This window comes from Myodes glareolus, chromosome 23 (assembly GCF_982192425.1).
Source record: "Myodes glareolus chromosome 23, mMyoGla1.1, whole genome shotgun sequence".
Taxonomy (NCBI): Eukaryota; Metazoa; Chordata; class Mammalia; order Rodentia; family Cricetidae; genus Myodes; species Myodes glareolus.
Genome location: NC_142048.1, coordinates 7,027,193 through 8,180,625, shown reverse-complemented (window position 1 = coordinate 8,180,625; position 1,153,433 = coordinate 7,027,193). Strand labels below are relative to the sequence as shown.

The 1,153,433-nt window shown below is 41.2% G+C and overlaps 5 protein-coding genes, 6 long non-coding RNA genes and 1 pseudogene across 28 annotated transcripts; 5 read left to right on the top strand and 7 right to left on the bottom strand.

The window, feature by feature from the left end:
- Positions 1-232,754: 232,754 nt before the first annotated feature.
- On the bottom strand, positions 232,755-260,893 carry LOC125405945 (uncharacterized). Its single transcript, XR_007233735.3, has 3 exons — positions 260,695-260,893; positions 257,943-258,168; positions 232,755-232,946 (listed from the first exon to the last, which is right to left on the bottom strand). It is a non-coding gene; the product is annotated as an uncharacterized LOC125405945 (long non-coding RNA).
- Positions 260,894-303,268: 42,375 nt separating this feature from the next.
- Positions 303,269-329,153, bottom strand: LOC148118296 (uncharacterized). The gene is made up of 3 exons (XR_015736135.1): positions 329,064-329,153; positions 324,409-324,556; positions 303,269-303,503 (listed from the first exon to the last, which is right to left on the bottom strand). It is a non-coding gene; the product is annotated as an uncharacterized LOC148118296 (long non-coding RNA).
- On the top strand, positions 309,668-321,052 carry LOC125405971 (arylamine N-acetyltransferase 1). Of its 7 annotated transcripts, XM_048442750.3 has the most exons (5): positions 309,668-309,822; positions 315,756-315,988; positions 316,492-316,548; positions 316,663-316,740; positions 319,410-321,052. In XM_048442750.3, the coding sequence occupies exon 5, from the start codon at positions 319,416-319,418 to the stop codon at positions 320,286-320,288; it is 873 nt and encodes a 290-aa protein (XP_048298707.3). In that variant the 5' UTR covers positions 309,668-309,822; positions 315,756-315,988; positions 316,492-316,548; positions 316,663-316,740; positions 319,410-319,415; the 3' UTR covers positions 320,289-321,052. The 7 variants fall into 7 exon arrangements, with proteins under 7 accessions (XP_048298707.3, XP_085536470.2, XP_085536469.2 ...); XM_085680344.2 differs by lacking the exon at positions 315,756-315,988; XM_085680343.2 differs by lacking the exon at positions 316,492-316,548.
- Positions 323,125-331,332, top strand: LOC125405974 (arylamine N-acetyltransferase 2). Of its 4 annotated transcripts, none has more exons than XM_048442756.3 (2): positions 323,125-323,228; positions 329,609-331,332. In XM_048442756.3, the coding sequence occupies exon 2, from the start codon at positions 329,612-329,614 to the stop codon at positions 330,482-330,484; it is 873 nt and encodes a 290-aa protein (XP_048298713.3). In that variant the 5' UTR covers positions 323,125-323,228; positions 329,609-329,611; the 3' UTR covers positions 330,485-331,332. The 4 variants fall into 4 exon arrangements, with proteins under 4 accessions (XP_048298713.3, XP_048298712.3, XP_048298715.3 ...); XM_048442755.3 differs by having other exon boundaries at positions 323,130-323,228; positions 329,606-331,332; XM_048442758.3 differs by having other exon boundaries at positions 323,170-323,315.
- Positions 331,333-361,362: 30,030 nt separating this feature from the next.
- LOC148118295 (uncharacterized) lies at positions 361,363-361,737 on the bottom strand. The gene is made up of 2 exons (XR_015736213.1): positions 361,622-361,737; positions 361,363-361,585 (listed from the first exon to the last, which is right to left on the bottom strand). It is a non-coding gene; the product is annotated as an uncharacterized LOC148118295 (long non-coding RNA).
- A 33,657-nt stretch (positions 361,738-395,394) lies between these two features.
- LOC125405946 (arylamine N-acetyltransferase 3-like) lies at positions 395,395-396,570 on the top strand. Its single transcript, XM_048442734.3, has one exon. The coding sequence runs from the start codon at positions 395,450-395,452 to the stop codon at positions 396,320-396,322; it is 873 nt and encodes a 290-aa protein (XP_048298691.3). The 5' UTR covers positions 395,395-395,449; the 3' UTR covers positions 396,323-396,570.
- Positions 396,571-444,367: 47,797 nt separating this feature from the next.
- Positions 444,368-472,753, bottom strand: LOC125405957 (small ribosomal subunit protein uS10 pseudogene; annotated as a pseudogene). The gene is made up of 3 exons (XR_015736142.1): positions 472,669-472,753; positions 462,396-462,538; positions 444,368-444,909 (listed from the first exon to the last, which is right to left on the bottom strand). The product of XR_015736142.1 is annotated as a small ribosomal subunit protein uS10 pseudogene (transcript).
- Positions 472,754-494,873: 22,120 nt separating this feature from the next.
- On the bottom strand, positions 494,874-1,031,150 carry Psd3 (pleckstrin and Sec7 domain containing 3). Of its 6 annotated transcripts, none has more exons than XM_085680348.2 (16): positions 939,615-940,472; positions 811,191-811,299; positions 770,650-771,739; positions 766,781-767,179; positions 712,276-712,479; positions 712,092-712,172; positions 709,566-709,678; positions 707,429-707,487; positions 680,572-680,661; positions 591,766-591,809; positions 563,875-564,068; positions 548,633-548,703; positions 525,842-525,999; positions 524,939-525,083; positions 521,026-521,169; positions 494,874-502,864 (listed from the first exon to the last, which is right to left on the bottom strand). In XM_085680348.2, the coding sequence occupies exons 1-16, from the start codon at positions 940,389-940,391 to the stop codon at positions 502,649-502,651; spliced, it is 3,894 nt and encodes a 1,297-aa protein (XP_085536474.2). In that variant the 5' UTR covers positions 940,392-940,472; the 3' UTR covers positions 494,874-502,648. The 6 variants fall into 6 exon arrangements, with proteins under 6 accessions (XP_085536474.2, XP_085536475.2, XP_085536476.2 ...); XM_085680349.2 differs by lacking the exon at positions 939,615-940,472 and adding an exon at positions 878,201-878,348; XM_085680350.2 differs by lacking the exons at positions 811,191-811,299; positions 939,615-940,472 and adding an exon at positions 784,359-784,598.
- A 2,249-nt stretch (positions 1,031,151-1,033,399) lies between these two features.
- On the bottom strand, positions 1,033,400-1,036,061 carry LOC146890650 (uncharacterized). Its single transcript, XR_014998659.2, has 3 exons — positions 1,035,898-1,036,061; positions 1,034,996-1,035,223; positions 1,033,400-1,034,848 (listed from the first exon to the last, which is right to left on the bottom strand). It is a non-coding gene; the product is annotated as an uncharacterized LOC146890650 (long non-coding RNA).
- A 39,530-nt stretch (positions 1,036,062-1,075,591) lies between these two features.
- LOC146890651 (uncharacterized) lies at positions 1,075,592-1,087,652 on the top strand. The gene is made up of 2 exons (XR_014998554.2): positions 1,075,592-1,075,921; positions 1,087,412-1,087,652. It is a non-coding gene; the product is annotated as an uncharacterized LOC146890651 (long non-coding RNA).
- Positions 1,076,105-1,077,459, bottom strand: LOC125405981 (uncharacterized). Its single transcript, XR_007233746.3, has 3 exons — positions 1,077,336-1,077,459; positions 1,076,985-1,077,055; positions 1,076,105-1,076,854 (listed from the first exon to the last, which is right to left on the bottom strand). It is a non-coding gene; the product is annotated as an uncharacterized LOC125405981 (long non-coding RNA).
- Positions 1,087,653-1,089,104: 1,452 nt separating the features above from the next.
- Positions 1,089,105-1,151,011, top strand: Sh2d4a (SH2 domain containing 4A). Of its 3 annotated transcripts, none has more exons than XM_048442769.3 (9): positions 1,089,105-1,089,229; positions 1,095,192-1,095,562; positions 1,103,380-1,103,536; positions 1,105,236-1,105,410; positions 1,125,428-1,125,539; positions 1,127,468-1,127,669; positions 1,131,585-1,131,715; positions 1,146,706-1,146,932; positions 1,147,329-1,151,011. In XM_048442769.3, exons 2-9 carry the CDS (start codon positions 1,095,382-1,095,384, stop codon positions 1,147,419-1,147,421), a joined length of 1,278 nt encoding a protein of 425 aa, XP_048298726.3. In that variant the 5' UTR covers positions 1,089,105-1,089,229; positions 1,095,192-1,095,381; the 3' UTR covers positions 1,147,422-1,151,011. The 3 variants fall into 3 exon arrangements, with proteins under 3 accessions (XP_048298726.3, XP_048298727.3, XP_048298725.3); XM_048442770.3 differs by lacking the exon at positions 1,089,105-1,089,229 and adding an exon at positions 1,090,594-1,090,771 and having other exon boundaries at positions 1,105,239-1,105,410; XM_048442768.3 differs by lacking the exon at positions 1,089,105-1,089,229 and adding an exon at positions 1,090,597-1,090,771.
- Positions 1,151,012-1,153,433: the final 2,422 nt, after the last annotated feature.

The window sequence follows — 1,153,433 nt, the reverse complement described above, 5'->3', positions numbered from 1 at the left end:
TTCTCAGATTGGAGAAGAGAGAGGTACCCTAGAAAGGGAGAATTTCTGTAATAACCCTGGGACTTTTGTGGAACCGTTTACCTCCCACCGTGCCAGCTCCCCAAACACTGCACCCCACAAACAACAACAAAACACTAAACCACACGATAATTTTGAAAGTCAGTCACATTCTGAAGCCCCACAGAGCCTGTGGCTAAACATGGGTCATTCCATGATTTCCCCAGTGCTACTTCGACGATACAGCAGCTCGTGAAATGCAGCCTTCCTGCAGCTGAGGGCGAGGCCCCCTCAGACTCACATAAAGCTTCTGTGGCCAACTCAAGGCTATTGTGAGCTGTTCCTGACAGCACGGAAAAGTTTATTCCCAGGGGCCTGCAGCTATTTGATTCGACTCAGAGCTCACACGGCGCAAAAAGTCCGATCCCTGGAGGATAGGCGTCTGAAAATAAGAGCAATCTGCTGGAAACATCAAAGCTGCCTCGCACTAATTTTAGTTGGAGACACAGAGGTCTAGTCAAACATTTAAAAAGAAGTCGTTTGGTAACCATGGGGAACTTGGAAAATAGGCTAATATAGTCTTGGGATTGAAACCTACAGTCATATTTGGGCCTTTGTGTATGCTCATGGAGAGGGAAATGTCCTAGTCCCTGACTTGTGTCTGAACCTACATCCCTCTTGAAAGCAAGAAGTAAAAGACATGAGTGTCTTACAAGTGGCCTCAAACTTGCAATGGCATCTTTCCATGCTGGCTCCATTGGCAAAGGTAATAGATTTTTTTTTTTTTAAACACAGTCATTTAAAAAGCTCTTTGAGTCATTCTTAAATCACTGGTCTAAGGACCTAGTAGCTGGGAAGAGCCAAAGGATGCTAGATTTAAAAATAAAATGAACTGTAAAGATGCTGGCAGGGAACTCAGTTGTCATATGCTGTATAGAGAATATAATCTACAGAATTAGTCCACATTACGTTTTACAGGACAACCATTAAATAAATAAGAAACAATGATAAAGACAATAGCAACCATAACAGAAGCATCTTTCTTCTCTCCAGACAGAAATGTGATATGAACAGAGATGTCATAATATCCAAAGTGTGTAGATTTAAACTAAAAATGATGACACACATGGATGGCACATACATTGGAAAGACAGCTGACCTTCCCTGGGAATCTCATGGTGCTGTTCATGGCTGACAGACTATAAAGCAATTATAAACGTGTTCAGGAGGAAATTCTGCTAAAAATAAAGAATTAAAGGGTATGTATAACAATTATTTCACATTAAACTTGAAATACCAATTAATAGAAATAATGTCAATAAAACTTTAAAAGAATTGAGTAAAAAGTAGAGTTGAAGTATAATCACTGAAACCTAAATTCTCTAGAAGAGATGAATATCAGATTAGAGACAGTATAAGAGAAACAACAAAGTTGAAAATACACCAATGCAGACTTTCTACTCTAAGGAAAAGGAAAAATGCAGAAAAACAGAGTATTTGAAAGTGATGAGGTCACAAGCACCAAACTGAAATAGTGTCTCTCCAGGGGAGTAGAGTCGAAACGGGGCAAGTATTAATTGAAGAAACAATGTCTCCACAATTCCCCAAAGCACTGAAAAGCCAAAATCTTTCCATACAAGGGGCTCCATGAACTCTGAGGCATAACTCACAAAGACTCGCACCTAAAGACGACCTACACTGAAGTGCTGTCATAGTAAGTAAGTCTTCAAAGCAGTAAAAGGAAACAGTTCACCCTGTATAAGGAACCCTCACCTCAGCGAGATAAGGAGTTTCTGCAGGAGTGAGGGAGGAAATAAGACATGGTACAGCTCATTGCTGAGAGGACCACCTACAAGGAATAATAACAGACATTCTGTTCTGTCCGTTCATTGTGTGAGTCAGGGTCTTGCTAGGCAGCCTTGCTGCACGGCCCAGGCTGCTCTTCAATTCAGCGAGTTCTGCTTCACCACCAACCCCCAAGTCCTGGGGCTACAGGAGCAACATAATGCTGTAGGTGTAGTTATTCGTGCTGAAGTGAGCAGACAGTAAATGCTAACTTAAGTCTAATTATGAAAGAAAGTTGAAAGTTAATTAAGGCAGTGAGAAAGACAAATGTAAAATACGCTGTAATTGTCTCTAATTTGATCACTGCAGTCCTCACTCACCACTGAGTGAGACCCATGTTTCAGTTATGTTGAAGGCAATCATGTTTGGAAAAGTCTGGATGTCTAGTGTGATGATATGTAGCCCATGTAGAGCCCAGAGTTGGTGGTGGCAGGAGTATTTGAAGGTGAAGACTTTTGCCCTTCAATGGATGCATACAGAAATCTCTGGACTTCCTCATCAGACTTGTAATGGCAATTTCTGGGAGATGAAGCTGCCTGCTTCATCTGCAGGCCTGCTCCCAGGAAGATACAAGGGAGGTTTGCCCATGAAGAGAACATAAAAATTAGACCAGCAGTCACATAGAGAACATCATTACAGGCATCCTTGTCTCCTGTTGTTCTGTTAAACTCCTTTAGGCTTTCCTAAGAAACACATTTGTTCTTCACAGAGAAGCTTTTTCTCTGATATGCTTACCCGCCCAACTAGGTTAGATGTTTGAACCTCTTACTAAGCTTTTAATGAACCAGCTACTTCTTGAGTTAACTTTCATATACATATGAATATTATGTTCCCTCTCCCCATTAATATGTCTTTTTTTTCCAATTTAATGCACATTCCTCTTACCCTGAACCTAACAGAGTAGAGAAAACAATCTTTCATGGAAATAAGATTAGATAGAACACGCTACATTGTCTCAGTAATCTTGCATTTGATCCTTCTGTTTCGTTTTGTTTAGGTGATTCAGCTCTGTGTGTTTTCAGTGATGAATTTGTGGATACAGATGTCCCCGATGACTGCCTGGTGCTGGAATCTCCCACTACATCCTCCAGAACATAGGTTCCCCAAACTTTGTCAGAAGTGAAATGGTTTTTCCGATCCGCAGAACAGGAAGTAGACACAAAGATCTAAATGTTTCCCAAGTCTCCTGGTTCTCCAGGTGTCCTGTTCCAGACGTGTTTGGAGCTGTGTGTCTTTAGAGTCCCATGGTGTCAAGGACTCAGTTTCTCCTTCTCATACCACTGGTTTTAATTGCCATCCTTGTCGGCTTTACAGTTACTGGAATTGTTTGACTGATGTCAAATTTTCTATTTAATTCACGTTATTCTGGGTACCTGATTCCTTTTAAAAATCTGTATTTAATAATATTTATAGATAACAATAGGAGATATTTTTGAGGCATTTAGATTCATAAACCTTTTAAGAAATAAGGAGACAAATTGACAATGGATTTATTTCTAGTTTGGGCAAAGGCAGGAGAGACGGACTCCTAGCTTTATCTCGCCTTCTCTGTGTAGGGTTACACTTTTATAGAAAATAGTAGACAAATTCAGAAAATAATGCATATGTTAATTCAAGTTGTCAGTACTGTGTGACCTTTCTTCCTGACAGCCAAGTTTCTTTTTTGTCTGTCATTAAGGCCTAAATCTTTCTCTTTTGCTGGAATGACTTCCTGCAGAATTTTGAATAGCTGTGATGCATTGTTTCAAACATCTTAATAGCTGGAAGAAAGGGCACAGGTGCCTCTCTTTAAAATGTCTCCTTAGCTGTCAAGATGGTTACACTATGAGTATTCAGTTCAATGACTGATAAAGAGCTCTGGGTTCTTTTTGTCTTATTATCTTCTAAAACATTATTAACATTTTCATTGTTATGCTAATATACCCGGGGGGGGGCAACTCAAGGAAAAGGTGGGCGGGGCTTCTTTTAGCTTAAGGTAACAGAAGGATAGAGTTTTGGTAACCAAAAAAGCATGATGGCTGGGGCAGGAGGTTGGCTGAACGCATTGTATTTACACTCAGGAGACAGAGGAAGAGCATCAAGATGGTCCAGGCTTTAAGATTTCAAAGCCCACACCCTCCTTTAGCAAGGCTCCATCTCCTAAAGGCTCTATAACCTTTCCAAAGAGTGGCAAATGTTCAAACTCCAGTTCATGGGAGACATTCCACATTCAAGTCACACACAACACAAGCATGCATAAGCTAAATCTTATACAATTGGACTAAAGAACAAGTTATGAGATGAATAGATGACTTAATTTACTGATATACAAAACATTATTATAAGTAATATGATAATTGTGTAGAATATAAATAGATGGACATTGTACTCCCTGTGATTTAAGATAGTAATTCAGGCTTCACAAAACTTTTTGGGGTATGCACTACTATAATCACCATTTGCAAACTGGCATAAGACTTACAAATCCCTAAAGGTTTCAAACAGTGTGTACACAGTGCAGCATGGGTTACAGAGCCCAGTAAACCAGTCTAAATTCTCTGCTTTTATAGCACTATTTTTATTGCTTATATTTAGCTAATCTAAAAGAAGATTATGTGAACAAAATGTTGCCAGCAGAGGTAATAATTTGTGTTGTAACAACATATGCATAATAGCTTAAACATGCTCAGTGTTTATTTCCTGTTCATGCAAAGTCTATAATGAGTACTGCTGAGTTATAGGCAGCCTTTCCCCATGATTATAATCATTTCTGATTTGGGATCACTGCACACCCATGGTTCATACTGTGATGGTCAGTGCTTCTGCGCTGGTGACACGAGGGCAAGAGTTAAAAGCAGTACAAAATGCAAAGGTGCCCCTTAACTGTCCCAGGCAGGCACTCATGACATGCCTCTTCTCTTCTCGCATTTAATATGGAAACAGTTGCAGATGGTAAGGCCTAACCTCAGGGGATGCTGTGAAATGCCATCCAGCTCTGGCTCTGGAAGAATTAAAAATGCTGTTGAACTGCTACTGCTATCATCACCCCACCTGTACCCATCTCTCTCGTCTTCCACGCATAACTGGTAATAGCAGGGCTGTGTTCAGTCCATAGCTGAGGACTCTGTGTCATGTGGATGGATGGAGTACTTTCTCTGAGACTAGAAAGTACACTTACACTTTCACTCCTTACACTCAGAAAAAAATAATAAGTGCATTAAATCCCCCAACATGACTCTTGGTTATTTATCCAAACTTCCTAAAATATATTCTGCACTGCACATAAAGAAAGACCATGTGAAATGCATCATGGTCCCTGCAGTATACTCTCTTGGCTTGGAGTCATGGCTATACTGCTTCCCATACATGTGTCGGCACAGAAGCTGTGTTATCCCTGTTCTTCTGCAAAAGAGAAAAGGGACTGTTCCTGTGACACTGAATGAACATCCAGATAACTGTGTGATGTAAGAAAACCTTTCATGAACTTAACATTACTGATTTGTTAATAGCAAGGGCCCTAGCTCATAAGTAAAGTAAATTTTATGTAATTGTGTGTAATTCATCTTTATACATGTAGGTCAGATTTGCCTGGTTCATTATGATGATACTCACAGGCTTCCCGAGTGGTTACTACTCTGAAGAGACAAGGAAAAGTGGGAACCCAAAATCTTAGTAGCAATGTTCTTGAATACTAGCCCTTTGGTGACATTTTTCAATCCAAAACTTCTATATTTGCATCAGTAAAATACCAAAGTAATCTAATGAATTATTATTCTCTGAGGAAGTCCCTGATAAACTGAAAAGTAGCCATCTAGGTAGTTAATTATAAGATCTATTGATGAGCTTTAGGAAAAGATAGCAATTCTGCTATTGGATCAATGTTTGCATGTGTGCGGTGTCTATACACAAAAATGTGTATGCCTAGGTTGAGGCTGCTCTCCAAGTTTGGGCATGATATCTTCCTCATTATTGGATTTCATAAAACAAACTCTAATGTTTCAGGAGTACTTGGTTTACACAGGGAGAAACCAACTTAATTGGCAGGAATTTATAAATAGACCTATTACATGCAAAAGTTTAGTTGTCCGTGTCCTAGAATAGAGGCAACGCCATGCAACTTCCTACCTAATTTGCTTTAGCTCTGTTCTTCTGCATCATAGAAAATGGAAAGTCTGCAAGTGAATGAAGATCAGCCTTTGGGTTCAAGCTCAGGCCCAGGATGGGCCCTTAGCAAAGGCACAAAGGTTGTACTCTTCTTATGTAGCAAGAGACAGAGGAGATGAGAAATTTAGCCTTCACGATATATTTTGCTATGCAAAGGCTAATTTAAAATATTGAATAAAGGCCATTCCATTAGGAATTGATTTTACCGTGAAGGGTTATTGGTTTCTATGAATATAAACAAGAAGTGTATGCTGATTAAGCTGAACCCAGTCTCTCTAGAGACATTTGTGCTTGTTCACTGAAAAGCAAAATAAACTAAAGCCAGGGAAGAAGGTAAGCTAACTGCAAATCTTCACCTTAGCTTTGTAACCACCCCCTAGTCTGATCCCAAACTCTGCAGCAAGCCACCTGTTGCTCCCCTCCCTTCCTTGTTGTCTTTCTCCAGTAGATCACACAGATATTCCTCTTATATTCCAGACCCCAGCTCCAGCAGGTCTCCCCTGGGAACCTGCAGCCTTCTCCAGTCAGCAAAGTAGGTAGGCTAACTGCAGACCTTCGCTCCTTCTTCTCCTTAAAATCCTACTTCCCAGTCTCACCCATAACCCTGGAGCTGTGGCTTCCTCCTCTTCGCTGCTCTTGCCTTCTACACAGATCTTCCTCCCACTCATCCTGTTTTCCCTGCCTCCAACTCCAGCAGGAAATCCCCTGGGAACTTGGCAGCCACACTTAAGGGAGAAACCAGCAGGCCAGCAAAACAGATAGACAAGCTTCCATCTTCACTCCACCTCATCTTCTCCATATCCAGTCCTCCAGTCGCTTCCCCAATCTGGAGCAAACTGCAAGTTGTGGCTGGCTCACTCTCTAGCCCCATTCTCAGGGAACTAAGCAGATCCTTGTAGAAGCCTCTCCATTGCTCCCGCCTTTGGACCTCCTCGGTCTCCTCTCAGAGTATTTATTTCCATTCTTAAGTATCGGCCTGCAATACACAGAACACATTTACCGGGAACCTCCAGTATCCACACCAAGTGAAATCCCATCAGAATTCCCCACCAAGAAAAACAGCCACAATACTCTCCTGCACATAGAGGGCAACAGAAACCAAGGGAAAACAAATACACAAGCAAAAACACCTGCTCAATGAAGGCAAGGCCAGATCTCAGCACTCACGATTACAATCTTGTAAACCCATATGCCTAAATATAATCAATAACATCAAGGACAATATATCTGCACTAGAGACCAGCAACACAGGTGAAACACAAGACAATGACCTTAAAATAGCCTTAATGAACATGAAATAGGTCCTTAAAGAGGAGAAGAATAAATCTGCTAAAGAAATCTATAAAAGGGCTGGAGAGATGGCTCAGAGGTTAAGAGCATTGCCTGCTCTTCCAAAGGTCCTGAGTTCAATTCCCAACAACCACATGGTGGCTCACAACCATCTGTAATGGGGTCTGGTGCCCTCTTCTGGCCTGCAGGCATACACACAGACAGAATATTGTATACATAATAAATAAATAAATATTAAAAAAGAAATCTATAAAAGCACAAATTCACAGTGAAAGGAAATGAATAAAACAGTTCAAGATCTGAAAGTAGAAAGAGAATCAACAAAGAAAACCTAAACCAATGAAAATATAGAAATAAAAAGTTGAGAAACTTTAATAGGAACATCAGAGGCAAGCTTCACAAACAAGACACAAGAGATGGAAGAAAGAATCTCAGGCACTGAAAGCACAATTTTAAAAAAAAATGGCTAAATTGATGTTAAATTTAAAAAACTCCTGGCACAAAAATCCAGAAATCTGGGATACCATGAAAAGGCAAAATCTAAGAACAATAGGTCTAAAGGAAGGAGAAGAAACCTAGATCAAAGACGCAGAAAATATTTTGAACAAAACAATAGAAGAAAATTTCCCTAACTTAAAGGAGGAGACGTCTAACTGGTGCGGGAGAATTGTCTGTATTCTGTCAATCATGTTTTAAATAAAAGCTGATTGGCTAGGCAGGAAGTATAGGTGGGTCAGCCAGACAGGAAGTAGAGGCATAGTGATGAGAATAGGTGAATGTTAGGAAGGAGGAAGCCTATTCCTCCCAGTCCAGCCCAGATCACCAAAGAAGCAAAATGTGAACTGCCCCACCAAGAAAGGTATCAAGGCATGTGGCTAACATAGATAAGACTAATGGGTTGATATAAGTTACAAGAGCTAATAAGTAGCCTGAGCTAATGGGCCAATCAGTTTTAAAACTTATGGAGATCTCTGTGTGATTTTCTTTGGGGCTTGCAGGCTGTGGGGTACTGGGTGGGACAGAAACCCCAACAAACCAGCCCTCATGTCATACCTAACAAGGTACAAAAAGCATATATAAGAAAAGAAATTCCTTTTGGCACAAAATAATCAAAACATTGAATGTACAGAACAAACAGAGAATATTAAAAGCTCCCAGGGAAAGTAATAATATAAGTAGACCTATTGGCATTATAAATGATGTCTCAACAGAAACTCTAAAAGCCAAAAGAGCTAGGTAGATGTTATACAGACTCTAAGAGACCACAGATGCCAGAAAAAATTATTGTATTCAGCAAAACTTTCAATCACAGTAGATGAAGAAAACAAGGCATCCCATGATAAGTCCAAATTTAAACAACATCAATCAACAGATCCATCCCTATAGAAAGTGCTAGAAAAAATCCTCCAACCTAAAGAGGTTAATCACAATAAAAAAAATATCAAAGAATAAATAATCCCAGATCAGAAAATCAAAGGAAGAGAAACACGCATACATTCACATGCATACACTCACACACATGCACACACCAACAGGAAATCAAAAGGAATGGACAAACACTGCTCCTTGATATTTCTCAACATCAGTAGTCTCACTTCCCCAAGAAAAAAAATACACAGGCTAACAGAATAGATTATAAAACAGGATTTATCTAAGAAACATACCTTAACATCAAGAATATTTATCAACTCCTGGTAGAACAATGGACCAAGAAAATGGACCTAAGAAATAAGCAGGGATAGTCATTTTAATGTCTGATATAACAGATTTCAAAACAAAACTAATCAGATGAAATGGGGTAGGACGCTACAAACTTATCAAAGGAAAAAATTTCACCAAGATGGCATTTCCATTCTTAGTATCTATGCTCCAAATACAAAGGCACCCAAGTTTATAAAGAAACACTACTACATCTTAAATCACATGTGACCTTCATGAACTGATAGTGGAAGACTTCAATATCCCACTCTTCCAATGGATAGGTCATTCAAATAAAAACTAAACGGAGAAATGCTGGAACTAACTTACTTTATAAACCAAATAGACCTAACAGTTATTTACAGAAGATTTCACCAAAACACAAAGACTATACCTTCTTCTCAGTCCTCACAAAACTTCCTCCAAAGTTGACCATATTCTTGGACCAAAAGCAAGTGTCAACAGATACAAGAAAATTAAAAAACAAAACCGAAAACAACTCACATCCTATCTCACCACCACAGTTTAAAGCTTTATATAAATAATAGAAACAACAGAAAGCTTACAAACTCACACAAACTGAAGAACTCACTAATGAATAAAAAAGTGGGTCATGACAGAAATTAAAAGACTAAAGTCTTTCTAAAATTAAATGAAAAGGAATACACAGCATACCCAAACTTATGGAACACAATGAAGGCAATTCTAAGAGGCAAGTTCATAGCATTAAGTGCCTTTATAAAAAACTGGAGAATAACTTAACAGCACACTTGAAAGCACTAGAACAAAAAGAAGAAATCACACCCCAAAGGAGTAGGGAGCAGGAAATAATACAACTCAGGTCTGAAATTAATAGAATAGGAACTAACAAAAAAAAAATACCAACCAATACATAGAATTAATGAAACAAAGTGTTGGTTCTTTGAGAAAACCAGTAATACGGGTCTGCTCTTAACCAAATTAACTAAAGGCAGAGAGAGAATATCCAAATTAACAATTTTAAAGATGATAGCTATATGTTACCAATAGACACTAAGGACATCTAAAGAATCATAAGAATATACTATAAAAACCTGTACTCTGTCAAATTGTAAAATTTAAAAAAATATCTAAAAATCTAAAAGATAAGTTTCTTAATACACAGCACCTACTATAGTTAAGTCAAGATCAGGTAAATGATTTTAATAGACCTATAATCCCTAGTGAAATAGGAGTCAACAAAAGTCTCCCAACCAAAATAGTCCAGGACCAGATTGTTTTAGCACAGAATTCTGACAGACTTTAACAAAAGAGTTAATGCTAATACTGCTCAAATTACTCCACAAAATAGAAAGGCTGGCAGTGCCAAATTCATATTAAGGGGCCATAATTAACTTAGTACTTAAATCACAAAATAAGTCAATAAAGAAAATTACAGATTAATTTCCCTTACAAACATGCTTATGCACATGTGTGCATGTGCACGTGCACGCTCACACACACACATAATACTTGAAAACCACATATGAGAACACGTTAAAAAAGACCATCCACCATGATCAAGTAGGCTTTATCCCAGCTGCAAGGATGGTTCAACATATGTAAATTGATAAATGTAATCTATTATATAAACAAACTGAAAGATGAAATCTTATGAACATCTCATTAGATAAGAAAAGATCCTTTAGTCAACCAATATCCCTTCATGATAAATGTCTTGGAGAGATCAGGGATACAAGGACCATGCCTCATCATAATAAAGTCAGTTTGCAGCAAGCCCATAGCCAACGTCAATTTTAAATGGAGAGAAACCCCAAAGCAATTGCACTAGAATCATGAAGAAGAAAAGGCTGTCCACTCTATCCATACCTATTCAATACAGTATTTAAAGTCTTATCTAGAATAAAACAATTGAAAGAGATCAAAGGGAAACCAATTGAAAAGAAAGAAGTCAAAGTTTATTTGCAGATAGTATATACATAAACGTTCTTAAACATTTCACGAGGAAACTCCTATTGGTAATGAACAGATTAAGGAAAGTAGCTGGATACAAAACTGACTCACAAAAATCAGGACCTTCCTTTATACAAATGACAAATTCACTGAAAGGAACATGAAAACAACTCCTTTCACAATAACATCAAATATTAAATATAATTATCTTGCGGTAACTCTAAAACTGCTAGTGAAAGATTTAAAATCCTCAAGACAGTGAAGGAAGAAACTAAAGAAGCTATCACAAGATGGAAAAATCTCCCATGCTCATGGATTGGAAAGTTTAGTGTAGAAAAAATGGCTGTCCTACCTTTAGCAATCTGCATCTCAATGCAATGCCCATAAAATGTCCAAAACAATTCTCCACAGGTCTGGAAAGGACAATTTCCAACTTCGAATGGAAACACAAACACATCGCACCCCACTCCCCAACACAAAAACAGGATAGCTAAAAGTATTCTGAATTATAAAAGAATTGCTGAAGATCAATATCTCTGATTTCAAGTATTACAGACGTAGTAGTAAAAACAACACAGTATTTGCACAAAAAATGAGTATCAATAGAATCAAATTGAAGACCCAGACATAAATCTACACACTTATGGGCACCTTGTTTTGTTAAATAGGCCAGAAATACACACTTTTCAAAAACTGGATGGCTGAGTGTAGAAAATCCAAAGAGAGCCATACTTATTACCCCATAGAAAACTCATCTCCAAAAGTCTCAAAGACTAGAAAGTGTGTGTGTGTCGGGGGGATATTAACTTCTTGTTAATTGAAAAATATTTCTGAATAGACCATCATTAGCCCAGGCACTGATAGCAACAATTAATAAATGGGACCTTTTGAAACTGAAAATTTTTGCATGGCAAAAGGCAACATCATTAGAGTAAAATGGCAATGCATAGGACAGGAAAGAGATTTTTACCAACTACACATCAGATAGACAACTAGTATCCAAAATATATAAGGAGCTTAAAAGCTAGACATCAAGAAAACAATGTAAAAATTAAGTACAGATCTAAACAGAATTCTTAAAAGAGAAAATTCAAATGGCTGAGAAAGTCTGAAAGAAATGTGCAGCATCTTTAGTCGTCAGGGAAATGAAAACAAAGACACTCTGAGATTTCATCTTCCACATGTGAGAATTACTAAGATCAATAAAACAAATGACAGCTCATGCTGGGAAAGCTATGGAGTAAGGGGAAAACTTATCCATTACTGTTGAGAGTGCAAACTTTTCCAGCCACTATTGAAATCAGTGTGTTGACTCCTCGGGAAAATGGAAATCGATCGACCTCAAGATCCAACTATACCACTCTCATCATATACCCATAGGATGCTTCATCCAGTGACAAAGACACTTGCTCATCCACGTTTACTGCTATTCTATTCATAATTGCAAAGACTAGAAACAACTAAGATGTCCCTCATTACAAGAAAAAATACAGAAAATATGTTACATTTACATAAAATTCACAAGTAAATGGATAGAAGAAGTTATAGCAAGAAAAAACCCTGAGAGAGGTAATCCAGATCCACAAAGACAAATATGGTATGTATTTGCTTATATGTGGGTATTTGCTATTAAGGATAACCAAGATACAATCTGAGGAACCACAGAGGTTAGGTAGATCATAAGGGAGTAGGTGGGAAGCTAGAACTCCCTAGAAAAGGACAATAGAGAAGGTAGTTAAGGATGGAAGGGTTGGGTGAGACATGGAGTGGGAGGTTTAAATTGGGAGGGTAGGGGAAGAGAGTGTAATGAAGAAAGGAATATGGGAAGAGACAGGTAAAACTAAGGGCCATTTGAGAGGTAGTATGGAAACCTGATACACTAGAAACTTCATAAAATGTATACATATATAAAGGGGATCTAAATGAAATCATGAAATAATGGGGGACAGAGAGCACCAGTAGGATATATCTTGTCATCAGGCAAAGCTTCTATTTCTGAGATTTTGTTTTATCTTATTTGTCACTGGACAAAGGAATCCCATGGGAATTCTTAAACCACCCAGGCTATTGCCAAAGCTATAGTTTTCTCTCAACAAACTGACAGCAAGTACCCATTGTTGAAGACAATACTTACACATATCTTTGAATATGAAGAAATCCTACTAGAGCCTTTACACGCTAGTGGGTTTGGTACAGGAAAGTTCTCTGCATGCTACCCAAGGAGAAACTTAAAAATCAAGTGTTGCATGCTATTTGGCCACATGGGAACCCCAAGATTACATTATTTACTGGAAAAACCTATTTCCAGTTATGGTGTGACTCAGCTCTAGCACGCACCTCTAATCCAGGACTCTTCTCCTTGAACATTGTAAAAGGGATTAAATAAAGTCAGCCATAGGTCAAGAGGTTGACAGGACGTGAATATACAAAAGACCCCCAGTATCTGGTTCCAGAATCTTTATTGGTAAAGTCAAACGATTGAGATTTTTGTTAAGAACAACAGTCAAGCTGGCCATAAATTCTTAGCTCAAACTTGGTGTTCCTCTGCAAAGTATGCCAGCACAATGGTGTGCAGAGTCTATGGGAGTAACCCAGCAGTGCCTGAGTTGACTGAGGGCCCACTCAATGAGATGGAACTCATACCTGTTGCTGCTTCTGTGACCAAAACGTGAGACTAGATAACCTAGGCACCTATAGAAAAACTAAATAGTGTTCAAAAAAGTAAAATGTACACCAATAAAATGACCCATAATGAATTCTGCTATACTCACAGTTCAATGCCTTCCTTGACCATAACCAGAGAAGGTTCCTCCTGCAGCAGATGGGAGTAAATAAAGACTGAGAGTCGGATATTATGAAAAGTATTGGAGACTTTGGAATACTCCTAAAGGGGATTTTTTTTATTAAATTCACCCCCACAGGGGTCAGGATTCGGGGCTCAGGGCTCAGGGAACCCATGGAAGATGAAGCAGAAGGAGTGTAAGAGCCAGAGGGGATAGAGGACATCAAGAATGCAAGGCATTCTAAATCAAAAGGATTGATGCCTATATGAGCTTGTATAGGCTGAGGCAGCATGCACCAGGCTTGCACAGTTCATGCCTCATCCCTAAACCAGAAGTCATCTCCAATGGATAACCACTTGCAAATGAAAATTTAATTTTCTCTAGGGGATTCTCAACAAGGCAACAACTAATTTTAAGGGTGGGCTTCATGCCCAGGACTAAGTGGCCAACAGCATCATTGGAGGTTACCTGTCTTATAATTCACATAATGCCATTTCAGGTAAGTTTTAATCTTAATTTTTATTTTATTTAATTACACACACATACATATATACACACAAATACACTTATACATACATACACATATTTCTTTCCTTTTCTCCTACATGTCTTTTGAATGTATATTAAGATTTCCAGTTCTATGTTTTTATGGGATTCTTAAGTGTGCAAAATAAAAGATCTCTGACTCTGTATCTGTTTCATGTGTCTTTTCTTAGGCTTTTTCCCTTTGCTTGTTTTGTCCTATTCTGATGGATTGGTTATATTATATTATATTATATTATATTATATTATATTATATTATATCATTACTCCTTAAATTCCTGCCTGTTTTCTAATGTGAGACAGAATGGGGTTGGAACTGGGATGGGAGGAGATGTTGGGAAGACCTCAGAGGAGTAGAGGGAGAGGAAACCGTATGCAGGATATATTATGTGAGATAAAAAACTATTTTTTAATAAAAGAAAAAAAGAATACCTCAAAAGGAAGAAAGAAATAAAAAGGAAAGAAAGAAATGTAGGAGGAAATTTTCTGTCCCACAGTCTCTCTCAAGTAAACATACTGTGGTTTATATTAATTACATACAAATGATCAGCCAATAGCTCAGGCTTATTAATAGTCAACTCTTACACTTAAATTAACCCATATTTCTTATCTATGCCTTGCCACATGACTTGGTACCTTATATAAGTATAGCATGCCCATCTTGCTCTTTCTGCATCTGCTGGTGACTCTCTGACTCTACCCTTCTCCATCCTAGCATCTTCAGTTTTCTTGTCCCTCCTAACTTTATTCGGCTTTGCTATTGGCCAGACAGCTCGTTTATTAAACCAATGAGAGCAATACGTATTCACAGTGCACAGTATTATTGAACAGCAAAGAAAGAAAGAGGGGAGAAAGGAAGGAAGACAGAGTAAGAATTGCATGCTGCTGAAAGATAATTTATAACAGTTGATTTCAAACAGCATTTTTATGTTTAAAAAGTTAGTAGTCAAGAACCAAAGCAACTTTCTGATTTTTAAAAATGTTTAATTGTGTGTGTGTTTTTCTCTCTCTTCGTGTGTGTGTGTGTGTACTTCTGTGTATGTATGTCTGTTTATGAATGTTTGTGGGCGGGCACTGTTCATGTGTGTATTGTCCTTGGAGGCCAGAAGAGAACATTGGATTCTATAGGTCTGGAGGTCCAGGTAATTGTGATCTGTCTGAAGTGGGTGGTGGGAATTCAAGTGCAGCCTCTGCAAGAGCAGTATGTGCTCTTAATCATGGAGTCATTTCCTCACCTTAACTTCCTGATTTTTTGTTTGACTTTTCCTTTGCCCTTTCCTTATCACTAATATCTGTTATCTGGGTATTTGGTTTTTCTTTCTTATTTCTCTATTTTCATGCTCACTGCTTTTGTTAGTTTCATGCTATGTTAAAGAAACAGAATCTTTGATTAGGTAAGAAGTCAAAGAGCAACTGTGTGTCTCCAGCAAATTATTTGGAATTTCTGAACTTCAGTCCCTCTCCTGTCAAATTTGAATAACATTCAGCTTGCAGGATAGCAAGGAGACATTAGGATAATGTGTGCAAGATTACAGTCAGAATTTTTTTTTTAACAATCAGAACTATTTTCTCTTCTTCCTCTGAATTTAAAGCAATAACAAAAACCTGCTGTTCTCTCTGGCCCATTTTGTAAATCACTTCCATGTTAATTTTAATAAAAGTACTGTCTGATCAAGACACTCTCCTGATGGGAACTTCACTGTCTGTGGAATAAAGTAAAATCTTTTTGCTCAGAAAAAAAAATATCTTGTCTAGACAGAAATTACATTGATTCAAATTTCCAAATTGGACCTGTGTTTACTGAATTTTGTTCCCACCTTTTCTGTTCAGTTCCCATGATTGCATTGTCACCAACTCTATTAGAAAATGTATCGTCCATCCTAAAGGCACAGGGCAGCACCCATCTTACTAAAACAGCTCTCCAATCTTCCTTTTATTTATTCACCATATTATATGCTGTTATTTTAGCATTAATATTTCACAGCTTAGCTACCTAGACCGCAAACTGATCTATCACCTATTTCATTGTTGATTTTTAATTATGTCCTGCCTTCCATACTCGGTTAGTTTCATTGCACAGTACATTTTTTGTGTCTGTTGTTGGGTTGAGGACGCTGACGTTTTTGTCTTCTCTCAGAGATATTCATTTTTGCCTCCTGCTACAGCCGAATTAGTTAGACATTATAAATTCCTGCTAGTATTCATAGAATCAGGGATTTAGACACCAAGTCTAGTTTATTCCCTATGGGAACAATCTGCTTCGTGTTTACTCTTTCTTTTGTGTCCCAGGGTGGCTTTTTAAGCGCCTTCCATTTTCGATATATGTAACCTAGAGCCAGAGTACTTTTTAAAAATCCCTATTATCTGCTCCAAGTGCAGCTCTTCACTTTCTATTACTTGTGGAAGGCTGAGGAAAAATACAAGACTGACTAATTTGTAATCAGGAATGACAGCAACTTTCAGATTTTTAAAATATTTTATTCACATTATTTCTGAGTCTCTTCCCTACTTCCAGTGTTTGATTTGATTATATACTGCCTTCTTAACTAACTTCCTAATAATGTCTTAGACAAATCATTTTTTGAAATATTTTGTTCAGTTTATTTCATCTCTCTTAGCATGGTCAGTGATCTAAACTGCATAGTAGTAACCCATCATTGGAAGTCCAAATATTAACCCTGATTGAAGTATTACTTAAGTCCAAATTTTTTAAGTTGAAATCTTTATGGAATTCAGAGTGCTCTTCATATTAATGTGAAAAATGTACATCTAAATTCTCATTAAGAACTTGAACCAGGCACCCTGACATAAACCGAAGAACCCTTTTCTGAATTGGGCACTTCAACTCTATTACATCCAAAACCTACTGGAATACTGAAGGTACTTCAACTGAAATAATATATCTTATTTTAGAAAGACTCAAGCAGCACAATAATTTCTGGTGTAATAATTCCAATTCAGTGAAACAACACACACACATGCACGCATGTACACATGTACACACACACACACACACACACACATGCTCACTGCATGTACTTGTGCACTTCTCTCTTCCAAAATTGAAATCCTATATAAACTGTATCCAAGGAATATGAATTAGATGGAAGAGCAGCGGACACGAAAGAGCAATTCTAAGTATGTTCAAATAAGAAAAATGCTCCTGATCCCGAACACAGACAACCAGATGATTGAAAGAGGAAGGTGGCATGAGCTATGAAAGAGGACTTCAAAAAAAAAAAAAAACAAAAACAAAAACAAAAAAAAAACACCTGAAGAAAAACCAGTTTTAAGTGATGAAACTTAGAAATATTAATTCTAATGATAATCTCTGTGGAGAATGCCACTGACATAATAGGTCAAGAAGAGAGCACAATAGTTGACTTTAAAGACAATTCAGCAGAGCTAGCCACTAGTTAGCCATAGCGGTCTGGATGTCGGTACAGACAGACAGAAAGTGATATGATTGGATAGAGAGAGGAATATGAGGCAGGAGGAAGCAGGAGCTCAGCCCTCTTTTAGCTGAGAAGTTAGCAAGGTAAGAGTTGACTGTGGCTTGCTCCTTTTTTGTCTCTGACCTTTCAGCATCTACCCTGATATTATTAAGACCATTTAGAACTCTTGAGACAATTGGCACCCAAATTTAGGGCATGACTTCTTGAAAAAGTTGCTTGCATGTGGTTTCACAGGCACTAGCATATGCTGGAGCTGCATGCAGCTTGTGCCGGAATCACCGCCCCACTATCTAGGTTTTCTCCCCCCCCCCCCCCCACCGCGAGCCTCTGAGTGAACTCGGTATTTTCCTGTTGCAACCTTTCTACAACAGTCTCCAGCTGCCACCCAAACTCCAGAAGCACCTGGGCTGCTAATGCCACCCTAGGCAAGGTCCGCTCACCTTGCCTTCAAGCACCTCCTGCCACACTTGCTTCTTTTGCACAATCAGGCAGCTGGCTCCCTCTCCCCAGTGAGTTGCGGTCTTCCCCTAGAACCTCTCTCCTGAGGCTGCCACTCTCAGCTCACAGCTACAAGCTAGTTGCTTCAGCTGTCCTCAGCCAGGCTGTTCACCGCCTGTGCTCTCCGCTCAGACATGCTACACCTCACAGTTCACAGTAATTGTCAGCAGATTTGGTGAGACATTGGGAATTGTTAAAGGGAGGAATTAGTTAAAAGAGAGTTTTTTTCCACATTAAAAAATTGGGCAACACTCTTACAATGGAGGGAGTTAGGTTGCTTTATGATAATACACTGGACAGCTTTAAGATGGATCATTTAAATGAAAAGATAGCTAATTTAGATGGGATTTGTGTAATGTCAATTATACGCATCAGTTTTACCTCTAAAAAGTTGGTAAATCTGAGTGCTAAGATACAAGTTTTAGAAACATTTCTGATAAGAGATAATGAGATATTCAGAGCCAGACAGGAATTTAAAGGGAAACCAATCTCAGGATTGCACTTTCAAGTTAGAGAGAAGCAGCCTACAGTTTTCAAACAGTCACCTTAAATTTATCCAGTAACCTTACAGTAACAACTGCCAAATGATAGATATACCCAAGCCTGTGCAAGAATTGAATGGACTCCTGTGGAAATGTCAGGTTTAAGGAGATTCCAAAAAGCCATGTTTCATATGGCATGCATTCATTTTTTACAAAGATTGACTTCAGCAATAAATGGAATGATACCAAATTCAGAAGCGAGACAAATAAAAATTGAACCTCTGGCTGTTGAAAATGCTAATGTACAATGCAAAAAGATAATTAGGCCACTAAGACAGGAATAACATCCTTGGAAGAATGGATTTAAGATACAGTCGATACTGAATCTCATGACCATGATGACGCTTGGATAGGAGAGGTGATTTCCAGAGGTTTGAAGACAAATACAAATGTCAAGGGTTTCAGTTGCAGTAAAGGGATTGTAAATAGAGTATTGTTAGAAGCAATGTGTTTTCTAAACATAATTCAAATAGAATGCCACTCCCTTCTGAATTATGCAGAAGGTGTGGCAAGGTCAGGCACTGGACTAGTGAATGCAGATCACCATGGTGATCAGGAAACATCTTGAGAGACCTGTAACAGGCCCCCCATGCCACATTTGGTTCAGTTGTTTTCCTGTTGTAAGTGAGGAAACTCCTTCCCAGAGCAATCAGTGAACTTAATGCCTACTGTATGAAACCACACTACTCTGGATGATAGAAAAGCTACAGAAGAGAAAACAAAAAATTCAGGAGAAACCATAAACCGAATATTTTGGCAAACATATAAATGAACAAAGATAAAAAATTAAAAATATGAATAAATAACATTGTCATTGAAGGTCTTATAGACATAGGAGCCGATGTAAGAACACCAGAATCTTGGCATCCAAACTGGCCTCTTCAGGAGGTAAATGTTCAGCTTTTAGGGACTAGAATATTATCTCAGATAAAACAGAGCATGAGATGAGTCATATGTATAGAGGCAGAGGGACAGAGAAGAAGATTAAAGCCATATGTGGTGTAAGAATGAATTATGGGAATGTGGCTTGTTACAGCAATGGAATACACAGATTAACATTCCCCTAATCTTAGAAACATACCATAAACGAATGTATGTTTCTGAAAAAAACATTAGAAAGTTTTATGAAGAACAGTCATCAACCATTCAGGTTGTTTAAGAACAGGGTACAACAGCTGCTAATCTTTCAAAGGCACCAACAGCCCTACCTTTAAAATGGTTGATGGACAAACCTGTATGGGTTGAGCAAAGACCTTTAACAACAGAGAAACTGAAGGCCTCAGAAGAGTTGGTACAGTAGCAGCTAAATGCTGAACATATTGAAGAATCAATTAGCTCCTGGAATCCTCTTGTATTTGTTATTAAAAAGAAATCTGGAAAATAGAAAATTGTAACAGATATAAGAGCTGGTATAAGGTGATTCAGTCAGCAGGTTCTCTACAGTCTAGAATTCCTTTGCCTTCTCTATTGCCTAAAGGATGGCTGCTTAGAGTTATTGGTTTAAAAGATTGTTTCTTCACCATATCTTTACAATAAAAAGCCAGAGAAAAAATGCCTTCTTATAGCAATAATGATAAGAATAAAAATAAGAGTGATTTGCCTACTTTAATCGTTCTCAGCCTGTTAAGAGATATCAATAGTCTGACACATCATTTTGAGTTAGGACTGAGGCCCTTGCCCTATATTTAGGTTGAGCAAGGTATCCCTCCAAAAAGAGTGGGCTTCAAAAGCCCAGTTCAAGCACTCTAGATAAATCCTGGCCCCACTGCCAGTGGTCCCAGACTGCCCAAGCCACACAATTGTTAGTTACATTCAGAGGGCCTAGTTTTGGTCCTAAGCAGGTTTCCCCACTGTCAGTCTGAGGTCGGTGAGTTCCCACTCACTCAGGTCAGCAGTTTCTGTGGGTATCCTCATCATGGTCTTGACCCCTTTGTCCATATTATTGCTCCTCCCCCTCTTTGACTGGTCTCTGAAAGCTTGATCTAATGCTTAACTGTGGAGCTCTGCATCTGCTTCCATCAATTACTGGATGAAGGTTCTATGATTACAATTAAGGTAGTCATCAATCTGGTTACAGGGGAAAGCCAGTTTAGGTACCCTCTCGACTATTGTTTAAAGTCTTAGCTGGGGTCATCCTTGTGGATTCCTGGGAATTACTCTGGTACCAGGTTTCATACTAGCCCCATAATGGCTCCACGAAATCCTCCCTTTCCTTCTCCCCCACTCCCCTCTGCCCTCTCTTCTCCCTCCCCCATGCTCCCAATTTTCCCAGGAGATCAGGAGTGAATGGGAGGATGGGGTAGGGGAAAGGTAGGGGGAATGAGAGAAGGGGAGGGAGTGGGAACTGGGATAGGAATGTAAAATGAGAAAATAATATTTTCTAAAAATTAATTAATTAAAATTAAAAAGATATATCAATAGAATATTCTCCCACAGGGAATATTAAATAGCCCCACCTGTACCAATATTTTGTATGTCAGCCAAGAATAATACATAAGCAATTTACTCAATCTATAGCTTACTCTTATATAAATGATATTTTATTAACAGATTCAAATATAGATACTTTAGAAAAAAATTTCAAAGACACTTTTTCCTTATTGGAGATTACAAATTGCTCTTGAAAAAAATACAAAGAGAAAATTCTATTAATTATTTAGAATGTAAAATATGTCTACAAATCATTTGATCCCAGAAGGTGCAAATGAGCAGGAATCAATTCCAGACACTTATTGACTTTCAAAGATTGCTAGGGAAAATTTTCTATCTGCAGCCCACCATTGGGATAAAAAAATGATGAACTGAGTTATTTGTTCAAAACCTCAGTTGGTGACAAGGACTTAAAGAGTGCGAGAGAATTGAAGTATGATTAATAAAGACTCAGAGAAATTGGGGTTCAGCCTGAAGATTCAAAAAGCAAAGTAGCCAGCCACTAGCTCTCACCTCAACCTCAGTCCAAAATGGTGATTCTACCCCAGGAATCTCAGAATGAGACTGTGGTTGAGAGCTGTCTCCTCCCATTTTATAATCCTCTCTAGTTCTAGGATTAAGGGCATGTAGCACGATGGCCGGCTTGTTGGGGTTTCTGTCCCGCCCAGTACCCCACAACCGGCAAGCCCAAAGAAAATCACACACAAGACTCCATAAGGTTATAAACTGATTGGCCCATTAGGTCAGGCTTCTTGTTAACTCTTATAACATATATTACCCCATTATTCTTATCTATGTTAGCCACATGGGCTCAGTACCTTTCTCAGTGTGACAGCTTACATGTTGCCTCTTCGGTGGTCTGCGCAGGAATGCCAGAGGAACCTCCCTGCTTCCCAGAATTCTCCTGGGAGAATTCTCATTGCATCACCTCTACTTCCTGTCTGGTTTTCCCACCTATACTGCCTGCCTGGCCAATCAGCGTTTTATTAAAATATGATTGACAGAATACAGATAATTCTCCCGCATCAAGGGCGTGCACCACTACTGCCTGATTTCCTTAAGTTTTCTAATTTTGTGAAGTTTTTGAAGTATAACCTGATGAGTATGTGGATTTCCTCAGTGTCTGTTGTTATATCCCCTTTTCCTTTCTGATTTCGTTAATTTGGATGTTCTCTCTCTGCCTTTTGGTCAGTTTGTATAAAGGTTTGTAAATTTTATTGATTTTCTCGAAGAATCAGCTCTCTCACTGAAAAAATATGGTTTTCTTTGCTTCTATTTTATTGATTTCAGTCCTCAACTTGATTATTTCATGTCATCTATTCCTGGTGAGTTTACTTCTTTTTGTTCTAGAGCTTTCAGGTGTTCTGTTTATTTGCTAGTATGAGATTTTTCCAACTTCTTTATGTAGGCATTTATTGACATAAAGATTGCTCTTAGCACTGCCTTTGTTGTGTTCCAAAATATCAGTTATGCTGTATGGTAATTTTCAGTGAATTTTGCAAGTCTTTAATTTCTTTATTTCTTCCTTGATCCAGTGGTGATTGAGTTGAGCTTTGCTCAATTTTCATGTGTTTGTAGGCTGTTTGAAATTTGTGTTGTTCTTAAATTCTAACTTTAAGTCCTGGTGATATGATAAGATACATGGGGTTATTCCAATTTTTTGCTATCTGTTGAGGTTTGTTTTGTTACCAATACATAGTCAGTCTTTGAGAAGGTTTTATGAGGTGTTTAGAAGAATATAGTTTATATTTGGCTGGAGTGCTCTATAGAAGTCTATTAAACCCAGTTGAGTCATGACATCAGTTAGTTCCTTTCTTTCTCTATAAAGTTTCTGTCTGGCAGGTGTGTCCAGTGGTGAGAGTGGGGTGTTGAAGCCGCCCACTACTAGAGTATGGGGTTTAATGTGTGATTTAAGCTTTAGTAATGTTTCTTTTACAAATATGGGTGCTCTTGTATTTGGGGCATAGATTTTTAGAATTAAGACTTCCTTTTGATTGTTTCTTCCTGTGACAAATATGAAATATCTTTCTTCATGTCTTTGTTTTGATTTTAGTTTGAAGTCTCTTTCTTTCAGATATTAGGATAGTTACACTAACTTGCTTCTTAGGGACATTTGATTAGAAAATCTTTTTCCAACTGTTTACTCTGAAATAATGTCTGTCTTTGAAGTTGGGGTATGTTTCATTTATATAGCAAAAGAATGGATTCTGTTCTTGCATCCAATCTGTTAGCCTGTGTCATTTTACAGGTAAATTGAGTCCCTTTATTTAATGGGATATTAATGGCCAGTGATTGTTAGTTCCTGTTATTTTTACTTTTATTGTTGGTGATGGCATTGTGTGTGTGTGTTTTCTTTCCTTGTAATTTGCTGCTGTGAGATCATCTGCTGCCAGTGTTTTTGTGAATATAGCTGACTTGGAGATTTCCTTCTAGTACTTTCTGTAGAACTGGATTTGTGAATTGCTTAAATCTGGTTTTACTCATGGAATATCTTGTTTTCTTGTATCCGTCTATGGGTGATGGGAAGCTTTGCTGGGTATAGCAGTCTGAGCTGTCATTCATGATTACTTACTGCCTGTTCAGGACCTTCTGACTTTCAGAGTTTCCATTGAGAAGTTGGGTGTAATTCTGATAGGTCTCCTTTTATATGTTACTTGATGTTTTTCCTTTGGAGCTCTTAATAATCTTTCTTTATTCTACATGTCTAATGTTTGGATGATTATGTAGTGAGGGGCCTTTTGATTTTGGTCCAATCTGTTTGGTGTTCTGTAGGCTTCTCTTACTTTTATAGGCATGTCCTTCTTTAGGTTGGAAAAGTTTTCTTCTGTGATTTTGATGAATATATTTTCTGTACCTTTAAGTTGAACTTCTTCTTCTTTTCATATTATTCTTAGGTTTGATCTTTTTATAGTGTCCCAGAATTCCTGGATATTTTGTGTTAAGAATTTAACACAAATGTTAAATGGATTTGACATTTTCTTTGACTGATGAATCCATTTCCTCTATCATATCTTCAGCATCTGAGATTCTTTCTTCTATTGCTTATATTCTCTTGGTTATGCTTACATCTGTAATGCCTTATTGTTTACCCATATTTTCCATTTCCAGATTCCCTTGGTTTGTGTTATCTTTATTGCCACTATTTCACTTTTTAAGTCTTGAACTGTTTCCTTTACCAGTTTGATGACTTTCTCTTGGTTTTATTTAAGGGATTTGTTGATTTCTTTCAATGTTTGATTGTCTTTTCTTCCACTTCTTTATAGGGATTTTTCATTTCCTCTTACATGCCTCTACCAAAAAGAAGCAGACTCGCCCAGAAGGAGTAGAAGACAGGAAATAATTAAATTGAGAGCTGAAATCAACAAAATAAAAACAAAGAAAACAATACAAAGAATTAATGAAACAAAGAGCTAGTTCTTTGACAAAATCAACAAGATAGACAAACCCTTATCCAAAACAACCAAAAGGCAGAGAGAGAACATCCATATTAACAAAATCAGAAATGAAAGGGGGATATAACAACAGACACTGAGAAAATTTAGGGAATCATTAGGTCATACCACAAAAACCTGTACTCCACAAAATTAGAAAATGTAAAAGAAATTAACAATTTTTTAGATAGATACCACATACCAAAACTAAACCAAGACCAGATGAACAATTTAAATAGACCTATAAACTGCCAGGAAATAGAAGCTGTCATCAAAAACCTCCCAACCGAAAAAAGTTCAGGGCCAGATTGTTTTAGTGCAGAATTCTACCAGAACTTCAAGACGATCTAATACCTATACTCCTCAAAGTGTTCCACATAATAGAAACTGAAAGGACATTGCCAAACTCTTTTTACCCTGATACCAAAATGACACAAAGACTCAGCCAAGAAAGAAGATTACAGACCAGTAGTACTCATGAATGTGGATGCAAAAATACCCAGTAAAATATGAGCAAACCGAATCCAAGAACACATCAAAAAAAAAAAATCATCCACCATGATCAAGTTGGCTTCATACCAGAGATGCAAGACTGGTTCAAAATATAAGAATCTATCAATGTAATCCATCATATAAATAAACTCAAAGAAAAAAAAATGATCATTTCATTAGATGTTGAAAAATCATTTGACAAAATCTAACACTCCTTCATGATAAAGGTCTCGGAGAGATCAGGGATACAAGGAATATATCTAAATATAATAAAAGCAATATACAGCAAGTCAACAGCCAACATTAAATTAAATGGAGAGGAACTCAAAGCAATTGCACTAAAATCAGGAACAAGATAAGGCTGTCCACTCTCTCCATATCTTTTAACATAGTTCTTGAAGTTCTAGCAATAGCAATAAGACAACATAAGGAGATCAAGGGGATTCAAATTGGAAAGGAAGAAATGAAACTTTCATTATTTTCAGATGATATGATAGTGTCTATAAGAGACCCCAAAAACTCTACCAGAGAACTCCTACAGCTGATAAATACCTTCAGTGATGAGGCAAGATACAAGATGAACTCAAAAATAAAGTCAGTTGCTCTCCTATACACAAAAAACAAAGAAGCTGAGAGGGAAATCAGAGATACATTACCTTCACAATAGCCACATATCACATAAAATATCTTGGGGTAACACTAACCACTAACCAAAGAAATGAAAGACCTATTTAAAAAGAACTTTAAGTCTTTGAAGAAAGAATTGAAGAGGACACCAGAAAATGGAAAGATTCCCCCATGCTCTTGGATAGGTATATCAACATCGTAAAAATGGCAACCCTACAAATAGAACCCAAAGCATTCTATAAATTAAATGCAATCTCCATTAAATTCCAGCACAATTCTTCACAGACCTTGAAAGAACAATAATAAACTTCATATACAAAAACAAAAATCCCAGGATTGCCAAAACAATCCTGTACAATAAGGGAACTTCCAGAGGCATCACCAGCCCTGACTTCAAACTCTATTACAGAGCTACAGTAATGAGAACAGCTTGGTATTGACAAAAGACAGAGAGGTTGACCAATGGAATTGAATCAAAGATCCAGATATTAATCCACACACCTATGAACACCTGATTTTTGACAAAGAAGCTAAAATTATACAATGGAAAAAAGAAAGTGTCTTCAGCAAATGGTGCTGGCATAACTGGATGTCAACATGTAGAAGAAAGAAAATAGATCCATATCTTTTGCCATGCGCCAAACTCAAGCCAAATGGATTAAAGACCTCAATATAGATTCAATAACACTGAACCTGATAGAAAAGAAAGTGGGAAGTAGTCTTCAATACGTGACCACAGGATACCTCTTCCTAAATATAACCCCAGTAGCACAGACACTGAGAGCAACAATAAATAAATGGGACCTCCTGAAACTGAGAAGCTTCTGTAAAGCAAGAGGCATGGTCAATAAGACAAAAAGTCAGCCTACTGAATGGGAAAAAAAAATTTCACCAACTCCCTCATCAGACAAAGGACTGATCTCCAAAATATATAAAGAACTCAAGAAATTGTACTTTAAAATTCTAAATAACCCAATTAAAAATGGGATACTGAACTAAACAGAGAATTCTCAACAGAAGAATCACGAATGGCCAGAAGACACTTAATGAACTGCCCCACATCCTTATCAGGGAAATGCAAATCAAAACAACTCTGAGATATCAGCTTTCAAAATGGCTAAGATCAAAAACACTAATGATAGCTTATGCTGGTGAGGGTGTGGACTAAGGAGAACATTAATCCATTGCAAACTTATAAAACCACTTTGGAAATCAGTATGGTGGTTTCTCAGAAAATTGGGAATTAACTTACCTCAGGATCCAGCAATACCACTCTTGGGACAAATACCCAAAAGAGGTTCAATCATATTACAAAAGCATTTGTTCAACTATGTTTATAGCAGCATTATTTGTAATATCCAGAACCTGGAAATAACCTCAGCTGGAGAATGGATAAAGAAAATGCGCCACATTTACACATTAGAGTACTACTCAGTGATAAAAAACAGTGTCTTGAATTTTGCATGAAATAGATGGAACTAGAAAACACTATCCTGAGTGAGGGAACCCAGACCCAAAACGATGAATATGGTATGTACTCACTCATAAGCGGATACTAGCTATAAACAAAGGACTAGAGAAGCTAAGTAATAAGGTGAATCCGAAGAAAATCAAATATAGACCCACCTAGAAATTGGAAACAGACAGGATTGACTGGCAGGGTAAAACATGGGGGTGGGAATAAAGGGAAGGATAGGAGGAGAAGAGGAGAGGAAAGGGGGAGGGGAGAGGAGAACTTGAGGGAACGGGATGGTCGAGATGGAGGAAGGACAGAGATGAGAGCAAGGAGAGAGATTCCTTGATTGATGGAATCATTGTAGGACTAGCAGAAACCTGGCTCTAGAGAAATTCCCAAGAATCCAAAAGGATGACCATTCCTAGGACCCTGGGCAATAGAAGAGAAGGGGGCTGATCTTGACTTGTCCTGTAGTCAGACTGATGAGTATCTTAAATACCACCATAGAGCCTTCATCCAGCAACTGATGGAGGCAGAGGCAGAGACCCACATCGAAGCACTGGACTGAGGCCCTAAAGTCCAGTTGAAGAGTGGAAGGATCGAAAATATGAGCAAGGAGGTCAAAACCATGATGGGTTCACCCACTGAAACAGTTTGCCTGAGCTAATGGAAGTTCACCAACTTCAGCAGGACTGAGAAGGAACAAGCATAGAACCAAACTAGTCCCTCTGAATGTGGTTGACAGTTGCATGGCTGGGGCAGACTGAGGGGCCATAGGATTTATCCCTATTGCGTGTACTGATTTTTCGGGATCCTATTCTCTTTGGATGGATACCTTGCTCCGCCTAGGTGTAGTGGGGAGGGCCTTAGACCTTCTGCAAGGCAATGCGCCTTACCCTCTCTGAGGATTAGATGGGGGTGGGTTGGGAGGGTGTTTGGAGGAAATGGGAGGAGGTGAGGGAGTGGGAACTTGGATTGTTATTTTTTAAAAAATCTAATAAATTTATCAAAAAAGACTATTTGTTACTATTACACGTTAGCTCCAATCTGAGTTTCCCCAAGTATTTTTATCTTTTTCCCTCCAGAATCTTCTGATTTACTTTGCTGATTTCAACCATTGCATTGTGATTTTATCCTTACTTGCTTTGTGCAGATTGAGTCTGCGTATAATCCTCACATCACCGGAAAAGGTGTCTGTCTCATCTTAGATTTTACAGCCTGTACTTATCTTCCCCAAATCCCTTTATTTGTTTTATTGATTCTTTTTCAGTTACATTTTTTTTGAATCTTCAGAATAAGTTTCTTTCTTTCATTTTTTAAAAATCTTTACTTTCTTCTTAATAGTTTTCATTCACAAAAAATATAGTAGGCTTTTTTTTTCAGGTAAATTTTAGATTTAAAGGAAAATTGGAAAGTCCAGATTATATATGCCCCCTTCCCAATTTCTCTCACTTTTATTTTTAGTTCTATGGTACATATGTTCCTGATGCTAAATCAATTATTGATATATTATTAGCCATAGTCCATAGATTATTTCAAGGTAAGGCAGACATGTATGTAGGCTATGTAAACAAATAACTCTATGGTGTAGATAAATCACATCTTTTCTCCTGAGAAAAACAGTATGATGACAAATATTTATAATATTAAGCCTAGGTAGGAGCCAGACAAATATCTCATTTTTTTTCCACAGGTAGTGTGTAAAGTCTTTTGTGAAACATACACAAAGAAAAGAATTAAAGTATATGTTTTAAAGAAAACTTATGCATGATTTAATATCAATTTTTATGGTTCCAAGCCTCTTTGTAGATGTGAGGAGATATGTTATACCTGGCATAAATGTGTTTCTAAACACAATTAGAAAATAACCAAACCTCTTCCCACATACACCATTGAAGGAGAAGACTCAAAAACACATTGACGCAAGCTGCTGATGTCTTCAATCTTTGTGGCTACTTCTAACTGTGAGTAATTCTGGATCTAATTTTCAGGGGCCCAGGGAGCTTCAGAGGCTAGGTGAGTGCCTGATTTCATACTTGGTCAGCAAGAGAGAAAATACATCTTCTTCAAAAACACTTTGTCTCTTTATGGATGTCTGCGGGGTTCAATTTTACAATCATGTTAGTTTCTGTCACAACATATTGGAAAGCTAGTTGGTGACTTATTCAATCTGAGTTTCCAGGGAAGACACGTTCATGCTGTACTTGATGTTTCTCAAATCTGTGGGATGCCTGCCTGACCTGTAAGCTTTGTCATTGATGGAAAGTACCGAAGCACACATTATGGTAACTTCTTATAGTTATATTATGGCCTGGATTATATTCAGTGTAAGGCTTTGTTTGTTGTGTGGGGGTGTCTTTTATTTTTATGATATTAGTTCTTTGACAATTTCACAGATATATATTCATTCTTGTTACTTTCTCCCCATACTTTCTCTCATCTCCTTCTTAGCTATAGCAACACTCTGTCACTTGTCTTTCTCCCAGATTCGTGACCTTTGGGTTTTGTGTGTGACCCGACTATTTAACTAGGGCCATCTGCATGACTATTGGATTGGGATTATCAACAGGAGCCTGGTGGAATCACTTCTGGGTACACAGCTGAAGGCAGTATTTCCTCCATTTCCCAGATCTATGCAGGAAGTACATCAGCAATGAGAAACATGGCTCTGTAAGACCCTGCTCCATCCTGCCTGGCTGTGGATAGTCCTAATCTTTTATCAGTCTTATCTAGTAATCCCTAGTTGAGAGTTTACAATAGCTGTGAGTATATTGCACAAACGGTGGCATTTCACAGCCCTTAACTGGAAGACAAGTTTTGTTTAGAAATTATCATTAAATTATTTATCAGTTTCATGTTGGACACCTTTAAATTAGCATTCAAAATTTTTTGTTGTTGGTTTTTGTTTTTCTTTTTTGAGACAGGGTTTCTCTGTCACTGTGGAGCTAGTCCTGGAACTAGCTCTTGTAGACCAGGCTGGTCTCAAACTCACAGAGATCTGCCTGTCTCTGCCTCCCAAGTGCTGGAATTAAAGCCGTGCACCACTGCGGCCCGGCAATGTTCTAAAATTTAATAATCCATATATTATCCTTTGATTGCAAATACATTGGCTTGAAAAGTAACATCTCCTATGTGTCTTTGGCCTCCTTATCACAGGGGGAAAGTCTCTTTAAGTGTCTTAGAAATGTTTATTTATTTTCTGTGAAGAAAGTACATAAATAGAATTACATCTTTTCAAAATAATTAGAATTATAATGCTAGTGAGTGATCCTCTTATAATAATAAAGTGGCCAGCATTTCTTCATTCTTACATGTTGTACGCATTGAAAACTTCTGTTTTCAGTCTCCTTCAAATTTCTACAGACAGACTGGTAAATTTGTTCAACTAGTAAAAGTGCTTGCCAACAATCCTGATGACCTGAGTTTGATATTTGGAACCCACATTAAAAAAAATGGGATATTTGTAGTCTGTAGTGTCTAGAAAAATACTGTTGCTGTATTATAAGGTAACTCCATTTTACCTCTTCGTGTGTGTGTGTGTGTGTGTGTGTGAGAGAGAGAGAGAGAGAGAGAGAGAGAGAGAGAGATTCTGCATAATAGGCTTCTATATGACATTTAAAAACATTGTCAGTGTTATTTATCGCTCCCTTTATTCCCTCCTTATTGCTCAACTATTTTCTATGAATAGATGATAAGACCCAATTGCTTAAAATGTCTCACACTTTCATCATAGAATGTGGGAAATCAAGCTATTACCTTCCTAGAAGCTTTATTCTTATTGAATAGCTTTCAGAGTGTTTGAAGGTATCATGTACATTACTGGAGGAGAAAAATGGTTATCAACTATACTCAGCCGTGAATTCTGTGATCTACAATAATGGCTGGTTTGGCAAACCCAGCCCAGTGGTGAGACAGTGAATCAAATATCATGGGAGTAAACATCACTTTCTAAGCAATGCTCCACAAGATGATATCAATACCTGATACCAAGAGCTCATGGTCATAGGCCCCAGCAGAGGCTACTATTATTATTCTACTAAATGGGCATAGTACCATGCTGTCTATTAATGATGGTTGTTATACCCATAGATTAATATGCCTCTCCACCATCAGAGAAGCTTATATTTGCAACAGTTGATTAACATAGAGAGTCACAACTAGACTACAGAATTTTCAGCTCTAAATAGAACATATATGCAGCAGCCCCTTCTTCTGAGGTTCATGAATCATTGTGGATAAGGAGAAGTTTAGTTAGTAGAGACGATATAGAACTATGAGTAAATGGTGTCTTCTGGACATGGCAGAACAGTCGCACATACGACCTCCAGCCTAAGTCAGCATGGAAAGAGAATGTGGACAAGAGGTGTCACCTGCTGCTGTCAAATGACAGCTGCTGGGAGAGGGAGAGAAAATTTTCTCTAAGAATATAGGCTCTGTTAAATCAGCCACGCCCAAGTGAAAGGCCACACACCCAAGAATATTTGGACATCTCAAATTGATCCCAATGGATAAAAAATAACCCACAAAATTGGGGAGGTAGTAGAAGGAGGTGAATCTAGGAGGAGCTGGGGGAGAGAGGGAGAATATGATTAGAAATATATGACGTTCTCAAAATAAAAAAGTCATCTTTAAACTAATAAAGTAGTCTCAGGAAAAAATAAGATAAAAATAGCAAATTTCTTTCCATCAACCATCTTTCAGGAAGGGCTTGCAGTTCACTGTAGAGTAGGTGTTGTGTGTGTTCAAGGCCCTGTGTCTGATCCTAAACACAATCATACTACAGTGAATTAATAATAACTATTGTCTTTAAAGCCATATGTGATTATTCAAACTCATCTCACAAAGTCTTAGAGCTTGATGTGTCTTTGGTGTCATTTACTGCTCTTTTCAGAAGCCCAGAGGTTTCTCCGAACATGAGAAAGTTACTTTTGAAACAAACTCAGTTCATGTTTGACTGAAACAGTCAGTTTTTCACTGAGTATTCAAAAGACCTTGTCCCTATAAGACAGCATTTCAGGGAGTAGGTGGGGATACCAGTCCTAACATCTCTAAATTCAAGTGAAGTAACAAAGTTGTAATGAGAAGTCTGTCTGTTTCCACATTTGTGGAAATGTTTGAGTAAGTAAGAAAATGCTTAGAGTCCAGACATCACAATCATTTTCAAAAAACAAGCTGGCCCTTTAATTTTCTCTTTTAATTTGATGTGTTTTTACCTTCAATTAAAAATGGCCATGAATAGGTTGACTACTTGTGAAAGCCAGGCTGGCCGAGGGTGATGCTGCTCTCCAGACTAAGGAGGTACAATTCTGTGTCTCAGCAGATAATAAGAATGATTTGAGATCCGGATGTTTTGAAGACAAACCAAATTAAAGGCCTGTGCAGTTGACAGTTCCTAATTTGTGCCCTGAATGTTTCTCCATGATTTATGCCTTCCAAATGTAAATACCTTCATCTATTTTTATACACAAAATGGTTGTAATTATTTGTATAATGAAGACTTTGCTTGAGCATTCAGGTATATGCATTTACAACAGTAATTCCTTCAAGCTGATCTTTTATTTTTATTATATATGTGTGTGTCTTCTAAACTGGGTAAATAAAATATCTACAGATACTTTATTGTTGCCTCAGTCCGTATAGCTTAAAATAGTGTGAGGATGTTGGATGATGACAGCTGTGAGTAATATATAGGGGAAAATTTACACAGATTCAGGGTGTATGTGTGTGCGTGTGTGTGTTTAGGATTCTTTTTCTTCCAGTTTTCCAGTTCAAATCATACTTCAGAAGCCAAAACCTTCCTAAGGATCTTGAACTCATAAAAGGAAAAACAGAAAATTGGATTTCAAGACTTTTCCAGGAGGAAGTACCTCTGTAAACCTAGAGTTTGAAAGCATTATTCTTGTGTTGTAGAAATGAATTGGAAGTGATGAGCTGGTTTTCTAGGTCAGTTAAGAGTTTTGAGATGACAAGAGCATCCTGGGTTATGTGGGTGGCCCAAGAGTCTAATGACTCACATCCTCCTAAGACACACATAGACGAAGGACATGTGGAGAGAAAAGGAAGTACTGTGAACTGGGAGGCAGACACTGATCACTGTGGCCACAAGTGAAGAAAGCCTGCTGCCACCAGCATAGAAGAGGCAGGCAACAATGTTCCTGGGAGCCCTTGGAAGATGCACTGCTGATGCCAGCTCTGAGTCCAGGCTCCCAGCTCAGAACTATGGGAGAAAACGTCTGCAGAGTGTCATTGGTTTCTTTGACTCGTCCCTTGTTTTCAGTTCGCAGTCTATCTCCATCTCAAACAATAGCCCCCATTCCAGAAAGAGCCTGGGTGCTGCTGCCTGAGATGGGAGCCAATACAAGGGTATTCCCCTCCAGTGTTGTCCTGCCATGCAGAAGCACCCACTGTCAAATATTACCCAGCGAGGCTGGCACCTTCAAGACCCAAACTCACTTTCAAAGTGTTCTTGTCTTTCCTCTCAACCACAGAAATCAGAACACACACAAGCACCATTATGACAAGATTGAATATGCTGAAAAGTGTTAACTTAAACCTTTCGAACATGTTCTCCATGACTTCGAGCTAAGTATGGCCCCAAAATAGATCTGCCATCTTTTCTTCTTGAATTAATAGCATAAGAGACCTTGTACAGGTACACATTCCTTGTCTGAGAGAGTACAACATGTCTCATCCTAAAGTGCTTTCTTTCATGAATACAGTATAGCTTCCTCAAATAAAAACCACACAGTTCTTTGAGGAGGACAGTGCTTTGGAAATAACTTCAGTGTTTTTACCTGTCATGGGTAAAATTTTTATTTCTCAACTAGGCTTATTAGGGCTTTGTTTTAACCCAGAGATGAGCCTATTGTATTTAGTTACAAGACCAAATTTCTTCACTAGAACTCAGGTTTGCCAGAACCACAGGATTTTCTCACGACCAGTACTGCCAGACAGTTGCCACAAAAGCTGCCTAAACTTTTCCCTTTCAGCCCCGGGTTTCTTTTCTACTCATGAGTGGGGCTGCTGCGTAGGTCATGTCTTACATTCTATTCCCCTCACTTGCCAGTCGTCCCGTGACCTGTTTCTTGAATCCTGACAACCCTCTGCCCCATCTCCTCTCCAATTCAAATGAAATCTCTCCTATCTAGTCTTCTCCCATGGTGAGTGGTCAGATGTGGTAGAAGGGTCCATTTAGTTCCCTGTAGAAGGCAGGTCAAGGAAAGCAGGGCAGCTTAGGTTTAATCACACACACACACACACACACACACACACACACACACACACACACATCACACAATTAAAACTAATCATACCTTGATACAACTAACTGCTGAAAATACAGAGACTCATTGGGTCTAAAGGATATGTTCAAGATACACAGCTGACTATAAGAAATATTGAAACAAAATCCAAAGTGTCTGCCTCCCTGGAACATGCATCCTCCTCAAAACTTTGGTGGCTTAGACTGATGATTTTTTTCTACCTAAGGCTGTCAGCAAATATAGACACCATTGTTTGTTTGTCTGTTTATTTGTTTTTTAAGCTTAAGCAGGTTCCATGAGTGCAATATTTTGGATGTACTTAAAATATTCTAATAATAAAAACACTAAAATAAAATATTTGAGCTAAAAATCTTGTAATATTTAAATATATTATGTTGAAATTATTATATATATGAAATTCAGATTGAACTGGACATTTCATCTGGGGCTGGTGCTTGCTTCTATGCCTGAAGACCTGAGTTTTATTTCCAAAACCCATTGGGCGGGAGGAGAGCTGGTTCTCCAGGCTGCCCTCTGACCTCCACATGTGTCCTGCAGAGTCCCCCCTCTTCACAAACACGTGAGTCAGTAATGAATAAGAACATTTAGAAAACCAGACTCGCTGCATTTCTGCTACCATACCATTCCCAGCAGACACAGACTTGTTCACTTCCTCGGATTGTTCTCTATGACGACTGACGTGGGTATAGTAGTCTACAAAGGGTTGCCTCATCATTAGAGATGTGCTTTGGACCTTACAGCTGAAGCAGTCCTGTAATATAACAAATTCAGGTTAGTGGGACACGTTTGGTTTGCACATGGAAATCAAGTCCCTCTGACGACCTCCTGTTCACTGGCTGTTTTTCTAGAAATCGTGTCGATGTAGGCCTTACCTTGCCAAGTGCATGTCTACAAAGTTTGATGTAGGTTCAGTCAGTTCAATATTAACTGGGCCAGGAGGGTGCAGTCTGCTCCCAAGTAGGTTGCCCTCACCCCTGCCTACCTTTCTGCAATCCTTAGGAGTCTCGTACTTCATCATCCTCCAGCTCTGAAAGCTGCCTGCAATCAGAGGCCATCACAGGAGAAAGCTCTTGGGAATTTAATGCCTTACCAATTAACTTCGACCTGAAGGCAAGGGCAGCAGGCTGCTAAGCCTCATCAGATATAGCCTGCACTTCCTTTCATTCTGGAGGTTTAATTCAAGGACTCTTAGAACAAATTGCTTTTTTTGTGTTAAATGAGAAATTTTTCCCTTCCAGGGAGAAAGAACCTACTGGGGAAGCATTAGTGGGAAAGTTCATGATGCTCTGTTGGTAGAGTTGGCTCAGCTTTCCATGGTATTTTTCAATGTGTTTTATATGGTCATGGAGTTTATAAAAACTGAAGAAAAACATGAATGTGGCTTTATTCAGGATCAATCTTTTTCATTCCAGAAAGGATTAGTTCATCCACACTTAAGTCATTTCTCTGAGCATTTCCCGGTATCAGAGCAAATGCACTTTACATCTGAAAGGGTATCCTTCAGCGCTGCAGGCCCTTTGATCAACCCACTCCTCCTCATGCATTGGTCAACTTGCACTTCCTCAAGCATTGATCAGTCTGCATGTCCTCATGCAAAAACAGCAGACTGCCAAAGCAGTTGTTTGCATCTCATTTCCAAAAATTCTGATTTCTCTATTGTTGCACGGGGTAAAATGGTTATATTATAAGGGCAAGTGATACAAATGCTCTATTAAGAAGCAATATAAATATAAACAAAGGAAACACAGATATTGAGTCTGGATACTTAGAGTTAGGTGTTCTAGTTGCAGTGTAGTAAGAGTCTTCCACTTGAACCTTACTTCTTTGGCAAAGTCTCTGTAATCTATTTTAAATTTTAGCTATGTTTCATTATTTCATACATTGTAGGGATTGCAGCTGATAATGTTTAGAGACAGTATCTGACAGAACATAGGGGAATACGTTTTCATCCTCTGTATCACAAGTTAAATGAGCTCTATCAATAAACCACATTGACCTATTATTGAAAAAATTTGAAGCTACTTTCTAGCTTTTTCATTTAATTTATTGTTGTAAAGGGAGCAGGTGTGTATGTGTGTGTGTGTACCAAGACTCACAGGTGAGTGTTCAAAGAGACAACTTTGAAGAGTTAGTTCTCACCTTCTTTTGCGAGTTCTTGGGATTGAACATGACTCTTCAGGCTTGTGAAGCACACAGAACCACACCAAAGGCCCTCGAGTGTGATTTTGTTTCCCATGACTTTTACTGTTGCCTTTTATGGCACAAGTATCTTTACCTATTACCTAAATTCTGTACTATATTCCTTCTTCGCACCTCTGAGGGTACCTTATTTCTTAAAATAACCCCTTAAAACAGGATTCAAACAAGTCACTACTGTGCTCAAGATTTTCTCCCAGTGCCATACCTCCTTCAGAGAGTCAATGTCCTTCCATAGGTCTGCCCGGCAAAGACACACTGTACTGGTCCTTTATAGACGACCTGACCTCTTACTCACCCATCCATGCTTCCTCAGAAACACTAGGTCTGCCGGAGACTAAGGCTTTGCCCTGGCCTCTGCCTAAGCTTCTCTCTACAGAAGTTGCAAGACTCCCTCCCTCACACTATTAATTTTTATTAGGCCCTAATTTTCTTGGAGAAGCCATCTTTAATAGCCTTATTTTTAACTGTCTTACTGTTTTGCACCCTAGGCCTCTCAGTGCCCCACCTAGCCTATTTCTCTCACGTGATTTGTTGGATGATCGGGCTGTGCGTCCAATGGTGTTTGTCTTCCTGAAAATGCACGAGTTAAAAGGCTTTTTATTTGGCGTGGCAATGAGAGGTGATGGAGTTTTGTGGAAAGTCCTTGAGTCACTGGGGCATGCCCCAAGAAGAAATCCAAGACCATCAGCCTTTCTGCTTTCTCGCCTTCAGCATGCGACCTTTTCTCCAGCATACTCCCCTGCCAGGATGTGATGTGGACTAGAAGAACCTAACCCAATCTGAGCAAATGTCACACCCTTGAACCTCTACAACTGTGAACTAAGTATGCTTATTTTATGTATCAAGTATATGTCAATTATTTAATTTAATACTAATGAAGATGGGCTAATATCATCTTCCAATGAAGAAATGTATATAAGGATTCATCTTCTTGTTATTTGTCTCTTCATAATCTCCGAAAGGGTAATAAAGGTTCTATCTATATCATTCATTGATGAATCCACACAGAATAAAGAAGTACTTGATTTACTGTAGGGACTAAACATGTGTTTTTGAATAAAACAGGAAGAGGGAAAATGGACAGGATTACTAAGGTTTTAGAGTTAAGCCCATTAAACCTCTCAGAGTCTAGAAAGATTCACTATAGCAGGCAAAAACTGGCTGATTGGATCTGATGGTAAATAGAATAAATCAACTCAAGAACATTACCATTACATGTTCTGTATTCCTTTGCATGAAGAGGCAATGAAAAGGAGGAGGAGGTGGTGGAGGAGGAGGAGAAGGAGAAGGAGAAGGAGAAGGAGAAGGAGAAGGAGAAGGAGAAGGAGAAGGAGAAGGAGAAGGAGAAGGAGAAGAAGAAGAAGAAGAAGAAGAAGAAGAAGAAGAAGAAGAACAAGAAGAACAAGAAGAACAAGAAGAACAAGAAGAACAAGAACAAGAACAAGAAGAAGAACAAGAAGAAGAACAAGAAGAAGAACAAGAAGAAGAACAAGAAGAACAAGAACAAGAAGAACAAGAACAAGAAGAACAAGAACAAGAAGGGGTGATCTCCACAAGACTTTCTGTTTTTATAGACATAATTGGAAAACTCCATAGGCCAAATAATGATATCACATGCATTTTAGGATCATAAAAAGGGGCAGGTAGAACCTGACAAAGCAGCACTCCGGAACAGGTGACACCACCAGGAAAGGAGTCTGCATCCAAGGGGAAATACCTACCTGACATTCCAAAACATTAGATAAAGTTACTAAGTGTCCCTGAACCTAGACTTCACCCACACTCAAACCTGTCTGGCTGGTAAGGGCAGGGCATGTTATGTTCCTGCTCAGTGTCTGTCTTCTTTAGAACTTTCTATATGGTCTATTAGCAAGTAATTTTGTGGGACTGACTTCATGTAAATTTGACTGTTAGAACAAAGTGAGTGTTATTGCTCTAAGGCCTCCTGGTGTGGGTGAATGGAAAGGTCATTCCATTGGCTATGCAAGAGAGGTTACACTGATGAGGGCTTTTAGGAAAGAATCCTATTTTAAAAAGAGAATCATAGCCTCACAAGGATTTTACAGATATGACAGCAACTTTTTGAAAAGAAAAATGTTCCTGTAGCTCTGCAAAATGGATTGTTCCTTGTGGGCTTGTATGTACATACTTCTCATGTGTAATGGTCTGTCCTGTCCCTTTAAGAGATAAGCCCCATCTACTCCCTCCACCATCCACTGATCTTCCTTCCCTCAGGCTTCCAGCTCTTCCTTTCTGTCTCTCTCCCAAAGAGGTAGCTGCTGCCTTGGCTCTTCTCCTCCTTCCCTCCATCCACCCCTACCCCCCACCCTCACCCTCACCCTCACCCTCACCCACATTCTCTCTCTCTCTCTCTCTCTCTCTCTCTCTCTCTCTCTCTCTCTCTCTCTCTCTGCCTCTGCCTCTCTCTGCTCTTCACCCCCTCTCCTTACTCCCTTTCCCTTCCATAATCCACTAAATAAATACCCATGTTCTCTGCATGGTACATCTCTGTCTCAGACCCACTGCTCCCATGGCCTGCAGTATTTTACCACTGCAGCTCTTCATGGCCCAATGCCCGCTACAGCCATTTTATTTTTACCATAACATCATGGATTATTCTATTGATCTGTCAGCTATACATTTACTGTATAGTCTTGTGGGTTTCAACATAAAATAATGAGAATATTAATGTTTTATATTAACCTGTTTAATGACACTAATGAGGAGGTATTATTATTATGCCCATTTGGTAGCCCACAAGAAAACAAGCTAAAATCTGTCTCAAAAAAATTAGTCATATCATGTGGAAGCTGTCTGTCCTAAGAGTCCAGATTCTTTATTCCTCCACTACATTTTTACCAAGGTAACACTTGAAAATCAGCTAAAATTTATAATAGTAATAGAAGGGTTGTCTTTTTTCTGATGAGTTAAATAAGGTAAGATAATTTGTATTAACTTTGGGCCCTATTCAAAGTAGAAAATGTTTTGTACAATCACGTTATAGACACAGAGCTATCCCCAAATGGAATGTTTTGCTTCTCTTTTCATGAGACCTTTGAAATGTCTATTTCTAGATACTTCATGACATTTCCCAAGTTTAGATGCATGAAGAGACTGAACAAGAATAGTTGGCTAAAGTTTATATGTTGATTCATCTTTAAATATAGTCCATATGATCCTCACTGGACAAGCCATGCATATTTTACAGAAAATTGTTACATTTCCCCTTTTACATAAAGAAAAGCTCTAAGTTTGGATCAAGCAGAGGGTACAGCAAGAAAGACCTTTTAAGGACACAATATGATGAGATTTAATATTTTCAGACAGCCACTTCCTGGAGTCATGCCTTTAGATGAACTGCATTGAAGATTCATTACTGAGTACTTTTGCTTGTTTGTTTAAATATATTTGGTATCCATACTTAAGTGCATGACTACGTTACTCATGTAAATGAGACCATGGTCTTGAAATACCATTTCTTCTAACGTGAATCAAATACGTAAAAGTTAAAATTTTTCTAAAGCTTATTTATATGCTCCTGGAAATAGCAGAGGCTTTCATCCATGAAGCATAGAATCAATGTGTTAACAACATTTCAGGGAAACACAGTAGAACAAAGCACAGTTCGCCCCTTTGTCCTCATTGGGACTCTGCGTTAATATGACTGTCTAAGGCAGAAGTGAGTGTGCAGTGTGTGTGTGTGCGTGCACAATGTGCCAAATACCAAATGATTACATAATTGAAAAACATTATTTCCTACATCAAAATATTTCTTTCAAACAGCGAGTTATAGCTCCCACTTTACTGACCCTCTTCTGTTCACTCAGCCAGAGCTCAAATTTTCTCTTCTAGTGATGAACCCACATTCTCTATACTTCCCAACTTCACAATCTTTCTTTTTCAGTTTTTCTCATATTGCTGTTATTAAATTTCTCCTTGATACTTGACCTTGGTCTGCCTCTTACATAAATTTGCTCCCCATTTGATTTTCCTGTATTACTAAGATAATTATTTATATACATTCGTGAACCTCTCTTTTCTTTTTTTTGATTTATTTTTAGTGACTAAATTTGTTCTTTGACAATTCCATATATGTATATATAATAATTCTGGTTGCTCTCACTCCCTGCACTGTCTCTTCTCCCTCCTTCCCAGCCCCATGAATCCCTTCCATACTAAGCAAGGTTCTCACATTCATGTTTTTTTGCTTTATTTGAGGCGCACTGAGTTTGGCCAGTGAGATCTGTGTGAACATAGATTTGGAGTTGTCTAGTCGAGCTTGCTGGGCTTACCAGTATGTACACAACTAAAAGCAATGGCTCTCTCTATCTAACGGTAGCCAAAAGTCCAACAGTAAGAGGCAGAGGTCTATGAGCCTCTCTTCCACTCACTTCTGATAATCGACAGAGCCACTCTTTTTCAGGACCAATGCAATTAAGCACAGCTGCTCTAAGTTCATGGTGGCAGTGGCTGTGTAGTATCTAGAGGATGGTATTTTGCATCCCTTCTCCATATTTCTAGTTCTGACATTTCTTCTGACCCTCTTTTGCAATGCTCCCTGAGTGTAGAAGTGGTGGTGTCCAGTTTAAGGTTGATGCCACGACAATTGTTTAATCTCATCATCTTGGGCATCCCTGAGTGAAGGGACCCTTGCACTGCAGTATGCATCCTTCTGGACCTGAGATTAGGCACAGAGCACACCCAAATGCTTGTGTCTAGCATAGAGAGATCCTTTATTGAGCAAGATAGAAGATAAAAAGTGGCTAAATCTGGATTGAGCAGAAACAGTTGCAGGTATCTTAGCAGGACTGGTTTTTTTAAGAAGGAAAAGGGAAATTTCATGCTAGGATGAGCTGGCAAATCTTCATTGGACATACTAGGCAGTGTAGCCAAATAAGGAATTTGCTGGAACTTGATGGCCTGTTTCAGAAATGAAGAAGTGACCAAACAAGAGAGTTGCCATGTTTGCTTTGTTTGGGTCTGTTACTGTTAGTGTCTGTCAATGAGTGTCTGCATTCACAGGGATTCACGGACTTTCTTATTAGGGCTGTGTGTAATGCTGTCTTTGAATGTAAACATGTGTATTGAGAAGGCAGTTTGACACCATGTCCATTTAGCTAAATGTCAACAGTAAGACCCACCTGTAGCCAGAAACTTTTCTGTGTCCTGCTCTGTATGACTGGACTTGTTTCTATCCCACCCACCTGACCCTACAACTACTTACAAAATAATCATCCAGAGGCTTGATACTTATTATAATTGCTTGGCCAATGACTCAGGTTTCTTACTGGTTAGCTCTCACATATAAATTAACCCATTTCTAATAATCTGTAAATGCCATGTGGCTTAATGGTATTACCTGTTCACTAGTACATCTTGCTGCTACTGTGGCTCGCTGGTCTCTCTCTCAACTCTGCCTTCTTTTCCCCTTCATCTCTGTTTTGATTTCCAGTCTAGCTCTTTTGCCTTGCCATAGGTCAAAGCAGCTTTATTCATCAACCAATAAAAGCAACACATATTCACAGCATACAAATGGTTTTCCACATCACCCATCCCCAACACATAAGATACTACCTTTCTTAACACCCTTTTCCAAGATAACTCATATACCAATCAACAGTTCTGGGTAGAATATACCTTTGAATTCCATACTTCCATTTCTGAGTAGCCAAGATGACAGCGGGAAAATTTTATTTTTTGCTTGTAGAAAAAAATAGAAATTAATTTTCATATTTTTACATGTAGCCCAAGAATCCTTTTCCGCATTAAATATCATATTCTTTTTAGGGACTTTTGATATCTTCTACTCGGACTAGAATTACAGATGATCCCATCCCTCTGTGAGGAACTAAATACTATGACAGAGCATGTATAAAGCAGAGGTTGTCAAGGGGGACATTTTCCCAGGAATACTGTCAGAGAGATGATATAGACCTATTGTCCCACAAGCATAACTGAAAATAGAAAAACTAAATTTAAATGGAAAGAATGACTCCAGTGTCATATAAGGAGCATGTAATTCTCCTGCCATGTGGAGAGAGAACTCTCAGGGAATCGCTGAGGGAAACCAGAAGACCCGTTGATCTCCTGCCCAAGTGACCCCACGTTATTTCAGAATCTTCAGTCTGTGAATTCAATTTGAGACAGTAAGACAGTGTTAGTAACTTCCTCAGGCTTGAGGGGGATGTGTAACGTTAAGTGGGAGAGAAGTGATTGTGAATTCGGATTGGTATACACAGGGGCTTACTGGAGAATGTTTCTTCTTTTTTTCCGTTCTTTATTCTTTGCTTTTCTTTTTAAATTTTTTTTGATTATTTTTGAGCCAGAATTTCTCTCTTTAGCCCTGGCTTTCAGGGAACTTTTTATGTAGACCAAGCTGGCCCTGAACTTTGAACTGCTTCCTGAGTATTGTTATTAAAGGCATATACCACCACTATCTGGCTAACATTAAGTTTCTTGAACAGTGAGATGATTTTTAAAAATAACTATTTAATATCTGGAAAGATAGCTTGGTTAATAAAGTGTTTGTTATGGAAAAATGAGGACCAGTGTTTGCTTCCCAGCACCTGTAGAAAAACAAGTCAAGGCAGCACACATTTGTAATTTCAAAATTGGGGCTCTCTGGTCAGCAGCCTACCTTAGTAATTAAGCGTCAGGTACCAGTGAGAATGCCTGTCTCATAAAGCAAGGAAGTCCTCTTCTCCCTCTACCCACCCACCTTTGGTGTTTTTCTCATTTCCAGATCTCTCTAGACATTCCAACTTAAATGAAGAAATCTAAATTTTCAAAGCTATGATCCACACGTGAGAAAGGACATATGGGGTTTAGTTTCCTGGGCCAGAGTTACTTCACTCATTTTTTAAAAGTTGGTTCCATTTCCTATAAATTGCATATGATTTTTTTATAGATTCATAAAATTTGATTGTTGATATGGCCTGTATTTCCATTATTCACCCATCACTAGAGGGGACTCGAAGTTGATTCTGTGTCCCAGTGATTGTGAATATACACAGTAACACATCGATAAGCAACTGTCTCTATAGTAGAACATCCAGCTCTTTGGGTATCTGCTCAGGAATGGTATAGTAGAATCACATGGGAATTCCATTCTAGTCTTTTGAGATCCATCCAGACCAATTTATGAAGTGGTTGTACTAGCTGCATTCTCACCAAGAGTATATAAATGTATCCCTTTCCCCACACCTATGCCAACATTTGCTGTCATTGTCATTTCTGAGAATGGGCCTTCTAATTGGGATGAGATAGAATACCAAAATCAATTTAATCTACAATTCCCTAACAGTTAAAAAAGCTGAACACTTTGTAAATTGTTTACTAGATATTTGTATTTTATATTATGAAACCTGTCCAGTTCAGCCCATTATAAATTGTGTGGTCTGTTTTCTGGTTTCTTTTCTTAAAAAATTTTGACTAATTGTTATTTCAACATAAACTAAAATGTTGATTTTTTTAAAAAAAATCATTGCTACTTTATTTACTTGTTTTTGTTCCTTTTATTGAAAACAGCCCCCCCTCATGGTACATATTGATAACTGTTCCTCTCATCTCCTCTTAGCTCCTCCCCACCTTCCCTCTGATCCAGATCCATGACCTTTCTGTTTCTCATTAGAAAATGAATAGGCATCTAAGAGAAGATAAGATAAAACAAAAACTAACACATAGAACAGGGCAAAACAAGCAGAAGGAAAAAAAATGTAACAGATACAGACAAAGAGACCCACTTATTTATATATTCAAGAATACTGTAAAAATACTAAATGGAAGCCATACACAGAGGACCTATAGAGTAAAAGGGAAAAATACGTACTTGTTTATGTATATACATACGTGTATATATAAATATGTTTGTCTTTGTGAAGAATGGCCTGAGAATTTTCACTGAGACTGCATTGAATTTATAGATTGGTTTTGGCAAGATGTATATTTTCACAACATTAATTCTCTGATTCATGAGCATGGGGAGTCACTTTTATTTTCTTGTAATGCTTCCCTTGGCTTTTTTCTCCAGTGTCCTAAAGTTTTCACTGTACAGATATTTCATTTCTTTGGCTAGTTTAACTTCCTTATTACAGCCTGATAATGCGAAGAAGACATTCCTAATTCTCAGTGAGTAATATTTAACTACACAAACACTCCTGTAATCCATATTAAATTAAAACTTAAAATGACTGTCATCAGCACAAAAAGATGAGTCTGTAGTTCGAATGTTGGTATTAATCAGATGTGATGTCAGATTGCCTATGAATTTACTACCATCTGTGAGTTTATATCAGGAAGTTGGTCAGCTTAGTGAATTATGATAGAACTTTATTAAACTTTATTTAACAAACAGTCTTGTTTGTCTTTAGTTTGCTCTTTGTTCCTTCAGAGACCTTTTCGTCCTCATGGTGTGAACAGCTAGTGTGGTAGAGAGACACCTGATAGCATTGGAGACACCCCCCCAACACACACACACACAGATGACTTCAGCCAAACACACAACTATACGTGTGTGTGTTTGGTAAGAGTTCAGATGAACATATATTTCAGTACTCAAGAAAGCAATAAACTAGTTGATCTCAAGACTCCCTGCTACTAATAATATCCCAGAAAATCTAAGAAAGATTTGCAACTTTTAAGGTAGAAGAGCATCTCTGAATTTCAAAGGCTCTTTTGATCAGCTAGAAACAGAGTTATTCTCATATAAAATGCCCGAATGGAGTGTTTAGTTTCCAGATTGAAAGGCTATTATTTCAATTACATGTGTTTGTGGTTATTACTTCATGCTTGCAATCAAATTCAGCAAGCAATTTTGGATATTGGCTATGTATCATCATGGCTTTTGAGTCCCAAGGAGCATTCCAACAGTTGTATACTGAAAACATAAAGTAAATTTCTTGGTAGTCAGTAACCTCTAATAAATTAGCAAATAAGAGTTTATAAGAAAGGACATTCATTCAGAGAGAAATTGATGTGTGAATCTTTGTTCTTCTTCTTTTTTGTGTTTGTAGCCAGTAGTGATTACTGATAAATTGTGGAATATATCCAAGTAGTTAATTTACTGGGAAAAATAAAGTACTTGGGTATCTTCTAACTAAGGAGGAATGATGTGAAAATCAGGAGGTTCAAACACAAGAATTTGATACTAAACTGTTAAAACAAAGGACTGACCTGTGAGATGGTTAAGGAAATAAAGGTGATTGCCAACAACCCTGGAAAACTGAGGGTTAGACCTTCATGTATGAGCTCCCCTCACGAATAAATGGAATTAAAATTAACTTAAAAAGTGAAGGATTGTCTTGGTATAGCTCAATATCTTATATCTGTTAACCTTTTAAAATATATTCATAATTAATGTTTTCTAAAGGTCTATTTTTCTATCAACTGATAAATAAACACTGGCAATCATTTGAATATCAGTAGACATTTTTAAAGGCATATGCTCTCAGAGTTCCCCACAAAGGCATCTAGATGCATATCCAGTTCACAGGATTAAAAGGAGGTAAGAAATGTCAGTAGCAAAATAATTCACTGCTTTTAAAACATAGCAAAACAGGTTTTATTTATAACCACTTACAGCGGGTGCAGAGCAAGTACAGTGCAGTGGGAAAAAACTGGGCTTAACTTCAAATATTTTATAGTGAGTGGAGTATTCATAGCAAATCAGCAGGGTGGGTTCCAACAGATGGGAGACCACATCAAGAATGATAGAGTTTGGGTTATAAACAACCCTAACAGAACTTTTGAAGACAGATGTCCTTTAAAAGAAAATGACTTCGCCCAGCTTCCAGCCAGAGGGCCATCAAAGGGGTGAGTTTGCTTCGGGCCCACAACAGGGGCCCGGTGAGGAGGAGCTCGGACTTTCCCCGACCCCATAGACTCCCAGGTCACCCTGCTCTGCTGGCTCCACCCTGCTAGCTCCCCCGCCAGCCATCCCAGCTTCCATCCAGAGGGCCATCAGAGGGCTCCCCCGCCAGCCATCCCAGCTTCCATCCAAGTACAAATTCCTATATTTCTCCCTTCCCACTGGGGCCATAAAATTTCCCCAGTTCAGCTGCCTTGCACGCTGGGCCTGCTCTGTAGGCACATCCCGGAAAGAGGGAGTACCTGTGCTTCAATAGCCTGCCTGAGAAAGGTAGGCATTCTGTCAGTGAATTCCCTGCCCAACAAGGGAACCTGACCCGCTACCAGAAGTTCCAATAGAGAACATTTGAACGAAGAGATGGGCAGACGCCAAGGCAAGACCTCCTCCAACAATCTGAAAAACAACATGAAAACACCAGATCCCAACGACCCTACAACAGAAGGACTTGAACACTCTAACCCAGAAGAAGTGGAAAAAAGTGCCATTATGAAAGCAATAGAGTCCCTTAAACAGGATATGAATAACTCCCTTAAGGAACTGATCGAGAAGTATAACAAAAAGTTTGAAGAAATGAATATAGAAATGGATGAGAAATGTAACAAAAAGTTTGAAGAAATAAGTAAATCCGTGAATGATACCCTGAGAAACCAAGAAAAAACAATCAAACAAGTAAAGGAAACAGTCCAAAAATTGAAAACTGAAATGGAGGCAATGAAGAAAACACAAAACGAGAACCGGCTGGATATGGAAAACCTAGGTAAATGAACGGAGACTACAGAATCAAGCATAACCAATAGTATACAAGAGATAGAAGAAAGAATCTCAGATTCTGAAGATACCATAGAGAAAATAAATGCTCTGGTCAAAGAAAATGGCAAATCCAACAAATTCTCTTCACAAAACATTCAGGAAATCTGGGACACAATAAAAAAACCAAATCTAAGAATAATAGGGATTGAAGAAGGAGAAGAACTGCAGATCAAAGGCCCAGAAAATATATTTAACAAAATTATAGAAGAAAACTTTCCCAATCTAAAGAACGATATTCCTATGAAGGTTCAAGAAGCATACAGAATGCCGAATAGACTGGATCAAAAAAAAAGTCCCCTCGCCATATAATAATCAAAACACAAAACATTCAGGTTAAAGAAAGAATATTAAGAGCTGCAAAGGAAAAAAGGTCAAGTGACTTATAAAGGTAAACCTATCAGGCTTACACCAGACTTCTCTATGGAAACCATGAAAGCCAGAAGATCCTGGATAGAGGTACTGCAGAAACTAAGAGACCATGGATGCAAACCCAGACTACTATACCCAGCCAAGCTATCATTCACTATCAACAGAGAAAACAAAATATTCCAGGATAAAAATAAATTTAAACAATTCGTAGCCACAAATCCAGCCTTACAGAAAGTAATAGAAGGAAAATCGCAACCCAAGGAATCCAACATTGCCTACAATAACCCAGACATCTAGCAACCCTTCACAACCACAACTCAAAGAAGAGAAACACACAAACTCTACTACACACACGCACACACACACACACACACACACAAATAATAAACGGAATCAACAACCACTGGTCATTAATATCACTTAATATTAATGGACTCAACTCACCTATAAAAAGGCACAGACTTAGAGACTGGATAAGAAAACAGGATCCAACATTCTGCTGTTTACAAGAAACACACCTCAACTACAAAGATAGACATCTACTCAGAGTAAAGGGTTGGGAAAAGATTTTCCAAGCAAACGGACCTAAGAAACAAGCTGGTATGGCCATTCTAATATCTAACAAAATTGACTTCAAACTAAAATCAATCAGAAGAGATGGAGATGGACATTTCATACTCATAACAGGAACAATTCATCAGGAGGAAGTCTCAATCCTGAATATCTACGCCCCTAATATAAAAGCACCCACTTATGTAAAAGAAAAACTTTTAGAACTCAAGGCAGTCATCAAACCACACACACTAATAGTAGGAGACTTCAACACACCTCTCTCACCAATGGACAGATCAATCAAATGGAAACTCAACAGAGAAATAAGAGAATTGCTAGAGGTAATGAATCAAATGGACTTAACAGATATCTATAGAACGTTCTACCCAAGAAGGAAAGAATATACCTTCTTCTCTGCAGCTCATGGAACCTTCTCGAAAATTGACCACATACTCGGTAACAAAGCAAACTTACACAGATACAAAAAAATATTAGTAATCACCTGTGTCTTGTCAGATCACCACAGAATAAAGTTAGAATTCAATAACAATTCGAATACCAGAAAGCCTACAAACGCGTGGAAGTTGAACAGTCAACTACTGAATCATCCTTGGGTCAAGGAAGAAATAAAGAAAGAAATTAAAGTCTTCCTTGAATTTAATGAAAATAAAGACAGAACATACTCAAACCTATGGGACAAAATGAAAGCAGTGCTAAGAGGAAAGTTCATAGCACTTAGTGCCCAATTAAAGAAAACGGAGAAAGCATATATTGGAAACTTAACAGCACACCTAAAAGCTCTGGGAAAAAAAGAAGCAGACTCTCCCAGGAGGAGTAGAAGATTGGAAATAATCAAACTGAGGGCTGAAATCAACAAACTAGAAACACAGAAAACAATTCAAAAAATCAACGAAACAAAAAGTTGGTTTTGGAGAAAATCAACAAGATTGACAAACCCCTAGCCAAACTAATCAAACGGCAGAGAGAGAACACTCAAATTAATAAGATCAGAAATGAAAAGGGGGACATAACAACAGACACAGTGGAAATTCAGAGAATCATTAAATCTTACTACAAGAGTTTATAAGCCACAAAGTTGGAAAATGTACAAGAAATGGATTGGTTTTTAGATAAATACCATTTACCAAAGTTAAATCAAGACCAAGTAAACAATCTAAATAGACCTATTAGTCGTGAAGAATTAGAAGCTGTTATCAAAAACCTCCCCACCAAAAAAAGTCCAGGACCAGATGGTTTCAATGCAGAATTCTACCAGAACTTCCAGGAAGAGCTAATACCTATACTCCTTAATGTATTCCACAATATAGAAACAGAAGAATCATTGCCAAACTCTTTTTATGAAGCTACAGTTACCCTGATACCAAAACCACACAAAGACACAACCAAGAAAGAGAATTACAGACCAATCTCACTCATGAACATTGACACTAAAATGCTCAATAAAATACTGGCAAACCGAATCCAAGAATACATTAGAAAAATTATCCATTGTGATCAAGTGGGCTTCATCCCAGAGATGCAGGGCTGGTTCAACATACGCAAATCTATCAATGTAATCCATCATATAAATAAACTGAAAGAAAAAACCATATGATCATTTCATTGGATGCTGAAAAAGCATTTGACAAAATTCAAAATGCTTATGATAAAGGTGTTGGAGAGATTGGGTATACGAGGATCATACCTAAATATAATAAAAGCAATATATAGTAAGCCGACAGCTAACATCAAATTGAACGGAGAGAAACTCAAAGCCATTCCACTAAAATCAGGAACACGACAAGGCTGTCCACTCTCTCCATACCTCTTCAATATAGTGCTTGAAGTTCTAGCAATAGCAATAAGACAACATAAGGGGATCAAGGGGATTCGAATTGGAAAGGATGAAGTTAAACTTTTGTTATTTGCAGACGATATGATAGTGTACATAAGCGACCCCAAAAACTCTACCAAAGAACTTCTACAATTGATAAACACCTTTAGTAATGTGGCAGGATACAAGATCAACTCCAAAAAATCAGTTGCCCTCCTATACACAAAGGATAAAGAAGCAGAGAGGGAAATCAGAGAAACATCACCTTTCATGATAGCCACAAATAGCATAAAATATCTTGGGGTAACTCTAACCAAGGAAGTGAAAGACCTATTTGACAAGAACTTTAAGTCCTTGAAGAAAGAAATTGAGGAGGATACCAGAAAATGGAAAGACCTCCCCTGCTCTTGGATTGGGAGAATCAACATAGTAAAAATGGCAATTCTACCAAAAGCAATCTATAGATTCAATGCAATTCCCATCAAAATTCCATCAAACTTCTTCACAGACCTTGAGAGAACAATAATCAAGTTTATATGGCAAAACAAAAAACCCAGGATAGCCAAAACAATCTTATACAATAAAGGAACTTCTGGAGGCATTACCATCCCTGACTTCAAACTCTATTACAGAGCAACAGTATTGAAAACAGCTTGGTATTGGCATAACAACTGAGAAGTCGACCTATGGAATCAAATAGAAGACCCAGGTATTAACCCACAAACGTATGAACACCTGATATTTGACAAGGGAGCTAAAGGTATACAATGGAAGAAGGAAAGCATCTTTAACAAATGTTGCTGGCATAACCTGTTGTCAACCTGTAGAAGAATGAAAATAGATCCATATCGATCACCATGCACAAAACTCAGGTCCAAATGGATTAAAGACATCAACATTAATCCGACCACTTTGAACCTGATAGAAGAGAAAGTGGGAAGTAGTCTACAAGATATAGGCACAGGAGACCAGTTCCTAAGCAGAACCCCAGGAGCGCAGACAATAAGAGAAGCAATGAATAAATGGGACCTACTGAAACTGAGAAGCTTCTGTAAAGCAAAGGACACTGTCAGTAAGACCAAAAGGCTACCTTCCGACTGGGAGAAGATCTTCACAAACCCCTCATCAGACAAAGGTCTGATCTCCAAAATATAAAAAGAACTCAAGAAACTAGACACTAAAACTCTAATTAACCCAATTAAAAAATGGGGTACTCAGCTGAACAGAGAATTCACAACAGATGAACTCTGAATGGCCAAAAGGCACTTAAGGTCATGCTCAACCTCCTTAGCGATCAGGGAAATGCAAAACAACCTTGAGATACCATCTTACACCTGTCAGAATAGCCAAACTCAAAAACACCAATGATAGCCTATGCTGGAGAGGATGTGGAATGAGGGGAACACTCATCCATTGTTGGTGGGAATGCAAACTTGTGCAGCCACTGTGGAAATCAGTGTGGCGGTTTCTCAGGAAACTGGGAGTCAACCTCCCTCAGAACCCAGCAATTCCACTCTTGGGAATATACCCAAGAGATTACCTATCATACTACAAAAGCATTTGTTCAACTATGTTCATAGCAGCACTATTTGTAATAGCCAGAACCTGGAAACAGCCTAGGTGCCCCTCAATAGAAGAATGGTTAAAAAAGGTGTGGAACATATACACATTAGAGTTCTACTCAGCGGTAAAAAACAATGACATCTTGAATTTTGCATGCAAATGGATGGAAATAGAAAATGCTTTACTGAGTGAGGTAAGCCAGACCCAAAAAGAGGAATATGGTATGTATTCACTCATATGTGGATTCTAACCATAATTAAAGGTCTTTGAGCCTATTATTCGTGATCCTAGAGAAGCTAAATAAGAAGGTGAACCTGATGAAAATCATGTAGCTATCTGCCTGGAGATTGGAAATAGACAAGAGTCCCAGGTAACCTCGGGTGCATAGGGGGGTGGGAGGGTTTTTGGAAGGGGAGAGGGTTAGAGAGAAGGGAGTAGGGGAGGAATGGGGAAAGCTAGGTGGACTGGGATGGGGGGAGGGAGGAAGGATGGATATGAGATCAGGGAAGAATATATTTCAACTAAGGGAGTCATTTTAGGGTTTACAGGAGACTTGATTATAAATGGGATCCCAGGTCCAAGGAGATTCCCAGATTGTTCTCTGGACAGAAGAGAGGGTGCCTGAAACGGCCTAGGCCCATAACCATACTGATGAATATTTTGCTTATCACCATAGAACCTTCATCTGGCAATGGATGGAGATATAGACAGAGACCCACATCGGAACACTGGACTTAACTTCCTAGGTCCAAACGAGAAGCAGAAGGAAAGAGAATGTAAGCAAAGAAGGCAAGATCAGAGAGAACCTTCATCCCACGATGGATGGTGATACAGACGGAGACCCACATTGGAGCACCGGACTGAGCCCCCCAAGGTCCAAATGAGGAGCAGAAGGAGGAAGAAAATGAAAAAGGAAATAAGGACTGCGAGGGATGCAACCACCCACTGATACAAGGGGACGGATCTAATGAGAGTTTACCAAGGCCAGTTGGACTGGGACTGAACGAGGACGCAATCCAACCAGATTCTCTGAATGTGGCCGGATTCTCTGAATGTGGCTGGCCTGGAGTCTTTCTGAAAAGCCATTGACAATGGCACTGGGACTTGTTTCCTCTGCATATACTGGATTTTGCGGATCCAGTCCGTCTGGACACTCACCTTCCTGGACCTGGAGGGAGGCGGGAGGAACTTGAACTTCCCACAGGGCCGGAAACCCTGACTGCTCTTAGGGATAGAGAGGGAGGAGGAGAGGGAGTGGGGGGAGTGGGAGGGTGGTGGGAGGAGGGGCGGAAATGGAAACTTTTATAATTTAATAAAATTACTAAAAAAAAAAGAAAAAAAAAGAAAATGACCTCCATAAGGTGTGGCATTATTGGGAGGTGTGACTTTGCTGGAGTAGGCATGGCTTTGTTGGAGGAAAACTCGTACTATGGGGGTGGGCTTTGAGGTCTCTTATGCTCAAGCTACACCAATGTGGGACATAGTTTCTTCTGCTGCCTGTAGTTCAAGATGTAGAACTTTCAAGTCCTTTTTCAGTATCATGTCTGCCTGCATGCTGCCATGCTTCTTGCCCTGATGATAATGGATTAAACCTCTGAACTGTAAGCCACCCCAATTAAATGTTTTCCCTTTATATGTGTTGCCAAGGCTATGGTGTCTCTTCACAGCATTAGAACACTGAGACAACAGAGCAAGGTGATCTGACATTAGGGAGTGGAGGATGATAAACCTGTCAGGCGACAAGGTCATCAACTAAGGAGTGTAGGTAGTTCTTGCTAAGACAGAATTTTATAAGGGAGTGCACAGACGGGGCTAGAAGAATTTCATTAAGAAAAGAATCTTTGACAGATTGCAGTATTCTCTAACAAGAAGCAGTGGTGTGTGTGTGTGTGTGTGTGAGAGAGAGAGAGAGAGAGAGAGAGAGAGAGAGAGAGAGAGAGAAGATTTGGTAGCATAAGCTTAAGGTACTTGTTTGGAACGAAAAGCCCAAATTTCTATTCTATTAGGACTACCAAAAGCAGAAAGAGGGAACTGAATGGTTCTTTTTAAAATAAATGTGTTCTGCCTTCAGTCACATTGACCTGATAGAACTCAGTCTAGCTGTGTCCCACTGTGAAGTCCAGCTGCTTGATGTCAGGATAATGTGTACCAGGAAGATGAAGTTTGACTTCAGGAGAGATCTAACTATGACTCATCCCAGTCTCCAAGGCTGTGCTTCAAGCGTTGGGCAATGCCTGAGTTTTGGATTTTACTGCTCCCAGCACACACACTTTCTCAGGCTTGATCAGCATTTAAGATGCCTTTTTCGGTCTCTAGACTAGTCATGTCTTTTAACCCTTTGACATTGAAAAACACTTAACCACTGTTATTATTGAATATTATAATTTATAACCTTTCTTCAAATGAGGAAGAAAATTCAGGGAAACACGTTTAGATCTACTATTATCTAATGCTATAAAATGTGTTTACCAAAACCAAACATATTAGTCATTTTTATCTATAGTAATAAAACTATGTAGGACAAAGATTCTATTCAAATTATTTTATCTAGACCACTTTTTCATTGTTATTCATATGCATTTGCGTGCACACACGTGCACACACACACATAACCTAGTGTTAACACCAACATAGGCTATGTTGCTTGTCCCTTATGTTTATCAGAAAATGTTATTTTCATGATACATATGCGAAACGTAAACAGGGATTAAATAGTATTTCTTATAAACTACACAATTTGTCAGATAAATTTATTTTAAAATAATCAATTAGTATTGAGCATGAACATTACAGAAAAGCAAGAGTTTGCATATGTTAAGGAATAGAATGAATAGGACCAAGAAAATCAGCAGAAAGCAAGTGCAGTTTTGTACTTTTCTGTGAGACACCGGTGGCATGGTCCCCTGCTAGCAGGAACATAATCCACTCCCTAGCTGAGTGGAGACAGTTCTAATCTGATCCTAAACCCCCAGGGAGAACAGGTCTCTGCATGTTTCTGAAAACAAAGTCCACTTTGATGGCATCCTTTTGTCGTTCTGGATTACATGAGACTTCCTTGAGGGTTCTAATGGGAGGAAAATTTAAACTCTTAAGAATGCTTTCTAGTGTTCTCCAGTACTGGCTGCTCTTGCTTTAAAAAAACCATTATCATTGTCTTTGAAATTTCCCTGGCAAAGAGACGGGCTAGTAGGGATGATCATTAATAACGGCCTTGAGGTTTTAATCTTATTGAAACCACTGAGAAGAAAAGAGAATTCTGCCTTTAAAGGAGGCTTCTTCATTCACACTGCAAATAAATGGTCTAACCAGAAATACAAAATGGCAGTTTTATGTTACCTGGGGTAGAGAAAAAATACATATTTATTTATTTATGATTTAGCATAAATTATGTCTATTTCACAACTGGAGAGACTCCCAATGGATTGTGCATTTTTATTCAACTTTTAAACATCAAGAAGAAATGGAATTTTGTTTAATAGCATAGTCTGATGTTAGTATAATATACAACATTGTGGTGTGAGTATAATACATTAAAAAGGATATTCTAGTGCACAAATGCAATAAAAAGAATGCCTGTTCAGCATTTGAGGATAGGGCAACAATTGATACATGCAAAATGTTAATTGAAGTTTGCTTAACAAAAAGGGTCAATTTCAAAGTAGGGTGAGCTATGATGAAGTACACAGAGTTTAAGGGCTGCACAGTTCCCCAGAGGACCGCAAGCTGTGTCAAAGTGCCTGAAGCAGGATACTTAGGAAGCTGTAGAGGGGCATAATACAGTTCTGTGAGCCGTTGCACTATGAACAGAGTCAGGAATACATAAGCTTACTCCTTCTACTATGCTCTGACCTCCAGTCAGTGCCTCCTCCTATTGGCTAAATGTAACAAGAAGCTAGTGGGAAAAAGCTTGAGAGATGCATGCATCATAGTGTGCTATAGACACAGCACCAAGAATATGAGAGCCTAGGCATGACACTGTTGGAAAACAGGAGCCACATAGTTATTGGTTAAATCACCATTCTATGACAGGCGGAGCCAGACACTCAGCTAACATCTAAGTCTTGCCGTACTATGAAGTTTCTCCATATCTGTCTTCTATCTTCTGCTTCTTCTTGTGATATGGTACGTTTTTCTCTCAGCGAAAATCAAGATAAGGGGCCCAATATTATACCTAAAGTAATGTCAGAGAAGAGGTAAAGTCACCCCTGTGCAAGTGTCAAAATAGGAAAGTCAAGCACCAGTAGAACCAAGAAGTATGGGTCAACACAGAAAAGTCTAGCATCAGTAGAACCAGGAAGCCAGGACCAGGGAAGCACTGAAGGACCCAGAACTCTTGAGGAGAATTTCTAACAATGTTGTTTAAATTTTATCAAAGTCATGAAAGGAAAATATGTTGAAAAAATGAACAGTGAATAATGAAAATCTAATAAGCAACAACAGTAACAATATCCTAAGTCATAGAAAGGGCAGAACAGAATGAGGACAGAGAAATCAGTCAGATCTAAGATGAGAATGAATAGGGTTGTAACAAGAAGACAGAGAAATATGCAAGGGTATGTCCCACAATAAGCTGCATAGGACTGGCCAGCATTCTGCTGGAGGCATGGCAGTGTGAAGACCCAGGTGTAGTCCCAGCTCCCCCTCTACCTGGGTGTTAAGAGAGTGGAAGACAAGTTTCATGGCTGTTGCCAGAAGACATGAGATTTCTGCATCAGGCACAAGGGGCCTAATTAGTTGTGGCCCGGCAAGCAGCTGAGTGCCAGCTCTTTTGTGTTCATTTCCTTGGCTTCATGTCTCATCAGGGTGATCGAAATAGGTCTGGTAGTTATCCGCATGGACATGCTGTTGAATTATTGAACTTGGAGGACATAGGCTGTGTGTTCTGCATTTGTTTCAGAGTGAGCCACTGTCCCTATATTCTCAGTCTGTTCACTTGACAGATATCCATGAAAATATGACAAACCACAAAAGACAGCCAATATATTTCCAAGAAGACATGGAGAAAAGTGTTCTATTCACTGACATGGTTTTCGGCCAAACATAAATGTATGAGAATGACTTCGGCTTTTCATTATGAGATAAATGCATGCCATAAAACATGATCCATTCATAAGCCTGGTCTGTGTAGACTGCTCTTGTAAAGAATGAAGAGAAGGCAATTATTTTTAATTTGAATTCTGTCTCACCGGAATTAGATATTTATGCTTGATAGTTGTTAAGCAGACGGAATAAAGGACCCTGATAACCAGGGAGGACCCACTGAGTCAGTACATCTTCTTCCTCTGTTAACACAGGACTGTGTGCCCAGGGAACAAGCTGAGGTAAATTATGGTGTCTGTAATTAAACCAGTTTTGGCCCAAATCCCAGTACAGCTTTTTGAAGAGCTAAACTAGATTCAGATTATTTCATTGTAAGGCTCTTTGCTCTTCTTAAGGTTAGTGGTCCACGTTTAAATTGGTGGTGACTCGTGTCATGTTCTATCACACCGGACCTTCAGAGATGCACACAAGAGTTCAAGGAACTTTGGGTGGATCACAGAGTAAAACTTGAATGACTACAGCCATAAGATGGTGGTGCATAAACATAACATGCTTCCCAAAGAGTTGCCAATGCTGAGCCTGGCCGCTAGGGTTGGTTATCCTTTTTGGTATTCAGATAGATAAATGAATGGCAGCAGTGGTCACCTCTTCGTAGAACAGAAGTTCCATAATCAAATTACTCTAGGATATAAGCTTATACCATATACACCTGTATGCATGAGTATCTGTGTGTGTCCAGAGTGTGCATGGCTGTTTGTGGATGACTACCTTGGGAATCATGTAGGCCCATATTTCTACATGATGTGACAGCCAGGCTCTGAAGCCATAGGCCCCACCTGAGATGGTCACATAGCCCTGCAGACAGGCTGTCACTGCCCTAACAAAGGGCCAGGATGTTGTTATTCCTTTCTTTGTAATTTGGAGAATGCCTTATAGAGATGCTGATTCAAGCCTATGTGACAGCTAGCATACACAGCAGACAGGTAGATGCGGACGTGACAAAACGCCATTCACCTGATTACCTAGGAGACAGAATGTTGGTGTATTTCCCACACAGTTTATGTGTTGGTATAAAAGCTGTTTGGAAAATAAATGCAAGGAATTCTTAAGGATGTGAACTCAGGACTTCATGAGGGACCACTGAGAATCTCCCTCCTGATAAAGCCAAGTGAATTGTGTCTTTATTCCTGCACCTCCACACCAGTCAAAAGAGAGGGTTTATGTTGGGGTCTGGTCAAGAGAAATAATCTATGATCCGGGCTAGCACCGGGCCCTGAGAGAATCACTCCTTGAGTATTATCTACCTTGTTTTTGAAACAAGTTCTCTCGTTGACTCGGGCCTTCCTAACTAGGCTAGGCTGTCTGGCCAGGGAGCCTCAGGGATCTGCCTGTCTATGCTTCCAAAGTCAAAGGTCAAAAGAGTCCACCACCACTCTTGTTCATGTGGGTCTGGGGACAGAGAAATCAGGTCCCAAGCTTTCAAAACAAGGGCTTTATTAATTAAGCAATCTTCCCCAGATGTACCTACATTTTCCAGTGACAAAATTTGGTCTGTTCCCAATGGTCAATTCCATGACAGCTTTAGTAGTGCCAGTTGCTAGCACTAACATTTTTAAGATTTTTGTCTGCAGCAGGTTCCGGGAGAGCGGCTTGCAGCAGGGCCATGTGGCAGCAGGCAGTGGGCTCTGGGAGTAGCCAGTCCTAGACAGAGACTGGCTGTGGATCCCTGCAAGATCCCCAGAGCAGTTGCTGGTCCCAGGCAGGGAGATGCATGGCGGGCGGGCAGGAGACAGAGACCTGGATAGACACAACATGTAGAGTGAAGTTGAATATTTATTCAGGGGGTTATGGAGGGGGAAGGGAAAAGGGGGGGCAGAGAGGGAAAAAAAGAAGAGGAGAAAGAGACAGAGAAGGGGGAAACAGGGAGATGTGCGCACCCCAAGAGAGGACAGTAAGAGATCTAAGATGGGGAAGGGAGGAAGAGGGGCCGCTGGGAGTGGGTGTGGCTTGCCTCTTAAAGAGACAAAAACCATAACAAACATAACACATGGAAGTGAATGTCAATTACTGTTTTCATATGTTGGTGCTTTTCCATGTAGCTGAACATCATGAATTGCTACCTAGGTTTGCCATAGCAGTCTAGTGGCATAGAATATCTCTACCTACAGGCTCAGCTTCAATCTGCTTCCTTTTGATCTGCAATGTCCTCACTGTCAGCTATGGGATTCAGCAAAGCCTCATCTCCTGCTGGAAGATGAAATTAGTTCCAACTGGACCCCACCTCCTGAGGTTTAGGCTGTGAATTGGATCTTGAGGGAATGTCAAGACATCTAAGGCTGTGCTGAAGACTGTAAACCTTAGTTTTAGTTTTGCTTCTCAGTAGACTCTCACTTCTCTCTCTTTCTCTCTCATACATATACATATGCACACACATACATGCTCACACACATGCTCACACGCTCACACACATACACACATGCTCACACACATACACACATGCACACATACATACTCTTACATACATGCACACATGCTCACACACATACACACACTCTCACTCACACACATGCACACACATTCACACACACACACACACACACACACACCTTCCATGACTCATTCAGTTCAACTCCTTTGCTGATGTTTTCTGTCTTATCTTTCCTTGCTTCCTACATCTCGGACGGAACACCAGCCGTGACCCTGTCACTTACACTCTGCTACATGCGCTGAGAGTGAGAAGCTAGGGATGGAGCCAAGATTAGCCTCCCTAGCTTGACACCTTCTTCACCTCTGCTTTTGGCCCTGAGCTTGAACGCTGTCATCCACAGTTCAAGGGATGTTTGACCAAACTTTCTGGAGATAGCCTCCCACTGACATGCAGGCAGTAGTTAACTGATTATAATAGTTTTCAGTACTGGTTTGAAATTTAAAACAGAACAACGGACACATTAATTTAAAAGTGAAGGCAGCAGTGTTGACATCAGAGTAGCTGCCTGTGAGGAGGTAAAGAGAGCTGTGTGTTCTGACTACAGTAAGAAGAAACTCAAAATAACTCAGATAGAATAAGATGCCAAGAATATTGGAGGCATGTGTTTCTGTTAAATGTTCAACGCTCAGTTTCAAAAAGCAAAGGAATCTCCCCCTACTCCATCTCCCACATAAAAACAAGTTTAAGGGGTGGATATGGTGGGTAGTTAGAGCTAACGTTCAAAACCAGAGGGTGAAACAGTGAGTTGGGATTAAAGTGCCCATTGGCTCCTCCACGTCAAAGGGTTGTACTAAGAAGGAGCAGAGTTATTTGGACAAAGAGTATATATAGTCAATACCCTTAGCCATAGTTTGAAAGCCACAGATGTCCTAATAATCAAGGTGGTTGTATGCTCAACTAGAAGAATGAAGACTCATTCTTGAGTCATGGAAGCAGATGTCAGATGGTGGGCTCCAGATCTTCAAGTAGGAAGGGCCTCAGTAAGGAACTCTGCTAGTAAAGTATCAAAGTGGAAGCAGGATTTGTAAACTCTGTGTCTTCAGTGACTGGAGGCCATTTAAGTTGGATTTGCAGAGGGCTATGATTGACGGTTAATAAACAGTTTTGATTGCTTTCCCTTAAAATGGGTGACTTCTGACTCACATCCCAAAGTTTATACATGCAAAAAGTGTTCAGAAGTTAAAAGCTTGTTGTCATTTTACTAATTCATACAGAGTGCCAGTGTGGTATGTAACACTTAGAAAAAGAAAAAGGACCGCTGGGGTATAGAGAGATGACTCAGCAGATAAGGACACTTGCCGCTATTGCAGAAGATTCTTGTTTGGTTCTTAGCACCCACGCAGAAGCTCACAGTCACCCGCAGCTCTAGTTCCTGGGCCTCCAATGCCACCTTCTTGTCTCCATGGAGCTCCGCATTTATATGATGCACATACATACATGCAGGCAAAACATTCATACACCTAAAATAAAAATAAATGAAATCTCATTTTAAAGAAGAACAGCTGTCATTGTTTTTCTAAAGATTGCAAACACAAAATCTAGGCATAGGAAAAATGTAGCCTAGGAAAAATGAACTCACTTTATTGTGATCTAACACGACAAGAAAGACATTGTACTAAAAAGAAACTGTACAACTATAATTGTATAAACATGTATCTCACTTTGAGAAATACTAGATTGATGAGTAGATGGTAGATGTGTAGATAATGTGACTGAAAAGTTTTTTGTTAAGTTGTAATTCAAAGTAGAAATCCTCTATCAAACATCACTGAAAACATGAAAAGAATATAACCACATGATGAATAATAATTAAAAAGCCTCCTTAAAACATGAGTCAACTGAGGAAAAGGTATTTAAGTGAGAATGCAAGCATTGGGAGTCGGCAAACATTTTCCTTGGGATGTAAATTGCTTCTGAATGACAGAGTCATTGATTATTCTTCTCTATTACCTAATGCAATTCTATACCCAAATACATACTTGAAAATCTCTGGAAAAACTTTGAACTGTTTAAATTTTGATTTTGTAAGTCCCGTTGGCATGATCACAGTTTTTGTCTGGGTTATGGGGAATAATGTACCAATGGCAGCTAAATGTGTTAGATAACTCTAACAAAGGCACATGCACATACCTTATGTCATTTAATCTTTTTCTGAAGTATACTGTTTGATTTGACAAATGAAAGTGCTAAGGTTCATGGGAGTTAATCAGCTTGTAAAGAATCCTTAGCTGCATAAACATGGCTAAAAATAAAACATATTTTTAAATATCAAAGCCCATGCTCTTTCCATCTGGTAAGGGAGAACAAAGTGCCTACCCTGTGGGAATCTTCATTTTCCCACGCCCAGTAGTAGATGCCATTAATTAATCTTGGCACATTCTTTTAGCTAAACCAGAGTTGCCCTGAGATTTGATTCAACTCAGTAATTTTAGTTCAAAATTCCAATTAATTAGTTATTATATTGCAGTTGAAAACTCTGGGCCAACTCTACACACATACACCCTGCTTCCTTTTCCATAACATATGATAAATGATGTCTCCTCATCACTGAACTCACAATCAAACCACAGGTAAATAACATATATAGTGTGAATTTTTAGGTTTAAATCTTATCAGAGGGATAATAAAGAAAAAAATGCTTCTGAAAGAAAAAAGTTCTATCCTTAGAACTCTATTTGCTTACAGAAGTGTTGGAAAGATTACCAAATTAATAAGTGGTGCTAAAATTCCTCTCAGAGAGAAAACTGTCCTTAAGAAAACATGTGGATTAATTACTTGAGCTAGACAAGATTTGCATGGGTTAGGGATTGTGAAAAAAATCCAAAAGAACCTGCTAAGGATTGTATGCCCTAGAAAGGAGAGAAAGGGATGGCTTAGAAGAGAGGGCGAAGGAAAGGCTAGAAGAGAGATTTTGGCCTCCTCATTAGAGGAGGTATGAGAAAACCTTTTTATGAATTTAGGGCAGTTTCATGGTCTGGTGGTTTGAGGGAGAAGCGATCCCCATAGGCTCAGGTATTTGAACACTAAAGCCAGGTGGTGACGCTGTTTGGGGAGGTTGTGGAACCTTTAAGAGGTGCAGTCTTGCTGCAGGAAGAAAGTCGCTGGAGGTAGGAGTTTATTCCTTTGCTCTACTTCCAGTTCTCTCTCTGCTTCGTACTTGAATTTGCAGGTGGGATCTCCATTTCTTTATGTCCTGCCCCACCCACCAGGTGCCATGCCTCCAGACCATAATAGGCACACCTCAGTTGTAAGCCCAAATGGACTCTTTTCTTCCCTGTGATGCCTTGGTTACGCTATTTTATCACACCGACAGAAAAATAACTAGCCTTCTTAATCGCAAGAGAAAATGCTGTTGGATTTGTTTTGTTTTCCCTTGGCTAGTTTAGGTCAACTTCACATAAGCTTCACATCAGCAAGGAGGGAGCCTCAGCTGGAAAAAAAATGTCTGCATAAAATCAGGCTTCAGGTGAGCCTTTAGGGCATTTTCTTAATCAGTGACTGGTGGCAGGAGAGCTCAGTTCATTGTTGTTTGTGCTTTTCCTGGGCTGATGGTCCTGGGTTCTATAAGAAAGCAGGTTGAGGAAGCCATCACAAGCAAACCAGTAAGCAATATCCCTCTGCATCAGCTCCTGCCTCCTGGTTCCTGCCAAGTTTTGAGTTCTTGCCCTGACTTCTCTTAGTGATGGACTGTTACCTGGAAGTTTAAGTCAGATAAACCCCTTTTACCAAATTGCTTTGGTCGTGGTATAGTCTACCCAAAGCCGAATCTGACATATATCCTCTGGCTGAGTTTGAAAAACTTCTCCTCTGGTAGAAGTTTATTTTCAGATAATTCTAGGAAGCAGCGCTGAAAGAATAATGAGACTCAGAGTGAAGGAAAAGCTAGTGAGGGATGCATTATGCATTGGCTATTACTGTGAGTAAAAGCATTTAACACCCTGTGCGACCTTGTACAGAACTTTGTAGAACACATTTCAAAGTCTTCACCAATAATCAATCACCAAGCTGAGGTGATTGATTATCCTCTATGTCATACCTATAATGGAATGAGGGCTATTCAGGGAGCCAAAGACCCCCTCTTCTGGTCTATGCCTGCTGTTTGGGTGATTTGTTGTGAGCGTGCAGAAGCTCCAAGGCAATCAGGTAAACATTCCATCTGACACGGAAATGGGAAGATTGTACTGTGCCTGTGGCCAAACACGAGAGCTGTGCTGACATCAGGAGACCAAGAGAAGGGGACTGGGGAACCACACGCAGCTCTAGTGTACTCTTCTGTCCTTTGTTTCTGCACTAATTTAATTTCTATAGAATTTTATTGATTATAAACACCATACCAGAAACCTACAACCATTTTCAAAACATCAGCTTTCTATGATTTATTTCCAATTCTGAATTCATACTTCATTTTGATTATTTGCATTTTTATGCTAGTTATGTATCCAACCAGGGAAAGATATATCCCTTTGATGAAAAAAGTAAGGCAATAAAGTTTAATATTTTATCTTTTCAATTTAAGGACGAGTCATTTGGGGGCTAGAGAGATTTAAGAGGAGCTACTGTTCTTGCAGACTTGAGTTTTGTTCTTAGCACCCATATTGGGTATCTCAAAACCACCAGTAACTCTAACTCGAGGTATCTAATGTCTTCTGCTAGCCTCCACAGATACCTGTACACATGGACACATGCACACACACATAAATAAAAACAAAAATACCTAAAAATAAAATTGTTTTGTATTTTAAAAACTATTAGAGATGCTCCCCACCAAAAGAATCTATTTAATATGGAAAATATTGCTATTAGCTAATATATTCATGGGGAAATATTCTGAATAATTAAGTGATGAGAATCACAATTATGACATTTAAGTTTTAATACTAGAAGGTAAAGTGCCTTGATTTTTGTTTTAATAACAATTTTAATTAGCATATCAAGTGGTTTGCAAAATAACTTCAAAACATTTGATCATTGTATATTTTAAGTAGTTACCAGACTCTTTTTTAGAGTTGAGATGTTTACCATTTATAAAGAAACTGTATGTGATAGCTTAAGATGTGACAGGCACACAAATCAGCCATCCTGGACAGTGAGGTTCTGTTCTACTCTCCCTATCTGGGGAAGAGTCCTGGCAATGATGGAAGTTATACATTGCAAGAGCTAAGAGAACTTTTTCTGGAGCACTCTGTGCCTTTGCCAATTGAGTTTGAAATCAGCACTATCTTTCTAAATTGGATCCGAGGGCTCCTTTGCAGCATGTGCATCATGAAGAGTTTTTACTTAAGTCTGCACTTTACTTTTGGCTTCATGTTTCCAATATAAGAAATTGTAAATGCTGGATTTCTAAAAATCAGCACCGATTCAATGCGTCGGAGCCTACACACACTGGCAATAGTATTATGGAAACCTCTACTTCTGTTTCCAAAATGTTTGTTTCCTAGACTTAACTAACCATTATAATCGACATGCTTAGGCTAGATAGAACAATATTTCTTTGGTTCACCTGACACTTGTGTCTTTGGGTCTAACATATCTCAGACTGCTTATAGTACAGTTTTCATCACTGCAAAATTAGTATGGTAATATATAAAGAATACAAAAATAAATAGAAAAAACAAGACATGTAGGGCATAAAATGTATACATATATAAATCAGAAAGGGATCATAGATAACAGCTAAAGACAAAATGAAAAGGAAAGAAGGATTAAATATAAGAAAAACTGAAGGGACAATATAAGGGAATTGTTTTATAAGTGTACATAAATGGTACATGTGAAAGAACCAAAGTGTTTGTATCAGCAGCTATATTTTACTTAGTCAATGAAATCATGAATGTGAAAGCAACTGTACTTTTATTCAAATATACTTGACTTATTTAGAACCCAGTAATTTTATATGTACATGAAAATACTGATTTTTAAGATATGATTTAGAATAATATACAATCACATCTTTTCAAAATATGAAATTTTGTCTTTCTCAGTGACATTCCTCCCGCATTGTCAAGATCACTGAAACCATTACAAAGAAGTGTTAGCTCTGCCAATGGCTGACATTTGTGATTGCTTCCTTTAGATGGGCTCCCACTCACTTATTTTTCCTTTCTCTACATCATTTAGTGTAGAGGGGGAATTGATAAAGAAAGAGTTAAAAGGTGGCTTTGAAATGCTCAGCTCGAGATTCTTGTCAGGCTTGTTTCCTATTACAGAACACTTCAAGACTGCTGTGGGAATATTTCTCCAGTATGGAAGGCAGGTGTGGGCAGATTGCCTGACTGAAATAAACGCTGTACATGAGGTGTACCAAGTGTGCTCTGGGAAGCTCTAGGCGATCTCTCAAATGTAAAGATAGAATGTGTGTGGGGATGGAGGTTGTCTGGGTTAGAATAGCACTAGTAATATGAAGGGGCTTCAACACCCATCGCTTAGACCACTTCTGTCTTAGAAGATTGCAATCAAACTGTGCAGGTCTGCTTGGCACGCACTGGAGCAGTGTGGCCAGACAGCCTAACCATGAGGAGCAGCAAGAGAATCACATGCCTGTCAATTAACAGACATACACTTTACATATTAGATACCTCAAGGAGAGGGCTAATAGAATTTTAAGCATGACACTTGGTTTAGAAGTTACAAAGTTCGATGTCTTAAACAGGGTGCATCAGGTGATATCTGGGCCAGCAGTCAGTCAATCGTGATTGGGGTTTGATAGCAGCAGACACTGTATCTGGTTAGTTTAATTTTTAATGCATAGGGTTGGTGAGATAGTTTGTTTCGAGTACAAATGTGAGCTGTGGAGAGAAATTTCTAAGGTCCATATTCTAGCAAAAAGATAGAGGAGTCATGCCAGCCTCTTGCCGAGGGACCAGTGTAGGATTCTGAAGGGAGAAAAGAAGATGTCAGAATGTAACCAGACATCACTGCAGTATGAGAAATACAGTTTGCAGAGATTCAGGTTGTTCCAAAGGGAAATGGTGGCTGATAAACGGTAAAAGACAAGTAAAATGGAGATTAAGCAAGTACCCATTACAGATTGTTAAAGTCTATCAAACACTATTTGCCTAAGATTTTGAAAGATGAAATCTTCAACTTTATGGGTGAATAAAATGAATCTTGCCATTTATCAAAACTTGGTTGTATGAATTTATTTATATAGAATTAAGTTCATATGTGATTTTAATGGTGACTAAGCCAAAGAGAAACTTTATTTCTCCATTTTTATTTCAAAGGGATTCCAGTTGTGCCAGCACCATTTCTTAAAGATGCTTTCTTTCTTCCATTGTATAATTTTAGCTCCTTTGTCGAAAATCGGTTGTTCATAGGTTTGTGTCAATATCAAGCTGTTTTCATTACTGTAGCTCTGTAATAGAGCTTGAAGTCAGGGATAATAATGCCTCTGGAAGTTCCTTTATTGTATAATATTGTTTTGGCTATCCTGGATTTTTTATTTTTCCATATAAAGTTGATTACTGTTCTTTCAAGTTCTGTGAAGAATTGTTTTGGGATTTTTGATAGGGATTGTATTAAAGCTATAGATTGCCTTTGGTAGAACTGCCATTTTTACTATGTTGATCCTCCCAATCCAAGAGCATGGGAGATCCTTCCATTTTCTGGTATCCTCTTCAATTTCTTTCTTCAAAGACTTAAAGTTCTTGTCAAATAGGTCTTTCACTTCCTTGGTTAGAGTTACCTCGAGATACTTTATGCTATTTGTGGCAATCGTGAAAGGTGATGTTTCTCTGCTCCTCTATTCTTTGTGTATAGGAGGGCTACTGATTTCTTTGAGTTGATCTTGTATCCTGCCACATCACTGAAGGTATTTATCAGCTGTAGGAGTTCTCTGGTAGAGTTTTTGGGGTCACTTATGTACACTATCATATCATCTGCAAATAATGAAAGTTTGACTTTTTCCTTTCTAATTCAAATCCCCTTGATCTCCTTATGTTGTCTTATTGCTATTGCTAGAACTTCAAGCACTATATTGAAGAGGTATGGAGAGAGTGGACAGCCTTGTCGTGTTCCTGATTTTAGTGGAATGGCTTTGAGTTTCTCTCCATTTAATTTGATGTTAGCTGCCAGCTTGCTGTATATTGCTTTTCTTATATTTAGATATATTGATTCACTGCATAGAGTACACACAAGGTCGAGGAATTAACACCCAAAAATTATACATGTGGAGAAATGTTGATATTCTAGAAGACAGGTAAAGTTTGTGGATTATGAGTAAAATTTCCATCTTTAATGTGTTTGATGTTAGTTTCGAGTCAAAACATATTTCCACAATAAATAAAGGTATTTTAATATAACTCTTGTCCTTTATACTTTGAAATCACTGCTTTTCCAGATAACTTTAAGACAGTATTTAATTATACCTTTCATATGAGACACTGGTTTTCTTAGTAACATTTCTCTTGTGTTGTCAGGGTCATTGAAGCCATGTCCAAGCCAAGCAAACTCTCAATAATTAATGTCTCCAGATGTTTATTCTTTCTACTCTCTTATTTTTAAGCTTTTTTTTTTCAAATAGTATTTGTGTGGGTGTGTGTGTGCGAGCGCGTGTGGGCATGCATGCATGAAAGCGTGCTGGGAATAGAGTTCTGATATTCTAGAACAGAGGAACGTACCCCTAAGCCCTGTGCCCTCTCCAGTCTCTGTCCTTATTGTTCTTACATCATCTGGCTCAAAGGGAAAACCGGCAATGGAAAGGATAGATGGTTCGTTTAAGTGTTAAACGAACTGTTGGAAATTCTTGGCCTCAAACTATGTGTTTGCTGTGTATTTAACTCCATCCTGCTTGTGACTTTGCTCTGGATTTGGAGATATTATCAAAAGTCCCCTTAATATCTCTCAATGTGATTAGAATAAGATTACACATAATTGACATATATACTATTATCTCTCAAATGTGTGTTTTTTTTAAGGTATGCACTGTGAAAAGTATGTTGCTCCTTTCAGAAAACTCCATTGGGTTTAAAAAGAATCAAGGAACACAGTGAGTCCAGCAACAGTTTTGGTGCAGCCAAAGGATCCATACATGCAACCTGGGGCAGGTAGGAAGGAGGTTAGAGTAGACTTCATTCTACTGCCAACATTTACCTATTTACTAGGACTCTGAAGTGGTGATGCCAGAAGTAAGAAAGTAAGTCACAGTGTAATAGCTTCCTTTGCAGTTTTTATTATTATCTCCAATTAGGAAGATTTTTTGTAGGAAGACCATTCTGCTTCTTAAGCCTGGTGATAAAGTAACACCCATGTACATCAACATACAAAGCCTTAGAATATTAGACATTGAAATACCACCTTTGGTATTCTAAGAATTCTGGGCTAAAATTCTTATAAAAATGTAGAGTCAATAAGCCAATTCTTGGTGAATTTCAATAAGAATATTTTTTAGAAATGTGTAAAGCCACGTTTGATGGTTTAAAAGGATATGGTGGTATGTGACTATTGTCTCAATACTAGGAAGAGAAACATCTACAAGTTCAACCCCAGTCTATTCTATATAGAAAGTTCAAGGTGAGCCAAAGCTATATAGCAAAGCCTATCTGAAAATAAACAAAAGAAATCAACCTGAAAGCTTTGTGCATTTGGGTATGAAAGACTGAATTATAGAAATTCCAATGTAAAGTTTTCTATGATATATTTAAATATGGCCGATCAGCATAAGATCCAGGCTTGTTTATACTACTCTATCTTTTATTGTTGTACAAACCACATTTATATTTTCAAATGCGATTTCATTCAGAGGGAAACTCTCAAGCAGTTAAGTTTCATAGTTTGTTTAATAGTTGAAATGTATGCATACAAGTAAGGTCCTTCTGTTGGCACCTGCAGAAGTAGAGACAGTGGATTAAATAACTGAAAGAATGCCTATATCAAATGATAATTTAAAAATAATCTTTAAGTCTTAAATACTTTTTTATAATTTAAACATATTACTGCCCATACCTGGCATTTTTGGGGGAGGGTGGGAGCTTTATATTTGTTTCTTTAATTGGATGCCATTTAACCAGTTCCTGCACCACCCACACCACTAATAATTCTAGTTTGATTTACGCTAAGGCAAACACTGACAGAGACTGACAAAGAAGCTCTTCTGCAATGATTAAACCCACTGTTCCTATTTTCTAAGCGGTTGTGGACAAACTGCCTTCTGAGTATTTGTGCCGCTCTCGGCTGTGGCCAGAGAAGCCGCTTTCTGCAGTGGGCAGCAGTCAGTGTAGACTTAACAATTGCTCACTGCTGAGAAGAAGTGGCTGACTTCTAGCCCCAAATCAGACACCTCCATCATCCCTCTGCCAAGGATTCAAAACAGTGGGGTGGGAAGAGGCTAACACCAGATGACAGCAGACAGTGCTGTAAAATGCTGTCCTCTGGGCATGAGGAGGCTACTGTCTTCAGGGGCTCACAGAGGCTGTAATTAACTCGGTAAGATCTGCATAGGATCAAGCCGCTGAAACACAGGGAGCCAGTCAGAGCCACCATACCCTTATCCACTGCGCTAAAAGACACTTTAAAAAAGGGTCAACTCGGCTTCTACAAAGAAAATCAGGGTATTTACTAACATATAAAAGCCTTCCTGCTCAAGGATGGAAAGATTGCTCAGTGGTTTAGTGCACATGGTGCTCTTCCAGAGGACTCGAATTTGGTACCCAGTTCCAACTTTAGATGTTTCACAACCTCCTGTAACTCCAGCACCAAGGAACTATGACCACTAGCTACTTGAGTACACATGTACATAACAACACAAAACACATACATGTCACAAATACAATCAAAAATGCGCCTTAAAACAAAAATATTTCTCTTTGACAGGAATGTTACTTTTCAGTTAAACTAATTTATAAGTAAAGAGAATAAAGAAAATTATTGCAACTCACAGTTATCATGTAATTGCTGTTCATATGTAATTCTTACTCCTGTATTCTCCATGCCTGTGGTTAGAAAAGGGCCTTTTAGATAATGTGTCTTTTATAAAATATGTGTGTGTTTTAAATTCATTACCAGAATTATTATATTGAGATGGTAATTTATGGAATGTATTTCTCTGTATACTAAATGTTGAAGGCATGGAGTGAAAGAATGTTCTCTTCCCACTGTAGTAGTAACGTAAGAGACCATTCCTGCCTCGCAGCTCAAGAATACTGCACTGCTCCCTTACTTGGCCTTCCCCTCTAGGTTGTGAGATCTTCTCAAGTAAGTTTATTTTGTAATATTTGTGTCAGGTATGTAGGAAGTGTCTTAGTTATGGTTATTACTATGAGGAGACACCATGACCAAAGGAACTCTTATAACACAAACATTTTAATGTTTGTTTACAATTTTAGATGTTAGTTCACAATCATTATGGCAGAAAGGCAGAGTGTCAGAGTAGTGGCTGAAAGCTTTACATCCTTATCTGCAGAAAGAGAGAAAGAGAGAGAGAGAGAGAGAGAGAGAGAGAGAGAGAGAGAGAGCTGGATGGACTTTTGAAACCTCAACTCCTACCTCCAGTGGCACACTTCCTCCAACAAGGCCACACCTCCTAATCCTTTTCAAAGGATATTACAGACCTGGGACCAAGCATTCAAACCTGAGATGGTGGTTGTTATGAATTTATTAAAAATGCTGCAGGATCCCCAGCAGCAGTAGGCAGCAGAAATGCTGTAGGTCCCCAAGCAGTGGTAGCGGGCCCTGTGGCAGCAGGCAGTGGGCCCTGAGAGCAGCCAGTCCCAGGCAGAGACGGCTGCTGGTCTCTAAGCATTGGCTGGTCCCAGGCAGGGAGACACATGGCAGGCAGGCAAGAGACAGAGACGTGCATAGGCACGACATGCAGAGTGAGGTTGAATATTTATTCAGGGGGTTATGGAGGGGGAAGGGAGAAGGGGGAGAGAGAGGGGTGAGGGAGAGGGACGGGGGGGAAGGAGGGAGGGAGGAAAGGAGGGAGAGGGAGAGAGAGAGAGGAGAAAGAGACAGAAAGGGGGAAAGTAGAGCTCTCAGAGAGCTGCCTCTCTGAGAAAGGAATGGGAAGAGAGGGGAGCTCAGGCTGCCTCAATGGATGGGGGAGGAAGTGGGCGTGGCTTGTCTCTTAAAGAGACAGCACAATCATTACATTCCCATCTCTTTTTTATAATAAAAAAGTTCTCCCATCTTTACTAAAGGATGCCCTGTCTTGTCCCCCAGTTTACTTACTTTTTTCACTAAATTCCTTTTGTTGACTCTGTTGCATGTGTTTTGCGCAGTGGCATGCCTTTGGTAGGGCCCACCAAGAGCATCTACTTTGCCCAATTCCTGTTCTCTCTCTGCGTGTGATCATATATGTAACTTAAATGCACCAATGCTTAATGTTATAATTATTCATTGTATCTCATTTCAGACTACAAAAACAATAAGTCTCATGTTTTAAACTGGTATGTACTTTTAAGTCTCTTACAAAAATACTTTATATTTAATCCAACCCTCATTTAAGATATATTAAGCTGTTCTCTACTATTGTCAGTCCTGACATTAACCTTATATTGCAAGCAGCTTTTTCTTCTTTCTGCCTTTTTACGAGTGTAAATCTTACCTATTAAGAGCCAGTACAGTCAAGCTCAGACCCAACCTTACACGCAGATTCTATACTATAGTTATACCTAATAAACAGCCCTCAACTGCTCAGAGATCTGGGGAATGCTATATTTAAATATTTAATTATTAAAAAACTTTTCATAACAAAAAGAGACAGGTTGGCTTCTAGCAGCAAAGCTCTACTTCCTCCAAAGAAGACAGAAGACAAATGGACACACAACAATGTCCATCTACACTGGTCAAAACTGCCTTTCATCTAAGCTGAAAATCTCCTGACATGGACAGAATTGACAGCCTAGCTGCTCAGGTCAAGGTAGGCCAGTCTTCCTACAGATTTCTTAGCCCACAGGATGTTCTGGAACCTGGCAGGCCCTGTGCTAAACAGCAAAAGGCGAACGTGACCTTCAGCGACAATGGAGGACCCTAACGAGTAGCTCTGGGTGCCAACCAAGTAAGTTCTCTGTCATTTTTTTAATCAATATCTCAAGTAAAATCTTATCCTTCTCAACGATCTCTGATCTTGCCAGTTTAAAAAAAAAAACAAAAAATAAAACAAAACCCACCTCACCAAACAAATTTCAGATCAAATTTCTCTCTCATGCTGCCTTCCATAGTCTTAAAAATACTTTTCATTATACAAAAATATGTCACAGTCATTATACAATGTACATGTGTCTAAAACTTCTGTTTTCACAAACTCAAAAAATTCTTGTGAGTTCCAGGGAGCCAAATGAAAAAATCCACTTTAAATAGGTCAGATACATCTCTCTCAATTCCCTGGTCCTAAAATATTTTTTTCCTTAATTTAACTTTGTTCTGCCAATACCTTAAACAGGTATAAGAGACACCAAACATTTCCATGCCACAAACACCGGACAGGCGCCAAGAGACCAGCTAGGCCAGGATGTGGCCAGTGCTCAGCCTTCTCAGCTCCCTCCCCCAGCCAATGCCCATAAATAAGCCAGAAGCAGTCTTGAGAATCCGCTGCCCCAATTCCTTCAACCTGTGGTGCTAATCTCCTGGTTTTTATTAAAAAAAAAAAAAAAAAAAAAAGAGCTGGGAATGTAATGTTCTTTCCTTTAAGAGACAAGCCACGCCCACTCCCTTCCTGCTTGCAGCCTCAGAGCTTCAGCTTTCTTCTTCCTGTCCCCTCTCTCTAAGAGGCTGCCTCTTTCCCTCCCCCCCTCTGTTTTTCTTTCTCTCTCTCTCTCGCTCCTTCTTCTCTCCTTTTTCCTTCCTCTCCATAATCCATCTAATAAATGTCTAACTTTATTTTGTACGGTATGCCGGCCGCAGTCACATGAAAACCTGCATGGTCTTGTGCACCGTCCTTGGGACCCCGGCAGCTTGTAGAAAACCCCATCTGTATAGTGTGCTTACCTGTCTGCCCCTTGTCCACCTGCTGTCCACGTGGCTAGCCAACGGGGGCACCCAGGGGACCAGCCACCTTGGTTTGTGAGGACCTGCAGCAAATCGCTAACAGTGGTCATTCAAACCATCGCTGCAGGTGTTTCATGAACATTTGGAGGAGGAAATAGTGTGTGAGAGAATATATTTGCAAGTCAAATGAGAATAGACAGGTAATTAGCAGAGCAAACAAATAGAAATGGATTACAAGGGGACATTTAAAATGTTTTCACTAGAAATGAAATAAACTCCTCCCTAAGATATTCATCACTGTAGTATATATTTGTTTAGCTCAGGGCTGCAGTGGCATGATCTAAAAAGCACAGTGCTTCTATTTGTCTGTTTGATAGTGCATAGCCATCTATTTATTGGTTGGACTGAAGGATGGTTCAGTTCAGTCATTTCTATTCAATAAATCATACTTTTGATGTTTGGTAGAATTAAAAATCTCAAAGTTAAAAATACTAGCTACAGTTTGATAGTGTTTGACATGTGGGTTGCTTCCGGTTTAAGCCTCATGAGAAAGCCACCAGGCAACACTTGTTATTCAACAGGTAAATGAAGGCACAGTATTGAAACAATTTACTTCTTCACATAACCTTAGTGTTCAACAGATACAGAATTCAACCCCATGCAAAAGATAGAATCTTCTGTATATGTTGCCTTCTTCTGATTTACAGCTCTGCTCTCAATAAGAGCAAAGTGATGAGAACGCCAGCAACAGAAACCAGATCAATGCATTCCTAGGCACAGCTTCTAAAGATGCTCTTGAGAATTTTAATGCCTCCAATTATGAAGACGCATCGGTGCTGTCTCCTCTGCCATACAGGGGAACTTGGGTACAGAAGGATAAGTTACAGACTCTGTGTTATATTGCCTTTGACTGCCAGAGAATGAGACCATCAGCATCTTTAAAGTGTTAGACTGCATTTGCTGGCGAAATTAACTCCTTAAAAGGGTCTGGGGAGATGTCTCAGTTAAGTAAGTCCTTGCTAATCCCCATGCTGGAGGGGAGAGACTGGTAGATCCCTGGAGCTCACTGGCCAGCCAATCTAGACAAATCAGCGAGACCCAAGTGCCAGGGAAAGAAGCTGTCTAAAATCGAGCTGGAGAGCTAGCCATCTGTCGATCTTCACCCACCTGTGCAGCTCTGTCTGCAAGACCTGGGCTTTGAGGACCTGAACGAATGGGGCGGACTAAGGTCTAATGTTGTAGGCAACTTTACTTCAGTTCCAGTGTACTTTAGACATAAATGTGACAAAGAAAGCAATGGTCTGAGAAAGGTTGAGTTTATAAAAACATGATCAGAAAAACATGGACATAAACATTACAAGCACATACTAAATATGAACAGAGCAGTGCTTTCCCAGAGCTTTCTCAGGATAGACCAGTTTAAACACAAGTTCGATACATTTTCTCTGGAGAAAGCATGAAAGCGAGGCAGAAGGCCGCACCCAGATTCAGGGTACACTGAGGACAGCACTCAGCATGTCCTTTCAGCAGATTAGCTTCTATAGCGATGCTCTGACATCCAACAAGAACAAGCTTCTTACAAATTGAATGCAAATATTTGTCTCAGGAGGCAGGAACCACCAGGGAACTAAAGGGACCCCAGGTAAACGGCTGTCTTTTTTCCTTTAGCCTTTCTCATGGTTCCCCAAGGCATGGTTCACTATGTATCATTCCTGCTACTGTATTCCAACATACACCTGTGACTTACACACACTCAAGAAAGAAAAGAAAGTCTCCAAGCAGCAACAAAACCCAAAGTCTAGTCCCTGTGGGTGAATGTTGTTAGGGGTGGGAAACAGGGAATCACTAGTTTTATGCCTGTATGCAAGAATCTAATTGTATAAGAGTCCTGAAGAAATGTCCCCACATTTTAGGAGATTTTAGTGACTAGTAGCCAACTTACCTGTATTAATAGTCATGCATTAAATGTGCAAAGAAAATTAAGATTTCTTTTATTTGTTAGCAGACCCACAAAAGGAAACTTTTGTTTCTGTACTTTAAAAAAGCAAATTATCCTCATATGAAATAATTTAAATACCCTTGAATTAAATAGTCTATCATTTAACTCAATAATATTGAAAATTTGTAACAAAATAATTTCCTCTGATAGTTTTGAGATGACAAGAATTTTAATTCATTTTAAAACGCATTGTCTGAGAGTTAGAGTTAGGAACGGCTTTTCCTATTGTTTGTTGGAATAATACAGCTAAGTTACTGATGAACTACTGTTTCTGAGAACATTTTTCATGAAAAGCACAGAGTTCAAAGAGGAGAGGAAGGAAGAAAAGTAGAGAGTACACAATACAGAAGAAAATGGCTTATGGTTCATCTGAAACACAGGATTAGAATCATAAAGTATTATTTAACAAAGTTCAAACACTTCAGAGGACATGCATGTTCCTGTAGAATGATAAAATTAATAACAATCATTTATACTATTTCAGTGTGACTCTCTCCCGTGTATAGATTGTTGTAGTAGAGCTGAGATCATCCAGTGCAAGTGCCAGTAATAGTCCATTTTCTGTTCCTATCACAAAACGCCTGAGGCTTGGGACCTCAAGTGAGGAACTAAAGTGAAGATGGGAGTTTTTGCTTTGCCCCCAGTTTTGGGTGCTGAGGTTCAATACAGCATCATGCTGAGTTATGTTGCCATTGGACGTAGAGCCCAAGGAATATAGATTAGTCTCCTGAGGTGTTTTTACTTCCATGGTTATTGTAAGGAAATAGGTAAGATATGGAATACATGAATTGTCTGTGGATGAAGGAATACATAATGAAAATGTGAGAGGTATACACAATGGAACAGCAGTCACAAAACTGAAATCTTGTCATCATGCATGAACTGAACGATATCATGTGAAATGAAATAAATCAAGAACGGAGAAACACATATGGTATGTTCTTACTTGTTCTTATTTATTTTTATTTATTTATTTGTGTCTGGTGATCCACCTATTATAGTTGATATGAAGATATCAGAGAACAATATGTGAGAGTTGATTGTCTTCATTTACCATAAGGATTCAGGAAAATTGACTCAGGTCCCCAGGCTTGGTAACAAGGAACTTTACCCTCTGAGACATCTCATGTTCACGTAGGAAGGACAAAACATTAGATTTCACAGAAACAGAGGGCAAAATAGTCGTCACTGAGTGTTAGGAAGACTAACGGTGAGAGAAGAAAAGACAAAGTCATAGGAGGAGTGCGGGGCTGGCCTGAAGGGGCCAAAGCATACCCTGGATTTTCTCATCCTGATAGGGGCACGAGTTTGTCTGCTCCCTTGCCCTCCCCAGGCACCAACATACCATAGCAGTTAGGCTTCCCCAAGGCCAGATGACCTACTACCTGTAGCAACTGGTAAGATCATGCATCTCCAAAGCTACAGGGGCTGGTTGCTGCTTATCTGACTACAGAACCGTCTTGAACTGGACTTCCTTTCTGTCCTATATGACCTTATAAGCGTCCTTCCCCTGGTTCCTGTTGCTACTGTGCATACAAATGAAGCATCCTTAAGTTTTTGCCCCAACCAATGACATACCATCACATGGATCAAAGTGGTCATTCCTCTGGGGGTATAGCTGCACTCTGTCCCTTCTGAATAAACAAGTGGTCCACCAGCTCCATCTCCCAGGTTTTCTTTCCCATACTTACTGCCTCTCAGAAACCTCCATCAACCCGACACACTTGCCCCCTCCCCCACCACTATTGGGCTATATGATTGTACTATAGTCCGATCATACCAGAATGAAGCAGGACTCAGTCAAAATGTCAAGCAAATGAAGAATACATTCTAATGTTTTATTGCACAGGAGAGTGATAAAACATCATAGCAACTTATAATGTGTTTAATGAAGAGTTTAAAAGGTCACACAGTGAAGAAATGATAAATGCTTAAGAGGATAGAAATGCAAATTACCTTGATTTAATTATCATACACTGAATGCATCTATTGATTGTATGCAGTGATCATAATGCATATCATAACTACATTTAATTATTATACATCAATAAAATTTTTTTAAAGGAATTGGAGAGTATTTCTTTACTTTTGAAAGTAAATATTTGCAAATAAAAGTTACAATAAAATTTTATCTGGATGAAACTGAATTCATAAAGAGCAATGACACAACATTTCTAATTAACATTTCAAATTTATGTACACATTTATCAACTAAATGTCAGAGGTTCTTAAAATTTTTAAACTCTCATCTTTTTGTCAAAAAGATTATTCAAAATTAGATAAAGCTCATTTTAAGCTTTCTAGAATTACTAAATATAATTGCAGGGTCTAAGTAAAATCCACCCACTTTTGTATGTGTGTAAGTCTAGAAGGGAGTGTTTTTTGATTCTTTGGCATTAGAGTTACATGAATTTATGAGCCACTGGCAAAGGGTGCTAGGATCAGGACTCCTATACCCTTTTAGGCAGAAAGTGATAACACTGACCTATCTCTCCACTCACTATTCTAAGAAAAATTAAAAGCAGCATCACAATGAGTTTGCTGCATATGTGTTATAGAATTCAGGATGTATGGTTAGGATGACTTTAATAGGTTTTATTTAATGATTAAAGACAGACCAATAGTATGTAAGTACTTCATTAAATCTTTGTGAGTCATGTTCTATTTAGAGATTAACATTTATCATTTCACCCGAAGAGATTAAGTTTTAGACATGAGTTTCTCTATGGTGGTTTGAAAGAAAATGGCCCCCATAGGGAGTGGCTCTATTAGGAGATATGGCTTCGTTGGAGTGGGTATGGTCTTGGAGGAAGAATGTCACTGTAGTTGGGCTTTGAGATTTCCTATGCTCAAACTACTGTAACACAGTTCACTTCTTGTTGCCTGTGAATCAAGTTGTAGAACTCTCAGCTCCATTTCCAGCACATGTCTGCCTACAGTCTACCATGCCCCTCAATGATAACGGACTGAATCTCTGAAACTGTAAGCCATCCTAATTATATATTTTCCTTTATAAGAGCTTCCAGGGTCATGGTTTCTCTTCACGCAATAGAAACCCCTAGATACCCTCTCAAGACAATTCCTCTTGCAGAATTTTTTTGTAGAGAGTCTTTCTAATAAAAAATTTAGTACACTTCTTCTTCACAGGGACTCAATAATATAAAATTCTTTGACTCATCAACAAATTATTGTGATGTGCCATGCAAACCTAGATACCTTACAAAAGATGGGGTAAGAATTGGGAATAATGGACCAAATAAGCACATTTATCAAGACTAGAAGTTTCATTTGGGTTTTGTTGCTGAGGATACTGAGCGAAGATTTCCTCTCTCTGTAACATGTGGTCTTTGTTGTAACTCATTGTTTACATTCATGTTTTATGCCTCAGATTTGGGGTGAAATGATGGATAGTGTCTGTCAAACCCGAGTCCTGTTTCTGCCGTTGACTGGTTTCTTGCTACAGTGTTCTCTGGGACCTTTTCCTGGTGGTGGTGTTTGCCTTTCCACCTTGCAAAAGCCATGGTGCATGAGGGAACTACAGTCCTTTCACTTCTCACCGCTTATTTTAAATGCTGTGTTTTATTTGCAACAGCCTCACCTTGAAAGATCCAGTGTGTCCTGCTGACTCATTTCCTGCATTGATTTATGCCCAAGAGCTTTCATGGAATTATAATTTTTAATTGGATTTAGAAAGACAAAGAATGATCAAGTTGAAGGGTATGCATTTGATTGCTTCAGTATCCCCATCTTGCATTAGGACAGTAAGCCTTATCTTTGTGTCATGAGGCAAAATGTGGACAGTGGTTAGGGGAAGAAACAATGACGAAGGAAAAGTACTTTTCAAATCTACTTTGAAAACAGTAACTTCCCATTGTTCTGCCTATAGCTAACCCTTTTTTGAGTTCAATCAAACTCTGCAGGCCTTATTTTTCTCAAAGACTTTGGCAATATTTATGTGACAATTTCTTCTGTTGTGTTATGAGATTTGAAAAATCATGCTTAGTGTTTCCTAGTGCTTTGACAAGATGGTTGATAAAGTATCTGGGAACTCCTAGTAACAGGCACAAGGTTCTGCTCTCTCCTCTTTTCCATCATGATATAAAATTTATATCATGTATAAAATTTAACTTCTTTGATACCCATTACATGTAGGCATAAGAAATAACACATGGTTCATCCAAACTTTTGTCTTAATCTATAGAATAAGGATATTGTTTACACACACATCAGGTGTCTTGTGAATGTTGAGTTATATAATATGTAAAACACTTCACAAATTCTTTAACAAACCATAAATTTATGATGGTTTAAGAGAAATGGCTGAACAGGGTTCAGGAACCCCTGGCCGACATGAAGGGTGTTTAATTCATGTATCACTGTTCCTTGGCTTCCACCTGACTGTGACAATCAGCAATGATGGAAGAGCATGTTCTGAAAACAATCACTGAAAGGTATGATTAGCCCTTTATGCCTACCTCAGTGAGATTAATAGTAATGTAGATTTAGGGATTAAATAGCATGAGGCATAGAAAACCTTGACATATAAAGTAGTCTTATTAAAATTTTCGTGACTTTTCTGATATTATGATATGATTTAAGTTTAATAGACAGTCAAACATAATTCAGGAAGAGTCTCCCTGTCAATATCTAGAGTTAATTAGATTCTGAGTATTTAATGTCACTAAATAAAAAAAGAAACACTCATGATTTTCATGGTGGTTATTATAACAGCTTTCTACAATTGTAAATGATGTTTATTCTCAAGACAGTCTTCTTTTTAGGAAGTTAAGCTAAGCCCTTTGCATCTTGATGTCCTGCTGTTCTGACATTTCACTGTCCAGAACACCTCCCGGGAGATGTTTGCTAGGACACATTTAGCTTTGACATACTTGATGAATACTAACTTACGAGTATAATTTTTAGCACATTGTGTATAAAGGTTATTTTTTGGGGTCATCACTTAAAGAGTCAACATTTCATGTTATTTTTGAAAAGTTACAAAAATATGCTGTCAAATATCTACCACTAACTGTCCATAGGTAAGCAGAAGAGTTAGGAAGAAATGCGTCTATCCACTGTGAGCTTGCCACTTACAATACTTGATTGGAGAAAGGGTCAAAGTGGTTAAAGTAGTTATTTACAGCATTTCCTTATAGCTAGTAAGGGTCAAGCATTTATTACTACAATTTGCCAGAGCTTCTAGTTATACACCATCAAATGAGGATGCTAAAATAAGCCATGGACACAACTCTGTTCAAGCAGATTCATTTGCATCCTGGGCATTCTCTAAGCCAACATCTGTGTATCGAGACATGTGAAGGAGCTGACATTTTACTCAACTGAATAGCTAAACTAGCCAGCACAGTCTCATAGATACTGAAGACTCGACTCTTTTTTTAGAGACAAAAGACACTACAATATTCATGCCCCAAACGGCAATCAGCATAGATGTCAGCCACTCAAGTGCAATGCCCACAGGATGATAAGGAAGAGGACCAGGAAATGCCCACACACGCAGCAGACTACATTAGGTAAGAGGAACACTGAGTATAGGGAATCTATATCTTTTAATGTGCTAAATCCACCCTTTAATCTGCAGGGAAATTACTGTCTTTGAGAAGATTATGTCTTGGTTTCCAAGATGCGTAGAACCAGGAGGTTCAACTCTTGTGCTGCCACTGCTGCATCTGTACACATTCATTGTTCTCTATACACATTGTCCTGAAGGTGTCGAAGTCACCGCTTAGGCTCACGGATCAAGGCTGGTATCCCACAGAAAGCAAGCCCTATGCTGATTCTCTGATACCAGCCCTGGCTGAGAAAAGGGCAGGTGTGTGTGACTGATGCTTTATTCCAACTAGATGACACCTAGGTCCCTTACTCTGTGACTTCCAAGTTTTGTTTAGTTCTGTCCTTTCATAAGATGTATTCACTTTTGATGTTCCTTTTCTCCCAGTGGCTTTCACTGCTTTATTAAAAATAAATAATCTGTGTGTGAGATCAGCAGTGGGAAATCTAGAGCCTTCCCATGAAAAATTTACAACTTCCCAAAGTCTTGGTCTGGCACAGAGTGTACCTACAGCGATGCTTGCAATCTCTTCGACCTCTTAGGCTTTATTAGTCACCAAGGCTCAGCTCACATTAAGGTTCTTACAGAACTACTCAACAAGTCCCTGTCAGCCTTCCCATCAGACAGGTAGAAATTGGGAAAATGGAAAGCATTACAGTTTCATCGAGGTAAAAATAATGAAATTCTATAACTCCCTTAGTGAAGAAAACAAACACCAACAAAAACACACAGCAAATTGTGGTTAACTAGGCCATGAGCACAGATCTTTGCTCCAAAGTAAAGGACATGCTTATTCACAGCTATTGTCTAGCAACCAACTCCACTCTTCCTAGGCTAGACCTAGCCACCACGTATGAGAACGGAAGTAATCATTTCAGCTTTTTGTGGCATATGGAGGAAGTATGCTAGTCGAGCACAGCACTCTGAAGCCTGTCTTTGGTCATAATATAAGCCTGTTTTTGAGCTTTACGTTTCTGTCAAAAGTCTGCTCACACTGAGTTCACAGGCTTTACCCTGTATGTCACTTGACATCACTGTCATTTTTCCTCCTTTGTACTCTCACCAGGAATATAGGACAATTCCTCTGCTGGAACTGTCCACACCACTCACCCTGTTGATTAAACCCAAGCCCCCATCCACGTGAAGAATGCACTTTACTGCCAGGCTACATACAGAGCCCAAACCATTTACTTCTGATTTTCTCTCATAATCTTGTTTGTCTTTCTTGCCTTATTTCTCATCCTTCAATGTTTATAGGGCTTATACAGACAAATGGGTTATCTTCCCACTTCTATAACTCTTGTGGCCTAATACAAAGTGCATGTGTGCTCTCTCTCTCTCTCTCTCTCTCTCTCTCTCTCTCTCTCTCTCTTCTCCCTCACACGTCATCCCTTTCCCTGACCTTTCCTCTTCCCACCCTCTGTCTTCTGGCTCTTCTTAATCTACAGCTCGTCTCTCTCTCCCCATTTACTAAATACATGAACGTGGACAGTTTGCTTCAGTTTCTGGGCTTTCACAGCCTCACCTGTGAAACGGGCATGACTATAGTTAGAGTCCTAATAGGTTGGTTAAGAGGATCAAATGCACTAGTATTTTTCAACTGCTTAGAAAACTTTGAGAGACAGAATTTTAAGTAACTTTCCCCTAAACAAACATCAAATTAGACAGGTTAGTGTTTGTCTCAGTAAAACCAACTCTAATTATCTGGAAGAGCCATTTCTGTCTCCCTTCACATGCAGCACAGGTACACATGGAGCCAACTGTGTTTGTTCACTGATTCTTTCCTATCCTTATTACACCTTTTCTTTTCAGGTCTGACATCATGCATCACTAGAACATGAATAATTCATCGCACAGGATTCTTGGTCCCTCTCAGCTATAACAATCTTCTCACACCACCATTATCTGTATTACAAGTTGACCACCACATAAGGCTGTACAGATTTGGAACTCGGCAAAAACACCAGGCAAGTAAATAACCTGGGGGTAAAATCCGTAATGACTGAATTAATGTAGAAACCTCTTCTTCCAATAAGGTCCTGCCCATGTCCTACCAATCTTCCCATCACCAGAAACGCCAGGTCAGTTGAAATCCATTATCATAATACAGAACACTCAGCTTGAAGATTCCCATCTATTACTTCTATAGCCCCCATCACATGAAATCATGGAGATGACAACTTGTCAATCTCTCTTTACCAAACCCTCCCACATATCACTTCCCTTCTAGTATAAAATCAATGAATTAATACTTAAGACTGTGCCCCCTTGGATTGCATTAACACTGATCAGAAAAAATATCTACTATGAACGAATGCAATTCAAATACAATCGCTTACTTTATCCACGTCTGCTCCTAAACAGATAATATGAAACTAGAGACATGTAGGCACTAGGAATTGCAATTGGTATTTCTTAGTAACAATACATTAAAATACATCAAATTAATCTTCACATCTATCATCAGTGTAAACTACAATAATTTTCTCCATTTTCATATTATTCTCCAACTCAAGATGTTAACGGAGTCTGTGCCTCCAATTTCAGTGAAAAAGAGAAAAGAGGAAAAACTTTCTGCTTCCTAGCTGGATCTATTAGAAAGTTCTCCAATATCAGCTTCTTTCTCTATTCTTCTGATACAATAGGGAAACACAGTTCTCTCCAGTGGAAGCCCACAGTTTCCCCCATTATATTGCCGGCTGTTTAGCACAGTCTCAGTTTTTGTTCACAGGAAATTCAACTATCAGTTAGCCTTCTGTAACTCCATTTTCATGGGTCTTGACCTCTCCCCTAACATTTTTTTATTAGAACATTTATTGAACTCACCACTTATGCCACCTTTCATTCCAGCAGCCTGCCTTGCACTAATAACCCTTCACGGTCCTTAGCCCCTATTAAATACTCACAGATAAGCACTACATATTTTCTCTTGTTGTTTCACTAAAATGGCCTTGCAGTAAAAAATAAATGACCTCCCGCTATTAATTTTCATGGATGCCCTTCCAGTTGTCACGTGGCCTGATCTTTCCATAGCTTCTGATATTTTGTTGACGGCCCTCTTACTTGCCTCTCACAATGTGCCATGGATTTTCTCCAGATTGTTTTTTTTTCCTAAGAATTTATTAAAGGCCAAAGATTTTAGAATCCCGCCTTAACTTCTTTTCATTCCACATTCTCTCTCTAGGATGATGACCGAACATTACCTTCTCCATGCATTAGTGGATTTATGTCATACACGTTAACTAAGCAAATTCCCCCAGTGTCTCACTGGCGTATATCCTCTAGCATTATTTCTAGCTTTAATATGAGGTTGCTGAAGCAAAGAATGGTTAATGAGCTCATTCAGAATAATTTAGCTGATAAGTGTCAAGATCAAGATTCTAGTATGGTTAGGTTCATGCCAGAATTCACATTTTAAACAACTGATTCAAGTGCTGATATGGAGATCTAGCTCTTGTCATCTAGCTGTATCTAATATTAATGACTCTTGTATTCCAGTCTTTGAAACAGATATTAACATTAAGCCCGCTGGATCATCACATGACCATCTCAACAACATATATTCAGGCTTAGTTCATTCCCTTCATCCTCAGTTGCTTAACATTTTTATCTCTACTGTTTCAAATAACTCAACATCTAAAAGTTTTCTTCTACCTAGAAGTTCAAGTTAAAATACTTGGGGTTATTTATTGGCTATTTTCTGTACTTCCATTATCTCATAAATCATCATATACTCACAATTTTAAGTATTTGTCAGATACACCGTCTCCTTCTTATTGCAACATGGTCAATACAGGCAGCTTCATGTCTCAGACATAATTATATTTTATTTAAAAAAATTTAAATGCTAAAGTAGATCCCCAAGATCTCATAGTTTTTAACATTGGGTTCTTAGGAAAATTTACTTTCAGGGAAGCTAGAGTGATATTTTAAGATTCAAGTATAGGCATAGTATTGGTTGTTGAAATTTTTTAAAATGAATCTTACTTTTACACAGGAGAATAGAGACAGGTAGATCTTTGTGAGTCTGACACTACCTGCATGTGTTTAATGAGTTCTAGTCAAGGCTACCTAATGAAACCTATGTCAAAAAATTGTTTTCAATCAGAGTGAAACCAGATTTTTTGTTTTGTTTTGTTTGATTGTTTGTTTTGCTCTGCTTTTTTTTTTTTTTTTTTCAAGACAGGGTTTCTCTGTGTATCCCTGGCTTTCCTGAAACTCATACTAGTGCAGGGATTAAAGGCATGTGCCACCACTGCCCAGTAAAACCAGATGTTTATAAAAAACATAGTTTAAAATTCTAACCTCTCTAGCCACATCTGGAATATGTTTCTCTTGTTCTCTCTGTTGTCATTTGTGAAGACATGTGAGTGACCTGAGGTCGGTCCTATGAGGGGAGGCAGAAGGTCACCCGAGGGGACAGACAGACAGATATGCCATGCAGAGAGAGTTTGGGGTATAGAGTTTATTTAGTGCATTATGAAGAATAAAGGGAAGGAAGAAAGAGGAAGGGGAGAAGGAGGGAGAAGAGAGAGAGGCAGAAGTTGCCTCTCCAGACAAAGGGGGAGAGAGAGAGAGAGAGAGAGAGAGAGAGAGAGAGAGAGAAAGGGAGAGAAAGAGAGAGAGAGAGAAAGGGGGAGAGAGAGAGAGAGAAAGGGGGAGAGAGAGAGAGAAAGGGGGAGAGAGAGAGTAAGAGAGAAAGAGAGGGAGAGAGAAAGGGGGAGAGAGAGAGAGAGAGAGAGAGAGAGAGAGAGAGAGTAAGTATTGCAGTATTTACATCTTCAGAAGGGGGACAGAAAGAGAGCAGGCTGGAGAGAAGGTGGGAGATTCTCGCCTTGCCTCTGAGGAAGGGGGTTTGGGGGGAGTGGGCAGGGTTGGTCTCTTAAAGGGACAGGGTACCCAACAGACAGACCAGGCCAGCAGATTATAACACTCTCCTCAAGTCATGCCGGGTTTGTGGTTTGAATGTGAAATGCTCTTCTTAGTTTCATATCCTCATGGTTTGGTCCCCACTGGAGGCAGCACTTTGGAGGCAGTAGGTTACTAGGAGTGTGCCTGCAGATGTTATACCTGGTCCCATCCTCCTTCTCTGCTTCCTCATGCTCCTCATGTCCCGATGGCCACTCTGTTCTCCTTCATCACAGCCCTAAGTCAAACAGCCCAGTACAGTAGACTGCAACCTTGAGCCACCAGGGACATCTGTCGTTCCTCAGGCTGTGCCTGCCAGGGGTTTTGTCACAGCGACTGGAGAGTAACTGAGACACTATCTGAAAAAAAGGTTTTCTTTTTCTCCTTGGCTGGAATTGAATTCATTTTCATATCTAATTTTATTGTCCCTTCGCAAAGCATTTTCTGCTTATTTCCTAGAGCATGCTGGGCCCCTCTCAGTTTATTTATATGCTGTATTTCCCAATGGTTAACACAGTTATTGATGTGTTTAAAAGCACAATCAGAGCTTATGATAAATGAACTCGTGTATTTTTAGACAGTTGCATTCAGTTTTAATAGCAAAACTGAAGAAAAGTACCGAGGCTTCCCACGCATCCCTTCACTGTACCGAGGCTTCCCACGCACACTTTCCTCTCAGTCTTTCCTAATTTGCATCACCACCATCCTTCACCAGGTAATGGTTGATGACACCAGCATGTTAGCATTAGAGTTCACACTTGGATTTAGCATGACACAGCGGTAGACAGGTGTGCGAGGATGTGCTACCTCTGCAGTATGGAAGAAAGACGGTTCACTCCCTCAAGTCCCTGTGGTCCTCCTATTCACTTCTAGGCTTATTTCTGTTTTGATGCAGTTTGTTATAGAGGATGTGTCACAAGCCCACAAGACTACACAGTGAATGCACAGCTGACAGACCAACACACAGATTCACAGAAAGTGCACACATTCGCATCCACATGCCGAACTCATCAGCAGTGCTGTGGGAACACTTGTTTGTCTTTTGGAGAAGTCTCTGTCAAGTCTGTAAAAACCTTGTGAAGTCATGTTTCTCCCCTCCAAAATGGGATTCCCTCCCCCAAAAAATGTCAACTTCTCCTCTTGCAGGGGAAGGAATGACCTTTCCATTCCTTCACACCAGGGGTGTGTGTGAAGACAACAGTCACTCTTTGTTCCCATAGTCAAATTTACATGAAGTCACTTCCCCCACAATTACCCTTGCTAACAGACAATGTAGGAATTACAAAAGGAATTGAGTGAATCCAGGGTTCAGGGATGTTTCCTAGCTTTATCTAATGGTTTGGAATACCAGGTTTTCCTCTTGGGTGCTGGGCCCTTCCAGGTGGTACCCTGCCCTTCCTGGAGTTCTGCTTTGTCAGGTTTGCTCTTTTTTTGATTCTGAAATGCATGTGATAACATTGTTTTGCCTATGGAATTTTTAAAACTGTGTCAGTAAAAACTAAAAACCTGGTAGAGATCACCCCTTCTTCTGTTTCTTCACTCCCCGCCCCCCAAAAAGAACATACAGAGGTAGTGTGTTTGACTTAATTCTTTTTTACCCTCAGATCTTTGTTTGCCATAGATATCCTGTTCTGAGTCCTGAGGGAATGCTGAGGTTGGTATTCAAGCCCCCTCCCCCATAACTATGTCTCTTGTACTTGTGAGGGGAACTGGTTATTGTTGGCTGAGTGATCACTGAGTTCTTTCTAGGGCAATAGTGTAAGTGATTTAAAAAGAGGCTGTATAAAGTGCCTTGTGTTCTGGGATTTAATGACTGATAAACTTACACAGTGTGATACTTTTATATCCTCATCAAATGTGATACATCTCCTAATGCTTAGATATGTACAAATCTAGAGAGAGCCGGGGAAAGTGGGTGTTTCATATATACATATGCATATTCTATATCATATTGAAAGTACTCTGTATATACACAGAGGGAGACATTATGAAGCTACACTCTTCATTTCCAATCCCTTTTCCTGTAGGAGGGAGTGACACATTAGGATGAATGCTGCTCCTTCCCATGGCCCAATTTGATTTTGGGTCAATTCCAATCTTTCTACTCTCACTTTTCCCCAGACAATCACACCTGGATTTTGCTAAAGGGCACAGCTCAATCCATTTCTCATTACATAAAATCCTTTAAAAGTATGTTTGCCGATGTCAATCTAGTGAGAAGTATCAGCTAATCGTATGTAGGTCAAGCAAGCATCATCTCATAAAATCTAAAAGATTTGTCAGTATGAATTTACTTGAAGTGTTAATAGTTTAAAAGTCAATGTATTTGTTCAGTGTAGAAAATATATTATGTGAAAATTGCTGAAGTCACTTTCCAGCAAGTGAGCAGGTTTAGGATTAAGATGAAATCCAATAAATCATCATAAGAGGATCAGAAGGAAAGACAATTTAAGCTGCATTCTCAATTTGCAACACTAACATAAAATTAGAAAGGATGACTGTTCCATGTTAGGAGATTTTAACTCAGGGCGACACTCAGATCTATATAGTAACTGAATAGCTGCAGCCGAGTTACCATGGTGTACGAGGAAGATTGGCTCATGCACTGTGTGTAGTAATTTGGATTTATGGAGGTCCTCACCATGCCCAGGCCTCCTGAGAACAGCTAAATATGCTTTCTAGTCTGCTCTACTCCACTCTGTGTTGAACATTTACCTTCCTTGATAATTTAGCTCCTGGCGGAAACTCTGGGAACTGAGTCCCTAGTGAGCTCCGTAGGTGGATGTCATCACCGCTTGCTGTTGAAGGAATTAAGTGAATCATCTGTGACCCCCTTGGCAAAGTACTCTTGGAAGCTGTTGCCTCACTTTCTGTGGACCTCCAATGAGCTGTTTCCTTTTCTAATTTTGCTTCCAATCCAGCCATTGTAATGTCATATTTATTAAAAGTGTTATGAGTTAGGCGTCCTCTTAGTAAGCCATCAAAATGGAGTGGTTTGGAACACTCTGGTGTATGTAATTAAAAATAAAGCTTATATTAACTGTGAAGCCATTGGAATAGTTCTGAACCCTCAAGAGTATATATATGCAGTTTGAATGTAAAATTAAGAGCATGTATGGAAAACCAAAAGCTCTCCATAGCAAATTTAAATCTCTTATTTCTTATTGTCACAAGATAGATACAGCTGAGAATCAAATTTAGACTTATGAAAACCGAAATAGTAGAAAAAAGTATGCTATGTATTAATCGGATTCTTTTTTTTTATTTTTTCTTTTCTTTTCTTTTTTTTTATTCTGCGTCTTTATTAATCAGATTCTTACACTGATGGATAATATGTGATCCCAAAGATATTGGATTAGAAGAGGCTGGGCTGTGGTGGCACATGCCTTTAATCCAAGCACTTGAGAGGCAGAGACAGGCCTGGTCTACAAGAGCTAGTTCCAGGACAGGCTCCAAAGCCATAGAAACCCTGTCTTGAAAAGGAAAAAAAAAAGAAGATGGACAGAATTATTTAATCTGTGAAACTCAGATACCTGAATTAGCCTTAATTGCTCATGTTATGCTTGGTTGACTTTCCCCATCCCTGAGAGTCCTCAGTTCTCTGCCAGAAACCTTTCCTTTCTAATCTAACGTCAGCTCTCATGGGACTGTCCTTCATGGTATCTCTTTTCCTGTAGGACTGTACTTGAGTTGGATCCCAATATGCTCTACTATGATGGAAAGGTTTCAAACCTGGCACAAAAATGAGACAAGCTGCATACACTTTAAGTCAATCATCAGAAATCAGATTCACCTTCCCTTATCTGATACATTTCCAAAAAGAATGGGTGACTGAAGGATGCTTGGGTAGTTGATAAAAAGAGGAATAATCAAAGTTTCAAATAACTCAAGTTTGTGGACAATGGTCATCCCAGTCAGTATCTGAGATAGTGTATTACCTTGTGTAACTAGGAGTGAAAAGGATATACCAAGATATGGGTCAGCTCTATAGCAATATACTAGGTATTTTGGAATACTGAATAAAATTCAGGGAGCTGGGATTATGAAAAGAACCTATCAATATACTAGATATTTTGGAATACTGAATAAAATTCAGGGAATTGGGATTATGAAAAAGAACCTAGTATTTTTAACAATTTGAAGATAGAATATCTATTATTTCCAGTCTTAGAAGATATAGTTGCAATGCATATTATGATCAGTAACTGTAGAATTTTAAAGCTGGTTTTCTGAAAACTTAGGAGTCAATATAGTAAAGATTACAGAAAATTTATACCTTCTAGACTTTCATCTACATCACTAATGTACTAAAAAACATCACATAGTGGTATAAATTTGAACTAACCACTGACAATAGGAACACTGTTAAAAACTAAAACCTCAACTATCATCATAAATTACTAATATTTATGTCTGGTCATCAGACAAAAAGTATAGATGCAAAATAGGCTTTTAGCATATTTATTATGAACTAAACTAGAAATGTGGCAATTCACATCAGCATTATAGTTGTGTTATTTTTACTGTCACAGTTAATTATGAACCCTAATGTCTGGTGCTCAGCAGCTGATTTATCACTCATGTTTCTCCTGATCTCCTGATCTCAGGCAGAAATATTTTGTGTAGTCAGGCAGTGGTGGCATGTGACTTTAATCCCAGGACTCAGAAGACAGAGGCAAGCAGATCTCTGTGAGTTTGAGGTCAGCCTGGTCTACAGAATGAGTTTCAGGACAAGTCCCAGAGTTACAGAGAAACCTTATCTTAAAAAGCCAAAAAAAAAGAAAGAAAGGAAGGAAGGAAGGAAGGAAGGAAGGAAGGAAGGAAGGAAGAAAAGAAAAGAAAAGGAAAGAAAAGGAAAAGAAGAAAATCCTCTGTCTATATACAGCTTTAATAATACCGCACATTCTATGTCTAGCCCAGGAGTTGCTTTTTCTTTCTCCTCTCTTCTCCTCTCCTCCTTCACCCACCCCATGGTGAAATAGTTGGGAAGACCTTGAATAATCTGGCCAGAAGTAGAGTATGGTCAGTAAATTATCACAACTGTCCATAACATTTGATGACTTTACATTAACAGAAGTTAGCAATCAAGGGGTCACTAGTCTCTTATATCTACATCTTAGTGAGAACTGTACTATAGGGGTGAAAATATAGATCAGAAGTCAGAAGCCTAATGTTTTTGAGATTTGAAAATATCAGCAAGCTAAGACTGCAGGCAGGGAGTCTTCTGACCAGCAAGGGGCTCTGATCCTGTGGAGGGGTAAGTGTGTTGACCGCCATACAAGTCCGGTTAGGTACACACAATATTCCCGCCATCCTTATCTCCCTGGCTACTCCAAAGGGGCAGCTTCCCCCAGCTAATCCCTCTCTCCTGCTACGCCATCCCAGCTTTCGGCCTCGAACCCCTCCCCTCCTCTCTCCCTTTTTCAGGGCTTAAATTCCTCCATCTCAGCCGGGGTGGGCACCGCGGGCCGGGGCAGGCGGTGAGTGCAAAGGGACGGGAGTCCCTTTGTTCTGATAGCCGGCCTGCAGCAAGCTAAGACCGCAGGCAGGGAGTCTTCTGACCAGCAAGGGGCTCTGATCCTGTGGAGGGGTAAGTGTGTTGACCGCCATACAAGTCCGGTTTGGGAACACACAATATTCCCGCCATCCTTATCTCCCTGGCTACTCCAAAGGGGCAGCTTCCCCCAGCTAATCCCTCTCTCCTGCTACGCCATCCCAGCTTTCGGCCTCGAACCCCTCCCCTCCTCTCTCCCTTTTTCGGGGCTTAAATTCCTCCATCTCAGCCGGGGTGGGCACCACGGGTCGGGACAGGTGGTAAGTGCAAAGGGAAGGAAGTCCCTTTGTTCTAATAGCCTGCATGCAGCAAGCTAAGACTGCAGGCAAAGTGATTCCTGGATAGCAAGGGGCACTAATCCAGTAGAAGAAGACCCAGCAGAGGGAAGAGCCATTGGAGAGCATCTGAAGGAAGAGATGGGCAGGCGCCAAGGCAAGAATTCCTCCAACAATCTGAAAAACAACATGAAAACACCAGATCCCAGCGATCTTACGACAGAAGGACTTGAACGCCCTATTCCGGAAGAAGAGGAAAACAGTGTCATTATGAAAGCAATAGAGTCTCTTAAACAGGGTATGAATAACTCACTTAAAGAAATAGAAGACAAATATAACAAAAAGATGGAAGAAATGAGTAAAGAAATGGAAGACAAATATAACAAAATGTTTGAAGAAATGAGTAAATTCGTAAATGATACCCTGGGAAACCAAGAAAAAGCAATCAAACAGGTAATGGAATCAGTTCAAGAACTGAAAACTGAAATGGAGGCAGTGAAGAAAACACAAACCCAGGGCCGGCTGGATATGGAAAATCTAGGTAAATGAACGGAGACAACAGAATCAAGCTTAACCAATAGAATACAAGAGACAGAAGAACAAATCTCAGATTATGAAGACACCATAGAGAAAATAAACGCCCTGACCAAAGAAAACAGCAAATCCAACAAATTCTCATCACAAAACATTCAGGAAATATGGGACATAATAAAAAAAAACCAAATCTAAGAATAATAGGAGTAGAAGGAGAAGAATTGCAGATCAAAGGTCCAGAAGATATATTCAACAAAATTATAGAAGAAAACTTTCCCATCCTAAAGAGGGATATTCCTATGAAGGTGCAAGAAGCATACAGAACACCAAATAGACTGGATCAGAAAAAAAGCATCCCCTCGCCATATAATAATCAAAACACAAAGCAGTCAGATTAAAGAAAGGATATTAAGAGCTGCAAAAGAAAAAGGTCAAGTAACCTATAAAGGTAAACCTATCAGACTTACACCAGACTTCTCTATAGAAACCATGAAAGCCAGAAGGTCATAGGTAGAGGTACCGCAGAAATTAAGGGACCATGGATGCAAGCCCAGACTACTTTACCCAACCAAGCTTTCGTTCACTATCAACGGAGAAAACAAAATATTCCAGGATAAAAACAAATTTTAACAATACGTAACTACTAATCCAGCCTTACAGAGAATACTAGAAGGAAAATTACATCCCAAGGAATCCAACATTGCCAACACTGACTACAATAATTCAGACATCTAGCGACCCTTCACTAGCACAATTCAAAGAAGGAAAACACATACACTCTATTACCCCCCCCCAAAAAATGACTGGAGTCAACAACCAATGGTCATTAATATCTCTTAATATCAATGGACTCAATTCACCTATAAAGAGGCACAGACTTAGAGATTGGATACGAAAACAGGATCCAACATTCTGCTGTTTACAAGAAACACACCTCAACCACAAAGACAGACACCTACTCAGAGTAAAGGGTTGGGAAAAGGTTTTCCAAGCAAATGGACCTAAGAAACAAGCGGGTGTGGCCATTCTAATATCTAACAAAATCGACTTCAAACTAAAATCAATCAGAAGAGATGGAGATGGACATTTCATACTCATAACAGGAACAACTCATCAGGAAGAAGTCTCAATCCTGAATATCTATGCCCCTAATGTAAAGGCACCCACATATGTAAAAAAAACTCTTCTAGAACTCAAGGCAGTCATCAAACCACACACGCTAATAGTAGGAGACTTCAACACTCCTCTCTCACCAATGGACAGGTCAATCAGACAGAAACCAAACAGAGAATTAAGAGATTTATTGGAGGTATTGAATCAAATGGACTTAACAAACATCTATAGAACACTCCACCCAAATAGGAAAGAATATACCTTCTTCTCTGCAGCCCATGGAACCTTCTCGAAGATTGACCACATACTCGGTAACAAAGCAAACTCCCACAGATACAAAAAAATATTAGTAACCACCTGTGTCTTGTCAGATCACCATGGATTAAAATTAGAATTCAACAACAATGCTACCCCCAGGAAGTCAACAAACTCATGGAAGTTGAACAGTCAACTACTAAATCACCCCTGGGTCAAGGACGAAAATAAGAAAGAAATTAAAGTCTTCCTTGAATTTAATGAAAACAAAGACACAACATACTCAAACCTATGGGACACTATGAAAGCAGTGCTAAGAGGAAAGTTCATAGCAATAGGTGCCCAACTAAAGAAAACGGAGAAAGCACACATTGGAGACCTAACAGCACACTTGAAAGCTCTAGAAAAAAAAGAAGCTGATTCACCCAGGAGGAGTAGAAGACTGGAAATAATCAAACTGAGGGCTGAAATCAACAAAATAGAAACAGAGAAAACAATCCAAAGAATCAATGAATCAAAAATCTGGTTCTTGGAGAAAATCAACAAGATTGACAAACCCCTATCCAAACTAATCAAATGGCAGAGAGAGCACATGCAAATTAATAGGATCAGAAATGAAAAGGGGGATATAACCACAGACACAGAGGAAATTCAGAGAATCATTAGATCTTACTACGAAAGTTTATATGCCACAAAGTTGGAAAATGTAAAAGAAATGGACATTTTTTTAGATAAGTACCATATACCAAAGTTGAACCAAGAACAGGTGAACAATCTAAATAGACCTGTTAGTCGTGAAGAATTAGAAGCTGTTATCAGAAATCTTCCTGCCAAAAAAAGCCCAGGACCAGATGGTTTCAATGCAGAATTCTACCAGAACTTCCAGGAAGAGCTAATTCCTATACTCCTTAATGTATTCCATAATATAGAAACAGAAGAGTCATTGCCAAACTCCTTTTATGAAGCTACAGTTACCTTAATACCAAAACCACATAAAGACACAACCAAGAAAGAGAATTACAGGCCAATCTCACTCATGAACATCGACGTGAAAATTCTCCATAAAATCCTGGCAAACCGAATCCAGGAACACATTAGAAAAATTATCCATTATGATCAAGTAGGCTTCATCCCAGAGATGCAGGGCTGGTTCAACATACGCAAATCTATCAATGTAATCCATCATATAAATAAACTGAAAGAAAAAAACCATATGATCATTGCATTGGATGCTGAAAAAGCATTTGACAAAATTCAACACCCATTTATGATAAAGGTGTTGGAGAGACTGGGGATACAAGGATCATACCTAAATATAATAAAAGCAATATACAGCAAGCCGACAGCTAACATCAAATTGAATGGAGAGAAACTCAAAGCCTTTCCACTAAAATCAGGAACATGACAAGGCTGTCCACTCTCTCCATACCTCTTCAATATAGTGCTTGAAGTTCTAGCAATAGCAATAAGACAACATAAGGAGATCAAGGGGATTCGAATTGGAAAGGATGAAGTTAAACTTTCGTTATTTGCTGACGATATGATAGTGTACAAAAGTGACCCCAAAAACTCTACCAAAGAACTCCTACAGCTGATAAACACCTTTAGTAACGTGGCAGGATACAAGATCAACTCCAAAAAATCAGTGGCCCTCCTATACACAAAGGATAAAGAAGCTGAGAGGGAAATCAGAGAAACATCACCTTTCACGATAGCCACAAATAGCATAAAATATCTTGGGGTTACTCTAACCAAGGAAGTGAAAGACCTATTTGACAAGAACTTTAAGTCTTTGAAGAAAGAAATTGAGGAGGATACCAGAAAATGGAAAGATCTCCCTTGTTCTTGGATTGGGAGGATCAACATAGTAAAAATGGCAATTCTACCAAAAGCAATCTATAGATTCAATGCAATCCCCATCAAAATCCCATCAAACTTCTTCACAGACCTTGAGAAAACAATAATCAAGTTTATATGGCAAAGCAAAAAACCCAGGATAGCCAAAACAATCTTATACAATAACGGAACGTCAGGAGGCATTACCATCCCTGACTTCAAACTCTATTACAGAGCTACAGTATTGAAAACAGCTTGGTATTGGCATAAGAACAGAGAAATCGACCTTTGGAATCGAATAGAAGACCCGGATATTAACCCACAAACCTATGAGCACCTAATTTTTGACAAGGGAGCTAAAGGTATACAATGGAAGAAGGAAAGCATCTTTAACAAATGGTGCTGGCATAACTGGATGTCAACCTGTAGAAGGATGAAAGTAGATCCATACCTATCACCATGCACAAAACTCAGGTCCAAATGGATTAAAGACATCAACATTAATCCGTCCACTTTGAACCTGATAGAAGAGAAAGTGGGAAGTAGTCTACAAGATATAGGCACAGGAGGCCTCTTCCTAAGCAGGACCCCAGCAGCACAGACAATAAGAGAAACAATGAATAAATGGGATCTACTGAAACTGAGAAGCTTCTGTAAAGCAATGGACACTGTCAGTAAGACCAAAAGGCTGCCTTCTGACTGGGAGAAGATCTTCACCAACCCCTCATCAGACAAAGGTCTGATCTCCAAAATATACAAAGAACTCAAGAAACTAGGCACTAAAACTATAATTAACCCAGTTAAAAAATGGGGTACTGAACTGAACAGAGAATTCACAACAGATGAACTTCGAATGGCCAGAAGACACTTAAGGTCATGCTCAACCTCCTTAGCGATCAGGGAAATGCAAATCAAAACCACTTTGAGATACCATCTTACACCTGTCAGAATAGCTAAAGTCAAAAACACCAATGATAGCCTATGCTGGAGAGGATGTGGGGTGAGGGGAACACTCATCCATTGTTGGTGGGAATGCAAACTTGTGCAGCCACTGTGGAAATCAGTGTGGCGGTTTCTCAGGAAACTGGGAGTCAACCTCCCTCAGGACCCAGCAATTCCACTCTTGGGAATATACCCTAGAGATTCCCTAGCATACTACAAAAGCATTTGTTCAACTATGTTCATAGCAGCACTATTTGTAATAGCCAGAACCTGGAAACAGCCTAGGTGCCCCTCAAAAGAAGAATGGTTAAAAAAGGTGTGGAACATATACACATTAGAGTTTTACTCAGCGGTAAAAAATAATGACATCTTGAATTTTGCATGCAAGTGAATGGAAATAGAAAACGCTTTACTGAGTGAGGTAAGCCAGACCCAAAAAGAGGAACACGGTATGTATTCACTCATAAGTGGATTCTAACCATAATTTAAAGGTCTTTGAGCCTATTATTCGTGATCCTGGAGAAGCTAAATAAGAAGACGAACCTGATGAAGATTATTTAGCTATCCGCCAGGAGGTAGGAAATAGTCAAGAGTCCCAGGTAACCTTGGGTGCATGGGGGGGGGGGGTGGGAGGGTTGTTGGAAGGGGAGAGGGTTAGAGAGAAGGGAGTAGGGCAGGAATGGAGAAAGCTCGGTTGACCGGGATGGGGGGAAAGGAGGAAGGATGAATATGGGATCAGGGAAGAATATATTTCAACTAAGGGAGTCATTTTAGGGTTTATAGGAAACTTGATTATATATGGGATCCCAGGTCCAAGGAGAGATCCCCAGATTGTTCTCTGGACAGAGGAGAGGGTGCCTGAACCGGCCTTGGCCCATAACCATACTGATGAATATTTTGCTTATCACCATAGATCCTTCATCTGGCGATGGATGGCGATACAGACGGAGACCCACATTGGAGCACCGGACTGAGCCCCCCAAGGTCCAAATGAGGAGCAGAAGGACGAAGAAAATGACGAAGGACTGCGAGGGATGCTATCACCCACTGATACAAGGGGTCGGATCTAATGAGAGTTTACCAAGGGCAGTTGGACTGCCACTGAATGAGCACGTGATCCAACCAGATTCTCTGAATGTGGCTGGCCCGGACTCTTTCTGAGAAGCCATTGACAATGACACTGGGACTAGTTTCCTCTGCATATACTGGATTTTTGGGATCCAGTCTGTTTGGATACTCACCTTCCTGGTCCTGGAGGGAGGAGGGACGAACTTGAACTTCCCACAGGGCTGGAAACCCTGACTGCCCTTAGGGACAAAGAGGGAGGAGGAGAGGGAGGGGGGGGAGTGGGAGGGTGTTGGGAAGAGGGGCATAAATGGAAACTTTTATAATTTAATAAAATTACTTAAAAAATAAAAAAAAATAAAGTGGTTTTAGGGCTGAAAAAAAAGAAAATATCTGTAATAAGATATATGTTGAACACTCTCAATTAGGGGCAGGATGAAATTCTGATGAGAACAGAATAGAAACTGCCAATGTTGTTTTACATTAGGGACCCCAAAACAGAACATTTTTTTTCTTGGCTAAAATCAGAAAATGTTCTTGGTCCTCTTGACAGTTCTATCCTTGGCAGAAGCTAGAGATGTAAAAAGAACCAAAACACTGTTGGTTCTTCCATGGTCAGAGACTAGAGATGCCAAAAGAGAGGTTTTATTCTCTCAGTCTCTTTTCCCCAGATGAGTACCCCTGTGTAGATCTGTATGTCAGGACGTGGTAGAAGCTGAGGGATTCTTGAATACTTTGTGACTAGGCCTACAGCAATGACCAGTTTATTACTCTTCTGGCTTTTATCCATTGCTTTGGGATGGTCTTTATGTAAGCTGTGAACATGTGTTGCTCTTATTGGTTGATAAATAAAACTGCATTGGCATATAAATAAAACTGCATTGGCATATGGCAAGGCAAGATATAACCAGGTGGAAAATCCCAGCAGAGATAAAGGAGAAAAAGAATAGAGTCGGGAAGACACTATTCAGCTGCCCAAGGAACAACATGCAGGAAACTGGTAATTCCATGGCCATGTGGCAATACTTAAATTAATGAAAGGCGTAAGAGCTAGCTAGTAATAAGCCTGAGCCATTGACCAAACATTTATAATTAATATTAAGCCTCTGAGTGGTTATTTGGGAATTGACAGGCAAGAGAAAAACATCCAGTTACAGTCCAGTAAAGCCTTATTAACTCCAATGGGTGGACCCTTGGTGGGATCTTATTTCTTGGTACCCTCTTCTGCTTTACAGGAGCATGACTTCTTTCTTTCAAGCTCCTACTTATGAATCTGTAGTAAAAATTTCACTGTAAACTCACCTACCCACTATCTGTGGAATTTCATTTATAATGCAGTAATCTGAGGGCTACTGAGTTGCTGAAGTTTTTTATGGCTATGAGTATCAGTAAATACCTTAGCTCCTAAATTAAAGTCCACCTGGGCCTAGAAAGTCTCTGTTGTCATCAAGGACCACTTTCCTCTATGAATTCTGCTTTGCTAATTCCAACATGGAAGGAAGTGGCACACGGAGTTATAGTTTCATAAGAAATATGCCATTGCCACACTTTTTCAATCCTTTTGTCAGGTGACCTGTAAGGATACCATTATATGTGGATCTCCAGGCAAGAAAGGACCCTGAAACAGGTTCAGGCTGTAACACAAGTCACTGCTTCTTAGGATTTATGACTGAAGAGGGCAAAGGATATGCATGGTTACCCTGGTACAGAGGCAGAGGTTTGTAGCTGATGCTCACACTAAGCATCCATTTCCACTCTTCTCTAGCTTCTTCCTTCTGGAGCTCATATTGATTACTGCTATGAGCACCTCTGCAGTCTGGTTTCCCTTTGGACTGAAATAGTGAGAAGCACCATCAAGAGTGAGAAGTAAGGATATGGAAGAGAAGAAAATGTACATTTCTTAGCTCCCTCCCTTTGGGTTTTTCCTTGGCCTAGTGGTACCCCTCAATTGACAGTGCCTTCTCCATGGTGGCAACTGCTTCTCTTCTACCTCTCCTCTTCCTTAGTGCTTGGTAGTAGTGATAGTTCTCCTGCTGTTAGTCTCTGCTTACTTCTTTGGCTATGTGCTTCCTTATTCCTTGCTTATTTTATGGTGAGTCTTTGTAAACACACACAGTTCAAATCTCTGGATTTTAGTGTGCCATCTGTTCCCGTTATGACATATTGAAAGGCAGTGAAACACAATGTAGGTAGCCCTCACCCATCTGAAGGGAGAGAAGAATAGTGTGACAGTTGGTCCATTCGGGGACTAGAAGTAAAGGGCAAAGACGCAGCCTTGTGAATAGTAAACAAACAGAAAATGATTTCCATCTGTTGAAGTGAACAAATGTAAAGTATTATAGATAGTGAGCAGGCTTTGACTTTAATGAAGTGCAAAGAACAGTCTATCAAAGTAACACACGGTGGGTGATGGATCAGGTTAAGGAGAAATATGATGTTGCTAATACCACCACCACAATCATCATCATCAACATCATCATTATCAGTCACCATCATCACCATCACTATCACGTTAGTTAGAGTTTATATTGCTGTATGATAAAACGTCATAACAAAAAGCAACTTGGGGAGAAATGACTATATTTGGTTTTTACTTCCACATCACAGTCCATCATCTCAAGAACTCAGGGCAAGAACTCAAGGAAGGAATCTGGAAGCAGGAACTGAAACAGAAGCCATAAGAGAATGCTGCTTACTGGCTTCCTCCTCATAACTTGCTCAGACTACTTTCTTATACATCTCAGGGCCACCTGCCCAGGGTTGGCGCTTCTCCAAGTAGACAAGGTTCTGCTATTTCAATCATTAAGAAAGTGTAGACTGATCTTATGGAGGCATTTTCTCCACTGATGCTCCCTCCTCTCAGATAACTCTGTGTCAATTTGACAAAAAAAAAATAGCCAATACAATGACTTTTAAGGATTCTTGCCATCATCAATCCTTACTGTTATCAAATTCTAGCACCATCACCACCACCACCATCATCAATTATCACTATCATCATTCATCAAGTCTCATCATTATTGTCATCATCATAATCCACAGCAACAGTAGCAAGTACCTTCATCAACACAAAAACAACAATACGTCTAGCAAATAGAATACTATCATTAAGATTACTATATTTATATGTGACAGAAAGTTATTTTCCATTTTAGACAAAACCAAAATTGTAAGATTAGTATGGGAAAATGGATATGTGAAGATATAGAAAAGTAATAAAGTGAACTTGACAGAAAATGGAAATAACATAACAGAATCCTCAGATGACAGCAAAGGTTTTGAAGGCTAATAAAAAGAATTCTCACTGAACACAATATTTGTTGACGTTCTTTTGTATGTCAGGCACTCAGACAAATACAGAGGCTATATCAGTGAGCAGAAAAAGCAGGTCTCATTTTTGAAATATCTTTATCCATGGCTGTGTGAACAGCTTGCTGATAGGATTATTGTTCTTAGAATTCTATCTCTTCTTGGCTGTTAGATAAGGCAATCGAGTAGTATTTCAAAATGTCAGGGTTCTTAACTACATTACCCCCTTTTAAACCTTTATTTAATCATTGAGGAAGCATGTATCATTAACATGAGCACATATGCTAAAAAAGCAGGACCAAGGAAACAACAATGCTCTTATTTTTGCAGGAGAGATGACGGAGTAGGAAATGACTATGGCTGTGATGTAACCTGGCGTAAGACTTTCAGTTCAGCAAAGCTCGTTTCCTCCACAGTTCTGGCCTTACTGTGTAAGTAGAAGTCAAGATTTTAGTAGATTTAAATTAAGATGCATTCCCTTTGGTAAATGATCAACCCATGTGCGTCATTACTCCACCAAAATTCCAGTTCTCTCTTACCTTAAATAGTAACCCATCATATATATGAATCTCAGAGCGAAACCATAATGAAACAAACTACTTTTAGATTTGCATTTTTAATGTTTTAAATTTGAGAACAGAGATACGAGTCCTATGGTATCTTAGAGTCATTCTAAGCTATTACACTAACTATAGTACCCTAAGGGACTCTTTTTTAAAACGATTTATTATTAATTATATATACATCATCTGCCTGCATGTATCTCTGCAGGCCAGAAGAGGGCACCAGATCTCATCATAGATGGTTGTGAACCACCATGTGGTTGCTGGGAATTGAACTCAGGTCCTCTGGAAGAACAGTCAGTGCTCTTAACCTCTGAGCCATCTCTCAGTCCCCCTAAGGTACTCTTTTACTATACTAAGTAACAATAGTGTACTAAATTGTTTCAAGTAACTATAGTCCACTAAGGTAACTTAGTTTTATTTTTGGATGTGATTTTTTTACTTTTAATTCTTAAAAACTGTATTTATGACAGTAAGGAGAGTTAAAACAGAGCCTAATCATGTGTCTATTTCTTTCTATTTACTAACTGAAGAATGAAATAGTAAACAATCAAAATCTTCTCTACTAAAAATGGTCAGATTGATGGGATATCAGTTGCCAGGCAACACTGATAGCTGGAGAACGTTCCCTATGGACTTGGAGATACTGGTTAGGTCCTGCATATTAGCAGAGACATAAGATTACAGAATGGTGACTAATACTTTTCTGATGTAACATTCAACTCTCCAAACTACATTTCTTCCTTCATCATCAACTATTATTTTTCTATCCGTTTTAGTGATTGTGAATATTTAATTTCAATATTTTTTCTTTCATTTTACTTTACTTTAAAAACTGGAAGGCAAGTCATTTTGAAATGTTAAGGTTTATTTAAATGCATGGAATTTTACATCCACATTTATGCAAATTATAAAATCTGTGTCCCCACAGAAGATAGAAATGTATGCTGAATTAAACTATGTTTTCATTTTGGTGGCAGTTCTGGGCCAAGACTACAGGTATGCATTTTGATATGACTATTTAAAATTCACTTAGCATGTACTAAAAAAAATCTAGCTAATAAATCTCATTTTCCCCAGCCAAACGCATACAAATATTAGCTGTGATTTTCTAGGAAGTATAAAAAAAAGTTAAGCATTTTTAAAGTCTTTCTCTTAGTTAGCTTCAGTCCAGAATTATCTGAGAGAGTCACAATTAGGGGATCATCAGGGTCAGACTAGCAAGCGGTCATGATTGTAGGGAATTGTACTGAATGTTGTTTGAAATAGGAAACTGTGCTCACGTGGGTGGTGGCAGGAGGCCCTGGGTTGTATGAGAAGGCTGACTGAGCTGGAACCAGAGAGGGCAAGCCAGTGAGCCGCCTTCCCCCGTAGCCTTAGTTCCTGCCGTGACATAGGGTGGACTGATACCTAGAAGCATGAACCAAATGGGCAGAGCAACAGAGCGCGAACTGGAATACCCCTCCACAGTTCGAGCAAAAGTAAAGTTGGAAAACAACATAGAATTGCTTTATATGCACTATATATTGGTGATTTGTCTCAACAAACACTAAATAACAGTTAGTATGGTTCTACCTCATGTTGTCACAGTTTTAATCAAAGTTTCCAACAGGCTGTTATTGCCCTAAGGTAGAAGTGTGCAAACTTCTTTTGAAATACAAATGTCTAATTCTGTGTAAGGATTATTTAACCCAAGGAGTTCTGAACAATCATACTTCAGTGTTATTAAAATATCATATATTATATGTTAATCATCAGAATCGCATAAATTACTTAGTATACTTTCAAAGAGGTCTTTGTTGGTTTCTCGATTAATTTTGAAGACAGAGATTTTTTAAATATTTATTTTATTTTTAAAATTTTATGAAGGCAATCTTCATTGTAAGAACAGGTCATGCTAGTTTACATGTATATTGGTGTGCTTAATATTACTGATAATTATGTTTTATCTTAATCTGTGTTTCCTTGAAACTCTGAAGAGTTCCATTGTCCTTTGCTGAATGCCTCTATCCCCCCCTCCTCCTCTTCCTCTCTTTCCCTATTCCCCTCCGACATCTACCCTTCTTGCTTTCCATCCTCACCTGCTCCTCTAGCTTGCTCTTGCAGGAGCAAGTCTTCTGCCTCCTTGCTGTATCACCAGCTATCTTGTATCCTAAAGAGTTCCCAAAGGATGCCCCATGTTGATGACAGAAAGGGCAATGCATGCAGTTCTAAGAAACCACTACTAGCTTTCAATGACATGTACATATGTATTATACATGTACATATGATTTAACTACTATAAAAATATTGTTATCCCAAGTACTGATTTATTAATAATTTTAAACTCAGAGTCTTAGATATTGTGTTGATAAATATTTACCTTTGAGAAAAAAGACTTTCAATTATCTCTGACCTTTGAGAAGAATTTCAACTGGCACAAGCAGCTTCAGCCCCAGCGCTCCTTCCAGCCACCATGACAGACATAATGATTGGTCACTTCACGTGGGAAAGTGTGCAAGCAGAAGATGGCTGTCTTCTGGATTTAGAAGAACGAGGGACCAAAGCAAACTCAGATTGTAAAGCTGTGCTTCATGGAAAAAATAAAAGCTAAATCAGATCTTTTGGCTGCTAAAAATGATTTTGTTAAATGTTGGCCAAAAAGGCATTAAGCAACGGAACATGAAATCTGAATGCCAAGGTCAGCATGTTCTTCCGGATAATAACAACACGTGGTGATGGCGTAGCTGCCGTCGTTAAAGCCAATTGATTGTCTACATGGCAAATTGAGAATTAGCTAGTGCATAGCTAATACATTAAGATTCGCTTTTGACATTGTATCCGATTCCAGTTTCTTGCAAATTTCACTACCAGTAGATCCCACCCTTAAGATCAGATTAGCTGTTTTCTGGCTATGAAGGCTTGGAAAATGATTATGATTATATTTCAGATGTGATGGATTTTGAAATTTCCCACAGTAGCTAATGGAAAGTAAAAGAAAGCTGGTTGCAGAAGTCAGTTTTCACAGGGAGAATTGACCCCTGCTGAAGGAGAGGAGCATTTGCAGCCAGACTCACAGCGGCTGCATCAGAAAAGCAGTACCAGAGGGCATTCTGCACAGACTTGGTGTTTGGGAACAAGCAGTCAGGAAGCTGCCTTTAGATCTGTCAGAGTGCATGTTTACAGCAGAAATCACGGCACACACACAATCAGATGCATACCTCTATATTGGCATATTTCCTGTACATGCTTGTATGGGAATGTCTACACATATGGAAAGTTATTATAAGTTAAGAGAACAAGGGAGCATGTTGCTATATTAAGATCATGAACTTGCTTTTTCTTTCTACTTAAATTTTGGAAATTGTGTCTTAAAACATTTGTACTTTGTAAAATGGGACAGTTTATGCTAAGAGCTAGCTCACTTCCTGAAACTTCCCATTCCATAAATAATGTCAGTAGTTTAAACATTTAGCTAACAACAAAATGAGATGAAAGATTTTGACAGGAAATATTATATGACTCATTGGACAGTCAGAGAAAATTAGTAAGATGCCGATTCGTCATGGTGCCATTTCACATAATACAGAGAGCAGGACATTTTCAAACAATGATGACAATGCTGGCAGAGGCTAAATTAAAAGTCTGAAGACATAATAAATGCAACAGATGACATTTATAGAATATATATATCTTTTAAAATTAACTTTAAAAGACGTTACCTAGCTACACTACAAATGCAACATGAAAGACCCTGTACCTGATCTCAAGTAACTGATGTTAGACTGATGTAGTGAGTACATAGGCAAACCTAAAGAGTGAGCTGGGCTCTGTGGTCACTGGTACATGCTTTCCTGCTGGAGAACAACTGAATGACACCTCATACATGATCTTGAGGCACTGTCATCCAAGAGAGATGCAGATGATAAGATATAGTCAGTCAAATAAGAACCGCATGGCATCCATACGTCCTTTGCTTGAGCATTATGGCTGATCTGAGGCTCCATATAAACTTTCTGCTATACCAACTGAACTCTGCAAAGTATGAAGTATTTATGACAGGGTTGAGAACTATGGGATGGGGGTGCAGTGTCATGCAGAAGAGGAACATGGGTGGCACAGCTGGATGAATTGTGCCCTACAGACAGCCTAAGCCTTGTTTCCTGTTCAGACAGCCTGCCAGTTTGCCATAAAACCATGGCCCCAACTTTTGTGGCAAAGTCTCCATTTTAAAAGTAACATAATACATTAACTCCAGGACATGGGACTTTAAGCAATCTCAAACAAGTGTTGGGTATGAGATGCAGGGGCTGCAGTCTTGTCTCCTGAGGAACAGAATGTCCTTTGTGGCTAACGTTCTTGGGGTGTAATTATGTTAATCCTGATGAAACAAAACTGAGACTCCAGGGCATTTCCCATACACGGACACTACCGAATGGTCTGTATTGCATCACTAAAGGACTTTTCTAAAGGATATGGGAAGAAATACTCAAAATGGAGATCCAGTCTACTGTGATTGAGAGGATTAAAGGGTCATCTCACCCTATGACTCATATCACCTCATAAATATTCTTAAAATGACTTTGAAGTGTACAATCTAAAACCCATTCTTCTAATGCCTACCACTTGGACATAGACCACTCCAGTCTCCTTTTGGAATGCCCTATTTGCTTTGCTGATTTCACTTCTCTTTTAACTATCTTCACCTTGGCCTTTTCTATTAGAAGACAAAAACCAGGACACCCTTGTAGAATTGTACTGTAAAGACAGTGGGGTTGAGTGGTTACTAGTCTTCTTAACTGATACTCTGATACAAATATAATCAGAGTTTGAAGATGATGGCTGGTCTTTGATTGGATTGGAGCTTGATTAAGTGACATACTTTTGGGCAGAAGGATCAACATTTTCCAGAAGGATCAACCTGAAGTGGGTGGTGCCTTCTAGCAGTATCTCAGGCTGAAGAGATCTGGGCAAAAGGCAAGGTTATTTTTTTCTGTCAACTTCTTCTCTTGCTGCTGAGTACTTACTTCTACCCTGCGCTTTCTGCTGCTCCTGAACAGCGACAGTGACAGAAGCTGTTTTCTTTGTCTTCCTGCATGGTCAGAGGACAGGAAATGCTCTGGCGAAGACCCAGGCCTTCTTCAGTGTCATAGTGGGATGGCCGAGGCGTTCAGACTGTGGAGAAGCAGCTGCTAAGTTCTCAGGCTCTTCAGCATGCAGACAGCTGGCTTCCCAGAGAGTACCATGTAAGCAAATCTAATAAATCCTATGTAATATATTCTCATTCTGTTGGTTCTGTTCCAGTACTGAACCTTGACTATGACAGTAAGGTAAAAGCCAGTTATAACAGGTAAAAGCCTTCATGGGAGCATACAAACACACACACACACACACACACACACACACACACACACACACACACACCCATGCCCTACCTACCGCAGAAGAATAGATAAAACTTCAATAAAGAATAAAGTCTCAACCTAACTAGATTTCCTATATAAAGGTCAAGACCCTGCTGGTAAAAGAATAGAAGTAAGTCATACGTTTTGATTAACTAAAATTCTTGAATCTACAGATATCCCTGACTTTGTCCACCTGCAGAAATAGCTGGCTTCTTAGTATGATCTGCTGGTGTTTGTCCGTTGGCTGCAGATGGTACAGACATCTCTGTCCCACAGAATGATAGGCACTTCTTCAATACTTGTCCACACTCAAACGGGGATTAAGTTATTTCATTTTATACCCCATCTGGATTTGTAGGATAAGGCAGAGATGGCAGCCATGATGAATTACTGGATGTAGAAAACTGGTACTCACAAATGTTAAGGAAGGAAGTTTTCACAAGTTCAGATACAAGGTATTTATTGAATAAACACATCTTTTCGAGATACATGGAATTAATACTACAAGAAAAATTTAGGAAAAAATCTGAACCTAGGATCATAGAAAGGTTGTGGATCAAACTAGATAACATTTTAAAAAGAAAATGCCAGCTCTCAGGTAAAAAACTCTAAATGTTAAAGATTAAAAAAAGCATAGAGAAGTAGGTTGGAATATACTTAGTAGAGTAATATGTTACACAAGATTAAATAAACCCCAAAGTCTATTTCATTATGTAATTTTCCTGGCATAATTAACAATCAAAGTGGAACTAACTATGATAGGAAGCTAAGTTCAGTGGTGGCTCTGCTGTCTGGGACAGGCTGACAAAAGATGTTTTTGAGATCCTGGGTTTATAAAGGGCAATGGGGTTAATAGAACACTCTCCCTCCAATAGAGGCCAGACTGCAATATTTAACTCTGTAAGCAATTACTGTAATGAGTCAATGTGGCCATCAAGTGGATATGACCTTCAGAGAATTATGGAGCTACAGTAGTTGGCTAATATTTCATAGTGTCTCTTCGGCCACAAACAAGGACATTATTCAGTCTGCACATTCAAAATTAAGGAAAGAAGATCATGCTGTTGAGAAAATCTCATTTATAATTAAAAACAGCAGCAAAAGAAAAATGAGAAGAGATAGAGAGATGGGGGGAAAGGAAAAGGGACATAAAGTCCTGTGCCGTTTCTGATCTTGCATCTTGACACTCACCTTTTACAGGAGCTAACTGATTCTGGCGGGCGATTGTTAGTTTAAATTGGGGATGCAAAGACAGATTTATTTCACTTTTGAATGGGACATAGAAATGCATATTTTTGCGGGGCAGAACTGGGAGTTTGAAGCACGCAATCAGGTGTCTAGCTAGTACAGTTTTTAGAGAAGCAAGAGAAGCTGCTTTTCTTCTATTTTAATGCCCTCTTCCTGCCCATTGTTGGGAGGTAATTCTACAGGAGTGTCACACAGTTCTTCCTAACTTCCAGGCAGATGGCATTCAGAGCTTTGTTTGTGTTGTTCTGAACTTCTTTCAAGGACGTTGACACAGTAAAGAACTATGTTGGTCAGACAGAAAACTCATTTACTGACTGAAATAATAAAATAATGTCTTCAGTAGTGTCCAGACCACTTTGATTTGCTTGTAGTGTGTCATAAATTTAAGGGTTTCTCCGGCTTGATGGAAACCCAGTGGGTGTGAGATCTGATTGATTGAGAGATGTGGCACCCAGTAGTCAACATGGATAAATCTCTCTGTACTTTTGTGTTAACTCTCCATATCAGTGACAAAAATGGCTGGTAAAAACAACTTAAAGGAAGAAAGATGGATTTTTGACTCAGGGTTTCAGAGATTTCAGTCCATGTCTTTGGAAAATATTGGTAAAAACATAAAGTAGAGGCTCACTACATGCTTTCAGGAACCAAAGAAAAAAGTGCAAGACACTGGGACAAGATACTTCCTTCAAGGACCCAGCTCTAGTTACTGACTTGCTCTACTTAGGCTTTACCTCAACTGTCTATTCTGCTGTAAACTCATAAATGAGTCGATCCTTTAACTTCAAGTTCCCACCTCTGAATACGTAGGAATTGAAGACCAAGCCAGCAATACAGAAGTCTTTGAGGCTTTTCATATAAAAACTGCAGTACCTCTTTACCATGCAGACTCTCCAACAGCCTTTCTGAGAAGTCTCTAGAACTGAATACACACCAGTGCTAAGCCCTCTACAGTGCAGCTCCTTAGGAAACAGTAGCTGGCCCTCAGTTCTTTTGATTTACATTGTTTAATAAAACTCTTTTTCCTCACCTCCCTGCTCATTCCTAAATGAGATATCTCCATCAAATCCTTCCCCTCACAACTCAGAGAGACTTATAGAAGAGAAGACAGAGTTTAAGAGCCAGAGGGTATGGAGGACATCAAGGAAACAAAACATTCTAACCCTATCAGGACTGACACACATCTGAACTCATGGAGACTGGCAGCAGGAACTGGGCATTCACAGGTCAGCGCCAGTTGGCGGACCAGTACCGAGGGAGAAGTAAACACAAACCCCAGTCTCTAACCCAAAAGCTGTCTTCCTCTCACAAATGGAAGTTTAGTTCTCTTCAATGGAGTCTCACTGGGGATGTAAACCACTCTTAAGGGCAGGCCCCATGCTCAGCAGTAGATGGCCAACACAAAATGCACTCAATAGAATCTTTGGGGGGGTTCTTTGTCTCGTAATGTTTTGTGCAGATAATTTTTTTTAACCTTAGAAGTCCTTTGTGCATATACTATGGCATCCAGTTTTGTATTGTTATGGGATTCCTGTGTGTAAAATGTGTGTATGCCTGCACCTATATGTGTTTCTTGTGTTTTACTTTGGCTCTTTTCCTTCAGTTTGTTTATGTGTGTGTTTGCTTTGTCCTATTCCAATTTGCTTGTTTTATCTTTCTATTTTATTATCTTTTAGACACTTGTTTGTTTTCTAAAGAGAGACAGAAAGTGTGCAAAGTCAGATTAGAGGGGAGGAAGAGACAGTCTAAGTAGAATTGGTGCACTCAGAATATATTGTATAAAAATATATTTTAGATAAAGGAAAATGGAAAACAAAATATGCCAAAGAAAATTGTTAGTACATGGGAAAGTACGCAGATGAGGATAGCCATGTTTGGAGAGGTGTTCTGGAAAACAAGAGTGATGCTTAACTTCTTTGTGCAGCTTCTTCTCCTTTAGGGAACATGTTTTCAGCATGCATCTAGCAAAGTCTGTTATAAACAAACATTAATTGATATGTTTTGTAGAAAATTGGTATGATGGGGGAGATTGTTTTGAACGCAGTGGCAACCTGAGTAGCAGAGGTTTATCATCTGCAGTGGACCCAACCAGAAACAAACGCTTGCTGGACTGTTACTCTTTAGCTGGGTAATTCTAGGCAAAGCAGTGTGGAAGCTGTTCTTTTCTATCCTTCTGTGGAGTTGGTATAAATGTGGAGGCAGTTGCTGAGGTAAGCAATTTTCTAATGTTATGACAAAACACCATGACCAAGGCAACTTATAAAATAAAGCATTTTGTTTGGGACTCGTGGTCCCAGAGGGTTAGAGTTCACGGCCATCATGATGGGTAGCGTGGCATCAGGCAGGCAGGCATGGTGTTGAAGCAGTAGCTTAGGGCTCAAATCTCCATCCACAAGCATGAGCAGAAAGAACTAACAGGGAATAGTTTGGGTTTCTGAAACCTCAAAGTGTGTCTACAGTGACACACCTCTGTTGGGATCCCACGCTGGAGCAACATCTCTTGGTGTCCAGCCTCAGCAGGGTTTGCGCGTTCTAGAGTACAGGTGTGTGGATTAAAAATATTAGTCAGAGGGAACAGAGGTACATACACACATAGTAGAGTAAGAAGGACACTTCAGTGAAGACTAGATTTGCAAGTATTTATTTTCCATATGTTTATATACTTCAGTCCAAAAAGAGGAGGGGAGGGACAAAAGACTTCTTTAACATGATACAAAGAACAAACAGAGCAATTTTCTCTTCAATACCTGAAGCATCAAAAAACTAAACCCCGAGTTAAGTATTTTGTTGTTTAGGCAGGACATGCAGCAACCACACCTTAGGCCAAGTATCCTGTAGGCAGCCACTTCCTGGGTCAAACCCCCTGTCATATCCTTGAAGAAGCAGGAATAGGCTTGGACGCTCCAACCTTTGGTCAAGTTGAAATGCATCTACCTCTGTGGACCATCTTAATACTCAAAACACCAAGTGACCACACCCTAGGTTAAAATATCTTGTTAATAGCCACACCATAAGTCAAATCTCTTGTCAATAACCTTGAAGGAGCAAAAACTCTCTTTGACCTCCAGTCAAAGTAGAATGGACCCACTTCTGTGGATTCCCACATACCTCCTCTAACAAAGCCACACTTCTGAATCCTTCCCAAACAGTTCCACCAGTTGGAGGAGAGAGCTGCTTGTTGGTTCCTGGCCACTCCAAAATAATCACACAGAAACTGTATTAGTTAAATCACTGCTTGGCCCATTAACTCTAGCTTTTTATTGGCTAACTCTTTATTGGCTTTTTATTGGCTAACTCTTACTTAACCCATCTCAATTAATCTGTGCATCACCACAAGGTTGTAGCCTACCAGCAAAGATTTAGCATGCCTGTCTCCAGTGGAGCCTCCATGACTTCTCTCTGACTCTGCCTCCTTTCTCCCAGCTTTCAGTTTAGTATTCCCTGAACTGGCCCAACATAGTTTCTTTATTAACCAATGGTATTCACAGCATACAGAGGAGAATATCACATCAACCAACTTGGGTCAAAGCCTTCAAATACATGAGCCTGTAAGGGCCATTCTCATTCAAATTATCATTGCTGTCAAACCATACTATTCATTCGTTTCACCTTGTAGAAGTGAATTTTCCTGTGGCCTCAGAAAAAGCATAAAAATCATGAACCTATCATAGGAAAAAAAATTAGCTTACTGAAAGCTATGTATGGAGAGAAAACAATGCTGATTTCTCTGCTTAGTTGCATATCCCCCAGACATGTTTAGGTATATCTCTGCTTGAAAATATATTACCTACATAGTGCTTGTCCTAGACAGTGTAATTAGACATGTGAAGGTGTTTGGTGCTGACAATTTCACAGACTGAAAATTTGAGGTCAGTTACTAAAACTAGATGGGTAAGTGGAGACTATTCTCAGAGGTGGCTTGAGGGGAGCCTGAGAAGTTGTCCGGGTTAGTTTTGTCAACTTGACATCAACTTAGTCATATCTGGGAGGAGGGGATCATAACTGAAAAAGTATCTCTATATCTTGGCCTTTAGGCCAGTCTGTGGGGCATTCTCATGATTAATGTTGAATATGACCTCCCAGTCACTGGAGAGGGCATCACCCATGGCAGGCGGACTTGGAGTTGCAAGAAGAAAACTGAGAAAGCTAGGAGGAGAAAGTCAGTAAGCAGCATTCCTCCATGGCTTCTACTTCAGTTCCTACTTCCAGTTCATGCCCTGAGTTCCCGAGATGATGGATGGTAAGGCAGATAAGCATTTCCTCCTCTAGTTACTTTTAGTCATAGTCTTTTTCAGAGCAACAGAAACCCTAAGACAGGAGTATTGAGAGGCAGCTTTCCTTGCTGTCCCTCACCTCTGTTCCCTCACCTAATACAATTCTCACCCCCATGCTTTTCCTATATAGAAGATCTAGACTGAACATTGTGTAGAAAAGAGCAGACCATCTTGAAAAGAAAATGAACTGCTTAATACATTTGACTATGAGAACTTTTTATTAGTAGAAAAAGAAAACAGTCAATTATAAAAAAATGTTTTAGACATTAAGTGTCAGGAAAATTTTGTGTTCAGGCTCCAATGGGAAAACGTTCCCAGGAAGGATGGAATTTTAAAGAGTCAGAGCGCAGGATTTGCAGGGAGTGTTGCCATTGGTTACACATTGGAGTGCCTTTTATAGCTTTCAGAAGGCTCTAGCTAATAAAAATTTCATATTATGTTTCATTTTTCTAATTTTATATATTATTTGCTTGTATATTTAAAAATGTCCAGAAGGTTTATGGTGAAAAGAAATGATCCCTAATTATTTTTAAAAGTTTAAAACTGGATTAACTCAGTTACTTTAAATATTGATTGTTTTCCCTAGGCTATCTAAATAACCCTGTTTTTTACTCTTTAAACTGAAGACTTTATTAAAAATATGACAGCTTATAAATCCTCTTTTGTGTACATTTCATAAGAAGGTTTGGAGGAGGGGCGATATTGCCAGTTGGATTCATTTTCCTGGCTGCTATCCCAAACATTATTGGATGGATTAGAATCCTTTTACGACATACTGTCTTTTCTTCCTTGAATGGAAGAGCAAGAATTAAGATTCAACTTTATCCCTTAATTACTGAATAAAAGTTATATTTATGATCAAAGAAAATAAAACTCAATTAATAGGATGGCTAAACTTTCAATTGTAAAACATGAAAATTTTATGAAAGTCAAATATATCTGAGGAATTATTATGAACTAATGGAAAGTATTATATGTTGAAGCTATGGGTAATACTTGCTGCATCTTAGAGTTTAAATAATAAAGCCATATGGCTGAAACAATTTGTGAAATTTTAATTCAACTTTTATTTTAAATAATAAGCACTATATTAGTTCTCAAACCTACTAAAATGATATGGATTGTTTTGTCATATAAGATAACTCTTTTGTAGTGTCATCAGGGATGCTAATTATAACTGATATAATATAATGCATGGTTTATTTTATAACTCAGAGTTAATGAAAACTTCAGGGTTTGGAGGGAAAATGTCACTAACATTAACAACTGTCCAGATGACCACACAACTAACATTTTATGTACTCAAAGAAAAAATTACATTGTAAGTGACAAAATTATTGTCAATATCTTCAATTATTAGACTGAGAACTGTACAGGGAATCCCTTTGTAAGTGGGAAATTGGGAGAGTTGGAGAGATGGCTCAGCTGTTAAAAGCACTTGTAACTCTTGAAGAGGACCTGAGTTCAGCTTCCAGCACCCATGTTGAGTAGCACACAACTGGCTGTCATTCCAGCTTCAAGGGATCTGACACCTCTGGCTTCCATGGGCACCTGCACTCTCACACACACATCCCCACATGCACACAAACACGTAAACATAATTTAACAATAATAAAAATGATCCTTTTAGAATGGAATCTGCATGCAAATTCTTTATCCACCCACCCTCTTCCTTTTTTGCACTTCACATTATCTTTGTTTGGAATTTTGCTTATTTGGGACCAAGTCAGTGAAGAAACCTCATAGAAGAAATTATTTGAATAAGCATGGGAGTGCCTGTGGATATGTCTGACTGTGTTAGAACACAACAGTGGTGATCATTAGTCAAAACACTTGCTGCATGAATCCCGCTTGTCAAACACCATTTGACTGCTTAATAGTTTATAATTCTATGTGTTTGGTGAAGAATAATTAAGACCATCACAATCACGATGGTGATCCTGAAATCCGATGACAGTCAGAAATACCAGCTATTGTTTCCAAGTATGAGAAGAGGTTGTCTTAATAATAAATGAAACTGAAGCAAAAGGAGTTGAATAGAAGTAACTTTGAGGATAACTTGTGAAGCTCTTTTCAAGGGTTGTAAAAGGTCAACACGATTTTTATAGACAAGAATAGTCTTTAGCTATACAATCCACAGTGCCGCTTGATGAAGGAGATATGATTCTCGTTATTTAGAGGAGTCTGGCGTGTTCAGTATGAACCGCTTGTAGATTCAACATGACATTTTCAAAGCAAACCAGGGCAATGCAGTTTGTTATGTGGCAGGTGGGCTGTAGGCAGAGCAATGTATAAATGTGCTTTGTGGTGCTGAGTGCACGGTAAGTGTGACCCTATCACAGCATTCCAACATGTAACTCTTATGACTGGTCTGCTTGATAATGTGAAAAGTACTCAGATAATGAAGATTTGTGAGAAGGCATGCATCCCAGAGAGAAAAACATGCTAAAATAAATCCGAATAAATGGAAGACAGAAAACAAGGACCTCTGTTTTCCTTATGGTTCCCTAACCCGTCCCTAAAGCTCTGGATGAGAGAGGACCCTGGAGAGTTCAAGCAAAGACATACTCTACAGACTGGACGTAGCAGTTCCAGCTCTTTATAAGTTAGGGTGATTTTCTACCTACGTTTTTAGAGAATTAAATAATTCCTAATTTTGCTTTAATTCAGGAACAATCATTATAGACAGTAAATAGAAAGAAAAGATGCAAGTTCAAGAGAATATTATCATAAATATGTGTACAAGCCAGTGGTTAATGACAGACCACACACATGACAGTGGCTCCCTAAGATGCTATTGGAAAGAACAGAGTTTTTCTTTACTGGTGACATCATGGCCATCACAAGGCCACTCAGCACAGTGCTTCGCTCCTATGTTACCGTGATGCAGGTGGCAAGAGTGTATTAATTTAGCTATGTACAATACAGAGCACTTGATAATGAGAATAAACGATGACATTACTAAATTGTGTCTTTTTATTCTATAGTTCTACTGTTACACAAGAGAATATTTTTACTTATAAAAAGTTTCCTATATTCCAGTTATGGACTTTTAGGTGTCAGTAATTCCGGAGAGTTTTTGTTTGTTTGTTTTGCATGTGTATGCATGCACACGTGCACGTGTGTATGTGTTAAGAGAAATACAGACCAGTACTACTGTAGGAATTACACTGTCTAAAGGATTGGATGAAAACAATAGACATAATCTGTATTGTTTGAAATGCAAATATTCTTTTGTTTTACATTTGAGAAACTGAAAATAAAAATGTAGTGCCAAACAGCAGCGTGTGCTTTGGTCAGTAATCAGCTCACTGCAGCTAGCATGGAGCTTGCAGAGAGCTGAGAAAAATGAAAAGAGGAAGCAAGCTATGCAATAGTAAGCAGGACATTATGCCGCACATAAGCTAAAGAGTGAATTCCAGCCCCTAGCAGCTGATCAATACTAAGGAGACCGTTAGAGAAATAACTGCGTCATTGCTAAAGTAACCACAGAATAATGCCATGAAAGGAAAATGGGAAACGCAAAGTGATCCATCTCAGCACAAGATTATGAGGTAATTCTGGAATGTGATGCAAATTTAACCTTATTCATGGTCATGAAAGCTAGATCTTAAAGTGTTCTTTATCTTGAGGCGAGGGGAAGTCAGTATTAGCTAATACCACTCAGCCTTCCCTGTCCCTCCGCTCATTTTCTTTTAAAGATATTTAGGATAACAAACCTTGAATGAAGTATAGCACTGAGAGTTATCCTAAATAAAAAGAGAAAATCTCACAGAGCCCCATTCCTAGACAAATAATTCCAGGGAACTAAAGACTTCTGAGAATGAGATAAACAGCCATCCTAAAGAGTCATCTGATATAAAGTGGTCAGCCCTAAAATCATATACATACAAGTAACACTAACTGGACCAAGTGGATTATATATATGGCCATGACTGAAAGAGGGAGCAAGGGGAGAGGCAAATGGAAAGGGTTGGTGGGAGGAATGGGGAGAAGAAACAATGCAATTATAATTTAAAAAATTAAAAATTAAAAAAAAATAAACACAATACAAATTTAAAGAAGGAAAATAGCTCAAGGCCAGCCCGCGCTATGTAGTAAACTGTGTCCAAACAAAATCTCAGATCTGACGAACTGAAGAACACTAATAAAATATATCTCAACATCTCTATTCAAAGAAATTAATAGAAAGCACATTTGTTTCTAATCACGTTTTAAAGTTAATAGTGATTTTTAAAAATACACAGGAAATCACAATTATATATATGTATATATATATTACAACAATAAAATATATTAATGAATAAGGATGAGCAAGTGTTTGACAATATGGTAGAAAATTGCCAGTATCTTTAAAAGAAACTGAGTAGAGGGGCCAGGGAAGGCTGCAGCAGTGTTAACTGAAAGTGATACCAGCCGGTTCCTGAATAGACCAGAGGAAATAAATAGAAAAGGAGGGGTTAGCTTGTTTAGAATGAACTCCAAATGCCATCAGGGCAAACTAGCTACAGTCCAGTGTTCCAGTGTGACCAGAATAGTCAGTCCTAGGTCTCTGCAAGGCTTGAATCCAAGTCCTGCTTCACCTGAGGAATCTAGGGCGTAACCACCACAGACAGGAGAGATTCCAGGACTGTGATCTAAGCTCCTGTCCACTAGTGAGGCTCTCAACTCCTCCACACATGGAACCTGAGATGGCATGGAAGGGACAAACTGAAGAACTCCTTCTCCATAGATTGCCTTTGTGCATCTGCTCAGTGTGAGCAGCCAAAGAGTACAATTTATTTACTTCTGTGCGTTAAAATCCCAGCAGTGAAGAGTCAGGGTTTTATGCTCAGTCTGGTGTCCTGCATGGCTTGCCCTGTCTCTACACAGATGCAGACTGTACCTGCGTGCCTTATTTCTGTCTCCTGCTCTTCTCTGATAATGTTGTGGCTAAAAGAATTCTCTATTAAAAATTAGAAAGGACTGAGACACAGTCAATCAAACCACGGGAAAAGAACTGAGGGACGGGATACTTGCCCAGCAAGCACGAAACCCTAAATATGCTCCCTAATGTGGGTAAGAGAGGGAGGAAAGCAATGACACCAAAGCGCAAAAAAGTTTGATGCTTTTGATGAATCTTTGCTGTCAAAATTCTCTCCATGGTGTTCATTCCCTTCCTTGTCCCCCCTGCTTTCCCTGACATCCTTCCCTTTCCTTCTGGGTATTTTCCTTCCCTTCATCCTTAAGGGGAGGCTGCTATTTCCTCCAAATAAGAACAAATCCCATTTGACACACTTTAAATTATTCTATTGTATATAGAATAGCCTAGCCTCTTTTGTTTCTAAGTTTTTTATTTCAGATTTCTATTAAAAGAAATATCAGTAGATTTTTGTGACTTCCTTAGAAGAAATGAAAGTGTGGATAGTATTTGACTATAATCTTAAAACTTAAAGTTGTATTTAACCAGTAATTTAGTAATCTGCTTTTCTCTATTCTTGTTCCTCAAATCAAGAGGAAAGGTTTTATTTTTGATGTTTTATTCAGTTAACTATGAGAATACGAAAAGTCTCAAACCCCATGCTCCTCTTCTCCTCGTTGGGATAGGGTGGGGATTCCTTTTCTGGGTAATAAAGAGAAAGTTAAGAAGAAGAGATGATGAAGTGAGAATGGGCATGAGATGGGCAGAATTAAGCTGATATCGAGCAGATGCAGGATCAGGATTCCAGAGTTAGCTAGAAACAACATGAGACACAGTTGAGAAAACATGTGGCCGTATGCAGAGAGCAGATAAGGCTAATCACTAAATGACCGACTTTAACCCATCTCAGGAAGGAATTTACTACCCAACAAAGACATTTCAGAGAAAGGATAACAAGTTCAATAAGATTGTTTTGTCCATGTGGAATTTGCAAGAACAAGCCCACAAGTTGTGTGTGTGTGTGTGTGTGTGTGTGTGTGCGCGCACATGTACCAAGTATGGAGCAGTCTGTTATCTCCTTCTACCATGTGGGTTCCAGGAATCAAACTGAGGTCATCAGGCCTGACAGCAGGTATTCTTATCTGCGAAGCCATTTGTCTAGCCTGATAATTTAGAAACCGATTTTAATAGATGAGAAGATAGTGAACTGGTGAAGAGGTATTTGTGGAGGGTTCAGGGAAGGTAGATCTGGAAGGAAAGTTGTATATATATACATATATATATGTATATATATGGTTATATATGGATATATGGTTATATATCACATGTATGGATATATGGTTATATATCACATATATATGGATATATATATATCACATATATAACCATACATACACTTATTTAATTAAACAGTCTTCCACATGTCAGGATTAATTTTTGACAGTTAATTTTTGTTCAGTCCTCAATGTATTGGTGGTAACCTTTGGGAGACAATCTATAAGCTGTTTTCATAGTGTTTTGTATGAACCAATTGAAGACTATACAAAACACAGATGAGGAGGTAGTTTGGGAAGGGATGGGCAATTGTTTTGCCAGAAGGTTATTAAAACTACGGCATAAATACATTTTGGAATGTATTAGCTGGCTGTTAAAAGTCAATTAGCTACGAGAAGATGAGTGTTCAATTGTTACTACCTTGAATATATATTGCACAAGTCTGAATCCAGGTAATTAGCTCAATGACCTTAAGGCAAATGACAAAATGTCTCCAATTCCGTGAGATGAATTGATGCTTGACTAAACTCATTCTGAGATTAAAATAATGTTAATTTTTATAGCAATTTGTAACAACTTTAACAGCACTTTCTACAGTTATTACTGTTTATAATGTTATTGTTATTGTGCTATTTTTAAAATCTATTTAAACATACATATTAGCTATGAGCTAGCCTTTACTTTTTCTCTGTTCGTCTCATATACTGTTTTCATTTATTGAGGGCTATAAGATTTCTCTACAAGCAAATTAACTTGTGCTTCCTTGGAAATTTGATAGCAATGACCAGAGTAATTTTACTGTCACAAATCTTATAAAATACCAGGCAGATATGGGATAAGATATTCCTTAGTGTAACAATGTAGGCTGGGAGTGATGTGTAGCTCAGAAGTACAGTGCTTGCCTTGAATGTGAGCGCCCCAGGTTCAAAGCCCAACTCTATAAACAAACAACAACAAAACCCTCCCACAGCAATACATATTAGATACTTGGCTCTAATTCCATGTTTACTCTGAGTCGATTTTATACCCTCGGCCTATTTCAACTTTGTATTCCAACAAACTTATGTTCAGAAATGCCAATATCTATTTATTTCACACATTCATATGATTCTCTGAAATTCACTTGTCTGTCAGAATACAGTATTTCACCAACATGCTTAAAAACAGGTTTGGTTGGTGTAGTGATTGGTTTTTGACTGTTACTTGACACAACCTAGAATCACTTGAAAAGATAGTCTCAAGTGAAAGAGTGCCGGATCAGACTGGTTTCACATGTCTTTAGGGGATTGCCTTGATTGTTAATTGACTCAGCTGCTGAGGACAGCACCCACCGAGGACAGCACCCTCTGAGGACAGCACCCACCGAGGACAGCACCCACTGAGGACAACACCCTCTGAGGACAGCACCCACCGAGGACAGCATCCACCGAGGACAGCACCCTCTGAGGACAGCACCCTCTGAGGACAGCACCCACCGAGGACAGCACCCACTGAGGACAGCACCCTCTGAGGACAGCACCCACCGAGGACAGCATCCACCGAGGACAGCACCCACCAAGGACAGCACCCTCTGAGGACAGCACCCTCTGAGGACAGCACCCACCGAGGACAGCACCCACCGAGGACAGCACCCATCGAGGACAGCACCCACCGAGGACAGCACCCACCGAGGACAGCATCCTCTGAGGACAGCACCCACTGAGGACAGCACCCTCTGAGGACAGCACCCTCTGAGAATAGCATCCACTGAGGACAGCACCCATAGAGAACAGCATTCACAGAGGACAGCACCCACCGAGGACAGCATCCTCTGAGGACAGCACCCTCTGAGGACAGCACCCACTGAGAACAGCACCCTCTGAGGACAGCACCCACCGAGAACAGCACCTACTAAAGACAGCACCCTCTGAGGACAGCACCCACTAAAAACAGTACCCTCTGAGGATAGCACCCACTGAGGACAACACCCACCGAAAACAGCACCCACTGAGGACAGCACCCACTGAGGACAGCACCCTCTTAGGACTTAGGATAGCACCCATAGAGAACAGCACCCACAGAGGACGGCACCTTCTGAGGATAACACCCACCAGATAGTTGCCCACTGAAAACAGCACACATTGAGGACAACATACACTGTAGAAAGCACCATCCCCTGAGAGGCGGATGACTGAGAGCAAGCAAACAAGCAAGAATTCATGAATTTATTCTCTCTCCACTCTTGCCTGTTGATACGATGCATCGTTTCCACCTTGACTTCCCACAATCACGAACGATAAACTGCAAATGGAATAAATCCTTTCTCTCTTAAAATGATTTTTCTAGTTTTTTTAAATCAGTGGAACAGTTTTAAAAAATAACTAGGACTTGTAGTATAATTAAAATTTTGAACAACATTTTAAATAAAAAAGAAGATTCTATTTCTGTCTCTTAAGAGGAGCTCAAGAAACAATAAACTTGGTGTGCTTGTTTGACAGGACATCAAGATTCCAAGTTCTTTCTTCTTACTGAGCCATGCTTGACTTTCATATTGCTTCCATCCTCACCATGAACTCAAAACTCATTCTCCAAACTCTCATCATCATATCCAAACCCAGATAAAAGAAAAGGTCCAAAGAATACACTTATCTGCTGAGCTAGCCCCCTAGAAGAGCTTTCTACACACTACTACCTTATTCCTGATCATACTGAATAAGCTTTCCCCTTGCCAAGTGAGCTGGGAAATGTAGTTTTCCCAGAGATCGTTTAGGATCCAAATATGGAAATTTTTGTATGCAGAAAATGTGGTGAATGGCTGTTTCCTAAGCAACTAGCTATGATCCAAAAATGTTTGTTCCTGTGTGTGACACCTGTGATGCGGGAGAATTGTCTGTATTCTGTCAATCATGTTTTAATAAAACGCTGATTGGCCAGGCAGGCAGTATAGGCGGGAAAACCAGACAGGAAGTAGAGGTGATGCAATGAGAACAGTAGAATTCTGGGAAGCGGGGAGGTTCCTCTGCCACTCCTGCGCAGACCACTGGAGAGGAAAGATGCAAGCTGCCCCGCTGGAAAAGGTACTGAGCCATGTGCTAACGTAGATAAGGATAATGGGGTAACATAAGTTATAAGAACTAATAAATAGCCTGACCTAATGGGTCAATCAGGTTATAATATTATGGAGTCTTGTGTGTGATTTTCCTTGGGAGCTGCCAGTTGTGGGGTACTGGGCGGGACAGATACCCCAACAAGCCGGCCCCTCACTACAAATGGCACCCAACGTGGATAACTGAATCAACAGAAAGCTTGAGAAAGTTTGGGAAAGAATAGAGTAAAGCATGTTTTCTTGGTAACAGCAATTTCTTAGGTCTGCTCTGCTTGCTAGAGGCAAGCAAGCGCTCTCATCTAAGAGAGGCTTCCTGACTCAGCTTTAGCTGCAAAACTTTGTAGCTCATTAAGAGGTCCTGCCACGAAACTCTTAAATGGTGTTGGCGAAAAGCTGAATGCATGCTTTTCGGGTGTTTAGCTGTAGCAGGAAAAAAGCTGCGCTGTTTTAAAATGCTGGCTTTCTGGGCTGTCCTAACAGGGCAAACTCTGACTCTTTCAGGCAGGCAGTCCGACTGAATGTGGTCTGTGAGCGCAATGTTGCAGCTTGCTTGCAGGCAGGGACCTTGAAATGCCATAGAGTTGTGGCAATAAAAATGGCTTCAGCAGTACCTCTGCCATGAGGCTGGAAAGCTAAAAAATGGCCTAGATCCAGCCGTCAAAGCCACGGTTTTAGGCTTATGTGGTCAGAAAAAGAGAGATATACATTTAAGAGAGATTCAAAGAGAAAGAAAACCTCTAAATGGTTTACAGTGTGTTAAAAATATATGCAGGCTAAAGGTTAAAGTCATTAAAAATAAAAAAGAAAGAAAGGGAGAAATAGGGTGTGGTGGAACACACCTTTAATCCCAATGCCTGGGAGGCAGAGGTACATTGACCTCTGTGACTTCAAGGGGAAGAGGTAGATTGACCTCTGTGACTTCAGGGTGTGGAGGTATACACCTTTAATCCCAATGCCTGGGAGGCAGAGACAGACAGATCTCTGAGTTCAAGGTGTGGTAGCAAACACCTTTAATCCCAGCACTGGGGAGGCTGAGACAGAGGGATCTCTGTGAGTTCAAGGACAGCCTGGTCTACAGAGTTTTTTCAGGACAAAGATATATACAGAGAGCCTGTCTCAAAAAGTCAAAAGTTAAAAATAAAATTAAAAGAAATAGAGGTTGAAATAAAGCCGCATAAAGATGGAAAATACACAGAGAATCTTGATACTGAGTGTTATTATGCTCTCTTTGAATTATTTGAATGCTGAGGAAGGAGCAACAGTCGCCAAAAGACATTTGCTTATAAATGCTGCAGAATTAATCCAAGATAGGTATTTTGAAAATACCTTGGCTTCAAAATTGAAGTCAAAAGGTATGTTACTTTGGAGAAGAGATTTTGCTTTTGTTTCCACAGAAAATGAGAGGCTATGAATTCATTCTGAGTTAAGAAAAATCAGCTTTGATCAAGGGAGGCCACCTGAGAAATCTCCAACAGGAACAGATGGCCCAGATGTCTGAGTTCTACATCCAGAACAGATTCAAGACTGCTGCCTGAGATGATCAAGACTCACAGGATACTCCAGTCAGGATTTGATTATAACTCTAAATTTTCTTTAGGTCCCCATAAGATCATGAGCGCCCCCAACCAGCAGGAAGTAGCCTGAAATACTATGCCCACATTCCCAACAAATGGATTATGGGTATTTTCCTTTGTTTAAAAAAAAAAGAGGGAAATGATGCGGGAGAATTGTCTGTATTCTGTCAATCATATTTTAAAAAAACGCTGATTGGCCAGGCAGGCAGTATAGGCGTGAAAACCAGACAGGAAGTAGAGGTGATGCAATGAGAACAGGAGAATTCTGGGAAGCAGAGAGGTTCCTCTGCCACTCCTGTGCAGACCACTGAAGAGGCAACATGTAACCTGCCCTGCTGAGAAAGGTACGGAGCCATGTGCTGACGTAGATAAGGATAATGGGGTAACATAAGTTGTAAGAACTAATAAGTAGCCTGACCTAATGGGCCAATCAGTTTATAATCTTATGGAGTCTTGTGTGTGATTTTCTTTGGGGTTTGCTGGTTGTGGGGTACCGGGCGGGACCGAAACCCCAACAAGCCGGCCCTCATGTTACACACCTGCTGCAAAAAGAGTAAAAAATATAAACAAAAATGCTGATTGATTTGCATTTAGATTTTTAAAAATGAAATGAGTGGTTGAACTACAGATCAAGACATTTGGCATGTCAACCATTCAATGTGGATATGTTACTTCTCACAAATGACAATAAACAATTTTAAATAATCAAAACAGATGTTAAGAGAGCAAGTTACTAATGACCCAGAAGACTTTAAAGTCAGTAGCTGTGCAAGGGGAGTATGGCTGCCCTGGAGGGAGTCTTTGTTCTGGAAAATGTGAACTACAAAACTTTTTTCTATAATCCCTACTTTTTAAGTTCTATTTTTTGCCATTTTTATGTTGGTGCTTTGCTTTAGTTGGTATGATCTTTTTAATTCTTTAATTTTAAAATATTTTTAGTGATTACATTCTCAAATTATTTTTTTAAATCTGCATAATTTATCAAGACTGCTTGACTAATTCCCATGGATTCTATAGCTCTTAGATATTTAGTTCAGATACTCTTCTGGGAAGTGGTTGGTAAAGGCACGTGATGCACAAGCCTGAGAACTTGGGTAGAGATTCACACAGTCAGTACAAAGTCAGGCAGGTCAGAGTATCTGTAACCACAGCACTTGGGGAAGCAGACGGGAAGAGCAATGGGGCATGCGGCCAGCCAACTCACTTAACAAAACAACCAAGTTAGCCAGGCGGTGGTGGCACCTGCCATTAATTCCAGCACTCAACAGAGAGAGGCAGGTAGATCTATGTGAGTGCAAGGCCAGCCTGGTCTACAAGAGCTAGTTCCAGGACAGGCTTCAAAGCCACAGAGAAATCCTGTCTTGAAAAACCAAAACCAAAACCAAACAAAACAAAAAACCCAAACCAAAACAAAACAACCAAGTTCATACTTAGTGAGAGACCCTGTCACAGAAGAACACACCCCAAACCTCATGTTCTCCTCTGAATTCTGAACAGGAGTGCATATACCCGCATACACATGCACACACCAAACATTCACATATGCACATATTTACGCAGAAAACAAGAGACTAATAAAATAAGGTATTATATTACACCAAATCTTTAAGAACTTGTTTCCCTTTTTAGAGAGACTAAGTTTAAGCCTTTCTCTTCCATCTCTGCCTTCTCTTCCTCCTCTTCTTTATTTTCCTCCTTCTCTCTTTCCCCTCTTCATCTCCTTCCCCTCCTCCTCTTTCTCCTCCTCCTCTCCTTTCCCTCCTCCTCTCCTTCCTCTCCTCCTCTTCTTTTTTCTTTCCTCCTTCTCTTTCTTTGCTCTTCCTTCTTCCCTTCTTTCTCTTCTTTTCTTCTGTCCTGTGATGTTAAGCTGTTGTAAACCTTCCCAATGAACACACAACTGTTTCATTTTTAATGGGAATGCAGGTTGCAACTTTTAGAAAAGCTGGTAGTTGGACATAGCAATATTGCTTTCAGTAAGTTTATGGTGATTCACTGAAAGAAAACAGGTCAGAAGTAGGTGCTAACTATGCAAAGATTTGAAGGCACTCTTTAAGGAAATTGCTGCATAAGAGAGTTTCTATGTGTTCTCTGTGAACCAGAGTGTGGAATGTCACCTCTCACAAACAGTTATTCAGAGGAGAGTCTCTCTGGCAAGTTCTAGGAGGCACAGGGAACAAAGCTATGCAGTCTTTATGTAATTTGTTTCAAGAAATTTCCCTGAAATTGGAGAAAGTATGATATCTGCTCTCAAGCCTAGATACTTATTTCATGAATTCTACCCGGTGGATCCCAGGACAGGATCTGATCCCCACCAGTCACCAGACATTATCTTCACTGTCTCTTGGTCTTTGCTTAGACAGATAAGGTCAGTTTCTAGATAACACCCTGACTGCTAATCCCATGCATAAGATTTGTGCTCAAATGTTCCTCGCCGTCACCTTAAACAGATTTGAGATCCTGCTTTTGTCTTTTTTACACAGATAAGATGAACAGAATAAGAAGAATGACATTGCAGCACAGAGGAGGGCTTTCTGGTTTCCTAAAAATACATTTATTTACATTAATTTTATTTTTGATTTGTCCCAAATATCTCATTCCTGAATTAGTCCTACATGTCCTTACATGATATTTTTTTTAAAGATACCAGTCATTAGGTTTAGGGAATCCAAAATTACCCAACTGAGTGTTAGTTTATTTTAAATAATAACACATACAATTACCTCTGTGTTTTACTTAGAGTTTCTATTGCTGTAATGAAACACCATAACCAGAAAACAAGCTGGGGAGGAAAGGGTTTATTCAGCTTATATTTCCACATCACTGTTCATCCTCAAGTCAGGACAGGAACTCAAGCAGGGCAAGAACCTGGAGGCAGGAGCTTATGCAGAGGCCACGGAACTTGCTTTGTATACCAGGCTAGCCTTGAACTTACAGAGATCCACCTTCCTCTGTCCTCTAAGTGCTGGAATTAACAACTTGTGCCACCACTACCCAGTTCTAGCCTGATCTCTTATAGAACCCAGGACCATATAGTCGTCAGCCTGGGGTGGCACCACTACAGTGGGCAGGACCCTCCTACATCTAATTAAGAAAATATCCTATTGGCTTTCATACAGCCAGATCTTACGGGGTCATTTCTTAACTGAGGCTCCCTCCTCTCTGATGTCTCCAGCTTATGTGAAATTGTCACAAAACTATTTAGACACTCTGATTTCTGAGCTTCTAGGAGTTGTGGGTCTTTGGAGGATGTCACTAAGTCCACTCCAATGTCTCAGTGTGTTCTTGCTTTGCTCAGTCTGAAACCTGGTCATAATTCCCAGTGTCCCTCAACTACGCGCTCTTACCTCACAGGAGCGATCACTCTTGCTGAGGATTTCAGACCGGTTCTGCTAATCTTTGCACCTCTTTTTGTCAGGATTTTCCACTTTGTATTCCTAGTAGCTGCGGGTGAAAAGTTCTCTTAAGTGCGAAGAACCTTAAGAACCAGGGTTCCCTGCTTCACTCAGAGGAGTCACCTGAGACGCTGGTGTGAGGACAGGATAATTCAGAAGCACATGCAGGAAATCTGTCCAACAGAAGACACTTCACATTTTCTACCCATTCTTCTCGGCACAACATTCTTGTGTTTAATGGTCCTAGAGACGGCCAGCGTGATTAGGGAAGAAACTGGGATGAAAATACTGTCACTTTAAGTAGAATAAGCACAGACTTGCAGAAGCCTTTCTTTCTACAGATATCTTGGCATTTCTTGAGGTAGTTATTAGTATAAGGTAAATTTCAGTGTCATTTTTCCTTTCAGTTACCCTAGCAAACTGAAAACCCTGTCAGGCTACACCCTGAAACAAGTAGATGCTCAAGGCTAGCTAATCCGTGCTCTTGGAATGCAAAGACTAAGATGTATCAGTAAGCATAAATATCACTTTCATTGCAATCACCCAGCCTTGAATTTTAAGCACTACTTATCCGTTGTTTAAATACCAGGAAATATGTGAATGCAGCATTATAATGGTATATTATTTGTGTTTTAATAAATAAAGTTTGCCTAAAGATCAGAGGGCAAGGCAGTCATGCTAGTCAGCCATACAAGTCAAGAAGAGTAGCAAACACCTTTAATCTCAGGCATTAGGATACAGAGGTAGACAGATATCTATGAGTTCAAGGCCACCCAGGGCCACACAAGAATGAATCTGTCTAAAAGAGAAACAGAGCTCACACAAAGGTGATTCCAGCCCTTGGGATCACACACCTTTAATCCCAGCACTAGGGAGGTGGAGACAGGAACATAGAGAGGAGAAGAGACAGGAACTCAGGGGAGTGTGGAATCTGAGGTTTGGCAGTCTGAGGATCACCCTTCAGTCTGAGCATTGGTAGAGATAAAAGGTCTCTCTAGTGGTTGGGTGCTTTGCTTTGCTGATCCCCAGGGTGACCCTAATATCTGTCTCTGGGTTTTTATTATTGGTGCTACACAGTATTTCACATTATAATATTCATGTTAATAATTCATAGCATATCAGGTAACCTGGTACAAATTACTTCTCAGTGCTTCCTGGCTGTCACAGACCGTTCCTACAGTTTCTCATCTGCGAGTTATAACTTGAAGAATGGCAGAGCTTAGCTGTAGTTGTGAGCAGATATTGTGAGGCAGAGGAAAGGTCGTGTAACTACTACAAGAGCAAAATCATGAAAATCTCTGCTTTCGAAATCAATTAAATTCTCTGTATAGATATCTAAGTGAAAGAACATGGAATGCTGCCTTTAAGGAGAGCATTTTCTAAGATAGTTCATAGAATTTGTTCCTTGGTTTTGTATCTTAAGCAGAAACAGGAGTTTGTGGACCGGCTTCTTGGTGTATGGAATTGTTAAAATAATTAAATAACAAGTTACTAAAAGGTTTTGTGAAAATTAAACTGAAATAGAATTACAGTTTTCTGTTTACAGGAGCCTGATATTTTGATTTCATCTTCAGAGTGCTGGATGACAGGCTAGCATTCATTTCTGCCTCTTAATTAGTACAATCCCCTACCAGGGGTGTTTGAGAGGCGGCGCCGTGTTTCTCAGGCTATGTGCAGCTGGGCACAGCCAGCCAGCTAGCATCTGACCAGGGAGAGGACAGGAAGTGGTGTACTGGTTCTGCAAGCAGCTCTTAAAGGACTGTTCTTTAAAGCTATCCTCCATTTCCCATCCCCTCCCGCTTCCCTTCTGGGTTTCTGCTGCTGGAGAAGCTGTGAGGGCAGAGCTGCAGCAGGCAGGTTAGATGGCCTGGAAATGGGAAGCAGTCACGATGCTGGTGGGTAATGAAACAGAAAGACCCAGGACTCTGGTGTGTCTGCAATGCTTCTCTGAACTGATTGGATCCACGTTTACAAGAGACTATCACTCAAACCACAATAATTTTGGAATGTATTGATGTTTACTTGTGGCTGAACATAAAACTAATTACTAAACATGATCGCATACACAAAAATAGTAGCTATTAATAAGACAAAGTACTTTTCAATTTCATTCCAGTAGGTCTTCATAATGTTCGGTAAAATACACAGAAAATGCTTTAATCTTATGTAAATATAAAGTTCAGTAAGAATTATTTATTTCTAATCTGTCACTTTAAGTCTCAGATCATTTGATATCAAGTATATATGAATATTTGCACTCAGATGACACATATTTTAATGAATCTGATAATATAAAAATATTAAAAAGCTCCCTATTTGAAGATGCTAGCAAAGAAGAGCAATTTCCATCTTTAAGCTTCTTTCTTAGGAACAGAATCTCCAGCATGAACTAAACATGTCCCTAACATGAACTAAAACAATTAGTGCATGTAAACATAGCAAAGTATGAGGAGCTTGGAAATGATGGTCTGGAGACATGGTCGTAAGTGTGCCTGGGCCATGAGGTGTTCTTCATACACTCCTGTTGGGGAATAGTGTTTTAAGGTGTGCTGCTTTTTGTTTATGCTGCATTTGATTAACTGTGAAGCTGTGATTCTTTGCCTCTCTGAAACATCCGATGGTCCTAATAAAGAGATGAATGGTCAATAGTGAGGTAGGAGGAAAGACAGGTGGGCTGGCAGGCAGAGAGAATAAATAAGGGAAATCTGGGTGGAGAAAGAACCAGGAGCAAGAGAACAAGGAGAGGAGGACATCTGGGGCCAGCCACCCAGTCCGTCACGAAGAAGGAAAGAAAGGTATACAGAAATAGAGAAAGATAAAAAGACCGGAGGCAAAAGGTAGGCAGGATAACATACGTTAAGAAAAACTGGCAAGAAACAAGCAAAGCTAAGGCCAGGAATTCATAACTAAGAATAAGCCTATGTGTGTGCCCCATTTGGAGCTGGGTGGCGGTCCCCCCCAAAAAGCCTAAAGGGGAAAACCTCACACAACATACACCTGTCATCCAGGCTCATCAGAACATATTCACTCATCTATTTTGATATCTTGACATTGTAAGAGAAATTTGCACAGATGATTCAATTTATTAGAAATAATTTGTGATGCCTTGACTAGGACTAGTAGCTTTATCAAAGAGTGCCACCGAAGTCTGCGCACCCATGTATTCTGTGGGTTACACTGAGCAGGCAGCTGTCTGGGAGACGTCCTCAGCAGTCCTTGAGCCTCGTGGCTCATTGCCTGTGAACCTAGCAGCCACAGTAAGAAAGCAATCTTCTGCTTGCTCTACGCCACCTATTGTGTTTCCTTACAGCATCCCACTGGATAGGGACTGCCTTCCTCTGCCCCCTAGATTTCTTTCTGATGAATGATCTTGGGTTCGTGTTTATCTCTATACCATTCTCCAAGGATTACATGTGTAATGACTCAGTTTACCTGATATAACAGGGCTTAAGTTTGGCTTTCAGCAATAGTTTAACCAAGGTATCAAAGTAAATTTGCCCCTTTGAGGAGCATTTCCACAATGTGCCTTATGACTAGGGCCACCTATAAATACTTATCAGGTCTCCTGAGTGACTTTCCAAGCTGAAACAGGTGCCGAGCAAAGGTTCAGAGTGGTATCGTGGGGGTGGGGCCTCCAGGTGCCTTCCTGGGTCTTCGGGCACCATAGGTTAGATTATTTTAAAAGGCAGCTTAAAGAGATGGAAGATGGAAGAGAAAAATAGTCTGACCTTATGCAGGACCATGTTTATTCATGGCAAGGGGCATTTTGTCCAAATGTTTTATTTTAAGAGAGCTTAAAATTCTCTAGCTCGAACAACAAAAGACAAGAAAATAGTCCACTTCCACTGAAGCAAGTGTTCATTTGAATTCTTATGTCGTGGGCTTCAGGAACACTGAACTGAACAATTTTTACAATTAGAACAATGCTCTGCAACTCAGTGACATGCAGGTGTGCACGCATGTGCATGCCAAAGCCTCAGATATGAGAATGCTTCATTTTAACAGATTCTGTTGTGCCTTGTACGGGGTAATGTCTGCAAGAGTATTTTAGGTAGCGTGGAAATCTCTTATTGTGTAGAGCGAGCTGCCTGAAAACAGCTTCCATAGCACCTGTTCTACCTGAACGAAGTCCTTGTCTCCTCAACTGTGTAAGTAATGATAGTGGGGTAGATGCACACACATATCGAACAATGTAACATCTTTGCAAGCTTTGCTGTAGCTTGCAACTCATAAACAAGATAAATTGAAAACTGTGAAAATATCCCCCAAGTCCTTTGTTTTCTCAGAACCAAACATCTGTGGATGAATGAATACAAAAACCATGTAGCTCAATGAATGAGTCTAGGATGCAACCTAATACAATTCTAATTCTTTGATTCCTGAAACTTTTAATGTCTTGTGGAAGGTATGGCCTGTTTATTGCTGCTTACAACTCCAGCAATCCAGAGTTGTAGGAGGCTACTTGTCATTTCATGGCCGCCCAGACTCCCAAAATAACCACACAGAAACTATATTAATTAAGTCACTGCTTGGCCAATCACTATAGCATATTTCTAGCAAGATCTTGCATATTGAATTAACCCATATCTATTATTTTATATTTTACCATGACACTTGTGGCCTACAGGCAAGGTTCTAGCTGGCAGCTAGTGTCTTTTCTCTCTTGCAGCTACAGGGCATCTCACTGACTCTGCCTTCTTTCTCCAAGCATTCAGTTTAGTTTTCCCGCATAGCTTTACTCTGGTAAGTCACTGGACAAAATAGATTCTTTATTAACCAATGGTATTCACAGCATACACAGGGGAATCCCACATCACTCCAGAAGTTATGAGAAATGAGCTGAAGAACAGCCACAACTTGCCTCAAAAATATCAGAATAAAAAGCTAATGGGTGGAAGTCAGACAGGCAGAGACTCAGAGAGAGGGACTGAGGCAAAGAGAGACAGATAGAGAAGAAAGGAAAGAAGGGCAAAAGAGAGAAGTAAAGTAATTAAATGCATTGGGGAAAGATAATTTTTTTTAATCTGAATAAAATACATTGCAAAAACACTGGGAATATTTGCATAGTCACTGCCATACCGCCTTCAAAATAACCATAAGTTAGAGCCAAATAGACACCTTGCCAAACCGTTAGAGGTGTTTCTAATGTGAAAAGATGTTGTCACATAGGAAAGGATAAAGCTCAAGAGACACCCAGAACCTTGGTCAATGCTTACGGAGGATTACTCTGTTTTGTTTTTCATCATTGATAACGATGGTTATGAGTTTGAGGAAGGCAGCTATGTATATAAATCTGGGATTTTTATTTTCTAAGCCTAACCAACCTTCACAAATTTTCAATTAAAAAAAACACACCAATATTTTCACTGATAAAAGTAAATATAACTGGAAGATTAAGGCTGCAGTTAAAATATATTAATGTATAGAAACATAATTTGCAAGTTCAAGATCAAGAAACTTTCAATGACTATATCTATTCATAGCATTGCCTTGAGCTCTTTGTTAAAATAAAAACATGCATCAATTTACCTGAGAACCTCATGTCATTGGTGCTTTCAGGGATAACACATGGCCATGCTTATTTTTGACATCGTGTATGAGAGATCCCTTTCCTAACAAAAGGCATTGCTTAGCTGAGTGCCTTTAAAACACAGTAGACTTTCAGAATAAGAGATGATAATTTGTTATAACACAAGAGAGAAGGGTGCTCTATTGGCTGAGAGCCCACTCTGTATAGCATCCTATAGCTCTAATGATACAAGAGACAATTGGATTTCTGAAATAAAATTGTCATTGGAAAAGCATGCCTACAAGTATTCAGCTTCATGTGATAGCTATTGATTGTCATGAAAATAAAATAATAGTGTAAGATAAACACAAAAGATATGGTCAAATGGAGGCTAACTGCATTGGTGTGACTTTCAATCAGTTTTGATGAAAATGCATTACATACTCAGGTAAAATGCCAAAGAATAAATAATTTTAAAAAACATAGTAGATAAAAGCAACTAGAAACAAAAATCACACAGTGTATAGATTCATTCAATTTGTATTTTGAAAAGAAGAGAGCACTTGAGTCACTTAAAAGATCAATAACATTTGGGGACTGGACCTCAAGGCTATTACATAGCAATGAAGACATTGGAAGGCTGAATTTCATTGGATTTAATTTTATTTCAATAAAATGGAGATATGAAAAAGAGGAAAAATCACAGGCTTTAGTTCAGTAACTTTTGGGTTGAAATACATGTCAGTCACAATAGGAACCCTGTCAAACTGTGTGACTACATTCATTCCATGGTAAAGGAAAACGGTAAAATGTCTGTCTTAGACGTCCCTAAGGCCATGTGTGATAGAATGATTCCCAGCCCATGGATCTTCTGGGAGACACTGGAAGCTTTCAGACTTTAAGACTAGATGGAGCATACCTCCAAAGGCTAGGGACTATATACAGCAAACCTATAGCCTATATTATATTAAGGGGAAACAAACAGAGAATTTCCTCTAAAAATCAACAATGAGACAAGGGTTTCCACTCCATACTTTCTTATTTGATGCAATGCCTCAAGTCTTAGCTATAGAAATTAGACAAGGGGATGGCAAAAGATGTAGCAATCTGAAGAAAAGAGATCGTACTATCCCTATTTGCAAATGGAGTGATTCTTTACTTAAAAGATCAGCCCACTAGTAATTCTGGGGCCTAATACCTCTTACAGTAAAGTAGCAGGATACAAAATCAACATAAAAATAGCAGCCTATATTTATATTAACATTCTTCTACAGAGCAAGTTCCACGACTGATGTCATTTCCATCACATCTGGGTTCCCACTGCTGTCAGCATTCAGGCAGAATGCTTAGTCACACCAGCCAACAGCATTTCCAGGTCCCAAGGCCACACTTGCACCATTAGCATTCAGGCAAAATTTTCTAGTCGCCCTAGGGCCTTATGCCCTATGCAATCTATACACAGCATGGCCACATAATCAATGTGTGGCAATTAGTAAACCCCTATGCAAATGCGCTAAACTGCCTTTAAAAAGCAGAAATGCCCGCTCCACTCTCTCTCACTACGTTGCTTTCAGACAGGCCTGTGCACCTCCTCTTCTTTCCTTTTCCCTTCTCTTTATTAATAAAGCTCGTTCAGTGAGTTTCACTGTATATCTTGTGATCCGTTCTCGTACATGGTAATGTAAAGGACAGCTAGCACTACACAAAAAAAAAGAAAAGAAGAGAAAAAAGGAAAATCCTGTCTTGAATAAAAAGAAGTCAACTATCCATGACAGAAATTAGAATAAATATTCCATTCAGAATAACTCACTCCATTATTGCATTGTTGGTATGCTGGTGAGCACAGTGTGGGACCCAGACCACACAGCTGCCGCAGCAGGAAAAAACCTAAACTGGTACCCTCCAGGAACAAGCTATCCAAAGGAATTCCTAACATTCCAACTACTGTAGATAAGATCACCTGCGAGGACACACCCAGCACTTTTTACCTGGACACCCAGGAATCCTGACCCTTAGAAATCCCTCACCCACACCTTTGCTACTATAAAAACCCAACCCCAGCCGAGCTCTGGGCTCTTCAACCACTCCATTGTGATGGACACACAGAGGGACTGAGTTTGCAAACCTGTGTAAGAATAAAGGCTTTTTGCTTTTACATACAGGACCCAAAGCCTTCGGCTGTCCTACGGTAAGTTTTCTGTATTTTCTGTGTGTATGTTTTGTTTTGTGTCTTTCTGTTTTTGATATCTTTCTATAAGTGGGCCCAGAATCTGTGAGAGCCTGTAGAGAGTCTACGCATGGAAATATCGCAGGTGGGGTGCCTGGGGAATGTCCCCAGGAACCTTCTGTATGAGGTTCTCTCTCTGCTTTCTGTAGACAAGATCTAGCGATCTGCTTTCTGTGTGGGATGCTCCAGGGTCTCAGTTTCAGTTCTGCCTCCAGGCACCCAGAGGACTCTGAATTGTTCTGTGTGCCGGTTCATCTTTGTCTTTTGTGCGTCCTCTTTCTGACTTGTGAGACTGAGGTAATGGGACAGACTCAAAGCACAACTTCTTTGACTTTGACATTGGATTACTTACAGGGCTTTAGACATAAGGTCATAAGCATAGAGGTATATCTTCGTAAAAAGGATGAGATGAACAACCTCTACCTACCTTAAACATTTCGTTAAAAGGAGGCAGTCTTGGCTTGTAATGGGGGGAGCAACACAGGCAAGTTTGTCATAAAAGTTTGATGCTGTGGGGCAGCACATTTGTACGGCTGGGGTGGCTGAGCTATAAGGCCTTGTGACAATGTAGCAAGACTGCCAGCTGCAGCTTACAAGGTGTGTCCAATAGGATTTCAAACGCTAAACAGAGAATCTGGGGTTGCTATGGCTGGAAAAGTTAACAATTCTTTTTTTGTCTCCATGCTGTGCCCTGCCCCCTTCCCATGCTGAAGGGTGGGGCTCCTGCATGCTTCCCTGGGGGTTGCCCCCTCAAGTTCTGTCCAAACCTGGCTACAATTTGGCTCTATGGTTGCTAAACTCTGAGAGCAATGATGTGATCTGTAGCCAGGGCCTGTTCCCGCTCCAGCAGAGCTGCTTTGGTCATTCGAACACCATGGGTCATAAATATCATTAAAGCGGTCAGATGCTTTGTGCTGGTACAGGTTTTTAAAGTGAATTGACCATATGAGGTTAATTCTGGTTAAAAAGTATTGTCTTATTGAAGAGTTTTGTTTCAATCTTAAGAAAATTATGGATGCCTGTTTTGTTGAAAAGTTTGTATAAGTTTTCTTGCAAGGATGGAGCAGAGACAGAAATGGTTTGGATATTTTTGCTGTTTCTGACTCCCATCCCTGCTGTGGCCACATTTATGGGTCTGACCTCAGAATTTACCCCTGAGCTCTGGTTACTGGATTTGGGTTAGCAGAAATTCAGATGACTTTTTTTATGTAAATATTGTTAAAACTGCTTTATGCTGCTCTTTATTGCAAACCTGGACCTAGAGTTGGATTATGGCTCTTCCATCGCTAGATCTATGCTAGCGATCTATTTAAAAGTTCCCCTGTCACTCTGTCAGTCTGAGCCCCTGACACAATGACAAGGAGAAAACACAAAACATAACAGTGAAAAAAAACTGGACTTGGCTTATGTGAACATTCTGTATCTTAAGATTAATAAATTTATTTTGTTGGATACAGTTTGAAAAATCAGTTAAAATTGAAATAAAACTAGTAAAAAGTTAATTAGTCACACTAGAAATTGGTAATTTAAAATCTATGCATGGTTAATTTTAAAGAAACCATAAGGCATGATTCCACTTTGAGTTTTAAACTGTCATTTTGCTATAGTTAAAAAAAAATGGATGCAACATGATTTCATCGTCATCTTGATTAAAGGTGACCACATGGAAAGGGCCTAACTAGGCTGCAACAAAAGATCTCCAAGATAGTTTGGCTTGGGATATATTTTTATATGATGACTTATGCCCCATTCTGGAAACAAGGCTCAAAAAAATACATAGGATTTAAAGTATTATAAAGCTACACCTCAATCCTTTTATACTCAAAAAATGTACCTTGCTTTGCCAGCTAGACTTGTTCATTTAAGGGTCACCCAGGTAATAATGGCTATACAGACATAAAGGGAAGAAAGAAATAGCTGAGGTTTACTATGTATGGCAGGACTAGAGTCCCAAAGAATGTGCAGTTATAAGGGTGGACTTTAACAGTTTTAGAAATGCCAGTGCCGGGTGTAGCACCAGCAACACTAAAATGGAGCAGGCTGAGATCTAAAAGGCAGGCTATGTATAGGCTGATGAAGGTGGAGCCAAAGAAGTACTTTAGCTTTGACATTGCAGGAAGATGTTTAAGAGATTTTAATTTTCTAAGAACAGTTTTTAAAATATTTAAATTTATAAGGCTATGGCACATTTGTGCTCATAAAATGTTTTATATTGTTAATGTTTGGACATAAAGTAAAAAGCTAAAAGTTCAGGTCACAGCCATGACCCCCAAATGCTAACCAGAAACTGGATGGTCATTTCTTGTGATGCGGAAAACAATGACCTGGGCAGTTTGACAAAGGGCTTGGAACAGCGTCTGAGCCTATGGTTCCCAATCCTTTGGGGGTTGTACAAGGGTAACCTAGGATCACCTGCATGTCAGATGTTTAAAGTGAGATTCATAAAATTGGCAAAACTGCAGTAGGAATATAACAAAAGAAAAAACTATGTAATGGGGGGGGGGGAATCACCACAACATGGGAAACTATACTAAGAGAAACTTCACTTAGAAAATTGTTGTTTTCTAAGAATAAAACTACAAAGTCCTTTTCCCAAGGTCAGGCATTCAGATAAAGCTCCCGTTCCCTCAGGGGGCTTGGAAAAATGTCTTACTCCCTTAAAAGGGTACCATCCTCCTTATCTCTGGCAAAAAGAATTTGTGGCCCTTCCATTAACACCTGGCTGTGGTGCCTTAAAATTTGTCAAGGGCAATGCTAGCCCCTAGGGTTCCTCCTGTTCCCATTTAGCTCTGGGACCTTTTCCTTGCCACCTTTCCTTGCCTTCCCAGGAGACAGCATTAACAGCTGGATACAAACTTGTTCCTACCCTCGGAATGACTAATTTAGTTTCTTTATTAGCTTCAATTCAAAATCATTATTTTTTTTAAAGACTAAACCTGACAAAATGTAAAGTTCTAGTCTTATAAAAGCTGCTAACTTATTATAGACTGTTAGAAGGCACATGTTAGCCAGTCATCCTTAAAGTACTGATATAATGAACTACAGGGATAAGACTTGTTTAGTCCCCTGTATATGTTTCCAAAGTCAGACTTAAAACAAGAAACTAAAAACAAAGTTTGTCTAATCAGATATACGTAGGCAGCCCTCATACTTCAGAGATCTGCAGAATACGGCGTTTAAAATGACTATTAAAAAGCTTATTATATTAGATAGATACTCCCAGATCCTAGCAGGGACCCAAGGTCTCCAAAGAAGATTGTGGGACACCATGATGTCTCCACCTGGATTATGTCAAAGCTGACCACTGGGCAAGATGCCCCAGTGCAACACCTGCTGCCAGGACCCGGTCCAGACTGTGGACAGACAGCAGGACACTGGAGAATCGATTGCCCCATTTTTTTCCTAGCCAAAATAAGGTCAGCCTTTTCCATGTCCCTTGTCCACAGGGAAAAAAATTCACCCTAAGGACCTGGCTAAGATACTTCTGCCTCCAATGCTATGGAGACCTGGGTATGGCTATCTGTTTAAGGACTCTGGTTCCTATCATTTTTAATAGATTCGGAAGCTGCTTGGTCTATACTCAGGTATAATTTATTTATCCTTCCGAGATCTCTGATAGTATTGATGTCTAGGCTAGCTATAACTTTGTTAGCTTAGCTTAGCAGCAGCAGGCATCTAAATCCTTCTACAAGGCTATGGCTAGCTTGATAGCTCATTTTATATATATATATATATAAATCGAGCCTTGCTTTTTTTAAAGCTACTAGGTCTCTTGATTAAAAAAAAATTATTTTAAAATATATAAAGGTCTAAGAATATAAAAACACATAAGCTTTAAGAGTTTAAAAAAAATTAAGATGTAAATACAGGTTACAATAATATAAATAAATAATTAAGATGTAAAAAAATGTTTCTAATTTCTTTCCCTTTCTGTGGTATAGTTCTGATAAACTGATAGAGCAATGACTACTTACTGTTTGGGTTATTTATTTTGGGTGTCATCTAGGTATATACTTTAAGGTGTTTCTCATCAAGCCAAGGACATCTGTGTCCAATCCATACATGGCTCTCTGGACAGAAGAAAAATATACATGCTTCTAACCAAAATCTGGAATTTTAGCTAGAACTCAAAGATATGAGACTATTTCTGCTGTTTTACAGATGTCCAGTATCTGCCTTTTTTTTCTACAATATGGATTTCAATATAGGCCTAAAAGTTTCAAATGTAATATTTTCCTTTAAGTACATAAATTTTAACTTCTGTTCCTAGTTTAAACTTGTCTCAATAGGTTTTCGCTTGGCTGGCAGACACATCTAAGCATCAGTTGCTGACTATAACCTGTTCCGAATGATTGTGAGTCCTGTCTTTGCTGAATATCGATGTGGACCAGTCCATCTGATAAGAATGCTCCCAGTCTCTTCAACAGAGTCTGAGAACCAGATGCTTCTGATCAGGACTTCATTGTCTAAATTTCCTTCTTAAACCTTTGGCTAGCCTTGCCTTTCATCCTTCTTGGACCCAGATAACAATACCCCAATGTCAGCTCGAAGTAGCTACAGGAAAGAACATGTCCCATGTTTCCTGCCCAAAATAGGTTGAAATGCTGAGACAAGGAGGAACTCCCTGGTATGGAACAAAATGGTTACCTATAGTGCCCATAGATATACCAAAAAATAGGCCCAGAATTGTCAATTGATAGATTTATTAACTAAAATAACTCTGCAACAAGACAAGACACTTGACCTTTATGCAGAACCAAGGAGGTATTAAATCGCCTTTAGAAACTATTATTTCTATATAAATCATTCAGGATTATAATCTGGCTGTACTCAAAGATCAAAACTACAGAGCTTTAAAGATAGTAACAGATGCAAATGCAAATAGATGACCTAAAAAAGATGAATTCCATAAGCTAATGCTGTTGAGGTCTTAGTACCACTCCTTCAGGCCCCTAGGCTAGCAGGACTCATGATTGGGTCCTGTCATCAATTCTTGTGAAAAAGGGGGAATGTGGGGCCCAGGGTAGCTTAGCCACATGAGGCCCAGGCCGCATAGCTGCCATAGCCAGGCAGTATTGGGTTCTAGGAAAAACCATAAGCTGGCACTACCCATGAGCAGACCATCCAAAGGAAATTCCTAATATTCCAACCATTATATACAGGATCTCCTCCCAGGACACACCCATCGCTTTTTACCAGGAAACCCCTAGACAAATGTCAGCCAATAAGCAATCCTGAACCCTAGAAATCTTTAATCCCTACCTCTGCTATTATAAAAACCCAAACCCAACTGACTTTGGGGCTCTCTGATCACTCCAATACATTGAACACACAGAGAGTCCAAGTTTGCAAACTTTTTTTTGTTATTATACATTTTTATTCATATGTATATATTCTCAGGTATAAATATTTCAGAAGTGTTTTAGTCTGACTTATTATAGGCTATAAAATATTTTGATTCATGTTTTGTCCAACTCATTAATTTTTTTTTATTATTAAAAAATTTCTGCCTCCTCCCTACCTCCCATTTTCCTCCCCCTCCCACCACTCCCCTCCCCCTTCCTCTCCAGTCCAAAGAGCAGTCAGGGTTCCCTGCCCTGTGGGAAGTCCAAGGTCCTCCCTGCTCCATCCAGGTCCAGGAAGGTGCACAACCAAACAGAGACAGAGGCCCACATTGGAGCACTGGACTGAACTCCCAAGGCCCAAATGAGGAGCAGAAGGAGGTAGAACATGAGCAAGGAAGTCAGGACCACAAGGGGTGTGCCCACCCACTGAGATGGTGGGACTGATCTAATGGGAGCTCACCAAGGCCAGCTGGACTGGGACTGAAAAAGCATGGGATCAAACCGTACTCTCTGAACATGGCGGACAATGAGGGCTGACTGAGAAGCCAAGGACAATGGCACTGGGTTTTGATCCTACTGCATGTACTGGCTTTGTGGGAGCCTAGTTTGCAAACTTTTCTAAAAGTAAAGGGTCTTTGCTTTCACATATAGGACTCAGTCTTCTAGTTGATTTTGGGGAGACTCTGGGATCAGGCTTAACACAGAACTGCCTTTCAAAATAATTCACACAAAATTAGACACTTAGGAATGCATCTAACTGTAGAAGTAAAAGACCTCTACAACAAAAACTCTAAGATATTGAAAAAGGAAGAAAATCATGGAAAATACCAAATTCTGGAGAAATATTTCACATTCCTAGATAGGCAGCATTAATAACGTTGAAATGTCTATGTGACTAAAATTAATTTACAGAGTTAGTGTAATGCTTATCAGAATTCCCATGTCATATTTCATAGGTTTGGGAAAAAACAAAAACAGGAGAACCACAAAAGAAATAACCAAATCAATCCTAGGGAGTAGGAATAGTGCCAGAGTTCTTAGACCACCCTAACCCAGCTTTGCTAGAGAGCTACAGCGGTGGCATAAAGCAGGCAGGCGGATCGATGGAACGGAATGAAGGACCTGCTAACAGCAAAGTGAATTTCTGACTGAGGAGAAAATGCTGACCTTGGCAAAAATCTTATTTAAAAAAATGGTGCTGGCAAAACTATATTTCTACCTCAGAAGAGTGAAATTATATATTTTATCTTACATAATAACCAAAAACTCAAGATGAATTAAAAACCTTTATGTAAAATCTAAAACACTGAAATTTTTTAGAAGAAAACACATGTTCTATACTTAAACATATCGGAGTAAGCAAGATACGAGAACTGACCTCGGGCGTCAGTAGATGGGGCTACATAAAGAAAACATTCAGAGTTCACAGGCAGCCCACAGGGTGGGAGAAATCTTCCTCAGCTACACTTCAGACAAGGGACTAATATCCAGAATTTACAAAGGACTGTGAAAATTAAATACGAAGGAGATAAAACTACCAGTCAACAAATGGGCAAAGGAACCGAACAGACGGTTTTCCGAAAAGCAACAGACATGGTCAATAGCTATTTTCAAAATATCCCTAGAAATCAGGAAAATGTAAATTAGAATTACTTAGAGATGCCACCTTCCCAGTCACATGACTATCGTCAACAGAGCTGGTGACAAATGTTATAGAGGATGTGGAGAGAAAGGAACACCACGCTACTCACAAGTGGGGGCAGGGGAGAAAATGAACTGAGCAACTGTGGACATCAATTTGGAGATTTCTCAAAAATTTCAAAATAGGACCCAGCCATGACATGCTCAATAGAGGCCTGAGTCTCAGTAGTTTACCCTGGTTCCAATGGAGACCACAAACTGAGATCACCCAGGTACCACCCAGGAACTGACCATCCAAAGGAAATTCCTAACAAAGTTCCAACCATTCCAACTGTTGTAGATAGGAACAGCTGCCAGCACATACCCAGCTAACATAACTTCTCTGGTTTTTACCTTTAAATAGTGCCCTCTAGCAAGGCGAGGTACTGTGGTCCCTCCCGACTTGTATTATTGTGGCACAATAAACCTTGCTTTTGCACTTCAGTGAGTTGGTCTCCCTGGTGGTCTTTAGGTGTCCTCACGGACTGGGCATAACCATAACGGAACTGTCATATGACCAAACCTGAAGGACACTGAGGATGCTGCTGCAGTCATGGTTTGAGCAGGCCCAGGAATATATTGCTGGTAGCCACACAGAGCATAAGACTTACAGTGTTTAGAAATCCTTCTATGGAGATTTCAAGTGAAAGATTGGGCTGTCAGGGGAGGTGGGAGGTGGGGGTGGGAGATGGGGAGAAGGGCCAGCCCTTGCAAATAGCCTCTGACAGTGAAACTGGGAACCAGCAGCCAAAGTTATGATGGCAATTTCAAGAAGATAAAAATGCCAGAAATGTGGACCAACTACTAGGAAAGTAGAGAGCAGACAGAATTAGCCTGAGACATAACCTGAGGTTTGCAGCCAGGGAGCCATAGGGCAGGATTTACCAAGTCCACAGGAATCCACCTTTCTGTGGTGTGGCCCAGATTGTGAGCTTACAATTAGATGTTTGTTCATCTGAATTTAAGACTTTCATTAGTTTAGTCTCCCAGCTTGCTGTCCAGTCCCTCCCTGTTAGAACTGGTGCCATCACCATGTCTGATCAGTATTGTTACTTTTTTGGTTTTTACAGCATGTTGGTTCAGGACAGAGTTTGCCTGGTGTCACAGGAGAATTCAGACTTGATTTAGCAACAAAACCAAAGCCTGTGAACCCTTACAGATGGACTGAATACATTCTATAATGAAAAGGAGAATTTAACACAGGGTGTGAGGCAGAAGGCTGTAAGGTGAATGGGAATGCATCCTTCTAAGGTCTTTCTGTTAAAGACTTGGCCTCCAGGCTGTAGCAATGTTAGAAGGTCCTGGAACCTTCAAGAAGTGTTGCCTGGGAGAAGGAAGTTAAGACACAAACAGGTTTCAAAGGGAATTTGAATCTATCTGCCTTCCTTCTTTTTTTCTTTCCTTCCTTCCTCCCTCCCTCCCTCCCTTCCTCCCTCCCTTCCCCCTCTCTCTCTCCCTCCCTCCTTTCCTCCCTTCCTTCTCTTACATAAGTTGAACAGGTTCTCTGTACCCCATGCCTCCTCCATTTTGCTTTGATCACATGCTCCAAACTCATAGAACCATCATTGACTGCAATTTCTAAGACTTGAAACTCAAAAAGACCTTTTCTGCCTGTACCGTCCTCAGCGGTAATGAGGAGATAACTGACCAGAAGCTCACAGCTCTCTACTTAGCAGTGGGTACTTACAGACAAAGAACCGCATTCTTAGAAGAGCTGGACTGCTAGGAAAAGCAGCACGGACTCAGGAATCCTATTGTGTGAGAGAACTGAAATCTGTGTGGGGTCACAGATGGGGGCTGAATTCCAGTGACGGGAGGGGGCTGCGAGGGAGACTGCTCAGGCAAACAGAAAGAAGTAATGACAGTGTACTCAGCGTGATTATAGCCGACAAACAGAGAGCAGTTAAGACAAAATGTACTCATTTGTTTTAAAGGGAGATAAAGCAAATCAACAATTTATTGAATTTTTTTCAACAAATTGAATACTTATTCGAATTTCAAAGGACACATTCAGAATATAAGCTTGCTGGATCTATAATTTAAACCAATTTTAGTGAGACCAATACAAATTACTAAGATAATTGTGAAATCATGGGATGATTGCATTGATCGAATGACATGCTGAATTTGAGAATAAATTCCCTCTCTTTATAAGGTGATCTACTAAATTAGTAGGTGCCAAATTAGGATTATGATTAGTCATTAGAATGTCTTAAAGAGACAGAAAAATGTAAAAGCTTGCAGTGTCTGGAAGTTCTAGGGTATGGATGATGCAGTGGATTTGATCATCACTAAGATGAAGGGAGACAATGCGACCACCCAAGAGGAAGAGGGAAAACCACGTGTTTATTTTGGGGGGAGCAGTTTAAATAGCCTGTGGGAGTGGTCTTGACTTTTCCTGAGGAGGGGGTCAAGATTTGGCAGGCTACCTTGACCCTTCTTGGGGAGGGGTCAAGGTTTGAGGGACACAGGGGAGGGGCCTCCAAAGATGGAGGCTGGGATTACAGGCAGAGTAGCCAACCATGCCCTGTAACAGCTAAGAACTGAAGGATGCTGGGAGAACCTGACAGCCAACTCTTCCTTGATGTGTTAAACAGGCACCTCAGTCATTTGTCCCAGGTTTGAAACTTAATGCATTCGGAACAGGGTGTAGGAATTGAAATACCGCGGTTTCCATGGACTTGTAGTGGAGTGACTTCCACGAGTGTCTTAAGCTTGGATCTTTTGTTGATCAGCAGTTTTCTGCCTTTAGCCCACAATCGCTAGGCCCTTGTGCCCCACCGAGTCTCCACAGCCCGTCAGATACAGTGACCCCTGCCCTTCTGCAAACACTGTCATTTCCTGTTTTCAGAATCATTTCCCTGCACCCTAACCATGTGACAACGCTTCTGACTTGTACCATTACTCCAGATGAGACCTTCAATGTGATAGTCAACAGATCGTATCATATTTGGATGATGAAAAAATGAGCAAAAGCTACAAAGGAGAGAGTAATGACAACCTAGCCTTTGTATTGCAATGAAACCCTTAAATAAGAAAAGGAAAAGGTGAAAACGAACGGCTGCTTGTCACATTCCTGGCTTCGTTACTGCTACATTTTTCTAGTTTGGATTATGAAAGGTGCTCTGATTATTTGTGCTATCCATAAGGTTTTTCTATATTCTTAATAACCAAATACATGTCCATTGCTCTGATTGTAGCCACTGTGAAAATCAATGTAGAGGTTCCTCAAAAAGTTAGGATTAAACCGCCTATAATCCAGCCATACAACTTTCAGGCCTGTCCCCAAAGGGTTCTCTTTTCTACCACAGGGGTAGCTGTTCATCCATGTTCAGTGTTGCTGCCATCTATAATAACCAGAAAATGGAAACAGCTTAGATGACAATTGCTTGATAAATAAATAATGAAAATGTCTATTTAACACAATCAAATTTTATTCATCTGTAAAGAAAATGAAATTATGATATCTGCATATAAGTACATAAAACTAGAAATCGCCATAATGAGTGAGGGAACCAGACCCAGAAAAACAAACCGGAGCATTCTCTCATAGACAGATCCTCAGAGGAATGTGGGCTCTGCTAGGCTGCCCACGTTCTGCTGACTGGTCCTACTGTGCACGCAGTGGGCCAAATAACAGTACATGAAGATTCATGGGCGTTGTAGTTTCCGATCTGTCGGTATGATAAAACACCCGTACAAAAAGGAGCCCAGGGAGAAAGAATTTCTTTGGCCTACACTTCCAGTTCACAGTCCACTGCCAAGGAAGGTCAGGGCAAGGACGCAAGCAGGAGCTTGAATTAGAAACCACGGAGGCACCATGCCACACACATGAACCAATTATTTGACTTTTTATATATTCGAATTTAAATAAGTACTACCATAACCTATTAGAGAATACTTTCTTCACCCTAGAAAGAACCCTAGATGCTAAGACAATCACTAAAGAAATTTCTGTTTCCCAATTTTAGCATTTAGGCCTTTTGTGGGTGGGATCACACGATATGTGCCTTTATGGCTGATTTCTTTGCCCTGGCATAATATTTCTAAGCCTTGCCCATGCTGTAGCATGCATCAGGACTTCGTCCCATAATGCGGGGTGATATACCATGCCTCCATTTGTTTATTCATGAGTGGATGCAAATTGGAACTTTGTCAATCTGTTTGGGAGTGCTCTCATCTTTGAGAGCTACATGCTTCAGTTCTTTTATATATATCTAGAAATTTCTTCATTCTATAGTAAATTTGTTAACCATTGCGGAAACTGCCAGAGTGAATGTACTATGCTAAGTTCCTACATTTCATGAATAAAGATACCAAACGCCCCACAGCTTGTTGCAAAACTGTCATGTTTAATATAATCATCCCAGTGAGTCAGAAACGGCGTTTCCGTGTGACTTTCCCTTGCTTCCCCCAATGATTCACCATTTATTCTAATTTCATATGTTCTGTTACTAAATGTCTATTGAGGCCATTTATTTATGTTTTAAATTCACTTTTCCCTTTTGCTGCTGAGTGTACTGTGATGCAATCAATTGTTGTATTTGTGATTTGGGAGTTTTTCCCTATGAATAGTATTTTCACATTCCTTATAGTGTCCTTAACATAGAATTTTTTTTAGTTTTGATAAAACCCATTTTCCTTTTATATTACTTGTGGATGTTTTGCATGTTTATAAGAAGTTTTGCGTAGCCCAAATGTGTGAAACTGTATACCTTTGGCTAGTCCATGCAGTAATAGAAGGTAAAGCAGAAAATAAACTAAGACTTTTCTGACTTCCCATCCAGATTCCTCCCTTACTGTGATACTATATAGATAAATAAGCATTCCCTAAACTATATAACTTGGTATATTTTCTAGCCCTGTAACATACATTTTTTTTTTAAGAAAAGAAAGAAATAAAAGGAATAGAATGTGTCCTCATGAACTCTTCACTCCTGGGGAAAATATATTGATAAATAAACCAAAACCCTGCACAGTATTGCGAAATGTTGGGAGATAAAAAGCACTGACATGGGGCATCTTAAAGCCAGGTTTTAAACAGGATCTTGCGGCCGCTGGAGCAGAGCATTGCTGTATTCCTGAAGGTCAGTCTCAGTAGGTCAATGTTAGCCTCGCTTTCTCCTCTACCGCCCCCGTATATTCATTGCTTTGCTTTCTCACTTTGCCCTAGAATACAAACTTTCTGGCATTCTTCCTGTAATTCAAACTTGTAGCTGAAAAATACTCCTTTCAAATACCAATACTTTTTTTGGTTCAGGATTTCTGTGCCACTAGATCTGCCAGTGTCTACAAGATGACACTTTGGTATGTCAGCCTTCTGACATGATCCAACTAGGATTTGTTTGAATACCACTCTGTTCAAAACAGGGTAGTTGAGAGAACAAGTAATTATCCACCCTTTTGCATTTTCCCAGATACTTTCATCTTCCTCTCTGTGGAGACTATTTTTTTTCAAGTCATTATAATCATTCTGCTAATTATATGAATGCCTTTGTCATAGCCTGGCTGTGCTTTTTGAATTTTTAAATGCTTAATAGCATTTGATGAGTGTCTAATGGATAATGAGTAATTCTCCAGGGACCAATATATTATTTTATGTCATTGCTCTGTCTTTTGTGTCTGAGAACAAAAAAGTTAAAAAAGTATTTGAAAGAAAAATAATTTCATAAAATAAGATTTTTTTTTAAACAGGACTAACTTTGTTTGCCAAGTGACATGTCTTTAAGACACTTGCCTGAGAAGACAATGCCTAAAGGACAAAGGAGTCAAAAATATGTGTTCAATTAGAATGAATAATGATTTGCAGACAGTCTCTTTTAAGAATGTTTATTGAAATTAAAGTATGTGATTTAGTCTTTATTTCAAGAAGGTTGATTTTAAAAGTATTTTGGAGGCTAAGAATTGCTTTGATAAGTTCAGTTGTTCACAAATGCACAAGGTTGATACACATACATTCACTAGACCTTATGATGCGTCACTTAAGTGCCTCGGGAGAGTTAAGATCGGAGGGCCTGGAATAGTGAATTGTTATTTCATTGTCAATGTATACAGCCGGGCGGGTGGTGGTGGCATGCGCCTTTAATTTCAGCACTCGGAAGGCAGAGGCAGGCGGATCTCTGTGAGTTTGAGGCCAGCTTGGTCTACAAGAGCTAGTTCCAGGACAGGCACCAAAGCTATAGAGAAACCCTGTCTTGAAAAAAAAAACAACTTTAATGTATACAACACATAATCTAAAGCCACAAGCATGTGGCTCCTATGACATAAAGCACTCAAATGGTTATTAGTAAAACACAAACCTAGAGAGAAGGCTCTGAGGCTGATTGATTTTTCTCGAGTGTATTTTAAGGGCTTTTTTTTCTTACTTTCTAGATTTCTCTAGCAAGAGTAAAAAGGGAAAAAAGAAAGGGGAGAGCAGATGTCAGTAACTTTTAATATAGGGATGAGAATGAAACAACAGAAGTATGTAAATCAAAAATTGTTAATTCGTTTTACAATTTTTTGACATGCTTTATAAACTCAGGAATCAAACACTGGCCAATAAAGAAAGCCACTTCACCCCAAAATACATCACAATGCTGATCCTAGTCACGGGATTTTAGGATGGAAAGAGCAGTCTTTGGATGAGGCAGCTGAAAGTCTCGTTCCTAGCTCTGCAGAAGAGCACAGGTTGTTGCCTCACCTAGCTCTCTGCTCCCATCACCAACTGATCACACCTAATCTCCTCCTGGCCTCCCTCCCCACATCAAATCCAGCAGATACTTCCTGGGAACCCTCAGGCCATTCTGGTCAAGGAAGTAGGTGAACCAACTGTAGATCTTCATGTCTCCCTCAACCACTCCAAGACAAATTCCCCAGTCTCATCCCCAGAAGATCATCAACTGTAGCCTTACTTCACCCCCAATACCCAGCTACCCCATTCTCCAGTGTATACTGCAGATCTTCTCTTAACTTTGCTCACCCAACTCTGTGCTTTATCCCAGCCCCCTACCCAGCAGGCACTCGCTGTGAAACTGTAGACCAGTCCAGCCAGCTAAACAGGTAGCCTAACCATAGATCCTCCCCTCTCCCTCCATTTCTCCAATTTCCAGTCTTATCCCCAGGTCTGTAGCAGATCACCACCGCGTCAGCCTCTCACTCTGTCCCCATTCCCAGGGGACTAAGAAGATCCTGGAGGAACACACTGCCCCCTTCAGTCTGTCCCCAATCCTTAGTGTCAGCTCCTGATACCAAGAAACACACTTTTCCTGGAATCCCCAGTACACACGCCTACCAGGATCCCAGGATACGAGGCAACACATTCACTACTCTTTCCTAAGAAGCAGAAAGGGAAACAAAAAACAATGAGCAAAACACCCACCCAGCAAGGGTAAGATCAGATATTAGCACCTAGAATGACAGTCTTTCCAAATCCAGATGCCTAGCTGCCAGCATAAAAGTACAATCAATTACAACCAGGGTGATGTGTGCTTCCTAGAACCTAGCACCCTACCACAGCAAGCTCTGGGTATCACAGCATAACTACAGCACACAGATAAGAGCATCAAATACCCTGTGGTGTCTGACAGAGGTCCTTACAGAGGAAATGAATACATTCCTTAAGGAAATCTATGAATACACCAACAGTAAAGGAAATAAATAAGACAGTTTGAAGCCATGAAAATAAAAAGAGAATTAAGGAAGAAAACCCAAACTGAGGGAAATCTGGAAATGAAAATTTAGAGATTAGAACAGGAACGACAGAGGCAAACTTCACCAACAGAATACAAGATGGAAGAGAGAATCTCAGGCATTGAAGATATGATAGAAGAAATGGATAACTTGGTCAAAAAAATGTTAACTCTAAAAATCTCCTGGCCCAAACCAAAACAAAACTCCAGGAAATCTAAGATACTATAAAAAGACCAAATCTAAGAATGAAAAGAATATAGGAAGAAGAAGGAATGCAGGTCAAATGCAAAGAAAGTATTTTAATAAAATCAGAAGAAATTGAAATTTTCCCTAACTTAAAGAAGGAGATGCCTATCAAGATACAAGAAGCAAACACCACCAAGTAGACTGGACCAGAAAAGGAAGTCTCCTTAGCACATTAAAAATAAATAAATTTAAAAAAAAACACTAAAAATAAGAGGTTTTCGAGAGAGAGGGACAGCACACAGCTTTGGAACTGGTAGAACACAGCTTGACACTAGGCATAAACACACTGAGTGAGCCTTGAAGAGACAGATTTCTGTGAACTATGTGTCCTGAGGACCTAATGCTGTTGTTGAGCACAGCATGTTTCTCATTTCCCTCATATAATTAAACATTTTACATATTACAGGTGAACAGCAAATTATTCCCAAGAACCCACATACACTCACATCTAAGCAAGGTATTATAGATTAACAAAGTATAAGAAAACAAGGCATTTTTCTCAGTTAGTTCTTTTATTGGGACTGAATTTTGTGGTTACATTGGAAGGATCAGTCATTTTAATGTTTACCTCTAAAAGTAATCTTATAAAAATCTTAAAAGAATCACAAAAACTTTTATATATGAAAAACAGTTGTTTCTACTTTAAATCCTCACAGTACGTACTTACACATCAACAGCTTTTGATTAAATCATATCAGGAAATTGAGGGCAAAATGGGTACAAGGAATTAATCAAAACTTTTGATCATCAATCCATCTTTAACAAGAAATGCATGTCAGCTGGGAGTAAATGAGCCGTCATCGTTCTTCTTCCTTGACCTCAACGAGTCCTTTGCCCAACTGTTAAAAGTGTGCCCTTCTATGCTTTAAATTGTCCCCCAAGATTTTCTACCTCAAAGACATTAACAAAACCATATTAACCTAAATTTACTAGCAATCTACATCTCTGAATTCTCTCTAAGGGTGGTGATTGAATCATTGATCTGCTCCAGCTGCAACACTTGGGAAAAGTCAAAACACTGTTCTTGCTATCAGTGGCACTGCCCAGTGAGAGGCTAGAAGTCGCCTTAGCATATCCATACAACTCATAGATTATGAGGGACGTGGTGACCATGAGGGCTATAAACAGAGCTGTGCTCAATAATAGTACGAGGTCCTTAGAACATGTAGTCCTCTGGGCTCTGCCTCTCCAAGGCTTACTCAGCTTGTTTATGCTGAGCCCCAAGCCATATTGTATGAGTTCCCAAGCTGTTTGATGTTCTTCTTGTATGACCCCCCCCCAATTAAACATACAGAAGAAAGGAAGAATATTAAAAACTGAAAGAGAAAAAGACCAAGTAGCATATAAAGGCAGACCTGTTTTAATAACACCCACTTCTCAATAGAGACATTAAAAGCCAGTTCAGACTAAAATCAGTAACCCTCCTGTATAAAAGTGACAGACTGAGAAAGGGAACCAGCAACTTTCACAATAGCCTCAAGTAACATAAAATATCTTGAGGTAACCCTAACCAAGGAAGTAAGAGATTGTATGGTAAAATCTTTAAGACACTGAAGAAAGAAATTGAAGATATCAGAAAATGGAAAGATCTCCCATGTTCATGAACTGGTAGGATTAACTCAGTAAAAATGGCTATCCTACCAAAAACAATCTGCAAATTCAGTGCAATCACCATCAAAATTCATACATAATTCATCACAAATGCTAAAAGAACAGTTTTCAGCTTCATATGGAACGACACACACACACACACACACACACACACACACACACACGCCTGCACGCACGCATGCACACTGAATAGTTAGCTAAAACAATACTGAACAATAAAAGATCTACAGTAGTTTTAACTATTGCCAATTTCAAGTTGTATCACGGAGCTATGCTAATAAAACAAGTGTGGTACCGGCACAGAAACAGACACACTGATCAATCAAATTGGAGATATAGATATAAATCCACACACCTAAGGATATCTGATTTTTTGGTAAAAAAGCCAAAAAAAAAAAAAAGGAAGGCAGCAACGTTAACAAATGGTCAGTCTAGATGGCTGAAGCAGCAGTCTACAGAAGGAAAAAGATTTTTACCAAATACACACCTCATATCTAACTGATATTTAAAATACATGAATAAAAAGACCTAGATATTACAGGGCAGTGGTGGTGCACAATCTTAATCCCAGCACTCAGGAGGCAGAGGTAGGTAGATCTCTATGAGTTCAAGGTCAGCCTGGTCTACAGAGCTATTTCCAGGACAGCTAGGACTGCTGCTCAGAGACACCCTGCCTTGAACTCCCCCAAAAGACTTAGATATCAAGAAAACTAATAACCAAAGTAAAAAAAAATAGGAAACAGATCCAAACAGAATTCTCAATAGAGAAATATCAAGTGTCTCAGAAACACTAAAAGAAATGCTCAACATCCTTAGCCATCAGGGAAATGCAAATCTAAAGTACTGTGAGCTTTCATCTTAAACCTGTTAGAATAGCAAAGATCAATGACACAGTGACAGCTCATGCTGGTGAGGGTTGGGGGAAAGGAAAATATTCATCCATGTGCAGTCATGTACAGTCGCCATGAGAATCAGTGTGATGGCTCCTCAGAAAAATGAGAATCCGTCTACATCAAGATCCAACTATACCACTCTTGGGCAAAGAGCCAAAAGATGCTTCATCCTGCCGCAGAGACGCTTGCTCAACCCTGTTCATTGCTGCTCTGTTCATAATAGCCAGAAACTGGAATGACCTAGATGTCCCTCAACAGAAGAATGGATAAAGAAAATGAAGTAATTTTACACAATGAAAATTGTAATTAAAACGTAATATGTGACTACTATTAAATTTAATTATTATTAATAAGTGAAATGGTAAATAAAAACTCAGCCACTATAAGAAATGAAATTATGAAACCCTCGGGTGTATGGGCAGAACTAGAAAAAAATCATCCTGAGTGAAGAAATTCAGACCTGGAAAGAGAAATATGGCACACGTTCACTGACGTGTGAATATTAGGTGTTAATAAGGCTATAATCTGTAGAACCGCAGAAGTTGGGAACAGCATAAGGTCTAGGGGAGTAGACTGATCTCCCTAGGAAAAGTAAAATAGATAGTTATGGATGGGTGGGGGCGAAGCTAGAATCGGGGGGGGATGATGTGGGAAGGGAGAAGTAAGAAGAGGACAAAAGAAGGAATATGGAGAGAGAATAGCTAATAACAACGCTACTTGAGAGGTAGCAGGGAAACCTATATAGCCAAGGCTTCCTAAAATATATACATATTATGGTGAGGCCCATAAAATTGTCAAATAATGAGGAAAACCGCCCCAACTGACTATGTTTTGTGGCCAAATGAAATTTCTAGCAATGGGATTGGTTTATATCTAACAGAAATGTTAGCCAAAGATTCCTCAAACAACCTTGGCTGTTTCCAAGACTATATAAACTCTTCGCAAACTGACAGCTAAGCCCCAGTGCTGGAGAAAAAGAGGCAGAAAGAACCTAAGAGCCAGAGGAGATGGAGAACACCGAGGAAACAAGGCCCTCTAAATCAACATTAGCAAAGCCCATAAAAACTCACAGAGACTGAAGCAGCAGGCACAGGCTTTCACGGGTCTGCACCAGGGCCTCTGTGTATATACTATGGTTTCCAGTTTAGTGTTTCCATGGGGTTCTTGAGTTTGCCAATGAGTGGGTTTCTGTTTGTTGTGCCTTCTCTTGGATTCGTTTCTTTCAGTTTGTTTATTTTGTCCAATTTTAATGTGTTAGTTTTTTTGTTCTGGTTTATTATATTTTCTTTATGATTATTACTATTCCTTAGAAGCCTGTTTATTTCTAATGAGACAAAAAAAAGAAAGTGGAACTGGATTGGGGGGAGGAGGTAGAAAAGAACTGGGAGAAATAAAGGAAACCATAATCAAGATGTATTATGTGAGAAAAAATATCTACACTCAATAAAGGAAAGAACCGTGGGAGGGAAGTGATTTCCCTTAATCCCAGTGTGTGGCGAAGAATGGACATAGGTGACTCTAGAAGGCTCACCAGCCAATAAGTATGCTCGAAACAGTAGGGTTCAGTAAAATAAAAACACTGTCTCATGAAATAAGACGGAGAGCTTCAGAGGTGACCCCTAATCTATAAACACACATGTGCATGGGTGAACACATTCATGAAAACATACATACATGCACACACCACACATACACAAGTACATAAATGCTCAATGACATTTTAGCACCTGTAACAATCTCCACTGCACACAGAAGTCTGAGGAACAAAGTACCACACTTTCCAAATCACCTCAGAGGCTTAGTTTATATCTGATCTTCTTTTAGTGCTCACACACATAAGCACACACACACACACAAAACACACACACACACACACACACACACACACAGAGAGAGAGAGAGAGAGAGAGAGAGAGAGAGAGATTTTTAAAAATCAGAATTAAGTCATTGAATGAAAGACTGCTATTTCAGCTACCAAATACAGGGTAGACACATTTTCCTGATGACAGCCGACACAGGGGCTTCAGGGGCTCCTCCTGGGCATTATTGTTATGAAGCAGAAGCAGACCACACATTAAACTCATGCAAAGGGAAGCAGTAACAACTTCTTCTGAACCCAAAGAATTCTGCTGTGGATTTCTTGTGTCCAGTTGAAAAAGAGAACTGGATCCTAAGAATTCATATAGTGAGGGTCAAAAAGTGCTATCCTGTTTCCCAGACATAATATGTTAATCTACACATCACGTGCAATAAAAAGAAACCCCACGGAGAGTCCAGGGTACTATGGTAGGGAAAGAAGTTGAAACAAATTAATTTTGGTTTTTAGGTTTTGTTCTTTGTAACACAGTTCTGGGGTAAAAAGAGGCACAGTATCTTTTGGTTACCCTAACCAAAGGACTTTCTCCCTGAGAAGTAATTTGTGTCAATTCTGAAAGCCAGTGTCTGATTTTTTTCCCATGAACAAATCATTCATGAATTTCTCTTCTCATTCCTACATCCTAATTTATTACATTGTTACACCATAAAGAGACACTTTGAACTACACAGATAAGACAGCTTGAGCTAGACAAAGTAGATAAATAGATTATAAGGTTGATTACAAGAATGAAATTATAAAATTACATAATGGGGAATGTCATATGAGAAAATAGGAGAGTGGGAGTTTTCTACTCTAACGACCATTTTCTTTGGGCCCCTTCCTCTGTCAGCATAAAATATGCCCACTGTGGACAAAGGTTGACCCCTTTTCTGAGCTGGATGTGGCATGTAATGATTTTTAGCGAGAGGCTGGAGAGTTGGTTCAATGATTAGGATCACTTGCTACTCTTGCAGAGAACCCTAGATCAGTTCCCAGCACAAGCATCGGGCAGCTTACAACTGTCTGCAACTCCAGGTCCAGGTCTGGTGCTCTTTTTTGACCTCTGAAGGTACTTATATTCATGTATACACACACACACACACACACACACACACACACACACACACACACGAATGTCTGCATGTAAGCATACACACACACACTTAATTAGTCTTTCTCTGTTCTGCCAAACAGCTCCTGAAAAGTGAAACAGAGATTTCTTTTTCTGTTGTTGTTTTTGTTTTGCTTTTAGAGACAGGGTTTCTCTGTACCTTTGGTGCAGGTCCTGGAACTAGCTCTTGTAAACCGGGCTGTCCTTGGACTCACAAAGATCCACCTACCTCTGCCTCCCAAGTGCTGGGATTAAAAACGTACACCACTACTACCAGGCAGAGACTTCTTATTCATTACGAAAGCTTGGCCTATAGCTTAGGTTAGTTCCTAACTAGTTCTCATAACTTAAATTAACCCATTTCTAGTAATCTATGTGCTGCCCCATGACTCGTAGCTGTCACCTCTTCTCCTGGATGTCTTATTTGTTCTCCATCTCCTAGCATCCATGCCTGGATTCCTCTTTCTACTTTCTCTCTCTGCCAAAAGTCCTGTCTACATTTATTGCCTAACTAAATAGTCCATTTAGCTCTTTATTAAAAAAAAAATCGTACCAATATATCTTCACACATTCTACAAACATCCCACAACACACACACCTAAAACCTAAGAATAAATTCTTTTAAAAAAATACATTTTGTCCAGTGACTTAAAAGAAAAATTATTACATGCCCATGCTGGAAATGGTCTGAGAAGAGGCTTTGCCCTCGCCATCTCTTCTTTTTCTTGACCGATACATTGGCACGTTATTCTTAAGTGAGCTCCGCAAACATGAGACAGTAAAGACCTCTGAGAATTTTCGCTTCAATAAAAACAATTTTTAAGAAATGGGACGAAATTGGTCAGAAGAAACTTTTTCAGACCATGGACATTAATCAAAAGTTTTCGGCAGCCTGGAAAGCGTCTGTGATAGAGAAATGGCAGGAATCAGTAATAACTGAGCTTTATGGCAGGCAGCTCACCTTAGTTCCAGTCCTTGCTTCCTAGCAGAGCTAGTAATAAAAATAATGACTCACATTTCCAGCACTGGAGAGGGCAGAATGGATCTAATTCACATTATTTTATGAGTCTCAAGGTTCCTTGGTAAAGTAGTGCAAAAGAATTTTCTTCATCAGGTCTCTAAGTTTGCCCAGCCTCAAGTCAGTCACTCCCAGGATAAAAGACAGTAAAAATGTCTTTCGGGGTTATATTTTTTTCTATGTGATTTCAAAGGAAGCTGCCTAAAGCAGCATAACTCGATGCTAGCATGGCATGCATGTGGCAGAAATTTGTGCTAATAGTGTGACGGTCTGAGGAAGATGGAGCAAAACTTTAGTATGCTGTTGAAGCTCGGTGGGCATTAACACAGAGCTGTCGTGGCATTGGTATGATGGGATGAGGTAGAGATGGCAGGGTAGTGCGGAGAGTATCCAGGGTCTTTGTCAATGGAGAATGAGGGGTGCTGGCCTGGATTCCTTTTGAGTCCTTTCCAGAAGAAACTTGTACAGCCTTTTGGTTGTCTCTTACCATCTTCCTCACCGTGAAGAGTGGCGCTAAAGGGTCTACACCAACTTTCACGGTTGACACCCTGGGAATCCCAAATTCGGCAAACCCATGTCATACCGGTGCCACAACCATATGCCGTGGGATGTCCTCCTGTCTCCCAGCCTCTAAAGGGGTTTCCCACTCTTTCGTTTTCCTTTCAAGGTTGACATCAGAAGCAGGGATTTATTTTCCTTGCTTTTCTCCCATTTTAGAACCTCAGTCATAGAAAACAGTGACTACATGTGTTATAACTTGTTTAAAAAAAAAATACTTACCAACGTAAACCTAACAACTAAGATCTACAGATGCTCATTTCATGCTCCACTAGCAAAGGAGTTGAAAAGCACAGCAGCATTTCATACGCCAGAAGCATAGTCCTAGTGATAAAACTTTCACATTTCTGAGAAATAGGTATAGTTATTATTATTTATTTGTTTAGTGTGCGTGTGTGTGTGTGTGTGTGTGTGAGTGTAAGTGGTTGTGGAGGCCAGAAGAGGGCACTGGATCCTCTGGGAATGGAGTTTTGAGCCACCCAATGTAGGTGCTGACCACCCATCTCAGGTCCTCTGTGAGAGCAGTATGGGCTTTACAATGTTGAAAATTCCCTTAAACATAAGAGAAAAGTCATACACAGGCATTGTTATTACTTTTTTCCTAGAGTGGCATAAAAGAACACTACAAACCTATATTTTATTTCCAATGTACGTTTTATCCTGGGGCTCTTTTAGTGGGTGAATGGTGTTATTCTGGTTGAGTGAAACAAGAGACAAAGTAGGGAGAGAGAAGAGATGTCTCTAGCTCAGGAGTGTCTTTCCTTGACACACAGAGGGCCGACATAGTTAGCCTGGTATCATTGGATCAGGTGGAAGGTAGCAAAGGTTTAGGGAAGGGTTTACCAAGAGACTATCCTACCCCATGGAAGAGAAATGGCATGCAGTGTTTCCATGAGCTGACGTGGTCTCTTCCTTTAGCAGTGTTCTCTGAATTAATTGTGCTTCAAGTTTGGGGCTCTCAGATTTGGTGCTCTTTGTTACAGGGCAGCCAAGGACATCTTGCCTGATTACACCTAATGACATTTATATCATAAAATAGTACATATAATTGAGAGATAAGTCAAACTTTACAAACACCATGTACAGTTTTGAAGTTGCAGCCAGCCTTAATACACCCACACAGATATCTCTAAAAACGCCTATGCTTAATAAAAGTTGGCAGTTTTACTCAAGAAAAGATTGAGATAGCTTATTAAAGCAACTGGAGTGAGAAAAGAAATCTGTCACTTCTATCTACCAAACATCAAAGAATTTAAATTCAGCCATGGACAGGTATCCTTCACTTTCTTTTACTTTGCTTTTACCCATTACATTAATATCTTTGACAATTGATGTATTTAATCCATTTAAATAATTGCCATAGTTTCTCAATTTATTTAATTTTAAATAGTGATCTATTAGCACATGTGATTTATAGTATTTGAAAGTTAAGGTAAAATGTAAGGCTATAATCATTATATAGAACCTTTGAAAAGATGGTTAGATTTTTCATTAAAATAACAAAATAAGCAGACTTATATAAAGTTATATATTGTAAAAAGAAAGAGTAAAGGTCCCTTTCAAAAGCTGGTTTGTCATTAAATGTGCCCTTTGTGAACAAAAGAAGGGCAACAGCAGCCATTTCATGGTCATCCCAATGGTATCTTTAATTCTTCAGTATGCATTTGGATGCCCAGGATCAAATGAATATCATGCCTATGTTTCAAATTTTATTAATGATGATAACAGAATAGAGTGAACAACAAATATATTTTCAAAAAGGCCTCTCATTGGCTTTGTTAATGTGACTCTGGATTATTCCATTGACCCCAACTCTTCGGAAAAGTATGCGCAGAGCTGAGTAGTAACCGATGCATCTCAAGAAGAGCCGGAGCGATGGCTTGCTGATTAAAATCACCCACTGTTCCTGAGGAGGAGGGCCCCAGTTAGGCTCTCAGCACCCACAAAGTAGCTCACAGCCACCTGCAACTCTGGCTCCAAGGAACCCTTTGCCTTCTTCTAACCTCTGCATGCACTAGGCACTGAGATATACATGTAAGCAAGACACTCATATACATAAAATAAAATTACAAATAATTTTTAAAAACACAAAGAGGGAGCGTTGTGAGAGACGGACTGGTGAATGACATGCTCATCAAAGGGAGATGTTTTGACTGTGATTAGTTGCTGCAAAGGAAAGTTATGACTGTACTAAGGATGTTGGGGTGATATTGCTTTATCTAGAGAGGCTTACAATTTCTCACAGCTCTAGACAAGATAGATATATGACTCTTTTAATTAGTATGTCGAGTGCCAATAATGATGTCCACTTCTAGAGTAGAGCATAAGCAACCTTCAGCATGAGGAATATTGTTATTGCCTTCTCTCTATCCCACCTATATTCCTTTACAATAGAATTTTAGTCCCACTCCCTGAAGAACAGCTTACCCACATCTTTTTGTCACCTGGGTGGTCTTAACTACTGTTAACTTACAAAGCATGTCAATAACTAAACAAACAAATAAAACCCCTAAGCAAAACATGCTATTTACTAGTTCCTTCTTCTAAACTGTACCTAATATTTTCATAGATAAGGCACTTCTAATCTAGTTTAAAAGAATATATTTGTAGGTAAAGTTTTCCTGTGTCCTGGCAGCCCCTCAGAGACATATTATTAATTATAAATGCTTGGTTGATAGCTTAGGCTTATTTCTAGCTAAGTCTTATATTTTAAATATACCTATATTCCTTATCTACCTTCTGCCATGTGACGGTACCTGTAAGACCCCGCCTTCCTGATCCCACACCTGATCCAGGCGCGCGCCTTCCCAAACTCGGGCCCACGAGAATGGACGACTGTCCTGAGGGTTTAAAGAGATACACACAAAAAAAGGACCTTACTCATTTACCAAGAGTAAATGGCAACTTTATTAAACTCAAGTCGGGTATTTATAGAAGTGGGCAAGCGGGATCAAAAAGGGCAAGGCCTCCTCCCAACAGAAGCAAGAAGGAGAATAAAGGCCCCCAGCGCCTCAGGCAGAATCAGCTGGGGGAGGCCAGGCGTGTGGAGCCCACTGCTAAAACCTTGAATACAGGTGGAATCACCACAACAAAGAGAGCCAGGTTCTTCCTAAGCTATCCCCTCAAGCCAGTGTTAGTGCAGAATCTCCAGGGAGCCGGAGGTCAGACGGCCCTGCGAATTGCCAGGAGAAGGGAAAAAAGACCTTGGTACCTACAGGTACCTTATTTTTACACTGCCTGTTAGTATTGCTTCTTTCTGCCAAGACTCTGCCTTCCTTCTTCCCAGCTTCCTCTTGCTGTCTGGCCTATACCTCCTGCCTTTTTTAAGACAAAGTTTCATTTTACCACCTTCTGTAGCCCAGGCATGCTGGAGTACTCTGCATTTAAGGTTGCAGTTCACCATGTCTGGAGAGTTCTCTGAGTTCAGTGTACTATGGAGGATTTCCTTTGCAGCAGACCTCCCTCCCTCTCTACCTTGTTTGGATGGTGTCTTGAGGCCGATGCCTGACCTTATAAAGAGGATGACCTTGCACAAAGCTCCCTGCAAACCCTGTATGATTCAGCACATCAGCCCTCCTTTTCCCTGTACGCTAGTATCCCAACGGGTTCACTATTAATGCTCACCTGTCCTCAAGCAGGTTTGCCTATGTAAATTAGGTGCTTGCCCTCCCTTGTTTGTCCATCTTCCCTTTCCCCCTGCCCTGGGCAATATAAATCTGGCTCAGGGCTTCAATAAACTGAGCTGTCTCACTGAAGCTGCTTTCGAAGGTTCTTTCTCTTGTATTCACAGCTGTATGAACCCCGCTTGCTGTCTCTGCTCTCCCTTCCCTCTAGGACCAGTGGCCAACCACCCCAGAGGAAGAAAGAGACCCACAAGACTGACCTGGGGCTTAGAACTCTTCTGCCCGAGTCTCCTGAGAGCTGGAATTGCAGGTGCGCACTACCATGCCAGGCTTACCCTAAAATGTTATCGAGTTAAATGGATTTCTATCCATTATACACTGATCTCATGTATGTTTAGCAAAATTTTAATTCATAAGCAGGAGAGCTTATATTCAACTTCTGCAAACTTTTAATAGCAATGACACCCTTAAGAAAGTCTCCTGGAACACAGCATGTAACCTGGAAAATCCATTGTCTAACAGCATTTTCTCAGGTAAAAAGCATCGTCTGCGGCAGCAATCAATAATAACGCTATGCAACTAAAGAGCAGGTCCAGACAGAGGACAATCTTGACTCATTCCAGGCAATTAGTGCCACAATAACAGACTAAAAATAAAGTTACAAACTTACCCATAATGGATGATATCTGTTTTGTTCAAAATAGCACTTCTAAAATATCAAAATATGTGTGTCCAAGCCTTTGTCCTTTACAAAAGAAAATAAAGTTGTGAAACACAGCAAGCCTTCCTAGACCAAAAGACTTTAGACTTAAATGTCTTCATCGTCTCCAGTTACTCTGTGTGTCCGAACAAATTGGAGAAAAAATTGGTGAAGGGCTGGATAATGAGCATTTGAAGTTTTGTTGGCCATCCATTCCCTCTTACATTACCCTCTGCCGCTGGCTCTCAGCGATAATGTGTAAGTTAATGGCTGTGTCTGGTATAATAAAGCTTTATCAAAACAAACAGCTGGTTTGTAGATTTACCTGCTTCAGGTGTTGGCTCACATTTCCTTACTTATTTTACTGTAGATTGCATCCAGCACACACACGAGCTGTGGTGTGTGAGCCACAACAAGAGTGGCACTGAGCTACAAGACCTTCAGGAACTCGGAAACCTATGCAGTCCAAAAGGTGGTTTATATTCTCAACGTAAGTCACAGGTCCCTAAAGTATCATAGCGGACACCAAGAACTACAGCACTGCGCTAAGTGAAGAGCATCCTAAAGTGGAGTTCTGACTCTTCTGAATTTGGAGAACATTCTCTGTCCTCACTATTCATATCTGCTCTGGGAATGTTCCCGGTCTTTCTTCTCTCCCCTCCTAACCCCACTCCCTCCTCCCCCCTCTCCTCTCTTCCCCTCCATCTCACATGTCTGCTCTTATAACACAGTTTCAAGGACTTTCCCCATCCCGTGTTTGGCCGGTGTTATTCGCTTGTTTATGTGGCTGTGTGTGCCCCTGTAAAGTAGGCTGGCATCAACTGTCATGCTCTACCTGAAAGCTCTTGTGAATATAGTTCATGTAATTGCTTTGTTTCCATTCATATTGTCTGTATTCGTTTTTGTTTTTGCTTTTGTAATTTTTGGAATAAACAACTTTCTACTGCGGGAAAGTACTGAATACCACAAAATTATTTTTTTAATTGCTACTAATTACTGGAGGGATGACTCAGTGGTTAAAAGAATTTGCTCTCAGGTCTTGCAGAGAATCAAAATTCAAATCACGACACCTAAAGTCTGGCTGCTCACAACTAGTACGCTAGCTGCAGGCATGAGATGCCCTCTTCTGACCTTCAGGGCACCCACACTACAGTGTACATGCATAGAGAGACACAGACAGACACAGTTTAAAATTAGAACAAATAAAATATTTTTAACAACTGGGTATGATGATGCTTGCCTTTAATCCTGGCATCCGGAGAAGCAGCCAACTCTCTTGCTGCCGTGTCCAATAATGGGCCAACTTCAAGTGGATCTCTGTGAGTCTGAGGTCAGCCTGACCTATGGAAAGAGGTTCTAGGCCAGCTGAGGCTACATTGTAAGACTCTAGGATAAAGCAAACTTATAAATAAATAATATAAGTCTAGTGCTGGATCTCTGTTGTAGTTCCTCTTCAAAGAAGTTTACTGAAGCATAAATAATCCATTCTCTGGGGTTTCAGGTAAGCAAGCTTTCCATTGGCTGAGAAACAAATGGAACTGACCAGTTACACTGTCAGGCTAAACAGCTCTAGACAAGTCTACTTAGTGAGCTAAACACTGCTTCAGAATATCCACAAAACTAAATAATATGATAAAGATATTATTAAATAGATACACAACCTGGTGCGGGAGAATTGTCTGTATTCTGTCAATCATGTTTTAAATAAACGCTGATTGGCCAGGCAGGAGGTATAGGCGGGAAAACCAGACAGGAAGTGGAAATGATGCAAATAGAGCAGGAGAATTCTGGGGAGGAGGAAGTTGATTCCTCCCACTCCTGCCCAGATCAGCGAAGCAGCAGGATGTAATCTGCCAGCTAGAAAAGGTACTGAGCCACATGGCTAAAATAGATCAGAAAAATGGGTTAATCAAGATGTGAGAGTTAGCTAATAAGTAGCCAGACCTAAAGGGCCAATCAGCTTTATAACTTACAGAGATCTGTGTGTGATTTTTCTCTGGGACTAAACAGCTGGGGGCCTGGCAGGACAGAAACACAAAAAAGCAGGCCCGGCCTTCTCATGTTACAACAACCAATATGGTTTTGGGTTTTTTTTAAGGTGAGTATAACGAAAAGAAAATGAGTTTATAATAACTCCAGAAAGCAAAATAAAATGACTCAGAGTTTGATCTCCCAAGGTCATCTGACATCTTGACATGGATTCTTCTTTTCTTCCATCTAGGGACAAAACTAACTCAAGATCATAAGTCTGTTCATGCAACAAGATCTCAACATGAACACTTATACTTAGTGTATGACATATATGTATATGCGCACACACACACAACACACACAGCAGGGATACGGCATTTTACAAATTCACTAAGGCTCAGCCAGGGAACCAAAGAATCATCTAAATGATTAGTTCTTGCGGAAGTCATGGAGGGTTCCTTGGGGAGTCTAATATTTGAAGAAAGGCTCCTAACATACAGAATTTATCTACCTCTGAGTGCTAGGATTTTCTCCATTTCTGAAGAACTTTTCTTTTCTTCCTGAAATTTTTAGCCTTGGTTACCACTAGGGATAAGTGAATGCTTAGCTAATAATAACATCTCTGGAGACGAGTATTGAAAAGATCATAAATGCTAATAGATTGATGCCACTAAACTGTCTTCTCCCTGTCTGAAGATAAACAGTAATTGTGTGAGACAAATAAAACACTAGAGAAACCTGAAAATGTTATTTCCAGATGATATAACCATCATTTATAATCATAAAAAGCACATATTTCTTTAAAAATAGAATATTTTCATAAGCGGTATTTATTCTAAGTACTTAAAATTGATAGTTTTAAGAATTTCTCCTCAATCATTTTCTACTGGGTTGTTATTGCAGACTGAATGAATGGCTTTGCATACTTAACCCTGTGGTCTTTTGACTATAAAAGGTTTCTAAAATCCCTGTTGCGAGGTGAAGGAGTTCATTCAGATGTGTCAACAGAAATGAGCATGCTGAGCTCACTGCTCACACACAGTAGATGGCTGCACCACCACAGAGATTTCTCTCCATCTCTTCTATGCATTGTTCTTCTCATGAATAGAGTACAACCTGGCTCCCTACTTCAAAAGCATTCTTGATAAAATTTAAGGTGTACTCAAATTTAATAATTACTTAGGTAGAAACACATGAGTATAAATCAGCATTGTTTTGTCAGTGTCTGATCAAGGGGCAGTACCAGGGATGTAATGTGCCATAGCATGAGATGAAAGATGAGACTGTTACCATCTGATAGTCTAGTGAATACTGATGCTCAGTACTCTTTTCTTATCTGGAGTAATAGCCATTGCAATTATAAAATAAAAAGACAGTAGTTGCGCCATCATTATGAATATTAAGGTAAAATAATCAGTATTTATATATTATTTATTACTTTGCCTATCCAATGGAAAAATCATTGAATATTAGCAATTCAAACACTACAATAAGAACTTTGGGTTCTATGTTAACAATGAAAAGTGTTGAGGTGATGTAAAAGAAAAGAGTCTCTAGTGAACAATACAAAATGTGAAATAAACAGTCTACAAGACAAAAATTTTTAATTCTTTATAAGGCATTTAAAAATACTTAAGTGAAAAATGATACTTTTTGATAGAAAGAAATCAGTATTACTAATGTATTAGTCTTTCATTTTTTCTTCTATGCATTTAACATTATCATCCATAAAAATGGCCAAAATCCTGAGACAATTGTGTCTTCACATTTCTATTGCAAGTATTATATAAGAAATAAATGTATAGGAAATGTATAGGAAATATAAGAAAAAAGAGTAAAAATTAGACTACCAAATATTCAAACCAAATAATTAATGCTATGATGATGGCTCATTAATAAACAAGGAAATCTCATTTTCAGGGTGCTTCCTGGGCTGTCAGCTGCGTCAAGAGGAAGCTGAATATCTCCTTTCTGCCCACCAACTGTCAGAAACTCATCGAAGTGGAAGATGAACACAAGCTTCATATGTTCTATGAGAAGCAAAAGGCCACAGAAGTAGCTGCTGGTACTCTCTGGGTGAACAGTGGAAGGGTTGTATGGTCCAATAGGTGGTGGGAATGAGAAATGAAATTTTCCCATAGAGCAAAGCATCTTGACGAATGGTAGAATTTCCTGCTGTTGAGTAAGGGGCGCTCTTGCTATAGACCAAGGAAAACTGGGGAGAGGAAGCGCAAGTCTGTTCAGGATGCACTGTGGATGCCAATCTGAGTGTTTTCAACTTGTTTATTACTAGAAACAAAACTCCAAGTATAATGGCGCAAGTTTTTAATCCCAGCACTCTAGAGGCAGATGCAGTGGAACTCTGTGAATCTGGGGGCAACATGATCTACAGAGTGAGTTTCAGGACAGCCAGGCATACAAAGTGAAATCTATATATATATAAAAAATGAAAAAGAGGAGGAGGAGGAGGAGGAGGAGGAGGAGGAGGAGGGGAATATTCCTGAACTGACAGATACTACTGCCTCAGCAGTTGGGGTTCAAAAGAGGTTGCAAAATCTGAAAGATTTTCAGTCTCTCTGAAGAAGATGATATCCAACAATATGTTGCCACAAAACCCTGAAACAAAGAAGACGAAAAACCCAGGACCACAGCTCCCAAGATTCAGCTTCTTGTTACTCTACTTGTCCTGCATACAAATGTTTTCACAGATTACTCCGAAGAAGCAGGTCAATAAGATACAGGATATGATAAACTTTTAGCCAAGAGAGTTAAGGACACCAAAGAAAGCCACCAGGAGAAGATTGTCATGAGACATAGGCTGTCCTCTCGGGGAGCTTCTACATCTAAGTCCATTCAACACTAAGTCTTGAACTAATCAGAGAAGGGGGGAGCAGTTAAATAAAATACTTTGCCTGAGAAGGACAGAATGTAGAAAACTGTTAATAAAGCCTTTCTGACACCTTCCTCACTCTATAAACCAGAATTACATATGTGAATAACGGATAAAACTAAAATATGCTTAAGAATTATAAATTGTCAGCCGGGCGATAGTGTCACACGCCCTTAATCCCAGCACTCGGGAGGCAGAGGCAGGCGGATCTCTGTGAGTTTAAGACCAGCCTGGTCTACAAGAGTTAGTTCCAGGACAGGCTCCAAAGCTACAGAGAAACCCCGTCTTGAAAAACAAATTAACTAAATGAATGAATAAATAAGAATTACAATTGTCCTGCCCTGCACCTCTAGCCTCCTTTTACCTATCGAATTAGTTTGTATATTTAGTGAGAAGATATCACTTAAGCCGCCAGTTAGTTATAAGAATTCATTAGAAGACTATAAATGCAGACAGAGAGAAGAAGTACCAGGTCTTGATATATAAATACTCTACACATGTGTGGATAAAGCTCAGTCTGTTGTTTCCTGAGCAGAATGTATGTGAGCTGGTGAGAGTAGCTCTAGCTATGAATAAACTCACAAAAGTTAATAGGCGGATATTCACAACATTGCTTCCTCTCTGTGGGAAGATGAACAATTGCTGTGTTCATCTTCCCAAATAAAATAATAAACCTGAAAATATTGTCCTACAAAATGGAGTCATGATCATCATTTTTAAAGCAGCATCTCACTAGTCTTTGATTTGTTTTGTCCATTTCCAACATTCACATTTTGCCACGGTAATCAATACTTTTTCTGTCTCTCACATAGTTCAAACAGAGAACAAAAATGGGTTTTCTCCTGGGAAATGCTGCCTCCCCCTCCCCCTCAAAAAAAGTTGGTTTTGTATGAAACAATCTTACACATGTGGCCTCCCCAGGGTGGGTCAGAGAAATTTATTTGCTTTCCCTTCTCCTCCCTTATTATCTTTCTTTCATTTGGAAAGAAAAAAAAAACCACTAAAGGAACATGTAATTCACATCAGGTGAAACAGTGACTTGCTTTTCTTTCTTTTTTTCCCTTCTTTTCTTTCTCTCTGATTTTTTAAACAAAATCATGAAGAGATGGTGCAGGGCAAATTAATGATTCCAACCTTACTTGAGAAGGTTGTTATTAGCTTAGGGAGCAGAGCAACCAAATTCAATCCAGGATGTTCTATTCCGATGTGGAAAGATGCCACGCCATCTGTGGAGGAAGATCATTTCTGTGGTCATAACCCAATTAACTGACATTCAGAAAAAGCCAGATGAATTTGAGAAATGTGTGTTCTTTCTGCTTAATGTTTTAGTAACGTGTTGTTGTTGTTTAATTTTCCAGTTTTTTTTTTTTTGGTTTATCTTATATTCTTGTTTTGATTTCTGATCCTTACCATACAGAGCTTGCACCTAGGCTTGGAGATTGTTCTTCTCAGAATTAGCTATAGCTCTGCTTGTGGACACTCACTAAACAGCCTGTGGACAGCATTCATTTCCTATCTATACCTGCCAACCCCCTGATTACCTTCCTTAAGTAAGGAAAATTGCCTCTGCATTGAATCTCTGCACAGTCAAATGTGGGTGACAGCACATAGCTACCCAATACTAACCTGCCTCAGCCTTGTTTCCCTCCCCACTTACCGTTTCCTGACTTCTTCACGCCTCCTGCCTCCTGGTCACCCCTGGACTTTCTCAGCTGGTTCTGCATGGTGCTATCTCCTCTCTTAGGAACTGCAAGTGATAAACTCTTCATTCAAAGCAGTTGTCTCCATGTCGTTTGCTTTGCTGTTTTCGAGTCAATGAATTTTAGGCACACTTGAGCATATGCATCAATCCCTTGATATCCGATGTTTGCTTTATGTAAGGATGCCAAAAGGGAGAAACTACTACTTGAATTCTCTCCATTGCCTTCCTTGACAGCTGCTCTGAAGCTGTAATGCCTTGGTTTGGATTGTATATTAAAATGAAAATAGCAGGCAATGAACAATTACCTTTCACAGAAACACATGGAAATTCATTTTAGAAAATATCACAAACCGTCATCTCTGTCCCTGAGTTTAGGACCTGTGCTTTCATTTCATTTGCTTTCTGTTAGTTAAAAATGGCATATCTCAGGGGAAATATTTAAGCCATAAAGTTCAGGACTATTTATTTTTGTCAAGAACATAGATTCTACCAGTCAGGGACTCCATTTAATTATTATTAAATTTTAACAAGCTCAATTGATTGCTAGGAAATAATTCTTGCCAATTCATTATACATCCTTGCTATCCGACCTTTTAGATTGTTCTAATCCATAGCAAATCAATGCAGCTTAGCTCTGCCATGCAATAATCTTCAAGATATTATGAGACTAAAAAAGAATCAGATGAATAATCTCCCAAATTTTAATTTTTTATTCAATAAGGTTTAGTGTAAGACTCACATAGTTAAGGGTGTGTGTCTGTGAGTGTGTTTACATACATATTTCCTTTATGGGGTTATTTCACCTCAAAAAGGAAGAGTCATGTTTTGTTAATACAGATAAACAAATGTCATTGGAGCAACCAACCACTTTCTGATTAGATTTAAGTCTTGCTCCACAAGATAAAATGTTGGAGGCGACTACTTGTTGGTTCCCAGCTGCCCAGTCCCAAAATAATCACACAGAGCCTGAATTAATTGTATCACTACTTGACCCGTTAGCTCTAGATTCTTATTATCTAGCCCTTACATAACAACTTAACCAATTAATCTGTGTATCACCATGAGGCTGTGGCTTACAGGGAAAAGTTCTGTCCGGCTCTGGTGGGGCTACATGGCTCTGCCTCCTTTCTCCCAGCATTCAGTTTAGTTTTCCCTGCCTACCTAAGTTCTGCCCTGCTATAGGTCCAAAGCAGTTTCTTTATTCATTAATGACAATCACAGTATATAGAGGTAAATCTCACATCAATAAAATCCATTACTGGCACCATTATTGGGCCAAGAACCTGTGGTTAGAGGGAAACCTACAATTACTGTATTAAATGGCATGGTATTAAACCTATTCTTGATGGTTTATTCTTATACCCATAGACTAATGCATCCTTCAAGCCCATTAGAACAGCTTCAATTTGTAGTACATGGTAGTTAGTAGAGACTGGTTAGAGAGTAAAGAAATTGTAAAAGTCTCAGCCCCAAATAGAACATGTGCTGCCTCCTTCCAAGGCCTAGGGATCATTGTAGATGGAGCTGAAGGGGTCTAAGGGTCAGCCTAGTGGATGACTACAGGGAAGTGCATCTTCTGGATGCAGCAGGGCTGCTCCATGTCTGGATTCAAGACAGCTGTGACTGCATGCATGAGACCTGTGCAAGTTCAAGTCAGCCAGAGTCTCAGCATGGATTCTCCAGAGAGGTGGGTAATGACGTCTTCCCCATAACTGAGGAAGGAGTGGTGAATCTATTCCAGTTTTCTTCTTTTACATTTAAAACAATCTTATTTTTATACCAATTCCAGTTTCCTTTCCCTCCCTTCCTCCCACTCTCCTCACCTTCTCCTCACCCCACTCCCCATCCACTCCTCAGAGAAGGTAAGGCTGCCCACAAGGAGTTAACAAAGTCTGTCACATCACCTGAGGCAGGCCCAAGAACCCCTTCCCCACACCCCCACCCCTGTATCTAGGCTGAGCAAAGCATCCCTCCATAGGGAATGGACTTCAAAGAGCCAGTTCATGAACTAGGGATAAATACTGATTCCACTTGCTAGTGGCCCCACAAACTGCCCAAACTACACAACCATCACCCACATTCTGAGGGCCTAGTTCCGTCTTATTCAGGTTCCGCAGCTGGCAGTCCAGAGTCAGTGAACTTCCACTTGCTCAGGTCAGCTGTTTCGGTGCGCTCCCCAATCATGTTCTTCGCTGTTTTTCTCATATTATCACTCCTCCCTCTCTATGACTGAACTCCAGAAACTTTGCCCAGTGCTTAGCTGTGGATCTCTGCATTTGCTTCCATCAGTTGCTGGATGAAGTTTCTATGATGACAATTAAGGTAATCATCAATTTGATTATAGGGGAAGGGCAGTTAAGGTACACTATCCACTATTGCTTAGAATCTTAGCATGGATCATCCTTGTGGATTCCTGGGAATTTCCCTAGTGCCTGATTTCTCTCTCTTTCAAGGTATCTCTTTTCTTGCTCTTCCTAACTCAACTTGATCTTCCCCAGGTTTCATGTTCTCCCCATTCCTTTTCTGCCCTCCTCATTCCCCTTCCACCTTCACCCCTACCCCCACACTACCTATTTACTAAGGAGATCTTGTCTACCTCCCCTTCCATGGGGGGTGGGGAACACATGTATGTGTTCTCTTTGGGTTCTCCTTGTTTTCTGTCTTCTCTGGGGTTGTGAACTGTAGGCTAGTTTTTCTTCGCTTTATGCCCAATATCCACTTATGAGTGGGTACATACTGTGTTTGTTTTTCTGTGTCTGAGTTACCTCACTCAGTATATTTTTTTTCCTAATTCCATACATTTGCCTGCAAATTTCAAGATGTTTTTGTTTTTTACCTCTGAGTATTACTCATTTTCTTTATCCATTCTTTGGTTGAGGGGCATTTAGGCTGTTTCCAGTAAGAATAATGCTTCTATGAACATTGTTGAGCAAATGTCCTTGCAATATGAGTGTGCATTCTTTGGGTATATGCCAAAGAGTGGTATTGCTGGGTCTTGAGGCAGATTGTGATTCCCAATTTTCTGAGATACTGCCATACTGAAATTGCTGTACAAGTTTGTACTCCCACCAGCAGTGGAGGAGTGTTCACCCTTTTCTACAACTTCAACATAAGCTATCAATGGAGTTTTTGATCTTAGTCATTCTGACAGGTGTAAGATGGTAGGTATCTCAGAGGTGACATGATTTGCATTACCCTGATGGTTAAGGATGTTGAGCAGTTCATTAAGTACCTTTCTGTCATTTGAGATTCCTCTGTTGAGAATTCCTGTTTAGGTCTGTAGCCCATTTTTAAATTGGATTATTTTGATATCTGGTTTCTTGAGTTCTTTGTATATTTTGAAAATCAGTCCATATCAGATGTGGGATTGGTGAAGAATTTTTACCATTCAGTAGGCTGTCATTTTGTCTTATTGACTGAGTCCTTTGCCTTACAGAATCTTCTCAGTTTCAGGAGGTCCCATTTATTAATTGTACATCTCAGTGTCTGTGCTACTGACCATATATTCAGAAAGTCGTCTCCTGTGCCAATGCATTCAAAGCTACTTCCCACTTTCTCTTCTATGATGTTCATTGTGGCTCGATTTATGTTGAGATTTTTTTGATCCATTTGGACTTGAGTTTTGTGAATGCAGATAGATATGGATCTATTTGCATTCTTCTACATACTGACATCCAGTTATGCCAGTATCATTTGTTGAAGATTCTTTCTTTTTTCCATTGTAGAATTTTGCTTCTTTGTCAAAAATCAGGTGTTCAAAGGTATGTGAATTAATATCAGGGTCTTTGGTTTGATCTAATTGGCCCACCTTTCTGTTTTTGTGCCAATACCAAACTATTTTCATTACTATAGCTCTATCGTAGAGCTTGAAGTTAGGGATGGTGATGCCTCCAGAACTCCTTTATTGCACAGGATTGTTTTGGCTATCCTGGGTGTTTTGTTTTTCCATATTAAGTTGAGTATTGTTCTTTCAAGGTCTGTGAATAATTAATTGTTCTGGGATTTTGATGGGGGTTGCATTGAATCTGTAGATTGCTTTGGTAAGATTGCCACTTTTACTATGTCAATCCTATCTGAGCATGAGAGATCTTTCCATTTTCTGTTATCTTCTTTAATTTCTTTCTCTAAAAACTTAGAGTTCTTGTCATATAGGTCTTCTACTTGTTTGGCTAGTGTTACCCCAAGATATTTTGTGCTGTTTGTGGCTTTTGAAAAGGGTAATGCTTCTCTAATTTCTTTCTCAGCCCATTTAACATCTATAAATAGAAGGGTTACTGATTTTTTTGAGTTAACCTGGTATCCTGTCACATTACTGAATGTGTTTATCAGCTGTAAGAGTTTCCTGGTAGAATTTTTCGGGTCACTTATGTAAACTATCATATCATCTGCAAATAGCGAAAGCTTGACTTCTTCCTTTTCAATGTGTATCCTCTTGAGCTTTTGTTTTCTTATTGCTCTAGCTAGAACTTTGAGTGCTATATTAAAGATATGGAGAGAGTGGGCAGCTTTCTTTTGTTGCTGATTTTAGTGGAATCGCTTTGAGTTTCTCTCTATTTAATTTGATGTTGGCTGCTGGCTGGCTGTTTATTGCCTTTATTATGTTTAGGTATGTTCCTCATATCCTTGATTTCTCCAAGATCTTTATCATGAAATGGTGTTTAATTTTGTCAAAGGTGTTTTCGGCATCTAATAAGATAAGTGGTTTTTTCCCCTTTCAGTTTGTTTATATTGTGGATTACACTGACAGATTTTTGTATGTTGGACCATCCCTGCATCTATGGGATGAAGCCTACTTTATCGTGATGGATGACTTTTCTGATGTGTTCTGGGATCAGTTTGCCAGTATTTATTGAATAAAATATCTTGCTTGCATCAATGTTCATGAGGGAGATTAGTCTGTAATTCCCCCTCTTTAGTTTTCTCGAGACAGGATTTCTCTGTAGCTTTGGAGCCTGTCCTGGAACTTGCTCTTGTAGACCAGGCTGTCCTCAAACTCAAAGAGATCCACCTGCCTCTGCCTCTCAAGTGCTGAGATTAAAGGTGTATGCTACCACAGCCCTGCTGTAATTCTCTTTGTTATTTGCAATTGTGTAGTTTGGTTACCAGGGCAACTATCACATCATAAAAAGAGTTTGGCATTGTTCTTTCTTTTCCTATTGTGTGGAACAATTTGATGAGTATTGGTATTAGCTCTTCTCTGAAATTCTGGTACAATTCTGTGCTGAAACAATCTGGTCCTAGGATTTTTTTGTTTGGAAGACTTTTGAAGACTGCTTCTATTTTCTTAGGGGTTATAAGTCTTTTAAAATTATCTCTCTGTTATTGATTTCATATGTGTGTGTGTGTGTGTGTGTGTGTGTGTAGTACCTATTGCGAAAATTGTTCATTTCCTTTAATTTCCTATTTTGTGGAGTACAAGTTTTTTAAGTATGATCTGATGATTCTCTGGATTTCCTCTGTGTCTGTTGTTATGATACCTTTTTCATTTCTGTTTTTATTAATTTGCATATTCTCTCTCTGCCTTTTGGTAAGTTTGGATAAAAGTTTGTCTATCTTGCTAATTTTCTCAAAGAACCAACTCTTTATCTCATTGATTCTTTGTATTGCTTTCTTTGTTTCTATTTTACTGATTTCAGTCTTTTATTTGATTATTTTCTAGTGTCTACTCCTCCTGGATAAATTTGCTTCTTTTTGTTCTAGAGCTTTCAGGTGTGCTGTTAAGTCGCTAAGTGTGAGATTTCTCCACTTTATGTAGGCACTTAGTGCTATGAACTTTTCTCTTAGCACTGATTTCAAAGAGTCCTGTAAGTTTGGGTATGTTGTGTATTCATTTTCATTGGGATTTAAGAAATATTTAAATTTCTTTTGTTATTTCATCCTTGACCCAGGGGTGATTTAGGTGAGCATTGTTCAATTTCTATGAGTTTGTGAGGTTTCTGAAATTAGTGTTGTTGTTGAATTTTATCTTTAAGCCATGGTGATCAAATAAAATACGGGGGTATTCCAATTATATCTATTGAGGTTTGCTTTGTTACTGAGTATGTGGTCGTTTTTTGAGACGGTTTCATGAGGTGCTGAACAGAAGGTATATTCTTTTGTATTTGAATGGAATGTTCTACAGATGTCTATTAAACCCATTTGTGTCATAACTTCTGCTATTTCCTTTATGTCTCTAAAGTTTCTGTCTGGTAGTCCTGTTCAGTGGTGAGAGTGGGGTGTTGAAGTCTCTCATTATTAGTATGTGGGCTTTGATGTGTGATTTAAGCTTTAGTAATGTTCCCTTTTACAAATGTGGGTGCCCTTTTATTTGTGGCATAGATGTTTAGAATTGAGACTGATGAATATGAACTGTCCTTCTTCATCTCTTTTGATTAATTTTAGTTTGAAGTCTCTTTTGTTAGATATTAGGATAGATAAACCAACTTGTTTCATAGGTCCATTTGATTGGAAAAATCTTTTCCCAACCCTTTACTATAAGTTAATGTCTGTCTTTGAAGTTGAGATGTGTTTCTTGTATGCAGTAGAAGGATGGATTGTATTTTCATATCCATTTTGTTTGCCTGTGTCTTTTTATAGGTGATTTGAACTCACTGATATTAAGAAATATTAATGACCAGTGATTGCTAGTACCTATTATTTTTGGTTTTGTTGTTGATGGTGGAATCGTGTATGTGTTTTCCTTCTTTGGATTTTGCTGCTGTGAGATCATCTGCTGCCTGTGTTTTTGTGGGTATAGCTAGCTTCCTTGGATTGGAGTTTTTCTTCTAGTACTTTCTATAGAGCTGAATATGTGTCTGCAGAACATCTATCCGGGACCTTTCAGAGTTTCCCATGAGAAGTCAGGTGTAATTCTGACAGGTCTGCCTTTACATGTTACTTGGCCTGTTCCCTTCACAGCTATTAATACTCTTTCTTTTTTTCTGTATGTTTAGTGTTTTGATTATTATGTGGCAAGGAGACTTTTTTGGTTTTGGTCCATTTTATTTGATGTTCTGTTAGTTTCTTGTATTTTCATAGTCATGTCCTTCTTTAGGTTGGGAAAATTTTCTTCTATGGCTTTGTTGAATATATTTTCTGTGTCTTTGAGCTGAACTTCTCATTCTTCTATCCTTATTATTCTCAAGTTTTGTCTTTTCATGGTGTCCCAGATTTCCTTGAAATTTTGTGTTAACAGTTTGTTGGATTTAACATTTTTCTTTGACCAACGAATCTATTTCCTCTATCATATTTTTGATACTTGAGATTCTCTCTTCCATCTCTTGTGTTTGGTTGGTTATGTTTGCTTCTGTAGTTCTGATTATTTACCCAGATTTTCCATTTCCAAATTTCCCTTGGTTTATATTTTCTTTATTGCCTCTATTTCAGCTTTCGAGTGTTTGAATCTTCTCCTTCACCTGTTTGATAGTTTTTTCTTTGCTTTCTTTGTGGGATTTGTTGATTTCTTCCATTTTTTTCTTGTCTTTTCCTATACTCTGTAGTAGGAGGGGGCAGGGACACATCCCACCACCTGGTTAGCTTACACCCAAAATAATCACACAGAAATCTATATTAATTAAATTACCACCTGGCCCATTATCTATAGCCTCTTATTGGCTAACTCTCACATCTTGATCTAACCTATTTCTACTCATCTGTGTTTATCACAAGGTCATGACTGACCAGGAAAGATTCTAACCTGCATCAGTCTCGGGCTGGGGCTTCATGGTGTCTGCCACACTGCCTTCTTCTTCCCAGCATCCATTTCTCTCTTCCACGCCTATCTAAATTCTGCTCTATCAAAAAGTCAAGGCAGATTTTTTTTATTCAACCAATGAAAGCAACACAAATACAGAAGGACCTCCTACACCAATACTCCTTTAACGAAATTATTCATTTCCTCTATAGGGGCCTCTATTAACTTCATAAAGTTATTTTAAGGTAGTTTTTTTCTATTTCATCTGCATTTGAATGTTCAGTTCTTGCTGGTTTCTGGTAGTGCCATATTGCTCTTTATGTTGTTGAATGTGTTCTTGCACTGCCATGTGCTCATCTCTTCTTCCAGTGGGTGCAGATAGAACCTGTGCTCCAGGGGTCCCTCTTTCTCCAATTGGTCAGGTGGGGCCTGTGCCTTAGGTGGTCACTCTTCTTCCAGGTTTAGGTGTCCTGGTCAGGATCTAAACAGGACTGCATCTTCCACACTGCTAATACTCCTAAATTACTAGGCTGGCAGTCCCACCTGTGGGAACTTCAGGCATGATTTCCTAAGCGCTCTGCTGTAGTGTTTTTTTTCTGGCCAGGTGGCTTCTTCACACACACGTGCAGGTAATTTCTCAAATGCCTATTCCACAAGTCCTCTGCACATCTCTGAGTGCCTCCATGAGCAGCCTTCTCTTCTCCACTGCGGTGCCCTGAGCACTCTGGATTACTCAGCTTCTCCACCCTCCAGACCTATCTCTTTAACACACGGGTGGTGTGGGCTCTCTTGCTTCTGCTGTGGTTGGGAATCAAATCAGAAAAGGGAGATTATTCGATCTTCAACTCTCAGAGACTGCCACCTCCCAATACCAGATAGTCATCACAAAAGGGATGTGATTCTATATATATTTTCTTCTTCTGAAAGAATATGCTTTAAACATATGTAACCCATGCTCACATCTTCAGACCAAAGCAGGAACTTTCAGACTATTCACCTGGACCAATTTTCTTCAGTGCTATCAATGCCCTTGAAATTTCTTTTATTTTTATTTTTATTTTTTTTATTAAAAATTTCCACCTCCTCCGCTCCTCCCAGTTCCCTCCCCTCCCCTCCCCCCACTCATTCTCCCCCTCCTTCTCCAGACCAAAGTGCAGTCAGGGTTCCCTGCCCCATGGGAAGTCCAAGGTCCTACCCGCTCCCCCCAGGTCCAGGAAGGTGAGCATCCAAACAGACAAGGCTCCCACAAAGCCCGTCTATGCAGTAGAATCAAAGCCCAGCGCCATTGTCCTTGGCTTCTCAGTCAACCTCCACCATCAGCCACATTCAGAGAGTCTGGTTGATCACATACTCCATCAGTCCCATTCCAATTGGCCTTGGTGATCTCCCATTAGATCTGTCCCACCATCTCAGTGGGTGAACACACCCCTCGCAGTCCTGACTTCCTTGCTCATGTTCTCCCTCCTTCTGTTCCTCATTAGAACCTTAGGAGCTCAGTTCAGTGCTCCAATGTGGGTCTCTGTCTCTATCTTCATCTATCACCAGATGAAGGTTCTATGGTAATATGCAAGATATTCATCAGTGTGGCTATAGGACAAGGCCAGTTCAGGCACCCTCTCCTCTGCTGCCCAAGGAACAAGCTGTGGACATCTCCTTGGACACCTGGGAACCAGGATAGCCAAAACAATCCTATACAATAAAAGTACTTCCAGAGGCATTACCATCCCTGACTTCAATGCCCTTGAAATTTCTATGAACAAAAACCAGATTTAGGCTCTGTGTGTCCCAGTTCTTATACTCTCCAGGAATCTTAAAACAAGATGAGGAAATACAAAGCAGAGAAATGGGATTCAATGGAAGAGGAAGTAAACATCGTTTCAAACCTAAGGGCAAGCTGGCCAAGATAGGAACAGCCCTGGGTGCTGCCATGAGATTCTCTACATTCCCTTTCAGGGGATGTCCACTGCAGTCTTCCCATCACTCCTCATCAGGAATGGTATCACTGATGCCCTTGAGCTATGTAATGCTCTTTCCACTGAACAAGCACTTAAATGAAACCTATGGGGGATGGGAGATAAACTAAGATTATAGCAAGATGTCAGTGTTACAAATTAATCTTCATTACAATGTTGAACAATACCTAGAGTTGTCCAGAAGCCTTTACATCTCCATTGCTCATCCACCAACTGCTTACTCTATTGCTGTATTTTTTGGTATTTGCAGTTCTGAAGATGCCCTTAAGTTAATATTTCATTCCAAGGCTATTCATATGGACGGGTACCTATGGAGCCATCTATAGCTCCAATAAGTTATAGATTTTAGTCACTTTCTCCTACCCTTAATAAATTGGTGTTTCTCCCCAGCAGTTCTCTCTCCTGAAGATTTTGAAATACCTTTCAGGAGGATAACTAATGTCTCTTGTCTACCAATCTCTACTCATCTTTTATAGTTGCACGTATTTCAATGTTCCCTAAAGACTGAAGTGTGTCTGTCCACAAGAATGCCAATAACTTTAAGAGAGCTGTACATGAGTAATGTTCTCTTTTTTTTTGAAAGTATTCTTTAGCAAGACTGAAAATTTTCTTCTAGTATCAAATGATTGTAAGCAGATACAATTTAAAAATGGTTACTTCTTAGATAGCTATCCCACCTTCCTGGATGGTTCCTTAAAAATTCAACACCAAATGCTGCTCTGCCATCCAATCCAGTGTTTGGAGTATTTGTTTGTACATACACTATCCTTCTTCTTTTTTCTTTCTTAGTTTTGAACCTTTAGCCACATGCCACTGAGCCATCCTGTTCTCTCTAACAGCAAAGCCAGTTTTCAGGAACTTTATCACTTCTTGATGCTGTTTGGGGGCAGCTTTATATACACAGTCAAAGCTCTTGAACCCATTGTCTTTAAAAACAAAACTGCCTAAATAACCAAATGATGATGATATTATAAACTATATGGGTAAATTTTCCTATATCTCTATGGTTTGGGTGTGAGGCATGCCCCATAAGAAGTTGTGTATTCAGGATTTGATTCCCATGTATGCAGTAATCAGAGGTGGGCTTTGGGGAGATGATTGTATCCTGACTGTTCTGAATTCCCAAATCTATTAAACTATTGATTAATTTATAACTTGATGGTGTTATTGAGAAGTGATGGATGGGTTAGAAGATAAAAGCAGACTGGTTGAAACACGACTGAGAAATGCCATTGAAGGCTAGGTATGTCTCTCTCACTGCTCTTCCGTCCCTTTTCCTTTCTTTGCTTCTTGACTGCCATGGGGCTTATACGTACCCCCCCCAGCCCCCCCACCAGTGCCTTTCCCCTGAGATGGCTTTGCCTCACCACAGCCCAGAAACCAACAAATAGAAACTTCAGAAACCATAAGCCAAAATAGTTGTTTCTTCCTTATTTTTCTCGGGTATTTATCATAGCAGTAAGAACATAGTTAATGCTGTCCCCTATCTAAAATGATTCTGATAAATTTTCAAATGAAAGAAACAGATAAATATGAAATATAATTTGGGGGTAGTGATGTGATTCAGTGACTAAAGACACTCACTGGAAAACCTGCTGCCCTGAGTTCAAGCCACTGGACAGCACACAGGGTGGAAAACTCAGTCCCCAAAGGAGGAGAAGCGATTCTTAAAACTTGTCCTCTGATCTCCACAAATGGTCTGTCTTACACGCATACATACACATACATACACATGACGTATTAAACAAACAAACAAACAAATGTAATGAAAGAAAGTAGACTTTTGGTGCAAATTTTTGATTCAGTTAACCCTGAAGTCTGGCCACCAGAATTATTTTCCCAAGGAGGGTGTTAAGCAGTTTGTTAAGCCTGCTGTTTAAAAGCAAATAAGCAAACAAAAACTAAAGCAATACAAAGCCAAGCCAATTAGATTCTCACCTAACATTTTCCCAGATACTAACTTCCTTACTTTCAGTGAAAATAAGTTAAGTCTTTCTTACAATAAAAGGGAAACAATAGTATATTGTTCTAAGCAACTTAAAATTTTCATCAAAAATTCATATGCAGTTTTAAAATATTGCTTCATGTGTTAACCATTTTAAAATTATTTAGAAAACTAGATTCACTCATGCTGGGAAGAAATAGTCAAAGGACTTTGTGATTCTTATTTGGATAATACTTTCCATTGTAGGAAAAAATTAATGGTACTTAATCTTACTGCTTTTGTCAAAGGTATTTTTGTACAAGTGCTATTAAAGAACTACTGAGCATTTATAATAAATGTAAAGTAATTAAATCACAGAACTATTTAGCATATGTAACATGATAAAAAGTTTACAACACTCAGAATCCTCTAGAATAATCCTCATTAATTAAGAATTTCAAAGTTTTTAAATATTTATTTTTATTTATTTAGTGTGTGTCTGTAGGTGTGCATACATGTGTATATGTGTGCATGTGTGTATTTGTGTGTGTGCACCTGTGAGCACATTGCCACAGATGGGAGAAGAGGGAGTCAGATCCCTGGAAACTGGAGTAACAAGTTGTAAATCATCCAATTGATGTAGAACTCCCTGTGAATATGTTTTATTACCATTGGTTAATAAAGAAGCTACTTTGGCCTATGGCCGCACAGAATATAGCAAGGTGGAAAATCCAAGCAGAGATAAGGGAGGAAAGAAGGTGGAGTCAGACAGATGCCATGTAGCTGCCAAAGGAGAAAGGTGCCGGTGGTAAGCCACAGCCTCATGGCAATAGAGTAGATTAATAAAAATTGGTTAAATTAAGATTCAAGCATTTGTTAATAAGAAGCTTGAGCTAATAGGCCAAAGCCTCAGAGTGGTTATTTAATAAACGGCTGCAGGAGCTAGTGAATGGGACCTAGTGGGTGGAGAAAAAGTGGTCCAGGGGGACCAGCAGAATGGAGTCCGCTTGTAGCTCCACTCAGGGGACCAGCGGAATGGACACTGTTTGTACTACACTCAGAGGGACCAGCAGAATGGGATCTGCTTGTAGCCACACTCAGAGGGACCAGTGGAAAGGACACTGTTTGTGCTACACTCAGAGGGACCAGCAAAATAGACACTGTAGCTACACTCAATGTGGGAACCAGGAAACAAAGTCAAGCCCTCTGGAAGAACAGAAATTGCTTTTAACTGCCTAACTCTAGACACTGAGCGAATCTTTTAAAAATTGCTTGTATGGGTTTTCTTACACGTGTATCAGCAATTATTTCGACTACTGAACTGCAGAATGGTTTGGCAGGTAACGTTGTCATTGAACACATCAATTTATTTACTACCTGTGGCTACATAAGAACAACTTGAGATTGTTCAAATATCAGATAGCCTCACTGGTGGCGTATGCTTAGATAACACAGCTGTTAGCTAAACTGTCAGTTTCAGATCATCACAAACCCACTTGACTGTACCAGGCAGCTGATTAATGATGCAGATGGAGCCTCTGGAAATGGCGCTTCTTAAAACGGTCACTTAGGAAAGAAGAACATCATGTGAACATTAACACATTTCCAGCAAGCAACTGCAGGGACTCTTACTGGTTTGTAATTGGTGTTTCTGTCTTCCATATGAGAGCTGGTGAGACGACACAGGACAGTGAGCCTGACCACGGGTGCGGGCTCCCTGCCTGCCTCAGTTTCCACTTCTCACTGTGGTTCAGACACCTGCCTTCCTTGTTAGCCAGGCTTTCCAAGGAGAGTTCCTTTCTGCTTTGGTGTTTCAACACTGGTTTCTCAGCTTAGAACACTCTTCTCCCAGACAGCCTCCTGTCTCCTTCCTGTCGAGTTCTGAGGGTCTCAGTTCACAGACCAGCCTTTCACTTCGCCCCCTGTCCAGGGGCATCTGCCATTAGCATTTTCACCTTTCTCATCCCTCACTGACCTGCTTCCCAGCATGCCTCCAGCAGCACACTCTCCTCACCATCCTGTTTCATGAGCGTCTCCCAGCCAGTGCTCCTCTTTAATTACTCTATTCATTAGCATCCCTCCACACTCCCAAATACTCTTTAGCTTGCACCCTGGTTTAGTCTTCATTTTTTTGGATTAACCATTAACATATGTCAAATTAATTTATCTGTTCATTGCTGTTTTCTCTCATTAGAATTCAAGCTTCAATGGAGCACATATTTGTCTTGTTTCCTGTTTAAAAACCCGGTGTTCCGACGTAATCCTTGGCTCTCATAAGACAATTACTTTATAATTTTTACACAAGCATGCATAAATTATTAAATGGACGCATAAGTGAATGAATAATGATTTACAGCTTAGTTTTTGAAATCAGGTGTAGATTCCTCTTACTCTTGAGTAATTTTGATAAAATTTTCTGAGCAAAAAATCTTTTATTTTTCTATTTTTGAAGCATAGCTAATAATTCTTTAGCTAAAGTCTTACTATCTAGGAAGTGAAAGTCCAATCAATTGCCACAAAAACACCAAAGTACACATTGACTCCTTATCTGCTCCAAACCCATGCTAAAGTGAAACACAGAAGGAGGGAAATGGGTGAAGCTACAATATGAACAGCCGTGAGCTAAACACACGCTTGTACTATGGACGCTGGCACTGCTTAGGGTTCTCATAGAGATACTTTTATCTGGAGACGGTTTCAAGGTGTCATAGTGACCTCATGGTGCTCATGAGTGCACTAATGTTCCTCAGAACTTATTCTCTAACTTTGAATCAATAGATAACGTCACCACACTCATGCAGCTCTTCCTTCTCTCTGTCTTGTAAATTGGTCCCTCCCTCTGAATCAGCTTTTGAGTCTTTCTCTCTTCTCTCTAATTTAAAAAGTGCTTGTCTGAATTCAGTGCTGAGTTATGTTTTAGAGATTTGTTTTTAGTGTGTGTGTATGTGTGTGTGTATGTGTGTGTGTGTGTATGTGTGTGTGTCTGTGTGTGTGTGTATGTGTGTATGTGTGTGTATGTGTGTGTGTGTCTGTGTGTGTATGTGTGTGTGTGTCTGTGTGTGTCTGTGTGTGTATGTGTGTGTGTGTCTGTGTGTGTCTGTGTGTGTATGTGTGTGTGTGTCTGTGTGTGTGTGTGTGTGTGTGTGTGTGTGTAGTGTGTATCAGTGCAGAAGCCACAGAAGGCATCAGACCTCCTAGAGCCGGAGCCACAGTTAGCTTTGAGCCTCTGATGTAGATGCTGAGAACCAAATTCTCCACTGAGTCAGCTCTCCAGATCTTTGTCTTATAGTTTAAATTTTTATTACTTTTCAAATGTGATAATCCTAAAACATAAGGATAAATTATCTGATATTTCTTTAATAATTTCCTTAAGATTTTGATAACAAGGCCTATCTTCCTGGCTGTATTTTCTGCCCATACTTGATATTAATAATAATTTTATGAACTAAATCGCACTATCCTATTTTTAATGTGTATTGGCTAATGGCAACAGATATTATGTTGAGTTTACTATATTAAAATAAACAATATGAGAAGCACAAGGTAAATAAACTAAAGCAAACTATAAACCTTTGCAACCACATTTTAAAAGGAAGTACACTATCCAAACAATTCCTTTCTGCATGAATCCTAACTTATTACTCTTATTTTTATGTCATTATTAAAAAATAGTGTTCCAAAATGTTAATTAGATAAACATTTGTTCTGCTAATGTCTTAATTACTATCATGATAAAAACATTGCAAAATGAGTAGAGCAGAGTAATTAAGTTAATTAGCAGTACTGTGACATTTGACAATGAAAAATTGAACACTGTTGGGTCCAGGGGGGGTCATGCAAAGATGGGAACAAACCACCAAAGTCTAATAAAAAAAAAAAACGAAATAAAAAATCTCCATGCATGGGACACACACAGCTTATCAGCTAGCTGAGACCACAGCCAGAGATTTTTTTTTTGTGGGGTGGGGGAGGGGTCAGGCTGTGGCAGTGACTGGTTTCTGAACCCATCTTTTTGTACTAGGGGCACCAAGCATCAGGTATGAAAAAAGGAATTTGTACAATCTTAAGGTAAAACTCAGATACAGATTTTCTTACTTTATAATCTCCATTAGCAGAGTTTTGTTGTTGTTGTTGTTGTTGTTAAACTAGTGTTTGCACTTAATTTATTGTCTTTCTTGGTACTTCCAGGTAGTGTTTTCCGAAGCCCTGTGTTCTCCCCTTTGATGCTGCCAGTTTCACATAGCAAGGATAATGCATAACCCAGAGGTTTTATATCTATTTTCTAAATGCTGACTCAGCTCATATCCATAGGCTAGCTCTCAGATTGCAGAGAGATGCTTTGGCCTTGTAAATAGAGCTATGGGTTGTAAAGCAAAATAACTCACTGTTAATAGTTAATCCTCAAGCTGCTGAGAAAGCTGCTGACAGTCTGTTCTCATTTTCCTAGGCTTACAACTTGATATTTCTTTATTTCTACATTCTTAGTTTTGAGCTCTACATTTTTATATTCTTATTCTCAGACCGTTCCAACACAGGTTACTGGGTAGCTTAAATGTTCCTATGTTGTTATACCTCATTGTACCTCTCTATCTCACCTTTATCAGGGTCCTTGAGTACTAACCTCAGTACCCCCTCAGGGCTCAGAAAAGAATGTCTATGGCAGGTGAGGATCTGGGGCTAAAAAAAAAAAATTAACTCAAACATGTTACCTCTGTATCTTCTTTATATTTCGTGCATGGGGCGAAAGTGAAGTGAAAGGGCATGGAGAAGAAGAAAAGAAAGAAGGAGAAAGAAGGAGAGTAAAGAAAAGAAGTAGAAGAAAAAGTATCAAGGAGGAGGAGAAAAAGGAAAAGAAGAAGAAGAAGGAGGAGGAGGAGGAGGAGGAGGAGGAGGAGGAGGAGGAGAAAGAAGAAGAAGAAGAAGAAGAAGAAGAAGAAGAAGAAGAAGAAGAAGAAGAAGAAGAAGAAGAAGAAGAAGAAGAAGAAAGAATAATCTCCATGAGGTTTCTAGTTTTTACAGACAAAGTTGGAAAATTCCATAGGTGAAGACGATGATAATATGCATATAAAAATCACGAAAAAGGAAGGTAGAACTTGACAAAGCAGTACTCTAGAACAGGTGATACAACCCAGGAAAGAGCCACCTTTCAAAAGAAAATACCTGACATTCCAAATCACTAGATAAAGTTACTAAAGGTCCCTGAATTCTGAACTCACCCACTCTCCTCATCCAATCTCTTTTGTGATAACCAGCTTTGGGGACACCCAGATTTGTTTGTTAGCAAAGGTAGGGCATGCTGCCTTCCTGATCATTGCCTGTCTTCTATAGAACTTTCTCTGTGGTCTGTTAGTAGGTAATTTTGTGGGACTGACTCTATGTAAATTTGACTGTTAGAACAAAGAGTTAGTGTTATTGCTCTAAGGCCTCGTGGTGTGGGGGAATGGAAAGGTGATTCTGTTGCCCATGTAGAAGAAGTTACACTGCTGAGGTGTTTTGGGAATGAATCCATTTTGAAGGGAGAAACATCACAAGGTTTCCATGACAGCGACTTTTCCAGAAGATAAGCGTTCCCATATCTCTGGAAAACGGATTGTCCCATAAGTTGCACACTTGTGGTTTTGTCTTAATGAATCTGCCAGCTGGGCATTCACTGTATAATCTTGTGAGCTCCAACACATCTTTATAAGAAGAAGCTGGTGAGACACTTTACAATGCTCTGATGCTCTGGTGAGGCTTCTTTCTTCAGAGTAAACTGCTAATTTAGTTTCAGTAGATTGTTTTGGTCTAACCTATAACCAGGCTATTTTTTCTTTGCCTCAGAAACATTTCTACCTCATTGCAAAACACAATATTAAATCATGTCACTCTTTGGCAGATGGCAGCACAGGGACTGTTATTCCCAAATCCGTGAAGTCCCCACAAAAGCCAACAAGAAGACCTAGTCCTGTATGTAAAAGCAAAGAGCCTTTATTTCAACCAAGTTTGCAAACTCGGTCTCTCCTCATGCCCAGCGTATTGGAATAACTGGAGAGCCCCAAGCTCACTGAGAATTGGGTTTTTATAGTAGTAAAGGTGGTGGTGAGGAGTTTCTGAGGTTCATGACCCCTGATTGGCTGACATTTGTCTAGGGGTGTCCTGGTGAGTGTGTGCTGGCAGGTGATCATGTCTACAGCAGTTGGAATCTTAGGCATTTTCTTTGGATGATCTGTTCTTGGGTGGTGCTGGGTAATCTCAGTTTGTGTTTTTTTCTGCAACCAGGTATTGCCTCAGGGTAAACCACTGAGACTCAGGCCTCTTATTAAATTTATTGATGGCCGAGTTCTACTCTGGCAGATGATAATGGTTGGAAGGAAAGAACTTTCTTTGGGTGACCTGCCCATACTTAGCTTATCATGGCTGGCCCCCACAGGTACCAAGCGCCTCAAAATTGACCACATCTAATATTCAAGACAACACAAGGACTCAATTTATCTGTTTTTAATTTAGAACTAGATTGTTCACTTCCAAGGAAAAGAAAATCAGGAAGTGGCAAGACTGCATCAAAACACACTGGGGTTGGAGGGAAGCAGCTTAGAAGTACCTGCTGCTCTTCTAGGGATCAGATTTGGTTCCCAGCATTCCTGTCAGGCCACTCGCAGCCTCCCATACCTGCAGCTCCAGGACATCTGACAGGCTCTTCTGCCCTCCAGCAGTACCCACAAACATACCCAGAGGCAGGCAGGCAGACAGACAGACAGACAGACAGACAGACAGACAGACAGGATTTTAAAGAAAGCTAGGAAACAAAAAAATTTCGGATATGGGGAGTCTAGAAGATCAAAAGGGAACATGAGGGAAGAGTGGGCATATGTAAATCACCAAGGATCACTTCAGAACAAATGAGCAGACATTAGTTAACTTGTGAAGCAAGAGGAAAACAAACAAGGCTTTGAAGACACAAATTTAACTTGAAAGCAAGACAGAATTGAAAAACCCACTCTGCACTCTGTTTATTAATCCTCCCCAAAACTTGTTCATCAAAGGAGCTTATCTCAGTTTGCTCAGTCACCTGAACCAGTTTTGGATGGTTTAGGAAGCTCATTGAGGACGACGACTTGTTAGATTAAACAAACAAACAAAACAATATATATATATATGTAACATGATTCTCAGATTTCTTTGTGGGTAAGATTGTTGGAATACAAAGAAAGAATAACAAATACCAAACTATTAGTCATTGCCAAAAGAATTAAAACAAAAATTTTAAACTGAGCCGTTGTTGATATATACCTCTATCTGTTACTAAAATATTTAGGACAAGCAATATTCTCCAGTAACAAAACGGTGTTTGTTTTTTTAAAAAAAAATGTATTTATAAAATATTCAATCTCAGAAGAACTGAAGGTTAAATAGGAAGAAAATGACATCTTGTTTTAGTACTTTATCCCGACTCTTTAGTTCTGCCCTTCAAAGGCGATTAGAGAAGCCTCCTGGCACATCATTCATGGTATCTATACACTGTGCATGTGCAGTGAAGCAAACTGTCCCTTGAAGATATTCGTGTCATTCCCTTGAGAGATGTGGGTACCTCACTGAAGCAAGAAGAGGTCCTGGGAAGAAAAATGCATTCTGCATGCTTACTAATGTCTAGCTTTTACTCTGTTTTAAAAGTGCAGGTGGTTAAAATTATTTTTCACATTCTTATTATCCTATCCATGGCAGGTTTATGCTGTAGTCTTCAGAATACTGGTGGGATATAAGCACACAAAAATACTGTAAATTTAAAAGACTTTAGCATTTATTGCTAATTGAATGATCCTGAGTAAATGGGAGGTGGGTAGAGGGGCACTGCAGAGCTCACACAGAGAGAGGTTATTGGGAAAGAGAGGCAATGTATACATGGAATACTTGTCTCAGACAGGTGAGACACTGCTGCACTATATAATGGGAGACATAAGAAAACAGGTACTAATGGCAATGATGAAACTCAATCTAGCAAAAGACATAATAAATGAGGCACTATAGAAAACATTTTAAGAAATAAGTAGAAGAATTGGTATATGAGGTATAAAATGTCATAGAAGAATGTTCTGCTATAACAATGGAATGTTGTAAAAAACTATATGCTAAAAACACAAAATAAGAGACTGATGTGTGATGGTTGGTATGGGTTTGGATAGGGACAGGTTCTGTGGAAACCAAGCTTGGAAGAGGGAAAAGTGAGGCGGGGCAAAATCGAGGGCTGGTTGGAGCTTAGGCCAAAGTTAAGCTCAACGCTGGATGCTATTATCTCTTCTCGGTGTGTACATTTTTATACATATGGTAGGATGGATAGGATGCATGATTTTTTTTAAATGACAAAGTAGAGGGAACTGAGCTTCAAGAAGCAGATTTTATTTTTAAATGTAGAAAGAATGGGGAAAATGTATTGAACAGGAAGACATTGATCCTTCAACCTCATTCTAAGTTACACAGACAAAGTAGGGAAAAAAATGCAGCTTTAAAAATTCTGCTTTAAAAGGATGCATTTCAAACACTGCGAGCCTAGTTAAAGCCAGAAGGCAGACTGTATATCTTAAGAGGAGTAATTTAGCAAGCGTTAAGAGTTTTCTGAGAATGAAGTAGGAATTTTGGAGGGCTTGTTGAGAGAGGGCAGGGAAAGAGATTTTGTTACAGGAATAAGACAAAAACTTGAGACTGTCACTGCACCCACATCATGTTTTGCAGAAGGAGAATGCCTGTCTTAATTGCACCCAGGTAAATTGGTTTGGTTTTCGGCTATAGAGATCAGCAAACTACAAACTAACTCTCCTAAAGCTAAGTATATCACAAATGTCATCCCCAGTATTGCATCTTTATCAGCAGATGAGTTGATTCTTCACCTGTAACAAATCCTTTGCTGTCACTTGGGAAGGGCATCTAAAAAGAATCACGCCTGGCCTGAACAGAAGTCCAGGTGACCGTAATCATGTCCTGTGCTCCAGATCTTTTGGTTAGAGTGCAGTAAGGCTGCTCTCAGCCCAAGATAGACATGAAAGGAGTCAAGGATAAAACCCAGTAGTAAAATTACTGAAAACATTTATGAGAATTCTGCATAAATTTTGTAACTTGATTCTGCGTTTCTCAGCATGAACTTTGTAGATTACAAGACTGCTGCCCAATACTATGCTGTTGACTGCTTAAGAGGCCTCATGATCAGGCTTGGAAAGGGAAGTAACTTGCTAAGATTAATATGCAGACAATGGTGCAGTTTGGATCAGAAGGTTGTCTGATGCCACCTCTTGACATACATGTGTCCCTGATATGAATCTTGATTTTATAATTATGATAAAACTTAAAAGGTATAAATGGATTATTGGGCTTAGGTGGAAAACCAATGGGAATCAGTGATATTGATCTATTACAAGTTATTGATTATGGAAGGTATATGCAAGGATATACTAAACAGATCATGAAAATGGCTGCTCTTTGACTAAAGGGGAGGTTTTTTTATTGTGTATAAGAGAGAGAAAATATTCAGAGGCATCAGGAATAGTCTAGAGAATAGAGAAAAAGAGTCAGAATGGACATGGCCAAGGCTAGGGAAGTAGAAGAATCTTGTGTGTTTTATAGAGGATGAGTAGCTCTGGGGAGCAGGCCTTGGAGTTTAGTGTAGAGGAAAAGATAAGAAGGGCCAGGATTTCAGGGACCTTGAGATGTATAATGGAGACTGAGGGAGGCCGGAGGCCAGCATGGGCTCCAATGTGTAGCCAGGGGTACATGTCAATAGAGAGCCACATGTCCCAGAAGCAAGGGAAATGCTTCCATTCCAAGGCTAATATCACTGATTCCTAGCTGTTTTCTCTTAAGTCCAATAATCCATTCGTACCTTTTGAGTTTTATCATAATTGTACAATCAAGATCCATATCAGGGACACATGGATGTCAAGAGGTGGCATCAGATTGCCTACCGTCAGGTCCAAGCTGTGTCATTTCCTGCATGTTGATTTTAGGCAGGTCATTTCCCCTTGCTTCTGGAAGAAGGAACTCATTTTGCAAGTTTCTGAGGAATACTGGCTTTTTTCTAACGTCAGAAATTCTTCTGTCATGCAGCCTAGAGTGGGCCTAAACTCAATTTTGGACCAAGCCAGTGGGCCTGCCCTTTTGGGAGGAAATTGGGTACCCTTTGGACCTGACGGGGGGAGCCGATGGTAGCAATCCAACATCATCCACATTGCTAACTACCTTGTCACTTAATGATATAATGTTTGTTGCATTATTTTTGAAACCTCTCTATACACTAGGTTTATTAGTTTAAAGTAGCTAATGAATAAACTGGTCTGAATTTTAACCTTACTGTGAGAACTACCGGAGTAATTCCTGATATCAAAGCAGTTGAATGACAGCTGTTCCTACTGTGAATACTGCCTCTAAGAACAGGAGAAAGGTGCACAGGACTTCACATACGGCAGCCAAGTACACTAAAATCCTTTTCTCTCGGGGTCTGAAACACTAACATTTTTCATTCCAAATTTGGCACAATTTGAAATTTCCAAAGAAGAAGTGCTCAACAGCCCAACAAGCTCATTTTTTAGGGAGGAGGAAGCCACTGGAGCGTTTCCATGGTAGAACAGTGTCATCTAGTGAGGACTTTAGGTGAGACGGCCTCTAAGCCAAATAAAGATGCCTGAAGGGTTTCACTAGCAGAAATCAAATTCCTAAGCTTTTGAAACAAAAGCCGTCAACGTTAGCGCCCAGCGATGACAGAAGAGTAGATGATGGGGGTGGATTCAGCGGAGTAGATGATGGGGGTGGACTCAGCGGAGTAGATGATGGGGGTGGATTCAGCAGTACACGAGGACACAGAGCTCCTGCGGAGTTCAGACCCATCTCACTCACAATTGCACAGCTGAAGATTGATTCCGTATACTTGAGGATTGCAGGACTCTGTATTTTTGTTATTACTGCCACTAATTTTCTCTTTAAGATGCAAATGCTAACTCCAGGGGAAGATAAATGATGAATCTGCTTTCAATTTCCTGTCACTTGTTCCTTTAATTTGCACTCTTGGGGTGGACAAAGTTCATTTAGTTGTGGGCAGATGGATGGTCCGTTTTGGAAGCGGCAGCAAACTCACAGATGGATTCTCCAAAAGCAATCATAACTTGGGCTTAGCTTTCTAAGTATGTCTTGAACAAGGAGGCCACCTCCATCCTAGAAAGGACTTTTGACTTTAATTTTACAGTATTTTCTGAGATTCCTTTTCCCTGCCTCAAGAATGTTAATGTATTTTCCCCCAAAATACCTTAAATTAAAATGATGAGTTAGAGAACTTCTTATAATTTTTAAATTGTTTATAATGTAATTATTGCACAGCATCTGAAGCATGCTAATGGCCTGTGCAGGCAAACAGCTCACAGGCACTCAGCGAGGATGCTCCATAAAAGAACAGACAGCCTTCCTTTTGTGTGGGAATCATTTTTTCCCACGAGCCAACCATCACATGACCTCCACTTTTGTGTCCACTACAAAACTACCCTGCACATGCACTTCTTGGAGATAACTAACCTTTTTCATTGGTGTAAAGTTCACAATGTTAGTAATATTCATAGTGTAGACTAGAATCCCAAACACTCCTGAAACAGGGCATGTTGAAACTAAATAAATGAGTCAAAGCTTTAAAATAAAACTTTTATTCTAAAAGTTAGCATCAAAGCTCACAGTGCTCAATCAATTAGTGAAGAATTCAGTTGCACTCATTAGTGGAGCCACTTAGTAGCCTGCTGTTTAGACTTAACATTTGCCAGTTTTAAGTGGGTTTAGAAGTTTATGTTAAAGATGTATTTATGCTTTTTGGACTTCTGATTTAGCTAAAACTGAATGTAGTAAATCCAAGTTCTTAGATGAAATGCTGAACATAGTTGTAGCTGCTATTGAAACTTGAACACGTCATTCTTCAATTTCTAATGAATTAACATTGGTTATTAGTATTTAAATAGTTTATCATTTCGGCGTAACAAACTTCTTTCCTAGCATTGACATTTTTCATTCACCATAACAAGTTAGTTTTGTGTGGATATGGTGGATGTGCGTGTACCGGTATGTACATGGGTACATGAGGAACCAGAGGTTGATGTCTGGCGTTGCTCTCCAGCCTATTGTTTGAGACAGAGTCTCTCACTGAACTGATTTAGTTCACCTGACTGGTCCGGGATCATGGGGATTTTCCCCTCTCTCATTCTCTCCAGCACTGGGATTACAGGGGCACATGACCATGTTCAATTTTTGAAGTGAATGCTGGGGCTCTAAACTCAGGTCCCAGTGTTCACACAGCCAACACTCAATCGACTGTGCCAACTCCCCAACCCCACAAGTTAATATTTTACAGCACAATGTTAAAATAGACTCCACACCGCCAGTATTATTATGAAAATTATCTCCATAAATGAACACTATGCCAATTGTGTGTATCCAGCTCATGACAAGCCCCGAGGACCTGCACCCTCTTTTCATAAGAACTCACCTCCCTTTGAAGTTCTACGCATTGCTCATCATTCACCCCAGTCCTGTTTTACAGCTCTGGTCTCTTTCACTACACATGTTAGAACTCAAGTTCTTCATCCGCATCCCTCTATCGCTTTTATCTCGGCTTAGCACGTTTCTAGTGTCCTTACTAGGACTTCCCTACTAGAAGTCAGCACGCCATTAACCTAGAGGTGTGGTTACTAGGTAGGTCTCTAGATTCACTTTTATGCTTTCCGCCTATTTTCCACTTCCTCCTGTAATTATCCTAGGCTCTGATACCCAAACCTTTGCTGCCATAATCCTTAAGGTTTTTCATCTCCACCAAATGATGCAATGTATTTGTTTTTAAATTCTTCTCCGTCAATGTTCATTTCCTTATCACTAGCTTTGTCCTCGCGCACCTGTGTTCATGCATAAATCATTACCAATAGTACAATCTCTAAGTCACCGGCTCTCTATCACCAACCTTTTCTTATTTCTCCAAGTTAAACACTCTGTTACCCAAACTATTGCTATTACTCTATCTAAAATGTCCAAGTCATGGATGCTACTACTAGTTAGTGTATCTCTGTATCCTCACATCTTCATCTTCTCTTATTATTGAAATAGATGCTGCTGGGTCAGCCTGACTCCATCTTAAGATTAAATTACATGTTCAAATACACTCATTCTTGGTTTCCATAAAACTTGGGTTTGGGCATGTCCTGACCTTTTTTCTGGAATTTGACATGTTCCATACCCTATACTTTGACCTCCCTCTGATATGAGGCTTTGCCAAATAATTTGGAAGTGTTCAGCCTAATTTTTATGTAACCACAAACTTCCAACCTTCAGAAACTTCTTAGTCTTGCAGTTTTTTAAGCTATGGAGATTCCACTATCTCCTGTGTTTGCTGGTACTTTCTCAAACCCTGCTTTAGAGACATAGTCCTGTCTGACAGAAAATAAAGCCTGCTTCTGACTAAGAGAATTTGGGTAATGGTCTTTACTCTCGTTTGGTGGGATTAACACTGCTACTAGCTGTAACACTGTACCACTTGATTTCAATCAAAGCGTAGTACTCTAGATATTTGTAGCATTGACTTAGATTTCTAGCTTTTATTTGAATCCAAACTTCTTTCAGGGTTAAGCCTTACAAGCATTGTTCCCGCACTTTATTACCAAATGAAAACTTCATTCATTTTCTTTCTGAAAAGCATGCAATATTAGGTCGTGATTCAGCTGCTTATCTTGCCCATTTCCCTCATAAGATTAATTAACTCAGGAGAGGACATCTGCAGGCTCTAAGCTCCAGACCTGAGCCCGCACTGCCTCTCCTTCCCTCTTTGTTCTGTATCCTAATAAAACCCAGTGCTCTTTTTATTCAACATCATCAGTCTAATAAGTTCCTGCCAAATCATTCTATTTGGCATAAAATTATTATGTAATACATCTAGTGAAAACAAAAAAAAAACAAAGAAAGAAAACTACTTCTCTGTTCAATCATGCTATTCTCTTGTTTCCCCTTTCTGGAAACTTCATAATGAGGTTGGTTGCCTATGCTCACTTGTCAGAGTAAAATCCCTGTTATCCTTCAAATCTCTCCTGGTTTCCATCAGTGCCTGCTAGCCAGTGCATCTTCTAATTGACTTTCAGGAAGATGCTCACCATTCTGATATATAATATCATATCAGATTGCCATTACTGCAGGATTTTCATTATGACTTTACTGTTGGTCTAATCAGTCCATGCGTTTACTCTACAGGGCATACTTCGATGCCTTGCTCACTACTCATACAGAAAACACTATGAAATCTGTTTGATTAGATTATTCACTCTTGTTTTTTTTCTGAAAAATTCAAAATTCAAGCATCTTAGACCAACAGTAAAGTCATACTGAAAATCCTCCAGTAATGACAATCTGGTGTGATATATGTCAGAATGGTGAGCAGCTTTCTGAAACAGACAGTTAGAAGCTGTGCTGGCTAGCAAGCACTGAGGCTTCGCTTGAGTCCACAGACTAACCAAAAGCAGGATGAATGCCCTACATCTCTATGCTCATGGCGTACCTGTCCGTCTTTTTTTATTTTGGCAAAAGGAATAGAAGCTTAATTTGCTGTCATCAACCTTTCATCTTGAGTCACCTTGGACTCAATAGACAGAGACTTAGGGAACAGAACTCAGCCTGCAACATATACACAGAAAGATTAGAGAAATCATGTGTGACAGCAAGGAAGCACGCTGCAACAGAAATAACCTTCTCCTGAAACACAGGTGAGGATGACAGCTATCAGGTCTTCTCGGGACCATTTTTACAGAACCAGGGCTGAGGCAATGGACAACCAGAGCACATTTTGGCCAGGACTGCTTAATTATGTTTACCTCCTGATGCTTTCTTCCAGTCCTGCCTCTATTTATACCTAGATATCATGTCAGTACCCAGAAGACAAATTTGGATTCATTAAACAAAATCATCTCTCTTATCATTACTTTTCCCTTAATTATAAGGGTGTCGCTAAGACAAGTTTGGGAAGCTTCAAGAACCTAGACTTCTGGTTACATTAGTATATATTTCTTGAATATTGGGTGTATATAGTGCATAACATCCTTCAAACTATGCACAAAAACATTTATACCAATTAAACAAGTTATAAAAAATGCAAATGAGCATCAATAATGTAGAGCTCTTAAAGAGGGCACATACACATAAAACCTGTAAGCCATAGGGTCTTCACACAAACCATAGCTCAAGTAGAATAAAAATGCCCATGACTCATGAACATGTATTTGGGCTGCTATATGCCACAAATAATATGTCCAACATGGAAACAATTGTTTTATGGTTACAAATGAAAGTCATATATCAAGGGATCTACCAGATATATTGGTAGAAACCACAGGTAGGCAAGGTTGTAGCAAAGTGAGAGAAATTGTGCTAATAGTTTTCAGATGTCATCTCATGACATTCTTAGCTTAGGGCTGGTGGAAGCTAGTCATTGCTAAGAATACATTCTAAAACTTTTACCTGATAGTCAAGAAGATGCTGGGTTAGCTATAGAAGGCTGGCATTAGCTAGCTGTTGAGGGACTAAAAGAGAATTTAGGATAATTTTGCTCTGGATCTGTATACAACATACCAGCTCTCCATAATCATGAAGTTCCCAGCCTTGTAGAATCTTTCGCACAGATGTATCCTTTTATAGTAATTTCCGTTCACAAAGAGAATAGACATAAATGTGTCATATGGAAATAGATCCAGAATGAAATATAAGACAGAAACATAAAGAAGAAAGAAGAAATTGCAGTAAATTTGATCACTATGAAAGAGAAGAGGAAATAGGGGGAGTTGGGAGGAGATGGTGGGTGGTTATGATCAAAATACATTGTGTAAATGTATGGCGTTTTCAAAGAATAAAAAATATTATTTAAAAAATCATGAATCAAAAGATATAACTTTAACTTAACTGTGAGTTAGGCTATCAGAGCTCTTCTTTTGTGGGGGCAAGGAGTCTGGGTCCCATGCCACCCCTGTTCTCTGTTGTAGAGGCAGTTTTCACTCATATATGGGAGGAAAAAGAAAATGAGTTCTTAATGGTAGCTCATTTTCTGAAAGAGAAAAGAATCTTAGGATACAAGATCCCCACCCATTCTGAGCCCTGCAGAGAATCACGGAGTTGGCCTGGCCTTGAGATCCACGTGTCATAGGATTTTCAGGTCCATGGGCCCTGGGACATGATGTGTCTTCCAGTTTCTGAGAGAGCAATGCACTCCCTCAGACAGTGAAGTGGTCAGGACACTTTGTATTTCTCTGTATGTTCCCTTAGCAGTCAAAGAATCATGGAAGCTTGACAGGACAGTTGGTCTCAGACACTAATCTTGTGTACCCTGTAGAGGTTGTACACATCATTGTATCCTGGCAAACACAGCTATATTGATCCTGGCAATTGCCATTATATTCTAGTTCTGATAAAGTTACAACAATTCTGATTGCTCTCAATAACATTGTCACAGCCTTGGTTGTGCTGTGGCCTCTCCTACCTGCCTGACTGAATTCCTCAAGGCCATATCAGATGACCTTGGTCAAGTAAGTAAGGGCAAACATGTACAGAGTCCAGTAGAGAGTTTGTCTGTACATCCATCACTTTGGTAGGTAAGGACAGGAAGGAAATCTTTAATCTTTTTTCTTCCACGTTTGGTAAAGAAAAGGCTTAAGTAGCTAATTAACTGTATCAACATATTTACTGAGTGTGTTGTCAATGTAAAACCAGTCTTATCTCAAAGGGGATAAGAGCTAGCTTATTCCTGACGTTGGCCCAGGAACACAGGTTTAGGTGAAAAGTCCATGTGCCAGCATGGTAACAAGTTCATGAAGTTCATATAATAACAGAAAAAGAAAGCTATACACTAATACTATTAAAATATGTTGGTGGAATCGTCAAGTCCAGAGCAGCAAGAAAAACTCTTTCTTAGCTTTTGGTTGATGGAAGCTCATGTTCTCTTCATGGATTCCAGAGAATTTACCTGATAGTCACAAAGATCTTAGGCCCTATACAGAGACGGCAATAAAAGGCTACTAAGGAGGCCTCAAGATGGCCATGATAATTGGCTCTAGGCTCCCATCATACCAACTTCTTCCTAGTGTTGGGATTCCAATGAGTTAATCAGCCTTATTTAAGTAAGAACATAAGATGACATTCTTTCCAAGAACTTCTGTTCACTCTGTGCCTGTGGGATGAGGGACTCGTGTGCTACGGCATGCATGTGGAGGTCAGAACTGTTTCTGTCTCCCCGTCACCTTAGGAGTGCTGAGATTACTGATACACATCACAGCATCTGGCTTCTTATGTAGGTTTCAAGGATCTGACAGGTCATCAGGCTTGTCTCTCACTCTCGGAGCCATCCTCCCAGCCCTTATTTTAATTCTTGCTTTGTACAGTCATCGCACACGGTGCAGTGGTTGTATCGACTATCTTCACAAAGGCATGTATTGTATGTCGGGAATATTGTCTCCCATAACTCTCTCCTCTTCCCTTTCTTCCCGCTTCTCGCTCCCTGTAGTCCATTGTTTCCTTAGAAAGTTTCACTTCTACTTAAATGTCACATGTAAATATATGACTTTACATATCTATATAAAATCCAGAAATGTGAATCAATGAAAATAGTCTTTCTGAGGCTAGTTTAACTTTCCCAACATGGTTATATCCAGGAACATCCATCCATTTTCCTTCAAATGATATCGCCTCACTCCTTTTTTTTAAGAGTGAAAATAATCTATACATATTTAATATATTTCACCAATACAAATATAAAATAATAGATTTGTATATTTCTTTTGTTTGTTTCTCTGCTAGACATCGAGGCTGGCTCTGCCACGTGGTTATTATGAATAGAACAGCAACAAATACTGATACACAAGTGTCTCTATGATGTGTTGACTTGAGGTCTTTTGTTTATGTACCTAGGGGTGACACAGGTAGAACTGTTTACAGTTTCTTTTTTTTTCTTTTTTTGTCTTTTTTTTCCGTTAGACTTGTTTATTCAAGTATTCGAAAACACTCTTTCCACTTTCTCCCCTCCTCCCAATACCCTCCCGCTCCCCCCACTCCCTCTCCTCCTCCCTTACCATTCCCAAGAGCAGTCAGGGTTTCCTGCCCTGTGGGAAATCCAAGTTCCTCCCCCCTCCCTCCAGGTCCAGGAAGGTGAGCATCCAGACAGGCCAGGATCCCAAAAAGCCAGTCCATGCAGACGAAACAAGACCCAGTGCCATTGTCAATGGCTTCTCAGTCTTCATTTGGACCTTGGGGGCTCAGTCAGCCCCCATGTCAACCACATTCAGAGAGTCCGGTTTGATCTCATGCTCGTTCAGTCCCAGTCCAGCTGGCCTTGGTGAGCTCTCATTCGATCAGTCCCCTTGTATCAGTGGGTGAACGCACCCTTCGCGGTCTTGACTTCCAGTGCTCCAATGTCGGTCTCCGTCTCTATCTCCATCCATCCTCAGATGAAGGCCCCCTCAGATTTTGCTTTCCTTGCTCACGATCTCCCTCCCTCTGCTTCTCATTTGGGCCTAGGGAGTTAAGTCCAGTGTTCCAATATGTGTCTCTGTCTCTATCTCCATCCATCGCCATACGAAGGTTCTGTGGTGATATGCAAAATATTCATCAGTATGGTTATGGGCCAAGGCCAGATCAGGCACCCTCTCCTCTGCTGCCCAGAGTACAATCTGGGGACCTCTCCTTGGGCCTGGGAACCCCTCCAGAATCAAGTCTCTTGCATACCCTAAAATAGCTCCCTTAGTTGAGATATAAACTTCCCTGCTCCCATAACCATCCTTCCTCCCTCCCCCTCCCATTCCCCCAATCCATCCATCCCTGATCCTCCCCCTCTACCATCTCCCTAACCATCTCCCCGTACTTCCACCCCCCACACCCCACCCCCGTGCACTCAAGTTTGTCTGGCAATCTTGCCTACTTCTAATATCCAGGAGGATAACTATATGATTTTCTTCAGGTTCACCTTCTTATTCAGCTTCTCTAGGATCACAAATTATAGACTCAAAGACCTTTAACTATGGCTAGAAACCACTTATGAGTGAGTACATACCATATTCCTCTTTTTGGGTCTCAGTTACCTCACTCAGTAAAGCGTTTTCTATTTCCATCCATTTATATGCAAAATTCAAGATGTCATTGTTTTTTTACCGCTGAGTAAAACTCTAATGTGTATATGTTCCACACCTTTTTTAACCATTCTTCTATTGAGGGGCACCTAGTTTGTTTCCAGGTTCTGGCTATTACAAATAATGCAGCTATGAACATAGTTGAACAAATACTTTTGTAGTATAATAGGGCATCTCTTGGGTATATTCCCAAGAGTGGAATTGCTGGGTCCTGAGGGAGGTTGACTCCCAGTTTCCTGAGAAACCACCACACTGATTTCCACAGTGGCTGCACAAGTTTGCATTCCCACCAACAATGGATGAATGTTCCCCTCACTCCACATCCTCTCCAGCATAGGCTATCATTGGTGTTTTTGAGTTTAGCTATTCTGACAGGTGTGAGATGGTATCTCAAAGTGGTTTTGACTTGCATTTCCCTGATCGCTAAGGAGGTTGAGCATGTCCTTAAGTGTTTTTTGGCCATTCGAAGTTCTTCTGTTGAGAATTCTCTGTTCAGTTCAGTATCCCATTTTTTAATTGGGTTAATTAGAGTTTTAGTGTCTAGTTTCTTGAGTTCTTTGTATATTTTGGAGATCAGACCTTTGTCTGATGAGGGGTTGGTGAAGATCTTTTCCCAGTCTGAAGGTAGCCTTTTTGTCTTACTGACGGTGTCCTTTGCTTTACAGAAGCTTCTCAGTTTCAGTAGGTCCCATTTATTCATTGCTTCTCTTATTGTCTGTGCTACTGGAGTTCTGTTTAGGAAGTGGCCTCCTGTGCCTATATCTTGTAGACTACTTCCCACTTTCTCTTCTATCAGGTTCAAAGTGGACAGATTAATGTTGATGTCTTTAATCCATTTGGACTTGAGTTTTGTGCATGGTGATAGATATGGATCTACTTTCATTCTTCTACAGGTTGACATCCAGTTATGCCAGCACCATTTGTTAAAGATGCTTTCCTTCTTCCATTGTATACCTTTAGCTCCCTTGTCGAAAATTAGGTGTTCATAGGTTTGTGGATTAATATCCGGGTCTTCTATTCGATTCCATAGGTCGACTTCTCTGTTCTTATGCCAATACCAAGCTGTTTTCAATACTGTAGCTCTGTAATAGAGTTTGAAGTCAGAGATGGTAATGCCTCCAGAAGTTCCTTTATTGTATAAGATTGTATTGACTATCCTAGGTTTTTTGTTTTGCCATATAAACTTGATTATTGTTCTCTCAAGGTCTGTGAAGAAGTTTGATGGGATTTTGATGGGGATTGCATTTAATCTATAGATTGCTTTTGGTAGAATTGCCATTTTTACTATGTTGATTCTCCCAATCCAAGAGCAGGGGAGGTCTTTCCATTTTCTGGTATCCTCCTCAATTTCTTTCTTCAAAGACTTAAAGTTCTTGTCAAATAGGTCTTTCACTTCCCTGCTTAGAGTAACCCCAAGATATTTTATGCTATTTGTGGCTATCGTGAAAGGTGATGTTTCTCTGATTTCTCTCTCTGCTTCTTTATTCTTTGTGTATAGGAGGGCAACTGATGTTTTGGAGTTGATCTTGTATCCTGCCATATTACTAAATGTGTTTATCAGCTGTAGGAGTTCTTTGGTAGAGTTTTTGGGGTCGCTTATGTACACTATCATATCGTCTGCAAATAACAAAAGTTTAACTTCATCCTTTCCAATTCAAATCCCCTTGATCTCCTTATGTTGTCTTATTGCTATTACAAGAACTTCAAGCACTATATTGAAGAGGTATGGGGAGAGTGGACAGCCGTGTCGTGTTCCTGAATTTAGTGGAAAGGCTTTGAGTTTCTCTCCATTCAATTTGATGTTAGCTGTCGGCTTGCTGTATATTGCTTTTATTATATTTAGGTATGATCCTTGTATCCCCAGTCTCTCCAACACCTTTATCATAAAAGGATGTTGAATTTTGTCAAATGCTTTTTCAGCATCCAATGAAATGATCATATGGTTTTTTTCTTTCAGTTTATTTATATGATGGATTACATTGATAGATTTGCATATGTTGAACCAGCCCTGCATCTCTGGGATGAAGTCTACTTGATCATAATGGATAATTTTTCTAATGTGTTCTTGGATTCGGTTTGCCAGTATTTTATTGAGAATTTTCGCGCCGATGTTCATGAGTGAGATTGGCCTGTAATTCTCTTTCTTGGTTGTGTCTTTGTGTGGTTTTGGTATCAGGGTAACTGTAGCTTCATAAAAGGAGTTTGGCAATGACTCTTCTGTTTCTATATTGTGGAATACATTAAGGAGTATAGGTATTAGCTCTTCCTGGAAGTTCTGGTAGAATTCTGCATTGAAACCATCTGGTCCTGGGCTTTTTTTGGTAGGGAGATTTTTTTTGATAATAGCTTCTAATTCTTCACAACTAACAGGTCTATTTAGATTGTTCACCTGTTCTTGGTTCAACTTTGGTATATGGTACTTATCTAAAAAAATGTCCTTTTCTTTTATATTTTTCAACTTTGTGGCATATAAACTTTCGTAGTAAGATCTGATTATTCTCTGAATTTCCTTTGTTTCTGTGGTTATGTCCCCCTTTTCATTTCTGATCTTATTAATTTGCATGTTCTCTCTCTGTCGTTTGATTAGTTTGGATAGGGGTTTGTCGATCTTGTTGATTTTCTCCAAGAACCAGCTTTTTGTTTCATTGCTTCTTTGGATTGTTTTCTGTGTTTCTATTTTGTTTATTTCAGCCCTCAGTTTGATTATTTCCAGTCTTCTACTCCTCCTGGGTGTGTCAGCTTCTTTTTTTTCTAGTGCTTTCAAGTGTGCTGTTAAGTCTCCAATGTGTGCTTTCTCCGTTTTCTTTAATTGGGCACTTAGTGCTATGAACTTTCCTCTTAGCACTGCTTTCATAGTGTCCCATAGGTTTGAGTATGTTGTGTCTTTATTTTCATTAAATTCAAGGAAGAATTTAATTTCTTTCTTTATTTCTTCCTTGACCCAGGGGTGATTTAATAGTTGACAGTTCAACTTCCATGAGTTTGTTGGCTTCCTGGGGGTAACATTGTTGTTGAATTCTAACTTTAATCCATGGTGATCTGACAAGACACAGGTGGTTATTAATTTTTTTTGTATCTGTGGAAGTTTGCTTTGTTACCAAGTATGTGGTCAACTTTTGAGAAGGTTCCATGGGAAGCAGAGAAGAAGGTATATTCTTTCCGATTTGGGTGGAATGTTCTATAGATATCTGTTAAGTCCATTTGATTCAATAGCTCCAATAATTCTCTTATTTCTCTGTTGGGTTTCTGTCTGATTGATCTGTCCATTGGTGAGAGAGGTGTGTTGAAGTCTCCTACTATTAGTGTGTGTGGTTTGATGGCTGCCTTGCGTTCTAGAAGTATTTCTTTTACATAAGTGGGTGCCTTTATATTAGGGGCTTAGATATTCAGGATTGAGACTTCCTCCTGATGAATTGTTCCTGTTATGAGTATGAAATGTCCATCTCTATCTCTTCTGATAGATTTTAGTTTGAAGTCAATTTTGTTAGATATTAGAATGGCCACACCTGCTTGTTTCTTAGGTCTGTTTGCTTGGAAAACCTTTTCCCAGACCTTTACTCTGAGTAGATGTCTGTCTTTGCGGTTGAGGTGTGTTTCTTGTAAACAGCAGAATGTTGGATCCTGTTTTCGTATCTAATCTCTAAGTCTGTGCCTTTTTATAGGTGAATTGAGTCCATTGATATTAAGTGATATTAATGACCAGTGGTTGTTGACTCCGGTTATTTTTGGGGGGGGGGGGTAGTGGAGTGTATGTTTTTCCCTTCTTTGAGTTCTGCTTGTGAAGGGTCGCTAGACGCCTGAGTTATTGTAGGCGGTGTTGGGAATGTTGGATTCCTTGGGTTGTGATTTGCCTTCTAATACTTTCTGTAAGGCTGGATTTGTAGCTCCGTATTGTTTAAATTTGTTTTTATCCTGGAATATTTTGTTTTCTCCGTTGATAGTAAACGATAGCTTCCTGGGTAAAGTAGTCTGGGTTTGCATCCATGGTCTCTTAGTTTCTGCAGTACCTCTATCAAGGACCTTCTGGCTTTCATGGTTTCCATAGAGAAGTCTGGTGTAAGTCTGATAGGTTTACCTTTATAAGTTACTTGATCTTTTTCCTTTGCAGCTCTTAATATTCTCTCTTTAATCTGAATGTTTTGTGTTTTGATTATTATATGGCGAGGGGATTTTTTTTTTTGATCCAGCCTATTCGGTATTCTGTATGCTTCTTGAACCTTCATGGGATATCGTTATTTAGGTTGGGGAAGTTTTCTTGTATAATTTTGTTGAATATATTTTCTGGACCTTTGACCTGCAATTCTTCTCCTTCTTCTACCCCTATTATTCTTTGATTTTTTTTTATTGTGTCCCACATTTCCTGAATGTTTTGTGATGAGAATTTGTTGGATTTGCTGTTTTCTTTGGTCAGAGCGTTTAATTTCTCTATGGTGTCCTCAGAGTCTGAGATTCTTTCTTCTATCTCTTGTATTCTGTTGGTTATGCTTGTTTCTGAAGTCTCTGTTCGTTTACCTAGATTTTCCATAGCCAGATGGCCCTCAGCTTGTGATTTCTTCATTGAGTCCATTTTAGTTTTCAAATCTTGAACTGTTTCCATTACCTGTTTGATTGTTTTTTCTTGGTTTTCCAGAATTTCATTTACGGATTTACTCATTTCTTCAATCCTTTTGGTATATTTCTCTTCCATTTCTTTACTCATTTCCTCAATCTTTTTGTTACACTTATCTTCCATATCTTTATGGCAGATTTTCACCTCCTGTTTAAGTTCCTCTATTATTTTCATAAAGATCCGCTTAGAGTCAATTTCTTCGATTTCTTCTGGAGTAGGGTGTTCAATTCTTCTAGTTTCGTGATCCCTGGATTCTGGAGATGTCATGTTGCCTTTCAGGTTGTTGGAGGAATTCTTGCATTGGGGCCTGCCCATCTCCTCCTCTCTGGATGAAACTCATCAGCACTCTCTGGATAGAACTCCTCAGCACTGCAGCAGGGCTAGCAGGTGTTTCCAGGACCCAGGAGACAAAAGGGCGGCATCAGTGGGGGCAGGGAGGGGTCCCATGGAACACCGAAGCAGTTTTCAGTTTTCTAAGAGACTTCTGTATGACTTCCCCAGCAGAGAGAGCAGCTTGCATTCTCAACAGGAGTATACCGCGTTTGCTGTTGTTTTCTTAATGACTGCCATGCTGACCAGGGTGAAAAGGAATCTAAATGTAGCTTTCATTTCCTTTTTCCTATAGCTGGTGATGCTATAGTACTTTGGTGCCCTTCCTTTGGAATTCTGCTGCTTTTGAGCTCCCGCATCCTTGACAAAGACACTAATTTTGTAAGCGAAAAGAAGACAGTGTGCTAACTGTAGGAAAGAATGCTAGCATCCTTCTTCAGCCCCTCTCCTCTCTGACAACAACTTTGGCATAGATCTGGTGGCGTCAAATCAGGCAAAGACTCCTCGTGGGATATTGAATCTGACTTGATCTTGGCTCCCATGACAAATGTCTGCTGTGTATACTGGTCTAAATTATTTTGTTTAGCAATCTGAGTGAAGGAAGAAAATTAGTACTGAGATCCTATTCAAAGTATGAAAAGCAAATATTCCTGTAGAAAAACAGTGTAAATGGCATGAGAAAGCCTTCCATGAGAGACATTATCACTTCAAGTGAGGACAAACAGAAATCCGGAACATAGGCACTCCTGCAGGAACAAATGTTCTACACAGCCTGGCTAGAAATCCCCTGACAGTGGAGGATTGAAATGTTGCAGATCCAGGGCCCTAATTACAAAAAATTAATGCCATGTCTAATATACTTAATTGAAAAAATTAAAACTTGAATCTAATAAATGTAACTACTAAAATTAAATTAGCATTAATAAGTGAAAGAAATTAAAATATTTAAGAACTAAAAGGGCTAGTGGCAATGTGAGACAATATTTTTTCATATTGTTAAAGACACGAATCTCAATTGGAGGGTGGACACTCACTGAGGTTTTCAGGTTCTTGTTCCCCAGGGCAAGAATTACATCAGGGACACATGGTTATTAAAAGTAGACATACTGATGGTTTGTTAAGAAAGAGAAAGCATCCTGATAATGACTGTGGGCTAGTGATCTGGAGAAAGACCTACACTCTGAAGTACTGGTCATGGCCTTTTATAGGTCATTCACATAGAACCGCCTCGCTCCTGTGATCTTAGTGATTGTATTTATCTCCGACTTGTCTCTCACACACTCTGCTTGTTGCACATAGCCCAGGTGGGGATGGGTTTTTGCTATTTATTGTCAACTGCCTTCTATATATTAATCTTGAGAACACACTCAGTCTCTACTCTCTTGCCACAACATGGCTAGTGAAAATATAAATTAATAGAAAAAAATTGGAAAAGAGTTTAGCCTTAACTAGCAAAATGAAGTTCTGTCTGCTTTTCAATTTCATTTCTCACAAATATTTTGACCAAAAGCAACTTCAAGAATAAGCTTTATTTGGTTCATAATTCTAGGTTATAGCCTATTATTGTGAGGAAATCAAGGCAGGATCTCAAAGCATCATATCAACAGGCAAGACCGTAAGGGAATAAACACATGATCATTGCCTGCTTGTTGCTCACTAGTTTTCTCTATTATTACACAGTCAGGGCCCAGTTTGGTGAATGGTGCTACCCACAGTGGGCTGGGTCTTCCTACCACAATAATCAAGACATCCCTCCACATACATGCTCACTGGCTAATCAGATCTAGGTAATTCCTAATTAAGATGCTCCTGTCAGGTGATTCTAGGTTGTCATTTTGACAGTTAAAATTAACGCATAAAAAGGTTCCACTTTATAAATTTATCAAAGTAAACTGAGACCATCTAAGCATATGAATTTATTAAAACCTTATCAGTAAAACCAGGCCCACCAAACATACCAGACCAAAGAAAGCGTGAACACTGTTGTCACCCAGACCCCACGAAGAGGTGACGATCTCACTAATATGTCACCTGACCACTAGACCTAGGACCAATAGACAGAGTACTTTCAACTATTCCAGGAGCTTCAGTTGGCAGGGTCCATTAGAACTACCATCCATCTGCTTATCTGCTCGGCTAGTCCTGATTCTTCACTTTGCATCGACATCTCCCAGGCCCTACACCTCACTGAATCAGCTCAGCTCCCCCTGAGACTTAGCTCAACTCTGGCCCTGGAATTTGACTGTAGAGCTGCTGCGTTTAGCAAACTTCTAACAGTGTAGCTATTTCCTTTGTATTTATATTGGTCTTCTAGCTCTCAGCACACCTTCATTTGAGCTGCAGCCTCTTTGACTACACATAGCCATTTGTAGCATATGTGTTCTGTTACATGTAAACACACATGTTTACATAACATGCAATATGTCATCTAAGAGCTGATGTTAGTAGTTAAGATTTTAGAATAAAAGAACCTATGTTTTCCTCAGTTAAATATCAGTCAGTACTACATGGCAAATTTCTGCCTATGAAACTGACCAAGCCTATAAATTTACTGCTGTCCAATAAATATTACAATAAATATTGGGAACTGATGCAAACATTTCCTATTTCTGACACAGCAAACATAATACCTTCTATATCTCTCACCAGACCTGTGTGTGCTTTAACTTAATGTATTTTTCCATACAGCCATCTTCCCCATTTCATGTGTCCAAAGCTCCTTTTGCCCCACAGTATAACAGCTGAGTAAGTGAGGCAGAGACGACACGGATGGCAAACCCTGAAACAGTCACTGTCAGCCCCTTTATATAAAGTTTGCCGTTCTTGCTTTGTAAAATGCCTCCATTTGCACGCCAGAGGAGTGAACTGAAATGTTATAGGCAGCATTACTGCATAAACACAAGCTTGGAAACAAGTCTAACACAAGGATAAAGTGAATATGCAGCTTACTTCTAGCATGCACATGTGTACGTGCGTGCACACACGCACGCACACACTCACGTGTGCGCAGGCACACACACAATAAAGACACCCACCTGCCGCTTCATCATGACTCAGAAACACCACAGACTTACAGTCGACTCCACTTATGGAAAATTTAAAACCTATCAATCATTCAGTGCTACGTAGTCACTCCTGAAATCATATGCATAATGAGTAGTTTTGCAAGGACTGAGCAAGTTGTGTATATATTTAAGAATATATAAACATATGTAGCAACAATTAAAAAGACGCTAGAAGCCATGACTTTGGAAGAGGTCAAGGAGGCACAGGTAAGAAAGATTGGAGAGATGAAAGGAAGAATGGGGAAATTCTCTAAGTGTATTCTTTCTGCATACCCGTATCATCGGTCTTTAAAGAATGTAGCTAGCACACAATGGCAGACATTTATTTCCTAAAACTGCAGCTAATAACCCCAGTAAAGGCAGAATAAGCACTGCCCGGACAGGGAAGCACCTCAGAAATACACTGAAATACTTCCTCCTTATTGGTGACTTGTGGCATCCTTCACTGCTCATGTTTCCAATTGGTGACATGGGCATCCTTCACCACTCTGGGCATGTGATGGTGACTCCTCTGCTAGTAGGCTTGCTTTCAGGTGAAAGGGCTGGGAAGTGATCCATGCAAATTCCCATTTTGGGGCCATAGTCTGTGTTATAGATAATTATAACTAATTATATAATCTGTAGTTATAACTAATCTAGGGATAGTATAACTCTTCAATTTTTCTATAATATGATTTATTCATTTATTATTCTATAACTTATATATTAAGTCTGAATAAACTATAATTCAAATCTAATCACCAAAGTTCTTGATCAACAGTAATTCATTACTATTCTTTGCTTATTTAGCTCTTAAGAGAGTTAGTTGGTTGTTAAAAATCTTTTAAAATAAATCTCACGTTATAACCTGGAAAGACAGCTCATTTGGGTCCAAGCACTTGCTGTTCTTTCAGAGGATATTAGTTCAGTTTCTAGCACCTACCACAGATGGCCTTTAATTCCATCTCTCCAGGACCTGACACCTTTCTGTGACCTCCAAAGGTGCTGCATACATATGACATTATGGGGTGAGAGAAGAGACAGGGGCATAGAGAGACTGAGACGGAGAGACAGACATACAGACACAGATATAGGTAGATACAGATAGATGTATGGAGAGAGGGGCTCAAAATGAGTTTCTCTTAGCTCACCTGCTCTTTGTGTTCTCTTCCAAGCGTATTAAAATTGAGTTTATATTGACTCTAGTCGGGAAAGCAAGCAGAATAATTGCAGATCATCACCTCTCCCTCAGCTCCTCCAAAATCAATACTCCAGTTTTCTCCCCAGCTCTCCAGCAGACCTCCTGCCGTGGCCTCCCCTTCTTCCCAGTCCCTCATTGCCAGTGATTATACAGATCTTTGCCCCCAAACTTTCCTCCCCCTACTCATTGCTTTATCCCCAGTCCCAAACCCAGCAGGACCTCCCTGAAAAACCTCAGCCAGCCAAGCAGACAGATCTCCATTCCTCCAAGGACAATCTCCCTTCTCATCCTCAGCTCTGTCTTAGACCCAAGCCTCAGCTTCTCTTTCTCTACCCCTCTTCCCAGTTGACTGGGCAGATTCTGGTGGAAGACCCTGTGTTCCTCATTCCTGTGGATGCCCTCAGCCTATGCTTCCTAGCCCAACCTCATTCCATAATGTCAGCTTCCAACGCCTAGCAACACATTTTATCTTGACCCTCTGGTGACCATAACAATCAGGATCCAGGGAAAAATTCCCATCCCAGCCACACACAACCAATGCTTTCCTAAGAACCAGAGGGGGCAATAGAAACAAAGGAACAAAACATTTATACAACAAAGATAAGACCAGTCATCAATACCTAGTGTTTGTTGTGGGAGTAACTTCCGCTGCCTCAACCAATAGTCGCTGAAATACGAGCCCACAGTGCAGCGGGGAGCGACTTCCGCTCCGTCAGCCAATAGCTGCTGAAATACCAGCCCACTGGGGCGTGGTATATTTCTCTTTTAAAAAGAGAAGCAGATCCGGATCAGGCCCTCTCTTAGTTCAGGCTCTTGGTTCCAGTGCTTGGTCCCGGCTCCTGCTCCAGCGACTAGGCTCCCTTCCTGACAGTTTAGGGTGTATGTAAGTTTACCCCCCAAAATAAATAACCCCTTAAAACATAACTGGTGTGGGATTGATTCGCTGATAATTGGCGCCCAACGTTTGAAAAAAAAAAGAGGGATAATTGGATTATGGGATAATAGCTTTGCACTTATGAGTTATTGTTTTTAGACAAATATATTGGTATTGATTCTTATATATTGATACAAAGTTAAATTATGTTGACTATTTTATGCATGCATGCTTCTACCTCTGTTTAAAACATTTTTATGTATTGACATATATATATATATTGTATTGATATATGTATATTTTACTATATTGCACTTCTACCTCTGATTAAGATACTTATATATTGTTTATGTATTGATATATATATTTACCATATTGCAATGTATACTTGCACATTGTTTATATTTGGAGGTCATATTGTCCCCATTTATTGCACAGTTGTTTACTATTTCAGTCTTTAAGTTAGATAGATATTGAGAATAATATAGATCAATAGTCATCTAAGTTTGTCATTTACAATTAGACTAATCAGGTTCTTTAGATACATAAAGATTATATTCAGTATAGATAGATAATCTTCAACCTCTTCAAAGAGCTGTAGAAAATGGCCTTTAATCTAACTCAGAGTTCTGTGGTAGGGAGACACAATCGCTCCTGGCAACACTGATCTATTCCCGAGAGAATGTTGAGCACCAAAGACACTCCACCTGGAGCCTTTCTTCTTGGCAGAACTGGCCTTTGGGTAAAGAAATGCCCATACCTCAACTACTGACAGAGTTACAGAGTATCCATAAATAGATAAAACAGGACTGTCATATCCTGCCAAGACAGGATAAGATAGTTTTAAAAAGTTCCTTGCCTTTAAAAATGATATGTCAGTTACGTTAGGCCTTAGCCAAAGTTGGTTGCTTCAACACTGCAAACGTGATTTTGGATGTTTGCCCAGGTAGCCAGTTGTCTCTGTGATTTGTTACATGTTCTGGAAGTTTGATTGCACTTCCTAATTACTTAGGTAGCATTATTTCCCTTCTCAGATCTTTGATGGGATTGAAGATTATATAAACATAGTTACTTTCCTTTCATGACGTGGCCAAGCTATTTCTTATACAAGACTTAAGCTAGTTAGAATAGGATATTTGTATTTATTGTATATAATTATGTAGGTTTGTACTTACTGTATATAATTTTGTAGTAGGCTTAGAACTCTCTTACTTAAACAAAAGGGGGAGGTGTTGTGAGAGTAACTTCCGCTGCCTCAACCAATAGTCACTGAAACACGAGCCCACAGTGCAGCGGGGAGCGACTTCTGCTCCGTCAGCCAATAGCTGCTGAAATACCAGCCCACTGGGGCGTGGTATATTTCTCTTTTAAAAAGAGAAGCAGATCCGGATCAGGCCCTCTCTTGGTTCCGGCTCTTGGTTCCAGTGCTTGGTCCCGACTCCTGCTCCCAGCTCCTGCTCCCGGCTCCTGCTCCAGCGACTAGGCTCCCTTCCTGACGGTTTATGGTGTATGTAAGTTTTACCCCCCAAAATAAATAACCCCTTAAAACATAACTGGTGTGGGATTGATTCGCTGATAAGTGTTAAAACACAATAAATAACTTCCAGGACAGTATGTCTCAATTAGAGACTAGCACCCCTACCATAGCAGACCCTGAGTATTGCGACATAGTTGAGGCACAAGAAAATGACCTTCAAATAGGCTTTCAAGATATAATAAACCTCCTTAAAGAAGAAAACAGTAGGAACATTGTCCAGTTCATTTTACAATGACTCAGATACCCTGATACCCAAACTACATAAAGACTCAGCCAAGAAAAAGAATTACAGACCGATTTCCCTTTTGAACATAGATGCAAAAATGCTCAATAAAATACTTGCAAACTGAATTATAGAACACATTAAAAAAAATCATCTGTATGTCCCAGTCAATGGCCTTCATCTTTGGAGGCCCTGTCCTTATGCCTGCCAAAAATTGGCCCTTCTCTTAAGGAGAGGCAAGGTAGCCCGCCCAAACCTTGGCCCCTCCCCCACTCTGTTCAAACTGCTTCCAGGAAAGTCCCTGTGTGGTCTCTTCTCTTTCAACCCAGTGGTCGCATTCACAGCTTCCAAGTTCCCCTTGGGGCCACCCAAGAGCGCAGAAATCCCATTAAACCTGTATATCCTATAATTCGGCTCCTTGTCATTTGTCTTGATTAGGATTTTTGCATTGGCAGAGAGCTTGCGTTAGGAATATTCTTAACACCACTATGATCAAGAAAGCTTCCTCTAAGAGATGCAGGGATGGTCCAACATAAGTAAACAGAGAAAGGTAATCTACCATATAAACAAACTGAAAGACAAAGACCACATGATCATCCCATTAGATACAGAAAAACTTTAAAACATCAAAAGGAGATTAAGGGGTTACAACTCTGAAAAAAAGAAGTCAAACTCTCACTGTTTGCTGATGATGTGATAGTTTACATAAGCGACCCCAAAAATTCTACCAAGGAAATACAACTCATAAACACTTCCAGTAATGTAGCAGGATACAAGATTAATTCAAAAAAATCAGTCACCCTCCTGTACACAGATAATAAAAGGGCTGAGAAAGAAATCAGAGAAACATCACCATTCACAATAGCCACAAATAACATAAAATATCTTGGAGTAATTCTAACCAAACAAGTAGAAGACTTGTATGATAAGAACTTTAAATCTTTGAAGAAAGAAATTGAAGAAGACACCAGAAAGTGGAGAGATCTCCTATTCTCTTGGGTAGGTAGAATTAACATAGTAAAAATAGCAATCTTACTAAAAGCAATCTACAGATTCAATGCCATGCCTATCAAAATCCCAGCAAAATTCTTCACATACCTTGAAAAAATGGTACTCAACTTCATATGGAAAAGTTTTTTTGAAACAAACAAACAAACAAACAAAAAACAGGATAGCTAAAACAATCCTGAACAATGAAAGAACTTCTAGCATCACAATCCCTGACTTCAAATTCTACTACAGAGCAACAGTACTGAAAACAGCCTGGTATAGGCATAAGAACAGACAGGAGGACCAATGGAATCAAATAGAAGACCCAGATATTAATCCACATACTACTAATACCTGATTTTTTACAAAGAAGCAAAAAAAATCAAATGGAAAAAAGAAAGCATGTTTAACAAATGGTGCTGGCATAACTGGATATCAACATGTAGAAGAATGAAATTAGACCCATATTTATCACCATGCACAAAACTCAAGTCTTGTGTATCAAAGACCCCAACATAAAGCCAGCCACACTGAACCTCATAGAAGAGAAAGTGGGAAGTACACTTGAACACATTGGCACAGGGAACCACTTCTTTAATATAACCCCAGCAGCACAGATACTGAGAGAAACAATAAATGACACCTCTTGAGACTGAAAAGCTTCTGTAAAGCAAAGGACACAGTCGACAAGACAAAACGACAGCCTATAAAATGGGAAAAGATCTCCACTTATCCCACATTAGACAGAAATCTGATCTTTAAAATATACAAAAAAAAACCCTCAAGAAATTGGTCATCAAAAGAGCAAATAATCCAATAAAAAAAAATGGAGCACAGACCTAAACAGAGAACTCTCAGCAAATGAATCTAAAATAGTTGAAAGACACTTAAAGAAATTTTCAACATCCTTAGTCATCAGAGAAATGCAAATCAAAACAACTCTGAGATTCCATCTTACAACTGTAAGAATGGACAAGATCAAAAATACTGATGACAACTTATGCTGGAGAGGTTGTGGGGAAAAGGGAACACTTCTGCATTGCTGGTGGGAATGCAAATGGCACAGCTCCTTTAGATGTCAGTTTGGCAATTTCTCAGAAAATTAGGAAATAACCTTCCTCAAGACCCAGTAATATCATTTTTGGGTATATGTCCAAAGGATGCTCAATCGTGCCACAAGGACATGTGTTCAACTATGGTCGTAGCAGTATTTTTTGTCATTGCCAGAAACTGGAAACAGCCTAAATGCCCTTCGACTGAAGAATAGATAAGGAAAATGTGGTACATTTATATAATAGAGTACTAAACAGCATAAAAAAGTGAGATCTTAAATTTTGCAGGCAAATGGATGGAGCTAGAAAACATCATTTTGAGTGAGGTAACCCAGACACAGAAAGACAATTATCATATGTACTCACTTATAAGTGGTTTTTAAACATAAAGCAAAGAAAACCAGTTGGCAAATCACAATCCCAGAGAACCTAGACAACAATGAGGACCCTAAGAGAGACATACATAGATCTAATCTACAAGGGAAGTAGAAAAAGACAGGATCTCCTGAGTAAATTGTGAGCATGGGTACCTTGGGAGAGGGTTGAAGGGGAGGGGAGAGATAAGGAGGAAAGTAGAGAAAACTGTAGAGCTCAATAAAATAAATAAATAAATAAGTATTTAAAAAGATAAAGAAAAACTTTGACAAAATCCAATACCCCTTTATTATAAAAGTCCTGGAGAAATCAGGGATACAATAAATCATACCTCAGCATAATAAAGGCAGTCTATAGCAAGCCTATAGTGAAATGGAGAAAAATTCAAAGCAATTTCACCAAAATTAGGAACAAGACAAGGTTGTCCAACCTCTCCACACCTATTCAATACAATACTTAAATGTCTTAGCTAGGGCTATAAAATAACTGAAAGAAATCAAAGTATACAAACTGGAAAGAAAGAGGTCAAAGTATTTTTATTTGTAGAAGATAGGCTGGCATGCATATGTATCCTTAAAAATTCCACCAGCATACTGCTACAGTTAATAAACAGTTTCAGCAAAGCAGGTGGATACAAAATTAGCTCACAAAAATGAGTAGCCCTCTTATATACAAATAACAATTTGAGAAAGAAATCAGGGAAACACCTTTTACATTAGCCTCAAATAATGTAAAATATCTTGGAGTAACTAACTCTAAGCAAGCAAAAGAAAGATTTGTACATTAAAAAATTAAGACATTGAATAAAGAAATTGAAGAAGATATCAGAAGATGGAAAGATCTTCCCAAGTTCATAGATCAGTGGGAATATATAGTAAAAATGACCATCCTACCAATAGCAATCTACAAATTCAATGCAGTCCCCATCAAAATTTCAACAAAATTTTTCACAGGTTGATGAAGGAGAGTCATCTGTCTATGTGTTATTTTCATTGGTTAATAAAGAAACTGCCTTGGCCCTTTGATAGGACAGAAAATTAGGTAGGCGGAGTAGACTAAACAGGATGCTGGGAGGAAGAAGGCAGTGAGGCAGACACTATAGCTCTCCTCTCCAAGATGGACGCAGGTTAAAATCCTTCCCGATAAGCCACCACTGCTACACAGATTATTAGAAATGGGTTAATCAAGATGTGAGAGTTAGCCAATAAGAGGCTGAAACTAATGGACCAAGCAGTGTTTAAAATGAGTACAGTTTCCGTGTAATTATTTTGGGTAAAGCTAGTTGGGAGCTGGGTCGCAGCCTGCCACTCCCACCACTACAACAGATCTTGAAAGAATAGTTCTCAGCTTCATGTGGCAACACACACACACACACACACACACACACAGAGAGAGAGAGAGAGAGAGAGAGAGAGAGAGAGAGAAGCAGGATAGTTAAAACAAACTTGAATAATAAAAGGACTGCCATAAGTTTCACTGTCCCAGATTTCAAGTTGCACTGCAGAGTTATAATAATAAAAGCAACATTGAATTGGCACAAAAGCAGAAATATTGATCTGTGGAATGAAATTGAGTAACCAGACATAAATTCACACACCTTCGAACACCTATTTTTTGATAAAGAAGCCAGAAATGCACACTAGAAAGAAAGACAAAATCTTCAACAAATGATGCTGATCAGACTAGGTGACTACATTTAGGACAATGCAAATCGATCCATACTTATCACCATAAACAAATCTCAACTCCAAATGGATCAAAGGCCGTGGCATAAAACCAGATGCACTGGACCTGATAGAAGAGAAAATGACTTGAACTCACTGGCACAGGAGAAGACTTTGTGAACAGAACACCAATAGTGTAGGCCTAAAATCAACAATTTATAACAGATTTCATGAAACTGAAAAGCCATTGCATGGCAAAGAACACCATAATTCAGACTAAGTGGCAGCCTAGAGACTGGAAAAATTATTTTTATCAACTAAACATATCCAATAGAGGGCTAATACACAAATATATAAAGAGCTAAAAACGAAACTAGATATCAAGAAAACAAATAATCCAATTTAAAAATGGGATACAGCTCTAAACACAGAATTCTCAAAATAAGATGTTGACTAAGGTTTCTGTCCCACCCAGCCATCATTCAGCCCAGTTCCCCCAGTTGTTAAGTCCCAAAGAAATAACACAGAGGTCTACATTAATTATAAAGTGTTTGGCCCAGTACCTCAGGCTTCTTATTAACTAATTTTTATAACTTATATCAGCCCATAATTTTTCTCTGTGTTATCCACATGGCTTGGTACCTTTTTTCAGCAAGGCAGAGTCACATCTTGTGTCCTCTGTGTCTGGGTAACAACTACAGACTGTGCTGCCCTCTTCCCAGCATTCCTGGTCACCCTGCCTATACTTCCTGCCTGGCTACTGGCCAATCAGGATTTTATTAGAATACAATTGGCAGGGTACAGACCAGTGTCCCAGAGCAATAGGAAACTCAAATGACTGAGAAACACTTCAATGTTCAATATCATCATCAGAGAAATGCAAATCAAAACTGTTTTGAGATTTCATCTTATACCTGTCAAAAAGGCTAAAATCAATAAAAAGAAGTGACACCTCATACTGGTGATGATGTGGAATAAGAGGAACACTAATCCATTACTGATGAAAGTGTAAACTTGTACAGCCACTATGGAAATCAGTATGGTTGTTCCTCAGGAAGACAGAAATCAATCTTTCTCAAGATCCAACTATAGCACTCTTGAGCTTATGCCAAAGGATGCTTCATCCTACCATGGAGACACTTGCTTAACCATATTCCTTGTTGCTCTGTTAATAACAGTCAGAAAGTGTAAATGACATTTACACTTAGCAGTGTAAATGTTGTGCAGATGTTGTATAGATATCCCACAACAAAAGACTGAATAAAGAAAATGTAGTATATTTATACAATGGAGCATTACTCAGCCAATTAGAAATAGTGAAATCATGAACTCCTCAGGTACACAGATGGAACTAGAAAACATGCTGAGTGAGGTTACCCAGACCCAGAAAGAGAAGCATCATATGTATTTGCTTATATGTGAATATTAGCTGTTAAGTCAATTGCAACTAAGCTAACAATCCGTAGAACCACCAAGTTAAGGTATAGAGTAAGGGACTTGCTTATAATAATAATAGATTGATTTTCCTAGGAAAGAATAGATTGTTGTTGAATAGGGGTGTGGTGGTATGGGAGGATTATTTGGGGAGGGAACAGGAAGAGTGTTACACAAGAGGAAATGCAAGGAGAGACACTAAACTTAAGGCCATTTGAGGCACAATATGGAAACCAAATACAACCAGAGCTTCCTAAAATATATGCATATATGAAGGTTACCAAAATGAAATGGCCAAATAGTGAGGGAAATAGAACCCTATCTGGCCATCTCTTGTCACCAAATGAAGCTTCAGTACTGTGATAAGGTTATGTATAATTGACTGGCTGACCAAAGGAGTCCTATGACTCCCCAAACAACTCTGGCTGTTGCCAAGACTATAACTTACTCTTCAGAAACTGAAGGCAAAGCCCCATTGCTGAAGACAACATCTACACAACAGAACTGGAAGAACCTACATAGAGCCTTCACCACTATATTCTCACGTCTTATAGAAAGATATGCTGCATGCTAACAAAAGAGAAACTTGAAAACCAACACAGCCACAAACCCTTTGATCTACAATGGTGTCCTAACTGAAAGATATGCTAGGGCAATGGTAGCACAAAGCTTATGAGAGTAGGTAAACAATATCTTATATGACTTAAGGCCCACTCTATAATATCAACCCATATCCAACACTTCTTGGGTAACCAAGAACCTGAGACTAGACAGCCCCAGAACCTAGGGTAAAGCCAAATACTACTGTTCAAAAACAAAACAACAGCAACAACAAAACAAAAACAAAGGAACAATAACAACAAAAAACAAATAGTAATAAAATGACTCCTAGCGACATTCTGCTATACTCCTAAATCACTGCCTTGCTTAGATATCATCATAGAAACAGATGGGAACAAATACAGAGACCCACACCCAACATTATGCAAAGAGTGAGAAACCTTGGACCACTCAGTCCTAAAAAGGATGTCTTCATCAAATCCCTCCCGTCAGGGCTCAGGGGACCCCATGGAAGAGGAGGTAAAAAGAGTGTAAGAGCCAGAGGAGATAGAGGACACCAAGAAAACAAGGCCCAAGTCAATATGGTCAACATACATAAGAACTCACAGAGACTGAGGAAGCAAGCACAGGGTCTACGTGGATCTGCACCATGTATGACATTGGAACCGGAAAGAGAAGTAGATACATGCTCCTATACCTAACCCAGAAGCTATCTCTAATGGATAACCACTTGCAAATGAATATTTGCAAGAAAACCTCACTAGTGAAATAAACTACTCTTATGGGTAGGCAGTATGCCCAACTGTAGATGGCCAACACAAAACGAAGTCAACAGCATTTTGCGGCCTCCTATTCTCACAGCATCCTGTCAGGGTTTTTCTTTTCCTTCTTTCTTCCTTTTTTAAAATTTTTATCACTATTTTTTATTAATTTCATTTTAATTTATATTTTTCCTTCTTTTCTTTTTACCTTAAATATATTATGACTTCGAGTTAAATGTTTTTATGGGATTCCTGAGTGCACAATGAGTGGGTCTGTTTCTTGTGCCTTCTTTAGGGTTCTTTTTCATTTGTTTGTTTGTTTGTTTTGTCCAATTCTAGTGTGTAGTAGGAGGCTGCTTGTTTGTTCCCAGCTGCCCAGACCCAAAATAACCACACAGAAACTGTATTAATGAAATCACGGCTTGTCCAATCACTTAAGCATATTGCTATTTAGCTCTTACATCTAGAATTGACACATTTTTATTATTTTATGTTTTACCACAAGGGTCATAGCCTACCAGCAAGATTCCAGCAGGTAGCTCACATCTTTCTCCGCTGGTGGCTACAGTGCATCTCATGACTCCACCTTCTTTCTCTTTATATATCTCTTTCAGTCTGGCTTTATTCTGTTAAGCCATTGGCCAAAACCAGCTTCTTTATTAAGCAATTAAAAACAACACATAAACAGAAGGACTTCCCACACTGGTGTGTTAGATGTTTGGTTTCTGATATTATCATATTATATTTATTATGTACGGTATTACATATGATATTCTATTGATTTATTATATAACAATCCCTAGAAGCCTGTCTCTTTTTCTTCTTGTTTTTTAATATTATTATTTTGCATCCTGACCTCAGTTTTTCTTCCCTCTTCTCCTCCCAGTCCCTCATCATCACCTTGCTTCTGCCCCACCCCCACATTCACTCATGCCCCTTTCTATTCAGCAAAGGGCAGGCCTCCCATGGATATCAATAAAACTAATGGCATATCAAGGTGAAGTAAGAGTAGGAACCTCACTTCATATTAAGGATGGACAAGCAACCCAGTATAAGAAATAGGGTTCCAAAAACTGGAAAAATAGTCAGAGTCATCCCTTGTTCCCACTGTTAGGAGTCCCACAAAAGCATCAAGTTATACAACTCTCACATATACGCAGAGGGCCTAGGTCAGACCTGCGCAGGCTCCCTGATTGTTGGTTCAGTCTCTGTGATCCCCTTCAAGGCCAGGTTAGTTGATTTCTTGTGGTGCTTTTGATGTTTTTATCTCCTACAATCCTTCCCCCTCCTCTTCTGCAGGACTCCCTGATTTGAGTGTGAGTCTGCATCTCACAGTCAATGGCCATCTATGAGTAGGTAGACCATAATCTATGAGTATAGCAGAATATCATTAGGCATTATTACAGTGACTTTCTTTATTATTGTCAATTGCATTTGGTTCTATTCTAGGTCTCTGGGCTATTCAGCCTCCAGGTCCTGGCCCTCTAGGCAGTGTCAGACATAGGCTCCACACCATGCTATGGGTCCCAGACTGGACCCACCATTGTTGGCCACTCCCACAATTTCTGTCCTTTCTTTACTCTAGCACATCTGGTAGGCAGGATAAATTGCAGGTCAAAGGTTATGTGACTGGGTTCACGTCCCAATCCCTTCACTGGAAGTCTTGCCTAGGTACAGGAGATGGTCAGTTCAGGCTACCTGCCTATTTATTTTCTAATAGGAACAGAAAGGGAGCAAATCTGGATGAAAGGGAGGTTGGAAGGGACTGGGAGGAATAGAGGGAGGGGAAATCATAATAATCAGTAATCAGAATATTTATTGAGAAAACAAAATCTATTTTTAATACAAAAAATGAGTTTATTATTTTCATTTCTCAAGAATTAACTAGAGATGAAAACATTAAAATATACTCACAGAGTCTGTAACAGCAGGCACAAGATATATACAAGCTCATACCAGACAAAATACTTGCCCTAAGCAGGGGAAGTGGACACAAAATTCCACCCCTAACCAAGAAGCTGTTTGTAATTAATAACTGCTAGGAAAGAGAAGGTCAGCTTTCGTCAGTGAACTGCCACATGGTATAGCGACCTCTCTCCGACGCATGCCCCATGCTCAGGAAAGAGCTGGCCAGCACAAAATGGGTCCCCGTGGTTTGCTTTTAAACCCTTTGGGGAAGAATTTTAGGGCAAACCAATACAGGTTCAAATGGTTTCCTCCCAGAGACTCAGCCTGTCATGAATATGGTCTCCTGTGTCAGCCACCATTTTTCACTGGCTCCCTCACCACCTCAGAATGTGGTCTGCCGTCTTAGCATCAGCTCCTCCAATGCCAGGAGGAAGTGACTGTGTGTGGTGTGCACCTGTCTTCCGCTGCTGCCTGGGTTGGAAGCACAGCTTGGGACAGCTGTAAGGTCAGAAGGCTCTGTGGTCCCTGTCACTGGTTATCTTACATTTTATTTCTTTTACTGGTGGTGGCTTTGCTTGAGAGAATGACCTTGAGAGTTTCCTGTGCAGGAGAGGCGGCGTAGACAAGCAATCACTAGCTTAGTTCGTTTGATAAAACTAAAGACAGAAAGGGAAGGCTCGATTTTATATGACTGCGTGTCTTCCAGTCATCACCTTCAACTGTCTTGTTTTATTTTATAGCTTGCTGAGATCTCTGTGGTTCATTTTGTGTGCCATAATTAACTTACAACAGCATTAGTGGCCTTGCATCACACTGTGATGTGCAGAACCCTGGAGATTTGTTGGATAAAGATCTGTGTTGTTTCCACTACTTTTCTATCACATGAAACAGTGCGATAAATACTCTTGTAACCATACTGTTTCACCCTGTGAATGTGTAAAAAAGAAAATGCTAGATCAAAAGACGTAAGCTTAGTGAATTCTGAGGCACTGAAAAATTGGCAGACAGGGTTTCCATGTTCTCTTCCACAATCAACCCATAAGCACACGTGTTCTTCTCTATGCTTGCAAACAGTGTGAGCTCTGCAATGGGCTGATCTGATTTGAGTTTAATTTTCAAATATTTAATAGTGAAGATTGTTGAGCATCTTTTCCAGATGTTTGAGTTTTCTGTGCTATGGGGCTGGTTGTGACTCTACTTGTTTTCTTAGCTTCCTTTCTCTTTCTTACCCCGTCTTCATGCTTTTTTTCCTAAATCAATCTTAAGGGTCCTTTCTTAAGAAAGTATGCTATGGGGGGAGGGGGACGCGTTGCTGCTAGGGAGATGCTCAGCCTGTAATCCTAGAATTTCTTAAGGAATGAAAGTGGGTTTCCATTGTTCCTTGGCCAGTTGACCTTGCCTCATCAATCAGCAAGAGATCCGATCTTAAAGCAGCACAGGGCATTCTGACCTTGCCTCTTCCTGCCAAAGCACACAGGGTTATCTCATGGGAGTTTGGTGAGTGCATCACTACTGACTCGATTTTTGTGTAGAGTTTATCAGTGCTTACTTTTACTAATATTGTCTGCTAATTTTCAAAACCACAAGTTTGCATCTACCAGTACAGAACAGTTCTGTTACATTTTTATTTGTGTTTTTTTTTTCATTTAGAGATGCCCAGGTAGACAGGATATGCTGCTTACTTCAGTGAGAATACAATAATTTTATGTTTCCTGGATATTTATCTGGGATAAGTGGTAGCAATGAAAATTTATTTTCTAAGTGGGATAAACTTTAAAAAGCATAATAAAGTAATGAGCAGTAAAAAATACATCACATTATTAGCCAAATATTTCCTGCAGAGCAGTACCTGGGTCTTTGAGATAATACTCAGTCTAGAATGAACAAAGAAAGATGTCGGGAATGACTCTTTTACTTTCTTCACCCACTTACGGCAATAAAATAGTACCATGTTTTTGAATGTTTGAGGTTAAGGTTTCTCATTTCAGATACTTCTACATCCTAAAGATTTTTATTAAAGACCTTGCTTTGTATTTTATGCATGTGTGTTTGCTTATGTGAATTTATATGCGCCGTGTGTGTGGTGCTTATGGAGGCTGGAAGACAGAGTCAGATCCTCTGACACTAGAGTGGTGGGTGTTTATGAGCTGCTATGTGAATACTAGGAATGGAAACTGGGCCTTCTGCGAGAGCAACACGTGTCCTTGACCACTGAGCTATCTCTCCAGCCACAACATTTACAACTAATGTGAAGAATAAGTCTTTTAATCCCAGTGCCCACTTTAGAGTCTATTTGGTTACACTCAGATAATGCATGTGCACTTGGGTAAGAAGCTGGTCTGACTGATCAGCAAGCCATGGGACTCTGTCTGCCTCCCCAGCACCGGTACTGCCCATGTCTGCCACTGTGTCCAGATTTTTACAATGTTGCTGGGGACACAAACCCTGTTCCTAATGTTTGTATAGCAAGGTTTTTACTGACTGAGTCATCTTCCCAGTCCCCATCTCACCTTTTAAAATTATTGCATAATATTCAATTGGATGATTTCTCATTTTATTAATCATACCCATGTTATTAGACTTTTAGTTTATTTTGAAGCTTTACTCTGTAAAAATGTGATAGATAATTTTGTATTATGCTTAGAACTCTCTTATTTAAACAAAAGGGAGAGGTGCTGTAGGAAGGCTTGTAGCTTGTGGTTACCCGCCTACTGGGGCGGGGCCTCTTATGTATATACCTGGATGCAGAGCCTGTGTCTGTCCCTTTTTTCCTTGCTTATTGCAGGCGACTTGTTCAGATTATTGGATTGCGGGATTCGATGATCTCTGTCCACTGTTCAAGCAGAGAATTCTGATTGGTGAGTTTATGCCTAAATAAATAACTATTTCTCAAAAAAATGTGATAAAGTGTTAAATAGATTTCTTTTCCATTTCTTTTTCCCACGTATGCTACATCCCAACTGCCATTTTCCCTTCTACCTCTTCTCCCAATCCTCCTCTCTACCCCAGATCCACTCCTCTTGTTTTCTTTCAAAAAAGAGCAGGCCTCCCAGAAATATTACGTTACAATAAGACTAGGCACCTCCCCTTGTAAAGACTGGACGAAGCACTTAGTAGGAAGAAAGGGGCCCCAAAAGCAGAGTCAGAGCTAGCCCCAACACCCACCGCTAGGAGTCTCCAAGAACAAGATCCACAGCCATACCATATAGGCAAAGGACCTAGGCCAGAGCCAGGCAGACTCCATGATTGTCCCTTCAGTCTCTGTGAGCTCCTATGAGTCTGGCTTAGTTGATTCTGTGGATTTTGACGCCCCTGGTTCCTACAATCCTTCCTCCCCTTCTGCAGAATTCCTTCAGCTGTGCTGATCACACCAGAGTGTCTCCTCAATGAAGGAGACACAAATAAAATACCTGCCTTCCATCCAGAAAGCTGAGAGTCGAGGTTCTTAACAAACCTGTGACCTTTTTGTCATCTGAAGGAATAGATAACCGTTCTCCAAAACGAGCATTCCAGACTCTTCCCTCCCTAGACCGTCTGGCCTGCTAACCTCTGTGCTTGGTCAGTTGGATATCACTCTAACGTCTAGACCATTTAGATAGAGGACCCACCCTCATGGTCACATGTATGTTTTTAGAAGAGTTTTTGTATAGGCACATTTTAAACGTTCCTGTATACCTGGAACTGGGCAGATGGGATTGATTTTTTTGTCTGGAAACTTTTGCCCAAATTGCAGTGTGTTTTAAATATGCTGACAGTACTGCCTGGTATTGGACTCCACAAAGTCTGACCCAGGTTAATGAAAACATTCTGCACCAGGTTTTCTTTTCTCACCTTGTCTCACTGCTTTGGTGTATGACACCTGAAGGGACCCCCTCAACAGCCACACTGATTTTCCAAGTGACTGTACAGATTTGTGCTTCCACCAGCAGTGGAGGAGTGTTCCACTTGCCCACATCCTCTCCAGTATGAGCTGTCACTTGTGATTTTGATCTTAGCCATTTTGACAGTTGTAACATGGAATCTTAGTCATATTGATTTGCATTTCGCTGATGGTTAAGGATGATGAGCATTTCTCTAAGTGTTTCTCTGACATTTGAGATTCCTTTGTTGAGAATTCCCTGTTTAGATTTGTTCTCCATTTTCTTAAATGGATTATTTGGTTTATTGATATCCAGTTTCTTGAGGCCTTTATATATTTTGGATATTAGCACTCTGCCAGATTTGGAGTTAGTAAAAATCTTTTCCCATTTTGTAGGTTGATGCTTTATTCTATTGACTGTGTCTTTTGCCTCACAGAAGCTTTCCAGATTCGTGAGGTTCCATTTAGTAACTGTTTATCTTAGTGCTTATCCTATTGGTGGTCTGTTCAGAAAGCTGTCTCTTTATGCAAATGTGATGAAGTCTATTACCCACCTTCTCTTCTATCAGGATCAGGGTACCTGGTTTTATGCTGCGGGAGTATCTTCCGCTGCTTCAGCCAATAGCCGCTGAAATACCAGCCCACTGGGGCATGGTATATTTCTCTTTTAAAAAGAGCCACAGATCTTGGCTCGGGCCTCTTGGTTCCAGCGCTTGGTCCCGGCTCCTGCTCTCGGCTCCTGCTCCAGCGACTAGGCTCCCTTCCTGACGGTTTATGGTGTATGTAAGTTTTACCCCCCAAAATAAATAACCCCTTAAAGCATAACTGGTGTGGGATTGATTCGCCGTTATTTGGCGCCCAGCGTTTGGTTTAAGAACCAACCCACTCCCCCACCCCCCATCCCCCCACCCCCAGCTCGGCCTCTGGCTTGGCTACCTGCCGCCAGCTCGGCTTGGCACGAGCCCTCCCTCAGCCATAACCTCCACACCTCCCAGGATACACAGGTCCGGACAGTCTCTGCCGGCCTACTTTGCCCTGTTCTACACGGATTTTTAAATTTTTCCTTGCAACGTGAGTCAAAGATCTCACAGCGCAAGCTCCCTTTGAAGTTCCAGCAAGCTGTTTGAAACACCTGCCATCTGCCATAACTGATTGGGAGTGCTGCAAGCAGCTTGACCCTTAATCCCAGCACAGGCTTGGACTTGATCCACTTGGACTTGAGTCTTGTGCAGTGTGATAGATATGGATCTATTTGCATTCTCCTACATGCCGACATTCAACTAGAACACCATTTTTGAAGATGCTTTCTTTTATCCTTGGTATATTTCTTGCTTTTTTATTAAACACCAGAAGTCCATAGATGTGTGGATTTATGTCTGGGTCTTTGATATGATCCTATTGATCAACATTCCTGTTCTATGCCAATACCATGCAGTTTTTATTACTATAGCTCTGTAGTACAGCTTCAAATCATGGATGGTGCGTCCTCTGTAAGTCCCTTTATTGTACAGAATTGCTTTTGCTATACTGGGTATTTTGTTTCTCCATTTGAAGGTGGCTGTTGCTATTTCGGCTTAAAAATAAGGAAAGGATGGTGCTGGAATTTTGATGGGGATTGCATGAATCTGTATATTGCTTCTTGTGAGATGATAATTTTTACTATGTTAATCCCACCAATATTTGAGTATGGGAGATCTTTCCATCTTCTGATACTTTTTTACATTTCTTTCTTCAAAGACTTGAATTTACTGTTATACAGATCTTTCACTTGCTTGGTTAGAGTTACCCCCAGGATATTTTATATTATTTGTGCTTATTGTGAATGGTGTTATTTTTCCTATTTCTGAGCTCATTTGTCATTTGTACACAGGAAAACTACTGATGATTCTTTCTTTCTTTCTCTATTTCTCTCTTTTCTTCTTTCTTTCTTTCTTTCTCTCTTTCTTTCTTTCTTTCTTTCTTTCTCTCTTTCTTTCTTTCTTTCTTTCTTTCTCTCTTTCTTTCTTTCTTTCTTTCTTTCTTTCTTTCTTTCTTTTTTAAGCTGTCTAGTCACTTCACTGAAGGTGTTATCGACTGTAAGAGTTCCCTTGTGGTACTTTTTGGGTTGCTGATATATACTATCATATCATGTACAAATAGGGATACTTTGACTGCTTCCATTCTAATTTGAATCCCCTTAATCACCTTTAATTGTCTTACTGTTCTAGCTAGGACCTCAAGTACTATATTGAATAGATATGGAGAGAGTGGACAACCTTGTCTTGTTCCTGATTCTTATTCCTTGCTTCTTTCATTTACATTTTGCCTCGGGGCTTTTTACCTTTTTTTTCTTTTTTTTCTCATACTGTATATATATATTTTTCATACTGTATACCTTACCTTCACTGCTTCTTGTGTCTGGCTGCCTGGCTTCTAGTCCTGGGAGTGTCCCTCTCTTTCTCACTCATTGTCTCCTCTCTGTTCTCCTTTTTCCCCACCTTTTCTTTCTCTGTGTAGCTATTGGTTGTTCAGCTCTTTATTAAGACCAATCAGGTGCCTTAGGCAGACAAGGTGAAAGAGCAACACATCTTTTCATAATGAAACAAATATAGCATAAAAATGTAACACATCTTTACATCATTCACAAAGGCAGGAGAAACAAATGTAATACATGCTCACATAATTATTATTCCACAGCATAAACAAATGTAACACATCTTTGCCCAGTTAAAATAATATTCCACAACAAAAAGATGGATTTTTTTCAAAACCTTTTTCAGCATTTAATAAGATGATCATGGGGTTCTTTTCCTTACAGTTGGTTTATGTGGTGGATTACCTTGACTGTTTTTCATGTGTTGAAACATCTGTGCCTCGCTGGGATGAAGACTACTTTGTCATAGTGGATGATCTTTTTGATCTGTTTTTGAATTCTGTTTGCAAGCATTTTATTGAGTATTTTTTTCCTTATTTATTTATTTAAAGAATTTCCACTTCCTCCCCTCCTCCCAATACCCTCCCGCTCCCCCCACTCCCTCTCCTCCTCCCTCACCATTCCCAAGAGCAGTCAGGGTTTCCTGCCCTGTGGGAAGTCCAAGTTCCTCCCCCCTCCCTCCAGGTCCAGGAAGGTGAGCATCCAAACAGACCAGGATCCCAAAAACCCAGTCCATGCAGATGAAACAAGACCCAGTGCCATTGTCAATGGCTTCTCAGTCAGCCCCCATGTCAGCCACATTCAGAGAATCCGGTTTGATCACATGCTCGTTCAGTCCCAGTCCAGCTGGCCTTGGTGAGCTCTCATTCGATCAGTCCCTTTGTATCAGTGGGTGAACGCACCCTTCGAGGTCCTGACTTCCTTTTTCATGTTCTCCTTCCTTCTGCTCTTCATTTGGACCTTGGGGGCTCAGTCCAGTGCTCCAGTGTGGGTCTCCGTCTCTATCTCCATCCATCGTCGGATGAAGGTTCCCTCTGGTTCTGCTTTCCTTGCTCACGATCTCCCTCCCTCTGCTTCTCATTTGAACCTAGGGAGTTAAGTCCAGTGTTCCAATATGTGTCTCTGTCTCTATCTCCATCCTTTGCCATATGAAGGTTCGCCCTGTCCCGGCGGCGCCCACACAGGCTCTTTATTGAGTATTTTTGCACCTATATTCATGTGGGAAAATAGTCTTTAATTCTCTTTCTTTGTTGAATCTTAATGTGGTTTGGTTTTTAGTGACAGTGGCCTCATAAAATAAATTTGGCATTAATCCTTCTGTTTCTATTTTGTGAAATAATTTGAAAAGCATTGGTATTAGGTCTTCTTTGAGTCTGGTAGAATTCTGCACTAAAACCATCTGACCTTGGGTTTTTATTCGTTTATTTATTTACTTGGTGAGGAGACTTTCAATGACTGCTCTTATTTCCTTAGGGGTTATAGGTATATTTCAATTGTTATTCTGATATTGATTCAATCTTAATAAGTAGTGTCTATCGAGAAAATTGTCCATTTCTATTGAATTTTCCAGTTTTGTGGAGTACAGGTGTTTGAAGTATGACCTAATGATATTTTGTATTCTCTTAGTGTCTGTTGTTATGTCTCCCTTTTCATTTCTGCTTTTGATAATTTGGATATTCTCTCTCTGTCTTTGTGTTAGTTTGAATAAAATTTGTATAGATGACACGAATAATAATTAACCACGTCCAGAGAGAAGCAGCTTTGAGTAGAAAAAGTTCCGCAGAGAGCCAGGGCGGCAGAAGATGGTCTGGCCTCGTAGCCTTGAATAATAAAGTTGCAAACTTCCCTCCTTGTACTCTTGGGCTACATCCGAGATAAGAAAACGTATCCTTAGGTGTGGAACACTTTTCAATGTGAGCCTCTGCCAAGGAATGCTGAAACACCCAGCACTCTTTGTCCCAGATGATGCATTGCCATGGAAAATGGCTCCGTTCCTTATCTGTACTCAAAGAAGGCATTACTGCCCTGAGAAACAGTTGTGTACCTTTTTTATCACCTAAAGTCTATTAACTATGTATATAAAATGTGTGACTGAAGAATTAGGAAGAATAGAACTGGGATATAAAAATTGAAACTAAATTTTCAGTTTTTCAATAGAGAGAGTTAGAACAAGAGAATTGGAACTAGAGAATTTGAAAGGAGAGGAGGAAATAAAAAGACTATGACCCTCAGATCACATGTGTCTTTTCCCTTTAGATAGATAGCTTGCTGATCTGAGGCATTCTTTTCACTATCCTGAATGCAACCTCGGGAGATGGATTCACAGGCTGCAACAGTCCTGACCTGTAAGGTTTTGTTTTTGCTTTTTTGACTGTTAATATTTGAGTGTTGTGAAGTGAGACATAGGTTTGATGCCCAGGCAGAGGCTGGTTAAGGGCGGGGGGTATTTTGGTTTAGGGATGTAGACAGAAGGGACTTTGAGTATGATAGAGAGGGGTCTATGATTTGTAGCAAGGGAACGGGAGGTGGTATCCCACACAATGATGTTAACTAAAGAATTGTGCAGAGGGACAAGGAAGTTTGTGGATTTTTGGGGAGTAGAAGAGTGTACAAGTGAAAGGCGAGGAAAGAAAGAGGAAAGGACGCAGAAGTGTCCTGGGAGCTGTGGTTGGAGTGTGAACCTATATATTTTTATTATATATATTATATATTATACTTATAATTATATATAAATATATAATTATATAATTTATATAATTATAAATATTATATAAATATTATATTTATATATAATTATATTATATATATTATATATAATTTATATATAATAATATATTAATATATTAATAATATATTTATATTATATTAATAATATAATATAATATAATTATTATATAATATAATATATTTATATATTAATTATATATTATATTATATATAATTAATTATATAATATATAATTGTATTATATATAATATATAATATTATAATTATATTATATTTATAATTATATATTATATTTTACCTATATATTAAATATAGGTATATTTAAGGAGTATTTGGTCCTCAAACTCTTTAGAGATTTGCTGAGTATGGCATTTAAAATGTTCAACAAAAAAAACTTCCCACAGTAAACAGAGACCATCCCCTCACAAAAACAACAAAATAATTTAAGGTCTCCAACAAAGACAGATGGAACACCACACTGAGGACCCCACCTGTACTGTGGTAATTCTAACCACCAGGCAAAATTTCCCTATGCCTCACCTGCCTCTAGGAACCTGCATACGCTATGGCCACTTTTGTATTGACTGCTGTACTCTGTCCCATCAAAGTAAGGTCAATGTTTGGCTTTATATTGTAAATACATGCAGGAAATCAAATAAGACTCATTTCTGTAAACCATAATTGCCAGTACAGAATATTTGTTTGTTGTATGATTCAGTTTAAGGCATAGGCAGCATCAGGACAGGAAAAGGTTAATAAGTTGGGAAAGTGGCCAGAGCCTTGGCTGAGAGAGTTGTGAGAGGAGGGCTATAAAGTAATTAAAAATGGAGCTGACACAGACACAGAGCAAGTGTGGCCTGGAGAATTTGGTTCTAGGAGGAGGGAGGCAATATCCAGCTAAAAATGGGAGACATTTTGGAAGATAACAACAAACAAGGAGGAAGATTGTTGGAGATAGTTTAAGGAGGAGGAAGGGTAGAAATAAATAAAATTTTGTTGAAGGGAAATTTTAGAAGTGTAGGGCAGAGTTAAGATGGGATCCTGGGCTTGTATAAGCTACAAAACCAGTTTCAGGACAAGCAAGGGTTAAACTGAGAAAGTGGCAGGAGGGAGGTGTGGCTGGCCTTGACAGAGGAGACTGACTGACCTGGGCATCACTGATCAGGAACTGTGTATGGGCTGGGCAGGGACAGTGGTAACCTTAGTGGCCAGTGAAGCTGAGGGAGGAATTGTCTGTCAAACCTGGGCACCACGAGGGAGACAGTAGTCTGAGAAGAAATCCAGGACCTGTCAGACAGATTTCCTGATGGTTAGGAAAAGACTCTGGTTTCCAGCAGTGTGGCCACCAAAAGTGAAAGAAAAAAACTTTCAACCAAGTCGATCTGAATGGAATGTGCCTACTGATTGTCCAAGGGAGTCCACAGTGACCAATGAAGGTCATGGTGGGGTACAATCTACCCAATCCCACAGGAGGGACCAGGAACGCTGGACACTTGAAGGCTGTCTCCTGATAGCCAGGGTGGGAGACTTACCAATAAGGCCCTGTTGGAAGAGGGGATCAGGCGTCAGGAGATCTGACTGTGAGAACTGGGTTGGTGGGGGGGATCCTGTAAACTAAATCCAAGGCACGGAACTATATGGAAGAAAAAGTGTTGACTCAGGACCCCTAAGAGCAAGTTCTAAACACAAAGGGGATTTATTTGCCCCAGAAGGCCAGAGGGTAGGAATAAGGGACAAAGACAAGAAATAGAGGAAGAGAGAGAAGGGGAAGGGAACACAGAAGAGGGGATAAAAGGGGCACTGGAGATGGGTAAGGGATATTTGTCCCAGAGGGCAAAGGATTGCCTCTGGATAGAGAGGAGTCATACGTGGCCCATAGGCAAATGGTGGTTTATAAACGTAAAATGGGAAAAACCTTATTAGGATGAGGTGTTTAATTTTATTTGGGTGTGTTTATATGAGTCAAAGGGAACTTTTGATTGTTGGATTTCAATAGCTGGACATCAGTAATCAGCCTCAGGAAAAGGAATTGGCCAAATAAAGGAATAGACCATGATGGCTAGTTTTAGGAATGTAACCGAATGGTTTTGAACAAGGCAGAGGGAACCAGGGAGAAGGGAAGGCCTGCCTGAGCCGTGTTTGCCATGCCTGGGCCTGCCAGAGTCCCTTCAGGAGCCATTTTCTGAATTTGTCTTGGTTGGATGGATGTTTTTTCCCTTGGTTTATATTTCCTCTCTGGTCTTCTAGCCTGAGTAGTCAGTGGTTTGGTGACTGGAAAGCCTTCTTGTCTGGTAGGGTGCCTCCTCTGGGGTTCAGGTGGGCTGTGTGACCTCTGGAGCTCTGGGTGCCAATATTGCCTCTGAGGTTCTAGGGTTCTGGGCACTGGCATAGCCTCCAGTAGAGCAGAGGGCTTCTATCAGAGCTGTGGGTTGAGATATGGTGATGAGGGTGAGGGGTACTGTTGACAAAAAGGCTGAACAGTCTCTGAGGAAGTGCTGGCAGTCTGTAGGTGGGATCTTACTTGGGGTTCCAGGTGTAGCATGGCTTCTGGTATGGCAGGAGGCTTCTGCCAGAGTTGTGGCCCAGGATAAATCTCACCTTTAAAAGTATTTTATATTATTCAATTATATGATTTCTCATTTATTAATCATATCCATGTTATTAGACTTTTAGTTTATTTTGAAGTTTTACTCTACTAAAATGTGGCAAATAAAGTTTTTAATGGATTTCTTAATGGGCCACGGTCATCTTTAATAGTGTGTACTGACAGCAGTGATAATTTTTCCAAGTTAAGTTTATTTTCCCAACAGGAGAAAGAATATTTCTTATAATTAATTTAATTGGTGTTTCCATTTCTGGAGACACAAAACACATATCCAAGTTTCCCCTGGAAATGTGCATTTCCACGTCTAGTGATGTTTCTGTGCACCGGTCATTCTTCTTCCTCTTATTTTCTCTTACTGGTTTGTTGTATTTTCCACAGTAACATTTTCATGAAAAACCCTTTGTTGCAATGCCATGAACATGTCTTTGTCAGTTAATATCTTGAATTTAAAAGAAATTTAATACTATTTTTTCAACAAAGAGCATCTAGGTTATAACATGTTTCTGTTCAGACAGCAGGAATTTTTTCCGTTTAAAAGCCTATTCTCCTCTTTTTACTAAGTTTAAGCAGGTGTTAACTCCTGTGGAACATGGAGAATGATCAGAGAGGAGTTCCAATGCTGTGACCAGTAAACCCAGTACCAGTTGTTGTGTGATTATTTTTAATCTCTTTGTTGGTCAGCTCCGCCCCTTACATGCTTACCAAAAATTTGCAAGACTGGAGAGTCAAATCAGATCCGTGGTTAGGAGCACTGACTGCTCCTGGAAGGAGCTGGGGTTCAGTTTTCAGGCCCCAGAACCCACAAGGCTAATCCCAACCAGCAACTCCAGTCCCAGGGGTTTCAGTGCCTTCTTCTGGCCTCCACAGGTACTGCATGCATGTGGTTCACACTCAAACATAGAGACAAACACACATACACTTAAAACAAATAAAAAATTTCCATTTTGCTTCTTTTCCATTTATCCCTGTTATAACTGATTGACAATACTAACAATACGGCATTTTTCCCTGTGCCTGTAGCTAGTAATACAATTGCCTCCACTTCACATTAAAAATAAAACATACTGGGCATGTGGGTGACTTGTACAGCAATTTCTGTTGTATTTCTTAAGATTGTCTATGAGGTTATGAACTGCATCATAAAAGAAAGTTCAAAAACAGGGAGAATGACGTCCTAAATCGAGTAGAATTGAGCTTGTTACATGGATCAGTCTAGGATGTCTCTTGATTTTCTTATGAGGGATATAGACATTCGATCAGTGTTTAGTCAGGTTTGACACATTTAAAAATCCTAGCTGCTTGACAAAATTGATTTTATTAGAATTGTACAATATAGCATAAACTTCTTACTCTGAATATCTATTATAGCATTTCCTTTAGAGAAAGGATAGTTAATAAAGAAAACATAATGCAAGAGATACATATAATTTAGAATTTACCAACGAACATTCAGATCTTTTAAATTTAGGGCAAACATGTATAATTGGCTTATATTTATATAACACTAAACCAAAGGAAAACATTTACCAACATAGTTGGTAAAGTTTTACTGATCGTAAGCTTTTAAAATCTACTGTATAGTTCTTTGTATGCTTATGTAATTTGTTTGTGACAAGATCTTCTCTATGTAGCCCAGGTTGGCTTCTAACTTGGTGCTGACAGACTACAGACATGAGCCATGCCCAACTCTTATGCTGAATTTTAAAAGCCCATTGAGGTTTGAATTAAAATCATCTTAAGTTCTCAATAGTCATGAGTATCTAGATTCTAACACATTGAAAAGACAAGGTGTGGAAGCCCCAAAATGTTGACCAAAACTGTAGCCACAGAAGTATGTGTAGCACATTATTATTATCTGCTTGCACATGATTATCTAGTTTTTGATAAACTCTCTTGACAAAATGTTAGCTCAAAGACACAGAGCCCAGAGGTGCTTTCTCCCTTAGCCCTTTGCTTACGAAGGGCAGCAGTCAGAGATCCTTACCCTCTACCCCAGGTGCCTAAGACATGGGCATGCATGGTTGGAATGCATGTACCGAAGATGGGTAAGTCTGGAAAACGGGAAAGTGTTTACCTAAACAGACACAATAATCTGTCCTGTTGCAGAAGCACAGGCTTTATTAAAATTAATAAAAATGGAGGAATTGTGGAGGCCCAAAAATGTGAGCCTGTTTCCACCTTGACTAAAATTTCTATTCCTTCAAGATCTGTTTCTACCTCAAACAAAGGTTCCACCGAGATCAGGGACTTCCCTGTTCTCAAGGTTATTGTCAACAGGCAAGGCTAATAATACCCAGACCTTGTATTTCAAGAATAGAAAAGTAGATATGCTTTTACCCTAACAAAAAATTAAATATCCTACTAAGTTCCAGTTCCCTTTGGGAGATAACATTGAATTCGACCCAGGGAGTGGTTTACCTTCAGAATGCTTTGGTCTAAGGTGTGAGTGTGACTTATTTTGTTCTAGCAGCAGAATGTTTAACTATGAATGCAGCCTGCAGTCTTCAACTGGTCTGTTCATTTCCTTATATCATATTAAAGTAGCCTTTTGTATTTCTTTTCCCTGTTGTATTGGGGTATAAAAGCAATTATATATTAAATGTGGGTGATTTCAGTGTTTACTGGAGCTCCCTCCCAATACTATTGCATGTTTTTGCTTTATTATTTTTACTCTTTGTTCTCTTTACTGTTTTTATAAACCCCGTACCCCTACCCTGGTAAGTGGTATTTTTGTCAAAGCTGGCCTCCGACACAATGGTAGAGTTTTAGCATATCATTCTTTATGCCACTTAACTAATATATAATCTAACATGTTGGGAGGCCCTGCTGGTCAGAGGTTGTAGTCTATAACGTCCTGACAACTCTCTCCAAGTTCAGGAACATGAGGGACTCTCTCTCCAGTGAGACGTCCTGCTTGCTCTTTACCTGCCCATATCTGGAGAAGGTCTCTAGTCCTGGAGGACTGACCCTATCTGAAAGCTGTCTCTAAGCCCAGGTGTCTGATTTATCTCTTGTACGACTCTTGGCACAGTTCCCTGCTAGAAGCATTCCACCTGTTGCCCATATGGTAACTAGACTTGTCCTAAGAGCTTTGCTATAGGACCCTACTGCCACGTACTAGGCCTTATGATAGGAGTGTGCTGTTTAATGAAACTTAGAGTTTGTCCCCAGGCTCCCCATTCCTGTATAGCTACTCCACTTTAGAATGAAGCTGAGTTGTCTTCTTGAAGTCATCTCCCGGAGGGCTGTCTTCATCGTATCCACAGTTGTTAGAATCCTGTTGCCCGCTTCAGCTCCCTCCCCTGTCATGAACCAACAATGCCTGAGGAAGAAGAACATCAATGAAATATTTATATTGCTGTCAAGTCTATCACATATAAGAATAACAGTTACACTTGTCAGTTAATGAATATTTTTAAGACTGGCCAAATATGTTCAGTAATTCAATTTAATTAAGTGTGTATATTTTGATAATATATAATAATGTAAGTGATTCTAGAAATCATGAGGTAATATTTGCTTTTTATCTCAGTAGCCAGATCCTAGTGTAGATTTAAGGTGATCTGGCTGTATATGAAATGGGTTCCAAAGAATTATCTCTAAGATGTTTCATTTAATTTCTATTATTTCTGACATAGTCCAAATTCCTTTTACCAATTATTACTATGCTCAGATTTTCCTTACATCAGCATATTTCTTTAGGTATTTACATATTCTATAAAATAAAACTATCATGCATTATCACTTCATTTACTTTTTTATTTATTGTATGCATAAGAAGTGAAATGCAGAGACAGACTGGGTACACTGAGTGCCGAGGGTAGAGCTCAGATTACCAAGCTCACGGGAAAAGGGTCTTTACCCACTGAGCCATCTCACCAAATATTTGCATTTCAGATTCTTGTTTTAGTTACAAAGAAAAAAGCTACTGTCAAAGAACTAAATGATCATCAAGGTTTATTTGGATAAACAAACTGTCAAACGTTTGTAGAATGAAATACCACATAGCAATTAATAATAACATAAAATGCTGATGAGTTTAACAAACAAATAAAGAAATGTTACCATACAAAGACCAAGGAATTTAAGATAATAGAAATCAGTCAATTTCTCCAAAAAGGCTGAGTTTTCTTTAGCGGAAACCTGAAAACCTGCTCTGGGATGATAGAAATATTCTGCATTGTAAGCAGTGCGTTGTTCGTGCAGTTTCATTCAAAACTCTCTGAATCAAACCTTTAAAATATACATATTTTATGGTCAAAAAGTCATTAGTACAATGTTCCTTGCTTGATAGGCTATGCTGCATAGACATACTTCACCTAGCATACTATCTTCTTATACGGTAGGGAGACCAAAGAAAAACCTACCTGCCTTATAGGGCAGGCAACTAGAGAGATGACATGCGGATGCGGATTAGTTTATATTGTTCTTATGGAGCAATGGTTCTCAGATTGTCATTTGTGACCCTTTGGAGGGGTTGCATATCAGATATCCTGCATATCAGACATTTACATTTCAATTCATAACAGTAGAAAAATACAGTTATAAAGTACCAACAAAATAATTTTATGATTGGGGGTCACCACAACATGAGGAACTGTATTAAAAGGTCAAAGCGTTAGAAAGGTTGAGGGATCCACTGTTATAGAGGGATCCAAGTTCTGTTGTCAACACCAATATCAGGCATCTCACAGTGATCTGTGATTCTAATTAGTGGAGACCTAATGCCCTCTTTTGGTATTCACAGATACTTGTATTCTCTCTCTCTCTCTCTCTCTCTCTCTCTCTCTCTCTCTCTCTCTCTCCCTCACACACACACACACACACACACACACACACACACACACCTGCGCGCGCGCACAAATTGACACATAATAAAAATTTAAATATATGTTTTAAATTTAAATATAATGAAAAATTTAAATATATGTGTACTATAAGACACAAGTATAAATTAAAAATGGAAGGTAATATGATTTTAAGAATGTAGGCAAACAGGTAAGATCAGAAAAGTGCATTACCAAGTCTTCAGAACCTGAACTGCTCTTAGACTCACATGACCAAGAGTCTCTCTCAATCTTGGCAGACTGGCTTTGTGTTGGAGCAACCCCTGTGTGCCTATCCAGGTCATTTGCAATTCTGTGTTTGCCTTCACTTTCTGTTCATGCTCACACCAGACACAGAAGCTTGAACCATGTCAGGATGTTTTTCCGAACTTGCACCTTCCCTGAGAACGCATGGGACACTATCTGGGTAGCATCGGGCAGAACTACCCCACCAAATGTTGCAAACAGTAACTCACCCCTCACTTGTTTTCACCCTAAACCTCAGCCAATCTGCACAGTTCTTTATCTCAATTGTTGCTTTTCAAAAATAATTTCCCATTTATATTTTATGACTTCTTTGCCTGTTTCCTGCTCCAATATCCTCCTTATCTCTTCGTAGATAATGAAAATTGAAAATACTCATCTTAAATTATTGTTTATTACATCTTTTTAATTCAGTCTTATCTGCTCTAGTTTCTCCTTCTCTTCCAGCTGCAGCACACCAAATATTTGTTTTATTTTCCTGTGCGTTTTTATGCCTTTTGCAGGTGCAGTCACAACAGCAGATTGTGTTTGAGGAGAACCAAGGAGAGCCTAGAAGCAGATGTTCATATGTGCCCTGCTTGTCGAGCATGAGGTATGAATAGATAAGATCCTGGAGCAGCGCCTGCAGCAGCACAGCTACTCCACTGTGAGTGCACTTCCCTTTGTTCTCAGGATGCAAGAGAACAGGTCCCTGCTCTGGACTAGGGAGGCTTGCCTGGTTAATCTCTGGTATCCTTGTGAATGATTTATATGTGTTGGCACCAATGGATTGGCTACAGAGCATCCTTGGCACTATAAAAAAAGAAAAGAAGACACACACAACATACACACACGAGGATACACACACACACACACACACACACACACACACACACACACACTCATTTTTGTACCCAGACCCTTTTTAGTAGGCTGATGTACATGCGGTTGTTTCTGTTTTGTTTGGGAGTTCTCACTGACCCTGGACTCTCTCCCATGGTAAACGTCCTTATTCTCGGGTCACGAAATTGTCCTTTAATTTCTCAACTTCCCCTTTAAAATCAGCTGGATTACCAAGAATGGAGCAGTGCAATACTACATGTGATGTTTTCCCTCTTAGATACCTGCAGAACAGAAAAATAAGAGTACTAAAACACTCACTATTTTGAAATAAAAGCACGTCAGTTAGAAGAGTGAGTAAATACAGCTTCGAGACAAGGAATTAACTGTCTCTGCTTCCTAGAACTTGACTCTGTGGAGCTGTGGAGCTGTTTGCTTCCCTGTCCTTTAAGTTCCATGGCCGCACTTTGCCACACTTTCTTCTCCCCCAGCTGGTCCCTCATGACACAAGGTTGTCATTGCAGCTGTTGACCTCTGCCAACTCATTTCTCCGCTTCCCTCCATCCACCTTCCATCACGTATATGAGGTTGCCCTCTCCTCCTTTGGGGCCGTGACCTTCGTCTACCTCACTGCCAGTTCTCTCTATCAAAGGCTTAATGTTTCTAATTCAACTAATTTATGTTATGCATAACATTGCACTGCTGAGTTTTCAGACTTATTTAAGATAAAGAAGTCTGAAGTGTTTATGGGATGGAGAGATGACTCGGAGTTTAAAGAATGCTTGTTTCTCTTTTGCAGGATGTGAGTTCAATTTCTAGACCCCCTCACCATGTAAATTCTAACCAACTATAACTCCAGCTTCAAGAGATCCAGGGCCTTCTTCTCGCCCCTGTAGGCACCTGCACACTAGTGCTCACACACAGTGAGCACCTCTCCCCTCCTCTCTCTCTCTCTCTCTCTCTCTCTCTCTCACACACACACACACACACACAAAATACATAAATCAAATTCAAAATAAAGTAAAAATATTTTAAATTGATAATTCTCTGATTTAATCACTATATTACCTATGTATTGCAATACCACACCTCTATCACACATGTGTGTGCATGTTTTAATCTGAAAAACTACAAATGTTTAAGAAAATAAACATGTTAACTGCCTTGAATTGATAATTATACACATTGTACATGTATTGCATATATATAAAATTATCACATAGCACCTCATTACGTTTGTATAAGTAAACAAAATTTAAAAGCAAACAAGTGTTCCCTATAAGATAAAAATAATTTATAATTTTCTAATGTTTTAAGAAACTCAAGGATGATTGTTATAAAAGGCATAAAGCTTTAATATTCCAATTGGGTGAAGAAGTTGAGGTGAAAATTTGGAAGCAAAATTGTCAATTAAAAGCAAAATAAACTAAAAGTCTCAGTCTAGGTGTATATATTGATGTATGCATATGCACATGATTGTATATTATGATTCTAAATTTGACTTGAATAATTCATATGCAATAAATCAATTTTTCTTTTTGTATCTGCTACCAGCATACCGTCAATAAATTGTCTTCAGTACAAAATGTGCCGTTTTCATGGTATGATGCCGCAAAACAGCTATTTAATTTCAGGGCCATACACATCTAACTTGATAGTACATTCTAAATTAAACAGATCACAAATATTTTCTTCCTTGTTTTCAATATAAAAAGAGGCCAAAGCATTTGCATATGAAATATATTATCTGTCATGAAATACTTATCTTCGAAGCCAGTTTCAGCAGGCAACATTTATTCAATCATGCTGTCAGAATGTGAAAGGAAATTTAGGGACAATTTTATTTAAGAACATTGTCATCCTGGTTCTGGACAAACAATCCGGACACTATTTCTGCCAAGGAGACGGAGGAAGCCCAGAGTCAGTTAACTGCGCAGGTTCATTCCAGCAGCAGCCTGGACTCAGATGGACTCAGACGTCATTCAAGGACACACGTGTAATGACTTTCTTCTACTGTGACCGTTTTTGTAATTGCACATTTAAAAGAAAAAGTTATATTTTTCAACCCATTTAACACCAGGAAGAAGATAATGAGACTCTGGGTGGTTGTTTGGATGGTAGCAGTAAAATTGTTAGAGATTTTGATGGAGAAATGCCGTTTTCCCCATGGTGAGCATTATTTTTCTGGCAGTTTCATTTCTCATTCAATTGTCTTGGTTAGCGGTAATGATGTGCAATACTAGGAATATATTATGATTATGTGGCAGAAGTTCTGCAGGCTTTGGGTTTGTAAACACCAAATAAATAATGTAAACTTAGTTCTTAGCTCTGTGGATAATAGATGCAGGATGTACATAGAGGGATGTAAAGATTTAAAGATTTTCTTCATTACTTTTAATAAAGCCCATGACACTTCCCATATTCCCTAAAGGAGAAATATCCTAGAAGAACAATATCTTTGCCCTATTTTATCATTGCTTCAACAATACTCTGTTCCTTTTAATCTAACAAACCAAAACCTAAAAACAAGAAAACAAATTTATATTTTTACCCGGTTTTTATCTTGATTTCCATGATAGGACTGTGTGGTCACGTGCACCCTGTCTAAGTCAGAAGCACACGTGCCCCGCTGTCCTAGTCTGTGAAAGGCTTTGAATCTTTTGTCTTGAATCCTTGTCTTGAATTGAGAGATAGGACAGCAGGAATACCGGTCTTGTAAATAGTTACAGAAGCAAAGTAAAAATAAGTGAATTGGATAAACAAATTGTTACAGTTTGCAATGTCTTTTCTTTTGTCTTCAATGTTATAAAGATTATATAGGAAACCATTTGTACAACTAAATTTCTAAGTGATATTTAAGAAACCTCATCCAGTTGTCTATTGGGTAGACTGCCCAGGGTTTCTTACAGAATGCTCTTGGGTTGACAGAAGATGAATGTATCATTCAGAAAGGATGTAGACAACCGTTGAATTATCTCTCACATAATCAGATGATGTTCTGAAAGTCTTTAAAATTATCCTTACTAATTATTGTCTTAGGTCGAGTTTTTATTGCTGTGAAGAGACACCGTGACCATGGCATCTCTTATAAAGAAAAATATTTAATTGAGGGTGCTTGTTTTCAATTTCAGAGGTTCAGTCCATTATCTTCATAATGGGTAGTATGGCAGCATGCAGGCAGACATGGTCCTGGAGGAGCTGAAAGCCTCGCATCTCTCAGGCAACAGGAAGTTGACTGACTGTCACACTGAGTGAAGCTTCAAGAAAGAGACCTCAAAACCTGTCCCCAAAGTGACACACTTCCTAAGGCCACACCTCCTAAAAGTGCCACTCCCTTTGGGCTTCGTTTTCTTTCAAACCACCACAATTACTGACTCTGCAGTATGGAGAAACCAGAACTGAGAGTCACAGGCTGTTGTAGACTTCCTGGCCACCCTACTCTAACTTGAACTTTTTTTGGAAACATCACAAAAGATTAACTATGAAACTCTGTTAAATAAAAAGAAGGCAGTGGAAAGGGGTCTAGTGTGGGTGTAGAAGGTAGAGAATGATGAACAGGAAGGCACATAAAAATGGGTACTAAGTAAATAAATACTAGCAAAGCACATGGAAATGTCATGATGGAGCCTCCGTCAGGGCTCCGTGGAAGCTCTTTAGAGCTATTATTTATCTGGTTTGAGTAAAGACCTAATATTCCAAACTACACAAACTTAAAAGAATTAGTACATTTAGGCCCACCAGCTAGCTAGGGGACTATTCCTTAGGCTGGTGGGCTCACTGCAAGCCATTCTAAAGAGGGAAGAGGAACACCCCAGCCATGAACTGTGAGTCTGCTTGCCTTCCCAAAATAGCTGAACAAACATGATTGGTCCTTTTGACTCTTTTTCATATGCACGCTTTCCCTACTCTTTAGACATCCCTACTACATGACTCCCTCCCCAGCATGAGGCTGCTTGTCCACCATGTGACTAACTACGGGTCACGTTGTCTTAACTGAGTGCATGGTTTTTTCTTCTCTTTGTCTCCATCTTCCTCTGCTGGAGAGTAACAGAAGTTTCAGCCTTGCCTTTCCCAGTGCTTTTCTTCTAAACTCAGACAAAATTGTCCTTCAGCATCCTTCTGGGGCCATTCTTAAATTCTTTTATTAATGAGACTAAGAGTCCCGGCCAGGAACCTTGACATCCCTGGTAACTTGATGATTCTGACAGAACTTCACAAAATTTCCTGACTCAATAACAAAAGTACATACATTATACTACTAATATATGTAAATCTGTGTATCAAAAATAGAGTAAAATGTAATGTTAATGTTCCTTTCACTGACATGAATAAATGTGGTAATTGTTACACAATTGTACATGAATACACCATGGTGTTTTGTTTTGAGGAGCTGTTATTCTGTGGTTTTGCTTTCCTTGTATTTTCTGCTGTTTTTTAGCCTGAACCTTTCTTTGCACCCCTAGATAAGCTAGCCTTAGACCTGTGGCTGAGGCTAGCCTCAGACTTGTGGTTATCCTGCCTCCTCTGGGTTGACATGACTGTTAGGAACCTCCATGCCCAGCTTAAACTATATCACTTTTGCTATATCCTGCTTTATGGATAGAATATTTATATTTACTAATATTTAGCCAGATTTATGTAACTGTCATTTAGGTGTTAATCCTATATGTTTCATCAAATTAAAAATATGCTTAGCAAATTATTCAAAAATATGATTCTATTTACTATTCTATTTACTATTTCTGGTTAAATTTAACATTTATTTACTCACTGAATTTCTGACACTACAGAAGATTAATGGGTAATAGCCCTTATACATCATATTAAACAGAAAGACAAGAGCCTATATTACTGATTTTAGGAACATTTTATAAATTTGTGTATGTGGTGCACTTGCCCATGTGTGTGTGTGTGTGTGTGTGTACACACCTGAACACATCTCTTCTGGGTAAGATGAGAGTGTCAGTTGCCCTCCTCTATCCTTTCTTACCTTATCTTTCGAGGCAAAAATCTCTCCCTACTCTCCCTAACCCTAACCCTGGGATTCATCTTTTTTTTTCTTTTTTTTTTTTTGGCTATGCTGGCTGCCAGCAATCCCAAATGCTCCTCCTGTCTCCACCACCCACAGTCCTTGGATTACAGACGCATACAAGCCCATACCTAGTTTGTTACACGACTGTGTGACTCTGAATTCAGGTCCTCATGATTGCACAACAAGCACTCCTAACCAGAGAGTCCTCTCTGCATCAAGACCATAGATTAACTGAGATTCATTTTTTAGTGCCTACACTCATGACACTTTTAGCACTCACCATAGGTGAGCAACACTGAACTGTAACAGGAAGTTTGGGACAACTTGCCACATTTTTTTCGATGATGCTCCTATTCTCAATTTATTCATGTAAACTGTAACTAAAAATAACAAATTAAATATAAATACACCCCTTTAATAAGGGCTTTGAGAGGAAATCATAAAACAGGTCTTGATCAAAATAGTCACGTAACTACATATTGTGTATGCTACCAACAGAGGGACAGTAGTACTTCTTCAAGCAGCCAACCGCCTAAGATTAAATCTTAACGAGGGTATATGCATGTAACCGCACACTGGATATGAGAAACAGAGGCCAAACATCACTGCTTCAAAATTTCATCAGCCTAAAGACAGAAAACAAGCCGGAAGGAGCTAGGGAGCAGAGGGACGGCTGTGGTCAACAGCACTCGCTGCTTTTCCAGAGGGTCTGAGTTAGGTCCCCAGCCCCGACACGCGGCCACTCACTGCTGCCTGTCACTCCAGCTGTAGGGGATTTGATACTTACACATGTGGCATAGGCTCACACCGGTACACACACATACACATAAGTAAAGGCAAAAGTCGTGTTTTTATCTCATTTGTAGATGTTGGCCTTGACTCTTCAAATATGTGTTTCATTTGGAATATTCAGAGGTCAGGAAATGAGGAAAGGACCATGGGGGCTAAACAGGGCTTAGGTCCAAGGGGATAACTTATTCTTCTAAACCACCACAGTGTTAACCAGTGCCCAATGGCATCATTATACCATGGATTAATGCACCTCTCAGCCCTCATTAGAGAAGTTTCTTTATTCAGGAGATGGCAATCAGGGACTGGAGAGATGGCTCAGAGGCTCAGAAGTTAAGAGCACAAGCTGTTGTTATAGAGGACCCAGGTTCAATTCCCAGCACCCACGTGATGGCTCACAACTATCTGTGACTCCAGGTCCAGGGGATTTGGCACCCTCACACAGACATACATGCGGGCAAACACCAGTGTACATAAAATAAAAATAAATAAATTTAGTAAAAAAGAGAGATAGCATCTGAAGCAGAGTCCCACAGAGGGTCAGAGAGTAAGAGACCATAGAATTCTCAGTCTTAAAGGGACACCTATGTCACACCTCCTCCTCTTCACAGGGCTCAGGGATCATTACAGAAGAGGGGAAGGACTGTAGGAGCCAGCGGCGGTAGAGGGCTGCAGGGAAGCTGCTCTCGCGACAAAGCAGGGCAACTGTGTGTGTGAACTCGTGTAACACTCACAATGTGTGTGCAAATTCAAGCCAGACCAAATCACAGCAGAGAAATCTTACCCCTAAAGGAGGAGCCACTGGCAACCGGCTGCTGCTGCAGAGGGAGAGTCAGATTTCTTTAACAGTGTGATCCCTGCAGGCCAACCACACTACAGAGAAAGGCAGCACATTCAAGCAACGCAGCACAAATAGAACCTCATTTTTCATAAAAGAAAAAAAAAAGACCTAAAATCAGGTGGGTAAAGTAATGGCTCTGGAAGGAGTGGGGAGAGTGGATGTGACCAAAATACATTGGATAACATTTCCAAAGAACTAACAACAATAAAAAAAAATCCTGTAAAAATACAAATGCAAAGAAAATTTAGGGATTAAAAAAAAGGAAAAGATGCTAAAAAAAATTAAAAAACCAACAACCCTAAGTTTGGATACTGTATTTGTGGGAAATTAAGTGGAAGACTTTATGTATGCAAACTTAGGTTTTAATGGTCAGAAGATCTGTGGGTGTGTGGGATGAGACAGACTGTTCGTGAGAATGTATTTTTTCTTAATTCTTCTTTTAAATTAAACTATAATTAATTATGTCATGTTCCCCCTTTTTTCCTAACTCTGGCCCTTTCCATGTATCCAACCCCCCACCTGCTGCTTCCTCTCAAATTCATGATCCTGGGCTCTTTTTTTAAAAATGATACAGTCCTAAGTATGCAGACTCAATCTGCTCAGTCCACATACTGTTACTTGTATGTACGTGATTTCATTTTTAAGGACTTTAAACATAGGACCTAACATTGTATCTAGCCTTGAAGAATGGGTTCATTTTCATCTTGTAGAGAAGATGGGGATGCATAAAGCCTAGAAAATGAATAAGCATACACAGAGAAAAGGGTCCTTCACCGCATGATAGAAAGTATCTGAAAATGGGGGCAGAAGGATGCCTTGCAGACAGGTTAAAGAGCCTTGAGTATAGCAAGGGGATTTGACAGCCTGTAAGCTGAGAAGAATCTATGTTCATTTTATGTTCATTTTAGTTGGATGCTAAGGAAAATGGCCTGTGCTTTAGTAGCTTTCCCTGGGAGTTCAGCAGCAGAACGGAGCAATGCATCGAGAGAACTTGCACACTGCTGAAGTCCAGAAGCTGTTGTGACATTCCAGGATGACATTCCAGGAACAATAAAGGGTGCCTTGGTGCAGGAGAATTGTCTGTATTCTGTCAATCATGTTTTAAATAAACACTGATTGGCCAGGCAGGAAGTATAGGTGGGTAAACCAGATAGGAAGTAGAACAGGAGAATGCTGGGAGGAAAGAAGCCCATTCCTCACAGTCCAGCACAGATCACCAAAGAAGCAACATGTGAGCTGCCCAGCTAGAAAAGGTACTGAGCCATTTGGCTAGCAAAGATAAGAACAACGGGTTAATATAACTGATAAGAGGTAATAAGAAGCCAGAGCTAATGGGCCAATCAGTTTATAATCTTATGGAGACCTCTGTGTGGTTTTCTTTGGGGCTTGCCGGTTGTGGGGTACTTGGTAGGATGGAAATCCCCACAGCTGGCCCTCATGTTACAGTGCCTGAGCCCACTGACATCAGTGCTCCAAGTGGAAGGCAGACACATCTCAACGGAGTAAGTACGAAGCTACTCGCCCACAGTGCCTGCATTTTCTCAGTTTTCTTTAGAAATGTACATTTATTCTTGCTAGAGAAAAGGAAGGAATGCTAACTCCGGCCATATGGTAAGCCACTTTAACTATGTGTGTAATCCTCTAAAGCTGTACTTAATCAAGGGCGTTCTACAGCTGAAGGAGTGGAGGACCAGACGTGTCGAGTCCTTGAGCTCAAGCTTCTAGCGGAGAAGCCCACAGTTTCACAAACTGCTGTCAGTTCCACCAAAGAAGACGCTTACGATCCTGAGTGTTCAGGGTCACCTGGCCACAGACACTGTTTTGCAGAGAGTTCCCAGTTCGTTACCTTTCAGTTTACAGGAGAAGCAGTGTGGAATAGATCTCTTAGAGGTATGCCTTCTTTTATATCCCCAAGAGATCCCCAGAAGCCACTGGGAGCCACTACAAAGAAAGACTTCATTAGGAAGGTATCAGTTTGGTAAAGTATTTAATTAACAAGGAAAACAGTTCAGTATGCTCTTTTTCAGGAGCAGACTTTGATCCATTGTTCCAAATATTCCCTAGATACTGCTTTCTCAGGGCTCACATGCGGAATGTCAGAACTGATTCAAATATCACGAAAATTAAGTTTTAGCAAGTTTGGGAAAGTGCCTAATTAACTAGAAGAAGCGGGAGAAACAGTGCAAATGCTCTCTTTATGAAACACACTCTAATTGATGTCTTTAGACATCTCCATGTACCACCTCTAAAGGGCCTGTATGCACCATGCTAAGAAGACAGTGGAAAGCAAGATGAAAAAGGAATCCACTGGAGAGTTCTCCGGGAAACAAAGGCAACGGACTAGTGGCTATGGCAGTGAGGAATATGACTTCCTCTTCTCCAGTAACTATTAACTGTGTGCAGCTTCTGGGGCAGAGGATGAGCCCCTCCCTCATCTTGAGGGAGTGTTGATGGAACATGTCCTGTGGAGGTCTGGGGCTATGTACAGACATGCAACAGCAACTTCATGCCCAGAGGAAAGTCTTCCATAGCAGCACACACTTCCCAACACATATGTCCTGCGCTCAGCATACTTGGTTGCCTGTAGTTCTGGGGTTGAGGCCTCCTAAGCCTTCTCCTTTCCATGTTAGTGTATCTGTTGGAGTTTCTGTGCCACAGGTCACATTGGTGAGACTTCATGGGCAAAGCTTCTCTCATTCTTCAAGGAGACGTAGTCTCACAGTGAACGTCCTCTTCTTCTGACTCTAACAATCTTTCCGACCTCTCTTCTACACTGATCTAAGCCTTAGGTGCGATAATTGCGCTATCTCTCTCTCTCTCTCTCTCTCTCTCTCTCTCTCTCTCTCTCTCTCTCTCTCTATCTATCTATCTATATCAATTAGCTGGACCTTGAATCCACACCCCCCCCTTTTGGTGAATTATAGTTTTCTATAATCGTCTTTGTCGCAAAGAGAAGTTCCTTGATAAATGGTGAAAACTACACTTATCTGTGAGTATATGGATAAATAGTTAGAATACAGTTAAGGATTATGTTGGTTCAGTAAACTAGCAGTTGTAAATTCTCCTACAAGGTCCATGACTTCAGTAACCATGGGAGGAATGGGAAGAGGGGGAAAGATGTAATTATACTATAATCTCAAAAATAAAATCATTTAAAAAAATTCTAAACATGGTGGTGCAGTTCTTCAATTCCAGTGTTAAGGAGGCAGAGACCAGCTTGGTCTGTATGTCAAGTTCCAGAACAGCCAAGATAGCAAAACCTTGACTTGAAAACAAACAACAGCCTATGGATCCTACAGAAGCTATACTCAGAGAACCTCAGGACATGTGCTTCCAAACAACAGCCTATGGATTCTGCAGAAGCTATATTCAGGGAACCTCAGGACACATGTGATTCTTCAACAGGGCATTCTGGAGTGTTTTCACAAAGCAAGCCCTTGGCCAAGGTAGGGACTTGATACACATGCCCCATTTCATGGCGCTTTCTTAGGACTCATGAGTGCTCCCATCAGCTTCTTGGAAGCCATGTGTATGTGGTTGTTGGAAACCTGAAGTCTGACATCTCCCTGCATCTCCAGTGAACAGAACACGCCACCCTGGACATGGCCTCTCAGTGCTTTCTGAGCAATACATGTAGGTCTGTAAGCTGAAGCAGAGAAGAAGCTCTCAGAAATAGGCATTAGAACATTCAGATCATGCTTTACAATTGTGTGTGTGTGTGTGTGTGTGTGTGTGTGTGTGTGTATGAGAGAGAGGGGGAAGAAGGAGAAAAAGAGAGAGAGAGGGAGGGAGAGAGAGAGAGAGAGAGAGAGAGAGAGAGAGAGGAGGGTATGTGTGCTCACATACACATGTGTGGGCACATGTGTCTAATGCACATACTTCTGCATACACACACATGCATGTGGAGGCTTTAGGCTAAAGTCAGGTGGCTTTCATCTCTGTCCATATTTTATAATGAGGCAGGGTCTTTCACTGAACCCAGGTTTCCATGATGGGTCTATTCCAGAGATGTCCCCTATCCACCTCCCCAGAGGCTAGAATTATAGGTGGACGGCTGAGCCCACCTGCTGCTTACAGGGCTGCTAGGAATACAAACTCTGCTCCTCATGTGTGTGGCAAGTGCTTTACCAACTAAACCATCTCCTTACTTCCAAGACTGTGATTCTTGGGATGTATTCAACTCCTATTTCCCTGGTGAACTCAATGGTATGATGAACTGGGACCTCTCTGTGAGCGTTTTGCATCACACGTTATGAACGTTTTTGAGGGCCGTATCTACAAGCACTTTGGAAAGTGTGTGCAGCTGGGTGTGGGAGACCTCAGCAAGGGGGCTGTCACCAGTTTGAGGTCAACCTTTGATAGACAGCGAGCTCCAGGCCAAACTGGACCTGTCTTAAACTGCCAGATGCCCCCATCAAATAGAAAACCCGACTCGATGCATGCTTCAGAAAAGATGAATTTTAGTTTGTGTTTTCCAAGACAATGAACACGTCACCAAACTGGGGTTGTATAGCCTGGACCCACTTCTTATTTTTGCTTGCTGCTCGGGCTATGGCTGCAACACGATGGCTCGGCCTCATGCTCCTGCTGACAAGCTGTTTCCTTCACAATGAGCTGTATTGCCTATGGATCTGTAAGTCAAACTTCAGCCTTTCCCACGTAAGCTGCTTTCGTGGCGCTATCTTATCACAGCAACAGAGAAGTAGCTAAGATAGAAAACTAAACGGTAAATAGTGTTGCTTCAGGGGATGAACCTGTAGGTTAGGAACTTTTGTAAGATGTATTCTCTCTCTAAGACTGACTCTTTGCTATTGGGATGGTGTCATTTCAGAGAATGGATGTGGCAGCCTCACTAACGCATATAATGAAATAATGAGGAATTTGGTGTCTTGTTTTTAGAATGCACCTCACATACCTTTTAGAAAGGTTGTTTCCATGAATGTTTGTGGTAGCCATACTCTAATAAACATAAGAAAGCATGCAAACACATATTTAATGATGGTGCTTAAAATAGTTCAGCTGATAACTAATGAGGACAGAGTGATTTCTGAGACTGGGTTTATTATCTGCACCACAGTGCAGGAGGCAGTGTTAAAATCTTGTGAATAGGACTGGAGAGATGGCTCAATGGTTAAAAATCACTCACTGCTCTTACAGAGCATCCAGGTTCAGTTCCAGCCCCACCTGGCAACTTACAACCATCTACAACTCAAGTTCTAGGGATGTACACATGTTGCTCATGCATGCTTGTGGACAAAGCACATAAAATAAAATAAATAAATACTTTTTGAAAGCACATATACAAAAGTATGCTTTAAGAAGTGCTACCTTTGAACCCCTTGAGAGCTCTATCATTTTTATTGCTGAATGGGAACATACTATAGGATACACAGTAGAGTATTTAAAATCTTGCAGCACAAAATTTGTTGAGAACAGTGTTCATCTCTTGAAGAAATGTAGTTTTTCCTCAACCAAATTGCTATTCTTGTGTGGGGTCACGGAAAATTTGAGAATATACAGCATCATAGTGGAACAAAAAGACTACCTGGTGAAACTATCACAATTCTGTTTGGCTTACCTGTATGAATAGAGGTAGGTAGGAATAGAAAGAATGGTTAATCCTTACTCCTAGCTCCCAGGTTCTCCGGAGGTCTGTTTTGTAAAGGACACCATACCATTTATACTGAGATAAGCAATAGCCTTTTGTCTCACTGCAGAACCTCAGGGGTGAAGAGATGGCCTGAATGAGACTCTCTAGGAAGTACTGTGCTACTAGGGACCCTTCTTACAAACCCATCCATAGCCCTGTCCACAAGCCACAGTCACTCAGCAATTACCTGCCCTTCAAACCAACCGTGTAGCTGTCCTGAGTCTTCCCATGCATCAGACCCCAGAATCATTGCCGCAGCCAAATTGTTTGTGCCAAGGATCCACTGCCTCCCAACTGGGTTCCAAGTGCTGGAAACCAATGCTGCTCCAATGTGATTTTCATCTTTAACAAGGGGCATTAAAGCCTGGGAACACGGCTGTGCAGTCTAGGGTGGCAATGATATTAGTGTCTAGGTAGCAGGCTCTCTGGTTTCACATCACAGTTTACAGGCTGGGCTTGTTCACCCTGAGGAATCAGGAACTAAAACACAGGTATAGAGTTAGTCTTGAGTCCAGCATGTGGGCCAGCTGTCTACGGTAGCTGCTCTGGTTGTCTAAATCTGTGGAGAAACCCAAGGCTCTAGGAAGGGATAGGAAGATGAGCTAACTCACCATGGGGAAGCATCTGGTGCCCTAGGTGTGGTGTAAGCAATGAAGGCTTATGGTGGAAGCTTGGATGAGGAATGTTTGCCACGGGGGCATGTATTTGACCACGTCCAGCTGGTAAATAGGTTATGGAACCTTAGGAGGTGGAGCCTTGCTAGAGGAAGGACATCATTGGGGGTGCTTTGAGGGTGTCTAGCCTTGTCCTACTTCCTGTTCCCTCTCTGTTTCCTGTTCATGAGTAAACATTGGTTCAGCTGGCTTCCTGTCCCTGCTCTCCTGCCATGCCTTCCCCTCCCCAGCTGTTATGAATCTTCTCTCCCCCTGGAACCTACATCGAAATACGCTCTTGCTTCCCTGAGTTGTTTTTGGTCATGGTATTTTATGACATCAGGAGAGAGGAAACAAACAGAGGCCGTTGTTGATGGACATGTCTGCAGTTTCATCTTTTCATAGGGCTGACTGCACATATATCCTCATACGTACATTAACCCGTGGACTAGGTCGAATTTCAATTGTCTAGCTTTTGAGAACAATTTGTGAATTCTCTATTTCTCGGTACTCAATCCTTCTCTAACAAGACAGCTTGACTCTTGTCAGTTCCCATCCTCATTTCTGACGAGTAGGTGATCTAACCGCCACACAGCCTGAAGTTATGATCACAGTTTGAGGCCAGTTGGCTATGTCTGCTCTCCCTAATTGCAATTTTAATTGGCCCCAAGTCAGTTTGATTTCCTTTGTTCTTGACTAGGTTGGTTTTAGTATTGGCCAGAATTCTTGCTATAAGTTTGTAAAGTCCAGGGGGATCTTTGTTAGATCCTAGCACCCCCCTCCCTGGACTCCATGCTCTGTGTAGTCAGCTGTGGACCACTATGTCCTGCATCTCTTTGGGCATGCTGGGCTGGGGGAATAACTCTCCATTGGTTCATCCCCACAATATTCCTTTGGGCAAGATCTCAAACCTTTGTGTTCCTATTATACTGGACAGCCACACCCTTCATGGGGAAATTTTTTCCCTGCCATTAGACAGGTTAAAGTTGCTTCTTTGAATCTCCCTCGTGTGTGTGTGTGTGTGTGTGTGTGTGTGTGTGTGTGTGTGTGTGTGTGTGTGTGAAATGCATGTAAAGATCAGAGGCAACCTCAGGTGTCGCCGTCCTTGAAACAGAAAGGCTGTGTGCTGGCTCTGAGGAAACACTTCACCTCAATGACGCTGGTTTTTCTTAATCACTGCCAATTTCTTAGCTTCTGCTAACCAGCATTTGTATCCCGGTAACACAAAGGTTTCACATCAGCGGTGCTGGTCTCTTGTTAATCATGGCTGACTCCTCAACCATAAAGAGAGAATCTTAATTCAAAATAGCAAATGGCCCTGAAACTCCACAGGCCAGGCCTCCATTGTCTCCATGTTCTGGGTTACTATTGTTGTGTTGAAATACCATGACCAAAAGCAAGTTGGGGAGGGAAAGGTTTATTTGGCTTACAGGCCAAAGAAAGTCAGGACAGGAACACAAACAGGGCAGGGACGTGGAGGAAGGAGTTGACGCTGACTGGCTTGCTCCCCACAGCTTGTTCAGCCTGGTTCTATAGAACCCAGGACCACCTCCCCAGGGACAGCACCATCCACAACGGGCTAGGCCTTCCCCCATCAAATACTAATTAAGAAAATGTCTTAGAGGCTTGAATACAGCTTGGCTTTATGTAGGAATTTTCTTAATTGATGTCCCTCTTCTCAGATGACCTTAGCTTATGTGAAGTTGACATAAAACTTCCAGTACACCATGAGTAGAGGATCCAAGTCTCTAGTTAAGCGTATGTCTTTTCTCTTAAGACAAGATGTGGGAACCAGACAGAACTCTGGTCTCTTTTGAAGCCTGAAATTTATTATGACTGAACTTATACTGACACCTTGTGGCTACTCTGAACTTTACAACTAGACCTTAATGGGACAAAGCATTGGCTTTTGCGAGCACTTTTTGATGTTTTTGTGGAAATGTGGACAATCTCAACTTGCAACATATTTCATTTCAGGTCAGAGGTCTAGCACGGACAGTCTCAGCCTCCCTCCCTCTGCCATCTAACCCGGGATATAGAGAGGGGGACTACTGCCGTGACTGGTGACACTCTCGTGAGAATAGTCATTAAACATCAGGTCACAGCCAGAACCACAGACGTCTTAATCTTAGCCAACAGAATAATTTTCAGAAGTTTACTGTGTAGCTCCGTCTAAAACTTAGACAAGTGACCTGAAACTGCACCCAACATTAGAGCTTCTTAGCTTCCTCTTCGTGGAAATTTATGGCACATGCCGCCCCAACCCAAGATTTCAAATTGCATTATCCAAAATAGAGATTTTTAGTCCCTAAATTAGTTTATTTGCATGCAAAATTGGAAAAGACTAGGTTTAGACCCCAAACAAGGAAGGCTGCTTTTTGTTTGTTTGTTTGTTCGTTTGTTCATTCGTTCATTTGCTTCCAACGGTTCTGAGAAGCTCCTAAATATGGCTGGGAAGAGACTGCTTCCTTCCAGACAATAGAGAGACATGAGCAGAGATTTTTCTGTTCATGCCCCTGAACAGGTGTTTCATGTGACAGCCTCTAAACTGCCCCACTGCCATCAAGGACTTCCTGACAAACCCCTTGTCCAACCGTAATGACCATTCTGACTTAAGATTCTTTTCAGTAAGAGGAATTCCAAATCGTATGAACTGCTTGGAAAAATGAGGAATTTAGAGCCACCATTAAGAAACTCTCTGACACTGTCACCAGCCCCACAGCACCTGCAGAGCAGTGAGAGACAGAAACTAACACCGCTGGCTGCAGCAGCCTGAGGGGGTCTCTTCTGAGATCCCTCCTCTGCGAAGCTGGTGTCAGCACTGCAGAAAGAACCCCAGGGTCGGTGAGCTTGGAGCAAAGCTGGGCTTTATTAAGGCAAGCATAACATTCACAGCCCCATCTGGTGTCTTTAACAACAGTCATCCTTGTGATTTTTGTGTCTTTTGAAGCTGCATTCTTCAAAGGACTTAAAATATTAAGTTAAAACGTTCGGGTATACTTCTTATTTGAGCGGTTTCTCTTTGACAAGTGAGATGAGAAGATGGTATATGAAGTACATTACACAGGTCCACACACAAGGAAGACATGGCAGCAAAATAGAAGCCATGGATGCCGAGTGTCAAAGGGATCCTCACTACACAAAAATGAAGGAAGTCCAGGCATGTGCTGCAGTGTAAACACGGCTCCGAGTCTGCAGGGAGTCTTCTCAGGCAAGGACTCAACACAAAAATGGAGCAAGGTCAAATTCAAATGACTTGCCAATTGTAACCTTAAACACAGACCATTTCTATTTTAATATTCTTGTTTAAAATGTCTCTTAGAAATCAAAGGGTACTGCGTCTCTTTGGATGATTTTGACGGTGAGTTTTTTTGGTTTTGTTTTCATTTTGTTTTGTTTTGTTGTCTGCCTGTGTCATCATCCTTGACCTTCAGGCAGTGGAGAAACTCACATCAGACCCCAGAGGTGGAAGGTCTCCTAGCACTTCCCATGTATCCTAAACTTTCCCTGCCTTTCCACCTGCCCTGGAGACATTTTCCCTAAGGAATCTGTTTATTGGAGCTGACCAGCCAGGCTACCCTGATACTCCCAGCTTGTAGACAGGCTCCTTGGCGGAGAAGCTACAAAATGCCTTGGTAAAGTCAGCTGTGGGTGATGAAGGGACCACCAAAGGGCACAAGAACTAAGTCAAGTCCTTCATCAGGCGACCCCTGTGGTCTTGCCTCAAGTTTTTGAATAGAGACAGATTCTGAAAATCCACATAATGCCATTTTTGATTATTTTTAAAGGTCTAAATGCTTTTAAAAATGGGCAGTTCTGGAAGATAGTGCATTTTAAAATGCCCCAAATGGCTCAGGTTTAGCTGCAAAAAGTACACCTTCCTTGTATTTAGATAGGCTGCCTAAAATTCTTTCTGGAAGGAATTGATGCCCAAAATGGAAACCCCACCTCACTTCATTAGAATTCTTGGTGACTCATCCAGGACACTGAATGACTAAATGAACTCTTCCTAAGAACACGCGATCTTTCCCCATAACCCCAGTATCTTCTTTCTCTCCTACCTTCTGCCTTTTTTCAAAACTATAGCTCACAATCCCCTTCTCCAGAGATAGAACCCAAAAATGGCACATCCTGTGACAACAGGGCCAGTATTTAAAAGGCCTCAGGATGTCCACCCGTGCGTGGTTGCTCCTTTGACAGAAAATGGACACGGGGCAGGGAAGGAACATTAGTTTCTCCAAGGTCACCACCTGCTGCAAACAAAACTTCATGCCCTCGCTAGACAGTCTGTGAATATGACTTGGTCCAAAATCACGGCAACCACTGGGTAACTCTATCTCCAGCGTTAATATGTTCTTTTAACACACATATGTGCACATACACCACACACATGCACATGTGCATGCACACACACCATATACATACCACAAACCACACACAAACCTTACGCATATACCACACACACATACACCACACGCATGTATCACATGCAACATACACAGACCATACATGCTCGCATATACATATGCACACACCACACACTATACATGCACACATGTACACACATATGCATCATACAAACACATACCACATGTGCACACATGCACACACAGATACCACACACACATGCATACACATACATTCATGCACACACACCCACCACACACACACCATGTACATACACTTTTTTGTTGAATATTTAGGGTTTTATTGGGCACTGCCTTAGCTCCACACTGTCCACACTCTCCTCAGCCTCCTTTAAGGAAAAAGGAGTTCTCAAATTTTTTCCTTTATTTCTTTTCCCAGGTTTTCTTTCAGGTAAGCAGAGATGGGCAGTACCTGAGATGTGCCATGTACACTCTTTTCATGTCCGTACTCCATTCGTCTCTGACTAGTTGACATGGACCCAGGGAAGAACAGAGATCAGTAGCCATCCTCCAGTCCCCTTACACCCATCTCCCAGGCACATCAGTGTCCCCTGTCTAGGGCAAGGCAGGATATCCCTGTTATAACCAGAGGTGCGTGGCCTGCCCATGCTTTTTTTCCATAGCTCCATACCATGACATTTGTGAGAAACTCTCAGAATCAGGGGTTGGTGCTTGGATTCTCAACCCTTTTTGTCCCAGGCCCAGGCTCTCCTCCAGTCTTCCCTTCTGTGAAGATGATAGAGACTAAGAGTCCCAGAGTGTACACACACAGATGTGCGCACAGATAGCTCGTTCCTGTCCTTTGCCTTTGGCCCTCTGTGTAGCATAGGTGCTGTGGGATAGTCCTTCTCTATGCTGTGAATATGTATTACTCTCAGTTAATAATGGAGCTGAATTGGCCTATGGCTGTCGGAGACCTGTTTTGACAAGGTTACCACTTATCGGGGCAGGGGCACGGGGCTCAGAACAATAAGTAGCAATAAGTAAAGAGAATGAAGATGCAAGTGAAAACAATAAGACAGAAACATAAAATAGTACCAGGAGGGAGTGCCAGTGACTACTGAAATTGTCCATGTTTAATTTTCCATACACTTTTATACTCCAACATAAAAGGGGGAAAAGGCAAAAGACTGCTTTAACAAGATACAAGGGACAACTAGAACAGTTACCTGCTTCAATACTTTGAGACATCAAGTCATAAATCCATGAGGAAGTCACTCTGTTGCTTAGGCAGTGAGCCCACTCTAGACCAAGTATCCTGTAGGCAACCACTCCCTAGGTCAAACCCCCAATTCAAAAGAAGGAGCACAAGTATGCTTGAATTCTCGGACCTTCATCCAGGGTGGAGAGGATCTACCTGTATGAGCCATCTTAATGTCCAAAGCACCAAGTAACCATTAGGGTACTAGATTAGGGTGTGTAGCCACAGTTGTTGTCAACAACTTTGAGCAACCTCAAACTCCCTGACCTTCAGATAAGGTGGCATAGCCCACATTTTTGGGTCTCCACATATAGCAAAGCAGAACAGGATAGGTGAGAAAGCCAAACTGAAAGCACTTAGAGGAAGAAGGGTGGAGTTAAGGGAGATGCCAGCCAGTCACCAGAGGAACAAAATGTATGAAGACAGGTAAAGCCATGAAGTGTGGAGGCCCAAAAATGTAAGCCTATTTCCACCTTGTCTGACAGTTAGAGAGTTGCAGGTTGCTCTAAGTGACTGACAAGTTTACTTGCATGTCATAACTCAGGATGTGATTGCTTGATTCTTTTAGCTTTAAAATAGCTCATACACAGTAGGCCCATGCCATCCTGATAGGTGGTCAGGATATGCAAATGTGCGTCTGCTCCTTCATTTGTAGGTATGAGGTCCTGGGGAGTGTTTGCCTTCATGATATGTGCTTTAGAGAAGCTTTGCTGCTTAAACAACAGAACACTAATGATTTGATGTCTCAGAGTGTTAGAGCGATTGACTGAGTTGTCCTTCATATCATGCTAATAAAGTCTTCTGCTACTTTCTCCCCCATTTTCATTGGGTAAAAAAGCTATGGGAAAATAAACGTGGTGATTTCAGTATTCATTGAAATGCCCTCCTGGTACTTTCATTGGTTTTTGTTTTTAATATTTCTCATGCATCTTCATATTCTTTACTAATATTTCTAAATTCCCATACCCCTAACCTGGTAAGAGGTATTTTAGTCAAGGCATATGATGCCCAATGTGGGGCTAACCAATAAACCCCCAAACACAAAGTATGGCCAGACATACAAAAGAGTACATGAAGGACCCCACAAAAGAAATTACACCACAGGTCAAAAGATAGATAATGAGTGCTCAAAAATAAATCATAAATAATAATAAAAATATGGGACAAACCATCAAAAATAAAACTAAGTAATTGCAAATATGGAACAAAAAAGAATATCCAACTATCTATACAGTTGCTCAAATGTATTTTGATAGCTGGAAGAGCTGAAGTGGAGCAAAAACTATTACAGAGATTTTTAGAGTTTGTAAATATTATATTCCTGCCCCTGTGTTGGCGTCATATCAGCCGGCACCTTCAGGCTGCTCTGGGACTCAGAGAGGCCAAAGTGAGGCCTTGCCTTCACCCCTACAAGCAGTGATGCTTTGATCACCAAGCCGCAGCCTCTACTGCTGTTAAACAGGTGGGAAGAGTGAAGGGAATGTGGTGTTTGGCCTAGCAATAGCCTGGATTATCACTGTGAATGTGGCAGTCCATGTGCATGCGCACAGAGCTGTGGCCAGCTGAGTCTGACCCACGCTATATGGTGGAGCCAGGAAAGGCAGGAGACAAGGAGGTTTAAAGGGCTCTACCTCCCATAGCCACTGTCCAGAGCAGGTCAGTGGAAATACCTAAAGGCCATTTGGCCCATGAGCCAAGGAGTCTATATGGATAAATCTATGACTTTTTAACAGAGGAGAGGATTCAGGAATTCTCCAAATTTTGTAATTACAAGTTTTAAAATATAAAAGCAAAGATAGTAAGAATCGGTGTGGCTGTATCCACCTAAGCTTGTGGTCTCACAGGGCAGTCTCAGAGTCACAACAATGGTGGATACTTGAGAGCCTGAAAATCTAACACTGCCTCTAGCACTGGCCTCTGACGGGACTGTTAAACATTAAGGCATGGCCTGTGCCCAGGCACAGTAGGTAATGAGGGACTGACTGCCTGGTCACAAGTACCCAGTCAGGAGACAACATGGTTTGTGCCTGGCAGCATGGCCCAGCTTCAGCTACAAGTCTAGCCTGACCTGACAGCCAAGCTGCATAAAGGTAGCCTCAGGAAGCTACAGCTCCAGGTCAGTCAAAAGTCTGTGAAAATGTAATAAGCAGGTTAAGTATGCTTTCTTTACTTCCATTTTATATTTTTTGCTTGTCAAATATCTAGTGTTTCCGGTGTGTAGATTGATATCCAGGTCTTCGATTCTGCTCCATTGGTCCTCTTGTCTGTTTTGATGACAATATCTAGGCTGTTTTCAGTACTGTCGCTCTGTAATAGAGTTTAAAGTCAGCGATTATAATGTCTTCAAAAGTTCTTTTATTGTACAGAATTGTTTTGGCTATCCTGGTTTTTTTTATTGAATATTGTTCTTTTGAGGTCTGTGAAGAATTTTTATGGACATTGTACTAAATTTGTAGATTGCTTTTGGTAGGATTGCCACTTTTACTATGTAAATTTCTATCTACCCAAGGACATGGGAGATCTTTCCAATTTGTGGTGTCTTCTTCAATTTCTTTTTTCGCAGATTTAAAGATCTTGTCTTTTACTACTTCCCATTAAGATTAGATCCATGTATGTCTCTCTTAGGGTCTTCTTTGCTGCCTAGGTTCATGGGGATAATGAACTGTAGGCTGGATTTTCTTTGCTTCTGAAGGCAACCACTCCTTAGGTGGCCTCATAGTTACAAAAGAAGGAACAGAAGTACATTTGTATATCCTGACCACCTGTGAGGATGGCATGGACCTACTGTGTATGAGCTATTTTAAAGTTAAAAGAATCAAGCAACAACATCCTGAGTTAGGTTGTTCAACTAAGCTTGTCAGTCACTTAGAGCAACCTCCAACTCTCTGACCAGCAGACAAGGTGGAAATAGGCTCACATTTTTGGACCTCCACAAGTCCTCCCTTTTTATTAATTTTAATAAAGCCTATGCTTCTGCAACAGGACAGATGATCACATATGCCTTAGGTGAACACTTTCCTGTTTCCCAGACTTACCCACCTTCGGTACTTGTATTTTAACCAGACATGTCCATGTATTAGGTGCCTGGAAGGAAAAGGAATCAAACCCATCTTTGACTGCCAACATCTGTAAGGAAGGGGTTAAGGGAGAAAACATCTCTGGGCATTGTGTCTCTGGGCCAATATTTCATCAAGAGAGTTCATCTACAATTAGATAATGTTTTGTAAATAAACATGCTCCTAATGGTTACAGTCTCCTCAGGGTTGGCCATGCCCTTTTTAATTGGCTTAGAGTGTTTCTTAAAAATTATTAGCTGTATCAAAATCTAAATTTCTTTTCAAAGATGTCAAAGCCAAGCAACCTTAGAGAATGTCAAACTTTTCTTAACTTCTTATGGTAAACTAAAGCAATTACAAACTTTAGCTGGTGAATACCATAATTCTAGACTGAAAATTAACAATTCTCTTAAACATATTCTAATCAAACAACAGGAAAAGGTTTCTCTGATGGGTGAGAGTCCAACAGCATTGCTGCTTTTAAGTAATTGCCAAGTCTCTGAGCAGCAACAAAAAACTCTTGGGTTAACCTCCTCATATTTGAAGAGGGGCTTCAGTCCTTTTTCCCCTGAGGGGAAAATTGAGGTCTCAGGTCTCAGGTCCAATATTTTAACAGCAGATTGAATACCATACTGGCAAAATGAGTTGTGTGTCCCAAAGAGTAGAACAGCTAAATGCTTAGTCTGCATTTTTGGTCCGGCTCCAAGGTCCGGCTCCAAACAAAAGTTTGGAACTTTTGTAAGTTCCAAACAGGACTTACCTGGTTTGGAAGTTTGCCCAGCAAGTCTATTAAGAGGCTGGAAATCACCAGTCTTTGCCATAATTTTCTTTCCCTAGTCAGACTGCAGCAAGTTGTTGTCAGTCAAGCACAATGGTTCAGGTACCTCCTTCTGCTTCTGCTATGAAGTCATCAGTGGCTACAATGTCATCAGGGTTGGTACTCCTCTGCTGTAGATGCACTCATCTCATCCAGCTTTATTTTCTTTCTGTGAAAAAAGCACAAACATATCCTCACCCCAAATTAATAGAGGGTTGGGTCCTTTCCATAATACCTTGCCTTAGCAAAGGTTGCCTTGGTACTATTATGTCAAAATTTTTCTGTGGCAGATTGTTGATGGTCATCCATAAAAGGTGTATGACTTCAGGCATTACGTGGCAATTTTAAAGTTTTTTTGTTTTTATTTTGTGAAGTTGTTTTTAAGGCGCCATGAACATGTGCTACTTTTTTTTTTAACCATTGACAATGTAGCTCTTCCATTGGAAGAACCATTTGTAAAACTTAGCATCCTTTAAGGGATTTTATTTTTGCTACAACTTGGGAAAAATTAAGGAAAATAGTTGTGCAAATTGCAGCTAGGAAAAGATTATTAAGCTGGCCTTTAAATTGGGCAATTTAAATGCAATTGCCCAAGAATTATTAGTTTGAAATAACCAATCAATTTGTTGCTTAGTATAAGGAATGTTGATCATAGCTGGTTTTTGTCAAAATATATTTTAGAATTTATCCTTCTCTTTTGTGCTAAGCAAGCTACTGCTTTAAAATAAGGGTTTAATACCTTAACAGGCAAAACAGGAAGATGAAGACCATTTTGCCACAAAACTGCTGTAGAAGTAAGTTTTGTAGGTAATTACAGGCTGATCATAATTAATACAATGGACTTGCTCTTTCTGTTTAGCATACTCTACCTGGGTTGGTCCCTGTCTGGCAGCTTCTGTAAGCTGTCTACTGGAATTTGGATCAATGCTCCCTTTACCAATTTTATTTAATGGCTCAAGGTCTCCCATAGGACGTTTTAAATAAGGTCTCAGCCATTGGATGTCTTATTAAGAGTTTGTAAACTATCTTTTTAATAGAACTTGCAACTTAAACTGTCTGCTTAGCTGACAGGAAAATGGAAAAAAGAAATCATATTTAACAAATGGTGTTGGCATAACTGGATGTTATGTTGCCATGCATAAAACTCAAGTCCAAACTGATCAAAGACCTCAACATAAAACTAACCACATTGAACATCATAGAAGAGAAAGTAGGAAGTACACTTGAACACATTGGCACAGGAGACCACTTTCTAAATATAACCCCAGTAGCACAGATATTGAGAGAAACAATTACTAAATAGGATTTCCTGAAACTTGAGAAACTTCTGTAGAACAAAGGACAAGATCAACAAGACAAAACAGTAGCCTACAGAATGGGAAAAGATCTTCACCAACCCTACATTAGACATAGGGCTGATCTCCAAAATATACAAAGAACTCAAGAAATTGGTCATCAAAAGAACAAATAATTCAATAAAATGGGGTACAGTCCAAAATAGAGAACTCTCAACAGAGGAATCTAAAGTGGTTGAAAGACATTCAAGGAAATGTTCAATATTCTTAGCCATCAGAGAAATGCAAATCAAAACAACTCTAAAATTTCACCTTACAACTGTAAAAATGGCCAAGATCAAAAACACTGATGACAGCTTATGCTGGAGAAGATGTGGGGAGAAAAAAACACTCCTGCATTGCTGGTGGGAGTGCAAATTGGTACAGGCACTTTGGAAATTAGTGTGATGATTCTCAGAAAATTAGGAAATAACCTATCTCAAGACCTAGCAATACCTCTTTTGGGTATATATCCAAAGAATGCTTACTACAAGGATATGTGTTTAACTGTTTATAGCAACATTATTTGCCATGACCAGAACCTGGAAACAACTTAAATGCCCCCTCAGCTGAAAAATAGATAAGGAAAATGTGGTACATTTACACACTGGAGTACTACACAGCAGAAGAAATAATGGCATCTTGAAATTTGCTGGCAAATGGATGGAGCTAGAAAACATCATATTGAGTGAGTTAACCCAGACCCAGAAAGACAAGCATAATATATGCTCACTCACAAGTGGCATTTAGGCATAAAGGAAAGAAAACCAGCCTACAATTCACAATCCCAGAAAACCCAGACAACAAAGAGGATCCTAAAAGAGAGGTACATGGATCTAATATACATGGGAAGTAGAAAAAGACAAGCTCTCCTGAATAAATTGGGAGCATGGGAACCATGCAAGAGGGCAGAAGGGGAGGTGGAAAAATGGGAGGGGAGTGAGAAAAATATATAGCTCAATAAAAATAATAAAAAAGAAAAGTAAAAAAAATAAAGTGTTTTAAAAAGAATTAAAGTTACAATATCCAGTCCATTTGTATTTGACAAAATTAGAGAAAATATTATCTTGCTGTGCCAAAAGTTTTATATCTAAATTACCTTTTTTATCATGACTAAGAAAAACTGTATCTATCTAGTCTTCAACTCCATCAAAGTCCTGAGAAGGAAATAACGCTACCTAGGTAAACAAGACTACAGGTGAAGGACTTCCAGAATTGTGAGAAATGATGGAAACAGCTGGCTTCCTGGACAGTCACCCAAAGTTTCTCTGTGACATTGTGGCATCCCATTTTGTCCTACAGATCTGGCACATTTTGACCAACTTTTCTGTGAATCAGGTGATTTTGAAGGACTGTCCTACCTTGTCTTGGCAAAGCTCAGCAGTTAGCTTTCTTGTGTTCTGTTGGTCCAGTTTTAATAGTAACTGTCAGCACTTGAGGCAAGGGTAATTTCTTTGCCCACATGGATATCTTTGCAATAAAGAAAACAGGCTTCATATGAAGTCTTTTTATGCACATCATCTTTTTTGAAACACATTGGTGCTTTCAGGAGTAGATGTGTCTCACTGTAAGAAAAAGTCTAAGTTATTAAAGCATTTTAAATGCCATATTCTGTAGGTATTTGAAGTGCTTGAAGAAGATTATATATCTAACTGAAATGTACTTTTGTATACCTAGAAAATTTTAGTAACATGACAATAAGTTTGACTACTATAGAAGACTAACTGTATTTTTGTAATTTTGTCTTCTTTAATTATACCTTATATTTTAATTGAGCTGTATAAACAAAATACCTTAAACAAGAGTAGAAGTATACACTATATATACAATATAGCAAAGTTAACCTTAAACTTATAGCAATGAACTAAAACCCATACCAATGTAAATATTTTGAGATTAACAGCTATTTTTCCCTTTGGATTAAAGTGAATTCAATAATCTCCTTTCCCCCCTTCATTTCTTTATCATATTCTCCTTTCTTCTTTTAGAAAGAGATTGACTATGACCAATAGCAATTTGTTACTAACCCTCCTTAAATGAACACAAAGATTTATAACCTGGTGTAGGAGGTCCTTCTATATTTGTGTTGCTTTCATTGACTGAATAAAGAAAACTGCCTTGGCCTTTTGATAGGGCAGAAACTTAGGTAGGCAGGGAAGACAGAACTGGATGCTGGGAAGAAGAACAGAGTCAGAGAGAGCCACCTGCCATGAAGCTGCCAGATCAGACATGCTGAATCTTTCCCGATAAGCCACGACCCTGTGGTGACATACAGATTATTAGAAATGGGTTGAATCAAGATGTGAGAGTTATCCAAGAAGAGACTAGATATAATGGGCCAGGCAGTGTTTTAAATGAATACAGTTTCTGTGTAATTATTTCAGATGTAAGCTAGCTGAGTGAGACGGAACAAAGGGGTCCCACACTCCTCTGCAGCAATAACCAATATTTTGAGAATGTGGGTGTAGTTTTCTTGACTATTTTCTGTTGATTAGTGTGCACTGGTGATCTTTGAGGGACCCTGAGAAAATCAGGATAATTGTTAAATCTTGACTGGAGTATTCTGTGAGGCTGAATCATCTCAATCAGTAGCCTTGAGGCTTTTCTGGATGTAGAACTCAGAGGAAACTGCAACAGAGGTGCTCTGAAATGTTGGATCATCTGGGACCTCCTTTCCCATTGGAAATATTTCAGAGGGTTTTCCTCAATCTAACCTGGTTTTCCTTTAGCCAGAATGAATCCAAAGCCTCTCATTTTTTGTGGAAACAAAAGCATAACATCTCTTTCCCAAAGTAATATTTTAAAAATATATAGGCTGGTTTAATTCAGTAGGTTTCACAATCAAATGTCTTTCTGCAGTTAGCTCATTAACAGTAAAAAAAAAAGCCACCCAAAAAATACAATAATATACATAACCCAGACTCTGTGTATGTTCCATCTTTACATGGCTTATTATATAATTTTATTATTCTACTTCCTTTTAAGGATTTTATTATTTTTCAATCATTTTTTTAAATCTATTACTGTTTCTATCCTTCTTTTTCCTCTCTCAAACTTATGCATGTTATTTCAAACACTCTGCAACCCATGTAGAGGCGCTTTTTTTCTCAATCTGTCTCTATTATTATGTATCTCTAACGTTTTCTGTCTGTATGAACAAAAACCGTAAATTTGCCATGCAGCACATGGCTGTGCTCTCAAGCCCCCAGGCAGCAGCAAGCTGGGAGAAACCTCTTTCTTTCACAATAGAATCTGCCACTCTGTAGCTCAATTCTGCCACAACCAGGGGAGATACTTCTGTACCATTACCTGCATGTGAGACATAAACCATGAAGCTGCACTTGGCTTCATTTTTGTGTGTCTAGAACCCCTTCTTTAAAGTTTTCTTAGGCTTTATGTGGATATATGTGCACCATATTGGAGTGCCATATGTAAACAGAGGTGGAACTTTTCTTTTGTCTTGACTGCCTGGTCCCAATGAACACATTGAAGCTTATATTAATTATGGACTGTTTGGCCTATAGCTCAGGCTTATTATTACATAGCTCATACAATTTAAACTAAGCCATTTTTATTCATCTACATTTTGCCACGTGACTTCCTTGTCATAGACCAGCCTTGACAAAAATACCTCTACCAGGATAGTGGTGTGGGATTTAGAAATATTAGTAGAAAAATATGAAGACACATGAAAAATAATAAGAACAAAAACTGTTGAAAGTATTTAAGGGCATTTCAGTAAATAATAAAATCATCTGCATTTATTTTTTGAAATTTTATATCCAATGTAAATGGGGGGTAACAAAAGACTTTATTAACATGATACAAAGGACAACTTAGTCAACCACTCTAACACTCTGAGACATAAAATCATTGGCATTCTATTGTTATAGTAGTGAAACTGCTCTAGGTTTCTCTTTTGATGACCAATTTCTTGAATTCTTTGAATATTTTGGAGATCAACACTCTGTCCAATGTGGGATTGGTGAAGATATTTTCCCATTCTTTAGGCTGCTATTTTATATAGTCTTGCTTTACAGTAAGACCATGTCATTTGCTTTACAAAAGCTTCTCAGTTTCAGGAGGTCCCATTTATAAATTGTTTCTCTCAGTGTCTATGCTACTGGGGTTATATTTAGGAAGTGATCTGCCAATGTGTTCAAGTATACTTCTCACTTTCTCTTCTGTGAGGTTCAGTGTGGTTGGCTTTATTTTGAGGTCTTTGATCCATTTGGACTTGAGTTTTATGCACGGAATTAGATATGGATCTATTTTCATTGTTCTACATGTTAATACCCAGTTATACCAGTACCATTTGCTTAATATGCTTTCTTTTTCCATTTCCTTTTTTTTGTTTCTTTATCAAAAATCAGATGTTTATAGGTGTGTGGATTGATATCCAGGTCTTCAATTCTGTTCCATTGATCCTCCTGTCTGTTTTTATGCCAATATCAGGCTGTTTTCAGCACTAGAGCGTTTTAGTAGAGTTTGAAGTCAGAGATTATAACACTTCCAGAAGTTCCTTTATCGCACAGGCTTGTTTTGGCTATTCTGAGGTTTTTGCTTCTCCATATGAAGTTGAATATTATTCTCTTTAGGTCTGTGAGGAATTTTGCTGGGATTTTGATGGACATTGTACTAAATCTGTAAATTGCTTGTGTAAGGTTGCCATTTTTACAATGTAAATTTCTACCTACCCAAGAACATGGGAGATCTTTTTCATTTTCTGGTGTCTTCTTCAATTTCTTTATTCAAAGATTTAAAGTTTTTATTACACAGGTCTTCCACTTGTTTGGTTAGAGTTACTCCAAATTATTTTATGTTATTCGTGGCAATTGTGAGGGTTGAGGATTCTCTGATTTCTTTCTCAGCCCAATTATCATCCGAATAAAGGAGGGCTACTGATTTGCTGTTGTTGTTAATATTGTATCCTGCTACATTACTGAAGGTTTTGTGAGTGGTAGAAGGTCCTTGGTAAAATTTTTGGCGTCACTATCATCAGCAAGCAGTGAGAATTTGACTTCTTCTTTTCCAACTTGTATTCCCTTGATCTCCTTTTGTTGTCTTATTGCTCTAGCTAGGACCTCAAGAACTATATTGAATAGTTATGGAAAGAGTAGACAACCTTGTCTTGTTCCTGAATTCAGTGGATTTGCTGTGAGTTTCTCTTCATTTAGTTTGATGTTGGCTGTTGGCTTGCTGTATATTGCCTTTATTATATTTAAGTATGTTTCTTGTATCCCTACTCTCTCCAAGACTTTTATCATGAAGGGATGTTACCTTTTGTCTAAGGCTTTTTCAATATCTAATGAGATGATCACGTGTTTTATTTTCAATTTGTTTATATAGTGGACTAACAGATTTTTGTAGGTGGAACCATCCCTGAATCTCTGCAATGAAGCCTACTTGGTCAAGACAGATGATGTTTTTTGATGAGTTCTTGGATTCAAATTGCCAGCATTTTATTGAGTATTTTTGCATCAATGTTCATGAGTGAGATTGGTCTGTAATACTCTTTCATTGGTTTGGGTATCAGGGTAATTGTAACATTGTGAAAAAGTTTGGCAGTGTTCCTTCTGTTTCTATTGTGTATAACAATTTGAGGAGTACTGGTGTTCTTCTTTGAAAATTTTGTAGAATTCTGTGCTAAAACCATCTGATCCTGGGCTTTTTTTTTGGGGGGGGGGAGACTTTTGATGACTGTTTCTATTTCTTTAATGGTTATAGATCTATTTTATTTGCTTCTTTGATCTTCATTTAATTTTGGTAAGTGATATTTATCCCCTAAAATTGTCCATTTCCTGTAACTTTTCCAATTTTGTGGTGTACAGGTTTTAGAAGTATGACCTGAAGATTCTTTGAATTCCCTCTGTGTCTGTTGTTATATCCCCCTTTTTGTTTCTGATTTTGTTAGTTTGGATACGTTGTCTCTACCTTTTGGTTAGTTTGAATAAAGGTTTGTCTATTTTCTTGATTTTCTCAAAGAACCAATTCTTTGTCTTATTGATTCTTTGTATTGTTGTCTTTGTTTCTATTGCATTGATTTCAGCTCTCAATTTGATTATTTCCTGTTGTCTACTCCTCCTGGGTGAGTTTTCTTTTTTTTTTTTCTAGAGCTTTCAGCTGTGCTGTTAAGTCACTAGTGTGAGAATTCTCCACTTTATTTATGTAGGCATTTAGTGCTTTGAACTTTCCTCTTAACACTGCTTTCATAGTTTCCCATAGGTTTAGGTATGATGTGCTTTAATTTTCATTGAATTCTAGGAAGTCTTTAATTTCTTTCTTTATATCTTTGTGACCCATTGGTGGTTCAGGTGAGCATTGTTTAATTTCCATGTGTTTGTAGGCTTTCCGAAATTAGTGTTGGTGTTGAATTCTAATTTTAAGTCATGGTGATCCGATAATATACATGGGGTTATTTTTTTTTATCTGTTGAGGTTTGCTTTGTTACCTAGTATGTGGTATTTTTGAGAAGGTTCCATGCTGAAAAGAGTGTATATTCTTTTATGTTTGGATGGAATGTTCTATAGCTGTCTGTTAAGTCTATTTAAGTCATAACATCTGTTTGTTCCCTTATTTCTCTGTTAAGCTTCTGTCTGGAACACCTGTCCAGTGGTGAGAGTGGGTGTTAACGTCTCACACTATTAGTGTGCAGGGTTTAATGTGTGGTTTGAGCTTTAGTAGTGTTTCTTTTACATATGTGGGTGCCCTTGTATTTGGGGCAAATATTTTTATTATTGAGAGTTCCTTGTGACAGTTTTTTCCTATGACTAATATGAAATGTCCTTCTTTGTCTCTTTTGATTGGTTGTAGTTTAAAGTCTATTTTCTTATTAGAATAGCTACACCAGCTTGTTTCTAAAGTCCATTTGATTGGAAATTTTGTTCCCAATCCTTTACACTGAGGTGATGTCTGTCTTTGAGGTTGAGGTATGTTTCTTGTATGGAACAGAAAGATGGATTCTATTTTTGTATTCAATCTATTAATCTGTGTCTTTTTATAGGTGAGTTGATTCCATTTATACTAAGAGATATTAATGATCAGTGAGTGCTGTTCTTTCCATTTTTGTTGTCGGTGATGTTATTGTGTGTGTGTTTCCCCTTCTTTGGGATTTGCTACTGTGAGATCATCTCTTGTCTGTGTTTTGTGGGTGTAGCTAACTTCCTTGAGTTGGAGTTTTCCTTCTAGTACTTTATGTAGGGCTACATTTGTGGCTAGGTATTGGTTAAATTTGGTCTGTCATGAAATATCTTGCTGTGTTCATTTATGGTGATTGAAAGTTTTTCTGGGTATAGTAGTCTGTGCTGGAATCTGTGGTCTCTTAATGTCTGCATAATGCTTGACTAGGACCTTCCAGCTTTCATTGTTCCAATTGAGAAGTCAGGTGTAATTCTGATATGTATGCCTTTATATGTTACTTGATCTTTTCCCTTTGTTGTTCTTAATATTCTTTCTTTATTCTGTATGTTTACTGTTTTGATTATTATGTGATGAGGGGCCTTTATTTTGGTCCAGTCTATTTGGTGTTCTGTAAACTTTTTGTATCATTTAATGAATACCTTTCTTTAGGTTGGGAAAGTTTTCTTTTATGATTTTGTTGAGTATATTTTCTATGCTTGTGAGTTAAACTTCTTCTTCTATCCCTATTATTCTTAAGTTTGGTCTTTTCATGGCATTCCAGATTTCCTAGATATTTTATGTTAAGTTTCTGCTAGATTTAATATTTTCTTGATTGATGAGTCTATTTCCTCTATCGTATCTTCAACGCTTGAGATTCTCTCTTCCTTCTCTGGTATTCTGATATTTTATTCTGATATTTATGCTAGCACTTGTGATTCCTGATCATTTTTTTTTGGATTTTTCTTTCCAGAATTCCCTTGGTTTATATTTTCTTTATAGTCTGCATTTGGTTTTCAAGTCTTGAATCATTTTTTTCACCTGTTTGATTGCTTTTTCTTGGTTTTTTTAAAAAGAGATTTGTTGGTTTCTTTCAATTTTTTGTTTGTCTTTTCCTCCATTTCTTTGAGAGAATTTTTCACTTTGTCTTTAAGAGCCTCAAACATTCCCCTAAGGTTATTTCTTTCATCTTCTGCTTAATCTGTATGGGGGGTTCAAGTCCTGCTGTTGTAAAGTCACTAGTTTTTGTTGGTGCCGCGTTGCTCGTTGTGGGGTTGAGTATGTTCTTAACTTGTCTACCCATCTTTTCTTCTTATTGGTTTAGTTGGGGCTGTCTGTGTCTCTCATGATCACTCTTCCAGGTCCCAGTGATTCTAAGACTCAGATGGTTATTTCTCATGGTGGAGATGGGGCCATGGTTCCAGTCAAGCCAGAGATCACTTGGTGTTCACAGAGGTTGCTCTATGCTCTCAGATGTTGCTCTGCAATCCTAGAGGTCACTCGGGTCTGCTCTCATGGAGCTCACTTGGTTGAACCTGCTTTAGCAGAGGTCACTTGCTTGGGCCTACTCTGGCAGAGGTTGCTGATGTGGGCCTGCTTCTGCAGGTGTCCCTGGCTCAGTACTGCTCCCACGGAGGTCACTGGCTCAGACCTGCTCCTACAGAGGTCGCTGGCTCAGACCTGCTCCCATAGAGGTTGCTCCCTTGTAGTTGCTCCAGCTTGTGCCATGACTATAATTCTTGCTTGATAATTGTTTTGTTGTCTGTAATTTTACTATATTAAAGTTGAAATCTTCCTTTTTGATTAGACAGAAGTGGAGAAATGTTGTGGAATAATCCTGTACCTTGTGAATATGTATTTCTCTCATTGGTTAATAATAAAACTAATTTGGCCTATAGCAAGGAGGATAAGGCTAGGTGGAAAAACCAAACTGAAAACCAAACCAAAACAGAGACAAGTAATGGCGAAGTCAAGGGGAATGAATGTCAGTCACCAGAGGAACAAGATGTGCTAGAGAAACCATGAGACAAAATGTAAATTAATAAAAATGGGTTAAGTTGTAAGAGTTAGTTAATAATTAGACCGAGCTACAGAATTATAATTCTGTAATTATATATGCTTTTGTGTGTTTATTTGGGACCAAGCAATTAGAACAAAAGAAAAGCTCCTCCTCCCTTTACACATAGATCTGAATTAAATTCTCAGCTTGCTGCATGGATGGAATCAAAGGCATAGAGTTACAACATAGTGCAAGGGCTATGTCACCAGCACTGTGCCCTGATATCTCATTTCCTCCTGGGCTGTGTTCTGAAAGTTCAGACCCTCCCTCTGTACCTGGTCATGACAAAAATGAAACCAAAGCCACCAGGTTCATCAAGGCCCAGTAGTTGGCAACAGGACCCCACAGTGTGCTCTGGTAACAAATACCAGAAATTGTACTTCTCTGTTTTTTCCTTGTTCATCTGACCTTTTTCTAGATAGGAAAAGTCAAGGCTTATGAGAGCCAAGACCACACATTCCCCAAAACAACAACAACACAGTAAGTGTGTAAGAGAGTTTTCAATACATTAGCCACTAGTCACAAATGGGGAGGAAATTCTACAAGCTCTCAGATCCTAAACTCTGGGAAAGTTCATAAATCAGGAGACCCCACAAATGTTCTGAACATGGCAGGCATCAATCCAGCCTTAGGCACTGATAGGTTGCTGAAATCGACAGAGGGCAGCTGGCTGAGAAGGGATGTCTGCTCTTCAAGGACCCAGACGTGCTTGGGATTTTCAGGGCACCAAGCCCTGCCACACTCTCTTTTCCAGGACACAGAGTATCTTAGTTCAGTCTCTATTAACACTGCTCTTGGCTATGTTCCCAAATACTAGAAGCACCTATGCATGGAAACCTTAAAAGGTTTTTTTCCCCCTTTTTCTTTCCAATGTAGCCAATATTTATTACAATATTTATTACAGTTAGACGATGACGAGTTCCGGACACTAGATGAAAATTTAAGCTTCCGTGCCATCCTCCAGCTAGATGTATTTTGTAGAAGACAAGAAAGAAGTCAGAATGCCCAGGCCATAGCAACATTAAGAGAAAAGCTCAAACTGTATCAGGAATTTGCAGTCAGAAAGTATCTAACCTTACAGCCTGTGCGGGCAAAAGTTTCCCCCTCTGTAGCCAAAACTGGGCATCCAATAGCAGAGGTGACCCCTGCAGGATGGAGACCCAACATAAGCCCCCTCCTTACGACGAGTTCATCTTATTTTTATTGGTACTGCACTTCCACCACCTTCTGATCTACAGCCTCCGTCATTTACCGTTGGGTCCGGCAGGTGGCAGCAGAGGGACAGAGGACCCTGAGAATCTGTGTCCCCTTCGCAATGAGAGGTTTAAAGCTTCGTTAGAGGATTCTGGGGAATTCTTCTCGAGGGTTTTGGATGAATTCTACGGAAATTCCAATATACCATCAACCTATCTGATGGCTGGAAAAGATTTTTCCGGCGCTCCTTTCTCTCTATCCGACAGCAGAAAAAAGCTCCTCACGTGGAGTGCCGCCCAACAGCGTTGACAAACTGCATGCAGTAAATGCAGCCTCCCACCAGAGGGCACTTGCAGTACCAACCGAGGGTATCCATGGGAACAATCAAGGAAGATGTGAGAGACCTGCTATTACAGTGTTATGAGGTTTGAGAGAAGGAACGAGATGTGTGAACAAACTGGGAAATTGGAAAGAGTCAAAGAAATGACTCGGGGGCTAAATCAAGGCTCATTCCCTCTTTATAACGAGCCCATCGAGACCCTTAAAACACACACATAGGGAAACCCCAGGACTGCTGAAGGTCAAGTTGTGAATATTCACTCCATCCCTCAGCTGGCTCCTGGTGTCCACAGAGCTCTTGGCCCACAGGCACCTCCTAGTCAACTCATGGAGGTGCCCTGCTTTGTTAATCCCATAGCCAGGCTGAAGAGGTGAGATGAGGAGACACGGTGGGACATGTCACGGTTTTGGTAGCTGGACAAACACACCACCTCAAAACATCCAGGAAGGCTTGCTTCCCCAAAGACAACTAGGGCTGATACGGTTGCCTGCCTTTGCAAAGAAGGATGCTGGAGTAGGAAGGAATCTTCCTACACTCAAAGGTGGCTACTGCCCACCATACTATTGATATGTGGTGTTCTGTTGATACGAGATGGTCTATTACTAAACAAAGGGAATGTTGGAAGCATGACTGCTCCCAGTTCCCCAAAAGGATCAGTCATTAACAGGCATGTGCTGGCCATGCCTGACTGAAGCTGTTGAGGGCATTCTACTGCCCCCTCATAAAAATTACCTACCCTGGAAGAGGGGACTAGGTGATGTGGAAAGATGCCATGTTCCTCCCAGGTCGGAAGCAGGAGCTCAGCTATAGCCTATCACCATGGTAACTTCTCCAACTCTTGCATGGTTGTCAAGGTCAATGGAAAGTCTCAGCTGGAATGATTCACCTTGTACCTGTCATGTACTTGAGGAAATCAGTTAATAACTTAGCAATTTCTAGTCATTCTGAAGTTCTTAACTCTTCTTTGAAAGAGGATTTCCTCAGACATTACCTCTGGAGGCCACTGACCACGTTGACTACTGCTATTCAAGGTGCAAAAATAAAATATAGCAATAAATAGGCAAATATATGTAGACCAAAATTACAGAGCCAGACCCAGTGTTTAAGGCAGTTCAAACCCAAGTCCGTGGGGAGCAGAGATAATCAACTAAAGCCAATACAAACCCAGCTAAATCCAGGACATCTTCTCGCTACTATCACCAGAAAACTGAACCTAGACTAGAATGAAAGCCCATAAGAGATACATGATGTGTTAAGATATGGTCTAATTAACCCTTTCCAGGTTCCTTCCAATATTGCTATTCCTTCTGTAGAAGTCACACTGAGAATAGTAGACAGTTCATCAGCTGAGTCAATGTACTGTTTTGGTCAAATCAAGGGTTTTGCTGTTTCAGACCTGTTTATGTTTGAATGGATGGGTTCAGTTTCTTGTATTACTCAGCAGTACATTTGAACAGTCCTTCTATCAAGATTTAGAGGTAGCTCCTACCTGTAAAACTATGCTGTGATTAGGAACTCAGAGAGCTTCAAGTCAGTGAAGGTGCTCTATCTCACATGTAGATTATATTGCAATATGTAGAAAGTCTCCTCAGAAAAAGCACTTTGCGGGTTCTCTGAGTTTAGGCAGATAGAGGGTGTTAGAGATCATCCAATAAGACTCAAATTACCTAGCTAAAATCCCACTATCTATAGTACGTACTCATGCCCAGGAAACAGCATTTCAGGAAGAAGAAAGGTCACATTGGACACCTCTCCCTTCCAAATGAGCATATTCTCTGGTGAAGGAAGCTTCCTCTGCAGGAGCTGGATCTCCAGTCCGTAGTGACTACAAAGCCTGTATGCCAGGCCGTGAAAGGAAACATTCAAGTACCCACAGGTCTAGAGCACAGCACCGGGCCTTTACCAGACAACAGGTGGCTCTGCTACAAAGCAACTTTGGAGACTCTTTTAGTATTTCTGTAGCTTGGTCTTGGAGTCCTCCAAGGGTTGGGAGATATTTCAAGGCTGGTGACCTGCTTCTCTAAAATATCCGAGACTGTTGTTCAGAGACAATCTAGACATCTCTGAGTTATGGCAGTCATTGCACCCTTAGGTCAGAAATCTAACAGTGTTCAGGTCAAACTCTAAAAGACCCCACTCAAGTTCAGGCAGTTTGAGGGGTTAGGGACATCAGTAGAAGCCAGGAGAAGGATTCACCAGGTTTCGGGATTAACTGGAAGGAATACCGAGAACGAAGGCTTAATGTACTGCCCTTTGCTGCCGCTCAAGGAACCTCCTTTTCCGTTTGTGCACAGAAACCACAGGGCAGATAGACCTCAACGGGCTTCATCTTCAAGACCAGCTCCAAACAACTCCATTCTCTTGTGGTTTACTAAAAGAAATGCTTTTATTGTGGATGGCAAAAGAAGAATAGACTGTGTCTGTAGAAGGCCGCAGCCACATTCTTCATCATCAAGATGGTGCTGACATCCGGCTTCACCACCAGGTGAACGCACATGTGCTTGGTAACTTTCCATCACTGCTGTCCCCGCCTACTCCCGAGGCATTTACCTGGGATTATGGACAATTGACCAATCCAAGAGTGACACGTCCGAAGCAGGGTCTGTTTCCTTTATAAGGGATGGGTTCCATCTTATCTGGGTCTCCACCATGTGGCTTATGCTCTAGCTCCCAAGAGGCATAAAGCTTTTCTGCAGAAGGATCCTGTGTCCCGCGTGGTTCTTGCTGGCGAGACGGTAGCATGGGGCATCTGGTGCCGAAACCCGGGACTCCGAGGAACCCTGACAACTACTCGCACCGCCGGAGACCCCTTGGACACAAGGAGGATTCAGAACTGCAGGCATGCGTGCTCAGAGAGGTACGTTCTAAAGTCCAGAGAGCATATCAGAAACTGAGCAGCAGTGGGAGGTTATGCACGCACCCAGATAAGTTAAAAATGACCCTCCGGTAAAGAATGGGGGAGACAGAAAAGAAAATAAGTTAAAAAGGACCCCCCAGTGATTCTAAGAAAGTAAAAATGGGGGAGAAGGCTGATTTACAAGGTCAAAAGCTTTATGTTATGTTATGTGTGTTGTCTTTTGTGTACCGGATAGGAGAAAGATATTTAAATTTAGAAACTGCTAAGGATATGATGTTTTGGAAAAGAGGTTCTGTTTTCGTCTCCACAGAAAATGAGAGCCTAAAGGTGTACTTGGGATTTATGTGGTTTGAATCACCGAGACCTCCTAAAATGTTGTAGTGTTTACCCCTAAAATGCAATGGCCCAATAACAGCAGGAAGCAGCCAGAGAGACTAACAACGCCCAAATTCCCTAAAAGATTAAATGAGGTCCTTTCAGTGATTGCAGATCTGCAAGCCTGCATCTCTGAGTTCTGCTTTGCTCCGTACACCGGTTTGGGCTCGGAGTGGGTGCAGCTGCGGCTGGAGCGGAGCTTTGCTCGGTGGCTATGGTGGAGGGCACGTTGCGCCGGCTCAGTTGGTGCCTGGCCTGGAGGGTGTCACGTACCGAGAATGAGAGCGGTGCCACAGGCAGCTGGCCAGAGGGCTTACAATGTACCTGGAACTATGAGGGTCTCTGAGGCTAAAATGGCTTGGTTCCATTTGGCTATGCTAAACGATGCTGACTTCAGGCAGGGCTGGTTATAATTATCATAATAAAAGCACAATTAAGGTTTATAAGCAGTAAACAGGCAGTACCGTATTACATCTACATAGTGCGACTTAAGTTTTTAAAAACTGCTTAGCATTTTAAGAACTCAAGTCCTCCTGAAAGATTGCTGTGTATACGCTTGGCTTGTCTGGTGTTTCAGGATCCGCAGGGAGGTGGATGCGAAGGGCCCTTGGATTTTGGGGTGATTGGGTCGTTGGCTGGATCTGTGAGAGTTTACAGACGCTTTTGCTGTGGCACAGGTGTTAAGAATTGGCTAATAGGAAAGCGGCCCTGGTCGCCGCCTCTCCCATCGGCCCCTTGAGTCGCAGCGGCTCTGGCGCGGACCTTGAGATGTTGCCACCTGTGCCGCCTCGGTCTGGGTGTCGGCTCCTGCCACACTCCCCCACCAACACAGCCACGGAGGACTGGGCTGGCCCCGCAGGGAAGGCGGGGGGCGCCTGGGGGTGGAGCTGCCAGGCGAGCAGGCCCAGGGCTGCACACAGCCCTTGGATGGCGGGCGGGCTCTGGAGCCCGAGGCCACCATACTGGCAAGAAATACGGGAGCCAATAAATCTTAAATCTATATCAACAAACAGGGCCTGCTGTAATGGCACAGACAAACAAGATCTGCTCTTTAAAACAGAGACCTATAGGTCTCTAAGTTCAAGACCAGCCTACTTCCAGTACTGACTGTGCTAAATTTTTACACTGAGTTTTTTAATACTCTTAAATGTTATTTTGGGAGATGTTTTTTTCTAGGAATGCTGACATACATCTGGATATTATTCATGCTGTGGATTCATCTGTCCAGAGGCCTGAGGACAAAGCCTCTACTAGGGAGCTGTCTGACCTGATTGCTGCAGAGCTGGCATGTTCCTGAGGGATGGTCCAGCTCCTGCCCTTGGTCTGTCAGTTATTGCTGTGCTGTTGTTGCTGTACATTACAGTGTTGTTGTTGCTGTGCCATTGCTGTGCTGCTGGATTTCCCCTTGTTTTGTCAGTTATTGCTTGCTATCAGTTTCCCTTATCCTGTCAGTTATTTCTGCTAAACACTATGGGTATCTTCAAGACAGGTTACAAAATGCCATGGTTATTCAAATTAAGAATTGGATACTACAGACTTCTTGATGCAGCTGGAGAGTTGTGCCCCTGCGATCCCAGATTATTAAACAATTGTCTAGTTATCTTCTAGGTAATTGGACTGGAGGACTTACCAGTTCTTGTTAAAATTAAAAAATGGGGAAATAATAAAAAAACTGCCCCCGATGCTCTGTTCATTATACATTTTTTAAATGGCAACACGGCCTATACCATGAAAAACAAAGACCCTCAATCAGTTATCTACCACAATGGCTACAGCCCTGGATCAACAGGTTACCATAGATACATCTATTAGAAGTAAAATAATGGTTCTTAATCAAATAATTAACCTACTCATAAGGGCTGGATCTTGTTCACCATCAATGACAACAAAAGAAAGAATCTTGTCTTGCTATATACATATATTTGTAAACAAGGAGGCCAAGGCTGCATGCAGTCTTCCTGTCAGACCCTTAGGCATCAGCCCCACGGTCTTCAGAACTGTGATGGTTAATACTGAGTGTCAACTTGAAAGGTTCTGGACTCTCCTAGGAGACCGTCCTCTGGGTATGTGTTAATACCATACCATAAGAGTCACCTAAATATGGACAATGCTATTAAATGGGCTGGGATCTCAGACTGAATAACAAGAAGAAAACCAGCTAACTAGCTGCATTCTCTCCGTGCCTTCTGGCTGTAGACAAAATCCAACCAGATGCCTCAAACTCTTGCCACCATGCCTTCCATCATGGGCTAGCCCCTCTGCGAGTCAAAATCAATCTCTGTAGTGTGAACTCTAACTGATCTTACTAATAAAAACCCCAAGTCAGATATAGGGGGTGAATGTTGATAGATCAGAGAAGCAGAGCTGCCAACCACTAGTTCTCACCTCTACCAAATCCTCACACTGAATACCCAGACTGAGTGTGGTGAGTTCCTGTCTCCTCCCATTTTATATTCCTTTCCCCACCCAGCCATATCCCTTCCGGTCTCCACCTTTCTAGTACTGATATTAAAGGCATGTGACTCCCAAGTACTGGGGTTAAAAGGTGTGAGCCATCACTGTCTGGCTCTGTTTCTCTTTTAGACTGAATCAACCTCTTGGAGCCCAAGGTGGCCTTGAACTCACAGAGATGCATCTGCCTCTGCCTCTGGAATTAAATGTGCTAGGATTAAAAGTGTGTGCCACCATTGCCTGTCCTCTATGACTACCTATTGGCTAGTTCCACAGTCTGATCTTCAGGCAAGCTTTATTCGTTAGATCACAAATATCACCACAAATCTCTCCTTGCTTAAGTCACATTTGTCAGGTGCATTGTCATAAAAATTGAGAAAAACAGTTTTTTATAAAACCCATATAAATGAGGCAGGAGATGACACAGACTGCCCCAGTAAGATTAAGTCGAAATTAAGTCAAAGAGGGAAGAAGTGTTTATGTTATCACGGTCTATCCAGTGGAAGATCATTGGAGGGATTGGTGAGTCTTGCCAGCTAGGGAGAGATGCTATCATTTGATGTGAAGAATGCCCATGGGATAGGAGGTTATAGCGATAGAGTCATTCAGACTTGCTCACTTATCAGCATCAGAAGGGTACCAATCAGGGCATCTCTTCTGCTATGGCTAGTGTGACCGAGGTGAATACACCCAGAAGAGTACCCGTAAACAGACCTTATCCAGGGCCCTCCTTTTCAAAGATTCTAACATCTGCTAGTGTTAATTGACTTTTAAGGTGTGGTTGGAGCCTTCCACACTATCATAGAAAAGTCCAGTATCAGGTTAAATCATCTAAGTGTTATTCTGAGAGTAAGCTTGACTTGAATTCTTATTACTCTATAACAGTAGGCTGACCTTCATCTCTAAAGAAACATATATGGTAGTCTCTGCACAGAGAATTGACCATTGTTTACTCTCAGCCTGAAGGACACAACCATCAGGAAAAGTAGATGGACTGAATTAATTCTGAGGGGATCTCAGCTAAACTCCGCCAAGAGACCTCAGAACTGTGGCTCACTTGTTACCAGTAGCTTTACTAAGGTATGGACAGTTGGGTAGTTCCTAACTCTGAGCTACAACTAAATTCTGATGAAATGGTGTCTGGGTGGTCATTTACAATATATGTATGTATTTATTTTATGTATAAGATTGTTTTGTCTTCATGCATATATCCTCATGCCTGGAGGATGTAAGATCCCCTGGAACTGGAATTATAGATTCTTGTGAACCACCATGTCAGTGATGGAACTCAGTACCCAGGTCCAATGAAAGAACGATCAGTGTTCTTAGCTGCTGAGCCATCTCTCCAGCCTGGGTGACCATTTTTAAGCTCTGATCTCCTCCCTGATTCTAAAACTCAGGTTCCAGTGTGCCACACAATATACAACAAGACCAACTAGCCTTGAACAAAAGTCAATCAAGCTTCAAAACCAGAGTTGTCATGACCCAGTTCAGTTAGGAACCTGGTGGTCCAAAAACTCTACAGACAATCGAGATGATCAATGTCGCATCATTTGAAAGCATGCTAGCTAGTTTTAACTGACAAGCTAGCATAACCTCAACCTTGTTTCAGAAGTGGGTCTTAACTAGGAATTGTCTGGACCAGTTTGACCTGAGCCTTGTCTGTGGCATATTGTCTTGATTTTTAATTGATATAGAAGACCCAGCCTACCGTGAGTGTCAGAATTATCTAGGCAGGGTGTCCTGAAGAGTGTAAGAGATGAGCAAGCTAGCTGAGAATAAGCAAGTGTGAGCGCAGCCTCTTTGCTCTTGCGTGTGGCTGGGGAGGGACTCGCTGCTTGAGTGCCTGACTAGACTGCCCTGCAATGGTGGACGGGAACCTGAAATCACAGGCCACATAAAGGCTTTTTACTCCCTCTGCTGTTTTTTGTTGTGAGTGTCTGTCACGCCAACAGGAACAAAAGTAGGACAAGAGGTGACTTTACTAGGTTTTGTTGAGCATTCCAATGGCTCTCAAAGTTCAGAGAGTAGTATCTGGGTTTCCCTGTACTCAATAAAACCCTAGTTTTCATAAAAGACATAAGGTGAGATGTAAGACAACCCCGTTTGAAACTGTGAGCCAATCAAGAGCTTCTTGTGTCTCTTCAGAAGGGATTCCAAAGGCCAAACTTCAGCTGAGTAAATCTGAAGCCCCTCAAACTTTCGCTGGTAGCATTAGAACTATCCTCCTGTGTAGGAAGTGCTCTGATGATGCTAATTCTGTCTTTACCCTCTTAGCTGTCTCTCTTCCAAAAAGTTCTTTCCTGAATCCCACGAGGCCCCTTTAAGATGTTCTTCTCACCTGCCAAGTCTAATTTGTCTGCTCTGAGGAAATGGGGATCTAATTCTATTAATACTGCTATAGTGCTTTTGGGTCTGCCACGCTTATTCTTAGACTCAATCCACACAGTCTCTACTTCACCCTAGTCTCCAATGCACAGCCTTTAACTTCTGTGTGTTATTTGGTAACTAACTGATCCCTATTTCTAGTGATGCCTTAAAAGTGACTCCTGCAGTCAGGCATCTTGGCACATGTCTATAAAGCCAGCTCCAAGGAGGCGGTGGCACTGGGATTCATTCAAGTTAGACACCAGTCTGGTCTGTATGGTGAGTTCCAGAGCAGCCAGAATAGTCTTAAGAGTCCCAAAACAAAGTAGCTTCCAGTCTTTGTATTCCAGTGTTCTCATTCTGTTGTTCATGTATATATACCAAATCCAACTTATATTGAACTTTACTCCTCTGAAACTGTGTGTGTTTGTATGTGTATATGTATTATGTATATGTGTGCATGTCTGTACATGTGTATATGATGTGTGTATGTATGAATGTATATGTGCATGTATGCATGCATGTGTGTTTATGTGTATGCATGTGCGTATATATGTATTTATGTATGTGCATATGTGTACATGTGTATCGTATATGTATATTTGTGTTATGTATGTATGTGTATATATGTATGTATATGTGGATGTATGTGTGTCAGTGTGTTTGGGTATGTATGTGTATTTATGTCTGTGTATGCATGTGTATATGTATATATGTGTATATGTATGCACATGTGTGTTTATATATGTGTATGTATGTCTTGTGTGTATGTGTGTGTGTGTGTGTGTACGCCAGAGGTTAATATCTAGTATCTTTCTCTATCACGCCTTACCTTATTTTTTGAGTCAGGATCTCTCCCTAACCCTGGATCTCCCTGAATCATCAGGAATTGGGAGTGGTTGTTGATTAGGTTAAAGTTTCAGTACTCAGAGATGAAAAATATGCAGAGATGGACGGTGCTCATGAGCTGCATAACAACGTGAATGCATTCAGTGCCAATGAACTCTTTATAACAAAAATGGATCAAACAGACGCAAGAGGGCTGTGGAGTGTCAGAGTGTGGGGATCTTGTCACAGTAACAACTGAGAGTGTTTCGGGTGGTGGCTGGTTACAGCTGAAGACCGCTGAGACAAACGACTACAGTTGTGCTCGGACCTACCTAACTCATGGGTGAGGCCAAGCCACAAAGTTAGGAGAGCGGTCTGTGTGCTCCAGCCAATGTGACCTCTCAGAAGGATGTACAAGCAGCTTTGACTCCAGCAAAGGAAGTTTGGAGGGCGTGTAGATGTGGCTATCGACTGTGCAGGTATTTCAGCAGCCATCAGGGTGCACAACAGAAAGAAGAGCTGGTCCACACCCTGAAGGACTTTCGGGTGGCTCTCAATGTGAAGTTTATAGGCACTTTCAATGTGATCTGTCTGGTGGCTGGTGAGATGGGCCAGGATGAACCAGACCAGGGGAGCCAACCTGGAGATATCATTAAGATTGCCAATGTGTTAATCTTTGATTCCCCCCTCCCCCACTCCTCCTCTGCTGTTCCTCTTCAGATACAGAAGGGCCTCCCATGGATATCAACCAGCCAAGGTACATTAAATTGAAGCGAGACTAGGCTCTGCTTCTTCTATTGAGGCTGCATTCGGCAACCTGGTAAGAAGAAAGGGTCCCAGGAGCAGGCAACAGAGTCAGAAACAGTCCCTGTTCTCACTGTTGGGAGTCCAACAAGACCAAGGTACAGAACAGAAACTCATATGCTGAGCTCAGTCCTACACAGGCTTCCTGGCTGTTGGTTCAGTCTCTATGAACCCCTGTGTGGCTCCCACAATCCTTCCTCCTCCTCTTCCTCCTCCTCCCTAGGATTTTCCTAGCTCGGCTTAAAGTTTGACTGTGGATCTTTGCATCTGTTTCCATCAGTTGCTCAGTGAAGTCTCTCTGATGACCACTGGGCTATGCACCAATCTATGACAACAGCAGATGATTATGAATCATTTCATTGACTTTTTTTTCTTGTTATCAGTTGTGTTTGGGAGGACCCATTCCCGAATGGATGGGTCAGCTGGTTTGTTGGGGTCATTGACACATTTGCATGCAGCCTTAAAAGGCAAGAGTGGAAAAATCACCAGATACTTTTCATTTTGAAGGAAATCTAACAGTTATTTTGTGACTCTGCACCAGTCACTCTCTGTGCCTGATAAAGTCTCAAACAAAAACAAAAAAAAACAAAACAAAAACAAACAAACAAACAAAAAAAAACAAGAGTGGATACCACAGCACTTTTGTTATGGACATTTTATCACCATTAGGAATGCATATGAAATGTGGTTAAAGGAATAAAATTCACTCCAGGGCAAGAGAGAGGGTAGGGGTAGAGAGATTGGGGCTCTTAAAGAGCTGAAGTCCTCTGCATAAGAACAAGAAACCAAAATCCTTCCGATGATTAGCTATTAGCATTATCAGTACTTCTGCAACCTAAGGATGGCTCACTCACACTGATGCATGATGCCACAATGATCAGCACTGGGTGGCAGGACGGTTAGAAGGTAATTGGATCATGGTGGTTCCTCCTTGTCAATAGAGCAGCACAGTCTCCATGAGCCTGAGCTAGGCGATCACAGGAGTGATTTGCCGTAAAGCGAGTTTGGTGCCTCCCCTCATGTTCTTACACACATGCTCTCCCCCATGTACTGCCCTCCTTCTGATGTTCTGCCATGAGTCGGTGCTGGGCAAAGCTCACAACAGAAGAGGAGAAGGTGCTGGAACTCAATCATGAACCTCCTGACACCTGCAGCTAAGAGTTGAGATAAACCAATTTTCATTCCTAATTTCCCAATCTCACCATTGCAACAGATAATGGGCTAAGACATTGACATTTTCAAGTCTTAGTTTTCTCAACAACAACAACAATAATAAAATCAGAAAGGGCTGTATTTTTCTTCATCTTTATAGTCTTTCTTCACCTCTGAAATGATCACAATACTTGATGTGATTTGGGGAGATAAAAATAGTGCTGTCACCTGAAGCAGGAAATCTCAGCCATGTCTGGCTAGTTTCATACAACACACATACACATACAATACACATACAACACACACATACAATACACACACACAATTAATGAATTGATACTATATTACAGTACTCTATTTTGTTTCTTCCTTCTGTGCTTTTTTATCTATCCATCCCATGAGTATATATACACCCAGAAACACACATGCATCACACCACACCACATGCACACTTTGTGAATTTGCTCTCCTCCCACACTAAGAGCCACCAGATTTATTTTATTGGCCAATTTTCTTCCTAGCATTTTTTTGGAAGTTGTCTAAGGAGAAGAAAGTATGCATTTGTTGCCAGGCAACAAGCATCTCCAGAATGTGCATTGCTTTTCTTAGATGGGAGAAAGAGCATTTAATTATCGAGACTGAGATTTGATTTCAGCCTTTGAAAGGTCACCCGGATAATTCAGAGTAATGTCTTCTCTGTGTACACTATAAACTCGGGTTTTTCTTCCACCGGAATTATGACCAGGAACTTTTAGCTAAATTATTGACCTTCTGTCTACAAAGACCAATAGACCTAGTGGGTTTTTACAGAAGACATAGACTTGAATATGTCCGAGATTCGGGGTAAGGAGATAGGATGAGATGATTTGCATAGCATATGTATCGAGAAAATGTATGATACTAAATCAAAGCAAACATGTATGTTTTGTGGAGAGGAAGGGTTCTGAGGTGATTGCTTCAATAATTGGATGCAATGATGTTGTCCCTTGCCATCCATTCTACCTCATTTTATTTAGTCACAAGTCATAGAAGGTCACATTTAAACCAAGACGACAGGAGAGGGAGTGGGGGGAGTGGAAGGGTGTTGGGAGGAGGGGTGGAACTGGAAACTTTTATAATTTAATAAAATTACTTTCTAAAAGTAAAAAAAAAAAATTCCAGTCAAAAATGATGACCCAATCCCAGAATTCAAGAGGCTAAGGCAGAATAATCATCATGGTTTGAGGCCAGCTTGGGCTATATAATGAGCGTGAGGCCTGCTTAATCTACAGTTGAGACTTATCTCGAAACAAACAAACCAGAAGGAGAACAAAGGTCCAATAAAAAAATTGTTTTCTTCACCTAACTTTATAAAAGAGCTTGGTAGAAAGTTCAAGCCAATAAAGGAAGGTTGCAGGCATTCATATGATACACATACATACTTGTGGGCAGAACACCTAGACATATGGGAAAAAATATGTATTCTGGTCCTTTAAATAGTAAAATGTAGCTGTCATCTAGAGATGTTGCCTAGCAACACTTCTGTACACCTGGCTCTGTTGGCATTGGGATTTTTGCATTTTTCCGGAAACCCACTCTGCTAGTCTTTCTTTCTGTAAGGTGTTTGTCAGGTCGAGTAGAGTAATTGAATTCCCAGGAAGGAGAAAGAGCAAAGCCAGCGCCCCAACAGACCTCTAGGTCTTCATCCACACCCCAGAAACGTCCCGACCCTTCTTCACCTGCCTTCTAGAGCTGATTTAAAACAGTCAGCATCTCCTGGCTGCCTGCAAACCTGGTGCAGAAGGAAGGCGACGGAAGCACAGTAACAGTGAAGTGTAAGCCTTTTTATTTCTCTCTGGTTTTCTTTTCTATAAGTCTCTTTCTATTGACTTAACGTTACCACCCATAAGTAACAAGAGGTAATGCAAAGATTACATGAGAGACCATACATAAAAGCCCCCCCTTTTGTCAAAGAATAAAAAAAGCAAGATGGAGTAGTGTTGACCCAGGGCACACAGCCTCAAGAGACCACTGTTAATAAGACCTCACACACATCTTCAGATAGATTACTGGAGGAGGCCTGGATGCCTGCTGACCTTTGGACTACACTGGACTCCACTGCCCTTGCTATTGTTTAGGGTTCTTAGTCTTATGGATGAACAAATACACCCGCAGATCCTGGACCTTATCCCCTCCCTCCATCTGGGTTCTTCCAAGAGCCCTCATGTAAACCACTCGACCCAACAGTAGATGTCAGCAGAGGTAGACAGAAACAGTGTTTCATCTTAGCAAACCAGGGAAGAAATCCCCATGTACGTCACAGTTTATTTCTGTTAATCTCTTGGCATTTTCCAGCGGCAATGAATCTCTTTTAACTCTTCATATAACTTTGCCAATCGTGATTTCTAATAGGACTTTGAGGGACGATTTATAAAGTACCCCAGATGATATTTTTTTTGAGAAAATGGTTTAAGGATAAGTATTTGGGTCCTGAAAATGTCTGTCTCATGTTTCATCGTGCGTCATAATTATTCTTGCTTGTCTATTTCCTTTAAATATATATATATTTATTTAAATATATATAATTATTCATTTATAGAGCCTTTGTGTTACCACATAAGGACCCAGCTACTTGAGATGGGTGAAGTACAGGCTTGTGAATCAAGAGGTAAGTTAAAAATAATATTCGACATGACTCACATCCCTTCATTTTCAGGGCCTCAGTTTTTATAAATGTAAAATTGTGGAGGGAGATTATATCACAATACACTGGTCTTAGCATACTGTGTATCATAAGGTATGTATATCTCTACCGGTATGGAGAGAGATTATATCACAATACATTGGTATGACAGAGCTCAGGAATGGTTCATCTCAGATATGTAATTTCTTCCAATAAGATCATAAATTTACTGAGACTAAACTAAAGGCCATGATCAGATTCTACTGGCTTTTGTTTATTTAAGTTTGGTTTTGTTTTGCTTTGCCTTTTGGGGGTTGAAGTCAGAGCTCTCACAGGCTAAATTGGAAGCATGCTATCACTTAGCTACATGCTCAGGAACTTTCTTTCTAATCTGCTTGATTCTGAGACAGTTCTGCCTCTACATTACTTGACTGGCCTTGAATCCACAGACCTGACTGGCCCTGAACTAACTGATCTCCTGTCTCAGCTGAGATTACAGGGCTATGCCACCAAGTCAGCTTGCTTGAGTCTTGTGTCGAGAACATTTGTTTCTTCAGTACAGGGCCATCCAAAGCTAAACACGATACCCTGATGTAAAACCAAGGGAGTCCTATTTCCCTGCTCTCTGTGACCCTGCTCTAAGCTGTGTTCACCGAGGGTCGCGTGGACAGCCAGGTAAGGATAAAACAACCACAAAAAGCCTGGCAAAAGCCAGACCTAGAGGTGCATATCTGTAATCCAGCACTTAAGAAGACAGCAGGGTGATAGACTGGCCTTGGCTAAGTAACAAGTCTGAGGCCAGTATGGGCCTCAGTGAGACTGTCGGGAAAACACAACCCACCATTCACACACAGCGATCTTTGAACAAGCCACTGAGCAGCAGCAGTGCTTGCCCGGTAGCACAGCTTCTAATGGAAGAAAAACGAGCACTTCAAAATAACAAGTGCTCACTCCGTTAACTCCGGCTACAATTTTCTTTCTTCCTCTTGTTTTTTTTGTTTCTTTTCCCAGAAAAAGGAAAGGAATGATGAGGTACACTGTAGCTTGATTCTTTAGTGTAGACATCAAAAAACGTAACTGCCTTTCATTTTCCCAGATTCCTGTTAGAAAACCTCAAGATTTGTAAACAATCCACAGGAAGAAGGCAGAGTCTAGAGAAGTGTGTGGTTGCATAGGTCTCCTGCCCTTCTGTGGAGGGACAACATGGACAGGGGCTCCAGGGCTGCAGTACCCTGCTCCGCATTTCTCCTGTTCAAGCTCCAGTGACTGCTATGCATTCGCCCTGTCCAGTGCTGCAGTGACTGCTGTGAATTCATAATGTCCAGTGACCTCCGTGCATTCATCCTGTCCAGTGCTGCAGTGGCTGCTGTGCATTCACCCTGTCCAGTGCTGCAGTGACTGCTCTGTATTCACCCTGTCCAGTGCTGCAGTGACTCTGCTATGCATTCACCCTGTCCAGTACTGCAGTGACTACTGTGCATTCACCCTGTCCAGTGCTGCAGTGATTGTTCTGCATTCACCCTGTCCAGTGCTGCAGTGACCACTGTGCATTCACCCTGTCCAGTGCTGCAGTGACCGCTGTGCATTCACCCTGTCCAGTGCTGCAGTGACTGTTCTGCATTCACCCTGTCCAGTGCTGCAGTGACTCTGCTCTGCATTCACCCTGTCCAGTGCTGCAGTGACCGCTGTGCATTCGCCCTGTCCAGTGCTGCAGTGACCGATGTGCATTCACCCTGTCCAGTGCTGCAGTGACCGCTGTGCATTCACCCTGTCCAGTGCTGCAGTGACTGTTCTGCATTCACCCTGTCCAGTGCTGCAGTGGCTGCTGTGCATTCGCCCTGTTCAGTGCTGCAGCGACTGCTCTGCATTCGCCATGTCCAGTGCTGCAGTGACTCTGCTATGCATTCACCCTGTTCAGTGCTGCAGTGACTCTGCTCTGCATTCACCCTGTCCAGTGCTGCAGTGACCGCTGTGCATTCGCCCTGTCCAGTGCTGCAGTGACCGATGTGCATTCACCCTGTTCAGTGCTGCCGTGACTCTACTCTGCATTCACCCTGTCCAGTACTGCAGTGACCGATGTGCATTCACCCTGTCCAGTGTTGTAGTGACTCTGCTCTGCATTCATTCTGTTGCTCTCTTACTAAAAATGTGAACATTGATGAAAATAAAATGAGATGCTCTGGGAAACTCGGAATGGTGTGACAGCCTAGTGACATTTTGATAGCAACCAGGTTTCTTGGTCCCAACCATCTATATGATTATCTTTATTTAAACATAGAAATCATTCATTGTGATAGAATTATGGAAATTGTACCTCAAAGACCAACCCTTTGACTTGTTGACATGTAAGAAAATTGCCTCATATTTTTAGACCCTCTAATCTTTTGGGACTTCTCTCCAAACCCCATGCACAGAAAAAGATTCGTATGCACATTAAGACCAGACCCTTAAAAGGAACACAGTTGCCTACTATCTCTACCCTAGATTCTTAATATTTACAGCAAAGTAGGAGATGGAGAACTATGACCACACCTGTTCAGACTTAGTTGCATAATGATGCCCATCCTTTGGACTCATTTAAATTCCCAAAAGAGCGAGCAAGCTGGTTTCTGCCATTGGAGAACTATTCACTCTCCATTTATGGTTCTTCAAACCCGTCTTCCTTTCCATTTCCATATTGGGCTGCTTGGTAACTTTTAAATGTTAAATCAACAGGAAGACTTGGTAACAAAATATGGACATAAAATGAAATGTCTAACAAGGATCACATCAGAGACTTGGCTCGAGTCACTCACTGGACACTTGTTTCTACTGATGGTGGAGTGGGGCCCTCGGTCACACTATAAAAGACCAGCTTGCTACACCCTCTAAAGAAAGACAGCCTGTCTCTTGTCTCTTCTCTGGAGTCTGAATCTTTAACACAACAATAGACTAGCTGATCCTTGGTCTCTGGTCCAAATCTTCAAGGTGCGGTGTGTGTTCTGCCTCCAGCCTCCACTGTAGTGAAGATGCCTCTTCATCTTCACGGGATGCACTCCAGGTGGGGCGCTTGTGTGGACACTGGGAGGGCCAACTAAGTTGAATGTCTTTACTACAGTTCAACTGAGGGTTTGGAGGCAAAGATAAGCATAAAATGGGTTACTATTTTGCTTCCCAATAAATATGGCTCTGTATTATTTCAATACTCACACTTCTTGAAAAATAAACCCTGGAGGAAAGTCACTGCCCTTCAGTAAGATTTATCTCTATCTTTGTTTATCGTCTAAAGCTTTGGATCAATATTCCAACAGCTTCATTCAATATGATTTTTATTCTTTTCATTTAAAAAATCTTAAGAGGAAGAGCAAGAAATTGGAGGTATCTTATGGTTCTGGGATAATAAGAAAGGAGAAATCTATGCCAAGTCCACTTGAATGATATTCAAGAACAAGCTAATTTGGATGTCTGACTGAAGCTCAGTGTTTAGAACGTCGCCTCTCTTCTGTGGAATGTAGCCTCCTTGTGTGCACATGCTGGGAATGCTGATGGCGTGAGCTGTAGTCCTAATTTCTGTCTCTACTTTCAGTGACCTTTTAGGAGAGAAACTCAGATGTGCTTGAGATTCTAGCCATGAGCAGCTTGAAGAGAGCTCACAATTGGGGTCCTAGGAGCAGAGATGATCTCTCTTGAGCAGTCCCTTGGATGCCTTCCTAACGATTCCCTAATTTATGATTCTAATTATGGGAGCATCATATGATTTAATTACACACTGTCCTTTCACTTCTGAGTCCCTTATAGAGACTCAATCCCATGGAATCCACTAATATACTGTTAGTACCAGGAACAAGAACGATCATATGATTTAATTACATACTGTCCTTTCTCTTCTGAGTCCCTTATAGAAACTCAATCCCATGAAATCCACTAATATACTGTTAGTACCAGGAACGAGAAAGATCAAAGTTCTTGAAGGGAGAGAAGAATGTAGTGACAGAATAAACCACATAGACAGACAGACTCGGCGGAGAGGGGGTTTCAGAATGATGGCCATGCTCTGTTTGTTGCTGTGAGTGGTGTGGTCATAGTGAGGATCAAACTCAGGGCTTTGCATCTTCTGTGCAAGAGCTCTTCTGCATAGCGACACCCTCAGCCCTTCCATTTCCTGAACTATACCGTTGTGACCTAACACTGTGCCAGAGGACCTGCTGTGGTTGCTGGCGGAGGTACTTATTTGTGTCCATCCATTTTGTAAGGCTCCCTAACTCAAATAGAGATGAAGCATTTACTTTGATATTGACTACCCGCAAGATGGATCAGAAATTCTAAGAAATGTGTTTAAGTGAGAGATGCCCGGTGCAAGTAAATCAATGTTACAGCATGCTGAAACTGGAGCCTGGGGGCCTGGGATCCTGGGGGCAATGACAGGATCCATAGTCAGTGGTAGGAGCTGTCACTGTGATGTCCACGTTCCCTGGCAGCATCCCCGTACGAGATAACCTAGCGTAGCATGTCCAAACACAGACTGGATGCTGCGGCAGAAAGGCTTAGCTCAGAGATCTAACAAGGCAGACATCAGAGTACAGCATTGCTATTACTCCTGCAGTACCCACAGAGCCCAACCCATGCCCAGCACCACCCTAGTCATCTGGGATGTGAACTCTAAATTTTCATTACTCCTTATGGTCGTTTAAGTGAGAATGCCCCCTCCCATAGGCTCATATGTTTGGATTCTGGGTCTGCAATGGACGGAACTGTTTTCAAATGATTAGGGTGGGGTCATGTTGGCGGATATGAGTCATTTGGGGGTGGGTTTCAAAAGCCTGTGCCACTCCCAGTTAGGTTGCTCTCTCTCTCTCTCTCTCTCTCTCTCTCTCTCTCTCTCTCTCTCTTTCTCTCTGTTTCTCTCTCTCTCTCTCTCTCTCTCTCTCTCTCTCTCTCACACACACACACACACACACACACACACACATCAGAATGCAAACTCTCAGCTATTATTCTAGCACCATGCCTGCCTACCTGACATCATGTTCTCAGCTGTGATAATCATGGACTCTAACCCTTTGGAACCATGAGCCCAATAAATGTTTTCTAAGCTGCCTTGGTCATGGTGTCTCTTCACAGCAATAGAAAAATAACTTGGACAGACCTATCCCCCAAAATGGGGAACAGTTATAAAGGAATTCTGATATTCCGTGTCCAATCTCTGACTTTCACGTGGGTAAGGTCAGGCAAGAATGCTGACTTTCGCATACACACACACACACACACACACACACACACACACACACACAGAGAGAGAGAGAGAGAGAGAGAGAGAGAGAGAGAGAGAGAGAGAGAGAGAGAGAGAGAGAGACTATGTGCAGTGATTTTAAAATCTTATAAATTGAACTGTGGGAGGAGGCCAGTGGTCAAGTTCTTGTTTAGCGTGAATGAGGGCTTGGATACCATTCCCAGCAGCACAGTAAACTGAAAATGACAATTTAAGTACCAGCTACTCAGTGACTTAAGTTTGCAGCACCTGTTGGTGGCAGTGTTTACAGGAGCTCTCGTTTGTTTCCCTACTTTCATCCCAAAGACAGCTGCGTGTGAGTCTGACTGCAGAGGCCACAGAGATACTCTTCCTCACCTTTGTACTGTTGTCCAAAAGCAGAACTAGGGGAGTCTGCTCCCCCATGCATTTTACACTCTCTGTGTTTGGGACAGGATTAGGTAACCTGTAAGGGTTAAGTAGGTTAGCAATAGGTGTCACTTGAATGATCAACGCTGAGAAGCCCATTAGCCTTAGATAAGCTGAGATGGTTACACACCCTACCCTACTCCAATTATCTTGACTTCTTAAAGCTAGATAGGCAATCTCCAGATCTTGTGACAACTCAAGACAAGAGATTCAAGGTTAAGGGAGGGCTTAGGAACAGGGTCACTACTCCATACCTTCTTCAAGCAGAATTCGGGGTATTAGGTCACTCAAAGTTTGAATCATATGTGGGTGATTCAGTTAAAATGTGAATTGACTCATTCTGTGTAGATGGGTCTCAAGATTTAGTGCCTCCGATCCACAGACCACACACGCAGACACAAGACTGTAGTTCAGGTGTGGTTCAGGGTCAAGCAGGGGCAACAGGAAGACCCTGAAAATAGAAATAAACATGATGGAAAGCCCAGTGCCCCTCAGCACAGTATTGACTCAACAGATTTATTGTGGCCAGAGTTTTGTGTGTTTGTAGTGATGGCCTGTGCAGAATCACCAGAACAGAGCAGACCAGCAACAGCCCCATGCTGCCCACCTGAGCACAGAGGCAGCACAGGGGAGGTGAACTCACTGACTGTGTTCCAAGATAAGTCAGCTCCAGAAGGGACATCAAATGCCATTCGTAGCAACTCAATATGATCATTTCTGGAAACCTGTCTCTTCAGCTATCACCCCTGTCTAGTTCTGAATTATAAATAAATGGAGATTTAAAATATAAATCTCTCTGGCCACCGCACCACCTACCAGAGAACAAATGGAAACACTTCATGTTCCATAATTCATTAAGAACCAAGGCTCCAGGTTGTGTTCTCAGATTTTGGCTGAAATAGCCCCATTTTTTTTTCAAAATACCACCCCCACTGTGCTTAGTCATATTTCCTTGTTCAAAACCAAGTAATTCATGTGTTCTAGATAAAATTGTGCTCCTTTCTGACTTACTATTTTTCTTCCCACAGGAATCTTCATTACCATCTCACCTTGTGTCTATCTGACCAATAGACTAGCATTCCTGGTCTAGAGCCAGGGTATTGACAATGTCTGAGAAGATTCAAGAAGTTTCGCCATAGAAGTGACTATTTTCATTTCCAAACACCTCCAAGCTATACTGCCTATATGACACGTTATGAGCTGTACATTTTAGGGATTGCATTAGCTTATGTTTGTATATTATATTTCTACCTAGAATTATCACTAAGGGCAAGAATGAGAGCATATATGCATGCATGTATATAGTTGTATAGTATGGTAACTGCTCATCCAAGATCATCATAAAGAAGTGTTATTATTCTCTATTAGATTATGTAGTCCATGTACAGAGAGACTTAGAGAATATGTTTTCCAAGATTCTTGGCACTTCCTCTGGTGTAGCTAGAATTCCAGTTGCCTGTAACACACCTCCATGTTCTTTACTGAATTTTGGATCATCCTTTAAGCCTTGTTTTGTTTCTCGTCCATGAAGTGGTTTCCCAGCCATCACAGAATTTCCAATTTCTCACCTTTTCCAAGGCTCACATCACATCTGCAGTACCTGCAGGTCGATCTACCTCTCCCTTCACAAACTGCCACATCTTGTCAGCATCACTCAGATCCATCACGACACCAACAGTATGGAAGAGACTGTGCACAGCTACACCCAAAGTGCTCTCAGAGGAGAAATCTGGCTGGTAATTTTGATACTAGATGTAATGTTGGAGGGAAAGCATGATACTCTCAGTTCAACTAATCATTCTTTTAGATTTTTATTTGATGAGAACGGGTGTTTTACCTGCATGTACATCTGTGTACCACATGAAGGTCTGCTTCCCACGGAAACCAAAGGAGGACATTTTATCCCTGGGAACAGGAATCACAGAGGGTTGTAAGCTGCCTTGTGGGAGCTGGCAGTTGATCCTAGGTCTTTTGGAAGAGAAGCCAGTTCTCTTAATAGTTAAGCCATCTCTCTATCCTCCCCACCCTGAAAAGATCTTTTATTAATATAAACCTTAATTCTTAAAACAAGGACTAAATATGGAAACTAGGTTCCCTTGACCAGTCAGTGAAGGGAAGACAGAAAACAATGTTGGCCACCCCAATCCTGCCACACTAGGCCTGCATCTCAGTTTGCCTGGGTCACCTTCTCCACTTCTATGTGGCAGCATATAGCATCTCAATTTATACCCAGGACCAGAAGAATTTCCAATTAAAAATGATATTTTCAATTGTAAGAGAAAGGGATTCAGCTTATGGCTTTTCCTTAAATTAAGAGCACATTTTGCGCACAGGAAGCTGTTTTGAGGCTGGAGAGATGATTCGATCTGTAAAGTTCTTGATGTCTAAGTGTGAGGACCTGAACTCAGGTCTGCAGCATCCATGTCAGAAACCTAGCATGGTTGTGTGCACCTGCATGAAGCTGCAGAAGTGTTGACAGAAAGATGCTCAAGATTACAAGCCAGCTTGGCCCGCAAGCCCATGCTCTCCAGACTCAGCGAGACCCCTTGTCTCAAGAAACAAGATGAACAGCAATGGAGGAAAAAACCCAGTATCAACCGCTGACCTGTAGCACATCTGCATACATCCATGCACCCATGTACACACACACATATATATACACGTAAAAGAAGGAGACCGGGAGGGAGATAAAGAAACACAGAGAGAGATGCAGAGAGACAAACACACAGAGTGAGAGAGACAAAGAGGGAGGGGGGAATGCAAGCTTTTATGTGGAGGCCAGAAAGCAGCTGGGTAAATAGTCTTTTAATATTCTTTCAATGATCACTGGCACTCCAGTCAAAAAAAAAAATGTTTTCATCTTTTCCCAAAGTTTAAGTGCTGGATATACCTACTATATTTACTTTACTGAATAGAAAACCTATAAAAGCGATGTGTGTCACCTCAAGGGTAAATGATGAAAATCTGACTCTCTCTCTCTCTCTCTCTCTCTCTCTCTCTCTTTCTCTCTCTCTCTCTCTCTCTCCCCTCTTGCCAGCTCATTTTATAATGAAACTTTCTGTCATGTGGTAAAATTACCCATGAATTACTCACATGACAATGACCTAAGAGAAGCCACCAGTCGAATGAAGCATGGGAGGGAACTGAGATTCCCCGCTCTAATATCTTATAAGGAAGTCAGTCCTGTCAATGCACATGGAAGTCTGGGAGTGCATGCCCTGTGAAGCTGTCTGGGGCTACAGTTATCTCATGGTTCTACAGGGCGTCTCAGACTCTACCAAACTGCTAACAGTGGAAGAGGGTGTAGGTGTGGGTGGGTGTAGGTGTGGATGGGTGTAGGGGGGGTGGGTGTAGGTGTGGGTGGGTGTAGGCAGGAATGGGTATAAGCGGGGATGGGTATAGGCGGGGATGGGTGTAGGCAGGTGTGGGTGGGTATAGGTATGGATGGGTGTAGGTGTGGATGGGTGTAAGCAGGGATGGGTGTAGGCGGGTGTGGGTGGTATACGTGCCATGACAGAAACATGGAAGACAGATAACAACTTGTAGACTGGGTTTTCTCCTACCATGTGGGTCCCAGGGATCCAATCACGCGGTCATGATTGGAGGCAAGTGCCTTAACTCAGTCACTGCTGGCCTCATCCGTATCATTTCCAATGTAAAGTAATTTAAGATTATACAAAATAAGCCAGCTGCTAAACGTATATCAAAAAAATTGATAGATGAACGAGAAGAAACTAGTGCAGAAGAGAGCTTATCCGTTTACGTAGATCATCCTCAGACCAGCCTTCCTGGCTCCTCTCACCGATGCGTTCATCTGTGAGTCACTCAGTCTTGTTCTTCCGCCTAGAAACATCCCGACTAGTATTTGGATCTACCCACACACAATTCCCATATTTCTTGGAGGATTTAAATCTTCATTAAGGCACACAGGCATTAAAGTTAAATCCTGATTAAAATGCACATAGGCATAGTGAGTTGAGCTGAATATTCAAAATCCAAACCTCAGACAGGTTCCTAGTGCTAATGGCTTGTGTAAAGTAGCATGCCATTGGAAGGATCCTGATGCAGAAGTGGATATCTGATAAACATACACTTTTACAGATCAATCAATAGTCCAAAATGGACATGATGATTTCCTATGTTTTAATTTTAATTTTAAGTAATTATGTTTATTATAGAAAAAGGTAAACAAACAAAATCATAAAAAAATGTAATCGTTAATTCATCTTACTATCTACTGAACACTATGGTCAGTACACGGGCAGACATTTTCACAAGCATTATGATATAATTTATATCATTTAACATTTTCAATTTATTTACAACTTTTTTAAAGGATTATTACTGACAAGGAACATTTAAGTTTTTTCCCAGCATTTACTTCTCACTTCTTCATAAGTCCAAAGAAGTCGAACCCCTCCCCAAAATACCTCTCGCACCCCACTCACACTCTGTCTCTCACTGGGGATTGACACTAAGCCTTTCCTGTGATTGGCAAGTACTCTACCACTGAGATATAACTCCAGCTCCCAAATACAAAAGATTTCTCTATTGATAGCTGGACAAGGATCAGTATTGCAATAGTTTAATAGCCTTTCGGTCAACGTTGACTTAAAACATGTAACATAGGCTCAAGGTTTAATAGAAACATCCTTCTCCAAAAAATTTCTGAGTCAGCATAAATAAGTACACTGCTGGGGAGGAAGAAGAGGAAGAAAGATAACCATCACTAACCACAGAATCCACCAAACTGCCCACAATGGAGGAGGAAAGGGATCCCTATGCCTAAGGCTGCATCAGCCAGGACGGCATGTCTTTATGTCATGGTTTAGCTTCAATGTCCCCATGCATACACAAGTCTAGTTTCCAGCTTGGTAAGATTAGGATGAAGTAGAAATTTAAAGAAGGACCCTCATGGGTAGGCTGATGGTCTGGGACAGACAGCTGGAAGTGGAATGTGAACTCTGTCTCTTTCTCTTCCTCTCATTCCTTTTACATCCCAGAAGTGAATAGTTTTGTGATGGGCAAAACAAAACAAAACAAAACAAAATAGTTTTGTTTCATGAACTTGGCATGTCAGTTTCCTTTTCTTCTGAAGAAATTAGTGTACACAAAAAACAGGAAGAGAAAATGGACACTCTTACAATTTGATCACATGGGGGACAAGAGGTCTAGCCCCCCTCTGCCTCCATCATGGCACTGTTATGTCATTTTAGAAAAGACTAGACAACAGCCAGAAAACATGCATGTGTTAATTAAACTGTGAGAGAAGCTTTGAAAATTTTGGGGAGGGGCACAATCCTGCTGCAGGCTTTTATCCTTCCCCTCTCCCAGCATGAGATTCCAGAGAAATTTTCACTCTTGGGAATTTCTTCTTCAAGGATGATTTTGGTTTGGCATGCCTTTGTAGCCTCACCATGGACTGACACTTTCCAAACGGGAAGCCAAAATACGCCTCCCTGATTAAAAATATTTGCTGTGGTCCTGCCTCAGCCCTGTTTTGATTGATCCCAACAGCGCCTGTAGACCAGGTCAGGTTTTCAAGTCTAAGGTTTAAATCTCACCTTGTTGTATTCATATTTTACTCCCACACCTACACTCTTGGGTTTAAGACTACCCGAGAGCTCGGAAAAAATAGAATTGTTCTACCTCAACATTCCTCTATCAGTATAATACAGACCAGTTTTGCCTATTGAATAAATGCTTAGAACCAGTGGATAAGAAATGACAGGAGATTTCTTATGGGTTACAGGGACCTTCACATGAACTTTCAATCAATTATTAATTCAAATAAGCAAACCATAGCAGACTTTGTAAACTCTGTAATAAACATATAGAAAAACATTTAGGACGTTTACTATAACAGAAATGGACTAATTCAAACACAAAAATTTAAAACTGAGAGGAAAACAGGAGGTAAAATATGTCACCACAATGGGACAAATGGATGAAGGAACTAGAAGGAAAGTGAAGAACAATTAGTAGAGCAGCTATAATACTTATGTTTTAGTAACCATCTTGTTTCAAACTGATTTAATTCTTCAATCAGTAGACAGAGAGCGGCAGAATGAAAGGAATGGGAGGAAGGGAGAAAGAAAGGGAGGGAGAGAGAGAAGGGATAATGGTGTCTGCATTTGTCTCAAATAAAACAGACTTCAAGAAAAAGGCTATCCAATGAGAGTAAGGCCATTATTTATTGACAAAACTATCTATTTTTGAAAAGGATGCTGCATGTACATCTTGATCTGTAGCAGAAAAGCACTTGGTTATAATAAAGCAAATATCCGAACTGAAAGAAGAAACAGAGTGAAATGCAAAGCAATAAGGGGCTTTAATACCCTAATTTCCATGATGGGCAAATACATCATGAAGAGAAAAAAAAAAAAAAAACAAAGGAAAAACTTGACAGGCAGAATACCATAGATCAAATGACCTAACAGACACTTCCAGAAAAACCAGCTCACACCTTTTTAAACACACATTCTCCAGAGCAGGTCAATGCATAATGCAAGTCTTAACCAATTTAAGCAGATTAAAATTCGTCAAGAGTGGCTTCTGAGCACAGTGGTATGAAACAGTAAGTAAGAAGGGATGTGTGTCTGTGCGTGCACACACATGGAGTAACAAAGGAGGTCTGGATAATTGCAGGAAAACGATGGCCCTAAAGGACATTGTGCTAAGTGAAATAAGCCAAACACAGGACACATGATATTATTTGTAGGAGGAATCTAAAAACGTCAAGGTCATAGAAACAGAGTAGTGGTTTTCAGCTTTTAGGGGGTGTAGGCATGTTGCTCAATCTATACAAAGATTTCAACAGACGGATGAATAATTTCTACAAATCTTTTGTACGTTTTGTTAACTGCAGTCGATAAATAGGTATTATATACTTGAAAAATGCCAGAAGAATAAATCATAAAGTTTCTCAACTCAAAAACGCCACGAGCATGAGATAAAAGATGCATTTATCATGTTGATTTAATAATTCACATTGTTTACAGGCACTAACATCCGTTACACCACCTACCATGGGTGCCTATGATCTCTATTTGTTAGTTGCATTCTAATGAAGCTGGAGACAGGGAACAGAAACCTAATTTTCTACTTAAAGAATAGCATACAGTATCAGCTTTTCAAGTTTTTAGAGAACTCATCCATGAACAGACGTTGAGCTAGCCCTTGCCAAAGGCCTGACTGAGACAGCTGATATTTGAGAGAGGTAGTTAGCAGAGCTGATAACCTCTCATTCCTAAATGCTGGCCTTTGCTTTGCTGTCAGGATAGCAGCATGTTCCAGGCTACATTTCTTCAACACCTTGCCAAAATTTAAGATGTTTAAGCTTAATATTTTCACTTATTCCTGACCCCTTTTCTTATACAAGGCTACCTGGCACAGACATTCAAAAGAATCTAACTTTGTTTTCTTTGTCTTTAGAGCTCAATTTTTCAAGACAATTAATCCCAGGCTTCAGCATGGCCTGAAATTGGAGCTGAGAATACTGACATTTAGCTCCGAGTCCATCATTGGGGGACAGTCTCTTGAGCTTGGTCTCTACATTCTATTTCAAAGTCATTATCTGCAAATAAAATGGTTTCTCTTCAAAAGATGAAAACTGTAACTCATTGTGACTTAATATTTGTCATTCCTATCAGGGTGTGGGCTGAAATCTAGTGGATGTATTTAGAGTGTGTTATGTTTCTCAGCATGCTCAAGAACAATAGATTGGCATATCTTGGAAATCCAAGACATCAATACAGGGTGAGCCCTCCACACTGCCTGGCAGCCACCCGTCTTCCTATTGAATCCTCTCTTGCCTTGCTGTGACATTACATCACCCTGTTCAGTCTGCCTTCTTTGCCTGCACCTCCTGCTCACGTATTCACTGTGTCAATTCTCTAAAGCTTGTCCTGCCCTCTCCACTCACAACATGATGTCTCTCCATTCACTAATAATGACAACAGAAAAAGGACTCTTCTTGGTTTTGGCTATTCTATTACCAATACTACTGAAAACAATACATGCTCTGGATATTTAGTAAATGCCAGCCTATGCAACATTTTATTTGTGCTCGTGTATACAGATGCTCACGAAATCCAGACGAGGGCATCGGATCCCCTAGGAGATGGAGTTACAGGTGGTTATGAGCTGCCTGATGTGGATGCTGGCAGCCGAACTCTGGTCCTCTGAGAAGCATCACATGTGTTTAACCACTAAGCCATCTTTCTAGCTGCCTGAACCCATTTTTATGAGAGCATTTTAGACTTGTTGATGCTCTGTCCATGACTCAAGCCATGCACTGCATTTTTCCTTCTTTCTACTCTTCTAAAACTGTTTTCCAATATCCAATAAACCTCTGTCTTTAAAAAAAAAAAAATCAGTGGCTGTATCTCCAAACCGTGTTGCACTTGATTTTTAGGGCATTCGACTTTTCTATTCACTCAACTTGGCATTCTCTCCTTGTCTTCCACGCCCCAGCAGGTGCCAGGCTAGGCCTTCTGCTAGTCCCCCAAGCCTCTCTCCATCCTCTCTTCCCAGCTCCTGACCTCCACTGGGCCATTTGCTATGGACCCTACTAACTGACATCCTTAGCCTCTGGCTTCTTGAGCCAATGAGAATCCTGGAAGGGAACTTGAAAAAGGGAGGCAAATAAGATAGCATTTATCTCAATTCATTCCTTTTTAAAAAGTTAAAATGAGAAGCTATATTTTCTTTGTTTAAATCTAAAAAATATTTCTCTTTATTTCTGAGAACATTTACTTTGCAAACTTTAAAATCACACTCCTGTTCCTTGTCTTTGGAGTGTGTGCAAGTCTTTTTAGAAGCTAAACAAGCCTCTTGCTTAGGAGCCAGTAGTAAGTCTTTCACGTGGATTTAAGACCCTATTACCTTGGAATACAGCAAGCAGCAATAAATAAATAAATAAATAAATAAATAACCCCTTCCTCCCAATTTCTATGGGAGAGAAGTAATCTAACTTCAGTAGGATTTTTCCCTACAAGTTTCAAAAATAACTTTTCTCATAAAAATATGAGAACGTTGCTATTCCTGTGGATAAAACCAATTAGTTAACACAGATGGTCACCTAAAGTGCCAGGTGAATCTATAATTAACTACATATAAAAGGCAGTCCCCTCACAGGTGGCTGGTTATATGCTGATATCTACCAAAAATGAAATGTACATACCCAGCCATGAAATATGTATTTCAGGACATTTTCACAAAGGCACAGGTGAGATGGATACAAGCATGTTCATAAGCTACATAATTCTCAAAAGAATTTTTAGATGAAAGAAAATCTCTAAATAATACAAGCATGTAGCAAGTTCTTAAAGTGGTAGGTGTTGTTAATATCACCTGTTACTTTATAAATTCAGTATTATGCAATACAGATTTAGGTTATATGTGTTACAGACATCAAAGTCACAGTTCTACAGGATATGACATCAAATTTGATAGTACTTAATCCTCTCTATGGCATCTCACCAGCTAAAAAGCTAAGTGTGTGAGCTTCAGACTCACTATCCAATACTTCTCTCCCCTTCAGCACTATGAACTATTTATGTGGGTCTTGGTGACTGCTCTGAGCATCATGATTGTGCAACCCAATTCTAACCAGGAGCAGATGGGGAAACTGGGGCTCAGAAAGAATAAGTTCCGAATCTAAAATTGAGGAGCTACTTTCACACATGTGCACACACTAAGTAAATAAATGTTTTAAGGAAGACTGTCAAAGAATGTGACTTAAATACTACGTTGTCTGTCCAGGGTATGCAAGACCCTGGGTTGAATCCCCCGCACCAGTGAGAGAAATACAAATAATTAAATCAAACAGTCAATCAATCCATCAATCAAAAGAGACAAAATCAGAAAAAATGTATCTAAGAAATAATAGCAGAAAAGTTCCAGGTCTGGAGAAGAGAATCTAAATCTGCTCCGAGGACACTCAGCAGATGCCCAGTAGAAAGACACCAAGATGCACTGTGGGAAAGGTCCGATAATAGAGAAAATGGAGATCTTTAACAGAAGAGCAGCTTGTCACAGGCAAGGGAACCCCTATAAAACTGTAAGTGCATTTCCTTCACCAGATACTCTGCAGGTAAAAACTCAGCAGAAGAGCACGTTCAAAGAGCAGCAAGCAAGAGAAGATCACTGTAATATAAGGCCCTGTCTTCCCTGTTCCTCTAGGCCAAGCAGAGGATGCAAGAACTGTTTACACTAACCAGCCTAGCTTCCTCTGCTCGATTCTGCCAGTCAGAGGGGATTAGTTCAGAACCTTGTTTCCCTCTTTGGTATGGTAATTTCACCTGCTAAGGAGGGTTCTCACAGGCTCCCTGAATCTCCTCCGATCTGTCTGTCAGGGTTCCCAGCCCAGGTATGCCCTACCTGGAAGCTCCTGCCAGGTGATCTCACTCCTGGCTGGGAGGGGGTCTCTCCACTTCTGGGGCCAAAGTATTTAACCCTGGATTAAGTTTGAATAAACGGGCATTCTCCTGGGGGGAATGACTCGAACTCTGTATCTGTGTGTGTGTCTTGTATTTTAACCCCTAGGACATTATCCAGCTCGTGGAAGGTATGGAGTCGTGGTCCGTACCAGGTGGGTGGATGCAGACCCCGTGGCGTGGAACACTCGCCACACTATAAAGAGCTACTCAGTAGTGTGAGAACTTAAGTCCTCTCAGCCAAACACAGGCTGAGGACTTGTGCCAGCCCCAGACTTACCTTATCCAAAATGTCTTTTCTGCAAACTGAAGGAAAACCTCATTATATTAAAAGATCATTATATTTTCAATCTGAAAATGGAATAAAATATAAAACTATAGTAACAGTAAGTTTATGATGATTGAGATCATGGTTACTGAAACAGCCCTGTGAAATAAATTCTATCTAGGAAGGAGGAAAGCACAAAGCTTTCAACAACTGGAGCTACGGTGGACGGTTAAAAAATACAATTTACTAAGATGTAAAGGGTGCCATTAAAAACAAGATCAGGGGGTTTGACAATGTGGAATTAATGCAAAGAATAAAAACCAAGCTGCTATTAGCTTAACACAGCCAGTAAATTAGTATGTCTTAGGGGCCTTTGATTGGATCACAAAACAAAACCAGTGGTAGACACAGTTGATAAAAGGAATGGATTCAAAGCATATCACATATTCAGAAACTTATCAAATCATAAAGATATCAATAGAGGAGAAAACTGATAGTGTGCATACTAACCAACAATTATTAAAAAGCTAGTGTCAAGTCCTGTAATAATAATTACCTTGAAGAAATGGATTATTGGGCTGGAGAGATGGCTCAGAGGTTAAGAGCACTGACTGCTCTTCCAGAGGTCCTGAGTTCAATTCCCAGCAACCACATGGTGGCTCACAGCCATCTGTAATGAGATTTGGTGCCCTCTTCTGGCCAGCAAGCACACAGACAGACAGAATACTGCATACATAATAAATAAATAAATAAATCTTTAAAAAAAAAAAGAAATGGATTATTCCCAAGGCAAAGGCATGGAATGGGCTTAGGAATTTATCTCCATGATAAAGTGCTCATAGCATGAACAAGACCCTAGCATGAACTCTGGCATGATGAATAAAAAGACATCAAGTAGCGGAGAAGAATTTGAAAAGAACTCAAATATAGTACATGCTGCCTATGAAGAGACTAGCTTCATTTTTTGTTGTTGTTGTTGTTTGTTTTTTTCAAGACAGGGTTTCTAGTGTTTCTTTGGTGCCTGTACTTGAACTCACAGAGATCTGCCTATCTCTACTTCTCAAGAGCTGGGATTAAAAGTGTCTGTGACCACCACCTAACTGAAATTAGCTTCACATCTAATGACACATTGCAAATAAAGGGATGGGAAAATATTCCTCATGTCAGTGAACTAAAAGAGGGCGGGAGTAATTACTTTTATACTAAATAAAATACTCTTTAAACTATAAAAATAGAAAAATGACATTATAAAATGATACGTGGGATAGACCTATCAGGAAATCATAGCAATTAAAAATATGTGGTATCCAGTATTGAAACACCTAAACACCAATTCAACCAATGATAAGAGTTCCGAAGTTAACAAATAAAGTTAGAAAACAATGATGTTCTATAGCTTCAACATGACACACTATACATGGGTCAGGTCATATACACAGAAAGCCAATAAACAAGCTCCATTTAGGCTACATTGGCCTACCGGACACTATAGAAGGCATAAGCGAACCAATAGCCACAGAGGGCAAACTCCACCAAGTGCACTATTTACTTTATGAGTTTAGGGGCTGTGACACTGGGTGAACGAACATGCGTTTGTAATTGTCATATACTTTTGTTGAACTAGCAGCTTTATCACATAACAACCTTCCTTGCCCCTTTCCTTGCCTTTCATTTAAGAATACTTTATGTGATGTAAGGATGGCTAACCTTGCTTCAAGTGAGCACCAATAGAGTGGCTTCCTCCATTGCTTCACTTTCTCTGTCTGTAGAGGTGAAGTGAGAGTCACATAGGCAGCACACAGTGGGTCAGGTCATTCTATCTAGCCAGGCACAACATGCTAGATAACAGAAGCATTTAATCCGTTTCCTTTCAGGGTACATAGGGAAGGCTGGACTACTGCTATCTTCTTTCCTGTTTTCAGCTTTTACTATGGGTGCCTCCTTTCTCTTCCTGTGCACAGTCTCCTCTGTGCTTAGATTTTCTTTAGCAGTCTACTTTACTCCTGCGTTGTTTTAATATTCCCACTATAAACTTGGGTCCTTTTGTTACCAGGAGATTTTTTTTTTAAAAAACAAGCGTTTTGGAAATGATTGACATTGGTTGTAAAGATTGCGACTGAAACCAAAAACAAAGTACTGACAGAAAAATCCTACACTTGTGATCCACCCCTCACCAGGTTTTCAATGTTTTTGAGATTATAATAGAATTGCATCATTTCTCTCTTCCTCCTTCCCTTTCCTCCCTCAAAGCCCTCCTTCCTTCCTCGTTCTCATTCAAATACCTGGCCTGTTTTACACACACACACACAAGTACATGCACACACAAACACACAAACACAACCTGTACCTAAATACAACCCATCCAATCTATATAATATTACTTGTATGTACATTTTCAGGTTTGCTCATTTGGCATTGGTTAACTAATTGGTGTGTTCCTCTCTGGAGAAGACTATTTTTTTTTAAATTTTTTAATCCATTATGTATATAATATTCTGTCTGTGTGTATGCTTACAGGCCAGAAGAGGACACCAGACCTCATAACAGATGGTTATAAGCCACCATGTGATTGCTGGGAATTAAACTCAGGACCTTTGGAAGAGCAGGCAATGCTCTTAACCGCTGAGCTAACTCTCCAGTCCCCAATAAGACTATTTTTTCCACTCCCAGCATTCCTTTCTTGCCTGTGTTCCAAAGTTCCTGTAGCTCTTTGTGCAGCTTTGAGATTTTCTGGGGTTTCCCTGCCCACTTCTTGCCATGTTTGTTGATGCTGTCCTTGTTCAGATCTTGGTTAGGCAGTCATGTTGATGCGATTTCATGGGTGAAGCTTCTGACATTCCTACAATACAATATCACAGCAAACTCCCCGATCCTCTGACTCTTAAAATTGTTTGGCCCTTTCTTCCATAATGTTCCCTGAGTCCTAGGTGTGGGACTGTTTCATAGATGTACTCACTGGGACTGGGCTCAACGCGGCATTTTTGTTGGTTGTAGACTTCTGCAATGGTCTCTGTCTACTGCATTAAGAAGCTTCCATGATGTGGGGTAAATTTTTTAATTACAATTGTTTTATGTTGTGTGTGTGGGTGCAGTGTGAATGTGGATCAGAAGAGGCGCCAGCCAGTGCTCTTCAGTGCTGAACTGCATCTCCAGTCCTACATTGGGAATTGTTCAAGCCCTGCTGTACATCTTTCTGCATTGCCTATCTCCTCAGGTATTATTAAACTTATTTTAGTAGCTTTGTTTTTAATCTTCATATACATCTACATATGTTTATAGCACACTGTGGTTAAAATATTAAAACATTCAAGTCTTTATGTTCTTTCTGAGAAATGTAAGCCTCTGACAACTTTTTCTTATCCATTATTCTCTCTTATTTCAGCTTGAAGAATTTTACCAATGTTTTCTAAGATCCTTTGGTAGTTTCAAGTCTCATAGCTATTATTTGTCTGGAATGCATTTATCCTCTTCATTCTGAAAGCAAAGCTTTAGTTGATACAGTGTTTTTGCTTCAGAGTTTATTCTCCTCAGTTCTCTGACCTGCCAGTCGTGCACAGAGAACGCAGACATATTTACGTGGATTTCCTCGTTCTGTCTAAGATACTTCGCTTTAGCTATTTTTTGAGTTTTATTATACTGTATATTGGAGTGAATTTAGTGTTTTGAATCACCTTTTTCCTCTTCCATAGTCACGAGCCTGTATTCAGGTTTTGCGGAAATCTGCCTGGCCTTGAAACTCACCATGGAAGGAAATTCTTCAGGATCTCATGCAAGAAGACACCTTTTTAGGTAGACAGCAACTTTCTGTATGTGCTGGGTCACTGGGGACAAAGAAAGAATAGGGTGGTCATGCTTTGGTTACTACCATTGCGATGATGTGCCACTCCCAGAGCACATAGCCTGCTGAGGTCAGTGCAACAAACGAGCAGGACCAAAGTGCACATTATCATGGGCTGCCAACTTGGGCTGCACACTCATGGACAATTAAAGCTACAATCAGCCACAATGATGTTATTCGAAGTAGAATTATACTTGACAAAGACTTTGACTTGCCCCCAAACCAGCATGAGTCTGAAGACTTTGCCTCTGAGCTCTGTCCTGGGGGTGATTATTCAGACCTGTCCAGTGTTAGGCTTTAACTCATCACTGAATGCCAAGTCACAGCCTGTGCCTTTTCCCCTGCACTAATCCTCACTAGGAAGAACTTTATTTTTGATGTGCTGCCAAGGGAAAGGACAATAGACTAAGTCTCTTGGCTATCCAGGGTGACAGTCATTCAGCTATATCATATCTGAGTACCCTTGACCTGTATTCTTTCTTCTGATAAGTTTTCTATTCGTGAAACTGGGGATCACATGTACTCTACTAGATTTTAGAACTCTCAGTTTTATACTTGCTGTCTGTCTTTGAGTTGATTTGATAGAGTTCAATCTCTCAGGTGACCCTTAACCCATCTTGTACCTGAATGTGTTCTATCATTTCTATGTTTTGAAAGTTGTTGGCGCTATTTCTTTGGAAACTATTCCTACCTCTTTGCACTCACAAAGATCTCTTGAACTCCAATAATCTAACTATTTGCTCTTGTAATCCCAGCCCCAAATTTCTGGGAGCTTTCTTTACTCTCCTTAGTTTATTTTCCTTCCTTCCTTCCTTCCTTCCTTCCTTCCTTCCTTCCTTCCTTCCTTCCTTCCTTCCTCCCTCCCTCCCTCCCTTTCTCCCTTCTTTCTTTCTTTCTTTCTTTCTTTCTTTCTTTCTTTCTTTCTTTCTTTCTTTCTTTCTTTCTTTCTTCTTCCTCTGGTTCTTTGTAAATAACCTACCTTTGAGATCACAGATTCTTTGGAATTTCTATTGATGGTTTCTAGCAGATATTTTGTTTATTGTACTTTTCAGCTATAGTATTTCTGTTTGACTTTTAAAAACAACTTGTCTCACCATTAAGTTTATTTGATTAGTTAATTAACTATTTCTCTATGTTTTACTGAAATTCTTTGAGTGTCATTGAAAGCAACTACTTTGCATTATTTGACTAAGACAGCACACATAATCATTGATTTTGTGGTTGGTTTCTGGTACCTTATTTTGTCGGGTAAGTGATGTCATAATTCCTTGAAAATTCTTAATGTTTCTTGACATATGTGATAGCTCAGGCCTAGAATAATCCCAGACTTGTATAATAAAGGTTTGGCCCTTTATCCTCTGTTGTTAGTAAGAGGTGATTAAGTATTAAAAGTAGATTTAATAGTCTGTTGTAGTGACAGAGTTGAGTAACCACAGATATTTGGTACCAAGAAGTAGCATCTTGCCAGCTAGGGTTATGAGTTTCTTTCTGGCTCTACTGCAAGGCAGAAGACACAGCCCTTATATATTATTTCTGGGTAGGGACTTTAGGGCTATGCCCAACACTAGCCTAATACTGAATTCCAACTTGAAAGTAGTTCATTACTAACTCGCCTAAGGCAGAGACCTCATGCTTCAAGCACTATTGCTTACAGCTGAAGATGCTGGCTGGCGTTTAACACCGATAACCCTTCCTGCTTCTTTAGGGCACCTTTTATTACTGTTATGTCAGAACCAGGGGCTGCATTCACTCACCTGGTTTCAGGAACTCCTGTGAAGGCAGTATTGCATGAGTATATGGCCAACTTGATGTTTCTGAGGGGTCTGGGTGACTGTCCTCTCCCATCAATGTAACTTATCTTAGTTATTCTGAATTCCTTGTCTGTTAACTCCACTGTCTCTACCTTATTTGAGCTAGCCTCTAATGTTTCCTTTCTTTCTTTAGAGTTGTTTTTCTTGTTTGTTGGCATATCTTTTCTTACAAGCTCGGTGTTGTGTGCTGTTTAGAAATACATCAGCTATAGGCTCTTAGGTTCATGGCTAGGATTCCTGCTCGGCTTACTGCTGTGCTGGTGTAGTGGCAAGCTTGGCTAGAGGAGGGGCCTTCTCCAGCACCATGATTGATGACAGTCATTCATCACCCTCAGCTATAGTGTTCAGAAGGGTTTCCCAGCCTTTCCCCTTGGGTTGAGGCTGCAATGCTGCAGGACTGGAAGTGGACATTTCCTTTCTCTCCCTTCAGTTAGGTTCTTGAAATTTCCTTCAAGGAGAACAGAGAACTGAACGCTCCTGGTTTACCTCAGAATGGCTCAGCGTTATCCTGCGTGGCACACCTACCATCCCGGCACCTCAAGGGCAGTCTAAGCTACATTGTATCAGAGAGGAGAGGGACTGCTTTTCTCCTTCCACCGACAGAACCTCCGTCCCCCAAGATTGTAGTCTTCAATGAGAACATAAAAAGGAAACACGGAGGTATTGAGACCCCTCAAACACAGACTGGTTGCCCAAAAGTTTTTAATTCTGAAGATTACCTACACTGAGCCTTTAGAGAGTCACCAGGCAACAACATTTAAGAGCCCTGATAGTGGAATCATCAACAGTGTTCAAATCATGACTTTTTAACCACAGGTTGGAGAATAAGGTGCATTCATCATCTGTCTCCGTCCATTTTTTGAGATAGCCATTTCTCAGCTCACTGATGGCTCTCAGAGGGTGGTTGACTTTGCTTATTCAGTATTTTCCTTGAGGAGAGAAGAACAACACTAACCACCCACTGGGATAGAAACCAGTTCTCCCGAGAGGCAAATTTTTAAATTAGATGTATTTAACAAGAAGTCTTTAATATAGAGCCAGGGTTCTCATATGTCCCCCCATTTAAAAAAGAAAAGGATTATGCTTTTCCAGTTAGAAATGAGACAATGAAACATAGCTACCTAACTTTAGAACTTTACTATGAAAATAGGTTAGCGCATGCTAGAATTTAAAGTAGACTAAGTCTAAGACTTTGTGTTTTCTTCCTTCTTTGCTCCTCCCTCCCTTCCTCCCTCCCTCCCTCCCTCCCTCCCTCCCTCCCTCCCTCCCTCCCTTCCTTCCTTCCTTCCTTAAGCTAAACATAGCATCTTTCATATTTTTCATGCATTTGTTGTTGTTTCTTGACACGGGGTCTTGCTGTATAGCCCAGGCTATACATTTTGAAGGTTTTGCATTCAAATCCTCCCTTACACTGGGATTCAAGGAGTGCAGCAGCAGGCCCGGTATCTTTCTGCCACCATCCCTAACCCACTCCTGGGGTGAGGAGGATGCGAGCAGCAGCTTGAGCTGTAGCTCTGCTCCGTCTCTGCACCCAAATCACTGAAGCACTCAAGACAGGCTGGGGAGTTGAAATGAAGAGTCTACTAGATAGCTTAGGGCTCAAACCCAGAGACAGCCCAGCCCTCTAGTCTACGTATTCCTTACGGAGCCACCAAGATCCTTGACTCAGATCTAACTCTGCTCTAATTTCAGTCCTGAGCGGATTACCTTCCTATTTCCTATCAGTTTTTGCTTGCTCATCTCTAGAAGGACCCATTCACTTTGATAATAACTAGAGATGCAAACTCAGAATTTAAAATGCATTCATGTCAGTTTAAGTTGATAAAATGTAAGTGTCATATTTCTATCTAGACCCAAGGAAGTGACAAGTGAAACATGTTCATCAAATAACGTTGAATGCTTGGTCAAAAGGGGGACCAGATCCAAAAATTCCAGAATAGTTTAGCCCTGCCTCCCCCTGCCTCTGCACTAGGGAAAGACTTTATGCCTAGATGTGCTTGTTAATTAATTCATCCCACATCAATGATGCGTCTGGAGTAATTTTCAGAATGTAGCCAAACTGTGCCACTTAGCTCATACAAAGAAATAAAAGCTGAGCACAGTGGTGTAAGCCTGTGGAACCATTATACTGTGGGGTAGGGCCAAAGGACTGAATCTCAGGGCCAGCCTGAGCTTTACAGGATGACTCTGTCTAATACACACACACACACACACATACACACACACACACACCATGGAAACGAGATTGGTTATTAGTAAGGTGCAGATTCACTAGCATTCAGAGAAGTGAAAGCAAAATATCACTACCTTATCTATAATATCTATCTATCTATCTATCTATCTATCTATCTATACTACTGACAGACATTTGCAGATTCCTAATTAATCAAAACTGTTAATTAAAGCATGGCTTAAATAGTACTTGTTATACACAAGGTGGAAATAAGGTATTGGTGACTGAACTTAAATATAGCTATGTTCTGTCCTCCCGTAAATGGTATTCTAACTGTACATCCTGGAGACGTTCCTGTGCTTACTTCCAGGGATGTGTAAGAGCATGTTCATCACACTGGTGTTTGCAGAAGGTAGAGGAGGGACACAACCCAAGCGTCCTTAATTGGGAAGATAAACACACAGCCTAAAGTTGAGTCCCTATAAAGCCACACCTTCAGAAAACAATTTGCAATATGCAACTTATTTTGAAATTGATTTAAGGAAGCACTGGTGGAGGAGGAGACACGGAGACCAGGCAGTATCACTAACACTGCAGAGGGTGCATTGTTGGAGGTCATCTGTTGACCTTGAGGCAAAAATCACTCTGAACAACACCAAGAGAAAGTGCTGGGCAAGTCTCAGGATGTCCCCAAGTGAACAGAAAGGAAATGTCGATGTGTATCCTACAGCTCATTTCATTCTCGGGTGTGCTGCTGCCCCAGGAGTGTGTGTGTATGTGTGTGTGTGTGTGTGTGTGTGTGTGTGTGTGTGTGTCTGCGACACCTAGCCAGGCAAGAGAGTTCCAAGTTATTCACCAGGAAATGGTAAGAATGCCCAGGAGATTTGATGCCAGGAGCATCAACACAACACTTATCCTTCTTCTCCACTGCTGGTGGAAACAGGAACTAGTGCCACCACCACAGAAATGAGTCTGGAGAGTCCTCAAAAGGCTAAAGATAGTGCTGCCGCATGACCAGCTCTGCCAGGTTTGAGCGTATACATAAAGGACTCTGTCTTACCACAGAGATATTTGCACATATTATTTATTAATTCTGTATTCACAATGGCAAGAAAATAGAATCAGCCTGGATGTCCATCGACAGAGGCACGGATCATGAAATGTGGCATCTATACACAATGGAATTATACAAAGAAATAGAATTATGAATCATTTGCAGGGAAATAAGCACATTGCATTAAGTGAGGTAATTCCATCTCAGAAGGATAAAAATTCCAAGCTCTCTTTCATATGCAGATCCTAACTTTTCACGACTATTTGTATTTAAATAAGAAGATGTAACAGTGGGTATAGATTATGAAATTATATAGGAGACTATAAGAAGGGGACAAGATGTTGAGAAGGGAGGAAAGGAGGGGAAAGATCCTCTGTTATCTGAAGATGGAAAGGAAGCTACTGAGTGTGGGAGGCACAAGGAAGGAGAGGAAAAGGGGAAAGAAGAGTGAAGAGAAACAATAAAAACAAATCTTGTTTAAAAAATGCCCTAATTAAACTAATTTTCGGCACGCTGATATAAATTATATATAAATATAGTGTAGGTATACGTTGCATTTATACCTTATAGAAATATAGTGTGTATATTATATGTTTAGGATACATAAATTTATATATTTAAAACATAGACATTTCCATCTATGTTATAGAAGAAACATCAAGAATTGTTACCAATGCCTTTATTGTAATTGGAAAACAGAAGCGGAGCTAAGTGGCACTGACGCCACACCCATAGATATATTTCTGACATTGCCTGGTGCCTTTGGGTAGAGATGTAAATGGGAGGGAGTTCGGAAAGAAAAGATGAAAACTGGAAAAATATGACGATCATAGCTGGTAGTGGGAATAAAATACACCAGCGTCTCCTGACTCTCTAGGTCCTGGATCTGCTTTGCCGGGCCCCTCCCCATGCTCTGACCTTCCTGTAACCCTGGAATAGTCTGAACTCAGGCTCACAGCGGGCAGCAACAACGTGAAGGGCCGAGAGCCCTTCCAACCTGAGGCAGGCACACTCTCAGACTAAGAAACCCAGGAGCCCATAAACTACAGTTCCCAGAGAGCCTTGGGGGCAGGACAGTTGGACAGCCAATGAGCACTCTCTCTCTAGGAGTGGTCAGCCGGCCACCACTTCCTGGTGACAGGCCCTGTGTACCCCGTGAGCTGAGCTGCCCGGCCGCCCGACCACCTGCCGAGCACTTCGGAAAGCCTGGCGTCACATGTTTCATAGGAAGACCAGGAGGCCGAAGTCTACCCAGGCCTGAACGGCAAGTTCTAAAGTTGTTCAGAAAGTTTTGTGGTCCACGCTTGGAAACTCATGCTGTAATTATTCACAGAGCATGGGTGGTATAAGGCTGTGGTACTCATATGGGTCGAGACCCCTTTGGGTCGCATATCAGATATTTACATTACGATTCATAATAGTAGCAAAAATTACAGTTATGAAGTAGCATCGAAAACAATTTCACAGTTGGGGGTCCATACAGCATAAGGAACTTAGAGAGTCGCAGCATTTGGAAGGGTGAGCTCCGCTTGTATGAGGGATGCTTGGCTCATCGTCTGGGTGACAGTCACCGTCAGGATACATTCTACCAGTGAAAATTTGAGTAACTCTTTTACATTGTCTAAAACTCTATTTCCTAACAGTAAGATGAGGGTGCTTGCTTAAAAGGTTGATTGTCAGGGTTAAGTAGGTATTTTCACAGAGAGCTGTTACAATTGTATTTCCCTCAGGGGACCAGTCCTCTGTCTCCAACAGGGAAAGTCCCAAAGGGCGCAGTTAAGGGTGCGGGGAGCAAACTGATAACACTTCTAAGACTCAGCCTGCGGTAACTGAGGAGAACTCTCCCAGTGGCCCCAAATGTCCAGCCTCGTTAGGTTGTGCATCTGTGTTTTCCGGCGGAGTTCTAGCATGCTGGAAAGAACAGGGGAAAGGGCCTCCAGGAGCCATCAAGGACAAATTGTCAATTTCGTTTTCGGAGTCCAGAATTTTATAGCGGCAAGGAGCCTTCCATGGCACAGAGCCCCAAGAAGAAGGGGCCCGTGTACTCTGCTCCCGACTGCTTCTGCCTCATGGGCCGGGTGACCACCAGAACAAGCCTCCTGGGCTTCTTCTGAGCTGATGTTTTCTTTCTCTAAGTTCCTCCCCACTCCACCCCCTATCAGTCCAAAGAACGACTCCTCCCCGAATTCTGCTCGATCTCCCGGTGCCTTCAGAGCTTGGGCTGCACATGCTTGATTGCTTAATGTCCGTGCGTCCTGGAGGCAGGGAGGCTGCCAGTTCTGAGTGGTTTCATGTGAGTCGGGCTGTGTGCTTTCCAAGTGTTTTGTGATTGCTTTGGGCAAGGAGTGTACTCGCCAGCCTTTTAACAGTTCCAACCCTCCCCCATTTCCTTATAGCTAATCACTCTTTAGCCTGGGCTGCAGCCGTTTAATCAGGTAAGTTCTGTCCTGTGACTTTTGAGAAGTCACCGAGTGCGTGCTTCCAATCGGAAGCCTTGGAGTCTACGGACCATCTTCTTTAGTTAATGGAGTGTATTTGCTTTGCATTTTTTTGTCTTTTCTAAAACTGCATGAGAATTAATGCTTCTGGGTTGCTTTCTCAATTGCTATCTGCTCACATGAGCTATTTAATTTGAATATCCCTGTATTTATTTTTCGATAGTTCCAGTGTGACAGTGCTGGTCTTTTGTAGTCTTCAGGTATCATTCTTGATTTTGTTTGTTTTTGTTTGTTTTGACATGGGTTTCACAGGTACCAGGCCGGCCTTGTACTTCCTGGCTCTGAACTTTTTTGAATTTTTATCTTCCTAGCTCTACTCCATGAGTGGTGGCATCACAGGCATAGACTACACCTTGTTTCTGCCATGCTGGGGATGCAGCCAAGGGCTTCGTGCACTCCAGGCAAGCACTCAACCAGCTGTGCTATACTGCTAGCCCATCATTTTTATTTTATTTTATGCAGATGGGTGTTTTTTCTGCTTGCATTTTTGTGCACCATGTACATGCCTGGTACCTGCTAAGTCCAGAAGAGGGAATCAGATACCCTAGAACTGGAATCGGGGATGATTATGCATGGCTAAGTGGGTGCTGGGAACTGAACCTGGATCCTCTGGAGGAGCAGTCAGTGGACTTTGCCATTTAGCCATCTCTCCTGCCCCAATATTTTACCTCTCTGTTCCCTAAAAGACAACGAGGCTTGCCAGCAGGCACGGTGACCACCCCTTCGCAGCAGGCCTTTGCTTTGCTCTCTGCGATGGAGAGGAAGGACTTCCTTGGGATTGTTTATAGTTACTGCTCTTCTCACTTCTGTAAGATTGGAGATTTTTGCACACCTGTCCCCACCCCTTCACGAAGTCCTCACAGTGCGGTGTGTGAGGACAGTAGCTTCCCTCACTACCTTGGAGATGGAGTTTTCATTACTTCCCCTCCAAACACGCCTGTGGAACATTCTGGTGCCAGCGGAGAATTCCCTTCTTATGAAGTTCTTTCTATCTTTGCTGCGTGCTCAGGCGGGTCTCTTTCCTTTTGCATTTCACAAATGCAATGACAGTGTGTTGCAGCACCACACGTTCCCAGAGTCATGTCCTTCTAGTTTACCAGGCACAGCTTCTTCCATTTTCTTTTCCATTTCCGACATGCCTGTGTTTCTCCTCACATACACGTTCTGCCCCACTTTTCCTTTCTCCTCCTCCGTGGTGTGAAGGGTCTTGTCTTCTCTCTCCTGCTTCTCCTCTGCTCTCCTACAGAGTTGTCTTTTATTGGCCTTCAGTGTGACTATAAAGCATCTCTTAGCCGTGAGATGCTATGGTCCTCCAGAGATGCATGTGCTAAATCCGTGGTCCGAAGCCTACTCTGCCCCTGGGAGATGGTAGAGCCTTGCGGTCAACTTCACAGTCAGATTACAAATGTGGGGCACACCCTTGAGCAGGATCCTGAAACCTCCACCTTCCTCTTTCTCTGACTTCCTTCCCTAATACTTGTTGCTCCGAATGCTGCTTTCGATGAAGTATTGTCTCATGTCTGGCCCAAACACAGCAGCACAAGGGACCATCGGCTCAAAAGTAGGCTATAAATTAAAGCATCCTTTAGTTTTAATTGCTTACCTCAGATATTTTGTTGCAGGAGATGAAAGTGACTAAGAGCAAATGAATTTGAAGGTTGAGGATTCACTGCCGCTGCTATATCAGTGTGTTTCAGAGGCCTTTGGATTTGCCTCACGAAAGAGTTCAGGGAGTTAGGAGATGCCTTCTAGACAATGCCAAGAGATCGCCACACAGATCTTAACATATGATCATTGTGGTCTCAGAAGAGCCAAATACAAATGGAAATGTGGGCAGTGATGTGCTCCCGGGGCCTCAGATAGGAAGGAAGGATCTATTGGGAATTAGACTAAGGCCACCCATGTCACGCCATGTCAGATGATCCCCCGAGGCTGTGTGTTGGGGTGAGTTTGGAGCTGACAGGATTACTCACTAGATGGAGGAGATTGCAAGGCAACCCAACAGGAAATGGCACAGATGTCACGAGTGGTTGCAGCCAGACAGTGGGCCTGAGCTCAGTGAGAAACAGAACAGCAAGGTGTGGAAAACTTGGAATTCGGCCATGACAGGCGCATATATGAAGTTTTATGAATAAGAGGTACAGTTCTGGGCTCTCATAAAAAGTTCACTGAGAAAATAAAAAAGATACCTTGGGGGCATATCTGGGAAGAGATAGATCACTAACCCTTCAATCTCAAAGTTGTAAGGATGAAAAATTGCCTCTAATATTTTCTAGGGCAGAATCTTTTGATAAGAAAGGACTTCTCGGGCAGTCTTTCTTTCTTTGTGTTTCTCTGGAACCTTCTTGGATCACCTCATGATTTTTTTAAACTGCTTCCAACAAAAGCCAAGTCTCCCCATGGGTCTTATGGGCACCAGTGGCAGTCCTTAGTGTCTTGAGGTGATTCTTCTCTTTCAAATCAAAATGTAAGAGTGTGGGCTAGCAAGATTGCTGGGTGGGTGGCGGTGGGGTGCCTGACACCAAGCCTAATGATCTGAGTTCCATACCCAGAAACCACATGGTAAAAGGAAAGAACCAGTTCCCTCAGTTTGTCCTCTGACTTCCACAGGTGTGCCCCCCTCCCCCGTACGCACGCACGGATAAAAACAAAAGTAGTAGAGGCACAGGCATAAAGATTTGCCTGTGCCCGTGTGTGGAAGGGGAGAACCAGTGTAAGCAGCGCCTGGCAGACTTCCTCAGAGATCTGCTGGAGGGAAGCTTGGCTGCACTGGGCACTCAGGAACTTATAGAAGCTGCACTGTAAAATCCCCGTGAGAGGAAGCTGCTGTCCGCAGCAGAGCTGCCGCAGGAGAAGCTGGCATGGGCCAGAGGGTAAGACCGTGGGCGTGGGGTTCCTCAAGGCGGAGGAGCCCGCATCCTGGACGTGGAGATGTACTGGAAGAGAAAATTACCGCTGTCTTAGGGCTCCTTGTTTGAAATCGACTCTACTTGATAAAACTGTCTCGTTTTCCTGTTCTCTGCACAATATTGTAACTTTGCAAAGAATAACTAAAATATTAATGGATAGAGTCAACTCTTTCAGTAAAAGGAGAACAGGAGGCAGGAAGATTGCCCTAGTTGTCCTGACCAGTGATATTTCTTTAGTTTTTTAAAACCTCTGGAAACATCTGGTTCTAATATCGCCTGCGAGTCAATGCTGCTCTGTAGTTAGAAGAAGAATGTCTGACTTGCATGAAAATAATATTTGCCAAGAATATTACAAAACAGACTATAGATCAGGGCCCAGGAGACGATGGTCATCTGTAACCAAAAGGTTTTATCAACTGAAGAAAAAAACAAAACCAGAAAGGCCAAAATGACCATCAAGTAGCTATGCATGAATATGTGGCTTTTCTGTTGATTAAAATTTAAGAAATGAATCAAATCAACTACTGCAGGGAAACTGGACAAGGGGTGCAAACGCCGGTCACAGTATCTCAATCCATGGCGTTTACTTTTCAAAACCCCTGGTGGGTCTTGTGATCTTTGCATAGCATTGGTAGGAAAACTACTGTGCTCCCAGAATGTGTTTTTTCTGTCCTCTAATCAAAAGACAGCACAGTGTTAAGATTCAGGAAAGCAAATGCTTATCTAAAGGCTAGCCTGTCTTTAAAAACCGGATTTCCTGCCCAGGAGTCAGCTGGCGACACTTGTGATTGAATGCTCACAGAGGGCTTACTCTCTGCTGTACGGGAATGTTGGTCTCCTTTCATGGTTCCTATATCCTTCCATTGGAAAGAGAACACTAACTCCAGGTTATTGTTTATCAACATGTAACTCATTTAGGATTTCACAGGGGCTCCCTGCTCAGCAGCCTGAAGTCTCAGGGGAGAATTCTGACTTGAACTTCTGAGTGATACTGGACAGTTAAGCTTCAGAGGTCTTGGGTATGGAGTAGATAAATTTTGCATTTTAAGAGGAGCTGAGGGAAGAACACTGTGGTGTGAAAAAGAACAGTGGGGACATTGCCATAGGTTTTATGGCAGCTCCTGCTCTGATTTGAAGGTCACAGACCTTTCAAGCCATGGAGAGTGCACTCTTGAGAAGGATTATCAGAGGTTGCTCCCTTCCTGTCTCTCTCTTTGCTTCCCAGAGGGAATAGATTAAGAAACTTTGTGCACCACATGATCTTGCCATGTTGCATTTTGTCACCACAGATTCAAAGCAGTAGGGCCATGGGTGAAGTCCAAACTGCTAAAGAAAGTTACCTCACCCTCTTGCTCAAGTATGGGTTCATTTGGCACACGTTCATTGTGTGCGTGCAGAGACCAGAGATTGACCTCTGGTGTCTTCTTCAGCTACTACTGACCTCTGTTTTAGAGACAGGGTCTGTCACTAGACCTGGAGTTCACTGATTGGTTAGGCTAACAGGCCAGTGAACACCAGGAATTCATCTATCCCCAGGCCCTACCCCACCCCGCCCCATAACTGGGGTTACAGATCCATTCTCAGTGCTATGGATTTGCACTCGGGTCCGTGCTTATACTTATGTGGCCGGCACTTTACAGACTAAACCATCTTTTAGCCCCAAACATGGTATTTTATTGGATTATGTTTAACTTTTGGTTATTAAGATTCTGCACTGTCAAATACCTGTAAGGAAGTTCTTTCTATTGTTCCGTTTCTTCTTCTAACGGTTCCAATGCTTGTCTTTCTAGGTTTGGAACTTTCTTTGCGTGTCTGTCTGGTCTTCCTCCCCTAGTAGCAAAGTGTCTTTTCATCTGTTTGTCATTATGGTCATATATTTGTCTCTCTGCTCTATGTGTACTTCTCAAGTCTGCTGCGGCTGGTGTGACATCTGATGATTGCTAGGCGCGGACTCCTCAGTCTTGCCTGAGGAAGGGAAAGACAATGAATTGGACAAGAGACCTTTTTTGTGGAGATTCTCTGTGTAAGTGGTTACTTTTATATTCTCCACCTCTGTGAATGTATTACTTTGTTTTCCTGCTCCAGTATGTCCAGATATCATCATCTCCTGCGGGAAGGTCAGGCGCTGTGGCTGCTTGCTGGTGTTGGAGTATCCTTGCTGTCCCATGGCAACTGGGCATCTGGTTGGCTGGTCGATGACTCATGACTTCTCGACCTCCCAACTTAGAGCCTGTCGTGGTGCCACCACTCCCTTAATAATCCTTTGGATAAATGTCCTTGTGTATATCATATGTCCACTTCTTGATTTTGCCCACTCCCTCTGTTCAAAATATTTAGAGATTTTTTTTTTCAGAACTTGTGATCCATATTAAACTACCATTTTGTTTTTAAGGAGAACTGCTGGGACTGGAGAAATGGCTCAGCAATTAATAACAGTATTCTTACAGAGAACCTGAGTCAGTTCCCAGCACCCACATCAGTTGGCTCACAACCAGGAGATTTGATGCCCTCTTTTTGTCTCTGTAGCTGCCTGTGGGTGTGTGGTGCACATAAACTCAAGAAGGTATACACAGACACATAGAGGTAAAAAGATGGTGTTTTAAAAAGAAAAACCATGATATATATGTATATATAAATGTATGTATGTATATATATATATATATATATATTTGAAGATATTTTTAATTATTTCTACAGTTTTCACAAGAAGAAGAAACATCCCCTGACACCTGAGCTAAACCTGACAATCAGACTACACTGAGCTTACCAGGACAGGTATGAAGAACCTGATACTTCTCAGTAGGCTCCCTTACTGTGTTCCTTCCACCCCCTTTTAGTCTTCCCATGTTAATGATGACGTGGGAAGGAAGGAGTTGGCCGCTTCCCAGAGATGCTGCAAGCCATCATGTGGATTCAGCCGTGTTTCCCTTATGAGTTTCTTGACAAGTAGTTTATAAGTGTTTTCAGCATTTCATTTTAAATCTCAGCTCCAGTAATAGGTAATTAAAATATGCTTAGGCACAGGCTACCCAAAGTATGGATTGGTTACTAGATGTCAGTAGTATCAAGGTCCCTAACAAATTCATTTTGATGGAGCTTCAGTCAATACAGTTTGGCGTTTTATCTTAAAAGAGACTTTTGTTAATGACATAGATGATGTATGGGGAAAGAGGGGAGTGGGAAAGAAGGGGTAGACAGGGATAAGGATGATGAAAGCCTTAAATATAAAGATCGCACTTATAGAGAAATATAATTTCCTAGTAGAAAGTGTGCTGGCTAACCAGGCTTTCCCATTTGATTCAATCTTCCTCTCTGTTCCTAACATGCTTAGTGCAAATTCTGGGATAGGGGCCAGGGCGAGTTTAGGATGTTCTAACAAACACCACTTGTTCTTTCTAGGCCTGAATAATAGATTTTAGAGTTTGTCTAAATGCCAGAGAAGGGTGATGGTAAAACTAGGGAGAGACGGTGTGAACCTGAGAGTGTGGGAAGGGTAGCTGCCTGACAAAGGGAAATGCTGTGACCACGTGACAGATGAAGGCTTCGGTGATCACCACTGACTGAGGGACAGACCCTGTGTACCGTGTCCTTCCCAAGAGTACCACATTGCAGAGGGTTTCACTCAGGACCTGTGCTCTTCGCTCATCTTCAGAGTCTCGTTAGGTTAAGGCTCTTGGGTGGCAGGTTACCACCCTTTCTGAGCAGACTGATGGAAGTGGGTTAGCGGGGAGTTCGCATCACCTGACAGCCAATAGCATTAGCGCTTACTTCTTTGTTTCCCTTCCTCAGTCTTTGTTGCTGTTGCTTCCCCCTCCCCATCATTTCAGTAGATTTTGCTCTGCTCCAGAACATAAGTCTCTCACTAACATGTGCATGTCGTGAGTCAGACACTGGTACTTGAGTGTAATTGTTTTGAAATAGCCCTATCGACTGCATTTGATCATTGATAGTGATTCAGAAAACTGATTTTGAGCGCATCAAATATTGTCACGGTGTAACTGCCCTCTAAGCCTTCTGTTACTTATACTATCATTTTCAGCAGAGCTCACCCGGTCCCCACTAGCCATAAAGTCATTGATAAGAGCGAGAGCTCATCTCAGTCCTCTCTTCTCACCCATCTGCCACAGTCAGCCTGGCTTTCTAGAACATTCACCGAAGACTCTCTATTCCTTCTGCTAGGAACCACCGTCCTCACACATATCCACAGTCTCTTTGTGTAGCATCCTTCACGTGTGAGTGAGGCTTGCTATGTCCACGTTGTTTCAGAGCAAAGCTTCCCATGGACCTCTTCTTATCTTAGTTATTCTGTGGACAGTTACCACATTGTGTTATAAAAGTAAATTTACTCAGCCGGGCGATGGTGATGCACGCCTTTGATCCCAGCACTTGGGAGGCAGAGGCAGGCCGATCTCTGTGATTTCGAGGCCAGCCTGGTCTACAAGAGCTAGTTCCAGGACAGGCTCCAAAGCTACAGAGAAACCCCGTCTCAAAAAAAAATTTACTCGGTTCACTTTATGTATATTATTTTAATGCCCACCAAAATGCAAAGTTTTAGAGGGCAAGGAAACACTAGATCAATAGTGGGCAGCTCGAGAGTGTTCAGTAAACCATTTGTTGAATGAAGGAGTGACTTGGTCCATCAGTGCAAATCTTTGAGTAGGTAGCTTTGTCCATATCATTCAGTTAAATGGAGTGGTGGAGTGGATCACTTGGCATGGTCACTGTGTTCTCTGCTGCACAATTCTCCATTTTCATGAATGTCCTAGTTAGGATTTTTATGGCTGTGAAGAGACACCATGACCCTAGCAACTTTTACAAAGAAAACGTTTCATTGAGATAATATCTTACAGGTCCAGAGGTTCAGTCCATTGTCATCATGATAGGGAGCATGGCAGCATGCAGGCAGATGTGGTGCTGGCTACACCTTGACCAGAAGGCATCAGAAAGTCAACTGATTGTCACACAGAAGGAAGCTTGAGAAATAGATCTCAAAGCCTGCCCCCACAGTGACATACTTCCACCGACAAGGCCACACTTCTTGATATTGCCACTCCATGTTGGGGTAATTTTCTTTCAAACCATCACACTGAATAACTGTTTAGAGTTTATTTTACAGGGTGCCAGCAGCAATGTCTACCATACCACCAAGGAGACCACATCTAAGCTGTTAGTTTTTTGACTGCTATTTAATCTGACTTTCTAACTTCAAAATCTTGAAAATACAATAAATAGTAAATCTCTCCTTCAAGGGTCACTGGGAATATTTAATGACCTGCAGACAAAAGCCAGTAATGCAGTAGAAACAATATGATTATTGATGAGACATGTACAGGCATTGTTCATGCATGCATATTAATAGTACATTCTAGCTGCAGTTAGCTGACTCCAGGACATCCACGAGGAACTGCTGTAATGTTTGTTTGGTTTCATGTTGTTTGCCTTAGGGGACCATGGACATCGCAGCATATTTTGAAAGGATTGGTTATAAGAACCCAGTGAATAAATTGGACTTGGACACACTAACTGAAGTTCTTCAGCACCAGATGCGAACAGTTCCTTTTGAGAACCTTAACATGCATTGTGGAGAAGCCATGAATTTGGACTTAGAGGCCACATTTGACCACATAGTGAGAAAGAAGCGGGGCGGGTGGTGTCTCCAGGCGAATCATCTTCTGTACTGGGCTCTGACCAAAATGGGCTTTGAAACCACGATGTTGGGAGGCTACGTCTACATACTTCCAGTCAATAAATACAGTCGAGAAATGATTCACCTCGTAGTCCAGGTGACCATCAGTGACAGGAACTACATTGTCGATGCGGCCTTTGGAGGCTCCTGCCAGATATGGGAGCCTCTGGAATTAGTATCAGGGAGGGATCAGCCTCAGGTGCCTGGCATCTTCCGTTTGACAGAAGAGAATGGAACCTGGTACTTGGACCAAATCAGAAGAGAGCAGTGTGTCCCAAACCAAGAATTTGCTAACTCCGACCTCCTTGAGAAGAGCAAATATCGGAAAGTCTACTCTTTCACTCTGGAGCCGCGCACTATTGAGGACTTTGAGTCCATGAATACCTACCTCCAGACGTCATCAACATCCGTATTTATACACACTTCATTCTGTGCTTTGCAGACCCCAGAAGGTGTCTGTTGTTTAATAGGCTCTACCTTTGCAAGTAGGAAATTCAGCTATAAGGACAATGTAGATCTGGTGGAGTTTAAGAATGTAAATGAGGAAGAAATAGAAGAAATACTGAAAGCTGTGTTTGGTGTTTCTTTGGAGAGAAAGCTTGTACCCAAAAATGGTAACCTGTCTTTTACTATTTAGGGTGAGGAGCAAAATTGGTTTTCATTACTATTTCATGTTCTTCAGCATTTGAAACAAATGCAGATGTATCCAAAGCAGTCCTTATAGGGTCATCACTGAACTTGATATTGATCAACTAATGATGTGTATCTTTTATTTCCTACATTCTGTGAAAAGAAATCCTAGCGGCCCTGTCATCTTACCATGAAAAATATAATCAGTTATAATTAAATAAAATTTTAATGAATATAATCACAATCCTTTTCAAGATTAATCATACAAAAAATTCTTAATGAAGATGTGGTTATCTTGGGAGCCATATTCACTTGCAAGAGAAAACCTTCAAACATTATGTTATTGTTGAACTCACATAAAACTTATACTAGTAGTTCACTATGAATAAACACAACTGCAGGCATTAAATTCGGCGAGAATAAACCTGATGACCAAGGTTGACAAGAAGCCACCTTCACAACTTAGGATCAAAATAAAGCAAGCAAGAAAGAGTCATCAATTCAGTTCCAGGCAACTTCTTAGTCCCCAAGACAAAGCTCAAGGCAATGCAAGGGGCTCGATGAGAAGCTGCCAGGATAATGACATGCTTGGATTTTCTTCCAGGGTTAATTTTGTGGCACACGTCTGTTTGTATTTGATACTTTTTAAAAAAGCTTTGGGAACACTGATGTTTTAAATTAGGTGATTTATAAAATGGAAAAACATTGTTTATGAATTGTTTATGAAGTATATTGATGCTAAATATATTAAAGTAGTGTTGGCTAATATAATCTGAGTCAAAGGTTTCTTGGAAATACTGGGATATGATAATGGATACGCCATCTGTAGGGTGTGTATTCCTTTCATCCTCGTCTAATATCTCTACTCCATGCTCCACTTTAGCTCAAGAGAAGCAAGCAAATACACATGGCTTTTAGTGGACCTCAGAGTTCAATCCCTGAGCACATTACTGGGTAGAATTGTGGATCTGATTCAAGAAATAAAACTGAGTTTGAGGCATATATATGTTCCGTCCCCAACAAAAAGAACACAAACGTGGGGCTAAGATTAGACTACCGGCCCAGTATACTGGAAGCCGAGAACTTGGTTTACAGCACTACCACACAAAATTATTTTGCTCTGGGATTTGGCAATTACTTCTAAGTCTTTCCCTCTTTCTTTTCTTCACTCCTGTTAAAATTCTGTTCACATTGTGAGCTGCCTACGGCGTGCTTGATGAGAACAGATGCCAGAGGCGTACATGTATGGCTTGTGCCCCCGAATCTGACCCTTTAACTTCTCCCTTTCTGGCTGGATTCTCTAAGAGTGTCATGTTGGAATCCAGCCTCTATTCAGGCCACAGCGCTTGCAGCAGCCTTCACTCCATAGCGACGGATACTGATTGACAGACTCCTTATCCTCTGTGAGCCCTTAGCTAACAGGCAGTCCCAGCGCCAGTTAACATCAACGGAAGCACTGACTTTGGCACTATAGACATTACACATCCTCCTCCCCATGCCCTTCCTAGCTCCTGCTTGGGAATCAGAGATCCTGGCTGCAGGCTCTTGCTGAGAACTTCCCCCATCCTCTACCACATGGATTCTTGTTCTCTTCAGAGACCCCGCCATGCTGTCTGACTCTGCAGGCCTGAACTCTCCTTGGAGCCCTACTGCTGCCCCTTGCTCTATATACCCATGATGCTAATAACTCTTACAATAAACCCATTACTCCCCAGTAATCCAGCCCAGGGAACTCTTGAATATCCCTCTCCATCCAGATTCCAATGTCAGGACTGTGGCTAACATGGAATAGTCCAGTACCCTTCAGTCTTCCACTGGTCATGATCATATTAAGGTTAACAGAGAAGCAGGAGCCAGGATATTACCAAATGTACAGGTTACATTGCAACAAGGATGGATTTTTGTTTTGGTTTGTCTTTGGGGAATGGCCCAAGCTGGCCTTGAACTTGTTGCGTAACTCAGGATGGCCTTGAGTCTTTAATTGTCCTTCCTTCTCTTCCCAAGTGCCAGGACTGCAGGCACCGGCCACAGCCATAGCAATTTTTCTGTTGTTTTTGTTTTGCTTGGTTGCTTGTAGCAATATAATAGTTGGGAAGTGCTAGTGCAGGAATAAAAATAATCAAACTGTTTGCTAACAAATGGTTGTCATCAACAAAGGAAACAAAATCCCTCAGCAGTACACTGAGAGGCATTGCATGCCTCAAAGTGACCTGACTGATCAGACAGAAAATGGGGATATGGATTCTGTTATCCACCCCTCCTCCTAAAGCCCCGCCCCCAGAAGCTTAAATTTAAGAATCTATTCTGTTTACCCAGAATATATGAATAGTATGAACCAAAGGGATAACACAGAGGACTGATTCTGAAGAGTCTTTAAAATACAGTGGACAGGGAAACAGCTAAGAAGCAACAAGCATTATCTGCCATTATCATTATAAATCAAAGACCGCTGAAATACAACCATACGACACGTGCTCTGTGTACAACACAGGTACGGACACACGTCATATACATTCCACAGTGCCTTTGCGAGAGAAGCAGAAGGACATGAAAATAAAAGATGAAAGAAAGAAAAAGGAAAACATATCAACAGAAGGTGATTCCTTTACTGGAGTGTGAATGAGATGTGGCCATCGCTTCCTCCTCGACGCCCTGGATCTGCTTTGCCTGCGCCCTTCTCAAGCTTTGACCTCCCACAGGCTCCGACAGAGCGTGAACTCTGCGAAATACCAAGGCCCTTCACAAGATATCTCACTCCTTTTCAAAGACAGAGCTTGAGAGTTTGCCAGGGTGAAGTGAGGCCCTACAACTACATTTCCCAGAGGCCCTTGGGCTGGCTTTTGCCAGGCATAGGGGACGGATCAACTTGGACAGCCAATGAAAGCACTTCCTCTGCAGACCTCTCTGCCGGCTTCCTGGTCTTCCTGGCCGCGGTCCTAGTAGCTGGGTAAGTGGGTTCTCCCAGATAGACTTGGAAATCGGGGTTCCCTCCTCTCCTAAGAGGAAGACCAGGAGATAACAGCATAACTCAGCTGTAAGTTTCCAATCCTGAGGTTGTTGAGAAAGTTTGGGTGGCACAGACGTGGAACCCATGCTGTAAATACTTTGTAGCACACAGGTGATTCTATCAATGTTTTGTTCAAGTGGGTGACAGCCACAGAAAGGTCTATTAGAGAGACTTCAAGAGCCGTTTGCTTCCTTTAGTAACGTTCCCTAGTTAGTCACGAACACACGAGTAATGGTGCTACTCAAAGGGTTAGTGAGAGTTAGAGGTGTGTCAACCGCTTAGGAAATCTTTAATTGAAACCCCTTGGATACTTTTAACGATGCTGACCACTGCACGTCTAGGGGGTTGAGGAGGAATTTTTGTCATACTTGAAAGTGGTTCATCTGGAGGGTCTTTTAGGAGCTGTCAGGAACACCAGGAATTAACTACTTCCTGTGAACCCAGACTGAGATGTTAGCTCTGACCAAGACTGGAAGATCACATAGCAGCGAGGCGCCAGCATATGCAAACGCCCAGGAGCTAGCAGCCCATTGGCCTCTTGCTGTGCACTCTGTTGTGTACTGTGGGCACAATGTCAACAACATTGCTTGGCTCTGCTCTGATAAGGGCTCTTCCCTCTCTCTAGCCCCTCCTTTGACTGCCTCAGACTGACTCCACCCTGTCAGAAAAAAAAAATGCCAACTGTTTTTTTTTTTTTGGTTTTTTTTTTTTTTTAAGCTACCTACCACAGACTAACTGTGTGGTTATGCCATGTTCACCTATGGCCCTAGTTCTCTTTCCATTTGGTTTTCCTGGAGGCTCGCCTACCTTTGCCTAGCTGCTGGTGGCCTTTACTGGAAGCCATGGGTGCCATGTAGGTTTTCTATAACCTAAGGGCAGGTAGCTGGTGTTCTTTGCATATGTCCAGGTCAACATCAACAAGTGTACAAGTGTAGTCTCTTCCATCCATTTAATCACAGAGATTTTTTTTTTTTTTTTTTTTTTTTTTTTTTTTTTTTTGCTTGTGGTTGTCAATAGAGTTGGATGTTGTGGACTTCATAGCAGAAATGAAGGAGAAAAAGGATTTGGAGGGTGGCCTACACATCCAAAATTGCAAGCAATTCATTAGTTTTCATCATACCTCTTCACTAAGTATTGCTGGTAATCCATGCAGTGAATATAGCGCCCCCTCAATGGTATCTCCTGCTTCCAGCATGCCAGGATGCCACTCACATCCCTTCTGGATTAATCTCTAGCTTCTCTTTGTTGGCCTCTTGCTCACAAGTTCACTGTGGGAAGAATAAGGAGTTCTCTTACTAAAACAATTGAAAATCACTCCTTTACTAGAAAGATGCAAAGCTAAAGCATCAAGAGCTCTGTATACCAACCTGTTCTCTGGCGGGGGGTGAGGGGCAGGGTATCTAAACAGGACAACTTGTGAGTGGTGTGCTGTGTCATTTAGGGACAAATGACAGCAGCTGGTATAACTATCACATATGGATCATTTGACTAAATTCCTGTGATCTTCACAGAGCAGCCACAGTCCTGTGGCATGCGGACCCTCTAGAAGTCCCCTACCTTGTGTATGCTAACCTTCTTATACATAGTTCCATGGAACAAACTTGAAGATGGCCAAATGGAAATTCCCTCAAACTAGATGCTGGGGAAAAGTTACATGTACGAGGGAACTAAGGAAAGGCTGGGGGCAGGCAGCTCTGCCTATGTAGCTTATAACTCTAACCTTTGTCCACACAAGAGCAAGGAAGCTGTGCAGAGTCTCCGTGCCAATGAGTCCTTGGCCCAGAGCTGGGAGGACATTTATTTAGGTTTGCCATTTACACCCTTTAGCAAAAGAAGCAAGGGAGCCCCAGAAGCCACTGAGGAGTCCCCTAGTAAAATACAGGGTGCAGGGCTTTATATAAATATAAGCATACAAGCCATGCCATATATGTGCTGGAAGTGGTAAAAAGAATCTACAGATCTAAGTGAATCACTGACAATCCTTCCTCACAAGCTCACCTGATCTTAAATCTTCTCCAAGCTCCTGTGCCCTCTTTAGGGGCACAAGCATGCCATGTTCTTTATTCTTCAGTGCACATGGTAGACAGAAGTATGTGTAAGGGCTTCATGTGAATCATGCTGTGTTCAAAACTTTATTTTGTTATTACCATTATTATTACCCATCTGTCTTTCAGCAAGTGCCTTTACCTATGGAGCCATCTCACCAGCCATATTTTTTAATGTGTATTTTTATCATTTAGTGCAATCCAACTCTGCTTGGGCTTTGCCCTTCCGTATTGCATACATTTCTGCCTTGTATGTCAATACATTATTTAGGTTAGTTTTTTAATTTTTGGATACAAACTGTCCCCATAAATAGCTCAGTTATTGAAGGCTGAACCCCAGCTGCTGGTGCTATGTGGCAGTGATTTAATTGTGAGGATGCTCACCTCCTCAATGGACTGAGCTCACAGCTGAGTGACCTTTTAGGAAGCAGGACCTCACTGAAGCAAGTGCATCACTGGAGGTATTGCCATAAGGGTCTATCTTGTCACTGGTTCCTTCCTCATTATCTCTGCCTTCCGATCACCATGAGGTGAGCATGTTTGCCTTACCATGAGGGCCACATAGTATTTCAGTCTCAATACAGACCCATAGTAATGAAGCCAGTTCTGCACAAACTGGTGCATCCGAAACTGTCATCCAAAATAGAGCTCTCTGCCATCAGGTTGTTTGCTTGCTGTTTAATAACGGCAGCAGAAAATAGCTAACCATCCCCTACAGAGTTTCGGTATGAGCCTTAGACTGGGTGGCTCCAGTGTTGGTGGTTCGTGGGATAAACAATAAACAAAGCCAGAGACTTTGCCATCAAAAGCTTCCAACCCATCTCTGAGTGCTTTCTACCTTGACTCCTCAAACACAACCTTTGTTCTTGACAGGGAGAGTATTAGAAAAGCTTTCACCAGCCGCAGCCCCCTGGAACACTGAACTGGTTGAGGTCTGTGCTGTCTAACATAGGAATTGTCAACTGACATTAGCTATTGCAAAATCAGATATCCCTAGGTTGACTTTGTAATGGTTCATCTGGTCTTCCTAGTTCTGGTCAATTCTATGTTGAACTTAATGACTGACTTACATCTATTTCTCTATCAGACAAGTGGCTTGCTCCGGAACCACAATGTGTTCCCTACTCTTCCCTGCATGAAAGGAGCCGATGATTATAGCACCCCAGCTTGCTCCCCTCTCTATTTCTTGACTTTCCTTTTCACTTACCCCTCCACTGGCTGGGAAGGCAGAAGCACTTTACCAGGATAGTTCACAGTTGTTTCTCCAGTGCTTTCCCGTTTGAGATTGTCTCCGAATGCCCGGAGACTTTCTCATTCAGTGGAATGCGAAGAGAATACCAAGCACGTCTTGTGTGCCCCTTCAGTATTTTGTAGACATAGTTCTATTATGTTACCTTTGCATGCTTCTGTGGAACATTCTGTTGCCAAGCTGACATCTTTCTGATGAGAAACTATTTATTTCTCTGACAGATGCTTGAATAGCTCTTCATAATTTTAGATTTCAAACATTTAAATAGATATAGTCACATGTCATGTGCATAGGATTCAATTTTTCCTGGAATGTTATCTCACTTGTCTTTCTGATACGATTTCTGCAGAATTTTCATACGCACACATCTTACGTCATATATTTTTTCTATTCTAATTTTGCACTTTCTGTTTCAGAAACTTTGGTTGCCTTTTATATCGATGAGCATTTAACTTTATTGTTCCATTAGCCTTGACCATCAAGCTGTCTTTCTACATACTTGGTGTGTTATTATGCTCTATCTATAGAGTACTTTTTATCATAATTAATGTAATACCTTGCTTTATGTCTTCAATAAGTTTCTACGTTTGAAGTGTTTCTTTGCATAAACCACACTGTCCAGTCACCATATGTATGTCACCTCTATGAAGAACTTCTAGTACTTTTTCCCATTAGTTCTTTCTGACATGCACATCATATTTCTTCTCCTAGTACCAGCCTCTTGGTATATTTTCATTTGTTGTTTTACTTTATTTAATCATGCCTGTGTAACTTTGCACGTGTAACTCTTAATTTCTTCCTTGAATCCAGTTTGACTGAAGTGTCTATCCAGAATTGGGTTTGGACTTCATATCAGAAGAGGCGAGAGAGTCAAATATGACAGGAAACTCCTTGGTGACATGTCTTCCACAAGGAAGTTGTCCCTCTGTAGCACAAATTCTAATTGGTCTTAATAACAAAACCTGGAGTCAGATATCAGGGGTGCAAGCTGAAAGATCAGAGAAGCAAAGCAGCAGCCACTAGAGCTCTTACCTCTAAAATCCTCAGACTAAAAAGAGACAGAGCTCCCCTCTCCTCCCACCTTATATTCCTCTCTCTGCCCAGCCATATCACTTCCCGTCTGTCAGACCTCCAGGCCTCTATGGTTAACTAGTGGCTAGCTCCACCTTCTTTTCTTCAGACAACTTTGTTAGAGTACAAACAGAATATCACCACATCCCTCTCCTTCTCCGATGGCAACCACATTAAGACTGCCACTTTCTTTTCCTGCCCTTAGTTCGCTGCTGTAGCTGTTTCCTTAAAGAAGGCCACTGTACAAACTGATTTCCCGTGCGGTCTATATTTATGTAGTAATCAAGGACGTCAAACATGCTTCATCTCTCTTTTCTGTTTCTATGTCAACTAATGATTGCATTGTTGGTTCTGAACCCTGTACTTAGGAGAACATCCAAGTACTTCTGCAAGTCCCAGGCTGAGAATCTATCATGGTACTACCATCTCTTGACATCACACTTTCTACATGCTTCCCTATGTAGCTCAGAGGTTCACTTCAATGCAGTTCATATGCTTGTAACATAATATATGCTCCAACAACTACCCCTTTCTTTAAAGAAAAGTAATACCAATTTAGCATTTTACATTTACTTGGGGATTATATACCATGATGTGTGGGGCTGAAAATTTGTGGGAGCTGGTTTCCTCTATCTACCTTCCAAGTTATGAGGATCAAATTCAGGTTTTCAAGCTTGGAGTCAACTGATCGTCTCTCTCTAAGCTGTCTTCCCAGCCCATGTTATATTTCATTTTTAAACTTTCCTTTCTAGAGTTTGTAGCAGGAAGAAGAAACATTCTGATACTGTTTGAATTAAAGCCAACAGCCTACTTTGAACTGATACATATAAAAAAGCATTTTCTCAGAAATCTCAAAGGATCTAAGTATATTCTCCAGCCTTATCTGAGTCCTGTCTACACTGATGATCAGGCTGAAGTGAGGTCTGCCCTTCCGCAGGGACTCTGCTAGCCTGCGTGTGAAACTAATCACATTCTCCACGCATCTCCTTCCCTACCAACTTCAGGAACTCACAAGATTTTACCTTGAATTGTGCCCAGCTTCATCAATATACAATTGAAATATATTTAGTCACGATATACCCAGGTATGATTTGCTTACAACATATAGCTAGTGTTGAGCTCCTAGCAAAAGCTGACTGAATTATAATGAGCCTACAGTTACTAAATCTAAGTTCCAACTCAAAACTTAGTCTTCAAACAAAACACAAAATCTGGCTGTTGCTTATTCCATGGTTTCTGTTATCTCACTGTGATGCCTGTAATGGTTTCCACGTGTGTGCGCCGGTCCCGTCCTATGTGCATTACTGTCTCACCCTTCTTCCCCAGCCCCGGGGACGCAACAGGCAGCTGCCTAGGCACGCACTAGCCACCACCCAGTCCGCTCGCTTCCCCCATAGATTCCATACAAACCCGAGCAAGGAGGCAAACAGGTGCTGGGGACATCTAACTAAATTCTGTTTGTCCTTTCTGGGTGGTAGATGTTTAATGCTTACGTAAGTGGTACCATGACAACTGTGTTCCGTGGTGCATGGTTCAGATTCTATAGGCAACTGTGCAGAAGCCTATTTTAATGGATTCTGAGTGGAATCCTTTTGCTACTTACCCTCGTCTGGCTCTTTTTACCTGGCGCCTGTACTGAGCATCTACAGGAAAGGCTGTATATAGCCTTGGTATACGGGAAGAGCGCCCTACATCTAAGCAGTTTATTGTCTGACTCAACACTTAACCTGTACTTAAAGAAAATGAGAAAACATTCATCCTGGGACAAGGAGAGTATTCAACGTTTGTGTAGGTGTTATGAACATTGATTGTATGTCAGTTCATATAATGGGAGCAAATTAAACATAGATAGTTGTAAGCATTGCCTGTATTTATAAGTTGAAAATTAGTTTTGACTGTAGCTATTCCACTTCAGTAGTAATATTTGTTTCGGATGGTTTTCCTTGCCTTAGCAGACCATGGACATTGACGCATACTTTGAAAGAATTGGTTATCAGAACTCCAGGAACAAACCAGACTTGCAAACATTAACTGAAATCCTTCAGCACCAGATACGAGCTGTTCCCTTTGAGAATTTGAACATCCATTGCGGGGAGCCCATGGAGCTGGGCTTAGAGTCCATCTTTGACCAAATTGTAAGGAAGAAGCGAGGCGGGTGGTGTCTCCAGGTTAATCATCTCCTGTACTGGGCTCTGACCAAAATGGGCTTTGAAACCACGATATTGGGAGGCTACGTCTTTAACACTCTAGCTAATAAGTACAGCACTGGTATGATTCACCTTCTGGTCCAGGTGACCATCAGTGACAAGAACTACATTGTTGATGCTGGGTTTGGACGTTCCTACCAGATGTGGGAGCCTCTGGAATTAGTATCAGGGAAGGATCAGCCTCAGGTGCCTGGCATCTTCCGTTTGACAGAAGAGAATGGAACCTGGTACTTGGACCAAATCAGAAGAGAGCAGTGTATCCCAAACCAAAAATTTGCTAACTCCGACCTCCTTGAGAAGAGCGAATATCGGAAAGTCTACTCTTTCACTCTGGAGCCGCGCACTATTGAGGACTTCGAGTCCATGAATACCTACCTCCAGACGTCACCGGCATCTGTGTTTACAAGCAAGTCATTTTGTTCCTTGCAGACCCCAGAAGGGGTTCACTGCTTGGTGGGCTCCACCCTCACCTATAGGAGATTCAGTTATAAGGACAACATAGATCTCGTAGAATTTAAGAGTCTGAAGGAGGAAGAAATAGAAGACGTACTGAAAACTATATTTGGCGTTTCTTTAGAGAAAAAACTTGTGCCCAAGCATGGTGATAGATTTTTTACCATTTAGAATAAGCAGCAGTCAAAGTTTCTAGTGTCACTCTGTGTACCTGAACATTGTATGATCAATTTTCAAACGGACATACAGTACATGTAATCACTTGAGTCTTTCTGCTTCCACCCCCCAGCTTATCAGTTATGGGTAACTAACAGTCGGTTGTGCCCTCTCTACTTCTGCATTTTAATTAGCAACAATTGTGCCTTAGATAAACCTCATTGGCTGCCGCTGTGCAAAGCTCTACTCCTGTATCCTAATGGAAGAAAACCCTAGACATCCCATCCGTAAAACAATAGCACTTCTGGCTGCATGACGTCTGAATAAAACAGAGCTAGAAGTCAGCCATTCAAAGAGCACTTTACTGTTGACATGAACATACTGGTGACCATGCTGATGTGTGCTAGAGAATTCCCGGCATTGCTTATTGCTAATTCACATGGAATTTGTGCTAATAGCTGAATAAAAGAGTAGTGAGAAAAGCATTGCCGTTAAATTCAAACAGCATGTATCCAATATCTATTTTTTTATGAGATATTACCTTATAATTTAGGATTTGGATGCAGCAAAAAGGAATGGGTGCTAATGTTGGTTTCAAATATATTGAAGACTTTATAGTCTATCAATATATGACTTCTGCCAACACCTAGGGAGATGTGATTAGAACCCAAGAGAACCAGTCACACAGCTAATGATTTCTTTCTGTGTTGTTTTTGTATCTAGTCCTTTTTATATGATTTTTCTTACTCTGGGAACAAATTGCAATATTTAGAAATTTGAGCTTCTATATTTTTGAAATGTATATCTAAAATAATATATATCTAAAACATTTTCAGAGAGGTCCATTAAAACACATTGACTAATGTGGTGTGAATGGAGGTCTTCGTCTGGAGGAGCTGGGATGCAATGGAGATTGGTGTCTTCTCCAGGGGAGTCTGTTTATTTTCCTCCTTTCTCATGCCGACACTCTTTACTGCTGATTTGACTAGATTTGTGGTAACATGGAGGAATTCTAGGCTCTCCTGTGAGTATTTTTAGAAGCATGTAACTGAAGAGGAAAGACCCAGCTGATGAAGGATTGTGGGTGGCTCCATGCCCTTGTTCAGGTCCCTGACTGGATAAAATGGGAAAGGATTCTGAGAAAGTGAGGCGAGCAATGTTTATTCTGACTATGGCACAGTGTGCCCAGCTTCCTTGTGTTCTCACCTCTACAGCTATCGCTGAGCCTCAAACTATCAGCTCAAGTTTATATGGGTGGTATTCATTTTGTCTGTGACAAGTCAGCCACAGATTTAGGCACATGGTGGGGGAAGAGTTCGATGCCTACAGTAAAGACTAAATTTTTAATAATTACCTGTTAGATGGATGTCTGATGCCTGAGTAATATCTTCATTTTGATGGTAGAGAAACTTTTTTTTTTTTTTTTGGTTTTTTGAGACAGGGTTTCTCTGTAGCTTTGAAGCCTGTCCTGGAACTAGCTCTTGTAGCCAAGGCTGGCCTCAAACTCACAGAGATTCACCTGCCTCTGCCTCCCGAGTGCTGAGATTAAAGGCATGCGCCACCACCGTCCGGCAGAAGAACATTTTTACACAATTCTTTTTTGATTCTTTGGGAATTTCACATCATGCACCCCAATCCTGGTCTCCTAGTCCTTCCATATTGCCCCTCTCAACTGGAGCACGTCACCTCAAAAGAATCCCCTCCCAAAATTAATTCAAAACAAAACAGCAACAAAAAGCCCACCTCACTCCTCTGTCTCTCCAACACCTCTTCAATCATCCTAGCGGCAGCGGGAGCTGCGGTGTGTCAAGTAATACACCCTCTTGTCCAATCAGCCCCACCCACAAAATGTCCACTGCAATGGATCTGGTCGGGTTCCAGGCCTCTGGCCACCGTCGTCACTGGACCTCAGTGAAGCTCCTCTTGGCCAGTCCCTTCACTCACTCAAGCAGGTCATAGATGGGCTAGATAGATGGGTAGGGTGGGTGGTCTCTTGATGCAGGGTCCAGTAAGGGGCAGGACCGGCTATCACAGGGGCCAGTGAGAAGCAGGGCTGGCTCAACACAGCACTAGGATTTCATCATTCATGGCTCCTATGAAGCCCTGTGATGTGCCGTGGACATCAAACCAGATTCTGGCTGCTGCCTGGAACAGACCTGGACATGGCCCACAGCACAATATGGGTCCAGACAACACCAAGACCATGTGGGGTAGTGCAGACCACCCAGATCAGCAGAGGGCATGGCCTTTGAACACCAACATGGACACAGAATGTGGCCTAGAACCCAGGTATCCATGTGGCCTTTGTTGGCACCATGAGTCACTGGCTGAGGTGGAACTATGCACCCAGACATAGCCCCTGGCAGCAGCCTGGGCTCAGTTGTCACCATGGCCCCAGGTGGCAAGACAGTACACTCAGATCAGCATGGTCCTCATGCCCCAGGCGGTGGTGCAGATCCCTGGCATCTGTCTGGCCTTCTATGTCTAACTTTTTTATTCTTTGTGTCTTTTACATCATGCACCTAGATCCCATTTATCTTCCTGTCCTTTTGTATCCACCCTCTACCCTTGCATCCTCCACCCTCAATAAAATAAAATGTAAAGGAGAGAGAGAAAGAGAGAAAGAGAGAGAGAGAGAGAGAGAGAGAGAGAGAGAGAATGGGAGGGAGGGAGGGAGGGAGGGAGGGAGGGAGGGAGGGAGGGAGGGAGGGAGGGAGAGAATCTTGTCATGGAAGCTGTAATGTGACACAGTATATCCTTACTGTCCATACATCTTTACCTGCAAGTGTTCACTGCAGTGAGTCATTTGTCTGGCTTGAGGACTCTGGTATCTGCCACATCATTGATACTGGGACCTCTTAGGGACTCCTCTTGGACATCCTGTTGTTGCCCTGTGCCATGGAGATCCTGCAGCTTTGGACCTGCCTCTTCATGTTCCCCAGCAGACCAAAGATGGGGTAGAACAATTCATAGCCCTGGTTCTGGGCCTGGGTAATTGCAGGGTTGATCAGTCTCTGGATCCTCCCCCGTCCTCTCCACCAGGGTAAGCTCTCCAGAGTCGCCCCAGCTACTTCACCCTATGGAACAAGGAGCAAGGGCTGGGACCAGTTCTGCTTTCACACCTTCTGGGCTGGCTTGCCCACACCTCCACCATCAGGGCTAGCTCTGCTGTGTCGCCCAGGTGAGGCGCGGGGCAGCGCTCCTGCTCTTATGACCTGAAGGCCAGCTCTCCCAAAGGCCACAGGTAGCAAGGGGCGAGGGGGAGCTTCTCTCCCTCACCCACACCACTATATGGCTGATGAGGGATGGGGCCAGATCTCCGACACTCATTTTCTCCAGCCGGTTCACCCAAGCTCCCATCCACAGGATCAGCCCTACTATGCTGCCCAGGCAAAGTGTAGGGCCCACTCTCCCTAGTGCTGCAGGTGGCAAGAGATGAAGGGCAAGGGGGCATCTCTCCATTGCCCGTGCTGCTGCATGACAGATGAACAGCTAGCCCACACTCATGCCCTTGGGATCAGCTCTCCCATGCTTGTGCCAAAAGGGTCAGTTCTACTATGCTGCCCAGGCAAGGTGTAATGCCCGCTCTTTCAAGTACTACAGTCGTTGAGGGGCAGGGCCAGTTCTCCCTGGAGTTGCAGCCAGGAAAGTGTGGGGCCAACTCTGTGCAGCCCTATCGTCTCAGCCTTCGGTGGTATCAAGAGCCATGGACATCAACATAGAGAATGGCTGCAGCAGGTCATGGACCCAGACATGGGCCCTGGCAGCAGCCCAGGCCTGAACATTACCATGGCCCCGGCTAGCAATCCAGTCACCTCAGCCTACTCGTCAACCCTTCACTTCTTCAGAGACGCATTCTGTCTCTCCTTTTCAAACTACACCACACATTTGCTCATCACAACAATGCTCGATTACCCCACACCACAAGGTGCCAGGCAGGTCCATATTTTCTACCCAGCGCCTGAGGCAGGCTGCCCCGTTGATGCTGCCATATTTCTTTATCACAGGCAATTTCCAACTCCCAGGACATATCAATGTGTCAGGACATGCCTGGGAATATTTTTTGAGACTTATGTATTTTGAATTTTTGAAAATGTGTGTGCATACTTGTGTGTGTATATGTGTGTGCATATCTCTCTCTCTCTCTGTCTGTCTCTGTCTGTGTGTGTGTGTGTATGTGTGTATGTCTGTGTGTGTTTATGTGTCTGTGTATGTGTGTGCATATCTGTGTGTATGTATGTGTGTATGCACGTGTATGTCTCTCTGTGTGTATGTGTGTGTGCATATCTGTGTGTATGTATTGTGTATGTGTGTATATGTCTGTGTGTATGCATATGTATGTCTCTCTGTGTGTATGTGTGTGTGTATATCTGTGTGTATGTATTGTGTATGTGTATGTCTGTGATGTGTGTTTGTGTGTGTTTGTGTGTGTGTTTGGGGAGTTTTTATTGAAGGTTCTTCCATCTTGCTTTATTGTACTCCGCAAATGTCCCATCTTCTGTCACACAAGATTTCTCTCTAGCCTGAAATCTGGTCCCACTGTCACGCATGGCTTTATCCTTGGTGGAAGGTTGATACCAGATCCTGATACTGATGCTCATGCCTAGCACTTCAGACTTGGAAAGTTGACTTTTCTATAGCTCACATTCTCTATTGTGTTTCCCAGTATCAGGGATAAAATGTAAAATCCATACTTCTTCTGAGACTAGTTTTCTCTCTTCAGCTATGATGATCAAGAAAATGTAAAGTGAGAAGCAATGTTAGAATAGAGGAAAATTCTTTAAGCTGGCAGGTTTCCACATGGATATTTTATGTAGTGACAGAGACATACAGAGACATACAGGGAGGATGCATGTGCTAGGCAGAGGTTGACAAGAACCCTGACCTGAGTAAAAATGAATAATAAGATAATGCTTCAGTTAAAGATGATTCCCGCCTCCCTACCTTAGCTGTGTTTGTCTCCACTGTTCTATTTGCCAGTGCCAAGTCCTTCTGGTTCTTCTGAACAGAAAAGAATCTCACACATTGGTCAAGACCATGCCACTAGCACAACACACTGAGCCAATCAAAATGTGGCCCATTGAGAACAATGAGGGTTTAGAACACTCTCAGTGAAGTTATCTGTACAAGGAACTCCCTAACCTCAGTCCTGTTGCTTTTCTTTAAAGCTTTCTACTATATGGGGAAAACAAAAATTATCAAAAGATACAAATAGCTATAATACTTAGCAATTAGGACTTAAGTACAGACTGCACAGTGTTAGTTTCTACCAAATGAAGTTTAAATAAAGAACAAAGGAGAATCTCAACAAAATGTATAGTTAGAGATTTTAAGATAGCCCTCCATTCTCCATGGTTACCCAAACTGTTGTCTGTCCTTCTGCTAATGCCATGGAGATTAAGATATGCTGTCTTCTGCCAGAGCTTCTGGACTAATGAGGTAGAAGAAGCCTGATCCCAGGCCTATGTCTGGAACAGTTCCCAATAATGAATGTGTTCCTTCTCTCTTTAAGATAGAGACAAGCAAAGTTCATGTCCTGCTCTACGCTATGCAGGTAGAAAAACTGTGACAAATGCCGGTGTCCCTTTAGTCCTCTGAAGGGTTCACCTTTTAATTCTGGAGAGGAAGCCACAGGAATTAGGTTACTGCAGAGCTACACCTGCATTTTCAATGGTCTAGGACCACTGAGGATGAAAAGCCCTGGCACAGCCAAAGCAGTTCTATGAAGGACATTCATAGTAATGTGTCTGCATTGAAAAGGGAGAAAATATCAGCAAAGTAGTCTGACACTATATTCTTGGATGCTGGAAAAGCAAGAGCTACCTAACTTTAAAGTTAACAGAATGGGGATATAAAATGAGAGCAGACAATCAATGCACAATAACAGAGCAATAGAAAAGATCAGCAACAGACTTTGGGAAAGTTAAATGTACCGAGAGACTATTAACTAGACTACATAGGAATTAAAAAAGTGCTAAAACCTGGCAGTGAGGGGGGGTGATCTTATAAGTAATATCAACTACAAAGGTTTCTAAGAGATTATCATGAACAATGAATGAGACAACTAAGAAAAAGATATGTTTGTAGTGTTGGGGGAGAGAGCTGGTTGGTTGTTCCTGGACACTTGACTAGCTTAGCCCCAAAATAACCACACAGAAACTGTATTAATTAAATCATTACTTGGCCCATTAGCTCTATCTTCTTGTTGGATAACTCTTACATACTAATTTAACCCATTTCTAATAATCTTTATATCCCCACAAGGCTGTGGTTTACTGACTAAAATTTCCAGCATCTGTCTCCTGTGACTCCATGGCTTCTCTCTGACTCTGCCCTTCTTTCTCCCAGCATACAGCCTAGCTTTCCCTGCCTACCTAAGTTCTTCCCTATCAATAGGCCAAGGCAGTTTCTTTATTCATTAACCAATAAAAGCAACACATAGACAGAAGAACGTTCTACATCATTGTAGAAACATATAGTGTACCAAGACTGAACCAGAAAGAAATAGAATATCTGAATAGACCAATAATAAGAAAGGGCATTGAAACATTCATTAGACATCTCTAATTGAAGAAAAACCCAGAACCATATGGCATGATAGCTGAATCATTTGAAGGAAAAATATTAACAGTCCTTTTCAATCTCTTCCTGCAAACTGAAGAAGGAGGCACATTTCTAGCCCTGTGTCCCTGACCAAAGCAGTGATGTCCCCAGAAAAGAAACAGTAGTCCAGTATTTCTGATGGCACAGATGCAAACCCTCAAGGACACTGTGTCCAATAGCACATCAAAGTCTCACTAACGTGTTATGTAGGGTTTATCCTCTAGGTGCAAGAATGGCTCAACACACACAAATCGGTTAATGTGATTGCCCATGCTAACAATATAAAAGTTATATAATCACTTTAAGAGATATATAAATAACTTCTTTCAAAATTCAACTTATTTTCTTGATAAAAACTCTCAATGACTTTGGCACAGAAAGAATGCTCCTGAAAAGAAGAAAAGTCACATATGACAAACTCATAGCTAATATCATAACCTAAGCTAAAAAGTATATAGTTTTCCTTTTTGGTCAGCAATGAGACAAGAATGCTCACTCCTAGCATTATGTTCAGTCTATTGTGTGGCATGCTAGTCCTGGGGTGGGGGGAAGCTTCAAATGAGAATGCAAAAAGTGAAAGCCTTTGTCTTTGCTAACCATGATCATATATGGAATCCTATGGTCTCCACCAAAAAGACCTCTCCTCCTCTCCCTTCTCTCTCTCTCTCTCTCTCTCTCTCTCTCTCTCTCTCTCTCTTCATCTCTCTCTCTCCATACCCCCTACACACACTCACACACACACAACTGGTTTTTGGTTTTTTTGTTTTGTTTTGAGAAAAGTTCTCACTGTAGCCCTGGCTAATCTGGGATTGATTTGTAGAACAGGCTGGCTTTGAACTCAGAGACCTGTCTTCTGCCTCTGAAGAACTGGGATTAAAGCTGTGTGCCATCATGCCCAGCAAACAATCTTAGAAATAAACAAACTCAGTAAATTTGTGTGGTATTACAGTGATCTTTAAAAGTTAATGATCAATAGCATCTCCAGTGCTTATTCAGCCATCATTACGGAAGCTTCCCTATGCAGCAGATGGGAACAAATACAAAGATCCACATTCAGACAACACACACACAGACACACACACACACACACACGCACACACGCACACACCGAGAGAGAGAGAGAGAGAGAGAGAGAGAGAGAGAGAGAGAGAGAGAGAGAGCTTGGAACACACAGCTCTAAATGTGATATCTCCATTAAATCCCTCTCCTCAGAACTCAGGGAAACACACAGAAGAGACAGACAGAGTGTTAGATCCAAAGTAGTGGAGGGCTCTCTAAATCCACTAAGCAAAACTTATACAAACTTGCAGAGATTGAAGCAGCAAGCACAGGGCCTGCGTGGGTCTTGCACTAGGTCCGTGGTATACATATTGTAATTTTCAGTCTAGTATTTTTATGGGACTCCTGAGCGCATGAACGAGTGGTTTTCCCATTCTTGTACCTTCTCTTGGGGCTCTTTTACTTCTGTCAATTTGCCTTGTCTAAATTCAATGTGATGATTTTGTTTTAGCGTACTTTGTTTTATTTCATTACGTCTTGTTATTATCTCTTAGAAGCCTGTTCTTTCCTAATGAGAGACAGACAGGAAGTATATCTGGATGGAAGGGCAGGTGGAGAGGAACTGGGAGGAGTAGATGGAGAGGAAACTGTAATCAGAATACATTGTATGAGGAAGGAATCTATTTTAATAAAATGTGAAAAAAAAAATTCCAAAACATCACCCCAATTTTATAGTTGGGTATATAAAATATCTATTAAGTGAGCCCCATTTAGAAATAACAGTGCTTATTGTAATTAGATTTGACATGTAGCATGACAGCGCTGTGACAAATGAGGATAGGCAGCATTCAAATGTCTATAAATTTGAATATATTAGGCAATTCTTAAAAAGAGAAAAATGATAAAAGCACTATTTTCTCTTTAGATTCAAGAAACTTAATAGCATCTCTATAAGCTAATGCTCGACTTTTGGAAACAAAAGTTTGATGCTCTTTCACAATAGCATCAAATCTAAATAAATAGGCTGAGGAGGTGGCTCAGGGGGAAATCTTCACTTAGCATATGTGAACCCTTGGGTTTAATCCCCAGCAGACAGAAACAAATAACAGAAAATCAAATCATCTGTATACATAAAGAGTTACTATATTGCTTATAAGTGTGTGTGTGTGTGTGTGTGTGTGTGTGTGTGTAAATTTAAGCAAGGGAACAAAGGATCTGTAGATAGAAAATGATAAATGCTTTATTAGAAAAACTATTCATGTTTCTTAGAAATTGAAAGTAATAAAAAGTTACATATAGCCAAAAATATCCTCAGTCCACTCTTTACTCCTAAAATAGAGCACTTGATAATTGATAGCTTATAAACCATTGTAGACTTATTTCTCAGAGTTCTGTAGGTTATAACCAAAGAGTTCAGAGTGGTCATTAGTATGAGGGTCTTCCTGCTGCATGGCATTTGGCAGTGGGTATACCATGGGCCAGAAGTGGAAGTGTGCCAGGTAGAGTATCTCTTCTTTATATAAAACCAATACCCCATCATAACCTTCATCCTCATGACCATAACCAGTATTAATTACCTTCTGCTAACTTTATCCCTAAACATGTTGCCATATGAATTGAGACGTTAATCTCCAAACAAATTTTAGAGGACTTATTCAAACCATAGCTGAAATCATTTTAAGCAAGGGGACAAAATGAGTGGTATCATTACTGGATTTCAAATAAGTCTATAGAGATATGGTGATAAAAAATAGCATGCTATTGGCATTAAAAGATGTCATCTGAACTAAGAGACCAGAACAGACAGACCAGAAATAAACCTTGTAACTTATGTTCAAGTTATCCACAAAAGTACCAGAAACGTTACAACGAGAAAAGGGAAGTCTCTTCAGGGACTAGTGTTGAAACCATTGAATATCTATATGTAGAATTATGAGGACAGTTATTTTACCCCTTACCCCAAATTAGCCTCAATATGGACTGGTGACTTGAACTATGAAAGTGCTGGATAAAATCATAACAGTAAAGCTCGATAACATTGATCTATGCATTGATAGTTTAGGAGGACCGCCCCCCCAAATCACAAACATAAAACTAAATAGGAAAATAGACAATTGGGATTGCATGAAACCAAAAAGCTTCTTCATGGAGCAGAAAGTAACCAGCAAAATAAAGAGACAACACATACAGTAGAATAAAGAATGTGCAAATCACATATCATATAATGAACTAATATCCAACATATATAAAGAAAGCAAACTATTCAATAACAGGAACAACAATAACCCTATTAAAAGTCAGCAAATGACTTGGGCAGACTCAAAGAAGCCATTGGAGAAATACAAATTGAAATGAGAATGAAAGACCAATAGCTACTTGACAGGTTGATCATTATCCAATTTTAATAAGTTCACAGACATATAGACATAAAAGAACTATAGATTCCTGTTGGCAATATGATAAAGTAGTACAGACACTTCGAAAATCAGCATTAAAATAAGTAAAAAAACCCTGAGCATAGAGTTATTCTAGAATTCAGTAATACCGTTTCCGCATGCACACCCGAAAGAATTGAAATTGGTGTGCTGTAAATATGTCTGCACTCCCACGTTCATTATAGTGTTATTCAGAATAGTCAAAAGGTGAACAACCAGTGCTCATTCGTTGGCAAATGAACTTTTAGAATGTAGTATGCATACACAAATACTATCCAGGTTTTACAGAAAATAAAATTCTATCACTTGCTACAATATGGATGAATCTTAAAGACACTAAAGGAAATAAGCCAGGAACAAAAAAACAACATTTATCATCTCACTTAACATGTGGAATTTAACAAATTCAAGACAGTCATAATGGTACACATCTATATTCCCAGCACTCTGGATGTTGAGGCAGGAAGGTCACACATTGGAGGCCAGACTGAGCTACATAGCAAGTTAGAGTTAACCTGAGCACTATAGTAAGATTCTGTCTTCACAAACTGAAATTAAGTAAATATATAAAATAGTCAAATGCATAGAGATAGAATAAAATGACAATTATCAGATCTTGAGAGTCAGGGTAGATGTGAGAATGGATAACAGTGATCAAAGTTTCAGAAAGATAAGAAAAATAGACTCTGATGATGGGAAACTTCTACGGAATGCTTCTGTACACTGTGAATATGTATTGTTCCCATTGGTTAATAATAAAAGCTGTAGGTGGAACAATCAAACTGAGAACTCAGAGAGAGGCAAAGTGGTGGTAGATATCATCCAGTCAGTGGAAGAGCAAGATATATTACAGCACAGATAAAGTCACAAGATATGTGGCAAAATATAGTTTCATAGAAATGGGTTAGTTTAAAGTTAAGAGCTAGTTAGTAATAAGCCTGGGCTATTCAACCAAGCATTTTGTAATTAATAGTAAGCTTCTGAGTGATTATTTAGAAGCAGCTACTAGATGGAGCAGAACAGAGGAACCTCCACTTACACATGGTATTCAAATGTAACACACATACATCCACATAAAACCTGAGAAAGGGCTTCTAGACACACACAAAAAAATAGAGTCAGATATGACTTCTTGGTAACTACATTTTCCGGGGCAGGCTCTGGTGGCGAGCAGATGCGCAGTTCCTTTAAATGAGAGCTTTCTGGCTTGGTTCTGGCAGTATGGGCAGCTCTTTTGGGAGGTCCTGCTATGGAACACTTGATTGGGTTTTGTGGGTGGTGGTCTGCATGCTCCTTAGTGGCAGCATAGACCCACTGCTTCCCAGAGTTGAAGAAGTAAGTGTGACTCTCTGTGGTACCTCTGCCATGAGATTAGATGCACAGAGAACTGAGAAGGAGCCAATAACCATGCCCTACTGCCATTCACTATCCTAAGTCTACAAACAGCTAACATAGCAATTTTAAGATTCATCTCATGCAATCAAAAAACAATAGAGATAGATTGGAATAAAGACAGATTCAGACAAAAAGCAAAATTATAAAAACAAAAGAACCTTCCAAACAGGTCACGGTTTGTTTCAAATGTATGTAGCCTTGGGAGAGAAAGGAGAAAGGATAGAAATTGTAACAGACTAAAAAAAAATTGAAAATACTAAAGTCATTAAGGGAATAGAAAATATTAATGTATAATAAGCCACATTAAGATGGAAAATACACAGAGTCTGAATTATGTATATTACTGTATTTATTTTGGATTTTTGACTGTTAATAAGCTATCAACTGAGAGACATTTGAGTATGGGACCTACTAAGCTAATCCAGCCTATGTATTTTCAAAATATTTTGGCTTTGAAATTTGGGACTAAGGATATGTTGCTTTGGAAATGAGGCTCTACTTTTGTTTTTCCAGAAGATGAGAAGTTGCAGATTCCTTCTGGGCTAATACGATTTGATCAAGGAAGACCCCTGAGAGGTTTCTGATGGGAGTGATGGCCCAGGTGACCCAACATTCAGAAAAGCTTCAATGCAGCCTCACAGACCCCTACAGCCAAGATTTAACCATGACTCTAAATTTTCTCAGGATCCCTCAAAGATTACCGGCATCCACTAATCCACAGGAAGTAGTCTAGGGAACTATACCCAAATTCCCAGAATATTTTTATGAATGTTTGCTTTCATTTAAGAGAGTTGGTTACAAATTGCTATTTGCCAAGTCAATCTCTTCCTAAAGGATAAAAGGAAATATGATATAGAAATGAAGAAGAAAAAAGGGTAGATTATTGAATCAACTTTAATTCGAAGAACATCCATTAATCTCAAATATTTTACATTGGTATGGATTCTAATTTATTGATATAAATTTAAGGTTAATTTTATTATACTATGTATATGTATAAATATGTATATATATTATTCTTGTTTAAAGTATTGTGTTTATATAGCTCAGTTAAAATGTAAAGTATAGTTAAAATTACAAATTTAAAATAGTCAGTTAGTTATTATTATCTATGATAATCAAACCTAAGGTCATGTTAGTAAAATATTTTAGATATACAGAAATATATGTCAGATAGATAGGTATCTTTGAACATTTCAAAGACCTATAGAATAATGCTTTTAAAATGTTTTAATAACTTAAACTTTTCATGGCAATGAGACATATTTGTTCTTGGCAGCACACTGATATACTCCAGAAAAGATGATGGACATCAAAACAAAAAGCTCCATATGGAGTTTGTTTTCTTTATGACAGAAACTATCCATGTGAGCCAAGAAACTTCCCTCCCTCAGTTGCTGACAGTTACTGCCCAGATTCAACCAGCAGGACACAAGAAAAGCAATTGCTGAGCTTTGCCAAGACAAGGTAGGACTGTCCTTCAAAATTCCTTGCTTCACAGGAAAATCTGTCAAATGTGATAGGCCTTTAGACCAAAGTTGGATGCCCCAATGTTGCAGGGGAATCGTGGGTGACTGTCCAGGTAGTCACATATTTCTGTCATTTCTTACATTTAATTCAATTTGTTCTATGTTTCTTACTAGCTTCTCAAAGGCTCTTGAATTTTCTATCCATCCTTAGCTGGACTCACCCCCAGGGGATTTGCAGGTTCTTGTGGTAGAAGCTGTTTTTTCTTTTCTTTTTCTTTTTTTTTTTTTTTTTGGAATCGGTTTTAGAGCGTGTAAAAGCCTTAAGAAAGTGAGGTCTGATTTTTACACAGGAAGACAGCTGGGAGAATTTGGGGGCAGTTCTTTTCATTATGGGAAGTTTAAATATTTTTAATGCCAGTAGGCTAGGTAAGAAATTAATTACATTATTACGTAGCATAACTATAAATACAGTTCTAAACATATTAAAGAATTTGATCACATATGAGGTAACTAGTCGTTAACTTGTATTTTAAAATTATCCTTAACAGCTTGCAGTCTGTTGGTAACTTCGGGGTTAAATGAGAACTGGAGAAGGCAGGCAGCTTTTGGGGAGGGGTGTACAGAAGTTACAGGAGGAGCTAAGAGATGCGATGAAAGCAGAGAGGGTAAGTGTACTGGTAACAAGAATTTCAGTCGGGCACATATCCGAACAGACTGAAAGACCCATCAGATGGAAATGCCCCCAATCACATAGGAGAGGCACCATTCTCGACATGATGGGGTCCTGGTAGGACTAAAGGCAGCTTCCTGTCACACATGTGGTTTTTTTAAACAGGGAGCTCCATAATGTCTCTTAACCAGTGAGAGTAGAGAGACAAACACCCAGAGCAGGAATTGGAGGAACAGCTAGAGAGATGAATAAAGAGAATTATCCTGAATGCTGGGATTAACGTAAGGGTGGGGTAATTACCTTTTGGAATCTACAATTTGGTGTCAGAGGCTGGCATGGCACTCAGACCCTGTCAGGAAGGCTTACTTTGTTAGTTTCAGTTGAGCAGCCTCCAAAGGAGTTTTCCACGCCCCTAAGTATTTGCAAGTAAACTGTTTCTTTTCTTGATGATTCACCTTGCTGGTGGTCTGACTGCGGCAGCAGCAAATCCCACTGGGCCCTTTGGTTCTTTTCAGGAGGTTATGTGCAATGATTGCAATCAGGCATTGCAGGGAGGCCAATCAGGATTACAGTACTGTGTAGCCGCTTTGTTTTCTTAGATCCTGAATAAGATAACAATGAAGAAGTTTCCTCATGAGGAGGTAGAGCAAGGGGCTTTGGAACACAGGTGGGCTCCTTATCTCCTGCTAATGCCTGGCCACCAAGCACACTCCAACTAGACAATGCTGTAGGAGGCGTATCCTTTTTTCCATTCAATGTATCCTAGTTTTTTATATCTGTCTCTGTTGTATATTGTATCCCCTATTTCTACATCTGAAATTCCTAAGTCTGGAAACCAGAGGCTGACTGTCTGCATAAATTGTAGAAAGTTCATAACCTGATTAGAGCTTTTTTTTTAAAAAAAAAAAATCTCTGTCTCTTGCTTGATAGCGTCTCCAAAAAAGATCCAGTCCTTTAATTCAGTTTGTTCTATGTTTCTTACTAGCTTCTCAAAGGTTCTTGAATTTTCTATCCATCCTTAGCTGGACTCACCCCCAGGGGATTTGCAGGTTCTTATGGCAGAAGCTGTTTTTTCTTTTTTTTCTTCTCTCCTTCCTTCCTTCCCTCTTTCCTCTCTTTCTATCTTTCTTCTGCTCAGACTGCAAGCATCCAGTAATTTACTGTTCTATCAGGCCTGTTCCGGGCACCACCTGTTGGGGAGTCTAACTCCTTATTCCCAAGGGGTCCAGTGACCTGGGACAGAGGTGTGAAGTTCCTATAATGACGAAACTCTGACCACCTGTTTCTAACAAGTGGCCCCCGGATAGCCTGAAGCATTTTTATTTGTACAGTTTCAATAGTTTACATGAACAGTTTTATAATCAAATTTGTTTCCTTAAGTTTCTAATAATAATTGCGATAATTGCCAGTTTGTCCCCTTATCCCATTTTCCCTCTGTCCCCCAGTTTTCCCCACTGGTAACTATTGCCTACTTGGCTCATAGTTTAATGTTAAAAGCATAACAGTACTGCGAGCAGCAAAGGAAGCGTTCTAACTAGCCACACCTAGTGGGCAGCATTTGTGGTCACAGCGTCTTGCAAAGTGAAGAGGAGTTTTGCCTCTAATGGTTAATGTTGACCTCTGGTGGAGTCTGAGTTCTCACAATCAGCTTATCAGCCAAGGCTGAATCAATCCATTCTTCCTTCTACAGCACTCTACCGCCTATGGAGGTGTATCAGTGTTTTCCTATCCTCCTGTAAACTTCATAACCTAAAAGCTCACTCTCAATAGTTGGCACTATTTATTCCTCCTTCTCACATACCCCTCCGCTCAGCTTCCTATAGCATTGGCATGGCTATTAGAAATGAGGGCACTGTGGGTCTTTATGATTCTGTTTCCCTCCCCGTTCCTAGACTGTTACCATTATCTCCTGATGTCATCTACTATTGGCATTTCTCCTAGGCTCTTGTGGTTAAAATCATTCTCTCCACATCAGGTATGCAGGTCTGTAGTGTGATAAACTACCGTGACTCTTTTACACTGGTCACAAGGTGCATTGGAAAGGCGCCAACCTGTTCCTGAGAAGCCTGAATTCATGGTCACACCTGAACCATTCAAGGCTTTAGGAGCTAAACCAGACCCACTGTTTACTTTTAGTAAAGTCCTCCCTGACTCACCCAGAGGAGAGTCATCAGGGGAAAGTTTTCCTGATGGAAATGAACGATGGAAATTCATTTCCTGATGGAAATTTCATGAACGGCTCTAAGAGAGTGAAACTAGAGGTAGCCAGCAATACGATTGGCATTAAGAAAGCAAGGGGAGCATTCGGTAACTACGCTCCTGGGATCATGTCCAGAATTATACAGCAAATTACCCATCGGCCTTGCCAAAATGGGCTGAATTCCCCCAGGCTTTGCCAAAAGGAGAACTTGCTTGTGCTGTTCTCAGGCCTTGTCCCCTGAAGAAGTCACATGGCTCCTGGCAGGAGTTTGGACACCCTTTTATAGCCTAGCCTCAAAATTACAACATATCTTCTCTGCCACATTCTCGTTGGGTTTACAGCCATAAACTTTTCAGATACAAGGACAGAGCTAGTCATCATTCTTAGTGCATAAATAGAATGTTCTAGACTCTAAATTTTTTAGACCATCTTTGGGATAACCTGTCATAATCATCTCTTCAGAAATTTTTCTTTACATTCCTTTAATATGCAAAACATTTTTTGTTCATTCCAAACTCTAAAATATCCCTCCCCTTGCATTATGGCTTGAGGATCAGGCTGGAAAGCCAAGGTCTTGTCACCATGTCCAGGAGATGAAGAAGACTTCCCCAATGTGGTAATATAAGTCCAAACCTTAAGTGTCATTGTTCTTGACCTCAGATTTATCAGCACAATAACTTTCCCTCCAAACACCCAAAATAGAATAACGGAATAAACTTAAGACAGCCACCATACACATTTCCATTCATGCAAGAGCTAACCCAGGGGCATCTGCTACGCGCCAGCCCATAGTAATTCTAAAGTCCAGTTGAGTACATGTGGTAATTCCTTGATTAGAACTGAGCCTTAACATGGGAGCTGTTTCCATGGCTGGCACTCCAACTCTCTGGGCTTCAGGATTCACCGCATGCAACCCGCCACTGTCCTTTTGGTGGCAAAGTTAATGCAAGAACTATTTTCTGATTACGGGTTCCAATTTGATGGAAACTGATAGGGTGGGTGACTTGGCAAATGATACCCAGTAGGGTGAGGGTATTTCCACCTACAAGCCAAGGAGGTACCAAGTCACAAAAATGGGGCTCATCACAAAGAGGATGACTAAGAGGTTATGCAAGGAAGCAGGCAGAGTGGCAGAGTGAGCCATTCCAAAGCCCAGACTTCTGACCCGCGTGTAAAGCCGGGACATTGTGGGGACTTGACAGAAAGGCAAGGGAAGGAGATGTGGGGATGGAGGCGAGGACTACCCAAGGCACTCCGGGGTAAAGAAAGAGCCAAGTTTAGAAGCTCCATTCAGGCTTAGGGGGTGGAGAGTTTAACCTTTTGGTGTGTGCATGTGAGTGTGTGTTCAGACGGTTATTGTGTGTTTTGTACTGGGTATGGATGCAAATGAGGGACCAGCGTACAAAGGACCCGCACAGCAGAAAGGTGGCTGTGTTCCCACAGCTGGAGCAGCTTCCTAACAGCGGCCTGAAAAACATCTGTCTTTGGTTCTTCAAGGAGTCAGAATCCACCCATTTCCTGGGAACCCGGTAACACCCAGGTGCTCTGCCTGTCCGTCACTCAGCTGCCGTACTCCTGGGTGCTTTCAGACTGGCTCATAGTTAGAGTTGAGTCATTAGCATTCCATGTCACTCTACTACTGTCGAAATTATGTAGGTCTTCTCACGCTTTGAACTTGTCCTGAAAATATTTTGCAAAAAAATCAACCGTCTAGAGCTACGTTGTAGAGGCGAATCCCCGAATGAGGCATTGAATCTGCGGTTCTTGGTCTCTTTATTCTTCCACAGAACCTAAATTTGTAGCTTAGTCTTGCTGTAACACTAACTAATGGGACACTAGCCCAAACCTCTGAGCAATACAGGAACTTCTGAATGACTATCTAAACGGCAAAAATTTCTGGGGATGACAAAATGCCTCCACGCACGCTTTACAACAAGGGGCATAGGAAGAGCAGAACCGCATTGCCTGGTGAGCGTATGCAGTCTTCGAGGGACTTCATGGGTGTGTGCAGTTCGCTTATGACTGAAGGACAGGAAAGACTGCAGGCACGGGAAGAACTTTTCTTCTCAAGGGAGGCACCAACTCGACTCACATCAAGCAGGGACTCTGCCTTATTCATCCTTGAGCTCTCAGTTGTTAAACAAACATTTGTTAAACAAATGGATGAGTGCCTCCAGTTCTCTCGGCAAATAGCAGTGTTCAAAACACGCTTGCTGAATGAGGCATGAGAGAGGACTAATGCACGCTTTGCCGGTGGAAGGGAGCCCGCACTTAACTGGACCAACCTTTCCCCATTCCACATCTTCAATGGGCTTTAACACTATGGTGGCTGGTGCTCTGTGCCTGTCTAAGGTCTCCATCTACTCCAACAGATGGGGAGGGGAGTGCCCCATAGGGGTGATTGGCAAGACCAAAGCTCTCCACTCTCAATAATAAGAAAAGGCAAAATACTGTTGTGTACACAGAAGTGTTTGTTGTTGCTGCTATTTGTAGCTACCAAGGTTTCTTCCCTTCTCTCCTGGCGATTTGCAGGGCCGTGTGACCTCCGGCTCCCTGGAGATTCTGCACTAGCTCTGGCTTGAGGGGATAATTTAGCAAGAACCTGGTTCTCTTTGTTATGGTGATTCCACTTGTATTCAAGGTCTTAGCAATGGGCCCATAGCCTGGCTCCCCAGCTGACCCTGCCCGAGACTTTAATCTTCTCCTCCTGCTCCTGGATGGGAGGAGGCCTTGCATTTTCGGTCCTTCTTGCCCACTGGTATAAATACCCGACTTGAGTTTAATAAAGTTGCCATTTACTCTGGTAAGTGAGCAAAGGTCTCTTTTGTGTGTGTCTCTTTTTTAACCCTCAGGACAATCGTCCATTCTCGTGGGCCCGAGTTCGGGAAAGCGCGCAGCCTGGGTCGGGCGTGGGTATCCACTGGAAAGTGCTGACTCTTACAGCTGTTGGTGGGGGATCTTTGTTGTTTGTTTGTGGTGCTGGGGGCTGACCCTAGGGTTTCATGAATACTAGGGAAGCCCTCTATAACAGAACCACATCTCCAGGCCTTTCCTTGTATTTTTTTTTTTTTTATTTTCTACCATGACCAAACAGACAAACAAACAAATCAACCAAAACCAGAAACAAGCAAAGCTGAAAACCGAGAAATCGTCCCCAAGGCAGGGCCAGGCTGCATCGCAGAATCAGTGCAGCTGCCTTGGTTTATGCTGTAAGTTAGGAAGGAGCAAGTCTTTCAGGAAAAAATAAAACCTATGGACTTAATAAATGCAGTCCGTTGATTAATAGTTTGGCCACAGATGCATGAATAAAATTCTAATTCTGAGCATGTAAATTTTTCTTTGCCGTTCACTATGTGAGCAAGCTCTCGGCCTCTGGATTCTGTCATTCTGGTCAGATGTGAATTTCAATTGCTACTTAGCTTATCGTTCCACACTTTCTGAGAGGAAGAGTATATATCATGCAGAACAGAGAGGCACCCGAAGAAATGGCCTCCCCTATTCCATATTCCAATACTCGTTTCCTTTACAAGTGAAGTCCACCCTCAGCATTCCCTTTGTACAAGGACTTTGAATATATTGACAAAAATCTCCTTTCTAAAAAAAAAAAAAAATCAAGTTCCCATTTTGTCTCTCAGCCAGGCATGATTTTGGACACACACAGATGCAGATGCCCATTGCTACTGTTGTCTCTGCTACTGCAGTGACATCTGATCCCTATCAATCTGCTGTCCTCATGGGAGCATCTCAGCGTGCAGCAAGGAAATTGCTTGTGCAAGTGGGCATTTTAGTTTTTAATTTCTTCCTTCTCAACAATGAGTAGATGTAGGGTTGTTATAATCACCTTTCTCTCCAAAGTGACCAGATGTATGTCTTTCCCATGTCCCCACTAGCCAGAGAAGACAATCTGGATCCATTATCCTCAAGACACAACATCTCCAACCACCAGATTTGCTATCAATTTTAGAAGAGAAAGGACACAGTACTGAAGAAAGCGATTCTAATGAACACAGTGTTTTTTTATGTGGTCGGCTGATGTGGGAGAATTGTCTGTATTCTGTCAATCATATTTTAATAAAATGCTGATTGGCCAGGCAGGCAGTATAGGCGGGAAAACCAGACAGGAAGTAGAAGTGGAGCAAGGAGAACAGGAGAATTCTGGGAAGCAGGGAAGTTCCTCTGCGATTCCTGCGCAGACCATCGAAGAGGCAACATGTAAGCTGTCACACTGAAAAAGGTAATGAGCCCATGTGGCTAATGTAGATAAGAATAATGGGGTAACATAAGTTATAAGAGCTAATAAGTAGCCTGACCTAATGAGCCAATCAGTTTATAACCTTATGGAGTCTTGTGCGTGATTTTTCCTTGGGACTTGCTGGCTTGTTGGGGTACTGGGTGGGACAGAAACCCCAACAAGCCAGCCCTCATACTACAGTCGGCAAAATAAAACTGAGGTTTCCGGTATTGGCTACTCACAAAGGAAATCAAAAGAGGGGATAGAAAGAGGTCATGGCAGTAAATATCCTGTAGGCTGAAGAAGGTGAGGGCTAAGCACCAGGCAAGGATGCCAATGGTCTCAGTGCATCTTTAGGCCATTACAGCACCCCAGGGAGCAGGGGATGGTTTGGCACAGGGAGGTAAGGAACACTTGCTAGGAAAGGGAGCTCTTTTCATTTTGATCAAAGAGTGAAACAGATCACATAGGTACCACTGGCAGCATTGACACAAGAGTAACTGAAGCCAGTTCCCTAATCATTAGAAGTTGACTTGCTTGCTGACCAATGTCAGAAGACGGTCCTGGCAAGCAGAATCCCAAACAGCTGGGAAAAGAAAGCAGTTCAGAGATAAACCCTCTGAAAAGCCATCAGCACAATCAGCTGTCATCCATTGCAACACGTTCTGAAATGTGTTCTGAAATGTGTGCATCCATCACCGACCTGTCTGGCCACACCTGCGCCGTACCACAACCTCAGCAATGTGCACCTCTTCCCCTTGCACCGCATCCTGACTCATGAGCTGTGCATAATTAGGGAGAGAGAATGAGCAACATTCATGGAGAAGTTAGCAATGGAGGCGCCACTTACAAAGCAGGGTCTTGCCTGAACCCAGCCTCTGGACCAGAAAGAGTGTTTGTATCTGCAGACAGTCCCGCCCAGGAAGCTTCTGCTTGTTGATTTTTTATTGCTGCACCACAGTTTCTCCTCGTTGTATCTTAGAACGGCAGCAAATGATAAAGAGGGATATTTTCTAGGCATAAATGATCTTTAACCCCAAGTTTGTGAACTAATAAATAAGACTTGTTCAGAGATGGCCAGGTCATGACCTTACCCTAATGGGGTTGGATGTTGTCACTTTTCCTGCCCAGGCCAGGGCTAGGAAGAGGATTCTGTCCCTAAGCAGGCAGATGGTGAAATGAAACCTAGGCTGTGTCACCCTGGTCATACTACCATAGCAGACACGGCTGGCACACCCTGGGCTCCCCACCACGCTCCATATGATAGCCCTGATGGGAAGGGGAGACCTAAGCTTGGGAAGAAAAGTGAAGGACGCTGGCTGGTGCTTCCTGGAGGTGGACCCTCCTGAGCCATATGGTAAACATCAACCTCCCCTGAGAGTTCTCACTGGAAGAAAAAGACTCCAGGTGACTAACTGTGGTGAACTCCAAATTTTGAAGTAAAGGTGTCAGGAGACACTGTGTAACAACAGGCTTTTAGGCCAAAGACTGAAGATTATACTGTCTACAAATACTGTAGAGGCAAGAAGAGGGCAAAGAGACACTGAGGTGGCTCTGCTTCTGCCTCTTGTCACAGCTTGGAGGGAACCCAGACATGGAAGGACATGGCCAGATGAACGGCTTGGCTGTCACACAGTGGGAGAATACACAGCTGGCAAATCTAAGGAACGCACAGAGATTGCCTCTCTCGGTACAGTGTTCCTTCTTATCTGTCATTTCAGCAACCCATGCTGGTAGCTTCCTGTTTTGGGTCCTATGAGGAATGAGGGTTTACAGAACATGTCTGATTTCTCCGGGAAGGACACAGAGAGAGAACTCGACTCAGTTGCCTCACAGTGTGCTCTGTTTGCTGCTTATTGTAACACACACCTCGTTGCTCTCGGGCAGAGAACCAGGATTAACTCTGACTGGCACCTGAGAGCTTACTCAACAGTAAGGTAACATCTGAGCCCCAAGGATTACTATGGTTTAAGCTATCTGACTAAAATCAAGTCTGGCCCTGATTCACGTTTATATCCTGGATTATAACCTCCCAGAATGCCGCCTCCATACCGCAACCCCTCCATCCATCTCTACTCCTCAACTCACTTCTCAACCTAGATTCTAATTTGTGTATCTAAGATCACAGTAAAGATAGCACAGGCACAGAAGAAACAAATTCAAAGTCTTTTTCATATTTATACAAAAATGTAGACTTTCTGCGGAAACACTTTCCAGGTCTCCCGGGCAGAAACAACAGCTCCTTCTTGATTTGCTTCTTCAATTGCACTACTGGGTGTGGCGATTAAAGATCGGTCTTGGTGTGCTATGGACTTGCTTGCTTTATAAAGTCTCTCACTCCTATGTGAAGACGTTCTGTTGACTGGCACTTACTGAGTGCTAACCATACATCTAGCATGTACTTAGTTGAAAGATATAAAAGTAAATACATCTTCCTTACATGGATATATGTACATACTTTTGTGTACCAGGAGTTGGTTCTAATCAACCAACGTTAATAAACAGCTGTGGATTCCACCCAAAGCTAAAACCCTTCAATCCCCCTGCGAGGTAGCACCAGAACAGCCTAGTTTTACAGGCCAATACTTGGAGAGCTTGCTGTAACTAACAAAGTGAAGACTTAAAAATGCTTTGATCTTAGTCAGCCAGTAGAGTCAAAACTTGGTTCCCAAACAAGGCCACATGCCCCTCCCCACCACATCAGCTCCCAGCACTTTCCCTCTTGGGAAGCTGCTAGTAAGGTCTTCATCCAGGTGAATCCTTGTTTGAACAGAGGCTAAGCTCATTGCTTGCTTTCCAATCCTCGGATTTTGTCTTTCCTTAGAGAAAAGACTTTAAAATGATATATTTTCATTAATTGGAGTTTAGAGCTGGGACTCATTTAAATCTTTTTAAATTAGACCATAAGTTATCAATGATGCAGTGAGCAGATGTCTGACAGCATCGATATCAAGGTGTTGGCATGTTTACTGATGGAAGGAACAGCTGCCATTTCTAAAGCAAACTCTGACTTTGTTCTTTCTTCTGTACCCAACTTCTGTGTATGCTGAAATTTCAGGATATAATGCTAATGGGCTGATTTTATGAAAAGTTGGATATCAAACAGTATCTTAGGACCCAGATGATCATATGAGGGCCAATATTCAGAATGAACTACGCATTGTTCTGATAAATGAGATCTTGTGGCTCTTTAAAATGGTAGCCGCTATTATATGTGTGTGGTGGTTTGAAGGAAAATGGCCCCCAAAGGGAGTGGCATTAATGAAAGGTGTGGCCTTGTTGGAGTGTGTGTGGTCTTGTTGGAGAAAGTGTGTTACTGTGGAGGTGGACTTTGAGGTCTCATATACACTCAAGTCATGTCCAGTGTCTGAGAGCACTTCCTGTTGCCTAGGCCAGATGTAAAACTCTCAGCTACCTCTCCAGCACATTGTCTGCCTGCACAAAGTCATCTCCCACCATGATGACAATGAACTGAACCTCTGAACTGTAAGTGAGCCCCCCCCCCAACTTAATGTCTTCCTTGTAAGAGTTGCCATGGTCATGATGTTTTTTCACAGCAATAGAAACTCTAACTAAGACAGAAGTTGGTACCAGGACCTGGGGTATTGTGATAACCCTGACCATGCTTTTGTTTGAAGGACTATGGACCTTGGGATTGTGGATTAGGAAAGCAGTGGAATGCTTTAAGTGCTGTTTAATGGACCATACTAGTAGGAACATGGAAGACAGTGGTACTAAGAGTTATTTAAACTATGGGAGGCTGACTCAAGATGTTTCAGAGGAGAATAATGCTAGTATGTTGCCTAGAGATTGTTCTTGTGTTATTTTGGTGAGGAATATGGCTGGTTTTTGTCTTTTTCTGAGAAGTTTACCTGAGGTTAAAGTGACAAATTTAGGATTAACTACATTGACAGGAAATCTCAAAGCAGCCTAGGATAGACTGTTGTGTGGTTCATAGTGGTAACTCTAATGAAGCTTTACAATGAAAAGAAGCAAACTGGGCAAAGAAAAATATTTGAGGAAAAAAGGAGCACCAGAAAGTGGAATGGAGCTAAATCCTATGTTCAAGGAGATAAACAGATTAAAAAATGGAATTAAGGAAGTGGTGAACTTAGGGCAGGATCCCACCCAACTAAATTTCCAATTTGTGAAAAGGAATTAAAGAAAAGCTTAAAGTAATTAAAGAAAATGCCTGCGGTAGTGCACGCCTTTAATCCCAGCACCCTGGAAGCAGAGGCTGGTAAGTCTCTGAGTCTGAGGTCAATCTGGTCTACAGAACAAGTTCCGGAGCAGTCAAACTTGGGCAGCGAAAGAAACTCTAGAACCCAGAAAGATGGTGAAGATACAATTGAACAAAGAGGCCATGTTATAGCCCCAGGAGGCAGCAGAATTTGGCAGCTTTAGCCATGTGGTTCTGGCTTTAGAGTCAAGAAGCAACTAAGGAAAGCCACAGAGGGCAGGCATGTGTCAGGGGTGTCCCTAAATGGAGGCCTAAAGAGGACATTGCATGAAACTGTGAAGTTGAATCCTGGATTATCTTGGAAACCCCAAGACGTTGGAGATACCAGAGTTGTGAAATACCTGGCAAGGAAAACTGCTGACAGGGAGTAGAACCAACCCAAGAGATACAAGTGTGTTATAGTCAACAAAGCTGAAAGGAGTTGGAGATCTGAGGAGCACTTTGACATCAGTCATGGAGATAGAGAATTTGGAGTATGCCCAGCTGGTTTTCAGTCTTGCTTTGGTCCAGTATTTCCTCACTATGCTCCCTTCCCTACATTTTGGAATAGTAATATTTATCCTATGCTGTTATATTGTGGAAGTATGTGATCTGTTTTTTTTCATTTTGGTCTTACAGGGGAGTTACAGTTAAGAGATGGAATCTCAGAAGAGATTTTGAAATTTAGACTTTTAACTAAATTTGAGACTATTTTAGACAATGGGGACTTTTGAAGTTAGATTGAATGCATTTTTTTGCATTATAATATAGCTACAAGTCACTGGGGGTCAGGGGGTAGAATGTGGTGGTTTGAGAGAAAAAATGACCCCTAAAGTGAGTAGCATTAATGAGAGGTGTGGCCTTGTTGGAGTAGATGTGGTTTTGTTGGAGGAAGTATGTCACTACGGGGATGGGCTTTGAGGTCTCATGTTTGCTCAGGCCACGCTCAGTGTCTCAGACCACTTCTTGTTGCTGAGACAAGATGGAGAACTCTCAACTACCTTTCCAGCACCATGTCTGCCTCCACACAACCATCTCCCACCTTGATCATAATGGGCTGAACCTCTGAACTATAAGCAAGACACCCCAATTAAATATTTTCCTTATAAGAGTTGCTGTGGTCTATGGTCATGGTGTCTCTTTACAACAATAGAAACCCTAAGACAGTGTGCTTGTATTTACTTTAGAGGGTTAAATAGTACACATCCATTTGACAGTTAAAATATTGACATTGTTCTAGATGATAGAAGTCCAGACCTGGGCATTGGCAGGCTTGATCTCCTGAGTTTTCCTTCCTTGGCTTTTACTATGCTGCATCCTACTGCCCTCACATCTTCCTGCCGATCTAGATGTGCTCTGCACCCTAATCCCTTCTTCTAAAGACACAAGTGGCATTGGACTACAGTCCAGCATGCTGCCTTCTTCTGCCTTAGCTTTCTTTTTAAAGACCTAACTCAATGAACATCGGGTTCTGAGGTGGGCTGGAGTAGGTTACACACAGTTATTTGCGCATGGTCATAACTCCATACAGAGTATTTTACCCTTTGGTGCCCCCAAATTAATGACCTTCTTTTTTTATAAAATCTATTTACCATATTCTAACTTTCACAGAATTCTCAACACATGCCAAAATCAAAGCTAAGCCCAACATATCACATGACTATCATCTAAAATGTAGTAGCATTGAGGTTTGATTCCACCTGACTCAGAATTCCACCTCAGTTGTAAACCTGTGAAATCAGACAGATTGCCTGTTTGCTACACAGAGAAGGGGAAATGGAGACACTCCCATTTTAAAAAGGATAATCAGAAAGAACAAAGATGCCTTACACAAATTCACTGGATTGTAGGCTTCAAAAATGATTTCTGTTTTTTTCTCTAGTCTCCGTCCTCTAGCATCAGTAATGACCACACCACTAACCTGTAGGTCACCAGAACAATGGCCTGACTCTGGCCTATCCAGAGGCAATCTCTGGGACCACGGATGCTAAGAAAATGGTGCTGAGATATTCGTTTGTATCTGTGAGTCACCTCATCATTTCTTTAAATCATGGTTGTCTGGCCACATCCTTCGTGTTCTCTTCAGATCACACTTCCTCGTCGTTTTCAGTGTGAATAGGCAAAGAATTTCCAAATCTTCCCATTCTGTTTCCTTCCCATTCTGTCACCTCACAGTCACTTCTTCAAGTTATCCCTGTCCTCCCTGTGTTACTTAGCACAAAGGAGAAAAATAAACCTCATCCTCAGCTTCAGATATCCTCCAAGAATTCGCCGAGTTCACCACCTGGAGATCTTCCTTCATGAGGTGTGTTCCTCATGTCTCAGTGAGAAGAGACAAGTAAGTACGCCACGAAATCCTCACCAGGCCCAGGTAGGGAGAGCTAAGGTCGGTCATTATGTCCCCACTCAGTACAAAACTGTCTACAAAAGCACACGCATCTCAAGAAGGGTCGAGTGGTTGTGAGCCACACCTCTGTGTGATGGTGAGTCATCATATGTGTGCCAATGCCTCCCCCCGACACAGAGCAAAATGGGTAGTGTCCCCTTGTTCTCTGCAACCAGCATGGCTCTTTCTGCTTTACCTTCCCCTCTGTATTCCTACACAAACATCCCAGAGGCATCAGTGCTTTGGCCATGTGGTCCCCCTCCACTCCTTCCTGCACAGAGATCGGAAGTAACCCACAAGTGCTGTAGGACAATGGTCTTTTATCCTGTCACTTGCATTATTTTTAATAAAACGCTGATTGGCCAGTAGCCAGGCAGGAAGTAGAGGTGGGGCAACGAGAATTCTGGGAAGAGGGAAGTTTTGGTCTGCAGTTGTGACCCAGACACAGAGGAAGCAAGATGTGACTGACTCGCTGAAAAAGGTAGCCAACCACATGGCTAACATAGACAAGAATAATGGGCTAATATAAGTTATAAGAGTTAATAAAGGGAGCCTAGTCTGTTTGGAAGTTCACCTTCCTAGACCTGCATAGAGGGGGGGAGGACCTTGGACTTCCCACAGAGCAGGGAACCCTGACTGCTCTTAGGTCTGGAGAGGGAGGGGGAGGGAAGTGTGGGGGGAGGGGGAGGGAAATGGAGGAGGTGGAAATTTTTAATAAAAGCATAAAAATTTGCTGGAAAAAAAAGAGTTAATAAAAAGCCTGAGCTAATGGGCCAATCAGTTTTATAATTAATGTAGACCTCTGTGTGTTTCTTTGGGACTGAATGACTGAAGAACCAGGAAGAACAGAAACCTCTGTCAACACACAGGGGTATTCATCAGTAAGGCAGCCGTTCCTTAATGGGGGAAAATAGTCTCTGGTGGGACATTTGACAGCGCATACAGATGCAGGAGGAAGACAGTGTTACCAGCACTTGGAAGACAGGGGTTGGGGATAGTACAAATTGGTCCTTGATATACAAGTTGGCCCCTCACAATGTTTGATACAGCCTCAAATGTCAATATTGCCAATATTTCAAAACTTCTGGAAAGGAGGGCATGCCCTGAGCTCTGATCTAATTGTCAGAGAACAGGTGACGGGGAGGAGGAAGAGGGAAGGCTTCCTCGACTGCACATTTGTCTACTTCTCAGAGCTCTGCAGATGACCGTAGACATGTGTGAAGTCACACCTGCCCGGGGGAAGAGGCTGCTTTGTTTCTTTGTGAGCACTAGTTTGCTTTTCTTCTAAGTTAGTAGTGTTTTGGAAAAGGTTCATCGGAGATTTTACAAAATCCAAATTTCAGGAATTAGATGGGTTTTCCTTCTTTATGTGTAAGGGTAGAATGTTATCTCTGAAAATATCACTGGACACTGTAATTACTACTGTACCCGTTGTCTTGAGAAACGGCATCTAACTTTGCAGAGTAAAAATGTAGAGTCTGTTGCAGATGTTATTATTCTTTTTAGTATCACTGTAGACCAAGGAAAATAAATTTGTTCGTTGTAATGTCCACAGCAACACCAACAGATCTGTTGTGACCTCAGTTTCAGGCTATTGGGTCAAGCACCCAGAAGCCACATCAGATGATCACCTCTTGACCTGGGATTTCACCAGGTCACTGTCTGCCACAAATAAAGGCTTAGGGTGAAGTAAACTCAAATGCATGTCCCAAGCATTAATCTTACTCCTACCTTGTGACCTGTAACTTACAAATGTGAGTCACACATATAAACCTGAATATCCAGTCATATCATGTCTAAAAGCCAGCACTTCATCAGCTCCCCCGAGCTGGAATCTCCCCTCCATGGACCTGACCCAAAGGCAGCATCTCCCCACCGTCACCCACAGGCAGACTTGCCACAGGTGTCCTTAATCTCCTCTTCACCTCCTTTCCAAATCAGAGTCTGTATCCTAAGGATTCAACAAGTCAACAACAACTACTGTACCGCGCCTCTGGTCTTACTCGCCTCCTGCTGACCTTGATTCCACCTTCTGTTCTCCTGGGCAGTGCACTGAGTCACTGCCTCTCTGTCTCTTCGCTGGAATTTTTCCCAGAAGGAAGAGTAGGGGGGAGGCGGGGGTGTGTGTGTGTGTGTGCTGACATTAGAACAAAGTAGAGTCGGTCACAGGGATCTTTTACCTGGGAAGCCGTGTGTGTGTGTGTGTGTGTGTGTGTGTGTGTGTGACAAGACCACATCTGCTTGTTGTCCACTCTTTCCTCTCCCTTAGAGGGCCTGGGCCAATCCCCCTTCTCTAGAAGCTCAAGTTTCAAAACCTTTAAACTGCAGAAGACTCAGCCACGGCGCTTCTTTTTGGTTCTAGTCTTCCCACGAAGAGGGCTTGGGATGCATGTTGCATTTGATGTGTCCTTTTATTGTCATTTTACCTAAGCTTGTAAAACCACAGATTTAAAACTTCCCGTCATCCTCATGGTCCTTCTTTTAAATTCTCTGACTTATTTCGATATTGTGTCAGAAGAGGGAACTGAGACGTTTTTGCAATGTCTCAGGTCAAATGCTGGGGCTATGTCTTATGGGGAGAGTCTGTGACTTGGGTCCTCAGGAGATCGAAACTCTGTTGTTTGCTCTATGGATGAATGAATGATGTCACGTGGTGCCTTGGGTAACAGATGAACAGCTCATGGCAACTTTCCCCCACCATGTTGTATTTTCCCGAGCCTAAAATTCTAGTTCCACTCTCAGTTTCTTTCACCCTTGACCGGATTTTCCTAACATATGAACTGCCTACGACCTAGGAGCATGGCTTCTGCTTCACAAACTGAGTCTCTGCTTACCTGTAACCCAGGTTTTCTCTTTGTGGGTGTCAGTATTCAAGCTGCAGGTTAAAATGCAGGCTTGTTATTGGCTGGCGCCCCTCTACAACCGCTGAACAGCATAAAGGAAAAATAAAAGCAGATACTAGAAAAATGAACTACTCCTCAGAGAATGGGGAACGCTGCCAGGGTGGGTACTGGTGTATTTACATAATGTTTGGGAACAATGGTGTGTGGGTGGGGCTCCTAGGGAGAAGTAACTATGTATAACACCTGATCTGAGTGGAAAAAACTAAAGGATTAAAGATAGTTTCAGGATAAACAAAGGGTGCGTGATTGGCAGGTTACCTGTGAACAAAAGAAGCAAAATAAGTCTGAACGTCATTGGGAGACAATGCTGGGTCATGCCTTGAGCTTCCCAAATAGAGCAGGTAAAACATCTCATCAATGGTCGCAGTACTGTTCCAGGCAGCAGAATTTTGGGGCTTATCCAGCCTGTTCAATGGTGGCAATATGGACATTCACCAAGAACAGTGGTTATCAACCTGTGGGTTATGACCCAATTGGCAAATGTCTCTCTCTAAAATTATTTACACAATGATCCGTAAGAGTAGCACAATTAGTTATGAAGTAGCAACACAAATAATTTAATGGTTGGGGGTCACCGCAACATGAGGAACTGTATTAAAGGGCTGCAGCATTAGGGGGGTTGAGAACCGCTGCCATAGAGGGTCGCAGGTCACACAGCAGAGAGATGTACTAGAGATGTAGGTGCCAGAGAGTTAACAAGCCATCAGCTGCACCACGAAGACAGACTTTAAAATAGAGTGCAGAGGGAAACATCTGTGGAGCATCAAGAGCAGCGTCACAAACGTTAACCAAAACCACAGGCTGAGCAGAAGGGTAGAACACGCTCCTCCCACGTCCACGTACCCATTTCAGCCATTACAAACTGCCTTGGGTGGGGAGGCAGACAGAATGAGGATGACGAGAAAGTTCAGTGTGTGCTGTGACTCCATCTGGGTTTATCTCTTCTCTTTCTCATATTCAGAGCCTGGCTGCCACCCTACAGTCCTGTGAGCTTTTAAAAAATTGTTGTTGTTGTTGTTGTTGTTGTTAGCTGATTCTGGGAGCCAGTAGCCCTACAAGCCTGGCTAGAGGGGAGAATGCTCTGTTAAGGACAAGTATAGGATTTCTGGGGTGGAGGGGACCAGATTCTCACACTCGGGTTCCTAGGAACCTTCTCTTATGTAGCCTTTCTTCATGCTCTACCCCACGCTTCCCCAGAGAAATGGAAAGGGGGACTGAGATATTTCTCTCCTTCCTCATCTCTCCCATCCTCAGTCAAGCTCAATTTCTTTTTCTCAGCATCCATCTATCACTCTGGCTAGTTAATCTTCTTGTTGAAAGACCCCCGAGGAATGTCTTCCTTTCGAGAGAGGCCCCGGACCCACGAATCAGACGAAACCACACTTACGGATGCAAACAGCAAGAGGTTTATTCGAATACACAGGTACCTGGGGCGACAAGGTCTCTCGGAAGACTTGCGCGCCCGTCAGGCTGGGGTGAGGGGTTTTTATAGGAGAGCAAAAGCGCGGGAACAGAAGCGAAAAGCGTGGTTATGGGGATTCATTCCATTGGTCAATTCAAATAAGGCTAAGAGTGCGCGCTCAGTGGCAAATTCTTGACCTTTCACCTAAATACCAAGGAGGGGGTTATCCAGGAGCTTCACCTAAATACCAAGGAGGGGGTTGTCCAGGAGCTTCACAGGACAAAAGGCCTCCTCCCCCTTATTCTAATGCCTTTCATTCCAACATTCAGGGTGGTATCTTTTCTTTTTTTCCTTTTCATTTGTCAGTCTTCCAAACCCAAGTCTGGTAACAAAGAAAACAATGAAAAGGGAGATTAGTACTAAGCACCCATCACAGAGCTGGCATAAGCTGGGAGTGTGCTCCGGAGCCTCCATCCTCTTCTTGTGCCTCCTCTAGGATGCTGGATCTACCCCGACAGACACAAGAAGGATGACGCCAAGCTCAACTCAGTGACATACAAAACACACATCTCTACAGCCTGCCACATGAGAACTATCAGGTCGCGTAAAGTCATCTTTCCGGTGAAATATCTGAGGAGAAATCTACTGGGCAGCACGAGGCTCGGCAGCTCCTTTCTGCAGAAAGCTGAGGACTGATTGATTCTATTTAGAGTCCATGGGAGGTGACCCCACTGGTAGTTAGAGTTCTGCTGCAGACTGGATGCAGGGGAAGTTCCCTGACTGGCTCACACCGCACTTTACACTGTGGTTTCTTCCTGCCTAGGAAGGGAATCAGGTAAGTTGTATATCCTGAACTTCAGATTCACTTGGTCAAAATGTTTGAGTGGTACACGCTTTGCAACTGCTGGTCTAAACACTTTGCTGTGCGCCAGCGGATGAGAGCGGCTTGTTTCCCACTTCCCAGTGGCAGTAACAGCCACAGCAATTCTTTCCAGCTAAAAGAGCGTGTACAAGTCTCTCAGCTCCTTTAAACTCCATATTCATCTGTAAAATGGGAGTCACTGGCGGAGTCGGCTTGACAGACTTGCCATGAGGAATTGTTAAGTGTGTTTGTGGGCAGCTGTGCTTATGGAAATGCTAAAATGGATTTCTGTCCCGGGTATTTTTTTAAATTCTTTCTTTTATTTTTTTTTGAGATAACATGAATTAAATCTTTTCCTCCTGTTTCTTTCCTCTAATTCCCATATCCCTCAATTGCTCTTTCAAATTTTTTATTTCATCTTTTCTTTTTGAATTCTTTCTCCTTATTTTTTCCTTCGTTCTATTTTCTTTATTCTTCTCTCATATCTTACATCTCGACCAGTAGTTTCCCGTCTCTCCTCTCCTCCCAGCCCTTTCTCAGCCACCCTTCTCCCCCTTATCCACTCCTCCTCCTTTCCCTTCAGAAAAGGGCAGGCCATCAGGGATATAGCAAAACGCACCACAACAAGGTAAAATAAGACTAGGCACACCCCTCATATCAAGGCTGGATGAGGAGGAGAAAAGGGTTCCAAAAGAAGGTAAGAGTCGAAGATAGCCCCTGCTCCCACAGCTGGGGTGCCACAAGAACACCCAGCTGCACAACCATAACATATATTTAGAGGACCTAGGTCAGGTCCATAGGCTGTGTGATTGTTGCTTCAATCTCTGTGAGTCCCTATGAGCCCTGGCTAGCTGATTCTGTGGGGCATGTTCTTGTAGTGTCTTCAATCCCTCCAGCTCCTTTAATCCTCCCTCCTCTCTCTTCTGTAGGGTTTCCTGGCTTCTTCCTAGTGTTTGGCTGTGGGTCTCTGCATCTGCTCCCGTTCGTTGCTGGATGAAGCCTCTCTGATGACAGTTGTTATAGACTCCTGTCTAAGAGTGTAATAGAATATCATTAGGATCCATGAATGTTTTTACTGACCTCCCCCCCCCCCCCCGTCATGTTTGGATATTTACCATCTGGTTCCTGGTCATCCAGGCATTGTCAGGCATGGGATCCCTCTCATGCTGTGGGTCTAACGATGGACCAATCATTGATTGGCCACTCCCACCTTCATCCCAGCACAACTTGCAGGCAGGACAAATTGTGGGTAGAGGTTTTGTGGCTGAGTTGGTGTCCCAGTCCCTCCATAGGAAATGACCAGTTCAGGCTCTGTATCCTCCATTACTGGGAGTTTCCATTGCACTAGGTTTCTACCTAGCTCCCAATAGTCCCCAGTTCCAGGCATCTCTTCCAGCTCTCTATGGCTCCATAGCCCCAACCAAAACCCTTCCTGCCCCATGTCTACCCTAGGAATCTATTCTACTTGTGCTTCCCAGGGAGATATATATGTCCTCACTTGAGCCTTCCTTATTACTTAGCCTCTCTGGGTCTGTGGATTGTAGCATGGTTATGCCTTATGCTACAGCTTATATCCAGTTATAATTTATATACAAATTTCTGGATCTGGTTTACCTCAATGCAGGATGATGTTTTTCTAGTCCCGTGCAATTGCCTGAAAATTTTGTGATGTGATTTTTTTTAATAGTTGAATAATACTCTATTTTGTAAATGTGCCTCATTTTCTTTATAAGTTCTCCAATTCTGGGACATATGGGTTGTTTCCTATAGCTTGAATTCTAATTGATCTTAATAATAAAAACATGGAGTCATATATTGGGGTAAATGCTGAAAGATCAGAGAAGTAAAGGAACCAGCCACTAGAGAGACTTTACACTTCTACCGAATCCTCAGATCAAAGGGGGCAAGAGCCTATCTCCATGAATCCTTAAACTAAATGCCATGAGCTCCCGTCTCCTCCCACTTTATGTTCCTCTCTCTACCCAGTCATATCCCTTCCTATCTCCACCTTTCTAGTACTAATATTAAAGGCGTGTGACTCCCAAGTGCTGGGGTTAAAGGTGTGAGCTATCACTGGCTCTGTTTCTCTTTTAGACTAGATCAATCTCTTGTAGCCCAAGGTGGCCTTGAACTCACAGAGCTCCATCTGCCTCTGCCTCTGCCTCTGCCTCTGCCTCTGCCTCTGCCTCTGCCTCTGCCTCTGGAATTAAAGGAGCTGGCACTAAAGGTGTGTGCAGCACCACTGCTTGGCCACTATGGCTACCTAGTGTCTAGCTCTACACTCTGATCTTCAGGCAAACTTTATTTGTTAGATCACAAACAAAATATCACCACAGTCCAGTTTCTGGCTATTATGAATAAAGTTACTACTAAAATAGTGAGCAAGTGTCCTTGCGGTGTGATTGAGCAACTTTTGGGTATATGTCCAAAAGTGGTATAGCTGGGTCATGAGGTAGATCCATTCCCCACTTTTTGAAAGACCACCATATTGATTTCCAAAGTGGCTGTACAAGTTCTCACTCCCACCAGCAATGGAGGAGTGTTCCCCTTACTCCACATCCTCATCAGCAAGAGCTGCCATAGGTGTTTTTGATCTTCGGCATTCTGACAGGTGTAAGTGGTTTCTCAGAGTTGTTTTAATGTGCATTTCCCTGATTGCTAAGGATGTTGTACATTTGTTTAAGTGTTTCTTGGCCATTTGAGATTCTTATGTTGAAAATTCTGTTTAGATTTGTACTCCATTTTTTAATTGGCTTATTTGGTTTGTTGATATCTTGTTTCTGGAGTTCTTTATAAATTTTAGATATTAGTTTTATGTCAGATGTGTAGTTTGTGAATGAAGATATTTTCCCATTCTGTAGGCTGTTGTGCTATCCTAATGATAGTATCCTTTGCCCTACAGAAGCTTTTCAGTTTCGTGAGGTTCTATTTATTAATTGTCGTTTTTAGTTCCTTTGCTGGGTTCTGTTCAGGAAGTTGTCTCCTGTACCAATGTGTTCAAGGCTATTCCCCAGTTTCTCTTCTATCAGGTTCAGTGTATCTGGTTTTAGGATGAGGTCTTTGATGTCTTGGACTTGAGTTTTGTACACAGTGATACATACGGATCTATTTATATGCTCCTACAGGCTGATGTCCAGTTAACCCAGCACTGTTTGTTGAAGGTGTTTCCTTTATTCCATTGCAAATTTCTGGTTTCTTTATCAAAAATCAGGTATCCATGGGTGTGTGGATTTATGTCTGGGTCTTGATTCAATTCCATTGATGCACCTGTCTGTTTTTATGCCACAACCCTGTTGTTTTTATTACTGTAACTCTGTAGTACAGCTTTAAGTCAGGGATGGTGAGTACTCCAGAAGTTTTTTTTGTTTTGTTTTTGGTGGGTTTTTTGTAGGTTTTTTCTCCCACCGGATTGTTTCAGCTATCCTGAGTTCTTTGTTTGTTTTTCCATATGAAATTTAATATTGTTTTTTTCTAGGTCTGTAAAAAATTGTGTTGGAATTTTAGGGATTGCATTGAATTTGTAGATTGCTCTTGGAAAGATGATCATTTTTACATTAATCCTACTGACCCAAGAGCAAGGGTGATCTTTCCATCTTCTGATATATTCCTCAATTTCTTTCTTCACAGACTTGAAGTTTTTGTTCTTTAGGTCTTTCACTTGCTTGGTTAGAGTTACTCCAAGATAATTTATATTATTAGTTGCTATTTTAAAGGGTGTTGTTTCCATGATTTCTTTCTCAGACCATTTGTCATTTGTATATAGGAGGATACTGTTTTTGTTGTTGTTGTTGTTGTTACTCTTGTATTCAGCACTTTGCTGAAGGTGTTTATCCTCTGTAGAAATTCCCTGGTAGTTTGGGGTCACTTATGCATACCATCCTGTCACCTGAGAATAGAGATAGTTTGACATCTTCTTTACTAATTTGTGTCCCCTGGATCTCTTTAAGTTGTCTTATTGCTAGCTAGAACTTCAAGTACTATATTGAATAGATATGGAGAGAGTGGGCAGCCTTGTCTGTTTCCTGATTTTTGTGGTGTTGTTTTGAGTTTCTTTCCAGTTAATTTGATGTTGGCTATAGGCTTGCTTAAATTACCTTTATTATGCTTAGGTATGTCTCTTGTATCCCTGATCTCTCCAAGGCTTTTATCATGAAGCGGTGTTGGATTTTGTCATTGATGGATTTTTTTATTTTTGTATGTTGAACCATCCCTGCATCTCTGGAATAAAGCCTACTTGACCATGGTGTATTAGTACGTTCTTGGATTCAGTTTGCAGGTATTATATTGAGTATTTTTGTGTTAATGTTCATGAGAGAAATCGGTCTGTAATTCTTTTTCTTTGTTGAATCTTTGTGTGATTTGGGTATCAGATTGACTGTGACCTCATAAAATTAATTTGCAATGTTTCTTCTTTTTGTGTTTTGTAAAATAATTTGAAGAATATTGGTATTATCTCTTCTTTGAAAGACTGCTAGAATTCTATGCTAAAACTGTCTGGCCCTGAGCTTTTTTTGGTTGGTAGAGTTTTAATGACTGCTTCTAATTCACTAGGGGTTACAGGTTTATTTGAATTGTCTATCTGATCTTGATTGAACTTTAGTAAGTAGTATCTATCAAGAAAATTGTCTATTTCTTTTAGATTTTTCACTTTTATGAAATACAAGTTTTTGAAGTCTGACCTAATGATCTTTTGTATTTCCTTGGTGTCTGTTGTAATGGTTCCCCTTTCATTTATGATCTTGTTAATTTGGATATTCTTTCTCTGCCTGTTAGCTAACTTGGATAAGGTTGTCTGTCTAGCTTATTTTTTTAAGGAACCAACTCTTTGTTTCATTGATTCTTTGTATTGTTCTCTTTGCTTCTATTTTACTCATTTCAGCCTGCAACTTGATCACTCCTTGGCATCTACTCCTCTTGGATGTATCTGCTTCTTTTTGTTTTAGAGCTTTTAGGTACAATATTAAGTTGCTAGAAGGAGATCTCTACAATTTATTTTTTAAGACCCTTAGTGCTATGAAATTTCCTCTTAACACTGCTTTAATTGTGCTCCATAAGTTTGGGTATGTTATGCATTCATTTTCATTGAATTCTAGTAAGTTTTTAATTTCTTTCCTTATTTATGCCTTGACCCAGTAGTCATTCACTAGAGACCTGTTCAGTTTCCATGAGTTTGTTGGCTTCCTGTTGTTTCTGTTGTTGTTGAAATTTAACTTTAATCTGTGGTGGTCTAATAGGTACAGGGGGTTATTTCATTTTTCTAGTGTCTGTTTAGAGTTACTGTGTGAGTGATTATGTGGTCATTTTGGGAGTAACTTTCATGAGGTGCTGAGAGGAAGGTGTATTCTTTTGTGTCTGGGTGGAATGTTCTATAGATGTCTGTTAGATCCATTTGGTTCATAACATCTGTTAGCTCCATTCTCTTCTGTTTCATTTTTGTCTGAATGACTTATCCATGGTGAGAGTGGGGTATTGAAGTCTCCCACTATTAATGTGTAAGGTTTGATGTGTGATTTAAGCTTTAGGAATGTTTCTTTTACAAATGTGGGTGCCCTTGTGTTTGGGGCATAGATGTTAAGAATTGAGCTGTTATCTTGGTAGATTTTTCCTTTGATGAGTATAAAATGTCATTCCCCATCTCTTTTGATTAATTTTGGTTGGAAGTCTATTTTGTTAGGTATTAGAATAACTACAGAAGCTTGTTTCTTGAGTCCCTTTGCTTGGAAAATTTTTCCGAAAATCTTTACTCTGAAATAATGTCTATCTCATTAGACATTATATGCTGAGGTATGTTTCTTGTAGGCAGCAGAAGGATGAATCTTGTTTTTATGTTCATTCAGTTAGCTTTTTTATTGCACAATTGAGTCCATTGGTGTTGAGAGATATTAATTACCAATGATTGTTAATTCCAGTGTGTATGTGAATTTGGCATTGTTGGTATGAGATTATTTATTTCCTGGGTTCTCAAGGTTGCAGTTAATCTCCTTGAGTTGGAGTTTTCCTTCTAGTACCTTCTGTCAGGCTTTCTTGGATTTTTCAATAAAAATTGTTTAAATTTGACTTTGTCATGGAATATTTTATTTTCTCCATCTATAGTGATTGAAAGTTTTTCTGGGCTGACATCCGTGGTCCACACCCTTCTGACTTTTAGAGTCTCCATGGAGAAATCGGGTGTAATTCCAATATGTCTGCCTTCATATGTTACTCTGCCCTTTTCCTTTGCTGTTTTTAATATTATTTATTTGTTCTGTATGTTTAGTGGTTTGATTATTATGAGGTGGGGAACTTTCTTCTCTGGTCAAATAGACTTGTTGTTCTGTAAGTTTTTTTGTACATTGCTAAGGTTAGAAAATTTTTCTTCTGCTATTTTGTTATAAATACTTTCTCCTTCTTCTATTCCTATTATTCTTAGGTTTAGTCTTTTCATAAAGTCCCAGATTTCCTGGATATTTTGTGTCAGAAATTTTTTAAATTTAATATTTCCTTTGACCAGTGTACCAATTTCTTCTATCATTTTTTTCTACACTTGAGATTCTCTCTTCCATCTCTTGTATTCTGTTAGTAATGTTTTCATCTGTTAATTTCTGTTTGCTTACCTAGATTTTCTATCTCAAGGATTCCCTCAGTTTGTGTTCTCTTTATTGATTCTGTTTCCACTTTTAGGTCTTAAACATTTTTATTCATTTGCTTCACCTGTTTGTTTGGTTTCTTTTTCTTTAAGGGATTTATTTATTTCCTCTTATTGTTTGTGGTTTTCTGGAGTTCCTTAAGGGATTTATTCATTTCTTCCAATTGTTTCTTTGTGTTTTCCTTGATTTTTTAAAAGGGATTTATTCATTTCCTTTTTAAGGACCTCTATCATCTTCATAAAGTTGGTCATAAGGTTCTTTGCTTGTGCTTCAGCTGTATTGAAATATTCATGGCTTGCTATAGTAGGATAGCTGAGCTCTGGTGATACAGCATTGCCCTGGCTGTTGTTTATTTTGTTCTTATACTGACAGAAGGGTTGAATTAATGGATTCCAAATTCTAAAGGGGGTTCGAACATAATACCTTATTTCTACATGTGCTTTGGTTAACTAGGGGTCAGTGATAGATAAATATAAAGGGGAAAACAGGTAGGTGTAGAAGGTTAACAGCTTTTCTTTCAGGTGAGAGCTGAGTGTCAGCTGAGGATAGCACTTTCCCAAGTCAGCTATGGGAGAATTAGGGCACTCAGTCTCAAACGAGCTTGCATATCTCTTTATCTTTGAAAGTCCCAAATGTTATCTATATAAAAGACTCCCTTCCTGACTGCAGAACTTTCCATGTTATGCCAAATGGAAGATAGGTATAGGGCGTTTAGCTCCTAAAGTATCTCAAAGAACAGAGCAGAGATTAGGCTGTGGGAGCCAAAGTTCCTGGCTACATGACTAAATTCTCTCACTGAAGGTCTCATAGGGCGGAGGAAGCCATCCAGTAAGTAGAACAAGGCAGGCTTTTTAAAGTCCACAGTGCTTGTGGAACAAATAGATCCAGTTATGAAGCATGTCACAGTACATATTCTATATATCAAGACGATATAGCTAAATGAAAAGTCATGTATCTGACCACCCATAGATATGTGTACCCATAAGATTGAGATGCAATCATGAGATTACGTATACACATCACATGAGATTACACACTAAAGTGCAGGTATTAGGGAGACATCAAATTTCTGCAGCAAAAGTGAAAAACAGCTTTCAGAGTCAATGGACTTGCAGACCTTGTCTGGACAGGATTAATCCTCCATCAGATAACCATACCTCTGATGGGTTGACATCTGAACACTAGTTGCCACCTGCTGAAACTCTCACGACTCATGACAGAATAATATGCATGTATAATATGTGAATGAATATGTCATAGAGACAGAGACATTACTATTAACCAAGAAAGATAAGAATATCCTAAAGGCTGAAATTATGTACATTAACCTGCTTTTCAAGAGAGCATTAGAAATAGAAATTTGTGGATAAAGTGGCAGCTCAGAGGGTCAATCCAAACAGCTGGCTCCAAATAAACACTGGCCAATCAGCAGTGGACAGGCATCAATGTGCAGAAAAAGCAGTACGCTTTCTGAGGGCATCTACACCCCTTTGGAAGCAACCTTAGTGTGTTTGCCTTGACTTTCTTTCAGGTAGCTCTTCAAAAGCACAACGAAGGTAGCTTAAGTCAGTCACTCCCAAATGAGACGCAGGCCAAGCATTCACACACTAGTGAGTTAAGCTCTCTGGGGGGAAATCTAACTATATCTGCATATATATCACAATTCAAAAGTTTGTCCAGACTGTAGGTATAGTAGCTTTGCCTTTAAGACCTTGTGTAAGTCACTGGCCCACTGCTTTCCAGAGGACGCTGATGAATGACCCTCTATTTCCCAGGAAAAGAGAGCAAGAAAGCTATAGAAGCCCAAGAGGTCTTGGGGCACACAGGCTTTAGATAAAAGCTCATAAGCGAAGCATGGACTCATGAAATTATGAGGAAAACCCATAGCTCGATGTGACTTACAGATAGCACCCCTGCATCCCTACGTGCTATTCCCTGTCCCGAGTCCTCTTCAACCCTATGTCCATACCTAATAAACCACTGTCTGCATTAAGCTTTTCATGGTTTGAATTATCCCGTTCAGCGGGATATGAAGGGGTGATCCCTCGTAAACCTAGAGGAGAGGAATGAAGGGGCAAGAGACAGGAGAAATGACAGCAAGACAGGATTTCTGATCAAGCCGCCCTCTCGTTTATTTCCTCAGAAGCTGTTATATAGCAAACGGGCAAAGAGGGGGTAGGGTGTCAGGAAACTAGGGTATGCTGAAATTCAGGTCCAGAGACATCCCTAGCTGATAAGTAAATACTGAGGGTCTGTGATTGTTGACTAACAAAGGAAAACGCTAACTGATTCCGGAGTCTGGGGCCTGCAGGTCTCTGCTAGGAGATAAGACGCCAGGTTGATTTTCTAGACCCTGCAGAGGGGATAGAGGTAAATATTTTTCTTAACTTGTGAGCTTAAGATGGCTGTTAAACAAAATGCAGATCTCAAAATACAGGTCTTTGCTTCTGGCACAGAATGACACAAACTTTAGCTCTGAAAGGTCCAACCCTGACCGTATTAATCAGGTATTCTCTGGTTTATCTCAGGCTTCAGATTTCTGGGTTCATTTCCTAAGCTCTACCTCTGCAGAAGCCAAATGCTTGTCAGTTTCCGTAGCACGCATCCTTTCTTTTTAACCTTTGTCGTGTGCGGAAAGAGAGAGGCTCACAGCAGCCTGGCACTGTGGCTCTTTCTTTCTTGGTTTTCCTTTTGATTTATTATCTTACTTGCGAATGAAGAGGAAAACATCATCAGGAAAGGTCAGATTTGCCACATTTTTCAAGTACGCTTGTATTTAAGGTTGTCATTGTTTGCATGTCGCCTTCTGGATCCAGTGAAACACTAGCAGAATATAACTCTGGGGTGTCACTTTCTTTCAGGACTTTAGAGCCATGTTTCCCTCAGTTCACCTTCCGAGCTTTCTGTGGAATATTTTGTTGCCAGATGGATATTTTCTTCGTACAAAGTAACTTTTTTTTCCCCTTCTGCCAGATGCTTAAATAACTCTTTTAATTTTGGATTTCTATAATTTGACTAGAATATATTCCAATGTCAAACACATGGAATCAAACTTGCCCAGAATCTTGTCTCTCTCATTTAGCAGCTTTGGCTTCTGCCTTCGCTCCCTGCTCTCACACTCCTTCTCTCCCATGTGTGAACGCTGCTCTTCAGAGGTTCTGTGAGGATGGCCTCCGGTGCCGTCTGGGCTGGCACGCCTGCCTTGTTAGTCTTCCCGTGAACACCAAGCTTGCCCTTTTTATTTGTTTTTAAGATTCTATTTTAATTGCAACATTCTCCCTTCCCTTTCTTCCCTCCAACCCTCCCATAACCCTTCCCCGCTACTCTATTTCAAATGCATAGCCTGTCTTTTCATCAATTGTTGGAACATACATATATGTATTTGTATATACATACATACATATATATTCAAATACAACATGTTGAATCCATATACTATTACTTGGATTTACATTTCCGGGGCTGACAATTTGACAGTGGGCAGCTGTGTGGTGTGCTATTCCTTCGGGAGGGCCACGACTTCTCCAAGCTTTGCTCGGTTGCCTGTAGCTCTGTGTAAGTCTGAGTGAGGCCTCCTGGGCTTTCCTCCTTGCTGTTTGTCAGGCTTATTGGTGTCCTCCTTGTTCAGTTCACATTTGGGCGACTGAGCTGCCGAGACTTTACTGGTGTAGCTACCGGTGTAGGAGACACAATCTCACAACAAAGTCCCTGATCCTCTGGCCCCCACAATCTTTCCACACCCTATCCTGCAATGTTCCCCGAGTCTTAGGTGTGGGTGGAAGCTTATCTTCCATGTGAACTGATGTGACAATGCACTCTGCCAGTAAAGATCTTTATCATTGATTTTGTATTTGCTTTGTTTGTGTTCTTACCTCATTTGAAATTCCTATAAATCTCACAATTTCATCAAGATCATTTTAAGTCCTTTATAAATTGAGCCCATTTTACATTTTCTGCCACAAAGTGTCTGTAAAGACCTAGTAATGTATCTTGCTTTTCTTCTTTTTTTTGAGTTTATATTCAATAATATATTTAGAAATATAAAATGTTTAATGCTGATATTTGATTCATCTAATAGGAAACATTGAACCATTTCTGAAATGTACAATTATTTAGACAATATAAACTTTTAGACAATATTGCCAATAAAAATGACTAATCTTTCAATATGTATACTATTACAAAGAAAGTTACATATTTTTACAAAGTGTCTATTATACGTAATTTTTCTAAACCAGAAAAAATGTTGCTCTTGTCATTATATAACTTAAATACAAAATTTGCTTTATATTTGTATTTTTTGTATATTTTGTATATTTGATTTTTACAAATCATTTGAATGATTTGTATTCAATCATTCAAAATTTTACTAAAATAACTTTTGGTAATAATAATACTCTTTAATTGTTTAATTTATCAACATTGTGTTTTCTTTTTCTTTTTTAAATTAATTTATTTATTAAAAATTTCCACCTCCTCCCTGTCTCCCTTCTTGCTTTTCTTCTTGCCTTGGTTGTCTCTTTTGACGTGTTATTGTTGTATGTTATAGCTCACCTTTGAGTCCCAATCTTGCAATGGTCTTTCCTTCTTCAGTCATATTCATCTATGTGTGGTTCTGGTTTTCTACAACTGTTCTCTTTCTTGAACCTATTGTGACTGGCAAGACATCAAGCTAGTCTTTTTCTGGGCTCCCCACTCTCTTCAGAGATGCTAAGAGGTGAAGATAGCAGACTCCTTGATCATGATGGTCTGCACACAGTAGTGGCTCTTCTCTCTGGTGACATGCTCTACAGTCAGGTTTCTGCCTCAGTATCTCCAAATAAAACTGTAATTTAAAAAGTGATCAGGTGAGCTTTAAAAAATGGCTCAGTGGTTAAGAACACTTGCTGCTCTGGCAGAGGACCCGATTTCAATTTCAAGCACCCGTGTTGGTCAACTCACAACTACCTACAATAGAACTCCAGTTCCAGGGAATCTTATGCCCTTTTCTAGCCTCTATGTGACTGCGTGCACACACACACACACACACACACACACACACACACACACACACACACACACACACACAAAACTGAGATAAATCTTATTAATTATTTTTATTTAGAAAGACTGGATATTTATGGTTAATTTCCCTTGTTGACTTCATTGGCTTTAAAATTACCTAGGAAACATCTCTGGGTGTGTCTGGCAGAGTTTTTCTGAAAAGGTTCAAGTAGGAGAAAAGGAATCAGTTTGAACGTGGGCAGTGCTATCCCACATTCCTGGACCAAATAAGGAGAAAGTGAACTGAGCACCAGAACTTCTCTGTCTCTATCTCCTGACTGCAGATACATTGTGACCAGCTGCCTCAGGTTCCTGCTGGATGTCTTCCTTGCCATGATGGACTGGATCCCTTCAAATTATAAGGGGAAATCAACTCTTAAGTTTATTCTTATTGGATATTTGGCCACTATAACAAGGAAAGTAACTAACAAAAGGTTCAACTACTACATAGCGATTGTTGATGTGTTTGGATTCTATCTTAATCCTAATAGAGGTAGTAGAATGTAGTTCATTATTCCTTGATAGAAACATGGGGTTAATCATCTGGCTGACTTTTTTGTACCTACTCCTGGTGGCTCTCAGAGCTCTAGGCATAGAGTTCCTGATATTCTATCTTCTCCCGTCACTGTCTTCTCTATATATTCTCCTGTGAAGCCCATTACAGCTGTTCACATCTGAATACAGCTGTGCCGTCCGTCTCACAATGCTGAGGCATCCTTCATAACTTATAATCCAAAAATACCTGTAAAGATAAATAAGCAAAAGCCATGGTATCTCCTAAAATTATCTTTCTTATCATTCCTAGCGTATTTATAGAAGATCCTACGTCTTTTGAACCAAAACCGAAAACTAGCCTCTGTTCAGTTAAGACAGTTACGTAAAGAGAGTCTCTGGGAGCCCTAAGTGGGCTTCATAGCTGTGCCCATTCAGGGCTTCTCTCTGTTGACCGTGAGCTGAAAAGAAGCTGCTAATCACTCAACAAGATGTTGCCAATTGACGTAGAACTGACAGTGTTCACAGTGTTTTCCTCGGCCCTTTTCCCTGGCAATATTCCAAGAGCTTTTAACATTTTACTTTGAGTCCAGACTTTATGAACACAGAATTGAAATATTGAAATTCTTAGTTCTGAAATACCAAGTAGAATTTGGTTACCATGTGTTGCTAGTCACAAGGCCCATAGCTGGCTTTATCATAATGAGCATGAAGTTGTGAATTCCAATGGTGATCGTGCCAATCTCTGAATAGCCTTTGGGACTACTCTTCCTTCTACCTAACAGACAGCAGCACACTAAACATCTGTAAGCAGTCAGCCCTGAAAACTTACATTGAGTAACACTGACTAAATCAGTTATGTTTGGGAATATATATACGTATATACATATATATGCATGTAATAACAATTGATACAAAAAGAAAGGCCATGAGTTTGAAGGCCATGAGTTTGAAGAGGGCGTATATGGAAGCAGTCAGAGGGGAGAAGTGAATATAATCTCACACAACAAAATAAAGAAGTAATAATAAATTTAGAATACATGTGGGAAAAAAGAAGACATATTTCTGCAGCCACGTGATTTTGCGGGTCTGTCACATAGAAAGCCCAGATGTCAAGCAGGCTTATGTCACTCCATTCGAGCTTTCATGCCTTAGTGGGAGCTGGCAGTGCTTCTCCTGAGGTGGTTGATTTGTATCCGCGTTGTACTTGTCATTTCTTTATCCCTGTCATTATTCAGACACACACCTGTTCTCTAGAGAACACACGTTCTCATCATTTTCAAGATGGACAGGCTGAGGACTTTCTAAATGTTCATGCTTTGGCTTCATTTCATCGAACAATTCCTTTCTCAGTTAACCTCGTCCTCCCAAGTTGCGCTAATAAAGGAAAGCACTGGTCTCCCTTTTAACACTTAGCTTGGGAGCTTATCACCTACAGTCTCTCCTCTCCATGAATTACTAGAGCAAAATTCAGCAAAGTCCCTTCCCACTTTATGTAAGGATTGCTTGCCCGCCATTACCCCCAGCCGTTAGCAGAAGCAGTGTGCTGTCCATATTTCTGCCAAGAGTCTTTGTGGCAGTGGGCCCTTTTACTACTACCCACCCCAAACTCCTGTAAACCCTACCATCATCCACTTCTAAAAACACATCTGCCTTACTAGATTTTGGCCTGGCTGTGTAAACATGAGTTTAGGGAAGAAAGAAATCATCCATAGCACAGCATAGTGTCAAATTATAGGGATTCCAGGTACGTGCGTGACCTTGTGCAACACACAAACCAGTTTTTATAGTCTCATTATTTTTGTAGTTTTCTTATATATATTAACTACTAGCCCTCACACAAGAAAGAAACCAGAGAAACATAAGGAAGGTTTGGGAGTCCTGTCCCACTAAATAGTAAATTAAAAAAAAATCCCTATGCTACTGTCCCCTATGACATGCTCCAGACTAGGAACAGCAGCGCTGTGGGTGCAGGCATCTGCTTAAAGTCACACGAGGAGCAGGATTGGGATGGGGTAACCCTGACCTAAATTCAGCATCTACCACCTTGTCTCTTTCTTTCTGCCGCTCATGAAGAATTCCTCTCCTGCTGTGTGGACAGACCACCCAAATGAGCGAGGAAATCCCCACCAGTCCACCCACAGGAAGCTGAGATTATACACAGAAAACCCAGAATATCCACACACAGAAGACAGCATAATCTACAAATATGCCACAGGACACCCCCACCCAAGCTAAGATGCATCTCTGTAGAATCAGTAACGGCCCAACATGGAATACTTTCTTGGCAAATTGTATGGTGATCATTTTGTCCTCCCCAGCCAACTGGGGGCTTCCTTCACTTCACCTTGCCAGTAAGATGCTTTTGTCATCTTCCTTGGAGATGCCGGTGTCCACTGTTCAGCCCTCTCCATGATATTAGCCAATGCCATTCCTCTGGTCCTTCCTTCAGAGTCTGTAGCAGCTCACAATACTTGGCATCTTCCAGGCAAATGCTCTCAAATGAAGTCAGTTTACTCTGCGAAAGGATATTAGCAATGTATTTAGAGATTCTCATTTATTACAATTTGTAGGGAGGAGGGAGTGCAGCTGACATCCAGAGTGTCAGTGTCAGGGGTGATGCAGAACACCCCATAATGGTTTGGGAGCACAGTTTGTCCTTCCATCATGAATTACTCAGGATGAAATGTTGATATCACGAAGGTCTGCGACTACTTGACGGGAAGGATATTTAAACAGCACACAGTAGGACGCCAGCAACCCAATAGTGAGGAATAAGTTTGGCAAACACCCTTCAATGTACATATTTCCACTTCTCTCCAGTGTGTTGCAGAAGACCATGATCATGTACAGAACCGGGCTTGACTAAATAATGAGCTATGGCGTCTGTCTGGATAAATATCTTGATTCGTTTTTTCATCCCAGCAAGTAATTTTTTGGAGAAGATCCACCTAAATTTTTATAGACTCCAAATTTCCAACCTTAAGTTTTCTACCTATTTGCATTGGAAATATTTTTATGTCTAAAAATGCCACTGAACTCTAAAATTACTAAGGTTAATACCATCTTGTGGGAACATTATGTAACTATTCATTGTTATTTGATGCAAAATTAGGCATGTAGGCCTAGTAATGTTATTGTTTTTAATATTATTGTGAGCCAACAAGAATAAGTAATCTAGTTCATTTTACTGTCAGCAGTGACCCTGACAACGGTTGGTTTTAGTTTCATACAGGTCTGTTAAACCCTCACAAAAACTCCAGCTGCCCCTGGATGGAAACCCTTTTCTCCCTCACTCATCTGCAGTCCCCTGCACACCCTCAACAGCAGCTTCGAGGCAGGTGTAGTTCAAAATGAATGCCCCAAGTTCTGACTTGTCTCTTATTATTTTGTGTGTCAGTCTTTAGATCAGAGACCCGTACCTTGCATATCTAGCCAGAACTTGTCCAAATTCCAGCGCTTCATCAACCTGCCCCAAGACACTCCTCCTCATGAACCTTCTGGGTGGCAGGATCTCCTCATGATCTCCTGCAGTCAGCAATGTTCTAGATGTTCTTAAACTCCCATCTTTGTGCCTGACCCCCTGACACACTAACCCCAGTAGATTCTGTGTGACAAGTCCCACAGGCTGAGGCGTTAGACTCCAAAGGGAGGAGGTCTCCTGGAAGCGGTTGCAGAATTCTCTAGCCAGAGAAAAATACTGAGCCTTAGTTCTCATGGCAGATTGTCTGATTTATCTTCTTTTATTCCTTTTCTATATTTACGAGAGGTTCCTGAGAGCCTGGGTTGGTATTTTAAGCGAGAAAATTGGATAAGAAGCCACCCCTTGAAATGGGGTCACTGGTCATGACCTCTTCTCTGAGACATTCAATGTTTTGCTTCATAATCATTTACATATTACAAAATAATACTTTGATAGAATACCCTCCTACAATATATGAATTTGTATGACTGTGTGTGTATAGATGAGGTTGGCTCTGACATTGGGGTATAGAAAGAAAGCATTGTTTAAGTATAGTTTTAAATTGAACTTTGAGAATTTTTAACAAGACAGAAGCTAGATGTCAGATAAGGATTACTCATGGAAATTTATTAACTTGATCAAGACCTAGGAATCATAACCAAGTGCCCTTGAAGACTTTTTGAACTTGCTCCTGAAAGTTTGTCATTAACTATAAGTGATTTTTTTGTATTTTGTTCTGTTTAGTGATTATGATGATATCTGTTCCATTTGTAATTGATTCTTTGAACTCTCTGTTTAGGAAATGTAATACCTGATTGATTTTGTGTGTTTGTGTGTGCCAGATGATTATGACAATTATTCTTTTTGACTGCTTCACTGGACACATCTTTTAGAATTGTAATACCTGTTTTTCTTGTATAAAAACCCCTGCTTGAGAGCTGCAAAATACACTCAGATTCAGGCTGCTTCTGTGTTTGTTTCTGTTTGTCACCGCCGAGCCCTTACCTGCCTGGTCTTCAAGGAACCTCACCCCGGGAAAATCCATACCTGGCTGGGGTGGTCAGTGGCAACCTCCTTACTGGATCCAAATCCACATCCTCACAACTCAGGTGCACTCTTTCTGCCTTAGCTTTCCTCCTCCAGAATCACATTACCTTTGGAAATAGTTCCCCCAGGGTCAAAGCATGAAAGCTGGTAAAATTGTGGCCCAAGGAGGCCAGGCTCCATACAAAAATACCAGGAGAATTTGATAACATTGTCCACATAATGTTGGGTTTACAAATATGAATGATGTAAGATTAGGGTTGATATTCATTTTAATGGGATTCCTGTGTGTGTGTGTGTCTCTCTATATATGAATTATTACACTCTTTCTTTGCCTTTTTTATTTGTTTTTTGTCCTATTCTTATTTGTTTGTCTTTGTTTTATCTTATTGCAGTTTATTATTCTTTAGAAGTTTGTTTATAAGGACAGAGAGAAAGAATATGGAACTGAATGGGAGAGGGTAAGAAGGACTGGGCAGAGTAGGGGGAGGAGAAACCATAATAAAAGTGTATTATGTAAAAAATCTATTTTCAATAAAAAGAAAAGAAATACTCAAGAGGGTCACCAAGGCAAGGCAATAAATATATAGCAGAATTAGATTCTCAAAAGGAAAGGCAAAGTCTCTTGCATGAAGCTCTGAGGTGAAGCAAAACTGCAGTAAAGACCCCAGGGTGCTGGAGAAGCCAGGGCTGGAGAATGTCTGCCAAGAACGGCAAGCACGGAGGTAGAGCAAAGCCCCACAGAGCTATGTGTGCTACAGACAGCAGAGCTGAAGGAGTGGAGATGCTCAAACCCTTGGGAAACCTGACGATTCTATCATGAGCTCCAGAGGCCAGGCAGGGAGCTCTGGGATTTGATGGTTTCCTTGTTGTGTTTTGGTCTTGTTTTAGTCTGTTCATTCTTTACTATGCTCAAATTTTTCTCTTTTGGAACATAGTGTTGGACAATGTATAATTTTATGTTGCAAGCCTTAAAAAAATAGCTTGTCATAATGACGAGAATGTTTTGAACCTCTAAACAGATTTATGATTGGGATTTTGAAAGATGTTGAGACCGTTATCATCTATGGGGACATTTAGAGATCAACTAGATGTGTTTTGAGGTGGGAATAAGGCCGAGGAGGCAGAAGTGGAAGGTTACAACTTAAAGTGATGTGTTGGCTATTAAGGAGTGGAGTTGTTCATCTTGATTGTCAAGTTTTGTGGGAGTTAGGATCAACATGGTAACACATCTCTGGGCACATCAGTAAGGGATTTTCTAGATTACATTCACAGTTTGGAAAGATCCACCTTAAATGTGGGCGGCACCATTCCGTGGACCTTGGACTACATAAGGAGGACGAAGTGAGCTGAGCCCCAGCATTCATCACTCTCTGTTTTCTGGCTGTGGATGCAACCAGTGACCTCTGCTTCAACTGTAAGTCAAAACAAGCCCTTCCTTAAGGGGCTCTGCGCGGGTGCTTTTTTCACAGCAGTGAAGCAAGTGACTTAATACTACAAAGACTATGGGAAGTGCAAAGGGATGGAAAATATGCTAAAAAATTATTGTATGAAATCCTCAAAAACCAATGAGATACTGCAAAGAATAATAATAATAATATAAAGCTTAAGCCAACCCTTCTAAACTCTGCAGAAGACCAGCTACATAGCTTCTTTTTTACGCTAATCTTCACATGCCGTAAGCATGTAAGTCATTATGTTTGCTTTATTTTTTCTTTTATTGTCATTTTTCTTTATTGTTGTTATAATTCATAAGCGAAAATTATGAAAATTGAAGCTTCTGTATAGGTTTCCTCTTCACCTCCCAGCTTTACTGTGAACTTCCCTGCACACTTTGTCACAGTGGAAAAACATAAAATTCTTTGTGTACATCTCCGTTCCAGCTTTGCAGCAGCCAGGTGCTGATGGTGTAAATTTGCATGTCTACTTCCTCAGAAGTACCTGGGCCTATTTAGCCACACAAGCTTCCAAAGTCTGCTTCTTTCATGGATCCACAAACAATGTCAGCAAGGGTTCTGGGAGTAAATGAGTATCTGATGGAAGGAAACTCTCTGTTTTGCTTTATATTCCTCAAGCTTCAAATCCTGGGTCTACTCTCACCTATTGTTGCGTCCTCGATAAAATTTTGATATCAAATGCCATGATCGAGGAATGTGGTCTATATTTCAGAGTCTGAATGAATCTTTGCTGTGAAAAACTCAAATGTTCTGTCTGTTCCAAATATAGAAGTATTATTAGGTAATATTCTCTCTCCAGCCAGTGGTCATCAGAAAAGGCAGGAAAGAAAGGCAAGGCTGAAATGGGAAAGAAGAAAATAGGTCACATTTCAAAATGGGTGTTTGATGTAGTAGTGTCGCAGCTGGGGGACGCTGGTGAGGTCGAACTGCCACCTGGACCAGTGGAAAGGATAGACTGAGGTTATAAAGGCAGAATTAACAAAAGGTTCCTGATGGGCAGCTTGGACCACATGGGAGGCAGTACTGGGTGTGCCTCCAGCAAATCCTCTAGGTCAGGCAGAACACAAAGCCTCCAGCTCCAGTCATCTTTGACGGATATACCAGCATAGGGACCTTAACTTAGTTTATTCACACCATCCGAGCACACGCCATTGGGAGCCTGCAGGGACAATCCCAGACTATGCATTAGGAAAGCAAAGGAGAAGCCAAAGGGCAGAAGATGCCAAAGGGCTGGCGCCAGGTGTCAAGTGTCTTGAGGGATACATTTTAAAATACAATGTATAGAAAGACATCTAGAAGTCAGAACAATGTCATCAGTGTTAATGAAATACTAGCTGAACAAAACCATATGAGATACAGCATGCTTTTATTGATACAAGAGAAACTGGGATTTTCTTCTGTAGGTTCTTAGTTTCATTAATAATGGAATTTAAAAATTCGCTCAGAAACAAAACTCAAAGACCACATTATTAGAGTTTGAAAGAAAACTACCAAGACAAATTAGGGGAAAATCTTGACAGCTGCTGGAAGAAAAAAGAAAGATGGAGGGGGAAAACCATGCTTTTTAAGTTAGGCTTGGAGGTTGGCAAGTGACTCCAGAAAGGGAGGTAGAGGCTTCAAAGAAACCGCAGGAAAGTCCAGAGTACTGGGGCAGCATGCTGGCTTCTGAGAGTCTGGGGAGTGCGGTTCTGAGTGTCTGGGGAGCATGCTGGGGTCCTGACTGTCTGGGGAGCATGCTGCAGTTCTGAGTGTCTGGAGAAAGTGTGCTGGAGTTCTGAGAGTCTGGGGAGCATGCTGGCTTCTGAGTGTCTGGGGAGCATCCTGGGGTCCTCACTGTCTGGGGAGCATGCTGCAGTTCTGAGTGTCTGGAGAAAGTTTGCTGGGGTTCTGAGAGTCTGGGGAGTATGTTGGGGTTCTGAGAATCTGAGGAGCAGGGTTCTGAAAGTCCGGGGAGCATGCTGCAGTTCTGAGTGTCTGGGGAGCATGCTGGGGTTCTGAGTGTCAGAAGAGCATGCTGCAGTTCTGAGTGTCTGGGGAGCATGCTGGAGTTCTGAGTGTCTGGGGAGTGGGTCCTGAGAGTCTGGGGAGCATGCTGGGGTTCTGACTGGACTGTGAGTAAGAGGCAGAAAGAATGAGGACAATCTCTTCTTATCTCTTGAAGAAGTCTCTGCCTAGGACATTTCCAGAGGTTTCCTGATAAACTCCCTATTCCTAAAACTCCCTAACCTGTTTCTACGCATTGCTCTCGTCATCTTCGGTCCCCATGGTCATCCTTCAAGCCTGACAGTCAACAAGACTAGGAAGCCTAAGTTCTCTCCTGACATAACTACAGCCATTTCCTTAATGACTTGGGGATCTCAGTTCTTGAAATGAGAGGTTATGGGGTTAGAGGCCATTCAGCTGTCAAGCGGGTGCTCATTTAGGAGGAGAAATAAGAGGCACCAGGAAGCCAGCCTCCCTTCTGGATTTCCTGGCCTCTGGAAAGACAAGGGTCAAAATTGTTCACTTTCCAGTTCCCTGCCTGTTTTCCACAGTAGAAGGCTTAGTGGGAGGCTCTCCAGGAACTGCCAACCATGTGCTAGTGTCTCATTTGTTATTTATCCAGCTGTTTTGCCCCAGAACACAGAGCACAGAGTTCTCCAGGAGCGATGCTCCTACCAAGAGAGGTCCGAGTTCCAGGGTCTCTGCTCAGGGCTCTACTTCTGTCTCCGGGCAGAGTGCCGACAGTATCCCTGCATCTCTCAGGAATTGCTGTTTCTCTTCTCTAAGACCCCCTTCCACTTCCTCACCTGCAATTGCTTCTACCCTTTTAAACTATCGTCTCTTCAACCACTCTCTGCCAGGGATTTATTTTCCGCTGGCCTTCACCCATCTCCAGCTATGGACACCATCTCCCTTTAGATTTGGTTTTTGGGCTTCCTGGAAGTACCCCATTCCTACTTCTTGGCCACAGGAGGCTGTCATTAGAGACATTTCTTAGTTGCAGGTCTCCTGAACACTGGGAACTGTGGGGGAATTGTCTTTGAGTATGGCCAGCCCAGCCAGACCTTTTCTGTCTGGATAGGTAAAGGGCTGACTTGTCTAGGTTCTGGAGTAAGGTGTTAATGCACAGTGATTCTGTGTCCTTCAGTGTGGATGAGAACAAGGTAAACAGAAAAGAAGAGATAGAAATCAGGAAGTGCACACTCAAATAGAGTAAAGCAAGTCACCGGCTCTCTGCAATTCTCTTCAGTAACAGCAGATATCCCTGAAGTATGCATATAAGACTCCAGCCGAATCTCTGATAATTGGACTTGTACTGTTGTAGCCTTCAAGAATGTCAATGAAACCAGCCTGGCTGGCAGAAATGAGAATATACTAATGAGGCACATATGTCCATTCCTTGGCTATCAGACTGTTAAAGTAATGGGCCTCAAGAATTTAGAGTTCCATCAGGAGACTCCTTCCTCCTGGGGAAAGAAAGACTGCTTACTCTAGGGGAAGGGGGGTCTGAAGCCGGTGAAGTATCTTTACTACTTGTAAAGAGAAGATTTATAACTTGTCAGAAGATGTTGCAGGAAAAACTAGCCTTTCAGGGAAGGAAGTCTGGGCTGAGACCGTGGAGGGTGCCCCACCTTGGCCATGCAACATAATTATGCATAGATCTTGTCTATAGTGAGGCCTTATGTCGGTGCTGTGCAAACAGAATTGAGGGGTAGTTGAATCTCTTCATTCTTCCCATTGTTGAATAAATCTCCCTTTTCTGCTTTTCACTGTTAATTCATCTCTTTTAATGTGCTTCTTGAGGACCACTGGCCAAAACTGGTGTGTTGAGTCCCGTTCGCCTTCATGGATAACCAAACAGCGCAGGCAGTCCACCTCTGAACCAAACTACTTCTAAGTCTTCTCTGCTGGATTCCTGTTCAGAATATCACATGTGGGGGACAAAGAGAGGGAGGGGGTTCCTTAGCTAAAACAAAATACATGACAGTACATGCTACACAAAGATGTAGGTAACACCCCACCATTGTTCCTCCTGCGTGTTCTCCTTCGCAATCGGATAGTCCCTGACTACTGTGCCGTGGTAGTTGGAGATCTTCCATAATTTAGTCCTCAAGACAATCCTTTTGTTTTCAAGAAAAGTTGTGTTTGTTTTTTTCAAATACATATTTTATTGAATTTATTGAGCTATACATTTTTCTCCGCTTCCCTCTCTCATCTCCCCTGGTCTTCAACCAACCGTCTCCCATGGTCCCCGTGCTCCCAATTTACTCAGGACATCTTGGCTTTTTCTACTTTGTCCCGCGCTACCGTCTCGCCAGCAAGAACCACACGGAACACTAGGATCCTTCTGCAGAATAGCTTTATGTCTCTTGGGAGCAGAGCATAAGCCAACACGGCCATGGGGACCCAGATAAGATGGAACCCATCCCTTATAAAGGAAACAGACCCTGCCCTGGACGTGTCATTCCCGGATTGGCTGACTGCTCCCAGTCCCAGGTGAAACCTCGGGAGTAGGCAGGGACGCAGCGGTAGAGAGTTACAAAGCACGTGCGCTGAGATTAAAGGCGTGTGCCGCCACACCTTGGGGTCACAGAGGTCAATCTCTACCTTTGTTCCTAGAAGCAATGGAGAATGTGGTCCGGCCCTCCACATATCCCCCTTTTTTTACTTCTTTGCAGAAAGGCAACTCCCTAGGAAGGTAAAGATAGAGGTCGCACTTCCCAAAATGAAAACATAAAAATGGGCTTACACGGAATCTGTCCCTAGGCTCATGACACCTGGAACCTATCCGGCCTGCCCTCTGCCATTTTTCTGGGAAAGGGAATATACAGCAGAAAACCCTTAAGCAGAGCGACTTATCTCTCAGAGAGGGCCATTCTCTGTGCGATACTCTTCAGCTCGACAACCTTCAGGGCTAGCTAAGCCAAGCACTCCACCCTGTGCAATGGACCACAGTCCTAGGGGTGCAGGAGCTGGTTGGCTTAAACCCTACTGCTTTAGATAACCACACATCAGTAGAGGCCCCCTGTTTCAGGGCAGCCAGCGCTTGTGCAATAACCACTTTGTCCCTACAATTTTGGGATTTGAGTCAGCAGACCATCCATAGGAAAAACACTAATCCATAGCATAGGACTGTTCCAAAACATTTCCACCCCCACCCATTCTTTGAAGTAGGGGAATGAGAGACACGGCCCAGGACTGAAGTCCTACGGCCAAGCTTATAAATCATATCTAGGACAGTAGGGAGGGGGCCCAAAATCTTATTGGTTGTAAAAAATCGGGGAGACACAGCCATCCTATGGTTGACTGGTAACAACTTCAGGAAGGCTGAGAGTGTCCTCCATCGGTGCTCTGTCATCCATCCGCAAAATGGCAGGAGGAACAGCAGCCAGGTCCTCAGGCGAATCCGTGTGTTGTGGATCACTCTTCACTGTTCGGGTCAATCGCTCTGGCAGCCAGAATGGGCTTTCTTGATCCTGTGGGAAAACACAAACAGCTCCCCTGGATCTCAATAAGATGGGATCCGGGCCTTTCCATTCATTAGAAAGCACATCTTTCCACTTAACCAAATCTTTGGGCCGCTGCGAATCCGAACAATGTCGTGTTGCAGCATTTTGGCCATTATCATCCAGATTTAAAAAATTTATGGTGAACAGAGCCATGGCGATGGCCACCCTTGGTGTCGTGGGCAGCTCTGTCAATATTCCCCCTTTCTGCTTAAGTAGATAAGATTTGAGGGTGCGATGCGCTCGTTCTATGATACCTTGCCCCTGAGGGTTATAAGGCAGGCCTGTAATGTGGGTGACTTGCATCTGCGCACAGAATTGCTTAAACTTTTGAGAAGTATAGGCAGGCCCATTATCCGTTTTTAAAAATGTGGGCTTGCCCCAAGCACTCCATGCCTCAAGGCAATGTTGAATGACATAAGAGGTTTTTTCTCCTGTAAGCGGTGTGGCATGAATAATGCCAGAGCATGTGTCAATTGACACATGCACATACTGAAGTTTTCCAAAGGCAGTGATATGAGTTACGTCCATCTGCCATATTTGCAAAGGCGTAATCCCTCTAGGGTTCACGCCAGTGTGTCTGATAGGAAGAAACTGGCAACAGCTATGACATTGAGTTACAATATCACGAGCCTCTTTTCTGGTAAGAGAAAAACGTTTGCGCAGGGTTTCAGCTGTAACATGAAACTTATCATGAAAGGTTTTAGCGGTCTGCAACGGGGAGGCAAGAGCTACTGCAGCAAGCCGCGTAGCACGATCAGCCAGGTCATTGCCCAAACTCATTGGGCCTGGAAGCCCCGAATGTGCTCTTATGTGTGTGATAAAAAATGGAGCTCTCCTACTTAATAAGCAATCCTGTATCCTCTGGAAAAGAGCTGCCACTGTACTAGTAGGTTTTATAATTCCAGCGGCCTCTAATAATTTAACAGCGTTAACCACATAGGCAGAATCAGAAACAATATTAAGGGGACAAGGAAATCTTTGAAGAACCCCTAAAACCACCATACATTCCACCACCTGGGGCGAGGTGGCAGAAAAGTTCTTTATATATGTTTTAGAACCGACAACATAGGCTCCCACACCATTCTTGGAGCCATCTGTATAAACCGTTATCCCGTCTTTTAACAGAGCAAAAGATGTAGCTCGGGGAAACACAATGGGATGACATGCAGCAAACTGCAATAAAGGATGTCTAGGATAATGATTATCAATTTTCCCTGAAAAGATGGTAACCAAAATGGCCCAATCGTCAGAGGCAGCGGCCAAAGTTTGTACCTGAGAGGAGGTATAGGGAATTATCATAACCTCTGGGTGCTTGCCAAAATGACTAACAGACATTTTAAGGCCTTTAAGGGCAATTTGAGCTATAGCGGCGGGATACCACTCAATACTTTTGTTAGGAGAAGCATGCGGATGGATCCACAGTAACGGTCCGTCCTGCCATAGCACAGCGGTGGGTAACTTTCTTGTTTTAAACACGCATAAAGCAAATGGTTGAGTCTCATCAATACGGCACAGCTGTGCCTCCTTAATGGATTCCTCCACTAGCAACAAGGCTGCCTCTGCTGCCGGCGTCAAGGCCCGAGGGGAAGTAATATGAGTATCCCCTTCCAAGATATCAAACAATGGCTTCAAATCAGCAGAGGGGATTTTTAAAAATGGTCGCAGCCAATTAATATCTCCTAACAACTTTTGGAAATCATTTAACGTTCGCAAATCATCTCTATAAATTTTTATTTTTTGAGGCAAAATCTTTTCAGGAAGAATAACAGAACCTAAAAATTGGCCAGTATCTGCAATCTGGACCTTCTCAGCGGCTATTTGAAGACCCCATAGCTGTAAACTTTTAACGAGTAGTGGGTAGGCTTCCTTTAGGACCTGTAAGTCCTCATGACACATAAGGACATCATCCATATAATGAACCACGAGCAAACATGGAAACCGTTCACGAAGCGGTTTAAGAGCCTCCTGCACAAACATCTGACAAATGGTCGGACTGAGACACATACCCTGAGGGAGGTTTTTCCATTGAAAACGCTTATCAGGCTCTATATGATTAACTGAAGGAACCGTAAAAGCAAAGCGAGGCCTATCAGCAGAATGCAAGGGAATAGAAAAGAAACAATCCTTAATATCTATTATTACCAAACTCCAATTTTTGGGCAAAGCTGAAAGCACCGGGAGTCCTCGCTGCACAGGCCCAAAGAGGTGCATTTGTTCATTAACGGCTCTCAAATCATGTAGCAAGCGCCACCTTCCGGATTTCTTTCTAATGACAAAAATGGGTGTATTCCACGGAGAGGTGGATGGTTCTATGTGTCCCAGAGCCAACTGCTCCTTAACTAGCTGATTCACTGCTTCCAGCTTTTCAGAGGTAAGTGGCCACTGGGGAACCCATACGGGGGTCTCTGTTTTCCACGGTATGGGCCGTGCTGCCCCAGTGGCGCCTAGGAAAAACCCAGGCCCTGTTTGCTGATATTAGGTTTGGGATTTATTGGCTCCCGTATTCCCTGCTGGGAGCGACCCAAGTCCCTTCCTGGCCTATGACCCATTTTGATCATTATATCTTGGGCCCGAGATGAATATGCATTAGATAGGGTCAATCCCATGCCCTGCATCACGTCTCTTCCCCATAAGTTGACCGGCATGGGGAGGACATATGGTGTAAAATATCCTGACTGCCCTTCATCTGTTTCCCAGGTTAATCTGGTGGAGCTAATGGTGGGATTTGCACTGTAGCCCAAGCCCTGTAGGGCATGAGACGACTCGGTAACTGGCCAGGACTGTGGCCACCAGCGCGATGAGATAATACTTTTGTCTGCGCCGGTGTCCAAAATGCCTTTGAAGCATTTACCATTGACCCAAAGGGGCAGTTTGGGTCGATCTTGAAGGCTAACAATCAAGTAAGCTGAATCCTGTCCTGTTGACCCCATTAATCTATTCTCCGGCCTCTGGTGGATGTCTGCCGGAAGAAGCAGTAATTGAGCTATCCTGTCTCCTTTACTGATGGAAAAAACTCCACTAGGGCAAGAGCATAGGGCTTGTATCTCAGCAGTGTGCTGACTATCAACGAGACCTGGGTGGACGATTAATCCCTGTAGGGTAAGCGAGCCACGTCCTAAAAGCAGGCCCACGCTTCCAGGGGGTAGGGGCTCAGGCAGCTGCACAGGGACGGGCTGTACCCCCATTTGAGGCATTAATAAGAAGTCGGTGGAGGCACACAAGTCCACTCTTGTTCTGCCTCCGAGGGTCCCTCGGTCATTGCCCTGGCGAACTTGTTCCCATATTTTTGGGGGCCCTGGGACCAAGGGCCCGCCATCCCGTTTTTTGGATTATCAATCTGTGGGTTTCCTAATGGTGGGAGGATCTTACCATGGGCGCCCCTAACGGAGTAGCAGAGCTCTGCCCTATGATAACCTTTACCACAGCGTGAGCAAAGCATAGGGGGCGCTCTCTCCTTTTCTGATAACCTACAGTCCCTTTTTAAGTGCCCTGGCTTCCCACATTTAAAACAAACTCTTCTGTCTGGCCCTTTAAAATGGTGTTTTTGTGATTGCATGATGGCTGCAGCCAAACCTGCATTCGTCAGGGGTCCTCCTAGTTCTCTACAGACCCTAAGCCAGTCCTGTAGCCCTTTATTTTTCCTAGGTGCTATGGCGGCACGGCACTCCTGCGTGGCTTGCTCAAAAATGAGCTGCTCAATTAGGGGCGTGGCCGTATCAGTATCGCCAAAAATGCGTCCTGCTGCCTCAATCATTCTTGCCACGAAATCTGAAAAAGGCTCCTGAGTCCCTTGTATAATCTTAGTGAGCGGAGTGCTCCCTTCTCCCTTTTTTGACAAGGCTTTCCATGCTCTTACAGCTGTATCGGCTATCTGGCGGTAGGCGCCGTAAGGGTAGTTTGTCTGGGCAGCGGCATAGTGCCCTCGCCCAGTCAGGAGGTCAAATGTCCATTGCTGTTGTTCTGGAATTAAGGCCTGAGCGTTAGCTCTGGCCTGTTCCTGGGCTGCCTCGTGCCACAGTGCTTTCCATTCCAAATATTGACCCATGCTGATGAGCGATGCTTTTGCAACTGTTTCCCAGTCCGCTGGAGTCATGGCAGACAAGGCCAATCTATCCAACTGGGCTAAGGTAAAATTAGCAGTCACTCCATACTTTCTGACTGACTCTGCTAACTCTTTGATTTGATTGTACTCCACAGGTGCATGTAATCGCCCGTTTTCCCCTTCATAAACGGGGAAAGCCAAGTGTAGCTTTCTCTTGACCTTATCAGGGATAAATGAAAAGGTCTTTGGCCCAAGGCTTTCCTCATAAGGAGGCGCCGAAGGGGCAATTGAGGGAAGGTGTAGCCTATAATGAGGCGGATGGACCGTTTGGGATAACCTCATGGCCCTGCCGTTGGCTAATTCTACTTCCTCCTCTGTATCCATTTCTCCTTCCTCTTCTCCTGCAGAAAACTTTTGGCCTTGTGGGCCAATATTCTCCCCCATTTCTACTTCCTTAGAATTCCTGGAGGGTCCTTTTTCCTTAATTTTTTCTCTCACGCGCGCGTCTAACCTCCCACTGCATTCAGTTTCTGATATTCTGTCCTGAATTTCCTCCGCCCTTGCAACAACCGCTTGGCAAGATTCATCTTTTAAGCAATTTTTGATGGAAAATAAGAGAATTGCTAAGATAAGCATCAAGGCCTGTATGAAACCTTCCCAATGCGGAGACAAGTCGAGCTCAAAACCGAAAAATCCAGGAACAGACATTACCTCTCTGATATGCAGACCCTGCAGTTCTGAATCCTTCCTGAATCCAAAGTGAATCCAAGAGATCCCCGTCGGTGCGGTGGTCAAGATTCCTCGGCGTCCCGAGGGCTTCGGCACCAGATGTCCCGCGCTACCGTCTCGCCAGCAAGAACCACACGGAACACTAGGATCCTTCTGCAGAATAGCTTTATGTCTCTTGGGAGCAGAGCATAAGCCAACACGGCCGTGGGGACCCAGATAAGATGGAACCCATCCCTTATAAAGGAAACAGACCCTGCCCTGGACGTGTCATTCCCGGATTGGCTGACTGCTCCCAGTCCCAGGTGAAACCTCGGGAGTAGGCAGGGACGCAGCGGTAGAGAGTTACAAAGCACGTGCGCTGAGATTAAAGGCGTGTGCCGCCACACCTTGGGGTCACAGAGGTCAATCTCTACCTTTGTTCCTAGAAGCAATGGAGAATGTGGTCCGGCCCTCCACACTACTTCTCATGTAGATTAGATACATGTATGTCTCTCTTAGGGTCTTCATTGTTGTCTAGGTTCTCTGGGATTGTGATTTGCAGACTGGTTTTCTTGGCTTTTTGTTTAAAAACCACTTTTGAGTCAGTACATATGATATTTGTCTTTCTGGGTCTGGGTTACCTCACTCAATATGATGTTTTCTAGATCCATTCATTTGCCTGCAAATTACAAGATGTCATTATTTTTTCCTGCTGTGTAGTAATACTTTGTGTAAATGTACCACATTTTCCTTTTTCATTTTTTTGGTTGAGGGGCATTTAGGTTGTTTCCAGGTCCTGGCTATGACAAACAAAGCTGCTATGAACATAGTTGAGCACAAATCCTTGGGGTATGACTGAGCATCCTTTGAGTATATACCCCAAAGTGATATTGCTGGGTCTTAAGGAAGGTTGTTTCCTAATTTTCTGAGAAATCACCACACTGACATCCAAAGGGGTTGTACCAGCTTGCAATCCCACCAGCAATGCAGGAGTGTTCCCTTTACCCCACAACCTCTCCAGCATAAGCTGTCATCAGTGTTTTTGATCTTGGCCATTCTTACAGGTGTAAGATCAAAACAACTCTGAAAGGTTGTGTTTTAATTAGCCCATCAGTTGCCCTCAGAAAAAGAAGAGGCATTTGAAGATTCCTGAATTCAAGCTGTGTCAGGCTGACTAAAGCAGGACGCTTTCTGAACAATGGCAGTGGGGTCCCTGCGTGTGCTCACCCTGACTCTGCTGAGTCTTCCTGGTTAGCAGTAAAGGTGAAGGGGTGTCAGGAGGGTCCACAAGCTAGCCTAGGGTGTCAGAACCACGCCCATTCAGCTCTTTCCTTGGAAATCACTTTCTGAGTACCGTCAGCATTTTACCTCGAGTCCCAGCTTAGTTTAAACACAGAGTTTAAACACATCCAGTCCCAGAATATCTAATATTGACTATGTTATACCACAATCTTAGGGTACCAGTTCTCCTCACATACACACAAAACACAACTTTATTCATAGACTAGGAATTTTAAAGGCCACAGCTAACCAAATCTCAACAGAGATTTAAAAATCAATCAGTAAATATGACATCATACCAACATAGTGATGAGACGAAAACAGGAATGATAAAGAAAAGCGTTACGGGGACATAAACGTTTTAAACACTCCCTTCAAAAGAACTATAAAGTGATTCTGAATGGGAAACCCAACCATCTAGGTCACCATTGTATGGAGATGCCTGCAGAAACCCTGTGGACCAGTCCCTCTCCATTCCGCATGCAGTTTATGGGTATCAGCAAGGCTTTGGAGCATTCAGAGTAAAACCTGGTTTATTCTCACTGGTCTCAACATTGAAGATGAAGCACTTATGCTGATGTTGAGGAAGAGAACAGTTAACACATTGGGCGAGGGAAAAACACAGCAGGCTCCTTAACAGGTTGAAGAGAAATTGTACTGACATCCACAGCAGAGAAGTAGGAAACTGGCAATAAAGAGAAAGTGAAGTGAGCTTTAAACTTGAGACTGGATAAGCAAGAGGAAATAGAGATACCTAACAGCCAGCCACTGTCTCAGTGGGTCCCTTAGAGACACGTTATCACAGGCTTTGCCACAGCACAGAACCTGAACATTTAGGTCAGTGCACAATCGTTACCCTCAAAGTCTCGATAGTATGGCCCTTGGATGGCAATTCATAAAGTCTTCTTTTCAAAAGCAAGAAAGCCTTTTTGTTCTATTTTTTGTTGTTGTTGTTGTTGTTGTATTGTTTGGGTAGGGTGAGATATTGTTAAAGACAGGTTGGACTCCACCCAGGTCTTTCCATCATTAGAGGGTTTCATTCCAGGATAACCACCGATAGATTTGAATTAATGTTCTATGGTATTATCCGTGTCCCTCAATAAGGTCTCACTGCCCTACCTGGGGCATGTGTCAGGACAGTCATGTTAGCCCTGGGTAGTCACTGGTCCCAGATTCAAACTGCTTGCAAATGGGGCTTTCCTACTTCGTGTGAACCAGTGTGTGCAGCCTGCTCCACACAGAGTCGCATGAAGGTGACTGGGATGATGCCCAGCATTGTCCTGTTACAACTCTCCTTTCGTCCCTCTAGAGTTTTCATTCATTTACAGCAAATCAAAAGTGGCAGCTTTGCTAGAAGGACACTGTCTTCTGTGTGTTCTAACCGCAATCCACTCTTCTCAATCTGCTGCAACTGTCCATGTTTCCTAGATATCCCTTGAGCACTCCAGGAAGTTCACAGCATGGAGCTTTGCCCCATTTGCTTCCCACCTGTGTCCACAGGCTCAGTGTCCATCGCTGTTAGTTCTAGGGAGCGTTTCTCTGGTTACTCCATTTCATAAGGGAGGCTCTCCCTAGCTCCCCGTCTGCTTGCTTGCTAGATTCTTTGCTTTTTTTTAAATTCAGGTGTCTTGGTTAGGGTTTCTATTACTCTAAAGAGACACCATGACCACAGCAACTCTTATAAAGGAAAACAATTAATTGGGTGGCTTACACTTCAGAGGTTCAGTCCATTACCATCATGGTGGGCATTGGAGGTGTTGACCAAGGTTTCTGTCCCACCCAGTCCCACAGCCTTTCAGTTGCAAAGAAAAACACAGAGGTCTACATTAATTAAAAGCTAGTTGGTCTACTAGCTCAGGCTTCTTATAACTTAAATTAGCCCATAATTTTTATCTGTGTTAGCCACGTGGCTTGGTAGCTTTCATCAGCAAGGCATTCTCGTCTTACTTTCTCTGTATCTGGGTGACAACAACAGACTGACCCTTCCTCTTCCCAGAATTCTCCTGTTGTCATCATCCCACCTCTACTTCCTGCCTAGCTACTGGTCAATCAGCATTTTATTAAAATAATGCAAATGACAAGATAAAAAACCACCGTCCCACAGCATGGAGGCACGCAGGCAGACATGGTGCTGGAGAGGTAGCCAAGAGTCCTACATCTTGCACAGCCAACAGGAAGTGGTCTATCTCACCGGGTGTGACTTGAGCATATATGAGACCTCAAGGCCCACCTCCACAGTGACATACTTCCTCCAACAAGACCACTCCTATTCCAACAAAGCCATACTTCCTAGTAGTACCACTCCCTTTGGAGTCCATTTTCTTTCAAATCATCATAGCAGCTTACTTAAAACAATCTTCTAGATAAATGCTATTAACTTACGCAGTTCCCCTGTCTCTGTCATTCTGATACCACAGAGTTGTGATAGTTTGAGTGAGATACTCCCCGATAGTCTCAGGCATTTGAATACTTGGTCCTCAGTTATTGGCACTGTTTGGGGGAAACTTGACAGGTATATCCTTGCTGGAGGAAGTATATCATAGGTGGATGCTTTGAGAGTAAATAGGCTCATGTCATTTCTAGTGTCTTCTCTCTGCTTTGTGCTTATACTTGAAGATGTGAGCCGTCAGCTTCTGCTCCAGCTTCCATGGTTACCTACGATGCTGCTTGTATATTCTCATTTTTATGGAGATGTTAAGTCCAAATAAACTCTGCAAAGTGTCCTGGCCATGCTGTTTTATCACAGCAATATCTTGCAACACATAGGAAGTCATTACAGCAATGTATCAGTGGCAAACGCTTGGCGAATATTCGATAAATTGTTTCTTGAGTGTAACAATCAGTGTGAATGCATATCTAATTTTTTAATTGGGTCCATTGCACAAGGTAAGATGCAGCTAAAGGGAAAAGAGAGTGGTCAATATCCTTGTCTCATGTGTGCTGCTGTGCTAAAGAAATTATGATCAGAAGTAAGTTAGGGAAGGTAGGGGCTTATGGATGATAGCCTGTACATTACAGTCCATTACTGTGACAAGTCAGGACAAGACCATAAAGAACCATAGGCAGTTCCCCCAAAGACATGCCCGCAGGCCAATATGGCCTAGGCAGTTCCGCGCTGCAGGTTGTCCTCTCCCATGACTCTGGGCTGTAGGAATTAAAAGTCCAGTGTTCTTTTGCTAACTACTCCTGTTCCTTTCAGGCACTGTTTAGAGGCATGTTTAGTGGGCACCAATTTTGGAACCCCCATTCATTCATGATGGAACAGTGCCTCTAAACCTTCACCTTACCTTCACTGTATCCTCTAACCTAGATTTCTAACTTCTGATACTTGAAAGAGAAAGACATGGCCTAACTGTCCCTCCAGGTTCACTGGCACTGTTAAGTGAAATATGCATGTGACTGCAGTTTCAAGAAATTGCTACAGATATGTAAGCTAATTTTGTATTTGTGTGTTTATGCTTTCTTTTAAATAACTTTAATAGATAACTAACCTATAAAGAGAACTCCAAGTACAGACAGTAATACTTGATTATTTTGTTTTCCTTGCCTTAGCAGACCATGGACATTGAAGCATACTTTGAACGGATTGGTTATCAGAACTCCAGGAATAAACTGGACTTGCAAACATTAACTGAAATCCTTCAGCACCAGATACGAGCTGTTCCCTTTGAGAACTTGAACATCCATTGCGGGGAGCCCATGGAGCTGAACTTAGAGGCTGTCTTCAACCATGTCGTGAGGAGGAAGCGGGGTGGCTGGTGCCTCCAGTTGAACCATCTTTTCTACTGGGCTCTGACCACGATAGGATTTGAGGCCATAATGTTGGGAGGACAAATTTATAACTTCCCAGCCTGCAGATATAGCAAGACCATGATTCATCCCCTTCTGCTGGTGACCCTCAGGGGCAAAAAGTATATTGTGGATGCTGCATTCCCATTTTCCTGCCAGCCATGGGAGCCTCTGGAATTAATTTCGGGGAAGGATCAGCCTCAGGTGCCTGCCATCTTTCACTTGACAGAAGAGAATGGAACTTGGTACCTGGACCAAACTAAAAGGCAACAATATGTTCCAAACCAAGAATTCATTGATTCTAACATTCTTGGGAAGAATAACCACCGAAAAATATTCTCTTTTACTCTTGAACCTCGAACGATTGAAGATTTCAGGCCCGTGAGTGAATATGCCCAATCATCTCCAACTTGTGTAATGGTCCATACATCACTTTGCTCTATACAGACCCAAGAAGGCGTTCATGGCTTACTGGGCACCACTCTCGTCTACAAAAAGTTTAATTATAAGGACAATGTCGATCTGGTAGAGTTTAAGACTCTGAAGGAAGAAGAACTAGAAGAAGTACTAAAGCACATATTTGGTATTAATTTGGAGACAAAGCTTATGCCCAAACGTGGTGATCCTTTTTTTACTATTTAGGGGAAATGTCTACAATGTTTCTATATGTACTTATTCTTTCATGATAAAACAATCAAATTATGCAAATTAGGTGACGGAATAATAAGTATTGAATCATCATGAAGGACTGACTTGTGGCAGTATCTGACTGACTGATATCAACATCTGTCCCTTGTCTTATGTTAAGAAAATCCTAGACATCAAATTGCTTTTCCTATAAAATTAACCACTTCTGTAGCTAAATGACTTTTAGGCAAACATGCCGTTTAAAATTGAATCACAATAAAAACATTTTAGTGATGATATTGTTGTCTTGATTTATGCTACGAAACCCTCCATGCTGACTCACCGCTGAAGTCTCATGACGCTTTTGATGGTAATTAAGTAAAGTGTACAGTGCAGACACTATATGTCCACCTAGCAGAAATTAGGATTCATTTTAACAAAATGCCTTTAAATGACTCAAGTGAGAAACAGGGGAGAATGAGATACAGTGTTAGTTACAAGGAATTCTGGAAGCAAGAATGACAGCAGGAGAAAGTACTGAGGGATGAGAAGCCAGGAGCATGGCACCAAGGGTCATTTCTTTAGCAAAGCCTTTGACAGCCATAATTCTGCATTCATGATGCTTCTGAATTTGTTAAGATGCATATGTAGAATATTTTTCTTCCATTAAATAGTTTGCATATAAAGTAACAATTACAAATTATAAATCACATATCAGATGGAAAACAGCAAAAAGGATATTGTTTATTAGTACAATAAGGATCAGAGCTCTTAAAGAAGTGACTTGTGTCTTGAGCCTAGGTTCATTTTCTGTGGTTGTGTCTTCTTCCTGTGCTCTGTCTTATCTGAAGACCATATTCTCCTTGTTCCTTCCACTCCCTGTTATGACAAATAAACATGTCAATTCCTTTTAATGTAGCTGAGTTCATATATTATTGACCTTGAAGAAGTGATTTGAAAGCTTTTGGCTAGGATTCCCTAGAAAGAAAATGGGGTAACACTTTTATAAGCCAAAGCCAAATTTAAAATGACCTCCCAATAAATTCTACTTAGACTGATCAATGCCACTCAACTAAGGTAGTAGATGAAGATTTAGTAGACGATGTATCCACTCAACTCCATGTGCTTAAAATCATGGTCCCATTGTCTCTTCCTGCTACCACATTTAATTAAATGTTAATATCAGACATCTGAGATCAAACAACATCCCTAACAGGCTACTTAGCTTGTGGCTTCATTGTCAGGGCTGCAGTTTAAAAATGAAGATTTATTTTTCCATTTGTAGTCAACTAAGGAGGGTGACTAGAATGTTAGAACTGGGATAAATGGTATTCATTAAGAGAAAGAGCCAGGTATCCACATGAGTATTTTGTATAGTGAAGCATTCATCCAGGGTCCTGTCCTGAGTGGAAAGGCAGGATGTCGGTGTCACCCCAGCGCCATGGTTCTCCCTGTCATTGTCAAGTCAATCTGGTACCCTTGAGCTCAAGTGGTTTCCCCATATTCTGACCAAGACCATTCCAATGACAAAAACACTAAACCAGTCCAGAAAAATAGTGCCAGAGGCAAAGACCTATATTTTGAGATCTGCATTTTGTTTACAGCTATCTTAAACTCACAAGTTAAGAAAAATATTTATCTCTATCCCCTCTTCAGGGTCTAGGAAATCAACCAAGCATCTTATCTCCTAGCAGAGACCTGCAGGCACCGGGTTCCGGAATCAATTAGCATTTTCCTTTGTTAGTCAACAATCACAGAATCTCAGTACTTACTTATCAGCTAGGGATGTCTCTGGACCTGAATTCCATCAGACTTGAGTTTCCTGACACCCTTCCCTCCCCTTCTTTGCCCGATTGCTATATAACAGCTTCTGAGGAAATAAACTGGACAGCTTGATCAGAAATCCTGTCTTGCCATCTTTCTCCTGTCTCTTGCCCCTTCATTCCTCTCCCCTAGGTTTATCAGGAACCACCGTTCTCATCCTGCTGGCCGGGATAAAATAGGTTACAGAAAACGTTGCAGTTATATGAAAATGTACCAGTAGGACTTGGACAAAGTGACCCTTCCTAGTGTAGTCAACTTTTCTTCACTATTTCAGTCACTCTGGGCAGGGGTGGGTGTTGACAGAGGTTTCTGTCCTTCCCAGTCTTGCAGCCATTCAGTCCCAAAAAAACACACAGGGGTCCACATTAATCATAAAATGGCTGGTCTATTAGCTTAGGCTTCCTATTAACTAATTTTTACATCTTATATTAGCCCATAATTCTTTTCTGTGTTAGCCATGTGGCTTGACACCTTTATCAGCGAGGCATTCTCATCTTGCATCTTCTGTGTCTGGGTGATGACTCCAGATTGAGCTTTCCTCTTCCCAGAATTCTCCTGTTTTAGTTGCCCTGCCTCTACTTCCTGCCTGGCTACTAGCCAATCCAAATTTTATTAAATTAAATTATATTAAAACAATACAACTGACAAATCTTTAAAAAGTTTAAGATCATTGTCCCACAGCACTTCCCCCGTTTTTTTTAAAAGAAAAATTCTGAATCGAATCTTCTTGGTTTAGCTTGCTTCCTGACCATTATCCATAACAAATTGTAACTAATACTCTAAACAAAGAAAAACAACCATAATCCATTTTGGGAGAATGTGGGTGTAGTTTTCCAAGCTACTTCCTGCTGATTGAGGGCACTGATAATCTTATGGGGACCTAAAGAAAATTTAGAATTATGATCAAGTCCTGACTGGAGTACCCTGTGAGGCTTGATCATCTCATCCAGCAGTCTTGAAGCTGTTCTGGATGTAGAACTCGGACATTTGAGATTTCTCAGGGGGTCTTTCTTGATCAAACCTGATTTTTCTTAACCCAGTATGAATCCATAGGCTCTCATTTCCTGTAGAAACAAAAGCAAAACCTCTTCTTCAAAATAACTTGTCTTTTGACTTCAATTTTGAAGTCAAGGCATTTTCAAAATACCTATCTTGGATTAACCCAGCAACATTTATAATCAAATGTCTTTTAGCAGCCATTGCTCCTTCCTCAGCCATCAAACAATTCAAAGATAACTCAATAATATACAGTGTCCAGACTCTCTGTGTATTTTCCATCTTTACATGACTTTATTTTAAACTCTATTTTTTTCTTTTTCTTTTTAATATATGGTTTTTTGAGACCAGGTTTCTCTATGTACCTTTGGCTGTACTGGCACTCACTCTGTAGTTTAGGTTATCCTTGAACTCACAGAGATTTGCCTGCCTCTTCCTCTCAAGTGCTGGGGTTAAAGGTGTGTGCAACTACACCTTGAACTCATAGAGATTCACCTGCCTCTGCCTCCCAAGTGCTGGTATTAAAGGTGTGTGCCACCATACTAGACTACTCCCTTTCTTTCTTTCTTTCTTTCTTTCTTTCTTTCTTTCTTTCTTTTTAATTTTAAGGACATTATTCTTTTTCTTTTTTCTCCCAAGCATATTTATATTTTTAAACACATTGTCAATCATTTACAAGTTTTCTAAATCTGAATCTATCTTTCTGCATCTCTCTCTTTTTCTGACTACATGAGTCTTTAATTTGCTAAGTGATATAGCTGGGATTAAAGCTGTGGCTTTGATGGCTGGATCTAGCCCATTCCTTAGCTTTCTGAGAGTCTAGCCTCATAGTGAGGTATTGGCTGGAGCCATATATATTGCCACAATTCTATGGAGTTTTAAGGTCTGTGCTGCCACCAACAAACATGCTGTCAGATATTCATAAGCACCATTTAAGTGTTTTCTTGTGGGGCCTCTTAAAAGAGCTGTAAGGTTTTTGCTTCTAAAAATGAGTCAGGAAGCCTCTCTTAAATAAGGTGTACTTGCTTTTAACAAACAGAGCTCACCTGAGAAAATGCTACCAAGAAGCCATGCTTAACTCTGTCCTCTTTTGTCTAGAATTATTTCCCAAGTCTCTCAGGTTTTAAGGGAATTTAGCTTTCCATGTTGGTGCCATTTGTTGTCTGTGATTTCTGTCCCACCCAGTCCTGCAGCCATTTAGTCCCAAAGAAACACACAGAAGTTAGTGCCCTATGCACCAAATGACTGGCAGACTGATACCAAAAAGTATAGACTGGGCCTCATGTTGGGTGCTATGTGGGGAGTAACACTTGCTGAAAGAATTAGATATCGGTCTTAGCTGAAAGACTACAGAGGTGAACATGACTGCACAATGTCAACAGTTGTTGTGTGAGATCTGAATGACTAAAGGAGAATGTCAACAACATGTCTGGATAAAGATTTTAAGATGTCACTTGTATCATTATGAAGACATGGCTGTCCTTTTTGTGGTTTCCCATAGATTAGGAAGTGTTATATCTTGTCAGGACTTCAAGACAAGGATTAGAGGGCAGACCCCCTGTTGTCTGGGAAAGTTAGGATAATGGTTCTCATGGTGAAGCCAAGGTTATAAGTTTATGCCCCACTCTGCACATAGTAGGCCAGGGTGAGGGCCTGTGGCACCCTCAGATCCTGGGAATAGAGTTGAAGAAGGGAGTTCATTGTGAAATTATCTCTTGACCTTCCTGGAGTCCCAAACTAAGTTATTAAAGAAACAATCTTTTAGTGGGAATTATATAAATAATGGTACTTACTGATGTTAGCCCATGCATCTAGAGCTCTGTTTGATGAAAGAAAATACATAAATGCAATTTTTAAATGTGTTCTATTAAATGCATTCTATCAAATGTATTCTATTCACACAACTGTTAATTCACTGGTTAAAAGAAATAGTAAGCCCTACCTGTTCCATAGATTAAAAACATGCTAAGAACTAAACACCAAATTTAGCTGTGGTGACCATTTGTATAATGATATAATTAATTCTCTAATGTTATCAAATTATACATTTAAAACAAACAATATGTATATGTGGAACAGCTATTTCAAATGGTTGGTCCTGATCATGGGATATTGACAAATAGCTATGAATTCTACCTCCAACTGAAAATAGCTAAGCCTTTCCATCCACTGGTAGGCCAGCACCCTAATGGAGCTAATTAAAGAATCCTTCTTTAACAGTAAACAGAGAATTTGGCTTAACTAACAAAATGAAAATTCATGCAATTACTAGGCCTCAGTCAGGCTGAAAAGATCAAAAACCTGATTCACAGCCAATACCATACTCCCATACCCCTCATAAAATTTCTCAATATTTTCTCTCAGAAGGACTACTCACTAATTCATCATCCATGAGAAATCACTGATCTGGACAAGAACTAGCAGTGCTTGCTTGTCTAAAAAGTTTAGGACTTTTGCCTTTGTGTGTGTGTGTCTTATATCATGTATATATGTGATACACACACACACACACACACACACACACACACACACACATAGCCCAATGTATGCCAGTGTACATGCCCATGTGTGCACAGGTGAGAACCAAAAAAGAACATTTGATATCTGAGCTATCACTATACATATTCTATGAAGATAGGGTGTATCACTGAAACTGAAGTTCAGTGTTTCGGTTACATGGCTGGCCACTGAGCTACCAGTATCCTCCTGTCTTCACTCTTATTAGTGCTGGAGTTCCATGTATGTATATGGTCAAACCTAATCTTAAAAATATTTATTCTTTGGTAATTTCATGCAAGTATACAATGTATCATGATCATATGTACCCCACATTTCTCTGTCTTACTTCCCGTTTCACTCCATCCAACACATCCCCCTCCAACTTTGATATCCTCTTTGTCATCTTATTTTTCTTTAATATTTTTGTAAATAATGCACTGGGTCTCAGTGGTGTGGCCAGTATGCATATGGATATGATCATCTACTGGAACACAGGCTCAGTCTTTAACATGGATATTGGGGTACAGTTTCTATGTTTGTACAGTAAGTCCTCTGACCCACTGAGCCCATAGAGCCATTGCTCTGATTTTTGTCTTTTGTTGTAGAAAATTAAGACTCTAACACTAGGCCATGAGGCACCCATTTGTAGTGACCTAATCCTGTGCCAAACTTGAATGTCAGAGTGGACATATCTATTAGTGGAAGGAACAGCCAGCTCTGAGTTGTCTTGATCTCCACCCTACCATGTCCCCAGAAACTAGAACTTAAGTGGTGTGGAAGGTCCTTCTGTCTATGTGTTGCTTGTGTTGGCAAATGAATAAAGAAACTGCCTTGGCCTATTGATAGGAAATAACTTAGGTAGACAGGGAAAACTGGACTGAATGCTGGGAGGAGAAAGGCAGAGTCAGGTGATGCCGTGACTCCACTGCTGAAAATAGATGTGCTGAAACTTTGCTGGTAGGCCACATATGTGGTGATAAATAGATTAATAGAAATGGGTTAAATTAAGATGTAAGAATTAGCCAAAAAGAAGTTAGAGCTAATGGGCCAAGCAGTGATTTAAAAAAAAAAAGGATCTTGATTCCAAAATTTGAGTCTAAGGATATATTGCTTTGGAAAAGTTCTGCTCTTGTTTCTACAGAAGATGAGAACCTGTGAATTGCTTCCAGAACAAAATGGTTTCTTGGAACAAGACCCCCTGAAAAATTGCTGTGAACACCCCTCAAAAGTACACCCCCACAAAGAAAATACTTAGCCCAATAAACAGCAGGAAGAAGTTTGGAAAGAACTGTGCCCTTATTCCCAAATATTTTTTATAAATGCTTGTTTATGTTTAAAGGGGAATATGCTATAGAGATTTGCATTGGATGAATCTTTGTTTATTAATACAAATTTGAGGTTAATTATGTTATATGTATATTTGTGCTCTTAAGACATTGTGATTGTGTAGTTCATTTAAAAATATAACGTGTAATTAAGAAATATAATTTAATAGATAACCATTTATAATAGTCAAGTTTGTAGTCATGTTAGATTTTCTAGATGTATAGAGATATATTTCAGTTAGATAGGTATTCTTCAAATCTTTCAGAGATCTTCAGCATATGGCATTTAAAATGTTTTAATAACTTAGGACATTTTATGACAATGAGACGCATCTGCTCCTAGCAGCACCAAGCTACTTCAAGAGAAAGATGGTCATTGAAGAGGCTCTTTATGGAGTTTGTTAGCTGTTTGGGCAAGGACCTGCTCTGGCCTGGACTGCTTCACTGGACATTCAGGACCCACAGAGAAATGACTGCTGAACTTGCCTAAAGGTGAGATGATCCTTCAGGGTTCCTGCTTCATGAAAGAGTGTGCAAGACATTCTGCAGGATACAAAAGAAAGTAACTGAACTGTCTTTAAAATTTCCTGCTTCATGGAAAAGTCTGATGGATACTATGGGCCTATAGATTAAAGATGGGTACCCCAGGGTATAGCAAAACTTTGGGTGACTGTCTAGGCAGCAAGATATCTATCAATTCTAGAGTTTTGGAAGTTGCTTACAATGTACTTCCTGTTTACTTAGGTAATATTATATCCTTCTGAAGTCTTTGATGGAGTTAAAAAAATTTATGCTTATAGTTTTCCTTAGTTGTGATAAAAGATAAAATAGATATAAGTATTGTAACTGTAATTTTTTATAGAATTTTACTATATTAAAGCCTTCCCTGTTGTTTAAACAGAAAAGGGGAAATGGGGTAGGAGGTCATTTTGTCTGTGTGTTGCTTGTATAGGTTAATGAATAAAGAAACTGCCTTGGCCTGTTGATAGGGCAGAACTTAGGTAGGCAGGAAAGATGGAACAGAATGCTGGGAGGAAGAAGAACAGAGTCAGGTGATGCCATGGATCCACCACTGGAGATAGATGTATTAATACTTTGCTGGTAGGCCACGACCTTGTAGTGATACACAGATTTATAGAAATGGGTTAAATTAAGATGTAAGAGTTAGCCAATAAGAAGTTAGAGCTAATGGGCCAAGCAGTGATTTAATTAATACAATTTCTGTGTTTTTATTTAGGTTCTGGATGGCCAGGACGAAAAAGCAGTTCCTTGCAACACTCTAGCACTCCTCCAAAGAAGTTTTATTCTTTGATTAAGAAGCATTGTCATCGGGGCTGGAGAGATGGCTCAGAGGTTAAGAGCATTGCCTGCTCTTCCAAAGGTCCTGAGTTCAATTCCCAGCAACCACATGGTGGCTCACAACCATCTGGAATGGGGTCTGGTGCCCTCTTCTGGCCTCCAGTCATATACACAGACAGAATATTGTATACATTATAGATAAATAAATATTTAAAGAAAAAAGAAAAAAAAAGAACCACTCTCATAAGACTTTGTAATTTCACAATAAGAAGCAAAGCTGCATCCCAAATACAACAGATTTTTGTTACACAGTCATTTATCAAATAAACAACACCAGAACAACTTGAGGAGACAGTGTGGAAGTGAGGTGCCATTGGAAGAGCTTTGTCCTTCTCTCAGGACAGAACCTCAGACCAAAAACTGATGATCTGTCTTCATGAAGAATGTGGAAATCAACAGTAGCTTCAAGGCCCGAGTAACAACGGGAGACCCCAAGTCCAGACAAACCTCGTCCTTTCTTCTCAATAATAAAACTCTGGTTGCACAAGCTGGTAGCTCCTTTAAGAAGCAGCTTCCTATTATCCTTTCCCATTGGTTGTGACTACTGGCTAAGGCTAGATGGTGCACACCGAGTCTGACAACAGTGATTAATTCCCACAGTTCTAGAGATTAGAAGTGTAAGCTCTAGGTGTTGACAGGTTCCATCTCTCCTGGGTCCCTCTCCCTGACTTTCAGACAACCTTGTTGTGCTTTGTGTCTTTGACTCAACCTGTGATGCTTTGACCTCATCAATTCTTTTAAGAACACAGCTACAGTAGATTATAGCCCAGAAATATGACTTCATTTTATCTTATTATCTCTTTAAAGGTCCCAGATCCAAACACAGTCACATTGCAGGGTAGAATGGATTAGTAGTTCTATGGACTTGAAGGAAACACAATGTAACTCATAGAATGCTGCTCTCTGATCCCCATAAGTCATGTGTTCACATTACATGCAAAATCTTAACACATCCTAGCATCTAATATAAGCCCTGTCATAGTACTGCTCTATTGCTGAGAATAAACACTATGACCAAGGCAACTACTAATTAACAAGTGCATTTAATGGTGGGCTTGCTTACAGATTTGGCACTTAAGTCCATTACATCATGGTGGGGTACACGGTGGCATGCTTGGTATTGGAGCAGTAGCTGAAAGCTATATCCTGATCCACAGACTAAGAGAGAGCCTGAGCCTGGCATGATTTTAAAACCTCAGAGCCCTCCACCAGAGGCACACTTCCTCCTAATCCTTCCAATCCCATCAAAGAGTTCCATCCCCTGATGATTAAATATATTCAGATCCTGGTGTGTGTGTGTGGGGGGGGGTTATTCTTATTCAAACCACCACAAGCCACAAATCACACATATTACATCTTCAAAATCAGGTGTGGGTTTTATTGGCAGTGTCATTAACCCTGAGACAAGATTCTTCTAATTATAGTTACTTAAATTAGACAAGTTTTCCTTTTCCAATATGCTGGTTCTTGGAGAAAATCAACAAGATCGACAAACCCCTATCCAAACTAATCAAATGGCAGAGAGAGAACATGCAAATTAATAAGATCAGAAATGAAAAGGGGGACATAACCACAGGCACAGAGGAAATTCAGAGAATCATTAGATCTTATTACGAAAGTTTATATGCCACAAAGCTGCAAAATGTAAAAGAAATGGACATCTTTTTAGATAAGTACCGTATACCAAAGTTGAACCAAGAACAGGTGAACAATCTAAATAGACCTGTTAGTTGTGAAGAATTAGAAGCTGTTATCAAAAATCTCCCTACCAAAAGTAGCCCAGGACCAGATGGTTTCAATGCAGAATTCTACCAGAACTTCCAGGAAGAGCTAATACCTATACTCCTTAATGTATTCCACAATATAGAAACAGAAGAGTCATTGCCAAATTCCTTTTATGAAGCTACAGTTACCCTGATACCAAAACCACACAAAGACACAACCAAGAAAGAGAATTACAGGCCAATCTCACTCATGAACATCGACGCAAAAATTCTCAATAAAATACTGGCAAACCGAATCCAAGAACACATTAGAAAAATTATCCATTATGATCAAGTAGGCTTCATCCCAGAGATGCAGGGCTGGTTCAACATATGCAAATCTATCAATGTAATCCATCATATAAATAAACTGAAAGAAAAAAACCATATGATCATTTCATTGGATGCTGAAAAAGCATTTGACAAGATTCAACACCCATTTATGATAAAGGTGTTGGAGAGACTGGGGATACAAGGATCATACCTAAATATAATAAAAGCAATATACAGCAAGCCGACAGCTAACATCAAACTGAATGGAGAGAAACTCAAAGCATTTCCACTAAAATCAGGAACGCGACAAGGCTGTCCACTCTCTCCATACCTCTTCAATATAGTGCTTGAAGTTCTAGCAATAGCAATAAGACAACATAAGGAGATCAAGGGGATTCGAATTGGAAAGGATGAAGTTAAACTTTTGCTATTTGCAGACGATATGATAGTGTACATAAGCGACCCCAAAAACTCTACCAAAGAACTCCTACAGCTGATAAACACCTTTAGTAATGTGGCAGGATACAAGATCAACTCCAAAAATTCAGTTGCCCTTCTATACACAAAGGATAAAGAAGCAGAGAGGGAAATCAGAGAAACATCACCTTTCACGATAGCCACAAATAGCATAAAATATCTTGGGGTAACTCTAACCAAGGAAGTGAAAGACCTATTTGACAAGAACTTTAAGTCCTTGAAGAAAGAAATTCAGGAGGATACCAGAAAATTAAAAGACCTCCCCTGCTCTTGGATTGGGAGAATCAACATAGTAAAAATGGCAATTCTACCAAAAGCAATCTATAGATTCAATGCAATCCCCATCAAAATCCCATCAAACTTCTTCACAGACCTTGAGAGAACAATAATCAAGTTTATATGGCAAAACAAAAAACCCAGGATAGCCAAAACAATCTTATACAATAAAGGAACTTCTGGAGGCCTTACCATCCCAGACTTCAAACTCCATTACAGAGCTACAGTATTGAAAACAGCTTGGTATTGGCATAAGAACAGAGAAGTCGACCTATGGAATCGAATAGAAGACCCAGGTATTAACCCACAAACCTATGAACACTTAATTTCGACAAGGGAACATTCATTTTTTTAAAAAACAATCTTATTTTGAATACCAATCCAAGTACCCAGTTTCCTCTGCCTCCCATCCTCCCATCTTCTCCCACCTCATCCCTCCATCCACTCCTCAGAGAGGGTGAAGGTTCCCATAGGGAGCCAACAAAGTCTGTCACATCACTTGAGGCAGAGCCAAGGCCCTCCCATGAGGGGCTTTCTTATTCAAACCATTGCATGTGACATCTAATCCTTGCACCTTCCAATGCAGTGGCTTCAATTCTTCAGTATGAAAGTCTAAACAAGGAGTATAGCACACAGTCAGGGTGCAGTATTGTGGTGGTCTTCAGTTTTGCTGATATCCTGCTACTCATAACTTGAAAGGCTCCCCCAGAGCAATGCTGGGAGCCCCACCATAACTGTTTTGAAAATCGTGTGTATGGAACTGACCAGAATCTCAAGTATTCTGTATTTGAGTCACCCTAGCAATCCTAGAAATTAAAAGTTGTCTTCTTTATGGAAAAGGGGAAATCAAACCAGAAATAGCCCCAAGTCAATGATGGAGCTGGAAAAACTGGCTCACTACAGGCAAATCTCCTGCATCTTGCTTCTTCCTCTCTCTCCAAAGGACCCTTGTTTCTCCAACAGCCGGAGTAACCAACTGAAATTTTTCTAGACATTAGGAATTAATGTTGAACCCAAGAAAATTTTCACACACCTATGATAGAAATATTAACTCCAAAAAGGAGTCAGTCTCTAATGTGATATTTTCTACAGCAGTGCCCAGGGCTGTGGGACAATGGTCTTGTACCCTGTCACTTGTATTGTTTTAATAAAATGCTGATTGGCCAGTAGCCAGACAAGAAGTATAGACAGGATGACCATGCAGGAAGCAAAGGTGCTGCAATGAGAACAGGAGAATTCTGGGAAGAAGAAAGACTCAGTCTGCAGTCGTTACCTAGATGTAAAGAAAGCAAGATGAGAAAAGGTACCAAGCCACGTGGCTGACACAAACAAGAATTATGGGTTAATGTAGGATGAAAGAGTTAATAAGAAGCCTGAGCTAATAGGCTAACTAGTTTATGAATAATGTAGACCTCTGTGTGTTTCTTTGGGACTGAATGACTGCAGGACCAGGTGGCATAGAAACCTCTGTCAATACCCCAGGAATGAACTTTTGAATGGAGTCAAAGTACATCATCAAAGTACACCAGGGTGTAGCCCTAAATTAAATTTTAGGAAGGCTTGCCATCGATGCTATTGCTTTTACAAGTCTTTTATGGCTTTATTTGAAATAACAGAATTCTTCCATCTCTCTTGTACTTTTAGAAGACAATCATACCATAGTAGAAATCAGAATATGCCTTTTTCTTAGGAAAATGTTTTGTGTAAATATATAGAGTCAAGATCGATTCAGCTAAGGTAAATGAATGCTCAGATCTCCTCTTGTCTCCAGGCATCACTCCCTTCATACCAGAATGCTCGGCAGCAGATGCTAAGGAGCAGACTGAGAGGAGGTCCTTTTAGACTGAACGTCTTTGTACTTCAGAGTTTTATAGAGAACTCTAACCTGACTAAGGCGTGAGATAGGGCTGCTTTGTATATGTCCACCCCTTTGCTTTTCTTCTAAGTAAGTAGTGTTTGGGGGAGGACCCATCAGACATTTTACAGAATCCACATTTTGGACTAAATATATTTTCTTTCTTTAGGTTTGAGAGGAGACTATTTGCTATCTCTAAATATATCACTGAACACTATAATTACTTCTGCAATTGTCGTCTAGAGAAACAGCATCTAACTTTGCACGGTTATTTGGTACAAAGTAAAAATGTGGAGTTGGTGACATGACTGATGCTATTATTCTTTTTAATACCATTGTAGACCAAGGAAAATACACTTGTTTGTTTTAATGTCCACATTGACTCCAGCAGATGGCATGATCTCAGTTCCATGCTGTTGAGTCCAGCACTCACAAGAACACCCACTAGGCGACTACAGAGCCCCATTCCCTCCACTGCTCTGGACTTAGACTCATGTCACCATGTTCTCTCCCACACCTCAAGCAGTTGCTCTGAAACAAGGGAGCTAAAGTGTATAGCCTAAACTTGAAACATGTAGCTAGTGTGTGAGGTGCCACACACAGTTGCTCCAGGAGCCCACTCCTGTTATCCTGCCAAGACTTATCCAAAACCCTTCCCAAGGCAGCCCTACCTCCTAAAGCATCTTCTTAGTGTTTTGCAGCGAATATTGCAACAAGCATCTTCACACTCAGCCTCCCTCTGCTGCTCACCTCCTTATCAAACCCTTGTCCAAATTCTGACCATTCAACTGCTGCCGTATTTCTGGCATTGTTTCCCTTCTTCATGCTACTACTGTCCACATACTGGTTAAGGTCTCCTGGGCTGGAGCGGATGCATTCCCATTGAACTCCAATCCAGTACCTCCCTGTTGCCCTGTGAGTCTTCGTAGATCTGATTGTTTCATTCGTTTACCAAAGACCTTTGTTCTCACCTACTGTTCAGTGTTTCACTTTAGCTCACAAGAATGGGCAAATTAAGATGTTAAAATTTCCTCTGAAAATTAAAAAAACCTAGTAACCAACAAATGAAAACATCAAAGGAATTGGAAATTTTGTCTTTACATTTGTGTGTGTGTGTGTTTGTGTGTACATGTTCACAAGTGTACAAATTCTTTAGTATATAAGGGGCACATGTTCACATATGAGCAAAAGCTGACATGAAGTGCCTTCTTTAATTGCTCATGATTTTCCTCATCAATTCCTGCTACTCTGTCTATCTGGCTTGCTCCAGGGATCCGCTGTCTGTGAGCTCTGGGATCACACACGGCTGCCAAGCCTTCTTGGCTTTTACATGATTGCCATGAATCTGAACTCCTGGCTTCACGTTTGTACAGGAAGCCCTTTGCCTATGGCCATCTTTATAACTTCCGTGGCAATTCAAACAAACCTTTGGAGATACAGGACTTGAGCCTATGGCTTTCTTGGCTAACTTCTGGGAAGTCAAGGTCCGTTTGGAAGTACTAGGTCTAGATGGAGAGTCTATCTGAAGCAACTGGCTGGCTAAGAAAGGGCAAAAAAAGGAGAGAGGCAGGATACAAGCCTGCATCACAACCTCTTCAGTCATGACCTGCGTGAGAGTGCATTTTCCAGAGCTAATGTACTCTACTTGAAGATTCTCCATAAATGTGCCTCTCCAGAAGGCAACGCTGTGCCATGAGTCCTTGTTCTGGCATCACCCACAGGACAGCCCCAGAATTCAGTTACCATGTGGGTTAGGCAGTTTGGAGCCTGCTAAGGCTGAGATGCTGTTACTCAATGCCACATTGTTTAAATGGAGCTTAAAAAATCAGGATTTAGAAATGAAATATTTTTAAATTATGTGCAAACAATTGTAGATCTCATTTCAAACCATCACATTTAATGTGCCTAGCCTTCCCCATGCTCTACTGGGAGCTGAATCCCAATTAAGGAAACCAGCGTGTCATCTTCTATCTGCAGATCCCTTCTCACTGAGCTAGAAAATGGGAGCATTCAAAGGAGGTGAAGAACTGAGGCAAAGATTAGGCAACGCCCCTACGTATCAGGGAGGTGAGAAGGAAAGAGACCTGGGAGGAAATACTTCTAGAAAATGAAGAGATGAGAAGTAAGAAGACAGAAAGGAAAACGATCCCAGCTTCTGCCCATCTGATGTCCACTGGTGCCCATCAGTGCCTCACACTGACAATGCTAAGTAGGAAACCAGCTATCAAGGAACCAGGGACTACATTTTACACATCTCCTTCTCAGAAAAAGAGAGCAAATGTTTAGGTGGGATTGAAAGAGAACAAATGGATAACCAGCATCTTTTACCAAAAAGCCTCAGAAAAGAATTCACATATTTACGGTCCTCAGTACTTCTACCTCAATAGAGTTTCCTTTTACAGCCACGGGGCAAGGCTCAATAAAACCTGCCTTACATACAGCTGGTGTCACTATCCCAGAGGAAATCTGCTTAGTATTAATCATCCTTCATCCACCTGTTTATCATATTTGAATTGTCAATGCATCCCAGATGCAACGAAAGTATTTTATGGATCACAAAGGACATTGTTTTATTATCAGTGTGGTAGAAATCCTAGCAGGAGGGAATAATAATAACTTAATCCTTAGTCAGAGGATTTCCTCTGACTCATGAATCCAGGGATAAAGCCCACTGTAGAGGGAAAGGCATAATGACAAAGGGACTAAAGACCGTGGCCCGGGAGCATGGGGTAGCTGCTTACATTGTGTTGTCTGCCAGCCAAGCATAGATCTCAGGCTAGTGCTGGAACTGGGCCGTAATCCATAAGGCCCACACCAGTAATCCCCTTCCTCTATTCAAACGCTGCATCCCAAAGTTTCTACAACCTTCTAAAACAGAGCCAGGAGCTAGGAGCCAAGTATCCAAAGAAGCTCTAACCTTCCATCCTTGACCCTGTGCACTCGTGTCCAGCTCATAATGCAGAATTATTTAACCAGCTTCAAAAGGCCCCATGGTCTGTTCCATATAAACCTACTCAAAAGCTCGAAGTGTTAAGTTTTCCTGAGAGTCCTAGCAATCTTTTAACTGTGGAACTCTGTAAAACAAAAAGTGCATGGGATCCAAAAAGTTCATACACCCTGGATAAGTCCTGGTCCCACTGCTGCCACCTGCCCCCAAGAGATCAAGTCACTTAAGTGTCACAAACATTCAGAGGGCCTCGTTCGGTCACAAGCAGGTTCCTTTGCTATCAGTCCAGAGTCCATAAACTCCCTCTAGCTCAGGTCAGCTTGTTTCTCCAAGATGACCTTGACCCTACTTGGCTCACATGTCCCCTCCTTCCTCTCTTCAACTGGACTCCAGGAGCTCAGCCCAGTGCTTGGCTGTAGACCACTGCACCTGCTTCCATCAGTTACTGGATGTAGGTTCTATGATGACAATTAGGGTAGTCACTAATCTGATTATGGCTGAAGGGCAACTCAGGCACCCTCTCCACTATTGCTAGGAGTCTTAGCTGAGGTCATCCTTATGGATTCCTGGGAATTTCCCTAGTACCAGGTTTCTCTCTAACCTCATAATGGCTCCCTCTATCAAGGTACCTCTTTCACTGTTCTCCCCCCTTCATTCCTCCTCCAACTCAGCCTTCACTATCCCTCAAGTTCCCTTCCCCATTCCCTCCCTTCTACCCTCCTCCCAGTTTACTCTGGAGATCTTAGCTATTTCCCCTTCCTGGGGCCTTCCTTATGCTTCTTAGGGTCCCCCTTTTTATCCAGATTCTCTAGGGTGTGGATTGTAATCTGGTTATTCTTTGCTTTATGTCTAATATTCACACATGAGTGAGAACTTACCATGTTTTTCTTTCTCAGTCTGGGTTATCTCACTTGGGATGTTTTTTTTTCTAATTCCATCTATTTGCCTGAAAATTTCACGATGTCATTGTTTTGTTGCTTTTTTTGTTTTTGTTTTCTCTGGTTAATTTTTCAAAATTTTATTTTATTTTTTTTAAAAAAGAAAATAAACTATCCTTTTTTATTTTCCATATTAATCCCAGTTTCCACTTCCTCCCTTCTTCTCTATTCCTCCACCTATCCACCCACTCTTGCAAAAGAGAAACACAGGACATCTCAATGACATCAGAGATAGGGCACACAGTGGCCTTGGAACCGAAGACTGTAATTCCTTAGAGAGGCAGGAGCTGGGTGCTCAGCATCTAAAAGAATCTAAAGCTGTAGTCCCCAGGGTCCTGGCCCCAGGCTGTTACTGGTTCCTCCAAGCATATTCCTGGTTTTAGAGAAGACACTATATTCCTTTTCCATACGTCAGGTCTCCAGGAAAGATCTAGCCCTAAACACATTCCCATTTCAGTGACTGATGTGGGATTCCCCTCTGTATGCTGTGAATGTGTTCTATTACCATTGGTTAATAAAGAACCTGCTTTGGGCCTACAGCAGGTGGGAAATCTGATATATATAGAGAGTAAGTGGAGTCAGAGAGAAGCCATGTAGCCATCACAGGAAACAGATGCCAGACAGAACCTTACTGGTAGACCACAACCATGTGGCGATGCACAAATTAATAGAAACGGGTTATTTTAAGATATAAGAGCTAGCTGGCAATATGTCTAAGAGACTGGCCAAGCAGTGCTTTAATCAATACAGTTTCTGTGTGATTATTTCAGGTCTGGGAAGCTGGGAGCAAACAAGCAGTCTCTGCCTACATATAACAAATTCTACTAGCTAGGCCCTACACATGAAACATTCCCAAACCTCTCAAAATGATGCTATTAGCCAGGAACCAACTATTCAACCAGAGGAGCCTATGGAGTCTCATATTCAAACCATATCATATTCAAATCATATCGTGAGTACATGAGACTAGAAGCCATTTCTGTATCAAAAGATGACATACATACATCTCTTTATGATTTTTATTGTTATCAAGTACACACACACTCAAAGAAAAGCATATAATAATGAGGTAGCTAGGACAATCTGCAAATAATTCTGATTTAATTGCAAACCACAAGATTTATCCTCTTTTATTTCCTGACTCTGTCAATAAAAAACAAAACAACAACAAAAAACATTGAGCAAGGCACATACATGAGACCACATCTTTTAAGGTATCAGATCCTGATATTTTTCTCCCTAAACCATTCCCAAAAGTAACTGTTTACAAACTACATATTAGACCTTCCCTCTCTGTAGTCTGGACAAGCATGACTGTTCTCTGAAGTGAGAATCCAGCCACGGCTCCTAAACTATTGGGAGTTCATGATGATGCATTCCTTAGAGCAGAGACTGCCTTATTTGCACAGTGTATTGACTAGGAGAATGCCTGTTATGTCAGGGTTCAGCAAATAGAGTTTGAGCGGATGAGTCTGCTTTCCCTGGTGACCACAAGGCATACCTGACACAAATACTAACAAACAGCTCTAAAATAGCCCTTTACCAATAGTACCCATTTCTACTTTGTCCTTCCCTTAACCATTTCATCCAAATTCCAAAACGAGCTGGGTTCATTAATGGATTCCAGTAATGTGTGTCAATTACCTAGACACCGCTTTTATTTAGAGTGGGCATCTGACTGATGATGTGGGATTCCCCTTTGTATGCTGTGAATACCACGGTTAATAAAGAAGCTGTCTTGAGCCCGTGATAGGGTAGAGCAAAGCTAGGCAGGGAAAACTAAATTGAATGCTGGGAGAAAGAATGCAGGGTCAGAGAGAAGCCATGGAGCTGCTGCCAGAGACAGATATGCTGAAACTTTGACGGTAGTCCATGAGCCTCATGGTGAAATATGAAATAATGGAGATGGGTTAATTTTAGATGGAAGAGCTAGCTAGCAATAAAATTCTAGATTAAGAGCTTGCTAGCAACAAGCTTAAGTAATTGGCCAAGCAGTGATTTAATTAATGCAGTTTCTGTGTGGTTATTTTGGGAGTATGGGCAGCCAGGAAACAAACAAGCACCCTCCTACTACAGATTGAGGTGGAGAAGACTTTCCTCCCAGTTTGAACCTTTTCTTTCTTGGCTGTTGATGAGTAAGCATACGATGTAATTACCTATAACCATCATGGTAGAACCATGAGACTCATCAGTACAAAAATAAATTTCATTCTTTGGATACAAGATTGGAAAACAGCAAAATCAATGTTTGTTTTTGAATCTGTGTTTCATTGGTCTTGGAAACTTTGCTACATCGAACCTTCCCATTTTATGAAACAACAAATTTACTTGTCTAATGAACTGGAATTTTCTAATACAACAAAGAGATCTTTAAATGGTTCACTTAATTATCATCCTATAATATTTCCTAAATATCACTTCGTATTTCTATAAGTATTTTTATACATCTGATATTTTTTAAAAAATTGAAATCATGAAAAATAAGACATTTTGTCTTACTCAGTGTTTGGAAATCTCTTCTGTAATATGGTAGAAGGAAGTGAGTTAGGAAGCAGGGCTTTCTGGCACAAAGGACAATTGATCAGAGACCAACTATGAAGAAAGATGTTCGTTAACATGACACATTGTAAGGAATATTCTAGATTATTGCCAGACTCCATCTTGCCTGCAATGTTAGGAATGCCAGCATTTCCAAACTGCTGAGCTGAAGTCAGGGCAGTTCCCATAGATTTCACAGCTGAGGAAAGTTAGCGCGATGATGGATGCCGCATGCTGGATGCTCAGCATTTGTTTACTTAAACAGCCACTGGAGCCAGGAAGGTAGCTTGTTTGGAAAAGAGTTTCATCTCAATAGGCTCCACCTCTGAGTCGGGCTATCCTTCTCTGTTGTAGAAGAAGCTTCTATGGCATGAAATCCTCTCATTTCACATCCTCTCTGGCTGATTTTGATGGCCTAGCACTGCTCCAACTTTATTTTTCCCTGGCCCTGATATTCTATTTCTACAGCACAAGAAAACATTCTTATAGATGTGATTCTCTCTGAGAGATTTAGTTTGATCATGTAAGACCTTTCCATTCCTCATTTTGAGTAAAGGCCACAGAAGGTGAGAAGGCCCCCGGAGATCTTTAATACAGTAGCATTTCTTATAGATAGCGTATCACCTACACCACTCAGAAATCAACATTTCATCCCCTAACACTCCTTGACATTTTTCCCTTCAGAAAGCAATTATTCTGGAACTAAGAAAGGGAAAAATAAAGAAATAAGAAATGAACACATTAAAAAATATGTTGTTTAACTCCAAAACCCTCTGAAACTTCAGAAAGCAAAATGAATGGCTGGATAATAGAATATAATTCATATCAAAGGCCATGCTGTTCCTCACCACAGCACTTCAGTAAGTAGGTAAACAAAGCATGTCCCGCTTAAAGAAAGTCTCAGTGGCACTGATTCTCAACAATTTCACAATGCATTTACGTTGTTTGACTCTGATTATAGTGGATATGTTATAATGACTTTTATGCAATAATTGCTTTGATAATTTGCCAATCCAAAATATTTGCAAACCATGTAAAACCAAATGTGCTAGCATGCACCTGTAATCATGGTGCTCTTACAGGAGCAAAGAGAGAACACCCAGAAAGTTCCAGGGTCTGGTCTAAGGAGCAGCAAAAAAAGAGATACTGTCTTGAACTAAGTGGAAGGCTATAAAACTCAAAGATAACCTTTAACACCTATGTTGTGGTGTGTGTGTGTGTCTGTAAACACACACACACATATTATAGTGTGTGTATATATATATATATATATTCATATATACAGGATATGCATTCTGCTTCTATAAATGATGGGGCATATCTGGCATTGTATTTATCTCCACATTTTAATCAACTAGAAACTGAACAAATATCTATATACAGTCTCTCTTATCTTTCCTCCCTCTCTCAGTTTAAAGGAAAACAATATAATCGGATGATCAGGCCAATAAGATGATTCAGCATGTAAGGCCACTGGCCACCAAGACTAATGACCTGTATTCAGTCTCCAGAATCCAAATGATAGGAAACAGTCCACTTCCACAAGATCCTATGACCTCCACATGTGTGCTTCGGCACCTGACACTTATGCACACACACAGACACCAAAATAAATAAATGTAAATAAATAGCAAAATAACTAAATGTAAATAAATAGAGGGAGGCAGAAAAATCTGATGGTAAACCACATAAGTTTTATAATGTCCTTTTAAAATCTACTAAGCAGGCTAAGAAGAGGAAAAATGACTCCAAAACACTAGAGATGTGGGAGTAACCACACACTGCTTTTACACAGGCTATTATTAGTCACTTCCTTTCTACAGCAGAGGGACACCCGGGTTAAAAGGCAAATGCATACATACAGTCTGCCATTCTGTATCCCCCAACAGCATTGTGCAGGAGAACCTGCTTCCCCATGGCTTTTCCAGCAGACTGGAAATGTTTGCCCTTCTGAGGAAGTGAGGTGTGACTGCTCATCTTCCCATCTCTGTGTGGAGAGTCTGGAGTCTGACCTGTCAATCCGGAGGTACTTCTTCACCTTCCTTGGGGTACAGTATCCCTGTTAAAACTTGATTTTCTCTTGTCTTCTTCTGCACGGTATTTATTTCATGAGTGCTGGGTACGTGCTACTCTGTGACAGTTCTCAGGTGTCATCAGCAGGGCACAACGAGGCCAAAGATGTAGCTATTCTGGTTTATACCAGAATATAACGTTATAACGTTGGTTATAATTTGTTGCCAATCCACCCATTGCTTGTTTATAGACATTTTGAGTATATTTTGTGTATCAGAGAAACACATAAGGGCAGGCCCTGTGTGGTACATGTCGACAATCTCAGCAAGTAGGAAGTAGAGGCAAGAGCGTCGGGAATTCAATGTCATCTCTTAATATGTAGCAAGACGAAGGCCATTCTGGGTGACATGAGTCCCTGTCTCCTAAAATTAAAACAAAACATAAAAAAGAGACAGATCTCTCTTCCCCTGGGATGGAATAGGATGGGCAGATGGAATGCAGCCAATAACCAGGGAATTAATGCTCGCAGAAGAACTTGGGTAAGGTGGACCCAGAGACACTTTTAAGGACACGCATTCCAAGGAAGGAAACTGAAGACAGGAGGCACTGTTAGACTGAAATCATGAAAGCCCACAAGATAAACATGTTACCTTCCACCAAGTGCAGCGATCGGAAGAGTGGGCTCTACATCTTGCCTTGCAAAACAGTAGAACTGGCCCGGGTGGTGTGAATGCTAGCGAGTCTGATCCCAGGGTACGAGAGAAGGAGAGTTGGTCTGGCTCATTGCTGCCTGCTGCATTGGGTAAGCGGGCCTGGGTGGTGACGAGGAGGGAGAGCTGGTGGGCTGACCAACCCAGCCACCGCTCAAGCCCAGAACCAGGGCTATGAAGTAACCCACCCTAACTCCCACCTCATTTATGAACTGCTGGAGCACGTGAAGGGGCCCGAGCTGCAGATTCAAAGCTACAGGATCTTCACGTCACAAGGCAACAATAGGATATCCAAGAAGAGGCCCAGTGCGGATCCAGTAACAATAGTTAGAGGAAGCCTCTAACCAGACTCATTGCAATAAACACAATGTTCCATTCTTTACGATGTATGGACTAAAGGGTATTCTGTGTGACTCACTGGTCTGCACTACAGCTTCTACTCTGAGATATTCTTTATGGTTTTACTTCTATGTTTTGTTCTGTTTGGTGGTGGAGGTTGCAAGGGAAGAGGGCAGAAGGGAGGGGATGGGGAAATGGGTGAGGTCAGGTTGTATGGTGTGAAATCCACAAAGAACCAATTAAAAGTTTTTGTAAAAAATACTATACCATTAAAGATAATTCCATTTTATGGTAAAGTTGTGTCTGCTGGTATTTAGTTATTAATGTGTTTTTGAATAAAGCAACTTGCTTCACTGAATAAAGAAAATAAAGTTGATATCTTTTTTTTTTTTTAAATCTGGATCTAAGCTCTACCCCAACTACAAGATCACAAAGAGAAACACCATAGACAGAAAGCAAGGAGAAGCTGTCACATTGTGTTTGGTCTGGTTTCTCCAGTAGTTACTATGGGCAAATTGTGCTGTAGTCAAACACCACAGTCAGGCAAGCATGCAGAAATTTTGCCTGGAATTTACAATTGTTTCTCACAATCTTACCACTCTACATTCACCCAACCATTAAATTAATTGATTGCATTGACTGTATCTAGTCCATCTGTTTGTCTACTTCAGTTTATAAAGGGCATTTTTAGAACACAGTTTAGCAATAATTACAGACCCTACTAAAAGCCCTGCGTGCTGGCTGTATTCCCCTTTCCCTCTTCTATTCAGCTGCCTCACTGTGACAAAGGAGAAAGTGGTTGGAGAAGATTCTCCGCCCTGCAGGCGTGCTCTATATAAGCAGAGGCATCTGAAAGCACTTTCTGCAGGATTAAGCAACTTCTTTTGAGGCTTAGCACATTAGGCACTGGGCTAAAAACTTTGTAGGCCGCAACTTATTGACTCTTGAGGACCGTCTCGCAGGGACTAGTCTGTCCTCTGCACAGAGGAGAAGCCTGAGGGTAGAAGAACCTGATGATGCCCAGCTGGTGACAGAACTGAATGACAATCCCATTCCTTTCCGACTATCGATGAAGCCCTGCCAGGAAAAAAAGCAAATCCCAAATTCACTACAGCATCCTCCCAAAGAAGCAAATTGCTCCCCAACATAAAATAAATGAGAATATAAACAAGCAACAGCAGGCTTTTCCTACACGAGAACGAAGTTAATGGCTGAACACGCGATCGGGGCGACGGCATAATTCATCACCATTTTAAGCAAAGCAGTTTGAGGAGGAAAAAAAGGCACGGAGCTCACTGGTGATGGATGGCCCTCTGCAGCTTCCCTGAGGTCTCAAGGGCCTCATAAATCTTTACTCAAAATGAATTTCTTGTTGTATTTTTAGTTTAGGCAATTTGTGATCTTGTTCATCCATTTTTCTAAAAAAAAAACACAAAGCCCTGGTGAAGTGCCTGATTTTCAAGATTTAAAAATTTCCCCAGATTCCAAAAATAAAGCCTGAATTTAAAAAGGATGTTTTTGCCAAATAGGTGTTTCTTCCACAGAAGAAGAACGTTCAAAATTCAAAGTATTCTAGGCTTTAGACTGTAGTCATCTAAATCCAAATTTCAGGTAGAGATATTAAAATGGAAATTGTACAAAAATTTATGCTTTGGTGACTTGTTTTGTGAAATGAAATAGATTTCTAGAAACAGTCAGGCACTGGGATGTGAAGTTATTGTTTAAATTTGCGATAAAAAAGACGCCTACTTTCAAAAGGAAGAGAACTATGAAAAACCTTGCATCTTGAAAGATGAATATGAATCAGAGGAATGAGACAATCTCACCCTTGAGGGGGTGGAAAGGGCTTTTCCTCTCACGGCTGCGGATGAAACATTTAAAAATAAGATTTCAGGGCTCCATCCCTCTTGCAGGGCTTTGTGACTCAGAATTGAATTTATTAGCCTGACAAATTGGTTTTTATAGATGACTTGATTTGAAAACCAAATATACCGCTTAGATGATAACCTCAAAGAGGGCGCACACAGAGTGACTTCCACTGGGTGTTTGTGCAGATGGTGAAGGATGGGGAGGGGGAGATGCTTCTGCAGCAGTGCAGTCCCGCCCACACAGAATCTGATCTCTGTCAATCAGGAAAGCGGTAGACAGTCTCTGCTCCTCTGTGCTGAGGATTTCCATCCAAGAGCAAGTACAAAAGAACATGGCAGCAGACCTGGAAGAGTGGGGGTGTGAGCAGAAGCCAAAGCTGGAAGTCAGAACTCAAAGGATGGATTAATGGACCTCTAAGCCTGGATCTATAACTTCAATAACTTCAATGCTTCATGTTCCCAGGAAGCTGAAAACTGAGTGGTCAGGCATTGAAATCAAACAGATTTGAATTCTATTTGTGTTACAGGCTGCCAATGGGTCCTCTCTGAATATCCATTTCATCATCTGTGACACAGGGCTAACAAGGCATCTCAGTTAAGGGTCTCCAGTATAATAAAACCGATAGATAGATAGATAGATAGATAGATAGATAGATAGATAGATAGATAGATAGATAGATAGATAATAGATCGATGGTAGACAGATGATAGGCAGATAGACAGACATAAATAAATGGATGAACGGATAGACAGATCGATAAACAGAAAGAGATCTATCTATTGTGGGAACTTTGCTAACATTTTTATAAAGGCTGACAAGCCTGAAATCTTTGCAGTGAGGACTCAGAGAGCCTCTTACAGTCTGCATTCCCAAGGCAGACTTCTGTGGACCCAGGGAGAGAAAATGAGCCAGACAAAGTCTTAAGACAGTTTTGGGAAATCTCTTGCTAAGATGTGGCCAGTTAATTTTGTCCTATCAGGCCTGATTGCATGAGAACACCACCCACATCACAGAGGGTAATCTGCTTGACTTAACTTCATGCATTTAAAATATTGTATAAACACTCAGAGCATCATTTGGCCAAGTATCCAGGCAGTCAAGTTGGCATGTACAATTACCCATCACACCCATAAACTATTCACATACAGCCTTACATACTACTATTTGTACAGCGCACCTCCCTGGCCCAGGGGCTCATGCCACAAACAGCTGTCACTGTGATTCCTTCGTGTGTTAAAGGATGAGAAAGTCAGGGGTCATTTTGAGTCCATCTGCTTTCGACATAATTCCAAATTAATCTCTTCTGCTCAGAGTCAACTCTAAAGATATTCCTCCACTAGTGAGACAAGGTAATCAAGCTGAGTTTAGTCCACCAAGTGGAATGACATCACACCTGCATTTCACTTTCCGACAGTGCCACCATGATGTCACTTCCAAAACCCACAGAATCAGAAAATCTCCTGCTTTCCCCCACCCCACCCAAGGGTCTTTCTACTGAAAATATTTTTTCTTTTACATAATCTAATGAAAAGTATGCTCTCTGTTTCCAAGACTGAGGGGAGGACAGAAGAGGAGAAAGAAGAAGGGAGGAGGGGAGGAGAGGAGAGGAGAGGAGAGGAGAGGAGAGGAGAGGAGAGGAGAGGAGAGGAGAGGAGAAGAGAGGAGGAGAGGGAGGAGAGGAGGGGAGGGAGGAGAGGAGGGAAAGGAGGAGAGGTGAGAAGAGGAAAGAAAGGGAAAGAAAAGAAGAGGAGAGAAGAGGAGAGGAGAGGAGAAGAGAGAAGAGAAGAGAAGAGAAGAGAAGAGAAGAGAAGAGAAGAGAAGAGAAGAGAAGAGAAGAGAAGAGAAGAGAAGAGAAGAGAAGAGAAGAGAAGAGAAGAGAAGAGAAGAGAAGAAGGGTGGGTGGACACAATCGAAGGAGGGGATTAAATTTGAAAACAAACAGCTTTCCTTGTTTTCCCTGATGTGGGATTCCCCTCTGTATGCTGTGAATACAATTGGTGAAAAAAAAAAACTGTCTTGAGCCTGTGATAGGGTAGAGCAGAGCTAGGTGGGGAAAACTAAACTGAATGCTGTGAGAAGGAAAGCAGAGTCATAGAGTCATAGAGCCATGGAGCCGCTGCTGGAGATAGATGTGTTAAAACTTTGGTGGTAGGCCCCAACCTCATGGTGACGCACAGATTAATGGAGATAGGTTAAATTAAGATATAAGAATTGGCAAATAAGAAGCTAGATCTAATGGGCCAAGAAGTGATTTAAATAATATGGCTTCTGTGTGTCTATTTTGGGAGTCTGGGCATCTGGAGAACAAACATGGGGCCTCCTTGCAACATTTCCCCTTGTTAATCTTAAAACCCACCAGGGATTCTGAGTCGTGGGTAATATTTGTAAGAGTCCATGTTATACAGCCTTGTGATCTGACTCACTTGCAGCTGCCGAAGGAGTAGACACATGGATATCTGTTACATCAGAAGACCCCTCAGATGATCCGGGAACAAGGGCCCTCTGTTGACTGTGGGAACTGGGCCCAGCCTCATCCTCCACATCACTGCAGCTTTTGTACTTCTCCCAGAGTGCATATGATGACTCTCAGCATTTGTAGAGTCACCAGAGCTGCCTTGTTTCCAAGAATAAAGTCATCTGACCTGAACACGTGACTATGACCATACCTCTATAGACTTTCTCACCTTCATAAGAATTTCCATCCTCAGTTAAAAATACTTATAATCCAGTTTCATCACGTACCTTGCATTTCCTTATGTAAGAAACCCCACTGTCAATTCCCATACATCTTTCCTGCTGGACTCAGGGAAAACTCAAGATCTCATCTAGACAGTGACTTGATCTGCTGGTCCCTGTTAAGAAACTACCTCTACTTGTCTCTCACCTACACCTTCTGGAATCTTCTAGGCCTAATGGTATCAGTGAGATTCAGAGTCTCATAATCTCAAAATGAGAACGAGGGTAGGATTAATCACTAGGTTCCAACACTGAAAAGGGAAATAGAACAAACTAGATCCTTGACTAGTCCATAGATTATTGATTATGATAATAATAAGCCTTGGAAAGTATAGATACATAAAATTACTTTGAGAATCTAATTTAATTTTAAGTAAAAATACAAGTTGGGTACAAATCTTAGTGATCTAGAGCACCAGAGGTCTTACTGGTCTAGAGCACCAGAGGTCTTACTGGTACCAGAGACTCTGGGTTCTCTCCCTAGAATGTGCTGCTAGGGATAGATGTTGTAATCCTAGACTCTCCAGAGCTGGGAGCTGGAGGATCAGAACTTGAGCTCATGATGACCTGGGCTATATTAGACCCTGTCTCAAAACTTAAAGAAAAGGTGAATACTCCACTTTCCTCCAAGTTGAATACTGGAGAGATGGCTCACAGGTTAAGAACTTGCTGCTCCAGCACAGGACCCACATTCAGTTCCCAATACCCACCTCAGGAGGCCACACAACCACACTTGACCCCAGCTCCAGGGGAGCCAACACCTTCTGGCTTCCAAGGACATCTGTGCACTTGCAGCATAGACACAGAGAGACACTAAACACACACACACACACACACACACACACCCATATACATATATGTATGTGTATGTATGTACATACGTGTAGTATAGCAAAATGTGTATTTTTAAGGATTTAAAATGGGTTTGATCTAATTGACTTATACATTGATATTTATGAATAAATGTCTAATAAAACCTCAATACATCAAATTTTGGTATCATGTTTAAAAATCATGTTGACTTCTAAAAAACACAGATCAGTCATAATAATGTGAGAATTCTCTCTTTGAGAAATAATTATAAATATTGATATCTAAGGTGTAGGAATCTTAAAATGAAAAAATCTAATGAAAGATTTATGGGTAGAATCCAGGTAATTCCTCACATGAATAATGGACTGCCATTAAGAACTTTAGATTGCCTGTTCTGTCATGATTCATTACAAAATTGAATGCATTAAATTTTAACTTTAACTCTGAATTAGAAAAAGGCACTCATTATTTAAAAAGAAATTAAGCAATTAGTCCATATAGATGTATTTGAACTTCAGACATTTCCCGGCATTAAGGAATAGCGCTAAACGTGATTGTGTGTGTGTGTGTGTGTGTGTGTGTGTGTGTGTGTGTGTGAATACAAGGAGTGATGCATTCCCATGTAAAGAAACCACAAATGCCGGAGGAAGACGTCAGTCAGACATCCTGCTCTCCCACTCTCAACTTTAATTCCTTGAGACAAGATTCTCACTGAACCTGGAGCTGGGCTGTCAACCCAGCAAACCCCAGATTACCCCCCCCCCCCGCACTCGTCTTCAGCTGTGCTGGAGTTATGAGCATGTGCACCCATGCCCAGCTCTTCAGTAGGAGCTAGGAATTTGAGCTGAGGTTCTCATGCTTGCCCAGTAATTTCTCCTTCTAAATGAACCATCCCCCCAAGAGGATAACATGACTTCTTATCAACTCATGGATGAAATCAGCTGGAAACAGTCATGAAGCCAAGTTGTAGGAGAAAGGGAGGAAGGAATCATAGAAAACGCAACACCACATTGGCCAAAAAGCTGTGTCTAAGGAAGGTTGTTAATGACCCTGAGTCATTGGTTGAACCCATCATGAATTATGAAAGTTACTGCACAATCAAGTGAGGGGGAAGCCTTCGTGACCAGCCTCATTTGCACATTGTCAGACACAGATGCACTCTCTGTCTCTGTCTCTGTCTCTCTGTCTCTCTGTCTCTCTCTCTCTCACACACACACACACAGAGAGAGAGAGAGAGAGAGAGAGAGAGAGAGAGAGAGAGAGAGAAACATGCTGCAGCATTTACTCTTAGGATTCCACACCATGAATGCTCTAGACATTGAAGTACAAATGCCGGTTTTCCATGCTTTCCCAAGAAAATTAAAATGCTACTGTCTGGCCCGTTCTTTTTCATTACTGCAAATGTTAGGAGACTTTAAACAAACACCGAGAGTCTTGGAGAGGAATCATTAAAGATTCTGGGGAGCAGGAGAAGGTGTACTCCAGGGAGCTTAAACTTGAGTCTTCATTCAGAAAATATTTTAGATTTGTTTCCATGCAGCCTAAAAATCATTCCACAAACATTGACGCTTTCAGCTACTGCCTACCATAAAGGCCAAGTTTAAAGAGTAAAAGGAATAACTTGGATGGATTTCAACTAAAATAAAGCTGAAGGGATCACTTAAAAAACCTCTAATGGGGCTGGAGGGAGAGCTCAGGTGTTAAGAGCACTGGCTGTCTTTGCAGAGGACCCAGGTTCAAGTCCCAGCACCCACACAGCAGGCCAAAGGCCTTTGCAGCTTCAGTTTCAGAGGCTCTTCTGATTCCTGGCCTCAGCAGGCACACGTGCAGTGAAGAGATATACATTTGGCAAAACACCGTACACGTAAAACAATGTTTAAAAAGAAATAATTCTCCTGTGGAAGCCATAGTACTTCATTTGTGGCCTGTCACTCTCCTTAATCCATCCAGTCCTCAGAGCTGAGCTTTCTTCACTCCCTTTGTTCACTAATTTCATTTGCTTTCTTGAGGTTTTTTTTTCTTTGTTTTGTTTTGTTTGAGACAAGGTTTCTCGGTATAGCTTTGGAGTTTGTTCTAGAACTTGCTCTGTAGACCAGGCTGGCCTCGAACTCACAGAGATCCACCTGCCTTTGCCTCCGGAGTGCTGGGATTAAAGGTGTGCACCACCACCACCTGGTTCCTTGACTTTTTTAAGCTATCAACTGGATACTTTTGATATGTCCATTTAATACACACACTGTGAGAATCCCATTCAAGTAAATTCTCCTCTGACGTAGAAATGCCTGGGCTTACGTCCTCTGGTTCTTACCCCTAGGTTACCCACGTTTCAGTAGCACCCGGGCTTTATCAAATGCTGCACTGCTGCAAACCATTGCATACAATTTCAGAGAACATATCCCAGGATATCAAACTTTTTGTTTCCATTGCACCAGAGGCAATTAAGAGGTTATTTGCCCCTAATGCCAGTGAGCCCTCTTCTATCTTTCATTGGGCCTCTTTGAAGGCCTCAGGGTCCACTACTCTCAAGCACTCTGATAGACTGACTCCAACCTCAAGTTATGTGACTCACATCTAGATTATAAATGCTAATTACTTTCCAGTTTAGACTGAGAAATAAACTTTCTCTAGCTGCTGTCTATAGTGTAAATAACCAAATTCGAATTCTTTACCTTGATCAGTCAGATTCATAACTTGCATTTGGGTTTTTTTAAGTCTTATTCATTGCGAAAGCATGTATATGTGTGTGTATGTGTGTGCGCATGCATGGAGGTTTGTGTATATGTGTGTGTGCGCATGGAGGTTTGTGTGGGTGTGGGTGTGTGCGCGCACGTGCATGCATGCATGCAAGCATGGAGGTTTGTGTAGGCATGTGCAGTATACATATGCATGTGAAGGCCTGGGATCAACTTCAGCGTTATTCTTCAGGTATTGTTCACCTAGGTTTTATTGAGACTGGATCACTCATTGGCCCCAAACTGGCCACGAGACCCCAGGTATCAGCCTGTCTCCACTTCCCTGGTGTTGGCATTACAGGCACGTATCACCAGACCCAACTTTTAAAAAAACAAATTTTATTTAGTTTTATTTTGTGAGTTTGAGTGCTTTGCCTGCATGAATATATGTAAACCGTGTATGTGTCTGGTGCCCTCAAAGGTCAGAAAAGGGCATCAGATCATCTGCTCCTGGAGCCACAAGTGTTTAGGAGCTGCTCTCTGTTTCTGGGAATTAAACCTAGCTCCTCTGGAAGAGAGAGACTGCTGAGCCGTCTCTCTGAACCCTAAAACTGTCATTTTTTTTACTATGCATTTGAATGTATTTAAGAACAAGAGACTTGGCTGTTGGATCCCCAGGAGCTGAAGTTCCAGAGATTACTACCTAGCTGACATGGAGGCTCCGGGTGTTTTATTCTATGGTTTCTGGAGATGAAACTCAGGACTCAGGTCTGCAGGGCAAGCAATATACTACCTGATCTATCTCCCCAGCTATGGTCCTATTTTAAAAGTCTTTAATGTCCTTAACTCATAAAACTCTTCTTCAGTGGGTGCTGCCACCACCTTTGAATTGTACTTTCATACCACGTCTTCATCCGTCTAGAATTTCTGCTTATAGATGGGGAAAGGGAAAGATCCATTTTGAAGGTTTGCTATATAATGAATCTGTTTTAGCTAATACCATGAAGTAATAAACTTTTCTCCTTCATTTGCTTATAGAGGTTTGTGTGTGTGTGTGTGTGTGTGTGTGTGTGTGTGTGTGTGTGCAATAGTTAGTTTTACCTTTCCCTTTTTCTATTTGTTGCCTTGCTGTTTCAATTTCTATTCTAGTATCAAACCTATTTTCATTATTATTGTTTCATGACATTTCTCTGTCTATCACAGTACAAATTTTGGTTTGGCTTTTAAAGCCAAATTATATATACTTTCAATATATTTTCTAATATGAATGAATGAGCTAGAATTTTGGTTGGGGTTATATTGATTTATGGATTAAATTGGGAAGTAAGATGGTTTTTACAAATTTTCAACTCTAGCTCTTAGTTTGTGCTTGGTTAAGGGTAGGGGTTGGTATAAATCAATAGTTCACACAATGTCTAGGTTCAGGCCCCAGCTCGTACAAAAAAAAAATGTGTAAGATAATAAGGCCTTAAATTTGGTTTATGCATTATTTGTTAAGAATTAATTCTATGTCTGAACACATAGAATTTAATTTCTCCTTGCTTATTGCTGATTCCAGCTGTTAGTGTGTTATTAACAAACATAGAAACCTTTACCTGCTCTTCTAAATGTCCCTGCTGAATCAACTAGCTCTCCCCAACATGCTTGCATCTGTTTCGAACAGTAAAGGAGACTTTTCCTTGCTGATATTACTAATGTATGTCCTCTCCATCACACATAGCCTGGCCAGAGGTTTATAATGTCTATTGACATTTCAAAGAACCAGCATCTACTTTCATTTTCGTTTTCTCTTTATTTGTTTAACTTTTTTCTGATTTTTAATTCTATGTTTTCTTCTATTGGCTGTATTTAATTTTCTTTGTTTTTCTGATTTCCTAGGGTGGAATTGCATATGAGTTTGGATGTTCTTCTTTTCTAATGCATTCATTTCATGCTATAAATGTCCCTCTAAACAATGCTCTGGCTGTATTCCCAAAATTTTGATGAGCTCTATATTCATTTAGTTCCAAACGCCTTTCAGTTTCTATTTGATTTTGTTTCTTGATCCTGGTATAAAAGTATGTTGAGGTATTTGGAATTTTTTCTCAAGTATCTATCCACTACTGAATTTTAATTTGATTCAGTTTCTATCTAAGTTTACTTTGCTATTCTAAAAAAGAATTAAGATATGTTCATACTCCAAAGTATTATTTTTTAAGTTGTGATTCTAAAGGCAAAATTCATAAAAGAAAAAATATGGACTTCATTAAAATTACTGTTTTCTGCTCTGTGAAAGACCCTGTAAAGAGAATGAGAACTCAAGTGAGACACTGGGACAGGTGTTTGTAAGAGACATGTTCTAAAGGACAGTTATCTAAAAGGTACAAAGAACTGAGGCTGGGGCATAGCACAGTTGGTAAAGAGTTTGTCTAGCACTCAAGAACCCTTGGGTTTGACATCTGTTACACACAGACCCGGCACAGTGGCTGATTCTCACTTAGGAAGAAGGGACAGGAGGATCTGAAATTCAAGGTAATCCTTAGCTACCTGAAATTTCAAGGCTAGCCTGGGCTACATAGAGACTAGTTTCTTTCCTCTGATCAAAGTAATTAATCCGAGGACAGGGTTTACTTCAACTTACAGGTTACAGTCTATGATTTAAGGTCAAGACAGGAACTCAACAAAATCTTGAAGCAGAATCCGTGAGGAAACCCTGATGGCTACTTCATCCACAGGTTTAGGCTTTGCTAGCTTTCTGGTCCAGGAATGATGCTCTGCACAGTGGTCTGGACCCTCCTGTACCAATTAACAGTCAAATCGGCCCCCGCAGACACACCACAGACCTAGACAAACCCTTGGCTGAGACTCCTTTTTCATACGACTCTAAGTTGTGTCAAATTAAATTAAATAATTAAAACTAATTTGGTCACATACATACACAAACATATATATGTACACAGATGTGTATGCATATATTATATGCATGCAAAGGACTCTTAGCACTGAGCAATAAGAATATAAATGGCCTAATTTTTCATTTTATAGAAGTTGATCATCCACCAAAGAAGATAAATAGGTGGAAATTAAACATGTGAAAAGACAACCAACATTGTAAATCATCGATTAGGAGAGAGCAAATGCAAACAGCAATATGCTATCACTATGGGACTTGAGAGGTCACCGCTCAGCACGCTGACAACACCGCATGTTGACGAGAATGTGAAGCAATAGGAATGCTCGTTCAGTGCTGACGTCAAAGAAAAGTGATGAAGTCACTTCTGAAGACAATGTGGCAGAATATCATAAAACTAAATGTGCTCTTATATTGGAATTCAAAAATTGTGCTTCTTAGTACTTATTAATTTAAATGTGACTCCCACATAAAGTCTACACACTGATATTGTATTAGTTTATTTATAATTGTCAAGACATGGAAGTGGCCAAGATATCCTCCAGCAGCAGAAAGAACTACTATGGTACAATAGCAGGGATTATTGTTCAGTGCTAAGAGGAATATTATCAGACTCTGGAAAGACATGATTACAGACTGGAGAAAGAAGCCAGGATGGATACTGTGTAGTTGTGAATGCACGACCTTCAGCCAGGATGGATGCTGTGTAGTTATGAACACACGACCTTCAGGAAAAGGCAAAGTCTGGAGTTATGAAAACAGTCAGTGACTGACAAGGGTCAGAGGGAAGAGGCAAGCAGTCACAGCACAGAGGACCTTCTGAAGCAGCAGTCACACTGCATGAGACCATAATGTGGGGTGCACATTAGTGACAATCTGTAAAAACCCACAAAGTGTATTATGGCACTGGAAGCAAGCCCTCTGCGAACTCTGGGCTGGAAGGTGTTGATCTGCTGATACAGGTTTGTCAATGGAAAAGCATGTGTCATGCTGGCGGGGCACTTACACCAGGAAAGCCTCGACTCGTGCTGGGGAAGATGGAGCATATCTGGACTTTGCACCGGCTTTATCTGTCAATCTAAATTTTCTCTAAAATGCAGAGTCTATTTTGAAGGCCCAATTGTAGTGGTAGTTTCAAAGGCTATAAAGCTTCACTGAAATGTCCCTTTCTGCTCCAGTGTAGTTACAGAAATGGCATATCAACAAAACTGATTGACCCAGAAGATGAGATTTTTTTTTCTTTAAATGAAGCACATAATTTATTTGAAATAGCTTTGGAAGCAGCATCTGCCACTTCCATCTTGTTCCTCATCTGGAACTCAGCACATAAGTCCATTCTTAGACGAAGAAGTCAGAGGGCAGAACTGGAGGCAGGACATGAGTCCTTCACACCATGGCTGCCCTGCTAGGCTTGTCTGCTACCTTGGTTCTCCTTAGATGTAGAAGAGAAATCGAATCCAGAGTTGTTTCAGAACCCTTATATTGGAATTTTCTGTTACTTGAAACAAAACCAGAACCTAATTTAAAAGTCTATTCGGCCAATTTTGTTAGTATTAGCCATTCTGTAATTTATTTTCCATCATTAAAATGAATGGGTACCATTTTAAAATATTTTTAAATAGAAAAATAATCAAATCATCCTTGGTTTCATAACTCTAGCATTCCAGAAAATACAAAAGTGTTATATTGCATAATCACTTTATAATCTACTTTAAAGTTTGACATGTCATACAGTTTCATGTTTCTGTAAATTTGGGGAAAATATTTTGCCTACTGTTCATGTGAGTGACTTACTTGATGGTCCAGTTGTTTCTGTTCTTCCAGGGCATAGATGCCATTGCAAACACTGTATTTATGCCTCTAAATCAGGTGTTTTCATAACAGTGTATCAGATACAATCTAATTAGGGCACAGACTCCACACCAGCAATTTGAATAGAATAACATTTAATATGAAGGATTATTGACTAACAATTAGAAAGGATTATTGACTGCTAAGAACAAATGAAAGAGAACTGTGATGATATGCCAAGAAAATTCCATGAAAGAACAAACATGGGAAGACTCCTTCCTAAGCCTGGGTTCAGATATTCTGAAAAGGGTGGGGGTGGCTCTGTGGATAGTGGGGAGTTCACTAGTTGTCTTGATCCCATGCTGAACTCCAGCTATCAGTCAAGGTTGATATGCAAAAAAGCACAGACCTGTGTTGAGGAATAGAATTACTTGTGGATGAGTGTCCCTGAATGTCCTCCAAATACGTACAGCTGCGTGCACACGCACGCACGCATACACATACACTCTTACTTGGGTGTACACAGAGAGAAAACAGACACAGTTACACACACACGGGCATGCATGCAGGCGCAGGCACACACACACACACACACACACACACACACACACACACACACAACACTCAAACTAGGAAGAAAAGTTCATTGGTCCTGGAATATGGCTCCAGGGCCTTTCAAAGGCAAGGCCCAGTACTACACCAGATAGGTAATGAGGCGTGTTCCCAGGGGTTGATTGACAGTACAGGCAGAGAAAGGACAATGGATCTGAGAGAGGAAGTCTAAGATTTTGATAACTGACTCAACACGCTTTCACTCATCTGCCTCTGACAGTAATACCCCAATTTTCCACCCTGTTTTTCATTTTGTTTTTGACATTCCAATAGGAGCATCTGATCCTAAGCCACTGGTGCAAGAGTGGTGTGACCCAGGGGGAGATTCCTACCTATTCATCATCTTTCCATCACCCACTTGTCTATCTTCTGTCCATTATCTGCCTAGATACCTTCTGTAATCTATCTGTCATCTATTTACTTGCTATCTATGTACCATCTATTGCCTATCTCTATCTATCTATCTATCTATCTATCTATCTATCTATCTATCTATCTATCTATCATCTATCTATCATCTATCTATCATCTATCTATCATCTATCTCTATCTATCTATCATCTATCTATCTATCATCTATCTATGTATCATCTATCTATGTATCATCTATCTTTATCTATCTATCATCTATCTATCATCTATCATCTATCTATCTATCTATCATCTATCTATCTATCATCTATCTCTATCTATCTATCTATCTATCTATCTATCTATCTATCTATCTATCTATCTATCTATCTGCCTTTCTATGTATCTATCATCTGTCTGTCTGTCTGTTTACTGAATCCACAAATTGAGAGTCTCATATATTTTTTATCTGATTTAGCAGGAAGGTTAAGAGTCCTTTGCTGTTGGGGCCAGAACATCCACCTTGAAAATGAAGGCTTTATGACAGGAAGCATTACTCAGTGATAGAGTAGTTGGGTCCTGATGACCTTGTTTAAATCTTCAATCAGCTATCTGTCAGCCTTTCCGTTATGTGACATAGCAAATATCTGTCTTTCTCTTATTCAGTCCATTTAGGTTGGGTTATTATGATTTCTGTCACTGGCAAAAGAAAATGTATTAGACAAATCGTGCCTCGGGGTTTCACCTTACTAGGACTTTTGTAACCTTAATGTGTTTGTTCACAATTATTCTTAGTAATCATTAATGTACTTCCTAAAACATTGTTTATATTTGATATATGCCTATGCATAAGCTATTATTTATCTGATGAACACTGATTCATCCAAAACAATATGTATTGGATGGCTGACGTAGGCTGCTTTGCTAAGCACTGAGCATGGATGCATCAGCACAACAGGCACATCCCCCTTTCTCCAGTGCTGAAGAAAGAGCAGGTTTGGGAAGTGCAGAGCCAACACTGGTAAAGAGCAACTGTATGTTAAGGAAGGCCTCTGTCTTCTGAGAGTGTGGAGGACGGACGCTTGAGGAAGACTCTACCAGGTTGAGAGAGATTTCAGAGAAAATGGTGTCTACACAGACTCTGGGAGTAGATTTTATCTCTTTATTAGACATGAATATACCTCTTGCTATGAGGCCAGAATTCTAATCACATCACAGATGGAAGTTAACTTAATCTTTACAATAATCCTCTGAGATTTTGTTCACTTTGGCCTCTGGATTTATAAATTTCACTCTGTCTTTTTTAGGTCACCAAAAAGTCTTTCTAGGTCACTAGGTCTTCTTTTTGGAGCCTGATACAAGATGGAGCAGTATAGTGGGACCTGTGGTGGAGCATAGAGACTTACCTTGTGACTCCTGGGACCTACAGGGGAAAAAGGAAGGGGCCAAGGTACTCACTTTAAGAACACACCCTGAATACCCAATTTTCTTTCCCTAGGTCCTACACCCTTAAAGTTCCTCCACCTCCCAAAGTGTCACAGGCTGGTGACCACGTCTGCAGTGTATCATGTTTATGGGAACTCAAGGCTACAAACTCTAACAGTAACCAAGTTGACTCAGATCAAAGAAGTCTGAACTCCAGAGTGCATGCTTTTAACTGCTTCCCATGCTGCCATCCTGATGAGACTGGGAGTATTTAATCACGAGTGGGCTGCAGAGAAGCAGTAGGCACAAAAGGCGAGGGAGACTTTCAAGAAGGTGCAAAGATGACCCATGGGAGGGAGAAGGCAGTGAGAAGCATAGGCAAGTGTTTATGTCTTCAAAAATAATATTCAGCAGTGAGGGCTTTAGCCTAGAGTCAAGTGCCAACCAAAAGTTTCACAGAGTGGCTGCCGTGCTCCCGTTTGTATTTAAGGTCTCCCAGGATCATGTGAAATAGATTTTTGGAGACCAGCCTCAACAAATCACCTCTTACCAGAGTAGGGGCATGGGAATTTAGAAATATAAGTAAGGAATACAAAGACACGTGAAAAATAATCAAACAGAAACCATAGAATAGTACTAAGAGGGCATTCCAATGAATACTGAAATCGCCCGCATTTAATTTTCCATACACTTTTGTATCCCAGTACAAAAGGAGGAAGAAGGCAGCCAAAGACTGCTTTAACATGATACAAAAGACAACTAGGGCAGGTAATGGCTTTACCACTCTTGAGGCATCAAGTCATTAGCATTCTGTTGTTTAGGCAGTGAAGCTACCCTAGACCAAGTATCTTGAAAGCAGCCACTCCCCAGGTTACCTCATATTACAAAAGAAGGAGAAGAAGTACACTTGCACACCCTGACCATCTGTCAGGATGGAATGGATCTCCCCATATGAGCTATCTTAATGTCAAAAGAACCAAGTAAACACATCCTGAGTCGGGACATGTAGCTACACTTGTCAACCATTTTGAGCAACCTCCAAACTCTATCAAACAAGGTGACAATAGGTTCACATTTTGGGGCCTCCACAATAAATGGGGCTATTCTATTAGGAGGTAACTGTGATGATTCAGGTGTTTTGTTCTGCTAGACTGACTTAAGAAAGGGCTGTAGCCTGAGCGCTATTTTCCATACTAGAGGCTGGGAGGTCAACGCTAAAGGTCCTAGTAGATTGACTGTGTGGGAGCAATCTTTTCCAGGTTTGCTGATTTGCCTTGACTTTCTTGCTCTGACTTCACATAATAGAATGAATGAAATCACTGGGGGCTTTTCATTTTTTTAAATTGCTTTTTAATTTTATTTTACATTCCAACCAAAGTTTTCCCTCCCACCCCACCTCCCACCCCCTCACCTCTCCCCCAGTCCAGCCCCCATCTATTTCCCCCAACAGGTAAGGGCTTCCATGGGGAGTCAACAGTCTGGCACATTAAGCTGGGCCAGGACCAAGCCCCTCCCCATTGCATCCAGGCTCACCATGGCATGCCATCATAGGGAATGGGCTCCAGTAAGTTAACTCATGCACCAGGACTTTTCCCAGAAGGGTGCTAACCTCATCTCAAGGACCCCACCCTCACGGCTTCATTTAATTCCAATTACTTTCCGATCTTTCCATCTTAAAATATCATCATGTAGGTGGTTAGGGCTTTAACACATGAATGTTCAGTGTGCACAGCCTGCACACTGTGAAGCCAGTTAAGAAATGCTAGTTGCCTGGATGAGTTCCAGTGTGAAACATGTTTAGGGAGTAAATTTGACAGGTCATAGGGACATTTTCATGTGTCCTTAAGAGATAAAGAAAATTGTGATGCATCAATTAGGTTGGTAATGCGCACTGCCTTAAGGGACAGAAAAAGATGAGCAGGTGACTTTGCTATTTTTGACCCATTTGATGCTGATATTTTGAGGTTTATTAAGAAGGAACGTGTGACTCAGGAGGTTAGGAGTGACTTAGCTGAGAATAATGGTGTAAATCTCACAAGTCAACAGAAATTTGTCACAATGACACAGTGACATAAATGAGTAAGAGGTGGTCAAAAAAGGGCACACAAAAAAGCCTGAATTCCCAGGGCAGAGACAGACAAAAGGCATCCTTGAAGGTAGAAAAATCTGTTTCCTTCCGTTTCCCCACTGATTTCTTAGAGCTGCATTTTGTAGCTTACAGGTCAAGACCTTTTGAGAAACTAAATGAATTTAGGGTTGAGAATTGGTGATCGATTTAGCAAAGGGAAGCTCGTTGATGAGCTCAGCAGTTTTCGTGGCCAATCCGATCCACATTACATTAATCTGAGAAGTGACTGGGGGCGGGGAATGGAAACAATAAAGCTTTGTTCTTCATTTAAATTTGCTGTGAAATGAAAAGCAGGGTAGCTGAAAGCAGACTTGAATTTGAAGGTATCTGTTTTGAAAAAAAAATGTGTTGGATTTTGTTAATGTTAATAGGAAGAATTCAATGAAAGTATAAAGTCTACATTCTCCCTTGGGGAGATCAAGAAGACAGTAAAGATGGGACAGAAGGAGATAGTTTAATTTAAGTAGTCAGTCAAGATGTCTTCCCTTGTATGAGGAGGAAAGACCAGCCTATGAGGAAAGGAAATGAAACTGTGGTTTGGAAGACAAGAGGAAATGGCATTTGATGGCCGTGTGCCTCTGTCTGTGTGTGTGTGTGCACGTGCGCATGTGCGCACGCAAATGAAGGCAAATCTTTCACTAAATACAGTGCTGTAGGAATTCTAGGCATGTGAAAGCTTTATAAAAGCTTTCTTAGAAGACCCGAATAGTGAAGTTAAGGAACTTCTCTGAGGGCCAGTTGTCTTTGGGTTCATGGTTGTCAAGAAACACAAAACTTTAAGCTTTCTCCATCTGTCCTCACCAGCCTTGGTCCAAGGGTGGAGACACTAACTAAAGCATGCTTGACTGCTTCCTCTAGGGGCTCCTACTCCGTGTTCAACACAATCATTCGTATGTTTTGAAAAACTTTATGGTTCATTTTAGTGAGACATTAAATAATTGTTGAGATTTATTTTATTACTTTATGCACATGAATGTTTTACTTGAGTGTATGTAAGTGCAACATGTGTGTTTCTGGTGTCCAAGGAAGTCAGAAGAGGACATGAGAGCCCCTGGGGCTGTGGATCCTCTGGGACCAAAGTTATAGACAGTTGTGAACCACCATGTGGTTCCTGGGAATTAAACCTGCATCCTCTCCAAGAGCAACAAATACTCTTAACCTCTGAGCCCGCTCTCCACTCCTCATTTCAGTTAGATTTTAAAGAATTAACTTAGCATCAACTCTCCAGAGCCATTCTTTAAGGATGGGTAATGTTGCCCTTTGCAGTATTTCTGTTGTCTTCTTTGGTTTTCCTTGACTAACTTTCCTAGTAATTCGGGTGTCTTATGGATTGCCTCCTTATGGGCACTAAGGCAAACCACCGTAAATTCAGAGGCACCAATCAGGTTACATTTGCACTCAGGTAATTTTGGAGACCAGAAATCTGAAACGACCTTCACCAGTCCCAATCACAGTGCCAGTGTATTGTTGGATATTTGCACACTGTGAAGGTGAATTGCTATGATTGGTGTAATGAAAAGCTGAATGGCCAATAGCTAGGCAGGAGGTAAAGGCAAGGTTTCCAGAGAGAGAAAAAAAGAGGAGGAGGAAACTAGGCAAACAGGAGACACGGAGAGGAGACAGGACGTACAAAATGACAGAGAGATTATCTGACACGTGACAGAATGTAGATTAATAGAAATGGGTTAGTCTAAGTAATAAAGCTAGTTAGGAACAAGCCTGAGCTACCAGCCAAGCTTTCATAATTAGTAAGTCTCCTTGTCAATTCATGAGCTGGCGGCTGACGAAAATGCTAGCAACACCAGTGAACATTGCCACGCATCCCAGAGTCCCTGGGGAAGAATCTATTCTCTTTGCTGGCTTTAGAGAGATGCATTCATTATTGCGTGATCCCTTCCTCCCTCATCCAAGCTTTTGCTGGAGCATTTGCCCAATTTAACCCTCTAACCAAATCTCTCTCTGCTAACCTTCCATATGAACATTTATCTGTTTTTTTAAAGTCACTCACTCTCTCTCTCTCTTTCTCTCTCTCTCTCTCTCTCTCTCTCTCTCTCTCACACACACACACACACACACACACACACACACACACACACACTCTTCAGAGGACATGAAGATGTTCCTCCTTTCTTTCACCATGTGGGCTCCAAGGATCAAAATCAGGTTTGGCAGCAAGCGCCTTCACACCCTGAGTCATCTCACGACTCCTCTTTTTATTTTTAAAGAAAGATTGGAGATTATCAAGAAAATATTTTAGCATAGATTTAAACACAGGTATTAGAGGAAGGGGAGGAGGAAGAAGAGGAGAGACTTAGGACAACAGCAGCACACACACAAGACATGGGGTGTGCTGACCGAGGAGGAAAATGGCCTCTGGAACAGCGTTTCTCAACCTTGCTAATGCTGCGACCCTTTAGGGCAGTTTTTCATGTTGGGATGCCCCCCTCAACCATGAAATTATTTTCATTGATACTTCGTAACTGTTTTTGCCTTCATTCTGTTATGAGTCATAATGTAAATATCTGTGTTTTCCAGTTGTCTTAGGCGATCCATGTGAAAGGGACATTTGGTAGTAAAGGAGTCGCGACCTGCAGGTTGAGAACCACTGCTCCAGCAGAATGTTCTGATTGTGTTTAAGGTCCCCTGAATTTCCCAGTGTGGTCCCACCCACCTCAGTATCTATAACTTGGTCACATCTCCAGAGTCCCTGTATGACAGACAGTAAGAATTGAAGGCCCCAGAGGTTAGAACCTGACTGAGGAGGGTTATCAGCCGAGCAAATCCTATCTTCTCTGGAACTTACTTTACCCCTTTGAAACCTAGGGCACTGAAAGTCAAAGCATAGGAAATAGCTGTGATTCTATGACTGAAGACCGTGTGTGAGCACGGGACATGTGAGTCACATTAGAACAGAGTCGCTAAGGAAGCAAATCAGTCAAACATTTGACTACTGGAATCTAACTGTGTGTGTGTGTATGTGTGTGTGTGTGTGTGTGTGTGTGTGTGTGTGTGTACGTGTGCATGTACACCTGTGAGGACAGGTTCCCATGAGGCAGGTACCAAGATGGGCTAGGATGGGGATCTGATTTGCTCGTGCTAGGTAGAGGTTGTACATCTGATGTGGCGCTAAGATCCTAGCTCACATCCTATGTAAGAGTAGCGTCCTTGTCTTAGACACGGACCCACCTCTCCAATTAGGTTGTTAATTGGAAATTTTTGAAATCTTTTCAAGAACAAGGGAAATTACATTTCCCTGGTGCTATAATTAGGATCACAGACCAACCTGAAGAAAGAGAGATTTAATCGGGCTGAGTCAGTCTGTTTTCGAGCTCTTAGGAACTGAATCCAGGGCCTTGAGAAACCCATGAGCACTCTACCGTGGATCTTCATTCCCCACCGCTAAACGGACTTGAGAACGTGCTCTCAGGAGTGTAACTATATTTGCGTCGCTAATGCAGAAGGGGTTGGACCTTACAGCACGGGTCAGGAGCAATTATTGCTCTGGACTGCATAAAAAAGAAATCAGTGCGCCTCCAGTCCGTTCCATTTTGGTCAGGTATTCCACGAAGGTGACGTTCTATGTTTCAGCTTTCAGGGGTTTGGCTCTGTCCAATGGTCAACTCTCCTGGGAGGTCTGCTGGGAACCATTGGGTCACATATGTAGCCCCATAGAAAAGTGCAGCCACAGAGGTGACGTTGGACCTCTACTTGCATCTTAGGAGCCCATACCAATGTGATGCCACTTTAAATTGTTCCCTTGCTACGGCCAGCAAAAAATAAAAGCATAATGTCGAGCAGGACAGTAGGCTTGAGAGGCGAGGAAACCAAAAGAAAAGAGATTGTATTACCCACACCCAATAAGGCAAACTGCATCCCAAGCGCCTCTACACACAGCCAGGCTGGTTCTTTGTGCCTCAGACATTTCTACATCTGAACAAATATGATGCTCGCCCTTCTAAATTTCTTTCCCTGTGACTTTCCCTCACAAAACTCTGCAATTTTCTGGGACAAAGAGGTCCTTGACTGGCAATAGCACTGCGCCTCTAAGCCAATTACCGTCCCTCTTTCGTGTCATGATGCCCCCTCAAGTCACGCAGCCCAGCTCTGCCTCCGCACTCGCAAGGAGCATCGCAGGCACACTGCTGCTGACATTAGAGAGGCCAGCCGTGAGAAGCCCTTTCATTTTAGGAATGAAATCTTACTTCCAGAGTATCCGCTTGCATTTTTGGTTCTCAGAGCAGAAAAGCCTGGGAAGTTTCTAGACTAAATCTCTTCCCATTAAGTACTATTCCTAGACTATGGGATGAGGGTCCAAACTCTTAGATGGAATAATATCTGAATTAATAGTCTAGAAAGGGGCCTTCAAATTTCAACAGCTTTTTAAACACTATTAATAACACAGGCTTGCTTTCATATAAGCAAACATGCATAAATATGTATATCAACCTAAGGGGGCAGGAGACCTGGGTTCTAGCCCTAGTGTTAGCATCTGTGGTGACAGCCTGGCCTCCCCTCTAGGACCTGACTTTCTTGGCTGTGAAATGGTGAGATGCACATGAGGAGTCCATGGCTGATCTTGAAAAGCCACTCTTCACTTTATTCACATAAGACATCAAAAATTCTTTAAGGGCTTGTAATTTTCCATTGTAATTATCATAGAAAATGCAGCCAATACTCATACGCCTCTACATAGACTCTCTCTCTCTCTCTCTCTCTCTCTCTCTCTCTCTCTCTCTCTCTCTGTGTGTGTGTGTGTGTGTGTGTGTGTGTGTGTGTGTATCTTTATGGTGTATGCATAATGGAATTTTTCACTTACAAGAAGTTTGGCCTGTTTCCCTTTCTGATGAGCCTGAAAGCCCCCGCCCCCACTCTCGTGAGCACCTTCTCTTCTCTTGTCAACCTATTCTGAGTCCGTCCTCTTTTTCCTAGGTTAACCATGTTGTGCAGGGAGGCTGAGAACCTGCTTTGGAGAATGTGTGGCATTCACCAATAGCTTGGCTGTTGTGTATCAGAGAAACAAACCAATTACTAACAGGCTGTCTACCTGGGGAGGTCAGACCCTGCTGAAAACACTTAAATGCCTAAAGTGTAAAGCTGCCTCGTTTACTAAGTGCTGCTTCTGTAAGCAGAACTCCATCTTTTCTCAGTTGTAGCAGTTAGCCTGAGGGCAATGATGAAAGAGTATATTTAATATATTCAGGCTTGAAAATATCGTAGGGGATTTCACACCAAGAACTATTTAAACCTTTGGATTATGATCGTCTTTGCGAGGTTTGTCAAAGATGAGGAGACAGCTGAAATCAGGGGCTGGCAGCTGGAGGTCAGATCTGCCTGCAGCTATGTTAGTTTGACCAACACAGAACCTTTAAAATTCAAAAATTTTAATTTAATCCCCCCCCCATCAACTCTGAATGTGGACACATTTGGGGAAATAGGCTGATTAGGTCAGGCTTGTGTGGGTAGGAGGAGAACCAGCAGGAGACACTGGCATGGGCTATGATAGTGTGAGCTGTTATATATTTGGGCTTCCTCCCACTTTCCTGGCACGTAATTCTTCAAACCCTTGGCATTTCCTGAGTGATGGGTGTCTTTTCTGTATTCCGCTGGATTCCCAGATGGCTGGTTTAAAGGCTAATCTTTCCTGTCAACTTGACTATATTTAAAACCACCTTGGAGACAGACAACTAGGTGTGTTTGTGAGGGTATTTCCAGAGTCTCACTGAGGAGGGGGAACTCCATCCTGGGTGTGGGCACATGCATCCTGGGCAGGGCTGTGGACCATGCCACTCCCACTGCCTTGCTTTGACGCATGGGATTCCTTTAGATCGTAAGTCCAGATGAACCATTTCCCCTTAGGTTTCCTTTGGCCAGGTCCCAACAATGAGGAAAAGAACCAATGTAGCTGGGACCTAGCCAATGGCACCAGGGTAGAAAACAGACACAGGAAGGTGCAAGGCTAAGATCAGAAAGATGGAGTTTCAACCCTACCCACCTACCTCGGAGATTAAGCTGGCTGAGGATATGGGTAGCCATACCTAGTTCCAGAAAGGAACTGCTTCAGAATCCCAGTGCAGTTAGCACACGTAAGCAACTATGCTAGAGAGGGCATAGAAGCTCTACCACCACCACCCCGATAATGCAAATCTGGGGGCAATGTCTTTAATAAATGAGCCTGTGAAGAGAGATTTCAGAAGGTGACAACTACCACAGTGGGGTCTTCACACTGCAGGGTGTGCTGAAATCCACTCTGGGCACAGCTCCTGAAGAACAAGAGAGCCTGTGAAAGTCTAATGGTTATTCTGCTGTGTCCTTGACCTTCCGGGTCTTCTCTACTGCTGGCTTAAGGGCAGGCCCATGCCCAGCAGCAGATGGCCAACACAAAAAGAACTCAGTGGTTTGTGTAGACTTTCTGTCTCATTTTGCTTTGTTTGGGCATTTTTTTTTGTCCTACTGGCCTTTTATTTATATATTATACTTTGTTATTTTGTGTTTTTACAGGCTCTGTTTGAGTGCATGTGTTTCTGTGCCCTTTCTTTCCTTCTTCCTTCCTTCCTTCCTTCCTTTCTGGTTTTTAACTACTTAGTTAGCTTGTTGGGGTTTCTTTGTTTGTTTGTTTTATGAAGAGAGAGAAAGAAAGAGTGTGGAACTGGCTAGGTGGGGAGGTGAGGAGTACCTGGGAGAGTTTGAAGGAGAGTAGAATGTAATCAGAAAATATTATATGAAAAAAATGTAGTCAAATACAAGCAACTTCAAACCCACTCCCAATCCTTGGTGAGACTTTGGGTTCCATCTTAACTAGAACTGAGGGGAGAGTAAGGGCAGTGTGTGGAGGTAAACTGGAAAGTTTCTGGAAGCAGAAACAGGAAGGAATGGTAAAAGATTAAATTGCCAGAAGCCCTAAACCTGAGAGACTAAATTTAGTCCCCAGGATTAGCTCAGCACTTTCACCTGCCGGGTTGTTCTTCTTTCATTGGGTCACAAGCATCCTGCCTGTCCTAGTGACAAATGTCCTCCCAGACACAGGCACAGGGCCTGGTGCAGTATATTACTCCCTGAATGCTTGTGGCTGAGCCCCAAGATTGTAAAGCTAAAAAGAACCAGAAACTAGACTCCCTCCCAATCTTCACTCCGCTTCAGCACACTTATCACTGAGCCTATTGTAATCTTACCTACTGAAGCCAAGGCACGAAGTGAAGTGTGGGCTCCCTGGAGACTCCACGGAGCTGGGAGCTCATTGGTTATTCCACAAGCACTGTCTTATTAGCTTTCCAGGGAAGCAAAGCAAAGGAGTGATGGCTGAGTGGGCACACGCTACAAAGATGATTTCCTTCTCTTCATCAGTGATTCTGTACAAGAAACCTAAGAATTCATCCGAGAGGATGAAATGAAAGACTGCCCAGAGTTGGAGAATTAAGAAAAAGTTTCAAAAATCATCTAAAAGAAATAACACCATTGTGAAGCTGTTCCCTTCAAACTGATACAAAAATACCACCACCACCAAAAAAATATGTGAGTTCCAGTGGTTTAAAGCATTCGAATGCAGATCTGATTTAATGAACAAAAACTAGAATTTAATTCTTTTTTTTATCCACTGGAATCCTTAGCAAATGAAACCCTGCATTGCATCATCGCTCACATATCTAGAAGAGACTCTGTACATAAGAGGTCAGGACACCCATTTCAAAAAGGAAGAAACCTCTCTCAAGAAAGACACGAAGCCTCCCGCTGACTTGGTGGTGTCCTCAGGAAAGACAGCCGAATGTGTCTTAAGCTGGGTCTTCTTCTATTGAGAACCGAAAGTCTCTAGGAAAGAAGGGTGAATGTGTGAATGTGTGCTTGACTTCAGAAGTTGTGAACCGGAGTCAAGGGAACACTTTCAGGAGGAAAGGGTCTCTGAGCTGGTCTTGTAAATAAGGAAGGCTGCTACTACTGCCATCTTTGACCTGTCATCCCAAACACACACACACACACACACACATATACACACACACATGCAAACACACACACACGCACACACACACATGCACACACACACGCACACACACACACATTTAAAAAAACAAACCATGACTCTGGATGGAGCTATGCACCAGGATTAGCTGTGCACTTAGAGGGATGGGGCTTCAATCACATGGTTTTAACCTTGCCTTGAACTGTTTGCTACATAGGCAAAAATGAAAAAGAAGGAATGTTCCAGACAGAAATCATATAAGGAGCCAACCAATAATCACCAGTTCCCCATGACTACTTACAGCAATGATCCATTACTCAATTAGGCAGCCATGTGGGAATGTGAGGTAGAAATAACATAGACTGACCATGGAAACCTGCACGATAAGTCAGTGCAATTAGTTCAGTTTCGTCATGGTGAAATTATATGTTCACTGTTCAGATTAATCATCTAGTTCTTACTCTCATGGGAAAACCACTATTAACAAGTTAAAGTGTCTCTTAATAGTCTTTTCTAAACAGGTGTGTGTACATATGTGAATGTGTGAATACATATGTGTGTGCATTTGTGTGTGTACATGTGTGCATGTGTATGTATATGTAAATATGTGTGATGTGTACATGTGTGTGCTTGAACCCAGCTATAGTTAAGGCTCTAATATGCTTTCTATTTTCCCATGTATTTATTCATTTAAAAACATAACAAATTATTTTTAACAACTGATTAAGTCAATCTATTAAAACAGTTGACTTGGGCATCTGCTCTTATGACTTCACCCTCCACTCCTGGCTCAATTCTGATGGAAGTATTTTTGTTTAATGACTTTGGAAGGGTTGTGTAAGTCAAGAGTCGCTTGTGGATTCTCATTTGGAAATGATCCCACATCGTGGCACCTTCACTACGAGGTGTTTGTCTTGTGGCGAGTCTCAGTGTCTTCGTAGACATGTACACCAGCCCTTTCATTTTCAGATTCTTCTTCCTCGTGCATGGATTGCGTCAGGACACACCTTCACAGGAGGCTTCACATTGCAACTTATGAGTGTGATTCAAATTCGGTGAATTGCCACCTCAGGTTCCACTGTCTTTCTGACATCTTTAAAAGGCATGGCTGTGGGCAGCTTCCAACCAACTTGTTCCTCAGCAGGGACAAACGGCGGTGAGTCAGCATGGGTGCAGACTGAGCAGAGTTCCACTGCGCACACCACCACATCTCAGAGAGCAACAATCAGTTTCTGAAACACAAACCATACAAGAGTGAGAAATAGTTCTCAACAGTTCCATCCTGAAGGCAGAAATTGATTGTCAATACTCGAGGCTGGTTATGCAAGTTTAAATTTTAAGCATGTCAGATCATAATATCCATAGGGATCCAGTCTGACGCGACTAAAGCCATCTTTATTACAGATGTCATTTTGTCTGCCAGGTGACCTCAGCACATACCTTACCCCTTACAGGACAAATAACATCATTAATACTATCAGCCAGACTTTCTTCCCATCGACTACTGTTTCTGATGATTGGCATATTGATTGGAGGAATCCAGGACATCTAGGCTGGTCCCTGCCCATCCATGTATAGTTTAGCATGTAAACCCTTCTCCTACCATTAGGTGTGATGATCTTCCTGTCTTGCTCCCAGCAAGGTAAGGCTCTGTCTATAAATTCTTAGTAAATTATACTCTGGACTCCTGAATTTGCCCTCAGCCTCTGGGTGTATGTCTTCAGTTGCAAGAGTTTCTGAAACAATACCATACAATTTTATTGGTGTTATAAATCTCAGAGATGCTCGGCCATAGGCTTTTAGAAAACTACTCCCCAAACAGACCCAGATGCATTCACTTGAAACAGTATTTTACGACGTCCCACAACTGCACAGCAGATTGTAACATATTACTTGGATCTTGCCGATGAGTGGGCCCAGCTTTAAAGTCTTAGACGGGTCTCAGCTGTGTGCTCAGAGCTTCTGTGGCATTGCCCTTGGCTGCCCCTCTGGGAAGTCTTCTTCTATGAAGGAGGGCCCAGTCATTGCCCTCACTACTCCAAGCCAGTAACCTGGTCTAAGTTGTTTCTCTTCTGTAAGCTGATCTCAAACTCAGTCTCAGTGAGCCCTATCAATAGACAACCCAAGATGCCAAAACTGCTCCCAAGAGGTGACACCAGGCATCCCCATGATCAGGCCTCAGATAAGGATCGACACATACTTCTTAACACCCCATCCTTCCACTCCCACCCCCACTTCCGCCTTTACCCACACCAGGCTCTTCCTCAACAGTCTTTTTTGTGAGTGTGTGTGTTGGGGGAGGGGAGGTGACATATACTTGCAATCCTAGCTCTCAGGAGACCAAAACAAGATGATTTATGTGAGTCCGGAGTCAACCTGAGACATATACACCCCACTGGAAGCCTAAAACCTTAACGTGCTTTTTTTATTGCTATTTGGATCTTTTTTAACATAATTTTTTATTGATTCTTTAGAAATTTCATATCATGTACCCTAACTCCATTCACCTCCCAGTCCCCATATCTTCCCCCAACCCTACAGTACCTCCAAATTTTTTTTTTTTAAAAAATAATACCTCAACAAAACAAAGCAAGCAAACAAAATTAAGAACAAACCAAAACCCAAAACAATCGTCTTTGTTTCACCATTTTTCCCCACCTCTTCATTAGTCCTGGTGGCGCTGGGAGTGGCGTGTGGCACAGTACACCGTTTGTCCAATCAGCTTTACTGGCAAATGTTCATTGCAGTAGCTCACCGGTCTGCTTCAAGGCCTCTGGTTTCTGGTACACCATCATCACCAGACCCTCACCAGAACTCTTCTGGGATATCCTGTGGCCACTCCAAGTTACGGAGCTCCTGAATGTGTCTTTCCGCAAGAGTGGTCATCATAATGGGATCAACCTACCTGGTGCTACAAGGAGCTGGTGAGCCAGTGGATGTCTTCCTGCCATCCCTCCAGCCTGGGCCTTGAGGGTCCAGGCTGACCTGCCTCCACTGTTTTGATGGTACAGTACATACCACAGAAGCAACACTTGAACAGTTAGACTTCTGTCCTTGCTGGTGTTGGCCATAGTGACATAAACTCCTTTCCTGGTTCACTACCACTGGTCTCTCTGCTGTTCAGATCATTTGTGAGACACGTGGCCAGGCCTGGTCTGTTGGGCTCTCTGATACAGAATGGTGAGGGTGAGTGGGAGCCAGCCCACTGTGTGTTCAAATGGAAATGGCCAGTATGCAGCCAGCTGCCCTCTGTCCTCTGTGCTGGGCACCTTGAAACTCCTGGATTGATGGAGGAGGGTCATCTGTCTACATGTTACTTTCATTGGTTAATAAAGAGACGGCCTTGGCCTTTTTAATAGGCCAGCCCTTAGGTGTGTGGAGTAGACCGAACAGAATGCTGGGAAGAAGGCAATGAGTCAGTTGCCATGACTCTTCTCTCCGAGACAGGCGCAGGTTAGGATCTTTCCCAGTAAGCCACCACCTCGTGGTGCTACACAGATTACTAAATATGGGTTAAGTAATATGTGAGAATTAGCCAATAAGAGGCTGAAACTAATGGGCCAGGCAGAGTTTGAAAGAATACAGTTTCCGTGTAATTATTTTGGGTAAAGTTAGTTGGGAGCCGGGCCGCAGCCCACTGCTCCCACCACTACACTGGATGCTCTGTCTCCTCCGTGGACTTGTATCGTTTGCTTCTGTGTACATGGCTGCTCACCTGTCCCGCTTTCAGTGTTTCCTTTCTCTCACAGGCTAGGTAAAATGTACCACAAGCAGGCCTAAGAAGTTAGGTGCACACATACAGAAGTGGAACTTAATGAATAGATAAAGTTATCATTGTGAATTGTAAAATGAAAAGAGTTGAGACCAGTGAAAATAATTTGGCCAAATCAAGAATTCAAAATTGAAAATTTCATAGTAACTATGACGCCTGTAAACTGGACTGTGTGTTTTACATTGTTAAATGGAGTGTAACTCGGGGAGTATTTACTGACTAGTACGTATCAATACCATTCACTACAAAATATTAAATTCTTGTGCTCAACACAATCTTGAAGTTAAAAAGTGAAGTCAGCTGGGAAAATACCTAGGACCCAAGTTCTGATCCCGAGCACCCATGTAACAATGAGGTACTGTGCTGCCCACCTGAGATCACTGTGGGGGGGTAGAGACGGGAGGATCCTTGGGATTTGCGGGCCAGCCTATTCTAATTGGTGACTCCAGGGCCAGCAGTGAATCTTTGGTGTGTGTGTGTGTGTGTGTGTGTGTGTGTGTGTGTGTGTGTGTTAATGTCACTAAAACAACTCAACTGCTTAGAAGCCGTCTAGAAGCTGTTTGAAAAAAATGAAGCATGACCCTATTGTGCAAGGAATTGTGCCACTCCCAAATACTTACTAAAAAGTAGCGAAAGGATGGAACCACGCAAAGACGCAAACTACCTTTGCGATAGTGCCTCCAAACAGGAAGCAATAGCAGCGTCTATCGGGAGGTAACTGCAAAACAAACTTTGATATATCTATGTCCTGGAATACTACTGAACTACAGAAATGAGCAAACTATCATATTCAGCCTCACTGATGGGTTCCAAAATCACTTCACTGAATAAAAGGCGCAGACAATAAAGAAACAAACACAGTTGTTTCCATCCCAAAAAAGCCATAGAAAATTTAAATTAACGTAAGTAGTGGAGTGAGAGGGCTTTGGAATACTGCTTTTCTTAATTTTACCACCCCGTTAGTGCATGCTCGATGGGTTGCAGCACTGGTCTGCCTCATTGGCGCCGTCAGTCCTGAGGATATTCGGTTTAGGGTTATGGATGAGCAATACTTAGGGGGCAGGATGCTACCTAAGACAGGGAATATTTCCCATGACAGGCAAGGTATTATAAAATAAAATGGGGGGAGTTGTTGTGATCCAGCTGCCCTCACTCCTCCTGATTGACAGCGGAACTTCCTTGTGGTCTGTAAGTGACAAGGATGTTTGTGTACTTTCTGGCCGGTGGGTCTTCACAGAAGGGGTAGAGGTAGAAAAGGTTGGCGGGCAAAATAAAGCTTGCTGTTCTTCCACCTGAAAAGGAGCCTCTGTGTCTCAATCCCGGCACCTCCGCCAGTCTTGGCTATTCAGGCTGCGCTGGCTGCAGCAGTGGAGCAAAGCAAGTTGGTGCCCAGCTATGAAGAGAAGCGGGTCTGGGAAACCAAGAGCAAGGGACTTACCGGCCCATGGAAACTTTGGAGGCGGTCACAGTATTTGAAATATTAACTTTCAGACTGTTCACATTCAGTGTGAACGTTTTTATTTATGCCAAACATACAATCAGTATAATAAAACATGCAAAATAAGTTATTTAATATTTAATCACATAAGGTATTCTTTGGGGAAAAGTAGGACATGACAACCCTTACTACACTTTTTAGAAAGTCTCCCATAACTCAGGGGTAGCACCCTTGAACAGTTTGACATGTTCACACGTGCCACGAATATTCTCATTTATGCAGCTAATATTTTCGTGACATTTTGCAAATGAAATCATTTTACCCTGCTTTGCACATTTCAGAAAGTACCCTGAGTCTAGAGAAATGTAGCAGTCAGTAGCAGGCAGTGCTCTTGCCGATGACCTGAGTTTGGTTCCTAGCATCAGCTGGCTCACAACCCTCCAGCTCCAGGGGATCCAGTGCCTACTTCTGTGGGCTCTGCATGCATAGACAAATATCTCCTGACACACACACACACACACACACACACACACACACACACACACGCAATTTAAAATAAAAACAAAATCTTAAAAAAAAAAACAAACCAGAACCAGGCACATGCCTTTAATCCCAGCACTCAGGTGACGGAGGCAGGAAGAGACTGTGAGTTTGAGGTCAGCCTGGTCTGCACAGCAAGCTTCTTCTTTTAAAAATTAAGGAATTAGTCTTTGGAAAAATTAACAAAATGAAAATACCTTGAGCAACGAGGCTTGCTTTAACAAGATTTGGAAGCCAGGGACCAGAATAGCAACACTAGCCAGTAGGACAGAATAGCATGAGAAATGGAAGCAAAGCCACTAGTCAGTTTGAAAATAAACAGATTCTAAAATGTCAGCCTCAATAGCAATGAGAATATAAAGTACCTAGACAAAAAGGAGGCACAAATACACAGCATCTCTGTGGAGAAAATTGTAAAATTAAAGGTCAAACGAAGAAAAAGGAAATGGAAGTAAATGTGAACCAGGATTGTTTTGCGGAGAGGAAGATGGACAGTATAGAGATTATAGAGTTCATTTTCTATAAATTATTCTATAAATTTGATAGATAAATCCAGATCACTACGGAGTTTTTCAAAGAGCTTATCAAGCTATAAAGTTCATTGCTGAGAATAGGTAAAATGTAAATTTGAAAGGAAGTGGGGTTGACTCTATCTGTTATCCTGCCCTGGTGTAAAGATTTAACAATAAAACAACATTGGTGGTCCTGGGAACCGGCAGAACATGGGCATGGAACAGAGACTCCAGAGAAGGATCTGTGTTTACAAAAATTAAGTTTACAACAGAAATTGAATCTCCCAACAATTGAGAATATCATTCATTTGTGTGACGCTTGTTAATGTGATGGGTTTGATCTCCAGAACCCCGTTAATCCCAAGCTAAGAATCCCATAAGATCGATGATGCTGCCCACATTCAGAACTGGTATCCCTACCTTAATTAAGCCCCCTCCTGACACAAAAAAAATCACCAATAGTTATGATAATGTGAACAAGGGAAATTTCACAAGGTCCCATCCCTGACTGAAGAACCACAGGCAACTAATGAGAGCGAGGTAATCAGTCACCCCTGGGGTGAGCACCCTTGGTGCCAGTACCAGATGGTCAGCCCTGAAAACATACCAAAGCATGTTATATACATGTGTTATACACATAATGCAACCTATTAACTTGTACAATTAACAAATCTTAATAAAAATGAAAAGAAATCACCCCCAGGCATGCCCACAAGCCAACATAATCTTGACAATTTTTCATTGAAACATCTCTCCTAGATGAGTCTGTGTTGTGTCCAGGTGATGTCACTGGACCTGGATCTCATTGCTTTGGGCTAGGCTGCTGGCCAGCAATCCCCAGAGAGCCTCGTGTGTCCTCCTTGCCTTTCTTCATTCCCAGAGCTGGGATTCCATACATAGGCAGCCATACCCGATTTACATGGGTGTTGGGGATTTGAACTCAGTTCCTCATGCTTGCACAGCACATACCCATGAGCCATCTTTCCAGACCCATATTTTCTTGTTTTCTTTAACCTTTGATTATTTGAGGAGTTGTGGGTTCACTTCTTTAATAAACAGTTTTTGTTTTTAGCTAAAAAAATGAATATGCAGAAAGCTATTAGCCTGCGGCCACCTGCCTACTTTGAGTTATATGGAAGGAAAGGAAATCTATGATAGTACATAAATAAACTAAAACCTTGCTTAGGGATAGCTTTCCTGTAACTAATAGCCACATTTCAGCCAATAACGAGCAGCTCAGCCCATCAATTACTTGCAGCTCGCTGATGAGATCTTGCCCAAATAGTGACAGCTGCAGGCGGTCAGATGACTTTTTTATTCTGCTCTCAGATCTACAATATCTTGCTGCTGTTTGTGTCCTTGTGATTTTGCCCTTCTCTGTTCTGGTCATTTTATCTTGCTAACACTACCCTGATTGCTATCTTTGAAAAATAGCTCTTCCTTATTCTCAGTCCATGTTGGTCTAACTTTTGTGTCTTTTACTTTGTCTTTGTCTCTATGTGTGTCCTTCATTTCACTGATAGAAATTTCCTAGGTCAGTTCTTCAGTCTCATCTTAGGATTTCAGTTCTGGAAGAGCTTCCTAAGTTCTTTTAGTCTTTCAAGACTTACCCTTCTTAGGGAAGCGCTTCCTACGAGGTCCCAGTGACAAACCAAAGTAGGGTTCCTCTGACGTTCACCCTGGGAACCTGTCTTACTTACTTTTCTTTTCTTTTTGTTTTGTTTTTGTATTTTTGTTTTGTATTTGTTTTTGTTATGTTTTGTTTTGTTTGAAACAGGGTTTCTCTGTGGCTTTGGAGCTTGTCCTGGAACTAGCTCTTGTAGACCAGGCTGGCCTCGAACTCACAGAGATCCACCTACCTCTTCCTCCCAAGTGCTGGCATTAAAAACATGAGCCACCACCGCCCGGCTCTTAGCTATTTTTCTACTGCTGTAAAGAACCATCAGAACCTAGGCTTCTTATAAAAGAGTTTATTGGGTGGTGTGTGAAGTCCTTCTGTCTATGTGTTGCTTTTATTGGTAAAGCTGTTTAGGTCAGTGGCTTAGCAGAAAAGGGCAAGGCGGGGGTTCCAAGCAGATAGAGGAAGAGAGAGTAGGCGGAGTCAGAGAAAAGCCATGTAGCCTCCTGCAGGAGACAGAAACACCGGAATCTTGCCAGGAAGCCACAGTCACAAGGCAATACACAGATTAATAGAAATGGGTTAATTTAAAATATAAGAAGAGTTAGCCAGAAATACGCTTAAACTGTTGGTCAAACAGTATTGCAAACAATATAGTTTATGAGTAATTATTTCGCAGTCTGGGAGACCAGGAATGAACGAGCAGCCTGTATCGACAACTAGGGGTTCACAGTTTCAGAAGACTATAGTCCATGATCATCACGGTGGGGGGCATGGCAGCTGGCAGGTAGGCATGGTACCGGAGGAGTAGCTGATAGCTTACATCTTTATTTATCATTTATTTTTGGTTTTTCAAGACAGGGTTTCTCTATAGCTTTGGAACCTGTCCTGGAACTAGCTCTTGTAGACCACGCTGGCCTCAAAGTCACAGAGATCTGCCTGCCTCTGCCTCCCAAGTGCTGGGATTAAAGAGGTGTACCACCACTGCCTGGCAAGAGCTCACATCTTATCTAAGAGGAAGAGACAAAGAGAGCTAATTGAGAATGGCATGGACTTTTGAAGCTTCGAAGCTTACTCCCACTGATACACAGTCAAGAAGGTCACACATCCTAATCCTTCTCAAACAATTTCACCAACTGGGAACCAAGTATTCAAATACATGTGCTTATGGGGGCCTTTCTTATTCAACTCAAAATAGAATCAGTGTGTTTATTTGACTCTGTATAGAGCTCAGGTAAGGAGGTCACTTCCAGAAGCATGGGTAACCCCATAGGAGCAACATTGGAAAGTCTGTATTCACCATGGAGGATGACGGACCTATAGTCACATAGATGAGGCCCTTCTCCCTGTATCCTCCCAAGCCTATATACTTTTCACTTCCCAGACCATTATAATTAAGGTAGAATCACATACAGATGGCTAGGAGGCACACAAGGAGGGGTCCAGGGATCTTCCACAGCCCTTCTTCCATGAAGAAATGTCAACACCTGCCTTATAATGGTCTCTTGTAAGTAGGCACAGTACAGCTAATGAAGATGATAACTGTGTTCTGCTTAGATGACAACAATGTTAAACATCCAGACAACTGATGGACCAACCTGTCTCTATCTTAGATTTAAAAGCCATTTTATAATAAAGACAAACTGTTTATTGATTGAACTAGGCCCCACCTGTAACCTTAACTGCAAGTGCTTCAGTTCTTACTGTTCTAGGAAATGGCAACCACACTTTTGCCTCAAAAAGTTTCTATAACCAGCTTACAATCCTACCTTTGTTTCAAAAGATTGTTATGACTACATATTGTTATGACTACCTGTTGTTATGACTTCCTTATGACAACCTCACAATTTATGTCTCTGTTTGAGAGGGTTGCTTGACTAACTTGTTTTGCTTCTGTTCTGCTCCTGTAACCCATCTATTTTGCACACCAAATCCTCCATTTGGAAACTCCCTACCCCTAGGCTATAAAAACCTTGTCTTCCTCACGTCCAGTGCTGAGTTCTTTAACCTCTCCCTAGGAAGAGGCAGCCAATGTACACTAAAAAAGCTTGCTTTAATTAATTGCTTGCTTTGTTTAATTTGTCCATGATGATCTGGATTGGTGGTCTTTCTCCTCACCAATTTTATCTCTTATCATGATAGTCTCTTTATCTCAGTCTAATGCCTTTTCCACAGAAGGCATATACTCCTATACTCTATGCTGAGCAGTATCTTAGCTCTTACAATTTACCACTCAAAAAGACTTGCTGTCAATGTCAGGACCATTTTCCTTTTTCTTCATCTATCTTCTCTCAGATTGCATTTTATTTCTCTCCCTTATCTTTATCCTTGAATGGAACTTGCTTATTGTGGTTGACATTAGGAAAAATGTAAAGATTCCAGAGATACAAAAGAGCTGTAGGCAAGACTAACCACAAGAAAGTTTCAAGAGTTATTATTGAGAAGACCTTGACTGTCAATCTAAAGATTATGATCTCCAGGCAATGTAGTTGAGGAGGTAAGTGTGTAAAACAACTTAGGTGTTTTTACCTTGACTGTCAATCTAAAGATTATGATCTCCAGGCAATGTAGTTGAGGAGGTAAGTGTGTAAAACAACTTAGATGTAAAGGGATTTCCTACATGTAAAATTATAACTAACTTTGCATGAGACACTGCAAATGAGGGAAGCTTTGCATTTGACTTCACTGTATATTCACCACGTCTTCTGGGTAGATACTACCATTCGAATCTGATGAATAAGGAAACAGGCCTAAGGACACTTTGCAATTTATTCAAGATCAAATTGCACAGTTTGGGGACTGGGAAAACAGATCCGTCGGCACAGTGTTTGTCACACACACGAGGACTAGTACTCAGGCCCCAGTTTCCTTGGGGAAAAACACCAGGTGTGTGACACAAATCCTAGCCCTGGGGAGGATTGCAGGACAAGAGCATCTCTTGGGTTGGCTCACCATTAGCCTAGAGAGGAGAGTCCTGGATCCCAATGAGAAAAGAGGCCTCTTTCACCAATGAAGGTCGATGGCTCCTGGGTTGACATCTGCTTCCATGTGTATGTAAACACACACACACACACACACACACACACACACACACACACACTGAAATTACAGTGTTTTGTGACAGATTGTAAGACTCATCCTGAGGTCTTAGGGCTGGAAAAGTCTCTTTTCTCTTAAAACAGAACCGTTAGTTCATGTGTGGGATTTCAGTATTCTGTAATTTTTATAAAGGTGCTTTAGTTTTTAAAATTATAACTGGTTTGTTCTGGTCACAAACCCAATAGTCGTGGAATCTCTGGGGATAGCTAACTGAGCCATATTCCTTGTGTGCCTCCTGAACAGTAGCCCTGCTGACTGAGCAGAGAAAGACAGGCTTCTGTCAGCACAACCAACCTCTTCAACAGATCACAGTTAAAGACAGTCACCATTTACCTTGGAAGTATGGAGTCATAAAATATGTCCCCTATCCCCACGGTTTCCAGGAACACCTGATGAAGAAGGATTTAGCTAACAAATAATTTCAAAATCCTGGAGAACGTTTGTCAGAGATGGTAAGCAAACAGGAAAATGAGGTCACAGTATACAGTCCTTGAAGGTTCTCCCAGAATCCTCCCCATGTGGCCTGTCTTCTATCCCATGGAACATCTCCACCCCCCAGAAACAGACAGAGCAAGCCTCAGAGGGGAGGCATGCCAGCCCACTACACCTGGGCCAGTTCCTCCCTGGGTTTTCTCCTCTGTGTCCTTAACCATGGCTTCAATCATTTCCCCTTTTTCTGATTTGTGAAAAGACAATGGGATTGATTTTACAAGACAGAAGTTTACATTTTCAGAGAAATCATAGTCATTGTATCATCTTCAGACCTTTGGGCCTTAATGAAAACCAGTCAACAATCTAAAATTACATCTTTTGAGAGAATGCCATGATTGACAGTGGTTAAACATTTTTGGCAACAAACAAAAGACAGCTAATTGTCAATAACAGACCTGTAGTCCAGTCTCCCCCCATACCCTCCTGAAAGATCTGCTTCACTTGTGATAAAAACAAACTGGAAAAGAATGAGATGATACTTGATTCTGTTTGGTTTCTGTTGCTGTAAAGAAGGAAAAAAAAACAGTTCAAAACCAACTTGGGGAGGAAAGGGTTGGTAACATCTTCCATGCTGAGTCTGTCATCAAGGAACATGAGCCGATGCCAGCAGCCTGGAGTCAGGAACTGGGGCTGTGAAGAGAGGTTACGAGTTGGCTAACTTCCTTTGCTGGATTCAGCTACTTTACTTATACAACCATGGACCTAGGCATGGCACGGCCCACAGTGGGCCTGGCCTTCCCACATCGGTTAGTAATCAACAGAATGCTTCAGGGACCACAAACCTGCTCACAGGCCAGTCTCACAGAGCTAATGGCTCCACAGAGGAGCTTCCCTTTTTCCAGGTCTCTCTTATTTGGGTCAAGTTGGCAAAGACTAAGGAGCACAGTATCTATTTGAGATTTTTTCCCTAGGCAGGCGTGGTAATACAATGTTACCAGCACCATCAGCTCAGTGCTTTGAAGGCAGAACCAGGATAAGGCAATTTGATGCTGCCCTGGGCCATGGAAAGGAGAGCCTGTCCCAAAGGAAACAAAAAAACAGGAGCAAAACAAAACAAAATTTCTTACAATACAAAGCTTAGACAATGGAAAGCCTAATTTATTCCCAAGTTTTTACTTATTTCATTCTTGAAGTACAACATGTACTTGTTGAATAAATCTGTAATATTTTGCTCAATACAAATTGAATACATTTTAGGTATAAAGTAATTTTTTTTTTAAAAAAATGACCAATCCCTATTTTAATTATGTGTCTGTGTGTCTTTCTGTGTCACACCAGTGCATGTATCTGCAGAGGCGGAAAGAGGGTGTCAGATCTCCTGTAGCTAGCATTATAGGCAGGCAGGCGGTACCTGGAGCTGAGCTCCAGCCCTCTGAAAAAGCAGCAAGCGCTTTTAACCACTTCGCCATCTCTCCAGCCTTATGAAGTCATTTCTTAAATAGAACTATAAACTCAGAAAATCTCATATTTAAAAAAATCTGTAAACTAATGTCTAAAGGGATGCTTGTCTTCACGCCAGATACGAATTTCTCTTTTCTATATACAATTGGGAGGTCGAAATGATCAGAGGTCAGTTCTAATATCCTGCCCAGAACACCAGAATGTCTAATGCATGCCGTCACCAGGACACACAGTAGAGATTTTCAGATGAAGAAAATTCCACATACCCTAGGCTTCAAACAGCATACGCTGCCAAGTTCTAAGTTCCTGATTATTTTTCTTGAAACTTGCATTCATTTGAGCCCTAATCTCTCCTACCATTTAAACACGAGAAGCAGCTGATGGGACCACATTGAGCTATTTGTGGCTGCCCATGTGTTCGAGAAGGTAGCATGTGAAAACAGGATCTTTGTTCCAGGTGGTGATTTCCACCAATAGAATTCCAAGATATAAATGGTTGGGCTTTGACATCATGGTAGAAGTTTTTGTTTCTAGGCAACAGAAAGTGGCTGCGATATTGTCTCGCAGTGGCAGCAGTGGCTGGAGGAGCCCTGGGGGTCTGACTGATAGTGGCCAAGACTGACAGGCAACTCATATTGGGCATTGTGCATAGATACGCAGTTAGATGAACTGGTACCCACACTGGGAGCTGGTTGCCATGCCCACTCGGCCCAGTGTCAGACAGCAATGCCAGAGCTCCTCGCTCTGCCCTATTCACGCTGCCACACACTGATGCCTGGCTTCGCTGGTGCTCTGCTTTGCCCCTGGGGCCTTTGGGGATTTTCCTGGAGGGAAGCAGTAGCTGTGGGTGCAGGCTATCCCTCATCTTTGTAGGTGAACATAGGGAAACACAAATAGGTCTTACTCCTGTGTTTCTATAGGTGTGTCTCTACCGGCTATAGGGATCTCTAAAGGCTTTTCCCTTGAAAATACTTTATGGGGAGGGAAAATTAGAAGTGAGTGGTATGTGCACATGGTTAGAATCTGAAGTGGCAAGATGAAGAGCTGGGTGTATACAGATGTGTCATTTTGCGATAGGGACTTGTTCTGAGTGACGTGCTTTTAGGTGATTTCATCACGGTGTGAACTTCTGGGGGCTTATACACATCTGCATGGGTAGTCTGCCACAGCTGTACGGACTCAGCGAGGAAATGTCATCCTATGGAGCACAGTTGCAGAGGAAAACAAAATGACAACGTGAGTCCCAGAGAACAGAGAAACTGTAGCTCTGATGAGAGCCACGCAAAGAGGAACAGATCATCTTTGTGGTCATCCTTGCTAACGCTGACATTCACGGAGGCGTTGCTCTGGTCCAGGCTGTGTGCTGGCCTCTCCCATCATGTGGCCTTCTGCACAACCGCCTCAGGCACCGAGATCCCCAGGGAGGATGCATCAAGGACTGAGCAAAGCATCTTATTCTTCTGCTGGCTGTGCTCAGTCTCTTGGACCCTAAGGGAGTGTGAAACACTCTCGGGATACACATGCCACTTCCCAGAGCAGGGACTCTCTGCATCCCCATTGATGAGAATGGTCAGGGAGCCTGCAGGCAATGAGTGAGCACAATCCAACAGCAAGGAGTTAACCAGAGCTTGGGACATGGCCAGACCTAGGGAAGGGTAGCAGAGAACACAGTGGAGAATTCAGAAATGGAAGCAAGGCTATGCACGTGAGCAATCGGATACACTCAGTGATTTGAAAGCCATATCACACTGGCTTGCCTGGGCCAGAAAATCCTTTTTGGATCTGAACCTTGAATGGCTCTCTGTTATTTTATAAATAGATTTTCATCCCATAGTTATAAGCTGACAGTTGACCATGCTTGTGGTAACGTTATGATCTATGAATGCAACGTGGAATATCCAGTATTTTTAGTATTTTTCCTTGTAAATTGATGTATATAGTGAGTTGGGGGAATGCACATGCCAGAACCTCCTCTCTTTTTACCCTATGGGCTCTAAGGACAGAACAGACATTGCTGAGCTGTGCAGCAGGCTCTCGTACCCGCTGGGCCAGCTCACCTGTGCTCTCCTATCCTGGAGAATATGTGAACCAGCCTAAGTAGCCGACCCTGGCGCTTCGCAGTCAGAGTCCATGGAAGGTGGCATCTGCCTGTTTACTGCTGTCTCCTGGCAAATTTCAAAACTGACTTCAGATGATTGTGAATTGCCCAATTCTGAAACCTGGGTAGTAATAAGACTAATTTCAAATCTGCCCAACTGTTTGTGATTCTCTAGTGTTCTGAGGGGAGAAAATCCACCCTGTGCCTGGGCATGTCAATGGTGACCTAGGGCGTGTTCTTGGGTTTCTCTTGATTCTCTAATACCCCTGCTGGAAATGCTCACAACATCAGGATAGTCGTTGCTTCCTAGAGTGTTGAGGACTCTGTGAGGCACTTGGAGGAAATGGAATGGCAGCCACTACGGAAAACAGTATGAAGTGTTTCCCAAAACCCAAACCAGAGCTGCCATACCGTCCAGCAACTCCACTTCAGCCCCTTCAGCCTGCAAAATCGAAAGAACTGAAACCTGCACCTCAAAAAGATATTGGTACCCAAGTTGCTTATTATAGTATTGTTCACAGCAAATAGAAATAAACCAAATGTCAGTCAACGGTGAATGAACAAAAGAAATGTTATGTGTGATATGTGTTTATCACATATGTACATTAACAAATACAGTCTCAAACACATTTATTATATATACATATATTCACATATTATCCATATACAATCACACACATAAACACATGCACATGCACACTTATACACACATATGCACACTTATACACACATGCACACTTATACACACACATGCACACTTATACACACACATGCATGCCCAAGGGAATGTTATTTAACTTTTATGCATATATTATTTAGAGGCAGGTTTGTTTGTTTGCTTGTCTGTGTTTTTTGGAGATAGCACCTCTCTATGTAGCCTGTGCTATACTTGAACTTGGCTATGTAGCCCAGGTTGACCTTAAACTCAGTCTTTCTGCCTCACCCTTCTGAGTGTGGGGCTATCAGGCACGTGCATTTACACAGAAGAAAACCTGCTCTGTACACTGTGCTGTACCTGAAAGACTGTGTCGGTGTAACAAGGGAGTCACAGAACAGATGACACACAGTCCCACCAAGGGGGAGCATCTGGCCCGTCCCCATTCACAGCAGGGAGGACAGTGGGGGCTACAGGCACCGGAGAAGAGGAAATGAGGAACCATTTTCCATGACTACAAAGTTTCTGTTATTCTATTCTATGTATATTCTAATGATCCACTGTACAGCATGGGGCCAACAGTTAGCCATGTGGCACTGTGTGTTCTTTCAAATATAGAAAGAGGGTAGATCATAGATCTCTTCTTAATCATTATTAACACACACAAACATGCACACACACAAACACATACCAAACACAACACGCTGGGAGATGATGGTATGTGGAATCTATGTTGCAGTGATGGAAACACGGGTTTGTGGATGTCTCTAATCGTATTGATATGTGTGTGTGCAATTTTTATTATATTTATTAAGCCTCAATAAAGGCTTTTAAAAGACATAAAAGTATGTCTTTTAAAAATGAGACATACTTAGTAAAGCGTTTTCTATTTCCATCCATTTGCATGCAAAATTCAAGATGTCATTGTTTTTTACCGCTGAGTAAAACTCTAATGTGTATATGTTCCACACCTTTTTTAACCATTCTTCTATTGAGGGGCACCTAGGCTGTTTCCAGGTTCTGGCTATTACAAATAGTGCTGCTATGAACATAGTTGAACAAATGTTTTTGTAGTATGTTAGGGCATCTCTTGGGTATATTCCCAAGAGAGGAATTGCTGGGTCCTGAGGGAGGTTGACTCCCAGTTTCCTGAGAAACCGCCACACTGATTTCCACAGTGGCTGCACAAGTTTGCATTCCTACCAACAATGGATGAGTGTTCCCCTCATTCCACATCCTCTCCAGCATAGGCTATCATTGGTGTTTTTGAGTTTGGCTATTCTGACAGGTGTAAGATGGTATCTCAAAGTTGTTTTGATTTGCATTTCCCTGATCGCTAAGGAGGTTGAGCATGACCTGAGGTAAGCCAGACACAAAAAGAGGAATATGGTATATATTCACTCATATGTGGATTCTAACCATAATTAAAGGTCTTTGAGCCTATTATTCGTGATCCTAGAGAAGCTAAATAAGAAGGTGAACCTGATGAAAATCATGTAGCTATCCGCCTGGAGATTGGAAATAGACAAGAGTCCCAGAACCTTCATCTGGCGATGGATGGAGATAGAGACAGAGACCCACTTCGGAACACTGGACTTAACTCCCTAGGTCCAAATGAGAAGCAGAAGGAAAGAGAACGTGAGCAAAGAAGGCAAGACCAGAGAGAACCTTCATCCGACGATGGATGGCGATACAGACGGAGACTCACATTGGAGCACCGGACTGAGCCCCCCAAGGTCCAAATGAGGAGCAGAAGGAGGAAGAAAATGAAAAAGGAAATCAGGACCGCGAGGGATGTGACCACCCACTGATACAAGGGGACGGATCTAATGAGAGTTTACCAAGGCCAGTTGGACTGGGACTGAACGAGGAAGCGATCCAACCAGATTCTCTGAATGTGGCTGGCCCGGAGTCTTTCTGAAAAGCCATTGACAATGACACTGGGACTTGTTTCCTCTGCATATACTGGATTTTGCGAATCCAGTCTGTCTGGACACTCACCTTCCTGGACCTGGAGGTAGGGGGGAGGAACTTGAACTTCCCACAGGGCAGGAAACCCTGACTGCTCTTAGGGATGGAGAGGGAGGAGGAGAGGGAGTGGGGGGAGTGGGAGGGTGGTGGGAGGAGGGGCAGAAATGGAAACTTTTATAATTTAATAAAATTACTCTAAAAAAAATGAGACATACTTGAGTGGATGAGTGGATTACTTAAACACTCTGGGCTCCACGATGCATCATCTACTATTAAAGACAATGATGGTGCCTATATGTGAAGCTGTTAGAGTAACTAAATGTCATATGTGAAAGCACACGGCATGGTGCTTTTATAGGAGACCTGCAATTAACACTGCTATTGGGACCTTGTTTTCACACTGCCCTTTGGGACTCTGGCTGGAAGGACTCTAGATTGCCCTATAAAAACAGTTTGGAGAATAAGCAAGAGACTGCAGACCTCTAAAGGGCTCCAGGAAGGACTCACTCTGTCCTTTGTCTTGGTCTCCAAGACAAAGACTTTCACTTTAGAATGAGGATGCCATTAGCGTATGTGAAGACTTAACAGAAGGGAAACACTAAAAATTCAGGTATTGCCTGAGCCCAGAAAGAAATTCTATGACTCAGAAAATAGCAAGTTTCCCGAAGGGCAAGCACTGTGACATAAATCGATGTCCTTTGGGAAGTGGGAAGAAGCAGGATAAACTATCCCATCTGCATCTGGGGCATTGCTGTGGGGTGTGCTCATCTCTCATCTATAGAAAAGGTGACTCTGCTGGAGAAACCAGAGAGAAAATTCCAGCCCTTGGCAAATAGCACTAACATTTTTGTTCTGAAACTATAGCTTCAAATATTGTGAAGAAATGTTATTCACAGAAATGGATGGTGCTTGAATCTTAAATAGGAAGGAGGGTTGTTTCATTCTTCCATATGGTAGTTTAAAACAACAATCCTCTTTTCTGTTTAGCGTATGACCCGACACCTTTATTATGAATAATTATATTTACCTTAGGAAAATGAAAACCTAAGCTCACACGACAACCTGTACGCAAATATTTATAGTACTTCTTTCCACAGTTGATTCAAACAACAAAACGCTCACCCGTTCACTGGTGAAGAGATAAAATGCGTTGTATCTGCAGTCAGGCACCAGCTGGTCAGCAGGGAGAATGTCCTTATGCCCAAGGGCATCCAGAGCCAAGACAGCAGCCTCAACAGTCCAATACAGTCCATTCCTGTGGCATTCTGGGAAAAGCAAAACAAACAACAAACAAACACAAATGTCAAAGTCAGCAGCAGCCTGTGTGTTAGAGCCAAGGAGACCTGTACTGTTTGTGGTGTGTCATTATACAACCGGCTACACTACTGAAAACTCTTTCACATGAAAAAGAACAAATTCCAATAAAGTCAAATGTTTAGTTTTCATATGAGCTGGGGAGATGGCTTGGCAAGGAAGGTGCAGTCTGTGCAAGCAGAAGACCTGTGTTTGGACCCCTACAGCCCACATTAAGTTGAACACGGGAGCTTGGGCAGCTTGTGTCTATAATGCTGGTGCCACTATGCTCCAATGTCTGAGAGACAGGAGAATCCCTAGAAAACGTGGGCCCACTAGCCTGGCACATGCAGCAGGAACCAACAAAGAGACATAACTCCAAGAAGAAGAAAGGCAAGGAGCAACACGGGAGAATTCTGGAGGCTGTCCTGTTATCTCTACACATGTGCTGTGGCGCGCTCGCACCTGAGCTCACAGATATACATACAGAAACAAACATACACACAGGCACCACACACACACACACACACACGTGCGTGCATCAAGAATTTTTTTAAATTATGTGAGGTGTTAACAAGCCTTTGATTGTGGTTGGAGGCTGCTCGTTCGTTTCGTGGCCACCCAGACCCAAAATAATCACTCAGAAACTATATTAATTACAGCATTGCTAGGCTTATTAGCTTATGCATATTTCTAGCTAGCTCTTATATCTTAAATCAACTCATCTTTATTCATCTGTGTATTACCACGAGGTTGTGGCCTACTGGCAAGATTCCAAGTCTCTCCTCCGGTGGCTACATGGCATCTCACTGACTTTGCCTTCTTTCTCCCAGCATTAAGTTTAGTTTTCCTGTCAAGCTCTATTCTGCCCTGTCATAGACCCAAGAAACTTTTTTTTTATTAACAATGGCATTCACAACATACAGAGAGGAATCCCACATCATTTTATCCTGGTACTCAGGAGGCAGAGGCATGTAGATCTCTGTGAATCTGAGGATTGTTTGCTCTATGTAGGGAAGTCCAGGCCAGGTGCAGCTGCACAATGAGGCCCTGTCTCAGAAACAAACAGAACAAAAACCTTTGGAAGGCAACCATGGCAGTCTGTGCCTGTAATTATAGCACTTTCCAGAAGTGGGCAGGAGGATTGTGTGTTTGAGGACAGCCTGGGCTATAGTAAGTTCCAGGCTATCCCAAGTCACATAAGGAAACTGTTTCCAGAGTCAGGGGTAGAGAGGTAGCTCAGTGGTTTCTCAATATTTGCCTATCATGTACACATGAAATCAAGTCCCAACCCAAGCTGAGAAGACAGAAAATGCATAGAACATATGGCCCTGGAGAATGGCCTGGAATAAACCAGTGCATTTCATCTCCCTGCACCCCCAACCCCAAGGCACTGATGTCTCTTCGGGCATTTTGGATCTTGTGGTCTTAACTCCACAGAGGACCCCTGTAGCTCGCTCACCCCGGAGTGATACCATCCCAGGTGGAGGAGGCTAGGAAGCCCTGGGGACTGAGACTCCCGGAGCGCATGTTCCTTTCCTTCTGCCTTTCCCACTTCCTTGTCCTTGTGTGCATAAACTCCAGCTGGCCCCGAGAAAGATCTCCACAAAACCTCCAGTCCAGTTGGCCTAAAAGAGCTTTCATTTGCCTCATGGGTTGATTGAATAATTGATTCAATACTGATCAGGCTTCTGTGTCCCTTCATCCCTTCTTCAACAAGCCTTTGGCATCCTCATAGAAAAACTAATAAGTTAAAGAAACAGAAAATCACAAGAACTGCTGAAGATTTCCTAGCCTTGAGAAGGAAGGTCCCCCCCGGCTTCCTGGGGCCACCAAGCTTCAGTCACAGCCGTGGTAATATCTAATGTGACAAGCATATAATGGATGCCAAGGAATCAGACAGGCGCCATTCCTGGAGCTCCCAACAGTCCTGTCAGTGACTGAGACTGGAGATGCCGCTTGTGACAGTGGCTTACGCTGAGGTGGTTTAAGGGGGCGACAGGTACTCTTCCCACATCCACACCCTCTGCTAGTCATCCTCATGGGATGCAAATAACAACCATCCACTGTTGACAGGCACAAGAAAAAGTCACCAACCACCACCAGCGTTAGGAAACACCAACAGTGCCGCACTTTCAAACACCGTGCCTCTAGCCCTCAGCACCAAGGGCCCCATTGACTGTACCAGCTCCCACATTGCTGTTTGTCCATGACTCTCAGAGAAGGTGTCAGTAGGATCAAGTGCAAAAGTTCTAGAAGCTAGAGAGTTTTAATATAACTTTTTATTACATCTGTGGTTGTGTGCGTGCGCGTGTGCACATGGGAGGTGAAAGAACACGGGAGTTGGTTCTCTCCTTCCACTGTGTGGGTCCTCCTGGTGCGGGAGAATTGTCTGTATTCTGTCAATTATATTTTAATAAAATGCTGATTGGCCAGGCAGGAAGTATAGGTGGGAAAGCTAGACAGGAAGTAGAGGTGGAGCAAAGAGACTGGAAGTATTCTGGGAAGCAGGAAGCTCCCTCTGCCATTCCTGCCCAGACCATAGAGAAACAAAGATGTAACCTGCCCTGCTGGAAAAGGTACTGAGCCACATGGCTAACATAGACAAGAATTATAGGTTACAGTTAGATGTAAGAATTAGTTAACAAGAAGCCTGAGCTAATGGGCCAATCAGTTTATAATCTTATGGAGTCCTGTGTGTGATTTTCCTTTGGGGCTTGCCAGTTGTGGGGTACTGGGTGGGACAGATACTCCAACAAGTCGGCCTTTCATGTTACATCCTCCCATGATAGAACTTTGGTTGGCTGGTAGCCAGGTTGGCAGTAATTAGTTATCTTTACCCACTGAGACATCTTATTGACCCAGATACTTTTTTGAAAGAATTTTCTAATTTATTTTATTATTTTGTGTATAGGAGTTTTTGGCCTGCATGTTTGTCTGTGTGTCACATTTTTTAGATACTTATTTGTTTTTGAGACAGGATCTCACTTTGTAGCCCAAACTGGTCTAAAGCATGCAGTTCTCCTGGCTTGGTTGTCCCGATGCTAAGAGTGTAGGTGTGACCGTCCCCACACCTCACCCATTCTGAACCTTCAACATGAGGACCTGGAGGTGCCTTTGCCTTATGAGCAAGATTTCACAGTTTCTTTTTCTTTTCCAGTCATTGACAGCAACTTGATCCTAGGACTCTGGAATACCAATAGACTTCTAGACCCTTCTAAGCTGTCTTGGACTGCTCTCCAAAGACGTTATGCATCACATAAAAAGTCCCAGGAGAGTAAGATCCTGTTCTCCTTGCTGCCCACCTCTGGCCTAGGTCATTCTTGTTCTGACCACAACCCGGAAGAAAGACACGTGAGCCCTGAGTCCTGCAGTCCTTATGTAGCCCCAGGGGGAGATGGGAGTCCAAGTGAGGAAAGTGTAATCGGCTCTGGTTTTTATGTGTGCTTGGGAGGAGTTTATGGACACACCAGGAATAGAGGCTTAAGCCACCTGTAATCTAGAGGCATGGAAACAATAGTGCTATTGATGAGAATATTGCTGGCAATGTTGTTTGGAAGACTTTCGCCAAGGATTGGAGAAATTTTCATTAGCCGACATGTCCAGGCTTTGGAGAATGCCATAGATAACCAAGGCGGAGCTGCAGCTTGGTGGCTGCACAGACCAGGTAAGAGTTAGGATCCACGGAAACTGAACGGAGAAATTGTGGGGTAAGTAGGGGCTGTGGGTAAGATCCAAACACTGGCTTTATGGCATTGGAGGAGACTCAGAGTTGTTTGGGAGAAGACACCAGGCAGACAGCAGGCTGGGGAGAGCAATGGATACTCGGGTTCAAAGGTTTCTCAGAACGAAGGTAATAAGGGGAGAAAATGGAGTTGGGGACCAATCAGAAAGCTCCTGAAAGAGCCTTGGTGAGAAGTGCGACGGTCTGTATTGCAGAGAGAGTGTGTGGGAGAGGGGAGAATCACAGGGCTTAGGTTGCAGTAGGCGAGGAACTTGGGTATGACCTGAGTCTGGAGAGATGACTTCGTGGGTAAAGCACTTGACTTGCAAGGGTCTGAAGCAGAGTTTGGATCCCAGAAGCCAAGTGAAGGTTGGGCAGGCCTGGTAGTCGACTGAATTCCGATTCTACGGCAGCTGAGACAGCGATCCCTGCGGCAAGCTGGCTAGCTAGAGTGTCTTAATTGGTGGGCTCAGGTTCAGCTTTAGGGAGCCCCTGGTTCAATAAATACAGTGGGAATGAAGAAAAACACACGAGACCGACTTCAGGCTTCTACACACACACACATATACACATGCTCACACACACCTGACACACATGCATAATCCCTTGCATGGAAAGATGCACACACAAGGGAAAAGTTTACCCTACTAAATTTTCTGGCTTAGATGACAACTTATTCATCAATAAAAAGAAATAATAAATTGAAGCCCTGGGTTCCATCACTATCACATAGTCTCACACACAGACACATAGACACACACACACACACACACACACACACACACACACACACACACACTCCCTTAAGGGACAACAGGAGCAAGGAAAGTAACTAAGCTCAGATTTTCTTATGACAGTTGGATTCAAATTTAAGACAGTACTCTGAAAGAGAGGTTATATATATAAAATGGGGAGGGAGGATCCAGACCCTTCCTCTATTCCAGCTCTGCCTGGGAAAAAAAGCAACCCAGTTAATCTGACAGAGGAAGAAGGGAGCCAGCCAAGGTCAGAGCTGGGTGTGAAAGAATACCCCGCAGGCTTCCTGGCCAACCCCACCTCATTCAGTGTTCAAACCTGGCTGCTGATTCTGGCGTTCTCACCTCAACTTCAAAGGCTTCTTGAGAAAATTTAGTAAAATAACAAAGGAGAAGGTGCTTGCCATTCTATTTTTTTCTTCTGAGTGGTTTTCTTCCAGGAGTTGGGGAACAATGCTGGGCCGAGCTGATGGGTGCAGCCCCAGTGACAGCGTCACTCCGCAGTCGAGAGATGCGCAGCAGCTCCACAAGCCCCACCGCAATTGTTCAAGGCCGCAGTGTGTGTCCTCCAGTCATTTTTAACAGTGTTGTGAAGTAATTATAGACTCATGGGAAGTTTAAAAATGAGTGCCGAGAGGTCCTGTACTCCCTCCAGCACCCAGGATTCTGGAAGGGCAGCTGTGGGCTGTAACTAAAAGTACTGAATATGGTAACTAGACCATTGACTTCATTAGTAGTGTGCCACTTACAAGAGAAAAAAAATGAACTTTTCCTATTTTAATTTCTCACAGTTACTTTCTCCTTTCTCTTCGATGCCTATCCAGGGACTATAGGTCTTAAAGAGATGCTAAATTGCATTTCTTCTTAGATACTGGTCTCATATACACAGGGAGTTTGGGGGATGGGTGACGCTAACCTCTTCTCAAACTTGACTTTAACATCACAATGCCTACTAGAACCTGGCGAGTTTCCTGAGATGAACTAAAGCTAATTCGAGTTATTAAGTTGGTTATCATCACTTTGATTGACTGAGCTTGCAAGACAGCTTTTCTGTATGAGAGACACATGGCAGTATGCCCTCAGTTCCCTAGACGCTGTGGAATTTTGCAGCTTCATTGGGGGATGAAGTCTAAGCCCCACCTACTGAATTTGACTTGTGATTTGGGTTGTTCAATGAAACAGAGGGGTCAGTAAGCTCTGAGCCAAGACCTCAAGAGAACTTAGAATTTTCATGCTTTTTATATGTACACATTTTGTAGTCTACTTACATAAATACACACACACATACACACACACATACACACACACACACACACACACACACACAGGTATAGGTGACTAAACCCAGGGTCTTGTACATATTTTGCATGTACTTTACCACTAAGCCATAGGCCAGCTCTTCCTCAGTTCTCTGGAACATTGGTGGTCTTCTTACGAACAAGGTCAGCCCATGCTCTGGAGGACAAGAGGCCATGTGGAATACAGTTACTATAACCCAACTGAGATCTTCTTGAATGATCGAGCTGGCAGCAGGTGTATGAGCCAACAGCACTGTGATCAGGTTTGCCTACGCTAACAAGGCTGTTCAGCTCACACATGAATATACTCAGTAAATAAGCGCTGGTTGTCATAAGTCCCTTGTTTGCTGGTTGCTTATTATATTGTATTATTGAGATAGCAAGTTACCCAAAAAGGAGATGCATGTATGTGGGGCACTAAAGGGCTCAGAAGACAAAACTTCCTAGCTGAGAGCTAGAACTCACTAGGGTTCAAGTGGCTGTTGGGCCATGTGTTCTTGGGGTCAAGTGACTCTTAAGAACATAAAAGACAAGCAAATCAGCTGTGGGCTAACTCATCCCTGCAGAATGGAAACAGAGCTGGTGTGGGGATAGCCCGGAGGTCGCTAAAGGTGTTCGGATGGTTTCCAGGAAGGAAAGATTGTTACTTGTCTAGTTCTCTCCCTGAGAACCCAAAAAAACATGCACAAGATATGGATGGTGGTGAACAAGCAGAAGCTGCAGGGGCCCTTGGGGCTGATGAAGTCGCCCTAGAGCAGAGGGGCTTGCAGTTTGGAACCAAAAGGAAGTCTTCTGTGGTTCTGAGGCTTCAGTCATTCAACCACAAGTTCCCAGTGAACACTTACTGTGTCTACTGTGCCCACCACACTGTATTCCCTCAAACTGGGTGTGGTGAGCTCCCACGAGTTCCTGTCCCTAAAGCTCACAGGTGATGAGAAGTTGGGATCAGGCTGGTTAGGGAGCAGGGTAGGAGAGAGAACCCCTCAGAGAGTAAGGGAAAGACACAACCCTCATCACTTTCTTCCCAGTGCCTTGTGGTCCAAGGACTGTTGTTAAGTTCCTGTTGAACAGAACATGCAAAACACCTTATCCCACTCCAGTCGTTATGTGAAAACAGATGTCACCGAGAGGTCAGCAGCACAAAATGAGTCACAGAGAGGGCTGCCATGCCCCTTGCTCAGGACACATGGTAGGAGCAGCAAGCTTTTCGTGTCGACACTGACACAGATGACAAACTCAGGATCAAGTTCCCTGGAAAGACAAAGATGCTTAAAGCAAGTAGCAGAGTAGAAGGAACGGATGGATGGGCAATGTCTTCTCGTGGGACTGCATTTCACCTAATACTTGCAAGATGAGTAACTTGGACAGGAGAGGGGAGATTTCAGAAAGGGCATAGTGTAAGCAAGAGCCCAGGGTAGAGAGACCATTTGAAAAACCGCAGCTACAAATAAACGTACAAAGAACATTAGAAACTGTAAGATTGGATAGCTGAGCGAAGGGCGCTGAGCTGAATCAATGATTTGAGTCATCAATCCAAGAATAACAGGAAGACATAGAAAGTAAACTGTCAATATATTTGAGTCATATGAATGTGTCTCCTTTTTATTTTGCATGCGTTTTTATGTGTATGTACATGTTTGGGGGTTATGTGTGTAAATATGTGCATGGATACACATGTATGCATGGCAGTAGGCAGAGGCCAACCTCAGTTGTCATCCTCAAGGACATGTTTTTGAGACAAGGTTTTTCACTGGACCTGGGACCCACTTATGTGACTGGTTCTGTTGGTCAGTGAGTCCTAGGAGCCTGTCTCCACCTCCCCGGCCCTGAAATTACAGGCATATACCACCATGTCTGGATGGTTTTTAATGTGGGACTTGGGTCAGAATTCAGGCCTCAAAAGCACTTTACCAACTGAACTATCTCCCCAGCCCTGAAATTTCTGTTTTCTATTCGGCATGATGCATCATCATTGGTTAGTTTCTATGGCTCAACCTATTTCCGTCAGCGAGATCGCCAGCCTGACCCCGCCAAGGTCAAGTCTTTGTTATGACTTTTTCCCTTCCCACGCGATCTCCTCACTTCCTTGCCAGCAATCCTAGATTCAGCACCAAGAGAGCAAAGAGAGAGCTGTGGGTCTGAGGTGACATGGGTCACCCTCCCACACACGTCGGCGAAGGGCTAGTAGCATCCCAAGACGCTTGCCTTTAATCACAGCCTGCAGGTCTCTGTGGGTTCACCAGGGGAGACCTGCTACCTCAGACCGCTGCTCTCCGACCTCCTGACTGCTCGGGCGATATTGGAATCTGTGAGTTCACAGCAGAGGTGAGAGCGTCCTAAGGTTTCAAGAGAATGTTCTCGGGTAATAAATACAATCCTCTGAAGTGCAGCCAGTTAGGTGGCCTCATGTTCTCAATTTTCAGATGCTTCTCTCTGTGTGACCAGAATCTAGGTCACACCTCAACTGGACGTCACTGCACTGAGATTTCTCATTTTTCATTTCACCAGCTCATACTGAACTGGCATAGGAATGCAAGGAAGATCACATAAGGCGATTCATGTGAGGTCAGAACCGCATTCCACAGCATCCTTCATCAGGAGTCATCCAGAAGCATCAGAGAGGACCCCTGACAAACTCCCTGGGAGAACTGGAGAACTTTGATTTTCCCCTATGTTAGAGAGGCCCCAGGAAATCAGAGGTGACTTTCTCCCTGGTCACGGTGTGAAAAGCTGTTTTAAACAGACTGGGATGGATTGTTTATTGGCTAGGGTTACTTTCAGGAGCAAAACCAATAGAATGTGTACATATTAATAGGAGACATTAGATTGCTTTACGTGATACAGTGATGGGGGAACAGAGGTCCTTGCATTCACAGAGAATCACTACGAGCCCCAGGAATGGTAATCACATAGGGAGGTCTCCTCCACGGAGGAGATAAAATCAAACACCCACATTCCATCCAGAAAGCTGAGAACGGAGGTTGCTAAAAGGCCTTTTTGCTATCTGAAGAGACAGACTCCTCCCTTTGGTGAGGAGTTGAGGGAGACTGGATACAGTGGGGGGTAGGATATTCACTCAGTACTCACTCTGAATAGTTAATTTCTTCTTAGGGGAGAAAATAAAAAAAATTTCCCCACACTACATTATTAATATTAGCCTAAGGAAAGCATAGCCAGGGAGACAGAACGCCGATGTCTGTGAGAAACAGAATCCCATTGTAAATACAGAAGCAAACAGCCATTATGCAGAGTTCTTTAAGGTTCAGGGTGACTCTGAGAATGGCCTCTCAGTAATAGAAGGAAATTAAGCTATCAGGAGAGCTTCAGAGTGTCACTGGCAGAGATTCTGTGGCTGCTAAAATTCAATAGTTCAATGGAAGGAAAATTGAAATTCCTGACTGAGAGAAAAGGCCAAAGGACAAGCAGGCTTGAAACCAGCACCAGGGTCGAGGGGGCGTGGAGGTGGGTGTCCCAGCATTCAGAAAGATATTCTCTATTGTGAAGAATGTGTTTAGAGAGATAGAACTGCTCTTTGTCACTGGGGACCTGTGTGGAATTTATGCCTTGAGACAAGCAATCAAGATTTCTTAAAATCAGAGGGAGACAGAGGTCAGAAAGCTAGCTTTCCAGTCCCCCAATGTGGACCTTGTGAAGGGTCCAGATCTGACTTTTTCTCCCATCTCTGGCTGGATTATGGGCAGTTTATGTTCAGAAGTACGGTACTGATGGTGAAGAACCATCACCACAACAGGTTAACCTTTTGGTTAAGGATCTAGGGAGCAGGTTAAAAGAGATTACATTTCTGGCCAAACCATGCATTTTGACAATCTGTAGAGTCAGTTGTACAGGAAAAAAATGTGTTATTCTCTGAATCTGCACACCAGCTGAAGGCTCTGCTCCAGGAGTTCCTGCCTTCAATGAAGAAGAAATAAGGGGCTAGGATTTTACAAAGACTGAAGGGGGAAATAAACATTTTTTATTTGGAAAGTAAGTCGACAGACCCACACCCAGATCTTATGGAGACATTTTCTCACTTGAGGTTCCCTCCTCTCTGATAACTCTACCATGTGTCATGGTTGACAGAAAACTAGTCAGCATACCCAGGAAAGGGGTTAGGGGACAGGAGCTGATGTTCTTCCCACAGCCGCACAGAAACAAAACACAATGAACATTATGCTCCAGAGTGGTCCGTTCAATAGAAGGGGAGAAGTCGGCTGCAGTGGCGGAAGCAGCAGCAGAGGCAGCGGCAGAAGAGGCGGTGGCGGAGGCGGAGGAAGAGGAGGAGGAGGAGGAGGAGAAAGGAAAAGAAGGAAGAGGAGACTCACTGGGGCTTGATCGTGGTCTGCCTGGCTAAGAAAAACAACCCGTGCTTCACTTCCCGCAAAGGAGCCTGATGGGGGTTTTGTTCAGTGGTGACCTCACAAAGGAATAATTACTTCAGTGAGAGCTCCCAAGAGTTCCATGGGTGGAGTCACCAAGGGGACCTCCTGCTTCTGAGTCTGTGTCTTTCTCATGGCAAGGAACTTGTCTGGGGATGTCTGACTAGAAACTTACTGATCATCAAAGGACAAATTGACAGAAAGGTAGAATGAGACACTCGTAATTGTCTCAGTATAAGAAAAGGATTCACTGGAGCTAGAAAAATGGCTGAATGGTTAAGGCACTTTTGGCACAATCGTGAGGACCAGAGCTATGGTCTCAGCCCTCACTTAACAAGCAGTGCATCAGATGAGTGATTTTCACCCCAACTCTAAGGTGAGTGGAGGCAGTAGGCTTGCTGGCTTATAGCCTAGTTGAGTAAACATGAGGTCCTGGCTCATGGAGGGACCTTGCTGAATGAGAAAAAACAAAAAAACAAAAAAAAACCAAAAAAAAAAAACCCAAAAAGGACATGGCTGCTCCTAGGTATGGTGAAGGAGAAAGTTTATGGTAGATAGAGAGGGGCCAGAAGAGAGGACATGACCCTGAGCAGTGTGAGGAGAATGGGAAGGCGAGAGCAGCAACCTGGTCCAAGAGACCGGCCATGAGAGTCGAAGAGAGGGACCAGATAATAAAATGTCTGTGTAGGGAAGAGCCTCTGGGGAAGGGCAGCCCAGCCCCTGGGCTGGAGAGAGAGTCCAGGGTAACCAGTCATGCCCTATAACTGAGGGTGCCCAGGCTGGAAGTCCCTCAACCACCAGAGGTTGGATAAGCCAAGGTCTCTGCAGCAGAACATCTGGCGATTCCTTAGACCACGCAGGGCACTGAGGCACGGGCTTCTGATACTTAACTCTCTCAATCAGCCAGCAGACAAAACAAAGTCAAAACCTTGGCCACTCTGCTGTATACACATCAGAATGATCACAGCCGAAAGACAGAAAGGCACCACTAAGGAACTGCAAAGGAAGAAAACACCTCCTGAAAAAACTACTGGGTGTTATCTTCCCAACAGCCCAGCAATTGTACGCCTAGGTGTGCTTTAAGCAGAGTCCATAAACACACATATCAGGTTTCTCTTTACCAAAACTATGTGTGAGGGACTGGGGAGATGGCTCAGTGGGCAGGGCATAATCATGAGGGTCTGAGTTTAGTCATAAAGTCAGTGCACAAGTGATCCCGAGACACAGATCGAGTGAGGGAGAGAGGGAGGGAGGAGGAGAGAGGAGGGACAAAGAGAAGACATGCATGCAGTCTCACGGCAGACTACATGAGCTCACGCTGTTGACTCTCATGTCGCCTTGCATGAGTGCATTGGGTGTGTTTCCACAAAGGGATGTCATCAGACACAGCAGAAAGAACAGACAGGCTGTGCTCCACACAGCTGCATGGTGGTGAGCAAAGATGAGATGAGATGGCCATGTGGCCAGATTCTAGAAGAGCCAACAGAATTCTACAGTATAGCATAGACCAAATTGTAATCATCTTTAAAGGTGAAGGAACAGAGGACAGAAAAAAAAAATCCTGCGTGAGGAAAGGGTTTGGGGCAGGTACGACTGTCGTCCTTTCTTTTGGTTTCTTGCCTGAGTGTGCTCAGCACCTAACAATGTGCAGAGCTGCACAGGTACTGAGCCACACCCTCACGGACACCCACCCACCCACTGTGCTACATACTTGATGTGTGTGCACCTTCTGTGTAGACAGTATTTCCATACCAAGTGTGAAAGTTAGCTTGAGGCATGCTGACATAAACCTGCTTCTTCTCCTACACAAGAAGGACAAAGACAGAGTCAGCCATCGATGGCAAGCACAGCATTAGGGGCACTTAGGATATACTTAGCTGGAGGGCAGCTGAGAAAAGTGGAGTGCCTTCCGTGCTGAAGAGTGTGGATTGAACTGTCTTGGCAGGAGGAGCGAGGATATTCTAAAGGTACCCTGGACTCTTCTTCCCGGCCATCACATATTAATTAAAACAGTTGTCCCCCAGGATTGGAATTTCCCCAGGAATCTCTCCCAGGAAGCAGGAAAAGGGTGGAGGCTGCAGCCACCTGGAAGAGGAACTTGCCTCTTGGAAAAAAAATTTCGCATCAGTTCTTCTGACAACTTGTCCAACCGCCTCGCAGGAGAGGCTGGAGCAGAGATGGCGATGACGGGAGGAGAGCCCCTTGACTAGCGCCCCGCTGAGTCAGGTATAGCCCTGTCAGCTTAAAGCTGACCCCAGAGCAAGACCCTAGAGACAGATGGGCGGGGCCTCACTGGACCCATCTGCTCCTCCTCCCAATATGGCCACTTTGACTAAATGTCCTCTGTTTTTCACTATTGCTGTTCTTGTTTGCTGATCTGCCGATGGCTAATAACTGAGGTTGGGTAGCTCCTTAGGGCCGCCAGGGCCCAGCTTTTGCCTTCTTGCTGTTAATTCATTTGAAAGCAGACAACAGACATTTGTGAATAAATACATCTTCTTGAGTCCATGGCATCTGCAAGGTTGCTAGCTGCCTTCTCAGTCACTATCACCTGATCTGTTATTCTACCCGTTTTCCTCAGACATCGCCTTGCAGGGCAAAATGGGAGGACGGCTCTGGTGGACTGACGGCTGCTTCATCTCGGAGGAACAAGGTTGAGGCTGGACATGCAGCCTTCTAGAGAAAGTCTAAGATGTGCAGAGGATTCTAGACCCCATCAAGGAGGAAACGAAGTGTTATCTAAAGATTGGAACTGGGCATGTGAAAACCGAAGCCATGAATCTGATGAATTACTCAGAACTGAAGGTTCTCTACAAAAGCAGAGAAATCATCCACAGGTTCCCCTGCTGTGGTGTTCTTTGAAAGTCACCTCACACACGTTAGGATTTCTAGATTTCTAAAAATGTCTGCAAACACCCCAGTTTATGACTTCAAACCATAATACAAAGGTTCTAAAACTGGTGGAGAAATTATGTTTCAATAATGCCGTATTATTTGAAAGGGGGAAAGAGCTTTTTATAAACCAACCTACAAAATCAGGCTTTGAAATAAACTTTTGGAGACTTGATAAGACCAGGAAAGGAGGCCAGAGTCCCTACAGCTGAGGTTAACAAAAAACAGGGACAGGAGCTCTAAGCCACAGAGGTGACCTTTGTACATTAACACCTGCTTGAGATGCCTCAGGCAGGAATTTTAGACACTCTCTGCGGTGCTTATGAACGTGTTGTTAGCAGAAACCACACTCCCCATTCTGAACCTACACACACACACACACACACACACACACACACATACACACACACACACACACACACACACACACACACACACACGGTTCTTCCCATACTTAATTTTGGTTTGAATTCCGATTTCAACTCTATTTTCTTCAAGGGTGTCTTAAAAGTAACATAAAATTTATTTTGGGGCCATCCAAAGTGGTTCAGGAGCTGTGGCTCCTGGCACCAAGGAATCCACAACAATCCCAGTTTCAGATATAAAATAACCACATTTTCCTGTATTGACTTTCTTTTCAATGTTTTGGGTTTTTTTTTTTTCTAAAAAGAGAGCTCTTAGTCTGGCAAGATGGCTCAGTGTGTAAAGGCATTTGCTAAGCAAGCCCGAGGGCTTGAGTCTGATCCCCAGAATTCATGTAATGTGACAGAGGGAAACCAAATCCATATCTGTACACACACACACACACACACACACACACACACACACACACACAAACACACACACACCCCTAAAGAGAAAAGTCAAAAATAATTTCTGTTCAAAAGTAGGAAACTGGGCTAGAATCCTCCAATAATTGTCCCTTCTTTGGTATATGACATTACATGAGCAATGGTGTAAAACGAGCTGTGGCCCCACCAATATGTTACAGCTTGTGATGTCTGTATCGGAGACAATGGAACTGAGGGCAGATAGGACAAGAAGGACATATGCTGAAGTTAGCGCCATCTGGAAGGGGGGCACACTAAATAGGAGCTAACGTTACAGATGACACACTGTAGGATGGGCCCCAGGGTGGAAGGGCAGATGGTAACCACGATGGGGGGCAGCACTAATACAAGGAAAAGATCAGGAAGAAGAAGGGAGAGTCAAAGCAGAGGAAAGCAATGTCTCGGTCTGAAAAGTGACTCCCTTGACATACCAAAGGGTGCAGCGGCCATATGCAGGCAGCCCAGGCAGAGTGAGAGGTGGAGCCATTGTTAGAGCCCTCTGGCTGGGACCCACCAGGCATGTGCAGCCAGCACCACTCCATCTGCTTCTCTGATTAATTGCTTTTGAGGAAGGCTCTACTCCCAGTGGGAAAATATCAGAATATGAAAAAAAGATTTTTAGAAATGAAAAAGATGAACCGCTTGTCACACTTGAATGGGGGAAACTAAAACAGAGATGGCATGTGTTACTAAGAGAGGGTCTGCAAATCAAGCTAAGATTCTTACCCCAGGAGATGCTTGGTGCACAAAGACCCTGTGACAGCATTCGGTATAGGAGAAACCCTTCACATCAACCAGAATGACAACAGTAGCTAAGATCACCTGGCAGGCGGTGCGCACTGGGGTTTCCATCTTCCCATTTGATCCTGAAAGTAACAGGACACAGAAGCGCTGCTCAGTCTTTCCCCGAGGGACAAGATGCGAATGGGGAGCAGAACCTTTCATCCTCAGTGAATCAAAGTGGCTACCTAGGCTGTAATCCATCCATCGCCATAGCGGCTCAACACAATGGTCCCCAGAATAGTGTCATTCTCTTCCCTACAGGCAAAATTAGCTCTAAAACTTTATCTGAATCTAACGAGGAGAAGAAACGACTGCATAAACCAAAAGATCTAGAGTGAGTGGAAACGCAAAGCATCAGAGAAAAAACACAGAGGAAAGAGAACAGCAAGTGTTAGCTGTGTGATGTAGTCACTTGTCCTTGAAAGTTTTATTCTTACTCCCGGTTGTTCTTGAATGTACATGTGTCTGCCATGTGTGTGTCTGCTGCTGCTGGAGGCCAGAAGGAGTCAGATCTCCTGCAACTGGCAAAGGGTTTTGAGCTGCCATGTGGGCACTGGACACTGACTGAACCCAGGTCCTCTGCAAGAGCAGTAAGTACTCTTAACCTCTGATCCCTCTCCCTAGCCCCACAAAGAATATTGTTTTTCTCTTAAGATTATAATATAATTAATTGTAAGTAACATTTTTCTCTTCCCATTAACCCTCCTATTTGTTCCCTTCCTGCCATCCTACAAAGTCATGGCCTTTTTTTTCACTAATTGACATTGCATGAATATTTATAAAGATATACATGTGTATATTCCTAAACATAACCTGCTCAGTCCACATAAAATAACTTGTATGTATGTATTTAGGGATGACCATTTGACACTGGACAACCAATTGGTGTGCTCTTCCTTGGGAGGACCACCTCTCCTGCTCCCAGCTTTCCTTGGTTGCCTAAGAATAGTTCCTTGTGTAGGGTTGAGGCCCCATCCATGATGGCCTGTCCTTCAGTGTTGCCTTTGCTCAGCTTATGTGTGGGAAGTGCTGCTGAGACCTTCTGGGTACAGGTTATTACATTATTAGGAGGCAAATCTCACTGGGAGTTCCCTGATTCTCTGACTCTTACAATCTTTCCACCTGAGCGTGCACAGAGCACAGCATGTGTCTCCTGGACATTTAAGTAGGCTGAATAATGATCACCTCAAAAGTATGCAGGTCCTAATTCTTAAGTGTTACCTCCTATGGCTAAAGTATCTCTGCATTCAGTTAAGGATCTTGTTATGGCAAGACCACCCTGGTCTAAGGAGTCCTGTCCTGACAGAAGAAATTCTGACAACTGTCTGAGGCCCAGTGGCACTCAAGACTGGCTAAAGTGAGGATGACAGGGAAGGGCCTGAGACTATGGAGAAAGTGAGGTGTCAGTCTTGTGAAAATGTCACTTTCAGGAGTGAGGTTATGACCGCCCAGCAGGAGATTTGTCTGTGAAGGGAAAAGAAGAAGCAGATAGTAGGAACTGAGGGTCCTAGAAACACAAAAGGAAGCCACACGTTTGCTTAACACAACCTCCATCACTGAGTATTAGAGAAGGGTGCCTACCACACCAAGAGAAAAGGGAGCAGGAAATAAAGAAACCTGAAAGCCAAGTGAACTCATTCCAGTCTCTAAAGCATCACCTCATGCTAGTGTTCTGGAAAGTTAACGCGGTGCACTTAAATAAACAGAAGACTGGAGTTGGCATGCACGATGCTATGGTTTGGATAAGAAACGTCCCTCAGAGGTTATTGGGTGTGAACACTTGGCCCCTGTTGTGGAATAAAGATGTGCCACATTTGTTTATGCTGCAGATTACTACTGTGTGAAGGTGTGTAATTTTGTTTATGCTGCATTTGTTCAATTATGTAAAAATGTGTTGCGTTTGGTTCACCTTGCCTGTCTAATGCACCTGATTGGTCTAATAAAGAACGGAACAGCCAATAGCTAGGGGATAGGCACAGGGGGATAGGCATGGCAGGCAGGCAGAGAGAAATCTAGAATAAAAAAAAAAGAATGGGAGGAATGAGAGAAAAAGAAGAATGAGAGAGCAAGAAGCCAGGGAGATGCTAGCCAGGCAGACGTAGAGAAGTAAAAGATATACAGAAGTTAGAAAGGAAATAAGCCTGAGGGAAGAGGTAGATAAAGAGAAACAGGTGAATTTAAGTTAAAAGAGCTAGCCAGAATTGTGCCTACGCTAAGTCGAGCATTCAAAACTAATAATAAATCTCAGTGTCATGATTTGAGAGCTGGTTGGTGGTCCAAAGAAAAAGCCTGCTACAGCTCCCTGCTGGTGATGCTGTTCAGGGAGGGTTTGGAACCTTTATGGGGTAGAGGGAGGAAGTGGGTTATCCGGGGACAGGCCAGGTGGCTAGCCTGGCACCTGTCCACCTTCAGCTCGCTGCATTTGGAATGCTGACATGGTGCAACCGACTGCCTCGTCCTCCCTATGCTGCAGCCAGGAGCTGCTCTCCATGCCAACCTCAGTCTCCATGGTGACAGAGGCAGCAAGGGTGACGTAGTAAACAATCCAAAATTCCAGAAGAGGGGGAAAGATCAGTCCTGATATTTCCAACTATAACCCAAGGGATGTTAAAGTTTTAAATACTCACCTTTGTTATTTTTTTTATTGTGTGTCTGTGTAGAGATATGTGCACATGAGTAAAGGTATCCTTAGAAACCAGAGGTGTTGGAACCTTTGGCTCTGGAGTTACAGGTGGTTGTGAGTTCTCAACTAAACTCTGGTCCCTGGCAAGAACAGTCTGCACTCAACCTCTGAACCATTACAGAAGCCCCCCAAATGAACAAGGGAGTAAAAGGATATGTTTTGAAAGGACCTACTGTGCACCTGGAAACACTGACCCCAAATAGCCAACCATGAGACACATTTCAGTAAGTCAGTCAGATTTCCAGGACATTAGCAAAAGAATTCGTTTAGTCCCAAGCTTAAAGCCCGGCTGTGATAATAGAGAGGAAATAAATTCACCAAGATGCTTCTTAATCCAAGAAAACGTGAGACAAGAATTTTTATATTTAAAGTGTTCTTCAAATGTCAAAGGTACAGAAATGATTTTAAAATGCATGTGCTCCATATATATAATACATAATGCATAATATCTGCTATATAACATAAGATGTTCCCTTGAACACAAGTTTCATCCAACCAAGTGACAACTAGAAAGAAAACCAAACAAACCTGACAAAAACCATCCTGGTGGGCACCAAATTTATTTCATCATGCTTCAGCGAGTGTGAAGGGTCTGTATAGTTGGTCCGACGGTTGGTTCTCTTGCAGAATACCCAGATTCAGTTCCCACATCCACTTTGAGCGTCCTCTCTCACAGCTGCCCGTATGTCCAGTTTTAGGGGGAAACCACTGCCCTCTTCTGGTCTCTCTGGGCACTGCAGGCATGCAGTACACATACAGACTAGCAAGCACACACTCATACACATAAGTAAAGATAAAGGAAAGTTTAAGAAAAATTTAGAACGACAAGAGTGAGGAAAAAGATGAGAAATAAATATAAAACTAATATAATATAAAACTAATATTATATAATCTAAAACTAAGGCAATCTAATAAAAATTGAAACAATGTGAAGCAGAGAGATCACAAAACACAAATTAAATTTCATCATGGACAAGGGAGGGATTGAGCAGAGAGATGATCAAACTGGCAAACCAAATAGAGTATACTAAGGTAAGAAAAGAGGGGGAAGGGGACTTTAAAAAAAAAAAGTAAAGGTCAGCTTTAAATAAAGACAAAGCTAAAAAACCAAATACCAAAGCAGGCATTGTCCAGAGAGGTAAGAGAACAACCTAAAAAAGTGGAAGGATGTTTACCTTCTTTGAATTTTATTATTTATTTTTTCAGCTCTATGTGTTTGAGTGTGTGTCACACAAGTGTAATACCCCTAGAGACCAGAGGGGGTGTCAGGTCCCTGGAGCTGAAGTTACAGGCGGTTGTGAACTACTGGCTTAGGTGCTGGGAAGAGGAGGAAGCACCCCCAACCACTGAGCCACTTCTCAGCCCTAGGGATCTTTACGTGCCTATATTTTTGCTAATTACATATCTTGTATAGGTTTAATATCCAGAAGACATAAAGAATTCAGACATCATCACAACAATAATGAGCAGAAAATCTCTGGAGAAAAACTAATAGTGGCCAACAGGCACCTGAGCAGATTCTCAACACCATCATTCCTTAAAGGAAAGGAAAATCACAGAAAGCCAATCTCACAGGTCTAATGGCGACACTGAAAACCAGAGAAAAGTAACGTGTGGTCCTGGAGGTGGAGGAATCTAGGTTAGGAGGCCAGAGACGTAGCAGTTAGACCTCTTCACTGTGCACTTAGGTGAGTAGTAACTCAGCTAATGTAGAGAAGGCTCTGGGATGGGGCAGGGGCTTTCCTTCCAGCAGGATAGCCTTGGCGTGGCAGAGGGCTTTGAGGAGGTAGGATCTTCTGGCTGGGATTGTGGGACAGGGCTAGGAATTGCCGGGCCTGTCCTCCTATTGTCTCAGGTATCCTGTGCATCTCAGTAGTATTGTCTGGGTTGCAGGTCATTACACAGTGGTGATGGCTTGGCCCCCTCCATCGCTGAGACCTTTAGCAAGTGACACCATGCAGGAGAGCGATCAGCTCAGTGGTAGGAAAGGCCCACTTGCTCTTCATGAGCCTGGGGTGTCTGTAGACATTTACTGCTCACAAGTGCTGAAACTCAGCGCTCATGGACATCACTGCTATTTCAAGGATTTGAAAACATAGGTGACTGGGTCCCACATCCAGAATTCTGAATTCAGAAATCAAATCTGCATTGCATTTGTAACGAGTCCTTAGTGGCTGCTGCTGCTGCTGCTTCAGCTACAGCACAGGAAATCACACTGGAAAGACAGCCTTGATGTGTGTGCGAACACCTGTAATCTTAGGACAGAGCAGCCTCTAATTTCCAGGGTCTGAGAAACGGCCTAAACGCCTGCTCTTCCCACAAGCTTCTAGGAAATGCGACCAGAGGACATTGTGCCAGATCAATGGATGTGCTTTTGAAGCCCAGATGCACCGTGGAATCATACAGGGAGGGAGGTAAAGATTTCCGCACTTAGGCCCCCCTCCAGATCAAGCAATTCTATCAGGATTTCTTGGGAGAGCCCCGGCATTAAAGAGCTTTCTGTGTTTCCAGCAGGTAGTGAAAAGGGTTGTTTCTGCTGTCAGCTGCTCCCAAGTGAAAAACAGTCATGCCTTTTCTCTAGTCCTTTACGGCATTTCAAACGGGGGGGGGGGAGAAGAAGAGAGAGAGAGAGAGAGAGAGAGAGAGAGAGAGAGAGAGAGAGAGAGAGAGAAAGAGAAAGAGAGAGAGAGAGAAGGGGGGAAAGAGAGAGGAGGGGAGAGAGAGAAGAGGACAGAGAGAGAAGGAGAGAGAGAAAGAAGGGGGGAGAGAGGGGGAGAGTTCTGTGTTTAGGCAGCCGCATGGCAGCCCTTGTGTAAAAGTATGCCGTTTTTACTTTTCTATTGCTGTGGAGAGACACCATACAAAGCATTTATAGAAGGAGTTTATTGAGAGCCTGCTTAAACCTTCAGAGTTGAGTCCATGACTGCCATTTGCAGGAAGCATGGCAGAAGACAGGCATGGCCCTGGAGAAATAGCTTAGAGCTAGGATGTTGGGGGCAACAACTACAAGGCCTATCTAGGAATGACATTGCTTTTGAATGCCTCCAGCCTGCTCTCAGTGAACCCCTACTCACCAAGGCCACACCTCCCATCCCTTCCCAAAACAGGTAGCCAACTGGAGACAAAACGTTCAGGCATAGGATCCTATGGGAGCCATTGTCAATCAAATAAGTGGCAGTCCTTGTCCCCTCCCATCCTGACAACAGTTTGTCTCGCTGGACTGACTGGCCTAGGCTCTCCTGGGGCTTTTGCTGTCTCTGCCTCCTTCTCTTGCTGAAGGAGCACAGAATTGCAGACACATCCAGATTTATGTGCATTCTGGGACTCTGTGCGCAGATCCTCACATTTGCCCGGCAAGCATTTTACCCCATCATGCCGTCTTCCCAGCCCCACAGTTGATTGCTGTGAGTGTACTCTGTTCGTCAGATCTTAGGGAATGAAATGGCAGTGCTCAGAGCTGTCACCTCTGCAGTTCAAAGCAGAAGCGCACACCTTTAATCCCAGCACTCAGGGGACAGATCTGTGAGCTGGAGGCCAGCCTGTTCTACAAAGCAAGTTCAGGCCAGTTAGGGTTATGGCTAGAAAAAGAGACCCTATCTCAACAAAATATAGCAACAGAAAAAACAAAACAAACAACAAACAAAAAACCACAACAATCTTCAAAGTCTCTCTCTCTCTCTCTCTTTCTCTCTCTCTCTCTCTCTCTCACACACACACACACACACAATCTCAACCGATTAAAAAAACAAACAACAGTTATTTAAAAAAAAAAAAACCCAACCAACTAAGCAAGCAAAAGCAAGCCACCAGGCAAGAAAATGCCCCTGCCATGACTCCTGGCATTATTAGACAAGCAGGACACAAAATATCCTGCTTCACAGAAATGTCTGTTGAATATGCTTGGCCTGTTGGCTGAATATGAATGCCCCAACGTTACAGAGAAACTTTGGGTGACTGTCCAGGCAGCCAGCTGTTTCTGTCATTACTCACATTATTTTCTGGAAGTTGCTTGCTTGCACTTTCTGCTTACTCAGTTAATATTATTTCCTTCTTGAGTCTTAGAGGGAGTAGAAGTCTAGATAGTTATAGTTTACAAGACACACAAAGTAAATTATGATAGAAGGTAAATTAGGTATAAGACTTTGGACTCACTGAGATAGGATAGATATATTTTCTCTGAATTTGTCAAATGCAAATGGAGAGGATTATAAAATGGGAGGAGACAGCTCTCAGACACTGTCTCATTCTGAGATTCCTGGACGCAGGATCGCCATTTCAGATTGAGGTCGAGATAAGAGCCAGTGGCTGGCTGTTTTGCTTTTCGGATCTTCAGGTTGAACCCCAATTTCTGACTCTGAGTTTTTATTAATCATGCTTCCTGTAACATGCTTCAGAAGCATCTTTAGGGTATATGCCCAAGAGTGGTATAGCTGGATCTTGAAGGGAATGGATTCCCATCTTCCTGAGGAACTGCCACACTGATTTCCATAATGGCTCTACAAGTTTACAGTCCCACCATCAAAGGATGAGTAATCCCCCTGCTGCCAGTCCTCAGCAGCATACACTGTCACTTCTTTTATTGATAGTAGACATTCTGACTGGTGTAAGAAGAAATCTCTGAGTAGTTTTTATTTGTATTTTTCTGAGGATGTTTGCCTTATTTAGGGTTTCTATTGTTGTGAAGAGACACCATGACCATAGCAACTCTTGTAAAGGGAAACATTTAATTGGGGCTTACATCTTCAGAGGATTAGTCCATTTTCATCATGGTGGGGAACATGGTGGCATGCAGGCAGACACAGTGTGGGAACAGGAGCTGAGAGATAATACATCTTGACTTGCAGGCAACAGGAAGTGATTTGAGTCACTGATATTTCTTTGCTTTATTTCTAAAAGCCACTTATGAGTGAGTACTTATTATATTTGTCTTTCCGGGTCTGGGCTACCTCACTCAATATGGTGTTTTCTAGATCCATCCATTTGCCTGCAAAATTCAAGATGTCATTATTTTTTTCTGCTGTGTAGTACTCCATTGTGCAAATGTACCATACTTTTCTTATCCATTTTATGGGTTGAGGGGCATTTAGGCTGTTTCCAGGTTCTGATTATGACAAACAATGCTGCTGTGAACATAGTTGAGCACATGTCCTCGTGGTATGATTGAGTATCCTTTGAGTATATTTGAGGGGTATTGTTGGGTCTTGAGAAAGGTTGTTTCCTAATTTTCTGAAAAATCACCACACTGACCTCCAAAGGGGCTATACCAGCTTGCATTCCCACCAGCAATGCAGAAGTGTTCCCCTTTCCCCACAACCTCTCCAGCATAAGTTGTCATCAATGGTTTTGATCTTACACTTCTTACAGGTATAAGATGGAATCTGAGTTGATTTGATTTGCATTTCTCTGATGACTAAGGATGTTGAGCATTTTCTTAAGTGTCTTTCAGCCATTTTAGATTCCTCTGTTGAGAGTTCTCTGTTTAGGTCTGTGCTCCATTTTTTTATTGGATTTTTTTGTTCTATTGATGACCAATTTCTTGAGTTCTTTGTATCAGAACTCTTTGCGATCAGACATCTGTTAGATGTGGGGTTACTGAAGATTTTTTTACCATTCTGTAGGCTGTTGTTTTTTCTTGTTGACCATGTCCTTTGTTTTACAGAAGCTTTTCAGTTTCAGGAGGTCCCATATATTGTTTATCTCAGTGTCTGTGCTACTGGGGTTATATTTAGAATGTGATCTCCTGTGCCAATGTATTCAAGTGTACTTCCCACTTTCTCTTCTATGAGGTTCAGTGTGGCTGGCTTTATGTTGAGGACTTTGATCCATCTGAACTTGAGTTTTGCGCATAGTGATAGATATGGGTCTATTTTCATTCTTCTACATGTTGATATCCAGTTATGCAGCACCATTTGTTAATTATGCTTTCTTTTTCCATTTGATATTTTTTGCTTCTTTGTCAAAACTGAAGAGTGGATTAATATCCGGGTCTTTGATTCAGTTCCATTGGTCCTCCTGTCTGTTTTTATGCCAATACCAGGTTGTTTTCAGTACTGTAGCTCTGTAGTAGAGTTTGAAGTCAGGGATTGTGATGCCTCCAGAAGTTCTTTTATTGTACAGGATTGTTTTGGCTATCCTGGGTTTTTTGCTTTTCCATATGAAGTTGAGTACCATTCTTTTGAGGTCAGTGAAGAATTTTGCTGGGATTTTGATGGACATTGCATTCAATTTGTAGATTTCTTTTGGTGAAATTGTCATTTTTACTATATTAATTCTACCTACCCAAGAGCATGGGAGATCTTTCCACTTTCTGGTGTCTTCTTCAATTTTTTTCTTCAAAGATTTAAAGTTCTTGTCATACAAGTCTTCCACTTGTTTGGTTAGAGTTACTCCAAGATAGTTTATGCTATTTGTGGCTATTGTGAAGGGTGATGTTTCCCTGATTTCTTTCTCAGCCCTTTTATCATCTGTGTAAAGTAGGGCTACTGATTTTTTTGAGTTAATCTTGTATCCTGCTGCATTATTGAAAGTGTTTATGAGTTGTATAAGTTCAGACTTTAAGTACTATATTGAATAGTAATGGAAAAAGTGGACAACCTTGCTTTGCTCATGATGTTAGTAGAATTGCCTTGAGTTTTTCTCCATTTAAGTTGTTGTTTGTGTGCTTGCTGTAAACTGTGTTTATTATGTTGATGTATGTCCCTTGTATCCCTAATTTCCCCAGGACTTTTATCATAAAGAGGTGTTTGATTTTTTTCAGAATCCCTTTCTGCATCTAAATGAAATGATCATGTGTTTTTATCTTTCAGTTTATTTATACGATGGATTACACTCATCAATTTACATATATGGAACCATCCCCACATCTCTGAGATGAAGTCTACTTGAGCATGGTGGGTGATCTTTTTGATGTATCTTTGAATTCTGTTTGCAAGTATTTTTTTGATAAATGTTATATTTATCTCTTTAGGGGAAGTTGGCCTAAAATTCTCTTTTTTGTTGAGTTTTTATGTGGTTTGGGTATCAGGATAACTGTGACCTCATAAAACAAATTGAACAATGTTTCTTTCTGTTTCTGTTTTATGGAACAACTTGAGGAATATTGACATTAATTCATCTTTGAAACTTTGTCAGAATTCTTTACTAAAACCATCTAGCCTAGGGCTTTTATTTTTTTGGTTGGGAGATTTTTAATTACTGTTTCTATTTTACTAGATGTCATATATCTGTTTTAATTGCTTATCTGATCTTGATTTAACTTTGTTAACTAGCATGTGTTGAGAAAATTATTGATTTCTTTTAGATTTTCCAGTTTGGTGAGGAACAGGTTTTTAAAGTATGTCCTTATGAATCTCTGAATTTCATAGGGGCTACTGTTATGCCCTGCCCCCATTTCTAATTTTGTTAATTTGGATATTCTCTCTCTACCCTTTAATTAATTTGGTTAAGAGTTTGTTAATGTTATTGATTTTCTCAAGGAACCAACTCTTCATTTCCTTGACTGTATTGTTTATTTGCTTGTTTCTATGCTAAGGCTTTCAGCCCTAAGTTTATTTCCTGCCATCTACTCCTTTAGGGTGTGATTTTTTTTTCTCACTTTGTTCTGAAGATTTCCAGAATATTTTGAAGTTACTAGTATCCTCACAATATTTTCTTGTGTGCACTTAGTACTATGAACTTTCAACTTAGAACTGCTTTCATTGTATCCCATAAATTTTGGTGTGCTGTGAATTAATTTCTTTCAATTTTAGAAAGTCTTTCATCTAGATGCCTTAACTCATCTTTCACTTAGTAGAAAGTTGTTCAGTTTCTTGAGTTTGTAAACTATTATTTCTGTTGTTGATACCCAGCTTTAAGATGTGGTGGTCAGATAGGATGCAGAGTGTCCCTTCAGTTTTAGAGTATATGTTGAGACCTGCTTTGTGTCTGAGCCTGTGGTCAACTCTAATGGAAGTAGGTAAGAAGTAGGCATGATGTTTTGTGTTTGTGTGAAATGTTCTGTAAATATCTGCTAGATATCTGTAAATATCTCATTTGGTTTATAATCTCAGTTAGCTCCCCCATTTATCCATCTAGTTTTTTTAAATTTATTTATTTAGAAAAACTAACTTTTTTCATTATACATACCAGTCCAAGTTCCCATTCCCTCCCCTCCTCCCATTACCTCCACCAACCTTCCTATCCCACCCCCACCCACTCCTCAGAAAGGGTAAGGCACATTGCTTTAGGAAGGGTCAAGGCCCTCCCAACTATATCGAAGCTGAGCAAGGTATCATCCAAAGAGAATAGGTTCCCAAAAAGCCAGTACAAGCAGTAGGGATAAATCCTGGTGCCACTGTCAGTGGACCCTCAGTCTGCCCCAGCCATGCAACTGTCAACCACATTCAGAGGGACTAGTTTGGTCCTATGTTTGTTCCTGCCCAGTCCGTCTGGAGTTGGTGAGCTCTTGTTCCTCAGGTAAATTGTTTCAGTGGGTGTTCCCATCATGGTCTTGACCTCTTTGCTCATATTTTTATTCCTCCCACTCTGCAACTGGACTTTGGAACCTCAGTCCGGTTCTCCGATGTGAGTCTCTGCCTCTGTTTCCATCAGTTGCTTGATGAAGGTTCTATGGTGATGTTTAAGATATTCATCAGTCTGACTACAGGGCAAGTCAAGATCAGGCCCCCTCTCTTCTACTGCTTAGGGTCCTAGTTGGGGTCATCCTTGTGGATTCCTGGGAATTTCTCTAAAGCCAGGTTTCTTGCTAACCTTATAATGACTCCCTCAATCAAGATATCTCTTTCCTTGCTCTCATTTCTGTCCTTCCTTCTTCTCGACTATCCCATTCCCTCAAGTTCTCCTTCCTGCTGCCCTTCTCCCTCCTCTTTCTCTTCCACTCTCCCTTCTACCCCCACCCCCATGCTCCCAATTTTGTCAGGTGATCTTGTCTATTTCCCCTTTCTAGGTGGATCTATATATGTTTTCCTTAGGGTTCACCTTATTACTTAGCTTCTCTAGAATCATGAACTCTAGAATCATAGGCTCAGTATTCTTTGTTTATAGCTAGTATCCACTTATACTAGTTTTTATGTGGATTGCCTGTCTATTGGCAAAACAGTAAGTATAGATGTCTCCCACTGTCTGTGTATGGAGTTAATATGTGATTTAAGTGTAGTAGTGCTTCTTTTACAAACTTGGGTATCCTTGTGATTGGGGCATAGATAGTAAGAATGGCAATGTGTTCTTGGTGGATTTTTCCTTTGACAAATATGTAGTGTCTCTCCACCCTCAACTATGCAGTTTAGTTTTGGTTTAAAGTCTATTTTGTTAGATGTTAAAATGGTTATACCAGCTTCCTTCTTAGGTTCATTTCCTTACACTATCTCTTTCCATCTTTTTACCCTAAAATGATGTCTATCCTTGATGTGAAGGTGTGGTGGGTTGTTTTGTTTTGTTTTGTTTTTTGATGCAGCAATAGTATGTATCTTGTTTTCACATACTGTTGGTCTGTGCCATTTTATTGTCGAAAGGAGACTTTTGATGTTGAAAGATGTCAATGAGCAATGTTTGTTAATTCCTGCTATTTTATGGTTGGGTGAGTGGTACCTGTGCCTGTGCCTGTGTGTGTGTGTGTGTGTGTGTGTGTTTCTCCTCTTTTGATTGGCTATGGTTGGATTGTTTGTTTTTTGGATATAGTTAACCTCTAGGTTGGAGTTTTCTTTCTAGCACCTTCTTGAGGGCTGGGTTTGTAGACACAGATATTATTACATTTGATTTTATCTTGGAATGTCTTATTCTCTCCATCTATGGTGATTGAAAGTTTTGTTGGGTACAGTAGTCTGGGCTGGCAGTTGTGGTCGCTTAGAATCTATAGAGCATCTGTCTAAGCCCTTCGGGCTTCTAGAGTCTCCATTGAGAAGTGGGGTGTTATTCTAATAGGTCTGCCTTTACATGTTACTTGGTCTTTCTCCCTTGCAGCTTTTAAAAGTCTTTGTTCTGTATGTTACCGCTGGGGACTTTCTTTTCCTGTCCAGTCTATTTGGCATTCTGCATTCTTCTTGTACTTTGGTAGACATCACCTTCTTTATGTTAGGGAAATTTTCTTCTATTATTTTGTTGAAAATATTTTCTGTGCCTTTGACCTAAGGTTTTTTTTTCATCTAGTCCTATTAGTCTTTGATTTGGTCTTTTTAAAATGTCCAATATTTCTTGGATGTTTTGTGCCAGAACAATTTTAGGAAATGCTTTATTTCCTTGGGGTAACAATTTCTTCTGTCTTTTCTTTAATGCCTGAGATTTTCTCCTCTTTCTCTTGTATTCTGTTGCCTTTGTGTTTCCTGTTTGAGTGTCTAAATGTTTCACTTTCCAATTCCCCTCAATTTCAGTTTTCTAGATTGTTTCTTTCTCCACTTTCAGGTCTTGTTTATTTCAGGAACCGTTTTATTCATCTCCTTCTACAATTTGTTTTTTTAGATTTGTTTAATGGATTCATTCATTCATTTCCTCTGTACGTACCCATATCATACTCACAAAGGCGGTTTTAAGGTCTCTGTCTTGTGCTTTAGCTATGTTGCAACACTCAAGGTCTGCTGTAGTAGGGTGCTGGGCTCTAGCAGAGACATTGTCCTGGATATTTTGATTGTGTTTTTTAATGCTGAAGTTTAGACATGTGGGTTTGGAAATATCATCATTCTAAGTGATGATATCTGGTCTTGTTTTTGTTGGGTGGATGTTGCGCCCTTGGTTCTGTGGTGGTTGTGTTTTGCCTGCTAGGAAATTCTTCTTGGATACTGATAGATACGCACACTGGAGGTTCCGGGTAAATTGTGTTTCTAGTTTGGGGAACTGGCACTTAGGACTGGGAATGGGCTAGGAGGATGAGGTTGATGGAGACAAAGGAGGGAGGAAAGCCGCCGTGTCCCACTAGGCTGAAGCAGGAAGTCTGTCACAGAACTGGGAAGAAGATGGGATTGAGCCTGGAGGGATGAAAGGAGAACTGAAGCTCCTCAGATAGCCTAAGTGCTTCCTGGTCTAACTGGCCTGAGGTTTCCCAGGGAATGGATGCTGGATTGGGGGTTTAGGATAAAGCAGTAAGTGGGGGTGGGAAAATTCGTAGGGGAAACTCTGTGTGACTTACTGATGGGAACAGAAAAGGAGAAAACCTCAGCAAGTGTTCTGCTCACAGCTGGGGGAAGGGACTCAGATTGGGTTTGAAGGAGTGGAAGGAGATTGGAAGAAGTGCAGTTAGCCCCCTGCCTCCCTGGCTGGGGTGGCCCGATGGTTCTAAGCACATTTCAGCACTTCAACTAGTCTTTCTCACCATCATGAACCGTCCGTGCCCCATTCATACGCTTCCCTTGTTCCTAGTGTCAGGGTTCACAGATCTTGACGTCTAGCTACTACTGAGGCATACTCCGCCATGTCAGTTTGTAGACCGCTTTCCCCATCTGGTCTTCTGGAGTCAACAGCATGAGACTCACCTCCTCTGCTTTAGAAACCAAACTCAGAAATGTAGCCCAGGTGTTTCTGGTGGCAGCATCATTGGGCTTTCACTGAGTTTTCTGCAGCTGGAAACTGGAGACTTTGTACCCTGTGCGGTCGTGATCCTATGCAGCCCCAAAGGCCTACCTTGCCCTTGTGCGTCTGCGTTTCGAAACCAAACGGAAGTCACTTCCAGCTCTTCCACATCACATGGCTAATCTGCTCCATGGCTTAGCCTGATGAGATCTTTTTTGAATACCGATTCTGTCATTTAGGATAATCATTCTGTCCCAGCTTTATGACATACCAGTTTTTCATAAACTTGCCTCTGTAGCTTCTGCCAAGTTATTAATTAAAATGTTGAACAGATGGGGCCAAAGGCAAGCTTTGCAGCAGGACACTGGAGATGCATCTCCAGGTTGTTGTGGATCCTTTAATTAGTGCTATTTAAGTGGCTTGCACGCCCACCCACAGTGTGAGTGTATGGATTGTACTTCTCACTTTACCAGGGCGTATTTCCTTAAAGATCATGTTAACTCACTTTAAGCCCCATTATTTTATTTACTACCCATGTCTAATCTACCAGCCTTACAGAATAGAAAATCGAGTCTAATATAATTTCTTCTTGAAAGCCTGTTCTGACTTCAAATAATTTCTGCTTGCTCTCTGTCTACAGATATGGCCAGGGTGAAGTATAGAATAGTTTTCTTTACGTGTGGCTTCATCTATGTGCGTATACATCTGTTTTCCTGTGTGTGGGTGCATATGAAGGATGGGTGGTTACCTTTAGAATCATCTTCAGGAACACTGTCAACTTGCCTGCTATTTGTCTTTTATTGTCCTGGAGCACAGCAATTCGTTTACACGGCTGTCAAGTGAGCTGGATCTTCCGATTTCTGCCTTTGCAACGCTGGGATCACACACACATACATAGTGACACGCTGGATTTGTTACTTTCTGATTGCTGTGGTAAAACACCATGACCAGAAGCAAATTACAAATGTATTTTGTCTATGGTTCCACAGGCATAAGAGTCTATCATATCAGGGAGGTGTGACAGCAACCCAGGCATGGCGGCAGGAGCAGAAAACTCAGATTTCACACCTTAACCAAAGCACAAAGCAGTGAGGGCATACTGGAAGAAGGGGAGGCTATACACTCGCAAGGCACTCTCCTCCCCAGTAATGCTTCTCCCAATGAAGTTGCACCTCTTAGACCCCTGATATGTCATCAGAAACCGAGGGCCAAGTGCTCCAATGTCTCTAGCCTACAGGGGATGTCCCAGTTCAAGCCGCCCCACCTAGATTTCCATGTTTGGGAGTCAGCTTGACTGGCAGAGTCACTACCCAACATGCACTCCTATACATTTGTGTCTAGTATTTCCTCTTGCTTATCACTGTCAAGGAAGGAAATAAAAGTAGGATGGCATTAGAGCAAGGAACTAAGAGCTGGGAAGCCATGTTAATCCAATTGCAGAAGTGGGTACCCCTTTGAACGTGGTTTCAGACATGTCCATTCCCACATGTAAGCTGACCTTTAGTGTATAGTTAACCTCTGCCATCCTTCCCCACACTTCCTAAAGACTAAAGCCTATCTAATACTTTAATTAACAATACAGCTTAACTTTTGCCAGCATTGCCCAAAACTTCCAACCCCCCTGTGTTTAAAGTGACAAATACGGCCACCATCTGAGAAAACCTGGAAGCAAAATTCAAGGTTGCTTGAATTTGTGTTTTCTTAGATTTCAGTCCCAATTGGTTCCAAGTAAGTGTTTTCTTTGTTCTTGAGTAGGTTTTGTTCTTGGTTGACAAAACTTTCCCATATGATTTGACAGTGATTCACCTGTCCCTCTGGGTGTCTCTTCCAATGCCGTTTCAAAAAATTAATCTGGGGATGCAACAGATTCTACTTGTTCCTTCCAGCATCTTAATTAGACCTGGGTTTTAGTTTCCTCTTAGGAATGTTCTTAAAATGATCTCTGCAGTCCCTATGGTTCTTATAATATTAGTTGTGCCACACAGATACTATGGGAAGACACCCTCAAGTACCACAGCAGGACAGGCTGCCAGGCAATGAGACTCACGTCTGAGCTTCACACTCCAAAGAAAGACTTGAAACAGAAGCTAGGGGACAGAGAGGCTCGGGCCTCCTCACTCCCCACAGCTTTATTTCTTGAGATGGACAACATAGACGTCTTGGCCTCTCCCAGTGACTCACCTAGAACAACTCCCCACTAAAGACGCTCCATTCCCAGCAGCCACCCTAGGCAGATGCACAGTGTCTCACCTGTTATACTGTGACCATGTCCTTCCTATGCTCAGGCATCTACTATTTGCTATGTGTTGTCATATAGCAAAAGGTGCTTTTGTTTAACAGGACGCAGCCAGCCCTGTCACTTCAGTACCTTGACATCGTTTCTGATACTCAGATGTTGAGGTGGAACTTTATTTTCTAAATCAACAGATCTCAATTACACTAGTCTTTCTTAAGAAGCAGATAGGAGCATGATAGCCACAATGGAGGAGTGCTGAGGAGATGAACATCTGCATTTTAGACAGATGAGCTGCATTGTACACTTGCTTTGAGTAAGACATCACGGGGATGGATTCAAGAAGTTACTTTTCCTCCCTTGCTAAAATCTTTAACATATCTAAGGTCTTTGTGTTGACACCAATCTTCACAGACTTTCCTGGAGGCTAGTTAGTATCAACTACCAGCGTGGATACCACCTCATTCAACTCCGAAGGTCAGATCTAGTTAGTATCAGCTACCAGTGTGGATACCACCTCATTCAACTCCGGAGGTCAGATCTTTCCATCCGGGAGTGCTTTCATCTTGTATGTCTCTTACTATTTTTGGTTTATTACTATTTATTTGATGTGTGTGTCATGCAGATGCATGTGGAGGTCACAGGGGTACATGTGTTTTCCCTCAAGGGCTTTCCACTGTAGTTTTGGGAAAGGCTCTCTCACTGAAGCCAACACTCACCAATTTGGCTAGACTAGCCAGCTTCGTGAACTCTGCAGATGTGCCTATCTCTGCCTTCTCAGTGTTGGGGTTACAGATGTGTGCTGCTGTGCCTGGATATGTGTGTGTGTGTGCATATGTGCAGATACATGTACCTTTGTCCATGCACAGATGTCAGAGGACAGTGTCAAATATTCTGCTTGCTTTCTCTTCTCCTCATTCCTTCGAGACAGAGTCTGTCTCACTGAACCCAGATCGAGGCTGGTAGGCAGCACCTACTAGGGATGATGAGCTTGTCTCAGTCCACTTAGCACTGGGGTACGAGCACATGCATGGCCATATCTAGCATTTTCCATGAGCACTAGGACCCACACTCAAGGCTTGCATGCTTACATAGCAAGTATTCTCACCCACTGACCCACGTCCCCAGTCCCCGTGCTTGTCCCTTTAAGGAAGGGTGCAGAGTGTAGTACCACTTACAATTAAAGGTATTATTCAACTTGAATAAATAAGCAAATAAAAACATTCTCCCAAAATGACTGAAATTTGTTGTATTTATTTCTTCCTAAAGTTTGTACATTTACATATACCATATTGTAATCCTTCACTGTTGGCATGATTCCGATGACATAAAAATCATTTCTAATGCAATTGCTTTGTTGTTATAAAACAACAAAATACCCTCAACTTATAAAACCACAGGGACAGTTCTCCTCATGGCCATTCACACACGAGAGAAATGTACTGTCTACATCACAGCTTCTACACAGTTGACCCACCTGTCTAGGAGGGCTAGGTTTACTTTAATAACAGTGACATAGGGCAATATTTATATACAGTCATTTCAATAAAAATAAAGCAATTGTAAAATGTAAACTCAATTTTCAAAATATTCTTTAAACACTTTAACAATATCCACATAAATTACTGTCCCATTCAAAAGACTACCACCATGAATGCCACAAGCTGGAGGTGGCATTTCTGAGTCTGGTGTGTGATGAGGAACAGGTTCTCAGTACATGGTGTGGTACCACTAGCTTTCCCAGGTCTGCTAACGCTGACTTCTTGGCCACTGAAAAGGGGAGGCTACGATTTTGTCACTAATTACTTTTGCAATCTGCAGGGACACAGAGACAACTGGTAGAGAAAACTCTGGAGGTAAAGGAATGTTACGAACTGTCAATCAGCTGGAGCCACAGGAAACAGAAGCCAGGTACTAGGCCACAGAAGCCCAGCGCCTGTCTTATCGTAAAAGCTGGAAACAGCCAACCTTACGTGCATCCCGCAAGCCAAGGCTGACAACATGGGCTCTTCACTGTGTAAATGTCTCTTCCAGAAGCGAATTCCAAACACTTGAGGTAGAAGAGAGTGCAGGGAGGCATGTCGGCCTTTGCTCAACAACGTCCGCGTGAACAGAGCACTGTTGAGCAATTTTATGTTCCTTGACCCTTCCCACAGAAATGAACTCGTGTCCATTTCTGGAAAGCTGGGAGCAAAGGGACAGATATCAGCTACAGCGGACAGAACTCAACGTGCCCATCTGTTTCTTGAAAAGACAGAATGCCATCTTAGCTGCAAGCTGAGCATCCTTTACACTGTGTCGTCCTCCACGACCGAGTCACTCTCGGAGCTGATATCTTGCCTACACAGGGTCAAGCCACTGGGACGGCTGGATTCCTAATAGTCCAGGACCCAGGATATACCTGCTGCTGAGCAGAAGCCCGAGCAGAGTAAAAGGCCAAGGAGCAGCTCCGGAGTGGGAAGATCACCCTGCTCCCCACTGCCCACGGTAAGGGCTCAGCATAGTGCCTCAGACCTGCTATGTGATCCTTCATGGAGCCTGTGGCTGGGGCTTATCCGTGTGTTCAAAGGCTATGCAGACGGACGGGGAAAACACAAAGCGAACCTCCAAAGTTTTCTCCATCCACCAGTGCTCTCAGAATTGAAGACAAGGAGCTTATTTTCACATTACTGCTAGTGAGAGCTGAACTCTCCCCTGCAAAAGTACATTGTATTTGGGTTCCTGCCTATATACATCCCGAAGACCCTGGCCTAAGGGTAAGTGTTCAGCTATTCAGCACACTGCAGTCAAGATCTCTCACCTGCAGCTGAGAAGTCAGGGCAGCTTCCACACTCGGGGCTCTGAAGGTAAGAAGGCTTCTCCATTTGCCCTGCCCTCTTAAATGAATGGTCTGCAGAGCACTGGCGGGGGGCGGGGGGCGGGAGAGCCACCGTCTGGGAGGCACAAGAAAGACTTCAAGTGGGTGGTCCACCAGGAAGGACATGGCATGTGTCCCCAGTCCCATGTCTCAAAAATGTGATGCCTCTCAGTCAAACAGCAGGACTCCATCAGTCTTCCCTGGTTTGGGGACACATCTGTGATCAGTTTACACCGCTTCTACTAACTATTTCTTTAGACTACTCTGGCCCTCAGTGTCTTAAGGTCATACATTTGTATAACTTAAAATATTCTCTCTCTCTCTCTCTCTCTCTCTCTCTCTCTCTCTCTCTCCAGATAAGGTCCTTGGCATATCAGTTTTCTCCTTAAACACCCAAGAGCACAACTAATCAGTGAATTTCTTCGAAGATTTAACATATACATGGCGACCCCAAGTGGAAAACAGCCAGCTTACCCTTCCAATTCAATTTGGTCTAATTACTCTTATTCCTAAAGCTTAAAAAAGTATTCTAACGACAGAAAAATTCAATATGGATATATACTCTCTAGAGTGAATACTATTATCCATGTCAACGGTTACTTGGCTTTACAACTTCCATGGCTTTATATTAAAATCCAAACATTTCAAGTAACTACGGCCTACAATATACTTTATTTCCACTACTCATCTTCTGTGTGATTTCTGAATCAAATGGCTGTTCTCTGCAAACCCCAAGTAATCCTTAGCAGGAAATAGTCTCACAGAAGCCCTGCCGATCAGCCACAGAGCCAGCGCACCACACATAAAGAACAGATTGAGAAATATATATTTGTAAAAATAGTTCGAGAATGAAGAGTTAATAAAAACAAAACTCAAGTGTAACTGCCCATATGGGTCTGCAGCCTGGAGCTGGTGGTCTCAGACCCTGCAGTTCTAATTCTCCGACTCAGACATGAAGACACGAGGCAGTGTGTTCAAACAAAAGACACTGCAGCCAACCGCTCACTCAAACACACTCAGTCGCTGCTTTAAATATACCAAACATGCTGGTTAATAAAACTGTAGTCTCTAGTTACTATTTACACTCTATAATATAAGCAATAACGGCAAACAACTAAGGCCAGTGGCTCTTCTTTGGGGAGAGTCAGGAAAAAGAGACTGAAGTATAAAAATATTAAATAAAGTTTTAACTTGTTCCTAAAGTCCTTTTACCTGTGACACTAGCTGTTAATTTGTGCAATTGCGAACCTGGAATACAGTACCCGATCTTGGGATGCCCTGATAGACTTCAGTATCATCTGCAATATTCCTTTATAACAAAGGGGTAAGGATGTGGCACCAGGAGAGTGATTGATCTACTCTAAAGTATACACCGGTACATAAAAGATACACTGGGTACTTATGTAGTTCTTCAGTAAGCTATGTATTTTTCTGGACTAATTACAACAATAAAGAACGTGAGCTCAAAAGCATCACATTTTGTAATAAGCCCAAAGTTATCAGCTCAACTTTATGATTAAGTGCTCTTAATACTAAGGATGCTAAGACGGCCCAGGCTGGCTTTCCCCATACTTATTATAATGAGTTCTCATTGTATTGCACACTGTACACCTCAATAGATTCACAAGTTTACTTCAAAGTCATTTTTGCCCTGGTAATTCAAAGCTTAAAGATGGAATCTTCTATTGTAAAGTCTTATTAAAAAATTTAATCAAAATATCATTTGAATTTAAATTTAATAAAACAATACCACTATATGAACTCTCAACAACTGTACTATATAATCATTCCTATGAGGTTTTTAAACGTTCTCTTCATATTATAATGGTTGTTATTGACAAAAATAATTTCAACATACATATACCATATACTGATACACAATCTACACACTTATGCACATACATACAACTATAAATACCCACAAATACAACATTAGCGGGCGACAGGAAGCATTTCCTTTGACATGTGACATACTATCTATACAAACATTTCTCCAAATAGTCACTATAACAGATATACACATAAATTATAAAGGATGTGCCCACAAGACCTAAGGAAACCTACTGTATGTACAAGTAACTTGCTTTATTCCTTGCTCTTACATACAATCAGCAAACCGCCAAGCAGATTCAAGTATTTACTGACATTCTTTCCACACGCAGAGAGCTGATGGTCCTAAGATGCCCACTCTGCAGATGCAGAATGTAAATGACTCCAGATGCCAGCCTTGTTACGTGTGAAGCATGGAGGAGGAGTTGGGAAGGATATGCAGTGAAAAGGGACCTCAGCAATAGATCAGGGATTATTTTATATGGGTTGATAACATCCTCTGGATGACAAGATGGCAGCAGATGTCAAAACTGAGTGTGGAGCTTTCTGCTGCTGTAGAAGTCCTGGAGCAAGGGAGATGCTCTGCCTACAAAGTTGATTGGTCTGTTTCTGAGTGACACAAAGCTCGGACACAAAAACAAATGTGACTCAAACCCCAAGCTGCATCATTGTTCATGAACCAGAGTCCAGGTTTCACTGATGCTACAATTCCATTTGGGCTCTAGTGTAAGATTTCCGCAGGAAGAGCACATTGCCATCTGAACTTGCAAAGGAATCATTCTCTGATAAAACCAGGAAGGGAGCTACTGACCTGATAAAATCTTGCATCCATAAAAGCTAAGCCAAATGTTCAAAACTAAGAAACTTAATGTCAGGGGAGGCTTAACTGATGCTGACTAGAAAAAAAATGCCAAAGAATTAAAATTCCATCTACAGTTAGCTCCATCAAAGCCTCTCTCGCTTGAGCAGACAAAGGAGATACGTTGACTTCTAATCAATAAGGCAGACGAGGAGTGCATTTCAGGATGACCCTTCCTTATTTCAGATCATGGCCCTTTATCCGTGCTCTCTACATGATAAAGGGCAGAAGGCAAAGGAGTGTGACTCCCTGCACTCAGCTTCCCAAGCAGATAATAACACAAATCTAGCTGGGCCTTTAAAAACAAGCGAGATTTTTCTCTTCCAGAACCCCTCACATTACATTTTCCTGGAAAACAGTCCTCACCTTCAGCATGAGGGAAATAAATGGAGAGACACCGAGTGCCTTACAAACTTCACAAGATCGTTGCATGAGAAAATGGCTCCATCTTATTTACCTAAGAGCAATTTTAAAAAGCTACACATAATCTATAAAGTATTTTGACCAGAGTACTCCCCCTACATACTGGTTTCACTGTGATTAATTGAAATGTATATAAGTAACACTTGGCTTAATTAGACCTTGCTCAGAGTTAGGTAAGTGATATATTTTTTAAAAGTACATTTCAGTAATGACAATGCTATACCAATAAAACAAGGACTCTGAGTGGTAGCGAATAGATTTTCATCTCTAAAATTGAGTTCCTGGCAACCCTTTTTAGAAGTCAGCATGTGAGGTAGGGTAAACCCCACAATATACACATTTTATACAAGGTCAGTTTACAATAAGACTATCATCATCATCTTTGGATGACTTGAGACCCTCTACACTGAAAATTAAGGGTATTAATTTAAAGCAGATAATATTTATGATATGGAACTCCAAGGCTCCAGGGCACTGAGGTAGGGATGAATGTAGGTATGTATAGGTGGGGTAGGATGAAGTACCATGGAAAGGAGGGGGAGGAGAGCTCCCTGTACCGTGCACTGGGCAACAGGCTTAGAGTAGCTGTACGAAGGACCACCTTCCATTTCTTATGACTAAATACTGTGTGGAAAGGGGTTGGCTATGGACCAGAGTCCCATCGGATCAGAGGTGTTTCCTGCCATAGGCTAAACAGCCTGCTGTGCATTCTGAGCAGGCAGCATCCTTCCGGAAACCTCAGGCAAGACACATTTTAAGCCTATCCTCCTAAGGCAGACAGCATTACACTGGGGCAGGTTGAGAGTCTACCTCACAGAAGAATGCTATAGTTATTTTTCAAGACAAATCATGCAGACACCATAGTCCACAGCTTTGAAAGTGACTTTGCTATCTGATTATCTATAAGCATGACCTTAATTTCTGCAGTCAACACCTGTGAGTCCTGTAGTAGGGACAACGGCAGTGCCGATGCTATGGGTAATCCCAGACTATTCTCCATGCCAGAAACTCTGCAGCAAGGTACCATTCAATGTATACTAGATATTCTAGGTAAGAACACACAAATATTCTATACACATATAGACACACACTCTGGACAAACACTCAAACATGTTCACTGTTCTTCAGCTACTGATGCTCAAAGATGATGCTCAAGACTCAAAGGTCTTTGTACCTCTTTCCCTTCAGGGACTACAAATACTTAGACAAAAAGCAGACACTGATAATTCATCAAAAGAAAGGCAACTTGCTCAGGAAATATTGGATTCAGTAGGAAGCTATGAAATAGTTCAGGTACGTGAACCACAATGGTAACTCCCCACGCCCGTTTCATGGTTCTGAAATATAAATTAAGTCAACCGCCTTTACCTAAACAAGATAGACGTTAAAAGAAGTCTTTCAATAGTGTGGCAAAATGCCGTGAAACAAGCAGCTAGTTTGGAGAGGAGTTACTATTCCTGGACACAAGCAAGAGGAACATGTACAGAGTGGAAAGAGGTGTAGGTTAATACCTAATCCTGTAACTAAGTGCTAGGATATTCTAACGAGATGTCTCTATAAACTACCGCGGTTCTCTAGCAGGCTTTCTCTAACTGACTGGAATCACGCTATTCATGCAGGAGCAGCTGATTCTCTGGTCAGAGTACCTTCAACTAACCAATCAGAAACAGAGACAATGTGTAAGGACAATAAAGAACATTGGAAAGTCATCCTGTTAGTTTTGAAGCTTATGTGGTAGGGAAGACAGTTTTAGAGAACATAGTTTCAAACCTGAGAGTCTTCAGCCATAGAGGAAACTCACCTTTTCTATTCCTTTCTCTTCCTCTACAGCACTACTCTACTTCAGACCTTGGACTTTAAAGGGGCTGTGTGACTGTAAGGTGAGACCTTTAGGAGCAATCGTAATAATGACGAGTAAGATGGCTGTAGAGATGGAGATGAGGCTAAGCTAAGGAGCAGCGCACAAATCATCAGATTCCCCCGTCTTCAGTCACTACGGCCAGACTGACTTCAGATTCAGTCTGAAGGGTCACTGTCCACTGAGGAAGAACTGCCGCTGTGCTTGCTCCTTATTTGTCCTGATGTAGGAAAGAAAGAAAAAAGGGGGGGGGCATCCATTTTCCACATTATTTTGTTTCAACCAGGACATGATCAGTGCCTGCACATCTATGCAAAAATGAATCTATTCCTGGTTGGAAGGATATCAATGACAGAGATGATTCTGATTCCTAGTTTAGACCCCATGGGAGTGAGGTAACACATTCCTATAGAAGAACACACACCATGCAGCGGCAGCTCGCAGCTCCCAAAGGGCTGATTACTGCCACCATCCTTCAGAAAAGAGAAGTAGCTTGGTGTCTATCAATCGCCCTCAACCTCCCTTCAGGCAAGATGACTCCACATCTGCTTTCCCATGTGGCTGGAAAGGAGTCCACACCTGAGGCAGACTCCTGTGCCTCCTAAGGTCTCCTTCCAGTCCTGTCATCTTCATGTTCCCTTTTTCCTGTGTCCAGCACTGAACAACAGGGGCCAGGATGAATGAAGGGCACCACCCTGGGACACCTGGACTCCCAGCACTGCCACGCTGATGAGAGCATCTATGAGCATTCAGCGTCACCCCCGTGACTGGGCAGGATGTCACACGGAAAGTCTAGGATTTACTAAAGCACAACGCTTGTCCAGTTACGCATTTCACAATGGAGTAAAAATTTAAACCTAAAAAAAAAAGTACAACAGTTGACCGAAAATACATAAAATAACTGTGCAGAAGTGCAAATGAGAGAAAGCTGAAGGAGAAAGGATCTGTAGTCCTCTGCCCTCACCAAAGGTGCATTAGTTATAAAGTTGCCCAATTCCTCAAAGCAAGAAACTCAAGAACAAAGACATCTGTACAGAAACTAACAAAAATATACAATATAAAAGGTCACTAATGCACCGTTTAGTCACAGACTATTTGTTTAAATATATTCACGGATTACCAGAAAGATCTTGAAAACCTCTTTTTGCTCCATGACCAGCACTTCCTGGCCGTGGACAGATTCTAAGTAACTTTTTGCTTAATGCCCGGTGTTTCAGGTCGGTGGTCCTTTCTCTCTGACACGTTGCGTTTGACCTTGGCAGTGACCGGAGATGCATCTGGGTTCAGGGAAGGACTTGAATGCGACTTCTTTAGTCCCACTGCCTCGTTTCCTTCTGTACCCAGGAGCTCCTTGCCTCCTTCTTTCAGAATGTTGACATAAATTTCATAACGGGTTTTCTGAAAGCAAGAATCAGAGAAGTTAGGTCAGTACAATTCCCAACTGCATGTGTGTGCACACCTGGCATGCTATTACACATAACACGAGAATTTTTTGAACCCTTGACTTTATCCCAAGCTGACAAATTACTTGGGTACTTATAATTACAGGATGATGACTCATCTATTAAGATAAGAAATTAAGCTAGAATTTCCATTAGCATTTATTCTAGGTTCTGAGGAGTACCAATATACTGGGTAGAGTAGACATGCATCTGGAATGCACACAGTAAAGAGTGGAGTGTTTTCTGGGTAGCAGGAGCTGTAACCTCTGGTTCACATGAGACTCTTGCATGTGACCTGGTACTTGGCTTGAACACCTTCCTGTGCTTGCTGTAACTCTGGAAGTGTCAGCTGGATAGTCCTCCCATTGACTCCACCCGCGAGTCCCCTGTTAAGTCAGTAATCCGTTCTAGAAGCCATTCTGAATTTCTATTGCTTTTCTTTTAGAATCCGCCAGTTCTCACTCTCATGCTATGAAAAGTGGTTACTAGGAAACAAGATGAGGCCTGCAGAACATGGAATTGCTTTCTAACGCTTTTCTCATTCTGCCTTTTTTTTTTTTGTGACTGGAAATTTACGGGCTGCCATCTATGTTTCAGATAGCGCCTTTCTTCCCTCCCCCACCATCTTCTGCGCTATGATGGTTTTCTAATGGCTGGAAACACTGCAGAGCCGTTTGCTGAATCCTCACCCTAAGGCCCTGTTTCTGTATAAGTCACTTACCTAGAACTGTTGCACAGACATACTGAAATTTACACATTCCTGATTTGCTACATTCTAGTCAAAATAAGCTTTTCAGCATGCCCCTTCCACACATGAAGACTTTGGAAAAACCTTACAGTATTTCATTTCTAAATGAGAGTATGCCAGTTATAAAGCTGTTCAAACAAAGGAAGGCAGAAGCTGTTAAGACTATAATATCTTTCAGGGATTTTTCTAGTTAGATTAGAGGTTTATAGATACCAGCTTCACGTGCTGCATTTCCAAGTTATTTTGCTCAAAATAAGAGGCCCGCTAGTCATTTCATTTGTTCTGCGTCCAAGCATGGCACTGCACAGTGGTGACAACATTCACTGAGTGCCCTCACGCTACTCTGAAGTTATTTACACAAACCACAGAAAGTTTGTAATATTACTATTCCTTTTTTACTCATACGGAAACAAAGGCAGGGAAGTCCAAAGTCAGGATGCACAGGAAGGAACTTTGATTTGAATCCAAGCAAGGGGACAGTGGGATCCACTTTGCAAACGTTTTCTTTCTGGAAACGACCATACAAACGAATGTATATTCTAGATTCTAAGAAGAACTCTGACAGACACTGTTGGTTGGTCAATCAAAAGCTATCCTCAATTTCTCCTTCTTAGCCCTGCCACTCTGAAGACAGACACAAAGCACGTAGCAGCTTCCCTAGTCCCTCTAACAACTAGGATGGGCCATGTGATACTCCAGAAAGGACCAGACAGAGTTATAGGCAATAATAAGCTATCCTGGCAAAGAGTTTGCTTTTTGATGGGACAGCTCGGCTTTGGAGGAGAAGCCACCAGTTTTATAATCTTACTCTTCTTTTAAAAATAGATTTATTTTAATTATGTATATATGTGCACCTATGTGCCTGAGTGCAGTGCCTGCAGAGGCCAGAGAAATGAGATAATCCTAGAGTTATAGGCAATGATAAGCTATCCTTCATGAGTATTTGGAGTTGAACTGGATCCTCCTTAAGCATTGAGTCATCTCTCTAACCCCACAGCTTTATTCCTTCTCCATATTTGATATCATTCCTAAAGCTGTTACCATGTGATTTAGGACAGGAGATATGGATACAAAAGGAAAACATGCCAGGGCTGAGGGAAAATGGAAAGACAGAGAGAAACACACACATATATTCACACACACACACACACACACAGAGAGAGAGAGAGAGAGAGAGAGAGAGAGAGAGAGAGAGAGAGAGAGAGAGAGAGAACGAACCTGATATTTTGGCTCAATGAGCTGGACCCAACCCTGAAAATCCCCATATCCTCAGATTTATAAAGATGAACCACAAATTTCTGCATGTAAGAAGGACTATTAACAGCCCTTATCTGCAGGTAAAAGAATTACTAATTGATGAATATTCCAATTTTCACAAATAAGTAAACAAAAACCTCAAGAACGTGCTCAGCATTATGTTAGAAGACTACGTGAGAGCTTAGTCAGAGCGTTCAGTGATCAAAAGGCAGGTTATCAGCGTCACATACTGCCACATATGCCCTTCCCTCCAACTGCATCCCCATAGCTGTCTTTAGAGTTCATTCCCCGAGCTCCTTTCCAGGCTGTGGGTACCACAGTTCTCCTCTTCACTTCTGTAAGAAGCCTTCAGCATCCACTAAGAGAGAACATGTGGTTTGTTTCCTTTCTAAGTCTAACTCATGTAACAATGATGGTGCACAGTTCCATGTATGTTGCTACAAACGCCAGATCCATATCTTATGTCTGAATAAGACATGTAAGCACATGTGACTATAATATAATATATAACAATACACATTTTCTTTATTTCTCCATCCACTGATGGGCATTTAGTTTGAGATTCCTTATCTGGGCTACTATGAACAGTTAAATAAACCCATGGATACAAATATCTCTCTGACATACTGACTTCCACATCATATCCAGGAGAGTGCGATTGCTGGATCATATAGTAATTTGAAGGTTTTGAGGACCTTGCATACAGCATGCCACAATGATTGTACAAGTTGGCGTCACCAACAGCATTTGAGTCTTCTCCCTTCCTCTGTGTCATTACCATATTCCTAAGTTTTTATTTTGTCTTTTTCATAAGAGCTATTTTATCTCATTTTTGCTTTGATTTTATTTTCTCAATAAGTAATATTGAACATTTTTTTCATAATTGTTGGTCATTTGCATATTCTCTCTTGAAAAGTGTCCATTCAGGTAATCTGCCACCACCCAGAACCTTTGCTGTGTTCTGGAATTCCACCTATACACCCACTCTTATTGTGCATAATTTTCAGTTAAAACTTTCCTTAGTTTCTTGTTGCTGTTTGAGCTCCATATACATTCTGGATATTACCCATCAGAAGAATCATTTGCAAATATTTTCTCTCATTTAGCAAGTTGCTTCTTTATATTGTTGATTATTCCCTTTGTTGTACAGATACTGCCAACTAAATGAACCCTAGTTGGTTTTTTTGACAGTTTCTCCCCCTCACCCGTGTGTGTGTGCGCGTGCGAGCGTGTGCACATGTGTGAACATTTTTAAAATAAACAGGGTCTTTCAGTGACATGAAGCCCACCAATTTGCCTAGACTGACTGGCCAGCAAGTCCTAGGAATCCTCGTCTTCCCCTCCTGAGCACTGGAATTATAGGCCCGTCCCTCAGTGCTTGTCTTTTATCTTAGCTAGGAGTTGAACTCAGGTCCTCATGATAGTATTCTGCAGACTAAGCCCTCTCCACCAGCCCTCCCCCACAGTTTTTTAAAATTTCTTTTTAAAAGCCTGATGCATCAGACTAAAAAAGCAGCCAGTATTCAAATAGCCAACCTTGCCTGAAGAACCTGGTAAGTGGCATTTAGAAAAGGACTGCTGCTTCCCTAACAGCCTGTTCCTCCCCACAAATGGAACTGAAGTTTAGCTTATTTTTTTAATTAAAAATATTCATGTGACTAGCCTGAGGAGAGAAAACAAAGTTGAAAAGGAAACAGTAATTCCCACCCCTCCTTCAGTCTCCTGTTCTGTCATAAGCTCTGGTCTTAGCCCCTGATCCATATGTATCAGTCTGCTAGGGCACTTGTGAAAGCAGTAGCGCTATTCTAATAACAAGGGACTAGCCCAGTGTTTGAAACTAAGGTAGCCATTTTTGAAACCATGAAATAAGCACAGAAAAAATGGCCATTATGGCCATAAAACAGATTAGGAATTTAGAAAGCCTATACATCCACAATGACAGCGTTTAGCACACAGGAACTACCCACTTATATTTGTTTCTAAGTTAGATGTAAGAGCATTTACTCCGTTTAAACATCTGGTCAGTTTTCTACCATTTGTAGCCAAAAGTACACAAGTATTAAAAGCATCCCTACTGAGTAGCAATGAAACTCTTGTCTCGATTTTATTTATGAAAAAAATTACTTGGCTAATGAATTGTGGTATGGTATAACTTTGTTTTTTTTTCTGAACAGTCAATGGTGTATTGATAGACATTACTATTCACCACAAGGTGGTTACATAATGAATATTAAGTCAGTGACTATTAAGTCCATTGCTAGTATTATATCACTTACTTGTGCTCTGTAGATTAATACAATTTTCTTAGTCTTTTCCTGCATGTTTGCTATGTGTATAATATCTTATAGTTTCTAAGAGATTCTAAGATGGTATATATAATTGTAAGTTTCCACAGTCTGATTAAAATACCAGATTAGAGACCAAACTAGAACGTTTTATATCACAAAGAGAATTTGATAATAAATATTTCTCTCCTTGACTCTACTTTCTCTATATCCTACATTCATTCTCTGAGTAAGCCCCATCCCTTCATCTTCGTAATATATTCAGAAGCCTGCGCTTTCTCATGTCTTCTACTAAGTCTGAAGCAAGCACAGTCCTTTTATGCCTAGACATTAGAGACGCTGCCTGCTTGGCCTCTTTGCTCCCTTCTTTGGCATCCATGCACACTTCCCTCAACAGTCAGTGATGTGAGACACAGCACGCTACCACTGCTCTGAGTGCTACAGTGTCTCGGATCCCTAAGATGCTTCTCTACCTCAAACCCTTCAAGTGGCCCAGATACCTCTAATCTATGTTGATTTTCACTCCTTGTGCCACCAACACCACTGGTTTTAAAGAAGTCTCTGTGCTACAGAGTAGTGGAGGACCTGCCTCCTGGATGCCCCTATGTGCGAGGCACATTCCCCCAGGGCCTCTTGCACTTTCTATTTTCTTTCCTCCCACAAGTTATGGAGACCACGCCCTACTGTCCTCCATCACTTTCAGGCTTCACCACGTCATTGTCACATCTAGGCCTTCCATACACCATCACACCTCTTCTCATGCCTTCACAAATTTTCTCCTGATCAGCTCTCCCCACCCAACAGCCTTGCATTTCTAATTTTTAGAAAACCTTGTTTACTTCTTCCTTTTCCCTTAGGTGCTCTCACATGATGGAAAACAACTGCTTTTCTTTCCTAGGAGTAATAAAACACCCATTAAATGTATGAATGGAAAAAAGTATATGCAAAAGAAAATAAATTCATGCAAGTCTGGCCAAAAATATATTCTAGATATATTTTATACAGACTATGTCTATTTCTATATAAATAAAAAACAACAGGGATATAGACATGGTCAGTGGATACCTGGTGAGTTATGCCCTCCAGAACCTCTAAGAATACAACATTATTTTAGGTATTCCACCATTGTGGATTCCATCATTGTCTTCCACAAGTTACTAAGGTCTGACTTATCACTCCAAGGCTTCTCTCTCCATACCCTCATGATGTTGGCAGTTGAGATATTATCTGTGACAAATCCTAATCAGGCACCAAATAGAAGCTGCCTGGTTGAAACCGAGTCCCTCTCTAGACACAGACGACTATTTCAGAGGACCTTAAAGTACAGATTTATTTTATAAAATCTCTTATGGAGCAGGAAGAGAAGAACTGACTTTATCATGTACTGTAAGCTTAGAGATAAATTGGACTACAATGCCTGGACTCTGGTGCTTGCTCATGTGGATAGTGACTTGATCTCATGCTGACTGGTATGGAACTTCTAAGTTCACAATGCAAGTGCACACTAAAGAGATGAAGATTTTCCCAAGGGTTATTTATATCTAGAGTATACCTGCATGGTCATCCTCACATCTCATTTACGTATAATGTGTCAGGATCACATTTATGGCTTGATGTAGACTTGGAAGCTAAACTCAGATTGGTCAAACCCCTGGGCCATAGAATAGGGGTTTCTTGCCTGCCTAATTAGAATAAATTAGCATTACACAGACAGTAACAATATTAAAGGATTATATGTCACTGAAAATTTTAAGATAGGATGATCCATAATGGAGCATGTAGAAAAGAGGTAAAATATCAAAAAGGGAAGCACTTTAAATTAATTTAATATCATGCCACAAAGTCATCACTACATTGGAAAGAAACACAGTTTCTAATCTAGAACATTAAAAATGAGATGGGATGTCTAAAAGTGAGTCCATGAAAAGACAGTGGCAACAAGAAAACAGTCTTACAAGAGATGCCTATGGATGGCAATGTCATTAGGCTAGTGGACATGGGTCTTAGTCCATTCTAGATCATGGTTCTGCTATCATTATTCAATCTCATCAGGTATGGGTCTTTCATTATAAAGGGCAAAAACATTTAAGAAAATAAGGGGTGCCTCGAGGATATATTGTTACTTGTGCTGATATTATTAACGATATCTTAGTCCACAATCACATGCTCATATCAGTTCTGTATTTCTGAGCGAGGTGCCAGCTCACCTTCCTTCCTCAAGGCAGCCCCAAAGGTGTAAGCAGATTTCTAGCAGCTAAGACTATATGACCTAATCCATTACTTGATAACAGCCCCAGATGGGATTTCTACCAAGTCCAAGAGTGGAACTACTTAGGTGCCCAGACACAAGTTTGTTTGTTTTGAAATAGACGAGCAAGTTTTCTCTGCTAATGTTTCTTCGGATTAGCTGCTTCCATAAGCTCCTGGGAACAACAAGCACAACGGTGTTTATAAAGCTCTGATACTTTCTTCAATGCGTAACCTCTTTAGGTTTCCCCATTTTCATTATGCTTAATCTTAACTCCTGTAAACAAATCTGTCTCCAATTTGTAGGAGAAAGTTATTTTTCATTAGTAGCAAGGCCTTTAAGTGCCGACAAAAAAAAAAAATACTATGCCCGAGGACATGCCTAAGATGCTACATGGATTAACTGGTAATTGCTCTTTAAAAGGAAAACTTAGCGACTGAAATTCTTTGAAGCCAGTTTCATCGCACCCACACATAAACTCACCTGCATCTGATGGTGCCCCTTCTCCTGAGCCCTGCTCACCATCTCTTGTCCCACTTTCATACAGCTCTACTCTCTGATAGAGGAGCACAACAGTCACCCCTTAAAGAAAGCCATGCTGTCTGTGCCCCCACTCGCTGCCCCTCTGTAGTCACAGCCACTGCTCCAGAAACCAGACGCTCAGCATCTCCTCCCAGCATCTCGTTTCTCAGAGGTGGAGGAAAAGGCCGTCTTTGGGCGGAGAAAGCCGTATGTGATACACATGTCACAGCACGTGCTGCTTCTAGAGCTCTGTGCTGGACAATCAAGAGATAAACTCCAGAGCAAATCAAAGGAAACAGAGCAAGGAGCCTGTAAACGGGCTACTTATTTACACACAGTCTGGTCATTTTCAGTCTGCACTCCTGGAGGTCACGGCAGAATAGATGTGCAATTTACTTTCTTATTGATCAATTAGCTAACTCACCTCTCTTTGCAACAACAGGCACAACAGACTCCTAAGATATAGGCTGTGCTGGGGCGGGGGGTTTTCACCCTGCTCCCCCACATCAGGTATCCGCACGTACTAGGAAGCCACTATCTAAATATAGCAGGCGCCATGCATTATCAGTGTGTACAGCCTGCACACCGGAAAAGCTGAAAGATGTCTGCACTCGGTTCTTTCGATTCAGTTTTGATTTCTGCTTTCATGTTGTCTAAATGAACTTAGTGACTGTAGTTTCTAAAATAATTTAAAAAATGAAAACCTTTTATATAATGATATGAAGAGAAGTCAAAAGCTTGTGCTAACACAGACAAAGGGGACCGTGCTGACACAGAGTGTTTTGTGAGTGCCACCTGTCACCTTTCTCTCCCTGCCTGGCCATCATATTCCTATGGAGTCTAGTCTGTGGAGGAAATTAGAAAGTCAAATCAGCCTGACTCACCTCTAACATTTTACAGCCACAGGACATTGGGACCATGCTTTTGTCCCATCTATCTCAAAGAATTGCATTGCACACAAACAATTATCTTACACCTAGAATATATTAAAGCCCAACCAGGCCCAAACCTGTAATTCACTTCCTGAAAATGACAGTTTCTCGGGTCTCAGGCTTGCTAGGCAGGTACTTTACTAGTGAGCGACATTTCCAGCCCTCTTTTTACCTTTTATTTTAAGACAAGGTTTCACTAAGTTGCCTCTTGAACTCACTCTGCAGTGTAGGCTTGTTTTGAACGATTGGATTACTGGAGTTCAAGAGCTTGCTTTTCAGTAAAGTGAAATAAGTTGTCTCTTGAACTACAGGTATATAAAATTAAGTTTCTACTTGCCCAAGTTATAAAGTATCTGAGCTAGAGAAAGACTACTATCTTTGTAAATTTTCCCTTTATCTACTTAAGACAAAATTTTAGCTTTTTAAAAAATTATCTTTTCATTTGTATTTTGATTTTGCTTCTGAGCCCTAAGAATTAGTTGAAGTTAAATAGTTATATAGTGTATTCTCAAAAACATATACTTTTCAGTGTGTGTGTGTGTGTGTGTGTGTGTGTGTGTGTGTGTGTGCATGCATGCATGTGTGTGTATGTACATGTTAATGCAGTGGGCATGTGAATGTGGTTGTGTATGTGTATAAGCCAGAGGCTGAGTTGGGTTTTTCCCTCAGTATTCTCAATCTGATTTTTGGAGACAGAGTCTCCAAAACTAACTAGTTAACTAGTCACTGAGTTAACTAGACTTGGCAATCTGCCAGAAAAGCAGGTCCAGATACAGTAACTCTACTGTAAACTACAGCCATGTGCCGAAATAAATCTCTTTTCTTATTAGCCTCAGAAACGAAGACACATAAGCACATCATGCAGTATTTGTAACTGTATGCTCTCTGTGCGCTGGTGGCTCTCACCAACTTGACTGGCACTGGGATCAAATCAGACTCTGTGTAAGTCTGTAAAAGGCATTTTCTGGAGGGATTACCGTGAACAGGGACAGTATCAAGCCATAGGAGGCTGGAGGGCAGGCTGCTGTGACGTGACCGCTTGCCCTTGCCTCCTGCTGGGGAATGTATCTATTCCCTTGCTGCTGCTACTCCTGTTTCCCTCAAACCCCAGCCTTAGTCTTCAAACACTGACTTCAAACACTGACAAACAAGTAGTTCTGAAGAAATTCCGCAGGTCTGCAGCACCAGACTGGGGCTTCTGTGGCTGTCAGTCTCGTTGACAGAGAAGTTACTGGGTTCTCAGTCTCTCTGGCTTATAGTAATTGTTGGACCCTCACCACGTAAGCCAATCTAATAAATTCCTACTTACTACATACTCATTCTATTGGTTTTGAGAATCACTCTAGAGCAGTGATTCTCATCCCGCAGGTCATGACCCCTTCGGGGGTTGTCAAACAATCATTACAATTCAAAACAGTTGCAGCATTACAGTTACAAAGTAGCAAGGGAAATAATTCTATGGTTGGGGTCACCACAACAGGAGGAACTGTATTCAAGGGTTGCAGCATTAGGAAGACTGAGAACCACTGCTCTAGAGGACCCTGATAATCAGGTGTGGCATATTTCACTGAACGCATGCCTTCCAGGTCCAACCATGTTACAGATGGCAGACTTTTCTCCCTTCTATAAGGGACAATAACAGGACAAAACAGGGCAAAGGTTCTCTGAGCTTGTCTTAGTTGGAGATATCTTTGACTTAACTTAAAAGTGACCCACTTTTTCTATTCCACCCCCCACCCCTACCCACAGTCCAATGGAAAGTCCTATGGGAAAGTACCCAACCTTGTTCTAGAAACATGGGGTTGAGGCTGAGAGATGGTGGTACATGCCTTTAATTCTAGCATTCTGGAAGCAGATCTCTGTGAGTTCGAGGCCAGCCTGGTCTACAGAGCAAGTTCTAGGACAGACTCCAAAAGCTACAGAGAAACCCTGTCTCAAAAAAACAAAAGAAACTTGGAGTTGAAAGGCCCGAGCTAATGCATGCTTTTGGTTTCTTTTAAACTTCCAGCTTGCTTTACTTCTCCCTGCAACTGCCAACCAGTTTTTCTGTGTTCCCTGTAAATGCATTTGAGGTTGCTCTGTGAAAAGTTCTTGTTTCTAGGCAGTCACTGCGTTAATAGACTCTGATTCAGAATTTTATTGTGAGTGGTCTTTGGGTCTCTACCTCTCAACAAAGATAAGATTATTTTACTCATACACGGTTGCAAGACAATATCCTTTTCACCTGTCAGCTGATAGACACAGGCTGTTTCTGTATCTTTGCAACTATAAGCGATGCTGAAATCGAACAGGAATGCAGGTGTGTCTCAGAGACAGTAACTCCTCCTCCTGACACATATTCAGATCAAGTAGTGATTCTAGTTATAACTTCCTATAGCCGTGATACCAATTTACATTCAATGGATGAGGGCTCCGTTTATTTCTGTCTCTTCAATAGAACATGTTACCTTTTGCCCTGCTCATAACAGCCACCCTAAACTTCATTTCCCTATGGTTAGTAGTGATGGACTCTGCTTCATGGACTGGGGCCAGCTGCATGGAACCTCTCAGGCAATGCCTACTTAGATCCTTTCTGGAAGGCTGGTTTTTGTTTGTTTGTTTGTTTTATTTAGTTATATGATGACCCTGTATAGTTTTCCTGCCAGCCCCTTACTGTAAACATGCTCTCCAGACAGCCTCTTCTCTTCATTGTTCTTGTTCTGTAGATTGCTCCTTTGATGAGCAGAAAGCTTTAGCTTGACACAGTCCTATTTACTGTTTTTGCTTTCGTTGTCTGTGGTTTTAGTGACACGTTGAAACAAGTACTATTGTTAGGGCCGGTGTTTGGGGTTTTTAGCTATCTTTGTTCTCTGAGCTTTACTTTCTGACCAAATCTTACTTTTACTTGATGTTTTGAGACAGGGTTTCACTCAGTAGCTCTTCCTGGCCTAGAACTCATTATATAGAATAGGCTGGCATTGAGTTTATAGAGCTCTGTCTGTCTCTACCTCCAAAGTACTGATATTAAAGGTGCATCCCATTATTATTTTTGCATATAATATAGACTAGGAGTTTGATTTCAGTTTTCATGTTCCTGGATCTCTAGTTTTCAAAGCAGCATTTATTGAAGAGACGATCCTTTTCCTACTATGTATTCCTGGCAACTTTGTTGAAGATTATTTAATATTATTATATTAGGGTTCTCTAGAGGAAGAGAATATATACACACATACACACATACATACATGTGTGTATATATAGACATATGCACATATGAATTTAAAGAGGATTTATTAGAATGACTAACAGGTTGTGGTCCTGCTAGTCCAACAATGGCTGCCTACCAAAGGACAATCCAAGAATCCAGTAGTTGTTCAGTCCCTGAGGCTGGTCTCCAGCATATGCCAGAACCCTGAAGACACAGGCTCTGATAGCAGCGAAGGAATGGACTTGCCAGGGAGCGTGAGAGAGCAGTCGGAGAGCTAAAGCTTCCTCCCCCATGTCCTTTATACAGGTGTGGGCCAGGTTCAAGGTGGATTTCCCACCTCAAAAGATCTGGATTAAAAGCAGATCTTCCTACTTCAAATGATTTAATTAAGAAAATGATCCCTCACAGGCATGCGCAGTTGCTGCTCAGGTTTTAGTTCATTTCTGCAGATGCAGCCACGTTGACAAACAAGACTAGCCATCACACTTACATTCGGGAATTCATTTCTGGCATCTTTTTTGTTTCGCTGACCCAGTCCACACAAGTGGTTTTCCATGCGCACATCAGTATCACATTACGTTTATGTGTTTGTTTGTATTCATGTGCACACCAGGTAAGCACTCGTCCACTGAGTTATATCCCCTAGCCCAGAACAACACCATTTTGATCAGTATAGCAATTTTGTTTTGTGAGAAAGGGTTTTGTTACACTGCCTATACTGGTCTTGACTCTCTGGCTCACATCATCCTCCAGGGGATTCGTAACTGTAGGTAGATTAGCACCAGATTGTGCTAATTACCTCCCTCCCTTTCAGTCTCTGAGAACATTACCCTTTTTCTTCGAATATCATGTTAAGCAAACAGAATACGACTGTCATCAAAGAGGACACTGAAGGCACTATACACAGCTGATACAGGAAGGACTTCAGGTTTGAGTCATTTCAAGTAAATGACTAGACGCTTGGTATACCTTCTCAAGGCAAGGAACCAGCTCCTTAGATGAAGCTCAAAGAATATGCTGCTAGGCTTTTCTTCCCCTTACAGGCAACTGTAATCATTTAAAGGTTAAGCTGCAGGGCTTCTTAGTCCGCTTCCATTGTGTAATATGAGATTCCAGAAGACAACACTGTTTCTACTCCTACCTGAAATGAGCATCTAGACAGCTGCCGACCTTTGCTCTCTGTCCTTGGACATCATTTCAGACGTAAATCCATTAAAAAGAGAAAAATTAAATTTCCAGGAAATCCATTAACTTGTACTATTTTGTTCTTCAGATCCAAACATATGGCTCTATGGCTCTGAGGCTGGCGATCGGTTCCAGGCTAGAGCCAGTTACGAGAGACTAGGGCACCCACTGTCTTTAAGTAAGTTAATGGTTCTCATCCTTAGTTATCACTGGGGAGATAGAGGGAAAGAACTCCTGTCTTTGTGCTTCCATGAACAAGAACTTAGTATCTAAAGAACGTATTTCAGAAGGTGGGCTGCTTTGTGGCACCCAGCAGGGTGCTGAGATCGTCCTTCCACTGCCCTTAGGAATGGGGAGATAGTTACAGAGCTCCCAAAGTGAAAAAGATTAATATGGTGACGGGAAATGAAAAATGAGCAATCTAAGGAAGTAAACAGAATTGGATCAAAAGGAAATATATCAAACAACCCACTAACAACTATGAAACAAAATGCCCACAGTTCAGTGGTAGCTTAGAAAATTCTAGGTAATACTATGTGGTCTTTAGACATTGGTTATTTTGGGTTTCCCTAATGACTATAGGCAATGTATCCTTCTTAAATATACCAGCTTGAGAAGGAATAAAGTCATTTTGATTGACATGAAGAACAAAAATTCAGAATAGAATGCATCTATAAGATTGCCCCAGATTTTTCAGATTTAAAATATTCCCTCCTGAAATATTGTCATGTTTTGTTATAGTAGACATTTATTGTTTCTAAAATTCCCTTCAGCGGGCATGCGGCCTGTGTGGGTCCTCCCTGCGCTAAGTCATGAGCATATGCTACTCTGGGTCACAACTCGGGAATGGGGACTCAGCTGAACTACAGCCTACTAAGTCAGCAGAGTTTCTAACTGCCTGGCTTCAGTTATGAGGGAACCTGACACTCTTTCCTGATAAATAAGAATGAGAGGACTCATACATCTGGAAGAATTCTACTTCGAAGCACAGGAGAACATGTTTGAGTAAGTTGTGTGTCACTATAAGAGAATGTTGTAACAGACAGAAATGTTTGACTCAGTGCTCTGGAGGCCGAGACGTCTAAGAGCATTTGCCTTAGCGCTTGGCAGGGGCCTTTGGCTGCTGCTATCCTGATGGCAGAAGGAGGAGAACAAGAGAAAGCAAAACCGAACAAGTGAGGGACGGGCTTCATTTTCTTTTTTTAAAAATTGCTTTTATTAAGCTATATATTTTGTCTGCTTCCTTCCCTTCCTCCTCCCTCCCCTTCTACCCTCTCCCATGATACCCATGCACCCAATTTACTCAGGAGATCTTGTCTTTTTCTACTTCCTATGTAGATTAGATCCACATACGTCTCTCTTAGAGTCCTCATTGTTGTCTAGGTTCTCTGGGGTTGTGAATTGTAGGCTGATTTTTCTTTGCTTTATGTCTAAAAGCCACTTATGAGTGAATACATATTATATTTGTCTTTCTGGGTCTGGGTTACCTCACTCAATATGATGTTTTCTAGATCCATCCATTTGGGGACAGGCTTAGTTTTCTAACAAAGCCCTTCTTACGGAACTAACCTAGCTGAGGACAGTGATAGCAACCCACCTGTAATGGGGAGCTCTCATGAGCCAATGAGCTCTTTTTATTAATAATGTGTGGATCAAGGGACTTTCTAGTGACAGCATCTCATTTCTAGCCTTAGCGTCTAAAATTCACATTCTTTTCACACTGCAAAATATAGTCTCTCTATCCCACTTTGCACGCTACATACACAGGCTATGTTCTGACAAGTGCACCATAAATTTAAAGTAAGTTAAATGTGTATTCGATACATCTAACCTACCATATCCCTCAGCTTATCAACACACGTTTCATCTAAATTAGATATGGGTGGGGTTGAGAAACTCCACATGGAGTTTACTTTCTTTGTGACAAAAGTAAGGCACTGGGCAAGAGAACGCCCCTGCCTGGACTGCTGGCATTGTGCTAAGGACAAGGCCATCAAGGGGATTTGACGATGCTGCTTCTCCCAGCAGAAATGCTTCCCAGCACAGCTCAGTCCGCTGTGCCTTGACGGGCTGAACCTCTATGAGTGCTTATGTCATCTACAAACCATCTGTCTTCCCGCTAATGCTTTATGTATTTTCTAAAGTACCCAGAGCTTTGACATCAATGAAAACACTTTATAATAAAATGCGAACTAAATAAAGTGGGAATAAGCTATTGTGTGAAGATGTGTGGCTATTGTAGATAATTACTTCCCACAACTGGGAAACACCTTAGTTTCCTTGTTATGATCAATAACCTTGTTTCAGAGCATATTCTTTCCCAAAGCAAGCTTTCCATGGAAATTCTTCCAAGAAAAAGGCCATGGCTTCAGGTACTAATTGAGTCAAGAACAAAACTGTTCATTCTCCACCAAATATTAGAGAAAAAAGTACAGATTTAGTTAATTACAGTCCATTCTCAGTGAAATTTTCTGCTTTAGGTAAAAATGAGCCTTTCCCTATAATTTCTTTGTTTTCCTTAGATTTCTTTAAGTCCTAAACCTACACATTTACTGGAATTTCTAATTATTTACTGAGACTGAGAGCTTTCAGATATTCTTAGCTATACAGAGAGCTATGAATTTGACTTGCCATAAAGAATTATTTGTCCTCAAAGCAACCTGGGACATAACTGAAATGCATAAACACAGGAACTCTCCTGGTGGTGTCACCAGCAATTTAATATCCTGCCAAAACAAAAGAGCTTTCTTCCTGAGGCTTGTGACAATGACAGGCAGTGCTGACACCAGAGGAGGCTGCGAAATAATGACCTGCACGGAGCAAGTGAGACTCAGTTCTCAAGAGCCGGGGGGAGCTGATCCTGCGATTCATTCCGAGTGAGAATGTAGCTGGGCGGGCACCTTCCTCCTGTCCCTGACCAGGAGGGCTGTGGGACCTGCAGACAGGATGCTTCTTCTCACCTGCTAGGGGATGTGCTGTCTCAGACCATCTGTCCCTCTGCAAAGGATTAAGGCAAGGCCTTCTGAACGCACTCACTTCTCTGATGTTCTCTTTATACACTATGGCAAAGTTCTTCTTGGTCACGCAGCTGAGTAACAAGAACCTGGTAAATATTCTAGGTTCTGGGGTAGAGCTGTAAGCAAAATACACAAACTGGCCTGCATTCTATTCAGGAAAGTTCCCTACATTTTTCTGAGGAAAGAAAAGAGCCATCTGAAGAACGCTGCTCAGAGCAGAAGATGCTGGGCAGCGGCCTCTGTTACTGCAGCTTGACCGACAGTTCGACACACTTGGCACCTCAGCCTGAGTCTGACTTTAATGAGTGAAGTGATGTAGGTGGGCCTTCTATGTGTTATTCTCATTGGTTAATAAAGAGACTGCCTTGGCCCTTTGATAGGACAGAAAATAAGGTAGGCGGAGTAAACAGAACACAATGCTGGGAAGAAGGGAAGTGAGGCAGACACCATGGAGCCAGTCACCAGGTCAGACATGCTGAATCTTTTCCGGTAAGCCACCACCTCGTGGTGCTACACAGATTATTTGAAATGGGTTAATATCAAGATATGAGAGTTAGTCAGTAACTAACTCTCTAGAGATAATGGGCCAGGCAGTATTTAAATGAATACAACTTATGTGTTAGTATTTTTGGGGCTAAGCTAGCCGTGCGGGAGCTGGGCAGGATGAAAAGCAGGCCTGCCCGCTACAGTGAAGTCCTGGAATACAATCTTCAAGTTCCTTGAGGAGGCAATGAGGACAACTCCCAACTTCCCTAAAGCTGGTCTAATTTCAGCGGTCAGGAAATAAAACAGCTGCTTCTTGCTGGGCTCCAGTTTCAGAAACAGGGCCCCACAGAAGATCCACACATTGGTCTCTTTTGTGCTAGCACTGGCTACCTTCCCGTGGCCTTGCAAGGGCACCACCTCCTGGGGAGAGGCTCTCCTCTCAGAGTCAAGGGCTCAAAGGAAGGTGCTGAGTGCTGGAAGCAGGGGAGAGAGGTGTCGGGGAATTTAATTAGAAAGTGTGAAACAAAACCGAGTCCATAGTTTCGAGTTACTCCAGAAGTGTGAAGAATAATGATGGCTTTTTGAGAACTCACATTTCCCAAGGATGAACAAGCCTGGCCAAAGCTGGGTTACTCACTTTTTCTTTTCATTGATTTTTTAGGTCTTTTGCTGCGCAGGCTTCAGAAGTTTTTGTTAACAAACTTTCAAGCTGCACTAGAAGATTCTTCTGTCTGGAGCAAGGCCTCCTTTACCACGGCGAAGAGTAGTGTGTGGCCCTGCTGTCTATCTTAACTATAATGCCACAACTCAGGCGGCAGCTCCAACAAGCAAGTACAGGGCCTCGCCGTGCTGCATCGGGGGCCTGCGGAATCTGCTTCAGACACAGAGACAGACTAATGGAAGTTCAATACAGAGCCAACTGAGGCTGAGTTCCAGCACAGATTGACTTTTTATGGTAGACTAGAGAGGGATTTCTATAGGAAAGATTTGTGCCTTACTTTGAAGGAAAGTAAGTAGAAAAATGAAAACTACATGAAGGACATTGGAGGCAGAAGTAGCTGGATTCAGAAGGAGTGCATCTATGATCGGGAAAAGGAGGGGCAGAAATGTTACTACTGCATGTGGACAGAGTAATGGTCCAGATAGGAGAAAAGGGCAAATCCTCCCAGATTCATGTGTACGGAGCGGAGTTTGGGTGTAAGAGCTGGGACAGTTGTGAGACAGGCGACACTATCAATCAGGTTGATCCTCAGAACCAAAAAAGCGAAGCACTTGGATGGATTGAAGGTAGGAAAGACAGCTGGAGACAACTGCTAGTTCACATGAGAGATAAAGAAGCCAGGACAGGCAGGGGGAGGCACCAGACAGTGGCTACTACGAGGAGGATACAGGGTGGAGCACTGCAAAGACGGGATCAGGCTCCGAGTGCTCAGATGCCCCCCCCCCCATTTCAATATCGAGGAGGAAATGGCACGTCACATGGGAACAAGGAAGAATGAGGGGCACGGAGGGACTGGGGGTGTGAAGAGAACAGCAGACCCGACAGGAGGACACGTGCGGAACAAAACCCTCACAGCACACACAGCTCTTCTTTCTCTTTTCTTTCTGTCTTGATTTTAGAAAATGATACTTTAAAAATCTGGAGGTGGTGGCCAAGAGGGAGAGCTGGAGGGGACTGGGTCTGACTGGAGAGGAACCACCGACAAAGCGCACACCGGGGAGGATGCGGTCAGCGTGGTTTGGAATCTGCTGCCTTTCTCATCATCACACCGGGCAACACCAGATGAACGTGAATGAGCCAAGACACAGGGCATCAGTCCCCTTCTGGAAAGCAGGGCGGGGAGGGGTGGAGAGAAGGGTACTGATGTCACTGCAGCAAGGGTGTGCGGGACGAGCAGATGCTTCCCATCACCCTGCAGCTCACTTCCTCCACTGCAAGGCTGTTGGAAGAAACTCAGGGTCACGGAAAGCAGCTGTCCTCCCGGCATGTTTCCTCTGCTGCTGTTCTTTTCGAACCTTAGCTCAGGGACACACTATTCCAATAGGAGGAGATGTGTTTGTCGTGCACTTTGATATTTATTTGGTGCTCCGTAAAATCCCAAGGGTGAGGAGCTGCAGGGACCCTGTCAGACCAGCACATGCTCAGTCGGAGCCAGGACAAGGCCAGCTCACTACCACGACTGCTAGGAGGTGTTTGCTTCAGCGGCAGAGAACAAAACAAGAACTTAGCGATGTCTAGGCTCACTGTACCTCAAAGTCCAGATAGTGGTCTTTGAGCTTGTACTCGTCGATATCCTTGGCTTTGACCTTCTTGTCTGGGGGATATGAGCGGTGCTCGGCCAGCTCAGTGGCGATCTGCTTCAGCTTACTTTCATGGGATTTCAGCTGTTCCTCCTGCAGGAAAGTATGAAGTCATTCCGTGTTCAGAAAGAAATCAAAGACAAGCACAAGATGCCCGTAAAATCCTTTCTGTTTAATGAGTTCAGTTTATCAAAGTAGTCCAGCGAGCCTTTGCTCCCAAGTCCTTCCAAGTGTTTTAGGCCCACGCTGCTATTCCTTTTTAGGGTGGGACAGGAACCAGCATGACTGGCCAGTCTCTTATCACAAAGCCAGGCCATTTCTGAGCTCTTTACCAGCTATGCTCGGTCCCAAGTGGGGACCGGGCCTCTTCAAAGAAACCCTATTAAACAAGTTACAAAGTTGAACAACTAAATGCCTTCCCTGGGAGCCACGTGACTTGGCTTCTCCTCTCATGCCCACTCAGTAATGTTCTAGCTTCTCCCTGTTTATCTTAATGAACATTTATTTGCATAATATTTTCCTCTTGGGGAGAAATCGTGCTACGCAGAAATGCTTCTATGAAATGTATTCACAGATGAAATCCTTCCCTGGAGCAGCAGAGGTTCTCTCTTGCTTTAAGTTCACTGACCCAAAGTTATACACTGAGTGATTCCAGCATGCAAGCATTAGTCCACACACTAGGTACTGGCATAATACTATCAATCCTATGCATAAGGATGTTCATTCCTGGATACCATTTACAGCAACTTAGTAATACACTACCAAAAGAGACCTGCTGTCCAGCTCTCTCAAAGCATATTGAAAATATTCATTTTTATTTCTATTTTTTTGAGACTCACTGAGTAGAATAAGCTGACCTTGAAACTTATTCATTACCCTCCTGCCTTCATCTCCTGATTTCTGGGATTATAGGCCACAAAACACAGTCAGAAGCTTTAAACACACTTGAAACAAAGACATTCTAACTCTCTGGCACCCCTACAATTGTATAGCTACTTAGCATTCTGCTTTTCCACATGTGCAGTATAAAATAGATGGGTAGCAGATGAAAAGTAATTAAAAAGAGCAATAAATATATTTTATGTAACAGAACCACAATTCTGTATTATAAAATTTGTACAGCAGAATAAAGATGGATTTTAAAGCTATCAAAAAATTAATATCCACAAATACTAAAGACCACGTAATAATTTAAGTAAAAAGCTTCCCAGAAAGCATGGGTCAAATACAGTATCTTAGAGTCTTCTGAATTAGTGAGATCCCTAGCACCCAAAGAAAATAACCTCAATGTTTAAGGTCATGAAATAGAAAATAGGTAATGAAAAGTAAACTAAATAAGTGCACAAAGGAGCATGGAGTGAAGGATGAAAACAGGGACCAGGCATAACAAAGGACCAAAGTCGTCCTAGCAAAAATTGGAGAGAGATGTACCCAAGATTCTGGAAAACTCATCAGTTGGGCACTGATAATGACAAAAGGCAATACACATTATCCAGGGAGATTAGTTTATCATTTTTCATTCATCTATTAAGCTCTGCCAAGGAGTATACAGAGCATGTTGCAGATGGATAAGCCCCCATGCACCTATACGAGAGGATGGAAGCTCACCAAGGCCCAGAGTCCTTAGGAGACACTGGAAAGCATGACCTCTCTGCATACATGTTACACACCAGGGAAGGCTAGGGGGACAGCACTCTTATGGTAATAGGGGTATTACTCACAATGTCCATGATACAGACATAAACTATGTGTGCGACAACAGAGACTGTGACTAATCAAAATGTGACATATATATATTCAGCCTTAAAAAACATGGAAAACACTGTATGAGCTCATTTTCATGGGACATTCAAAAAGTCAAACCTATGATACAAGATGGTGGAACAGTGGCTATATAGCCTGGGGATTGTGGGGATTGTGAGATGTTGGTCAAAGATTAAGATGTCAGTCAGGAAGAATAAATTCAAGAATTCTATAGTAAATCAAGACAGCTATAATTAATAACAGTGTGAGACATATTTCAAAATTTCCAAAAGAGATGTCAAATATTCTCACCACAAAACACATATATTAATCACCTCGATTAATCACTGCATAATGTATGCATACTATAAGAACACACTGTACCTATAAATATAGACAAATCATATTTGTCAGCTAAAATTTAAAATGAGATTTCACTTTCTCTTACTTCACAGTATTTTCATTTTGAAGGGCATTTCATATTTTGTCTTTTAAATGGAATTAACTGATCCACTGCCGAGGCTGGCATTGAAGCAGTTCTTCTGAGTCACCGTCCCAAGAAGGTGAATTATAGATGTGTTCACTGCACCTGAATTTATTTAACTTTTTCTACTTGTATTAATCATACTCATTAATGAGGTTAAGTGTGATATTTTAATACATATATACAGTAGACCACAACATCACAGACTGCAGACATGTGTATGGGGAGAGGTGAATAGCTCTGACCAGCGAGCAAGGCAACCACAAGAAGCCTCTTCTGCCATAACATATATTCCCAGTGTCTTCTCAGTGGGTCTTTATTACGCCTACCCTTGGTCAAACCACAGGATAAAGTGAGGAATGAATTGGGTTGTATCTCAGTAGCAGAGTCCTTTGTGTTCAATACCTACAAGGTCAATACTTCAAGGTCAAAAGTGAGCACAGGTTTCTTGTTTCTTACCAGTGTTTATCTTGTGGCTTTCCCTCAGTTTAATGTACAGTGTTTAGTATCTAATTGGTGTGGGAAGTCCTGTGTATGTGCTGCTTTCATTGGTTAATGAACAAAGAAACTGCTTTGGCCTTGATAGGGCAGAATAGAGGTAGGTGGGAAAATTACACTGAATGCTGGGAGAAAGCAGGCAGGGTCAGTGAGAAGCCGTGTAGCTGCTTTAGGAGATAGACACATCGAAACCTTGCCAGTAAACCACAGCCACGTGGCGATACACAGGTTAGTAGAAATGGGTTAATTTTAGATAAAAGAGCTAATGATTGGCCAAGCAGTGATTTAAACAATATAGTTTCTGTGTGATTATTTCTGATCTGGGTGTCTGGGAATGAACGGACAGTCTCTGCCAACATCTAATGATTATCCACTTCAAGTTTTTACAAGAACATAACTGGAATCCAAAAACAAAGGACTAGATGCAAGAAATAGTGACTTTATGAGGTCTGAGTGTCCAGAAGTGGTGGAAGACCTAAGGCAGCAGAGGGTGTGTCACAGTCAAGGGTCTACATGGCATCTACCTTTCTTCCTACCCAGCTACCTGCATATCTGAGATACGTGCACAGTTCCTGTCTCAGCCTGGATCTTAGCCATCACAAAGGGATGCAAACTGGGCCTGTGGTCCAAGTTTTAGATCATTCTGTGCCGACCAAGCTTGAAAACAACTGCTTTGGTGGGTATGAGAGGAGGTCCTCAACAGACTGTAAGGTGTGTGTCCGTAGGGCATGATATTCTGTTTGGAAGCTACACCAGAAGGAGGGAGAATCTTTAAAGTATTCTCTCCACCCCCGGCAGAAGAAAAATGTACTCTGGCAGCAGTGCGAGGAAAACAGCAGAGAAGGTGACTCCTACACAGCAGAGCTGCTCAGGAGGAGCTGTGCCACGCTGTCAGCAATCAGTCTTAATAACTCGGGCTAATATGCTTGGAGGAAAGACAAGAACAAATTAGAGAAAAGCTCACAAGTGACAGGATAACGAACAAATATGTCTTAAAGTACCAAACCCTTTCAGTGGAACTTTTAATTGTCCTAGTACTGTTGACTTTTGCAGGGGAGTGCTCACCTTGCTGCTGTCTACGTTAGGAACTCAAATTCCAAACGAGCCCAAGTACGGAGCATGACCACACCGCCTTACCTGGGATAATTTTGTTGTGGTAGCTGGCAGAAGTGGGCGGCTAAACTTCTTCTGAGAGCCAATGGCTGCTGGGAATGGTGGAGCAGAAAATACAGCTGCAACACAGTTAATTTTGCTTATCCACCCTTGCATTTCCTCTGGACTCCTAGGAGAGGAAGACGTGGATGTTAAGCTAGTGCCGTATCTAGGTAGAATACACGTTGTCTTTTTCTTATCACTGATTTAATATGGCACATTAGGATAATTTATTCTCAGTGTAAAAGTTCACTGGTTCATGGGAGGTTAACATTCTCAACAGGGCTCACTAGAGGAATGAAAGGTTATATAGGAACGATCATCACAACATTACAAGGCTGTGACTCTCTCTGTAAGATCCATAGAGAAAATTGAATATATGCTTCATAGTCTACTTTTCTTGGAAAAAGAAAAGCTTTTTCTTAGTTAGTCTAGGCCAATATTAATATTAACATTAGCTCATCTCTTTTAATCACACATTTTTTTTTTAAATTGAACTCAGGCAAATGCAGCAGAAGGAAATATAAGACGACATGCCTGACCACTGTGGGAAAAACTGGATAGTTTCCTCAAATATTATATACACATTTACAACACAACCCAATAACTCTACTCTTAGGTCAGGGCACAAGAGAGATGAAACTCTGATACACAAACATTTTTATGCCCCTGTTTATGACACTGTTCTTTAAAAATATTATTATTGTGTATGTATGAACTGAGTGCGTGTGTGTGTGTGTGTGTGTACATGCTAAAGCATGAGTACAGAAGTCAGAGCTGGTTCTCTCCTTCCCTGTACATGGAGAGTGGGAGGAAGAGGAGGAGAAGGAGAAGGACGACAAGGAAGAAGAGACTAAGACCAAATAAGAACAAACCCAACAAACATACTGGGTTTGGAAGAGCAAGACCCTCCAGTCGGCAGTCTTGAGTTTAAACACGTTCGGCTTCTTCTCGTAGTCAGTTGCCTTGGATGCTAGGGCGTGGTGCACACTCACTGCATTTTTCAAGTCTTCTTCTGACAAAGCCTTCTCTGGTTTATATTCATCCTGCAGATGGATACGAACAAAACAAGCACAAGAGTATGACAACTGTTCAAGTTTTCTGAATCTCAAATTAAAGAAAAACATTTTAGAAAATCCATGGGAAAAGTGAAATGTAGAACACAAACTCTTGATAACTTTGTAAATGTAACTATTACAGTTTTGAACCATGTGAAATGAGACAATGAATGTACACAAAGGCATTTTTATAAAGCCAATATATATTATATATAGACATATATAGACACACACAAACACATACAAACACACCCACATATTAATTGCAACAGCCTGCTGAGGAAGGCCAGATACACATCCACATTATGGGAGCCTGCAACACGACCAGGTCCAACAGGTAGTACAAGCTGGTTTCAGAGAGCAATGGACACATGCAGAGGCTTGCCGCTACCATCAGCATAGCTGCACTGATGGTGGACACTATCTCTTAGTCCTTATCTGAACACACTATGTTTTCCTGAGGTAGCTTCTGAGGTGGTTAATATTATCATTAGAAAAATGAACATAAAATAAAATAATTTGCCTAGGTCTTTTGATGAGAAAAAAAAGGAAGATCAACTTAAGATAAATCTTAGTTCTATTTTTCTAAATAGGTATAAAATACATAGAAAGGTTTCATGTATATGCAGTCTTATTTTTTGACAAGAAATACATAATTCAGAGTTTTAAATGGTTCTTTTGCATTTCCTTTGTATGGCTACCCACCAAACACGACAGCCAAAACACAAACTTCACTAGCATAATAATAATCAGAATTGAAAATAGGTTTGCCAATTATTTCTCTTAGTTGCTGTGTACACTGGAATAAAAAAAAGGTTAAAACCAATGTAAAAAACTACCTATCCGCTTCATGCTGGACAAGCTGCGACAGCACACACTTCTGGGTGTTCTTATAGAGAAACACACACACACACTTACACACTCACACACACACAATCACTTTCTAACCCATAGTGAACATATGAAAGAGAAGATGTTAGTATTCTCGTTACAGGCTGTTTTTCTTTTCAACCCAAATTTTTAGAAAAGCAATTAGTATTTTATCCCATATTGCCCTGATTTTCACCAATACCATTCAAAATGCAAATAAGTAAAATATATTAATGCCTAGAACTTATTCAAAATGAATAAAAAATGGACAAGCTGAATGTTTAATGATCCATATCAGGATCAAGCTGAGCAGCCGAGGTTTTTTCTTTAATCCTGAAGCAAACACCAGTAGCAATACACAGCATTCCCACACTCACAATCTTAAATGCCAGCTTCCAGAATGGGACTGCAACAAGTCCTGGCTTATTACAGCTCAGGGACGACGGTTTCGGTTTGCTGCTGACAGGGCCTTGTGGCAAGGTACGATGAACAAAAGATAACGAAAATAATAATATTAAAGTAATAAATAATAAAATAGTAAAAAAAAGCAAACTCAACACATTAAAATGTATGTCCTGGTATGAGTCCATCAGCCCTCATAACTATAATCTAGCTATGCTGGGAGGTCTCTTTTGCACTTTTGGAAAGGCATTTCTCGGTGGCTCAGCACTCTAAAATCCATGGCTCTCTTCATGTATTTCTGAGTAGGGGTTTCAAGCTCATGTAGCCTGAGTACCAAATCCCCTCTGGTCTCAGGATCATGCTATAACAGAATCCTGCATACATGGCCCCTTTCCCAACATAGCCTCTTTGTTTCTAGACAGGAAACTGAGATAAAGAGAAACAACGGGAGAGAGAGAAAGGATCAGCACTGGAATTACCCCTGAGAATGATCCCAGCCTCCATTCTCAGGCATGTCTTCCCTCTACACCTGCACTGGCTGCTGAGACTTTAGTCCAGGACTTACAGGAACCTCTGCTCTTGGGCTCCACGACTCAGGCTTTACTCTCAATTCTACTGAGTTTCTTCTTTTTTATATGTTTTTAAAAAGATAATTACTACTTTTATTTTTCAACTTTCTTCTTTTGTGGTCTTTTGAGATGATGTCTACCACGTAGCTCTGTCTAGTTTGTAGCTCACTAAACAGATAGTCTAGCTGTAATCTTACACTAATTCCACAGCCTCTGCCTCAACACTGAGATTGGAGTTGTGTCTTACTATAGACAGTCATATTTTTCTTTAAATAAGGAAGACTCTAAAACTATAACTTCTTCTTGAGTAAGAATTACACAGTATAATACAGTTTGGAAAACTGTGTCTTTCAGTGATGTCTAGGTAGTTTATGGTTTTAATTTTGTATATGCCCTTTGGTCTTAGAAATAGAGCATGCCTAAGGCTTTAGTTACCTATCATTATATATTTTTTAATATTGCTGGTTTATGTGGTCCATAAAGTCTATTTTTCATCCAAAGTTATTAAGGGTATTCATGTAGCCAGCTACATCTTGATTCTTGCTTATTCTTATTCTTGAAAAGGCCCTTTATTTATAAAACACATAAGCCTTTATAATTAAGCACATGGATTGGTCTCGTCCTTTCCTTACATGTTTTTCCACTGTCCGTCCCCTTAGGAGAACATGTCAGCCTTTCCCACATACTGAGAGGCAATGAAAGTTTTCCCTCCCTCTGTTTCCCTCCCTCTTGCTTTTACAAGTTAGTCTCTCCACAGCTTAGTGCATTTAGTTTCAATTATTCGTCTTAAAACTATGTGATTCCTATTATTTCAAGTCCTCTTTCTATCACTTCTGTGTTTAGTCATGTAAGGTGGGGTTTCAGAAGGTGTCTCCCACATGGCATTTGTACTTTTTTACTATTCACACAAGTCAACAAGACTTTTTAAGATTTTAATTTTTTATATACAGTTACATCTCAACTGTCGGTTTCCCCACCACCATTCCTCCCAGTCCCCCATCTCCCCATAACTTCCTCTCTCTTAGATCCATTCTTCCTCCTCCATTTTCCTGAAAAAAAAGAAAAGAAAGGCTTCCCAGGGATACCAACTGAACACGGCATAACAATTACAAAACGACTCGGGACAAACTCTTATTATCAAGGTTGGGTGAGGTGACCTAGTAGGAGGGCAAGGCTCCCAGGCACAGACGAGTCAGAGACACCCCCAGTCCTGCTGCTAGTGGCCCCACAACAACAACAAGATATGCAGAGTATCAGTGCTTATCCCAGTTGTCATCCGAGAGGCACTGTCCAGAAGCTGATAGGAGCAGATGCAGAGACCCACAGCCAAACTCTAGGTGAAGCCAGGGGAACCCTTCAGAAGAGGGGGAGGAAGGATTGAAGGCAGAGAGGTTGAGGACACCACAAGAACACAGTCCACGGAATCAACTACACAGAGCTCACAGTGGCTCAGAGACTGGAGTGACAACTGTGGGCCCTGCATGTGTCTGAGCTTGGTCAACAAGACTTTTAAATCATTTTATCTCCCCTTTCTTGTTCTCACGAATTCTAAATTTGGCTATAATACTTATTTTTAAAATCTTATTAAACTATACTTATTATGAATTTTGTTTCAAGAAGCCTTATTTGACCTTAGGTGTTACTGCTGTCTTTCCTTGTTCTGGATTCGGCTGTGTCCATGCCTCACTGTTTACTTGCTTCCTTTTTTGCTTCTGTCTTGGTATCTCTACTCTTAGCCCTTTGATCTTTCAATCATTTTCTTAATATGACTGATATACTCTAACTCTTCTCAAATATCCTTCAGGGTATTTTTGACAGGTCTAGAACTGGATATAAAATCTGACAGTTACAATCCTCCCTGGTCTTTTTCTTTACAGTCTGCAGGGGCTATTCTCTGTTCATCCTGTTTCTAAGATAAGAGAGTCCAATGACATTCTGATTCTGTATGTTGTGTATAGTGTGTGTGTGTGTGTGTGTGTGTGTGTGCCTGTGTGTGTACAAGTACACTAGGCTCGGGAGTGGAGGTCAGACGTCAAGGTTGGGGTCTTTCTCAATCACTCTCTACCTTATTTTTTTTGAAGGAAGAGTCTCACACTGAACTTGAAGTTTACCAATTAAGCTAGACTTGCACAGTCAGCCTCAAGGACCCCTAAGGCTTTGCACTGAGGTTCCAGACACATGGTGCCACGCCTGGCTTTGTTTGCTGTTGTTATATTTGTCTTTGTTTCCTGGGGATCTGAACTTGGGTCTTCATGCTTGCACAACAAGCACTTAACCCCCTGAGCCATCTCCCTGCTCTTCTATTCTCATTTAAACTTTGATTCATATATTTTCTATTAGAAATCTCATAGATGATTCTATTTATGGCATTCAACAAAATTTGCTTGGCTGCACTTTAATTTTTCACCTAAGTAAAAAAAGTAAAATCTCACTGACTCTCCTTTACATAGTCATTGAAATGGCCAGGTAACAAACAACACAACTGCATACAATGGTTGCACCAGGGACATAAAGTCTCCAGATCTAAATGTACTCAGTGCTAACTGATAATTCTTGTACATTTCCATGGTAATATCTTGTTCCTATCCTGCCAAATGGACACAACACCTTTAACTAACTGTGGCTCAGAACATGGGTATCTGGATTTAGAGCTTATGTGTTCAAATACTTGGTTCTGGTATTTAATGTCCTCGTGACCTTAGGTGGGCTAAACTTATTAACTTTTAGTTTTTTTCTCTTATGAATTAGTGAAAATCCCTCTGCTAATAGGTGATGCCTTCAGGTTGCTGTTTAAAGGATCATGCTGCCGCTAGCCCATTTGCTGACTCCTTAACGTGCCTCTTGAGATGTCACTGTTAGTCTTCTGCCAATGCTCACCTACACCACGATACCTAACAGACTGAATTAGTCCTAAGCAAAGCTTGCTGCTCATTATTAATACTCAATGACTTCGCCACTTGAAGCCACTATAATTACTCTTGGTGTGTGTTCTGTCTGCTACCATTTCCATTCAGAACCAGGTGTAAAGTAGGGCATCCTTAGACAGCTGTGAATCTGCGGTGGCTGTGAAAAGGCGACACTTACCATGGACCTTACAAGTGACAGCCGACAGTACTTGTTAGCTTTCTGTTCTCCTCCAATACAGAGGGTCCCCAGTCTAATGCAGATGTTTAGTTCCTAAAGTCTTATGACCACGCTGCTAAAGAGATAGAAATGTATTCCAATTACAGCATTTAGATGTTGAGCCTTTTGGAAGTGACTGATTAGGTGACCAGGGTGGAGTTCTATGACATCTAAGAGGAAGAGAATCATAAACACCTGTTCCTACCATGGTATTGCTGGCGTTTAGAGGGCCCTTGTCAGAGCACATACCTCTAGAACCATGAGTCCAGACAAACCTCCTTTCTTTGCAAATAAGCCCACCTTAAATAATTACAATGATACTCAAAAGCTGGTAGAGAAAGTTGCTTTGGAAGAGACTGTATGTCAAGGCAGGTTGAGGTACTCAAAGGCACACACCAGTTCATACTGGGAAGAAAGTTCTCCACATGCAGAAATGGGAGCTGGGGTCTGTTTATAAGGACTAAACTGAACTTAGGAGTTTTATGTCTATTGGCTTCTACTTTCCTAGCTAATAGTGAAACAATGTTATCATTATCTTAAATGCAAAATATTAACAAGAAGGTATATTTGGGTAACTCAAATTACTACAAGAAAAATGAAGCACCGAACTCTGCCCTCTCAACACCCCCATTCCCAATGACAGTAACTCTGGGTAGTGTAGCCATACCCAAGTGACAATGATAGTAACTCTGGATAGTGTAGCCATACCTAAGGTGACAATGACAGTAACTCTGGATAGTGTAGCCATACCTAAGGTGACAATGACAGTAACTCTGGGTAGTGTAGCCATACCCAAGTGACAATGACAGTAACTCTGGGTAGTGTAGCCATACCTAAGGTGACAATGACAGTAACTCTGGGTAGTGTAGCCATACCTAAGGTGACAATGACAGTAACTCTGGGTAGTGTAGCCATACCTAAGGTGACTATAAAAGTGAAAAAGAAGTGACTCTACCCTACAGAATCCATGCTGGGAACTTCAGTGTTTACCGTTTAGGCTGGGAGATGGAACTCAAATGATAGGTTGGCAAGGAAGGAAAGAGTAAGGCACAAATTATCGTAATCAAACCATTTCAAACCTAAGACTGTTCGCTGTGGAAATGAAATGTAAAACAAAGACAACGATAAATCCAACCAAGACATGTTCTATATGGAAAGAAAATGCTCCATGACATCTAGTTACAACCCATTTTCTCCAACATACGAAGGTGAAAATGATGCCCCCAAACATGCTGCTCTCCCCTGTGCGCCCTGCAATCTGGTATGACTCACTACAGTACTCTGCCACCCTAATGAGCAGTGAGAGTGTGATTTCACAAAGGGTTTATCTTACATTCACTTTAGGCATGAAATAAAGAGCTCTTTTCCTTACAGTGTTTGATAATTAAAGCTTTTGCAAAGGCAAATTGCAAATTATTGCATCAAGTTTGAAATGATTCTATTCTCTGGTACTATAAAGTACAATCTGGAAAGCAACAAAACTCATCAATAGCAATGAAAAGTATGTTCAGATTCTCTTTTTATTGAAGTATTATTTATATAATACCTTATTAAATGGCTACAATTGATATATGCAATTAAAAAAAATCTAGTAAGTGGAAATACTCTTGATGATCACCGAGAACAACGGATGGAGAGCTGAGAACTCCTCCCTGTTTAATGCTATGAGGTTGTAAATAGAAATGTTAGTGGCCATGTAGGTATGATTACAACATGACTGGAGTGTTTGTTGCGATTCCTTCCTCAGAGACTTGACACATTACCATTTCGGGTCAGCTCTGTGCTACAGTAAAAGAGAAATGTTCGATTTCAAGACTAACAAAGATACTAGCAGCTCATGCACAATGGGTCCAAGTTGTCTATAATGACTGATTCTCGCCTGGTAATAAATATTTACCACAATCTTATAATTATCTTTTAAAAATTCTAGCACTTTCAGTTATTTTTCTAAAATTATCCAGCTTCACTCTCTTTAGTTTTGACACAGCCCAGAGAGAGTACAACTGTCTTCGAATCTGGACAGGAGGAAGAGTAGCAAGTGAGCTGAAAACATGCTCTGACCCACCAGTAAACCAAGCAGATGTGTGAAAGTCACTTACAGAAAGTCTAAGGGAGTCTCATTGAACTTGATTTTCCATACACAAACAATGTCACAGTAGGAAAACACCCCATACTTCAGTGGAGAGGAGAACTGAGAGGCTAAGCCAAGGCCAGCGAAAAGACGCAATGTTTCCCATGTATCGTTTAACTGGGTACATACAGTGTCTGCTTTCTACATGACAATAATGTGGTGATCCTGGCCTCAGAAAGATGCCATTATGTATTGGCACTGGCAGGGGCGCTAGCACCGTGGGATTTGTGCTTGCTTTCAGTATGGCCTTGGGCTGCAGTGAGGCACACAAAAATTTCCAAGATAAAAATCGGTGAGAGAGTCAGGTTTAATGAGTGTGAAGTTATTTGGAAAGAGAGTTAGAATAACTGCCCTCGAGAAAAGATTACAGGGTTTTTCAACCAACATCTGGGGAGTAGCAGGTGGACCAAAACCAAAACACTAAGAAGTTTTAAACAATATTTTAAGTGAAACTAAAATTTTTCACTATTTACTTTTCTAATCAGTACAAGGTCAGGATGGTGGGAGACCGGCTCTGCTTTTACTCAGTGCCAGACTTATCAAGCTGTTAAAGGAATGCTTGGGGCAGAGAGGGGTGGAGAGGGAGAAAGGGAGAGAGCAGAAAGGAAGAAGGGGGAGGAAAAGGGAAAGGGGTGGGGGGAGGAGGAGAACCTACCGCAAGCACACACTGAAGTGCTCAGGGTTGGAAAAGGCTGCCGCTGTCAAGGCTGCCAAATCTGAGCATGAGCCCCTGGACAGCCTTGACAGTGGCCTTTCCAACCCTGAGCACTTCAGTGTGCGGTGAGAGGACAACTTGTGGGCGTCCAGTTCTGTTCTTTCTCAACTCCCACATATGTGCTATGGTGTGAGCACATGCACAGTGTGTGTGTGTGTGTGTCTTAGAGTCTACTTGTATTATTACCTCACTGTGGTTAGGTCTGATCTTCCCTCACAGCCGTTTCTTTGAGTACAAATCCCAGGAGGGAAAGCCAATAGGTAATGAACGTGTTCCCCTCCATAACTTTTACACAGTTGGCAAAGGTGCAGTAATAGTTACTGAAAGTAAAGGAAGGGACAGAGGACATGAGGTAGGGAAAGAAAGGTAAATGGAGGAATAGGAAGGAAAGGGGGAAGGAAGGAGGGAGATGAAGGCATGTGTGAAGGGGAGGGGGAGTGAGTGAAACTGGTATAAAGGAATAAGCCAGCCTACAATGACCTGGGCTACCTTCTACTTGTCTGGGGGAAGGGCCACAAGCCACTGCATGAAACAAGCTAGCTTCTGCTGCCTGGGTAGCTAACTGGAACCGGGTTTTCAGCAGAGTCCTCTAGAGCACAGTTTATAAATGATTAGAACCCAAAGACGAGGAGTGATGCCAGCTGCAGTATCTTATTAAGAATGTATAGGCTTTAAAAACTGTGATGATGTTCTGTGTCACTCACACAGTGGACACATTTATCTACGGGACGGGGCCATTAATCTAAATTAGGACGCATGAAAACTCGGGTGTGAACACGGTTCTCTGGGAAGGAGCAGTGGGCTTCAAAGCCCACCCCCCTGCTTCTTTAAAAAGTATTAACTAGCATAGGCTGAAAATGTTGAAGGTGGGTCTGTAACCTTTTCAAAGCATGAAAGGTCACAGAGTCAGCACTTTCACAGAAGGAGTGCACCGGATTAGTGAAGAGCCATGGGAGCCTGGCTGGGATCAGCCTGTCCTGGCACTGAGGGCTTTAAGACACACAATCCAAGTTCTGGGCATCTTCTGGGAGGTTTGGTCTCTTTAGTGTTTTCTTCCTGGCCGGCCAGGATCACTCCTGATTCTAACTATACTTTAAATATAAAAGCACACAACCATTTCCACATAGACTTTTATAAAATCCTAGACATAATTGCAACAGAATTCTCTTCAAGTAACACAAAGAAACAAGAAAGATTTGACATGTAGCACAGGGGCTCCCAGTATGGCAATACTACCAGATCATGACTGCTTCCCAGACTCCAAAATGGCCGAAGTGTGAGGTATCTGTAAGAGCCTCAGTACTGGTGTTGTATCTCTCAGGTCCTCTCCTTGATAATTCCAGAAATTTGTAAACTTGTAATCTGTTATCTACCCAAATACATTCCATAAAGCAGCATCCCTGAGCTAGGACCACAGTCATTATTTTACATGTATCTTGTTACCTCATGGTTTTTTCATGAGATGAATTTTAGAGTTCACTAGCCACTCACTGCCTAAGATGGGTCTTTTCATCTCCACCATCAGTTCAGGCTCAGCGAGGAGTAGGTACTTTGTTCAATTCTGCCTACTCTCCAATATGACATTTTGGAATGACTCTGACATCACTATTTGGGTACTTTGTAGATTAAGCTGTTGCATGAGAATCAGAGACCACTGGGAGGGGACCAGAGAGAAGAAAACCTAAGGGTTCAGAGCAAACTGTGTATAGGGTGGAAATCTTCAACAGGACCGCTGTCAAAGGAAAATGAGAGATCAGGACTTATTTACTCTAGAGAGAAACCAAAGACAGGAAAGGTGCAGAGATTCAGTGGGAAATGAAACAGACATGGCAAAAGCCACAGGACACCAGAAGAGGGTATATGAAGTCACCAATATACCCCCTATCCGTGTCCTCAACTCTTCTCTAACCTGGCATCTACCACCCATCACTCTACCAAGACTTTTTTTAAATAAGTAATTTTCTGGATACTGAATTCATGCAACATGGTCTAATTCCTGTGTCTGACATCTCTTGATGTCTACAACACCACTTTCTCTTAGCTTCTTGGTTCTCAGGCCACTTCACTCAGGTTCCTTTATGACCTTTCCTCCGGGACATATGATTGGTCTGTGTATCCCCAGTTCTTATCTTCTCCATAACATCATCCATTCCTATGCTTTGGATTGTCAATAATTTTTTGATGATTCTGTAGACTATATTTCTAGGCATCTTCCTCAGTTTCAGATCTGAATATGCAGAATTCCTATTGGACACAGTCACTTACTATTCCATAGAATTTTGAATTCATTATACTCACCCATTAGATCTTTTCCTATTAACACACCCTAATTCAAACCAGTCTGCATGCACGCATTCATGAATCTGCTTCTAGGTCAGTTTCCCCACTGCAGCCAGGCTGATCTTTCCAAACTAAGAATTCTGTCACTGTGCATTTCAAACAGTCCATTTGGACCGTCTCAATTCCTTAACCTGGCTTTCCTGAACACTATTTATATTCCACTCATCTTGAAGCTCCCCAGATGTGCTCTGGTTTCCCATCTCAGCATCCATATGGGATTATCCTTGTCAGAACCCTAGAGACGTCTATATTTCACTTGTCATATTAACATAGGCTTAGACATCACTCCCCTTGAAACTGCTTCCATGATCTGCCCTTCTCTTCTCAGTGCTTAGTTCTATGTACTTCTATGTGTATAGAAGCCCATTTCCTTCCTTGGCACTTTTATAGAGTCAAATTACTTTGTGTGTTCTTAATCTTTTCAGACAGAATACTGAGCTCTCCTTTAGGGGCTATACTGCATTACAATTGTATTTGTTGTTTATAATATTCTAAAAATTCAGCAAGGTCTTAATCTTAAAGATGAGAAACCATAATAGTCTCAAGTCCTAACTAACATTATTGTTTTCTTTATCAGAATGGTAGTTTGTTGGCTCAAGTTCAACTTAATGAATATTTTAGTCATACTGAAGTTTCAATCTGGGAATAAGAAACGTTAAGGTTGACATTTTAAAAAGCTATCATTGGTGTGTTGGGGTATGTGTAACATGGTGCACATGTGTCCTCAGAGGACAAGGTTTTAAAGTTGGTTCTCTCCTTCTACCTTTATATAAGCTCCACGGATCAAACTCTGGTCACTCTTTCCAGGGGAGTTTAGAAAGCTGAGGGGAGACCCCATAGGACCCCACTCTTGACTAACAAAGTTCTCCTGTTAGTGTCTAGGAAGCTGTGGTATACCATGTGACCATGTTAAGAGATAGTGACACAGGTTACAAACATGACAGGTGAGTGATACGAACTCTTGGGTTTCCTGGACGACTGTCTTTGTGGGAAGTCTACTTGGCTGAGATGAAGCAAGGATGGGAGTGGGGTGAACGCAGACTGAGGACTGGGAGTTCTTTCCCAGCATTTCAACACAAGTTTTCCTGATAACTTACGGCTTCTGTTTGTTTGGGTCTTTCAGAGGAGGAAACTTTTACTATTTAATCTTAGTGAAAGCACAAATTGCATTTTCTTACATGGATAAAAATCATTAGAGTCTATTTCATAGTTGAAAAATCTTGATGAAAGGCTTAATGTACTCACAGAGCAGTTTGCAACAGATTGCCATTCCAAGAGCAAAGGGGTTCTACGCATGTGCATGGTGTGTTTCTGTGGCTAGAGTCCCTTTAGAAGACACATTTGATTCACAGAATCAAGTAAACACAAGACTTGTTTCCTTCCGTCTCTAGCAACACTCTCCAGTATACTGAGAGCCATCTTGGGCTGGAATGCAGTGAAGAAGTAATACCTGACCACACAGGCACCCAGGAGGGAAGACCCTTTGGACAAAAATCTAGGAACCTGGATGGGAAACTTAGGTTGAGAAAGGAGAATGGATGCAGTATCTAAGAACTCTAGTGACGTCCAGGACAGACAATAAATCCTAAGGTCTTTGCATCACACCTACCACAGGCCCATCTGCACAGTAGCTGATATGGTGCTAAGATGAATTAAACTGAATTTGGTCTAGGGAAATGGTAGCCTTTTTCTCAATACTCTGCATCCCAAAATAGGAGCTCCTTGCCTTCTGATGGAATTTTATCATTATAAACATTGCATGTTGAAAATATGAGTCACTGATACCCCTAATCCACTTGAGCTAGCAACCATCAAATCCCACAGTTTAGCACACAAACACAATATACCCGAGCACCAGTTCATTCTCCTGCTGATGACTGAGGCTGCAGCAGGAACTGATAGGTTTATGCTGGAGGATTATTGACTCCATCATTCGAAAATGAAAATTTAAGAAAAAGGCAAGAGAAACTCTTCTAGGTTAGGACCAAATATAGAAGACAAGTCGCTGAAAGGACTGGCGGGTGTGACTACATTTTCTCAGCCACACTTTAACTTTCAGGATATAATACTGTCATCCCAAGAGCAAGAGGGCGGAGCAATGTGGCACTTTTTGAACCCAACAGAAGTCTTGTGGGAAGAGCTGTCTGGCAGGGAAGACAATGTCACCTAAATCTTCTGAGTACTTGGGTGCTGGTGGGGGTGCTAGTCTCAGCTTGAGATTCCTTCAGGAAGAGAGCAGCTTCTTGTGTACACAGGGCAGCCCAGACAGTGGTGACATCATCTCTTTACACTTCACGTGTACACAGGACAGCCCAGACAGTGGTGACACCATCTCTTTACACTTCACGTGTACACAGGGCAGGCCCAGACAGTGGTGACACCATCTCTTTACACTTCTTGTGTACACAGGACAGGCCCAGACAGTGGTGACACCATCTCTTTACACTTCTTGTGTACACAGGACAGGCCCAGACAGTGGTGACACCATCTCTTTACACTTCACGTGTACACAGGACAGGCCCAGACAGTCACAGTTGTTATTTGAAACACATTTTTTTCATCCTATGATATAAATATGGAAGTATTACTGACCATTATTGAACACAAATCATTCTCTCAAATTGTTATTTTTCCCTCTGGCTAAAATGCTCTGTGCTATATTGTGAGCTTTGTGTTCAATATATTCTTAGATCTTTGAAAATATTCTTGGGTGGCCCTCGTCAGTGAAAACTTTTCCAGTGCCTGTATTACTTTGTTCTACTGTTTTGGTGAATGCTCACTTTATGATATTCCCCTATTTTCTGGTTTTTACATAAGTAGGAATATGTCTTAGCAACCCTTTGGAAACCTGGAAATTTTCATAGCATCGGACATGTGACAGGCTCTCCACAGTTCTGAGAGGATATAAAACAAAAACTATATGAAGCCCAAACCACATTATCAGCACACAATTTCTCTTTTGTCTAGCATCTGCTACTGTGTTCTGGTGTACCAGGCAGCCAGAAGGACTAGGGGTTATCAGCAGTGGACACTCACAGCCCGCTGTATGGAACCTTAATTCCAAGGCTGTCTGTTTACTGTCCTTTATGTGGGCAGTTCAGTATCTAAAAAACCATTCTGAAGCATAATCAGGCAAAGATACCCATAAACAATCTAATAATAAACCTAATAAGCTCCAATGACTAATGCTCTAGTCTCTAGGATTTATGTGAGGTTACTGTGAATGGGTATGGTTCATTACTAGTTGAGGTTTCAAACATTCAATGTTTTTAGACTTTTTTATTTTTAAAGGAATGCTAACAATAATAAAACAAAATAGAACTTGATTATAAAAGATGGCTGCTTTTTCTTTCCTTCCTCCAAACCCTTGAACATATACCTCTCTGCTCTCCTTCAAATTCATGTCCCCTTTGTTTACCAGTTGCTTTTACATGTATATATGTACATACTCCTAAATGTCACCTGTTCAGGCTGTATAATGTCACCTTTATGTTTTCAGGGATGATTATTTGGCAGTGGACAAACAATAGGTATACTCTAGGGAGAAATATAATAAAATTTAAAACTCAAAATTAAAAAAAAATAGAAACTGAGCAGTGGTGGCTTTAATCCTAGCACTTGAGAGGCAGAGGCAGGTGGATCTCTGTGAGCTTGAGATCACCCTGGTCTACAGAACTAGTTCTGGGACAGTTAGGCCTTACAGGGAAGCCCTGTCTTGAAAAACCAAAAGACAAAAGGAAGAATACAGTTCATTATCCTTGAACAGCTAATTCTCATTATAAGTAGGTGCTTTAGCAAGCCTGGCATTCTTCGTGATTTAAGCACATATACACCTCACACAGACATACATGTACACACACAGACATAAACACACATACATATATGTACATATATGTTTGTGTACAAACACAACATGTACATACATATAAATACATGTTTGGTGCTAGCCCCCTCCTCTATGTTCTCCTTGTGTAACAGCCCTAACTGTCCTTCCTCTTTTCTCTTTATTGAAGGCATTTTACACAAGCCTCTCCCAATGCTGCTGCAGTCTGTAATTCAGGAGAAGCAATTCAAAGGACAGGGTTAGTCAAAGATAAAGATGTTAGAGAAAACAAAAAAGTGAGCCAGGAGATGGGGTTTATGCCGTGGAAACAGCTGTGAAATGTGGAATTTAATTTCAAAGCCTTGCTCCCTATAGAGACAAAATCATCTGAAAGGACCAGTATGGCCTCAGCATGCACATATGCTAATTTATTAAGGCCACAAAGACAGCATATAAATCAGAGGCTGTAACAACTCCATAGAGAAATAAAGGACAATACAAAAAAATTGGCCAAGTAAGAGCATGGTTAATTTGAATATCAACAATGATCTCTATGTATCTGGGTTTACAAAGGAAGGCTAGATTCATAGAAGAGCAATTCTTTTAATCTTATAAATATATACTATAGCAGTTAATTGTTTAAAATATCAATGAATCAAATATTTTTCACATATTCATATCTTCCTTCTGGAGTGTATCATTTCTAGACACTGAGTGCATACGCCATCATCACACAGATCTGATTCAGTTCTGCAGATGATGGGTCCAAGGGAAGGCCATTTCCCTGAGAAACTCAAGTGTGTAAACCATTTAAGTTTGTCCGTCAACAATGAACAAGGTCTCTTCCTCAGAATGAGCATAAAAACCCCAAGAACGGGCTGGGAAAAGGCCGCTGTGAGACGCTGTTACAAAACTGTTAGAGACAGTAAAAGTGGCGTAACCTTTACACGGACAGTTTTCAAATGTCTCAAAATACAATTGCTAATGGCTTCTACTCTGTGATTCATGACACTCCCAGCAAGGCAGTTTTTAAGGAAATAAACAGATATACATGTGTTGGCTAGTTTTATGTCATCTGAGAGGAAGGAGTGTCAATTGAGAAAATTGAGATCAGGTTGTAGGCACGTCTCTCGCATATTTTCTTTCTTTTCTTTATTTGTCTTTCATATATGACATCCTAACAGTAGTTTCCTCTTCCCTACTACTCTTATTCCCCCCAAAAGATGTCTCTCCTATCCCCCAGATCCATTCATACTCCATTTCCTTTCAGAGAAGAGCAGGCCTCTCAGGGACATCCACTGAACACAGCATAAGAAGTTACAATAAGCGCAAACCCTCATATCAAGACTGGACGAGTGACCAAGGAGGAAAAGAGTCTCAGAAGCAGGAAAAAGAGTCAGAAACACGTCCACTCCCGCTGTTAGGAGTCCCACAAGAATACCAAATCAACAACCATAACATATATGCAGAGGACCTAGCTCACACCGGGTACAGACTCTGCGAGATCCTATGTGCCCTGTTTAGACGATTCTGTGGACTCTATTCTTGTAGCACATCTTCTTATTAGTGATTGATATAGGAGGAGTCAGTTGAATGTAGGTGGTGTCCCCATGGACTGGTTGGTGGTCATGTCTGCTATAACAGACGGAGCAAGCCATGGAAAGCAAGCCAGTAGGCAGCACTGCACTGTGGCCTCTGCATCAGCTCCTGCCGCCAGGCGCCAGCCCTCATGGAGTTCCTGCCCCTACTTTGCTCTGTGCTTGACTGTTACCTGGTTTATTTATAAACCCTTTCCTCCCCAAGTTGCCTTTGGTCAAGGGTGCTTTGTCATAGCAATAGAAACCCTAGCTAAGATAGCAACATTATTTGTAACTATGAAAAAAATAAAAAGGCATGTCTGAAAAACTAAAAAAGGTTACATTATGGAACACTATTGAACTGAAAATATTGCAAGTGTATTAAAATAAACTCTTTCATAAACCCTAAATGGGAGGAAGAGTTGCAATGGCATCCTATGACAGTCACTAGATTAAAAAAAAATCCACTTTTGAAAGAACTTAATGAGAAAGTGTTTATGCTAACATGTAGAGTGAGAAGGTCAAGATGTCAAAACTATTGTTATACAAATCCAAATAGATTTTAAAGACTTTCCCTGAGAGTGGTGCTGTCAAAACAGCAGGACAGGGAGGCCCAGCTCACGCCCCGCAGAAACACTGATTCCACAGTGGCATGCTGTCTCAGTCAGGGTTTCTATTGCTGCCACGAAACACCAGGACCAAAGCTATTGGGTTTATTCTGCTTGCGCTTCCACATCACAGAAGGTCAGGACAGGAACCTGGAGCAGGGCAGGAACCTGGAGGCAGGAGTTAACTCAGAAGTCATGGAGGGGTGTTGTTTACTGGCTTGCTCAGCCTGTTCCTTGCAGAGCTCAGGACCAGAAGCCCAGAGGATGCATCCTGTATAACTGGCTGGGCTCTCCCTCCACAAATCACTAGCTAAGAAAATGCCTACAGGCTTGCCTACAGCCCCATCCTACTGAGACATTTTCTCATTTGAGATTCCCTCCTATCTAATGACTCTAGCTTGTGGCAAATGGACATAAAACTAGCCAGGACACATGTAACCCAAGTATCTATTAACAGAATGCTGGAGTTTAGCTATGGGCATGCCATACCCTCAGGAGAGCACAGAACTGAAAAATCCACACTGTGACAGGTAAGAAGAATGATTTCACATTGCCCACACCAACCCCTCCTTCAAGATGGTGCAAAAGGAAATATTTTGACCCAAGAAGCCTCTTCCCCACTCTGTTTCTCTCTCTCTCTCTCTCTCTCTCTCTCTCTCTCTTCCTCCCTCCCTCCCTCCCTCTCTCCCTCTCCCCCCTTAGTATAGAGAATACGTTCGGCATTCTAGCTTTTTAGAAGACTAATCAAGTAATGAGTTTCTCTTGGCTCCCTACAAGCAGGATGGAACTGGCATGCTTTGGATGCCTGGGGACTGCTTAGAACAAAAGGAAAGTGGTGGGTGGCTTGCTGTAGCCAGCACAGCTTGATACAGTCAGGAGAAAGGCACTCAGCCTTAAAGTTTCTCTATAGGGAGGGAAGAGGGAGGAGAGCATATGGCCATTATTCTAGATTTTCCAAGGACAACCTGGGGACTCAACCTTTGCCTTGGCTCACTCCCAGAATTAGTGGAACTGATCGCTCGGGAGCCTGGGGGTGGCAGAGAACAAGGAGAAAGGCAAGAGCTCCGTGCACAGAACATCTCTGTTCAGGGAGAATCCTACAGCTCCAGATTCCTCTCTTGGGAGAGACGTGGAGGAAAAGAACATGCATCCAGTGTTCTGGCTCTCCTTAGGACTACCAGAGAAAATGGTATCTGACTGCTGAATTGGCATAAATTGAACGTGCAATGGCTTCTCAGAAAAAGAAAAAGCTGTAGTTTTGGAGCCTGTCCTGGCACTAGCTCTTGCAGGCCAGACTAGCCTCAAACTTGAGAGATCTGCCTGCCTCTGCCTCCCAAGTGCTGGGATTAAAGGCATGGCCATTGCCACATGGAAATCACATGCTCTTCAAGAGAATCTCTAACCAGGTCTTGAGTGTTAACATCTTTGTATCAAGCACTTTCTGAACTATCAGAAGTGGTTGTTTCTTTAGTTGGAAAGATTATAAACAGAACCTGGAAGAGATACAATGAAACAATGAGTTTGGTTTAAGGAAGAAAAATAAATCACTAGAAATCAACTGTAAGGAAAAGAAAGTACACAGTATAGGAATTGCATAAGATAAAATGTAAAATAATCACCATAAAGAGGTTCAATCTGCCCAAGAAAATGCAGAAATCCCTAAAAGGACGAAAGAGGAAATTTTAAGCCCAAGAATACAGCACCTAAAATGCAACACTGAGCAGAGGCTCAGCAATGGGCTTTCTCAGGTAGGAAATCATTGAACTGCTCCACTGAGGGGAGTAAAAAGAGAAGAGGGAAAACCAACAGGAAAGCGTAGTGGCTATGGGGACACCAACATATGCATTATAGAAGTTTAAGAAAATAAAAAGAAAAAGGGAGCAGGGAGATTCTTCAAAGAAACAATGACAGAAACTTCTCAAATAAGGGGAAGGGAATGGACAGATACAGCTCCACATGATGGATGCAAAGAAATCACACCAAGACTTACAATCTTATGAAAAGTCAAAGAAAATACTGTAGAGAAAAATGACTTGTCATATACCACAGGATGCCCATAAGACCATCAGTAGATTTCTCAGCAGAAACAGTTTTGAGAAGCTGTGAGATTTTGTATCCTGAGAGTATATTTTTTAAAAAAAAGCAAAAAGTAAAAACAAACCAACCAACAAAAAACTCCACAGAATAATTGTTTTTGGCAAAAGCATCCTTAAGAAATGAAGAGTATTTTCACAACATCTGTGGTCTATTACAGCCAATAATCAGCAGATTGTTCTATTCAATCAAAAGAAAAGGAAATGGTTAAATGGACTTAACAAACAAAGCAAACAAAAAAAGGACTGACTAAATGCTATCAGTAAGAATCTTTCTTTAGAGTTAGAAGCAGATAGCCATAGAGTAAAATCATGGAAGAGAAAATCCATGTAAACAGTATACAGAAGTGACTCCACTTACACTGGAAAAATACACTTCAAATACAAACTGCCAAAAGAGACAATGTGGAACCATAATGTAATAATAATGTCAGTTCACTATGAAGATAAATAAATTTTTCTCTTCTTGTCCCTTCTCTTTCCCTCCAAAATTAGATCTCCCAAACTTTAGGATCAAACATTGACAAAAGTGAAGAAAAAAAAAATCAAACCGTAGATTTTCACATTCCACTTCAATAGCAGGTAGAGGAGCGGCAGGTGGAAAAGGAGAGAGCTAAAGCATGCTATAGGTAAAATATTTCGACATGTCCAGAACAACAGACACGTTATTCTTCTTTGGTGCACATGTAACATTCTCTCCGCCATACCACACATTATGTAATAATCTTCACAGACTTAAGCCAGCCGAAATAACTTCACTCACAGTTTACAACTACAGTGCTGTAAAAAGAGCAGAAGAAAATATGAAGAAACTGGACCTACTCTTGCATACTCTTTGAACCAATGTTTGAAGAAATCAAAAGAAAAAATGAAAATTATCTTGAGACAAATGAAAATAGACAAAACTTAATGAAATCAAAAGTTAGGGAATGAATCAAAAGTAGCTCCAGTAACAATCTGTGTCAATGCCCATCTACAGTAAAAAGGAAGGCAGCAATAAATTTCTGAATTTTATGCCTAAGCAAACTATAAAGGGAAGGAAAGAACTAGAATACAAGAAGATATGGAATAGAAAATGGAAAGAAATGGTGGACTCTAAGAAGTACTCTTCCCCAAACAAAACTGGTCAATATTTAGTTAAAATAATAAAGGAAGAAAGCACTTAAATAAAATCAGAGGTGACATAACTGCACTTGATGACACTGAAATTAAGAAATTTCTAGGAAAACATTATGATCAATTGTGTAGTCACGTATTGGACAATCTAAAGAAATGGACGAACCACTAGAAACATAAGCATCAAAGTTTAGTAATGGAAAAACAGAACCTACTAACATATCTACAACCAGGAAGAAGATAAACACAATAGTGGAAAACACAAAACCCAACAGCCTTACAACAAAGAAGAGCCTGGACCAAATGATTCCAGCAGTGAACTAATCCCACCAAGCAGCTAAGAATTAATGCCACTACTTCTTAGACATTTCCAAAGCACCAAAGACGAATTTATCCAACTCATCTTAGCGGTCAGTATAACTGTGATATCAAATATATATACTGAGAAAGAAATTACTATCCAATATATTCCTGATCAACATAGATGCAAAATCCTACCTCTAACCATAGCACACTGAATTCAATGGTACAGTAAAATAATCAAGACCCAAACCAGAAGTATTTATCAGTAAGGATAAAGTATAATCTAGCAATGGAAAATCAACCAAAGCATAAAAACCTCATACAGAGATTCACACTTATAATTATATACTTTAACAAATCCTTGAAAAGTACTTAGTAAAATTCAATATATTTTATCAATATCATGATGAAATTATTTGAAAACTAGGCCCAGTTTGATATGCTTATGTATGTAAAGAATCTAAAACCCACCAAAACCCATTAGAATAAATAAAATCAGCAATATTGCATAATACAAAGCAACACACAAAATCAGCTGTGTTTCTATAGACTAACAGAAAACAACTTGAAGAGGAATTTATCATCCCATTTAGAAATGTGTCAATAAACATAGAATCATGAATAAGAAATCCTAACAGAAGATTCATACGGGGCTGGAAGACTTAATGCTGTTAAAATATCTGTTTTATTCAACTGAAACAACAGATTTAGTGGAATCAATATCTTATTGACATTTTTTACAGAAATTAAAAATAAATTCTACATTCACAAAGAACCTCAAGTGTCCAAGACAATCTAGAGAATGAAGAATGACTTCACAGTATTGATTTCAAATCCTGTAATAAAGCTCCAGCCCAGCATGGTCTGAAGGCAGAATAATGTGTAGAAGAATAAGCCCAGGAAAGTCCCCCAAATACAGGACCAAGTCTTTACCAGGGGCCAGTGATAAACCGTGAGGAACAGAATGGTGCTGGGAAATCTTTCCATCCATTTAGAGCAAAACAAAACAGACAGACAGACAAACAAACAAAAACCCATTAACTAGAGGGATTACATATTGAATATTTAAGACCCTAAACCACAAACATCTCAGGAAAAAACAAACAGAAAATTCTTGGTGATGATTTTTGGATAGGCCACGACAAGCACAAACAAGTAGGACTACATTAGACTGAACAACTAAACACCGAATAACTATACCATTAGCAAATGGGAGAACTACCCTGTGCTCAATACTCCAAATGACTTGCCATGTTGCCAGGAATGCCTTTTGTGTGTTAACATCTAAGAGGGTGCTGGAAGAGGGCCCAGCAGTAAGTACTGCTCCTCCAGAGGACAGGCACTCAGTTCCCAACACCCACATTGGATGGGTCACAACTCTCCGCAACTCTAGCTCCAATGTGTTTGACACCCTCTTCTCAATTCCATGGGCAATTGCACACAGATGCACATGCAAACACACACACACACACACACACACACACAGAGAGAGAGAGAGAGAGATACATCATCAACAATGTAAATATTTTAAAATATTTTTAACATTTCAGAGGGTATATAGAATATTGTTTTTTTCATCCCTAACAGAAAATGTACCCAGGAAACTGGAATACAGCGAACTTTCAAGTGGAAAAGTTTTAGGACATAAAAGCATGTGCATGTACATGTGTGATTGAAAGTAAGATAGTTAAATAATATACTAAGGGGCTAGTCAATCTATGTAAGAATTATTTATGAAATTAAACTTTGCTACCAATCTGTATTTAGGGTCTAGCTTACTATATTGCTTACAGAACAATTAGAACAGAGCCTACCATTTTCTATCCATTTTCCTGATCATGTGTTTATCGTATCCATAGAACTTTGGCTTTCAACACATACACACACACAAACACATATACACACATTCACATACATGCACACAGAGCAAGAGAGAGACAGAGAGACAGCAATAGAGAGACAGAGAGGTTCTAAATATCAATTTACAGTTCTATGGGTGTTTGATGTGGCTTTTTTGTATACTTAGCATAACATGATACATGTTCAGTCAATGTTTTGTACAGCTCTGTTGGGCATGAACAGGCTATCCCTACTTTAAGCTGCTGACAAGCTTTAAGATACTCCATTCTAAAAGGAACAGGAACTTTCATGCTAAGCCTAGTCTGAGTGACTTGGCACTACACAGTAGCAATTTATTGCCTGGATTTTGAGTGAAAATGCTAATAAGAATGACTCTACATCTTGTGATTAAAAACTACCACTTGCCCAGCACAAACCATAAAATACAGACTAATGACTTGTTCATGCAAAGAAAATAATTTACTAAAGTATAATTTACAAATTTACTAACGTGGATCAGGAACACATGGGCATATCAAAATCATATCAGAAAACCTAGGTTCAGGAACCTGTCAATCACACCAGATCAAGGAAGGATGGAAGTCCATTATCACCACCATCTATTGAATTGCCATATTATGCAGTGCATGCATTATAGAATCTATAGGTGATAAGCTCCTACCTCCTGTGCCAGGGACTTCAACTCAACAAGGTCCTGGACCTGTGCTTGAATAAGCTCTGTGGTGAACTACTTCCTAACTACTTCAGCAGGCACTGGGCCGTGATACCTCATCACATGACTCTGCAGCACACGACCCTGCGTGTACATCAGCTTTCTGTCTTTTCCTTTAGTAGTCTCTCTAACTCTCTGAAAGCACTCTATATAGTACCATGCGATCTGGGAGTTGGTTGTAATTAAGATAAGAAGAAAAAATATTCTGACTGCCAAGAACCCTTATCAAGTACTGTCAGGGTTATCTGGTGAGTTTCAGGCAAAGTAATGATACAGCTCACGGACTTCAATAAACTGTCATTGCAGGAAGGCGTGTGCACCCATGTTTTTGACACAGTGTCCTCAGAGTAGTAAAGTTTGGCTACCCACTGCACTTTACCTTCTGTAAGTATAGAACGGTTCCCTTCAGAACAGCATAGAAGGTTTTCCATCCCCGCTTTCCTCTGGGAGCTAGGAAGGGAAAATGAAAAGGTTTAGTTGACAAAAATCAGCATTGTACAAGAACACTTTAAAACTTCAACATGAAGATAATTTTTTTTCAATGTTCTGGTTTGTTAGCTATCAATGGGATGAGAACTAGAAATTCCTTTAAAGCTATTTGCTCTAAAACACTTTCCACGAATTGTTGTATTTCATCCTCCCAGTAATCCTGCTGAGCGGGCATTATGGCTTTCCTCTTTATTTAAAATGAACACAGAGAAGCATCTTGCACATGATCCTATAATTGGAGGAAGGAAAGCTGGAAACAGAGCCCTGGCAGCATGGCTCTACCCTCTGTCCTCCATGACAGATCGCTCCCAGAAAGACAAAAACAAAACCCTCAGGAAAACAAAAACAGGTAGATGAGAGATACAAATGAATTCAAGAGACAGCGTCAAAGCGGGGATTTAAAAGGACTGTTCCCTTTGCATTTCTCCGATGCTTCAGCCAAAGTACAGCCCTGTGGTCACTTCTGTGGCAGTCTGTGCAGAACACCGATGCTGATACTGCCCCAGTGCCATGTCTCTTTCCCTAGACTTGGAACGATTTGAGAAGAGACATCCTGAATCCTTAGCATTCACAGATCCTGTAGTATAAGCAGATTTAGGCACTACCTCAAAGATCCCTAAAGTCAGTTCATTCATAAGTCTTAATATTCCTTTTGTTTTTCTAGATTATAAAGCACACTTTCTCTACCCCCTTAACCAGTTCTATTAGCTCAACAAGTCACTCAATTGCAAACACAGATCAGATATTCTAATGAACCTGCACTGTGTGGCTAGAGAATGTTATCACTTGCATGCTGTTTTCCTAAACACATTAGCTCAAACACAGGGGGCGGGGCATTTAGTCATCCGTTAAGTATACATTTGGCTTTCTTTAATTTGGGCACCTGATTAATTTTGGAAATCCTCATATACAAATATCTTTTAGCTGAATTATCAAGACTCTCAGATTGGGATTCAGGTAACTCTCCACCTACAGAGTCCAAGTGTTCTTGCCAGCAGCACACTGAGATAGCCACCTGGCAAGAAAGACCTCAGAACATCCGCTCTGCAGGTTTCTAGAGGAAACAGGAAATACCATCCCTTCTGTTTCTACTAGGTAAAGTTTAAAGGTATGTGCTGAAAATATTTGTTAAAAAAAAGTAAAGGTTCATTATAATTTCCTTTGTTAAAAAATAGAAAAGGGTAGATTAACGCGAGGGAGAATTTAGCAGGGAGTCATGGCACTTTAGCAGATGATAAATTCTGATCCTGCCCACATGATAATCAAGCACATAGGAATGACCATGGGCTACGCCACCTGCTTCAAAATGGGCTCTGAAGTAGCATGGTACAGTCTAGATTTCACGTTATTTCAGAATTGATCTCTTCCTGAAAATGCATACAATCCCTGAGGACTTTAGCCTATACATTAATATATGTGGGTAATTTGCATAACTTTGTACAAGCAAAACACCGGCTAAACACTGGTCAGAAACAGAGAAAAGTCTGTTTCCTATAAGATGTTTGTATATATATATAGGTCCTAGTGTTGAGTCAGAGGCTCTAAGATTAGTGTGAGATCTTGAGATAGCTTCAATGCAGAGATCTATAGATCTCTTTTCTAATATAAAGTAGAAACATGTCTATGAAGCCAAGTAAAGGGTCTTTAGCATCACCATAGCACTTCTATCAGAACAGATTCTGAAGAGCAGCTCATGTGAAATACCAGCCTAAACACTGCCCCTGAGGACCAATATCAATCACCTTTATCGTACTTGCGACTTTTCCAATTTCCACAGATGTAATATGTAATCTGGTCCTTTTTCTAATTATAATTATAGTCTTTTATAGTTATGACTGGCATAGTCTTGGCAATTATAACTGAGTTAAGACTTAAGTAAAGCAATTTGTAATACCCCTAACAAGCAAGTGTTCATTGACTACAGTCAGTTTGCAGTAAAGCTTCTCACCACAATGCTCAGAGTAAAGAACTATTATCACTTCCATTCACTCAGGGGACTGTGGGTGTAAACAAGTGAACTGGAAAAAGGAGGACCGCTGTGCACAGCAGTAGGCTGAGAGGCTCTCTGATTTCCGCCCCACCATCTCCATAGAGTTGCTATTGAGACTGCATGAGGCGAGGCTCATCTTGCCAAACACAATGTGTTGGACACCAGGAAAGAAGAACAATTGTGGGATGCATGGAGACTGAATGACTACACATTCATGTGCTACTGAGTACACACAGCTGAGTGCAGTTCTGAAAAGTTAAGAAAGCTACCTGGTTATTTTTTCATTTGGAGATTCCAAAGCTGCTTTAATGAAGCAGTTTTTATGGATAAACATGTTACAGATATCAGAGTGAGGAGGAGCTGGGAAGGAGGTAGTGAGACTGGAGGGGAGGGCATTCAGGTCCTTTTTTTAGTGTCTCTGAAATCTGGGGCCTTCAAATGCATCCCTGTGTCTGCTCCCTTGAACATGTCTAGAGGATAATAATGTAAACAACAAGAGTATAAACATTATGGTCATAGTAATAAGAGCAGGAGCTAATGTTTACTGTGAACATACTGTGTAGGGACCATTCACATATTCCACATGTACAAGCTAAAACATACCTTGGTCGCAATCCCCATTTGGACGGTGTTAAACCCGAGACCCCACAGAACCCAAAGCACATGCTTGGCCCCCATCCCTGGGCTCTCTCACTCAGCTGTGTGCTTAGGCCACGGCAGCTTGACCTGGACCCAGGGCAAAGTGTCTTGGATTGCTATGAGACAGAAGAGTGGTCAGATGCCTACCAGCCGATCTCTCAGGAAAAATGCTGCCTCGAATGGACTGCAGATATTTACATTGAATGGGCTATATAATCGCATGAGTACATGCCCTTGACTATCAGCCCTGGCAGGGCACTATTCTTGCCCCTCCGTGGGTTAAAATAAAAATTTAAAGAGTATATAGTTCCATATTTCAACAAGACTATATAGTTCTATATTTTTCTTCTACAATTTTCATACACATACATATTTTTCTGCAAAATAAAAGCTGACAGTGGCTCTAGAGATGGTCAATAGTGAAACTATCACTAACTCTTAATATCCTGAACCAATCCTCAGTCTTACCTCTGTTCCACACTGAAGGACCTTATTTTGAGCTATAACATGAAAAATTCCTAACACAAACCTCATACTATTTCCTGATAGAATGTTTCTTTTCAAGATCGCATCGTGACCTTCCCCTTAACTTCAATTAGGTCTCTGCTCAAGTGCTCTCTCATCCAGAAGACTCTCCCCACTTCTGTACCACCGTACACTCTCCCCTCATTCTCCAGACTTAACATCCTCTCTCCTTCCAGAAACATAACAAACTCTCTCCTTACACTTTCTCCCTCTCTCCTGTCTCCTGGAATTCAATCTCCAGCATCAGACATGTGAGATACATGTTCTATCCTTGAGCTACATCTCTGTTTTACATCTAGCATTAATTTCCCTTGGGTTATTTAATACTTGCATAAATTTATCACAAGTATTACAAAGCACTCTCCTTAAACTAGAATGGAACCCCCCAATGTATGCTGGGTTGTTGGTATATACAGAGCAGATAAATGTTCTATTCCCAACTAAAAACATCAAAATGTCCTAAATAGACAGATAGACAACATATGACCCAGCAGATATTAAGATTATGGAGAAGATTGTGTATAGTGGTTTTACTATCAATTGGGTAGACAGGATACATCAAGAGGAAAGGACTGTCAGACATGGTGGTTTATGACCATAACCCCAGCAAGTAAGCATTCAGGAATGTGATGCACAAGGACTGCCATGAGTTTCAGGCTAGCCCAAATGGAGCTACAAAGTTCAGGCTATCACAAGCTACAGTGTAAGATCCACTTTCAGAACACCAAATTAAAAAGAAGTCACTTAAGAAAAACATTAATTGTTCCATTCAGAAGCTGTTGGATATGGAATAAAATATCAGAAAATAACCAGGCTTATAAAAACTAATATAGCTTGACAAATTATGAAGATATTTGATTAAGGAATGAACAGCAGGGACAACTGACTTTAAGACTCTAAGAAACAAGATTCTAAGAGTTTCGGGAATTCTTATAAAGTGGATCTGGTTGAGGGAAGATGCTGGAAAACTTGTCTTAGTAAACTTTAAAAAGCTGAGTGTTGAAACCTCTTACTGTAGTAAGGACAGTAACTTCACTTAAGTGAATGCTGTAAACACTGAGCTAAGAAGAGCAAGCATACTAATGAGTTATCATCATGCCCAGGGCTCTTTATAAAGCTCACGAAGAAGCCAGTGCTTAGATTCTTACAGTCTGTCTCTGAAGTTGCAGGTCACTGATAATCGTGGAAGGAGGGTTATTGGTGATCATCAAGTCTTTCTTAAGACCAGAAGCACCTTGGGACCCATGGGATGACACAGCCAGAGGCGCTGCTGAGCACGCAACTCTACAAATAGCAGCTCAAGTCAAGTCGCTCTAACTGTGAAACACCCAAGGCTCACTGACACTTTAAAATGCCTCTAGGCAAGAGCTGTTTCAGGCCAATAAAAATAATTCACAGTGGCAAGGAGGAGCAGCCCCCAGAGAAGATTTGTTCTTTAACAAAAGGGACAAAGCACGACTGGTTCTCTCAAACTTGGGAGCTCTATTAAGACTTCAGCAACTTCTTGAAAGGTAACCCTCACCCCTGAACACTGCCCACTGCCGCAGATTTTGTCCCAAGTGATGCCTCCATATGTTTCCTGCTTAGGTTTTCATAACTGTGGCCAAGTGTCTTGCATTTATCCCACTTCCTAGGCTTTCAAGCGCTTCCCACCTTACCATAAAAGGGCGACCAGCATGTGTCTCCCAAGAGCAGCAGATCATTGAAGTGACACTATACCCCTCATCTGTTTGCCATGAACGGCTCAGCGAGCCCTTTGTTTTCTGGGTTCCCTACCTGTGCTTCAACCAACTACAGATACTGATCTTCCCCTCCTCCACCACCACTGCCCTCCCTGCCAAAAAAAAAAAAAAAAAAAAAAAAGTGCCACAAAGGAAAACTTGAGATTGCTGTTTGCCAAGCTGTATGCTGAATTCCCAAGAATGATGTAGTCTCCTGCTATTTCTCAGCTTCTCAGGCTCTGGCATTCCTTCCTTGAACATCCTTCCCCCGGAGTCTACTTCATGTACCTATAGTTAGGCCTGCATCTAGCTAGGGCTGCATTGCACTGAACATAGAGAATTTTTATTTTTCAATTCCTAAACAACAAAGTAGAACATCTGTGGTGTTTGGCATTACCAGTAATGGAGAAATGAGGTAAGTACATGGGGGATGCTCACAGGTTATGTGCAAAATATCCCATCAGAGCACAGCAGTTTTGGAGCCAGAGCTCTGCAGATAGAAAGGGACGACTGTGCAACAGACTTAAATCAGAGAGAAAATGCCTATAATCAGACCTTAGTCTCTACTGTGTTTGAATGATAATCACGTGGTAATACATGTTTTTTTAAAATATTTGTTATTGTTTCCCAAGCATTTTTATATTTATTAATTATATTTGACTATGGCTTTAAATTACTCCATTGCATTAATGTACATCTAACTAGCAAATGTTCTAGGATGCATACAAATATTTATCCAGAATCAGTAGCAAAAATAAAACACACAAATATAGTAACAATACAGTACATAAAATTACAGATTAGCAGTCTAGGGACAACTGTTATTACTAACATGATGATGTATTAATTGCAACATTGTAATAAACTTGTTTTAAAAAAGTATAATGATATATCATGTTGCAAAGGATAACGTTGTACAGCTATGTCCTATCTTACTTAATGCATTATTACTAGCCAGAACCCTCTTAGGATAATGATATTTTGTAGTTGCAATAACAGCTTAGTTCCGTCTATGAGCCAAGCACTGTTCCAGTTTAAGGATTCTGTGCTCTATTTGTTCCCCGTTGGAATAGTCTTATCCATAATCTCTACCACAAAAGACTTCATTGCCTTCCTTTTGCAATTTAGCGCTTCTGCTCAGTTAAATGACACCTACTCAGATATAATTGACTCTTCCTACCTTCCCCTCCAAGAGTATTACTGACACAAAAACTGATGCTCAGAAAATTTAAAAAAAATGTATCAATGACCTATCTCATTTCAAAGATCAAATTATTAATTTGGTGCTGTGTAAAGCCCCAAATTTCATACATAAAGTTTTAGTACCATGATTAATTTTTTTTTTGTTTGTTTGTTTTTAGGAAACTAGTTCAACCTTTCTCTGTAGCTTTGCTTCTGTGGTCTCAGTTACCCAGTAGATTACATTAAGCTGAAAATTCTAGAAGTTAGAAATTCATGCTCTAATTCATGCATGATGTCCAGAGTAGTACGATGCAATCACAAACCATTGTGATCAAGCCAGCCCATGGTCTTTTTTATCATCCACGGTCCGAATTATCCCTACTGTTTACAAAGTTAGATCCTCAGTACCATCTCTGAGCCACCCCCTTGGCTTTGCAACAGTACTGACCTTGGCTGTTTGAATATGCAAAGGAGAAAGTGCAAAGTGCTTCCTTTAAGAGTAAAGAAAGTGAGGTGAAAAAAAGAATCTTCTCTTGAATTTGTTAGGACTTATGTCAAGAACAGATCTTCTATCCCTTAAGTTAAAAAGAAGGAAAAAGAAATCTGCGCTGATTTACGGCAGCACTTCAAAAAAGGAGAAGTTCTAACAACATACGCGATGACTGCTTAGTGACTAGGGAAATGGATTTGCTTACAGTCTTCATTCCTGTCTACAATTTCAGGCAGGGAGTAGGGATCTGGAAATGGATGTTCTGAGGAAACCGGAACCACTTTGCTGTTGCTTATGTTGTTACTGGTCGTGCTTGGCACGGGGACCAGCACTTCCTGCATACCGAGCCTATGAACTCCACTGTGCGTTTCCCACACAATATTTTTAATTTCAATTTTAATTAATTAAGAATTCAATAATGCATTAAATTAACATAACAGAGATACAGAACTTACTTTCTTCCTTCTCTTAAATGTTAACTAAACCTAAAGGATAAACAGTAAAAATAGAAGAACTTCTAAAGATTAGATGCAGTGAAAACTGCATTTCTCTTCCAGCAAGAAATACGTCAGAGACTCTGTACCCAGACTTTTTTGGTCCTGAAAGATTGGCAGTTTATGTTCCACTGTTCCCTGTCAAAAGTACTGCTTCTGGGAGAATGGTGGGTGGCCTCCTTTCACCAACTTCGCTGCCGAAAATGGTAGATTTAAATTAAAGACACAGCCATCAACATGGAGCTTTATCTAAAGCATACTTTTTAGGTTTAAATGTAGGACTGTAAAGGGGCACTCTTGAAACTCCACCAAATCCAACTGTCATATGACAAAGGACTATTTGATACATCCATGGCTTCTTTCATTGTGCAGCTCTTGGCCGTGTGTGGATAGCTGACACTTCTTAACTACCCAGTCTCCACAGAATAGCAAAGTCGAAAGGGGAGGGAGACCTTAGCCTTCTTTTAAAGTAATTGCTTTTTTTGGTCTTTTCTTAAATGAGTCTCTCTCTTACAAGAGACAACTGTCTTATGGAAAAAAAAACACCCTTTTATTATCTCTTAATTATAGTGTCGCTGTTCCCAATGTTATACAATAGCAACGAGTTCTGCCTGCATTGCCATTATAACTCTGTTTTCAGTATGGGTGACTCAGGATAACTGCTTCTCTCACATTTAACATGCAGGACTGAATTTTCAGAACTTATGATGACAGACAATTGTGCAAACCCCTCTAGAGTGAGGGGAAGCCCCTTATTTTCTGGGCACCCTACCCAGTCTCTTGCGTGTCCAGTGAAGAAGACTGAAAATGCATCCCATCACAAGTTCTCTTAGCATTACATACCTGGTAATAGGGAAATACTTCAAAAATAAGATATCTAGGATTAGTAATATCAGTGCAGAATCAATAATGAAAATGCTATCATTAAGCATTTGACAATTACTGAAGTGATGAACTTCTATGATTCATCCCTTCTAGTCCCTTTGCTGAAAAGAATCTCCTTTTCAATATTTGAACTATTTCTCCTGGTAGTTAGCCAATATGATACTCTGAAACATGTGTTTCTTCGCGATGTTTCAACAGATTATAAACCTTCTCTCTTGGCTACTGGTTGGGATAGATGAGGCTTTAGCAAGTGAATCATTACTTCATCTTATGTATTTTAATTTATATGTCTATTATCCTCTGTGGTTTAAAGGAACACCATGACAACATTGTTGCTTTAGTGAAGTTTTTTTTTTTTTTTCCTTAGCAGGGCATCGTGGTACATAGCTTTCCTTTAGAACTTAGAAGCAGGCAGATGTCAGTGAGCAACAGACCAAGTTGATCTACGTACCAAGTTCCAGACCAGCTAGAACTAACACAGTGAGATCCTGTCTCACCACACTCATTTTTTCTAGTTTAATGACAGTTTTGTAGACATGGACTTATATAGCTGAGGCTAGCCTGGGACTCACTATCTTATTAAGAACATCCTTGAACTGTTGATCCTACTACACCACCACACCTGAATTATATGGCATTGAGAATAGAGATAAGGGATTTGGGCATGGTTGGTTAGATTCCACCAACTGAACGATATTCACAACAATGCCTCAGTCTTGCTAAGGTAATACTAACAAACAAATACTTTACTAAGGATCATTTGATATTTAATACTTATATACATTGTGAGTCACCACACTCCAGCTAATTAGCACAACTTTTCTTCACATACTTCTAGTTTTCCTATTCATTTTTCAATTATATATAACTGATGTCACTGTTCACTGTGTAGGCAGTGTCTTTCATCCCCCTCTTTGGAAGAACATATTTTTTCTGCTTTCCTGCCCCCCCCCTTTTATTTCACAGTTCCTTTTATTGGAGACTGTACGGTCCTCTAGACAGTATAAAAATTTTATTATATGTGGTAGTGTTGCCAGTCTATCTAATAGGATCTAGTCTTTGCATGCCTGTGAAGGACTGGCTTGCTTGTGTTAATTGATATGTGAAGCCTCTCTTTAACTGGAGAGGTGGTTGGTTCTTTGACAGGAGATCCTAAATTGTACAAAACAGATAAAAAGCCAAGCACTAGGAACCATTCTTTGTTCTGTTTCTTATGACTGTAATTTGAAAAGCTTCAAGTTCCTGCTGCTTTGGCTTCCTATTGTGATCCACTATTTTAAATTGTGATACAGAATAAAAAAAAAAACTTTAAATAATCTGAGTAATTTCTTCCTTGTGAGATTGGCTTGTCCTAACTTTAGCACACTGAAAAACAGGATCAGACTCATGATGTGAAATTCAAAAAGAATCAATAAAATTGAAAAAAAAAAAACAAAAACAAGATCTTTTATTTATTTATGTGTTTCTTTGTTTATTTTTGGTTTTTCAAGATAGAACTTCTCTGTGTAGTTTTGGAGTCTGTCCTGGAACTTGCTCTGTAGACCAGGCTGGCCTTGAACTCACAGAAATCTGACTGCCTCTGCCTCCTGACTGCCAGCATTAAAGGCATATGCCAACACCACTCAGCTAAAAACAGGACTATTTCTTTTCCTTATTTATTTAAGACTATGCCTAGATTAATTAGACGCTATAGATCTAAATTTCTGATAACACTATGTATATATATATATATATATCTTCTTTTCAAACTATCCTTTAACATTTAAATTTGTAAAACTTAAATCACAGTATTATGAGAAAAATCACAATATAAATCACAAAAAAATCATTTGGTTAACTGTATAGTTCTGTGAAAAGTCAAGTGCTTAGCATTCAAGACACCTGGTTTCAATCCTAAGAACAGAGAAAAAAATCTATCTATCCATTATCCATCATCTATCTATTAACTTATATATCTATATATTGATAGATGAATCAGTGCTTTTTCTATTGTTTGTGATTTTCTAAGTTTTAAGACATCCTCTACCCAGGGGTTATAAAGTACTGTTCCACACTTCTAAAAACCTTAAAGCTATGTTTCTTGAACTCTTACCTTTATCTATAAGAAAATGATTTTCACGTTAGAACTAAGGTACAAATGTATTGCATACTCACATACGTAAAGAGCACACATGAATATACACATACACAGGGCACACACATGTAGTACATACACATACACACATACACATATACAAGTTTCAAAACCGTTTACAAAAGTATTTTGAGTCTTTCTTCTTTTTTTCTTTTTTCTTTTTGGTCTTTGAGACAGGGCTTCTCTGTGTAACAGCCATAGCTGTCCTGGAACCAGCTCTTGTACCAGGTTGACCTCGAACTCACAGAGATCCGTTTACCTCTGTCTCCTAAGTGCTGGGATTAAAGGCCTGGCGAATTTTGCTTTTTTTTTAATTGCATAAATGACTTCTTATATAAAACAAAAGCCTTCCAGAAGCACTGGAGAGTCTTCTTCTGTCTTCCCTCTTCCACTCTATTGGGTTGTTAACGCCTAATTACATTAGGAAAGTCAGGCTGCCCACAGTACTCTTCCTCCCCCCAACTTTTATATTTTATGACATAATTCAGTTAACACTGTAATCAGTAACATGCTTATACTCACTAATTACAAACTGTAATTCCTTTCTGCACAGTACATATGCAAGTGCTTTGGGGGTACAGCTTGTGTCCAATAAATCTTTATATATTATCTATAATATATAATCTTATAATATTTTTGGGTTCTGGAGGAGGGCTTAATTACCTGTACCCTATCTAACATGGACTTCAAAATAAAATTAAGTACTTCATTAGTCCACATTTTTACCAAAAAGATAGAAATGTACATATGACTTGACTTATACATCATGTCAGGGAACTGAGAGCATCATGACAACAAATGGCTGGGGACAGAAAAGCAGCAATTACTGTGAGGAGGCCTGGCACAGGGCTCCAAGTTCCTGCAGAGACCATGGGCAATAGGAAATGGTTGACCAGATTCATGCACTTCAGTATTTAAAAAGTGCTGTGTGGGCAAGTGAAGATCGTACTGTCCTACCTACAACCTTTAGTCATTTAGATGCACATCATACAAGTGACAGACTGTCCCCACCAGAAGACATGCAGAACTCAGTTATTTTCCAGGGATATTTCTCATACAAATTCCTTTTAACAACAAGCTACAGTTAGCTAGCCTCAGCTTTCTGTCTGCTATCGCTCTGTACTAGGTAAAGCTTGGGCTAAGCTGGCTCAGATGACTTCATTTATCTGCAAGTGGCTGATAGCATTTGCTTCATATATGACGTGGTTGGGACAAAGTTTGGGTACGGAGAAATTTTTATTACTGTTAAATTATTACTGACTTTGATTATGTGGAATGTATTGTGAGGATGTAATCACTTTCTTGGTTTCCACAAGTAACAACAAACTGATAAAAACAAGAGTTCATATCCTTTTTAAAATTCTGTCTGACAAAATAACCAATTCCAATTGACTTTTCAAAGCTTTCCCTTAAGGTCAGATTTAATGGTTCTGGTGAACACATGCACTTCTATGGGAGATACAAACACTTGACTAGAATCATTAGTTGTCTCCTGGAGGTACAAATTCTGAAAACAAAATAAAATCTTCGAGGATTAAAATATGTTTCTATGAAAAATTATACATATAATCTAAAAAGCTTGAGCCCTTAAAACAATTAAAAACTAAAAGCTATCACATCTTGAATGAACAGGTGATCTCTTCTGGAAAAGTTAATGTTTTAGAGAAAATAATCTCTCAGTAGAATTTTGACACAAGTCTTGCCTGATTAAAGACATACAGCGTTGTTCTCAGAGGACAAGGTGTTGCTCTCATACATATGTTCTCTCAGCTGTAATGGAACTCAGTAAGTAATGAACATCTAGCAAAGCTGTCTTCAGAGAACTAGGTGGTGCTGGCACACATACATACTCATAGACGTAGCATAACTCCCTATGTTGTCTGGTTTGCCCATGAACTAACTCACTACACAGCTGGGCAGGTCTTAAACTCCTGCTCCTCTGGACTCTACCTCTCCTAAAGGCTGGGTTTGTAGCATGTGCCAACACCTTGGATTTTAAAATAGTTTCCTGAACAGGTATTCTAAAAGGGACTTACTCTGTTTCTCTTTGTTTATAAATCTCTATTAACTCTATCACCGGTTATACCAGATGCGCCTCTATATTTAGCTCGTGAACTGAAACTATGTAAAAATCTGACTGGAAGAAATAGTTTCACCTATACTCTGTACCTTGGAGATGAAAACTGTGGTGTGGGAGAATTATCCGTATTCTGTCAATCTGTCCATCATATTTTAATAAAACGCTGATTGGCCAGGCAGGCAGTATACGCAGGAAAGCCAGACAGGAAGTAGAGGCGGAGCAAAGAGACTGGGAGTATTCTAGGAAGGTCCCTCTGCCTGTGCTGCCCAGACCCCTGGAGAGGAAAGATGTAAGCTGCCCAGCTGAGAAGGTACTGAGCCGTGTAGCTAACGTAGATAAGGATAATGGGGTAACATAAGTTATAAGAATTAATAAGTAGCCTGACCTAATGAGCCAATCAGTTTATAATCTTATGGAGTCCTGTGTGTGATTTTCTCTTTGGGATTTGCCAGCTGTGGGGTACCAGGCGGGACAGAAACCCCAACAAGCTAGCCCATCATGTTACAAAACTGTATCGTAATTTGCAGAGAAAATGGTATATCTGTTGCTGTAAATGGAAACTAAACCAGGTTTGGTTAACTAACAGGTTATTCCTATTTGGTGCATTCCAAGGGATGCATGTACAGGCTAAAATGAAGGCATGACCGTCTACAGATGACTGTCTACTGATGACTGTCTACAGAAGACTGTCTACAGATGACTGTCTACTGTTGACTGTCTACTGATGACTGTCTACAGATGACTGTCTACTGATGACTGTCTACAGATGACTGTCTATGGATTACTGTCTATGGATGACTGTCTACAGATGACTGCCTATAGATGACTGTCTACTGATGACTGTCTACTTATGAATCTATTGATGACTGTCTACAGATGATTATCTATAGATGACTGCCTATAAATGACTGTCTACTGATGACTGTATACTGGTGACTATCTACTGATGACTGTCTACTGATGAGTATCTGTCAACTGGTGATTATCTACTGGTGACTGTCTACTGGTGACTATCTACTGATGACTGTCTACTGATGACTCTACAGATGACTGCCTACGAATGACTGTCTACGATGACTGTCTACTGATGACTCTACAGATGACTGCCTACGAATGACTGTCTACGATGACTGTCTACTGATGACTGTCTACGATGACTGCCTACGAATGACTGTCTACGATGACTGTCTACTGATGACTGTCTACAGATGACTGTCTATGGATTACTGTCTATGGATGACTGTCTACAGATGACTGTCTATTTATGACTGTCTACTGGTGACTGTCTACAGAAGACTGTCTACAGATGACTGCCTACGGATTACTGTCTATTGATGACTGTCTATGAATGACTGTCTACAGATGAGTAGCTACAGAGAACTGCCTATAGATGACTGTCTACAGATGACTGTCTACAGATGACTGTCTACAGAAGACTGTCTACAGATGACTGCCTATGGATTACTGTCTATAGATGACTGTCTACAGATGACTGTCTACTGATGACTGTCTACAGATGACTGTTAACAGATGACTGTCTATTGATGACTGTCTACAGATGACTGCCTATAGATGATTGTCTACTGATAACTGTCTACAGATGACTGTTAACAGATGACTGTCTACTGATTACTGTATTGATGAATGTCTACTGATAACTGCCAACAACTCCTTTTCTGAGACCTGCACCATATTCTTTCCTAAGGTATCTTTCGTTTTCTACTGCAACCAAGTGGGTACTGCCAGTCACAGTGCTTCTTTTCTTCAGGTAAAAACAGTCCCACCCTATAACATACTAAATTAAAAGTAAGAAATAATTAGGAAGCTCTTTACTGTCAATGTTGATTTATATGCACCTGGAAGAGTCATGTATCCAGCTGCATAACAAGATAATTTGAAACACTACAGCTAACTCATACAAAGTTACCCAGGGGAATAAATGAAAAGTGTGCACTGGAAGGAATCTTTCTTCTTCATGCTTGTCTTTTTCACAAGCTAGTTTTAATTGGTGTCACTTGGATCTAAATGGACCAAACATAATGTTGTCAAAGGAATTAAGTCTGTCTGGCTAGTGTATGAAATCTATAGGAAATTTGGAAGAGGTATTCCTAGATCACTGAATCATTAAGAAATCCATTCAGCAATATAAGACAGTGTGAAAGACACTGTCCACAGGGCTTTTCCGGACTGCAATTTAACTGAATATGGTAATACTATGAGAAAAGTGTCCAGTCACAAACACAAAGCTGCCCACTCCTTCACTCCATGTTTGTGTCTGTAGGAAGGCAGAGACACCCAGGAGGTATAGTCTACTAATTTTGAGCATGCATAAATCTTGCCTTAGCCTGTTAGCTACAACAAACTGTTTATTCACTCTGTCCAAAGATTATTTTAACTATGTGAACACATATCCTTATTTCAAATTCCAAACAGCACTTATCTACCTAACAGTCACACTTTGTGATACACAGACAAATTAAAAGCCATCAATATGACTCCTTCTGCGTCCCAATACTAATCACATGAATCTCCCTTGCTTTTCCCCTTCTCATCTTATCAAAGGCCATCCTTCCACATATCCCTTGATATGAATTTCTTTTCTCATTGTCTCCAGAACCATATGTCACTGATTATTCTATGTACTACAAATTCAACCTTTCCCCAACCACCAGAAATGTAAATCCACAAGGACAGGGTCTGTGCCCATCCCACTCAATGCTACATAGTATTAAAGCCATGGATACACAAACGAATGAGAGCCAGGGAAATGAATAGTCTGTGAGTGGTTTTCCATTTCTACAGTTTTGAAATGACTTTGAAAAGCTCAGGTACAAAAGTGAATCTCTGATTTAAGACTGGATGCCTAACATAAAGAATACTTCTTTACATAAACATAATTTTCTTTAGCCTTGATTTTATTTCACATAAAATCACTTCAAAATTTGAGCCTAAAGATGAAATAAACAAAACAGGAAGTAATAATAATGCTTACTCTTCTTTCCATCCATATCTGCATGGATTTTGCGAGCCAAAAATCCACTTTTGTATACAGCAGCATTTGGGTCATGAGGAATGTCCAAAAATGGGTTAGTTGTACTCCCAATACGACTGATAGTCTTTGGGTGTGTTCCATTAGCCTTCTCATCAGTACCTTCTGAGGGAGATTTTTTTTTCTCTTCATCATCTCTGTAAGGAAGAAAAGACAAAGTCTAAAATAAGGACTTATCATAACTTTCAAAAAACAAAGTTAGTCAGAGTCATCAACTCTGTTTGCTAATAGTTGATTAGTGTTCATAAGAACTACTTTGAAAATCATGAGCACTATGAAAAGACCAGATGAAAGAGTAATAGTAACAGAGAAAGGAGAAAAAACACAGGTCAAAAATACAGAAAATATTTTCAACAAAACAATAACAAAATCAGTCAACCTCCCTCAGGACCCAGCAATTCCACTCTTGGGAATATACCCAAGAGATGCCCTATCATACTACAAAAGCATTTGTTCAACTATGTTCATAGCAGCACTATTTGTAATAGCCAGAACCTGGAAACAACCTAGGTGCCCCTCAATAGAAGAATGGTTAATAAAGGTGTGGAACATATACACATTAGAGTTCTACTCAGCGGTAAAAAACAATGACATCTTGAATTTTGCATGCAAATGGATGGAAATAGAAAACACTTTACTGAGTGAGGTAAGCCAGACCCAAAAAGAGGAATATGGTATGTATTCACTCATATGTGGATTCTAACCATAATTAAAGGTCTTTGAGCCTATTATTCGTGATCCTAGAGAAGCTAAATAAGAAGGTGAACCTGTTGAAAATCATGTAGCTATCTCCATGCCTGGAGATTGGAAATAGACAAGAGTCCCAGATCCTTCATCTGATGATGGAAGGCGATACAGACGGAGACCCACATTGGAGCACTGGACTGAGCCCCCCATGGTCCAAATGAGGGGCAGAAGGAGGAAGAACATGAAAAAAACTCAGGACCGCGAGGGGTGCGATCACCCACTGATACAAGGGGACTGATCTAATGAGAGTTCACCAAGGCCAGTTGGACTGGGACTGAACGAGCATGTGATCCAACCAGATTTTCTGAATGTGGCCGGATTCTCTGAATGTGGCTGGCCCGGAGCCTTTCTGAAAAGCCACTGACAATGACACTGGGACTTGTTTTCTCTGCATATACTGGACTTTTGGGATCCAGTCTGTTTGGATACTCACCTTCCGGGACCTGGAAGGAGGGGGGAGGAACTTGAACTTCCCACAGGGCTGGAAGCCCTGACTGCTCTTAGGAATGGAGAGGGAGGAGGAGGGGGGGGAGTGGGAGGGTGTTGGGAGTAGGGGCGGAAATGGAAACTTTCATAATTTAATAAACTTTGAAAAAAAATAACAAAATCACATAATAAAATGTTCCTAACCTAAAGAAGATGCCTATCAAGTACAAAAAGAACTAAAAAGAACACCAAATAGAATGGATCAGAAAAGAAAGTCCCTACAGCATGTGATAATCAAAATAGTACATGTACACAAGAAAGAAAGAATATTAAAACCTGCAAGGGAAAAAGCCCAGGTAGCTTATAAAGGGAGATGATGTGGGATTCTCCTATGTATGCTATAAATATGTTTTGTTGTCATTGGTTAATACAGAAGTCGTTTTGCCCTATGGCAGGGCAGAATAGAGCTAGGTGAGAAAACTAAATTGAACACATGGAGGAAGAAGGTGGAGTCAGGCAGATGCAATGTAGCTGCTGAAGAAAAAAGATGCTGGAACCTTACCAGTAAGGCACAGCCTCATGGTGGTACACAGATTAATAGAAAAGGGTTAATTTAAGATGTGAGAGCTAGCCAGAAATATGCCTGGATCGTTGGTCAAACAATCTTGTAATTAATATACTTTCTGTGTGAATATTTGGGTCTGGATGTCCAGGAAACTTAAGTGCAGTTATTTTCTACAAATGGCACCCACTATCTAGGGCTTCTAGACTAACAAAAACATGAGCCAAGCACAGCTTCTTGGTAGCCACATTTTTTTTTCCAGATAGGCTCTGTTTGCAGGTCATAAGTAGAGGTGTGGCTCATTTAAGAAATGGCTTCCTGGTTCCTACTGATACCATGAATGGCTCTGGCTCTTTCAGGAGATCCTTCTACAGAGCACTTAGGGTTTGTGAGCAGAATGCTACAGGTTGCTGAATGGCAACACAGAACTGCTATGTCCCTGGAGTTGTTGTGGTAAGTATGGCTCACAGAGGCTGTGAACATACCTCTACCATGATGGATGAGGTAAAGCTAGCAGGAAAAGTCAATGGGTCAGTCCTAGCCACACCCTCTTAGCACTTTTAAAAAATGTGTTCCTGGTCAGAAAATGATTACAGATACACAATAAAGACAGATTCAGACAAAAACAAACTTCTGAATGGGACACAGAATGTTTAAGAAATGTACACAGGCTTAAGAAAAATGGGTATAGGTTGTTATAGAGTGTAAAAAATAAAACAAAACCTTTAAAGAGACAGTAAAAGCAATATAAAAGAGCATAGAGAGTCATATATTAAAAGAGTAAAGAAAATAAAATAAACATTAAAAAGTAACAGAGTAAAAAATATCACGAAAAGATGGAATATACACAGAGAGTCTGGATTATGTATATTATTGTGTTTTCTTTAGATTTTTTTGACTGCAGAGAGACATTTCATTCTGAGGGCTGCTAAGATAAATCCACATATATATTTTAAAGGTATCTTGACTTCAAAATTTGAGTCTTAGGATATCTTACTTTGAAAAAAAGGTTCTACTTTTGTTTCTACAGAAGATAAGAATCTGTGGATTCCTTGTAGGCTAATGTGGTTTGATGAAACAAGACCCTTGAAAGGTCTCTTAAAATTACTTTAACCAACAAAAGAAGGAAGCAGTTTGAAGAAAAAAATGCCCAAATTCCAAAAATGATTGTTTATAAATGTTTGTTTTTATTTTATAAGGGTTGGTGATAAGTAATTAATAGAAATAAGGGAGATATGATACAGAGATGAATACTTTTCACTGGTATGGAGTTTGGTTTATTGATACAAATTTAAGGTCAACTTTGTTATATGTGTATTTCTATTCTTTTTAAGGTATGTTTATATAGATCATTTTAAAAAGTAATGTATAATTAAAAATTACAGATTAACAAATAATCATTTATAATAGTCAAGCTTATAGCCATGTTGGTTAGGCTTTTTAGCTATTCAGAGATATATTTCAGTAGTAGATAATCTTCAACACTTCAAAGACCTACAGAACATGTCATTTAAAATGTTTTAAGAACTTAGATTTTTCTCAACAGTGGCACATGTCCACTTCTGGTAGTACAAATTACTTCAGAGGGGTTGATGGCATCAAAGAAACTCATTAAGGAATTTTCCTTCAATCTGATAAGGCTAGCTATTTGACAAGAAACTATTATTGCCTGGACTGCTTTGATGGTATGCTGTATGAACTGGATATGTAGGACCCACAGAAAAATGACTGCTGAACTTGCCAAAAGAAGGTGAGACAGTCCTTCAGGGTTCCTGCTTCATGAAAGAGTCTGCCTGCCTGACATTCTGAAGAACACAGAAAAAAATGACTGCCAATCTGCTAATATTGGTGAAATAGTCTTTGAAACTTCCTGCTTCATGGAAAAGTTTGCCAGATGATATGTGCCTGTAGGCTAAAGATGGACGCACCAACATTACAGAAGAATTTTGGGTGACTGACCAGGAAGCAAGATGTCTCTGTCAATTCTAGAATTTTGGAAGCTGCTTACAATGCACTTCCTGTTTACTTAGGCAATATTATATCATTCTGTGGTCTTTGATAGTATTTAAGACAGATAGCTATAGGTATAGTTTTCTTTAGTTATAATAAAAGATAAATTATATATGAAACTTTAGACTCACAAAGAAATATTGTAACTGTAATTCTTGCTTGACACCTATTTTGTTATTATGTAATTTTACTATATAAATTTAAGACCTTCCTTTTTATTTAGATAGAAAAGAGGAGGTGATGTGGGATTCCCCTCTGTATGTGTGGATATGTTTTATAACCATCGGTTAAGAAAGAAGTCACTCTGGACTATGGCAGGGCAGAAAACTCAAGGTGGGAAAACTAAGCTGAATGCATGGAGAAAGAAAGCAGAGTCAGGCAGATGCTATGTAGCTGCTGAAGGAGAAAGATGCCAGAAGCAAGAAGCTGGAACCTTACGAGTAGGCCACAACCTTGTGCTAATACAGAGATTATTAGAAATGGGTTTATTTAAGATGTAAAAGCTAGCTAAAAATACGCCATGACCGTTGGCCAAACAGTCTTGTAATTAATATAGTTTCTTTGTGATCATTCAAGTCTGGGCAGATGAGAAGTTTAAGTGCAGTCTCTTTCTACAGGCAGAACTATTAGAGGAAGTCCTGAAAACTCAACAGAGACTCTCAAAGGCAGAAGAGCCTAGAAAGAAGTTGTACAAACTCAGAGATGTCAGAGGTCACTCTAGACTATTATATCCAGCAAGAATTTCTATTACAATAGATGGAGAAAATAGAACATTTCATAATAAAACCAAATTTGAGTACTATCTATCTACATATTCAGTCCTGAAGAAAGTGCTAGAAGGAAAACTACAACCTAAAGAGGTTAACTATACTCAAGAAAACACAAAGAATAAATAATCCTAGACCAAAAAATTAAAATAGGTGAAGTACATACAAGCAATACACATGCAAAAAAATACGACACTACTACCACCACCAAAACCACCACCACCATCACAACAACATCAATCAACATACATTGCTCATTGATATTTCTCAACATCAAAAGTCTCATTCACCATAAAAAGACACAAACAATACAGATATTGAAAACAGGATCCATCCTTCTGCTTCATACAAAGAGCATGCCTTAACATCAAAGACAGACATCCATCAGAGTAAAAAGAAGAGGAAAAGATATCTCAAGGAAATAGACATAAGAAAGCAAGTTGGTATAGCTATTTTAATATTTGACAAAATAAACTTCAAACCAAAACAATCAAAACATACAGGGAAGAATACTATATATTTATCAAAGAAAAGCCTACCAAGAGGACATTGCAATTCTTACTATCTATGCCCCAAACACAAGGGCACCAAAGTTTGTAAAAGAAACACTATTGATGCTTAAATCATATACTGACCCTTATGCACTGACAGTGGAAGACTTAAATACCTCACCCTCATCAATAGAAAGGCTATCTACAGAAAAACTAAACAGACAGTTGCTGGAACTAAGTGATGTTATAAACCAAACGGACTTAACACATATTTATAAGACGTTTTGCCCAAACACAAAAGAATATACCTTCTTCTTAGCATTTTATGGAACTTTCTCCAAAATTGACCAAGTACGTGGGCACAAAGCAAATCTCAAAAAGTATAATAAAATTGAAATAACAGCCTGCATTTTATCTGACCACCACAGATTAAGCTAGATATCAGCAACAACAAAAGCAATAGAAAATTAAACTGTCAAGACAGACATTAAGAAGGAAATCAAAGACTTTCTAGAATTGAATGAAAATGAATTACAACATACCCAAAGTTATGAGAAACGATGAAGGCAGTTCTAAGAGGTGATTTCTTAGCATTACGTGCCTACATGAAATTACTGGATCACTATAATTTATTTGTATGCTATATAATTGGATCACTCTATTTATTTGTATAATATACTAACAATTGAACATAATAATAACTTAACATTAACAGCACACCTGAAAGTTTTAGAACATAAAGAAGAAATTATATACAAAATGAGTAGACACTAAGAAACATTCTAACTCAGGGCTAAAATCAGTAAAATAGAAACAGACAACAACAAAAACAATACAAAGAATTAATGAGACCAAGAGTTGGCTCTTTGAGAAAATCAACAAGATAGACAAACCCTTATTGAAGTTAATGAAAAACAGAATGAGAATAACAAATTTAGGAATAGGGTGGGCCTTAAAGCAGACACAAACAAAATCCAGAGATTCATAAAGACATATTTTTAAAAAAACTTATACTTCCTCCAAATTGGAAAATCTAAAAGAAATCAATAATTTTCTCAATATATAACACTTAACAAACAAAATAAACAAAACAAAATAAAGATCAGCTAAGCAATTTAAACAGATCTATAACCACTAGGAAAATAGAGGGTGTAATTAAAAGTCTCTTGACACCAAAAAAAGCCTAGGGTTAGACTTTTAAAAAAGAATTAATGCCAATGATCCTCAAATTATTCAACAAAGTAGAAACAGAAGGAGCAATGCCCCCAAACTCATATTATGAACCCAGAGTTATCCTGATACCCAAACCACATAAAATCCAACAAAGAGTATTACAGACCAATTCCCCCTAAGAACATACATGCAAAAATTGTCAACAAAATACTTGCAAAAAGAATCCAATAACAATGGAGTGCTATTTAGTTGTTAAAAAAATGACATCATGAAATTCACAGGTAAATAGATGCAACTAGAAAAAAAAATCCAAGAACATATCAAAATGATCATCCACCATGATCAAGTACACTTCATCCCTGAGATGTAGAGATGGTTCAACATATGTAAATCAATAAGTGTAATCCACCATATAAATAAACTGGAAGACAAAAATGACATGGTCATCTCATGAGTTGCAGAAAAAGTTTTGACAAAAAGGTAGTTTGCAGCAAGTGCACAGACAACAACTTAAACGGAGAGAAACTCAAGGCAATTCTACTAATATCAGGAACAAGGCCAGGTTGTCATCTCTCTTCATTACTATTCAATAAAGTACTTAAAATCTTAGTTAGCTAGAGAACCGAGACAACTGAAGGAGATCTAGGGGATAGAAATTGGAAAGAAAAAATGTCAAAGTATCTTTATTTCCAAATATCACCTTGAGTGAAGTAACCCAGACCCAGAAAGACAAATGTGATATGTATTCATTTATATGTGGGTACTAGCTGTCAAATCAATGATAACTAAACTACACTCCATAGAACCACAAAGGTTAGGTATATGGTAAAGGAATGTGTGCATGTATGTGTGTGTATGTTGGGAGTGGTGGTGTCACAGACTGAGCCCCCTAAAAGAGGGAAATACATTAGATAGTTATGAATGGATGTGTAAGGGACTGGAATGGGAAGATCAAATAGAGGCGAGTAGAGGTGAGAACAGGGGGAAGAAAATATAGAGTAAAACAGCTAAAATTAAGGGGCATTTGAGGGGTAGTTTGAACACCTAACATAGTAGCAGCTTCCTAAAATATATATGAATGCAATCTAAATGGAATCACCAAACAATGGGGGAGTCAGAGCCCCACTAGCCATCTCTTATCATCTAATGAAGCTTCCAGTACCAGGACTGGGTTACATCTAATTGAATTGGCTAATAAGGTCCTATGGGAATCTCCTAACAAGGTAGGCTGTTGCCAAGACTATAGCTTGCTCTAACCTAAAGCAAGACCACATTGCTTGGAACAATGCATACACAACTCAATGAACACAGAGAAGTAGGGTTGTTGCTGACATAGAGCCTTCACTGTTCCATATCAGTATCTTTGGTACAGAGAACTCTGGAGACTACCACAGGAGAGTTGTACACACCATCCAAGCCACAAGCCCTTTGGTCTACAGTGTTGGAGTTCTGTCTGCAAGGTATGCTGGTGCAATGGTAGCATAAAGCTTGTAGGAATAATCAACCAGTATCTGATTTGAGTGAAGACACATTCCCTGAGATGGGACCCATAGCTGACCATGTTTGTGTGACCAAGAACTTGGGACTACATAGCCCAGAACTAGGGTAAAATCAAATGCTGCTGCTCTTTAAAAAAGTAGCAACGAAATGACTCCTAATGATATTTTGCTATACTCATAGATCAGTTCCTTGCTCAGTCATCATCATAGAAGCTGATGGGAACAAATACAGAGACCCACAGTCAAACATTATGCAAAGAGCGAGAGACCTTGGAACACTCAGTCCTAAAAGGGATGTCTCCATCAAATCCCTCCCCCCAGGGCTCAAGGAACCCAGTGGAAGAGGAAGTAGAAAGAGTGTAAGAACCAGAGGGGATGGAGGACACCAGTGAAACAAGGCCCCTAATATCAATAAGATAGATGGGCACAGGCACTCACAGAGACTGAGGCAGCATGCAGGGGGTCTGCACAGGTCTGCCCCAGATGGGTCCTAGAGTTGAATAGAGAAGTAGGCGTATGCCCCATTCCTAACCCAGAAGCTATCTCCAACTGATAACCACATGCAAATGAAAATTTAATTTCTTCCAAGGGAGTCTCATTGGGGAAACGAATTACTCTTGAGGGTAGGCTGTATGCCTAGCTGTAGAAGACAAACAGAAAATGAATTCAACAGAATCTCTGGAGGGGGTCCTTTTTCATAATGATATTTCAGGGCTTTTACAATTATTTTATTTTTAATTTTATTTTATCTAATTTATATATTTTCTCTTCTCTCTTTTTACCCTATAAGTTCCTTTGTGTATAAGTTACAGCTTCTAGCTTAGTGTTTTTATGGGATTCCTGAGTACATAAATGAGTGGTCTCTGTTTATTGTGCATTCTCTTGGGATCTTTTCATTCTGCTTGTTTTGTTCAATTCTCATGTGATAGTTTTTGCTTTAGCTTATTTTATTTTGTCTTACTTTATTACTAACTCTTAGTTAAAGTAAGCCTGTTCATTCTATAATTAGAGAAGGAAAGAGGATGTGTTTGGATGGGGGGGGGTAGGAAAGAATCTGAGGAGGAATGGGAGGGGAAACTACATTCAGGATATATTATATGAGAAAAAACTTTTCAATAAAGGACAAAATTCAAAGTTAATAAAATGTATTATTCTGATTTTTACTTGAATAAAAGAAGCGCTACAGTAATAGCCAGCAATTAGTTACAGTCTCCTATGTGCCAAGTATTAATGATCACAACAATTATGTAAGACCAATGTTAGAATTTTAAATTGCAGGAAAGGGAAAAGACTCAGTGAATCCAAATAAATACTCAAAGCTACAGATTTCGTAATTAAGAGATAACGAAGGAATGACAGGAGAATCTTTATAGCTCTGCTTTCTCTTGCCAGGATGGTTTCTTAGCTATCTTCTTTCAAACAGTGGGGGTACTGGTAGGGATTGTAAACTCTACTTTTCTACTGGCCCTGGCAGAACAACAGGTGTATGAAGGGAGACAGATAACTGTAGACGAAGCCTCGGGAAGAGTACTCAGCTTTGTCTATCTTGCAAACAGGCTCACTATTAGCATCCAAACCCCAGATAAAGTTGCAAGTGCATGGGGAGGGCAGTGTCTCCACAGGGCTTTGGTGTCTCAAGAGGTACGACTTTTCCAACCACCACCAGCTACTGTGAAACTCATATTTGTCTTGCCTTGTTTTCTATATCTCTTTACCCTCAGGCACAAGAACTTTAAATCTGAGATCATGACACACCCTAACTATGAAGAGACCAATAGATCAGACGGTCAATATTCAGTTAATGAAGAAGTGAAAAAGGCAGAAGAAAGTTACTCACAGGATCTTATAAATGCCTGAAAACTGAAGAGCATAGCAAGTCTGTCTTGCTCTGTTTTCCTTTCTATCATCTAACCTGTCTCTTTATTAAACTCTAAGCACTGACTCTTTTACTAAACTTTTATTCAAACTTTGCACCCAAAATATTTTTTAAAATATAAATCAAAAATTTCTTTCAAAAGTAGTTTGAGAACGATGAAGAAAAGCAGCCTTTGTCTCTCTAAGGGTATCTTGGAAGTAACTGAGAGATAAATGAAGTTAAAATTGGAACTCTTAAACATTCATATTTTACATTTATTTTGAAATAATTTTAGACTTGCAAAGACAGTACATCGAGTTTCCATATGTCCAGCTTTGCCTCCTAGCATCTTATATAACCACAGTGACATTTTCTAAACTAAAAAATTAAGATCAGTAAAGTATTATGGATTAAAGAGACATGTTTTTTCAGGTCTCACCAGCTTTTTTTATTAATCTGCTTTTGTTCCAGGATCATATCCCAGATCGCAAAATAGACTTCGTCATTGTCGTCACTGTCGGGTCTCCTTCTTTTTTTCTGGTATGTAGCAATTCTGTAGTCTTTCTTGCTCCATCATGACCTTCACACTTTGAAGAATTCTGATCAATTTTCCTGATAATTATTTTCCTTTTGGGTTTGTCTGGTGTTATTCCAGAACACTGAGGTTGGAGTTAAGGGTGGGGAGAATACAGTTTAGGTCATGTACCCTTTTTCAATTCATCAGATCCACAGGTAGATGTTTTATTGGTCATGATATTAACTAACCATGATGACTTACAGTAGTGTCTCTCAGGAATCTATATAAAGCTACTCTATTTTATAAGTATCTTAGAAAAGATAGTTTCTTAACTAATATCCTGCTTTATGCTAGCCTTTGCCTTACATTAACATTCATAAATGGCTCTTCCAATGACAATTATTATTGTGGTTAATTGTTTCTTTTGTTTTACATGTTTCTTTCAGTGTGGCCATATGAATATTTACAGCCCTGTTTAGAACTGTGTCCAGTCCCTGCCAACTGATCTATCTTTTTGGCCTACAATTTTGCCTTTTGCAGAATGATTTATAATTGGCTTCTTTACATTTGGAAAATACACTTAACATCCTCCATGCTCCATGTCAACCACCAGCTTTGCCTTTATTATTATGAGGGCAGTGTTTAACTGTATGGATATACACAGCTTATTTATTCACATATGAAAGGCATTATCTGGTTTCTATTGTTTCTACTTTTATACTAAAAATATGTTTTTAAATAATATCATGAATCCACTATTGAAGAACAGTACTATAATTTTTCATAAATTAGAAGAGTAATTTCTAGCTTCCAGACAGATCATTTAGCTCAAAGCAAATGATATAATCAGAGGTGCAAAGATAAAAATCTTCGCATAAGATCAAAGAACAAAATGCCAATATGCACCACATCAACAGGGTGCTAGGAAGTCCTAGCTGGGACAACTACATTAATGAAATAAAACGCATTCACACAGGGAAAAAAAAGGTAGTACAGTTGTGTCTTTTTGCTGATAGTGTGATTTTATAAAAGGGAATTCTAAGAACATCAAACCACAAAATAAAACAAATTAAAAATTAACAAAATAAGCCCAATTTAGAACTTTCAAATTCAGTAGAGTTGTACCTTGGAAAATAAACATGCAACATAATTAAGTGCTCCTATGAAATACACACAAAAATTGGTAAATTAAATAATCTCATTTACAAAGAATCCCACCTTCCTTCTAAATGAAAATAACAGGAGTATTTCTAACAGGAAAGTAAAAGATACATGCACTGAAAATTACAGAACACAGATGAAAGAAATGAAACGTTATACAAATAAATGATAATGATTCCATATTCATGAACTGGGAAGGTTATTGATTAAAATGATCATGCTACCTAAAGAAAGCTACAGAGCCTATTAAGTTTCCTATAAATATTCCAATAATATTTCAGAGAAATAGTAAGAAGCCTTAAACACTCTGAAATGTAAGAAATGCAGAACAAAAAAGAACAGTAGGTATCACATGCCCTCATGTGACAAACAGTGCTCTCCTAGTTAGTATCTGTGGAAAACTTGATACACAATTTCTCATGGGTACTCAAGACCTTTACATAAAAGGAGGTTGTAATTGCACATAAACATCCATTTATATAATGCACATTCTGTGTAAACAGTTAGTACTTAAATATTTAGTGAACAATGACTAAAATATATAAATACATACCTAATACATAGTTCTTTAAAAATTTTCCAATATATGGTTTGTCAAATTCATGAATATGGATATAGTCCAACTATAAATTATAAAGGTATTTTAATAAAACAGATGTTATTAGTAATAAAATCAGACAGATATATCAACCAATGGAGTAGGATAGAAAGCTAAAAATAAATCCTAGTATTTGTAGCCAGTTGATTTTGATAAAATCTGTAAGAACTCAAGCTAAAAGATAGTCTTCTTTAAAAAGAAACGGTGTTGGAAAACTTGACTAATATCTTGCAAAGGATGAAACTAGACCCTTATCAGAAGAAAAACAAGCACTCATTTTACTCAAGTGGATGAAGGGCCTAAGCACAGTAAGACCTGACACAAGGCAAGCATCATATCAGTCCAGCCAGTGTTCTTAGGGTGGACTCCAAAGGCATGGATAGCAAGACCAAAACCAGGTAACAATGATTCAATCAAACTTGGAGCAAGGGACTACCAGGGTGAACAAACAGCTCTTAAAATAATGTTGTCAATATTTTCAGATCATCTGAGAGGGTCCAATGTCCACAGGGACTCCTATTTCTCAAGAGACGTGAACAGTCCTTTCTCTGAGGTTACAGTTACTTGTGACCACTGTGAGGTGAACCACAGATCACATCATTACAAGAAAAGGAAAGGATAGAACATTGTGAAAGGAAAAAAGAGTAGAGAGCATTAAATAAATTTTATTACCACACAATTTTATGAACATAATTTTGGTATAATTTCTAAAATCTCAGTGTAAAAGTAATTACAATATTATATATAATAATATATTAGAACAATATTCTGGATAAATAGAATCAAATAGAAATACTTCAAATTAGTTCTCATACTCTTGCAATTTACTGTTTGACATTTTAGTGGCACCTGTTATGCTTTTTGTGGATAGGAGTGTTAGAGAGGGTTACAAATAATAGCAGTTTGGTATTAAAAACTAAAGTATATTCGAATAGGAAAACCATGAGTACAGAAACAGCACTTCTAAACAAAACACCAAGAACGAAAGTTCTCAAATATTCCATCCTGAAAACAAGTACTTTTAGTGTTGTAAAGGTTCATGAATGGCCTTGTCAGGCTCTTGGGGCAAAACTCAGCCTGCTCCCAGACACAGGCTGGTGCATCTGGGGGCTGCTGTCTGCATCCTAAGCATGGACTCCTTGGGTCTGTGATGGCTGCCAGAGAAGAGCTATTTACTGTAGCAACACTGTGAGACCTTTCCTGGATCTTATCCAGAGGGGTCCTTTCTCCACACCATCCCCACACTGTCCTGGATCTTATCCAGAGGGGTCCTTTCTCCACACCATCCCCACACTGTCCTGGATCTTATCTAGAGGGGTCCTTTCTCCACACCATCTCCACATTGTCCTGGATCTTATCCAGAGGCCGTCCTTTCTCTACACCATCTCACATCTCTACACCATCAACACATATGACAGAAATATGAAACCATCGTCTTCCACCTGTATTCACATCATTCCTAAATGTAACACTTCGGAGCTATATTTATTCATTTGGAACAGATGTCGAATTTTCCCCACCAATTATTTTGGATTTTCTGCATAGGCAATCATGCTGTCACAAGCAGTGCTTTGTTTTCTAGATCTGCACATCTACACCTTTGCTTCTCATGCTGCATTAGGCAGGGCTTCCACTGATACTGAGAAGCAACGGTGAGATGAAATGGTATCATTTTCTCCCATTTATGCGCTGAAACAGGCAAACTCTTAAGTTTCTCATTACAAGACTAACTCACGGTTTTATCTGATCTGTGATATTGAGGGTTCTAACATTGTGCTCATGGCACATTGGTTTCTGCTTTAATGACTTTATCCAGTTTGGCGGTTATAACACTTGGGGCATATGAGAATGTGTATTGTTGTTCCTCTTTACTTCTATATTCTTGGAGAGATTATAAGAAGCAGGAAAATTTGCTCCATAAATGTTTGGCAGGATTTACCAGCAACACCATTTAGGTGTAATACTGGTTAAGAAGGTAATACATTACTTATTCAACTGTTTTAATATATATTGGCCAATGAGTTTTGACTGACATTTTCTTTAAAGAATTTGTTCCCATCAAATCTGTGGGCATAGAGCTGTCTATAACATCTCTTTACAAGCCTTTAAATGTCATAGGATTTAAAATTATATTTCTTCTTTCATATCTAAAATTAGTAATGTTAATTTAAGCCCTAAATTTTTCTTAGTTAATACTAGTTAAACCTTATGCATTTTATCCATCTTTTCAAAGAATTAGCTTTTAGTTAACTCTCTTAATTACTGTTCTCAATTTCATTAATTTCTACACTAACTTCTTTGTCTTTTTTTTTTAATCTACTTTTGGTTTTAACTGATCTTTCCCCTCCCGGCTGCAGCTTCCTAATGTAGAACGTTAAATCCCTGATTTGAAACCCCTTTCTTTCTCTACTATACACAAGCTAGGTAAGGAAGTATTACTTTTACCACAGCACACAAATTATGAAAAGATGAGTTTTTATTTTCCCCGTTAGATTAAAACCATTTAAATTTCTCTTCAGAGTTATTGCTCTCATGGTCTATTTAAGAGCATGCTGCTTAGTCTCTACATTTTTATTGGATTTTACAATCTAGTTGTTGATTTTTCTCTTAAGTCCATTTTAGTCGGAGGGCAAATGTAAACTTTCCACTTAAAAAAATTGTTAGTGCGTATTTTACTGTGGCTGAGAATGTGACTAACATTCTCATGTTAACATTCCACATGTCCGTTACTATAGGAATTCACCAATAGCTATCAATTATACCCAGTCTATTGATGGTGCAGGAGAACTGCACAGTGCTGCACTCTGACTTTATGTCTGCTGGATCAGCCAGGTCATGTGTAAGGTTTAGAATCTATCAGTTCGCCCATGGTGACATTTGTGAGATGCACACATTGAGGTCTATTAGGGCTTTTTGGAGAACAGACTCCTCTCTTATTGTCATCATCACACACCTCTTCTTCTCTTCAGTTTTCTCAGCTGAGCAGACACGGCTACTCTGTCCTTTTCCTCGGTACCAGTTACCACAGTTTGTTTCAGTCCATCCTGCTGCTTCAGCTCTTAGGCGTATTTATATTTAAAATGGTTTATTTTGTAGCTTGAAATGAAATGCCAAGATGTAAGGTTCTCTCTCATTCCCTAAATTTACTTTCCCTCATATCTTCTGAGCTATCTGGATCTGTGGCTGGCTGTTTGACATTGGTGGGAAATTCTCAGTCGTTACTGATTCATTAACTCTTTCCCTTCTCTCTTGCTTCTTTCCCACATGTAGTCAGGACGCTACACGCTCCATAGCTGTTGAGTTCTCAGGTACTCTGTTCGTTTTCTAAATCTTAGACCCTACCCTCTTTTCTACGCTCAGAAGTTCCTACTGATAAATCCTCAAGTTTAGAATCTTTTCTCACACACGTCTATACTATTAATGGGCCCAAACACCCTACCATGTCTTTTAATATATAGTTTCATTTTTTTCCCTTAGAACTCCCATCTCTTTGCTAATATCTCCCATCTGCTCACACATGCTGCTTACTTTATCCATTGCAGTACTTAGCATCTTAAGCAGCGTTTAAGTCCTGGCTCTGACAAATCCAATTTTCTAACACTAGTTGACCCTGTCTCTGATGCTGCCTCTGCCTATTCAAATTGTGTTTTCTGATTTTTAGTATGCTCTTTATTTTTCTCATATCTAGAAATGTGTTATGTATTATAAAATAAATATATTAAATAATATATAACATATATTAAATAATAATAAAATTATAGGCCAGAGTAATGCCTTAATCAGTGTATATGTTGGGAGTGTTCTATAATTTCAGCATTTGATGTCAGGCTGTCAATGAGTCTGTACTAATGAAGTAACAGGTTCTTGTGTGCCTTCAATTTTTACAAATTATCCCGACAGGTTGGGCAGAGAGTCACCTTGGTTTGAAATGTACATTTTCATTCCCTCTATCTGGTAGCTTGAGCAAAACTCAATTGCTTACAGCTCTTTGCTCTGTATATATTTTCTCTAGCAGAAACAAAGAAAGGAACGGGGTACCAGACCCCACTCTAAATCCCAAGTCACAGCTGTGATTGCCATAATTTATGATCTCAGAATCGCTCTACAAGCTAGATGTCATCATCTCTCTGAAAATCACGATCCAGACAGGAGAAGGAGAAGTTACAGAGCTCACAGGACTACAAGAGGATGTCCCTAACTGTGGCCTCATATCACCTACAGGAACGCATGTGGAACACAGCAGGTAGCAGGCAGCCTAACATCCATTCTCCTCCATGAAGAAAGCGTCTGGATGTGTTCCTTGTGACATACTCAGAGCCAGCTTGATAGATGCCAGAATCAAATCAAGCACTGAAGTCTCTAGGAAGCCACAACGTATGAGAATAAGTAGTGGGGTGAATAGCACACGGGGAGCAGCATCTCTGAGATGAAGTAAGGCGATATACGGTCTAGCAGAGCTGTGTGCAGAGCACTGTCCGTGAAACAAGACAGCTTCTCAGCATGAGGACTCTTCTGGGGTGGGAGAAAAGGGGTAATGGATTGTAGTAATTGTCAGATCTTACAGTTTATTTAAAAGAAAACTCTGGAATTATACTTAAACGAGTTTCTAAAATAGTCAACCAAACACTTTAAAACAACATGTGAATGTGGTTTGATACAAGAGTAAATTACTAAGTTGGATACTGAGATGTATTAAGCCAGATGATAGTCAGGAGATAAACGAAAGCAGTGATGACTTATCACGGGTTCTCTGTTGTTCTACATTTTATGCCATAAGGCAGGAGGAGTTTGAAATGGATCTGCCCTCATCACTTACCAAAAATAAAATACAAAGCATGTAGATAAACTTCAAAACATTACTGCAAGAATAAAACACATTGCATTTTATTTTCTAAAAATAGCTAGTTTTGGCATAGACCTTTAAATTGTGAAAGCATGGTTTGTGCTTTATCTAAAAGTGTTAAGCTCTGTGGGGGTGCCCTTTAATATCAGTAAGAATGCTGCCAGATGTGAAGAAGATGGGGGCTCATAGCTCACTTTCTAAATAAAAATCTATTTATATTATAACGAGAACAATATAACAAGAGGCCTTTATGTGTGTCTTTAAAGAAAAAGGCTTTGGAAATACACTAAAGTCAAACCTGGTAAAAGACTTCCAAAAAACATTTAATTTGTAATAGGCAAGTAATTTCCTTTAGCCTTATTGATATGGCAAATTTTTCTGATTTTTTTGAAAAAGACATCAAGTGTATATATTAAAATGCAGAGATAGGTAAGCGATAAAACCCAAACAAACACTGTCTAACACATTCGTTGCCTAGAGTTAGTTACCTTAAGCACACTGTGGATCATTTAGAAATCATGTTCATTGTATTTCTTTTCACATTACTCTTCTCTAAAAACCAAAAGCTTAGCAAATGCTATAAATGTTGTAGAATCCTAAATGATCAGAATATTAGAAAATCATTTCTTCTAGCCCCAGAATCTCTCTTGCTTCAGTGACTCTAAAATTGCTTTAGCACAAGTAGGGTAGCGACATTATAGTCACACTCAATCTAGTCACCAACCAGATGACTTCGCATATTCCCCCTGAAGATGTGGAGGAAAGACAGCTTCTCTATCAAGGCCTGCTTTTTCTGTGCTACAGCTGTCTTCACATGAAACCCTGAAACACTCCAAGGATCCATCTCAATCCAATCACTCAGGGAACGTATTTACACAGGAAACACATAATGTTTCTTTTTCCCCTTTCCCTTCTGAATTACCATTTGAAAGGGAAGAATTTGGTGACAAATTACTGCAGATTCCTATATGCTTGAATTATAAACATTTGAAAAAGACACCATTTTCACTGAGAGAAAGTGGGGAAAAAAACACCTCGAGAAGAAATGTGAAGTGTGGGCTATGATCTAGGATAATAAGACGACATTTTATAGAGTTGTCTGAGGAATTCTCTAATTATCTGCCCTGAAGCTTCATTTACTTCAAACTCAAAGACCAACTGAAGCTCAGAATCAATTCTAGATAGCAAATTTCCAGATGATATGTTTCCTTCAGCCCCAAATCTTAAATTAAATGCCAATTTTTAATCATTATGCCATCTGTTCTTTTAATATTCAACTAATCTTCTCTTAAGTGTACAAAATAATGTGACTTAATGTGATTCATCATGACATTTTCACACATGTATGTCACGGTGCTTTGCTCACACTCCTCTCTGGCAGTAATATCCTGCATGTAAACACCATGCACCTCCTCTAAAGCTGCGGTGGTAACACTGATGTTAGAACACTGATGTTACCAAAAGTGATTGATGCATGAGGCAGTACGTACCACGGCAGGAATATGAACAGACGTCTCCAAAACAATGACACAAAGAAGAAACTAATGTGATTTATCTTTTTCATGGAAACAACTTTATCTCAGGGTAAAAATATTCCAAGAAAGGGATGGAGAATTGTTTAACTGGTGGAGTGTTTGCCCAGCGGGCATGAGGCCCTGGGTTTGATCTGCAGCTCTCTATGAAACTGGGTGTGTGAAGCAAGCCTATAATTCGGGCACTCCAGATTCAGAGAGAGATGGTCAGGACTTCAAGGCTACACTCAGCTACAGAAGCAGGAAAAGCCCAGCGGGGCTACAGGAGATTCAGGTTGTTGTTGTTATAAATATAATTAACTGATTACCTGATTTTTTGATGATGCTAAGCACACTTTTCTTTAGAACACTACATTTCAAAATAGTTTATTTATCTTTATTTTTATGTGTGTTGATGTTTTACCTGCAAATATGCATGAGTGAGGGTGTCAGATCTTGGAGTTACAGACATTTGAGAACTGTCATTTGGGTGGTAGGAATTGAACCTGAGTCCTCTAAAAGAGCAGTCAGTGCTCTTAACCTCTAAACTATCTCTCCAGCTTTAGAACACTACCTTAAACTCAAAGGCAGACAAAGGAATTCAGTTATTATTACTGGATTATTTGATGTGTGGAAGTGAGGAAGCCCAGAGGGAGAATTTCATGGAAAAATTATTAAACTAAAACCTTAAATGAGAGGAACTCATCTTCATAAGTAAAGGTGACACATCTAAGTCAGTCTGAAGTAGAAAAAAAAGGTGTCTTGGGCAAAACAAAATGATTTGTTCTTAGAGGATGGCTATTTCCCACAGAGCAACAGAAATTACATTTTAATTATTTTGCATTATTACTGAAAATTAGAATCAACACCCAGCTAAGTAAAATATTAAAAGGAATTTTTTTTAAAAAAACAAGAACAAAGGAGCTCTAAGGATTCATTTCTTGGAAAAAGACTTCAAGAGACACAGAAAAATGGAAGCAATAATCAATTTCAGTCCAGACCCTTAGGTGGGATACAGAATTAAAGTGATCAGCCACAAGGACAGGTAGCAAGCTGCCGCACGTCCTCTCCCTCCCTCAAGCTTCCTCTCAGAAAAGAGTTACAGACAAGACAGGCGATACCCCTTCCCTGAGCATGTGTGTGCATGGTATAGACATACCACACATACACACACCACACATGCACTCTATCAAACACACATGTACACAGGCACTCACATTCACTCACACACTCACTCACTCACTCACTCCATATACACACATACACTCATACTATACACACACACTTAAAGCACACACACACTCATACCACAAACATACACCCACAAGAGACACATAGCATACAACACAATACACTTACACCATACACAGACTCACAAACATTTATATCACATGGTCATACAACTCATTCCACATACACTCATACCACACACCCCATAAACACATACACATACTCATATCATACATACATATCACACATACACACATAGTCACACCACATACTACATCCACATATCCACACACACATCATTGACATATATCACACATACACACAATCATACAACACACCATACTCACATACACACACACATACATGTTAGATCTAGTAGTAAAGAAGTGGGAAGAAGTTGTGAAAGTTTTTCCATTTTCTGGTATCAGCACATTAGTCTCTGAGCAACAATGGTATCAGAAAGAACAGCCACATTTAAAGTTCACAATAAAGAAGTGGACTTTAATGGTTGCTCTTTGAAACGTGCAGGGGTAGTCTAATAGATGAAGAGGGACAGAAAAAGTCCAGTGTCCGCTACACCACAGAACAAGCCAGGACAATTCACTATTATAGGGCAGACAAGACTCAAAATGAGGAGCAGGAGCCAAGTACGGAGAACAGAGTATAACCGAGCGGCTCTGTACTGAAAATGGGTTATATTGTGACTTCATTAAAGTGAGACCAGGTACACACATCAGGGACACACATTTTGTAGAAGACTCCTTGACATTCTTTTTTTTTTTCTGAGACAGGGTTTCTGTAGCTTTTGGTGCCTGTCCGGCAACTAGCTCTTGTAGACCAGGCTGGCCTCGAACTCACAGAGATCCGCCTGCCCCTGCCTCCCGCGTGCTGGGATTAAAGTCCTTGACATTCTTAAATACAGATGACATATAGCTATAACAAAAATCATTCAGGTTAAGGCATTACATTCATTATTTTTTTTCCTGCGGAGTACTATTTTTTTAACTTTGCCACATTGTTAGCTGTATTCTCTGAAGATCCTCCTGTGAGTATATTTTAAACAAGTCTAGAATTAGTTATAAAGGTCGTCTTATCTCTCTCCTACTCTCTATTTTGATTTTTGTAAACTTGAACTCTGAATTGATTTAAACCTAAGGAAAATGTCACAGTGGTGTATAGACTTTTGTTCTTTCTGAATTCCCAGCATTCCTCATAGGACAAAGCAGTTCAACAAATATGTGCTTGATGAATAACAAGCAACTGAGCAAAGGGATGGAGACAGAGAAATGGTATTTTTTCTGTTACGGTGGTTGAGTTCTTTCCAGCAGCCAGACAACTCTGTGCCTACTTCACTACAATTTTTACATTTTCATTCTTGCAGCGGCCTCTCCTCCTTTCACACTTTGTCCTTATTAGGAGCAGACCTGTGCCACAGTCACATCTGTCTCTTGTACTCTACACGTGGCCAGGCCCAGAAGGACTTACAGAATGGAACAGCGAGAGGTTGAACCCACACTAGCTTCCTGGCAACACCTGCAATTCTATGAGCATCTAATGGGACTCATACACCAATGTAAAGCTCTCTGATACAAAAGCGTTCAGACATGACGTCTGCTCTCCAATAAGGACTGTCATAGAACTACGTACCTATAGGGAAGCCAGGCTTGGCATCAGAGGAAACAAAACCTGGCTTTGCCATAGTACCAGCTTCGTGTCTTTGGACCTATGAGTGAATGTTTCTTGATTTCTATTTTCCTCACACAGAGAAAGAAGGTACTATGCTAGAGCAATGTACTCCTCCAACCTTGTACATACATTTACAAAAGAAAAATTATTTAGTAAAACTTTAGTCACATTTTAAAAATAACATAATGGGAATACTGTTTGTTACTTAATTGACATGTCCTTTTTCTGTCACTCACATTCCCAAGGAGAGGATTCCCTCAGATATTTCCTTGTATGTAACAGCTGAGATCCCCTTAGCTAGTATAGCAGTCCAAAATTCTACATGTCTGTCTCCTCTAAGGCTCTGACATCAACATCACAGAAATTACCACTCAAGTGTGCACTACCTTACAAATTCCACAGCAGCAGCATCCTTTGCTTATGTTCTGAACACATATATACAGTCAACCTTTCAGATAGCCTTTTATGGAATCTCCACTACACACAGGCATTACGGTAGGCAAAGCTGGGAATATAGGGAGAAATCAGACATGTTTCATTTCCTCAAGGAACCTGGAATTTAATAAAATTTTACTCAAAGTAGCTATACTGGAGAGTATAAACTGATAGTGCTATCACATAAAGTAAAATGGAGAACATTTCTGGTGGGCAAGACCAGGAAAGATGTAAAGGAATGTGTGTCATATAAGCTGAGCTGTAATGGATTTGGGGGTAAGGTTCCAGGCAGAAAAAGGACAGAAAGTGAAAAAGCCATGGGCCAAGTACTAGTAACTGTGCTTAGTTGAAAGGAGGACTGTGTGAAGACAACACTTTAATAAAATAGGTAACAGACAGAATGTGTGTGGCCTACTTGAAGTTTTACAGCATAGGGATGCTTTGATCAGGTTAATGTAGAAGAAAGAAACAAGAGACAGGCATACACACATTTGCTTAGGAGACATAGAGGATGCATGCTTCAATAAGTATGAGTGGCAGCAGCATGATCGAAGGGAAGGACATTACTGAAAGCCAGGTCTAGAGAAGCTGTGGGTGAAGTCAAAGGTGATGTAGAAGTCAAAACCCAGGTAAGCAGGACGTTACTAGTGTCTATAACAGTAATGAATATACTATAACAGCCAGAAAGAGATGGTGCATGCAAGTGCTGGCCCAAATCCCTGCAGCACAATGTAAAGGTAACTGAGACTCAGGAAAGCAGGCAGAACTCCATTTGTTGAGGGAGTATTTGTACAGAGTTAGCAGATAAAGTTTAAGGGGTGAAGGAGAACAATGATCTCAAGAGATAATTGTAGTGTTGAACTTAGGGAGGTAAAGACAGGCACACATGCATAAGAAGTGGAAAATGAGTCAGAGAGAGGTATAAAGAGTCAGAAGGGCACTGTGGTGCAGCTCTACATGTGAAGCAACACAATTATTTAGGAAAAACAGCGTGCTCTAGTGGATTCCATAAGGCTGAGGTCCAGAACTGCTTTCTGAAGTATTCTACCAGCACTGGTTTCAACAGCTTTCAGCAGTACTGTAAACTGCAGCCTGAGACAGACCTTCCCATCACAAGCTGATGGACGTGCGGTGTTTATCACAGCAGCACAAAACTAACTAGGACAGTTACCTGTCTTTCTCCACACAGCTTCACCCACCCCCATTACCTTCCCTTCTAGGTTTTATAGTCACTCTATACAACAGCAATTTTATTTACACAGAAAAATCGCCTAGGAGATGTTCACATAAAGTAAAATTCTAAAACAGGATACCAGACTGGAAAGTTACCCTTGGTGATTCTATCCAACTTCTTTGTTTTGTAGAATATTAAAAAATAATTAATGACCACGGTGCCTTAATTTTCTTCTTTATAAAACACAAACCAGTAGTATATAGCTATAACATGACGGGCCGGCTTCTTGGGGTTTCTGTCCCTTCCGGTACCCCACAGCCGGCAAGTCCCAAAGAAATCAGAGTCTACATTAGGTTATAAACTGATTGGCCCATTAGGTCAGGCTTCTTATTAGTCCTTGTAACTTATATTAATCCATTATCATTGTCTATGTCAGCCATAATGGCTCAGTACCTTTTCCAGCTGGGCAGCTTACATCTTTCCTCTCCGGTGGTCTGGGCAGAACTGGGGAGGGAGCTTCCTGCTTTCCTGAATACTCCCAGTCTCTTTGCTCCACCTCTACTTCCTGTCTGGCTTTCCCGCCTATACTGCCTGCCTGGCCAATCAGTGTTTTATTAAAATATGATTGACAGAATACAGACAATTCTCCTGCATCATATAGCCAAGCATATGGAGTAGGGATACAAAGCAGAAAAGGAGAGAAAAAAAGTAGAACCTGAGCTTTCCTAGCTACAGCATTAAGTGTGAACCGAAGCGCAATCTATTTTATGGTTAGTGCTGCAGAATTCTCCTGGGTCCTCAGTAAGTCACCTGAGATGCAATCACTGACATTAACTTGGTCTACTGAAGAGGAAATTCATACTCAGATCTGACTCCACAATGTGGGGTCCTGCATAGGATGTTTGGTGCCGCTGGAGGTCAGAAGACAGTGTAGAGTCTTCTGGAACTAGAGCTATGGTTGTGAATACCCTGCTAGCACTGGGAACTGAACTCTCTTCTCTGTAGGAACAGCAAGTGGTTTCAACCATGATTGTTGTGAATGTTATAGGAACTCCTCGAAATGATACATTGCTTTTAAGTGAGCTTTATCATGTATAAATACAGAATACAAGTGATTACACTTGCAAATATTAAATTCCTAAATAGAGTCACTTACAAAAGCAATATATGGCCTGGAATTAGTGGAATAATTCAAATGATATTGACTTTTAAAACTCACTATGTGTATGTATGTGGGGGGGTCATTAGGAGAAGATGTATGATCACCAGACTGTCATGGTACATGTGGAGTTCACAGAACAACTTGGAGAATAAGAACAAGTTCTCTCTCACCAGCTAAGCCATCTCAACAGCAAACCTAATAATTATTTTTAAAAATTTTTTAATTGTATATTAGTGAAAATGTAACAAGAAAGTATTATTTGCTTATGTAAAGTTAAGTAGTATTTATCTAAACAGTATTTCCTAAAGCATATACCCTGAAACAGTATATTTTACTGTCAAGCAGATTCACAATCATTTTTTCTTTTAGAGACTGTTAATAATATGCAATATCTTGAGAGATTATTAAGAATGTGTAATGTTCTAAACTTGAAGTTTAAAACAAATGGGTAGCTTAGCTTAATCATTTCTCAAGTTTATCTACACATGCAATCTTTTTTCTTTTTATTAATATTGATTCATGTCACAGTAGACTAGTGTCTTAATAAACAAGATTGGCCTCCCTTGATTTTTGATGACAGCAAGAGAAGAACTCAAATAAGCAGAAGATACACACACCATGTATTTTAGGTTTTGGCATAAGCACAATTTTCAAAGATTCATTATAAGGTAACTAATTGCTTTTAGGTCAGAGCAAAAGAAGGATGCTAACTAACAAACACCACCACCACCAAGAGTAACAGAGTTCTCAGGGTTTACTCAGATTTCATATAAAGCAGGTAAGACAACTGACAAAAAATAAGAACTAGCTATGCATACATAAGTCTCTAAAACCACATGCAAGGCATAAAGAAAGGTAGTGTGATGTGGGATTCCCCTCTGTGTGCTGTGAACATGTTTCATTACCACTGGTTAATAAAGAAGCTTATGGGGCTATGACAGGGCAGAATATAGCAAGGGGGGATATCTAAGCAGAAATAGAGGAGGAAAGAAGGCAGAGTCAGGCAGATGGCATGTAGCTGTCCAAGAAGCAAAAGATAACAAATCACGAGTCTCGTGGTAAAATATAAAATAATAGAAATGGGTTAATTTAAGGTGTAAGAGCTAGCTAGAAATACGCCCAAGTTATCAGTCAAGCAGGGTTGTAATTAAGTTTCTGTGTGATTATTTGGGTCTGGGCAGCCTGTAAACCAAAGTGTAGTCTTCATTTCCAAATGGCGCCCAAATGTTTGACAAGAATATCCACATAAAGCCTAAGTAAGCTTTTAGGAAAAAGGACTTCTAGACCCATAAAAGTGGGAGTCAATTGGGGTTTTCTTGGTAGCTGTGTATTTTCAGGTAGGCTCTGTTTGCTGACAGCGAGCAGAGGCACAGCTGCTTTAAGAGAAGGCTTCCTGACTCAGCTGTAGCAGCAAAAACTGTGAGGCTCCTTTAAGAGGAAGCTTCCTGGTACATGTTGAAGATCAAATGGCTCTGGTTCTTTTGGGAGGTCCTGTTATAAAATACTTAAGTGGGGTTTGTGGGCAGCCTGCTGCAAGTTACTTGGTGGCTTCATGGGCCAATTCCTCCCCAGAGTAGGGTGGTAAACATGGCTCCTGGAGCTGGAGGTAAATGGACCTCGGCCATGTTGAAAAGCTGAGCAGGGTAAAACAAACAGACAAAGTAGTTGCTCTAGTCCTTGCCATGCCTGCTTACGAGTTTAAAGCAGTGATGAAGATGAAGGGCAATTGGTAATGAAAAGTCCCCAGACTATCTTACAAAAGATACAGCTTTAATAAAACAGAAGGAAAAACTTAGACAGAGTCCCACCCGTATGGAAATCTGGATTCAGGCCAGGTCGAGAGGGAGAGAGAGGATGGGGGCTTTCACCCGCCAGGTTTATAGGTAAACTTTTGCCTTAGGGCAACATGCCCCATGAACAGAATGTGATTGGTTGAACTCCCCTATCACAGTGATCAAAAAAGGATTACAGATATACAATAAAGAAGACAGATTCAGACAAAAATAAACCTCTAGATGGGTCATAATGTGTTTTAAAAATGTATGTAGGCTAGGTAAAAAAAGGAAAAAGGGTACAGGCAGTTATAGAAAGAAATAGTTTTAAAAAACAAAACAAAGTCTTTAAAGAGAAAATAAAAGTAATATAAAAGAGTATAGACAATCAAAGATTTAAGAAGTAAAGATAATAAAATAAATATTAAAAAGATGGAAAATACACAGAGAGTCTGGATTATGTGTATTATTGCATTTTCTTTGTATTTTTGACTGTTAATGAGTTAACTGCTGAAAAATATTTGATTCTGGGGCCCGCTAATCTAAACAACATTTTTAAGTTATCTTGACTTATTTTAAGTTATCTTGACTTCAAAAATTGAGTCTAAGAATCTGTCACTTTGGTAAAGAGGTTCTGCTTTTGTTTTCACAGAGGATGGGAACCTGTGGATTCCTTCCAGGCTAATGTGGTTTGATGGAACAAGACTCCCCAAAAGGCCTCCATGAAGCTTAAAATTACTTTGCACAACAGAAAGCAGGAAGCAGTTCGGGAAAAAACTATGTTCAAATTCCCAAAATGATTGTTTATAAATGTTTGTTTTCATTTCAAAGGTGTTGATTATAAATGATTAATGGACACAGTCAATTGCTGAAAAAAATAAGGGGGATATGATATTGTGTATATGTACATGTCTAGTCTTGTTTACAGGTTAATAGTCATCTGTAATAACCAAACTTTTAATTATGCTAATTAGGTTTTCTTGATATACAGAGATATATTTCAGTTAGATAATCTTCAACACTTCAAAGACCTACAGAATATGGCATCTAGAAGGTTTTAAGAACGTAGGCTTATCTCAACAATGAGGCATGTCTGCTTTTAGCAACACAAATTACTTCAGAGAAGCTGATGGGCACTGAAGAAACTCTATGAAATTTGTTTTCAACGTGACAAGGCTTGCCATTTGGACAAGAAACTGCTCTTGCCTGCACTGCTTGATGGCATGCTGTATAAATCAGACATGTAGGGCCCACAGAAAATTGACTGCTGAACTTGCCAAAAGAAGGTGAGGCAATCTTTCAGGGTTTCTGCTTCATGAAAGAGTCTGTCAGACATTCTGCAGGACACAGAAGAAAGTGACTGACAAATTGCCAATATAGGCAAAATAGTCTTTCAAATTTTCTGCTTCACTAAAAATTCTGCTGGATACTTTGGGCCTGTAGGCTGAAGATGGATTCCCTAATGGTACAGAAGAACTTTGGGTAACTGGTCCAGGCAACGAGATGTCTCTGTCAAATCTAGAGTTTTAGAAGTTGCTTACAATGCACTTCCTGTTTTATTAGGTAATATCATATTCTTCTGGGGGTCTTTGAAGGAGTTGAAGACAGTTATAGTTTTGCTTAGTATGATAACAGACAGTTATAGTTTTCCTTAGTATGATAAAAGATAAATTAGATATGAAACTTTAGACTCACAAAAAATATTGTAACTGCAATTCTTGCTTGGTATCTGTTTTGTTTTTTGTAATTTTACTATGTTAAAGTAAAAACATTCCTTTTTATTTAGACAGAAAAGGGGGAAATGATATGGGATACCCCTCTGTATGCTGTGAATATGTTTTATTGCCACTGGTCAATAAAGAAGCATCTTAGGCCTATGGCAGGGCAGAATATAGCAAGGGGGGATATCTAAGCAGAGATAGAGGAGGAAAGAAGGCAGAGTCAGACAGACACCATGTGGCTGCCCAAGAACAAAAGGTAAAAAAAAAAAAACAAACATGAGCCTCATGGTAAAATATAAAATAATAGAAATGGTTCATTTAAGATATTAGAGCTAGGTAAAAATATACCCAAGCCATTGGTCAAGCAGTGTTGTAATTAATATAGTTTGTGTGTGATTATTTGGGTCTGGGTCACCCAGAAATAAAAACGCAGTCTTCATTTACAGTACTGTGAAAACCCACATTTTTAAAAAGCTAATATCAAACATACTCACACTGCCCATTCAAGCTTCTCATTCTTGATTGAATTGTACAAGGCCTGTAAACAGAGGAAATAAAATCAAATTAGTATTTTTAATTCTGTTCCATATGCTGAATTCAGTAAAGGAGTAAAGTCAAAGGCGTCAGTAAATTTTGAGCAACTTCCTCATGCCTTCACAATCAGAATATCATAACTGATTGGTCTCTAGAAGCTGAAGAATTCACAGGGGAGGAAAATGAGCATTTTGTGAAACAAAGAAACATTCACTAAGCAAAAGCTATCTTTTATAAATAACGTACAGTACTGTACATTGTTTCTTGGTATAGTAGAATTAGGCTATAATTGAACACAAGCAGCACATTTTATTTCATTCATTTAAAAACCAACTTCATAAATATGGACTTTAAGGGTAGCCACACTCTTCAATAATGGAATAAATATGATTGCTCTTATACTACCTGAACAGACACATGGAAGAGAGCATTAAGTCAGATACGGAAATGCTTCCTGGGATAATTTTCAAAGTTTCTACACCACTGACTCAGTGATTTTTATTATTCTAAGGTCATTATTTCCCTATGGCTCATTGAGTGCTACCTTCATATCTATGTATAGTAATGATGAAGGAGACAGAAAGCCTCCCAAGGGCTTGGTAAAACACACATAGCCTTCCTGGCCCTCCCAAAATCAGTATCCCAAATAAAGCCCTTGTGATCAATTTGCTCATCTACAGCATCCACCCAGGAAAAAGCTTTAATTAGAATAAGACAAAATAAAGGTAAGACAAATGCATTTCTAAGACGTAAAGACACGACAGAAAATAATACAGAAAAAACCAGTAAAACCTATGATGCTAGAACTTTTTCTCAATAAAATCTCGGATCTGTTAGAGCTTGAATGTCCAACAAAAACTATCTACTCTAAGACGGGAGAGAAGGATCAGCTGCCATTGACCACTCATCAGATGAGGGAAGGCAGGCTTCAGAAGGTTGAGTGTCACATTTGTCAGCAAAAAGACTATTTTCATAGCAAATTCTCTTATCAATGCTCATCCAAATTTAGCAGAAATACACTGAAACTACAAATTTTGTCAAAGTGACAAGGAAAGTAACCAGTGTAACTCTTTAATCAAAAAGCCAAACAATAAAAAAAAACAAAAAAACACCCTCCCCCCAAACAAACAAACAAACCACAAGAGCTCCAAATGAGAAGATCTTAAAACCCTAACACAATGCCACAAATGGAAATGTCTACACCATGAAACTTAGTTTTAGACCCGGAGAGGTATTGTATATCTATAACACAGCACAAGGGAGGCTAAAAAAGGTTAACCGTAAGTTTCAGATAAGCCTGAACTAATAAAAATTTCAGGGTCACCCTGAGCTATATAGTGAGGCTTTTCTCAAAAATGGTAAACAAAAAGTTATGAACAAAAATTATTTTAAGTCCTCTGAAAGCATGCCTTCAGACAGTGCATAATGTCTACCAGAAAAAAAAAATTAATTTCCTACTCAGATTTGGATTCTTTCCCAAGATCACATGTAAGACAGGCAAACATTGAATATTTTATGTAAAAATGCTCCAATACATGAAAAATGTCTGAAACATTTTTGGACCAAGCATTTGGACAAGGGTTGCCCAATCTATACTATCACCTTTACTCGTTTACTGTCTTTCTGGTGCACAGGAAGAGAGACACCAGGTGATTCTCTGCCAATCCACACTAACATGACACTTAAGAACTAAGATTTCCTTTGCATTTTTGAGGCAGGTCTCACATAGCTCAAGTTGTTCCCCAACTCACTTCATAGCTGAGAATGATCTTGAACTTCTCTACTTCCCATGTACTTGGAAAAGAGGCATGTAATCTAGTCTTAAAAGATAAGCTTCACAGAAGAGTCACTGTTGCTAGGACACAAGCTTCAAGGACCTGTGCTGGTGAGGAAACGCTTGCTAAGATGGCCTGTATTCTCAGTCCACTTATAATCAAATGTATCGGCCATGTGAGTGGCGAAAACTGGAGGTGCAGGCTACAGCTTAACAAAATACCACTTGGGCCTGGGAAGATGGCTCAGTTAATAAAGTTTGTATCATCTAAGCAGAGGGGACTTCAATTAGTATCCTTAGCACCTACATTTAAAAAAAAATGCCATGTATGGAGGATGCAGCTCTAACTCCAGTAGCTATGAGAAGGAGTCCTGTACTCTCTGGTCTAGCTGAATCAGTGAGCTCCAGATTCAGTAAATAGGATGGGGAATGCCTGAGCAAGACATCAAGTATTGATCTTTGGATGATTTCTCTCTCCCTCCAGCCCAATACACACATGGTGTGGGTTGTAAACCCTTCACATAGCTAGTTCTATAGCTAGATAGAACTATCTAGCAGAGTGAAGACATCAGGGTTTGTGGATTAACACTGTCCCGGCAGGCTGTCCACCTCCCCTTGGATTGACAGCGAGGGTAAAGTGGGAGAAAAGTACTACAGGACCCACCCATATGGATACACATGGCAAGGTGATGCCTGCTGCGGAGGCTGAATAGCCTACCACCCAAAGATGCCTATGTCCTAATTCTTAAAAAAAAAAAAAAAACCTCTGAATATTTCCTTATATGGAAAAAATCTTTAGATCAAATTTAAAGAGTTTGTGATGGGGAAAGTCTGTGGGTGGGCTCTAAATGTAATCACAAGTATCTTTACAAGAAGAAGGCTGAAGGCAATTTAAAGAAGCAGAAGAGAAGGCAGAAGAAAAAGGAACCAGGACGGTGAAGTGATGCAGTCACTAGCCAGGATTCCCTGCAACCCCGAAGCTAAGAACAGATTCTCTTTTGACCTTTCAGAGGAAGTGCAGCCCTGTCTTCACATGAATCTCACAGTTCCAGTCTCCAAAACTGTGAGGGGATGTATTTCTGCACTTTTAACATATACAACGTGTTTGTGGTCACTTGTTACAGCAGCCACAGAAAAACCAATGCACTAGCGTATAAATGAAAGGCAGATAACTTAATAAAAGCAATTTTCAGAAATATTTACATGCTAGTCCTATATAAAAGTATATTTTACTTTATAGATATCATCTGAAAGTATGAGCGTATATACCAAAATCTGTCAAGTAAGTTTTACAAATCAAGGGAATTTAAAATTTGGACCCTAGCCCAGATCTCTAGAGCTTTCCTGAAGGATTCTGCATGAATTATCAGCAAATATTTCAAATGCCTCTCAGACACTATATGAAAAGTCACTGTTCTCTGAGTTTAGAACTTCGGTTTCTAAGCAAAGTTCCTGTACCTGACCCGGGAACTACTGAATGACCGTCCTGCTGACACCGAACAGGACAGGCGGTTCTTCTAACAGAAGATGGTTAATCCAAAGCACGAGAAAGCCAAACAAATACTTAAATTACAGCAATATGGGAATTTGGTCTAAATTTACTTTGAAGTCTTTGTTCCTCACTTCTGATCGCTTCTCAAAGACGATAAAGTGCCACTTTATTCAAAGCCTAGCACCTCACTGGCAGCCCACACAGGCTCTGCCGTCTCTTCCCATCACCACACTGTATAATCAGAAGTCTCACTGTTTCTCCAGAAGCACATTTTGTGTAGTTGATGGAACACATGCACTTTAGCTAAAACATCTCTAAGTTCTAATGGTGGTTTTTCTGCAGTGGATCCTGAATGATTAGGAAAAGCATGGGAGATGTTAGACAGCTTCCATTTTTAGCAGAACTGACAGTGGTCACAGTGGAATTTATACCACCGAAGTTACACTACCATCGCTAAGGCCATGGATCCATTTCCCAAATGCAATGGTAACTCATGCATTTTGAGTAAATCTGATTTTTATGTACAGAATTAAATATGCCAACTTTGACAGTGATACCAGAGAAAAGCATATTTGAAAAAGACATGCTTGCTGGACCTGTGATCCCAGCACTCAGAAGGCCAAAGAGGAACTGTTGTCCCAAGTTAGAGGCCATTCTGAGGACTGAAATCATTAGGAGGTGAGGGGAAAAAGTGGAGGAGAAAGGAGGAGGACTTAACTTAAATTTATAGTTTAATTCTAGTTTTCAGACAAATGTCAAACAACATGGAAAAAAATCTTAAAATATATTAAGGTCAATGGTCCATGAGTGTTCTCTGATCTTCTATGCCTTTATACTGAAGAACAGCGTTCTCCCTTGCCAAACTAGCATTTGGAATTGATTCCCTTTTTGCACCTTCAACCCTATAGTCTTCTTACATCTCTGAGATGTATAAAATGCAGTGATTGATGAGAATTTTGCCTTTTGTTTCTTTAGGTGGCTGAAGGTAACCATCAGGTAGAGGTGACAATGGAGAAGAAATTGAAACCTAATGAGACCTTCCCAATGGATCCATTTACAGAAAATGTTCTTCAGTGTGCAGCGAAAATGAGATTCTGGTTCTGTATAAATACCCATATCCTGAGTTCACTGCAATGCACCCAAGTGTAAAGGGCACGCCACTTTAAAGAAGATAAAAATTACAAGCCGTCCAGTGGCCACATCTCTCTTTGGCTCACATTCAAAGTAACAAATGCATGCCTAAATCTGGCTTGTGTTTTTCCACATCTACAATCAGATTCAATTTTTTTTTTACCAACTCATCAGGTAAACAGAGCCAAAATTTATGTCCTGTGCAAAAAAAAAATCTATGTCCTGTGCAATTAATTTAACTTTGTGCTATGATGCATGTACAAACCAGAACAACGGCCATTAGGACAGCTAACCAGAAATGGACATATCATCACCGATACAGAACATTAATAAAATGTCAAAGCCCTTATTTTAATGGGAATGAATATGAGGTAGAGTAATAAGCAATTCTTCATGTAATAAGCATTTTTGAGCAGTTTGTAAAGACTATGAAGGCATCATGCCAGGTACAGATGAATTTCCCCTTATTCTGCCTTCAATGGTCTCTTACATAAGGAATACAAAATCGCTGCTAACCCTGATTGACTTTACCTAGCTGAGAATTAGTCACCTGACAGGCTCTATTAACTTACTTCTTCCCACATACAATATACAAGACACTTTCACACACTGGGTTTAATAAATGACATTGTTTTATTTATGCAAAGAAAAATTTATCGAAAAGAGATCCAGAGAAAAGCAGGTAAGAAGATGAGAGGTAGAGGTGGGACACCTGCTTTTAAATTGTCTATGGAAAATAAATTATTTGATTTATCTGATGGTTAATCATAATTGCCAATACATTTCTGACTGTGTCCATAACAGTTTTTCCAGAGACAACTAAGATTATAAGTGCTCTGTCCTAATAACTGGGTTGGATTGACAGTCCCTCGTGTGTGTGTGTGTGTGTGTGTGTGTGTGTGTGTGTGTGTGTGCGCGCGCGCCTATCCATGTGGGTGCTCATGGAGACCAGGGGTCAACACCCAGTGTCTTTTCCCATTTTTCTCCACTAGTTTTGGAAACACTGTCTCTCACTGAACCTGCGGTTTATCAGTTAAGGTAGATTGTTTACTGGCCAGTGATTTCCAAGGATCCACCCACTTCCATGCCACTGGAGAGCATGGGTAGTTATAGATGTGTACCTCAATATTCAGTTTTTGCATGGGCTTGCATGAGGACCAACTGGGACATTTCTTCAGCCCTTGGATTCATCTCTTGGTGGAGTCATGATATGTTGAGATAAATGGAGGTGGTGAAAAGTAGGAGATGGAGATTAGTTGCAGGAAAGAGGTAACTTGAGGCAACCGTTATGGGGATCACACCTTGTTCTGACTTCTTCCTGCAGTTCTTTCTTTTTTCCTACACGCCATGAGGTGAAGAAGACACTCCACTACCATAATGTTCTGCACAGGGTAATGGAGACAAGTCCCGTGGACTGAACCCTATGCAACTATGAGCCAAAGACTCTTTTGTTCTTAACATAGTTTTCTTAGGTATTTTGGTCACAGAGACATTGGAAAGCTAACAAACTGGCATTTGTTTTTGACATATGCAGTCTGAGAGGCTCGTATCCAGTTACCTCCCTTGGCTCCCTGCAGCTCTCCCGGTCTAGGACTTTACTTGGAACACACACAGAAATCAGTTCTTTTCCTTGTCCTTGCACACATCCCCTTTCTTGCATTCTCCACTAATTTTTTTGGTCATCATTAACTGGTAGTATATCTAATCCCAAATACCAAGTATATATCCCAAAGATTAATGTATATTATCTATTTTATTATAGTTTAAAACTTTTACCTCTATGGAGTAGATTCCTACAAGTAAAATACCCTTGTTTCTCCTGTTATTTTACTACAAAATTTTCAATGTTTATTAATTGAGGGAATTGTATACTGTAACAGATATACCCCTCAATTGCATTTACAATGAATTTATGTCATTTGTCTTATCACCTAATTATGATCTATGTACTCATCCTGCCATTTTATCACTCCATCTTATTTCTCAGTGTATTTAAAATTACACAGTGGCCAGGCATGGTAGGGAGAATTCCTGCAATCCTAACGCTCCTGACAGGAAATCAGGAGGATCAAGAGTTCAAGGCCGGCCAGGTGACATAGCAAGCACAATTCCAGCACGGGAGACAGACAACCGTGTTCCAAAGTAACAACAACAAAAGCAGCACGTGGTGGATATCAACATACTTCACTTCACTTTGACATACACCAGCATTATTTTAACTTTTCAATGTCTTTTCAGATATAACTGATACAAGTGAACTTTATACATCTTAAATGTACCTTTAAATACATTCTGACAAGTGCATTCATATTCCAGTTAAGTTACAGACCATAAACATCAACTCCAAAACTTCTCCCATATTTCTTCCTAATCAATTCTCTTGCTAAAACTGTAGACATGAACTCCTGCCAGGTCAGCACTCAGCAGCTGAGGAGCCACACAGGCAGAGGGAAAGCTGTAACAGAGCAGTAGCTAGTCCGCAGACATTGCCTGACCTTAGCTTTGTAGGAAGGCAGCATCACTTACAGATTCAGGTAACAAATACTACGTCCAGAGGTTCAAACAAAATATTTAGATTTCAATGAAGTTGAAAAAATAAAAATTAAAAAAGGTAAGAATAATTTTGGTAGCTCTGGTGGTTTATCAGTTAATTATTATAAGATGATTCAAATGATACAGATAACTCAAAGGATCAGTTTTAGACTAGATGGTCAGAGAATGTCATTCTGCAAGGAAAATATAACACAACCCACATGCAGTACAAAATCTGGAAAAAAAAAAGATGAGTTTCTGTAGGAAAAATTGAGTGAGAAAAGCCCAAAAACCAGACACAAACGAGATGTGGTCGGATGCAGTGGTCCTTGGGTACGGAAATCTTTGTTTGGAGGACAGCAGACAAATGAGGCCCATAGGGTTTTTAACTAGAAACAATTAGACGTCTCTTCTACGCAAGCTGGGCAAGCAGTAGATTATCCCAAACAGATGAGTGGCCTGCTGTAATTCATGATTTTAAGGTTGTCCTGGCTTCCGCTGCAGAGGGGTGGCAGAAGGTGAGAGAGAGTCGTGAGATTACTAGTGTTCAGGTAGGAGATGTAACTGGGGCTGGGTGACAGCAGTGGCAGAATGGGGCTGTGTCATGCTACCTTCTTAAATTATGGGAGAAGGGCAGTTCACTTCTGCACCATTTAAGGATTAATGTTTGAGTGAGTAGAAAAACTGTTTCAATAGAAACGCCAGCAATACAATCTTTCCCAGCAGCATTTATTTAAATACAGTTTTAGGAAATATACCAGAATATGTTGTCAAAAGTAAATAGCAAAGCAAGTCTAGGGTCTGTTTCCATTTCATGGAAAACTGTGGATCCATAGAGACACAAACAAAACAATGACAATAAACCGCTGCAGTGTGGCTACTGATTTTCCTTGGAGAGGGCAACATGGGGATGGGAGGGCAAAGAATGATTTTTATATATAGTCTTCTGTGCTGTTAAATATCTAACATACCACACATATATCACTTAACTAAAATACAGATCACATTAGATTTAAATTCTGTAGACGCTATCTCCTGTCCAATTTTAGCCCTGACAATACTCCATAAATTATCTTGAACTCAGTGCTTTTTAAAGATCCTTGAGAAAACAAGGCCTTCATTGATAATGATGCTCAACATCACAAGTATGACTATACAGACTTACTGGTCTAGAAAGCAGCCAAGCTGAAAATAATGAAGTTAGTGTGATTATTTGGCTTCACTAATCTGGAAGCTGGAGAGCTGACACTTGCTACAGGGTGTTGAGTGCCTGACCAAAAGCAGGATGTCTGGCTAAATTTTAGCTTGAATGAGTCCTTTCAGTGTAAATATGCCCCCAAATTTCATATTAGACATAGGAAAAATTGTTATCTGAAATAACCTATATAATATAATAATATAATATAAAATAAGTATGACTGCTTTGTAGTCATACTAGTTAACTTTGGTGACCTTTGGGTAGTAAGAACTTGTGAACAGGAGTCAGACCCCAGGCTTCTTTTCAGCTGAGTGTTTTACATTCTCTGTATACTAGTCTCCCAAATGGAGGTGCCACGACAGTATTAACACATTCTCCAGAAGAAGGTATGCAATCCAGAGAGAAGAGGCATTCTCTTTGAGTTGACTCCAATAGAGACAAGATGACGGGAACATATGAAAGTACCTGTATCTTTCCTCAACTCACTATAGATGTTAGACACAAGTGTCTTTAAACCTTATGTGAATGTGATTTATGCAGAAAACTTTACAGTCTGAAAGACTGAAATAAAACTATATGCACTTACAGACTTAGGGAGTGAAAGGCTGATTTTGAAAACGTTCTTCAGCAAATGCAGCATTTCCTAAGCCCCAAGTTCACTGTGATCATAGACATTTCCTGATTTCATTTCTAACGCTCACCCCCTGATCCTCTGGAGTGCTATTTATCAAAAAGGTTCTCTATATTTGGACAGCTAATACTTACTTCAAAAATATAACCATAGCCTACATTTTCAGAGAGGATTCTAGACAGCACTTGCTATGATCTGCTATTAGATCTTTTGTTTGATAATCCTTGTTGTTGAGAGGTAGCAGACAGAAGTCATAAGAAAGAATCCTTTTACAATCTGAAATATAAGAGACACATAAATTTTAAAAGATCTTGTAATTACATGCAATATTTTTAAATACGTAAGAAAAATGATCAATTATATTTAATGATTATGGAGATGATCATAAAATTAATGTGCACTGTTATTAAAAAAAAGCATTTTCCTGGGCAACTAGCTGATCCCATTTTAATAAGTGGCTTCTAAAAAAAAACCCCAGAGGACAGTTCATTCAGGGGGAACACCAAGCCTGGTATCTGCTCCTTGTCATTTCCATGCATTAGAAAAAGCAATGAAGACGAATATGAATAGAAAAAGTTTTTATTCAAAATTATCAATACAGTTGAATTAAACAATTAAATCTAGCGAATACCAGGCACTTAAATTTCGTTAACAAGAAAATTTTCAAAAGAAATTTCAGGAAATACACAGAATTGTCAGGTTTTTTCTTTGTTAAGATAACAGTACATTTTTTTAAAAAAAATAAAAAGAACACAACACTTATTATCACCATTCCATCAAAACAAATTATATGTGTGTTTGTGTGTTCTGTGTGCCATATATACACATGTACACACAGAGACACACACATCGATATATGCCATATATGTTATGTTTACAAATATTTCTCTGCTTCCCTAATGGATTAGAATTATAACCCCTCACAACCTGGAGAGTCATCAATTTTCAGTGTCTATGTTACAATGGCAATACTGATAGAAATCATAAGCTAAGCAATGTGGTACAGTATAACCCTTTTAAAAAGTAGGGTTTTTTAATTGTTTTGTTTTGTTTTTGTTTACCATAGAATTAATCAAAGCTCATTTTGCTGGTCGCATTAAATGCGTTTTCGAGTAACCCGTCTCTAATTCACCTCAGCTATCTCCCATCAAATTTCCAGTCTCCATCTCTGCAGAGCACCATGCCAGATAGTCTGTCAGTGCTAGGGCTAGAATCTTCCATTCCTTCCTGTCTTAACTGCTGTTTCCATCTCCTACAGGGATGTCTTTCAGGGCTTTCCTTTATCATGTTCCTGGAGTTCCCCTCCCCTTGAGCTATTCAACTTCCTCCTTCTCTTTACTTCTGAGAAAAGACACCTGAGGGAGGAGAGAGGGCAGAGATTCTCTTTGTGAACTATTTTGACACCTCACTCATCACTGCTATTTTCACGTGGGGATCTCACTGTGGGCCTCAAAATGGGCCTGATTTAAGCATGAAACCCCTGGTTAACTCAGTGCAGAAGATGAACAGAAAACGTGGGGCGGGCCACTGGCCACACTAGGTAGGGTAAGGCATTTAGGGTTTCTAACTCTAGAGCCTTTAGCAGGGGGAGTCTGTTACCTGGGCCTACATCTCTGGGGACCAGTTGTATTTGCTCACTCTACCGATTCCTATGCTTCAGCTCTTTCCTGGGGACTAAAAGGTAGGATCTGTTTTTCAGCTTCCAAATGTTTTGCCCTCCATAGCGCATCCTCTCATTTGCCCTCTCCTTGAGGATCTATTATTTCCTCCCTCAAGATTTCAGTCGAGTTTTTGAAGGCACAAAAATAAAAAGGCATTGTTCTCTTAAACTAATTAGCATAGTTGAGTTTTGGCTGGATAAAGATATAATTTATTTATTCCTAAAAGAACATAGCATGGGTTTAGTGAAGCATACAAAAAGCCCTTCAAAACACTGATCAATTGTGTTAAGAGTGAAGAACGGCGACATAAACCAGCATAAATAATTTGGCATTTTATTTGCCTTTTATTCCTCTCGTGTCAGTAGACACTGCTTTCTTGTAGGACATGGTGACACACACACCTATCATCTTATGACTCAAGGCACTAAGACAGAAGGATCGAGAGTTTGAAGACAGACAGGGCTATACAGTACTGATCTCAGTAACATGAAAATTAAAGCTTCATTTCCTAAAGCAGCCAGTTTGGAAAGCCAATGTATCTGGCTTGCTTACACTGGAGATCTTAGTAGGTAACTGTAATGAAGCATACAGCCAGGACTGACTCCTTTGTCATGAGCTGCAGGCTTCCAGGATTGGGAATCTCAGTGCTGACTGTGGACACATAGGTCTAGTAAATTACCCAGAATCAGCAGGTTGCGACTATCTGGATGCATCACTGACTTACAACACCTGAGTCTGGCAAGGAGCATACTGATATGTATGCACCACGGTGAGTAGCATTTCACTTTCAGAAACTAAACTGGAAGTGACAAGCAGCAACCAATCATGAAAAGAACTGGAGTAAGAAACAAAGGCCCCACTCAGTGATTTTCATAAAATTTTGACACAAAGCATACCAAAGAATCTACTGCCAGGACCAAATTCAACTGAAATCAGAAAATCATGCATTTGAAGACGTGTCCATCTGAATGTGGTAAACTGGATTTTTAAAAAGTAATGAAAAACTGACCTATTGGAATTCAAAATAATAACAATTAGTGATAGCAGAGTAGCTTCAACGATAAATTGAAGAGAAGCCTTCTTGGTCAGCGACTCAATTTCAGTATCACTATGAGTGAATAAATAAGTTTTTTTTTTTTTCTAAAATAGCCTCTAACAGAACTATAGGAGCAGATAGCCCTTGAATGCTGAGCCAGCCAGGCCCCACCTAGCAGGCTGCTCTGAAGGAAAGGCATTACGCTTGAGAACATGAGTTCTCTTACTTTTCCCTTCTCACTGCCCCTTTTCCACAAAGATCAACTAGGAAAAGCACCTCCTTCTCTCTTCACTCTATCACAGTGTTCCTTAACCTCCTAGATGAGCAGGAGCAGGAGCTTGACAAGTAGGACTGCACAGACTGGCAATTCTTTACCAGTGTCCAAATGGCACACGAAGGTGAGCACACATCGACTCACAGGAACAGCGGAACAGCAGCACAGGTTGGCACCGAGAGTCATTTTAGAGACGCTCGCAATAGCACAGCACCACATGCCCCTTTCTCATGGGAAGGTGGATCAAGCTGGGATGGCGGGCGATCTGCTTGTAATCATGCTCGAGAGTCAGCAGGTGTCACCCAATCAGTAGCACGGTTTGTTCAACACTTCCTCCTAAGTAGTCATTTGCACATCCTGGGAAAAGGTGCTAACTCACATCAAAGCACTGCAGAGTCTACAAAATTCAGAGCAACCATACTGGGGAGCAGGGGCCCCAAACCCCAGCCACTCCATTAGCTTTGGAAACTGAGAAATACAACCAAAGGCAGACACATTTTTGCTTTTTTAGCAAGTCTGACTCATGTCAGATACATAGCTACTGATAAGGACATAACTTGTAGGACAAGCTGAGAGAGCTAGGTCTCTTCATAAGGTCTCCCCTAGGTACAAAACAAAACAAAACATTAATATATCTGGATTAACATATTAATGAGAGGCTGGCAGAATCACACCTATAGCAAAAATGTAACTTCCTAGAACACGGGAAGTATAGGGTAAAGATTGAGCCAAGCTTTATAAGAAGAGCTTAGGAATACAATTGCCTTACTCTTTGCACTCTTCCCAGATTCTTACGCAGGGTTTCAACTAAGACCTAGGATGTTCTTAATATTGGGGCATATTAATCTGTATCTTATCTCTCCAAAAGCTTTCAATTAAGATGTCGGTTGAAAGATGTTCTGCCTCAACTTCGAAGTTTAAATATATAATAGTGTGTGTATATATATATACACACACACACACAAACACATATATGTGTAAAGACAGTTTTAGCTGAGGACATATTTCCTTCATACCACATACATTTTTAAACAGGCAGATAGGAATGACCTATTTGATCAGAATCTCCTTCCCAGATTTAGCCTTCTGTCTAAAGAAAAATGATTTAGGGAAAAAACATGCCATCAGTCTGCAAAGCTCCTGCTGAAATCTGAGGTTGCAGAGGGGCATTGTCAAGACTGCTTCAGGTTCCTTTGGATATAGAGCTCTGACTCACAGGCAGAGAAGTGATCGGCATTTACCTAACACTGCGAGCGAAAAGGCAATCAGAGCCTTTGCAGAATGAAGAGAATAGAGTTGATGGGGCCTTTCAGCATCGCTGCAGCATGTTTTACAAAGCAATGAATTAGGCATTCCCAAAGCAGTGCTTTGGGGCAAAGCACTTCCATTTCTCTCACACACGTTTACAGTTAACGTTTCCTAGAGCCGAGATTTATCTAAAATGCTATAAAATTCAACTTCTTGGAAGGTAGCTCAGTCTGTAGGTCTGTGGGTTTTGTTTTTTGTTTTTTCTTTTACTTTTTTTTAACAAAAATGTCTAAGTCTGTCACAATTACAAAACTTAACCTTGCTTAGAAGGATGTTTCACCTCCTGCAGTTCACTCAGAGAAAAGGCTTGGGAAGAGGAACAATTATAACTAACGAGTGAACCCACACTATGCCTGGGCAGCATCCTGACCACAAAGCAGATGGTACATGTTTTCACTACGCACCACCCCAAATACTGTGACTTTTACGTGATTTTTCTCAAGTTCCTTTGCTATTTTATCAAAGACGTCTTTAAATAGTTCATTTTAAGTTACACAATCATCAGTGAGAGAATTCTTAGTGTGTTGCTCTGTTATTTCCCAACAATGTGCCCCGGGGATTTACCTATGCACATCATTTTCATCCTCGGCAGCATCACAAAGAATGACGTTGTCAAGCTGAGAGTTTGCCCAGAGAAGTATATGGTAGTTTGGGAAGAGATGGGCACAAAGAAACAAAGGAAAGTATGGAACCAGCCTTCACATTCTTTTCCTTTTTAAGCTTTCACATTCTTAATCTAAGCAAGTTGAAAACTAAAAATACTCAGGTAATTTATATCTAACTGGATGAAGAGGGGGGATTGTGGAAATGTTTGGTGGAAGGGAAGTCTAAATTAGCATGTTCTGGGATGGGCAAGCAGATCATGGTAGGATAGTTGCCAAGCATGTGTAAAACCTGGAGTACATTCAATACACAGAGCCGTGATAAATACATAAGTGAATGGGATAAATAACCAAGTAAAGAAAAGTTAAGAATCAACATTCCAAATTGATCCAAATTGTTATTTTTGTTTAAGACACAGCAGCCAGTTAGCCTTGGTAGCAGGAAGGTCTGTAGTGCCACCTAATGGCCAGGAGGCTTAAAGGTAACCCTCCAGAATAAGATAAAACACAAATGGTTGAATCCAAATTCAAGGTTAAGAGAGACATTTTGACAATGAATGCCAGTCTCCACAAATGTATAAGCACTCTTCTTCAAAAAAATTAAGAATCTTCTACATTTTATCTGCTCCAGAATTTGATATAAACATTATACAGCAAAAGGCAAAGTCATATTCTTCAGGAGAGGAGGACCGAATTACTTTTTAAGGGGGTAGGGCAGACCCACAAGGAGCAGCGCTCTACATAAAACAACAAATAGAAAATGTTTGGGGAGGTGAAATCATTTGCCTCAGACAATGACAACATGATGCACAAAGAGTAAAAAAATTCAATTTTCTTCACTTAAAATGTTTAGTTAAATCTTTGATGATATTCAATCAAATGCAAGGCAATAATTAACCCTTCTGGAAATCTTTTAACACTTTCCTCATATAAAGAACAAATTGCATAATCAGATAAAAAGTGAGGCTGCAGATGAGCTATTTCATAGTAATGTAAATAAATGAGTTTTATGGCCAACAAAATAGAAGTTAAGAGACATCAAAGATAACAGCTTTGAAAAATTATAAAACATATAATTAAACACTTTGAAAGGATGAAAACTATTCTCCTTATCTAGAATGGGTTAGGCAGAGGCTTTGAGAGAAAATTCAATCCTAGAAGTTATCCTGAGTTAATTAATATTATCTTACTACTGTCTTGAATGGAGAAAAGATGGGGTAGAGGGAACAGACTTTCTTATCATCAGGTTAAACAAACTTTCATTCTTTGTTGAACCACCTGGTAACAAGAAAGAAAAAACAAAACAACTACTTACCTGATTAACAGGAGAAAAAACACTGATTTGCTTTTAACTACTAAAATTTTACTACTAGATACAAGTCAAGTGAATACGCCTTTTAATTATCAACACTTGAATAAAATGTATAGCATAGAAAAGAACACAGGTTACCATGTGGTGACACATGTCCATAATGAAATTCAGTTCATCAGTTTAGGGTACAAACACTTACAATATTCAGTTAACTTCATTTAGTGAACAAAAATTGCCAATGAATGATAATGTTTAATCTATTTAATCTAATTCTAACGGAATACACGCACAAGTCAGAGAGGCAGGGGTGGGGGTACAGGGAGACAGAGTCTGGGATCTAGGAGTTTAGATATATTCTTGAACAAACAACTTTGAATTTAGGAGACCACATAATGTTTCAATGTATTTTTTTTAATAGACTATAATTGTCAAAGTCTTGTGATGGCCTCCTGACTATAATTCTATATATAATACTCTTGACTAAAATATTCACCAAAGTGCATATGTTCCTACCAAATAGGAGTGGCTGGAATTGTTGACAAACAGAGAAGGCATTAGAGAAATCTGCTCGTTTGGTATCTGTTAGCTTCCAGTATTACAATTCTGGAAGAATTGTAGAACCTAATTCTGAGCAAACCAATAGTACAGAATGATTGAATTTTTATCAGGATGTGAGTCTGGACTACAGAAGCATTCATAATGATGACCTCTCACTTCTCAGGGCACCTGACTACATGTTATAGATACAATGCACATTAACACATGTAAAACAAAACCCAGAGACACTAAATTAGTGCTCTTTGCAAAAAATATTATCACCATGCTGACCATGACATGCACTTCACACTGGAAGAAGCCCTGGAGGTCTACGTCACCAGGGGATAGCAGTCATCATACCATGGGAGGTCGCATAAAGTTTCAGTAAAAATCAAGACATGCTCATTCAGGCCACATTAAAGGACTGTCAAAAGGTGCATGCCCCTTTCTAAAACTATAATTTAAAAATCTCTAAGGAAAAAAAAACAACTCTTAAAAACTTATCAGAGCCAAAATAATCTGCTAATGATTGATGGGGTTAGATTCCTCTGTATCAAAATATAAGGTGATAGCTAGAGAATCGGCATATTTCTTACAGGTGCCATCCATTGCCTATCATATTCTGAGGGACACTTGTTAAGAGCAAGTCTGTCAATATTGTAATAAGGCAGGAGGAAGAGCTGGGAGGGAGCAGTAGAAGAGGGCAGTGGCACCAAGTGAAAGGGTGGAGGCTTGATGGCAGTTTCCGTGGGTCTGGATAGGACCCATATGAAGGCTGAAATGACAGACATCCACCTCCCAAAGCTTTTCCTACACCTCTTCAAGCCTAGGAATCTTGTTATAATCATCCACATCCCCAGCTCCAAAGTTCTGTGATCCTATGATTCCATCATTCCATTTTTAAACCTGTGGAGTGGGAGTGTTTCTGAGTACCCTGCTCACACAGATGGCGGTGGGAAGAATCTCAAGAATATGTTGCATGTAGTAAATGCCCACTTCACTACGTAATCACTCCTTCCCATTCCACACGAACCAACATTATGCTATCTCAGAGTCACAGAAACACCGGTGCCTTATTAATGGCAGCATGGCAGCAGCACATACATACGTAGGGGACACAAAAGAAGGAATCTCTCCCAGTGACACACACCTGGCAAAGAACATAGCAAGAATACAACACACAGAACACGGTCACTTTTGTACACTAGCTCCACAGACTGGGGGAGGGGGACATACTGGAAGAGAAAAGGAAAAAATGAACTCAATGAAAGATAAAAATTACACAAATTATTTCTAAATTCCTGATGTTCTAAAAATACGCCACACTGAAAAGCCACTTGTCAAGGCAACCATTCTGAGACTAAAACATGACCACTGTGCCCACTACCAGTTTCCATAATCATCGCTGTTTGAACGCTGGTCCAACCCTTCTCTTCCACAAGCTGCCTCTGTGCAAAACTGCTGCACAGCACAGCGGTTCTTCGACCCGGAGTTCAGGTATCACTGCTCACCCCAATCTCACCGATTATCTTAGAGCCATTTTATGCTTCCTGTTACTTTCTCAGCCTGTCACTGCATATCACACGCTGGCAGACTGCATAGCATGCTGAGATCCCACCATACAGCTGTCAAAAATATTTAACGTGGTATTTCTTTACCTTGGTCTCCTTAGCAGAAAACTCTGAGGAGTTGGAAATTTTCATAGACTTTGACCGGTGGGACTGCCGCCGGATAGAATCCTCCCGAGAATACTTCACAGAACCTGAGGTCCTCACCCGTACCTTGCTGGCACTCTGAACACTATTCACGCCAATCATTTTGAAGGTCCACTAGGGAATAGGTTTAGAGAAATAAGAAGGCACTTTCTACCCGCTGCAAGGCTCTGATGCTGAAGGAACTCTGCAGGTTGTACTCCAGCAGCTCCAAGCAGCTCCTGAAGAGCTCTGAGATCGCCTTAGCCTAGGAAGCACCAAGCTGCCTCCCCCAGCATCTTCAACTACCCTGTTTGCAGCGAGTCTGATTGTTCCAGGCACGGCTCACGTCACTGGCTGCAAAGAGGAAAAAAAAAATGCAATCCCACCCCTGCTACTCGGCTCTTTTACACACACGCGCGAGCGAGCACAGGCATGCGCGCGCACGTACACACACACACACACACACACACACACACAAACACACACACACACCATATTCACACAGTGGAACAAATGGCAATTGGCTAAGCAAGCAATTCATTAACATTCCAAACAGCAGCACCATTTCTTCTGTGATATTGTGCAGTAATCTCATTAACGTCAACAACAAAAGAGATACCACAAATAAAAGTCGCAAGTAATCTGCAAGGCACCATGTGGGATAAGAATGGATGGAGCTCCGTTTCTAAAAGGGGAAAAGAAATGCAGATGGGTGTCAGGGTGTTAATAGGCTCAATCAATTACAGGTTTGTGACAGAAGGTTAGCCACAAAGGCATCTTGGTGATCAATAATTTTCCTTCCTTTCCTATTTCAAACTGTGATGCTCGTCAGAAGAATTAAATGCTTCCTATGACTTTAGAATATGACAGCCTGGTATTAAGACAGGACTGCTGACTTGTTTGGCAAATGCAGAAGAATGTTATTTACCTCCCTGTCATACTGAAAGTTACAAAAAAACCACGAGGGTGTTAAACATGCCTTAGATCAATAAAGCCAATCAAGATCAATAAGGAAAATTTTCAAAGCCACAAATGCCATAAATGGGAACGTGCTGCTTTCTGAGCAAGAATTACAAGCTCGACATTGTTAGAGAACAAGATATATTTAGTTATGATACACTGAGTTACTTTGGGATGTAATGTTCACAGTTGTACCACCTGACCTGTCCAGCATCTCAGAGCAGCAGGTTAGCTGCAGAGAATGTCTTAGTTTTGGTATTAACATAAATATTAGCAAATAATATTAGCAAAATATAAATGTAAAAAAGTTCTGCAAAAGATGCTGCCTCAATTCCCTATAACCCTCAAATCTGATTTCCTTTTGGATTCTTGAAAATTCAGTATATCACACAACCAGGTCCTTGGACATTAAGATATTCAGCTGTTGAACCTTTTTGTCAACCAGCCCAGGAAAAGGGAACCCTTGAGCCTTTGATTTTTCACTTCATGACAGAAAGTGTCCCACTTCGCTTCACTTTCCCCATCTTGTCTTTGAAGCCATGGGGTTTCAACTGTTTTATAAGCACAGTGACAAATTAAAATGGATTTTTTCCTAAATAATAATCAAAATATATTTAGAAGATCTTAGGGCTCTACTGCCCTTAGGGATGCATGGAGTTCAGAGTCTATGATATCACTTTGTCTTCTATAAGGTATACCTTCCTCATCTCAAATAATTGATTAGGAATTGTAATGGCTTTATATTTTATGGGGCATGTACTGTGACAGTGTTATAAAGCTAAGCATGGACAATATGTACAACTACAGCCAGAGCATATGAAAAGTAAGTATATTTAACCAATGTAACACCCAAGGTGGACCCACAAGGGCACTGCATCTCAGCAAATTCCACGCAGAATGGGAAAACCAGAAAGCACTTATCATTAGAGCCTTGGGACACCTGCCAGTCTCCAGAGGCAGATCCAGAATGTCTCCTGAGGCCCTTTTCGTGTCTCTACTAAAATGGTTACTAAAAAAGTAAAACAGGAAACTATGCCTTACAATATGATATCCAGTTCCATTTCTGGGAGGTATGGAAGAAATGGGTTATTATTGTTGCCCTGTTGTACCCAGCTGGCATTAGACATAGACTGTAGTTAGTAACTACTTGCAACTGTTCAACACTTCTGATTTCAGAGAAGTAACTGCAATAACCGCACCACCATCTACCTGTACAGGGAGATGATCAGCTTAGGATGCTGTAAAACAACAGACCCAAGCCCTTGTTGTGCTATACGACTGGATACCATCTCCCTGATACTGCAGATACGGTGAGGCTTTCTGAAGCTAGAGAGAAAAGCCTTCCTCCTTCCCCTGCCTTGTATTCTATGTTCCAGAACACATACCTCTGGATAGTGACAAGCTCCACTGTAATGACACTCACAGTCCAAGGACTAAGAGCAGGGGGTGCCTCTAACCTTCTAGGCATGTTCTTAGGAGCACCTGAGAAACACTAAAGTTCCTAGTTCTCAGGGTTCTTGGTATTCTAGCCTCATCTGACCTAAACTTTATCCCCATTACTGTCCTGCTCAATGAGATCGATTGTCATCTCCTCATGGTAGGTTAATGTACTGGATGAAATCTTCCACACATCTGAATGGAACATGGGCTTGTCTCCTCTCTGGACCATTATCGGTGGTTAGCATTTGCTGTTCTTCTTCCAGGAGCTGTGCTGCCTCGGCCTCAGTCTCTCAGAGTCTACATGATAGGCTTCTCTCCATCCAAGAGTCAGCCCAAGAGCTAGCTTGCAAAGGGATTTCCACTAGGTACCCTTCCTACAACAATCCTTATTTTCCATCACGAGCCCTACAACCCTCATCCTCAGGACATTCATTTGCTCTAAAGTTCATTCATAGCTGTCTCAAACATCAGCACATCAGCAGCTTGTAGAGAACAACTTAGTGACTACTTATAGAATAATTAAAATGTTTAAATGCAAGGCAAGTCTGCCTATCAGATTTCATTCTACTGACCTTGTTTTAAAGAAATTTAACTTTTCTTGAAAAATAAATATAGTAAACAACCATAAATTTTGCTTAGAAGAGAGCATACAATTGAATCCCATTCTGGTTGCTTAATCTTTCTACTTTCTCCAAGAATGATGTTTGGTATGCATCCCTCCAGAATAAATCATATATATATTTATATATGATATATATATATATCATATATATATATAAATCTGTTTCCTTATTATGGGCAACACACAAAAACATAGATACTCTTGCTGTTTATTTAATCACATATGAAGCTATCTCATTCATTAATAATAATTGCCTAATATTGCATTATATGGGTAAATTATGTTTCATTAATGGCACACTATTGGACATTGATTTACTCTCTCTCTCTCTCTGTTTTTCAAGACAAGGTTTCCCAGTAGCTATAGAGAGTAAGTCCTGGAACCATCTCTGTAGACCAGGCTGGCCTCAAACTCACAAAGATCCGCCTGCCTCTGCCTCCAAATGCTGGGATTAAAGGCATGCGCCACCACTGCTCAGTGAATTTACTATCTTGTGCAACAATAAGTAATGGCTCAGAAAATGCAGATGCAACATATCATATTTAAACAATATGGACTTCCAAGCAAATTGTATTTTTGTTCTCCTACACTTCCTTTCTACTCCCTACTGCCTTGATATGGCTGCATATAGTTTACAACTAGATGCAATACGAAAAGTATCAGTCAAAGACATATCACATGGCTCCATTCTACACTAGCCTACTCTGAGACCTTGCCTGTTCTACACATTAGCTGGCCTATGCAGACAGATTGCTTCCATTAAAATAAAGGCAGGCCTCCTAGAGAGCAGCAGCTGTTTAACAGCAAAAAATAACTTTCTATGAAAGCTTCAGTAGAAAACAAAGGTGACTTCATTAACAGAACAAAATGGTAGGAAAAACTATCAAGGCAAATCTCTTAGCCAGAGGGCTGGGAGCTGGCACTTCACATTAAGATGCTTTCTGGGAATGAGGACACTATTTAGGGTATAAGTCCCAAAAGTGTTCCTAAGAAGGTTTTAGCTAATAATAGTAGTAGTAGTAGTAATAAATAGAATGTTCACAGAGTCCCAGAGAAAAGAACTCCATTTAATATAAGCATGCCCCTAACTTTGAACTATTCAGTATGACAGCGCACTGGCAATAGTGAATTCCACTGAAGCATCAACAAACTTAAAGGTTCGGAGACCTCACGCGAGATAACTGGACGAACAATAATGATATCTAGGCAGAAGGTTCCCTCTTTTCTAAAATACTCTTATAGAGAATTAACCAAAAATCAAAACTAAAACAAACCACCAAGTCTAAACATGAACTAAATAAATGAAAAGTGAAATATTTAGTTATTAAAGGTGGAGAGAAGACAACATGGAAATGAATTTAATTATCAATCATCTGGAGGCTTACAGGGTTCAGGAGGTGGGTGGGACGTGAGGGGTCAAAGGAGGCGATTTTTCCTTACTCTCAGAAGAGAATGGTAATCCTTTGGACTCAGAGTCACTGTCAGATTTGGATTTACAAATAATCACATCCGACCTCTTCATTTTCTCTTTTTATTGATTTTTATTGAGCTCTACACTTTCCAACCTCGTCATTTTCAGGATGAATAAGCATGAAGTGACTTATTCAGGACCTAACTATGGCTGGGCTTCTTACGTACCAACACCAGAGGGATTATTTAGGGGTACAGGAGGTTGATGTCTCCGACACTATCTGTCTTTTAAAAGCTATAGACCACAAACACACATCTTTCTAGACGTAACAAAGCTGGGAATGATTGTCTCGAAATGGAAGCAGATTTGGGGAGACACATTTCAGATACGAAATGGAGATGACCACTCATAAAATAGTTATAGAAGGAAGATATAAAAAAATAAACTATCTGTAGTAGCTTATAAAACCAAGTCAAACATGTGGCGTTCTATGTTCATTGCTATAGTAGGGGAAGGCAGGCACCCTTCCACGCACTGTGTAGATTTCCTTTCCTGACATCATGTGACACAAAACTCGTCATCCTTTCACAGAACAGTATTTATCACCACCAGTGACAATGCATGTATCAGTGAACACTGTGACATTTAAAAACCCTCCTGTATTCCTCCAGTTTATCCACACTGATAGAGCGCTCCCACAGAACCCATTGTGAACATAAGATGATGTGGCAGCTTACTCCTAATAGAACTCTATGACCCACAACAAAACCTTCATCCTCAGATGGTCTAGTTACATGAGGTTCCACTGGATTTAACATTCATATCAGAGCCTGTGCTGAGTGAATCTCATTGCCAGATGACATCTGTCCACCAATTGACGCTAACCTTCTTTTTCTGAATTAGGACTCTGGAAACAAAACGGCGTCTCATCCTATACTGCCTATCTAACCTTGTTCTCTGGTTCAGAAGGCTGCTGAGCAAGCTTCGTGTGTGTGTGTGTGTGTGTGTGTGTGTGTGTGTGTGTGTGTGTGTGTATGCCTTTACTTTTGCTGATCTCAAAAACAGAAGTACAAAGATTTGCCCTGCAGTGGTGGCTATAAATTTCCCAATTCAGAAACAATTAGGATGCAAACTAAAAACTAAGATTAAGTCATCTTTAAAGATCAATTAATATGCACAGTAACATAGTTGGAAGTCAGAGACCCTCTGGTCTGTTTTACCTACGAGAACACGTTGTTTAGCAGGCCCAATCTTGCCTGTAGCATCACACTCTTTTAATTCCATCTGTTCTTCAAACATACAAAGCAACTAGATGGAGCAAATCCTTTAAATAGAACCTTCTTACATTTAAAATTAAATGACATGAACATGCTGGAAGGAAGATAAGCATGAAGGAGTCCCAGACTTAAGAAAATATTTTTCCACTTGAACCAAGACATTCATGTCAAGTCACTTAGTTCTCACATTAGTCACACGTTAGTTTTGATAGTTAGGAGTGAAGGGAAATGCACCCGGAAACCTTCACCCAGCACACAGCTCTGGGAAACTGCCATTTTCTCCTCAAACTATTACCTGGTGAAAAAATACAGAACACTGCCTTAGGATGATAGGCTTTCTCGAGATGGGTGGGTAAACCAACCTATTCTATACCCTGGAAATATTATAATTTTTTGTTATAAGAAAATAATCTTCACTTTGTTGCAGAATAGTTGCAAGAAGCAAATATAAAAATTGGATTTCCAAGTTCAAAGCTGTTTTCCTAGGTGAGTAGGCTAATAATTGTATATGGGGTAGCAAATGCTGAGAAAATGTTCTGTTCTAGAATCTAATCCAATAAATCCACCCATAATTACCTCTTTACACCATCCAGTGTGATAATAAACATTACCAAGTGCCTAATATGTGCCAGGCACAGTGTCTATGAGGAAATGAAAAGATTAGAGACCTTTCCCGCATGGTGCTTCATAACAGAGATAAATTATACTTCTATGCAAGAAAGTGTCAATCACGGTAAATAACTCCACTTGCCTGTTTCCTAAGCCATTCTTCAGAGAGTACACCATTTTCTTCTGTCTCACGTCTGTTATCAGAAAGTCTGTAGCAACACCACCCTTCACCATGAAATTCTCTATTAGTTTGGTCAGTAGTTTGGACCACTCTAGCTTTCAATCAGTCAATTACATTAAGCAGTAGTAATTTATTTTCTCTTTCTGGTGATTAAAAATTACTGGCTAAATAATTAATGGAGGAAACATTTCTTTTGTCTCATGACTGGGGGAACAGTGTTCCTTACAGCAGGGGAGGCACTGCAGCAGAAACAGCTTACGGCGGTGGTGATGTGAGCTCGTTCACATCGGAGCAGATCAGACATGGGTATGAAAAGACATGGGAGTCCTTGGCTTTATTTCCCTTTTTATCCAGTGACCCTCATGCAGGGAAAGTCTTTCTGTCTCAGCAAATCGTTCTGGAAACGCCCTCACATACATATCTACAGGCTCATTAAACCTGCATTTCGAATCCAACCACGCTAACAATGTAAATTAACCATCAGACAGCACCCTCCATGCATACAATGGTTCCCACTTGGTAAAGAGTAACTGAAATTTCTATAGTGCAAATGACAAAACATGTTTAATTCTGCTCAACATTTTGATTTCTCTCATTTACTATTCCAGGCACTAGTAACAGATTATTATGCAAAACCAGGCAGAATCCCTTCCCACGGAGACAGACAATCAAATAATCATTGATTAAATAATCAATCCCTCGAACAAAGATAAATCAGTAACACTGGCAGTATCATAATGAAGAAACATGCAGAATTCTGAAAGGCTTTCAACCTTGCTGGCCTTGGGGAGAACTTCCCAGAGGAGACTAGGAAGTGATGGCTGAGACAGGGCTGAAGAATAAACTGGAAAGGGAGACTGAGCAGGTCCTGTGGGAAGTGTGAACCCGGCAGAGAGGGGACTGAGAGAAAGGACAGCGGGACAGCAGCTAGACTATGGCTGAGGAGACACTCTCACACGGACTTCCAGAAACAGCGACGAAATGTTCCTTTCTTCCCAGTAACTACGTGGATTTCAGCGCCATACCAACAGATATTCCTCAATGTGCCGTAACCTTCACATTTGCTCAGGGTAAACTCAAGGGTGTAAAGGGTCGCTAGTCCAGTGACCTACACTAATGTGGCACTAGTTTGATTGCTGCCTACAGCTGTAAAGGCACGAGGCCACTTGAACTCACAGAAACACTGCTATTGATTAGTAACTGTGAGATGATAGCCGTGACAAGGATTGGTAATCACAAAGACCCGTAAAAATTGTTACTTTAGGGTCATTTTCTGCATCCAAGTCCTTAGTTTTCATAAAAGCACAGTAAGAAAACTGCCTAAGTAGCATACATGTTACTCTAACACCTCAATCAGTAAGGTCTCTCAATCTCAATTTTTGTTTTTTTGTTTTGTTTTGTTTTGTTTTTTGTTTTAAATCATATAGGAAGTTGAAGAAAAAAATACTTTTAAATCTTAAAGCTATAGTCTGGGTTTACCGAAGTCCATTTCCAGGAAACCGAAGTCTAGGTGGGAGTTTAGACCAGTACTATCTTACCCTCAGTTATATTACTGAAGAATTTAGAGAAACCACAAGGCAGATTCAGAAGAAATCGAGTTCATTTACCTAAATAGGTAAAGGCCAGGTACTACATACACAAAAACAACTCAGGCTGCGCCAGTCTTTTTGAGGCTTGAGGGATCCAGGACTATTTTAAAGGCATTTTCCCTGACCTACTGGTGATATTGCTGCTGGCCTCCTCCTCACCCCTTTCAGCCCTTACAATATTTGTGGGGGCCAATGTCACTAAACCAGCCAGAAATGCAAAACCACCAAAGAAATTAAAAACTGAAACTAAACCACCAAAGAAGCAAAACCAACAGATTAACAGTTTAACTCTCCCTACCTCATCCAAGCTTCAATTTGGCCAAGACCGTAACTGTGGCTCGCACAGCTTCCGAGTATGCAGGTGGCAGTAAAGCATAATGCTGATGCTCCAACGACACCTGCGCTGACATGTGACTTGATCATTGATTGAGGGAGAATTTCTTAAATTTTCTAAATTTCACACAAAAGCAAACAAAGCAAGCAAGCAAGCAAACAAACAACAGAATAAAAACAAAACTCAAACAAAGTAAGAAAAACATGCCATGCTGAGCAGTCACAGATTTCAGGCTACTCAATGATATAATATCTTCCCACTTTAGAAGAACCCAGCCATAGGTAGTAGACAGTCCCTGTCCTTGGATGTTAGTAGCAAATGTGTAAGCCAGAAGGCACAGACAGTTATTACTTGATGTTTTCAAAGGAGAGCACCTTCTGGCTATTGTGCTGGCAAGGGACCAGATATCAGCAATGCAGAATTAAAGTTTCCCAATCCCAGATGCCTGGAAGCCTGTATAAAAACATAATCAGTAATGGCCTGGATAGAATGTCTCCACTAGAGCCTAGCAACCCTAACACAACAGCCCTGTGTGTTTTGCAACATAGCTGGAATGCAAGACAAAGACCTAAAGATAGCCTTCATGAATATTATAAACTTGCTTAAAGAGGAAACTAATGGATGCCTTAAAACTCTACAAAAATAAGCAGTGGAAGGAAAATAAATAGTTCCAGACCTGAAAGTAGAAATAAAAAAAATAGAGAAAACACAAACTGAGGGAAATCTGGAAACAAAAATTTAGGGACTTGAAGAGAAAGCACAGAGGCAAGCCTCATCAATAGAAAACAAGAGACGGAAGAGAATCTCAGACACTGAAAACAAGAGAGAAGAAATGGATACCCTGGTCAAAGAAACTATTAAATCATGGTATAAAACATTTCTCAGGAAATCTGGGACACTATGAAAAGACCAGACCTAAGAGTAACAGAAATAAAAGGAAGGAGGAAAAAACCCAGGTCAAAGACCTAGAAAATATTTTCAACAAAAATCTTAGAAGAAAATTTCCCTAACCTTAAAAAGAGATACCTACAAAGGTACAAGAAGCATACAGAACACCAAATGACAGGACTCAAAAAGAAAGTACCCTTGGTACATAATAGTCAAAACACTAAACAGAGAACAAAGATAGAATGTTAAAAGCTGCAAAGAAAAAAGACCAACACATGAAGGAAAAATCTATGAATAGAAAGAAAACCTCAACCTAAAAAGGTTAATACACCCAAGAAAACACAAGAAATATATAATCCCAAAACAGAAAATCAAGAGAGGGGAAACACACAACAACAACAACAAATAAAATAAGAGGAATCAACAAATACTGCTCACTGATATATCTCAGTATCAAAGATCTGAATTCCACAATAAAACGATATTCCAAACAAATAGACATAAGAAACAAGCTGGTGTAGTCATTTAATATCTGACAAAACAGACTTCAAACCAATCAGAAGAGATGGGAAAGGACACTATGTCCCCATCAAAATCTAACAAGAGGACATGACAATTTAATATCAATGAACCAAACAAAAGGGCATCCATGTTCATAAAAGAACAGTACAACAGTTTAAATCACATATTGATCCTCACACACTGATCACAGGAGACTTCAATACCCCACTTTTACCAACATATGGGTCAGTCACACAGAAACTAAACAGAAATGCCAGAGCTAACTGACATCATAAACCAAGAGGACCTAATAGATAATTACAAAACATCTCACTCAAACACAAAAGAATATATCCTCTTAGAACCTCACACAACTTTCTCCAAAACTGACCATCCACTTAGACAAAAAGCAAGTCTCAACAGACACAAGGAAACTGAAATAACACTCTGCATCCTACCTGACTGTCACGGGTTAAAGCTGGACATCAGCAACAAAAACAACAGAAAGCCTAAAGACTCATGGAACTGAATAACTCTCCACTGAACGAGAAATGGATTAAGGCAGAAATTAAAAAAAAGAAAAAACTTTCTAAGGGTTGATAAAAATGAATACACAACATAAACAAACTTATGAGACACAGAGGCAAGTTTATAGTACATTAAAATGTTGCAGAGATATCATACTAATCACTTAATAGCACACTTAAAAGCTAAAAACAAGAAATTATACCCAAAGCAGAAGATAGTAAAAAAAAAAAAATAGGGCTGAAATAATAAAAACAAACAAACAAATGAACAAATCAACGACACAGAGTTGTTTTTATGAGAAAACCAACAAGTTAGACACACTCTCATTCAGAGTAATTAAAAGGCAGAGAGAGGTTATACAAATTAACAAAATTAGAGACCAAAAGGGGATATAACAACAGGAAATCCAGAGGTTCATAAAGATAGACTTTAAAAACTATACTTCACAGAATTTTGAAATCTAAAAGCAACTGCTAATTTTCTTGATGCATAACACTTAAAAAGTTAAATCAAGATCAGGTAAGCAATCTAAAGAGACATATAAACTGCCAGTGAGATGCCGTAACTAAAAGTCTCCCAACCAAAAAACACCCAGAGAGGGTCAGATGGTGTTAGCATAGAATTCTATCAGGCTTTCAAAGAAGAATTAATGCCAATACTAATCAAATTATTCCATAAAATACAAACAGAAGGAACACTGTCCAATTTATCTTATCAGATCAATCATCCTGATATTCAAACCACATAAAGACCCAACAACGAAAGAGAATTACAGACCAATTTCCCTTAAGGACTTAGGAAAAGAAAATTATCACTAAAATATTTCCAAACAGAATCCAAGAGCACATCAGAAAGACCATACACCATGATTAAGTAGGCTTCATCTCAGCGATGCAGGAATGGTTTAATATAAGTAAATTGATAAATGTAATTCATCATGTAAAGAAACTGAAAGACAAAAACCACATGACCCTCTCATTAGATGCATAAACTGCCTTCGGGGAAAAAAATCTAACACTCTTTTATAATAAAAGCTGTGGGTTTTATATGAGAAAAGAATTTAAAAATGAACATAGAAAAAATAAAATGTTAAACCAGAAAAAAATGCCCTGGGATAAAGGGACATACCTCAACATACCAAAACATAAGGGCAGTCTGCAGCAAGTGCACAGACAACAACTTAAATGGCAAGAAACTCAATGCAATTCTACTAACATCAGGAACAAAGCCAGGTTGTCCACTCTCTCCATACCTACTCAATATCGTATTTGGAGTCTCAGCTAGAGCATTAAGACAACTGAAGGAGATCCACAGGATATAAATTGAAGATAAAGAAGTCAACATATCTTTATTTATAGATGACATGATAGTATACATAAGTGACATATAATATTCCACAGGGAAACTCCTACAGCTGATAAACAATTCAGCAAAGTAGCTGAATACAAAAATTAACTCACAAAAATCAGTAGCTTCCTATATACAAATGACAAGCAGACTGGGAAAGAAATCATGGAAAAACAGCTTTCACAATAGCCTCAAATAATATATAAAGTATGTTGGGGTAACTCTGTCCAAGCAAGTGAAAGATGTGGATGACATTGGGTGAGGTAACCCAACCCCAGAAAGACAAATCTAGTATATATTCACTTACAGTGGATATTAGCTCTTAAATCAACGATAACCAAACAACATTACATTGGATCACAGAGGTTAAGTATGGAGTAAGGGGCCAGGAGAGGCAGGTAGGCATCCCCAGGAAAGGTAAACAGTATAGCTATGGATCGACACGGGGTTCTGGAATGGGAGAATCAAGTGGAGGACAGGACAGAGGGGATAATGGAGGAAATAGTTAAAATTAAGGACCATTTGAAGAGTAGTATGGTAACCTAATACAGTAGAAGCTTTCTAAATGAAATTGCCAAATAAAGGAGGGAAATAAAGACTCAATTGGCCATCTCTTGCCACTTCCAATACCGGAACTGAGTTATATCTAATTGAGTAGTTGGTTGAAGGTGTCCCATCAGAATTTCCAAACAACCCATACTGTTGCCAAAACTATAAATTGCTCTACACAAACTGACAGCAATATCCTACTGGTGAAGATAACACCCATACAACTCACTGAACAAGAACAAGCTGAGCTGGTACTATGTAGTGCCTTCACTTCTACCTGTTAGCATCTTTTGTACAGGAAGGTATTCTGCAGGCTACCAAAGCAGAAGGGCAAACATCATCGCGGTCACAAACCCTTTGACTGACAATGCTGTCCTGCCTGCAACATATACTAGGTTAATGGTGGCAAAAAGCTTGTGGCAGTAACCAACCAATATCTGAGCCCACTCTATAAGATCACACCCATACCCAATGCTGCTTGGGTGACCAAGAATCTGAGATTGATAACCCCAGGACCTACTGTAAAATCAAATCCTTTCTTTTTTTTAAAAGGTAGCAATAAAATGACTTCTAATGGCTTTCTGCTATACTCAAAGATCAGGGCTTTGTTCAGCCATCATCAGAAAAGCCTCTGCCTGCAGCACACAGGAACAAATACAGAGAGCCACAGCCAGACATTTTGCAGAGAATGAGAGACCTTGGAATACTTACCTAAGTTCTAAACAGGATGTCTCTTTCAAATTCCTCCCCTCAGGACTCAGTGAACCCTCCTGAAGTGGAGGCAGAAAGGGCATCCATTGTGTATATATTATGGCTTCCAGTTTAGTGTATTTATGGAATTCCTGAGTGTGCAAATGAATGGGTTTCTGTTTCCTGTACCTTCTCTTGGGCACTTTTCCTTCTGTTTGTTCATTTTACCCCATTTTGATGTGATAGTTTTTCTTTTATCTTACAATTTATATTCCTATATTAAATTTTATTATTAGCCCTTAGAAGCCTGTCCTGTTCATCTTCTAATGTGGGTCAGAAAGGAGGGGGACCCACATGGGAAGGGAGTTGGGGAGGAACTGGGAGAGTAGAGGGAGGGGAAGCTGCAATTGGGATGTATTATGTGAGAAAAAAATCTATTTCCAAACAATGAAAGGAAACGAAGAGACATGAACACCTAGATACTTTAAATGAGCTCTAAGAAAGAAATAAGATTATCTTCTTCTACCTTTATACTAAAATCCCCACAAGTTCCTAAAGTTCTGCCCCTGACAAACATCTTCCAGTTTCTAGGAAAATGTCTCTCTGAAGCACTTGGCTTTAGCTCTGTTGAACACGAGTGTTGGACAAGAAAACCTCCCCAGCTCCTCCAAATCCAGCACATCATGACATGGCAGGGTTTATCTGATGAGTGCATTTATTTCCCTGAACAGCAACCACAGACCCATTTGATTGTTCTGCTTCTCTCTGGGAAAATGTCTGCCCATTGCTAACATACTGTGGTAGTTAAATGGCTCCCTCCCCAAGACACCTATGTCCTAATCACAGAGTAGGAGGTTTTTTAATGTTACTCTATGAATATGCTACCTATCAAGGCAAAGAGAACTTTGAACAGATGATTAACTCCAGGACCTCCAGGCTAGGCAGTTATTTCAGGCTATCTCTGATGGGACAATGGAATTCCATGTTCCTATCAGATAGAGGTCAGCAGGGGATTCGGAGTCACAAGAGACAACATGAAAGAAGCAACGGTCAGCATGGGTGTGAGGTGATTGTACTCGTGGTTCTAAGGACAGAAATGGGGCCATGACGCAAAGAATAGACAGTGGGCGATGGAAACACAACACCCTGCTCTAGACGTTAGGAGAGAAGCACGGTCCCTGCTCTAGAAGTTAGGAGAGAAGCACGGTCCCTGCTCTAGAAGTTAGGAGAGAAGCACGGTCCCTGCTCTAGAAGTTAGGAGAGAAGCACGGTCCCTGCTCTAGAAGTTAGGAGAGAAGCACGGTCCCTGCTCTAGAAGTTAGGAGAGAAGCACGGTCCCTGCTCTAGAAGTTAGGAGAGAAGCACGGTCCCTGCTCTAGAAGTTAGGAGAGAAGCACGGTCCCTGCTCTAGAAGTTAGGAGAGAAGCACGGTCCCTGCTCTAGAAGTTAGGAGAGAAGCACGGTCCCTGCTCTATAAGTTAGGAGAGAAGCACAGTCCCTGCTCTAGAAGTTAGGAGAGAAGCACGGTCCCTGCTCTAGAAGTTAGGAGAGAAGCACGGTCCCTGCAACCTAGTCTGGAATTTGGACCCCCAGCACTATAGCTAGTAACAGTGCTAATAGGATCGAGCCACCACTGGAAGATGATACTTCTATCTGTGCATCATACAAGTAGCATCCAAGCTTTTATGTCTGACTGGGTTAATGTTAACAGGCACACTGACTTCAAACTACTCTTCCTGTTTGTTAGATCAGACAGGCTCTATCTTAGGCCTTATATACAAGACAGGGCATGAGTTCAATTTAAGACAAGTGGTAGCTGTTTTGGAAAAGATCCAGAAATAGTAGCATTTGAAATTACTATTGATAAAGAATAGTAAATCAGCCGGGCAGTGGAAGCACACACCTTTAATCCCAGCACTTGGGAGGCAGAGGCAGGTGGAGCTCTGTGAGTTCGAGGCTAGCCTGGTCTACAAGAGCTAGTTCCAGGACAGGCTCCAAAGCTTCAGAGAAATCCTGTCTCAGAAACAAAAATAAAATAAAATAAAATAAAACCCAAAACAAATAGTAAGCCTATGTTAGTATTAATGAATCAGAGAATATCTGAAGCCTGAGGAAACTTTGCTTCTAAGAGGAACAATGAAAAGGTTGCTTGAAATGCACAAGTTTACTCTTTCATCAACCAAATTATTTTATTTCCATGCTGTGGTTGTTTTGGGAAATTTCTGTTTCTTGGTGCCCCTTGCAGCTAGATCCTTGTTAATCAAATATGAGCAGAATACACATAGACTATTTCCAAGGCAAGGAATTTAAGGACCAGTGTTCCCTCTCCACATTCTCCTTCCATATGTCAAATAAGAAAGAAGTCTCTAGGGCGATACTGATGAAGAAGTAGAAAGAGACTGCTCGTCATGTTTTTTTTTTTTTTTTTCAGAAAATGACCACCTTGTCAGGAATCTCTACTACGAATACCACTACAGGCAAGAACTGAACCTCTACTGTGCTTCATCCCTCACACAACAAGATAATCGTAAGACTGTAGGTTTCTATTTGAGATCTTGACCACCTATCTACTCAGCTTAATATCTGCCTGAAGAATTTCCTCAGAAAAGATTTTTTGGGATATTTTAGATCCTGTTATAGACTTTAGGTAGCACAGGGAATAACTGAATGATATACCATAATAACAAAATATTACATTTTCAGCTATTAAAAAGCCATGATCACAGTAAGTTTGGACCAGCATGGTAGGATAAAAGAATGTATGACTGTTAAGCCTAGAGAATAAAGTGATATGTAGAGAGCTCCAACCATTTCCATCACTTAAAGCAAAGGTCTTTAGATTCTTCTCGGTTATAAAAATTATATGTTATATAATGAGGCCTATCAGAACAACCATGCCATGTTCTCTTTTCTTCCTTTCTTACCTAAGCCTATCTGTTGGCAAATGGTTCTAACTAGTTGAAATTATATAAAGTACACATTTCTCCTTTCGATAGTTAACTGGTGATAAAAATTCCTGGAAATTTTTGATAGTTGTGAGGCTTCTTTTTCTGCAAAGGTCTTGATAGAATTTTTCTTCCAGTCAAATACTGTATCATTTCCCTAGACTAATGCAGAAAAATGGGACATAGAATTAGCAACCAATTTTGAGTACTCTCCTAATAATCTTTAAAAAAAACACCAGAAAGTAATGCTTCAGAGTTCCCCATTTCTCTGTCAGAATAGATTTCTCAATCAATTAATTAGATAACATTTTAAAGGTACATAATGTATAATAATTTATTAAGCAGAGACCTAGGAACATAAATTTTATAGACTCTCACAAATGAGTCATCAAACATATTTTTGTGAATGCTGTATTTTCTAGAAAACAATTTTTCTTTCTGGGATCATGATGTTAATGACATAACATACTACATCTTATAAACTTTAGTTAGAGACTATATCCAATGTTTGTCATTGTACACACTTATGTTAAAGACAACGTGAAAGTCATGTTGGATGAAAGAGTTTTTGGGAATAAGAATGAACAGAGATGGAACAAGATCACTGAGCAAGACTTCTGTAGGGTGCCAGATGCAGAGAAAGCTTGTAAGTGTATGTTCAGGGGTACAAAATTCTATTTAATTATTGTATTTATTACAATTTTACCATTGGTCATCTAGTTATAAAGTATATTTAGTTTAGCAAATAAATACTTAAAGACATTTCCATCCTTATCAAAACACACACAAAAAAAGGCGGGTGAACTATGTCAAATAGTATGGAGGAACTGTTTTCATTTACAATGCAAATGAGTCCAAAGTGTTAAGTAATTTACTAAAAGTTTCAAAATATGAGCAAAGCACAAGTACTTATAGATCTGGACTCTGGGACATCACAAATGTATGTTACAGTGAGGGCCCATGTAAGGAATGCTGCACCCTCCCTTCCTTTGGTGTTTTCCTATTATTATTATTTTTTTTTACTTTTTCTTTATGTGTCTACCTTTGAGAAAAGAGTACAAAAGAATGGGTGCTTGGCTGAGGACCTAAGGAGATGGTTTGTTATGCAAGCAGGAGAACCTGAATTCACTCCTTTTTTTGTACACTGAGGCATTCACCTACAGTTTCAAAAGGCTTCTTGGGGCTCACTGGCAATGCAGCCAAGGAGAAATGGTTGATTAGCTTCAGGCTGAGTGAGCCAAAATATAAGGTAATCTTTAAGATGTCCAACACTGACCTCTGGCCTTCACACATGCATGCATACACAGACACACAGACACAGACAGACACACACAAGGGGTGAAGGAGGGAAAATGTGTATGTGCGTGATAGGGTGTATGAGTGCGTGAGCTTGAGCAAGAACAGAAACTCTGTACTGAGATTTAGATATCTATGGAAAGCTGAAGCAATGCCACCATGCTGTAGCACGGCCAGGAAAGGGCCACTTCATATTTTCAGGTGCAATTAACGTGTCTATATAAAGTCTTTCAAAATGTCAAGTTCTAAGGTTTCATAAAAGATAGTATTATGTTACATATCTTAATTAAAATTTTTATTTTGGCTAGAGCAAATTATTATATACATTCAGTTAGTACAAATAATTTCAATGACGTAAGTTCTAGTTTCATTAAATCTTCACATGCTTCAAATCCATGCATAGGAACCCATTTTAACAAGCTAATTCATGAATAATGCACAACTTAAAAATCATGTATCAAGAAAGCTCCTACACAATACAAAACAAAAGCATAACAGTCAATAGATTACAATTTGATCCACTTTATAATAGTTCAGTTAACTAAAATGAGTATGTGATAATCTCATTATGTAAGAGAACTTCTTCATTTAGAAGAAAGCAAAACATTGCTTCCTAGTAGTATAACAAGTAATGCCAAAGGAAGCTGTTTCCCAATGTAGTGTTGGGAATTTGACTTTAGATGAATGTTTAAAATTGAAATACTTACTGGGTAAAAACTGAAATTGCACAGCCAACAGCTCTCCCATGGGTGTAAACACAAAGTAGAGATTTATGAAAAATATTTCATTCTGGTCTTCTCAGCCCAGCAATAAAATTCATGAAAATGCCACTGGTGTAAAATCCTACATTCACTGAACCATCCACGGCTCTTGGGATGTTGGGTCTAAGAGTTATGTGAAAATTAAGTGCTCTTATGTGAAAGAATTGAAAACAAAACAAAATCCCTTAAGATTCCATATGTTTAAAGGTTTGACTTCTTAAGGAAAAACGTTTCCCACAAGCAGTAGGATGACTTCCAATGTTCTGCGGGACAGCTCCTCCTGCTAGGGAGTAAGCTGGTACCTAGTCTGTCTTGGAGAACGGGTAAAGTGATTTTTCTGTAACCAACAGTTCTTTCTATGTGTTTAAGATCATCTTGAAACAGAACTGTTTGTAGATTGATCTCTCAGATTCACATTTTCCTTGATAATGTCACAACAGGGTCTGATTAGTTAAATACAATTTTGAAGAAATTCAGATCAGTCTTTGAGAATGAACAAAACTACTGAATGACTCAGCTACCCACGTCTAAGCACGTACCTGAAAGGTTCGAAGTCAACATTCTACATAAATACTTGAACTTCCAGGTTTACTGCAGACCTTCTTACAACAAGTAAACTATGGAATCAATATACGTGTCCATCAGTAGGTGGTTGGATAAAGACAATATATCACATATGCACAAGAGTTTGACTCAGCCGTAAAGAACGAGATCTGGAAACCGCCTTATTATGTGAGATAACAGATGCAGACAGATAAACCCCCTATGCTTTTCCTCATTCGTGCGCCCTCATTGTGCATACATCTTTAACATCATTTATACACATATGACATGAAAGTAGATGAGGGATGGCGGAGAACACAAATGGAGTAAGAGAATAGTCGGGAGAAAGGAAGCTGTGGCGAGAGTGAGAACAGGCAGGTACACAATAGACATGAATAACAATGTCTTTGGAAAGCACATCACTATGGACAATAATTGGTGAATAGACATCAATAAAATATTAAAAATAATGAAGATTATGTGAGAATATACCATTTACTATCTGGGGAACTTTAGATGATTCATATTTGCTAAGCTTCATTTTTCAATCTTATAGAAAGATAGGAATATATCATGTGTAGATCTGTTTACATATTCAACCCACCTTATGGGTTGTTCTGAAAATTCTAAGTTGAAAATCACATAAAATATTGCTTTATGTGAAAACCTTTTTATTTTAAATTACTTTCTTTACAAAAGTGTTCTATGAAATTTCATTTGCATTTTAATAAATACAACTTGCCTGAAGATCAGAGAGTAAAACAGCAGCTCTAGTCAGTCTTACAGACCAAGCAGTGGTGACAACACACACCTTTAATCCCAGTAGCCACACTAGTTTGCCATAGAAACCAGGTGGTAGGGGTGCACGCCTTTAATCCCAGCACTAGAGAGGAATATAAAACGGAAGGAGACAGCCCTCACACACAGTCTCATTCTGAGATTCCTGGAGGTAGGATTGTCATTGCACACTGAGTAAGAGATAAAAGTCAGTGGCTCTTTTGCTTTTCTGACCTTCAGTTTGAAGCCCAATTCCTGTCTCGAAATTTTTAATAGTCGTCCTACAGTTTGAGTTGGTGATCTTCACATGGGAAGGGTAGAAAAGGTAACTAAGAATATGACCTGTAGTGGCATTTCAAATGTATTTTAATAAATAAAGAGATGGCTTGAAGATCTGAGACTGAAACAGCCCCGCTGGTCAGCCTCACAGACCAGGTTATGGGAACACACACCTTTAATCTCAATAGCCGCACTAGTTGCCATAGAAACTGGGCAGTGCATGCCTTTAGCCCCAACCCTAGTGAGGAGTATAAAATGGGAGGAAACAGCTCTCAACACACAGTCTTATTCTGAGATTCCTACAGACAGGATGACCATTTCAGATTGAGGTTGAGGTAAGAACCAGTGGCTGACTGTTTTGCTTTTTGGATCTTCAGGTTGAACCCCAATTTCTTTCTCTGGGATTTTATTAATTGTACCTCAATGACCCATTTGAAAATTCTTCTCCATTGTGAATTCTCTGTTCAGATCAGTACCCCATTTTTTAATTGGGTTAATTAGAGTTTTAGTGTCTAGTTTCTTGAGTTCTTTGTATATTCTGGAGATCAGACCTTTGTCTGATAAGGGGTTGGTGAAGATCTTCTCCCAGTCAGAAGGCAGCCTTTTTGTCTTACTGACAGTGTCCTTTGCTTTACAGAAGCTTCTCAGTTTCAGCAGGTCCCATTTATTCATTGTTTCTCTTATTGTCTGTGCTACTGGGGTCCTACTTAGGAAGTGGCCTCCTGTGCCTATATCTTGTAGACTACTTCCCACCTTCTCTTCTATCAGGTTCAAAGAGGACAGATTGATGTTGATGTCTTTAATCCATTTGGACTTGAGTTTTGTGCATGGTGATAGATATGGATCTATTTTCATTCTTCTACAGGTTGACATCCAGTTATGCCAGCACCATTTGTTAAAGACGCTTTCCTTCTTCCATTGTATACCTTTAGCTCCCTTGTCAAAAATTAGGTGTTCATAGGTTTGAGGGTTAGTATCTGGGTCTTCTATTCGATTCCATAGGTCGACTTCTCTGTTCTTATGCCAATACCAAGCTGTTTTCAATACTGTAGCTCTGTAATAGAGTTTGAAGTCAGGGATAGTAATGCCTCCAGAAGTTCCTTTATTGTATAAGATTGTTTTGGCTATCCTGGGTTTTTTGTTTTGCCATATAAACTTGATTATTGCTCTCTCAAGGTCTGTGAAGAAGTTTGATGGGATTTTGATGGGGATTGCATTGAATCTATAGATTGCTTTTGGTAGAATTGCCATTTTTACTATGTTGATTCTCCCAATCCAAGAGCAGGGGAGGTCTTTCCATTTTCTGGTATCCTCCTCAATTTCTCTTTTCAAAGGCTTAAAGTTCTTGTCAAATAGGTCTTTCATATCCTTGGTTAGAGTAACCCCAAGATATTTTATGGTGTTTGTGGCTATCGTGAAAGGTGATGTTTCTCTGATTTCCCTCTCCATTTCTTTATCCTTTGTGTATAGGAGTGCCACTGATTTTTTGGAGTTGATCTTGTATCCTGCCACGTTACTAAAGGTGTTTATCAGCTGTAGGAGTTCTTTGGTAGAGTTTTTGGGGTCACTTATGTACACTATCATATCGTCAGCAAATAACAAAAGTTTAACTTCATCCTTTCCAATTCGAATCCCCTTGATCCCCTTATGTTGTCTTATTGCTATTGCTAGAACTTCAAGCACTATATTGAAGAGGTATGGAGAGAGTGGACAGCCTTGCCGTGTTCCTGATTCTCTGGACAGAGGAGGGGGTGCCTGAACCGGCCTTGGCCCGTGACCATACTGATGAATATTTTGCTTATCACCATAGATCCCTCATCTGGCGTTGGATGACGATACAGATGGAGGCCCGCGTTGGAGCACGGAACTGAGCCCCCCAAGATCCAAATGGAAGGAAGAAAATGACGAAGGACTGCGAGGGATACTATCACCCACTGATACAAGGGATCGGATCTAATGAGAGTTTACCAAGGCCAGATGGACCGTGACTGAACGAGCATGTGATCCAACCAGATTCTCTGAATGTGGCCGGATTTTCTGAATGTGGCTGGCCTGCAGTCTTACTGAGAAGCCATTGACAATGACACTGGGACTGGTTTCCTCTGCATATACTGGATTTTTGGGATCCAGTCTGTTTGGATGCTCACCTTCCTGGACCTGGAGGGAGGGGGGAGGAACTTGGACTTCCCATAGGGCAGGAGACCCTGACTGCCCTTGGGGACAAAGAGGGAGGAGAAGAGGGAGGGGGGGAGTGGGAGGGCGTTGGGAGGAGGGGCGTAAATGGAAACTCTTTATAATTTAATAAAATTACTTTCAAAAAAAAAATTCTTCTCCATTGAAACTAGCTGTGGAACTGCTTCAGGTGAATGACAATAAACAAATGATTCTTCTAATCCTCTTTGTCCTGAGCCTTCTCTGCTAGGCAACCTTTGGAGCACTATCTGACATCTTAGTAGTTGAACCAAGAACAGGTGAAAAATCTAAATAGACCTGTTAGTCGTGAAGAATTAGAAGCTGTTATCAGAAATCTCCCTGCCGAAAAAAGCCCAGGACCAGATGGTTTCAATGCAGAATTCTACCAGAACTTCCAGGATGAGCTAATTCCTAAACTCCTTAATGTATTCCATAATATAGAAACAGAAGAGTCATTGCCAAACTCCTTTTATGAAGCTACAGTTACCTTAATACCAAAACGACATAAAGACACAACCAAGAAAGAGAATTACAGGCCAATCTCACTCATGAACATCGACGCGAAAATTCTCAATAAAATCCTGGCAAACCAAATCCAGGAACACATTAGAAAAATTATCCATTATGATCAAGTAGGCTTCATCCCAGAGATGCAGGGCTGGTTCAACATACGCAAATCTATCAATGTAATCCATCATATAAATAAACTGAAAGAAAAAAAACATATGATCATTTCATTGGATGCTGAAAAAGCATTTGACAAAATTCAACACCCATTTATGACAAAGGTGTTGAAGAGACTGGGGATACAAGGATCATACCTAAATATAATAAAAGCAATATACAGCAAGCCGACAGCTAACATCAAATTGAATGGAGAGAAACTCAAAGCCTTTCCACTAAAATCAGGAACACGACAAGGCTGTCCACTCTCTCCATACCTCTTCAATATAGTGCTTGAAGTTCTAGCAATAGCAATAAGACAACATAAGGAGATCAAGGGGATTCGAATTGGAAAGGATGAAGTTAAACTTTTGTTATTTGCTGACGATATGATAGTGTACATAAGTGACCCCAAAAACTCTACCAAAGAACTCCTACAGCTGATAAACACCTTTAGTAACGTGGCAGGATACAAGATCAAATCCAAAAAATCAGTGGCCCTCCTATACACAAAGGATAAAGAAGCAGAGAGGGAAATCAGAGAAACATCACCTTTCACGATAGCCACAAATAGCATAAAATATCTTGGGGTAACTCTAACCAAGGATGTGAAAGATCTATTTGACAAGAACTTTAAGTCTTTGAAGAAAGAAATTGAGGAGGATACCAGAAAATGGAAAGACCTCCCCTGCTCTTGGATTGGGAGAATCAACATAGTAAAAATGGAAATTCTACCAAAAGCAATCTATAGATTCAATGCAATCCCCATCAAAATCCCATCAAACTTCTTCACAGACCTTGAGAGAACAATAATCAACTTTATATGGCAAAACAAAAAACCCAGGATAGCCAAAACAATCTTATACAATAAAGGAACTTCTGGAGGCATTACCATCCCTGACTTCAAACTCTATTACAGAGCTACAGTATTGAAAACAGCTTGGTATTGGCATAAGAACAGAGAAATCGACCTTTGGAATCGAATAGAAGACCTGGATATTAACCCACAAACCTATGAGCACCTAATTTTTGACAAGGGAGCTAAAGGTATACAATGGAAGAAGGAAAGCATCTTTAACAAATGGTGCTGGCATAACTGGATGTCAACCTGTAGAAGGATGAACGTAGATCCATACCTATCACCATGCACAAAACTCAGGTCCAAATGGATTAAAGACATCAACATTAATCCGTCCACATTGAACCTGATAGAAGAGAAAGTGGGAAGTAGTCTACAAGATATAGGCACAGGAGGCCTCTTCCTAAGCAGGACACCAGCAGCACAGACAATAAGAGAAACAATGAATAAATGGGATCTACTGAAACTGAGAAGCTTCTGTAAAACAAAGGACACTGTCAGTAAGACAAAAAGGCTGCCTTCTGACTGGGAGAAGATCTTCACCAACCCCTCATCAGACAAAGGTCTGATCTCCAAAATATACAAAGAACTCAAGAAACTAGGCACTAAAACTCTAATTAACCCAATTAAAAAATGGGGGTACTGAACTGAACAGAGAATTCACAACAGATGAACTTCGAATGGCCAGAAGACACTTAAGGTCATGCTCAACCTCCTTAGCGATCAGGGAAATGCAAATCAAAACCACTTTGAGATACCATCTTACACCTGTCAGAATAGCTAAAGTCAAAAACACCAATGATAGCCTATGCTGGAGAGGATGTGGGGTGAGGGGAACACTCATCCATTGTTGGTGGGAATGCAAACTTGTGCAGCCACTGTGGAAATCAGTATGGCGGTTTCTCAGGAAACTGGGAGTCAACCTCCCTCAGGACCCAGAAATTCCACTCTTGGGAATATACCCTAGAGATTCCCTAGCATACTACAAAAGCATTTGTTCAACTATGTTCATAGCAGCACTGTTTGTAATAGCCAGAACCTGGAAACAGCCTAGGTGCCCCTCAATAGAAGAATGGTTAAAAAAGGTGTGGAACATATACACATTAGAGTTTTACTCAGCGGTAAAAAATAATGACATCTTCAATTTTGCATGCAAATGGATGGACATAGAAAACGCTTTACTGAGTGAGGTAAGCCAGGCCCAAAAAGAGGAACACGGTATGTATTCACTCATAAGTGGATTCTAACCATAATTTAAAGGTCTTTGAGCCTATTATTCGTGATCCTAGAGAAGCTAAATAAGAAGACGAACCTGATGAAGATTATTTAGCTATCCGCCAGGAGGTAGGAAATAGTCAAGAGTCCCAGGTAACCTTGGGTGCATGGGGGGTGGGGTGGGAGGGTTGTTGGAAGGGGAGAGGGTTAGAGAGAAGAGAGTAGGGGAGGAATGGAGAAAGCTCGGTTGACCGGGATGGGGGCAAGGGAGGAAGGATGAATATGGGATCAGGGAAGAATTTCTTATTTCAACTAAGGGAGTCATTTTAGGGTTTATAGGAAACTTGATTATATATGGGATCCCAGGTCCAAGGAGAGATCCCCAGATTGTTCTCTGGACAGAGGAGAGGGTGCCTGAACCGGCCTTGGCCCATAACCATACTGATGAATATTTTGCTTATCACCATAGATCCTTCATCTGGCGATGGATGGCGATACAGATGGAGACCCACATTGGAGCACCGGACTGAGCCCCCCAAGGTCCAAATGAGGAGCAGAAGGACGAAGAAAATGACGAAGGACTGCGAGGGATGCTATCACCCACTGATACAAGGGGTCCGATCTAATGAGAGTTTACCAAGGGCAGTTGGACTGCGACTGAACGAGCACGTGATCCAACCAGATTCTCTGAATGTGGCCGGATTCTCTGAATGTGGCTGGCCCGGAGTCTTTCTGAGAAGCCATTGACAATGACACTGGGACTAGTTTCCTCTGCATATACTGGATTTTTGGGATCCAGTCTGTTTGGATACTCACCTTCCTGGACTTGGAGGGAGGGGGGACGAACTGGGCTGGAAACCCTGACTGCCCTTAGGGACAAAGAGGGAGGAGGAGAGGGAGGGGGGGAGTGGGAGGGTGTTGGGAAGAGGGGCGTAAATGGAAACTTTTATAATTTAATAAAATTACTTAAAAAAAAGAAAAAGAATGTGCTAGTTCAATCAATATAGACATAACTGATAAACTTGGCATTTATATTTCAGTTTTAGAAAAAAGAAAAGAAGGGAAGGATATACAAAGATTGTTGATTATTAAGAGGATATTCAGAAATTCAGGAACTTTCCATAATTCCTACCCTCCTATACACAAAGGATAAAGAAGCAGAGAGGGAAATCAGAGAATCATCACCTTTCACGATAGCCACAAATAGCATAAAATATCTTGGGGTAACTCTAACCAAGGATGTGAAAGATCTATTTGACAAGAACTTTAAGTCTTTGAAGAAAGAAATTGAGGAGGATACCAGAAAATGGAAGGATCTCCCTTGCTCTTGGATTGGGAAGATCAACATAGTAAAAATGGCAATTCTACCAAAAGCAATCTATAAATACAATGCAATCCCCATCAAAATCCCAACAAAATTCTTCACAGATCTTGAGAGAACAATAATCAACTTTATACGGAAAAAAACAAAAAACCCAGGATAGCAAAAACAATCCTATACAATAAAAGTACTTCTGGAGGCATTACCATCCCTGACTTCAAACTCTATTACAGAGCTACAGTAATGAAAACAGCCTGGTATTGGCATAAAAACAGTGATGTTGACCAATGGAATTGAATAGAAGACCCGGATATTAACCCATAAACCTATGAACACCCGATTTTCGATAAGGGAGCTAAGATTATACAATGGAAGAAAGAAAGCATCTTTAACAAATAGTGCTGGCATAACTGGATGTCAACATGTAGAATAATGAAAATAGGTCCATATCTATCACCATGCACAAAACTCAAGTCCAAATGGATTAAAGACCTCAACATTAATCTGACCACATTGAACCTGATAGAAGAGAAAGTAGGAAGTAGTCTGCAACACATGGGCACAGAAGACCAATTCCTACATATAACCCCAGTAGCACAGACAATAAGAGCAACAATAAATAAATGGGACTTCCTGAAACTGAAAAGCTTCTGTAATGCAAAGGAGACTGTCATTAAGACAAATAGGAAACCTACTGAATGGGAGAAGATCTTCACCAATCCCGCATCAGACAAAGGTCTGATCTCCAAAATATATAAAGAACTCAAGAAACTAGACATTAAACTTCTAATTAACCCAATTAAAAAATGGGGTACTGTGTAACATGAAGGGGCCGGCTTGTTTGTGTTTTCTGTCCTGCCTGGTTCCCACTGCTGTTTAGCCCCAAAGAAAAATCACACAGAGATCTCTATAGGTTATAAAACTGATTGGCCCATTAACTCAGGCTTCTTATTAGTTCTTGTAACTTATATTAACCCATTATTCTGATCTGTCTTAGCCATGTGGTTCAGTACCTTTTTCAGTGTGGCAGATCACATCTTGCTGCTTCGGTGATCTGGGTAGGAGTGGGAGAGATCAGCTTCCTCCTTCCCAGAATACTCCTGTTCTCATTGCATCACCTCTACTTTCTGTCTGGTTTTCCCGCCTATACTTCCTGCCTGGCCAATCAGCATTTATTTAAAACATGATTGACAGAATACAGACAATTCTCCCACACCAGTACTGAACTGAACAGAGAATTCTCAACAGAAGAAGTTCAGATGGCCAAAAGACACTTAAGGACATGCTCAACCTCCTTAGCGATCAGGGAAATACAAATCAAAACAACTTTGAGATGCCATCTTACCAGTCAGAATGGCTAAAATCAAAAACACCAATGATAGCCTATGCTGGAGAGGTTGTAGAGTAAGGGGAACACTCATCCATTGTTGGTGGGAATGCAAACTTGTGCAACCACGTTGGAAATCAGTGTGGAGGTTTCTCAGGAAACTGGCACACAACCTACCTCAGGATCCAGCAATTCCACTCTTGGGAATATACCCAAGAGATGCTCAATCATACTACAAAAGCATTTGTTCAACTGTGTTCATAGCAGCACTATTTGTAATAGCCAGAACCTGGAAACAACCTAGGTGCCCCTCAACAGAAGAATGGATAAAGAAGGTGTGGCAATACATACTTTAGAGTTCTACTCAGCAGTAAAAAACAATGATATCTTGAACTTTGCATGAAAGTGGATGGAAATAGAAAACACTATCCTGAGTGAGGTAACCCAGACCCAAAAAGAGGAATATGGTATGTACTCACTCACAAGTAGATTCTAGTCATAAACAAAGGACATTGAGCCTATAGTTCATGATCCTAGAGAAGCTAAACAAGAAGGTGAACCCAAAGAAAAACATATATTTATCCTCCTGGATATTGGAAGTTGACAAGATCGTTGGGCAAAAGTTGGGAGCAGGGGGGTGGCGGTGGATTGGGTGGAAGAGGAGATGGGGAGAGAGAAGGGAGAAGGGGAGGACTGGAACGAACTTGAGGGAATGGGATAATTGAGATGGAGGAAGGGTGGATATGGGAGCAGGGAAGAAGGTATCCTAACCAAGTGAGCCATTTCAGGATTGGCTAGAGTCTTGGCTCTAGAGGGGTTCCCAGGCGGCCAAGGCAATTTCCCCAACTAGTTCCGTGGGCAGCAGAGGAGAGGGTGCCAGTACCAAACTTATCCTATAGCCACACTGATGAATATTTTACATATCATCATAGAACCTTCATCTGGCAAGGGATAGCGATAGAGACAGAGACCCACATTGGAGCACTGGACTGAGTTCCCAAGGTTCAAATGAGGAGCAAAGGGACGAAAAACATGAGCAAGAAAGTCAGGACCGCGAGGGGTGCGTCTACCCACTGAGACAATGGGACTGATCTAATGGGAGATCACCAAGGCCAGCTGGACTGAGACTGATGGAGCATGTGATCAAAACAGACTCTGAATGTGGCTGACAATGAGGGCTGACTGAGAAGCAAAGGACAATGACACTGAGTTTTGATTCTACTGTATGGACTGGTCTTGTGGGAGACTAGTCTGTTTGGATGCTCACCTTCTTAGACCTGGATGGAGAGGGGAGGCCCTTGGACTTCCCACAGGGCAGGAAACCCTGACTGCTCTTAGGACTGGAGAGGAAGGGGGAGAGGAAGTGGGGAGAGTAGGAGGGAAATGGGAGGATTAATAAATAAATAAATAAAAATAAAAAAGAGATGAAAAAAAGGATCTGTCTTCTTCTCCACATTCAATTTCCCTCTCTAAGGATCCTCTTTCCCTTCACTCCCACACAAATACACATCTTACATCTGTCTTCTCATTTTATTGCATCTTTCCCATTTTCTTCTCTATCCAAATCCTACTTATCCTTCAGACACCTCAGAGCTCAAGCCTCCTCATTGTTCCAGAAAACCTGCTTCTCAGCTCACAACCCTTAACCCCATCTATTTATACTGTGCTGCTCATGTTATCACAACAGGAGATTTTCCTCCACTGACTGTGAACCCCTGGACACTAGGTAAGCTATGGATCATGGAATAAAAACCACGTGGGATGAAGTTCTGACAAATGAATCTGGCAATGTCCAAGCAGGTTTATCCTGCTTGTTTTGGCAGTCAGGAGGTGTGGGCTTTCTGGTTGGCTGCCACACAACAACCAGGCTAACTACTGCCAGGCAGAATTCTGAGTACTTGAAAATGAATTAGGTCATAAAAACCAGAGACTAGACTAAAAGATAGATATTATCATGTCTCCCATGTTCCATATGAGACAGCAAAGCTCAAGTGATTGGTGATATCACTGAGGTCTCAAGTGGCACAGCTGAATTCAAGTGTTATGTTCATTGTCCCCTGCTTATTAAAGCATCTTTATATTAACGATGTACGTCTCATAAAAAATGTAACCAAATGGGTAAAAGTTGTAACATTTCTCTCTAAAAGAATATAACATGAGGCATCTGCCTTCAGCCTATCAACCCATAGTATCCAGCAAACTTTTCCAGGAAGCAGGAAATTTCAAAGACAGTTCCACTTATATTGGCAGTTTGTTCATCACATTTTTCAGTGTCCTGCAGAATGTCTAGCGGACTCTTTCATGAAGCAGGAACCCTGAAGAATCGTCTCACCTGCAGGCAAGTTCAGCAGTCATTTCTCTGCAGGGCCTGCATGTTCAGCTTAGCAGTCCAGGCAAGAGCAGTTTCTTGCTCAAATGGCTAACCAACTCCATAAGGAGCCTCTTCAATACCCATATTCCTCTTGAAGTAATTGGTGCTGCCAGGAGTAGATGTGTCTCATGTCATGAAAACTCCTAAGTTATTAATGCATTTTAAATGCCATATTCTGAAGGTCTCTGGAAGATTTGAAGAATAACTATCCATCTGGAATACATCTCTGTACATCTAGAAAATCTAACATGACTACAATCTTGACTATTATAGATGACTATTAAGCTATATATCTTAATTATACATTACATTTTTAAATGAGCTATACAAACACAACACCTTAATCAAGAGCACAATTATACATGTAACAAAACTGATCTTAAATTTGTATCAATAAACCAAGATCCATATCAATGCAAATTATTCATATCTATATAACATCCCCCTTTAAATATAAAGAAACATTTAAAAACAATATTTGGGAATATGGGCATGGTGGGTGACTGTCCAGGCAGTGAGATGTCTCTGTCAATTCTAGAGTTTTGGATGTTGCTTACAATGCAATTCCTTTTTACTAAGGTATTATTATATCCTTCTGAAGTCTTTGATGGAGCTGAAGAATCTATAGTTATAGTTTTCCTTGGTTATGATAAAAGATAAAGTAGATATAAATATTGTAACTGTAGTTTTTATTTGATACCTGTTTTGTTATATGTAATTTTACTATGTTATAGTTAAAGCCTTCCTTTTTGATTAAACAGAAAAGGGGAAATGGTATGGGAGATCCTTCTGTCTATGTGTCGCTTTAATTTCTTAATGAATAAAGAAATGGCTTGGCCGATAGCATGGGAGGAGGAAGGTGAAGTCAGAGAGAAGCCATGGAGCTGACAGAGTCAGACATGCCAAACTTTGCCGGTAAGTCACTGCCACATGGCAACACACAAATCAATAGAAATGGGTTAAATTAATATGTAAGAGTTAGCCAATAAGAAGCTAGAGCTAATGAACCAAACAATGATTTAATTATAAAAAAAATATAGCATGAGACTTGAAAGTTTAGAATAGGGAATAAGAGCCTACAAAAGACATGCTTAAATACAGGCAGATACACACTGACCTGTCTACTGTGGAGGAGGTTACAGTGACAACAGTATTTGGCATCATGTAGGTCTCAAGTCAGAGTGGAACTGCTCTGACAACGGAGGAGAGATTGGACATCGCCACCTAACCGCCTTCTCTAGTCTTGCCCCAAAGAACAAGCCACCTTGCTTCTAACAATATAGGGGTCAGATAAGTAAAGAATATTTACTTACAGTCTTGGCTGGGGTGACCTGTCTGACCCTTAAAGATGGAAGCAAAGTAGAGACAGAGGAGTTCTGTATAACTTAGGGTTGATGTACTTATTTTAACACTTGTGCTTACTGTTTCTTCCTCTTTTATACACAAGGCAGAGAAGAGAGAGACAAAAATGACAGGAGATCTTTTTTCTCCTTGTAATTCAGAGATAATGACAGCAATTCCATTACATTGTACTGAGAGGTCTAAATAAGATTGTTGTCAAGCATGTACCAATTCCAGTGCAGGGTGATGCCCTGCGCATCTTTATGGCCCACCTGTATGAGTACAGGGCATTACATGCAGGCTCTAAATCCAGGGTTCTGATAGATAATAATAAGGTAAATCTTTCCACATGCAAATTTCTAACTTTGAGTCTTGCAGTTCCTCTGGGCAAAGCCATCACCATTAAGCTAGAGATCACACTACTGACTTGGTGCTGTCTGAGCTTTCACATACAAGATGAAACTTTCAGAGAACCTTGCTTACCTTCCTATAAAGAATAACTACTCATCATTCTACTTGAAAGACATTAGATTGATTCAAGGTCCTACCTACTAGTGGAGCCACAATTTGCAAGCTAAAAAGCACCGGCTCATCATACTTTAGTAAAGTATCCATATATTTATTTATTGCTCTTTTTAAAGTTGGAACACTCTAAGGGAAGATGATGTAGGAGAGTCAGGCAGACGCCATGATTCTCCAACCCAAGACGGTTGTAGGTTAGGATCTTTCCCGGTAAACCACCACCCCGTGGTGCTACACAGATTACTAGAAATGGGTTAATTAAGATGTGAGAATTAGCCAATAAGAGGCTAGAACTAATGGGCCAGGCAGTGTTTAAATGAATACAGTTTCCGTGTAATTATTTTGGGTAAAGCTAGCTAGGGGGCGGGACGCAGCCCGCCACTCCTTTTTGTAACAGGAAGATAATGTTATACCTGTCTTGTAATTTTCCTGATTCCAAGTGCTCCAGAAAGGGAAGCACTTCGGGTGTGGCTAGCAGTGCAGAGACACTGTCACAGAATGACTGTGAGCTCAGCCTGAGTTACAAGGGTTGACTGTTTCCCACAAACAAAGATGTGAGTGCTCTATAAAATCCAAACCACCCAGCTTTTTACTTTTTTTTTTCTTTTTCTTTTTGAAACATGAAGGTCATTTAAAAGAGTGGCTAATACTTGCCTTGGCTAGAACAGCCTACAGAAGATGACTTTCACAAGACTCAAGCCGTTCTAGAGTCTCTGAGGGACTAATAGCAGTGCCCCTCTGCTCAGGGCAGACTTCCCTTTCTTCCTATCTTAACCTTCCAGGTGGATACCAAGACACTCGAGTTGGCATTTATGTGTTATTTATTTAACACTCGTCAGACATTACTCTAGGTGGGGACAGGCACAGTGGCGAAATGCAAATGTGGTCCTGGAGCCCAGATTGTAATGAGGGAAGCAGGCAATAAGCAACTCAAGTAAGCGTACATGTTGTTCCAAGTGTTATAAAGAACATAAAACAAGATCACGGGACAGAGTACAATGGCTCAGGTGGCTGAGTTTCTTCTCTAAAATAGAGTTAAATCCAACATGTGAGTGTAATAAAATCATCATAGTAAATTACTTCTTTTAATTTTTTTTCAGATAGCAAGCATTTGTTTTTCATATGCTATTCACAGTGAGCAAAGTCATTTAAATGAAATGTTGACTTTAAAAGTGGTCCAAAATGGGAGCTGGGAGAACTCACCATAAGTACATGCCTCATTTAATAATTGCCAAGCTTCTGCCAAGAGCAGCCATTACTGGTTTGAGGTCACCCATTATAACTGCTCTGAATGTGATCATTTGCTATTCTCTTTACAATGATGTTTTAAGCTTTTAAGCCCAAACATGCACAATTTTTAAAAGTGAATAAAGGTAACCAGCTTCAAACACGTTTGCTGTAGTCCATACACAGATATTTCACGTATTTGTACATTATATGCAATTTTTTACACCCTCCAAAGCAGCCACGAAATGGAATTTAATAAAAGGTCACACTAGAGGACTAGGGTCAGACCATGCCATTTTCACCAACTAAGAAAGACTTTATTTTTTAAATCAACAAAACAGTATTTCCTGTTTCCTCTCTTGATAGTATGCTTTGTGCTTCTTTTTCACATGTAAATCCAAACCAATCACTCTCTTTTTACAAATTCCCAACTGCTTTTGTTCCCCTAAAATGAGTTAAATTAGGTAAAGTGAGACTGAGTAGAAAAATAAGTAAGACCTAAGGGATTATTTATTAATATTTATTAATAAATGATAATTTTCTTTTTTTTTTTGAAACACAAAAGTCATTTCATACTGTTTCCCAGCAGAGGCAGATACTTGCCTTGGCGGGAACAACCTACAGAAGAGGCCATCTTATGGCCTCTGAGAGCATCAGGCTTGCGTGTTCCCTTCACACTTTGATCTACATGTTTCATACAATTTCAAGTGCATTCCATAGAAAGGACCCTGAGGGAGCATGCTGGGGGACAAAGTTGTTGTGCAAAGTTGATGACCTGAGTTCAATCCCCACTACACATAAAAAAAGTCAGGCACATGTAGCATGTACTAATACTTCTGGTACTGGAGAGGTAGATAGGTGGTTCCCTGGCCTGCCAGCCTAGCCAACCGAGCTTCAAGACAAGCAAGACTCTCAACATCCAACTAAATGGAGACATCTGAGAAATAAGATGCAAGGTTCATAAGCGTACATACACACAAAGGGTGCTATCTCACATATGCTCCAGTGAGCTCCTGATACATACAGTCTATGGAAAGGTAGTTGTGACTTATATGACCTCCTATCTCTGCAGCCACTAGAGGCCTACACATTTTCTTAAGCGGCAACCCTAGCACCACTAATGCATAAGGAAATACGCTCACAGTCTTGCCCTTTATTCGGTCTGCTACTGATCAACATGAACTCATTTATGATCACAGTGAAATGCTTACATAGTCACCATACACTACATAGTAAGATGAACACATTCCCCTATAAAGAGTTATAAGAGATTACTAATTTTAGCATGCATGTGTGTGTGTGTGTGTGTTCATGACGGGAAATAAGGCAACAGAAAGGGCAAAAATGCTAGGTCATATGACTTTATACATTAAGAGAACTGGAAAAGAATATTAAAACAACCACCTGTGAGCAATAAGAATACTAATGTGTTTTTAGAATTCTAAAGGTTTTTCTAGAAGGACTGTTTAATACATTTAATAAGAAAATATTAAGGTAAATATTAGCATTGTATTCGGTGCAGCAGCTGTGCCTTTGAGCGTAAGCTCTTCTAAGACAGAAAATGCCACAGAGAACCCTTGGGAGATGGCATACAGAATGAGAAAAAAGGAAACAACGAGAGAAGAAAATGGAACATGAGAGAAATTTCCTGATACTGGGATAAAGTGAATTTGAGTAGCTAAAGAGATGGCTCAGCAGTTAAGAGCAGGCACTGCTCTTGCAGAGGGCCAGAGTTTGGTTCCCAGCACTTATGCCAGGAGGCTCACAGCTGCTTTTCAGTCCAGACCCAGAAGATTCTCCACTCTCTTCTGATTTTTGCAGACACCTGCATTCACATGCACATTACCTCCCTCGATATATACACACAACTAAAAATAATAAAAAATAAATTCTAAAAAATTGAGTTTAGAAACAAAGAGCTCTGATTAAAAAAAAAAGAAGGAGAAAAAAGAAGAAGAATCACAGCACAAAAGCCTAGACAGTAACACCTGGAAACAAAAGCCTAGACAGTAACACCTGGAAACAAAAGCCTAGACAGTAACACCTGGAAACAAAAGCCTAGACAGTAACACCTAGAAACAAAAGCCTAGACAGTAACACCTAGAAACAAAAGCCTAGACAGTAACACCTAGAAACAAAAGCCTAGACAGTAACACCTAGAAACAAAAGCCTAGACAGTAACACCTGGAAACAAAAGCCTAGACACTAACACCTAGAAACAAAAGCCTAGACAATAACACCTAGAAACCCACTGGTCAGCTGATGCAGAGGTCCTCCCAGAGCACAGGACCAAAGGATGTGTGATAACTCACATGTCTGGGGACAAGAGATTAAGCTGCAGGAAAGGCCAAGATAGAGACTGCGGAGGTGGCTAGGATTTCCGACAGCCCAAAAGTTAGACTCAGAAGAATCAGGCCCTCTGTTCTGCCTGATAAACAGTCAGAAGGTAACTTGGAGAAAGAATGGGCTCCACTTCTGTCCAAGTAAAATGTTTGATGCACAATATATGTAAAATTCCTCTTAGTTATACTGGAATTTGACTAAATATTTTATGAAACTTATTTTTATAAACCGGAAATTGAATTTGTTAGTAGTTGAATAAACCACTAACTCTATACCTTAATGCATATTTTAGAGGACTCTAGGGCAAAAGAAAAATTTCAAACCACACTAGAAATATTGTCAGCAGAGGCTATAGGACATGCTGACTGCAATCTTTCCATTATATACAACAGTTCCCTTGCTTTAAAGTAACACTCCACTTAAGTAAAACTATCAAAATGGACTACAAACTCATCTGGAGAAGACTCGAAAGCCCATTGGCCTAAGACACTTTCAGCGGAGACCCTTGTGTTACATTCACAGTAGTCCCTCTGTCCATAACTGCAGGGTAAGGAGTCCATTACTACAAGGTAACACATTTCTGAAACTCAACCTGAAGGAAGCCAGACTTGATGGCTTTGCATGTCTTTGCTTTCAACACAAACATTACTCATGATTATCATTTTATGCATACTGAAAAATTTTAAATTTTATATTTTGCTTTGTCAAAGCTTTTAAGATACTTTGAGATATTTTATAAGTTGCAGAGTAACAAGGATTAAATAATAGAAATATACTCTCTAATGCTTGTAAAAATTATTAAATTTTTATTAAAAAATAGAGATATTTCAAAATTATAAAATAGATAGCTATAGGCATTTGTGATAGTCCCATTCTAAAACAAGACATTAAGGGGTAATTAGTAATTAAGGGATAATATCTAATATACAGACAACTCAGATGTGTACTAGTAATGTGCACTAGAGACTAGTAATTCTCTCTACCAAAAAAAAGAAAGAAAGAAAGAGAAAGAAAGAAATAGATTAGAAAGTTCCGAAACAAACTTAGGCAGAAAACCCAGCTTTTTGTTGAATTGTGCTTAAATAACACAGGCACATTCAAAACATCCCTATTTGCATGTAACATACTATTCTGGATTATTAACCATCATATGACTAGATTTTGTGAGCTTCGGAAGACAACTCCTGATTGACAGCCAGGTGATATCAAGGCCAGAGAAGGGCTCAGTCTTTTGATTTTTACCCCAGGAATCACTGAATACACAGATGATCACCGTGGAATATGTGCCCTATCTTTGTCAATATTGAGAGTAAGACATTTAATTAACAGAGTAACTCTGTACTAAATGGTTGCCTAGACAAAAAACAAATCACACTTCTTCACCCAATGGCATTCAGTCATAGAGAATCACAGTGTTTACTTAACATGCTGACGCTCAACATAATGTTACAATTAAAAGACAGCTTTTCAGAAGTCTGCAAGTCAACCAACGGCTGCATGCACACTGTTCCTAATGAAGACAACTACTATAAGTAGGTCATTAATAGTAACGCTATGTAATTTAAAGTGCGATGACTAACAACACATTTAAAAATGGAAGCCAATTTATTATTATAATTTCAAACCTAGTTCAGAGACAGAGACTGATTTTTGAGGTTTTATTTTTTTAAAAAAATAAAACAGTATAAATTGTGTTTCAACTACCCTTTCTCCAGATACAGTATTGAGCTTAAGCGACTATGAGATCAGTGGGTGGAAGATCAAAGAACATTTTTAAAACCTTCACTCTACTACCCACAAGGGTGTGGGAGTAATATGTCAGTGGGACTAAAATGTATGTGACAGAGCCTTAGAGATCCCCAGCTCCACAGGAGCAGGGTGTTCCTGAGCAGCAACCCTCATCCTGCCTTTGCTTGGTCTGCACCTCGGGACTGATAAATATAAAAAGTGAATTACATCAGAACCTAGAAGTGCATGTGCTCTTGTATGTCCTCTTTCCAGCCAAATCAAAGCAACTCTAATCACAGCCGATACTCAGAAATTTTGCTTATCTGTATGGTCTGTGAAGGTTTCTTATTAATTGCTAGGAATAAACTTGGCTTTTCAAACAATGGATAAACATAAGTTCTCTCTCTCTCTCATATACCTAAACTTAATCTACAAAAATAGATGTCAATCTCATTTTCAAAGGTGTCAAATCAAGGGGGAGGAGGAAGCTGTTACAGACGAGTGAATGAAAAAGACAAGGTGGCTTCTCTCAGCTTCTGGGGCAGATTTCCACTGCCTCTGACCAATCACTTTATCTTTTCGGGAACAGACACAACTGTGCTGAACCCACTCGGTCATACTCACTGTCATTCTCCACTAAAGCCATGTTCCCAACCTACTCCCCACATCCTGCCGTCACCTAGCCCTTACAGGCACCTTCCCTCTGTCTGCGTTATGCATATCATCTACCTGTAAAGCCCATCCAAGTTCCGCCACTCTCTTGGGATTTTCTTGCATAGAACACATTTACCAAATGATCAGGATCTGAGGAGTATTTATTATACAAGTTCATAATAGCTACCAATCACAGAAGAAACTAGTCACAGAATGTCCATGTCTTTGCTAGTTGCTTCAAACATATTACCAGTACTGTTTTCCCATTTCAATAATGGGAGGACATTCACCCAAACTCATACTTTCAAAATATTTGCCGTCCTAGTAATATGCAAAAGACAAATAGTTAGCGGGAAAATATACTGCAGTGAATTAACACAGTGGCACTCATACATCTCAAGATTGACCTATAATATTTCTGTCTTGGTTACTCATCAGTCCAGAAGCAAGAGAAAGATACATGCCTATACATGGCATGAGTGCCACGCCCCTCTGAATGGACCAGATATAATATGGATATTGCCATTATTCGTATTCACCCTCATATAAAGCTAAGTGCCATAAGTAATACTTAGGCATGACTGTCATGAAGATTCACCAAATGCCTTTGTACATATATGGATGTAATCTTTCCTGCATTTTTGGATTTCATTATCTAGTGCACTTTCTCATTTTACAGCAAGTATTTAAAAGAGCCTCAGTAGCTATTTTAGTGCAATCTAAATTAGTTACATAGGCATTTCCCTACTGAAAATTGATTAAATGATCTGTACCAAGCAGCACTAAAATGCACACAGACTTAGGAGGGACACAGTTCTTCTGGTTTGAGAAGAACAAAATGCTGCCCTCTGTGCAATGCCATCTCTTCTACAGATGCAATATAGTAACCACTATAGAGTTCCTGGGGGCATTATATTTGTTGAGAGAATAATAAAAAATTTAAGTATAACTATAGCAAATATGGGAACCCGTTATAATCACATGAAATCTAGTCGCATAAGAACACATTGATATAGTTTAAGAACACGGTTTTGCTTCTGCTTGATTACCTAGAGAGAAGACTTTATTCCCACACAGAAACACACACACACACACACTGTCACACAAGAACCATTTTATTGATTTCAAACCTTCTCTCATGTTTCCTGAGGCAGTAGATAACTTTGATGAGCGAGTTTTGCATCTGTTCTGGAAAGAACACATATGGACGCTTCCTTTATAAATATGAGACCTGTAAACTTACACAGAAATACCATACTTAAAATACTAGAGGCACAGAAAGATTTTAAATACAGAATAGAAAAAAAACATATGAACCTAAAGTTTGGTATTATAGATGCAGTTGAGGGAGCAGAATGGTATGTGGTGGAGAATCTACAGAGAATGAATGTAAAGGGTTGTTTGTTACCAAGTCTAGAAACAGAAGGGAAATCAAGCCAAAGCATGGTGGGTAAATCTACAAATCAAACAACATATTTATGTCTAGTTTGGAAGTTAATTCATACAAGAAAGTGTTAATGTGAAAACTAAATATTGCTGAGCAAAATGATCCTATAAAATGAACTTAGGACTGGAGGAATGAACAAACAGATCCATGAACAAAACAGAAATAGTGAGAAAACTGACTTAACTAATTATTCACAAGGACAAAGAAAAACCCTCAAAACCCACCAGGACTACTGGGATGTTACAAGTTCAGAAAAAGGAGAAAGAAAATTCAAGCCTAACTCATGACATGCCTGTAATCTTAACACTGTTAACTGAAACAGAAAGATTATAAATTCAAAGCCAGTTTAGAGTGCATAATGAGTTCAAGGCTACTGTAAGCTTCACAGCAAAATGAGAAAGTTAGGACAAGGGAAGTAAGAAGGAAGGAAAAAAAGAAGGAAGTAAGGACGGACAGACAGAAAAAAAAGATGGAGTGCAGGAGCGTGAACTGGATTCTCCCATGTGGGATGGCATTGGACAAATATAATTTACTAATTCTTTTCTTCCAAATGAACCTGTTCGGTGCTGAGTGCAACAGTGGTGCTCTATGCACTAGTTCCGGGGCACAGCCTAACCTTTTGCAATCCATGATTACAAAGTGATAACACAGATATTTAATCCCAGCACTCTGGATGCAGAGGCCAGAGAATTTCTGTGAGTCAAGGCCAGCCTGGTCTACAGAGGGAGTTCCATGACAGCCAGGGCTGGTACACTGAGAAATCGTGTCTCTAAAACAAAACAAAACAACAGCAAAACAAAACACACACACACATGCAAAAAAAAAAAAAAATCAAGCCCAACCAATGCAATATTGCTCCCCACCCTGTCATATCTACCTTACTACAGTCCCCAGGAACTCCTCTCCTTCCTAGAAAGTTTAGAAATCAGTGACCTTCCTTTTCTTTTGTAGTCAGCTTTGAGAATAAGAGTTGTAAACAGAAAAGAGAAAAGAGTATAAAGGAGATGGATGTAGGATTATAGCCTGAAAGAAATTACTATTATGGGTTTCCTTCGTTGGAGTCAGGAAAAGAAAAAAAATCCTCATTCTGGAAAATGGGCTAATATCTGCTTCCTAGAATTACTGGAGGCAAGAAGCATAGGATTATTTACCACTTTCTTCCTTCATTATGATCCATTTTCCCCACTGTTGAGGTTTCCGCACCGGGGCATTTAGAGTGCATAATCCTTTATTTTTGCCCCGGAGTACAAGATAGCCAGGGAGAAGATGTAGGAGGAAAAACAAGCCCCTGAGAGGAAGTGAACATTAATCATGTGAGACAGAGTGAATAACACAGCCCAGGTGGGTCCATCACAAAGACAATCTGATACTGAAACACCGGACAGCTCCCTGGGAAGCAAGTTATGACAGTGTTGGCACCAATACCAGTGATGCAAAGAGAAAAGAAAGAAATGCCCAGCAGCAGCAGCAGCAGCAGCAGCAGCAGCAGCAGCAGCAGCAGCAGCAGCAGCAGCAGCAGCAGCAGCAGCAGCAGCAGCGAGGCGATGTAATATGAAACCATGGCTTCATGTCCCGCCCACTTCCGCACCCACTGAGAATGCTGTTCCTGGGACTGAAAAAAAATTAAAAAAAAAAAACCCAGCTTGAGGATCAACGCCAACCCACGCTTATCTCAAAGCCAAAATCCTAACCACACAGCTCAGGGCACTCCAGACAGGTAGACAACAACGAGGACAGAAAGGTCAGGGCTATGAAGAGCCCCTCACATCCACCACCTCCCAGAGCACAGGAGGGCACCCCCTGCCAAATCTGCTTAAAATCCTCTGAATCGCTGGCTCCGTTTCTTTCAGGCATTTGTTGGAGACCAGCCTACGCTGATATGGATGGACTAGTGAGATACTGCCAAGTAATAAACAATCAGACATTCAGTTATCGAACTTGCATAAAACAAAAAACAACAGCTTAGTATTTGAAGCCTAAGAAACGCCGAGTTTTTAACTTCCTCATATAGACAAGACCACAACCGATAAAAAGATCCACTAAAATTCTATGACTTTCTTTTATCTCAGTTTTGGTATTTACTACCATATAACTAACTATTCTCTTCACAACATTCTATCAAGATATAGACACAATATTTGAAATAAATATCACCTAGACCTAGGCCCAAACCTCTGCTCATTCTCATGTCTTCAATACACAAGTCAAAATATTCCCAAACACTGTTAGACTGTCCCCTTCTGTCACCAAGGTTTGGAGTTGGAACATAAAGAGCAGAGGCCACAGCAGAGGCCTCATCTGTTCTGTTGCACCATTCTGCCCTGAAAACTGGCGTAATGAGCATCCATCAAAGGAAAGCAAAGTCTCTCACTCACCTTGTGGGACTAATTTCAAACCAAGTAAATAAAACACCACCGCCTCTATGTTTCTCATTCTTCTGGGCTCTATCAAGTTATAGTCCTGAATAGCCTACCATCACCTCTCTAATGTTTAAATAAGATATGCTACAGATGCAAGAGGGCTAAGATGGCGCAGGGGTCAAACAGCTGCTCAGGAAGCTGATGATGACTGTTGTTCAGCTTCCCTGAAAGCAAGGAAGAAGACGTACATCATGGCTGTACAAGTTTCGGAAATCTCCGCATGAGTCTATCAAGAGATGGGTGGCAGAGATGGAGACCTGTTAGACAGAGGCTACCAGGCAGTATGCAGCACCTTGGGATGTTCTCTGACCTCTGCATATGTGTCCATGACACATTTGTAACTGTGTGCATATGTGTGTGAGTAAGAGAGAAGTGCACACACACACACACACACACACACACACACACACACAAGATGAAGAGGCAGAAGAAAGGAAAGGGATATGGGAATTGGCAAGGACAGAGAGAAGAGAGTGAAGGAGAGGGAAGAAAGAATATGTACATATTTTATAATTTTTTTTATCTTATTCATCTTTCTCCCTCTCCCACCAACATATACCAAGCTGGCTCTCATCACCCCTATTTTGACAGTCTTACCTACTGGCCTTTTACTTTTACTGTCCACATACTTAGTTCCAGCTAAAAGTCCGCTCTGCCTGTGAGTGCTTTGTCCTTCTAGATGTCCGGCCTCTTTCCACAGTAAAATTATGCTCCTAAGGGAACTGCTACAGCTGACTCTGCAGTGCATCCCACCCATGAATCTGGCCTCCCATTGCCCTTCCACCCACCAATCTAATTTCCATATTTATATTTAGCCCATTTTATCCAACTCCATCCATTATAAGATAAATTCTATGAAGACAGGGATTTTATAATGTTCCATCTTCAGCACCTACAAAGATACCAGGAGTGAAGCATTAATTTTTTTGTATGAACAAGCAATTCTAAGTAAACAAGAAAACTACAAGGAAGTTAGGATAGGGTTTGGTAAATATCTGTCATGAAGGCGCTTACCATTCAATATTAAAGGTTCAGAGTGTGAGCCCACTCACACTAATTACTTCTTGGATTTTTCTATGGCGTTTCTGAAGCATACATTTTAGCACTTACTCATTCCACAAATGCAAAAAATAGCTAAAAGCATTATGTGTGCCAAGATCTGCATTAGCCCCCAGTGATACACAAATGCACTCCCTGCCTCATTCTAAACTACTTCAAGATGCAGAGAGCTACGTCTGGCCTCCATGTGGTACTTTTGAGAGGATGATACCACATTAAAGAAGTGGACAGAAAAAAATCACAGAAAAATAAAAGGAGATAGAAAAAAAGAGATGTATGCTTCTAAACAAGTTTTAGATGTTCACAGCAGTTTTGAGCAACTGTACATTAAGAGCTACTATCATATACAGAAACTCCAAATATGTCCTTTTTCTAAATGCTTTGCACCTACTCTGGGCCATGAATGAAATGTCTCCATGAAACGCTGTAAGCGCCATTCTCAGGGAAAGCGCTCCACACTCCTGTGTCTACCCTACTACACAGAAGAGGGAAATAAACACCAAACTTGAACCTTCCTGTTGAGGAAGTTAATAATTCCATTTTTTCTTAGGAATGCTACTCCAGTACATTAAACAATGTTTCAACTCAGTAACACTTAGATTATTAATTGAATCTATTTTCTCCTTCACAAAAATAGTAGAGTTCAAAAGCAAGGACCACAGAGAAAAAGCCTCCCCATTGGTAAACAAGGCTGTCACATAGATTATTAGTATCTGATTTCTAAATGCAAAAAATTCATTAACTGAATTATTGTGTTCTCTTAGTTAAAATACTGTGTGTTTCCCAATGCAATACTTCTTTTCTACCAAGTATTATTATGGGAAAATCTATAAAGTTGTGCTCATTCTACAACCACTGAGCAAAAACGAAGAGTCATTTGGTAGATGAAGGAAGGTATCATGGCATGATCATCAACAAAGACATCAATGCTTATGGGTTAAATAAATGTCATTTTCTTCAGCTGCTAAGTTGCAAGTATTTTCTAGTATAAACAAAATATATAGCTTTGATCTCTGCTACTGCACAGAGTGTAAAAATTCTTTGTGTGTCAATACTTATAAGACAATAAAATGCTATATTTGAATACATAATATGATCTTTAACACAGCTGAATCTTTCCACCTATGTGAAAGAATGGCATTTGATATCATTGCTACATGACTACTGTTTCACACATCTATATAAGAAACCCTTGCTGGTCATCTTTCCGTGAGCCAGACACTATGCACACAGAGCAACCAGCAGTTCCGGCTTTTACTCATTAAAACACAAACAGTGGCTATCTGAACTGGTGTTATCAATCAAATACATTTCCAAACATTGAGACATGTCTCATGGAGACCAATGCCTTGGGTTGAATATTTAGCCATCAATCTTCAGAAACCTAAAATACTGAAGACATACAGGAAATATATTTGAAATTTTAACAAACCCATAAACAGCCTGAGTTCTATGGTTGTTAAAATAGCAACTGAAAAGCAACTCATATGTACCTAGGTAAAGATGAAAACATCTTTCCTCCCAAATACCATCATTCTCTGCTCACTTTAGAAAATCTGCCCCTGAAGAATAACCAACCACTATCTGATTGGAACTAAGGCCCACTCCACAAGATGGAACCCATGCCTAACCCTGCCCAGGTCAACAAGGACCTAAGACTACACAGGCCATGGACCTAGAGGAAAACCCAATACGACTGTTCTGCTAAAGGAACATAGCAACGAAACGACCCCTTAAGACACACTGCTCTACTCATAGGTCAATGCCTTGTTCAGCCACCATCACAGAAGCTCCCTGGAGCAGATGGGAACAGAGACAGGGATCCACAACTCAACAATGTGCAGAAAGACTTTGGAACGTTCATTCCTAAATGAGATGTCTCCAAATCCCTGCCCTCGAGGCTCAGGGAACTCTGTAGAAGAGAAAGTGGAAAGAGTGTAAGGTAAGCGGGGGTGGAAGACACCAAGAGAACGAGGCATGTAGAGCAGGACTAGCGCACATGGATTCGTAGACACTGTGGCAGCACTCACCGTGCCTGCACAGGGTAAGCAATGTGGTCCCAGTGATGAGAAGTAGACACACTCCTGTCTCTCACCCAGAACTGGCTGTAACCACTCACAAAGAAAGAATTAGTTTTCACCAATGCAATCTCCCTGGGGCTACAATCCACACCGAAGGGCGAGTAGCAGACAACCAACACAAATGCACACAGTGGTGTTTTGGGACTTTTCTTGAGCCTTGCAAATCCTTTGCTTACATAGAATGGTCTGATTTTGTTTTCATCACCTGCGAATGTGCGTGTCTGTGTCTATATGTGTTTCTTCACACACTTTCTTCAACTCTTTTTTTTTTGCTTGTTTGTTTTGTTCTATTCTGGTTTACTTATCTTATTTTGTATTATTCTATTATTAGATGTCTGTTTTCTAATGAGAGGAAGAAAGGACTGGATTTGGAGTGTGGGGAAGTCAGGCTCTGTAAGGAGTTAGGGGAATAGAAGCCACCATCATATTATACTGTATGAAAAAAAAACTTCTCAATAAAAAAAACACATAGTGAGTACCATACAAGTGTTGTAAAATAAAATATAGATGCTCCAAACACTGATCTAAAACAAAGTTTAATTTAGTCTTACTTAATGGGGCTGAGAGCCAGCCAGCATACATTGGTATTAAGAGAATGCACAGTAGATACTTCCTAAAAGCCAGAATGGGTCTATCAGAGGGCCTTGATTGACAATAGCAGCCTAGTTTGAAGAGCAATGACATGGACCTACGGACAGCGAACACATCACTTCAGCAGATGCCAGTTCAGCGAATCACCACCCCTGGGTAGGGTGGGGGTATATAAGGCTTAACCCTTCCTGAAATAAGCTGAGCTTGTTATTCCAACCTGTTCCCGATGCCTGCATCATTGGTTCAGCGCCTACATTCCCTTGCCCCCAAGGGATACCCGCAGGGACCCTGTTACACTTGTATAAGTCAGATTTTGGGGGAAAAAAATCTGGGGCCCAAAAAAAAGAAAGAAGAGGAGTTGATGATGATGACTTACCCTCAAATGCACCGTCCCTTCCATTGCCACCTCAGAGTCGTCTCTTTCTAACACAGCAGACCATTTATTCCAGCTACGGACTTAAGCTAATAGTCAGCCTTTGTCAAGAGTGACTGGAAGGTGCGAAACAGCCTTCAGGTGTGTGTGATAAGATCCCCTGTGTCAATCTGAAAAGCAACTGATTCTTTGAACTCTTCTGTCTTATCAGATACTGACGTTTTACTACTTTAGAGCAAACATAATAAAAAATACATTCTTTTTTTCTTTCTTAAAATTGTTTATACTGAGGTATACAATTTTCTCTACTCCCTTCTCCTCCTCCCCTCTCCATTCTACCCTCTCCTGTAACCACCTTTTAAATCAACTGTTCTGGACAATTTGAAGATAGGAGTTGCAAGGCAGAAATATATATATATATATATATGTATATATATATAGTTATTGATATATATATATATATATATCAATAAATCTTTAAGTATAAAGACAGTGACAACAAAAGGAGAAAAACACTGCCCTGAGCTTTCAAAGGAAGCTGCTTGTAGAAGCTGATGTAAGGACCTTAAAACAAGCATTCATTGTACTCAGGAAATTAAAAGTTGTACTTTTAAAATGTTCCAGATCCTTCCAGAAAGTTTAAAATAAAACTAAATAACTACCTTCTTAGTTGCCCTGGGAACACTTATAATTTGAACAGAGATATACATTGCAAACTCTCCCTGAAGTGTCTTAGCCTTTGCCTTAAAATTTTATTTTTACACACGCCCAATTTGTCCATTAAAAAAATAGAATGTAAATTTCCCCTTGGAGACGGAGAGGCGAGTGTGGATGTGACAGGAGGGACTCTTTATGGGTAAGTCTTCTTTTCTTCTTTCCTTCTTTCTTTCTCTTTCTCCTATTTTTGGTTTTTGGAGACATGGTTTTTCGCCTTAATTCTCCTAGAACTCACTCTGTAGACCAAGCTGGTCTCAAACTCAGAGATCTGCCTGCATCTGCGTCCAGAGAGCTGGGATTAAAGACGTGTGCTACCACTGACCTGTGCCTGTGAATAAGCCTTTTTCTGATCAGTGTGTTGTAGAGACAGAAGAATCGTTCTTCTCTCCCTCATACATGAGACAGGTGCTCTGTGTCCTCTAGAGCAGTGCTCACTGTGAGGTATCGCAGCAGACACGTCTACTCTGAGTGGTGACTCAGCAGGGTCAGCCCCTATCTATCTACCAAAGACTCACAGTTCTCAGAGAGCTCCACTAATTTGTGGGACCACAGCTCTTTATTTAAAAGGCAGTTTGACGCTATGTCCATTTAGCAAAGCAGTAGCAGTAGGCTTAATCTAGATCCCATTAGCTACCCTGTCATAAGTTTTGTTAGCCAGATTTACAGTACCAGGTATGAGTTTCCTCCTGTGAAGCAGAGGAAAATGGTGGGAAACTCCATAAACCTCATGCCATTCTCACTACTGGACAAAGCAAAGAAGTATCTTTAGAGTGTGCAGCCGTAACAACAGATTACACCCCCTCCCCAGAATGCTCACATAGCAGAGAGACTTAGGAACATGACAAGACCTTTGCACTCAGGAATTCATGGTAGCTGTAGCTGTGGTTGTCTGTTAAAATCAAACCAATCAATATTCCAGGATGGACTGGGAGGGCCTCACAAGCCCCCACTCCTACCTAAGGAGCTACTGATGATAGTTGACAGCTGCTAGGGGAAGAAGAGTCAGTTTTCTTTAGGAATGGGGTTGGTCCCTGGTAGACTGGTTATTAAGTGGATGGCCCCATGCATACGCTTATGAAAAGCACTAAAGGGAAGGACTCAGTAGGTTCTACAAAAAAAAAAAAGTACATAGGGTTGGTAGCTCTGTAAAGTGTTGGAATGGGGTGAATATGATAAAAAAAACAGTACTACAGATATGGATAAATTTCTCAAAGACAACAAAGATAGTCTTAAAAATAAGAGTATCACTAACTACAAAACAACTACCCAAAAGATACTCAGCAAATCTGCAGTACAATGAGCACAACACCTACCAGCTGGCAGACTGCACAGCAACATAGAATGGAATGACTTTTGAAAGAGTAAACAAATATGATAAGAGATATAATGGTTTACAAGATATAAATCCTGTTACAACAAGACACGACAATCTCTACAACGAGCCACCCTAATGTCAGTGGCTTAAAACGTTGAAAAGTTTACTTGTTCTGTGCATGTATAGTTGTGGGCAGAACTCAATAGGATCAAGACACCCAGTTTTATACCTAGGTGTAGTACAAGCTGCAAGCCCCTCCATATGGTTCTCTCTCCAGCAGTGTGGCTCAGACCTCATTCCATTCCTGGTGATGCCCTCTGAAGACCTCCAATCACGGCAGTGCCACCGCCCTTCCATTCTATCACACAAAGGAGCTCAGAGATCAGGGCAGGAGAAAGATCGCTCCCCTATGATGAGTGTGTACAGCACAATAAAGACAACTGCATCTCCATATAGAAAATTCACAACACACACAAAAGGAAACCGGAATAAAATATAAAAGAAATGAAAAGGAAAAACAGTAATGAGATAAAGCATGGAGGGTCAAGTGTCATTCCTTGATAATATACCACAACTCACGCCCACAGAAAATAAAGATGAAGGCATCGGACAAGCAGGTGCACCCAGGATCAGAATATCTAATCAGAATTCTTAGACCGGATGAGGAGAGAAGTGAAGAGGACTAACAGCCATCACTCACTCTCCTCCCATTTCTAAACACACAGTAAAAACATTCTAAGAATTTACTCCCAAGGAAATTCGTAGGGGAAAATGTCAAATTCTTAAAGTTGCAAAACTCTGCTTTTTAGTATTTTTAAGAAGTCAATGTTTCTATCATAACTTTTTAGAATAAAAACATATTAGACTCAGAACATCGACAGTTGGAAAATAAAGCAGATGACTGGTATATTACTTTAAACCCTAGGACAGGCAGTTTCCTCTCTCCTGCACCAAGGCACAGTGGTGGCTACTCAGTCTTCAAATCCCTATGCTCTGGAAAAAGAAAATAGTGGTATTACTCATGCTTGACTTTTGCCAAGGAACGGTTAACAGATGGATGCAAGCCGTGGACATGTGATGAGATGGTTCTAAGTTGCTACAAAATCAACTTTGTTGAGCCTGAACAAAACTTTCTCTGGAAAAGGCACAGCCTAACCCACAAAATGTAGGTGACTGGCCTTATGTCACAGTCGTCTTCCACACAGTTCTTGTTTGCTGCTTTGCCCCACAATCTAACATCAAAGAGGCAGTCGTCATTTATCCTCAGTTCATCTGTAGTACCTCTGTATCTCAGCAGGAATTCTAACACAGTGGACAAGCTTTAGAGTCTGCAAGTCATTTAGGACAAAACAAGGAGCTCCAAGTTCAATAATAGAGATTGAGAGACAAAAAGAAAAGAAAAAAAGAAAAAGATTTCTAATAAAGCAAGAGGCCAAAGAGAAACTGCACAGGATCCAAAACAAAAAATGATAGAAAAAAGGAACTGGGAAATACCCCCACCCCAACCACACCACATGCACACACATACGTACTGCCTTTAAATACAGATTACTCAGGTTAAAGTTAACTTTTAACATACCTATAGGTATGAGGGTAGGTAATATATGAAAGTTCTGGAAAAAATAATTACTGTTATTTAATTTTTCTACTGGCAAAAGTGGAAAGAACACTCACTAATCCTGAAGGCAAAGAATCCAGAGAGAATATTAGTTCTGATCTCTGTAGCCCTTGATAAATTACCGAGTCCTTTAAAGTTGAAAATTTTCTCTATAAAAATATGGATAGTTTATTTTTGAACACTTGTATTAACAAACCACATATGATTTTAATATTTATACACATTAAGACCACAAGTGTACGTTTTCATCCTAGAAAAGGCATATTTCTGTAGTCAGAAGATAGTGTTTTTAGGTCATATTCCACACAGACTGACAAGACAGTCACAGCTAAGTGTTGTCCTTTTGATATTAAGTTTCATTCATTTATTCAGCAAACCTAATTTGGGTGCATCGGGAGTACTAACAGTTAACACAATAAACTGATCAGTCCCTCATCTCCTGGAGCTTACTATGCTATGGGAAAACATAAAAAGAGCAATTGCATAGTTTCGGGTGGCTGCTTTATAAAAATGAAGTAATTGAGTTAGAATGTCTTCAAGGTTCTCCCTAGATTTTAGTCTCTGCCTGTGGTTATAAATGTCAACAAAAAAGAGGCTCATGATTTCTCATTCTGATGCTTTTGAGGGTGCTAAATCATTCTAAAATTGAAATCAAAAGCTTCCAAAACTAGCAACAAAGCTACAAAGGCTTTCAATATCACAAAAGCAAAAGTCCTCACCAAAGAGGAAAACTTAAAAATTACTGTTAAAGGGAAAGTTGTGCTGTTAGAGGGAAAATTGGCCTCACAGAGACTGTTTTCTATTCTCCTGAATCCAGTTATTTAGAAGGTGATACAGACGCAACACAGGACCACAAAAACTCAGCATACAGTCAGAAATGACGATTGAGATGCTCACAGGACATATTCAAAATCATACACCAAGTCATGAATGGTCACAACGGAACACTAGCAAAGACAATGTGAACAGAAACATCTTATTCTTCACCTTTCTATATCAGTCCTACACACATCAGAAGCTAAGGAAACCATACAAAGGGTCTACAACTCATTTCATCACGGTTCTGTTTCTGCTGGTAACTTTACCTGTGTAAGCCTTCCTCAAAGTGTCTGAGCTTTCAGAATGAATAAGAGAGACTAAGAAATACAGACATGAAGAGATCTAATCAAGACAAATCACTCAGGCGGCTCTGTGAGTACATGACAATAAGTGGATACCAAGAAGCCTTCTTTAAAGGGTTTGTCCCATGACGGACAGCCAGAAAAATCATATTTGGGTCAATCAAGAAACATTCATCTGAATAATGAAAATATGATTTAGAAATTCATTTGGTAAATTTAACAAACGTTATTTAACAAAACCCATTTAAAATATAATCTAAATAACAGATGATTTATAATTAACAACAATTGTATGATGAAAAACAGCTTTAGAAATTTGTTAAGAAGGAAATCCAGTCTAACAATATTAAGACTATTGAAAAGACACACTTAATACTCTTTTTAACTTTCAGGTATCTGCAGCATCTGTAGACCTACTTAAATCATAAGTTTCAGGAAGATAAAGCTTTTAAAACCCTATGAAATTCTATAAGACTCAATTCATATTATTTCTCAAAGTTTTAAGATGTATAATCTAAATTTCTCTATTATTGATTTTTAACTTAGATTAAAAAATAACAAAATTAACAAAAATTAGTTTTATGTGCAAATTCAGGCAATGTTATTTGTATCTAGGATATGATAAATGAAAACCTTTTAGTTCCATTTCTTTAGAAACAGATAAGAGAAATCAAGGGTTTTGGCTATATGTTGCTAAATGTATTGGTATGAACAAAACTTTATTAATGTACTCACAAACCTAAGAATTTAGGGCAGACAAAGAACTTAGAAATCAATATTCTTATTTTACACATGAGAAAATCTCTATGAAAATGTTAAATGGCACCAGGCTCTGTAATAAAATGCTCCTTGTGCTACCTAATCTTTGCCAACTTGAGGAGTTTTGCAATCACACAGGAGACTCTCTTCTGGAGGTGGGAAGAGTCACCCTGAATGAGGCCCATTCCATGTCATAGGCTGGGGTCACAACTGGAGTCCCTGCCTAGCGCTCCTGCTGCCAGGCCCACAAACCTGGCCGTCTGTCACGTCCGTGTCACTGCTACAGGCATCTAGTGCACCCTGTATCACCAACCAATACCCTACCCGAGCCGGTCACAACTCAGAGACACCTGCTCTGCTCCTCTGGGTTTTCTTTTAAACCTAAAAACTTGAAGGTTAAATAATATGAATCAAACACGTTAAGATATTTGAAAGTTAAGCTACTTAGTAAAAACTAAAGAATAATGAGAATGGTGCTACTCACTGACTATGTTTATCAGTAGATTAAGTGGACCCCTCTGGCAATATCTGAAAAATGGGCATGCATCAAACTCTGTTGCTCCCTCCTCTATTATTAAAGGGCTCTGCCCATCTCTTGTGAACAACTTCACAAAAGCAGGCAGTGTTCCTAAACACAGCAAACAAGATGTTGAGATTTGGAAATAAAGTCACATGAGCAAAAGATACCGCCCTAAGAGAAGGAGGCATTGGGGTAAAAAAAAACATGATCAAAATGTATTGTTCCTATAAAATCTTTTCAATAAAGAAGGTAGGAAAAAGAAATAGGCAGAGTCAGCAATGTGGCCCGGGTCTGGAATTTCAGCACTTCAGAGCCCAAGGCAGAAAGGTCACCAGTTGCAGTCCAGTTTTCTCTGATAGCTGATACAGTCCGATAGTTTATTCTACGTATCAAGACACTGTCACAAAAAAAAAGTCAGAAAAGGTAACTTGGTGGAGTCCTGCAAGTAATCTCAATCTTTAAATGCCATCAGATAAGTAAAAATTGAAGTTTTAGGTTTCTGCAAGGGCAAATCTGGCTATCGTGAAAACAGACTGTTTCCTCAAGGTAACGGGTGAACATTCAACACGGATGATAATGGAGATACTAGACACTCCCTTTAAAACACACAGCACCAAGCTGGATTACTATGACACAAGAAAACACAGAGTAGATGATTATGAGACCTTGAAAAGATCTGAAAATCTTCTGTAGATGCTGTTTGCTCATTAGAATCATGGTGAGTCTTAAAAACTACCTCCATGGATTCCTTAAAATGAGGATTTTTCCGGGGATGGAGGAACTGTTTTGTTCCATTTGTCTGTTTAATTCTGTCGCATGGGTCTAGCACACAGCTACAGCTGAGAAGCACTTCATTAGCTCACAAATGAGGTAATTAGAAAAGAGTTGAACTGTAATTTGAACCCAGGTATTTTATTCTGCTTTCCTTTTTCAGTGCTGGGGATGGAACTCAGGGTCTTACACACGATTAGCAAATATTCAATCAATTATATCTCTTGCTTGCCTGTTATTTTCAATCCAGTAACTCACATACAAAGTATACAATTTCATGATATGCATGACTCTCCAAATCTTACAGGTACAAATTTAGGGGAGAAAAGTATGTACTTTATTCTTTTCCCCCATATTACAGATTCTCTTTGATTTATTTCTTATTTCCTAATTTTATAGAACTTTCAAAGAAAAGATACACAAAGTTAATCACTTGGGCTTTGCTTTTGATGGTGGTAAATGATTCCCTGTTGTTTCAGCAACTGTTCTTCTGCAGAGATCCTTGTCAAGCAGGTACAGGATCCTGCTCTTCCATCTGTGACCAAGAAGAACTGCCCGTAGATGTCTCTTTCACTTACAGATGGGGATGGCTACAAGCTACTTTTTGCTTGATTTAAAAAATGTTCATCAATGTGAGACCGAGAAAAGGGTAATGGATTGAGAATAAGGAAATGCAAATTCCTGAAATGGAATCACAGGAGAAAAAAAACAACAAAACCATAAGCAAAGGTTAATTGTAAGGCTCAGCATCATATGACAAATACTTTCTAATAACTAGCAGTGGACGTCATTGCAGGGTTAGGTATTCTGAAGAGGGATTCCCAAGGAATAAGAATGAGACACAGCACTTCTTTTCATGGTGCTGGGAATTAAATTGAGAGCCCTTCATATGCTAGGAAGCTCTCTACCACTAAGCTATAGCTTAGCCCACTAAGTGGGATTTAAACAAGACACTTCTTGTTTAAACCCATTTTTCCCTACTTACCAAATTATATAGTTCAATATGATCATAACTTTCATAAGTTTCCTAAGTATAAGTTTCAACTCTTGTTGGTTAACATCCTAGTTGAGAGACGAACTTCTGTTTTTTTTTATTTTTTAAATATATTTTACTGTATATAGTGCTTTATAGAGATCATTACTACTATATGATATAAGTTCAAAACCACAAAGTAACTATAAGAAAGGTCTGCCTTATAATCACTCTTTTAAAATGATCTGAAATGTGAAGGTCATCATAGGATAAACCACACAATGAAAAGTAATAAGGGCCCAAAGTAGCATCTTACTCCCCGAATCATCATCTGTACTCATGTGCTGCCCAATGAAACAACAGTGCCCCTGAGAGATGTAAGCGTCAGACAGGTCAAGGGGCTGGTAAACTCTTAGCACATCCGTCATGCTCCATCAGCACTATTTTTTGCTTTCTTGTATTATGAAAGAATTCCAAGCAGAAGTAAGCTACACTGAAAACAGAAAGTGCCCCACTCTCCCCACCCCAAATAAATCACATTCCATACAAAAATCTAATATTTTTTTATCAAAAATTTCATTTTGTAATATTTTTCAAAGATAGATCTACTTAAAGAAGAGGTTTTTGGATTTTTCTACTTTAAGACAGGCATTAAGCACTGATGTATCATGAAGTGTTTGGATCTTGGACCACGGGTTGATTTCTCCGAGTGATTTAATTCATATTTGTGTTTATTCATATTTGTGTGTTCATATTATATTTATTTATATTTGTGACTCATTAACCATTTCAAATGGTATACTTGGAAAACTGGAAAAATTCAGTTGGATGAAAATTTAATGATAAATATCTTTGAGAAAGAAGATTAAGTAATTAAAGAATTAATTCAAATTAGAAACCATGCTTAACTAAAATTGGATGCAAAACCACATGATTCTCTCAGAAGATTTAAAAACTTTAGATAAATAAATCTTTGTAAAATAAAGAAGAATAGATATACAAGGAAAATGGGTGTTGCTATGCTTAATTATTAGTTCTAGTTGACTAGTTGAAATACCATGAGTATTTAAAGAAACACAGCGCTGGGCAAACCTGGAAAAGTTCAAATGTAAATACAGTGCAGTCTTTATGCTACAATGGACCAGAAATTGTCCTTAAAACATCTGCATCTTATTATAGGTCTGGAAATGAGAGAATGGATTATATGCTTTGAAATCTATTTCTTAATTTCCATCTTTGTGTGTCTACTAGCCTACAGATTAAAAGGCCCATGTGTATCTTTTATTACTAATAAGCAGAACTCTAGCCTGCTTTGAGTATACTTTGAGTGGTAAACTAAAAGCAATTTTAATTTATAAATCAATTTAAATTATGCAAGTATAGTTATGTGGAAATAAAGCCATGTCACAGCATAGAATAATGAAATTGAGCTAATTAAACATAGTTTCATGGTAAGAACAGTTTAAAATTTATTCAACCTTTTGGTTAAAGGCAAGTTTCGTATCTGTTGTTCACTTAAAGAAAGTAGGTTTAAAGAATAAAAGAAATTAAGTGAAAATGGTACTACAAGTTGTCTTTAGGAAATTAGTAGTTCTTTCCAAAAGAAAAGTAAGGAAATCACAAGGAATGTGAAATAAACTTGGAATACTGATGCTTAGCAATGCCTGTGTTTGTGAACAAGCTCAGGGACAAGAGCGTGCAGACCTACTGCAAGATATAGTTTTCAAGCAAACTAGAGAGAGGTTCTCAGCCCACAGCAGGTGCATGTATCCTTGGGCCAGCGCATTCTCCACAGAACATGACTTCTCCCACCTCCTGTTGCCAACTTTCATTTCTAAAAGCCTACAGAACTGGCATTGAATTGGTACCATACTGACATCCCTACTGTGTCAACCCAGCCTGCATAGCCACCACAATGCTTACACTAGCACAGATCTGTGATGATTCCCTCCCTCTCTCCTCAGACTTCAGCTCTACCCCCCACTTGTTTTCCACTTCAGTTCTTGTCAATCTGACAGCCTGCAGTGACCTTCTCTAGCCACAGAGATGAAAACATCTTGGTGTTGAATTTGTAAAGTTCTCAGGTGGACTGTCTCATACCCTCAGTCTTCATCTCCCTGGGCCTTTCAGTCACCTCCTTCTCATGATGACAAAGACGTGTGAGTGGTCTGATAACGTCTCAACTCCTTTTTGAGCCTATCCCTGATAATTCCTCCATTCTTATCTAAAAATGTAAGGGACACAGTCTACCCAGATAACCTTTCAAAATTCTTCACACTTCTAACAGAATGGATCTTACATTCCTACCATCAACAAAATGGCCCCAGGAAGGCAACTCCCCCAAGAAACATCCAGAAATCTTTCATCACCATCACACCCAGTTGCCCTCTCTTAAAATTACAACCTATTCATCTGAGCTTCACTGAAAATCTCTTCTAAGAAGCAAACTTAACCCTCCCATACCTCCCAAATAATCCAGGTTCAACGTGGCATGAAGGCTCTTCTGAGATCTCCTGGAGGACCTCCAAGTGTTCATTTACTTAGAGACCTCCTGAAAATGGAATGTTTCAACTCCAGAACGATGCCTAGAGCTAAGAAGAAATGAAGCAAGGAAGGAAATGTAAAATTTCCACATCCATATAAAGAATTCTATAATGCTTTCTGTTGTTTATTAAATCTTAGAAAATAAAACATAAATAAAACTCAATAGCATGAGTAGGGTCAGGGGAAATAGGACACTAATTGTGAGTGGACACTAATTATGAGATGTATTAATTGTGAGTCTAAAGAATTTGTTAACATTTGACATAAGTAAACCTCACTTAGAACATGCAACAATATTTATTATTATTGTATCGAGTCAAAATGAGAAATACTTTTCAAAAAGAAATCAAGTAGAGCCCAAATAAAAAAGCTGCTGAGTCTTAGGCTTGACTCATAGATTTGTATAACCTTGTAGCAGTGATCAGAGTGGTCAGGGAAGGTGTCCTAGCACTTTAAGATATCAGAACAAGATAGATACTGACAACATAGAGAAAGAATGATCAAACTTACAAAGCCATTAAAAAGCACATTTGACTTATCTACAAATATAGTTCTATCTACAGTTTCTCTGTAGTATATAGAAATAAAGAGGCCCCTGTGATGATCCTACTAAATTCTGGCTCTTGTTGTCAAATACTTGTCATCATTTAGGGGGCTTTGTTATAAGCTGTCATTGATAATGGTCAGGAAAAAAGTCAAACAGAGGAGATTAGATTGATGAATCTCTCTTTTTCTGAACTATAATAATCAAACTTATAGTCATGTTAGGTATCCTTTCAAGATCAAAGAGACATACATTTTGAATAGATAGATGTTCTCCAAACACTTCAAAGACCTACAATATATGGTATTGAAAATATTTTAATAACATAAGGCTTTTTATGACAGTGAGACATGTCAGTCCATAAGCCAAAGATAGATGCCTCAAGGTGACAGAGGAACCCTGGGTGACAGTCCAGGCAGACACCTGTTTCTGACATTTCTCACATTTTTTGGAAATTACTTGCTCATATTTCCTCCTTACTCAATTAATATTATTTCCTTCTTGGGTCTCTGAAGGAGCTGAAGACAAGATAGTTATAGTTTACCAGACACAGAAGGCAAATTATGATAGTAAGTAAATTAGGTACAAGACTTTGGATTCACCAAAATAGGATAGATATGAAGTGTTTTCTCTGAATTTTTCAATTGCAAATGATTGGATATTGTTGATGTACTCATTGTCTATATATAAGGTATATTGTTAATATACTTACTGTATATAGCTTTTCTTATATTGGTTATAGCCTTCTTTTTATTTTAGAAAAAAGGGATATATAGTAATATTTAATTTATGTTTAATAAATAAAGCTTGTGTGACTATCAGAAGGTCAAAGCTAGGCCACTAGAGGTCAGGCAGTGGTGATGCACGCCTTTAATCCAGTACTAGAGGGAATATAAAATGGGAGGAGAGAGAAGCTCTGGTTGTTTGTTCTGCTTAGTCTGTAGTCACCCAACCTTGGGAGACGTAAGACTTCTCTAGTGGCTTAGCTGCTTTGTTTTTTGGGGATTTCAGTATGAACTCTAATATCAGTCTCTGGTTTTATTACTCATATTACAATTATTATTTGTTAAGTATACTCTGAGTGTTTCACATAGATTTTGACATTTAATCTTCATGATTAGCTCTTAAATATTATCAATTCCTCATCAGCAAAGGAGTGAATGAATGAACAGAGAAATCATTTGCCCGAGGCCACAGAACTAGTTTTAAGTATGAGTGATGTGGTTAGAATACAGGCTCTTGAATAGCAGGTAAACAAAATTAACCCTGCATCTTTACTATGGCATGTGCGTGTGAGGGCATGTAAGTTCATGTACATCAGTACAAATGACACTATGTGAACTTTTTGACAGCTGTATTATTTATTTGGCTATCTGAATAAAATATAACATGCTCAAAATTTCATCAGTGGGCATTTCTGCTACTCTTATTTTGTTTTGCTATACTAGCTAATGCTCCAATTAATGTCCTTGTATACAATCTTTGCACATTTCACCATCAAGCATATTTTAGTATAAAACGCTGTTTACAAAGAGTTTTTATACATCTTTCACCCAATCTTCCCCTACTGCTAACGTTTTACATAACCAGCCATAATTAATTATCAAACATTGACACTGGAGTATTAATTAAACCATAAGCTTTATTTAAATCACACCAGCCTTTCTACCATTGCCCTTTCCTTCTCTAGGCTGATGACGTTTCTGGAAAGGAAGAGTGATTTTTCAGGAATGTATTGCTCATTCATGATTAGCTAATGGCTTCTCATGTGCACAAAGAATTCCAACATTTGGGGAAGAGTACTGGGACATGATGTCTTTCCTATTGATTCAGAGATGTCATGGTGACCATAAGTCTTATAGTAGTAACGTAAACTTTGAATGACCCACTAAGATGGTACCCACTAAGTGTTTATACCATAAACCTAGTATTTTCTCTTTGAAGTTTTATTAATATCCTGAGAGAAATACTTTGACTATGTAAATATTGCTTCTCCAACTTCTACCTATTACTTTTGGGACCCTTCAGTCGGTCTATGTACAATTGTGATGTCGATGTCTAGTGGTATGTCTTCATACATTTATTAGCAATTCTTTCTGTAATAAATTATATCACTTATTTCTTCAAGAATATTTACTTTATTCTATGGATATAGATCTATACTAAAATATCTTTAAATTGTTTCAGAATGAGTATTTAGGAGCTCATCTGGGTTGGACTGATCTGGCAGTCCTTGCTCTGTTTTGCATACTTTCTTACTTTCTGGCAATACAAGAGATCTTCAAATTGTGTTTCCTCTGTTTCAGAACAAGATCTATCGACTACTCAAGATGCCCCAGTTCCTTTCTAATGAATGGTATTTAAAGCTGAGGACTGGATTTTACCTTGTTCACTGCTACCAAGGGTAAGTGATTGATTCTCAGTGTTCTTAGAAGGTAGAGCAAAGAAACATGTAATACAAAGAAGCCCATGCCTATAGAACCATCTACACACATGCATCTATGCATCAAAAATTACAAATTTACAGATAATAACCCAACTGCAATATGGTACCACAGGGTTCACTTTACTCTTCCATTAGGACAGAAAGCTAGATCTTATCACAATTTGCTTATTGTTCAATCCCTATGTATCCATACCATAATAGTTTCTGAATGCTAGTTCTCACCTGTTAGAAAAACAAACTTACACCTAATGTTTGGTGATTTTATGTTGACATCTGTTTTCACCTGAATAGCATTCATTAAAACATTGTCTTTTTCAAAATAGCAAATGATTCTTCACTTAAACATTTTCTTCAGTGTAATTAGAAATAATCTTATCTAAATATAAGATAGACCTATAGTTACTGTTCCTATTTTCATTTGACTAATCTGTATAGTATAAGCTGATTGGATTAATTTACAAATCTCTAACATAGTGGGACCAGTCAAAGAGATACCAATTTATTGTCTAGAAAGTAAGTTCAATGTGGGCACAAATACTAATCACTGCTTGTGTCTATCTAGGCACGTGTATCATCATGGTTTTTGTTTAGTGTGTATGTTTGTGTGTGTGTGTGTGTGTGTGTGTGTGTATGTGTGTGTGTATGTGTGTGTGTGTGTGTGTATGTGTGTGTGTATGTGTGTGTGTGTGTATGGCACACAGGCACATGCCTTAGTTTTTTTAAAAGTGGTATCTACTCTTTCAAAGAAAATGACATGATTACAAAAATAAAATATTCTCTAAAATTGATTTTCAAGACTGAATGGTTTCTCAAATATAAATACCACCCCAAATTTGTTTTTTGATCCTCCCCCGCCTCTCTCTATTTGGGCACCCACAGAGCATTATCAACATGTACTAGACTATAGCAAGGAGGATCCTTAAAGCTTAAAGTGTTATCAACAACGGAGGAGAAGAATAAAATAACATGAAGAAATTCTTAAAATAACCTCTATTCTTTGGTTTCATTTTTTAAAACCAATTTTTCAAGAAAATATAACTAACAGTGGATAAACAAGGATATATATTCTGAAAATAAGAACAGCTGTAGAAATGAAAGCATACAATAGATGAAGGGCATATTAAGAACGTCCATAAAATATATCTTAACTCTATAAGCAGGAAGTCAGCACAAAAAGAGTTATAAACAGCTCCCAGATAACTGAATTGCAATGCTTATAAGCCTCAAATGCAAGGGCACCTACATTTGTACAAGAAACATTACTAAAGCTTAGAAATCATAAATCAAACTCCACACATTAACAGTGTGAGACTTCAACACCCCACTCTTACCAACGGACATCATCCAGACAGAAACAACACAGAGAAATAATTTGACAGATGTTTTGACTCAAATGGACCTAAGAGCTATGTATAAAACATTCCATCCAAACACAAAAGAATATACCTTTTTCTCAGCACCTCATGGAGCCTTCTCTGTAACTTATTACATACTCAGTAATAAGCAAGTCTCACTAGATACAAGAAAATTGAAATAACCCTCTGTATTCTAACATACTACTATGGATTAAAATTGGATTTCAATAACAATAACAGAAACAATAGAAACCCTATAAACTCATGAAAACTAAACAACTCTCTACTGAATTACTGGATAAAGCGAAAAATAAAGACTTCCTGGAATCCAATGAACATGAATGCACAACATACCCAAACTTATGGGACACAATGAGAGCAGTGCTAAAAGGGAAGTTCAGAGCACTAAGGACCTGCATAAAGAAATTAGAGAATTCTCATACCTGAAAACTCTAAAACAAAAAGGAGCAGAAACACCCAAAAGGAATAAAGGGCAAGAAATAATCTAACTCAGGGCTGAAACGGAAAACTAGAAACAAACAAGACAAAGAATTAATGAAACAAAGAGTTGGTTCTTTGAAAAAAATCAATAAGACAGGTAAGCCCTTATCCAAATTAAGTGGCAGTGAGAGAATATCCAAATTAATAAAATCAGAATTGAAAGGAGGCATAACAACAGATACTCAGGAGAATCAAAGAATGGTTAGATCATACTTCAAAAATGTACTCAATAAAATTGGAAAATCTAAAAGAAATGGACAATTTCTCAATAGATACCACTTATCAAACTGAAATCGAGATCTGACAGTTTAAGAAGACATATAACTCCCAAGGAAATAAAAGCAGTCATTAAAAGTCTCCCAACAAAAAACAAAAATATGGAGTACAGATATAAGTAGGAATTCTCAATAGAGGACTCTCAAATGGCCTAAAGGCACTTAAGGAACTGCTCAACATTCTTAGCCATCAGGAAAATGCAAATCAAAACAACTCTTAGGTAACATTTTACAACTGTCAGAATAGCTAAGATCAAAAACACTGATGAAAACTTATGCTGGAGAGGATATAGAGTAAGGGAAACACTCCTTTATTGCTAGTAGGAGTGCAAACATGTAGAGCTACTTGAAAAATCAATATGGTAGTTTCTTAGAAAATTGGCAATCAATCTACCTCAAGACCCAACTACAGCACTCTTGGGCATTTACCCAAAGGATGTTCAATTATACCCCAAGGACATTTGCTCATTTGTTCATAACATAATTTATTCATAATTTATTTATTCATAACAGCCAGAACCTGTAATTAAGCTAATGTCCATCAACTGAAGAATGGATAAAGAAAACATGGTAAATCTACAATGGAGTATTACTCAGCTGTTAATAACAATGGCATCATGAACTTTGAAAGCAAATGGATAGAACTAGAAAAATAATCCTCAGTGAGGTATCACAGATCCAGAAAGACAAGCATGGTATATATTCACTTTTAAGTGGATATAAGCTGCAAAGTAAAGGATAATGATACTATAATCCACAGACCCAGAGAGAATACATAACAAGAAAACCTCAAAGGGGACACTTGAATCTCTCTGGGAATGGGAAATAGAAGAGATTTCATGGATGGTCTGGGGGCTGGTGGGGATGGGAACATGAGGAATCAGGTGGAGGTTGAGTGAAGGGGAGATTACTGAAAGAGCCAATTGGAAATGGGGTCATTTGAGGGTCAGCTAGAAATCTGGTGCAAGGGAAACTCCTGAGAATCTACAAGGATGATCCCAGCTAAGACTCCAAGCACCGGGCAATGTGTAGAGCTGTCTGTCTCCTGTGACCAGGCAAGACTACCAGTGGAGAGATCGGGACACCAACCCAGCCACACAACCTTCGACCTAAAGTCTGTCCTGACTATGGAATGTGTTGAGGTAAGGGTGGTACAGAGATTGTGGGAATCGATGACTGGTCCAACCCCAAGACACATGCCAGGAGACAGACACTGCCTGGAGTGCCTGTATCCAGAGGCTGGATGGCCCAGAGACCTAGAATAGAACCAAACACAACTGGAGAAAAAAATGTCAGTGTAATGATGCCTAATGATATTCTTCTATACTCATAGGTTGGTGCCTAGCCAAACAGTCATGAGAGATCCTTCATCGAGCAACTGGTGGAAACAGACCAAAAGCCAAATTTTATGCTGAGTTCAGGAAACACTGCTGAAGAGAAGGAGGAAGGGTTGTAGAAACTAGAGTCAAGGACATCCCAAGAAAACTCACAGAGTCAACTAATTTGGGCTCTAGGAGCTCACAGGGACTGAACCAAAAAGCAGGGAGCATCCATGGGACTGACCTAGGCTCTTTGCATATATGCAACAGTTGTATACCTTGGCCTTTTTATGGGACTTCTTACAGTGGTAGAAGAGTTGTCTCTGCTGTCTCTGACTCTTTTGCTGGCTTTTGGAACCATAATCCTCATACTGGGTTGCCTTGCCCAGCCTTCATTCAAGGGAAGGAGCTTAATCTTACAACAACTTTATATGCCATGTTTTGTTGACATCCATGGGAAGCCTGCCCGTTTCTGCACAGAAAAGGAGGGGAGTTGAGGAAGGAAGGGAAACTATAATCAGGATATAAAATAAATAATATATTTTTAAATGCAATGCTTAAATCAAGATGTTCGTAGAGATGAAGACAGGATGGTTACCAGAGATGTCACACACAATGAAGAATGGAGCTTCTTTTGTAGGAGTTGAAGATCTGAATTAAATCAGGTTGGAGAGATTTAGCACTAACACTGACTCAGAAAGCAACACCATAAACTATTCCTCTTTTCAAAGTTATGAAAAACCAGAGAGGCAGTGAGTTTCCCTCATGGGCCTGTGATCACATGGCCAACATCATTCCAGATTTGAGTGGAAGGTGGGAAGAGAAGGAAGGAAAACAAACACTGGTGAGAGGCAAAAACAAAACCCTGGAAAGACTATGAATAAAATGTCCACCATCAAAGAAAAGAGAAATGTACGCCCAGTGAAAGACCCCTTGGCTTCCTGCCACAAAGTCTCCCTTTTCTCTCTAGGTCTCATATCCAGCTTCTGAAATGTGTCAGTTAGTTATGCTGGTTTCAGTCTTTTAGATCTTACATAGACACATTTAGAAGGCTTAATAAAAACACCTGCCCAAAAATCATGCTATATTTTTAAAAGGTGGGCAGAAGTATTCTACAACTTTTTATGCAGATGTATATATATATACACACACACACACACATTTTAAAAATGACTGGATAAAAAGTAAGATTAAACCCAAAGCAGGACCCACAGAAGAATTCTTCTTTTATAGAGGGTCTATGAAACACTCAGTTATGCACAGCTATGACATTTAAACAAAGGAAGATGTCACGGCATCATTCCTCAGTTTGTGAGTGCAGCTGAGCTCCCGAGATCCATTCGCTGTGGTCAAAGAGAGATGTCTTGCAGGACAATACTGTGAGAGTTTCAGAGTTTCATGAAATGTCATATTTCTTGGATTATAGATGTGGAATTTTCAGAAATATAAAAATATGGAAATAGATTTTTATACTTTCATGTGTAATTCTACAAAGTTCTAACAGTCAGTGTGAAGGTGGCCCAAAAAATCATCTCTGCATATAGCCACCCTAGTCTTTTATAAAATAGTATATCTCTGCCCAATAAATGTTCACAAACTTTTTGATATTTCTGTTTTTCTACTTTGATCTAAAATAAAAACCTGACTTCATGCTACACTGACCTGAATAAACACATTGTAAATAATAATTAACAGAGAAAGCATTCATGTGGAGGGGCTGTTTGAATGTATCACACACTGCTACCCACTGGTATTTTGAGTCTTGCTCCCAATCAAAAATATCTTGTGTTCTAGCTCCACAGAATCCATCATTATTTTCTTTCAAAAGACAACTCAATTCTGCACATAGAACGTGGTTTCCCAGATTGTTTCTCTTTGTTCCAAAAGCCCTCAGCACTTTATATGTAACACACACACACACACACACACACACACACACACACACTCATACACACACACTATATTATATATTATACTGTCTATAACATATTACAGATACTGTATATACACATGCACACACTTCTTGTGCTTAGTTAATCCAATCCTTCTCTAGATGCTGTTGATAAAGGTCTTGGTAGATAGAATTCAGGTTGCTAAGAAGCTGATCTCTCTTAGTACAGGAAATTTACCCTGAATTATCCAAGTTGAGCCACTGTAATCATGTAAGTCCTTCACAATATAACTGACAACAGTCACTCAATATGAGCCAAAAGTGGAAACCAGAGGTAGGATGAGGCAGAAAGTGGTGGGTAGGGAGGTCACCAGACAGGTATGAAAAGTGGGATGACATGGCTCATCACTGTTGGCTTTCAAGATAGAGGGGGAAAGAATGGTCAACTCTGCAAACTGAGAAGACTCCTGACAAAACACCAGAAAGGCCTACAACCACATGAGGCCCAATTGTGTAAACTGTTTGGATGGATTTGGAAATGAATCAGCTTTAGTGCTTCTACAAAGAAATATTGTCCTGCTTAAAACTTGGTTTGTGGCAGCTGTTGTTTGTTTTTCGCCATCATAAACTGATTTCGTCCACTCACGAACTTCAAATAACAAAGTCAGCATGCAGAGCCCTGATCTCTGCATCAGTAGGTAGTCCATTCTTTTTCACTTCTGTCTCCTGGAGGAACTACCATACTTCATCTGCAGACGGCATCTGAATGGTTTATATGGGAACTACTGTTAACAAACTTGCTTCAAGGAGTCTTTGTACTCTCTTTTGAAGCAAAGCAACTGTACAGGCTATGTTTACATTGGGATCCAACTGCCAGGCTTTCTCCAGTGTTCACTGCTTTATACATTGCCATTTGAATAAGAATATTTTTTGCTGCTCTCTTTTCTTCCCTTATCTCCAGGGATTTTAACGGATGGTCAGACATTGGTATCCAACGGGATAACATGTTTCATTCTTCTTGGAAAGCCTTGAAGATGTGGAAATCCTTGTGACTAAGGGATAGTGGAGAGCAACAGAATGAATGTGTCAGTTTGACAAATGGGACACTGGAGAGGAAGGCTGGCCTTAAGAGACTTCCTTCACAGTTTTTCCCTGAGAACTAGCTTTCATGGTACTAAGAGCTATCAAGAAAGGGTATGCAAACAATATTCCTACCCAACTACGACACCTATGAACTCAGAGACCAAGAGTGCAATAGTGGCACACACACCTGGGTAGTAACCAACAATTCTAACTGAATCCAAGGCCTGCTCAACAAGAGGGAGTCCATGCCTGACACTGGAAACCTAGCCAACTATCCAGATCTAGTGAAGTCATGGAATTTGGAGGCAAATCTACAACTGCCATTTTACTAACCCAGCATAATCCCTAAGTACATTCTAAATATTTATTTTAAATCCACAGATAAGTGTAGCTCTCACCCCTCATCAAGTAAACATCTCATTCCAACAGAATGAGCCCACTACAGAAAATTACAACCAACTGAAAAGCATAGAACAGGATGCAAAATGGTGCCCATTCTCAACTGCCTTATCTCCAACACAGTTCCCACACCTAAGACTCAGGATATTATTGCAGAAGAGTATGTAGAAGGATTGTAAGTCAGAAAACCAAGAAATCTGCTGTCAGATTGTGTCTCCTAGAAATGTCAGAAAGGCTACAGAAATCTCATCAACACAGCTGCCTAAATAAGATGAGCAATGGTGACACCAATGGTGTGGGAGAATTGTCTGTTATCTGTCAATCATGTTTTAAATGAACGCTGATTGGCCAGGAAGGAAGTATAAGCGGGAAAACCAGACAGGATGTAGAAATGATGCAATGAGAACAGGAGAATTCTGGTAAGGAGGAAGCTGATTCCTCCCACTCCTGCCCAGATCATCGAAGCAGCAGGATGTGATCTGCCCCACTAAAAAAGGTACTGAGCCACATGGCAAACATAGATCAGAATAATGGGTTAATATAAGCTACAAGAGTTAACAAGAAACCTGACCTAATGGGCCAATCAGTTTTATAACTTATAGAGTCCTCTGTGTGATTTTCTTTTGGAGTTAAATGGCTGTGGCGACCTGGGCAGGACAGAGAAACCCCAAAAAACAAGCCAGCCCTTCATGTTACACATCAATAAAAATATTAAGATGTTAAGGGAAAAAGCTATAAGGACCTCTAACTACAGACAAATGAGTAATGCTGAGGAGGAATATTCTTCCCAGAGAAGGGCCCTCCACTTGGCTAGCCAATGCCAAGTAGTCAGCCCTGTCATATGCATACATGGAACAATATGAACTCTCTGAGAAGGCTGTATTTATAATTTAGCAATACACACACACACACGCACTACCACCACCACCACCAACAACAACACAAAAAAAACAAGTAAAGAAAAAACATGAATAAGAGAGAAAAGGAGCATATAAGGGAAGGTTTAGAGGGGTGAAAGAGGAGATAAGAACTGTAATTTCATCATTATTAAAAATGACTTCCTTGAAAGGTATGCACTAATATGGCTTTTTATGTTTCTGAGAAAGCAACAGTTTAGGGAAAGGGGGGATGGGAAGAAAGAAAATAATCTACCTATGCAAAGTTTGACGGAAGAATGAAAACTTAAAATCAGCAGATAACAGTCAATCCTTGTCATCTGTATGGTGTGGGTTCCAAGAGCCACTGTGACAATCAAGCACTATATGTGCAATATTGCAGCACTTCTCCATGACCACCACATATTCTCTTGCATATTTCAAAATCTCTGATTCCTAATAATAATGAATGTAATACAAATGATATAGAAATAATTGTTATACTACGGAGAGACGAGTAAGAGTAAAGTCTGTATATGTTCAGGGCAAATTCAAGTTCCTACCAAATACTGTTAGTCTAATGCTGGTTTAATGTGCAAAGCTGGCTATAATTACCTACAGGAATCCAGCACGGACAGAGAATGAACGCTGCAGGATGATCTCAGGTAAAGAAATGATTTATTCTGTGTTAGCTTATTTTCTGATTGAAGCTGATTTCTTTAAATGCTATAAATCTTTATAAACTAGTTGGACAGTTTTTCCAAATCCATTTCACACTCCAATCTCCTAATGAAACTAAACAAACATGGCATAACATTTCTGATGATTCATTAAGTACACCCATTACTTTGGAATGCTAGAATATACCCACTCTCTGATAGGCTACTCAAAACCCAAAGGTTCTATTTAGAGACCTACTACGTTCAAAGGTTCTACTTTCATTTTACATAGTTATCAAATTACTTCTTGCTAGCAACACATAACTGACACACATGCTTATTTTAACTTAATTTTTCTAATTCATTTCTAATATTCTCTAAAAGTAATTGATCTTCATAGCTTGGTGTATAACTGTAATCTCAGCCCTTGAGTTACACAGTATTTCTAAATTTGAGTTTTACCCAGGCTACACAGAGCTGAAGGCCAGAGTGACCTGTTTAAAAGTGAGACCCTGCCTCAGAAAAATCTATTTCTAAAAAATAATTTCAACTTAAAAGTTAAGAACCTAAATAATGTCATTTGGCTTGTCTTTAAAGATGTGATTGGAGTGGCTAATATTTTGTCAATGAGACTCTGGCTCCACGATGTGCTTAGGCCAGTCTCCAGTGTCAAGTACCTGCATTTAAACAGTGTTTATGAAACCAATGAAAAGGTAACAGGGCCAGGGCTGGAGATGCAGCTCAGGGAGTAGAGTGATTGCCTGGTATCAAGGGGAGGAATGGAGAGGGGAGTGGAGAAAAAGAGGGAGAGAGAGGGAGAAAGGGAGAGGGAGAGAGGGAGAGAAGAGGAGGGAAAAAGGGAAGCAAGACAGAAGAAATGAGGGAGGAGGGAGGAAGCAAGGCAGGAAAGACAGAGGGAGGAAGAGATGATTAAAAGGATTAACTTTGTTGCTTGTTCTCATATTTTTGAGTCGATTTCATACAACTGATCTGTACACAGTAAAGTTATTACTAAAGCCATTAAACAAAGTGTTTTCCTTTGTGAGCTATTTTTATTGTAGCTACAAATTCCTCTAAATGAAAATGTGTTCCACTGTTCCTTAGTGAGTAAGCATGATGTCACATTATTTTGCTGTGTAGCTCTATAATCGTGGATAAGAAGCCTGCAGACAGAGCCATGCCCATGTTACAGGCCTCCCAGGCTCCTCTGGGGAAATCATAAGCAAAAAGGTTGAAAGCTGCAGTGAGACTGACTTTGAGTCAAGTCTCCATGATAAGTTAGAGGGCAATGCTGCAAAATTTTAAGAATGCTCAAACACCACCATTCAAAATTTTGTGGAGTCAATGGAGTATGAAGTCAGGTAATGTTTCTTTGTGGTCAAATAAAATATTGAATATGCCTGGGAATTGTTAATATTCCATTACAATACCCTTAATGATTACTACTACCCCCACTGAAACTTTTCTTTTTGGTTACCTCTGTGTGCCCTTTAAACTGCACCTGTCTTTCCTACCCTTCTAATGAACTTCTTTTGGGGAGGGTTTTGCTGTTGTTTCCATTTAATACAAACACTATGTGTAATTCCAGTCACTTTAAAGGATCACCTTCATCAGCACCGTTCTTCATTCGCGACATGAACCGTACAAAAGGCACCACCATTATCTTGACTTCCAGACTTCCATGGAGAAGGTAGGAACAGAAACACACTTTTCATCTCACAACTCAGCTTGATTTGCCATACTGGGAAAAAGGCAGCAAGAGCCTGTATTTTGAGCCACGGCCTTTAATGCTTTTCTCTTTGGAAGCTCACTAACATAGCTTTTCTTTTCAAAGGCTCTCCTTATACGAGGATAAGCATCTAAGCCTTTTCCTCCATAGATACTGTTGCTACCAGGTTTACATGACCTTCTCTTTGAGAGCTCACCTACTCCAGGCAACAGTGGATGCTCTTTTTATAGCTGCACTTAAATACCACCCATAAGTTCCTATTTCCAACTACATACTCCGAATATAACTCAGATCAAGTCTTTTTGAGAATTCGCTTCTGGCTTTTCATTTATAAAAAGTTTAGACCTGTTTCAGACTGAGGCCCCTTCTTCCTCTCCTCCAGTCTTCAGGGCACAATCTTTTGAGAATGCTGCTATAAAAAGAACATCTTTCTTAGGTTTAGATCTGAACATTTGCTGGCTCTGTTATTTGTGCATGCTTCTTTCTCTAAACCAGCAGTCCAAGAGGAAAACAAACAGTAAGAGATATGATTTGAGTTTACAAAGACAACAAGAGTGTAAAGAACACCCCAGCACTGCACTGAATGGATCCTTAAAGGACACCTACTATGTTCCAATTCCTTTTGAGCCAAGCCATATCCTGCTTCAAACACATCACATGGTAAAGTTTGCACACATCAGAAACTGAGAACACACTTGGGGTGCAGGAGGGGAAGGACAAGGAAGAGGCTGGGCAGTAGGTATTGCATGGTTCATGAGTCCACAGGAAAAAATATAGCAACTGCAGGCACAGGGCATATGTTTTATTTTACAACTATAGAGATTAAGATGAAAAGAAGTAAAATGAGCATTAGCCCCCCACCCCAAGATGCTATTACTAGTGACATCACCTGCAATACTCAGACACACTTGCACAGCTGCACCAGGAAGCTTTAAGCATGACAAATGGTCCACATGGCTTCTTAACCCCTCTGTTCACTCTAAGAGGCAGATGCCATTGGAAGCTGAGCAGTTATATGACCCGCACCATCTTGCTCTCCGGATTCTTCTAAACTGTTTATCTCAAACTCTGCCAAGAAGCCTTCTGGTGCATTCAGTTTTGTAAATCAGATTATTGAGAAGACAGATTTTTGTTTGCTTGTTTGTGTGTGTGTTTTGTTCTGTTTTTCAAGATAGGGTTTCTCTGTGTAGCCCTGGCTGCCCTGAACTCCTAGAGATTCACCTATCTCTGCCTGCCAAGTGCTAGGATTAAAGGTGTGCTCCACCACACCCAGCGAGAATTTCATTTTTACTACTTGTTTCTCTTCAACACCATTTGGTTAGAACACAGTAAGAAAGGCTTGGGGGATCTGAGAAAACAATCCAGCAACAGAATGCAACAAGAGGCCCCAAGTAATATCACATAGGTGTCCCTCATCACTGTTGACCCTGGCATCTAGGCCAGCACTCTTCACTGGACAGCAGGTTTGTGCCACCTCCTCACTCTGTGCTCCCTCCCAGCAATATCCTCTAAAAGAATAAAAGGTCCATCTTGCTGTTCAGCTTTCAATTCTCAAATAATCCCCAATGTATTTTTGTTCTAAAGACTGAATTTATGTCTATATAACTCACAAATATATAAAGGAACATTTAAACCCATTTAAATATACACTTAAATCCATTTAAGAAGGAAAATCAGAAAAGTAGGGTATACTAAACCTCTATTGTGTTTCTGTTAAGTTAATATAGTTTGTTATAAGTCCATGACTTTCTATTTTTTAATATTGCTAGTTATATCTGAGCTATGTTACATGATATTCAATACTCTGAAAGAAGGGTAAAGAACAGTAAATTTTCATTAAAGCCAATTTTAATATGATGCCTAACCTGATTGAATATAGAGAACTGTCTCCCTCTTTTCTTTTAGTAAACCTGCTCATTATTTTTGATTAAAACTTCAGTTTTTGAGATAGTTGTAGAAAAGCTTGGAGTCATAAGAAATAATGGATTCCTTGTACCTATATATGATCCCATTCAATGTAAAATTTATAAGTGAATAATATAACATCACAAGTAACAAGATTAACAAAATCTGGTCTCACCCTTTCTTGATATGTTACACAGAACTGGTGATGTGGCTTGGCAGTACAGCCCTAGCTAAGTATGCACATTATAAACAGACTAAAGGTTACATAAACTATAATGAAGGACACCTGTCTACAAGGACACTTCCATCCTAGGGCATGAATCAAATGCGTCACCATTCTTAGACAATTTTCCTAAAGAAAGCTATGTGCACCAAGTCTGAAAGACCAGGAACAAACAGGGATCTGTAAAACTCGCATTCTCAACATACACATCTTATACCCTACTTCTAAAATATTCATGCTCCACAGCAATTATAATTTCATATTTAATCAAATACTTTTTATTAATAATTCTGAGAAATCTATGAATGCCAAAGCTGATTTTGTCTCTTCGAAAACAATTTGATGAAAACATGATGAATGTAACAATAAAAATGCCAACTGCAAATAATTCACTCACTTCACAGCCACTTGGGATTTAATCTATTTCAAGAGGCAGATGAGTGGACCTGTGGCTGAGAATGAACACTGTTATACGTGTCTACAGAACTCTGCAAATGCTTGTTTCTGAAATAACTATACCCTTGAAGCACAAAACCCACTAACTAGTGGTGTCGGCACTAGTCCACATCCCCTTGTTCTCTCTGCACTACTTACTGTGGGACACAGTCTTAGGAAGTACTCCCTAAGAAACTTGGTAATCTGAGCAGCAAACTCAAAGCTCAATAGAAATACCACTAAGAAAGACCTAAATAAAAAGCTTAAACACTCAAGCAATCACTAGCCTAAGTTCACAGTAACATAAACACAAGCCTGTTTGAAAACCAACAGTCCTAGGCTTACTTTCAGAAGATCCTTGGAGAAATCCACACCTTCATTCACTCCTTGGAGATTTGTGATGAACTCTTGGCAGGTCATCTTCTTTCCAATATTCTAGAACAAAGGAAAATATAATTTATAATTATAATAATAAAGAATTAAGACTAATTCTTTAAAATGTGGGTAAGTAGAGTTAGTAAGTGACCTTGTTTTGAACACATGTATGTGTGCGCGTGTATGTATTTGTGTGTGATAATAAAACTTTAACATAAAAAGACAAATGGCTCATTATGTTTTTAAAATTGTTGTACTGTATAAATCATAAATTTATGTTAAATCTTAATTTTAACCCAAACAAAATTCTGCAAAATGATGCAGCTCAGAAAATGCCATTTCTGAGCTGAATTAAAAGGTTTCTATTTCTTTACATTTAAGTACACTGAAGGTCCTCAGATTTATTCACTTTGAAGCTAACAGATTATCTTATCAGCAGAGGAAATGACTCTCAAGTAAGATAAGCAGGAATTCATGCTTACGATAATAGGAGGAGCCAGAATGTTAACACTATTTGAATTGCTGGAGCTGCAGCTCACACAAACTGAACAGGGGCAAATGACACTTGTGCATTGTAGTAGGCTGCTTTTTATAGTGAACCTCTAAGCCTAAGGAAAGGGGGTCTCTGATAATGTACACAGAGTATCTTCCCCTTCCATCCAGAGAGAGGCATAACATCCATCTTCCAATGCACTAAGCAAAACCTCAGTACGGCTCCAAAGTCACTGTCTTCCAAAGATGCTCACTTGAGAAATAAATGGTGAAGAGACAGAAGAACCAAAAGTGCTCTGGCACATGCAGGGGAAGGATGCAGACCACAGAGAGGCAAGCAGCGTCTCTGGCAGTATGCAAGGCAGGCGAACAAAAGGTGCAGAAACATTCATGTCTGTATACAACAGCTTTACAGGGATGCTTCCCAAAGCTATCTCATTGCCTCATAAATAGCAGCAGTGTGATCCGAACCACAGCAGTCAAAATGACTCAGCACATGCTCCAGAGACAAAGAGTACAGGTACTCACTGATAGTCTGACAGCAGCATGAAAGTACACAGAACCCCAGCTTCCAGGACACACCCTTTTCTTCACAGTAACTGCCTCACCTTGCCTGCATTCACTCTAGAAGCTCGCCCACCCAGGCTATCTAAATATTTAGAGTGGAAGAGCTAAAACTGTTTTGTCAAAACCCTTGCCTCTTCCATCAGCAAGAAGGTATGAATTTCATAGGAATGACTGGATGAACAGCTTGACACTAAGAACAAGCCTTGCCAATCAACTTATTCAGTAGTTATTGCCAATGAATTAAGTCTTCATTTCTTAAGTTTTGATGATTTCTTATTTAAAGCACAGGAAGGAATTTTAATTTTAAAATGTGCTTTGAAATGGTGCACGAAAAATGACAAATTTCAATTTCATGCTCCTTTCTTAGGTCAACCAAGGTATCTCTAGGTATGATGAAATCATTTCAACAAGTTGGCAAGACCGTTTTACGTTTCAAGAACATAAGAAACAGCAATGAATAATCATGAAGCAATTACCTCTTTTAAAAGGCTTTGCTTTTAATAAAAAAATTCTAAAGACTCAGTATACTCACTCATCACACAAATATTTTAATGACTAAGAAATTCAAAATTTTTTGAATCTGAACATTATTTTGCTTATAATAAACTGTTAATTACCAAGTATAAATTATTGTAAAATATACCTAACATGTGATAACATATTTCATTTCAATTTGTAGTTTTTATTGCAAATAAAAATTATGATCCAAGAAAATTCTAAGTATAATAACCTAACACAAGTAAACTTCTATAGAAAATTAGAATTAAACTATAAATTCAAGGAGAAATATAAAATAAAACAGTGTTTCATCGGTGGATTTGGGCAAAGTAAGGTGGGAACTTTCTAGAAAGCATTCAACTAAGATGATTGATATTCATAAAGTTTTTAAGGAAATCTCAAAGTTACCAAGACTTTGGAAGAAGTTTGTTGACGCTTTCATGAAGATGCTGAGGAGTTTAAGATTTCAATGAAGTGCTAAGAATAATAACAGAAGTAAAATTAGAATGACCCCAAAAGACAGGGCTGATTTGTTATAATCAGGACAAAATCACTGGAACAAGTGCTGTGGGAACTCCTTCAGTCAATAGTCTTTAAGATACTGGCCCACGTTGGGTGCCACTCTGTTGTTGATTATAATAAGATAGTCTCACACTAGCCCAGAATTCTTTATTTAGGGATAGACTCATAGATCAGCAGTACTCTGCATGAGTAGGGAACAGGAACTAAATCCAGCAGCCAAGGGACCACACATGCTTTTACATCTGTATATGTAATACATGTGACCATGCTTGTTTCCTTCTTGGCAAAACTGGTTTTTGGGCAAAGAGCTGCTCACGCCCCAACCACTGACAAACTGCACGGAGTCTAGACTAAATAAGCAGGATACAACAAAAAAGACTGCCAAACCTTGCCAAGACCGGGTAAGACAGTTTTGAAAATTTTCCTGCCTCTGAAAATGGTTGGTCAGTTACTCTAGGTCTTTGGCAAAGTTGGTTGCTCCAATGTTACAAATGAGACTTTGGGTGATTGCCCAGGTATCCAGTTGTCTCTGTTATTTGTTGCACATTTTGGAAATTGCTTGACTGTGCTTCCTGTTTACACAAGTAATATTATTTCCCTTCTCAGGTCTTTGGTGAGGTTGAAGACTAGATAGTCATGGTCACTTTCCTCTCATGACTTAGCCAAGCCATTTCTAATACAAGACAGATTCCTCAGGATAATTTAACTATTGAAACATTTAGTATATGTTTTTTGCTTGATATTGTTTATGCTGACTATAATTATAACTTTTATACTTATAATAATACATATACAATAAGTTTTGTATTAGGTTAGAACTCTTTTATTTTGACAAAATGGAGAGGTTATTTGCTTTGGTTGTATTAACATATACTATTCATAAAGAATATTAATTTTCTTGTGATCTCTCCATATTTGGCTTTGTCTGTACTCTGTTCATCATATTTTAATAAAACACTGATTGGACAGGCAGGCAGTATAGGCGGGAAAGCCAGACAGGAAGTAGGGTGGAGCAAAGAGGCTGGGAGTATTCTGGAAAGCAGGAAGCTCCCTCTGTCATTCCTGTCCAGACCACTGAAGACGCAACATGTAAGCTGACAGCTGAAAAAGGTACAAAGCCATAAGGCTAACATAGATGAAAATAATGGGTTAATATAAGCTATAAGAGTTAACAAGAAACCTAAGCTAATGGGTCAATCAGTTTATAATATTATGGAGTCCTGTGTGGGATTTTTCCTTGGGAGTTGCCGGCTGTGGGGTACCGGGCTGGACAGAAACCCCAGCAAGTCGGCCCTCATGTTACATATGGCACCCAGACGTGGATAACTGGATCCACAGAAAGCCTGAGAAAACTTGGGAAAGAATAGAGTAAAGCATGTTTTCTTGGTGGCAGCAATTTCTTGGGTCTGCTCTGCTTGCTAGAGGGAAGCAAGTGCTCTCATCTAAGAGAGGCTTCCTGACTCAGCTTTAGCTGCAAAACCCTGCAGCTCTTTTAAGAGGTCCTGCCATGAACACTTAAACGGTGTCGATGAAAAGCTGAACGCATGGTTTTCGGTTTTCAGCAGTAGCAGGAAAAAAGTCACGCTGTTTTAAAATGCTGGCTTTCTGGGCCGCCCTGCCAGGGCAAACTCTGACTCTTTTAGGCAGGCAGTCCGACTGAGTGTGGTTTGTGAGCAGAATGCTACAGCTTGCTTGCTGGCAGGGACCTTGAAGCGCCACAGAGTTGTGGCAAGAAAAATGGCTCCAGCGGTACCTCTGCCATGAGGCTGGAAAGCTAAGGAATGGGCTGGATTCAGCTATCAAAGCCATGGCTCTAATATTCTCTTTAACAACTCATGTAGTCAGAAAAAGAGAGATATACAGTAAAGAGAGATTCAAAGAAGAAGAAAACCTCTAAATGGTTTACAGTGTGTTAAAAATATATGCAGGCTAAAAGTTAAAGTTCTTAAAGTAAAAAAGGAAGAAAGTAGTTGGGTGTGGTGGTACACACCTTTAATCCCAACCCTTGGGAGGCAGAGGTAAATTGACCTCTGTGAATTCAAGGTGTGGTAATACACACCTTTAATCCCAATGCCTGGGAGGCAGAGGTAGGTTGACCTCTTGTGACTTCAAGGGACAGAGGTAGATTGACCCCTGTGACTTCAAGGTGTGATAGCACACACCTTTAATCCCAATGCCTGGGAGGCAGAGACAGACAGATTTCTGTGAGTTCAAGATGTGGTAGCACACGCCTTTAATCCCAGCACTGGGGAGGCAGAGACAGATGGATCTCTGTGAGTTCAAGGACAGCCTGGTCTACAGAGTTATTCCAGGACAAAGATAGACACAGAGCCTGTCTCAAAAAGTAAAAGTAAAAATAGAAGAAATAGAGGTTAAAATAAAGATGGAAAATATACAGAGAATCTTGATACTGTATGTTATTATGCTCTCTTTGAATTGTTTGAATGCTGAGGAAAGAGCAACAACTGCTAAAAGATATTTGCTTATAAATGCTGCTGAATTAATCCAAGATAGATATTTTGAAAATACCTTGACTTCAAAATTAAAGTCAAAAGGTATGCTACTTTGGAGAAGAGATTTTGCTTTTGTTTCCACAGAAAATGAGAAGCTGTGGATTCATTCTGAGTTAAGAAAAATCAGGTTCGAAAAAGGAAGACCACCTGAGAAATCTCTGATAGGAACAGATGGCCCAGATGACAGAGTTCTACATCCAGAACAGATTCAAGACTGCTGCCTGAGATGATCAAGACTCACAGGATACTCTAGTCAGGACTTGATTATAACTCTAAATTTTCTTTAGGTCCCTATAAGATCATCAGCGCCCCCAACCAGCAGGAAGTAGCCTGAAATACTACGCCCATATTACCAACAAATGGACTATGGGTATTTTCCTTTGTTTAAAAAAAAAAAAGAGGGAAATGGTGTGGGAGAATTGTCTGTATTCTGTCCATCATATTTTAATAAAATGCTGATTGGCCAAGCAGGCAGTATAGGCGGGAAAGCCAGACAGGTAGTAGGGGTGGAACAAAAAGACTGGGAGTATTCTGGAAAGCAGGAAGTTTCCTCTGTCACTCCTGCGCAGACCACCGAAGAGGCAGGATGTAATCTGCCCAGCTAAGAAAGGTACTGAGCCTTGTGGCTAACATAAATAAGGATAATGGGGTAACATAAGTTATAAGAGCTAATAAGTAGCCTGACCTAATGGGCCAATCAGCTTATAACTTATAGAGATCTCTGTGTGGTTGATTTTTTTCTGGGACTTGCCGGCTGTAGGGTACCAGGTAGGACATAAACCCCAACAAGCCGGCCCTCATGTTACAGTATTAACATACACTATTCATAAAGAATATTAATTTTCTTGTGATATCTCTCCATATTTGGTTCATCCTGTTTCCACAGGGAGTCTGAGACGTACCACTCTCCCATTTTCTTTATGTCTGTGATATGCTTCACAACTTCAGCCATGCAATGAGCTTTCCAGCACAGAGAGAGCTTTGTTTACTAACAACTTACTAGAAGTCTACTCAGAGTTTATACTTCGGAGTTTCAGTAGCTTATGGCTTTGTTGTTCATTTCACCTAAATTACCTATTGACATACACCTATTGATAGTATTTCTACAAAGTCCATCAATACTCCTTCTTACTGCATTTTGTAATGCGAGTCTTCTCTCTTTTATGGATTGAAATGTCACTGATAGCGGGCTGGAGAAATGGCTCAGCAGTAAATAACAGTGACTATTCTCCCAAAGGACCTTGATCCAATTCCCAGCGTCCACATGGCAGCACACAACTGTCTGTAAATCCAGTCCCATGGGATGTGATACCCTCACACAGACACATATGAAGGCCAAATGCCAATGCACATAAAATAAAAACAAATCATTTCTTTTAAAGAGGGAAAAAGTCACTGATATTATAGAATAAACCTATGAGTCCACTATATTTTATTGTTCTTCTACTCTGTAACTCTGCTGTATATTTCCTTAGTCTCACTGATTTACAAGTGTTTTTAATAGGTTAGATGGCTGATTTGCACTCATTCTTCCTTGCCAAATGATCCTTATAACAAATTCACCATATAGCACTGCTAACGCTGTGTTCTAAAAGATGTTTAAATTTCTTTTTATCCAAAATTACTTCTCTGTTTCCTTTTTGAGTATCTTCTTTGACCTATTGTTTACTTAGGAGTATATTATTTAATGTCTACAAATTTCCTTCAGTCCTTCCTAATTTCATTCCATTATATAGAGAATATAATTAGTATAGTTTCAATCTTTTTGCATTTATTGGCTTGGTTTTTGCCCTGCTATTTATAAAATTCAATAACATATCAACATTTGCCCCTTATTTTAAAAGCATGGCATGTAGAAACATTCTGGTAAGAATATATAAGGCTGGTCTAGAAGGCTATCAAGCACAGAGGCTTGTCTTTTGTGGGACTTAGATATTCATCTGCTTGGTGTGTGTGTGTGTGTGTGTGTGTGTGTGTGTGTGTGTGTGTGTGTGTGTGTAAAGTAGATTCATTAAGTGAGGAAGCAGTCCAGGAATGGGAAAGGAGGAATATCCCTTTGTGACTTCTATAGCAGTTGTATTACAGTTTGACTATTAAAACGCTGCCGCTAGAGGCAACTCAATCTTCAGCCTTATTCTCGCCTACACGCAAGGTAGGTATATATAGGATAGAGGATGAAAATCCTAGCCTCCTAATCCAAATCAAAGGCCTGTTCTCTCAGAAGCCACCCCACCTCCATTCTGTGACTACCCAGTAAACCACTAAGAGTTGCCTCTGAATAAAAATCATTATCACTCAGAAAATCCCAACGGATTAAGGACTCCCTATAAGAATCTCCTCTCACTTAGAAAATCACAAAAGTTTGGAAGATCTGAATTAAGTGCTTAAAAGTTAAAGACCAAAAGAACAAAAATTTCTCCTAGATCTTTTCTAACACAATGACTACAAAGGTTCTATTCACTTGCCAGGGGCAAAAATAAAAAATAAAAAACCAAATATTATTTATTTTATTACAACATCCCAGGTGCCTATATTGATTCAAAATGTTACAACTTCCTACTGGATTCTTCTATGGCTATATAAAAGTGCCATACTTTGTCTCTGGTAAAAGAATACTATCTTCAAGTCTACTTTGCTGTCAGAAGTAGATGGCTCAATCTCTTACTGATTGGGAGGTGGGGAGGAAAACAGGGAATACTCTCTCATTGTGTATGAGACATACTATTTCTTTGTTGGTCCAATATTATTTCCTCAAAGCTAAAGATTTAAAACTGTTTGGCAGGAACTGCAAGTCCTTCCATTTCTCTTGTACTTCCTACCATTGAGGTGTTTAGTAGTTTTTCCTGAACAAGTCTCTGATATTCAGTGATATCTCAGTCCAGTCATTAGTTGGCCACTGAGCCAAATGAGCAGTGACTCAGAAGCCACATGAACAAGGACAGAGTTGCAATGGCTCCAGGACATGCTGAGACATGCTTTTAATGCTCCACCAGCATCCCATGTTCCCCTGAACTTCCTACCTATGAAGCATCTTAAGGTCAGGCACAAGTTGCAAACCTATATACTTCTCAGGTCTTTCTTTCTTGGGTATTCATGTATGATTTACCTAAATGACCAAAAACAGGTCAGAACTCACCAAAGCTCTATTTGTGTACCACATTCCCTAAGTTTCCCTTCTACATATTTTGAGATGGTGTTTGTCATCACTTGTCACCATCTGAGGCAACAATATTCAACAGCTGCCACAGGCAATTTGTACCGAGTAAGTGCAGAGCCAGGGCAAAGCAAGACAAATCCCAGGAGTGAGCAGCTAGACAATTCATTGACAATGCTCTGGAAATGAGGCTCCGGATCACTGCACATTCGGGCACCAGTAGATATTCATCTTCCGGTTTCTCAAGCACTGGGATTTGCAAGGCAGCTGGTACTGAAGGCTGGTTCTCACAGAGCTAAGCACGGGGATGGAACACCACACAACGCTTGTTTGCACAGCAGTGCTTTCCTTTGTCTTCCCCTGAATCCACTGCAGACGGCTACCAGCCGGGGTTAATTTCCAAAATCCTAAAAATGGTGACTCTCTCTCAGTGTTACGTAAGTTATAGTGAAGAAGAGATCCTGGGGTCCTCACTCTCCCATTCTGGAGGTATTGGAATGTTTTAAGCATTCTCTTAGGGGACTCATGAATAAAATCTTTAAAGACTGCTGGTAAACATGGCAACGCAAGCTTGTAATCCCAGCATGTGGGATAAAAAGTAGACAAGAGGTCATCCTCAGCCATATTGCTAGTTCTTGGCTACCCTGAACCACAGGATACCCTGCCTCAAGTAACAACAAAGGAAATGACTACATCAAGAATGCTTTCTCAGTACACTGTATTTCTACTCTAGTGGAACTGCCACCATTTTAGGAAACTCTGGTATAATACTTCAAAACAGCAGTAAAGTCTGTGGAGTCTTTTTGGTTTAAAAAATGCTTCATTCTAAATCCATATTTATTTAGATTGTTCATTTGGTAGCACCTCTGGTATACTTTAGTGATGGCTACATCATTTCCACCATGATAATAAAGATACCCCTTTACATGCCTATGGACTTTGAAACACGCAGTTGGGAATGACTGGCACACACCTTCAAGTTCAGATATCTTCCTCATCAGAATCAAGTAAACTGCAATGGAAAAAGTATTTTGGGGAAAGTATATTAAATATTATAATCCATCAAAAGGCAATTTGAGTCATATGGGAATATATGCTTAGAAAAATGAAAATGTTACTATTTCTATAAGGGACTAGAGCACCAAGATGTTGGCATATTCAGGGAGTAGAGGACTACAACCAATTCTCTACTACAGTGGAGGGCTGGCTATGCCTTGGATCACACAGTACAGAAGCACAGTGTAATCACAAGTACATTGTGTGTCAATTTCTCTCACCAACAGAGAAAAAAGATAAGTAAGACACATGGCTTTCTCTGTGTAAAGATGCCCAACCACCTCTTGAATATCTGATTAGTTGAAGTTTGTTATCACTGCCCTTTCTTGTCTTTCTCTGGCTTACTGGTAATTCTTCTAAGGGAAAGGCTCAAGTCAGTCCATTATAATTCTGACTGGCACATATTTAGACATTCTCCCTTCAACCAAGTTTCATAAATTTTTTAATGGAAAGTAAAGAGAAAGTACCCTTCATCAAGAAACCTTCCTTCTGGTTCCCATATTTTCTTCACCTTGTTATATAAAGTCACATGAATTTTTAAGTATCATTCAAGCAAATACTGTCCACTGGTTAAAACTACCTTTAGTTACTGATTTTGTAACTTAAGAATTCTTTGTATGGCAAAGATGCTCATACATTATGATATTCCATTCATTCTTTTCCCGAATTGATTAAGGAAGGATAGGACTCTCTAAAACAAGGGTTGATCAACTACCAGAGTTCCTTTTCATGAGGTCAGTAAAGAAAAAAAAATTGAAAAGGCATCCTGACTCATCATAGAGATGGATTTCTTCTCAGATCTCTAATGCTAATACATAAGACTCCCTTGGAGACAAGAAAGACTTTAATCTAAACCTAGAAAGTTAAAGTACGCAAGCAGGAAATACCACAGAATTTTGCTTGAAACTTTCAAATATTATACAGGTCAAAATCCTAAATGTTTATGTGATCAAGGTGCTAGCTTTAAGAAAAAGAGCATTAAAGAAGAAAAATCAGACTTCCTTACTAAAGGCTTACCAAACAAATCGAAGATTATTCTCTATACTGATTATATGCTGCTTAAAATATTTTTAAAGATTTTATCTGTTTGTTTGTTTATTTTGGGTTTTTTGTTTTTGTTTTGTTTGTTTTTGAGACACAGTTTCTCTGTGTAACAGTCCTAGCTGTCCTGGAACTAGCTCTGTAGACCAGGCTGACCTCGAACTCACACAGATTCCCCTACCTCTGCCTCTCAAATTCTGGGATTAAAGGCACATGCCACCATCACTCAGAAAAAGATTGTGTGTGTGTGTGTGTGTGTGTGTGTGTGTGTGTGTGTGTGTCTGTGTGTCTGTGTGTCTGTGTATCTGTGTCTCTGTGTGATTTTGTCATGGGTGTCCAGGCATCAGGGAGACCAGAAGATGGCATTGTATCCCTGGAGCTAGAGTGTCTTAGGGTTTCAGCTGTTGTGATGAAACACAATGACCAAGGGCAAGTTTGGGAGAAAAAAGGTTTGTTTGGCTTACACTTTCACATCATTGTTAATCATGGAAACAAGGTGGAGTCGCTTACTGGTTAGCTCTTCATGGTTTGCTCAGCCTGCTTTCTTACAGACAGCAGGTCATGAGGATGGTACCACCCACCACGGGCTGGACCCTCCCCCATCAATCACTAATTAGGAAAATGCCCTACTGCCTTGGCTACTGCCTAGTCTTATGGAGGCATTTTCTTTATTGAGGTTCCCTCCTCTCAGATGATTTTAGTGTGACAGCTGATAGCAAACTAGTCCGCACATGAAGCTGTAGGTGGTTATGAGCTGGCTCGTGTGGACCTGGAGTCTGAACTCAGGCCCTCTGGAAGCACAGGAAGGAAGCCCTCTTATCAGCTGAGTCATTGCTCCTGTCCCTAAAATAGATTTCTTTTAATAGAAAAGAGTCTTTTTCTAGGTATCTTTTAAAGACACAGTGAATGTCTTTTTGAGGGGAATTCTTTCTTTTCCAAATAAATAATTTTAAATATTTTAGAACAGTACTAGTTCAAACTTTAAGAGAACATTCTAAACCTCACCTAATTGTGTGGAGGGAACAGAAATCCAAACTGAAGCAGTTTGAATGTAAACTTTTAATAAGGATTTATTCATGTGTGTGTGTGAAAAAGAAAGAAGTTTTGTGGGGGGGGCACTAGATGCCATGGACATAGAGTTACAGATGGCTGTAAGCTGCCATATAGGAACTGGGACTTTGAACTCAAGTTTTCTGTAAGAATAACATGTGTTCTTAAACACAGAGCCATCTCTTCAGTCCTTAAAGAAATCTTAAACAGACAAATTCTGTAAATTTCTATAAAGGATCAGATAGTTAATATTCAGGCTTTGCAGACCATAAGTTCTCTGTAACAACTGCTCAACACTCACCACTCTGTAAAGATTTTTACAAGTAGGCACAGATATATTCCAATAAAACTTTATTCAAACATGTTTGCGCACGCGCGCACACACACACACACACACACACACACACACACACACACACACACACACACACACATACACACAGAGAGAGAGAGCAAAGAAACAAAACAAAACAGAACCCAGATAGTTTTCTGCCTGTGTTTGATATTTTGTCCATCTGTACGGGCTGGTTTTCTGTCAACTTGACACAAGCCAGAGTTATCAGAGGCAGGAACCTCAGTTGAGGAAATGCTTCCATGAGATCCAGCTGTAAGGCATTTTCTCATGCTTTGGGAGAAACTAACAGTTCTCATTGTCTATGAGTAAAATCCAGCTTCAGAAGGCTTGAGACATCAGAGCTCCGCCGGTATTTCCCGAGCCAAGACAAATCCACCAGTTACAGAAGGTGATCAAACAGTATACCACTGATTTGGTACAACCTCAGACCTCAGTTATGCAGCACTGCTAACCTTGGGTTTGCTTTTGTTTTGTTCGCCTCGACAGAGGAAGTCTAATTGTGTTATGCTGCCCTCAGGTGTCCATCTTTTGAAATGCACCATTTGTAAATTTTCAAAGCAGTCTCTTCAACAACCATGGCCAACAACTCAAGAGAGGGCTTCTTGGGTCTGGTGTTGGGGTTTTGTTAGCGGGTTTCTGACTTTTAAGAGCAAATTCTGTCAGCCCAGGTAAGAAAACTTCCTTAAAACTATATATATACATTTAGATATTAAATTAGGAGCACTTTTTAAAAGATAAAGTAAGACTCCTTGTGCCTTTTTCAGCCATTCATATTGTTATTTTACCCCTCCATCCTCCTGTATCTATCCTTCTCTCCCTTCCCTAAGGGGTTAGATCACTTGTATCCTGCTGTTCTCCTTTACCCTCTTCTCACCTCCTTCTGTATTTACCTCCCCCACCTCGAAAGAGCCCCCCCTTTCCATTTCCCCTATCAGATCAGTAGTAGGCAAGTAATATTACATTGCCTCAACAGGTTATATTTATATATACAAATATATATGCATACAATAACAATTAACTTAAAAAGAGGCTACAGATTTGAAAGAGAGTGGGAGGATTTGAAGGAAGGAAAGTGGGGGGGGCATAATTTCAACCTTAAAAGCAAACAAGAAGAATGTTTAAGAGCAGGAGTCACAATATGAGAAAGTAGCTTCCTCCATAAATTCCAGTCACAGATTTAAGAGGTTGACAATCCAACATTAAGGATAGCTAAAATCTTGGGGAGTTTTAAACATGGTAAGAAGACATTATGCACTGTGTGAAAGAGTTTTCAGTTCTAGGGTCCTGCTCCAGGTTTCAATTAGCGCAAATCTGTTCTGTACTAATACTGAAAGCATTTACTTTGCCAGGAATGTGTAGTGGCACGCACCTTTAACGCCAGCACTCCAGCACTCTGGAGGCAGAGGCAGGCAAATCTCTGTAAATTCAAGGGCAGCGTGGTTTACAGAGTGCATTCCAGATCCCAGGACTGTGATACAAGAAGCCCCTGTCTTAGAATACCGAGAGAGAGAGAGAGAGAGAGAGAGAGAGAGAGAGAGAGAGAGAGAGAGAAAGAGAACAGCCACTTTTTCACTTGCATTCTTTCACAAGTATTCACTGAAGAATTCTACGACTTGTCCTCCATTAGTTCAAACAGTAAAATGACTCAAAAAATCTAAATGCTACTCTAGCCACTGATTTTTCTTACATCATAAAGTATAATTCATAATTATAAAAAAGAACGCAAAAAATCACCTCTGTTTGAGTCTTCAAGCATTTTTAGAGTATAAATGTATTCTAGGACAAAGTTGGAGAAATGTCCTAAGAATAGATTCTGCCAGTACTTGATTAGATCACTTTTTTTTAATTTTGAGAAAATACAACACATTGAACTCTGTCCAAACATGAAGATTTAATTTTACTTCTACCTCGGCTGTTGTAGAGGAAATGAGTTAAGTCACAGAGGTCTAGTGAGCTTTCAATCACTTTCTTCATTCTTGTTCTTCCTCTCTCCAAGGGAGGGAGGGAAGGGGGGAGGACAAAACTGAGTTAAAGCTCATTTCATATGCCTTATTATACACGAGTGAAAACTCACGGGAAAAGCAATGGATAAGGAACCTGTTGGCTCCATCCAAGGCCACTGACTCAGGAGGTGAGCACTCTGATAGTTTTTCTCCGTGGGAATCTGTTCTCAAACAGGTCGAATTAAAAATGAATAAAACAGAAGTGAAGGAGCAGATAGAGAAATGGAAAAGTTTTCCTTTTCAGAGGTCACAGGATTGGATGAAATTCACTAGTGCATAATTAAACTTTTACATACTTAAATACAGACTCATTCTTATTAAAATCTACACCATTGCCAACATGATTGTGAGTGGTGCTGCATTCTAAAGGTCATTTTAAAATTTAAAAAAATCAAACCATGACATTTTTCTGCAAAAACATTCCACAGCTGAAGGCTAGATTCTCAGTCTAGTCGATATACACTCCTTTTGGTAACAGATCAGATTTTAAAAACATAATAATTGTTAAGCAACTCAGGTAGAAGCCCTGCTCATTTCTAGACCCAAGCCTACTTGTGCTTCCGTGGACTTTCAATGATGAAAGTCTAGTAGGGAACTTGGACCAAGAGAAAAGACATAATACCATAAGGCAGCAGTGGGGGTCACATATCAGATATTACATTACAATTCCTAACAGTAGCAGAATAATAGTTACAAAGCACAATAAATGGTTGGGCGTCACCACAACATGCAGGACTGTATTTAAGAGTCAGAGAACTACTGCCATGAGGGAAAAGAGATCACATCAAAAGGGCTGAAGTTACATTCACAGCTCCAATCCTTTATTAGACTTCTAACTCGGGATCGGCTCCACAGCAGAGGACACCAAGGATACAGGGCGGCACAGACAGGAAGACGATGGGAAGCCAGGAGAAAGGAGGGAAGCAGAAGACTAGTTACAATAATAATTACAGATACCGAAACTCCCAAGGACATTAACTACAAACGGTTCATCAATTTCCTGGAGGGTTTTTAAGCCTTTACATACAGAACTGCTGGGGAGAAGGGAATCATTGCTTTCTGAAGGTTTTCCCATGCTCTGGTGCGTGATCCACACCCATGGACATATGGACAGCAATAACTGAACTTGGTGGGTTTCCAACAACAACAAACAACGACAACACAAGGTTGGGAGGAAAACATGCTGATGGGGATACAGGAGAAGTTGGAGGTGGGAAATTGGGTATGGATATGATCATATTTCATTATATACATATATTACTTTTCAAGAATGAAGGAAAAACAACAAAAGAAGATAAAAAAGTATTGTCTTAAAGAAAAACTTTAGCGTTATCTTTCAGGACTCCAAGTAAACCAAATACTTATCTACCATTTAACTTCCCACAGAGCCAACCCAAGAACTCATTTTTCTAGCTTCAGAAGAATTCACTGCTGTGAAGGCACTCTCACTATATTTTAAGATTAATCTGTTACAAATGCACACTTAATTCTCTTTTCCCTACAAATCTGGCATATTTGCCAAGTTCTGACCTGTGTTTAATTCTTTAATCTTAACATCAAACACAAGTAAGGCCATGCCTCCTGTTAGACTCAGACCACAAGGATGACACTCTGCCCGCAAAACAAGGAATCTGTATGGGAACCAATGAAGACAGTAGAAACTCCCCTTAGGAACCATACTCTGTCTTCTACCCGCAGCACCTGGTGTGTGGATCCTCTCAGTGCTCAAGAGCACAGAGCAATATTGGGAAAGTTGCTAATGAAAATCTAAAAAAAACAATGTTAAACAGTAAATTCTATCACAAATTAGTCTAACAGTAACTTCCAAGCCACAGACTCTTAATCATGCTTTGAGTTTAAACAGATATCTGAGGTGCAAACTTCTTGAGATTTCCTAGCTATGGATTTGTGGATTTGGTCAATAGTGTTCATATCAGCTCACTCTTCATTGGAAGCCAGCTCCTGTCCCCCCCCAACCCCCACCATTACCACGAGAATACCAGTCCTACCAATTCTCCTGTACCCCACCTTTCTTTAGATCAGGCAATAATATTGCTTGGGGAGGGGAGATGAATCCTTAGTATGTACCAAATATATGAGAACTAGTTAGTTTTAGCCAGTAGATTTCGTTTGAAGCTTAGTCCAAACAGACATGATCAAATTTACTGTCATATGTTACATCTTTATAGTATTTACCATAAAACAAAAATGCCAATCGTACTTCCAAATTCCAAGCAATTTTAGCATGCTTATTACTTAATACTGTAATCTAAAAGTTTATATTTATAGGCATTTAATTACATATACATTTTGTAGATAAGGAAACACTGGATAAAAATAAAAGGGATTACTGAGCAAGTCACTGATGTGCTCAAAACTACAAAGTATTTAATCTACAAGAGTACTCAGAGACAAGTATAAATAAGATGCTGGGATTAAGATAAAGATGAACCGTTCCTCTATATTTTACAGTAGGCAGTAAAGAGTGACAATGAATTTATCTGGAAAGAACCAATATATACTTTTCCCCCCACTGGCCTATTTAATGGGACTTCACTATAATTCAATGTAAATTTTCAAAGCCTTTGTATTTTCCACAACAACTTCTCAGGTACCTGGTCAATATGCCTTCAGCTAAATCTGATTAATGGTAACCAGCCAGGTCATCAGCAAAATAGGAGCTTTGACTGCTTAAACACATGCATGCCCAAGTGGCAAGACCTTGAAACAGTACAGGGACACTACTGGTATAGGACCCAGTCATGATAAGCTCAACAGAGGCCTGAGTCTCAATAGTTTACCCTGAGACTACTCAGGCACCACCCAGGAACAGACCATCCAAAGGAAATTCCTAATGTTCTAACCATTGTAGATAGGATCCTCTGCCAGCACACTCACCAGGACACCCCTAGACAAATGTCAGCTAATCAGGGGTCCTGAACCTTGGAAATCCCTCACCCCCACCTTTGATACTATAAAAACCCACCTCCATCTAAGTTCAAGGCTCTCCAAACAATCCAGTATGATGGACACACAGAGGGACTGAGTTTGCAAGTTTGTCTAAGAATAAAGGCTCTTTGTTTTTACAAACAGGACTTGGTCTCCTAGTTAGTTCGTTTTGTGACTTTGTGTTTGGATATCCTTCTGTAAATGGGCCCAGAGTCTGTGAGAGCCTGTAGATGGTCTACGCGAAAGTGTGGAAAGATCACAGGAGGGGTACCTGGGGAGACGTCCCCAGGGCCCTTCTGTATTTGGGTCCCAGGACCCTTCTGTATGAGAGTGGATCTCTCTGGTTTCTGTAGATAAACACAAAAGATGCTCGTGCGAAACAGCTTGAGGCTCTCTTCGGTTCGATTTTGCTTCCAGGCACCAGGAGGACTCTGTATTGTTTTGTGTGTTGTTTTGTCTTTTGTATGTCCTCTTTCTGACTTAAGAGACTAAGGTAATGGGACAGACTCAAATCACAACTTCTCTGACTTTGGTATTGGATCACTTACAGGATTTAGAGATAGGGCCATAAGCACAGGGGTATATTTTCCTAACAGAGACGAGACAAACCACCTCTACCCACTTTAAACATTTCGTGGAAAGGAGTCAGCCTCGGCCTGTAGTGCGGGGACAACACCGGCAGGTTTGCTATACAAGCACAGAGCTGCGGGCAGGCAGCATGAGTGTATGGATGGGTGGCTGAGCTACACAGCTTTGTGGTTACAATGTAGCAAGGCTGCCTGCCCGCCACAGCTGTAGGGTGCGGATGTGCCCCAATAAGATTTCAAACACTGAACAGAAAATCTGGGGTTAATTGCTATGGCTGGAGACATTAACAGTCTTTCTCCCCCAAGCTGCATGCCACCCTGACCCTTCCCATGCTGGTGAATGGGTTCCCTATGCCTGCCCTGGGAGCTGTGTGCCTCCACTTCTGGTCAAACCTGACCAAGGTTTGACTCTGTGGGCCACAGGCACTGGCTATAGGTGTGAAGCTCAGTGGCAGTGACCGTGTTGTAACACTATAGCCAGACTTCCCTCTACCAGAGCAGCTTTGGACATTCAGATCCAATGGGTTATAAATATCTGTCATCATTTAGAGGGGCTGGTTACAAGCTACTATTGGATACCGTATGGGAAAAAAAAAACTACTGTTTGTCTCAGATGTTTCACACTGGTACAGGACTTTATGTGATGTGAATTTAAAGAATGTATGTTACAGTATATGCATGTTTCTGTTTCTGTTTAAAATATTGTAGCCATACAATATATTATATACTACTGAGGGAAATTATAAGGACGACTTTGGAAGAGCTTTAATGTTGTCTGAGAAGTCAGAAAGACTCTGGTATGTTGTCTGAAAAGTAAGGGAGGAAGCAGGAGATTGAAAAAATAAAGAAAGAAAATGGATTAAAGGTTTATAAAAAGTTATAGAAGGTGAGAAGGGGATGTGAACTATGTTTGCTGTGGTTTCGCATACCTGCAAATACTGAATGTGCTTGTTTTACTGAAAAGTTTCTCTATGTAAGTTTTCTTGCAAGCATGGAGCTGAGACAGAAATGGTTTGGATATTTTTGCTGTCTCTGTCACCCACCTGAGTTCTGGTTACTGGATTTGGGTTAGCAGAAATTCAGGTGACTTTTTGGTGTAGATAATTTTAAACTGTTTTATGCTGTTCTTTATTGAAAAGCTGGCTCTAGAGCTGGATTATGACTCTTCCTTCACTAGACCCATGCTTATTTAAAAGTGTCTCCTGTCACTCTGCCGGTCTGAGCCCCTGACACAATGACAAGGGGAAGAAAACAAAGCAGAAGAGTCAAAAAATTTCAGAGTCTGGTTTGATCACATGCTCCGTCAGATGCTACTGCTTGGACTGGCTTTGTGGGAGCCTGGTTTGTTTGGATGCTCACTTTCATAGTCCTGGATGGAGGGGGGGAGGACCTTGGACTTCCCACGGGGCAGGGAACCCTGACTGCTCTTAGGACTTCATAGGAAGGGGGAGTGGGGGAGGTGGAGGGAAAAGTGAGGTGGGGAGAAGCTGGAAATTTTTAATAAATAAAGAGTCAAAAAATTTGAACTTGGTTTATGTGAACATTCTTTAGCTTCAGATTTAAGTTTATTTTGTTAGCTATGGTCAAAAATCTGTTAAAATGAAAATAACACTAATTAAAAGTTAATTAGTAACACTGGGAATTGATAACTTAAAATTTATGCATAGGTAATTTTAAAAAAACCATAAGGCACGATTTCATTTTAGATTCTGGGTTGCCATTTTGCTAGAAAAAAATAATAATGGATGCCACATGATTTTACCACCATCTTGATTAAAGGTAACCATGTAAAGTGGGCCTAATTAGGAGGTTCAGAATAACAGATCTCCAAGATAGTTTGGATTGGGACAAGTTTTGTATGAGTCATGTACCATTCTAAAAGCAAGGTTTAAAACTATACATACATATATATATATATATATATCAGATTTAAAGCATTAAAGCTGCACCTCAATGTTTTTATACTAAAGAATGTACCTTGCTTTGCAAGCTAAACTTTGTTAATTTAACAGTCACCCAGGTGATAATGGTTATAAAGACATAAAGGGATCATAGGAAACAGCTGAGGTTTACAATATATGCCAGGACTAGAGTCCCAAAAAATGTGCAATTGCAAGAATAGACCTTAAAACAGTTTTAGAAATGCCAGGTGATAGTCACAAGTACCACCAGCTACAGTGAAATAGAGCAAACTGAAATCTAAAAGACAGGTTATGCATATGCCATCGAAGGAGAGGCCGAAGAGGACCTTTATTTTTGATATAGCAGGAAGACATTTAAGAGATTTTCATTTAAAAAAATTAACACTATGGGACATTTGTGCTTATCAAATGTTTCATATTGTTAATGTTTGGACGTAAAATAAAAAGCTAAAAATTAGGGTCACAGTCATAAGCACAGAATGCTAACCAGAAACTGGATGTCCATTTCTTGTGATGCAGAAGAAAACAACCTAGGCAGTTTGATAGAGGGCTTGGAACAGCATCCAAGTTTATGGGTCTCCATCCTTTGTACAGAAGTAGCCTAGGACTACCTGTACGTCAGATGCTTGAATTGAGATTCACAACACAGGCCAAACTGCAATTGTAAAATAACAGTGGGAAAAATTTTGTAATGTGGGGATCACCACAACATGGGAAACTATATTTAAAAGTGAAAGCATTAAACTATTAACTAACGGTTTTAATATGTATTTCCTTGTTCAAGGTCTATTCAGGCTTAAAAATGTATGTTTAGCTTCCTTGTCTTTGCTAACTTTGTTGGATTTAAGTTATTTGGATAAACTGAGTCATAAATTTTTGTACTGATACTAAGAGGAATTTCAACTGAAAAATTGTTTTCTAAGGCTCATACTTAACAGAGATAAAACTACAAAGTCCTTTTCCCAAGGTCAGGCATTCCCTCAAGTTGCTTAGAGAAAGTTCTTCCTTACTAAAAAGGGTGTCTCCCTCCTGATCTCTGGCAAAGTGAACTTGTAGTCCTTCCCTAAGGCGGGGCTGCAGTGTCTTAGAACTTGTCAAGGGTACTGCTAGCTCCTAGGCTCCCTCCTGATCCCATTTCACCCTGGGACCTTTTCCTTGCTTTCACAGGAGACAGCATTAACAGCTAGACACAAACTCCTTCTATTTTTACCCTCACAATGACTTTATTTGCTTCAATTCAAAATCATTATCTTTTTAAAGGCTAACCCTGACAGAATGTAAAGTTTTGGTTTTATGAATGCTGCTAACTTATGATAGACTGTTAGGGGAAACAAGTTAATCAGTTATCCTTAAAGTACTGATATAATTAATTACAGGGATAAATCTTTAGTCCCCTGTTTATGTTTTCAAAGTCAAACTTAAAACAAGTAACTAGAAACCAAGTTTGTCTAATCAGATAAATCTAGGCAGCCCGCATACTTCAGAGATCTGCAGAATATAGCATTTAAAATAATGATTAAAAGGCTTTATATTAAACAGAGACTCTGAGATCCTAGCAGTGACCCACAGTCCCCGAAAAAGATCATGGGACACCATGATGTCTCCACCTGGATTACAATGACGTTGACCACTGGGTGAGATGCCCCAGTGCAACACCTGCTGCCAGGACCTGGTCCAGACTGTGGATAGAGAGGAGGACCTTGGAGAATTGACTGCACCACTTATGCCTAGACAAAATAAGGTCAGACTTTTCCATGTCCCTCTTCCATAGGAAACAAAAATCACCTTATGGGACTGGCTAAGACTCTAAGACTGCTGTTCTGGATACTTCTATCTCCAATGCTATGGAGAGCTGGGTATGGCTAGCTGTATATGACTCTGTAATTTTTAATGGATTTGGAAACTACTTGCTGTGTACTCAGGTACACGTTGTCTATCCTTCTGGGATCTCTGATACTGACGGCTAAGCCAGCTGTAATGCTGCCAGTTTAGCAGCAACAGGTATCCAGACCCTTGCACAAAGCTACATCCAGCCTGTTAGCTCATTTTATAGATATAGAAATCAACCCTTGCTTTTTCTAAAGCTACAAGGTCTCTTGATTAAAAAAATGTTCCAAGATATAAAAAGGTCTGAGGATATAAAAAGTCATAATCTTTGAGGGTCTAAAATGATTTAAAATGTAAATTCAGGTTAAGATATGGAAAATATTTCTGATGTCTTTCCCCTTCTATGGTATAGTCTGGTAAGCTAATAGAGCAATGACTACTAACTGTTTGGGTCACAAGCTCAAGATTTTAGATTTAGTCTGGTTGTCATCTAAATATGAACTTAAGTGTGTTTCTCATCAGGCCGAAGGCATCTCTGTCCAATTCATACTTGGATCTCTGGACAGCAGAAAAAATATACATGTGTCTAACCAAAATCTGTAGTTTTTTCTGGGACTCAAAGGTATGAGAGTCTACCTGTTGTATACAGACACCCATTATCTGCCTTTATCAATGATATGGATTTCTATACAGGCTTGTGCAATGATTGTTCTGTCTCTAAGAGACAATCCACACTCACTCCCTCCTCCATCTGCTGAGACAGGCTGATCTTCAGCTTCCAGACTGAGTGCTCTTTTTCTTCTCCCTCTCAGAGAGGCAGCTTCGCCACCCCATGCCCCCCCTCCCCCGCTTTTCCTTCTTCCCCTTCCCTCCCACACTTCCATAACCCACTAAAAATATCCAACCTCACTCTGCATGCTGTGCCTATCCATGTCTCTGTCTCTTGCCTGCCACTGCGTTTCTCCCTGCCCTGGACCAGCCACTGCTCAGGGACCTGCAGCAATCCCAATCTGGGAATGGCTGCTCTCAGGGCCTGCTGCGTGACATCACATGGTCCACTACCACCCATTGGGGCGGTGTTTCTGCTGCCTGCCACTGCCGGGGATCCTATAGAATTTTTAATAATCCATTTCGTTGGTGCCAAAAGACTCGGAAGACTCTCCCACCCCAAGTCCCTCTCCTAGGGTCAGGATCCTGAACCAGATTATTTTTTTTCACAACAACCACATGTTCCATATGCCTGAGCGTGATTTCTACTCACACCACCGTTTTCAATTGGTGAGCTTCCCCCATTCTGGTCACCTTAACGGTTTCTCTGAACCTGAGGAATTGACAGTTGAGCTCCGGCAATTCTCTGGTCTTCCTAGAAACGGGGGAGGGGAGGGTCACACGACCAGCCCCAACCATGATCTTCAAGGCTACCATTGTGCCCTTCACTGGCATTCATCTCTGGATTGCTTCCCTTAGCTGAAATTGTGATTGGAACAGCCCGGGGTCAATTCACCCGCAACTGGGGTACCAGAGTCCCTCAGATTCTTCTTTCTCTTTTTTTTCCATTTCTTTTCTTTTCTTTTTTTTCTTTTTCTTTTTCCCTTGCTGTAAAAGACCACTCGGAGCGGCCTCTGGCCTCTCTGGCTTCCGAGTCACTCTGACTGGATCCAGTCAGGCTGTAGCACCCTACCCGGAGATCACGGGATACCCGGCTCATGGGTCCTGCAGTGTTCGTGCCAATTTGCACCCCGCCTATAGGGGAAGATGTCCTGTTATAGGCCTGTGGTGTCATGGGTTTTCACAATTTCAGCTGTGAATAGCAAACCATTCATGTCTGTCCCCCCTGGGATGGAAGCCTTTTAGAGGCCCAAATACCCCAGGCCTTAATGCCCTACTTCTTCAGCCCTTACCCTCTGCCGGTGTCCCGCCAGCTCCACTTTTATGGGAGCTTTCTGACTACTGTAAGCGCACAGGCAAATGGACCCTGCCATGGCTATTGCTGCCAACAAGACTGGTCGGATCCACGAGGCGGCTTTTTTCAATTCTAGCCTTTTGCTCCCGTCTGCAGCTTGTGGCACTGCGGCTCAGCCATTGGGCAGATCACGCCTCTAGGTCTCCCTTATTAAGCTTAAAAACCCTGCAGCTCAAAAATTGTGGCTTCTCCATACAACATGTGACTGCTGCCATTCTGACTAGGGTCAGGTCACTTCGCCACCATCTTGGCTGAGAGCCAGGTCAGGTGACCAAGTTCTGCCATCTTTACTGAGGTAGTCCCTGCCTGGCTCCCCACTGTGATTTGGCCGCCATCTTGGCTGAGAGCCACGTCAGGTAACCAAGCTCTCCCATTTTATTGAAGTATATCCTGCCTTGTCTCCCAGTTTACTTAAGTTTTTGTCTCTAAATTCCTCTTGCTGACTCTGTTACATGTGTGTTTTATGCAGTGGCATGCCTTTGGTAGGGCCCACTAAGAGTATCCACTTTGCCCAATTCCTATTCACTCTCTCTGTGTTCATACATGTAACTTAAACGCACCTATGCTTAATGTTATAATTATTCATTGCATCTCATTACAGACTACAAAAACACTAAGTCTCGTGTTTTAAATTGGTATGTACTTTTAAGTCTCTTATAAGAATGCTTTATATTTAATCCAACCCTCATTTAAAATATAAATATTTTATATTTTTCTGGAGATCTGGAGAATATGGCATTTAAATATTTGATTATTAAAAAAATTTATTACAAAAAGAGACAGTTGGGCTCCTAGCAGCACTCTACTTCCTCCAAAGAAGACAAAAGACAGATGAAAATTTCAAATGTATTATTTTCCTTTAAGTACATAAATTTTAATGTCTGTTCCTAGTTTAAACTTATCTCAATAGGTTTCCACTTGGCTGGCAGATACATCTCAGCATCAGTTGCTCACTACAACCTGCTCTGAATGACTGCGAGCCCTGGACTTGCTGAAAGCTGATGTGGATCAGTCCAGCTGATGTGAATGTTCCCTGTCTCTTCAACAGAGTCTGTGAACCAGATGCTTCTGATCAGTGTCCCATTGCCCAAATTCCTTCATTATCTTTGGCTTGACTTTCTTGGGCCCTGACAACAACACCTCAATGTCAGCTCAAAGTAGTCACAGAAAAGAACACATCGTCCCATGCTCCCTGCCCAGAATAGGTTGAAGTGCTGAGACAAGGGGGAACTCTCTTGTCTACCTATAGTACCCGTTGATATACCAGAAAAGTAGGCCCAGAGTTGTCTATTAATGGATCCATTAACTAAAATGATCCTACAGTAAAAAGACACTTTGGTTCTTTATGCAGAACCACAGAGCAAAAGAAGATATTCAGGATTATAATTACAATTTGGTTGTACTCAAAAGGCCAGAGCTACAGGACCTGATAACAGAGGATAGCCACTGTCCTAAAACATAATCTGTTAGCTAATGGTTCTAAGGTCCCAATACTATCTCCTTAAACCAATGGGCAAGCTGGACCCATGATTGGGTCCTGTCTTTGGGGCCTGTGAAGAGGGAAATGTAGGTCTCTACCACGATAAGCTCAAGGGAGGTCTGAGTCTCAGTAGTTTACCCTGAGGCAATCAAAAAAGACCACAAACTGAGACCACCCAGAAACAGACCATCCAAAGAAAATTCCTAATGTTCCAACCATTGTAGACAGGATCATCTGCCAGCACACATTTACCAAAACACCCCTAGATAAATGTCAGACCATCAGGGGTCATAACCTTAGAAATCCCTCACCCTCACCATTACTACTATACAAACCCAACTCAACTGAACTCGGGGCTCCCAACCAGTCCAATACGTTGAACACATAGAGAGTCCAAGTTTGCAAACTTGTATAAGAATAAAGGCTCTCTGCTTTTACATACAGGACTCAGTCTCCTAATTGGTTTTGGGGAGATTCCGTGATCTGGGTATAACACTGGTGAGTGAGCGGATACATCAAAGATAGAATGCAGAACAACATGTGGAGCTGCCGACTAGAGGTTATTGTGTTAGTGTTCATTCCGTCATCGTATTAGTGAGAATGGCAGGATAAAAATGGACCATACCAATGCATTTCCAGAGCATCATTACATAAAGGAGAACCATAGAACAAAACAAAACAAACAGGCCAAATCAATTAATCCCCCAAGTTAGCCCTTCCCCATAGAAAGCATGAGGACAAGCCGGCTTAGCACTTCTTAGAAAGTCATGCTGCTGTGCTGCGGTCATGGCCCAATGGCACAGAGAAGGGGGATGGCGGATTAGTTTCCCACAACGTGTTTTTCAGGTACTGGGTCAGGTAGTAGATGGTGATGGCCTATGCAGTAGGAAAGAAGGCAAAGGGAAGAAGCAAACACTAGAAAGAATTCACTCATCTTCTGAATGATTTCAGCCTCAGGACGGTCATGCTACCAGTCGCACAGAGACTAGACTGTATCAGGCAATTACGATGCAAGAGAACCTACATTCAGAATTATGGATAAGCACTTACCACCTAGATGGAAAGTTTATTTTTAAAATGAATCCAGAGGGAAAGATAAGAAAAACACATTTTCATATGGTTAGCGCTTATCGTGGCAACTATACATCCCACAGATTTATAATAGTATGCATTGTATAACAAAGAAAATTATTATACAAAACCTAAACACTAGACAACCCTAGGCATGCAGTATATATTTTATACACTCAACCAAGGCTGAGAACTAATTACCACCAAAAATACAACCCAGATGATCCAGAGAGATTTACTGTCATTACAATTTCCCCTTTTCTATCAGTAACCTGCTACTTTGGGCAACTGCTAATTATCTACCTTCAGCACAACTAAAGGCAACATTAGAATACCCTCATCCTGGTGTCAAAGGAAACGCACATTTGTTTGCTCATTCTTTGTTGTTTAGCAGGGCACCTCTATGGAGCCCTGGGCTGCCTCAAACACTTCTGGAATTCCAATAGTGTGCCACATGCCCAATGCGTGATGCTTTATTGGATCCCTCAGGAGATCTGCGGCTGGGGTCAGGACAGATGCCCTGCCTTGTGATTCTGCAGCTGTGGCTCCAGGCACCAGCAGGTCCAGAGTGCATCTACATTCAACCCCAGCAGGTCATCGGAATAAAAACCAGTCGGCATATCCAGAATTGCTGCTTTATTTCAAATTATGATGAGCAATAAGATTTATGCTAACTTCAAAGTATTATTAAAGCATTGAGTGCTTTTAAAAAAAAGCAATCCAAATGTAAAAGAAATGTTTCCCAAATCTAACAATTTTTATAGACATTATATGAGAAGCTCAACATCTTTCAACAAGATGAAATATTAGCACATTTTTTCTATTATAAGACATTTCTTATCAAAATGATAAGTACACAATTATTTAAGGCTAAAGGGACTTCAAAAACATCCAATGTGACGAGGCTTCTTTATACTGAATAGGTTCAACTTAAAGGTCCTACAGAGCCCCACACTAACTCTTTAGAAAGGAGCTCTATAGTATCAAGATAATGGAATATTTGGAATAATGGAACAGCTGCTAAATAGTAATTTTCAAATAGTTTCTAAAATTACTAAGTAAAATATATTAAGTCAAGTGCTAATATATTCAATTACGTAGATACTTGAAATTTTCCTTCAAAATACATGAACCTAGAACTTTGTCCTAAATAAATTATAGATTACTTTATATTTACTTAAAATACTCTCATTTCCCAAATGTGAAGTAGATAACTAAAATGAAATGAAATGTTTCATTTCTATTACAGGTTCATAAATGTATGATGTACATCTTTTATTTTAAACAGAAGATGAGATAGTTTGGTTTTATGTTAGGTTTTATTTTGATATTTTAGCTAGATAAGAAAAAAGGTGATTTGAAGAATTCAGAAAAGACTGAATTGTTATACCTATTAAAACTTAAAAATGGCAATTTCAGTTCTAACTTGTATTATCTTCCCAACATTGTACTTCAGCCACTAACCAGTCTAACCAGAAGACAACAAAACAAAATCTAAAACAAGTAGTCTCTGCCTGCCATCTGGTGGAGGAAGGTGAATACACACACTGAAACCATATCAGGCACCTACAGAATAATCTTGTTTTTAAAATTACTCTCTGTGCTAGCATGTGGAATGAAAAGAATATTTCTTTCTTGAAAAAGTTATGTTTGTCTACATGTTACTGGAATGCTCTAGAGAAAAAGGCAAGGAGGGGCAGAGAAAAATCTGTGTGAACACAAGACAAGCTTGCAACGTTGCAGCTCCTACGAGAAAACATCACAAACCTACACTTACATGGCCATGCAGATCTGTGTTGAGCAGCATCATAGCACAGGTGAGGCAATGGACTCCATCTGCAAAAACAGGGACTATTGTTAACATCACATATGCACCGCTGCAGCAGACACAACTTTGGAGGGGAAGAAAGAGGATGAGATGAGTTGCAAGAATTTCCAAAGACAGTTGAGCCCTTCTAATGACAAGAGATTGGCACCTCCTCTCTGAAGGGCAAAGTCATGAAGCAGTGTCATTTAACACAGCAACTCTTCTGTGGCTTTACACTAAGGAAAAACTAAGGATCTACATAAATACAAGAATGCAGAGGCAGAAATTGTGCACAATGGGAGACAAATATAACTCTGCAGAAACAAAAGTTTGTAATGTTAAGGACATTAGGATTGTTGTATAGGAATATAAGCTAAAGTGAAAAAGATACTTGATAATCAGTTATTTGAGAGACATATGTGCAGTATAATTCTACTAAATGTAAATATTTCTAAAAGAATATATCAAAATACAAAGCTATCTCTGGATCATGACACATTATTTCTGTTTTATTTGTATTTTCTCAATTTTCTGTAGCATACGGTATCAATGTGAAAAGGAATCATTTAATACTCAAGATATATAGATAAAAATAGACATATTTTGCAACATTCTTTAAAAACCACATTTAGGTTGTATTGTTTTTCTAGGATGTTTAGATGAAGCCAAAAGTAAAACACTGAAATAATCTAGGAGGATTAAAAAATTAAATATTCAGGAAAATGTGGTCAAAGCCTGAAACAACATTTCCAACTTAAATGGAATTATCACTTTCATCTTACTTTATATGCAGAGTTAAACATCTTTCCTTCAAATATCAGTTAGCTTTTCTCTTCCCTAATTCTTAACCCAAGTATAGCAGAGGATAATAGTTTTAGTGGAAGTGAAAACCTTATTAATTTATGCCAAACGCACAGGAAAGTGAGTGTTTTAGAAAGCACATGCTTTAGTTTAGTGGGTGGTCTCTCTAGTCACTCATGCCCCACAGCATATTTATTCTGTCCCATTTGCTTATCACAAGTTCAGAAACAGTAAAAGACAGCAGCCAGCACCCAACCCTCCTCAAGAAAACGTCCGTAAAACTTGAAGTTGTGCATTGCTACTGTTTTTTAAATAGAAAAAGTATCTCCTTTCACGGTGGGCCAAAAGTTAAATAGTTACATATTATGTTACTCTGTAAAAACAGTACCACAAACAAACTCATAGTTCACTAAAGTCATGAGTGAAAGGCAGCTTTAAAGATTTTAATTAAAATCAAAGAAAAGTACCTGAGATTAAGGAAAGTTTCCATAAAGATACATAAATATGCAAAGGAAAGTCTGAGCTAAACACACTGATTTCAAGAAGTATAATGACTGGACTGCTGTGGAATAATCCTTCTGTACACTGTAAATATGTACCACTCTCATTGGTTAATAAAGAGCTGACTGGCCAGTAGCCAGGCAAGAATTACAGGTGGGACAACCAAATTAGGAGAATGGGGGCAGAAGAAGGGTGGAGTCAGAGGATTTGTCAGCCACTGAGGAAGCAGGCCACGTAGAAATGAGGAAGCAAGCCATAAGTCACGTCAAAAACAATAGATAAGAAGTATGATTTAGAATGTAAGAGTTAGCTAATAATAAGCCTGAGCTATTGGCCGAGTATTTGTAATTTATATTAAGTCTCTAAGTCAGTTATTTGGAAAGTAGCTGCCAGTTATTTGGGAGCAGACAGTCAGGACAGGGAAACTCCACTGCCATAGGACATATAAGAAGAAGTAAGAAAGTAAATAATGTATTACAAACTACTTTGCACATTAAATCCTAGAGTTCAAAGCTGAGCATAGGAAGACAATATAAATAAAGAATACAACCATACTATGAATTTTTCAAAAGAATAAATTAAGAGAACAAAATATGTTATTAAATATTCCTTAAGAAGATGATGCTATAAAGAAACAAAATGAAAGGGAAAGAATGAGAAATGAAACTAATGATTCCAGATTGGATTTAAATAATTAGGATAAGGCAAATTGAATATAACTTCTTATATTTTTACGATAAAATATAACTTTTATAATAAGGAAAATAATCATAGTCATAAAATTGCAAGCTTTTCATTAGATTACCTTGTGAGGTGATAGTGTCTGGATTACAATAAAAATATCTATTGGAGAAATGTATTAATACTCTTTCACGTTCCTGGGTTTCTCCCACAAGAGAAAATGCTTTAAAGAAATACCTGAGAAAGAATAAAAAAGAAGAGAAATGTTTAAGCAGTTTTCATCTTTTATATTTAACAGTTAACTTAGAGAAATGTAAGGGAATAATTATACAAACGCATCCTACAGCTATTTCTCCCTACTTCCTAAAATATTAACTAGATGGTACTCAATATAAACAAATCAAAATTTAAATTCTATAAAATGTGGGCAGGACAAATGGCTCAGCAGGTACAAGCCTGCCACACGAGCCTGGGGATGTGAATCCATATTTCATGGGAAAAGTGAGATTTGATAGCATGCACCTATAATCTTAGAATTAGTTGAGGACAATGAGAATTGCCCAGAAGTTCACAGGCCAATTAACCTAGAGAACTCCATGTAGCAGCCAAAACAAAGAGGCCTGCCTCCAAAACAAAATGGAAGGCTAAAACTGAGTGTCCTCTAATTTCCACGTTGACTGTATCACATGCAGGTGTGCACTCCCCTAAATATTTTCTATACTATACCTATATGTACTTGCATAGAAAGAAAAAGGAAGGAAGGAAGGAAGGAAGGAAGGAAGGAAGGAAGGAAGGAGAGAGAGAGAGAGAGAGGGAGGGAGGAAGGGAGGGAGAAAGAAAGGAAGAAGGAAAGAAGGGAAGGAGAGAGGGAGGGAGGGAGGGAGGGAGGGAGGGAGGGAGGGAGGGAGGGAGGGAGGGAGGGAGAAAGAAAAATAAGCCTCTATAAAATGTCACAGAAAGAAAAGATATGCCAATATACAAAGAAAACCTGAAAAAGGCAGGTAATTTATATTGTGATTGTCAAATGGTATTTTTTAAAAGATCAATCATATTAAAAAGAAAAAGACAGACATTTATGACTCATTTGTACAATCATACCAGCTATGTGTTAAAACCCACACATCAGGGTTCAATAGTGATGTAACCTCTACCTGTCTGCTACTGAAATGTCAGGTGCACACAGCAGATCTGGGTTAATTTATTTTGCTGTTTTCACATCACCATAGATTCATGAGGAGGAAACTGGAAAATATAATCTTAAGCTGTTCCTTATATCAAGCAATATGCTACTTATAAAAATCATTTAAATTTTTCTAAGACTCTTACTATCATAAAGTACATATAATAAACTTGATTTTCATGAGAATATTTTTACTCTTACTAGAGATTTGTACGTCATTATCCTAACCCACACTGATCACTATTTCTTTACAACTTTTGAAATAAACATATAACAGCAGAGAGCAAAGGTCTAACTCAACCCTTTACTCTTAGATATTTTCATTAAATCACAAGAGCCTGCAAGCAGCAGGAAAGCGGGAACTACGCTAGTATAACAAACCTCACTTCACTGCCCAGGCTTCTGCTGTCTGACTTGCAAAATTAAGGGATTATACTAGATGACCAGAACTCACTGAGGTTCACATGTTTTAAAAGTAGTTTATTAGATTAAATGCTCACTAGATTTCATGTTTAGTAGTTCAAATGTGAAAAATGAGTATTGGTGGGCCTTCGTTTTCAAAAACTTATCAGATAGTAGATATCATATTTCACAGATACATCCTGTAGATTATATTGGTTGAGCTACTTTTATTCCATTCAAGAATTAATAACAAAATATAATCTGAAAAGATTTTGCATTTGCTATTTTAAGTAAATACTTAAGGGACAAAGACCTCTAATTTTATAGTCAGTATTCTTTTTAACTGCCAAACTCCAAACTTCTTAGTCAACAGAATCGAAAGTAGGGTCTCAAGGAGACATGTATGTCTGTGTTTATTGGAGAAGTATTCACAATAGATAAACTGTGGGCGGAATTCAAGCAAGCATTGATCGATGAGTAGGAAGGAAAACAGCGCTATATCTATACAGTGGAATATTACTCAGTTTAAGAAGGCAAGGAAATCCTGTGATGAATTAAAACATACATAAACCTTGAGGCCAATATACCTAATAAGCAAAACAAAATAAAAACAAAAACACAACACAACAAAACAAAACAAAACCCTCCAAATATTGCCTGAGGCCATGAAGTAGTCAGCACAGTCAAAGGAGAGGCTTCTAAGAAAAGGGGAGGTGTTTACCAGGTAGAGTTTTATCTCCAAGAGGAGCAGAGTAAAAGAAATTAGTGACTGGCAGTTGCTCAGCTCGATCAATGTATTATTGCCAGTGACGGGGCCCTTAAAATGGTTAAGATAAGAAATATAGTTGCATGTTTTTACTGTAATAGAAAAGTTAAAAAGAAACTCTCAAAAGAGACGTTTCCCCTCAGATTTGATTTCAGGTCATACTCCCCCTCAGATCTGATTTCAGGTCATACTCTCCCATGTTCTATGGACTCGAGTTTACTGCAAGCAGAGTTCAGGACGCCCTCTGCTGAGGAGGCGCGACTCGGAGACTGATGCAGAACAGAGGTGATGCTTCATCATACCTGAGAGACTGATCCAGCGTCATCCCTGTGAAATCAAAAAACTTCAAATACTCTTCTGCAACTAGTCTGCTAAATTCATTACTGCAAGGAAACAGAGGAGAGTTGTTTACTGACGTGACAACTATTCAAAATAAAAAGGAAAAACAAAAAAAAATTCAGACCCATATCAGTCTTAAGAACGTACTTTTTGCCTAGATGTTTGGCAACGTCTGATCTTTTGAATCTGTCTAGATGATATAAGCGTCTGGCCAATCGTTTAGCTGCTTCCACGTTGCTGTTAGTACCATTACTGAGACTTTCTGTGGTCTCTTTCTCCAGAATCTCGGTGCTCCCCATTTCAGAATGAGCATCTAGCTGTGTTTTCACCTCAGCATGGCTATGGCCACCACTTAAAAAAAAAGAAAAAGAAAACAGATTTTTTTCAAGTATAGCAAAGCAGAAATAATAGATGAAGTTATTGCAACAATGTAAAATAAAGTATATAAAATTATTTTAAATAACATTGTGCTTTATTTAAATATTTCACAAAAACATATTCAGGCACTATATTTCTAAAGACTATAAAATAATTGCCTAAGTCAGTGGTTCTCAACCTCCCTAATCTGTGACCCTTTAATACAGGTTTTCATGTTGCGGTAACCCCAACCATAAAATTATTTTTGTTACTAATTCATAACTGTAATTTTGCTATTGTTAAAAATTATAATGTAAACATTTGTGTTCTCCAATGGTCTTAAGCAATCCTTCTAAAAGGGTCACATGACACCACCAAAGACTTTCCACCTACAGGCTGGAAATCACTGGTCTAAGCCCTAAAACAAAGAGCTTCATTTTAGGACTTATTTTATTATTTATTATTTCTAGGTATTGAGAACTCCAATAAGTTTCTGTTTAATGCCAATTTTATCTATTAATATGTACCATACTGGTAAATAAAATGCAGAGCACTTAATATGTTCAGTACATTACTTTGCATAATATACTTAATACATTTTTATGCTAAAAACCATATTCTCCAATAATATAAAATTAGGTGATTTCTACTTTTTTACAGATTGTTGGCTAGCTTTTAAAGGACAGCAAGACTCTCAGAACTACCTATTGATTAAACCTCTTAATTTACTGTGTTGATCGAAGTATTTTGAAAAAAAAATCTGTCTTCACCCAAACACTTCAGTACGAAATGTATATTTTAACATCCCATTTAAATAACTGTGAATATACTTCATATAGATAACATGAGAATAAGAAAAAATAATTTCTTAGATGTCAGTTATAATATAAAGCATATTCCAATATGCTTTTGTACTCATAGAGTAAATTCAACCCTATACTTCTCTTTTCTATCCCAAACCTGTAAGTGGATCTTTTATCCATGTGTGATTTTCAGCTGCTATGTTTTGTTTTTTATAAAGTATTTATAAACATGTCTCATACCACAATATTAGAAAAATCCCTTGTAAAAAGTTGCGACATTCCTCAGAAATGTAGTCAAGTACCAGGAAACTGCTAAAATTCCCGTGGAAGATGGCTTTCCAAAATTGTTTCAGTATTTCATTTTTAATATTTTATTTATTTACTCATTTATTTTTGAGTCATGGTTTTATCATGCAGTCTTGGCTGGCCAGGAACATACTATAGGACACTGGACTCCAACTCAGAGAGAGCCTCCTGTCTCAGTATCCCAAGTGCTGGGGTTAAAGTTAAGGCATGTGCCACCAACCCTGAATGAATTTTGATTACCAAAATGTTAGCTGTTAATAAAAATTTTAATTTAACAACTACCAGACATTTGTTGATTGTTTCCCTTAAATAGCAACTCCTCCTCAGCACCTGATCTGCAGGAACCTGAAGCTGCTCTAAGGGAACCTGAGAGTGGAGAGCAGAGGCTATGACGTCCGATTGCCTTTGACATCCGCCTACATGAAAACTCGGTTCCCTGTGCATGTCAGCTTCCTTGTTCCCAGGAGACACCACAGGGCAGGTTCAGAGCACAGAACGGAGGAGGAGCAAACCCACTGAAACTATTCTTACCATCAAGTCGAATTAGAAACCACTGTCAACAGCAACAATGAGTTAAACAGAAATGGACCTGTAGACAGACCTACAGAAACAAGGACTTATGGTAGAGTCCTTCACTTTCCAACAGAAAATACCTGCCAACAACAACAAGCTGCTTGCTTATGATGAACTCGTCATGAAAATGAATATAATGTTTCAATGATTTTCTTCCAAACCTACGTAGAAAGTTAAAACTGCCAATCATTGTGTGAAAACTTTATATTAACTATAACACATCTATATAAATAATTTCATAGAAATTTCATATTAAGGGAAATTCAGTTTTTATCACATCAGTAATTGAATGTAAAATATCCCAAGAATAATGTTAGTTAAAACCATATAATACACACACACATATAAACAAACACATATATGTACACACATCTATGTATTCAAATATATATGTGTATGTATACACATGCACACACATACACAAACACACGCACTTACACTTCCCTCCTGGAGTTGTGGTCCCTCAAGTGTTCCTGTCTCTCCCTACATAACAGCTATAATGTAGTACAAACAAATGCCAAAGAAAGGCTTTCCTTGGCCTGCACACCACTGGTTACTGTTAATTCCTCACATGCTCGGGCCTTATTAATCACTTCATGCAAGCACGGGAGTCTAATAACTTGATATAATCAACTGATTTTATTCAAATGTAACTATAAATTTGAAAAAAACATTGCTAACAAAAATCCTAGTTATTTTTCTCACAGTCCTCATACAGTGTATCTGCTTCTTCCTTCTAGCTTCATGCCCAACCTAGCTAACTTCACTCCATCTTCCTGAGGCCGGGCGGGAGTGGGGAAAGACACAAGAAAGATGTGACTGTAAAAATCTATGTACATCAGTCTTTTCTGGGTCTTCTTTCAACACAACGAATATATAACTCTCAGTAAAAGGAGAAAATGGAGATAACACAAGGATAAAGACCTTCATTCCAAGGCATCTTCAATCTGTCCTTTCCCCACAGTTTATGAGATTACATGAACCACACGGAAATGTTCCTTTACAATCAGAAGTCATGACAATATGATGACAACACTGCTCACCAGCAATAACGCACACACGATGTCACGCCCATGACAACTAATCCCATACTTCGCATATGTCAGGGCCATACTTCTTACTGAAGCTCCTTCTCCTTCCCTTCTCCACCCTAACTCCAGTTCTGCCCAACTACCCAGCCTTCCAAGAATTTGGCCCCTGTGATGTCATGTTACTATGACCTCACATTCCAGCCCTGTTTACTGCTGGGGTTTCTGTGATGTTTTTACAGCCCCAATAAAAACAGGAGGCAGAACACAGGGGCCACTGTGCATGAAGAAAAAAGAATGAAGCAGCCCTGCCTTGTTCATACGTGATAAAGCCGACTGGAGGAGCACTCAAGAGAGACACCACCCCATTCTTTCCCCCTAGATGTCTGTCTCCCTTCACAGTGCCCTTTAGTGCCATGACTATTAGACACTTCCAGGGGTGAGATGTCTGTCTCCCTCTTGTAGATTTTAGCTCCATTCCCTGCTTGTCTTGGCAACCTTTTAAAAGTAAGATTTCTACCAATTACTTCAGTGTCCCCACCCCTGTATTCTAGGAAATGCTCATGTGGAGCCTTTAGTTCCCACAGCCAAGTAACCATGGCAACTGTCAACAATCCAGATCATATCATGGAGTCCAATCACTATGCCTTCCCAGAACCTTTTCATCTTAACAGGCTGCTTGATTTTCCAAATAAATGTAATAAAATGCCCAAGTGTCTAACTTTCAGATAATTACAAAATAGTGCTTTATGTACACATCTTTAACAAATATTGCAAGAATATATTTATACTAATTTTTTAAAAAAAATCACTGTTTATCTTAAACTCGAGATTAACTAGGCATTCTATATTATGTCTGACAATCTTAATTTTTTTTAAAAAAAAAAAGCTTGTTCAAAACTTAAAGAGTTGTAATAATAGTGTTCCTACCATTGGTTTCACAATGATACCTTCTGAACATGTTTTGACTTCCTTCTGTGACTTACTTCACATTTCTGGATTTTTCTGTAGTTTGATGAAGACTGACAGCTGCCAATAATGAACAGAGTCTTCTCTAATGCCCTCTGTATACAAACGGTAAACTTTCCCACGTGTCTCTTCTAGCGATCCGACCACCACTAGAAATGTAACAATATGTGTACTTGACAAAACTCTTACTCAAGACAAAAATTCTTATCCCAGGGCATGATACACAAGGCCCAACACAAGCAGACAATAACTTCTCTTTTTGAGTTATAATCTACCTTATTTGGGAACCTTGAATCAACATGGAGTATTCCCTCAAGCTTCATGTTTATTTTTTACTTGTATTTTGTTTACTGAAATATTCTAAGTACCTGAACAATTACCTGAACCATTACCTGAACCATCATCAGGAACTATTACCTGAACCATTATCAGGAACTTGATAAACATTTGTTAAATCAGTGAGGACATGTATATTATAAGATGGTTAGCCGTAGCAACTGATTAGCACACAACATGAAGAACTGGGTTCTAGAGTCCCGTTGCCTATGCCCAGCTCCTCCCCCAAGCTTTCCTTTCTGCCTGTTTTCTAAGACTCTTGGATGAACAGCCTACAGGCTACACTTAGCTGAGTGGCTGGCAATCAGTGAATGCTGAACCAGTAGTAGATGATATCAGGTGACTAGCATTACTAGAGGTGAGTGTGAGGATGGAGGTGCATGGCAGTTATTGTTTATATTTCTTTGAGAACTATATTCTGTACTGTCTCTGTATGTCTGGGAAGCAAAGTCCATAACCAACCGTGGCCAACAGGATACCATTTTCTTTCTCAGAGGCATATTATGGTTCATGATTTTGCATATACTTCACAATACCTTTAAAATTCATGTTGACTAACTTTACTTCCTACCAAGAAGATTGATTTTGAGTCTTGGTTTCAGGGTTCTGTGTCAGTCTAGTCTATGGACCTGAAGATGTCAAAGAGGTCCTATCACAGCTGAAGTCATAGCTAGCCACTGTTTAAGAGTTCTTTAGACTTGCCTTTCCTAGACAATGTATCTAAGGCAATGTGTCTGTCAGTTAGTCATAATGGATTAGAAAGTGTAAGCCACATGTCAATGGTGGTAACAAACTTTAGACGATAATGGGGGAAACTATGAGGTGAATTGCCCCAGACATTGCACCCTTCTATTGAGTCATGTCAACCGAGTCTTGTGATGTGAATACAAAGTGGAGCTGACAGCAGTAGCTAGTGAGAGAGTCAGGAGTTGTGGAAAGCAGTGTCACCAAAGAGTCACATTCCATGTAGGGGAAGGATGCAGCAAGTGGAAAGACAGCAGCATCCTTCTTAGAAGGCTCTTACTTCTCTGTAGGATGACAGAGAGTTTGCAAAGCTTGGCAAGGGGCTGTGGGCATGAAGAGAGGGTAAAGGGAACAATGCAGAAACGGTATTTATGTATGGTGCCTGGAATATTTCAGTAAACAAAACACAGCTAAAGAATAAACACAGGCAAATGAATCATATATACTTGAAGACAATATTTGCTCTAGTAATAAAAGAACCAAAAGATAACAGGAATTCGAATTTAGATTACAGGTAGACAGATCTATTCATATAGAAAGTGGTCACTGGAAGCCTATTTGAAAGGGTGACATTTGCTCTTTACCAAAAATGAAAAGGATTCTAGACAGAAAAAAAAAATATTTTAAAGTCTAGAGCACAGAGCATTATGAGAACATGCTAGACCAGTGTAGCTCCATCAGAATAAATGAAGGAGAAGGTTAAGGAATCAGTAAGGCTTAAGGGAGTACTCCATAGATGCAAATTTTTCAGTTCACAAAACCTCAATATATAACCTTTTTGTTACACTCTAAGCTCAAAATAAGAAAAAAATCTTAACAGTATTTTCAGAAAAATAGTGTACTAACATTAAGTGAAATTATAGCTATTTGAAAAGTACATTCAACTTGAAATATATTTATTACTAATTGTGTATACCTGTTGACAACTATATAACGTCTCAAAACTTGGATCAAAGGGAATATAGTTAGATGTTTTCTCAGTACTAGGATTCTACCACATCAGCTGGCGAAAATACAGTCATCAAGCTATGCCACCAAAAGAAACATAGCACAATCTACCGTGCAAGGCAGGAGCTGCAGTTCTTGCCGTTCAACAACAGTAATTGACGCAACGACCCGAGACACTTGAGAGCTCTTAGATGATCATGTATGACATATGGCTAGGCATACAGTGAGCTATACCACTTTGGTTACACTAAGAACATACTATAAAACGAATCTCCTGACAATGAATATATTTTAAAAATTGCTTTCAAGCTATGTATTTTGTTTGGAGTTTTGGTAGGATCCCTCTAGCTTGTATTATGAAAGTAGATGTTGGAGACTGCAGACCACCAGACCCTGAATGTCCTGTAAAAAACTTGTTTTCCTCCACTCTGAGCAACCTGTAGCTGCTCTGAGCACGAGACCCTGATGGCAGGGGAGTGGGTTCTGATGGATCTGCAGCTGAAAGATCCTGAGAGCTGGGGCGTGGCCAGAGCCCTATATAAGCTGCCCCTGAGCACAATAAATAGGGCATTCCTGTTCCAAGGATGACCCGTGTCAGTGTTTCACTGTCTCTGTGTGTGTATGTTTAAATCTCCAGGCCCTTGCCGGAGACTCGCCGACCGTCTTGTAGTGCAGGCACCGCACTACAGGCGTGGTACCATAGTACGCATAGCACAGGCAGATGGTCCAGAGAGTAAAACCACATAGGGGTCAACATATGAAAACCTGAACTGAGGGTTTGCACAAAAAACCCTGCTCTGAAATGTTGAGAAGGTAAAATGAGGTACGCAATGAGCATTAAGGTGTATGGGGCCATTCTGAGAGAGGGAAAAAGACCAATTTTTACTCAAAAGCTATTGGATATATGAGGTCACTAACAAAAACAGTGAGTTCACAAAAGGAATTAGAGGGCCCACGTAAAGTTCATACCTAACAAAGAAACAAGGCAGAAAGAGGAAAGCGGATCCATGAACTGGATAGCTTTCACACCTGTGGAAACTCAGCAGCGTCCCAGCAGACACCCAGTATCGGAGGACACAATAACCTGGAGAAAGCTGTAGCATTCAGTATGACAAGGATGCCTGAAATGTGCCCACACGGTACAGCCAGCGATGCTGCCGTCTGAACAAAGTTCTATTACAGCAGAAGGACCCCCTCCTGCCTCCTTCTCTTCATTCTTATGAATATTCTTAATGATCAGTTGGCCAGAAAAGTAACAATTACTAATCCAGAGGTGCTTTTGAAAACAAATACCAAAGAACAGTGGTATAGTCAAAATCATCCACTGATAACCAAGCTGGGGTTATTGTCAATGATGTCCATTATCTCACGCTGTCCCATTATGAAATGGAAATAACCACCAACTTGACAGGGTGTTGTAATGATTAAGTGAAAAGATCCATGCAGCAGTGTCTGGTCAGCTACCAGCATCAGGTCCGTCTTCATCACGACTACCTGCCCCTACCACTTTCAACATCAAGTTTACTGTGTATTTATTTTGATGATAGTATTTTACATCAGACACTATGGGAACATTGATTGGCATCCAGTAGGAATTAGCGATTAACTTTATAAAGACAATTGTCCTGAAATAATCACATTTTCTATATCTATACAGTATACATTTTCCTAAAAGAGGCACCATAGTTTAAAACATGAGAGGACACCCTAATTATTGAAGACCCTGGCAGAGACTTCTCTGGGCAGTACAGAAGCAAAAAGTCTTCCTTTACCATGATGCTTTCAATTACTGTCTCCCCTCTCCAGGAGGCCCTAGAAACCGTATTTTACCGGGTCCTACACTCAGTATTCCACAAGAGGGCACCAGTATGCGCATCAGTGAGCCTCAGACTGATTTGTAACAGTTGAAAACTTTATCCTGATAGGCACTGATACTTCTTTATGAAAAAACTCAGTGATTCAGGTGTTCACTTTTCTGCATTTGGGCTTTTGAGTTTGTTGTTGTTCGTTTTGAGGCAGAGTTCGTGAATTCTTGATCCTCTGGCTCCACCTCTCGTGCACTGAGAGAACCAGCGCGCATAATTAGGCCAGGCTCCTTGTTCTCCTAAGCTGCAGAGTTGTACCAACTCTCAGATGAGAACGCAGTATCTGTAATATTATCCACTTTAACGAAAACAACAACACGGCAATGTGAAATGAATAATTTTAAAAGACTCATTATCACATGTCTCACAATCAAATATAAAAACATTGTATGGTCATTATTTTCACAGGAGTTTCTTTGTTCAAGTTGAGGTCAGTGAACCCCAAATCCAACAGGCTAGGAAAGAAGCATAGCATGTGGAATAAGACTCATCGTTCTAAAATACTCAGAGGATAGCACTGGACAGCCTTCTGTCCATGTTAAGTTCAGATGAATAAGTCAATATTGTGTACTGGTCTCAGAGGCTATATAGCAGAAGGGATGAGAGGGCTGCTTGAGAGGATCTAGGATTGGCCAGTGAAGAAGCATAAAAATTTTGCTACAAAATTGGCAGTAGATACTACAAAAAGTAGACAATATTTACATGGGTAATGGCGACAATTTAAAAGTTACATATTACTTATTAAACAATGGTCCTATCACAGAGCTGGTATATCTGTGTCAATCCTCGCTACTTCCTGCTTGGCATACAACTAAAAGCTGGATCTATGCCTTTCAGGACAACCTTTCTCTTGAATTGCAAGCAGGAACCACAATGTGAGATGTGTCCCCTCCCCATTCAAGTTGTGGTTTTGGTTTTGTATATTTGTGTGTATATATGTATGTGTGGACATTTGCTCATGTGCATGCATTTGAAACTCAAAAAACAACCACTAATGTCACTGCTCTGGAAGTAGCAACAGCTGCTAATAGACATTTGACTATAATTGTTGTTGGATTAATCTAACCTATATATTTTGAAAATGCTTTGATTTCAAAATTTAAGACTAAAGATATGCTATTTTGGAGAAGAGGTTTTGCTTTTGTTTCCAGAGGAAATGAGAGGCTGTGGACTCATTCTTGGTTAAGAAAAGTAAGGTTTAATCAAGGAAGACATCCTGAAAACTACAATAGGAACAGATGGCCCAGATGATTCAAAGCACTTCTGTTTCAGTTTCCTCTGAGTTCTACATCCAGAGCAGCCTCAAGACTGCTGCTGAGATGACCCAGTCTCACAGAATACTCCAGTCTGGACTTGACCATAAACCTAAATTTTCTTTGGGTTCCCATAAGATTATCAGTACTCCCAATCAGCAGGAAGTAGCCTAGAAAACTATGCCCAAATTCCCAAGAAAGGAATTATAGATGCTTGTCATTGTTTAGTGTGTTGGTTACAAGTAGTTATGAATAATGGTCAGGAAAAAACGCTAAACAAAGGAGAACAGATTCAGGATCTTGTTTTGAAAAGAAAAAAGGGGGAACTATTGTGGGGAAATGATTTTGTATACTGTAAAGTTTTGTCACTTGTACTGGTTTAATAAAACACTGATTGGCCAGTAGCCAGGCAGGATGTAGAGGTAGGGTGATCAGACTAAGAGAATTCTGAGAAGAGAAAAAGCAGAGACACAGTCACCAGCCAGACACATAGGAAGCAAGATGCAAATACCTCATTGATAAAAGGTACCAAGTCACATGGCTAAAGGTAGACAAGAATTATGGGTCCATTTAAATTGTAAGAGCTAGTTAATAATAAGCCTGATCAAATACAACAAACAGTTTATAATTAATATATGCCTCTGTGTGTTCCTTTGGAACTGAACAGCTGCAGAACTGGGCAGGATAGAAACTTATGTCTACAACTGTCTATTGTTATATTAGACAGGCTCTCTCAATGACCTAGAATTCCTCAAGTAAACTAGGTTAGCTGGATAGCGAGTCTCAGGGACGGATGCATCTGTCTTTACCCCCCACCACTGAGATTATAAGAGAACCTGGGTCAACAGATCTTTAAAATCGCACACAAAGAAAGAACAACAATGCCATTCCTATCTGTCTATTGTAGCACTATCCAGAGCAGAAGTGACAAGGTCAGAATCTAACGACAAAATCAGCCTTCCCAAGAGGTAGGCACACTCTCAACAAACTCGTTAGCATTTTAATTTTCAAGACATGGAAAATACGATCAGGATAAAAGGGAGAAAATTTAAAAGCCTGGGGAACTAGTAAAGAATATGTGTTAGAAGCTGGGCAAACCAGTGTGCACCCCAGGGTATCCCCCAGAACCAGTTCTCAAGGTTTCCTGTAAAGGGAGGAGAGTGGCCAGGAGAACCAGGTATGCTACCAAATGTAGAAGAAAACAAAAGCAAAAATTCTCCCGACATTTCTCCCATGCAACCTTGTGGAGAATTTAGGCAAAAGTAGTTCCTGCATCCAGTAACACTGTACACATTTCATCAACTCCTGTACATGGTCTGTCTTATCACACTCCAGTCTTTGACTTTAGAATGGTTTCCATGCAGCATGCAGTACAAAGCCTGTCAGAAAAGCAACCAACAGATGTCCATTCCTGTGTCAAAGGAAAGTTACACTGCTGATTTTTCTTGATCTAGTTGATATTTATGTCTTTAAAAAATCATGCTATGAGTTGGTAGTAAGACAAAAGTATTAAATATGCCAAAAGCATCAAACCCAAACAACTAAAATAATTTTTATTTGCATGTAAAAATACCTCAGGCTACGAACTACTAATAGAATTTTCAAATCTCACAAAGCATTTTACCATAGTTAGCTAGTAACATATTTCTGTCCAGTGGAACTGATATATTTCCCATTTCAGTAGCAGAAATATTGTATATTTTTAGAATGTTCTGCCTATTTTTTACTAATATGCAGTGTCCTTAAAATTCTCTACCACCTAATTTTTAAAAAGATTGTATTGTTTATTTATTGATAAATCCTAATAATCAAATAATGATGGTATAAGGTTCTTTGCTATCAGTTCTCTCTATTTGGGGCAGTATATGTTAGTTTGGTCTTTATTTTTTACATGTAATTCTAGAGGTCTGTATAAGTTTCAAAGACCACCATTCAAAGTGTTAGAGAAATTCACCCAAATCGGTCAATACCTTTTAAAGTATTCCTTTCCAGCACAGTGAAATGAGGGTATTTTAAACATTGCTATCAGCTTTAGAGCACAGCCAATACACTAGAGATGATTAGTATTAAAATCTGACATCTATTTTTCTCTAAAGGACGGTCATATGAAATTCGTAAGTGGGAAACTACCGACTGTCTCCGTTTTCCCTCCTAAATGCCTCTAGGTAGACAAGAGCCATTCTGAAATTCCTATCTGCTGCAGGAAGCTGAAAACCAGAGAGAAACCCAGCACCAGCATGCATTTGGTGACTTTCAGAGGACACACATTTCAGCACACAATACATTTTAACCCTATTTACCTTAACTCTTGCCAAAAATGAAAAAAAAAAATGTACCAGATGATCAACTTCAGATTATGTCAGCTCTGTAAGCAAAGATATATCAATCCCCTTGACCTTCCTTCCCTGGGTCCTGACACTACTTATCCTAGCAAATCTGTGCACTTGACAGGGACCTCCAGTTATTCAAATCCATGGAAAGTTTATGTAAGAAATATCACTCTAGGGATATTATAAGGTATATTATAAAGACATTATGAAGAAAGAAACAAACAAAGGGAGAACAAAAGAGAGCAAAAACTAATTATTTCAACAGACAGAAAAACACCCAAGAGGCAAGGCACACTTACCATCCGGGTCTTGCACCTGGAGGACACAATCCTTCCCTCTGGGCTAGAAGCAAATATTACTCACTGCTGTGTAATTCTTAAAATTCATTTTTAAATATCTCCTTCAACATGGACAGTTCCCAGACACTGTCTTGCTTTGACATTCTAAACTGCTATAGCAGGAAGGAGGACTGATAAAATAACCCTCAGAATCCTATAAATCAGTTCTCACAAGCCCTACAAAAGCAACTTTACCACAGCCACTGAAAAAAGTAGAGGTCAGGTGGCAATAATAGCCAAGGTGTGAGTTCTCTGCTCCGTCATCCCCAAAGGTGTCAGAAGTTCTGTCCTACTAGGAATCAGGCTGGTGCAGGAGATCCTAAATTCCACAATGGGCTACAATGTCCTGTCACCAGACCCAAGTCACCCAAAGGATGACGCCTCTGCACCTTGTCACAATGCTGTCACATGCTAGTCACTTCATAGCAACCAAAATCCTTCCAGAAGTAGCCCCCAATTAAATGCTGCCAAAGTTTGGGAGACAGTTCATAGTAATGAGCAAATGAGGCACCTGCTCTGTATTCACCTCAATTACTGACCTTTTATATTAAGCACACATTTATATAATATCATACACACAAATACACAGGGCCATGTTTATAAATGTTTACTGAAAACCTTTCAAAAGTACTACAAATGTAATGAAAGAAAACAATAAGCCAGACCCTGAGTAGTTAAGTGCTTTCTCTGAAACACCGAGCTCCTGAGGTGCACAGCTGGAACAGATTCAAACCTGTCTAGATCCTAGAGCACTGTGCACAGTCAACAATTCATTACACAATTCTAGATAAAACGAAAAAAAAAAACAAAGTGTCTGGACAAGAGGAAAAATTATGAATTGACAAATTGTAACTCCATTTTTGGCTTCACTTTCCTCATACAAAAATAATAGAATACCATCTGCCTTAAATAGTTAATAGGAGAATTAAAGATGTTTGCCCCGGAGAGGTACTCTTGCGAAAATATTTTTAAACATTTTAATGGCTTCTGCTTCTTAGAATTCTTAATTTTTACAAACTAGAAATAAGAATAAAAGTTCTCCACAACTCCCCTAAGTAGAGTCAAAGGCCAGCAATCAACTTAAGGAACATATTTCACTCCTTATAGTAAATGCTACAAATACATGTAGTGTTTGGAGTAGTAATAAAAAATTCTAGAAACCAAGATGGCTTGTTTAATGTGGGCCTACAATGCAGAGATCTAAAAGAACGGAGACTAAACCCCTGATAAGAGCATCAGCACCACACAGTTCTACAGCCCAGTGGCAGGAAACACAGCCCACAATTATACGCTAACCAAGTCTCTAGACAAGAAAACTACAATAGTATTCAGACACACAAACACATTTTTAACTCAGCAGTAACTCTCAAACACTGGCTTATGGATCCCCTTTGTGACATCTACTCACCTTCTTCCTTACTGCAATGTTTTTTTGTTGTGGGTGACAAACTCACTCTGGCATTAGAATTACTTGGGGATTGTTATGCAGTCAACCTACCCAGCCCCATCCCAGACCTAAAGGTCGAAAGTCAGTGAATTATTGGCATTTCAAAGCATACAGTATGTTTGGAAATGCAAGTTGGCCTCAGTATAGAGTTCTACATGGCTCGTAACTTTTATTGTATGTGAGAGTTCTCTGGGACACTGGCCAAGAAAATGCAGATTATGGGCATCATCTGTAAATAATAAAAAGTCATAGGCGCAACCTAGGTTGTGATCCATATGGAGAAGAAGTAACTGATGTAGGATTCCCTCTGTATGCTGTGATTACCATTAATGAATAAAGAAAACTGGCTTGGCCTGATAGGGTAGAACAGAGCTAGGTGGGGAAAACTAAACTGAATGCTGGAAAGGGGAGGAGTCAGGGAGAAGCCATGGAGCAGCCAGAAACAGACATGCTGAAACCTTGCCAGTAGGCCACAAGCTTCATGGTAAAATATAAAATAATGAAGATGAGTTAATTCTAGATGTAAGAGCTAGCTAGCAATACACTTAAGCAATTGGCTAGGCAGTGATTTAAACAATATAGTTTCTGTGTGATTATTTTGGGTCTGAGCAGCTGGAACGAGCAAACAGCCTCCTTACAATAGGTAACTGAAAAGTCCATGTCTACTGATGCAGACATCCACATTCTAACCACATTGCCTCTTTTTGTTTTATTTTGTTTTGGTCTTTCTGGGTTTTATTTGTTTGTTTGTTTAACAGTTTTCTTGTTTTGTTTTTCAAGCCAGGGTTTCTCTGTGTAGCCAGAACTAGCTCTGTAGACCAGGCTGGCCTCAAACTCACAGAGATCTGCCTGCCTCTACCTCCCAAAGTGCTAGGATTAAAGACATGCACCACCATGGCTACCACTCACACTGTCTCTTGTTACAGGATAAAACTGTAACAGTCAGGGAAGGATATAGGAAGTTAGGAAAGTATCCTGTACAACAGTAAATACTAACTCAAGCGGCCCTTGGAAATTATTAATTTATATTTTGAACATTATTACTTTAAAATATAGTTTTTGACAGAAAGACTGAGAAACATCTGTGAAGACCTGGTTCTTTCCCTAGTCTCCATGAGCAACTGATTTCTGACTCTAAAAATACTAGAGAAATCAGGGCATCCAACACAACCTTGCATCAGGCGACTGAGAAACACGTCATTTGGTCAGATGCTCAAGTCTCTTTGCATTTCCTCTCCATACAGGAAGAGGCACTCTGCTGTCTAGTTTTCTGCTTGACCACAGGATTCCTGGATACAATGGCAATACTTCTGTTAGTGTTTCTATAAAGGGGCATCGAGAAGAGACTAGCATTTGATTTGGGGAACATGTACCCTGTCCATGTAGATAGCATCATTCAATCTCTGTGGGCCTAAATGGAACAAAAATGCTGAAGAAAGGGTAATCCAATGTCTATCTGGTCACGCGAACTGCAGAACTCCACCTTCCTCTTTTCTTGAAAAGGAACACCTACCTGCTCACAAATGGAACTTGGATGAAGTCTACACTACCAGCTCCCTGCTCTCCAGCTTTCAAAAAACCCTTTCCTGGGTCTATAACTTGCAAGTGATTGATCAAGGAACTTTTCAGTCTCCATAATCATAAAAGCAATTGTAACAAATCCCATGCTTGCATACTGGATGGATGTGCACACAGACAGAAGATGGCAAACAGAAAATCTCCCATTGGTGGGGTTTCTCCGTCATACACAGATATGCTACACTCTTCACATGAACTGGGCCAGTTCTTAGGTCTAAATGGAATTATATCAGCAGCAATTTCTGTTCTAACTTCAAAGCCCAATTTGTTATATTGTTCTTTAAATGCCAGAATGTGATGTTAGCATATATTCTCTTAAATGTAAAGGAACTGTCTCCTAAAGATCCTTAGAAACTTTCTCTTAGAAGAATAAAGAGAAATGTCACCACTAATGAGAGAATGTCATATAGCATACAGTGATTTCAGCAACATATATGACATGAAGGTTGAAGAATACACGTCAACTTTGATAACTGTGGTGATAAGTTTTTCTGAAAATCTCTTGACCCTAAAGTCTGGGCTCTGACCAGATCTTACAGCCAGATTAAGACATCTTAAAACACTTAAGACTATGTATTTAACCTGCTTGTGTACTTGGCCCATTTAAGTTAAACCTGTCTGTAAGACAACAATGGAACCAAATGTACCATGCTGTGGATTTCTCATGCAATCAGCATTACAGCATCAGCTAAGCACATAACTTACATCATTCCTACTCTTCCTTGCCTCTGACACAATGTATTTTCATATGCTATCATAATAACTTGCTGAAACCAGACAGCCTGTTGATGGCAACTTAAATAAAATAAATATGTAATAAATGTTGGAAGCAGTATGTGTAGCTAGGTTGATGACATGAGATTTTGAAAGCTATTCTGAGCCAGTTAAGGCTTTTTCCTGTATAACTCTCAACAATTTCTATAAACAAATTCCTTGCTCCTTTACCACACCATATTTTCTTTGCTGTTTAATTAATACAAAAAGAAGCCCTTGATTAGGCACAGGCACTGACACAGATCAGAGAGGCATCAGCGACAGATCGGGCATGCATGTGTATGAATACACACCCACATATACACATCAGATAGAATACAGGCAGGCCAGTATCCACAAACTACAGAAAGAAACACAGGAACAGAAGTAGAGAATTCCGATTTGGGCTTGCTCTTTGTCAAACCGATCCAAAGGGAAGCTTCTGTCTTTATGGCACAATGTAACGTGGATGCATTTTCATGCCCACTCTGAGGTTATCTTTAATGCATTAACAGATGCACATAACCCTAGCAAAGGCCATCTGGAAAGTTTCTGAAGGTTTTTTTAATGTTTAAAAAACTAATTATAGACATACTCACTCAGGATTAACTTCCATTTTGTACTTGGAACACTGAGACACAGCTACAGCCAGAGGCAGTGTGCTATCTTTCAAATGTACTCTAAGTTCTGAGTTTTCGGGTGTTGCAATGTGATTATCAGTTCATATCAAAGTGGTGTGAAGAGTAACATGGCTTTAGCATGGTGCTGTCAACGTTTAATGTCACAGTTAAGACAAGAGGCTGGAGAGGAAGATCTGGCTGCCTAGGAAACCACAAAGCTCCCCTCTGACATCAGCTGCTGAACATTCACATCTCGTGCTAGACATGACATGAATAAAGAGCAAAACATGGCTCCTAACATCAAGGATTCCGTGTTCTAAGGCTCTAAGACACGCTAAGACAGTAGAGAAGTCAGTGCCTCCGCTGAAGAGGCTATGCTATGCACAGTCCTGAACCTAAAGGGGTGTTTACCGGGTGGACAAATGAGAGATTCCCTGAGCACAGAGACTAGCACAGTCACATGACTTGTACTAGGTTTCAGAGTGCAGAAAAGTCCGTAAAGCATAGCTGTGGAATGCTCAGAAAGGGGAATTGGGGGGAAAATCTCTTAAGTAAATAAGAAAATGATCAGCTCTAAGGGAGAAGTGGGTGGTTCATAGAAAATGCTAGGATTAAATGAGTCATAATAATTTACCAAGTGCTTTCAACAGTACTTAGCAGTTAAGTTCCATGAAAACGTCTGTTAAGAGGGTGAGACTAAGATGGGGATCCACGCTCGAGCAGACGATGCCAGCATCCAGGTAACAGGTGACAGGCAAACAGACTCCATACAAGGCAATGAGTACAGAACTAAGAGAAAAGAAGTAAAGCTGGTAGGATTTCACAGAAAGCTAAATGTGAAAAACCTAAGAAAAGGGAGAAACAGAGTTGGACTTCAAGACGCCTGATAGGGACAACTGAGTGAGTCAATCAGGACTCTAATCTGGCCCTGAACCAAGGTAAATATAAGCCAGCCTGTTGAGGAAGGAAGCAGACAATGCACTGACTTTATGATACGAAAATCTAGTGTTCCACATACTTAAATCACTCGGTTCTCATTAACCCCTTATAAAAGTTATAATCATTTTACAAAAACAGACTCAGAGGAGTTAATGAGATATTCCCTGGATTGCATGATTAAAAGTTGCAAGCAACAAAATGACAGGTCAAGTCCTCTGACTCCAAGGCACAGGCTCTCATTTCCTCTGAGCAGACTTGCCAGAGGGCACAGACCAACGTCATCTGGCCTTCTGCTTCTTTCCAGTCTTACTGTAGAAAACAGCCCAAAATCTATAACTTTCTTCATTGTCAGACAGTTCCCAGGTAATTTTTTTTTTCTGTTGAAGGATTCGTGGCATCTCTTATTAGTAACAAGAAATTCCCCAAATATTTAATATTAAAAGTATACTCCATTTATAAGTTACAGCAATAATGAAGAAGCTATATTCAAGCTTTGATAGTGGATGTCACCTTTAATTTATGATTTAAAAACAGTTACCTTGAAACATATTTTTACTACGAAAGGCAAAGCACCTAAACATTAAACTAGCAGATCTCCTACACTACAGAAAAACTAAAAATTTATTAAAAATACAAAAATAATCAAGATTTGAGGTTAAAATGCACCCCAAGAATCTTCAGACATTACAACAAAGCTTTATTCTTCTTTTCTATAAAGCTACTCTCCTTCCTGAGCTCCAGGGATACAAGGGTTAACCCTCCTTTTCTTTAAAACTATGAACTTCCCAGCGTCACAGTTCCTTTAGCACTGCTTCAAACTTGGTGCCCTTAGATTTGCTCATCCAGCTGTTCCAACTCTGACCTCCAAGCCCATTCCACTTTTCTTGTCTGCGATGCAGTCTAGCTCATGCTAAGGTTTCTGTAGCCTCCAGGGTCCTCCCGAATGCCAGTGTGAAGTCACCCAATGCTCTGCTAGCTTGACTTTACAACCCCATAGCACTTCTGTTTTGCCTCTAATAGGGCACTTTTTTTACCATGTGCTGAAATAATTACATATGTGATGTGGATTAGAAGATTTTTCAAAATGTAAGAGAAATTTTTATTAAAATTTTGTAAACGCAATGTTTAAAGGCTACATTATCACAGAGCCCAATGTGGAAAAAAAATCGCAACTATTTCCTCCCTCCTGAGAGAGAGCTCTGAAAATGCCAGATCTATTGAATGGACGCACTTCTACATTCCATGGGCTTCTCAGGCTCCAGGGACCTTGTTGTTTTAGATTGAGTTAAGTGCTAACGTTTAGGTTTTTGTTGGTACTCCCATTATCAACCCTCAGTGGTCCATACTGAAAACAGATCCACTGTGGGTGGACTGTGCCTTGCACAAGCTTTATACAGTAAAGCTCCTGCTACCTCCCTGAATGACAAAGAACCGGTTACAATGGGAGCAGTTTAAAGGGTTAGCAGAAGGAATAATCATCTGTTATCTGAAGCAGGGAAGGAAATATTTAGTACCATGATACATCTTAGCATCATATGATCAATCTGTTTCATTTGTTGACTTTCAGGTCAACTTTTTCCTAGAAAGCCTAAGAGAAACTGTTTAACAGATCAGCGTCTCAGTCTGGTCACCTGTCAGACTGGGCGAAAGAAGTCCTAACCGCCTGTGTCTACAGCAGTGCAGCTGCCTGGCTCTAACGCTGAGCAGCTGTGTGCTCTCAGTGTGGCCACTCAACAGTTTGCTGGCCTCATTCAAAGAGTGAAAGGACTAAATCCGGAGTCCTGGGGAAGCGTGGCTCTCTCTGCACCTCGGCAGCCTCACCCCTGCTAACTTACTGCTCACATAGGAAATCCACTAAGACTGGAGTCCTGGGGAAGCGTGGCTCTCTCTGCACCTCGGCAGCCTCAGCCCTGCTAACTTACTGCTCACATAGGAAATCCACCAAGACTGGAGTCCTGGGGAAGCGTGGCTCTCTTCTCACCCTTGGCAGCCTCAGCCCTGCTAACTTTACTGCTCACATAGGAAATCCACAAAGAATTGCCACCACGCAATCACCACACATTTGCTTTTAATTCTCCAAGCTGAATACCATAATATGGAAAATATCAGGTTTCCTCAGAGACACTGTACAAATAAATGAAATACAGAAAATAACCAAAACTTGAATTATTCTTCCTAGTCTTATCCATCTCTGAATTCATAGTTTATAAAACAACAAACATATACTGTAAAAACAAATATATAAAGGTAAATTCACCAAGACTTTGAGATTTTATAGTGTTTATTTATTTCTGCAAAGATATTAAAAACCTGCTACTATTCAGGCTCACAAAAGCAAACTTTCCTGCCCCGTGCCAACAAAGTAACACCGAGTGCTGCAGTGGATATTCCCGGGTTGTTTCCTCTGGCTGCCTTTCCTCCACAGGCTTTTAACTATTCTCTTTATTATAGGTGGGGTTCTTGAACTTTGCAGGCCAGCCTGCCACTTTGGAAGCTGTAAAAGCTCAGTGGATCCATTACTGCAACCCTGAGGAGCAAGGAAATTAAAGGATAAAGACATAAAGTATAGGGTTATATTTTCTTCATGCCCAAGGTTACAGAGTTCATCTATGTATGAAACTGCATATCAAAATCCTCAAAATTATACTCAGTTCCAGTAAACACAGAACACAGTAGCTCGCTGTCCCTTCAGGTCTATGCTGGTTCAGATCTGGGAAAGACTAGGAGACTTCAGGTGCTGGCATCCACTGTCCCTTCTAACTCATTCAGCTTCTCCTCCTGCTTCTGCTAAACAAATGACCCTCTGCGGTCATTCAAGTTGGTTAACAAGCCAGGCACTATTCCCATTCCCTTCATAGCCATGAATTTAGGAAATATGTACTGAGTGGATATTTATCTACCAGATGCAATAGCCAAGGCAGACACACCCTCTGTCATTGTGGTTTGAGGTAATCTAATTTTTCAGTAATAAAATACCACTGTGTATATGTATGTGTGCACTTCTTATTTTTGCAGATGAAAACGTATGGGTGTTTATCTGTGCATGTGCACGTAGATGCCAGAGATCAACCCTGAGTGTTCTTCCACACATGTCAATCATTATTCTCTTGAGACATCATCTTTCCCAGTAGCCTGGAACTCAACACACAAGCTAGGTTGGCCGATCAGTGACCCACTTGTCTCCTGACTCCCAAGTTCTGGGACTGCAAGTTCATCCTACCATGTCCTGCTCTACAAACAAAACATTTTAAAAAACAAACAAAGAAAGAAAAAAATACAGTTCTGGGACTTGAACCATGGTCCTAGTGCTCAGAAGAGCCTTACCATCCGAGGTATTTCTACAGTCCCAAGGGAAGTGACTCTAAAGAGCTTCATTGTTTTCTTTTTCTTGAAATACAGGAAACCCTACACCCAGGCAGCTTGGAACTCACGACCTCAGAGCACTCCTCTCCCTGTAGCTTGTCAGCGCTGGCGTTACAGTCATCAGCCAGTTTAACTATTATAATAACGCTAGTCTGAAGAAAATAAAGGAGGCATTGGGACCACGAAGTAAGACACATAAATTGTTGTAAGCAAGCTGGCTTTCCTAAAGAAAGTGCCACTAAAGTTGACATTAAAAAACAAAATGCTAAAGTCAGGGATAACTTGGCAAAAGAACAAGATGTATCTGAAAGAGCAAAAATTCACTCCAGCTAAAGATTATGGAAGGGAGGTGACAGTGCTTGGCTGGGGGTTGGGAGAAGACACTGAGAGCAGAGTTAAGCAGCTGCAGCATTACAAAGGCTCCTGCTGAGGTCACCATCACAATACTTCTCTATCCACTAGACTGCTTCTATCTCTTGACTATTGTCAGCAGTGCAGCAAGGAGCATAGATGAACAAGTATCTCTGAGGACCTACACCCATGCAAATACCAGAAGCACTGAACTTCTAGATTTGAAAACAGAAAACACAAAGACGGAAGAGAAATGGGTGTGGACAACTTAGAGGGGAGGGAGAGAGGTTGACCAACACCCACACAAACACTCTATAGACAAACTGACAGATGATAAAGGTAGATATATGAAACTCTCAAATAAAAAAAAACTAAATTACCATGAAACCGAAAATACTTTCTATTCCATTTCTCAATTTACCATAACAATAATTCAGTATTAGTTATCAGAGAAAAAAAAAGATACCATGCTGCATTAGTCTTACGGTTACGGGAAGAATAGCAGGAACATTTTAGGGAAGATGCTTTGACTGGAAAGCGTTACTAAAAGTGAAATGTGCAAGTTTCTAGACAAGCTCAAGCTGTTCAGTTAGCGATGTCTCCGAAGCTGAGCATACCTATATTTCCTTCCATGCTATCAAAGCACTGTGCTCACTCAGACATACTAATTATACCAACAAAACCCACCAGCATAAGACCGGGGCTACTTGCCACAAAAATTATTCTTCTCATTCCAAAAGACACAGCATAGTAAATTCCGGGGGGGGGGGGGGGGGTGGGGGTGAAGAGCAAACAAAGTGAGAAGTCTTTGCAGACGCTACAGCTGTTTAGACATCCATCTCAGAAGAGCGGCTGTTGCCAAAGAGGGGTGGAAAGGTGGAAGAGGCTGAGCTACTGGACGGCTGCTACAAGGAAACACTGTCTTCTGGGCACAGCAGGGCAGCTTACAGTGGTTGCGAGAGCATGTCAAAAACCTGTGCAAGACCAAGCAGACCATACAACAAGGAGAGAGGAGCTGGCAACACAATCCCACCCCACCCCAAGCCATGGAGTGTTAGCAATTGTTAGCTGCTGGGAGAGAGATAGACAGTTTCCACAAGAGCGTAGCACCTAGTAACTCAACCAGTCTCCAGGAGAAGCCCACACAGCCAAAAATACTTAGGCAACACAAATTGTTCTTGAAGGATTAAAAAAAAAATACATAGTGTGTAGGCAGGGAAGCGGGTGAATTTGGAGAAAGTTGAGAGGTGGAATGAGAGTGATCCAAACACGTCCTATGATGCTTTCAAAGAAAAGTTACATAAAATTCTCAGACTAATTTTAAAAAATATTATATGAAATTTTCAAAGAATCAGTGACAAATACATATTTTTAAATGTGAAGCTGGTATAATGTAATGGTCAGTTATAAAATAAAAATTAAAAGCGCGTTAGCAAACTAAGAAGTACAAATTAGAAAAAAAATGATTGAAAAGAAACTCACCAAGAATAAAGCTGGCAAAATAGCTGGGAACAGAAACACTACAGAATTAAACTAAGGAAGGCTACCTAATGCTACGGAGAGGCATGAACTACCTATAAATATATAAACAAACACTGTGAAAGTTCATTTTGGCTCTCAACTTGAATCACTCGAATTTAAAAGTTGAATGATTTAAAACTGATGATTTGAAAATGGAATCGACTGAGGGATGCCTGGAAAACTAGAGAGGCGAAGCAGGCTTCTGTGTCCTGCAGACTGGAACCTGAAGAAGGGGCCTCAGAAGGAAGGAGGCAGGAGGCATGGCCTCGCAGGCATACTTGACTCCCCTACAACAGGATGTGGGCTTGGCTTTGCTTGACTCTCACTGCTACTGCTGTCACTTGTAGACAGCAGACTCTGGATTGTTCATGGTTGAGCCTGGCACTCACCAGCGGCTCTCAGGGTCTCAAGTCTTGGGTTTCAAGCTGAGGCTACAGCCCTGTCTCCCATTTTTAAGCTTCCAGTTTCTTTTTCTTTCTTCTTTCTTTTTTCCTTCCTTTCTTTCTTCTTTAAGAAGCTGTGGGTTTCTAATTCAGTGTACTCATGAATTCAAATTTTCTTTTTCTTTTCTTTTTTTTAACAAACAACCTTTTCTCATTTTACATACCAATCCCAGTTCCCTCCCTGCTCCTACTCCCAATCCTCCCACCTTCCACCCACCCCACCCCCCATCCACTTCTCAGAGATGGGTAAGGCTTCCCATGGGGATTCAACAAAGTCTGGCCCATCACTTTGTGGCAGAACCAAGGCCCTCCCACCTATATCTAGGCTGAACATGGTATCTCACCTTAGAGACTGGCTCCAACATGCCAGTTCAAGGACTAGTGATAAATCATGGTCCCACTGCCAGGGACCACACAGAATGTCCCAGGCACACAACTGTCACCCACATTCAGAGGGCCTAGTTTGGGCCTATGCAGGTTTCCCTGCTGGCAGTCTGGAGTTGGTGAGCTCCTACTGGCTCAGGTCAGCTGTTTCAGTGGGATTGCCCATTAAGGTCTTGACCCCTTTGCTCATATTATTGCTCCTCTCTCTCTTCGAAGGACTGGGCTCAGGGAGCTCGGCCCCAGTATTTTGCTGTAGATCTCTGTATCTGCTTCCGACAGTAGCAGGATGAAGGTTCTATGATGACAATTAAGGTAGTAGTCCTCAATCTGATTGCAGGGAAAAGCCAGTTCAGGCACCCTCTCCACTATTGCTTAGGGTCTTAGCTGGGGTCATCCTTGGATTCCTGCTTCCAGTTTCTTAAGAAAGGCTATTCCCTGACTCTTCAATTCCCAGATTGCCTTTTTGATTTTTGTGTCTATCAAATGTATGTTATGTGTCTACCAAATGTATGTATGTCTATCTGATATATGTTAGTCTAATGATGTATGTTTGTATTCATCTAATGATGTATATGTCTAATGATGTATGTATGTATGTATCAAATATGTGTGTTTTGTGTCTATCAAATGTATGTATGTCTATCTGATGTACGTTAGTCTAATAAATCACCCTAAATAATTACAAACACATACAGAAAAACACACACATACATACATGGGGGGGGGGGTGAAGAAGAAAGGAGAAGGGGAAAAGGAGAGAGAGGGAGAGATTACTTATACTATTGATTCTTATTGCTTTGATAAATTCTAACTAATGCAAAGAGTATGCTCCTGGAATAAATATTTGATTCTGCCCGTGTCTCTCTAAAACATAACACAATTCGAGGGGAACATACAAAATAAACCTAGAGATCCAGAAAGATGGCTTCAGAACTGTTTGCCAGCAAGCCTGTGAACCTGAGCTTTATCCCTGGGACCCATACGATGGGAGAAGAGAAACCTCTTCACGGCATCCTCTGACCATGACATGAGTGCTGTGACACAGGTCCTCACAGACACACACAGAAGTATATACACAGGTCCTCACAGACAAACACAGAAGTATACACACAGGTCCTCACAGACACACACAGAAGTATACACACAGGTCCTCACACACACACAGAAGTACACACACAGGTCCTCACAGACACACACAGACGTATACACACAGGTCCTCACACACACACAGAAGTATACACACAGGTCCTCACAGACACACACAGAAATACACACACAGGTCCTCACAGACACACACAGAAATATACACACAGGTCCTCACACACACAGAGAAATATACACACAGATGCACACAACAAAACAAACAAATGTTTTAAAGAAGATTAACATAAATGAATATAAGAAAATACAATGAATGTTTAAATATTTTCACAGAGATGTTCCTGACTTTATACTCACAGAAATATTGATTTAATTATATAAGCAATATCGCCAAGAAAAGTTAAGATGATAAGTGGAGAAAAACCCACACAACAAGACAACTTTCATATACAAAAATAAACAAAATAAGTAAATGTACAAGAAACTGTCCTGTATATTCTAATCTCTGTGTCTTGGCTAAAGAAGTTGCTTTAGCCCTAGGTTCCCATAATGATTTGAGCTGTCCAGAAAGGAATACAATAACTGATAAAAACAATCAAGTAGATTGTTCTCAGTCCTACATATCTAGGACATAGATATTCAAGACACTTAGAATACGACAATACCATACTAACAGATCATGTGAACTAGAACAGAGTTAAACAAAAGACACACAAATGTCAGGTGGAATAAAGTCACATAAGGGCAAAGATGCAGTGAGAAAAGGGAGGAACACAGCAAGCAATGAGAAGCAGAGAACAACACACCTTCTAGTTCACTCGGCAGGAGGCCCGACCATCTTGCCAATCTCCAAGGATAGAAACCTGGCATGCATAATATTCAAAAAGTAAAACTAGTACAAGTAAGTTTCAGCCCACTGCAAATAAATGTACACAAGCAATAAAAAAGAAAAACAGATAAGAACTAGACATGTGAAAAACCATCAGTATTAAATAAATGCAAGTTAAGCATTCATAAAGCTTTTCCCCCAGAACTGGCAACTATTAGACAGCTAGCTAAGGTACTATGACGCACAAGAAGGAATACAGGCATCCTGAGACTGCAGGACTGTAAAGGCAGAAATGCACACATTGGTCTTGTTTTATAACTTTAAAATGTGCTTACTCTAAGAACCTGCACAACACTTGCAGGTCCTTCACAAAAACCAAGATAAGCAAGAAGGATCCGAAGTGAGGGTGCTTCCCGCCACGCTGAGACCTGAGCTTGATGCCCAGTAACCATATGGTGGAAAGAAAAATCCTGACTCCTGTTAGTTGTCCTCTGATCTCAGCAGGTGAGTCATCACACACACACACTTCTCTCTCTCCCTCTCTCTCTCTCATGCGCATGCACACACATACACACACACACACACACACACACACACACACACTAAAAAGAAAAAATAACTAATGTGAAACATCATAAATATAATCTATAAAAATTACATAAGGATATCTATTGCAGTGCTACACCTGCAAAACAAAAGTAACAAATGTCTATCAATGATTCTCAAACACCATCACGTTTACAAATTTACCTGCCCTGTAGCCTGACTTTCTAAAAACATTACGTCAGCCCCTGGTTCTGCTTGGCCTACTTTTCTAATGATTATTCACTAAGCTCTACTATGTCCTAGGAACTGCTCCAGGTGCTAGGGATCCAGCAGGGATCACAACAACCAAAATGTTCACCCTCATGGTGCTTACATTTCAGAAGATAGACAAGTGATAAGTAAAACATGTTGCATGTTAGTGGAACAGGTAAGAATTTTTTTTTTAAAAAAAAAAAGCTAGTTGGGAGAATGTGAGGGCTTTGGGTGGTGGAGAAATCTTTACAAAATAAGACTTGGGGAACAGGCCATGGGATATCGGAGGAGGAAGATCGAAGAAGGAAAGAACCCCAGGGTCACAGAGAGAAGAGGCAGAAGCTCTCTAAACGTGTCTGATGTAGATAAGAGGCCAATGCAGCACAAAGAGAACAAGGGTGGGAAGACTGTTGTGAGCTCAGAAGCACACTGGTCATGGAGAACCTTGGAGGTCATGGCAAGCACTCGAGATTTTGCTCCAAATGAGAGGTGAGCAAGTAAATTAAGAAAAGACTGAACAGAGTATAAACTATTCCATCATAAACCATGGTGGCTTGGATCACTGCAACACTGAATACTGAATTATGAGTTATTGCCATGTATGGTGAAGTAAAGTTGGTCAGATTTGTGTAGTTGGGAACTAGAGGCATGGTGGAATTACCTAATGAGTGAGAGGTTGGAGACTCCTGACATGCAAAGTATTCCAAAGGAATGGTAACCATGACATAAAGTGTGATGAACTAGTCATAGTTTTCCAGCACACACTAGAACATGTAACTGCTAAAATCAAATACACTCCTCTACATACTCTCTATAATTAACTCACATACCACAAGGTACCTGACCTATACTTTGAAAAGCACTTACTTCAAATAAATGCAATACAGGTATATCACAGGAGACCTGACAGGCATTAATTATCCCATGTAGGTTTTACCTAACTACACAGAGGTACCCCATAGTCACATACAGTGACCAGTTTAATGTAAGGAGTAGCAATGCTATTTTTGAAGACTAACAGATTTTTCTTCTCTGCATTTGTCAGGATGTCTTCACTATTATCTATTTTGTTTTATGTGTGCTTCACCAATTGTCTTCAATAAACAAAATTCATTCCTATAAATTAAAAACCTTTCAAGATATATATATATATGTATGTATATATATGTGTGTGTGTATATATATATATATCTTGTTCAAATTAAATTTTTATTTCTAGTTTATCTATATAGGGCTTTAATTATATATCCAAAAGACCAAAAGGAAAGCAGGGATCTGAAATGAAACAATTCATAGGAAACAGTAATACATTAAAGAAAACTAGGCTCTGAACTTCAAACAGTAGTGACACTGAGAATACATACAATCTTGAAAATTCAATCAATAGCAATAACAAATCAAACACAAATCCTCAAAAGTAACTATACAAGCTGTGATGGTTTGCATAAGAAATCTCCCTCATAGACTCATGTATCTGAGCACTTGGTCAGCAGTTTGGGGGTCCCATTGAGGGAGCTTGTGGAACCCTCAGGAGGTTGAGCTGAGCCTGTCTAGAGGAAGCAGTCACTGCAGGCAGGGCGGGTGTTGAGAGCTTACAGCCACGCCTCACTTCCAGTTCACTCAGGGTTTTGTGTTTGAGGCTGAAGATGTGACTTCCCAGCTTGCTGCTCCAGTGGCCTGCCGCCATTCCCCCGTATTATTATGGACCCACACTCTGGAGCCATAAGCCAAAATAAACTTTCTTCCATAAGTCGCTTTTGATTACGGTGTTTTATCATAGCAACCAAGAGTAATTAATAGATATACCAAATTTCAAACACTAAGGAACCAGCCATAACCAAGTTCTTTTCACAGCCCAGGAGCTGCCTTTCATTGTGATTTCGGTGCTCTGTGACAAGCAAGTCTTTTCTGATACATGAGATACCATGACACCATATCTTAGCAAGCTACTCAAATGTTTTCACATGAATGGAACTTAAAATGTCACCTGAGTAAAATAAACATGCATATGTATAAGCAGAACAGAAGGGGATGTGAGTGTATGCTCACTGAAGATCAGTGTAAGCTCTAAAAGGGGGTGATTATGATGGCCTCTCTGCTCTAAAGTGCAACGTTCACAGATTAAACTGAAACAAGTACAAAGTAAGCACAATTACACAAAGTGAATGAAATGAGAAATTAAGAGCTAAAAGTGCTCTGGTCCCCTCCCAAGGTTTGCAAGCAATTTTCCACTTTGACAAAGAACAAAGATGTCTTTGCACTGGTTTATCTATGAAACAACACAATGTAAATCAGGGGGATTGTTCCTAAGGAGAGAGTCAGTATAGGGAAGAAATGATAAGAGAACTCTTCTAAAGACCTGCCAAGTGCAGACACTGCTCTTGGGCTCTCTAGTAAAATGTATGATCATAGAGTGATCTTAAGGCATGTCATCTATACAATGAGTCATGTGACTTAACTAGTTAATGATACAGTGAAATCATATAATGCCCTTGACAACTCACACTAGAATTCACCTTACCATCTCAAGCAGGGCTCCGCCTATCTAAAACAATCTCCCTTGAATAATACTTGAAGTTAAGGTTTAGGTTTGTGGAGAGCCAAGGATTCATGGTGTGGCCAAGAAGCATTAAGAATAAAAAACTACCCTGCAGGCCAGCATTGCCTTAGCACTTTTGGGAACAAGGAGCATAGATTTCCTTGAAAGGAAATGTACTGATTCTCCCTTCTTGGTTCTCTGCTTCCCAAGAGCCTTTCTGTAATTGGCAAACCCACATAATTCTATCCTGTCCTTTCTTAAAAAGCACAGAGTTGAGGAGATATGGTTAAGTATATGAAAGCCAAAGTTAAACATTTTTAAAAAATGACAATACATCATAAAATAGAAACTTGGGTTAACTGCATTTCAAGAAACTTTTATAACTAGACCTTGCTCTTTTTTTGGGGGGGGGGGGCTTGTTCCTCAGTCTCTGTGAATGCTACAAACAAACAAACAAGCCCAGCTAATCTGACAAAGTCAGCAGGGCATGCCATCTGAATGAGAAAATCCATCTCAAAGCACTAGTTCCAGAGTCTGCCTTCCTCCCAGACAGCTAGGGAACTGCAGAGTATCTGCAGCCCCACTTGAGAGAATGCAGGCCATTCCAAGGGTTCTTTTCACCAGTTTTTGGCATCCTTAATTCACCACAGCTGGTGTAGAAAAATATTGCCAGTCCAAAAATGTATTTCCTCCACTAAGCAAGCACACACCTAATCGTTTCAATCCTTTTAAAGGAAAACATTTTCTTAGGCATGAAGCAAGAGAAACAATAGCACCAGTAAAATAAGTTTGCTTGTTTGTTTGTTTTGTTTTCTGTTAAAAGGTCCACTGTCAAAGGGACAATTTCCCTCTCTGGCTTCTTCCACACCAAAGCATCTCCTATTGGCTCTTCCTGTCACAATCCTATGGCCCTTGAAAGGATAGTCAGCTCCAAGCAGAGACGGGGAGTGACTGGCCCCAGGAAGCCACAGGGGAAGCCTGCATTCAGAAGGCAACTTCTGCAGATGGAAGGAGGGACAAAGGAGGCTCACTCACCCAAGGGAAGGAAAGCCACTCCTCAGTGGATTCCACAGGTCCTTTCCGGAACACAGTCTTCACCTCTGCCATTAGCCACTGTGAGCCATCTCAGCGCTGAGTTCAAGTACAAACCTGCTTATTCCACAAGTGCCTCACTCATCGCACAAGCGAGATTTGAGCGTGGCAGCAGTTCTCCCATGACACAGTGACGACACAAGCCTGCCTGCAACTGTACCGTCCCTGCCTCCCACACAGCCGCTGCAGTGGACTAGCAGACATGGCAGGTACTGAGCAAGAGTTGGTGGTTATCTCTCCCCCATCATTCACAGAGGCAGACTATGCAATACTATGACTTCATAAAACTCCTCACTCCTCCCACCAGCTGCAACTCCACATAGCAATTTCCATTATTACATGGAGGAGCAAAATACTGGCTCGTGCTCAGCAGAAGCAGTTATTCCATAAGTGCTTTAGGGATCATATTATTAATCCTTTTGTACTTTAGTCTTTAACAAAATTACTAGGCCATATTTCAAAGCAATGTGACAGCCAAGAAAATAAGCCTGAAGAAGCCTAATAGAAAGTCAGCCCTCACTAGGATGGGTGCACCACATCGCTGTTTGCACCTAATGTTCTCAGTCACTCTCAGCAGTAGGTATGCAGGGGAAGGGGCTAAGTGGTGATGATCACATGATTTCCCCAGAGATGGCAGAGGTGAGTGGGGGGGGGGGGCAGGAGGATGTATGAAAGAGAGATAGAAAGGGAAGGAGGGGGAGAGAGATTTTATAAGTGAGATCTAACTGCTCACTCGGGCTGAGGTAAACCTTCAATGGGATTGCTAACAGACTCTACTCACAACTTTATCTGAACTCCACTCAGAGCGCTCAGACAAACATAACAGATAACATGTATTAAGTACCCTCATCTTTCCAGGCACTGTCCTGAGACTTTTGTGGTCTTTCAAATTCACAAGAGCTCCATGTCAATTTGACAAACAAGAAAAATGAGACACATCCTAATAATACTTGTGACAGAGCTAGGATGTATTTCCAGGGACTCTTACTTTAGGGGCTTTGCGGTACCCCTCACGTACCTTTCAGTAGATTCGCAGAGAGGTAAAATGGAAAACTACGTTGTGATGACCTGGAACAGCAGGATATAGGGAAGCATTTAAATGTTTCATGAATGACTGTGTGACTTTGGGCAACTGTCCTTATTTCCTTTGTTTCAGAACTTCTAACATATAATCCTGCATGTGTGTTGAGAGTAAGGAGTTTACAAGAGTAGGTGGATATCCTAACTCCAAAAGTCTATTGTAATTTATATCAACAAAGTTGATTAGAATACGATGTGCTATCTTTGTGTTCAAAAAGAACTTAGTATAAATCAAAACAAACAAAGAACAACAACAAAACATGATTTCTGTTGGATGAAAATAAGAGTTTACAACCACAATTACCCGGCAAGCCCAGGGCCAGCAGTAACAACTCTGCCTAAGGCAGTGAGGTAGCATCCACACTAGTCGGCTGCCTGAGAAATTAGATGAATGTGTCTATGACAGCTCGCTAACGTGTATATCACATGCATGTGTGCTCAGCACAGCATGACCATCAGTGGGAGATAAGTCATGCACCCTGGTGAGGACAAAAGACAGCTCTTGAGAGTAGGCGGGAGTCCAGAGTGGTGCTGCACAAACCAACTCTTCAAGCTTCTCAGCCTGCTGGTAAAACTGGGAGTTCCTCCTTACGTTCACACACACACACACACACACACACACACACACACACACACACACACACCAGGAATAATTTAACACCCACTAACTGAGAAACATGCTCGGAGGAAAGGGCCGGGATGCTTTCTGGAACTGTAAACAAGAAGTTCAGGCACTGGGAAGTGGACAGGAGAAGGCTGCAGAATGGAGGTGAGCTTTCCTGGGGTTCTTCTGAGTTCCACACAGCCACTATCACTGAGTCATGCTAGGATGAGCCCTGAAAAGATAAAGAATTCTCTGAGACTGTTGACAGACCCCCCATTCCTTACTAATCAGAATGAAGGGTCTCAGGATGTTTCAGAAAGACAGGTAAAGAAAGTCTCCTATACCAAGGAGAGAGAGCTAGGAGAGAACCCTGACTGCCTGAGCATATGAGGGTAACAAAGGGAACTAGATGCATGAACTAACCAGAGACCCTGGTCCCTTCCTTTGGTCAATTAAAAACTCTATCGTGAAAAAGAATACTCCAGGCTAACAAAAATGTAGGGGAGGGAAAGCTGAGAAGCTCTGTCCACCAGTCACAGCAGGAGGGCGGTGAAAAGGCCGCTCTGCTGTTTCTAAGGCAACAGCCCTGTAAGACTTCACCATTCTCTCAGGGTCACTAATATTTCAAGAGAACTCGAATACCAGCAGGAAAGAGTTCCCACCGGCTACTGTTGGACACAGGGATTCAAGGGACCAGTTCACCAATACTGTGGCCCAGGTGAGGAACCCACAACAGCGGCTGGGACCAGAACCACAAGCGTGCCCTGCAGCATCACTATGTGATCCGCACAACTACAGCTCACACGCCCTTTTATAACCTGCATGTGGTATGGAGACGACTAAGAAACACAGACAGTTTGGCATAAAAAATGTAATCATCGGGGGCTTACGTGGAAAAAAAATGGCCCTTTCTCAGAGAATTCTGGATTTCACATAGTAGAAGGAGAAAAATGACTCCCTATCCTCTGACCTCCATACATGCACACAGGAACAAAGTCCCTCTCTCTCTCTCTCTCTCTCTCTCAAATAAACACAATGTAAATTTTTTCCAGAGTGTATACAATTTTAGCCAGGTGTGGTGAAACATGCCTGTGATCTCAGAACTGGGGAGACTGAGGCAAGAGACAGATTTCTGAATTAAGGTCAGCTTGAGCTATAACCGCAGACTCTAGCTTAAAAAGATCTATTTTCAGGTCTAATATTCAGCCAAAAAGAGCTCTTTGGAAATATTTTAGACATAGACAGGCATTAAGGAAGAAGAAAGCAGGTGTGGTGTCACAGAACTATATCCCAACTCTACGGGAGACCAGAAGGAACGCCGCAACCCTTGACTTTCTGCCAGTTTGGACAACACAGCGAAAATATGTCTTTAAGATTAATAATACTGACTGTTAGTGACCAAAAAATGAGTTTGCCATCTAGAGAATGTCTTTTGAAATGCTGAGCTGCAGATGCCTTCCTCTAGTGAACTCTGGGGCACAGATCTATAAAATTTCCTGTTATTCTACTTTTTCTAAGGAGATACTCAGCTTCCATGCCCATTTTCCCATGGTGACTGAAGACTGGCCCTTTGCTGTAGCTATTAATAAAGTCATCAGAGGGTTACAGGAGTTCATTATGAAGTCGCCAATCAGCAGAGACATCACACAGCATGCGGAATCACACCACCATGCCAACAACCACGGCCAGAGGATCAACACTGAGTCTCTCATTTTATCCCCATCTGCGTTCACATACTATAGTAACATGGGGAGTTAAGGAAACCTGTCCTGACACACTGCACAGAACTCTACAATCTGTAGTACGCTCAGCTTTTCTCAAACACTTTTAAGATATACTTCAGTCTACACTTCTGACCAAACACCGAGAACGGCACAAAATATAAAGGGAAAACTATCAGTGAGTATGCTGCTCTGCCCTTTGCTCCTAACCTGAGCTCTGTGATTCTGAGCACTGAGATGAGGATCACGGAAGCACGCAGGAACACAGAGACGGCAGGTGGCAGGCACTGACGGTGCACACACTAGCTCCAGGCCCTGCAGGGCCCTGCAGTAGGCACTTGGTAAATAGGATCTCCACGGATCCTCTTAACAGTTCCAAGGAGTTATTACTATAACTATTTTTCAGAGAACCAGAGGGATTTTTACCCAAGGCAACATTTTCAGGAAATAGCCACCTTGAGCTATGATGAAAAATACTTTAAAAAAAGATGAAGACCTAAACTCTACACAAGATTCTGTTGCTTGCATAGAGTTTGGTCCTATATGATGTCCAGAAACTAGTTTGATAAAATTCCAACAGTGGCAAAACTTCAATTAATGCCCTTTAACTCATATAAAATTTTAATTATCTAAATAATTTATCTTCCCAAAGGAAAAAGCACAAGCGCTCTCTTAATTCTTTTTCTAATATGATGATGCGACAGAAAGGAATGAAGGAGGAAGTCCCCTGCGAGCTCCAGAGAGTAAGACTGTCTGCGAGTTCATCTGTTCATTGCTTACCCCTGCTATAGTAACACTCCGCAGTGTCACATACACCTTCTAGTGAAGTGTAGACTTCTATACCAGTGGGAACTCTTCCATATATTTATCTTGGCAACTTATCCTCCTCCTATCTGACGTATTTTTAGGCCTTATTTTTCTGTACCCTTGGACTCAAACCACACTGAGATTGAACCACGTCCACTGAAAACATTACAAAGCAGCAAATGAAAACACTGGATTTGTTTCTGTTTAGCCACACCTCTACTCTACCTTAAATAGAATGGACTCCTTTCACTGGGAAAAACAAGATTACCAGGCAAGTCTTTAGTACATAAACAATAACTTAATTGGGAGACTAACCACATGAGCATCAGGAACTTTCTATAGAAGAGAAAATATGTGTAGCCAAATTCTGGGGTAAGCTAGTGAGCAGAGCATTTACTATGGGTATAAAGAAAATAATGAGGCTACAGGGCTGGGATCTGGGACAACTGTTCCATACAAAGCTGGTTACAATGACCAGTTCATTCAGTAACACAGTAAAAAGGCTCTGTGCTCAAATCTTGGAATGTACTGCCATAAGTTCACAATCTGGCCTACATTTTCTAAAATCTTATTTAAATAAAGTTATATTTTAAGGGTAGGTATATTCTAAAGGGAAAAAACCATGAGGCAAGACGACGGTGATTATACCCTACAACACTCCAACTATCAAGAGCCTGCTTCACTATTACCATTCTGATTTGATCCTAATTCTCTTAGAAGAGTGCAGCATCTGCAGAGATTAGAGATGCTGTGCCTTAAAGTGAGTGGGGGGCAGGAACATCAGCAGTGAACAGCAGCACCAGCAATGGTGGCCTGTACTGGCCGGGAGATGCAGGTGCTGAGAATTTACAGCAGCACCACCCCACTGGCCTGTCCCATTTGTCTTTCCAGACATAAGCATGGCAGCAGCGTTCTCCTCAGTCACTACACCCAGGGCACAGCATGAGGTTTCTAAACTGGGGACCCCCGGAAACACCCTATCAACAACTTGCTAACTGCATTACTCATTCGGGAGGGAGGCAACAATATCCTTTGACTTTCTTTTTTCCTAGGTTGCCAACAAGTGAAGATTTCTGAGTTTCAAGACCAGAACTAAGAAACACGAATGAACTGCACATCTAGTATAAAAACCAGACTGCAAGATATAATGAAACTGTTGTTTTGAAGAGAATAAACAAATGCGAAATTCTGCTGGGGACTTAGCTCCATGGCAAGGGAACTTTCCTAGCACATGCAAAACCCTGAGTTCCATCCCCAGAACCACCCCGAAGTTCTGTTAACTAATAGAAAAGACCAAGTACAGGTATGATAACCTTCACTACTGCAAGTCACCGGCATGAGCTGAAAGAGAAGTGCTGACAGAGCTGGGGAGAACAGCATCCTCCGATGGAAACAAGATCTATTTTAAACAAGACAATTAGTCAACTCCCAAATGTCCTTGTAAAATCGTAAAATAAGCTAATGGGGGTGTCAAACTGCCTCAAACCCAGAAAATATACCCTATAAGCAATGCAAGAGTTTTAACTGGCTCTGCCATTATTAAGAAGATAAACCACTGCAAAAAGCAAACGATTCCCTGGACAAGTGTCGATTCCCTCTCAGTGTCGAAGCCCTGAACCTGAAGGCCTGCAGACACGTCAATACAGGTCATGTAACAGCGAGTGTCCTTGAGGCTTCTGCTGAATAAGAAACACAAAACAGGGGGAAGAGTTTCCCAAGAAAAAACCATATTCATCATAATGGTACAAATAGCTCAAAAGTTCTACTTCCATGCAGGGAAGTTGGGCTGGGAATCACGAATGTTTATGAGAGACTCTAGTCCAAGCAGGGAGCTATAAACTCCTGGCATCTTGATAAATACATCCCAAAATTAATGTACTGAGTAAAAAAAAGGAATAATCAATGTTAAAACATTTTGTGGTGGTCTCGACTTCAGGCTCTCCAAAAACTAAAAGATGGCCTCTGCCTCCCATAGGTTACAGGCTGCACAGGAAACACAAGCAAACCCCAACTAATTCTAACTCCTTTTGCTTCACTGCCTCTCCTCCCTGATGGTATTACTAGGAAAGAAAGAAATCATAAGCTCACGACTATTGCCTAGCTGCACTATCTCATTTTTAAGGTGAGATCTGAGAAAGGGTGGCATGTTCCAAATCCTAGAGATAATATGAAATACAAGAAATTCCACTGTTTCGATGTGACAAACCCATGTTGTGCTTTCAGTTATAAAAAGAGAGATTATTTCCTAAACATAGAATCTACAGTATCTACACTACATAGCCAGGAATCATGAAAGAATTACAATCAAAGAGGTAAAGGAACATGTACCTTATGTGGCTTTGTATCACTGCCTCCATGTAAGAACAAGAACCCTCTGAACAAGGCTTAAAAAGCCACAGCCATACAGGTCTATAAAGGTGAGCATCCAAACAAACCAGGCTCCCACAAAGTCAGTCCATGCAGTAGAATAAAAACTCAGTGCCATTGTCCTTGGTTTCTCAGTCAGCCTTCATTGCCAGTCACGTTCAGAGTGACCATTTTGATCACATGCTCCATCACTCCCAGTCCAGCTGGCCTTGGTGAGCTCCCATTAGATCAGTCCCACCGAGACCATCACTCCCAGTCCAGCTGGCCTTGGTGAGCTCCCATTAGATCAGTCCCACCGTCTCAGTGGGTAGACGCACCCCTCGTGATCCTGACCTCCTTGCTCACATTCTCCCTCCTTCTTCTCCTCATTTGGACCTTGGGAGTTAAGTCCAGTGCTCCAATGTGTGTCTCTGTCTCTATCTCCATTCATCGCCGATGAAGGTTCTATGGTGACATGCAAGATATTCATCAGTATGGCTATGGGACAAAACCAGTTCAGGCACCCTCTCCTCTGCTGCCCAAGGAACAATCTGGGGACCTCTCCTTGGATCTGGGAACCCCTCTAGAATCAAATCTCTTGTAAACCCCAAAATGGCTCCCTTAATTAAGATATTTACATTCATGCTCCCATATCCATCCTTCCTCCATCCCATCCATCCCATTCCCCCAAACTTTCCCAAAACCTCCCCTTCTCCCTTCTCTCTACCCATCTCCCCTTACATCCACCTCCCACCCTCCCCGTGCCCCCAAGTTTGCCTGGCAATCTTGTCTATTTCCAATATCCAGAAGGATAACTATATGATTTTCTTCAGGTTCACCTTCTTATTTAGCTTCTCTAGGATCACGAATTATAGGCTCAAAGACCTTTAATTATGGCTAGAATCCACTTATGAGTGAGTACTTACCATATTCCTCTTTTTGGGTCTGGGTTACCTCACTCAGTAAAGTGCTTTCTATTTCCATTCATTTGCATGCAAAATTCAAGATGTCATTGTTTTTTACCGCTGAATAAAACTCTAATGTGTATATGTTCCACACCTTCTTTAACCATTCTTCTATTGAGGGGCACCTAGGTTGTAGACCTGTATGGAGGGGGGAGGACCTTGGACTTCCCACGGGGCAGGGAACCCTACTGCTCTTAAGACTAGAGAGGGAGGGGGAGGTGGGGAGGTGGAGGGAAAAGGGAGGTGGGGAAGAGGTGGAAATTTTAAATAAGTAAATTAATTAATTTAAAAAAGCCACAGCCAATGGTCAGGCAAAAAAAGAAAAAGAAAGACAGAGAGAGAGAATGAAAAAGAGAAAGAGAGAGAGAGAAAGGGAGAAAGAGGGAAGGAGAAAAAGGCAAGGAAGGAGGGGATTATACTCTCCTTTGATCATTGTATTTTCCTTACAAAACTAAATATAACTAGGACTTCAAAATGAGTATGTCAAGGCACTCAACTCAAATTGAGGAAAGGTAAACAATATATATTTCTTCCACAAAAGAACAATACAAAAACTATCCAGTTTAGAAATCCCAAACACTACTGCCAAAGAAAGGGAAATATATATGTCTCCTTTTATGGACTCTCCATTCTAAAGACCCAATAGTCTATGATCATTACTGCTAATTACTTGTTATATTCCATTGATCCAAGTCCACGGCCTCCTCAATTGTTGAATTTGCTCCACAGATTAGACTCTAATTGGTCACAAAGAGTTAATGTACAGAGTCAAATATGATTTCATGGAGTCAACTAATAAAATTTTGTAGTTAGGCTATGAATTATTGAATCATCCAAGACAAGTAAATGAAAGCTTCATAGAGAAAGAGAGAGAGAGAATTAAGAACTTAAATACTGGCACAGCCAGGGCCCAAGTTGGTTTGGATCTCTTTAAACTCTTTCCAGAGTTATGAGGTCCTGAGACATCCCCAGGAAGACCTGCATGCCATTGGCAGAACCTGCTGACTTAGCACATGGTCAGGCAACGAAGCCAGGCTTGCATGCAACTCCTGACATAACTAGATGTCATGACTGGAGTCAGTGGATGCTTCTAATTAAGAATCAAGCTTCATTGTCTCTGTCTGTCCTCTCTCTGCCAGACAATTATGGAAGAGGCCTATTTGGGTTCAATCTATATCTCCCAATTCAGTGTTTTCCTATTAAAATTTGTTTTCTCTTTACTAAAAAAGAGTGACATTTGTAAGATCAGAGTGTAAAATTCAGACTAAACAGCTGAGGCAAGAATAGTCACTAATCTTATGCTTAGGGGCAATAGAAACACAGCAATTTACTGTTATACAATAATGTATAGACTGGCAATTCTTAGCTGTGATTTACATAGATACTTTGTGGCTCTATCACTTTTAAGATTTAGAAAATGCTCAGCCATGTAATCTATATAGCAAGGTTAGTTAAGGTCAAACCCAAAGTCATGACCTAAAACACCAGCTTCACAATGTCAAAAGGTCAGAAAACACAGAACAATATCAAACTTCCATCAACTCATTCCTTAAGTTAATTCACTACTTTCCAACCCTTTTTCTCATGAACATGTGAGATGGCTCAAAGGGTATAGCTATGGACAACGGATGGCTACTAGGGGAGGAAGGGTCCATTTTCTTTAAAGATGTGGTTCTTAGTATGGCCACAATGCTCTAGTGGGTGGGCTCACACCTAGGAACAAACTGATGATATAACTGTAGTCGGCCGGTGCTTCTAAAAACTAAAAATTAAAATAGGACAAGAAATCCAGGGGTAGGGAGGTAAGAGTGGATTTTAGAGTAGTTGGGGAAAGAGATTGAGGTGAATATGATCAAATACTTTATATATATATATTCCCAAAAAATTAATATTTCTTACTTAGTAGTTTTCCTAAAATATTTAAACTGGGGATCAGATATTGTCCTCTAAAATTATGACAGCAAAGCAGAAGAAAGGCAGAGCTGGGAAGACAGCCAGCAGATGCTCCCCACACAAAAGGGTCTTTACTTCACCCTCTGCTTTTGAAGCTGGGGAACTGGGAGATAAAGTGTAACTTTCAGTCTTGACAATCAGTACAGAATGGGGTCAACCTAGGTTCTCAGAGCTTCCCCTACCTAAACCACAACCTAAACAAAAAGGTAGCTTATTTGAGAACACTCTAGGCATAAAAACTACTCTGTTGTCCTCTACCTTCTGAATACAAATTCCTCAGCATGTCACTAGTATTCATGCACAGATAGGCCAAAATCTCCTCAAGGAGATGACACTAAGTCTACGGACACCAGATAATTTCACCGAACTTTCTCTCCTCTTCCCCAGATCCTAAGCCAGATCCGAATTAACCACAGTCTTATAAACAACCCACTAAGACTTAACAAATCCACAGAGCACTCAACACCATCACATACATTATTTTATTCCACAATTGTTCCATTCTGCAAGTAAAGAAGCTGAGAGCCAGAGTCATCTTGGCCAAGGTCACATAGTAAGCAGCAGTAAGGCTGGAAGTTGAACAGAGTCCTGCAGTTCCACGTTCAGTTTAACAGTTTCTACATTCTCCCCACCCAGTGTTGCTGAGGACTCAAAGCCAAACACAACAGCAGACCAAAGAACTGACTGAGCCCCACCCTCAAACCAACTAAGCAATGACTAAAATCCTTGCAGGAACACAGACCTTTAAGATTGGGGTTTTCAGGGCATTTGAATCCCTGACTATCCTCTAAGAACTCAGGGCTGGTCAGATGACCCAAAGCAGTATGAGCAGAGCTGGACCTGTCAAGTCCACTGGGCTCTGGGTGACAGGACCCAGCTGAGCAGGCAGCTCCCTGCAAGGGCACTCCCAAACATTCCAAACTCTGGGGAACTAGAAGGAGGGACTTAACTGTGCAGGGACCTGGCAAACCTAACAGAACTTTCCAGACCACATTTGTACTTTTATACCAGGAAGATAATTTCAAACTAAAATCTCCCCCCAAAACTTCAAATGCTCTGTCTTCTAAAGATACACTGGGAACTTCCAATGGGAGCTCCTCTGGAGAAAAGCAAGGATTTCAATTTGGTTTTTATTAACGCACTGTAGTTTTTTTATATAAAATGTTTTTGAAAACTAGATTAAAGTTGAATTTAACAGCTGCAAGGATTATAACCTACATAGAACTATTATCAGAAAGGCTGACATAATGACAATAATGACATAAACCAGAAGCACAAGTCTACTATTGTTGCCACTATAGACAGAAGGTCTCATGCATTTCAGGCTGACGGCAAAACTCTTATGAAGTCAAGGCTGGTCTGGAGTTCCTGATTCTCCTGCCTAGAATTCCCAAGTCTGAGATGACTGGTGGACATTCCATCTCAGCTCAAGAAAAGTATTTTAATCAAAAGTTTAAGAACCACAGTCTAGACATGGGACCTTTGCCATGTATTACAGGATAAAGAGACTTATTTACAAATCATAATGAAACTTTCATTGACTATAAGCCAAGAAATAGAAAGTTTTGGAGAGAAGTAAAAATAGGCTTAGTGCTTCCTCTGTGCTAGGCATTTCCACAAATCGTGTATGATCTCAACAATTAAAAGTATATTATCCATAACAACAGACCAGGAAATAAGAAGCCATGCATAGGAGTCGCCAGTCCCTGAAGTAATGAGAGGCAAAGGGCAAAGCTGGAGCTACAGGTGGCCTATAAACAGTCACCACCGGGCAGCAGAGGAGCTGTCTAGGGAGAGCACCCACACTCCAGTAGCCCTTCCTACCTAACACACCGTGCGCGTATCACATGCCACCCCTGAGGTGTCTTAAGTGTACAGTTCTGTTCCCCACATTCGAAGATGCTAAAACTGGCATTCCGTCACAGGCCAGAAGTCAGAAATCTTCATAGGTGCTGACGGATTTGCACTTGGATACCCTCAACCTCCTTCTCTCCCTTAAACGTGCATGCAAGGCTGAACCATGGAAATTACTGACTGGAGGATGCGGAACAGAAGTGATATCTGGAGCCTGACCACAAAGCCCCATCTATGTTGACAATATAAGCTCTTCTACATTTTACTAGTGTTCCCTAACAAAGTCTTCTTGAGTACCTGACATAAGTGACAGCCAAAGTTAACACTCATTGAGTTTTTCTTAGGGTAGACTTAACTATGGCAAATGCTCTCCCACACTGTACTTAGTTAGTCTTTACAATAACTATCCCTTATGATAAGTACCATTTTCATCCTTACTTAAATATGGAGAAACTGAACTTCAGGGTGCTTAAGTAAATTATGAGAAGCCAACCCCTGAGAACTAGAGGGCAATGTTAAACTATGGGCTTGTGACTGATAACCACTGCATTATGCTTCCCACAAACATGCCTAGTGTATTTTCTGTTATTACCTTACTATGAGGAAAGTGAAACAAAAATTATCTATACACAGGAGGTCAGAACTTGATACAAATTGGCCAATAAAACAAAGGATATTGTAAATTACTATAAATAGGTACTAAAAATATCTGTGATCAAGTAAAGAAATGCCAATTTGACTAATACATACACACAAACATGCCTGTTACATAATTGGTTAATTAACCTGAGAATTCAGGGCTGGTAGTTTTTGGTGGGTGAGTCTTCAAATATCTTGAGGATGGGTGGAATTATCAATGGGCCACACTCGCTCATGCCCTGTTCTTCAATGTCACTGTGGTCTTATCCTCTGTACTGCTCTGTTTCTGGGACATGACAGCAGACAGAGACCTTCACAGAGATAGATAAACCTGTAGAGCTGAAATATACTTTTTCCTTAGATAACTGGGTAGCCTTTCAAGTAGCAAACCTGTCCCTGCATCCAACACGAATTGTTTCTCCCTATGTCAACTCTCCTTTCAGAGCAGTGACACAGTAAACTAAGAACGGCAACCTTGTGAAACAGAACGATGGCCTTCTGTCTGCGAGGAGCGTCAGGGTTTCACAGAGCTATGTACAATCACATCCAACAACACCGTGGCTCCATTAAGAAAACTCCTCCCATGCCTAAGCACTACCCTGCGCAAAGGACCATCCTCATTTCTGTCAGCCTTACTGAAACAATAAAAAAGGCATTTTAAGTATTTTGCCAGGACTGTCCTATAATATGCGAAATTAAATATTTTCAAGCCCATGTCATTTTCTGTAACTACATCTGTGCAGAATCCAGACTGTCTCAGACCAGAGACCACACAAAGACAATCAACCCAAATTCCTGTTACCTCTGTCAGCAAACAGTTTGAATCTGTCAGGAAAGAAAGGAAGAAAACGCTTCTGCCCCATCTGCTCGGCAAAGTTTCATCCTCCTAGGGCTCTCTTAGCGGACTTCTGAAGCTGCCTCTGTGTGAGTACACACTGCTACACGGACTCCACAGTGACATTCTCCCAGAAGGCCACTCGATCCCCTGGGGGCTGCCTGTGGGACAAGAACTTGAAAGCAGTTTACAGAGTCAGGCCCCTCTTCCCAGCCCCTTCCTTCTGCCAGGCAGCTTCCCTCCAACAGACCTGCTTTAAAAGTCCAGACCCAGTGAAGTCACACATGACCTCACAAACCTCCCACTTAACTCTTTAAAAGCCAGAGGAGAGCTAGTAACAGGGAAAACAGCAGCGTTTTTGTTTGTTTGTTTTTTACTTAGCATAATTAGGGCGGTTGCAGTTAATTGGTGTGTGTGTGTGTGTGTGTGTGTGTGTGTGTGTGTGTGTGTGTGTGTGTTCAGTCAACACCATTCTAAAATAACGTACTTGAGCACCGTCTTTTCTAAAAGTACCAAGGTTTTAGAAGTACTATGTTAGGAAGACAGACTTTCTAATAGTTCACATATTCAGGCTGAACTAGCCTACAAAACAGAATTAGTTCATTTATTTGAGAACTGGTTAAGCCATGAGACACACTTTGGCGGCTGGTGTTTTTTCTATTTTCATTCTAGCCTTGTTTCTGTTTTCCTGTAATCATATTGTGAAAATATTTATTGCCCTTCTGCTCAAATTCCTCTTTAGTCAGCCAGAAGTGGACAAGTCACAGTCACAGTTGTCAGACAGGGACAACAACTGCCACAAAAGCATCTGCAGGAGGACAGGGACAGGAGTAATTGAGCAATCTGATCCAGACACAGCCTCCAGACTCAACTAATGGATACCAGAGTCTCTATCAAAGCTCCTAAAGGAAAAGGGGACTAAGGTGGCTACACTGTTTTCTTTGCCTATTTTTCCTTTCACCTAGGCTATTTTGTTTAGGTGGGAGGAAGAACTAAGAGTTATCTTATAAACAAAAACACATAAAATTACATATACGCAAAGAAAATCTAGTACGTACTTTCAAGAGTGATTCACCAAAAAAGTTAGACTTTCCATACATTCATTTTTATTCCTAAGTAAGCACCCAGGCCTAGAGAAACATTCTCATGTTTACACAGGAAGCTGTGTGTTATGTAAGAATAAGTGCACATTACTATGTGAACAGAGATAACAAAAATACTCCTATAAGAAAACAGAAACAGAATTATAATGCATTCTTATAATGACTACTTCATATCAATTAATTGGTATGTTATGGCTTTAAAGTAAATAAATGCATTACAAATGTTGAGAAAAAACAGTGATATCGCAGGAAACAGAGATGTTATCCACACGCAGTCTAAGCTCGTGTGAAAAGACGTGACTTTCTGTTGATAGACACGTGGACCATAGGATGATAAACACGCCAGCTAGCCTGCCTCGAGAGGAAACGAGGGGATAGGTGGTCCTGAGTCTGACCTCCAGGCATGATGCTTTCTCTCCTAAACTGAAGGGTGAAGCCATAGGCTTACTATTTTCCTATTTCCTACTTTGCACTGGTGGGCATGTCTATAAAATATCACCTAACTTGGAGAAGATCGCCTGTGTGATTGGCTTCATTTTTAAGAGAAGCAGCACCTGTTCAGGATGGAGATTAACAAATAGGAAAAGAAGCTTCGTTCTCTCCCGTTGCTAAAATCTAAGCAATGGCTAATTCTACCAGTCTCCACATCTGTCTGTCTGTCTCCCTTTACCCCTTTCCATCTTTCCCACCCCTGTCTCATGCCCCAACAACCAGTCCCACATATCCATCTCTGGCAAAGCCTACCTCAAAAACCAATACTTCCAGGACACTGTCTGTGACATCACAGTGCAACCACCCTGGCCGGGCCTCAGCCTCGCTGCCGAAGCCCAGCACTACGGCTGTGTGTGAAGCGGCTGAGAACAGTCTCTCCTTCAGCTCTTCACTCAACGACACCAGTGTCCAGAGCATTCCCACCACTTCATCAGAGGCTCTCTGGGGCCCCAAAATGAGACCTGAGAAGTGTACAGCCTAGTAGGTAACATACCTAAGTGACTGCCAAGTGAAATGTACTTCTAAGACTTTGTCTCACAATATAATTCATTCATTCAATACCTCTGCTCCTCTCTAGCCTAAAGACTAAAATATCAATCTTGGCAAGAAAATGCCACGGTGTTTGTGTTAAGTTGAGGTTATTAGAGTATTTAAAAGATAATAAAAAACTGCTACTATTTAGCTCCAAGACTTAGAATTATTATTAGACATTTACATTATAACTCCACCTTAGCACAGTCCATCACCCGGGATGACTCTGAGAACAATGGTCCAGATAATGCAAACACTATTATTACTGACAATATCAACTTTGAAGACCCACAACATTTTAGTAAATTGTTAACTCATGCCATATTGTTAATATGTCATCTCAAATAAAACAAAGTTAGAATAAAAAATCAACTTAAAATCCACACACTTCACTATTAAACCTGTTGGTCAGCCTTCCACCGCTGTGAAAAAAAAAATTCTCCGGACGCAGTGGCCACTAGTGTTTTGGGTGCTGAACATGAAGGCTCTGCTGAGAGCTAGTGCCAAGTCAACAGCTGCTCTTAATTTCTGTCTGCAGAAAACTAATGACATCCACAGGAAGAAAGGAAATAGTGTGTCGGGGAGTGACGGGTTGGGTAAAATGCTAAATATATGCCCATTTGAAGTCAGGTTTACATTTAGTCTAAAATAAAAAATAAAAATAATTCTCAGATTAGTTCATTTTTATTGTATTGTGTGTGTTATATGTAATATGTATGAGGTCACATAGGGGATGACCCATATATGTAAGTCAGAGGACAGTTTTTTAGAGGGGGTTCTCTCCTTCCATCTTCCCATGGGTTCCAGGGATGGAGGTCAGATTGCCAGCTCTACACAGCAAGCATCTTTACCCACTGAGTCAGCTCAGCAGGTCCCAGAGAACTATTTCTTCAAAGACACTCCATATCTTCTCCCCTCCCACAACCAAGCATCGGTGCGGAATATCTAGTGTTGGAGCTATGGCATTGAAGGAGCTCTGATGAAGGAATCTCATTGCTTCCTCTGACAGTTAAATATTGCACTGATGGGCAGGTGCCCTGCTCGGTCATCATCAGAGACACTTCCTCCTGCAGAGGATGGGAACAGACACAGAGACCCACAGCTGGGACACTCAGTCCTAAGAGGCTGTCCTCACCAATCCCTCCACTCAGGGCTCAGGAAACACTGAGGAAGAGGAAAAAGAGTGTTTTGCTCTCAGAAGACTGAAAAATATGAAGTCATCTTCTTTCCTGAAAGAGAAGCATTCCTATTCTGCCTTTTTAAGCATCTCTGCCCCAAAGGGTTCCTTTGTCAGTACCAAGATGTACTTAAGCCATATGTGGTGATGGCAGAGCTAATCTATGAGGATCTTGTGAGTGTTCAGAAGCATCTTTGAACCAAAGAAAATATAAATTATCTTTTATGTCTTTAAAGTCACAGCTGCTGGTGTTGCTACCCTTCAGCTAGAAGCCTTTATCATGGACTCCATCAAGCATCATGGGAATGTCTTAGACCATTGCTACTGTCTGGGAGAAATGGCTTAGGACTGTTAAGTCATCTGTTGGTACTGTTCCTTAGCTCATTGTGCCTCTGTGTCAGCACTAAGGGATTGATAGGTTGCTCTTTGCAGATCAACTGAAGGCAATTGTATAAGGAGGCCTGTTTCTAGCTGAAGAATTCAAACATAAAAGTGCTCTTCCCTAAATTTGCCTAGTAAACTCATGCAGAAATCCCTGACAGAATCTGTACAAAGCAGAAAGCTACAAGTTCATGATTTTTCTAGAAAGATGCACCTACATTCTCAGTTTTCCATTTTTTTAAAAATTGCTTTTGATTTTTTGAGGAAGTATCTCATGTAGGCCAGGATAGGTGAGTCTTGAACTCACTATGTAGTTGAGACTGGTCTTAAACTCCTCTTGCATATCGGGATCCAGACAGGTACCATCCCTATATATTTTGTTTGGGAAGCGAATTAATTCTGGATTTGCATGGTATCATCTATTAGATTAGCTTAGAATGTAAAAATCTCCATAACCAAACAGAAACAACAACAAAAAATACTGCCCTGAGGTGTGGATAAAGAATTGTTATAGCACCTCAACCCAGTGAAAGGTTAAGCATTCAAGTTTTTCACTTAAAGCCACAACTCTGGCAGAACTTCTACCTCCACACCTTTAGCATCTGCAGCTGTATTTCATAAAAAGGCATTCAAGGAGCCAGCATCTCAACTCTCAAACCAAAATCTGCAAAGCCCTTGTAAATCCATTTTGTCTAAAGAATTAAGAGCACACAATGAACACCCAGGTTCTACTATGTGAAGCCTTCCTCACTCATCCCTCTCCCTTTGCAAATCACGAAACGGGTGATCCCAACGCCTCTCCAGGGACTTTTCAATCCTACGTGCCACCAGGCCCTCACCAATGACTAATCACTGCACTTCCCAAATGCAACATGTTTGAAGCTGAACTTGGGCAGGCGACTCCTACAAATACTGATTCTAGACATGGTAATTTCTGAATTCAGGGAGTTATCCATGCTTGAAATCTAAGGTCACTTTGACCTAACCCACCTGCCCCATACTGAAACACCGTTCCCATCTCTGTGCATTTTTTTTCTTTACCAAGATTTTTTTCTCATCTATTTTCCTATGATTCTTCAGACAATTCCTCAGACCACTGTATGAGCCATGAGCAGAGACTAAAACTAGCACTCGGCAAACTCATACCCAAAACTACACAGGTGGGAAGGATAGAGCCACTTTACCAACAAGGAATCAGGTTCAACAAATGAAAAGAGCTGCCCAAGATTAAAGGCCATAAGCCCCGAGTTTATGGCCCACCCTCCAGCCCCACCCTACTTAGTGAGTAATCCTTAGTACACAACAGTGATGTCCGGGAAGCCTCTGAAAGCTTAGGGCTGGGAAGTCCTGCTGACACTCTGAGGAGGAAGGCAGCTAGAGGCCGTTGAGGAGCAGTCTGTGACTCTTCAGACTAAGCATCCGACACTATTAGCCACTTTTTTTTTTAGACTGTCCTTTCTTGGTTCCCTTCTGCTTCATATCACTTGTTACTTCTTCCTTTACAATAGTTAACTATCAGTTGCATTTCCCACTTGGAGGGGATTCCTAGACCCTAAACAATACATATTCACATCTACTAAATAACTAACAATTCATACAGTGGTGCGGGAGAATTATCTGTATTCTGTCAATCATATTTTAATAAAACGCTGATTGGCCAGGCAGGCAGTATAGGTGGGAAAGCCAGACAGGAAGTAGGGGTGGAGCAAAGAGACTGGGAGTATTCTGGAAGTAGAAACTCTCTCACCACTCCTGCGCAGAACACCGAAGAGGCAACATGTAAGCTGTCACACTGAGAAAGGTACTGAGCCCATGTGGCTAACATAGATCAGAATAATGGGTTAAGATAAGTCATAAGAACTAATAAGTAGCCTGACCAAATGGGCCAATCAGTTTATAACCTTATGGAGTTCTGTGTGTGATTCTCTTTGGGATTTGCCGGCTGTTGGGTACCGGGCGGGATCGGAAACCCCAACAAGCTGGCCCTCATACTACAGATGGCGCCAACGTGGATAACTGAATCCACAGAAAGCTTAAAAAAGTTTGGGAAAGAATAGAGTAAAGCATGTTTTCTTGGTGGCAGCAATTTCTCGGGTCTGTTCTGCTTGCTAGAGGCAAGCAATGCTCTCATTTAAGAGAGGCTTCCTGACTCAGCTTTAGCTGCAAAACTTTGTAGCTCATTAAGAGGTCCTGCCGCGAAACACTTAAATGGTATTGATGAAAAGCTGAACGCATGCTTTTCGGTTTTCAGTCGTAGCAGGAAAAACGCTGCGCTGTTTTAAAATGCCGTCTTTCTGGGCCGTCCTGCCAGGGCAAACTCTGACTCTTTCAGGCAGGCAGTCCGACTGAGTGTGGTCTGTGAGCAGAATGCTCCAGCTTGTTTGCTGGCAGGGACCTTGAAACGCCATAGAGTTGTGGCAGTAAAAGGCTCCAATGGTACCTCTAATATGAGTCTGGAAAGCTAAAAAATGGACTGGGTCTAACCGTCAAAACCACGGTTTTAGACTCATGTGGTCAGAAAAAAGAGATATACAGTAAAAAGAGAGTCAAAGAGGAAGGAAAACCTCTAAATGGTTTACTATGAGTTAAAAATATATGTAGGCTAAAGGTTAAAGTTCTTAGGGTAAAAAAGGAAGAAAGAGAGTAGTTGGGTGTGGTGGTATACACCTTTAATCCCAACACAAGGGAGGCAGAGGTAGATTGACCTCTGTGACCTCAAGGTGTGGTAACACACACCTTTAATCCCAATGCCTGAGAGGCAGAGACAGAGGATCTCTGAGTTCAAGGTGTGGTAGCACATGCCTTTAATCCCAGCACTGGGGAGCAGAGACAGACAGATCTCTGTGAGTTCAAGGACAGCCTGGTCTACAGAGTTATTCCAGGACAAAGATATACAGAGAACCTGTCTCAAAAAGTAAAAGTAAAAATAAAAGAAATAGAAGTAAAATAAAGCCGCATAAAGATGGAAATTACACAGAGAATCTTGATACTGTGTGTTATTATGCTCTCTTTTAATTGTTTGAATGCTGAGGAAGGAGCAACAGTCACCAAAAGACATTTGTTTATAAATGCTGCTGAACTAACCCAAGATAGACATTTTGAAAATACCTTGGCTTCAAAACTGAAGTCAAAAGGTATGCTACTTTGGAGAAGAGATTCTGCTTTTGTTTCCACAGAAAATGAGAGGCTATGGATTTATTCAGAGTTAAGAAAAATCATCTTTGACCAAGGGAGGCCACCTGAGAAATCGACAGGAACAGATGGCCCAGATGACAGAGTTCTACATCCAGAACTGATTCAAGACTGCAGCCTGAGATGATCAAGACTCCCAGGATACTTCAGTCAGGACTTGATTATAACTCTAAATTTTCTTTAGGTCCCCATAAGATCATCAGCGCCCCCAACCATCAGGAAGTAGCCTGAAATACTACGCCCACATTCCCAACAAATGGATTATGGGTATTTTCCTTTGTTTAAAAAAAAAAAAAAAGAGGGAAATGGTGCGGGAGAATTATCTGTATTCTGTCAATCATATTTTAATAAAACGCTGATTGGCCAGGCAGGCAGTATAGGTGGGAAAGCCAGACAGGAAGTAGGGGTGGAGCAAAGAGACTGGGAGTATTCTGGAAGTAGAAACTCTCTCACCACTCCTGCGCAGAACACCGAAGAGGCAACATGTAAGCTGTCACACTGAGAAAGGTACTGAGCCCATGTGGCTAACATAGATCAGAATAATGGGTTAAGATAAGTCATAAGAACTAATAAGTAGCCTGACCAAATGGGCCAATCAGTTTATAACCTTATGGAGTTCTGTGTGTGATTCTCTTTGGGATTTGCCGGCTGTTGGGTACCGGGCGGGATCGGAAACCCCAACAAGCTGGCCCTCATACTACAATACAGCCCTGCTAAATAACTAAGAGTCAAAATTGACTTGACTGATTGAACTCTCCAGGAACTTTCAAGCTGTAAACTACGTAACTCCACCACCACAACCACTGAGAAGGTTAGGAAGAGAAAAATGAGAAGGTCCTTTCTGCAGAAAAAGCTTTAGACCTTTACAACTGTAGGAGGTTACTGGAGGCACACCCACCTACCGCTAAACAGGAAGCAGCTGCCTGTCCTACCCCTAATGACAGATGAGAAGTCCCAGAAGCCTCCTGAGACACTAAATAAAACTAAAATTCCACTCTATCGCCAGATAAACGAACACCGTATTATTTCATTCTCTTACTTTAATAAATATGCATATGAAGATTCATTTCAGCTTTTAAATTGGTATGCTAATTTTTTAATTAGACTTTAACCAATTTCTTAATTACTGCTATTTCAAGTTACATCTTCCCAGGCAGAAAGGCACTAAGGAAACAAAAAAGGTTACAGAAGAGATAGTGTAGCATTTCATTTGAGCAAGGAGGACGAAAGGCAAGAAGAAGGGAAAAAAGAAGAAACCCACAAAAATCCACTTCAGGATACTGAACAGGGAAGCACTTCCCTCAGGCATATCAGCTGCTCACAGATGCAATTCACCTCCTCTGCCGAACTCCTATCCTGAGAGAAAATCTAAGAAGCTGAGATGTAAAACATATTTTCCACATAACAAAGCATATTTTAAAGGCAGTTTCCTATAGTTGAGAGGATCAGAAAAGAAGTTGCTGACAGATTCCTGTATTTGCTATCTCTCTGCCTCTGTCCAAACGAGCTCAACAAAAAGGACATTATTCACCATGGCTCTTGGTGACAATGACATTTGTGTTTTGCGGTCTTCAGGTCAGACAGAACTTACTGGTTAGAGTTGTGGTCATCGGCTGATAGGCCAGCGAGAGAGAAACACCCAGACACAAAGGAACCCATGGGGACATGTATGACTTTAAGTCTCTAATTATCCTTTCTAATTCTGGAGCCATGTGACTGGACTTCACAGGGCACTGCAGAACCCTGGGGGCCTGAGGCTCCCCAGCTGGACCACTAAACTAAGGGAGGAGATGCTACTCTTCTGCATTTAAAATATTGCATTACAAAGCAGGGCGAGGTGAGCTATTTCCTGCTGACAGGCAGCTCCCTAGTCAGCAGTCAGAGCATCCTTGATGAATTTAACTCTTCCTGTGCTAACGAATCCAGGATCTCAGCAGTCTTATTTATATATAATGCTTTTAAATACATATAGTCTCAAACAATGAGTCTTCCCAGCTAAATATTGGAATTGGATGAGAGATCTAAGGAATTCTCTCTTTTGACATATGCGGTGGAGTAGCAGGGAAATGCCATCTCCTCCTGCTACCAAAACTGAAAGAGGGAACTTTTTACAGTGACCACTCCCAAACAATTTTCCTAACACACACACACACACACACACACACACACACACACACACCTTTTAGAGATGCAACAAAGGATCTTTCTATGTTCAAGTCACTGTCAAATACTGCCACCAAAATGAGCTTTAATGAAAAGTATAGACACATGTTGGAACCAGAGAGAATTAAAAATATATCTAGGCAATACCAAAACAAATACATTTTTTTATTTGGTTCAAAATACTTGATACTGTTCAGAATCTACCATGAAATCATTATCAAGGATGCCTACGATTCTTAAATCCTTAATCAGTTAGGCAGAACTCAGTAAAGCATAGACTCTGGAGCCCCACTGCTTTGGACAGTTTTCAGTGTGCCACTTGACATGGGTAATCTTGATCAAGTTACCTAACAGCTCTGTGCCTCAGTTTCTTTGTCTGATAAAAGACCTTATTAGCTCCTTTTCTTCTCCCACTTTATGAGAATCAAGCATCATATCTTTACTAAATAAATAATAGCCTGGTCTACATGTGATATAAAGCATATTATGAGACTGGCTACAATACACTTGAAGTATTTTCTACTAGCTGACCACTGATACTTTATGCAAAAAGAAAAAGTCAAGAGGAATGGGCCTGTTTCCTCAACTAGTCTATCAGATACCAAAGACAGAAGTTCAGTAGGAAACTCAGCTGTTATGTCCCTTCTTTGGGACTTTTCGGAGTTCACTTTAGCCAGTGTGGTCAGACCTCCAGCTCATGAGCAAGAAAGAGAAAGGGAAGCTAACACAGATGGAATGCCAGGTCTGTGTTTATGTTTTCTCTATCTTCTTCTGTAAATATCAAATTTATTAATCAAGTTGGAGAAGGTTCCTTTCCTTGAATTCTACCCTTTGACCCTCATGCTTGGTTAAAAGGAGTCACTTACGTTAATTGGAGTTCTGTAGTAGGCTCAATATCTATCTACTTCCATACTCTGTTAGGGGGATGTTCTAATGAAGAAGCAAATTTGACAGGCTGTTCATTGGCCACTTCAAAATTTCACAGAAATGCGTTTACTAAGGACTTGATTAATATCTCCTCAAATTATGACCATTTGTAATAACCACACACACACACACACACACACACACACACACCACAAACAACAAAAAGAGTAGAAACCATTTTAGTGTAAATTCTTGAAACTAGACCAATTCAGGTATCTGTCTGTATAGAAAGACAAGAGAACAAAAAGGAAATAATTGTTATATGAAAGCAATAATTATATAAAAGGCCTGAAAGTACAGGATAGAAAAAACACTCGTCTATGAGTTGAGCATCTTGAAACCAGGCCCAGGATCAGACACAACCAAGTCATGTGGCTTTTGCAATTCCCCAGCCAAACCAGGACGCTTATTTGTTGTTGTTATAACTAATGTTCGATATGGTCCTTTCAAGTTGTAAAACTTTATCATTACCTTGAGCCCACTCAAAGAACACTGAGCAAAGTGTTCTCAGATACTTCTTTTCTGCACCAGGATTTGGTCTTTTTGCCTTAGGCAGGTGACCCAGCTGAAATTTTACCTCTGTTCAACAGATGGCCTTATATAATCTGACAGGGTAGTACACGAGGAACTAGCCCAGTATTCTCAGCACTCAGTTCTGCCCACACTAAGGATTGGGGCCCGGGTTTGACCATGTTGTCTATTTCACACAAGCTAGAGTTCTGTGGAAGGAGGGAACCTCAGGGAAGTAAAGGCCTCCCTGAGATCTGATAGTAGGGTGTTTTCTTAATTTGTGATTAATGAGGGAGGGCCTAGCCCATTGTGGGTGGTGCCATCCCTACTGGTGGTCCTGGAAACAAGTCAGTAAGTACCCTCCCCAGCCTCTACATCAGCTCCTCCCTCCAGGTTCCTGCCCTGCCTTTGCCTCTGATGATGAACTGTTACAAGGAACTGTGAATGAAACAAACCCTTTCCTCCCCGAGCTGCTTTTAGTCATTGCGTTTCAGCCTGGCCATAGTCACCCTAATTAAGACAGCGCCTATGCTGCCAAGTGATGATTATTGCTTCCATGTGTGGGCACAGAGGCTACAAAGGAAGTAGCCTTTCATTCTCATCTTGTGGGCTGCCCACTGGCTCTACCCTGCTACCTTCCCTGACACCTTTCCAGTGGCTTCTGTGGCAGAGGTCACAGCCTGAACCAGCTTAGCTCTTCACCTGATTTTATCTGCAATATAAACAGCTCTCTATGCTCCCGAAAGTTGGGCTGGAGATACAGTGAACTTCTGACACACGTGCTCAACAGCGTGGTACTTCTGAGATCTCGTGTGCCTTCCTCATCCCCCCTGACTCCAGTCATCACTACCTATTCACGGGAGAACACAGCTACAGCACTGAAAGGTGCTGCTCCTGAATTCGTCCCTCCAAAGAACCATGACACCATGCTTCCAACACGAGGCAGACTGTTGGGAAAGACGGCTGTCCTGGAAACCTGCACTGTGAGCAGACTTAAAGAGACCAGCAATGCCATTTCTCATACACCTTTAAAATACTTGTCCTCATTTAACCGTCCCTACACCTCCATCTCAAGATACATATATAGAAAACGCATTTCACAGCGAAATTCATAAAACATAGAAGGTTTAGCTTTCCCTTCCTCTGACAGAGATGCTAAATGCCAGACAGAGGAACTGATGAGGCAGGTGAAAACAGGAGAAATGATAGATATCTGTACCTAGACATAAATAATGACAGACAACCGCTATGGAGCATGGGCCCTACCAAAGTTGTCATTTTATGTCAAGATGGACGTCAGTGTTCACAGAGAGAGCAAATCCTTGCCAGTGTGAGACAAAGGCTCCGCCCACAGCACCAGCACTGCCTACAGTGCGCAGCTCCAGAGCAGACACCTACTCATCACAGCTATTGGCTCAGTACCCATTCACATGCAGTCAGCCAGGAAAGGCCCCAGTTTGCTAATCTGACAAGCCCAAGGGTGTAATTGCCATTCTCTTCAATCCCGAACTTCCGTTTACTCACATCTGCTTACAGAGACAGAAACTGACCAAATTCACTTAAAATACACCCTAAATTCATTTAAAATACACCCTAAATTCTTTTAAAATACACCCTAAAATCATTTAAAATACACCCTAAATTCATTTAAAATTTCTCAAAGAGCAGTTACTTCTAAAAACAAAAACAAACACAAAAAGAAACACACAAAAAAATAAATAAATAAAAAGAAAACCATGAAATTAAGGGAAGTGGTACTGCTACCTTCCCCAGAAGGCAATCTCTTGAGGGCCTTTCGTGTAGACAGAGTTAGGTGAGTCATGCAGTCCGTTGGTGACCCCTGTAGAATAGCCCATCACTATCCCACCATCTGCTGACACACTCAGGACATCCTGACGTCCTCCCACAGAGGTCCTCTCCAAGAACTGGCCGCCTTCTTTAATGCGCTGCTGGATCATTGGGGTCAGCGGCATTTCAAAGCTAAAATAGCTGTCAGGCTCCGAATACAGCGTCTCCAGGGACTCTGCACTGTAGTATAAGGAGGTGCTGTCCAGAATGGTCTCAAACTGGCTGCTGTACACATCAGTGGAGTCCTCCATATACCCAGGCCCGAGAATATCATCATCTCCTCCTCCCCTAAGGTGCTCCTCTTGTTCGAGAAACCTGGAAAATTAGTAAAAATGAAGAATTTCAATATTAAGTTAGGGTTTTTTTCTCTTCAATTTCCTGCCTTCAACCAACCATATTACAAAAGACAGTGTTGTATAAATGTAACTGTTATATCCACTAAACTTAACAGCTTACTAACATATTTCGGGAAAAAGGATACGAAACCTACTCAGGCTAAAACACTTTCTCTTGATTATTTTATGTGTATGAGTGTTTGACCTGATGTCTGTATGTGCCACACGAGTTAGAAGGGGGCATCAGATCCCCTGAACCTGAAGTTACGGATGGCTGTGGAGATGTAGAGGTGTAAGTACTGGAAATTGAACCAGGGTCCTCTGTAAGAACAAGTGCTCTTAACTACTAAGCTAAATCTCCAATCCAAGGTTAAAATATTAATACACATATCACTAATCTATAAACAGTTTAATAAAGTTTTAAACTAGTTTCCTACATCTTCTAATAGTGCATACTTGAAAAAATATCAATTTTCAACCAGCCATGTCAAGATCATAAAACTATCATCATCAATTATAAGAAAAACATATAAGTATCATGTAAACTTGATACAGTAAATGATCAGTAAAAATGCACTGAACTCTCCCTGGCTACTTCCTGGTTTGAGTGAGACCAGAAGCTCTGGGGAAGGAGGTTGTCCGAATCCAGCTGCTGCCCTCTGCTGACATAAAGCAGAACTGCAGAGACTTCAGGTTCGCAGTGAGGAGTAATCAGTTAACTTCTAAAAGGCTAAAGAATAGTTGTGCTCTTCACTGGAGAGGACTATGTCTCTGGACCTTAGTATCCCTGAGTTGCCTTTAGTGCTTTGGGTAGGGTTAAGGTCTCCTGGCCTCCTCCACCCCAGCTCCTGCCCACATTAACATGACTATTGTTGCCCTGTTCAGCTTAATACAGTCAGGTTCATGAGATTTTCTGGGTGTATCTTGACATTCCTACCTATGAGTTATCCAATACCATATAAGATCAACAATGATACATACATACAAGTAACATTATATAGATTGAGCAGTTGTATTTGTGTATTTAGAAATATCCATGTATATTCCATATATGCAACATATATGCATCTAAGAACAATTAATTTTTTAAAGAGAGACTGGATTTCAAAGAGAGCAAGAAAGGGTATATAGGAGGGTTTGGAGAGGGGAAAGGGAAGAGAAAAGCTATCTTCTTAAAAAAAGGATTTTTTAAAAAGTGATAAACATGGCATTTGTAGAGACAACTACAATCATAAAAAGCTAGATACAACGTAGACATGAATATGAAGGAGTGTGGAACCAATGTTGGCATACATATGTGAAGAACTAATATCCACAATGGTCTTCAAATATTAAGATGAACATTCAGACAACTTAGACAAGTCAGTGGTCAGAGCAGCAAGTCAACAGTTAGAAAACACGGAACTGATTTGTAGCACTGTTGCCTACTTGCTATGCAAGTTTAGGTGACTTTACTGCACCTCCGGTTCCTATAAACAGGAAATAAAGCAGAAATAAGAAGTATCTATTAAATGCCTCATAAATGATTCCTAGGTGTTATCAGAATCCTCACTCAATGGTATGATGGTCTTTGATGGTATTAACTTACTGTAATTCCACTGTGAACCAAATAATTTTCCGGGCTTATACCTCTTAAACTTTTTCATTGGTCTTTAAATAAAACAAATATCCTGCACAGACCTCATTGCCCATTTTCTGTCTGACCAGCTGCCTCAGGTCTCAAGTCTCACTTAATTAGCGTGTTTACCGAAAGATCTTATCCAAGCTGCCACCTGAACCAGTCTCTTTCTTCCCATTCAAGTTTATCTCTCCAGTAATCTCTGTTCTTTTCCTTCACAGCACCCAGAGAGTGCTTGTGTGGTCAATTTGTATATTTAGCACTAAAGTCCATAGACCAGGGATCTCATGTACTTCCCCCACTCTTTTACGTGCAGCTTCTAACAGGGTCAGGGACACAAGAAAGGGAAGGAAAGGGTGTGGGAGCAATGGATGACTGGTCTGAACAGCAGCGAAAGCGCACATTTCACAGTGACGTAAAGACAGCAGTCATAAAGCATACACTACTTTTTATAGAAGTCTAGGGATTTTGTGATCCTAATGGTTACCCAAAAGGAACATGCATCTTAAATGGAAAAGACACACACACACACACACATTCCTTTATCATATTTTTAGAATATAAATCAGTGGTTCTCAACCTTCCTAAAGCTGCAGCCCTTTGCTACAGTTCCTCATGCTGTGGTGACCTCCAACCATAAAATTATTTTCGTAACTACTTCATAACTGCAGTTTTGCTACTGTTATGAATCATAATGTAAATGTCTGGCTTTTCCAATGGTCTTGAGTGACCTCTGGAAAGGGTCATTCAACCCCCAAAGGGGTCATGTCCCACAGGTTGAGAACCACTGACATAAACTATAACATGTTTATGAGGTATGAGGTATGAGGATCGACAAAAGAAAAGCAGGCTCACATCAAAGTACGTTCGCACAGGACACAACAAACGACTTGCTAAAACAACGGTCAGGCATGATCAAAGGCACTGAAGATCGACAGCCGTGCCTTCCATATAACCAAGCTCTAAGGTGGTGTAGATGACAGAAACAGAGAAGGTCAGAAAATACCAGGACATGTAAAGTTTACTGAGCCAGGCCGCACATCAGAGCACATGCCATTTGTGAAGAGAAGGGATTCATCTGTGATGTCATGGAACAAATGAACTGGAGTCTAGTCTACCTCTGACCTGAGATGGCTCCTCAAGCCCACGCCTCTCTGTGCACACAGGAAAGCGGCCTGCACTGTAGGATGCACGCATGCTGCACTGCACACTCTCCGCAGGACACTTCCTCTTCCTCAGAGGAAGGCCACAGACAAGTTGTCAACCACACAGGACACGTCAGTAGGTTTTAGTCTTTCGTGTCAAAAGCACATCTGCAGGGTCTAGTGTTCCTGGTCTCTTCAGCATTGCTCCCCGGATCCTTGTCTAACAGACAGCTTTGTTACATGCTGACTTCTCTGTCTTAGAAACACCTAGATCAAATCCTTTCTCTTCCATTCTGTGACAACAAGGGCAAGAAGTATGGCAGCCTTTCCATTAATGCCTAGGGATACACTGAAACCAAAAACTATAACAATTCTTAAATATGTCATTCCGATACATGCATATCTATGACAAAGTTATTGCATATTAGCCATAGTAAGAGATTTAATAATCATAACAAATGGAACAACCGCAACAATACACTGTAATAGAAGCTATGTAAAACATGAATTATTTATTTATGGAAATCTCTATTTAATATTTTTGAATGTCACAGTTGATTCCAGGTGGCACAATGGTTGTTAAGGTTAAGAGTACGGGCCTGTGTGGTAAGCTCCCGAACCAAGCCAGGACAATAATTTTCTAAGGCATGGTTCAGGCATCACAAAGCATGACACTCTACCGCTCACCTTTCTTTATCTCCCTGAATATCAAGGTTCTTCTCAAGGTGTTCTTTGCTTTCCCTCAGGAAGACTTCATCCTCCCCACTCTCACCGAGAGGCACAGGGGACAATGTCCCTAAGCTCGTGCCAGGCCTTGCTGAAGGAACTTTCCAGGTTTCATCCCAGACATTCCCAACTAAATTAACAGAATTGCTGCATGAACCAGCAGCTGAGCTGTAATGACTTGGCCCTTTGACAAGCTCCTTGCTCACAGGAGAAGCTGTCCTTTCTGGTGATGTCTCAGTGCCTACAGGATGTTGAGTCTCCACCTTCTCTCCTGTCCTCAAAATCTCTACTCCTTGAAACTCCACATGTTTGACCCGGCCTTGACGTCCCATGAAGCCACCGGAATCACATCTTCTAGGGTGCTCCCTTATAAGATCAGACCTCTGATCTTTCAGAACATCAACTCTGTCCACAGGGTTATGGCTCCCTCTTGAGCTCCGCAGGGAGGACACAGGACACACTGGCTCCTGTATACAGAGAGGCCCTTGTCTCCTGTAGCTAGTTATCTGCGACAGTTCTGCCTGAGCTTCTTCAGGTAAGAGTGCAGTGAGATCCTCCTGGATGTTCAACGAAAAATTTTCCTCTGTTGGTACTTCCACTGAAAGAGGTAAATCCGGTGATTTGCCTGGGCCAGCAGGGAACGTTCTACGGGCTCTCTGTGGCTTATGACTGGCAGTACTCAGCTCTTTATCCACCCGCTGAACTGAAAAATTAGCATCTTTGTCCAGTACCTTTGTAGCCTGAAATGTTCCTGAAGCTATTCTGGCTTCTGTAGCTTTCAGAGCAGAAATTAAAGAGTCAATGGGTTGTAAACTTTGTTCCTGAATGTGACACTGAGAGGCATCATTTGGTCCTTCTGTAACACTGCTGAGCACAGAGTCTTGTCCAGCAAGGAGGTGGGCTGCCTTCTGCTCTGGCGAGCGGCATGGCAGAGACTTTGCATCAAGGTCTAGAGAGGCTCTAAGGCCTTCTCCTCCTTCTTCCATGGTCCCATATTCTGGAAATTCGTTTGTGACAGCTGGTGGCAGTAAAGTGCTTCCTCCATGATCACCTAAGAACGGAGCAGAATGGAAACATGACTTCAGGGTCCACTGCATATTCATCAATACCATACATGCTAGGTTCTTAATTGTTTACTCTTTCTTCCCACTCATCCCTGCCACACACACTTCTTATAACCTGCAGTAGCCCCTCCTATTCAGCCTACATAAACATCACAGAAGTGTCTACACAGGAGGAGGCAGTCTAATGACTTACACCATATTAATCCTACTTCTCAGGAAATCCCAGAGATGAGACTGTAGTAACTCAGTTCCTTCATATCTACACATATTAAAATTATGGCAAGTATCATTATCCAAATACCACTGGTGAGATAATAAATATTGATGTGGGGTAGCCTTACAAATATGCAACAACATCTGAGAGTGGCCCTCAGAAAAGGCAGGATTTGCTTCAATGCCATGACTATTTTCCAGCTAGCAGTCTGCTCCTCCCTGTCACAGTCTAGGGTGGGAGGCATCTGTAGACTTCCCTGAGGATTGACGGTGAAGTCAGAACGTAAGAGGAAGCACACGCTGATACGGGTTTAAGGTTTCGACTGTGTGTAATTATTTTGCTTTTTTTATTTTTCAAGATAGGGTTTCTCTGTGTAATAGCCTTCCTTGACTGTCCTGGAACTCGCTCTGTAGACCAGGCTGGCCTTGAACTCATAGAGATCCACCTGCCCCTGCCTCCCAAATGCTGGGATTAAAGGTGCATACCACCACTGCTTTATTTATCTTTTTAATTGATAAATAAAACTTACATAGATTTTTCAAGGTAATTTGTCATTGTGGAATAACTAAATTAACCTTACATACTTGGTACATACTTGGTATATTTTTAATGCTAAAAATACTTAAAATCTACTCTCTCAGTAATTTCAAGTACTCGTTAACTATAGTCAATATATTGTAAAAGAAATTTCTTGGATTTAATTCAAGATGAACTTTTGTAATCACTGATGGACATCTTCATAATCCCCACCCTTGTCCCCAACCTGATGACCACCATTCTATCTTCTGTTCCGTGAGTGCAACATTTTGAGAGTCCACATATAAGGCTACCAACTGCATGAAATTTAATTGCATCATATGATAAATTCCAGTATATAAAGTAAGGGAAAATGTGTAATTAGGATATTTATTATAATCAATAAAACTTACATTTCCCTATTAAAATGAGACCCAATACCAGTCCGTGAGACCTGAGAATAGAAAAATTCCGATATACAAAACCTTTAAACGAAAGTTTTCACAGGTAATAATTTAGGTCAGTATCTAACCTCCCTCTGAACTTGGTTTTTGTTACAAGATCAGGAAAATCCTCATCTGTGGTATACTAACCTCTATTTTATGAAAGAGAACCTTTGCTGTTTACCAGCCCCTGCAGAGCTACAAGCTTCCTCTTTAGAAAAGAGTTCATGAATGTCCGACTATACGCACATGAAAGACCTGGCTGGGGCATCAACAAAACGGAGTAACCTGAGAGCATGTGTTAATACGACATATAGTATTCCCTGCGTACTAAAATTTGGCAAACAGAAATCATGAGCATATATGGTGTTTTGTATTCCACCTTGAGCAATTTGAAATATATTTCCAACATTAAGTTTGAATTAAATAGTATATAATCTCGGGCACATCCTTGAAGTACTTACAGATTCTCGTGATAAAACTAATAAGACATACATACTTTCCTATCCCTGAAAGGAAGCAACTTTCCAAACCTTGGCTTTAGAAAGGAAGACAGCTAAACAACTGGACTGACATTCTAATTTTTTCACTAAAGAATGCAGGTGTCACCTCTAAGTGTTTATATTTATATGCAAAGTAAAATGCTACTCTCTGACCTAATCAAGAGAACCCTGTCTGCAAAGAACAGGAGTAAAGCAGAGGTACATGGCTGCCCAGGTGGTGAGAAGTGACATTTGATTGCTTAGCCCTAAAGGGGACATTTATACTACCCCCTCTGAGGTTCAGAAATCATTGCAGAAGAGAGGCAACAATAGACTTAGGCGCCAAAAGACAGGGAAAGGGATATGAACTGCTGCCATCTGGGCACATCACAATATCACAGTAGCTGTGCCCCTTTCCAATAGGTTTACACAAGACTGGACCTATCAACAGTCAATCATGGATAAGGGAACAGGTCTTCTTGGCTATCCCTGCCTGATCAGTTATTGGCTACTGATGGATTTTGGGGTGGGGCAGTTACTGTCTTCGGTTGTAGACCAAATGAGGAGACCACCAGGATCAACAGATAGTTCCAAACCCATGGCCGCACAAATGATCCCAGTTAAACTCAAAGCAACAACAACAAAAACAACAAAGTAAGCCTTGAATATGACAAAGGGACCTTAAGGAAGGAGTAGTGGGGTGGGAGACTGATGAGAGGGTGGGGGCTACAATAATCAGAATGCACCTTATGCATGTATGAAATTGTCAGAGAAAAAAATTCAACAAACATTATAAACTCTAGTTGGGCAAGCTAGTACAAGCCTTTAATCCTAGAACCCAGGCAACAAAAGTAGGAGAATCACAGTGAGTTCAAGGCCAGGCTGGTCTTCATTGTAAGTTCACTGTGAATTCCAGGCCAGTCAGGAAAATATAGTAGAACCTGTCTTTAAAAAAACAAACAACAACCCCAAAAAATGCTATATTTTTAAAAATAACGTAGTCGGACTTTGATATTTCCCTTTTAATATTATGTAGTTTTAAATACAGTCATAAAATAATGCAATGATTGCCACTTTATCATCCTCTACAAAATAAATCCCATATCCATTAGCAATCAGCTTTCACTGTGGTCTCTTCTCTGTCCCTACTAAGTGCCAGCCTTTATCTCTAAGGACGTAGGTATTCTGAACACTGCATATAAGCACTTCATACAATAAATGGTGTTTCTTCTCACTTACGCCACAACAACACTGTGTTCAGGAAGATTCAAGATGTAATATGAGTCAGAATTTTATTATACTGTTCCATCAAATTTTATTTAATTATATAGAATAACACATTTTCTTTATTCACTCATTAACTAACAAATATGTGGGGGTTGTTTCCCTTTTGGCTATTATATAATAACAAATTTATACATAAGTTTCTGTATCAACATATATTTTAAGTTCTCATGGTTAAGAGTGGAATTTATGATCAGCTGCTGAATGTATTTCTAACGTTTCAAGAAAGTGTGGAATGGCTTTCCAGGGCAACTGTACTATGTTGTTTTGCTGCCAGTGTGTCAAGGGTTCTACTGGTGTCTGTGTTTGACCATGGATAGCTCCCTAAAGGTATAAAGTGGCATTTCACTGTGCTTCTGATAGCTCTGATGACTACAGATATGGAACACCTCGTCATGTGTTTGTTATCTGGACGGCTTCTTTAAAGACCTGTCTGTCCAGATCTTTTATCCATTTTACAATTGTTACTTTTTTTATTATTTAATAATAAAAATTCTTCTAAACATCCTACAAGTTGTCTTTTTACTTGATTGGTGGCATCTTTTGAGTTACAAAAGTTTATAATTTTAATGAAAGTCTAACTTACATGTTTGTCTTTGGTTACTTATCTTTTCACTATATGTAACAAACCACTATTTTATCCAAGGTTAAAAAGATAAACTTCCAATTTATTTTAATAGCTTTTCTAAGGTTAGCTATTTTAGGTTAATCTTGGTGTAACGTTTGATTCAAGTTCATTCTGTTGTATGCAGACATCTAGTTGTCTCGGTGCTACGTGCTGGCAAAGACGACCCTTCCTGTTCATTTCATTGCCTTGATGTCTTCGTGAACACTCAGCTGACCAACACTGTAAGGCTGTATTGCAACTCTGCACCCTATCACATTGAGCTGGATCTTCATGCCAGCACACCGCTGTCTTGACCACTGTTGCTCCGCAACAGATAAAGTGTGGAACTGGGGGAGTCCCCCCAGCTCTGTTCTCCCTTTTCTAGACTGCTCTTGCCACTCTGGGCCCCTTATATTTCCTATATAAATTTTAGGATTAGCCTACCAAACAGTTGGGATTTTTAACAGGAATGGCAATTAATTTATAGTGCACTGTATTCTTAGCCATTGCTATTACAAGGGCTCTCCTCCCTTAATTTCATTTCCTTTAATTTTTTCGGCAATAGTTTTATAAACAAGTTTTAATTATCTTATTACTTTTATTTTATTCTTATTGATAATATTGAGTGGATTTCTAAAAACTACATTTCTGAACTGTGCATTCCTACTGAAGTACATCGGGGTGCTATTAGTACTCTCGCAGTCAACTACCTTGCTAACCTTGTGGTTCAGATCTCATAGTATTTTATACATTTCTTGAGGTTTTCTACATGAAATACCTTGTTATCTGTGAACAGAGAGGTTTGCATCTTTCCAGTCCCAACCTATCTTTTCTTTCCAGTCTCTCAGCTCCTCTTCCAATGGTAGCTCATTGCTTCTAAACTGAAGGATGGTGTCAGACACCATACCTTGAAAAGTTTAATTCTTGTATATACTGGAAGTAAAGTTAACCACATGGCCATTCTGAATTTTATATACTGTACTTTGCCTTTGTTCAATGTCTTTTTTTTTTTTACTTAACACATTTCTTCTCATCTCAAATGATCACATTATTTTTACCCTTCCAGATCTAACTCAAATTCACTACCTTTAATTAAACCTTTCTTTGATAACCAAATCTTGAAAGAAAGAAAGCACTTTCCTTCACTGGAAATGCCAACAGCACTTTAGCTGTTCACATGCATGGAACCAGAAGCACGGTGTTAACTCACATTTTAAGGTTCAAACAGCTTCGACTTTTAAAGATGCGTTATTTTCATTTGTGTATATATGCATGAGTGTCTGCTATATCTGTATAAGAGTCCCCATCCCCTGGGAGCTGAAGGCAGTTGTGAGTCCTCCAACATTGCTATATCTGTATAAGAGTCCCCATCCCCTGGGAGCTGAAGGCAGTTGTGAGTCCTCCAACATTGCTATATCTGTATAAGAGTCCCCATCCCCTGGGAGCTGAAGGCAGTTGTGAGTCCTCCAACATTGCTGCTAAGTTCCAAACACTTCCTCTAGAGGGGCAGAGGGGTTTTTAAACAATGAGCAAATTCTCTATTCTCTAAACAGCTACAATTTTTAATCTACTATGAAGTATTTTAAGAAACTCTACCAAAGGGGCACCAAAGTCATACACATACTAAAGTCCACTAAGTGAAATTCATTCAGAGGAACAAAGAAGTGTTAGCTGACATGTTCTGGAAGCCTGCTTTGTCCTAACAGCTTAGTTTCCCATCTAAAAAACAAGCATGCACATAAGCACTGGGCCAGGGAAGTGACCAAAAGAAATAGAGAAATGGGCTCTCAAAAAACATGGTAAGTCCTTCACTGCAATTGCAGGAGACTTATCAAAATGTCATTCAGAAAGAAAAAGAAAATACATCAAGTGTAGGAAAGGCTTGTGATGCTTGACACAACAACTTGGCAATTGGTTCAAGGAAATGAGAAAGTAGAAAGAAGGATCCTGCAGGACTGCTAGCAGGCTTTACTGCTCCGCAAGCTCTCCTGGTCTAAGCTTATTTTCTAGAAGGATCTGGTTTAATAAGTTTCATTTACCTTTCAGTACGTAAAGAGTGGCACAGACAGTCAAGAGCAAATAATCGTCTAAGGGGCTAAGGAACTAACGGCGATGTGCAAACAGTGCACACAGAGCCCTCTCACCAGAGACAAGACTGAACGACGCTGAGTCTTCAGCTTCACCGGCAAAAATTTGTGGGGAAGATTCAAATGCCACTAAGGAGTGAGGTCACTGTTTTTAATAGCAGTAAAGTTAACAGAAATAATAAAACAAACATTCTATCTGTAGTAGTTCCTACAGACAAACCACCTCCATGGGCACCACACAGAGCCCTTCAGAGGACAGTCACTGGACTTAGCAGGTCTTCCATGCAAAGGAAGGAGCCTTTGCTGTCACACTGCAAGAGCTGCTTCCTTTTGTTGTTGGTTCTCGGCACCAGTGAGTGCCTTTAACAACAAACAAAACTTTGCAAAAATATTAATCCTGACCTTTACCACGGAATCTTGTATTTATCCCATGGAAGTAATTCCTGTGGAAACCATCATACTACTATGATTATTTCTTAACATGAAAGAAAGAAAATAAGCAAATTTTTATTTTATTTTACGGTTTTGCTTTGCTTTTCTGCTTCCTTTTGAAACATTGCCACTGTTTCGGGTACTTTTTCACTCTCTCAGCAAACCTTTCTATCTATAAACTGCTATGTGACAAACAGGGAATCCAAACGCACACTGTCAGACATGATGCTTGCATGTGACATGGCAGAAAGAGACATGAGTGGCAAGTGAACGATGCCCACGGGGAGAAAGAATGGCCATAAACAGGCTCAGGATAATCAAAGGCTTGAGCAAAAGCAGAGGTGAGGGCATGAGGCAGAACACATGCAGAAGGGACCGCATTGAAACAGAGACGCCAGAGCTGCTACCCATCAGGGTGTCTTACTGAGGCACCATCTATATCTTCATCTCCCTTCCTCTGCATCTAACCAGTTTCTGTGTATCCCACCAAAGCCACCACGGCCCTCGACTACCTGCTATGGACTGTCCCTCCCAACTTAAACTGCGCCCACCCCCAGTCTGATACTCACATAAGACCCCAATCAACATTTCTTTTGGCAGAAAGCCTTACTGAATTAGTTCTGCCCAAATCTGACATGGGGATTGGCTAACGATTAAAAAGAACTCTGGCGCTTACCTGAATGTAAACCACATACTCACAGAACAGGAGTAGCAGGTGCATAGTTTAACTGCACTTCTTTTTCCCTCTTAAAAGAATACAAATGTAGTCTAAAATATATGTAGGAGAGAAGTGAATGGAAGAAGAGTTTCACTCACTGAAATCTATACTAAAAGGGAATTTTATTTCATTCAAAGTGTTCTATCTGAAATCTTACCTACTACCTTTATATTTGGCAAAGCTTCCAAAAAAATATGTTTCATAGTATTTGGTAAAGTTACTTTCCTATGACCTGTGAACCCTACTGGCTTTAAATTTAATTTAATACACCAAGAAAGAAATAGGGTAATTTTAATGTTAACAAGATCATTTTAGCACCGCCTCACACCCTGTATCAAGTAGCCATCTGTTTCTGCAAGCCAGGGGAAGGACTGCAGTAAAATGACGGAGTAGAAGCACAGTGTGTTTCAGTGGCAAGGAAATGAGCCCGTCTCACTGACTAGCTGCGGAGAGACCATGCCTTCCCAGCATGCTCTGTGAGAACCAGTATATGAAACACGCCCTTCCTTCCGTTCTGGCTAGAAAACTCAAGAGAAACGGTTCCAGGAAAACCAGCCCACGGACCATTTGGCACATGTACCAGACACTTGGTCACTGAAACCTGAAGAAAGAAAATCAGCTTTCTTAAGTGGTTCTGAGCAGCAAGACCTAAGCTTCCCCAGGTAACATGGCGGCCACATCCAGCCGAGATCCTTTGGAAGTGCACAATTATGAATTCTACACACTTGTTTCCTGGGACCTGGGCCCAATAGATTTTAGGAGGGCCTAGCTTGCTTTCCTTCATCACCATTAGACTATAAAGTCCACAGGGCACTTGGTCTGTTCTTTACTATTATATCCCTTACAACACTAGTATTGTTGTTTAATGCTGGCGTGTTCCCTGGCAGGCTCGAGCCTAGCAAAACGGCCATTTTGTTGTCTAAGTGAAATAAAGAATGTCATAGAGTCAACAAGATGTCATTTAAGAGAACTCAAGGCAAACTTTTTTTAAAAATGCCTCCTTAAACACAGGTAAAACAGGACATGTACTTCTGATAACTGAAGGCCAGCCTGAACAGGGAATGCTGGAAATTCAGAGAGTTGTTCCAACTTAGAGTGGGCTCATCTTTTCACTGTCTCAGCCAGGTTCTCTTGTGTACTAAGTACGAGCTAAACATGGGGAGAAGAACAACATTAGAAGACCAGAGGACTCCTCCCATCAAGGGCTCATGAGCCACTGATTCCTTCTGGACACAACGCCTGCAGATCCAGTTTACTGGGTGGTAAAGATCAATTAAGACAACTCTAGCTGCATTTCTAGAACTTAGCATGCTGCTAGGCAGGCTGTTCACATTAAGCAGAAATTTTACAACTGACCACCCAGTAAAGCCTGCATTGTTCAATATAACAGCCATATATGCATTTGACCACTTTAACTGTATTAAATGGGATGACTCAGCAAGTAAGAGTACTTGCCACTCTTTCTAGAGGACCTGGGTTCAATTCCGAGCACCCACATAGTGGCTTACAGTCTTCTGTAACTCCCGTTTCAGGGGATCCAACGCCATCCTCTGTCCTGTATAGACAGCAGACATGCAATGGAGCACAGACATACATGCAGTTACAATACCTATACCCACAAAATAAAAATAAATAAACCTAGAAACTATAAAGTTTCAGTCAATGTTCCATATATATCACTAACAACTCTCAAACTACTCTATATAGACAGATCATTTCAATCCTCACAGAAAGTCTGATTTGAAAGTGCTGTCCTAAAGCTTCATACTCAGTATGACCTTAAGACAGCAACATACACATGACAGAGAAGGCTGGCACAAAAGCACTGCTCAGATTTTCCAAGGCAGATACTTGAGGGTTTCAAACAAGAGAGTTAATGAGGGGCTGCAGGGATGGTCCAGGGAGCAAAAGTGCTCACAGTGTAGGCACAAGGACCTGAGTGCCCTGACACTCACATCAAAAGCCAGGCCTGGGGGTGGTGGGGTAGCTCAGTGGTAACAGCACTCGCTGATCTTGCAGAGGACCTGGGTTCAATTCCCAGCACATACATGGCTGTTCACAACTGTTTGAAACTCTCATTCCAGGGCACCCCAATGTTCTCTTCTGGCCTATGCAGGCACTGCATGAATATGGCACACACACACACACACACACACACACACACACACACGTAGGAAAAGCATTCACATACATGAAAATAAATACATCTTAAAAAATTCAGGCTTGACTTGGCTACACATGCCTATAACACCCACACTAGGGGACAGACATATGTGCATTTTTTAATTCTTCTACATGTATTTATTTATTTGTCTGGCAGAAGGCATACTATAACATGCTTCTAGAGCTCATAGGACCACCTGCATAAAGTGTTTCTCTTCTGCTACTATGCGGGTGGGTTCTGGGGATGGAACTAAAGCCATCAGGCTTGGCATCATGTGCTCTCACCCACCAAGTCACTTCCCTGTCCCAACAGGAAGATTCTGAGAACTTAGCATTCAGGCAGGCTACCTAAAAACGGCAGACTTCCATTTCAAGGCATGCTATGGCTGACAGCAATTGAAGCTTCTGCATGAACTGCCCTGGTTACATACACACAACTCCCACACATGCATCACACACACACACACACACACACACACACACCCCAAAATAATGAATCCAGCCAGAGACTCATAGACACAGTTAAGCATGAGCAGTTCTGCTTCAGAAACTACACCGCCTTCTAGAAATCATTCTGACAATATTAAATTAAGTGACTGCAGGTTTGTTCTTTAAAAACAAAAATTACAAGTTTCTACCTCAGAGCTGGCAGTTCCAATAGTTCAATCAATAGATTAGACAACCAACCAAAATTTCCAGAGGTCAAAAAGTCTCCACTCCTTGCTTCATCATTCTGATGTGGGTTTGCCCTTGTCCCAAGTGATCTGGGGTACTTTTCAAAGAGCAAAAGGTTGAGGCCCTTTGCTGGAACACTGCCCTCCCTGAGTGTAGAGCTCATTGTGAGTGCTGCTCACATAGCTAGTGACTACACTTACACAAAATTTCAAAACTGATCTTGACCACAAAAAGTAAACATTACTGTCTAATAGTCCTTAAATAAATTATACGGGGGTTTAAAAGATAAAGGTTGAGAGAAATAAGGTTTTGTGATAGATAAAATCAGAGTTATTTTTCCCCCAGAGTTTCTTATTCATGTTCTTGGGTAAATTACTTGTTTTAAAAAAAAATGAGCAAATTCACTTTGCTGAGGCACTAGTGAGCTTGCAGTAACAGTCTCTAACCTGTTTTCTGAGACTAGTACTGATCATCACATTCTCAATCCTTTATAAACCACAGGGCATCTAGCCACCAAAACCTGTTCCCTCCTCTTCTCATGTGTATTGTTTCAAACTGCCATAACATATAAGAAAACTACAAATTCTTGAATTATTTTAATAGTGGAAGTTTTGCAGAAATAAGCTAAAGGCAAACCCTTTGACTTGCTCAGAAGCAATTCATCCCCAGTGGTGGGAAAGAGTGCCAAATCTGACCATTCACTCTGTAACTTTGCTAATCAAAGACTGTGAAACAAATGCCTCATTTGCAAACCAAATACAAAAATCAAGCCTTTAAAAGACCTCAAGCACATTTTGCCTATAAGTAGCTATAAATCTTATCTATGAAAACCAGTGATCAATAACCTCTCCAGAAACAGATGCACAGCTTACACCCTTGATGCAATGGGAAAGGCTGCATCAAAACAAAGCAGGGGATCATCTAATCCCCTTGCCAAGCAGTAGAAAATGTATCTGGTATGATAAAAATATCAGAAAATGAGTGTGAGTAACGCAAAACTGCCAAATGAGTAATTCAACTGCATTATATTTGGGGACACATCTTTCATCCAAAAGTCATATTTTGGAGAAGACTACCATATACAGTGGACAATACTCACTATTTTATGGACACTGATAGCTCTCTAAATGCATGCATATTTAAGGTTTATGTGCTTCAAAGGGCAGGAAAGACCTGCCAAGCCTTACTCAAGCTTTTAGCATGTGCATACAAATACAGAATGTTCCATTAATTGGACATTCTTCCCCTGGTGATTAATAGTTACAGTTGTGCTTACCACAAACTAAATCCCACATGCTAATGATTCAGAACCTAATTTTTCTCATTCAGTCCTAATCCCTACAGGAGTGATAGTAGCTTACCATGCCAGTCAGTCTCGGCAGAAGCTTTGTGAACTACAGAGCAGCAGACAGCATTCGGAAGGTCAGGGGGTGAGACCAGAAGCAAGGCATTAATGCACAGAGCACTGCTCCCCTGCAGAAACCTTTCGGCAGGAGCTTATCTGTGATCATCACTTTCTTAAAACTGGACTCCTTTATTCTGCCTGAACAATTCCTGTTTTATCTGCCTCTCAACTACTTTTTAAGACCACACTTCAAATTTCTTCCTTTAGCCTTACCTTTTCTCTCTCCTGTATTTTATTCATTCTGTCCACTTTCTAAACTTCTATTTGTAAATCTATGCTTCTAATATCCGGTTTTAAAATCTCTTCATATCTCTTTAGTTCTTATTACGTTTCTTAAAAAGAGAATAAAAGTTCACACTGAACTCCTAACTTCATAACATCATTAGACCAGGCTTTCTTTTGCTGAAGTTAGCACAGATGCTGTAATATTAGAAGAAACTTTTCCTGTGCATTTTCATGAAGCAATTTAACAGTGAAGAAATTTAAGTCGATGTCCAAAATACTATATAATTCTTTTAAAAATCATAAGAGTGGCAAGTAGTAGTGTTATTAGCAGTGATAACCAACCACAGCTGTGAACTCCTTAACTGTTGCCTGGCAAGGCAGATGTCAGCATAAATAAGCAGCCTCACTGAGCAGAGACTGGGACCAAACCCCAGCTGATCTCCAACGGCTTCCATGCTCAGTAGAAACCTTAGGGCTTAAAGTCAGGATTCGTCCCACAAACTGATACAAACAATTCTAAGTAAATCTACCACTAAAAGACGAACATAACGTTGAAATCCAGTTTTTCTAGAGAGAAATGAATATTAAAAATGCTATGAAATGTTTCTGACAGAGAGGAAGGAAACACAGAGGAATCGTAGACACTGCTTCTTCCGGGGCACACTAGACCTCAGTGTCAACTTAGGTGGGAACTTTTGGCGCCACTTCTGAAGGCCTCCTCAGCCCCTCTCGCCTACTTAGCCTCCTAGCTGGGCTTCAGACTTACAGATGAAAAGGAGCTGGGGTTCTTTAAGAGAAACTCCTCCCCTATCCCATCCAACACCAGCTCTCTAAAGTAAGAAGTAGCCTCTATCCCCTTTCTGCCTGTATAATGCATCACAAAAAGGGAGCTTATTTCTCCAGGGTGACAGAAAGCCCTGTTCCTAGGAAAACTGCCTGGGACAGAGGGGTGAAAGGAAATAAAATTATAGGTAAGCACGATGTTCTACTCTGTACTTAAAAATAACATTTGAAAAATTCAACATCAGATACTAAAATCAATATTCCAAGCTAACCAAGAGAGGTATTGGGCAAAGCATTTGGAGGCCCCATAGTTTCTTTCTGTTTCTGGGGGAATTAAAGACTGTTTGGCAGGGACACCCCAGAATGAATGCAGTCTGCTCTTCTAGATAGTCAGCAGGATTCAGCAGAACTTGGGCTCACCCCCAGAAGTCTCCTACTGGGATGGCCAGAAAGACAACAGCAGTAAGCAAAAGCAGTCAATAATACAGACGGAAGATGTCACAGCAGCATTTCACAGCGATAGATAAATAAAGCTATTTGCCTGCAGAGACCTACAAATAGAGGTTACTCACAGAGATTACTGTAGCTCCAGCAGTTACCCATTGATCATTGAAAATGCCCAGTTCATCAGTTTAACGCTTGAGAAAAGTTAACCAGCAAAGAAGCGAGCTAATGCAAAATGTGCTGTTCTAGCCAACTGGAAGCAAATTAGTTTCAAATTTCCTGGAGGCCCCTCTTGCCCTGCACTGCACACGGTGATGTAAATGGAAGCACTTTGAGCACTTGGAAGCAGAGCTGAGTGGAGCCCAGGAACTGCAGCCTCAGCCTCTCACAAAGGCAGAAGAGCCTGCTCTCCTGCGGTGCTCAGCCTCGGGCGCTCTCTACCTTGGGAGCTTACCGAAACAGCCACCGTAGGGCTTTGCTATAATTGTGAAAACTACTTCCAAGGAGGTAACTGAGGTGCCGGAGTTAGCTTTAATGTAACCATTCCCCCAGTGCAGCAGCAGGAAGCCGGCACAGGCTCGGAGAGGATCGTACCATCCTGGCTGACATCAGAGGTGGGGCTGTCATCCTAGTATTATGCAGCATTTTCTCTGATGCTGAAATGACACACATGAACCGAGATGGGCCGGTTCCCTTTAAAAGCATTTAATTCTCACGTTGTTCCAACGGAAGAGGCAAATGCAAACACGCTGCCCAGAAGCTGCTCTCGTGACATCAATCCTGGCTGGCAGTCCTTATCTCGCTGGTAAGTGCTGCTGTCACCCAGGCAGTTCGCTAATGATTACATTAGTGTTCCTCTGATAAATTAACAGTTGAATGGGTAATTGATAGTGCTTGAAAATGTGACATGAAAAGACTGAATGTCATGAAGATCTGGTTATAAAAGCCATGGCATGAACTCTTCATCACTAACAGTACTTGGGACGCGTACCATACTTTTCGAGTTATCTCAGTAAAAGCACTCACTGTATAAATAATAACACGAGACTAACCCAAGGTGAACGACATAATGCTGACCTCTGGACTTGGTGTAAATACTAAAAAGAATCTCATCTTGGGCTGAGAATGTTCCTCCATGCTAGAGCACTTACCGACCCCCGGGTTTGAGCCCCAGCACTGAAAAAATAGAATCTTCAGTATCATTAATATTCTAATGAGCACTAGAAGCAAAGGCACTTCAGGCTATTTTTTTTTCCTATTCTATACACTCAGGAGCAGCACAACCGGGTGACAGAAAATGTGTTAGTTTTAATTCAGAATGCCCATCTTTATAAATAATATATTATATTAGAAACTGCTTAGTAATGTGCTATACACCATGCTAAGCAGTTTCATTTTGCGAATTCATCTATTCCTTCCAGAAGCCTCTGGGATAGCTACTATTGTTAACCCATTTTACAGATGAGACCACTAGAATACAAAAGAGGTGTAAGTCATCTCAGATCAGGGGAGTAAAATTCACACACAGCCACTGTGGCTCTAAAGTTCCCCTCTGTACCACCAAGCTATCTTCCTTCCTAGAAGCCTGCATGCCAAAGAATGAATTCTGAAATAAGACTATTATTTCCAGGGTTTCAACCAATAGCAAACCAAACAAGCCCATCTCTTAAGAAGACTAAGTGATAAACAGGAGGACAAAGAATAGATGGTGTACGCAGGAACAGCAGACTGGTAACAGAAATAAAGCCAAGACATTCCACTTCACAGCTGACAGCTTATCCTACCTCAGGAAAATGCCTTACAATCTCCCAGCTTTAGTTTCTTGACCTCTAAGCTACGACCGCTTGGCTTATTGACTGGTATAACACCGTGGTAAAAGCCCATCATCGAGACTTCTAACCTAAACTTCTTTACTTTACAATTTTGTCACTTTAAGTAGTCCTCAGCTTCTTCATTCAAAATCAGAGAAATAACAGGGTTACTCTAAGGGTTAACTAACTGAAGGATGCAGACAAACCACTCAGATGAGCAACTGTATCTAGTAAAAGCTCAACAGTAATTATTATAACTATTATTACCAGTAGCTTCCATTTCTTGGGGTAGGGGCTGGATCTAACTAAATAGTCCAGGATGGCCATAAATTCCTGATCTTCCTGCCTCAGTCTCCTGAGTGTTTAGGTGTGTGACATCATGACTAGCTTATTTTTAACTTGTAGTTAAAAATTCTACCCAACTCTTCCCTTTCCAAAACTCTAAGAAAACCTGCTAGACTTATTGGGGGGGAGACTGACTGGGAAGGCAGAAAACACAGCTTCTGTTGGCCGCATCCAGATATTAACCACCCACAAGTCACCAGCTCCCAATGAGATGCACTGTGAAGCTGCAGCAGCTTTTGAGATTCCTTACAAAGGGAGAGGACAGACACCCTTTGTTCCCCTTTCCCTTCCGTGTAGAACTGAAGCATTACCCTGGCCAGGGAAACAAAAACAGAACCCCACCAAATACCCCACCAAAGAATCTTGCAGCCCTAGGACAGACAAGTACTCTCCTTCTGTTAAATTCTCTCAGTAGACAGCTTTTCTTAAGCAAGTCTAGCTGCAACCACAACACAGACGAAAACGTAGTTTAGAGAACTTTAGGTGCACTCAGTAGGATTCCTATTATATCTGACTATTCATGCACTCTGGTAGTCAACATAATACAACTCATCTTCAGTTACCTTGCTCTCCCCGTTATATAGTCAGAGTCCGACTGTAGACCTCAGATGGCTGGCCTAGCAGATTACCGGTACGTCTGAATTTACTAATGACTGACAGCGTTCCTTTTCCTATGCCATAGTCTCATTAGATCCAGTCTTCCCACTCAACAGAAGAGTGAAGTAGACTGAAGCTTAGTAGGTCTGGTCTGGACATCTAAGGCCACCAGTGTGGAGTCATAATTATGGCTAGTGGTTTTGGTGTAGAGACTTACCAGACTGTCATTTCATGATTGCAACATACAGTTTCATGGGATATCTGTCAGTTTTCATCTCGAATCAACTTTAGGAGGCAAATGTCTAATGTTCTCCCACAGTTACTAAAGATATATTTTTTTAATTATGCTGAAAAAGTAATTGTAAAATTTTATTTCAAGCCTGGTGTAATCCCAGAACTCTGGAGACTAGGAGAAAGAACACTATGAGTTTGAGGTTAACATGGGCAGTGGAGTGAGTTCAGGAGAAGTCTGAGATATGTAACAAGACCATGGCAAAAAAGAAAAGAATGAAAGAAAGAAAGGAGAAAGAAAAAAAGAAAAAATTTTCAGTGAATACAAAAAACTGGAAAAACAAGACATAATGACTTTCCCAAATCATATCAGCACAGTAACAGAGCAAAGGCCACCTTGAGACAATTCTAAGACAGTGAGGAAAATATACAGTAAAGCATGACCAGAAGCAGGCTTGCGGAGTCCAGACAGTCTACACAACATGGACGTCCCAGACGAAACCTGCGCCTCTGTGATAAATTGATAAATGGAAAGGTCTGCATTCTGCATGAGGGCTTAGTGTGCACTACGTCTGCAGGAGACCATCTGACCACTGCGCCTCGTGCTCTCCCACAGCCAAGACTCAGACATGCACAGCCTTTCATCGGTCCAGCCCACTTAGGTCTTCTACAGGGGCCACCAGAAGAAGGAAGCCTGGCTTGGGAGAAGGAGCCTCACTTCCCACGGTCTGGGAAGGGGCCTGAATAAGTAGGGCAGTTCCTTCTCTCCCTGGAAAGCAGAGCCTGTCCCCACAGGCAGAGTCAATTCCTGACTATCTGTCGTATGTGCCACGTCACACATCCAACATGCTAAAACCATAGTGATGGCCTTCTATGAGAACCTAGCTCCTGACAAAGGATTCCTATTTCAGATGCATCACTAACTCCTCCTGTCACTTTCTGGCCATACTTCACGTCTCCCTGTGTCTCGTCACCATGGCATAGTTATTTTTCCTGAAGTCTCATCCATCCATGCACATATACTTTTCGAGAGCACAGAGTATTGCTTGGAAATTAACTTCTGCTCTCAACTACAAACCTGATGATTGACATACTCCACTGTACTTAGTTTCCCTACACCTTGAAGCTGGGTGTATTGGTGCACGCCTTTAATCCCAGCACTTGGTAGGCAGAGGCAGGAGGATGTCTGTGAGTTCGGGGCCAGCCTGGTTCTCAGTGAGTTCCATGACAGCCAGAACTACAGAGTGAGATCCTGTCTTGAAAAAAAAACCAAAACAACAAAAAGAAAGAGAGAGAGAAATAAAGGAAGAGAGGGGGAGAGAGAGGGGGAGAAAGAGAGGAGGGAAGGAAAGAAAAAATAATAATGAACAATCATGCTAATAATTCCACGATTTCTTATCAGTCATTTTATGTGTGCTTGCTGTTGTATATTGAGCTCCTTACTTATGATGTCATTGCTGTCACCATTGTCCAATCGTGGGCCTCCCCTCTCCAAAGCACAACTAAACAGAAATTGGAAACAGATTTCCAACATACTTACAGTAAATCTGTAATTCTTTAACTCAGGGATCAGCAATTTCTCCTTAAAAGATCAGATCAGTGTCAGGCATACTGGCCCAGGCCTATTAGCCAAGCACTTGGAAAGCAGAAGGAAGCCTGCAATGCATTCTAGGCCAGCCTGGACTGCAGGAGGCCAGCAAGGGCTACATAACACAACCTTACCTCAAAAACAAACTAATAGTTTAAGCTTTGTGATCTCCATGGTAATAAGTCTGCCATGCCATAAACAACAGCAAATTGACACTAGACTACACTCAAATAAAACATGGCCTTCAAAGGCCACAGAAACTTGTCCAGGAGCTGGACATAGTCTGGATTCTTACATTAAAATAAAAAAATAGCACAGAGTGGCTCAATAATTACAGCCAGTACTAGAAGCCAGGACGCCCCAGGACAAAGAATCCATTCTGTTAAAAAGAATGCTGTCTTGCTGTCCCTTCATTGATCAACTGTAAATAGCATAGTAACTTCCAGACCCTCACTTAAAGTTATTTCCTTATGTACAACTATGCGCACTCTTCCCATGCCCAGATCAAATCCCTCTTCTTATCGAGCCCTAATATATGTGACCTGCACTTTTATGTGAGGCTCTTGCATTTTCATGACTTGATACTGTCTTGCTTAGTGATGCTTATCTCGCTGGCCTAGGCTGTCTACGGAACATACTAGATAACTACCAGAGCATCTTAGCATCCACAGCCATCCGTGGATAGACAGGCATGGAACAGTTTTAACCTTCCTCATATTTATAAAGATTAAAGTGTGTGGTCTCTTTGTGGTAACTATACCATTTTTCAAAAGAAAAAAGTATAGGCTAATCCTTTGGATTTTCCCAGCATGAGGACTTCTGCAAACAACTGGACTGTCGTATCTTCATAGGAACTTCTTAGAAAGGCCTATCTTGCAGTTTTATAGCAAACATCCCATAGGAGTGGTTGATTTGGGGTAACTTGTGGATGGATTTCTAGGACTAGGAAAATGAATCTTTAAACTGTTTTCTGCTACCTAGATCTAAGAGAAGCCTCAGGAAAAAACCCATTCAATCTTCCTCCTACAGAAAATACATGCAAATATTTATACAAATGTTGCATAAAAAGTCTGGGGACCTATTTTAAAAAAGATAAGAAAATGCCTCAGAGGGTCTCATATTATCTGCTTATAGCTTGAATTACTTAAATTTCCATTTTAACATAATGCATTTGAAGAAATTTCATTGTATTAATAGAACGTGGCAGTACTATTATACCCTAGTATCAAAAAACATTAATAGGACTGTAGAGATGGCTCAGGGGTTAAGCACTGGCTGCTCTTGCAGAAGACCAGGATTTTGAATCCTAGCACCCACAAGGCAGCTGATAACAGTCTGACCTCCAGTTCCAGGAGATCTGACACCCTTTTCTGACCACAGCGACACAGCACACACACCATGCACAGACACAAATGCAGACAAAACATAAAATAAAAAACATGTTTAAATTATAATCAATGGAAAAGGAGAAGTGCATAGGGAAGAGCGAAGACAGGGAAGGAGAGGAAGGACGTCCCCAGTCTGCACGTGTCTCCTTCCCTCAGCGCCTCCTGTGACGCCTTTGTGTAGGCTCAGCATAGGTGTTCTGTGGCTCTCACACATTCTCTTATGCTAAGCCTCCAGGATCACTGGTTTCAAATCCCAAAACAACAACCCAGACTAAGAAAAAAAATTGGAGTGGCTAACCATAAATTCTTCAAGTTTAAGGTTAAAAAGCTAGGACTAGTACCCAAGCTTGTCCTCTGACCCCCACACGTGTGCATTTGACTGACACATCTCTCTCTCTCTCTCTCTCTCTCTCTCTCACACACACACACACTCAAGTTTTGAGACACAAATAACCTTCAAAAATAAATGCCAACAGTATTAACATATCCTCAGATACAATTCAAAGTAATTAATAACAATATCTGTGATATGTTCATTAAATTTTAGTTTTCTTTCATTCCACTGATTTATTAAATGTTTTGCCAAATGATATTTATTTCTTTTGAACTTTCCACAAAAGAATGAGTACAAGATAACATAAAAACAAAAAATTTAAAGCCAGGTGCCACGCTTTTAATCCCAGCAATCAGGAGGCCAAGGCACGTGGATCTCTGACTTCAAGGACAGCCTTGTCTACACAGTAAAATCCCAGGGCAACCAGGGCTCCTACACAAAGAAACCCTACCTCAGGAAAATTAAAAAAAAAAAAATCAGAAGTTTAAGTATCCATGATAAATTGGTCAGAAGTCAAACCATCGACAGACTATAACAAGTAAACTGAGGGACTGGGTAAACTGGGGGATCTGTATTTAATAATAAACAGTGGATGCAAAATGCAAAGACAGACAAATACCAGCAGGTGTAATCTTCAACTCAGTACTGAGAGAAAAACCTCAAAATTAGTGCCTTCAGAACAACTGGCTCAGCAACAAGGGCGAGGTTGAAGACAAAGCAGCGGCCTCCAAAAGGAGCAGTCAGTGAGACTGGGAGAGATCAAGAAAGGCTCCCCAAGGGTATCCAACCTGGATCACCACTGTTTGTTTGACTTGATACTTTGGTTCCTCAATGATCAACTCTTGACTCGCTCACCTGTCTACCTGCATCAGCACTCTACTGTCCCCCACATAACCTTATACTCACTCTCACCTGCTCCCAAGAGTAGCACTTCTTCCCATTTTGGCCTCCACCTGATACCTATCCTTCCAAGCAAAGGACAAAAAGCACCCTGTCACAGGCCACCATGTGCCCTTGCACTCCATTCTTCCCCTACACAACTGCTGACCACATATCCCCAGGTTCCCTGTGGATCCCCATCTCTAACACTTGCAATTGTATTGAGGATTTGTAATGCTGTTGGCATTTATTTTCTGTCACCTTGCAGAAGATCCTGTCTGATTTTGTGCAGGATCTTGGCACAGAATTAACTGCCCTTTCAAGAGATTTTTATCAATCATTTGACACTAAATTATGTATCATGCCCTATTAAATGATTCCTAGTATAAATGTTGCCTTGACTGTTAATTCATAAGCTTCTTATGAGTCAAGATTAGAAATGCAGGATAAATAAAAGACTCAAAATATTTAAAGAAATTAACTGAATGTGTTGAAGATCCATTTCTTTTTTATATATAAGCATGCATTGCTGTGGCAGTTTGAATGTAATGGCCACCATAATCTTATAGGGACTGGCACTATTAGGAGGTGTGGCTTTGTTGGAGTGGGTATGGCCTTGAGAGGAAATGTGTCACTGTGGGGGTGGACTTTGAGGTTTCCTGTGCTCAGGGTATCACCCAGTGTCTCAGTCAATGTCCTGGTCCTGCAAGATGTAGGCCTCTCAGCTACTGCTGCAGCACCATGTCTGCCTGCATGCCGCCATGATCACTGCTATGATGATAATGGGTTGAACCTCTGAAACTGTAAGCAAGCCACCCCAACTACATGTTTCCTTTACACGAGTTGCTGTGATCAAGGAGTCTCTTCACAGCAATAGAAACCCTAAGAAAATTAATCATACATAACAATGGAAGACATCTTCATATACATTAAACATATTTGATCACACTTATCCCCTACTACCCTCTCTTAGTCCCCCTCATCCCACTGATTCCCTTTCTCTTCCCAACTAGTCCCCTTCTACTTTTATGTTTTTTTCTTTTGTGACCCAGTGATTTTAAGAGTAAGTCTCTATATAGGAACTAAGAGAACTTACCTCGGATACACCACTAAAGAAAATCTCTCTCTCTTTCTCTCCTTAGCAACCATTAACTACCTGAAGATATTAAACAGGTAGTCACAGCTACTGAGAGTTCAGAAGTACAACAGCTGTGCCATGCCCAGAAGACAAACTCCCATGCTATTCCTCACCTTCCTCTGGCTATCACACTCTTCTTGCCTCTTCTGTGATGTCCCCTGAGCCTTGAAGGGGATGATGAAGACATCCCAGTTAAGGCTGAGCATTCACGGTTATTTGTTCCCAGTTTTGGGTCTCTGCAGAACCTGCCACCCACTACAGGGGAAGTTTTAGTGACCAAAGCTTACAGCATCACTAGTCTATGGACATAAATTAAATATTTAGTAAGGTAGTGTGACAACATGTCCACTTAGCAAAACAACAGTAGTATGTTCGCTCTTTGGGTCTATGGCCTCCCCAACCAGGGGCTATTACAGCACTAGGTGTGACCTCCTGCTACATTTAGAGTGTCCACCTAATTAGGAAGCTGTTAGCTACCCCCTAACAGTCATGTCCTGTGTGTAACACTGGGAACACCTTGTCCGGCAAGCTGACAGTGTGGCACTCAAGGGTCCACAGCTGAGGGTGATTATTGATGACAATTCTCCCTCAAAACCCTGAACAGCACCTTCCTTCTAGTTCTATGAAATCTAGACAGCAGAGAGAAAGCTTCCAGCTCTACCCCAGTTTGATTTCTCAGTTTTCAAACCAAAGTTTGTGATGTCTTCAGCAATAGTATTCTATCATCTAGTTCATGTGGGCAACCAATAGCAGTAGCAATAACATGTATCATTTCAGGGGCGTTGGGGGTCTCCCTGACCAATACTCATAGGAAGATAGCCCATGCCGGGCACTGGGGTTTTTATTTAATAATCTAGTGGCCCTTTTTATCTTTTAAACTATCTAGATGTAAGAATCTAAACTATGCATCTCAGTTCCCAACAAATTGTAGAAAACATGTTACCACATAAAAGAGTTTCTAGCCATTTACAAATTTAAAACAGGACTCTGTGTTTGTTTATTTTGACCACGATTAACTCAAGTTCACCGTAGCAGTTCTTTCAAGGACAACTAAAAGACCCAAATTTGAAATATTCAGCCACCCACCATCAAAAAGGTAAACGTTAAACTGATTTTTCCTACTTACAAGGGTGTAATGCCAGTACTTGGGAAAGTAAGTGAACTCAAGGCCAGCCTGGGTTCTATGACAAGGCTGAGTCTTTCAAAAGATAAGCAGTTTGTTCTGTTTTGCATTATGCTACCTCTATTACATCTCAATACTTCATTTTAAACATTTATGGGTAATATATTGTCAAGTTCCTCATGTAGTAAAATTAAGCTTATCTGTACCTTAATGGCCCTGATCTCATTAACACCCGCAGCTTAATAAATAATATTTGAGCTCCAATAGGCTAATACTCTAATAGGAGTAACATGGACAAAGATTACTTAGTAGTGGGTAAATGGGTGGCTGCTGCTTCTCTGTTATTTCGTATTTGTTTTCAGAAAATTTCTATCTGACAGCAATACAAGTTGAAGTTGTCATTTGCACATCAAGGTCAACGTCTTGCATATTTTTGACTTTCTTCTTCTGACGTTACGATGTCCGGCTGGGATGTAGGGGCTCTATCATGGAGTCCCGAATGTTATACAAGAAAAAGTGATGCTTAGGTGCTCCAAGGTATAAGGAACAAAGAATGTACACGTCCTGGCCTCTTCGGTTAGAAAAGAACACTCCATGAAGACTTTGCTTCCTCCTCAATGGCCCTGTCATCAGCTTTGGCATGCTAATAACTGAAAGCAATCAATACCAAATAATCTGATATCTTGGGCTATAAACACATGCTTTCCCTTGCAAAAGAAAAATAAGAAGAGCTACTGTAAGCATTGTTATATGTCAATATTCAAAAAGGTTTTTAGTTTTATCTTAGCAGAAAAAAAAATATGTTCCCTCAAACAATGTTGAGTACAGAAGTTCAGTAAATAAAGCAGAAGTTAAGGAGCAGGTTTGTTCATTGGGGCAGAAGCAAGAATTCACACTCTCTCATTCCCTAATCCTCAGGGAGAACCTTAAAGAATTGTTTTATGAGGCGTTTCTCTGCAAGGCTGCAGGACTTGCTGAGAAAACACAGCTTCTGAACCCACATTTGAATTGGCATGACAGCAACAATAAATGTATAGATACGTAGATATAAATATACACAAATATGGATATAGACATACAGATAAAGATTTAATTAGGGGAGAGAAAGCAGGCTGAATTCCCAAATTACACACAAACACACACACACACACACACACACACACACACACACACACAATCAGTTAATAAGCAGCCAACTTAAAATCTTCCACATCAACCTCTCTATTTCTCAATATTCAACTGTAAGTATTTCTTCAGAAGTTTTTCAAAAAGAATTACAGTTGAGAAGACAAGTTTCATGCATTGTTTTAGCTCATTTTGTGCTCACATTTGGTTCCTCTCGATGGCGTACCAAAATGTCTATCTAGAAGTAGAGTTTGTTGATGTCTCTTATGTTTTAGATCTGAGCGTTTTTAAAGTATGAACATTCTAAACCTTTATTTCATGATGTCCTGATGAAACTAAGGGAAAACTGGAATTTTACTAAACCTCCAGATTTCTTTAAGTGGAGAGGAAGACACAAAGACACTAACTCTCTCCCTTCTCCTGTCCCTCCCTCCTTCCCCCTCCCTCTTCTCTGATCTCAGAACAGCTGTGGGCGGGCGCTGCTGGCAGCTGGGGAAGTGCTACTGAAAAGCATCACCGACACTGCCCACCAGGGGGAAGTGTTGTCTAACTATTAAGAGAACTTCATCGCATGAAGGAAAATAAAACTACCACCTGAAAATTTATAAGCATCTAGGAAGAAAAGTTCTCATATTTGAAGGGAAGTCTATTTTTCATCTATTTTATATTTCTTTTAATCAGATAACAATGGCATCACATCTCCACCATCCACAGTTCACAATCACTTGGGCTTCTAGATCAAAGCCCCTCCCAGAAGGAACAGAAGACTTCTAATGCAGCTTTACATTCTGCCCAGGACAGCTTCAATCCCACCACAAACCTCACCCTCACTTGCAGTCTGCTGCAAAGTTCAAAGAAAGTGGTGATCGGTGACAGCCAGGACCAACTGCCCCACCAACTTCCAAGTTACAATGACCCCTACATTGCATAAAAACACTGTATGCTCCAGGGACATTGATGCATGCCTTGAATCCAAGAACGTGGAAAGCACAGTCAGGTAGATGTCTGTGAGTTCTAGGCCAGTCAGTCCAGACTACATAGCCCAGTTCTAGTAAGCTGGGGCTACATAGTAAGACCCTGTATGGGAAAACAAACAAACAAAAGCACTACAAGTTTACAGTAAATATATCCAAAATTTTATCTTGAAAGAGGTAGTGACTGTCCTGCCACAGTGACAAAGGCCCCAAGTGTCAGTGGTCAGGGTAAAGTAGTTTATACTCCCAGTCCTTTAAGAAGACAGTAAACATCTTTTATGACTAATTTAATACTCTATCATCATTTTTGTTCAACCAAAATATTTTGGTTCAACCCAAAAAAACAAATTAATGTCTTAAATATTTAACTGACACTATAGAACAACTAGATGAAAGCACACACACACACACACACACACACACACACACACACAAAATAGCTTCTTGACACTGGTATAGGCTATTTTATTTTTGGTATGTGATGTAGGAAGGGCTTCTGTATTTCTGTTGCTTTCATTGGTTAATTAATAAAGAAACTGCTTGACCTGATAGGTCAGAACATAGGTGGGTGAAGTAGACAGAACAGAAAGCTGGGAAGAAGGCAATAAGGCAGACGCCATGGAACCAGCCACCAGGTCAGACATGCTGAATCTTTCCCGGTAGGCCACCACCTCATGGTGCTACACAGATTATTAGAAATGGGTTAATCAAGATGTGAGAGTTAGCCAATAAGAGGCTACAGATAATGGGCCAGGCAGTGTTTAAAAGAATACAGTTTCAGTGTAATTATTTTGGGTGTAAGCTAGCCATGATCCAGGCGGCAGGAGTGCAGTCCGTTGCTCCTTCTACAGGTATGAGACACCAAAAGTATGGACCAAAAAAAGAAAGGGCTGCTAAGAAATGAGCTGAGGAGAGCTCTTCTGCACATGTGCACACACACACGTGCACGTGTACAAACACATACACACCTCACAGGGGAATCAAATGGACTCTGACTGTTGTATATACATAAAAGGGCAAGGGATAAAATTAAATACAGCAGTCATATACAAAATTCTCAAAAAAATTTCAATTTTTTTTTAAAAAGTAGGATTCCATGAATCTGAAAATGTCTGTACAGCAAATTCAAATGCTATGCAGCAAAGAACTCAGTTAGCAGAATAAAGCAACAGCTTACAGAATGGGAGAAAATACTTGCAAAACAAACATCTGATAAGAAGTAAATATAATGTATTTTAAATAACTCAATACTAAGAGAACAAATAACTTGGCTTCTTTTAATGGACAGAAAATATGAAGAGATGTGTCTCAAAAGCTCACAAAAGGACAAACATGGTGAACAAGTATATACAACTCTGTTCAGTATCACTGATTGTGGTTTGAAGGAGAATGGCCCCCTGTTTGTTTGGGAAGGGTTAGGGACAGTGCCCTTGTTGGAGGAGATGAGACACTGCAGACTTGGAGGTTTCAAAAGTCCTCACCATTTCCAGTGTGTCTTTCTCTGCCTTGTATCTCTATATCAAAGTATAAGCCCTCAGCTACAGCAACATGCCTGTCTCTGCTGCCATGCTCCCAGGCATGGTGATCATGGATGCCAACCCTCTGAAATTGTAAGCAAGCATCCAATAAAGTATTCTTTGTGTTTCCTTTGCCATGATGTCTTTTCACAGCAATAGTAAAGTAACTAAGACACTAATAACTCTGGGGAAAGGTTGAACACTAGATATCACCTCATACCTGCTAGAAAAGTTACTGCCAAAAAGACAAAGATGTGTTGAAGAGGAATCGGGAAGAAAAAAAAAGGTTCTCTGTATACTGTTCCTAGGAATACAAGTAAGAAAAGACATTGTGGAAAATAGAATAGAGATTTCCACAATCATAGAAATAGAATGAACATGGAATCTAGCAATCTTGTTTCTAAGTATACAGAAAAAGGGCAGAATGCCTGTGGGTTTTTATATTGTTGTTTAAAATACCCAAGATACTGATATAACCTAAAATTTTCTAAAGGATTAAATGAAGGGGGAAAAAGATGAGATAAATATCTAGTGAAATACTATTCATCTAAAAGAATTCCTGTTATTTGTAACAACATGAATAAATATAAAGAATATTTTTCTAAGTAGAGTAATGTTGTAGGTAGACTGCTTGTTCGTTCCCAGCTGCTCAGCACTGAAATAACCACATAGAAATTGCATTAATTAAATCACTGGTTGGCCTATTAGCTCTAGCTTCTTATCGGCTACCTCTTACATCTTAGTTTAACCAATTTCAATTAATCTGTGTATCGCCACAACGCTGTGGCTTACCTGGCAAAGCTCTGGTGTCTGTCTCCAGAAGGGGCTACATAGCTTCTCACTGACTCTGCCTTCTTTCTCACCCTCGTTCAGTTTAGTTTTCCCCACCTAGCTCCGTTCTTCCCTATCACGGACTCAAGACAGCTTCTTTATTAACCAATGGTATTCACAGCATACAGGGGAATCATCAGAGTAAGATAGGCATAGAGAATATGATCTCACACGCAGAATGTTTTACAAATCAAGGGCCAGCAAGATGGCATATGGGGTAAATGCACTTGCACACTAGCCTGATGACCTAAATTCAATTCTCAGAAACCGCATAAAAGTGGAAAAAAAGGAACAAACTCCACAAAGTTGTCCTCTGACCTCCACTCACCTACTATGGTGTATACATGCCCCACATGCACACATTGTATGCATCTGCAACACAAAAGCACACATGTACACACACACACACACACACACACACACACACACACACACACACACACACACATTGGCCTAAGCAAAATGTTTTCAGTGAAAATTAGACAGATGATTCAGAACTTGAGTGGTCCTGGCTACTTTGAGCTGGTTGAACTGTCATCTGTTTGCCATCTGTTTGAGCTTGCTTGAGCTCTTGAATATTCTTGAGAGTAGAAAAGAGAAAGAGGGCATATGGCAGGGCAAACTGGCATATCTTAGACACACTTGAATTATTTTGGATGAGCAGCCCCAGAACACTTCTAGTTATAGCTTCTTGATATCTGTTACTATAAAACATTTGGAAACACACTTTCCCCAGACTTACCTTTCCCAGCTCATCTCACATTGACCTCCTACCTGTCTCCTAAATGCACAATGTAAAGAAGCAACTTATTATTTTAAATCAATAAGAACATATGTTAGCAAGTTTTAACACGATATAAATCTGGTCTCTGCCTGCCCAAATCTTTATCATTTATTCTCTGAAGATACTGCTTCTTCAATCTATGTTTGCAGAGTATCACAGCTTCTGCCACTGTCAAAATAGCTTTCTTCCCAACACCCCTGCCAACACATCCTCAGAATCCTGGCCCAGAGAGTCTTCTCATCGAGGATGCTTTCCTTCCAGTCTAACCAGTATGTGCCTTCAATAGACTACCACATGCCCCCGCCTCTATTCAGCAGGAACCACGTGTTAGAACCATCTGTTACTCCTACCAGACGGTATACTCATCTTTCTCCTGCTTAGCAACTATAGGTAATGATTCACTGTACACTGACTAAGAAAATGCCCTCAAAGGGGGCTTTACTTGATGTCTTAGTTAGGATTTCCGGTGCTGTGATGAAACTCCATGACTAAAATCAAGTTGGGGAGGACAGGAAGTACTTGGCTTATACTCGAATCACTGAAGGAAGCCAGGACAGGAACTCAAACAGGGCAGGGACCTGGAGGCAGGAACTGATGCAGAGGCCACAGAGGGGTGCTGCTCACTAGCTTGCTTCCTCTGGCTCACTCAGCCTGCTTTATTATAGAAACTAGGACCACGAGACCACAATGGTACCACCCACCATGGGCTGAACCCCTCTCCTAAGGATCACTAATTGACAAATGCCTTACAGCGGATCTCAAGGAGGCATTTCCTCAACTGAGGCTCCTTCCTCTCTGTAACTCTAGCTTGTGTGCTTGTGTCAAGTGGACACAAGTGTACCAGCTAATGCACTTGTCTAGATGGACATTTAGGGGATCTGATACCTGCCACTAAAGAAAATCCAGGCCTCCTGGTTATTTGTTCAAGGTCTATTTTCCACAGACAAGCATTTCCTCAAAAATGCCTCCCAATAAACAAGAGCTAGGAGATGTTCACCATGTTCATGTGTAGGCTTGCAGCAACTCCACAGGCTTCCGGTTTTACCAGCCTGTCAACTCCTCCAGCCTCAAAATCCCACACCCATGTGGTCTTCTCTAAGCTAGAAGATAATTCACATTGGCCTGGGCCCTTGTCTGGTCCCCACCATTAACCCTGGAGACCTCAGTCCCAACTTGCCCCAGTACTTTTTATTAATCTGTTAATAGGAATCTGAAAATAACCCTGAAACTCACCAGTTGCTATAACTTTCTTAATTCTCCTCTCTAAAAATAGGCTTGCCACCCCCCCCTTTTTTTATATAGCGGCTGTCTTTCTGTAAATAATCCTACAATAAATCTGTAACTCATCTGCAAATGTGTCCAGCTTTTTAGGTCACAGTGCTCAGAGTTGAACTGATGTAACAGGAGCCAGGTGATCTCTTCTTGATCTTCTAGTGGTATGTGATACACCATCTCCAACATGGTGATTGAACTCAGAGAAATTTCAACCAAGCAGGAGTTATCATGACTCCGCTTTATCTCAGAAATCCCTTACCGTTACCTCTCATGCCCTTAGAATGGGGCCGCACCCCTCCTGGGTCACAGTGAGACTACCTAGAGTTGCACACCTACGGAGTTCATCATGGTAGCGTGCACAATCGGAGAGAATGGAGAGAATAAGAAGAACCTGAGTTTTTCACAAGCGTAAGAAGCATCCAAGGTGTTTACAATACTTCTGCTTGAAAGTGGAACACAGCAAGTCTGGGGTCGTGAAGTACTTCCAAAAATGGAAGCAGTAGCCTTTATTCACTTTCTAAGTATTCTGGGAAGAGCAAAAAGTTCCCAGGGTTCCCAATTCAATATGTTCTCATTTGTTAAGAACCGTTTTAAGAACTGTGATGTCTAAAAACCAAGTTTCAAGCCTTTAAAATAACAAATTGATTACAATACTTTAACCGGAAGCAAAATTCATAAACAATATAGCAATATAAGGTAAAACTCAAAATAATCATTATAACCTTTTAAATATAATGCAAATGAAAAACCAATACTTAGCTGACATTAATTATATTAATTATATTCAAGTTGGTGAGACACTAATTTGTTCTTAAAGGAAAAATCACCCTGCAAGTAAGACGGGAGTCAAGAGGGATGCAAGTACATTGAACCATGACTCAGTAACCTTAGCACTGCCTTCTGAGGGATGATATTTTAACATCATGACCAACTTTTAGTAAATCTCAAAAATCAAGCCCAAGTCCAGTCTTCCATTGATGTATAAGGTAGTGATTGTCTTAGAAAACCTATATTAAAGATCATTCAGAAGTATTTATATAATATATCCTAAGCACAAATAATTAGTAACATATTGTCCCCACACCAAGAGAATGTTCACCACATTAAAGTCACAGAACATATGAAACAACCATTTCCAGTATTATTACATTCCACCCACTACAGAGGTCTAGAAGTCTTGCCCTCCATAGAGTAATTGTTAGCCAGGGCAGATCCACATATGTGGTCCTAATTCTAATATGGTTTAGGGAAAAGGTTGCTCTTTAAGAGAAAGAAAAATAGTATGGTATGTTCCTTAGAACCCTGGAAGCTTCGTGCATTAATCAGATTCAAGAAAAATCTGTGGAATGCAACTTTGGATGGCCAACTATGATTTTCTTGAATTCTCAACCCACAAACATGGGAACCTGGTATAGGAGGTCCTTTTGTCTTTGTGTTGCTTTCATTGGCTAATAAAAAAAACTTCTTTGGGCCTGTTGATAGGGCAGAATTTAGGTAGGTAGGGAAAATTAAATAGAATGCTGGGAGAAAGGAGGCAGAGTCAGAGGAATGCCATGGAGCAGCCAGAGACAGACACTGGGAATTTTACCCCATAAGCCACTGCCATGTGCTGATGTACAGATTAATAAAAATGGGCTAAATTAATATGTAAGAGTTGGCCAATAAGAGCTAGAGATAATGGGTCAAGCAGTGTTTCAATTAATACAGTTTCTGTGTGGTTATTTTGGGGCTAAGCTAACCGGGAGGCCAGGATGAACAAGCGGCCTGGTTCTCCTCCTACAGGAACCAGTGCTAAGACTTTAATTCTGGGGTCATAAGGCCAAGTAACTACTGGAACAGAGGCAGAGGGTGACCACAGTGAAGGCTGATGACCGGGGACCTGATGTCTACAGGCATCAGTGCACTGATGACACAGCTGAGTACCGCACGGTTTCGACCTCATCACCAGAAGCTTCAGAACCTTATTTTTACATGAAACTTTCCAAGTTTTAAAAGATAGGTTTGTTTTCACCAAAGTTGATCAAATAAAGCATAATTGAAATATGTGACATGTAGTCTCTACTTTTCAAAACATAAGTGGAAAGATACATTTTAAAAAAAGGAAATTGGGGATTACACAGTTCATCAAGGAACAATGCAGGGAACCCCAGCTAAACATCTTTGAGAAACAGGACAAGCACCAACAATAAAGTAATCCTATGGATTCTACATCTCAAGGCTGTACTCTAAAACATCCCAACAGCATCCAAAGAGCTGTACAAGTCAGTAAGAGACTATCTCTTCAATATAAAACATGGACAAACAAGGAAATCATTCAAAATTAATCATAAATTGTTAGTAAGCACATGAAAAAAGTTTGGTGTTGATTGTATTTGATACAACAAATTTCTTAGGATAAAAATATCTTGGTCCTAACTAACATATGATATCCCAATGTTTTTTCAAGGTTGATCTAGTTCTGTCCTCAAGAGAAATTTAAATAATACTGAGCGCATTTATTATATAACTGTATGTACTGCAAAGACATTTTTCTGCTGTCCATATGGATAGAGAGAAGTCTGGGTAGGGGAAAGAACAAACTAAATGAAATGTTCCAAAGGCAGCCTTACTAAAAGACTCTCCATGAAAGTATAAACTGGCTCAAATATGTGTGGAAACAAGAAAATCAATCAATTTAAAACCTTATAATTAGTGGATTTTTCATTCATTCCTTTGCATGTCTGTGGTTTCTATACCAAATCATGTTTTTTTTAAAGTATTGACTCCTAGCTTTTATAGATCCTACAGCTACATGCAAAAATTAGAACAAGGACTAAAAAGAAATCTGTGCTTTAAAGTGTTACAAGGTTAATTTTTGTTTGGCTGCTGTTATTCTTGTTGTGTTTCTGTTTTACCTTTTGTTTTCTGTATACAGAGTAGTGTCCACCCAACTGGAAACGTGCTAACTAACGTGTTCTTTCTATTATCAAGAAGTACCGACCTGCACATCTTTATACCACAAACAAACCAAAACATAAACCGCAAAAGTGGCCTGGTAAGATAGTTCAGTATGTTAAGGTATTTGCCACATTCTGAATATCTGGGTTTAATCACTTCGACCCACATGGTAGAAGGAAAAAGACTACTTCTCTGCATATTGTCCTCTGGTCTACACACACACACACACACACACACACACACACACACACACACCCTACCGCTGCCACCACCACCAGTACAAAATGTTGTTTTTGTTTTTTAATTCCCTGTGGATCACAGACCAAGAGAATTACAAAACTTGGAAGAAAACACCGGCAAAAATCTACTTAACCTTGAAGTAAGCAAAGAGGTATTACACTGAAAGCATAAATAAAACTTGGCTTTATTTCACTTTCGTTAAATATTTTCATGCTAGAAATGATATTATCAAGGAAAGAACAGGAGAAGAGAACAATCTTCAAATCACAGACCTGATAAGGAACTTGGAGACAGAATGCAGAAAGAGCCTTTACAACTTAGTAGTTAAAGTCTGACAAGCCATGGTAAAAACAGGAAAAGAATCTGTGCGGACTCCTCTCTAAAGGAGACAGCAAATAGTAAGCTAGCAGACACATTAAAAGATGTCTAACATCACTAATGGGATCAAATCTACCGGAGAACAAAGCCAGTCACAGGGGACTGTACAGGGGAGATCCGGTGTACGTAAGGCTATGGGAGACAAGACGTCACGTGGGATCGTCTGGAGAATTGCTGCTAGTACAGACAGTTCTTTCTGAGAGAACAGTAGCAAAAAATGCCCCAATATAACTACAGTTGTCCACATAGGATTCTATGAAAAGGTCAATAATGAATTTTAAATTTTAAGTAGGTAGCTTGTATTGTATATTAATTTTATCTCATTAAAACAAGGCAATTCTCCAGTTCCTACAAAAGATACTTATTCTGTCTTCTGGATCACTATGGCACATAGGGACAGAGGTTTGCCTTTCCTTCCTCTAAGGCAGTGGTTCTCAACCTGTGGGCCATGTTCCCTTCAGGGTCTTCAACGACCCATTCACCGGGGTAGAATATCGGACATCCTGTATATCAGATATTTACATCATGATTCACAGGAGTAACAAAATACAGTTATGAAGTAATAATGAAATAATTTTGTGGTTGGGTCATCACAACATGAAGAGCTGTACTAAAGGTCACAGTGTTAGAAAGATTGAGAAACGCTACTCTAAGGTGAATTTGAGAGGCAACTCATGCCCAAACACAGGGTTCTTACAATCCCTGACGAGAAGCATGAGAAGTCACAACCCCAAATACACCAGCAGGCACACTTATCCTAAAAAGAGGAACACAGGGAAGCTGAAAACCCCATGCCAGTATTATTTCCATCTGTCACGGGGCGTGGAACATCTGCCATCACTGATTAACTGGAAAGTAACTCACATATCAGCTGCCTTTGATGGCCCCACTCCTGCCCTGTTCTGCACTCAGAGGCTTGCCTGCATATGACACTCCACATGCGTGTGTCTGAAGCTACCCCTGTGGCAGTCTACATGTTCTATCCTGCCTCACACAGATTCATCCCAATCCTTCAACTCTGTTGAGGGACATTCCACACATTTAGGAAACCTCACCTAAGGACAAACCTTAATTCATACGTATCAGTGTAGAAACAGACTGTAATTATATCTGAGGTGAAACAGAGACTTCCAAAGAGAAGTCCCAAATTCAATGAAATAGAAATGACCTGGGAGAAAGCATAAATTAAGGAAATTTAGTGTAATCTTAGGCAATACACACACACACACACACACACACACACACACACACAAGAATGAGGAAGGAGACCCAAGCAGCACACCTAATCAGGATTATGTTTAAGTCTACAGAGAAGAGCTGTATAATGGCCTAGAAATTTTTTAGTACAAATTAAAACATCAGAAGATTAGGACGAGAACCATATCTCCCAGAGAAAAACATATTCCTTCTACAAATAACACAGTAAAGATATGAAAAAGTAATACCTAATCAGTCCATGTAACAAAACGCTGTTCCACTAGATTCCTTCCCATGCTCTGATGCGCTCTCCCACTAGTGGCCAGCAGAGGGCGCACACATAGGCTCTCCTCTATGTTTGAGCCATGTTCAAATATTTCGAGTCAGTCTGTATTAAAAGCACAAAAGTCTGTCTATTTTTACAATATAAAATGTAGATACCACAAGTCTGGTAAGAGCAAAGACAGATCCCAGAGGAAAGGAATCCAGAGAAGCAGAGACCACACATCCTTATCTCATGACGTCATGAGCAGACTTCTGGATCACCCTGAAAAGTGAAGTTTTACACGCTAATACGTAAAAATCCAAGCAAAAGAACTCTCTCTCTCATCATATACATCTGCTTCAGAAAAAGTGATGTGGGATTCCCCTCTGTATGCTATGATTATGTTTTATTACCATTGTTTATTAAAGAAGCTGTTTCAGCCAATGCCTTAGTAAATAAGCCAGGCGGAAAGTTCAAACAGAGATAGAGAAACTAGGTGGAGTCAGGGAGATGCCATGTAGCTGCTGAAGGAGAAAGCCGCCAGCTGCCAGACAGAACCTTACTGGAAGACCACAGCCTCGTGGTGATACACAGATTGATAGAAATGGGTTAAGATATAAGAGTTAGCTAGAAATATGCCCAAGCTATTGGCCAAATATGATTGCAATTAACATAGTTTCTGTGTTATTAATCGGGGCTGGGTGGCCGGGAAATGAAAGGGCAGTCTCCCACTACAAAAGACAATATAAGCCTTTATTTAATTTTTTTTGATTTTTACATTAGAGAATTAGTAAGTATTATCTGTGGTGCAACTGTCAGCAATATTTATGAAATCAAACTGACACACAGAGAAGGACACACTGATGAGTCAATGGCCCGAACTCCCTGCCAGGGCTGGAGCCTTAACTGAGGGTGAAGGGAAAGGGCTCAGAGAATGAGTGAGAAAAGAGCTAAGGACCACTGTGTTAGCAGTGGAGCCCACGTGATGGGGAGGGGCAGAGCTGACCCTCCTGACTGTTGTGTCTTGTGTCATTTAGTCAGTAATCCACTTCTTAAACAGACATGCACATTGTTTTAAAGATAAAAAATCAAAAATTCACATTAAAGTTAAGATAACCTCATTATTTATAAATAAAAATCTCTACATCTAACTGACTAAAAGTAAACAAACCCATTTCCCTGGTTAAATCTGGCAATGAGAGTATAAACCAGAACAGTCTGATAAATGGGGATTTTCACTGAGTTAAGATCTAAAGCTACTTTACTAGATATGCTGGAAACAGCCTGGAATTCAAAAGCTAGGGAGGATGAGGCAGGAGGATAGTCAGTTCCTAGGATAAGTTATAGGAGTTTGCCCAGCCCCCCTACACACACACACACGCACACACACACACACACACACACACACACACACACACACACGGTCAATTAAAAAGCACATAAAATAAGAAACAAACCCTATCACTAAGGCCTGAAACGATACGAGGAGCAGTCATCTGTTAAAAGCTGAACACTCAGGTACACATTGAGATATGGAACATGAAAATATAGATGGTACAGGAGAGGAACTTTTGTGTGGAATTAGGGATGTTCATTCTTCCTTTCTCCCTGTTCAGTTTCCTATGGCAGCATTGGGGGCAATGGGAGATCCGGGAACCAGATCATCGGGCTCTGGTTCACAAACCACACACAACCCTGCTCCGTTTCGCTGCCGCTGCTGCGCCAAAAATACACTGACAAAAGGTAACACACAGAGAAGGGTTATTGTGCTTCAACTAGTTCCAGATTCCATGCCGTTCACCACTGCGGGAACCTGAAGCAGCTGCTTACATCTACATTCAAGAGCGCAAAGAAATGAAGGCACGCATGCATGCTTGCTGCCCAATTCCTTTTCCATTCATACAGTGCAAGGCCCAACCCTAAGATGGCGCCGCTCACGTTCAGGATGAGTCTTTCTACCTCAGCTGAGAAAACTAGAAAAACCTCTCACAGGTATACCCATAAGCCAACCCAACCTAGACAATCGTATACCGTGCCTCTCTTCCCAAGAGTGTCAATTTAACAATGAAACTAACCACAAACCAAATAAACTTGAACCTAAGACCCCATTTTTTCCTATGTCACTATCTGCATCTTTTGCAAACTTTCAAAAATAATTTATTTATTTTTATATCACATACATTGGTGTTTTGGTTGATTGTATGTCTCTGCAGGGGCATCAGATCCCCTGGAACAGGAGTTACAGACAGTTGTGAGCTGTCATGTGAATGCTGGGAATTGAACCCAAGTCCCCTGTAGGAGAGCAGTCAGTGCTCTTAACTGCTGAGCCATCTCTTCAGCCCCACTATCTGTATTTTTAAATTCAAAGAGAGACAAAGACAGTTTCCTAAGCATGTGCATGTCTTCTTCATATGCCCCTGCTTTATCTTAATGGTTTTTCCCTTTTATATTTGCAGAAAATTATTTTATAGTTTCACAATATTCTATTGGGTCTTGACACCTATCTTGTAAATGATGATTCTCCTTCCCATAAAGGTTCCTCACTTTGTGCAGATGATACTAATTGTGAGCTTGTCAGTTTAGGGGCTATTTGTTAATGTAGAGCTTTACATGTCCACAATTACCAAAGTGGCCCACAATTTCGCATTAAATTCAGCAACAGTTTGTAACATTTCACCATCCTAAACCCGGCTTTATGTCACTCTCTAGACTACTGTTGGTGCTTTCTCCCAAATTTGGGCTTCCATTCCACAAGAAATGAAGTTGGCCCCAACATTCAGAACTCTGGGAAAACTGGAATGTCAAGTCACAGCCCATACAACAGCTTCTAGGCAATGCACAGTTTTTCTAGTCATAACTTCTAAGACCAGTGTCCAGTTTTGCATAAACTTCATGCTAGTTTCCTGTCTTGAAACTAATGGGCACATGGATTGTTCTTATCAGAGAGAGAAAAATAACCCTTTCCTAGGTCCCCTGCTTTCCTCCAAGTTTGACTTCTTCTTTGTCCAGCACAGCGGATGCCTTGCTTTCAAACTGTCCTGTCTACTCAGGGTCTGCTGTTTTCTCCTGTTCTGCATCAACTCAATTCAGTGTGCTGCAGGAGGTCTCTGAATATATTCCATACTTTAGAGGTGTCATATTAACAGGAGCCACACTATATATTTCTTTTAAGTTTGGATACTCCATACCATTGACTTAGCTCTATAACCCTAAGAGAATTACAAGTTTGGGTACAATTACCATGCATGTAAGATGTTGACAACAGGAGGGACAAGGTGAAGGACCAAGGACATTAAAAATATCATTTAACAAGTCTTAGTAGTAAAGAGATCTTTACATTTTAACATTGTAATGAAAAATGTTTCTAAAGTTCTATTATTTCTACATTTATCTATAATATAATATTTAGAGCTGGAGAAAGGGCTCAGCTGCTAAAGGCTAAGCCTACAACCAAAAATATAATATAATATATATAGGATTACATTTTAAATTATGATAATGACTTCAAAGAACTTATAAAACATTATCCTTAACTGGTATAGTAGTAAGACTATAAAATTACAGATTTATCTTCTCCCTTCCATCTTCTTCTTTGGTTCTACAGTTTGGGCTTAAATTTTCAATCATGTTCTCACATGCCTTAACATTAACGATATGGAATAAGGAAGGAAGGAAGGAAGGAAGGAAGGAAGGAAGGAAGGAAGGAAGGAAGGAAGGAAGGAAGGAAAGTCAAAGCACACCGCTGACCAAGGAACTTGTGTATGATTCTTTTCAAATGTTTGTCTCATAGTTTTCAAATTCAAATTCCAACGGCCTATAGAAGAGCCTCCAGCACACACAATATATTAAATCAAAGCCAATTAGCATTAAAAATGAAATGCTAAGTTTTGAAAAGTACCACACAGAGTCTACCTACTATGTGTGTATTCATCGCATTTCAATCATTTCTTACTTCTAAAAAGCACAAACTCTAATGTGCTTGATTTCCCAGACAGCAAAACAAAAGGGCAGGTGGCAAACATTCCTGTAAAAGTATGTATAAATTTGAATTTCTCTTGGAAAAATACTGAGGAATAAAATGGCCAGATGATATAAAAGGTATGTTTAACCCAACTGCCTTTTAAATATTTTACATAATTGTATGTAAGAGACCCAGCAGATTCACTTCTTGTCAATAGCTATATTAACTTTTTTTCTTTTCTTTCTTTCTTTCTTTCTTTCTTTCTTTCTTTCTTTCTTTCTTTCTTTCTTCTTTACTTCTTTTTTTTGAGACAGGGTTTCTCTGTAGCTTTGTAAACCATTCTGGAACTAGCTCTTGGGCTGGCCTCAAACACACAGAGATCCCCTGCCTCTGTCTCCCGAGTGTTGGGATTAAAGGCGTGCACCAACATCACCCAGCTATATTCACTTTTGAAACAGAAAATATTGCACATTGTTTACATACTTAAATAAAAATTATGCTTCATCAGAGTAAAAATGTGAAGAAAGCACAAAACCTTACCGTGGCATCCAAAGCTAAACCACACCGTGGCATCCAAAGCTAAACCACACCGTGGCATCCAAAGCTAAACCACACCGTGGCATCCAAAGTTAAACCACACCGTGGCATCCAAAGCTAAACCACACCGTGGCATCCAAAGCTAAACCACACCGTGACATCCAAAGTTAAAAGTAGACAAAGAGTTTCAGACTGTATTAAGGTATTTATAAGCTATAACAAAAATGATGCTTTAAGTTATTTCACTATATTGTATTGTATCTAAACATTTCTAAAGATTAAGATATTAATTAACATTAACTTTAAGTCTTCTTAGGAATACTGAAATGTTGTTATATAATTCCAACTAACACAAATCTAGAATAGAATTACTTATTTTCAACGAAACACCAACCACATTAGGTCAAATTCCTCATACATATAAAACAGGTAGCAAGGGTTAGGAACCGATATAGGTGAGAACAGTAGTGATGATCAGTCTAAATGTCACTGCTGAAGACCAGGGATAAGGACATGAAGACACGCTACTCATCCTCATCAACACAACAAACAAAACCAGAAGCACTTGCTATGAGCCAAGCATGATTCTGAGATCTTGGCATACCACATTCTATATCCTCAAAATAACTGAGATATGTCACTGCAATCTTTTTTTAAAGATTAAAAAACTGGAGTTGGATAATGTACACAATGATCCAAAGGTGAGTTACAAGCCCAGGATTCAAACTCAGTAAGTCTAACTCCAAACACAAGCTCTCAGCCCTTTCTGTCTTTCAAAAGGCCTACCTTGTCCTTCACCAACAGTCTTCCATAGATATAGAAAAGTGTTCTGAAACTCTACAAACATATGTACTTTATGCCATCTTTTAGGAAATGTATTCACAAGTGTACTGTTTCAGCTGACTGAGAGCTCAAGCCTGGGTCAAGCACTATGGAGTAAAGTCCTAGACCTGCTGTGAGCAATTGTGATCAGAAGGATACCATACTCACAGTACATAGTACAGCGCTGACAAGGGAGTCATCAGGTAAGTTAGTAAGATTACTAATATCAGTTCTTCTGTCTGAAGCAGTGTTGAAGAGAGTTGCTTCGAATTCTGGAATGTGACAGACTGGACAAATAGGTTTGTGAAAGAAAGCTCTCCTAAGGTTACGTTGTCTGAAAAATTGACTCTCCACAATATACAATGGTAGTAAGAAGTAAAGTGTAGGTATATAGAACAACAGCAAATGCAGACAAAAAAAGCTTAATGATTAATTAGTTAATTCTTGAAATTTGAAGTATTATAAGCAGAAAATTCTTCAAAGAGGATGACTTGAAATTAGTGAGAGCAAACTTTAGGAACTACATCCAATTCTAGTCTTGGAAGGCTGCTCTGGAGAACAGCTGGACCGTACAGGCTTCACGGGGAGGGGGAAGAAGGAAGTGGTGTAGGTAAATACAGTACTCAGAAATCGCTGGGGCCACATTACCTTTTACCGGCAGGACAATGTTGGCAAGAACTTACTAGTATCTGGAGATTTCTCTTCTGACTTCCCAAACAGAAATTCATACTTCGCCTTGGCAACACTCTGGGAATGTGCTGATGCAGTGTTACCCCAAACCCACGTCTCTGCCTGCAGAGTGAGAGCCAAAAAAGGCGTCATTACAATACAACAGAACAAACAATAATTACCCAAGAAGAAAAATTACCCAAGAAGAAAATGATTAAACCCTCGTGATCACTCAAAATGAAACAAGAAAAAGCAGAATACCATCAGGGTACACTACTTCAGCAGTGAGCCCCAGACAAAGCACAGTATCCACATGATGTGCACGGGAAGACAAGAACAGGTGAGAAGACACCGTGACCGTGGGGCAAGGCCATGATAAACTGTTCCAAACCTTTATGTGGCTGGGGAGAGCTCAGTTCGTGATTCGCTTGCCATATACGCATTGAGACCAGAGCCCAATATCTCCAATTTAGGTTTTAAAAAAGCAGCTGTTGGAGACATGAGTTTGTAGTCCCAGCCCTGGGAAGCCTGGTGGGCCAGCCTTGACTACTCAGTGAAATGCAGAACAATGAGACCCTGTTTCAAAGTGACTGGCCCCTGAGGAATGCCATCAACAGTTGACCCCTGGCTTTCACATTCAAACTCACAAACATGCATCCACATTAACAGGTTTCACATGCATATATAAACAGAAAGCTTATGTTACTTTTTAGCTATTAAAAACTATTTTACAAGCTGGACTTGGTGGCATAAAGACCCCAGCACTCGGGACACAAAGGCAGATGGATCTCTCCGTTTGAGGCCAGTCTGGTCTACAAAGTAAGTACCAGGACAGCCAGGATCACACAGAAAAACACTGCCTCAGAGAAAAATAACAAATAAACAAACAAAAATTGTTTACTTATGCTATTTTTCTGAGTGATTAATATCACTCAGTCTAAATTTAAAATATTTCTCTCTATGGGTTGTTGATTCATCCCCAAAAGAAAGTAGTCTTTCTCCAAAATGACCACATCTATACATTAGAAACACCGCGCAGCTAGATAAGGCCACACAGGACTGCCAGCCCCTCCACTAACGCTATCTGTCTTAAAATTCAGCATCTGCCCAGTATCCTCTGCCCAGTGATTCGAAAAAAAAAAAATGCTCTTTAAAGGAAAGCTACAGTGGGAAAGGTGGTTCAAATCACGATTTTGATCCCAAGACTTTCCCGACCACTTTAGGCAACTGTCAAAACTTGAGGGGTTCCTATTTCTGGCTTAAGCACTGGATGAGATGGGGTCTGTACACGTCGGGGAGTCATTTTCTTGCCTCTAACGTGAATGAAAACGTCCAGATCCTGTTTTCATTCACAGGAGCCAGGCTTGCACATGCAGGTGTATGAAGAGAAGTGGGAAGAGATGATAGAAGGACATCATCAACAGCTTTTACCTGGCTACCAGGAGACCTTCAAGGCTCCTTAGAATGCCTACACTAATTTCTACCTTGACTATGAAACATCTATTCTCATGTCTGACCCACAACTGGCCCTGCTTCCTGGGGGACAATAACATTCAGGGTTATATGGACGACCAAGAAGCTAACTACTTGAAGCAAGATTATCCAAGCACTGCTATGACAGCCTTTGAAGCAGAAATGACTGGGAAGGATAGACACCCAGTCAGAATGCCATCACCCCACTACAGACCAGTTCAGCATGTGGTATCACCCGTCGGTCTCCCCCATCACCTTGATCTTCTATATCATTATCAAAAAGTTAGCTTGCAGAATTTTGAAACAGAATGCCTAAAAGTAATTCTGTAATCATTTAATGTTCAGATATCAAAATTCATCTCTGGAAATTCTTCTTCATGTAATGTGTTTAGCAAGTATAGGTTAATTATCCTTTTCCCCCAACAGAGAGAAAATAATCATAATCTGTGTATTTAGAGAGCTTCTGCTAATAAAAGAGGAGCTCCCCAGGGATTCCCAACAGAAAGTGGCCTAATTTGGAAGATGCTTATGGAAGGCTCTCTGAGGAAGTGGTGCCTGCAGAAATGGTAACATGTGGTGCTGGGTAAGGAGAGCAACATACACTACACAGAGGGGGCATTTGAAAATGACTAGCCTATGTCATTTCCTTGGCCTAAGAGAAGGCCAAGAAGCACAGAACAGGTAAGGAGGCCAGCTCAGAGACCCACAGACAGAGCAGCATGGACCAGAAGCAGTGATTAAACAAGCATGGGGCACTTGGGGAAGGAAGTCTCACCTTAATCAGGTGACTTTTGGCTGTCTCACATTGGCAATAAAACAATAACCAGGGCAGTGAGTACATGGAGTCATAAATTAAAGCATACTTCTCCACGAGTTTTAAACACGCTGATGGAGAATGCTGGAGGCAGCAGGGAGAGCTGGCCCTGTGGTCCTAAGTGTGGGAGAGCCATCCCCGACATCCACCAGCTGCAGCCAACACTGTTAGTTCAGGTCTGGATAAGCCAGCCCCGAAATGGTGACCATAGGAGAGTTGTCCCCATTACCCATCTGTCCTGCGGTGGCATGCATGAGAGAAAGCTGCCCTCCTCCCCCAATCCCCACCCATCAATGCCTGAGATGGGTGTGAGAGATGGCCCTGTGGTCATAAGAATGGCAGAGTCATCCCTGACCTCTATCAGCTGAGCAGTCTCTCCACCTCACCAGGGCAGCACAATAGAGCCAACATGGTTAGCACAGATGAGTCAGCCACGAAACTGTGACCATGGGAGAGCTGTCCCCATTTCCCATCTGTCAGACTAACCCTAAAGATGTCCAGGCCCAGAACCAGGGTTATGACTTAGCCTGCCCCAACATCCACTCCACCTATGATCTGCTGGAGCACGTGAAGTGAGCTGACCCACAGACTCGAAGTTGCAGGATCTCCACAATACAGGACGCCAGTGGGGTGTTCAGGAAGGGGCCCAGCATCGAATGTGTAGTGGACCAGACCAATGTCTCTGCGAAGAACACTTGCAGGTAGAGATGTGCGGACAAAGGGGTATACAGTGTGACCTGACCTGTTGAGTTGTACTGCAGCTTCCATGGTGAGATTTTTAATTTCTTCCCTTTTCTTTCTTTTTTCCTCTTATGTTATTTTCTCCATTTTTCTTTTATGGAATTTTTTTTCTTTTTTGAATGTTTTTATATTCAGTGGGGTGGGGGAGAATTTGCAGGGGCAGAGGGAGGATGCGAAAGGACAGGGAATGAATGGAATCAAGATACCTAATGTGAAAAACACATAGAATAAATAAATTTTATTTAAAAAATACGGACACAAGGAAGTTCTCAAACATTAGCACAAATCAACATAATCCAGAGCACTCATTAAAACACACGTCTGTGGTGCAATCAAGAGCTTCAGAATCAGGTAGTACAGAGCCTGAAAATGTGCACCTTCCAGCAGCCAGGTGATGCTGATGACTCTGAATTCAGTGTCTGCACCACAGCTCCAGACTGGTGTGCTCCTCATACTTTACGGTATGTAAGAATCAACTGGCGGTCTTACTATTGGATCTGAGTATCTACACTTGCAGGCCCTCTCTAAGCTGGAGAGTGAAGCAGTCAGCGTTCAAAGCATACTCAGATTCTCAGAGAAGAAAATATTTGTAAGGGCTGCTCTAATAGGAGTACCACAAATGAAGGTGTCTCAATTTGACAAAGTGCTTCATTATTTTGGCAACTGTGGGGACCCCTACATCCAGGCTCAAATCACAGCATTACTACCCCTCCCCTCACTAAGTGAAGCAAAACTCATTCTCCCCACATGGGTTATCTTACCACTGTGAGGCCTGCTGATGCTGCTCTTCCCATGCTAATACTTTTAGGATTTCACCTCTCTCTAGAATAATTTGTACAGATATGTGAAATAATCAGCTTGATTAAAGACATGCATGATTCAGTAATACGTTTTTCAGTCTATATTACTACTTGAATAAAACATATTCCCTTTGCTTTATCACAGTTACTTTAGTAGCACAATAGAAATACATGTTTAGCATGCATGACAACCTAGGTTCAATCCCTGACACCAAAAACACAAATTAAATGGATGTACAGGACTGATATCTCAAGTTAAATGATGAGGAGTAAAGTCCAGCTCAGCAGGTACCAGCTCCTCAACACTCCATAATTCTACACGTGAGATTCTCTGCTGTGCAAGAGTCCTATAGAAACCGTACAGCTGACATGTGGTGACACGTGCTTGTGATCCTGGCATTCAGAAGGCTAAGGTAGAAAGGTTAGCAACTCAAGGTCAAACTGATCTCCATAGGGAGACACTATGTATATCCGCTTTGGAAATCAGTATGGAGATTTCTCAGAAAATTAGGAAACAATCTACCTTAAGACCCAGCAACACCACTCTTGGGCATATGCCCAAAGGATGCTCCATCCTGCCACAAGGACATGTGCTCGACTATGTTCACAGCAGCTTTATTCACAATAACCAGAACCTGGAAACAACCTAGATGCCCTTCAACCAAAGAATGTATAAAGAAAATGTAGTACAATTACACAATGAAGTACTACACAGAGGTAAAAAACAATGGCATCTTAAAATTTGTAGACAAATGGATGAATCTAGGAAGAACCATATTGAGTGAGGTAACCCAGACTCAGAAAGACAGATATAATATGTACTCACTCATAAGTGGCTTTTAGATATAAAGCAAAGAAAAACTAGCCTACAGTCCACAACCCCAGAGAACCAAGACAACAAAGAGGACCCCAAGAGAGAGACATACATGGATCTACATAGGAAGGAGAAAAAGACAAGACCTCCTGAGGAAATTGCAAGTGTGGGGAGCACAAGAGAGAGTAGAAGGAGAGGGAGAGAAAAGGAGGGGAGTGGAGATATATGTGTAGCTCAATAAAAATAATTAATAAATAAAATATATAAACATTAAATTATAAAAAAAAGAAAAAGAAAGGAAGGAAGGACGAAAGGACAAAAGAGCAAAAATACAGTATTACAATGAACATCTTTAATCTGGAATCTAAAATATTTTAGCCACTGACAAAACACCACAAAAAGAAAATTCCACATTCAACCTCATGTTGCAGGACAAAGTAAAAATGAAGGCACAGTAAAAATATTAAGTGAAATTTCTTGCAGACCATGGATATATGGTGTATATAAAATGTAAGGCATCTCATTATACATACACAAATATTTCCATACTAAAACTTCCATCAAAGTCTAACTACTCCTAATCCCATCCATTCTCAATAGGAGATACGAAATTTGTAGTTCAATATTTTTCGAGAGTCCCTGTAATTCTGAAGCACAATAATTCTTCATATTTCGGAACCACCTTCACAGACTTCATTACAGAGTACTTAGCAATTTTTCTTTGTGCTAAGTTTACAGTGGTCAGATCACCAATGTGTATGCTGTGCAGACAAGCACAAGAACGTCAGTAAAGGATAGCACAAGTAAAATCTCAGCCTCAGAGAGCAACTTCTGCGGGAGCAGGCCTGAAGCATCAACCTTCGCGGGTTTGACTGAGGGACTTCCACCACAGCAGGCCCCAGTGGGCAACCTCCTTGAGGCCAAGTCCAGGCCAGAGAACTCCTTGGAACCAGGACAAGCCAGTGTGCTCTCAGTGGGAGCAGGCCCAAGTGAGCACTCTCCACGGGAGCAGGCACTAACCATCAACCTCCTCAAGAGCAGGTATGAGCCAGTGACCTCCAAGGTAGCAGGCCCAAGCCAGCAACCTCTGCAGGAACAGGCCCAAGCCATCAACATCCACAGGAGAGGCCCCAGCTAGTGGCATCTTTGGAAGCAGGCCCAAACAAGCGACCTCCCTTGGAGCAGGCATGAACAACCTCAAGGATTGCAGAGCAACTTCCAGGAGCGCCAAGGGACCTTCAGGAACCCACCGAGGGACCTCCAGGGTGACTGAAATCATGGCCCCGACTCCACAACAGGAGCAACAATCTGAGCCTTGGATCCACTGGCACCTGGATGAGTGATCACCAGAGACATGGCCTCAACTATACCAATCAGAGGAAAAAATGGGTAGACAAGGTAAAAACACACTCAACATCACAAAGAGCAACACAGCACCACCAAAAACTAGTGGTTCCCAACAGCAAGATGTAAACACGCCAGCAGAGGAAAATGACCTAAAAAATAACTTTAGGAGAATGTTTGAGGCCCATAACAGAAAATGAAAAACTCTCTCAAAGAAATGGAAGAAAAGACAAAAAAAAAATTGGAAGAAAGCAGAAATCTCTTAAAGAAAATCAAGAAAAAGCAATCAAACAGGTGTAAGAAACAATTCAAGACTTGAAAATCGAAATAGGTAAAATAAAGAAAACACAAACCGAGGGAATTCTAGAAACAGAAAATACGGGAAAACAATCAGGAACCACAAGTGTAAGCATAAACAACAGAATACAAGAGATGGAAGAGAGAATTTCAAGCATTGAAGATACAATAGAGGAAATATACTCACCGATCAAAGAAACCATTAAATCTAACAAAAGCTTAATACAAAATACCCAGGAGATATAGACCATGATGAAAAGACCAAAGCTAAAAATGATAGGAATAGAAGAAGGAGAAGAAGCCCAACTCAAAGCAGAGAAAATATATTCAATAAAATCATAGAAGGAAATTTTCCCAACCTAAAGAAAGATATGCATATGAAGACACAAGAAGCTTATAGAACACCGAGTAAATTGGACCAAAGAACAACAACAAAAGTCCCCTGACACATAATAATCAAACATTAAACATACAGAATAAAGAAACAATATTAAGAGCTGCAAGGGTAAGGGCCAAGTAACATAGAAAGGCAGACCTATCAGAATTACACCTGACTTCTCAATGGAAACCACGAAAGCCAGACATTCATCGTCAAGCGTTGTGCAGACATTAAGAGACCTTGGATGCCAGGCCAGACTACTATACCCAGCAAAACTTTCAATCACCATAGACTGAGAAAACAAGATATTCCATGACAGAACCAGATTTAACCAATACCTAGACACAAACCCAGCCCTACACAAAGTACCAGAAGGAAAACTACAGCCCATAAAACACAGACAATAGATGATCTCACAGCAGAAAAATCCAAAGAAGGGGGAAACACACACAGTAACATCACCAAAAACAAAAATTAAAATTACAGGAAATAGCAATCACTGGTCATTAATAACCCTTAATGTAAATGGACTCAACTCACCTATAATAAGGCACAGGCTAACAAAATGGATACAAAAACAGGATCCATCCTTCTGCTGCATAAAAAAAAAACCCACACCTCAACCTCAAAGACAGACATCACCTCAGAGTAGAGTTAGGAAAAAAATTTCCAATAAATGGACCTAAGAAACAAGCTGGTGTAGCTATCCTAATATGTAACAAAATAGACATCAAACTAACTCGACTAAAAGAGACAAAGAAAGACATTTCATATTTGTCACAGAAAAATATCCATCAAGAGTAAGTCTCAATACTGAACATCTATGTTCCAAATACAAGGGCACTCTCATATATAAAAGGAACACTACTAAAGTTTAAGTCACATATTAAACCCCATATGCTAATAGTGGGAGACTTTTAACACCCTACACTCACCACTGGACAGAAACTTAACAGAGAAATAAGAGAACTAACAGCTGTTATGACTCAAATGGACTTAACAGACATCTATAGAACATTCCATCCAAACATAAAAGAATATACATTCTTCTCAGCACCTCATGAAACCTTCTCAAAAATTGACCACATACTAGGTAACAAAGCAAACCTCAAAGACACAAAACAATTACAATAACCCCATGTATCTTACCAGATCACCATGACTTAAAATTAACATTCAACAGCAAAACTAATTTCAGAAAGACCACAAACACATGAAAATTATACAATGCTCACCTGAATCACTAATGAGTCAAGAAAGAAATAAAGGAAGAAATTAAAGACTTCCTAAAATTCAACAAAAGGACCATACAACATACCCAAATTTATGGGGCACAAAGAAAATAGTGTTAGGAGGAAAGTTCACAGCACTAAAAATGCCGACATAAACAAGCTGGAAAAATGCCACACTAGTGAGTTAACATAACACTCAAAAGTTCTAGAAAAAAAGAAGCAAACTCACTCAGGAGGACTACAGGGCAAGAAATAATCAAATTGAGAGCTGAAATCAACAAAATAGAAATAAAAAACACAATACAAAAGAATCAATAATCTCCTTTTGTGTCTTATTGCTCTAGCTAGGACCCCAAGAACTATATTGAATAGATATGGAGAGAGTAGACAACCTTGTCTTGTGCCTGATTTCAGTGGAATCGCTGGGAGTTTCTCTCCAGTTAGTTTGATGTTGGCTATTGACTTGCTGTATACTGCCTTTATTATGTTTAAGTATGTTCCTTGTAGCCCTGCTCTCTCCAAGACCTTTATCATGAAGGGATGTTGTATTTTGCCGAAAGTTTTTTCAGCATCTAATGAGAGGATCATGTGGTTTTTATTTTTCAATTTGTTTATATGGTGGATTACATTGGCAGATTTTCGTATGTTGAACCAAAGTCAGTCAGTTGAGTATCACAGATTGCTCTGGCCCAGAAAACATTACGAGCCGAACTGAACAATCACTATAAAAGCAATATTTCATGACTCACTTAAAACCAATAGTCAATTCCAACATTCCACATTTGATCTTGTTTAATCCCATCTCTCCTCATTATCCGGGAAAAGCCAAGTCCCCTGAAAACATGGTACGGTGTACACACCAACCAAACCAGGCAGGGACCTGAAGCTCAGGCCTGATGCTTTAGAAGCATGGTTAGGTGCTCCTGGCTGTTGCATTTTGAGTAATTCATGTGGAAGCCCTAATCCCCATATTCCAAACACAAGTGTATTTGGAAATCATTACAAATCTGGGCTAGCTGATGACCTTCTAAGAAAACAAGATTAGGGACACAGAGAGACAGACAAAGCAACAACCACGTGAAGACAAAGCGAGAAGTGACCACCTGCAGTCAAGGAAAGGGCCTCAGCAGTGACAGCACAAGGCCATAGAGGGCTGGTCTCTAAATCTGAGACAGTTTATTTTTGCTGCATATGCCACTCAGTCTGTTAACGGCCTAGCAAACACACAGCAAACCTGAAATAACTAAAGGCAAAAAAGATGTCTATGGCGGACACATGGGAAATCTCAGTCATCTTTCAGGGTTCTTAATCTCATTAGTAGAAAAATTTAAGAATAGAGTCAAAAGGAGTCTCAAGGACAATTTTATTAGTTTGAATGAAAACCCTAAGGCAAACCTGTTGTAAACTGCAGATGCAGCCCAGAGTGGGAGGATGGAGCAGAGGGCGGGAATTGTCATTTAAGCTGGCACAGCGGTCAGACCCAAGATCAAGAAGCAATCGAATGGTGGGGAGAGGGGATTTAGAGAAATAAGAAAGTTCAAGATGCTGGGGAGGGAGTCCAACGTCTTAAGGAAAGCATGTTTGGAAAGGATAAAGAAGGAAAAGAAAAGTTATGTTTTCCTGAATAACTCATACCTGGGTTATTTACTGCACCAGGGAAGGAAAAATTAGGAAGGGAACAGAAATGGTCTAATTATTCCACCTATTTCTTTAGCATGGCTTAAGCTGACCTCACCTTCCTAGAGGCGGTCCCTTGACCAAAGTGAAGGACCAGGCCTCCACGGAAATGTTAGCTCAACGCCCAGGCCAAAGCTTCTGCTCTCTTGGCCAGGAGAATTTCCTACTTTAACAAGGTGGCAGAACTTGAGTCCCGCTGTTTCCTTTCAACTAGAAAGGGAATAAGGATGAGAGGGTGCACCCTTCCATCAATTCACAGAGAGCACTGAGGGTGTGAGGAGATGGGAAGTTGGATAACGGGGTGAATCTTCAAGCCCACATGCAGCCAGCAAGGCTGAGAGACTGAGTGGATAGAAAAAGCAACTCAGCAAAGACAAAAGGAAAGGATTCTTATTCCGACAAGCTCTCAGCACCTACCCAGACATAATCACTGATTTCTGTTTACACAGTCAGGTTTTGCGGGCTTATTAGGGACAGAGCAGTCCAGCAAAAAAACAAGAACAAAAATGGGGGCGATGGTAGGAGCAGGAGGAGAGAGAGAGATCACTTGATGATTTGGGGTAAGATGGCAAAATAAACAGACACATCTATGCTTGTCTTCCAAAATCATTAAAAATACAAAAAAGGGGCTGGGTGGTGGTGGTGCACGCCTTTAATCCCAGCACTTTGGAAGGAAGAAGCAGGTGGATCTCTGTGAGTTTGAGGCCAACCTGGTCTACAAAGTGAGTTCCAGGACAATTAGAGTTAAATAAACAGTGAAACCCTATCAAAAAAAAAGTACAAAAAGAAAGTGTTTGTTTGCTTATACATTATATAGATAGATAGGGAGATGATAGAGATAAATTAATTAAAAGCCCATAAGTATAAAAAGAGGGCCATGACACTTTTTAAGCAAATAATCTTAGGGTTGGGATTAGAGCTAGCACACAAGTCTACAGAAGCAAAGAACAAATTCAGGCCATACTCAGACCAGAGAAAGGGAAGTAGCAACAGGGGGGAAGGGTCACGGGCACATACGGTAAAGTCATGAAGAAAAGTAAAGTCATAATTAAATTAAATTCCAGGACTCTCCAGTATTATTCAAGTGGGCCTTAAATGCATTCGCAGGTGTTCTGAGGAAGCAAAAAGAGATACCAAACAGAAGCTGTGTGACAAAGAACAGCAAAGCAGACTCACAGAACAGATGCTAATGCCCTTGGCTCTGAAGTGGAGGGAGGGTCCAGGGCAACAGAATGCATCTGGAATGCAAGGAAACATTATCTTCTGGAGTCCCCAGAGGAAGCACTGTCAAGCTGGGACTGAGAGCAGAACCCTCCTTGTGGCCTCTAGAGTGCTAAGAAAATAAACTTGTATTGCTTTAAACTCAGGTTCTTACAACAGTCACAGAAAACTAAGGCTGAAACAGAAACATGCACACAACAGCACATGTGCACGTCTACATTCATGTGTGCTTTGATTTTGTAAACAAAAGCCATGTTTATGATTTATTTTCTGGAAATACATGTCTGCTGACCCTAAGAACTAATGAGTTGTTAATGAAATCATCACAAGACTAACATGGAATGTGCTGTCCTCTACTGTCCTCATTAGTACAGTGCATCTAAATATAATATGGTGCAATTCCATTATAATTAAAACTTTTATTACCATTAAAAAATGTCTATTACCTAGAAACATCCACAATCATCCATTCTTTCAGTTGCCCTGAAATAGATCAGGAGATTCAATACTAATATGCACATTTTCCCTAAAATTATAACCGACATGTGCCTCCATGTGAACAAGACAAACAAAACACCGGTGCTTGAGAAGGGGCGGCCCGCTCCTCCCACTATTCCCAATTCCCTGACAGGTTAATTGCATCGTCCAGAAGTCAATAACTACATCAAGTGGGGCACAGAGTGTCTCAAAAGCAGAGAAGCTAAAAGCATCCAGCAGAAAAGCAGAGTAAGTGAAAGGCTAGATCTTTCATTTCTAAAAGTTAGAAAGGACCACAGGTCAGAACACAATGGCAAGTAGCAGCAGTCAGTTCCCTGGCCCAGTCCTTGGCTAGCTTGGCTGCCAGTCTGTTTTGAACAGTGTGAGCAAAAGAGACAGAACTGAATCCATGCCCTTTGTAAAGCCCCGGGAGGTTCAGTCTCATTTTCCTACCAGCTGCTGTCTAATCACTATGCCCATTTCCTGAGAGCAGCTCCCCTGGGACAACAGCAAATGGACATTCAGCTGCTCCCTAGGGGACCCGAAAGTCAGAGCCAGGGTCCAATGGGGGCAGAAACCAGGAGCTCCACAGCTCCACCCAGCATTACACTACGTCCCATCAATATGAAAGCAAGCCTGTCACAGATATAATCACATCTTCCATTGACAACCTCAGCTTGGACCCAACCAACTGAGAAGATTATATTCCTCCTGCAAGGATCTGAGCCCACCCTAGATAGGACTCTACTAGAGATTTGTAAACAGTTATTCCTACTTTATTTATTTAATTATCTGTTTGTTTGTTTGTTTGTTTGTTTACTGGAAGTGTGGTGTGGAATGTTGGGAGTTAGGAAGATAAGATGCTAAACATTCATCTATAAAAAAGCCTTCTAAAAAGCAAATTCAAGATAACGGTGTCAAGTTTTCCTCATAGCTCCTTCACTAAGATAGCAGTAGTGCAGAGAGCTGGGTAGCTTCAAAGAAAGGGTTTAAAAGAAAATTAACAACCAAATACTATTAGCTCACAATATCCCCTCCTCCTCCTTTCCCACCATTTCACAAGAAGGGTGGGCCCTTTGACAGCTAATGAGCAGGCCCAGCTAGTCAAGTTCACCTTTGGTTTTTTTGTTTTTTGTTTTTGTTTTGTTTTGTTTTTGTTGTTGGCCTTCCCAAACTAACATTTTTTGCCTTCCTCAGACTCTAGGTCTGTGTACTTCTGATACTTTAAAATTCATAACTGAAGAAAATGAAATGAGGAGTCCCCCCCTTTTTTTTACCCCGGACAAGGTTTCTCTGTAGCTTTGGAGCCTGTCCTGGAACTAGCTCTTGTAGACCAGGTTGGCTTAGAACTCACAGAGATCCGCCTGCCTCCGCCTGCTGAGTGCTGGGATTAAAGGCGTGCACCACTACGCTCAGCGAGGAATCACATTTTTAAAAACTAAAAACAAAACACTCTAAGAGTCTGAAACTGCTTACTGGACTCCAGGTCAGCAATCAGCCATCCACACCACATGCAGAGGATATTCCTGAACCTATGCTAGGAAGGCCAGGAAATATCCAAGTCAACACGACATAATCAGAAACCCTATGAAAACTCAAGCTGACTATAAATAAATGTTGTTCATAAATGTTCCTCTGTGTGTTCTTTTATAAACAGAAACGGTCAGGTACTGAGAACAAGCCATGTGCACAGAACGTAGCAAGACTCCAGAACACAGCATCCATATAGTCAAGGCAAACACAGACACCAAAAGGAACAGTATGTCCAGAAAACAGAAATGACTCAAAAAATTAGATCAATTATCGGGCAAACATTAATTATGTGTGAGACAGATGAGTTGTTCACCATACTTATTGAAGAGGATAGAGATAGTAAAATATATGGAGTGGCTGCCCCTGCTAATTCTAAGTTATGTCAGTGCTTTGCCACTAAAATCATTTCTTCAAACCTCACTGGTAAGTTTATACTGTTTTAGATTACTGTGGTAAACACCACAACCAAAAGCAGCTTACAGTTTATTTCATCTTGCAGCTTACAGTTCATCACGCAGGGAAGTCAGGGCAAGATCTCAAGGCAGGAATCTAGAAGCAGGAACTACGGTTCTGATCACATAAGAATTCTGCATAGTGGCTTGCTCCTCACTGACTAGTAGATTGCTTTTTGACTTAACTTAAGACCACATGCATGCCCAGAGTGGCATCACCCACAATGGGCTGGTCCCCCACACCAATCATTAATCAAGAAAAAGCTCTCAGACTTATCTCCAAACCAATCTGTATTCACTGCCTCTTGCCTAGTTTGTGTCATGTTGGAAAAAAAAAAAGAAACAAACAAAAAAACAACAACCAAAAAAAAAACAAAACAAAAAACCTACTACCAGCAGCAGGATGTATTAGCTGACCTGTTTCCTTTTTCCTTTCTTAAATTTATGTGCATTGGTGTTTTGCCTGCAGGTTTGTGTGAGGGTGCCAGATTCCTTGGAACTGAAGTTACAAACTGTTGGAAGCTGCCATGCGGGTGCTGGGAATTGAACCCAGGTCTTCTGAAGAGCAACCAGTGCCCTTAACTTCTGAGTCATCTCTCCAGCCCCTGCCCGGTTTTCAGTAACAAACTCTTAACATACAAGCTTCAAGTCAAGTCCTAATGGTCAGACAACAATTTAAATAGACAAACAAGACAAAATGACGTGAATCTTGACTTCCAAAGCTCTTCACTATTTAAAGGGCGTTGGGACACTAACTCTTCCTACAAGATCCAACAGTTCCCTGTTTGTATGGCTTTTGCTGTACAAAGACACAAAATCCCACCTGTAACAAATGCCCAGATAGAAGCTATTCACTGAAAGTTACAAGGATTAAACTTCTAAGAAACAAAATACTTGTTAAAAGCAAATACTTCCTCAAATATGTTTTTAAAATTTAACATTTTTGTTAATTTTTTGAGATTTTTTTCAATATTTTTTTATTTATTTATAAAAAATTTCCACCTCCTCCCCGCCTCCCTTTCCCCTCCCCCTCTCACCTCCCCCCCCCCTTTAGTCCTAAGAGCAGTCAGGTGTCCCTGCCCTGCGGAAAGTCCAAGGTCTTCCCCCCTCCATCCAGGTCTATAAAGGTGAGCATCCAAATAAACCAGTCTCCCACAAAGTCAGTCCATGCAGTAGAATCAAAACCCAGTGCCATTGTCCTTGGCTTCTCAGTCAGCGCTCATTGTCAGCCACATTCAGAGAGTCCAGTATGCAACTCCTAAAATCACTTTCTCCACTTTCCCAATCCTTCCCACAAAACTGAGATTTCTTCCTTAAGAACAAAAGTCATAAGGAAGAGCAGAGCAGCTGCTGACAAAGAGCAAAGTCCATCCCTTCAAGTCCCATCCACCTCCACAATACAAGCTACAACCACAAAGCATACATAAATTAGCATTGCTTACTTATTCTGAGTAGGTTAAAGTTGTTCATTGCTGTTTTCAATGGCTTTTAATTTATGTTGCTCAGTAAGAACAACAGGTAGACATAAAAGTGTGTTGAGACCATTCAATGCAAAGACATGACGACACTGGAGAAGCAACCCTTGCTTTCCATGAACTAAGGAACAAAACGCAAATGCAGATGCAGACTGCCTCTGCTCTTAAACACTAGAGAAGTGATTCACCACCTTCATAAAGTGTATGGCCAACTCCACCTCACCCTACCCGTCTCTTCACCCTGCACAGCTGAGGATTCGGTTTATTTTTTTTTACCTGTGCACCTACCAAAGGAACACACACACACACACACACACACACACACACACACACACACACACACACACACAGACAAGATACTTCCCAGGTTTAGATTTAAAGAATGTTTCATGTTTTACTGAAGATGTGCTGGGTTGTTTTACGTCAACTCGACACAAATTAAAGTCATTTGGAAGGAAGGAACCTCAATTAAGAAAAAGCCTCCATTAGATCAAGTTGTGTGCAAGCCTGTAGGGCATTTTCTTAGTGATTGATAGAGGAGGGTAGCCTGGTGGTCCTGCGATCTATAAAAAAAAGCAGGTTGAGCAAGCCATGGGAAGCCATATAAAGCAAGCCAGTAAGGAGCACTCTTCCATGGTCTCTGCATCAGCTCCTGCCTCCAGGTTCCTACACTGAGTTCTTGTCCTGACTTCTCCAATGACGAACAGCGATATGGAATTGTAAGCCAAATAAACCTTTTCTTCCCCAACTTAGTTTGTGGTCTGGGTGTTTCATCACAGTAATAATAACCCTAAGATAGATGTGGCTCAAAGAACGTAATATTTTACCACGTCTTCTTGAGAGTTACTTGATGGAAACCAGGAACCTGTCTTGTGTCAGAGAAAATAAAAGAAGAGCTCCAAATAATTAGCTTATAAGCAAACTTTGGAAATCCACACATAAAGTGCAAAAATTGCCTACAAATTGTATTGATAACCATGATACTAAAATGTGGCTAATGAAATTGATAGCTTCTATTAATTTATGAACAAAGATTCTTGATATGAGTCTGATTACAAACCCTTAATTGTGCTTTAGGGATATGAGGGCAGAATTAGTTTATGACAAGGGCAAACTAATTAGAACTATAAGGAGGTGTGACATTATTGGGGTATAATTCTATTATTTGGAGCACAATCACCAGCCAACACAGTCGCAATTCAGAAGGCAGATTTTTTTTTCAGAATGACCAAAGTAGACAATACTGAAAAAAAACCTACACTATTATAACCTTATTCCTGTCTCAGAAGACCCCCAGGAGCTGTCACGTGTGAGAGGTTTTGAAAGATTGTGCTACTTCCTAACTATGCATGTGTGAACATAGAGAGGCTCTGACTAAGGCTATAGCTCAATAAGGGACGGGAGGGAAGAGGAGGAAGAAAAAGAAAAAAAAAAGTAAAAAACACTGGATGGATTAAAAAATTTCCTAAAGTTAATAGTAAGGGACCAAGATTCAGGGAGGAGTAGAAGAAAAACTTGACTTTATAAATAATGTGTTGAATTTTCAGTATGCGCACGTGTTACTTACATAAGTAAACTTGAAGTTCTAAGAGCAAAACCTCAAGATAAGCACTGGCTCTTTATGTCTGCAGACTGCCTCACACAGTCCTTCAATCAAATACAGCTAAAATTCCCTCAAACAAGATGGGGCATGGATGCATCCACCCAACCACAGTCCATGTACCCGTCCATCCATCTTCCCATACCATAAAAGTTGTCTGGTCTAGGAAAAAAAATGAAAGCGAAAGCATTTGTTTTATACCAATCAGTGTGGGCTGATAAAATCCTGATAGGTAATTTTGAGTCTACTCATCCCAAAACTTAAAGGCATCAAAGAATTAATTTGAGCCTTCACCCTCCAGTGGGAATCAAGAAATTGACTTCTAGAAAATTCCATAAAGATTCTGATAAAACTCTCTCAAGGATCACACAGTGAGAAGACACTGCTCTAATACAAGCGAATTAACCTTTCCACACATCCCAAATTAAATGAACCGGATCAACCTTGCAAACGACATCCGGTTATATTGTCCAGATGACAAAATGACGAATAACACAGGTCCTCAAGGAGCACACAGATAATGGTGGAGTCAGGTGGAGGACGGCTGTTTTGGTCAGCTGCCACAGGTCTGGCTGCAGCAGTTAATAATTAGCCTTTAACGTTAGTGCCTTTCAATGAATGCTCATTTTTTGCTCAGATATTGAGGCTGCTCCAGGTCTAAGAAGGAGACAAATCAGCTCAGTCTACCCTCATTCTGGAACACAGGCTAACGAGGAGTCAGCTCAGTCTACCCTCTTTCTGGAACACAGGCTGAAGAGGCAGAGCCTGCCTATAATGTCACAGGAAGCGTTCTGAAGCCAAAGAACACAATTTATATCCATCACTTCCACACATCTTCTAGGATGAGAGAGCTGAACTACAAAAAGAAACTATTTCTGAAGCCCAAACCATTTCACTTCTCATCGGGAACACTGGTAGATGTACTTACTGGCAGAGAAGCCATTGTAAAAAATCTAATCGCATACCAAGCAGGACAGAGGGGCATAACACAAATCTTTATCATGCCATTCAAAATCGCATATGATTTAAACTTATGAATGCTTTACACCTAGAATTTTCCATTTACTATTTTCATACTCAGGTTAACCATTGGTTACCAAGGCCATGGAGCATGAAACTTCTAAGGGAGGCTACTGTACATTCCTCATTTCACTACGGGATACTAACATTCACACACAGACACGCAAGCCAAAGTCTAGAAGTCACCACAGACGCTGCCTTCTCTCTCACTCCCACTTCTAGCCAGTTTGCTACAATGTCAATTTTATTCCCATGGTACCTCTAATATCATCTTTTAATTCAAGTACAATCACATTCCTCTTTATGGGATCCTCATACAGACTAGGACCCGGCAACAGGCACAGCGACGAGGATTGATGTGCACTCATTTGTGACTTCACCATGGCAGACCTGACTACTGAGGTCAAGGTGAGCTGATCTTTTTCCAGGTTTCATCCCATACTGGAGACTTTCAAAACTAGGCTCTTTCACATTAAAAATTTCCAACTGTTTGTATGCTCAGGACGAAATCCTCAAATCACTGGCACAGAATGTATCCACCTCTGATCCCTCCTCATCTCTGAAACTTCATACACTACTTAGCTCCTCACTTTCCCAGATGCCCAGAACCTCTCCTTTCTCACCTCACGTGCCATTTTACAGCTAATCTGGAATGCTCGTCCCCACTGTCCTCGTTACCCGGGAAACAAGGAATCCCTGCAAGCTTTGTGTGCACACTGTCTTAATGAGTCACTGCATCGCAATTTAAACCTTTGAGCTCTGTGGCCTGGCATAAGTTCTTATCCTCTGTGTGCTTAAATTTCTTCACCTACAAGTAATAACAACCTGACTTTACACTTTTTATGGATAAGGAAACATATACACAGAGTAGAGCCTGGACTTTGGTGAATACCTAACTATTTACTGCTGTTACTATTATTGCTATATTTCTATTTTGAAGTTACTTAGGTTATATATTTTATCTCAATAACTTAAATATTTATTTCCTTGAAAAACAGGCACCGTGTATTGTAATAACATTGCAATAGGGAATATTTTTAATTTTGACATATTTTTATTTCATTATTACATTCACATATTATTTTTCTTTTTTTCCCTTTTGTTATTGGGGGGGGGCTGAGACAGGGTTTCTATTCTGATTATTAGTTTAGGAAAATCTCCTTGAAGAGGAAAGATAGAATCAAAAAAAAAAAAACATACATGTAAGACTCGAGTCTTTCTAAGTTCCCAAACTGTCCTCCAGAGTGTCTGGCCAGCAGTGACCATTAACTAAGCTCATACATGTTTGAATCTCTAGCCAGACCACATTTCTTAGCTCACTTTAGGCATCTAATGAACTAAGGGAAAGGAGTAAGGAGAAGGGAAGTGCGAAGGAAGCTAGAGAGAGAAGGGCACTTCTGGGGAAACAGTGCCATCCCAGGAACGGAGGGCCACTGCAGACGAACAGAACAGCTTCAGAAAGGACAGCTGGGCTAGTTCAGGACGAGCATGGAGAGGGGTCGGAAACAATAAATAGATCACAGTGTTTCAATATGCTTGGGGATCGTGCTGAAATTCCAGGTCTGATTCAGCAGGTCTGGGGAGTATTTAGGGCTGCATTTTAACAAACTTGTTAGCAATACTGATGCTGTTGGTCCATGAAACATATTTCAAATATGTTAGATGGTTATACTAAAAAAATAAGTATCACTAATAAGCTTTAGATTACGGTAGTCAACTGAATGAAAGGAGTACATGGGTGGTTTCTAGGCAACAGAGACCTAACCACATAGAAAAAACAAGGTAAGAAAAATATTTGTCATATTACCAATTATCTTAATATTTTATGTCATATAAGTATTTTCTCTGTTTCAATTAATATTATATAAAAATCCCGAGATTATTTTAGCAAGGTTTCCATGTCTCATATACATATATATTATGCATATATATTGTTGTTAATAATGGAACTGATAATTAGCAGATATAAATGAATAGATTAAGGGTTTTGTACTTCCTACCTCTTATCTTCTCTGGGACACTCAGCTGAAACCATAGCTCAAAGCTCCTGTTTTATCATTGTTTCATGGCAACCAGAGGCCTAGTTATGGATCTTGTCATCAAAATGACATAGGGGTAACCAAGAGTTATTCCCCCTAGCTCACTGAGCGTAGCTCATTCAAATTCAGTGAGCAACGACTACCAGTTCTTGGAGCATATATCATCTGAACACACTTCATATAGAGAATAAATACTCACACAGGAAAAATGGTGTTTTATTCAAAATATTCAGAACTAACTCAACTCAGGGAAATGTAAAGGAAAAAGCAGCCTAAGCAAATCACCAAAGCTAATTCTATATCAGACATCACTTTCTGTCCCTTCCCGTCACCATCAGTGTTGGAATACTGATTGTGGGAAATCTTTCACTCATTACATTATGGCCTAGAAAGGGAGATACAATAAGAAATAAAAAGACAGGAATAACTTAGCTTAGACTAAGCTCAGATCCTGATCTCGGGCATTTTGCCAGTGTCCTTTCCTCCCAGAACACAGCAGCTCCCAAGGTTCTCAGAAGGTTCTCTAGAAGGAAGTCACTGCTTCCAAAGCTTATGAGATCATGCTCATGACCAGCTTCTATGTGGACTGAAGAAGAGTGCAGACAGGACCACAGAAAATCCAAGTGTCCTGTACCGTGAAAAATGAATCTTTGCCAAGACACTTTCAATGTCTTGAGGCATAAATAGGCATAGTCTATTAGAATCTAACTTTAAAGAGTTTATTATCAAAAATTTTTCACTGCAATTGTCTTGAATTTTTATCACAATTAAGTCTGACTTAAATTTGCTGTGTTTTGCTTGTTTGTTTTCAATGCCAAGATCAATCCCAGAGCTTCAACCAAGCTAGGCAAACACTCCAGTACTGGATCACTCTCCCAATCCTCTTCATTATATAAAGCCAAATACGGGGCATGATGATCTAAGGTCAATTCCCAGCACCCTACTCACCCCCAGAAAAAGCTGAGCATAATACCATACACTTGTAATCCCAGTGCAGGGGAGAACCCACTCATAACCTCCCGTAACTCCGGCTCCCTTAGGATCTGTTATCCCAGGCTTCTGCAGACAACTGCAGTTCATGTCCAAACACACACATGCACATGACTAAAAATAAAACAAATATATCCTTTTAAAAATGAAACATACATATTATTTGTAGTTATGAGTATCCTCATATGGAAGTCTTTAAAAATATCAGTCAGGCATTGTATTTGTCCTTAGCAAATATTATAATAAATCGTATATACTGTCTGACAGATAGATGCCCAAGTAATAGTGGGCAGTGTACACTCCCCCACCACACAGCACACATTTCATTCTGCCACCTCTGATGCCACTAATGACTGGCTCATGTTCATAATAAAGTCACATTAAATCTGTGACAATGACATTCACTTTATAAACAATGTATATTTAAAATGAACATAGGTCAGCTGTAATTCTTAAAATCTTGTCATGAATATCAAGAACTCCTTTTAAACTTTTTCCCAACACTAAAAATGTTAGGGTCCCTAATATAGCTCAGCGCTTCTAATTGTGAAGAGTGGAGCCCAGTCTTGGGACCCATATAATAGAAGAACTGACTTTTACAAGTTGTCATCTGACCTCCAAACATGCACTGTGCACAGACAAATAAATAAATAAATTTAAAAATGACAGAAATTTGGGTGTTCCTTCATGGTGGGAATATACAATAGTACAAACACATAGTAAGGGTTTTGCTTTTTCTTGCAAACTGAGTTGTTACTGCACCTCCACTGACCTGTCCGTCTTCTCTGACTGGCTAACAACAACACATCGGAAGACTTGCGAGTTATTCCAGGTAGCTACCAACCTGATGCTCTATCTCTCTGCTGCCTGACGTGCCTCCGCCCGCTTAAAAACTATGTCCTACCCGTTCCTTTTAGCTTTAAAAAATGTTTTTCAGAAATTATGCATGATTACATACTGTAAGTTAGGAACTATGCTGAGAACTTCACCTTCTGTTCTAGTTTGCTCTGTGTTGCTGGGAAAACCACCATGACCAAAAGCAACTTGGGGAGGATTACTGCACCTTGCAGGTCCACCATCAAGGGAAACCAGTGCACGAACTCAAGGCAAGAGCATGAAGCAGAAACCACAGAGAAACACTGCCTATCATTTGTTCCATCATCCGCCTCTCTTGTAGTTAGTTAGGATGGTACTTTCCACAGCGGGTGGGGCCCTTACATCAATTAGCAATCAAGAACATGTCCCACAGATATACCCATATGTCATCTTATGGAGGCAATTTGTCAAACGGGGTTTCCTTCTTCCAGGTGACTCTAGTTTATATCAAGTTGACAGCTGAAGCTAACTATGACATCTTCTTACATTAATTTTTATAACTACTTGAAAAAATCTATTATCATTTTCCTATTTTCTATCATCATAGCTATCTTGCTGGCAAAAAATAAATGAAGGTTAAAAGTCGTATCAGACTAATGATGGAATCACAACATGCCGTGATCACGGGAAGAGACAGGCTTGGACACCATGTGTAGTCTGGTCTACTACCATAGAAAACTTTCTCTCCTGGTTTCTGCTTCTAAAAGCCAAAATTTCCCTTAAGACTTGTCTCATGTGCATGCCAGAGTCTCACGGGGCTCACTCTACTACGGGTTCTCATTTACTAACCTTCGCGGGGTCTGTTCTATATGCCTGGTGAACAATAACTAAAATAAAAAGCATCCACATCACAAATCTAGACTACCTCAAATATACTCCAAAAGAAGGCAGAGTCCATCAAATCATTCAGAAACTAGAACACTTATCAGTTCCTTACTTACATCCTATCCTGCACCAGAATTTCTATTATAGACCATAGCTGGGAGAAAACAAGAGACAAGAAATAGAGCAAATGGGTGGTCAAGTGGTTTCTAGTGTAAAGAATGAATTAACAGCATTAAACAAAGTTCAAAATGGCATTAAGATTTTTCTCTTTTCCTTGCATGTGTGTGTGTTATATATATGTGAAAATGCATGTCCATATGTCCATATGTGTACAGGGCAGATGTGTAAGGGGGATGCATATATACTTGTTTGCATGTGCACATGGAAGCCCTAACTTGATATTATAGTTCTTCACTGACAGCTCTCCACTGTTATTCACTGAGGCAAGGTCTCTCACTGAATCTGGAGCTGATTCTAGTTCGTCTACCTAGGCAGCTTGCCCTGGGGATCCCTTCCCTCTATCTCACGAGGACCAGGACTACAGGTGGCTACGATACCTGCCCAGCTTTTATGTATGTTCTGAGGCAAGCACTTTATCCATCGAGTCATCTCCCTGCCAAACTTGGAGCTGAAAATATACAGCATACAGTATTGCGACATCAGAGGCCACAGGAGGAGAAAGACACTGCCTACCCCTCAAATGTCCTGCGCCTGTGGAGTATTCTCACCACTGTGCTCCCTGCTTGCTACCACTCGGTGGCAGATGACATCTGGTTTGGATAAACTATTTCCCACGTAATGTACTCCCTATAGGAACAACTTCCTCATGTTCAGAGGAAAGAAGTATCTTAAGCAGGCAGCAAACATTTCTACATATTTAGACAAAACAGATTGATTAAAATAGTCCCTAATTCAAGTTAATTTTTTTATTCTTCACACAAAATTCCATACAATCCAGAACCTTTATTAGTTTTTGTTTTGATGTTTTTGTTGTTGATGTTTAATTTCAAGACTCAGCTGCCTCAGAATCAGTACTCAGAACAGGGATGATGACTTCCTTAAAGGGCTACCTCCTCCAGCTACTGACTTCCCCAGCCAATGCCTCCTTAAAGGGCTACCTCGTCCAGCTACTGACTTCCCCAGTCAATGCCTTTTAAAAGGGCTACCTCCTCCGGCTATTGACTTCCCTAGGCAACGCCTCCCTTGATCTCCAACGCTGCTGTTTTAAACGTCCTGAGAGTCTCTGAATTACTTTTCTGCAAAGAGGCACAAAAGATTCCTGCATCCACATGGATTCTCAACTCATTCCAAGTCAGTGGTTTGTCCTTTATAACCCCCTTTACTTATTTTAAAACTCAAAGAAAGCATAACACTATAAATAAGAAAACCAGGATTGCTTCACAGGGCAAACACCTTATCCAGATTTTGAACCGTTTTGTGCTTTTAGGTCAGACTTTTTATTTTTCTTTCATAAATCTCAAATACTTGTTAAAAATCCACTGTTTAAAATAGACTACTAAACTACAATTTTTATGACTACTTTATTCTTCATTGAAGTTCAGTTCATACAAAGGCTCATTCATGCTTAATTGCTATTTTTAAATGTGTCTAACTCCCCAACTCATTGCTTAGAATATATTAACAATTAGGCATTCTCTTTCTCTGGAAGAAAAAGAAAGTTCAAAATTATTTTTTTCCATCTAATTTCCTCCACCCCACCCCAACTGGCATCCTGAATATCAACATTATTTTAAACTTTGCTGTTATCTGTTACAATAGCTTCATTCATGGGTCATTCATAAATATCTCTCTGAATACTTAGACTTATGACTTTTAAACTCAGGGCCAGTGCTACAATTCAGAGGCTGTATGTCCCCCAAGAGTCCCATGTGTCACAGGCTTGGGCCCTACTGGGAGGTGGTATGATATTTAGGAGACAGTCTGTGTGGAGAGAGGGTTCCTGTAGGGGTTGTGAATTGAAAACTTTCTCTATGTCTTCCCTTGCCCACCTGAATACTGGGGCTCAGACCCTAAGAATTTCAACTGGTAATCCTCCAATTACAGATCTTGGTTCTAATCATGCATTCACTTTTTAAAAAAATATTTATTTATTATGTATAAAGTGTTCTGCTTGCATGTATGCCTGAACACCAGAAGAGGACCCCAGATCTCATTAAAGATGGTTGTGAGCCACCATGTGGTTTCTGGGAATTGAACTCGGGACCTCTAGAAGAATAGCCAGCATTCTTAACCTCTGAGCCATCTCTCCAGTCCCTCACTTTTTAATAGCTACTCTTGTAACATTACTACTAGACACATTTCTCTTACATGTCTTCGCACATGTCAATCTGACAGACTCCCCAGGGTCAGAAGCAGGTGGCGATCATCCCAGCATGACCCTGAGAGTGGCTCTGACCCCAGCACTGATATGTTCACAAGTCTTTGTACCGTTAAGCACAGCGTGACTGATCAGATAGGCCCAGCTGTCCCTCCTCACCCTTAGCCTCCACCAAACGCCAGGCCTGCCACTTTCTTCTACAACCTGGGGCTTGTCATGTTTTCAAGTATGAGCAGTGACCAAGCAAAGAAACCAATGTGACGAAATGAACTGGTTTCCTCAATAGTGTTTCCTGAGAATTGGTCAGGCCCAGAGAGAACCTCTCCTGTCAGTTCTCTGGTATTTTCCCCAAGTATGCAGGTCTCCATCAAAATAGTAGTCTACCTATTTTATCATATAATACGAATACTTTTTCTGCCTGATTTTGAAACATGTGTAGATTTCCTGTTCTGGAGTGGACTTTTTTATTGTAATTAATGTTCATTCTGAATAAAACCTTTTCTACCCAAACAAACAAAAAAGTTGGGTGGGCTCAGCGGAGAAATGATTGTTTTTTTTTCTCTCTGTTTCAGTTCAAGATGTGACCATTTTGCTAGTACATCTGTTCCCACCATGATGTGCCACTGTATGCTGCCCTCAGCAAACTTGAAAACTATCAAGCCGGGAAGCCTCTCTCTCCTCTTTGGAAGCTGTAGCATGGAGCTTAATAATACATTCAGTTATGCAGCCGGTTTATACTACCTGAAAATACACGAGCACATTACGATTAGGTGTTAAAGAAGCATCTCCACATGGAATGAGGGAGGCTCTACCTACGGGCAGAGGGCTGTGTCCTTCAGGAACCAGCAGCCCCAGGGGACCCTTTACAAAGGGGACTACAAGTTTGCCAGCATGACCTTTTCCTCTCAGTGCTAACACATCAGCGCATGTGACAGCAGGTGAGAGCGCACACACATTACGTGACCAACATGACAATTTACTTCTCAATTTAAAGCATGCTCTAAACACTTACAGATTATTACAGGAAGACCCTGTGAAACACAGGAAATGTGTCCAGCCCCACTTTCACCTTCCAGGCTTATGTGATTTTTGCAATGGATGGAAGTTCAAACACATGAATAGGCTCACTCCTCCATTCTGACACGTGAATATTATCACTCCCACTACATGGGCCTCAAGCTTAATATAGCTTTTTGCTTTATTGTCCAAAGCAACATGTGAAGAAAATAAATGGAAGCTTAATAGCATAGTAAAAGCCAAGCCTGAGTTAAAGAGTGCCATACGCCTGGGGTTCCCACACCTACGCCTTCCACTGAGTTTAAGGCACTTTACTAGCACGATGTCATTAATCCTTACAACGCCCTATGAAAAAGGCCATCAGCAAGCATTTTAATCCCCTTCATAACATGGGAAAGGGGCTGCATAACTTCCCCCAGGATTAACTGACAGCACTCAAGCCTATAGTTAGGGAAACAGTCGACAGGCATCCCAGCAAACTGTGAATGCACTAGACCACGGTAAAGGAAATGCCTCTTAGGGGGATGGATTTCTCAGAAAGCAGCTGCACACTATATTGCCATTCCATTTCCCAGTCTTCACAGTCGATGGCAGGTTGTCAAAGTAAGTTTGTAAAATGTGTGCTTCCCATGATGGCTAATCTTGACTGTCAGCCTGACGAGATTGACAGATACCTCAGAGAGTAGTCAGGCATACTCTCCCGTGTGTCTGCAAGGGCGTCTTCAGAAACAACCGACATGTGGGCCCATAACCGAGGGAGAAAATAAAAAAGACCCAGAAACAGTGTGTGTGTGTGTGTGTGTGTGTGAGAGAGAGAGAGAGAGAGAGAGAGAGAGATTCCCAGAGGTCATGAGTTGAACAGTTTCCTCTGCCACATCATTCTACTGTGAGTCTGTGCTTTTCCAAAGACCCAGAAATATGGAGTCAGCCCGCCATGAACTAAACTCCATAAGCTATGAGCCAAACTAAAGCTTCCCTCCTTGTAGCTTGTTTCCCTCTGGTATTTACCACAACAATAGAAGACTCAGAACTTCCCTAGACTTCATAAAACCACTGAGGCCTGCAACTGTGCTTCTAAAACGTAAGTCTCTTGGAGTTCTCAGTATTACTAGGCAGGGCGCCAAAGAGGGACCGTTGGTCTTTACCAATAGGAAGATTTTCTTGGCACTCAGTTTGAACAGATGGTCATTTAAAATCTGACTTGAGGGGCTAGGAGAGAAATGGCTTAGTTAATAAATTGTTTGCCATACAAGCACGAAGACCTGAGCTCACGTCCCAGAAGTCATGTATATCAAAGCCTCCCCACACATCTGTAATCGTAACTCTAGGGATAGACAGACAGGCAGACCCCTGGAGCTCAGTGGCCAGCCTGCCTAACCAAATCCATGAGCCCCAGTTCAATGAGAAACCATGTCTCAACAGAACACGTGAAAAGAAATCAAGGAAGATGCCCAACACCAACTGACCTCTAGCCTACACACACACACACACACACACACATCTGACTCTATATTAAAATATATTTTGAAATGAAGTGCCAAATTGACATGAACTTCTTTTTAAAATCAGCCATAAAGAAAAGATCAAGCAAGCTAGTTACAGAGTTAGAAGTGCATAAAGGAAATATGCAGATTGTGGGGAAATCAGTTGAAGGAACAAACACAAGGCTTTTATGTGTTCAAGCTCAGAGTTAGGATGCGGTATGGAAAGCACATACAAATAAATCCTCCAAAATAGAAGAATAATAACTTTCAACAACAAAAATTTTTGACAAGAGGATAGAAAAAGATCTAAGTCTAAAGCACCAAAAATCAGAGGCAAAAAAAAGTATAACAAGTTTGGGTTCAGCCTGGTCTACAGAGCAAGTTTAAAAAAAAAAAAGGAAGACTCAGGAGGTAGTGGCATAGGCCTCCCAGCACTCTGGAGACAGAGGCAGGTGGATCTCTGATAGTTTAAGGTCAACCTGGTCTACAGAGCAAGTTCTGGGACAGGCACCAGAGCTACACATAGAAACCCTGTCTCAAAAACTAAACAAACAACAATAAAATAAAAAATGTCAGGGCCTAGGAATAAATCAGAAATCTACGTCCAAGTTCCTACTGCTCCTGAAACTGTCAAAGAAAGACCTTCCTGCTCTCAACTGTTTGGTAATCCTATGTCCCTGAGAAGAAGGAACAAACACACTGTACCCTGAGAAGTAAGGAGGAGCTTATTTCTACATAAGCTTATTTCAAACCAAAGTCCACACTGCTTCTGGGTTCTGGAGAGCCACTGACCTCAGTGACAGTCACCTCCTAGTTCACCCAATAACATTTCCAGCTCAGAAAATTGTTTCCAAATCAATTATGACTAAGCAAAATTGTCTGGGACTGAGAAAATTTTTACTAGACAATAAACACTGTATGGAAACTGTAAACATTGTTTGGAAAACAGACTATAAATATCTAAATGCAACATTCCTATTCAAACAGTCACTCCCACCCCGGGTAGTCATCAAGAACCCCTGTTTCAAAATAACCTACAGTTGATTATTTATGAGCTATATGGCCTTTTGAAGTGAGAAAGTGTACTGTACTTTGTACAGTAGGTAGCAAAGGAAAACAAACAAAAACAACCTCGCTTCCCCCCACCAATAACTACGGAACCACTGGCAAACCAACTTTTCTCGTGACATCTGCAATTGAACTGTGTACAAACTGCACGATTCCTAGTGGGATCTTTAAAACATTTCCTGTGTCCTCAGCCAGCCTTGCAGCTTGTCCCCTGCCTGTCTGCCTGCCTGTCTTCTTTGAAGGGGGAAAGAATTCCCTAGAGTAGTGCTTTGAAAGCTAAACATATAAGGATGAGAAAAGATCATTTCCAACTGAAAGGAGGACATTCCTTAACAAGAACATGCAAAACTCACGTGTGTTTAGGTGGAGATGAATAAACACCAGTGTGCTACTGAATGACTTGAAACTTGTCAAATACAGTTGTACCTCTGAGGTTCCTGGTGAAAAGGAAGAAACTGGTCCAGTTTTCTGCTGGTGAAACTTAAGGTAGCTCATTGTCTACAGAAAGCTAGAATACCAGCCTGAGGCTGGGACTAAACAGCACAGCACAGCACAGCCCAGGTGCCACCACACAATGATACTTCACTACAGCGGATAGTCACCTCCAAGCTCCTTGCTCTGAACTCTAAAACCTCCATCTAGATACTGGTCCATCACAGATGGCCCTCGGAACCAATCACCTGAGAAAATGACAGAGCTGACCAGATTGGCTCTGCTCAGCTACCATGACCAATTAGATGTACAGAGTGGACAAGGAAGCCACAACCACTGGCTTCAGTTCAGGGAGGCTAAGCCTGCTTCCCATCCTATGTTAGAGAATATGGGCTCTAATAAAGGTCACGAGACTGACACAAAAACAGAAAAATTATAAGCTTTCTGACAATACAGATTTGGAAGATATGATTTATATGAAGGATCTCTTCTAGTCTGTATAGTTAAGATAAATATGCAATAGGATAACATTTATATGAAAGGCTGTATCATACTAAACAGAAAAGAAAGATATGGATCTTACCGGCACAAATATAAAATATGTATAGTCTATTTCTCAATCTATTTCCATTTTAAAAATGATTCTAAAAAAAATTTAAAATCAGAATGATAAAATATTTGTGGAAAAGAATGAAGAGAAATTGTGACTCTCTGTTAACTAGGCTCCTACTTTATTTATGTTCTTACAGATTGATTTATCTTTCCAGTTTGGGCTTTTAAAAACCAAGCGGTATCGGTATTAATTTTCCTAATGATACTAAATAAAACAGTATTGTAATGTTGAAAACAACAGGGAAAAGAAGGATATCAGAAACTGTCATAGTCAGTAATAGCATTCTGTTACTCAAAAGAACACAGATGTGATCAATGAGTAGAAATTAAACAGATTTTCATTCAATAGACATAATTCCTCTGAAGTGAATCCAATAACGCAACAAGATACAAAATAAAATATGGGGATCCCTGCCATTGAAAATATAGGAGAAGGCATGGTTAAGAACACAACTCAAGGGACTAAGTATTTAGGTTGCCTAAAATTCTTACAGTGAAATTCTAACCCCAGTGTGATGATCCTTGATGAGATGAGGCCTTTGCAAGACACCTAAGCAGTAGGCATTTCCCCACAATTCGCAGGTTGCAAGTCCAAGATCAAGGGGGCCTCTGGGGCTGGTTTCGAGTGATGACAGTGTTGGCTTGCAGACAGCAGTGCTCTGACTGGGGTCCCCATGACTGCTGTGCTCTCACACGACCTCTCCCCATGCACTCACACTGAACACCCCATGCACTATTGCCCCTTTCTTGCAATTTCATGGAGGCTCAAGTGCAGCCATCAGAGAGTGCTGTGCTTCTCCACCTTCCCAATGCTGCAACCCTTTTGGTGGCTCCCAAACATAAAATTATTTTTCTTTCTACTTCATAACTGTACTTTTGCTGCTGTTAAGACACATAATGTAAATATTTGTGTTTTCCAATGGTCTTAGACGACCCCTGCAAAAGTGTTGTTCAACAACCCCCAAAAGGGTTGCATCCCACAGATTGGGAACTGCTGACGTGGTGGGTTATGATTTCAATGTAACAAATTTTAGAGACAGACAATTCAGTTCATCATAGAACCTAGTTTCGAGTATATGAAAGGCTGCATCTAAAAATAAAGCTGATATTTCTCTATTGTTCTAGAAGGCACGAAAGTCACAGCAACACATCAGGACAGTAGAGCTAGAGACAGCAACTGTCTCATAGCCATCCAAGCCAGCTCCTATTACGGTCAACAGTCTGAAACACAATCGAGAAAATAACTCCATTTACCAATGGGAACCTGGGAAAAAAATAAAACACTAACAATCATATTCACACCATTGACTCTTTGTAGCTCTCCACTTTTTCCCTATGCTATCAGAGTTAATCTGCATGGAAAGCCAAGGAGGTAGGTGGTATAAAAGAAGAAACAGGCTCCAAAAGCCATCTTTAAAGTCACAGGGACTAGAAACACTGAGGAACCAAGATTCAGACCGCTGTCACATGATTTCAAGTGGGAAATCCTCAGTTCTATCGTGTGAACTATAACCTACTCCTACTAAGTAAGCTCTTACTTGGCCTAGGGCCTGGAACCTGAAGGACTTCATGAGCAGACTTCCAGGAGAAGGCTAAATGTAATCTATGTCCTTCTTTCAAGAGGGGAAGCAATTCAAGGAGAAGTCCTACGAAACAAATCAAAGTTTCTATCACTAAGCTCTGTGGCCGTCTGACAAATACTTATGGTCAAGAGAACACAAATAGCAATGGGCAAAAAGGGAACCCCACTCACGGAGACACTACATTCTAGACAGAGAACAATCAAACTCCAAATACTGTGAAATATAGAACTTGTCAAGTAAAGACAGAAAGGAAAAGAAGGGGCAGAAGATGTAAGGGGTTCTACTGGAGAAAGAGTGACAAGGGACCATTCAGTTTAAACCAGGCCAAAAGGACAGGAGGCCTCATGGTTAAGACACCCAGCAGGTCCCGCAGTTCTGAGTACAGACCAGTACTTCCTTGTTTATTACTGGAGGAAAGGGTGGATCACAGTGCTAACTGCAAACAAAAGGCTTCAGAGAGAGGAAAGTAAGAAGTCTTTTTCCCTGACTGCAAGGAAAGCAGTTACCATGGCCTGTTGCCATGGTGTTAGGCAACTAGAGACAGCAGACTTCCAAGCTCCAGGGTATGAAGAGAAAGCTACCAGTGAGGAGAAGACAATAGGCCAGCAGAAAGCTCTCTCCCTGGGGTGCAGAGGCCTGCAGGGGACTGGCAGCAAGCAAAGCTTTCAGATGAAGGGTACAGTGGAAGTGTGAGAAAGAGGAGGGCTCACTGCTATTCTCAAAGGGTCCTTTGCCTACACCCTACCCATTTCTATTGTCCCTAGAGCATCAAGACACCTACCGGAATAAGTAGAAAAATAAAAACAAAAGAACAGCAAATTTCTCAAGTACTCTACATCACAATACACTTCCTGAAAATGTCATACCTTTTGCCAAAATACAGCTTCCATTCCAATCTAGCAGCAAATGGTAATGAATATTTTTTTTTCCTTTTTAGTTTTTCGAGGCAGGGTTTCTCTGTGTAGCCATGGATGGCTGTCCTAGAACTCACTCTGTAGACCAGGCTGGCTTCCAACTTACAGAGAGATCCACCTGCCTCTGCCTCCTGAGTGCTGAGATTAGATGTGTGTGCCATCACCACCGGGCATGAATGAATCATCATAAACAAGGAATGACTGAGGAGTAAAAGACTAAGTGGAAGAAGGGAAGAAAGATATGGTAAAAGATTAGTCAGAAAGATTACTGGCTACTCCTGATATGCACAACTACTAATAGGTCACATGACCGATTCTAGACTCTTGTAAGTTATCTCTGATATTGAACCAAAGATTAAACCAGGTAAGAAGCATTAAGCTAATATGAAAGCAATCAAATAAACATTGATCTCTTTCCATAAACACTTCCAACATCTTTTAATCTAATATCATTAATAATAGGAAGCTAAGTGTGTTCCTTCTACTAGATTATTGTATAAAGAAGTTTATAAATTAGATATAAAGTCAAAACCACCCTTAAAGCAAAATATAAATAAACATATCCAAAAGATTTCAGTCTCAATGCATACTCAAAGAAATATATGTACATTGGTCAAGATTTTCTAAATAATATTAAGGCTTATTGGGAAATGAGTGTTAGATCACACCCTGTGGATCAAATTTCTTATAATCCACTAATTAGAGGCATAAAATGCATATTTACTTTCCTCTTCTATTTATTTGTTCCAGGAAGTTTCTTAAGAAAACAAGTGGAATTACTGATTATAGTAATAAAAAGCTGGAAGTAAAAGCCCCACTATTAATGTAATGGAAAATCTACAATCATTAATAATGTTTATGCTGGAAAAATACTTGCAATGCATATGAACAGTTTTCTTTAAAGAGTTCATAAAAATCATTTAAAAGGGCTAGAGAGACAGTTCAGTGGTAAGAGCACTTGCTGCTCTTACAAAGGACCCAGGTTCAGTTTCGAGAACTCACACCAGGCAATTTACAACTCCACGTCACTCGAGTTCCAATGCCTGGACACCTTCTTCTGGTCTCTGCAGACATAAGGACACATGAGGGACACATGCATACAGACAAACACTCACACATATACATAAAAATGAATACATCTATTTTTTTAATCAGTTCTTAAACAAACTATACAAAAATGAATAAAAGTGTAGTTATGGTTTAATTTGTCTCCTCTAAAATTCAGGCTGAAATTCAACTGTCATGTGACAATATCCAGAGGAAGAACCTTTAACTGGTGGTTAGGTCATGAGGGTTATGCTTCATGTATGGGTTAGTGCAGTTATGTCAAGGGTCACTAAGTAAAGGTAAGAGTTCAGTGTGATATCTGTCTTAGGCATGCTTGTTTTCCTTCTGCCACGTCATAACTCAGCATGAAGGCCTTGTGCCATGTACAGGCGTCTCAGCCTCCAGAGCCAGGTGCCAAACTTCTGTTGTTGACAAATTACCTAGTCTGTGGACTTGTTATGACACAGAAATGACTGAGGGGATTTACAGAAAAAGTAACACAAATGAGCAGTAAACTCACGTTACTTAACTATAATAATCATCATTCAATGTTCAAATTAACACAGCATACTATTGCTCAACTTCTTAATGGTTTACCTTGAAAGAGGCACTTTTACAGTTTCACAGTGCACGCATCTACAGCCAAGAGAACTGTCAGGACTGCCTCAGTCTTCAGTTCTGGGACAAGAGCTACTTGTTCCCGTGATGTCTGCCATATAAATAGGAGCCATCTAGAGCAAATCCCCAGGACGGTTTCTGTCAAACCTTAGCCTTCACTTACTATATGACAAAAGGAGAACCGCCGGATCTCTCCGGGTTTTATTTTGTTCACGTTGACAGAAATAAGAGAAGACCATTGCTCATAAGGATATTTTAGGGACTAAATAAATTTCTAGTATGGTCCACTCACAAGAAATGACTAATTTTACTATGCTGTAGTTAAATTTAGCATTCAATACAAACTAGTACTACAGGAATATTGGTGCTTATCCTTGAAAAAACTTGTACACAATAAAACTGTCTGCCAATAGTGAATTTGAAAATTAAACCAAAGCGCATAATCAATATCTATATGGTTATTACTGTGAGGTAGCTCTGTGTATATTGATAAAGATCTCCTACGTTTATTATGCTATGCGAATGTCTGTTAGAGTTGCTAGGTATTTAAATTTATTTTTTGAAGATATAGGAAACTATGTATGATCCCTTTTGTTTTAGGAGAGATGAATAGATAACGTATTCTAAAACTGTCATTGCAGTTGACTGGTTTTCATCTTAAAACCGTAAAAGTTTGATATGTATCTTAAAAACAAATGGTCTTAGGAGCCAAGAGTCTGAATCCTACTCTGGGTTCATGTGTTACTATCTGTGTTTGGGGAAATATTTAAACACTTAGCCCCAGTAAAGCAGGATTAATGCTAACACCTAGTTCTTCCAGCTTCTCCGGGAAGTAAAGAAGGTGATGGAAAAAGGAGACTTTAGTACACACTATGCAATCAGTTAGTTGCTTGGTTGACTGATAATCATTTTAATATGTCAACCTGAGTAGGAAGATAATAGGCCCTTTAAAAATGTTTTTTATACTTAGATTTGAAAAGTCTGAAACACAGAGATTTATCTTTCCAATGAACAAAATTCTATTTTACATGACAGATGTATAAAATGCATCAAGTGAGAAACACTAATTCAAAGCACCATATACATTATAGACTCGTTTTTTTTATAAAAGTAATTTAACACTACATGAGTAAACATGTAAAAATTCCAGATATGCACAAAATGTTATTTAGTCGTTTCTCTGGCAGATAAGATTATAGATAATTTATATTGTTTTACTTATCCTTATTTTCTGATTTTTCTAGAATATGTATTGTTTATCTCCTAAAATTTTAGCTGTGAGTTTCCTTCCAACCATGGAAGTCATAAAGAAAGAGGCCAAATAGAAAGGTTTCCAATGGAAAGTCCAGAGATGGGATTCACACAGAGATGGGATACACAGGTAAACAGGCTTTCCTAAGAGAAGTTAAGCTGGAGTCTCTGACACTACCAAGGACAACAGCTAATGCTAATCGGTAGCCAAGCCTGCCATGTCCCTTAGGTCAGGCCCTACCTGACACAGGGAAGGATGCTAGGATTTACAAATCAGAGTGTAGACCAGGTAAGTGTTTGAGGAGTGAAAACTGGGAACATGACTTGGGGCTGAAGCTCGCTACAAGTTCAGAGGGCACTGTGAGTAAGGTTGCAGAAGCAGCCATGGCCACATGCTACTGGGTTCCAACAAGTTTCACAGCAACAAATCAATAAAAGACTGAGTGAACTGGCAAGGGATAACTTACACATTCGATCTGCTTCAGGACAGTGAATTTCTAGTGTAATCTTTCTTAAAATGTCAAGTGTTGAATAAGCAGAGGGATCTAGAATATGAGGGAGATATAAAAGTAGAAAGGAAATGGGAAGATTCTATTGCTAAGATTTGAAAAATATGAAACTTGACAGTCAACCACGCATAGTATCTTAGCCTGCCTCTTCTCTCCCTGGCATGACATGAGACAGCTACATGTACTGGTTAGAATACAACAGTCAATAAACTTAGACACAGAAATAGCAACCTCAAGATAAGTTAGGAGCGGAGCAGCGAGCAGCAAGGATAGGGTGTCCCTTGTCTCCTCCGTGGCCAGGCCTAATTGATGCACCAGAAACTAACTGTTCAGATCACTGCTTTACTGGGACCATTTTCTAGAGGAAGCAAAGCAGGCCAACAATTGACTTTACCAGCCTCTCTGTTTTCGCTCTTACTGTCTGTCTCCTTCCTTTTTCTTTCCCTCCCTCATTTTCCTCTTCCCACCATTATCACTATATAAAGGAGCAAGAGATCACAGCCATAGAAGGACTAGGCAGTAACAAGTAACTCCTCCAAGGAGAGCCAAAACAATTGCAAGGAAGTCTACATCCTTCTCTCTGGAGTGACGCCATCACTCACACCAGTCCCTGCCTAACCACAGGTCCTTTTATCATTAGCAAGGTAAGTGGGTAAAGAGATTCTCAGACCCTTCTCCTGCTTCAAAACTCTGTACTTCTACAAAGTCCAAATGAAGTCATTACTATGAACCACTAGGACCTTGTAGGAAGGCAGCATAAAGCTATTTCTAATTTTTCACTTAATGCTTCCCATGCATCTCTAGCCAAGATGTATATCCAACCTGTGCTCATGTTTCAATTTTCATGTAGCATTATCGAACACAAAGTATCTTGCCTATAACTGAATTGTACAGCATCCTCTGCTCACAATGAGTAGCTCTTCTATGAAATCAGGGGAATTTTAGCCTAGGCAATCTCATTCCTATTTAACAAGGAAATATTTGCCATTTGGATCAACAGCATCAATAGTTTCTTTCACACACACAAGAATAGATGTGGCTTTGATGTAGTTAATCGCAAACTTCTCACCAAGAGAAAAAGTTTTCATATTTTGCTGTAACTTTGAATAAAGCTTTATATGAGTGAAACACACATTCTGGTACTAAATAGATGATGCTCTCACACACCAGTCATTCATTAAGGCAATACCTCCATAGACTTGCCTACAGGTCAACCTTTGGAGATTTTCTCAATTAAGAGTCCTCTTTCTCACATTCTCATATCACCAAGGTTTGGGTCAGGTTACCAGAAAACAACCACCACAGTAGTACAGTTTTTAATCCCCTTGTGCCACCCAATTAAAAAACAAGAAAAATATCCAAGGGAACCATTTGATCATTTGAAGAGACAATTTCAGCGTTTTAAATGAAGTAATAATTCCATATTATCAAAAACATTACCCTAATAAAATTTATTATTATTCTATAAAACAGTCAAAAATAAGTTTTGAAGTTTTTTCTCCCCAAATATTAATGTATTATGACAATGTAGTTCCTTTTATCAGACCCAATCAACTACTTAAGTAGTATGATCTGAATGAATACTTCCTGACTATAAATTAGTATCACTATTAAAATTATACTATTAAGCTTTGCTATCAACAACCTGCCTCATTTTACCACCAAATGTTCTATTTAAAAATAGAGTCAATCCAGCACTTTGCCATATTCCTGTATTTCTAGTTTTTTAAGAAGCTAGAGTAGAAAGATAGCTTGAGCCTAGAAATTTAAGGTCAACTAAACAACATAACATGGCCCTACGTCAAAATAAATACATACAAACTAAGAGTTGAGTTTTTTCTAAAGTCTCTAAACCATAAAAATTCATGGTAGCATAGCAATGGACCCAAAGTACTCACTGCATAATGATAAAGTTCATTTCTTCGGATGAATTGTCGTGGGCTTATATTGAATCCAGGAGGTTTGTTTTTAAAAGAAACTAGGATGATATTTTCATACAGAACATAACTGAAATTAGGTTAACATTATAGGTCTTGGAAAAACTGCATTAATGGCTAGGGAAAACTTCAATTTTAAAGTGTCCAAAGGCACCTGAAATGAACCCCACACTTGGGTGCTTAGCAATTTGTTCCTATCTATTTTATTTCATCTCTACTGTGAAATACTGAGAACTTGATTTGGATAACACTGTGTTTATGATAATTACCTCATTCACTCACCAAAACAATCCCACAGTGGTTGACACTGTTAGCTTTGGTTTTCTACTAGAAAATATTAATAGAGTAATCAGAAACTCCATCAGAAAGGTCTACATGCTTCTCTGCCTCACTACACATTCTTATCAATCCCCCTGAGGCCAGCATGGCTACACTGGAACAAAACATCCAATGTCTGCCAAAAACTCTGACAAGCATTTAAATGTGCTACATTTCATTTGCCTAGTTAGCAGCTCTGTTGACTGACCCTGATTTGGAGAAGTGGATACTTCATATATTGCTGAATGCCCTAATAATTGGCGCTATTCATCCCAATCCATTCATTTGCTGTGTAAGAATCAAATAAAAATAAACAAATGACCGAACAAACAAACAAATAAAGTAACCTTTAGTGAAAACTCAAATGTGGTAGGGTGAACAAAGACAGGAGTAAGGAAGGGAATGAGGAAGGAAATGATCTCATTTCAGAACCCCACACTATTGTGCTCACCATAATAACCCTGCCATAAGTACACCATAATGTCTTTGCTGTCTAATGGAGCTTAAGGTGACTTACGTATGTACCAAGTGTGAACAAAAATACTCTGTCAATTATTCTTAGCACCACAGTATCATTTGGTAAAACATTTTTATTCTAGTCTTATTTTTAAAAATCTATAGCACTTCTGGTGTTATTATCATACTTTAGAAGCAACTCAATCACAAGGCTTGGCTCTACCTTCCCAGCTGCTTTCACCTGTCAACAGGTTCTTAGTTAGGGATGGGACTTGGTCCCCACCTTCCCATCCATGATGGGATTCTTGAGTCTGTGCAGGTCTTATACAAGATGTCAGGCTGCTGAGAGTTCATATGTGTAACTATACAGTTCTGTTTGGAAACACTGACTTGTTGTGATTCTTGCTTAACTCAACCATGCTCCAGTGTGGGCCTCACAGACATTATGGTATACTTTTGTCAGCATTATTCGGTGGGTATAATAGTGCAGGGCTCAAAAAAGAGCTCATCCCCTTCCTCATTCCCTTTCTCACTCATGTCTTTGTTCACTCTACCACATTTGAGTTTTCTCTAAAGGTTACTTCTTCTTCCTCTTCCTCTTCTTCCTCTTCTTCTTCCTCTTCCTCTTCCTCCTCTTCGTCTTCCTCCTCCTCCTCCTCTTCCTCTTCCTCTTCCTCTTCCTCTTCCTCTTCCTCTTCTTCTTCTTCTTCTTCTTCTTCTTCTTCTTCTTCTTCTTCTCCTTCTTTTTTGATACTTATTCTACTATGGCTAGATCTGGATGGCACAAATTGGACGCACTGGGTTTAAAAAAATAAAACAGGACACAAAGTTGAGTGAGCAGAGGGATGAGCATGTCTGGGAGGATACAGGAGAGGGCATTCAAAAGACAGTGTAAGCAATTCTCAAAGAATCAAATAACTATTATTTAAAATTTGTAAACTACCAGGAAAGAAATGAGATTTGGCTTACAGAAGTTCACTCTTTAAAACAAAGAGTTGCCCTCAAGAATGAGCAGTAATTGTAATAGTTAAATAAGAGTGTACGTACAAAATACAAAACAAGGGTCTAACCAGTGACTTATTCTTTAAACAAATACTTATTCAATATCCTACCATGTACCAAGCATCAGGCTACAGCTGTAGAAATGAAACTGCTAAATTAGCTTTCAATCCTTTGCATCTGATAGTGCCTGATGCACAGCAAGTGCCAAGAAATGCTAAAGACAAACATGAACAATTTAGTAGTATAGAAATGGCCAGAAAAGGATGTCACTAGCAAAGGTGCGTCTGAACTATCCACAAAAAGCACTGAGATTCTTTGCAAAGGCTGAAGGTGCCCTCTTTCCAGGTGCTCCACTATGCCAGTGTAATGAAACAAGAAGAGGAAGGTCGGATCCCAAAACAACAGAGACATGCCTGCTTCTCAGCTATCGAAGAAACAGATGAAAAACAGGTAAATAAATCTCTACTTTGAAAAAGAAATAAATCCCCACATGTGAAAGTAGCTTTTCATCAATCAGATAAACTAGGAAAGGAGGTGTTTCTAGGCCATCACCCAAGGGTCCACCGTAACACTTACACAATGACTTCCCTAATTAGATTCATCATCGCTTCCGTTCCGCATGGTTGTGGCTAATTACCCAACTCAAAACTGTTCACCCTGCCTCTATGCCAAGCCCCTTCAGAGATCTACTTCCAGAAATGCAATTGAAAGTCAGTTTTCCAGAAGAGAGAATGTCAAAACAAGTGTTGATTTATTGGGAAGGGGCTTGAAAAGATGGCAAAATTTTGGGACAGTTGCTTAGAAACCTAAGAAACAGAAATAAATAAATTCCTTCAGAGACATACATAAAATCTTGAATTTCTAAAATTCTCTTAATCATCACTTTTAAATAACTAACTACAGAAAAATGATGCCCAAAAAATGTTTGTGAACCCAGATACTGTCAGCTTGTTAGAAGGGAGTTTACCATTTTCACAGGGGTGGGGCTTTCAACCTGAGAACCAACCAGGACCAAACAAACCACAGGAGTGTCTCATAAACAGAGGCCTGCTGAGCTTGCCTAAAGGTGAGATGGTCCTTTGGGGTTCCTGCTTCATTAAAGAGTCTACTAGACATTCTGCAGGACACAGAAGAAAGTGACTGGCAAACTGCCAATATAGGCGGAACTGTCTTTGGAATTTCCTGCTTCATGGGAAAGTCTGCTGGATACTATGAGCCTATAGGCTGAAGATGGATGCCCCAATGCTACAGAAGAACTTGGATGACTGTCTAGGCAGCAAGATGTCTCTGTCAATTCTAGAGTTTTAGAAGTTGCTTACAATGTGCTTCTGGTTAACATAGGTAATATTATATCCTTCTGGAGTCTTTGATGGAGTTGAAGAATATATAGTTATAGTTATAGTTTTTCTTAGTTATAATAAAAGTAAAGTAGATATAAATATTGTAATTGCAATTCTTGCTTGATACCTGTTTGCTGTATGTAAATGTTTTGTTAAGGTTAAAAACCTTCCTTTTTATTTAAACAGAAAAGGGGAGGGAATGTGGGATTCCCCTCTGTATGCTGTGAATACCATAGGTTTATAAAGAAACTGTATTAGGTCTGAATAGGGAAGAATAGAGGTAGGCGGGGAAAACTAAACTGAATGCTGGGAGAAAAAAGGCAGAGTTTAAAGATGCCATGGAGCCACCAGAGGAGAAAGATGCCAGCTGCCAGCTGGAACCTTGCTGGTATGCCATGAGCCTTGTGGTAAAATATAAAATAATGGAAATGGGTTAAATTAAGATGTACGAGCTAGCCAATAAGAAACTAGAGCTAATAGGCCAAGCAGTGATTTTAATTAATACAGTTTCTGTGTGATTATTTCAGGAGTCTGAGCAGCCAGGAAACGAACAAGTGGGCACCCCACAACAGAGGCCTACACAAGAGGAGCCAAGATAACTGTCCCATGGCTTCTCTGGACATTCTTTTTAGGTCTGCCTCTCTCCAATTCCTCCTGTTTAAAAAAAAAATCATCCTAACGAACATCTTAATGAAGACGACTGTTGCTCCTTTAAACTTCCTCTCAAGGCTATAAGCCTTAGAATCAAGTACCCACCTAACTTATGACTAACCATGTCATAAGCCTACTATATGCCTGAATGAGAACATCAAGAATCAGTGATGGATATGAATGTGGCTAAAATTTATCCTAATCTTATAATCTGTAAGGTATAAGAAATGCAGTGCCACAGAACAATATTCAAAACCAAATAAAACAGACAGCTATGACTTGGCACACTGTAGGGCCTTAGGAGGAAAGACCCATCTGACCAAAGAAGATGTGCAGGCCTTTGGTAGCTAAACTTGTCTCCAGTGCCCACTGCTCTCTCTGCTCCTGTTTTGCCCCCACATGGACCAGACTCAACAGCACTCTCCAGATGCTATAAACAGAGCTGCTCTGCCGTCCCTGACATAACGGGTTGTGACCCTCTGACACTGGGTACCAAAATGAATCGTTTTCTACCTTAATCTGTTGCTCCCTGGTATTTGGGTCATAGCAACACAAAAGTAGCTAAGAAGCTAACACAAGTGCTAAGTCTCAATAAATGGCAGCCCCATGAGGTCTGTGAGCCAAGCCAGGCATCTATGTCATTCTGCTCATATTAGCCCATCTGACCATCAAGTTCTTTTGATCTACATCAGGGTGTTTCATTTGTCTTTCTACTTGGCTGCATCTCAACTACTGTGACTTTGAGAGTTCAAACCATCTCTCACCTACAGGCTCCTAATAGATCTGCCTGGCTCCTTCCGTGACTTCTCCAAAACTCTCCATACCGCTAAAAAGCCAACTAACCTGCTTAAATTGTGCCAGTAACTGTCCATTTTCACTGGATAAAACCTAAGCCCCTAAGTAAATCCTGTGCGATATAATCTCACTCTTTCCCAAGCCATCCTCCACTTTTACATCTCCTGGTACCTACTCGGGCCACACCTTCTCTCAGCTGCTCAGATGCTAACCTCTTCCCTCCACATGCCCTTTGTCTCGAAGAAGCATACACTTCTTCTGGCCAGCCCCATCTCATCTGCCACAGACATCTGTTGTTTCTGTCTGCCAAGCATCTTTCCTCTGGCCTCTTCTTAGAACTCATCTCTTCCTCAATCTCACTGTACGTGGTTTGACTTAAACTGCCAATGTCTGAACATCCCATTCCAGGGCAATGAATGTGAACACTGACACAGACTTAGTTAAGGTACCCTATTCACAATTCACCAATCCATAACTCAAACCAGATTTAATCAGAATTAATCCGAAGGACCTATCTGGAAACCTTGGAACAGGGACACTGTCAGCCAGATGATGAGTATGGCACAGTTACGCTGAGCTGTGGGAACACTGTGGCAAATGATGGGGCAGGGGGAATGTTAGGTCATAGACTTTGTCACTTTTGATTCAAAGCTGGCCAAATACTACTGTGTCTGTAAGTGAGGATCAGAATGCAGAAACATGGGGCAAGGAGTCAAGCCTCTAATCCTGGCTCTGCAAATTACTATCTATAAGATCCCAAGTAAGTCAATTAACTTTTATAGCTCTGTTTTCTCATTTGGGGAATATAAAGTAGGACTACATGTTTCCTAAGGACCAATGGCACCTATGATCTCACCACCTCCTTAGGAAGATCAAGACTTTCAGTGGCTATAGAAGAGCCAGGCCTTTGGAGCACCATGTTAAAGTCAGGGGTGATGATGACAGTAGCACTCTGGGATTCATACAAGTTCAAGCTCAGCCTGGCCGACATAGGGAGACCCTATAATGAAATAAAAAACAAAGCAAAACAGTAAAGCTACAAAAGCTTCTTTCCATCTGATACTGTGTTGTGTAGGGATTTAAACTACACAAAGGTCAGTCCTTTGATTCTCCCTCTACTTTAAGACAGAAGACTAGGGCAATAATCAAAGATGGAGATGCAGGTGAAAGATTCAATAATACTCAGTAGTCATCACACAACAGTGTTTTGCCTCAAAGTGAAGAACCTGAAATATCCTAACCATCCAACAATAATGAATGAGTAAATAAATTATGGTAAAGTCTTAAGGTTAAATACTATTCATTTAAAAACATATTTACAAATAGTTTTAATGACATGGAGAAATGTTCATAATGTAATGGTAAGCACAATAAAACATGACGTAAAATAATGTTTACTCTATGATACACATACTCAGAACAAAACAAAAAATGGAAATGTCTCTTATCAGTTTTAACTCCAGAAAGTACAACTAACTTTTCTTCTTCTTCTGCAGATATATCTGGATAGCTCAAGTTATCTACTATTACAAACACATTTTTATAAACAGGAAAATGTATTATTTATTGATTTATTAAGTTACTTATTTTGAGGCAGAGTCTCACTATATACACCAGGATAGCCTCAAACATTAAAGGCATGCACCACCACAGCCAGCATTGTTTTGCTTTTTTTTTTCACTTTAAAATGGAATTTTAAAAATTTATTACACAGCCTAAGGAAAGGTCATACATGCTTGTGAAACATGCATCTGCCTTATCTGCAATCTACAATCCCCCAATGATCACCACACAAAGGGATCAACTAAGAGGAAGGCTGGAATGCGACATTAGCACAGAGACACAGTGATCTCAGCACTCGCTACAGTGCTTTTAAGTAACTGACGGGGGCACAAAATATTGGCACAATAGTCCTCGAGCCCTGTATCAACTCAGATCAATTTATAAGCTCAGTTCACTGATGCCTAAGCTCCAGGAAAATGAACTGCAGAACTGAGGCCAAGGAAGCAGACAACCACAGCCTGGGAGGAACAGGGAGCCAACCGGAGTCCTAGGAGCCAACAGGAATGAGTTTAGCATAGGTACAGTTCAGTAGTCTCCTCCTGGCTATGTGGAGATTAGCAAGTCAAATTTACAATGCTGGTGAGCAAACACTGTGACAAGTACATTACTGAATTTAAGTTAGATTGTATTTACTACCAGTGACAATAGGAAAACAAGAACATTATGGAAATCACCTACAACTTAAAGGGCTATGTTTGCTCTCTGGAAAGAGAAAAATCTTGAGTACCAGAGTATACACACAAACACACACATACACACACGGTATTCAGAGAGGCCTCACAGCACACCAGTTCCTTGGGTGTCCTCCAGCTGCAGGTCAATTATGACCTTACAGCAGGACTTATCCTGCTCTGACCTCCAGAACTGATCCAAAACTGATAATTGTGGAATGAGGAGGAGACCTTTAGAATACACAATGTTCTGATATTACAAAAAGAGCTAATGACATTTAAAGAATTCACACACATGCAAAACAGCCAGTATGAAGAAAGAAGTGTTATTGTAAGCATTGTTTCAATGTCAAGACTATCAAAAACAAAAACAAAACAAAAACCTTGGGACATTTGTAAAAACTCTAAACATAAATCGTAAAATTATCTAAAATTAAATTCTAAATTATACTCCCAGTTTATTGTTTGTATCCATTGTTAAAATCTTCTTGGCTAGACTATCATAATATGTTTTATGAAATATTTATGCCAAATATTTCAAAAGTACCATCTCCTTTTTAGCCATTTAATCTTCAAAGAGCCCATTAATCAGGTAGTTTTACCAATGAAGAAGCTGAGGCTCAGAAAAATGAATAGATCCAGGTATAGTGGTTCACACCTGAGACCCCAATATTTGTCAACCTGAGGCCAACCCTAGGCAACATAGTGAGTTCCATACCAGCTTGGACTACAGTATGATATTCTATCAAAAAGAGAAGAAAAGAAAGAGGGAGGGAGGGAGACAAGCAGAGTGGGAGGGAGTAAAAGACTAAAAGAATAAAAAAAATAAATGAACATATTTACTCAAAATTCTGACCATCAGTAAAATGTGAGATCAAAACTAGATCCAGCAAATCTATTCATGAAGTCACGGTGCTTTTCCAATCAGTATAAGATGGGCTATTTTAAGCAGCGTGCATTTATTGTGATTATACTTAACTAATGTCAAGATTAAACTTCAACTGTCAACTGCTTGCTGTCTGAATAGTCCACCAAATCAAAGCATACTGGACTATAGCTTGATGAAATCTACAGGGAATGATTTTAAATTATTAGTGATATTTTAAAATTAATAAATAAAGGCAAAGAAAAAAAAACAGATCTCCAAATCTACTGATCTACTATGAGAATAATGGTTTCTCATCTCAAAGTAAAAATCACTTTCAGTACAATCTTGAAAAAGCATGTAGGACACAGGAGGTTCTCAAGGTAGGGGTGTGGGTGTGAGTGTGTGCGCACATGTGTATGTAACTATAATAATTAAAGAAGAAAAAGTCATAAATTTGAGAGTGAGTGGCGGGGTTGGAGGACTTATAGGGGAAGAGGTAAGGAGACAGTAAAGAGCACCACTCGTATATGAAATTCTCAAAAATGGTATTGTATGTGTGTGTGTGTGTGTGTGTGTGTGTGTGTGTGTGTGTGTGTGTAAGTAACTATAATAAGTAAAAAAGAAAAGGTCATGAATTTGAGAGTGGGTGGTGGAGTAGGAGGACTTATAGAGGAAGAGGTTTAAGTAGAGAGACAGTACGAAGGAAATGAAGTATATGCAATACTCGTGTATGAAATTCTCAAAGAAAAGAAATAAAATGTATTTAAAAAGAAAAAAGATCTGGGCAGTGGTAGTGCACACACCTTTACTCCCAGCACTCAGGAGTCTCTCTGTGAGTCTGGGGCCAGTCTGGTCCACAGAGCAAATTCCAGGACAGGCTCCATTAATACTGAGAAACCCTGTCTCAGAAACAAAAGACAAAAAACAACAACAACAAAAAAGAAATAAATAACTAAAAATAAATTATTTCAAAAAATGTATTTACAGAACAAATAAGTTCTCAAAGGCACTTCATCCTTCCTTCTGTTTTTTATTGCAAAGATTCAGGTTTCCCATGAAATGAAGCATAGGGACATTAAGCAAAGTTGAAGAAACATTTCTTTAAGAAAATCACTTGGGTTTCGAGTTTAGACAAGATAGTCAAAAGAACGCGAGTGTGTCCTAATAGAACGAACCAAATGACCTTCAAGTCACTCATTCTGTTAGTAAAAGGAAAGAATGAGAAGAACTTTTAATCTGTCTAAATGTGTTTCAGTGTGTTTCATATATACATTGGAAATTGTTTTTAAAAACATAGTTAATATACTTGAATTCAATTCCTGAGCTCTACTCCACGTGTACCATTAATTAATTCATTTTCTCTAACTTTCCCTGCTTTCTCATTTGCAAGGCTTTAGGACTTGTTTCTAGGGTCTTTTTGAGCTCTGACACTCTACTACCAAATCACAATTAGTACCTCTTGCAAAGCAAGCCCATAATTATAAAGGGAATTTTAACTTTTTAACAGAATTTATTACAAAATCACAACTTAAAGGATCTTTCACACTTGAACAATTCTTTCAGTTATGGCCTATGTCCTTATATATCCAAACTTGCTGATGTAAGCATTTAATCTACAATATCCAGGCAGTGACCTAGTCTTTGTTCAAAGGCATCAAGACAGAAAGTTGGTTCAGTTTTTCAATCAGCTCCATTAGAAAAGCTGTGGTGGTCTGAAAGAAAATGGTCCCCAAAAGGAGTGGCACTATTAAGAGATGAGGCCTTGTTGGAGGAAGCGTGCCACTATGAGAGTGGGCTTTGACTTCTCCTATGCTCAGGATACTCCCAGTGACAGAGACTCCTGTTTCAACTCCTGTTGAAAGTCCTTCTCCAACCCCTTCTCCAGCACCACATCTGCCTGCACATCACAATGTCCCACCATGATAATAGTGGATGAACCTCTGAAACTGTAAGAGAGGCCCAATGAAAGGTTTTCCTTTACAAGAGTTGATGCAGTCATGGTTTCTTCACAGCAAATGAAACGCTTACATGTTCTGTTTTCTTTCTTTTTCAGGTCATATCCTTGTTCTAAATGTTGAAAGACAACTTTTTTTGCCCTTAGGTTAAAGATCACCATTTCCACAAGACCTTTTTCTCACCACTCACCTACTCTTTCACTGTTAGCAGTATTCTGCAAACAAACATCCTGCCGGGTTCGGTAGTACACATCTGTAACCCCTGCACTTGGGAGGACGAGGCAGGAGGATCATCAAGAGTTCAAGACCAACCTGGGCTACAGAGTCTTTAAAAAAGGGGAAATTTAGACACAAGAATCTTATAATATGATAGTTCTTAGAGTCTAATCATTTCTAACTACAGTGATACTGCCACTGATAACTAATTATTGATAAAGATAAAATTAATCTTAGAGCCTTGCTTTAATGATTAAATAAGTATAAAATATTAGCACAAGGGTGGCTTGTTACACAGTAATCACTCAATAAATGTGATTTTTATGATTATTAACAACTATGATATATTTCTAACTATACAATCAAGCTGTAAACTTTATATAACAATAAAAATTGTTACATATATTATTAGCCATTTATTCCCGAATAATTAGTGTTGTGGGATAATCTTTTAGTACACGATGAAGATGTGTCTCTGCCTAAGGTGCCTTCTGATTGGTTTAATAAAGAGCCAAATGATCAATATCTAGGAAAAAGAGAATAGGTGGTACTTCTGGGGAGAGAGGGGAACTCAGGAAGCATCTGAGGAGTGTGAGATTTGCCAGGCTGACACTGAGGGAAGTCAGATGTACAGAGTTGAAGAGAGGTAAAGAAGTACATGACAGATCATAGATTAATATATATGAGTTAATTTAGGTCTAGTTAGGAACAAGCCTAAACTAAGGTCAAACATTCATAATTTTTTAAAATTGTGTTTGTTGAGCTATATATTTTTCTCTGCTCCCCTCTCTTCCTCTCCCCTCCTCTTATACCCTCTCCCATGGTCCCCATGCTCCCAATTTGCTCAGGAGATCTTGTCTTTTTCTACTTCCCATGTAGATTAGATCCATGTATGTCTCTTTTAGGGTCCTCTTTATTGTTCAGGTTCTCTGGGATTATGAATTATAGGCTGGTTTTCTTTGCTTTATCTCTAAAAGCCACTTATAAGTAAGTACATATGATATTTGTCTTTCTGGGTCTGGGTTACCTTACTCAATATGATGTATTCTAGATCCATCCATTTGCCCACAAATTTCAAGACGTCATTATTTTTTCTGCTGTGTAGTACTACATTGTTTAAATGTACCACATTTTCCTTATCCATTCTTAAGTAGAAAGACATTTATGTTGTTCCCATGTTCTGGATATGACAAATAATGCTGCTATGAACATAGTTGAGCACATGTCCTTGTAGTATGATTAAGCATCCTTTGGGTATAAACCCAAAAAGAACATAAAAAGTCTGGAGTAACTCTAACCAAACAAGTGGAAGACCTGTATGACCACAGCTTTCAGTCTTTGAAGAAAGAAATTGAAGAAGACACCAGAAAAATGGAAAGATCTCCCATATCTTGGATAGGTAGAATTAACACAGTAAAAATAGCAATCTTACCAAAAGCAATCTACAGATTGAATGCAATGCCCATCAAAATCCCAGCAAAATTCTTCACAGACCTCAAAAGAAAGGTACTCAACTTCATATGGAAAAGGAAAAAAACCAGGATAGCCATAACAATCCAGCACAATAAAGGAACTTCTGGAGGCATCACAATCCCTGACTTCAAACTCTACTACTGAGCTATAGTACTGAAAACAGCCTGGTATTGGCATAAAAACAGACAGGAGAAACAATAGAACCAAATTGAAGACCCGTATATCAACCCACACACCTAGATTTTTGACAAAGAAGCAAAATATATAAAATGGAAAAAAGAAAGCATATTTAACAAATGGTGCTGGCATAACTGGATATCAACATGTAGAAGAATAAAAATAGATCCATATCTATCATCATGCAGAAAACTCAAGTCCAAATGGATCAAAGATCTCAACATAAAACCAACCACACTGAACCTGATAGAAGAGAAAGTGGGAAGTACACCTGAACACATTGGCACAGGAGACCACTTCCTAAATATAACCCCAGTAGCACAGACACTGAGAGAAACAATTAATAAATGGGACCTCCTGAAACTGAGAAGCTTCTGTAAAGCAAATGACACGGTCAACAAGACAAAACAATAGCCTACAGAATGGGAAAAGATCTTCACTAACCCCACAACAGACAGAGGTCTGATCTCCAAATATACAAAGAACTCAAGAAATTGGTCATCAAAAGAACAAATAATACAATAAAAAATGGGGTACAAACCTAAACAGAGAACTCTCAATAGAGGAATTTAAACGGCTGAAAGACACTTTAGGAAATGTTCAACATCCTTAGTCATCAGAGAAATGCAAATCAAAACAACTCTGAGATTCCACCTTACACCTGAAAGAATGGCCAAGATCAAAAACATTGATGACAGCTTATGCTGGAAAGGATGTGGGGTAAAGGGAACACTCCTGCATTGCTGGTAGGTGTACAGACTGGTACAGCCCCATATCAGTATGGCAATTTCACAGAAAATTAGAAAACAACCTATCTCAAGACCCAAACATTCGCAATTAAAAAGAAGTCTCCATGTCATTTTTTGGGAACTGGTGATTCAAAGAATGTGTGACTATAGATTAGGCAGGAAATTACAGTGTTACAATTATATTAATTAAAATTTAAATAGAAGATCAATCAAAATTCTAAACAACTCTTGAAACTAATACTGAAATTAATGATAAACAGGATGTAGTTATATAAAGAATTTACAGCAAAGTTTCCAGTGCGAGTAGATTATACCAGCTAGATAACCCCACTTTTCACAACGAAGTACTTAGGCTCCCCGTATATAATTTAAAGATGAAGTTAGTGCATGCATCACCTGGCATCGTGCCGGCGGAATCTAAGGAAGTTCTAGTATTGAACTGTCTGGAGTTCAAATCTTTCTCTGTGACCTAGGAAAACTCACTTATCCTTTCTGCTCTTAGGCTCCCCATTGTAAAATGTATGTCAAGATACCACCTCTCTGTCTTCTAAAAGATAAATGAATCAAGGATATCGGGTGTAATGTCTGTTTGGCATGGGCTCCTTGCCTTTTAAACACTCAGTGAAGTCACTGTAACATTACTCCGACGTTACCTCAAGAAGCAAATCATCATAAATAAAACTTACTGTCTAAAAGCATTAACCATTTTAAATGTATAGAGGCTGTATTAGTCATATTTCTCAAGAGTCACAGAACTTAGGGAATGAATCTCTCTATATATGTTCTCTGTCTCTGTCTCTGTCTCTGTCTCTCTCTGTCTCTCTCTCTCTCTGTGTGTGTGTGTGTGTGGTGTTGTGTGTGTAATTTATTGGAATGATTGACAGGCTACAGTTCAGCTAATCTAACAACAGCTAGCTGTGAATGGAAAGTTCAAGAATCTAACAGCTGCCCAGCCCCACAAGCCTAGGTGTCTTGTGTTTATGCTGGAATCTTCTGTACGTACTGCTCTTCTGTATATGCCAGAATTACAACTAAGTAGGTTCCAACGCCAATGAAGAATGGATGTGCCAGCAAGGCAACAGCGAGCAAGAAAAGCGCAAGAACTTCCTTCTTCCATAGCCTTACATAGGCTTCCTGCAGAAGGTGTGGCCCAGCCTCAAGATCAGGATCAAAGGTATGTCTTCCTACCTCAAAGTTCCCAACTAGAAACGGATTCGCCTACTTCAAACCAAGCAAAAAAATATCTCATAGATGTCCGTCCATTTCTGGACTGTAGTTCATTCCAGACACTGTCAAGCTGATAACCAAGAAGAGCCACCGCAGAGGTCCCCACCTCTGAGAATTGACTACTACTAAAGTCAACTAGTGGTGTAACATTTATATATTCCAATAAACACAATTGAGGGCAGACTTTAATATTAATGCTTAAAATTCCATCTTGTTATTAACTTTGCTGTCTACCTGTAATCACTTAGCACATCACATGCTGGTAGTTACGGAGAAGGACAAAAGGAAGAGGAAACAAAGCTGTACTTCTCAAGCCTGCCACTGCTCTACTACTTGCGCTGTTCGATATGGCAGCCACTGGGGGCCATTAGCACCTGAAATAGGGCAGATGTGCTGTGCATGCTGAATATAGAGGAATCTTTATGACTTAATATAGAAAATACATAAATTACCTCAATATACCACTCATGTAGTAAAATGACAATACTTCTGGCATACTAGGTTACATAAAATGCATTAAATTAATTTATCTCATCCCTTTTACTTTTTTAATATAGCTACTATTAAAGATTTCAAATTATATGTATAATATATTCCTGTTGGGCAGTTCAGTACAGTAAAATCTTAAAAAATATGCCCCTTAAAAATTAAAAATGGTAGATATATGATTTTTTACTAAATAAAAAAATTTACATACATTTTCAGTTTATACAGAATCAATTTCAAGTCTCACCCTGACTGAATACCCTATTATTCTATTGTATTACTATCTTTGAAGGTTACATGATTCTTAATTGATTCTTTGGGACTTTCACATCATGCACCTCAATCCCGCTCACCTCCCAGTCTCTCCATATTTGCCTGTCACCCCTGTGGCATGACCCCAAAAAGAACACCCTCAAAATTAATTAAAAACAAAACAAACACAAACCACCTAGCTTCACTGTCTCTCCAACACCTCTTCAATCATCCTAGCGGCAGCGGGAGCTGTGGTGTGTCAAGCAGTGCACCCTTCTGTCCATTCAGCCCCACCCACAAAATGTCCACTGCAATGAGTCTGGTCGGGTTCAAGGCCTCTGGCCACCGTCGTCACTGGGCCCTCAGTGAAGCTCCTCTTGGATATCCTGCAGTCATCCCTCCACATGAGCAGTCCCTTCACACACTCCAGCAGGACACAGAAGGGGCAGATGTTAGGGTGGGCCAACCCAAGACAAGCGAGGTGTCTGGATGGTAGCTGAGCTGGTCAGTCAAAGCCAGTGAGTTCACCCTCTTCAGGTGAGGGCAGAGTCAGCTCTCCTATGTCCCTGCCATCTGAGCCAGCTCTCCCACACACCTGTGCTGAGGTAGGTTACGGTCATAACTCTGGATAGCTGGGGGAGGGAGGGAACAGCAGATCTTCCACAGAGGACAGGGTCAGTTCCCCTGCTGTAGTGTCCAGTAAGGAGCAGAGGCAGCTAGCCCAGGGCCAGTGATGAGCGGGGCTGGCTCAGCTTAGCCCTTAGATGTCAACATGCATGGTTCCTATGACCTCCTGTGGTAACATGGGCCATGGACATCAGCACAGCCCCAGCTGCAGCAGGAATGCAAACTCAGACACGGCTCTCCACAGCACCTTGGGCCTGGCTATGGCCATGATCCCAGAGGCAGCACAGACCACCGGGACCAGTATGGCCCCTGTGGCAGCAAGGCCTTTGGCCACCAACATTATCTTAAGTGGCTGTTCAGACACCGGACATCATTCATATTTTAAAACCATGAAAATAAACATTTTTATTATACTACACATATGTACATATACACATACATATACATTTATACATATATATGTTTAGTGTCTCTCTGTGTCTATGCTGCAAGTGCACAGATGTCCTTGGAAGCCAGAAGGTGTTGGCTCCCCTGGAGCTGGGGTTAAGAGTGGTTGTGTGGCCTCCTGAGGTGGGTATTGGGAACCAAATGTGGGTCCTCTGCTGGAGCAGCAAGGTCTTAACCTGTGAGCCATCTCTCCAGTATTCAACTTGGAGGAAAGTGGAGTATTCATCCTTTCTTTAAGTTTTGAGACAGGGTCTAATATAGCCCAGGTCAGCATGAGCTCAAGTTCTGATCCTCCAGCTCCCAGCTCTGGAGAGTCTAGGATTACAACATCTATCCCTAGCAGCACATTCTAGGGAGAGAACCCAGAGTCTCTGGTACTAGTAAGACCTGTGGTGCTCTAGACCAGCAAGATCTGTGGTGCTCTAGACCGGCAAGACCTCTGGTGCTCTAGACCAGCGAGACCTCTGGTGCTCTAGACCAGCGAGACCTCTGGTGCTCTAGACCAGCGAGACCTCTGGTGCTCTAGACCAGCGAGACCTCTGGTGCTCTAGACCAGCGAGACCTCTGGTGCTCTAGACCAGTAAGATACATACTCAGCTGGTGTTTTTACTTAAAATTAAATTAGGTTTTCAAAGTAATTTTATGTATCTGTGCTTTCAAAGGCTTATTATCATCTTAATCACAAACTTATAGCATACAGGACCTAATTTGCTATATTTCTGGACAGGTGAATGTCTAGACCCTAGCATCTGCACAGCCCCAGTTGCAAGAGAAGGCACAGACAAGAACCCAGAACCTTGCTGATGCTGGGCCATGGACCCAGACAAGGCCTATGGCAGCAGCCTAGGCCCAGATAACACCATGATCCCATGTGACAGTGTAGGCCACAGAGACTGGCATGGTTCCAACAACAGCAGAGTCCTCAAACAACCGCAAGGCCACAGGTTGTGGCCCAGACCCCAGGCATGGGCCTTGGACATCAACACAGAACCCAGCTGTGGTAGGACCGCTAGATCAGTAGCAGCCTGGGCTAGGATGTTGGCATGGACCCAGGAGGCAGCACAAGCCCCTCAGACTGGAACGGCCCTCTGACACCAGCATGGACCCAGGTGGCACCCCAAGCCCCTGGTCTCAGCACGACCTTCAATGGTATCAGGAGCCATGGACATCAACACAGGTCCAAGCTATTGTAAGACCTCGGATCAGAACATCGTTCAAAGCAAAACCCCAGGCCGGGTTGTCACCCTGGTCCCAGGTGGAAGGCAGGCTGCCAACATCAGTCAGTTCCTCACTGCCTTCAAAGTTGTTTTTATTTTTTTAAATACAATATATTTTGATTATATCCTCCCTCTCCCAACTCTTCTAAAACCCCTACCCACCCAACTCCATGTCCTTTCTCTGAAAAAATAAAGGAGAGAAAAAAAAAAAGAAAAGAAAGAAAAAATCAAACACAAAAACAAAACAGGGAAAATATCAAAATGAAACTAAAAGCCCACCAAAATAAATAGCGGCACAACTGCTACAGGAGACGACTCTTTTATTGAGTCTACGGAGATGGGAGCCATGCTCGACACTGCTAAGTGATGGAGAATGAGAAGAGTTTTACATTAGCATGTGTAAAAGATTTCTTCCATCTTCCACAAACTGACCACATTTTCTTAGATAATAAAACCAGAAGAACTGACCACTAACAAGGGAGCCATCTACTGAAGCGTGACAAGCAGGTGTCTAAAGCACTACACTGGGAACAACAGCTGAAATGGCAAAACAGCACTAACACAGGACTTCGCCAGTGTTCAGAAAGCAAGGTAGTCAGTTCAGGAGGGAGAAAAAAATGGCCTTGCCAATTAAATTAGACCCTGAGTCTGGCCTTCTGCATGTGCAAATGAACTTGCTTAGTCTTCTTAGCTAGCTGATAATTATGCGAAAAGCACAGATGCCCACAGGCTTATGTAAGAGACCAAAAACAGGCAAAGAGAGGAAGGCAGGGATACTGAAATGCTGCATTTTCCTAAGTCTCTCAGGTCCTGTAGAAGAGGACTAGTAGAGAAGTATCCCGCGGAATAAAAGTGCAGGAACAAAAGCCAGCCAGGGAAGAAGGACTCAGAAGTTCTGCTCACTGATCTCTTTTTTACTCAAAAGGAGATGCTCCGGCACTCCCCGCTTTTTGTGGGAGCTAGCTGGGAAAACAGTTCAGTCCCCATCCCAGACTAGAAGGATCATGATCTTCACTTCAACAACGTCCTCACGTGATTCTTACAGTCAGCTGTTCACCTGCACAAGATCGAGAATCATCTGTACTGCTCAGAGTTCGTTACTGTGTTATGTTACCTCAAAAGTTCACAGGAAACCAGATTACAAGCATGCTAAAAAACTGATGGAAAAATTTGTGTTCCAAATAACTGCTAAAGAACCCATGAATTACCAACAGAATCCAGACAATATATACCTTAAACAACATGGATATTTGATCTAGGGATGTCCTGGGTAACTAAGATGAACAAAATGATACACATCAAAAATTGGATGGATGGATGGATGGGTGGGTGGGTGGGTGGGTGGGGTGGATGGATGGATGGATGGATGATAAGCAAATACATAAATCAAGCAAGCAAGCACCATTTTAGAGCTGCTAATATGTGCCAGCCCATAAAGTGCCTTCGGTATAAGCATGGGGACCTGAGAGAAAATACAGTAGAGGACAGTGACAGAATTCAGTGGATGAAAGCACAGCCTGACTGCATGAATGTGATTCTAGAACTCACATGGTAGGAACAGAAAACAGACTGGCAAACTATCTTCTGACCATCAAATGGCACACCATGGCAGCTGCATTCATGCCACGTGTGCACGTATGCACACCCATAAACACACTTACTAAATAAATGGCAAACGTATTTTGTATTTAAAAAGAAGGCAGAAAGGAATTGAGGGTGAGAGTTCATATCCACCTCTGTTCTCCACATGCCACATGCAGCTACACGCCACAACACAGGCACTAACATGTACACAGTACACATATCCTTGATGCATTAACAAGAATAAGTGTTTGAGAAACAAGCCAGATGAGTCCAGCTGTTTTTGTACTACTGCACTGGGCATCATCTGCCTTTTCCTTGTCACTCTCATCCCAGCCAATAGTCAGGCTGTTACTTTCCACTTTAAACCTCCTTCCCCTGCTTCCTGCTGCATCCCCCACTCTCCTTTACAGTAGGAAAAGCCTTGAAATCTTTGTCAACAGACACAGAATGTTTCTTTCTCTACTCCCCTACTCGTGTCCGCCTTCACTAGTCAGTTTTTCTTCACCATTGCTCCACCAAAATGACTATTAAAAAGCTCATTCATGATCTCTCCGTTGATACGGCTTCCGGTCAATTTGCACCTGACCCTCATTTTACTTGACCTTTTAAGAAGTACCTGACCCATCCTTAAAGTGTCTTCACTTGACGCCTCTTGTGACATCGAATAAATATGAAAGGTTTTCTTCCGTAGCTCTTTTCCTTTCTCCTTTATTTAGAAAATACCTTCAGTGAGCCGGCAGGACTAAGCCTCTTTTCTTTCTCACTGACAATTACTTCCTTGTGGATTTCCTTTAGTAAAGCATCTGACAACTCCACAGTATTTATCTCCCGGCTGGACCTCTCTTTGGAAAGCATGCAAACAATCTCCAAAACTGAGTTCCTTGCCAGGTGTGGGGGCTCATGCCTATAATCCCAGAACGTCTGAGACAAAATCAGTCACAAGACCGAGGAGAACCTGGGCCATAGGGTGATACCCTATCTCAGAAAAGGAGGAGGGATTAAGGGGAAAAATCAAAACCAGATCTCTTTGATCCATTCAGGCTAGTGTTGCTCAAAGAACTGCCTCTGAACAGGTCTGTCTATCCCTGTTTCCCCCTGCCTACTACAGTCCATTCTCCTGAGACAGCTGCTATAAGGACACAGGCCACATCATATCACATCCTTACTTGACACGCTTTCAACAGCATCCCTACTTGTGCTAGAGGCAAGTCAAAACCCTTTCAATCCCACGAGGCTCCTCGGGGAACTGCTGATCTTGTCTGCTTTCCTCTCTGCTCATGACTTCCCAGTTCCGGGAAGGCTGGGAGCATGACCCTGCCCTAGACTTTGCATCTGCTGTTCCTATTTCAGGCCATTCACCATCTTCAAGCCACCATACTTTTCAGAATTCCTAGTCTCTTAACCTTCAACTATCCTCCTGTCCTTCATTTTGTCCTGGAAGACTTTGTACTCAATATTCTCTCTCTCTCTCTCTCTCTCTCTCTCTCTCTCATGCACACACACCTGTTTTAGTCTGTTTTGTTGACCACTGAAAACCCAGCACCGAAAACAATGCCTAGAACGGAGAAATTCAGTATCTGTTGAATGAAGTGTAGGAATAAAGGCAAGGTGACAGTGTTACAGAGCCACATACAATCTATTATAGTATTATGGGTAACATTTTAAAGTGCCGTTTTTAAGTAGATCACTTTGCATGCATACACATATTCAGTTACTTGGTCATTAAATTAGCCCCACAAACTCTGGCCCACTGTAAAGCGGTTCTCCGCACACCATGCCATGCTTCCTCAGAACTCTAAATCCTGCTTCAGCAGCACACATCCCTCCTGAGGCCAAGGTAATGGACTTTGATTTCTTCAGGTGAAAGGGAAATTATGACAAGCACCTTGTGTTTTATGATGTATAAAATCTGGGTGTTACCCACTTTCAGTGAACTTCTGGACTCAAATGCAAAACAGAAAAAAAAACCCTGCTATATTCTTCAGCACATACACAGTAAATGAACATGGTAGGTCACGTTTTATAAGCCGCCACTTTCGGGAAGTTAAAAGAGTCTTCTAGATAAAAGAAAAGGAAACTAGCTTCAGCACCTGTTTGTGTGTAGAACTGAATTACCCACAAAAGAGGATCTCTGCATACAACAGAAATGGTGAAAGGCAGAGAAAAGCGACTTTAAAACAAAATCTTAAAAAGTGCTAATTCCTCTGTCTTAATATTAATATCATAATCATACTAATTTGCATATAATAAGCTTGCTTTTCTTTCTGGAATTATGGGAATAATAGAAGTTCCACTAACCACCTCAAAGGTGAATAAGTACCACCTAAGACATCCCAGCTGACGCCCACCACCACTAATAATCAGAGGAAGCCAACGCTCTGGCAAACTTGGGAAATTCTGCTCACGGGGAGATTACCATGAAGCATTTGTGTTTTCCCCAAGATTTTGATGGTTGTACTTACTAGTAAAATTGGGTACTCTTCACAAAACATTCCCCAAAACAATAAAACAGAGGCACGGTAAGAGCGCTTTCAGCATAAATGCTAAACAGAACGCTTTAAAAGCCACGAAGCATTTCTCCATGATTTCTGCTCCAGTTCCTGCCCTCACTTCTCTCAATAATGGACTGTATCCTTTAAGTATAAGCTAAAATAACCCCTTACCTACCCCCAAAAGAAGACATCATGCTAGGCACAGTGATAGATGCATATAATCTCACCACAAAGGAGGTTAAGGCAGGAGGATTGCCAAGAGTTTTAAGATAGCTGGGCTACATAGTGAGCTCCAGGCCAAAAATATTAAGTTATCATTAGATAATTTTATTTTGTTTGTAAATTGCCATTATTAAAAGGAAGCAAAATAAAACATTATTTATAAAATATAAAAATTCATGATACAAACATGCCTATATACACTACTTAGGGTGAAAAAAGAGAATTATCATTATATGTATAACTCCCTTGATTATTTTATTGATATATGACTTTATAACTAAATCGCACTTCACTGACTTAAGTAAGTATATACCTATAGATACTAGCCTAACGGTTTAAAAACTGGCTTCAGTTTCCCTAAGACTATCAAGGTCTTTTACATCTATAAGCTTCGTATCTTTACTTGAGCTCCAGTCTTGGAGTATCCTACTATGTCTTACTAGAGCGCTCCTCATGGCGCAAAGCAGGACACAGCAATACGAGAGACCATCAACTGACATACAGTCTCACCAGGATGCAGGAAGAAATGTGTCAGATGTAACTCGGTTCATAAAGACTTGTCCAGCATGCACGAAGTCCTGGGTTTGATCCCGAGCACCATGTAACTGCGTGAAGCAAGGCATGCCTAGAATATTAGCACAGGAGGAACGGGGGCAGTAAGGTCATTCTCAGCTACATGGAACCCTGTCTCAACATAAAAGTGGGAAGGAGAAGAAAGGAAAAAGAGAAGATAAAATAAAAAATGTGTGGATGCAAGGGATTTCTACGACCATTTTATCACACCAGGCAAGCACACCTCCTAGTCTTTATCTTCCATCAGAAGATTCTCCCGGGAGGCAAAGGACAGGTGAGGACTTTCACAGCCCCGTTACCCTTACCTTTTGTGTTCTAGGTTGTTATTTGCAAGAAGAGACTTATAATTCAAGACACACGCCTGAAACTTGTGACTCATAAACACCGACTAAAAAGTGGGAGAATTCCACCTCCACAAAACAGAGATGCAACCAAAGTCCACAGTGAAGCCAACAGAAGAAGTCAGGAAGACACAAATGGTCATGACCTGTCAATTCCACTCCATGGTCAGCCAAGGCTGCACATCAGAGCACTTCAACTGCCCATCTCCTCCCGGGAGGCTGCTTGTACTAACCTATTGAATTGTCTGTGATATTTAAAAAGTCATTGAACATTTGATAAATGACTACTATGAGCCAAAGCAGCACACAAAGCTCTAAGTTTCTTTCTTCTGACTTCTATGTAGCACTTTTCAGGTAATCACAGACAGACGCCAGAAAGGCCAGTACACTACTTAATAGATATGTGACCTTAAGAAAGGCAATATTTCTACCCCTACATAAGTATAACTTCCACCACATTCACTGCCCACTTACTGCTTTTCCATGTAGTCCTAGGCTTTTCCCAATCAGTAAATGTTAGTTAGGTATTCAATGATGTCATGAGGTCGTAGGGCACAGGGATGTCAAAATAATTTGCCTAGAGTGATAACACCTCTGTGACAGATTCCAGATGCAAATGAGACTAAGGAAGGTGTGCATGGTGACCACTGAATAGCACTCCCTCCTGCTGAGACAGAATCTCTTCTACTAGGAAACGGTCTCCTCTTGGGGCTATACACTTAGCAAATTCTTCGAGAGACTCCAACCAGCCACGTAAAGCAACCAAAGTAGAAAATATGTAAAACAATGTCTGTATTGCTTTCCATCACGTGTCTTTTCTCCCACTAGATGCATGGAGTTCCATGTGCCTACAGGAGGCCTCCAGAGATTCAGCAATGACAAGACCATCTAAACACATTTCTGAGCACAGCAGCAGAAGCAAGCATGGCTAGATAGAGCAACATCTTGTGATCTCCCATGGGGAAGGCTGTTTGTCACCTAGAGAACACACCAACTAAAAAAGAGAACTAATTAAATTTTACAGGCTACCACTAGAGAGTGATTGTCACCAAGTTAGATCTGAGATTCCAGCATTCTGTTCTTCAGAATTATACAGAAGGCTCATAGAACATGGATGGCCCTTCATAGTACTATGAAACCAGAATCTTCAGGTATCCCTAGAGTTCTAAAGTTGGGAGATTGTTGTGACATAAAGGTATAGAAGACATTATTAAGAAGGTGAAATAATAGCATCTACAAAGACCAAGCAGGTTTGACTAGGTTCAGTGTCTTCTTTCAAAAGGTGGGTCTCTGTCCTATTCAAGAAAGCACTGTGTTAGATACAAAAGATCGAGAGAAATGGTTTCAGATCTTCCTTTCAGTAAACCTATTGATCTCAAAATCTTCAGAGTTCTTCCCAAGAAGAATAGCCAAAGGCTAAACCCTTCCTTCCTTCCTTCCTTCCTTCCTTCCTTCCTTCTTTCCTTCCTTCCTTTCGTTCTTTCTTTTTTCCTTCCTTCCTCCCTCCCTCCCCCCCTCTCTCCCTTTCTATCTTTCTTTCTTTCTATGAACTTTTTATATGAACTCTTCTATATAGACCAGGTTGTAGTTCCAACTCACACAGGTCACCTGCCTCTGCCTCCAGAGTGTCACTACGCCCTGATGTGGATGTCATTCTATATACATGTTGCTTTTATTGGTTGAGAAATAAATCTGTTTTGGCCAATGGATTAGCAGAGTAAAAGCTAGGTAGGAAGTTCAAACAAAGAGAAAGAAGGCAGAGTCAGGGAAACACCATGTAACCACTGGGGAAGCAATATATGAGTTAATGAGACACGAGCATCATGGTTAAGTATAAACTAATAGAAATGGGTTAATCTATAGTTAGAGCTAGCCAATAAGAAGCCTAAGCCACTGGTCAAACAACTGTAACTGATAATAAGCCTCAGAGAGTAATTGGGAACTGGCAGGTGGGACAGAAAACTTTCATTTACAATGCCCAGTTCTGCCCTTTTTTCTACCAGAAAGAAGTATAAAAATATTAGTTACACAATAATTTTTCTTAATTTGTCTACTCATTTCAGCAACTATATAAGCATAGTTAATGATTCTTTGCTTAAGATAAAGAACATTTATTGCAATTCAGAAAATGATAGAAGATGCTTGAAAAGCACGTATCACGTAGGAGACAGGAGTCCAGAAACTACCTGAACAATTATTTCCCCAAAGAAGATGAACACGTAGCCAACATACATAAGAGATGCAACAATATCAGACATTAGAGAAATGCAAATCAAAACCATAATGAAGGGAGGCTCACATCTGTAATTCCAGCACTTAAGAGAGAGAGAGAAGATCAAAGCCAGCCTGAACATTGAGAGAGTTCATTGCCTCTGACCAACGCTGAGAATTTTCTCATCTTGACAGACATACTGCACACAAAATCAGCTCGGTATGAATAACTATGAAACAACCCTGGACCCTGTAAAGTAGCTGTTTATCCCCTAGATCTGTCACTCAGAGTAGCTGAGGTTTTTCTCTGTCACATGGCCTTATGAGTACACTGTATCTCTAACTCTCACTTTTCTATCCGTATAACAGTATGTGTGTCATCCAGGCATTTTCCTGTTGTTGTCATGCTCTCTGAGGACCTTGTTGTCTGGCTCTCCAAGACAGTTCTGTATGCATTTCAAGAAAAGATCTCCACTGTTTGGCTACCCACCACTGTCCAACTGGATCATCACACCTATGCTATCCAGGTTCACAAGAACCTGAAGCGAGCATCAGACACTCCTTACAGAAAAGACAGGAGACAACTGTAACGTTGCCACCACTTCCTTAAGCTCTCCAAACAATGCCATCCATTCTTCAATTAAGCTAAAGCAATAGACAACTCTCAGCCAGACCAGACTCAAGCTTTCCCATTTATGTTAATTCTAATTAAAAAGAAATAATCTGCTCCTGTTTTCTTCCTAATAGCTCCTACTGGTAATTATGGGTTTTTTTTCATTATTTTAAATGAATTTATTTACTTTCACTAAAATCTCACCCTCCCACCCCCATATACTTTCTCCACACTTGTGCTTATCAGAAATGATGTTGTAAGAACAATTCTCAATTTATCAAAGTCCAGTTAGTAAACATCGGAGTAGGCAAAGCAAAGGGTCAAGAGGATATGTCAGCTCAGGTCAAACAATGACGCTTTCATGGGAATGCCTTGCCATGAAGCAAAATAGCCTAAGACAAAATAGCTGCCTAAGACTGTATAAATTTATTGAAACTAAATAAAATGTAAAATTCAATTCTTGAGACTAGCCATATTAAGTACTCACTAGCCACACACAAACTCTGGCTACTGGACAAGGGAGATACAGGACATTATGAACAGAGCAGAAAGTTCTACAAAGGCATGCTTAAGAAAAGCTTGACTGAGTCCATCAGCTTACAAGAGCTGAATTCTTAGATACAGCAATGTCAGTAGAGTCTGACTCTCTGAAGAACAACTCGAAGACTCTGTATGTTCCTCACAGGTTCTCTTAGGATAGCTTAGGTCAGTAGACCAACCTGTTTATAGACTCCGTGAATACATGAATGGATGAATGAATAGTATGGACTAAGGGCTGCCCTAACTTACTTACATTAGTGCCCAGAAAGGAAGGATGCTTCTTTTGGTCTGCTTTGTTTTGTTTCCTCATGAAGATTTAATGAGAAGAAATGAGTGTCAGCAGACCAGCTCATGGGCCCTTTGGAGTCACCAGAAATATATCTGTAAAACAAAGACAACTGGAGCCAGGCAGTGGTGGTGGAGGCCTTTGATCCCAGCACTCGGGACCCAGAGGCAGGTGGGTGTCTGCGAGTCTGAAGCCAGTCTGATCTATAAGAGCTGGTTCTAAGACAGCTAGGACACAGAGAAATACTTTCTCGAAAAACAAAACAAAACAAAACAAACAAACAAAGACAGCTGTCCAAAAGGAGCACGCAGAAAGCTCCAGACCCAAGAAAGCAGCCTCCTTCTTCACACATGCACCACTGGAAGCTTTTGTACACACAAAGAGGAAGTCACAGGAGATGCCCTGAAAGATCATACAGCTTGCCTCCAATTTCATGGTATGTTCAACTGTAAATTTGCTAGAAAGTAATATAATCACAAAGACAGCAAGCATCTAATTGCACTACAACCTACAGTGTCCTTCTTCAGTGTCCTGTGACCCAATCTACCTCACCCAGCAGCTTCTCGGAAAATAAAGTTTTGAAACCCTAAATTCCAAAAACGCTAGCAGAATTTTACATACAGAAAAGCAATCCCCTTAGTGCTTCACCGACGATCTCCTGACAGCCGAGCAAAGGAAGCTACAGCCACGTTTTACCTCGTTCTATTTCCCATGTGTGCTGACCAGCAGCCACAGGAAGGCCAAGCTGCTTCATTTCTCCAAGTCACTTTTCCTTAGCAAAGGTCAGAGCAGAAAAGGGACAGCAAGGGAGCAGGGAGCAGCTGTGGCCTGATCTTCCCAATGCCCTCTGCTGCTTCCCCAGCCCCCTGTATTGGTCCCTATGCCTTCTCAACAAGCTCTGAGCTCCAGGCCCAGGAAGAAACAACAGGGAAAAGCAGTCGTTTCTATGTCAACACCACTGGGGCAGAAACCGCTAGACACTTCTTCTCTGAGGTGTTATAATTAGAAATTAAAATAAGCGGGGCTTGCATTCAACTTGAAATTGTTAATATGATTCACTTTTTATTTCAATTATTTATGACTATAAGGAACTCTTTAATGTGCTCTGGATAAGAAATGATACATTTTTTTTAAATTTCGTGAGCCACATAATACTAGTGCTGCTGTTTAAGCCAATAAATCTTTCAAATGATGCTGATGATGGATCCATCACCTTTTAGATCTGAAACCTCAATTTCTGCAGCACACAGTGCTAGAGCTGAGGACACAGGAAAGGGGGATTAACAAATGAGACGACTTGAGTTTGAATATTTGCTTTGTAACTTTATTAGCTGTGGGATCCTGAGCAACTAAATTTCTCAGAACTTCAAAGACGGAGATGATGAGAGCAGTGACTTCACGGCTATCGCAGGGACAGGAGATATGCATGGCAGAACTCAAAATAATGTTAGCTGTGACTGTGGCACTTCATTGTCCTTTACTGCAAAGACTGCGTTTTCTAGAAGCTAGGGCCTGCTGTCTAAAAGGCACGGCTGCTTCTCAGGGTGCCCCGCATGAAAATACGTGTAATATAGTCAGTGAATAAGTGAAAATAGTTAGCACTATAAGACACTTTACAAACACACGGGACTTGAGTTTGCACCCTAAAACCCACTTATGAAAGCCAGATGCAGGGGCACACATATGTAATCCCAGCACTGGGGAAGTGAAGAGAGGAATCCCACTAAGCAGCTGACCTAGATAACAAACTCCCAACCAATAAGAGACTGCATCAGAAGTGGATCACTCCTAAGGAACAACACCTGATGTCCTCTGGCCTCCACATGTATGCGCATATACATGCATGAATATACATAAACTTACAGCACACGTAAATACAATATGTGCGTATACACAGACTCACAGCACACGTAAGTATGTGTGCATATACACAAACTCACAGCACACGTAAATACAACATATGAACATATGCAAACTCACAGCACATGTAGATACAACATATGCACATACAGAAACTCACAGCACACGTAAATACAACATATGAACATACGCAAACTCAGAGCACATGTAGATACAACATATGCACATACAGAAACTCACAGTATATGTTAACACAACATATGCACATACACAAACTCACAGCACATGTAGATACAACATATGCACATACACAAACTCACAGTATACGTTAATATAACATATGCACATACAGAAACTCACAGCACAGCCACATAAATAAATATACAAAAAGAAAAGTGCCCAGCCTCAGGTAGAGATGGGATGCTACCACTCACTTCGGATCCTGAACTCCACAAACAACCACTAAAGAGAGCTCATAAGCAAGGACAATTGATGTAGCTCACTGGTCCAGGATCAAAAGTGGGGAGTATTTCACACAAGATCACTGTTTGCCATAATTAAATAAAAGGGGGAAAAGGCAGCCCTGGCCCGAGTGTGACTCTGCCATGGGAGGAGAGAATAGCTGGGGCTTCCTTATATCACGGGTGTTGTCTAAAGAGAATTATCCACCACCACTCCTGTGCCCTGGAGTTCCAACAAAGTCCTTGTCCATTTGGCAACACCAACTGGATTCCAGTTTGTTGACCTTCTGGGCACAGAAAAACTTCGTTCTTTTGGTAGGGCAAACAAGTATTGCAAGGACATGTGCTATTTTTGTATAAATAAGATAGCATAAGCAAAGACTCATTATTAATGTTCGGAGTTACACCTCATTTCCCAACAAGGCATGGCAATTTGGATTTTAGAATAACTTGTCAGCTAAACACTTCAAATTAGCCTCTTCTCCCCTGTAAACTCGAACAGTCACTACAAACAGAGCTTTAGAAGATAACTCGGAAACACAGAACGGTACTAAGGGAAACAGCACCATTTCGTTTCTGAACATACAAACAATGCCACAGACACAAGGCTGTCGAGACGGAGCACCAATGCTCTAGAGAACGGCATCAGGATCCTGTATGAAATGCATCAGCGTCCTGCTATGACATCTAGAGAAGTTCATTAATACTCTCCTAAATAAACCAAGGTTGGTTTAACTCAAGAGAACTCAGGAGGTGTGGAGGAAAGAGCTAAGCACTGGCATAGCACACATCAGCCTCTGGGATCAATACTTAGCACTACTTAAAAAAATAAAAATAAAAAACCGAGGAAGAAAGCCGTTCAAGGTCCTGGAAGAAGATGGTGGAGAACACTTGCAGCACATGTAACCCAGGTTAGACCTGACTCCTCCCCAACCTTCCATAATCATATCTCCACACTAAAGCACAGGCTTTGATTACAGTTTCCTTTTGTGCCAGCCTAAAGCTCAATCAAGTCTGAATATATTGCAGACAAAACAGAAAGATCAGCATGTATTACTCACCTCTTAATCCAACCCAAACCTAAAACCACCATCTTTTCATAATTGCCAAAGGACATTGTCCCCATAATCCTCAAAAAAAAAAAAGGCGGTGCATACACATCTTGATGTTCACAGCTTCACCTCTGTGCCTCTTAACCAAGACCCAGATTAACCCATTGTAACACTGGTGACTTGGTCTATGAATAACAGCTGACAAAAGACTCCAGAACTTCTAACAGGGAATGTGGAAAGGCTCTGAGCAAGGCTGCAAAAGCATTCACTTACTGGGAGAGAGCAGAAAGTGTATTCAAGGAACATCTCCCTACACCTTAACAAAAGCCAACCAACCCCACGCCTTCAAGGGCCAGGGCTTCTTCTGGGACTTCCAGATCTGTACGGCAGACAGACTCCTTGCTTTCTCTGGATCCTGTGCAGAACGCACTTGCCTCTCCCGACAGAAAGCTGGCTCCTAGAGAGCACAATTCTTATTCATGGCCATTGGGCTTGGCAAGGTCCTCTCTGCATACTCGACTGCAGATAATGAATTGCACTATGTATTGCCAAAATCCCACTCACAGTGATTTCTCCAGACCTCCCGCCTCCCTCTACCTGCACCTGGACCCACTCAAGAAAATCTCTGCGGCGGAAATCCTGGATCCCACTTTCGGGAGGGTCTGAGTCTGGAAAATGCAACCCTAACGCCCATTATATCTCCTGCCTGGTGGTGTTTAACATCCTACTACATCCAGAACAGTGGCAAAAGTAAACACTCAGTACTGAGGGGGAACGGCATAGTAAACTCTGCCTCGTAATCTCTACTAGCCTGTTTTTTTTAAAAAAACAATTTTTTTTTTCATCATATTAGTTGCCAGGACATCTATGGTGAGAGTCAAAAGCATGTAAAAGAGAGTCACTCAAATGTCTTTAAAAAGCTAGTGGGGATGTTCCACGGGATAATCTCCCCGTCTGTTTGCTCTCTCCGTGCGAGGGTTTTCTCTTTTCTTCCTGACAGAGAAACATGATAGTCACTCAATCTGGGAGCTGACCTGGCAGGCTAGCAGGAGCACCTTCGGTGCTCTGTAACGCCTCCCTCTTCAGATCATTAGCAAGACGGCGCGTCCAGGTTTCTTCTCCCCAGATGAGCTTTACAAGGCGGAGAGGGCTGAATTAAAAACCACGAAACCTTAACAACAAAAAGTTGGCCCTCTTGGGTTCCCCAACAAAACACAAAGAAAGAAAACGGAGGGGGCGGGGAGGGGAGGAAAAGAGAAATAGTTATCAGAGCACAAAGTGAAGTGGCCCAGGGATCCCGATGGGGCAGAGCAAACGACAAGGCAAAGGCAAGCCCGGATCAGGTACGGACACGGTGACAGACTGCACACACCCTTCCCCTAGCCCGGGTCACACGGCGGGCGAGCTCACCGCAGCGTTTCTTCCTTCCATCTTCCATCGCCCGCGCGCGGGGCTCGGGGCCGCGGGGCTGCGGGCGACCCGGGCTGCGGCGGACGAGCGGGCGAGCGGGCGCGCGAGTGCGGCGGCCTCTTTGTTGCGCGCCCCGGGACGGCCGGCGGCGGCCGCGCGCACCCGGCCTGAGCGGTGGAGCCCGAGGCGGCCGGGCACCCGGGCCGGCCCCCAGCAACGTCAAGGCGGAGGCGGCGGAGGCGACGCCGGGCGGCGGGGCGGCGTCCTGCAGCCCTCGGCTGCCTGTTGCTTTGTCTCCTTCCGCAACACTTTTCTCAGCCTGAGGAAAGTGAGCGGCGCGTTCGCGGGCGTTTCCTCTCCCGGGGCGCCGAGGGAGGCGAGGCGCGCGCGGGCCGTCCCACCTGGGCCCGAGCGCGAGTGCGCGCGCGCGCGCCCGCGTCTCCTCGGGGTCGCCGCGCCTGCTGTTGGGAGCTCCGCGGCCAGAGTCTTCAGTCCGTGGCCTGGGAGGGTCCCATCCCGAGACACTAGTCCCTGGGACCAACTGTCAAGGCCCATTTCTCATGGAAATCGGTCTCACCCTGTGAGAGGCTCTCTGGTCCACACTGCAAGCCTGCCACTGGGACTATCCCACAATGAAATGTCACTTCACTGACTTTGTCAGAAGTACCTCGTCCAGTGGGCACTTCTGCCCCACTCCTGCCTATTTGACCCTTGCAGCAGAAACAAGGGCTGGAAAAACTCCCTCACTGGAGATGAAGACCTTAAATCCACCCCCTTTGATGACTTATATTTCTATCTATGAGTTATGAATATATGTAGGAGTTGGTGGCTATTTTTCCAGGTAAAATCTATGAGGCCGGTGGCCACGTCTCAACTAACAACTTTATCTTGTGCTAATTCTTACTCTGGTTCTTGGTTAACACAACTATCAAACACAAAGGTCAAGAAGGGAGGACTAGCAAATCCAGTCTAAGGAAGGTTAGTCTCTGTAAACTGGGATCTACACACCTGAAGGCCCTGAAGAGTGGTCCTGTAATTCTCTTGCAGCTCTATTGCCTTATTCATGTGACCAGTAGAAGATGACCAAAGAGAGGGAAGTAAAAGGTAAGCATCAGATTTCCTGGTGGCCCATGGATCCAGGCTACCAGGTCAGTCTGGGCCACCTCTACGCTTGGCTGCTATCTGGACACCGACTGAGCAGGAAAGCTGTGTGCATCACCTACTTTTCTTGACTGACCCATCTCTGGCTATCAAAGTCAGCTATGGTACCCACCAACGAAACCAAAATGATACCGAAACCAAAATGATACAAATGATACCAAAGTATACCGGGAAGTAAATTCATTCCAACTTCTGAAAGCCAGCTGTTGTCCAGGTTTCCCCTTGCCAGACCGGGAGCATGGACAAGTTTATGGGGGTTGTGAAGAACCCCAATTAATGGGCTATTTCTCACCTGTGGATCTGCCCTTCACCCTTACATAAAAAAAAGCCTCGCAGATATAGTATCTGTGACCATGTTCTAAGTTTCTGCCTTCTCGATTCTCCCAGACTGACAACTGTGTGATAAGAATCATGAGTAAGACTTGAGGCAAAATATAGTTGCTACCCTAGAACAGGGCCACTGACCTTGTGGCCTTTGCCTGGAAAAATAACCCATGACCCATAAATTATGACAGAACTTTTTTGATTGTTTGTTTGTTTTTAAATATTTATTTATTTATTTATTATGTATACAGTGCAGGCCAGAAGAGGGTACCAAGACTCATTACAGATGGCTGTGCGCCACCATATGGTTGCTGGGAATTGAACTCAGGACCTTTGGGAGAGCAGGCAAAGCTCTTAACCACCAAGCCATCGCTCCAGCCCCATGACAGAACTTTTTTTTAAAAAAAAAGTTATATAGGTTGAAAGGTGGACCTCGATTTATATAAGCTTATTAGTTAAGGAACCTAGGACTAGTCCCCCAGAGAACCCAGGAACCCAGTTCAAAGAATTACAGTTCAATGCCTAAGAATTCACCTCGGTAAACACAGGAAGAAGGGCTAGCTAGAGTATTCTCAGTTATTTACTTAATACAGAGAATGCCCTGGTTCCAATCTACAGCATCCCTGTGTATCACCCCCAAAGAAGAGCCAGTTAAGCAGCAGTGACCCCCAAATGCATGCAGCAGTGACCCCCGAAAGCATGGATTAGTGTATGATTACTCAATACAGCATGTGTCTGTTAACTTGGACTATGAGCCCTGGTATGTGTGGTATGGAAGGAAAGAGAAAAGATTGCAAGGAAGACATACAGTACCAGAAATCAAAAGAAGACATGGAAAGGGTAAAGTTGTGTCATGTAATATTAGAACATTATTATCTAATCCAAACTACATGTTCTTGATACAGAAGTAAGTAATTGTTAGATTGAAAAAAATATCAATATAAATTTCCAAAAATTGACAAATTCCACAAGGCTACTAAATCCAGAAAAGTCACCAATATTTTTTATCAACTACCTCTATTAACAAACTTTCTAAAATACTTCAATAATATATTTTCCCATAAGTTTTGGCATACATTTTTGGAACCTTTTTTTTTGAGATAGGGTCTCACTGTCTAGTTCAAGCTGTCCTAGAACTCACTATGTAGACCAGGTCTCAAACTCATAAAATTCCCTCTGCCTCTGCCCCTCGAATGCTATGAATAAAGGTGTGTGCCCCTGCACCCAGGTGACTGCATACTCTTGGTTTCCACTTTAGAATAATTTTTAATAGCTTCATTGAGACCTAATTTATATGCCACAAAACTGACCCATTTAAAACTCACAATGCAGTAATTTTTAGTTTATTAGCAGAAACGTGCAAGCATCACCATGGCTAATTTTAGAATATTTTATTGTCCCCAAAGGAATCCTATTACCTACACCTACATTATTATCATTTATTTGACTTTTAGGGAAATTCTATCTTCGTGTCAATTATTTAGAATAATATGTATACTTATGATAACAGATGTTGGAAAAACTATCAAATTTCTTTCACAGGATTTCAAAGTTTTCATATGCAGTGATTAATGGTGATGTTCGCTTCTAATGAGGAATGAGGGGACTGTCTAGGAGTATGCAAATATCCTTCTTGGGTGATGGCATAGTAATCAAAATACCAACTTTAGTCCTGAAGAGATTTAACCTCAAAGAAAAATACATATAAATGCAATCAAGTGATGTGTTCAGATTAGAATTAGAGGATGTTAACCTAAGACTAGACAAAACACTCTTAAACCAAGCGAGTATGAAACCTTAGCACATGAATGGCCAGGTCTATCAATATTTTCTCTCTCCAGGAGTCACAAGGCAAGTTCCTTAACCCAGGTGAAAGCCGAAATAACTAACTGGCCTGTTTAGGAACAGAAAGGAATGCGCAGCAGAAACCAAGTGGGAAAGGTCGCGTGCAACATTTGAACCCCAGGGTTTAGGCACAACTCATTGGTTTATTCTAATTTTCTCTGTTACAAGTTTTGATATTTCATAATTGTGAATCACTTTGTGTTGAAAATGTAAGCCATTTAAATGTTTGCTCGCTGTGATCTATGGTTCAGTCTTCTTTATTTTGTTTATTTATTTTGGATTATTCAACAACCCAACTTTTAGAAAACAGATTTAACGAAAGAGGAGTTTGTTGCTAACTGCATAAAACATTGGTCTCCAGCATTGGAAGACCTCCTGCGCATGCTTCAGCACATAGATGGAATACTTCACAATCACACACCAACCGCATATGAAGAGTTCACAGAGATTTCCGTGGCTGTCCTGCTTCTACCTCCTGATCCTGTACCTGCCCATAATGGTGCTTCAACAAGCAGTTGTTGACACGAAGCTTTTCACTACTCACAGGGGAACGATTCAACACTACCTGAAATTGTCTTTTGCTTGATTTCAAGAGTCCAAAATGATACCGAAAGGACACGTCCGAGCCAAATTCGCCTCAAATACACTGAATGTGGACGGAACGCTGGATGGATAAGAGCAATGAGAAATGACAAAGAAAGTCCGAAACTGTGGTTAGTGTGCTCAGGTGAATGAAGAAATGGGAAACAATGAGGGGAGAGGAGAGATTGCCTGCCTTCTGGAATTTAGAAGTGTTAGATCCATGGGTGGTCTGAAATGACAAGAGTACTCAACTCAGCCTTCCTCTATGACCCAAATAATTTAGGCTAAGTGTGGTTTTAAAAAAAAGCAGAAAAATATGCATACTTTGTTTAAGGCATACCCTTGTTACATACTCAGTTGTCTCAAACTTGTGATTTCTTGCTTCACATGGTGAGTGTAGGATCACAGGCGTGCACTAACACATCTAGCCTCCATTATTTTATTATCCTTTATATGGATTGCTATTCTTTCACGCATTCATGTGACATTTATTGAACATGTATTATGTGCTAGGTACACTTACCTAACTAGAGCAGTACACAAAATATCTCTTCCCTCAAGAAGCTTACTTACAGTCTAGGAGGTTGAGGAAACAGAAAATAAGTAAGGTAGGTAAGCATATAGGAAGCTACATAACGCTGTCTTTGGGAGAAAATTACACACATACAAAGCGTAAGGAGTTTGGGGTCTGGGACAGTGAGTATGCTGTGGGAACTCCTTCAGTCAATGGCCTTTGGGATGCTAGCCTACTTTGGGCATGGTCTCGTGTAATATAAATGCAGATGTAGGGGTGTGCAGGAGGCCCTTGACTGCTGGATTCAGTGCCGGTTCCCAGCGCAGGCAGAGGACTGTGAGTTTACCCCTTACAAATAAACCTTTACTATATTCTATTCTGGGATAGTGTGGAAATATTTCATATTGCAATTTGAGTAGGTAGGTGCAAGGAGTTTTCAGGGAAGATTTTATTAAGCAGATGAAATTTGAATAAAAACATAAAGCAGGAACAGTATGAAAACCATGCAAATATATGAATAACTAAATGCTGAGTTCTAAGGTCTTTGCTGGTGTGTGCGCAGCACAGCAAACCTCTCAGCATGCCTAGGGCTAAGCAAGGCCTAAGGAGTAGGGATGACAGGAGGGATCTTATCTGCTGTTGTACCAATCTAGGCTTTGGATTTCCCCTGGAAGATTTCATGCAAAAAAAAAACAAAAAAACAAAAAACAGTACGACCTTTTTTTCTCCTAGGATCCCCCTGTAGGTGCACTGGAAGCAGGGAGGTGAATTAGTACACTATTGAAGCAATCCAAGTGGGAGGTAGTCCTGACTTAAGTCAGAGTGGGAACGAGAATCCATTTAAAAAATGTTCAAATTGTGGTCCTATATTTAAAGGTGATGGTTCTAAAAGACTGGTTCTCAGCAACCATATCTCACTGAGAAAAAATAACCATACCTCTGCATTTGGCCCAATCTATCACACCCACATTGTGAGTACTGGGTATTCATTTCGCCTACTCAACTCACCTGTGATGTCCAGTTCACTAGCTACAATGTGGTCCTTTACATTTCAATGAATTAGAAGAAAATTAAGTTTAAAAATTCAGTTTTTCTGTCTCTAAAGCACATTTCCCACGAGCTATAGCCGCAGGTAGTTAATGGCTATGCTATTTAGACAGAGCAGACCAGGACCATTTCCTTCAGTTCTGTCTATTAGACACTTCGTCTCACAGAGCGTGGCCCAGAGAAAGGCAATGAATAAATGGCAGGCAGAAGTTTGATCTTAACATTGCATAAGATCACATTGTGTATTGTCCTAAACTGTAAAATTGTTGGTACACTACGGTCTCCAGCTGGAGGTCAGAGGACAGGGGTTCGAGACCAGCCATAGCTAAAGGAAAATGTCGCAAAACAAACAAATAAGTTATTAAATGACATGCACACTATACTGAGTTACTAAGCAGTTTGGGAGGCATGGTGTAGTCAATGTATTTTTACATTACTTAACATTTTGTTGTTATTGTTAAAACAGAGTCTCACTATTATCCGGGCTGATCTCTAATTGATGGACAGAAGTGATCCTCCTGCCTCAGCCTCTCCAGTACCTGGGACTACAGGCATAGACCAATGGACGTAGCTGAGCACGGATAGTCTCAAGTTGAAACTGACCTATTCGGAGGTAACCCCATAGTACATTAAAGTCTATCAGTACTACATATCAACCTTAAAAACAAGAAGCAAATATTAATACAGGTGCATAATTACAGTTACTTTTTTCTTCTTTCACCCATATCCTTCCATTCTACCAGAAAATGTTTCGCCATCAACCAGTTCCTGAAAACATTTGGGGGAAAAGTCCCTGTTTCCCTCCAGCCGTAGCCCACTTTTCCAGAACTGTTCCAAGAATGAAGAACTCTGGTTTCAAAAGTAACACTGGTATGCAAGGGGGATTCCATAGAAAAACATATTTTTACTAAGATCAATATTTTACTTCAACATTTTCCCCAAGGTAGAAATGAACTACGGGAATTATTTATTCCAGTGGATATTCAAATTATAAAATCCCTTGAAATGTTTCCAAGAAGTTGGCACGGTGAAGGCTGCATCAGGGAACAGAGGTTCCAGCCATCATAAGATACATATGGCCTCTGTCCTGGCTCCTGGTATAAGGCTCATAAAACCTGAGGGAATTTCTGAGTGAAAGGGGTAGGTGCCTTGTTATTCTGAAAGGAGTCCCTTTAATTCTACTTAAACTAATGCTGATGACCGGCATCAAAGTGGGTCCCCCAGACCACTTCAGGCTGAGACTGGTCCCCTAGAGGACCTCCTGATTAAAGGGTTGGAACCTTCAGCTCAAACCACCCACTGACCTTGAGGGAAGGGAGAAAGGACTAGAAATTGGTCTCAGATTGCCCTTAAAATAGTGGCAATCGAGATAGATCAGGTGACCAAGGTGCTGCAAAGTGAAAACCAATTCCTGAAAGTTCTCTAACTTCCATGACAACACAGACACACATGCACATGTATACACACACACACAAACACACACACACACACACACACACTCACACACAGTGGGGGGAGACAGAGAGAGACAGAGACAGAATGGTGTCAGGAGGGAGACAGAGAGAAGCATACACAAATAAAAATATTTAATTAAAGAAAGGGGAAGCTGGAAGATGACTCAGCAGCTAAGAGAGCTTGCTGCACTCCCAGAAGACCGAGGCTCAATTTCCAGTACCCACATGTTAGCTCACGGCCATCTGCATCCAGATCCAGGGGATCTAACACCCTCTCTTGGCCTCCAAGCCCATGTGACTATATATACATGCAGGCAAAACATCCATAAATAAATCTTTTCTTCTTTCTCTCTCTTTCAATAAATCCTAAGAAACAAAACTTAGAAAGGCAGAGATTTGATGCATCTGAAGTTTGAACATACTGTGTACTGTGAGGTGTGGGCAGCCCGAGTACCATGCCACCATCACCTCGCCTGAACATACTGTGTACTGTGAGGTGTGGGCAGTCCGAGGACCATGCCACACATAACTGATTTACTTTTTTCAAAAGTCTCTAGCATTGACCATTTTGTCTAGAATATAGAACATGGGAGTTATTCAACAAAAGTCCGTGAACAATGAATGAATTCTCTCCCCTTATTTTGGACAATAGCGTAATATTTGTTTAATAATTCCTTTGGTTTCAGTACCTCTAAAGAGATAACATTTGGTGACTACTATCCACAAACGATGCGTATGTTTAGACATGTGTATATGTAGGTATGTATATGTGTATATACATTTTTTAAAGAAAATGAATTTCTGATTAAAAATACTTGTAAGAAAACCACATGCCTGGATAGCATTACAGGTAATAATAATTCTAATTCTAAAGTAAATGGAAAAATATTTCCCAAATTATTTTGTAAGGTCAGCACTTCTTTGATACCCAACCAGATGAATAAATTAAAAGAACTATAGACCAATATCTAATACAAAATGTGATGTAGTGAAAATAATTGCGAATTTCCAGACATATAAAATGGATAATTATCATGGATGTACCTGTAGCCTCTTGGAAAAAATACCTACTTGTTGAAGTCTAAGTCAACATGAGTGAAGTTGAAAATAAGGTATTGAAGGGGTTGATTAAGATTAAATGAACCAGGTATGGCAAGGACATGAATGCCTTCAATTTCAGCATTCAGGAAGCAGAGGTAGGAAGATCTCTCTGAGTTTGAGGTCAGCCTGGTCTACAGAGTGAGTTCCAGAACAGTTGGGGCCATTACATAAATAAACCCTGTCTTAGAAAAAAAACAGACAAAAAAAGAGATTAAATAAATTATGAAGGTGGGTATTGAACTCATGTTTATAACGTGAGTAAGACCCACTTTGATTTTCGACATTTAGCATCCAGATTATAAACAAATAAATTAATTTAATTTTTTAAACCACTTAATCTGTGCTATTTTGTTATCGCTGCCAAACAAATCAATACTATGTCATGAATGAATGGAGTTCATCGCATTAATGTAAACTGATCTAGAACTTAAAAATCAGTTAATGTAATTCACCAAACTATTATTTGCAAAATGTACAAAATTAAGTATTGGACTAATACAAAGAGCCTCTTAAAAATAGGCAAGCATTTTTGATAGGCTTGTCATAATATTTACACATGTGTCTTCTTGAGTTTCTCATTCTGTCTACATGCTCTACATTGCTGAGACAAAGTATTTTATGTTATTTACCTGTTACTGTTTTAATGTCTTCATGACATGTTGTAATATTGATACTGACCATTTGTGTTTTCTTTTTTCATCAGTTTGGCCAAAGGCACATCAATTTATTGATCTTTCAAAGAGCCAGTATTTTATTTCCTTGATCTTTCTTTTTTGTTTTAAAATATTTATTCATATGTGTATGCATATGTGCCTATGTATGTATGTATGTATGTATCTCAAGCATGTTGGTCCTCACAAGGGCTATAAAAGGCTCACAAAGGGTATCAGATCCCCCGGAGCTGAAGTCACAGTTAGTTGTGAGCCATTAGATGTAGGTACTGGGATTTGAACTCAGGTTCCCTGGAAGAGCAGTAAGGGCTCTTAACTACTGAGCCATCTCTCTGACCCCTCCTTGATTCTTTGATATTATTTTTTCTGTTTCTTACTTTATTGATTTCTAGCCCAATTGTTTCCATCGTACTTTAGATTTAATTTGCTTTTCTTTTTCTAGCTTTTAAGGTTGTACCTTAGAAAGTTTCATCTTAAATTCAATGGTGGAAGTAATTAAGTAACTGCAAAGCAGTTCAAACCGAATAAGACAGAAAGTGAGCACCCAGGAATTACTATGGAGCCAATATTCAAGACTGTCTCCAGATTTTAAAACAATCCTCTAGTGATCCCCATACTATGGAACAGTCTATCATTCCCCTTTCTGCATTATCTTCTCCCTCTGTAGCTCCTTAGTTTCTATCTGGTGCCATGTCCTCATTTCTCAATCATTTCAATTAGAAAGAACTTAGTTTGGTAAGTGTCAAAGCCTTCAGGGAAAGCTCTGATCTGAGGTATGAAAAATGCAGATAGGTGAACAACTTTCCTTGTAGGCCCCTTTTCTTGATCTTGTCAGAAATGGACTCACTGGTAGAGCAAAGCAAGGCTGAAGGAATCTGATGTGTTTGCCAAACCAAGTCAGTTTCCTCCTAGGCACCAAAGAAGCCTGTATTTCCCAGCATTGTATATCCAGGTGCGGCTCCATTACTGGTTCTGGTTAATAGACAGTCAACAAAAGCAATACACACCTGGAACACAATCTCCGAGACATCCTCCATGTTCCCTGTCTAAGGAGGGAGTTGTCAAGGCCAGAGCAAGCAGAACGTGTGTCAACACATTCCAGGAAGTTAAAAAAAAATCCCTTTATATTGTGTCGCTGCTGAAATGAACAATTTCTACTATGGCAGAAATACTACTATTTTTAATTAATAACTAGACACAACTATACACAAACAAGTCAAAATAGCTATGATTTGAAAGAATTCTGTTATCCGAAGGGAAATGGGTCAGCGAGGCAGTCTCATCATGTTTATTATACCACATATTGGGGAAAAATCACAGCATGAGCGATTAATATTATTAATTATATATCTAATGATATAATGAATTCCAGGGACTTCTAGTATCTCTTCTGCTGAGTTGACTCTTGTAGGTTTACTTTAATGAAGTGAGGACTCTGAAGAGTGTTAAATGAATACGCAACTGAACTCGTGTCTCAGCGGAGAGACTAGAAGATCTCCAATAAGGATAGCTGGGGGCGAATTCCACATCCACTGTGGTGGACTCAACAGAGTGTAATGGGCATTTCTCCCTAAGCTTCTCCCACAATTCCTCTGTTCATTGGCATCTTTCATCCTGACAATTACCTTCTCAGGGTAGATGAATGCCCAGAGCCAACACAATAGATCATCTACCACTAGAGAAATTATAATTAATCAAATTTTCATTTTCAGCTGTCAGATTCACTAAAGAATTTTTTTTGAGTAACAAACAGAACTATTATTATTATAAGTATTTAGTCACAAGTGTATCCATGTGTGGAAGGATGCTTAAGAGAAATCCCACACAAGCTCAGAACTGAGAAATAGGCCATTATTTACTTAGGTGTAGACTCACAAATCAGAATCCTCTGCTGAAACAGAGATCAGGAACCAAATCCTGCAGCCAAAAAATAGAGGCCAGATGCATGCTGTACATCAGCATATATAGTATGAGAGGCCACACCCAGTGGGTGGGTAATCACTGACTGTAAGACTTCCTACAGCACCTCCCACTTTTGTTTAAATGAGAGAGTTCTAAGCCTAATACAAAATTATATACAATAAGAACAAATATATTCAATAATTATCCTATCCTAACTAGTTTAAGTCTTGTATAATAAATAAATAACTTGGCCAAGTCATGAGAGGAAAGTAACTACAACTATCTAGTCTTCAACCCCATTGAAAATCCAAGAAGGGAAATAATATTACTTGAGTAAGTAGGAAGTGCAATCAAGCAACTTCCAAAATGTGCAACAAGTGACAGAGACAACTGGCAACTTGGGCAATCACCCCAAATCTCATTTGCAATGTTGAAGCTAAGGCCTAGAATAACTGACAGATCATTTTCAGAGGCGGGAAATTTTTCAAAACCATCTTACCCTGTCTTGGCAAGATTTGACATTCCTGCTTATCCATTTCTGGATACCATGTGTCTTGTCAGTGGTTGAGGCATGGGCAGTTCTTTGCCCAAAGGCCAGTTTTGCCAAGAAGAAAACAAACTCCAAGTGGAGTGTCTTCAGTGCTCAACGTTCTCTCAGGAATAGATCAATGCTATCAGGAGCATCATGTCTCACTTCAACAGAACCCTAAGTTATTTAAAAGCTGTATTCTACAGCTCTTTGAATGGTTGAAAATTACCTATCTATGCAGAATACAATCTCTATGTAGCTAAAGAACCTGATTAGTCTAACTATAAGTATGACAAACATAGATGACTATTAATCTATAATTCTTAATACCTATATAATTTAAAAACTAAGACTTCATATTAGACTATTATACAATAAACAACTGTGCAACAAGTAAGGACAATGACCTCAAAATGTAAACAATGTATAAGTATCTTGCTCAGAGGTAGAAATGTACATTGCAATATGATAAATATGTATCAATATATATGTAGAAATGTTTTAAGCAGAGGTAGAAGCATGCATACATACAATATTCAATATAATTTAACTTTGTATCAATATACAAGAATCTTTACCAATGTAATTGCCTATAAATAATAATGTACAAGTATTCACTCTATTGTTCACTATTATTATTAGCATGAGTAAGCTCATACTAATCTATTATCTCATTCAATTTTTCCTCTTTTTTTCAAAGAGATCCCTGAGCCTATAAAATTTTATTCCCCAACCCTATACCAATGATAATCAACCCCTAAATGATGTCCCTAACCCTGAGGACAAACTTTGTTGGGAGAGGAGATGTCATCTTCTAGAATTACTTCCAGCTGTCATGGGGGTAATGTTCTTTCTATGGGATCCTGTGAAAGTAAAATGATGGTTAAGTTCCAAGATTACTGTCTAGTATAATTGCAAATTATACTAAAGTATTTGGTAGGGTTTTTCTGAGTTTCCTATTTGGAGGTCTGGCCAGAACGTTGTAAAAAAGTACACCATTTAAGCTAACCAAGTTGGAGCCATTTTGAGTAGCTGGTACCCAAAACATCCATGTATATTTGCACATCTTTTTAGTACTAACACAGACGTATCATTCTAACCACCTTGTTGCACTGCATAATAATAACTTACTACCTAACATGAATTGTGTTTCAAGAGCTAAGAATAAATTTGATAAATGTAAACATTTCTCCGTATCTCCATTTACTACCATGGCAACCAATTAAAATAGATGTGTTTAATTAATTGTTGATAAAACACTGTTACTACTATTAATAGATACCCAATGTTAAGAATTGCTTCTAATGTAGCTATCATAAGTGGAGACCTGTTTATTGTCAGAATAAACCATTTTACTTGATATTACTGGCAATAATCTAATTTTTGCATTAGGAAGTGTTTTGTTGTTGTTATTGTTACCTGTACTGGTGTTTTAGTTAGTTTTCTGTTGCCGTGATAAAAATACCATGACTAAAAGCAGCTTAAAGAACTCATTTTATCTTAGAGTTCCAGAAGGGTACAGTGCATTTTGGAGGAGAATGGTGCTGGCAGAAACATGGAGATAGCTGATTCTATTAGCACACAAGAATCAGGGCAAGGCTGCGCACTCTCAAAGCCAGCTCCCAGTGATATACTTCCTCCACCAAGGCAGGATCTCCTGGAGGTTACAAGGCCATGACACCAACTGGAACACAAATGTTCAAATACATGACAGGTAGGTCATTTAAAGAACAATAACTGTCTTCTAAAAAATTTAATAACTTGGGAGTTATATGTGCTTATAGCTCGAGGTATTTGGCAGGCTGAGAGGTAGATTCTTTGTGTCCAGAGATTCAAGACCAGCATGGGTAAGATAGAGAGACCCTACAGACAAATAAATAATCATCTAGTCTATTCCTTGACCAAATCTTAGCAAAATTACATGTCCAAACAAAAGAGAAAAAACTAACATAGGGATAATCAATGTTTCCTATGACACTTCAGCAGGATTAGGGACAGAACCCAAGACTTTACACATACTAGACAAGTGTTGTAGTACTGAGCTATATTTTCAGCTATCATTTCCCTAAGTTGCACTTAGACTGGCCTAGAACTTTTGGTCATTCTTTGGTCATCCTACCTCAGCCTCCCAAGTAGCTAAGACTACTTTAAGGCTTTTATTACAAGACTTACACCCACACACACACACACAGAGACACCCTTTAATGGTCATTATAATGTTCCAATGCTAGGGATGTAATCTTTAGCTTTATAATGCTGAAAGAAAGTCCTAGAGATTGTTGGGGGTAAAGAACTAGAGGAATAAACTACACTATCCTCCTGGAACTTTTTCCAGAAATTACACAAGAGATTTACTGTGTGTTGTAGATAACCTTCAAAATATTGTCAGCCTCCCAAGCTCTGTGTAATGTTTATTGATTAGAACTAAAAACAACCCCTCACTCCAGGACAGCCAAGGAAGGTTACATAGAGAAGCCCTGTCTTGAAAAAAGGAAAAAAAGAAAAGAAAAGAGAAAAGAAAATCCACTCACCATGCAGATGGGGCACTGTGACAAGCTGCCAGCCTCTCCTCTGCACAGATGGTCCCCAAGCCTGTTCTAGCTGCACATTTTGCAGCCACCACCGCTCCATTTCCACCTGCCTACCCGGGACTTCTTGTGTCTCCAAGGGTGTTGAAGCTCAGCTGATGTCATGTAACCCAAAGTGGGAAAATCCTCCAGAAAACTTCTACGCCAACTCCCTGACTTTTAACACAGATGTATTTGTAAGTGAAAAAAAAAAGTGCAGTGTATTTAACCACACTCAGGGTGCTGGGGTTTGGCTGACTGGAGCCAGACTCCACCTGGATTGTGTGGGATTATTTGTCTGGAATCTAGAAGTCTTACACACTGGCAAACTGCAATGCTCCTGGTTATCTGAAAACAATATCATGAACCTTTGGCCTATGTATTTATTTAGAAACAGAATCCCTTCCTGGATCCCAGCTGACCTGGGACTCCCTATGTAGCACAAGTTGGCCTCAAACTCAAGGCAAGACTACTGCTTCAGCCATGCAAGAACGGGGCTTACAGGTGAGAGCTGACACGTTTGTCACGGATAGGACTTTTAAAATGGGTGTTGACTATTTAAGTCCCATAGAGGAAGTAATTTCTAGTGGTGAGTAAATGGTCAGACCTAGGCTTGTTTTTGAAGTGGGGGGATGACACCCCAATCCTCACCTAGAGCCAGATGAAGCCAAAGATGTGAAGGAAGATAAATTTGACTTCAGCAGGTCTCTTCTCAGAGTAACCCGCGTCTTCATGTGGCGAGTGATCAAGAGCCAAGTCTTCTTCTCTTTAGCACCCCCTGTGCTCAGCCCTCCTCCTCTACACAGAATTTACCTGTCCTTAAAATCATCCTAAACAACCAAGGGGTTCTTGCGGTCCTTATTGGTATCTCCATTCCTTGATTTTAAAAGATATTTTAATCCCTGAGCCTTTGAGACCTTAATGATGAGTGAAGGAAGTGAAATCTTAAGTCCACAGCATGTTAGCCATAGAACTTTCTATGCTGGTGAGTCAGACCTGAGGAAGAAAGTGTTAGCTCGTGAGACCCCAAGTATCACCAAATGGGACACTGTGATCTGTAGAGAAGAATGAAGGAGCCAGGGCTTGTGAGTGACCAAATGGGGGACAGGACTCATCTTACTTGAACGTGGCCATAAAAGAAGAGAACATGCGACAGGAACACAAGGGAACAGCCTGTCAACCAGAGGGAGTTTGGACAAAGGTTGTGCTATAGACATGGCCCAGCATGAGAGAAGGACAAGAAGAGCCATATGATTAGAAGAGAGTGCTTAAGAATGGGACTAGCAGGTTACAAAGCACTGGGCGTAGACATCCAACCCATTTAGAGTTTATGTGTAATAGAATATACCTTATAAAATTCTAACTCGGCTTTATCTCATTGTTAGAAGATGGTTTGTGCTCTGGTTTCTCTTTAGATCCCATAAATCTACCACTTTAAGACCATCGTGTGCTTCAGTGTGGAGAATATATCTCTGGTGCTGTGGAAAAGAAGAACTAGCAAGAACACCTGTTAAGATTCATAATGATCTGGAGTCAACCCGCTAAGAGGTGATGGGGGTGTGGACCAGAATATTATTGATAATATAAGTAATGAACTTGCTTCATATGTTAATTTGTGAAGTAATATATCCTCTACCTGGTGGTATTCCAGAAAAGGGAGCAAAATCAGGAATGAGGCCTATGAGTTATTCTTGGGCTACCTAGGATTTTTATTATCATAGACTGAGAGACATTGTGAGGGTTGATCTTTTTATGTAAAAATTGCCTTCTCTAACCCCTATTTGGCTTACTATGTCTTCGAACTCTGAAGCAAAGTGGGAAATACAAGACCTCAGGAATAGACAAAGTGGAACAGAGCTCCTCAAGTGAACTTACTATGGGTATTTGTGTATACATTCTGAATGCGATAGGATGTGCTGCTATATCTTTTATGTGTCTATTATGTGACATTTACTTCAGTTGTCTACTCAGGATCAGATTTTGTTCAGTCTTCTTCATAAATAAAAGAGATACAAATCCTTGAAGATCAAGTGAGAGACTATGTGGGAACAAGCATGAAGAAATATATTTATCAGGAAATCCAAGTAGAAGTGTACATAAAAGTCAGTTCAGAATGTGCAATGTAATATTTTCTTCTGTGCTGTTTTACTTTGAAAAGCTGGCTGCTGGAAAAGCTAGTACTTTGGGGAATGTTACACCTTCTGAACTAACCTGGATCGTTCATATAGATTGTTTAAAGACCATATGGTTTAAAAAAGCTTAGAGCCCTATGTCTAGACAGTTTTTCAATGGGTAAGACTAGAGTAAGGGTCCATCCCAATACTCTAAACCAGAATATCTGGATATTGTCAGCAAGAGCCTTCTGATGGATTATCTTCTCTGGTTAAAAAGAACCCCAACTCTGAAAGCTATTCCCGTTTCAAGACTGAGGTTTTTCTATGTGGTTTAACAAGGAGGATCAAAAGAACAAGGGAATGTACTTGAAGGGAATCAGTGACACAAAGGGACAATCAGAACTGTATCTTGTTTTAAATTCTAGTGAGAACTCTAACTTGTATTTATTTTTTAAATTCAGGGTTTTTTTGTGAATCTCATCATCAAAGAAACTTCAAGAGAAGACAGAATTTCTCTTCATTAGACTGCTTAGTTTTGTGTGCATGTGTGTATTTAAATGAGAACAAAACAAATGAATGAGAAACAGATGAACAAACATGTGGCCTGACTAACGTGCACAAAGAAAAGGAAAGCGTTTTAGATCCCGACACTGCATATATGACATTTACCCCATAGCCTCTGCCTGCTCCCATCGTGGTTTCAAATTCCAAAGTGATTTCCCAGATGCCCTATCGTCTAGAGTTACATCCTGCAGAGAGATAGTTTCCTTCCAGATGCTCAGTGAAATGGGTGTTATGGAGTCCATCTGAATGGAAGCCTCAAGCAAATCCACACACAGCACTCATGTGTACACACACATGATCCCTCCCCGCCAGTTTTCTGTGCATTGTGATATCTGGCCACAAGGGCTTGTTAATAGCCCCCCATATCAGTGTTTTTGTGGAGCTGGAGTGCTGTTTGTCTATACAGTTGCCAATATCCCTATACACTTGATGGATTTGTCTGGTAAAGAAACCAACAGGTTGGGGTCCCGCCTTTTATTTCTGTAGGCTCCTCTCAGATGGCATAATTGTGGGCAGAAATACTGTGACCACACATTGTATCATATTTCAAACAGATGTGAACCACACGTGACTTCTCTATGAGACCTAAATATTTTTGTTTCTTGTTCAACATGCTTCTGGGTCATAGGTCGAGTGACAAAACCAGAGCCACTATGTTGTTGAGGAAATCCTGTCTCAGGACTGTGCCCTACTCTTAATGATTAGGTCTCAGAGCCACTAGCCAACCCTGATTCACACACATCCAGAAGCAAGCATGCCCTGGGCTGTATGGATGGGATCTACGAGTCTGCTTTCATTTGCGCTACTCCCCCATCTGCACCTCGTAGCCAATGCCCATTACATTTTATTGATTTTTTATTTATTATTCCCACCTTGACCTCATCACTTCACAGCAGAATTATTGCACAATCTCCTAGCTGCTTTTCCTTATCTTTCTTAAGTTCACGGTACTCACTAACAACAACCTATATCTTCAGTTGTATCATTTGCCTTCTCTGGAGCTGCTGGGATTGATCCTGAGAGCCTGGTATGTGGACCTCACAGAGGATGCAGAGGTAAGTTCAGCCTTAATGAGTCTAAATGAGTTGTTCTACCCTGAAACGCACTTACTAGCCTGTAAATGTGTTAATCGTGACTCAGTTGTTGAACATCTTACACAAGATTATATAGATTATATTCTACAATGTTTCCAATACAGTCCTTTATCTGCACTAGTTACTTTTTAAGATTTATTTATTTTATATATATGAATGTTTTGCTTAAATGTATGTATGGGGAGGGGGAGGAGGAAGGAGGAGGCGGAATTTTTTTAATAATAATAATAAAAAATTTAAAAAATGTATGTATGGGGTGCCATATTTGTATAGGCACTCACAGAAGCTAAAAGTGGACTTTGGATCCCCTGGAACTGGAGTTACAAATGATTGTGAGCCACTACGTGGGTGCTGGGCACCGAACCCAGGTCATCTGGAAGAGCAGTACATGTTCTTAACCATTGAACCACGTCTCCAGCCCCAATGTAGCAGTTAAACGAACATAAATTACCTTCTGTTCTGTTCTATTTTTGTTTTGTCTTGTTTGCTTGTTTGTTTTTCAAGACAGGGTTTCTCTGTGTAGTTCAGACTGTCCTGAAACTTACTCTATAGACCAGGCTGGCCTTGAACTCAGAGATCCACCTATCTCTGCCTCCCGAGTGCTGGGATTAAAAGTGTGCGCCACCACTGTCTATCATTTCTGTTCTTCATTAACTTATTCTATAGCTTTTAACCTAGTCAAGCAAAACCTTAGCATCTGGGTCTCAGTCTCTAGGACAATAGTTCTCAACCTAATGCTGTGACCCTTTAACATGGTTGCCTAAGCTGTGATGACCCCCATCCAAAAAATTATTTTTATTGCTACTTCATAACTGCGATGTTGCTACTGTTATGAATTGTAACGCAAATATTTTTTGGAGAGAGAAGTTTGCAAAAGGGGCTGTGACCCATAGGTTGAGAACCACTGCTGGGACTTTCTTTCTGTCTACTGAAGCCAAAGCAATGAAGATAAAATGTGAAAATGGCTGTGACAGGGGAAGACCCAAGGAGGCACCGTCAGAACTTTGCTCTGTGGCACTAGAAGCCTTCACAGACCAGGTTCTTCAGGGGGGAAGAGGATTCGGATGGAGAGAGCAGGAAGGTTACATGATAGACGTGTATATTCCAAGGAAAGAGCATCCAAATTGCAAAAAGCTGAAAGTGTCATTGTGAAGAAGTGACTTTATTTCTTACAGGTGACAGGGAGAAAATTTATAGGAGCTGATGAATAAAATTAAGAATCACAGCAGAATGGGGCTTAACAGGAATGGCTCAGTAGGTAAGAGTACCCCTGAGTTTGGATACACAGCAGTCAGGTAAGAACCTGGACATGGCCGCATGTGACTATCACCCCAGTATTGGGGATATGGATGGAAACAGGGGGGTCACTGGGGCTTTTGTGACCAAAAACTAAAACAATAAAAACAAAAACAAGTAAAAAAAAATAACAGTGATCTCGGCCTCAATGAGAAAGCCCTGTCTCAAGGGAATAAGGTAGAGCAGTAGAGGAAGACACCTGACATCTTACTCTGGTCTCTGCATGTGCATGCACAGGTGCACATATGTGCCTACACATGTATATGCCACATACAAACACACAAGAAACATGCACAATGGAAATTTTTGAATAACGGTCCTGGGTATTCCTATATCCCTCTTAAATCTTACTTTCCATTCATCAAGAGTCTTGACGCAGTTGAGAAAAGACAGTAGCCGGAGTCCCTTGAATTCAGCCAAGGTTCTTTCCAGGACAAACAAAAGCTGTTTCCAAGCAACAGCATAGAGCTCTTGAAAGCAGCAGTTCTAAGTAGCTGTTTTCTAGGACTGACAAAGATCACATCTCTGTACAGAACAAGAGAAAGGCAATAATTCGCGCCTCAATAATACTTTTCTCCAATAAGAAGGGAAGAAAATCCTAGAAACAGAGATATCAAACAAAAACAGCTACTTATCTACCAAAAGTTAACCAGTCCAGTGGGGCTGGGAGGGGCCGTGAAGCTTAGCTAGACCCCTTCTAGATGCCAACACTATGTGTGATGCTGGGTTCATGCTATAGCATTGCATACTCACCTTATCTGCCAAGCAGGAAGTGCTATTCTCATTTGAATTCAAGGCTTGCTAGGTTTAACCTTTTTGTTTTGTTTTGTTTTGTTTTGTTTTTTTGCGAAAGAGGGAGAGAGAGAGAGAGAGAGAGAGAGAGAGAGGGAGAGAGAGAGAGATTCTGTGTGCCTTCATTAAGTTATGTGCACTAAGAGTATTGGATCCTTTGGAACTGGGGTAATAGGCGGCTCTGAGCCACCTTATATGGGTTGCGGGACACCAAATACAACTTCTTTGCAAAAACTTTTAGCCACTAGGCTTCTTTCCAGAAAGCCTGCCTTAGTTCAATCAGTACTAGAGTCTGAATATTTTCCTTTAACTCATAGGCATCATTGCTTTGCCATGTCTGTAATAGATGGTTACAGTTGAAATGAGTTTGAAGTTTGGTTCATTAAGTAAACTCTGATTGTAATGACCTCATAGGAGATAAGAACATTGCATTGTATAGGGATGAGGAAACTTGACGTTATTGTCTCAGGTTTGATGGAGATCCTCATTTATCCACCATTTTAACATTGAGTAATTTCCTTTCTTGAACTTTCTCTTATTCATTGAACAAATACATTATGTTCTCAGAACCATGCCTCTGGCTGAGGTCAGACTCGACAAAGGGCTCTGCATACTCTTACTCAATCTTGGCATTGTTCACTTCGTCCTTTTGTTCTGTCTGTTGAAATGCCTGAGTACAATACAACCTTGCCTTGAGTTTTCAAGGCAAGCCAAACTGTCTTTTCTTCCAAGTTTGATGCAGTGCTGGATTACTGCATAAGTAAGAGCTGATGAGGTTTTGTTGAAGCTAACAAAAGAAGTTTCAAAGAAAGCCAGTCAATGTGGATGAACAGTATTGAACACCAGCACTCACCGTCTTTCAAGTCTGAGCATGGAAAATGGGTGGCTACTCCTGCAACCAAAGCAAAGACTTTAAAATGGGTAATAATGACAGACACACAGCCCTCTATTACAGGACTATCGTGAACACTTGTCTTAGATCAAGAGAGGTCTCTGTCATATAATACCTGGATAATTAAGGGTTAAATTTTATGGCTGACAGCCCTGGGGCTAACAGCTGCCAGCAATTACATTTTTCCAGTGATTCTCTGCAAACCCCACTGCCTCTCTGGGGCTGACTGCCAGCAGGACTTTTATTCCTGTGGCTATGGGGTCATAAATCTCTGCAGGAAGCAGAAACTAAGCTAGGTGCTTGAGTAGACAAGGTACTTAAGAACCTAAGCAGAGAGAGAAACTCAGCAGCCATCAGCTTCTGCTTAGCTAATGGCAAACTTCACTGCTGATTTGCAAGCCTTGAGATGCTGCTCAACCTTGACAGCTCCCTGAACTCTGGGGAAGTTTCACAGGCCCTCCAGAGTACAGCAGAGCTGGTTCAGAGTACAGATATCACCACACACAGGGAATGGGCATCCCGGAAGCGGAGGGGGGGTCCACTAGAGACAAATATCAATATTATTTACTTGATAAAACTCCCCTACTGGGGATTCCTGGCCTGGGTTAAGCATCACCTCTCTTCCTGAAGCCTTTGATGAGCTCTGGGAGGTAAGAGTGTGCAGGGAGCAAATGAATGGACGAAAAGACAAAGGTAGGAGAGTGAAAAGTCTGAACAGTGGGGCAGAGTAAACAGCTTTTGCTCCTTCTGAGTTACACCGTTGAGTCCTCAGGGCGGAGCCCAAGCTGTCTAGTCATTGCTATTCTCCAGGACCTTGCATAACTTCTGGCACAAGGAAGTACTCAGGAGCGATATGTTGAGTAATATGAATGAACCATCAAGATCTGTCCCGCGCCTCCTTAAGGACAAGTATATGTTAGCAAGAGAATTCTGAGATCCTTGCACTCTGGGCAGAAGCTGGCATAGCACCCTGTCCTAGGACTGATGCCTTGAGTTGGTAGGCTTCCTGCTGGCAGATAATGTCTGTTCACAGTCAAATTTGGTCACTCATTGTTTTTTATTAGACTTGTTGAAAAAATGAAGCACTATGCAAATCTGCTTTCTATCTTTGGTTATGCAGTAGCGCTGGCTTGCCCAAACCTAAAAACAAGTAGTATGCACATTCAAAGACTTCAAAGATCCAGGACAGACAGCTTCTGATTTACTCTGCAGAAGTCTCTGCCAGAAGTGGCAGCCAGGGTGAGACCAATGGGCTTGTTGGCGTCCCTCTGGGACTTAAATGAACCTGAAAGCCAGAGAGCCTGGAGGGACAATGGAGCCAGCCTCTGCGGCTCTTTAAAGAGATGTGGCCTCACACTCCTCCAGGGCATATAGCCCTGGCAGATCTATTACCTGGAACAGAAAAGCACCTGGAGACACTTTTATAGGATCCTTTTATGAGAGCAGAGTGCACTTTGTTTTCCCATGTAAAGCCCGTACCTTTGCAAGTAAGAGTTCTGAAGAAATGGTTGCAGCCTTGAGCATGTAGCTTGCAAAGACAGCTGGATAGAGGAGCGAAAAATACTGAAGCCGCAGAATGAATAGTTCTCTGAGAAGTTTAACTGCCGATATGCTAGCTTATGAAGAGAGAATGAGGCTCCAAATCCACAAGCGGCCAATAAGCGTAGAACTGTAAAAGGTGGCGCTGAAAGCCAGAGGGATATAACTTGATTATGAATCTCTGAGTAGATTCATTCACAAAATTAAGGAAACCATCACTAGAAGCACACTCAGGTCTCATTTCACGTAAATTTGGGGCTGCTACGTGAGATCCTGTGTTTTCCTCAGGCTGCAAAAGGGGAAAACGGCAGACAGGGAAGCTTAGCAAGAGTAATTCATGTTCTCATGGCTCTGGAGGCTGCAAGTGTCAGCAGGCTTGGTTTCTTGCGACGTCTTTACCTGGATTGCCAATGGATGTGACCTTGTGTCACATCAGGGTCACACTTGCTGGCCTGGAACCTACCTATGTAGCCCAGGCTACCCTCTGACTCCTGAGTGTTGAGCTGCCTGTCATCTCAGACACTCTGTGTTAGTGTTCTCCCTGGGGGACCTTACACCTCCTTACCTCTTAACAAGCCTCATCTTCAAATACTTTACATTTTGTGGTATTAGCTAGGTAATATCATGAAGGGGGGGCATAATTTACTCTCTAAAAGTTTCTAAAATGAGGAGATCTTTTCCCAGAAGAGAGGAAACTATCTCCCACCGTTGTAGTCTTACACACAGACAAGAGGGCAGCCATTTTCAACCTGTGAGTCATGACCCCTTTTGAGGGTTGAATGACCCTTTTGCGGCGGTCCCATATCAGACATCCTGCAAAATTACTCTTATGAAGTAGCAGTGAAAATAATCTTATGGATGGGGTCACCACAACATGAGAACTACTGCTCTAAGGTAAAGCACCCCGCCTTTGAACCCCATCTCTGACATGTATCAGCTTAACCTGTTAATTGACTATTTACCATTAATAGTACTTAAAAAAAAACCCTATTACAAGGGAAGGAATGTAGCCATTAAAATTCCAGTTGCAGCCAGTACCTACTAGGAAGGTGAACATCTGGAATGAGCCAGGACTTTCAAACAACACTTTGTCCCGACATGCCAATCTACTCTTGATCGAGCCTGCACTAATTCTTAGCTTTGGGAGCTCATTACTTAATAAGATTCCATGTTAGCTCTGTTGAATTAGTGTTGGAAGATAAATGGTAGTTTTCAAAAGAGAAGAAATAAAAGGCTCAACATTAGGTGGCACAGTCACTTCTAAGCCTTTGAAGTATGCCCAAGTAGCTTCTCTGCAAAGAAAAATGTGATCGGCTCCATAATCTGCACATGTCACTGACAAGGCCACCTACTATAAAGGATTAGGGGGCTAAAAAAGAAAAAAAAAAGAAAAAAGAAAATTGAATGAGACCTGATGGGGAAACTATCAACCAATCACATCTAATTAGGGTGTGGCTACCTGGGGCCCAAGTAGAAATACTGATAAATCCAGGGGCGCTGCATTCTCTGCAAGGTGCTTGCCAGACCTGTTGGATTTCGGACCTCCCACTCTTGTAGCGTGAGTTTTCCCTTTTCAACTATTAAAAAAATATAACTGTTGTTCTTGAGCTGGTCTGGTTATTTATCGTGCCGACCTAATTCGTCAACAGAGACCTCTGCAGACCATGATTTGTTTGTCATAAATGTTATTTCAATTTGTTGTCCTGAAAAGGATACTAAGGCTTGGGATTTTGTTAAAGATCTTTGGGTTCCCGACTGGTGATTCTGAGGCCAGGGCTCTTCCAACCTCACTACAGCTGCCTCAGATCCTTCTACAACATTCCTCACACTGCTGCTAGAGGGTCTTCTACCCAAACATCTCTCGCAGACCTCCGAGCAGATCTTCGGTGTCTCCATGGGTCTTAGATATAGATCGAAGCATCTTATTAAGCCATTCTTGAAACCATTTTGGCTGGGATAGGTCTGCTTGATCTGCATGTGCCTGGTCTTCTATCCCACTGGCTCTCCTTGCAGACCTGCTGCTGCCAGGCTCATGTCCTTATCTGGCTCCCTCCTCTATAAAGTTTCACACAGACCAGGCTTCCTATGGGGGTGTATTTCCTCTAGGTGATTCTTCCCTTCCTATTTTTGCCTTGGTCGCCAACGCCCACCCTTCAGTTCTTAGTTTTACTGTCCCATGTAGAGAAGGTGTCCCTGCTTGTGGAACCAGTGCACATATCTTACTGTGTACTCTTGCATGGCCCACCACTGCTTCACCATGGCACAGAATACAACTCACACTTATTTGTATGATAAAAGCTTGTCAGTCCAGTTATCCATGAACCTAGTGATTTCCTGACTTTGCCCATCAGCTATCCACCAACCAACATAGTGCTGCAACACACTTGGCACACAACCAGTCTTTCCTGTCTGGGTGATCAGATTAAGAGGATGAGAGTACTTGCATAAATTTCATCCCTTTTTATTTTTTCTTCTGCTGGAACAGCTTAGAAACTGGTTTAGGAACGGCAGAGGAAATGAATCTCCAATCAGAGTAATTGCTCTTTCCGGTGAGGGCCTGCGGAACTATTTGTTATGTCATGTTGATTTACCGCACAATCAAGTCAGTATCACACTACCATCTTCCCCCGCATAAGAGCTGAATTTTATTTATTCATCATTATATCCAAAGTACTCACACAGAGCAGGTATGTACACACTTCCTAAAAGGAAAAGACACAGAACCCTCACCTAAATAATTTAAAGGACTTCCTAGCTCAAAAGCAAAGAAATGTAGATCACTGGCAAATGGGTTAACTCTAGGAACGACTGGGAAAACTTCATCTAGTGCTATAGCGAAACAAGAAGAATAGAGGGAAGAATAAGGATGGATAAAGATGACAAGAAATGGGAACTCACAAGATGCCAGCATTCAGCCCTTCTTCGGAAAGGTCCTGAAGAAGGGGATGCTATAGAAGAAAGAATGAAACAGAATTTGTTGCCATCCTAGGATAAACCAAGTTTGAAGGAACAACCTGGGCTACAAAGTGAGACCCTGTCTCAAATAAATAAAATGATCTTGAAGAAAGAAGAGATGGTCTAGAAAGGCCACTTTTGTAAGAATGCCAGAATGTTCATTAGAAATACACAGGAAGTCATAAAAGCAAGTGCCAAGAGCTGAGAATTGACTTGACATAAATATATTTACTGGAATTCCTCCAAGAGTGCTTTCCTACTTAAATCCAGAGCTTGAAGAATGGGCAGAGGTTGGTTTCAGTGCACCTAAATAAGGAGCCCAGGATTGTGGAGGAGTTCAGGGGTACTGACTGTCTGGGCAAAGGGGAGACTCCAGTTGCTAGGACCTTGCTGATGGAAGAAAGTCAGGACATGATCCCAGAAAGCTCTACATGAGTTTATCAAGTGCTCTGGGACTCAAACCCAGTTCTACTGGGGAAGAGCATGTGCCTGAACACAGACTTGAACGCTATCCGATAATGGAGCAGCCAGACTGTACCCGCTTCCTGGTAAATGCCTTGTTCATGTCAGTTTTCAATGGAAATTACATGCTCACTGCTTGTATCAGATGAAGGTCATATGGGAGATGACCAACCTGGAGCCAGGGTTCCAACCACAGAAGCAAATTTAGGCATAATCTCCACAGGGGTCCCTGTCTTGAAGTAATTAGACGATGGACAGACTTTCAACATGAGAGCTATTGCTAGAATTCAAGACGAATGAAATCACAAGCCAAGTGTTTGTGTCACTTTAGGAAGGCCCAAGCAAGTGACGTAAGCATGAGAAATGGCTGAATAGCACATTTGAATGGTTGAATAGGTATTATTAGCAAGCAAAGATGAGTGATGTTTCTGGAACTCAGACGAAGAAGACAGAATTATCCCTCCCAACCCCATAATACATACCTATACCCACAAATATACATGTCCACAGACAAACACATCTATCTACAAACAAACACAGTGCACATGCATATACATAAACACCCAAGTCCTTTTTCTTTTGTAAAACGGAATAGGAAAAAGTAAAATCCAATGAGAAAATCACCAGGGCATTGGTTTCAAGGCCAGTTGTGTTATAAAATGAAGTGACAAGAAATGAGGAGGTAAAGAGATTTGTAATAAAATTGACAATACCCACAGCACAAAGCAGAGACAACACAACCTCTGAAGACACTGTTCTGCCGAGAGGCACCTTGAACCAAAGATCATCTTGGCCTTGAGTACTTACTTGCAGCATGCAGCTGGAAAATTCACAGGGGATACAAATTTACCTCCTTTCTTTTAACTGTTATTGTTCAGTTCAAGGAGAAAGTTTGGCTCTCCAGTGTACACAATCATATGCTAGAGATCAGACATTCAAATATGTACAATTAGAAATGCTTTTCCAATATAAAAATCAGCCTATCGGTTCAAGATGACTCAGAGGGCTTGACATCGGCCCTAATAAAAGACAAATATTCCTTGAAGAACAACCCGGTTCTATAAAGTTCCAGCACATGCATTGTCCCCCTCCAAAGTCTCAAAAGTGGAAGTGTTTTAGATTCTCTTGAACCTAATAAAAATAATAGCTCCTTCCATATGAGAAGAGGTGGTGGAGGGTCCAGCGAGCTGAATTCCAGATGACAAAGGCAACCACAGTCTGCTAGGAGACAGTCTTCAGTCACCAGCAGGCAAGGTGAACTCTATGAACACGTTCTTGCTTCCTACTGCCTTCCTGGTTGAAAGACTAACACTCTGCTTCTCCCTCCTTCCCACTATCACCTTTTCCAAACCGCTTTACATGCTTCATCGATGGGTAAAGAAGGGAAAAGGCCTCCTCTGGTCCTAACTGGTAGCCAAAGGATTTAGTTAGCATCTGTGCAGGATGTGTGCTGGGGATAGGATGGGATGAGATGGAGCTAGGGAAAAGTGATTCCAGCTAAAGAAGGAACCCAAACCATTTCAAATGTAATAAGAAACTAAAGTATAATGCATTAATCTCCTGAATACGTGCATCTAGTTTTAGCTAATCAAGTGTTATTTCAAACTTCTCTGAGAAATCATACTTCTTTATGATCCGATCCACATTCTCTATACCACCCTTTTCTCTCTATTGCTTTCTTCTAGAGAAAAACGAGCATGAATGTATATGCATTTTCCCATACAAATAAGAGTGTGTGTGTATGTGTGTGTGTGTACATGTGTGTGCATGCATGTGTGTGTGCTCGTGCACGAGTGAAGGTTGTCTGTGTTTGTGGTGTATGCATATATAGGTATACAGGCCCATGCATGCCCACGTGAGGGCCAATGGAGCTTGTGAAATGTCCTGCTCTCCCACTCTTTGCTTCATTGTTTTGTTGACCCAGCCTGTCACATAACCTGGGGCTAGGCTGGCAGCCAGCAAGCCCCTGTGATTTTCCTGCTCCCTTCCCTCCCAGCGCCAAGGTAACAGGCACAAGTGGTCATGACTGACTTTTAATGTGGGTGCTGCAGATCTGAACTCAGGTCCTCCTGATTATTTAGCAAAGACACTGATTCACTGAACCATCTCCCTAGTTGCCTTCTGCAGTGAATTAAAAAATTTTTTGATATATATTTGCATCCATAAATAGTGCATTGTATTTCAGATGTATCTAAATGTAGCCCAAATCTAGAAGTAGCTTTTTTTTCCCATACAACATCATGTTTTTGACATTTTTCTCTTTATGGTGATGGTGGTATTTTAAATAAATGATCTTGCTATGTAGTTCTGGCTGATCTTGAACTTGCTAGGAAGCCCAGACTAGCCTTAAACTCATGATCATCCTGCCTTCGCCTTCTGAGTGATAGAATTACTAGCACATACAACTTTACACGGGCATGACACTTATTCATTTTGATACTAGTAGCTCATTTTTTCAGTTTATCTGCAATATATTTTTAATGAATAAATACATACTATATGCCTATCTTTTACTATAGATGAACATTGCTTCCAATTAGTTCTTTAATAAACATTATCTGCAACACTGTATAACATTATGTATATATGCAGTATTTTCTTAAGGGCACAGACCTGACATTTTAAAGCTACTCATTAATTCTGCAGAGATGGGAGTTTTTTTTTTTCTATCACTATCATTAATTCCTGGGGCATTGTCTGGAAGAAATGGCTCTCAGTATTATTTGTTGAGTTAAGCTTGGTTTCTGATTTTCTAAACCAGAAAAGAATTCCTCTGGTTTGCTTCTCTCTGGCCCATCAAGTCTCTGCTATTCTGGTCTTAGCCTGAGTCTGGACGTGAGAATGACCAATAATGCTGTTAGGCCAGGCTGTGGACATCTCCATAGACGGCCCCAAGAGCTTTTCTCCTTTGCTGATTTGCTGTAGATAAGCACTTTGGAAACTACAGGTTGAATTCTTGGAGCTACACAAATGAGGTATCCTGGCCCTTAAATCCCAGAGACAATATCTTTCCACTTCTTGAAAATAGACATTTTGAACTGTGCAGGAATTATAAGCAAATGTTTGTGCTAAGCCGCTAAGAATTAGGGTTTGTCTGTCATAGCATACCCTAATACAGGGACAAAGACTACATTGTTTATGAAAGTCTCCTTGGTGTTTGGTAGTTTGTGGCACATATTAAAGTTGAAGGACAGGTGCTAAGGAGGAACATAGGAGAAGAGGAAACCAGAAGGAGAAGGAGAAGGAGAAGTGATACCGCAGAGCTCTGAAATCATCCTGCCATGGGTCTAACTTCTTTGCCCATACCACCTCCATTTTGTTGCCACATCTCCCCTGCTCTGTGAATGCTAATATGTAACAAGGATTCTTCATTTGAATTTCTGTGAAGGGTATATATAGTTCAGGGGAATTCTTAGTCTTGGCAGTCCTACTTTTAATAATTACGTGATCAATTTGTTTTATAAAAATGGGACTTAAAACAATTCTCAAGTAGAATCATACTGATGAATTGGTCCCTTACTAACAGAATCATGGTCAGTCCTGTTATATAAATTTATAATTCTGGGTTTGCTGGAGTTTTTAACCTAGTCTTTTAGAAAATAGGGATACTGTATACATTGTATGCACGTATAATATTATATATGTTGAAAACAGAAAGAAATTTTTTAGAAACTCCTCTTTACTTCCTCTTGGATTCATAAAAGACTCCAGGTTCAGGCCCTTACAGGTAGAGAGCACACTATGTGTAGTTCTGGTTAGCAGAAGTGAAATAGATACATGTCATTTCTTGACAGAGGTAGTTAAAATCCTCTCCATGGCTCTCAAGAGTGATCACTCTCCCCTTTATTTGTATGAAGAAGAGATAGAGCTTTGCTAAACTAATCCACTGGGGTTCAAGGCGTGATAAATTATCAAGGATTAACAGCCTTCTCTAACCGAAGAGTTGCTGAAGAAGCAATCCATGCATAATAAGACCCATCTTCTTCCTAAGTACCCTAACGACTTTCCAATTCTTTGACATTATAGTCCTGGGGTAGAAGAATTACACTATGTTTTTCAATCACAAAGTATGAAGAAAATCCACAAGGTGTAGAAAGGGCAAGTGTCTAAAGGGCATTGACAATGCCAGGTTACATAATTGAACCAGTACATTGAAATCCCAGACCCAGTGGAATCCGCACCTCAGTCTGTGACCTGTGACCACAGAGATTTAATCTTCACAGTGGTTCCTGTTCCTGTCTTCAACTTACACTCAAATTAAGTAGAAAGCTGGTCTGCCAAACAAAGGGAGACACAGGACACAACGGAATTCAGCATTTAGCTGTGCAAACACATACAAGAGAGAGTCTCCAAGTTATGTGCTTGTAAATATGTTACTGCATGCCATATTAAGAATATATTGTTCCATAAGGTCATTCTATTATCTTGAAAACCTGTACATTTTAGTCTAATATATTTTCTTCCTTCGTGGTATTGATTGTTGTACCTGTGTTGCCATTTGTTGAGTGAAACCTCATTTAAAAGGGGTCACTTACAGCAACTTCTTAGGATAATTCTCTTCCCTGACATCTTTTATTTAACTAAAGGTAGTTAAAAACATCATTTCATTATGAAAATATAAAACTCAGGAATCTCACAGGCAACCCGTCACAGACTCTGGGAAATCGGTTGTGTTACATCTTTGCAAATGAATCCTAGTCTTTTATATCCTAATGGACCTAGGCAGCCTGAATCTGGACACCTGAAAATCTAGATTCAACTGAAAATGTGTCTAGAAACTGCTTCCCTGAGTAAGAGAGAAGTCACAGTTTTGGCCAGTTATGGATCTACACGGCAAAGAGCAGGCGCCTGATGGAAAGAGTAGAAAGTCCTGTGTGGAAATCGTAACAAGTATGGAGAAATGTAAGAACAACCTGAGTGATATCGAAACAGAAGCCACATCTGCAATGCAGTGCTGTTTCTTTCCAGGTTCAGCGGCAGTGAACAGCTCATCTGGGCTCCAGAGAACATTCTGTGTCTGTGCACCCTCTTGTCAGGCCGTCTCCCTCAGTTGCCGATTCCGGGCTTGTCTTCTTGCCGCGTTCTGATGCTAAGTAAACAGTAATAATCCCCGTGGTACAAATATCCCTGAATAACCCTTGCTAACCTCTTCCTTAGTTGCTTGGATTCAAAATAAATGAACAAAGATAAAAAGAAAAGCAAAAACGAAAAAGTTAAGGGATTAGGTGGATAAAACGCTACAAAGCAAGATTAAGTAGAAGTTTGTTGTGCCTTGGGCATGACCTTGGCTTCCACTTAGGAAAATAGGATGTCCCAGAAGGCTGTGACCTTACATCCTACTGGTACGTGCCAGCTGAATCCACCTCTTCTCTAGAGAGCTCTGAGGAGCTCTTAAAGCAGCTTTACAGTGTTCCCTCTAAAACTGTGTCTCTTGGATGTTCTCTGGGCTCTGGATCTTCAACACTCTCTTCTGTTCGTATTGACCTCCAAGCATGTTTTGCTTCCTCTAAACACCCCCTACCTACAGTTCCCTACCATTAAGTATAGCCAAGTTTCTCCCATTGCCTCACTGAACAGTATTAGACACAAGCTGTCAAGAATCCATAAAAAATTCAAAGCAAAACCAATAAAACCCACACCTCTGCCTACAACTGCAGGAACTCTGGTCACATCTCCGTATTCCTCTCACAGGGTTAGGGACGGCTAGTTCTCAGGCAGTCCAGATATCCTGAAATGAACTCAGTGTTCACTGCAGAAGGATTTTTAGTGGTCAGATAAAAATCAGCGTTGCCCAGGAATGTGTGAAGTAGGTTCTTACCCACCCCCAAGAGGAGTCATTTCACTTGCCTCTGGCAGAGGGACTTTCTGTTGACCCATATTTGTGGCACCTATCAGCATATCAAAGTCCATGCAGCTTCCAGGCTCCCTCAGTCCCTACTCACAAGTACCCACTATAGATTTCAAAGGCCCCATGCTAGCGCCCTGTCCTTCTGTCCCCCTTCTGTCCCAACTCCCAGACCAGCTCTACCTCACAGACTTCCCTTCTCACAGCCTCCCACGCTCCTTATAACTTCCATCATTTGCCCATTCCACACAGTCTCATTTTTCTCCCAGAGAGCCCTGGGATTGTCTAATCTGTTTCTCTTTCTGTCTGCTCTGGAAATATCAGATGACTTTGGGAATTTCCTCCTCTTACCCACAATAAAAACCTTTCCCCCAAAGGAGTGGCTATTTTAGCGGGTTCTTTACTGCAAACTCTTATATACAGGGACTGAACCTCACTCGACTGACCTGTACCAGTTGCTGTAATACACTCATCCATTGCTCAACTATGGGGACACGCTCTGAGAAATGCATCGCTAGCTGATTCCTCCACTGTGAGAACAACATAGAGTGTGTAATACAAACCTAATGGTGGAGGCCAATCACCTGTTGCGGTCTCTTAATGCAGTCACACATGAGATAGATGAGGTTGCTGCTGGTGTTCTATGATGAAATATTTTATATTAAGGTTTTCTGTACAAGTTCATGGAATACCTTTTAAAAGAATGGTACTATGTTTGCTTGGCAATAGCAACAACTGCTATCATTATAAAGTATTAGGTACCATGTTAATGGCATGTGATAAACCTTCAGTCATGGACAGTACAGTGGGTGTGTTCACAGCACTGTGAACACTTATGTGACGGGCTAAAGCATTGCTATGGCTGTCTCCCAGAGTATGGCTGGGTTGTAACAATTCATGCTACACCAACAGCTACTATTCCAAGCCATCACTGTTCTAGCCTTCCTACTGCCTTTGTCCCTCGTCCAACCCTGCTAAACATTAGTTTCAATCACCAAGTGAAAGGAATAATAACTGTTTTACTCATAGTGGGGGTGCCATGGTGCATGCCCTGATCAGCCAGTGTCTGTGCCTCACCTTTGTGAACTCAGATTTCTCTGCTGCCGAGAGATATATAGTCTAGATGTCTTACATCTACATGTGTTTTATCCTGAACTTGTATACTATTCTCTCTATACTCTCTCCCTGAAAAATGATGCTTATTTCTAGAAATTAAAATATTTTTAATATTTTAATAATTACTTTTGGTGTGTATTTCTTTTTTAATTAATTAAAAATTTTCAATTACTTTACATCCTAATCATGTTTCCTCTCCCTTCTCTCCTCCTGTTCCCTCCCCCATGTCCCCTCTATCCCCCATCCACTTCTCCTCCACTTCCATTCAGAAAGGGGAAGGCCTCCCATGGGTGTCAACAAAGCATGACTCATCAAGTTGAGGTAGGGCCAAGCTTCTCCTGCATCAAGGCGGTGCAAGGCAACTCAGCATATGGAATAGGTTCTCATAAGCCGTTTACTTGTAATTTCTAAACTTTTATCTCTATACTAATCTTTTTTCCAGAGTTCAAGACTCTAGAATAGCCCCATCTGATATGTAGGTGCAAGACCTCTACATATCAAGCCTCAGAGGATGCAGGACATCGTGGATAATAATAGTTTTATATACTATTTGTTCTTCACATAGTATATAACTATAGCCAAGTTTGGTTAATAAATCGATAGTAAGAGCAACAATCAATACAGCAGAACAATGGCAGCAACAAATTGTAATACGTTATTTAAAATTTGTTTCTTTTAGAACTTTCCATTTGAGAGTGTGTGGGGGAGTCTAATTTATCGATTAATTTCCCTAAATTTTCTCTATGACGCTTTGCAAATACCTCAGACTACACATCTTGACTGATCTCTCACATTAACCTTGGTTCCACCGCTGCAACATCAAGTTGTCTCTCTGTAGTCTTTCCTGGAGCCCAGCTACTGAGTTCCCCTTTGTCTGCACTGAATTCACACTCCCTTCCCAGGTTCTCTCACTTCTAGCTCCACAGACATTTTACTCCACGCGCTCGTCTTCTCCTTCCTAAACTAACAGCCCCCTGAAATGCTTCCGGTCTCCATCCTTGCCCAGACCCACTCTTATCTGCACAGAGATTAGAGAAATCTAAAAATATCGTCCTATGACAACATCCAACTGTCCAAACTGTTTCATGACTTCCCATGGCCCTTGAAATAAACTACACGCATAAATAAGACTCTGTGCGCTACTTCCTGTTTTTGTTCTGGGATTCTCATCACGTTGGCTTTGTTTTATTCCTGAATTCATCAAGTTTTTTCAAACTTCGGAAACTGTACCTCAAAGATAGTCTTTTATAAGTTTACTGTCATTCTTCTGGTTCTAGCACAAGACCTTAGAGAGGTCTTTTTCTGGTACTCAATGCAAATTAGATCATCCACTCACTTTCTCCATTATAGCTTTTTACTTTTGTTTATTTTGCCCATGCACACACACATGTGTGTATATGTGTGTGCACACATGTACCATGACATCATGTGGAGGTCAAAGGTCAATGTGTGGGAGTTGAGTCTCACCTTCCGTCATGAAGGTCCAGAGATTGAACTCAGACCCTCAAACTTGGTGGTGAGATAAGTCTTTCTGCAGGCCCCTCGCCAATATTTTACAGTACTTTCCTCAGTTTATAATTTTGCTTGTTTTCTGGTTTATCTATCTCAGCAAAACCTCCCCTCCCCAGCCCAGACCTAGCTAAGCTGTAATGTTCATGGCTCCCCAGCAGTCAGAAGATAAAGGATACACCCTGTTCTCTACCTTCCCCAGGAGAAGGGGAGAAAAACTCTAGTATTCAGACTGCCCCGCCTCTCACAAGTGAGCCCCACTGGCATCAGGGGAGAGTGACAGGAAGTCCTTTTCAAATAGTGACTAAATGGTTTAGGGACTGGTCATCAGGTGTGCAGACTCAGGTTAGATACAACACAGAAAAGGAAAAGTTTGGTGATGTTCCCGGAGACTGGTGGGTGGTAACGAGCCTTATGGTAAAATGTAAAATAATAGAAATGGGTTAATTTAAGATGTAAGAGTTAGTTAATGGGAAGCCTGAGCTAATAGGCCAAGCAGTTTTGTAATTAATATAGTTTCCATGTGATTATTAAGGTCTGGGCGGATAGAAACACAAAGCACAGTCTCCACTTACAGGGTCTCTGGTGGGGCTACCCACCTCTGGATGTGAGGCTTCCTTTCTCGAGCACAGTCCTCTCCTCACCTCTGGCTTTTCTCAAAGTCCTGGTACCAGGCGTCTGTGTCTCTCAGACTCAGAGCCCTTGGCTGCTGTTCTTACGTGACAACATATTGAAACAGCTTGTGCCCACTCAGTCTCATCATCCCTGGACCCCTGGGATGCCGACAAATTCAGGCCCTGGATGTTCTTTCTCTACTTTCCTCTGCCTCCTCCTCGGGAACTGTGTCACACCCACGTCCTCGTTCCCAGTGGGAAGTCTTTTGGAGACCCACTGACCCTTCAGAATCAGCTATTGTTGCAGGACTACCAACTGTTGGCCATAGAACAGGAGGCACAAGGCCACCAAACATGTCCGGGTGGTGAAAACCAGCAGGGCCCCAGAGCACTTTGTCAGGTCCAAGGGCACATGAAGGTTCGGCAGAGCCTGTACGGTGAAGTGAAGCAGTCAGTTACTCCAGGACATGGCCAGCGCTCCAGCTTTCTCGGGTTCCCCAAAGAAGAACCACACCCCTCATATCAGCAGGAAGTAGTCTTGAGAACACAGAGTCCTCACCCCTGCCTCACCTGCTCCCCCTTTCTAACTCCCCATCTTTTTATAACGAACGGGAGGGATGTTAGCATTCAGGCATCTGTACTGGTCTGCCCTTGGGGTCCTGACAGGGTAAGTCCTCAACTACAGCGGCTAAGAGCACTGTGTTCCCTTACAGCAGGTGGGCCTTGCCCCCTCCCTTCTCTTTCTCAGTTCCTTTCTCTCTTTTTCTCTGCTTCTCTGCCTGTTTCTCTCTCTCCCTCCCCACCTCTCTCTCTGCCTCTCTCTTCTCTTCTGCTACTCCTGTCTCCAGAGGCCGGTTTCCTCTCTCCTCTTCTCCCTTTTTACATTCCCCTTCCTCTAATAAAAACCCCTCGATGCAAGCTCTGTCACATAGTGTCTTTCTCGTGTGCTACCTTTTAAAATTACAGCAGTGTGAACTGCTTTTACTTTCAAAACGAGAGACTCAGTGCTTCTCTGAATGGGAAGAGTGTTTCTAGCATGGAATTCTGAGGTCTTCAGTGTCTTAGAACTGACATTTACATTTTTCAAAACTCTTCAGAGAAATGATAAGGGATTAGAAATCCATCTAACAATGAAAACTCATATTTGTAAGAAGTTTCAAAGAAATTACAGCTTATTTTTATGAAAAAAAGTAGCAATAATGAAAGAAACTTAAAGTTTCTATTGTTTAACTTTCAGATAAGTTTTGTTGTATTTTAACAAACTTGTGTGTGTAAACTTGACATTCTGTTCAATTTATATTTTGTTTGTTTTTATATGCAAGTTCTTAAAATTCATATCTATCCTTTTTACAGATAGCTAAATTTTATTTGAAATACCTAAATAGGTCACGTCTTACAAGTGCTAGATCACAGAGGTTGCCCCTGTAGAAGGGACCAGTCACACCTAAGTCCTATCTGGTACCTTCTGTAAAGTGCTAGGAAGGGCGGGACAGCAGTATTAACTTCCTAAGTGACTGCCCTATATTTTATCTATACCATCACTGATCTGCTAAACTAAGAGACCCTCCCCTTCTAAGCCCAGAAATTTCCTTCACTCTAAAGTCTGTCCATGTAAGGAATTCCTTTATTCTGTGAATTGTTGCAGCTCCTATTCCAGTCTCCCCTGCCTCTGGAGACCAGCATTATCAAAGGACTTGATGAGCTGAAATCTGTCTCAATGCACCTTTCTCCCCAACCTGGAAGAAGTCTTTGCTATTAAAATAGCACATTACATAATTCAAACTTTGTAACTACTGTAAAGAAAGGCACTACTCCATTTTACAGAAGAGATACTGGGGAAAATACTGTAAAGCCAGACGTTGTCTTATCCTATAAAACGACGTCAATGTCTCCATTTACAACATGTGTCAAAAACAAAACAGAAGAAATTGAAAAATGTGGTCAGGTAAAGAGTTTTCAGAATCTGTGCTTCTGTATCATTACAGTAGGCCTGTGTGCTCAAGGAGAGGGCCCACTTGTTCGCCCCGGTCGCCCGGCTAGCTTAGCCCCCAAATAACCACACAGAACTCTATTAATTAAATCACTGCTTGGCCCATTAGCTCTAGTTTCTTATTGGCTAATTCTTACATCTTAATTTAACCCATTTCATCTGTGTATTGCCACGTGGCTGTGACTTACCAGGTAAAATTCCCAGCATTGTTTCAGGCGGATCCATGGCGTCTCTCTGACTCCACCCTTTCTTCTCCCAGCATTCAGTCCAGCCCCTCTGCCTATCTAAGTTCTGCCCTATCAACAGGCCAATGCAGTTTCTTTATTCATTAATGTTAACCACAGCACACAGAGGGGACTCCCACATCACATGTGGTCTCGCCAAACAAAACTATGTAACAGATAGAATGGAACCAGGACAACTACATAGTGTGGGTGCCCAAGACATTTGAAGATCTGGAGAAGGAAACATGCACTAGCAGGTGGGTTAGTGAGTGTGTCCCAATTTTCCTTCACTTCCCCTAAATTGAACTTGAGAACCTGAGGTGGAGGGAGGGAGGAAGGGAAGGAGGAAGAGTTGGAGGAAAGGAAAGGAAGGAAAAGAGAGGGAGGGAGGGAGGGAGGGAGGGAGGGGAAGGAAGGGAGGACGGGAAGGAGAGAGGGGGGACTACATTGTAGCTGAAAAGTAGTGAGAAAATCTTGTAATTAAAAAGGTAGCTAGCATCCCTTTATTTGCTATTTTCTTCAATATCCCAGGCCCGAGGCTACAGTTAATCCTGTAGCTGTAGTGATAGGAGTAGCCGCAGCAACCTCTTGGAGTCAAAATCCAAACTTGGTAAAGAAAAGGTTTCCCCTATTTTGTGAGGTTCTAGCCCTGAGGGGCCAGACGCCTCTGCTCTTCTCTCTCTTCCCCACTGTGCTCCAGTAGAGTCCCCAGCATAGTTTGTAATTCAGCCTTAATTGGCATGCTTTATAAAGTTTTAATTTCCCCCCTCAACTTTTATTGGACAAAACTATGATATGAGGAACATATCAGAGATCTCTAAGGATTGTGAGGGTAGGCACGTAAGTTTTGTAACTACGCAGTTTTCTGACTGCTTTGGTGATTACCCAGATTCCCAGTGTGGGCTCCCATCTTCCCGTTGACCTCACTTGGGTAACAGAAGCGTCTAGTCTGTGTGATTTCTCTGCACAATGGAGTTGCCCAGTTCAAAGAGAAACAACATACTCTGCTGTCTTGAGTTACAGGGTGCTCACCCCGGGAGTGTCTAGGGATGATAAGTAGAGCTAAGGATGAACTCTGCTAGGGAAACTTCTACATACCACTCACCCTGGACTCCTGAGCTCCTCATTCCATTTTTATCACTGTTTCAAAACACGCTTGAGATCTAGCACTTAAAGGAGGAAATACTTGTTTTGGTTTATAGTTTCAGAGGCTTGGATCTATGGAAGAACAGTCTGTCATGGTAGGAAGTAAAGAGAGAATGGGGAATGGAGAGAGAGATAGAGAAAGAAAAAAAGAGAGGTAGGCTAGAGGAAGAGGAGGGGGAGGAAATGGTTGGAAGGGAGACAGAGGAAAAGGGAGAGAAAAGGAAGGGAGAAGGCTAGGGTTCTAATCCCTTCAAAGAGTACCCTACCAATGATGCAGTTTCTTCCTCTAGACCCTAGCTCTCAAAGGTTCCTGTCGAGGGCATCAGAGACAGTAACTGAACCTAATACGTGGACCCTCGGGAGACACTCCGAATATAATCTGCAGCAACCATGGAAAACAGAGCTACTCTGATCTAATGTCTGGGCGACCTCTCATGCCTAATTATTATCTCTTTGCGGTAGAGTAAAATTACACCATAGTGCCAGGAAGCAGCCACAGGATGGTGCCCTAATGAGGACCAGCAGAAGAGTAACACACCAAGGCTTCTTAACTTCCGTGACTGCTTTTACCCACATGGATAGATGGCCCCTGCCCACCAATTCTGTTGTTACCTATGTTTTTGGTGTGACCCAAAGGTGAGGGTGGGGAGAACAGAGCAAGTGAAGGCCCAGGAAAGCAGAGCACAAGTTCTTTTTAAATTTGTTTTGTTTGTTTGCTTGTTTTCCAACATAGGGTTTCTCTGTGTAGCCTTGACTTTCCTGGATTCACCCTGTAGAACAGGCTGGCCTCAAACTCAGAGATTTGCCTGATTCTGCCTCCCATATTGGGATTAAAGGCGTGTTCTACCCCCTCCTGGTTAGCACACCATCCTCTTTAACACACTCTGTCCAACAGCAGTAGCAACTGCTATGGGAAAAAGAACAAGCCTGAGCAGGAGGGCAGATGCTTGCAATGTTTAACCAAGACTAAGATTTACATCAGGATCAGATGAGACTGGGTGAGATTAGCTTCCGCTTCCTCTCCCACCAGGTTGGAAAGATGAGGAAGGGATGGAAGTCAAGTTTGTTATCAGCTAGTCAATAAATAAGAGGGATCCTGTTTTTACAGTGCTGACCGAGTTGAAAATTTTAATTACTCCCAAAACAGAAGCAAAGGAAAGTTAAGAAATGAGTTATGTAGATGATAAGAGAATAGGAAAGGAACAGAAATGCAGGTTGTTCCTTATCTGGGCCCTTTTCCTCCAGCCTTCCAGAGCGCCGTTGGCTCTCACCAGCCAGCCCTGTTGCCAAGGCAACTGGTTGACTTCTGCCTCCTGTAGTCACTGGAACTCCTGGCTTTGTTCCACATCCAGGGATGCATTCCAGGTGATGTAGCTGAGAACCCATGGATGCACAAGTCTTCTCATTCTACCTTCAGATCTGAGTTTCGGATGAAAGCATGTGACCCAAGAAAACCTCCCAAATGATACCTAATTTAGGTTGCACTATGGTATTTATTTCTAAGTTTTTGTCAAGATGATTTTTTTTATTTGTGAATAACATCAGCTTAAAAAGTACATTTTTGAAGTTTTTGGAATTTAATGAGTATGTACTTTCAGGGGACTGAAGGGAAAGTTTTTTAAAAATACTGTGAATCAGAATTAAAATTTCAGAAATAGTTCTTGGAATAAATAGGGGTATTGAAGGGAGGTTTTGCTTTCAATACCAACTATATGTCAATATGTGGCCATCCACAGTTCTATACATAGGGCTACTGTTTTCTTATATCTCTAATCTAGTATCCTATGTAGGTTGACCCTAACATATCAATAGAACTTGGTAGTATGACACGTGTTTTCACAACAAAGGGCAATCAATATTTCCTGTACCACCATGCCTGTTGTCAGTTGGTAGAACTGAATTCTTCTGCATGAGATTCTCAGCTACAAAGGTAGTTGAGGAATGAAGGGAATGAAAGATGACACTCGGAAGCAGCCAGTCTTTCAAGGGCATCGGGTTTAGGATGGAAGTGACTCAGAAGGTCCCGGTTATCTAGATAACTCTCTTGGCAGGTCAACAACAGCCCTCTTGTTCAAGGCTCCTGGCTTCTACCTACTCTGACTCGTCCTTTCTTTGGCTCCCTTCAGTCATTCACAGACACAGTGGGGCACATTCACTGGTCACGGTGTTCTGCACAGTCCTGGCAAGCTCCTCAGGTAGCAGCCAGCTGCCAGCCCCTACCCGGGGCATCCGATCATGCTTCATTTGTCCTAACCTCTTCCCCTGCCTCGACAACAAGATGGAGTTTCTTTTTTTATATATAGTTGTTTGTTGTAACTTTATTCATATACAGAATCCCAGAGCTCATCTCTATGGAACACCTTTTGGCAACAAAAGAATGAGCTCTTGATACTCAGCAACTCAGAAGATTATAAGACTTCCACTAAGTAAAAAAGAAAAACACCTTCAAAGGTCACAAACCTGTATTATTTATCTAATAGTACTTTTTAGCTTTATTATTATTATTATTGAGCTCTACATTTTTCTCTGCTCCTCTCCCTGCTTCTACCCTCCCTTTCAACCTTCCCCCAAGGTCCCCATGCTCCTAATTTACTCAGTACATCTTGTCTTTTTCTACTTTCCATGTAGATTAGATCTATGTAAGTCTCTCTTAGGGTCCTCATTGTTGTCTAGGTTCTCTGGGATTGTGATTTGTGGGCTGATTTTCTTTGCTTTATGTTTAAAAACCACTTATGAGTGAGTACATGTGATAATTGTCTTTCTGTATCTAGGTTACCTCACTCAAATTGATGTTTTCTAGCTCCATCCATTTGCCTGCAAAATTCAAGATGTCATTACTGTTTTCTGCTGTGTAGTACTCCATTGTGTAAATATACCATATTTTCCTTATCCATTATTCAGTCAAAGGGCATTTAGGTTGTTTCCAGTTTCTGGCTATGACAAACAATGCTGCTATGAACATAGTTGAACACATGTCCTTGTGGTACGATTGAGCACAAGATGGAGTTTCTTAAAGGAACATGCAAGCTCACAGTTGACAACGCCTTCAACTCACTACACAACAATACCACTCTTACAAAAACAGCTACATAAATCAAATTATCTAATTGGTCAAGATTCCTAGACTGGGGAGTATTTAGGGAAAGAAAAATGAGCCTAGTTTAATCATGGGTAAGAAGACAAATCACACATTAGCCAAATGACTCAACTGGTAGGTATGTCAGGTTGCAAATCTTGTGAGTGAACCAGGAGCAGGCAGGTATTACTATTTTTACCTATTAGAAAAAAATCCAAGATTTTAAACACATGACTAGCCCATTTAGAATGCTCTCACTTTTGTACTGTTTTTTAGTTTATTTCTCTTAGGTTGATGCTTCAGTTTCCACCCAAATTTCCTGACTACTGTCCCCCTCTCATCCCGGGTGAAACTGACCCCATCCAATTACATTGAATTAGCCACCTGCCTAGCTGGCCCACCCCATGTTTCCCACAGGGAACTGCCCACTCTTAAAGACACTTCCCTGTTTCCTAAGCTTCTCTCAGTTCCTTAACTGCTCCATCCCTCATGGCTTATTTATACTCAGTCAACTGCTTGAGCATCCAAGCTTGTAATCAATCAGAAAGAAAGACAAAACCAACTCATTATCCAGACTCCCAGGGCTCCTCAATGCAGGAGCTCAAGGGGTCTTGGCTGACTGAGTTTGCACAGTCATAATTATCCTCAATAGTGGTTCTTCTCGATTTAGCCTTCTCTCTGTTTAGTGGGTGAGGTACAAAAATGAGAAGCATGCTGTCTATGACCTCAGGATGCTTGTAGAAGATGTTTGTGGAACAAACTTTGCAGATAAGGAGCACGTGGAGACTGTAGTGCAGCTAGCTCAGGACGAAAACCAGTCCGTTCAAGCCAGCATGATAATCAAGTCCTGTCTGTATAAACCTTGTAAGGAACATGACTCGGTCATACCTGATCTCCAGTAGTCTTCTTCATCCACCACTTTTCTGCAGGTATGACCCAGTTCCTCTGCTCAGTGCCTTTCTAAATTTTTTGATGGGTTGGTGCCTGATTCATGAACCTCTTATTCTTTAAGAAACTTTCACCAGCCAGGCACTGGTGGTGCACACCTTTAGTCCCAGCACTTGGGAGGCAGAGACAAGTGGATCTCTGTGAATTCGACGGCAACCTGGTCCACAAAGCATATTTCAGGACAGTCAGGGCTGTTACACAGAGAAACCCTGTCTTTAAAAACTAAAAAAATTAATAAAAAATTTAAAAAATTAATCAAACCCTTATAACCCTGGCTGTATATAAAGAATTTAGCCTCCCTCAATTGTAACCGAGTAAGCTGCACATTCGTGTTCTGTGGAGGCACTGAACTCTAAAGGAGCAGAGGACACTAAGGAAACCTTCCTCCCAGGTCACACAGTCAGCATTTCTTTATAGGTTTAACTATGGCCCATTGAGACCCACAAACTCTGACCTAGTCTTTGTCCCTAATCTCATTCACTGTCCTTCCTGCACTAGAGCCACAGAGAGCTGGTGGGCAACTTGTTTAAGCTGGGGTCAGGTACCACCTCAAACTAGCTGTGAGCCTCCAGCCGACTATATTCCACCTCTTGGACCTTGATTTCTTTCATCTATGAAATAAAGCCAGTTAACAGGCTCTGCGGATGGGGTTCTGTACTGACAGAGTAATGCATATCTTATGACTGTTCATAACGAATGCTCAGGAGATGGAAGCCCCTGTGACCCGCCCAGATAGCTGCTCCTACCAGGCCACATCCTTGCAGCTCACCAGGCTGGGTGCCTCCAATGCTCACTTCCATAACTGCTGACTTTCCTTGTGACATTCATCACTCTTTTAATTATTTAAATTATTGCCTTCTCAGCTAGATTATAAACATCTCAAGGACATGTCTTTTAAAAATTATGACCCTTCCTAATCCTATCGTCTAGTGCAGAGCCTGGAAATTATTATTCATTAAATGAGCTCACTCTTTCAACTGTGAGATACACAATTTCTTTGGATTGATACTCCATTGTGTTTCAGAAGCAGTCATATTTGTATTGATACTATGAAGAAACAATAGTTTTCTGTGGCTTTACAAGATAATGCAGAGGAGTCAATATGGTTGTTGCTTATGTTGTCATCAATATCATCATCATCATCTTCCTCCTTATCATCATACCCTCAAAGCCTCCTATTAGCCAAGCTCAGACTCATCGAATTTGAATTGTGAACAACTCCAGAATCATCTGCTCGTCACAACAAGAATCACAGCATTAAAAAGTCTCTCACAGAAAGAGCGCCCCCAGAGCCCTTAGATGCTGACCACATGTTTGTTAAATGCAGAAGCCCGACTGCTGACACCTCTGGGCATCATTCAAACAGGTGGTGAAAGGATTGAGAATCCCCTGTGAATATGGAGCTATAACAGGAAGGGAGAATCGTGATTTGATGGTTCAGATTCAGAGTGTTCTGCAGGGTGTCCAGAGATAGCAGCGAGAGTTGTCACACAGGCCTGAATGGGATCCATTACTGAGGAACCTAAGTAACTCATAGCAACTGGTGAGATGGGCCAGAACTGGTCACTAAGACCCCAGATCCATTGTCTCTCATTTCCCCCTCTAAGCTAATTGGGTAACTCCTGGAATTATCAGACTACATCCTCTGGACGTATTTTTTTGGCAGGCTTGGAGAAGCATTCCTGACATCTGTCTACGAACTCTATTTTTTCTGCAGATGGCAGGTATTTCCCTTTTAGATTGCTAGCATGGAGCACCCGAGTGGCTAAAGGAAAACCCCACAATCAATTAGGCATATGGGAAACACTGTCTGATAATGATGTAGAAGGGAACCATTTCCCACTCATCCAAAAGGTCAACCCAGTTCATTAGTTCATGGTTTATACCCAGGTGCCAGGAATACAGTGGTGACCACACAGTGCCCTGATGCTGGCTCTCAAAATATCTGAGAGCATGCTATGCAACCCAGTGATATACAAAGTAGTCATGGAGTTGAAAAGAAAGTCGGTCTCAGATGGCCGTGAATTCTCATACTGTCCTTGTTGCCGATAAAGGTGGGAGTTCACTGGACTAGTGGCTGGGTTCAGGCAGTTTACAGTGGGCCTTGCAGTGACTGTGACCAATGATGGTGCTGTTCTCTGCTGGGCACTTCATCTTTCTCTCAAAAGATGGCCCGGGAAGACCAGAGACCCCGCAAGTTCTTCCCACTGTTCCTTGTCAGCTTTTTCCAAAATCCTTGCTATGCTTCATAATTTCATAGAAAAATCTAAGTGTCCCTCACAATCAGCAGATAGTTCTGACAGAAGCTATTCCTACACCCTGGTTAACTTCAAACTCACATAGGGCAAGTTATTTTTAACTGTGGACAATTTAGCAAAAGGAAAATCATCCAGTGTCATAACTTCTTTCACCAGCTTGAATGCAAATATCCTTAAATCTTTGGAGCAGTCCTGGTGCATGCCAGTCATTCCCATCTGTAATTTCAAAGAATTATACAGGCGAGCCTTCAGTTTCATCTTCTGCACATTGTGGGATCTTTGGCCTATAAAAACTAAGAGAAACAGTGTCTATACTCTAGATAACATAAGAATAAAACATCATGTTTCCAATGGGAGAAGGGAAAGAAATGGAACAGGAGACCCAGAAGAAGTATCTGAGCTAAAAAGCCAGGAAACAACTCTAAAGAAGTGCTAGGGCAAAAGCTGCATTTTTGGGCAAACTATGCACTACAAAAGTACACCTTCTAGTCCAGGAGGCAATATTTGTTACCATGGTGATAAGATGAGCATTTTGAGAGGACTTTACCATATACTAAGTGCTTTGCATATGCTACCAAAAGATGTTCACAATAGCTGAGAGGAAAGAAAAGGAGACTCAGAGAAGTTAGTAATTTTTTTAAAAAAATATTTTATGTGTTTATTCTGCCTGCTTGTATATATGCCTATCATTTACAAGCTTGGTTCCTCTAGGGACCAGAAGAGTACATGAGATCACCTAGGATTGGCATTACAGACAGTCATGAGATGCCATGTTGGTGTAGGGTACTGAACCCAAGTTCTCTGCCAAGAGTACGAAATTTTCTTAACCACTGAACCATTTCTCCAGTCCTAGAAGTTAAGTAATTCATCCAGGATCACTCAACTGGTTTAACTTTATTGTAAGAATTGATTCCACTAAGGTTGTCTGTGAGATATAAGACATTTGTTGAATCTGAATTTCAGATAGCTGGTGATTTTATAGCATACATATAGCCTTAAGATGGATATGTACATTTGTTAAATCGGACAACTCTGTATCTCACAATAATCAGCTATTCTTCAGTAGTTTAGGAAATCTAGACTTGAAAAGATTTCTACAACTAGGGGTGTCATAGAACAGACTCCTGGTTCTAGGTCCTCGAGCCCCTTTGCAGACGAGCTGCTATGGCTACCGCAGGCACAAAACTTGGGAAGAGCTGTCCTGTCAATAGTACTCAGTGTGACAAGCCTAGCCATGTTGGAACCTCTGTACCCTGGAATCCTATTAGCAAAAGCCCCGGTGTACACATGACTAATATGTTTACATAGATAGGCTTGGAATGTAGTTCAGTGGTAGAATATTGCCTAGCACTCCAAAATAACAGTTCCTTTGCATTGCAAAATAGTAAGAAGGAAAAACAGACAGGCAGACAGCCAGGAAAGAAAATGAGCGATGATAAAAGACAAGACCTGACTCAGTAAGAAGATGGATACGAGGTAAGCCAGGGAAGTGTGGATTTATCCCGAGAACAGTGCCTTCTGATGGACAGTTTCTTAGATGTGAGAAAACCAAGGAAACAGAGGAGGTTTCTTGTTAGCTGTGTCTCCTGATTGTCAGACTAACCCCTAATGGCTAAATATCCTTGAAACTACAGTTAGACTCTTCCTGCAATGTCAAAAGCTGAAGTGTGAGCACCTGCCCAACTGCCACACATGTACAAATGAAGACTGGCATTGTTATAATGTCATTTGCCTCAGCCACCCCTTGCAGGATTTTCTAAAAGATTAGTAAAAGAAATAGTCTATTTTAAGAAAATGTTACGTGTGTGTGTGTGTGTGTGTGTGTGTGTGTGTGTGTGTGTGTGTGTGAGAGAGAGAGAGAGAGAGAGAGAGAGAGAGAGAGAAAGCACATGACAGCTTGTGTCAGTGCTCTCCTTCCACTATGTGAGGCTCTGGGAACCAAACTCAGGCCATTGGATTTGGGAGCAAGTGCCTTTCTGAGCCACCATCTCACTGGCCCCATGCAAAGAAAATACGCTAAAGGAGAAAACCGATCCACCATGATTTGGGAAAGGAAACAGGGCTACCTTTCTCATGAACATGCCACATATTTCATAAATCTTGATTTGAAAAATATTCCCAGAATCCACAGCTAAACAATTCGTGTCTTTTGGCTGAATTCTTTCCTTCAAGGAGTCCAGAATAAGACCAGGTGAGTGGCTCATGCCTTTAATCCCAGCACTTGAGAGGCAGAGTCAGGTGAATCTCAGTGAAACCCAGGCCAGCCTGATCTACAGAGTGAGTTCCAGGACAGCCAGAGCTGCCTAATTGAGGCCTTGTATAAAACAAAAACAAAAACAAAAACAAAAAAAAACCCCAACAAAATAAAAAAAACCCCACAAACAAACAAAATCAAAAAAGAAAAGAAAACAAAGACAAGAACAGAGAGAATTTATTTGTACACATTCACAACTGTAATGTGAATATCACCATCATAATACATGAAGCATATGCTAGTTTACTTTCATAAAGACTTTTTTTTGTGCTGAACCTATTGCCTTGTACATCCTAAGGACCTATTTTACTGCTGACCCATACCCTGGTCCTTTCATGAACATTTTAAAGACAAAAGCAAAGCTAGAGAGATGAGGTATATAGATGTGGATAGAAGGGCTGCCATTTCCCCATCCCCGATCGACCATCGCGTCACTCCTGTCTTCAGCTCTCCTTGGCTAACAGCCCTCGGACTGAGTCTTTGCCATTGGATCTCACAACTAAACAAACCAAGGTGAATCTCAGAGACCCATGAAGGTTTAAAATACATTGCTGGAGACTGAAAAGGGGGTAGAAAGGTCATCGGGTGAAGTCCAGAGGCAGTTCACAGTGCCCAGGGTGGGCTGTGGGCAATGTGAAGTCCAGAGACTGCTCACAGTGCCCAGGGAGGGCTGTGGGCAATGTGAAGTCCAGTGGCAGTTCACGGTGCCCAGGGTGGGCTGTGGGCAATGTGAAGTCCAGAGACTGCTCACGGTGCCCAGGGTGGGCTGTAGGCAGGGTGACGTCCAGAGGTGGTTCACAGTGCCCAGGGTGGGCTGTGGGCAGCGTGAAGCCCAGAAACTTATCACAGTGCCCAGGCTGGGCTGTGGGCAGGGGCCTGGCACAAATCCAGCAAGAACAGGTGCATCTAGTATTGATTTCCACAGTCAGTGCTCTCTGTAGAGGCTTTAGTATTTCTGCTCCCAACTTTTGAACCTTGTCAAGGAGGCATGTGTGACACCATTTTTAAACTATAGAGTATTCGTTTGTTTTTCTGACTAGTTGTAAGCTTCGATGCTGTTCTCAAGATTCTTTTAGTTCCGAATTATAGCAAATATCAAATTTCTGGAGAATTAAGATATTGTTCACATGAGACACAATTTCAGATTAAACAAAATAAATTATAGTTAACTTTGTCGTTAACATAGAGTGGTAAATAGAAAAATAGTATTGGCAGTTGTTGCTCATTCGTTCCTGACTGCCCAGACCCGAAATAATTACACAGAATCTATATTATTTAAAGCACTGCTTGACCAATAGCGTAAGTGTATTGCTAGCTACCTCTGATATCTTAAATTAACCCATTTCCAGTATTTTATATTTTACCATAAGGTCAGGGTTTACTGGTAAAGTTCCCAGACATCTGTCTCCTTCAGTAGCAGCTACATGGCATCTCCCTGACTCCGCCTACTCTTTCCCAGCATTCAGTTCTGCTTCCTGCCTAGCTCTATTCTTCCCTATCACAGGCCAAAGCAGCTTTTTTATTTATTAATCAATAAAAGCAACACATGTACAGAAGGACTTCCCACATCAGTTCAGACTTAGAGAAAGAAGAAGGAACCCAGATTCCATGTTTCAAACTCTCAAACCCAGCCAGGATGGGGAAGCACAGCTACAGGAGAGAAACAGTCAGGATGGGAAGCAGCTCAGTCCTAATTAGGGTGGGAGGAAGACTAGCAACCAAAGGCTTCCCAAAGTCTGTATTCTCTGTGCCAGATCGGTGCCAAGGCCTTCACAGGTGATAACCTGTCAGCTCGGGAGTCCTCTATTCTCATGTCCCCTCTTTTAACATAGGAGGAAACAAACGTATAGAAGGGTTAAGTGATTTTCCCGTGATTCCCCAGCTAGAAGGGGCAGAGCAAGAGCCTGTCTATAGACTCTATACCCTCCCACATTATGCTAGGCTGACCTGGATGCTGGTACCATATCCAGGCCTCTTCTCTAACTTCTGTGATCTACAAACCTTCAGAGTACATGAGCGTACAGGATATGGAACCACATTTAAACATGTTATTAAAATAATCAAAATAATCAAATGGTTCTTCCTGTGAGCGGATATATTTTTATCTCTTCTGTATGCATTGTCATGAATAACTCATTTTAATTTTTCTTACTGAGGACCTAATTTTTCTCGTAAGAGAAAATCAGCTTCATCTGTGGTGGAGGCCAGGTAGTAGTACAAAAGAGGGAAAATTAACTCCATAAATCCTTTTTTGTACTTTTTTGTACTCGGTGTGTGTGTGTGTGTGTGTGTGTGTGTGTGTGTGTGTGTGTGTGTGTGATTCATAATGAAGACAGGCCGTTATCTTGCCCCAGAGGGGAAGAGGCAGACAAGCAAATCTGCAGTTATCACCATCGTGAACTGGCATATTGTTATAGATGTCACATATCTGGACATCATTTATCGTCAGTGGTTATAGGATTCCTCCACAGGGGAGCACCTGTGTTGATTTACTGCTCATACACCAGAGTTGCAGTCCTTGCCCAAGGAGCCTCATTGAAAGTGTTCCAAACCCAATTCAGATGCTCACAACTCTGTGCTTTCACCTGGAAATAGCTTCAGGTCCTGGCTTGGGCCAAATTCACAGCACCCATTTCTGTGCTTCTTCTGTCTCTTAGCAACATCTTACAGGCTAGTCTTATTCTCTTGCCATTCTTGCTACCTGGGAAACAGAATCTTTCAAAATGAGGGAGAACATTCCATTTCCAGTGTACACATGATGATCTAGGTCTAGTGTACAAATAAGGATCCAAGTCCAGTGTACACACGAAGATCCAGGTCCAGAGTACACACGAAGATCCAGGTCCAGGGTACACATGAAGATCCAGGTCCAGGGTACACACGAAGATCTAGGTCCAGTGTACAAACAAGGTTTCAAGTCCAGTGTATACACGAAGATCCAGGTCCAGAGTACACATGAAGATCTAGGTCCAGTGTACAAACAAGGATCCAAGTCCAGTGTACACACGAAGATCCAGGTCCAGAGTCCACACGAAGATCTAGGTCCAGAGTCCACACGAAGATCTAGGTCCAGAGTCCACACGAAGATCCAGGTCCAGAGTCCACACGAAGATCCAGGTCCAGGGTACCCATGAATTTCTATATCCAAACTTTCTGCTCCTAATGTGAAATTCTCCAATGTTTCATTAAAGGAAGCATACTTAATGATTTTTTTTTAATTTTTAAATTCTATGTGTAGGGGTATCGGAATTTCATGTATACCTGTGCCACACTTGCACAAGCCAGAGAGGCTATCGAATCTTTTGGAACCAGAGTCACAGCTGGTGGTAGCTGGGAATCAAATCCTGTTCTTACCCACTGAGTCATCTTGCCACCCAAGAAGGTGCATATTTTAATGTTAAAATATATACTTCTCTTTGAGGCCAGCCTGGTCTACAAGAGCTAGTTCCATGACAGGCTCCAAAGCTACAGAGAAACCCTGTCTCAAAAAACATATATATATATATATATATATATATATATATATATATATATCCTTCTTTTCATGACATTTTATTGTTTCACATGTGTATTATTTACTATTTGTAGTTTTTTATAACCTGGGATAAAAAGAAAAATTTTTAAGCAAGAAAATTTAATTTCCAGACTAAAAATAAATTTTTATGTATTCATGGAGTCACATCACTTCATAATGGATTCTGAAATTCATGCATGAACTTGAGAGAAGCCCCAAACTTAAATGCTCCTCCGTTCTTTCAGGTCAGCCAGCTTTCTCTTCACGTACTCACCGTCATTTACTTCATTCCATCTCCACTGAAAAGACTCCCGAAACAAAGATGTTAGTTTTCCTCTCAAACCAGAGTGTGTAATCAGGGACACCTAGTTCTTCTGTTCAGCCCCGTTCCGATGTCTGTGTCCACTGGTCATGGTCTTTGTCCTGCTGCTGTTTCGTGTGTCTATGTCTTTGATATCCTTTTGTGTATATGTTCATCTGCCCTAAACATGAAAGCTATGGAGACCAGGGAAGGAGCCTTCAGTCTCTGGTGCTTTGTGATGAACTTACACACTTAACAAATCAGTTCTATAATATATAAAGTAACTAACACAATCTAATTCCTAGATTCATTTTGATAACATCTAATTTGTTTTCACATAAGAGTTTCAGAGACTCTGTACAAAGTACTGCCATGTATTGTGATTTCTTTTAACGTTTATTAAAGAATAAACCTGTGGACAAATACTAAAGATAAAAACATGAGAGATCACATGCGACAGCAAAACCGCTCACTTCCAGTTTGGAAAGGCCCAGCCACCTTCCAGCCCCACCTCTTCTCCCAAGGGCCTTCTTCCTTGTCCAGAGTCCACCAAGGACTCTATGATCCATCCCAGCCAGGTGAATGTGAACCCTGCCTCTCTAACCAACGACTGTATTCAATTGGACATTGGACCACAACATAATCAAAATCCCATAACAGTCATGTTACAGAAGGCAGACAATCACCAGCAGTCCGTACAATCGCGTGGAAAGATAGGGGAGGACAGTTTGTAGCGACCACGGGAAAGAGTTCATCTACCAAAAAAGATTGGAAGTAGGAAAGGTAGCCATAGCCAGGTCTAGTGGCCCAGGACTCGAATCTCAAGAACTTGGAAAGTTGATGCAGGGGGATGCAAGTCCAAAGACTGGGCTGCAGATTGAGTTTGAGGCGAGCCTGCAGAAATGACGAAAACAAAAAGGAGGAAATGGGAATGAGGCTCGTGCCGGAGTACCTTCCCATAGATAAACTCATTCATAGGACAGGTGAAAATTTCCCACTAACTTTCTAAAACATCACAGAAAGTGGGAACAATTTATTTCAGTTTAATATATTTATTTTGTATGTTGTTTAAAGCAAGAGTGAAGCGGATTCTTTAGAACAGATCCAGCTGTTGAGGACACATTTTTTCCCAATGATTATTCACAAACTAGATTTAGAAAACTAGGTCAAGAAGCTCAGCTAAAGAGAAATATTACTGTAACTTCCTGGCCACAGGCCCACTCAAGAATTTCTTAAGCACAAGCCTAAACCATGAGAAAAATGTTTGCAAAAACATCACTGTGCTTGATTTGTGAGCCCAGAGGTAGCTCGGAGAGTTGCTCAGCTTTATGGTAGATTTGAAGATACCTACACATACACATAGACACACACACACTGTCGTTCTTCAGAAGTGATGTTCACCACCCCTTTTTAAAAAACAGGTTCATTCATTGGCCTGGAGCTTGCCCAGCAGGCTAGACTAGCTGCCACTGTGTCCTCGGCACTGAGATTCTGTGTAACTCCAGATCTGGCTTTTTAAATGTCAGTTCTAGGTATCCAACTTGTAAGGGTTCCAGCTTCAACAACCAGTCTCTTCCATGAGCCCTTACAGAAACATTTAAATAACTAATACATAAGGTAGCTCACAGAAGAAAATGAAAGGACTGACGTCCCACCGGCCCCTTCTAATGACCTGAGGACCTCCCAGTTGTCCTCACCTCTCAGTTGCCCCCACATTTTAAGGGTTCCACTATCTCCCAGTAGCACCAAGCTGGGGAGACCAGGCCTTTAATATATGAACTTCTAGAGAACACAAAACCTGGTTAGAAAACCAGACACACACTGTAGCATTTTGTTTAGTGATTTTATTCACGGAGACTCATAGTACCAAAGAGCAAAAGCATCATCTTGAATCAGATACAATCATACAAAAAAGTTTATATGAAAATTCAAGAGGCTGCCTGGGGAGATGTGTCAGTAGGTAAAAGGCTTCCCATGCTAGCATGAGGCCATGACTTCAAATCCCTGAAACCCAACCAAATCTGGACACAGCGGCAAACATCTGTAACCTTGGCACTCCTGCTGTGAGAGAGAGGGTAGAGACAGGAGAGTCCCCAGAAGCTCGTGGGCCAGCTGGTCTGGCATGTGTAGCAAACAAGAGAAACCCTGTCTCAAAAAAGGTGGAAGGGGAGAACCGAAGACACCAGAGGTTGCCCTTTGACCTCCACACTTGTGCTATGGCGTTCAGTTGCACACACACATGGATGTGTACACATACACACGCATGTAAAGATAAAAACACATAAGCCACAAACCCCTGACTCCCTGGTGAAGTATGTCACTCAGCTCCTCACACGGTCTTTTCACTGCTCTTCAGGGAACTAGTAAGCTTTCTTTACAATTTAAACCAATCTGTTGTTTAGATTCCTGGGCACCACAGATTGTCAAAAAGTATAATAGTGGCAGACATACTAATAACAGAGAGAAGAGATGTCCAATATGGAAAAAAATAACTACCAAAAAGACAAAATGACTTCTGAAGACAGACAGAGAGAGAGAGAGAGAGAGAGAGAGAGAGAGAGAGAGAGAGAGAGAGAGAGAGTTTGGAACACACAGCCCTAAATGAGTCATCTCCATCAAACCCTACACCTTAGAGCACCTTCATAAAAGGAGGTGAAAAAAAATGTAAGAGCCAGAGGGCATGGAGGATCCAGGAGAACAAGGCCCTCTAGACCCGCTGAGCAAAGCTCATAGGAACTCACAGACGGAAGCAGCAAGCTCAGGGCTGCAGAGGTGCCCCAAGTCCTCTGCAAATGTGTAGCTTTCAGTGCAGCAAGTTTATGGTTCCTGTGTGAACAAGAGGGTCTCTGATTCTTGTGCCTTTCCTTGGGGCTCTTTGCTTTTTGTTAATTTGTCTTGTCCAACTTTGATGTGATGGTTTTTGTTTAAGATGATTGTATTTTATTTTGCTATGTTTTATTGTTTTAAAAAGCGTCCTCCTCTTCCTTCCTCTTCTTTCCTGAGACACAGTCTTACTATGTAGCTCTGGCTGTCCTGGAACCCACATGTAGACCAGCCTGGTTCTGACCTCACAGAGATCCGCCTGTCTCTGCTTCCCAAGTGCTGAGACTAAAGGGTCAGACCACCAACCCGGCTCAAAACCTGTTCTTCTCTAATGAAAGACAGAAAGGGGGTGGATCTGGATGGGAGGGCGGGTGTAGAGAAAGGGGAAACTGTAATCAGGATATCTTACATGAGAAAATAATCTACTTTTAGTAAAATTGGAAAAAAAAGACTTAAAAAGAATATTTTGATCCAAAATATTTTTGATTTAATTATTCATTTTAATAATATGGTTATGTGTATGTGTGTGGTGTGTATGTGTGGTGTGTATGTGGTATATGTGTGTTATTTTGGTGAATGTGTGTATATGTGGTATGTGGTGTGTGTGCATGTGTGTGTTATGGGTGTGTGGTGAATATGTGTGGTATGTGTGTGTTATATGTGGTGAATGTGTGTGGTATGTGTGTGTTATATGTGGTGAGTGTGTGTGGTTTGTGTGTGTTATATGTGGTGAGTGTGTGTGGTTTGTGTGTGGTATGTGTGTTACATGTGGTGAATGTATGTGTGTGGTATGTGGTGTGCGTGTGCTGTATATGTGTGGCATGTGTGTTATATGTAATGTGTGTATGCGTTGTGTGTATGTGTTATGTATATATTATATGTGGTGAGCATGTGTGGTATATGTGTGTTAAAATGTGGTGAGTGTGTGTGTATGTGGTATGTGTGTATGTGTGTTTGGTATATATGTATAGTGTGTGTGTGTGTGTGTGTGTTATGTGTGTGTCATATGTGGCATCTGTCACATGTATGGAGCTCAGTGGACATTTGCAGGAGCTGGCTTTTCCTTCCACCACAGAGGTCCTGGGAGTTGCATGCAGTTTGCCAGGCTTACAACATCTCACCAGTCCTTTCAAAGTCAAGCAGATTTTTATTTCTAATAGAATTAATTTTTATTAACATGTTAAAAAGACCTCCACTCCTTTCTTCTCCTTTCTCTCTCACAATGAGACCTGTGATGCTAAAGCCTGTTTCTCTGAGCTTGAGCCGGGAGAAAGCTCAATGTCTGACTTCACACATGTCAGCCCCAGGGCCCTTTATGGCACGTGGTGTTCGTCCTACACACACTGTGACCTTTTTTCATCTTGACTTTTACTGCTTTTCCTACACGTCACAGCTTTGTCACTACTTATCTGTCACTGTTATTTTCATTTATTATCTGTGATGTGCGTCATTGTTTGGGGCACTGGATCTTCATGGCAAAAGACTGAATATGTGTAACTGAATTCTCCTAAGACCCTTCTGCTATGACATGAGATGAACGGCTGGTTTCTCAAAGGCCACTGCACCATACAATTAAGTTGAGGCTTCACTGAAGAATAACCAAGCCTCTTCCAGCTAAAATGGCATTTCTAAATGATAAAAAATGCTAAGTCCTGAAATAGATTTCCTTGGGACTTTATCTCTAATCTGCTGGATTTGGTGACTGAAAGGTTAATGCAAGCTGTACATCCTGAAAATTGAAAGTGAAATTTCAAAAATATTGAACATAATCCCAGGAAGTGCACAGCACAAAGGGCAGATAAAAAGGAGCGCAGCTGCCAATGACGTTCAAATGAGGGTGGGTGACTGTCCTAAAGCCACGCCCTCTGCCAGCCAAGGCCACAAACTCTCCTCCTTTTGCTGCTTGACGTTCGACTTGCGCTGATATGGTTCAGTTTGAGGAACTGGTGTAAGTCACCACAGGGAATGCAGCTTTTCTTCACGTTGTTCTGACTTTGGAAACACGGGTCAGGTGTCCCAGTGAACTGATATAAAGTTGAAGAGCCCCATATGCAGAACCCATGGTGGCAACCTGCCAGCTGTGCACTTCTTTCACGTAAGTACTATGTATGAACAAATCTTGTAGTAGCCTATATTTTCAAACACACACAAACACACACACACACACACACACACACACACACACACCTTTAAAAGAGAAAAAACTTACCATATCATAATTGTTAGGTCTCAAACCAGGGCTAACAGAGGTACCTATTTAACATATCAAAGCAGACCTGGCTGCCATGTTCTCCCAGCATCCCCCAGCCCCAACTGTTACCAGGTCTGGCTGGCACACCACTCTACCCTAAGCTTCTCCACCCCAGGGGCTGAGCTGCCCTTCCCCCAGCAGCCCTTCCCTTCCCTATATAATCCAGGCACTTTGGTTACCTGGCCCCTTGTTCATCTGCCCTTTACCCTCCTAGCTTTCCCTCCCCATCTCTCTTCTTGTGGCCCTGCTCGGGATCACGCTCACTCTGATGTTCTCCCAGTTCTCCCAGCCTCAGGCTAACCCTTTTATCTACAACAAGCCTCCCCCTCTACCATACCTAGGAGCAGACATGGCCTTCCTTTCCGTTGTTTTCTTTTATTCAATAATTAGTGCCCAATCGAGGGGGGGGGAATGTATTTATGCCACCACAGTATAACAGGAAATGATTTGAAGCTAACCCCTTTTTTCCTTGATACTGTTGTTATGTAGCCGAGGCTGGCCTTGACACTGCAGCCTCACCCTGCGGACCGCTGGGATGACAAGCGGAAGCAGCCACAGCTGGGGCTAACGTAGTACTTAATTCAAAGACGCGCTTTTAAACTAATCTTCCCGGAGGCCTTGAAATCTGAGAGGCTCAGACAATATATTCCTACAGATTATATTGCCATTTTGTAATATTCTTAAAGAGACTGGGGACATTTATCGAACTAGCTGCCCATATCTGCTTCTTGTTCCTACTGCAGCCTGGAGACATCTAATTATACAAACAAAGGGAGCTTCTCACACAGAGAGGCTTCTCAATATATGGATTTTGGGAGATGTGCCACCCAAACCACAGCTCTAGTGGCCAGCCCATAAACACAGGCCCAAGTGGATTGACAGGAGAGGCCCTAGATCAGCAGACTTGGCAGGGAAGAAACCAGGCCAGACAGCCTAATCCTTCCACATAACAGACATGGTTTTCAGAACCAGAATGAAGATATTTGCCTTCCCTTTGCTACCCTTAATCAGAAAGAAAGCTAGAACCCCCAGGTCTCAGCTCCCATCTGGTTGCTTTTCTCCACATCACAGGGACACACAGCTATAAGGTGGTCCATGTATTTTGCCCTTTTCTTCCTGTCGGTGGATTGAAGCATGGAGGTTTGTGGAATTACTCGGCAGACAGCAGCATCAGTACAGCCATGCACAGGACTTTGTGTGAATGTCAAAGGAAGGGAGGAAGAGAGTGCGTTGTCATGGAGATACTGAAGCAAATTACGAGATGAGAGAAAGTTGAAACCCATTCTCCTATCTCAACCGTTATTTATTCTAGTAATAAATCAAGACATCGTTGTCAAAACCAATGGAGCATGAAATGGACTAAAAATAAACCTCACAACCCAATCAACACTGTCTTCTAAACATCAGAATCTTCTAAACGGGATGCTCCATTGCACATTCAGCTCCGCCACGGCTAAAATTTCTATATGAGCATTTGTGCGTGGCTTCTCTTTGTTCAAATTCCTTCTTAACATTCAGCATTAATCACCAAGGTAGGTTAAAATAGAGGCAGCGTTATCTAGGATACCATTTCACGAGTAGAATAGTCTCTAAACTCATGACAGGTCAAAAAAGTGAAACGAGCTAGAGGAAGGAAGGAATCGTTCCCAGAGAGGGAAATGACAGCTTCCTGGGGCAGTGAAGAGTCCAAGGCACGAGGGGCAGTCTTCAAAGGGAATGTCATTCAAGCCAGGGTCTGGCCAGAAAAAGAAATATCTATCTAAAATCCGACAACTGGCAACACAGATCCTAATGTTCCGTGACAAGAATTGGTGATTACAGACTTTAAACTCTTAGTTCCACACTGGAGCGCCTGTGTTCCCCAAGAAAGGCAGGCTCCCTTTGTGGGGAACTTCTCACAATGGAGTTAACCAACAAGATAACGCATTTTTAGAGACAGGTGAGGTATAACAGATGAAGTGGAACTGTGTTGGTCTTTTATCTCGTCAAACAGTTCGCTCGTTTCCAGACTCATGGATTCAGTCATCACAGAATTGGAAAGCCCTCAGAGAGCGCAGGAGATAAGCTGGCTTTGCCCAAGGACTCACGAGCGGTCTCAGGGCCAGTTTGTTAGCAGAACCAAAGCTTTTAAATTTGAGGTTTTTCTTCTTCTTTTTTAATTTCCTGGATCCCAGCACTGATAACCTTTCCTAAAAACAAAACCTTTCCACCAAATATCTAATGTGCTTTAGAGATTTGTAGTTGGAACACTGGTTTTGTTTCAAGGAATAATAATACACATCAGTTAAAGCTTTCTGCTGTAGGACGGGGTTCCACTATGAGAAAATGTCCTTCGGTTTCACCACTGGAATGTGCTGGTTACACCTATGTTGTGCCCGCGGCTGTCCTGCTCACGCACGTACTGTTTCCTAAATCATAAACACTCCTAGAATCTGGTGAAAATTCAGCTATTTGGAATTGAGCTCCTATCATGGAAGAGGAAGGGAAGGAAAACAAACAGAACAAGGTTTTAAAAAAAACAAAACAATACAGAAAAACCCAGAATGTTTGGGGTTTTGAGAAATTTGAACTATGAAGATTTTGTGGGGTTCGAAAATGGAATTTTGGGTACAGAAATTTGAAATAAATTTACTACTAACTTTTTAATGTACTTACTCAGTCACTGCTATTTAAAACACACAGCATGTAAGACATGAAGACTCACTTTTTATATCTGTAAATTCCAGAAACTCTTAGTGAGTTGTTGACTTCCCCACGCATTCTTTGGTTGTTGCCCTCCTTTGGGTATCTTTAGTCCCAAACTTGGGGGTAATGTGGACAGTTCCTTGTGCTCCCACAAAGGGGCAGTATAACACGGAGTAGGAGGCAAAGGTGAGGCCAGGCTCCGGCCCAGACTCTGGAGTTTTTCTAATTTACTCTGACAGACTAGCCATGGGAAGGTGAAGGACCTTTGCTAGCATCCCCATGAGCCGTAGCCCCGCCTCCTCCTGACCCAGAAAACTGGTGGTGCTGAGTGACAAGGCTCAGTTAGCTCATAATCCTCAGTCTCTCACCCGGTTCCCCCACCATGGGTATCAGTTAGGCTCAGGTAGCTCTGATGATAGTCCTCAGTCTCTCACCCGCTCTCTCCCCCATGGGTATTAGTATAACAGCAACCAAAGGCTCCAGGACACATCAGGTTACCTTTCAAGGGAGTCTCCCCAGCTGTGAAAATCACTAAAGAAGGTTGAGGGAGGCCTGGGATCTGTGTAGATGATTTGACAGTCAGTCCTAAGGTATCATGTCCTAGCTGTGCGTCCCAGCAAGCTGCAGAGCATCGTTGTACATCTTCTCTCATCCGGGATTTGGGAATGACACCACATACATCCTCACAGAATGGAAGATAGCACTTGGGAACTGTCCAGGTCACAGAGTAAACGAGAAAACTAGAGCTAAGTTCCTTCTGTTTGTGTGTTGCTTTCATTGCTTAAGGAATAAAGAAACTGCCTTGGTCTAGTTGATAGGGCAGAACTTAGGATGATGGGGAAGACAGAACTGAATGCTGGGAAGAAGAAAGGCAGAGTAAGAGAGAGACACCATGGAGCCACCAGAGACAGACATATCAAATCTTTCCTGGTAAACCACTGCCATGTGGCGATACATAGATTAATAAAAATGGGTTAAACTGAGATGTAAGAGTTAGCCAATAAGAAGTTAGAGCAGTGTTTTAATTAATACAGTTTCTGTGTGGTTATTTGGGGGCTGAGCTAGCCATTGGTCGGTAAGAACAAGCGGCCTTCCTTGTAACAGCGAAGTTCTTTTTACTAAGGCCCAATCATCCTGCAAATGAAGAACCAGGATGTTTGATTCATTGTATTCATTCTTTACATACTTACTCATATCCTTCTATCTGCCTTAGATGGTACATCCTTCTTACATCGTTACTTAGATCCTTACATCCTCCTCCCTGCATCTGTACAGAGGATACATGCCAATGACTTTCACTCTGGAGCCCGGGGCTTAAACACCAAGAAAATATATTTGGCCATTTGTACTGCTACAAAGAATGTTAAGAATGTTTATTCTTGACATTTAACTTTTTTTTCTGGAAAAGTTGCTACAAGGAGCTCAACTCTACAGCATGCACATAGGAGTGATGAGGCCTTACTACAACCAGCATTTTACTTTAAGGAGAATTCACCGCACTTTTCTATAGTACATCAGTGGTAAGATCCCACTGTGATCTCACCTTTTGTAGCTGATTGAACAAGAAAATGTTTTCATCAATCCTTTTTTGTTCATATAGGCAAATTCTCAAACATGAAAATACTGGGTAATTTTCAGAACCTTTTATGTTGGGGGTGGGGAGGGATCCTTCAAGTTATCCAGGATAGACAGAAGAAAAAAACGATCTTTGCTGATTTTTCTCAAAACAACAATTAAAAAAACAAAAACCATAAACAAAAAACCATAGCACAAGGGTGGATCACCTGACTTGATCCTTGTAAAACTGTTCTGGTGGCTTGTTTACAGTTAGGACTTAACCTTGGGACATCCATTTCCCCCTAGGAATTCTGTATCCTTTCATTTCAGCAGAACAGATATGGGGGAGGGGATCCATTTACTTAGGAAGCCAAGATAAAGCTTCTACTGCTGATATCCTCTTTCTTGAGTCAGCACCCAAAGTTCCCAGAGAACTAGCCACGGGTCTGAGGCTTGAGCCTAGGTTCCAAGGACCGAGGAAAGAAGCTCAGAGGTGACCAGCATCAAAGTCCATAGATAACTACTGTGTGACCTACATCCAGATACTTCGGTTCAGATGCACAAATGTCAAGCCTCCTAAATCTCTGCAGGAAGAGAGATACGAAAACCAGATGGAATTACATTTCCATAGTATTACTATTTGTAATAGTAATTACAAATTACTATTTTGTAAGGAAGTATGCTCACACTGCTTCACCCTGGAGAGAACTTGGACTCGGCCTTGATTATGGCTCGGCAAGCCCTCTGTTTAAAAGAGCAAAGATGAGGCAGGGTGGTGTGCAGAAGTACGCAGGAGACAGGCACAAATCTGGATGGAGCAGATCACCACTGAGCCCTCAGAAGGCTGCTGGGAGTTTCCCCTAATGCTCCTGCCGTTTCCTAATTCTCCCAATTCCCTATAATTCCTTTCATGCTGGCCTTCTCCATACGCCACACCTTTCTTCTAGTTCATTCTACTAATTCTTACATATAGACTCAGTTTTACCTAATCCTTATTGCCCAAACGTACAGAATAACTACATATCTAAGCTACTGGGAAAGGGAAAAGGAAAAAAAAGGCTATTTTAAATTTTGTTCACCCATCTTGAGAGTGGGGTACCTTAACTGGGTAGAGAGGGTGGATTCGGGAGATAGCATATTGGGAAGGGTGGTCCAGAGATGCAGAGAGCAGGATGCTAACACATCACAGCAGAACTATGACCAGAGGAAGAATTTGGAAAAGCCCACACAGGGCCACCTTCCACTTCTTGGTAGAGTCACAGGCTCATATCCAGGTCTGCTTATCCAGTGCAGAGGGCAGGCAAATGTGGCCACTAAATGTCATGTGTTCAAGGAGACCAAGTGTTCCAAGGCTGTGTTTCATTTACTCCCTACTGAAGTCCTCCCTCCCTATTTTCCTCAGCACTACCTTTGAAAATAGGTTTTACTTTATTCTTATTTTTTTTTGAAAGGAAGGAGAGCATTTTAACTTAAGTGCACCTCAGTTCTCTTTTCTGAAACTGGAGATACAAGCCTCAATTTCTCAGAACAGTCGTGAGAGTGAACACCTAGTATACCGGCTGCCCGCTGCCTCATCCCATGTCTGTAGACGTCCTGTGCTCCTCTCTGGCCATCTCTTATAATGTAGGCTCTTCCTTACCCTCTTCTCCTTGACAGAAATCCTGAGAATCGGATACTCGCTGTCTCCCTGAGTGCAGGAGGTTATGGGGGAGAAGGCAGCAGAGGATGGGAAAGAGCCTATGGAATACTGCAGCTGGTGGACGCCTCTGCTGCTGAGGCATGGCTGACCTAAGGAGAGGGTGACCCTGGGTCCCAACTCACACCTTGGTACCTGTGTCCGTTCCCTCTGCTGTGCATTGGCTGTAGTCTATAGGACTGAGGTAGATTCAGCTCCTTACCTTGAGAGGCACAGCAGCAGGTGGGGCCGGGCAGCTCTGGCTGATCTGAACGGCCGGACAGTATCTGAAGAGGTGGGCCCTTGTTGCCAGGACTGTGGTACCTATTCCTTCTCCACAGTTCTTCTCAAGTACCTCTTGGGTAGCAGTCTCTCTTCTCTGGATTGCCCATTTGCCCCTGTCAGCACCAGAGGACCGGCTACTCTGGGGAACCGAGAGTTCAGTGACCTTCCTGGCTTGTGGGTCCATACCCCACAGGTCCTCATGGGCAGAAATGACTGGCCAGCGCTTCCAGCCCATAGAAGGACTGCTGCTTCCATCATTCATTGTAGGAGCTGGGCTAGCAAGCCTGCATGGCAATTGTTGTGGTTGGCCAAGTTTCCTAGAGGCAGGGGCCAGGCAACGCCTACTGTGTGGGGATTCGCAAATACCACCCGTCCTTACATCCAGATTCTGGAGTTTTTCTTTTTCTTCTTTCTTTCCCTTCAGTGAAGAGCAATTGAAAACAGCTGGTCTCTGGGTTCCAGGGCTTTCCGCGGGCAGCAGGCTCAAAGGAGAAGTAGCTAAATCCTGTGTACATCTGAGGTCCCAGCAAGCCAAGAAGCCCGTCCTGGGACTTGGGAAAATGTATCCCTCCTCCAGGCCCCCTGGGGCTGCTGTTGAGGCTGCAGTGGCTGGTGAAGGGGCGGGTAGAGTCAGGGTAGCCCGGGTAGGGGGGGCCTGCAGCTGGATGAAGAGGAAGGAAGTTCTCATCTGCTCTTGCTGAGGCTGCTCGGCCATTTCCTCCAAGGGAACGGGGCTGGTCCTCGCCAGGGCTTTCGATCTCAGTGTCTCAGCAGCTGCAGGCAGACATGAGTCAGCCCCATGGTTTCACCAGCAGCCTGTGGAAGGAAATAACACACCTTCAGCACCCAGGGGGAGTCTCCGACGAGTTGGGGACCAGTGGACTGTGTTTGCTGGAGAACTGGACTCTGCTCAGAGTCACAAAACAAACAGATCGGTAGTGGAGAATAGCCTTCAAGCGACAGATGTGGGACAGGGGCCTGCCTATGTCCAAAGAGAATCATTTACCTCACTCTATACTGTTAATTCATTGTTTAATCCTAAATTCTCTTAGCTATACCTGTGATTTGGAGTCTGATCTGAGACGCTATGTGGTTTATCAATGAAACTTCTTGTGAACTTTGAAATGGACTTTGTATGTGTAAGACAGTTGCAAACAATCTAAACCTTTTTCTGAAGCTCTTTTTTGAAGACTATGATGCCTTAGGGGTTCTCATGGTCTCGTGATCCAGGTCAACGCATTCAGCACTATAGTTTGAATTTGCTGCTTCCAAAATTGATGCGTTGCTGAAGTGATCAAGAGGAGGAACTTCCGGGAGGTGACTAGAGTCTGTGACCCACCACCCCCCTGTGCTTGGACCACAAGGAAGCTCCCTGCTGATGACTTCCCAGCCACCCACCACGGCGGGGAAGCAGTATAGGTTCTGGCTGATGTCCTAGAGCCTTTGGAAACTCTCAGCATGGCCAGTGGGGATTCTAATGTGAATTTTCCTATCATTTCAGAGGGTTTGTTTGTTAGTCTGTTTTCTATCAAGGTTTAAGGATAGACAAAGTATACAGGGTTCATAGTATCCTACAAAAGAACTTTCTTTGATATTGTAATCATTCAATAGTTTGGAGAGAGGTGAGCTGCCCGTAATGGGAGGGGCATTCAGGAAGGTGGAGGGTTTAGGTGAGAAGGATGCACTATTTTGTATTAGCTTCCCAAGGTGCCAGCCACTGCATCCAGTGCTTCACAGACCATTGTCTCATCCAACACAACACAAACCTGTAAAGTAGAGGACTCTGTAGTTAAGGGACAGGTGACTCCTAGCCTTAATGGCTTTGTACTGCACAAGTAGGCAAGGCTGGAAAGATATCACATGAAATTTTTCACAATTCCTTCATCTCTTTATAATTAGAAGTTCAAATGTCCAGCATTCTAGTTAAAGGAAGGATTAAGGAAACCCAGATAGTGGTAGTGGTGCGCCCAGGACATTCCTTTCTGCTTTTTACTTGTGGACTTATTACAGGGTGACAGATACTACAGTTCTAAAGCTGTGTGACCTGGAATACAAGAAGTGCAGGGAAACGGATAGTACGTGGGAGCTGGTGGTAGGGCTGGCCTCAAAGGAGACCTCTATGAGAAAACATTAAATATTAGGGGGCTATTAAAGGAGCTTTTGTTCTGGGTAAGAAGTAGGGGGAAGGTACAGAGAAACAATGGTTATTACGAGATATAAATGGCATTGTGATTGAAAACACGCATTTTAGGGATAAACATTTCTCTGAGTCTTCCTTCTACTGGGTGGCTGTGTGACCCTGGGAAAAGTAATTTTTCTTTGTGAAGATCAATTTTATCTAAGATTAGCTAATAATGCCTAGTTTACAAGTTTGCTATTTGTGTAGGGATTAAATGACACATTGCACATAAACCCTCAATAACTATTAGCTTCTCTTGGAATGTCTCCACATATTGAAGCCTTGAAGAAATTTGTTTATGCAGCAAAACAATGAAATGATCATATACATGGGTATATACATCTCACATATATGTATACACACATACATTGTTTTCGCCTACAGTGGGTGGCCATTTACATGTTTTTATGTTTCCAATCTGGCAGGCCTCTAGGAGCAGAGGAAGTACTTGGCATGTGAGAGTCAGGAGTGGATTTGGGGTTAGGAGACACAGACTTGAGTTTTGGAGTAACCATCCATTAAGTGTGACTCATAGAAAATCTCTGAACCTCAGTGGACTTATTTATAACACAGCAAAATGGATGTCTATCCTTCCCACTTGACAGAACTCTTTTACAGGTCAAATGGGATAATCTGTGGGAAAGTCATTTGTAAGCACAGAATTCTTGAAGTTGTGATGTGTTGTTACAGTAGTATGTAGTCACAGATATAGGTACACCTCTCTCTCTCTCTCTCTCTCTCTCTCTCTCTCTCTCTCTCTCACACACACACACACACACACACACACACACATCTCTATGTATACATGAGGGTTATTTTTGAGAGAAGATCTCCGATAGCCTAAGTTAGCCCTGAGCTCAGAATGACTTTAAACTCTTGATCTTCCTGCTTCTACCTCCCCGCCCCCCGCCAGTGCTGGAATTAACAGGCATGCACCATCTATAATAATATAGATATATTATTAATCCTTGTAAGCTAAATCACTCTCTGTAGTTTCTGTGAAGCCCATGGCTTCACTGCTTTGAAAGGATTCTAAGCTAGCTTCCCATTTTCCTGCCACTGTGTCAACATTCATGCAATGCGGACAGAAATGACATATAATTTAAACTGCACCTTGTCTTAGCTAACGGTGATAGTTCCTTCTCCACAGTTCGAGAAAGAAAAAAAAGAGTTCTAGAATCTTCTCCAGGACAGAGAGGGAGGACGCAGTGTGTGAGAGTATCAGAACACTCTATTCCTTCTCTTGAACCTGTCACGACTTTCTGACGGGCAGCACGGCCCTCCTATTGGGAATACAAAGAACGAGCAGGGAATATGGAGTCATTTGCTCCAAGTCACACAGTTAGTGAAGGCAGAAACTGATCTTTCCCCCCAGGTACAGCTCTTTCTGCCCCTCTTCGAGGGGCAGACGCCATCTACACAGTGTATTCAGCCCATCTTCCTATAGCCAACGGCAGCACCCACTGCTCTACAGGTATTGTCTCCCCCTGACCTCACCCTCTCTAGGTTTGTTCCCCAAGTATTTCTAGAAGCATTCCACTCAGTCTCAGCTCAATGGAATGATATTGTGCCACACAGTTCTCATCTGTTTCCTCAGAGGGTGGCGCCCCCTGTTGGTGTCCTTAGCAGTTACATTGGAGCTCTCTGGAGTCCTTGGGTCCAGTTTGGTTTACCTTGTCCCATATTCACAGCTTGGTAGAACCAAAAGGATGCAATGTCTGGGGAGCTCCTCATCAATGGGGATAGAAGGATTATATTTGGAAAATGTTCGCAATTCTTGATTGATTGATGGAGAGATAAAGCTGAGTTGGGGTCCAGTAGAAGACTGTAAAGCAGTGAAGGAACAGGAGGCAAGGACATGGGATATGGAAACAGAATAAAAGATTCAACCCAGGGTGTCAGAAACACAAGAATAAGCACTGAGCACCGACTCACACCTCACCAAGCGAATCCTCCAGAGTATTTCATCTGCTGGGCACCCATCCTCTTTGAGGACTATAGATTAGTTCTTTCCCATGTTGAGGAACACAGTGAGTTTGATGTGAAGTTGATGCAACCTGATAGTGATGGCGACTGTAGCTACTGTCTTTGGGCTTTGTGGTGGTTTAAAGAAAATGGCCCCCCAAAGGGCATGGCACTGTTAGGAGGTGCTGCCTTGTTAAAGTAGGTGTGACCTTGTTCAAGAGAGTATGTCACTGTGGAGGAAGGCTTTAAGGTCTCTTTTGTTCCAGCTTCACTCAGTGTGACACGGAGTTCCCTTCCTGTTGTCTGCAAAATGTAGTAACCTCAGCTACCTATCCAGCACCATGTCTGCCTGCGTGCCACAGGCTCCCTGCAGCGATGATAATGGACTGAACCTCTAAAACTGAAAGCCATCACCCCAATTAAATGTTTTCCTTTATAAGACTTGCTGTGGTCATGGTGTCTCTACACAGCAATAGAAACCCTAACTAAGACAGTCTTCTATAACAGACTGCCATAGTTTGGGTGACTTGCAAACAAAAAGTTACTTCTCGTGCTTCTGGGGATGGAAAAGTCCAAGGCCAAGGTTCTGGAAGATTCTCGACAGGTGTCTTTCACTTTAATCTCACCCGATAGAGAGGGCACAGGCTCTATCCTGGGCCTCTTTTCTGCCACTCAATGGCACAACACCTCCCAAAGGCCCTCTTCCCATTTCTATCTCCTCTCGGCCCCAGAATGTGGCACATACTATGTCCTATGTCTCAGAGTCACCGGTGCTGCAGTCCGCAGACATGGCACAGAAATTACACAGACGCAGGAGCAGGCCCAGGCCTGTCAGGCTCCGACAGCGGCTCCTTCCGTACCGTCTCATTCCACATCAGTGTGTCTAGGAGCCACTTTATCTGCCAAGGATAAGGGATCTGGAGAGGCTTTTAAAAAATCAAAAGTTTCCCACGCCCCTTCTTAAGTCCCAGGGTGCATGTTCCTGTGACTCCCCAACGTCACACTCTGTCCACACTGGCCGGAGTGACGATTTTCTTGCCTCTTTTCAAAGGGCAAGACCAACTCTTGTCATCAGAGATGACACCATGTCTGGGACCCCTCTTGCATGATGCGCTATGGAAGAACCAGATGGCAGGTCTTGGAAAATATTTTAATTAGGAAGTCTTTCCTTTCCATCCTGTTTCTATTTCCTCTCCTACCCCTGCCCCACCGCATGCACACACTGGCAAGTTCTTAGTGATTCTTTCTGCTTTAAATTGATATGTGTCTGCACTGGCATCTGATCAAACAGGCCCATTGCTTTTGAAGTAAGTGGGAAAAAAATGTTGAGCCAGACAGAACCCTGGACCAGAAGGAGACTGAGTGCTCTGTTGTGTGTCCTGCACAGATGTCCACACATCCCATCCACTGGAGCCCTTAGCATGGAGGAGGCACTGGTGTTAGCAACAGAGGTCCCGCAGCTAGGTAGAGGTGAGCAAAGCTTTTCTACAGAGACGGGCTGGGACTGTGGGGCTGAGAGTGTGGATGAAGGACTAAGGAAGCTGTACTCTGTGCCACCCAGACTACTCTACCTCCTTCACCTGCCTTCTTATAACTGCAGGTTGTCCCCAGTGAGTTTCCTGGAAAGAGCAGTCTCAACAGACAGACAAAGAGGAGCTGCTTTTACAAGCACACCTTCTGACTACTGGGGGAAAGTGGGGCACCTTCCATGGAACTTGGTTATGACTGCATTTTATTGTGTGCTCTCCCCCAGCCAGGTAACTCTCATTTGCTGGTCTGCTCACTCTCCGTGCAGCTGGAGGCCTACGGGAAGCAAGGCCCAGCGATGAAGGACGTTGGCTAGGCTAACCAGGGGCAAAGGCAGCACCGTGGCCTTTCGTGTCTGGGCTCCAGTGACCCTGTCAGACCCATGCCTGGGTCTCACCAGCCTCTGCCACTATCCCGTTGCTCCATTCCTCCCTGAAGCCGATCCAATCAATTCTATATGTGCTTTTATGTTGGCCTAGGAAGACTCAAAGTGGGCCATTTTCACTCTCTGTGGACACCATAGCCCAGAATTGGCCTGAACCTTCCCTGTTTTCTTCATTGTTTCTGTGCACTGAGACAGGACAGTTCCTTAGACCCACTATTCAAACCCTGTGCATTGATCATTGCTCTGGCCTCTCTCTCTTCCTCCCTCCAACTGCCTCCTGCACCTTGGAAGAGCCTAATACCCGGGAGACCATCACCAGCCACTGGCTCTCATTAGTCCCCTCTTTTCTAGTACTTTCTTTCAGACACATCCATTTTGATGCCAGGTTTTTTTGTGATGAAGAGAAGAGTGAAGGGGGGAGGAGAAGCAGAAACACAGCTAAAGCTGTCGACATTTCCTTTTTACTTATTCCGAGTTGTACTTAAAACTCAGCCAAAGGATTTTAACATTGCAATGTTAAAGCAAAATATTTGGCTCAGTTAGAAACTCAGAATTAAACTGCATGTTGGCAATTTTTTATATGTATTACAGATAACAAAATTCACTGAAACACTACCAAACTGGTGTATTTAACAGGATGAGTATAAATTCGCATACAAGATACAAACACGTACGGTAAAGTAGTGTTTAAAGAAAAGTGAAATGGGTTTTATATTTTTGTGTATTCCTGCTTGTGGAATCCAAAGGGCAGAATTGGGGTTCTTCCTTGACCACTTTCTGCCTCATTTCTTGAGACAGGAGATGTCTCTCTGAACACAGAGCTTGCAAATTGACTAGGCTGATTGACTAGGCTGACTCGCCAATAGACTCCTGCTATGCCTCCCAGCACTAGGATTTTAAATACACATGATCATATCCAAACTTATGAGCGGGCTGGGGATCAAGTCCTTATGCCTGCACATCAAATGAAGAATTATTACAAAGAATATGTGGTTTGAGCAGTTCCTTGTACCCGGTATTCTCATGTTTAAGAAGTAAAGAGAGATTCTGAAGCTAACTTGACCACACAGCAGACACAGTAACAGGGAAGGCACAGGCCAGATGTCCACACCTGTTACCGTCTGCTTCTTGTGCAACACAGAGCATCTTGATGTCTGGGAGAAGAACAGAGGCTGTATGGAATACTCGGGCATGGTGGGGTGAGTCATGCTAAGCAGCTCATAAGATAGAGGCATGAGGCTCCCATGTGCCTTTGCCTGGCACCTTAAGAAATTTTGACACCCTAAAAGAGATACAGACAGGCTATGAACATGTGTGCTGATCACAGATGCTCTGCCTTCTCTGGAAACCTGGAAATAGAAGAAAGGCCTTTTTATCTTCAAAGAGTAGGGGCAGAGGAAAGAAAGCAACACTTAGGATTTGACCACAGTGATCTCCACTAGACTATTCAAATGACATAAAATGGCTCTTTGGTCCATTTAACACACACACACACACACACACACACACACACACACACACACACACACACGACTTCTTTCTTTAAGATCTTTGTTTGTCCCCTAGGATCAAATGAATATAGAAACTAGAGGCTCATATACTCTCCCATAGGATGAAATGTTAAAAGTTCCAGGAAGGTCTCCTGGGCCTTCAGTTCTACGATCCACTAAGGGGCCACAGAACTGAAAGTTCTACCCCTGTAACTTCATTTGTCTAGAGTGCATATTGTTCTAGGTTAAGCAGCAGATTCTGCTTAAAAATCCTACTTCCTCAGTGGTGATCGGTAGACCCAGACTGGCCCACAAATGCCTAGACCACAGGAAGCGATGAACTGGGGGAAGTCTTCTGGTCATTAGAAGCGTGCTGTCGGACAGGAGGGAAAGGTCTTGTCTCTTCCTCTTCCTCTCCTGTGCCGGCCATGATGTGAACAGTTATTTTCTACCTTGCCGCTGTGCTGTCCAAAGCAGAAGGGCCACTCAATCGTGGATGGAAACCTCTAAAAGCATGAACCAGAATTACCCCTTTCTCTCACAAATTGATTGTGTTTCAAGTATGTGTTACAGTAATGGAAAGGAAGGAAGAGAAAGCCCCAATACCTTTCTTATTCAGGTGCAAGTGAATTTCCCAGGTTATTTCTGTATCTGGGTTATTTAACCATTGACATTGTGGTATGTTGTCATCTACCTAGCTGTTACCCGAGACCTGTGAATAACGTATTAAGCAAATGTAAAAATGAGAGGCCAGTCACATCCATAGCTAACCTGGATTTCATGTGGCCCATAGCCATGGACCTAATACTTGGGTTGATTGACCAGATCCAGCTATTCCTGTGATGGGGTGGTAGCAATGGGAGAATGGGGCACACATGCCAGGTGTAAGCCTTAACAGCACCCAATATCTTAGGTTCACTGAAGTCAGGAAGGTGGGCAGCAAAACCCAGCAGTGCTGGTCTATAGGACTCGAGGTTTACAATGACAGCTGGGACAGGGGAGTAGACTTCCTTTAGCCTTTTCTTCTTCAACTTTTAAAATATAGTCAATGATTTTAAAACACAAAAGAAAAAAAGAAATAAAGGGAGAGAGGCTCTGTTTCATTCTTTTAAGTTCCTTTAGTTACGAATAATTGCATGTAAAAGAAATACCCATGTGTGTGTGGGGGGGGGGGGGACGTTACCTGGGTGCAATTGCTTTTTGTTGGTTTTGAATTTAAGGTAGAAAACAATAAACTTAAAAAAAAATCCAACCAAGTCAAAAACTGTGAGGAGCAAGACCTGAAGGGACAATGTGTACATTCTGGTCTCTGGTCACAGAGGCCCATCTGAGGGGCCAGCAAGGATGGTGTTAGGGAAATATGGAGGAGAAATCAGCCACCACATTGGTTTAAGAGCAGTTCCTGGGGTTTGGGAGGCTTTCATTCCTAAGGAGCAACTGGACTAGCTGCTGTTTCCTGCCTGGGTAATCTTAAGCAACTAACCTAGAATTTCTGACCTATACCTTTTCATCTGTGAATTATGACTGTAACATTATCTGTTTTACAGAGTTTCAGCAAGCACTAATACTTAAGAAAGCAATTTATAAAATAGATATCATGGATAAGTGAGTTATTTTTCTTAATAATCGGCTTCACTCAAAGTTATAAAACATCTTGCGCAGATGGAGTCTCTGAAGAGACTGAGTAACTCAAAGCTTAGAAAATAAATAATAATTACGCGGTGAAGGAAGAGGAGAGATTATTTATGCCTTCTGAGGCAATACACACACACACAAAGAGACCTTGTGGTCTGTGATTTCCAGGGCAGGCTGGGGCCTGCAGACCCACAGGGAGGCAGGGCTGCGAAGAGGAGAGCCCAGGTGCTTTGACTTGGGGCAGGCAGTGACAAGACCCCATCTCAGAGGCATTGCACACCTTGTTAGGGAGCTTACGACTTATACCCCAAAACAATATTTTCACTACTGTTATTAACTACATTACTATTGTATACAAATGCATGCATATATAATCTATTTAATAAGCGTACCTTTTTAAGGAGTTTCTTCACTTATTCAGTTTCTGAAGGTGGTGACTTTCACTGGTAAGCCTGATTCTTTACATAGGATTTCGATTTCACTGGGCTTAGTTTACTGAGACAGTCTTACAATAGATCTCAAGTTGCCCTTGAACTCATGATCCTTTTTCCTCCGCCTCCTGGATTTTACAGCCACGTACCGTCCATGCCCAACTTTCAGAATCTATAATAGTACGCTACTCTGCTTCGTGAATTTTCAAGAGCAGAATGTAATCTGCCATGTGTCCTTAAGATCTTTGACCATGGCATGGAAATGCTGAGGAACCTTTGTTTGTCTCACTGTCTGTTCTTGTTTATAAACATCCCCGTGGCTTTATCAGCATTTCCTCATCCCTCTTATGCCAGGCAAAGACAGCCCCCACTAAGACTTTTCTTTGCAGGAGAAGCTGCTTCTTCCCCTCCATGGATGAACTTGACATCAATAATGCAGCCCAAGCTAGAGGCAGGCCTTCTACTGCATTCCAGCAAGGCTGTCCTTGCTAGTCTCAGGGATGCAGCCCCTCCTTGAATTAAATGGCATTAGTCTACCAGATCAAGTAAGTCTACCAGACCAAGAGTGGAGAGTTACTAAGGGCAGGGCACCAAATGTCCCAGTGCCCAGCTTGAGACCTTGTCCCTGGGTCACGCTGCTATACGGTGCATCTCCGTCTATAATCTCATCCCAGAAGCGTTAGTTACAAGCTAAGGGGACATCCTTAATGCATTTTTACTGTGATATAATATCACATTGGGAATGTTCGTTGGCATCCATCTGTGAAGTTTTCTAAAATTTACTTCCTTTCTTAATGCTAGATGCCAGACTACCTGGGAATTAATATAATGTTGTATCTTATTAATTAAAACGGAAACAAGTTATTCAGCTGCCTTTCGCAGGAGTTCGGTTAGTCCCCTATATTCTCCATATTTCTCTGGGTTCTACTGTGCCATGATCCAATGAGTGAAAATGGAGGAGGCAGGAGCCTGAAGAGCCCAGGAAAGGGAAAAGAGCGGAGGTGGATGCTTTTGGCAGGCTCTGGACCCTGCCTTCATCACAGGATCTCCTCCCATCCAAAGCTCACTTTGCTGAAAACTTTTGGATAATAAAACTGCTTCTGAACAAAGTGTCCATTGAAGCCTGCTAGAGGTGGACCCTGGCATGAACCCAGTTCAAGCCTTTTAAGCCTCCCCGACCCCCAACCCCTTGCTCATCTCTCCTGGTGTTCCAAGCAGACCTGTTCCTGGCTTTTTCGCCCCCCAGGTACCTTGGGTAGAATTAGCTTCGGTTTGTTACGAAGCACATATTTTTTTAATTGGCTATTTTTGAAAAATTCAAGAGTCCTATTGACTTTGATCACTTTTTCCAGACACTATTTCAGTCCAGAGAGTTGGAAGGATCTGGGCCTCTGAACCCGAGGGCTGGCGCACACATGCCTAAGTCAGAGGACTTGCTCTCCTAGTTTAGAGCAATCGGATTTGGAAGGAGTGGGAGAATGTGAGTGTCTAAAAATAGCCGGATGAATATGGGAATCTTTTTCCAGTTAGTGTAGACAGAGTCTTTCAGCCTGATTAGCCCCTAAGCCACAAACTGTAAATGTTTTGCAGCTTGCTACTACAAATATATTCTGAAATCACCTAGACATTCATTCAAACATGGTAATTTGAACACGGTAAACATGAGGCTGAACTGTTGCATCAAGTCAAATATCAAATCTTAGTAACAAAAATAATTATTGTATGTAGACTAGTCATGTATTTATATGGTCCTTTTCTTTCTAAAAAAGATATGCTTATCTGCTAAATTATTTTATATCACCATCATCTTTGCCTACAATTTCTTTCTAATTCAATCCATCCTGTGTACCATAGTTGAGAATATTTGCCTATAAAATTGATACAAATAATTTTGAGATTATTTTTGCTCAGAATAATTCTACATTTTCTGTTGAGTCTGAGAACAGCAGCAGGAGCTCCCTGTGTCTTGCTCTCAGGGTTTGCCTGTGTGCCCGTAGTGACATGCACGGCCAGGCTCCTCTCCCGCCTCCCTCACTCTCGGTTACGAACCCTTGGTGAATATTTGCTGAGTATTTGGAGCTCTGCTAACTGCTGAGCCAATGGTGGTGAGCATCTTAGTTCCTGTCCTACTGCTGGGACACAGCACTGTTACCAAGGCGATTTAGAGAAGAAAACACTTATTTGGGGTTTTCATTTCAGAGCGTTAGTCCATGACCGGGGCAGGGAGCATGGCAGCAGGCAAGCAAAGATGGCCCAGGAGTCGCAGCTGAGAGTCCACATATTACAGGTGGCAGAGAGAGAAAGAGGATTAATTAGAAATGGCATGGGATTCTGAAGACTCAAAGCTCACCTCCTCCTCCAACAAAGCCACACATACTCATCCTTCCCAGATAGTACTACAAACTGGGGACCAAGCATCCAAATATATGAAACTATGGGAGTTTTCACATTTAAATAGTGAAGTATTCTCAGGTCTTGTGGAAACTTCAGTCCAGGGAAACAAAAGTATGATTAAAACAATAAACTGACTCATATATAGAAATTGTGAAATGCACTAGACAGTGGTGGGGCACACCTTTAATCCCAGCACTTGGGAGGAAGAGGCATCCGGATCTTTGTAAGTTCCAGGCTAGCTTGGTCTACAAACTGAGTTTCAGGACAGGCTCCAAAGCTAGACAGAGAAACCTTGACTTGAAAAACCAAACCAACCAACCAAACAAACAAACACAACAGGAACAGTGACAGGGAATAAAGGCACCAGAAGTTTCCTCTCTAACATTGCTGATGTTTAGCATCTGTAGGACCTTGAGGCAGAGGAAGCAGCAAATGTGAGGTGCCTAAAATGGACCCATTTATAAGGTGGCCACAGAAAGTAACATGTTCCCTGGTCCAAAGGGTACGATGTGAATGTCTGTGTGGGATTGTTACTCAGGTGGCCGCACAAAATGGTAACAACCTGAGATAAATGCATTCAGGCCCTTCTAAAGTAATCTTGGGGAGACTCTAAGTATGGTTGGTAGAGCTAATCAGTTCCAACTCATCAATCAAAGAACAGTTACGTGGGGTACACATTGATTGGATGGGGCTAGCAATAGTTTTTCCCATTGTGGGCCTTTCAGTCATACATAGTTAGTAACAGCCACACCCTGTAACTTTGGGTCCCCCTAGCCTTATAAGGCTAGGTGTGGAACTGTTTAACTGATTGGCTAAACTTGACACAGGCACTTTAGACTCAGGTTTTGGTCATCATTTACAATGAAGATGCTCTGTGTCTAAACTAAGATGGGGGTCACATTCCAGGTCTTTCAGTATAGAACGAGGAAGATGGCTGAATTCATTCACAGAGGTAAGGTAGGTAAAAGAAGTCATTGTATTCTCCAAAAATGATCAGAACAATGGCATATAGAAAAATATAAGCAGAAAATGTTGTTTTCTCGATTATAGTATGAATAGTGAGCTGTTGGGAAGATCACTGGAGTAGAGTCCAGGGTGAGGCTGAAGGACTTGCAAAGCAGGGGTGGTTGAACTCAAAAGCCAGAAAGACACGGGTTGTCTTGAGTGTTTGACGTTGCTAGGTGACACGTTAGAGGACCTAGGACAGTTCAAGTACTGAACTGCAAGCTAGAGTAGATGGAAATAAAAATCCTTTAAGATAAGTACTTATCTCCAGTGGTAAATGGATTGAGATGTCAGGGAACTGAAATTGTATTTTACAATACACACTACAATATACACTTTATTTAATGTGTGTGTGTGTGTGTGTGTGTGTGTGTATGTGTGTATGTGTGTGTGTATGTGTGTATGTGTGTGTGTGTGTATGTGTGTGTGTGTGTGTGTATGTGTGTGTGTGTGTATGTGTGTATGTGTGTGTGTGTGTGTGTGTGTGTATGTGTGTGTGTGTGTGTGTGTGTCCATGCACAAACCACGGCACATTTGTGAAGGCTCAGGTGGTCAGGCTTGGCAGCAAGTGCCTTTTCCAGCTGATCTGTCTTACTAGCCCGAGACACTGACTTCCTAGGATTGCTGAAATTTCTGAGGGCTCACTAAAATTGGGATGAAACAAAGACTGAGAACAAGGAACTGGGGTCTCACTAAGTGAATTAGAGGGCTGGAGAGATCGCAGTCATGAGGATGACGAGGTATCCATGCCGTATGTACTTCAGAAGACAATACCTCTGAAGAAAAGAAGGAATAGATGATTGAAGATAAGACAGGGGCACACAAAGGTACCTTCTCTCTGGGCCTCTGATGCTCAGAACTGAAATATATATTCTGATGGTCTAAACTTTAGACTCTAAAGAGAAATATCTTCAGTAATCCACCATGTTCCAGAATGAAGGCAAGGAGAATGTTACAGAGGGATATTGGGATGCCCACAAGTTTTATGTACAAGAACTATGGCAATGAGTGGCTGGGTGACAGGAGACAAGGCAGATGCAGGGGACAAAGGTGTGTATGCTGGGTGAGGCCTTTTGGCAGAAGCACTGATTCTGGGATTCAGTGCCTGATCTTTCTCCCATTATCACTGGTGGCAATTCTCTCCTGAAGCCTTCTGATATCTTTTACTTTCTGTCACTTCTGACTTCTGTCCTTCCATGAAATGCTTCGACTTCCTCTACTTATTCTAATTCCATTTGACTTTATCATTCGTACTAAAGGCCACATTTTCTGTACAAATTCTGCCTGCTCCTTCTAATCAGAAATGACTATTTCTTCTTCTGAAATTATGTTTGAAGAATTGTATATGGGCTTTGAAATGTTTGAAACATTTCTACCTTCTCAGGAAAAAAAACAACAACCTTCTTTTGTGTTTCCTTGAAGGAAAAGAATAAAGACTGAATGGAGCTTCCTGTATTTCTTGGGTCCTCCTCACTTCCCTTCCAGGAAGGGTAAATACAGCTGTTGCTAAAGGCTGGGACTCCAAGTCCTGACCTCTGCTTTGGTCAGAAGCTGATAACAAGAGGTTGGTGAAGAGGCACTAAAGAGAGAGAGCGTGGAACTAGGGAGGGGATTGAAATGGACAAGGGGACCTGAGCGTAGCATTCAGAGAGATGACTCATGTCACCTGGGAACCATAGATGGCTGCTTTCCTGAAGCCCGACTTTGGTCCTCTTCCGAGACGGTGCATCAGCCCACCTGTACCAGAGTCTTTGGGTGCCGGGGGAGATGTACCTGCAGTAACTGGAGATGCTAGCTCCTCTGACTTCCACAGTCTCCAGCTTCAGACACTTCAGGTATACAGTATTTCTCAGAATAGGTTACCAAGCTGATGAAACACCCTGTAGGGCGTGTAGGACAGGTGTTACCTCCATACCGTACCCCTAGAGATTCTCGAGGTGACCCTTGTAATCTCACCTCCCCTGCTGAAGATAGAACCTTCAGGGGTATGTACTGTACCCCTGAGCACATCTCCAGTAGGTGATTTTCTTGTTTACATAAATGTTAATAGAAGGAGGGGCAATGATCCGGGCACGCTGTACCAGCACCGCTTATTTTAGCTCAGCTATGTGGCTCCCCTGAATGAGCAGCCAAAGCTTGTTGCTAAGGTGACATGTTACCAGAAGGCAATGTGAGATGTTATGCGTCTGTATCAGAAGCATCCATCTGCAGAGGTTAGATAAGGGACAAACCAGAGGTGCACAGAATACTTTCCTGATATGATCACCACAGCAGTATTGCAAAGGTTGGATTCAGTGTGTGGACACCACCTGATGATTAGTATGTAAAACTTAAAGTACAGTATTTCTCTAGTGGGGTTGGAACTATGAGTAATCTGCTCTCGTGTTTCAGCAGTAATTAATTTACTATTTTTGAGTTGCTTCTCCAATATAAAAGTTTAGCAAAATTCCAACTCTGTAATAACATACCTAATAAAAGCACACATCTAATCTTTGTTAAAAAAAGAAGTATATATTTAAAAAGTCACTTCTCTTTCCCTGGTGAGGAGGAAGGGTACTCTTTAGGACAGATGGCACTAGTGACCATCCCTTCACTGTGTCCATTTTACTTTGAGGACAAAAGATCATGTCAACATCTAAAAGTTGAATGTCACAGCTGAAGGTACCTTTTTTGAGTTCTTTGTTAAATGTCATTGAGTGGAAGCCGGGAGATGACTAAGGAGCTGAACTGGGGAGACAAGAGTGAGGTGAGCCGCGTGTGTTACCTTCATACTATCCTAGTCCCACTGCCACCCTCTGCCTGCTCGGCTCTCATCCACTGCTGTTCTGACACCTCCACCTGGCAGTTCTTGGGTAAACTGTGATTGCTTCAGTGACACCTAAGGGAAACTGGATACATCCACCGTCTGCATTTGACTGAGATTGGCTGTCATAGGCGGTCAGGTTTGGAGGATCTGAGACATCCTCACGACCTCCAAGTCAATGCCTTCTCCCAAATTCCACAAGTTGGAGAATCGTAATACATGTTAATATTGGCTTAATTAATTTCTTCTCTTGGAAGTCAGGTTAGGGTTTCCATTAGGATGGCGTGTGGTACCTAGAAGGGAGTAAGCACTTCTCTCAAGCTGAGTGTAGCCTGCTTGTTCCGTTAGTGAACATTCATAATCTTTACATTCAACAAGCTTATATTTTTTTTCTGTATTTTATATTATAATTTAATAAAAAAAAAAACTCAAAGGAAGAGAGATGGTAAAGGAAGAGAAGACAGAAAAGCCTGGCCATAAAGCTTGCCCAAGAAGCTTGAGTCTGATTCTGTAGGCAGCTGTAGGTCACTCTGCGTTATGTACTGAGGGGTGGCACTGCCCTAAGCATGCTAAAAGGTGATCAGTTTGGCTTTGGGGAACAGTTTGAATAGATTAAGACTAAAAGTAGAAAATTGCCTAAATCTTGGATGACAAGGGCTCAGAATATATTGGGTTGATGACGGTGACATTTAAAACGCTAACAGGAGCCGTTCACTACATAAGGAACCAGCTTTAATAAAAACTAAAGAACACTCAGCATATGCTATGGGATGATTTGCATATTCTAATGTTTAATATCACACTATACTCTAGTTTGACTCCTATTGTGATGAAATTTCTCACTGTCGTCACTTGGGGAAGGCACAAGACAATCTACTTAGACTGGTTTAGCTTTTTGGGAGAGCACCAGCTTTGGGCTAATTCCTATTCTCAGAGATAATGTCTACTAATGTTTACATATTCAGGAAACCAGCAGACCAGCAGTGCAAGCCCTGCTCATGTGCTTTCCTTTGGTTTTCAATGTACCCTGATAACAATATCAAAAATTCGTACCTTGCCAGGTAAACACTACTGACTGTTTTAGGAGCAGTTCAAAGCACCAATTTAATGGCTGAATATTTGATACTGAAGAGACTATTGCTTTCTCTGGCATAAAAATATAGATTTTAAGGATTAGATTGAACAGATTGATGTTTATACTTCTGGAAAAAATGATATGAAAAGTAGCTTGGCCTGGGGCCCTTAGTATAATTTATATTCATGTATAATTTCCACAGTCCAAATTGAACAAACTAAGAATGACATCAGTTTGCTGAAATTTAATGCAAACCATGCAAGCATGTCCATACTTCTTCTGGTTCAACAGAATGATGGTCTTTAAATTCTCGTTAGGCACCTCATTTCATCTCTGCATGATGATCCAGTAAGGATGAGTAGAGGAGTCACAGACACACTGCCCTTTTCTAACCCCCAGGAGGAAAACAAAAGCTTGTGCTCTGAGATGAGGAAGGAGTTAATCCCAACCCGTAGCTTGCGCTGATCTGTAATAATGTGCACAAGTAATTTGCATGAACTGGAATAATTGTATCATTATTATGTAGTTATGCCCCCGTGCCGGTCACTGACTTGCTATCTAATTTTATTAAGTTCCTCAGCCCCAGAGAATCTTATGAGACGCCAGCTATCTTCTCATTAGCAGTTTAGCTGTGACCTTATAGTTTGTTTTCTTGGACTTGGCTTTGGCCTCCTGCCCTCAAGTTGACATGGCTTTGTTTCATAGTCTATACTGTCACTGTGCCTTCTTGACCCAGAAGAGATGCAGATGAATGGGAGTATTGATGCCAGCTTTAGAGCTTCTGCAACAGGCAGCGTGCCTTAATTCCTATCACTCGGTTCTGGTTTCTTAGGGAAAAAGGGAGAGAAGAAAAGAATAAAATAGTTATTCCAGGACTTCAAAGGGCCACCTTTTAGTATGGTCCTATGTAATATAACCAAATTGTCCATGACATGGAGTGAGTCCCATGTGGATAGTCGTTATCTCCTGGCATTTTTGAGGACCCCAATGCAATCTTGTCATCTTTGTAAAGGCTTGGACTGAAACTCAATTCTAATTCCATATCTTTACTTTCTACTCTATTCAAGAACAGTATGAGAGAGAAAGAGAGACAGGGAGAGACAAACAGAGAGAGAGAGAGAGAGAGAGAGAGAGAGAGAGAGAGAGAGAGAGAATGATTAGCTAGACTGGTGGTGTGTGGAATGAAAAAAGAGAAGGGTTCAGCCTGCAGAGACAGAACACAGCACTCACAAGCTTCAGCTCCAAGATGAACAAGGGCACAGCCCACACCTAGACACAGTCCAATGAGAAATAGACACTAAAGCTCAATGACTAACAGGCTAAGAAATAATTTTTTTTACAGAGGAATAATCCTATAAAACTCACACTTGCACAAATTGTGCAAGAATTGAAATATACAGAGTTGACTTGTGTTCATCTGTAAAGGACAATGAAATAATCATGTCTGCAGAAAAATGGATGGCTCCAGAGGTCATTTTGTTATATAAAATAAACAACTCAGGGAAAATATCATATTTTCTTTGGATTCTATATCTATAGCTACCTGTCTGTATAGATTATAAACATGTATGTTATATATTATATATATATTTATTATGTGTATATATGAAACAAATGACTATAACTTTATGATTAGTTAAGAAACATGGATATGAATTCTGATCCAGTGTCTCCTAACTGTGTGATCTTGGGCAAACTTCTCTGCTTCTTTTGCTTTTGTTTCAATTTCTTAAACTTGGAATAAAATAGTGATATCACATGGCCATTGTTGAATAGTAAGCAGATCAGTGGTGTCAGAGCATGCCTGAAATAATCCTGTTATTAGTATGTGCATCCTGCTGTTAGTCTCATTTTCTATTAGAGAAAATTCTGCATGTTGGTTTCTTAACTAAACACTACTATAAAAAAAATCTAAAGACTCCAGTTTCAATGGGGAAGAAATCTGGACTCCTAAGCAAGCTTGAACTACATGTTAGAGTCATTTCAATATTCACTTACTTTCTTTTTTCTTTACAGTCTGTACTTTTCTTAGATGAGTTTAAATGTCTACAGCAGAATTACAGGGTTAATGTCAACAGGATATCTGGAGTTCCATAAATGTCTTTACAGAAACATGGGGTGTATCTTTCTGACTGTATTGTTTCCTCAATTTTAGATTCAAGTAGTAAGTAGCCAAGGGACAGCAACATTCTCAATGTGGACTCAGTAAATTTTTATTACTGGGTGTAATGGAAAGAACTTGTCCTCATCAGCTGATGGTCTCTATTTTTTTAAAATTATAGACATAATAGGTAGCAGAACCAATACAAAAATGAAGTAAAAATAAGCAGGGGCCACTCTTTTTCCAGAATAATAAACTCCTGAGGAATTAGGCCCCATTCTGCTTCTAAGAGTCTATATTTCCTAATCTGTTCAACACAACAGCCAATACTTATGTGTACCACATAAACCTTGAGATGTACCTACATATAGAATTCTGGAGACTTTGTATGAAAATAGAAATGAAGGTAAGATATATTTTATTTATTTATTTCTGGCATATGGATTAAGATGTTAATGTTTTGTATATATTGGTTTAAATAAATTACATCATTAGAATAATATCATCTTTCTTTTTACTTAGAAGTGATAAATGTGGCTTACCTATTTCTGTTGGATGCACTAGTATGACATAGCCCTCAATCCTTCTGTTGAAAACCAGCCATCTCTTTTTCTTATTGTGTAGAGACAGGAACCAAGAAAAATGGTTCAAAGTAAAGCCATTGTCCAGAGCCACAATGGCGACCTTACTTCACTTTGACAATATTTGCTATGTGTGCTGTCTTCTTATTCTTTATATTTTTATTATTACTTAACTTGGGATTGGGTGAGAGGGTTGGGGTAGGGGAAGCAGAAGGGCAGAGTGTAGAGATAACCCACCCATTTCAGTTCTCTGGGGAACATCATACTATTTACACCGGATACCTAAGGTGTCGAGACAGGCGGTGCACACAATTTAGACCAAAGCAAATTATAAGTGGAAAGATTCTTTAACATAACCACTAAGATACTTACATATTCTCTATGATTAACCAAAGCCCACCAGTAATTATAAAACTCTCCTGGGAGTCTTCCTAGCAAGGATCTGTCTATCCGGATGTCAAGGTCACATCTTATAAGGTTCACTGTTGGGTGGTGGCTTCCTCTTTGGTATTGATGATTTTTGGTTAAATTCTGTTGTGAAAGACCAAAAAAAGGAAGCAGATGATGGAGGACCCACTGTAGAGGAGTTGCCACCAGTGGCTCAGAGTGGGATTTTCTTTTAAACAAGCAGAAGAGGTAGTGTCTTAAGGCGAACAACTGAACTGCAAGCTACAAACTCTGTCTCTCTCTTCATATGTGTGTGTGTCTATTTTTATCTATCTATCTATCTATCTATCTATCTATCTATCTATCTATCTATCTATCATCTATCTATCTATCTATCTATCTATCTATCTATCTATCTATCTATCTATCTATCTATCTATCTATCTATCCCCAAAACTGTTCCAGAATCTATTTGAGGACAATAACTTGTTCTGTACTGATAAGAGCCTATTTTTAGACTCTTTCTCATTTAGTGTGATGATCGCAGGATAAAACCACAGGCAAGCTGATGCGCTTGGTTCTGAGCTGTTGATCCGAACGAACACTAACACAGTGTATCACAGTGTACTGAACACTTCTGAAATGGGTTACTTCCTCAAGACTAAAACACTCAGTGTTTTGTAATATTTCTGACCCTGTAATTTCAGACAAGGGATTGTGAGCCAGCCTGTGGGATACCACAGCTCAGAAACTAGACAAGTAGCAACCACGCTCCCTATCTCCTCAGTCACTCCTCTGACTCAGCCACTTTTCCCAGATTATTCTTGCTTGCTTATTATGTAGCAGTTACATTTGTCTGCATTCAGCCCTTGAGAACAGATCAAGGGTATACAGTATCTTTGTAGTACAATTACAGAGAGGAAAACAAATCTCCTGAGTTAGGAGCCAAGAGTAAGGGATCTTCTCTGACTATAGTTACAATTAATTTGAAAAAAACTATGTGCTTGAAGGCTCTTAAATTTCTTCTAAAAATATCAGTTCATTTCTATGAAAATAAGGATTTTGATAGAAATTGACAGCAAAAGATATAATTGTATCTGAATTACTTTACTCAACTAATTACAAAACAGTTTATTTCTTTAACTCTTGGGTTTAGTTGGCTTTGGTGAGAGAATTTCTCTTCTCTTCTGGAAGCTTCTCCTCAGTGCTATTCGTACCCCTGCTCCAGATAGAGAGCACATCTTCACTGCTGTGTCTTTTCTTGGCCCTTAAGAAAGACTTTCCGTTTCTCCCCAAGGGCATGCGGTAAAACATGTGACTCTTTAGATTATATTGATTTATATAAATTACAAGATACATTTATTTCATTCAAGTATCTGAGTGCTGCTTTTTGCATTTGAGTCTTATTGCTTTAGGACTCATTTGGAACTTCGGCATAGCCAGCCCACACCACAAGAAAGGCATCATGTGTCTTTCAGAACCTGTGCAGCATGTAGCATTTCATTTAGACCTATCAGGTTGATTGGGAACTTTTCTTTCCTCCCTCCCTCCCTCCCTCCCTCCCTCCCTCCCTCCCTCCCTCCCTCCCTCTCTCCCTCCCTCCCTTCCTTCCTTCCTGGCTTTCTTTCTTTCCTTTTCTGTTAAGGACTGTCAGAGCCATGTGCTGAAAATCCAGAAAAGTTTGTGGTGCCATAAATTTCATCTCAAGTGCTCCAAAGAAGAGGACACCTATAACTACTGTTCCTGGCACAGGAGGCTGGGTATGCAGAGTCACCTTGATGCCCTCTGCTTAAAGTTCATCTGTATTGTGACAGAGTTTTCTTATTTACTTCTGGGCCACCCCTGAGGCCTGACTTTCTCACTATGTTTCTCTATCACTGGATTTCCTTCAACTACAGGTCTGAGAGTAAGTCCAAGCAAAATTTCACCAGACATTTCCTCCCAAGCAATAGGCCACTGCAGTGTGCTTCTTAGTAATGAGTTTACCACAGGGCCATTAAAAACACAACAGCATGGCCCGTTTTTACCATGATCCCCTTTCTTTCTGTTTTATAGGGATGAATGCAGATTAGTTCACTCTTAACTGGGTTGTCCATCTTAACCAACAAATTACCAAAGAAAGGGCATTCTATGTAGTCATCCATGGTGTATGAGTTCAATGAGCTTTTTGCATGAGGCGGTAGTTTTGGTTGGAATTTTGTTTGATTTTTTTTCTATCAGTTTTACTCTATCTAAATCTTTAAAGGGTCAGCAAAAATTTCTTCCTAAGCCAAGCGTGTCTCCAGCTGGCCCATACGCATGTCCAGTGAGTTTTCATGTGCTCCGTCAGAGCTGTGTCTGCTCAGCTTGAATGACTGCATTTTCAAGCTCTGGGTGTGTGAGCCACTGCCCAGCAAGAGCAGTGACCCCCAAAACTCAGCTTTGCTTCCCTGGGAGGCTGACTCAGCGTGGAATGAAAATTCACCACACATTCCTTCTCAACGAAAATCGACAGCAAGATCTCCTTTACTCATTTGTTTGTTTTATGCATAACACAGCCTGCTGCTCGAAGAGCTGCTTTCTGTGGGCTGTGTTTCCCTTTTCGTTTCTGCAGTGTTTCACCGGAATTTAATTCATAGCATGCAACATTTCCCATTTTAAAGTCTTTCTAGCATACCACAGGGTTGCACTATCAATACAATTCCAGAACTTGGCATCGTATCACATGAGTCATTTGCCTTTCTCCTCGCTTATCTTCCTCTGGAAACCAAGGGCCAAATTTCTGTCTATATGGATTTGTTAGTCCAGGCATTTCATATGAATAAAACCATAGTATCCTTTTGTGTTTGTATTTATGATCTTCCTTCCTACCTTCCTTCCTTCCTTCCTTCCTTCCTTCCTTCCTTCCTTCCTTCCTTCCTTCCTTCCCTCCTTCCTCCCTCCTTCCCTCCCTCCCTTCCTCCCTCCCTTCTATCTTTTCTCCCTCCCTCCTATCCTTTCTCCCTCCCTCCTATCCGTTCTCCTTCCCTCCTTTTATCCCTCCATCTTTGCTCCCTCCCTTTTCCCCTCTGTCTTTCTTACAGCTTCTCTATGTATCTCCCTAGCTTCCCTAGAATTAAGTGATCCTTAGTTCTTAGATAATATGAGCCTCCTATCTCAGCATCCCAAATTTTGGGATTACAGATACATGTTACCTTATCCAGCTTGCTTATTTTTTTTCAGTTAGGATAATGGAGGCTAGGGATATGGTTCAGCAGTTAAGAGCTTGCTGCTCTTTCTGGGGACCTTAGCTTAGTTTCCAGCATCCACTTGTCAGCTCACAACCACCAGTAATTCTAATTTAATGGAACTGGATGCCTTTGTCTGCCTTCTTGGTTCCTGCACATACGTGGTGCATATAAACACATATAGTTAAACACACACACACACACACACACACACACACAGAGAGAGAGAGAGAGAGAGAGAGAGAGAGAGAGAGAGAGAGAGGGAAAATAGATCAGGCTGTTGAGATAACCCAGCATGGGAAGATTCTTGACATGAATTTGCACAATATCTGCATGATGAATCAGTGTTACGCCATAAACAATGGCATGTTTATGTTCAATGTATGGCTAAGACACTTTATCTATTCGGTTAAGAGATATTGAAGTTGCATCCACTTTGTGGGCTATTTTGAATTCATGTTACTATGAACATTTGGATGCAGTTCTATTGTGGAAACCTAAGTTTTCGTTTCTGTTGTGTTTGGAGTGCAGCTAAATTTTATAACTATATGTTTAATTTTGGGACAAATGGAAAGTGGGTATTCCAACTTTTTTACAATCTTGTGCTGGTTATTATCCTTTTCTTATTAGATGAATGAATAAGATATCTAGATCTTATCAGATATCCTAATGAGTGCATCATGACTAACAATCATGCAGAGTTTTTATATAAAGTTCCTTAGTGACTAATGACATTATGCATCTTATGTCATCCCAATTTGCATGTCTTTTGAGAACTATCTATTGAAAATCTTTTCTATTTTTTAACTATGCTACTCAGCTTCTTAAGACTGACTTTAATAGTTCTTCTATATTCAGAGTACTAGACCTCTATGAGATCTATGGTATGAAGGTAGTTCTCTCCACTCTGAGCTCTAGGGATATGTGGGTTGAAGTTGGTTCTCTCCATTCTGAGAGTCTCTACTGAAAATCAGATGGGATCTCATACTTCAGGTCGTATCAGCAAGTGCTCTGCCACACTAGGTCTCCGTGGCACCTTCTGAAACTAGGGAGCTTTCAGGGCCGATTTCCAAATGAAACATGACCTGGCAACATATGGGTCAATGAAGGTGTGAGAGAATTTGTAAGCTTAAATGGACTGAGATCACAGGCAATCAGAGCAAGGACATTAGAGACTAGCTTAACCAGTGTCATCTCCTGTCACTGGGTTGAATAGAACAGTCTTAAGTGCCATTTCCTGGGAGCTACTGTCAGTCCTTGAGACTCAACGAAGCCTTCAAAGTCCAGATTGTCACAGTTATTCCAGGTTTTGCACACTTTGTTTACACTCACTCTCTCACACTGTGCATCTTCCATGGTGTCACCATTTAACAAATAATGGGAAAAGTGTTTTATATTCTTATGCTATATAATTTTCTCAGATTTATAGCATATCTATATAAAACACACATTTGTATCTTACATACCCATCCTATACCTCCTAGTGACACTTGATTTTTGAGAATATAAAGGTGTCCAGAAAACAAAATTTTTGAGTGTTCATTTTGAGATCAAATAACATAATTGTTTCTATTTTCTGAAGCACATTTTCTTTCCATAACTCTGGAAAGAAAACAAAGCTTTTAAAAAGTTTGCAGTACACAGCTTACACTTGATTAAAACCCACTAACATGCACAAGTAACAACTGGACAAATTGATACTTTATTCATGGGATTTAAAAATCATTTCAAAATTTGTCTTTTAAAACGTGTACTGGGGCAGGGAATAGAGTAGAAATACCTCTTCAGAAATCCCAGATAACTCCCCAGGTCAATATTTTCATAAACTAATGAGTGCTTTTACAAAATTAGATTTTATCACTCTCATTGAGTATTTCATTCCTAGAAGAACATTACCTTAGACATTTCTCCTTTCCCAAGAAACAAAAGGGAGAAATTGTTTTGAGAATGGTGAGAGTTCTCAAAATATGAAGTTCTTCATTAGTGCAGATATAAAATTAAACTATTTTCTATTTAGACAGATGGATGTAGTCACATGTATAGAATGGAAAAGAGAGCCCCACCGGGAATCAGATGCTGTGGCAAAGTGTATTTTTGGGATTTGCCAGCTTGTTCTATCCTTCCGAAATCCAATCCTCCTTGGACTGTGTGACACAGATGGAGAGACTTTGAAGCTTCATATGAATGTGAATCTGGTACAGAGTCATGTGGCCTACATGGGCTACAGGCCCTTCCTAAGCCTTTTGAGAGCTCTAAGACTCAGTGTGTGTGTGTGTGTGTGTGTGTGTGTGAGAGAGAGAGAGAGAGAGAGAGACAGAGAGAGACAGAGACAGAGACAGAGACAGAGAGACAGACAGACAGAGACAGAGACACAAAGAGAGACAGAGACAGAGAGAGACAGAGAGAAGGGGAAGGAGAGAGATAGACAGAGACAAAGAGACAATTGAGAGGAATAAGCAAACTGTACACAATGTCAGGTCCATGTGCCTGCCCCCATCTCTAGCTACCACCTAATTTGGGAGGTGATGCCCAGTGGAAGGATTTACAGAAGGGAAGACCAGCGTTACAGGCCAGGGTCTGTAACATGTACATGGAGAGCATGAAGGGTGTGCTTATTCCTTTTCGTGGCTTTCTGGAACTGCAAGGAAACGTGTGGATGTAGCACATTAGAGCCAAGGAGCAATGTCTTTCAACCTAGCTTCACCTCTAGTTGACAGAGTGTGAACTTCGATGCTGTCTTCATGCCTGACTGTATCCTGTCCATTTCAGACCAAGATCACTACCTTGTATGTTCAGCAACTTCCTTTGGAACTTTTACACATCTCAAATTCAACATATTGAATACTCAGTTTATAACTTCTCCCCCACTGCCATTATTTATATGTTAGGAGATCATGGCTAAGATCAGTAAGAGTGACGTCTCCCCCTGGAAGTTTCAGGCATCTCAGACTTAACAAGGACAAAGAAGCTCAGACTTTGATGAGTGAAAGCAGCCAAGAGGTCGGAAGTAGCTTCATACAACAAATATCTACCAAAAATGCAGCGAGCAATGTGGAGACAGGCTGCTGATGTTTCTTTGCATAGTTGCTTGCTTTTCTGAATGCTTTAGAGTGAATAAAGTTTCTTTTCTTGTAAAACTCTTAAAGATTTCTGAGCGTATTCATTATTCCTTTCCCATACCATACTGAATGTGTTATTCAATAAATACAGAGAAGAGCCCTTTGTGGGGACAGACCCAACAACAGACGGAAATAGGTGTAACTCACAGAAATCAGGCACACACACACACACACACACACACACACACACACACACACACCCCAGACAGATTGCAGATAGGCAAGTAACTGTAAACTGCAGATAGATAGGCAAAGGGAGAGAAATAAAGAATTCAGTTTGGGCTCACTCTTGGCTAAAATAATCTAAGGGGAATTGACTGTGTTTTCTTTCCTTAATGCAACATGGATGTATTTTGGTGCCCTTGAGGTTAATGTGTTAACAGATGCAAACCATGACCTTGTAAACATCCTGCGTCTTCTGCTACAGGAATAATCTACTTTTGATGATAAGCTGAAGAGAATTTTGAATTCAGATTGTCCCAGAAGCACCCTCTGATATAGAGAATGAAATCAAAACTCCTTCCTCATAATTGGTCCTTGAAGTATATCATATTTCACTCATCACTCACCCATCTTGTAGGGGCAGGAGTCCTCTCTGATCCTAGTGATGACAAATACCTTAGAGGACTCCTAGGTAAATCAACAGACTTTGTAGCTGAATAATATTACATTGTATACCTGCTGCGCCATCTCACTAGCTGCTATGTAGTATTTATTCAACCACTGATAAGTACCTAAGTTGATTCTATATCTTAGCTATTATAAAATGTTGTAGTAAATAGGCCCTGCAGCTATCTCTTTATTATGCTAATTTCATTTTCTTTTGTTGGATAAGTAATACTATACTATAATATAATATATAATAATTAAAACTAGAAGTGGGATTGTTGGGTTATATTTCTATTTGTAGCTTTACTGAGGAACTTTCATTCTGTTCTTCACAAGAGCCACGCATGAGAACACTCTTTCCTTCATTTCTTGGCCAACGTTAAAAAAATCCTGTTATTTTCAGCAAGTGGATAAGATAGGAGAACACTATGTTAAGTAAAACAAGCAAGGCACAGAGAGACGTGAGCCATATGTTCTTTTTCATATGTGGAAGCTAAATAAAGCTGACCCAAATTTAGAGTACTGATTACTCAAGGCAGGGGAGTACGGGGGAGAAAGAGTATATAAAAGAAGGCTAGATTTGATGATAGGTATTCTGTATACATTTGCTAAAATATCACAGAGAAAACTATTAATAACATAATTAATATATGTAAATGAAAGCATAACAAAGACCAAGAGTTTAATAGTCTGATGCTCATAGACATTTTGCGGTAAACTGAGCAGAAAGTAGTTTCCATATCCTGCTCACAACTCTTCCTCCTGCTAACATCTTACACTCATATCACACATATGTTAGGTTGATGAACCAATACTGATGGATTGTTAACTAAAATCCGGAATTCACACTAGGTTCACACTGTGTGTTCATTTCTGAGTTTAGACTAATGTATCATAGCTGTGCTTATTGCCTGTTTCTTCTCTGTCTTTGGAGATAAGAGCACCGTACAGAGCAATTCACTGCCCTTAGAATCCCTTCAGTCGCTTGATTCAACTTCGCATCAGCCTCTGAGAGCCACTGCTATAGCAGCAACCGCCACCCACCGCTCACTTCACCATGTCCGTAATTTTGCCTTTTCAAGGATTCTTTCCTGCTGAAATCAATGTATGTATCTTTTCTAGATTTTTTTTTTTTACTTACCAAATACATTTAAGGCTCTCTAATCTCGTTGGTGGCCCGATTGATCTAGTTCTTATCCACTGTGTCTGTTCACCCATTGAAGGGCATCAGTTTGCTTCCACAGTTTGGCTGTTATGAATAAAGCTACTATGGACACAAACGTCAGCTCATTTGGAAAAGTAACAGCAAACACGTATCATATGCTAAGACTATCTTTAGTTTTATAAAAACTTTCAAAATGTCTTTCAAAGTAGTTGTACTAGTTTGCGTTTCTACCAGCAATGAATGAGTGCTCTTGTTAGCCTGTGTACTTCATAGCGCCTGGAGTTATCAGTGCTTTGGACTGTAACCCTCCTAGTAGCTGTACAGCCTCTTCTAATTTGCAATTCCCTGATGACATATACTGAGTAGTTTCCATAACTTATTTGTAACTTGTGCATTGCCTTTGATGCGCATCTGATCAGATGTTTTCACTGTCTTGTTAATTTTTTATGTGAAGCTATCTGTAAGAACTCTTTCTATAAAATTTGGCTACAAGTTCCATATTTCTGTACGTGAATGGCATGTCTTTTAACTAACTTACCACTTTGACAGAAGTTTTTAAATTTTGTCAACACATGCAGGGTCACTTGGTTTCTCTCATGTTTTAGAGATGCATATACTTTTGTAGTTTATATTTGGGTTTGAATCCAAATTATTCAACTTTATTTTATGACATGTATAAATCTATGTCTAGATTTTTTGCATATGAATGTCTGATAGTTTAAGCACTGAAAAATGACACTCTTTGTTCTTTTCTCCTTTATTGATCAGTTTATTCTATTTTATGGGTCAATTTCTGAATTCTCTGTTCCATTTTTTTCTCTAGTATTTTGTCAAAACTTTAGAGCCTTCATCTACCATCAACCCTCAAACTTCATTCTCTTCTAATATTATAGTGTTATGCAAAGTTTATGGCCTCTCAGTATACGCTTTAGAATTATTTTATTAATATTTACAAAATATTTTCTGGGATTTTGATGAATTTGCACTGACTCCATAGAACATGTTGGGAAGAAATGACACCATAGCAATACTGACTCATTCTATCCAGGAGCCTGATCTCACTCTAGCTGAGTGTCTTTGATTCCTTTCATTAGAGAGATATTCCTTGCTTACTTGTGAGCACAGGGATAAGCATTTGGACTGCAGTTAGTAATCATGCAGAAAACTGGCAGTGGGGGGGTCCTCTTTTCTCCTCCTACTGTCTGGTAAGTGTACCCCCCAGCCCTCGTCACAGAAGTGCCCTCCTGGAGCAGATGGAGGTGATTTCAGAAATACACACTTGGTCTGAATGCAGAGAACAAGAGATGGTGGAGCTCCCATTCCCACACGATGCATCTACACCGTGATCCTTACACACAGGCTCAGGAAATACTGCAGAAGAAAGAGCAAAAAGACTGTAAGAGGCGGAGAACCAGATATCTGCTGTGAGGTGGCATCTTCTATATACGACAGGAAAGCTGCAGTCGTGGAATCGTAACAAAATGGTCACCTAAAGAAAACCCACATAATTACAGCACCAGCTAACATGCCAACCAAAATATGGAAATTCTCAGAAGGCCCTACCCCAACATGACCAACAGGCAATTAATGACTGCTGAGAGACAGATAAGCCATAAATATGCATTGAATATACACAATAGTTTGAGTGCTTTCATAGATTCAGGGGGCACAACAGAGAAGAAACCAAACAAACCCCTGCCATCCTGGAACTCATATTACGAGGGTGGATTGTAGGTATCAGCTAACAAACCAAATTGTGTGTTAAACGTGTTATGTGTTTGACAACAATGCAGGAGAGGAGAAAAAGATGAGTAGAAATAGGGTTTAACAGGGGCGATCAGTATTTGATGGAGGAGGGTAAGGCAAAGGACAGGTGAATCAAAACTGGAGGCTGAAGGGGGCGGGTCCAGCATATCTGGTAGAGGCTGGAGGAGAAGTGAGCCAGGCTGGGTGCAATGGTGGTAGTGAGAGGTAGCAGAAAGTGGGCAGGGGCAGGAAGTGTGAGCAGAAGTGTCAGGACACGCAGTATAAATGAGCACTCTGCCTAGTGGAGAGTGAACCCTGAAGGCTGCTGAGATGGGTGAGGATGCAGAGAGCTCTAGCTAGCAATGCCAGGAGTATTGGCTGATACTTCTGCTATGGTACACAGACAAGCTTAGTTCTAATACCTATTACAAGCTGACTAAAAAATATTTATATTAATATCAATTAACCCTTGTAGTATAATGAAATACTTTTGTTTTCTAGATCAAAGATGGAGAAATGGTCTCCCTAGGACAACATAGAAGAAACATTTATTTTATATCAATAGTGGTTTGAAGGGTTAGTGAGATGGTTCAGAGGTAAGTTCTTGATCTGCAATCATGAAGAGTTGAGTTCAGATCAGTGGAAATCATATAAAAGGTCAGTGTGGCCATGTATGCCTGTAACCCAGTCCTGGAGATGGAGTAAAGGCCAGGGTGGCCATGTATGCCTGTAACCCAGCCCTGGAGCTGGAGCAAGGAAGATACGAACATACTGGGCTCGCTGTCTAGCCAGGCTAGCCACTGCACAGCTCCGGGTTCTGGGAGAGGCCCTGCCTCAAAAGATTAAGTTAGAGAATGAAAGAGAACACTCAAATGTACTTCTCTAGCCTCCCATTTGTACACCTTGGAGTGTGAACACACACATACACATGTAAATACAAGCTTGTAGTACACATATATACACACACTCGCGCACACACTGTCTAGGCACTTAGCCTAAGGAAAGGAGGAAATAGTTATCTAGAACTAAAGAAAAAAATCAAAGATCCTGGAGCCCATAGGGAATAGGGTGGAAGAATAAGACACCCAACTTGGAACATGGTGTGTATTAAGTTGTAATGCCTAGATTCCAAATGAAGTCGTAGAGCAGAATAGTCGGTTTGAAGTCTGCATCCTTACAAACAAGGACACAGTGACACTTGCCTTTCCCTAAACCTCACATCCTTCCTTAGATATGTGCCGTTTCATATGCTTATTCTAGGACTTGTTTTTTGTTTAAATGTCTTTTTTTCTTGAATATAGTATAGTAATATACCACTTTGGGCCCTGCTTTATAATTATGACCTTGTTTATTCTTTCACCATATTGTTCTCTTGCTAATTCTCAACACCACCTAATACAAAAAAATGAAAGAAAGAAAGAAAAGAAGGGAAGAAAAAAGAAAATTTGTCAAGTAATTGAAACTCACAGGGACCCAACATCTCCTACACTCAGTTTTTAAGTTCTGGATACTTATTGCCATTTCTCATCTTCCACTAAAAGTGCTGCCTGGCACATGCTGTTTTAATCAATGTGAATTACATTCTATTTTTATGGATGTGCTTTTTCACATTCCTCTGGGCACGCAATTTATCAGGCATGAGTAATATCTGGCATAGGGTGTCTCTAATGGCTTCCTTTTATGATTAGATCAATGAGTGTCTGAATTAGGAAAGGAAGTCTCTGGTACGAGAATACCTCCAAACTCCTTGGAAATGGTGCTAAGGAGAAAGCACGAAAGTCTGAAACATTAACAGTGAAATTGTCTCAGGTCGCTTGAATCCTTACTCATGGAAAGTTGGAAGCATTTCATAAGTGCTTCAGCACCCAGTGATGCGGTGACTGACTTTATCTCTGAATACTGAGTGCATTTGTGCATTTTTCTTTAGAGCTTAACTTATTTTAAGGGACACATTAAGCAGAAAAGCTAACTTTAACAAACCGACTCTTTGTTTTACCACTCCTTCTCCACAAGCAGAGTCCCTCTGCAGTAGCCAATGTAGCTGGAGCTATTTCCCCAACTTTCCAAACACTGTCTGGGTGTGGAGGTCAGAGAATAACTTGCAAGATGTCTGTTCTAGCCTTTTATCAGTCCTTTGTATTAAACTCTGGTCACCATGGTTGGTGGCAGGTACCTTTTTTCACTGAGTCATCTTGCCAGCCCAAGCGTTCTTTTTCACACAAAAGCACCTGTCTTAGTTAGTTTTCTATTACTGTGTTCAAATACTATGACCAAGGAAATTTACAAAAGAAAGAATTTAATTAGGTTTAATATTGCAGAGGGTTAGAATTCATATGGTGAAGCAAAGGAACATATGAGTGCTTATATCTTGATCCACAGTCATGAGGCAGACAGATTTAGATAGACAGACAGACATACAGACAGACAGACATACAGACAGATGGATTGAACAACAAACAGACAGACAGATAGATGATATATAGAGAGACAAGACTGGCATGAGATTCTTGAAACCTCAAAGTGACACACTTCCTCCAACAAAGTCACACCTTCTAATCCTTCCCAAACAGTTTCACCAATTTGGGAGCTACTTACAAATATACGTGCCTATGAGGGGCCTTCTCATTTAGACTAACAAAGTACCCAACTACTATATACTCATTGTAGCTTGTTGTTTTCTTTCATTCATTCATTTTTATTTATTTTTTTCATTAATTTTCTATCTATAAGTATACACACACATTTTTATTTGCTTAGAGTTCCATAACATCTTATTATACAGATAGAGTATAATCTAATTAAATAATATCCAATAACTGGCCATTTATTGCTGGACACTTATTACTTAAAAACACTCTGTAGGAGTCTGGGGTATTGATTAAATCTGGTTTTGTTGTGGAATATCTTGTTTTCTTTGTTCATGTTGATTGAAAGCTTTGCTGGATATAGTAGTCTGGGCTGGCATCCATGGTCGCTTAGTGTCTGCATGACACCTGGTCAGGACCTTTTGGCTTTCATTGTTTCCATTGAGAAGTCAGGTGTAATTCTGATACACCTGCCTTTATGTATTACTTGACCTTTTTCCTTTGTCATTCTTCATATTTTTCTTTATTCAGTATGTTTAGTATTTTGATTGTTATGTGGCAACATTTTTTTGGGTCCAGTTTATTTGTGCCTTCATAGGGATAACCTTCTTCAGGTTGGGAAAGACTTTATCTATGATTTTGTTGAATGTAATTTCTGTGTCTTTGGGCTGGACTTCTTCTTCTTCTTCTTCTTCTTCTTCTTCTTCTTCTTCTTCTTCTTCTGCTTCTGCTTCTTCTGCTTCTTCTGCTTCTTCTATTCCTACTATTCTTAGGTTCAGGTTTTTCATGGTGTCCCAGATTTTCTGGATATTTTGTGCTAAGAATTTGTTGGATTTAACATTTTCGTTGACTGATAAACCCATTTCCTCTATCGTATCTTCAACACCTGAGATTCCTTCTTCCATCTCTTGTATTCTATTGTTTAGGTTTGCTTCTGTAGTTCCTGATCATTAACCCAGATTTTTCATTTTCAGATTTCCCTCAGTTTGTTTTTTTTTTTAATTGCCTCCCTTTCCGTTTTCAAGTTTTTGAACTGTTTCTTTCACCTGTTTGATTGTTTTTCTTGGTTTTCTTTAAGGGATTTGCTGATTTCTTCCAATTTTTGTTTGTCTTTGCCTCCACTTCTTTAAGGAAAATTTTTATTTCCTCTTTAAGGGCCTCAATCATCTTCATAAAGTTATTTTTAAGGCCATTTTCTTCTGTTTCATCTGAGTTGGGATGCTCAGGTCTTTCTGTTGTAGAACCTCTAGTTTCTAGTGGCTGTACTGCTCTTTATATTGTTGAGTGTATTCTTACCCTGTTGTCTACCCATCTCTTCCTCCCGTTGGAACAGGTGGGGCCCATGTTTCAGGGGAGTCCCCTTTCCTCCAGTTGGTGTAGTTGGGGGCTGTGACTCTGTTGAATACTCTTTCAGGTGGAAGCAGGGCCAAGCCTTCGGTTTTCATTTCTCCAGGTGCCTTTGGGCCCAAATCTCAGATGTTCTCTCCTCCTGGTGCAGGCTCAGGTACAGCTCTGAAGGTCACTCCTCCCAGTGCTCGTGGGGGTGAGGCTGAGATAATCCCTGAATTTTAGGTACTTTCTGGATGCCATTGCTGTGGCACACCAGGCTGCTGGGCAAAGCCTGCCAACTGCGCTGCTGAGCCTTTTTCCTGTGGCAAGACCCACCTGCCATGCTGCTCAGGTTTCTTCCTGGCAGCCTTTGACTAGATACTTAAACAGAGTTCTCCATCAATGCTCAGACCAAAGGGACAATCCTGTCTTCAGATTGCATCTGTCTTCACCAAACTAAAGAATTACACCTGACTTTTCAATGGAAACAATAAAAGCCAGAAGGTCTTGGTCAGGCATCATGCAGACTCTAAGAGAAGCCTTCGATAGATGCCACCCCAGACTTCTTTATCCATCAAAGTTTTTAATCAACATAGACAGAGAAAACAAGATACTCCATGACAAAATCAGATTTAATCAATACCTGTTCACAAATCCAGCCCTACAGAAAGTACTAGAAGGAAAATTCCAACCTAAGGAAGTTAGCTACACCAACAAAACATAGGTGACTGATAATCCCACACCAGAAACCCAAAGAAGAGAAACACACACATAATACAACCACCAACAACAACAAAAACAAAAATTGCAGAAACTAGCAATCACTGCTCATTAATATCCCTTAATATTAATGGACTCAATTTATCTATAAAAAGACACATCTATAAAAAGATTAACAGATAGGATATAAAAAACAAATCAATCCTGCTGCATACAAGAAACACACTTCAAATACACAGATAGACATTGCCTCAGAGTAAAGGGTTGGGAAAAGATTTTCCAAATAAATGGATTTAAGAGACCAAGCTGGTGTGTCTATTCTAATATCTAACAAAATAGAATTCAAGCTAATTTTAATCCAAAGAGATGAAGAAGGTCATCTCATATTCATCACAGAAAAAATTCATCAAGAGGAAGTTTCAATACTGAATATCTATGTCCCAAATACAAGGGCACCCTCATTTGTAAAAGAAACATTACTAAAGCTTAAATCACACATCACCCACACACACACTAAAAGTGGGAGACTTCAACACTCCATTCTTATCACTGGACAGGTCTTCTAGATGGAAATTTAACAGAGAAATAAGGGAACTAACAGATGTCATGACTCAAATCGGCTTAACAGACATCTATAGATCATTTCACTTAGCACCTCATGGAACCTTCTCAAAAATTGACCACATATGAGGTAACAAAGAAAATCTCAACAGATACAAAAAAAATAGAATAACCTCATGTATCTTATTGGATCATCATGACTTACAGTAAAAATTCAGCTGCAACACTAACTTCAGAAAGCCCTCAAACACGTGGAAATTAAACAGTGCTCACCTGAATCATGAATGGATCAAGAAAGAAATAAAAGAAGAAATTAAAGCCTTCCTAAAATTCAATGAAAGTGACCACACAACATACCCAACTTTATGGGACACAATGAAAACAGTGTTAAAAGGAAACTTCATAGCACTAAATGTCTATATAAACAATCTGGAAAAAAAATCAGACACAAGTGTGTTTACAAAGCACTTGAAAGTTTTAGAACAAAAGCAAAAAACTCACCCAGGAGGACTATATGGCAAAAAATAACCAAATTGAGAACTTAAATCAACAAAATAGAAACAAAGAAAACAAAACAAAGAATCAATGAGACAAAGAGTTGGTTCTTTGAGAAAATCAACAAAATACACAAACCTTTATCCAAACTAACCAAAAACCAAAAAGAGTGAATATCCAAATTAACAAAATCACAAATGAAAAGGGGGATATAATAAGAGACACAGAGGAAAATCAGAGAATCATCAGGTCATAATTCAAAAACCTGTACTCCACAAACTTGGAAAATGTAAAGGAAATGGACAATTTTCTGGATAAATATCACTTACCAAAATTAAATCAAGAACAGAGAAGCAAATTAGATAGATCTATAACTGCTAAAGAAATAGAAACAGTTATCAAAAGTCCCCCCCCCAAAGCTCAGGAACAGATGATTTCAGTGTAGAATTCTAAAAGATTTTCAAAGAAGAACTAATGCCAATACTCCTCAAATTGTCCCACACAATAGAAACAGAGGGAACAATGCCAAACTCTTTTTACGAGGCTACAATTACCCTGATACCCAAACCACACAAAGACATTACTAAGAAAGAGAATTACAGACCAATCTCACTCAGGAACATTGATGCAAAAATACTCAATAAAACACAGGCAAACAAATCCAAGAACACATTAGAAAGATAATCTGCTATGATCAAGTAGACTTTATCTCAGAAATGCAGGGATGGTTCAAAATAAAAAAAAAATCTGTCAATGTAACCCACCATATAAACAAACTGAAAGAAAAAAAAAACCACATGATCATTTCATTATATGCTGAAAAAGCCTTCAACAAAATTCAACATGCCTTCATGATAAAGGTCTTGGAGAGTGCAGGGATATAAGGAACACACCTAAACATAATAAGTGTAACATACAGCAAGCCAACAGCCAACATCAAACTAAATGGAGAGAAACTCAAAACAATCCCACTGAAATCAGGAACAAGAAAAGGCTGCCCACCCTCTCCATATCTATTCAATACAGAACTTGAAGTTCTAGCTAGAGCAGTAAGACAGCAAAAGTAGATTGGGGGATACAAATTGGAAAAGAAGAAGTCAAACTATTTGCTGATGATATGGTAGTATACATAAGTGACCCCCGAAATTCTACTGGGGAGCTCAACAACTGATAAACATCTTCAGTAATGTGACAGGATACAAGATTAACTTTAAAAAATCAGTAGCTCTCTTACACAGAGATGATAATCAGCCTGAGAAAGTAATATGAGAAATATCACCCTTCACAATGGCCATAAATCACATAAAGTTCTTGGGTTAACTCTAACCAAACAAATGAAGGACCCATATGACAAGAACTTTAAATCTTTGAAGATAGAAATCAAAGAAGACATCAGAAAATGGAAAAATCTCTGATTTTCTTGAATATGTAGGATTAACATAGTAAAAATGCCAATCTTACCAAAAGCAATCCTCAGATTCAATGCAATATCCATCAAAATTCCATCCAACTTCTTCACAGATCACGAAAGAACAATACTCAACTTTATATGGAAAAACCATAAACCCAGGACAGCCAAAATAATCCTGCACAATAAAGGAACTTATGGAGGCATCACCATCCCTAACTTCATACTCCAATATAGAGCTACAGTAATGAAAACATCTTGGTATTGGCATAAAAACAGACAGGAGGACCAATGGAATCAAATCAAAGACAATCCACACACCTATGAACACTGATTTCTGAGAAAAAAAGCTAAAATTATAAAATGGAAAAAACAAAGTATCTTCAAAAACTGGTACTGGCATAACTGGATGTCAACAGGTAGAAGAAGGCAAATAGATCCATATCTGTCACCATGTATAAAACTCAAATCCAAATGGTCCACCTCAACATAAATCCAACCACACTAAACCTCATAGAAGAGAAAGTGGGAAGTACCATTGAGCACATTGGCACAGTAGATCACTTTCTAAATATAACTCAGTAGCACAGACATTGAGATCAAAAATTAACTAATGGGACCTCCTGAAACTGAGAAGCAGAGGACACAGTCAACAAAACAAAAAGGCGGCCTACAATGGGAAAAGGTCTTCACCAACCCCACATTGGATGGAGGACAGATCTCCAAAATATACAAAGAACTCAAGAAATTGGTCATCAAAAGAACAAATAATCCAATAAAAAATGGGGTACAGACCTAAACAGAGAACTCTCAACAGAGGAATCTAAAATGGCTGAAAGACACTTAAGGAAATACTCAACATTCCTAGTCATCAGAGAAATGCAAATCAAAACAACTCTGAGATTCCTCTCTTACACCTGTCAGAATGGCCAACATAAAAAACACTGATGGCAGCTTATGCTGGACAGGCTGTGGGGTAGGGGAGCCTCCTGCATTGCTGGTGGGCGTGCAAAGATGTGCAGCTGCTTTGGAAATCAGTGTGATGCTTTCTCAGAAAACTGGGAATCAATCTACCGCAAGTCCCAGTGACAGCACGCTTGGGCATATACCCAAAGGATGCAGACTTTAATACAAGGACATTTGCTTAATTATGTACATAATAGCACTATTTGCAATAGCCAGAACCTGAAAATAACCTAGATGCCCCTCAACCAAAGAATGGATAAAGAAAATGTGGTATATTCAAACATTGGTATACTATTCAGCAGGAAAAAACAATGACATCATAACATTTGCAAGCAAATGGATGGAACTAGAAAAAAAAATCATACTGAGTGTGTTAACCCAGACACAGAAAGAAAAATATAACATGTACTTACTCATAACTGGATATTAGACACAAAGCAAAGGACAACCAGCCTACAGTCCACAACCCCAGAGAACCTAGACAACAAAGAGGACGCTAAGAGAGGCATACATTTATACTTAGGAAGGAAAAACCAATAAAATTTCCTGAGTAGACTGGAAACATGGGGGCTGGGGGAGGGTGGAAGGGGAGAGGGGAGGAAAGAAAGGGAGTGGGGAAAATGTATAACTCAATAAAAACAATAAAAAATAGACTATAGCGAACAGTTTTGTGTATATAAACATACAATATGTACAGATTTATGTGGATATATTATGACTAACTATAAGATGCTTTTTAAAAAGATATTTGCTGTTATAATTTTTTTAATGTAATTGCTCCACCGGAGAATCCCCGTAAGATACACCGGTGTCCACAAGTGTATGCTAAACAAAATTTAATCAGAGCCCAGGCTTCCATTACCAGAGCCTATTAACAAAGCCTTTCACACTTATTTTCAAGGTTTCTGCCTATCCAAAAAGCAAGTATCAGATATTAACCTTACAAGGATTAATCTAATAGAACCCAATTGAATGCAGATGTAACCACTACGTTTGCTGCCCCTGGGTGGCCCCCATAACCAGCTGTAACGCTGATGTCACAGTTACATACAGTGTTCCCGTATGACTCACACCTGTGTTCTGAAAGGCTCCACTGTGGCCTTTTTCCTGGGTGGAGTGGGCTCTGACTCACTCTCCGACTCAAGCGGTCAACACCCTGGGTTTGCTTAGGGAACGACCATTAGACAGAAGATCATTAAGGAGTAATTCGACAGGCATGGTGGTGGCTGTAAAACAGCGAGCAAACACTTCAGTTAAATTCCTGTGTCCAGTGAGAGATATCTAATATATCCGTAAATAAGCTATTGAAAAGAGAGCATGATTTGAGACCCTCCCTCTTCAGCAGGAATGTGATAGCTTCACAGCCCGTTTCAGTCTGAAATCCTGAGTTTAGTTGACCCTCCCCACTCTGGTGACTGGGAGGGAACACTGGTGTGTGGCAGCCAATTCTTAATGTGTTGTTAATTTATTCCTTTGCTTCTTTCTCTCAACAGACACTGTTTCCACCAAATCTTGCCTATTTTCTTGTTTCCTGTGTGGTTCCAACACCTTCATTAAATCAACACCTCTTATATTTGTTTGGGCTTTTTTCTTTCAAGGACTCACAGCAATCTGCCTGCCTCTGTTTCCCAAGGGCTATGATTAAAGGCATGCCTGGCTTTGTTCAGGCTTTTTAATATCACCAGAGGTTTTTCTGTGACTAGCCTCTTTTGTGTTAGAAGAGGTTGTTTCTATTCAGGAAACTTCATCAATGGGTCAAGAACGACCAGCCATCATTAAGATCACCCTCCCTGTCAACACACATACCACACACACACACACCCCTCAAATGAGCTGCAATGCTCATTACTATCACCATCTTAATAAAAAAAAAATCCACCTGAGAAAGGCAAGGAAGGTGATCTTAGTGTCCTCTCTCTTTAGCTCGCTCCATCCTGCTTGCTGGGGTGCTGAGCTGAGGGTCAGGTTGTGAGCAGAGGGAGCAATGAGCAATGAAGCAGACATAGTTGAGCAGATGCCGTAAAGCAGAGAGTGGCGAGTGCCGGCCGCGTCCGTGAGCTGGGGAGAGTGGCGCCACAGGTGAGGCTGTGTGGGAAGCCAGGCTCTGTTTCCTCCAGGTGCTTTTCTCAAGCCACAGTGTTTTGGTTTTAGCTGTCTCTCCCCAGTTCCTCACACACTGGCCGGTTAAAAACACCACATACCATTGGCGGGAGTCATTTCTTATTCCATCCCACTCGTTGGTTTGGAAATGCACTGACCGAGGGGAACCAACGTCTACATGTCCTAACCCTGAACACACACTGACTCGACTCTTGCTCTCATGTAAAGCTCCCTTTGGGAGAAAGTGATGGTAATAGAAGATTGGTCAGGTTCCGGCTTCACTCTGTATAACAGGCAGCAGTTGTGTGGCCTAGAGCGGACCCCTTAATCTCTCGTTCCCTTTGTGCGTTATTGTCCAGATATCTGAGGACCAAGCGGTTAGTTTAGCTAATTTGTTATTGCCTTGGTTCTGCAGGAGAAGCAAAGGAAGTTCAAAAGAGCGGCTGCACGCGCTCCATGAGTACGGAAGACATTAGCACAAAAGCAGCTGCCATCCAGATGATGCAGGGCAGAAACATGGCCCTCGGTGCCCTTCAGCTCCTCTGGGACACTGCTAAATATGCAAACAGGGGCAGAGTAGAGGGGAATGAGGTCATGTGAAATGTGTTCTGCACTGTGTCCAGAGCACAGGAAGGCCCCAAGAATGAGTACTTCTAACAAAACAACCGCGGTCTTGTCGTTACTTTGCTCTAGGAAATACTAAAATGCTTACAAGTTTGAAGTTAACAAATATGTATGTTTTTATGAAATATTTCTTACATCTTCAAATATACTTCATTTCGACTCATAATTATGGCTCGGTTTTACTACAATTAATAGAAATTTAAGCACACATTTACTTAGGAGGCAGGGTGGTCTGTGAAGAAGACTATGGAGTTGTACCATAGAGTTAGAGATGGCGCTGCTGTTGAAGGCACGGGCACTTGCTGCCGTTCTGAGGCGCTGTCGGCATAGAAGTCTTCAGTTCATCTCTCCTCGACCCCGGGCACATCTGCCTGTGGAATGCACAATCAAGTTCCAGCTGCAGTGAACTTCCATCTTTCTTCTCATCAAGGCTTGCTTCATAGTAATATTGAAGACCTAGTTTAAACAGCATCCAGACCCAAAGGTACATTGTATTGATTTGATTCTTAACCATCAAAAGTAAGATTCTTCCCACCTGATTGCCATTCCTGCTGTGTCTCAGTGCTACGTAGCTACCCTGTCTTCTAGAACACTTGCAGACTTTGGTCTCAACACTGGTGAGGATTTGCCCATGGCACTAGGGCTTGCATAAGGTTTGTATGTGTGGGCTCTGCACCATGGCATGCAGGGGCCCTGAGTTCAAGCGCTAGGGTTTGTATGAAGCCACAGTAACCCTGCTCATTCTCCATCAGGAAGATCTGTTTCACCCTGTTGGAGAGTTTTCCTTCAGTCAACTGAGACCTTCACAGAATCAGTCATGCCTGTTACTCGCTCCTCCACAGTTGGATGCTGTTTCTGTAATGACTCCTTCCCCTTCACGGTCTCTCTACTCTCAACGGTTGATTCATGAACCAACCTGCTCAGACTTCCTAGATCTTATAATTTCCTGATTCTGACAGCCGTGGCTTTTTCAATGTCCCCAAGGTTCCTCAAAGTGGACCCATTGCTGAACTAAAACCTGGCACTAGTAACCTTGGCGCCCTGCCCTGCCTGGTGGAGGTCTGTGTGAGCTGACGCAGTCACCTCGTGTACTTCCCAGTTCTCTAGTCTCGTCTGTCGCTCAGGTAACCTGCCCCTTTCCTGTGTCCACCAGGGCCTGGTTTTCAGTCCTTTCTAAGTCTTTCGCTTCATGTACTTGTGATGCTTAGTTCTCGTGGCCTGTTTCTTATTAAGATCTCATCTTCCATCTGTGTTCATTCGGGATACCACAAAATAATGCCATATAAACTTATAAACTACAGGGATTTATTCTTCACCGTCTGAAGCCTGGGAATTCAAAATCAGGATATTTGACCCCAGTTGAGGATCCAATTGTCATGATGGTTTTGTCCCACTGAGCAAACGCACAGTGTGGGAGGCTAGGCTGCTCTCTCCGCCCTTTCATAACTGGCACCAATTCCATCATGAGGGCTCTACCCTCACGATCTGACGACCCTTCAAATACTCAGTCACTATTCTTCTCACATTGGGGATTAATATTTCAACATGACTTTATGAAGAGACAGCTGAGTGTTACTATATGTTATGTTTTCATAAAAAACTTTAATGACAATTTGGCTTATATGTTCTTTAAAACCTTTCCTGTCATCCACTACCACTGGGCACATCCCATTTGCTTGTCAATTACTGCGAGTCTCTTTGTTACTGGCTCTGTATGTCCTTTTATTCTCTGGCATCTTAATTTAGATTCCGTGAGAGCAGGCCCTCACTTGTCTCAGAACCTACCACATCTCAGCAACGAGAGGGTCCTGGCAAGACAACAGTGATGTCTGCTCGATGCAGAAATTCAACTTCCCCCTAGGTGGGAAGAGGGGAGGAGCCTGGAACCATCTAATTCCACCACCTTTCTCACCTCAGCTCCTTTCCTCTTTCCAGTGCTACATCCCAATCATCTGCAGCTAACCACCAGGACAAGCTGCTTTTTAAGCTAAGCTTCACTTGTGTGAAGAAAATAACGAGTCCTCTATTTTTGTTAAAAGAGGCATTTCTTCGGTGTATTATTAAAACTCTAATAAAGCTAAAGTCATACCCTAGACCGGTCTTAAACTTTCCTCCTCACACCCCTGTCTTTCTGCTTCTTGGTGAAGTCTGAGGACTCCCCATGGACGGTGGAGATGCTCCGGTGAGGTGCTGATAAGTTGAGCTCACTGGGCACAGCCGTATAATTCTGCCCAGCTAACCTCATCAGATGGTGACTGTGTACTTAGACAGGATGCAAAATCGCAGGAGGTGAAGAAAGATTCAGTGCTGACACAATGAATGTGACCTGTGCTCTTCTGAAAGAGTGACAGAAAGAAGCTCTGAAGCACACGCTGAACTGATTGACTTCCCCCAGAACTGCTTGACGCTGGCCCCAGCCTCTTGTGTTGCCATGAGGAACGGAACAGCTCCAAGTAAACACAAGTCTCAGAAGATCCTTGACTCACATAACTGTGGTTGGGCACATGCTTGCTATTAAACCACACCCACACACGTGTCTGTGTGCACATATGCGTGCTCACACACACACATGCATCCGAGAGAGAGAGAGAGAGAGAGAGAGAGAGAGAGAGAATTGTGAAAGACCAGACCAGAGCTTGGAACAGAGTGAGCAGTGTCTGAGAAGAGTAGCTAAGTAGCCGAATATGTCCATGGAAGCAGAAACAACCTTAAGTTGCATCTGGTCTGCATCTGGTCGTCTAATGATGTCTGCATGAGCTTTTAAACACTGTTGCATTTCCAATTCCTAACAATGACCCAAACTTTGCCTTTTCTAGTGCTTTCTTCAGGTTACTTTGCTTAATCTTTAGAACAATCTCTAATTAGGCACACAAATAATATCACACAGACAGGAGAGAACACTGAAATTCATTGATCAAAAGAACTCCTCCAAGGTCAGATCAATTCTCTGATTCTCCCGTAACTGCAGTTAGACCTTAGAAGCAGTCTTTTTTAAGTTTTAATTTTAATGAGTTCCATTCATCTAAAGAACTTCCTACAATCCCAAAAGTTTTAAGAAGTCAATATAATATTACAAATCTGTCTAATTTTTATGGGTAGGATTTCATATTTCAAAAAGAAAGAAAACAGAATAGGTGCTAATTATTTACAAAGAAAAACTGAATTTACAAAAATATGATATGATTTAAATAAAACTCCTATACATTCATTCATTTATCTTTTTAAATCAACAGAAATAAAAAGACAAACAAACCAAGGAAAAGAAAAATATATGATCAGTTGTCACAAGAGGAAACCCAAAGTTCAGCAAAGCCAGGCTTGTTAAAGAACACCAGTGTCTGTCCTTTGGTCAGTTTGCCTTCTGGACACAGTGCCCAGCCTCCTGTGATACTTCCCGGCTTCATCTCAGGGATGAGCCAAAGCATCCAGGGGAAGGCTCCTGCCAATGGTGTGCCAATGGAAGAGATGGGTGCAATTTCTGTCATATCAAACTACAAGAAAATTGCTTTTCCTGACTTCTACATATTTTAACATAAAAATGTATTTTAAAAGTTAATCTTACACTTCAGAAGGAAAAAGTTGCAGCTGTTACAGAATGTGTCGTTACGTGTTATATAATGCATAATATGTTATCAGAACACACACTTCTGTCTCCTTAAATTATTAGCATTTCATTCTGATGGACAATTTCAAAATCTTTTTCTCTCTTCTTTGGGATATATAGTAGTCGATTATTGTCTGCAGTCGCTCTCAGATAAGAGAACACACGGGAGCTTTTGTGGATTCATAGGCATTGGTCAGATTTCCACCAAGCCTGCACCTTTCCTCTCCCAGCCTACGATGGCCCTCATCCAACCGCCAAACTTACAAGATGAATGTCTTCAGATTTCCCAAGGACCTGGTTCCCACAGCACTTGTCTGTCTATGTTTGACACACTTCACGCCACAGGGTGATTTCGATTTCCATCCTTCTTTCTGAAGATGGCAGGGCCTCCTTCCCTTTATGGCTGGTCAGTACCTTGTTGGGTCTGTGCACTGCCTTTTCTACACCCATTCGTCAGGCGATACACACGGGTTGTTTCCAATTCCTGCTTATTATGAATTGAGTAAGCCTGAGCATGGGGCGCAGCTGTTTCTTTGACATGTTGATCTCATTTCCCTCGTCTATCTATATACCGCTGTGGGATCACTAAATCATTTCCCTTGTCTATCTATACACCGCTGTGGGATCACTAAATTATGTGCTGCTTCTAGTTTTACTATTTTTGAGGAATTGCCATACTGTCTCCTATAATGACTGGGCTAATTTACACTCTAAGCAAGAGTGTACCAGTACCAGGGTTCCCTTTTTGCCACAAGCTGAACTGTGCCTTTGTTATCGTTAGTCTTTTGGATAACAACCATTATTCATTTAAATAAGGTGGTGTGGCATTTTAATTTTGATTTGTATTTCGCCAGTGATCGGTTGTGCTCAACATTTTTTATGAACCGAGTCACTATTTGCAGGGTTCCCTTCAGGAATCAGCTATTTAGATTATTACTCATTTTAGAATTAAGTAATCTGAGTTTGTGCTATTGAATTCTTTTTTTTTTGTAATTTTATTAAATTATAAAAAGTTTCCATTTACGCCCCTCCTCCCAACGCCCTCCCACTCCCCCCCTCCCTCTCCTCCTCCCTCTTTGTCCCCAAGGGAAGTCAGGGTCTCCTGCCCTGTGGGAAGTCCAAGTTCCTCCCCCCTCACTCCAGGTCCAGGAAGGTGAGCATCCAAACAGACTGGATCCCAAAAATCCAGTATATGCAGAGGAAACCAGTCCCAGTGTCATTGTCAATGGCTTCTCGGAAAGACTGCAGGCCAGCCACATTCAGAAAATCCGGCCACATTCAGAGAATCTGGTTGGATCACATGCTATTGAATTCTTAATAGAAAATTTAAAATTTCCAGGAGCTGGAGAGATGGCTTAGCAGGTAAAAATATTGTTTCACTTTTTCAGAGGAGCTGAGTTTGGTTCCAAGCTTTCTCAAGTGGTTTCTCAAGTCCTTTTAACTCTAGTTCCAGAGGATCCAACGCCTCCTTCTGGCCGCTGTGGGAACTGCATAAACATGGTGTGCAGACACACAAGCAGTCAAAACACACATGCACATAAAATAACAAATATCAAATTAAAAAAATTAAAGAATAATTATGCATTGTATTAAATACATGTACATGTGGGCAGTGGTGGCACATGCCTTTAATCCCAGCACTCAGGAGGTAGAGGCAGGTGGATCTCTGTGAGTTTAAGGCCAGCTTGGTCTACAGAGTGAGTTTCAGGACAGCCAGGGCTACACAGAAAGACCCTGTTTTGAAACATTCCCTCCTGACCAAAAAATAATAATAAAATAAAAAATTCACATAGAGACAGACCCACATTGGAGCACTGGACTGAGCTCCCAAAGCCTAGATGAAGAGCAGAAGGAGAAAGAATATAAGAAAGGAAAGCAGGACCACAAGGGGTGCGTCCACCCACGGAGACTGTGGAACCGATCTAGTGGGAGCTCACCAAGGCCAGCTGGACTGGGTCTGAACGAGCATGTGATCAAACCGGACTTTCTGAATGTGGCTGACAATGAGGGCAGACTGAGAAGCCAATGATAATGACACTAGATTGTGATTCTACTGCGTGGACTGGCTTTTGGGGAGCCTAGTCTGTTTGGATGCACATCTTCATAGGATGGGGGGAGCTTGGACTTCCCACAAGGCAGGGCACCCTGACTTCTCTTAGGACTGGAGAGGGAGGGGGAGGGGGAGTGGAGGGAGGGGGAGGGAAATGGGAGGAGGAGGCGGAAATTTTAAATAAATAAATAAATAAATAAATAAATAAATAAATGTTAAAAAAAAAACCTGATTATTAAGAGCAATTGTTTCTTGGGAAACAAGGTAAGGGAATGTTGGGGAGAAAAAAATAAAAGGTGCTTCAATGCTATCCACAAGGCTCAGTTTTCATAAATAAATACACAAAATCTGAAATTGCTATTATTTATATATGTGGGCACTGGGTACAAACAGAAATATGCTAGACATGGATCTTATGTGGGAAGGCTGATATATATATATATACATATGTGTGTGTGTGTGTGTGTGTGTATATATATATATATTTCAAACTCATCATTCAATAATTTTAAGATAGTATCTTAAAACCAGCCGTAGTAGAAATCAGGACGATATACAAATTCTCACTCTTCCTCTAGAGAGCTGGCTATTAACATGGCCAGGCACATCACCAGAAATAAAGCATCTATTAAGTTCATTTTGGTTCTTTTAAAATAATCTTTAAGATTTTAAAAACATCAAAATGTACTATTTTGTATAAATATTTCAAGGATTATGCTTTTGTATAAATCATCCTTTTAGCATGTCTTACAAGGAGTAAAAACAATTTAGGCATCTCTCTTTCAAAAAAATCCCTAACCTCAGCAGTTAGGAACACTCTTGCTTTTGCAGAGGACCCTAGTTAAGTGGTTCACAGTCATCAGTAACCTCAGCACCAGTGGATCCAATGTCCTCTTCTGGACCCCAAGAACACCGTCTGTACGTGGTGCATACCCATGCATGCATTGGTCTTGATGGATTTAAAGGGAAAATGGGACTTCCGTTTGGGTGGGTAGAGAAAGGGGTGGGTCTGGGAGTAGTTGGTGGTGGGCAAATATGATCAAAACATGGTGTATAAAAATCTTAACTAATATAATTGAAAGAAGAGATTCTGGGCTTTGGCCTCATCTAATTAGAGTACAAGACACAATCATGACTGACTCCTCATTAAGCAAAGAGTGCTTGACAACTGAAATTGTTGCTATGATTGTTTTAAAGTGGCTTTCTGATTTTGTTCTTAGGATATGATACGTGGGCTAGTCATGAAAACTTGTGTCTGTAGTCCCAGCACTTGGAAGTTCAAACCAACCTGGTCTACAATGGAAACTCCAAGCTAATCACAGCCACAAAGTAGACCTTGTCCCTCATAATTAGAACTACAGCAAAATAAGATAATTAAGTGTGACCCATAATAATTGAAAAACACTCATTAGAAAAAGAAAATCAATTATTCATAATTTCACAGACCAGAGATAATTATTAATAAGTTAATAACCCGTCAGCTTTTTTGCATCTACATATTTTTCAAAAAATATTTGTTTGCCTCGTTCCTCCCATCTAGTATTATCCTTCCCTTCTCGTTGTAGAAATCATTTTTGACAAGTGTGATTCTATTTTATATCGAGCATTGGACCATGCAATTGGAACCGAGTTTATTTCCTCATCTTCACAGTGTTTTGCAGATTGTCTGCAAATCCCCCATACAGACAGGTAACAAGATTCTTATCCCAGCAAGTCTGCATGTATCTCTTTTTCTTACTTTGGAATAAATTTTAATAAATTTAATTCCTGAGTCAAAATTTATGGAAACTCTTCAAGCATATTTTTTCGATTATCTTTATGGAAACTAAGTATTCATATGGAAAACTTGATGCTGTCCATAAAATACATTTCAATGATATTAAATGTTTCCATATAAATAGTAAGACTTTGGAACTTTATAATAATATTTATAAAAAATATCTTTTAAGAAACTGGGGGGATTTTATTTATATGTATGAGTGTTTGCCTGAATATGTATCTATGCAGCATGTGTGTGCAATGCCTACAGAAGCCAGGAGAGGGCATTAGATCCCCAAGCTATGGAGCGAAAATCATTAGCTTCCGTGTGTGTGGGGGGGGGGGGGATTTAAATCCCAGTCCTCAGAAAGAATAACTAGTGCTTTTAACCTCTGAGTCACATCTTTGGTTTCAAAAAATATCTTCATGACATTAGGGAAGAATGTAAGATACAGTCAAAAAAGGTAGCAATAGCAGATCTGCATTTTCTATAATACGAATGCCACAAAAGAAAAGAACACTTGGTGTTGGTGATCCCAACACTCGTGATCTGAGGCAGGAGGACCATGAGTGAGGCCAGCCTAGGGTACAGAGCAACACCCTGTCTCAGCAAACAAACAAGCAAACTAGCAAATTAAAAGATCAAAGCAGAATATATCTGCTACGGTATAGCACAGGAGAGGTCAACTGAGAATTCATAAATCAGCAATAAGACAAAAAAGTAGGTGTAGTTTATGAAAAGAATCCTACAAAATTGAAACCTCATGGTTATTAAACATTTAGTACGACCCAATTCACTAGTGATAAATGTACTATAAATCAATATACTGGTTCACATCCATCAGACTCTCAAACACTAAAGTCTGATGTCAAATTGAAGAATGCAACATAATTGATATTCTCAGATGTTGATGATGAGAATGCAAATTGGTTCAAACGCGTTGAGGAGCACTGGCAAGCAACTGTTTAAGGTAACGGTGTACCCTCTCGAATCAGGGCCTGGGTGAGGCAAGCATTAGCAGCATGGCACCTAAAGGAGACCTTCACTCGCAGGATCATAGAGGCTGGAAAGTAGATACTTCGTTAAATATTGTACTCCAGGTATTTCCTTTGATTTTTAGTCCTAATGAACAGAGACTAAAAAGCAAGAACGATCTCTCTCTCTCTCTCTCTCTCTCTCTCTCTCTGTGTGTGTGTGTGTGTGTGTGTGTATGCATGTATGTGTGTGTACTCAAAGTATTTTTACCAAGGAGTCCCAGCATTCTGGATGCTAACCTCCACCCTCACACCTGCTTTCTGAAGAAGCTGGAAAACATTAGGAGAGGCGTGAGTAGCCATACAGAACTTTAGGGTTGATAGTTACAAGCTTGGAGCAAATAAACTAATGGACAGAATCACTCCAAAAATTTATACCTGCTTCAACTTCAGAATATTATCTTATTTGAAAATGGGCTGTTTCTGTCAGTCCTCGCGATAAAACAGCCTGAATTTAAGCTGGGCCTGAAGTTCGATGATTGGTGTCTTTGTAGGAGCGGAAGACACACGGGCAATAAACACAGGGAATCGGACCTGGGAAAGATGCAGGTAGAGGACAGGGTTTTGCAGTCGCAATGGAAGGGGTGCTTGTAGTCACAGAAAGTAGAAAGTGGAGAATAGTCTCTTCTGGAGCCTACAGGCAGAGCATAGCCTTGTCCATGCTTCAATTTCAGATGCTTGTCTGCACTCAGAGCAAGGACTTCCTATTGTCTTAGCCATATAGCCTGGGCCGTTTGCTGGAGATATGCTGGGAAATGAGCACTGCCCAGTTGTTTAAACTTTCCCCAGTGCTGATGCAATTGGGAATGGTGTCCTAGCACGAGGAAGGAGAGTTAGCTCGTACCTACCTGGTGTTTTCAAAGTTTGCAAAACTTGGTTGCTATAATGACAATGGAGTTGAAGGCTGTTGCCTCAAGGTAGATTGACATTTTGGAGAAAACCAGGGAGAAATCTACTGGAAGACAGAAGAGCAAACCGGAGTAAAATGTATAAGCCCAAAGGTCTGCTCCCACCTCCAAGAAAAGGGTAGAGAAATTGCTCAGGAGCCTCAGGGCCTGGTTGTCAGAGGTCAGGGCTATTAAACAGGTAGTTCTGCTCTGCAAACTCAGGGCCTCACTGTGAAAGACTTGATCTCAGCTCTTCCTAACACCAACCTTGAAACACCTAAGTCCACTATAGCAGCTGGTAGAGGAGGTAGTCTCTTGGGGAAGCATGCAGGCTGGAGCGGACACACTCTGTTCCCTGTGTTGCAGGGCAGCGGTAGGAGGCAGAGGTGATGTGTAGTGGGAGGAGTGGACAGGGCACTCCTGATGCTCCATTTTACAACCAAGGTGCCCAGTCCCCCAGCTGCCAGAGTGTTAGCTCCAAGCTAACACAATAGTCTTATTGCTTAGCTACTGGCTTGCCCAGGGCTAAGCCCCAACACTAGGGACAGCCCCAGCCCATATCCTGTGGTTGATCATGTTTGGTACAGAGCTAGGTTTTCTTATCTCATTCTCAATAACCATGAAAGGCCGTTTCAGCTTCATGCTTCTTCCTATGACAAAAATTCACAGATTAATCTTCCATTGTCCCTGCACGTCTCATCCTTACAGGCATGACTCCTGAAGCACGGACCACAAACTTGTCTCAGCGCCTGTTCCCAGAAATCTACCTAAGATGAGTGTTGCTATCAGTCCATGGAGTCTGGCTAGTGCTTGCACTCTTGAGAGCAGCTAAACAAGAGTGTGTAGATCTCTTGTGCAGACCGTACCTGAGTGCCAATTAGCCACTCCCAAGTTCTCTGCTCGGAGTCATTGTAGCAATGAATTGAAGAACATCTGACCATTAGGAGCTCCATACATACTTACGATACTGACTCCTGAAACTGAGTTCAGGCTTTCTACACCAAATCCTCTTACATGTTGGAAACTGAGGAGTCCAAGAGTAAGAATATAGAAATGTAGGTTCCAGAAATAAGAATGTAGAAATAAAGAAATAAGGTTATAAGCCTAGGAGAATGAGCGCAGGCTGTCAGCAGCTTTCTCAGCAGCTTGAGGATTAACTATTAACAGTGGGTTATTCTGCTTTATAACCCATAGCTCCGTCTGCAAGGCTGCAGCAACCCTCTGCAAACTGAGGGTCAGCTTTTAGATAACCAACAATTAATGTGAGCTGAGTTAACTTTTGAATGATGGGGTGTACCTGACTTTTTGTTGTGTATTTTCCCATACCCCTCCCTGCCACACAAAACTGGCTGTACCAGGGGAGTGTGGAGCTCTGGTAAGCACCACCAGAAAGTGCCTGAAGAAAGCAATGGGCTGAATACAAACACTAGTTTAACTAAAAAAAAATCTGTTAACGGAAATTGCAAAGATGGGCAATTTGTATCTGAGTTTTTTCTCGAGATTGTTCATGCCTAATGCTTGTTGCTTCCTGCTATAAACAGGGGGCGTTCAGAAACTGGCCTTTGCTACAGCCTTACACGTCCAACTCTGGCTGTGGTCTCAGCTAACTGATAAGTTTTTTTGTGTGTCCCATGGAGATTTTTTTTTTAATTTTTAATTTTTTTTTCTGGAATAAAGTTTGCTTCCGGCGTAACAGACTTTGGCAGTCTGTCCCCCTCTCTTTACATGACCCCCATGAACCCAACAGGAACAAAGGGCTCTTGAAAGAGTTCAGGTTTACAAAGGCACAATTATGCTTGGAGACCGACGGGATTAGCATTTTCAGTCAGTTCACTTTTGTGTCTTTAGGTTTTAGATCCTGGGACTGAGAGCAGGCAGGTCATGGAACATTAGCTGGAAATAGTGAGGCGCTTTTGAGTATCTCTGAAACTACTCCAAGGCAGACAGACGCTGATTTAAAGTCCACGTAACACACAGTGTGCCTGCCAGCCTCTTCTAATTAGATTATCTGGGGGTAAACGTGAAGAGTTAAATAATTCCTTCGCAGTACACAAAGGAGCTTCTCACAGTGGGTGACATGACCCAGAAGAGAGCCAGCAGCCCTGCTTCATCTTTTATCTGGAAAGCTCTGGCACCCTGACTCCAGCTGAGGTAGAAATGGCTCCATGCAAGGGAGAGCAGACGCTGACCCACTGGCTGCCACTCAAGCACAGCTGGGTTGGCTCATGTCATGTGACTGGTGCTGTGTAGTTGGTGTACAAACAGAGAGCTTGATTGTTACACTTTGTGGAGGGAGAGTCACAGCCAGGGTTCACCTAACTCGTCTCAAGCTGACAGACTGAACAGATAAGTCGATTTGGGAACAAATCTTGGGCTGGGAGGTTAGCTTTCTTTACTTCCTTGCTCCAGCAACCAAGTCCAGCTGAAGTCACAAAGGTTGTAAGCTTAAGGGCCTTTGCGAAATAACTACATTCTGTGATAGCATCAAGAAAGAAAAGTCAGCCCACAGCAATTATTTATAACTAACTAATCTGATCACAGATTGGCATCGAAACAGAACAAACAAGGCTTTGGATAGAAATTTCTAAAAAGAACCTATTCAAGTGGCCAGTGAGTCCACAAAAGATGTTAACAGGGACCTTTAGGGAATTGCAAATTAAATTCACAATGAGTTACAACTAGGATGTGTGGATTCAAGCAGGCAGGGGATCCTACATCCACGCACTGGATACATTGTGCGTTGCTCACTAGATTATACGGTGGAGCCTCTGCTTTAGAAAATGGCTTGGCTGTCCTTTAAAAGGCTTAGACATAACTCTATCATGAAACCCAACAATCCAATACTACTTTGAACTTAGGAGAAGTGAAAGTGTGTGTCCATACAAAATCTTAAACACAATTGCTAATAACAGCATTATTTGTGAAATCACCCAAGGTGAAAACAGCTCAAATGCCTATCAACTGGTAAATAAGTAAGATGCATCCATGCAATTCAATATTGCTTAACTATAAAGCTTTAAACTGATGGCACATGCTACCATATGGATGAGTCTTCTATTTCTTTATTTTTATTTTTATTCTTTTTTTTTTAGTTTTTTTGAGACAGGGTTTCTCTGGGTAATGTTTTGAAACATTAGTTGAAGATGAAGTTTGTTTATATTGTGGAATATTTGTCTAATGATAAAAAGATTTGTTGCATTAACTTATGGTACATTTTTTTTCTATTCTGTGAAGCTTTGCCTACCTAAAATACCTGATTGGTCTAATAAAGAGCTGAACAGCCAATAGCGAGGCAGGAGAAAGAATAGACAGGGCTAATAGGCAGAGAGAATAAACAGGAGGAGAAATATGATAAGAGAGGACAGGGGATCTAAAGGAGAAGGAGTGAAGGAATCCAGGGGCCAACCACCCAGTTAAATAGCAAACCACAGAGTAAGAAGTAAGAAAAATAAACGGTATACAGGAAAATGAAAGGCCAGAGCGAAACGATAGATGAATAATTCAAGTTAAGAAAAACTGACTAGAAACAAGCCAAGTTAAGAATGGGCTTTCATAAGAAAGACGAAGCCTCCATGTATTTATTGGGAATTTGGTGGCAGGCCCTCAAAGAGCAAAGAGTTAAAGAAAAAAAAAACTGACAGTGTAAAAAACAATTCTGTCTGTCCTGGAACTTGCTTTGTAGACCAGGTACTTTGAACTCACAGAGATCTGCCCTCCTCTGCCTCCTGAGTGCTGGAATTAAAGGTGTCTACCATCATCACCCAGTTATTTTTGTTGATTATTAAGATAACAAAGCAATGGATTTCACGGTTGTGGGGGTCATTATACTTTGTTCTGTGTGCTCCTCTCCCCGCTGCTCTCTCCTGCTCTCACGGAGTCATCAGTGTATATACCAGATAGAAGGGAGAAGTTGTGAAATGTCATATGTTTTATATTTTTATTCCTATGCAGTGTCCAAAGTAGACCAATCTACAGAGACATAAAGCAGATCCAGAACCCCTTATCCCCGAGGTATGGTAAATACAAGATGCAATGAATGAACACGATTGATTTTTAAAAACTATGAAAATATTCTAAAATTAGATTGTGTAGATAGTTGCAGAAATCAGTGAAGACATTAAATCCTCCAAATCACACTTTTAATGAGTGAATTTGGCATATAATTTACACTTTAACAATAACATTTTTTTTCAAGAAATAGCTTTTTTATTGTTCCCTCTGCTCTTCTGATAAGGAAAGGAGATATCCATTTTAAACAGCTGGAGGACAGCCTGAACCTACGCACGTCTGTATTTTACTCCACTGGCTTGTTTTGTTTTGTTTGTTTTGAGACAGGGTTTCTCTGTAGCTTTGAAGCCTGTCCTGGAACTAGCTCTTACAGACCAAGCTGGCCTCGAATTCACAGAGATCTGCCTGCCTCTGCCTCCCAAGTGCTGGGATTAAAGGCTTACGCCACCACCGCCCAGCCTGGCATATGTTGTTTATGGAACCTAGGAGTCCATGTCTGACATATCCTCAAACAGAAAATGTTTAAGGTTGGAAAACAGCATAAAGACTCTTTGGTGTTGCTGACTTAGCTCAGGTGGTACTTTTGTTGTGGTTGTTATATCATGAAAACTCCCTGTACATCTGCTTCTATCCATCCACAGTTCTCGGATTTGTTCTGCCATGTATTATGTTATATTTCACTCTGTACCCTCTATGAACCTGTTCTACCTCAGACCAGGAAGAATTTGAAGTTGGGTTTGGCTGGGTGACTGGTCTTCGTTGAAGGAGGTAGCAATGGGCTAACTGGAAACCTCCAGTTTTCCCATCAACCTTCACATATCCACGACGGGAGGGTGAGCTCTACACAGCAGTGTCTCCTCGAGTCAGTTCCCGACTGTAGACTGTGGGACAGAGCCACCACAGGGTGCCCAGGATCCAGGAGGGAAGTCACATTGGTGCTATAGCCACTGAACTACTCTTTTAAGCAGCTTGGAAGCTTACTAATTAAGATGTCATTGTTCCAACCACACAGAAACTAGATTTTGATCATCCTCAAATGTTGTGGCTAAAATACAATTTAATGTCTTCTGTTTTCAGAACCTTATTATCTATAAGGAAATTAAAAAAAGGACAGGAATGACCAAAGAGTGCATTATGTGTTGAGTGATGTGAACTGCAAGGTATCACAGGAGGCTGAGGGCAGAAAGAGGTTATTTCTGCCTCAGATCTCACAAACTTCTCAGAAAGGCGCGCGCGCGCGCGTGTGTGTGTGTGTGTGTGTGTGTACATGTTTTCTGGCAGGATACAGAAGAGTGCATTAGATCCCTAGAACTGAATCATCAAATATGGGTGCTAGGAGCCAAACTCAGATCCTCTGGAAGATCAGCAAGCATTCTTCACAGCTTTGCCTTATGTTCAGCCCCCATCTTATCTTTTTTGCTAAAAAGATGGGTGACATATACCAGCAGTAGTTGTTGGGGTGACAGTGAGGTCACTTCACCCAGAACACAGAGGTATTTCATGACATGTGGATTTATCAGATTCAATTGCAAGGAGTCTGAGGAGAGACGACTGCCTCATCAAATTTCAGCCTTGGAAGAGTCCTTCACACACCCTATTCCATCCCATAATCGTCCTTCACACAACCGACTCCATCCTGTAATCATCCCTCATATACTTTACTCCATTCTGTAATTGGGTGAGCCAAGAACAGGGCTCAGATAAACTGAGGGTCAAGTTATAAAGCCCTTTGGTGTCAATCTCGGGCTTGAGAAGGCATTCGGATTTTCACAACGTTCTTAGTTTTATTTCGAATAACTATAATATTAATTACATTTCACCGCCTTCTGACCTTGAAGTAAGTTCATTTGACAAACTGAATGGTTAACTCAGTAACTGGGGGCCCCATTCTAAGTATCTACTGAGTTTGGTTGTTTAATAGGCCAAGACTAGACAGCGTGAGGTTGTACTTGGTAGAAGGCAGAAACACAGGCATTGGACCCATGGTGGGCAGGGCTTAGAATGTTTTTAGGATTAGATGGCACTGAGGTGAGATTACTGGGATGGGTAGACCTTTGCAGACCTAACTGAAGGACAAACAGAGACATCAAATGTGCACGTAGAGAAAAACCAGTAGTCTGGTTAGGGCACATAGACTGTTAAGTGTGGAACTCCTGACTGTCCAGCAGAAGTTGAAGAGGGATTTTCCTAGTAGATGCCAGACAGGCCCAAGCCCAAGACCCTGATGGGGTCGTCCCTGACTGTCTTGTCAGCACAGAAAACAACTGGAGAAACCACACTTTCCCCAGACAAGAGCCCCACCCTGACTTGGATGATAAATGGCTTCTGAGATTTATATCATCTTTCTGAAGGCGATGGAGGAGGGCAGAGATGATGTTAAATGACTGGGAAACCTTTAAACTGAAAATGAATAGACTTTCCATCTTTAGAAAGGATGGCAGTTTAGGGTAGCCTTGGGTTTCACTTACTGGAAAATGTGGGTAGTCAGATTTCTGTCTACCTGAGCCCATGCCAATAACACTCATACTACAGATACACGAGGCTGTTCTATATGAACACAGATGAAGCCATATGGCTTAGAAATCCAGGACCATGGCTTTCTGAATGGGTGTTTTGTTTCCTTAGATAATTGTTCTATTTAATTCCATTTGCTAAAATACAGTTGAGTGAATTCTCCACAGATGGTTCAATGTCTAAGAGCTAAGTAGAAACATTCAGACTACAAAGGAAAAATAAAACGCTTGTTTTAGTCTATGTTGAAGACATGCATGGGGTGTAGACTTCCTTATCAAATGCTTATATGAAAATATCTACCTACAAACTTCTCATTTTACAAATATACAAATCATATTTGATGAAAACCTGGCTTTGCATTAGAGTTGGGCTGACGCTACTCCTAAGCGCTCAGTGAAGATTGGCCTAAAATGGAGGAATTCCGCTGTAATCTCCCAGGCCTACAACTGTCATATACAACTATCATTTGACTTTCTTTTTCTTCCACTAATGTGAAAGTTAATATTGCCAACTTAACAAGACCTAGAACCACCAAGGAGCTGGGCCTCTGCGCACGTGTGTGAGGGATTTTCTAGATTGTGAATCAGAGTGGGAAAATCAATCCTAACTGTAGATAGTCCTGTACAGTGGGCTGGGAGCTTGGCCTGCATAGAAAGCAGAAGTTCAGCTGAGTCCTTTGTTCTTTCTATGTTCTGTGATGGAGGATACTCTGTGTTCTGTGACCGTGGATACTCTGTGTTCTGTGATGGCGGATACTCTGTGTTCTGTGACAGTGGGTACTCTGTGTTCTGTGATGGCAGATACTCTGTGTTCTGTGATGGCGGATACTCTGTGTTCTGTGACGGTGGATACTCTGTGTTCTGTGATGGCGGATACTCTGTGTTCTGTGACAGTGGGTACTCTGTGTTCTGTGACTGTGGATGCTCTGGGTTCTGTGACCGTGGATACTCTGTGTTCTGTGACCGTGGATACTCTGTGTTCTGTGATGGTAGGAACTCTTGTTCTGTGCTGGTGGGTACAATGTGACCAGCTATCTCAAACCTGTCTCCATAACTTCCCTACCATGCTGCACCAGACCTTAAAACTGTGAGCCAAAATTAATATCTGAGATGCTTTTGTTGGGGGATTTTGTCAAAGTATGAGGAAAACTAATACAAGAATGAAGTTTTTTCTCATTTTAGTTTTTCCTCTCATATTAGCAAACATTCTGACCAAAGTTACCGGGCATAATTTACTCATCTTCCTGAAGCTTTAGTCAGAAGTGTATCTTTCTAAGAACAAAGGACAGGGACAATAATGCCTCGGGACCTGCACCAGCCTTTTAGTTAAAATCAAGTAACTCTGCTTTGTTGGCGGCAAGGAACTGTGGATCACTCCTGAGGAAAAGAATTGTCGGGGGTAAGGAGAAAGTGATGGGGTTTTCCACATGGAAGAGACCCCGGCATAGTCTCGTAGACACAGCTCATTAAAAGGTATCGTCTGATCTCCTTATCCCAGCTTCGCTGGCAGCCTCGTGAAGAGAGTGCTGCGTTGCTCTGAAGTTCGCAGTATTTGCAATTTGCTTTTGAGTACAAGTTTGCTAAATGGAGAGCTTAGAAAATAATGTGAAAAGTGATATTCTGTAAAAAGTGTAACATCCTGGGGAGGAGGGCACAATTACTATAGTGAAGAAGACTGCAGAATGAGAAACAAGATGCTTCGAAGTGATACTGAAAATGAAATCCAACTAGCAATTGAATATGACATAAAAAATAAATGGAAAATATCAAGGAATGGATTTGAGAGACTGAAGATAAACCATAGAAAATTAAAATTACTGATTTAATAATTTGTGTCAAGGGCTAGGGATGGCTCAGAAGAGAGAGGTGCTTACATGCAGGTGTGATCACCTGAGTCTGACCCTCTGGTCCCAGAGTGCAGGAGAGGGTCAGTTCCCAATAGTTGTCCTCTGACCTCTGCATGTGCTCTAGACCACCTGCACGCATACATATATGCATACATACATACATACATACACATATATAAGGTGAATAGAATAGTTTAAAATCATGTCCCCCCAAAATAATACAAAAAATTCATAAATGTTAATTTCCTTTTCATTAGCATTGCTGGCTTTTAGTTATATTCTTTTCTGAATTCTTAAGCTGGTGGTTTGTTTAATTTAGGACTATGTTTTTACAAGAGTTAGATAATGAACTATATTCTTTTTTGTTTTGTTTTGTTTTTTTCAAGATAGGGTTTCTCTGTGTTTCAGCTCTGGCTGTCCTGGAGCTCACTTTGTAGATCAGGCTGGCCTTGAACTCACAGACTTCTGCCTGTGTCTGCCTCTGGAACGCTGGGATTAAGGCGTGCACCACCACCACCTGGCAATAATGGACTATATATATTCTTAAGTAGCAGACAGTCATTCCAAAATACATGCTTATTGTCTTAGTCTTTTTCTGCTGCTATAATGAAATTCTACAGACTGAATAATTTATCGCTTCAAGATTCTGGAAGCTGAAAGACCCAAGATCAATGGTATTCAGGCATCTGTACTGCCCTTGGGGACCTGATGGGATACATCCTCACCTGCCTCACCTGCAGCCAGTAAGAGCACCTTCTGTGCATGTTCACTATGCTCCCTTTTAAAAGGTGGGCCTTGCCCACCTTCTCTCTCTCTCTCTCTCTCTCTCTCTCTCTCTCTCTCTCTCTCTCTGCTTATCTCTCTGTCTCTCTCTACCCATCTCTTCTCTTCTGCTGTTCCTGTCCCCAGAGGCCAGTCTCCCCTCTTCCCTCCCCTCTTTTTCCATTCCCTTTCCCCAAATTAAAAACCCGTCCATGTGAGCTCTGTCACATGATGTCTTTCTCTCTTGCTCCACTTTTTAAGTAAATTACAACAAAAGTTGTTTTAAGATTGTATTAAGTGGGGGTTTTCTTGCTAGTGGAGACTGTATAGCCTCCTTAAGGCAATTCAGGGAATCATATGAAGGGCAGAAGGGAACCCTCACTGTTGTAATAAGGTCCTTCTTGATGTAACCCATGATCCACTAATCCACTGATCCAAGAATGAATTAATCCATTCATAAGAGCAGAGCCCTCGGGACCCTGTCACGTCTTAGTGATTCTCCCTATAAGTGCCTTGCAGTGGGCTACATTTCAGCAGATGTGTCAGTGGAGAGTGTCCCTATTGACACTGTCATCATGGTGAGTAGATAAGAAAGAGAAGAGAATTGAATATTTAGAGATTTGGTGGGGACTGTAAGCTATGGCTCTGAAGATAGACAGAAAGAATGTCATGAGTTCAAGACTAGCTTGGCCTATGTGGTGAGACCTTGTCCAAAAAGGTGAGATAAATAAAATAAGAAAGGAAAATGATTTGGTAGTTAATAAGGGATGCTTAAGCTTTTGATGCTACTAATTTATTTAAGCGTGAGTGTAAAGACCAAGAAATCAGCACTCAGAGTCTGCTTTTCAAAATGGATTTTTTTTCAGTTAAAAATAGGCAAGACAGGTACAATAATGATGTGAGATGATGTAAAAGGGAGAGAAGTATATTAAGATTGAGACAATGAGCAAGGCATGGTGGTTCATGTTATCCCAGCACTCCAGTGGTTGAGGTAGGGGAATAGCCATTCTAAGGAGCCCATTCATCCAAGCCAAATCCCCAAGAACGGACCACTCTTGCTTCAACTGGGAAAGCTGAGTGTGAGCTCAGAGTGGGGGTCCCAGTGCAATGAAGAAGCAGAGTCTCCCAGCTAGGGAAGGCGGGACAGAGGGTGAGTGGCTCTGAGAACCTACCCTCTGGACAACCACTTGCCCTCCCTCTGTAAGTCCTGAGTGAGAGGTGACACACAGAAGTTACCCTAAACCCCCGGCACTTTCAGTAGATCCTTACATTCCTAGGTCCCACCCAGATTATGAAACCAGAGTAAACTCCATAGCTGCATTTCCCAGTGCAAGCGGGGTAGGGGTGGCAGTTGTCAGTTCACAAGGATGCCCAGAACAGGTGGAATCATTTTGAATTGGTGGCACTTTTCGTGTTGTACCAAGTAATGCAAGGACTTCAGTTTTAATCCTGCTTTTCATCTAAACTGTTAACTACAAAGAAATATGGGAAATTTTGTACTAACAAGGTGCTGAAAGCTGTACTCTCTCACACTGGTCCTTATTACTTTAGGCCTAATAACCCACTGAAGGCTCACTTTAGCCCCATCTCCCATGAAGACATCTTCATCTCAACATAATATTCACCACCATGCCATTTATTTACTTTGTAGCCAATTCTGCACCACCATTCAGAGGTGGAATGTGTGCAGAGGCCTCAGGTTGCGGAGTCAGAAGGGACCCTGGTTTGCCTATTTTTAGAGCCTTCACACCAACAATTTCTCCCCTAACCTTCATGAACAAAGTTATGTTACTCTTTTTCTATATCATAGAGTAAGTTTCTCTCTCATTTCACTCTGGATTTTTGCACTTAAAGTCAAGCCTGACAAATTTGCCTGATTGCCTAGAAGAAATATTTTCTAGCTTGGTGTCTGAACCAGTCCTTACCTCTGGTGGGCATCGGAGCCTCTAAGGATAGCGAGGTCTTTGGTTATCAGATTCACCCATGTCAAACGCCAGACTTGACCAAATGCTTGGGCTTGGCCCAGCATCCCTCTAGGGAGATTACATCTGACAGGTGCTGAGAAGCAGAGAGCTTCTCAACAGGATTAACAACACGTAGCTTGCTGGTCATCAGAAATGGAAAATGGCCACTACTGAGGCAAGCCGATTCTTAGACCACCCCAACCCTGGGCAAGAACAGTGACTGCTGGATTCTCTTCAGAGCATAACTTAGTTTTCCTTTAGCTTGATTAGCAACAGCTGGACAGTCAGCCGGCTCAAGGAACTTTTCCAGTGATGCAGAGGGAAAGAATGTTTGCGGTGACCTAACCACCAGGCACTATCCAGGCTGGCTTCACTGGGGAAATCGTTTGTGAGAAAGCTGCAGGCTGCTGTTGTGCACGGTGACTGTCGATATATATATTCAGATAACATTGCCCCTACCATTGACTAGATTAACATCATCAGCATTCATTTTACAGTTCCAATGAGTTTTTATAACTACACACATTTTGAATCTGAAAAGTCAAAAATGAGCCACAACATAAAGCTTGTTGAATCACAAGTAGACAATTTCACTTCCGATCTTACAGGACAGATTGTAGTCAAAATGAAGGCACACTAAAACTATCATACAGCGTGGCCTTGAGACCATATGTATAAGGTTTGTGTGAAGCATCCATAAATTTCATACTTATCTTTGGGTCCCATCACTAAGATGTCTCACTCCGTATATGCAAATCTTCAACTTCCCTAACAATGTGAAATTTGGAACTCTGTGGTGAGTTCCAAGAATGTCAGAAAGGGGATTTTCAATCTGTGATCATATTAGTAATAGATTTTTAATAGTCAGAAATGGTTCCTTTTATTATATCATGGACACATGAAAAGACAATTTCTTTAAAGAGATAGAGAAGTTAGAGGCTGACTCAACCCTGCGAATATAAAAGCTGTGTTTTCTTAGATGGGGCCGCAGCCAGGTTCTGCTCTGCTCCTTCCCAGCCTCCAGGGTGGCATTGGCAGTACCTGTGCTTCTTCCCCACGGGCCGGGTGTCACCCAGCCATGGCTTACTTCTTTCTGCTTTGCCCGGGTGCTTGTTCACAGTCTGCTTTGCATCTTTGATTATGTCTGATTAGTTTTACAGATAAATCAAGAGAAGTCTGACTCTTTGCTAGTAGCCATGGAGTGCTCTTAGTGTGTGCAAGCAGTAAATCAAACCTCCACTGCTTTATCCAGTCCTTTTGAAAACCATATGCAATGGATAGTATTAAAATCTTTAGATAAGACCTGAAGAGAACAGGGCTGAGAATGGTTAAAGGTGCTCAGGTTGGCACGACTGAAAACTGGCAGACCTAATATGTGACCCCAGGCTCCTCAGCACTGGCACCTTGGTAGCGGTGATTTAAGAGACACACACACATGTGGGTCATTATCACGCCAATATGAGAATCCCCACCTCGATAAGTCCCGCCTCAGAGTTAGGACATTAAAGATGGAACTCCCCCAGAGCAGCTGCCTTTCCGCAACAGACACACTTGCCGTTTCTAGTTGTCCAGCCAGGTGATGGTATGTGGCATTTTCAGTCTTAAGCTCTTATTGATGTCACAGTCCTTGAAGGTCTGTTGTCCTCAGAATGAGATCCCAGCTACTTCTGCTATTATTCCCTAGTTTGTTATTTTATCTCTTTCCTTCTGTTTCTGCAAGGTAAATTTGGGGGCAATACTAGGCCTACTGATATGGTGTTTGAGAGAATTACATGGGGCAGTGTGAATTGTACACATGGTAGGAGCCCTGCATTGTTGATGCTCAACAAATGTGGGTACCGATTACACTTTATTAGCACTGTAGTGGGATCCTCTGTGACTTCCAAGCTGCCAGTGAACCTAACGTCTCTGCAGCACACCAGGAACTGGGTAGTACTCTGTGGAGACAAGGTGCCTTAGGGTCGAGACCCAAGCCAGTCTCTGCTGTGCTGTTAATACATGAGAGGTCAGAGCAACAAGTGACCTCTCAAGGCTCAGGTCTGTCTCTCAGCGGTTCAGATACAATGCGCCAGTCAGCACTTAATGGCCACACTAATGCTTCGACACTTTATTATTTAAATCAGATGAATGAGAGAGATCAATGGATACAAGGGTTTGGTCACGTGCAAAACAAACCAGGGTAAAATGCACTTAATCTTTGTTGTCTTCGGAGAGAAAAAGCTGTGCTAGGACAATGAAGGCTGTGTGGGAAGTGGATAAGTATTTGAGTAATAAGTAATTGATACATGAAAATGTTGAAAATGTCCAGAAGCTGGAAGTGTTAGGAGGAGCCAGTCAGCTTGTTGTTACACGAACGTGGCTCATTCCAATGTGCCTCGCTCCCCGTGGATTTCGTCTCCACTCCTTTAGGACAACACTTAAAATCTAAACTCTAACCATTAACAGTCAAGAGAGAGATGAACTGTACTGATTCAGGTAGAGCTTAGAATTACTGAATAGTCTGCGAGGCCTCCATTTGCATGTTGCGTGACATATTTCGAGGGACCAGGGAATAACAATATTTACAAAGCTCTGTGTGCAGCGAGCCGGAGGGTGATGCTGTTTTCCCAGACCACTCCTGATCAATGACATGGTGATAAGATCTGGATGTGGGAATAATTTTTTGCATTTGATTCCTGGGATCCCAAAGACAAACTTTGCGCTGCTGTGTTGAGGGTTCAAGGCACAGTACAGGAACCTTTGAGGTAATGGAGTACCACCCATCTGCGGTGACACACCAACTGCCCACCTGACTGAGCTGCCCTGGTGTCACCTGCGGTGACACCTGACCTGTAGCTTGCTCAAGAGTTCACATCTATACAGGGTGTCAAGGGGGCCCCAGTGCACAATACACATAAAATAAAAATAAATAAATTATTTAAAAAATTTTAAATAATAAATAAAACTCCATACATTTAAGTTAGAAATATTAAAGATATTGAAATTTAATGTTCATACTTAAAATATTCAAATATATTTTACTAATTACAGATATATTTAAGATTAATTTCATTGCTTTTCTTTTCTCTAAAAGATGTTTGCTTATTTTTATTGTATGCATATGGATATTTTGCCTGCATGTATCTGTGCACCGCATACATATCAGCAGAGGTCAGAAGGAGGTGTCAGTTCTCATGTAGTTATAGACAATTGTGGGCTGCCACATAGGTGCTGGGAACTGAACCTGGGTCCTCTATGAGAGAATACAATGCTCTTAACTGGTGGACCCATCTCTCCAGGACCCCGTTCTACCCCTGTTCCTTTCTCTGTGTTTGAATGTAGTAAATTCTACTGTACTTTGTGCAGCATTCCTAAAGCAATTGGAAAACCAGCGTGCTAACTGATGGGGATCCGCCTCCCAGTCCTGAGGAGCCAGATTTTTCTTGGAAGAGACCAGGGAACGCGATGACTCACGCCCTGGAAGAGTGCTGTGGCTTTTCTGTTCCCCTTTCAAAGAGAATTCTGTTGTCCTATGGTTGAGTTTATTTGATAGAGTCACAGACAAATGAGTTTTCCACTGTCAAATGCTAAAAATTATGAACCGGGGTTGCGTTTGTAAAGTGAGTGCCCAGCAACCAGCACCTGAGGAGCATCTGCTGTACGCTTCGTAGACTTGTGCAAAAGTTGTAGAAATTCGAAAAATCTCCATGGAAGGCCACAATATTTATCAGTGACTACATCAGCCTAAAGCCGGCTGATGGGTTTTGTGTACTATTCACGTAAGATGTCTTTGGGGGCTTCGGAGCTAACGCAGAGGGTAAGAGTGCCTACTGCTCTTACAGGAGACCTGCGTTTGGTTCCCAGTGCCCACATGAAGGCCCACAGCAACCACAACTCCAGTTCCTGTGGATCCTGCGTGAATGTGGTACACATAAACTCATGTAGGCGCAAAACATACGTGTAAACAAAGAAAGCTTTAAAAATGTTTTTTACCATTATTTTCGTGTTTTTTCTTTTTCTCTCCGGCTTTGTGTCTTGGTTTCTTGCTTTTTGCAGCCCTTTTTAATTTCTCCTGTGCATTCTCTTCATATATCTCTCAGATTTCTATAGTGATATGTAGGAAAGCTTTTTTTTGACATTTTTCGGTCTTCTTTTATTCAGTTTATAGTTTGTCAATCTTATAGGCTACTTCTTGAATATTGCATTTTGAATATTAATATAAACAGCAAACATTCATCCCAGTAACTCAGTATTAAAATACATGTAGGAGCAATTCAAATGCATTCCCGGCTGGAAAGCTAGCTTAGCAGTCAAGAGCACTTGCTGCTCTTGCAGGGCACCTGAGCTCTGTTCCCCATACCCACATGGTAGCTTACAATCACCCGTGACTCCAGTTCCTGGGGACCTGAGGATGCTCACTCCGACCTCTGTGGGCACCAGGTACATACATGGTACACATACATCCATGCAGGCAAAACACTCATGCACACAAAATAAATAAGTCAGACACATTTCTGATGTAGTTATGATACCACTTAGCTGTTCTAAACTGTGTGAGCATTTAATCAAATTTTGCTTCTGCTACACCAATTATTAGGTAATGACCAATTATTAGTTGATGAATTCGAGGATTTTATCCCTAGATCATCGTTGTCAATGGCTGTTTTTCAAGTTGCTTCCTCTGGAGCCAGCAGACAATATACAGGAGACTTATAGAACAAGCAGTATCAAGATAGCTCAGGACCCGTGAGCTACAAAGCTGCATCAAGTGCATCCATTTACACATAGTCAGACCCTCTAGCTTTGGGGTAGGTTTGTGTTGAGCGTCACACATGAAGTCTGACTGTTTGCCTGCCCATTCCTATCGGCAAAGATGCTGTGTAGTGCTTCTATTACTTTAAAGATGGGATTTGTTGAATTTATTCTCCTTGTGTGTCTTTGAGTATATGCATTTGTGAGGGTGTGATAAATGTTGGTGTGATATATGTTCATGTGTATGTGCCTGAATGTTTGCCTGCACGCATGCTCAGAGCCCAGAGCTGCCTTTGCTTCCTCCTCCGTCACTCTCTGACTTATTCCTTTGGAGGCGAGGGCCCCGCTGAACCTGAAATTTGTGTTTTGCCACTCGGCTGGCAGCCAGCAGGTCCCAGCGATCCTCCCAGCTCCACTCTCCTCAGGACTGGTTTGCAGGCATGCATGGGATGCTGGGTCTGAACTCTGGTCCTGAGGCGTGAACAGTAAACCGAGCCTTTCTCTAGCCCCTCTTCAGTCTGTTCTCATTGAACTCTGCTATTGACTCTTTTCCTTGGCGGGGGTGGATTGGTGGGGTGGTGGCAGTGCCAGTACTCAAACCCAGGGCCTGGTACGAGAGGCAAATGTTTTTCGACTGAATGACCTCCTGAGTTCAACACTTCCATCTTGACCAGGTGAATTAATAAATAGCGCTACCTATCATTTTACATATTAGATCACAGCAAGAATTTCCCATTGAGGAATTTCTGCCTCTACGTGGTGAATCCTAATTTCTTCTGCATCATCCAGCCATACCAGTGCTGCCCTGCAGAACACGACCTTATCACACAGTGTTGAGCTCCGGACTCCATGCCTACCCATCACGGCAAGAAGAGTGGGAAACAGAACAAGGGGATCTGAGGAATTTATGCGCACATTGGGAGAGCAATGACTCAACCCTATACACAGACAGCTATGGACGTCTTCATTAACCCACTCAACCCAGGCATGTTCTCCCTGACTGTGCTTCCCTCGCGTGGAGCCCGGGAGCTCTCATCACAGGCTGAGTGTACTTACACAAGAGAGAGAAGAGGCATGGGAAGGGAGGGGCTAGAGACAGAGGTCTCAACCAAAAGCACTTAGAATTTTGTAAATATTTTTCAGAGTATTTTACGAGAACATCTGACCGTGTAAACACATTGCCGAGAGTGTCCCCAGGGTCTTGGAAGAGCTCCATCAGTGTGAAGTGCCAGTTTTATGAGCCCGGCAGTCAGTCCTCCCCTTATGTTAACCCTAAACCAACATTCCAGGCTCTGTCCCACATATCTCTGCTCCCCTTCCATGCCAGGTGTTCTATGTATATCACGGGGTGCACCATGTGTGGGCATGTTTTGATTCCCCATGTTCAAGAATGTCTTTCAGAGTGGAGGAGGCATGTTACCATAACCTTTGAAGATCTTGCTTTCCACCAGGGGTTTGCTGCATTATAATGAAGGCTGGACTTCCCCTGTCTTATTCTGATGTCCCTGTCTTCCTCACTTGTGTGCATTTTGTGTGGATGATTTCAGTGTGAAATGTCTCTGACAGGCTCACCCATCTGGTTGAACCCTTGGTCTCCAGATGTTGGCGCTGGTGTTTTGGGGAGGCAGTGGAATCTCTGATACCCTGGTACGTACCTAGCAGAAGTGGTTAATGAGGTAGGCATTAAAGGCGGTATTCACTTTTGATTCCCAGCTGAAGTATCTGCTTCCTGACCTGCCAAGAATAAAAAAATAAAAATCCCACCATAAGCTCCCACCAGCATCAGCTACCTCAGTCACAATGCTTGTCCTGCCACGATGGAAGGGCTCACCTGATACCAGGTATGTCTCTCCTTCCTCAGTTTGCTTGTTCTGGCTATTTGACCACAGCAGGGAGATATATACTAAGATTGCTCCAAATGTTTCATGTTCTCTGCTCCTCACTATGGTAGATGAAAGGAACCATCTTTAACTGAGAAAATATGAAATATGAATTTTCAAAGTGTCAAAGACAGGGAGTCAAGAAGCAACCTGGACTCGGTATGATCACATCAACAGAGGAATGTCAACCAGGACACGAGGATGTCGTGAATAGGCAACATGTTTGTCATGGTGTAGATAACTTGGATAACTTGGATATTTCTGAAAAGATAACTCTTTCCAGAAAGAGTGGGGAAGGTCTTGGAGGATGCCGCAATACCATCCCAGAAGCGTTTGCAGAGCAGTTGGGATGAACACATTCAGAAGAATTTCTAGTCCTCGTCAGGAAGGGAGGTTCCAGCTGCCTTCCCATAATTGCAGCGCTCATTTTCCAGGGAAAGGGTGACTAACTTAGACTGTTGCAAAGCAATAGGAACGACAGAAAATGAAGTAGATGAAGTCAACACACTTAGTGCCAACTCCTGGGAAAGTCTCTTCGGCTATGGAAATCTCCCAAAGGAGGAATAAGTAACAGCATTGCTCAGAGCTGAGCAAACAGTATTGTCACAGAGTCACGAGTAACTGCTCTGTGTGCTGCACGGACTAAGGAGAGGACCAGCCACGTGCTGACTGTCTTCTCCAAGTAATACGTTCATGTGGTAAATAAATGCATTACTGATTACCCAGTGCTAAACTAGGACAACATACTTCTTCATTAAAATAATAACACAAACACCACTACCCAGATAATTCAATTATTTAAAGTCCCTAATCAAAAATACAGTCATCTCCAATAAGAGCTGAAGTTCTCATTGAAAACCAGGTCATTGTCATACTACACAATGAAGAACATTGAGTTGCAAAGAAAGAGATGAGGTTAGAGGTATCAAATTGAATCTAGTAAACCTACTCTTTTCTTTTGGAATTGGTTTTCTCAAGACAGGATTTCTCTGTTTAACTACAGAAGGCTGGTCCCCAACTTCCATCTGCCTGCCTCTGCCTCTAGAGAGCTAAGATTAAAGGTGTGGCCATCACTGCCCGGCTAAGCCTACTCTTATGTATTAGTTGTACTGTGTTTTGTAGGGGTTCTAAGTAGAAAGGAATTTTTGAGGGATATAATATCCTGATTTATTAGTGGTGTGGGCCATGGTATGAGATAAGGCAGAAACTTCCTGCCTATCATAACCCTGTCTGAATCCCACATGCCCAACCGTGTGGACAGTGCTCTGATGTCCTGGAGGTGATGTTCTCTGCTCTGTGCTTGAAGGACACCAGCATCAGTAGAGACTCGGAACCCATAGTGACACAGCATTAGGGTCTAGGAATTGAGACTGTACAACTGATCCATACCTCTGGTTTCAGGGATGGTCAGCGAGGTCATTTCTCACAATGATATCATTTTAACCTTGAGAAAGCTAAGTTAATTCACCTGCCAATGGCCATAAGACAATTTTAAGGCAGACTTGGACCTAGAACTTAGCCCTACCTGTCTCCCAGATGTGCAACCTGAAACTATGGGGATTCAAGATTCCTTTCTTGCTGCCAATCTGCTGCACTGGTCCCTGGCCCTGATAGCCCTAGAGCTTGGTAACAAAGTCGTATAGAGGTCTGGCCATTGCTGACCTGTTGGCCATTTACATTGGTAGGTTCTGTTTTCTGGGTGTTGGGAGATCAACTCCATTCCTTGGAGTTTAGTGCCTCACTGGGTTCTTTAATTGGAGAAGCACAAGAATGGTGAACCCTGAAGGACCCCATCAAAACTCAGATTGGAATACAGTGCCCCTTCATCACATAAGCCACGAAAGTGGAAATGCTTCACTTTTGTCTAGAGAGCCATAACCCAACCCAAACACCCATCTCTGGCCAGCCAGTGGCAAGAGCCAACCAGGAGAAGACAGAGTGGGATTCTACAGTCCACTCCTCCTGCTGACCTTGACCTGATTCCATCTAATACAAGCCCAGGGATGGGAGATGCTTCCTGGCTTGCTGTGATCATCATGAGTTTTCCATTTCATATCACTTGTGCTTTTATTTCCCCCTCCCATGGCAGCCCTGGATTTGTAACAAAATGAAGACCGGCCTCTTTAATGTCCCCAAAAGCTCAGCATGATACAGAAAGTAGGATTTCCTACCAGCGGAAAGCTGAGCGCCTCTGACTCCTCCCAGGCCAGATTCATGTTCAGTCTGTGACCTCCCGAGTTTACCTCTGTGTTTAACCTCCTTCCCAGGTCTGGCCCTGGGGAAGGGGCAGTGGAAAATTTAGAGTAGGCTGTTGGAAGAACCTGACAGAACTGAGCTTTTCCCCTTCTAACAAGACAGAAGCAATCTTTACTGTGGGAGTCAGGGAGTTGGTTTCTTTGCCCATGAGTGGCTTTGGCTTGACCACAAGGCCAGTGTTGCTCTTACAACAACTGGGATTGTGTGGAATGTGTGCAATTCACTGTGGCAGGCCAGAGTATGTAATCCTTAGAGCCCCACCGGAGCAGCTGGTGGCCATGTCTGCATCCATTGGATATGCATTTGGACTCCTTGGTGTAAATCAGTGCAGATTGCTGCACTTTTATCTAATATTTATGAAGAAAATATCCAGAGCAATATATTTATTGCAGTGCCTATCATGCAAATATTTCATTTAGTTAACTATTAATTCATTTATTATTATTTTATTACATAAATCTTTATACTATGTGCAGTACAATAGATCTTAATCTAAATATAAACTGATGCCGTTATGGAAACTTTATTAAATGACTTTCAGGTATATTTTCATTGAGAAAAAGAGTTCAAAATCCACCTTCTACATAAAAATTTCTCCAGCAGTTTTTGTCTTTCCGTTCTGAACTGCCCTGCATTAACCCACTTCCGTTTCCCCCTTTTCATGGCAGCCACAGCACTGAGCTCATCCTATCAGCACTGCTCTGAGACCAGGATGTGAATATCATCGATTGCCTGCCTGCTAGGTGTGGATAGCAGTCATCCGAGACCAGAGTGAGTGGAGTCAGGATTCTCCAGAGAAACAGAATCAATAAAAAGAACTTACTGCAATTGGAGTGAGTGAGTATGGAGCTCAACAGGGCGAAATTGCCAGTCTGAGACTCAGAACATCGGATGAAGCTCCAGGCCAGTGACAGCCTGCTTCAAAGGAAGTGGCTGATGCTCCTGAGGACGACACCTCAGGTTGGTCTCTGCCCTTTGTACATGCACACACAAGAAAACACACACACACACACAGATACACACAGAGACACACACACATGCATACACATATGTGCACATGCACACCCATGATAGGTTCTATTGATAATGATGTGGCATTTCTTCGGGGGGCCATGATTCAAACTATTGGCAATACTAACTAAAGACAAGATTACATGTCCTAGTCACATTTTTGAAAGTATAGGATTTATGTAATTTTCAAAGATTCTATGAGCTGCTTATTCTTGACCTAATTGCACTTCACATGTCCGCGGTACAAATGGAAGCCATTCCAGTCTGGCTTCCCTGGCCTCTGCTCTGAGAACTGTTTCTGTCACCTCCTCCCAGACCACTTCTCTTTCCCCATCTGTCTCACTCACTCAGGGTGCACACTAGTGGAACCAAGGTAAGGCCAGGGAGGCACAGAGCTGGCACCGGAGGCTAATGGAAGCCCCACAACTATAGTTACTAAGATAAATAACAGTGATTTCAGAAGGGTTTCACCCCCTTAAACAAACATTACATTTATCAAAGTGAGACTTCCCTCACGTGGTGAAGTCTTGTGGTATTCCCTGAAGTTCACAGACAAGAGGAAGGCCTCTCTTGTCTACATATTTTGTGGCTTGGTGGCAAACACTGGGCACCTCAGCTTCTACTTGTGACGTTCTCGATAACCAGGACATTGAAACAAAATCTACACTCTCTTTCCCACCCTCTGTATTTCTACCATAATCTGTAGCATTAATAAATAGCAGTAGCATGCAAGTCTAAAGATTCAGCATTTCCCAATTACCCTAGTCCCTTCTCTGAACCCTCACCACCAGGATGTCTCCTTGTTTTTGCCTTCCTCAAAGTCTAAAGGAAAAACAAAAATCTATGTCTATTCCTTTGAGAAATCATCAAGCCAATGAACACAGGTGAGCCTGTGGATTAAAAGGTACATTTAAATCAATCAGTATATAGTTCAGTGACTTTGTGTTCTTCCTCCCAGACAGAAAAACGGGCTCAGTATCTCACACGCCTCCCATTTCTTTTCTATTGGAAATCATGGTTTGATGTATCACCATCATTCTATCTCATTCTGACACACTACGCTTAAAGTGAGGAAGCATGCAGTAACATGGAGAAAGTTGCTACAACAGGTATCCCGCAAGTAGGTCAGCAAGATGCCAGGGTCTGGACCCCAACGGCCCCAGTGCCCGGGTCCTCACCTGACATGGCTTCTCTGTAACATCTCCGGTAAAACCGATGATGAGTTCTTCTGGGTCCTCTGTCACCACCCAGAATGCGAGGTTCTATGGGATCTCTTACTCCACAACTCCACGTGTAAACTAGAGGCCCTTTCCTGACAAGGTGTGAAGGATGCCATCACCACATCACACGAGTCGGACCTGCGTGAGGAGTGCTTCACAGAGCATGTGCTATGCGGAGTCTCTAGAGAAGTGTTCCACACCAGCATTCACTCAGGGTCATTTCCAGAGCAGGACAGAACTGTGAGCCTGTTTAGCCTCCTGAGCCATCACATCTCAGACTCACTGTTAGACATGACGTCAACCCGGGACAAGGCTGTGTAGGGGGTCAAGACCAGCTGGGTTCTTAAGGGGATATTTATAGGCCTTCAAATATGCAATCTTAAGAAAAAAAGATAATTCTTTAACTTGCATTTTCTACGTCAAGCTTATAATATTACCTACTCACTAAGAGCTTGTTAATAATTTATATTTATTCTGTTTTCTATTTGTTTTGCTACCCAGTTTTCAGCCTTTCAGTTTACATACTTTCAAAGGATGTGTGTGTATAATACATATTATATACATCATGTATATATATGGTGTACATATATATATATACATATATGTGTTGTGTATATATATGCCAAGCGGTGGTGGCACACACCTTTAATCCTAGCATTTGTAAGCAAAAGCAAGCGGATTGAGTTTGAGGCCAGCCTGGTCTACAAGAGTTAGTTTCCAGGACAGGCTCCAAAGCAACACAGAGAAATTCTGTCTCAAAAAACCATATATATGTATATATCCTTTTAAATATATATATATATATATATATATATATATATATATATATATATATATATATATACTTTAAAAGCCTTACCAGCTTATAAAAAAAAATTTACCATTTTGTCAGGCACAGTAAATTCTGTTTTTAATAAATATACATAATAATCCATCAGATTGAGGACAAGTGTGAAAATGCATTGTCAGTTTTTATGATATTAAATTGGTAGGAGAAGGGACTGTTAATAATTTAGTATCTACTAAAAGTATGAGGCAAAATCCTATATCATCTATTATCCTGAAGAATCTTTATTCACAGTCCAAAAAATGGAAATAATGTTTAAAATCACATTTTCTTATTGATTTTGCATGTAGTGTTGGTAGATCATTTATTCATCTTGTGCAATATTTCTTAGAGGACAGTAGGAAAAGTTACATTATTTGAGCATCAACAGTTGAGTAAACCCTTTTCCCATAAAAAGACGGAAAAGGAAACGAGGTGGGGAGCGTTTCGTGCTTGTTGTATAAAACACCCTGAGGAGAGAGGGGTTTATTTTACCCACAATTCTGAGTGATAGCCATCATTGTCGGGAAGTCAAGGCAATAACTTCAAAAGCTCGTATGTCGTCCACAGTTAACAGCAGAGAGAAATGAACGAATACGTGTTCCAAATATGTGCTCACAGGCTGTGTGCTCAGCTTGACTTGTTCATGCGCACAGTTCAGGATTATCTGACCCGGGAATGGCTGCCCACAGTGGGCTGCACTTTCCCATATCAATTAAATCAGTTAGGATGAACCTGACAAACATGACCCCAGGTCAACCTAATGTCAATAACTCAGTGAGGCTCTTTAGGTGGGGCTAGGTAGGGTCAAGCTGACATTTAAAGCAAACTATGAGGGGGGGAGGGGGTATATGAATAGGTAGAAGGAAGCAGGGAGGGAGGGAGAGAGGGGGAAAAGGAGGGAGGGAGGGAGGGAGGGAGGGAAGGAAGGAGGGAGGGAAGGAGGGAGGAAGGGAAACAAGCACAGAGACTGAATAACCTGGAAAACCTAGTTGAGAACAGTGCTATTCTAGTCAAGTTATGAAGATAGCAAGGTTCCTCGGATGATATATGTGTATATGTGTTTGTGTGGGTTAGTTTAAAAGAACAGGACGCGAGGGGTGTGTCCACCCACTGTGACGGTGGGGCTGATCTAATGGGAGCTCACCAAGGCCAGCTGGACTGGGACTGATGGAGCATGTGATCAAACCGGACTCTCTGAACGTGGTTCAGAGAGCTGACTGAGAAGCCAAGGACAATGGCATTGGGCTTTGATTCTACTGCATGTACTGGCTTTGTGGGAGCCTAGTCTGTTTAGAAGCTCACCTTACTAGACCTGGATGGAGTGGGGAGGACCTTGGACTTCCCACAGGGCAGGGAACCCTGATTGCTCTTAGGACTGGAGAGGGTGGGGGAGGGGTATGGGAGGAAGGAGAGGGAAATGGGAGGAGGTGGAAATTTTTAATAAAAAATAAAAAAATTACTGAAAAAAAACAGATAAGAATGAAGAAAGAAGCCAATGTTAAAAAGCTTCCCCAGTGCTCCCTACCTCCTTCTCAATGGCAATATCTGTCTTTGCGCCCCGTCCCCACCTGAAAACCCAAGAGACAGAACCCAGACAAGGTAGCCAAGAAAGAAAAGGACAGATAACCAGAACCACACAGAACATGGTTCATTTCTTTTGCCAAGTTTTCCTTTCCTGGTTTGCTTGCCGGGCCAGTTTGTTCACCTAAAACCTGGGCTAAGCAATGGTGACCAGGCAACCTTTGGATTTGTGTCTTGCTGCATCGTGATACTGGAGGTTTAGAAGGCAAAAATAATATGTAGGCACTTCTGCTGCTGTGTGCTTAATGTTCAGACTAGTCCTACTGTTCTTCATGAGCTCCGCACAGCTTGTGACACAGACCAACCCCACTGTTCTTCATGAGCTCGGCACAGCACGTGACACAGACTAACCCCACTGTTCTTCATGAGTTCTGCACAGCATGGGCCACAGACACTGTTCCTCTTCCCTACATGAGTGTGACTCGCCTTCCTTCTGCTTCACACTCCAAGTCTCCGTTGGACTGACCTCCACAGCCACACCCACTGGTCCAAGCACAGTAATTCTGCAGCAGTCTCTTTCTGCCTCTGTCTCTATCTCTGTCTTCCATGTGCATGTTTATGTGTGCGAATTTGTGTGTGAGTGTCAGTGTGGTTGTGGCTGACTAAGGGCAGTCTTGGGTGTTGCCCTAGTCTTCTTCCTTGTTTGAGACAGTGTTTCCTGCTTGCCACTAGATCCCTCAGGATGGTTAGCCTTTGAGCTCCTGTGGTTCTCCTTCCTCCTCCCTCCTTGCTGTAGAAACACTATGATTATAGACACACCACTGTGTCCAGTCTTATAAGGGCTCTATGGAGCCAAACTCAGGGACTCACACTTGTCTGCCAATGCTCTACCCAGGGAGCCGTCTCCTTAGCCCTTGTTGTTTATTTCTGTAGGATCTGAACTCGTGCTGGTGACAGCTACTTGATCCCTTATCTGTATTCAGATGTGACATCATACGGAAAAAGTTAAAAGAAAAGGCGAACACCTTAAGGATGCTTCAAACCCATAAATACCTAACAGATAAGGGGAGAAAAGTAAATCTAAGTCATAAAAAACATGTTCTAGAGATTAGCAATTCGGGGAATCCTGGTGGATGTTCTATTCTAGAGGCAGAACTTTCAAAGGAGGATGCTGCCTGTCTTGTGGTCTGGCTGCGGAAGGACACATCCAGATGCATCAACTTTGAAATGTGTGAATGACAGCTAATTAGATTCAGACTGTTAAGCAGACCATTCCAATGGAGCTTACACCAGGCTTGTAGATTCAACAGGTTTTCTGTGTAACGTATCCGGCATGAAGAACAGCCTAACTCACACACTGAGTCATCTATCAGCAAAAGCAACGCTGACTGGAGATCACCTTCAAGCAACCCATGCTCGGCTGTTTTGCACGTGCTACCCTTGGAAGCTAAGATATTAGGTTTCTTAAAAACAACATCTTTCTCGATATGTGTTCTTCATCAAAATTGCAAATCCCAGAGCAATCTTTCTGTTTCTCTTGCACAATGCAGAGTAGAATTAGAAGCTGATTTGAAGCACCGTGTGTGCTCCTTGCAGGGCAGGGCTGTGATTAGAGCAGCCGTTCCTCAAAGTACTGTCTACACCAGCAGCAGCACCTGGCAGCTTGTTAACTGCAAATCTCTGGGCTGTCCTGGATCAGGCTGTGTCAGAAACTGGAAGGAAGGCCCGGCAATATGCACCGTAACACATCTTCCAGGAAATTCTGACAAATCGTGAAGTTCCAGGCACATACCTGTTATTTACTATTGATTATGGTAAGAGCAGGATAAATTAAGAAAGAAAAAAATCACTGCGGGTTGTATATTTTTGTGTGTGCTCTCTGGTCTCCTATTCAGTCACATGGAACATGTTGGGACGACTTAGCCATCAGTGCTGAAAAAAATAAATCTTGAGTTCAGTTCATTACTGTTTGCCTCTAACTCCTGGAGAAACATTAGATCCTGAGCAAAATACACCACACCCACACTGTTGACATTGTAGATTATTCCTGAGGAGGCGTGTCCATAGTTTCAGATGCTAGAATCATCTGATTAGCTGGGACAAGGTGGTTTTCACAATAACCAGTGAGTGCTTTACCTCAAAAAATAGATTAGAAACAAAACCAAACACAAAGGAATAAACAACGAATTTTTGTTTGGTTGTAAGTGATAGAAATATTTGGGAGACTGAAGGAAAGAGTAAACAATACAGAGTACCACGAACACAGCCGATCTCTCCCAAGCAAGGCACTTCATTTTAAATCAGTTCAGGCCAGGGCTAACGTTTGCAACACTCTAGAAACACAGAGATACAAAAGAAGCCAGGGTCCAGGAAGACCCTCCCCACAATCCAGATGTGTGATAAAACAGCCACTTCTTCAGAGATTTCTAGATGTGTCCCCACTTCTCGACAAGTTGAATCTACTAAAAGGAAAAGCAAGGGCCGTTTGGAGCTGATGTAACCAGTATATTTACTTCCTCTAAAATATGCTCAGTTTGCTGGGCTTTTATGAGGACCGGGAGTAAACTTTGTTTACCAAGGAATGTAATCAGCGAAAAATGAAAGAAAACGTAAAAAGCTCAACCCCTTAGCTAGGGTTTGAGATCCCTTTTCTTCTAGACGGCAGGGACTGTGACGACTTCTGGGGTTTCTGGATTCCCCTCAGGCTCCTGTCATGTCTTATATCTTATTTTGTAAGTTAAGTTTCTCTTTCCCCTGTTCAGCATTTGCATGAGTGTCTTTTTTTTTTTATTTGGAAGAAAGCAGAAAGCGCGTTTTGAAGAGGTTATTAACAGTTCCTAGAAAAGCAGTTCCACAGGCCGGGAGGAAAGGGAAGAGAAGGAGAGGAAGGAGGATTGCTGACGGGAGAAGCAGCTGGGCGACTGCAGTCCGCACACAGAAACAGGGCAGCGAGTTGTCTAGCCTGAGACCTTTGTGAGGGAACACACTCAGCTGACGCACAAGCTTTTCCACGGCGACACCCTGGGCTTTGCTCAAAGATGTGACAAGGAGGGATTATGGGGTATCTTGTAATGACTATAAAATTTATACCTCAAGATGCTTTCCTCAATGACATCATCGGAGCAGAATGTGCTACCCCTCCTCTAGGGAAAAGCTGGGTTGTGGAGACTCTCAGACTTTGTGTATAGCTCAGTGGGGTCTAATTTGCAATATGAGTTCATTTAAAGGACCAAGAAATAGGAATTGCCCAAGATTTCCGAGGCTCTCCTAAGAAGCCCTCTTGTGTTCTGACTCATTTTAAAAGAATATGACAGACTTCATTGAGGACTTCACCACAAAAAGCCACTTTTTTCTTTTCCTAGGACAGCAAGTGTGTAGAGGACAGTGGAAGGCTAATGGCACAAATGCCAGACAAGGAGGAAAATCAGAAAGACAAAGAAAAAAAAAAAACAGAAAGTCAATGAAAAAATTGGCTTAGGGGAAAATAGTCCCTAAGGCGAGAATGAGCAAAGAATAAATACGTATATAGAACAGAGGAAGATGGAGGAGAAAGAAAACATACAGTTTCCATACTGCTTAGGCACAGCTTAAGGGAAGAAAGGTTTATTTGGGTTTAAAGTCCGAGCAGATACAGTCTGCATGGTGGGGAAGGCATGCAGCAGTAGCTCCATGGTGACACGTGTGGGGGACACCCTGTCACACTGATTCCAAAGTCAGAAAGCCAGCAGTGCCTAGAAAGTAGAATCAGGTTAAACCTTAAGGCCGGTCAGCATGAGCCTATTCCTCCAGTGAGACTCCACCCCCTGAAGGTTCCAACTTCCAATACAGTACTGGCGACTGTAGTCTGAGAGTTCAAACACAGGAGCCAAAAGGAGACATTTCACATGGAGACCACAACTGCCTCCTTCTGAGAACCCTGGGAAGTCACACTTCCTGTCAGGAGCTAGAAGAGAAGGAAATGGAAGACCACAGGAGCACAGGGATTACAGTTTAGAGCAGAAATGTGAACCTCCATCCATTTAATCAACTTCCTCTAATCACTACACCTCCGACCAAATGGCCCTTTAACCTGAGAAGACAAGAGGCGCTCAGGCAGAAGCTACATTTATTGACATCGTCAGTTACGTCTGAAAGAGAAACCACAGCGGCTCATGACCTTAGCTCTGAACATAAAATGTGGTTGTATTAATTGCTCTCTTAGGGACCAAAAGTAACCTTGGCTGAAGGAAAGTAATGATTACCTTCAGTGTGGGACTCTCCGCCAGAGCTGCTGAGATTGCCTGTCATAACCCCACCTATTGTGCCACTGGCGTGCCTGACTGCCGCAAAGGTTGCTGGGACAGCCCTCTGGAGGCTTTAGTTCCTCCAAGACAAGAGGAAAACCATCCCAAGCTCACAGGAAATCAATTCTTTGGGGGACACCAGGTCATATATACTCTGTTTTCTGACTGCTTCCAACACAGTCCAACAAACACTCGGTGCTAAGAAACGCGAGTTTCGCCGGAAATGAGGAAATAGCTTACGTGTCAATATTGACCTAACAAGGGCAACAAGCCCTGAGACTGCGCTCCGTCTTTAAAGGGTTGTCGTCAGCAAAGTTCCAGTCTACAAATGTGTAAAATATTGGCTGTGTTTCCAACAGCAAAGCCGCCACCTGGTCAAGGGCAATGCTCCAAAGCTCGACTATACGTTTAATCACAGCTCAGCCTATCGTTAATTTCCAAATATGTGTGACAGTCAGAGTACTCGTTAGCTCTTGCATAACCAACCTAGTGCAGTACAGAGCAAGACACGGTAGCACTCAACTGGCTGGACATATTTACTACTTTATGAACTAGGGTTCAAGTTTATTGCTGTAATGCTCCTGAGATATTTCTTAAGATTATACACTACCTAAGAGATTATATTTTATATACAGAACAATCTGGCTTGGCCAGAAAGCTTATTTCTTTTTCTGTAAAAACTTTAGCTACCCTCTTACTCTGACAATTCAACGTTTATGGTTAATTTAATACATTTTATCGGTCCTTTAGTCTGGGTTTCTTTCAGTCTACTTTGACACAGTAAGATGTGAAGTTTGAGTTACGTAGCTAGCATTTATTTAATTGGTGAGATGGGTTTAAAGAACAACCAAGACAATATAAATGAAAACACTTAGTAAGAATACAATATCATAATTATGATTTTAATGTGTTCCACTAAAGTTCAAGTGTTCTCAAGTTTCCCTCCCAGTGTAGTATGCTGGGTTATTGGGCTGTGGGAGGGCATGTGAATTTATGGGCTATCACGGTGGGGTCCTTGCTCTAATGGTCAGCTCTCACTGCCTTCTGCCTCACAACCCTCTCACATGTCTTGACACCGGAAGAAGCCCCAGGAAGGCCCTCACTAGATGCTGACAATATGGTATTGAAATTACAAGAAATGAATTAACACCTTTCATTAATTTCCTATCACAGGCATTCAATCACAGCAACAGAAAGAGTTAGGCATGGTGGCTCGCCCATGTCTACAAAGCCCAGCAGTTGGAAAGACGAGGCAGTGTGGGGTTATGATTTCTAGGCTAGCCTGGACTACATATTGAGACCCTGTTTCCAAAAACAAACACAAACAAACAAGACAGACAGGAAAAGACTAAGATGGCCATCAAGATGAACAACTTTTAAGTAGATTGGAAGCAGTGTCTCAGACCTTCACTGGGCTTTGCTCTGAATGGAAATGTCAGATAAGGCAATGGATAGAAATTAATCGAATCTATTTTAAAATGTCTTTTATTTTCCAAAATGTTTGAATGTAAATGAGGCTATTATCTTACTTTTACTAACTACATATGCAAAGGATTTGCAGAAACTAATTAAACATCCATTTCTAAGTATTTAACTAATTTTGACTCTTTCTAGGAAGTGCCCTTTACGCTTATTAAACCAATCAAATTTATTAAAGAAAACTGGGCTTCGAAGAAATTTCAGAGATTCTATTATTTGATGCATGCAGTGTCAGGAACAGTCACTTAACTGTTTGAGCATAGCGTTTGATCCTAGCTTTGGGAAGACAGAGCCTGGAGAACTCCTAGGGTTTGCTGGCCAGAGCAGTCTAGCCAAATCAGTGAGCTCCAGGTTCAGTGAGAAACCCTGTCTCAATAAACGAAGTGGAGTCTTATTAAGAAAATACCTGATATCAATCTCACAGCCCCAATGGGCACCCACATAGATCCATATGCCATCAGGAACACGCATGCTCATACATATTCAATATTGAATTCATTATTTAGATGATTAAGTTTTCCTATGAAATTTTGTGGTATCTTAGTCCACCTTATCATGTTTGATGGGCATTTCTTCCTTCTCTATAATAGGTTTTTAATTTTTGTTTTTGTTTTTAACTGGCTATCAAAGACCGAAAAATAATAGATTTCAGATACTATCAAAATCCAAAGCCCACCAAGGTTATGCTTCAAAGCTGAGCCTCCCTGAGCCTCCTGGAAAAGGAGGGAGATGCTTCCCCCACCACAGGCTAGTATGAGAAGAGCTCTAGCAGGTCCTATGAAGCACTCGGCACAGGTTTGACATGGTAGTCTGTACCATGGAACAAGCAAGGCAGAGCAGGATGAGACCAGAGGCTCCTTGCCTTCTGTCATTGGCTGGGTACAGATGCAAACAACTCGTTTGGGTCAGTGAATGGCCCATAAATAAGAGTAGGAGCGCTTATTTGTAAAACCTTTACAAATGTTTCACTAAGTCTCATACCAGGGGGCCCTACTTTATTTGGGTAGAAAGAATCCAGAATAGGCCATAGTCAAAGGAGTGGAGGGGACATAAGACATTGAAGATGACCACAAGAAAAATCTACACCCACCTTAATGAAGCTGGAGGTACCCAAAGGAATATTTTTGAAATCATACTAAAGTCTTTCCAGGCCCCAGATCTGCTGTCAGGATCTGCCACACTCAGAGAACCTGAGTAATCTGCCTGCCTAGAAGAAATGGAGACATGGCTATCTGGACTATTGAAACAGGGCTCCCTAGTTGATGGAAACTTCTCCCCTGAATTTCTGCTGGTAGGAAAAAAAAGACTGACATCTGGGCTGGGCAAGCCTGAAACTTGTCTCCAAGAAAAGGATTTCACAGGATAGCAACGAATAATGGAACCAACTTGTGGGAAAGATGGGAGCCCAGGCAATGATGGGTCAGTGATGGGCTGCTTAATTATGCTCTTCTCCTGTTTTCTATTGAAATTTTGTCCTAATTTAAGGACCTGAAAAATGGATGGACAGATGGCTGTGGGTCTCGGGGATAGGTGGAGACTGTGCCTTTCTCTGAATCCTTTTCCCTCTTTTCCCAATGCACCTACATCTAGTTAACCTCCTTCATCTGCTTTTCTCCATTAATTTGTTCTTTTCAATTAGCCTATCTGAGATGTGTGGCCAAACCTAGCTTATTATAGCTGCTGGGTGCTATAGAGATTTGCATTTGTATGGATCTTGATTTATTGATGAAAATTTAAGGTCAGTTTTGTTATATGTATTTCTTCTCTTTACTAAGGTATTTTGTCTGTTAGTTCATTTAAAAATGTAATGTATAATTAAAAATATAGGTTAAGACATAGTCATCTATAATAATCAAGTCATGTTAGTTAGATTTTCTATATATATATATATATATATATATATATATATATATATAATTTCAGTTAGGTATTCTTCAAATCTTTCAGAGACCTTCAGAATATAGCATTTAAATGTTTTAAGAAATTAAGACTTTTCATGTCAGAGACATGTCTGCTCCTAGCACTACCAGTTACTTCAAAAGGAAGATGGACATTAAAGAGACTCCTTATGGAGTTTGCTAGCCATTTGAACAAGAAACTGCTCTTGCCTGGACTATTTAACTGGACATGCAGGACCTGCAGTAAAATGACTACTAAATTTGCCTAAAGGTAAAAGATGGTCCTTCAAGATTCCTGTTTCATGAAAGAGTCTGCTAGACATTCTGAAGGACACAGAAAAAAGGGACTGACAAACTGCCAATATAGGCAGAACTATCTTTGAAATTTCCTGCTTCATAAAAAAGTCTACTAGATACTATGCACCTTTAGGCTAAAAATAGATGCCCCAATGGTACAAAAAAAAACTTTGGGTGACTGTCCTGGTTGGAAAATGTCTCTGTCAATTCTAGAGTTTTAGAAGTTGCTTACAGTGCATTTACTGTTTACTTAAGTAATATTATATCCCTCTAGAGTCTTTAATAGAGTTAAAAATAGATAGTAATAATATAGTTTTCCTTAGTTGTAATAAAAGATAAAGTAGATATAAATATTGTAACCTTAATTCTCGCTTAATACCTATTTCGTTATATGTAATTTTTCTATGTTAAAGTTAAAACCTTCCTTTTTATTTAAACAGAAAATGGGAGTTGATGTGGAATTTCCTTTTGTATGCTGTGATTACCATTGATAAATAAAGGAACTGCTTTGGGTCTATAGCAGAGCTCTAGGGGAACAGAGCTAGGTGGGGGAAACCAAGCTGAATGCTGGGAAAAAGGAAGTGGAGTCAAAGAGAAGCCATGGAGCTGCTGGAGACAGATGCTGGGAACTTTACCAGGTAAGCCACAGCCCCGTGGCAATACACAGATTAATAAAAATGGGTTAAATTAATATAAAGTTAGCCAATAAGAAGCTAGAGCTAATGGGCCAAGTAGAGATTTAATTAACACAGTTTCTGTGTGATTATTTCAGGTCTAAACTAGCTGGGCGCCTGAAAACCAACAAGTGGCTTTCTCCAACAGCTGGGGACACAGGTTCGGATCCTACCCCCTCCGGTAACATGACAAACTTGAGGATGAACATCTGGTATCTGTGTGGCTTCCTTCCTCTTCTAGTTGGGGTGGGGATGTTTGGCTTACATTTTCAAGTTATAGTGAAATCAGTCCAGGGAGACCATAGCAGGGATTCAAGCAGCTATTCTAAGCACACCCATAGTAAAGATCTAAGAGATAATTTGTATCCTTATTGCTCTCAGGTATATGTTTATCTCTTACAGATTAGAATCTTCTGCCTTGGGGTTAGTGTTGTCCACAATGAGCTGATCTCTATATATCAGTTAATATTCAAGATATTGTAGTCATTCACACAGGCCTGTTCTACAGAATTCCTAGTTAAGACTCTTACTAAGTGATTCTAGGTTGTGTCCAACTGACCATTGAAAGCTATCAGTACAATACTGAATGGGCATCTAGGATCAAGACACAGAACCCACATGTATTCAAAGTTAGAAGGCATAGAAGATAAACCCTGTATGTTCTAACTATGTATCTAATTGTTTGAGCATTCCTTTGTTTTACCTTCCAGGCACCATGACTATGCTTGTCCACTCAGAATACAGAAACGCACTCTGTGAGCAGAATCAGTTCAGGCTGTTATAGTCTTTCCTGTCCACCTGTTTCTGATTCTCTCGGTGCCTCCTCCGCTTCTGGCCACCAATCTCCCTTTTTCTTTCCTCTTCAGTTCTTTATCACACCTCTTTTCTTTCCCACAATCCATTGCACCTGGATTCTGAACCTCTGCTTATATTTTCATTTTGCCAACTCAAAGTCACCCCGACAAACCTCCATCCCTCTCTTGGCCACGATGCTCACTCACCAAGACTAACCTGATTGCAGTGTTTTTGAGTCTTCCAGGCTGACTGACATCTGTTTACAAAGAGGAAGAAGTCTATGTCCTTTTCCATGGCTGCACAGACACCCTCTGGAAAGCCACCATGAGTATTCAGAGGTACGGGGCACAGGCTAGACAGAAGCCCTGGCTTCAGAGGCAGTTTAAGAGTGACAGCTTCTCTCTTTCACTTATACAAGTCCCTTTCTACTGATATTTGCAAAGTGTTTACACTAGAAATTCAACACAAAATTGCATGGAATCCTCATGTTTCCTTAGGCCCCTTCAAGCATGAACCCTCTAGAATCCCAAAGGCCTCCCCTAGAGTTGCTCTGGCTTCCTTAAGATTCCACACTGAGAGTTTTAGTTCCTTCTTTTTGGGGACAAAGGGTGCCCTGAAGAAGTCAAGGAAGTTCCCTCCCTTTCCTATCTCAGGGAAATGAAAACTTCCAGATGGAGAAGGGCAGAAATAATATCCCTTGATGCTGCAAGAATTCTTCCTAAGACCCTAGAACTATCACAGCCACAGAAGTATACCATGCACTCCTGAACCCTGACAGCCCGCATGTGTTTCCGTCTCCTGTCCTGTCCACTTACCTCACTGTGGCTAGGGGAGTAAACCGGCATTTTATCTACATTCCAGAACACTCCCAGCCTTTGCTACTTATTGCATGAATTTAGTCTTCTTAGGAACAGGCATAATACAAGATTACATTGTTTCAAATTATTTTTCCAAATTATTTATAAAGATACGTTGTTTTCTGTGGTTACTCATCTTGCAAGAGAATAGTGACATTTATTGTTGTTAGGAACTGATCCACATAGAGACTGGATACTTGATATGTCTAGTAACAAGTTTCCTTTTGGTATCTATAAACTGCAGCAATTTCACATTTAGATGTTTCTCCATTGATAGGACGAGGGCAAAGGACATGGAAAAACCAACTTGGTGAGTCTGACTATAAGACTAAAAAGAATAAAGATAATGAAAAGGTTCTTTGTGGTTTGTTATCACTTGTAATTCTGGGTTTTGACATTTAGTTACCCAGCTTAAAAATACATATGGTGCCTTAGTCTAATATTTCTATCACTTATAATTATTTTTGTAATTGGCTTGTCACCAACTCAACACATTTCAGATGATTTTTGTCTTTTTAACACAAACACTATTATCAAACAAAGGGCATAAAAGGAAAATTTCTACTCTATCTAATTTTTTAGTTTGTCTAAATTTCTTCACAAGAGGATAGACTTAAATTTCAAAAGAAAATGTCATCCCCCAAGGCTGAAGAGATAGTTCAATCCATGGAATGCTTGCTTTACAGGCTTGTGGACCTGAGTTCGATCCCCAGGACCCATCTATAAAAGCCAAGTGTGGTGCTATACACTTCCAGCCCTGGGGAGGTAGAGACAGACAGAGCCCTGGGGCTTGCTGGCCAGCCTGCCTAGTCTACTGTGCAAGTTCCTGTCTCAAAAAAGTAAGATGGACATCTCCTGAGGAATGACATATGAGATTGTCTTCTGTCCTCCATACACATGTGTACATGTACTTCTGCATACACAGGCACACATGAACACATAAACAAGGCTGTCCCTCAGCTCATGTCCATGAAAATTTTATGTACCAAGAGTCAATATCTAGGAACTTATTGAATGAAAGGCATAATTTGCACATCATTAACCTTTTTCATCTTGCCACACCACTGACAATTAGGTTTTTATGCCAGGGTAGGGATGAGGTTGGTAAGATCAATATTTTTCTGATTCTTTGAAGAAAAACGTGCACCAAAACAGTTTTGTTATAAGGTCCCCACGCTCCCCTCCCACCATGGGAGAATTCTTAGTTCTGTAAAATCTTGGATAGGGAAAACAGAATTTCTCAGAACTCAAACATCCCCGCTAAACTGCATCCTTGCTAGTGGCTTGCTAGAGTGCCAGTCTGACGCAGTGACTTACCAAGCTGGAGTCTGCTAGCTCCTCACAGAAGTTCCTCTCTGGGTTTCAGCTTGTGCCTGGAATTTAAAATGCAAAATGTTCGTGAATGGCTGTTTATCCCAGCAGACTCCACACACAGTGAAAGCCCAGGCCATTCTCTCTCCGAAATCTTCACGTTCTTTTCTTTGCTGTCTTCCTCCTCTTCTGCACACCTAGTCATGGATGAGAAAAACACAGTCCTGGCGCGCTTGTCAAGCAAACTGCACGAAACATACAAAATCAAGCAAGCACAAATCACCATCCACGAAAGGATTCAGAACTCTTTTTCTTTCTTTCTCCAGACAGAGGGAGCTGACTCTATTTGCTCTCTGCTCATTTAAATTTATCAATAGAGGAAGTTTTTCAAGCCAGAAGTATTAAGTGCAGAAAGAGACATCTCTGCAGAAAGAGAAAGAGGATTCCCAATCTAGCCAGAGGGTAATTGGACCCTTTGGCTCCGACAGCTAAAGAACATTACAGGAAGTGTGCTGGTTAGCTAAAGTTAGACAAACAGTGGCCTCTTATGGAGGTCCCGATGTCACACTGATTGCAAACGGTGTGGTAAGTTGCAATTTATTTCGACAGTCATTCTAGCTAAAATGCACGGTGGGAGAGCTGTAGTCGGAAAACCCACTTTAAGTTGGATTATTTCATTTCTGCAAATAAGGTCAAGTGTTCCTCCCAGCTCTGATTCCCCCTCCTCCTCTTTGATACTTTGAAGATACAAGCTTAGTCTAAGGCTCATCTATTAAGACTTTACAACCAGCATGTGAGGTTTTGTCTTCCAAATGCTGTTCGCTTCCTGCGTGGAGAGATAAGCAGGTAATGTCACTGTGTTTGTTTTGACAGTCCCAATGTGGGGGGACAATATCTCCTGACTGGGGGAAATCCTCCATCTCCATATAGTACCTGAGAGATCCGGCAGGAGCCATGGACACTGGCTAGCAAGGCATTTGGGCACTGCCTCCGTCACCTGTGCTCATGATTTCCTTTCAAACATGAACGTGGCCAGGGAGACAGGCACTGTGAGGCATAGAGAAGGTCTCCTAACAAGCAGTCCCCCGAAGAAAAACAAAGAGCCGCATCTTCTCTCTGTCTAGATTTGGTTATTTCTGGGTTTCCTGGAGGTGTGCTGCGCTGGGAAGGAGGGCACTGAACACGGAGAGTAAGGTTAATCTGGGTGGGGAGACGAATAGAAATTTGAGGAAAATTCCCTGAACTTTGAGAGCTCAAAAATGAACGAAAGGAAAGCTGCGTGGAAAGGAAGGCTCCACTGGGCGGGGACTCATCTGCCAGCGACAGTTACCGTGCAGTGTGCTTCCCGGAAGGTCACACGAGTCCAGCTCCGTAGTCCCTCAGATGAGGGCTGGCTTTGGGCCCTGTTAGTGGCTCACTCACCAGGAAAACAGGCATTGTCATGAATGAATATCAATATTCTAAGCTAGTCATGATTTTGACCTCCAACTGTTATTTTTCCCAAAGGCACACTTGTGAGTTTATTTCTTAGACACATTATATTCCATTAAATATAAACTCACTAAATTCGTTTCCCAGAGATATTTTGTAGTAACCTAGTTGGATGATTTCGGTTTTATTCAATACTGTGTCTGCCTTAGAGTGTTTTGCAGTCCTGAAGGCAAAGAGAGGAATTCTAGCAGAGGTCTCCCAGAGGTTAGCACCCTCCTGAAGTATTTTGTGAGGTATTGTTTGCAACTAGGACATAACTGTCTTCTTATCTGCTTCCGGAGTTGATTCTGTGTTTATCTGAGCTGTAAACAGCTCCCGAAGGTCAGCCTGCCTCTGATGAGGACTCTGGTCCTGTCTGGTTAGGGTGGGCTCTCTCTGCCTTTGCTCCAGTTGTCTTCTGTGGCTGTGTTCTCCTCTCCTATGAAGGCCTCCTCTCCTCCTTTGCTGTTTCTCAGAAACCAGTCCATTCTACTCCAGCTTTCTAAGGCCAGTACAGAATGAATGCCCACTCTTTGCTCATCATGCGCTGTTAGCTTTGAAACATTGCACACCTAAAGCAACAACAGCTGCTCCTAAATATTTTCCCATTACAAAAGCTAAATGAAGAATCATTATGAAAAGCCTGGAAGTTTCAGAAATGTGTAAAATAATGTAAACTAGTCATATAAAGCTCCTTCTAACCAGATTTTGCTTCCTCTTCCTGTAGCTACTGGATGCCAATGGTGCCTCACTGGGAGGGGGGACTTGGTGCCCACCCTCTCTCCATGATATGAGGTAGTGTAACACCGATTTTCTTCCCACCCACCATTATCCTATGAGCATTTACACCTCATGGTTTTCAAACACAGTTTTTAGTTCAATCTAATATTCCTAATTCGTTGAACTCTTCCCCTCATTGTACAGGATTCAGATATTTCCCAATTTCTGGCAAGTATAAATAATGTTATTGAAAACATCATCTTTCTTGCCGTTTTAAAATTGCTTTTTTTTTTCATTACGAGTGATAGGTTTATGCGACAGTCCTGTGCATGCACCAGTTTTCTATACCCTCTGCATGGGGGTGACCTCATCTCCACAGTCTTCTTCCTGAGAGACTCAGAAAGAGTGCATGATTTACCTGCGTCCACGTACTTATTGAAAATGTGGAATTCTTGTGGAATTCTTTCATTTTCTACTCCCTTCACCTCTTCTTCTCAAACACAACTCTGCCTTCTTAAATGTTGTTCTCTAAGCCCCTTAATTTCAGTTTTATACTAAGTTCTACTACCACATCCCAGACCCTTCCCTGATGGCCAGCTGAAAGTCACCCAGCTGGCCCCTAGCACTTGCTTTCTAGTCTTCCCTGATCACTGCTACAGATCCATCTGGGATTGGCTCACTCTCTCTCTCCAAACCCTGCTGACTTCTCTGTGCAGCTTCCCATCAAGCTTCATCACCTGCACGGGCACTGGGAGCGCCACCTCTCCCAGTGTTTCTAGTTTGTGCCCCTGCTGTCCATCTGTCTGCAATCCCATCTCATGCCTTCCTCTTATTCCCTTCGCATTCCAAAGCGACTTTCTTGCTTTATCTTCTAAGCTTCACTCCATCCTCTGGGTCACAGTTCACGCCTTATCTATTCTGTGAAACAGAAGAACCTTCTGTGACATTCAAAACCTGGGCAACTTGAGTGCAGATCTCCACCATTCTTGCTGGGGGGTCAGGGGTAAAGAAGATGTTCCCTCAAGCTTACTCCTGCATATGCAAATAATAATGCCCTATGTATGCTCATCAGAGCCTGGGAATAGCTAAATTATGTTACAACGTTTTGATAAGTTTCTAATGTTATGGAGATGAGACAAGATATTGTCTACTGTGACCATTAATATCTGTAACTCTGAGTCATCTCAATATCCACGTCTGTGTCACACACTGCAGCCCTTAAGAGCATTGGTGTTCTCGTGATCCTCATACTATGAATTTTGTCTGTCTCATTATATTCTCTGATGTCGTACATGTGTTCATCAATTTTCTTGCTCAGCGTGGCTGAGTTTCTGAGTGAGGTACAGTGTGTCACCTTGTTTTATGCCTATAAACCCCAGAACCCCAAGTTATTCATCACCCTAGTGTTCACCAGACTACTCTAGATATGTTCTAGCTGGCAAGATCTAGGTGGGGTCACACTGGGATTTAAATATAAATAGAGAAGCTTGTGGCCCCAGCTCTCTGAAGGCCCTAGAAATAGAAAACTCTTGCTTTGGGGGAAGTTTTTTAAAGATTAGCTTACACTTTGTGAAAGTTACATATGAAAGTATTTTCTCCACTGAAATCTGTCTCTTAGAAATATCTCCTAAAATTTTATAGCAATTCTTCCAAAACCACACTTCCTGAAGTCAAAGGGAAGAACCAAGTGTGTCCTGTAGATATTTAGGAACGAAACTATACTGTTGGTTGTCTCAATCAAAAACACCAGGGTAGCCAGCGCTATCTTATTACAGACTGTGTTGTGAAAGCCTGTCTTGAAGTTATTTATTTAATCTTAAAGTCAACTTTTAGTTTTATCTAGTTAGTAGAGCCCCAGAGAACATTCCCACCTATTAGGTTAGTCACCAAAATGTGAATTATAGGTAAGGTTAGATTTAGTGAACAATGCAGGGGCGGAGGCTAGAGTTAGACCATGCTTAGATTTGCCGTCAGTGTTGGGTGGCAGAGTTCACTCTAGGATGAAACTGAGTTTTAGTAGTAGTTTGAAGGCTAGGATTCATGGCAGAGTTGCCACTGATGTTATGGCTGGGTTTAGGCTGTCCTTATATTCCCAAATATAAAGGATACTCTCACTAAAAATATCCTGGAAATTTCCATTATCCTGTATGGTAAAAGACTTATATTTCTGTCCATTTTTTTAGGGCGACAGGTAGAAACATGACTGCAGGAGCAGCTTCAGTGTGCAGTGTTCCTCAGATTAGCTGCAACCGTCAGCTGTAAAGCTCTCTCAGTGAAAGACAAGCAATGCTTTCGTGTAGGCGTTCGCAGTCTAAAGGTCAGCTGCTGGATCATGTTCGGTTGGTACTTCTCCCCCTAACATCTCCAACATAGAATTTGACACCATTGGAAGTGCTGTGATCTGGAGTGCACCAACCTTGTAAAACACTTCTAAAATATAAAACATGTACATCTTTGAAGCACTAGTTAGTCATGAAGTTCCATAGAGGAAAAAAATATTTCCTAGTTGGCAGATGTTTCTCTTTTATGTATTTCTAGGCCATACTTCTTTCTCAAACTGTGAACTACAATGTCCAGCGGCTGAATGATGTCCTTGCCCGATCTAGATGGCCCCGAATAATGTACTCACAGTTTAGGCGGCACATAAACATCAACAGTCCCCTATTGTCCCCCACAGACATCCCCTAACACGCTTCCTCTCTTTTCCATTCTACTTGAAGACAGCACCATCACCGAGAATTCTAAGCCAGCACTCTGATTCAGTTCCTGTTTCACCACCTACTGTGATGTCTCTTAATGAAAATCCCTCAGCTCTCCCATCCACGTCCTCCCTTTTGCTCTCAAGTTGCCCTTTAGGGCCTCTTGCCTAAACCATTTGCAAGAAACTCTTAAAATAGCTGTCAAGCCATTGCTCTACCGTCCAGCTCTCCCTTGCCTACTCCACGGTCACCAAACCAAGATGTTTTATTATGATAAACACTAGCTGAAAGTCTCTCTCAGTCTCCCTTTCAGAGGCTTCTATGGTACTTACCCTTCCATTTCTCTAGAGTTTTCCAGTTCTCTTGGTTCCCAGTGGACACTGAATGTCAAGATTGTACTCACCACTCATTAGGACCTGCATTGCCCTGCCGTGCATGGTTTCGTGCTCGAAGTTGAGGAGAGTTCATTCATCCACACACTACCACTTCACTGACCAGCGCTTGGGTGTGCCCGTGATCACAAGATCACAAGATCACAAGACTTATACTGAGAGAAAAGCCCGTGTAGGACTCTGAAACTCTCACAGATCCTCTTTGTGTATTAGTGTGTCCGGTCCCAAAATAAAACTTGTGCTGTGTAAGGTTTCTTTAAAAAGCACACCCTGCATCTCTGCAGGAAGCTACAGATTAATAAACAGCTGACAGAAGACACTAAAGGGACTCAGTGAATCACCAGGGTGCCCTCACTTACTCTCACCAGACTAAGGAGATGGAGGAGGAGTGCACAATGCTCATTTCTCCTTGACAGATTTGCAAAGGATGTTCCAAAACTTGGGGGGATCAGGACACCGCTAACTTCCCACATCATGGTGCAACAGAACCACAAAAAAAGAAAACAATCATAACAAAAGCGAATCTGGGAGGATGCGTGAATACAGAAGGACCACTTCATTCTTTGTGACCCCCATGTATGATGCAGCATCTTACACGTTGTACAGACTGTTTCTAAATTACTCGTGAGAACAAATGATGACAAGTAGACCACATGCAGTCCATTCCTTCCTACCCTCCTTCTCCCTTCCACCCTTCCTCCCTGCCCCCTTTCTTTCAACAAGATCTCATGTAGCTCACTTTATTTTAGCTCCTAACACAGCTGATGACTGCCTTGATCTTCTGAACCTTCTATCTTTCTACCTCTGGAGTGCTAAGATTACAGGCACAAACCCTCAAGTCAGTTTCTGCGAACTCAGTTTCGTGTATGATAGACAACACTCTACTAACTGAGCTACCGCCCCACCCCACCCACATGTGTGTGGGTCTACAGCCACTGGGTGTCTACTCTGGTAGACCTCAGACCAGAAACACGGGAGACTTAGAGTGGAGCTCTGTCCTCACCATGTGAAAATCGAAGAGCTCAACTACCCTCAGTACAAGACTGAAGACCTTGTTTTCAGGTTACCTGTAGCAAATGTCAGCTCCTTGGAGCATTCTCTCAAAATCACCTTCAATCCCAGGATCTGGAAGGTCAAAGCCTCCCACAAGTTTTCTGCTGGAAAAATGATATAAGCTGGGAATATAGATGGAATGAATGATTGTGGAGATATGATAGTCAAAGGAATGATACTAGTTCATTCATAAAAATAAGACCATGTTTGAGACTCCTTCATCAATGGGACCAAATAAAGGGTTAAATTTTGCCCATTAAAGGTAGGCTTCCCTCATGCTTGTCTCCCCCATACTTCTTACTTGGGGTCAAAATACCCAGGTATATCACTCTTAGGCATATACCTGAAGAATACTCAATCATACCTCAAGGACCCTTGCTCAACAATATTCACAATAGCATTATTCGTAATAGCAAGAGCCTGGAAACAACCTAGATGCCCCTCAACTGAAGAATGGATAAAGAAAATGTAGTGTGTTTACTCAATAGAATATTACTGTGCTATAAAAAAAAACAACTGAAATTTGTTAGTATCATGAAATTTGCAGGCGAATGGAAGGAATTTAAAAAAAAAATCCTGAGTGAGGTAACCTAGACTCAGAAAGACAGACACGGTACATACTCACTCCTAAGTGGATAGACGATATAAAGCAAAGCAGAGGATAGCCAGACGACAATCCACAGCTCCAGAGAAGCTAGGGCCTTCTTCCAGTAATAGATAGAACCAGATAGAAAGATCCACAACCAAGCACCAGGCCGAACTCCAGGAAGCCAGTCGATGAGAGAGAGGAGGGATCTTATGGACAAGGGAGGTCAAGATCGTGATGGAGAAATCTACAGAGACAGCTGAACCAAGTTCATGGAAACTCATGAAGTCTGGATGGGCAGCTGTGGAGCCTCCGTGGATCTGAACCAGGCTTTCTGTATGAGGGAATCAGTTGTGAAACTTGGTCTAACTGAAGGACGCCCCACAGTAGGACCAGGATCTATTCCTGGCACAGGAGCTAGCTTGTTAGAGCCCATTGCCAAGGAGGAGATGCCATACTCAGACTTGATGCAGAAGGGAGGGGTTTGGTCCTGCCCTAAATTAATGTGTCAAACTGTGTCGACTCTCCATGGGAGGAGTGGATGGGGGTTGGTCTGGGGTAGGGAAGAGATAAAGGGGGCGGAAGGAGGGAGTGGGTGATTGGTGTATAAAATGAATTAATAAATAAAAAAAATTAAAAAAAGAAAAACCCAACCCCTCCCCCAAAATGAGAAAACGAATGTAGTTTCTGTCTTAGCTGGGGTTTTTATTGCTGTGAAGAGACACCATGACCGTGACAACTCTTACAAAGAAAACATTTAATTAGGGTGGCTTGCTGACAGTTTCAGAGGTTCAGTCCATTATGATCGTGAAGGGGAGCATGGCAGTGTGCAAACAGATGTGGCGCTGGCTACCGCTTTCACCAGAGGGCAACAGGAAATCAACTGGCTGTCACAAAGAGGGAAGCTTGAGGAAAAGGGACCCAAAAGCCCACCTGCACAGTGACCCATCTCCTCCAACAAAATCACACCTCCTTTGGGGATCATTTTCTTTGAAACCACCCCAGTTTTCAAAGCAGCCCCTGTGGGATGCTGGCCTTCAGATCTTCCCTTCTCCTCCACAGAGTTTCCTCACTCTGCCTTCCTGTGAGTCTCAGCAGCAAGTGATGAGTTTTGATTCTTGCCAAAGCAAGCTCTGAAGGAATAGGTTTTACTTGCTTTAATGTATGTTATCTTGGTACATGTTATCCACGGATGTTTAGAAGTGTCAGTCTGCCTATCCATAAGGGAGGAAGGCTAAGGCCAGGAGTAGTAGAACATTCTGGGTACCAGAATGGAGACTGTTATGGGCAGAGACTTTCAAGTTCAATGGGAGAAGTGCAAATACAGGTGCAGAGCTCAGGATTACTCAGTTCGTGGACTGGATCCCTGTAGAAGAGGGAAGGACACACGGGCTATGCGGCGATACAGTGGCGTTGACCGTGGAGAGCTGGAGAACTTTTGCCATGTAAGCCTGTTTGTTTCTGCCTGCTTAGCCTTGCCTCCCCCTGGTGGCTCCACCAGGCTACTGCAGTGAGAGCAGTGCTGGTGGCAACCTTGAGAGAAGCTGGTTGCCTGGTTGCCTGGTAAGTTCTCATTTTGACAGCAGCAGACCTGCCGAAGCCAGGGTTCCAGAGAGACCTGCAGGAACCTGAGTACAGGGGCACACGGTAGGGACATAGCAGAACTTTCACGGTCCTCGTGTGCACGCTGACACACTGGTCCTCGTGTCTGTGATGTGGCTGCCCCTCTCACTGGTCCAGATCTTTCTATCGTAAACCCAAGGATAGCTTCGTGAGCCCGAGATGTCCTGAGGGTGACATCTCCAACTGCCGCCCTAGTTGGAGATGTCACCCTGTTGGGACCATGGCACATGTCATGTAGCAAGCAGCATCAAAGTGTGGAGCTCTGCAGTGAAGAGATGTGCATCCATGGGGAGCAAAGGGCACAGCGGCAGAGCTGGCAGGGGAGGACCACTCCAGGCACCTCTGGCGGTGATAAGGACCACATCAGTTTTCATAACTCCTGTCCATGGAGAAGCTGTTGATCCTCAGGCACCTTCTTCAAATGGCCAGAGCAACCTCACCCGACAGTGCTGAAACTTTGGGTTGTCAGCATCTTGCCATCTGGGGAGCAGAGGAAGGAAGGCCCTGGGAGATGCTGCTAACCTTCAGCTTTAACTCCTATGTGGCCTCATTGTGTCTTTGCTTCTTCCTGGAACAGAGAGCAGAGAGAGTTTAAAGAAAACAGACTTCAAACGAACGACAAGAATAACACAGCCCATGAGGAGCATGCATAATGCCAAAGGCTGCCAGTTCAAACCACACGAGCGCCAGGCGGCCAGTCCCACAGACAACTTACTGTTATCTTGTTGGTTGGCAAGGCAAGCATGCTTGATTGGTGGCTATCCTCATTTTGTCTCTTTGATGACAAACTCTGTAGTAGGGATTTCCAGGAAAAAGACCACAAATGAGCCATAGATTACACTGCATTCTGTGCAGAACATGTTGTTCAGTTTTTCATTACTGGACTGAGTCTTGGTGTAGCTGAGCCAGAAAACATCCATTAGCTCCCATTCCTCTGCTGACTCTGTAAAAAAAAAACATGCTGGAAGAAAGAAGTTCAGTGAGTGAGCTATCTAGAAACCTGTGAAGCTTTTTCTCAGATGAAATAGGAATAAGATGTGCCAATAGCCCAGGGCTGTATTGATGTGATGCTGTGGAACCACTCCTCCATGTGAGTCTATTATCAACTCGTTTTGGAATGCCTTCCTGACAAGTAGGTTGTTTTGACTGTCATTCTTTTTTTTTCCCCCCTGAGACAGGGTTTCTCTGTAGCTTTGGAGCCTGTCCTGGAAACAACTCTTGTAGATTAGACTGGCCTTGAACTCACAGAGATCTGCTTGCCTCTGCCTCCCAAGTGTTAGGATTAAAGGGGTGCACCACCACCGCCCGTCATCACTGTCGTTCTTATGATTCTGACATAAATTCAGAGGATGGTGAAGATCTGCCACAACAGAGTGACAATGAGACACAATGTACCTGTCCCACAACAGAGTGACAATGAGACATAATGTACCTGTTTCACAACACAGTGACAATGAGACACAATGTACCTGTCCCACAACACAGTGACAATGAGACACAATGTACCTGTCCCACAACACAGTGACAATGAGACACAATGTACCTGTCCCACAACAGAATGACAATGAGACACAATGTACCTGTTTCACAACACAGTGACAATGACACACAATGTACCTGTCCTACTCAGCACTGTCAACTTGAAAGAGCTCGGAGACCTCTGAGAAGAAAGCATCTTCTTGTGGGACCCTCACCCCTTATTTTTAAAGGGGCAAGAAGAAATTTTCTAGCAGAATGTTTTCCCAGGAAGATAGTGGCCTTCCCCTCTGCCACCCAGGATATTCTGAGCACAAGGTCACTTAGCTCAGCCCAGCCAGCCACCTGGTACAGGCTGATAAAGATGGCCTAACTCAAGAACAGTGGTCTCTCTAAAAACAAGAAAAAAAGCTGACTTAACAGAATGTGAGGCAGCAAAAGTCCTTGTATCCGTGCCAAAGCATCTTCAAAGATTCTCTTTGTAGCTATGCCTTTAAAAGCTTACCCCACAGAGGAGATACAACTCCTCTCTACCTTGTTGTAACAGGGATGGAGATGAGTTCCAAACATGTTTGTAGTATGCTGATTAAACCTTGCTTATTACAGTCTGGGCCTCTCTGGTGGTCTCTCTCTGGGGGTCGTGATCTGGGCACAACATTTGGTGCATTGGCCGGGAACCCCAGAGATTCCACCAGGATGATGGAAGTCCGGAGGTTTATTAGCATCTACTGATGAGAGAGCGCTCCTTGTCTTTTGTCTCTTTGTCTCTGTCATTTTGTCTTGTCTGTCTGGCTATGGCTGCTTTGATTTTGTACCGGTCGACCGATTTGGGATTTTGGTATTGACAGGTGTTCTCTGAAGTGGACTGCGCTTGTATAGAGACCCTGGAGAAGCAAGGGACGCCTTGTCTTCCAGACAGTGATGGGAATTCTCCCACTCCGGGGTCATTTCTAGACAGGGGCCTTTCTGGCTCCGGGTTATTTTCAGACAGGGGCTTTGCTGGCCCCGGGTCATTTTCAAACAGGGAGTTTGCTCCCGGGTCATTTCCAGACAGGGATGGGAATTCTCCCACTCCCGGGTCATTTCTAGACAGGGGCCTTTCTGGCTCCGGGTCATTTTCAGACAGGGGCTTTGCTGGCCCCGGGTCATTTTCAGACAGGGAGTTTTGCTCCTGGGTCATTAGACAGGGACCAGCATTCTACAGACCCTGGGTCTTTTGCAGCTACCTCAGAGACAGCTGTTTGAGTTTCTTCCATAGTGTCACTATGTGTCCTGTCCCTGAAATTTGTCAAAGTCCTTTTATGTTATGTTATGGTAATTATTGTTTTGTTTCCTTCCTCGAGGCTCCTATGGAGCCCCAGCCCCCTCCCCGCAGCAGTTAGACATGGAGAGGAGAGAGGAAAAATCTTAAAGAGCACCCAAACGAGACTGGGCGCAGAGAGGATAGGGAATACATGCCTGTGACTTATAATGTCTTTGGGACTACTACATTGGGTACATGGTGATCCCCTGGAGTTCCAAAAAACTGTTGTCTCTTTGTTTATCATGTTTAAGACTGGACTGACGAGGAAAATAAATAAAACAAAACTTAAACGTAAAATGCAGATATCTTGACAGCAGCCCATCTAGGGTCTGTATCCCTAGCCCTGAGCCAGGTCTGATGGCAAGAGAATACACAGTCTGGGTGCTGAGAGCTAAGCCTTGAGACTGCGGGAAATGCAATATGGCAGAGGGTCTGGGTGGGCGCTGAGGGGCTCCGAGGCCAGGGAGCAAGGACACCTGAGATGGAGCGGATGGCAAAATCATCATGCACCCGGCCTCAAACGGTGGAGCTAGTGACTGAGAGAGGCCGGCTGCAGCAAAACAGGGCAGCCACCTCTCCCTTGTTCTCTCTCTGTATCTTGAGGGTCTTTGCCTTAGGCAGAAGAGAGGGACCTACACGCAGGTGACAGAGAATTGACTACTTGCAATTAAAAAAACTGTGTAAATATAAAAAAAAAATCTGAGATCATGGTCAAAAGAAGTTAACAAAAAACTTTTTTAAGAAAGCATTGACAGCCAAGGACACTCTCTGTGCCCACTGCTGCTGTCCCCTCTTTTCTTTTCTGAACCAAGTTCTTCAGTATGATAACACTCAAGGTCTCTTCTACTGGCCAGCAGTTTCCCGTCTTAACACTTTCCTGTCCTGATGCTGCTTATAAGAAATTTTCTATTATACCAACCTGTAATTTAAAAAAAATGTTGATTTTAAAGTAAATGTCAAAAGATACATTATGAGCCTGACCTAATGGGCCGATCAGCATTATAACTTAAAAAAAAAAGATACATTATGTTTAAAAATGCTTTAATTTCCACAGGAAAAAAATATATATGGGTTACAAACACTTATCACCTTTTATTAAGATGCATATTTCTGCTTTTGTTTTATACAATGTTCTGCTAAATAAAATCACAAAAAAGACTTTGATAAAAATTTACACATTGTCTATAAAGGTTTTTAATAGAGGTTTTTAAAAGACCAAAAGATGTTTGCTATAATTTCTTGTACCTAACTGTTTAATGGTTTATTCTGGTTTTAAAAAGTTTTATTTGTCTTGTTAAAGGGCCATGGTTATTTCTTAAAAAATTATATATGTTTATTTTGCAAAAAATTAATCTTTGATAATTATAAGCTTCGTACTTGTAATTTTTCTCTGAGCTCTGGTCATTAGATTTGGGTTCGCAAAAATTTAAATGTCTTTTTGATATAGATAATATTAAAACTGTTTTATGCTGTTCTTTACTGATATATAAGAAAGTCAGTTACCACCGGAAATATCTGGAATTAGACTCCCAAAGGTGGGGGGGAAACGGCTATAAAGAAAACCACCAATGCCAGGTAATAGTCACCAAAAATGTCAACTATAATGAAATAAGTTATAAAACATATATGCTTATAAAATGTGTCATATTGTTAATATTTAGATTTTAGCCTCATTGTCTTTGCTAAAATCATTAAAGGTTCAATCTAACAAAAATATGATATATAATTCTGAACTGTTAAAAATACAAATTAATAATCAGTCATCCTCAAATACTGATATAAGTACATGGATAAGCTTTATTTAGTCCCCTATATATGTTTTAAAGCTTAAAACAAATAATTTTTAATAATAAAGTCTGTCTAATCAGAGATACCTGGACAGCCCTAAATACTTCAGAGATCTATAGAATATGGCATTTAAAATAATGTTTTAAAAGCTTATATCAGACAGAGACTCTGAGATCCTAACAGTGACCTAAGGTCTCCAAAGAAGACTATGAGACACCACAATGTCTCCACCTGGATAACAACAATGCTGACCACTGGGCGAAATGCCCCGATGCTACAACCTGCTGCCAGGACCCAGCCCAGACTGTGGGCAAACAGTAGGACCTTGGAGAATTGATTGTACCACTTTTGCCTAGACAAAATAAGGTCAGTCTTTTCCATGTCCCTCTTCCACAGAAACCAATCACCTTATGGTCCTGGTAAAGCCTGCTGTTCTGATACTGCTGCCTCCAACGCTATGGAGACCTGGGTATGACCGTATATGGGCTGGTCTCTGCCATTTTTCTGTTTTGTCTGTACTTAAGTACAATTTATTTATCCTTCTAAGATCTCTGATTGTATTTAATGGCTAGGCCAACTATAATATCAATTTAAGAGCAAAAAAAGATATCCAGATCTTTACACAAAGCTATAGTCAGCTTGTTAGCTCATTATATATAAAGGTCTAAGGATATAAAAATTCATAAACATTAAGGGTTTAAAAAATAATTTAAAATAGTGCAAATAAACAATAAAACAATGACTACATACTGTTTGGGTTACAAGTTCAGGATTTTCTATGTTTTTGCTGGGACTCAAAGGTATAAGTCTAGTTTTTACTGTTTTATATATACCTGTTATTTGCTATTTCTATAATGTTGATTTTAATATGGGCCTAAAAGTTTCAAATGTATTAACTTCTGTTCCTAGTTTAAATTTGTCTCAACAGGTTTCCCCTTGGTTGGCGGACACAAACAAACATTAATTGCTGACTGCAACCTGCTCCAAACGACTGTGGAACATGGACTTGCTAAAAATCTGTTATGGATCAGTCTAGGAGATATAAATGCTCCCTGGCTCTTCAACAAAGTCCACAAACCAAATGTTCCTAAGATTTTCTCTTTTTTACTAGCATTTCACCTTTGTTAACCCTTGACAACGACTCCCCAAAGTCAGCTGGAAGCAGTTAAAAGAATACACCGTCCAATAACCCCTGTTTAAAATGCTAAGTCAAAGGAAACATAAAAAGACTCTAAGTTTAAGAGACAATTTGGCCAAAGTTAGCAAAACCAGCTCATGATTGAGCTGATTCTTAGGACCAAGAGGAGTGGGGAATGTGGGACCCTCACCCCTTATTCTCAAAGGGGCAAGAAGAAATTTTCTAGCAGAATGTTTTCCCAGGAAGATAGTGGCCTTCCCCTCTGCCACCCAGGATATTCTGAGCACAAGGTCACTTAGCTCAGCCCAGCCAGCCACCTGGTACAGGCTGATAAAGATGGCCTAACTCAAGAACAGTGGCCTCTCTAAAAACAAGGAAAAAAGCTTACTTAACAGAATGTGAGGCAGCAAAAGTCCTTGTACCCATGCCAAAGCATCTTCAAAGATTCTCTTTGTAGTTATGTCTTTAAAAGCTTACCCCACAGAGGAGATACAACTCCTCTCTACCTTGTTGTAACAGGGATGGAGATGAGTTCCAAACATGTTTGTATTATGCTGATTAAACCTTGCTTATTACAGTCTGGGCCTCTCTGGTGGTCTCTCTCTGGGGGTTGTGATCTGGGCACAACATTCTGAGGACTGTCGTAGATTGGATCGTCCAGTGGGCATGTCTTTGGGGGACCAACATACTGGGGGCAACACAACACCTGGGCAGGTGCTGCTGGGCTGTTTAAGAAAGCTGGGTAGTCATGAGCCTGAGAGTAAGCTGGAGGAAAGACCAGCAAACAGCCAAGGTGCCCGCCTCCACGTTCCTGCCTTGTGTTCCCACCCCGACCTCCCTGTGACAGGTTGGGACCTGAAAGTGTAAGGAAAACACCCCACCACCACCCAGGTTGCTTTTGGTCACAGTGTTTCATCACAAAAATAGAAGAAAACTCAAATAGTATCTCAGTCCGATTTCTTATGCCATTGAACATATCTTAGTGGGAGCTGCAGAGATGCACCAGAAGTTGAGTACTTGCTTGCTCTGGTAGAGAACTTGGCTTTGATTCCTAGCACCCCGATGATGGCTCATTGCCTGGAACTCAGTTTGAGGGCATCCAACATTCTTGTCTCCTAGGTCACTGCATGTGCAGTGTTCATACAGATGACTAGCCACATACACAAGCACACAAAAGTAAAAAATCAAAACAAAACACATTTTGGTTGGACATCTGTAATTTTAGCACTTTGGAGGCAGAGGCAGGAGAATTGCTACAACTTGAGGCTGGTGTGGTCTGTATAGCAAGACCCAGGCCAGACAGAGCTAAATTTAAAGACTAAATTTAAAGATAAATTTAAGGAAATATTTCTTGAGTGATTTATATTTAGGAATATGTATTTATGGATATATATATATATGGATCTGTATATATGTTTATGGGTATATATATAGATGTATATACATAAATTATATATATATATATGTATGAAAACATAGCTAATCTTCCTGGGTCTTGTGGTAGTTTGAATAAGAATGGCCCCCAAATCAACCTACGTTAGGATCCAGCAGTACCACTCTTGGGAATATACCCAAAAGATGCTCAATCATACTACAAAAGCATTTGTCCAACTATGTCCATAGCAGTATTATTTGTAATAGCCAGACCCTGAAAACAACCTAGATGCCCCTCAACCAAAGAATGGGTAAAGAAAATGTGGCACATTTACACACTAGAGTGCTACTTAGTGGTAAAAAACAAAACAAAAAAAAACCAAAAAACAACAACAACAAAAAACCCCAATGACATCATGAATTTTGCATGCAAATGAATGGAATTAGAAAACACCATCTTACACCTGTCAGAATAGCTAAAGTTAAAAACACCAATGATAGCCTATGCTGGAGGGGATGTGGAATGAGGGGAACACTCATCCATTGTTGGTGGGAATGCAAACTTGTGCAGCCACTTTGGAAATCAGTGTGGCGGTTTCTCAGGAAACTGGGAGTCAACCTCCCTCAGGACCCAGCAATTCCTCTCTTGGGAATATACCCTAGAGATGCCCAAACATACTACAAAAGCGTTTGTTCAACTATGTTCATAGCAGCACTATTTGTAATAGCCAGAACCTGGAAATAGCCAGCCTAGGTGCCCCTCAATAGAAGAATGGTTAAAAAAGGTGTGGAACATATACACATTAGAGTTTTACTCAGCGGTAAAAAATAATGACATCTTGAATTTTGCATGCAAATGGATGGACATAGAAAACGCTTTACTGAGTGAGGTAAGCCAGACCCAAAAAGAGGAACACGGTATGTATTCACTCATAAGTGGATTCTAACCATAATTAAAGGTCTTTGAGCCTATTATTCGTGATCCTAGAGAAGCTAAATAAGAAGACGAACCTGATGAAGATTATTTACCTATCCGCCAGGAGGTAGGAAATAGTCAAGAGTCCCAGGTAACCTTGGGTGCATGGGGGGGGGGGTGGTGGGAGGGTTGTTGGAAGGGGAGAGGGTTAGAGAGAAGGGAGTAGGGGAGGAATGGAGAAAGCTCGGTTGACCGGGATGGGGGGAAGGGAGGAAGGATGAATGTGGGATCAGGGAAGAATATATTTCAACTAAGGGAGTCATATTAGAGTTTACAGGAAACTTGATTATATATGGGATCCCAGGTCCAAGGAGAGATCCCCAGATTGTTCTCTGGACAGAGGAGGGGGTGCCTGAACCAGCCTTGGCCCGTGACCATACTGATGAATATTTTGCTTATCACCATAGATCCCTCACCTGGCGTTGGATGACGATACAGATGGAGGCCCGCGTTGGAGCACCGAACTGAGCCCCCCAAGTTCCAAACGAGGAGCAAAAGGAGGAAGAAAATGACGAAGGACTGCGAGGGATACTATCACCCACTGATACAAGGGGTCGGATCTAATGAGAGTTTACCAAGGCCAGATGGACCGTGACTGAAAGAGCATGTGATCCAACCAGATTCTCTGAATGTGGTTGGATTTTCTGAATGTGGCTGGCCTGCAGTCTTTCCGAGAAGCCATTGACAATGACACTGGGACTGGTTTCCTCTGCATATACTGGATTTTTGGGATCCAGTCTGTTTGGATGCTCACCTTCCTGGACCTGGAGTGAGGGGGGAGGAACTTGGACTTCCCACAGGGCAGGAGACCCTGACTTCCCTTGGGGACAAAGAGGGAGGAGGAGAGGGAGGGGGGGAGTGGGAGGGCGTTGGGAGGAGGGGCGTAAATGGAAACTGTTTATAATTTAATAAAATTACTAAAAGAAAAAAAAAAAAAAAGAAAACACTATGCTGGCCCAAAAAGATGAATATGGTATGTACTCACTCATAAGTGGATACTAGCTATAAACAAATGACATTGAGCCTATAGTTCATGATCCTAGAGAAGCTAAGTAATAAGGTGAACCCAAATAAAAACATATGTAGACCCACCTGGAAATTGGAAACAGAGAAGACTGCCTGACTAAATTGGGAGCATGGGCGTGGAGAAAGAAGGGAGGGTAGAAAGGGAAGAGGAGGGGAGAAGGGAAGGGTTGAGGAGAATTTGAGGCAATGGGATAGTCGAGATGGAGGAAGGACAGAGATGAGAGCAAGGAAAGAGATATCCTGATTGAGGATTAGCAGAAACCTGGCTCTAGAGAAATTCCCAAGAATCCGCAAGGATGACCTCGCCTAAGAGACCCTAAGCAATAGAGGGAAGGGGACCCAATCCTGACTGGTCCTGTAATCAGACTGATGATTATCTTAAACATCACCATAGAAACTTTGTCCAGCAACAGATGGAAAAAGAGGCATCAGAGCACTGAACTGAGCTCCCAAATTCCAGTTAAAGAGTGGGAGGAGTGAGAATATGTGCAAAGAAGTCAAGACCATGATGGGGACACCCAGTGAAACCGTTTGCCTGAGTTAATGGGAGCTCACCAACTCCAGCCGGGCTGGGAAGGAACAAGCATAGGACCAAACTAGTTCCTCTGTGTGTGGATGACAGTTGCATGGCTGGGGCAGCCTGAGGGGCCACTGGCAGTGGCACCAGGATTTATCCCTATTGCATGTGCTGACTTTTGGGGAGCCTATTCTCTTTGGATGTATACCTTGCTCAGTCTAGATATAGTAGGGAGGGCCTTGGATCTTCCACAAAGCAATGTGCTTTACCCTCTCTGAGGATGAGATGACAGGATGTGTGGAGGGATATATTTGGGAGGAGGAGAGGGAGTGGAAACTTGGATTGGTATTTTTCTTTTAAAAAAAATCTAATAAATTAAAAAAAAAGAATGGCCCCCATAGACTCATAGATTTGAATGCTTGGTCACCAAGAAATGACACTTCTAGGGTATATGGCCTTGTTGGAGTAGGTGTGGCATTTGTGGAGAAAATGTGCCACTGGGGTTGAGGGTGGGGTGCTTTGATGATTAAAAAGCTCAAGCCAGGCCCAAAGTCTTTCTTTCTCTTCTTGCTGCCCGCAGATCTGGATGTAAAACTCTAAGCTTCTTCTTCAGCACAGTCTCTGCAGGCCCCCATGATTCCCACCACGCTAAATGGACTAAACCTCTGAAACTGTGAGCAAGCCCCAATGAAGTGCGTCCCTGTATAAGAGTTGTTATGGTCACAGTGTCCCTTCACAACCGTAGAACACTGACTGTAACAAACCCGTTCAAAATCTACAGAGCTTGCTTTTTATTATTGTATAAAATGCCAAAACTAACTCAGAGGAGGAAATCTTCTATTTCACCTTACAATTCCACCTTAGGAGTCCATCACTGATGGAAGTCAGGACAGGAACTCAAGGCAAGAATCCGAAGTCAGGAACTGCGGCAGAGACCACAGGAACACAGATTGCTCTCCATAGTTTTCTCAGTCTACTTTATTACATCATCCAGGACCACCTGCCCAGGCGTGGCTCCACCCACAGTGGGCGGGGCCCTCCTACATCAGTCAATAACTGCAGGCCCACCTACAGGTCCAAGTGAAGGCAGTATTTTCTCTACTGAGGTGCCCTCTTCCCAGATAACCTTAGTTTCTGTCAAGTTGGCAAACAGCAAACCAACACACAGTACTATACATACTCAAAATCTTCCTGCTGTACAAATCCAAACCCAAATTTAAAAGAAAAAAATCTTCATTTTATCATTTTCCTCAGCTTTGAATTTTGTTTTTATTTTGAACATGTTATTTGAATTATCTTTATGTCTACCTTTTAAGGGTGTTCTTTACATAGAAGGAAGGTATGCAGAGTTTTATACTGAAAGGTACCGTGATAATCATTTATAACTGAGTTATGGACAAGAGAAACATTCTATTGAGAGCATTTTCTTTGGTATTTTAAAAGTAGAGATCCACAAAAAGATTATTAATTTAATGCTAGTATATTAATCCATGATTATTAATAAAAGTCAATTCTTTATATTATATAAGCCAAGGAAGTGTTTCAAAGGCCAAGTGCCTCTCTTTGAAGCTGCATCAATTTTTTGTTCTATTCGGTATCAAAATGACACATGCTATTACAAAAACACAGGCACTAAGAGTTTGTTCTGAAATACAGGCAGCCATGGTTCATGTCAGGGGCCTTTGGATCAGTCTGTCCTTTAAGTGCGATTACCCTTTGTGGCTCTTAAAAGGGAGAGGGAAGCTCAAAGCCAGCAGCATCATTTCTATTTGACATCTGGCTCGTGTTTCTGCCCAGTACATCAAGAAAATGAAACCGCGAGCCTGAAAGGAAGACTAGGAAAACAAAAGGTGAGCAAGGACTTGTGCCTGGTGTGGAGAATGTAATTACTGAATCGAGTTTGATTTCTTACTCTGGGTGCCTTTGCCTGACTTGACTTCAAAACTGGGCTTCCTGACTTGATTCTGGTTGATGCCTCTCACTCTCTGCTCTTGACTGTCTCCTACTGAGAAGCAATGAAATCTCATTTACTTCTTTTTCTGTGCTTTTGCTAACAGTGTCCCATGTAGCTCAGACTGGTGTCAAGTACTCTACGCTGAATGACTGATACTGGCCTGGAATTCCTGATCCCCCGCTGCCACCCACCTCCAAAGTGCTGGGATGACCGACGTGTGCTACCGCTGGGCTCCATCTCATTTCTTCCTGGTTGTTCCGCATGCCATGTTTGTAGTGATACCTGAAATTAGAACAGGCAGTGTGTATACAGGGAGTCAGAACTTGGGCTCAGTAGGACACGTTTCTCTTCATCTTTATAATTGTTCTAATTAAGGAAGCACTTGCCGAGACAGCAGTGCAAACATCACTGTTCTGGTTATCTTGGAGTGTTATCTTTATCCTTGGAACACTTCCCAAAAGGAAAACTTACACCAAAAGAATGTACTTACCTTGAGAGTTTAGTACATGTAGAACATACTACCTTCTGCATCTGCGACTGATTTCATAGGTATGAAAGAACTCTGTGGGGTCTTTCTGAGCCAGAGGAGAAACAGCTTTGCTTCTCTTTTTTTAATTAGTTTTATTTTGCAAGTCACAACCAAACTCAGAATTTTATTAACAGATATCCTAAAAAGGAGATATTTTTTTTTCAGTGCAGCAGTTGTATCCTGTATCAACAGCACAGTGACAGCAAAAACCACTGAAGCAAATTCCATCATCTGATCAGCTAAGACGGTGAGGTCATCAGAGATGTGAACTGTGGGAAGAATGGAAGCGCTTTCTTTGGAAATCTGAAGGCCTCCAGACGGAGAGTGGATAATAAAACATCTTCTGCTTTTCGTGATGATTCCTTATCTTCGTCAGTGGTTTTAAGATACTGAAAGTTGTATTAGAGTCTAAAGTTAGCGCTTTGAGCTGTTAACTCTCAGACACCATATAATGGCATATATTTTATTATGTGATAATGTTAAATAACTTTCTGATAATGTTTACTAATGTTTAAAAAAAACTTTTTAGCAAGCTTTGGATAACAGGTCTGCTGTTCTGGTGAAGAAAATCGACACCTCCCCTAGGCAGCACAGTGGAGCTGACCCTGTTGGGGGCACGAGTGTGGGAGAACTGGCCTTACTACCTGTCCATCACACTGTGGCATGGGTGGGGGAAAGATGCCCCCTTACCCCTTACCACCTGCAGCAGATGGGAAACCTGGCTCGGGGGCATGAGAGTGGGAGAGCTGGTCCTGTTCCTCCCTGGCTATGACACTTGGGAGAGCAAGCCCTGCCCCTTGCCAGGGAAGCACAGTAGAGCTGACCCTGGTGCTGTGTGGGCGTGGAGGTGAGCCAGCACTGAAGGCATGAAAGCAGAACTAGCCTGGTTTCTCGCTGCCTGTGGCATTGGGTGAGCTAGTTTGGGAGAGCCCTGGTGGTGAGAAAGAGGGAGAGCTAGTGGGTTGACCAATCCAGTTACCACTCAGGCCCAGAACCAGGTGTATGAGTTGGCTCACCCCAACACCCACCCAATCTGTGAACTGCTGGGACATATGAAAGGGCTGTCCCTGCAGATGCAAAGCTGCAGTATATTCATGGCACAAGGCGGCTACAGACTATCCAAGAGGAGTCCCAATGAGGTCTAGTATTGATACTGTATCAGAAGCTGGAGGCCTTGAGCCAGACTAAAGACTCATTGCAATGAACACTTTTGCAAGTAAAGATGCATGGACTAAAGGGTTTGCTGTGTGACTCACTGGGTCACACTGCAGCTTCCAAGATGAAATTTTTTCCCTTTTAAATTCTATTTTATTTTATTTGTGGGGGAGGTTCCAAGGGTAGAGCTCTAATATGAAGGAATGGGAAGATAAAATAGGCAAGTATGATGTGAAATCCACAAAGAATCAATGAAAAGTTAAGGAAAGAAAAGGAAATTGACACTGTCAATAATAATGAACTTTAATTTTCCTCCTTCTGTCCCTCAGGTTGTTAAAAGGACCTCTTGTTTTTCTCTTTGACAGTTAGATTGTCCTTCCTTTCTCTGCAGAGTTGGGGGTCTGCGGTGAGAATTCTGTGGAACTGAGACATTGGCCTGCTGAGTCCATGGGCTCTGGCTCATCTGTCTGTGCCTCTTCCTCATCCCAAAACAGCAAGATTCCTGCTCTCAGGCTTGGCAATAATGAACAGGACAGAGCAGTTTGTGCTAGAGGAGGGTTCAGTTCACATTCTCATGACAGCAAACCCACAGTCACAAGAAGCAAGGGTCTGTCTTCTTCATGTGACAGCAAACCCACAGTCACAAGGAGCGAGGGTCTGTCTTCTTCATGTGACAGCAAACTCGTAATCACCAGTAGCCAGGGTTTGTCGTCTTCTCTCAAAGGAGGGTCCAGTTCACAACCTCATGACTTCAAACCCATGGTCACATGGGCCGAGGGCCTGTCTTACACCTTCCAGGACTTTCTTTCTCCTTCAAGATTTCCCAAGATGAGACTCTTTACTCTAGTTTTGAGAATTACTTTTAGAAGATAGTGGTGGTTTGAATTAGAATGGCCCCCAAAAATGTGTTTGAATGCTTGGTCCCCAGTTGGTGGAACTGTTTGGACAGGATTAGAATGTATGGCCTTGCTGGAAGAGGTGTGTTACTGGGAGTGGGCTTTGAGGTTTCAAAAGCCCATACCATTCCCAGTTCTAATCTCCATCTCCATCTCTGACTTGGGCTTGAGGATCAGACATAAGCGCTCAGCTGTGGCTCAAGCACTATGTTTGCCCGTCTGTTGCCGTGTTCCCTGCCATGATGGTGATGGACTCTAACCATCTAGACCTGTGACCTATCAAATTAAATACTTTCTTTTATAAATTGACTTGGTGATGGTGTTTTGCCGGAGAAATAAAGTAGTAACTAAGGAAGGCAGGAAGTTATTTATTTTAAGTTATTTGAATTCATAAGTAAAACAAGCTGTGTATTTTATCTCTCTGCATGTGTATGCATGTGCATGCATGTGCATGCATGTGTATGCATGCGCATGCATGTGTATGCATTACACACATGTGTATGCATGTGTATGTGTGTATTTCGTTGAAACAAATGACTCCAGAACTGAGAGTCCTAAAACAACATATACTTATAATGATCTCATAGTTCAAGTGCCTCAGACTTGGGGTCTCTTATAAGATGTTATCGAAGTTTGGGACTCTATTAAAAGATATCTGTGGCCAGGTTCTCTTGGCTTTGGAAGGACTCAGAAATCCTTTTTCATTTTTAATCATGAGGTTTGAATTCTCCGTGACTGTTGACCAGAGATATCTGTTCCTAGGCTCTGGGCCTCTTCCACAGAAGCACAGTGTTTCTATCAGAAACTGGGCTGTGAAGGCATTAATGGATGAATGAGAAACAGCAGGATGGAGGCCATGACTCCCCTACTCCAATCTCAGAAGTGACATTCAATCACTTTGCCAAGCTTTATTTAAAAGAAGTGAATTAAAAGATCCAGCACACATTCAAGGAGAAGAGATTTCACAAGGGCCAGAGACAGAGAAGTGTGTGTGTGTGTGTGTGTGTGTGTGTGTGTGTGTGTGTGTGGTGTGCGCACACATGCACATGTGCATAATCACATGTATGCACACACACATACATGCACTTCTTATTTTAATGGAGAGGAATGATGTATCAATTCTATTACAGAATCTTGCACACTGAGTGGTCTCTTTAGAAAAAAAAATTTCTGCTGTGTTTATACAGTTTTACATTTCCTGGAAGTTATCTGACTCATGTAGGTTTTCAAGTTCATTAAAATATACTTATCCATCACCTTAAAATTTGCCATGTGTGTCTGTCTTACTCTCCCCTTTCAGTAGATATCAGGATAGTTGCGCCATTTGTCTATCCTGGGTATCCCTCTCCCTCACATCTACCTGAACCAGCTGGTGACTTTGTTGATCTTCCTTGGAAGTTTCCTCTCTTCTATCTCACGAATTCTGGGTTTTTTTCTTCCTTTCTTAGGGCTTTTTTGGTTTCTTTAGTTGTTATTTTTCCATAGTCTTGACCTTATTATTTGAGAGATAAAGTTATACACACACACAGAGAGAGAGAGAGGGGGGGGGAGAGACAGAGAGAGAGAGAGATGATGTAGATCCCCCCCCTCCTCCTACTACAGAGAGAGAGAGAGAGAGTTTTGTGTTCTTATTTGCCTTTATTTATGACTGCGAAGTGGGCAGCAGTTCAGCTTAAAAATGGGGACTTTCGGAATGTCCCTCAGTTTTCCCCACACCAAGCCCATCTGCGCAGGCCATATGTCTACATGGAAGAAAGGAGTGATGAGGAGGAAAGGAAGAGAGGCACGAAGAGGCCAACTGGATGTAGCACACATCTCTCTTGACCATGGTTGACTGCTGAGACTCGGGCTCGCGTTATCTGGGTTAGTTTGTCCCCACCTGTCGCTGTCTGTGCTTTCTTCTCTACAGACTAATCTTTAGATAAAAACCTACAGCTTGTAGTTTATGATATTTTAAATTTCCCTGGCAGGCACACTTAAGGCCATTCTATTTCCCACCATTTCTCCTTTTGCGATCCAACATGTTTTGACAGGCAGAGTTTTCATTATTCCCTAATTATGAGCATTGATTGATTTACTCTAGTTCTTCCTAAAACCAAGACTCATTTATAAAGGTTACAATTGCCTAACAAAGAGAAAGTTTAAAAGTTGTGGTTTTGTGGCTCTTTTCTAGCTGCCACTCTCCCAACCCAGTGCAGCTCCTGTGTTCTACATTCTCACCTTTATACCCACAGACTGAGTGTACGCAGAGAGTGTAGCTCTCTCCCCTCATCAAAGAGGCTTCTTTTCACAGCAGAGATCATTCCCCAATCTCCAGTCAGTTAAAATGTCCATCAGAGACAACTGTCTCTGATGTGCCAAGCCCCGGTTGGCACATCTATAGCACAACTCATACACGCAATGCTCGGGAACATCACAGAAGAGGGGGTGGACACATTGTAAGAGTGAGACGACCAGGAAGTCTGCAGCAAGATGGTAACTTCTAGACAAGACAAGAAGCTGCACTCGTGAAATCTCAGCAATATGGCTGCCCAAGGAAGACCTGAACAATGCCAATGCCAATTGATGGGGGAAATCACAGGAGGCCCCACCGTTTGATGAAGAGCTACAGACAACTACAAAGTGCTGAGAGAGGGAGAACTAGCCCCCTCTAGAGATGAGTGTCCTAAATGGCTATCCAATCTACGTGGTCATCCCAAAACAATATAGCATACAAGAAACAGTCACCAGACTCAGCAGGTTACATTTATATATTTATTCCCTTACAGGCTATGTTATGTATGTAACAATAATAATTAAATAATAAGAGGCCATGAATTTGAAAGTGAGTTGAAGGGAGAGAGAAAATGTAATTATATTTTAATAAAATATAAACAATATGAGGAAAACATTAGAAGTAGGAAAAAATTAAGCTACTCTAAGGTTGCATGTTGATAGACAGAATATTCCAGCAATAACAATGGACATGAAAAGAAACGATGTCTTCTCTATGGCAGTTGACTCAGGCCCTAATGCCCCTAGGTGGGTGGTAGTCGCCTAAGCAGTGTGGTCTTTCCCCAGCCAATGGTTTTCCCAAGTCCACGCAGGCTGTGCGTCTCTGGTTGCCATGACAGAGCTCCCAGCTGTATTCCATGTGGCTTCCATAGCACTGACAAGCGCTCCAGGTTCTTGTAGCCGTGTTTGTCCACCCGTGAAGGGATCGAGGGGGCACTGAGATGTACTGTCAGTATGCTTAGCATTTCTGACGCCTTTTAAATTGTTTCCATGCTTGTTTCAGAAAGTAGACTCTGGTCACTTACGTACAGCTTCCCTGTAGCTGAAAAGGAGACAGAATGGAGGACTTACTATGTGTCTGCTGTGCCTTCATGTTCATCCATATGGGCCATTCTGTCAACCAGACAGGTGACCTAAGCCCATATTAAATATGCATATTTGGGGGCTAGGGAGATGGCTCAGCTGGTTAGGGCCCCCTGTACAAGCATGAGGACCCAAGCATTAGGATGCTCACATAAGAATCAGGACATAGAGTGGGCACTGGCAAAGACAGGAAAATCCGTGCACCTTGGCTAGCCAGTCTAGCCAATCAGTGAGCTCTAGACTCAGTGAGAGACTGCCTGAAAAGTCATGCAGAGAAGGATTGAAAATAATAACGAACATCAATCTTTGGCCTCCTATGCATGCGTCCCTAAATGTTTACCTACTCACATATGTGTATGCATGCATGGGTACAAACAAACACACACACATGCATGCACGCATGCACACACACACAGAGAGAGAGAGAGAAAGAGAGAGAGAGCGAGCACAGGTTCATGTGAAAGCTGAAGTGCATTGATTTTATGAAAATAACCGTTGAGAATATAGATGGGTTGCCAGCTGGGTACTAGGCTAAACCCTGATACCAGGAAATGTGGCCTCTAGGGCTGAACAGCCGCGTTCACTATGCCACTATGGAGTATTTCACATGTAGATCTGTAGATCGAGAGAGCTTTTTTTTCTCTCTGAAAGGGTATGGAGGATATCAGGTAGGAGCAGCAGAGGGCAGAAGGGCAGAAGGAAATCCCAGGAACTAGTGGTTACATTGTCACTGTGTTTTAACACAAGTCAGCTAGAGGGTGTCTTGGGGACACTGGTGCAGGCTGTTGGAAGTTTTTATTCTGATCTCCTCCCTTAATATAAATAAACTCAGTCACTAATATTCATATACTACTTTCCTTCCACAGTGAACAGATTTAATTATTTAATCCTTTGTAGTCTTTGATACCCAAATGATTAAACTATTAGTGACTCGAGTAAGTACTATTCTTTTACTTACTGCCATACTCTGTCTTAGTTAGGATTTCTGCTGCTGTGAGGAGACACCATATCCGTGGAAGCTCTTATAAAGGAAAGCATTCAATTGAGGTGGGCTTACAGTTTCAGAGGTGTAATCCATTATCTTCATGGTGGCATGCAGGTAGACATGGTGCTCGAGAGGGAGCTGCGATGTGGGATTTCCCTCTGTACGCTGTGATTACCATTGATAAATAAGGGAACTGCTTTGGGCCTATAGCAGAGGTATAGGGGAACAGAGCTAGGTGGGGAAAACTAAACTGAATGCTGGGAGAAAGGAGGTAGAGTCAGAGAGAAGCCATGCAGCCCTGCCAGAGACAGACGCCAGATAAAACTTTAGCGAATAAGCCACAGCCACGTGGCGATACACAGATTAATAGAAATGGGTTAAATTAATATGTAAAAGTTAGCCAATAAGAAGCTAGAGCTAATGGGCCAAGCAGTGATTTAATTAATACAATTTCTGTGTGATTATTTTTGGGCTAAGCGGCTGGGGGCTACCTAGTGGCCTACTCCTACAGAGCCAATAAATCTACATCTTGATCCACAGACAGCAGAAACAACTGTGTCCCACACAGGGTGTAGCTTGAGCATATGAGACCTCAAAGCCCACTTCCACATTGACACACTTCCTTCAATAAGGCCACACCTACTCCAACAAGGCCACACCTCCTAATAGTGCCACTCCCTATGAGCCAAGCATTCAAATACTTTAGTTGATGAGCGCATACCTATTCAAACCACCAGAGACTCATTTGCTACTTCTTAAAATATAAAATGGAAAAGTGTCGGTTTCCAAATTCACATAAGCCTTAGGGAGAGGACCAAGTCAGCCATGTTAAGGACATCACTCTGTTATAACTGGTTAGTGAAGAAGGCAAGGGTCTTGATAGTGATGGCCCTCCATGCAACATAGCTCCACTGATCTTTGTGGTGGCAAGATGTACGGAGGTAGGGAATGTGAACATCCAATCAGGATGAAATGTAGACCCTCCAGCTGGACCCATTGAGAAGATGAGCATAATGCTCCAAGAATGGGATAGCCCATATCCATATGACACACTTCTGCTGTGGGAGCTCCTTCAGCCAATGGTCTTTGAGATGCCAGAGCACTTGGGCATGGTCTCTTATACTATAAGTGCAGCTGTAAAGAGTGTGCTTGCTCTCTTGCTTCCAGTTCTCGCTTCCAGCTTCCAGCAGCTAGATTTGGTTCCTGTTCCCCATTCAAGCAGAGGACTGTGATCTAGGACAGTGATCTATGAGTCTTCCCTAAATAAATAAACCTTTATTATACATAATTCTGAACTAGTGTGGGATTATTTTGTAACTTCTGCCATCATCTGGTGCCCAACGTGGGCCCAGTCCACACTTTTTGTGATCCGTTTGCCATCCCCATGGCACATTGGGCACTGGCTCTCCTGCTCATGACTCTAGACAGCACTAGGCAGGCAGAGCCTCTCCCTCCCTCTAGTACTGGAATTAAACATGTAAGCCACCACTACCTGGACTTGTTTCTACATTGATCCTGTGTAGCCCAGGGTGGCCTTGAACTCACAGAGATCCATCTGCCTCTCTCTCCCAAACACTGGGATTAAAGGTATGCACCACCACTGCCTCCCAAGTGTTGGGATTAAAGGCATGAACAACCACCACCTGGCTACTTATAAACATAAGTAAACATGCAAAAATCTATGTAGATATGAAATATTTGAGAATGTGACTAAAAGGAGAAAAATAAGAGGGAAAACTGAATGGGATAATAGGTACATTAGTGTGAATTTACTCACAATAATAATAATAATAAGTAAAAGAGTGAATACTTGTGAACTATTATTTATGAACAGTTTACATAGTTAGTTTCTTGTATTTTTTGTTTTTGATTTTCAAGACAGAATTTCTCTGTTGTGTTTTTGTGCCCATCCTGAAACTAGCTCTTGTCAACCAGGCTGGCCTCGAACTCATGGAGATCTGCCTGCCTCTGCCTCCCTAGTGCTGGGATTAAAGGCGTGCGCCACCACTGCCTGGCCAGTTTCTTATATAATGATACAAGTTCAAATTATTTTTCTTATTTCTGTTTACAATATTTGTACACCTATGCAAAGTTATTTTGTCAGATTGTATGCATGCATGTTTTTACCTCTGTTTAAGACATTTTGCATAATGATACCATTTTAGGCTATATTTATCATATTACATTATATATTTCTACCACTGATCAAGATACTTAAACATTGTTTACATTTTGAAGTCATTGTTCTTCTTTACTGCACAGTTGTTTAAAGATTGTTTAATATTCTGATATGAAGCCTTAATCTTTAAGTTATATAGGTATTAAGTATTATCAGTCAATAGTAATTCATGCTTTTTATACTTTTAGCCACACTAAATAGGTTCTTTAGATACATAGAGAATGTATTCTACATAGATAGGTGACCTTCAAATACTTCAAGTATCTGTAGAGCATGGCATTTAAATAACTTAGGATTCTGTTGATGTGAGACATGACGGCTCCTGGCAGCACCGATCTATTTCGGAGAGAGTGTGGAGCATCAAAGACACTCCACTTGGAGTTGCTTTCTTCTCAACTGGCCTTTCGGCAAGAAACTGTCCATGCCTTGACCACTGACAAAGTGTATGATGCCCAGACTGGATAAGCAGGATACAAGGAAAAAGGCTGTCAAACCTTGCCAAGACAGGGTAAGACAGTTCTGAAAATTTTCCTGCCTCTGAAAATGGTCTGTCAGTTACTCTAGGCCATAGCCAACATTGGTTTCTTCAACATTGCAAGTGAGACTTTGGGTGATTGCTCAGACAGACAGTTGTCTCTGTCATCTACTGCACATTTTGGAAGCTGCTTGATTTCACTTCCTGCCTATTCAAGTAATATTATTTCCCTTCTCAGGCCTTCAAATGGGGTGAAGATTAGACAGTCATAGTTACCATCCTCTTATGATCCTAGCCAAGCCATTTCCAATACAATACTTAGACTCCTTAGCATAGAATGTTTGTTAAAACATTTAGCATATGTTTCTTGCTTAATATTGTTTATGCTGATTGTAATTCTAACCTTATACTTGATATCTGTTCTTAATGTATATAGTTTTATATTGGGTATGGAACTCTCTTATTTAAACAGGAGGGGGTGGTGTTATGGGAGCTCCCTCAGCTAATAGCCTTTAAGATACCAGAACACTTGGGTGTGGTCTCTTATACTATAAATCCAGCTGTAAAGCGTGTGCTAGCTCTCTTGCTTCTGGCTTCACTTCCATTGCTGGATTCAATTCCTGTCCCCCATTCATGCAGAGGACTGTGATCGAGAACAGTGATCTGTGAGTCCCCCCTAAATAAATAATCCTTTATTATATGTAATTCTGAACTAGTATGGGATTATTTTGCAACTTCCGCCATCACACTCCATCCATCAAATCACAGAAACTAGAGAACAAAGAACAATTAGAAAAACCCAGAGACAAGGTATCAGATACTAGGAGCAGCCAATAGAATCTTCCATGGAAATTAAGAAGCCGACTGTCAGAGCCTCCCCAGATTTACCCAATCAGAATGTCCCAAATTGGAATCAAGAGACTGTTCTCCTAATGCAAGTTCTCAGGGTGATTCTGATCAATGATTTGTATAGCAGAGGCGACCCCAAGTCACTGTGTTATCCTAAATTCTATTTGTATTTAAATTGAGAGGTTTACTCTCCAATCCCAGCTGAGCCCTGTATCTATTAACACAGCATATCATGCAAACACAGGATTGTACTACTCAATGGCCTGATCATCAGTTGGTAATCTTGTCTGTAGGAAGGCTCAGAGGGTTAGTACTGGATGCTGGGGTAAAGTGTAGGTATCCGGCACTGTCTCTGAGTGGGCACAGAAGGGAAGTTCCTTTCAGATCCTAGCAGTACAGTTAAGCAAAGACTTCTTCTTTCAGCCAGTGATTGTAGAAGTCTACAGCGCCGTCTGCTGGAAGAAAATTTTATTTCATAATACTTGCAAACTTGAAAGAAAGAAAGGAAGGAAGGAAGGAAGGAAGAAAGAAAAGACATCAGCTTCTTGATTTGTTCCAATAAATAATAAATAATAGATAAGTAGGGGCCTGTCTTCTAAGATATGTTATTCAAAGGGGAGATATGGAATGCAGAGATGGAAATAAAGAAGTAGAAACAAAGAAAAAAGAGATTGGTATCTGGTAATCACAATTGTGTCCTGGATGTACTGTCTCTAAAGCCAGAGAATAGCCAGGCTGTTGTAAGAACTCCATGAAATAGGAGCACCAATATTATATATAAAAGCATATGCTCATTAAGCAAAAACAGCAAAGGCAAAATATCAGAGCCTATGGGCTTGGCCCACAAGGAATAAATGCTGTATTATGTACCAACACCTGGCTGGAAACCAATGGAAACAACTCTCAACTCAGTAATCCTTGCTTAAAATACTACCAGGAAATTATTTATGCCCACAAACAACTCCATCTGCAGGCAAAATGAAAGGGCTGTGACAGGTTTAGGGGGGCAAAGGCTTCAAGGTGGGAAGAACGCAGCTGTTTTCGGGTGGGAGAATCTGAATCTCAAAACAAACTAGAAACCTTACACAAATCATAAACAGAGATCCTAAGAGTTTTAGTCTTCAGATTCCAGGTTCCGAGACCTCGGGCATCAGCAACACAACAGTGAGGACTTTACACTAGTGATCCTATGTGTAGGTGTAGACATGGGAGTGTTCACCTTGAAGCACCTTCCCAGTCTCTATCTCCTTCATTTCACTTTCAGATAGAAAAAAAAATACCAAAAACCAAAAAACCTCAAGAACTCTAAGTGGTTACTTGAAGAACTAGGAAATCGAAGGACTCACTACCTTTTAATGTTTATAATCTCTGTGTTAGCTTCATTTAAAGTTACTCAACTAACTAAATTAATTTATAGATATTCTCATATCATATAGTCCATGCTGGGCTAGGATCCACTCAGGAAACTCAAACTCTGTAGTCCACACTTCTACTTCATATAGTCTACTGGACTAGAACTCACTTTGTAGCATCCTCCTGTCTCAGCCTCCTTATTGCTAGGGTGACAGCCATGTGATGTCATGTCCAGTTCAAATCCATTGCTTAAGTCCAGATTCAAATGTTTATTGCTACCAGCATTGAGAACACTGAAAACCTGTACCTTCAGTATATGGAAACCATACTAAGCAAATCACACATTTACTCTCTGAGCAGGGGCATAGAGATGCGCCCTCATGGTAAGGGTCAGGGATGGCAGGGAAAACCCAAATACTAGTTAATTTTGAATTTCAAGTAAATAATATTTTTTAAAACGTGTCTCAACAATGTAGATGCCCCTCAACCAAAGAATGGATAAAGAAAATGCGGTACATTTACACAATGGAAAACTACTAATACTACTAATTAAAAAATGACATCTTGAAATTTGCATGCAAATGGATAGAACTAGAAAAAAAAACCATTCTGAGTGAGGTAACCCAGATCCAGAAGGGCAAACACGTTTTGTACTCACTTATAAGTGGACATTAGATGTGAACCAAAGAATAATGAGCAACCCTGCAATCTTGCAACCGCAGAGAAGCTAGGTAACAAGGATAACCCTAAGAGAAACAGAAATGGATGCCCCTGGAAAAGGGGTAGACAAGATCTCCTGAGAAAATTGGGAGTGTAGAGGGAAGAGGGAATGGAGGGTGAAGGGGGGAGAAGAATAGGAAGAGAACCTCATCTCGACAAACAGGATGGTTGAGATGTGGAAGGACAGAGAAGAAGAGCAAGGAAAGAGATATCTTGATTGTGAGAGCCATTATGGGGCTAGTGTAAAACCTGGCACCAGCGAAATTCCCAGGGATCCACAAGGATGACCCCAGCTAAGACCCTAAGCAACAGTGGAGAGGATGCCTGAACTGGCCTTCCCCCTTAATCAGATTGATGGCTATGTTAACTGTCATTATAGAACCTTCATCCAGCAACTGATGGAAGCAGATGCAGAGATCCACAGTTAAGCACTGGGATAAGCTTTCAGAGTCCAGTCCAAGTGAGGGAAGAGAGATCATATGAGCAAAGGAGTCAAGACCCTGATAGTCTTGACAACTATTAAAATGCTTAGGTTAAATGCAGTATATTAACAAAATACACTGCGATTTCTAAAGCACTTTCTCAGGTCTGTCATTTAATGGGACCCTTGCAACGGCTCTCTGAATGTAGACAGTCACTCTGTAAATAAGCATCCTTTGTGAGAGGCTCACCCAAAGCCAAGGGTCTCCAGAAGGCAGAACTCGAACCAGCCACCCTGTCCCATATTCCTGAAGCTCAAGCCATTTTTTTCTGGATCCCTTCGTCTCCATAATGGTTCTGCAGTAGTGTAACCTAGATCCTTTTACTGGGATTTCCTTGGCTATTGTGTCATATCCATGCAAAAGCTAAGGATTGGATCGGATTAATTTGCCATGCGCCAGTCCTGGACCCAGGTGCGGTCACTCGGTCGATCGTTCATCCATGCAGTGGTGCATACTGTAACTCCCGACTCTTGACGCGGGTGAGACCAGCTTGACCTACATAATGAGATTCTGCTTAAACATGTTAAAAGGTGAGTGATGGGGGAGGGAGGGGTGGCTCAATTATTTTTGTTGTTGCTGTTTTGTTTTGATGAACAAACACGCATTTAATTTCTCAGGGAGACAGTGCTTCAGAGAAAACGCAGCCTGAGCCAGAGAGCCAGGAATGGGAGGGTTCCTCTAGTACAAGAGCGGGCAGTGAAACACCGCTGTGAAGGGACCCAGGAATGATGCTCCAAGGCCCCATGATCCCCTGCCTTTTAAAAAGGAGCAGAAATGTCTCAAATGCAGCTACATCACCAAATTCTACCTCAGCATGGCTGACAGTTCTTGAACACAGGAAACCCAGAGCGTACTCTATAACCCGTAGACCACTTAACAAGTTACAGGGGGTCCTTTCTGTGTAGCTCAGTTGGTCTGCGTCTCTTCCAAGCATGTCTCTGATTTCTTCAGGCTGCTGTTTTTGCTTCTTCCCGGCAGTCTGATCTCTTGTTTCTTCTGGACATCTTGGCTGGTCTCTACTTCATATGGGATGTTTGGTCCACCTGAGCTCCATCTGGGCAGCTCAGCTTCACTGAGGGTCTGTCTCGATTTCTGCTTATTTTTGTCACAAGACACCATTACAAATTCTTATGAGGACTAGAATGTTCATCACATCTTTTGCCTTAGTAATGGATGAGCAATCTTACCGAGGTCATCCAGAAATACATAGGAATCCAGGCCTCCTGCTCCCCACAGCAGTGAACGGTTGACTTTCTCAGAATAAACACAGCACTGAAGGCAATAGGCCCTCCCGTGGCTCAGCTTTTAAGAGCACCTGCTGCCCTCTTGAAGGACTTGGGTTCAATTCTCATCCCCCTCATGGAAGCTCACACCTGTCTGTAACTTCAGTTCCTGGCATTCCAGCACCCTTTCTGATCTTTGTGAGCACCTGACATGCACACAGTACACGGAGATACATGCAGACAAAATGTGTGAAATAAAACACGCAGATAGAGAAAAGACGCCCCCCCCCCCCCCAGTCTCCATCAAGAACTATGGGACTAGGAATCTACAGCGCTGTCTGTCTACTGCCAGGGTGGTGTGTGCCCATCAGAGGTCTGGGAGCAAGTGAGTCAGGACTGGATGCGGGAAAGTGGGAGTCAGGCAGCTCTGAAGCATCATGAGCTCCTTCCTCATTTGGTCCTGGAGAAGCAAAGTGTCATCCTCTAAGCTTCCTACAGCTTGCAGAGAGTGCAGCCGGAGAGCCAGCCCCATGCAGATTCACTTTTGCGGACACTCAGTAATACCCTCATCAAGTTCCTCATGTCAAGTGCAGTAGGGCAACCTTGAACTCCCGCCGCCTGGGATGCTGAGACAGGAGAATTGAATATTTGAACCCAGGTTGAGCTACACAATGAGATCTGATTTTTTAAAAATTTAAAGAAAATTCCACTATTGGAATAAGAATCTACCATATTGTCCATCTACTTCGGAGGTGGCATGAGCCAATCAGCACACAGGGGACTCCAGTTACCAGCCTCTACCTTTGAGGATTCATCATGTTTCAGGAACCTGTAAGCCTCTGTCAGTCAACAACTGTGTTTGGGCTGCGAAGTGCTCGGATGCCCTGTGCGTGGACTGTGGCTTGTATGGGGTTTTGGGAAGACAGAAGAATGTGAAAGAGAAGAGAGAAAGGTCTCCTTGCTGTGTATATCTATGTATTATCTGTGTGTATGCATGCCAGTGTCTGGGCCATATAACTCAAAATAGCTGCAGCAACAACAACTGGAGCAATGATAGGTTTCTTAGCCGCAACTCTGAGTAGAAATACCTTTCTTGAAGTCCTTAATCCCAGCCCTTGGGAGGCAGAGATACATGCATCTATGAGTTCACTACCAGGCTGATCCACAGAGTGCATTCCAGCACAGCCAGGGCTACACAGGGAGACCTTGTCTAGAAAAAAACATGGATATGCATATATATCTTCATTGTTATTTTGTTATTTTACAGACTTAATACTTCTAGGAGTTTGCAGGGATACTAGGTAGCATGCTTTGTTAATCAGTATGACTTTCTGGCAAGAAAGTTGGTGAAATGCACAAAGAATCATAGAAATATTAAAGCCATTTGACCTGTAATTGTAGCTCTGGGAGTTTATCCCAAAGAAATAATTGAAAATATAAGAAAAACTCTGTGCTCATAGTTGCTCACTGCAGTGCACACTAAACCGAGAAGCTGGGTGGAGGCAATTTAAATACTAACTAATAGAGAATAGTTATGGAAATCATAGAAGAAATATTATACAGATATTAAAATTACCATACAGAAAATGATGGCAGAATAATGTTAGGGAGTAAAGTACATGAGTTCTATTGTTACAACTATTAGAATGCTTAGAAGCAAATGCTTTCAAAATTCTACTTTATGAGCTAGGATAATGGATGACTCCCCCTTCCCCACCCCTTCTTGATAGTCTGCAATTCTTTGGTTAGAAAAGAAAAAAAGAAAAAGGTCATAACTGAACTGGATTTCACTGTTGAACTGGTAGCTCCTTTTCTTAATAACAGACACGGAGCAAAGAAAGATTCTAGGTTCATTTTAGAAATCAAACATTGTATGACAGCAAACATTGCCTCTCAAAACAGCCACTATTGAGCAGGGCAGGTCACACTGCCCCATGTGTGAAGTCAAGCCACCCGCTTACACTCCAGTCCCTGTGTTGTATCATTGGAGGACAGGATGCTGAGTGTTCATGACATCACAGGACTGGACTGCTTAAGAGAGAATAATGAAGGAGAAGAAAGGAGATGAAGACAGCATTTTCAATCATTAATACAGCATCTCTGATGGGAGGGGATTAGTCTTGTTAGAAGCTCTCTAGGCTCCCTCTGAAACAAGATTTTACCTCCATAAAGAAAATGCCCATTTTAAACCAACAATAGGAATCTACCTTATGTCCTGCACTGCCAAAGGCATTCTTGGACAGAGACAGTTGGTTTGAAATCCAACATGGTGCCCTCTTGGGATGAAACAACTATCAGGGGAGATCTGAGGAGAATGGGGATAAGGCAGCATTGATGTTGAACTCACCTCAAAGGGAAGAAAATGTAGTTTGTTCTGAGTCCAATGCCAGCGACTATGGTCAGACATAAGTTCAAGTCACCTCTAAAAGCCACTGTACACATGGATACATAAGATTGTATTAGTTACAGAGCAAAGAAAGACATGAATGAAAGCATTTGTTGAGTATGCTGTTGAGACCCCAGGTCATAGGGTCACAGCAAAGCACAGAAGCCACCACTGTCATTTTCAAACATTGACTGATGCTTTCCTAGGAAGCAGCTGGAAACAGTACAAGATAATCTGACACTGCCCGTACCACAATCCACCTCACTAGAATATCTAAGGCGTTTGCTGTTGTTTAGTTTTTCAAGACAGGGTTTCTCTGTGTTTCCCTAGCTGTCCTGGAACTAGCTCTTGTAGACCAGGCTGGCCTCGAACTTACAGAGATCCGCCTGCCTCTCCCTTCCAAGCGCTGGGATTAAAGGTGTGCGCCACCACCACCCACACTCACTAAATTTTAATCAGTCCTTCAGCCTGGTACAAGTCTTAATGCAGGCACAGCTTGTTTTCCTGGGATAGAAAGCAAGAGAAATCAAGAGAGTTCAACCAAGAAATGAAGCAGATACAGGAGAAGAAATGGTGAGGAGGGATAAGGAACTGCCGGACTGGGAGGATCACCAAACCACACAACAGTGATCTGAAGAAGGCTGGCTGCCTCACAGCAGAACAGCAACCTGAAGAAGACGGGCTGCCTCTCTAACAGAAGTCCAAACCACAGCACTGTAGAACAGAGTTTGATTTCCCTGCATAGTCCTGCTTTCTCTTTGGGGTACAGGAAACCCCATTTTCAATATGTGCGCGCACCTGTTTTGTGCATTCTGATTTGTTTGAGAAATTTCAATAAAGTCTCTTTGCATAGCCCAGTCCTCGGGTTGTCATTTCTTTGGAAGACTGTATGAGTGTGGTTGTCTCATGGTCTTCTGATGCTGAACTCTGCAGCTGCCCCACCCACTGTGAGACACCAACGTCTGCTCAGGCCGCTGTGCGCAGCTCTACTGTGAGGCAGCTGAATCTGGCTTAGGTCCCAAAGGTTTACAAGATGCTAGGATAGGGACATGGCTGAATTTCTGTGTGGGATATTGCTGACTTTTTGGTAGGACATGTTGGGGACCATGTGGGAATTCCCAAATCAATAATCAACAGTTATTCATAATGAAATGAATGTGAGCCGTTTCCAGGATAACACAAATTAAAATGATGCATGATGGGATTTCTGCCGTCAACGTGCTGAGAATGAGTATCTCCGGGACCAGCCAGGCCATTTTCAGAAGAACCAGCTTTAAATAACCAGCAGATGCCATGAACTTCAGGCTGCATAATCCAAGTCATCCATGTGTAAGTGTTTGCAAGCCTTACCTGACCCCATCCTGCTCCCACGGACTGCTCTCTGGTCTCTGCTCCTGTCTTTCCTCTGTTCCACCCATTTGGTCACCTCCATGAAATGTACTATATTGTAAGGCATGTCTCCATCTACAGAATTCCGCAGTCTGAATTCTTCCTCCCCATCCACATGAATTACTCCCTCACTTCCTTTAGGCTCCCCACAGCATGTCATGTCCTGGTGCATAGTGGTGGAGGATGGACCTCCTCTACCCCTCCTTCTCTATTTCTGACTTTCTTCTGAGGGCTACACTTTACTTAATTTTTTAATACAGTGTAGACTCAGTTCTAGCAGGATTTACCAACCCGTATTTCTTATCGCTCTGCCCAGATCCACTAGGTATAGACTCTATGAGGGCAGGACATTGTGTCTGGTTCGCCACTGTCACATCCCGAAAGCCTGGGGCAATGCCTGGCTCATGACAGATGTTCAAGTTTACTTTTCTCTTGCCATGATAAAACATGGAACAAAATCAACTTTGAGGAGGAAGGATTTACTTGACTTAGTGGCCACTGCTCACCACCAAGGGAAGCCAAGGCAGGGCTTGCTTTCACTGACTGCTCAGTTCCTTTTCTTCTACAGCCCTGGCCCACCTGCCCAGGGATTGTAGCACACATAGTATAACAGACCCACCCACATCCATTAGCAACCAAGGATGCTCCACAGATGTACCCACAGGGCCAATCTGATGGAGGCAGTTCCTCAACTGAGATCCTGTCTTCCCAGGTATGTCTAGGTTTTTGTCAAGTCGACAGACAATAATTAGTGCAACAGGCCTTCTCAATGTTTGTCAAGATATAAACAAATGGTATCCCGTATTCCCTGCACTGTCCTAGATGTTTTAAGGAAATTATGGCAATGAAGAGTGCATGCTGCTATTTCCTCAGAATTGTAACATTCACTCTGGGAGAAGGGGGAAAGCTCAAGAGACTTGGGAAGATGCTGCTGGAGAAAGTTGCAAGACTTAAAAACTCCTGCCCCAATGGGGTTGATGGGTATAAAAGCAGATATCAGGGTCGGCTGAGGAGACTCTTCATCAGAGCAGACTACAAGTTAGGCAGGGAGCTCAGGGATGCAACTTTGGTTTCATCACCATGGTGGGGTGAGCTTCTCCGTGCTGCTGCTGCTTTTGAGTCACCCATGTTCCTGTAACTAATCAGGTAGACTCAGCTTCAACAATCTAGACTTGGGTGGAACCGTTTCTCTGGTCTGTCATTGGCGCCCTATCTGGGGTGAATAAATATTTGGTCACACCTCTCCGGGAACAGTCATACAATAAATAGTCACAGGTCCATGAGGCAGATAGGAGTGAAAAATGTTTGTTCCCAAGTCCGTGATTATGTTTCCGAATCCTCATTAGAGTAAGACCAATTAGATGCACTCTAAGGCTGTCTTGGAAATTGGCCTACATCAAGTATTATAGTTTTTGGTCTTGCAAGCTCAGAACTTCTTTGTGAAGTTGCCAATTTATTGATTTATATGACAAAGTAAAATACTCAATGAAGAAATAAGCCTAGCAAGTGCTGAGTGTGTCGTGTTTGTGTGTGTGTGTCTGTGTGTGTGTGTGGATATGAGCCTTAGACACCTATATTTGCATCAGCTCTGTCTTACTCAAAGCTCACACGACCCTTAACCAGTCGGATCCTCCTCTGCCGTAGACACTGGTTGGAGAGATCAAGCTGGTTCTTTGTCTTTGCCCATCTTTCCTTTCTCCAACCTGGTCTTATCTGCTCTATGCCCCAGAGCATGGATTATAGCCCACATGCCAGTTCCACTGCAGCTGACCGATGTTCTAGCAGGAGATTTTCTGGACAGTGTGGTGGTTTGAATGAGAATGTGCTGTGGAACATTATTTTAAGAGGTGTTTCATTCCTTTACGCTGTGGAGTTCTTTTAATGATGCAAATATATGTTGTATTCTTTTATGTTGCATTTGTTTAACACTGTAAAGCTGTGTTACTTTGCCTGCCTAAAACATCAGATTGATCTACTAAAGAGCTGAATGGCCAATAGCTAGGGAGGAGAGGAAAATAGGGGGAAGACTGGGGGTTAGAGAGAATAAATAAGGAGAAATCTATGGAAGATGGAGAAGAGGGAGAAAAGAGGGAGAGGAAGACACCAGGGGCCAGCAATGGAGTAAGAAGGTGAGAAAGATAAATAAGAAAGGTAAAAAGTCCAGAGGCAAAATGTGGCTCAAGAGAAACAGGAAAATTTAAGTTAGAAAGCTACACATGATTTCTCCCTGCCTCTTCCTGTCAGCTACTTGCTGACTCAGCCACCTGATCCCAGGCTAAGTTTATTTAATCAAACAAATGTAGCACATTTTTGCATTGTTAACAAAGGCAGCAGGAAAAAAAAATCTAACACACCTTTACACAGTTAAAATAATATTCCACAATAAGAACCTTTACACAGTTAAAATAATATTCCACAATAAGAATTCCCCCCAAAGGTTCATATATTTGAATATCTGGTTCCTATTTTGTGGAACTGTTTAGAAAGAATTAGGGGGTGTGACCATTTGGAGAATGCATGTCACTGGGGAGGGCATAGAGGTTTCAGACGTTTCCTGCTTTTCTCCACGCTCTCTCTGACCTTGTGCTTGTGGATCAAGATATGAACTCTGTTCCTTCATTCCACCATCATGAACTCTATCTAAGCTTCTGAGACCGTTAAGTCAAATCAGATGCTTCCTTTTATATGGTCATGGTATTTCATCACAGCAATAGAAAAGTAACTAAAGCAGATAAGATGAGAATGTCTGGCTGTTTCTCCAAGCCTCCTCTCTCAGGCCCATCAGTTTGCCAGTGGCTTGTTTTCTCTGTAGACCACCTCTTGTCAGGTCCCACGTTGTGTGTCCTCACTCTACGGCTTGGCTTCCCACAGTGTGAGATCCCTGGAAGCTTCATCGTGTCCTGCCTCTTTTCTTAGCCCTGCAGCGTCTTTGGAAACAGTCTCCACTAAGCTCTTTTCAGTTATGTGGGCCATCTGATTTCTACTAGGACGTGAACTAATATAAACATCACAGTCAAAGTTTGGCTGGAGGACTCTCTCCTCTCTGTGTATAATAACACAGCCAAGTCATCTAGCCATTAGGATGCAATCACTGCTACCCAGTCAGCCTTTCTTAGCGATGGAAAGGTCTCGGATTTCCAATCCGGTAGCCGTCAGTTCCATTGTGCTAGTAAGCTCATGAAATATGATTAGACAGGCTGGAAGGATGTAAATTAAATTTTAGTTTATTTCAATTAACTTAAGTTTAAAGAGTTACATGTTGCCATCATATTGAATGGCACACAATCTAGCCACTTAAGTATTTTGGGGTTGGTAGTTATGGTTCACTTCAGAATACATTTCTGGGTCTTATCTCTTATGAGCAAAATATCTCTAACTTTCAAAGTGTAGCCATAACTGAGGAAGGAAACTGTGGGCTTCCAGGAGTCATAGCTTAAGAGTGTTACACGGGAGATTTTCCCCTGGAATTCCCATTTCTGTTGGGGGAGGGGGTAGACACAGAAATTCCCTCTTCATCCCTCTCCTCAGGTTGCCTCACAAGTCTCCATCTGTGGCAAATATCTCACCTCTTGTCCAGCTTACCCCAGTGCTCTTTAATCTCCAAACTAAATTTGCTGAGCCATCTGTGTAAAATAGCTGTGCTTTCTCAAATGGGACTTCCTCGCTTTCAACTTTTTATTTTAAATAATTTTTTTTTGCAAACAATGTGTTTTGATCCTGCTTCCCCTTCTCCCAGTGTCTCCCAGATCCTCCCACTGCCCTACCCTTTTAACATTCATACATATTCTTCCTACCATCGGGAACCAGCTGTGCCTTGCACTCCAAGCCCTTTAAATCTCCATTCACTATTTCTTTCCTGTAGGAACCCTTTCTCTCAAAGTCACTCAGCTTTAATTGTAGCATTAAAAATATCAATTTTACCTGCTTACATAAATATTCTTGTGAATGGTACTATTTAAAGTAAAATTTTATGTAAAATTGAAGTTTTCTGGCGTGGCACCCAGCCCTCTGCTGTTTGCTGTCTTTGGAACCCACTGCATTTTGGCTCCACTTACATTCACAGCCTGGGCGAGCACAGCAGGGTTATAAGACCCAGCTTCCAGAGTCACAGGGACTATTGTGGGTGTGAGCCTGGCCCTAACCTTATAAATAGCCCCATCCTATTTCTGGCTTCTCGCTTTCTTTTTGGAAGCTACAGCCCTCCAGCTTCCTTCTAGTGCATTCCCCCTTTCTAACCGCTAGTTAATGTTGGTCTCAGTGGCTGGTTGTCAAAGGAAGACACACTCCAAGCTGTGCATGTGAAGCTAAGAGGTCTCCAGCTGCTGTGCTCAGAGTAGCTTTCTGTAGGCAATTGGTGGCATGTCTGTTCTTTCCCCCACTCATAATATCTGTGTTTCTCTCCTTGCCTGTGTCCACATACCCTTGTGTTTACGTTCTGTGGAGAATGCTATCCTCATCGGGAAACTGCTCTGCTCCCATCCACCCTTCGTCTTCAGGGTCTCTCTTCTGCTCTGCGTGTCCCATCCACCCTTCGTCTTCAGGGTCTGTCTTCTGCTCTGCGTGTCCATCCCACTCTTTGTTTCCATTACTTTTGCATCATTCTGTCCCAATTGCTTGACATGAAAAATTTAAGGTAAAAGAAATTATTTTGGCTTACTGTTTCAGAGGGTTCAGCCCATGATTGGTTGGCTCTGTGCATCTTGGGAGACCATTATGAAGGTGGGGGTGAGCGGCTGAGGCCCCCACTGTTTGGGAAATGGGAAAAGATGAACGCTGATGCACAACCAGCTTTCTCTACAGTCCACTTTCATGTGGGCCCCAGTCCACAGGAGGGTACCACCAGCGTTTCGGATGAGTCTTCCTCCCATAATTAACCTTCTCTGAAAATGGCTAACCTTTGATCAGGACACTCATAATGTGCCTCACCATTTGCTCGATGATTCTAAATCTAGCTAAGTTGACAAAGAAGGTCAGCCATCTTGTTGGCTGTTCTGAAAATTTTATAGAGTACATGCTGCCCTAGGACTTTTGATCTTGTTCTCTTCTCAGTCGCCCATCCCTGGTCATTCAGTGCTAACTGCTGTTGTCTGTGCGAGTTTTACCATACACAGTCTGAAGGATTGAAACTTCTGCTCTGCTTCAGCGCTGGGAAGTGATCTGTGGAGATTCCAGGTGAAAGATTTAGGTTTTATTTGTAGATCCCTTTCTTCCTTCCTTTCTATTGCCTTTCTTCCTTCATTCTTGCCTTTCTTTCTTTTTCTTTCTTAAGTTTTGAGACAGTACTTTTTTATTGAACATGTAAAAGATACAGTTTTACTTTATTACAGACATCTTACAAACAAAATTTTATTTTGTTAAAAAAAATACTGGATTTATTACTGTATAGTTGAACCAAAGGCTTACAATATATAACTATAAAGACCATTCTCCGAGTATTTAAACAGAATACTAACAGAATTGCTTCATTTTCTTTTTTTAATTCTGAAGATTAGTCCCAGGGTCTTATATATACTAGAAAGTTCTCTACCACTAAGCTATTCTGTGGCCACGAGTAACATTTTTCATAGAAACTGTGTAACTTCTAAATGATGAAATAACATCGAGGAAGATAATTGCGAAGACATTTTGCCAAAATTAATCAAATTCTTCTCATAGTCTTTCTTTGCATCAAAATTTTTACGAATATCAACAAAAGAATTATATGAGTAAAATAAATATACATACTTGAAAATACAGAACACATTGTAAATAAAATTATTATCAGTTTTGTTGTGGTGAGACCACACATATTACAATTTAAAATATGTTGTGTTATATTCTTTTTGTGTGTGTGTGTGTGTGTGTGTGTTATATTCTCTTATGAAGATCACATGTGGGAAGAAATGAGGCCTTATTTCCGGGATCGTCTTAAATTAGGCTTAACATGTGAACATTTCATCCCTACAGATCAACTACTAGCATTATGCACAGTGCTTAGCTAAACCAACACGTACACAGGGGCCTAACATATTCTCAGCCGCCCTACTTGGTGAGAGTCACCTGACGTACCACCAACAGGAACTGAATTTCTGAGATGCCCACGTGAAGGACTTGGGAAGAAAACGATGAGATCCTGTCATATGAGCTCACTGTGCCTCCTGGAAAGTTGTTGTAAACATGAAAGACTAATTTTTCTGCGGTGCTTCACTGAGGTATTTAACAGTAATGTCAGCTTATGCTTCGAACATGAAAATCTGAGGATCAAAAATTTCCTCTAGAAGCTTTGAGTCAGTGTTGCCTGGTTTTAAAAGATTCTTACTTTTTAGTCAGGGCCTCATACTTCTGGGCTGGAGCCTACATAGACTCTGGACTGCCCTTGAATTCAAGTAGATCCTTTAGCCCAGGCTATCCTTGAAAATATATATATATATATATATATCTTCCAGTTTTGGCTCCTCGTGTACTGGGATAATAGTTGTGTGCAGCTCCATTACTTTATAAGGCTATGGGCAGGAACAAGGCTGTGTTTAAATCCTCAAATTCACCCCGGAAGGTCAATCTCAAAACCTCTAACTCTGCCAAGGTTAGGGAAAAACAGTACAAGGTAGATTGCGATAGAAACTTCCTTCCTATAAGTATAATAAATGCATAAAAATATATGATGATGGTTGGCATTCATTGTTGACCTACAGCCGACTGGAGTGAGAATATCTGTGAAGAACTGTCTACATTGGGTTGGCCTATGAGCGTGTCAACGGGGAATTGTCTTGACTGTTAATTGATGTAAGAAAACCCAGCCTACTGTGGGTGGCACCTTTTCATGGGCTGAGCCCTGAATGGTATAAATGCAGAGAAAGTCAGCTGTGTAGCAAAGAAAGAATCTATGCATCTCTTTCTTCTTGACTGTGGATATGAGTTCCTGCCTCAACTTCCCCATAATGATGGGCTATAACCTGGAAGTTTAGCAGTGGAAGCCATTTTTCCCTCATTTGACTTCGATGAGCGTATTTCATCACAGCGACAGGACTGAAGCTAGCACAAATATAAACCTTGAGTTTTCATTTTAATTCCTATCGTGAGAAAAGTTAGAACATTGGCTCATGGAGATTTCTACCTTTTGGAAACCATGTCATTTAGGATTTGATGCAGTTTTCAGACAACCCTGAAAAGGAAGAACTCCATTGCAATCACAAAGATTTAACTTAATGTGATTTTACCTTCTAAACAGAAACTTTCCTTTCCTTGGAGAATAGGGTTTTCTTTTTCGCCGCCTCACACTGGAATTTTTGCACCCAGTGAGAATCTACTGTCTGTACAGTTTTAATTCCCTTTAACAAGCATATTTATTGGGCTTTGCTGTATCTTAAAATACTGACGTCAACACAAGATTTAAACATGTAAGTAAATTATTTACCTTTCCGTTGCTGTGTTAAAACACCACGACCAAGGCAAGTTCTAGAAAGCAGAGTTTACTTGGGTTGTGGTTGGTATTCAGAGTCTATCACGGAAGGGAGATATGGCAGCAAGTGACAGGCATCATGGCAGGAACAGGAAGCTGAGAGATCACATTGTCAGCCAAAACCTCAAAGCAGAACTAACTGGTAAAGCGGCAAGGCTGTGAAATCTCAAAGCCAGCTCCCAGTGATGTCCCTTCTCCAGCAAGCCTACCATCTCCCTGAACAGCACTACCCACCACTGGAAAGGGAGTGTTCAGATACCTGAGCCTATGAGGGACATTCTTATGCAAATTTCCCCATGAAACAATGAAACCACAGGTCAAAAGCAGAATAGATTTCCATCAAGAAGGTCAAGAGGTGGGAGATTATCCTAGAGATCTGTTTATGGTGTTCTCAGAATGGTGCTCCTCCCAGAAGCTCTACACTGGCTGTATTCAACAACACAGATTACAAAGTACTTTTAATGTAGGCAACACCGTATTCAGCATGTTTTTAAAACCAACATGCTTCATTAATTAGATAGCTAAGTATTTAAATAAAAGAATATTTATCGGGAAGCATTTCATCAGCTCTGGAATAACAGCCTTGTCAAAGCAGTTACAAAAAGACAGGGACGCCTAAAACCTTCAGTGCTGTTTGATGGAAGTGGAAAAGCCGGTTAGACAGCTTGCCCTCCAGACCTGCACCCTGGCTGAGAAAGAGTCAGCTACAGCCAGATTCTCAAGCCAGGAGTGATTCATGGGCAGGCTCATGGCTCAGTGAGAGGCCAGCCAGCAGTGCAGATAGGAGATTCTGTGGATGCCAAGCATACCTCAGCTCTGCAACTAGCTTGCTACAAATTCTAGGCAACGTGAAATGTGGCCAAGATGGCTTCCAATCAGTTTTCACACCAAAAAGGCAGAACGTGAAAGGTACAAACTTGTGGCTCCAATGACCTGTATTGGTGGCTCTGTGGGATCTCGAGCAAAGGACTTCCTGGCGGGTCTCTTTCCTCATCCAAAATACAAATTTGGCAAAAGGTTATTTGACTGTTAACTCATTATAAGTTCCTAAGACCCTAAGACTCTGGTACATAGAAAAGAATCACTGTAAGCAGAATTGTTTACTTTTTTTCTTTTAAGAACTGAGGACCAAACTTAGGGCCTGTGCTTGTTAGACATGTACTCTACCCCTGAGCTACCACAAGTCCTCAAACCCTTGAATTATTTCTTAAAGGATACACGGGTCCACACAAAGCAGGGTCTTCGGATGAACAGACCCAGTTGTCTCAACGAGCCAGAGAAAAGAATGGCCAAGGAACAACACGGAGTAGCGCCCCCACTGTGTGATTATTTCAGCCTGCATGTAAACCTGTGTTCTTCTGTCTGTCTGTGTTCAGCTAAGCAGAATCAACCAAGTCTCAGCGTAAACAACCTCCAGGAGAGAAGTGATCAACTGTGTTCAACAATTCTTGTCTGCAATTTTAAAGTTCACAGATAGAAAACAAACAAACAAAAAAAACCAGAGACACGCTTCCCAGAGATGAGGAAACTGGCCGCAAAACAGTCTCATGGCTCATGGATCCTTTGACCTCCTGTGAATTCCCAGACAACCACATCAGGGTAAGTCGGTGTGGAGGACTGTCTTTTGAACTTTGACTGAGTGTTCTTCCTAAATCAACCTGTTTTATGTGCTAGAACCCTGAGACTAACTAAAACCACTAAAAATCTTTGCTGGATCCTATAGGGAAATCTACTTCTTGGGTAAAAAACCAGAGATCACATCCTTACAAGCCATAGCTTTTTCCCTACTCTCTGCGGAGCACTTTGTTTACAGAATAGCACCTAGCTGGTTTTACACTGCAGAGATGGATTCTGAGAACCCATCACTGGGATATTCCCACAGCTCAGCTCCACATGGGGCCCACGCATCTCTCCCACCTACAGAAGTGCTGGGGGACAAGCTGCAAATGCACAGTGAATTTGGGAAGACCCTCCAGATGTTGGCATCCCGTCTGCAAAGCCTCCTATGTCCCCAAAGCCTCACGGATCAACGCTGTATAATGGAAGTGTGGTTGACCTCACTTGATTTGACCTTCAGCAGGTAGCAGAGTAGTTTCACAGTTCACCAGGAGAAACACCAATGGCTCCTTAGGCTTAAGTGAGGTGCCTACAAAACACGCCGTCACTGTGTCTTAGTCTGTTTCATGTTATTTTATAAAAATAACATGAAAGCCAAAAGGATGATTCAGAAACTGATTACCACAAAAGCTTGAAGAACTAGGTTCAATTCAAGAAGTAGATCCCGGGCAGGGGGGCGGGGATCAAGAAACAAAAACAAAACAACAGCAACAACAACAACAACAAAAAACCAGGTGTAGTTGGTGCACATGTAATCCCAGCGTGGGAGGTGAAGTAGGCAAAGCCCAGGAGCTCACTGCCCAGCCAGCCTAGCTAAGCAGGGAGCATCAGGTCCACAGAAAAACAAGGTAAATGGAACGGGAAGAACACAATCTGAGGCTAAGATGGCGAGACAGTTCTGTGGGTGAAGGCACTCGCTGCCAAGCCTGGTGACCTGAATTTGATTCCAGGACCCAACTGGTGGAAAGAATGGATTCTACCAAGTTGTCCTCTAACCTCAACACATGCTTTGTAGCATGTGCACACACATATGTACACACACACTCGCACATCTGTTCTGACAGGCACTCACACATAGGCTGGATACCCTGTGAAGTAAAAAAGTTTATTTGGCTCACTCCTCTGGTAGCCAGAAGATCCTAGAAGTTGGTGTTGGCTCCTGGTGATACGACGGCTGTGATCCAGGGCTGTGTCTCAGCATGGCAGAGGAACAGAAAGCGAATGGGTACACTCAGAGAGGGCTCAGTGTATAGAATGGCTTCCCTCTGCAACAGCTCAGTTTCAAGAGAACCACTTCAGAGAGGCCTGAGCCATCAAAGACAGCTTCAGCCCATCAGGGAGGGAGGAGCCCTCATGACCTAATTGTCTGTTGCTCTACTTCTTAAAGCTGCAGGTGCCTCAGTACTTCTGCACTGGGAACCCAGCTTCCATCACACAGAATTTTAGGGCGACTAAGAACATCTAAAGAGTAGCAATGACTAGATATGACTGACCTGATTTGTGATTTCAGGTTAACTTTAAGGAAGGAAAAACAAAAAGTTAAATGATTGTAGAAACACACCTGTAGCCCTACTGACACCACCAGAATTTCAAGTCTTACTCGTTCCACACTAAAATGTTAAGCTGCGAGGTGCCTGAAAAAGAAACAGACTGACTCTTGAAAAAAATCTTGTTACAGACTAGGAGAACTTGGCTGTTGGCACTTTGAGATCCCCCCAGTTTATTATAAGCATAAACAGACTGTTGAAATTTAGGAAATTATTTGTATGATTTTCTATTTTTCAAGCTTTGGGGAACTGTAGAATTTGGGACTTTTGGATCATTTCCTTACAAGTCTTTCATTGTATAAATAAGGAAACTCGATTAGAAATGGATTAGTGGGTTATTTTTAATCTATGAGCTTGTGCAGCAAAACAAACTGATCACCTGCTATAGAACCACGACCATATCCATAGCTTTACAACCGAGGGAATCCTCGGGTGTCTTTCCAGTGTACAGATATACTGACATGGTTTGAGTGTGGATTGTGTCTCATAAGGCTCCTGTCTTTGAAACACTCGATCCCCAGCAGGGGTTGCTGTCTGGAAGGCCGTGAAGACTTCAGGAAGTGAAGTCTCGCTAAAGGAAGTGAGCTCCTGTCTGTAATGGTCTGAAAAAGTCTCCAGGAAGCCTCACTCCTTCTTCTGTCTAAATGGATAAGTAATTTAGCCTGGCAAGAACTAAGCAAACAAACAAATAAATAAAATAGCTAGCTAATTAATTTTGGCTTACTACTGCAAATTAATTTTCCCCATCATATATGACTCAAATGATCACTTCTGGGGACATACCTAATCTAACTCCAAGAGTTCTCTACCTGGCGCCAGCACTAACACTTCCTGTTAACTCCATGAAACGTGGATTCTCTCTCCCGGTAGAGGACTCATTTCTCAGTCACCACTCACTCAAGAATCTAAAACCAATATAGAAAAGGAGAAATGATAGGCTCAAAATATATTATGTGGAAAAAATTAATGAATTTTAAAATGGACTATCAAAAAGTGCTCTCTTTTAAAAATCTCCAGAGTTCGCTCTCTGTGCCTGTGTGCGCATGGGTGTGGGACCAGGGCACACCCCTGAAGAAAATGTACTCTCTGTCCTCTGAGAGCTGTCAGTTGTCAACAGCTTCTCAGCTAAGAGGGAGACCTCATAACCACTGGCCCCATCATGGCCGAGATACTTGTGACTGACTTCATTTTCTGTTGGTCCTGTACAAGCAGTCCCAGCCTTGACTTCTCTTGGCTTTTATTTTGTCCCAAGCTGTTATCATATTGTTCAATCTTTCAACTGTGAGACATCTCTCAAAAAGCTGCTTACAAGATCCCATTTCCAAAATCACAGGTGTATGGTAGCTAATGATTTACTTGTTTCTTCCAGAAGCGAAATGGTGAAAAGTTCTTTTGTACTCTAGTGGGAAAAGAATACCAGTCCGGATGCTGGAAAGTGGCTGACTGACTCTGTGAAGGCTGTCATCACACAGAGACTCTCTTGGGGGAAGAGGGAGCTCCCTAGCTGAGGTGAGTGCAGCATTGCAGTACTTGGCAATAGGGAAGTGCATTCTGGCAGTGTAAACAGGAGAGCATAGGGCTCAGAGAGCCGCAGCCATGTCTCATGCAAGGAAGGACCAAAGTTCTGCAGGCTTCTAATCAGTTTAACAAAAGAGCAGGAACTGGAGTTACATTGTGACTTGGGATGTTTGTATTAGTTACTTTTCTTATTGCTAAGATATGAAATGGGACAGAAACACATTAAGAAGGAAAGATTTGCTTTGGCTCACATTTTAAGGAAATACAATCAATCATTGTGGGAAAGGCACAACAGTAAGAACAGCTCTTGACGGAGTAAGAGACAGCAGGTGACAGCCCAGCTATGTTCAGGAGGCAGAGAGCTAAGCAGGGCCTGTACCAGCATCCAGAAAGACTACTCCCCTACCCAGTGAGCCACTTCTCCAGTGAGGCTCCACCCCGTAAAGGGTCCACAGGCCCCAATACAGCATCACCTACTGGAAACTAAGTGTTTTAAACACGAGAGTCCATGAAGGAACATTTCACATCCAAACCATTATAATGCAGTAGAAGAGAACCAGTTAGGACTGATAGATATAAGTATGACTCTTACTGAGAGTGTTCATGCTCAACGATACAGCTCATAGGCTGAGAAAGAACCTGCCGATCCTTCATGTCTCAATAACGGCCAGTTTCCTGCGTGTGGTTTATAGTTAGCATTTGTATCCACAGGGTTTCTCTCTTTGCAGTGTAACACATTTTTTATCTTTATTATGCTGCAGCTTGCAAAAGGGAACAGTATATTCATCAGATCAGTCTTTAGGCTGTTTCCAAAGCCACCCAGCCTCCTTGAGATGGCATTAATTAGCTCTTACTAGCCAGGAAGCCATTTTTGGTGTCTTTATAACATCCTTTACACATTGTGATATTTTCTTCTGATTTCACCTTAAAAAAAAAAAAAAACGAACAAAAATTTTGTTACACAGTGAAACCCTATCTTGAAAAACAAAAAAACAAAACAACAAAAGCAAACAAAGCCATTTTAAAACAACACAAAGGAAACAGAAGTCTGTACCTGGTGACATTTGCTCTGAGAATTCAGATTCCGTGAATGAAAGCATTTGCCCCTGGCACCCATGTGTTTGCCTAAGCAGAGAGTTAAAAGTTCAGCATTAATTAATTTAGCAAATAGCCTTCTGTAATTTCTGGCCCGGTGTTCAGGAATCCTGTTGGTATTTTGTTTAGTGGTAGAGAGGAATGGAACATGAGTGTCCTTGAGACTCTCACTTGGTCAACTGATTTCTGGAGACTTACGTGGTGGCCTTTAGCTCGGCTTGGTGATTGCTTTAAAGAATATCATGAAATAGTCCCTCAACTAAGGGTTAGACCATGCAAAAACAGAACATGCAGGACTCTGCTCCCTAACCTTTTTCAGGTGTTCATTTGGGGTTGCAGGCAGTGGAGGGTCTTTATCGCTTTCCACACCCGAAGAAAACACATTTTCCAGGCGGTATTGACAGTCCCATTCCCCCTTCCCACCGATTTGCTGCTGAACAAATGATACTTGCACCACCCGGGAGCTGGAATTTCAAAGATTGCAACACGTTAGATATTTGCCTTCCCCTTGGCAGCCCTTTGTTCTTTTGCTTTTCAACCTTGGACTTGTTCTGATTACACAGTGAAGCCCCTGGGCTTTGTTACAGTTGCTTTTTAATTGTAGTCAAAAGGTAGTCTTTCTTTTCTCTAACAGCTTCTGATGCTGACAGCAAAGCTCTGTGAGCAGAGAAATGGGTTCTGGGGGTCTTACAAACCTGCGAGCCAGGGCTCTGAGAGAGAAGGACAATGAGGTCAGCATCTGACCTCATTCCAGGCTTGGAAATGACCGAGCCGCTGCTTTATTGGTCAGTCAGATATTAACACTGTGTCTTCTGTTAGATACGTCACCAGACAGGAAGTCCTTCAAAGCCTACACAAGAACTAAACACTACTTTATAGGAAGGAGAAAAAGACCAAGAAAGGATTTTGTTTTTTGTTTTCAAGCCTGAATTAAGTAGTTAAATATCAAAGGGGATGTTAGCTAGTGTTATTTATGTATCATTTTGTAAAGTTGGGGGGGGTAACAATATAGAAAAGAAAAAGGAAAGAACATTCTAGGCAAAAGAGATGGTGTGTATAAAGAAAAGTCAAACTATCACAGAGGTACAAAAATCAAATTATTTAGTGTTTTTGAGCCAAAACTGTGCATGTGAAATGGTGTAGGAGCTAAGGAATGAAATGGCAGTAGCTTCTCTTGGGAATATAGGCTTTATTCAGTTTGTTAGCGGTGAACTTGGGACACACACACAGTTTGATTATTCTCAGACAGAATCTCATTACTTACCCCAAGCTAGTCTCCAGCTTCGAATTCTCCTGTCCTGGTTTCCTGGGTGCTAGGATTACAGATGTGTACCTGGCTACAATGGGTTCTGAGATGTCATGATACTGCTGATTTAACATCACTAATGTGCCTATTTGTATGAAAGAAGATGAGACTGAAGGAGCAAAGATGAAAGTAAGAGAACGGTTAGGAGACAAAGGAATAAAAATTCAAAATGAGGTACTGAGACCCTGAACCAAAGCATCACAGTTGAAGGAAGAATTTAAAAAACAAAACAAAACAAAACAAAACTGAAACTATTAGCTAAAATAGACACAAGCTGAGTGGACAAAGACTCCTTAAAATCGGCATGGATGAGAGGGCTAACAGGAGAGGGAGCCGCGAAAATAACCCAGGGATGAGCTGCTGTAAACAACCACAGGGCTAGAAGACAGAAAGACAACACAGACGGTGTTACCCTGAGTCTCAGGTGGAAGGTCCGCTTAGTCTCCCAAAAACAAGGAAACCGAGTTCCATATGTAAAAGCAAAGAGCCTTTAATTTATACAAGTTTGCAAACTCGGTCTCTCTGTGTGTCCAACGTATTGGAATAATCGGAGAGCCCAGAACTCAGAATTCGGTTTTTATAGTAGTAAAGGTGGGGGTGAGGGGTTTCTGAGGTTCAGGACCCCTGATTGGCTGACATTTGTCTAGGTGTGTCCTGGTGAGTGTGTGCTGGCAGGTGGTCCTATCCACCGCAGTTGGAACGTTAGGAATTTCCTTTGGGAGGTCTGTTCCTGGGTGGTGTCTGGGTGAGCTCAGCTTGTGGCCCTCCCTGCAACCAGGTATTGCTTCAGGGTAAACCACGGGGACTCAGGCCTCCATTAGACTCATTGATGGCTGAGTCCTACACTAGCAGGTGATAATGGTTGTAAATAAAGAACTTCCTTTGTGTGGTCTGTTTTTGTTTAGCTTATCATGGCTGACTCCTACAAGAGCAGCTCTAATATATGTGAATTAGGAAGAAACACAAGAGGGCCAGAGTCTTTCTTCAGAAGCTATGGTGCTCAAATATTAGACCACAAAGGTAGAGAAACTCCAGGCCCCACAGTTATCTGAGTGACTCCGGTATGCAGTTTGGTAAGTCCTCTGACTGCTCGGGTGGTAGAATTTCCCAGGATGGAGTGAAGAGTACATTCGTTACATTTGGTCCTAAAGTTTGTGAATGGGGAGCAGAAGTCGGCAGCTGAGTAGATGGCAGTGGTGAGGGACAGGAATGGTTGATCCCAATCCTCTCAAATACATGTGGGATGAGCTTTCAGACACTGAGAATGACAAGGACTAAGGATGACAAAGCAGACGCGGTGACCATGACAGGTGGCCTTTGGGAAGGAGACAGCCTGGGCCAAGGGTAATGAGACAAAGAGGGCAGCAGTAAGAATCCATGTTGGTCTTTATTTGGGGGAAGGTAATTGCCACAGCGGACTTGATCCTGAATCTCTGATGCCCTTACTTTGCCTAGGGTGTTTCTAGGACTGAAACTGCAACTCCAGGAGACTCCTTCAGATTGCAAACCTTCGTTCGTTCCACTTACTTCACTTCTTTATCTTCCCATGATCAATATCATCTCAAAGCATGGCCTCAGTATAAAATGCAAGGGCTAAAGACAAACATAGCAGAGGAAACTAAGGTGGACTATCTAGCTTGTCTTCCTTATATTCTGGATTGTTTTAGCTGAGATTGCTGACGCTCTTTATAAGCTCCTCCTTCCTCTGCATCTCCTCACTGTGTACTTGTGCACAGATAAAAATGTGGGTTCTGGTGACCAGGAGAAGAGCATGGGCAGGGATGATGATGGTGACTGTGGCGATTTGAATGAAAATGTTCCCATCGACCCAGGCAGTGGCACTAGAAGTGTGTCACTGGCGGTGACTTTGAGTTTCAGATGCTCAAGCCAGGCCCGGTGTCACCTCTGTTCCTGCTGCCTGGCCATCAGAGGCAGAACTCTCAGCTCCCTCATCAGCACCACGTCTGCCTGCGTGCCACCAGGCTTCCTGCCCTGATGATAATGGACTAAACCTCTGAACTGTAAGCCAGTTCCAATGAAACGTGTTCCTTTAAAAGAGTTGTTGTGGTCATGGTGTCTCTTCAAAGTAGTAGAAACCCTAACTAAAACAGCAATGGAACTCAGAACTAACTCTAGGTGACAGGTGTCTACATTTCTTGAGTTATAGAATGAGTAGGTAATAAGTTTCCGTGAGTTTTACTTCAACTGTTAGTCCAACCTGAACCTTATAAACAAAACAGAGACTAAATGACTGACTTAGTGACCTATTATCCTAATGCCCAAACTACTTCCTTGTTTAAGTCAGGTGGCCCAAGCTAAGAATGTTAATGTGGATTTCAGAGATGCCTAAGTTATTTGCACATGAAGGCTAGCATGCCAGGACATTCTTAATCATTGAAAACAGCAACACTCAATATCCTGGAATTCTCCATTCTATTATTTATTAAATTATGCCATTAGGCATAGTGAGAATTAAAATCTCTTTAAAATAAAGATATTTTGAGGCAGCTGGGGAGATAGATCAGACTGTAAAGTGCTTGCCATGAAAGCATAAGGAACTAAGAACATCCACGAAAGAGCCAGACATGGTGCTGTGTGTCTGTAACCTCAATTACCAGGAAGAGGAAGAGGTGAAGATCAGTGGAGCTTATTGGCCAGAGTCTAACCAATTCGTGAGCACCAGGTTCGATGACAAATCTTGTGTCAAAGCGTCAGGTGGAGAGTAATGAGGAAGACATGCAGCACCAGCTCTGAAAAAACACAATGTGAGCGCACAAGCACGTATGCGCACTACACCACACTTACACAACCAGAAGAATTACAAATCTGATGTTTAACTGTAGATGTTGGGGATCAAACTCAAGTCCTCATGCTTGTACAGCAAAGATGATTCCCCATCGAGCTATCTCCTCAGCCCTGAAAATTAAAATTTTCTAAAACCTAGAGGCTTAAAATGTAATGTCTTCAGCATCACAGACAACAGCAGACACCTCCATCACAGACAACACCAGACACCTCCGTCACAGACAACAGCAGACACCTTCATCACAGACAACAGTGACACCTCCATCACAGACAACAGTGACACCTCCATCACAGACAACACCAGATACCTCCGTCACAGACAACAGTGACACCTCCGTCACAGACAACAGCAGATACCTCCGTCACAGACAACACCAGACACCTCCGTCACAGACAACAGCAGATACCTCTGTCACAGACAACACCAGACACCTCCATCACAGACAACAGCAGATACCTCCGTCACAGACAACACCAGACACCTCCGTCACAGACAACAGCAGATACCTCCGTCACAGACAACACCAGACACCTCCATCACAGACAGCACCAGACACCTCCGTAACTTGGCTTCATAAGTTCCAACTATTCTCTGGTCAATAAGGTGTAGGACAAAGAGAAGTTAAAGGATATAAAAATTATAAAGTAACTGCATTAACCACTGAGATTTACCTTATATAATAAACGTGACAAACATTTATTGGTGTTCAGGGCAGATTTCCTTTCAGAACACACTCTGTTGGGAGGCTAGTGAGCAGGGTGGGTTATTCCTAGACTCTAAGGTAAATTCAAACAGGTCCAGCACATAGCCAAACTGAAGGCCAAGAATTGCTGAGTCTGGAATGTTCTCTGTTGGTCTCGTAGCATAACAGCCTCTGTGAGGTTTGAGTACTTTGAAACACCCGAGCCTGGGATTTTCTCGGATTTGCAAGGCTGCTTCGTGGTTGGACTGTTGGGATGACTGAGCAAGATGACGATGGAGTCAATACTGATTTACACTCCGCAGCAGAATGAGCCAGGCCATCCAGCTTGGTAGGAAGCTGTGGAAGGAAATGATTTTACAAACCAACAAAGTCAGAACTTCATGCAGTGAAGAAATTCTCATAGCTGGTCACTGGCCACTTCCTGCATCGTGCCTTCAGTGACTCCCTGGAAGCCCAATGGTTGGAAACTAGGGTCGCTGTAGAATGCTGTTCTAGTGTGTTAACTCAGGACACGAGCTGAAAGCATGTCTGCATTCTTTTTCTACCGGCTCTCTTCCCAATTTGTAACTCTCATTGAAGCCCACACCTTCATGCATCTTCCACAGGAGTGTTTGCCTCTCCATTCTTAATTCACACTCATATCGCTACTGACTTTGCAAGCTTACCCTGCCTTCAGCTTCACTCTGTGCCCATACACGGCATATTGACTGTGCCAAAACTCAGCACTCTCTGCTTCCCGTCCCCAAGGGTTGATTAAAAAAGCACAACACAACTAAACAAAATCTTATCTTGGGTCTTCCATTCTTGGCTCACCGCAGTCTAGCCCCAAAGTCTCCACATCTGCCCTAACCCTACTGCACTTGAATATAAATTCTCTATAGAGAGCTGTCTTTTTGACTTCAAGCCTTGTGTTTAGAATCTTTTTACTGCTGGGCCGTGGTGGCGCACACCTCTAATCTCAGCACTTGGGAGGAGGAGGCAGGAAGATCTCTTTGAGTTCAAGGCCTTCCTGGTCTACCAAGCGAGTTCCAGGACAGCCAGAGCTACACAAAGAAACCCTCCCTGTCTCAGAAAACAAACAAACAAACTAAAAAGAATAGTCTTTTTGCCTTCCTTCCGATTTCTGCCCCAATCAGTCACATTCTTTCTCAGGAGCAATCTGAAACATCCCCTGTAATGCACAGAGCTTTGCCACCATAGCCTCTGCAGTATTCACACGTCTCACGTCTATTAAAAATCATTGTAATGATTTTCACTTGTGACACGTCCTCCCTTTGAGTCGTCTAGCCTTGGTCATCACAGACTGACTCATGATTCCCACCCAGAGATAAAGTTCATTTCCTTTTCACTTTATCCACGGAAGCTGCACACCCATAGGTTATATGTTAAGTAGGAGGAGAAAACTGGAAAGAGCGATCTCCGTTTTATCTGCTTTCTTTGTCCTACTAGTAAGGACGTGTAAGTTAAAAGGAAATAACTGTATCTCTTAGGAAGACGTAGGAGGCATTAGATAAAACAGAACTGCAATCGATACTGTTAAGGTGGATCACGGGAGAGTAAGGGGAGTTCTCAGCATCAGACTCACACTGGGAGCGGCACCAGAGGCGGCTGCCTTCTCTGCCAAGTTAAACGCTGGAACTCACCTTCTCTCCGTGTGCCCTCCGATGGCCATAAAAAGGGTAGAAAACAAACACAATGCACAAAGGGTGTAATTTACAATCAGCTGGGGAGCCCTGAACAGTGAAACTGTTGAATAACAGCTTAGAAGGATATATAATTAAAATCATAACACTAACCATAGAAATGATAACTGCTTGATGTTGGTGTTCTAGAAAGGCTGTATTTCAAAACAATATTTTTACTTAAAATTGTGTTATTCACATCAAGCAGATAAAAGATTTTTGTCGTGTTGGGGATGGATGGCGATTTGAAAAGTTATGAAACATCCAAATACATAAAACGTTCTACACCAAAATTAACCAGACTCAAAGACTCTGCAGCTTAATGAACTCATATGCAGTTAGACTTGACATTCAATAAATTGATTTTATTTATTTATAATTTTTATAAAAAGTATAATTTAAAAACCAGCAGAAAGTAAAATTGGGAGTGTGAAACTGCCATGGGCTGCTGGTCTGCTTTCCAGGGGGTCCCTCGCTTTTCCCACACAATGCACCCCATTTCAGCACATTAACGTTGCAGAATCATTCCTTCGTTTAAGAATTTCACAAAGAGTATCGATAATCTTTACAGGTTCAAGGATTTAATTTTTAAAAGTTGAGCCTGCCTAGACCATTCCAGGAGGCAGTGTTTCCCTAGGACTAGACCAAGTGAGATTAATTAATTAAATCAACAAACATGACTAAGAGCTTGCTTTAAGTTAGGTTCTGGTGACAAAAATCGAATGAGACCAACCTCTGCCCCCGTCTATGTGTTTGTATTGCTGCGGCCTGAACGCAGGGCCTTGTGTACACTAGGCAAACACTCCGCTACTGAACTATGTACCCGGTCAACATTACTTTGAGACAGGCACCTACTGTGTAGCCCAGGCTGGCCTCCAGCTGCCTTCATCTTGTTTCCAACACCACAGCACTTAAACTGCAGGCGTGCATAGCCTGTCTCATATTCCCCTCTTCTTGGGACAGTTTCCTTGGAAAAAAAGAGGGAGTTTTGCAGACAGTGTTGGGCATGGGTATTTGCCTGAATGTGTGTTAGAAGTTTTGAGACCTGTCATGGTCCGATTTATTCTGCTACCCCAACAAATTTTTGAGTTCCTTTGTACCCACATGTTCTCTTATCAATTAAAAGCAAAAGTCCAAACTTCAAAGTACTTTGAAATCTCCTCCACCCTCTTTAACCTTCTGATGTTGGTTCTTCTGTTTCTCATCTTCTTCTTCTTTCTTCTGCTTTCCTCATAGTCCTTCTCTTGTTTAGAGTTGGCTTTGGGAAACACTTGGGATTGATAGGTTGCTTTGCTTGTTTATCATACTGAGAAGCCATGGCCTGGGCCTTGTTGTTTTCCAGAAAGAGCTCCAAAGCTTGGTGTCTGACCCCACAGGTCTACATCTGGGGGCCTAGATAGAGTTCATACACCCTGTCAGCCAGCCTAGAAGCTCTGGACGTGATCCCCAATGGCCCTATCAAGAGATGAGGTAGAACTGGGCATGGTGCTACACGCCTTTAATATCATAGCACTCTGAAAACGAGGCAAGGAGATGATGAGTTTGAATGCCCCCTAGGCTACACTATGCCATTCTGTCTCAAAGGAGGTGGAGGAAGGAAAAGGGGAACAGAGCATGCTCAGGGGTGCTCTGTGTGGAAGTGAGATGGGAGGGTGGTAGTCTTCAGTCTGTCCTTGAGTTTAAAGGGGAATGAACAGTCTAAAGAGTGACAACTTTGTTAAAGTCATGTACTAGGAAGCCCAGATCCTGTCATTTATGTATAAGCTACCAATCAACTTCGTGCCATTTAATCTCCCTTTTCCTTTGCATTTCTTTCCACCTGTAAAACAAGTCTAGACAGTGTCTAGATTCTTCCTAGCCCTAAAGCTTGTAAAACATCTCTTTGAATATCTCAGAAAGGTATGGAAGGTGTTTTTCCTTATTTAGGGTTGAGAAGTTTGGCTGCATAAATTCTATATGGGGATAGATTCCTTTCTTCCAAGGGCTCAAGGATCTTTATTTCTCCCTTTCTGGAGCATGATCTGACATTTACCAGCTAGACCCCCTTACCAGAAGCGTATGCATGTGGTGTGAACATTCCTTTGACATTTAAATACCAACATGCCAGTAAAATTCAGCTCTGGCTCAGGTTTAACTAAATAATGACTCTTACCACAGAGGCCATAGATGGTCTCTCTACTTGAACACACATTCAAAGTCAGGGACAAATTGTCTTTGTTCACAGGCAGAGTTTGCAGTAGAAATGAGAGCAAATGAATATCACTTAAAGAAATGGTTTATGGGGAGCCCCTGGCGTCCTGGAAGACAGATTGTCAGATACCTGAAGGAAGGACAGGAAGTAAGGGAGGACATGGGTGTGTGGCCTCAGGAAATGCTGTTCTCAGTGGCAGAGTCAGAGGGAACATTGATGCTTCATCACCAGAACAGTAAAAGAAGATCAGTGTGTACACAAGCAGGTGTCTGTGAAGAGCCAGACACTGAATTCAGGTGTCATTGGATTCCCACCATACTCCATGTTAGACCGGATGGAGGGGCATCTATCCAAGATGGAGCTGGGAAAAGTATCTGAAGACCAGAACCAAGAAGATGACCAAGACAGAGAAGGTTGTTACTACCTCTTCAAAGACCTCTTTTGATAGTTTTGATTTAAAATACTTAAAAATCTTTATTGTTGCTGTGTTTGTGTACATATGTGTATATATGATCAGGGTGCACTTGAGGTACAGCGTGCCTGTGGGGGTCAGAAGACAGCATTGCAGAACCAGTTCTCTGGGTTTGGGGGATCAGCCTCAGGTCACGCTTGTGTGGTAAGTGTTTTTACCCTCAGAGTGATCTTCTGGTTCTGAATTTTACTGGTTTTCAGCCTTGGTCAGATTGGGGTTTTCATGGATAATATGAGAAAATCTTGATGTCTGTGTTTGAAGCAGCCACATACATGGGGTGCAGGGTAATAGGGTGCAAAGAGATAAGTTTTAAGAAAAATATCACTGAGTTGTTTTAAACATTGCTTAAGAATCACTTTTAAGTATTCATTTGCATAAATCCCAGCACAAAACTAGTAGAAATTCATGTGATCTTTGAAAAGACTGCATGTCATGGCAAACTGTTTCTGACTCTGGGAGAAGATTGACGTTCAACTCGGTGGGATCTGGAAAGTTCCAGGGGTGAGGCAGGAGGCTAGCATGACTTGTTTCTGCCGTCCCTTGCAGCTTTGGGTTGTACAAAAGCAGGGGCGGCCAGAGGTTGTTAGAGGATGCTTCTGCCCCACTTGTGTCATCGTCTAATTCCTCAGCTCGGCAGTTCTGGGTCATAGGCCACTTCCATGGCGCTACAGAAACACAGGGCCCCATGTGCGGATCCTGACGAATGAGAGCGGGTGTTTGAGCGTGAGAAGGAAGCTCACGGAAAAGGAAGCAGACAACTGTCTTCAGAAGCGGATGAAAAGCCAACAGTTGGTCTGGCTCTTTTATGACCGTGAGGGGAAACCCCGTCGCTAGTCATGAAGGACCTAAAATAAATCAACATGACATCTAACTGCGGGCAGAAAGCTGGGGACTGGTTTATAATATCGTCATTTCAGACCAATGAATTGATTATGGTTTAGTTTAAGGTTTGATCCAGTTTTCAGCAAACTTAAAATGTTTGGTATTTCTCTTTCTTGTCTAACTCACATTCAGTGTGAGACAAATATACCTCATTTCTTAAAGAGTTCGGGGAAGTTGTCTAAGTTTCTAATGCTGGGAACAACTATGACAGAGAACTATTATTGGTGCTTATTATATTGTGTTTTATACAGAAAGGATAACTTCCATTTCTGGACAACTTAAACATAAACTGTTTAATTTAGAAAAATGACTAAGTGATGTTTCTATCTTCCTGGATACAACAGGGCTTCCGGTTTGCACGACACCAGCGGTCGCCTTACATATCCTAATCTCTGTGCCTGGCGTCCGTACAGTTATACCCACGCTGTACTCTGTGCTGTCCTCGGCAGTCCTGAGCCACCGGTGAGGTCCTCAACCAAATGCAAATGCCAGAAGGAAGAGACTGTGATGAGCGCAGGAAAGAGGCTCAAGCATAAAGAGGGACAATGGAAGTCTTGGTTCCGCGTTGAGTAAATCGTCACCATGTTTGTGTTCAGGCTGTGTTCCTTTGGACCGGCATTCACTCAACTCCCAGGTTTTGGATACCGGTGCTTACCCTAGGTATACGTCCTCGCCATTAAGGCACTGATGACATTCAAGGTTTCAAAGGAGATCTGAAGTCTGTATGTGGCAGTGTCATGGTATCAGGGACCCAAGCCAGGGACTCTGCAGTCTCTCAGCTGTCACCACATGGCCCAACCTCTACCCGGTGTCCATGAATATGAAATTTAGTTGCTAAATTTGATATCAATGAGTACAGTAAGAACTGTTTCTGAGTCTGAGGAAGAGGGGAAAACAAAGACATGTCTTAAAGGTTGACCCTTCAGGAGAGGCGAGATGTCCCTCGCCTCTCTCTAGAGTGAGGTGTTCTAGACCCTTCAGGGGAGGCGAGATGCCCCTAAGAGGTCCCTAGAGTGAGGTGTTCTAGACAGTGGACCCAGTGTGCAGCTGCGGAGGCTGTGGCTTAAGGCTCACAACAACCCAGATCACACAAAGGCAGGGTATCCGGCAGCAAGGCGTTGAGGCTGAGGAGCTCAGTGTTGGGCTGGCCTGACGGTAGAAGTTGGCCAACAGTTTGCCCTTAATTCTCCAAGCAGAAGAGAGGGTAGGCATTAAAAGTGCCTCAGCAAATGAATGGTGAACAGAGCTGTATCAGTTATGTATTGTAAAGAAGTAACTCGGCAGCTCCACTCTCGGCCTGGACAACCTGGGGCACAGGGTCTGAGACAGGATCGCTTGAGGTACTTATTTGATGTGCAGATGCCAGGGCCCTGCAATGTTCTGTTTCTTAGCTCTGGGCTGAGGTATGGGTTCAGTGTTTAAATAAACAATCCAGGGCATTTCTGTACACAAATGCTTATTAAATATGGGTTAGAAAGAAATCCAGCGAGAGGATGCATTGGTTATTCACTTCTGGGTAACAAACTACCCCCAAATTACTGACTTACTACAATACAATACAATACAACACAATACAATACAATACAATGACCTGTCTTGAAGTATATACAGATCGGGAGTTTGGGAGTGGCTTAAGTAAGCCATATCCTGACTTTTCAGTGAGGCTGCAGGCCCGTGTTGTAGTTGCTGAAAAGCGTGAGGGCAGCTGAGGATCTCCGAAGATGACTTGTGTGGGTTTGTCCTTAGCGTCTCTCCGGGTGGATTTCTCCAATGGATCACTTGATATGGACATTCTTATCTCTCGGCATGAATGTTTTAAGGGTATGGGAGACACAGAGGGTGAAGGAGATGGGATGGTGGAGGAAGAGACAGACAGACAAAGACAGAACTACAGACTTTTCTATTTCATTGTTGTTTTTAGATATGCTTTCTCTCTGAGTCCAGGCTCACATTGCAACTAAGTAACTTACACTGGCCTTGAACTGCTATCTTTCTATTTCAGCATCCCGAGTACTGGGATAACGAGTCTTTGTCTCTACCAGAAACTGACCTAGCAAATGGTATAGCATCACTTCCGCTATGTTCTGCTGGGCACACAGACTAATGCTGGTACAACTGGTACGTGCTTTGACTAGGATGGCAGGGGAGAGCCTAGAGTTGAGGTAAGTTGGAAGACAAAGTTCATATTCTTGGTATGAGATGATGGGAACATGAGATTATAGCATGTGGTATGGAATAATATGAGCTACTGTGTTCGAATGCTTACTGCATGTCAGGAACTCTTCTGAATACTTTGTGCAAAGGCCTCTATAGTCTCTGGCATGAAGCAAGCATTCGAACATGTTAGCCAGCCATGCTCTGAGCACTTTGCATGCATTTTCTCACTTAACTCTCATGACAGCCGAGTGGGCCAGGCGCTGCTCCTACGGAGTGGGAACCTGCAAGGCCGACAGGGGAGCACGGGAAAGCTGCAGTTAAGACTGGCTTGTCAGGACACGGAGACAGAAAGAGTGTGGAGGACGATAACCAATGATAGCATCAGTGTCCCATGAGACTTAGCTGGCTGATGGGTCAGTTCCTTAGCTTCCATCCAGGGGGCGTGAGGACACTGGCTGAGCAAGATGCAGCCACTGATGCAGAGGCAGACAGGCCATTCTAAAGCACCTCACATGCAATTCAGTGCAGCGGAGACGAAGCCCTGGGCCAGGGATCCTCACGCGCAATTCAGTGCAGCAGAGACTAAGCCCTGCGATAAGGTTTTCTGCAGCTGGGAAAGCCCAAGACAAACATGGGGCCAGCACATCAGGGCTTCTACACCGATCGGATAGGCCGTATAAAGTCACACAGGCTTCTCCTTTACAGCGCTTCTCTCAGGACCCACAGATCATTCCTCCCCCACAGCGCTGTTTTCCTCCGCACATCCCTGACATTCCTGTCCGACGGAAGAGGCCTGTTCACCTTTCCACTCTACTAAGCTTTCCTCCGAGGTCTGCTCAAGCTGTGCCCTGCACCACCCTGGTCCTCTTCTGTTAGCCAAGGGTCCTTCCACCTTGTGTTTCCCCCCCCGCTCAGGTTTCTCTCCCAGGCCGTCCCTGTCGGGCACAAGCCTTTCCCTTCCGTGATTGTGCCACACCTGGAGTAACACATGCCTCAGAGTTTGATAATTTACTTAATGTCAACAAAAGAGAAAGGGGAAAGCAAGCTGTGGAATTGCAGGCGCAGAAATGGAGAAAGCCAACTTGGCCTGTGGGACCCAAGTTCCCAGAAGGGCCTGCCCGCCTCCGCAGCCTCCACCTAGCAAGGGAGTTTGGAGAGGGCCAGGCTGTTGTAGCTCCTGGAACTCCTCAGAGATGGCGGGACAAACCATCCCAGACTGCAGACAGCGCTCTGGGTTAACCAAGGATTGATTGATTGCCTTACTGTTGCTGGACCGAGGCAGCCAAGCCTAGCCTAGTGGCCCTGGAGCGTCTCCAGCACCCGGGTGGGGCACGGAGGGAGCGCCCAGTCACTCACCCCGGCATGTGGGCGCGGCGGGGCGGGCCAGGGCTCTGAGCTGGACGCTGAGGTCCTTCTGGGCCCTAGTGTTTGCCCAGCCTGCCCTCTTGGCTGAGTCTCAGCCGGTCTCCCTTCTTTTCCCGGACAGCTGCCGAAGGCAATCTGAAGGTGTCTGGTGCTTAGGCCACCTTGCTCAGGGTCCTTAGCAGGTAGGTGACCCGGGTGAAAGAGCAGTAGGACCCGGGAGGTGGATCTCCAGCGTGAGGGGAATAGCACAGGGGTCAGGGTAGAAGGGTGGTGAGACCCTTGTCCCAGCGCGCGCGTCTGTCCCTCCGGTTCCTCCTCCACTGTGCGCAGGGCGGGCTCAGGTGCCCAGCGGAACCGGCGACCGCGGCGGCGGCCGGTATCCGGTGTCCTGTATAGGGTGTCCAGTGTCTGCAGCCTCGGCCGGGTGAGTGGTGGCCGGAGGATAGGGGAGCTTGTGATCAATGTGCCGCGTGCCTCCAGTGGGAGAATCGGAGGCGACTTGGTGTCTTTCTGGGAAAGTTGAGGGGTCCGGGCAGTGTGTGTGCACAGGCGGTGAGTGCTTACACCAGTCTGGGGCAGGTGCAATCAGCAGAAGCAACCTGCGAGGGTCCCGGCCCCAGTACCGGCAAATCAGCACCGACCCAGGGCCTCTCCTGACCGGGAAACCTTCCAGACAGAGAGCCCTGGAAACCGGTTTCAGCCCACGCAGAACTCCTTGAGCGCATTCGCGGTACAGGGACACCCTTGCGCTGGCGCCCCAACGTGGTACAGGGAGGGGCGGGTGGTGTCCCCTCCCTGCGGTTCTGGAGCAAGTCTCAACCCAGAACCCAGCTCCAGACAGCTGAGCCAATCCCGGACCGCTTCTGTCCCAGGGCTTCATGGGTCTTAGGTGTTTGTAGGTTTTCTCAAGGGTGTCTCTTTTCCCTATGGTCCCAGAGAAGCAGTATGACTGCTCCTTCCTCAGCTCTCCAACAAGCTTCACTTTGCCTCTGTAACAAAACGGTGTAATTATTTATAATTTTTAAATTTAATTAATACATGGAAGACATACTTAAGATTTGGCGCGAACAGACTTTTCTAGGTACTTGAGAGCATTTACAAAGCATCCAACGGCCCTCCCCACTTGCAATTGATTTTATTCTCAAAATCATCATAGATGCGAATAAGAAAAAAAACTGAATAAAAAAACCCAAAGCCTGAAGAAAGAGGTAGATGTTTAAAAGATAAATCGAATTTAAGCTCTTTCTTAACTTTAGGGATATACTTGGTGTACACACCACATTATTTTTATGATAGATTGGGCTACGATTTGGGCATTATTATTATTTATTAGGCTCCATATTAATTACAAAATACAGTTGTGTTATAGAAAAACAGAACGTGCAAAAGTCAGACCAGATCATCAGGTATCCTGGGATCTTATTCGAATTTAGAACTCTTTAGAAAGTTTTAGAGCAACAGGTGTGGGCTTGTTGCTTCTTATCTGTCTTTTTTAAGAACAGTGCCCAGGGGAAGACCAGCAAGTTGGTGGAGCTGTGCTTTGTGTTGCATCCCGAACAACTGCACTCAGAATGACACCCAAGCATGCCTGGGTGGCTCGGTGTCAGCAGCGAGTGTCCCCTCGGAGTGAAAGTAGGAAAACCCCTGGCTGGCTCATTTCCTCAATTTTATTTCCTGTACTTGTCTCAGTAACTTCAAGGTAGACGTTTATGTCACAGTGAACGAGTTACAAAGATTCCCAGACTAATTTTATGGATTGGGGAACTGAATCCAAAGATGTCAAGTGACCTCCCAACATCACAGGTCACTGGAGGCGAAGGTGGGAGTCCGAGCTGGTGTCCTTTGTGGTATCCCATGGGCACGCAGGCCTGGGGGTCTGCCATGGGAGAGCCTTGAGGAGAGTCCTCCGGAGTGAATCATCAGTCCAGTCTGGTGCCCATAGTTAGCACCCACAGACACTTGTTACCTGGGTTTCCTTCGTATTCATTCAGGGCACCAGGAACCCCTGGTCTGTTTTTCAAGAATGACTAAGCTGGCCCTGGTGTCAGGGTCTCTAATCTATGTTATGTGGGAGACAGAGGCAGTCATACAGAAGGCCAGAACCTGCCTAGTCTAGAGTGTATTCACAACTGGCCTGGGCAACTTAAGAGTCTGTCTCCAAACTCTTTTTGGAGACAAAACAAAAAGAAGGCTGAGCTGTAGTTCCGCAGCAGAGAAATTGCCTAGCATGTTTAACTCTCAGGACTACAAAACAAAACTGATTAATTAACCTCAGTGCCTGAAGTCCTTGTTTGATACACAAGGCAAAACAAAAAGTTTGTGTACCTCTTCACAGAGTGCCGCGCAGAAGGGGATACTGGGGAGACAAAGTATCTAACTGGCAAGCAGAGAACCAGAGGGAGGCCTGTGTGGCAGTCAGCTCCGCCTCCTTCCGGGGCAGGGTGTTTTCTTCTCTGGCCTCCTCTAAGCTGATCTACAGTTGATTGGGGTTGGGCTCCTGTGCTTGTTAAGGTATCTCCACGTTTGCAATTCTCGCCTCAGGGAGATTTTCTAGTCCTTGTTCTGAAATTCTAAAAGTGTAATCACACCCTGTTTCTGGGCTCAGGAGTAAGCTTGTAGCAGTCAGTCAATGCAGTGGATTCAGTAACTGCCATGGTTTCAAGCCTGTCCCCTGTCCTTATCCTCCTCTTCTGTAAAATGGGACTGGCCTCTTGGAGTCAGAGAGTCAGAAGTGAGAGACTTCTGCCAAGTATTTAAGTGAGTGCCTGCAACAGCTGGGTGCTGATTCTCTTCAGCGGACCCTGGGCCAGGGATGAGAGGAATGCACCCTTGGCTCTTGGAGACATTGATTCTCAGTTCTCTCTGATCCTCTAATACTGTCCACACGATTACAGAGGGGGTAGAACAGAGGCTCTAGAGCTCCCCTGTCGCTGGCATTCTGTCCGTGCTGTGGGCATCAGCCTCCGAGGTCACGGATCGCAGCTGTCTGTGAATGCTCCCGGAATGTCAAGGAGTCGTTTACTTTATTTACTTACTCCTTCACCTCAAGATCTTGGAGTCCCGCGTTCCAAAGAGCCAGATTCTTTCTGTGGGAGAAGAATCAACTCTTCCTTTAGTGTGGACTTGGTTTGGTCTATTCTGTGAGGGTGTGCTGGAGCCAAAATATCACAAGACATCGACTCTACATTGTATAACGCTGTGGAAACCATCTCAAAGCAGTATACAATCTTACCTAGGGGCCCCGACAAGAAGGAGGCCTGACGGAGTTGCAGTCATGGCGTCCGTTTAGTGCTGTTTAGCCTTCCTCTTAGTGCCGTGCTCCCTTGAATTCCAGTAGTTAAGAGCCGTGGGCGAGAATAGGTGGCAGGCAGGAACAGCACATGGAGCTTCAAGGCCCTGTTGTGCAAGGAATACTTAGAGAGTCTAAATGCTCTCGACGTACTGGGCACCTGACCACTGAGCAAGCTTCTCTCAAAGGACTGCGGATTTCTTTCTAATGATAAAAGTGCAAGAGTTCGGGGCCTGGAGATGGGTGGGCAGGATCCCACATGCAGTGGTATCTAATCCCATTGCCCCTCTGCTGGGATGAAAGGTGGAATCAGGAGACTCCCCAGAACTTTCCAGTCACCTAGCATGGTTGGCCTACTAAGTGCTAAACAAGAAAAAGAGAAATCTTGTCTCAGACAAGGTGGAGGGCCCAAGATTGTCCCCTGTGGCATACATAGGTGTCCATACGTGCATTTATAATACATGCATATAATGGACAGAGAGTATGAAGGTTTGGCATCAGAAAACATTAAATCACATAAAACTAAGTAAAATAGACAGAGCTAGAGGAAGCGCCACCTGTGGTGCTGCTTTCGGGACACCAGGCTTGCCCGAGTCCACAGACCCTCTCTGAAGGAACTGCCTGATAAACTTACAAATCAAAGACAGAGGCCAGTGACCTCTGCTCCCCCCAAGTATCTGGCCTGAAACTTCTATGTGGCTAAATTATGTTCCTGGAAAGAGCTGGTAATATTCCAGAATGTTCATGCATGTTCTCTTTTGTGCTTGCATTGCTCTCCTGGCTCTGTGGGGCTGTCTGGAAATGTCTTTTGTGAAGGAGAAAGCACACAGTTGTGTCTATGCAGGGCTGGAGAGACGGGGAAGGAGGAGAACAGGCTTTCGTTTTATTCCTTCTTTTGACTCCACTGAGAATGTCTCTGTTCCTCTAAAAATACCTCAAATGTGATATTTTCTTTTGAAATTTGGGGAGGGTATTTTAATTTCCTTTTGTGACCTTTGGTTATTGTTGTTGTTGCTGGTTCTTTTCAGCCATGCCGTTGGCAGTTGGGAGGCCCTGATGTGTTTTGGGAGGAGGCCACTGTTAAATTTGTTCTCCTGAGATCAGCGTGTTCAAAGTTAGGGTTGTCCTGATAAACTATCTATTGTGAAATAGAGGTCATGCAAACTCCTAGCCAAACATTACCTTGGCTTTTTCTCTTCTTTCTTTTTGAAATAAAAAACTATATTGTATTTCCTCTTGGCTTTCTTTTCTAGCCTGCGTCCATCTAGAATCCGTCCGTTTCACTGACTGATTTGGGCTGTTACTCTTTGCAGGTTTCTCCACTGAACAGCATTGAGGAAGGGAACCTCTCTCTGCTGAGTTCCTGTCCCACTGGGTCGCTACTGCCAGGTGTTCCAAGCTCTGGGGAGGTCTGTGGAGGTGCCCAAGTGACAGCCTGCTGGTGGCATACGTCATTTCCAGAAGCTTCTGCTGCAGGTGGAGACGTTTTTGTGATCAGCAAGCATGCTGAAACAGATACTGGCAGATATGTTCATAGACCCTGACCTGCTGGCAGAGCTCAGTGAAGAGCAGAAGCAGATCTTGTTTTACAAGATGAGGGAGGAACAGATCCGACGATGGAAAGAAAGAGAAGCAGCCATGGAAAGAAAAGAGTCCTTGCCAGTGAAATCCAGACCAAAGAAAGGTAAATCTAGCCACCTCTGCTGCTGCGAGTGTGGTAACAGAAGGCCCTGCCCCCTTGCTGTGACGGCTCGTATCTCTCACTAGCTGGCCAGGTATGAGCTGCGACTTTGTGGCTCCATCCTATGCTACTCAACTCCTAAGTCAGGTTGTTAGCTGGAAGCCTGCATCGGCTCACACATAAACACAGAAAACTTACCGTGCAATGTATGTGTTTAAGTCTTTTATCTAAAATGAGATGATCCTTAAGGTGTCATGAAGTCGGTGCTGAGGAATGGGGTGTAACTCAGTGACAGAGCACTTGCCTAACATGAGGCTCTCGTGCCCATCCCAGCACCTCCAAAAGACAAAAAGCCACTCTCAGTCTTGACTTGTGGTGCATTGAGGAAGGACTTTATCCCCCTTAGCACTTTGCCATCACAATGTAAAGTACGTTTGCAGCCATTACACAGCAAGGGTGACTATGTGCCATCAACCTCAGGTACTTAAAGTGACCATTTTAAAGAAATGCCTGTTAAAATGCAAGGAGCTTGCTTAAAGAAAGCAAATGGCCATCGTGCGTATGTTTGGTGTGGAATAATTCTCAAAGGATCTTCTTCCTGGCTGAACGGATCCCTAGGAGTTTGAAAGGGTTCTTTTGAGCAGGAAAAAAATGTCCATTTTCTCTAGACAACAAGTGCTTCTCATATTTAATTTTGCCCAGTCTTTGGAGCTGAAGCCACAGGTGGTCCAAAGCCGCATCGTGGTGCCCAGTGACTGCCCAAGGGCACTGTCTGTGCTATGGACTTGCTAAACCTGTAAGCATCATGTTTGGCCTCCCAGGCTTGCCTTCACCTGTCTGGCATATGCATCCTCTCTGTCCCAAGCCGTGTCTGCCTCCAGCTCGTCCTGGCCTACATGCTATTCCTGTTCACAGTTCACAGCCCAGCCATGGCTTTGGAGGCTGCCCTTGTTATTGTATCTGCCTTATCCCCATTCCTTTCTACCATTGTCCTCCTTGCATCGAAAGTTCTGTCCTCTATAAAAGCACAAACCACAATGGCATTCTGCTCCCTTTCTAGACTCTCAAGGTTAATGCCGGAATGGCCGAGAAAATAATCAGCATCAGGCATTTAACCGACAATAGACCAGGTACTTTCAGAAGCCTCACCAGACACTGTCTTTCATAAAGCAGGAGGTAGACACACACAGACTGTGTTTGCTAAGTGCTAGCCAGGAGGTCTGAGCTCTGTAGCGAGGAGCCTCGCCTGGCTGCACCACTACTCCAATTTGAGGTCTGGTGGATTTGTAATGATGATCCCGGTGGTATAGTTGTGTAATGGATGTTTCCTGGGAGCCTGAGGAAGGTGGTCTGCCTAGCGTGAATTCAGGAGCAGCCTAGAGACCTTTGTGAGACCCTGCCTCAGATAAAAAGTAAAACGTGGGCTGGGCGATGGCCCACTGACTGAAGTGTTTGCTGTACACACACGAGGGCTGGAGTTCAGATCTCCAGAATCTGAGTGGTCTTGTCAGCCCGTCTGCAATTTCAGCCTTGAAAGACAAAGGCAGGGGACCCCTCGGGGTAACCTGGCTAGCTAGACAAACTGCATTGGCAAACTCTGGGTTTCACCGAGTCCCTGTCTCTCTGAATAAGGTAGAAGAGACATTTAAGGTGATTCCTGACCTCAACCTTGGGACATGGACATACATGCATACATGTTCAAGAGAATCTACATGCATAGACACACACATGTAAAATGCATGCATACAGACATACAGTACACACACGTACTTGACCATGGGAAAATGCTTAAAAATGGAAATGTCTGGGGCTGGGAATGTAGCCCAGAGTGACTTCCTAGCGTGAGAAGAAACGGAGTTTATTTCCAGTGCTTAGGGGAAGAGGGGAAAAATTAACAGACTTGAGAAGCAGGAAAGATTTTGGGCTATCTTGGGTTGGATGCGTTATTTGAGTTAATTTCACCAGATTTTAGGTGTCAGAATGTTAGAACAGTCGTCACTATGGATGTGGCGCCCATTTGGACGCAGGAACCCCAGCCAGGGCTTCCTGCTGCTGTCTCATACAGACTGGCAGCTGAGTGCCTCGGTACGGATCTCACTAAACAGTGACAGGCAGGCCTGCAGCGTGAAGCACTCTTCACATTTTATGGAAGAGGAAAGTGAAGCTCAATCATTAATTAACTTGCCTTGGGCAAACAGCTGGTAAAGGACCGCTGGACTAGACCCTGGCTTCTGTCTCCCCGAACGGGTCCTGTGAGCAAGCGTGGTACAGGGGACATCGGAGCAGTTACTAAAGATGCCTCGCAAGCATCTAAAGCAGAAGGTAGCGCTTTTCCTGTGTGCTTTGTCACAGAGCCACAAGCAGAAGACGTGGTTCCCCTGCACTGTTTATCATTGATTCTTAATGAAGCAGAGGCTAGGAAGCCAAAGCCCAGGTGAGGATCTGGTGACTTGGATGGTGTGTCTCCATCTATCCTTGAGATAAATGTGCCAGAGATACACATTTGCTTTGAATGAGAATGACTGACATGGGCTCGTATATTTGAATGTTTAGACACCAGGGAATATAACTGTTTGAAAGGATTTCCTGTTCAATACAGAGGCTATACCATAAAAGACCTGTGGTGCCACCCGCCCCCTTATCTGTCTGTGGATCACACTGTAGCCCTCGGCTACTGCTCCAGCACCGTGCATGTTGCCATGAGCCCCACCATGACAATGGACTACCCTTCGGAAACCATAAGCGAGACCCCAATTAAATAAATTCTTTTGGAAGAGTTGCCTTGGTCATGGTGTCTCTTTACAGTTATAGGACAATGAGCAAGGCTTGGATTCATCTCCATGTGCTGGACTCTTATTGTTAGCATGGGGGCATGTTCCCTTAGCTAGTCCTCTGTTTCCACAGAGCAGAGCTGGAATGCGGCGGGGTCTCTGGAAATGTTAGCTAGACAAATAGCTGATTCCTTTTCCCTCTATATGGCATGCGCAAACCCATATGGCCCAGAGACTTTTCAGCAAGCTTTGGTCTGCTTGTCATCTTCACGTGAGAGTTTCTGTCCAGATGTCCCTGCAAGCTGGCCACAAAGAAAACTCTTTCCAAGCTTTCCTATAATTCCTCATAACCTCTGGTCCTGTCTGTCAGTCTGTCATAATGACTCTGCTCTCTTCCTAGTCACTAAAGCCAGATGGCAGGGAGACATTGTGGCTCCTGTCTGACCTTCCCTATCCTCAGTCACTAAATCTCACAGATTTTACTTTGCCTTTTCTGTTCTTTGGAGATTTCCCCTCCCAGGGTCTTAGTCTGCTGTTAAAATGTGGCGAGCTCATGCTTTACGTTGAAACTGTATCATTTCATTCTTGTGGGAACTTGGTGACGTCAGTGTTCTCCCCTTTATTCTTGCAAATAAAGAAACAAAAAGAAAGATGCAATTCCTATGAATCAGAGTTGGAGTCAGCATTGAATTCGAGTCCAGTTAAATCCCCAGTCTTTTCTGAGAGGTTGACCAGAGCTCTTGCCTCAGCATCTCGGCTGCCTACCTTTGAGCTCCCTGGTATCGCATGCCTTCCAGGCGATCACTGCATTTCCCACCCCTCCTGCTGCCCTTAGGTCCCACACTCTCCAGTCTTGATTTATCACGTCTGTCTCCTTTCTCTATTGGAAATCTCACTCAGCCATCTGCCAGTCACTTCTGGGACTGTGGTGTCCAACATGTCACCCAGCTTTCTCTCTGTCTTTGCTCTAGAAAATAGGCATATAATTTTATTAAGTTAAAAATGACTTTGGAGTTTGTAACTCCAGCACATTTAGCAGGATTAGAAATTATAGGAGAAAAAAACCAGTAATTTGAGGAAGACTTGATAGAAATTTGCCTTGGCCTTGGTTAAAATGAACACAGAGACCGATCTGCCCGTTCATACCCATATCTCACCCTATGAGATGAGAAAGAACACTGTATTAACCTTAATGTAGGTCAGCCCAGCTCACCTGTTAGCTGCTGGCTCCCTTTCCATACTCAGTATTTCGGTTTGGATCACACATTAGAAATATTCTTTAAGCATAGGCTTTGCCATCACAGATCTGTTTTGAATCCCCCTCTTAGTATGGCTGTATCATGTTGAAGTTCCTTCTCTAAGCTGCCATGGCCTCATAATAAAAGATAGCTAGGAATGGCCCATGGCTGTCTGTAAAGATGAGTATGGTGTAGAAATCCAGTCAGAAGGGACACGGACCGTCATATGAGGACTCAGAGGTTCCTGGCAGCTGACGTTCGTCATTGGGTTTCTGCTTGAGCTGAGGGTTCTTAGAAGGGCGGTGGAAGATACTCCAGCGACCTCTGGGGTGGCAGAGTGCAGAAAAATCTTAGGATTGTTGACTATCTGACTCCCATTGTAGGAGCCTTACTTTTGGCAGTCACACACACACCAGTACTGAATTCTTCCAATGTGATGTAGTTTATTATCTTGCTGACATGCTTTCGTGGAGCCCAATGGACTCGTTATAAAGAAGGGTTAGGAGTAGCCTAGGGTTATATATGGTGATTAGTAGAACCCAGGAAGGGTTTACTGTAACGTGTCCTTGGCTTGTCATAGGAAGCTTGTATTCCGCTGGACCCATTGCGTAGGAAACAGCAAACACAGCAACGCTATCCTGTGATCAGGACACAAGACTGGAGTAGTCTGGCCGCTTCCCTGACAAAGAGACGTAACACTCCATTTGTATATGACATTTCCTAGCACTGCCTCCATAGAGGGTTGGCATGTGGCTCCGAGTAGGGAAAACCTCTTCATCCAGAGGAAACACTTCTCTGAAGAGCGAGGTGTGACTACAAGTCTCTGCTTGGGAGTTACTTATGATGCAGTCCCCGAACAAGATGGACCCACTTTTCTAGAAAAGCTGGTTTGAGAATAATTTGGTAAGCACCCCTGAGAAAACAATCATAAAAAGACCTGTGGTTGTACAGTCACAGTTAAAAGACTGGAGAAACAAAAGACCTTGTAATTATGTGGAAGTGTTATACAAACTCCCTCCCTCCACGTGCAGATTTAAGTGTACACATAATTTCCAGGCGAGCTGGACAGAAAATCCAGAATGGCGGGGTGGTGTTAGACTCTAAAAGAGATATTGCATATGCTGCATTCGGAAGTCCTCAGTTTATACCTTTCCTGTAAAGGGGTGTGTTAGGAGTCACATGACTCTGCGCGCCTAGTCTCGGCTTTTCCCTTTCCTCCTCCTCTTTTAGTTCCAAGGTCCCACATATCCCAGACTCAATGAAGTTCAGTTTCCTAAGTAGCCAAGGTTAGTGCTGAACCGACCTTCCTGCCTCCACCTCCCAAGTGCTGGGCGCACAGGTGTGAACCACCACACCTGATTTATGGCTGTGCTTGAAACCGAGCCCAGAGTCTCAGTCGTGCAGATTAGCACCCTTCCAGCTGAGCCACATCCCAGCCAAGGCTTTCCTTTGACCTACCTCTGCAGCCTTTCTCACCGTCATTTCCCCTTTGACCTTTCCTGGCATCGCGGACACCTCCCAGCAGCCCAGAGACAGCCCCGCCTGTTTCCTCAGTCTGAGGAGCTCTCTCAAGCAGCTTTGCTCTCTCTGTCCCCGAGGTCCTTAGAGTAGTGCCAGGATGTACAGATTTTCTGGAAATGCTTGCTGAGCAAACAGCTGAATCCTCTTTGCTCGTCACCAATGGACTCTAGAACACATTCCTGCTGCCTGAGCCGGTTCTCACCATTCCCAGCCACCTACCTCCTCCTGGATTCCCGGCATTCCTGCTCCCTCAGCATCACTTAGTATCGCCCTTCTCTTCCCTCTCATCTGCTTGGCTGTGCGTTTTCCCATCTATCTGCTACCTTACTCAGTTATTTGGGGAATCAGAATTCTTCACTTGCATAAATTTATAAACACTTTGGATTCTTTTCCTCTGCCCCTGAAGGAAGCTCCTGCATCTCCAAGGTTCTCTTCAAAGTTCCCTTCTCTCTGTGAGTCAGGCTAGTCCAGTGATTTCAAAGATAATATGGGTACGGTAATTTCCAAGGTCACCTGGCGAGTTTCAACCTCATTGACGCTCTCTCTGTACCAAGTCGGGGAATTCTGGAGACGTGGTTCCTTTGTGGCCCTTTCCAGCTTCCTGAGCTCTTGTTCACTCTTTGTCAAACTCTCCACTGCTCACCTGCAGTTCTAGGCTTTGTCCGTCCCACCCTAGGGCAGGACTTTGTTCCCCAGAGTCACCACTGCCACCCGTGACCTGCAGACTCTATGGAAACCATTTTGGGGATGTTCATATGGTGTCCCAGCTAAACAACGCTCTCTGGGCTCACAGCCTTTGCTTCTTGAGGTTCGCTACCACTGTCGGTTCTAGCTGTCGGCCTCCTGTTGTTAATAACAACGGAGAGTTACCTAAGTGAAGGGTGAGAGATGGGCATAATAAAATATTGCAGCTGGCCTCGGGAGAGTGTAATAGAGATAATTTTATGAGGCATAACAACTTTCTGGAGTTAATGAAACATTGGCGTGTCCTGAAACTGCAAGACCAGCGGGGGTTGGCACCTGGGCCTATTGCCAGGAGAGCACTCAGGGTGCCATTTCCCCTTCTTCCCAGGATCCCCCGTCACTTGTGTCTCTGCCTGTGAAAACAGAGTCAAGGCATTTCCTTCTGGCCTTTAGGTCCTGTGGTAAAGATTGTACAAATCTGCCCCACTCTCCTCAACCGTTCTTAGCACTCCTAAGGCTGCGGGATGAGATCATTTTTCTGGGGAAGAGTAGAAAGCAGAGATCAAGTTTGGGAACCCGCTTTTGTAATGCGACCAGAGACAGCACTCTGAAGTGGGCCGATAGCACATGAACGCTTGAACTGAAAGCTTCCTCTGCTTAGCAGAAGCCCGGAGGCAAGCCCAGTGTGGATGTCTAAGGAATACAGCATTGGTCAGCGTCTGTGGCATCCTCTTCAGACTCTCAGCACCCGGGGCTGGTCTGAAGGCATTGGCTAGACCTAACTGTGGACCACAATGACCTGAGCAGATCTCGTATCCATCCCCTTACTTTAGGGACTGTATTTCTTGGCCTCTCCTAATCACACATTACATTTCCCAGGGCTCAGGGCCCAAGCTCCCATTTGGCTCCATTTCTGGAGCTCAGAAACTACATGTAACACAACCCCAGGTACCAATTGTACACAAGGGTTATTTAAGTCACCAGGTGTCATACTATCCAGGTCGTATTATCTTCTCACATGCTGGTGTGAATCTCCAGGCAGCCCTATAAGTAAATAATAGGCTGGCTGGTGATAGCGGGTAACCTCTGCTGAACTCCTATTATTCTTGGCATGCCCTTTATTCACAGCCATCATTGTAATGGATGTTGGTGTTCCCATTTTACAGATGAGGAAATTGGGTCTTAAAGATATGAATGTTCCTACATCACATAGCTGGCAGGTAGCAAGGCTAATGTTTGAATCAAACCATTCTAATTCTAAAACGCTTGTTTTAAGCGCTGTGACGGTAATGCAAATGCCAAATGCTTGAGCAAACGCTCGGCTCTGGGTAACTCCTGATGCCAGGTCACTTTCTTACCCTCAAGGATAATGAACACCGTGAATGAGGTCGTTCTCTCTCAGCATCTGGCAGGTGGAAGCACCAGGCCCATCATATTGGTAAAGAAGCCGTCACAGCCGCTAGAGTCCCTTGCTCCTGAGCAGGTTGGAAGTGTCTTGTTTCACCGCTCCCAACCCAAGATTGGAAGATACTAAAGTGATCAGTACACATAATAGCATACCATACAATAAATAGTTTGTTCAACCCAAATTTTGTTTCGTTTGCAGAGAATGACAAGTCTGTCCATTGGAAGCTGGGCGCTGATAAGAAGGTGTGGGTTTGGGTGATGGGCGAACACCATCTTGACAAGCCCTATGACGTACTCTGCGATGAGATCCTGGCTGAGAGGGCCCGTCTAAGAGCAGCACAGGACCCAGAGCTCAGGTAGGCGAGCTCACCCCAGCCGCACCCCAGCCGGAGACTGGCTGCACACTAAAGGGCAGTGTGGATCACTTACTTCTCTTCCCCGCCGTGTCAGAATACCTGACAAAAGCCACTCACGGAAGTGAAGGTTTCTTTGTCTCAAAGTTAAAAAGACCTAGAGTCCATCGTGGCTGGGAAGGCACAGTGACAGAAATCTGGTCACATTACACTTGCGGTCAGAGGGCAGGGTGAGCAGAAAATGGGGCTGGAGTATAAAACATCAAGACTGGCCTGAATGATGCACTCCCTCCAGTGAGACTCCACCTCGTAAAGGTTCTGCAATGTTCCCACAGAGCGCCATCACCTAGAACCAAGTATCCAGCCTCGTGAGCATATGGGGCTCTTCACAGTCAGTCAACACGCTGTAGTGACACCTCTTGTTCACAGCATGTGGTAGGAGAGCACAGTGGCACTTGAGGGTCAGAAGAATCACTTCAGATCTTCCCAGAGAGTTCACTTGAGCTCTCAGCGGTACCGCTCTGGCCTGCAGTGCTGCCCAACACCTGCTTCTGCGGCTCTCACAGACATCCCAAGGCTGATTTGCATGAGCGTGCTGGCTCCCCCTGCTCCACCTCTGCTCCGTTAGGTTAGCATCTTTCTGGAGCAGCAGCAAAGGATGCAGCCAAGTGTCAGGTGTGTTTGTGAGAACTGAACCAGCTGTGGGCAGCTGGATGGCAGAGTCTGTGCTATGCCAGGCACCAGGAATGCAGAGGGAGTCAGAAGAATTCATTCCAGCCTAGGAGGGAAACAAGGCAAAATGCACAACCAGCTGTTGCAATGCAGGCTGTGCCCAGAGGGAGGCTTGGCTAAGGTATAAACAGAATCCCCCTGTTCCAGGTGGGAGCCCAGCATTCTGCAGCATAGAAGAGGGGAAATCTGAATTGAGCCTTGGAGAAGAGTTGGGTATCCAGCTATAGAAGGTTAGGAGAGAAATTAGAGAATTTAGTCAGGATTTTGAACAGCTCTGTGTGGAGTGGTGAAAGCTTCTGAGTGCTTGGGGTACACCATATAAACCCCTACAGATGGGGTGATGCTTTAAGATACTTTGAAGGCTGGATGTAGGAGTCTGAACCTCTTCTAGGGACAGTGATAGTTTCATGGGAAATTGACATGGTCAACTGGACACGTGAGTGACTTGGAACAGAGGCAGGTGATTATCACCTCTGCTGGGTACCCTCTCTAGCTCTGGGCAGCCCCACTCTGAGCTGGTGAGCTGAACCGATGTGGGGACCCAACTTCAGTACCCAAAGACTAATAGTGTCTCACTCCAGTTCTCATGAGGTCATAAGTATAAATGGTCATATAAAACAGCAATGCAGGGGATAGTCTTTGAATAGCCATAAGAAGGCAGCATGTACTGGCAGCCTAGCTGAGCCAGGAGCTGGGTAGCCCTGGGTTCAAATCCTGACAAAACCATTATGCAGTCTTTGGTAAATTATAGTATTTCTCCGAACCTTTTATTGCAATGCAAGGATAGCCTCAGATGGTGTTATGAAGATTTAGGTAATGTTTTTAAAGTTCTGGTCAAAGACCTACCAGATGATAAGCATTACAATCAGCAAGCTGCTGCTGTTTTCTGCTGGGTTGGATTGTAGACATCTGCTTTGGAAGGCCTGTTCCTGCGGAAGGATGCTTTGATCATTTCCCCTTTGTTTCTCAGCAGGAAAGCTCAGTCTGCAGAAATCCCCAATAGCTCGAGAACAAAGTCACAGAACTGTGTTCAGCCAGAACTCCAGAAGCTGGAACCTCAGAATGTCACCAGGAAGACAACTGCAGAGGAGACATCAGGACAAGGACCCAGAGCAATACCAACCAAGGGTGAAGACAGAGCCCACGTGAGTCTTACCACTGTGCAAAATCCCACAGACAGGGAGGCAAAGGCAAGCGGCCACTGACACAATGAGCATGCTCTGGAGCTCAGATACCCTCAGCCTTTAAGGTCCTGCCATTCACCTTATATTGGGGCAGGAGTTAGAGACTTTTTTACCTTGTACTTCGTGAGTATAGTTAAGCATTACCTTTTTCCCAATGGGGCCGGTACTAAGAAGAAACTCTAGTAAAGTTGGACATTTTAATACATTTTCAATTTTCCACCACGTCTATAGCATGGTTTTGTTTGTTTGTTTTTTGGTTTTGTTGTTGTTGTTTTTCTCAGTAGAAGTCACATAGGTATGGTTTGTGGGCCAAACAATCCTTGTCATGACTACACACACATGAGCAAGTATTGTTGTGGTCTAGTAAGACTTTATTCCCTGACACCTCAAGGGCAGGACTTAGCCCATTCCCAAGTTAGATTGCATTCTGTTGAGTCTTCCTTTGCTTAATGAACAGGCTCTAAACATGAGCATCCTTTTGGTTTCATGAATTCTGCATGGGATGTCGAATTTTATGCTAAGAACTGGTGTGAATTCTTTTATGAACCAGGTTCTTTAGAAAACTCAAATATAATTTGCTTCTGGGATTATAGTTTGGAAGAACAATAAACTGCATCACAAAGTACAGTATTCTGCCAGAAATTTAATTACACTGTGAATTAACAGAGGATTTGCTGTTATTTGACTTACATTGACATCCACATGGGTTGTACGTGACGAGGGCAGCTATCTGAAGCTCACTTAGAGGCTGACCCTCGGGGATATGGTTATCTCTGTTCTGCCTACTTCTGAGTCTGATAATATTCTAATCATTAACGTGTCTCTAGGGTTATTATGTGGCAAAGGCAGAGCAGGATGCAGAGTGTCCCTTTTGGCACTCACAACGCTGTGAGCTAGCTACCGCTTCTCTTTGTCCATTTTACTTGTTTTTTATGTACTCTGTGCGCATGTGAGCACAGGTATATGTGCATGTGTGTGAAGGCCAGAAGACACTCTTTGGTGTCATTGCGAAGAAAGCCATTTACAGCATGTTAGATAGTCTCTCATTAGCTTGAAACTTATCAGTCAGACTAGACTGGGCCAGTGAGCAAGGCATTTTCCTGCTTCTGCTTCCGCAGTGCTGGGATTGCAAGCATGCATCTCCCAACTTCTCTATGGGTTCTGAGGATTGAATTTAAATTCTCACACTTGTAGAGGAAGTGCTTTACTGACTGAGTCTTCCTAAAATGTTCATCTTTGTTTGTCTTACAAGTGAGGAGTCTGAGGGTAGCCTTGGTTAAGCAGCATGCTGAATGTCTGGTTCATGCCTAGGTCTTCATGGTTCCTAAGTTACTTTTTAATTGTCAGTTTTTTTCAGAGATTTATTTATTTGTATTTATTTTACGTGTATGAGTGTCTGTGTTTATGTATAGGCATCATGTATATACGTTGCCTAACGAGGCCAGAAGAGGTTGTTTTATCCCCTGGAGCTAGAGTTACCTTGTGAGCTGCCTTGAGGGTGCTGAGAACCAAGATCGGGTCCCCTGGAAGAGCAGCCAGTGCTCCTAACTGCCAAGCTGGTTTTCTGACCCACCTCAACTGTTGACTCCTATTAGTGACTGTGTCCTTACTGTGTAGACTAGGAAGAAACACCACAAAGACAAGACTTGTAGTCTTTAGTAAAAAGTTCTAAAGTTTTGCTTTTGAGACCTCGCTGAGGTTTTCCCTCATCTTCTCAATCAAACTTTCTCATACTCGGTGTGCCCTCAGCATGCCTTACACTAAACTCCTCCAAGCCACTCTGTTTCTAAGACCCCTAAAATGAAGAACAGTAACAACAACCAGAGCCTCAAGAAACACCATTTATATGTGATAAGGCATGCATGCTTATATCTGTGCTGGAATTACATTGTCAGAGTAATTACACTTTTCAAAACTAGGATAAAAGGTTAAAACAGACAGTAAACATCTACCATGATTAGTCTTGATCAAACGTGTCATAAGCTTCCCAGCATGCATGGCGTGGTGCCTTCTTGCTCCTTTGTCTGCTGGAGTTTTAGTGGAAAGTGATGAGGAGGGGGAAGGGAAAGGGAAGCATTTAAATTCGAGAAATATGGATGTTGATGAAAGTTTTTTCTTTTTCTCTTTCTGCTTTTGCCATGTCGGGAGTGGGGGTCCTATCAAGTCCCGTTATAATGTTTGCTGAAGTTCCCTTTAGTAGTGGGGTGCTCAGAGAGGCTGTGATCTTTCCATTTGGACAGCAAGCTCCTGTATCATACGTAGAATCCACTAATGGCATGTTTATATTTTGCTTGTAAACCTTGCCAGTTTAAACTACTGCATCTGTCATGGTTTGGTATGGCAGAGGGAGACCAGTAATATCTAGGAGAGTTCTGGGGATGGGTAAAAGATAAAATGCATACAGATATACCAAGTTAGTCCCTAACACCTGCTGGGTTGATTCCCTCTCCTTCTCTTTCCCAATAATAGTTTTAACTCAGACAACAAGGTTAGTATCCCAAGCCTGATTTAATTACTAATTTCTTTAAGGAAAAAAAATCAAGATAACAAAGTTGAAGTAAAAATAGCCACTGCCACCAGGAACTTTACCGATGGGGAGGTGTGGAGAGGTTTAGCTAATGTTTAATGTTGAATGGTAATAAGTGCTCTGAGGGAAATTACGGCTTTCCACACATCCCCATTACTTCAGGGTTTGGGCCAGGACATCCTGAATGACCTTTATGAGACCTTGAGTGTGAGATGGTAACAGAGGACTCGTGGGGCAACAGTCCAGCCAGCGGCAAAATGGAGAAAGATTTGTGGGGATCAAGAAGAGGGGGAAGTGTGAATGTCTTGTCACACTGGGAGTAGGCAAGGAAGGGGGATGTCAGTGTTTTACTCTGTTTTCAGGGAATAATTGGAAATCATAAATGAGTTTTGAACAACTTTGTATTTTGAAGAGAATCCATCAGTCTTGTATTCCATAAGTTCAGGGACAGGTAGCACAGCCAAGCCTTCCTGTCTAAGGAGTGGGAAGCCAGCAGCATCAGCAGGGGCTTCTGGAAGAGGAGATGGGGTTTGGGCTCAGCGGTAGATGGGGGAGAAGCTCATCTTATTCAGAAGCACGCGGTTTGCCTTATAGCGTGTTCTCAGGCTGTCATTTCCTTTCCCATTCATTTCATAACTTCTCCTGACATGTAAACAAGGGAGTTACAAGAACAAGAATTCCTTTTATAAGTGAAGAAGTTGATGGTCAAAGGTATGAGTCCAAATCACAGATCTGAAAGGCCTTGTCTTGCATATCTACCTCAGTCCCCACTCCAAATTTTGGTTTGTCTTTAGACATGACAGAAACATTTGTCCCCATTCCTCAAACCTTTTTCCTAAGATGGGAACTCCTATGGAATATGGAAGGAAGCTAGAGTAAGGAGAGTCATCCTATATGTTTCTAAAATAAAATCTGTTCAAGTTTTAGTTGCAGTTTTTTCTAACGCTGGAATGAAAAGATATTGTCTAAAATTCCATTGTCTTACCAGGCCTAAAAGCTGTTATGGAGAAAAAGTATCTCCAAATACGTGTGTGTGTGTGTGTGTGTGTGTGTGTGTAAGTATGTGTAATGTTCATGGTATATGCGTGTGTGTGTGTGTAAGTGTGTGTAATGTTCATGGTATATGCACGTGTGTGTGTGTTTGTGTGTGTGTGTGTGTGTGTGTGTGTGCCCATGCTATGCCAGGCATGCTGCTCAATCATTCTCTATCCTATCCCTTATGAGACTCACACGCATGTTGTTTGTCCATGGCCGGGCTCTAGCCTTTTGCTTCTCACTCCCTGTGAGCTTTGCGTGGTTGTTCAGCGTGAGGGCGAGAAATTAAAGGGCCTGTGGTTGAGTTTGTTCCTGGGACTGTTAGGGTGAATCCCATAAACTTTTGGGGGCCTCTGGTTTTCTATCTATAAAGATAGGGAAGTAATAGAATATGCATGTCATGAAAACAGAAGGAGAAAAGGGACAGCAAGAGAGGACAAGGGGACAGGAGAGAGTAGTAGAGTGGAGAATGAGCGAAGAGAGGACAAGGGGACAGGAGAGAGTAGTAACGTGAAGAATGAGCGAAAGACGTGAAGGTTTTCTCGAGACATGAAAATGCCATGGTGACCCTATTTCTATACCCGTGGATTCAAAGACTTAATTCAAATGCCTGTGCTGTTTATCTCCTGGACTTGGGTACACATCATATGCGGGAATGCATTTCTTTAGAAGTCCCAGTGAGCAGGAGGGTTGTTTTCAGTAGGAACACTGGAAGGCTGGCCCGGGCCGGCTGCCCATGTCCTCCCTGACTCCATGCTTCGCTGCCCTGTACTCTGGACCTGGTTTCCATGACTTCACTCCTTCCCTGAACAACTGTTCCATGGTTCTGCACATGTAATGGCGAGTCTCGGAGAGCCTACAGGGGAGGCATAAACAAGATCTCCCTCTTCCAGAGTTTAATTCTAGTGGGGAGAAGGGGAGCAGCTAGAAGCCAAAAATGAGGCAGGGTTTGATGAGGTTTCAGGAGGGAGTGGGCACTGGTTTGGTGGGATAATGGGAGAGGATGATCTGCTGGAAGGGCAGGTGGGTGAGGGAGAGGTTTGGGAAGAACAGTCTGACTGGGATCGGGCACGTAGGCTAAGACCCAGGGGCAGTGATGCCAAGAATTTCCTCTCTGCAGGTGGAAGCAGGCTTGGCTTGGGGGTTGGTTTCATTCCTGTAAAAACAATAGCAATACACTTAGTTCACTAAAATAGTTCCGACAGAAACAGGCTGGGAGCCTGGGGTGGCGTGTTTAAGGTATGCCAGGCTGAAATTGTGCCATGTGAGCTGCTTCCTGGTGGTTCTGGAGAAGGATCTACTCTTGTTAGGACTCTTGTCCAAAGGGGCCGTCTAAATGCCATGTTCAGTCTCTGCCAACCAGGGTACATGAGCTGATGGTATTGGTTAGGGGACAATTGACTCCTGGAGGTGGCTTACAGTCTTTCTCTTTCTATGTGGCCCTTCCGGGGTGATGAAGCCTGTTTCCTGCCTAGAATCTCTCTGGTTTCCTGTCTGCTGTGTCTCCCGGCTCCCACTGGAGAAAGTTCTCTGTTTCTAACAGGTCATGTGTCCTCAGGGACAATCCAGGATAAATTCTCCACTTACACCCTTTGTTTGTAGTTAAACTCTATGAAGTTCCTTTTGCCATATAAGCAGGTGCTGGGAATTGCACTGTGGCTACCTCTAGAGCTATCCTTTCTATCCTGTAAGATAGACCAGGACCAGGCTCCATAGTATATGCCTTCCCTTATCAATCCAAACTTCTAGGCCAAGATGTGTTCCAGAATTCAAATCATCTCAGACTTTTTACAAGAGATGTGAATGCATGACCCCATATTGGGTCGCATAATTGAAAGCAGGAGATGGAAAGCTTTGCAATCGTGCAAGGCTTCTGAACTTACAATGAACAAAGATTAATTTAAAATCAAACATCTAATGGATCCAAGGAGCTTCTGGTAGAACTCGCGCTGGTTTCATCTCATGGCTTCAGTGAACTCACCATGTGTCCACCATATTCCCATCACTGTGTGAGACTGCAGTGGGCACTGCTGGGAATATCCTAACGCAGAATCGACAGCGTTGTGAGTTCTGAGTTTCAGCTTTTACTGCACACACAATGATTTTGTTGTTGTTGTTGTTCTTTTAGAAACATAATAGTTTAACTATGGAAAACACAGGCTTTCAGTATTTTCCTATAGCCTTCCCTTGGTATGTACAAATTAGCACGTCTCTGGATTCTATTACTAGAATGTTTGATTTTAAAGATTGCAGTTTGGATTGCTGACTTTAGTTTTATGCAAAAATATTTGCTTGGAATTAGAACAGAATTTTGACTAATTTCTGAAATGGTCCTAAAAGTACCTCCTGCCTCTTGTACTATGTATTGCACTAGGTATTCTCAGTATTGGTGATCATAAAAGTGTTTAACCCTGAAAAACTCTGAAGATGCTCTCCAGCCCGAAGAAGCAAATATACAGCCTATCTTGAACTATTTATGCAAAAAACTCATTAGTGTGCCAGTTTTCTTTCATCTTTAATTGTTGATAAAATTCTATGTGGACCAAAGAATTGTTTCTCTTAGACAGGGGTGATACAACTAAGGAAGCTCAGAAGTCATGCTCTTTTCTACTGTGCAAGACAGCTGTCGTCCTGAGCAGATCACAGTGAGCACTTAGGGTTCGTGGGTGCCATCACTGAACTGGAGGTGACAGTCAGCGGTAGGACTGCTGTCATCCTACAGGGTTCTGATAGGCCAGTTGGGAACCAGATGCCGTTTCTAGGCAAATACGAGTATGCTGAGGGGTTAATAGAAAACAGAGAGGAGGAGAGATGAAGCACTATGTGAACACCCAGCCCAGGGAGTTGGGTGGAAAATAGTTGGACCCTGCGACTGTGTCGAGCTTCTTGGGGACACTCAATAGGTACAGCTATCTGAATAGTCTGCATGTTTCTCCCGTTTCCTGTAAGAGAATTTGGAAGGACAGAACAGGAGAATGGTAGACTACATTAATTTTTAAGATAAGTCTTTTGTATTTCTCTGTAATGTGTAGATTGGGACCTTATTGATATCAAGAAACGGCCTTTGTCCCCAAAAGGAGCCTTGAATAAGACTATATTTGCTCACTTTTAGACTGTAATCTCTAGAGAATTGTCCCGTGAGTTCTGCAGAAATGACCTTGAGAGCCATCCAGCGATATAGCAAAACAGGGGATTCCAAAACTGGGGTTATATGTAGAAGAGCTACACAAGATTAGTCCCCTCAGCATTCCGTCTTGGAAGGGGTAAGGGCCCGTGAGGCCCCACCCATCCCTGAAGGACTATAGACAATCACTGGTGGCTGGGGAAATGGGTGTCATTTTCATCCTTTGTGTAGCCACTGATCCATTGGCTGTTCCTGCTCTAGTTCATCTCTCACCCACATTCACGCAAGTAACTAAACAGACCCAGTGAGTATCTCTGGCCCCCCAGAAACATCTGGATTCAAAGAAGTGCAACAAAGTAAAAGGAAAAAAGACCTCTCAGACAGCAGATTACAAAGCCAACCAGAGTCTTCTGTGTCTTCTTTTCTTTATCCAAAAGGAGTTAGAGTTACGAGCTCTTGTCTCTCAGCAGCATGAGTCCCCACAAGCCACACTATGCACTTTGCCTACACACGGTCTGAAAGCTACCCACCAGGACACATTTTGCCTGTAAAGACATAATGAAAACCTTCCACCTAGCCCTTCCTTCTGTACGGCCCTTCCAAACTAAAGGTAAGCATGCTGTCTATCCGGAAAGCAGCAACTATCCAGACTGGAGTTTGACTGTTTGCTTTTACGAAAACATGCTTCAGAAGCAAAAGACTAAGGGCTGGGATGCATTTCAGTATTGCTGTTTGTGTAAGATAAAATAGTGGGTGTGTCACATAAAGGCAGACAAAGAACAAATGTGTTTAATGTGCTTATCTTTCTAATTCAAGAACCAAGAGATGAGCTATAATTGGAGTCTAATGCAGTTACCCAAGTACTTTCGATATAGCTAACAGAATTTAGGATAGTTTACAGAATATATTTTGTATACGACACACAAAATACTAGCACTTTATAAGCCATTTAAACTGTTCTTTTTAAAAAGAGGAACAAATAAGCAAAAAGCATCTGGCATAAGATACTAATGTAAAACAGATTAGGAAAGAGTGAAGGTACACCTCCAGCATAGTGGAAGAATATCATCTTGAATGTTGTATGAAGTTGGTAGCATGGCTTTTCACAGCTTTGCTTTGTACTCAGCCCTTGGTGACAACATATGTTGTAGGTGTCATTTGTAGTGATTTGCCCACCCAACTCATTGATAGAATTGGGATGAAGAAAGAAGGAATTTTGGGTCAATAGACCAAAAGTCAAGTTGAACACTTAGAGTTGGTCATTAACTCTCTGGGGTGGGTTTCTTGATCTCTAAGATGGGGTCTACAGTAGCTGTGTGTTGCTGAGCTAGTGTGTAAATACGATATAACATACAGTAGAGTGTTTTACAAAGTATCCTGCATGACATGAGTGGCCAGGTCTACTCTTCGTTGTGCTTTTCTCCACCCCACTGATCAAGACTTCTTGAATAAATTATGTTTTAAAGCCTGGTTATCCTCTCAGCCGCAGTTCATTGTTTTGTGTCTTGACTAAGACAACTTCTTTATCTTTCTTTTAAAACTGCTTCATAGATGTGAATTCAAGAACAGCTGGTGTGGGAGGTCCTTCTGTCTATATGCTGCTTTTATTGGTTAGTGAAAAGAAACTGGCTTGGTCTGATAGGGTAGAACAGAGCTAGGCGGGGAAGACTAAACTGAATGCTGGGGGAAAGGAGGCGGAGTCAGAGAGAAGCTATGTAGTGAGGCCAGAGATGGACATCAGAACTTTAGGCTGTAAACCATAGCCACATGGCAATACATAGAAGAATAAAAATGGGTGAAATTAATATGTAAGAGTTAGCCAATGAGAAACTAGAGCTAATGGGCTAGAGTTTCTGTGTGACTGTTTCGGTTCTGGGCAGCCATGACGAACAAGCAGCCCCCTCCAGCAAACAGCCTTTAAATCTTCGCTCTGAAATGCTTTGCCTTTCCAACCCTGCCTAGCGGATTGAATTTTCTGCTGTGTCCATGTTGCTGTGTAGGTCTGTAGGACGGAAGGTGTAGGAGCAGTGGCTGAAGTTCTCCTAATGTAGCCATTCTGTACTCTAATGTACAGATTAAACTAGAAACTAAACATGATATTTAATTTAAAGGTGTGTTCTTAAATCATATGTCATGTTAGAGCAGTTAGGTTGAAAGTCCTGAGGATTGAATAACCCTTTCACGGGGCATCCTAAGACTATTGGAAAGCACAGATATTTGTATAATGTCTCATAAAGGTAGCAAAATTGCAGTTATGAAGTAGCAACGAAAATAATTTTATTGTTGGAGGTCACCATAATACGAGGGATTGAATTAAAGGATCACAGCATCGGGAAAGGTGAGAACCACTGTGTTAGCATTTGTTGCACGTTTCATTTTGAGCGTTTCTTAGACTAAAATGATTTGCTAAAAAAACCCAAATAAGATAAGTGCGGAAAATAGTCCTTGGTTTCCATTGTCTTGAAGAGTGTTCTGGCAAGATCTCTTTTTAAGGAGCACGTAGCTATTTTCAGCAATAAAATTGATATCCCACTTTTCACCTTGTTAGTCTACTAGCCTTGGGAAATCTCTCTCTCTTTTTCTTTTTCTCTCTCTCCCCCTCTTTCCCTCTCTCTCCTGGTATTTTATAAGCAAAAGGCTAAATATTGTAGGCATGTATTAAAGTGATGGGGAAGAGGGTGGTGACATCACGGACTGGCCAGCAAAATGACAGACTGCTATCGTCTGCAGCATTTGACTTCAGTCTGTCTTGATAATAACAAAGCTGGATTTCATATCTTTTAGTGATTGAAAACCTTTTTGTGAATTCATTGTATTTGTTCATTCATCCAATATTTATGAGGCCCTATTAAGTGTGGGTTAATGTTCTATTTTCTGTAGAAGACTTGGGAGATGCTGGTCCAAGCTGGCATGGTATTTACCCTTATAGAAGTTATTATTCTAAATATTCTTCTATTACAGAATATCAGGATTAAGAAGGATAAAAGAATAGGATAGGTAAAAGTGCAGTCATTTGATTTAAAAAGTTAAGATTTCAGTTTTATATTAACTCATTACTTTTATCTTTGTTCCCAAAATATAAATTCTAGAAAAGCATTTCATTTATTGGAGTCTTCTGATTTAGTTGAAATGAAGAGGCCCTGGCATTTGTCTGATTGTATAACCCTATTTTTAAATAAAGTGAATGTTAAATGAATGGTTTTGCAAATCAATTTTACAAGTGAATATAATTAGGATAATCCTTCTTGTATGACATCTATTCTCCTGGGGGACTGCAGTTTGCAACCTTATAATAACTATGGCGTCAGCAGCATCAATCTATAACCCAGCTGCTTGTGTAGATGAAATTGCTATGCTTCCCGGTCTAATAGCATTTAAAATATACTGTCATCTGTCCAACACGATGAGCTACACTCCTGGAGTTAATTGAGACTTTCATTCTGACTTGGCCTGCAGGAGGCTCTGTAGCTTCTGTTCTTCTTCACTTTCTATTTCCCTCTTTATCTGGGAAATTTTGTGTAGCTACTATTGAAGGAATTATTATTATTTTTTTTAGCAGAGGCAAGCAAAAGGCTGGTGTGATTGCTTTAACTCTGGCCATAAATTTTTCAATATCTGTTACATTCCTTTAGGGTAACCGGTGGAAGATGGCTAAGGAGGCTGATGGGTGTGGGAGAAGACGCGTGCTCCCTCTGGGAGAATGAGTGGAGCAAGTTTTAGCTACAGGAAGGACATGGGTGTGAGTCTCTGCTCTCCTACCTGTTAACAGGTTCCCTCACCACTTGGGTGATTCTTGACATGAAGGTCAAACGATGCATTGAACAGGGAGTGCTTTATAAACCCACATTGTATGGGTACAGGGCACTGTCCCTCTATTTCTCTTATGTAGGAATAAGCGAAGGGAATACTGGTCATCTTCAGAGGGGGCCAGTACCATTGCCGAGCTGCTCAGTTCTCCTATGAGTGCTTAGGAGGCAGACACATTTCTGAGATTGTCTCCCTCTTATGTAGGCATCATAAGCCATCATGTTTGAGTCTGTGAAGCTGCATGATTCTTAATAAAGAAGTCTCTTGGATGCACCATTTTCAGCCTAGTGTATTATACACAGTGCATTTTCTGGGCTGGTGAAGTCGTATCGGTGTATCTGAGTGGACTTGCTTTATGCGAGTCTGAAGCCCTTAATTTTACTTCGACACTTTGAGACATGTCAAACCTTGGGTCACCTTAAAAAGCAGGATTTTTATAAATATGGTTGTTAGTATGTATGAAAAGATTTACAGCATGGCTTCAATATATATAAAAGTATTTGGGTAGAGTTATTCAGCTCTGGAGTGGTTATTAAAATTCAGTTCCATACTAACGTAAGTCTACTTGAGATCCAATGTGTGCACCTTGCTTTTGAAAACCAAACCTAAAATTTCAAAGACAAAGAAACCTACAGCACTCTGAGCACATCGTTAGGTGGTATTCATGACCTTAGGGCTCTCTTTGGTGTCTGGCACATTGTGTATGCTTAGCTCTCAGTTATTTCAAGAATATTAACAACCCTGTCATTTCTGATAAGTTCAAAACCAGCGAGCAGGTTGAAAATGCTAGTGAAAGAAGAAACGGAAAAGGTTTAAGGTAAACTTGTAAACGTGGGCGCTGGGAAGGCAATGCTGTGTGTGCACTGGATAAGGGGTTCTAGAGGGCCAAGGCTCCACACAAGGGGTTGGAAGTGTTACCCACGCAGGCAGCATCGCTGAGCATGGAATGAAATCTGCTTTAATGCACAGCAGTGAGGAGTAAGCGGGTCACTGTCAGACGTCTGGTGGCCGAGTGCTAGGTCAGGAAGCATGGAAGGGTCTGGGAGTTTAATAGCTGGGAGTAGTGATGGTGTCTCTGACAAAATGTTGGTTCAAAAATATCTGGTTTTTGATATTTTGGATGTGTGAGTCAACTTAAGGGTCAGGCCATGATGACGTGTGGCTTCAGAGAATTTCCAAATCTCGGAGTGTAAATGGGTCAGGTCCTGACTTTAAGAGTACAGCTAAGCACATTGGGAACATCATCTGTATCTCCGAGGAGGGGCCAGGGTGAAATGCCTATCTGCCTCCTGGCTTTCAACACAAGAAACTGACCCTGCTTGGAATGCAATGCTCCATTGATCTTAAATCAACGAGGAAAGGGAGGCTGTCCCCAAGTTCACATCTGTGAGGACATAAAAGAAGTAAAAGATTTTCAAAGTCATCTGAGCCAGTTGAAGAGACAATCCTGACTTGTTTGTGATGAGGGAACTGGTCTCTGGACTCTATTTCTGATGCCGAGCAGCTGAACGTTCCTTGAGAATATTAAAATGAGGGGAAATGGGCTAAGTGGGGATTGGAAACCCTGTCTGATTCATCTGTTTTCAAGGCAAACGCATAAATGATCTTTTGGCCTGCATCTGGTTTGCCTGTGGCTACAATGACAGCAGCACAGAAAGCAGACATTAACATGAGCCAGTGTGTGTTCCCACACAACTCAGAGACAGTTTCTTCACCTGAAAATGAGTTCTGTCACCAAAGATATCGTCCAAAGTCAAAACAGTACTAAATCGCTAATACAAGGCTGTGCCACTATCTATGTTCAAATGACTAGCAAGCCCTTGTAAAGTTAGCATAAATTCAACACCCTCCACGAGCAAAACGAAATCTCAGTAGGAAGCTAGAAATGTGCTATCAGTATATAATGGTCCATTTTATCAACCAAGGCAGTGAAACCTTAAAAATATAGACCCAAGATGTAATGTTCATACACACACACACACACACACACACACACACACACACACACACACACGGTTACCTTTTCTTATTTTTTTAACATTCCAGAATGGTTGTTTGTTTTCAATAGGACTGAGCTCTACCTGTTGACATCTAAAAGGCATCCAAGTTGCAGGGCATCATGGGAATGAGACATACCAAACCATCAGCTCCTGGCTTTGGGTCATTTGCTCATCTGTGTGCTCTACTGAGTGGAAACAGTGCTTTTATGTGCCCGAGGCAGCTTGGCTCAGGAACTTGGTGCCAGTGGGAAGAGAGACTTGCTGGCTCCAGATCTGTGGGAACATGGATAGATCAGCTTCTGGAATTACTTCACACTTCTAAACACTATTTTAAAAAAGCATGCATTTTTAATTTTTAGTCACACTACATTTTTTTTTCAAGATGCATCCAGCAAAAGTTGGCAGACTCCATCCATCACATGCAGGCATCTGGATTCCACCAGGTAAAATGGATTTGCATTCTGTCTTCAGGGGGCTGGCTGCATAGCCATTGCCACTAAATGTTCCACAAATTAGTTCGTTAGGATCACGCAGACATGAAATTAGGCAGCAGAGTGTGAAATCTGCCTTGGGAGCCACAGGCACAGCCATTCGTCTTTCCCCATTTGTCTTGAGTTGGGAGCATCTTGGCTGTCATGCAACGAACAGATGCCAAGATGTGCCTGCTGAGCCTCTCACGGCAGAGCCGAAGCAGAGGCGGCGTCCCCAGTGGCTGCCACATCCAGGGAGACTGTTTCTAGAGTGACAAATGGCTGTCAATCATCAACTGTGATTCCTGCTCAGGTGCCTCGTGGGCTTCCTGTCTCTGTGAGCCTCACTGCTGGGGGTGAGCAGAAGCTTCTGCTGCCAGCGTCCATTGAGCGGAGAGCTTCTTTGGGCCTTAGATCGCTTTTCCATCCACCCAGACCTGACCTTGACCATAAAGAACAGGCCCTACTGTTGTTTCTCTATTGGCAGAGAGGCTGTGCTTTCATCCACTGCTGGTTCAGCACGCAACTGTGGCTCTGCAGTTACTGGCCTGCTTCTCTGGCAGCGGTCAGGCTGCTCAGGCCCTGGCCTGATGGGAATTCTGTTTCTGAAGGCCCTGGCTATGTTACTGCTGCCAAATATAGGTTTTAATTAAATCTCTATCATGCTATTTATCAATAAGACTCAGGAGTCAAAGGTTGGGGTGAAAACCTGCTAGCTCAGAGGTCGTGAGTGGCAACTAGCTGATCTCTTTTAGCTGGCTGCTCTCCAAAAGCCAGTGTGCTTCTGCTCTGCCAAAACAAAAAAACACACGCCACACAAAGTCCCTCCCTCCTTCTTCCTGTGCATCTGTCTGTCATCTTACAGGCACCCTCTGGCTCTCTATGATGATTTTCTGTCAACTTGTTGCTACCTCGGCTTCCTAAACCAAGGCTGATTTTATTTAATTAATGCAAACACAAACTTAGGGTTCACAGCGTGATCAAATAACCCCCAACATCCCATTTTTGCCACAATATTAGATTGCTATCAGATCACAGGCTGTTCACAATAAATTAGGAATAGATTGTGGTAGGATTTGACCCATAAAAAGTCTGAAAATTCATGGTAAAACACAAGCCCAAGAAGAGAAGTTTGTGTTTCTCTTTTTAATTTTTTAATTTAAATAATATTTTTTTCATTTATTTTACATACCAACCAGTTTCTCCTCCCATCTTTCCTCCTGTCCCCTTCTCTTTCCCATTCACTCTTCCTCCACGTGGCCTTGCACAAAGCATGGCTCATCAAGTTGAAGCAGCACCAAACTCCTCCCTTCCATCGAGGCAGGACCAGGTAATGGGAAACAGGTTACCAAAAGTCAGCAAAGTGCCAGGGAGATTTACTGATTTCACCGTTTAGAAGCCTTACTAAGAGACCAAGCTACAAGACTGTACACACATGCAGAGGGCCTATGTTGGTCCCATGCAGGCTCTCTGACTGTTGGTCCAGCATCCATGAGCCCCTGTGAGCTCAGGTCTTTGTGGGTTCCCCAATTATGACTCCCCTGGATGGGACAATCCCTCCTTTCTTTTTTCTTTAAGGAGGGAGCTCAACACAGTGCTTATCTGTGGATCTCTGCCTCTGCCACTCTATCCCTTAACTGAGGGCAATTAAGGAATTCACCAGCCTGCTTACAGTAGATGGCCAGTTCAGGCAACCTCTCCACCATTGCTAGAAGACTTAGTTGGGGTCATCCTTGTGGGTTCCTGGAGGGTTTGAAGAGTTTTCTAATAGATCCATGCCCAAGAATGGGCTTATGAAGAGGCTGCCTAGACATTCCTGTGGGTCAAGTGACCTACCCCCTAACTCTTCTTTAGTGACACCTATCCATGGGGACAGCTCTGGAACATCAAGAACTGATGTTAAATTCAGGACTGGAAGAATGTCTCAACAATTAAAGAGTTACTGTTTGCTGTGCAAACACAAGGACTAGCGTTTGGATTCCAGCATTCACATAAGAAACTGTGGGAGTCTCTCTCTCTCTCTCTCTCTCTCTCTCTCTCTCTCTCTCTTGCACACACACACACACACACAGAGAGAGAGAGAGAGAGAGAGAGACAGACAGACAGACAGACACACACAGACACAGACACACACAGACACACACACACACACACACACCAATGAATGAATAAAGCTTTGAAAAGAAACAAGGTTGTATTTTTGAAATGTTGGTCCTCGTGTGTTGACAGTGAAAGGTAGTCTCCATCCTACATCTATGGATTCAATCAACCATGCATCACAAGTATTTGAAAACACTGCATTTGTTTTGACCATGTTCAATAAATATTTGCATTGTGATAGGTGATTTGATGTAAACACAAGGAAGCATATAGGCTAACTGCAAACACTGTGCTTCCTTATATGAGAGGCCCAAGTATCTGCAGATTCTCTGAGTTGTCACTGAGGTCCTAGACACAAGCAGAAAATCAGTGGGAGAACTTCCAGCACCCCTGTCCCTAATTACGTTATATCAGCTTAAATGTTGAAAGTCACAAAAATCAAGCCATATATTCATTAAACAAATATTTTCCGAATGCCTGCTATATGCCAGGTATGGGTGTGGACATTGAAGACATATTTTATGATAAAATTAGGCAAAATTTCTTCCCTTCAGGGAGCTTATGTTCTGTAAGTGGGGTGAAAAAAAAAGATAAATTTATCAGTGAAGTCTGGTGATCATAAGAAATACGGAGAAAATAAGGCAGAATGTAGAGGCTGGAGGATGCTGGGAGGTGGTGGTGGTTGGAGAAGACCATTCTGAGGAGGTGATGCTGGAGAAGAGCCCAGGAGAGGCAGTGTGGGTGGATGAGAGGGAAGTGTGGTCCAGGCAGAGGGAATTCCAGGCACAAAGAAATGGAGGAGAAAGCATGCTTGACATGGTCAAAGCATGGTGGCAGGTGGTTTGTAGTAGGAGGCCACTTGTTTATTCCTGGCTGCCCAGACTCCCGCAATAATCTCTCAGAAACTATATCATTTAAATCACTACTTGGCATATTAGCTCTAGCTTCTTATTGGCTAACTCTTATTTCTTAATTTAATCCATTTCTATTTATCTGTGTATCGCCACATGGCTGTGGCATACCGGATAAAGTTCCATCTGGCATCTGTCTCTGGAGGGGCTCCATGGCTTCTTCCTGACTCTACCTTCTTTCTCCCAGCATTCAGTTTAGTTTTCCCCACCTAGCTCTGTTCTGCCCTGCTATAGGCTCAAAGCAGTTTCTTTATTAACCAATGATATTCATAGCATACAGAGAGGAATCCCACATCGCAATTTTGGGAGAATGAATGAGAAGGTCACCCTCCAGATTCCATAGAACGAAAGTAATGACCCAAGGCTTGGCTTCGGAGACATTAGCTTAGAAAGAGTTCTTTACTTTCCTGGCTTCTTTGAATAAACAGAAAGGCTAGGGCCAGATCTCACCTGCAATTATCTTGTGAGGCTGATTCATTTTATCTTCTTCCCTACTGTGCCATATAATTACACTGTAGAGGAGAAAGGATTGAGTTTACTAAAAATAGCATTCTCAGACATCTGATTATCTCCCATCAAGTCAGTACTCTCTGAGTTATTTTCTTAATATTTTTCCTTCAGTGAACTAACTTTTGAAAAGTCTTGAAAAACAATGACCTGGGCAGGGGACACTGGGGGGTTGGCTGAAGTGAACTCTATGCTCTTGAGGAGGACCTGAGTTTGATTCCCACCAAACACCAACATCATGCAGCTCACAACCTCCTCGGACTCCAGGAACTTCAATATCCTCTTCAGTCCAACAAGGGCACCTGCACACACGTGTGCACATGCATGCACATACATAAAAGTAAAATACATTGCCCAGCTTTTTGTTCCTACTGAACAGCAGAGTGCATGAACGTCCTAATTTGGTGTCTTATTGTGTTTTGAGGTTATTTAAAAATAAATACAGGGCCTTGGGTGGTAGCTCCGTTGGTAAACTACTTGCTATGCAATTATGAGGATCTAAATTCTGACCCCTGGGTAAAAGCATGAGTGTAGTCGTGCATGCCTATAATCTCAGAACTAGACAGGCAGAAACTGGTCGATAGCTGGGGTTTGCTGGCCAGTCAGATCTGGACAATCAAGAAGCTCCATGCTCAGTGAAAGAACTTGTCTCAAAAAGTAGATGGGGGAAAATGATGGAAGAACACACTTGATATTGAAAAATAGCCTGCAGATGCTCTCTCACTCCTACACAGATGAACCCCCACATATCACATATAAGCACACAGAGAGACACAGAGACAGGAACAAGAGACAGAGAGATTCAATAACTGCATATGCATGCATTGCATAGCTGGTTCCTCTGCTAAGACATTCCATCCAGGAGGGAGGAGAAAGGGAAGAGGCAGAATGGAGAAGTTAAGAGAAGCTACAAGTACTGCTCCCCTATCCAGAATTAGATGTAGTGGCTTTTTGTTTGTGTTTTAACAAGTAAAGCTTGCCTGAAGATCAGAGTGCAGAGCTAAGCCACTAGAGGCCAGGAAGTGGTGGCTCACACCTTTAATCCCAGGACTCAGGAGACAGAGGCAGAGGGATCTCTGTTAGTTCAAGGCCACCTTGGGCTACACAAAATGGATCTAGTCTAAAAGAGAAACAGAGCTCACACAAAGGTGATCCCAGATCTTGAAATCCCACGCCTTTAATCCCAGCACTAGGGATGTGAAGACGGGAATGTTATGGCTGGGTAGAGAGGACTATAAGGCTGGAAGAGACAGGAGTTCTCTGTAGTCTGAAGCTTGGTGGAGACGGCTGCAGTCTGAGGCAGCAGTGCGAAGCAGTCAGTTTGTGCTACTGATAGATAAGCAGTAAATAATTGGTGGGGTGGAGGAAGCTTGTCAGTGGCTCCGCGTGCAAGTCGGGCCAACGGTTCCAGGGGTAGAGCTTCTACAAGCGGTCACCGTGCTGCAGTGGGCTTGGTGATGTGTTTGCCTTTCTGTTGCCTGTGCTCCTGTGAGTGTCCCAGCACCCTCACTGTTTCCTCAGTCCGGACTTGAGGAGAATGTGACTTTCCTAGCTTGCTCCCATCTCCCTGAGAAAAATTGTGCCAAATAAGCAGAGTCCCTCCTTCAAGGGTTTTTGTTTTTCTTTCTGTTCAAGTTTGGAAATCACAAACAGTACCTTTACGTACTTCAGGCCCGTAAGCGGCTTCAGTAAAAGAAGGCAATTTTTAGTAGCCGTTTCAAAAACCAAAAGCTGTTCTTTGGATTTTATAAAACACTGTGCCGCAAACAATAGGCGCTTGGATCCAGGCAGGAAAACAGTGTAAGAGAAAAGTAAAGGTAGAAGATGTGCTCAGAGTAAAACACAGTTTGAGAGTGTGGCTACCTGGGTGGAGGTTTATGGTTCCCTACTGTGATTGAAACCCAGGCTTCCATCAGGATCTGCATTTTAATCGTGGTAAAATGCTTTCATGGCAAGGAAATCTCTGCGCACATTTGGGGATAGGGTGGTGTGTAAGCTATATCTATCTGGGAGAGGGTGCACTTGCCAATATACGAGCATATAGAGACCCAAGGAAGGCACTAGAGTCTTCCTCTATGGCTTTGCACGTTGTTTGAGACTTGGTCTCGCCCTGAACCTAGGACATGCTGTTTGCCCCCAGTGTCCGCCTGTCTCTACCCTGCCAGTGCTAGGGTTCCAGGCACCTGCACCCAGGCCCAGCTGCTACATGGACACTGGGGATTGCAACGCAGGTCCTCAAACACTTTAATCCACCTTTGTAGCTGGAGAGTCATCATTGCCATTTCTGTGGTCCTCCTCTTCTCCTGCTCGTTCTGTGGCACATGCTAGGCAAGCCAGGATTAGAGCTTGCGCAAAGCTGGTCTAGGCCCGAGCTGTGTTCGTGACCCTCTTTTAATTTTGAGATACGCTTTTACAAAATTGTGCTGAACTCGAAGTAACTCTGTAGTGTCTTTCCCTTTTTCTTTCTTTCTTTTTTTTTCTAGATTTATTTATTAAATATAGTGTTCTGTCTGCATGTATGCCTGCAGGCCAGAAGAGGGCACCAGATCTCATCACAGATGGTTGTGAGCCACTGTGCGGTTGCTAGGAATTGAACTCAGGATCTTTGAAAGAGCAGGCAGTGCTCTCTGAGCAGGCATCTGAGTAATTGTCACCTCGTGACAACCTCTGAGTGATGACTCAGCGGAAAGACACTTCTCAAGGATGCGCTTTCTGCCCCTCCTGGATGAGTCATCTAAGTGGAAGGTCCAGTTAGAGTCCGGATGGCGCTTCTGAGACCCCAGACTCCGGTACTCACAAGATGCCTGCCACTCGGAATCCTCTTTCCAGCTCTTGTATATCTGCTTGGTTTTCTCATCCTCTGTTTGTTTTATTTCTTCGCCTTCTTTGTTCTTGATAGGTTCTTTAGTCTGAAAATAAAAACAGAGGTGGGAAATACCTCTCCAATCTTTGTATTTCCCTTTTCAAAGGTGATATTTTTGTGTGTTTTTAAGAAAATAAAAAGCACCTCATTCCCTTTTCGAGTACCCCAAATTATACATCACATTCTTTTATTTGGATACACGGTTGGAGGACATTTAAGCCCCACTCAGCTGAGATTGCTCTTGGGAGCCTGTTAGCTACAGCAGGTCAGTGTGTACGCTGGTTCTTTCACTTCAGAAACATATATTTGGAATAGCTAAGTGTCCCGTCTGGGGAAGGACTGCTTGGAAAGGTCTTATGTGCTGTGCATTGTGCTAACTCCTAAAACATGGATGTTCACAGGAACTCTATGCAGCGTGCTTTCTCACTTCTGGGGAAACAGCCCACGAGGAGGTCAGGAGCAGAGTCTAGACTCCCACACTGAGGTAGCTGAAGCTCTTGCTTCAGGCATTGCTGACAAGAAGAACCTCCCGAGTGGGCCAGAGAGAGCTAAACAGAGCCAGGGTGGGCGCCTTGTCCTCCCGAAGACACTGCCACATTCCTTCACTACTTCCCACCTCTGTTTTTATTTTCAGACTAAAGAACCTATCAAGAACAAAGAAGGCGAAGAAATAAAACAAACAGAGGATGAGAAAACCAAGCAGATATACAAGAGCTGGAAAGAGGATTCCGAGTGGCAGGCATCTTGTGAGTACCGGGGTCTGGGGTCTCAGAAGCGCCATCCGGACTCTAACTGGACCTTCCACTTAGATGACTCATCCAGGAGGGGCAGAAAGCGCATCCTTGAGAAGTGTCTTTCCGCTGAGTCATCACTCAGAGGTTGTCACGAGGTGACAATTACTCAGATGCCTGAGTAGCCGACTGGCTTTCCATTCATCTCCGTATCATTAAATCATGCTTCTGTACGGTGGAAGGGTGTATAGCTATGAAATTATCCCACAGAAGAAGGTTCAATGACATTAAAATATGTCTCTTTCTTGGAGAAGAAAAATCATAGATAGTTTAAAATGCCACTATTTAAAAATCCTTAATTATGAAGGCGAGAGCAGGGTGGTTATCTACAGGTGAACTTTTTCTTTGAGAAGCTGGATTTTTAAATTATTTTATTTGAATTTTACTCCTTGTTTTTCTGTTTTGGTTTTCTTCCCAAGTTCTCCATAGTGCTTATTTTTGAGAGCAGTCTCTTTCTTTAACTGGCATATCTCAGTTGTCCTGGGGAACACTACCATATGCCTACCATACAACTTTGTAATACAATGTATGCAAAATTGACAGGGGGATATCCTGGCATCAGTGTCGTGACTCCCGGCCTCTGACTCAGCATTGACTCTCTTTTGAGTTTGGACTGCTAGGGCCAGTTAAGGAAGACAGGACAGGCAGAGATGGCAACCAGGACCTAAGAGTGAATTACTCTTCGCTTGGCATCCACAGAGAAGACTCGACTGCCTGATAGTTGCTCGAGACAGGGAGCGAGACAGAGCCTAAGCAGCGTGATTTTCAGGATGCTAAGAATCCTGAATTGATCTGCAGTTCCATTACATTCCACTATGTTTAAAAAATTGTGAAGCAAAAGTGTTTGCAAGATTTAATATGTGGCCTTTTTGTGCTAAGCACTGAAACTCTGGCATGATGGAATATTTTTAGTATGTCTTCAATGTCAAACATGACAGTATTTAATCCATGATGCCAGATATTAAAAAAAACTCAATGAAAATGGTTATCACAACAAAACAAAACAAGACCCCAAATTTTGAAGTTGGGCAGTAGTGATAGACACCTTTAACCCCAACATTTGGGAAGCATCACTGTGAGTTCGAGGTCAGTCTGATCTACAGAGCAAGTTCTAGAACAGCCAAAGCTACAGAGAAGCCCTGTCTTGAAACCTGCCCTCCCCCATAAAAAAGAAAAAAAACAGTTATTTTATCCTGCATTAATCTTTCACACTATATGGCTAAAACATGACAATCCCCTCTATTTTAGAAAGTTAATAGTGTTCAAAGGCATACTGGGAAGTGCTTTGTACTAAGGTGTTCTGAAGTTATCAACAGCATGTTTATGGTTAGTAATTCCCTTACTTTCTGTCTTTTTGGCCTATCCATTCAGCTAAGCCTATGGTGGGCTCTGGGTGTGACAAGCTGCTCTTTTCCTAGTCCACCTGTTATGGAGAATTCTGGCTTCCTAGTCTCTGCTGGAGACTTGGGATGCAGACTGCATCCTGACCGTGTGTGTATCACACATGTGGCTCTGACGTCTGTGTTCCTAGTCTATCTGACCAAGTCTCACAGCTTAGTCCTGCTAAGTGAATTAACAATCTTGCTACGCACTTTCCATGTCTACTTCCCTCCTTCTTTGTCTTTCTTTCCTCCTTCTCCCAAAGTCCTCATTTCTAAACGCAGAAAGGAATGCTGCAGATAGGAATGCCTCATCGGGCCTAGGAGAACCTTCCAAAGGTGATACTAGGTACAGGGAGCGATTGTTTATGTGAGCACAGGGCCAGCTCTGCCAGGAGTCTTCCCAGAGAACCGCTCCACAGGACTGAATCTCCTGTGTCTGTGGGCTCTGAGTGTGACCTTCGGCCAGCCTGATGGACTTCCTCGGATACATTCTCTTTCTAGTGCGGAAATCCAAGGCAGCTGACGAGAAGAGACGTTCCTTAGCCAAGCAAGCACGGGAAGACTACAAGAGGCTGTCCCAAAGGGGAAGGAGCGGAGAGGGGCTGCAGAACCCTTTGGCTGGTCCACAGAAGCCCAGAAGACCTCCTCTTCCCCCGAAGCCCCAGTTCCTGCACCCACTAGGAAACTCTCCACAGTCTTTAGGGTAAGAAACCACATGGATAGCTTTCATCATAAGCACCCGGATGCACTGATTAAAACTTTATCTTGGGACAGGAGGACTGGCTTCCTGCTTAGGTCAATGAAGGCTGCTCGCCTCTGACCCTGTTTTCTTCCCTGGAAGACATCCACAATGGCTATAATTAGAACCCCACCCCAGGGTGAAGATGTCTAGTTAGATGATTTCCTGTTTACCACCTACACCCTGTGGCAACAAGCTAACAGGAAAGAGAAGCAGGAACCTGGAAGGTGGAGGGAGAGATGTATGATACTCAACAAAGCCTCTAGTGATCAAAAAAGGAGGCCCTTGCAAGCAGGTGGACTCTCCACATCCCTGGGATTGCTTTTTATTGCTGAAGAGTCAGGGTTTGATGGAAGTTCTCTTTCTAAGGTGCATAGTCAAGGCCATGTTTTCAGAATTTTGAAATGATGCATCTTTGAACTAAGTATTCTGTGGGGAAAGTACCTTTGCCTCTTAGGCACAATGCTTGTCAGATGGCACAAAAAGACTATAGTGATACCTGGAATAAAGCCCTATCCCTTGTGTTTACTGTCTATCAAATTCTTTTTTAAATGGCTACTGATTTATAAAATTGTTATTTTAATGTTTATTTGTTTGTTTATAGTAGGGATCAAACCCGGGGCCTCCCACATGTCAGGCAAGCACTGAACCCCTGAGCTATGTCTCCAGACATAATATTTCAATATTTAGAAAGAAATGTTCAAGATCAATTATTGATTGCATGATACAAACTGCATCTAACATTGCCTTCTAAACTAAAAACCGAAAGTACTTCTCTATTAAGAGTTTGGCAAAATGAGACAATCTCTGTTTTTTAAATTTTTTTTAAAAAAATATTTTTTCTTCTTACTCCACGGAAAGTTCTATATTGAGATGTGGTGATCAACACTAAATGACTCTGTACACAGTTTAGAAAATGAGGTTTTATTTTTTATTTTTCCCTTACAGCGAAAAAGAAAAAGTCAGGAAATACACACCCCCTTAACTTTGTAGCAAGCCACAAATAGACTCCTGTCGTGGCTCAGCTTCATGGTGGCTGTGTCTTGTTTTCCAGCACCTTCCTGGGGCAGTGTGGGATATGGCTCACACTATGTCTCTTTCCTCTACTTTTCAGGGTACTTGATGGATAACAATGACGGTGGCCTTTTGAAGGGTAGCAGACACTTGTGTTCAGCTCACTTTTTCCAACTTAAGACACTGTATGAAGAGCTCTCTCGTGTGGGGCGAGGTTTGGGACTCTGGGCAGCTGTGACACAGGCCAGCCAGGAGCCAGCCCAGAGAATGACAGACAGTAGCCTGTCCCCTGTATGTGAAATTTTACTCCGTTTCTGAGGAGTGTGTGTAGAAAAGGAAGCTCATGTGGAAGCTAGTATGATAATTTATCATATAATAATATCCTGTATGTGCCAGGTCTGCTTCCTGGGAAAGACAAATATTATAAGAAATATTCTCTCAAATCCTCTGAATGTCATAAATGATAATACATAGCCACATTTGCATATGTGCATGAACGTTTGCAGAGTTGACATGTCACGTGGAACTCATGGCACGAAATGTTGCCAGCAGAATCACAAACCTCATGCTAATTTGTACAGCAGGAAATTTCCATAGCTCACTCAGTGTGTTTGTCTTAGACTGAGAGTCTGCTCATCCAGCGGCTGTCGAGCAGGATTTGGGATCTGTTTATTACATTGCTGCTTCTGCCTTCTGTAGTGGAGCGTACACACCCTAGAATCCCGTGCTGATAGTTCTGATCCTTCTGTAGTGGAGCGCACCCACCCTAGAACCCCGTGCTGATAGTTCTGATCCTTCTGTAGTGGAGCGCATCCACCCTAGAACCCCGTGCTGATAGTTCTGATCCTTCTGTAGTGGAGCGCACCCACCCTAGAACCCCGTGCTGATAGTTCTAATGCTGAGTTCATTCCAAGATGGTGCTGTTGCTTCTCTTCCTTCCCTGGTCTGCAGACATATTCCCTTTATCTTCTTCTCTCAGGAGCATCTCTTCCGAGAAATGAACCTCCTTAAAGTGGGAGAGGTGAGCAGAAGCCCAGAAAGAAGTGGAAAAGCAAGTCATAAACAAGCGAGGGAGGCAGCTACCTCATTCCATGTTTTTGTCTTTGTTTGCACGTCCGGTCTTTCCAGGAAAATAGCTTTGACTTCTGAGTGTTTCTTTTCTCAAATGATAATTGGGAGTTAGTGGGTCTTCTAACCCATAGTAAAGTGAATTTGAAGCTAACACAGTAGTGGTTATTGCTTTGACTGGTTCTTTAGGCCCAGACAGATGAATGTGTTTCCCTTCCTCTGATCTTGAAGAACCATATAATGGTGGCACGTAGGGGGCCCAACCTACCCATTAGCTCTGCTTTGTGATTAGATGTTGGAAATAGAAATGCATATAATTCTCTTCTCTCACCTCTTCCTCCCTTCTCTTCTCCCTCTCTCTCTCTCCCCGTCTCATCCACTCTTCCTTCTTACCTCTCCCCTCTCCCTTTCTGTATAAAGTTGTCCCCTCAGTATCTATGGGGACAATTCCCAAGATCCCTTAAAGAGACCAAAATGTGAAGGATGCTCAAGCTCCTTGTATAAAATGGTGCAATATTTACATGTAATGCGTGCAAATACAGCCTGCCTGTACTTTAAATAATGCCCACGTTACTTGCAGTGACTAATATCATGTAAGTGCTGTGTAAATAAGTAAATACAGCATTGCTTGGGGATTAAGAACAAGCAAAAATGCCTTAGTATAGTAGAAATTTTTTCTTTGAACATTTCCAGTCTTCCAGTGCTTGAATTGATGTAGACCAGTTTGTATGTGCGTATATATATGTATACACCACATATACGTGTTCACATACATGTGTATGTATGTGAGGCTATACACATATATAATGGATCTTTGTTTTTCCCTTAAATTGCAGTCAAAACTTTAATTCTCCTTTAGCACAGATAAAACTATCACATTTATAATCAGATTATCATAAATTACCATTTATTTTTTATTAAAAATGTATACAATATATTCTGGTCAGAGCTTCCTCTCCCTCATTTCCTCCCAGGTCCTTCCCACATCTCCACCCATCCAACTCTATACTTTCTTTCTCTCTTTCTTTAGAAAATAAGCAGGCAGATAGAAAAGCAAACAATCCAGAATTTATAAAAAATAAACAGTGAAAAAGTATAAGACAAACACAAAAAAATAAAACCCATAAAAATACAAAATTGGAAATCATAATATACAATCAAAAGTATATTGATACCAGTGAGATTGAAAAATGCTCCCCAACAGCATTATAAGACAAAAATAATGTATTCCTGAAACACCGTTGAATTCACTTTGTGTGGGCACTTACGCTGGCATGGGCCTCCTTTAAGTGTGGTTTGTACACCCAAGCAGAAAATTGATTTTTTTTCCACAATGAGTGGTCACCAGTTGGTCTGGATTAGGAACGGGGCTCATGTCTACTTCCCCTTCTCAGCACTGGATCCCAGCTGACTCAGTCCTGTGTAAGCCCTGTGCGTGCAGCCACAGTCTCTGGTGTGCAAGCCCTATAAGTGTGGTCACAGCCTCTGATGTGCAAACCCTGTGCGTGAGGCCACAGCCTCTGAGTTCATGTGTGTGTCAGTCTAAAAGACACTTTTATTGGTGTCATCCACACCCCCTAGCTATTACACTCTTCCGATGTGCTTGTCCACACGGCTTCCTGAGCCCTGAGGATTGGGATTTGATGAAGACATTTATGGCTGAGTGTTCCAAGACCTCTGAATGTTGTCTGGCTGTGGGGTCTCTGTGTATGTTCCCATTTGCTGGAGGAGCAAGACATGAAGGACATGATTTCCAATGAGTTAGCACTAACTTGAGAATCATCTTACCCATCACAGGAATCAGGGAGTGACAAGGACAGAGTCCAGCTCCACCCAGGAGGACATCATTCGATGGTTCAAAGAGGAACAACTGCCACTCCGTGCAGGTTACAAGAAAAACTCAGACACCATTGCTCCCTGGTTCCATGGTGAGTGATGAGACCATCTCTGTTGGCAGACAGTGTTTGCTCAAGAAGGACAAACAGAAGGGCTTTCTCCTCCTCCCTTCTTCACTTGTGCCATACTAACAGAGTCCTTCACATTATTTTCACGAAGTGTTTCCTCAGTTCTTTTCAGAGAGCTGCCTTCCTGTGCCTTCTTAGAAAGCAGTCAGCATTCATGGCCTCTGTGCGCATGAGAGTGAATTCTTCACCACAAACACAGCACTCCAGGGAAGATGGGGGAAAGCAGGGCTTCCTAGGGAGTTGGAGGAGAGGGTGGAGCGTCAGCAAAGGCTACTGCCTTCCTCCCCAGGAAAGTCAGTGGGGTCTGTTTGATGTAGTGGGGGCAGGTTAGCAGGCAGAAGGCCAGCTATGAGTCAGCTTTTTCTTAACTAGTTGAGTTACCTGGAAGAAACAGTGGTCACTTTCTATAGCTGTGCAATCCACTTAAGTCCCAGTTTCCTCATCTTTGCAATAAGAATCTGGAGCATTTTGATCTTACAGAGTCCTGTGACTTTGCTGCTTTCTTTCCGATGCTCTAGTAAAGTCTGCAAGATGGAGTGTTTTGAGTCATGGGACAGCATTAGCTTGGCATTCAGCATTTGGTTTAAGAGACTTGGTAAACTGAGACTCCTCTGTTGACCCAGGTCATACACTCTGACTGCTTCATTTCAAGAGAAGCCAGTTGTTTCTTTAGGACCTGTGCTTAGGTGCCTGGGGTATCGCTCTGGTAGAGTTATTTGCCCAGAATGTACAAAGTGCTCAGTTATAATCCCAACCCAGAAAAGAAAAGAAGAAAGGAAGGAATTACCTGTGGCTGAATCGAACTTCCGACTAAGAACACCTCCAAGGTATTCTCTCCCACTTAGCACATAGAGCGTCTTGGTTTGAACTATGTTTAAGGCATCTCACTTTTCAGGAGTGTCATTGTACACGTAAACAGACCACAGAAGATCAGCTCCCAAACACACAGCATGCGCAGCCACTTCTAAAGCCTCCCAGCTCATTGGTGACAGCTTTCTCTCAAGCGCTGCTTTGGTAACCTGTGTCCCAGTAGATGTACCAGCTGCCCTTGGATGCGTCTGAGGGTCAGGCTTTGGTTTTGGTCATCCCTGGAGTCCCCCTTCCCCGTCCAGGGGCAGGGTTGCAAGCGTTCCTCCACTCCGTGCTGTTGTGCTGAGAGACTAAGAGAGGACTCTGCTGATTCTGCAAGTCTTGGCCAGGGCCATCTCCCTGTCTGCTGTCCCCAACTTTCCTGTCTAATAAGCACAAAAGATCAGCCTCGTAGTTTCTGTGTCCCTGGACAGTTGATGTATGCTGTCACTCCTGGTTATGGGAGCAGTCAAGTTTTCATTTTGGTGGGTTTTTGTTGTTGTTGTTGTTGTTGTTGTTGTTGTTTTGTTTTAGGGTATGAAAGTGTTATTGGAAGTGTTAGCTTAAGTCATTAAGAATTCTGCTATGTGCACTGGCAGTTCTGCCGGAAAAACGAAGCTAGAAGGCACAGCAGGACTAGCAATCCACCGGGAGCTTTGCTTAGAATATACAACTTTGGAGTGTTACATATAATACTTTACAGATATGACATCGCTAATCTGTTCTTAGGTGAATATTTATCATAGTTATAAGGAAAATAAATAACACAATAAATAAATAATGTGATAATAAATATGCAGTCATTCAGTCAATATATATCCTTCTGATGAGGGGGACCATACTTTTTCTCTCTGAAATACGATTGCTCGCGTGTTAGTGCTCAGGAATGGCCTGACGTCAGTCTTGAGAACATCTTTTGATACCCACAGAGCATAATCTCTTCAGAGATAGAATTTCTGGAAAGGAGAGGCATATGCATACTGAACATTCCTAATCCAAATAGCCAACGCAGGCACACACAGGGCAGCTAATATGTTCCTTAAATAGTTCAGACTTTAGAACCTTTCATGCCCTACGTTTTCTGGTTCTAAATGCTCAGCTTGCAGGTCCACTGAAATATGTTATCACTTAAAAACCCCCCAAACCCATTTTACTTGTGGATAAGTATGTTGAACAAGGCACACCCAGTCCCTACAGAGTATGGCCGAATGCCCTGACGTGATTGCCCCGAAGTATACTCCTACCTCTGTTCTGAGTTCCTGCTGTCTCTGTACTTACCAGTGCTTGATGGAGCCTGATTTCATTTCCTCTGTCTTGTGGGTCCACAAGGGAATTGTAAGGGTTGTGCTTGCCCTGATGCGCAGTGAGCCTGAGCCCCTCACGTATTTGTGGGTGAGTGTTTGCTGTAAATAATTCTTCAGATGTTTTCGTCATTTTTTCCCCAGGGTATTTATTGAATGTTTGTTTTGATTTGTAGAATTTTATATATTCTCAATACTAATCATCTGTCAGTTCTATGAACTAACTATTTTTTCTTTTAGTCTATGATTTATCTTTGAACACCCTGGCACATTTTGGGGGCACAATTTTTCATTTCAGTGCTGTTTGGTTTAGTTTTTCTCTTTTGTGATTTTTTTGGTTTGTGTTATGTACAACCAACAATTTTTTCATAGATACAAGGTATGCAGACATCCTTCCTTTCATTATTGTGTTAAACTTCACATTACCTAAAATTCACCACCTTAACTGTTTTTATTGCTTTTTTAAAACAGAAAACATTTTTTAGTAAGCATAGGAAGTAATGATTTTCCTTACGACATTTCATACATTTGTGTATTTGACTTTACTGACATTCACCCCACTCCTGCCTGCCCCTTATCCACTTCCCTTGTTCCACCTTCCACCTTCCTGTCCATCTTAGCAATGCTATCTATTTGTGTGTGCCTGTGTGTGCTGGCCCGCATGCCTGTGCATGTGTGTAGAGGTCAGGCTTCTTCCTCGGTCATTTTTCACCTTGGTTTCTGAGACAGGCTTCTCACTGATCCCAGAGCTTATGCCAGCAAGCCCTTGGCATCTGCCCGACTCTTCTCCAGCGCAGGGTCTCAGATTCAATACCCAGCTTTAACTTGGGTGGTAAGAATAGAAGAAACTCCGGTCTTTGGTTGTGTATCCGGCACTTCACCTGCTGAGCCATCTCCTCAGCTGTTTGGCTGCTGTAAAACGTGTTGGGGTCTGCTTTCTGGCGTGATAGGCGGTTCCTGTGCCAGGGATCAGTGAGGTATAAACGGGAAGTCTTTTCACGTCTTTCTGGGGCCTGCCCTACATCTGGCTATGTGTGGAGACTTCCTAATTTATACAATGTACACAGTTGATTTTGAATGTCATAGTCTTTACTTTCTACCTCACAAGGGTGAAATGAAGAGGAACGAAAGAGGCAAGGAGTTTTGAAGTTTAATTTCCAGAACATCAAGACATGAATTGCACTCCCGCCCTCCCCCATTGTGAATGGGGAGTTCCGTACAGAGCAAATGAGCTCATGCGTGAAGAGGTCACAGCATCCTTCCCCCCACCACACCCCCCAGAACAGGGCTTCTGCTTCAGCATACCAGAAGGAGCCTTTTCCCTGCCTGTGCTTTCTACCTTCCCTTTATTGCAGCCTCGTGGTGCTGAGAAACAGTTACACAAGGAACCCGTGGTTCTCCAGTAAACCAGATCTTAATTTCTGCCAAAGTTGTCTCGTTTGGAACTACTTACATAGGGCCTGTCCTTAAAAGGTCACAAGGCAATAGAGACATGGTATAGAAGCCACCACAAAGAATAAGAGGATTTGGCTGTTGGGAAATTAACAGATCAAGGCTGAGTCTGTGGGAGAGGATGCAGCCACCGGGTGGGCTGGAGCCGCTGCCCTGGATGCTTCTGTGTCTGAGACCGACCTATCGTCTTCTGAATACTGACATTAAGGGTATTTTTTTTTTTGGTTTCCTCAACAAAGGGGATTATCTTCTTGTTTGTATCATTTTTATCCCTTCTCATCCTGTTGTCCTAGACTAACTCTCAGCTCAGATGTGTCTCGTCCCCTGACTACAATCCTGGTTTTTCACCCATTTTATTCTTGCAGCTAGTACCAGGGTCCTCCAATCTTTCAGCCATACTGTTTAGTCTCTGGTGTTTATAAAGTACATGATAAACTCCAGAGAGTCCTCCTGCCCAGCTGACCGGCAAAGTCACCAAGCATAAGCTAACCCTGGGCTCTGAGTCTCCAGAGTGTATTGATACATAGTCCACTATGCCCACTAACATGCTTCGAGGACTCACTGGGACAGTCAATGACTAAACACACCTCAAGTGTGGAGTATCACTCACAAGTCCATTTCTTCATTCTACCAACATTTCTGCACCCCTTAAACAGACAAAACTAGTGGTGTAGGGATCTTGGAACCTGCCAGAGACTGGGCTGTGAAAAGACAGAAATGCAGAGAGAAACACATCTCTAGTTCAGGGCTTCCCCGGTGGTCTCCGTTGCTATACAGCTTCACTCACACACTTGCTTTGCACATCCGGCTGATCATTAATTTTGAAATCATTTACAGTTACCAAATAGGGTATAACTGAGCTCAGTGAAGTAGCTCCATCCTTGCTTGTTCCTCTGGATGCCTTTTGCTGATGGGACACATAACTAAGCGTGCCTTCTACATGCTGTAGTCTCAAGAGTTTATATTTGATGCCCCTCTGAAAGCAAATTCTATACTTTTAGTAGAATTTGACATTGTTGAATCATACTAGATATCTTTACTTTGTCTATCTTGATACATCTCTCTACCTCGTTCTTTTTAATTTTCTCCAGTTTTTATAGGAGAAGTTATTCCTGGAATTCAAGTTGCCTGTAGACAGCCATCAGGGTGATGTCCTGTGTTTTTCTCCATTTCGGCAGCTTTTCTCCAGACCCCCAGCTCCTTCTGCAAGGGTACAAGACACCATCAGAGCTGGTGTAGGTAGCTGATCTTATTAAGAAAGGCTCAAAGATACACCTCAGCAGACCTGCCAATCAGGGCCTATTAATGACCTATCCTTTAACCATCTTGCTCTAGAGAAAAGCTTTCTCAATGTTAGACATCAAATCCTGCTCACCTTTCACAAAGGGGTTCTCATGTAGCTGTCTACCCAGCACAAATTATTGTTGCGTGTGGCGTTTCAAAGTCTGTAGCTAAGCCTCAGGTGATGGCTCGCATCCTATGTCATTCATTATATCTAGGATACACACATTTCATGAGGCAATTAATTAGACTATGACTAAGAAGCAAAACCCATGTCACCTCTGTGTGTTGCGGGAAGGGCAACTGGAAGCCGTTCCCTGGTGGTCACTGTGGAGGGACCAGCAGAGCTGTTTAGCGTGCAAATTTAAATTAGTGGCATCAAGGCACTTTTCCTAATTATTACCTTGGGTTTGTTCAGATTTTTGAAGGAACTGGAGAAGATGAAACAGAAATTGGCTAAAGCTACACAGGTTCATTCTAGGATCTGTGGTCCTTCTGCAGAGAATGCTGTGTGGTGGTGTTCTTTTCTGGAACACTCACACATTTCTAAGCAATTATTCAGTTCCATGACTGTTCTGCACAGATCTTACCGTGATTTTTGTTAATGATGAGAATAGAGAGGACCTTGGACTTCAAATACTCCACTGCTAATGTGTTATAAATGATGTACTCGAGTTACAAATGTCCAGGATGGCAGTTTTGTGTGTTTGTGTGTGTGTGTGTGTGTGCGTGCATCTGCATGCATGCATGCATAGGGATGGAACCCAGCATTGGTTCCATTGGCAAGCATTGGACTTATGATTCAGGATTTAGTCTTAGAATTGTCCTTGATGCTCTTGGAGCTGTGAGGTTATCCAGAAGTCAGTGGCCAGTGGAATGGGTCCAACAGAAGCAAGAGTGAGTACCTCTGCTTTGAGGGATCTTACTTAGGCTCTGTGTAGAAGGGGGATCCTAAAGCATTGAAGAAATCATGGTTTTTGTCCTTAGACTTTCTTGGTTAGCACATGTTTGGTTTGTTTGTTTCTTTGTTTGTTTGTTTAACCAATATCTTATTAAACAACTATATGACTTTGGACACCACTTCTTTATGCCAAGGAAAGAAGATCAAAGACGTAAGTGGTGTTAAGTGTATATGGAGTTGGCTGCATGACTTCACAGATCTGAAGCCCTGTGGCCGTGGCCCGGTGACCAGACCTCTGTACTTCTGTCACTTTTCTGTATGGCACAGGACGACTGGGTGAAACATGAGGGCCTGCTTGTTGGGGTTTCTGTCCTATCCAGTTCCCACGGCCGGTAAATCCCAAAGAAAACCACACAGAATTCCACATTAATCGTAAAATGATTGGCCCATTAGCTCAGGCTTCGTATTAGTTTTTATAACTTATATTAGCTATCATTCTTATCTATGTTAGCCATATGGCTCGGTACCTTTTTCAGCAGGGCAAGTCACATCTTCCTTCTTCTGTGTGTGGGCAGGACTGGGGAGGAATGGGCTTTCTCCTTCCTAGACTTCTCCTGTTCTCATTGTCCCACCTCTAGTTCCTGTCTGGTTGTTCCACTTATACTTCCTGCCTGGCTACGGGCCAATCAGGGTTTATTTAAAACATAATTGAAAGAATATAGAATTGTCCCACACCACTAATGTTGTTGGAGTTCCTTCTGTTTATGTGTTGCTTTCAATAAAGAAACTGCTTGGCCTGATAGGGCAGGACTTAGATAGGCGGAGAAGACAGAATTGAATTCTGGGAGGAAGAAAGCAGAGTCAGAGAGCGTCATGGAGCCGCCAGGTGAGACATGCTAAATCTTTCCCGGTAAGCCACGACTTTGTAATGATATACAGATTGTTAGAAATGGGTTAAGTCAAGATGTGAGAGTTAGTCAATAAGAGGCTAAAGATAATGGGCCAGGGAGTTATTTAACTAATACACTTTCTGTGTGGTTATTTTGGGTGTAAGCCTAGCCAGGCGGTCAGCACAAACAAAGAGCTCCCACTCTCCATGTTACAACTGGTGACCAAATCTTTCAATAGATATAGAATGTGAGGTGCAACAAAAACACCAGACAATAAATGTAACCATCAAGAAGGTAAATGAGGATGGGTAATGCTAATAATTCTAGTCCATTGATTATGAGGGAAACATCTGGATAGCATTCTAAGGGCTTTGCTCATGGTCATGTCTTCTGAGCTGGGACTTGGGGAAGGTCCCTGAGCTCTCAGGAACAGTGCTCTTAAGTGCAGCAGGAGCTGAAAGTGCACAGGGTAGAAATGAGAGACTATGAAGTCACAGACTCTCTCCCAAGTGCAGTTGGAGACTGTAGAAAGTTACTTCTCATCCTGTGCGGCACACAGATTGCCATAGGAGACTCTGAGGCATACTAACAACAGAGACTTTGCATATACTGTTTTCCAGCAGCTTCTGCTTTTTCATATTTTTGGGGACATCCAGAGGCAGGATTGTAGCACAGATGGCAAAGAAGGAAGGCAGATGGCAGGCAAAGCTTGGGAGGGCATCCCAGGACACGGGCAACCTGCAGCAGCCTGGCTCGGGTAAGCTCTGCAATGGTTATAATCTCCTGCAGCATTGTGGCAGCTTAGTGTAGCCCAAAGTCTCTAGAACACAAACCCAGGCTGAAGAGAGAGGGAAATGGCACCCTAGTAAGCCCTGCACAGCCAGCTCGACCATGCTTACTGTTTCAAGAGAAATGCATCTTCTGTCGGTTGTTCTGCGGAGATATGAACACTTCTTTGTGCAAAGCACATTTGTAAAATGTCATGAGCATAATGAGCAAGCACCAGAGTTGAGGACCTGGAAAAGACCCTGGCCCTGCAACCTTGGCGTTGACGTTTTCCCGCTTTGCTTGCTTGTCTACAAAACAGGATGATAATAGTACCGGATCTTGTTTAGAAGTCTTTGAAGGTGAAATGCAAAGAGAAGCACATTGCACCACCATGGGGATGGGTAGGAGTCTGCCATGGGCTCAGTACCTAGATCCAGAGGCACCACCATTGGAATGGGTAGGAGTATGGCTCAGTACCTAGATCCAGTGGCATACTCGTCCTGACCTTCCTAAGGGTCCTAATGTACTATGTAGTTCTCTGTGTGCACACTTTGAGGCATTTTAAAAATTATTTACTTATGTGTATTTTGTCCATATAAATGTTTGTCTGCATATTTGTATTTGCACCACACGCATGCCTAGTACCAAGGGCGGCCAGGAGAGAGTATTGGTTAGATCACCCGGGACTAGAATTACAAGGAATTGTGGCCTGTCATATGGGTGCTTGAAGTTACAGATGGCTGTAAGCCATGTGTTCTGGGAATGCAGTTTGGATCTTTTGCAAGTGTTCTTTACCACTGAACTATCTCTCCACCCCGTAAGACTTCTTTTAGAGTAGTAATATTACCCCTTTGTAGGATTGCTTTAAGGGCTCAATGAAGCAATACATTGTGCCATTATTTGGTCATCTTTTATTTAATCCAAACATACATTTTGCAGATAACTTCCAGAGAACTAGGTTGTACAGTACACGGCTGGTGGTGCTGTGCCCTGTGCAGAAGGGCTCTTACTCCTTAACTCTACCTAACAATTCTCAGACCGGAGACAGCAGCATCACAGAGGGGTAGGTTGTGAGATGAAATCAGTTGGCTAGGTCTTTTCCAGGGGTGGGTGCTGAAGGTATTGAGTCGGTGTGGGAGCTGCCTGACACCCAGGGGGTCATAGGCAGCGGGGAAGGGCAAGCTGATCATGATGGAGTGTGGTGTATATGACCCACACAGTGGAGACCAGGTGTGCCAGGCACTCTGCACACCAGAGGGAACAGCTCAGGAGGCTCCCGGATGCCTCTTATTCTCTGCTTACAGATAGAGTAGGAGTTTTCCAGAAGTGGATAATCTATTCTACCAACTTCTTCTCTGCCTGCTGGATTTCTAACTAGAGCCCTGCTGGGGTTTTCAAGTTACTGTGAGTCTCTTTGGGTCTGTGGATCTCTTCTGGGATGTTTTGGTCAAGCCTTCATTCCAGAGAGTTCTAAAAATTACACAGGCCAATGCAGTAGCTGTTGTCCACACATGCCAAGAAGCTAAAGAAACAAAATGAGACTGAAGCTTGAGTCCACAGTCATATTCACTCTAGTTCCGGTCTCAAAAAATACTCCTGGCTGGTAACATCACCTGACCAATACAGAGGACATTTCCCCCATTGCGGAATGTTCTGTTTCACGGTGCTCCTACAGAAGGATCCAGTCCCTGTCATTACTCAGAGAAGACTATATAGGACTGTATTTTGGTCAGCTAGTAGCTAGCTCTGCCCTTGATCCAAAGCAAAGTTTATAGGAAATCTCAGGAGTATCAGAAAGCTATCAAAATATCTCACAACATTCCCCCTTTTGCCAAAATAAAAATGGAAGGTTTTAACTCTAACACAATATACAATAAGAACAATCATCTGTTAAGAATTACATTCACCATGTCTAGTCCATTTGCATTTGGAAAATTCAGAGAAAGTACTCCATTATCTATCCTATCTGGGTAAGTCCAACATTTTGTATCTAATTCACTTTCTATTCTAACTTGTATTACCAACCCAAACCTATATTTTTAGACCTCAAAACATTTTCTTAGATAAATAATTTAAGCTTTTAAGTCTTTCAATCTTATACATTTTAAACCTCTTTCATGAATTTCCTTTTTTAATTTTGTAACAAGGAAAACTGTAGCTATAACTGTCTAGTGTTCAACTCCATCAGAGATCAGAGAAAGATATAATATTACCTGAGTAAACAGGAATTTCAAGCAAACAACTTCCAAAACTATAGAAATGACAGAAACCTTTGCCCGGGAAAATGACTCAAGTTTTGAAAGCATAAAAACTTTTAAGGATAACATATATATCCATATTAACACAAGTATGGAATGTGCAGTGTGCACAAATCAACTAAAGATGATTTTCTGTTTTATGTATGAGCAGATAAAAGGCATCTGTCAATTTAAAGTCCATTTGGACTTCATAACCAAACTGTCATGAGGACTCTGAAGTCAACTAGATGTATCATGTCCCAGTCAGTCTTCCAACTGTTCCTGTGTCGATCAGCATATACATCGCCTGTCCTGCAGTCTTTCCTGGCTTCATCCCTCATGTCTGCAGCCAAGATCTTCAGGAAGTCTCCCCTGGTCAAATCTGATCTCCACTAAATTTGAAGGAATCCGTAGCTTTTTGTTTTCTGTGGAAACAAAGTCATAACCTTTCCCCCAAAGCAACATATTTCTTGACTTCCATTATGAAATCAAGAGATCTCTAACGTATATGTGAGTTTAATTCAACAGTTCCTTCCATAACTCAACATCTCTCAGCAGTTGTCATTTGCTCATTAGCATTCAAAAACTTCAAAGTCAGCGAGACACCATACAGGATCCAGACACCCTGTGTATTTCTCATCCCTATATGGCTTATTTTTTCATATTTTATTACTTACTTTTTCTTTAAAGACTTCATTTCATAATTTTTAAACTCTTTCTATGACGATCTATACCCATATTCTTTCTTTTTTTTTCTTTAGCATTTAAGTGTATTTTAAAGCATTCTGTACCTATTTAAAAGCTCTTGTGGGAGGGGCTGAACCTAGGCTTACTAAGCACCGGCAGCATCCTCTGACCACATGGAGCCAAGGCTTTAACTGCTAGGCAGTAGCTAGCGCCTATGTCCATTCACTCTGGCAGCTGGCTTTGCCCTCCTCGGTTTCCTGAGAGCCTAGTTTCATGCTATGGCATGGGTGGGAGCTGCACTGTGATTACAGTCCCAGCTCTGGGAAGCCACTGAGCCCATTTGCCCGAGTCCCTGCAGATGGTAGGCGACTGTTGTGAGGGCTCACAGGTGGGTCCTTGCCACAATTGTGGCAGTGCTGACTGCTGTGACTTCTCTGTTGGTGTGGTTGTGCCATGTGTTAGAGCATCAAATGTAGCATTTTTCTAGTTATTTTTTATTAATAAAAACTCAGAAGTCAGATATTGGGTAAGAACCTGAACAATCAGAGAAGTGGTGGAGAAGTGAGAAGCGACCAGGGCTTCTACTCTTAATGTGTGCAGGCTATTTTCCTGGTAGAAATTTATCCCATTAAACGTAGGAATAAACTTGAATAAAAGAAATCTAGCCAGGCTTGGTAGTATATGCCTGTAAGACCTGCAAAGGCAGACAGACCTCTCTGAATTCCAGGCCAGCCTGGGTTATGTAGAGAGATGCTGTCACAATAAACAAACCAACAAATAAAATAAATAAAAGCAATATACCATTCTCTTCTTCTGCCATTGGACCTCAGGTTGCTTTGGTTCATTTACAATGTGTGAAGATTGCTGATTCCCAGAGGCAGCCTTGAAGTGTCATGAATTGAGAGGTGGGGTGAAGTTCATTGCTTTCAGAACTCCTAGAGACATACAGAGGGCAAGCCAAAGCCTGTGAGGACATTGCTCACATGACGCTCATCAGTATACCTGACTTTGTACTCAAGAACTCCTATCTTCCATAGACTTGGCTCGTATGAGGCTGGCAGTGGCCAAGACTCCTCAAAGGTATCCACTGCCCTTGACCCCTGCTGGAGTCTGTAAGGAAACGGCTACTTGTGCTCAGGAAAGTGAATGATGTGTCTAAACATGTAGGAAGAAACTGCTCTTGTGTGCATGGCCCTCACCTTGGATCCTGGCCTCACTCCTGTGATATGCAAGGGGATTGCATTATGACCTGGGATTTACTGCAAAATCGTTTTATTGTGTTCCGGTGTTTTAGCTGATTAGATAGTGCTAAGAGAGTGTGTAATGGGTGATGATTACAGAGGTCAGGAGCATGGTAGATGCTTTGATTTGCGCTTACTAAACAACCCTATTTTAGAAAGAAAAATAGTCCATGTTTCCTTATAATTTTCCAGAAGAACTTTCTTTCTTTTACAGTCATTGGCTATACACATCTTCCCAGTCCTTTAAAGGAACTTAGAAGTAAATTCTTACTCTGTCCCTAAGTTTGGGTGAAATAAGAAATTGTTTTCCACAATGCTGTTCTTTCTTCTGACAGGAGTTTAGCAAGTCCTTGTTTCCGGCGGGCGATTTGCAGTGACAATGAAAAACACCTCTGCTTTCTTAGACAATCTAACATGGTGTCTTCAAACTTCTGTTGGAGGGTCGTCCTGGCAGAGGGTATTTGTCTGTCGCCTTCTTAGAGCCTACAGCTCTTTTAGACAATTTATTCATGGAACCAGAGATGTATAGGAATGCAAAAGAGACAGTGAAAGCAAGCAGCCTATGTCTGAACTGAACTTCTGAACTGAGAATCTCACTCGATAACTGTGGGGCAACTGTTGCCTGTGTGCCACAAGAACAATAACACAGAACAATAACCGACAGATTGGATGTTCACACTTTGTGTTGCTGCGACCACAAAATACCCCAAAAAGCAACCAAAATGAGGCAATATTTATTCCTCATCTTAGAGGGTTCTAGTCTGTTGTTGTGGGCTCCGTGCACATGGGCAGAAAATCCTGATAAAAGGAGCGTGTGGCAGAAGATCTAATCTCATGGTAAATAGGAAAGAGAGGAAGATAGTATACGGGCAGTATAGTATAAGACATAGCCCCCAGGGACATCCCTCCAGTTACTTCTTCCAGCTAGGCTCTGTCTCCAAAAGTTTTACAGTCTCCCAAAATGGTACCAGCATCCAGGAACCAAGCCTTTGAGACACGAACTGGGGTGTGTGTGGGGAGAGAATACTTCATAGTTCAACTATGGTGGATGTTTGTGGTAGACATGAACCAGCAACCTTTCTGAGAGGCACAGCAATATAGCTGCAATCTCTGGGAGAGATGCTCTGGGTTTCTTTCCTTTTGGATGCCATCTCTATCAGTACCTTCCCACCCTCGGTACTTCATACAAGCTCTCATGCTGGCCTTTATGGAACAGGACCCCTGTTCATCTTTCTGAACAGTGATGGGCAAAGAGGAGGTAGGTGAAGTGTTGGGGGGTTGAACTTGGCTTGTGGGGAGTGGGGCTTTTCAAATTCCTCCTCTTATGAAAGATCCATTTACAGAATCTTCTTTAGCATTGCGCTCCGGATGACTGGAGCTTACTTAATGAACTAAAAATTCACTAGCAAGTAGAAGGAATGCAAAAACCCATTTCCTTTTCACGAGGCAGGCTGCTGCGTGTTTCCCTAGCTATTGGAACTTGAGCATGAGCAGCAAGGTAAGGGTGGAACAAGGGAAGCCAGGAGCGTCTGTCTACCACGAGAAGAACGTTGTTCCTCCTTCCCTAATCAGAGCCCGCAGGGTAATTCAGCCAGCTGTGCGGTTGGCTATTCTCGGTATGTTTACAATGCTGTCTGTTCATTCCAAGGATTACCATAGAAATAAGAAGGGAACTTTGGAGCATGAGTCAAACCCCATGAACTGGGAAATGAGAGTGGGAGCTCAGGAGACATCTTAATTACACCTCTACAGAAAGCCCCATTTATGTGTGCATGTGGAGCCTATTCCTTTGAATATGTATTATATATGTATATATATAATATATATTCAAATTTCTTCATATATGTATGGAGATATAAGTAAATTACACTCTAGCCTTTCAAAACCCAATGGATACATTGAAGATTAGTTTTGGTGGAATTCAAAAAACCTGTTACTGGTATCAGACACTCAGTAGACCCGGAGTTTCTTCTGATTCTGTGACTAACTTGCAGGGCCTCCTAGACCAGGCTGCTTCAACTCTAGCACCGTTGATGCTTTGTGCTGGATATTTTTTGTTTTTACAGGGTCAGACTGTTGTGTGCATGTTCAGTAGCATTGCTGGCCTGCACCCTGTGAATAGAAGTATCACCCACACCCATGACAACTGTATTCGTTATTTCTTACATCACTGCGAACACAACACCTGACAGGAATACGTAAAAGAAGGAGATTTCTTTGGTTCCATGGCAGAGCAACTCTGGCAGTGGGAATGAGAGGAAGACTCTTCACATCACAGTGCACCAGGAAACACGGGCATAGGGAATATGGGGGGGGGGGGGGAGGTACATTAGTCACAGCATATTGGATCAGGAAGTGCAGAAAAGAGAATTCTGGCCCCCAGCTAGCTTTCTTTTCTCCTTCTTTCCATTTCACCTCCTGGCCAATGGGATAGTGTTCCCCACACTCAGGGTGGGTCTTTCCCCTCCAGTCCTTCCTCCATGCAAGCCACCTTAATGTCCCAACAGGTGTGCTTTACTCTCCCGTGTGATTCTGTTTGAGAATTACTGTTTCAGACCAAGGCAGCTCACTTCCCAGACCAGAGTTCTCACTGATAAGCAGACAGTGGTGGCCCTTCAAGGGCATCCGAAGTTCACTTTGGATCTGAAAGATCCCAGCACCACCCTCAAGATAATGTTCCATCCCTTCATAAGTGGCAGACACCTTGTGTTAATCAAATGCGTCTCTAGGTGAAGCTGTTCTCTTACGAGCTGTCCCAGTTCACTTCTCTGTTGCTATAATTAAAACACTGACCCAAAGCAACTTGGGGAAGAAAGGGTCTATTCCATCTTGTAACTCCCAAATCACAAGACATCATTGAGGGAAGGAACTTACAGCAGAAATCTAGAGGCAGAAACCAAGGAGGAAGGCTGCTTATTGGCTGGCTCAGTTTGGTTTCTTGTTAGAACTCAGGACTACTTGCCAGGGTAGTACCACCCAAGGAGGGCTGGACCCTCCCATATCGGTCATTACCAGGCCCCTCCCATAGCAATTACTCAAGCCTCTCCCATATCAATCATTACTCAAGAAAATGACTCACAGACCCATGTGATGGAGGAAATTCTTCAATTGAGGGATTCTTCCAGTGTGACCCTAGCTTGTGTCAAGTTGACAAACTATGTGTTTTGTGTTTCTCCAGTTACCAAATACCAAGGTTTTTGTTTGTTTGTTTGTTTTACTGATTCCCAAGGACCTCAAAGTACAGGCGGAATGGCTCTGCCTTTCCCCAGACTCTCCTCTTACGGTGAGGGGCAACAGAGGAGTGGATTATAGGGACTTCGCTGAAATGACTTTTTCCCTTCCCACAGGGATTCTCACGCTGAAGAAAGCCAGCGAGCTCCTGAGCAGCACAGGCAAACCGGGCAGTTTTCTGATCCGAGTCAGTGAAAGGATCAAGGGCTACGCCCTGTCCTATCTGTCGGAGGAGGAGGGCTGCAAACACTTCCTCATAGATGCCTCCGCTGACTCTTACAGCTTCCTGGGTGTGGACCAGCTGCAGCACGCCACCCTGGCAGATTTGGTGGAATATCACAAGGTGAAGCCACTTATGTACTTATCTATAAAATAAAGAAAGGCATGGCTAGGGATACAGCTCAAGAACAAGCAATGGGGGAGAGGAGCACATAATTCCCCCTGATAATGAGGAATCTTAATTCTGTGTCCTTTATCATGTCCTCCTGCCATACTCAGAGCTAGCCCACTGGAGCTGAGGATACTGGAGATGCCTGTACTGATCACTTCTGTGGATGGTCCTACACTAGAACTTGGGCTCTAGAAGGAAAGGGAAGCTGGCAGAGAAAACTCGCCTTTAAGATTGTCATAAGCCAATCTAGGTTTGCATGAACCTAGAGTAGAGGAGTGACATTTCCTTAGGAGGTAACAAGGGCATCTATCACACAGCTGCCACATGACCCTGTACTTTGATTGACAGGAAGAGCCCATAACCTCTCTGGGGAAGGAACTCCTGATGTACCCCTGTGGTCAACAAGACAAGCTACCCGACTACCTGGAGCTCTTTGAGTGATAGCTCTCATCTGGATCAACCTCCAGCCGGTTTGTCCTCTGTACAGAAACCTCCGAGGTGGACTTCGCATGTGATGCCAAAGCCATTATGTGACAGAGCCAACAGTGAGCGATGTCCGTGAGGTCTTAACTGAAGCCTCTGTTCTGCATAAACGCTGGAGATCAGTTCAAGGGGCTATGACCTCTCCCTCACCCTCATTCTGGAGGGAAAAGGGAGAAATGGACCCATTTCAACAACATCCTAACATGAAGGATGGGACCTTGAAGGACAAGGCTGTAATAATGTATGAAAGATAAATAACAGGGTAAATTGAAATCTTTTTAGCAATTAAGGTGTTACTCTAAAAAAAATCAAAACAATAGCAACCACAGAAAATGAGTAAGCTATTTTGTGAACTACAGGCATCCTTTTGGTATTTAGTCAAAGGTCTCAGTCTCCTGCTTATAGCTTGGCTTTAAAATGCCAGGTGAAAATGTTCTCACTCAGGGCTGAGATTCTCCTCAAAAGACAACCTTTTCTGTGTGTTGTTGGAACCAGGATTTAGCAGACAGAAAAGCAAGTCCCAACTGTGAATTGATGTGAACTGGGATGGACAAGAGACTTACCATGTACTACAAACAAACAAAAACCAACCAATCAACCAAACAAATGAACACACACACACACACACACACACACACACACAGTAATAGGGAAACGGGGCATCTTATAGCTTGTTCGTCATTTTGCTCTGCCTCCCTCACCTCTATCTGTGAGCAGATACTAAAGGTGATGTGCACGGCCATGTTAGGGCTCCTGTGTTCATGGTACAAAGAGAACACAGTGAGTGGTTTGAATGCCACCTACTGAGAGCTGAATTGTGAGCGACACCAAAAGTATGTGAGTCCTGACCTCCCTGTCCACAGGTGTGAGCTGATGTGGAAACAGGGTCTCTGCAGACTAGATAAGTAGGGTAGGCCCTGACCCTCATGACTGACGTCTGCACAAGGAAGAGAGCTTTAGAAAATGACACACGGAAAGATGAAGGCTAAGGAACCACAGACACAGAGAGTGAGTAACGCGACTGTGATCAGGGAAGGCCAGTAATTGTGGAAGACGACAGGACCCAGGGCTCGCTTCTCCCTGAAGCTCTAGAAGAAACACAGCCTTGTTCCAACTTGTCTGCACCACCGTCTGAGCCTTCTGGGCTTTAGAACTGTGAGGTAATAACCGCCAAAGTCACTGAAGAGCTGGTGGCTTTACAGCCCTCTCCGAAACCTCGTGCAAGAGCTTATGTAGCCCAGGCTCTACACGCGTTCCCTGGCCTTGCTCCTTGTCACAGCCTGCACCGTCACTGTGAAATGAAACCTGGGTATGGGAGGAACGTTCCAAGCAATGCTGTCCAGCCCTGGGACACAGATTTATTCAACCAGAAATCTCCTGCCCTGCATCATCCTGAAATCAAATCCGCAGTCATTCTCAGCTCAGATCCATGAGATGGCGACAAGGAGGCTGCGAGGCATTCAGTGCCACTTTTCCCAGAGGAAGGAACTTTGCTAAGCCCGTCTGTGCTGGCTTTCTCTCACTGGCCTCTTACCCGAAGTAGAAGGGCGCTGCAGGTGTCCCTTGTGTGCACCATTCAGATGAACAATGTACCAACATCGAGGCTGGCGTGCACCAGCGAGGAAACTGAAATTCGGATCATTGTCAACTGTTTCTTGAAATAGTTCACGTGGTGTGTATTATTAAATTTTTGTAAGATCTGCCTTTTAACTTTGTTTCCATGACTCAACAGTCATGGCATTACTAAAAATCTTTGTTCTGCTCTCATTTCTCCCCACTGTTTTCCTGGTTATCTTGAATGGACCCTTTACCTATCTGTATTAGTCGCTTTTCTCGTTGCAGTGACAAAAATACCCAACAAAAGCAACTTCAGGAAGGAAGGGTTGATTTCGACTCCCAGTGGGAGGGTGCAGTCCATCATGACGGGGAACCCATGGTAGCAGGAGCCTGCCACAGCTGCTCACATAGGACCTAGAAAATAGAGTGAGATGTGATGGTGCCCAGATAGCTGTTTGCTTTCTAGTCAGTCTGGGATCCCCGCCGGTGGGATGGTGCTGAAATACTTCTGTAGGCAAAAAGCCTGGCTGTGTTCAAATATGTCTGTGTTAAGTGACCTAAAGAAGATTAAGAAAGAACCCAACCCACTTAAGCTAATGTAATAGCAGGAGGAGTAGGCCTGAGTTCTATACTGTTTTATTTTATTAGTTATTGACACAGAGAGGGTAAACTGTCTAGTGTCTGGTGAGAAAATGGCTAGGAAGAATACTGAAATTCCGAGGGCAGAAAAATGGTTCACACAATCGGATATGTCAGCTAAGTGGGCTGAGGAAGCATGAATAGGTATGGTCTGAGGTGGAATCCAGCCCTGGCTCTGGTCTCCTCTTTCTCTGATGCCTAGATTCCTACCCTTTCTGCTTAAGGTTTCTTGGTCTGGGGTGTGGCCTTTAGACTGTTGTACAAGGTTCCAATCCCAGGAGCTCAGGCCCATGGGCACTTGTATCTTGGGGTAGAGCCAAGTGCCAGCCCCTGCCCATGTTGACTCTCCTTTCCAATAGTATGATTCTAGAAGCTCCCTACTGTAGTCATATCAAATCTTCTGGTCTTTAGATCATCATGGCAAGCCAGGTCAAGACATGTCAACTCAAACATTACCTATGCTAAGGAAGAACACAGGAACACTTAAGACCAAAAGGAACCAAAGAGGCAGACCACAAACATGTCCTCGGAAATATCGCAAGGCATCTATAGCCAGAATTGCCTATTCGAGCCAATATTTTGTCATTAGTCATTCTTTGGTGGACTGGCATTGTCTTAGTCTCCTCTCTACTGCTGTGGTGAGCGCCATAACAGGAAGCAGCCTGCGGGGGAAGAAGGTTGTCCTTGGCTTACAGCGAGATGAATGGTGGTGCCCAGTCATCCCAGTCGTAGAAGGCAGTCAAGGCAGGAACTGCAGCAGAGGGCGCTGAGCAATGTTGCCTAATGGCTTGTTCTCAGGCTTGCATTAGGCTACCTCCCAGGATCACCCTTCCAGACCTGGCGTGAACCATGGTGAGTTGGGCCCTCCACATCAATCACTATTCAAGAAAATACCCCATACACTTAGCTGTTGAGAACATTGCGAATGACTGTGGGGCTGGCCTGAAGCTAAGAAGGGCTCAAAGCATGCCTGAAACCCTGGATTTTCTCCTCCCGAGAGTGGAAAGAGGTTGGCTGCTCCTGTGCTTTGCCTGGGCACCCACAGACCCCAGCAGATAGCTTTCCCAGGCGAGGACGATGCCACGGTCCATGTAGCAACTGATAAAAGCTCATGCATCTCCAAGACTCGGAGGATTGTCTGCTGTTTATCTGACCACTGAAACATCTTGGGCTGGACTTTCTTTCTTTTCGATGTGACCTGATGATGTTCCTTCCCTGCTGCTCCCAAGCATGCAAATGAAGCATCCTCAAGTTCTTGCCTCAACCAATAACATACCACCACATGGATCCAACCAGTCACTTTTCCTGGAGTATAACTATCCCGTCCCTACCTAATAAACAAGCTGTCTTCACTACAGTCTCCCGGGTGTTTTCTTTCCCATCACACTCACAGATGCTCAGAATCCTCCTTCAGCTCTCGCTCTGTTAGCCCTGTTCCCCTCCCTCCCAACCCCAGGGTGGCTTAGTGCACAATAGCCCGACCATACCAGGATGAAGTGGGACTCAAGACAGACATTGCATTTTTCAGGGCGCATGGCATTTGTTTTTCTTAGAATGCAGCTTCTTTCTTCTGATTATAGCTTTCCTGCAATTATATCTTTAACAGTTTTCTTAAATTGTGCTTTCCTGTCTTCAGGAATATAGATAAGCCTTACTTAGTTATCTCTTCCTTGCTTTTAATTTTTTACAATCTTCTTATTGTGTTTATCCCTCCTTTGTACTGTTAATGAAGAGAGCTACTCTCGGACCCTATAGAAGAAGACACTGGATTTCCTGCCACATTAATTCTGTGTCTGCTGTGTCCACTGCACAGTAACTCTGCCATGTTAATTCTGTGTCCACTGCACAGTAACTCTGCCATGATAATTCTGTGTTCTACTGTGTGTACTCTACGGTAACTCTCCATGATAATTCTGTGTCTGCTGTAGTCGGCGCCACAGGTAAACTTCAGGTTTATCTGTAGGGTGTGAGTAACGTGTCTCTCTGTGCAGAAGTTTACCTATGTTGCTCCAGATTGAAAACTATCAAGGGGCTTAAGTGATGAAAATTTTACCTCTTTGTTGTATGATAAAAATATATTATTAGACAATAAAGTAGTTAGACATAGCAGAAAGCAAGCCCAGCAGGTTTGGGTTTGTGTCCTGCCTATATCATCCATTAGCCATGTGGAATGAAAGAACTGCTTAACCTGCATGAGCTTCAACTTTTAAAATGAGTTCCTGAAGTCACCTGGGTCCCAAAGACTAGAAAAGAGTTGTGTTAAGTGCCCAGTGTAGCAAAAGCTCTGCCTGTAACCGTTCCTTTTTTTAACCCAGCTTACATAGCCAATGGGCCATGCGTGCTAATGGCCACTTTCCTGGAACTGGGGAACTATTTTAAGGGGACCAGAGAGACTTGAAATATTGAAGATATAACCATCTATACAGAATCCTAGCTAGATGATCTAAAGCAAAATGGATCCGTTAGCTTGGGATCTGAGGTGGCAAGGGAGGGGAGGGATATTTTCCAGTGATTTTGAACAACCCCAAGGTTCGCAGTCGCCATCTTTGGTCCCCAAAGTGGTGGTTGTTGAATGGAGTCCATGGCCTAGACTTTCCTAACCACAGCTTCCAAGTTAGCACCTCCGTTTTGAGGAGATGTGAAGCTGGAGCATACCCTGCCTGTCTCCAGGTGAGTCAGGTGATGCCAAGACCGGACCTTATGCTGGTGGCACAGAGTAAGACCGTTGTGCATGTCCAGCCACGTCAGTCGTGCGCTTTCCTCAAGTGAAAAGTTGCTCCAGTTTAAAGACTTCCCAGCAAGTCAAAATCCTAGTAACATCCCCACCCAGTCCTGAATCATGACAACCAAAGCGGCAGTGACTTCTCCACGGGGTGGCTTTCTCACCTCTCACCCAGACCACGCTGGCTAGCCCCGGCTGCCCCCAAACTGAGATGTCATCTTTATATGGCCCAACGTTATGACAGTAGTAGTGGGGATAAAAAAGAGAAATAAAAAAAAAAATTCTTTGTTTGGTTTAAATTTAATTTGGGTGTTAATTCTATTTTTTTGTTTTTTCTTTATTTCAAATATTTCAATGCATTTAAAATGGCTTTAAGACCTCCGTAGACAAGGATGCTTATTGTAGGTTTTCAGCATGGGTTGATGGCTCAGATTGGTGGTAGATCTAAGTTGCAAGGGCTGAGATCTGAGGTGGAGGGAGCTACTAGGAGCACTGCGCACGTCTCATTTCCGCCTAAAGTGTGGCTGCAGAGTAAGGAATAAATTCAGCCCTCCTAACCACCTACACCAGATCCATGGGCATTTGGTTATTTCTAGCAGAGCAGGCCCTGCCCCATTCTGGCCCTTGATGAAAGCGGAGGAATCTGGAGGCAGGAGGATGGCTGGCTTCGCTCTCCAGTGGTGTTCTACCCTCCTAGGCTGTGACGTTTACTATGGTCTCCCTATTGCCTGCCCTATGGACTCTGTCCTCTTTCCTACTAGAACTGCCAACAGTCAAACCCTAGGGGATGCTGGGATTGACTTTTGCAGAGGGCACCTTCAAAGTCTGAGTAGAGCCATTTTAAATGGTATCCCTGTGGCCAGGAAATAACATATTCTGTGTGTTGGGGAAAAAACCCAAATCCCCCAAACAAACTGGCACAGACCCCACCACTTTTTGGCAGCAACAACAAAGCCTGAGTCTTGCCAGGAGAAACGGCTTTGAATGATAATACATAGCTAGTCAGAATGTAATCATAGGGAGCTCAAGCATCCATGGGCACAGGAGCAAAG

Bases quoted from the DNA above. Each gene is read 5' to 3' on its own strand.
- LOC125405971 (XM_048442752.3), top strand. From the start codon at position 319,416: ATGGACATCGCAGCATATTTTGAAAGGATTGGTTATAAGAACCCAGTG.
- LOC125405974 (XM_048442756.3), top strand. From the start codon at position 329,612: ATGGACATTGACGCATACTTTGAAAGAATTGGTTATCAGAACTCCAGG.
- LOC125405946 (XM_048442734.3), top strand. From the start codon at position 395,450: ATGGACATTGAAGCATACTTTGAACGGATTGGTTATCAGAACTCCAGG.
- Psd3 (XM_085680348.2), bottom strand. From the start codon at position 940,391: ATGGCCGAGCAGCCTCAGCAAGAGCAGATGAGAACTTCCTTCCTCTTC. The intron at 767,180-770,649 runs GTGAGCGGTAGA...CTAATTTTCCAG, and splicing joins ATTCAGGGAGATAAAGAAAG to GTTTCTCGAACAAGAGGAGC. The intron at 712,480-766,780 runs GTAGCAGTACCA...TTTTTTTTTAAG, and splicing joins GAGATTGCCTTCTGGGGAAG to TGGTGGCCATAGCCATGCTG.
- Sh2d4a (XM_048442769.3), top strand. From the start codon at position 1,095,382: ATGCTGAAACAGATACTGGCAGATATGTTCATAGACCCTGACCTGCTG. The intron at 1,105,411-1,125,427 runs GTGAGTCTTACC...TTTTATTTTCAG, and splicing joins AGGGTGAAGACAGAGCCCAC to ACTAAAGAACCTATCAAGAA. The intron at 1,146,933-1,147,328 runs GTGAAGCCACTT...TTTGATTGACAG, and splicing joins ATTTGGTGGAATATCACAAG to GAAGAGCCCATAACCTCTCT.